This window comes from Tamandua tetradactyla, chromosome 12, assembly GCF_023851605.1.
Source record: "Tamandua tetradactyla isolate mTamTet1 chromosome 12, mTamTet1.pri, whole genome shotgun sequence".
In the NCBI taxonomy this organism is placed as follows: domain Eukaryota; kingdom Metazoa; phylum Chordata; class Mammalia; order Pilosa; family Myrmecophagidae; genus Tamandua; species Tamandua tetradactyla.
In genome coordinates, this window is record NC_135338.1 from 94102670 (window position 1) to 95256102 (window position 1153433).

Sequence of the window (1153433 nt, forward strand, 5' to 3'; positions counted from 1 at the left end):
CTTATCATTACTCCAAATCTCTAGGGGCAGATCTGAAGACCCCTTAGCTGGAATATGTTCAGTTGTGCCTATGTGAATTCATTTATTGTCATTATCTTCTCCCTTTCCCTCTTCCTCTTCCTCTCTTTCACTACAGACCAGTGTTGTCACTTTTTTCTTCCAGTGGGGAGGGTGTCACAGATTCCTTTTTGTGCCATTGAAAGCTAAAGACATTTTCCCCAGATAAATGCACAAAAACTTTTGTGGATAATTTCAAGGTAATAAAGCATATCATGTGGTTTCATTTTCTCAAAGCCTTTACTTGGACTTTCTTTCATGAGATGAAGAAGGTCAGGTTAGTAGAGGTAAGTTCTAGTCAAATAAGGGAAATGCATTCCAATTCTGTCTAATTATGATATGTCCCCCCTGCTTCTGAATTGGACACAATATTCTTAGGTATACAGCCCAATTTTGTCTTGAATCCGATATATAGTTATAAGAAATTATAAATACATTTGATGGGTCAACTGAAATGGTGCTTTTCATAAAAAGCCTTTTCTGATAACACAAGTAAATGATCTGTCCCCATTTTCTGATGTAGCACCCAAGCATATGTACATTTCTTAAAGCTTTTATGCTTTACTTTGTATAAAATAATGGTTGTTTTTCATTTATGCAACAAAAACTTTTGACGGGCCTTAGGAATCAAAATAAATGTGACAGGATCCTTGCCCTCACAGAGCTCACTGGTTGGAAAGGAACCAGATAAGCCTTTGAGAATCTCCTATAAGTTGAGACCCTCTCCATAGATAAGTATACATCAGCACTTAAACAAAATATTTAAATCACAGAAGATTTGCCTACTGTTCAGGTTAAGATTCCAGGCCATACATTTTTTGAGGTCTGTAGTGGTCACTTGGGTTGACATATAATAAATTGTGACATATTATAGAATATTATAGTTGAAAACATGCCCATGTAGTTTTGGATGAAGTAGGATCTAAAACTATCTCTAATTCTTCATGAACCTCTGCTCCTGATAACTGTAGTCCAGATAATTTCCATCAACCCTCACACTGGAGACAGTTTAAAACATGGATAAAATATAAATAGGTTGTGTAAGAATTTTGTGGCCACTATAACAAATTACCACAAACTTGATAGTTAAAAACAACCCAAATTTATTCTCTTACAGTTCTGGAGACCAGAGTCTAAATCAGTGTCATTGGGCAGGTGGTGTTGCTCCCTCCTGAGACTCTTGAGAAGAAACTGTTTCCATTTCTTTTCTAATGTCGAGATATGCATTCCCTACCTTTTTCATTTAGTGGACCTCCGTTTTCCTTGATTTATGACACCTTCTTCCATCTTCAGGGCTCACAGAGTATAATCTTCAAATCTCTCTCTGCTTTGTCTTTGTATTGCCTTCTCTCTGTGTGTAAAATTTCCCTCTGCCGCTCCCTTACATGTAATTGTATTTAGGTCCTACCCAGATAATTTAGAATAATATCCCATCTTAAGATTCTTAACCTGTTCACATGTGCGAAGACCTCCACCATTTTTTTTTTTTTTTTTTTACTATAAAATAGAACTTTCATAGCTTCCAGGGATTAGGATGTGAATTTTTTTTTTGGGGGGGGGGAGCATTTTTCAGGTTACCACACACTTTTTCTGAAAAGCATTAATGTTCCAATGAGATAATTAGCATTAAATGGACTCCAGGAGAGGTGGGGAACCCAAAGAGAAGAGCAAAATATTCTGGCATTTTTGCCTGGGAGACATTTACTGTTTTGGAAGGTGTGGCTGGACTGATTGAGATGAGCATTGGGTGGCCTTGCACATCTAGGAGGACAGGAATTGGAATATAGGGTTTGACAAGAATGGGGACTCTAGTATGCTAATCCCCACTTTTGAATTGGGTTTGAGATTTGAGACTTCACATAGAAATAAAAGTGAGCCAGACCTAAGGTAATCCTCATGTAGACTATAGCCATGATTACACACCTGAGTGGCCCAGGAAAATCTCCAGACTTAAAGAGGTGATTTCTGATTGCTAGAGCTCCTAGGTACCTAATAGAAGCAAATTAAAATTCTTGTTGATGTAGAATAATATTATTCTAGCTCTTATATTATTTCTAAATATCATTTGGAAACCAGGTGCAAAAGGTGATAAGCCAATGTGAGTAAAAACTAGAAGAAATAACAGGAAACAAGATGAGAACCACCAGAACTTCAGAAATTTGAATTATCAGACACAGAATTTAAGAGAGCTTTGGTTACTGGGTTCAGAGGTAAAAGCCAAATATGAAAATTTGTCAGGGAACTGGACAATAAAAAGTGATATTACAAATTTGAAAAGGAACCAAACGAAAATTCTTAAACTTAAAAATAACTAAAATTAAGAATTCATTTGATAGACTTAACTAAAATTTAGATGAAGCTGAAGAAAGAATTGAAAATCAGGTCATTAGGAACTATCCAGAAAGAACAAAGAAGCAAAAGGATGGAGCATGCAGAAGGGCAGATATAGGGTACCGACAATAGAGTGATAAGGTCTAACATATAATTAATCGGAATCCTAGGAGAGGAGAGAATAAGGCAGCATAGAAAGTTAAAGATATAATGAATCCAAACTATAATATACTGGCCATTCCTTGAGAATAGAGAAAATAAGTTACTCAGGTTTGTATTCTTTGAAATACTTAGCAGGACTTTATAAAATGTTTGTTGAATTTGCTGAAGGAGGAAACTTCCCATTACTTTTTATTCCATTTTATATCTTTGGAGTCATGTTAGAAGTTCTTTTAAAACAATATGCTCTAAACAATATTAGATGTCTGATGTGGATAGGCATTCAATAATTGAACCTCTGTATTTGCTGTAGTTGCTTAAAAAGTAGAACTAAAGACTACAGTTGACACTACCCTTGATGTTTGGGTTGTCATTTGTGATCTGATAATTCATTTTTGACCAAAACTTTCCCTCAGACTCATAAGTGTTACTTATTATTATTTTCCATTTTATTTCTTGCTCTGTAAGTTTTATAACAGCCTTTAGCAATGAGTTATACAATTCTAATCTGGTCACAGGTAATTAAAATGTTTATGTTTATTGGCTTTCTCCCTGTTCTTGCTACTAACTTCATAATTTCCTTTGAAATAGATAGGAAACATGATATCTTAGAGATTCCCTGGTGGGAAATCTATTCTGAGACAAAGATTTGCATGCAGGAATTTTTGGGAGAAGTGTTTCAAGGTTCAGATTTGTTGGGGAATGAAGGAAGCAGAAATGGACAGAGGAAGGAGTTGATCTTCAGTGCAGTCTCCACAAAGACCCCAGCTGATTGCATAGTGCTCTGAAACTGGGATGGCCTTCAGCATTGTCTCATCCTGAATCAAGAGAGGTGAGTCATTATGCCCCCCTCCCACTACCATTGACCTACCATATGTTACCAGCTGCCTCCAAAGAGGGGGCATGACTTTGGTTACTCCCTTTACCTGAGAGCTATTTCCACAGAAGGACACAGCCAAAGGCTGTCAATTGCTCACATTCCCACTGGCTAAGGGAAATGAGTGCCTCTGTCCTGAAACGGAGGCCTGGGATACACACCGCAGCATCTACTACACATGATAAATGATTCAACTGGGCATTAAGAGATTGCAGTTCAAATCATGGCTTTTTTATTAATTGACTCTGTGTTCTTGGGAAAGCCATATAACACTCTGGATCATGTAAAATGGGGGGAGCCAGATAAGATCAGTTTTCCCCAAACTTTTGGCTTGTGGTTCAACTGTACTGTTGTTTAATTAACATCAGTTTTTTTTCAATACATTTATTCATTTTAACTTGACTTTATTTTAGGTGAAACTTTATATACAACCATAAATATAATTAGTAGCACTTAGCACAAATAGGAAGTTGTCATAAAAATAAATGTAATTTAAAAAATGCCATGCCATTAAAATTCGGCTAGATACTGTGGCCTATGGGGTTTTTGAGCCTGAAGACTGCTTTTTGTTTTCTAAAAAGGGAGATTAGCAAATGTTGAAGAGGCATTAGAAATATACTAACAACTGAGACTTGAACAGACATTTCACAAAAGAAGAATAAACATTTTTTTCTAAGTGGTTCAGTGATATTTAATGGTATATGTCCAATATATATGGCATTACATATAGGCACCTAAAGTCAGACCATATGCTTTCGGTAAGAAATTTCTGATCTTTTAAAACAATACTGGATTACATAGTCTTTTGAGGAAAAAAAAATTATATTATTCTGATATTCTTCTCCTGTGTGAAAGAAGTTTTTGTGAAAAGATATGGGTTTTAACTTTTTTTTAGACCATACATCTATTAGATTGAATATTAGCCAGAAACCTGAGGAATTCAATTTATTGGATGGCATTCCTAGTTTAAGAACACACCCCATCTGAAAGGTAGCCATGATCATTAGCAAAGAGTATCCAGTGCTTCAATTCTCACAATATCTCTGGAAGAAGGAGTCTTTCATGTAAGGTAGATACTCCTTACTCAGCTAATGTAGTATAGCACTACGCTATGTCTTAGCTTCCCCTCCTCCAGTATGGCTAATCCAGAGTATGTATGATCCTCTCATTGGGAAACCACTGGTTTCTTGTTCAGATGCTTTTTCTAAATGGTTCATGGCTAATTTATCTGGGGACATTTCATCAATAATAGGAGGGGGCCAAGAAGTTTTTCTATCCATGAGTTTTCTGGAAGATATCACACCCTGCCCTGAGTTGCCTAAACCTTCTTGGTTGCTTTCGGAGTTATACCACTTATGCATATCTTGGTTAACAATCAGGAGCAGAACTTTGAGTCTTCTAAACACTGCACCTGTATTCTAAGCCGTACAAGGGTTACCATTAATGATTCTTTATTCATCTAGAATAATGGAAACTTCATCCCAGTCTTGGTGTCTTTTAATTCCCCAGTGTTAGGACTTGACATCTCCTGCTGAAATGACTGTAAAGTAGGCAATCAGAGGATGCCTGCAATCCCACATCAGTACCAGTTTGCTTCCATAAGTCATTGGGAGCACATGCACAAATTACCTTACTTCCACTGGCAATGGCATAGTCATTTCAGTGAGGCCACCACCCCTTTTCAGTTGGATCTGCATTCTGAATATACCTGAGGAATTGAGGCCATGAGGCCATTTTATCTCCATCATAAACCTGATTTATGTCAATTATATCAATAGTATTTATAATGACAATTATCAGCCTAATACCATAGGTAGAAGAAGGTGGGGAGAAAGTGAAGGAGGTAGAAAAAGGGGAGGAGTAGAGAAAGGAGAAGGGAGAGACCTTCACGGTCTCTCAGTTACTAAGTGCTACCCTCCCACCCCCACCCCACTCAGTCCTTTGTAGGGCCTGGGCTGGTAATCTTTGAATACAAAAGTCTTTACCTAATGAATTTCTCCCTTCCTTAGAGGTCAGAGTCAGTTGAACAAGCTAGTGTCTCTTATTCTCTTCTGGGGCAATTCAATCTTAAAAACAGGGTGGTTCAATATTTTATAGATGTGGTGCTGACATTACATATGTTCTTTGTATGATTACAAGTCTTTGTAAGATTTGTTTCATAGAATTGTTTTCAGGAAAACTAAATTCTTTATTATGCAGGACATAAATGCATGTGGATGCAAGTTGGACATGTTTGGAGTGCTTGGGGAAAGAGGGCCAATATAATGCATGGGATCTTAGGAACAACCTTGAGTCCTAAGGAAAAGTCCTAAGGAAACCTCCGTCTGATTTTGGCACAGACTCCTAAATACTGCATCCTAGTGGTTCTCAACCGGGGACAATTTTGCTCCCCACCCAGGGGACATTTGACAATGTCTGGAGACATGTTTGGTTGTCACAATTGGATGATGCTACTGGTTAACTATCCTGCAATGCTTAGCATCCTAATGCTGCCAAATATAATATAATGCACAGGATATCTCCCTATCACTACAGTAAGGAAATATCTAGCCCAAAATGTCAGTGGTGCCAAGGTAAGCTTGCTGTATTCAATCAAATGTTTATCCTTTTATAAGGCTGAAATTTAAACTTATATAATACCAGATAGTATAGTGTAATTTTTCCTAAATAATACTTTCTCTGAGAGATTGTGATACTGTATTCACTAATTCTTGGAGTTGCTCATAGTAGGATGGGATTAATGGATCTCAGGACAAATATTTTCACTTCTGGGCCATCTCCTCCTCACTCTCTGCTGGCAGTGTGCTGTTGGGCACTGAGAACCACTTGGCAGTGATTAATGGGATTGGCTTTGATATAATTCTGAGGCTAGAGAAATTATTGAACTAGTGAGTGGCATGTGCTTAGAGGCCAAGAATATTATAATCCACAGAGAGGAGAGGAGTTTATTAAAAACAGAACATACTATGGGAAGCATTCTTGACCCAAAATCATTCATCAAGCTGATGCATGCAGGCCAAAGATCCAGGCATGGCAAAAATGAAGATGAAGATGGTGCCCTATGGTTTACAAATATCTGTGAAATTATTGAACAAGGTGAAATAGAAGAATTTTATAAGCAACCATGGTCCCCCATGTTTTCTATCTCATTCTTATTTCTTCTACAGCATGGCTAAAGACGGTAGAGCTTAATTCTGGTCTACAGTGGCCAGACTTGGGCTTTAGTCCCAGACAGGGCTGAATTTCAGTCTTAGCTCTACTACATTCAAGCTATATGCTCTTAGGTAAGTTACCTAGCCTCCTTAAACTTCTGTGTCCTCCTCTATAAAATGGGGAACATGATATCTCCTCTTCATGAAGATGAACTGAGATGTGCTTGCAAATGTGTGAATGTGCTAGCACTATCCTGGCACACACTAGATGCCTGATGAAAATTTGCCTACCTCCTGTCACTAACGCAATGCCAAGTCTCTTTGTCAGACCAAAATGTTGAGCTTCTCAGAGGCACTTCTTGGAAGCATTCTGGCAGTTCTTCAGAGCACGAGCCATACTATAATTAGAATTCCTCAGTGGGAACAGGAAAATGAACCATTGCTTCACTACTCACTTTTAAACATCGTTTTCTTATATTGTTGGAAGGAGGGAAGGGGAGAAGGGGGCAAACTCTTGGTTCAAGTCTTCTCCATGGATTGGACACAGGAATTTCTAGGAATGGACCAGCTGTTGTTTTGCCAGCTTAGGGTTTCTAGAGCTTCACACATCCATCCATAGTTCCAATTCTAGTAGCTTGTAGAGTAGCACCTCACTTTTTAGAACTTAATCTTCCAGGAAGATCAACTCTCTTGAAACACAGTTAAGAACCAAGAAAATAATTCATGTACATGTGGAGTCCAAACCAGTGCTGTCCTGTAAAATCCACACAGTGTTAGGAATGCTCCCAGCTCCCATAATTGGAATTGCTGTACTCTTATTTCACATGCAATTGTACAAGCCTTTTGATTTAATTTCCAAGCCAAATATTTCACCTACACCAGTATATCAAAGGATAGGGACGATTCTTAAGATAAATCCTTTGATAAAAGCAAGAAGTGGCAACTCTCTGCCTGAGAAGAGATTTAAGTTTACACAACATAAATCATTACTTTTTATAATAATTATGAAGATATTAATTTTTGTAATAATGCATCCTTACCAAGAAAGATGAAATGATTCTGTTTAAGGGCATGGGAACATTCTCTCCAATGTTTTACATATATATGATATTATATGCATAATATATATAATTACATATATAAGGTTTTCTTTCCTTTTTTAATTCAATTTAATTGATATATTCATATACCATATAATCATCCAAAGTATACAAGCAATGGTTTGAATATCATCATATAGTTGTGCATTCATCATCACAGTTGATTTTTGAACATTTTCATTACTCCAAAATAATAAAAATAAGAATAAAATTAAAAGTAACTAGATGGGTAACTGGAGTTGAAGGGATACAGACTGTGCAACAGGATTGATACAAAGACTCAGAACTGGACAGCACAATACTACTTAACTGTAATACAATTATGTTAAAACACTGACTGAAGCTACATGTGAGAATGATAGAGGGAGGAGAGCTGGGGACATAAATGAAATCAGAAAGAAAGATAGATGTTAAAGATTGAGATGGTATAATCTAGGAATGCCTAGAGTGTATAATAATAGTGAAATGTACAATGTACAATTTTAAAAGTGTTTTTGCATGAGGAAGAACAAAGGAATGTCATTATTGCAGGGTGCTGAAAATAGATGGTAATTAATACTTTAAAATGTCACCTTAATGTGTGAGACTAAAGCAAAAAATGTTTATTTGTTACAAAATTTGTGTTTTCACTAGTGCATTTCCTAATATAACTTATGTAGATAGTTTGACTGAACGCCATAAGTACTTGGAATCTCAGGTAGGACATGAGATTTTGTTGGTTTGTCCAGAGTGATGCCCTGATGAATCCCAGAGTGATTCGATCAGTGAATGGAAAAGTATTTGCAAAGCCCCCTTCAGGGAATGGTGAGAACGGGGAGAAGTTCAACTTCCCCAAGTTGAATTCTTGATATTCTCACAAGCAGTGAGCTATAGGCTGAGCCCCCAGTCTTGGGGTTTGTTCATATGAAATTTAACCACACAAAGGATAGGTCAAGTCTACTTAAAATTTAGGCCTAAGGATCACCCCCAAGAGAGCCTCTTTTGTTGCTCAGATGTGGTCTCTCTCTCCAGCCAAAAAGCAGTCTCACCACCATCCCCCACTCTATGTGGGACATGACTCCAAGGGATGTGGACCTTCCTGGCAACGTGGGACAGAGAACTTGGAATGAGCTGAGACTCAGCATCAAGGGATTGAGAAAAACCCTAGAATGAACTGAGACTTAACATCAAGGGATTGAGAACACCTTCTCGACCAAAGGGGGAAGAGGGAAATGAGACAAAGTGTCAGTGGCTGAGAGATTCCAAACAGAGTTGAGAGGTTATCCTGGAGGTTATTCTTATGCATCAAGTAGATATCATCTTGTTATTCAAGATGTAGTGGAGAGGCTGGAGGGAACTGCCTGAAAATGTAGAGCTGTGTTCCAGTAGCCATGTTTCTTGAGGATGATTGAATAATGATTTGGCTGTCACAATGTTACTGTGTGTTGTGAAGACCTTGTGTCTGATGCTCCTTTTATCTACCTTGTCAACAAAGGAGTAGAACATATGGAATAAAAATAAATAATAGGGGGAAAAATGCTAAAATAAATTTAGTTTGAAATGCTAGTGATCAGTGAAAGCGAGGGGTAAGGGATAATAGTAGGTATAATCTTTTTTCTTTCCTGTGTTTGTTTTATTTCTTTTTCTATTGTCTTTTTATTTATTTTTCTGAAGTAATGCAAATGTTCTAAGAAATGATGAATATGCAACTAAGTGATGATATTGTGAATTACTGATTATGTATGTTGATGTTTTATTTTGTTTCTTAATTTTTTTAATTAATAAATAAAATTTAAAAAAAGGTAAATAGAACATCCCATACCCTTATTATTATTTATTTTTTGTCTTTATTTTCTTACTCATCTGTCCATATGCCGGATAAAGGGTGTGTCAGTCACAAGGTTTTCACAATCACATGGTCACACCACAAAAGCTATATAGTTATACAGTCATGTTCAAGAATCAAGGCTACTGGATTATGGTTCAACAGTTTCAGGCATTTCTCCAATATACCAAAAATTGGAAAGGGATATCTATATAATGCATAAGAATAACCTCCAGAATAAATTCTCCATTCTATTTGAAATCTCTCAGCCACTGAAATGTTATTTTGTTTCTTTTTCTCTTTCCCCCTTGTGGTCAAAAAGGCTTACTCAATCCCATGATGCCAGGGCCAGGCTCATCCCTGGGAATCCTGACCCACATTTCCAGGAAGATTTATACCTCTGCAAGTCATGTCCCATGTAGAGGAGGGAGGGCAGTAAGTTCATCTGCAGAGTTGGCTTAGAGAGAGAGGGGACAACAGAGCAACAAAAGAGGTTCTCTGGGGGTGACTCTTAGGCATATTTCAAAGTACTTTTAGCTTCTCCTTTGGAGGAATAAATTTTATAAGGACAAACCCAAAATCGAGGGCTTGACCTGTTAAATTGGAGTCCCCAGTGCTTCCGAGAATATCAGGTCTTCCCTTGGTGGGGAAGTTTGACATTTCCACATTTTTACCCAGGCCTTCAAGGGGACTTTGCAAATACTTTTTTTTTTTTTTTTATCTTTTTCCCAGATTACTCTGGGGTTTATTAGGGCATTACACTAACCTGTACAAACGAACAAGACCTCACTCCTTATTCAAACTTCCATGTAATTATGGTGTTTGAATAAATTGATCATACACATTAAATTAGATATTGTGCTACAGAAAATGTAAATTTTGCACCAAACAAACGTCCTTTCCTTTGGTTTCACTCAGAAGCTGAAGTTTTAATGTAGAGTCAATATCATCCTTTACCCTTTAGCCTGATTAACCTTAGTCTTGAACAGATGAGCTTCATTGTATCTCTAATTGAAGTCTGGTCTCTTTTTTTCAGCTTTTTAAAACAGTTACTGTATGGGGGTATTGCTGACTTTCATAGCTACAGAACTCTAGCCCTGAGTCTCAGGTGTCACACATATAGCTGAAATTCCAGAGAATGACCAGGTTATATACAAAGAGCTTAGCATCTCAAAATTTAGAAATAACAGTTATAGCGCAGGAATTGATGTGATTGCAGTAAGGACTTCCAGTCTGGGAAGCTTTACAATAAATATTCCCCTGATAACCTGTGCTCTCAAATTTGGTTCTCAGCATTTGCACATTATATTTAATGTATATTAGTGAGGCATTGTAAATCTATCGTTTCATTTCTGGCTTATTTCACTCAACATACTATCCTCAAGTTTCATTCATCTCTTTGTATGCCTCATGTCATCTTTTTCTTGCAGCTGCTCAATATTGCATTGTATTCATGCACCATAGTTCACCCTTCTGTTCATCAGTTGATGTACCCTAAGGCCACCTCCATCCTTAGCAAATCATGAATAGTGCTACCATAGACACCAGTGTGCAATGTCCATTCTTATCCCTGATTTCAGTTCTCCCAAATAAATACCTAATAACAGGGTTGCAGGATCATCTGGCAACCCTAGACTTAACCTCCTGTGGAACCACCACACTGTCCTCCACAGGGGCTGTACCACTTTGCTTCTCTACCAACAGTGAATAGATACATCTCTCCACATTTTCACCAGAACTTGTATCATTCAGTTTATTTAAAAAATAGTTTTATTCACATACCATGTAATCCATCCTAAGTAAACAGTCAATGGTTCCCAGTATAATTGCGTAGTTATGAATTCACTATCACAATCTATATGAGGACGTTTCCATTTCTTCTGCAAAAAAAGAAGGGGAAAAATGAAGAATAAAAAAATAAAAATTAAATTAAACTAAATTAAAAGAAGAAACAACATTACCATGAAGAATCCCATACCCCTTCCTTATATACCCCTTTTATTCATATTTAGCTTTGATATATTGTCTTTGTAACATTTAATGGAAGCATATTACAATGTTACTGTTAACGATAGACCATAGTTTGCATCAATTGTATTTTTTTCATATATCATCCCATTTTCAATACCTTGCTCTGTTAACATTCATTTGTTCTCCCTCATGTAAAAACATTTTTTATATTTGCACATTTAATCCCCATCATTATTCACTTTAGATTTTGCTAAGTTATATCATCCTAGCCTTTATCTTTTATTTTCCTTCTGGTTTCATATGTATCCTTAGCCTTCTTCTTTCAACCATACTCACCCTCAGCTTTGTTTAGTGTACTTACAATATTGTGCTAGCATCAGATAGTATTGCATTATCTATTTCTGGCTTTTTACAATCAATCTTATTGAACACTGTGCACCCCTTCAGCATCAAATGCCCAATCTATGCCCTCTTTCTATCTCCTGATAACCTGTTTTCTCAACTTTAACTCTCAAAGTTTGCTCATTAATGTTATTTCATATTAGTGAGACTATACAATATTTGTCCATTTGTTCCAGGCTAATTTCACTCAACATAGTGTTCTAAGTTTCATTCATGTTGTTGCATGCATTGTGACTTTATTCTGATATATCTCATTTTTTCTTTTTTCACTCTTACTGGTAGTCTTCATTTCTATACTCTTCTCCAGACCTCTCTCTCCCATCTTTTTCTATCTTCCTATAGTGCTCCCTTTAGCATTTCCTGTAGAGCAGGTCTCTGGTTCACGAATTATCTCAGTTTCTGTTTGTCTGAAAATATTTTAAACTCTCCCTCATTTTTGAAGGATAGTTTTGCTGGATATAGAATTCTTGGCTGGCATGTTTTCTTTCACTATCTTAAACATACCATTGCCTTCTCACATTCATGGTTCCTGCTGAGAAATCTGCACAGTCTTATTGAGCTTCCCTTGTTTGTGATGGATCATTTTTCTCTTGTTGCTTTCAGAATTCTCTCTTTTGTCTTTGACAATCTGATTAGTAAATGTCTTGAATTATGCATTCAAAAATGCAAATGCATTGATTGTATTTTTTCTGTATACAATTCCATTTTCAGCACCTAGCAGTGTTGGGTCTATTTGGTTCAGTTCTGTTGGAGTTCACTGTAGGTCTTTTCAGATCTATTCTTTTGAGGTACACTGTGCTTCTTGGGTCTGTAATTTTATGTCTTTCATAAGAGATGGGACATTTCAGTGATTATTTCCTCTATTATTCTTTCTGTACCTTTCCCCTTCTCTTCTTCTTTTGGGACTGCCAGAGCACGTATATTAGTGTGCTTTATGTTGTCATTAAATTCTGTTAGACCTTGCTCATATTTTTCCATTCTTTTCCATATATGTTCTTTTTTGTGTAGGATTTCAGATACTCTGTCCTCTAGTCCACTAATCCTTTCTTTTGCCACTTCAAATTTGCTTTTGTAAGTCTCCATCCCATTTTTCATCTCTTCTATTGTGTCTTTCATTCCCATAATAAAACCATTTGTTTTTTCAAGATTTTGAGTTCTTCTTTTTTACAGTCATCCATTGTCTTCTTTATATCCTTCATCTCTTTTGCCATATCTTCTGTCAACTTGTTGATTTGATTTTTGAACTGATTTAGCATACTTGCTTGAATATCTTTAATTAGTTGTTTCAACTACTGTATCTTGTTTAAAGTGTTAGTTTGTTCTTTTGACTGGGCCATATCTTCATTTTTCCCAGTATGACTTGTAAGTTTTTGCTGGTGTCTAGGCATCTGATTTCCTTGATTAAGTTAATCTGGAGGTTATTTTCACTCTTTTTTCCTTGGGTTTTCTTTTCAGTTGGCTTTGTTTCTATCAGTACAATTTATTCTAGACCTCTAGCATAGCTTCTGTTTAACTGATCAGAATCTTAGTTCAATTGCCCACACCCTCATTTTTTTTCTATGTTGCTTTTCTTCTTCCAGTTACTTTTCCATTAGGGTATTCTGTACCAGGGAATGAAATGGGGTCAATCTAGAAAGGTCTGTTTTTCATTTAGGCAATCTAGCAATCAGACTGGGTTTTGTTTGTGCAACACTTGTCAAGAGTTCTGTGATAGTCTCTCTTTTTTTTCCCCCTGGGGACACTTGAATTTGGTATTCTTCAGCTGCTGGTATTCTGCTCTGTGTCTCTGTGGACTTGGGTCCCACTATGTCTGGATATGGGTGGTATTCTGATTCACTGCTGTGACTGGCTCTATAGTCTGCATCCATAGCAGGGGTATCCTACGATTTGCTGCCTCTGTGCACCTTCTAAGTTGTGAGGGACCAAATGAGGGGGGGGGGATCCAGACTGGCAGGTCCAGGAGGTACATCTTTTCTCTGTTTTTGATGGTTTTCTTTGATTCAGCATTTGTGGAGTCTTTCTCCAATATCTATTGCCCTCCAGATTTCCAAATATGTGGGCTCTGTCCTTTTATTGTTTGATTCTGAGGAGAGATTTTTCCAGGGATGTCGTATATCATCATGTTGGTGATGTCACTCCTATATATGGTTTTATTGCTTAAAGACCTGAAACTTTTGCTTCTTGACTAATGTGAGCATTACCAGGTTAAGGAGATCAAAATGGACCATATAATTAGTATTGCCACGTACAACAATGGTTAAAGAAATTGAAAAAGTGATCAGACTTCAATTAGAGATAAGAATGAAGCTGATCAGGTCAGGATTAAGGTATTTCAGAATACAGGGGTAAGGAAGACATTGTTTGTGTTTTAGAACTTCACCTACTCTATAAGTCCAAAGGAAGAAATGTTTATTTTGTCCAGAACCTAAATTTTCTGAAGCACATAATCTAATTCAACCTGCCTGAATAGATCATTTAAATAACACAAATACAGGGAGCCCAGAATGGTAATGAGGGCTTATAACTCTGCATAGCTTAATGTAATGCCCAGATACATCCCAGAGTATGTTAAACGGATAATCAAAAAGTATTGCCAAAGTCCATTGAGGGATGGGAGGAAAAATATGGAACTATTAAACATTATCATTGGGGAAACCCCTGATACTGTCTCAAACATTAGGGACTCCTAAGTCAATAGACCAAGCCCTTGATTTTGAGACTTGCTCTTGTGAATCTTATTTATGTAGTGGAGAAGCTTAGCCTACCTATAGTTATGCCTAAGGTTACTTCCAGAGGATCTTTTTTGTTGCTCAGATGTGGCCTCACTCTTCCTAAGTCCAACTCTGCAAGTGAAATAATTACACCCCCCACCCCCACTTACGTGGGATATGACATCCAGGGGTGAAAGTCTCCCTGGCAGCATGGGATATGACTCCCAGGGATAAGCCTGGTCCTGGCACCAAGGGATCAACAATACCTTCCTGACCAAAAGGGGGAAAAGAAGCATAATAGATAAAGTATCAGTGGCTGAGAGAGTTCAAATAGAGTTGAGAGGCTAATTTGGAGGCTACTTTTACACAAACTTCAGCTAGACATTGCTACCTGTCATGGTTTGCCAAATCCAACCAAAATCACTCCTGCCAACCCTAAAGAACATCTAGGGCTTTTTCTGATGTCCAAAAAAGGTTTCATGCACTATGATTACTTTTCAGGCACCTACAATTTTTAGAAGTGTTGCTAGGTCAGATAATTCCTGAAACCCAGAAGGGTCAACTTCTTCAGAACATCAACTAGTTCCATCCTCCTATACTGTATTATTGATAGGAGCCCCTTCCAATATGAAAAAGTAAGAATCAGCTAAATAACTCTAAAGATTGAGAGAAAGATCAAAGGAGAAGGTGGAGTTGTACAGAGAAGATAGGGTTTAACAAATGAGTATGATTGCTGAATCATTATATTGATATTTCTTTTAGTCTCCTGTTGCTGTCAGGGTGATGTGAGAATTAAGACAGACACAGATTTCTGAAAATGGAAGCAGGGGACTCGAACTTCTAGAGCCAAGAGCCCTTTGCTAATTTTGCTCCAGCTATTTATTGGTGGTTACTTCAAAAGGCAGGAGGAGGTAACATCAAGTTAATCTTTAATGTTAATTACAATTATGCCAATATGTAAAATACAAGAAAATGCAAAACCTTTTAAGCTAAGTTGTTTATCTGTGAAATCTCTTCAAAGAATAGCACATTCTAGCCCCCAGTCCTTTTACCCTTCAAAGCCTCCTTGTAGGAGACGAGCTGCCTGAGGTATGTTCTGTAAGAGTGTGACCCGGTGTTCCTGGTCACCGTCTCAAGGTTTAGCCTGAAGGTATAAAGGTCTGTTTCTCACAGTCTCCAGGGTCTTGGAGCAGTTAGAAGTAAAGAACTAAAATTGTGAAATTATAACCCATACAAAACTCTGAAATGTGTTCTATAACTAATTGTTACAGTGTGCTTTGAAATTTATTGCTTTTTTGTATATATGTTATTTTTAACAATTAAAAAATGGACCTTATAAATGCGTTCTGTATTCCAGGACATTATGATATGGACTTAACCTAGCAAGTCAGGGACTCAGAAGCTCACTTTTTTAATCTGCTTTATGTGGATGCATCTATGGGTTATAGTTTCTTCCTGTAAAATGGAAATACGTGGAGTTTAAGAGAGGTGTTTGGAAAAATGCTCTGAGATCCTTGGCTAACAAGGGAGGAGCACATTGAACTGAGAATATCACATTTGAAATCCTTCTCTCTTTTGGATTAAAGATCTTCTGGCTATAAAATTGATATTGGTTGTTTGAGAGGATGAAATATAATGAAAAGGGATAGTGTATCTATTACGGCTCTTTACTGTACTTAAGAGGTACTTATTAAATGTTGTAGCTATGAAGTATTGTTATCAGGCTAATCAGGTGTGGATCCAGGTTCTGTAGGGCCTGAAACTTATACAACTTTGGAGTCCTAGTTAAGAAAAAGAATACAAAACTACAAATACAAAGTTAAGTATGAATTGGAACAATTCAACTTCTTCTCTAGCATAGTTGATCAAATTTTGTTTCTCACTCTTGATCATTAAAGTAAGCTTTCAGCTTCACTACTTGTTTAGGGAAGTATCAGGTAAATGTTTAGGGTTATTGCCAAATTTAAGAAAACCTCTATCAAGTCTCTTTCAAAAGAGCTGCAAATTTTGACAGAATATTCCATAGACCAGTTTCTGGCTTTGGACATTGCAAGGCTTGTTTTTACTCCATTATCCACATCCAGTTCTGGGTACTGGTATTGACAATGTTCCAATCAAGACCTTTATATCATGATGCTGGGAGAATCTGTACTGGTAGAAATATTCCTAGACGCCATTGCTACACTAGACTGACTAGCAGTAACTTAAGTGTACACATGAGTTGCTGTAACTCAGTTGTTCTAGTTTGCTAGCTGCCGGAATGCAATATACCAGGAACAGAATGGCTTTTAACAAGGGGAATTTAATAAGTTGCTAGTTTATAGTTCTAAGGCTGAGAAAATGTCCCAATTAAAATAAGTTTATAGAAATGTCCGATTTAAGGCATCTGGGGAAAGATACCTTGGTTCAAGAAGGCTGATGACGTTCAATGTTTCTCTCTCAGCTAGAAGGGCACATGGCAGACATGGCGGCATCTGCTGGCTTTCTCATGGCTCTACCAAAAATGGACTCTCTCCAAAATGTTTCCTCTTTTAGAGGATTCTAGCAAGCAACTGCACCTAAAGTGGATGGAGACACACATCCATGGAAATCATCTAATAAAAAATTACCACCCACAATTGGGTGGGTCACATCTTCATGGAAACAATCAAAATGCTCCCACCCAACAATATTGAATGAGGATCAAAGGGCATGGCTTTTCTGGGGTCCACCACATTCAGACCGGGGCACTCATATAAGTAAATTCCACTAAACTCAGGCTAAACGGATCTTCAACTCAATTCCAGTAACCATCCAACCTGAGGCAAGCATCCAAGTGAGGCAAAGAGCTCAGAGGAAGCTGGGGGGATTGTGATTAAAACATTTTCATTCTGTAAATTATACAAAAGCATACACGCATGTAAATACATGGCTAGAGCCTCTTTTAGGTCTTCAAAGGAGCCTGCAGTAGTTTCCTAGGGCTGCTTTAACAAATTATCACAAAGTTGATGTCTTAAACTACAGAAATTTATTCTTTCATAATTCTGGAGGGCAGAAGTCTGAAATTAAGGTGTTGTCAGGATTGATTAGTTCTGGAGTGCCTAAGAGGGAATCTGTTTCATGCCTCTCTTATAGCTCCTTGTGGTTGCTGACAATCTTTGGTATTCCATGACTTGTAGATGCATCACTCCAATCTCTGCCTCTGCTCTCACATGGCCTTGTCCTCTTCTGTATCTTGGTACCATTCAATCCAAGCTGGCAGTTTTTCTCCTGATATAACATTCTCAAAAATGTTGTCAGTCTCCCATGTATGTCATGGATTCACCATTATTTGACAAAATTGCTCTCCTTAGTTTGTACCTGGATAACCCCATCTCTATTCCTGGCTTCTGCTGAGACGCTTGAGTGGATTCATGAGTCACATACCTCATCTCTTCAGCACAGGTATGCCTAGCCATGCCTTTGGGCTTCTCTCCGGACCATGCATCCCTACATTGAATGTCCTAATTTAACCATCCTTTGCAATATGGATAGGCTGAAAACCTCCTAAATCACCAATCCTAGTTCTTTTTGGCTCAATGGATCCTTTCTTGATTTTCTCTTTTCTCTCACATTTTACTATAAACAGCAAGGATAAACCAGGCTGTACCTTTAGTACTTTGCTTGGAAATCTCCTCAGCTAAATAAGTTCAGTAGTTTATAGGTTATGCTTTCCACCCAATAGCAGGATGCAATTCAGTCAAGTTTTCTACCTTCATAAAAAGGATCACTTTGCCTCCAGTTTCCACTAATATGCTCCTCATTTACTTCTAAGACTTTACAAGAAATTCTTTTATTTTATCAACATTCTTTTCATGACAATAAATGTATTCTCTAAGATGATTAAAGCTTTCACTACCAAAATCTGCAGTAGTCAGGGGCCTACCAGAGAAACAGAACCAATAAGCTATGTGTGTGTGTCTGTGCACACACAAATACATACCATACATATATTATTTATATATTATGTATATATTATTTGTGTGTGCTAAAAGAAATATCATACCGTGGGTTAGCCTAAGAACAGGTGTTTATTGGCTCAAGGTTTCAGAGGTTAGAAGGCTTGCTTCCTCGCTCTTTCTCCGCCGGTGGCGCTCCCGCTGCCATCTAGCCCTCCTCTTCCTCTTTCTCCGCTGGCGCTCCCGCCGCCATCTAGCCCTCCTCTTCCTCTTTCTCCGCTGGCGCTCCCGCCGCCATCTAGCCCTCCTCTTCCTCTTTCTCCGCTGGTGGCGCGCCCGCCGCCATCTTGCCCTTCTCTTTCCCCTTCTGCTCCAGTGGCGCCCCATCCGCCATCTTATCCTTCCCTTTCTCCTCCTGCTCCAGCGGCTCTCCAACCACCACCGTGCCCTCTTCCGCCTTCACCGGCTCCTCCACCACCGTCCTCAACAGCCTTGCCATCCTCACCTTTCCTCCTCCAGAACAGCTACTAGGGGAGTAGAAATGATACAGAACAGCTCCCAGAGCCACGACAGAGATCAAAAAGACAGCGTACCCCATCCTGGAACAGCTGACTGGCTGGGAGAACCCACTCCGGTGAGATCGCCGAGGGGCGCGGGCTTCCCCGGGCGGGGCAGCAAGTGGCTGGAGTCCCTCCCCTCCTCCTTCCCAGGCCAGCTGGCAGATTTGGGCAGGCGGTCCCCTCAAGCCGCGGCGGCTGGCGCTCCCACCACGCGCAGCCCCCCAGACCAACTGAGAGAATTGGATCAGAATTCCCCAGGCCGCGGAGAACGGTGACCGGGGGGGTCCCTTCCAAACACGTGACACCCTGGTCCGGCTGGGAACGGTGCACTTACCCGGGCCGCGGTGGCTGGCGCCCTCCCGCCACACTTGGCGCCCCGAGCCGACTAGGAAATTCGGACGGGTGCTCTCCCGGGCTGCGGCGGCCGGCGACCCTCCCTGCGTTCGGACCGCTGGGCCGGCTGGCACACTTCCAAGCCGCTTCAGCTGGCAAACCTCCCCCACGGCGAGAGTTTTCCAAAGTTAAAGGACCCACAGCACCTTTTACTGGTGGGACCCGCAGACAAACGTGTGCCACGAGTGCCACCTACTGGGCAGGATAAGAAAAACAGAACCCAGAGATTTCACAGAAAAATCTTTCAACCTGTTCGGTCCAACACCCAGGGAAATCTGACTAAATGCCCAGACGCCAGCAGAAGATAACGGATCACGCTCAGAAAATTGAAAATATGGCCCAGTCAAAGGAACAAACCAATAGTTCAAATGAGATACAGGAGCTGAAACAACTAATGCTGAATATACGAACAGAAATGGAAAACCTCTTCAAAAACGAAATCGATAAATTGAGGGAGGACATGAAGAAGACGTGGGCTAAACAAAAAGAAGACATAGAAATTCTGAAAAAACAAATCACAGAGCTTATGGAAGTGAAGGATAAAGTAGAAAAGATGGAAAAAACAATGGATACCTACAATGATAGATTTAAAGAGACAGAAGATAGAATTAGTGATTTGGAAGATGGAACATCTGAATTCCAAAAAGAAACAGAAACTATCGGGAAAAGAATGGAAAAATTTGAACAGGGTATCAGGGAACTCAAGGACAATATGAACCGCACAAATATACATGTTGTGGGTGTCCCAGAAGGAGAAGAGAAGGGAAAAGGAGGAGAAAAACTAATGGAAGAAATTATCACTGAAAATTTCCCAACTCTTATGAAAGACCTAAAATTACAGCTCCAGGAAGTGCAGTGCACCACAAAGAGATTAGACACAAATGGGCGTTCTCCAAGACACTTACTAGTTAGAATGTCAGAGGTCAAAGAGAAAGAGAGGATCTTGAAAGCAGCAAGAGAAAAACAATCCATCACATACAAGGGAAACCCAATAAGACTATGTGTAGATTTCTCAGCAGAAACCATGGAAGCTAGAAGACAGTGGGATGATATATTTAAATTACTAAAAGAGAAAAACTGCCAACCAAGACTCCTATATCCAGTAAAATTGTCCTTCAAAAATGAGGGAGAAATTAAAACATTCTCAGACAAAAAGTCACTGAAAGAATTTGTGACCAAGAGACCAGCTCTGCAAGTAATACTAAAGGGAGCACTAGAGTCAGATACGAAAAGACAGAAGAGAGAGGTATGGAGAAGAGTATAGAAAGAAGGAAAGTCAGATATGATATATATAATACAAAAGGCAAAATGGTAGAGGAAAATATTATCCAAACAGTATTAACACTAAATGTTAATGGACTGAATTCCCCAATCAAAAGACATAGACTGGCAGAATGGATTAAAAAACAGGATCCTTCTATATGCTGTCTACAGGAAACACATTTTAGACCCAAAGATAAACATAGGTTGAAAGTGAAAGGTTGGGAAAACATATTTCATGCAAATAACAACCAGAAAAGAGCAGGAGTAGCTATACTAATATCCAACAAATTAGACTTCAAATGTAAAACAGTTAAAAGAGACAAAGAAGGACACTATCTACTAATAAAAGGAACAATTAAACAAGAAGACATAACAATCATAAATATTTACGCACCGAACCAGAATGCCCCAAAATACGTGAGGAATATACTGCAAACACTGAAAAGGGAAATAGACATATATACCATAATAGTTGGAGACTTCAATTCACCACTCTCATCAATGGACAGAACATCTAGAGAGAGGATCAATAAAGAAATAGAGAATCTGAATATTACTATAAATGAGCTAGACTTGACAGACATTTATAGGACACTAAATCCCACAGCAGCAGGATATACCTTTTTCTCAAGTGCTCATGGATCATTCTCAAAGATAGACCATATGCTGGGTCACAAAGCAAGTCTTAACAAATTTAAAAAGATTGAAATCATACACAACACTTTCTCGGATCATAAAGGAATGAAGTTGGAAATCAATAATAGGCGGAGTACCAGAAAATTCACAAATATGTGGAGGCTCAACAACACACTCTTAAACAACGAGTGGGTCAAAGAAGAAATTGCAAGAGAAATTAGTAAATACCTCGAGGCGAATGAAAATGAAAACACAACATATCAAAACTTATGGGACGCAGCAAAGGCAGTCCTAAGAGGGAAATTTATTGCCCTAAATACCTATATCAGAAAAGAAGAAAAGGCAAAAATGCAGGAATTAGCTGTCCACTTGGAAGAATTGGAGAAAGAACAGCAAGCTAATCCCAAAGCAAGCAAAAGGAAAGAAATAACAAAGATTAGAGCAGAAATAAATGAAATTGAAAATATGAAAACAGTAGAGAAAATCAATAAGACCAGAAGTTGATTCTATGAGAAAATCAATAAGATTGATGGGCCCTTAGCAAGATTGACAAAAAGAAGAAGAGAGAGGATGCAAATAAATAAGATCAGAAATGGAAGAGGAGACATAACTACTGACCTCACAGAAATAAAGGAGGTAATAACAGGATACTATGAACAACTTTACGCTAATAAATACAACAATTTAGAGGAAATGGATGGGTTCCTGGAAAGACATGAACAACCAACTTTGACTCAAGAAGAAATAGATGACCTCAACAAACCAATCACAAGTAAAGAAATTGAATTAGGCATTCAAAAGCTTCCTAAAAAGAAAAGTCTATGACCAGACGGCTTCACATGTGAATTCTATCAAACATTCCAGAAAGAATTAGTACCAACTCTCCTCAAACTCTTCAAAAAAATCGAAGTGGAGGGAAAACTACCTAATTCATTCTATGAAGCCAACATCACCCTCATACCAAAACTAGGCAAAGATATTACAAAAAAAGAAAACTACAGACCAATCTCTCTAATGAATATAGATGCAAAAATCCTCAATAAAATTCTAGCAAATCGTATCCAACAACACATTAAAAGAATTATACATCTTGACCAAGTAGGATTCATCCCAGGTATGCAAGGATGATTCAACATCAGAAAATCAATGAATGTAATACACCATATAAACAAATCAAAGCAGAAAAATCACATGATCATCTCAATTGATGCAGAGAAGGCATTTGACAAGGTTCACCATCCTTTCCTGTTGAAAACACTTCAAAAGATAGGAATACAAGGGAACTTCCTTAAAATGATAGAGGGAATATATGAAAAACCCACAGCTAATATCATCCTCAATGGGGAAAAATTGAAAACTTTCCCCCTAAGATCAGGAACAAGACAAGGATGTCCACTATCACCACTATTATTCAACATTGTGTTGGAGGTTCTAGCCAGAGCAATTAGACAAGAAAAAGAAATACAAGGCATCAAAATTGGAAAGGAAGAAGTAAAACTATCACTGTTTGCAGACGATATGATACTATATGTCGAAAACCCGGAAAAATCCACAACAAAACTACTAGAGCTAATAAATGAGTACAGCAAAGTAGTAGGTTACAAGATCAACATTCAAAAATCTGTAGCATTTCTATACACTAGTAATGAACAAGCTGAGGGGGAAATCAAGAAACGAATCCCATTCACAACTGCAACTAAAAGAATAAAATACCTAGGAATAAATTTAACTAAAGAGACAAAAAACCTATATAAAGAAAACTACAAAAAACTGCTAAAAGAAATCACAGAAGACCTAAACAGACGGAAGGGCATACCGTGTTCATGGATTGGAAGACTAAATATAGTTAAGATGTCAATCCTACCTAAATTGATTTACAGATTCAATGCAATACCAATCAAAATCCCAACAACTTATTTTTCAGAAATAGAAAAACCAATAAGCAAATTTATCTGGAAGGGCAGGGTGCCCCGAATTGCTAAAAACATCTTGAGGAAAAAAACGAAGCTGGAGGTCTCGTGCTGCCTGACTTTAAGGCATATTATGAAGCCACAGTGGTCAAAACAGCATGGTATTGGCATACAGATAGATATATCGACCAATGGAATCGAATAGAGTGCTCAGATATAGACCCTCTCATCTATGGACATTTGATCTTTGATAAGGCAGTCAAGCCAACTCACCTGGGACAGAACAGTCTCTTCAATAAATGGTGCCTAGAGAACTGGATATCCATATGCAAAAGAATGAAAGAAGACCCATATGTCACACCCTACACAAAAGTTAACTCAAAATGGATCAAAGATCTAAACATTAGGTCTAAGACCATAAAACAGTTAGAGGAAAATGTGGGGAGATATCTTATGAAACTTACAATTGAAGGCGGTTTTATGGACCTTAAACCTAAAGCAAGAGCACTGAAGAAGGAAATAAATAAATGGGAGCTCCTCAAAATTAAACACTTTTGTGCACCAAAGAACTTCATCAAGAAAATAGAAAGACAGCCTACACAATGGGAGACAATATTTGGAAATACCATATCAGATAAAGGTGTAGTATCCAGAATTTACAAAGAGATTGTTCAACTCAACAACAAAAAGACAGCCAACCCAATTACAAAATGGGAAAAAGACTTGAATAGACACCTACCAGAAGAGGAAATACAAATGGCCAAAAGGCACATGAAGAGATGCTCAATGTCCCTGGCCATTAGAGAAATGCAAATCAAAACCACAATGAGATATCATCTCACACCTACCAGAATGGCCATTATCAACAAAACAGAAAATGACAAGTGCTGGAGAGGATGCGGAGAAAGAGGCACACTTATCCACTGTTGGTGGGAATGTCAAATGGTGCCACCACTGTGGAAGGCAGTTTGGCGGTTCCTCAAAAAGCTGAATATAGAATTTCCATACGACCCAGCAATACCATTGCTGGGTATCTACTCAAAGGACTTAAGGGCAAAGACACAAACGGACATTTGCACACCAATGTTTATAGCAGCGTTATTTACAATTGCAAAGAGATGGAAACAGCCAAAATGTCCATCAACAGAAGAGTGGGTAAACAAACTGTAGTATATACATACGATGGAATATTATGCAGCTTTAAGACAGGACGAACTTATGAAGCATGTAATAACATGGATGGACCTAGAGAACATTATGCTGAGTGAGTCTAGCCAAAAACTAAAGGACAAATACTGTATGGTCCCACTGATGTGAACGGACATTCGAGAATAAACTTGGAATATGTCCTTGGTAACAGAGTCCAGCAGGAGTTAGAAACAGGGTAAGATAATGGGTAATTGGAGCTGAAGGGATACAGACTGTGCAACAGGACTAGATACAAAAACTCAAAAATGGACAGCCCAGTAATACCTAATTGTAAAGTAATCATGTTAAAATACTGAATGAAGCTGCATCTGAGCTATAGGTTTTTTTTTTTTTTTTTTTTTTTACTGTTATTATTACTTTTATTTTTTTTTCTCTTCATTAACATTCTGTATCTTTTTCTGTTGTGTTGCTAGTTCTTCTAAACCGATGCAAATGTACTAAGAAACGATGATCATGCATCTATGTGATGATGTTAAGAATTACTGATTGCATATGTAGAATGGTATGATTTCTAAATGTTGGGTTAACTTCTTTTTTTCCGTTAATTAATAAAAAAAAAAAAAAAAAAGGCTTGCTTCCTCCTGGGGTTGGTATCTTCTGGCTGGTTGGCAATCTTTGAGATACCTTGGCTTTTCTGTCACATGGCAATGCATATACCGGCATCTTCTCCTTTCTCTTCTGTGTTCCAGCTTCTGGCTGCTCCCTATAGCTTCTCTTCAGTGTCTAATTTTCCTTACTGATCAGGTCTTCAGCCATATTGGATCAAGGCCCACCCTCATTCAGTCTGGACATACCTTAACTCATAGCATCTTCAGGGGTCCTCTTAACAAAGGAATTCTTACCCAAAGCACAAGAGGTTGGGACCTAAACATGATTTTTGTGGGGGACATGATTCTATCCCCATCATATCATATCCATCTCTCTCTCTCTATTTGTCATGTATATCTATGATTTATAAATATGAGATTTATTTCAAAAAATTGGCTTACATAATTGTGGGTCTGGTTAGGCAAATTTTTAGGGCAGGCTAGTAGGCTGGAAACTCTTGGTCAGGAGCTGAATCTGCATTCCACAGGTTGAATTTCTTCTTCCTCAGGGAAACCTCAAGTTGCTCTTAAGGCCTTTCAACTGACTGGATAAGGCTCACCCAGATTAGTGCTAGTGTCTGACTGAGTAACTGAATCTATAACCTAGCCAAGATGACACATAAAATTAGCCATCATAGACCCTATGCAAATGAGTGAGTTTAAGTTGCATAAGCTTCAGGGTATATCTACCTCTGATAATGATAAATAGCACTGAGAAGAGAATTAGTAAACTTGGGCCACACATTTGATGAGAAGCTAGCTGTGTGACCTTGGATCAATGATTTCATTTTTAAGGACCTTGATTTCCTATCTTCATAGTGAGAAGCTTGACCTAGGTGATGTGTGAAGTTCCTGATGGCCACAAGGTTGTGTAATTCTGAGAACTATTTCTGGGTCATGCTGGCAGGGTCAGGTCAGATGGGAAAGAGCAGGAAGAAATAGTTTGTATTCCATTGAGTGTATCCCTCCTTGCCATTCTCCTCTGGCAGAGATTTGCTTAGCAAACAAATCCCAAATTTTCCCAATACAGCAGAGCTATGAAAGCCCTGTACCACCAACTATGCTACAATTACCCTCTGTGACAGGCCTCTCTTTTATTTTCACAGAAACGAGACAGAGGAGTGACCTAAGCTGTCTGAATAACATATCCAAGCACTCCACTTTGGAAAGCCGTCAGGGTACAAGGAGAATTACCTTGAAGGCATCAGGGGTCAGGCCAATTCCCAGTTTTTGAGGATCCCTAGAAGTCATGTCAGCCGTAAGCCTGGAAGGGTTCTAGTCCCTTCTCTCTTCACCTCTTGTCTTTTAATTCACCTCTTGTCCTTTAATGGATGGGCAGGAGTGAGAGAACTGTGGGTGGTGCCTAGTCCTGTTTGAGCCACATGTACTTTGAAAACTGCCCTAAGGAAGTCCTGAATAAACAAGATTCTGGTGGTGGTGGTGATGCGTACATGTGCTTACATGTGTGTTCTGCATGTGCTACCCAGAATACACTCATCTGCTGGGGAGAGTTCCCAGAAAGGGAACTTCTCCTGAAGATCTGTATCTATTTTGAAATTAGGATATCAGGGTAGAGATGAGGAGAGCATGTGCCTTTCCAAGGGGAGACTCAGCAGGTAGGGAGTAACTACTGTTGACTCTGAAGCTTTAATCTTGCAGACATGGCTTCATGCCTCTCCCCAGCCTGCTAGGTTCTACATGGGAGAGACCAAAGTGTTCAGGGAAAAAGTGACATTTGAGTTATGTTTTGAAGTCGCAACAGAAGTTTCCTGGGAGGACAATTTGGGGGAGGCTTGTGTGCAAGAATGAAAGGTATGTATTGAGTTGACAACATGGAACGCTGGCAAATAGAGACTACCCATTGCTAGAAAGGCTAACAGCAATGTGTTTGTTCTGTGCATTTATCCACAAATATATGTGTTGAAACAAATACAGACATGCTATAATTTTTTTTTGTGCATTGAATAATATAATATGAATGTCTTTTCATGTTAATAAAAATGTCCAACAATAGCATTATTATTAATGGATGAAAATTATTCCATAGTATTATGGCGATTTGTTTAATGTTAGACAGAGTGTTTTAAATTTTTCACTGTTAGCCACAGTGATGAAGTGATGAAAATCCTTGCAAATAGATGTTTGTCTCCATCCCTCGGGAATAATTGCAGTAGAATTGCTGGGTCAAAGGGTCTGTACATTTTAAAGGCTTTTGATTAAGTAGTTCTAAATTGCCCATCCAGAAAAGATGTAGCAATTTATGCTCTCATCAGTGGTGTAGGAGAATGCCCGCTTCCTCTCACCCTTACCAGTGCTGGGTTTTATCATTCTTTTAAATCTTTGCCCATTTGAGATATAGATGCTTTCTGCTGTTGAGTGAATAAATGGATAATGCCATTTCCCAATAATGCCATTTTAATTCTAGGAAAATGTGAGTTCCCAAGCTGTAGCCCTTCTTCAGACTTACTGTATTGTTTAAAAAACATAACCAAATTTTGCAGTGCTTCCTATTTTCCAGACTCAAAAGGAAAGCTGGGCAATAGGTGTTATTAAGGTGCAGTGTGCTATGCTTGTTCTTTGAAAATGCCAAGAATTATTTTAGTGCAAAAAAAAAATTATGGTATTCTACTCATAAGTCAATAACTGCATTTAAAATAGAATGTGTGCACTTCCACTGACATTTTAGGGATTATACCTGCTAATAACTGAGTTTTAACAAAGTGAAATTATTTTCAAAGTTGGCTGGGAATGAGAATCCAATAGCATTTTCTAGTCTCACTGAATAATCCAGTTAAGAAATACATGATATATATGCCATTTTTTATTCATTTGAAATATTATTATGGTATATTTGAAATCTGAAACTGGTGATTTGACACTCCTTCTGTGTCTTCAGCCCTGGAGTTGTGGGGGACGCAAGTTGCAACAGTCTTTGGCAGTGGTCCAGAAGAAATAACTCAGAGGAACCATTTCTAATTGAATCTGTGGGAAGCAGCTTCAGTGCCCTACCACAGTCTGCACTGTGGGCTCAACTGCAGGAAAGATACTGTTGTGATCTAGTGGGACTTCTGGAGCCCTCCTTTAGTAAAAAGCAAAGGAACTTAGTTTCTGTTATCCCAAGTGTGACTTGACTCAACATTGTATACCTGCTTACATGGTTGGATTTCCTTGACCCCTAAAGAGGGACCCTCCCAAGAAGGGTCTTTTCTTCACTGATGTCATGGTTAGCTTCATGCATCTGACTCTTGTGTAAACTGCAGATGTTCTTGCTGGCCAGTAAGATAACTGTGTGCCAGCTGAGCTTAATGCAAATGACAGCTCTCACCTTGTTGGTCCACTCCAGAATTGAATAAACATGTGCTAGACTGCATTCTGTCACGAATGCATATCAACGCTGAGGCCCTTGAACTAGTTCCTTTCTCAGGGAATTCACTGTGAACCTAGTTCCAATGGGGACTGCAATGAGACTGCCTGAGATTTCAATGAATTTGGCTTTTCTCTGGGAATGTCTTTGTTGAGCTGAATGATGGTATGCTTTGATATGAAAAGAGGAGGAAAAATAGCCACTTTGGTGGGTTTACCATTGGGTTATGGATAAACACCTGCCTGCGACTTAGAATGAGGAGAATGTGGCAGACTGAGGTAATGACTCAGTTCAAAACAGCTACTGCCATTCTCAAAATGACCCAATGTAACTACTTTTGTTTTCCTGAAAGTATCTTTCTTAAAGGACGCTTAAGCTGTCCTATAGGTGGTGATATGCCATCCCTCTTCCTGATGGATTAGCATTACCCAGATGAGCACCGTGAGGTCAGAACGGTGGACTAAGACTGTGGAGATGGACTTGTAAGAGCACTGTCCACTCCACGCTAGGGTGGTTGCCTATGAAACCACTTTGCCACTAGGTGTGCTGGAGCACAATCACAATACTGATATGCAATATCTGAATCTTCACTCTATTAGCTATTCCTTTCATTCTTTTCTTTTTAAAAAAATAAATTATTCTGCTCTTTGAGATTTGAGGGAACATACAAGAAATATTTTGTGGTTGTTATTCTTTGATCTGAAAGGCTTCTGAGTGAAACTATTGTAATTTTGTAAAGGTCTGAGGTAGTGATATGCTCAGAATTTACTGATATACCTAGATTCCACTTATTCGTTCCATAATGTATGGTGCCCTTGAGTTAGGTCTGCTCCTTCTCAGTTTCTTGCTGGCTCCTCCTTTTCTGCCTTTTTTTTTTTTTTTAACCAATATTGGAAAGCTCAAGGCAAGGGCTTGAGTTCCTTTTTCTCCCCTCTTCCCCTCTTCATACCATTCATATGTCAGTGATGCCCCCAATTATAACTTCTGCCCTGACCTTTCCATAAAATTCTATACTCAGAGATCCAGGATGATGAAACATTGCAGTTTTCTGAGACAATCCTAATATATACCTATTGTCCTTTTATCATTATTAATAGTACCCTGTTTCTGTCTCAAAAATCCCAGTTATGTCACCCTACATATATACCTCTGCCTGTTTGACATCTTCACTTGAATATCTCATAGGCATCCCCATTACTATGTCTGAAACTATGTTCTTAGTTTTCTATCTGATTCCCTATTTCCTTCTCAGAAATAAAGGCATATTATTATGGCAGCGAGATCCACTAAACTGTTTAAGCCATTTGTTTATCTAGGACTTTCTCTTCATCATTTTATTTATTTTATCCAATTGGTCAATAAACCCTATTACACTCTACATTCAAAATACATCCCAGATTGATTAAGGTAGTTCAGAACACAGGGGTAAGGAAGACATTGTCTATATTTTAGAACTTCATCTACTTTTTGAGACCAAAGGAAGAAAGATTTATTTTGTCCAGAACCTAAATTTCCTGTGGCATATAATCTAACTCAACCTGGCTAGATAGGTCATTTAGACAACTGAAACACAGGAAGCCCAGAATAAGAATGAAGACCTTCAATCCTGTATAGCTTAATGTAATGCCTGGATACATCCTGGAATATATTAAGCAGATAATCAAAAAGTACTGACAAAGTTTCTTGACGTATGGGAGAAAAAAAATAAAACTATGAAACTTTACCACTGGGGAAACCCCTGATATGTGTCAAACATTAGGATACCCACATCAATAGGCCAAGCCCTTGATCTTGAGTCTTGCTCTTTTGAAGCTTATATATGTAACGGAAAAACTTAGCCTACCTGTAGGTGTGTCTGAGAGTCACCTCAGAGGACCTCTTGTGTTGCTCAGATGTGGCCTCACTCTCTTTAAACCAAACTCTGCAGGTGAAATCATTGTCCTTCTCCCTACATGAGACATGACATCCAGGGGTGAAAGTCTTCCTGGGTGTATGGGATCAATAATGCCATCCTGACCAAAAGAGGGTATCAGTGGCTAAGAGAGCTCAAATAGAGTCGAGAGACTACACTGGAGGTCACTCTTACACAAACTTCAGTTAGAATTGTTACCTAACATAACTTCCCATCCCCATTCAAAACCATTCTTGCTAAACCTAAAGAGCACCTAAGGCAATATATAAGATTCTACAAAGGTTCCATGCACTAGAGTAACTTTCCAGAAACCTACAACCTCCAAATGGGTCCCTGGACTAGATAAGCCCTGAAACCTAGAGGGGCTAGCCTTTCCAGAACATCAGCTAGTTCTGTCCCCTACCCCTTATTATTGACAGTCTGTCCAACATGAAAAAGTTAGAATGGGCATAGCCAAAATACCCCTAAAGTGTGGGAGAAAGATCAAAGGTGATGGTGGGTTATACAGAGAAGGTAAGGTTTAACAAGTGAGTATGATTACTGAATCAGTATATTGATATTTCTTTTAGTCTCCAGTACATTAGAGCAGCAGCTAGAAGTAAAAACCTAAAATTGTGGAATTGTAACCCACACCAAACTCTGAAATCTGTTCTACAACTAATCATTGTACTGTGCATTGAAGTTTATTGCTTTTTTGTTACATATGTTATTTTTCATGGAAAAGAAAAAAGTGATTAAAGTATATATATTCCTTCTAGCCTCCAGTGTTCTGGAGTAGCTAGAAAGAAAAATCTGAGATGATGGTATGGTAGCCCATGACAAAACTCTGGGATCTGTCCTATAACTACTTGTAGAAGAGTGTTTTAAAACTATTACTTTTTTCTTTCTATGTTTTGTATATATGTTATATTATATAATAAAAAAAAGTTTAAAAAAAAATCCCAGATCTTTCCAATTCTCTGCCACAAGCACCCTAGTCCATGCCATAGTCATCTCCTATTTGGATGGATCTTAAAATCTATTCTCCACATGGTAATATATAATCAGATCAGTTGGTATAAATCAGATCATGTCACTTTCTTGCCTCTTACCATAAGGGGAGTCAATAATTGGAAACAAAATACAATTTACTACACCACTAAAACAAGCAGGGAACCTAGAATTTATAGAGTGCCATTTTGCTAGGTTATTTGCATTTGTTCTCTGTTTTGTTGGTATTATTTATCCCAACTTATTCCAGCTAAAAACAAAACAAAACAAAATAAACACCAAAAATGTGAGACTCAGAAAGATTAAAATAACTCGCTTAAAATCTCACAGCTAGTGAATGTTGGAACTGGATTTGAACTTTGGTTCTCTCCCATGGTAAAGCACAAGGTTTATTTGTTTGTTTTTTTCCTATCACTTTGTTACAACCCATCATCTTTCTTCCCCTGGCCTCAGGAAGACTTTCTTAGAGACTTTTGTGTTACTTGGGCTGTTTGGCTAATGATTTATCGATTATCATAATGATCATGTTGAAGACTTTCCCCAGGTGACTGTATTGATTAGGATTATGTTTGACTTTGGTAAGGGAAAACATAGAATCACTGTTTAATTCTTTTGCACATGAAGAAGTCTGGAGGTGAGTCGTTCTGAGTGGCAGTGGGGCAGAGGGTCCTGGCTGTTGCTTTCTTTCAGTTTCAACAGTGAGATGCATGACTGCCTTCCTGAAGGTCGCCTGTCACCATATGCTGTGGCAAACCCCACTAAGGCTGGTTCTTACTGAGGAGGAAGAGGAGTAACCCGCAATTTCTTTTGTGGTAACTGACTTTGTTTTCCTTTATTTCCAATCAGTCAGAGGATTTTTTTCATTGGAAATCTGAGCATATAAGAATAAAGCATAGGGCAGGACTGATTTAGTGTCAGAAGGATCCGGTTGTATTTTCCCATTTTCTTTGTGATTAACTAAGCTTGATACCTTGGGCTAGTCACATTGCTTCTATAAGATATATACTTTAATCAATCATGTCACTTAATTATTACTAAATACTCAAAAAAAAGCCATTATTATCTTTACAGATGAGGGTGTTTGTTTTAGTTTGTATCAAATAAAATACGCATTGATTTTTACACTATGCATAGTGCACAGAAAGCATTCAAAACTATCATTTATCTTCTTTTAAAATCCTAAAATTTCCTCCTAATTATCATTTGGGACCCTCCATCCCTCGCTTTTCTTTGTTGAAGTCTTAATGTAAAAAAAAAAGTTTAATGTGATCAGAAATAATAGGAAAATGTGTGGGGCTTCAAAAAAAATGTACAGGCCTAAAGTCCAACTCTAGGGGCTTCTGATTTGGTAGGAATTGTAGCTGCTTGGGGAATCTATAGTTTTGAAAGTTGATATTTATCTCCATGGGTGAGCCATTGGCACAAGAAGAATAGCTCATTAGAAATGCTCGGCTGGACTTGATTTGGGATCTTCGCTTGGATAGAGTAGCGCATGCCTATTCCAGTGTTTGGCTGTCATACTCAACAGTCATTTCTGAGTTTCTTGTTGTACTCACATTGTTTCCACTTTCCTGGGGAGTGTCAATATAATCTTTCTTTGCAGGTTCATTCTAGGAATTCTCTATTATGGGAGATGTCTCTCAAATTCTGCTGGATGGACTCAGTTTCATTCTTAAAAAGGGCTACCCAGGGTGGTCCAACGGTGGCTCAGTGGCAGAATTCTCGCCTGTCATGCTGGAAACCCGGGTTCGATTCCTGGTGCCTGTCCATGCCAAAACATAAAAAATTAATTAATTAATTAAAGTGCTGCCCAGGCCCTGTAAGAGCAGCCCTCATTTGAGGTACTGGATAGCCCCGGTTCATCTTGCTGCTCCCCTTTGCTTCTCCCAGGGCTTAAGGTTGTCAGGGGAGAATGAGAAGAAAAGTATAAAAACTCCAAATCTGCAGGTTAGATTTCAAATTGCAAAATAATATTCAAGGTACATTTCCTGTATGTTTATGTTAACAAAACACTGTCTTTGCAAGAACTGTGTGGCACCATGTGCAGTGTTGGCCCTCTGCAAATCAGCACCAATGAAAACATTATAACTATGCTTCAAGAACAAAGGTAGCAAGAAGTTGCATCTTAAATATCCTTTATTTGCCTATGTGAGTTCAGCATGGAAGGGCAGGTTTAGAAGTTAAAAATATAATCTTCAAAATCTAAAACATAGTGTTTAGCTTTCTGTCATATCTGCCATGAGTGTAAGTACATTCCTGGAGGCTCGGCCATTAAGGGAGGTGATAGGGCAGAAAAAGAGGAATACCTCTTTTTTTTTTTTTTTTTTTTTTTTTTAAAGAGAGAGGGAGGAAAGGAAGGAAAGACAGAGAAGGAAGGAAGGGAGGAAGAAAGGGAAACATTTTTAAACATTTTCTTGTTTTTATTATATTTTGTTTGTTTGTTTGTTTTTTACATGGGCTGGGGCCGGGAATCGAACCGGGGTCCTCCGGCACGGCAGGCAAGCACTCTTGCCCGCTGAGCCACCGCGGCCCGCCCAGGAATACCTCTTTTGATTCTGTCCACAGTGCAGTTAAGCAAGGGCAAGAGGGTCTATCTAAAGTGTCTGGGGGACCTAGAATACAAATTTATGCTAAAAACTAGCCATGAGTCTCTGAATTTCTGATGTGCTCAGATAGTTAAGCAACTTCCAGTATAGGCATGATAATCACCAGCTCCCATTTATTTATCATCTATTATTTGCAAGGCAGTGTATAAGGTACTTAATGTCATGATGTCTGGTTCTCAAAACAAGACTGTGGGTTTAGAATTGTGTTATTCTCTGAGTCTCTATGAAGGCACATAAAAGAGCACAGAAAGTGGCAGAACCAAGATTCAAACCCATAACTTGAAAGTCCTTGCCCTTTCCACTAAGTGGCACCTTACCATTATCTCATTTCAGACTCATTTGGTTGCAAATAATTGAAACTCATTTCTGGATGTAGGTAAACCCAACTTAAATCACACTCCAGGTTTAAAAAAAAAATTTAAACACAGCTCCAGTTCATATATAAAGGGGAATTTATTATTGAGATACAGAAGTTTCTCTCCAGACCCTAAAATGGGTCTGCATCTCCAGAATGAATGGAACCAGTGCTTAAACTCCAGGCATGACTCATGCAGTCTCTTGTTTTCGCATTTCCCTACACTTCAGCTTCATCCTTCCTTCTTGCTAAAGACGGGCCTTTCTTGGCTCCTACTGCTAACTCTCTCCATATGGTATTACATACTGCCAGCAGCAACTAAGCTTGCCATGAAACAGTCAAGGCAGAGAGAGACACTAGCTTCCACAGTACTGAAAAAGGGACTGATTGGTCCAGCTTGAGTGATCTGCTCACTCTTGGACCAATCAGTTGGAACCAGTGGAGAGGCAAAAACTATATTATGTCTCCTCCCACAGTAGACAAGTGGTTTGGAAAGGAAAGAGCAGCTCTCAGAAAAGTGGTGTGTATGTGTGTGTGTGTGTTTGTGTATTTGTGTGAATGTTAGTATATGGAAGCTGTGCAGACATAAATGCTTTCAGTACACCTGTGCAGACTGCAGATGCCCCTAGTTATGGGGGCCCTACTGGGTGCATAGGTAGTCATGCTGTCATTTTTAATTCTGTTCCTGTGGGTGGCTTCCCACAATGACCAGGATTGAAGGGACTTGGGTGCTGGCTGAAAGAAGCCAAGGAAGAGAAGACTTTATCCATTATCTTTGTCTCAGAATGTTCAATTCTGAACATTCATTAATCATTAACAAAACTACTAGCTTTTCATTCATTTGTATACTTAATCTTTTCCTTATTCATGCACTCATTTGTTCATTCATTCATCATTTAACATCCTGAGCCTAAGAAACAAAGACAAAAGTGGCTTCCCAGTACTGATAGGATAAAATCTAAGCAAATCTGACTTTCCCAGGTTATCATTTGTTTTCCCTGCCTGTACCTGGGGCTCCAGCACACATTTCAATGATCTTTCACCTTGTACTTGGCTTTAAGGCAAAGTCCCAGTATTCTTCCCCCAACGTCTGTTCCTTCCCGAAAGCAAAACTAAGTGACACTTCCTTTATTTTCCCAAAATATTTAGGCAACCTGTCTTTAGGACAGCCACTAACCTAACACTGCCTGTGTGCCAATGATGAAAAGGTGTTCCCTCCTGGAGACATTTTGTTAAGTGCTAGATTATTCTTCTAGAAATTATGCAAGTCTGTGCTGGGTGTGATGGGGTGGCACCTCTGCAGATGTGGTGCTATTGAACAGAACACAGTTACGTGATGGAACTACAATTCATTGAGCTTCCTGAACTACAGAGCTGCTGAATTTATCTGTTTGTATCTCTGTCTCCATGATTGTATCATGTAGATACTTTGGTAAAAAATGTAGATACTTCTCACTAATTACTATATCACAACTGTGCATGTAACCAAGAAGTTAGGATTTAAGGGATGATTATGATTACTGAATCATTATACAGATACTCCTTTTTATTTTCTCATATACTAGAGTAGACAGAAAGAAATACCTGAAATCTTTGAACTGTAATCCACCTGTCTTGATCTCTGATAATGATTGTATAGTCTTTATCTTGTGCCCTTGTGACTGTAAAAACCTTGGGACTAACCTTCACTTGTACCCATTTTATCCAGTTTTTCAACTTTAGAGTCCTGTGATAACTAAAGGCGGCCCCTAATGTTTATTAATGAACTAATCCACCCCAAATCCAAAGTTATCTTGATAACCGACGCCGAATTTAACCAAGATGGGCTCACCTGACAATGCTCAGTAGCTTAGACATTTTTTTTTTTTTTTTCATGGTCAGGCACTGGGAATTGAACCCCAGTCTCCAGCATGCAGGCAAGAACTCTGCCTGCTGAACTACCATGGCCCACCCCCAGTAGCTTAGAATTTAACCTACAAGTTACCTATACCTCATTGTAATACTAAAAATCATGACCATCATCATATTATGGTCACCATTTTTTTACATACATTCTGTGACTAAACATGTAATCAATCTGTGCATGCTCAATAATTAAATCACCTCTAATGACATTATGGAGGGCATTGTGCTCATTATCCTAAAACCTGCCCATCTTTTAAAGCTATAAAACTATCAGAATTACTGCTTTTCGGGGAGATGGATATTGGGCTGATAGGCTATATGATCTCCTGCTTTGTGCCTACAAAATAGACTCTTTTTGAAACACAGATGTCTCAAGAATCGGTCATTTGAGCTCACGGGCAAGAATCTATTGTGTATGTCCGGTATCATGTAGTATGTAGAGATCCTGGTACATCGTAGGTTCTCAATAAAAGCCTGTTGAGTCAATGCAAAGATTAATGAAATATAAAGCAATGACTGTAAGGAATGACTATTAAGTGCTGTAGAGAAAGCTCTTCAATATAGGTATGGTCTCTGTCCTCAAAGATATTAGAAGTTTGGGGACTTCAGTGTATTTCCCACTTAACCCACTTCCTTCTTCCTCTTTTTTCTCTTATACTTTCATCATTTTTTTTATTATAGAAGAGGTCTGTAGCCATTTTAGAAAAATTAGAAAATTGGCTAGCCAAAAATCACATTTAGAAATAAGAACTGTTAACATGTTTTCCCAGATATTTTTATGCAAAAAAATACATTGGTGTGGGGTATTTTAAAAGTAGAAGTTAATCATTCCCTTTAAATAGGAATTAGGCAAATATGTACATGTGTAAATCATAAATTGCAAACAAGGGTGTAAGCTGCCTTGGGAGGAGTTGAGTTCCCTGTCCCTGGGTATATTAAAAAAAAAAAAAAGATGCAAAAACTCACTGTTTGCCCATTGTAGAGGTGATTTATGTAGTCAACAGCGGTTGGATTAGAGAATATCTGAAGCCTGAAATTCTTTGATACTTTTGGAGATTTCTCATGGGTTCCCAGAAATCCATGTTTCTAAAAGTGTCTGCTTTGTTGACAGACAGGAAGAGCAGCATTCTTTACTTCTGTCTCGACCAGTCTAAAACTCTAAGGCAACCTCTAAGAGGTTAATCTCAGGACACACATTTAGGTTTACTTAGCAGTTTTCGGTTGACATAATTTCGGTTCCACAATGTGTTATAGCCCAGTGTAATGTAGTCATTGTGCAATTAGCGTTAAATTAGTTATAGGATAAAATGAAACAAATTTGGCTTTTTGTAAAAGGGGACTTTCACACAAGGCCAAACTTGAGGGAAAGAAAGCCAGAGAACATTTCAACTCAAAGAGCAATTTGCAAAAGGAAGTCAGAAAATTACAACCATCATACCTAATTACTGCACTCATTTGTGTTTGAATGTGCGTTCTCCCTCTGAGGAAGTGTCTCCAAGTTGCTTCACTTCACCTCTCAGCAGCCAGAATCCACTGCTGATGGCGAAACAGTCATCGGAGCAACATGATATCATCCATTTCCTGACATGGTCGCAGGAGGTACTGACAGATTGAGTGTTGTAGTGAATGCTGTTCCAAGCAAAATAATGGACATGTAATTATAAAAATTAGGATGGAGGAGAATGTAGCTATTCCCATGAAAGTTGAGTGAGCTGTATTTATTTCTTCTCAAAATTCATGGATTTAAGGAATACATGTAGATGCTCTCCCCTCCAATAGGTGGAGCTTAATTCCACCTCTTCTTCCCTCAGAGTGGGCTGGAATTAGTGACTTGCTTCCAGAAAAACAAAGTATGAAAAGGGAAAAATAGTAACTTCACAGTGGGAAAACCTGGCAATACTATCTTAACCAAGTGATGAGCAAAATAATATCATAAGTGACGTCAGTTGGAGATCACGTAAACTAATATTATGTAGCAGGAAGGGCACTTCCCCTTTGTGGTATCTTTCTAAAAATTCATGATAACCTAATCGTGAAGAAGAAACCCAGACAAACCCAGATTGGGGGCCTTCTACTGGATACCTGTTCAATACTACAATACTGTCAAGTTCATGGGGAAAAAGGAAAGTCTGAAGGCCATCACAGACCAGAGGAGACTGGGGAAGACATGCAGTGAGGTGCCTTGATTTGGATCTTGGAACAGGGAAAGGAAATTACTGGAAAACTGGTGAAATCTAAGAAAGTCTAGAGTTTAGTTAATAATAATATTACAAGGTCAGTTTCTTAGTTTTGACGAGTGTACTGTTCGCTGTGGGGGATCCTGTGGTGAGGGGTATTCAGGAACCTCCTATACTATCTTTTCAACTTTACTGTTAATTTAATGTTATTCTAAATTTAAAAGTTTATTTTAAAAAATTCAAGGATTTGTTTTTGTTTTTTCTCTGAGAGAATTTTTCTTTCATTTCCCTAGTGGACTTGGTCCCCTGCCTCTGATATTGACTCATCAGGTGGTTTTAAGGAAAAGCAGTGTCTTATTCACAAGTAATGTCTATACTCTCAATCATATGGATTGAAAATGTATTTCTTAAGGGTAAATGATTAGAGTGGTCATTTGTTATTAACTGCTTGGCAATTAACCAGGAAGACTGAAAACAAAAGAGGGTCATAATGCTTAACCTAATTATATATAAAGTCAACCACAAAAGTCTATAAAATGGCAGGACACAACTATAATTACTCTTGTTAAAGGGTCATAAAACTGGTTGATGTTTAAATGGTATGTTTTATTTTGTAGATGAGTTAAAAAAACTAATTTAGTAAAATCTCTCTCCGAAGTACAATAATGCCTTTGCAGCATCTCTGACAGATTGAAGACTCCTTGCTTTTGTTAATCTAACCAACTCACATCTACCTGAGAGGAGAAAAGAACTTTCATGTTCAATCTTGCGTCTTTACATGGTTGACCAGATTCACCTTCAAAAAGGTGGGAGCCAACATTTAAGACAGAGTGAAAAATAATTCATAAGGTTTTGGAAGAAGTTTCCACCCTGAAACTGGGATAACCATTTCAGTCCAAGGTAACTGTTGCCTCTATTTGGAAAGAAGTACCCACTTCCTCACAGTACATCTCTATTAACTTTATTTTCAGGATGAAGCCTTTCATGATTAGATTTTCCCTAGCCTCTCATACCTCTCCCTGAATTCCCATTAACCATTCTTGTATAATGAATTCAGTTTGGACCTGAGTGTGATAACATATCAATATTATTGCATCTTTTTAGGCTTGTTTTAAAGCTGGATTGAGAGCTCCCTGAAGCTGAGGGCCAACCTTTGAGTACTCCTCATCCAAGGCTCAATGTATTTCTGAGTATGAAATAGTTTTAATAAAAAATCAGATGGATGGTTAGAGGACAGATAAATGAATTTATGTCAAGTAATTGCTTATGAGGGAAGATATGACTGTTCCATGATGGCACTGCTTAGTCACTATCAACCGGCTATTTTCATCTTATCCCTCTCCATCCTGAGCAGGGAGGTGTCATTGAATCTCTGCATATTGGTGTCCCAGCCACCTCTCCTAAGTTCATAGAAAGGGTCGAAGTCAAATACAATGTCCATAACTATGGCCTTTTATTTGATAATTCAACATAAAACTGAATTCTAGAAGGAGAGATGGAACAAATTTGTACTCCATACGTGGTAGCATTGAACTAAGACCTTACTGTGTGTCTCCTTAGTTCTTGGAATTCAGAGCTAGCTATTAGAAGAGAGTTGCCTGATGTCGTCTGAATGGGTTATGTCATCCTACATGACTACAGCACTTTTCTGGAATATTGAAATTGTTACTTAACTGGCCAGTTGTCAAGCATTCAAGGCTTAGTGGCTGAGTCTTTAAATAGACAACTTTCTTCCAACTGTCCCATTATACTCTCTGATCTTTTTTTCATGCCTATGCTATCTTTTCCTTTCTTAGAGAAAAGAGAAAACTTGAGAAGAAGACTTGGACTATAGTGGAACTACCACCTCCATGCCCTCTGAAGCTCTTTTTTTTGCCACCGTCTTTCTCATTTATTTAATCTCTTGACTCATCAATTTTACAACCCAGTCTCCTGACAAATTACTTTTCTGGAATCCTCTGGATTCTTGGGGGTGCACCATGTAAAAGTCAAAATATAATCAGTTAATATATAGCCCTATCTTCATCTATAAACTCTTACCTGTTCCTCCTATTTCATGAAACATAGTTTGGGTGCTTGAAAAACCGTGTGTAAAATCAACAATCAAGACAAATCCATTTCCAGCAGGCACAGTGTCCCTGGCAGAGTTCTAGGGTGACATCTATGGGTATCTGTGGCTCCAGGATGGAAGTTCACATTTCCAAAGAGGTGTCCAAGATACCCATTAATAGATGGCATTAATAGATACCCATTAATGGATGGCACATGTGAATCTATGTGAATCTAACAGTGTTTTAGATCAAAGCCCCTGTTGGTGAGGGACAAGTCTTCTCTGGGAGTGCAGTCTGTAAACATCCTAATCCAAAAATGTTACCTAGTGATGATTAAATGTGGAACACATTCATTCACTGAAAGAGTGGTCAACAGTATCTACACTAGAGATCCAGATGGAAGATATGTTGTTAACTGAGTCTTTCATCTTTGGAGGATCTGGAGATGAAGTTAATAGGGTATTTGGCAACACAAAATAGGATCACTAATTTATTTTTCAAATTGTTTTCTGTTTGTTGTCACACTATGGTTAAAACTAAGAGAACAAATCTTGCAACACTTTCTCATTGCAGCTGGCCACATAGCATTAAGATTCTTGGATATATTTGGTTGAAAACATTTTGCTTTGAAAATAAGAATTTCTGGGATAGAAATCAGAGTTGAGGTTCCTCAGAGGTACTTGGTATGGGCCAACTGGCCCAACTGGCTCATGCTATAGTTGTGAAATAATTCTGAGATGTGCCTTATGTGATGAGAAGGGCATGCTATTCATGCAGGATGAGTAATCTTTTTTTCACAGAAGTTTAAGCTCAGTATTCACAAGTGCTTTCTTGAAGTTCTCTCCAGAATCTTGCCTTCAAGCAAGGGAAGAACTGAAGGAATTCTTAATGTCCTGATCCTCCTCATCTTTGAACTTAGCTATTGATGATTATGTTTAGAAGTAACTCATTCAGAAATACAGGGCTTTGTCTTTTCAACCTGGCCTTATAGGTTCTGTTATATGTGGACTTCCTCTTGTTTCTGCTTGAATTTTTTTCATATATAGATATTATGCTTATTCTTGAGGTTGAGGTTTGGGTTCCTTCTGAAAGGTAATCAATATCAGAGCCAGTTAACATGAATTGGTGAGTCTTCATATGAGAAATAAGAACTTGGAAAAATTGCTTGAGATGGGAGAGTGGGAAATTCAGGATCCCCTGATTTTGTTTACTTTGACCTATAGTTTGAGGAGTCCAGGCATGATGGAGGGTGATCCAGATGGTAAGATAAATATGATAACCACCACAAGGAGGCAGGCCAAAGGCATGGTAGGAAACCATACCTCTTGGAAACGCCAAGAGGAAGATGAAAAAACTACTGTGGCAAAGCCAAGATAGTTATCCATCAAACTTGTATTCTTTCCTTTCTGGGCAACAATTGGGCTAAAAATTCTGTCCTCCCTTGTATTTTTTGGTGCCAATTTTAAATAGTTTTATTTAACACATTGTGCTTTCCACTTACAAGAGAGTACTAATAAAGTGCAATGTCACATCCTTTCCCTGTGTACATATTCCATAGTCAAGTATAAGAAAATGCCCAGGAATTTTGTATAGCAGCTGAACTTTAAAATACCACGGAATGGGGTCTGCAATCCCATCGTTACCAAGTTCCACCGGAGTGCAGGAGACATGCCTGGAGGAATGCCTAGGGTCATCCCTGGTAGTAAGTGCCTCCTTTTGGCACCTCTTCTGGACCCACCATTGATTGGTTGATTAAATCAATCAGCATATGTGCCTTAACATTGCTACACAGTAAAAAAATGTAGGACCCAAATTTGTAGCATGTTTTGTGGCAGTTTAAAATTCAGCTGCTAAACAAAATTCCTGGGCAATCTCAATACTTGACTATGGAATATGTGCACAGGGTATGGACATATGACTGAATTCTGGTCAATGGAATGAAATTGGAAATATGTGCCACTGCTAGGCCTGACCCATACTAACCTCCTTTGTGAGATCCCCTGTATTTTTCTTTTGGTGGCTTGTGGCACATTTACATGGTGACCTCGGAGGGTATATATATATAAAAGAGAAATACCACAAAACAGGAGGGACTTGGGTTTCTGAATCCCTGCTTATAGAAGACAAATCAAGAATATCTGCCTGACAATCAAAAATATCTCTTTTGACCTTAAATGAATGAAAAATAATCCTCCTTTGGTGATTGGGCCATTCACATATTTTTGGGTAATTTGTTATAATAGGCAACGCTATTTTAGCTAATCCAAATCTTCTATAAACTAGATTACTTATTTGCCTATGAAGCTTATGTAAGGTTAAAAGTTTGAATTTTGGAGTCATGTACAAAGTTCATGTCCTGATTCTGTAATTTACTATTTGAGTAGTTTATGAGACAGGTGAATCCCTGGGTTCTGCGTCTATCCCTTTCCATCTGGTAATCCCACTTCCCCCCAGCCCCACTCCCCAATCCAAACTTTACTTATTGAGAGAAGCAGGGAGTTTCTGACATCACGGAACATCACAGGGTCCTGAAACTAGAAAGGCCTGAGAGATTGCTCTTCTTCTTCCCTTAGTTGAAGCATGAGGAAAGCAAGTGGAGTCTAGAGAATGTAAATGATTTATCTCAATTCATAATGGAAAAGCTTGGATTAGAACTAAGTTTACTACTTCTAAGTCTGATGCTTTCTCTCCTCTCCCTATCATGTTGTCTTTCATAAAAATCAGTAATTGAGTAAGAGAGAAACTCAGTAAAATCTTTGTTCTTTATTTGTGAAATTTTACATTTTAAGTGCTTGGTCAAGGAATTTGGAAAAGACTCAACTGGGTAGTTCTTGCATAGTGGTTTTTGCGTGGTTGCAAGTTAGAAGTTAACTGAGGCTGCAGTTATCTGGACATACAAGATTACTCATTCACGTGTTTGACAGCTATTGCTACCCATTGGCTGTGACTTCTATTGGAACTGTCTACTGGAGCACCACTTGGGTCTTTCCATATTGCCTAGGCTTCTTTACAGCATGGCTGCCTTCTAACACAGTAACTCGAGGCTCCAGATGTGGGATCCCAGTGGGCCCAGGCATACGCTGTATAACTTTTTATGACCTAATATTGGGGAAGGTATGCAGTTTCACTTTTGCTACATTCTGTTTGGTAACAAGAGAGTTGCTGAGATTTGCCAAGATTCAAATGTAGGGGATATAAAAATCCCTTTTGATGGTAATAAGGACGAAAGTTTTGTGGACATGTTTTAAGATTATCACAGTTTGGATTCTAGAATCAAGAGGTTTTCATTAAAGACATTAATTTGGTTAACTTTAGAATGTCCTATTTTTTTCCCTAAACTTGCTAAGTTTCAGAACTTAATTCAGAAATTCTGAAGAAAGATGTTTCTTACTTGTGAGTAAATACTTCAACTTCTCTTGGCTTCACTTTTTTGTCAGTAGAATAGGAATAATGATACTCAACTTGCAAGATGATTTTGAGGGTTAAGTGGTAAATGATTTCTGAAACAAAGAGGACACTCAGTGGTAATCAGCATAAGATTATTGGCTACATGGGAGGACATTATCTACTAGTTTACAGAGTATCCAAGTGATGGAGGGGGTCACGAGTTAGCAGGGATCCCAAAAACGGACACATGTGGACACAAGAGTCAAACTTTTCCTGCCTTATAATTCTGTTTTAGAGTAATTCACTAAGAATTAGCTGGGCAGAGAATCTGGAAAAGGGCATCTTCTCAGTATTTTTGGAATGATGTGCCTGTAAATCACCTGTTTCAGTGGTCTTACATAGGCAGGGTGACCTCCCTGTCCCAGATGCCTTAGATCCTTCATGTGTGTTTCTGAGGTAGTGGATTCAGAGAGGACCAAGGCAGTGAATGGCAGCTGCTGGTTGAAGCAAGAAGTTGGCAATTCCCTCCTCAACACTGGTGCTGAACCTTCTGAGGCAGACACCTGGAAGTATTATTTACTTGCTGTGTTTGGAATCCATTCAGAAAAGCTGAAAACTGGCGCTTCTTTTCAGTAATACTTAATTCTAACCTGAAAGTTTGTGTGCTGTAATTTGTCAACTGTGCTTTGGAGAGATTTCACAGCCTTCCTGGAAACAGAAATGAAGCCTGCTTTCCAATGTGCATCACTTAAAAGAAATCAGAGAACCTTTCAGAGATGTCATGCTGTTGATTAATGTGATTTTACTATAACTCGGAGCCTTTTCCATTTACTGAGTGGCAACAAGTGTGCCAGGCATTGACAAAACACAGGATTCCAAATTGTTTCTGCACAGAGGTCTCAGCCTCACCCTTTTCAAATGTTTTGTTTAATTTTCCCCTTCTCCTTAAGAGTGTTCTGCTAAAGTGGAAACATTGTGACCTGGGTGGAAAATCAATCCAGGGCAATGTATCTCAAGGCATCTTCAGATCTATTTTTAGATTACCGCTTGTAGAACATGGTCCTGGGAAATATTTATTTATTCACATTTTATTGGACATGTCTTGTATCCTAGACAGGGAGCTAAGCATTTTACATTCATTATGGTATTTCTAACTCAATTGTATCCAATGAGTTAGGGAGCACTATTAGTCCAATTATGTGGGTGGGGTAATTGAATCTTGCAGAGATTATGGAAATTAGCCCAAGGTCTGTCTGACTGTCTGACTTGAAAATACATCCTTTTAAGCACCCTCCATTCTCCCTCTACTCTAGCCTCACTGGCCTTTATGTCCCTCAACTTTGCCATGCTGGCACCAGCCATAGGAATTTGGCCCTGCCTCTCCTTTTGCTCAGACTATTCTTCCCTCCCATCTTATTCTCATCAATTCTTGCTTGTCCTTCAGTGCTCAACTCAATTTTTACTTCTTCAGGGAAGCCTTTGCTGCCTCATGCCAAATAACCCTGATGAGGCTTACATGGAATGGTAAACCCAAACAAGTATCCCAGTTGTAATTTTACATTCATTTGGGTGGCTCTTCGGCTATCTGCCCCCCAGTTAGGCTGGAAGTTCCATGAGGACAGGGACCATATATATTTATGCTATCCATGGTATTTCCAGCGCCTAGTGCACAGCCTGCAACACAGTAAGTGCCAAAAAAGATCTGTCAAATGAATGAAAAGTGGACTGTGCTTCATCTTTATGCAGACCACGAATACCCTTTTTACCTAAGGAGGGTATCAGTTATAACCTTAAAAACTAATTATATAAAAACCAATATAGGCTTGGGGTATTTGTTGAATTCCAGGGCCAGAGAATTATGAGGAAAGATCGCAGTGGCATTGTTTATTCTGAAGGTTCCATCTAGGATACTCTAGCCAGAAAACAAACTGACTTTTTAAAAATCTTACTTTATTTTTTAAACTTTTTGTTATGAAATTACATTATCTGTCACCCAGCTTCTGCCACTATGAACTCTTGGTAATCTTTTTTATATTCTATATATCACTCTTTCCAGCCCCACTCTTTCCACCCCACTTCATTTCTTCCATTCATATTTCAGTTCATACTTTTTAAAAACACCTCTCCCTCATGAACTTATTTCAACTTTGACAGAAGGATTTTTTTCTACCTAAGCTGAGTTTCTAATGATGTAGCTTCTGTCTGTTTTCTCTAACATGAAGCCTGAGAGTTGCTGGTCACCTTTTTTAGTATTACAGCCATTTTAAAAACTTGAGGTCTGAACTGGGGCTTCCTTCAGTCACTCATTACCAGCTCAAAATTTAATAATGCTTTTTCTTTAGCCAATGGACAAACTCTAGTAAAGTTTTCAAACTGCATAAATGGAAGAACAAATTTATTTTGGGCCATATGGTTTTTTGGGCTATGAACTGTGTGTACTCTTGGCTCATGAGTTTGGGAGAAGTTCTGCCCTAAATTTTAGAAACTGAGAATTATAATTTCACAAACTTGCTCTTTCAATTTGTGGAAACAGAGCAGTAGAGTATAAGCACTCTATTTTTGTGATGCTTGGGGTGGTACCTAAAGTAGAATGGGGACCAACTGTCTTTTCTTCAGTAAAATTTGGTCTGCTAGTCAATCCAGGCATGGAGAAAATGGGGGAGAGGAGCATGAGATGATTTTTTTTATCCCTTCATCTAAGAGTATAATGACATTGATAGTTCCTTTTCATTAACACAACACCTTGCACATAGTAGTCATTCTATATTTGCTTGCCCAATTGCTGGATTGACACAAGAATTGAACTCTGTACCTTGTAAATTTCCGAAACATTGCTTTCACTGAAACATACTTTAAAGGCAAATTCTGGCATCAATTAGAGCAGGACAGCAAGTCTCCAGGAAATTGTATATTAGGTTTCTATTCTATTCCATCCCATTCCATCCCATCCCAGTCCACAGTTCACTGAAATGTCTACTCAGTGCAAGTCTCCATTCTAGAATCTGGAGATACCAAATGGAATGAAACAGATTTTTGTTCTAGAGGAGCTCACTGTCTTAAGAGAGTGGGGTAGATTTAAAAAGGCTGAAGAAAAAATTTATTAACAGTTCTGGGCCAAGATGGCGGCTTAACAATGTGCACATTTTAGTTCGTCCTCCAGCACAACTACTGAATAACCAGACACAGTACAGAACAGCTCCTGGGGCCATGTCAGTGACCAGACACATGGCGTACCCCAATCTGGACTAGCTGGACCGGCTGTGAGCCCCCCCAGAACTGTGAGTTCCCCAAACCGCGGTGGCCGGCGCCCCTCCCCCACAGGCTGCTTCCTAGAGGGGAAAGGAAAGAGACTTTACCAGCAGCAGGGGCTGAGCCCAACCAAACGCCAATTGTGGAATTAATTAACAAATTCTGACTGCTAAAATAGGCCCCCAGCTCAGGTGAACCTGTTCAAAGCGGAGGTTGCTCATTTTTGCCCCATCGCCAAGGGGGCAGGGCTGACGGAAAAAGAAAAAAAAAAAAGAAGGAAGCAGAGGTTTTTGTGGCTGTCTTTCTACAAAGGCTTGACTGCCTTTTGATAAAAAAAAGAAGGAAACAGAGGTTTTTGTGGCTGTCTTTCTACAAAGGCTTGACTGCCTTTTGATACAGTAGCAGGGCTCCTCAGGCTGCAACTACCCCACGCATAGGCAGAAACAAACTCATTTGAGGGATTGTCTGGAACCTGTGCCTTCCCCAGGGGAGGGGTGAAGTCCAACTTAGGTGGAATCCCTCTCTCAAGGAATTCAGACACCAGGGCTTGGTAATTTGAAGCCATTAAGACCAGCCTACAACCTCTCCTCTGGCTCCACCACACCCCAGCCAAAGTTAAAGATACCACATCATTTTATGCTGGTGGGACCTGCAGGCAGATAGGCACCACATACTGGGCATATGGAATAAGAATAAATAATAGGAGGAACAAATGTTAAAATAAATTCAGTTTGAAATGCTAGTGATCAATGAAAGGGAGGGGTAAGAGGTATGGTATGTAAAATTTTGTTTTCTTTTTCTGTTGTCTTTTTATTTCTTTTTCTGAATTGATGCAAATGTTCTAAGAAATGATCATGATGATGAATACACAATTATGTGATGATATTGTGAATAACTGATTATATATGTAGAACGGAATGAGCATATATCATGGATGTTTGCATTTGTTTCTTGTAATTTCTTTTAAATTAATAAAAAATTATTTTAAAAATGGCTGAAAATACTTTTCTATTCCTCCAATTGAGAAATAGAATCTAGCTTTCACTATTTGAATGCAAGCTAGCATAGTATTGATTGACCTATAGAACATGATAGAAGTGATTTCTGAACTTCTGAGGTCACAAGAAGCATTGCAACCTCCACCCAGGTTTCTTGGAATGTTTGGTCTGGGGAAAGCCAACTGCTATGTAAGAAGTTCACCTACCTTAAGACTTCCATGCTGGAGAGGCCACATGGAGGTGTTCCGGTCAACAGTCCAAGCTGAGCCCAGTCTTCTAGCCATTCCTGCCAAGGTACCAGCTTGGTACCGTGTGTGAAACCATCATTGGCCACCCCCACCCCTTGGCAGCCCATCTTCCAGCTGAGTGGTACCCACTGAACTCAGTTGACATAATGGAAAGCAGAAGAATCCCCTAGACAAGTCATGCCCAAATTCCCTACCCACAAAATCAAGAAACATAATAAAATGGCTGTTTATTTTAAGCCATGAAGTCCTGGGTTAGTTTGTAACACAGCAATCAGCAACCAGAACAGAAAACAACTAAGATCTAGTAAGAATTCTAATCAAGGTACATATGAAATGTTGGGGGAAAACAAATGTAAAGCAAATAATTCTGTTCAGGGCTTCCACACTGCACCACTTCAGGGACCATCAGTCACACTGTGGTCTTTGTAAATGGTGCATTCTAATGTTGAGCAGTGCCCAACATTGCAGACATACATGGTTGAAAGGGACTTGAACTGGGAATGGAAATATAAATAGGTTTAATGGACTAGAGCAGAGGGAGGAGAAATGGTAGTGGAAGCAGTGGTATGAGTGGGCGTACTCATGATACATTTGGGGCATCAGAACTGACCCTCCATTGAGTATTGGGTTGGGCAAGTGGCTGGAGATGAGCTTCCAAAGGCAGGGTGAAGTGAAGGGTCTTCTTCACATACCATAATGAGGAGTCAGGAGAAGGCAACAGGGAGACATAGCAGAGTTTAAAGCAAGGCAGTGACAAATTCAAAACCCTGTTTGAGAAAATTACTGTTCTAAACCCCACAGACTGTGAAAGACTGTTTGTTCTTCCAGCTGCTTGCTTTTCCCTGAAAGCATGGCAGATCCATTTTTTATAGGAAATTCTTAAACAGGGGATTACTCAATGATTCATTTAAAAGGATCATTGAAGGAAAATCGAAGTACTTCACATCCTGCTTTCTTTAATTGCTCATTTATTATTACTCTCACAAATAACGGCTTTGTGTTATTCTTCTAAATAGAGTAAAATATTTATTGGTAAATATAGCAGTGCATAAATTAATGCCAGTTGAGGTTGTGTGGGGAATTTTTTTCTCCATTGATAGCCATAATTTTTACTTAAAGAAAAACGATATTGTTCTGATCCCTCTGGCTCAGAGCTGAGTGAGGGCATTATGACACTAACGTCTATATGACAATACTGTCTCTGGAGTTTCTATGAGATGGCAGGAGTCTCTTGGTGGGTTTGCTTGTGAAATCACTTTCTTTGCTTAGAAAAAGGGCATGTGGAGGTATAAAATTATGCTTCTTTTCTTTGCCACATCTGAACTCAAAGAGAAGCTACCTAACTAAAAATGGCTTTTAAAAATGAAGCTATTCACTATTCTGTTTATGTGAAAGTCCGTAGGGAGATGGTTCCAGCGAGTTGGTTCAGTGTCTTCATGTCACTGAGGACCAAGGATCATGTCTTGAGACAACACTGCCTCCAAAACAGGAAAGGAGGAATTTTTGTTTTTTTTTTCAAGGTTCCTTTTTTGTAGTTTTTTTTGTTGTTGTTTTTTTCAATGAATCACAGAGAAAAATATTTTCTAAAATGCTCCAGGAGATGTCATCTCAAGTTTCCTCATCCAGATCTGGACTCATATCCACTTCTAGGCTTTTCCACTATGACTTAGAGGAGATCAACCATGATCTGTTCCCAGGGCTGAGGATAGGGACCCACATTCTCCATCAGCACAACCGGTGCCCTATACTTGCAACAAATGGGGTTTTCTGGGAAGGAACTCTAGAGGAATGGCTGGTGTGCACGCAAACAACAGTGTTAGCCACAGGTCAAACCTATTTAGGGTTTGTGCTGGTTTGAAGGAAAGTATGCCCCCTAGAAAAGCCATGTTTTATCAAAATCCCATTTCATAAAGGTAGAATAATCCCTATTCAATACTGTATGTTTGAAACGGTAATCAGATCATCTCCTTGGATGATGTGATTTAGTCAAGAGTGGTTGTTAAGCTGGATTAGGTGACGACATGTCTCCACCTATTTGGGTGGGCCTTGATTGGTTTACTGGAGTCCTATAAAAGAGGAAACAGTTTGGTGAATGGGAGATTCAGAGAGAGCAGAACGACATAGCCATGAGAAGCAGAGTCTATCAGCCAGTGACCTTTGGAGATGAAGAAGGAAAATGCCTCCCAGGGAGCTTCATGAAACAGGAAGCCAGGAGAAGAAGCTAGCAGATGATGCCATGTTCTCCATGTGCCTTCTCACTTGAGAGAGAAACCCTGAACTTCATCGGCCTTCTTGAACCAAGACGCCTTAGAATGGACATTTCTATAGACTTGCTTTAATTGGTTCATTTTCTTGGCCTTAGAACTGTAAACTAGCAGCTCATTAAATTCCTCTTTTTAAAAGCCATTCCGTTTCTGGTATATTGCATTCCGGCAGCTAGCAAACTAGAACAGGGTTCGTGTCTTATTACACATTGTATTACCAGGCCCTTATCCCCTCTGGCAGCCCTGAATTGTTGTTCTCAGGGAATATAAACAGGCAAATAATATTAAGCAAATAATTCCTTAACTAGGGAAATTAAGTCAATAAAATATACAGATCATTTATTACAATTTAGAAGAGGAATACAGAGATGAATGCGCATAAGAATTTGCAATTCTCTTCAAAATCCAATCATATTGGATGCAATTTCACTCTCTAGCATCATCATGCTCTTTCATACTACCCCTGAGCACCCCAGGTCACTGTTCTAGCATCTGCGCTCATAGCCCTTACCATTCTGGGTTGTTAATTGACCACCAGCTGTTCACCTCACCAAGCCTAGAGCTCAAAGATTGTGTTTTGATCAATTTGCATCCTCACTGCTTAGCCTGGTGGCAAGAACATAGATAATTTCCAATGAGAGACTGTGGGATGAATGCATAAATAATTGAATGAAAGGAAAAATAAATTAGGTATTTTATTTCCCTTTGGTCAATATATGCCTTATTCATTTTTCTCTTTCTTCTTTTTCTCATCTTTTCATTTCTTCTTATTTTCCTTTTCCTTGCTCATTATTCATAAGTAACTACTTTATTAATATATTAGTCAGCATTCTCTGGGAAAATAGAACTGACCAGGAGATAAACATATATGTGTGCATATGTATTATGTAAATATTATGAGATTTCTTAATAGGAATTGGCTTACATGACTGTGGGGATAGGCAAGCCCAAATTCTGCAGGGCAGACCACAAACTGGGAACTCTGATGAAAGTTTTTTTTTTGTTTTTGCATGGGCAGACTCTGGGAATCAAACTCTGGTCTCTGGCATGGTAGGTGAGAATTCTGCCACTGAGCTACCATTGTACGACCCCTGATGAAGTTTTTTGATGAATTTACAAGGAGAAGCTGGCTGAAGTAGAGATAGAAATTCTCCCTTCTGACTAATGAAATCATCACTTCTCCTGTTAAGGTCTTCAGCTGATTGGATGAGATGTCTCTCATTGTTGAAGGCAGTCTCCTCCTTTGATGGTAGATGTAATCAGTCATATAGGCAATCAACTTACTGAACATTTAAATACATGAAGTATCCTAACAGTAACAATCAAACCAGCACTTGTTTGGCCAAACAACTGGACACCATAACTTAGCCAAGTTGACACTAGAACTGAATCATCACAACTAATGAATCTATAATTTTAGAAGCTACACAATATTTTCCCAGTCTTACCTTTATCTTTATCTTCATCCCTCTTCTCACAGATCTTGGGATGGATCCAGAAATGTCAGGGTTGATCAAGCAAACTATTCCAGGGACTTTGTTTTCTACTGTGGATCGTCTTTGTCTCCACAATCTCAAAGGGTTGTAGTCCTGCAACCCCCCTAGAATGAGATGGGTTGCTGTGGTGTTCCTTGGTCCCTAGTTCTAGCATTTGGTAGACTAAGGAGTGGGGGTGGGACACAAACATCATATGCGTGGATGAAAGAAACTTGTTGCAGAATTGTGTGAGATTCAGAGAATAAGACTTTCTATTAACATTCAGTGCAGCTATCATGGGAGACTGGATGCAAAGGACAGACTCAGATTGTCCTCATTAGACTGATACTCCCAGTGGAGAAGATGCCAAAGCCATTCCAAATTTTTTTCCTTGGTCAAGTGCCTGGGAATACCCAGAGGTCCAATCCCACTCCGAATAGGAGTTAAATCTTGATAGTTCGTTCATCGTGGAATTTTTTTGTGTGTTAGTTTGATGTATAAAAATATTGAAAACATTGCACTAAAGTGTTATTTATCTCTCTTTCTGCACTTTTAGTTACCCACTTAAATTTTGTGTTCAAGGAGATTGCCTCACTTTCCTCACCCAATTCCTGGTCCTGGCTTGGGTGTTGACATATGACTTCCCAGAGGGTCTTAGACTTGGGACTGAAGAACACATAAGGACTACTCTGCTTTGGGTTATGGGACTGGACTTTGCGACTGGCCTGGAATTCCTTTTGGTTCAGTTTGGTTCCATACCACGAATACTTACTATACACCTTCTTCGTAACATCCCTCTGTACCTGGTGCTTAGAATACATACATAAAACTTGGCGCCTTCTTTAAAGGTTTTAATATCTAGCAGGGGTGGAATGGGAAGCAAAATTGCACTCTGATGCTAATACCAAGTGATAAGTGTGATACCAGAGCTGAGTTCAGCGTGATGTGGAGACAGAAGGGACCCAAACCCAGTTTGTGGATAGGTAGGGATATCATGGGTGAGTTAGTGTGCTTTAAAGGTTGAGCAGGCATTGACCAGGCTGGGGTGGGGGGTGGGTTAAGGAAGCAGTGCTCTAGGAAGAGGGGAGTAGTATACTCAAACACACAGAGGCAAGAAACTTCATGGTTTGAACAGTGAGTTACAAGTAGCTCTATGTGGCTGAAGAACCTATTTTGGGAAGAGGGTGTTATAATAAACAATGAAGCTGGAAAGATAAGCAGGACAAGGTCACAAATAACTGCAGGAACCATCTTAATGAGGTATGACTTTATCCTAAACCTAACAGAGGGTCATTGACGTCTTTGAAGCAGATATGGAACACGAACCTTACCAATGGGAAGATTTATGATTTGCCTCAAATAATATACCAAAAAGGAATATTACAGTTCAGTAACCTGGAAACCTGGTTGGGGCTGTACTTCTGGCTTTGCCATGGATTGGGTGACTTGTGCAAGTGCTCCCTGTCTCTGAACCTCAATGCTCTCTTCTGTACAACAAAGGATAGAGTGTCAAGCATTGCAAGGTCCCTTACAGCATTGCCGTAATATAATTTAGTGTGACCCTAACCTTTTTTTGAGAAAGTTACATTCCTCACTGTCAATTGGGGAAGTCTTTCCATCAGGACATTTTAGTGGATTGCTGTTCTGTTTTCTGGCCTCCATTAAAAACTGATCCATGCCTGCTGAAATTATTGTGAGAACTGTGCTACCTTTACCCCTTACCATTGCTGTTTCTGTGTGAATTATCAATGCTTACTCTTTTGCCCATCTTACTGATGTCACTATGAGTCTCCACAGAAGGTTCCTGAAGACTAAGCAGGAGGCACATCTCCTGAGACCCTTATCTCAGTTAGCCCCTCACTGTCATCTTTTAAGGAGGGCCTCTCATCCATCCTTTTGCTCATTTCTCAATATGAGGCAGCTGCCATTTCCCTGTGCAGCTCTGACCAGCCTGCCTCCCTCCTCCTGTGCTCTTTCTAAAAGGTGGCTGCCTGTGTTCTCATTGCAGAGCTCCTCTGACAGTGGGTCGATCCTGACCATCCTCCAGGTCCTTGGCGAGCTGCTTTCTGCGGGTGAGTAGGCTCACTACCTGGTCCCCTTGGGGAGTCAATGTGGGGACATGCCAGCTCTGAGCTCTCTTAGGAAACTGCTGGGCTGGGGCTTGCTTTTTATTTTTTGGCATGGGCAGGCTCTGGGAATCAAACCTGGGTCTCTGGTGGGGCTTGCTTTTGCCCAAGTTACCCGTGAGACAGAATCTCCAAACCACCTTCTTTTTTCTTAAAGTTAATGTGACTTGGAATAAACTGGGCTGATTCTACTTTAGTCTCCTTAGTCTTGTCACTCACCCTAATTTAGGAGGAAATTAGACTCTGGGGTGGTCATTCTGTGGTTTCTCATCTTTGAGCCAAAGACCTCCAAGGGCCTGTGCCCTCCTCTGACCTCTCCTCAGAGAGAGTTAACCCTCAGCATTCTGCCCCTCTCCTCCCTCTGCTTCCCTCCGCCTTGGTCTATTTAGAGGGCCAGGTACTGTGGGCAGCCTCTTCACATATGTCAAATGGTGACTGGAATATGAGATAGAGCCGGACTTGGAAGTGTGATATACCATTGAAGCTTCAGAAGTGAGATGACAAGGGTTGACTGCTTCTGAATCAACTGTTGGGACATGCCTCATGTTCCCGCTGAGCATCTTGGAAAATACCTCTTCTTGGACATTCCAACATTCACTCAATTTTCACTTCTAAGTAGGCCAGCCACATTGCATTAGGAAAAAAAACATTAACACCAGTTTTACAGGAGGAAGTGTCCATTCACACTGGGGTTTTTCCATAGGCTGTGCTACCCTCCACTGGCAGGGTGGCTTCCCTGCAGCTTGCTGGAGTTCTCTGAAGGTGAAGCCACTTGCCTTCTGGGCTTGTATTTTCTTCAGTTTATCCAGAGGTGAATGGAATGTTAGAATGAAACCCAGGGGTTCTCCTCATTACGTCTTCTTTGGTAGAGGGTGCTGCTTTTCATGAAGGTGAATAATCAGAGGGTCTTCTCTGTTGATAATGTGCCCCTTCCTTGCTCCCCACCTTTGGTTAAGTCAGCTTGCTCAGTGCATGGAGAGACACCCAGGCCCCCTTCAGATTGACACATTATCAGTTCTTGTGAGTTTGTCCTGAGAGTCCTTGTTTACGCTATTCTTAGGTAGAGAGACCAATATCTCATCCTAATCCCAGACCTTCTTTTGAACTCTCTAGATAGGATTTTTGAATGTTTGTTCCTCAAGGGCTTACTAAAGCAGTTTCCATATTTCATTCCCATCAGTTACAGAAAGCCAACACCAAAAGTCGTTATGCATCAGTAAAATGCCTCCTGTAAGCCATCATCCTAATCCCTATTACAGATGATTCAAACATACAGCAGAGGGATATTGATTTTCCCTTTTCTGTTAATATATGTTCTACATAAGCCACTATATATATTATATGTGTGTATACACATGTACCGACATACACTGACGATTCTGACAGATTCCCAGGGAGGTGCATTCTAGGCTCCATTCTTCATAGTTGCTGCAGGTGAATGTACCTAGGTTCATAAACATTTTTTTATTCTGTTATTTCACAATCTTCCCTTCTCACTCAGTGGCCAAATTTTAACACAGCTTGCTTCAAGAATGACGCTATCTTGGTTTCTGGTATGAAATAAACTAATCTTTGCTCTGTTTCTAGCTGTGAGGTCTGCCTTCTGCTCTAAGGAAAATGAAGATGATTTATTGTGGCTCATCTCTCCTCTGTTTCCCCTTCAGGCACAGACCGGAGGATTCACTACATGATCAGCAAGGGAGGCAGTGAAGCTCTGCTGCAGACATTGGTGGACTTGGCTAGGACAGCATCCCCAGACTATGGCATCCTCCTGCCACTCTTCCGACTGCTGGCCAAAGTTGGCCTAAGAGGTATCTACATTCCTAGATCCCAGCAGATGACTGACGGGCACTCTTGGGACTGTTATGAGAGTGATTTGGTGGCTCTTGTGGGAAAGGATAGAAAGGAAACAGGTCTTGGTCTCTTAGATGGTGACCAATCCTTTAGGAGAGGTAATTTTGTTGACTATGATGTCAGATAATCCAAGGTATATGTCTTAGGACATGGCCCAGATCAGGACCATGATTTATGAATTATGTAGAGCATGAGTCATAAGGGAGGAAAAGGAGATATACTCCAAGGCAGTTTTCAATTTATTTTAAGAAGAAATGGAACATTTCTACAAATGGCATTTTACATGGAAGTTCCCTATATAAGTTATATAGAAGTTTAGCTTCCCTAGTTGAAGGAGAGCAGGGGCATAGAGTCCTGTCAATTTATACTCTGTCCCTACTTCTTTTCCCATAGACCCTAAAACACCTCCCCCAAGCCCTAGATCTTCTTAGAGAATAGTTTAAAAACCTATACGCTCAGGACTCATGTAAACATTGTTTGCCTGTCATAACACTTAAGTTCCAATTATGGACAAACATTATATGTGTCACACCAGAGCAGCTCAGTTCCTCTGAAAGGTGACCTTTGAGTCCTCAGGATTCAAGTGGCTCCAGCACCACTCCTTCTTTAAATGTTTGGATTTCTGCTTTGAGTCCCGTCACCATCTCACTAATAATGACAGAAATAGGAATCAGTCAGCATAATGAGTATGTACCAGATAAAACCAGTGCAAGTCATTCATTGTATATTTAACAGGTATTCATTGTCGGTCTCTTAGGGCCAAACATCTTTCTAGGTACAGGAGACACAATGGTGACCAGGACAGATAAGGGGCCAGTTCTTGCAGAGCTTTTATTTAAGTGGGGATGGGCAGAAAATAAACAAATAATTGACTACAAGATGGAAGACTGCATAAGATAAATGCTGTAAGGGAAAGAAAAGGTAATGCTGCCCTAAGATGGCACGGTCAGGAAAAGGTGACATTTCAGCTAGAGATTGAAGAATCAGAAGTCAACAAAGCAGAGTTGGCCAAGAGAACTGCAGGTGAACATAGGAGATGTGATGTATTTTGGTGGTAAGCCATATATGCTTGGAAGTCAGATCTGGGTTTCAGGCTTGGCACTGATGCTTATTAGCTATGTCATCTTGGGCAAATCACTTAGACGTCTAGAATTGTTATTTCCTTATCTATAAAGGAGGGTTTCAGTACTTAATTCCTAGGGTTTCTGTGAGGATTAAAGAAGATATTGTATGTTATGTACTTTAGCATGTGGGACCAGAGGCCTGACACACAGGAATCATACATGTCACATAGGAGGAAGAGAGATGGGAGATACACTAGGGCAGTGATTTTAAAGCTATTGACTTTGGTGTTACTATTGTAATGATTATGACACCACAGTTTTTCATAGTTGCTGCCATCAAGTGGTTATTGTCTTTGACATTGACATTCAACTTGTTGAGGGCTGACCTGAACAGAAGAGAAGTGAGGTTGGTTGGTTATGAATGGAGTTAAATGGGTACCTTTTCTCTGATGAAGGGAATGGGCCATGCTGGTTTAGTCACAGTCTCTTTGCTGGTACCCCTTGATCCAGAGGCAAATGTTAAAAGTAATAATTACATCCCTGCAACAATAAATGCCAGATTATTTCAAGCCACAATTTAGGCTAATTTGAGGGGAGAATTTTCTTAAAAACTATTTGACTTTTCATTATGAAAATGTTTTATCACATAAAAATGAAGAGAGAATAATGACCTATCACTTAGATCTAACCTTCATTAGCATTTTGCCATATTTGCCTCACCTATATATTTTTATTTAAAATACTTTAAAGAGAGTTAAAGATAGCATTTTGTTCCTAATACTTTAGAGTGCATTTCTTTGAAGAGACATTTCCTGTGTAACCATGATACCTTTCTCACAAATCTCACAAAATTAACAATAAATGCTTAATTTATACTCATTCCAATTTCTCTAAATGGTTCCAACAAATCTTTTACAGATATGTTCAAAGCAGAATCCAATCAAGTCCACATATTGTATTTGAATGTCATGTCACTTAAGTGTCCTTAATTCTAAAACTGTCTTAAGGGAAGAAATTTATATAGAACTGAATGATAGTTCATGTACAAGGATAACCAGAAACCTTAGATACAGGAGCATATGAGTCCCACAACTCCCAGGCCTTCAAATAAATATTATTTGAAGTATGATGACTCATATACATACCCTGAATTAGCTCTTCTGAGACATCTGGTTTTAATGGGGACATCCTTAGCAGCATTTTCTTCAAGACCTTATAAGTCTCTTTGGCTATGGTTATCCCTACCCCCATCTCTTTCCCTTCCCCTACCTCACACATTATGGAACTTTGAGAATTCATGCGAAAAGCAACTTAGAAGTACTACTTTGTGTTCTTAGATAAAAAGTTTGGAAAGAAGGCACTGGAGTTGGAGGCACTTGATGTGACTTTGATTCTGGCCAGGAAAAACCTATCCCATAGCCAGAACCTCCTTCATTGTCTCTGGGCTCTACGTGTGTTTGCTTCCAGTGGTAAGTGACTCTATTTTGGACCTTGTGGGGTGGCTACCTGAGCTGAGGTGGGATACTTGGAAACCATTTGGGGATCTGATTGGAACGAGGGTATGGATGGAGGATAAATGTGGTCCCAATCAGCTAAATATACCATGAGGATCCTCAGGATCCAGAGGCTGTGGAGGTGAGAAGTTATTCCTTCATCTTCTCCTTAGACAGGTAGAACTCTTGAGTCATTTCCTGGAGATAGTGCTCACCATTGTTTATCCCTGGGAGCCACATACTATAGAGTTCTAGGCCTCTTTATTAGTGCTGCAAGGTAGAAAAAAAACCTATAGCTGGAGAAGGGGAAAGGTTAATTTTTTCCTTATATTCAAGACGCAGGGTTATATGCTTTACACCTGTCAAGAATGACCTTCACATCGTGAATCTCCCCACTCTGTCCTTGAATTTACTTTGATACATTAATTGCAACCTCCTTTACCAAATTTGAGTTTCACAATCCTACTCAAGATAGTCTTCCAGATTACTACTAGATTTTTCATAGCCCAGGGGTTGATACTCATTTGCCATCCCCTGATTTAGATTATTTCTAATTATCATGATAATCCTGAATTTAGACCTACCATTTTATAGTTGAGAAAGAAAAATGGAACTTAAAAGAGGGAAGTAATTGCTTCAATTCATACCAATAATAAGTGGTGGGATCTGAGTCTCAAATACAGATATTTCTAATTTCAAAGCCTGTATATTCTACTCTCCTTATGGAAACACTTTTTTATTAATAGGTTAGATGCTAGGCCTCCTGTCTTAGATGTAATGAGCATAGAATTTCATTTCTCTGTTCTGGTCCCTCTTCCTATGGAATTAAAGTGAAACTTATTTAAACATGATGCTTAGTTGAGGAAAGAACATAGGCTTAAAACCAGGAATACCTGATTCCATTTCTAATGAACTGTGTAACATGGGCTCAGTTATGAGTTCCCTACTCTGTATACAATTATAGTGGTAATAAAATTCACTGACTTGGTAGTTGAAATAAATAAGATATTATTCATGGATATGCTTGGCATGTAGTAGTTGCTTAGTAAGTATCAGATTCCCTTCCTGCTCTATTCCTTGAAATAATAGGAAGACTACATATGATACAGAGTATATAGGTGACTTTTTTTTTTAAACTGTCTTAAAAAAATACTAAAAAATGACTTGGTTTTTATTTGTTAGTTCCATTAGAAAACATAAAGGGCCCACATAGCAAAAGTCTTTCCTAGGAATAAAAGATAGATTCCATGTTCACAGACAGAGTCTCAATACCCCTAGCTCAGCTATTGATCAGAAAGTCAGAATGTGTTTATAAGAGGCTGATGGACCTGTACAAACCCATCTCTAATAAAGGAAAAGCTGAGTGAGGAGCTGTGACTTTGTGTTAAGGACAACTCTCATTAATAAGTAGCCAGAAGGTGTTCCAACCCCATTAGGAGCTTGCCAGCAGCACATTTGAAGTATCTCATTTTGGTTTCCTAAGGAATAATTAGGTTAACTAACTTGCCTTACTTATTATATATATAATGGTTATAGAGATCTAGAAAAATTCCTTAAGGCAGAGGCTTGAGAAATGCTGGCATTTGCCAGTGAGTATGAGAAAGTGGGCATTTGGCTCATATTCTAAGACTATACTTTTTGTATCAACTATCTGTTCATAACATATATAAAAAATTACACAGTCACTCTCTATACATTGACTTCACTGATGAGAGGCAGACTGAGTTCAAGAGGACTGTGGATTGCTGTCTCTTTAGTGAATTGTTAGCCACTGTTGCATTCAACAAGCTTTCTATACAGTTTCTATCTGCAGAAACAGTTGGCTAGAATCGTAATGGGTCTGTGACAGCCAATGAGTTCCCTTTGGCAGCTCTCAGATGGTCAATGGGAATGCTAATTGAGCTTCCAACCTTGTATATGAACATACAGAGAGACCCAACCTTGGGCAAGGATCCAGCAAGGACAAACTCGGTGAAGACTTCTTATTGTTACCCTCTCGCAACTCCAAGTCTAGAGTCTTTCGTGTTATAATCAGTGCTTCTAAAACAATTCCTTCCTAACTCTACTAATAACAGAATTTTACTGAATTATTTGCCAAGAATTTGTTCCAGTATATTCTCCCAATTTAGATGGTGTTAATAGCCACAAGAGTGGAAGATTGATGGCCAGGACAAGCAAGCCAAATCCCTGAATCTGATCCAGGCAATTACTGCCTGTGCTAACCTCAAGAGAGACACAAGCACAGAGGATGTTCCAGGAATGTGCAGTCTTCGTAATAGCTAAGACATTGGCCCCAGTCTCTACTTGGTGGGCTGTTCTGGAATGGAATGCGTAAGACCTTCCAGATTTACATTTATCTACCTTTCCTGAGTCTTGGAGCAATCCAATAGAAGCCACCTTCTGTTTCCTGTTCTTTGTTTCTCTGTGGCCCCTTTCTTACAATTCACATTTCAAGAAACAAGATGGGTCCAAATCAGAAGGCAATCCTAAGTTTCTGTCTTACCCTGCCAATGTAGTGGAGGAAAGAGAGAAGAGAGTTACATTTCAGAAAATTTAACTTTAACCTTTCCTTCTCCCACTGAAAGTTTTGCCCCCTGCTAAAGTGGCTCTGTTTTGTGTCCTGTGGATTTCTTTTGACATAACTCAGAACTCTTCTTAAAGTGAGATGAGTAGAGTGGGATATTACAGATATTAGAGAGAAACTAGAGTGTTCTTAGATGTGAGAGTGACATCCAAAGGTTTTTGTGTCTCAAATATTTATCTGAAGCCCCTGGGATGACCAGATACCCTTTGAGTTTCTCTCTGTTCTTCAAATCTATGATTGTGTTTTTATAACCATCCAGTTGGGAAAAAAGGCAAAAATTTCCCAGGTTAATTACCACTGAACAGGAAAAGTTGATTGTTCCTTTGACATTCAAAAGGATGGAGGTACAGTCAAGTCATTGCATCAGTCATGGGAGATCAAAGGAAGGGAGATACTTGGTTGCCTTTTAAAATGTTTTTGTTTGCTAGGCTGGTTAAAGCAGATACCATGAAGTGGGTTGGCTTTTAAAAATGGGAATGTAATATCTTACAGTTTTGAGGTTGAGAAAAATGTCCAAATCAAGGTGTCATTAAGGAGATGCTTTCTTCCTGAAGACTGGCTGCTGGTGATCCTTGACTCTCTGCCACATGACAAAGCACATGGTGGCATCTGCTGGTCTCTTCCTTTACTTCTGGGTTTTGTTGCTTTCAGCCTCTTGTTTCCATGGCTTTCTCTCTTTCTGTCTCTCTGTATTCATTCCATTTATAAAGGACGCTAGTAAGAGGATTAGTGCTCGTCCTGAATGAAGTGGGTCATACCTTAACTGAAATAGCATCATCAAGAGGTCCTACTTACAATGGGTTCACATCCACAGGAGTGGATTAGATTTAGGAGCATGTTTTCTGGGTATATACAGTTTCAAACTACCACATTAAGTTTTAGAGGAGTCAATCCAAATTGTACTGGACCTTTATTCCATCCAGTTTTAACATTTCCTTGTTGTGAAGTTTTCCAAATGGTAGAACATACCTAAAAAAGTCTTTTGTAAGATACTGGTAGTGTGTGTTAATTGGTGTGTGCATGTGTATGCGCAAGTGTGTCTTATGCGAAGTTGGTGGTAGGTAAAACAGGCACAGCTTGAATTAAAATCTTTGCTGGAAACCTAAAGACCTATTTTACAGAAAGTTCTTCTGCTTAGTAATTGTTTTGTCTACTCTGATTAAGAATACAATGTGGACATAAGAAGGGAAAAACTACGTATGACATGTCTTGATCCTTCTTTGAGAAGACAATATAAGAAGACAGAGCCACTTTCTTTCAGGTGATTTTTACTTCCCAGAAAAGGATGAATGGACCATAAAGTTTCCCTGCTTTAAGTTGACTTTGGCATGGAAGGTTGTGAACCTCTCCTCCCCTTAAGCCCCCTCTGTAGTGCTGAAAACAGAGCATGGTTTGGGTGGTTCAATAACCACTGTGATTTTGTCTTTTTTAGTCACCACAGGAGCCATGCTGGGGGTTAATGGAGCAATGGAACTGCTTTTCAAGGTCATCACTCCTTACACCCGGATGCGCACCCAAACGATCAGGTATGGAGCACCTTCAGTAGTACTTTTGCACTCTTCATAATAGATAGCTTTTCATTTTTACTCGTGGGGCTTCCAGTTCAGTTTGGTAGTGGCTTCTACCTTGGAGATATGCTGCAATGACTTTATCCCATCTCAACCTGAATCCCTCCTACCCATGCATCTTTCCCTCTATTCCTCACCACAACTGTGATTCATTATATTATTAGCCTCATTTTCAGATAAAAAAACAGAAATGTGTAGAGTCTTATCCAAGGTTACACTGCTGGGAAATGGCAGAGTAATAATTTGAAACCTGATCTTTCAGACTCAAAAGCTGTTTTTGGCCTAAAGACTTCAAGTATCTTTTTTACTCACAGCCAATCTACCATGTATTAGTATAGCACTCAAAAGACCATCCAGAAGTGACAGGGAAAGGTGGTACATTCAGGGCCTCTAAAGAGTCAGCCAGTTAAATTACTGATATGAGATCAGTGCCTTATGATAGTCCATCATGGTTGTGTGCTGGTCTTGAGATGTCCTTTTATGATTGGAAAATGAAACTCAGTCTATTCTCTCTGCTTCTGCTTGCTGGAGTGGAGTGAATCACAAAGTTAAAAAGAGAGATGGTCAGACACAAAGGCTTTAAAGATATTAGGAACCATTAAGATCCATCATTTATGGGAGTGACTAAGCGAGGACCTTGAAAGAATATTAGAAGAAATTCAGCCAATTTCCAAGATATATGGGGTCATTTGGAAGTAGCATTTCTATGCCTAGCCATGATATTTTCTGCATTCCAGCATCAATCTTAGGCTCATGTTCCACATGATTATTTTTCTCTTGGGTCATCACAGTAATGCCATTATCATCCATCCTCACCTGCATCTCTCTACACCAGCATTTCCCAGAGTTAAATACATTATATCTTAGAAAAAAAAAAAGGTTTCCTCATCAAATAAATTGGGAAGTACTGGGTTAAACAGAGTTAAATATAGGTGTCTTCGTTATAAGACTCAGAGTACTTGTGAAGCCAACACATACTGAAAATATCTGAGCCGAGTATGTAGTATACCCTGTTCTGAAACTGATTTGGGTAGGAAACTATTTGTTTTGGGAGACCATCTTTTTACTGGATCTCCATTCTATATGAGTTATTTGAGAAAAATCTCTTGAGTGCAAATACATCGCAAATTGGAACCTACATAAATTCTACCAAGGAATACTTACCTAGTAGGTACGAAAGTTCAGGGTTACAAACTCAGGGATACAAAAAATGAACTTTCCTTATTTTTCTATAATTTTACTTTATTTCTGTTACAGACTTCCGTTTACATCAGATAATGAAAAATATAAATCAATGTCCAGGGAAATTGAGTCAAATTAGGATTCTTGTGTTCATTCAGGGTTTTCACTCTTCTCCTCTTCTCCCTGGGGTTGCATCTAAGTTCCAAGAGCTTATGGCAGTACCAAAGTGTTGTTGGAAGATCGCAGCTTGTCTTCAACTATCCTGTGTTATTAACCTTATCTGACTTTCATCATTGAGTGTGGGTCTTTGATGTTGATGTTTGCAGTATTATTGTGCCCTTTGATCACCATGAGCTTTATATTTTTGTCCTACCCACAGACCTCTTATATAGGTGCTATCTCCATTCATCCTTTCAGCAGTTCAGAAACATTTGGTAACTTCCTCTATATTATGTGGAAATCCATGAGGATGCTCATGGGGCCCATTCACACAGGAACCTCATTCATCTCTCCTTTACCACTTGGGTGCCAAATTGTTTGAAGGGCTTTTTCTAGGAGACTTTCAGCCTTCCTAGCTGACCTTGGGAAAAGAGAGCTAGACCCTTTCCCTCTGGGGTCCTTTCTTCTCTATTCAGGCTGTACCTGGGATCTTCCCTTATTAGAGATTCATATCAGTAGCCAACTTTACTGCTCCCTTCTCCTCCTTCAAAGGCAGTTTAAATTCAGGCATAGATCTGATCAAAGAACCATGGGAAAATGAGAAAGTAACACTAAGGATGCATGGGGTGGGGGTTTTCCAATGAAAAAATGAAACTTCAGGCATATTTTAGCATTTCTGGTCTGTTCTGTGAAAAGTAGACGAGATATTTTAGCCAAATGCCAAATTAGAGTCATTCCTCCATTGAGGGGAGGATTTATCACCAACAATTACAATAGAGCCATCATTTCCATGACATTTATTATGTGCCCTGCATTGAGCTGAGCTCTTAGCTTATATTGTCTCATTTGATCCTCTCCTTAACTCTATGAGGCAGGTGCTATTACTGTCCCCAATTTTACAGAAAAAAAATTGAAGTTTAAATAAGTAACATACTTGGGATTTAAGTAAAAGAGATGGAATTTCAACTCTGATGCATGAGCTTCACCTCTTAAACCAACACAGTACTATCTTACACAGTTTATTTCCAGCGTTTTAGTTCTAAAACCACCATATGTAAGACAATCATAAGTAGTTTAAAGTTTGTTTAAATTTTTGTTACCGTCTAAATGGCTCATACTCATGGAACACTTGGAATAATTTGTTAAATATAAGATAGTCTTGCACCTCAATTGAATGGCTGCTTCCTCTCAAGGGCTAAATGTCTGTTCCCTCTGCTTTTAAATTCTTTTCCAAAGCTGCCTTGTTTCCTGCCTTACTCCCATCCTTAACAACAAATAAGAACCAAAGTTTTGAAATAGATCTCTTTCTAACAGATTCCTTAGCCAGTCATTTAATCTCTCTTAACTGAAGTTTCAAGTTTTCCAAAGTGTTACTGTCAAGTCCTATCTCCTAGGTTTGTTGTGGGCATTAAGAAATAATGCGTAAAAGCTTGTAAATAGTGAAGTGCTATAATGCTGCTCATTATTACTGATATAAATATTGAAAAACTGTCTGCCTGCTTCAGTTCAGCTAGCAGATCCTAGGGGAGAACATAGAGATGGGAAATTTCTGCCAGTATCCACCTTCTTCCATGAACTCCACCCTCAAAATAGTAACTAAGAAATGCCCAAATTAACTGTACTCAGCTCTATTTGGATGCCAGAACCTCTGAGTTTGAAAGGCTCTTCCAGGAAGGGAATGAGGTGGTGACATGCCAGGGGACATGGATAACTCTATTGAGTATCATCTTCTTAACGCTAACAAGCTATGGGAGAGTTATTCCAGGATGCTTTTGTAGGAGCAGATGGCTATCACTGTGTCACTGTGACTCCTCTCTGATGTGGAGATTAAACCTGCTCTACTTCTCTAGCATGAACCTAAAATTAGTTGTGCAGCTGTCCTGCACTGGAACCCTGACTCTAGATAGTATACAGGGCAAAATTTATAATGGAAGCACCAACCACCTACCTTTTAGAGAGAAATGGCATGTAGTATGATGCCCTAATCCTCTGTGGACTTGTGTAGGCCCCAATCCCCAAGGAAGGCTATTAAAAGTCTCCTACACTTCCCAGATACCTGCCATAATGGCAGGGTTTATGCATCCACTTGTACTGGCTTATATCTCTTCCTTCCTTTGCCCCTTAGGAGTACCATCCTAGTTTGAGTAACAGTTGTCAGACTTTGCTTGCTGTTATAACCCTCTGATTGGTCTTCTCTGCCTTCAAAGCAATCAAGGATGTGCCCTGACCTTCCTTTCCATCCTTATCTCTCTTTTCTCTTTTCACTTCTTCTTCCAACCAATTATCCCTGAATGGGGCAGGCCCTATCCTGCCCTAGGGTGTTGGTTCACATGTTTCCCTTTCTCTGAAATGGTACTGATGACTTTTTGAATGTAGAAGTTCTAACCATTCTCAGGCCCTACCTGATGCTACATACTCCATCTCACATTTCATTGGGTTCAGATGAGAAGAGATCTTCCCTCCTCAATACTTCCCTAGCACTTTATTATACTTTTCTTTAACATGATCATGTTTAACTCTGTACTGGAGCTGACCTGTGTGTCTTCTCTTCCCTCTAAATCTGTACTTTCTAAAAGTAGAAGTCAAATTATATTTATCTTGCTACTCTTTACAGGACCTAGCTCTGTTCTTAGACTATGATGATACTTTTAATTCAGTTAAAAAGAAATACTTTAATTAAATTTTTGTGTGAATAACAATAAATTAAAAAAAACCGCATTTATTGAGAATGCACAATGCCAGGTGCTTAATATTTCTTATACTTTCTTGATCCCGAGCTACTTCTATATGAGGGGTTCCACCGTATCTAAACTTGCCTATAAAATGATGTGGCAGGTCTACCAAGAACTCATTTGTATGAGGGACACAAACCTAAGAGTGAGAGCCAACAAACATCAGCTTGAAGGAGAATAAATTCTCATTTACCAGAGGGAAGGAAAAATTTGACATCTTTTGTTTCTTACTTAGAGTTGTCTGGGGAGCTGACAGAGATTGGCAGAGGGAAAAGATCTGAATTTGAAGAGATTTGGGGGGCAGCATTCACATAAAAACTTTGCCTACTATTTGAGATCGGCTTCCAGTATTTGGTCTGCTAATTGATTCATCTAGGGATTTAGAATTTCTGGGGAAAATTTTTTATAGAAACAGGGAGGAGGAAATGATACTGAGCCAAAGTGTGCTAGCTTTTGCTAGTTTGCTGTACTGTGGACAAGCTTGTTTATCTGCACCAAAGCTATCTTTGAGCTGTCCAAGCTTGCTAAGTAGGAAAATTTATTGAGGCAAAGATGGATTGCTTGTCTGTGACTGACTCATCTTGTGACCTTAGAAAAGCTTGGGTTCACTCCACATCTTAGTATCTTTTGCTAGTAGCTGGCCCCTTGTTTGCTTTTTTCCAGGATGGACAGAGAGTTCTGGTAATAATAGTGGCCATTTCCACTTCACCATTTCCAGAGTATCCCATTGTCTCTGATCCCATTGAATTCTCATTCTGTAATATTTAACCGAACTTCTGAAGCTGGGTTATCAGCTGTCATCATCAGCTTCATCATGGCTTGTCTTACCTCATAAACACTTGAGTCAATTAGAAACTGATTGGGTCTTCCTGGCAGAGACTGGTCTTTGAACCACATTTTACTCCCTGACTTTTGTAACCACACTTAGAGAACCACAGACTCAGATACTTCCTTTATCCTTTGCCAGACAGCACACCTTCATTGTCTCTGGAACTTCCCCAAGAACACGGGAAGGCAGGAAGTGTGCTATTCTCACACTAATGGAGGACAGCATCTCCAATATCCCCATGCACTCTAGGTCATCTTAGGGCCCTCAAGTTCAGATTTATATTCATCAGGCTCAAAGGTTCTGGGGGCATGGGCTGCTATGGAGCTGTGGGGTTCAGAGGCAGTGTGCTGTAGAGAATCTGGACTCAAATACCATAGCAACAGGATGAGATAGATGTGTTGAGGCTTCAGTAAGCCTCATAAACAAATTCTTAGCTTAGTCTTCTATTGTTTGTCCTAATGATAAGCTGTGCTTAAAATAGTGTTAGGTGATCTTTCCCTTCCAAGGTCTACTCTGGCATTTGAGCTTTGCCTGTGTGCAGGATTACAGGGCAGTGCTTCATTGGCAGCTCCTTATGGTGATTTCATTTTCAATTTATAAGTTTGATAAAATGTCCTTTTCCTTCTATCCTTCCCCCCATTTCATTGTCTTTTCCCAAAGCCAAGCCTTCTGGACTTCCTCCAACCATCACACCATTCTACTTTATCTGATCATAGTAGCTGACAGATGAATGGAGACTCAGTCACTAATGGGTTCCCTGAGATCATGAGCAATTTGGTGACTCATAGCTACTCTTGTCACTGAGACAATGGGAACCCAGGTTACACAAAACAGATTTTTCTGTCCCTTAAAATAGGTATTGATTTCCTCCCTAGGCTTTCTTAACCCCTCTCTTCTCCAATGGCTTTGTGAGTCCGATGTTTTCTGTTGAACATGATTAAACTCTGTAGTCCTTGAAACTTGGGCTCACATTGTGCGTGTGTGTGTGTGTGTTTATGTATATGTGCAAGGGAGGTTGAAGTTTAGGGCACTTGGCCCAAATACCTTGGGACAGGAACAAGAAAATTCCACCCCAGTCTCATCAGTGATGATTTTGGGGAGTGCAGCATGGGCTCAAATTACTGACAGTTTAGTGCATCTGCAACCTGATTCCAAGCCTGTAGCTGATGATGGAATGGATAGTTTCCTACATGTATTAAACCTTGGCAACTTAGTCTGTGAATTTAAAGCCCTTTCATCTTCTTAAGAAACTAGTGATCTCTCCCTGATTAAAGCCAGTCATAGATATTCTAGTCACAGGATCTAAAGCTGGAAGTTCTTTATGAACTTGATAGTCCAACTCCTTCATATTAAAGATGAGGTTACTGAAACCCAGAGAAATCTAACTAAGCCTTCTACTCCAATTTCAGGGCACTTTTGATTACTCTAAGATGCTCTACTGCATAATGCAAAGCAAAAATGCATTGAACTGGGACTTTTAACATTTATTTGGCAACATTCTATGTGCCAGGCTCAAAGTTAGGCTCTGACCATATATCGGGCTTATGAAATGGACCAGTTTCCTGTCCTGTGTAAATGTTCTCACAATGCCTGTACCCAGAACTTCCTTAGAGCTGAGAAAATGGGGTCTCAAGAGCTTTTCCTCTTTGGAGAGCCTTCCTTTAAATGTATAAAGCACCCCTCTGGAGACTGGATGGGCTGGAACTAACAGTGCCATCCAGGCACAGCAGCTCCAGCCCAGACTGGGACTTGCGTGGGCTCCAGTTCCTGTTTGTCTGACTCTCTGCCACCTGGGTGGGGTGGATCCAATATCTTGAATATGATGGGCTCAGGAACTCATGCCTATGGGGTTGTCCTGGGGTTCTGTAGCCAGTCCCTAATTCAAGGAGAATGGCCTGGCAAGCAGATCATTCACATTGGCTGATGTGGTGTTTCTTCCTTGGGTTGATATGATTTGGATAGGTAGAAGAAGGTTGAGATGCTGATTTGGGATGTGTCAAATTGTTGAAATACAGATAAAGACTCTGAAAATAATATTTCCTGGGTCCTGCATATACTATGGGTGACCCTAAATGCAGACTTCCACTTGGTATATGTCCTCTCCAAAGACTCCAATTCCATCTTGAGATGCTGAAGCTTGTACTACCCTCACCTCTTCTTGGACTTGTCCCCATTTTCTGTTCAGGAACTGGAAGTGAACTCTTAGGAACTTTCACTTGCCATAGAAGTTAATCTTCTATCCTAAACTGGCTCTGGTGAGGAGCTTTTGCAAAGTTTTACAATAGTGTAATTACCCACAAATATAAAGGAGAGGGGATTTGAGGTATTGAGGAAGGGTATGGAAAGACACTATTAGAAGAGCTATCTGGCTCCTGAGTGCTTTACCCTTTGCTTTCAGGGAGCTTGTATTTCTAATAGGCTATGATCAAACTCCTCAATGATCAGCTCCATTCTTAAGACATCCCATATTGTAAAGCAAATTGGGAAGGAAACACGCTCTCCTCCTGTGGGGGCTGTCTGGAGATGTGTCTGTTTAACAGAGAGAAGCCAACTCAATTAGCTGGGAAGGAATTGGTCAAAAGGAGGACATTACACAGACATATAACCATTTAAAGTTAGCTACTTTTAAGAGTTTAGGCAGAGATTGCAGAATGAGGACAGACTGGAGGTGGTTTTTTTATCTAAGTTCAATTATGGTGCTATTTTAATATTAGATCTCTATGTGATCATTAATTATATTAACAGCTCTTATGAAAAAAAATGGGTAGAGAAAAATAGACCATCATTTAATAGGAGTAAAGTATTCCAAATTAGGCTTTAATTTTTTCAGATGGTTCATAGTAGGTATTCAATAAATGCAAGGTAAATGAATGAGCATTATTATTTTGGTTTTCCTAAGTTGTACCATTTTGATGACCCATTTATTCATTAAAAAATGATATATTAGGCATTTATTTTCAGCAGGGATGTATAGGCTAGGAGATGAAAAGACACCGTCTTTGCCCTCAAAGATCTTACAGATATATGTACACAGTGGCATGTCAACCACTAAGATAAATATTATAGTGGTGGGATGTGCTTGAAGGAGGAAAGTTTTAGTCTACCCAGGAGCCAGCCAGGAGAACTTCATTGGGAAATTAACTTTTGTGTTGAAAATGGAAGGAGTTTCCTAGATGTTAAGGCTGAAAAGGTATATCTTTTAGGCAGAGGCGATGGCAAGTGCAAAGGCAAAAGAGCACAGAAAATGAGTTGGTTTCACGTTGGGCTATATTTTGCAAAGGAGTAAGGGAGGGGAACTCACTCATAATTGATTTGGAATACCTAATATCTTACTAGATATTGAAGGAACAGAAGTAGATAAGTCACAAGGAGTAAATATAAAAACTGATAAGTTCATAAAAATATTCACCTTGCCAATAATCAGAGAAATGCAAATTAGATCATGACACCAATTTCACAAAGCAAGGATATTGAAAAATGATAAAATTTATTGTTGGTGAGGATTCAAGAGGATGGACATTCATATATGTTTCTGGGAATGTAAAGTGATAAAACCCTCTTGAAACAATGGGGTGATGTGTATCAAGGTTTTTTTTTTAAGTTCTCATTCCTTAATTCATTTTTTTTCACTTAAAAAAATCTGTCCTAAAGAATCGTTGAGAAAGGTGGATGAAGATTTGTGCACAAAACTATAAAACATAGTGTTATTTATACTTGGGAAAACTATAACCAGAAAAGTTCAATCATAGGGAATGCTTGGTAAAAGTAATGTATTTACATATCAATATTAAGTAACAGCACACTACACATAGATTAGGGATAACATTTGCCATGTGAAAAATCTTATGATATAATATTGACTAGAAAAACAAATTTCAAAACTCACTATGATCTCCAATATGTAAAAATATGCATTTGACTTCTGCTTCAGGCCAAACTGAGAAAACTGGGACTACATTAATCTTTCCACCTGAAAAAAAGCAAAATACAGATAAAATATAAAAAATGACATTTAAAAAGATACCAGCAGCAGAAAGACAAAACAAAAAAGGCAACAAAAGACAGTAATCTCTGAGAGATAAACCCTTAAATTGTCTCAGTTTACTGTTTTGAGAAAGTTTCCTACTACAGCATGGGGATGGTCAATTAGAGGGTAGAGATTGAAAAAATGCAATTCCGAACTATATGTTATATACAGGAAACACACTTTAAATATAAACACACAGCTAGGTTAAAAGTAAAAGGATGAAAGAGATTTGTCAAGATAGTAATGATCAAACTAAGGTTAGAGTGGCTATATTAATAACAGATAAAGTAGATTTAGAGCAAAGAATAATACAAGGGATAAAGAAGATCACTTAATAATGATGAAGATGTTGATTTAGCAAGAGGATATACAAAAACTGTAAATGTTTATGCGTATAATAACAAGAGTTCAATATAAATGAAGTAAAAACTGACAGAACTTTGAGAAGAAATAGGCAAAGCCATGTTATAGGGGGATATTTTAATAACCCTCTCTCAATAATTGATAGATTAAGTAGAGAGAAAGTAAGAATAAAGGTTTGAACAACACTATCAGACAAAGTGGCCTAATTGATATCTATGGAACATTGTATCTACAAATAGCAGAATATACATTATTTTCAAGTTCACTTGGCACATATTCACCATAAAACCATTCACAATAAATTTATAAGAATGTAAGTCATACTGAGAACATTCTCTGATCATAATAAATTAAATTAGAAATCAATAAGGGAAAGGTCTCTGAAAGAGTACCAAATATTTGGAAATCAAGTAACAGCTTTTAAATAAAGCATGCAACAAATGAGAAATCAAAAGAGAAATTAGAAAATATTTTGAACTGAATAAAAATGAAACACAACATATTAAGATCTCAGTGATGTTGCATATTTTGGGGAAATTTATAGAACTATAGAAATTTATAGAGCATATATTGAAAAGGATAACGTATTAGGCATATCTCTAATCAATGACTTCAGCTTCCCCCTTAAGGAATTAGAAAAAGAAGAATAGAAATCAATAAAATAGAAAACAGAAAAACAATAGAAAAAATAATTTTCATCAAAATCCATTTCTTTGAGAAAAATCAATAAAATTGATAAGCCTCTATCCAAACTGAGTAGGAAAAAAATGAGAGAAGACGCAATTTACCAATATCAGGAATGAGAGGCAAAATTGCCACAGATCCTATAGATATGAGAATAATAATAATAATGGAGTGTTATGAATAACTGTATGTATTAAATTTGACAATTTAGATGATATGGAAAATCCTTAAAAGCTATAAACTATCAAATCTCACTCAAAACAGAATAGATGACACAAGTAGCCCTAAATTTATTACATAAATCAAATGTATAGTTAAAACCATCCCCACAAAAAAAATTCCAGGTTCTGATGGCTTCTCTGATGTATTTTGCCAAGATTTAAAGAATAAATAATTGCAAATCTACAAAAACTCTTCCAGAAAATTAAAGAAGAGGGAATACTTCCCTACTTTGTCTATGAGGCTAGCATTACTATTATCCCCAAAACAAGAAAAGATGTTACAAAGAAAAAACTACAGACCATTATCTCTAATGATCATAGGTGCAATTGTTCTTAATAAAATTTTAACAAATTGTTATCAACTATGTATAAAAGGTTCATAGGTTTTATGCCAGTAATGCAAGATTGGCTCACTAGCAGAAATCATTAAATGTAATTTATCATATAAACAAAGTAAAAAAGAACTACTTATGATTATCTTGATAAGATACTGAAAAAGCACTTGACAGAATTCAATATCCATTCTTGAAAAAACTCAACATAGTAGAAACAGAAGGGAGCCTGTTCAGTAAATGGCATCTATGGAATCTTACAGGTAACATCTAAGATCTGAAGAAGACTTGGAGGTTACTCTCACCACTGCTATTCAACATTGCATTGGAGGTATCACTCAGTGCAATAAAGCAAGAAAAAAGAAATAAAAGACATTCAGATCTGAAAGGAAGAATTCTCTGTGTAGAAATTATGATGGAATCTACAAAAAAAAAAAAAAAAGCCAAGGAACTAGTCAGTGAGTTTATTGAGGCTCCAAGATGCAAGATCAATACACAAAAATAAATTATGTATCTATATACTGACAATTAAATTTAAAAGTACCATTTATAATAGCATTAAAATATAAAATACTAAAGGATAAGTCTGGTAATAGATGTGAAAGACAGGTACACTGAAAACTATAAAACACTCCTGAGATAAAGTAAATCCTAAATAAAAAGACAAATATTGTTTATGGATCAGAAGACCCAATATTGTTAAGATGTCAGTTTTCCCTCAAGGTGATCTATAAACTCAATGCAATCTGAAAATCCTGAAGGTTTTTCAGTAGCATTGATAAACCAGTTATAAAATTCGTATGGAAACATGAAGGATATAGAAAAGCTAAAGCAACCTTGAAAAAGAAAAATGAAGTTGAAGGACTAATAATACCTTATTTCAAGACTTATTATAAAACTGTAGTAATTTAAGTCAGTGTGGTATTGATATCAATATTGACAAATACATCAATGGAACAGAATAGATCATCCAGAAATAAACCTACATATATATGGACAAGTTTTGACTAGGCAAAAATTGCATGGAGAAACAATAGTCTTTTCAATGAATGGTGCTTGAAAAGTTAGACATTCATATGGAAAATAATGAACTTCAGCTCATAGTTCACACCAAAACCAGAAATGAACTCAAAATGGATAATTGGCATAAATGAGTAACCTAGAGCTGTAAAATTTCTGGTAGAAAACATAAGAGAAAACCTTCAGTTAGGAAAAGATTCTTTAGATACAACATCAAAAATATAATCTATAAAGTAGAAAATTGATGAATTGGACTTTACCGATATTAAAAATGTCTCCTCTTCAAAAAAAGATAGTAGTTCAGTGGTAGAATGCTCACCTTTCATGCGGGAGATTTGGGTTTGATTCCCAGACCATGCACCACCCTCCTCACCCCCCCAAAAATATCGTATTATGAGAATGAAGATATAGGCCTCAGACTGTATCTATAACAAATATAGGAGACAAAATTTGTTAATCATATGTTTTATAAAGAAGTTGTATCCTGTATATATAAAGAATATACAAAATTCAATAATAAAAAAATTAAGATGTGCCAGATTTGAAAAGATGTATGTACCCTAGAAAAGCCATGCTTTAATCCTGATCCCATTTTGTAAAGGCAGCCATTTCTTCTAATCCCTATTCAATCCATATGTTTGAAGCTTTAATTAGATCATCTCTCTGGAGATGTGACTCAATCAAGAGTGGTCATTAAACTGGATTAGGTGGAGACGTGTCTCCACCCATTCCAGGTGGGTTGTGATAACTTTACTGGGATCCTATAAAAGAGGAAATTTTGGAGAAAGTAGGAGATACAGAGAGAGCAGAGAAGAATGACATAGCCATGAGAAGCAGAGAGTCCACCAGTCAGCAACCTTTGGAGATGAAGAAGGAAAACACCTCTTGGGGAGCTTCATGAAACAGGAAGCCAGGAGAGAAAGCTAGCAGATGACCACATGTTCGCTATGTGCCTGATGAAGAAGGAAAACACCTCACAGGAAGCTTCATGAAACAGGAAGCCAGGAGAGAAAGCTAGCAGATGACTCTGTGTTCGCCATATGTCTTTCCAGATGAGAGAGAAACCCTGACTGTATTTGCCATGTGCCTTCTCACTTGAGAGAGAAACCCTGAACTTGATTGGCCTTCTTGAACCAGGGTATCTTTCCCTGGATGCCTTAGATTGGACATTTCTATAGACTTGTTTTAATTGGGACATTTTCTCAGCCTTAGAACTATAAACTAGCAACTTATTAAATTCCCCCTTTTAAAAGCCATTTGGTTTCTGGTATATTGCATTCCGGAAGCTAGCAAACTAGAACAAAAGAATTCAATTAAAAGTGGGCAAAGATTTGAAAAGATATGTTAACAAAGAAGACGTATGAATTGCAAATATGTATATAAAATATGTTCAGCATGATAATTCATATGGAAAAGCATATTAAAACTATAATGTGCTACTACTGCACACCTGTTAGAATGGTTAAAATAAAAAAGACTGACCACACAAGGGTTGGTTGGTAGAGATGTGGAGAAACTGGAGCTCTCACAGTTTACTGGTGGAAAAGTCAAAATGGTGCACCTGCTTTGGAAAGCAATTTGCCAGTTTCTTGAAATGCTAGACATACACTTACAATATGATTCAACCATTTCTCTTCTAAGCATTTACCCAATGAAATGATAGCACATGCCCTTAAAAAAGACCTGTACACAAACGTTTGCAGTAGCTTTATTTGTAATTGTCAACAACTGCTAACAATGCTAATGCCAATCAACTGGTGAAAAGATAACCTGTGATATTCCATATAGTGGAATAGTATCTGCAATAAAAATGAATGATTGATATATGCTACAACATGGGTAAATCTCAAAATAATTATTCTCAGTGAAAGAGGCCAGATGAGACCGAGAAGGCAAGATGGCGGCTTAGCAATGTGCGTGTTTTAGTTTGTCCTCCAGAACAACTACTAAATAACCAGAAACAGTACAGAATAGCTCCCAGAGCCACGATAGTGACTGGACACACAGCGTACCCCAGTCTGGACCAGTTGGACTGGCTGTGAGTCTCCGGAACCGTGAGTTCCCCAAGCTGCGGTGGCCGGTGCCCCTCTCCCACAAGCGGCTTTCCGGAGGGAAACAAAAGACACTCTAACAGTAGCAGGGCTGAGTCCAACCAAACACCAATTGTGGCATTAATAAACAAATTCTGACTACTAAAAATAGGCCCCCAGCTCAGGCAAAACGGGTCAAGGCGGAGGGCGCTTATTGGGCTAACCGAAAAAGAGGAAAGGGGATGAAATGGAGGTGAAGCCCAACTCAGGTGGAATCCCTCCATCAAGGAATTCAGACCCCAGGGCTTGGAAATTTGAAGCCATTAAAACCAGCCTACAACCTCTCCTCTGTCTCCACCACGCCCTCAGCAGAGAGAGCCTTCCAAAGTTAAAGGAGCCACAACCTCTATTGCTGGTGGGACCCGCAGGCAGACAAGCACCACATACTGGGCAGGATAAGAAAAACAGAGCCCAGAGACTTCACAGGAAAGTCTTTCAACCTGCTGGGTCTCACCCTCAAGGAAAACTGACACAGGTGACTCCTTCCCCCTGATAGGAGGCCAGTTTAGTCTGGGAAAACCCATTGGAGTCTGTAATACCTATGTAGACCCTCCTAAGGGTGGGGAGGGAAAAGGCACCTTACAAGCAGGACAAGAAACAATAAAACAAGAACTGAAAAATTACCCTCTGAAAAAGGCCAGATGAGAAAAGTACGTGCTATATGGTTCCATTTATATAAATGTCCAGAAAATATAAAGTAAGCCATAGTGACGGGAAGCAGGTAAGTGGCTGCCTGGAGATGGGGGTTGGGAGTCTAGGAGGGACAGAAGGGAGGGGTTACTGAGGAACATGAGGAAACCATTGAGGGTTATGGATATGTTCATGATCTTGTGTGTGGCGATGTTTCATGGTGTATGTACATATGCCAAACCTTATCACACTGTGCACTTAAATATGTATTATTTATTGTACATCAATTATGTCTCAATCTTTTTTAAAAAACATATATGTTCTCTGTATGAAAAAATATGCATACTAAAATATTTAAAGAAGTGTACAAGTAACTCATTATTTCTTTATGGTAGGACTCTCAATTATTGATTTTATTTTTTCTATTAATTATTAGGGATTATATTTAGAACTATGAAAGTTAAAACTAAATGAAAATAATTAGTAATGTCTTGTCTAAAATATATTTTATTTGGTTTTCTGGTGAGTGTATATGCATTTGAAACTAGCACAACCATTTTTGATAATTGTTCATCTATTAATTCATTCAAAAGGTATTGAAGAGGAGTTTTGACTGGTGAGGAAGCCCATCAGTGTTGGGGGTGGTGTCTGGAGGGAGCAGAGCAGAGGAATATTTTTGGGGACAGAGAGAAAAGTATTAGAAAATGTATGGAGGCAAGAAACAGGTTGTTTTGGATGGGGCAAACAATTAGTTGGATATTAATATAAGGTAACATTTGAAATGGGTGGTAATGGGAGAGAATGATAGAAACCAAACTCAGGTTCTTTTCTCTATATCTTCTGTCTTCTTTCTCATCGCTCATCCTCTCCTCCTCTTATCTCCCAGTTCTCTCTTTTCTGATCTTAGCTTTCCACATTCTAGGAAAATTCCTTGTGTTTGTCTTCAACTTGAATAATTCAGTTTTCTGCTATGTCCTCTACTCTTGTTCACTACCTCCAACAAGGTTTCAATCTCATTTTCAAGTATTTCATATATAGTCGATTATTTATATTCTTAGATTTATGTCCTCATGACAATTTTCTCTAGTATCATAGACATAAATGCCCTCTAGAATATTCTTAAGAAGGTAAATTGGGTAATTAGAACTCATTTTCTCTTTCTAAGTTACATTTAGTCTACTTAACAGGGAGGTCCTCCTTGAATATTCAGAAAATTGATTACCTCCTTCTTTTGAACTGAATATTTTCCTTTGCTATTTCAGCTATTTCAGAGGCAGATTTGCTCTCTCCCAAGATTAGTTTGTAATAAGTAGGAGTTGAGCTGGGTTCTATTGGTGTTTGTTATAGGTCTCTGGTCAAATATTTCATAGCAGGATCTCCAGGATCAGACTAAAGGAAGAATAACAGAAATTCTGATAGTTACTGTTCCAGCTGTTTGCAGATTTGGCAACCTGGAGAAGGAACGTGGTGAAAGAGGACCAGAGCAACAGTTGGAGGCATTGTTGTTTCCTTTCAGGATCACTGTATGAACCAGGCTTCCAGGCATGCCTAATTCTCAGGTGTATGTGATCAAGGGCAAACCCAGCAGATTGCTCATATGTGGGTGACCCAACAGGTGCTAGTCTGAAAGATTCCCAGGATACTTGGGATAGGGGGTTTCTCTAAGAGGTTAATAGCAGGGCCTCTTTCCATTTTCTTCTGGTGCAACTATTGGAGATTCTTCTAAATACTCTGCTTTGTTCCCATTATTGTTTCTCAGTACTGTAAAAATCTTCCCAATTTAAATATTTCTTAGGACACTTTTTTTTAAGAATAAAACAACTTAGATTCTGTGACACAGCAATAGGATTTACAATTTCCATTGAATCTTTAAATATGTTAGTCAGAAGGTAGAGAGTATCCATTCCATGGTCCTCACTTGATAGAGACAGAGTCCAAAATTGGGGATTTGCTGTAATATACACAGATAGTGACTAGAAGAGCTAAAATAAGATTCCAGATCTCCTGGCTTTCTTTCTCCACACCATGTTGTAGCACATTGATTTTTTTTTCAATATTTAAAAGCAGAAATGACTGAATGACTAGAATAAATAAATAAAACATGTGCAGTAGACAGTTTTACTAGAGCCCAAGCACTCTACAAAGTAAAGTGGCAACCTCAGGCCTGTGTTTCTTTGATGTTGAAATAATTAGTCTTTGGAAATGGCCCACCCTAATCATAGTAATCATCATTACACATAATAAAATCCCATTTTATTTGGCATGTTTCAGGCCGAATGAATCTCCCCAAAATGCTTTTCAGAGTTACTATACAGAGCCCCCAATTATACAATACTTTTATGGAGTTAAATAACACAGTGGCAGAGTTATAATAATCAAGAGTAAGAGGGAAAGCAGGAAATGATCAGGCAATAGCAATGGAGGGAGAAATGTTCCTGAAACAAGATCAAGAGCCAATGAGGCAGAGAAACAGGAAGGCAGTTCCAGAATGGCAGCGTTCAACTTTCCTCAGCACATGTGTATCCTGCCTCCATCTCTTGGTAGCTGGGGGTATTACAGAGTCCCAAATTGCTTTATCTACAACTGGCTTACATTTTCTAACATTGAGTATGAATGAAGTGTTATCCTGAGATGACTTCATATTTATAGAAACGCTATTTCCAAGAAACCTAAAGAAAATAGCACTTGTAAAAATTCTATTCACTATTTTATTCTTTCTCTTGTTTGGAGAACCTAAATGTTGACTTCCTGAATTTTGCTGATGATGGGGATAAATGTAGTATTCTATTAGTACTCTGTTCTGAACAGAATTGCTGGTGAAGACTAAAATGAGCTTATTGAACAATTAGTCTTTGGATTAATAATTACCCTGTTTTTCAGAGCAGAAATATGAATATTTTGGAAGGCAGTTGGTGAATGGCTTTTGATTTTTTGTAGGATTTTTGACACATTTTATTATTGTATATTTTGTTTCAAAAGGACAAGCAGCTTAGAAAGAGAGTTCTCAAATCATTTCTGGTTACTATGTTTAATCTTAGGGTCAACTTCTGTCTCTGAAAATTACCCTGAAATGAAGGAATTGCTGTAGGTGGGACTTCATGGATGGAAATGGTTTAGGGTGTCCAGGTCTTGGACAAGTGAATAGACTCAAATCTCTGGAAGATGGTCCATTTTGACACCTCTCAAGACTGCTTTGAGAATATGATACATTCCAACACAATTTCTGTTTCAGGCCCTGGAAGACAATCTGTGGAAACTGTAAGGCTCTGACTCATGACCAGTAGAAGGGAAAAATGGAGAAGTTAATAACAGTGTAAATTTCATGCATTCATTCTCTCTCTCTTTTTGCTATGAGCACTCCAGGCCTTCCTATCCACCATTTCGAGGGAAATGCTAAATGTGGGAGCAAACCAGCTGTGGACCTGTCAAAACGTTTGCCATGGGAACGGTATTTTATTCTTAGGTGTCTTTATGACTTGGAACCCTGTGGTCTTCCCAAAGGTCTCTCTCAAATAAATCTCACATAGGGTATCATTACCACAGGCTTTCAAGAATTTGAATCATCAGTATTAATACAAATGGAATATTAACTGGAAACCTGAGATGTGCCAGATGTTTTCATGTACATTATCTAATTTAATCTTTACAACATCACTGTGAAGTTGGCATTTATGCTGCCATTTTACAATGAGGAAACAGAGCCTGAGAGATGTTTAGCAACATGTCCAAAATCATATTAGAATAAAGATTCAAATCAGAGTTTCTGCCTCTAAATTCCAAAATCTTTTCATTTTATAATGTATACTGGTTTTTCAATTCACTGAGCTCTAGGCTATGCTTATTTCCGTCTATAATTTGACTGTCACTAGTCTATTATTGATATCAGTGCTATATGAAATAGAGCTTAAGCACTCAGGTCTGCCGTTACATAACTGTACTGCAAAATCACACACCTCTATGAGAGATAGCATACTCCAAAAACCATGAATCCGTGAACAAGATCATTCAAGTATCAGCAATAAGAAAGGATATAGGAGGAGGGAAAGCATTGTTTTACATTTTAAAAGTCTGATTACTTTACAATTTAATTTTTTAAAACTGGAAGATCCCTTGTCCCCTTTTCAAATGAATTCTTACCTGGAATTCCAAAATACAGCACAGATAAGGGCTACTATGTTGGAAGTGGTAGTTGAAAATTCAATTTTTTCTTCTCTCAGTTCTCCAAACTTCTATACTCCATCACATCTGTGGGACTCCAAGATTTGGCAGAATATATTTTGAAAGCCCCCTGAGCTAATGAAAATAACCTTAGGCCAGAAGTCATGGATTTGACATGAATTTGACTTCAAGAATTAGATCCCCCTCTTTGTGGACCTGAAGCAAGCTTCTTAACTTTCCTGAGTCTCAATTTCCACACTTTAAAAATGGAATATATTAGTGCTCACCCTATGGGGCTGTTGATAAATTGAAATGGGGTAATGTGTATGAGTCCAGAACAATGGCTAGAACATGAGAAGTCTTAATAAAGAATGGTGTTTTTATTCCTCATTCATTAATTTAGCTGTTGAGGAAATTCTCAGACCTTTGAAGTTCCCTCTTTAAAAATGTCAAGATTATATGCAGGACACCTGTGACCAAAAATTTTCTTGTTCAGCTAATACACCCCCCCAAGGTATATCCAGTTGTTACTTTTGATTTGCAAATGCAGCTATCCTCATTCCATTTGGATTCACCATTTCCCTAAGCATTTGCTCAAAGAGCTACTTCATTTTAGATTGCTACATCGCTGTTTTATTTCACTGGAGTTCAGAATGATGCAATCAAGTCCCATTTAGGCATTTTTCCAAATTAGAAGATGGTGAGCTAGAGTCATCACTCCAGCCCGCTCACATCTTTTTCTGATCTTCATCCTGACGTGAGACCATCTCCATTCTGAGTAGCTTTTGCTCAATACTGGGCTTGGGATGCTTGAGGCTTGTATGCAGGCACAGAGTTGGGGGCTAGCTCTACACATCTCTCATTCCAGAGACTGGAAAACCTTGACAATATGGAGAAGTGGTTGGTCATTGAAATAGTGGACTATGTGTCTTAACACAGTGAGGTTCACTGTATAAAGAATGTTTCCTGAGGCACTTCCTTAGTTTTCCCTTGTTAAAAGTCACTCCTTTAGCCAGATTTTGAAGACTGTTAGAAACCTATTAATTTTGAAACATTTTCTGTTTATTCTAATCATATCCCTATCATAAACACAAAAGATGTTTGCATTAAATAGTCCCATTAATTGGAAATGACAGAGCCCTTCTGGCCAGCTCATCAAGTCATGGGAAGAGCATGGGGGTTGGCTTCCAAGGGCTCTGCCTGGGTTGAGGCTGCCAGAGAGTTGGGGGAGATCTTTACAGAGTAACACATTCTCCTGTGAGGAATTTTGTCCTGATTTGGAGTCTTGACTTAACCGATTTTTATTTCTTCCTCTCACTCCTACTCACATCCTGTTGGAACAACTCGTTTTGTTTCTATCCTGCTCTGAGGTTTGCTTCTAGTGCAAACCAGAAGTACATCTGTACTTTCTCAGCCAACTCATTGTTTGGCTAGGTTGCTTCATAATTAGATTTTTCAAAAAACTCTCTCCTCATATATCAATTATTTTACTCCCTTAATCATCTTCCTCAGTCTTCTCCATGATCCTACTCATTTGTCAAACTGTCTGGGTCTATGCTTCAGCATTCACAAAGGAAGAAAGAGTGATACATACTAACAAGATGCAACGACTATTTGGCTGTAGTCTTAGGATCTTTTCCCCATGTTTTTCCTCTGCTTCCCACTTGACCTGCCAGATTATAGTATAGCCTTTATTATCTGATCCAGAAGATCATTCAGTTTAATGTACTTTTGGACTTCTGTGATGATAGTTTTAGAAATAGAGTGTTTTGGAAATCAACATTCTCAGTGTTTGTGTCTTTGTGTACGGGAAGACTAGACTTCCTGAAGCACTAACCAGTTTTACAACTAATTAACCTATGATAGCCTTAGTGATACTCACAGACAAGATGAATTGTGTAATGAATTCTTGATCCCATGTTGGGTGGTGGGTTAGTTTGGAAGCTGCCAGAATACAGTATACCAGAGCTGGAATGGTTTATAAAAGGGGGAATTTAATAAGTTCCAAGTTTACAGTTGTAAGCCTATAGAAATGTCCACATTAAGGCATCCAGGGAAAGATACCTTAATTAGAAAAGGCTGATGCATCTGGAACCCCTCTGTGGCTGGCATCTGCTGGTCCCTTGCTCCTGGGCTCCATTGCTTTCAGTCTCTGTTCCTGTGGGTGTTCCTCAAGTTGCTTCTCTGGGACTGGCTTTGATCTCTTGACTTCCCTTGGCTCTCTCCAGGTTCTGGTTTGCTTAGCATCTCGTGGTGACATCTGCTGGGCTCCAAGCATCTCCAAGCATCTGTGTCTCTGTAAAGCAGCTGTTCTCCAAGCATCTGTCTTGTCTTTCCAAAGTGTTTCCTCTTTTAAAGGACGTCAGTAAACTAATCAAGACCCACCTGGAATGGGTGGAGTCACATCTCCATCTAATCAAAGGATCACACCTACAATTGGGTGTGCCACATCTCTATGGAGATAATCTAATCAAACCTTTCTGTCCTGTGATATTGAATCAGTATTAAAAGAAACAGCTTCCTGCAAGATTGAATCAGGATTAAAACATGACTTTTCTGGGGTACCTAATACTTTCAAACCAGCACAGGTAGTTAGTATGGAAGGGAGGATGTGTCAGTTCTCAGGCACAGAGCAGTTAACTCTCCATTTCAACAGGAGTGCCAGAGCCTGGACATTTATACTGTGGCAATTCAGTCATGGTCTCCAACCCCATCAAACTAGGCATGAAAGGAACAAGTTTGCAAGGTCTTAGGCAAAAGGCATATGTAAGGAAAGATCTGTATTTCTCCTATTTGTCATTTAGGCCTTTCAGCAGAAACAGCCTGATACAAATATACTGTCTCTGATATGTTTTCTTCTACTTACAGACATTATTTTATAATAGACATAAATTTATTTTTTATTATAGTCACTAAGCATGAGTGACTCACTTCTTCAATTGATATACAATGGTTTTAAAATGCTTCATTCATTCATGTATTCATATTTTCACTATGCATTTATCGAAAGCCTTATGTCAGGTACTGTGGATGCTGGGGATGGAATGGTAAGTAGAACTATGTATGGTCTCTGTCTTCATGGATTTTATGGATTAATGGGATAGATAGATGTTAATCATAAAATTCCACAAATACTTGTAAAATCACAGTGGTAATAGTGCTAGATGAAGGCTACCTCTATGAAGGGTATGTGGGCAGGGTATTTTGGAGTTCTGATTGGTTGAACTTGTTTATGGTCATCCTGGACAAAATGAGGCACATATGAACAGGTGCACTCTTTGCCATGACTACTCTAAAGGTGAAGTAATGCTGTGTTGTTTATTTTGTATATGGTTTAGTAATTTTTATTTGCTTTTCATACATATCTAACCTGGTCTGGTTCATCAGATTCAGCAGATGAAAAATCCCCAAACATAATTCTACCAAAATGATGCTTTAAAAAAAAAAAAAAATTATATATCCATATGTATATATTTCCCATGTACAGCTTCTTAAAGATCTGCAAATCTTCTGACTTGCTGGGATTCCGTGTGCTTTCAGATTAAAGTGAAATTTTACTCCAAATTGTATTCCAAATCTAATGGGAAATCCAGCATCCCTTCACCCCCAGCATTCATTACTTGGCAAACTTTTGATAAAGACTTGGGACAAAGGATGGTTGTAGTGGCAATTAAACCATAGAACAGCATGGTAGAAAAAAAGTTTCTATTGAACATCCCAAGTTTTAAAAGTCCCTCAATCATTTCTCACCTAGGGAATTTTTGCTGCTTTTGTCTTCAACTCAGGCTCCTTTATCTTCTTGTATTGCTATCTAGCCTAGATATGCCCTAGAGGTATCTTTCAACAACTATCCTCTTTTGCTGAGAAAAATGGGATTTGTTGAAGAGAAAATAAAAGGATCCCATGATCAAATAAATTTGGGAGCTCTAGCTCAAATATAATAGGATTTATTTTTAACTGTTGGACTTCTCAGACTTTTTAATGCACTAATTTAATTTGCTAATTTAATATGCAAATTTCTGAGAGTGATTTTTTAAAAAAGGTTTTAAAGATCTATTTTAAATATTTCTGTGAAATTACATCATTTATAATGACTCTGGTTGTCCATTAGCACAAACTCTGGCTTAGAATGATTTAAACCACAAGAAATTTTATCATTTTATACATCTTGAACTCCAGAGATAGGATGGGCTTCAGGGTTAGTTGATTCAGTGGCTCAGTGATGGCACCAAGGATCCAGGTATTTACCTTCCTTGCCTCTGCCACCCTGAGTGTTGATCCAGGCCTCAGGCTGGCTGTAGGAGGGCTGCAGCAGTTCCAACATCAACTCCAGAACGTCAGTATTCTTCAGAAGAGGAGTGACCATTTCTTTCTGGGGCTCTTTCTTGGGAGAGAAGAGACATCCCCAAGATCTTCACAATAGATTGTCTCGAACATATCTTTGGTCAGAACTGAATTGTAGCCTTATTCCTAAACAGATCCATAGCAAGAAGAAAGGGTCAACTCCCCTTTAGGCACGTGGCTACACATGGCAGGAGTATGGATTCCTGCACAATGCTAAAGTTCTGTTTAGAAAGAGGAGACTGGAAATAAGTGCTGGGTGGGCGACATTAGTATAAAAAGAAAATAATATGGAAGTTTCTAGATAAAAGATGAAATGCTCCTCCTCTGTGCCAATTCCAGTCCTGGAAATTGCTCTGAAAACAATTTGTGGTATACTTTTCTAGCCTTTTTAATGCTTATTAAATGTGTGCGTATGCTTTTGTGTGTACACATACGTGTGCCATTGTTCAGATATATTTTTTGTTGTTTACATTTTATTTTTAAATATATATATATTTTACTTACTGTTTTGCATGTTATTTTCACTTAACATGTATATAACTCTACCTCATTCCTTGTAAGGGTTGCATAAACATATTGTACAGATATATTATAATTTCTCCAACCAACCTTTTCAGTATGGAAGAATGTTGTGTGAAGTGGTCCCCACATTTTTGTGAACATGGACTTTCTTCTGAGTCACATTCAGCAGAACACACTTTTGGACATGTTGATTTAGAGCTACACGTTCACTCTATTTGTTGTCCTATATGAAGACAACTTCTTAAGGCTCTCATGACATTTGGTCATTTGGCTATGGCAGAATGCAATTGGATGGTGTTATCCAAATGGCCTGATGACAAGGGCACTAATTAATGACCGTGTGCTGTATAGTCATCATCTGACCCTTGTGCATCAGAAATGCTAACTTCCCATTATTAAGGGGACTAAGTCCTCTGTTATTTCATACATGACATTCTACTACTATGGAAATTGTGACATTCTATCTTGGATGAGCGCTCCTTCTGACTATGTGGCTTTAATAGAGTAAATTTGACTGATGAATTTACATGTAGGATTTTAGCAATGTAAAAAAGATCCTGACCTCCATAGAAAAGTTTTTAAAGTTGGCCTGGTATTTACAGGGGAAATTCTTTCTTGTAATTTTTGTTATTTGAATCAGATATTTATCAGCAAACAAAATCCACTCTTGTAAAGCCATTTAATCTTTAAACCCATTTAATCCTATCAACAAGGTTGTTAAAGCAAACATGGGTGATTCTGAGATACATGCAAGTTTACACAACTGTCTTGTTTTGGAGAGCCAAGATATTACTGCATTCATCATAGACAAATGGGAATTGGATTGATTTCCAACAGAAAGATTGTTCTGTAAATGCATTTATCGTACAGATGCTGTTAATATATACATCTCAGTTTGTTGACTCAGTTGTTTCAAGGTCCAGATGCAGTATTTTGAAAGGTTTATCTAACAATTTAATTTTTCATCTCTTCATTTTTTAAAGCCTCTTTTTGGCTTAGAGTTATGTCATGTGACAGCACATATAAGTAAAGGAAAAGAAAAAGACCTAGTGTCATTAAAATGATGGGTCACAGACCTGAGTTTTTTTAATGAACTTTTTCTCCTGATTTCAGAATATTATAAGAAAATTCTTTCCAAGTCCACTTAATCTTCAATACCTTGTTTATTCCATCTATAGTATCTTTCTAGACAAGGTGTCTTACAAATTGTCACAGATTATAGTCACTGGAAACTGAGCTATTCCCCATGCTTTATTATTTGAGGGTGTTCATTTTATAACACTTTTTAGTTCTATTATATTATTTTTATAAATTAATAAGCACCAATATTTTATTAACTCCCTATAATAATAATAATGCCTGAAATAATTCAAAGCACACCCAAAAAACCACATACAGTCTTCTTATTCACCACTTTCATATATTAAAAGTTCATGGCCCATAATATTGCTATAGCAAGTATAATTACATTAATAATAATAAAAATATATTAAGGTATATAATATTACATTATATAACATGTATGAATAGTTATAATTATATATGATAAAAATGCATATCTATCATTGCGAGTATACTCTACTTGGGAAATGTGATTATTTTGATGACACATAGGAATAGTCCAGGCTATAGATATCCTAGAACTACTATAGTTTTGTCCATGGAGTAATCAGGACTCAGCAAAGATAATGGGGAGTTCTATGGAGGATATTATGACATTTTTCAAATCTTCTTTCCACTTCTTCACACTTAATTGCTGAAAGAAATTCCTTGTGCTCCGGAAAAGCTACCTTGGATATGATGATTAAAGAAGTCTTTTGACCTAGATATAACTAACAAGCAGATACTGGTTCCTTCAGCCATGTCTGAGACTATTGGCCACTGAAATAAGAGCTGCCTTAAATGGAAAATGCCTTTTAGAACTCTGATTTCAGCCCATAGAGATGATGCTGTCACATATTTTGTGACTCAGTGGGTTGATAGATCCTTTCATCTGAACATGCAGTCCATGTTGTCCATCTTTGAGAAGTCTTATCCAGGGGAAATGACAGCCAGTGTTCATCCCTACCCAATGGTATACATCAGGTACCATTAAATAAGCCTCTGGCTGGTGGGAGGAGTGTGAAAAGCATTGGAGAAGCACAGTATTAGAGGGTATCAAGAGTCCTGTCTGCAATTAAAAAATGTGTACAACTCTTGGACCACTCTTGGGAATCTTGGGCATCATTTTTCAGTGCCCAAAATTGTTTATTTTTGAAACTTTGAATCTGTTAGAAGCTCCTTCTCTTCTAAGGGTCTTCCTAGGCAATTCCACGTAAGGACAGATCATATGTGGGGGGAGGTGCTGACAGACAAAGAAGGCCAATTTGAGTCCATCCAGTCAACTCAACTAAGAAAATTCAACTAAGACTGAAAGCTGTGTTAGGTACAGGGGAAAGGGGCTTTGTCATGTGGCCCTGTTTCCTCTCCTTTTCCTTTTCTCTATTTTTCTTTCTTAATTGATTTCCTGGAACAAAATCATTGTGCTATAGAAACAGCATTGGAATTAGAATCAGAAGCCCTGGGTTTAATACCTGCTTTGGTAATGTTAATCTCTCTAAGCCTTAGTTGCTTCAAAGTAAAAGGGGACAAAACTGTTTTTTTGTGGGAAAATTTGAAATGAATGACTAAGGGGGCTGGCACAGCTCCTGCTGCAGTGTGAAAACTCAGTAGATGTCTGTGATTCCAATGACTAATGCTATCAAACAGGGCAGAAACTTCCACCTTGCTGGGGGCAACATTTTCTGTTGGGAGCAAAGATTCAACGTTATTTCTTACCATGTTTCTGAGAACCCAAGTAAAGACAGTGGCCCATAATATTGGGAAAGTTGCTCTCTACCTAATACACCTAGAAGTTGTGAAACTTTCAATTCAAATAAAATCTCTAGAGATTTACCACATGGTACTGAGTGCTACAAGAGTTATCAAAGTTCATCCTTGCCCTGGAGGAGTTTGAGATTGTCATAAGGAGGATGAGACAAATGCTCAAATAACTATTTAATAATCATCATAAACAGCACCAAGATTCTGAGGGAAATACAAAAGTAGGAGCTCACACCTGGATGTGAGGATCAGCTTTGTGGTATAGGTCTGTGTTTCTCAATCTAGCGTTGGTATATTTCCTGAAGTCTGAGAGTTTGACCCAATTTAACAGTCTTATACTTGTACTTCAAAGATGGTGACAATAAGCTATTTTACCAAAGATATACACAAAACTTGTCTTTTAAGTGATAGCTTAGAGTTGGGAAAAATATTTTCATAAGCTAAAACTAGTTTCTTAGGTCATTGTTTCTGAAAATAGGGACTTTAATATTATTTTCCTTTATAAGGTATCAGGTTCTTACTCAAGCATAAGAAACTGTGAGAGTTTTAGATGAACTTGAATGTTTGAATAGAATTTTGGCCCACAGCCTTTCTGGGTTTCTGATAGATTGACTCCTACCTGTGCTTCAGTGTCCTTTGCTATCCCACCATAGCTATTTCTGAAGACTGACTTCTTCTACTCTGTTTCATTTGCCAGAGGACTTCTTCTATTTCTTATCTTCTAAAAATTTGTTGACGTCTTTAATATTCTGATGATCTTTCCCTTCCATTGACTCCACTGTCATGCACTCAAACATTTTTGTATTTCCACACTGAAATTAATGGAGTTTTGGAAGGAAGGGAAGTAAATTCATATTATCAATCTGATTTGAAAGAGAACTCATATTTTTCCTGTTTCCTTTCCCTCTCTCCTTCCCTCCCTTTGTCCATCTATCCATCCATTTATTTATTTTCAATTCCTTCTGTCTGCAAAGACTTGCTTAGGATACAATAGCTGTAAATGCTCCTGCAACTCAAAATTGAGAAACGAAACTAAGTAGAAGAAACTTTTCTTCGCCTTGCAATCTAGGCAAGGAGTTCTTTTCATGAACTCTTGGTTGTAGCTTGAGGTGGGGAGAGTTAATGAGAGAATGGGATTTTGGGAATAGCCAAGGTCTCTATGGGAAACTGAAAAGAGAAGGTGAGCTTTAATAGTTGTTTTGACAGCTTCACTTAGAAAAGCCCTAAGCCTGTTGATCCACCTGGAGGACTTCTCATGCTTTGCATCAGTTCTTATCAGGGCCGAATAACCTACCCAACACCATATTCCCTTACCCATGCAGTACCCTCATTATCCCCTTGCCCTTCCTTCTATCATTCTGACACACTCTTGGTTGCTCACCTGCTCTCCTTAAAAAAATGCTCTTCTCTGTGCCACTTATTCTTTGTGATTTCTAGAGGTAGTGTGTGGTTAAGATTTGGATAAATTTCAGTTTAGCAGAAGACTGTTGCAACTTATTCATTTATTAATTTATTCACATATCAAATATTTATTTAAAAATTACCATGTAGAATGTACTATAATAAGTGTTTAAGCTTCAAAGAGTATAATATAGCTTCTGTCCTCAAAGAGCTTCTGGCCTAAAGTAGAGTTAGACATATAAATGGACAATGTCAATATTACTGTGAAAATGCTACAATAAAGGAAAGTAGAAGAGAATTCACCATGGTAAAGGAAAGGAAGCCATTCTACAGAACCAGAGTATTTTGTGTTCAAGCCTATGGAGAACTGCAAGAACATAGTGAATTGGGGACATATTTCAGGTTTCTTTGTGTGTCTAGAATTCTCTGAGAGATTATGGTCAATGTGGGACTTTATCAGTAAAAATCATATCCCATGAAAAATAAGGTTGGCATTTTTTTCTCAAGTCTCCACTATCATTTGAATTTGAATGAAGATCCTGATTTCTAAAAGAGAATAAAAGCTCTCAATATGTTGGGAATCATTGACATAGTGTCCATCCAGGAATGAGTACCAAATCTTCCTGAGGCTTTCAAATGGGCAAAAATAAATAACTGTCCCTGCTGTCTGGAACCTCAGACTGTAGTTGGGAAAGAATCTCTGAACTCTTGAGAACTCCTTTTTAGGTGATAGATTTTAATTTTTGTCAAGGAAGAGGGGAGCTTATGACATATTTGCTTGGAGGACCAGTGTTCATGGCACTGCCGCAAGGCATCATTGAAGATCTGGAGCATTTGTCTTGAAAGAAAAATGGCTGAAGAGTGCTTCTGCAACTTCCCTCAGCCAAACCATCTATTAATCTATTAAGTATAAGTCAGTCATTCACAAGAGTGATTCTTGAACAAACAGCATCACCTGGGAAGTTATTAAAAGTGCAATAATGCAGGCCCTATCCCAGACCTCATGAATCAGAAACTCTGGGGGTAGGGGTGAGTGTGGGATGGGGCCCAGCTCTCTGTGTTTTAACAAGAACTCCAAGTGATTTTGATGCACCTTCAAGTTTGAAAACCACTGATCTGGCAATAGGTGGTGAATTTTTCTGATGCTGTGCTTAAGTTCTGCCTTGTCAGGAATCAGTTTGTAAACCTTTGCTACATTCTTTACTCCTATTCTCTAAAAGGCCTAAACATGTTTTTGAGGAGGAATGATTCAACACCAGATCCTATGACAACCTTTCGAAGTCTGGTTGTGATTGTATTGGAAGTATTCATCTTTGATACTCAAGTATGGGGCACCTTAACCAAACAGTCCAGATAATACTCAGTCTTGTCTTTGTTCTGTCCTCTAGCTGGAGCAACATCATTATTATATTTATTTATTCATTGAGTCTGTAAGTGTCTTTTGGGTGTCAGTTTTGTACTGTGCATTAGCTTTGAGATGGGATACCATGTCTTTCTTTTTGTGCTTCCAGATATTTTGAGAGTGGATTGCATCATACATACATTTAACATAGGAATTCAATTATATGTGTGGTATAGCAACTATTCTAATGCCATACTGTAGCAAACATTCTGTAAAATTGTATTTTGCATGTGCTTAATTCCATAATGTATGCTTAATTAGTCACTGTGCTCATTATACATTTATATGTATGTATTACAGAACAGGAGTACAGTACAGGAGTACATTTGTGTGTGCTGTACTTTATGAATAATGTAGGGAGATTCAAGGGTAATTTTTGCCTTAAGAGATAACCTGAGAATCCTCCCTCCATGTAGAAAGAGACTCCCTTGTTTAACAGAACTTATAGCACTCTCTACCCTTCTCCTTTCTCCCAGACTTTAGCTTTTTCTTTCCTGGTGCTGGGAATTCTCAAAAACCTTTGAGTCCTTGATCCTGATGCTGTTGCCTGCAAACCTGGAAGCACTTTAAAATAATTTTTCCTTTGCAAAATTGCTGCCCATGACAAGCCCAGGCAGCATGGGTTCCCTCCTAACCTTGACTGCAGTGCACTCTTCCTGGTTCCCTTTCTAAGGTAGCAGCCACCCCTCTGTCACATGCCCTGCTGAGTGTTACTGACCAAACCAGTCTGAGGTCTGGGTTTCAATTTTCCTTATAAAAATCCCCCACGATTGATGATGGTTCCCACAAGCTGTCTTTGACAGCATCTGGACAGAGTGGGGGAGTTGCTTATTTTTAATTTTCTTTTATTTTTTTCCAAAGAGAAATGGACAAATTCCATGCTGGGCACAGGATCCCATTTTCAACTTTTGTCCCATATGTTCATGGCTTTTCTTTCTTTCACCATGCAGGAGTCATCTCAATTTCCATTTCTGTTTTCTTTTCTTCTCCCTTAAAAATGGTGATTAGCAAGTGTCACTTGTCATCCATTTCCCCTGGTATCCTGGTCTCCTCGTGTGTGTGTGTGTGTGTGTGTGTGTGTGTGTGTGTACTTTCATCCATCCTGCTCTTCTCTCCCTATTCCCTCTTAAGCCAGGCAGCAGGCGGGGGCTATGCCAGATGGTATTCTAAGCGACTGCTCTGTAAGGGACTCATTCAATCGCTTGTAAAGGTCCTGCTTTATCCACCTGTTATTTGGCTAATTCTTTGTTTTCACTCTCTGTTTTCTGTCATACCCTATACTGCTCCCCCAACTCTAACATGGTCCTAGGATTAAATTCTAGGGCCACCTCCTTTTTTTTCAGCAAAGTCGTGAAGAAGCTTGCTGACTCCAGTGCTCAAGATGGTACTGGACAAGTGTTATGTGCACAGACTGGTGTCAGACAGAGTTGAGGCTAAGTTCTTCTCTGCTGCTTTCTAACCTTGTTACCTCAGGCAGGTTAATTTACTTATCACAGTCTCTTCAGCTATAAAATGAGAAATGCTTTGAGAAGTAACTGAGCTAATTCAACTTCTCATAGCAATCTGTCAAGAAATACTATTAGCACAAATTAAAAATATATCCGGGATGTGACTACTTTTTACCACTTCCATGACTACTACCCTGGTTTGAGATGCCATTGTTCCTCTCCTGGATGGCCACACAGCTTTTTCATCTTTTTTTTATAGCTTTATTAAGATATATTTCACATGCCATAAAATCCATCCATCTAAAGTGCACAGTTCAGAAGTTTTTACTGTATTACAAGGTTGTGCAACCATCCCTACTCTATCTAATTTTAGCACATTTTCAATAGTCTAAAACTAAATCCTCTACACATTAGCAGTCACACCCCATTCCTACCATCCTTACCTCCCTCCCCACCCAGACCAAGGGAACCACTAATTAATTTTCTGTCTGAATGGGTCTCCCTAGACCGGTCATTTCACGTAAATAGAATCATACGATATATGGTCTTTTGTGACTGGCTTTCTTTACTAGCAAGGATCTTCCACGTGGTAGCATGGATTAGTATTTCATTACTTTTTACTGCTGAATAATATTCCATTGCATGGATATACTACCTAGTTTATCCATTCATCATTTGATGGACATTTAAGTTGTTTCCACTTTTTGGTGATTATAGATGTGCTGGTTTGAAATGATGTATGTCACCTAGAAAAGCCATGTTTTAATCAAAATCCCATTTTGTAAAGGCAGAATAATCCCTATTCAATACTGTATGTTTGAAACTGTAATCAGATCATTTTCCTGGAGATGTGATTTAATTAAGAGTGGTTGTTAAACTGGATTAGGTGATGACATATCTCCACCCATTTGGGTGGGTCTTGATAAGTTTCTGGAGTCCTATAAAAGAGGAAACATTTTGGAGAATGAAGGAGATTTGAAGAGAACAGAGAATGCTGCAGCACCACAAAGCAGAGAGTCCATGAGTCAGCAACCTTTGGAGATGAAGAAGGAAAATGCCTTCCAGGGTGCTTCATGAAACCAGAAGCCAGGAGAGAAAGCTAGCAGATGATGCCGTGTTTGCCACGTGCCCTTTCAGCTGAGAGAGAGGCCCTGACTGTGTTTGCCATGTGCCTTCTCACTTGAGAGAGAAACCTTGAACTTCATTGGCCTTCTTGAACCAAGGTATCTCTCTTTGGATGCCTTTGACTGGACATTTCTATAGACTTGTTTTAATTGGGAAATTTTCTTGGCCTTAGAACTGTAAACTAGCAACTTATTAAATTCCCCTTTTTAAAAGCCATTCCATTTCTGGTATATTGCATTCAGGCAGCTAGCAAACTAGAACAGTAGACAATGCTGTTGGGAACATTCATATGTAAATTGTTGTGTGGATGTGTGCTTTCATGTGGACTTGCTATGTTTAGCATTTTTTTACATGTAACTATGTTCAGCATTTTTGAGGAACTCTAAGCTACTGTCTTCCATAGTGACCACATAACTTTACATCCCCCAAATAGATGAGGGCTCCAGTTCTTGACACTTCACAAATGCTTGTTATTATCTGTAGTTCTGATTTTAACCATTCAGATTGGCATGAAGTGGTATTTCATTGTGGCTTTAATTAATTTTCATTTTCCTAGTGACTTATAATGTAGAACTCATTTAATGTGCTTATTGGCTAGTTGTATATCTTCTTTGGAGATAATGTATATTCAATTCCTTTGCCCTTTTTAAATCAGGTTACTTTTTTTTTATTATTGGGTTGTAAGGGTATTTATATGTTCTGAATAGTAGACTTCTATCAGATATGTGATTTGTAAATATTTTCTCTCATTCTGTGGGTTTCTTTTAGCTTTCTTGTTGGCAGACTTTGATATCCAAATATTTTTATTTTAATGAAGTTCAGTGTATCTGTTTTTTCTTCTGTTACTTATGCTTTTGGTGTTATTTCTAAAAAAAAAAGACATTGCTTAATCCAGTGTCTTTGCTCAATCCAATCCAAGGTCATGAAGATTTATTCCTATATTTTCTTCTAGGATTTTTATAATTTTAGCTTTTTATACTTAGGTTTGTAATACATTGTGGATTAATTTTTGTGTTTGGTGTGAGGTAGGGGACCAAATTCCTTCTTTTGCATATGGATCTCCAACTATCTCAGTACCATTTGTTGAAAATACTGTTCTTTACCCACTGAATAGCCCTGGCATCCTTGTTGAAAAAATCATTGATTCTTTCTGTGAGGGCTTATTTCTGGATGCTCAATTATACTCCATTGGTTTAAATGTCTATTCATATGCCAATATAACACTGTTTTCATTTCCTGGTTGCTAAAATAAATACCATACAATGGGTTGGTTTAATGGAAATTTATTGGCTCATGATTTTAAGACCAGGAGAATTCCAAAATCAAGTTGTTAGCAAGACAATGCTTTCTCCTTGAAGACTTTTGGTGTTCTGGGACTGGCTGCCAGTAACTCTTGGTTCCTGCTTTTCTGTCACATGGCAAGTCATATGGTCTTTTCCTTTCTCTTCTGGATTCTAGTGATTTCCAGCCTCTTTCTCTTCCTGTAACATTTTTCTCCTTGTCCAATTTCCTTTGCTTATAAGGGCTTTAACCATATTGGACTAAGGCCCACCCTCATTCAGTTCAGGTACACCTTAACCAATAACACCTTCATAAGATGTTCAAAGGTCCTATTTGCAAATGAGTTCACACACACAGGACCAGGGGTTGGAACCTGAACATTCCTTTTGTGGGGGATATGATTCAATCCCCAACACACACTCTTTCTTTTTTAAAAAAATATTTTTATTGACGAATCTTCACACACATACAGTCCATAGATGGTGTACAATCAGTGGCTCGTAATATCATCACATAGTTGTGTTTTCATAACCATGATCATTTTTAGAACATTTGCATCACTCCAGAAAAAGAAATAAAAAGGAAAAACTCGTACATCCCTTACCCCTTACCCCTCCCTCTCATTGACCACTAGTATTTCAATCTACCCAATTTGTTTTACCCCTTATACCCCCTATTGTTTATTTATTTCTATCCATATTTTTTTACTCATCTGTCCAAACCGTGGACAAAGGGAGCATCAGTCACAAGGTTTTCACCATCACGTAGTCACATTGTAAAAGCTCTATTGTTATACAGTCATCTTCAAGAATCAAGGCTACTGGAACACAGCTCAACAGTTTCAGGTACTTCCCTCTAATCACTCCAATACACCATAACTAAAAAGGGTTATCTGTTTAATGTATCCAGATAACCTCCAGGATAACCTCTCAGCTCTGTTTGAAATCTCTCAGCCACTGAAACTATGTCTCATTTCTCTCTTCCCGCTTTTGGTCTAGAAGCCTTTCTCAATCCCATGATTCTGGGTCCTGGGTCATCCCATGATTTGTATCCCATGTTTCAAGGGAAATTTACACCCCTGGGAGTCATGTCCCATGTAGTGGAGAGCATAGTGTGTTCACCTGCCTAGTTGGCTTAGAGAGAGGCCTCATCTGAAAACAAAAGAGGTTCTCTGGGCGTGACTCTTAGGCATAATTATAAGTAGGCTTAGCCTGTCATTTACAGGAATAAGTTTTCATAGAAGTGAACCCTAAGATTGAGGGCTAAGCCTATTGATTTGTTTGGCCCCATTGTTTTAAAGAATATCAGGAATTCTCCAAATGGGGAAGTTGGATATTTCCTCCTTTCTCTCCAGTCCCCCAACGGAACTTTGCAAACACTTCTTTATTCACTGCCCAAATTACTCTGGGATATATCGGGGCATCACACTATCCTGAACAAACCAAGAAGATATCATGCCCTATTCAAGATTCCATGTACTTGTGATGTTCAACTAAACTGGCCATACGAGTAAAATTAGGTAATGTGCTACCCAAAATATAAATTTTGCACATCTCTCCCTTTGGCCTCACACAGAAGTTGAAGTTTTAGAATATGGATGATATCATCCTTTACCCTGTATTCTAATCTACCTTAGTCCTATCCAGACCAGCTTCATTCATATCTCTAGTCAAAGTCAACACTCACTCTCTTGATTACTGTAGCTTCGTAATAGATTTTGAAATTGTTTGGTATTAATCCTCCAACTTTGTTCTTGTTTTCTTTGGCCATTCTGGGTTCCTTACATTTCCATATGAATTTTAGGATTAGCTTGTCAATTTCCGGCAAAATTCCAGCTGGCTACAAAAAAAGCAGTTGGAATATTGATAGATATTTCATGGAGTCTGTAGATCAAATTGGGGAGTATGGCCATCTTAACAATGTTAGGTCTTCCAGCCCATTTATTTAGATCTTCTTTAATTTTTTTCAATAATTTTTACTAGTTTTCAGTGTAAAATCTTTTGCTTCTTGTTTTTAAATTTATAACCGGGTATTTTAATCTTTTTGCTGTTATTATAAATGGGGTTGCTTTTTAAGTTTTATTTTTAACTGTTTATTGATAATATATAGAAATAAAGTATGTAGCTTTTATATTGGTTTTGTAACCTGCCATATAGCTGACTGATTTATTAGTTCTAATTGTTTTTATTGGATTCATTAGGATTTTCCATATACAGGATCATGCCATCTGCAAATAGAGATAGTTTTACTTGTTCTTTTCCAATTTACATGCCTTTTATTTTATCTTGTAATTTATTTTATTTTAATTTGATGTTGCCTAATTGCCCTGTTAGAACCTCCAGTACAATGTTGAACAGATGAGGCAACAGTGAACATCCTTGCTTTGTTCTTGATCTTAGGGGGAATGCACTTAGTCTTTCTCCACTGAGTATCATATTAGCTTTTGGTTTTTTGTAGACCCCTTTATCGGATAAAGAAAATTTCCTTACAGTCCTAGTTTGTTGAATGTTTTTTTAAATAATGAAAGTGTGATAAATTTCATTAAAGGCTTTTTCTGCGTCTGTTGAGATGATCATGTGTTTGTTATCTTTTATTCTATTAATATAGTGTATTACATTGATGGATTTTCATATGTTAAGCCAACCTTGCATTTCTGGCATAAATTCCACTTAGCCAATGTACATAAACCTTTTTATGTATTGCTGGGTTCAGTTTATTCCACATAGCTTTATAACTGGTCTCTTGGCTTCTGCTCTTACCTCCCTAGATTCCTTTTTTAAATTTTTACTTTCATGATTAAATACTGTAGTCAGAGAAATTTTGAAACATGCTAGATTATTACTCAAAATCCTGTAGTGAATCCTTCACTTGGAGTGAAACAAAAGCCTTTATGGTGCTTTCTAGCCCTCTGTGAACTGTATTCTGTTACTCCTGACCTCTATTCCTACTCCTTTACCCTCATCCTCTTGGCTTCAGCAGCTCTCTACACCTTACTGTTCCTTGAACTTGCTAGGCTTGTTTTCCCCTGAGCGTCTGCTCTGCTGTCCCTCGTCATGGCACATCCTCCCTCCTGACATTTGCATGGCATCTTCTTCCCCTTCTTCATGCCTTTGTTCATATGGTGCCTCTCAATGAAGCCTTGTCTAACCAAGCCTGTAAAACTTATTACTCACCCTGCACAGCTGGTTTCTTTACCTGTACTTTTACCCGTGGAATTTATCACATTTAAAAATATGAATTTAATGTGCTTTTCAAAACTATTTATTGTCAAAGGCATTATGCCCAAACTAAATGTCAATAGGTGGGGCGCACAGCTGAAAGGTTTGGATTCTTTGTGGAAGAAAAGGAAATATCTTCATATAGATTATGGTGGTGAAGACATGTTTATTTACTTAGGTTGGGTTAGATGATGTGTAAATAAAACTGCTTAAAATGAAAAAAAAATTGTTATGTATTAATTATTCCCCTCACCTAAACTCCTTTGAAAGAGTTCCCTGAAGGTAGGAATCTTTGTTTGGTTTATCAGTTTATGCCAGCATATAGTAGGATTGAAGTAAATATTTCTTGAATGAATGAATATATATATATACACACACATACATGGATGCATTTCTTAGACCAGTGCCTGGCTTTTGGTAAATAAATCAACAAATATTCAATGATACTTAGTGTTCAAATTCTATTCCAAGATAGAGTTAGAATAGTAAAAAACAAACATGGTTGTTTACTGGAGCTTGCAGACTGGAGTGTTCCTGACCCACAGAAACTGAGAGATAATGAATGTGTGTGGTTTTAAGCTGCTAAGTAAATTTGGGCCATTTATTATGCAGAAAAGATAACTAATACAGGTAACAATTTCCATATCCTGGCCATCTAGGCTATAGGATATTCCCAAGAAATAGTTTGGTCATTTTGTTTCTGTATGTAACTGAGGGAAAAGAGCCCATGTTTCTCTTGGGACCCCTCCTGACTGATAAATAGCAGTCTTGAAATCTCAGTGTTTGCAAGCACACGGACAGAGCTGAGAATGCTTCACCACTCAGTCCTGAATGCCATGATCCACCATGCCATTTGCATTAATGCTACGTTTCATGAACTTTGGTAGGCTTTTTATTTTATTTTCCTTTGGCATGTAACATCATCCAGTAAGTTTGCATTAATTATGCTTACTGTGAGATTCAGAGAGATCAAGCAGACCCAGAACCCAGGATCACATGTAAAAGTAGCTGCTCCAAGCTTCAAACTCAAGCCCTCTAATTCCAAATTCAGCAACTCAGCTCTGGCATTCAAAGCCCTCTGTGAACGTCTTCCAACCAAGTCCTCCAGCCTGATCTCCAGAACTGCTTCTGAGTGTCTAAATCTACTCATGCTTCAGCCATACTATACAAAACAGAGCGCTGAGTTAGTGCTAGCCTCAGAGGCTGGAGATGTTGATTGTTTTATTGCTTTCTGATATGTTAATCCTGTGACTAGGTACCACTCACCTAATCTCTTGAATTATACAACTCATATTTGAGAGATGAAGAAATTGCACTGAGAGATATTTTAGATTCCTTCTGGAATTATTTAAAAGGTAGGTATAAGACTTTAAAAACACTAGATTTAGGGTGCACAGATAGTTCAGTGGTAGAATGCTTGCTTTCCATGTGGCGACCTGGGTTTGATTCCCGGACCATGCATCAAAAAAAAAAAAAAAAAAAAAAAGACACTAGATTTAGAGTCACACAGAGGTAAACTTGCATCTCAATGCCACCACTTGCTACCTGCGAGAACTTGGGCAAGCTATCATCTCTGAACCTCATTGTTGCAATTTGTGAAGTAGGACTAATAATTCCACCTTGTGAAGATTAAGTATTCTATGTAATAATATATAAAAGACACTTAGCGCAATGCCTGGCACCGAATAGTGGTGATAATTATTAGAGACTATTGTAATGGCTCTTAAAATTTACTTAAGACTGGACTGAAGAAATAAACTGAATTTTGCAAGTCTGTGACTTTTTGTTAAATTCTGGCCTAGAGGAAGTTTACATTTTCTCAATGACTTAAGCTTAGCTTCTTCTGTTTCAGATAGAACAATGAAGATGACATGTGATCTCTAGAATCTTGCCCAAGTGATCCAGCTTTGCAAAAGGGTGGGGACTGTTGCACTTAGATTTTGGCTGTTATTGTTCCCTTAGAGCTGAAATAAGAGTACCACAGATCAATTGACAACATTTGCTTCATAAGATGTACTCTGATATATTCTATTCCATTCCAATTTATTCTACTTTATTAAAAAAATCTAGTCAATACCTATTAAATTGATTTATAATCCACTATTGCATCACAGCTTGTAGTCTGAGAAACATTGTACCTGGAAAATCTAATGACTTTCAGTTTCAAAAGTCTTTCGTCTGTTGAAACTAAACATCCTCTGGGTCTCCTCCTACCTTGACTGCACATTCCCTGACTCCTTTAGGATTTCTATCCCTGTAGTGTAGATGTTTTCTTGGGCCAGCCCTCTATTCTGCTCTTGAATTTCCCCGCATATAACAACCTGCTCCCATAGCTATAGTTATCACTACTATTGTAATGATTCTTAAGTAGATATCCCCAGCTTGAGATGCTTTCCCGAATTCTTGATCTATGATTGTAGCAGCATTCTGAACAATTTATATAGCTTTATCCTCATCACCTTGAGCTCAGCTTGCCATAAGTCTTCCTCAGTTTCCCTTCTTAGTCTTTTCTCTTCTTCCATTTACCCAGGCTGAAAACTTCAGTGGCATCATTGACACTTTGTCCTCAAATCTTGCTAATTCTTGCTTGCAACCTTCCTTTCACATTTCTATTATTGCCACCAACACCTTTTGAAACACAAAACTGAATGGCTTCTCATTACCTACAGAATTGAGTTCTGCACTCCTAGAATATTTAGCTCTGGCCTCGGATCTTGTATCCATCACTGTCCTATATGTGTCCTATGGTAGATGACCTGTTCCTCTCCCAATTATGGTCTGTAGAGAAAGAAATCTTTTCTCGTCTCTCAGAAATCATCCTCACCTCTTTGACTAATGTGACACTTAAGATATGGTGCCTGACATATAATATCACTTTTTGGATTCTATTTATTTTATATTTTGCTATTAGGTACTTTCTAGAGAGTTGAGGTGTGGGAGTTTATTTTGAATCCTTTTCTCAACATCTGAACAGCAAACTGGCCATATTAATGCTGTCATCTAAACAAATGGTTCTCAAACTTTAATGCGCATGTGAATTACCAGATGATCCTGCTAAGATAAAGGTTCTGATTCAGAAGGTCAGGGGTGATGTTTGAGGTTCTGCATTTCTATTTCAGCTCCCAGGAAATGCAGAGGCTGCTGGTCAGAGGACCTCACTTTGAGTAGTATATTGGTCTCTTAGGGCTGCGGGTAACGAAGTATGACAAACTGGGTGGCTTACAACAAAAGTTAATTGGCTCACAGTTATGGAGATTAGTAGTTTGAAATCTGTAGGGGAGAATCCTACTATGCCTCTTCCTTCTGGTGGTTTGCTGATAATTGGGCTTCAATCTCTGCCTTAGTTGTCACTTGGCCTTTTCCTCTGTGTTGGTATTTCTTCACTTCTCATATTGGATTAAGGGCCCACCCTACTCTATTGTGACCTCATTTTAACTTGCCTTATTCCATCTGCAATAACCCTATATCCAAATAAGGTCACATTCTGAAGTACTGGGGATTAGAACTTCAACTTCTTTGTATGGGAGAGTCAATTTAGCCTATTAAAGGTAGCAAGGCTTGAAATTTCCTTTGAACTCATCTCTTGCCCTTCTTTCTCCAAGCTACTATTTTAGTTGAAATTCTTTTCACCTCTCATCCTCCTAAATACTCTGCTTGCTGCCGGTCCCTTCCCGCCACTAGTCCATCCCTCAATAAACTGTTATCTAATGGATCGTCACTTTGTTTGTGCATTTTCAAAAACAAAAGTGCCATGCAAACCAGATATATAAGGTCACCCATATAGATCTGGCCTTTGAGTTAGACCCAAGCTAGGTACTTTGCCTGGAACATCCTCATTCTTCTGTTTTCATCTGCTTTGCCTAATCTCCTTTGATGGGTCTAATTTGGTTGTTTTGTTCTTGCCCCAGCCTAAGCCAGGCCCTATGCACTGTGTATGGCTCCTAGATTTTCCATACTGGCTTGGATTCCCCCCCCCACACACACACACCTTCAGTATATTCCCTTCTTAAAGGCACTGTTGCCAAAATACATGGGATTAAAAAAGAGTGAGACTGTAAAAGCTGAGAGTTGCCTTAAAGGAAAACATGGTTGGTAAATATACATGAAGTAGTCCATCTGATGAAAACTATCCTTACCTTCTTTTATGTCTGCCCTGTGATCATGTTAGCCTCATAGAGCTACAGTGCCATTCTGGCTGAGAATTTATACTGGGGCCTCTGTGTTATAGGCCTTTGCTGTTGTAGGGCTCTCTTGTAGATTATGGAAAACAATGATATCTCAAGCGCTGCATTTTTATTTTATTTTGGTTTATTTTTATTCATTCATTTATGTTTTTATTGCTGGCTCTGTTGCTCAATATCAGATAATATATTGTAAAGAGAACTACCCTCTCATCGACTAGGCAGAGGCCAGGACAGGGCTAGCTAGAGAGAGATTCTGCAGAAATACAGATGGGAAAGAAGCAGAGGTGGGAAGTGAAACTGCTGGGTGTGGAGTCCCAGATCTGCTTACACAAGTCTATGTAATCTAGGATGAATGATCAAGTTTCTTTGGCCTGCTTCCTCAATCCTCAGAGTGGTGGTCTGTTTTTGGAAGATTATTTAACAGGTCTTAAGGAGAAGTTACTAGGGCCATGCAGAATATGTCTGTCCTTAAAAAAAAAAAAACAAACTCTCTCTCCCAGAATCACCTTAGTACCCTCAATGCCTGTGAAATTCACTTCTGCCTGGTGGGTCTTTGTGTAACTTTATGACTCAGGGATCAGATGAAAGGATCACTAAGACATGGGCCCAAAGGCATTTTCATTCTTCTATGTCTCCCTGCACTGCAAATGTTGTTGTGTTAGTTAGATTCAGTTGTCAACTTGGCCAAGTGAGCATACCTAGTCTTGTTGCTGCGGACATAAGCCAATGGTGCGTGAACCTCAGCTGTTGCCAATTACATCTGCAGTCAGCTAGGAGGCATGTCTGCTGCAATGAGTGACTTTGACTTAATTGGCTGGTGCTTAAATGGGAGATTGCAACGTAGCACTGCTAAGCAGCTCAGCATTCCTCATCCCAGTACTAGCAGCTCAGCCCAGGCCTTTGGAGATGCAGAAAGAAGTCACCCCGGGGAAAGTTGTTGGAACCCAGGGGCCTGGAGAGAAGACCAGCAGAGACCATCTTGTGCCTTCCACTTAAGAAAGAACCTCAGTGGAAAGTTAGCTGCCTTTCCTCTGAAGAACCAACAAAATAAATCCCCTTTTATTAAAAGCCAATCCGTCTCTGGTGTGTTGCATTCTGGCAGCTAGCAAACTAGAACAGTTGTGAAATTCCTTCATGGAAGAAAGCAATGAATTTGGAAAGAAAATCTTGACATCACCATTTAACTTTCCAATGCATGAGTGTTTTCCTGGGTATCCTCAAGGGTTTGCATGTTTTGAGAAGTTTGCACTTCACTGCTGTACTCAATCAGCCTCTGAATCCCCTTCACTCTCACCTCTCCAGCCAGTCTTCCAGAGTCCCCTGTGTTTCTAGATACAAATCAAGAGACTGATAAAAGTCTGGCTGGGGTGAGCAACAGAAATATGGCAGCATGTAAGGGAGTTGGTGGAAGGTGGAAGGAATGAGGGTGAGGGAAGAGACTTTCAGCAACAGAGGGGACCTCAGAGACACATTTGCAAGAAGGACTCTTTGCCTTGCGTGGTGATTTCTGCAGTTGTGCTTCTTAGTGGTCAGTGGTGAGATCAATAGAATGCCTGCTAGCTGCTTAATAATGGTGCTGTTAGGTGGCAGCAAAGAGCACACTGGTGATGGGATCCATGGGTTGACAAACAGATCCTTGAACACTACACTGACTTTTTCACTTTTCTTTCTCTTTCCCAGGGCAGCTACTGAAGTTCTGGCAGCATTGCTGAAATCCAGTAAGCACCTCTTTTGAAAAATGGTTCTTTTTTCCCCTCTCTGAGTTCAGTGAGAGAGTCACTTCTCTCTCCATGGCTCGTTTTCGAGCTGCAATGCAATAGAGCTGTGTCTTGGATTTTTGGGGTGAGATGGAGAATATTATGGCTGTTCCAAGGACACACCTGAAAAGAGAGTTAATATCTCTGCAGCTAGGCATGTCCATATGTAATGCCATCATGGCATTTGACACTGAAGAGTATATGCTGTCTACTGTGGACCATAGAGTCTGAGATATTCAACAACTCCTTCTAACAAGACCAGGGACCCTTAAGAACTGTTGGAATAAACCCCAGGTTCTAGAGGGATGGTCTGATGGAAGAAAAAGTTATGATAGTGGGTGGGAAGGCAAGGCAGGATTCTTGAGTTTGCTTTCCAACTTAGCTCATGATTCTGTACTCTTGGGGAACTGGGAGTTACTTGGACAGTACAGATGCTGACAACAAATTTCATATTAAATATTGGCTCTTTTCTCATTTATTCCAAAAGAATAGTTTTGGAGGTCTGAATAATTTGAGGACTTTTTTTTGTCTAATTGCCATGGCCTAACTACATTGGGAGTCAAATTCATGTGTACCATATAATAGAAGGTACCATGTACTTGGGAGTGAAGAAGTCTTAGCTTCATTTTTTAATTTTTTCCCTCCTTCCTCTTCATCTATTTTAATTTGGCACCTTGGAAACCTGTTGCTTCAATTGTGGTATTTGTTTCTCTAAAGGGAGCCCAAGGCCTGTGGATGATAGGTGAACTTTAATAAAACCTATAAATAAATAAATACAAATTAATAAACCCTCTCTCCCCAATCATACATCTCTGTCAACTGTAAGCACAGAGAAGGAGTCTTATTACATGGTACTTCCCTTTATAGACTGAAGGAAAAACTGAAGCTTGAGTTCATTTGGTTTATTGGAACTTTATACAGTACCAAAGTCTATCTAGGGCTTCATGATCTGCAGGTCAAGTGAAAATGGTCAGAACAGACTGGGGAGTGGTGAGCAAAAGGTTGTGAAGCCCTAAGATAGGAAGGGATAGAAAAGTATTACTTGTATGTGCTGGGGAGAAAACCATTCATCCACAAGATGGAATTTGCCTTGGGTTTGGCTTCTCAATTCTCATTATTTCCCTGCTCATTCTGTCACTCTCCATTATAATTCCAGGTGCTTGATGCAGCAAGGTGAGGGAGTTATTGGTTGTGTGGCGTAAAGGTGCTGAGAGGGACCTTGGGAGCCATCCAGGCCAGCCAGTGAATGCCAAGCTTTGGGAAAATGGCTTTATCGTCATCCCCACAGTCTGGCCTCAGTACATCCTTTGGCCATGGAGGACTTGATATTTTATGGAAAGAATTCCCTGCAAGCTGATCAAGGCCTACTTACCTATCTACAAACACACCTTTCTCAGACCTTATTAGAGTTGAGTGTTTTGATACAAGGGTCCTATAATACATAAAACCCTGAAAGAAGTAACATGCCAGTTATGAACTGGATCCATATAAAACATGCTGCATAGGGCTAGGAGAAATCAATAGCCAGTGCAAATATGGATTAATTCAGCTTCATACCATTTATCTAGGTTTTTAAGACAATGTTCATTCTTGGAAACCTGAACATGCCATGCTAAGGAGGCTTAGCTTTTGGAGTTTCGAATTTCTATATTTCCTTCAAAGCTCAGCTCAGATACCACTTTCTCTGAAAAAGGTTTCCCTGACTCCCAAGACTGGATTGGCTGCATATCCTATATGATCCTGTTCTAGTTTGCTAGCTGCCAGAATACAATATACCAGAAGCAGAATGGCTTTTAAAAAGGGGAGTTTAATAAGTTGCTAGTTTACAGTTCTAAGGCCGAGAAAATGCCCTAAATAAAACAAGTCTATAGAAATGTCCAATCAAAGGCATCCATCCAGGGAAAGATACCTTGGTTCAAGAAGGCCGATGAAGTTCAGGGTTTCTCTCTCAAGTGAGACGGCACATGGTGAACACAGTCAGGGCTTCTCTCTCATCTGGAAAGGCACATGGTGAACATGGTCTGGGTTCTTCTCTCAGCTGGAAAGGCACATGGCGAACATGGCGTCATCTGCTAGCTTTCTCTCCTGGCTTCCTGTTTCATGAAGCTCCCCAGGAGGCGTTTTCCTTCTTCATCTCCAAAGATCACTGGCTTGTAGACTCTCTGCTTTGTGGTGCTGCAGCATTCTCTGCTTTCTCCGAATATCCTTCATTCAGAGAGAGCAGAGGATTTCATCGTAATCCTTTCATTACATGAAAATGTTTCCTCTTTTATAGGACTCCAGAAACTTATCAAGACCCTCCCAAATGAGTGGAGACATGTTGTCACCTAATCCAGTTTAACAACCACTCTTGATTCGATCACATCTCCAGGGAGATGATCTGATTACAGTTTCAAACATACAGTATTGAATAGGGATTATTCTACCTTTATGAAATGGGATTTTGATTAAAACATGACTTTTCTAGGGGACTTACATCCTTTCAAACCAGCACAGCTCCCATAGAGTCTCCCATTTCGTTTGCTTGTTGTTCATCTCACCTGCTAGATTGTAAGCTTTTGAAGGAAAGGGTTGTCTTTGCTGGCCATAGTATTACTTGCATCAACAAACACAAAAAAGGCCAAGTCATTATTTGTTGACTAAAATTTTAAATAAATAAATGCTTTATATTTGCATGTAGAAAATAAAAATGTTTGCATGTATGAAATTTTAACTACTGCCCCTTACTCCTTGAATCCAGCAAACCCATGAATAGAATCAACGATCTTAACATTTGCAGCTTTGATCTTTACTTATAGGGAACTGATGGCTACCGTCCCCACATACAGAGCAGGTTCTGTCATCCCATTGGAAGGATGTGGAGGGTTATTTTGCTAATTCTCTAAGCTATCCATATAGACTTTTGTCTGAGTCTTTGGCTCATTATTTATAACATGAAAAAGTTGGATGAGAGGTTCTCTGGCCTTCTTTCTATCACTAAATACTCAGCCTTAAGGTACATCAAGCCTCCTCAGCCTAGGCACTATTGAGATTTTAGGTTAATTCTTTGTTGTGAGGGACATCCTGTACATTGGAGGATGTTTAGCAACATCCCTGGCACCTACCGATGAGATGCTGGTAGCACCCATTGTTTGATTGTGATAATAAAAAATATCTCCTACATTTCCAGATGCCTCCTGGGGAAGAAATTTCCTCAGCTGAGAATCACTGATGTTTGTCTGATCATACACGTGAGCTGAAACCTGTTCAAGATTCAAAATGACCTCCCTCCCCGGGAAATCTCCATTATTGGCATTTCACAAAAAATACCCTTGCAGCTTAATTGATCTTAAGCATCGCATCATTCCTGTGGGTTCAAAAGAAGGGAAAACAGAGATGGCAGGAAGTTATTATTAACATACACAAATTACCTAGGAGGGGAATGGAGTGGTGGTGGTGGGTCCTATAACAAGGAAGACACGTAGGTCCATTATAAGTGCCAATTCCAATGCATAGGTAGAAGGATCTTGATATCATATCTGAACTAAACAAGAAAGAGGGCTATGATTAAATTGTGAGGTCGATCATGGATTTGGGAAGGCACATAGTTTCCATTGTAATGCAAACTTCAATGCATAGGTAGAAGGATCCTGAGATCATATCTGAGCTCAACAGGAAGAGGGCTATATTTAAATAGTGAGGTCAATCATGGATTTGGAGAGGATCTGAAAAATACACGAGCAATTGCCATCTTTCTCTTATTAGCTTAACCAAAGTACTGTATGGGATGGGTGTCTTGATATAGATGGTACTGCCCCAATGGGTTGGGGGTTGCTGTGGGGAAATGAGTGTCATGGCATTTTCCAGTTACTTTATATTGTCCCTATACATAGTTAAGACTTGACATGGGATGTCTGTAGATCTGGATTACAGGATGAATTCATATCCACTAAACCTAAATGCAAAACATCAGTTTCTGTCTCAAATCTAAAACTTTACCATCTGGTACTTATATCTGGGGATGTTTACGTGAACATTTATCTCCTCAAGGCATGCTTCTTTTAGGTAGTGATAATTCTGGTTGCAATGCTTGCTTGTCAATTAGTATGAAAGTTGGTCAATGTAGTAGATCTCTGTCATTACCTCATGAAATAATGGCATATCCCAGTCTAATAAAGCCAGAATGACTTATCTCCTGTCATGGGGATAGTCAGTGTTTCTGTGACAGTAAACATGGGTGGGCTTGATAATCTGTGTAGTCAAGTAGCAGCTGGCTGGAGGCCATCCACACTAGGGTCAGGCAGAGCTGTGAGGCTGAGGGGCCACAGGAGGCACTGGGCAGGAGACTGAGCAGAAATCTGTCCATATAACAACAAAGAAAAGGAAAGAGTGCCCAGGGCCCCTTGGGGATATTCCATTATTTTGCCTCAGCTTTCTCTTCCATCTAGTAGCTATTGCATGAGAAACCAATTTAGGATTTGTAAATGGTAAGAAGAGGAAAAGTAACCCAAATATAGTTTTTACCTCTTTCCCTTCCTAAGCAATGCCAGGTAAAATACGCTTGGAAGTCATGGGCCTTTTTCCATTTGTCTCAGCAATTTTGTACCCTAAACATCAAAGATTGTTGCTGATTCAAGGGTCATAACCATAGGTTATGGTTATGGTCTAGATGGTCTAATCCAAATCCCATGCGTTTCACTGTATTGGTTCTCCTCTTTTCCATTCACATAGGCATGTATCCTGCCCTGAATTTTCCTGTATTGAAAGCTTTGCCTTGGCATGCTTTATCCCACCCAAAAACACGTAGCTTTTTATTATCAAAATTTAATAACACTTTGATTAGAAAAAATAGTGCCTCTGCCATTACAGGCAATTTATTTCTCTAATGAATCAAAATATGTTGTCTTTTGTCTCTATCACTCCTGCCATCTGCCTCCACTCTGCCTCTCTCAAGCTCTGTCTTTCATTTCTGTCTGTCTCTATTGCTATTGCTTTCCTTTTCTCTGCTTTGACTTCTGTCTCTGTCTCTGTCTTTTTCTTTTCTTCTTCCTCTTTTTCTTTTATATTATATATGTATTTATGTATTTTTACATATATTCTTATATATTTTTCTTTTGTATTGCCCCTTCCACTTCTCTTTTGTTCTCTTACAGACTCCCGTTCATGAATGATAGGTATAAATGCATTTTTGAAAATCACACCCCTGGAAGCAGCCCTGGATAAGTGTGTGGCAATGGGATTATGCCTGACTTGTACTAGTTCCAGTGATGAACCCTTAAATAATGCCTTGGTACTAACCTTGCTTCCCAGATTTAAAGGTCATGTCTTTGCACAAGGAAACACTTTCTGGTTCAGATCCTAAACCTTAATAAGGGAATGATAAGTGTACTTCAACCCTCTCTCTAATTTAAGAATTAGCATTTAGAGAAGTCTGAGAGTTTGCAGAAGTTGGAACATGGGGAGTCTGTTGGAAACGGGAAAGCAAGTTAGAAAAAGGAGGGAGACAGAGAAGGAAAGAGGACCGGGAGATGCAATGGACCTAATGGGAAGTCTGGCAGGGGAGGAGACTTCTTAGGGATTTTCCTAGTTAATGCTTTGTCTGTCAGGCTCTAAGGGATGGTCCACAGGAACATGGGAAGGGAGGGCCTTCTAAGTGCTGAAAGCCCTGGTCATGTACAGATAACCTCATGTTCTCCGTGGGCATCTATGGTGGCATCCGTGCTGAGGTAGCCCTCAGCAATGCTATGAACTGGAGGACATGATGGACAGGCAGTTGTTCTGCAAAATGTCAAAGTAGGGGACATTTTTTAAAAACACCTGAACAAGAGCCTTTAGAGCAATTCTGGGGGCCTAGAGGACACCTCTGGAAGGCAATATATGCTTCAGAATGGTTGGCCTGGTAATCCCTTTGCTCTTTGATCATGCGCTAGTACCAGAGGATCAGCGCAGCCTATGCCTCCATTGGACTTATGCACACAGAGGCCCTATGATCTGTGTCCAGAGAGGGGCTGGAACCTGCCTTCCTGGCCTCAGGGCCCTGACCTGCCTTGACAAGCATGGTACTCCCAAGGGTTCTGTCCACAGAATATTTCCCCCTCCAGTTTCCCGGGGGGCCAGAGAGTCAGACTTTTGGGGCCCAAGGCCTTCGAGGTTACGTAGTGCAAAGGTATTCATCTTTTTCTTTGGAATAGGAAGCTCAGAGTCCTGCCTGCCTCACTTCCATTGGCATTCCCTAGTACAATCCCTGAGACACAGCCACTGAAGGATAGGGTTCCCCAGAACCCAGAAAACAATTGATCCAGTCTACCCCTTCTTATTTTCCATATGGAGAAACTGAGGACTCTAGAGAAGGAGTGACCTGCCCAGCTCCCTGAAACACTGGCTGTTTCAGTCATCTGGGATGCCTCGTTAACACTGACTTCTTTATGTCTCAGCACAAATACTGCCCAGTTCCCACTTCTGCTGAGCATTGGGTTCCTTTGTTTAGACCTTCTCATACAACTCTATAAATATTTATATTTATACTTCAAAGAGCTTACCAGAACTGTCACTTATGAGTTTTGCAGTTTGGTATTTAAACATGTATATTTTTCCTACTGGGTTATAGCCCCAGGAGGGCAGGGATCCCTGCTACATCCCCACCCTTCCCTGGGGCTGTACCCAGCGGGAATGCTAATATGTGAATGTTAACTATTGGTCCCAGTTTCCTGACTTAAATCTCATACATTTGCTTCCAAGATGTGTTAGTGAAGAGGCCAGACCAATTTCTGTCCTCAGAGAGAATCAAATTGTGGCGTGATTATAGACCCGATGTCTCTTCTTCCTTCCTAACTTCTGGAGACACATGTAATATATTTCTGTGATGAGCTGAAATTCTGCTCCAAATGCTATTGATAGATTTTTACATTTGTCACACTGGGATGGACTGCTGTGATCGACTGTGTATGAACACAGTATAAAGCAGGCTACATCCATCAAACTGTTGGATTGAAATGACAACAAAAATGTCTCCGATTTATTGAGCCCTTCGTATGTCAAGCACCATATCTGCATTTAGCCCATTAAGGAGGTATTATAATCCCCTTTCTTACAGATGTAGGGACTGAGGTTTGGTAAAGCTTAAATAATTCACACAGCTAGTGGGCTGCATTGCTTGCCGACCAGTCTTCAAATCCCTGGAACTTGAGCCCTGCACTATACCAAGAAGAGATTAACAAGGGTAAGTTTATTTAGCCCAAAGAAGATAAGACCAAATGCTGAAAGGAAGCTAAATAAATACTTTCAAAGTATTAGGAAGATTATTTTGGGAGGGAGTTTCTGTCATTTAGGCTAGAAAAGAACACTGCATAGTTGACTCCATACAAGCACCTGAATGGACTCAGGGAGAGGTACTTGGCACCCTGTTTTGGCCATGTGAGGAGACAGGGCTACTGCCACGAGGCTGTGCATTGCGCGATGCTGATGAAGGATGGGATGAGAGAGGGAAGGGAGCAAGGGACAGGAAGGATTACAGACTCCTATTATGTCTTGCCACAGTCAACTTGGCACACTGCTTTTATTTCTTGGCTCAAAGCTCAGTTCACTCTGCCACAAATTTATGTCTTTTGCAAATGCACATAAAAAAGATTTTTAAAAGTTTAAGCTGAAAGAACACTTCCCCTCCCCCGATACCCACCTATCCTGCTTCTTTGACTTTCAGACCCAGAAAGTTCCATGGGCAGATTGGGACTGGGCCAGACAGCAGGGTATGCAGTTCCTCTGCCTGACATGTGGTGGTGCTGTTCTTTCAGTTATCTTGGCTTCATTTGTCCAATATTTATTTTTGGCGAGTAATTTGTTTATCAGAGGGTTATTTTAATCTAATTTTGGCCATATTTGCCATTCCACACTATCTATGCTTCCCAGAGTTAGCAGCTTGGCATGTCTTGAAGGAAATTAGCTGAAGATGGTCTCGGAGGCATTTGCTCAGCCATTAAGAGAGTTGGGAGGAGGCAGGGTGAGTGGAGCCTAAGGTTAAAAAAGCGGACAGATTTTTTGTTGCATTCCCAGTGTTGTTAGAATGGTGGAACAGGACTTACAGAGAACAGGATCATCCTAAGCAGCTTTTTTTGAGGGCTGCCTCTGGTTAACAGCAGCAAATCTTATTACTTTCCCTATCTCCCTCACCTTTCTGATAAACCTACACGTTCTTCCCTTCGCTGTCAATGCCAGGGAGTCATCACTTAAGGAACATGCCTCCTCCACACATGTTCCTCCTTCCATTTGTTAATATAGCTCATGAAACGTTTACTGCATGCCCTCCAGGACGTGGAAAGAAGATTGGAGAGTGGAAGGGAATTGCTGTTTATTGGGGTATCTTCAATGAATAATGGTCATTGCGATTAATCATGACACCCTGCACATAGTATCCTATTGCCTCACAAAGACCTATGATGTTATGATCCCAATTTTACATATGAGGAAGGGGTGGTTATAGGAAGCTGATTTGCCTGAGATCACAGATACAGTAAGGGCAGAGCTGAAATTTGAACTGAATTATGACTGTCCCCAAAGGAGAAAATATTACTATTTCAAAGATTATTCTTTGCATAGTGGAGTTGGGAAACCTGGACTCAGGTTTCAGTTCAGCCATTGATTAGCTATGTGACCTTAAGTTAGTCTTTGTGATCATATATGACTTCAGTTTGGTTTTTCTAAAATAGGATAGTTACACTAGATGAATAGTTTTAGTAGCAGAATCTTTTTTTAAAGGAATTTTATGAGAAAATTCCATGTATAAAATAGGAGCAGAATTGGAAGACCCCAATTAATGACAGTTCAAGCTTTTTCTTGACATAAACCTTCACCCTCCCCCCACCCCTGCACTCCACACACTTTTGCTAGCTCTTGATAGATGCTGAGCATCTTCCACAGAAGTTCCTTAGGGTGCTAAAGAATAAAGTTTGATAAGTTCTGAAATGAGTATTCTTCTCATGGGACACTTTCGGAGCTCAATCTGTTGTTTGGGATTGCATTTTAAAAATGGGCTGACATTGGGTTAGGTTTGAAAGGTGAGCTAGTTTTTGTTACTAGTGGCAAAAAGGAAGAGCTAGCAAAGTTTGACTCAGAGAAAGAACTAAATTGCCTTATCCTACTTGAGTTCTAGTCAAGCTATTTTTGAGTCTCTAGGAACTAATAGGTCTAATTTAACTAAACTTGATCAAGGAAGATTAACTTCCATTTGGGATTATGCTGGTTGGAAGGCGAGCAGTGTGGTGAGCTACATTCTAAAGATGACCTATGTGTTCAGACATACCCACACAGGGTTTGTCAGAGCTGTGAGTGGTGGTGTGTTTTTCCTGCTTGACACAAAACTCTTGGCTATGTGAAATGCAATGAGATTGCAACCAACTCTCTTGTATCTATGCAGGGTGCTGCCTTTTAACTAGATGATCCTGTAAGATGGCTCTAGTTTAAGACCAACTCCATCTCAAGAGTTTTCCCTGTGGCCTCATGATCCTTCCTGTGGGATTGAGCCCCTGTGTTCATTTTGACAAAAAAGTGAAAGTGTTCAAGGAAGTTCAGGGTCTTGATGATGATGTTGTGTGTTTACTGTGAGCTCAACCTTAGTACTCTTTGAAAGGGTAAGACAGAATGGGATGCAGTGACTGCACAGTGGTCATGAAGGCAGGCTTTTGTGAGACTGTGGGTCAAATCGTGGCCATGTTGGGTACCTTCCTTAATGACGCTGTCCTGCAGTTTCCTCATTGGTAAAGCAGTGCAAACGATACCCACAAAGAATAATTAGAATTTTAACAAGATGATGTACATGTGGCTGGCAGTATAGCACCTGGATCTTAGTGCATCTCTATAAAGATGAACTATAATTTTATGACCACCTCTTGGAAAATCCTGGGAATTTCAAGAATTGATGATACATGGGATGAAAGCTGTTGAAATGCAAATTCATCTCCCAGTATCTCCCCTGACCATAGGTTGTTTTCAGCATCCGTCTTATCTCTAGAAACTTTTTCTATAAAAGACCAGATAGTAAATATTTTAGGCTTTGTGGGCTCTATGGTCTATATCAGAATGACTGAACGCTACCATTATGGATCCAAAGTCGCCATAGCTAATACATAAACAAATGGGCCTGGCAGTGTTACTGTAAAACTTTATTTAAACAATAAACAAGCTATGGGCCATTTGTTAGCCCCTATTCTAGACTGAGGGCCAAGGTCTCTGATCCATTTATCCTTATTTCTGAAGGCATTAATCCTAATGTGTTTACATAGCAGCAGATAGAGCAAGTTATCTGAATCAACAAATCAATGAATATAGAGTCAAACCTGTTCAGTTGATCCATATGCATTTATTTTGTTTTCATTCTGTGTACTCAGGGGTTAACATCCAAGGTTGCTGAGCTCTAAATATTTTAGATTTTAGAACTTGTATAATCCTGGCATAATGAATGACTGGCTAGGATTGATGAAGATAAAGTATCACAGAGATTTAAAGAGATAGGCAAAAAGATAAACATCTCTTATTGCTGAAGATGCACAGTGTCTTCCTCATCACGTTCAGGATTGACTTACAACTATTTATGTCATGTGCAAGTTTGCTGTTTTCCTACAGAATTCTAATAATAGCAGTTTACAAAGCACCTTTTCATATATTTATCTCATTTAATCTTCACCATGGTCTTCTTAGACAGGTAATTATTTAAGTATTCTAAAGTAGTGATTCTCAACCAGGGACAGTTTTATTTCCAGTGAACATTTGTCAATGTCTGGAGACATTTGCAGTTGTCACAACTGGAGGTGGGGGAGTGCCCCGTGCATTTAGTGGGTAGCAGCTAGGGATGCTGCTAGGTATCCTACAATGTGCAGGCAATCCCCCACAACAAAAGCACCCAGCCGAAAATATCAGTAGTATTAAGGTTGAAAACACTGAGGCTCAGAGAGTTTGGGTAACTTGCCCACAATGGTATGATATATACTTGACACATTAGGACTAAAATCCATCCCTTCATTTCATTACTAGAGAGTTTCAAACCATTTTATTTTAAGAAATAAATGTTTATTTTTAATTTTCAAGTGAAATCTTTTGCAGCCCAACTTCATATAAACTGTGATATTGCCCTTGTGGCTTTGGGTACTAGAGACCCCACTCAGCCTTATCTTAGCCCCCCTCCCCAATCCCGGAGGCATGCCATATGGAAACCACTGCCAACATTGCCTGCCAAGACCTTCTGACTTTTCCTAGATCCATTTAGTTGTTGTGAGTAGGGGATGACAGCATCAAAGTTGCATTTTATTAAGATGCATCGGTCAATGGAGGATGCTGGTGCATCCAGGTGAAAGGGGAGAGAACTAGAAATGCCAGGAGTGATAGGAGTAGAGTAAAAAGGAGAAGGCATGAGGAATAAGGTTCTATTATTTCATAGTGATGTGCTATTAGCTGATGTAAGGCCAAAGCAGCAAGCCATGGTTGCAGAAATTTATTGGCTCTTTGCTTTCCTCCTTGCACACTCAAGACTTGGAGGCATGATGCAGAATGAGCCAATTTACACACTTTGTTTGCAACACCATGCAGGCTTCTTTCCTGTAAGGTGCGCAATTGTCACATATCAATTGAAGGAGAAAGATCAGGAAGGTCTCTGTTTTTCTCTGTCCCAGTACAAATGTTGGCTCTTTTCTTAAGTGCCATCCTCTGGTGAATTGTCTGTAGAAACAGTGGAATCGTGGGAATCAACTTATTTTAGAGAATTTTCAAATGAACCGTATTGAAAAATCAATCCCGTGTCCTCAAACCTAAGATGTTGACTGTGAGGTGCACTGTTTTTTTTGTGCCACCATGAATTTTCGAAAAGATACTGCCAAGTATAAGCATAAACACTGTTATTTGTAGGAAGCACCTAAATTTTGAAAATGCTAAAAATATGTGCCGTAGAATCAGTGAAGTACAGTATGATACTTATTGATCATGTAGGATTCTAAGTATGGAATTAGAGAAATTTTGAGACTAGAGTATGCCTCCGGCAATGGCCTCTCCTTTTAATAAGTGTAGTATTGCAGCCTAAAACCATTCACTGAATAATGCACCCTATGAAGCACAGGAGTAAGAAGAGGTGTATGAGGGGAAAGGCAGGGGTGGATCTTGAGGTTCTCCTAAGAATGGTGAAGTTCTTATGGCTTGGGAATGTGTCTGCAGAAAGTTATTAGAAGAAGTGGGTGATAAAGATTAGATGAGTCTAGATTTTTTAAAAACGCTGTGAAGTTTAGTTTCTCAGCTTTCTGTGCCTCTATTTCTGGAGCTTAAGGAAAGCATCTTTAATTTTATAAGGGCAGTCAATGGGAAAACAAAATTAGTTTGAAACCAACATTTACTTTATAGTAAAATGTACTGAAATATATCTATTGTAGAAGGAATAAAAGTACCTATAACCTGATTCAATATCATCATTCTCATTTCAGCTAATGGCCATCAAGTATAGTTTCCTCTATAGATGGCATTAAGATTAGGTATGTTTTAGCCCATATATTATTGTTCTTCCTTTATGTCAGAGCCACTACTGCAGCTGCTAGATAAAGAAGGGTGAGAGCTGAACCTTTTCCTCCTTTCTAGTGGCATTGCACTCAGGTTGTGGGCTTGACTTCTGGCCTGGCTTCCATGGACTCTCTGGCTTGATGTCAGGAAGGCATCCAAAAATCTACTATGACCTGAAGGACTGTACCTCATTTATTTAGGTCCTTAAGCCTTCTCAAGTATCCTGTTAAAAGTTGATTCTTACCACAATTGAGGGGCCTGGGAGGAAGAGAGGAGCTGGAAGAGGGAGCTAGTCTAGAGAGTGAGCTAAATTAAATTTGGCTAAAACCATTCTTACCAAGGCTTCAGATTTTCCTTCCACTGACTTAGTCTCCATTAACCTTTCTGAAACCTTCCTCAACAAGCTGGTTCTATTTTATATTAAAAGGCTCATGGGAAATAGCTTAACAGAAGATGGGGCTCTCTCTTCAGGGGTCAATGTCCTTACTCCAAGCTCCATGACTAAATTGGAGGATCAGTCAGCTGAGGTTCAGCCAGAAAACATGCTGGAGCCTGAGATTGAGCTTAGTCTGAGGGCCCTCTACCGTCAAGGAGGAGGGTACAACATTTCAGAGTCTCATGCCCAGGATATCAGAGCTGGGAGGGACCCAAGGGATCAGGCAGCTCAACCCTCATTGTTCAACAGGGCTGGTTACAGAAAGAGATGGTTCTGGTGGTAATAGATGCAGGTCTTTATCTGGGTATATGACAGAAACTATGCTAACAAGCCTGGAGAGCTTGGGGTAATAATGTAGATGTCAGCTTTACAGTCAGATATGCATTGCCACTTGAATCCTAGATATGCCATTTATAAGCTCTGTGGAGTTAAGTAAGTTGTTTAACTTTTCTCAGCCTTTATGTTTTAAATTGCAAAAGAAGGAAAATAATACTTACCACAAAGTGTTTCCATGAGATAAATGAGGTGATCAATGTGAAATGATTAGCCTGGTGTCAAGCACATTGTCAACATTCAATAAATACTGTTAGTTGTGACTATTCATACCATGGCAAAGTAGGCAGCTCGCTGCTTATGTGATATGATTTTGAAACCTTGCAAAAGGCTACCTTGTCCAGAAATAAATCCTATTTTATTTACTGACTGCTGACCCCTCAAAAAGACCACCAAAATAACCTGTTGATCAATTAAAGACAAGAGCATTGTCTACTGGAATGAGTTTGCCGCTATCTTGATGGAGTCTTAGTAGTGTCTCAGAAGGCAGAGTTCTAGGGTTTATTTATAGGGCTTGGTGGATGCAGTTCAAAGTGGGTTTTTCAGTGTGGAGTCTTCATTAAGACTGGACAAAGCTTATGATGGAATTGTGTAGGATTGGCAGACACAGTGAGGAGAAGTTTTTGGAAGTAAACCTTGGAGAGTAAACAAGAGTTTGATAAAGCCCAGTTGAGTGATGTTCTGTGCTGAGAAGGGGCTACTATCCTGAAGAGGCTAGTTGAATCATCAATAGTTCAGATGAATAGATTTTCAGGAAGTTCCTGAAATAAACAATAAAGTAATTTAATCTTTTTGGGCAAGAGTTTTCTGGGATACTAATGTCATATTAATGTGGACAGTATGCTGTGTGGTTATACACAATTACTTTTCTCAGGAAAGATGGAGTACTGGAATCCTATTTATTCTCATTCTTGACAAAAACATTGGAAATTTATGTATTATTGAAAGCACCTATGGGCTATTAAATGTTTAACCATTATCAAAGAAGAGGATTGTAGAAGATTAACTCTTTCAGAGTCTTCTAAAAGAGCTTTTGGATCTTGAGACCCAATATTGGTAAATTTTGCCAGAGAGGGGAATTATGAAGGTCTACAATAAGAACTTGGCCTGTAAAGACAGACTGGGATAAAGTGGGGTGAGGATGTTCACTGCGTATTTATGGGTGCAGGGGGAGGGCAATATCTCAGAACAGGGAGTGAAACTTTAGAAGATTTGTGGCCATTTTAAGTTGAATACTCAATTACATTACATGAGGATAGAAGAACCCTGAATATACATTTTGCTTAATTTGAAACTTTTCCTCAGGTTGTTCTTGTTGGTGAAAAGTATGTGTAGGGAAGGGAATGATCATTTTATTGAGCATGTATTATGTGACAGGCACTGTTTATGCACTCAGTCTTTATAATGGACTTGTAAAGCAGATACTTTTATTTATTTTTGTATTACTTTAATATTTTACAGATGATAGAAATACAATTCAGAATGGCTAGATAACTTAACTAAGGTTACACAGCTAGTCAGTAGTAGAGCCAAAATTCAAATCAACAACTAAGTGACTCTGAAGTTCCTATTTGGCATAAGGCTGCCTGAAGGAGTATATTCATATCCTGCGCATTCAGCACTTTGTTGTCCATAATAATACAGAACAAGTTGGAATGATGATGATGATGATGATAATGGGCAAAGGTATTGACTGTTTATTTTGTGCCAGGCATTGAGCTAATTCATATATATCACATTTAATTATCTAAAAAATCCCACAAGGAATGGATTGTTATTAGTTTTGTTTTTCAGGAAAAAATAGAATCCTAGCATTATGTAGTAATTTACTCAAATCACACAGCTAGAAAGTGGTGGAGCCCCTGGCCATTCACAAGGACTCCAGGAAGGGCTGACCAGGACCAGCAAGATAGTGAAGGCCATATGAGTATAGGAAAGGTGATTTTACAGGACTGTGCTAATTGGTATGTCTCATTCCTAGAAATGTGACTGTTAACGTGTCCAGCCCACCACTCCGCCACAGGTTCCTACATTTCCTCTGCTTTATGTCATCATTTTACCCCACAAGAGATGATGACATTTCCAGATATGGGAAGAAAAGAGCAGAGTTGATAACTTCCTTTGGTTTTTGCCAAAAGAGGGGCAGAATAGTGAGATGAATGAGTACATGTACAAAATATGGATCACCAAGCATTTCTCTCATCAGCCTGTCATGGAGCTCCAATGCCCTTTGAATATTTCAGTCTTTTGAGTCTCTTGAAGACTTCTAGGCTTTCGTGTTTAGAAGGTAAATATTTTTATAAAGATGATCATGAACTCAGATGCATTCAGGAGCTAGGCAGGTAATTTGTTTTTGAAGGAGCTGGGGTAAAACAAAAGGTGAGTTGATTACTATGGCTTGCCCTGCCCTCAGGCATTTAAAACATGGCATGACAAGAAATCTATGGGAATAGTTTGTAGCACCATTAAAAGGGTAACACATTTTCTTTTCTCCTGATTATTAAAATTCATCAACATTCTCCACATACAAGTACTATTGATATCTTGGCATATTCCCTTCCTTCTTTTTTTTTCAACTGTGCATCAATGTAGTCTACACTAAAGAAAAACATTTGAATCTCAGTTAAGAAATACCTGTAGTACAGATAAGGATATTGCTAGATGATATTAAAGACTGGGAATTAGCTACAAAGTAAGGTCCTGGGAGAATATAAACTGGAGAGAAACAGAATGTAAGCTGGTAGAAACAGCAGAAGAGAGGAGTGCAACTTAGAGGTGAGGACAAGGATATATTCCCTATTGTTCATGGATTTGTCAAAGGAAAACTGGCCAGAAAAGATCTGCAGCATGAGCCTGATAAGGTGGGCTAATGGAAAAAGGGGCCACTGAGGAAGCAAGAAGAATACCTTCAAAGTGGAATAGAGGTGGGGGCAAAGTGTTAAGATTAAAGACCCTTAGAACTCCTTTCTGCCTATCCCACCCTCTTCCTCCAACAGAATTAAGATACACCAGTCTATTCAGGAAATTAAATGAAAATTAAGCAGCAGGAACTTTTCTCCCAAGAAAATCTTGGGTAGAAGTCATTTATGTCAACAGACTAAAGAGGAACTGGTCTGTTGTGAAGAGGGTGGGGAACCTGGAATGCCCTCCCACCCCTGAACCCTGAGCTCACCCAGGACAGTATTTGAAAAACACATTTTCTCCTCTGTATTTGTCCCCACTCTGAGAAGAAGCAGTGTTTTCCTTTCAACTCTTCCAGAACTCCTGTAAGTCACTGATCCCAGTGACACTCATTTCATTCTCGGACTCTTCTCCACATTTGCTCTTCCTCAGTTTGATAAATCTCTTACCAAGTTTTATATGTATATTGACTTTTGCAAAATTCCCTGAGCCACTCTTAGAGAAAGATTGACTGATGTTGGATGGGGGAGAAGGAAGTTTAGCTATTTCAGGTGTTAGTAAACATGACAGCTTCTTGGGGATTAACAGGAAATCATGAATAAAATCATTGGGACTTGATAAGGGATTTTTCTCTCAGACAATTAAAGATTTTTTTCCGTTAACCAATGCCCCCCACCAGAAACAAACAAACAAACCTGTGGGTGAAGGTCATTAGGATGATGCGTTATTACTCTCAAACCCTTTAAAATAGATAAAAGATGAAATTCTTTAACTCATGTTGCCCATGGAAGCCTCTGAACAGTGTTTTCCATTCTAACATCTTTGCAACAAACGTTATGATGCTTTTCTCATTCTTAATCCTCATTTTTCCTCTAAATATATGATATAGGATAGGCTAGAACTTCATTGAAGCAATAAAGAACTTCAGTGCTTTGTAGCTGGAACCAACCAAGGAGCGAAATATTTTCGATACAAAAGAATAATTCATTAAAGAAGGTAATGAAGGAGATTTAAACCTTCCATAAACACATCACTGGGTGAATAAAGCTCATCGCTCTCAGTACAGGGTTATGGTTGAATGAAATGCTGTAAAAAAGAAAAAGAAAAAGAAAACTAACTGCACAAATGGGTCAAAAATCTCAGTGGGATTTAGTCAAGGCTGACAATTTTCAGAATTTGACAAACAAGCAGGGAAAAAAGTTCCATTAATATCATGAGCAAATCCCTCAGGAACAAAGCACTGAGTTTCCATGTGATTTTTGCATTCAGGTACATTTATATGGTCTTAGTGAAAAAAAAAACTGACTTTGAGCTGAAATCTTTCTTATTTGATTGCAGCTCAGGAGATCTCCCTTGCGCACACTCTGCCAGAAGCACATACTGCTTCTTAAACCAGTTTCAACAGCCCCAGCATTGCATGATAGAGAAATGCATGCAAAAGTGAGCAGGCAGAGCTGCAAGATTTGAGCATTTCTAGCTGAGTGTTCTAGTTTGCTAATTGCCAGAATGCAATATACCAGAAACGGAATGACTTTTAAAAAAGGGAAATTTAATAAGTTCCTAGTTTACAGTTCTAAGGCTGAGAAAATGTCCCAATTAAAACAAGTCTATAAAAACCCTAGAATGAGCTGAGAATTAACATCAAGGGATTGAGAGAACCTTCTCGACCAAAAGGGGGAAGAGTGAAATGAGACTAAGTGTCAATGGCTGAGAGATTCCAAACAGAGTTGAGAGGCTATCCTGGAGGTTATTCTTACGCATTAAGCAGATATCACCTTGTTGTTCAAGATGTAGTGGAAAGGCTGGAGGGAACTGCCTGAAAATGTAGAGCTGTGTTCCAGTAGCCCCGTTTCTTGATGATGAGTGAAGAATGATATAGCTTTCACAATGTGACTCTGTGAATGTGAAAACCTTGTGTCTGATGCTCTTTTCATCTACCATAGCAACAAAAGAGTAGAACATATGGAATAAAAATAAATAATAAGGGGAGCAAATGTTAAAATGAATTTAGTTTGAAATGCTAGTGGTAAATGAAAGTGAGGGGTAAGGGGTATGGTATATATATCTTTTTTTTCTCTATTATTGTTTTATTTCTTTTTCTGTTGTCTTTTTCTTTTTCTAAATCGAGGCAAATGTTCTAAGAAGTGATGAATATGCAACTATGTGATGATATTAAGAATTACTGATTATATATGTAGAATGGAATGATATCTTATTGTTTTATTTGTTTGTTGTTAATTTTTTTTAATTAATAAAAAAAATTAAAAACAAGTCTATAGAAATGTCCAATCAAAGGCATGCAGGGAAAGATACCTTGGTTCAAGAAGTCCGATGAAGTTCAGGGTTTTTCTCTCAAGTGAGAAGCACACGGTGAACACATTCATAGTTTCTCTCTTGGCTGGAAGGGCACATGGCGAGCAAGGCATCATCTGCTAGCTTTCTCTCCTGACTTCCTATTTCATGAAGCTCCTTGGAAGGCATTTTCCTTCTTCGTCTCGTTCTTCTCTGCTCTCTCTAAATCTCTCATTTTCCAGAATGTTTCCTCTTTTATAGTACTTCAGAAACTAATCAAGATCCACCCAAATGGGTAGAGACAAGCCTCTACCTAATCCAGTTTAACAATCTCTCTTGATTAAATCACATCTCCAGGGAGATGATCTAATTACAGTTTCAAACATACAATACTGAATAGGGATTAGAATAAATGGCTGCCTTTTCAAAATGGGATTAGGATTAAAACATGGCTTTTCTAGATTACATACATCATTTCAAACCAGCACACTGAGAAATCAGCGTTAGCTGGTTAGAACCCCACAGTTCTCCTACTCCATAAGGGCTGAGATGACCAGACATCCACTGGATAATTCTCAACTGATAAATATTTGTTGACCAATCATGTAGTCCAAGGAGTTTAATCTGAAATTAAGTTTGGGAAAAGTATTTTAGGCTGTTCTTACTCCTGTGTTTCCTCAAAAAGAATTTAAACCATATCCTGAGGTAATTAGGAAATCAGCCACCCATCTTATATGTTAGGGTCTTATGGAAGGTCTCAATCAGCTAGATTTAACTAACACAAGGAAATCTTGGTTTTGAAGAGGTGAAAGAAACCCTAAAATTGCTCTGCCTCGGTTTCCCATCATATGTGAGAAACTCCCATACAACTTACCTGCTGGATGGACTTCCAACTGCCGGACCATTTTCAGTGCTAAGGAGATGTTTTCAGTTTGCTAAAGCAGACAAAATACAATATATCAGAAATGGGTTGGGCTTTTACAATGGGGATTTATTACTTACAAATTCACAGTTCTAAGGCCTTATAACTTCTCTCAAAACCGGTTGCAGGCTCCTTTGTCACATGAAGGTACATGGAAATGTCTGCTGGTCCTTCTCTTCCGAGTTTCTTTGCTTTAGCTATTGGTTCCAGTGGCTTCCTCTCTGAGCTTCTGTGGGTCCTCTCCTAGCTTCTCTGGGGCTTTTCTCTATGAGTTTCACTTAATTTCCTATCTCTTAAAGGACTACAGTAAAAGGATTAAGACCCACCCTGAATGGGGTGGGTCACATCTCAATTGAAATAACCTAACCAGAAGGTCTCACCTACAACAGGTCTGACCCACAGGAATGGATTAAAAGAACATGGCCCTAGGGGGAACTATGTTGTATACATACAATGGACTACTGAGTGGTCGCAAGAAGGAATGAAGTTGTGAGGCATGCAACTAGGTGAATGAACATTAAGAGCTTTATGTTGAATGAAATGTTAGTAACAAAAAGACAAATAGTCTCATGCTGCAATCATGTGAACTAACTATAATAAAAAAATTCAGTGAATTAAAGTCAAGAGCATTGGTTATCAGTTTGGGGCTTATTGTAAAGGGTCCTAGATTGTAAACTCTTACAGCAGTCACATATATTCAGGAGATGTAATTGTTAATTCTAAATTATGAGATATTGGGCTGTTTGTATATAACGTGGTCTTTTTCAGAAACTTCGGGTGTATATGTGACACCTGAGACTCAGAGTTAGAGTTCTGAAGCTATGAAAGTCAGCATTACCCCATACAGGAACTGTTCAAAAAGTTGAAAAAGTGATCAGACATCGAGCTGAGATATGAATGAAGCTGATCTGCATAGAACTAAGGTGTATTAGGAGACTGGGTAAAGGATGATATCATACACATTTTAAACTTCAACTTCTGTGTGAGACTAAACGGAGAGATGTTTATTTGGTGAAAAATTTATATTTTGGGTAGTGCATTTCCACATTTAACTTGTATGGTCAGTTTAGTTGAACACCATAAGTACATGGAATTTTGAATAGGGTGTGAGATTTTGCTGCTTTGTCCAGGTTAGTGTGATGCCCCGATAGATCCCAGAGTGATTTGGGCAGTGAATAAAGAAGTATTTGCAAAGTTCCCTTGGGGGAATGGGGAGAAAGGAGGAAATAGTCAACTTCCCTGTTTGGAGAATTTCTGATATTTTCTCAAGCAGGGGGCCAACCAAACCAATAGGCTGAGCCCTCAGTTGTGTGGTTTGTCCCTGTGAAACTTATTCCTGCAAAGGATAGTCTAAGGCTACTTAAAACTAGGCCTAAGAGTCACCCCAGAGAACCTCTTTTGTTGCTCAGATGTGGCCTCTCTCTCTAAACCATCCCAGCAGGTAAACTCATTGCCCTCCTTCCTACGCGGGACATGACTTCCAGGGCTATAAATTTCCTTGGCAGCATGTCACAGAAAGCCTGGAATAAGCCAGGACCCAGCATCAAGTCATTGAGAAAGCCTTCTTGACCAAAAAGGGAAGGAGAGAAACGAGACAAAGTAAAGTTTCAGTGGCTGAGAGATTTTAAACAGAGTAGAGAGGTTATTCTGGAGATTTTTCTTATGCATTATATAGATATCCCTTTTTAGTTTATAGTGTATTGGAGTGGCTAGAAGGAAATACCTGGAACTATTGAGCTGTGTTCTAGTAGCCTAGATTCTTGAAGATGATTGTATAACTATATACCTTTTACAATGTGACCATGTGATTGTGAAAATCTTGTGTCTGATGCTCCTTATATTCAGGGTATGAACAGCTGAATAAAAAATATGGATCATAAATAAATAAATAAATAATGGTGAAACAAAGGTCAAATAAATTGGGTAGATGGAAACATTAGTGGTCAATGAGAGGGAAGGGTAAGGTGTATGGTATGTATGAGTTTTTTCATTTTTTCTTTTTATCTCTTTTTCTGAAATGATGCAAGTGTTCTAAAAAATGATCGTAGTAATGAATACATGACTATGTGATGATATTTTGAGCCATCAGTTGTACACCATGTATAGAATGTATGTGTGTGAAGATTTCTCAATTAAAAAAAAAATATGTTTTTTCTGGAGGACATACAAGCATCAAACTAGCACAAGGAGCAAACTATCACATTGAGTCTATCCTTTTGTTATATGGCTTTGATTGTGATGAATTCTTTTCTGGACTGAGCCAAACCCTTTATTATCCATAAACCAGCTTCCATCATCTTTAAGAAAAACATCAAATACATCTCTTATATACAACAGCCTTTTGGATATTATACCTCACTCAGAGTCTTCTCTTTCCCAATCTAAACCTTACATAGTTTGTTCAATCAAATGACAGTATCATAGATCCACAGAGATTAAGGAAAGAAAAATGGGAATGTGGTGGGAGGGATGGAGAGAGGAAGACTGAACTTAGAACAGCGGAGAATATGGAAGGTTTGGAACTGCAGGACATTTTTTTTTTTTTTTTTAACCAGGCTGTTCATTTCAGTTTTGGGTTCTTTGGCAATGGAACTCAAGGCTGTAATTCATCGACACTGGGACATTAAACCCTACCTCTATGCTTTGAAAGATTTGGGCACCTCAAAATAGGTATCCTCAGAGCACACAGAAACCCCTGAAACATGGAGGACAACTTGGAGGGTTAGAGTTAAAGTGTATGACTCCCACTTTTGACTTTGTTTTCGCTTTTGTTATGTTTTCAACTTTTTATTTGAAAATAACTTGACAGAGTTGTAAAGAATGATACAAAGAACTGGATGCTCCTCACCTCTCTGTCTCTCTTTCTCTCTTCACTCACACACATATCCACATTCACACACCATTTTTTTTTAACTATTTGAAAATAAATTATAGACATTCACATACTTCAGTGTGAATTTCCCCAAAACAAGACTATTCTCTCAGATAACTACAGCTTAATTATCAAAATCAGAAAATAAACCTTGATACAATACTATTTGTTAATCAACAGAGCTTATTAAAATTTTACCAATTGTCCCAGTAGAGCAAAGAAAAAAAATTTTTTTCTGGTCCAGGATCTAATCCAGAATGATATAAAACTGTCATGTTTTTTAGCCTCCCATAGCCTCAGTTCTTCATCTGATATAAGATAGGCTGGGACCTCATGTAGGCAGTAAAGAACCCTAGTGTTTTGTGGCCACCAGGACCAGCCAAGAAGAGGAATGTTTTTGATACAAAAGAATAATTCATTAAAGAAAGTAGTGAAGGTGATTTAATCCTTCCAAATCACATCAATGTGTGAGTAAACTTGTCAGTATCAGTTCAGGGTCATGGCTGAATGAAATGTTGTAAAAACGAAAAGATAAGGTGAAACTATTTGCACAAATAAGTAAAAAAAAGCCTCTCCCCCTTTTCACTCTCATGACCTCAACATTTTTCAAATTATATTTCAACATATTTTGTGCATGGAGTATCTGATTTTCCTCGTGATTAAATTCAGGCTTATGCATTTTTGGCAAAAATACCATGAAAATGATATTATGTTCTCAGTGTATCCTGTCAGGAGGCACATGATGACTATTTGTACTTTTACTGGTTTGTTAATTTTGACCACTTCGTTAACGCGACATCTGTCAGGTTTTTCCCTTGAAAAGTTATTTTCCCTTTATAATCAATAAGTATTTTGTGGGAGACACTTTGGGACATTCTCAGGCAGCTGTGACCTGGAGAGCCTGTGACTGACATTGCCTTTTCACTTTAATTTCAGAGTCTAATAGCCGCAGGGCAGTCAACAGAGGCTACATCTCTGGCTTGCTCAGGCTGTACCAGGACTGGCACAGTCATGACACAGTCCACGCCTACATACAGATCCGCCGGGCGCTTCTACTCTGTCTCAAGCACATTGCCATGCTCCGCTCTGGCAGGGAGGCCTTCTTGGCTGGTCAGGGTTTGGAGATCCTCTTCAGCACCACCCAGGTAAACAGCGCAGGGTTTACCTCTGTAACCAGATGCAAGTGGATGATTCCTGAAGGCTGCTGAACAGAACTGGGAAATTATCTATATATTCCTGTTGCCTGCTCTGGGAAGATGTTCTGGATTCAAACCCTCATTCATTTATTTATTCAATATACATTTATTGAGTGCATACTAGAACAGGTATGGTATGGTGTAGAGGTTAAGAGTATAGACTCTCATGCTAGAATATCTGAGTTGTAATCTCAGCCCTAGCACCTATAGCAGTGAAACTAGGTGACGTTGCCCAATTTGTCTGTCCTCAATTTTTTTCCCTCTACAAAATGGACACACTAAAATCCAAGTTTCTGTGTGGTCTAAATAAGTTAACGTGGAAATGTATGTGCTTAGACTAGTTGTGACTGTGAATAGTTAATGGGATAATTAACACTAGGGATCTAATGGTGAGTAAAACAGATAAGACCCCTGATCTTGTGGGGTGAAAGTTCTAGCAGGGAGAATAAGACAGTAGGCAAGCAAAGAATGCAGTGAGGAAGACAATTTCATATTGCAATGAAAACAAATAAAGTAGGAACAAATGTCTGCCATGCTGGGGAGAATGGTGGAGGGAGAATGTATTCATTCTGAAAGGTTGAGACCTCTCTGTACAGGTGACATCTGCCCTGAAGCCTGACTGATGGGAGAGGCTGGTCATGAGGAGGTTCAGGGAGGAGGATCCCAGGCAAAGGGAGTAGCACCTGCAAGAGCCGTTGCTTATCTGCACCTCAGTGGAATCTGTAGCCTAGGGTTTCCTAGATTTCAACCTGAATAACAAATTCCTTAATTTCAGTTGATTAGAACTAATTTAAATCCCATCTTACAAGGATATATACACGCTCTCTATTGAAGTGAACATCTTCCAAATATCTGTCACCTGCTACCCCATCTCTTCCTGGGGCCACGGCAGCCGTGTTTTACCTGCATTCTGCTCCTTGTTGGTTTCCTGCAAGCCTGTCTCTGCATTCCCATCATCAGTCTCATTGCTCCTCTCCGGACACCCTCCAATTTTTCTCCACCTGAGTACACCCGAGGTAACGAAGCAGCGAACAAGAGTGTTGTTTTCTTACCACAGCATCTGTAGACTTTTCCCATATAAAAAATAGCCTTTTCCCTCCTAACAATAACATAATACTGTGCTGCAAACCAATATCTAATTTTCTATCTGCTATCACCTCTGGGTTTCTTTCCATCATTACAGCATTCAGAGCTTCTCAGTCATGAAATAGATACATTTTACATTCTGTTTTTCTGGATGAAGCAGTGCTTTGAATTTCTCTGAGCTTTACTTTGTAAGCTTGTGGTTCCCCAAGTCCCTTAAATTTCCCAGTCTTTGTGAAATAGTCCACTGCATTGCTGATATCCTGCTGCCCCCCCCCCCCCATTCTAGCCTGGATGCTGCACCCAGTTGTTCTGCCATTTGAATTATTGACTGTTTATATGTTCCATGTTAAAAAAAAATTAAAAGAGCAAACAAGGAAGAAGATGACAATCTTAAAGATACATGTGTATGTTCAGAAGAGGGTTGAGAAAATACCAAGTGAAGTTTGGGCATAAAAGGGGCTGTAAGCTTGTAAACAGGTTCTTAGAAGCAGTTTCTCAGCAGCTCAATGAAAACCTCAGCTGTCCAAATAAGCAACTTTACAACAAGTTCCCACCTTCAGGTATTGGGAGAAATGGAAACATGATGTGAGTGGAGGTAGAATCTGCATATTGTGGCCAGGTTTCCCCAGCCATGTTATCATTTCTGTAGATATTGTATAGAAAACTAGCCAAAAACAAGTTTGGGTGCAAGGTCTGACATTTAACATTCTTCCATTTGTGGGAAAATGACCTTTGATTTAGAAACCAAATGGTCTGTCACCCTCCCCTGGCAGAAGTATTTGGTGTTGAATAGCCTCCCACCACCTGGGCTGAGTGCTATGAGCATAGAAGTGATTACAGCTGTGTTGGACATTGAGATCTCCATAATCCCCCTTCTTCCAGGGAAGGGATGCATGCACTGGATGGCCAACTTGGGAACCTTGGATATGGTGATGTTATCTCAGTGACTATTTGTTAATTATGATGATGATGATGGTGGTGGTGGTGGTGATGATACAGATAACTGTGCTAGTTTGAAGATGTTATGTATCCCAGAAAAGACCATGTTCTTTTAATCCATTCCTGAGGGTATAGACCTTTATGGGTGGGACCTTTTGATTAGGTTGTTTCAATTGAAATGTGACCCTCTTCATTCAGAGTAGGTCTTAATCCCTTTACTGGAGTCCTTTATGAGAAGATAAAAGACAAACAAAGCCAAGAGAGCTTAGAGAAAAAAGCCCCATAAATGTTAAGAGAAGACCTATAGGACACAAACAGGAAACTACTGGAACCAGAGGCTGAAAGCAATAAAACCCATGAGTGAAGCACCAGCAGACATTGGCCATGTGCCTTCCCATGTGAGAGAGGTGTTCCAGATTCTGGCAGCTTTTCCTCAGAGGAGGTGTCTTCCTATTGATGCTTAATTTGGACAGTTTCATGATCTAAGAACTTTAAATTGTAAGTTAATACGTGCCCTTTGTAAGAGCCAATTCATTTCTGGTATACTGCATTTCAGCAGATTTAGGAAACTGAAACAGATTTTGGTTGTGGGAGAGTGAGGTGCTGTGATTTACAAATACCAAAAATACTGGAATGGATTTATAAATGGATAAAGGGAAGAGACTAGAAGATTTGTGAGATGCTTGATAGAAAAGGCATAGATTGCTTGGAAGAGACTGTTGGTAGAAATAAGAACACCAAAGGCACTTCCAATGAGGCCTTGACAGAAATGACGAATGTGTCATTGCAAAGTGGAGGAAAGGTGATACCTGATGTAAAGTGGCAGAGAATTTGACAAAATTGAGTTCTGGTGTCAGATGGAGGGCAGAATTTGAAAGTGAAAGGCTTGAGTATTTAGCTGAGGAAATTCCCAAACTAAATGTGGAAAGTGCAGTCTGGCTTCTCATTGTAGCTTATAGTAAAATGCAGGAGGAAAAGAATAAGCTGAGAACTGAACCCTTGGGTACAACAAAACCAGAAATTGATGGTTTGGAAAATTCTGAGTTTCTGGAAAATGAGTCTACAGAGAATAGTGCCCCATGTGAGGATTTAAATGAACTTGGAGACAGTCAGCCATTTCAGTGCAAGTCAGGATTGGAGATGCAGTTTATCTAGGAAGGAATTGTACAATGTCCTATTGTCTGATGGTTGGGACCTCTGTGTGCTTCATGCAAAACCGACAAGTTGTTTGCAAGATCTGTATGAATGGAACAACTGCCAGCATGGATTAAAAGGGAAAGAAAAGGAACAGATTGAAGGGGAAATGTCTTTAAAGGCAGAACAATAGAAGCCAGAGTCTGGACCCAAGAAGCCTCATGGCATTAGAGCAGACTCATGCATGCACATGGAAAGTGTGAGTTTATCCTGGAGTTTGCAGAGGGTGGGCCTTCTGTCCCATTGTTCAAGAAGGGTGCTGCTGCCCCAGGCCTCAGAGAGGGTGGAGGACATTCCCTGGGGATTGGGGAGAGCCTGGCCACCACCTCACTGTTTTAAGTGGGTTAAGGCTGTGCTCTGGAGATGGCAGAGAGTCTGGCTTCCACCCTGATGCTTGAAGAGGGTGGAACAGAGAGCATGGCCATCTCCCCAATGCCTGGAGATATTGGAGCCCTCACTGCAGTGCTTGGAGAGCACAGGGCCACTACACAAGCCCTTAGAAAGAGTGGGACTGCTGCTCTTTCAAGCCCCAAGGATAAAATGTCATTCTATGGATGACTTTCAGACTTGGAAATCTAATGATGTATGCCCTAAAAGTTTTCAGAACTATTGGGGTCTAGTGACCCCTGTTTTCCTTCCAATTTCTCTCCCTATGGAAATGGGAACATTTATCCTATGACTGTCCCTTCTTTGTATATTGGAAGCAGATAACATGTTCTAAGTTCACAGGTTCACAGTTGGAGAATTAGGACAGAGCATACCTGTAACTGATTTTGATGAGATTTTGAATGTATTTATTATTACTGAAGTGATTTAAGCTTTTGTGATATTGTGATGGAATGAAGATACATTTCATATGGAAAGAAAATGTCTTTTGGGGGTCCAGAGAGTGGAGTGTGCTAGTTTGAAACTGTTATGTACCTTAAGAAAGGCCATGATCTTGTAACTCATTCCTGTGGGTATAGACTTATTGTGAAAGGGACCGTCTGATTAGGTTGTTTCAATTGAAATGTGACCCACCTCATTCACAGCGGGTCTTAATCCCTTTACTGGAGTCCTTTATGAGAGGATAAGATACAGAAAAAGCTGAGAGAGCTTAGAGAGAAAAGCCTCAGAAATGCTAAAGGAGGACCCACAGGACAGAAAGAGGAAACCACTGGAACCAGTGACTGAAATGAAAACAGGAGTGAAGGACCAGCATACACTGGCCATGTGCCTTCCCATGTGATAGAGGTATTCCAGATGCTAGGACAGAGAACGTATCCTCCTGTTGGTCCCTTAATTTGGACATTTTCATGACCTAAGAACTTTGAATTGTAAGTTAATAAGTCCCCATTGTAAAAGCCAGTCCATTTTTGTTATATTGCATTTCTTCAGCTTTAAAAAACTGAAACAATGACAATGATGGTGATGAAGAAGAGGAGGAGAAGGAGGTGGTGGAGGAGTAGAAAGAAGGAGAAGCAGGAAAAGGAGAGAAGAAGAAAGAAATTAGTTTGCATTGAACAGTTCGCATGGCCCAGGGCTGGTTTAGTAGTTTACAGACTATCCCACATTTTTAAAAGCTTTTGAGGTAGACTCTGTTTTCCTCATTTTACAGAAGAAGAAACTTGAGATACAAAAAATATTAAGTAAATTGCCCAAGTTCACAAATTTCATAAGTGTTGGAGTCAGGAAATAAAACCAGTGGTCTTACTTGAGAGTCTGTGTTTTTATTCACCACATTCTCCAACTTGAGTGTGCAACAGAGTGACCTGGGGGGGTTCATGAGAACAAAGCTTGCTGGGTTCCATTAGCCAAGGTCTTGGTGGAGTCTGAGAATTTTCATTTACTGCAAGTTCCCAAGTGATATTGGTGCTGCTGGGCTGGGGATCATTACACTTTAAGAACCGTTGACCTATTCTATTTTCATTGGTGTTTATGTTTTAATTACAAACCTATTGGGTATGGGAGTGGCTGAAGAAGAACTACTGTTGAGTTCTACCCATAGCCTCTGCCCATTATATTGTTCTTTGTCTTTCTGCTGAGGCCTCTGATTCTGGTGTCTTTCTTTTGATGACCTCACCACTTAGTTTCATGAGTCACACACTTTTGCACTGGTCCTCTAAGTATCCCTTAAACATTCAAGGAATGGGATTGTCCATAATGCAGTGAAGGTGCTATACAGTGTTATGGAAACTTGTGGAGCTTTGCATGAGGAAAGAGGAAGAAGGAAGACAATTTAAATGGAAGACTGAAGAGAGAACTACAGCAAGCACACAATATGAAATCCCAACCTGGAATTGCAGAAAGGACAAATTTGTGTGAAAAATCAGATAAAGGGTCTACACCTTAGATCTAGAAATAGGAAAAGAGACCTTAAAAATTTGCTAAACTAAGTGATTTTCAAATTTAAGCACTTATCACTTATATTTGGAGGGCTTGTTAAAAGAGAGATTACTGGGTAACCCCCTTAAACAGTGTCTAATCCAGTAGTTCTGAGGTATGACACAAGAATTTCTAACAAATTCCTAGGTGATGATGGTACTGGTTTAGGTACCTCACTTTGAGACCACTAGAATAAGCCTTTTAAATGATAGCCTTTTAAAAATCATGGCTGCATTTTTTTTCTCAGAAAGAGTGTCAGGCCATGCCTTGATTCATTGGGATCTTCTTTGTCCACCGGACCAACTACCCTACACAATGAATCTATGGAAGGAAGGACTGAGTCCTAAAGGTATTGTTATCCACTCAGGTTCAGGTGCTCCATACCCTTTAAGTCAGATTGGTCTGAGAGTGTTTACTATTTATTTGGTAAATGTTTTCTGAGTGCCTGCTATGTGAAAGAAATTGGGGCTAGGTTATATAGGAGGTTCAAAGATGACAGTGATAAAGGACCATCCTCCCCGGGAAACTTACCCTCCCATAAGGGAAATCATTGCAAGGAAACCATAGTACGAGCCATGGGTGTGAGAATGGAATTGGAGGAACTGTACAAAGGAAGGAGAAGCCAACTAGGGAAGGCTTCAAGAAGGAAGTCACATTTGAGTCAGGGCAGGATAACATTCAGAAAACTTGAGGAAAATACCTTGGTTTGTGCACTGTCCAGGGAAGTGCAGGGAGGTGGCCATGAGGTGAGAATGAGAGATAAAGAAGTATGGAACTAGCAGGACAAGTAAGACATCTTGGGGAGTTAGGCTGAAAGACCTGGGTGAAAATGAACCAGAAGGGCCCAAACCAAGGTGTTTCCATATAATACATTCCTAAATTGCAATTATACCACACTGGTTCTGTGCCTTAGAATTTGTCTATCTATGTTCAAAAAGTCACTGGGAGAGATAAGGGAGAGGGGCTTCCTCAGGCTGGGGGTTGAAGAACAGCTCTGAGCTGAGACCTGTAGACAGGAAGTCTCTAGGGATAGAAAGAAGAGAAAATACAAATGCCCAAAGGTGGGGGTGGTAGTGTGTGGCAGAAGCATGGTGTTTAGAACACTGTGATGTCTAGAACATGTAGATCTTCCTAAGCCAGGATAACGAACTTGAGTTTTATTTTCATCCAATTTTAAACAGGAATGAAGAGGCAGAAAGACATGGATTGGAGAATTAAGGAGATTGCATAGAGCCTTCTAGGCTATGAAAAGAGGTTGAATTTTATTTATATCAGGTTTGAAGCAGGGGCATGACCTGACAGGATTTATGTTTTTAAAGGACACTTCTGGCTTCCATTTGGAGGGATGATTATCTGAGGGCACTAGTGGAAGGAGGGAGATTTAAGATGAAAGGGAAGGAGTTTAGAGATTGCTTGCAGGAATTCAGGTAGGGGTGCTGATGGCTTAAGGTAGTTAGAAACAGAATTGGGACTTGAAGGCAGGACTTCTAACTCTCAGTCTGGTTCCTTTTCTAGTAAGTGTCATTTCGTTATTGTGAGAAGTATTACTTGGAAACTGCCCTGAGTAGCAGTGACCTCCTAGGGTTTGTTTTCAGATTCTTAGGAGATTTTACAACCTAACACTAGCTAACACTTACAGTATGCTTACTGTGAGTCAGGCACATTGCCTACTTTAATTAGTTAGTTGCTTACTTTAATTAACTCAATTAATGCACAACACAACCTTAAGAGGTAAATTCTGTTATTTTATCCCTTTTACAGATGAGGAAACTGAGACACAGAGAGGTATAGTAACTTGCCCATGGTTATGTAGTTAAGAATCTTTGGTCTAGGATTTGAGTTCAAGTAGTCTGGCTCCAGGAGCTAAGCTGTTTATTATTATTCTATACTGCCTATAAGCTATGGAATCAGGGTATTTATTTTCCAAAATTTAATTCAAAGGTGTTCTAGTTTGCTAGCTGCCAGAATGCAATATACCAGAAACAGAATGGCTTTTAAAAAGGGGAATTTAATAGGTTGCTAGTTTACAGTTCTAAGGCCGAGAAAATGTCCCAATTAAAATAAGTCTATAGAAATGTCCAATCAAAGGCATCTATCCAGGGAAAGATACCTTGGTTCAAGAAGGCTGATGAAGTTCAGGGTTTCTCTCTCAAGTGAGAAGGCACATGGCGAACACAGTCAGAGTTTCTCTCTCATCTGGAAAGACACATGGTGAACACGGTCAGGATTCCTCTCTCATCTGGAAGGGCACATGGCAAATATGGCATCATCTGCTACTTTCTCTCCTGGCTTCCTGTTTCATGAAGGTCCTCGGGAGACATTTTCCTTCTTCATCTCCAAAGTTCGCTGGCTGGTGGATTCTGCTTCTCATGGCTATGTCGTTCTGCTCTGCTCTCTCTGAATCTCTAGTTCTCCAAAATATTTCCTTTTTTATAAGACTTCAGAAACTAATCAATACCCACCCAAATGGGTGGAGACGCGCCTCCACCTAATCCAGTTTAACAACCACTCTTGATTAAATCACACCTCGAGGGAGATGATCTAATTACTGTTTCAAACATAAAATAGTCAATAGGGATTAGAAGAGATGGTTGCCTTTACAAAATGGGACTAGGATTAAAACATGGCTTTTCTAGGGTATATACATCATTTCAAACCATTTCAAAATACCAAAAGGTATTTTGTATTATACCTTTATACAAAAGGTATAAACTGTGACAAAGCCTTTAATGTTTTAAGTACTCCTTCCAGAGTATAGTATATTTCATCATCTCTTCCAAATAGCAAGTGTTGGATGAAGAGTGATGGGAACAGTGAGCTTGAAGATCTCACCTTTGTCCCTAATTCTGAGACATTTGTCTTCAGATGTCCTATTTATTGGGGTCTTGTCATCTTATGATACATAGCACAAGTGCCAGTCCTGCACTTGAAGGAGCCTGAAAGAGAGTACCTCCTTAAATTTTGAATACTGGAAACCTCATTTTCTTCACCTTAGTCCTGCACAGCCCCTACCTATTAGCACTAGGGAAGCAAATGGACAGATGGATTCAGGCATTTCCAGTATCTTGACACCAAGATCGTTTTAAAATCATAAATATTTTCCTCAGAGCATATCACACACCAAGTATAGCATTATCTCTAATGCTTCAACTTCTACAGATCTTAATACCCCACACCACTCCAAATTCAGATCATGGCATGGGCCACCAACCCATCTGGACACTTGGATTTGCCTTCACTTTTTGCCTGCACAATACCCCACAAAGTAAAAAACAGCATCACCTTTATCAGCATCAACAACAATACCAATGACAATCACAAACAGAACTGGGTCTCAAGATGTTGGTATTTTTGATTGAATTTCCTGGCTTGAACTTGACTCTATTTCTCTGAAGGTTGAAGATCAGAGCATTCACTCTGATTGGGCCAGCCATCTACCTCACCTCCCTTCTTCCTCCTCCACTCTCAGTTTTGTTTTTTCCAATACTAACACTTTTCACTAAGCACCTGAAGACATTTGACCAGTCCCAGGGATGAAACAGCCTCAACAAATCCATTTTCTGCTGAGAGTGTTTCCTGCTCTTTGCTCTGAGGCTCTCTGCTCAGGACATTTGATTGGGGCCGTTTAATTGCCCTGAAGAGGAGATAGCATTCTTGAGTGTATTAAGATGTTACTGTTTTGCAGGTTGGCTTACTTTTATTATATTTTGGAGTTATTTGGTTAGCCCCAATTCACAGATAATATTTTATTAAACATTTATTTTTTTCTTCATGTTCCTTTTTGTGGTGCTAAATGTGGGCAGGGAAATATCTATTAGCAAAACATTGGTGCAGCTATCCACGCCCCTGTGGCCGTTACCCAGCATCTGCTACATCTCTTGCTCTGACTCATTGGCCTTGGAGCTGGCTGAACACCCTTTAGGAACGTCAAACTGGAGATTCATACCAGTCAACTTTCTGAACCAAGTCCGTAGGCAAAACATTTCCTAAGAAAAGAAAACAGCTGTGTTTTTGCCAAAGAGATACTGAATTATGCTCAGCTATCTCTCCTTTCTCAATTTGGTAAACTTGTTCTTACATTTTTTCATAGTTTCAGAAAAGAAGAGCCTTGTCATTTGCTATCAGTATCAAAATGTTAACATTTGCAAACCCAATTTTTCTTTGCTTTGGGCAGGTACCAAGAGGGAACAACACTGTGGGCTTGGAGGAAAGGCATATTATTTAATGTAGGTACTTAGGATTCACTTTGTCTCTTCTTCTGATTTCTTATCTTATCTTTCTTATTTTTTCCTTTATGTTTTTCTCTTCAGATAACAGCTGAAGGGGAGAAGCAAGACTTCCATCAATTTAACTACTTGTTCCCTATGTTAGGCAATGATTCACAATGACACATGGATTCTCCCAGCCATTCTGGACAATATCTTCCCTTGCATTCAGCATCCCTTGAAAGACTAAATGTCTATTTTCAAACTAAATTCATTACAGCAAAATATGAGTTGTGAAAGGGAAGTAAAAATGCAAAATCTACATGAGATAAAAGCAGTTTCATTAAGGATGTTTAGCATCTAGAATAGCTGTGTGTAAATCAATGCCCGAAACATGTTACAGTGAGGGGGCTCCACAGAGGAGCCCAGCGTCTGATATGATCTTCTTTTTGCTCAGAACTGTCTGGATAACAAAAACATGGAACCTGTCACCTCCATCGTGCTTCAGATCCTGAGGCAATGCTACCCTAAGTGTCCACTTCCCTTGGCCACAGCCAGCAGTGCTTATGTCTTTCCTGTTCCTGGTGTCATCATCTCTGAGCCTCCATGTGTTCTAACTGAAGGTAAAGGGTACAGGTTACCATGAGCTTTGTTACAAGCTCTGCATTTGGGCAATATTTCAGGAATTTGGGGATGAAAGTAGAATCAGTTGTTATACAGGTTGACCATGATTGTCCAATAAACTAGTTAGAGATAATATGAAAAGGCATTTTTTTTTTTGGTCAGTTACAGGGTGAACAAGCACCAAGTTCACTTATTTTGTCCCTAATTATTAACTGTTGTTACTTTGCCTGGTAGCTATTGAATGCTCATGCATTCATCTCAGCTAATTATAAAAACAATCTATCCACAATCCTATGATCTAGTCTCTCCATTGTCCTGACTGGTTTAGGAATTAATTTGCCATAAGGATGTAATTGAAATAAAACTCTTACTAGTCATGTTACAATTCTTGAAGGTATGATTATTTAATTTCCAAGAAAATCTTGCTGTCAAAATTCTAGTGCTTTACTACCCCATCCTCCTTTCTATTGGGCAATTTTTCCATAAGGTGCCATTTCACCACAGTGGCACTGGGTACTTTTGATGGATTTTTTTGCTTTAAAATTTTTCTTCATCTCAAAATTAGGGAATTAATGTAGGTGATATCTAAGTTCCAACAATTCGTATTTATGTGGTATCTAAACTTTGGCAACTTTAGTTGCACAAATACCCTTAAATGGATATGAGAATCCTAAAAATGAGGCCAGTGCCCAGGTCCACAGAATGGTACTCAGATGTGTTATTTTACTCTGCACTATTTTGCACTCATTCAGTGTGGAATAGCAGTTGAGGCTTCACATGCCACTAGTTACATGTATCAATAATCTTGACATTATAGTGAGACGTGCACTCAATTGCAAACCCCTTATTTGTGAGAGGAAACAGTACTAATGGTTGCATGGTGGGAATCCAAATCTAAGGCAAAAAGAAAGTCTCGCCCATTTCATGTGTATTTTTCCCACCCAGAGGATTTTGAAGATGATGATGAAGGAGAAGTGGACAAGGACTCAGATTCTGAAGATCTGAAAGAGGAAGTAGGTACACCAGTTATTGCTTCTAATGATCCAAATTTTCATGCCTTGCAAAGGAAAATAAATATCACTTTCTATGTTTGCTTAAGCCCAAGTTAAATTTTGAAACCTACCTTAGCATTACCAAGACCAGTACCTGCTAGGTAGAGATACTCAGTAAATGACAGTTACTCTTGATTTTCAAATGATCAGCTTGGTAGGTCCAGACAATGTTACACTGTAAAATCAATTCATGAAAACATGAATATTTTATCAGGATGAGCCTTAGGTAGACATTTCGTACTTAGGGTTGTCATGTTTAACAAGTATGTATGACATTTAGGCAAAGAGACCACGAAAAGATTAGCCAGAAAATTGTTTTAGTAGATCTCACCTATCTTTTTAAGTCACATAATTCATTTACCCGTTTTGCATAGGGTTGCCACATTGTTCAGTTCCTTTTTGTAGCAAAGTCTATGTGAATTGTGCTCCCTTGAGTTCGTGGTGTAGAATCTGTGCAGTGGGGAAATGGTGCCCCTCAGTTCCTATTTCATAATGACCTATGCTGTAGAACAGGGTCAGCAAACTTCTCCTGTAAATGGTCAGTGTCTTGATTTGCTAGGCTTGCTGTAACAAATTACCACAAATTGGATAGCTTAAAAACAACAACAATTTACTGTATCATAGTTTTGGAGGCTAGAAGTCTAAAATCAAGTTGTCAGCAGTGCCATACTTCCTCTGAAGTCTGTAAGGTTCTGGCTTGCCAGAAGTCAGAGGCACAACTCTATCCCTGCCTCTGTCACGTAGCGGTCTTCTATTTGTCTCCTATGAATTGCGCAGATTTCCTCTCCTTTTAAGGCCACCAGTCCAATTGGATTAGAGCCCACCCTAATCCAATTTGGCCTTATCTGTTAAGATAAGTAACATTTTCAAAGATCCTACTTCCAAATGCAATTGCATTTATAAGACTGGAGGTTAGGACTGAAACATAGCTTTTTTGAAGAACATAGTTCAATCCATTACAGCCTGATAGTAATTGTTTTAGGCTCTGTGGGTCATATACTCTCTGTTGCAAATACTCAAATTTGCTGTTGCAGCGTGAAAGTAGCTGTTTTGGTTTGCTAAAGCTGCTGGAATGCATTATACCAGAAAGGGAATGGCCTTTAAAAATAGAATTTATTGCATTACAAGTTATAGTTTTAAGGCCATGAATATGTCCGAATTAGGACACTAACAAGAGGTTATCTTCACTCAAGAAAGACTGATGCCATCTGGAACATCTCTGTCAGCTGGGAAGGCAATGGTGACATCTGTTAGCTTTCTCTCCTGGCTTCTTGTTTCATAAGGCTTCCCTGGGGTGAGTTTTCCTTCTACATCTCCAAAGTTCTCTTGCTGTGTGGGCTCTGAAACTTTTCCCAAAATGGTTCCTTCTTAAAGGACTCCAGTAAGTGATCCCACCTTGAATGGGTGGAGATACAGCTCCATGGAACCCATCTAATCAACAGGTCCCCCACACAATTGGGTGGGTCATATGGAAATAACTTAATAAAAAAGATACCACCCAGCAATATTGAAACAAGATTAAAGAACATAGCTTTTCTGGGATAAAAAAACAGTTTCAAACCAGCACAGTAACCATAAGCAATATGTAAATGAATGGGTGTAGCTGTATTTCAATAAGACTTTACTTACAAAAGCCATTGGTGGCCCTGTTCTAGAATAGGGTTTCTCAACCACAGCACTATTGACATTTTGGGCTGAATAATTTTTTATTGCTGAAGGTGCTCCTGTGCATCATAGGCTATTTATTAGCATCCTTGATAACAGTAGATGCCAGTAGCCCTCTGTGGTAGGTTGAATTATGCACCCCGATTTAGAAATATTCTTATTTTTAATCCACACCCCTGTGGGTGTGAACTCATTATAAATAGCACAGTCTGAAGATGTTAGTTTTAGTTAAGGAGTGACGCGAGTGAATGAGGGTGGGCCTTAGTCCACATTACTGGAGTCCTTTATAAGCAGAAGAAATTCAGACATAGTAGAATAGAAAGCCCCAGGGAGGAGCTGGAAGCCAGAAGTCAGTGGGAACTGGAAGAGAAAGAGAGGACAAGGCAGGGATACTAGGTAAGAAATCCCAAGGACCATTGGCAGCCAGCACCAGAATGTTATAGACTTTGGGGAAAAAACATTGCCTTGCTGATGCCTCAGTTTTGGACTTCTCTTAGCCTCAAAACCATGAATCAATAAATTCTTATTGTTTAAGCAATCTACCATATTTTTCGTAGCAGCTTGGCAAACATCCCTTTCCCCAAATCCTGAAACCAGAAATGTTTCCAGACACTTTCAGATGTCCCTGGGGGGCAAATTTACTCCCAATTGAGAACCACTATTTTAGAATAATGATAATTTGGCTGTAAGTTATGATTCTGTCCCCATTTCTGTCGGTGGACATGAACTTGGACAAGTCTCTCAAGTTACATTTCCCTAATTTGGTTATCTGCAAAATAAGATGGAGAAGTAAATATTATGTTTTAAGATATTCCTGGAGATTAAAGAAGTCTGTTATCTATCAGTCTATTTGTCTGTCTATCTATTTATCATCTATCTATTGAAAGAGACTCTTTGAGATCTCTATAATAAAATCACTTAAGTTGCCAATGGCAGTGGCAGACATTTAGGGACCTTGTAGCCATTTCTCCAGGTTCAGACTGCATTGACACTCTGTTTTTCTCAGAGTTTGTTGATAAATAGAAAAATTTCTGAAGTCATTGGTAGCAAATTGGTTCTTTGCTGTGGCTTGGCAGTGCAGGCTTATGGAGTATGTGCTGAATTATTAGAATACTACTGGGTTACTGCAGTCATTCATCAATGCCACTCTCCCCTCCCCTTTTACTTCCCCTTTGATAACTGAATGTCTGATGCAGAGTGTCAGTCACCTCTTGTATCTGATATGGAGGGGTGAGTTGCATGACAGTGCCTGACTTCACACAGCACAGGGATGGGGTGCTTTCAGATATTTTCCTTAGTCTCTGCTGTGAAGATGATAGTGGCATGGGGTGGAGGGGAACCTAAACAAATGAACAAACCCAGCAGGGAAAGATAACAAGGCAAATTGTGAGGGCCTGAAAACTATTCATCAAAAACCTTCAAGCCAAGTAGAAGATGAGAAGTCAGTGTGTGGCCATGAGTTGCGGAGAGAGAGAGTAGCATCAGAATCAGAGCTCATTCTGGGGTGTGGCAAGAGCAAGAGAACCGGGACTCTAGAAAACTGGCTTTTCTTTGGTGAACCCTGCAGCATTTGCTGCAACAAATGTGAACAAGGAGCCAGGAATATTTTATTTCTGTTCACAGAACTAACCCAGAACTTTAACCTATGACCTTCTAGTTTGAAAAATCTTAACTAATAATTGAGACCAACCTCTTTAGGAAAAATGATTTGAAAGAACTTGCATCTGTAAAGGGCTTTGAGAATGGAAAATTGGGTGTTGTGTTCTGATTGGAAACTATCAAAGTCAATCTAAGAACAAAAAAACTTAAATATAATCTCAATGTTAGCCAGTTTTTTTTTTTTTACTTCATGACCACAAACCTCAGATTTGGAAAATTCCAAAGAAGAGTGGGGTTAACAGTGAATTCAATCTCTCTCTTCCTCCTTCCTTTGCTTTCTTCCTCCCTTCCTTCATCCCTTTCTCTCTCTTTCTCTCTGTTTTTTTCTTTCTTTCAGGTACTTTCTTAGGTTTAATTCATGTGTGAGGAAGTATCCTAAGCTTTGGGGGATGATAATATGATCCAAAAATGACTAAAACGTAGTTTTTATCATCAAGTATTCCCAAATTAGTGGTCTTGGAGATTGCCCCTATCAGAGTTCAAATTGCCCCCTGTAAAAGGGTGCTGAACGCAAATCTCAAGTCAGGTAAACACATAGGGGATCCTATCTAAGGAGCAAAGGCTAGAAGACAGTATCTGTATTAGAGGGTGCCAGTGTCCTAGAAGGTGAAAGATTGTCTGAGTTGCTATAAGACTCTGAAGCAGATCCATCTCTAGAGGAAGGTACTTAAAAGAAATACAGGAGTAGTTGAGACCCTGACTGAGTGGTAGAGATTCAGGAACCAGGCTACATAGCTTTGAGGAAACTGAGTTAGAAACTAAAGTCAGTTTTTGTTGCAACTACTCAATTTTGTTGTTATAGCACAAAAGCAGCCACAGACAGTAAGTAGATAGGTGTGGCTGTGTTTCAATAAAATTTAAAATAGGCATGAACTGTAGTTTATGGACTTCTACTCTAAGGCTAAGTGGGTGGCCTAGCAACATGTTCAATGAATTCAGCTGCAACTCATAGTTTAGAGGACATTTCTCACTCCAGATACACCAGTTCAGTACAACCTTACTCACTGTGTGGGGTGGGGAATAGGGGTGGGCTCTTCCCAGTGTCCTGACTGGTTGTATTTCCATGAGTTCCATCCTTGGACATTGCTTTCTTTGAAGCTGAGGGGGTAGAGGCAAGCAGGAATGGACAAATGAAGCAGGAAATAATGAGATGAGGGATCTTGAATACCAGCCTAAGGAGCTTGGGCCTGTTATGCACTATACATCATTAAATCAGCCTCATGGGATTTATCGTTCTTTTAATTTGACATTTGGAGAAAAATTGCAAAAGATGGATGGAATATTTCATTTTCCTTTTTTCCCCTGGATTAGAAATATAAACATTTACTTTCTACATTTATTTAGATTATAAGAATAATCCACACCTTTGGGACTGCCAGGTTTTTCCTTAAATAACCAAATCTATTCTTGAAACATGTTGGTTTTCTTCCCATTTCTTGCCAAACTTGATCTAGGAGAGACGTGGAAAATGAAGATACTAGACTAGCTAATTTCTGATGTCATTTCACCTGCAACGTTTGTAAAACACAGAACTATTTGGGGAGTTTCCATCATCATTGAGACATGAAATTATGATCTGAAATGAAAAATAAAGGGTCTGGAATTATTTAGTCTAATGTAGAAAAGACTGGAGGTGACTTGATAAAATTCTAAATTTGTGAAAGGATAAAGATAGAGCAAGAGGATAAAGACTCCATATAATCTCTCTACTACCTACTTCTTGAATCTCATTCCTACCACCTTCCTCTTATTTTCTCTGCTTCAGCCACTTCTATTTAATGCTTAAGCTGTTCCTTCTCTAATAATCTCTTTCTTTCAGATAATTTTATAGTAAACTCTTTTTGTTAGTTAGGTTTCAGTAAAATGTGACCTCCTTGTGAGGCCTCCTCAGATGATCCAATCCAAACAGCTCTTCATACCCAATTTTGAAAAGTCACAATTCACATCACCTTCTACAATTATTACCATGGCACTTACCACTATTGGAAAGAATCTTCTTCATTTGTTTATTTTCATATTTATTGTCTGTCTGCACTCACTAGAAAGCACATTCCTAGGAGAATAACTGCTCATAGTCTGTGCTCATTGAACATTTGTAGACCTGACTGGCAAAGATAGGTAGATGAATGTTTACAACAATTCTAATGATGTTGATGATGGTGATGATGAGGTAAAATATTTCTTTTTATCATGCTTTATTATTTCATTTCATTTTATATGTGTTATTTTTAGTTATGATGAGGGCTGATAAATACTGACATCAATGCTGAAAAAAGTTGTTTATTTTCTTTTTATTTTAAAGATAAAATCCAATGAAATTTAAATTCTCCTCTGGATAGCCTAGCACTATAATTTGAAGGTGAGAAAGCCATGTCCTAAGAATCACATATGTAGTTTGTCTTGATGCTTCTCAGGTTGGCTTTTTTAATCGTAATATATTCTTTGACTATTCCACTGTAGGAAAATGACTTAGAAACAGATGTTAATAAGCTGAGTTCCAAGGCTGGCCTTGACCGACCTGAAGAGGAATTGAAGCAATATGAAGTAATGTGTTGTGAGCTGTCTTGTAGCTTTGAGGTAAGACACATGGTATGGTTCTGCTTCTTGCAGATTATGATGGGTGCTTTGCAGAATCCAAGAGGCCAAGCAGAGGTGTCTAGATGGAAAGCATTGTTCATCATGAGCAATCTGCTTCTGGGATCTTTCTGGGAGAAAAGCAGATGGTTAAGCAAATATTTGGAAAAGGTAGCCAGCCTAAAATGTCTGGTAGAGTCCTAAATCTGGCACCCTATAGCCAGGATGAAAGTGGAATGGAGGAATATCACTGCCTGTTGTCTGGTAGCAAGGTGCCCTGTCTCCATGCTTTGAAAAGACATAACAATTACTGATGATTTAATTATTCCCTTGTCCAAGTGGGGAAGTTGTACTAGATGGCTTTCTGAAGGTGGCCAGCCTGATTCCCAGCTCTCTTCTTTGTTAGTAGAAGCGATTTGGGAACTTTAGACCTGATGATGTTGTTTCAGTGGTTATTTGCTGCTCTTGCTGCTCTAGCTATACCTGAGCTGTGGTTGCTGCTGCTGTCAAGATTTTAGACCTTTTTTTTAAGTCTATTATTTTATTAGACCCGTGACAAATCATGAACTTGGCCACATCTAAGGACACAAAGCTAAGTGACATAATAGTCATGTACAGTTAATGTATTGTATTTCACTCTAGGCTGCAATAGGGTATTTCGGGGTAAATGTCTCAGTAAAGGGAATTTTAGTTCGGTGTAAGAAAGACTTTTTATTAAAACAATCAGAATGAACCTCAAATGAAAGGGGTACAGTGAAATATACCATCTTGGGTTGCAGTGACACCTTGTGAATGTAACCGAATGGTGGTGTTGCAGGGCATCCCTGTACTATATAGAATTGTACTGTATGACTTACCAAGAGGCCCTTCCAAACAAGAGTTTCTATGATTAAGCCATTTTTTTTTTTAAACTCTTGATGGTAGTCTTTCTGTGGGCTGACCTTGAAAGAAGCTTCACAATTCACAGAATTTATGTTCAGTTATGTTCTCAGATTGTGAGAATAGAGGTTCAATTGTATTCTCTATTTGGTTGTAAAACCTAACATGTTCTTTTACACTTTAAATCTGAAGGAGCTAGGGTCCAGATATGGAGATGACTTAAACTTTGAAGAGACTCAGTGTGCCAATCATCACCACATTCCAACTGCTGCTGCCTCCCCAAGGCAGCATTGCTTGAATAAGGACCTAAATCCCTGGGGACTAGAAAGAGAAGACACAGTCCAGACTTGCATTCTGAGCATGGTGAAGATGAGGAGGTCAACTGTGCATCTAACCTCCAAAAAAAGACCTGTAATGAAAACGTACCAAAATGTAGACTCCAGTGGTTTTGGGATAGATTCTTCTGGAAATAGAATCTCTGATGTTCAGGCTTCCATCAAAGAAGATACTTGGGACATAGATGCAATTTCCTGCTCAAGGATGAGTGCCTCTTTTTCTAATTCTACTAGGCCTAAGGAAATTACTGCTGAAGTAATAGATAAACTCCTGCAGACACATCCCAAGGATATCCCCTTCCACAATCCCTATCTTTATATGGCCAATGCCAGAAGAACCAGATCTGTGGCACATTTCAAGATGGTGGCGTTTCCAGATCTCTGGGGACACCACCCACCTCCCTCTGCCCAGCCCATGTTGGAACGCAAATGTGGAGTCCAAAGGTGATGGTGTTACTGGTCTGAGAGCCAAAGTTTTTCTCTTCTTTAATATTTTTGTAGGAGGAATGGTTTGTGCTGATAACTCCTGCTATCTGTAGGGAAGTGAGTGAGCATCAGCTAGAAGCATTGTAGTGACCTTTGGGAAGCTTTTGACGAACACACAGGTTTGCCTACCTACTAAGATATTTCAGAATGAAATGTGGGATAGTAGCAGGTATGTGTTTCCCAAAAAAGAATTCCTTGGATGATTGGAATACAGTCCTTCACCCATATCCATTGCAAACCCCTGCTCTCGAGAAAGAGTTACCCCAAATACTGGGATCTCAAAGGAATATTTTCAGAGAAATCAAGTATTCATTATTTTGGATCTCTTTTATTGTTCTCTGGTTTTTATTGATAACCAGTCTCTTGCTAATAGAGAGGAGGTGGAGTACCTTCTACCCACAGTCCCTACCTTATAGACAAGCTTGTCTTGGAGAATAGTTTTACTGTATCACTGAGAATGGAATAGAAAAAACCCATTCTCCAGGGCAGAAACAGTGGGTAATGAAATATTCCCAGAATGCAGGAAAAGGAACTTTGCTTGTGGCTCATTATAATGAAATTAAAATGAAAATCACTAAAGCCAAAGGAAAAATGATTTTCCCTGAAAAAGTGAATTTGCAAATATAGTAAGTCAATGGAACAAAGTGTGCAAACCAGAAAGTTTCATTAACTTAATTTCCATTTCATCAGAAAATTGTCTTCTCAATGTTGGATTCCAAAAACTGCTCCTATTTGGGCTGTTATGTCTGAACTCACATTGTACACACTATCTGCCAATGTTAAGTCCCTGAGACACATACCATGAGGGCTGGTCCAGCACCATCTTCTGGATAGAACATTCTCCCCCTGAGACCTGGTCTCATGTCTACCTCTCCCTCCCCCTTTTCCCATCCCACCCTAATGTGTTGAATGTGAAATTCAAGGATGGAATCTGAGAGAACCCCTTGGCTTCCTTCCTCCCTCTTACTTAAATATCCCAGCTATTGGAATTTACCAAACAGAAAATTCACTTGGTCTTCTGAATCAGAAAGGGCCCAAGGGATGTAAATGGAGCAAGAGCTTAAAGGCTTGCAGGAGCTTCTCAAACCTTGGGGACACTAACAGTCTCTAGTCCAAGAACTCTCTCAAGATTGCCTCAGTGTAAAAGATACTTTTATTCACACAACCAGAAAACTCCTAGCCTAAATGTTCTTGATAAAACTCTTCTTCAAGCCAAGAATCCCCTAACTAAAATCTAAATCATAGCTTCCAACATTCCCACTGCCCAGTGTGGTTTTATTTCTTGATAGAAAAGAGAAGGAAGGGGGAGTAGGATTTTCCTATTTGTACCCTTCCAGCTCAAGTTAGATCTCTTTCTCTTTTCATATTTCTCTAAAGATACTCAAGACTTTTTGCGTATGATCCATAGGATGAATGGGGTAGGGAGTAAGGGCCTACCCTTAAAATGTTTCTAATTTCTCTTTCCAGGATCAAGATATTTGAGGATGTCCAGAGGCTCATCCAGCCAAGTGATGTCATAAATAAAGTTGTCTTCAGTTTAGATGAGCCTTGGTAGGTGCTTTATGTTTCAACAGACTGGAAGATGTGGAGAATCCTGTCAATGGCATGGGAATGGGACTGTTCATGTTAGTAATCCACTCCTAGTCTAAGAATTGCATGATGAAAACTCAGGTTAAAGAGTCATAAGAGAAAGCTTATCTCTAAGAAATGTCCAACTGTGATCTGAAATAGTAATAACACATATATTGACATGTTTCCTATTTCATTACAGGCCTTTGCAAGACACTTCTGCCAGTTGTTTAAGGTTTTTCTCCAAGTTTGAGTCAGGAAATCTTCGCAAAGCTATCCAAGTGCGTGAGTAAGTGCAGTGGGTAGCTCCTCCCAGCTCAGGAGAGCGGACTGTAAGCACTTCTCCACTCCCTGTTCAGTGACCCGACATTGGTAGTCCAAAATCAGTGAGCCTAGCCATGAAAGGAATATTTGTACAATGAAACTGGCAAATGATACAAATAAAACTTCTCTTCCCAGATAGTAACTTGTTGAACCACTTACCAGCATACTACTTGGGGACTCTAGCTGATATCCTAGTTCCCCTAGAGGTGAAATATTTTGGAAACCTTATGTTTCAGACAAGGGGTCTATATTTGGGTGTGAGGGCACTTTGGGATGTTTGTTCTTACATTGATGTGAGGTTGGTTCTGTTGAAATGGAAGCTACATGAGGTCTCCTATATCTCTCTCTGTCTGTTGCTCCCACAGCTGTGTATGTAGGTGGCAAAAGCTATCCCTCATTTCAGGGAATGTGAGGTGCTATGTTCCTCTGCCAGGATCTACCACTGAGATCCTAATAATAGAAAAGGATTTAATAGTCAAGGAGAGTCTTGGGTTGTACAAATTAAAGAGAAGGAAATAATAAAAGAAAAATGGTTTCTAAGTATTTTCTAGTGGCAGAATGGACTACTATTCTCATTGTGCTATAATTGGGTTAACTAATGCGGTGTGGATTCTATTGATCATATACCATAATTCAAGATATATAATTCCTCTTCTATGGGTGAACTTATAAAGATAACAGTCCAGAACTGTCACTTCCATACTTGTCGTGGGCTTTGGAAATAGACTACCAACCTGGTTTCATTTCTTTTCAACTAAGAGACTTTGAATAACTATCCATGTCTTCATTTCCTCACCCTTAAAATGGGAACAATATTAGCACCCATTTCATAGGTGCTGTGCTTTTGAAACTGAACCTACTGATAACAAGAAGAAAGAAAAAAAATTAAAACAAAAACCCGAGTTCCCAAAGCCTGTGCCCAATATTGTAAGATAAAGATGATAACTATAACTTAATGGCCACTGAGATCCTGTGTTTTAGGTATGTCATCCAGAGACTGAGACTCATAGATTCTCAGTGTTGGAATTTACTGTAAAGGCCTTATAGATAGATAATCCTTCAAACTTGTTTCTGACTTTTTAGGTTTGAGTATGATTTGTTGCTCAATGCTGATGTGAGTGGTACCCAGCACCAGCAGTGGTTCTACTTCAAGGTCAGCGGAATGAGGGTTGCTGTCCCTTACCGTTTCAACATTATCAACTGTGAGAAGCCCAACAGCCAGTTTAATTATGGTATGAGCTCTTTGGGAATAGGCTTTCCTGGGTAACAACCGAGAATGATGTCGCTTGCTGAGTGTTTGGAGTGTTTGAAACCCTCCTGGGCATTTCTCATTTCAGTTGCTATGGTTTTCAACTCCATTAGTTCTGCTTAGTTCCTTCATAAGCATTCTCTTTCTTAACTAAGACTCTCATATTGCTCATTCCAGAAGTCCTGCTTGGGTTCCTAGATAGTTTGAGGTTGGACCTACCCATTTGGATTGCCAGAGATGGCAAGCCTATGGCCCATTAATACTATGGTGGTATCATAGTATCACATAATATCCAATGCTTTCTGGGACCCCTACCCTACATTGAGCTTTTGACATCGCCAGATGCTTTCATTAATTCCTCTCTCCATTTCCTATACCCCACAGTAATAAATGTATTGGCCTACTTTCCAAAAGAGTGAATAACGGCAAAATCCAATTGGATAAAGTGTGGTAATTTACACTCTTAGACACCTATGGAGAAAGTTTAAATTCTACTAAATGCCTGTAGGCATTTTGGAGGAGATATTTTCTGGGGAAGGTGGCAGAGTTGAGAGTTCTAGGACTCAACCCTCCTACCTAAACAACTATTAAACAGGCAGACACTGCCTGAAACAATCATTTTGAGACTCCAGAGGCCGGAATAACATTGAAAAGCATCCAGGAAAGAGTGGGAGAAAGCAGAAGATAAATTATTATAAAGCACTGTAAAATTCTCTCTCTGTTGGTGGCTACAGGCACCCATGCCCCACTCTTGTGTCAGGCCACTGTGGGGGCCAGTCCATGGCTAGCTGCTATTGACAGAAAGGGACAAAAAAAATCCTCTTACTCAAGAACAGGGGTGAGCATGGCTGATCACTGATCATGGATTTTGATTAGTAAATTTTGATTGCTGGATCCCTGCTCTGAGGGCAGCTACTATTTCAAATTATTCTGGACAAAGACAATGGTAACCATTTGTGGTAGTTAGATTCAGTTGTCAACTTGGCCAGGTGAAGGTGCCTAATTATGTTGCTGTGGACATGAGCCAATGATATGTGAACCTCATCTGTTGCTCATTACATCTGTGGTCAACTAGGAGGCATGCCTGCTGCAATGAATCATGTTTGATTAAATTGGCTGGTGCTTAAATGAGCGAGCTCAGCATAGCACAGCCCAAGCAGCCCAGCATACCTCATCTCAGCACTTGCAGTTCAGCATAGGCCTTTGGAGATGCAGAAAGAAAATACCCCGGGGAAAGTTGTTGGAACCCAGAGGCCTGGAGAGAAGGCCAGCAGAGATCACCTTGTGCCTTCCCACATAAGAAAGAACCTCAGATGAAAGTTAGCTGCCTTTCCTCTGAAGAACTAATGAAATAAATCCCCTTTTATTAAAAGCCAGTCTGTCTCTGGTGTGTTGCATTCTGGCAGCTAGCAAACTAGAACACCATTGTTTCAACACTCGCTAGGCAGGGACAGAGGTAGAGGAGATTTAAAGACTCAGCACTTCCTCATGGCTACAGAGAACAGTTAGCTGAAGGACTGTGTTTGCTGGGCAGGCCAGGAAAGTTCAGCTTTGGGGAGCCACCAGAGAAACTTTTAGCACCCTTGCTGATCCCCTCACCAGGGCACTTTGGAGTCAGTATACACCCCCTTCCAGGGTCTCTGGCCTAATTTTCACTGGGAAAGACTGACCTGGAACTTCTCTGAGGTGATCCTTCTCCCAGAATTTGTGCTTCAGGACAGAAAAAGCAGAGTGAGAAGACAGTGTGAAAAACTAGAGGGGCAGACAGTCTGAGACAAAGGCCTGCCAGCATTGAGTACCTGAGAGAGGGAAGTCTGTCTCCTGGGAAAAAGAAGGGACAATGAAAATCCATAAACAGCAGAGCTCTAAAACAACTAACAAGCAAAAGCCCAGAAAAAGACAGAGGACCAGAAAGACAGGGTAAACTGTGTAAACTGTATTTACCTTGGGCAGACCTTCCTGGTAGGAGGGCTGAAGCGGAAGAAAATTTCTGTCTTTTCATCAGTGGATTACAAAATCCAGAAACAGACATCCCAGGGAATAAATTCAAGAGTTAAAGTTTTAAAATATTAAAATGTACAGTATGCAACAAAAGAGTATAAGACAAACAAAGGAACAGTAAATATTGGCCCATCCAAAGAAAGAGGATAAGAATACAGAAAACACCAATGAAATAGATGAGAATGTGGACATACCAAACAAAGCCATTTAAAAATAATCTTGAAAATGGTCAAGGATATTGAGGGAAGTACACAGAAGGAACTAAAGGATACCAGGACAACAATGAATGAGCAATATGACAGTCTTAGTCTTAGAAATAGAATGCTTTTAAAGGAACCAAGCAGAATGAATGGAGTTGAAAACCATATTAACTGAAACAAGAAATGCCTAGGAGGGTTTCAAGAGAAGATTGGAGCTGGCAGAAGAAAGAATCAGTGAGTCAGGCTGAGGAGCAGAAAGGAAAAAGAAATATTAAAAGTGAAAATAGCCTGAATCTCTAAGATACCATTAAGTGCACCAATATATAGATTATGAGAGTCCAAGAAAGAAAAGAAAGAGAGACAGGTGAAGAAGAAGTAGTCAAAGAAACAATGGCAGAAAGATTCCCAAACTTAGCAAAAGACATGAATATTGCATTCAAAAAGCTCAAAGAATATCAAACAGGATAAACATGAAGGAAAACATACCCTCTCATATATTGATTACACTGTCAAATGCAAAAGACAAGGTGAAAATTCTGAAAGCTGCAAGAGAAAAGCAACAAGTTATGTACTCTAATTGGAATTCCAATTAGATAGAGTGTTGATTTCTTATCAGAAACCATGGAGACAAGAAGGCAATAGGTTGCAATAAAGTGTTAAAGGAAAATAACTGACAGCTAAGAATATTATATGAAACTCTCAAAAATGAGGGTGAGATTAAGACATTCTTGGATAAACAAAAGCTGAGGAAGTTTGTCACCATTATATCTGCCCTACAAGCAATGTTGAAGGGAGTTCTTCAGAGTTCTTCAGACTGAAAGGAAAGGACACAAGACAAACAAGCATAAAGGAATAAAGACCTGCAGTAAAGGCAACCATTTGGTAGTTATAAATTACATACATACATACATACATACATAGAGTTTGGTATGTAACTCTACTCTTTACTTCCTTCAGGTGCTAAGATGCAAATACATAAAAAGTAATGATATGTATAAAGCTATAAGTGGTAACAAGTACAAAAAAATGATGGGGGAACATAGGCTATAGGAAAATATATATGAAAACTATTGAAGTTAAATTGGTATCAAGTGATATATGGTTGTTATATATTTAGGATGTTAAATTTTAACCCCGCGGTAACCACAACGAAAATAGATGAAAAATATCTATAGGCAATCAAAATGGTATAACACAAAAAAACAAATAGATATAAAAATAGACTTTAACAGAAGTGAGGGATAAAAATGGTGTTAAGACTTACAAAGGCCAAATAGCAAAATGGTAGAAAAAGTCCTATATTGCTAGTAGTGACTTAAAATACAAATGGATTACTCTCTCCAGTCAAAAGGCAGAGATTGGCAGAATGGATAAAAAGCATGACCCAATTCTATGCTTTCTGCAAAAGACACATCTTAAAATCAAACATACAGGGGTGTGAGCATAGTTCAGTGGTAGAATTCTTGCCTGCCATGTGTGAGATCAGGGTTTGATTCCCAGCCCACGCACTTCCCAAAACAAACAAACAAAGGAACCAACAAAAACAAACAAATAAACAAAAAATTCAACAAATGGTGCTGCAATAACAGGTTACTCACATGGAAAAAGAATGAAATGTGACCCTGCCATACAGCATCCAAAAAAAAAAAAAGAAAAGAAAAGAAAAATCAAACTTGCAAGTAGGTTGAGGGTAAAAGTATGGGAAAAAATATACCATGTAAATAGTAAGCAAAGAGGGCTGGGGTGGCTATACTAATAAAATAATAAAAGTCTAATAAAATACACTTTAAGTAAAAACAGTTATGAATAACACAGATGGTCGTTACATACTGATAAAGGGAGCAATTCAACAAGAAGGTGTAACAAATATAAAAATATATATGTACCTAAATAGCAGAGCCTCAAAATATATGAAGCAAATACAGATTTGAAGGAAGAAAGTGATGGTTCTGCATTAATTAAAGTCTCCTGCACACTACTCTCAGTAATGGATAGAACATCTGGCCAGAAGATTAGTAAGTACAGGACTTGAATGATATGCTGAACCAATTAGACCTAACAGAAATATATAGAACACTGCATCTAATGAAAACAGAATAAACATTTTTCTTGAGTGCACATGGATCATTCTCCAGAATAGATCATATTGTTGGGTCACAAAACAAGTTTCAATAAATTAAAAAATATTGAACTCATACAAGGTATATTCTCTGACCACAGTGGAATGAAGCTAGAAATAAATAACAGAGGGAGAAGTGGAACATTCACAAATATATGGAAATTAAACAACCTATTCTTAAACAATGGGTTAAAGAGAAAACCAGAAGTGAAATTAGGAAGTATCTTGTGGTGAATGAAAATGAAAATATTCAAGAAATTAGGCAAGGAAACATACCAAAACTTATGGGATGTAGCAAAGGCAGTGTTGGGAGGGAAACTTATAGCTCTACATGCTTACATTAAAGAAAATAAAGATTCAAATCAGAGGACTAAAGTCAAAACTAGAAGAACTATAAAAAGAAGATCAAAGTAAACCCAAAGTGAGCAGAAGGAAGGAAACAAAAATCAGAGTGGAGATAAACAATAAAAAAAAAAAGCAACAATAGAAACAATCAACAAAACCAAAATTTGGTTCTTCATGGCCTTCATATCTTTAGAAAACATACAGCAACTCTCATTGAGAAAGCAATTTCAATTTAGCTGTTAATTTATTTAAAAAATTTTTTAGCACCAGAGACAACAGTTTTACTAATTTCTCTCTTTTCCTTTCTAAAGCCTATAATGGCATATGAATATCAAACCATAGTTTGAGTTTTGATACTAGTGAGTTGTATAGAAGTGGATCATTTTTAGTTATATGTAGATTAAAAATTAATATTCACTGAACACATTAAATGTTGAGAATTTGCTTGAAAAAAAAATTTGGTTCTTCAAAAAGATCAATAAAATCAACAAACATTTAGCTAGACTGACAAGAAGAGAGAAGACACAGATAACTAAAATCAGAAATGAAAAAGGAGCCATTGTTACCGACCTTGCAGAAATAAAAAGGACTGTAAGAGGATACTATGAACAACTGTATACCAATAAATTAGGTAATCTAGAAAAATGCAAAGATTCTTAGAAACACAAAAACTACGTACCTCGACTCAAGAAGAAATAGATGATCTCAACAAAGCAATTACTAGTAGAAATTGAATCAGTACCACCCCCCCCCCCAAAAGCCTAGGATCAAGCATTCCAAGAAGATTTAATTCCAGTTCTCCTCAAACTCTTCTAAAAAATTGAATAGAAGGGAAGATTTCCTAACTCATTTTCCAAGGCCAACATCACCCTCATACCAAAGCCACAAGAAACCACAGGAAAAGAAAACTACAGACCAATATCTGTTATGAATATAGATGCAAAAATTATCAACAACAATACTAGCGAACTGAATCCAAAAGCATATGAAAAGAATTATACACCATGATCAAGTGGGATTTATCCCTGGTATGCAAGGCTGGCTTGGCATAAGAAAATAAATTAATGTAATATACCACATTAATAAAATGAAGGGAAAAACCCACATACTCAACTCTATTGATACAGGAAAGGCATTTGATAAATACAGCATCCTTTTTTTTTAATAAACACACTTAGGGCATTAGGAATAGAAGCAAACTACTTCAACATGATAAAGGGCATATATGAAAAGCCCACAGCTAATATCCTACTTAAGACTAAGGACTGAAACTTTCCTTCTGAGATCAGGGACAAAACAAGGATGCCCATTGTCATCACTGTTATTCCACATTGTACTGGAAGTTCTTGCTGGAGCAATTAAGCAAGAAGACAAAATAAAAGGCATTGAAGTTGGAAAGGAAGAAATAAAACTTTCCCTATTTGCAGATGATATGATACTATATACATAGAATCCTGAAATACCCACAATGAAGCTCCTAGAGCTAATAAATGGATTCAGCAAAGTGTTGGGGTACTGAAAAATCAGTAGTGTCTCTGTACACAAGGAATGAACAATTGGAAGAAGAAATTAAGGAAAAAATCCATTCACAATAGAAACTAAAAGAATCAAATAAGTAGGAATAAATCTAACCAAGAACGTAAAGGACTTGAACATAGAAAACTACAAAACATTGCTAAAAGAAATGGAAGAAGACCTAAATAAATGGAAGGATATTCCATGTTCATGGATTGGAAGCCTAAATTAAGATGTCATTACTATCCAAAAAATTTATAGATTCAATGCAATCCAAATAAAAATTCCAACAGCCTTCTTTGCAGAAATGGAAAAGCTAATCATCAAATGTATATAGAAGAGTAAGGGACCCTGAATAACTAAAGCCACTTTGTAAAAGAAGAATGAAGTTGGAGGACTTAAACTTCCCAATCGTAAAACTTATTACAAAAGCCACAGTAATCAAAATGGCATGGTACTGGCACAAGGACAGACATATAGTCCAAATAGAATATAATTCTAATAGAATAGAATTCTTATAGAATAGAATTGAAAGCTCAGAAATCAAACCTCACATTTAGGCCAGCTGATTTTTGGCAAGGTGGTAAAGACCATTGTATTGGGGAAAAGTAATCTCTTTAACAAACAGTGCTGGGAAAACTGGATCTCCATTTGCAAAAATAAGAAGGACCTCTACCGCATACTATATACAAAAATCATCTCCAAATTGATCAAAGACCTTAAGATAAACTCTGAACTATCAAAATTAAAATCTTTTCTTTCTCAAAGGAGTAATGACAACCTACACAATGGAAGAAAATATTTTGAAACCACATATCCGATAAAGGTTTAACATCCAGAATATAGCAAAAAATCCTTCAATTTAAAAACAAAAAGACTAACAACCCAATTTAAAAATGACAAAAGACTTGAACTTGAAGGAACATCTCTCCAAAGAAAATATGCAAATGACCAGAAAGCACGGAAAAGATTCTCAGTAACATTAGTCATCAGAGAAATGCAAATCAAAACCACAAAGAGAGGGTGGGCCAAGGTGGCTCAGCAGGCGGAGCTCTCACCTGTCATGGGGAAACCTGGGTTTGATTCCTGGTGCCTGCTCATGCAAAACAACAACAACAACAAAAAAACACCACAATGAGATAGCATTTCATACCCATTAGAAGGGCTGCTATTAAAAAAAAATAGAGAATACACATTTTAGAGAGGATGTGAAGAAATAAGAACAAGCCTATGGTGACAGTGTAAAATGGTGCAGCTGCTGTGGAAGACAGTTTGGCAGTTCCTCAGAAAGCTAAGTATAAAACTATCATATGACTTGGCAATCTCACTACTAGGCATATTCCCAAAAGAAATGAAAGCAGGGACTCAAACAGATATTTTCACACTAATGTTCATAGCAGCATTATTCACAATTGACAAAAGATAGAAGCGACCCAAGTGTCCATCAACTGAAGAACGGATAAACAAAATGTGGTATATCCATACAATAAAATATTATTCAGCCTTAAAAAGGAAGTTCTGATACATGCTACAACATGGATGAAACTTGAATATATCAAGTCAAGTGGTATAAGCCAGATGGAAGGACAAATATTGTATGATCTCACTGTTTTTGAAACAATTAGAATAAGCAAACTCATAGAGTCAGAATCTAGAATATAGGTTACCAGGGAATAGGTTGGAAATAGGGACTGGGGAGTTAAGCTTTAAAATGTATAGGGTTCCTATTTGGAATGAAGGAAATATTTTGGTAATGGATGGTAGTGATGGTTGGTAGCACAACATTGTTAATGCAGTTAACAGCATGAAATATTTCATTTCTGAATAAGATTAAAAAGGTAAATCTTAGATTGTATACATGATAGCAGAATAAAATTTTTTAAAAAGTCCATGAAACTATACTACACAATGAAGCCTCAGTTAAATCATGAACTTTTATTAATCATAGAATTATAAAAATGTGCTAGCATCAATTGTAACAAATATTCCACACCAGTGCAAGGTGTTGGTGGTAGGGTGGTATATGGGAATTCTGTATTTTATGCATGATTGTTCTGTAAACCCGCAACTTCTCTAATAATAATAATAATAATAATAATAATAAGATAAAGACTGACTGGTTGCCTGTATTAATTTTGGACATCTCTGAGTTGAAAATTCTGGGTGCTTTGCTGGCTCATACAATAATTTATTGAGTGGCTTTGATAAGGAGTGAGTACTTCCTGGTCTCTAGGTCTGACTATAGGATACTCCTATTTTGTACTGATTTTATTGATGCTCAATGTTACAGAAAGAGAAAATATGAACCTTGAATCTTGTGTTAGTTTTGTATGGTTGCTATGACAAATTACCACAAACTTGATGGCAAAATTTATTTTCTTACAGTTGTAGAGTTCAGAAGTCCATAATCAATTTCACTGGGCTTAAGTCAAGGTGTTGGCAGGGGTGTGCTCCCTGTGGAAGCTCTAAAAGAGAACCCACTTCCTTGTGTTTTCTAACTCTTAGACCTGCACTCCTTGCATTTCTTGCTTTATAACCCATTCTTCCATTTTCAAAGCTAGTCCTATAGCATCTTGAAATCCCCTCTGTTCCCTTTACATTACCTTCTCCTCTGTAGTCAAATCATCCTCTCAGTCCCTGCTATAATGACACTTGTGATTGCTTTTAGGATAATCTAGGATAATCTCCCCATGTCAAGATCCTTAATCTAATTCCATCTCTAAAGTCTCTTTTGCCATATATACTAACATTTACAGGTGTCGTGGATTAGGACTTCAGTAGCTTTAGGGGCCGTTATTCAACCTTCGATGACTCTCTTCACCCTTTTCTCTTTTCCTCATGGATAATGTTCTGCCTATATTTTATGTAGGGATGCAACCAATCATGTATTCTGTGAAGGAGGCTCTTCTTGGCAGACCCACATGGCTACGGACGGGCTGCGAAATCTGTTATTACAAGTAAGTGAGCACATAGTTAGTTTCCTTTTTCTACCCTTTCATTCTCTCTCAATTATGTGCTTTTCCATGTTGAGAAAATAAACTTCAGCAACCTATGTTTGTCTGGTACACTTTTTTTCACTCCCTCCCAATGGCAAATACCCTGCCCTTCAGAGATACAAGCATCTATTTCAGATGGCACCCACGTAGACCTCAAGGTTTGAATATTTTCTGAATTGTTGAAAAATTGTCTATCTTCATTTAAGTAGTTTAACCCTTTAGACCTTGTTGTTGGATATTTGAGATTGTTCAAAGCTCAACCTGTGATGAAATACAGTAAGCTTAGTTCTTCACCTATTTCCACTGGTCCCACTGAACTTTTGTAAGATTTTGCTATTCTTCTAAAGAATAAAATGAAAATTCTATCAAGGTCTGTATCCTAATACATTAAGGGCGTGTTCTAGCCTAGCTCTCAAAGAGCTCAGGTTGATGCAACCTTAAGACCAAAGAATATACTAAGCAAAGACTTAAACATGCATTTTATTGGAACTTACAAACAGGAGAAGATTCTTCCCAATGGCAGCTGTTTGGGAAATGGAAGTTAATGCTCCGCAAAGGGCTCAGAGTGCAAGGGTTTAGGACAAGGGGGTGAGAACAGAGTTTCAGTAGGGTCTCATGACATAGGGATTTGGAGGTTTGTATCAATAGTGATGAAGGGAGGGGAGTTTTAATGTCTTGTTTTCAGTACCATCTGTACATTCTTCCCACCTCCGCAAGGAGATGTGATAATCTTTAATTTCTGTCCTGGTCATTGCAGAATAAATTACGTGCAGTAACTTATTCTCATTATATAAGGGACTCCTGAGCCCTAGGTCTCCACAATTCAACCCCATGACAATAGGGCAGACATTGCATCCATATTTCACAACAGCAGTATAAGAGACTATACAACACTAGGAGTTCCCCACACAGAGATAACAACCCCACAAAGAGATGCCGCCATGTCCAAGAGTGGAATTAAGCCATTTAAACAAGGGGTTTAAGATTCTTTTCCAGATTATCTGATGCCTTGAATTCTGCCAGGCCATCAGGGTATTCTACATAGTCCAATTTGCAGGGGTCACAGTCCAAGGAAGGCCGGTAATACGTGAAGATGGCAAGTCCATGCAAACCCAACATTGGGTTCAATTGTGGGCATAAGTTACCACTGAAACCCTTTGTAAGAAGGTGTTTGTTAGGGCACTGTGAGCAAAAAGAAAGATGTTAATAGGGAGCAATAGGGGTCTAACAATGTACATGCTAGAGTTCCATTGGCTGACAACAAGGTACCAGGCATAGGAACATTATGGGAAGGTTTTAAATACCAGATATTCTCCCCTTGCAAATTTTGAGAATCCTCGACCATGACATCAGTCATTAGTCTGGGCATAAGAAGGGTTCATATAGTCATGCATAAGGTTCCTATGGGAATAGGAGGCCTTGGATTGGTGGTAAAAATTTTGACAGGCATTTTTTTGTGTGTTGGATTATAGTATATTGGGTGCCCCCTATTCCCTATGGGTTTAAGATTCCCAACCAGCATGGCTGCATAGGCCAGCACTAAGGCCACAGGACCTCATTTTCCTTGTTTTGTATGATCTGAGGCAAAGACAACAAGTTATTATTATTCACCCATATAGGCTGTAAAGTGGCTGGTCCATTCTTAGAGGCTGCATCAGTCCTGCTGTGAGCATTTCAATAGGAGTTGGGGCTGCAGCCCCTAGTGTTGCAATCAAGCGAATTAAGGCATGATAGGATTCTTAGTCCTGTGTTGCAAGGACCTCTTACCATCTTTATCTGTTGCTTTGACAAACCATTCATTCTTTCAATAAGGCCTGCACCTGTGGAATTGTAGGGCAGATGGAATGTCCACATGATATTCTGATCCATGGCCTAGGACTGGACTCTTGTCCAGTGAAAGGGTCCCTTGATCACTGTCTATTTGCATAGGCATTCCATGTAGAGTGCTCACCTTCTCCAAACATTGGATGGTGACCCATCGGTTCACCTTCCCGACTGGGAAAGCTCACAACAGCCCTGTAGCTGTGTCCATGGCGGTAAGAGCATACCCTACCCACTCTGAGTGAGCATGAGTGAGCATGAAGGACATGAGTGAGCATGAAGGACACTCTCTGGTGATGTTGACTGACTGCTGGCACATGATTGGCAGCTGGAACTGCTGGGCCAGATGCCACAGGGGTTTAATACCCTTGGTGTCTGCTTTTCAGATGAAGCCATTTTACTTCTTTCCTGGTTTCAGCTGTGCTGCTTTGAACCCGTGTGAGTGCATCAGTTTCATATTCTTGAGTAACATGTTGGAAGTTGTATTAGTTAGGGTTCTCTAGAGAAACAGAATCAACAGGGAACACTGGCAAGTATGAAATTTATAAAAGTGTCTCACATGACCTCAGGAACACACAGTCCAAAATCCTCAGGGCCGGCTGTGAAGCAGACAATTCCAATGGAGGGTCTGGATGAACTCCACAGGAGAGGCTTGCCAGCTGAAGCAGGAAGGGAAACTGTCTCTTCCGAATCCTCCTTAAAAGGCTTCCAGTGATTAGACTGAGCATCACTCATTGCAGAAGACACTCCCCTTGGCTGATTACAAATGGAATCAGCTGTGGAGGCAGCTGATACGATCATGATCTAATTCTATGAAATGTCCTCATTGCAACAGACAAGCCAGCACTTTTCCGCCAAACAGGTACTACCACTTGGCCAAGTTGACACATGAACCTGACCATGACAGAAGTTAACAGCGTGGGCAAGGGTATAATAAACAGTTACCTTTCATCATTGACAGGCATCCCAGATGTCTTTCCACAATTCTCGTCTCCAGAGGGGGCAACCTATGGCTGTCCATAGGTCTTCCTTCTAGGTTGCCATCCTGGTTGAAAGGCCTTTATAAACATCCCAGCTGTTGATATAGATAGTTAGTGTGTCATATAGTTTATGCACTATTATTTTTCATACTGCTTTTAGCCCATTGATTGCTTTGCTTTGCTTAGCACTAGTTTCCTACCATATAGTATCAGTACTGGATCAGTACTGCCACAGCTGTCCATGTGGGAGGTTGCCCACTAGTGGATTCATCAGTGTACACATGCCTTCTAGAGTGGGCATTTCAACAGCTATTTCAGATGCAGTGACTTTCACTGTTGAATCTTCTATATAGGATACTGAGAATCTTGTTCATTTCTGTATTCAGAGGGCTGGTTTTGAAAATGCTGCACTGTAGCAGGTAGGCTTTCCATTTAGTTAATGTGCTCAGTTGGGCCATTGCCAAAGCATAGCTTAAAAGCTGTGTTGGCAATCCACCCCTGAATAGGGACAACCATTTTAAAGGTGACTGGACATCTTCGCGTCAGTTCCTCTGCTTGCAATAAGGCATTATATGTAGCACACAATTAGGGGTCTGTATCTCAGTTCTGCCCCTTTCCATAATTGTGACCAAAAGCCAACATTCATTTAGAATGTTGCGCTTGTCGCAGACCCCACCCAAAGCTAATATCATTGCAGGTCTGTATCTATGCCCCCCAGAGCTTGTGCCTGTACTATTGTCCCTTCTACTTTTCTCATAAGCAGCCTACTGGAGATCCTCCCATTTCACCAAGCACAATCTTTTCTAATTAGCATATACAAAGGTTTTACCACTCGGCCTAAGTGAGGAACAAAAGGTTTCCAATACCCCAATAACCCCAAGAAAGCCGTTAGTTGTTTTGGCATATGTGGCATAGGAAAACACTGTACTTTATCAATTGCGACAGAAGGAATAATTTTTGTCTTACCTAACCATACAATACCCAAGAATTTGACAGGACAACCAAAGCAATGTCTCTTGTTGCAATTAATTGCCCATCCCCTACTCTTAAGGTAAAATAATAATGAGCTTGAGGCTTTCTTCAATTCTGAAAGAGAGTTACTGGTTAACATGGCATCATCAATATAGTGCAACAGAGTTAAACTTGTGGGACCCTTCCACCTAGTCAATTCCTTTGCCAGGAGACCATAGCAAAAGATCACCCTATGTTAATAGCCTTGTGGGAGCATAATGAAAGTCCTTGTTCTCCTTCCCAGGTGAAGGCACAAACAGGTTGACTGGCCCTATTCATGGGAATACTAAAGAAAGCATTTTTCAGTTTTATCAGTAACTATAAGTTTTATCACTAAAACAAAGTGATAGACATTGAGTGCTAATTCCTTGTAGTAAAGAGGCAACCTTTGAAACTGCTGCATACAAAGGTGGCATTACTTTATTCTCTAAACAGCACACAGTAGCTTTCACTGCTTATTCTGCCTTGAGCCATCTGCAAGGCTCCTTACAGGGGCCATGCTATGACTACCTCTATTTGGCATTTTCTTTTCTTCTTACTCAAATTTAGTTGTCCTGCTATCTGTTGCAAGACAGTTAGCAAGCCCACCAGAGTTTTGAGGGTGTCCCCGTACTCTCACAGCAATCCTCACGCATCTAGGAGGGTAGCCACTTCTTCCCATATGGACAATAGAGGTCAATTTGGGATTTCTCTCTGGATTCTCCTTCCTAATACTCATGCTCCATATGGTCAGCTGCTCTTTGTCTTTTGGCTGGCTCGCCAATCGTTCCAACTCAGTTCTCAAAGAACTCAGGTTGGTGCAGCTTTAAGACCAAAGAACACACTAGGCAGAGTTAGGCATGAATTTTGTTGGGGCTTAATAAACAGGAGAGTATTCTGCCCAATGGCTGCTGGTTGGTAAATGGAAGTTAGTGCTCCGCAAATGGGGCAGGGGAGTACAAATCCTTATAAAGGTTTAGGACATGGGTGTGTGAATGGAGTTACAGCAGGGTCTCGTGACACAGGGGTTTGGAGGTTTGTTATCAACAGTATTGAAGGGAGGGGAGTTTTAATGCTTTCTTTACAATACCATCTGTACCTTCTCTCCTCCCCTCCCTGAGGAGATGTGATTGATGACCTTTAACTTCTGCCCTGGTCTTTGTAGGCAGCTATATGCAGTAACTTATTCTCAGTATGGAAGGGGGGCCTGGGCCCTGGGTCTCCACAGCATGGAAGACTGCCAACTCTTTTATTATAGACTTTTCAGCCTAGCTCTGTGGTTTTTATACTGTTGTTATCTCTACGATGGTTTTTTGCCTTTGTAATTGATGGAGCAACAAGACCCCTGACCTTCCCTATCTATCAATGTTCCTCTCCTCACAGTCTCCAAATCCAGGAAGCTCAGAGGAGAGTGAATATGTGTCAGATATACTTAAGTACCTGTCCCTCCCCAATGTGATGATTTCTTGGAAAGAAAGAAAAGAGGAATAATTTTCAAACTTCATTTTCAATCCTTGATCAGTAGCCAGTTTCATCAATTTATCCTGTGAAGTTGTAATGAAATTTAAATTATCCATATTTCTGATGAAAGAAATGGATTCCAGACCTATGAATTGCTTATGTATAGATTTTCTTTTGACATAAAATAAAATTTAAATTTGTAAGGAACAAAAGGAAGGGAATTATTAGGACAGAGTATATGTGTTTCGTTATTAGCTCATTGGTAGTTTCTTATAAAAATGATAGGCTAGTGTTTAGTTTTATGGGTATGTCTTATCTCTTTCTGAGATTACAAGAAATCCCTAAAAAAATTTATTTACAGATATTCTAAATCTTAGGACTGTTATTAATATCAAAAGAAAGAGGGTATATACTTAAGCATTTTGGCTTTTTTGACTGTGAGGATAGCAGCATTGATGGAAAAGTCAAGGATCTTGTTGTCCCATCAGCTACAAAGGCAAAAATCATCACAGACCTAACAACAATGAACAGGCTACAGAGCTGGGCTATATAACAGTCTATAATAAAAGAGTTGGCAGTCTTCAGTCCTTAATGCATTAGGATATGGACCAGGGTAGTATTTTCATTTTATTACTTAGAAGAATAGCAAAATCTTACGACTTTGTTGGTTTTCCATTAACCTTTATACAAAAAATTACTCAGGACCCTCCTGTCTCGAGACTCTTAGGATCTTTTTATGGTCCAAAGAGGCTGAGAACAAAAATCAGCACAAGGCAAGAATTCACTGACAGAAGTCACATTGCAGGAAAGATTATGAAATCCTAAATTTGCACCTTGGTGTGGCAAGAATGATTTTTAGTTTTCTCTGAAAATTGTTACCTTAAATACATATGAAAGACCCAGCTTGGAGTAGACTTGGGTCTGGTCCTTAAGAAGAGATTCGACAAACATATCATGTTGCATCTTCTCCCAGTGAGCTCTAGCTTTCCCTGGAGGCTGCTCCTCTCTGAAGTGGAGAATAAGAAGGCTTCATGGGGATCAAGCAGTTGCAAAAAGGAGAAGGAGAAAGCCACACATTCAAAAGTACAACCTTAGCCTAAGGAAAGCCAATATTAATAGCTTTTAGAGTCATTAACAAGACAATTGTTATGTGATTAAAGAGCAACAGAGGGGTAAGATAAAAACCTTGAATGTATAATGCAATTCATTTTTCATCTTCCAGCCATGAATACAACAGAGATGAATAGATAAAATTGCTATACAGTAATGTAGTTTGTTTTACAATTATCCATCACATTATGTTAACATATTTCCAATAATGTGATCTAATAACAGGATAGATATGCATATCTGTATTCACCCGCAAATCAGAACACTTTTCCTATTGTAAAATGCCTTTCTCTGATTATACAGTATCATTCTCCCTATTTACTCATCTGGACCTTTGAATTAATTGGTTTTAGAAGATTTCTTTGCTTCATCCCTGCCTTTCTTCTCCCTGGTATATTACTTTGGGAGAACTTTACATTCTTATCTCTTTTTGTCTTCAGCATGCCATCAAACTCAGAAGTTCACTTATGCTGTTAATTGTCCAGATTTAATGCCATATCCTGAAAGTGGTATCATGGTATACTCATTGCAGGGAGAACCATTTTGAGTCAAAGATACTCAGAAAGGAAGGAATTTTCATTTCCTTCAGAACTTGACTGCAACGATGGTCAATTAAGGAATAGAGCAATGACTTTGTAGGGATGATTACCATCAGTTTGAACAGTGGTCTCCAAACTATTTTGATAGCACACTACTATCAAAAAATACAAATTTATTTATATTTTATTTTCCAAAGATTATGTATATATTATCATACTAATATCTTACGAACATTAAGACACATTGAAAAAATTAAGACTTTTAAATGATGAGAGAAAAGAAAACAATAATATTTTTCAATGTATTCAGTGTAATCCCATAATTGCTATAACTTCATAGTTGATACTTCAACTCACATTATACCCTAAAGGGTAGAGTTTACCACTAAAAATATAGTTGTAAATAGTGTTTTTGAAAATTTTTGGTTAACTTCTCAGATCTAATTAGACCATTATTCCTGAATAAATGAAAATTCTTGAGAAAGAGCTAGTCCTAAGGGTAGAAGGTCAACTGTGTCTCTTTTGCCATTTTCTTAGTCACTTGTGCTTGCAATTTAATATTATCATCAATTATGGCTTCTAAGCAGAATTTTAAAAAGTTAATTATCTATATTGTGAGTTTTAGTTTAGATAATATAATCTCTAAATCCACTCAAGTAGATACCTGCAAACTTAAATAGCTTAGAAACTAAAGGTACAAGAATGAGGGAAGGTGTTAGGTTTTCACATTCCTTCCTCAGAAAATCTTATAGTAACTGATACTTAACTATCTAATATAGGAAAACCATAGATGTAAAATGTCATGTATTTTTCATATTGCTTCCCCCACTACACAAGAGATGAATGGGTACGATTGCTGCTTAGGAATCTAGTTTGTTTTATGAGTGTCAATCATTTTAAGTGTACATGGATTGTAGAAGGGCACCAGTGTCCCAGCGTAAATCTTGAACAACTCAGTTTTTCCTTTCCTATTATTCAGGGAATAATAAGCTTAAGGAGACGTTCTAGTATTTTCTCCCAGTGCTCAGTTGATCATTTTGCCCCTCTCCTGGAATCCCTCCTACCCATCCCATCTCCCTGTCCCTCCCAGATTCTTCTCACCCACCTTGGAGACCACCAAGATAGAAAATGAAAAGTGGTTCTCCAGAGGAAAGAACATAAATAGGCAGACCCATCTTTCTAGGCCTCTCATAAAAGTAAGCTAGGATAGTTTTAGTTTCTGTTTTATTTACTTCCCTCGGATCTGCCTCTTGTTCTGATGCACACAGCCTCACACCTTTTTCTCATTCTTTCCCGGCTCTGGGCTAAAGTAATTTTGGAGCTGAAGGGCAGAGGGAGGGAAGCTGTGCGCTTAGAGTAGCCATGTGATACACGATGGCTGATCTCTTCTGACATTTATCTCTGTTCGTGAGAGGAGACAGAACAGCTCACTCATGAAGATGAATGTCATACAAGAGCCCTGCCATCATGCATCCTTCTGAGGGGTCTCAGGAGAGAGATTTGGTGTTATATGGAATATTAGAAATGCTGCAGATACAGGGAAGCCAGGTGACTTGGCTGCTCTGCCTTGTTAGATACCGTTAAGTGAAATGATGCAACCTGGTTAAACAGAGCCATTGTCTTTATAAGATTATCTAATTCATTCTCTATCTTGGCATTTGCTTATTTTATGCACACACAAGAAAAATGACTTCCCAGCATATTTTTAAGTACGAATGGAAATAGATTGAGTTCATAACTATGCATTTGTATACTTTGCTCCTTGCTTCATTGAAGGCTTTATGATTATAAAAGTGCAGATTCTTCTGAAGATAAATGGTTCAGGGAATAGAAAATCAAAGGGAGATATTTAACTGTGGAATTGCTGGATCTATCCAGTACAGGCCATCTTTGACCCAAGATGACCTGTCTGGGCTCCAGCAATTCTGAGTGTATACTTGATTTTCACCAGGCTTGTACACTTAGAAGTGCTGATTGAGGAGAGAAAGTTCTTTTAATCAAATGTCTGCCTCTCATTAACAGAGTGACCTCAGGCAAATGATTCTAATATCTCTGAACTCAGATTCCTCATCTGTAACATGGGGATAATAATGGTATCTATGTCATAGAGCTATTCTAAAGGTTAAATGCAATGAGAAAAAAACATGTGGAAAACTTAGAGTAGTGTCTGGTACATAGTAAGTGTTCAATAAATGTTAACTATCATTATTAATAATTAGTAGAAACATTTTTTTAATAGTGTTGAATACCAGTGACATAAAAAATAGTCATATGGATCAATTTAACTAGTTTCTTAAACCTTTCACCTTGTTTATTGTTTATTTTTCATTCCTTCTCTTCATGTAGACTTTAAGTTCATAGTTCTGTTTTATAAAGACTAAAACTTCAAATTTTTATTTATTAATTGGGCCAAATGACACTTTGCCATTTTATGCATTCCTAAGAGTCAGATGATATATGAAAAAAATTTTGGTGCTAAGCCACACCTGAATATGAAACCTATTTACCATACATGCTGTGTGGACTTGATCTACTCACTTAACCACTGTGAGCCTCAATTTACCCATCTGTACTATGTATTTCATAATACTTACTTTGAAAGGCTGTCATCAGGATTAGAGTTTTTTAAGCATCCTAATTCTTACTCCTGGAATGTTAGGTCAATTCATTCTTTCATTGAACAACTTCTTTGGCTGGACACTGTGCCACTCAGGAAGATACAGAAATGAATAAGCATGAAGTGTTCAGATGCAGTGAGGGAAAGAGGCAGTGCGATAGTAGCTATGAAAAAGGAGAATGGCAGGAAAGGCTTATTAGAAGGGGAAATACTTGAGCTGAGTCTTGAAGGATGAAGAGAAGTTGGCTAAATAAAGAAGAAAGGAAGGGCTCCATGCAAAGGGAAGGAAATGGGAGTACCCCCTTTAAAAATACGAAGTCTGAATGTTATTGACTTGAAAACAGTCAATATGGTCACATCACAATTGGGGACATAAAAGTAGTTTATTGGTGGGCTCTTACTCTACCCTGGACAAATCGAAACATAACAAGCCAAGTATTTCACTTTAGAGATTTATCAACCATTTTACTATGAAGAAGATGATCTCAGGAAAGTTTAAAGGCCAAAAAGAGGAAAGTTTTGGTGGAAGTAGAGTTGTCTTCTGGACAGCTTCTGCTATAATACAGACACCAAGAGACTACAGTGGTGAAACCTGACATCTATTTTAGGTTCAGGTGAAGTTTAGACCCAAGGCTAGGATTGTAATGGAATTTCCTTTAGTGGAAACTCCAGGCTGACACTAACATTCTAGATGAGGTGACATACTTTTTAAAAAATTCCAGCAACCTGTAGCCAGCCTGGAGAAGAGTGGCTTGTTAGGAGGGTGCTTTTAGTCCTTGCCCAGGAGGATCAATGGCACCAAGGAGGGATGGTGAGAAGGCAGCTTTCATACAGGCAAAACTACCATTCAAATTCCTTACACTTAAATCATGATATGGAAATTCAAAGGCTAAGAATTAATTCATATTAATTCTCTTTCCATTTCACTGCAAATGTTCTTCCCCTGAAATCCAGTTTTGGTTCAGTTAGGGAAAAAACTTTAGGATAAATACATGGATTTCACTTTCTCACTCTCTCTCTGTCCCCTGTGGCTGGGTGGGATAAGATTGAATTTGCACAGGTTAAATGTGTCTGTAATGTAGCTTCAGTGTACTTAATAGTGCAGTGGGAAACCTGAAAAAATAGAAGGCTCTAGCCAAATGAGACCCCCTACCCTTGGCTCTCAGTGGCATCTGTTATTCTCAAGCCGAGACTCAGGCTGTCTCTCCATTGGTTGAGGTGAAGAACTCAGGGATGGTGAGGCATAAGATGTGTATTTCCACTTGCCTCTACATTCATGAATGTGTATATGTGCTATATATGTGTGTTCACATATGCATGATTGCAGGTAAAGCTCTGTTCCACACTATGATTGGCTATCCCTGGATCATTTCATTTCAATTGGCTATTCTATTGTAGGGAGATATACTTGACTAGCACCTGCTGTTCCTCTAGGTATAAACTGAATGTGCATTTGCAGTGGACTAGCACATCTTTAAGGGTAAATTCAGGAAGAGAATAAAAGGTAGAGCACACTCTTTCTGAGCTACCATATACTTCTTTACATAGTGTATAATAACCAGTTTATTAGCTTTTGGAGAAATTGTAGAACTTTGGAGAAATCTGGAGAAAGTAGACCCAGTTAGTTATCAAGATTAAGGTGGCACCCTGGGTGAAGATGCTCCTCTTGAAGTTTCTATTTTGGTAATGGCAAAAGTATTTTGCAAAGATACATGGAATAGTCACTCGGGCACTTAAATTGTTGTGGTGTATCTTCCTCTCCCCAGAGTGACCAAGGCTTCAGTTGCCATGGTGGAGGAAGGAGAGGCAAAAGAAGTGTATCAGGCCATGGTCAGTGGGACTATCAACTTCTCTTGCTCTCATTCCTGGTCTCATAGATATTTTAAATCCACAAGAAATTAGACAGTAGATTTTCCACTTCTTCCTTTCTTTCTTGCATGCTCTTTTGCTTTGACTAGGAGAAGCATGAAGGCAGCAAAAAGCAGAGAATGATCCATGCTTTTTTATATTTTACAAGAACACACAAGAATAATTATCTGCTATTTCTCCTCTCCTCCCCAGTAAATCCAAAAAGTACAATGGACAAGTAATCCAGCGTTATAAATGCTCAAAGGTGGAATTACATCTTTTGGTGTCCGGGTGCATTTTGCATTATAAAGCAGCCTTGATGATAACATTTCTCAGGAAAGCCTGCACAGCTGTCTTAGAATCAACAGACAAAGCAAGAGAGTAACTGGCAGTGTGTGTGGAAAATATTGCTTGGAATATACTTCTGGGTGCAATTTACTTTAATATTGTTCTCTGAAGTATCAAAATTGGTTCTTCATCTTTGACAGAGAAAAAGGTGTTCTCTTAAGCTTTAAGAAGGTGAATCATAGGAAGGGGAAGTGTATTCCTTTGGGGAAAAGGAATCCAGTCTCTGCTGACCACTTGCTAACCTTGTGACCTTTGTCAAATTATTTAATTTTTCTCAGCGTTTGTTTCTTCATCCACACAGTGAAGTGCTGCAATGATAATGGAAGTTATATGTTAAGTGTCTAGTTGGAGCTCAATATAGAATTGAGATTACTAATAAATGCAGTTAGAAGACTGAGGAGAAAGAAAGGTCATACCCAATATGATCATGGGAGAGGTAGGGGTGGGAGAAGCCAAATTTGGATAATAAATATATGTCGGCAATAGAATCATAGGAAAAACAGAATAATTAATATGTCCCTGTATTTTCTAGCTCAGTGATTATATAGCCTTGATTTTTAGACACAGCAAGGAGAGGCCAGTATAATATATGTCACAACTGAGGGGCAGATGGCCAGCCTAGAAGTTGTCAATTTGGCTGGAAGCTCTCTGACATTTCTGCATCGTCTTAAGTTTTACCCACAATGTTTCAAATGAAGAGCATTTTGCCAGCAAAAACAGGTGAGGTTTATGGCATCTAGAACCTTAAATGCCATAAACCTTAAATGCCAAAAACCTTAAAATGACTGTTCCCCCCACCTCTTCCTCATTCTCTTCTCTTCTCCTCTCTCTTTAGAAATCATTACCGTCAGACAGCAGCTGCTGCGGGAGGAGCCTCTGGGAAGAGTTACTATACCCTCACCTTCACTGTCACCTTCCCACACAATGAGGATGCCTGCTACCTGGCCTACCACTATCCTTACACCTACACAGCCCTCATGGTAAATTCCTTTTTCCTCTAGTAGGACTTTAGGGTTTTTCTGAAAACAGCCAGGAGACACTGACATCCTGGTGGGGAACCACTGCCTTGCTAAGGAAGTCTGATTTTGTTTTTGCTGTCTTGATGGCACTATATTTGCCCTAGCTTCTTCTCTGGATTAAGCAGGAGGTGAAGTTCTTGCCCAATAGTATTCTGAAATCCCAGGTGGCAGGCAGTGTCCCTCCTCCGCAGGCTGAGTGAAGTCCCAGGTGGTGTGCAGTGATCCTCCTCTGCCTAGCGGCTCTGTCTTTCAAAGGTCCTCAAGTTAAATATGAAGTAGATTGGATGAGATTGTAAACTTGAAATGGGGTAAAACCATACAAGTAAACTGGGATGCAAATTTAAAAGAGATCAACTCATTGAGAGGAGTGAAGCAGAGGCAGGAAGGCAAAGCTTAAGAATATTGCCTGAGTCTATGGGCAAGGAGATTCTTCAGATTATGTAGTGTTTTTTGTGGCCATGGGCAGGGGCTGCTAGAAGGATCCAGAACAGACAAGGAGAGTGAAGAACAGAACACTGAATCCTCAAACAGGGCTGATGATCTTTTTATGAGCAGAGTGGAATGGAGGTCAGTATAGACTCAGAGTTAAGATCCTACGTTCTGTTTAAGTTCTTGTAAAAAGTTCATTAGACAATTTTGAGCAAACTGGCTCTTAAACTATGGAGTTTTCCATCATTTAAAAAAGTTGGCAAACAATCACTTTCCCCTAGCTATTTCATGGCTATACTGTGGGTTGGTGAGCTACAGTATCTTTCATAAAGCACTCTCATTCTCTGTGTTAATGCAAAATGTTATCAGCATATTTATAATAATATGTTGCGTGAGTGAACCTATCACTTAGCCTGAAGGATGACCAGTTTAATTTTATGTCTGTGATAAGAAGTTAGAGGAAATAGCAAAAAACATCTTTTCCTTCAAAAGAAATGTTCAGGTCTAAATGGAAATGTTTCTCTATCAAGGAGACATATCTTAAACCACTTGGCTAACTGCTTCATGAAAGTGCATCTGTCCTTCTCTCCATATGGTGTCTTGCCTAAAGAGAGGCTTTTACTGTTTTCCAGACTGCAAAAAATACACAACTAGCATTATTTGTGTATCACACTTAGAGATCTCAAGAAGTTAATCTAAGAAATGTGCATCACAAGCTAGGCTGTAGCAAGCTATGTCTCTTATAATACATGTTTGTTGCCTTTAGGGACACAGAACAGGCAAGATTCATGATCCCCTTCAATAGCTGTTTTATTGTCTCATCTGTGAAACACAGCATGCAAAATGTCTACTGGGGAAGGGGATTCCTTTTTGAATATATGTTTCTCTTTCCCACTGGGAAACTGGGCCGTGGATCCAGGACACTGTTCTTTTCACTTGTTAAAATATCTTGGACCCTGAGATACTTGGTGGCAGCTAGTGTAAAAATTAAGAATCCAAAGGAATTTGGGATGTTGTCTAATTCAGTCTGATCATTTATAGATGAGAAAACTGAGGCCTAAAAATTTCTCATCTACCTTGTGGTCAAGTAGGGGACAGAACACAGGCTTTTGGCATTTATTCCTATGGTCTTTCTTATTCAGAAGAATTTCTGTTCTGGGGTCAGATTAGTGGTCTTGCTTGCTACTACATACAACAGCTATTTAAAAATGCAGTCTACTTATTTATAAGTATGTGTGGTTGTCAAGTTGGGTGATGGCTCAGTTCAAGTCATCAACACATGATTTTTCTCTGTGATTCTAAGGGAGTGCTATGGATATAGTTCAACTGAAAGACAATGTTTCCAGACATCATGGCCTGAATTTTATCCCATGATTCTCTTCTGGATTCTTGCTAGGCGCCTGACAAGCTAATCCAAAGCCTGAAAACCCTCCAGCCAGTTCTTGACCACACCTGGCTATTTATTCCATGCCTCTGGGGTCCTCTTACTTTCTTAGTATCTTGTCAGACCAGAGCACAAACTCTGGAGTTTACAGTTGACAAATAGCTCACAAGCCAATGGGGTCATTGGGAAGATAATGTAATTTTGAGGAGGGTTAAACCCAAAATGCAGAGGGTCTCTCAGTCACTTGGTCTCTTGGAGAGGGGGGTGAGGCCTCGTTAATTGATGCTTATTGGCTTGTTATTTAACCTATCGACTGTGAAGCTCTTCTTACCACAGAAGTTTGAGGACTCTTAATGAAAAAGAGAGACAGGAAAAGAGGTACCTTTTCATTTCTCCTAAATGAATAGATTAGGCCAAGAAAGACAATTTCACTCGAAAGTGAAAACAACAGTAGGTTTCATTCAATATACTTAATTTTAGATTTTGCATTTCCAATTACTCATGGTCTTTGCCTCTTTACTTTTAAGAGCTTCTATGATTTCTTCCTCCAATCATTAATGAGTAAATTCTGTAGTGCACACTAGTCATTTTTATTTTTGGACATGTCCTACAGAGAAGTAGTTTTTCTTCTAGCACATCACAGAAGTAGTTTTTCTTCTAACAGATCAGTGATAAATTAAATGTGAATGATACCCCAAGGTCAGTGTTAATTGTATGTTGCTTGGGGCTTATGCTGAGGGGTGAGAAATACACTTCCATGTGGAATTCACAATTCTCAAATCTCTTATAATATGGTTCACATTCAATAATTACAGGCATTTTTATAGCAAAGGACATGCATGGTGGATGTTTTTCAATATGAATAAAATTTTGCAATTTTTAACATTTTCTCTTATAATAAAGAGATTAGAATTTTTTTTTTCAAACTGATATCTTCCAGATGCTTGCCAGGAACTTTAGTATAAATGACAATTGTCTGAATTAAAGCTAAAAGAAGAAATACAACATTATTGTATTTCTGAAAAGCAAAGAAAGTTATATATTTTTAATCAGCCATTTCATAATATAAATAATTACAATGAATTGTTAAAGCATTGTTAACAATACTTGTTAAAATGTTGGGATTATGTTTTGTCTCTAGGTAGCCAGTAATATTGTATGAAATGGGTTCCCAAGTGAGTCTTGTGGATATTTTAAGGAAATGGCATCACACTGAGAACTTAAAAGTCTATGAGTTGGCAAGAGACAAGAAAAGTGTTATAAGTAAGATTTGATTTGAAGATTTAAGACTCTTAAAAGGTAGAGCATTGTTTCTTAAGAGACACATGCAGCCATTGTGGTAGATGCTATCACTGTTATGTTCAGTGATGAGAAATGGAATATAGTCTAGGGAGAGAAAGAGAGTGAGAGAGAGTGAAAGACAGAGAGATTTAGAATCCCATAAGCATGATATCTTATAAAGGGCTCAGAATAAATGAAGAGTTTAAAAAGCACCAAATGGTAAATGTTGACTTATGTGTAGTGGATGCAATGAGCAAGTCATAAATCAGCGTTGTCAGGTAATCAATAGATAACAGTCTTTAAATTGTCCAAATGAAGGACAGGCACCAAGAAAGAATCCTAATGTTGAGAAGAAGAGCATGAAAGGCTGTTCTGCAGGAACTGTGGTGGGCATGAAAGGTGAAGTCTTTGACCACCAGGATCCCTGGATTCCAGGGTCTTGAGTACGATGCAAGATCATGAGCTTTGGAGTTGGACAGGCCAAGATTTGAGAGTTGCCTTGCTGTGTAGCCTTAGGAAAGTTACTGAACTTCTCTCAGCCTTAGTTTTCTCATCTGTAAATTGGAAGCATAAAAGCTGTTACTGAATGGGTTTTCATGAAGATTACATGACTTGCTGAATATAAAGTATTAGCGAAGTGCCTACATCTGGTTAGTAATAATTAGGTGGTAACCATTAGAGTGTTTTTTCTTTCATTAGGATAATATGTGATAATTCTCTCTGTTGGATTGTTTAAATTATTCCATAGTTTATACTGAAATTAAATTTATGTAAAAAAAATCCAAATAAAAGACAAAAAAAGACTATATACAAAGGCTACTGATTTTGTTAGGGTGGTTGATTATGATTATTTTTTCTTTACTGTCTTTTTCAAATTATCTGTAATATAACTGTTTATTTTTAATGGAAAAAGATAATAAAATCCTCTTTTCTCTATAATCGGCAAATCTGGAGTAGAAACCTAGAGACTAATTATTTCTCTCATCCTTAAAGTATGACCCTTTGACTTAGGAAGACTGGTGTTGGCAGACTCAGGACAGTTTGAAAAGCTTTTATTTAGCTTAAAGCTGTCATTTTTTTCTTTTTTTATGATGCAAACTCTTTGAATCTCTGATGAGTGTATTTAAGTGACAACTGAGAACTAGGCAGTACACAAATAAAATGGGCCATCTCCTTAGGGGTGGCTTTCTTCTAAATTATGGGGACAGAGAGCACAGCAGTTTAGGGGATAACAATAAGAAATGAATGATTTTTGAGTACATAGTGCTTCTCACTTTATCAGTAGCCATCAGCAGAGTAACCTGCTGAGAGAGGGAAAGTCTTTTATGGAAGTTTTAAGGGAGTAGTTGAGAAAGGAGAGGGAGACAGAAGACTCCCATGGAGAGCCACAGGATGAGGTTGCAGGTGAAGGTTATCAGCCTGATATCTTTCACAGATAGGATTTGCCTTAAAGAAGTCATCCTCTCTGGGGGTTTCCGGAGTTGCCTTGAACTCATTCCCATTTTATAAAGAAATCCACCCCTGTGGCTTCTCCAGAGCTGTAATTATAGTCAGTTGGCACATGCATTTGGAAGCCCTACTTCTCTCACCAATGATCCCAACAATATCCAATTAGACATAGCCTATGTGGAGCTGAGATGAAAGCATTCACCTAAAGATCAATTTCAGCAGAACAATTCAAAGTCATTTTGGGGGAAGCATAAAAGCTTTGAGGGAAGGAAATCCAACAGAAGTTTATAATTGGTTTACTTCTAGAAGCCTTCTGTATGACTGTAACCAGACTGATCCCTTAAGAGTGGAAGAATTACAGGAGGAATTGCACATTTAGTGGCAGGTACGAGAGAGATTTCATTGAGGGTAGCAGGAAGATGGCTGCATGAATAATTGCATTTATAGAAAATGAGCTTGAGCTAAAAGATATTATGAATTTATTGAATGGTAATATTATTAATGATAAAAATGATGATAAAAATTAACAGAGAACTTAGAGAAAAATACTTTTAAACTTTGCTTCCTACCTGTTTACTGCTAGGGAGTATGTTAGGGCAGCAGTATTTTTGAACGACACAGTGATACACTTTTGACCTCTATCTCTCCTATCTAAATGTGCTTAATGACTTCTATGGACAACCCTCCCTCCAAATCTGTTTCACCATATCTAAGTTATAAAGTCTAGATTTTATTATTTGTTGAGGTTTGGCATTGGACACCAAAGAGCTGTGGCCTATTTGTAACATCATAGAATGAAGGCAACTGCTTTTCATGCGAAAGCTTTATTACAGACCTCTCCATGCTGAGTAGAGAAGGTGTTAAAACTGGAAAGGAACTAGGGAGGGGGACTACTTGAGAAGTTAATTTATGAAAATGTTGTCAAAGGGTCTCTCCCTGACTCAGGCTTATTAGGTTTGGTGTGGGACATTTTTGACAACTAAAACAATGATTGCCATTGAATAGAGAAAATCTGCTACAATTTCACAGCCGAACAGCCTCTACTTCTTGCCAGAATTCATGTTCAAGCAGGACCTGGGGATGGAAGGGCAGGAGGTAGGGTAGGGAAGAGAGGTAAGGAGCCTTGTCCCCATAACTGAATGTAAAACAAGTAGTGTAATAGGAGAAAAATGAGTTTGTAGTGAAAATTCAGCAACTGTATTTCCCAAAGCATATTCTATAGCATTCCAGTCTCCTGAGATAAAAAGGGTTTAATGGTCACATAAATTCAGGAAGCACCATGTGCTAGTTGTTCTTCTTAGAGTTCATACTGCATATTGGCATAGTAAAGAATCTGAGAAAACGCAATGAAAATGTTTTCACTTAACTCACTATTTTCCAAGTGTATTTTACTATGAATCCTACCCACCCAGCCCCGACTTCCTTGCCCATACCCCAACACTTGTGAACAGTTTGCAGTACGCACTTTGGAAAATACTTCCATAAGGGTGTTGCTTTCCTAGTTTTGGAGACTGGATTGCAGATTTCTATAATAAATAATATCCAGAGAAGTTTTGTGCTCAGACATTTATGAAAAGGGTAGAGTAATTTGTTCACCACAACAGAGAGTAAAATCTATTTGCCGTATGTGAAATCCAGCACTATCTGCATCCTTTTAACCAAGGTGCTGGAATTTCCCTTCATCAAGATGGTTTGGAAACATAGTTGACATTCTAATGAGAATATTCCATTCTTAATCTGTGCCACTTCTCCTGGGATACCCAGATGTCTTGTATCAGGGCTCTAATTACAATAATTTAATATCAATTTTGTTTTGAACTCAAGTTGAGCTTCTTTGAGGAAAATTTTTTTCTATTCCATAATAGTTTTATTTTTACTGCTTTTGAAACCATTTTTACTTAAGTCTAATTTCATTTAACTATGTTTTGTACAATTTCTTTTTTTCTTGCAAATTAAGTGATTATTTTTATACCTATACATGATTAATTTTTGTTTTAGATGTGTTCCAACCAAGAGCATGGGTCGGCACAGCCCCAAGACCAAAGACCACATTGGACACGGAGTTAGATGTGGGCTTTATTGGCACTTGCCAACAGAAGGACATTCTTCCCTATGGCGGCTGTTGGGAAATGGAAGTTAATGCTCCACAAATGGGGGTTGGGGAGTACAAGGGCTTAAAAGGGTTTAGGACGTGAGCGAGAGAACAGAGTTTCAGCAGGGTTTCCTGACATAGGGGTTTGTTATTAACAGTGATGAAGGGAGGGGTGTTTTACTGATTTGTTTACAATACCATCTGTACATTCTTCTCCCCACCCTCCCAAAGAGATGTGATGACCTTTAACTTCTGTATGGGTCATTGTAGGCGGCTGCCTGCAGTAACTTATTCTCAATATGGAAGGGGGGCCCTGGGCCCTGGGTCTCCACAAGATGCATGGATGTTCGAGGAAAAAAAGAGGATGTTCTTGGTAACGATGAAGTTCAACATTTATTTCCATAAGACAATATTATTCAAATGCTTTATATCATTATTTTTCTCCACATGATTACTCCAAGACTGAGATGCTGTTTCAAAGTCTCCCACTCCTAGTACGATTAGTTTTTCTCCTTCTGCTATTTTTGCATTACATATTTCAATCCCATGTTATTTGATTCTTAAGATTTATGAGTTATCTATGTTCACTGTGAATTTTGCCCTCTGTCAGAATAAAATAAGATTTTAAAATACCATTTAATGCGCTTAGTCTTAATATGACTTTGTCATATATTGTTTGTTGCCATGTCTGCTCTGATTTATGCTTGCTTATCCTTTTAGTTTCAATATTTCTACTTCAAAATATTTTAGCAGTTGCAAACATAAAATGAGATAATTTAGGAATGTTTCTCATCTACATCATGTTTTTTATTCCTTTTAAAAGCATCTTTTGTATATAACATGCAGATTTTAGGAAAAAAGATCTGAAAGTTTTTGTCATTTAATAAGGCTGATTAACTTGTTTATAGATATGACAATTTTTGGTGTTACTTCTATCATCTTGGTTTTATGTTACTTTTGATGCTTCATTGTTGTTATCTTTTTATTTTTTTATTTTCCTTATGCAGCATAGACAATATTTTCTTTGATTTTTTCCTTAGTATTTATAATTCTACTAATGCTTCCCTTTTAGTTCTTAAAAGAAACATACTTGAACCTATATTTCTACATAAAAACTAATAGCTAATGTTAGTTGAATATTTTGTATGCAGCAGGTACTTTTCATGCATACAGTTTGACTTCATTTTAGCAACCACTGAATGAGGTAGGTAATGCTATTTTTATACACATTTTCAAGACAAGAAAACTGAGTGTAAGAGAGGTTAAGTGAAGAAAGTTATATCACTTTTTCAGGATCCACAACCAAAATATGAACCTAGAGAGTTTGATTCAAGCGCCTGCTCTTTTAGCCATCATGTTATACAATCTTTTAATTTTCAAGAATCACTATGTTCTAGTTTGCTAGCTGCTGGAATGCAATATAGCAGAAACGGAATGGCTTTTAAAAGGGAGAAGTTAATGAGTTGCTAGTTTACAGTTCCAAGGCCAAGAAAATGTCCCAATTAAAACAAGTCCATAGACATGTCCAATTTAAGGCATCCGGGGAACGATACCTTGGTTCAAGAAGGACAATGATGTTCAATGTTTCTCTCTCAGCTGGAAGGGCACATGGTGAACATGGTGGTGTCTCCTGGCTTTCATGTGGCTCTACCAAAAGGGACTCTCTCCAAAATGTTTCCTCTTTTAAAGAATTCCAGCAAGCAATTCCACCTTCAGTGGGTGGAGACACACCTCCATGGAAATCATCTAATCAAAGTTACCACCCCCAATTGGGTGGGTCACATCTTCATGGAAACAATCAAAATGCTCCCACCCAGAAATATTGAATGAGGATCAAAGGGCATGGCTTTTCTGGAGTCCACCACAGATTCAGACCAGCATACACTATAACCATGTAAACTGAAAAAGTTAATATTTAGTTTTACTTTATTCTTCCTTCACATGTCTCTTTTGAATTCTATTTTAGAGCCAGCTGATAATATTAAAATTTGATAATATGTATTTTTCTTTAAAAATGATCTTTTTATGTTTGTATTATGTTTAATAACCATATTTTCAATAGTCATTTAAACTTAACCTTGTTTAACTGGATTTTTTAATAGTCCTTTTATATTGTTCTTTATCTTGATTTTGGGTCACCTGAGGTATGCCTTCAAGTCATTATCTTCAATAAATATAGGGTGATATGTTTTCTGATTCTTTTATTTCTGAGGATGTATGCTACATTAGCTTATGAACAAAAACTTGGCCAGGTATAGGTTTATTGGATTATAATCCATTCTACTTTCAAACTGTAAGTAGTACTCCATTCCCTCTGGCATGTAGTGTTACAGAGGGAAATATGAGCCAGGGATGAAATTTGTGTATAAGGTATATGAACCCATATAGATTTGCATCCCCCCCACTCTGCCAACATTTTGAAAAAAAATTCTAATTGTACAGTGTAAACCCTCTTCTGCTCAAAGAGGAGCAGTAATCTCAGATTTTGACTAGCAATCAAACATAGAAAACTAAACTTTACCTAGAACCAAATTTATCCATTATTAAGAAAGGATTCAGGGCAGGCAACAGCACAGCATACACAGGAAGGGCATAATGGAGGTCCTTGGACTCCCAAGCACATCTGCCTTTGTCTCAGTTGTCCTCCATGAGGGATGTATGTGGTCATGAGAGGTGCATCTGAGAGGGCAAGGGACATCTCAGCTCAGGAAAGCCAACAGCCCTGGGGGTTCTTTCAGCTTTCATAGGCAGCTAGTAACCCAGCCCCTCTGTCTTATGTGTGTGTGTATGTGGTTTATTAGTCAACTTGTCTCTTCAAAGCTGTGTCTGTCTCCCAATCTCCTGTGTAGCTGCATATCATCAAAAATTGTTACTTATTACTCCATGAGCAGTTGTGACAATGAGATACAGGGGTTTGGTCTTATACAGGTGTCTCAGCTGAAATCTCATTTATAATCTTGAATTTGGAATAGACTTACTCCTTAAAAATCCTTTACTAAAACAAAGTAGAATTTACTGCTTACCTTGATGTGATAGGCAGAAATATGGCTCCCTGAAGATTCTTGTCTCCAGAACTTGTGATGATGTTAGCTTACCTGACCAATGGACTTTGAAGATATGGTTAGGTTAAGGATCTTGAGATAGGTTAATTATCTTGGGTATTAGGGTGGGCCCAATTTAATCACAAGGGTTTTTATAAGTGAAAGAGAAAGACAGGAGAGCCATGGTCAGAGAAAGAGATATGATAATGGAAGCAGAGGATGGAGTAATGCTATTGCTGGCTTTGCAGAAGAGGAAGTGGCCATGACCCAAAGAATGTAGGTGTCTCTAGAAGCTGGAAAAGGCAAGGAAATGAATTTACTACTAGAGCTTCCAGAAGGAAAGTACTCCTTCCATCATTCTGACTTTTGCCAATTGAGATCTATTTTGGATTTCTCACCTCCAGAATTGTAAGGTAATAAATTTGTGTTGTCTTAAGACACTGAATTTATGTAATTTGATACAGCAGCAACAGAAAACTAATATACTTGGCAAGAAGAACATTACTTCAACAGCCTTCACTGTATCTCAGAGAGAAAAGTGCAAAACTAGGATATTTATTGAGACTTTGAAGTCTGGTTTAAAGATGGGCATTTTAATGTGGGAGCTTGATTAAAATTAGGTAAGGATCATGATTTGGAATTGGTGGACACTTTAGGGCAAAGATTTTGAGGAGAGGAGTTGAAAGAGTTTTGGATCAGAGAGTTGTTTGGTGCTTTCTGTTGAAGAGCTGATCAGTTTTTCATAATGTTCCTGGACTGAACAAAACATTTATTTGAAACTTTTATTTTCCTGGGCAAGTGTTTTCTGGAATAGTAGAGTTATGCTGATGAAGACAGGAGAATAATAAAACTATGTTAATTTACTATAGACAGAAGCTGTATGGGACTATGATTTTGGTTCTCAATCGTGTTATAAGTTGTAAGGAGGATGTGATCAAATTTTCAGGTATCCTGAAGCTAGAGGAGTGGCCATAGGATCATCTGGTAATCTTTTGTTTCCCTAGGATTTTGTCTTTTTCCATGAAACTCAAATATTTCAGTAGACTACAACTAAGTTTTAGTGCATTTCTCCCAAAATGTTGAGACATTTACTTAGTTTAGGACATTCTTTTTCTTGCTTCCTGGTGTATTAGTTTTCTATTGCTGCTGTAACAAATTACCATCAATTGAATGGCTTAAACAATAAAAAAAATTTATCTCATGGTTCTGTAGGTTAGAATTTTGACACAGGGCTCACCGGGCAAAAATTAAGATGTTGATGGGGTGCATTCCTTCTAGAGGCTCTAGGAGAAAATTCATTCATTAAACTTCTATAAGACACCTGAATTCTTTGACTCAGGATCACTTTCCTCCATTTCCAACCAGCGTGACAGATTGATTCCTTCTAATACTGCCATCTCTCTGGTTCTGTGTAGCCAGGAAAGGTCCTATGCTTTTTTTTTCCCCTTTGGATGCATGGTCTGGGAATCGAACCCAGGTCTTCTGCATGGAAGGCAAGCACTCTACCACTGTACCACTGAAGGTTCTATGTGTTTAAGGACTAGTGATTAGAGGATCCTTACTGGATAATGCAAGGTAAGCGCCATATCTCATGGTCTTTAATCTTAAATGTAGCAGCAAAATCCCTTTTGCCATGTAAGGTGACATATTCACAGGTTTTAAAGATCTTTAGGGACCATTATTCTGCCTGCCACACCAGTAGTAAATCTTTTTCGCATGTAAAATCTTCCTCTACCTTTTGAGGGCACTACTTCTTTTTTACATGCTATAATATTTCCATAGGATTGATGTTCATTTTTTTCCTTTCATTTGTTTAGCAGGCTTGCTGTGTATCAGTAAGTAATGCGGGTAGTTTCTCTTTGGCCCTGTTAATATCTACTTGATTCTAGTGAAAACTTTACATCTTTAGCTGGGAGGATAATTTTTGTGTTCTGCTGCTTGTGCTGTAGAAGGCAGCTCCACTCTCTGGTTGCTGTTGTCGCCACATCTCTGCTGTTGGGTATGCAGTCAGGGTGGGAGGAAATCTCTTAACCATTTGATGACCAGTCCCTTTAGTGAAAATATTTTCAGAGACTTAAAGATTGTTGATCTACTATCTTAGTTTCAATAGCTATTCCATTTTTGTAACTTTCTTTGTTTTTAATGAATTATTTAAATGGAAGGTATGGTAGGAAAATTCACTTGATATTAGTTAGTTATTTGCTTAGCTTAGCAGTCCCTCTGGATCAATAGCTTTCTCTTTTCCATCAATATGTTCACAAACACTCCTTATATTGCCTGATTCCAAAGAAGTATGTGCTGCGGATGCTTTCCATTTCTGAGTGCTCTGGGTGGGTCTTACCTTCATGGTAATCACATTCTTTGTATGCCACGGTGATGGGAAAAATGCTATGTACCTGCCCTCTTGCTTTTAGTGTGACTTGAAAACAGATCTTCTATTATGCAGAAATATGCAGGAAAGATGCTTCCTGCTCAGGCTCATTGAACTCCCAGGTAGCAGTAGCCACTGTTTAATCACTTAATGCCCAATGTTGGGCAGATTAGGTAAAAAAAAAAAAAAATACTAAACTGTAAGGAGTTAGACAAATGTATGCTGTTGTTGCTATTTTCTATTATCATTATTACCAAAAACATTAATAATATCCATTTCTGCTTCATTCCTGCCCCAGACTCACCTTGACATCCTGGAAAAAAGCATCAACCCCAAACAGGTCTACTTCCGGCAGGAGGTTCTTTGCCAGACGTTGGGTGGGAACCCATGTCCATTGGTGACGATCACAGCCATGCCTGAGTCTAGCAGCGCTGACCATCTGGAGCAGTTTCGTGAGTAAATAAGGACCTTTCATTTTGAAGACTTCACTAAGGCTATCCTTTACAGTATTGGAAGCACTCTGTCCTTTTTAGATCAGAAACTCCAGAAAAGACTGGGGACTTGCTTATCTTTATAGAAATAAACTCCCTAATTCTTCTTGCTCTGAAACAAAGGGTACATATTTATGTCATTCTGTTGATAAAAGAAGAAAAAATGAATTGCAAGTCTTCAGGGAGATTAAATGACTTGTTGGAATTGAGAATAGTTTCCTAGTGACAGTCATTTCCTCTCCTAAAACAGAGCCATGACTCTGAGTCACATTTTCCAACCTTTCGTTCGGGGTCTTTTCTCACTATGTGAATAATGCCATTATGCTAGTCTCACAGCCAAACAAGTTTTAGAAAAGAGAGAAGTTGAGTTTTGGAGTCCTGGTTGAAAGATTCATTGATAACCTGATTACCATTTAGAGCTGAAGAGCTGAGGGTATGGAGGAGTCTCTACAATAACTGTAAAACTCACACACACGCATGCACAAACTATAAATGCCCTTTTAATGGTAGAGCCCTGAGCACAAGTGTGACTGACCTGTAGTCAACTAGCTTTTAAAAACGGCTTCTGACACCATTTCAGGCCTTGAGATAGGCAAGAGAAAACTAAAAAGAATGAGGGATATTTTGAAACACAGAGAAGCTTGGAAGATGGAGGAGGAGACTGCGGAGTAAAACCCTGGCTAATTTATCCCCAAAAGATACAGCTTTACCTGATGAAGTGCTAACTGTGTTCAGGTGACTCTTTGGCGATGCAAAATGTAATTTCTCACACCTCATCAGTAACTAACAATGGATGCTTAACAATCTGACTAATCAACAACTGATGATCCCATCTGAATTAATGAGGCTCCCAAATGTTTTAATGAATAGTAAGGGATTAAAAAATTCTCTTATGTGTTGTGTGCATTTAAGAGCAATTTCTGTAACAGTCATGGAATCCTTCACTCGGCAGATGAGCAGTGCTTAGGAGTTAAAGACTGTAATCTTTCCAGCCCAATTCTATTAAATAATTATATTCATTTAAGAAAGTGGACCATTGTAAGTGTGTGTTTCACAGGCTCAGTTTCTAAAGGGAAGAGGAACAGAACTACAATGTGTAACTTGACACGGAAGTGCCTCAGTTTTTATATTTTTGTTTAGGCCGACATTGGTGCTTTTTTGATATTATAGTAACTACAGAGGCCATTCTTACTTGAAGGAGAAGGCTTGAAACATGGTGATGGCCCCTGAACACTTTGGTACTCCAGAAAGTAGTTTAATTAAAAAAGAAAATAAGAAAAGATCTCTAAGTCGACCCTTATATAAATCCTTTCCCTTTTGCTCTTTGGCAGAATGGACTTGCAAATTACAATCACTGAGCAGTGTCCCAAGGAAGCTGGGGTTCTGCCCTGGTGGAAGGATTAATGGGGGCAGTTTCATGGGTGAACATGTCCTCTATGCAGCTACCCAGGTCCCACACTCAGAAGGGTCTCACATTTCGTGTAGTGCTCTGCTGGCACCATATTAAAATTCTTAAAATAATTTGAACAAGGGGCCCAGTTTTCATTTTGCCATGAGCTCCCCAAATTATGTGGCTTGTCCTAGGACTACTCTAAGGTCATGTAGCAAATAAAGTCTGTTTTCTTTCCATGCTGTCTTTCCAAGCCATGCAAGAAGACTTCCAACCTACTTCGCCTGCTTATTGAAATCTAGTGGCAGTTTCAGGATTCCCTGTTTTAGAGATGAGGAGAGTAAGGCTCAGGCAAGTTAAATGTCATGGTCAGAGGTGGTACCAGATTTCCATCCTTCTTATTCTGACTCTGGAATCCATGCACACAACCAGCGTGCACACATAGTCACTTTAACCCATATCAGCATTCCGGCTTAACTCTTTGAGCCATAACTTCCCCTCTTCCCTGCTTTGTGTCATCAAATTTTATTAGAGTTTAGCTTAGTTTTTAAAGCAGCTCATGCTAAGTGACCACAAATATACACATTACCTTCTCACTACTCACAGGGAATTTTTTATTTTTCTTTCCTAACCCGGTGGAAGCATTTCTATGGTGTTTCGGGCACTGTAGCAGGAAGGAGGAGGAGTAGATTCTTTTGGCCGGAGGGCCTTTCCTCAGTCCCTCTTATCCCAATTCTGAGCTGTGATTGCATGGCTAGGGCCTCTGTGCTGGGAGTACAGGCTCAGATGTGCTACGTTAAAAAAACAAAAATAAAAACAAAAACAAAAAAGTTTCTTGGCAGGTTGGAATTTATACCTGTTGCCTCTTTTCGAAAAGAAAAAACAAACAAACAAAACAAACACAAAAAACAGCATAATAAAACACCATCTCATCTCTAAAATCCAATTAAGCATGTCTGTAAATCAGAAATAAAACCACTTAACTCCCTTTGAACCACAGAATGTAATCTATTAACTTAGAGAGAAAACAGAAAATTAGCCAGCAACTCCTTTCAGGTAAGCTTAAATTGTTTTTACCTGCTGTGGTAGTTAGGTTCAGTCGTCAACTTGGCCAGGTGAAGGTACCTAGTTCTGCTGCTGTGGACATGAGCCAATGGTACGTGAACCTCATCTGTTGCTCATTACATCTGCAGTCGGCTAGCAGGTATGCCTGCTGCAATGAATATTTGATTTAATTGGCTGGTGCTTAAATGAGAGAGCTCAATGTAGCACAGCCCAAGCAGCTTAACAGCTCAGCCCAGACCTTTAGAGGTGCAGAAAGGAATCACCCCAGGGAAAATTGTTGGAACCCAGAGGCCTGGAGAGAAGGCCGGCAGAGATCACCCTGTGCCTTCCTGTAAGAAAGAACCTCTGTTGAAAGTTAGCTGCCTTTCCTCTGAGGAACTAATGAAATAAATCCCCTTTGATCAAAAGCCAATCTGTTTCTGGTGTGTTGTATTCCAGCAGCTAGCAAACTAGAACAGATTTGGTACCGGAGAGTGGGGTGCTACTGCGGTTTGCAAATACCAGATATGTTGGAACAGTTTTTTGGATGACTAAGGGGAAGATATTGGAGGAACTGTGAAGAGAATGATGGAGAAGTCCTGGAGTGCTTGAAGAGACTGTTGGTGTAAACTAAACTATTGCCAATCTGAGGGGGGGACCCAAAAGGAACAAGTTGGAGTTTGCAGTGTGAGAACCATGAAAGCTCAGGTCTGAAGCTAAGAAACCCCAGCCAGGAGAGTGGCCATATACATGGAGAGGGTGAGTTTGCCCTGAGGGCAGAGGATGAGTCTCCCATATCATTGTAGTGGAAGAGTTGTGCCATCTCAGGCCTTTAAGAAGGTACAGCATGCTCCTTGGGGACTGGGGAGAGCCTGGCTGCCACCACATGGAGGGGTTGAGCATGTGCCCCGGAAATGACAGAAAGCCCAGGTGTGGCCCTGATGCCTGGAGGGAGTGGAGCTGAGAAAAAGGTGATCGCCTCAATGTTCCCTGAGGTTGATTTGGAAAGAGGTAGGCTACTTCATAGGCCCTTGGAAAGGCTGAGACTGCCACTTTTTAAAGATGAAGGATAAATGACTTTCAGACTTTGAAATCCAATGGTGTTTACCCTGCAGGTTTTCCTTCCAATTTCTCCTTATGGATCCTGTGACTGTCCCTCCTTTGCATGTTTTGAGATTCATAGGTCCACAGCCAGAAGAGAATTTGTGCCATTTTAATATCGTTTAAGGTGATGCATATAGTTGCCAAGTTGACAAGGGGTGGACATGTGGTAGTTAGGTTCAGTTGTCAACTTGGCCAGGTGAAGGTACATAGTTCTGTTCCTGTGGACATGAGCCAATGGTACCTGAACCTCATCTGTTGCTTATTACCTCTGCAGTCAGCTAGGAGGTATGCCTGCTGCAATGAATGTTTGATTTAATTGGCTGGTGCTTAAATGAGAGAGCTCAACGTAGTTCTTCCCAAGATCTGGGTTTCAGAGAGTCTTCCAAAAGAATTTATTTGCTTTGATTTATTTTTTAAATTTATTTCCTTTCAAATAAGTTATTTTCAGGAAACATTTCCTGAAAACATTACTTCCTCAGTATGTTTTCAGTTCAGTAGTAGCCAGATTTGTCCAGTGTATACTTTATCACTATTTGAAGTTAAGGACAGTGTATTCTCACAGTGCTCCAAAGAGAGAAGACTCACATCTTGAGATTTGAGGCCTCAGAGCCCAGATGCTCAAAGAGTAAAGTCACTCTGCCTTTGGCAGTGGAATGATGAACAGGGAAGTGCTTTGAGAATTTTTTATTGAAGACTTGATGGAAGAGACAGGCTTAAAGAGAAATTGGTGACAAAAGAGGAGTATTTACAAAATAATAAACAGCTCATCCTAGATCAGAGACTCTTAGGGATAGAGGAAGCATTGGGCAATCAGGAAGTCCAGGCCCTTCCTAACTGGTAGGACTTGGGATGTCAAAGGAGCTCAGGATGTCTGAGATTTGCATAAAAGAGAGATTGAGAGATAGAACCCAACCAACTGGGACAAAGTCTATCAGGTTGGAACAGAAGCTGTCAGATGAGCAGGTTTTGGGAAAAGGTTTGATAAGTTAGATCTACTCAGGATATTTTTTCTGCTATTTTCTGAGAATGTTCTGTTACTTTTTTGGTTAATGGTATACTGGTATAATTACAAATAGGTTCAATTCTTTAGCACATTATATGTTAATAGGTACTTTGATTAGCAGGCCCTTTGAATATGTGACTTTCCAGCAGAGAATTGAGAAGTTACATTTTGTTTAAGCGTGTATGCTCTTCAGGAATGTGGTGTGTGTGTGTGCGCCCGTGTGTGATCTGCTTTCTTGATTTGGAACTGAGAAGATGTTGAACTTCAATACAACTAGAGAGCAATTCTGACTGCAAAGAAGGCCTTGAGGATCATTATTTTCCCTAAGTCCTGTGGAAGTGTGAGTGGTTCTACCCCTTCCAAGGCTCGGTCATTTCCCAAAGCATGTCAGCTTTCTACTCCTTCCTGCACAGAATGTGCTGCATTTGTGTGGAAGTTAGTCTTACTCATGACCTGTGGGCCTTCCTATCCTTGTGTGATGGTTAGCTTATTCTAAAAGTGATTTCCAAGTATGAGTCTTTAAAGATCCTTTTATACTAGATTGGTTGCTAAGCAGGCCAGAGGAAGCCCAGTGAAAACTGGAGACCGTCTCTTGGTCACTGAATTGCTTTGAAACTTCATTGAACTCGAGAAACTTTTCTGCTTTGATAATTTCGGTTTATGCTCATCTGGGTTGTTGTTTGGGGCCAACTCTCACAATGAGTTGGAATATGGAATGGTTAAGAAGTTCTGCTTTCACTTGCCCTCTCCCTCATATAGATTTATCTCATAGACTTGTGAGGATGATTTGTTGTCTTACATTGGACACATTCACTGAAAGAATCATTAAATGAACTAATATGTACAAAAGTGTTTTATAAATTCTGAACTTCAGTGCAAATGCTAATTTTAGCAAATGGTTAAGAATGTTGGCTCTAGTATCAAACTAACAATGTGCCTTGGATAAGTTATTTAAACTTTTTGTGCCTCATGTTTCCTCAGTTATAAGGATAAAGTGTGAGGAGCCAATGAGACAACAAAGGAAAGCACCTAAAGCAGTGCCTGGCCCATAGGTAGTTCTCTGTGAATGTTAGCTGTGGTTATCATTATCATACAATTATTAACTAATGTAAGAGAAGCTTAAAAACCAACAAGCAGGAGGACTGGCATATAAACCAGTAATTCCGACAAGGCTAGATATGGATACTCAAGAAGGCATAATCAAAGCCCTATGGACCCTTTTACGTCTACCCCAGGATAAGGGTTTAGGGGTGGGCAGATTTCATGCACAGAAGAGATGATGTTTTATATTAGCCTGAACCATGCAGTGAGGAAAGAGGAGAGAAAAATGACTTTGAAAGATATTTCTTAGTACCATAAAAAAAAATGTTCTGCACTGCTTGGCATATGTGGTAGATAGTAATCAAAAAGGCTACTATCAGTTCTTTATCTCTCTGTATTTGCATGCCACTTTTTACATTAGAGGTAGAGATTGTTTTCTTCTCACTTGAATCTGAGTTGGCTATGTGATTTTCTTTAACCAACAGAATGTGCTAGAAGTGAAGCTGTGGAAATTCTGGGATTAACCTTTAATAGGACTTGTGTTTGTTCCTCCCTCTTGGATAGTAGCTGTCATATAAGAACAACTGTTTTGAGACTGCCATGCTGTGAGAAAGCAACAAGAGGAAGGAAAGAGAGAGAAATACATGCTTGCTAGTCCTAGCTACTCTAATAATCTCAGCTAAATCCCAGATGTATGACTGAAGAAGCCATTTGGATGTTCCAATCCTTGGTAGATACCACATGGAACAAAAGAACCACCCAACTGAACGTAGCCCACATTGCAAAATCATGATAAACAATAAATTGTTTCAAGCTATATGTACAAAAGTATTTTATAAATTCTGAACTTCAGTACAAATGCGAGTTTTAGCAAATGGTTTATAACTTGTTAAGCAACAACAGAACACTGAGAAGCTTGGGACCTGCTCTGTACAGGTAAATTGGTAGTAATAAAGGATTCAGTTATTTTGTTATGACTCTTTTTTTTTTTGCATGGGCAGGCACTAGGAATTGAACCTGGGTCTCTGGCATGGCAGGTGAGAATTCTACCACTGAGCCACCATGGCCTGCCCTGTTATGACTCTTCTTGATGTACTAGGAAAGGAGTCAAACCTAGAAGTGGTCCACAGTCCTGGGCTCTCCCTTCTGTTGCTCACAGAAAAAGGAGGTGCAAATCTAGCTTTGTCATGAGTGAAATCAAATTTATTAGCTGCAAATAGTCTTTAAATAAGTGTGAGAATAAGGGGATAACATTCCTCTATCAGAGTAATAGGAGATCTGAAGCTATTGGAGGGACTCTATTTTTTAGGCTTTTAGTCCCATCCATACTTTGAAAACCAGAGCTATGTAATTAAGGACCAGTGGCATTCCAGCTAGGAATCCAAGTATATTCAAATTCTACCTTTCCATACAAAAAGTGAAAATCAAAGCCCCACTTTGTTATTAATTATTGAGCTCTGGAAAAGCTTGTTAGAGCACCCTGCTTTGGCCCAAAGGATCAACCAGGACTTCTTTTCCTTAAATGGAAAACCTGAATGGAGAAGGGACTTTAAGAAATGACTGCCACAACTACCTTGGGCAGGGCTTGAGCTGGTTTATTAGCCCTCCACATGGTCAGGAAACAGCAAACAGAGAGAGGGAGCAAATAGTTAGACCCTGGCTCAACCTATCCTCCAAGCTGCATAGGTGAGGAGACGTGGAGGAGAAGAAATGCTCCATGTCCCTGACTATTTTAGGCTCATCATTGCTCCCTCAACACCCCAGGTTATTGTGGCATCATCAGCTTTAGGTGGACAGACTACTTAGATTAGCATTATTCCTCCTTTGGTTGGAGGTGAAGCCTTATTGGAGGAAGATGAATAGAATCAGCCCTGATGGGTGTGGGGAGCACTTCCCACCCACTCTTCTTCCTCCATCATTTCTATCTCTGGTGAAAAAGTTATAGTTGAGAGTTTCTGAAAATAAGGGATGTTGCTGGAACATAGTTTCATTAATGAAGTCATCCCTATGCCCACCCATAGTCTTTCAACAGATATTTTCCTACCTTTTCTCCTTTCTCTTGTATTTTCCCTTCTTCCTTTGGTTTCACTTTTGACAGTTGAGAACTGACTCTCACATGTTATCTTACTTGCTCTTCCTAAGGACCCTAATGATTATGGCAAAGTGCCAACTGTCTCCATTATGCGGATGAGAAATGTAAGGACCCCTGAAGGTCAATAACCAGTGGGGGCCACAAGGTAGAAAGTGGTCACTAAGAAATGAGACCCCAGCTCTCTATCCCACATTTCTGAGATCTCTTTCCTGCTAAGTTCTGCCTGGCACCAGAAACTCCTAGAAATGTACACAAGTGAAAGACTGCTTATTAAATACCACCATCATCTTGTTAACTTTTCCATTTTCTCCTCATTTCCACCATAGCCCTATACTCTAAATTATCATTTTAGCCCATAAAAAAATTTGTTCCCTTTTTTTGTGTGGGGAGCTACATCTTGGTGATGGGTATTTCTTTTTTCAAGAGCTTTTTTGGTAATTTTTCCTCTTTGGACATCTATCTTTTCAGACCACTGCAACAATACTACCCTGTCTTCAAAGTTACGAGAGAGCAGAAACTAATTTGTGGGACTTTTCCAAAGGAAAATGTCATTCTCTTAGAAACTCTCCTTCTCCAAATGAATAGTCACTGACTGACTCACTGACTAGTGAGAAGCCAAGGCAAAAACAAAGGTAGATGGGAGGGGGTGGATCTGCTATTTTTGCGATCTGAGACACCTCCACTCTGCATTTATTATAACTTAAAAGAGCAGAGCATAACCTTTACAAGTCTCTGGAGGTGAGGTAATCTCACTCCATTGCCACGGTCTCCTATTGCTCACACACTGTTCTTTCCAGGGGATCTCGGGTTGGGGGAAGCAGGAGGTTGCATTTGCAGTTGTTAAAGAATACCTCTCTCTCTTTTCTTTTCCTTAAAAATATTCTTACAAAGTAACATTCTATTCAGCCTGCCATTATGCTAAAAGCTTTTCCTTGGAAGACAATAGCTGTTCTCAGAAAAAAGATTTACATGGGTCCCAAGGGTGTAATGAGCTACTCGCTGCACCTGCCGGGGGTTGGGAGTTGTCACTTGGAAGTGGTTTTAAATTAGAATGAAGTGGAAAAATACACAGTTACAGAATTCCCCTTTTGGCTTCTTTGAAAATCATTTTCCATCCTCTGTGGCCTTTGTCTCTTTTTGAGACACCTGATCAGGTATGAGGAACAGAGCTTTTCGATAAGGAGAGCTGGAGGTGTCAATAGTGGCCCAGGTGAAATAGAAGCTCAAATGAAGTGAAAAATCTCTCGCCTGGAAATTTCTGATTCTTTGCCTTCTGTAGGCAGATGAGGCCAAATATTATTATGGGTTGACTGAATTTTAGAGTTCGAAAATCCATAAAGACTATTGAGCCTGGATTTCTCAGTTGCTGGAGAGGAGACATAAACTGACCTGTCGAGTCTGTTTGGCTAGCTAGTAGCAGAGGCTACTCAAGACCTTGGGCCTCTAGTCTCCTGGTTAAGTCATCTTTTTTTTTTCTATAAAGTGCTGTTTCTGACAAATATTACAACAGAAAAATATCTAAAAGGGCATAGAGACATCTCTCTATGGAAATCTTTAATAAAAGGAGTTAAAATTACAGTAACTGAACTATGCCCTTTTCTTGCCTTGGGATTCCATCTCTTCAGGCAACCAAGGCTATGTACCATGGTAGACATTAGAAATACAAAGATAAATGATATTTAGTCCCTGTCTTTGAGGCATTCACAATCTACAGGGAGAGAGAGAAGAGAGAGTGTATGTGTGTGTATGTGTGTGTGTGTGAGAGAGAGAGAGAGAGAGAGAGAGAAAGAAAATAGCTCATGTGAACAGATCATTATGATACAGCAAGTTATACTAGGGCCTAAAGTGCAGTGGAGGTGCAGAGAAGGGAACCTCTATCTGCATAGTGAAGTCAAAGGGAGACTCATCCACGAGAGAACTCTGTATTAAGCCCATGCACATCATGGCCCTTTATTGCCACGGCTTTGCTTTGAAAAAACCTCAGTCAGGATTCCAAAACAATATGAATAATGATTTGAATCTTTCTTAAGAAGACACAAAAGGGGTGTATATTTATAAAACATGTAAACCACCTTAAATTTGTTTTTTCTCACTATTCTCACTGTTATTAATCTGCACTCACATAATAGTGACATACAATAATCCTGCCTTCTTTCAATATAAACTCTCAAAACTCTAAGACATTTTGACCTACTGACTTTCTCCTTTCTCCTTCCCATTTTGGCCTGGTCACTTCAACAAAAGGAAGGCCAAGAATTCCTCTATTCAAGGTGGTTGGAAAGGGTAGGGAAGACTGTACCAAATCTTACAGTTTCACATCTTTCCTTATATCCTATCACAAAAAATATTTTATAACTATATATTTTTTCTTCCTTTTTTTTATAACATGGGCAGGCACCAGGAATTGAACTGGGTCTTTGGCATGTGTCATGGTTAGGTTCATGTGTCAACTTGACCAAGTGGTGGTACCTGTTTGGTTGGGCAAGTAGTGTCCTCATTGCAACAGTCTGTCTGTTGCAATGAGGACATTTCATAGAATTAAATCATGATCATGTCAGCTACATCCGCAGCTGACTACATTTGTAATCAGCCAAAGGAGAGTATCTTCTGCAATGAGTAATGCTTAATCTGATCCTGGAAGCCTTTTAAGAAGCATTCAGAAGAGACAGGCTCTTCCTGTCTCGGCTGGTGAGCCTGTCCTGTGGAGTTCGTCCCGAACCTCCATCGGAATCGTCAGCTTCACAGCCTGCCCTGTGGATTTTGGACTGCATTCCCATGACCACATGAGACACTTTTATAAATATTATATTTGTGTGTGTTCCCTGTTGATTCCGTTTCTCTAGAGAACCCTAACTAATACAGCATGGCAGGCAAGAGCTCTGCCTGCTGAGCCACTGTGGCCTGCCCTAAAAAAAAAAATTTTACTCTTTCAAACATTTTACATAATAACTATTATAGTTTGCTAGCTGCTAGAGTGCAATATACCAGGAATGGAATGGCTTTTTAAAAGGGGAATTTAATAAGTTGTTAGTTTACAGTTCTAAGGCTGAGAAAATGTCCCAATTAAAACAAGTCTATAGAAATGTCCAATCAAAGGAATTGTCCAATCAAAGGCATCCAGGGAAAGATACCTTGGTTCAAGAAGGCCGATGAAGTTCAGGGTTTCTGTCTTATCTGGAAGGGTACATGGCAAACACGGGATCATCTGCTAGCTGCTTCTTCTGGCTTCTTGTTTCATTAAGCTCCCTGGGAGAAAATTTCCTTCCTCATCTCCAAAGGTTGTTGGCTAGTGGACTCTGCTTCTTGTGACTATGTCGTTCTGCTCTGCTCTCTCTTAATCTCTACCTTTCTCCAAAATTTTCCTCTTTTACAGGATTTCAGTAAACTAATCAAGACCCACCCAAATGGGTGGAGACATGCCTCCACCTAATCCAGTTTAACAAACACTCTTGATTGAATCACATCTCCAGGGGGATGATCTAATTACAATTTCAAGCATACAATACTGAACAGGGATTAGAAGAAACAGCTGCCTTTACAAAATGGGATTAGGATTAAAACATGGCTTTTCTAGGGTACATACATCATTTTAAACCAGCACAATAATATTTGGTCTTCACAGTTGCCTTATAAGTTGAAGAAGAAAAAAATTATCCCCCAAGAAACTAAGATTCAGTGTAAATGCCCTTTGATATATGTCTTGAAGTCAGACTTCTGTAGGCAGAGAAATGGGGTGTCAAGAAAAAAGAATATGTGTAGTGGCAGAGGCTGGGAGTCCTGAACATGATGCTGTGCAAGTCTCAGGGGCCAGGACTATAGTATTGTAGACTGAATATGGGAGCAGAAGAGGAGGTAGAAAAAGTGTATTAGGCTAGCTGAAAAAGGATCTTACTTTTCACTTTAAGGAGTTTCTCCTGGAGGCACTGTCAAGCTAGTAGGGCATTTTAAAAATCAATAGAATGACAAGAGTAGATTAATTGGAGGAAGATTTTGTGGCAATAATGTGAGGGAAATTTTGGAGTGAGGAGAGTAGTGGTCACATGGAGCTCAGCATAGGGTAGTTCTTAAGCATTTGGACCCTCGATTCAGACTCCTTTGGGTTCAGACTTGGCTCTGCTGTTTATTACCTTTGGGACCTTGGAAAATATTCTTAAACACTCTGTGTCTTGGGTTCCCCATTTATAAATTGGGAATAATAATGGGACCTTCTTCATGGGGCTAACTGAAGACTATAAAGAGCTTAGGACAGTGACTGGCACTTAATGAATTTTCAAGAAATGTTAACAATTGTTATTCATCTGTATGGGTGATGAGGTTCCAAAGGAAGATGAGTCTAGGGAAATGGGAGAGAAGTGTCTGAATTCAGGAGATGTTTTCAAGTTAGAAGTGAGAAGCCTTGGTTCTGGTTGGGAGGAGGGGTGAAAGAAAAGAAGTGAAATATTTCTACTTTGATAGCTGGGTGGTTTAATGCAAATGAAAGAATATATGAGAAAGACTGTTGGGGATGAATAATGAATTCAGATTTGGATCTGTTTATTTTCAGGTGACTGTAAATTATGTAAAAGCATAATTAGAAAACAAATATGCTATAAAACATAATCTATTTCCAAAGGAAATAGTACAAATTTTGTATTACCTGAGTAATTTTTTTTAATTAGCAAGGATACTAAAAGTTGATTATATATGGTTATTGCAGCAGAAACATGCAATACATTTCATCAGAATCAATCCCAGACCTTTCTCTTGCATAAATTGTTCATAAATATAATAACATATCTTTTGAGGTAATTAACTATTTACAAAGTGTTTATATACAATTAATTGTTCCTCACAACAGCCCTGTGAGGTAAGGAATAAAATGAATTACATTTATCATCCCCATTTTTACATGATGAAATTGAGGCCCAGAGAAATAAGTAAGAGCTAGAGACAGATTATATCCCAAACTGAACTGTAAGTGCATGACTAACTGCGGTATTCTACTGCCTCTGTGGCTGTGCAATAATGAGACAAAATTGTTTACTTTCTAGATGCAATTCCCTTTAAGCACGTAATATGTTCTAGGCTACTTCTATGTTTGAGTACACACGAAGTCATATTAACATTAATAAACCTTGTAATTTTAGTAAAATCTAAATTTTATTGTCTCTATGAGATTCTATATGCCTTTTCCACCTGTATTGTCACTTAACTCTTTAACCACACTAGCTTTCTTTCTATTCTTTGAACACGGCAAACTTACTACTTCCTCTGGGCCTGTGCATTTGCTGCTCTTTCTGAGTGAACGCTTTTCCTCTATAACTTTGTAGGGTGACTTCTTTTCATAAATTATTCTAGCCCAGATTGAGGAAGCCTTCCTGGACCACCATAGCCAATGTTGTCACTCCACCAGTCTCTTTATCACCTGACTTTGCTTAATCTTCTTCCTACCAACCTATTATGAGCTCCATGAGAGTACAGGCTATATGCAATTTCTTTTCATCAATTGTGTCTCTTATAGCTAACAAAGTCCCTGCACAAAACAGCTTGTTCAATAAATATTTTTTGAACACATAAATGAAATCCCTGTACCTTTTCTTGTTCCCATTCACAATGTAGGATCTTTAACCTATCTTGAAAATTCCTCTTTCCTGGATATTTCTTGGGGTCCCCAATGGTAGCATCAAAAGTGCTCAGAAAGCAGGCCATGGGCTGCATTTACCACCCATGGGCCACTCTGTTCTTCCCTAACTGTTGGACTTCTCGGTGGATGCCTACTGTTCTTGCAGTTGCTGGAAAGACTCTTGACACCATCTGTATTAATTAGGGTTCTCTAGAGAAACAGAATCAATGGGGAACACTTGCAAATATAAAATTTATAAAAGTGTCTTACGTGACCATAGGAGTGCAGAGTCCAAAATCTGCAGGGCAGTCTGTGAAGCCGACGACTCTGATGGAGGGTCGGACGAACTCCACAGGAGAGGCTTGCCAGCCAAAGCAGGAATAGAGCCTGTCTCTTCTGAATCCTCCTTAAAAGGCTTCCTGTGATTAGATTAAGCATCATTCATTGCAGAAGACACTCCCTTTTGGCTCATTACAAATGGAATCAGCTGTGGATGCAACTGCCGTGGCCATGATCTAATTCTATGAAATGTCCTCATTGCAACAGACAGCCCAGCACTTGCCCAACCAGACAAACAAGTATCGCAACTTGGCCAAGTTGACACATGAACCTGACCATGACACCATCATTGCTGGGTTTCCAAAGAGTTGCTGCATTCCATGTCAAGATGGGGGAATAACTCTCTCCAAAACTCTGTGCCACACATCAACATCCTGGCTTTTGAGGCTCCCTGAGCTTCCCTTGAAGATAGCTGGGTAGAGACCATATGGCAACCATGCCTCCATCATCAGATGCCTTGTTCTCAGGGTCCCTGTGCCTAAAACCCCAAAATCTAACGAAGACACCTCATATGTTTTCCAGCCCCAAATGTGAAGGCTTGCATACTTATTGACACATGCTCTGAGGAGTAGGTCATCACCACTCTGACAGTATCAAAAACAGTCAATCTCAGAATATTAGACTGTTTAAATCAGATGATACCACACTCTTGACTATATGCCAGTTTGGTTGTGTGAAGTGATGTTACACTATGATTTTAATAAACATTTCCCTTATGACTAATGCCATTAAGCATCTTCTCATATGCTTAGGAACCTATGTATTTTCTTTTCTGAAGTACCTATTTTATCTCAATTCCTTGAAATGTCATTTTTCTACTGGGTAGTTATACTTATTCAGTATAGATTATAGGTGTTGCAGATATCTTCTTCTGTGACTTACCATTTCATGTTGTATAAAATGTCTTTGGATAAACCAAATCATTTAATTTTAATGTGGGGTTGTACTTAATTTTTTTATGGTTTGGACCTTTTGTTTCCTGTTCAAGAAATCATTTCCTCCTGGAGATATTAAATATATTTTCTTATATTGTCTTCTAAAAATTGTATATATCTGTCTATTGCATGTAAGCCTTTAAAACTTCCGTAGGCCAATTTTTTTTTAAATAAATGATCTACGGTAGTAATCCAATTTCATTCTTACTTTCTCTTCATATAAATTATCAGTTGTTTCAGAGCTCTTTATATAAAAGTTCATCCTTTCTCATTGATCTCCACTATTAAAAATCATGTTCCCATAGGTATTTGAGTTCTCTATAATCTGTCAGTGGTCAATTAGTCTATCCATGTGTCAATTCCATAGTGTTTTAGTTGTTATTTTTATAGTTTGATAATGGATAATGAGCCTTAATGTTTGATAGCAAAAGCATCCCCAAATTCTTGTTCAAAATGATCTTCGCTTATTTTGGAGTTATAATCTTCCATATATATTTTAGAATCAGTCTGTTAAATTTGTGAAAAACACTTTGGGGTCTTATTGGAATTGCCTTGACACTATATACCAATTTGGGAACTATTTATATTTTTAAGAAATAAGTCTTTCTATCCAAGAACATGACTTGTCTCTCTGTCTATATAGTTTATAATTTTCTCCATAATGGTTTTGCCCATGTGTTTTAGGTTTATTCTTACTATAAATACCAGGAGGTTAACATTTATATATATGCTTTAATTAAAAACTGTTTTCCAATGGATTATAATTGTTCAGAAATAAAATTGTGTGTATTGGATTTTTTTTTTTGCATAAGCAGGTAGAAAATTTATTGAGAACATGTGAGAGGACATTCTTGCAAAGACAGAGGTGAGGAGGGCAAGAGGCCTGTATATTGGATTTTTATTCAGAAACTTTGTGTGCCTCTTTAATTAATCAAAATATTGCATATCTAAATTCTTGTGGGCTTTTTTATTTATTTAGACAATGTATCATATCCTATTTTCTTCTAGGGCACTCACTAACAACTTCACTATAATATTAGATGCTCTTTAATATAGTTTTTGACTTCTTATTGATTAATCTTGTTTTTGTTTATTTTATCAGTCTTTACATAGAGACATTTTTGGACTTTTTTCATCTTCTGTATTTTGTTTGTCTTTTATTGATTCTGCTTTTATTCTTAATATTTCCTTCTATCTACTTTTTTGGATTTATTTTGCTTGGGTTTTCAATCTCTTTACTTGAATACTTGGTTTGCTAGGCTTCAATCTAAGTTAATGCAAATTTCTCTAAGTCCTTCTTTAGCTGCATTCCGCACATTTTTATAATTTTCAATTTTCGATGATTTGATTCATGAGTTTTAAAAGTGAATTTAAACTTTTCAAGTATATGATAATTTTCACTTATTTTCTTAATTTCAAATTATAAACTAATTGCAGTTTAGTTAGAGAATGTGGATGTCTGCTCTATGACTTAGTGCATAGTCACTTTTTATAAATATTTCGTATGTTTAAAATAAATGTGCATTTTCCAGTTGTTATGTGCAGTGCTCTTTATGTATCCTTTAGATTAAACATGTTATTTTTGCTGTTCAAATCTTCAGTTATTTTTATTTTTTTACTGCCTATTCTATTAATTTCTTAGAGAGTAGTGTTAAATTTGGCACTACAGTAGTTGAATTGTAAATCAATATATTTTTTATTTTATATGTTTTGAGGCCTCATTTTAGGTTCATGCAAATTTAGGATTTTTATATCTTCTTGCTATATTGAAATTTAAGTAATGACCCTCTTTATCTCAGACAATGATGCTGACTCAATGTCTATGTTGTCTGCTGGTAATGAAGTTTTGCCAGGTTTCTTTTAGTTGGTATTTGTCTGATACATCTTTTTCTGTTTTTCGACTTTCAGCCATTCTTATGTTTCATCTGTAGCTGTGTCTTTTTGTGAAAAGCATATAGTGGGGATTAAAAAAAAATTCCCTCTGACAGACTTTGTCACTGTGGAGCATCTAAACTGTTCATGTTTGTGTTATTATTATTATTATATTTAGATTTACACACAATCCTATTGAGGTTTTTCTGTTTGTTCTGATTTTTACTTTTTCTTTTTTCTATTTCTTTTTAACTTCTTTTAGATTGTTCCTCCTCCTGTTTCTCATTCGCCACTGACCCCCCAACTTGTATTTGGAAGTTATGTGGTGTATGTCTGTTCTTTAAGTGGTTACATAATTAATATGACAAAATTTAAATAAAATATATTTGAACTGCCTCTTGAATAATTCATGGGCCTTGGGCTGCTATAACTAAAATTACTCCCTCCAAACTCATGTGTTATTTTTGTCTTGTATTATAACTCTATGCTGTTTCCTTCTCCAATAACATCATTAATGCATTTTTATACAGCCAATGTTTATATAGATTGTGTTAACCAAATCTTGTTTGTCATATCTTCTTGCTTCCTGAATCTTTCTACTGTCCTTTTCTTCTCTTGAAGAAGGAAATAATTAAAAATTTCCTTTAATTTCTGTGTTTTGGTGCTATCTGCTTTATTTTTGTTTTTTCAAAATGTACATTTATTTTGCTTATTCCCTAGAAATAGTTTTACCTTGTGTCATCATGGATAATTTTTTCTCTACATATTTAAATTTTTTATTCCACTCTGTTTTGACTCACAGTGTTGTTGTTCATTAGTTAACTATTAGTCTGATTGCCATTCTTTTGTAGGAGACTCACTTTTCTAGATTTTAAGCTTTTTTTTCTTTGCTGTTTTGCAGACTCTTTACAATGGTCTAGGTAGGGATTTCTTTTTACTTTTCTTGGATTTTGTAGGCTTCCTGGATCTGAAGATGGCTGATTTTCGATCTTTTGGTGAAATTATCTCTGAATATTTCCTCTTCCCCATTTTTCAAAATTTATTTTCCTCCTGGATCACAGATTAGAGATATGTTATACTTCCCTTCATTCATTTTGCCCATCTCTTTGTATTTATGTGCCACATTCTGGGAATAAATTACAAATCGTATTCCTGTTCAGTTATTATCTTTTATAATACATACATATCTAATATGCAGCCCTTATATTGTCTTTTGTTGAAATTATTGAGATTTATACTTACTTCTATTGTCATTTTTTTGTTAGGTTTATTGAGGTATTATTTAGAGTAGTAAAATTGACTCTTTTTGGGTGTACAGTTTGATGAATTTTGAAAAATGAATAACACTAACAAATCAAAATCTAAAATATTTGCTTCACTTCAGAAATGTCCCGTTATCCTTAATAGTCAATCCTTTCCACCCACCCCCAGCCTCTGATAACTACTGATGATTTCTGTCCCTATATTTTTCCCTTTTTGGAAATGTCATTTAAGTGGAATCAGAGTATGAGGTCCTTTTGTTCCTATCTTCTTTCATTTAGAATAATGTTTTTGAGATTGACCCACATTGTTTACATATATCAACAGTTCATTTCTTTTAATTCCTGAGTAATATTTCACTGTATGGGTGTATCACAATTTGTTTATCCATTTACTAGTGGATAAACATGTGGGTTGTTTCCAGTTTGATCATTACAAATAAAGCTGCTATTAACATTCACATAAAGGTCTTTGTTTAGACATATATTTTCATTTCTATCAGGTAAATAAGTAGTTCAATTTTTTGTATTCCTACCAGCCATGTGTGAGTATCCCAGTTGTCCACATCCTTGCTAGCACTTTTTGGTTTTATTTTTAAATTTTTGCTATTCTAGTAGGTATGAAGTAATACCTTATTGTGGTATACTTTGCATTTCCCTAGTGATTAATGATATTGAAGTGTCTGTTCAAGATTTTTGCCCATTTTAGGGTTGTTTGCCATAATACTCACTTGTAAGAGGGTTTCATTTATTCTGGATACAAATGATTAGATATTTGTTTTGAAAAAATTTTCTCCCAATCTGTGACTTGCCTTTCATTTCCTTAGCAATGCCTTCTAAAAAGTGAAAATTAAATTAGACAAAGGATGCCATTCATTTGCTCAATTTGGGTGCTGGGGGGTTAGAATTAGTACTTTATGTTGCACCTCTCTGAGAAATCTTTCTTAATCCAATGATTCTTGTGTGTGTGTGTGTGTATGCTATGTGGTGGATGTAACATGTCATTATTTTCCATGTAAATATCCCATTATTGCAGCACCATTTTGTTTTTTTGAGGGGGTCAGGTCCTGGGCTGGGATCAAATCCAGGTCTCCTGCATGGCAGGTGAGAATTCTACCACTGAACCCAATCCAGTGATTCTTGACTGAGAATGTTTTTGCATTTGGCCATGTCTGGAGGCGCTTTTGATTGTTTAAACTTGGAGGGTTGCTACTGGCTTCTAGTAGGTAGAGGCTAGAGATGCTGCTAAATATCCTAAAATGCCCAGGACAATACCTGTCCCCACCCCCCCCCCCCCCCGCCCACACACACAAACACAACTCACTGCCAGATGTAAATGGTGCCAAGTTTGAGAAACCCTGGCCTAACCCAAGGGTGCAAAATTTTTTCTTCTATTTCTTTTGATGTTTTGTAGTTTCAGGTTTTACATCTAAGTCATATCATATTGATTTTAGTATATATTATGAAGTATGGATTGAGTTGTTTTTCTATTTTTCTTTTGCATATGGATATCTAATTATTCACCACTTTTGTTAAAAAGACTATCCTTTATCATTGAATTACATTGGCACTTTTGTCTAAAATCAATTGACCATATATGTGTAGGTCTATTCTTGGAAGTCTTCTATTCCATTGATCTTTATCTGCCTGTACACCAGGACCCTAACTATCTTACTTGCAATAGCTTCATAGTAAGTCCTGGAATACTCACTTTTGTTTTTTTTTTCAAAATAGTTTTGGCTATTCTAGCCTCTTTTTCTATTTTAGAATTTTAGTATTTCAAAAAGCCTGATGGGATTTTGATATACGAGGAGAATTGAAATCTTAACAATACTGATTAGTGTAAATTTCTTACACATATTCTTAACCCAGTATTTTAATTTTTGATACTATTATAAATTGCATTTAAAAAATTTCTATTTCCAATTTTTCACTGCTGTATTTGAAAATACAATTGATTTTTGCTGATCAACCTTGCTTCCTGTGACCTTGCTATTCTGACTCTTAGTTCCAGTAGTCTTTTGGGTAGTTTTAATTTTTCAGCATAGATACTCATATTATCTGTGAATAAAGATAGTTTTATTTCTTTTTGCCCATTTTGATCCTTTTAATTTGTTTTTCTTGCCTTATTGCACTATTTAGGAACTCCCATAAAATGTTGAATAGAAGTGCTTAGAGTATATATATATATAGATTATTTTATATATAATTATATATATATAATTATAATATATATAATATTTATATATATAATTTTTTTTACCTTGATCTTGATTGTGGAGGAAACAATTTAGTTTTACCATTAAGTAAGATGTTAATTGTAGGTTTTTCATGTGTTCTTTTTTTTAGCTTGAGAAAGTTGTCTTCTGTTTAGTTTACTGAGAGATTTTATTATGAATAAGTGCCAAATTTTGCAATATGTATTTCTCTGTTAAGATACCACGTGATTTTCCTTTTTTAATTTGTTCATGCGGCGAATTGTATTGTTTGATTTAAGTTGCTGAATCAATTGTTGCATTTCTGAGATAAGCCTCATTTGGTCAGAATGAATTTTATACCTATGTTTATGAGGGATATTGATTTGTAGTTTTCTTTTCTTCGTACTTTAGTATCTTTTAATATCAGGGTAATGCTGGCCTCATGAAATGAGTTGAGAATTATTTTTATATTGTGATGGGTTGAATAATGTCCCTTCCCACCCAAATATCCATAACCTTATCCCTGGAAAAAACTTTGCAGAAGTGATTAATTTAAAGTTCCTGAAATGGGGATATTATCCTGGATTATCTGAGTGTACCCTAAATGTAATCACAGTCCTTCCAAGATGGAGGCAGTGGGGAATACAGAAAGAAGAGACGCCCACGTGACAGAAGCAGAGGGCGGCAGAATCACAGAGACAAGATGCTACATTGCTGGCTTGAAATTTCCGGAAGGGGTCTTGTGTCAAGGACAGTAGCTCCAGGTGGTGAAAAAGGCAAGTCAGTGGACTCTTCCCTAGACTCTATCCAAGGGGTATGGACCTGCCAACACTTTGGTTTTGGCCCAATGTAACTATTTGCAGACTTCTGACTTCCAGAACTTTAGGAGGAAAAAATTTGCTTTATTTTAAGCCACCAACTTTATTATAATTTGTTACAGCAGCCATAGGCAACTAATATATATGCTCTTAATTTTACCTTTTTTGGGCCACTTTGTTTTAGTTTTTGAAATCCAGTTTTTTAACTGGTACCATATTTTTTCTGTCTGAAGTACTTTTAAAAGTATTTCTTGTATTGTAGGTCTAGGCAATAAACATTCTCTGCATTTATTTGTCTGAAAAGTCTTTATTTTTCAGTTGATTTTTTTCTGTCTATAGAATTCTAGGTTGACAGTTTTTGTTTCTCCTTTCAGTTATAAAAGCTTTTGCTACATTATTTTCTGGGTTACATAGTTTGTTTATCTCCCTTGGAGGGGCTTGTCACTCTTTGGAATTAAGTATACCTGGCTGCCTTGAGGCTTTAGCCTCTGATGGGTTTAAGAAAAAATTGTGATGTATAGATTTATGCATGGTTAGGATGAGAGCAGTGTTTTTCAGTGGCTTTTTTGCATTTAGTTTCATTTGTGAGTATTGTTCAGAATATTTAATTTATTATTCTGTTAGAAATGGGGATTCTTACCTCTTGAGGTCTCCATATTATATCCCTTTTTCTAATGACTTTTTAATTTCCCTTATTACATTTTTCATTTTTAAAAATTTATTTGGTTCTATTTCATATCTGAGTGTTTCTGTAGCCTGATTCTTTGTTCATATCTCAAATTTGTCTTTTATTTATTTAAATATTAATCATAATAATTTTATATTGTTTCTGATTAATATCTCAAGTGTTTGCCATTCTGATGCTGCTTCCATCATATCTGTAGGTTCTCACTCTTGGGGCTTTGTCTCTCTGTTTTGTGATTTTTGATAGTAAGTCGCTCAAAATACCTTTGATGCCAGAGTTGAAGCTGCTTTATTAAAAAAAAAAAACATTTGTATTTGCTTCTGAGGGTGTTAGCAAATTGGGTTGACTTTATTTCCTACGTTAGATTTTTGGGAGTACATATGTGAATTCAAACATTTGTAAAGGTTTCTTATGGTTAAAAATTCTTAGAGAAAATTGGAGTGAAAGTGTTATTCTTTCTCTCCCCTTCTCTGAATTAAGAATAAAAGCCTTTGAGGCAGGTACTGGCTTTATGCAAGGATCTCCCAGGGGATTCCCTGCCAGGGGGTGGGCCCTATGCTTTATTCCTGGCTCCCTATGTCTCTTGTAGTCTTCAAAGCAGAAACTTGAGCAAGGTCTCCAAGGCTTGGTAAAAACCCTCAGGAGAAAAATATGCTTTGATGCCGCTTACCTTCCAAGGTTTCTTTGGTTTGATTTCACATTGTTTCTGACGCCTACAGATTTCTTCTTTTTGGGCCAGCTCAGCAATGCATTAAAAATGATTTTTGAAAAGATATTTCATTTCGGCAGTTTGGTTGTTTCATTTGGAAGGGTTGTTCAGGGTATTTAGTCTGTTTTTCTGCTGGAAATGGAGGTTCTCACCTCTTGATCTCTCCATTTTCCATGCTGCTTCTTTCCATTAGAAAGGAAAATGAAAGTCTATTTTTTTGTTTACTATAATGGATAATATGAATTTGAAAATATGCTTGTGAGTTTGAAATACTATATCTGCTGCATTATATTTAGAGTTGACATTAATCTTTCTGAAAAAATACTATTTCTTTTCTGATACTTAGAATACTTTTTTCCCCTAGTAAAAAGAAGAAATTTTAGAGAAGAGATACTTGAATTTTCTGGATTAAGATTCCAACCAAGATTTTCTCTAGTAATTCCTGCTTATTTTCTGTGACACATGAATATCAGCAAAAGAGTGTGATGTGAGATTTTTGCCCAGTAAGATGAATGCTTCACCCTGAGGTACCTCCTCTGTCTGATTTCAGTCATCTGCATTCAATATCAATATCAGAAACTTCACAAAGATAAGTTATTTAATCTGTTCCAGTTGTTCTACTCTGGGAGGCTTGCCTGAGGTACCTATAGCTGTGGCTGGAGCTCCTTGCAGGCAGTGGAAATATTCTTGATCCTTGTGGTGGGGTTTCTATATTGTAACTTGCAGAACAGGTGTACTTAGTGCTATTGGGACAATGAGTGATCTCAGCATTGCTGATCAATGTTCCCCATGCTATCAGAAAACCAGGGTAGAGGGATACAGTAGAATAAGGCTATTCTTTGAAAATAAATAATCATTGACCTGCTGGGATCCTTCATTCCATTCTATTATGTGATTATGCAAGTACTCCCCCTAAAAAACAAACAAGAAACACACACAGTCACATTGCAAGCCTTACTCACAGAATGCAGAGACTGGATTATATTACCCCTTCTCTATAATGACAAGTAGCGATTGGATTTAGTGGTGGAAAGCTGATGTGAATGATATGGCATTTTCCTTTTTGTTTGTTATGATTGCCTCCTCTTATTCTCCCTAAGGATGTTTTTAAAAGGAAACTGTTTGGCCTGACAGGGCTTGATAAACAGGAGACCCTTGAGATCATAGCTGGCAATTCACTCCACTGATTCTAGTCACAGGAGAGATTCAGAAACATGAGTTAAGGGATGAGTCATTGGACAATTAACTGCCCAAAATGCAATAATTAAAATATATGTCCATAGCCACCTTGGTAACTATCATGTTCCCTCCTCAATCTGGTCTGCACAGCATTGCCACACTTAAGCAGCAGATGAGTGCATTAAAAACTTGCCTGCTATGGTTCAGAGGGAGCCAGTGGAGTCCCAATGTCCTATGTGAGCCTTCCCTGGAACTGATTTTCTGTGGCTCACTGAACTCTGAGTCCAGGTGGCAGCTGTGGTTTTTACATCTTGAATTTTATAGGGCAAGGACATCCTTAACATATGAGTGATGTGCATCCAGATCGGAAATGGCTATTCATGAAACTGACAGGGTGAAGCCCTAATTAGATGGCCCAGCTGGGCTCCCAGAACCCCAGGATGATTCGACAAAGCTGTCACTGTCTGCCCTCAGGCAGTATCATTGGGCTGGAACACTGAGCAAAAAACATTTTGTCCAATGTTCAACATAAATAACCCCCAACATTAGCAATGTGACAAGTGAAAGGAGGGCCTGTTATGTCAAAGACAAGGGTTTATGTATCATGCTGATGAGTGATTCTGAAACCTTTCAGATGCTGGGGAAGCAGCTTTGAGCTTCTGGATAATGCTATTGAAAATTTATAGAGTAAAATGGGTATGTCCTCTGTTTTTCAGCAGACTGAAGCTTAATTCAAGGTTTTGGGAAAACTTCAGGCTGTGAATGGGGTGGAGAGAACCTGAATTTAAATCATGATTCATGTCAGTATTTTATAGGACTTTAAAATTTATTTGAGACTCAGTTTCTCGATCTTTAAGATGGATGGTTATAACTATAACCTTTGTTTAGATATATAAAGTAGTCTTGTTTACTGAAAGTTCTGAACTTGTTGGAAAAAGCAAAGAATTTCTACATACCAAATTTACACTCTGAGCGCACTTACGCCAACAGCATTTATTCCTTATGATCTAAATGAAATGTAGCCAGATGGTAAGGCAGTTTCTTAAGTTGTTATGAAAAGCAAGAATCCTTATCTTAATTTCTTTTTAATCAATAACAATTCCTAATTCACAAGGAAGAGAAAAGCAAAATTGAAACTGTCATCCTTTGAAGGAAGCTGTGATGTAATGGATTTGGTGGGCAACTTACACAGTTTAATTAAGCCTCTGATTAAATCAATAATATCCGACAGTTCAGCCTGGCAATCAGTTTAATCTCATTAAATGTTGTTCAGGCCCCAATAATTGATTAATAATACATTATCATTTATGAATTATTGACTTCAAGTTATTATAATTGTGTCTGCTTTGTTCATAGCACCTGCTGCCACATGTTAATTATGAAACACTCAAACACTTTCCTTGGAATAATTTTTACAGATAAAGCTGATGGAGTTTTTAATGAAGTATGATTATCTTTAGTTCAGAGCCAGTCAGAATGAACTGGGCTTTTCAGCCCTGTATCATTCAATAAAAGAAAATAGGCATTCTGATTTTTTAGAGCTGAGTCTCCAAGAATTAAAAGACAGTTGAAAGGTACCACTCCCAAGTTAGTGAGTCCAACTGCATGAAATGGGTGATAGCAGAGTCATAACCTCCTGCCCCCCAATCCTCTATTGTTGGAGGAAATGGATTGTTGAGCTATAAGAAGAAATTGTCTTAACCAGTAGGGAGAGGGCTCATATAAAAAACATGGCTGTTCCCACTGTTAGTTATCTGGGGAAAAGGCACGTCTTCAGAGAAGAAATTAGAATTAGAAGTGTGAAAGATGACTAAGACCTTAGAAGAGGAACAGTTCTTGGAATTCCTAACATCTCTAGGAAATTTATTAGTCAGTCATCAATTGACTCTGGGAACAACCTTACCCTTCTGCTGAGATCTTACCAAAAAGTTATTCCAAGGAAAGTCATGAATTTAATCATTTGGTGAATATATAGATATCAACCTGCCCTACTTGTGCTTATAGTGCATCTTTGAGGTTTAGATATGCTTTCAGGTTTGGATTTGAAAGTTTGGGGATGCTAGCAAAGGATTGGGCCTCTGCTAGGATGGGTGGGAGCTATTCATGTATGAGCGTCTCGGGCTGAAGAAGAAAAGTTACCCTACCCAAATCAGATTAGCCTTCTGCACGTTAATCCTTTCACCTACTTCCATTTGGTTATTCCTGCTGATTAGTAAAATCTTGCTTGAGAGCCCCAGCTTGGTCTCAGTTGTGCCAGAGGGGTTAACACATGAGTTGGGCATCCAAATTTGAGGCCAAGTGTGAAAAGTTGGAGTAGTATTTCCAATGCCAATCTGGTTTTATCAGCATAATTCATGTTTGATGTCCAAAGGGAGAGAGATATTTGGGGAGCAGGACTCAATTTTGAGCTTTTCTGTGGTCTTTTCCTATACACTGGTCTCTTTGTAAAGCCATGCTCGAAGGACTTGGACTTCATTTCATTGAAGGCACCCTGGAAGGCTCTGTCATCATCATCTGCAGTGGATAGCCCTGTGGGAGCCCTTCCCTCCAGGTTGAATTGGAGCATTGACTGAGAACAGCAGCTGGCTCTCCTGACAGATTGCTTCCTCAGTGGGAAGGACACTTTTGATCTCCAAGCACCCAGCCCAGAAACCAGTAGAAAAGCAAAGGTGATCTAATGTTTAAGCTTCATCTTTTCTTTTTCTGAATTCCATTAAAGAGCTACCAGTTTTCAAATCCAGGAAAGAAGTAAGGCATTATGACAGAGTGGGAAATCATAGGCTTATTATCAGACTTATGTTGGAATTCTGGGGTTTCCACTTAGGAGCACCTGGATTTTGGAGAGTGGCTTGAATTCTATGAGCCGTAGGTTCTTCATCTATAAAATGGGGATAATAGTACCCCAAGATTATCATGAGGATTAAATGAGGTATGGCATTTTTTCCTAGAACAGTGTCTAAGAGAAGGTGCTTATTAAATGCTCATGTACATATTCTCTCACTCTACTCCCCTTAATCTTTTGTAAGTTAAAGTGTAATCACCCATTATACAGTGCCATTTTAGCACCCACATTAGCCTACAAATATATGAATCAAATGGCAAAGGGTGAATGGCAAGGTAAGCAAATGTAATTCAGGAGCTGTAGCTCTAAGCATGGATTTTTTTTTCGCATGGGCAGGCACCAACAATTGAACCCAGGTCTCCTGCATGGTAGGCAAGAACTCTGCCACTGAGTCACCGTGGCCCACCCCACACATGGAATTTGTAGTCAAAATGATCTATGCTCAAATTTGGGCTCTCCATCACAATGGCTATGCAGACTGGTGTAAAAATGTTAATTGTTGGGCAACCTTTCTGAGCCTCATTTTCTTAATCTGTAAAATGATACCATTAATATTTTTTCTTATAACTGTGGTAAAGTTTAAAAGAATCAATGCATATAAAATATAGTGCCAGAAACACAGTAAATGTTCAATAAATATTAGTACTCCACCACTCTCTTACTCATTTTATATGAGCATACTATAGTTATTATTACCTCCAAAGTGACATTAGTCAGAGAGAAGAATATAACCTTTTCCATTTGTTATCTTGGTTAATACCATTGGGCAGGAAGTGGACATTGCAAAGCATCCTGTTTTAAACAGCCTAAAGATCCCAGACAAAACAACAACAACAACAACAAACATCTAATTTTGATACACTGAGTGAGGGACAACTTTAGACAGAGATTAAATCACTGTCTTAATCTTGTTCAAATGAATTGCAAACATATCTAATCTTAGTTTGAACAGTGGGTTTTCTTCTGTCCCTTACCCATTTCTTTCTCTAGCTTGTCTTCCATGGATGGACCCTTGAGGAGTACCTAAAAGGGTCTTTGATTTAGTTTCCTTGTTGCTAAAACAAATACCATGCAGTTGGCTTTGACAATGGGTATTTATTGGTTCAAGGTTTGAGGGTAGAAGTTCAAAATCCAGGGGCCATTAAAACTATGCTTTCTCCCAGACGATTGTGGTGTTTTGTGCTATCTACCAGTGATCCTTGGTCTTTAGCTTTTCTGTCACATGAGAGGCACATGGGAGTCTCTCCTGGCTTCTCAAGGTTCTGTTGACTTCATGCTTCTTTCTGTGTGTCAGAATTTCATTCTGCTTATTTACAACGGGTTCATACCTACAGGAATGGATTAAGACCGAGAACATGTTTTTCTGGGGTATATAACTCTGAGCCACTATAGTCCCATTACATTAGTGTGAAGGGTTTGGATGAAAGTACAGGGGAGAAGAACACTTAGAAAGTGTGGAAGCAATCCCCTAATAGATTGAACTTCTGTTTCTGAGTTGAAATCTCTTCTCGTTCTGGAGCGACCCCAGATAATTCTCTGGAACTTTGTTTTGAGTCATGCTTGATTCATTTTGTTAGATTCTCACTACACTAAAGAACTATACCAACCTTTGCTGCAGAACAGTGGGGTGCAAAGAGCAGGCTCTGAAGCTGGACACCCTGGTTCTCACCCAGTGCTGCCACTTTGTAATTGGAGTGTCTGTCTCTATCCTCCTCTGTTAATGCAGAGGTGTGTTATAGTGGAGGTGATCCCATGTCAGAGAATGCAAGGGTCAGTAGTTTCCTTGCTTTCTGCAAGCCAGAATACTTTTTTTTGTCCAGACTTATCTGTGAATTTGGGGAGCACATTACTGGGAAGGTGGCAATGGGTTAGAGGCTGCAGAGATTTTTATCTAGTCCTGTCTCTCTTCTTGTCTTTATGTCTGAGAGCCTCAGTCTGAGCTCTATTTTGTCAATCTCAATTTGGCATCCTCCTCCCTGCTCTCATTTGGGTACTGGGTCCTGATCCTTGGCTTCCTTTTCTTTCTTCAGATAGGCAGATTGAGTCTTGCCAGGATGGTACAGCTCTGAGAGATCATCCTTGAGTAGGATGATGGTGAAAGTTGTGGTGGGGCTTGTGGGGCAGTGAGCTGTCTTGTGGATAAACAAAGGGCATCAGTCTTCAGGGCCTCTAGTCTGGCATTCTTCACTGTTGCCATGTTTATTCACAATATTTATAAAGATGCAATTTGATATCCCCGCCTGTCATCTGTTTCCTACTTCTCCCTACTCTCCATTTTTTATTTGCAGGAAGATTTGCAAGAATTCAGGTCACCAGTATTTTGTTTTAAGGGAGAGAATTGTCCACAAAAACACTTTAAATCAACCAATTTTCTAGCTCGTCTGTTTCCATAACAACTGAGCATGATGTCACAAACAGAGGGTGATGACTTGAGGTAAGAATTAAGTGGCAAGAGAGCAGATGGGCTTTTAGAAAAAAAAAAAAGAAAACAATATCTTCTTTACCCAGAGATTCCTTGATAATAAAGAACAAGGGAAAGATAAAGAAGCAATGAGAGAGAATTGTTTCCAAACACTGTCAGGGAAATTAGAGATGGAAATTAGTAACACTTGTGAGCAGCGTTCCCTTTCAGACATTATGACTGATGAATCTGCACAACTCTATTGGGAGGCTGAACTAGATGTAAGAGGAGGAAATTAACACTTCAAGAGGTTAAGGAACATGCCATGGGCTGAGATGCAAGACATAACGCTAGCTTTGAGAGGGGGACTGAGTTGGTATTCATAATGAAACAGAGCAGAGGTCAGCAGACTTTTTCTGTGAAGAGCCAGCTAATAAATATTTCAGGCTTTGTGGGCCAGATGGTCTCTGTTCCAATTACTCGACTCTGCTGCTGTTGTACTAGCAATGGAACTAACCATAGACAATAAAGAAATGAATGGGCATGGTTTTGTTCCAATAAAGCTTTATTTACAAAAAGCAGGAGGAGGGCTGGATTTGGCCCACAGACTGTAACTTCCAAACCCTGAAATAGAGGATTATAAATCTTTGATTATAGTATTGACAGCAGACTTAATCCTGGGCCTTAAATAGTTCCTATATGTGATATCCTGAGTGGAAAGAGTAAGTGGGCACTGAGGTCCTTCCTAGCTTCTTCTTTTGTCCAACAAACATGTATTGTGCATCCGTTTCCTGAATTATTCTGTTCCAGGCCTTGGGGATACAGGAGTACACAGATCTCTCCCATCTAATTAGCATTAGTCCAGTTTTCTCATTTGAAGAGCCTTTAAATTTTGTTTAGTGTGAACTATACTGTATGTACTAAAGAGGCTATGAAATCTTTTACAGTACAAAATATGCCACCTCTTTACCCACCACCCATGTTAAAATAAAATAGGCTAATATCAGGACCTACGAAGTCCTCTGTGTGTCCCCTCCCAGGTGCCAATATCCCTCTCTTTCCCTCAGAATTTGGTGCTATTTTCTTGTGTTTCCTAATGGTTTAAAGACCTATAAATGGCTTGATTTTCTCTCTCTGATACTTTAATTATTGAAACCATAGCTTAGTACTCTCCCTTGACATGTATCTTTTACTCAGTATGCTTCTGGAGTTCCATCTACAGATGCATATAGCAATTGGTAAAGCTCAGGTCCCAAAGACCATTAGGGACACATCTGTAGTCAAAGGTAGGTTTATTAACTTGCTGTAGCAGGAGAGAATGCACACCCTGGGAAATCATTGCACATCTCAAAAGGGGAATTAAGGAAATACATTTATTGGGCTTGAGGGCTAAAGTTGAATATAGATTGTCTTGACAGGGGTTGGTCAGAATTTGTAAACCAAGGAGTTGCTGGAATAACTAGTAGTCTTATCTTTAGAACACTTGAGTCCAAAGAGAGACTTTTTAATGTCAGGTTGCTTGTGGTTTTATCTTGGAAAATATGGATCTTGATAACAGGTGTTAAAATAGTTTGGTGTTGGTTTATGAGGTACTCATGACTTGGCCTGGCACAGTGTGTCTTTCTTGTAAGTCAGGTTGCATTTTCCAAGACATAGCTTCTATTTCAATTCACTGTTCTTCCCTGACAGGCTAGTTGCCTGCTGGGCCTTTTTCTTTGTAATTATCACTATAGTTTGTTTTCATTGCTATATGTTATTATATGAATATGAATTACTTATTCATTCTACTATTGATAATATTTGGATTGTTCTTTGATATTTGCTGGCAAACAACGGTTAGTATAAATATTCTTATATGTGTGCATGTTTTTTTGGGCTGGGTGTATATCATGAAGAGGAAGGAGGATGTGGGGTGTGTGCATGTTTAACTTTGCTGGGAAGTACCAAACTAGTTGCTGAAGGTGTTTATACAAATTTATCTTCCTATCAGTTGCAGATGAGAGCTACTCTGGTACTCTACATCCGGGCTAATACTTGGCTTTGTGAAACTTTCTTATTTTTTGCCAGTCTGATGAATATGTGATGCTATCTCATAGTTTTAATTGGCACTTCTCTGATTTTAAACGAGATTGAACAACTTTTCCAATGTTTCTTTGGCTCTTTGGATTGATTTAGTCTGCTTTTTCTCCCCTTGTCTCCTGACTTCCCATTTCCACTCTTCTGAAGCAATTAATATTAAATTCTTACATATTGTTTTAGAAATTTTCTTGCATATTGACAAATACATTTATCTTTTTTGGTTTTATAAGAATGAGATACTGCACAAATTGTTCCAGACTTTGCTTTTATGTTTAATACTATATCATGAACATTTTTTTCTAGGGTAGTGCATATACCTTTACCTTATTCCTTCTAAGCATTCCATTGTATAAATGTACCATAATTTATACAACCATTCCTCCACTGATGGAAATCGGGATTATTACCCATTTTTTCTATTTTCTTTTCAACATTTTTACAAACCCTGTCGTGTCATTTAAAATATTTTTGCCCATTTTGCTATTGGCTTGTCTCTTCCCAATTTATATATTGAAAAGAAAATTCTATGCCTCACTTTTGCACAGTACCAGTTCTGATATAAATAAACATTTTATTAACACGGGGGTCTGATTTTTATATTTTAGTTCTGATTCATTGTTTTATTTTTCCATCTTTTACCAATTCACACTATCTTAATTTCTATCACTTAAAAAAATATTAATAAATAGTAGGGAAGTCCCATTCTTTTTTTTGCTTCTTCAAGATTATTTTAACTATTTTTGGCCTTTTTTCACTTCCAAATAAATTTTAGTAACTTGTCATATTTTAAAATAAAGACAACACACAAACAAAACCAGAAAACACCTACTGGAATTTTTAATGGAATTTTATTGAAATTTATAGAAATTAACATTTCTATGATATTGAATGCTTCTATCCAAGAAGCTTCCAAGAAAATATTTTCTCTCTCCTTTTAGGTGGATTCTTCAATTGTTTTCACAGAGATAGATTTACTTATTTATTTATTTATTTATTTTATAAAGAGCTTGTTTACACATCACTAATTTAATTTTGGATACCATATGTACTTATAGGCTATTGTAAATGATATATTTTTATAAATTCTTTTAAAAAATTATTGTTATTGGTATATAGAAATGAGATAGACTTTTCCACATTAATTTTATATTTTGAAAATTACTTTAATATTTTTTAAACTTTAATAATTTTTCTGCAAATTCTTAAGGGTTTTGTGTGGGGATAATCATATCATCTGCAATGATGACAGGCTTTTTTTTCCCTTTCCGTTCTAAGCGTTAAATTTGTTTTCTAGTTTTTAATGCATTGACTTGACCTTTCAGAATAATATTAATAGAAATGGTAATAGTAAATATGTTTGTATTGTTCCTGATCTTAAAATAAATGCTTTCAACATTTTACCATTAAGAATGACACGCACTAAAGGTGTAAGTGTTTGTATGTGTGTGTGTGCGTGCTTAGTGTTTTTAACATGAATGGATGTCCAATTTTATTGAATAATTTTTTGCTCATCAATTATGATTATCAGATAGTTTTTCTCCTTTAATCTGTTTTTGAGATAAATCATATTAATTGATTTTCTAATATTAGACTAAACTTGCAGTCCTGGGAAAATCAATTTGTCATAATATATTATTGTTTTTATACATTGCTTGATTAAATTTGCTTTATTTGGTTGTTAAAGGTTTGCAATTTTCCTTTCTTGTGCTGTCTTTGTCTGATTTTGGGGTCAAGGTTGAGACTGTCCCTTACAATGAGATGTGGGCTTATTCTTTTTTTCTTCCCTACTTGCTGAGAGAGTTTGTGTAGTATTAGAATGACCTCTTCCTTATATGTTTGGGAAAATTTGTCTCTAGACTTCCCTAGGCCAGCTGTTTCCTTGTAAGAAATTTCTAACCTGTTGATCAAGTCCTTTATTGACCCAGTGCTTTTTAGAAACAGTTTGGTAAGCTGTCTTTTTAGCCTGTAATATTTCTTTTTCATCTAAGTTTTCAAAATTGTTGGCAATAGCATCGATTATAGTTTCCTTTAATTAATATGTTTAAAATTATCAGCTTTAAAAGTTGTCTCCTTTTTTATTTGTAATATTTTACATTTATACCTTATATAAACAATTAAGGCTGTACATTGTCCTATACCATTTTAGCTCTATACAACTGGCATTTCTGTGTGGTATTTTCATTATCTGTTAGAACTAATTTTTTTTCTAATAAACCATTATAATTCATTTTTTGACCCATGAATTGTTCACTGGTTTCTTTTAAATTTTTCAAATATTTGAAACTTTTCTAGTTTTTTTTTGTTTTATTTAAAATTAATTTTATTATGAACAGAAAATATCATCTGCTTGTCACACATCCTCTGATAATGGTTAAGGCTAGCTTTATGGCCTAGTGATACTTAATTTTTTGTAACTATTTCATGTGTGCATGAAAGGAATGTTATTCTTTATTAGATGCTGTATTAGTTAGGGTTCTCTAAAGAAACAGAATCAACAGGGAATACTTGCAAATATAAAATTTATAAAAGTGTCTCACATGACCATGGGAACGCAGAGTCCAAAATCCGCAGAGCAGGCTGTGAAGCCGACGACGATTCTGATGGAGGGTCTGGACAAACTCCACAGGAGTGGCTTGCCAGTGGAAGCAGGAAGAGAGCCTGTCTCTTCTGAATCCTCCTTAAAAGGCTTCCAGTGATTAAACTGAGCATCACTCATTGCAGAAGACATTCCCCTTGGCTGATTACAAATGGAATCAGTTGTGGATGCAGCTGACGTGATCATGATTTAATTCTATGAAATGTCCTCATTGCAACAGACAGGCCAGCACTTGCTAACCAGAGAAACAGGTACCACCACTTGGCCAAGTTGACACATGAACTTGATCATAACAGATGCATTGTTTTACATATGTGATTTAGCTCAAACATTTGTGCTTTCCATATCTTCTATATTATTAATAACTTCTTTTTTAACTATTTGACCTATGAATTTTTGAGAGCATTGTGTTTAAAATTTCCACTTCAGTAGTATAGTTGTTCATGTTTTCTTGTTTAGTTAACAAGTTTTGCTTTACCTATGTTGAGGTTCTGTTGTTAGGTTCATATAAATTTAGAATTACAATAGTGTATCTTCTATATAGTGTATCTTCCTAATTAAGTGAAATATTTTCATTGTGTGTGTGTGTGTGTGTGTGTGTGTGTGTAAATGTGGTTATCATGTTCATCTAAAGCATCTTAAGGAGAATTTTGACTGATATTAAATATTCTACCCTGAATCTTCTTCGGGTTGGTATTTGCTGGTATGTGTCTTTCTAATAGCATATGTCTTTGCAGTTCTATTTTTTTTTTTTATGTCAGTTGCTTCTGCTGGTCTTAATTTGTAGTATCTTGACCTAGTATATTTTATGAACATTGATTGTAAGTGCCATGGGGGAAGTGCATTTGGGGAAACACTTTGTAATTTTGGGTTTGAGGTTAGGTCAAGGTTATGCTCCTCTTGAGAGAATTTTTATGTCAGTCACCCAGCAAAGTTAATGTGGATTCACTTTAATTTAAATCCTTGACTTGGTGGCTTTTGAACCCCATAGGTAATGTGAATTTAGACCACAAAGCAGTTTTAGGATATATATGGATATACTTGCTCATCCTAGCACCAATATCAAGTAACGTAAGTTTCTTTACCTTCTTCAAGAAGGGCTTTGTTTCTGGTTCACTTTTGCACTATGTGTGTAGCCCTTATGGAGTACCAACTTTTAGCAGTGGTCTCCTTTTAAATTCTCCACTTTGGGCTTCTCCTATACCCTGGACCCTGGGCAGTTGTCAAAGCAGTAACTTGAATTCTCTAGAGCTTGGGTCAAAGCTCTATACCCAGTGTTTTTGGGTCAAAAACTCTCAGGTTCAAAGCCTCAATATTCACGTATTCTCAAGGTTTTCTGGTTTTACTTTGCTTTGGAGCATAGCATAGCTCCTGATTTTTCAGGCCAGCTTGATGATGCTTTGCCTTTTATCTACCATTTCAATTGCTCCTGTGGAGAGATCGAGTGAGGGTATCCCATCTATCATATTGCCAGGAATGGAAGAACTGTTTGATGAATATTTGTCATTTCTTATTATCAGAGTGGCTGTGGGACTCAGGAAGATAGTATATGCCAAACAGCTTTAACAAGGATAAACTGCTTGATTTTCCCATAGTTAAGTAAAGACCTGAACAGCATTAGCAATTGATGTAAGGCATGTCGACTAGGTGCCATGCTTGGAAAAAAAAATCAGATCAACTCAATTTATTCTAAAATGGTTGTGTGAGAATCAGTGTTGCCCATTGTTATGTTAAAGAGACATATGATAGAGCCCCATTCACTGTCAGGAGAATCAGTTGATTGACAATGCTAGGAGTAATCCGGCTATAGGCAAGGGCATTGGAAATAAAATAAGTTCTGCTACTAAACCCTATTGGGACCTTTGTACTAACTGTGTTTGGGTCTTTAAGTATAACAGTTGTACTCCTCATCCAGATATAAAATTAATCACTAATAGGCTTATGCCTCTGACTCCACCTTGCTTGGCAGTTTCTATATTCACCACTGTCACTGTGACCTTTGAAACCAATCCTTCAACTCTATGCATGTTTTGGAGCACTGGTGCAAAGCATTTTGCCCAGTAGTTTGCAAACCAAATGGACTCTCTACTGACCTCTTTTCATAGAGTTTCTCCATTTCCCTGAGCAGTCTAACATATCTTGTTTTTTATAAGGGGCATAATTTACTAGGTGTGTAAACCTATTTGTGTACTATTGTACCTTTTAGCACTGTGGTTAATGGATGGTGGTGTGCATAGAAAGAAGCATAACATTTATGCCACTGCTCAATGAAAAGTCATCATGTGAGGAGTGGAGGTGGAGGGTGGGGGATTGGGTTGCAGGCAGAGGGAACAACATGTGTAATCCCATGTAGCAGATATAAGCGTGTTTCAGGAATTCAAGACAAGCCAGGGTGACTGGAGTAGAGTGAGCAAGGGTGTAAGTAGCAGGAAATGATGATGGAGAAGTAAGCAGGGGACAGATCTTGGAAGGTATTGTAGGTAGACTTTAGAAATATTATTCTACTTGCAATAGGTAGGATAGATAAGAGGGGTAGAAGTTTATAGAGAAAGAGGTAGGGGGACCCCTAAGTGATTTTTGTAATTTGTAACAGTATAAACAGGAAATAATGATTACAAATGGAAATACAAAGGAAGAAGCTTGTATGAAAAATGTTTAGGTAAGGAAATAGGAGGAAGTGCAGATGATATCCATGGATGATGAGTAGAAAATGGAACAATTTTTCACATCCCTAATTTAAAAGAAGGAGCAAGATTTTGGGAGAGGGCAGATGAATTACTATTAGATGGGTATTGTGAGTTGAATTGTATTCCCCCAGAACATGTGCTTAAGTCCTAACCCTCAGTATTTCAGAATGTAACATTATAGGAAATAGTGTCATCTCAGATGAAATTAGTTGAAGTCATACTGGAGTAGGGTGGGCCTCTAATCTAATATGAAGGATGTCTTTATAAAAAGAGGGGAAGAGATGCAGTGAAAAGGCCGATTGACAGAAGAGGTAGAGATTGAAGTGCTGCAGCAGCTGCAAGCCAAGGAATACCAAGATTTGTTGGCAAACCACCAGAAGCTATGAAGTGGCAAGGAAGGATTCTCCTCTACAGGTTTCAGAGAGCATATGGCTCTAAAAACACCTTAATTTTGGACTTCCAGCCTCAAGAACTATGAAACAATAGATTTCTGTTGTTTTTAAGCTACTAATTTGTGATACTTTGCTACAGCAGCCTGGGAAACCATGGCACGGGTTAACGTCTGAGTTCCTGAGAGCATGTAGGAAGATTACAGCTGCAGTTGGTCATGCAGATCTACCTGGAGTTTGTGATATGGGTCTGGGCTTGAATTAGAGATGAGCACAGGCTTGGCAGGGCCTCTCCTTTTTGGTTCCTTACTAATCTACACGATGAGGAATCAGGTTTCACACCTGCAGAGTTATCGCCTCTGCTGCCAGCTGGCATCCTTATGCAACTGAGTCTGCCAGTCCCAAAGCCCAGTCTCTGCCGAAATGGCCCTCTCCCAGCTGTGACAACAGGAGTATCAAGCACTTAATTCCCCTTTTCTTAATATCTCCTAGTTTGTTTTCACCAGGCAAAATGCTGGACTACACCGGAAGTGTGGGTAATTATTTTACCAATGGGTCACGTCAACCTCACAGAATGGTACAGGATAGAGGAACAGATTCTGCTGTTTTATCTGCTTTAGTTGCTCTCTCGTATCCACATAGGAAGCACATATGGATTTATATCTTTGAAAATTTTCCTTTCTTCAAATCTTAACCTCTTAATTCCTTCTGATTTTCTCCTGAATCTCTCTCAAGTCCTTAAATCCAGGACCATACTCTCTCCTTCGGTAAATCCCAGCCCTTCCCATTTGAAGAATTCCTGTCTTCTCCACTCTTCCTGTATCTTCCAAAAGTGATCATGTAAGGCATTAGATGGGTGCTAAAGGGCTCTGTTAGGTCCAAATGAGACAAGTGCTGCTCTGACCCCATGAGTGGGCCAATTCCCACTCATTCTGTGTATAAGTGAATGCTCCAATTCCCATTCATTCTGCCCATCAACTAGTGACATCGTTACTATTACTTAGGAAGCTGGCACATTTTGTCATGTTGAACACCTTTTTCTTTTTATTTGGGACAGCTCAGTTCAGTCTTATGTGAATAATGGATACTATTAATAAATAAGATACTTTCCTGCCCCCTTGTGAAATAAGAAATCCAGAATTGTTGAGTTACACTAGTTATGACTCTTGGTGGAAAACGGTTCCAGTAAATTCTTTGTTATTTATGTATTTCCTCTAAATAGAAGGATAGATGCAGAGAGGTATAGAACATTGTTTTCAATTTACTCTGCAACATAAATGTAGTTGCCAAATATTGCAGTGAGGCCAAGTAAGTTGAGGATTAGTTAACTAATTTCCTTGGTCAGGGAAATTTGGCTGGTGGAAAAGAAGATGATGGGTATTTGAGGAACCCACTGTATAAGAAATGAGACTGTTTGGGCAATAATTAGAGAGGATTCAGGATTGAGGGAGGAGTATGTTGACTTTCTAGTCATTCATTTATTTTAATTAATTAGTTAATGAACTATTTGCTTACTTAAGTAAGCTTCTAAAAGCCTAGGCTGAAGGAGAAGCCAGTTTCAAGAGAAATAGGATGGGAATCGTAGCCAAGACTGGGAACCACTGATGATGAAATGTCCCAGAGAAGCTAGATGAGAGTCAGAATAGACTAATCATGCATAATCATAAAGAAACCTCTGCCACTGAGATTGAAGGAGAAAAGGTGATTCGAGAAGCAAACAAAGACAAGCTTGTGGATATTAGAAGCAGGAAATAGAAGAAAGTCACACCTCATAGCTTTGATTTACTAGATGGAGTAATATGAGGGAGGATAAGGTGGGAAAAGGATTTGAGGAAGATGATCAAAGTAGAGAGCAGTCATTGAAGGTAATAGGAGTAAAAACTGACCAGTGATGAAGAGAAGGGTTACAGAAAGGGACTTAAGGACCAGTGATAAGGTAGACCATGGATTTGTATGGCTTCCATCATGTGTTTGGGTAATTTTTTCCAGCAGTGTTCAGCAGGTTTAATGGGTGTACTGACCCAATGTTGAGGGTTTGTAGGATAGAAAGTGTGAAGACTTGGGAATACAAGGAAAATTAAGTACATATCCTCTTTGTTTTATGATGTTTGAGCCAACTAAGTACTCATCTGATGAATGTATGACATTCCAAGTACTAGATTAACAATTTTGCTCTTAATGTGTTATAGCTAGATATATTGTCCTTTATTTAGGATGCTGAATGTTATAACATCTCTGATTCACTCTCTCATAATAAATTTTCTTCTTTGGATTCAGAAACCTTAATCTGAATGCAGTTGTCGTCAGAAGTTAGTTTACCTTTACCTGTTTATTTCCAGAAGAGATGAAAGCCACATAAGAGAAGATAAATCTTAAGCATTCATACCTAGCAGTAGTGCTTGTATACTTAATGTTTGCTTATGTTTTCCTTAAGGCATCAGCTGCTTTTTTCTATACACAAACCTTTGTGAGCATATGGTGTTTTGAGGTGAGTCATAGAAAGTTCAGTTGAGACTGTTAATTGCCAAAAGAGACAGATATAAAACTCAAAATGTGCCAGAATGTATCTACTAATGAACCTTAAGCAGGTGCGACTTACCTAATTACTTGCGGATGGAGAAAGCACACCATTTCAATATATAGTCTCCAGTCTTAAGATATAATGAAGCTCAGCAACTGTCAAACAGGGTGGGTTGTGATCTATCTCCTTTGAGTAGCTCCAGGCAGCTTCATAGCTATGTAGGTTTCATAACTATGTTTGCTTGAGCAAGTTTTCCTCTTTTTTTTTTTTTTTTAGTTTCTTTATCTTTCTAAAAATGGGGTTCATAATACATAATTTTCTGTTATTCTGAGAACCAAATGAATTATGTATTTAAATCTCTGAGCTTAGCTCCTGGCGCCATGGATATTCTCATTTCCATTCACTAAATAGAATTTCTAGTTCTTAAACATGAAAGATCACATTAATGTTGCCCCTTCTCCCACAATGAGAGCAGAAACTACAGGATCCTAGATTTTAGACAGATTATAGGTAAGGGCTAGATGGAGAGAAAGAGAAAATGATAAATCAAGTATGATAAAATGCTAAGTTTTGGGGGAGTCTAGGTGAAGAGAACATACGTCCTCTGAATTGTTTCTGTGACTTTATTATTTCAAAATAAAACTTAAGAGTAAATAACTATTTAAAAAGTAAACATATCCAAGCATGAAAGAAAGGAAAATACCTGGGTACTGAAAATAGAGAAGAAATGGTAGGCCTGGCTGGTCAGATTATGAGAGTTGTATGGGTATAAAACCAAACCAGGTCAGGTATGGAGACCTGGGGAGTTAGGTGGGGGCCTGATAACTATGTGCAGTCAGGAACCTAGAATGGAAGCTCACACCTAGCCGGAATGCAGAGGCTGGTAGGAGTGCCCCCTGTTGACTGCAAAAGTAAAGGAACCCTGCCCTCCTGCCCAGAGCTAAGAGGAAAATATTCACTGCTCAGGTTGGGAAGAAAAGTCTCCCAAGAGACACTTGAAGCCCCAAATCTCTGCACAAAAACACGCTACCAGTCTGGCATGAGGAAGTAAAAAAATTAATTTAAAAACAGGTTCTGGCAAAACACATTTTCCACCCAGAAGTAGGCACTGTAAAACCATTCTTTAACAATACTTTCATAACCCAGGCACGCTGGACTTCCTTTGTGGGGGGTAGGGAGGTGGGGGCAGGAATAACAACCATTGCTAAAGAGGAGCTGATGACAAAAAATGTACACACCACACAAGAATAAGGCGCACCATGGAGGAAAATTACAACTCAAGATAATCAGGGATGCTATTCCCTATAGAACTTGAGATGATGGAAAGATGCTTTAAAATATGCATACTGAAAATGACCAACAAAATATGAGAAATAGAAATCATGAAGATAGAATAGGAAACTATGGAAATCAACAGGCATATTTAAAATTGGAAAGCAAATACTTCTTTGAGAAATGTAAATATAGCTATTGAAATAAAAACCTCTATATACAAATGATCAGTTTAGACCTAGTTGAATTAAGAAAGTAAGCCTATATTTGAGGTCATTACCTAGAATATTCCACATAGAGTAAGAAACATATTCCATGAAAGGGAGGTTGAGAGACAAAAAGGAGACAGAGCAAGAAAGTCTGAGAAGCTTCAAAAAGAGAACAGAGAGAGGGAAGGGGCACTGTTCGAAATAAAGTCGCTGAGGAATTTCCACACTTATGAAAGGAATGTATCCTTAATTTGAGGATAAGAATAACTTTACACTGGACACACTGAAGTGAAACCGAATAACACAGAAAATCGAGGGAAATTTCCAGAAGAAATCCAAAGAGAAAATATATAAAATTATATAGTGTTGGAAAATTGTTTCTGAAAACTTGGAAGTAAGATAAGGTATTATTATAAGAGTGTTTGAGGAAGCCAGTGAGAAAAAGGATAAATAAAGGGCGTAAGAGGAAATATAAGAAATAAAAGAAGGAAGGAATGATAGGGAGTTAATCATAGAGAGATCACAGGACTTAGGCTCAGAAGATGCTATTTTTGGATCTGAGTTACCTGTGGGAAGTTATATGAGTCACATAACTTCTCCAGTTAAGAATATGCATGGAATATTTTCTGGGTTTGTTTTTGTTTCCATAAGCATCAATCATCAGTTTTGTGGAAATAAAAACAAACATTACCTCATCTTGTGCAATAATTATTTTCTACCATGAGAGCTCAGGGTGCCTGGGTTGTAAAAGTGTTGCCACAGAGAACTGGCAAAGCATAAGGCCAGTTAGATTGTGGCAGGGAGAGAGGGTGGAGAAATCCAAGAGGCAAGGAAGAATCCACAAACCCCAGATATTAAGGCCAGACTGAAGCTTTGAAATCAGGGAAGAAATGATTTGTGCAGAGCAGAGCTGCCCAGTTGATCTATGAAGTGTAAAACTCTTGCTTTATCTGTTCCAGGTTTTTTGCTAAAGGCTGCCTTTTGCCCTGTGGGTTTGGGTTGGTTTTCTGGAAGTCCTTAACATGCTTCCATTTTGAATTGCTAATCATCACCCTCTGTAACTTGCAAGAGGCTCCCTTGAGGTTTCGCTGATTCAAGTAGAAGAGAATATAAAGTTATTATGGAGCATAAAACATTAGAGAATCAAACTGAAATGAAGTTCAGGAAATACATTTAGAGCTAAATGAATAATCTTCCACACTTCCTGGGCAGCTGGAGCAGGGTACTGGTCTGGAATAACAACTGTTGTGTGTGAACAGGTATTAGATTGTATTTTTATTGCCTAGTGGTCTGGCTTCAGCATAAAGACGATGCAGGGCTGCTGAATTGGCCAGACGCTCTCCGGCTCTGACCCATGACTTACAGTGACATGGGGACAGCAGGCAAGACTCTGCCCAGTGTCAGGGCCCTTGTTGATGGACATGAACATAACCTCCAAGTCCCTTGGAGCAGAGACTTAAAAGGGACTTTTCATAGTTTTGAAAGTGAATGTCAGACTGCCTAGCTGCCCTAAAGAGAGAGACACAGATGAAAGGGGACTGAAGCAAGTTCCTATTTTGACACATGATCTTTGCAAACTCATAACCTAAGTAAGAATTATCCTGCCATCCACCTCTCCAAGTATATATAATCTTCATGTCTCTGAGTATGGAAATCACTAGACTCTTTGTTTCTAGGGTATTGGGAGGTGCTCTCAAGGACTCTGGCTGTCAGGGAACCAGAAAGAGAAAATTATCTCTCTCCATCGTAAAGCATTAGGTGGACATCCAACATAATTAATTTAGAAATCCTGCGAGCATTTGTATTCCAAATTTCTCTCTGTTCTCTTCCCTGTTCATTTCCGTAATAATTCACACAGATTTACAGTACTAGTAAATATTTTGTTAACAAAGTTGCTGTCTGCTTTTCATGTTTTATTTTTTCTGTATGCCTGATATATTGCAGAAGATAGACCTACTTCACCCATGCTTTGTAAGAATCCAGAGTGTTTCTTGCATTACCCTCCATTTGTACATTTGTTTAGGGAAGGAAAGAAAAAAGTAGGGAAGAAATCATGAAGGAAAGAAAGAAGTAGAAAACATATGCAGGGTATTATTTTAATTAACTTATCCATTTGGCAAATATTTATCAAGTGCCGGTATGTTTCAGACACTCTTCTAAGCAATGAACACAGAGCAGTGAGGAGGAAGCCAAACAGACAAGGTCCTGCCCTCATTGAACTTGCATTCTAGTGAGAGGGCTCCGGCAATAAACACGTGAACCAATAAATGAAGTGTCAGATATTTCTAAGTGAGAGGGAGGAAAGTAGAGCAGGATGGGGGATCTGAAGTCAGAGGAGGACATGGGATCTGATGAGGGGTGGTCAAAGAAAGCTCTTTGAAGCTCTCTTTGAAGGATAGAGTGTTGCAGACCATTCCTGGCAGAGGAGAGAACAAATGCAAAAGAACGTTTGAAGGAAGCATATTTTAAAGTGCACTTGGGGGTTCTGGTCAGGGAGCCAGTGTGGCTGGATGAAGTGAACAAACAAGGAAGAAATTTGGAAGAGGTCTTAGAGGCAAAGCAGGCCAGATCCTGCAGGCCCTTGTAGGCAGTTGTAAGGGTGCTGGCTTTTCCTTTGAGTGAGTTGACACCATTGGTGGGTTGAATAAAGAGTAATATGTTCTGACATATATTAAAAGGATCACTTTGGCTACTATGAGGCCACTGTGGAGTGATACGGGTGGAGCTGGAGACCACGTAGGAGTCCACTGCTTTGATCCAGGCAGGAGACAGTAGGGATCTGAACAGCCAATGGAGGTGAGGAGATGGTTGTACTTTGGGATCTAATTTGGAGGTAGAGCACCAGTTTTTGCTGATGGATTGGATGAATGATGTGCAAGAAAGAGAATCTTCAAGAATGACTTTTGGGATTAACAGTGTGGAGAGGCCACCAAGGCTGGACACAGGGAGACCAGTGTAGGGGCTGTTCTCAGTCATCAAGGTGTGATTGTGGTGATGGGGATGGAGAGAAAAAGGGGATAAGACAGATTTAGGAAATGGGATGATTACTTTTGGGTGTAGTGGGGATGCCTGGTTTCTATTTAGGCAACTGGGTGAGTCTTATGTTATTATTATTATTATTATATGCCATGTAGTTTATACACGTATAGAATTCTGGTATTGTAAGGGAACATGGGTTTTTTTTTGCTGATTAAACCTGTGGTAATACTTCACTCTTTCCCTAGAAAGTTAATTTTCCACGCTTCCCTTCTTCCTTTTCACACCCATATGGGCCATAAAACAGAGGATTGTCAAACTTTAAAAAGCATGAACAACCAGGAATGTGTAGATTCTATTTGTCAGGAAGGCAGATTCCAGGGCCTGATCCCTGCTTTCCCCACCCAAGTCTGATTTGAGTACTGTCACACCCCCACCCAACCCCATGATTTTGATGCAGGAGCTCTGGGGAGGGTCCTGGAGGGATTGGCCTGCTTACTTTGTTCACTGCTGCCACTTGGGGCTCCTTTTGTTCCAGGTCCACCGTGAGGCAGCAAATAGTTTTGCCTTCTTTCCAGTCCCTTCCATCCTGACCCTCACCCGATTATTTCTAATATATAATCCTTTCTCTTTTACAGGGACTTTGTTGTTGATTTTGTCCCTCACCAGGGACACAGGTATGGTGAGAGGTGAATACTATAACTTAGGGAAGTCAGAAATATGAGAAATCTCAAAGACATCTCAAAATGTTGTCTCCAAACTACTTCAGATACCCCATGTTTTTGAAAATAAACTTTTATTTTGAGATAATTGTAGATTCATAGGCAATTGTAAAAAATAATACAGAATGATTATATGCACCCTTCACCAGTTTCCACCAATGGTTATATCTTGCAAAACCATAGTACAATAGAACAAACAGGATGCTGATGATGGTACAGTTAAGATATAGAACAATTCCATCATCATAAGCAACCTTCATGTTGCTCTATCATGTCCACAAATATTTCCTCCTGCCCCAACCCTCCTTGACCACTGTGAAGCACTAATCTGTTCTCCATCTCTATAATTTTATTATTTCAAGTATGTAATATAAATTGAATCATATAGTACAGAACTTTTTAGGCTTAGCCTTTTTCACTCAGCATAATTCTCTGGAGATTCATGTAGCTTGATACATGTATTAATAGTTGTTCCTTTTTGTTGCTGAGTAGTATTCCACAGTATAGATGTACCACAGTTTATTTTCCCATTGTAGGGCATTTAGATAGTTTCAGTTTGGGGCTATTACAAATAAAGCTGCTCTAAATCTTCATGTATAGGATTTTCTGTGAACATAAATTCCCAGGTGTCCTGGTTTGAATCCATTATGTACCCCAGAAAAGCCTGTATTCTTTTAATCCAATCTTGTGGGAACAGACTTACTGTTGGGTGGGACCTATTGATTAGGTTGTTTCCATGGAGATGTGACCCTGTCCATTCAAGGTCAGTCTTAGAAACTAAGAGAGAAAGAAAACACCCACAAAGATATTTTGGAGAGAAGAACCAGCAGACATCGCCGTATGCCATCCATGTGACAGAGGAACCCCGAATGACAGAAGCCTTTCCTCCAAGAAGGTGGCCCCTTGTTGGTGCCTTAATTTGGACACTTTTCTGGCCTTAGAATTGTAGTTTGTAACTTAATAACTCCCCTTTGTAAATACCAATTGATTCCTAATATATTGCATTTTAGCAGCTTTAGCAAACCAAAACACCAGGAGTGGAATTGCTGAGTCATAAGATAGTTGAAAATTTAGTTTTTAAAGAAACTATCAAACTGTTTTCCAAGATGACTGTACCATTGTACATTCCCACCACAATGTATGAATAGTACACTTTTCCAGTATCCTCACAGCAATTGGTATATATTTGTTTTTTGTTTTAGCCATTCTGAAAGATATTTACTGATCTCTCATTGTAGTTTCTTTCCATTTATATTACCTTAATAGGTGATGATGTTAAACATCTTTAATTTGCTTAGTTGCTATTTGTATATCCTGCTTGGTGAATTGTCATTTGTTTTGCTCATTTTCTAATTGGATTTTTTTTTAAACTTTTGAGCTTTAAGAAGATTAAAAAAAATTCTAGATGCTAATCCTTTGTCAAATATGTAGTTTGCAAATATCTTCTCCCAGTCTTTGGCTTGTCTTTTCATTTCTTGAACAGGGTGTTTCATAGAGCCAAGGTTTTTATTATTGATATGGTCACATTTATCAATTTCATGATGATGCTTTTGTTTTAAAGACTAAGAAGTCTTTGCCCATACCTAGAGCTTGAAGATTTTCTAAAAGTTTTATAATATTTCACTTTATATTTAAATCTGTGATCTGTTTTGAGTTAACTTTATATAATGTGATACTTAAGCTGAGGTTCATGTTTTCATTTTTTGACCTATGGATGTCCAATTGCTCCAGCACCATTTGTTGAAAGGACTATTTTTCTTCCATTCAATTGCTTTTGCACCTTTGTCAAAAATCAGTTGGATAGACCAAGGTGGCAGAGTAAGACACTCCAGGATTTTGACCCCTGCAGAAGTTTTAAACAATAAGCAAAAACTGGAAGAACAGGGTGGCAGTAACTGGACATGTGCTGAATCAAGAGAAAGGCAACATAAAAATAGTAGGAAAACCTGGTGGTGTCTTTCTGGCCTCTCCATCCTCCCATTCCTGGCTTGGTATCAAGCTGGCCCATGCTCCCAGTGTAGGTTCCTGGTCCCAATTCTGGAGGGAGCAGAGTAACCCTTATGTACATAATAGGGCACATTTATGTCAGCACCAATATGTCTGGTTGCAACCAGAAGGACTGAACCAGGACATTCACTACAGGCTCACTGACCCAGAACTTGCCCTGCATATAGAAGCTGCTTTCAGGTCAGACAAAATCCTGTAAGAAAACTATCAAATTACAGCTGCCTGGGGAAAAGGATTATCAGCTTCCAGACATACAATGTAGCACCTAGGACTCAGTAAAAAATCTATTTCCTAGGGGGGAAAAGAACATTTGAATCCATGTAAATGGGGGAATTCCTAAGGCCATATATATGTGCCCAAGACAAGATGCATGTTCAGAAAAGACCCAGGAGGAACTTATGCTTACACCTTGGCTTGTTCTTTAGACTCATTTTCAGGATGGCTAAACTCTAAAGAGAGCACAAGCACAAGTCAGTCTGCAAAGATGGGGTAAAATGTTTCTTTCTTTCTTCTTTTTTCATAAGTCCTGTTTAAGGATATCTCTGTCATACTATGAACTGGATAGAAGCTTATGGAACAGACACCTTAGTGAGTAAACTCCATATTGAAATGTCTGGTGTGCAAAGAAATATTAAAAGGCATACAAAGAAACAGGAAATAATGTCTCATGCAAAGAAGTAGGATAAAGTATTAGAAACCATCAACGAGGAAGACCAGATGTTGGATGTACCAGAAAAAGACTTAAACAGTTGTCTTAAGTATGCTCAAAGGGCTGAAGGAAAACATGGGCAAAGAAAAATTAAAGGATACCTAGGAATTGATATATGAATAAAAAGAAAATTTATAAGGAGATGGAAATCATATAAAGAACTAAACAGAGTTGAAGCCCATAGTAACTGAAATAAAAAAATGCTAAAGGGATTCAAAAGTAATTTGGAGTTGACAGAAAAAGGAATTAGTGTACTTGAACATAACACTGAATTTATTCACTATGAGGGAAAAAAGAATGAAGAAAAGTGGATAGAGCCTAAGAGAACTGTGGGACACCATCAAGCATATTAATATATATGTTTATATATTATGGGAATCCCAGTAGGAGAAGAAAGAGTTGAAGGGTCAGAAAGAATATTTGAAGAAATAATGGCTGAAAACTTCTCAAATTTAATGAAAGACATTAAATGTTTTTCTAAGAAGCTCAATGAACTCCAAACAGAATAAGCTCAAAATGACACCCACCAAGACACATTGTATTCCAATTGTCAAATGTCACAGATAATCCTGAAGGGTAGAGGGGAGAGGCAATGCATCATGTATGTAAAAGGGAACCTGAATAAGATTAAGTGCAAATTATTCATCAGAAAACATGGAGGCAAGAAGGCTGTCAAGTGACATATTTAAAGTGCTGAAAGAAAAGAAAAGCCAGCCAGGAGTTCTGAATCTACAAAATTGTCTTTCAAAAATAAGGGAAAAGCAGGTTCAAGGTTAGTGCAGTGGTAGTGCCATGCAGGAGATTTGGGTTTGATTTCTGGTCCATACACTTCCCAGGAAACAAGCAAAACAAACAAACAAACAAATGGTGCTGTAGTAATGGGATATTCACATGGAAAAATAATGAAATGTGACCCCACCATACAGTATACAAAAAAAAAAAAAAAAAAAAAGTAAGGGAAAGATTAAGTCATTTCAGATAGGCAAAAGCTGAAGGTGGTCATCACCATGAGACCAGAGCTACAAGAAATGGCTAAAGATTTCTTCAAGTTGGAAGGAAAGGACATTAGATGATAGATCAAAGCTATACAAAGAAATAAAGATCTCTGACAAAGGTAAATATAAATGCAAACATTATTGCATTTTTGGTTTATAACTACATTTTTTTTTGGCTTTTTAACATTAGGAATTTATTAGTTTACAAGCTTACAGTTCTGAAGCTGTGTAAATGTCCAAATCACAGCATCATCAAGATGATACTTTCTCCTTGAAGACAGGCTGCCTGTATCCACTGGTCTCTCCCTTTTCTTCCTTCTGGGTTTTGTCTGAATTTTATTCTTTTATAAAGGACTCCAGTAAAAGGATTAAGACCCACCCTGAATGAGGTGGGTCACATCTGAAGACGCTACTCACCAAAATATCCTACTTACAATGGCTCCACATCCACAGGAATGGATTAACTTTGAGAACATGCTTTCCTGAAGTACATACAGCTTCAAACCATCATGAATACTTTGACCCCAATGGGATTGAACCTACCACCTTTTCACTGTTACGCCTTGATATCCTCTTTCCTCCTCTTCCCTGTTCATATTCCATGGTCAGTCATTGTATGCTCTCCCTGGCATACTCTCCTCCTCTCACTTCCTGTTACACCCTTGGCAAAACCACAACCCTGGTGATGATTCCAACTCCCTGCCTATGGGCACCTGCACCTGTCCAGCCAAGTGAGGTTAAAATCACACTGACTTTAAATTCATAACCACAAACCTCAAGTGGACAGTCAGTGCCGTTGGCAACCATACAACACTTACCCAGGTTAATTTCTCTCCCACTTTCCCAGCCAATTATTTCACACACTGTCCTTTCTCTTCAGGCCTCTAACTTCTGCCCCTGCCCCCACCCATTCTCAGTTAATCACTTTCTTTCCTAGTTCGCTAAGAATACTGATGCAATCAGCAGAGAAATCCTATCTCTAAGCCCTACACTCTGGCTTCCTATCTGCTATTATACATGAACCATCCATGCTCCTATCTAAACTCTAGCCCTCTGCCTGAGCCCTTGATCCCATTCCCTCTCAATACTTTAGGATTTCACTCAGTGACTCTCCTCTTTTTTTGCTACATCAAGTTTTTGCTCTCTGCTGGATCATTCCCATCAGAATACAAATAAATAGTTTTTTCTTCCTCAAATAAATTTTTTCTTTCCCCTTAATCCTTTTCTTAACTAATTTTACACAATAGCTTCTACCCCATTTCTTTTCTTCCTTTTGTAGCCAAACACCTATCTTGCTGTCTCCAATTCCTCTTTTCGCATTCTCTTTTAAATCCCTTCCAATCTCAATTTTTACTCCACCTCTCCACCCAAACTTTTCTATCAAGCTTTTCAGTGAATGCCATGTTGCTAAGAATAAGAACCAATTCTGAGGCTGCCACTATCTCAATCTTTCAGCACCATTTGGTACAATTGATCACTGCCTGTTTCTTGACATGCTCTTTTTGCTTGGCTGCCAAGAAACTGTATCCTCACTTGTGACTACTTCAAAATAATGCAGAAAATGTAGATTTCCCAAATATATATATGTATATATATATATACCCTGTTTATATTAGTCAAGGTTCTCTCGGGAAAAAGAATCAACAGAAGATATCTATAAATATGAGATTTTTAAAAAGTATCTCATGCAACTGTGGGGATGTACAAGTTCAAATTCCTATAGGGCAGGCCACAAGCTGGCAACAATGATGAAGGTCTTCAATGAATTCACGGGAGAAGCTGGCTGGCTGAAGTAGAGACAAAAATTCTGTCTTCTGACTGCTGATATAACTACAATTTTTTAGTACTTACATGTTCTAGTTTGCAAGCTGCTGGAATGCAATAAATCAGAAATGGAATGGCTTTTAAAAAAGGGAATTTATTAAGTTGCAAGTTTACAGTTCTAAGACTGTGAAAATGTCCAAATTAAGGCAAGCCTATGAAAATGTCCAAGTTAAGGCATCTAGGGAGATACCTTGGTTCGAGAAGGCCGATGATGTTCAGGATTTTTCTCTGCTGGAAATGCACATGGAGATGTCTGTTAGCTTCTCTCCAGGAATCTTTGATGCCTTCCCGGGGGCTCTGTCCATTCTGTTGGCTCTGTAGGTTCTAGTGGTTTTTGTGGCTCTGGTTATTATTTCTGAAATGTTCACTCTTAAAGGGTGTGCTTGTATGAAAGGATGTATGGACCCTAGAAAAGCCATGTTTTAATCAAAATCCCATTTCATAAAGGTAGAATAATCCCTATTCAATACTGTATGTTTGAAACTGTAATCAGATCATCTCCCTGGAGATGTGATCTAATCAAGTGTGGTTGTTAAGCTGGATTAGGTGATGACATGTCTCCACTCATTTGTGTGGATCTTGATGAGTTTCTGGAGTCCTATGGAAGCGGAAACATTTTGGAGAATGAGAGAGATTTGGAGAGAGCAGAGAATGCTGCAGCACCGTGAAGCAGAGAGTACATGAAGCTGCAAACTTTGGAGATGAAGAAGGAAAATGCCTTCTGGGGAGCTTCATGAAACCAGAAGCCAGGAGAGAAGAAGCTAGCAGATGACGCCGTGTTTGCCACGTGTCCTTCCAGATGAGAGAGGAACCCTGACCGTGTTCACCCTGTGCCCTTCCATTTGAGAGGGAAACCCTGAACTTCATTGGCCTTCTTGAACCAAGGTATCTTTCTCTGGATACCTTAGATTGGACATTTCTATAGACTTGTTTTAATTGGGACATTTTCTCTGCCTTAAAACTGTAAACTAGCAACTTATTAAATTCCCCTTTTGAAAAGCCATTCTGTTTCTGGTATATTGCATTCCAGCAGCTAGCAAACTAGAACAAAGGGCTTCATTAAGCAACTGCACCTTGAATGGATGGGGACACATCTCTATGAAAACCATCTAATCAAAGATTAGCACCCACAATTGGGTGGATCACATCTCCATGGAAACAATCAAAAAGGTCCCACCCAACGGTACTGAATGAGGGTTAAAGAACTTGACTTTTCTGGGGTGCACAACAGATTCAAACTGGCATATTATAGGATATAAAATGCAAATACATTAAAAGTAATGTTAAACACAATATATAAAGATATAATTTTTGACAGAAATTTGTAAGGTGGGAAAATACAGGCATATATGAACATAGTTTGTGTAAGCAATTGAAATTAAGTTGATATCAAATCAAATCAAATGTGATTGCTATACATTTAGGGGGTATCATTTAAGTTCAATGGGAGCCACAAAGAAAATATCTGGAAAATATGCACAAAAGGAAATGAGAAGGGATTTAAAAAGGTTCAAATCAAAAGATCATATAAATACAAAAATAGCAGTAATGGAAGAATTAGACAGAAAAATTAAATCCCTACACAAACAATCCAAATAAAGTCACAACAGTAAGCTCTGCATTAGCAATAGTTACTTTTTATGTGAATGGGTTAATTTCTTTGGTCAAAAGACAGATAATGGCTGAATGGATAAAAAATCATGATCACATTTTATGCTGTTTACACAAGACTTTAAATTCAAAGATAGAAATAGATTGAGAGAAAAAGGATGGAAAAATAGGGCTGGGTGGCCATATTAATATTAGACAATATATACTTTAAGTGAAAAACTGTTGAGAGGGATGACTTTAAGTGAAAAACTGTTGAGAGGGACAAAGAAAGACACTATACATTTAGAAATGGTGAATTTGTCAAGAAAAGGTAGCAATCATAAATATACATGCACCTAACAACCTAACCCCCAAATCTGCCAATGTTAAGAAAATATTAACAGATTTGGATGGAAAAATAGATGATTTTACATTAATATTAAGGTCACTACACTATTTTAAATAGTGGAAAGGATATCAAGAGAGAAGATCAATAAAGAAATAGAGGACCCAAACAGTATTATTGCCATCAGAAGTACCTCTTGTATCCACATTTCTACAAACAGTCTCTTCAAAGCAATCTAGGCCTTTTCTCTATCAAGCACTGTCCAACTCTGCCAGCCTCTGCAAATTATCCAATTTCAAAGCCATTTCCACGTGTTTGGTATTTGCAATAGCAGCATCCCCCTCTCCTGATACTAAAATCTGTTCTAGTTTTGTAGGCTGTTCCAGCAAATACCATGAAATAAGTTGGCTTAAACAATGGGAATTTATTAGCTTACAGTTCTAAGGTCAAGAAAATGTCCAAATCAAGGAATCATCAGGGCGACACTTTCTTCTTGAAGACTACCTGCTGGCAGTCCTTGGCTCTTCTGCCACAGGGCAAGGCACATGGCAGCATCTGCTCACTTCTCCTTTCCCTTCTGGGTTCATTGCTTTCAGCTTCTTACTTCTGTGTCTTACATCTCTCTCTGTATTCATTTCATTTATAAAGGACTCCAGCAGTAATACAAAGACCCGTCCTGAATGAGGTGGTCATCCAAAGTTCCTACTTACAATGGGTTTGCACACACATGAATGGAATAACTGTAAGAACATGTTTTTCTGGGGTACATACACCCTCAATCCACCACAATCACCCACTAGAATGTCTATTATTAAAAGAACAGGAAGAGCGATTCCAGGATGTAAGTGACCTGGGGAGGTCTTCTATACCACATAGTAAAGCCTTGATTGAACAAGCAGAAGAACTGAGGCACAGAGAACTGGAGACCATCCAGTTAGTGCAAACACCTAACATGCCCCTTTCCAAATGGAGTCCCAGAGCCATTAGGAGTGCATGGATAGGCAAACAACAACAAGGAAGTAAGCCAAGCTGCATGTCTTGGAAACCCACTACCCTCACATGTGCCACCCTTGCGATGTGACCCAAGACTCCCCCCCACCCCATGCACCTGAACTGTGTCACCCACCCCCCCAGCACACTCCAAGCACTCCCGCCCAGATCCCCCTCCCTGCCCCATACCCCCACCCCATGCATGCACTCAAGCCTGTCCTAACCCAATCCACCTCTCCCTCACAAGTGCAGTTTTGCCCCACCCCTCCAGAGACCTGTGTACCTGCGCCCAGCCCTTGGACCCTCCCATCCCTTCCCTGCCACCTGCAGGCAGCAGGCACTCACCTACATGTCCAGGCCACACCCACACCCAGCCCATGCAGTCGTGCAACCCTGCCCCTCCCACACTGAGCTCTGTGCATATACATCAGCATCCAGTGCCCCAGATCTGTGCACTTGCATGCACCCGCTCACATCACGCCCCTTTAGCTCTGGGCAAGCGCTGACCTGTGAATCTGGGCTACACCTGCCCTCAACTCACATGGGCGCAATCCTGCCCTGTCACCCCTGAGCTCTGCACATGCACACCAGGGCCCTGTCCTCAGACCCATGCACATGAGGGCTCCCACCTTCCTGGGTGTCCACACATGTATGTAGCCACATTCTATCCCCCCGGGCACCCATGTGTCTGTGCACTGACTTCTTGACCCCTGCACCCCACACCCCTGCCACATATATGTATACACCCATGTATCACCCCTGGCACAAGTACCCTTCTTCCACACCTGGCAGGTGCTCTCGTGTGCATCTGCACTACATAGCCTCTGCCCTGAACACGTGTGCACCCCTGCCCCAATCCCCAACCCCCACACCAGTGCACCAGCACCTGGGCCCCGCCCACTCAACATTACTCACCCCAACACACATCCCACAACCTCCACGACCTGTGCCCTGCCCCTACACACTTGTGCATTTGCATCCCAGCCCCCCTGGATCCCTCCCTCAGTGCAAGGACACACCTGCACCCTGCTGACCCGATGCCCTGGCTTCTGTGCACTATACTCCACACTCTGACACTCAGAATTCACACCCTCCACGTGCCCACCTACATCCTGCTCGTGTACTAGTCCCAGCACATATGTACAGTGCCCCCATCTGTCCCTGCCATGCCCTACATCTGTGTCTCCCATGTTGCACCGTGCTCCTGTACTCCAAGGCCTGGCTGAGCAGCACCTTGTCCCCATGGTCTCTGCACTACACTTCCACAACCTCACAATCTGCACCTAGCACAGCCCTAGCACAGCATTTCTGACCTTTGCATATACCTGTGCTGTAACCTGTCACCACACTGTTGTGCCCTGCCCCATGCCCCACATCCTGCTCCTCACTCATCCTGCAAGTATGAAGCTTTAAACTACTGAAGGAAATCAACTTCCAAAGTAACCCTATCAAGACATTTACATGCTGCAAAGACAACAGAACTAACCATATGAAGATGCAGACAAATATAGCCCAATCTAATGACCAAATTAAAACACTGGAGGAGACACAGATTTTGGAATAGCTAATCAAAGATGTTCATATAACTCTACTAAATAAAGTCAGTGGAATGGCTAATGACATAAAGGAGATCAAGAAGACATTAGAAAAGCATAAAGAGGAATTTGAAAGAATAAATAGAAAAAATAGCAGGTATCACAGAGATTAAAGATGCTGAAGACCAAATAAAAAATATACTACAGACACACAACAACAACAGATTTGAAGAGGCAGAAGAAAGAGCAAGTGGAACTAAGGGATAGGACAAGTGATTTCAGACACATAAAAGAGCAAATGACAAAAAAGATGGAAAAATTTGGATTGGATCTCAGGGAAATGATGGACAAAACAAAGCACACAAATATAGGAATTATCAGTGTCCCACAAGGAAAAAAAGAAGAAGGGCTAGGAAGATTAGTGGAGGATATAATGGAAAACTTCCCAATCTTTATAAAAGACATAAATATGAAAATTAAAGAAGTCCAACAAATAGGCCTTCCCAAGAAACATACTAATCAGTCTGTCAAATGTTGAAGAGAAGCAGAAAATCCTGAAAGTGACAAGAGAAAAACAATCTACTGTGTACAAGGGAAACCACAAAAGACTGAGTTCGGACTACTCAACTGGCACTATGGAGGCAAGAAGCCAGTGATATGTTATATTTAAGATCCTGAAAGAGAAAGACTACCAGCCAAGAATTCTGTACCCAGCCAAACTGCCCTTCAAAATTGAGGGAGAGATTAAAAATTTCACAGACAAACATGCTGAGAGAATATGTCAAAAAGAGACTGGCCCTGAAAGAAATACTGAAAGGAGTTCTGCCAGCTGGAAAAAATTTAAAAAGACAGTAGAGGGAAGTCTGGAAGAGGGCACAGAATTGAAGAGTACCAATAAGGGTAGCTTAAAGGATAAAAAGAAAAAGAGGGAAAAGAATATATAGATCTGACAAATAAAATCCAAAGGATAAGATGGTAGATTCAAGAAATGCCTTTACCATAATAACTTTGAATGTTAATGCACTAAACTTACACTTAAAAGATACAGATTGGCAGAATGGATTAAGAAATATGATCCAGCTATATGCTGCTTAGAAAAGACTCATTTTAGGCATAAGGATACAAATAGATTGAAAATGAAGGGATGACAAAAGATGTTCTAGGCAAGTGTAACCAAAAGAAAGCAGGAGTTGCTATACTAATATCAAAGTAGACTTTAAATGTGGAGACAACATAAGAGACAAAGAAGGACAGTATGTCCAGTAAAAGGGACAATTCACCAAGAAGGAATCATAGTCATAAATGTTTCTGCTCCCAATCAATGAGTTTTAAAGTACATTAGACAATCATTGGCAAAACTGAAGGTAGCGATAGATGTTTCAATAATGAAAGTAGGAGATTTCAGTACACTACTCTTTTCTATAGCTAGAACAACCAGACAGGGGATCAGCAAGGAAACAGAGAACTTAAACAAATTGATAAATGAATTAAATCTAACAGACATATATAGCTTATTCCCCTCCCAAACACCAAGATAGACATTCTTCCCTAGTGCTCATGAACATTCTCAAGGATAGATCATATGCTGGGGCACAAAACAGGTATTTGTAAATTTAAAAACGTTGAAATTATTCAAAGCACTTTCTCTGATCACAAGGGAATGAAGCTGGAAACCAATAACCATCAAAGAACATATGGAGCTATCTAGAGACTAACGAAAATGAGAATACAACATATCAGAACTTATGGGATGCAGCAAAGGCTGTTCTGAGAGGAAAATTTATTGCCCTAAGTGCCTATATTAAAAAAGAAGAAAGTATATTTGAGGACCTAACTACTCACCTGGAGGAACTTGGGAAAGAACAGCAAACTAACCCCAAAGCAATTAGAAAAAAAGAAATAACAAAGATTAAAGTAGAGTTAAAGGAATGGGAGACCAAAAGAACAAAAGAGTCAATAAAATCAAAAGTTGTTTTTTTGAAAAAAATTAATAAAATTGATGGAATAGTAGCAAGGCTGACAAAGAAGAAAACAGAGAGGATGAAAATAAACAAAATCAGAAATGAGAAGGGGGCATTACCACGGACCCTCAAGAAATAAAAAAAATTCGTAAGAGGGTGCTATGAACTACTATACACCAACAAACTAGACAACTTAGATGAAATGGACAAATTCCTGGGAACACACAAACAAGCTACACTGACTCAGGAAGAAATAGAAGATCTCAACAAACCAATCACAAGTAAAGAGATTCAATCAGTCATCAAAAATCTTCCTACAGAGAACAGCCTGGAGCCAGATGGCTTCATAGGTGAATTTTATCATACATTCCAAAAAGAACTAACACCAATCCTGCTCAAACTTTTCCAGAATATTGAAGAAAAAGGAACACTACCTCACTCATTTTATGATGTTAACATCACTTTAATACCCAAACTGAGTAAAGATGATACAAGAAAGGAAAATTATAGACCAATCTCTCTAATAAACATAGATGCAAAAATTCTTAACAAAATATTAGCAAATCAATTGCAACAGCACATTAAAAGAATTATATACCACAACCAAGTGTGAGTTATACCAGGAATGTAAGGATGGTTTAACATAAGAAAATCAGTTAATGTAATACAGTACATTAACAAATTGAAAGAGAAAAGAATCATGTGATCATCTTGATTGATGCTGAAAAAGCATTCAACAAAATTCAACATGCTGGTGGGAATGTGAAATGGTAGAGCTACTGTGGAAGACAGTTTGTCAATTACTCATATAGTTGAGTATATAATTGATCATGTGACCCAGCAATCCCACTTTTAGGGATTGAAAATAATTGAAAGCAGGGATTTGAACAGATATTTGCACACTGATGTTCATAGGACATCATAATTATTCGTAATTGCCAAAATTAGGAAGCAAGTCAACGGTCTATCAGCCAAGGAAAGGATAAACAATATGTAGTATTTATACACAATGGAATATTATTTAGCCCTAAAAAGGAGTGAAACCTTAATACTTGCAGCAATGTGGTGAACCTTGAGGACATCAATTTGAGTGAAATAAGCAAAATGACAAATACTGTATGCTGTTACTGATATGAAGTAATTAGAATAAGCAAATTTAGAGAGTCAGAATGTAGAATATATATAACAAGGAGATGTTTTGGGGGAAAGAATAGGGATTTCAGGCTTAAAATGTACAGATTCTAACCCTGTTAGATCAAAACTTTACTTATAATCCCATAGACCAATCAAGTCCCCCAAACTCAGGAGGGTTATTAATTTTAATTGAATTTTAATCAGAAACTTCCCTTGTTCCTCCTCTTTACTTATATGTAGGCCTCTTGATTCATTGCATTAAGGATGAAGGGGAATTAATAATAATTAATAATTTATTAATAAATTAAGTTAAGAAAAGCCTTCATTTTAAAGTTTCTTAACCATAGAATTTCTCTATAAAGCTAGTCCCACTAATGTAAATAAGTTGTTACTCAGCATTCATGTATGTCTTCATGAAAATAGATGTTAAATTCAGTAATTACGTATTGCAGTACTACTTTGTGAAATGCAGTGCCTTCTCTCTCCATGCTTTCTCATCCTGAGAAAAGTTATTGCCTTAAAGTGTCCCCTTTCTTGATTTTTTTCTCAACTCTGTATACTTCTCACCTTGTTATCTAATATCCTTTCTTTAATGCCATTTCTCTCTGTGTTCTTGAATATTATTTACCTTTTTTATAGGATGAGTGGGCATTTGGGAAATAACTGAATTCTGGTCATTCTCTGCATGCCAGCCATCAACTATTTGATTTTGAATCAGTTATGTCACTTCTATATGTTGGTTTTCTCAGAAATATACTGTGTGAGAGCTATGGCTATGTCTTCTGCTTCTTTTGTAACTTTTGAGGTGATTGCGAAATAAATTGACTGTGAAGTGAATTAATGAGGGAGGTCAAGATAATATAGAATGGTAGTGGAGATTGACAATTATGTTTTATTCCATTAGACTGTATTTATCAATTCATCCATCCAACAAACAGGTGGAGGCCTGCTGTGTATTAGGCACCTTGTTAAGCATGGTGGGGGATTCAAAGATTGATAAGAGACAGAGAGACAAGGTGGTTAAGAATTTGAGCTTCAGAACCAGAAAGACCTAAATTTGAATTTGAATCCATACTAGTCCTGTCACTTTGTGAAGCTTAATTTTGTGGGCTTTGAGTTCCTCATCTAAATGTTTGTTATGATTATTAAAAGAAATAACAAATATGTAGAGTACCTGGTGTAAGTAGGTGCTCAATTTTTGTTGGTTAATATAAATCATGTTTTCCTACCTCAGAGGATTTTATATCATAGTGACAAAGAAATAATGTGCTTAAAACAATTAGAACATTTTTAGAATTTGCCATGAGAACAGTCTTTTGTGAATTCAGAGTAGAAAGCTCACGTCAAACTGGCAATAGGTTGTCTAACTTAAATTCAGTTGCTTTGCTGCATGCCAGACAAACTACTGACAATTGCCTTCACTTAATAAGAGTCAGACTTGGAGATGAAGAATAAAGGTGGGTTTTAAGAATTTTTTGTTATGCAGGACATTTCAAGCAACCTTTCAAACACCCCATATCTTCTCTTCAGTTCTGGAGAGTAATTTTATGAACTGGGAGGCTGATCTTTAGGGTCTACATTAATGGGACCCCTTGCTGAATGTTGTACAGTGGGGTTTGGCTAATGGGTGACAATACATAAGATTGGAGAAAAGGCGGAGAGTGAGATCAAGGTATTTATTCTCCCAGCTTATTCCTTGGCTGAAGGTCACAGATCCTCACAGGCTCCCCTCTCCATACAATCTTTGGGTATCAGGAATCACCTCCTCTCCTTGAACCTTCAAGCCAAGGGATGGTCATGGCTAGTCCCAGAGTCCTATACCATCCTTTGCTGATTCCCCCAGTTTTGTATGCTGTTTCTACCAAATCTCCAACTGATGCCATGGTCTTCCCAGAAGTTATTCTTGCTTCCATATTTCCTCTCAATGTAGATGCCTCCTGGTAGAGTGGACAAGTCCAAATATCACAGTAGCCATGCCTGAACCCAAGCCAGAATTGAAAGGACATTGATAGATTTTCATGGAAGAACAAGAGACTGGAAGATGAGGAGGTTTGGGAACTTTTTCTTCTCAAATGGATTCACTGGGGAAATTTGTACCAACTTTTCCAGTGCATGTGCATAAGTTCCTTCCCTTTTAGAGAAATCCATCTCTTTCTCTAGAAATGTGACCACAAGGCCCTGGAGTTGCTGCTGCTTGCAGTGCTTTTAATCACCTATATGCACATCTGATATAGTGTGAAATATGGCCCCTGAAGGCCTCTGAACTGCCTTTTCCCTCCTGCAAATGGTGAATAACTATTGAACTGCTCCACAGTTTCTGATATGAAGTTCAAATCAAGCCATGAAAAAACCCATATTTCACAGGGTAGCATATTTTTGGTTCCTGGCAGTAAATTTTCCCTACTCTCACTGTGCTGTGGGACACATTTGGAAAGGTCAGTTTGGCACTGTGTAAATTAATCAGAGGGCCATTGGAGTTGAATGAAATCTATTGTAAATGTGTACTGATGGGCATAGCGTAGGGTGGAGGGCATAGCTCCTGTGCCATGGTGATGTGAACAAAAAAAGCAGAATTGCATCTGGGGCTTTAGAGTCACTGATATTGTCATGCTCAGCAATCACTGGACTGGTGGGATGAGACAATGGCAGAAACACTCTTTTCTAAAGCTTCCTTTGGGAGGTTATACTGAACTTCTGCCAAGGAGCAGGCTGCAAGGTTGGTGTCATGAAGTTATATCATCTCATGTTTGAGCAGTGCTGCCGTGTTGAACAAATCCAGGGGACACCATATGCATTTTCATCTGTGGCTGCACAGCCATGCAGGGTGACCCTGAGTTCCTAACCCCACAGATATAGAAGAGGCAGCATAGTCTAATGGTTAAGAATGAAGTTCTGAGGTCAGACAGAAGACTTGGGTCGAATCACAGATCTTCTGTTTGTTAGTTGTTTGAGCAGATCTTTCAAACTTCCTGACCCTCAGAATTTTCATTTTAAAATAGTGATGATAGCAACACCCTATTGTGTGGTTATCAGATAATGATAACATCAGATAATATAAGTAAGGTACTTTGCTCAGTATGATAAGCAATCCATAAATGTTAGCTATCAATGCTATTATTATTTAAAATATAGGCTCTTTGGGGTCTATACCCAATATGACCAGACATGATATTGATTAATTGGAGGACACAAAAGGTTAATCTGCTTGACCTTAGCTGTTCAGGGTCCTTAGTCTGGAATTGACTCTTTCTTTCTTCCATCATATAATGTCACTGGTGAGTACAGAGGAGCATAACTCTTCCATAATTAATTGGCTATTTAGTAAACCTATCTATTAATTTATTCAACTTTTATTAAGCACCTATCCTTTCTCAGGTACTATTTTAGTCTCTGGGGAGCAGTTGATAAAGAAGACAATAAACACATCAGGTGCAAAGTCTTTGGCATAGGCCTTACCTGCCTGCTAGAGTGTTAAAACCTTTTCCTATGTCCCTGTTCTCATTTTACCTGCAGGCAAACACACATTCCGGAGAGAAAGATTGGGGAGCGAGAGAAAAAAGACTTTTTATGGATGGTAAAACTAGAACTATTAGCCAAAAGCCTTGAGACTCCTTGGTTCCCTTTCAGGAGACTGTGTTGCTGATAAGCCATCCCATTGGTGGTGGCCTCCTATAGTTTGTGCACCAACAATCAATCACTCAGCAACAATTAATTGTGTACAATTAATTTTGTACCTACTACGCACCAGTCATGAACAATACTCTGGTGAGCACAAGAGAAATATATAGCTCAGTAATAAATACAGACAAAAAGAAAATTTGAACATAACCATAGCAACTGTGCAAAGAAATAGAGAATGCTATGGTACTTATAACTGGGAGGGGGCCTTTAAGAAACGCTTTTCCAAGGATATGGTATTTAAACTGAGATCTGAAGGATGACCAGGACTAATAGGGAAAGGCTTGCCAAGTAGAGGGAGAGCAGCCACTGAAAACTCTAACTATTTTTAAAAGAAAAAAATGTAGGAGTATTTTTGAAAGTAGACTCTTCCATTCAGGGGTCTGGCAGGGGTCTGATGATTGGTTATTTGAGTAAATATTTGTCAAATGACAGAATGAATGGATCGATAGAACATTGAATGAGTGAATGTATGAATTAATAAAATCCTGCAGTGGAGGAAAACCCTAGAAGAGTCTCTGGACCATGGTAATTGGCATCTCAGTAGTTGGAGGGGAGGACATTATTCATCATTCTGTCTCCTTGGCCCTCTTTTTCTGATTATTTGGCTGCTTTAATTTCTTTCTTCAGCCTTCCCTTCTTTTTTCATTGGATATAAATAGCCCCTTCCTTAAAAAAGCCCTTAATTGATAACAGGATGTGATTTCCTTTTCTACTGCCAATGCACTGCTGACCTGGATGTCTTACGCATTGGGGAAGAAGAAGCAAGAACTTCTGAGAAATGAACTTCTTTAAGTTAGTTGTGGCTCATCAGTGCACTGGAAAGAACTTGTGAAACAACAGTGTCATTGGAAGCCTTTGAGAATCTATGCTAATGATGTGTCGTGTGGGGAGATGCTGCCTTTGGGTCCGAGCACTGGCTGGTTTTTGTTGATCTACCACAGGCCAAGTTGGAAGGCAATGAAAAACTACCCCACTTGGTGCCTCATTTACACAATATGGATCCTGGTGGAGCTTTGAGGACTTTATTAATAATAGCATCTGATAGTTTATTGGACATGTGGTGCCCAATTACTACATTTGATGGTACTAGGTATATATTAATGACTTATGAGGGCTGACCTGGCTGGTAATTGATCAATAATGAGGCAGACTTGCTTGAATCTAGGCAAAATAAGATTTTAAAACTCTTGTAGCCAGCTCTGCATGAATGCTTTAGGAGAAGTGATCTACCAAGTGGGTGATAAATATTTCATGGAGAACATTTTATCGCACCCATTTTACTCTATTTTTTTACAGGATAACTAGATGGTTTCTGGAAAGTCCCAGTTGGTGGTTGCCTTTGGTGTCCAACATTCTTGATGTGCAGAATTGGAACAGAATAATTACAGTCATTACTAGCTTTGTCTTGCTACCCATGATAACAGGGTCATGTCCTCATTTCTGAGAGTGCTTTCCTGGGATGGGTTAGTTGCTGGCAAGCTTTGTATAAGGTTCACAGAGACAAAGCTTATTTTATGCATGTTTCTCAAATGTCAAAAGAAATGAACTATTCCTAGCTACAATTATGATTGTTCACCGATGTGAAGGTGAAACATTTTCCTTCTTTTTGACCCTCAATTAAACGCATACTTTCCTGAAGATGTTGCATGTATTTTTTTTTTTTTTTTGATAAAATGCTCTGGATCTGTTTTACGAATTTCAATTTTCCATTTGACCCCTTTCCTCTTTTCTTTATATTAATGAATTTCACCTAATTGAATCATATGCCACAACTGAACGAGAGCTCATTCTGAATTTGAGTTTCATATCCCCATGAAGGTACTTTCTGAGTAACACTTAGCAAAATGATATCTATCAAATCACTGGTGCAGTTAGAATTTAATTTGCTCTATCAGCTGCCATTGTCATGCCACTTAACCTTAAAAAAAAGTAATTTTCCTTCAAGACTCCATAATTCCTTTTACAATTCTTCTCCTTTTCTCACTGAATGAATTTAATAAACTCTTGAAAGAGAAAGGACTGGGTAAGAGCCATTCTTCATAAGATGGCAGAGAAGTCAGCTTGTTTTGTCCCCTTCTCTCCCAATTCACCCCACCTTTCTTTCAACTGCTGGCTGGAACCTGATATCTTCCACCACAACTTTCCTCCTGATGTCAACTTGTGGAGTCCCCTTAAGAAATGGGAAAGGAAGGCACTGACAAGGAAGGAGGGAGAGAAAGGTCGAGACATAGAAATAAAGAGAGCAGAGATAAGAAGTAAACAAACAAACAAACAAACAAACAAAAAAAACAAAGGCAAAGAAAAAACTGAAAAGGAAAGAAATAGCAATGGAAAGGGAAGAAAGATGAAGAGAAAGGAGTTGCATTGAAAAGCTTTTATTGAATACTAAGCCTGCACTAATCTCTCCCTGCTCTGATTTCTGTGTAACAGTGGTTCTTAACCACGTGTGATTTTGTCTCCTAAGGTTGTTTGGTCATGCCTGGAGAGATGCTGCTAAACCTAGTACCATGCACAGATAGCCCCCACGACAAAGAATTATCTGCCAAAATGTTGACAGTGCTGACATTGAGAAACCTTGTAAGAGCTTACCTCTCTTTTATATATGCTTGTTTGTTTTGGTTTCCATTCCAATTGTTTATTTATTTACTGTATTAGAGCAGTTATGAGCTTATACCTTGTATTGGTGTGGTACATTTGTTACAACTGATGAAATTTCTAAATTGCACGATTAACTATAGTCTATGGTTTAACTTAAGGTTTACAGTTTGTGTTGTGTAGTTCCGTGGATTTTAAAAAATTATTCTGGTACCATTTACAAACTAAAATTTCCCCTTTTAACCACATTCAAATCTATAATTCAATGCTGCTAATTACATTCACAATGGTATTCTACCATACCCACTATCCATTGTTGTTTTGAGGCAGTTTCTATGTTTCCAATCTTTTTACCAGAGTATGCTATTTTTTTCAACTTTTTAAATTGTATAATGTAATATATATAATATATATACAAAGCAAAGAAAGAAAAAAACATTAGTTTTCAAAGCACACTTCAACAAGTAGTTGCAGAACGGATCCCAGATTTTATCATAGACTACCATTCCATCATCTCAGATTTTTCCTTCTAAATGCTCCAAAACATTGGAGGTTAGAAAGAATATTAATATAGTGATTCAGCAGTCATATTCATTTGTTAAATCCTATTTTTTCTGTTTACTCCGTTCTTTTCCTTTAATCCTTCTCCCAATCTGTAGGGATCTTTGGGCAATATCCCTTCTGACTTCTCATGTTGAGAAGGGGTGTCAATATCAGAGGATGGGGAGATATAATTAATTGATAATCTGGGTTTCAACATTTATTTGACCTAGGAACCCTCTTGGAATTATAGGTTCCAGGAGAGCAAACTTAGTATATGAAACCTTTATAGATTCTCAGTTTGAGCTCTAGGTGTTAAGAGTCAACAGCACTATCTAACTGAAGCTTGCATAAGAGTAGCCTCCAGAATAGCCTCTTGACTCCATTTGATCTCTCTTGGCTGCCAATGCCTCATTTTATTACACTTCTTTTTACCCTTTTGGGCCCACAGTGTCAGGGCCAGACTCATCCTCAGGATCAGGGAGATTTCTACCCCTAAATGTCAAGTCCCATGTAGGGGGTAGGGTAATGATATTCCATGCAGAGTTGGGCTTAGAGAGAGAGTGAGAGAGAGAGACCTCATCTGAGCAACAAAGAAGCTGCCTGGAAGCAACTTTTAGGCCTTGGCCTATTTTCTTGAGAGTCCCCAGTGTTTAAGAGGGTACTTGTGGTTTCCCAGATGGAAAAGTTTAATAGTTTCATATATGTATACGTATGTTTTTTCCCCTTTGAAAGAGTATGCTATTTTACTTTTTGTGCCTTTCTGTGTGTTGGTGCCAATGAAGTTGTTAGCTCCTGGAAGGTTGAGGATTTGTTTGCTTCTTTGATTCCTTTATAGTTAACTAATATGCATATAGTAGGAGCTCAATAAATGTTTCTTGAATACTTGGATTAACGAACAAAGACTGTCATTATATGGTCCAGTTACAGTGGCTCCTGTCAATACTCATGTCAGTGGGACATATCCTGAAGTTTGGCAGTTGTGCTTTCTCAAGTTGTTATTGATGTTCCTTAAATTTATAAAGTCCATGTGGAACCTGTCAGTCCAGCAGAGAAAGCCAGATGCAGATGAGATGGAGAGAAAGCATTGTTGATTGGGAAGAGTTCAGGGATGGAAGGCAGGAGAAGGGTTCGGTTTCCAGCTCTTTAATGTATTGTCCTTGAACTTCAATTTTCTCACCTAAAAAATGGGAATAGTGATACCTGGACCTATAGGGCTATTGTGAGGATCCAGCAGTGTACAATGTAAAGTGTCTGACAGATGTAAGAAGTAAGGATTTTCTTTTTTTTATCCATGTGCAGACTGGGACAAGCCTCATTTCCTGTTCCCAGGAAAGTGGCATACACCAACAGATATGAATATATGTACAATGCAGCTGTGGGTTTTATATAGGAAGCAGAAAAGCTTGAAAGGGGAAGTACTGCGGAACATTGAATAGCTCCTGTGTGTCAGGCATTTTTCTTGCTTTGTCATTTAATTTTTAGGACAATCTTATGAGCAGCAATGGCTATTCTCATTGTAGAGATAAGGGATGCTCACAAAGAGCCCCAGTTTCTAGTGACAGACTCAGATATGTCTGATTTTAAAAGCCTCGATATTTCAACTGAACAGTTTACCTTCCCAGTGTAAGTGAAAAGTCCTGGGTGGTTGTTTGATAAATCAAAGGAAAATGATGAGCCCATGTAGCATTGGGACTGAAATATCAGGAGGAAATACTATGAAATGAGCATGTGCTTGAAGGATGCCATCTCTGTTTGAAGAAAACTTTCCTATACTAGTCCTACTGTACCATGTAAGTGGACTGTTTTTCTGCCATTGTACATTAAGTTGGTGATGACCCGTGCTTGGTCTCCAGTGTGCACCAGCAATATGTTAGTGAAGGGTAATTGTTTTGACTACGGTCATGGGGTAGAGAGAGGATGACTGAACTTGGTCTTAGGAGTCCCATATGGCACGTGGCTGAGTTAGTTGATTTCAGAAGTGCTGTTATCAGAGCAATAGTGTGATAAGGTTAAAGGTCTGGGAAAGGATATGGGGATATTAAGTGACAATCCAGAAGAAGATCCCACACTCCCTTGTTAAACTCATTTTAAGAATATATGCCCTGGCTGGTTCTTTGTGAGACATACATGCTCTGGTAGGCTGTGTCATGATGGAAAAATATGTTGACCCCTGACAAAATTTTCAGGAGAGCTTTGTGGAACTTGGAACTAAGTGGTTTCCAAGAGAATAATTTTTGTGTCTGAGTCTAGAATCACTTGTCTAAAGTAAGCATATTCTGCAGTTATGCTGAACTTGCTATCCAGGGGATATATTTTGGCAGCTCATGTAGTTCCATATGAGCTTAAGGTCACTCCTGACATGACCAGTATGGTAAATCTTGCCTTTCCAAGGCTCAGCTTTCAGCATTCAGAGCTGATCATGAGTGGTTATTGGGGATAATCCTTGTAAGCTTTTTAAGAAGTTGATGAGGGATAGGCTCATGATGATTATCCCTGAAGAGTTTTTTTGAGTGGTTGTCTTTTGCCAAAGTGCCTCAAGCACAGATACTTAATCATTGGAGGGGAAAAAATTTAGTTTCCTCTTATTATCAAATTAATAATAACTTGGCCATTGATATCTCCAAAAGTTTCATATTTCTGGAGTTTTGGTAAGTTTTTATCCAAAAAGATCAATTATGAAGTATTGATTTCTATATACTTTCCATTTGGACAAGTGGTGTTGGGGGTCCTTCTTTATCCCTTTCTTATACCTTCTGCCTTCTCTCTAAGCCGAGGCCATTTATTTCCATGTGAATGGTTGCTGTATAATTGTAACAACTGAAAGCAGATTCTGGGAAAGCAGATTCAGCATGACAGTGATTTGAATGCTTAATGCAATTTATTTATTTGGTTTCTTAATTGCAAGCTGCCAACACAACCAATATGTGATAACCAGGTCAAGGGCATACAACACACTTAAGGGTGGAGGATCCTAAGGTCTCTAAAGCCCACTGGCCTGAGGCTGACACAAGGCAGTCAGATGCAGATGCATCCATGGAGGATACAAAGCCACCAGCAAAAGGTCCTAGTCTTGGCTTGGCAGCCAGGAGAGCAGCTCCCCTCACAGTACAGTGACTACATTGGAGTCAGGAGTCAGGGCAACTGGAGGTCAGTCTGCCTCGACCTGATGCTCACCAGAGTGGCATCTGCACTGGGTTTTTATGCCTCAGAGGTGTGGTCACCAATGTCCTTCAGTGTCCTTATCAAGGGAGTGTCCCTCTGGAGGCAGCAAGGCAGTTCGTATCATATCCTCACACAAATGTCAGTTTATGTCCCTTGTTATAAAAACATGTTTCTTTTCTCGATTTCTTTACATTCTAATTGTGGTCAAAATGCTTACAGTATTTTGGGGATTCGAGATCATTATTATCATTTCAATATACAACAATGGTAATATCAGAAATATTTTCATACTTTCTTTCTAGTTCATCTAATTTTGACAAAACACATGTGAAGAGGATCCGTTGAGTCTTTAACTTACATTAGAAGTGAACTCCATTGTACTGGACACATGCCTTAGACACATTCTCAGGTACTCTGTCTGCTTCCTGTGGAGGCACCCCCAACTCTGGATGGCACTGCAGCCACTGGGGGCCAGGCCCTGCCTCTGGCCCATGCCTGAACAGCTCTGCTGACTGGAGCTTCTAGTTCTTCCAGACATTTCTGGACTTTGATGAAACCCCACGCTGAGGGTGTGGACTGTGGCATCTTGAGCTACCAAAGCAACTGGAATAGAGTTTGAAACTCTAGGGTATGAACTCTGGCCAACTGGAAACAGGAGACAGAAGGGAGGTGGTCAGACGTATCATTCTTTTCTTCCCTTCCATTGATTACTTGGAGGTGTTGTTTTTCCTTTTGGCTTGTCTGTGGACAACCCACAGGCTGAGCGACCTGCCCATGTCTTCATGGTCAAATGTGAGGCAAAATGATAATGTAGCATACTCATTGATTTGCATCTTTTCTTGTCTCCTTTCTCTTTTTCTTTATACCTTATGCCCATGGTTTGTATCTCTCAAATCAGGTATTAGCATTTTAATTCTTTTATTTATTTATTTTTGAATTCATTAATTATTTATTTTACTTTAAAGCTTTAACACATAAAAGTAATTAACTTTTAGTTTTAAAAATAGTTGGTCAAACTGATGGGGGTGGGGAGAGAGAGAGAGACAGAGAGAGAAAGGGATAAAGAGAGAGAGAGAGAGGCAGAAAAGGAGAAACAGAGAGAGAGAAAGAGAGGCTGAGAGAGAGAGAGAGAAAGGGATAAAGAGAGAGAGAGGTAACACAGAGAGACTGAGAGAGAGAGGCAGAGAGGGAGAGAGTAATGGAGAGAGAAAGATAGACAGAGACAAAGAGAGAAAGAGAGAAAGAGAGGCAGAAAGGGGGAGAGACAGAGAGAGGTCGAGAGAGGGACAGGGATAAAGAGAGAGAGACACACACAGAAAGAGAGCCTGAGAGAGAGAAAGGGATGAGAGAGAGAGACACAGAGAGAGGCAGAGAGGGAGAGCAATAGGAGAGAGAAAGAGATAGAGAGACAAAGAGAGAAAGAGGCAGAAAGGGGGAGAGACAGAGAGAGGGAGAGAGACAGGGATAAAGAGAGAGAGGGACAGAGAGAGAGAGACAGAGCGATGGAGAGAGAGATAGAGAGAGGTAACACAGAGACTGACAGAGAGAGAGACAGAGACAGAGAGGCAGAGACAGAGAGAGAGAGCAATGGGGAAAGAGATAGAGACAGAGAGAAAGACAGAGTGAGCGATATAGAGAGACAGAGAGAAAGACAGAGAGGGGAGAGGGGAGAGGGGAGAGGAGAGAGAGAGAGAATTATCAAAATCAGCATTTTAATTCTTATCTCAGGCTTTGTTTTCTAGAGACTTTAGGCTAAGACAAATATCATAAGCTGGAAAGAAAGTGATACTGATCAAAAGTGATGGGTTCTCTGCCCAATGCATTCAAATGACCAACTCCAGAGATACCAGCATTTAATAGAGAGAGTTTATTTGCTAAGCATGAAACAGGAGATCAGATGGCTGTCAGCCTAAAATCTGTCTCTCTGAACTACAGTAACTCTGATGGCTTTATAGGACCAAAAGTTGGGCAGGTTTTAGGATCGTGAACCCAATGGTTTGAGATGATGAGGTTAGAGATCATTTGGAATTGGGGTGGATTAGCTCTGGGCTCAAGACCTTCCATTAATAAACATTAGGGGCAGTCTTTAGTGATCATTAAGATTATAAAGTTGAAATACAGGTTGAGGGGATATAAGCAAGGATCAGTCACAAGGTTTTTATAATCATAAGATAAAGGTAGTAGTTATACTGTCATTATCAGAGATCAGGGCAGCTGGATTCAGAGATTTCAGGTGTTTCCTTCTGTCTATTCTAGCATACCAGAAAGTAAAAAGATATATCTACATTATGATTCAGCAACAATAATCATCCCCTAAGTCCTAATTTCTTGGTCACAAAAGTGGCCTAGTAGTCGTAAGAGAATCTTACATTGGACAATGTCCTATAAATATATCAGAAAAAATGCAAAGTTGTTTCTAATTATTAAAAAACAAGATGATAAAAATCTCTTCTCTTGGGGAGTGTGGCATCCTTTTTATGACGCATCTGTCCATTTGGTATATGCTACTCGAAAGAAATTCAGGTGAATGGAGAAACTGTTGACCAAAAAGGTTCAGATGTAATTTCCAATTACTGCTCCTTGATCCAACAATACAAAGTCCATGGCAGCTTTTCCACCATGCTTTGCAAAAGAACTGAGTGGGAGAGGTCAGTTTGTTTGACAGTGGGCTCTTTGAAAATATTCAGGTCATTGCCAGGAAAAGAATAAGACAAAGTTTCACAAAAGTCTATTTGTGAAATTAAATTGGCAAGAATGAGGACAGTCTTGCAGCTTCACTCTAGTTGTCTGCCTATAAACAAAGGCCATCAATTGCTTCATTTACTAATGAAAGGAAAAGAGAGGACTGAGGAGAACATTAGTGAAACCCATTGTGGTTCTAAACTGGAAGGCCCTGCTTTGCCAAGCAGAGGAAATAAATGTCATTCTTATTTCTCCACATTTAGAAAACTTTGCCAATTATTTTGCAGTGTGTGTGATTTTATGATAAAATCATTTGAGGGATAAGGGAAATGATGTAAGTGGCAGAGAAATGCAGGTATAAAAGAGGTTTATCTTGGAAACTATAAGACATCATTTAGATAAAAGTCATTGGAATTTGATTTTAAATGGAAGAAAAACACATGAATATCCATAGAGGAAAGATTTGGTGGAGAGAATATCCAACAACTAGTCCACATTTTTAGGGCAGCAGGAAATAAAATAGAAAACAAGGGAACAGAAGTCCCAACAAATACCTGAGGGATGAGAGTATATGAGAACCAGATCAGGGAGGTCTGTTGTGCAATGAGAAACAATAGTAGGGGTAGTTATTATGATATACTTTTTATACTCTTGGCAAAACAACTGCTTTTTCTTTTCAACATGCTTCAGGTCAGTGTGTGCTGATTATATGTACAGTGATGCTTTAATTCCAAAGAGTTTGACTCTGTGGAGGACGTTATTGGAGCAGATAATCTGCATTTAACTTCCTCATGGTGGGGACATAAGCTGCATGGTTGTCATGACTTTCATGGGCTTGAAAAAGGGGTGTGCCCAGACGTGGCACATGGGACAACAGAACTTGTTCCTTCCTCTAGAAGCTGGTCCTGGAGGAACATCTGAGTAGCCCAATTGTTAAAGTAGAATTGTTCTAAGGTGTGGTTCAGTTAGATATAGTTAGCAAGGAAGTTGCTTTGGTGATTTGTGTACTTACAGGCAGACCCTTGGGAGGACAAATTCAATTAGCTGATTGGCATTATGTTATTTCTCAGGCATCAGTTGGTTAGTAATTGGGAATCCTTGGTGGTAGATAGAGTAAACCAGTGACCATGGCCCACTTCATGTTAGTTAAATGGCAGCATGGGTCTCTGGTCTTGGCCCTTGCCAGAAATTGTCCAGAAATTGAATGAGGCTGAAGAGGAGGACATCAGTGACACCTCTTGGGAATGATAAACAGCAGTTAAATTATGGGATTAAAAATACATGAAAGATGATAATGAGGAGAGACAGTTCAGAGTGATGTGCATAGCTGTGCATAATCAGCTATTATTCTTGATTGACTGCTGTAGTTTAGTATTAAAAGGAATTTAGATTATATGTTCACTGTGAAAATGGCCCCTTCGAATGTTCATAACCTAATCCCTAGAACAGGTTACATTACAAGGCAAAAGAGACTCTGCAGATGTAATTAAGATTATGGACCTTGAAATAAGGAGATTAACCTAGATTATTAAACTGGGCCTGATGTAATCACATGGCTGGAGCAGATGTGGTAGAAAAGGAGAGAGAAGAGATGAGACAGAAGGGGATGTCAGAGAAATTGGAAGCACAAGAAAAACTTGACGTGCCATTGTTGGCTTTGAAGATGGAAGAAGGAAGCTGAGAGAGGCTCTTGGCTGACAGCCAGTAAGGAAATGGGGAGCATAATTCCATATCAACAAGGGACTGAATTCTGCCAACAACTCGAATGAGCTTGGGAGAGGATCTTTCCTCCAGCTTCTCCAAATAAGAGCCCAGGCTGGCTGACATCTTGATTTTAGCTTGGTGACACCAGTGTTGTTCTCTTAACTGACAGAATTGTGAGATAAGTGGGTGTTTATGCCCATAGTTTTGTAGGAATTGGTTAGGGAAACAATAGAAAACTAATACATTCATATATCTACTTTACATAAATGTATCAGTTTTTTAACTGTATATATTATATATGAGATTATTACACTACCTTCTTTTGAGAGCATCCGACTCACAAAATTTGTCAGAAATCCAAATCTCAACTTCAGTCTTCACTCACACCTTTGCCAAATTCAATAAATCTTCCAGCCAACATATATGCATGTGTGTGTATTTACATTTGTATAGTGTATGTACATGCAGATGTGTAACAGTTATTTCCAAAACAAATTTTTTAATGTGTGAGGAATAAAATTGGAAATTGTCCCTGCTGAAACCCTGGGATTTCTGCTTCTTGTGGACAGAGTCACAGTGTGTGAAGAACTGTGTGGACCAAATTTGGTTTTATCAACCCAGGGCCTTTCCTTTCTGACAGTGGTATATGCTGCAAATTTCCCTTATTTGGGCTTCCCCATATTTTGAAAGTTACCCACGATTTACCCATGGAAAACAGTTCCCGCTTCTTTCTTCTCAAACATCCTGATCATAAAAATTAAGGAAGCACTCCTGGAAGCCAACACTTTGCTTGCCAGTCTCCTCTTAAGACCAGCCTGTGATGGACAGTCCCCCTGGCACCTGGGTGGTTTGTGTGCACGCCTTATGTGGGCAACACAGCTGTCTTCTATGTTTTAAATGTAAGTGTGGATACTGAAAAATGCTAATTTAAGATAAACAAGTGCTGGATTGACAGAAAGCCCAGCAGCAGAGAGGCCCTTTGATGAGGCTGGGAACAGGGAATGGGGAGTGAAAGTAAGGAGTACAGAGACTGATTGGGAATAAATCTAAAGAGGTAAACAAAAAAAAGAATTTTTTTTGTTAGCTCAAAATGAAGCTCAGAGAGACTAACTTGTAAAAAGTTATTTGGGTTTATATTTAGGAGGATAAAATAGGTAGACATTTCTTAATATGGGAATCAGGGAAAAGGGTAAAAAATAGCTCAGGAACCAAATTCTTTCTGGAAAACCAATTGTTGTCCAAACCTTGTGTTTATGTCTTGGGAAACAACAAGGGTGATACTTGCTTTTCTGAAGATGAGGGGCAATGAGAAGCAACCTTGCTTACTTTAGGCTGGAATCTAGGTGGAACTTCGAACCAGAACTCATATCTCTCTTAAAGTAGATCAAACAGACCCAGATTCTGCTATATATCAGGAATTCCATAATCTGCAGAGGCATTGTGCCCTGAGAGTTGTATGGAGAGGATGTGAGAACCAGGGCTGCATTTCCCATGATCAAGGTTTTGAGTTGGGGGCAAGAGTTAAGACAAAGTTTACCCAAAAGCAAATGAAGGTGTACTTTGGGGGATATACCTGGGCTTTCTGTTTTGTGGTCTCGTTTGTGGAGCATGGTATAAGGAGCCAATTCAAAGGTCCGTAAGAGAAGTTAAAGTACCTTTGGCTATGGCCTGCCTTTGGAGGCGTAAGGTGATGAAGATTTTCATTTTACATATTAATTAGCTGACATCCAAATGGGTGCCTGGATCATCCAACAGTGCACAACTAGCAACATCCACACCAGTTAATCCAAATACTCTCCATTTTTTCCTCAGGTCCCCCAATTTAATTCTACTCCCATATTCCCTGAGGACAACCCTGTGTCCTGTTTTTCCCAGAACAAACATAGATATTGACAGTGTGGAGCTTATCATGGGTCAGAAAACAAGTGAGGACTCAGGGCCAGAGGGCAAGTACAGGATTGAAGTGTGGTCATAACAGGAGAGCAGATTTCATCCTTAAAGAAGAACTTCCTTCTAATTCGAACAGTCCAAAAAATGCAGTTAGTTGATTTATGTGATCATGAGTTCTCTGTCCTCTGAGGTAATGAAGTCAAGGATGCATGATTGTCAGGAATGCTGTAGAGTGAATTATAGAACTGGAATGAGTGGAGTGGACTTGTGCTCGATAACCCAAATCTTAAAATCATTGTTTCCTTCAGAATTAAAATGATTCCACCTAAAATTCATTACCCTCCCCTACCTTATTTTTCAAATATACTCCTGGCTTTTACTCTCCATCTAAAGCTCTTGTTCCTACATGAACTCAGTCCTATATTCTCTCATTTCTTTTTTGGTGCACTCATCAATTTATCCCCTTCCTTCCTTTATCCTTCTAATATTTTATTTTCTCCAGTGGTACCATTTTCTTTGTTTTAATATACCATGTGCTTCTCTACCCTAAAATGATATCCTTTAACTGTGCCACCCCTCACATCTCCATTCTGAATATTTTTATGAATCATTAATTTGTTTACATTTGAAAATGTAACAGGAAATGTGAAGGAAATGCCTTCACATCCCCAACTCACATTCATTCATTCAACTCAACATATGACTCACCTCCTGGCATTTGTTTCAAACATGGGCATTTGTTTCAATATTCTGGGTTTTTAAATTTTTTTTTTTCAACAACAATAAAAAGATCTGCTGGGACCTTCTCATTGCTAAATACAGCAGCTCCTTCTCATTCTTTGCCATCTTGAATTCCTCAGGACCCTTGGTACAGGTGATACATTCTCTCATTCTCTCGAAGCCCTCTCTTTCTCTGACTTCTGTGGCAGGAACATGCTGATCCCCTTCTATCCTATCTCTCATTTCCTAACTGCGGACTCCCTGGGGCACAGTGTTCACCCATTTTTCTTCTTTCCCTGTATTTCTCCCCTCAGCCATGGTATGAACTCGTTCAGTTTCAGCCATAGACCTATATGCAAATGCTCTCAAATTCATTAACTTAAGCCCCAATTTCTCTTCCAAATTGCTGACTCATATTTCCAAATGCCTGCTAGAGAATTCTCTCTGGTTCCTCTGAGTACCTCAGAGCCAACATAGTGAAAACCAAATTGATGGTCTTTTCCCTGCCCCCTAATTAGCTCCTGCTGTTCACTCTCTAACTGCTCGTCAAGATGCCACCATTACCCAAGTTATTCAGGCTCTCAAATTTGTAGTCAGAGTTGATTTGTCCTCCATCTCACTCCTTATTCAGTGCCCAGTCTGCGTATCCCAGCTGTGAGTACTTTCAGATTAGCATCCTCCTCTTCCCACCGTCTCCACTTGAGCGTATAGGTTCATCACCTCTTGCCTGAATCTTTTCCAAATCCTAACAATTTCCAGCCCTACTGTCTGTTCTCTCCAAACATAGCTTACTTAGTCCAGAAGTATAAATCTGATTATTTTCTTCCTCAAATACCATCATTGGCTTCCTCTCACGGACAAAATTAAATACCATTTGAAATTCAAGGTCCTCCCTAATATTGGAGCCAACCCTCTCTTTATCTTAACCACCACTAATGATAGCTATTAATAATAGTTAACACACATGAGTGCTCACTTGGGCTAGGCATTGTACTAAGTGAGTTTTAATAACTCTAGGAAGTAGATACTATTATAGTTTAAGTAACTTGCCAGTGGTCACAGACTAGTCAGCATGTGAGCTTAGGAGACTACAGACTCAGGGTCTCTAACCATTCTGCTGTACCACCTGCTCATCTCCTACTCATACCATTTGCAGCTTTAATCAGGGATTTTCATGTATCTGCCCCACCTGCCTGTTTGGAACAATTTTCTCCACCTCTTGTATTAGATAGTATCCTCTCTCCTAGGGACTCCTTACTGATCTCTAACCCCCACTTTACAGCCACATAGTATTTACTTTGTCCTTGCTATGCAACTTCAGTTTTAAATAATAATTTGTATCCCTAACTTTTCAGCTCTGATATTTTATCATATTCTTAAAGATAGGGGCTAATTTGTCAATCTGCTTTTTATTCTTTAAGTTGCTTAGTGCAGTGCCTTAAAACATAATATGGTCTTCATTTAATTTGAATAGGCTGGTGGCCCATTAACTAGGTATCAGATCTTGTCTTAATTTGGTCTAGTGATTGCACCTTTCATGCTTTTATTGTTACCTCTTGTACCAATGTTTGGGCAATCTGAAGGAACCCTGTTGATTTCTATGTCATTGATATACATTTCTTTGATTAATTACACTTCAAGAACTGTACTTCTAAGCAAGGAAAAGGAAAATTCCATTTATACAAGGGGCAAGTAATAACGCCTAAAACAAGGGCCTGACAGATGGAATACTTTAAAAAATTGAGTAATTAGAATGAAATCTTAATTTTGATTTCCTACATTAGAAAGAAGAGCTTCATCTAAGCATCCACATCAAGAACTGCCTTTTTCTACGGAGGAGCTCATCTTGAGAAGTTAATTTTGAGTTGTCTGAATCCTTCTGACCCCAAAAACTTACGTGGGAGAAACTGACAGTGTGAATGTGTAGCTCTGTTACCTAAGTTGGGTGGGGTTGTCGCAGCCTTTGTCTGCCAGAATGAATTGAAATTGAAGATTTGGGAGACCAACCCTGTCGTGGACAGTAGGTGATGGGATTTGTGCCTCTTATATGTGAAACTTATTCTTATAGTCTTTCTCTATAACCATTTTTTTCTTTCCAAATGCCTGAGATTATTCATATTTCTGATTTTTTTCTTCATCTCTTTTTCTCACTCAGGTCTTTGATTTTCTCTCAGTCACATCTATTATTTGTCAGCTCTGCTTTCTAAGAGACTTTAAGTTTGTTTGGTGTGTGATGAATAAATTTTTAAAAATGTTTTGTGACAGAACATTTCTGGCGTAAAGGAGTGATAAATATCAAATCAAGTGGAGGCCAGAAATTTAATTTTCCCTATCAGGGCCAATCTGTACTTCGTTTTATCCTGACAAAAGTTGATATTTTATCCCTGTGATAATGGAGACTCTGATTGCAGTGCCTTTTCATAATTTTTAAAAAAATTCTTTTTCTTCCCCCAGAGAAGCTCAAATCAAAGCAGAGAGGATTTGGAGCACATTGTAAAGAAAGTTGCCTTTGTTCCTCCAAGCTTGGCAGCAAGTATTTCCATAAAGTTGTCGCAGGTTCTTGGTTAATGTACTTTCAGGTTTTATCTTCAGTTCTTCTTAAGAACTCTGTCTAGCAAAGGGAGGGGTACAAGGAAAGTGCCCACATTTCTTTATCCAACCCTATTTCATAAATTAGGTTGGGGGTTCTGAGATTATGTCCCAGAACTGGCCTTTTAAATTAACTCACTAGAATTTGGATCAGGCTAGCTTGGAATAGGTCAAAGTAGTACTTATTTAAAACACACATACAACACACACACATAAAGGACTTACTCTGAGTAGGATACCACTCCAAGGGACCTTTAAATATTAAGTGATTTAGTGATCATATGATCATAACAATCCTATGATGTAAGTCCTATTTTTATCCCATTTTACAGATGGTGAGGCACAGAATTTAATTAACATGATTAAAATTACTAGCAAGTGGTGGAGCCAGGATTCAAACCCAGGCAGACTGGCTCCAGGATCTATGTTCTTAGTCACTTTGCTATTACCTCCTCCTTAAATTGTCCATTTTGTTCCGTGTCTACCCTAGTTCCATCTGTTGTCTCCCAGATAACTTTCCAGTGCTTTTTTGTTGAGTCTCTGGATTACTGTTCATGTGAACTTTTCAAACCATATTACTTCATACTCCCCAAATTAGTTATAACTACTCAGAAAATATTAGGCTCCCAGATCCTAAAGTAATCTTTGTCTGAGAGATGCAATCTCTTTTCTGTCAGAAGCTATGTATGTGATCTTGGCCAAAACATCCACTCTACATGTTTTTTTCCCATATGTAAATTAAGGTGAGTCTGAGCTAAGCAATTACTTAAGTTCTAGCAGTAAAGTATCAGGATCCTAAAATTGATCCATAGTCTTTGGGACACCCAGGTTTGTGGACCAGGCTTAGAGTCTATCTCAGATTCAGATTTGTATTCTGGGGAGCTGGAGTCAGAGTAAAAACCTTCTGCACAAACTGTCTCTGAAGAACATAGCCCTAAACTGACTGCCCTAGATCAGTATCATTTTAGGTTATTTCTTATGCTTCTTCTGCAATATCTCATGATATATCATACTTTGTTATACATAATATATTCCATGAGGACAAAGAGATATATGCCTTTTGCAGGTATCAGAGACTAAATACTCAGTCTTTGGGAGAATCCCAATCATAAGTTGATTATTACTATTTTTTGTTTCCTAATTTGGACAAAATAGATGGGATATAGCATGGTCCTGAAACAGAGTACCATAAATGGATACTTGGCATTGTGTTTCCTTTTGTGAGCTCCACTTAGCTCTGGCACTCAATGCATACATCTGATTTATAACCTTGGTGTTATAATCTGAGGAATCACCACCTAGATATAACTGATACTTATAAGTTTTATTGTATGGAAGAGGATCAATGCAGAGAAAATATGTCACTTAACTTCTCACTGCTGGTTACTGCATCTTGTGTCGGCTCCTATATTTAATTCCTGCAAAGTGTCCTAAATCTAAGGAACCTTCTGCCAGAAATTATAGACTGATGGAATGCATGGATGGGCTTCATTCATCTCTAGGCACCTTGAAATTATATACACAAAATGTGTTTATATGTGTGAATATGTTCCTTTTTAAAATTTCATCTGATTCTATAGAACTCTAATTATTAGTTAAGAACACTCTTGGAATCAAATGGCAAACCTCACTTCAAACTGGATTTAGCAAAATTGGAAATGTATGAGCTCATGTAATTCAAAAGTCCAGGAACAGGAACTCTTTAGACATGGTCTTACCCAAGGAATGAACAATATCATCAGGACTCACTCTTTTGCCTTAGTCCCTCAGTTGTGCTCCTCTCTGTGTGGTATTCATTTTAGGCAGACATGAATCTGCCTAAAATGTCCCTTCCTCCCAGAGTTCCAAGTGTACCTTGTACTAATTATTAATTCCAGGGGGAAGATAGCATATCTTACCCGGAAGGTCCAGTGCAAGTCCCAGAGCTACTCTTTTTTTTTTTACATGGGCAGGCACTGGGAATCGAACCTGGGTCCTCTGGCATGGCAAGCAAGCATTCTTGCCTGCTGATCCACCGTGGCCCACCCCCCAGAGCTACTCTTGATGGACTAATTCATGTACCATTTTTTTCAGTCACTTGTGTAGGCAGGGATGATGATAGAATCTGCAACCTTCCCGTATCCATGACCCAAGGGTGAGGTGATATTCACCTGAGTCATGTGGACTGAAAATGGGAAGCAACAGTTCTGCAAGAAAAATCAGGTTTCTATTAACAGAAGAAAGTGGATAGATGGTGTTTCCATTTGCTAAACCTGCCAAAATGCAATATACCAGAAATGGACTGGCTTTTAACAAAGAAGATTTATTAGGTTACAAGTTATAATTCTAAGATCATGAAAAATGTCCAAATTAAGGCATCAACAAGAGGATACCTTCTCCGAAGAAAGGTTACTGACATCTGAGATATCTCTGTCACATAGAAAGGCACATGGCCTGCTGGTCCTATTCTCCCAGATTTCATTGCTTTCAGATTCTGTCTTCAGTGGCTCATTCAGTGTCTATGGGTCCTTGCTTGCTTTCTTGGGGGGATTTTCTCTCTCTCTGGGGATTTTTAGCTGAACTCTCTCTCCAAGCTTCTCTGTCTTTTATCTTTTGATAAAGGTCTCCAGTAAAGGATTAAGATCCACCTTGAGTTGGATGAATCACATCTCGGTTGAAACAGCCTAATCAAAAAGTTCCACCTACAATAGGTCTGCATCTGCAAGAATGTATTAAAAGGACATGGCCTCCTGGGGTACATAACAACTTCAAACCAGCACAGATGGGGAGCAGGCAAAATGAAGAAATGTCATCTAAAGGATGTGGTGTTTAGTCCCTTCCTCCCATATTTAGAAGCACTATCTAACAAAAAGGCTTTTACTTTTGGTTCACATTTCAACTCTCCCCGTCATGTTCCAAATACATAACATTGATAGATAAAATATAAACATAAAAAACAAAATAACACAGGCTCAAAATTAAGTAAGCATGGCCCATAAATGGACCAGAAATTCTAAGCACTGCATGGGTTTAAGTCAGTTGACTGCTAGGATCTGAGTTTGGTGGGAGACAGTGGCAGCATGCATTTTATGCCCAGGTTAATTTCTAATAAAACTGCTCTATATAAGTGGAAGTCCTAGAGCCAGGTTCATTGCTTGGCAGAAGCTGGAGGTGGTCCTCCCACAAAGTAAATAAAATAGCTGCTGGCCTGGTATTTGGGGATTTGATTTTATAGGAATCCATGGGCCAAGGGAGCCAAGAGGATAAGGATGCAACCAGGAACAGCACAAAGCCCTGTTCATCCTAAGATCTCCATGGGAAAAGTGACCCTGGATACTTCTGAACTGGCTCCCTGGGAGTGAGGGGAGGCAACATGACACCCACCAGATAGGTATGGTGAGCACAGTGGGAGGGAGAGAGAGAAAAACATAAGCAAAACCCCACTCTCAAAATGAGCCCACAAATGAAAATTCCAATTTCGATTGGATAAGAAAGATAACCAACAAAATGAATAATAAAGCTACAGTTCACTCAAGGTGATGTAAAATATATGAAACTTTCATGTGACATTTCAAAATTACTCTATTTAGGATGTTCAAAATGATAAATGATACTAATTAAGAAGAACAAGAATACATGAAACAAAATCAGACAGAAATGAAACAAAAATAGATAGGAATAAAAATAACTAATTAGGAATCTTGTGAGTGAAAAAATAGTTAATTTTAAGACTGTATATGAATGTACTAAATTCAGTCTTAGACATAGTTAAAGAGAAAATTAATGAATTGGAAGAAATCCACTCAGAAAGCAGCACAAGGAAAGAGAATAAAAATCTAAAAGAACAGGTAAGAGACATGGAGGGTACATTAAAGGGCCCCAACATAAGTCTATTAGGAATTCCAAAATAGAATGGAGAGAATGGAAGAGAAACAGTATTTGAAGAATACTTCAATAGCTGAGAAGTTTCTAGAATAGAAGGAAGACTTGAGTCTTTCAAAAGTGCATTCTGAATGCCAAACAGGAGAAGTACAGATAAATCCACACCTTGAAGCATCATGTTGAAACAGCAGGCAACCAGAAAAAGAGAAATTTTAAACAGCAGCCTAAGAGAAAGGACAGATTACTTTCAAAGAGACATTATTAGACTTAAAGAAATGAAATGGATTGAGAACAAGGTACAGCATCTTGAAAGTGAACGAACATAAAATATATTCAATTCCATCAATGTAAGCATACGTTGGAAAGTAGAGGGAAGAAAAGAAGCAAGGAAATAAAAGATAAGTACAAAATAAGTTAGTTTAAAAAAGTCTTTCTCTCACTCTCTCTCTCTGTCTCCATATAGCAATAATATAAATTGAATTGGAATAAAGTAATCTATTTTTAGATTTTTTTTTTTTTTTTTTTGCTTAGGCAGGCAACGGGAATCGAACCTGGGTCTCTGGCATGTGGGGTGAGAACTCTGCCTGCAGAGCCTCTGTGGGTGGCCCTAAAGTCATCTATTTTCATACAAATTGTCAGATTGAGAAAAATAAAATCTGATAAAAGAATAATTAAAACAAACCCTCAGAAACAGTTTGAAATTATAAACCAAAAGGAAACTGGTGTGGTAATATCAATACTAGATGAAAGGAAATTTAAGAAAAACTTATTAATGGGAATATGAAGGGCTATTACACAATAAAAAGTATAATTAATATGTACTACTGTGGCCTACCAACAGAGCAAAACCAGACAGAATTACAAGGAGGTCTGGATAATTACAAATAGTGATTTCAACAGATATTTCTCATATATTCCATACTTGATAAATTGTTTTACAAAATATAACCATGCTGTAGATCACAAAAGAACAAGTCTTAGCAAATTTGAAAGAGTCAATAACATATAGACCAGGTTTTATAAGCAGAAAGTAGTTTAATTCACATCGTAAAAATATTTAGAAATGCCAGTTTTCACAACTAATTTTTCAATAAGAAAAGCACGCTGAAAAAGTCTCAAAATGTTTTGAACTGAAGTGCCCATGTCAGGGACTCGTGTAGAGGAGGCAAACAGTAAGGATTCACAGACATGAGGTGAGTAGCAAATTGAGTATGGAGGTTATATCTGTATCACTTCTCTACGTTAAAGGCTGTTGAAAAAAAAATGGGTCTGTAATTCCAAACAGGTCAAGGCTGGAGATGTGACCTTGGGGTCATCAGCTTCAAATGATATTTAAAGCTAGGGGATGGGATACCATCATGTAGGCATTGACTTGTGTGAGCAGAGGGGAAGGCCCAGGTTCAAGACTGGTGGAATGGCAATATGAAGCAGTAAGGATTAGTCAAGAGGACTGAGAAGGAACAGCTAGAGAGGAAGGAGGAAATGCAGGAGCATGGGTCATCTGGAAACTAGAGAACAAAGTATTTTAAGGTCAGTTGTGCTAAATGCAGCTTGTAGAGAAAGAAAAATGAGATGTGAAAGGAGACCATTAGAATAAAAACAACTGAGTCACTGGGACTTAGCAAGGTCAGTTTCAAGGAGGTGGTGGAGCAGGACACTAGACTGGAGTGAGCTGTCCCCATCACTTTGTGCATGGTATGGTGTCACATCAACCTGGAAGACCCTTTCCTCCACCCTCAAGACCTGGTTCACAGCAGCCCTGTCTCTGAATGTACTTTATATATATTTTTACTTTAATACTTTCCAAACCGCATCATAATTATTTATGTATTTTAATTCCATTGCTCACCTTTGACAGTAATGAGAGGCTTTGGGTTTAGGGCATTTAATCTTTTTTTTGCATCTCAGGTTCTAGCACGGTGTAAGGGGTAGGTTGTCTGGCTCTATAGTGTATGATCTTTTCTCTAAACCTTGTGGCCTTTCCAAAGAGTGGAAAAGCTTTTTCAAGGAGGTGTACCATTCGAGGTAGAGGACATTGAAAGGCAGGTGTGGTGAGAGGAGAGCCTGAGGCAATGGAGACAGATCCACACTTCCAGCCACTTGCCTAAAAACTGTGTGGATGTGGGTTCTGTGCAGACTCTGTGTTGTTGATTTTTTTAGGGTTTGAAATGAGAATGTTTCAGTCAATTAAACTAAGATCGTGCACACCGTTGATTTGCCCACTTCTTGGCCTCAAATGAAACAAAAGCTAAGCTCAAATGTAGATTTCTTTTTACTTTCTTCCATCCTTCCTGTTGTCCTTTCCTCATCCCTTCCTACCCCCTTTTCCCCACCCCTTCTTTCTCCTCTGTTTTATGTATCCATTTCTCTCTCTGTCTCTTCTTCCATCCTATTGCGTGCTTCTTTTGTTTTCTCATTCACTTTCTATCCATTCATTCCCATTCAAACATACACGTTTGGATAAATGCAAATATATAATTCATTCAGGCTTGGGAGTGCAGGCTTTTGGCTCTTCCTGTCATGGTTGTAATTCTCCTGGCTACCTCAGCACTCTCAGCTGGGACCAGTATCTGAGAAACTGTCTCCATGGGGGAAGCTGCTCTCTTAGCACCACCCACATTTAATCTGGCTGGCTAGATTCAGATGCTTCTGAGGCTTCACTGGAGAAATTAAAATGCCAAGAACTAATGCCCAAGGGCTTTGAGCAGAAAGCAGCAATGTAGACGTGGTGAGGGAGAGTTCTCCCTGCCCCCACTGCCCATCACAGACCCAGGAATCCAGCTGGTACTGAGTGATGAGGGTGGGATTTGGATCCCAGAAGAGTCAATTTTGGCAATAGCTCCAGGCAGAATTGGTCTAACCCTTTTAACTCCTCCCTTTTTCCTTTTATTCCTTGTTCATAGTCTCTGGCATATAATTAAATGGTCCAAGCAATATGAAGTTTTGAAACTGGTCCCACATCCCTTTCAAATAGCGTTCAGCCTAATGGATCATTACCTTTATAAATATACCTCATCAACTCTCGCCTAATTTACTCATTGTGGCTTAATCCACACAACCTTAGGAAAAGTTTGGTGATATTCCACTTGTAATTCTCTGGACTGAATTTTTATGTGCAATTTGCTTAAGAGTGAACACCCCTTATAATGTGGTAAACTACTTCCCCCAAAGAGGACTTGGCAGCCTTCTAGCATTTTGAAGGTAGACATGGGTAGAGAAAATAGCCTTGATGTATGCTGGGGCCTGAGCAGCCATAGAACAGAAATGGGCCAGAGTGGAGGTGACAGTGGGAATGGTGGTGGGCTTGCCAAAAAGGCCAGGAACAGCAGTTTGGCTATATTGGATGGGGAAGCACTGTGTGTCAGAGATCAAATCAAAGACATTTAGCAGGCTGGGGAGGAGAAGGTGTACCTGGTAAGCAGGTGGCAGGCATCATGAATGAGAATTCAGGCCAGAAGACCAGCAACAATGGTCAGAGGCCTAGGTAGAGATTCTGCGTCTCACAGGTCAGAAGGCCTTGGTCACTGATGCTGGTAACAGAAGAAAGCCCTGGGCAAGGCATGGCATGTTGGAAAGTCCAGAGCCTGGTAGGTCTCATAACCAGCTCTGGATTCAAGCTTTTATTGTGCTACTTAGAAGAAGTCTCTCCTTGAGCAAATTTAACACTTGCCAGCCACTTATTTTACTTAAAATGGAGCCAATAAAATCTTCTTGCTTTGTTATGGTGACAATTAAGTGAAATTATGTGTGTGAAGTATATAATACAGCACTTGCTGCATAGATGAGCGTAATAACTGACTCCTTCCTACCCTAGGCAAGGGGCCTGTACCATGTGCTGTAAGAATGGTGCTTGACTCTCCTGCAGAGGTCTGGGAGTTGGGAATTCCTACTTGTATCTTTCCAAGCCTGACTTGGATTCAAGTTTGGACAGAAACTAAAGTTCAAAGGGCTTCCTTGGCTTGGTAAAGGTCCCAGCGGCTCTTAGAAGTAAAGCCAGAAATATAATTCAGCTTTTCTAAATTCTAATCCCTGCATCTTTCCAAGTAAGCGTGCAAATACTTACTGATTCCAGTTGGAATTTCTGGTGAAATAAGATTTGTATTTTCATGAGGAAACTTCCATGATTTATAACAGATTTTATGTTTCATGGGTACATTTTTACATATGCCCTAGAGGTTTGCATGTTTGACTTTAATGCGTGAATTTATCTAAATATCATAAAAGTAGTAGTAAGAACATATGAAGGAGATGACATGATGCAGACAACATCTTCTTCAGGGCATGTGGCTTGTCTTGTTTATACACTGATGGTGATGGATTGTTCTGATTTGTTCACTTTTCCATCCCAGTCCCTCTGGCAATGGCAACAATGATTGTAGTTAAAAGAACAAACTGACTGTGGAATGGAGTGAGCTGGGCTGTTTGTCTTAAGCCAGTAGGATGAAGATCACCTGTCATACCCTTGCTCTGTGCATCTATTAAGTCAAAAAGAAGAGCCTCAGAGACCTTGACTCTCCTTCAAGTTCCTGGCTTGCTCCTACATCAATTTATTCCCAATCATGGGTGTACCTCCTATAAGACTATTCTTTTAGAATAGACTTTTGTCTGAAACGTAGGAGAGTTTAGTTGAGATTGTGGGTTTAGGAGCCAGACTGCCTGAGTGGGAATGCAGCCTCTGCTACTTGCTTTCTATAACATATTGGGCCCACTGCTTAACTGATCTGGGCCTCGGTGTCCTGATCTGCAAAATGGTGATTACAGTAGCACCTTTGACATAGGCTATTTTGAGGACAATTTGTGATAAAGCAAATAAAGCTCTTGGTCAGTGTGAACACATAGAAAATGCCCCTTATCTAGTTATTATTAATTTATTCTAAAGTTACTAACACTTGGCTTACCTTATTGGAATTTGCCACACCATCCTCCTACTCAGCCATTTGAAATTCAATCCCTGCCGTTGCCTTTTGGACAAATTCCAGCCAGCCTGTCTGACCCCTGGTGAGGTCAGATTTGGCCATGGATAGGCCTTAGTACAAAACTTATGATCTTAATTTTTAGCATCAGGTTGAGCTCCCTGATCTCTGCTGTTTCTTATGTCACTAAGTTATCTCCAGTGCCCCATCCAGTTTCTGATGCAGAAAAAATGCTTAGTATATGCTGACCACATGAATGAGTATTTACGTGTAACACCGCAGCAAAGGAACTGTGTCTCTTGTGAATTGGCTGCTGTGCAATTAGTACCCCTTAGGTTCTTTTTTTTTTTTTTTTTTATTTATTTTTTATTTTTTTATTAACGGAAAGAAAAAAAAAAGAAATTAACACAACATTTAGAAATCATACCGTTCTACATATGCACTCAGTAATTCTTAACATAATCACATAGATGCATGATCATTGTTTCTTAGTACATTTGCATCCGTTTAGAGGAACTAGCAACACAACAGAAAAAGATATAAAATGTTAATATAAAGAAAAGAAATAAAAGTAGTAATAATAATAAAAAACAACAACAACAAACAAACAAACAAGCAAACAAAAACAAAAAAAACCTTATAGCTCAGATGCAGCTTCATTCAGTGTTTTAACATGATTACTTTACAATTAGGTATTATTGTGCTGTCCATTTTTGAGTTTTTGTATCTAGTCCTGTTGCACAGTCTGTATCCCTTCAGCTTCAATTATCCATTGTCTTACCCTGTTTCTAACTCCTGCTGAACTCTGTTACCAATGACATATTTCAAGTTTATTCTTGAATGTCCGTTCACATCAGTGGGACCATACAGTATTTGTCCTTTAGTTTTTGGCTGGATTCACTCAGCATAATATTCTCTAGGTCCATCCATGTTATTACATGGTTCATAAGTTTATCTTGTCTTAAAGCTGCATAATATTCCATCATATGTATATACCACAGTTTGTTTAGCCACTCTTCTGTTGATGGAGATTTTGGCTGTTTCCATCTCTTTGCAATTGTAAATAACGCTGCTATAAACATTGGTGTGCAAATGTCCGTTTGTGTCTTTGCCCTTAAGTCCTCTGAGTAGATACCTAGCAATGGTATTGCTGGGTCGTATGGCAATTCTATATTCAGCTTTTTGAGGAACCGCCAAACTGCCTTCCACAGTGGTTGCACCCTTTGACATTCCCACCAACAGTGGATAAGTGTGCCTCTTTCTCCACATCCTCTCCAGCACTTGTCATTTTCTGTTTTGTTGATAATGGCCATTCTGGTGGGTGTGAGATGATATCTCATTGTGGTTTTGATTTGCATTTCTCTAATGGCCAGGGACATTGAGCATCTCTTCATGTGCCTCTTGGCCATCCGTATTTCTTCTTCTGGTAGGTGTCTGTTCAAGTCTTTTTCCAATTTTGTAATTGGGTTGGCTGTCTTTTTGTTGTTGAGTTGAACAATCTCATTATAAATTCTGGATACTAGACCTTTATCTGATATGTCGTTTCCAAATATTGTCTCCCATTGTGTAGGCTGTCTTTCTACTTTCTTGATGAAGTTCTTTGATGCACAAAAGTGTTTAATTTTGAGGAGCTCCCATTTATTTATTTCTTTCTTCAGTGCTCTTGCTTTAGGTTTAAGGTCCATAAAACCGCCTCCAGTTGTAAGATTCGTAAGATATCTCCCTACATTTTCCTCTAACTGTTTTATGGTCTTAGACCTAATGTTTAGATCTTTGATCCATTTTGAGTTAATTTTTGTATAAGGTGTGAGATACGGGTCTTCTTTCATTCTTTTACTTATGGATATCCAGTTCTCTAGGCACCATTTATTGAAGAGACTGTTCTGTCCCAGGTGAGTTGGCTTGACTGCCTTATCAAAGATCAAATGTCCATAGATGAGAGGGTCTATATCTGAGCACTCTATTCGATTCCATTGGTCGATATATCTATCTTTATGCCAATACCATGCTGTTTTGACCACTGTGGCTTCATAATATGCCTTAAAGTCCGGCATCGCTAGACCTCCAGCTTCGTTTTTTTTCCTCAAGATGTTTTTAGCAATTTGGGGCAACCTGCCCTTCCAGATAAATTTGCTTATTGGTTTTTCTAATTCTGAAAAATAAGTTGTTGGGATTTTGATTGGTATTGCATTGAATCTGTAGATGAGTTTAGGTAGGATTGACATCTTAATTATATTTAGTCTTCCAATCCATGAACACGGTACGCCCTTCCATCTATTTAGGTCTTCTGTGATTTCTTTTAGCAGTTTTTTGCAGTTTTCTTTATATAGGTTTTTTGTCTCTTTGGTTAAATTTATTCCTAGGTATTTTATTCTTTTAGTTGCGATTGTAAATGGGATTCGTTTCTTGATTTCCGCCTCAGCTTGTTCATTACTAGTGTATAGAAAAGCTACAGATTTTTGAATGTTGATCTTGTAACCTGCTACTTTGCTGTACTCATTTATTAGCTCTCGTAATTTTGTTGTGGATTTTTCTGGGTTTTCTACATATAGTTTCATATCGTCTGCAAACAGTGATAGTTTTACTTCTTCCTTTCCAATTTTGATGCCTTGTATTTCTTTTTCTTGCCTAATTGCTCTGGCTAGAATTTCCAACACAATGTTGAATAATAGTGGTGATAGTGGACATCCTTGTCTTGTTCCTGATCTTAGGGGGAATGTTTTCAATTTTTCCCCATTGAGGATGATATTAGCTGTGCGTTTTTCATATATTCCCTCTATCATTTTAAGGAAGTTCCCTTGTATTCCTATCTTTTGAAGTGTTTTCAACAGGAAAGGATGTTGAATCTTGTCAAATGCCTTCTCTGCATCCATTGAGATGATCATGTGATTTTTCTGCTTTGATTTGTTGATATGGTGTATTACATTAATTGATTTTCTTATATTGAATCATCCTTGCATACCTGGGATGAATCCTACTTGGTCATGATGTATAATTCTTTTAATGTGTTGTTGGATACGATTTGCTAGAATTTTATTGAGGATTTTTGCATCTGTATTCATTAGAGAGATTGGTCTGTAGTTTTCTTTTTTTGTAATATCTTTGCCTGGTTTTGGTATGAGGGTGATGTTGGCTTCATAGAATGAATTAGGTAGTTTTCCCTCCACTTCGATTATGTTGAAGAGTTTGAGGAGAGTAGGTACTAATTCTTTCTGGAATGTTTGATAGAATTCACATGTGAAGCCGTCTGGTCCTGGACTTTTCTTTTTAGGGAGCTTTTGAATAACTAATTCAATCTCTTTATTTGTGATTGGTTTGTTGAGGTCGTCTATTTCTTCTTGAGTCAAAGTTGGTTGTTCATGTCTTTCCAGGAACCTGTCCATTTCATCTAAATTGTTGTATTTATTAGCGTAAAGTTGTTCATAGTATCCTGTTATTACCTCCTTTATTTCTGTGAGGTCAGTAGTTATGTCTCCTCTTCCATTTCTAATCTTATTTATTTGCATCCTCTCTCTTCTTCTTTTTGTCAATCTTGCTAAGGGCCCATCAATCTTGTTGATTTTCTCATAGAACCAACTTCTGGTCTTATTGATTTTCTCTATTGTTTTCATGTTTTCAATTTCATTTATTTCTGCTCTAATCTTTGTTATTTCTTTCCTTTTGCTTGCTTTGGGATTAGTTTGCTGTTCTTTCTCCAGTTCTTCCAAGTGGACAGTTAATTCCTGCATTTTTGCCTTTTCTTCTTTTCTGATAAAGGCATTTAGGGCAATAAATTTCCCTCTTAGCACTGCCTTTGCTGCGTCCCATAAGTTTTGATATGTTGTGTCTTCATTTTCATTTGCCTCCAGGTATTTACTAATTTCTCTTGCAATTTCTTCTTTGACCCACTTGTTGTTTAAGAGTGTGTTGTTGAGCCTCCATGTATTTGTGAATTTTCTGGCACTCCGCCTATTATTGATTTCCAACTTCATTCCTTTATGATCCGAGAAAGTGTTGTGTATGATTTCAATCTTTTTAAATTTGTCAAGACTTGCTTTGTGACCCAGCATATGGCCTATCTTTGAGAATGATCCATGAGCACTTGAGAAAAAGGTGTATCCTGCTGTTGTGGAATGTAATGTCCTATAAATGTCTGTTAAGTCAAGCTCATTTATAGTAATATTCAGGTTCTCTATTTCTTTATTGATCCTCTGTCTAGATGTTCTGTCCATTGATGAGAGTGGTAAATTAAAGTCTCCAACTATTATGGTATATGTGTCTATTTCCCTTTTCAGTGTTTGCAGTGTATTCCTCACGTATTTTGGGGCATTCTTGTTCAGTGAGTAAATAGTTATGATTGTTATGTCTTCTTGCTTAATTGTTCCTTTTAATAGTATATAGTGTCCTTCTTTGTCTCTTTTAACTGTTTTACATTTGAAGTCTAATTTGTTGGATATTAGTATAGCCACTCCTGCTCTTTTCTGGTTGTTATTTGCATGAAATATCTTTTCCCAACCTTTCACTTTCAACCTATATTTATCTTTGGGTCTAAGATGTGTTTCCTGTAGACAGCATATAGAAGGATCCTGTTTTTTAATCCATTCTGCCAGTCTATGTCTTTTAATTGGGGAATTCAGTCCATTAACATTTAGAGTTATTACTGTTTGGATAATATTTTCCTCTACCATTTTGGCTTTTGTATTATATATGTCATATCTGACTTTCCTTCTTTCTACACTTTTCTCCATGCCTCTCTGTTCTGTCTTTTTGTATCTGACTCTAGTGCTTCCTTTAGTATTTCTTGCAGAGCTGGTCTCTTGGTCACAAATTCTCTCAGTGACTTTTTGTCTGAGAATGTTTTAATTTCTTCCTCATTTTTGAAGGACAATTTTGCTGGATATAGGAGTCTTGGCTGGCAGTTTTTCTCTTTTAGTAACTTAAATATATCATCCCACTGTCTTCTAGCTTCCATGGTTTCTGCTGAGAAATCTACACATAGTCTTATTGGGCTTCCCTTGTATGTGACAGATTGTTTTTCTCTCACTGCTTTCAAGATCCTCTCTTTCTCTTTGACCTCTGACATTCTAACTAGTAAGTGTCTTGGGGAACTCCTATTTGTGTCTAATCTCTTTGGGGTGCGCTGCACTTCTTGGATCTGTAATTTTAGGTCTTTCATAAGAGTTGGGAAATTTTCAGTGATAATTTCTTCCATTAGTTTTTCTCCTCCTTTTCCTTTCTCTTCTCCTTCTGGGACACCCACAAAACGTATATTTGTACGGTTCACCTTGTCCTTGAGTTCCCTGATACCTTGTTCAAATTTTTCCATTCTTTTCCGGATAGTTTCTGTTTCTTTTTGGAATTCAGATGTTTCATCCTCCAAATCACTAATTCTATCTTCTGTCTCTTTAAATCTGTCATTGTAGGTATCCATTGTTTTTTCCATCTTTTCTACTTTATCTTTCACTTCCATAAGTTCTGTGATTTGTTTTTTCAGTTTTTCTATTTCTTCTTTATGTTCAGCCCATGTCTTCTTCATGTCTTCCCTCAATTTATCGATTTCGTTTTTGAAGAGGTTTTCCATTTCTGTTCGTATATTCAGCATTAGTTGTTTCAGCTCCTGTATCTCATTTGAACTATTTGTTTCTTCCTTTGACTGGGCCATATGTTCAATTTTATGAGCGTGATCCGTTATCTTCTGCTGGCGTCTGGGCATTTAGTCAGATTTTCCTGGGTGTTCGACCCCACAGGTTGAAAGATTTTTCTGTGCAATCTCTGGGTTCTGTTTTTCTTATCCTGCCCAGTAGGTGGCGCTCTTGGCACACGTTTGTCTACGGGTTCCACCAGTGAAAGTTGCTGTGGGTCCTTTAACTCTGGAAAATTCTCGCTGTAGGGGAGGTTCGGCAGCCGAAGCGTCTTGGAAGAATGCCAGCCGGCCTGGGGTTCCGAATGCGGGGAGGGTCGCCGGCCGCCGCAGCACAGGAGAGCGTCCGGCCGAATTAGCTAGTCGGCCCGGGGCGCCAAGCGTGGCGGGAGGGCGCCAGCTGTCACAGCCCGGGAAAGTGCACTGTTCCCAGCTGGACGGTGGAGTCACGTGTTTGGAAGGGATCCCCCGGTCACTGTTCTCCGCAGTCTGGGGATTTCCTACCCAACTATCTCAGTTGGTCCGGGGGGCCTCGCGTGGTGGGGGCACCAGCCGCCGCGGCCTAAGGGGACCGCCTCTCCAATTCTACCAGCTGGTCTGGGAAGGTGGAAGGGAGGGACTCCGGTCGCTTGCCGTCCCACCCAGGAAAGCCCGTGCCCCTTGGTGATCTCACCGGAGCTGGTTCTCCCAGATAGTCAGCCGTTCCAGGATGGGGTACGCTGTCCCTTTGATCTCCCTCGTGGCTCCGGGAGCTGCTCTGTATTATCTCCACTCCCCCAGTAGCTGTTCTGGAGGAGGAAAGGTGAGGGCGGCAAGGCTGTCGAGGCTGGTGGCGGAGGAGCCGGTGAAGGCGGGGAAGAGGGCACCGTGGTGGTTGGAGAGCTGCCGGAGCAGGAGGGGGAAGAGGGGGGAGAAGGAGGGCGGGCAGTTCGGCTGCTGCGGGGCGTGGGCGCCGCGCGGTGGGCCGGCGGAGAAAGGGAGGGGAGAAGGAGGGCGGGCGGTTCGGCTGCTGCGGGGCGTGGGCGCCGCGCGGTGGGCCGGCGGAGAAAGAGAGGGGAGAAGGAGGGCGGGTGGTTCGGCTGCTGCGGTGCCCACGCCCCCCTTAGGTTCTTAATCTCATCTGTGCATCACTCCTCTACTTTATGTTTACTCTGGCAGAAATGTGTAGGAGACCTAAGTGCAGGGGCCAAATGAAAGAAGAAAATGAAAAACATCATAATCAACAAGGAAATGGCCTAGTTTAGGCCCCAGCCAAAGGCAAGGCAGGGTGCCTGATGGGAACAGAAGGGCAGTGTCATTTCTGACCCATTCCCCTTCTCAGAATCTGGACAAGCCAGATGGCAGCATTGCTCCAGGCAGGGTGGTAGATTCTGTATCAGGTTGAATCTGAGCAGGCATTTGTCTAAGGTGGCCTATGGCTGAGCAAGCAGATGGAGAAAAGCATTATACCAGAAAGGTGCCAGGGTTTTAGCTGAGAGTATAATATGTGTTTTAAGCCTAGCTGCTAAGTTAGGAACTCAGGGGGATGAAGGAGAATGAGCACTGATGTGAGAAACAGGGAAGCTTACAGCTGAACCAGAAGTGCTGAGAAGTGGGCCTGTGGTAGGCCAGTGTCAGTACCTGGAGTTAACCAAACTCCAAGGTCTGAGAGAAAAAGTTCCCCAAGGCTTCCCTCACTTCTGAAAACAACTGCAAGTTTCAGGGTTTTCCCAAAACTACCTTCAGATTTACTAATTCCTAGGAAGGACTCAGAACTCACTGAAATCTGTTATGGTTACAGTTTATTACAGGGAAAGGATAGAGATTAGAACCTGTTAAAGGAAGAGATGCACAGGGAAGATTTAGGTCACCTTCTCCCTGTGGAGTCCTCGACAGTGTTACCTCCTCCCAGCCACTGTACAGGACAATACACATGGTGTATTGCCAACCAGGGAAACTCACCTGAGCCTTGGCGTTCACAGTTTTTATTGAGGCTTGATCACATATTGTTTATGTGGCTGATCTTTAGTCTCCAGCCCTTCACCAGGCTAAAACCTTTGGTCTTTAGTTCTCTGGAGGTTGGGACTGATAGAGTATGGCCCAAGCCCCCATTATTGTTGGAATATCCAGTGGCCCCCATTATTGTTGGAATATCCAGTGGCCAAGTCCCCTAGGCATACAAAGAAACTACTCTTAGGCAGGAGATTCCAGAGGCTGCAAGGTCCTCTCCCAGTAGCTGAGAACAAAAGACAGATCTCTCTTTGGGTAAGATTAATTCTTTACTATGTAGTCATTTAGTCTTGAGTTCTTTTCTGAAGTCATCCAATGGGTGTTGACATAAGGGCAGAAGCAATCAGGGGACTATACAGAAGTAGGCTATCTTAATTTGAACTTTCTTTAAGTGGGAAAACCAGACAAGGTGGGCCAGGTCTTTACATGTAAGCACTACAATGGCTGGGCATTGAACCATGATTCCAGCTCAACCCTTTCCTTTTCAATCTCAGAAACTTAATGTCAATTCGATCCAGGGGGACTGAGTCATATTAACCAAAGTCACAAGAGACTGAGTTTTTAATCATAATCAAATTTATCAATTTATGATTATATACACATATGTGGGCATGTTTTAATAAAAAGAAAAACACATCCACATGGTTGTCCCAGTCCTAGTGAGTCGATTCATAAAAGACATCAAATATACCCCAGAAGGCAGCTTTGTCAGCACCGATTCCAAGAAAAGATATGTGTATATTAAATATATGGTAATTCTTGCAGCCTGATGAACCAGCTTTCTTGTCTTTAAGAGTATTTTTGGTCTAAATAACTGTCTGCCTCCTAAATCGAGGATACAATTTCTCCTGGTCAGTGCTGACAAACTAATTTTCCAGCTCTCTTTTTTCATTATTTCTTATAGGTTCCCAAGGACTTCTCTCATTGTATTATTTTATGTTACAATTTACAGGCTTATTTTATATAAGTGACATTGCAGAGTAACTGGTTCCCGGCATGTTACTCTCACTGATGAGTGGGCTGTAAATCACCACATGGAGGGTGTTAGTACTGCCCTCAGCTAGAGGGCTGCATGCTGGGGAGGTCCAGTTCCAGCGAGCCAGACTCGCCTGGCACACCCCGGACTCAGGACACGCTGGTCAGAGACCAACTTTGAGCACTCCACCCTTGTCTTCCTTAGAAGCACTGGCAGGGGAGTTGCTTCGCCTGATGGCCTGGAGAAGAAACTCACCTGCGTGAGGTGTGTCTACTACTGCCAGTGCCCTCCTCCTGGCCACTGTAGGACAGAGAATATGAGAAAACTAACACTGCTCAGAAAAAAATAGATTATGTCTGGGTGAAACTTTTAAGTTCTCATATAATATCTGGGAATTACCTGCTAGGCTTCGCTCTTCCCTTTGTCCATGAGTAAACTTTGCTTTAAATGGGGCTCATACCACAATGTGTACATATTTGTGTATAATGTAAAAGCATTATTATATTATTCTGTATTTATATTGTATTTTCTATTCTATTTATATTGTGTGCAGTATCTTATATATACACACCCATACTAACCCACAAATATATGTATATACACGTACATACTGCAAAGAAAGAATAGGGCAAGTTTCAGAGTTTAAAATACAGTATTGTCATCTTTTTAAAGCTGGGGTCACCTTAATGTGCTGTCTGCCTCACTTAGGCAAACTTTAAAATAATATCATATTTCACAAAATCCTATTAAACTGTCACATAAATTCCCCTTACTTCCTTTTCCCGTCAATGCTGATGACCATGGAAGATATTTCTGTGTCAGTGGGAATTCTTCCCATCAGCCTCCTCCTCCTCTTGCCTGGTTCTTTTGGCGGTAGGTCTCCAGGGGGCAGTTTCCTGCAGGCCCTCTGCCAACCTAGATGGCCCAGTGCTGTGCTTCACATACACTCTGGGAGCTTGAGCTTCCACTTCTGGAGACATGCTGAGTTCACAGAGGCTTACATAGCGTTATCACTTATTGAGCATTTAGTATTGTGTTGGGCCCAGCCTAAGCTCTTTATGTTATCTCCTTTAATTCTGATACAATCTAAGGTAGGTGGGAATTATTATCACGATCCCCACTGCACAGCTGAGGAAATTATGGCTAAGTATAAATAACTTATTCAAAATCAATCAGCAAGTTAAGGGGCAGTTTTAGGGTTTACCTAGACCTGAAAGCTGTCTGGGATGTGGGGCTTTCATTGCTAAAATTAGGACTGGAGTTGTTGGCTACCCTAGTTTAGTTCCCAGTGCATTTAACTGACTGAAAGCCCTTGTCTTAATCATTAAGGATATTGCCTCACCTACATGGTATAGTGTATATTATGGTAACATTATTATATAAAATAATGCAATACTCATTTCTAGTCCCATCTTTCTACAGTTTTGTGTTTTAGAGAAAGGCTTATAAAGTCAATTTGAATGGTTCTCATTCAAACTAGGCATGGCCACTCCAGTGACACATTCATTCAATCATTTGATTTACTGTGGTCTGAATAATAATAATAATAATAATAAAAAAGCCAATACTTATACAACTTAATTATATTACAGAACAATTGTTCTGTGTCACATACTTTGCAAAAAGCTTTACGTGCTTTATCATATTTAATTTAGAAAATGAACCAGTGAGATAGATACTATTATTTTTCCCCAATTTTGTAAGTAAAGCCCTGTAGCTCAGAGAATTTAAGTGACTAGTAATGGAAAATAAGCAGAGCTGGGATTCTAACCCAGCCTGAAGACAGAGACACCCCTGACGCAGGACCCAGGAAGCTCAGCTGATTTGTCCTACTCTACAGAGCTTCAGAGCTGTCTTCAAGTGCTTTACAACAGTTCAGCCTTACCCATGTAGCTGTGTCTCACTTCAAAAATAATTGAAAAAAAATCTAACTTTTCAAAAATGCCCGTAGCAGGGTGCTTTATAATTGAGAGATCTCAAAGTAAATTTAAATGACTTGATTTATAAAACACCCATTTACCATTTACATGCAGTCTGTGAGAGCCACCTCCCACAATCCCTTGGCTTAGCCTCAGAGGCTGGTTTCAAAACAAGGAACTGCTGGGATGTCACTTGACTCACATTCAGTGGCTTCCTGGGCACTTTTTTTTTGCATGGGCAGGCACTGGGAATCGAATGCAGGTCTCCGGCATGGCTGGCGAGAACTCTGTCTGCTAATCCACAGTGGCCTGCCCTTTTTATTTTTTTTCCTGGGCACTATTAAATCTGAATTCTTCTCAGGACAAACTGATGACTGAAGATTCTCACACGAAAGACTCTTTAAACTTTGAACAGTCCCCTTCTCCCTCTGTCCTTCCTATCCATCCATGTCTTTCTCTCTGTTTCTCTGTAAATTTAAAAAAAAAAAAAGGCAATAATGTCAGTAGCACCCTCTTAATCTGCAAGGTCACCCATACCCATTCATGGTTCTGGAATCTGTTTTATTAGGCCCCAGCAGTCAGTGTCCTTTTAAGGCTACTCATTCCCACCCCTGCTCAGCCATGCCTTTTGACTATACAGTTGAACTTCTTAAATTCTTGTTTATAAGGGCCTGAATGCTTTTCAGACAGGATGCTCATTACCTCACTAGTCTTTGTTCTTTTAATCTGTATTATTTATAAATTATGTATATAATTACATACATTTATATATACACTAGCACACATACAAATGTGCATGTGTTTGCATGTTTGTACCAGCCATTATACTACTTCCTGGCTCCTGGGGATACAAATTTGAATTTAATATACTTATTCAGGGCCATTTTAAAGTCTTTTTTCTTTCAGAACTGAGGCCTTTTAAGAGTTGGAGGAGGCAGGCCATGGTGGCTCAGCCGGCAGAGTTCTCACCTGCCATGCCAGGCAGAGACCCAGGTTCAGTTCCCAGTGCCTGTCCATGAAAAAAAAAAAAGAATTGGAGGCCCCATCACATATCATATTAAACATATTAAAATATGCTCATGGTCCACATTAAATGTCTTCTTTTTCGTTGAATTTGAATAGTTTCATGTTTGCTTCTGCAATAATTTATCTTTAATTGACAGTTGGCTGTCATTCCTTAACCATCATTGGCTGTAGTCAGAAATTCTTGCAAAGTATAAAAATCTTACCTACAAATTGCTTTCAAAGGCAATGAAAATTTTATGAATACTAAATTTAACAATTTTTGAAGTTGACATGATACTCTATTTTTTTATACAAATAAACATTTATTTCAATTTAAAGTTTCTTTTCGTAGTTTGGAACCAATGAATTTTTTTTTTTTTTTTTTTATGTTTCAAATAATTTTCTGGGTCTCACAAAGCTTGTTGGCTCCAGGCACTATGATTCAGGGGCCTCCCTAATGTCTTCCTGGCCTTGAGGTTTGTTCCAGTTATATTAGAAATGCAAGAACTGCAGGGCAGGTAATCTAAAATGGTAAGTGCTATGGTAGAAATATTGACCAGCCGGGGGAGGAGCACAGGCTTGGGCAGATGTAATTCCAACTCTGATGATTTAGGAAGGAAGGCTCTCCTGAAATGGGTGAAATTTGAGTTGAACTTAGAAGTTCAACGGAACTGTTTAAGCAGAGTGGAAGGGAGCAAGCTTTCCCAGCAGAAGAAAGAGGCTGTGCAAAGACCCGGAGCAGAAAAGAGAATGTTAGACCAGGAGGCTGCAAAGTATACTATGTGGCTGCTTGTGGGGTGCCAGTGGGGGTGTGGCATGAATTTCCTTGAGCAGGCAGGTCATGAACAGCCTTCATACCCAAATAGGAAGTCCTAATTTCATCGTAAAGGCACCAGGGAGCCTTGACTATTTTGAAGGAATGGGGATGGAGAGGATGAATTGTATTTAAAATAGACATTTAGGAGGCAGAAAAGTAGGACTTGGTTACTGTCTCAGTGTCCTACAGCTGCTGCCAGAAAGTACAAACTGAGTGATTAAAAACAACAGGAATATATATGCTCACAATTCTGGAGGGTAGAAGTCTAAAATCAAGGTGTCTACAGGGCTGTGCCCCCACTGAAGTCTGCTGGGCAGAATGCATTCCATGCTTCCCTCTGGGCTTCTGGAGTGGCCTCCAGTTCTTGGTTTGTCGCATAACTCACTCTCAATCTCTACCTTTGCCGTCCATGGTGCCTTCCTTCTCTGGTTCTGTCTCTTCCCATGGCCTTCTTCTCTCTGTGTGGGTCTCTTCTCCCTTTCTCATAAGGACACAGTCATGTTGGATTAAGGGCCCACCCATTTTAACTTGCCTAATTCCACCTGTAACGACTGTATTTCCAAATGAGGTCCCACTCAAAGGTACGGGAAGCAAGGACTTCAGTTTATCTTTTGGAGGGGAGACAAGCCAACCCATAACAGTAAATCTCTGGATGTGGGATAAGTGTGATGGACATGACCCCACTTCTGGGTCATCTGGCTGAGGGGATGGTCATTCAACACACCCTCACCACGTCAGGCCACAGTGCCATGGCAGGATTGAGCGACATGATGGTGAGGTCAACCTGACCAGCTGAGTTTGAAGGAACACGTCCAGGGGACACATCTCAGGCTACTTGCTGCCCACTCCACAAAGACACTGGGATAAAGGGTTTCAAGGGGACAGAAGGAAATATTGACAAGAGGCAGTCAAAAATTAGGTTTTGATCCTGGTAGGAACCTGGTTGGAAGCAGGGAAAGGTAGTGTGTGCAAATCTCAATTCCCCAATTCCAGGCCTAACTGTGCCACTCAATTCTCATTTGGGCTTCCTGACCAGACTCATTCACCACCCACTCAGTGGATTCCACCCTTGTTAGGAGCTCTTGGCCGGACAGCGGCTCTTCCTTGTTGCCCAGTCATCTGTGGATATACCTAATTCAGAGGGTGAATGTATTTAAATGGTTTAAACACAAAAGGCAGGTTGCCAAGCAACTGAGAATCCACAATACCCTTGTCAGGTTGTGTAGGTGAAGAACTGGCAGGTCACCACTGTCGTGATTTTGATTGGAGCAGTAGCAATAATCCTCCTCTTTCTTTTTATTTTTTGCCTTATTCCTTCCCTCACCCCCTCCTTCCATCGCTTACCCTAAACTGGCAGCTCAGCCTTAATTTTAAAATTTAATAGCTCCATCCAGACCAGCATGTGCCTGAAATAGCTCTTGGTTCTGTTTGTGGGGTAACGAGCCTTTCCTGTTGCCTTCCCAACATCCCTTCACTGCATCCCAGCTTCCCAATGCAAGCTGCGCTAAGCCAGCCCTTGCAAGAGTGAAAACTTCCATGACTCAAAGCAAGTAACATCGCTATTGAAATTCCCTGGCACAGATTCAGTTTAAATTTGCTCTGCGTCAGTGTCCGGTGGTGACATATGTTTTGGACTTAAAACTCTTTTCTCTTCCCACCTTATTGGTCCCCATGACTCAGGGCTGAAATTTATTTATGGTTGTGTTTTCACTTGGTGGTTTTCTGCTCTCTAGGTGGTAGCTGCCTTAAGTGGCTGGAGCTGGAAAGGATTTTGGGGGATGGTTCAGGTTTCTGAAAGACACTGCACTAAAGAGAGCAGGATTTCAGCCTGTGATTTGTAATTAAAAAAAAATCCTCTTATTTGCTGATTTAATGTTTTTATCACTCTTGAAATCACATGTTGTTTTTCACTCTTCTGATCTCTCGCTGCTTTCTTTACTGATGTGTGATGATATCCTGTATCATAGTTGCCTCAGAGCCACCTTACACTACAGGAGCGGAAACTTTGCTTCTGGAAGAAACTCTGTTTTAGCAACTCAGAGCTTGCTTCCTCAAGGACTTTGGACCCTTTTCTCATTCAAATACCATTAGGGAAATAAACCCCTATGTGGTCTGAGAGCAGAATTTTCACTAGAATTTATTTCAGTGTTTTCTGAGCAAAGCCAATAGCTTTTTAATCTCTTTCTTCAAGTTTCTAGTGTTTCAGTGCCTTATAATTTGCTTAAACCTGGTGAAATGTAATATGGTGTAACAAGGTGGGATATGTTCTGTAAGTCTGTATGGAGGACAAAGAGCCCTTCCCATTTCATTTTGGTTATTTATGTTTCTAGAGAAGGTTATGCAGTATAAGGGCTCGTAGAGTCAAATGCTTAGGCCGGCATCTCTGGCAGGAGATTGCTTGGGTTTTGGCCATCTCTTTACTAAGGCATCCATTCATAAACAGCCTGGAGTGATTTGGCCTCATGACCAGTAACCTGTAGGTATGAAGAGCCTTTGTGAGACTTCCTGGAACTTGAGGGAATTAATTCATGCGTTCCTCCAGGCAGCATTACCCCTGCTCAGGGCACTTGGGGCAAAGGAGCCTGTATGGGATGGATGTGAAGTAGCACCTCTGTGGCTTTGGTGAAGACATTCCTAACAGAGATCAGCGGATAGACTGGGGAGGGGTGAGTGCAGCAGCATCTGTCGGCAGTTTTCCTGATGCCTTTACACCCTCCTCTCAAGTGACTTTCATTTCTGTTTGTAGTAAATTTCTCAAACTCAATCCAAATAGTTTATTATTATACTGTATATATTATGTATCATTATGACACAGACATATTATTTTTTATTTGCTGGCATACTCTAATATAACAATGTCTCCAGAAAAGTCTGTACAATCTGACGCAGATGAGAAAATGCAGATGAATTTGCTAATATTTATGCAGACTCTGAAATTGTTATCTCAGCCTAGATTACGCCATTTCCTCTTGGTTATCTGAAATTGCCCAGAAATAGATCTGCTGATTTTCTTTTCATTTATACCCATTATCTGAGCCCACTTTCTTATAGCTCAGGGACAGAAGGGTACAAAATAAGAAGGCAAGATTGCCCTTTGCAAAGAAATACGGGTTTGTAATATTTCAAAATTGGATTGGTCCATGAGAAAGAAGACAATGAAACAGAATGTTTGTTTGGGAAAAATGCCTCTTTCTTATATTCATTTTCTCACTGTTTCAACTACATTCCATTGGGCCATGGTAGTCTTTTTAGGTGCGGTGAAGGGTTTCAGTTAAAGAATTGATGGAGGCTCTGGGGCTGTATTGTCTAATACGGTAGCCATGAATCACAGGTGGTTATTTTGAGCACTTGAAATGTGACTAGTCTGAATTGAGATGTGCTGCAAATGTAAAATACACAGCAGACATCTGATGACTCCATGTAGAAAAAAATGTAAATATATCATTTACATTTTTCTATTGATTGTATATTCAAATGATAGTATTTTTGATCTATTAGGGTGAATAAAATATATTGTTATGATTAATTGCACATATTTTTTGTTTGTTTTTTACTTTAAAAAATGTGACTACTAGAAACAAAAGTACAGGTGTTACTTGCATTATGTTTCTTTACATGGTGAATGCTTTCATCAGACCAGCAATTCAGGGACCACCTGGAAGGTTATTAGAAATGGAGACTTTCAGGACCCACCCCAGATTCACTGAAATAGAATCTGCTCTTTAACAAGTTGATGAGATGACTCATATGCACATTAAAATTTAAGAAATACTGCTCTAGTTGAGGGCAATTCTACAAGGCCAAAATTCTTCCACTCCGCATAAATATCTATTGGTTTCTCACAGGAAATCTGTGAATTCCTTGAGGACAGAAAATCTAATACTCCCTGGTATCCTCAGTATTATGTACAGTCCTGGGCTCATAGAAGAATTAGTAAATGTTAGATAAATGAATGGGCCCATAACCCCCCCCCCCCCCAATCACTTCAAGGATGGAAACTTTCTCAAGTAGGTCACAAAATGTGAAAGATTCTTATGAATCACCATGATTGAAGGCAAATAATTTAAAGTGCTCTGTTTTCTATGGCAATATATTGATTGGCCTCTGAAATACCGAACAACATGCTGCTATTGTAAGTTAGAAACCTACTGGGTCTCCTGCTTGCATGTTTAAAACATTGCTCTGGCAGTGCAATATTATCTAAAATGGAGCAAAAACACAAATTAGTACTGCCCTGCTCAAAATCCCTGTGATTTCCATTACATCCACAATCTTTCTCAGTAAACCTCACATAATCTGGCTCTTGTCTGCTTTTTCTAACTCAACTCCTAGCACCTTCCTCCTCAAACTCTATTCTAGCCCTACTTAACTTTATTCTGCTACTTTAACTGGCTAGGTTTCCTCAAATTAGAGAGGTCTGTGCTTATGTCTGAATTGCCTCAGAGAGCCCTCCCTTGACCATCTTTTGACATGTTGTCCCCAATCCTCCCCTATCATTCTCCATTGCCTCAATCAAATTTATTTTGTTCATGGTATTTAAATTACTTATTGTTTGCCTTCTCCATTGAAATGTAAGTTCTCAGATGACTGAAACTTTGGCTCCTTCAGTTATAGCTTCAATCCCTATGATAGTGCCTAGAATATCATGAGAATCCAATAGATACTTCTTAAGTGAATGAATGAATGAAAAATTAGTGTATATATTGTGATCTGCCTAGGCATGGAGGGATAAATTACAGGAATTAATTATGATTAATTATACCAATCTGCTCAGCAAACATTTTCTGCATACTCCCTATGTGCATAGCTTTAGGGAACAAGAAATAAGGTAGCAAGCAGAGTAATAGAAGAGACCAAACATGGAAGTTGATTATAATGTCATATGGTGAGTTGCTTGCAAATATATAGATAATGTGCCATAGGACCTCGAAGAAGGGGACTGTTTTCTTTCTTGGGTGAGTCAAAAGGCTCCAGGAGAAGGACAGTAAGAGGTTGCTAGACAGAGAAGTCGGGTGAGGGCTAACAAATGAGGGAAGAGCATATGCAATAGCAAAAGCCATGTGAAAAGACTTGTAAATGCTATGTTAAAAGACTAGGAAATGACCTGGTGTGTTTGGGAACAGTGAAAAGTAGAGTGAAGGCTATTTGGTTTAGTTAGGAGTGACAAGAAATGAGGGCAGACGATGCAATCTGGCTGGAGCCAGCTGGTAGGGAATTTTGATGAGGACTCTATCACAGTTTTCATGTTGAAGGTGCTGTAGTCGGAGTTGTTTTTTTGTGTGTTTGTCTTTATTTTATTTATTTTTATTTATTTATTTATCTATTTATTTTTTTTATATGGGCAGGCACCAGGAATTGAACCCGGGTCCTCGGGCATGGCAGGCAAGCATTCTTACCTGCTGAGCCACCGTGGCCCACCTGTGTGTTTGTTTTTAGATCACTTAGGCTGCCTGGGTGGATGGACCAGATGATGAGGAAGGGGCTGTAGGCATGTGGTTAAGAAGAAGAAGAGAGAGACCATCAAGAGAAGAGGAATGAGAGAGGGTGGGGCCTTGGAGGTCCTGGGCATCAGAAGAAGATACTCTTTACTTTAAAACTTCTTGTTCTGCTGTGTTGTGTGCATTACCTAAAATTTGTGGAAAAATGTTTAAAAGATTTAAGGGAAAGGTTCATGGGTTATCAATTGGAACATTATGGTCCTCCAATCAGTCTCTCCAGCCTGTCCACTACGAAAGGCCTTTGGTAAGGCTTTGCCTCCATGGCTCTTTCCCTGCTACCGCTGAGGATCCCCACCAAGGGGCACGGGACCATGAACATCTCCTCTCCTGCCCTCTGTGTTTCTGGACCCCACATCTCTTTGGTTAAAACTAAGAAAACTCTTTGCAGGAACATATCAGAGCTTCCCCAGCTTTGTGTTTGGGCTTTGAGAAATATGCATGCAGAGTTCTGGGAGGGAAAGGGTTGAAGGCCACTTCTTGCCACAGGAGGATGGTAAGAGGGTTTGGATTAAGATGAATGATTTGGGGGTATAACTGAGGATATGTCCTCAGCATTTGGGGCAGTCATGCCCCAAATGCTGGGAAAGAAATGTGCTTCTGTAGATGGGAGGAACAAGAGATCCGGCCCATGCATTATTGTGCTGCAGCTGACTGTTAGCAGTGATCACCCAATTTGTCTGTTTTCTTTGGCTGGCACCTGACTTTTGACCACTTCATTGCTTATTAGCATTCACATCTGAATATTGCAAAAGGAGGAAAAAGAGATGAAGCAGCATGTAATTTTGCTTCTTGTTAGCAGCTCTATTAAAAGAATGCAGAAGAATATAATAGAATTGAAGGGAATTGGAATCATTAGCTTAAAAAGTTTAATTTTTATCTACCATATTTCACATTACCATTGATTGTCACTGAATTTAGTGCTGCAAAGAACTGAAGAAAGCCTTACTTTATGTCAGGACTTGAGATTTTGAAAGATTTCAATTTGCTCAGATCCATTTAATTAGTAAAGAGGTGGAGCCAGCCTCGAACCCAGGTCTCCTTGCTCATAATTTGTCTGGTGCTTGTTTCCCCATCATATACCATGTTTGCTCTCTATAGGCTTTGTTTCAGCCTTTCTCTTAAAAATACATGCAGCATGATGCTTGATAAAATGAAAAGAGCATTGGACTTTGATTCAGAACACCTAAGTTTTTGCTCTTGCTTTCTCTAATTTCTAGTCTTATGAATAAGAAATTACCCACCTTGTCCACCTCTCAGATTTATTCTGAGTGCTAAAGAAATAATGTAGATGAAAGTGCCTTTTCCACTTATAAGGTGATGTAGGAATATCTCAAGTCTGTTTACATATAAACCCACATGTTTTAACATAGCTTGCTGAAATTATTTGCTAATTTGTCAGGTATCTACCAGTTGTGATAACATTGCATGGCTTTAAAGGACTGTTTTTATTTCATATTATTGAGGAAATTCTATCTGAAAAAATTAAGGATGTATTTAGAGGAAGGGAACATTTATTATTTGCTGGTATTATGATTGTCTATCTAAAAATCTAAAGAGAATTAAAAAAAGTAAAAAAAAAAAAAAATAGGAATGTTCAAGAACTTAGAAATTCCAGTGAAAACAGCATCCATTTTCTTGGAAACCATTTGGAAAGTACATGTACAATAGGAAAAAAAACTTCTTTTTCTGAAAAAGAAGATGACCTACCAAGTAGTTGCATGGGCTATTAAATGCAGCAGATCTCTTTTGGGGGCCCAGTGGAAGGAAGAGGGAGAAAAGTGGATGACAGGGAGTTCCCTAGTAGGGGTCATGTAATTCCATATCTAGCCAAAATATTATCAAAACTGAAGATGAGACAAATTCATTTTCCAGACGAATGAAAAAGAAAGTGCTCACAGGTAGTAGACCATACTAGAAGAAATACTATAGGGTGATTATTTGGGCAGAAGGAAAATGAAATCTGGTGAAAACTTGTGGGTGTAGTAAGGAGAGAGCAACTAAAAGGGTAAATAGATGGTCTAAATTAATTTTGAGTTTGTAAAAATAAATATAATGTTTTGTGGATTTTAAGATATATTATGGGAATTAAATATATTGGTTTATATTACATTGTCTTAAATCAAAGATGCATATTGTAATTCTAAACTAACCAATTAAAGAAGAATAACAGAGTATATAACTACTAGACTAAGGGAGGAAAAAGAAACAATGAGAAAAAACACCAGCCAGTCCAAATGAAGATAAGACAGGAAAGAAAGTAGACCATTACATAGTTAAGAAAATAATAAAAAAACAAATAATAAATGGTAGTATTAAACCCACAGATATAATTAATTGCATCATGTCCATATTGACTACATACCCCAGTTAAAAAAAAGAATGTCAGACTGGAAAAAATATAATACCAAACTATCTGGTATTTATAAGACAAATTTATAATAAAAAGTTATAGGAAGGTTGAAAGTAAAGGAATGGAAAAGGATATTCATTGTAAGTAGTAACAAAAAGCCAGCATGGGCACTTCCGGAGAAGATGGCGGCTTAGTAAGACGCGCGGGTCTTAGTTCCTCCTCCAGAAAAGCAACTAAAGAAACAGAAACAATACAAAACAGCTCCCGGAGTCACGACAGAGACCAAAAAAGACAGCGTACCCCATTCTGGAACGGCTGAACGGGTAGGGAGAATCCACTGCTGTGAGATACCCGAGGGGTGCACGTTTTCCCGGCTGGGGTGGCTGGCGTCTGGGGTCCCCTCCACGCACGTGGCTCCCCGGTCTGACTGGGAACATTGGATAGCAGGGCCCTCCCGTCACGCTTGGCGTCTCGGGCCAGCTGGGCAATTTGGACCGGCACTCCCCCAAGCCACGGCCAGCGACCCCCGCCTCCACACGCGGTTTCCCGGGCCGACTGCCCCGCAGACAAACGACCGCCACAAGCGCCACCTACTGGGCAGGAAAAGAAAAACAGAGCCCAGAGATTCCACAGAAAAACCTTTCAACCAGCTGGGTCCCACACCCAGGGAGATCTGATCAAATGCCCAGACACCAGCAGAAAATAATGGATGACACTCGGAAAATTGAAGATATGGCCCAATCAAAGGAACAAACCAATAGTTCAAATGAGATACAGGAGCTGAGACAACTAATGCTGAATATACGAACAGAAATGGAAAAACTCTTCAAAAACCAAATCAATAAATTGAGGGAGGACATGAAGAAGATATGGGCTGAACAAAAAGAAGAAATAGAAAATCTGAAAAAACAAATCACAGAACTTGTGGGAGTGAAGGACAAAGAAGAAAAAATGGAAAAAACAATGGATACCTACAATGGTAGATCTAAAGAGACAGAAGCTACAATTAGTGAACTGGAGGATGGAACAACTGAATTCCAAAAAGAAACAGAAACTATAGGGAAAAGAATAGAAAAACTTGAGCAGGGGATCAGGGAACTGAATGACAATATGAAGCGCACAAATATACGTGTTGTGGGTGTCCCAGAAGGAGAAGAGAAGGGAAAAGGAGGAGAAAAACTAATGGAAGAAATTATCACTGAAAATTTCCCAACTCTTATGAAAGACCTAAATATACAGATCCAAGAAGTGCAGCGCACCCCAAAGAGAATAGACCCAAATAGGTGTTCTCCAAGACATTTACTAGTTAGAATGTCAGAGGTCAAAGAGAAAGAGAGGATCTTGAAAGCAGCAAGAGAAAAACAATCTGTCACATACAAGGGAAACCCAATAAGACTATGTGTAGATTTCTCAGCAGAAACCATGGAAGCTAGAAGACAGTGGGATGATATATTTAAATCACTAAAAGAGAAAAACTGCCAACCAAGACTCCTATATCCAGCAAAATTGTCCTTCAAAAATGAAGGAGAAATTAAAACATTTATAGACAAAAAGTCACTGAGAGAATTTGTGACCAAGAGACCAGCTCTGCAAGAAATACTAAAGGGAGCACTAGAGTCAGATATGAAAAGACAGAAGAGAGAGGTATGGAGTAAAGTGTAGAAAGAAGGAAAATCAGATATGATATATATAATACAAAAGCCAAAATGGTAGAGGAAAATATTATCCAAACAGTAATAACACTAAAAGTTAATGGACTGAATTTCCCAATCAAAAGACATAGAATGGCAGAATGGATTACGACCCAGCAATACCACTGCTAGGTATCTACTCAAAGGACTTAAGGGCAAAGACACAGACGGACATTTGCACACCAGTGTTTATAGCAGCATTATCTACAACTTCAAAGAGATGGAAACAGCCAAAATGCCCATCAACAGACGAGTGGCTAAACAAACTGTGGCATATACCTACGATGGAATATTATGCAGCTTTAAGACAGACTAAACTTATGAAGCATGTAATAACATAGATGGACCTAGAGAACATTATGCTGAGTGAGTCTAGCTAAAAACTAAAGGACAAATACTGTATGGTCCCACTGAAGTGAACCGACATTCGAGAATCAGCTTGGACTATATCATTGGTAACAGAGACCAGCAGGAGTTAGAAATAGGGTAAGATAATGGGTAATTGGAGCTGAAGGGATACAGACTGTGCAACAGGACTAGATACAAAAACTCAAAAATGGACAGCACAATAATACCTAAGTGTAATGTAACTAGGTTGGAACACTGAATGAAGCTGCACCTGAAATATGGTTTTTTGTTTGTTTGTTTGTGTGTTTGTATCTTTTGTTTTTGTTTTTTTCTTTTTCCTTTTTATATATATATATATATTATTAGTATTATTATTTTAATTCTCTTCTCTATATTAACATTCTGTATCTTTTTCTGCTGTTTTGCTAGTTCTTTTCCTAAATCGATGCAAATGTACTAAGAAATGATGATCATACATCTATGTGATGATACTAAGAATTACTGAGTGCATGTGTAGAATGGAATGATTTCTAAATGTTGTGTTAATTTCTTTTCTTTTTTTTGATTAATAAAAAAATTAAAAAAAAAAAAAAAAAAAAAAAAAGCCAGCATGGCTGCAAAGCAGACTTTAAGGCAAAATTATTTAGGAGAAATGAGGGGTACTACATAATGGTAGAAAGTTCAGTTAATCAGGAAACGATAACAATTCTAAATCTGTATGTACTTAACAATATAGCCTTAGGTATATAACAAAGCAAAAATAGCATAAGGGAAAATAGACAAATCCACAATCATCTTTGGAGATTTTAAAAATATACTTCTTTCACTAAGTACGAGGTCAAGCAGGCAGAACATCAGTAAGAATACAGAAAATCTGAACAATGCAATTGATAGTCCTGCCTCCAGCAACATTTGTTTAAGTACATGGGTGATATTGACAGATTTTGTCAAATGTTAGGCCAATGATCTAAGTACCAACTCAATTTCTTGGTAAAAGGCCGAAAACATTGAATCCAAAGGAAATGAAAGGGAGGAAAAATAAAAATTAAGATCACAAATTAATGAAATAGAAAAAAAAATAAAGAAAATCAGCCAAGAGTTGGTTCTTGGAAAACACTAAAAATCATAAATTCCTTTTGAGACTGATCTGGAAACAAAACTTTATTTCAAAAATAAAAATAAGAAGATGCATCACTAGAAATTCTCTGGCATTTAAATATAATAAGAGGCTTTAAAAAGAATCTTTAAAATAAAAAATTTCTGAAAATTTAGATTGAAAGTACAAAATTATTGAAAAGTATAATTACCAAACTGACAAAAGAAGAAACAGAAAATCTAAACAGTTGGATTCATTATATAATTTGAATGTTCTTTTAAAATAATTTGCATTTGTTATTAAATAAATTAAATTGTTTTTGAAATTCTCTGACAAAGAAAACTTCAGTCCATTTTAAGATGCAGTGATTCCAATCTTGTGAAACTCTTTCAGAGAACGGTAAATGAAGTAATACTTCCATCTCATCATAATCTTGGTATATCAGCCTCACAAGTACATTATAAGAAAAAAAATTGCAGACTGATCTGTCTCATGAGACATAGATGCAAAAATCCTAAAGACATAATTAGCTGAATTGGAAGTACATAAATATAGTATGCCATAATTAAATTGGTTTCAATCTGGAAATGTAAAGTTGATACAACTTGAAAAAATCAATGTTAACATAAAATGATGTTTGAGATTTGCATAAAAAAAACTCATGAAAGGAGCAGAATGGGTGAGAGTGTAGATGAAACGAGTGACTGTGAATTGATTATTGTGGCTGGATTAGTAATACATTTGTGTGTTTTTGAAGTTTTTTTCAATAAAAGAAATAAAAACTTAAAAAAAAAGTAATTTATCACATTGAAATAAAGGAGAAAATCATATATTTATTTGAATAGATATTGAAAAGTCAGATGAAATAATTTGACATGGTTTAGGATTAAAATCTCTTATTAAGAAGAGAAGGGCTTTTGCAAAGTCCCCTTGGGGGACTGGAGAGAAAGGAGCAAATATTAAACTTCCCCATCTGGGGAATTCTTGATATTCTTGTAAGCAGTGGGAACTGAGTCCTTGATCTTGGGGTTCGACCCTATGAAACTTCTTCCTGCAAAGGGGGAGCTAAGCTTATTTATAATTATGCCTGAGGGTCACTCTCAGAGAACCTCTTTTGTCGCCCAGATCTGGCCTCTCTTTCTAACCCAACTTAGCAGGTGAATTTATTGACCTCCCTACTACATGGAACATGACTCCTAGGGATGTAAATCTCCCTGGCAATATGGGACAGGAGTCCTGGGATGAGCCAGGACCTGGCATCAAGGGATTGAGAAAACCTTCTTGACCAAAAGAGGGAAGAGAGAAATGAAACAAAATAAAGTTTCAGTGGCTGAAAGATTTCAAATAGAGTCAAGATGTTATCCTGGAGATTATTCTTATACAATATTTAGATATCCCTTTTTAATTTATGGTGCATTGGAGTGGCTAGAGGGAAATATCTGAAACTATTAGACTGTGTCCAGTAACCTTGGTTCTTGAAGAAGATTGTATAACTATATAGCTTTTACAATGAGATTATGTGATTGTGAAAACCTTGTGTCTGATTTTCCTTTTATCCAGGCTATGGATGAATAAAAAAGAAAATGAGGAAAATTAAATAGATAAATAATAGGGAGGATAAGGGGTAAAAAAAAATTGGTAGATTGAAATATTAGTGGTCAATGAGAGGGAGGAATAAGGGTTATGGAATGTATGAGTTTTTTCTTTTTATTTCTTTTTCTGGAGTGATGCAAGTGTTCTAAAGATGATCATGGTGATGAATACACAACTATGCGGTGATATTATAAGCCACTGATTGCATACTGTGGATGGACTGTATGTGTGGGAGGATTTCTCAATAAAAATATTTTTAAAAAAAGAATAGAAGGGAACTTCCTTTAGCTGATAAAGAATAGTTTCAAAATAGCCTTAATTGTGAAATATTGAAAGTTTGCCTTCTGAAACTGGGACAAGACAAGGATTGCCACAATCAGCATTTCTGTTCAACGTTGTACTGGAGAGCTTAACTAGTGAAATAAACTAAGTTTCTGAAACTTGGTTTATTTTGGGTCACATAATTGTTTGTTGTGTTGTTTCGTGCATTGTGGAAAGTTTAGAAGCATCTATGGCCTCTACTGAGCAGTTGCTGGTTGTGATAACCAGAATATCTCTAAACATTGCCAAATGTCTTCTGGGTGACAAATGCCTTACCCCTACCCCTTTGAGAATCATGAAAAACAACAAGCAAATAAAAAGAAAAAAAAAGAAATAAGACAGGAAAAATAAAATTGTTATTTGCAGAAAATTGCTAAATGTGCTTCAAATGAACATAATTCAAAAACCACAAAGACAGTGATATGGTGCTATAGAACTGAAAATAGGTTACTGATTGGGTACACATTATTCAGGCCTCTTTGTTTCTCAACAAGCTTTTTTAAATTTTTTATGATCATTCCATTCTACATATATATATATAATCAGTTGCCTATTCATCATCATGATAATTTCTTAGAACATTTGCATCAATTCAGAAAAAGAAATAAAATGACAACAGAAAAAGAAATAAAATGAAAACAGAAAAAAAAATTATACATATCATACCCCTTCCCCCTTCCTTTCATTGATCACTAACATTTCAAGCTAAATTTATTTTAACATTTGTTCCCCCTATTATTTATTTTTATTCCATCTGTTCTACTCATCTGTTGACAAGGTAGACAAAAGGAGCATCAGACACCAGGTTTTCACAATCACACAGTTACACTGTGATAGCTATATCATCATACAATTATCATCAAGAAACATGGATACTGGAACACAGCTCTACATTTTCAGGCAGTTCCCTACAGCCTCTCCATTACTTCTTGAATAACAAGGTGATATCTACTTAATGCGTAAGAATAACCTCCAGGATAACCTCTTGACTCTGTTTGGAATCTCTCAGCCATTGACAGTTTGTCTCATTTCACTCTTCCCCCTTTTGGTCGAGCAGCTTTTCTCAATCCCTTGATGCTGAGTCTCAGCTCATTCTGGGATTTCTGTCCCATATTGCCAGGAAGGTCCACACCCCTGGGAGTCATGTGCCACATAGACGGGGAGAGGGTGGTGAGTTTGCTTGTTGTATTGACTGTAGAGAGAGGGCACGTCTGAGTAACAAAAGAGGTTCTCTTGGGGGTGACTTTTAGGCCTAATTTTAAGTAGGCTTGACCTATCCTTTGTGGCGTCAAGTTTCATATGAACAAACCCCAAGACTAGGGGCACAGCCTATAGCTTTGGTTGTCCACACTGCTTGTGAGAATATCAAGAATTCAACTTGGGGAGGTTGAATTTTTCCCCATGCTCACCATTCCCTGAAGGGGACTTTGCAAATACTTTTTTATTCACTGATCAAATCACTCTGGGGTTTATCAGGGCATCACTCTGGACAAACCAACAAAATCTCATGTCCTACTCAAGATTCCATGTACTTATGTCAACAAGCTTTTTATTCACTTGCCAATATAACTTGCTTCGGAAGGAGTGAAAAGTGATTATGAGCAAATGATGTAGTTGGAAAGTTGACCTTCAGTTAATTTCACTTGTACTCAGCATTCTAGCCATATACTCCATGCTTACTTAGATGGTTCCCCCTTATGAATCATTAAATTTGCATGCAGAACACCCAACCCAATGCTTGATTTCTTCAGAAACTTCCTGCATTTAGTCATGAAACATTTTTCCAATGGTCTTTCAAAAGATCCATTGCTTTGCTCTTTGGTTTTCTAAAGGAAGTCATCCCATTTTCTCTTTGAAGACTAAAATTGAGGTATAAAGAATGGCCCAAGTATTATGTCAGTTGATAAGTAAAATAATGATATAATAATAATAATCCACTGTATTGGTAAAATCTTTTAGCATTTGGCCTCAGAGAACTTCTCAGGCAACTGAAACTGAGAACATTCCTGGGTGCAATAATAATAATAAACAGCAGCAACAATAGTAGTCAATCTTTATTTGAGCACTTACCCTGTGTCAACAGCTCACCTAAGCATGTTGTTTGTTGAATTAATCTTCACTACAAATCCATGAGTTAGGTGATGTTATTTTCCCCACTGATGTATTGGGAAATGCAGAAGCATGCAGTATAGGTAGAAAATAGCAGGGCTGGAATTTGAACCCTGGAAATATGGCTCTAAAACTTGTTCTCTAATCCATTAAGCCATATTGTCTCTGATCAGACAAATGATCAGAATCATTTTTCTAAAACACAGGCTTTGGTTTGCCTTTCACTTGGTGAAAAACCATCATTGACTCTCTCTTAAAATAACACTCAACTGTTCTTTTCTGGGACACATCTGTAAAATAATATTCTCATTGCAACCCTCTCCTTCATTCTTTCCTCCTCAATCTAAAAATCACACCAAAATGCATGCAATTTGAGATAACATTATTGTAGGGATATCTGTTTTTATTATTTTATTTTATTTATTTTTATTCTTTTTAGGATATCACTTAATCTGATCTTATTTCATGTGTTAGGACTAGAATTTAACAGCATGTAACAGAGACATGATTGCACTGGCGTAGCCAATGTATTTTTCTCAAATATCCATAAATATGGAAGATGACAAAGTGTGGTATAGTTGCTCAAAGAACTTATCAAAACCCAAGCTCTTTCTGCTTTTCCCATCTTCTTTGCATGTGACTTTGATTCTCAAGTTGGCTTTCTTACCTGAAGGTATCACATATATGTTTAAGGGCAGGAAGAATAGTGAGGGCCAAAGACAAGAAGCAAAAATGAAGAAGGTAGTGAAACTGTCCTCTTTAGTCATTTTTCCAGAAAGAAGCAGCTCTTGCTACTACTGATATCTCATCAGCCAAAGCTGTGTCATATGGCCACACCTACCTAAAAGAGGATGCAAGAAACTGGGTGTTTTTATCTGAGTACATTCCTTTCCCCTCAGAACCAGAGGTCTGTTAGTGAGAAAGAAGGGTAGAAAGGAAATCAGCAGTTTGTGCCAGCTATAAATCATATCATAAGCAAACATTCCAACTTTTATTGGGAGCTGGTGATTTCCTGTAGACCCTATCACTGATCACAGCACGTAGTGAGATGCAGACAACATGATTGAGAACATCTGACCTATAAGATAAAGTCTATATCCATAATCAAAATATATATTTGACACCAGTCTTCTTTTCTAAATCCATGTACTACCATTCCAAATCTTTGCTTCAGCCACACATAGCTGCTCTTCATTCTTGAATGTGCCACTGACTTTCATCCCTCTGTGTCCTTGCACATCTTTTTCTTTGCTTATAAAACTCTTTCCTCATCATCTCTATCTGGGTAAATCATACTTATTCTGCAAGACCCAGCCCAAGTATCATCACATCTCTGAGAATGTCCTTACCTCTTTCACTCAGATCTAATTTGGGTGCTTTATATACACCTTCATTAGCTCACTTGTCATCATTTGCTTGCATATCTGGTGTTACTGACAAATGCTGTGGCCTCTTAGACAACAAGGAATGTAATTTATTCAACTTTTAGTACCCAGTGCCTGCTGCCATTCCCAGGATGTACTCAAGACATCTGATTAAAGAAAAACATAACTGAATATTATCTGCAATGCACAGATGACATTTAAGGAGTTAAAGTGACCTTATCTCACCATAGTCAGTAAAAACATACTGAGTAAACTTAGCTCTAAGTGAAGTAATGTCTGTCAGTGGAAGTTTGATAGAGATAGTGTTTTTTGTTTCAATTGATGATAATGTAATTTGGGAACTTAAAGTTTGGCTCTTTACATCTTTCATTACCTGCTCTTTAGCTCTGTTATTGAGTTATTTCAGTTCGGTCTTTGTTTGCACAGAATTAGAGGTACAGATTGTGCCTTCAAAATGCCTGCTGTTTAAGGGATGAAAAGATATTTTAAAATCATAGGTATTTGAATGATATGGAGAGCAATTACTAACATGCAGGCTATTTAGTGGCTGGGGTATTTATAGTTGGCAAATTCTTTGTTATTGTCATTAGAGTGGGTTTAGGAGCAAAAAGGAATTGGTTGAGGTTACAAAAGGGAAAGAGAGTAAAAAAATGGGGCAAGAGGTTAGAGAATACTTAGTGAATTCCTGGTATTGCCACAGATGTATCTATCTCTGGATATATCTCATCAGAATATATCTCAACACTGTGATGCCCCAGATGTCTTCTGTCAGCAAAGGAAGGAAGACATACTTACCATCCCCTCATCAATGACTTCTCTATCAGTCTGTTGAGGTCAATGCATTCTCTGTGACTTGACAGAGAGTATTTTTCTGACTCCTTTAAGAAGCAAGGGAAGTATCCTAACTCTAAGATTGAGATTCTGGGTATTTCATTCTTCTGTCAAATTGAGTGAAGTCGTAACTTATAAAGTTTCCAATAAAACACTTCTGTACTTAACTCTTATTTCTTTTGGGGAATGAGAGGAATCATAATTACCCACAAACTTTATTTTTGGGGCAGAGAAGGAACTAGTATGTACTGAATATACTGAATGACAGGCAATATGCTGAACATTTTACATTTATATCTTTTGTTTTTGTAACAGTCAAATGAGGTCAGTATTATTGTCTTCATTTTACAGATGAGAAAATAGCCTCAGAGAAATGAAATTATTTGCCTAAGATGTCATAGATAGTATGTGATGACAGTAAGATTCAATCTCAGATCTGTGGCATTCAGTATCATGCTATTGGATGGCACTCTAGAGAGTTAATTATTTTCTTGGGTGGTCTTGATAAAATCTGTTTGTTGGCTTCTTTTCTAATCGCTAGGTACTTATTCTTTTGATAACAGCCTTGAGCTCTAATTTTATACTCCCTTGAGTCTTATACCATGAAAATGGAGACAGATGGACAATAGAGTAATGTAGATCAGATATGTATTAGGATGATCAACCTATTAGAACTATGCCAGCCAGGTATAAATCCCTGAAGACTGTCTTGAAGGAAATGAAAAATTCCTTTAGGTTTTATTTTCCTGTGTCCTTTTTTCTGCAGGGCAGCGTCCATACCAGGTCATCACTGCCCGAGTCCATCCAGGAGAGAGCAATGCCAGCTGGGTGATGAAAGGGGCCTTGGAGTTCCTGGTCAGTAGTGACCCTGCAGCGAGACTCCTGAGGGAAAATTTCATTTTCAAGATCATCCCCATGCTCAACCCAGATGGTGTCATCAATGGCAAGTATGTCAGGCACCTGGCCCAACCTAGCCCTAATTTATGCTAGCATAGCAACACACTGCCCTTTCACCCAATGGCGTGATTGGAGAGGCCATGGTACTCTTGGCAGAAATACATAGTTATCTCGTATTAATGACAATGTAGTATCTATGCACTTTGATGCCAGCCTCACAGTTTATTCACATTGGTATAGCTCTATAGGCAATTAATGCCAGAGGAGTACTTTGAAATAATCTAGTCCCACATTTTTCTTCTAAAAAAGAGGAAATTAATGTCCTAAAGAATCAAATGACTTGTGCAGGTCAGATGGTGGGTTAGGGGCAAAGTCAGGGCTCAAACTGTGATCTCACAGTTAGTTAGTAAGACTAATATTTCGATTTACTTATTAATGTTTACTGCACAAAAATCTTTGTGCTTAGTTGTATTTTATCTATTCTGGATATGGCTAGAATGAGGGTGACATCTCTGCTATATGAAACAGTGGCCGGAAGAGAGAAGGTTGGGGAGGACTTACCCTCACACAGCCCTTATGCCTTCAAAATATATAATGGGGAAGATGAATTCCAGATCTTATCTGATAAGATCTTTTGAAGAGGTCAGCAACCTGAGAGTTTGTGAGCTGAGAATCAGGCCACATGAGGTCCTTAAGGTCACATGGCCAGTATGATGTAGGAAGCAATTGATAACCAGCGAGTGTGTGTGGCAGGACTAGTATTCACAGGTGCTGTCTCAGATTTTATGGAAAGAAGCTGGAGTCCCTTCCCATGGTAATAAATGGTTTTTATTACAGGAGTGGACATTCTAGCATATCGAAAATATAGATTTCAAGGTAAACAAAAAGTATTGAAAGAATGGTGATTTGAAAAGCTAAAAATGGAGAAAGACTATGCTAGTTAAAAGAACGATATTAATGAAGCCAAAATATAAGTTCAGAGAACTAAGAAATAGAGTAGAAATGATCAGGTAAAAATGGAAAAGATAAAATAGGATTGAAAGGAAATACTAAAACAGAAAACTAAAGCTTTAAAGAGATAACATTTAAACTACTTTCAGTGAATAAGAAAATGATTTAAGAAAGATAAGAAAAATTAGTGATTAATTTCTGTAAGAGAAAATTAAATAAATATTAAACACCTAAGAATAGACAAGCTTCAAATGATAAGTATAAAAAGATGAAGTTTAGAAGGTTAATAGTATAAAGATAAGATATAAAAATAGAATAACATAAATTCCAAATGATAAAACATGTTAAACTATGCAAAAAATGCAAACAGATCACAGTTAAAGACTGTACAAATAAAATTTCAATGGATTGAAAAAAAAAAAGGAAAGATGAGGAAAGCATCTATGGGTTCCTAATAGGTCCTCCTGGCTTAGCAGTTCCCTGTCTTCAGATTTTTGGTTAAGGTTGTTGGAAGGCAGGGAATGTGGGGCAGAGAGCAAGTTCCCTCCTTTGTGCCTTCAAATGTGAAAACTAGGGGCCAAATCCTTCTTTGAGAATAGGACTCTGCTGTCTCCTGCTAAGTGCACCTTTACCTCTGAAGAAGAGCTCTGGACATCAGTATATGGCTCCTCTCTGTTTGAGGGGCCATAGAGTTTACTGGCAAGACTTCTTAACCTAAATGGTTATAAAGCATCCACCAAAGGCATCTTGATGGACCCAATCCCATTTTGACATTTTTCTAGTCCAAGTTGGTTCTTTTATAGAGTTTTCCCTTCCACTGAAATTGTCTGGGATCTGACTGAGATGATTCCTTGTGTGGGATATAATGGGAGGAGCAATGGATTTCAGTGTCATAACTCCATTGGGAATTTTGGCTCTTCCCCTGATCTGCTCAGTTTTCTTTTCTATAGGAAGGACGAGATAGCATGCTCCCTGTTCATCTTTCTGGGAAAAGGTCTCATAAGCCCAAAGCAATATTTAAGATCAGGCAGAAGTACTGTAGTTTCTTCCATTTCAAATGCTTACATCTCCAAATCAGGGGCTTGATCCACACCTTCGGTTCAAAGGCTAATGTGGTCTCAGCCACTGAGTATCCGCCCGGCCAGCACACACATTATTTCCAGCGCACAGCTGTTTGATTTAGGCTCCCAAATGGCAGGCCAGCTTCTCTCCAGTGACACTGCTATTCATCATCATTACCAATATTTATTATGACTAAAATTACTTTTATTATTTATATAGCATCTTTCATCATGAAGCCTGAGGCACTTTGTAGATTACCCTGACCACCTGAACAATTTTGGCTGAAAGGGGTTTGGGAATAATAATGTTATTCTACCCATAGGAAAATGCACAGGTCAAAGCACATCATCAGCAAAAGTTTCAAGACTCCCATAGATGCATATCACTTCACAATGAAATGGCCTGAATGTGGTTTACCCAGCTTCCACTTGGCCTCCTCCAGTGATTGGACATTCCATTTCAGGGCATCCCCGTTCCTTTTTGTATAATTATGTGGTGTTTTTGTTTTATTTTGTTTTGATTTTCTCCTGTAAGCTCCACCCATTGTAGGCAGTTGTACCGTGGGAAACCCAGTGGATAAAATCTAATCTCTCTTTCGCACCCGAACTTCTCCTGTTGAGTCCTCTCCAAGCTTTGATGCAGTTCACCTAAACATTGATTTTGTGATATGGTTTCTATTGCACTCATCGTCACTGCCTTCCTCTGGATGTGCTCCTATTAATAGGCTTTTTAGGAGCTATCACTGCCCTATGTGTGGTCTGACCAGCAAAGAGGTGATTCTTGCATAAAGATGAGAGAACGTGAACCTGCCATTGATACCTAACCTACTAGACTGTCCTTTTCTTTCAGAAATGATTATGAGACCCTTGCAGGAATGTGTAAAAACAGAGTAGTTTCCTTCTGTGGTGAAGGTGATGGAGTCTGTGAGGATATCTGGGAGGTTTTGATTACAGTGGTCAGGGAGATAAATCCAGAATTTTATAGCACAAATTTAGTGGGTCTTGCCAAGTCAAGGGTCTTTTAGCAGCACATGCCTGTAATAGGAAAGCAAATTCAATGAAGGTTAGTTATGTTGGGTTCCAAAACAAGCAATCTACATCTGGCTGGCGTAGTAGTTTATACCCAACTGGGCTGAGTTCTAAGCAATCCAGGAGGGCAGTGGCTTGGAGTGCCCACCTCACCCTTATAACTCTTCTCAGTGTGAGGTGAAATCAAATATAGTATCAACAAATTGAGTTAGACAGTTATTAACAAAGTGATCATTGTGGCTTGTTTTGAGTGGAAAGCGGGGAGAAAGGGATTCCAGAAAAACTTAAAAGTTAGACAGTATGTGTAAATGAGGACAGTTTGAGGAAGAGGAAGAAGTTCTGCATGACTTCCAATTTTTTGACTTTGGTTGTTGAATGGATGGTAGAGACAAAATAAATTTTATTAAGTCAGCACACAGCTCAACATTTTATTCATAGGGGAATCAGGGCATATTGATTCTTGGTGCAATTTATAACTAAAAAAATTGATTATCTTCTTCTAAGGCCATTGTGGAACAGAGGCAAACAGCAGTAAAGAGCAAAGGACCTACAATAAGTAAACATAAAAAAGTGTTAAGAAGTAATAGCTAGGAGGTGGGGCCAAGATGGCGGCTTAGTAAGGTACGTGCGTCTTAGTTCCTCCTCCAAAGCAACTACTAGGTGAACTGAAACAGTGCAGAACAGCTCCCGGGGCCACGGCAGGGAATGGACACACAGCGTACCCCAGTCTGGACTGGCTAGTCTGACTGCGAGACTCGGCTGCGGTGAGATCCCCGAGCGGCGCGTGATTTCCCGAGCATCGGCAGCTGTGGCGGCCGGAGCTCCTCCCTCCCTCCTTCCCGGGCTGGCTGAGAATCTCGGAGAGGCAAGTTTCCCAAGCTGAGGTGGCCGGCGCCCCTCTTTTGCGGGCGGCTTCCTGGTCCGGCTACGAGTCTCGGATCAGAGGGCTACCCAAGCCACAGTGGCCCTCCCCCGCGGGCAACTTCCTGGTCCGGTGGTGAATTCCCTGGGCCCGCTGCGGCCAGCAACCAGTAACAGGGTCCCCTCAAGCTGCGGCGGCTGACGCCCCCACCACGCGCAGCCCCCCGAACCAACGGAGAGAATTGGATCAGAAATCCCCAGGCTGCAGAGATCCGTGACCGGGGGGATCCCTTCCAAACACGTGAGACAAACGTGTGCCACAAGCGCCACCTACTGGGCAGGATAAGAAAAACAGAACCCAGAGATTTCACAGAAAAATCTTACAACCTTGTTGGGTCCGACACCCAGGGAAATCTGACTAAATGCCCAGATGCCAGCAGCAGAAGATAATGGTCCACGCTCAGAAGATTGAGAATATGGCCCAGTCAAAGGAACAAACCAATAGTTCAAATGAGATACAAGAGCTGAGACAACTAATGCTGAATATACGAACAGAAATGGAAAACCTCTTCAAGAATGAAATCGATAAATTGAGGGAGGACATGAAGAAGACATGGGCTGAACATAAAGAAGAAATAGAAAAACTGAAAAAACAAATCACAGAACTTATGGAAGTGAAGGATAAAGTAGAAAAGATGGAAAAAACAATGGATACCTACAATGATAGATTCAAAGAGACAGAAGATAGAATTAGTGATTTGGAGGATGGCACATCTGAATTCCAAAAACAAACAGAAACTATCGGGAAAAGAATGGAAAAATTTGAACAGGGTATCAGGGAACTCAAGGACAATATGAACCGCACAAATATACGTGTTGTGGGTGTCCCAGAAGGAGAAGAGAAGGGAAAAGGAGGAGAAAAACTAATGGAAGAAATTATCACTGAAAATTTCCCAACTCTTATGAAAGACCTAAAATTACAGATCCAAGAAGTGCAGTGCACCCCAAAGAGATTAGACGCAAATAGGCGTTCTCCAAGACACTTACTAGTTAGAATGTCAGAGGTCAAAGAGAAAGAGAGGATCTTGAAAGCAGCAAGAGAAAAACAATCCATCACATACAAGGGAAACCCAATAAGACTATGTGTAGATTTCTCAGCAGAAACCATGGAAGCTAGAAGACAGTGGGATGATATATTTAAATTACTAAAAGAGAAAAACTGCCAACCAAGACTCCTATATCCAGCAAATTGTCCTTCAAAATGAGGAGAAATTAAAACATTCTCAGACAAAAAGTCACTGAGAGAATTTGTGACCAAGAGACCAGCTCTGCAAGTAATACTAAAGGGAGCACTAGAGTCAGATACGAAAAGACAGAAGAGAGAGGTATGAAGAAGAGTGCAGAAAGAAGGAAAATCAGATATGATGTACATAATACAAAAGGCAAAATGGTAGAGGAAAATATTATCCAAACAGTAATAACACTAAATGTTAATGGACTGAATTCCCCAATCAAAAGACATAGATTGGCAGAATGGATTAAAAAACAGGATCCTTCTATATGCTGTCTACAGGAAACACATCTGAGATCCAAAGATAAACATAGGTTGAAAGTGAAAGGTTGGGAAAAGATATTTCATGCAAATAACAACCAGAAAAGAGCAGGAGTGGCTATACTAATATCCAACAAATTAGACTTCAAATGTAAAACAGTTAAAAGAGACAAAGAAGGACACTATATACTAGAAAAAGGAACAATTAAACAAGAAGACATAACAATCATAAATATTTACTCACCGAACAAGAATGCCCCAAAATACGTGAGGAATACACTGCAAACACTGAAAAGGGAAAGAGACTCATATACCATAATAGTTGGAGACTTCAATTCACCACTCTCATCAATGGACAGAACATCTAGACAGAGGATCAATAAAGAAATAGAGAATCTGAATATTACTATAAATGAGCTAGACTTAACAGACATTTATAGGACATTATATCCCACAACAGCAGGATACACCTTTTTCTCAAGTGCTCATGGATCATTCTCAAAGATAGACCATATGCTGGGCCACAAAGCAAGTCTTAACAAATTTAAAAAGATTGAAATCATACACAACACTTTCTCAGATCATAAAGGAATGAAGTTGGAAATCAAATAGGCGGAGTGCCAGAAAATTCACAAATATGTGGAGGCTCAACAACACACTCTTAAACAACAAGTGGGTCAAAGAAGAAATTGCAGAGAAATTAGTAAATACCTCGAGGCGAATGAAAATGAAAACACAACATATCAAAACTTATGGGACGCAGCAAAGGCAGTGCTGAGAGGGAAATTTATTGCCCTAAATGCCTATATCAGAAAAGAAGAAAAGGCAAAAATGCAGGAATTAACTTTCCGCTTGGAAGAACTGGAGAAAGAACAGCAAACTAATCCCAAAGCAAGCAAAAGGAAAGAAATAACAAAGATTAGAGCAGAAATAAATGAAATTGAAAACATGAAAACAATAGAGAAAATCAATAAGGCCAGAAGTTGGTTCTATGAGAAAATCAATAAGATTGATGGGCCCTTAGCAAGATTGACAAAAAGAAGAAGAGAGAGGATGCAAATAAATAAGATCAGAAATGGAAGAGGAGACATAACTACTGACCTCACAGAAATAAAGGAGGTAATAACAGGATACTATGAACAACTTTACGTTAATAAATACAACAATTTAGAGGAAATGGACGGGTTCCTGGAAGGAATGAACAACCAACTTTGACTCAAGAAGACATAGATGACCTCAACACACCAATCACAAGTAAAGAAATTGAATTAGTCATTCAAAAGCTTCCTAAAAAGAAAAGTCCAGGACCAGACGGCTTCACGTCTGAATTCTATCAAACATTCCAGAAAGAATTAGTACCAACTTTCCTCAAACTCTTCAAAAAAATCGAAGTGTAGGGAAAACTACCTAATTCATTCTATGAAGCCAACATCACCCTCACACCAAAACCAGGCAAAGATATTACAAAAAAAGAAAACTACAGGCCAATCTCTCTAATGAATATAGATGCAAAATTCCTCAATAAAATTCTAGCAAATCGTATCCAACAACACATTAAAAGAATTATACATCTTGACCAAGTAGGATTCATCCCAGGTATGCAAGGATGGTTCAACATAAGAAAATCAATTAATGTAATACACCATATCAACAAATCAAAGCAGAAAAATCACACGATCATCTCAATGGATGCAGAGAAGGCATTTGACAAGATTCAACATCCTTTCCTGTTTAAAACACTTCAAAAGATAGGAATACAAGGGAACTTCCTTAAAATGATAGAGGGAATATATGAAAAACGCACAGCTAATATCATCCTCAATGGGGAAAAATTGAAAACTTTCCCCCTAAGATCAGGAACAAGACAAGGATGTCCATTATCACCACTATTATTCAACATTGTGTTGGAGGTTCTAGCCAGAGCAATTAGACAAGAAAAAGAAATACAAGGCATCAAAATAGGAAAGGAAGAAGTAAAACTATCACTGTTTGCAGACGATATGATACTATATGTCGAAAACCCGGAAAAATCCACAACAAAACTACTAGAGCTAATAAATGAGTACAGCAAAGTAGCAGGTTACAAGATCAACATTCAAAAATCTGTTTCATTTCTATACACTAGTAATGAACAAGCTGAAGGGGAAATCAAGAAACGAATCCCATTCACAATTGCAACTAAAAGAATAAAATACCTAGGAATAAATTTAACTAAAGAGACAAAAAACCTACATAAAGAAAACTACAAAAAACTGTTAAAAGAAATCACAGAAGACCTAAATAGATGGAAGGGCATACCGTGTTCATGGATTGGAAGACTAAATATAGTTAAGATGTCAATCCTACCTAAATTGATTTACAGATTCAATGCAATGCCAATCAAAATCCCAACAACTTATTTTTCAGAAATAGAAAAACCAATTGCAAATTTATCTGGAAGGGCAGGGTGCCCCGAATTGCTAAAAACATCTTGAGGAAAAAAAACGAAGCTGGAGTTCTCATGCTGCCTGACTTTAAGGCATATTATGAAGCCACAGTGGTCAAAACAGCATGGTATTGGCATAAAGATAGATATATCGACCAATGGAATCTAATAGAGTGCTCAGATATAGACCCTCTCATCTATGGACATTTGATCTTTGATAAGGCAGTCAAGCCAACTCACCTGGGACAGAACAGTCTCTTCAATAAATGGTGCCTAGAGAACTGGATATCCATATGCAAAAGAATGAAAGAAGACCCATATCTCACACCCTACACAAAAGTTAACTCAAAATGGATCAAAGATCTAAACATTAGGTCTAAGACCATAAAACAGTTAGAGGAAAATGTAGGGAGATATCTTATGAATCTTACAATTCGAGGCAGTTTTATGCACCTTAAACCTAAAGCAAGAGCACTGAAGAAGGAAATAAATAAATGGGAACTCCTCAAAATTAAACACTTTTGTGCATCAAAGAACTTCATCAAGAAAGTAGAAAGACTGCCTACACAATGGGAAACAATATTTGGAAATGACATATCAGATAAAGGTCTAGTATCCAGAATTTATAATGAGATTGTTCAACTCAACAACAAAAAGACAGCCAACCCAATTACAAAATGGGAAAAAGACTTGAATAGACACTTCTCAGAGGAGGAAATACAAATGGCCAAAAGGCACATGAAGAGATGCTCAATGTCCCTGGCCATTAGAGAAATGCAAATCAAAACCACAATGAGATATCATCTCACACCCACCAGAATGGCCATTATCAACAAAACAGAAAATGACAAGTGCTGGAGAGGATGCGGAGAAAGAGGCACACTTATCCACTGTTGGTGGGAATGTCAAATGGTGCAACCACTGTGGAAGGCAGTTTGGCGGTTCCTCAAAAAGCTGAATATAGAATTGTCATATGACCCAGCAATACCATTGCTGGGAATCTACTCAAAGGAATTAAGGGCAAAAACTCAAACAGACATTTGCACACCAATGTTTATAGCAGCGTTATTTACAATTGCAAAGAGATGGAAACAGCCAAAATGTCCATCAACAGATGAGTGACTAAACAAACTGTGGTATATACATACGATGGAATATTATGCAGCTTTAAGACAGAATAAACTTATGAAGCATGTAATAACATGGATGGACCTAGAGAACATTATGCTGAGTGAGTCTTGCCAAAAACTAAAAGACAAATACTGTATGGTCCTAATGATGTGAATCGACATTCGAGAATAAACTTGGAATATGTCATTGGTAACAGAGTCCAGCAGGAGTTAGAAACAGAGTAAGATAATGTGTAATTGGAGCTGATGGGATACAGACTGTGCAACAGGACTAGATACAAAAACTCAAAAATGGACAGCACAATAATACCTAATTTTAAAGTAATCATGTTAAAACACTGAATGAAGCTGCATCCGAGCTATAGGTTTTTGTTTTGTTTTGTTTTTACTATTATTACTTTTATTTTTTTCTCTATATTAACATTCTATATCTTTTTCGGTTGCGTTGCTAGTTCTTCTAAACCGATGCAAATGTACTAAGAAACGATGACCATGCATCTATATGATGATGTTAAGAATTACTGATTGCATATGTAGAATGGTATGATTTCTAAATGTTGGGTTAATTTCTTTTTTTCCGTTAATTAATAAAAAAAAAAGAAGTAATAGCTAAACACTAAAGGAAACAAATTAATCTATAAAAAATCAGATTAAAAAATCCTGAAAATCCTAAAAACCTGGGACCATTTTAAATCTTTCACTCCATTGTTTACTTCCACTGTTGTGAAAGCTTCATTTTATTACAGTATGAGTACTCACAGACTTCATCTAAAAAAAATTTATTCAGCATTTTTATGGGCTAAAAAATATCCTGATTACTTTTATGTATATTGCCTTATTTAATTTTCACTGTAGCTCAGCAAATGTAGGTCTTTTTCTATCAAATTTCTAGTTAAGGAAAGCTGAGTATGAAAGGGTTAATTAAGTCTTTGCTGCAGTTTAAACACTGGTGTTATAGAACCAGTACTAGAATGTCCGTCTGTCTTAACACTGCTTTGCTGTAGAGACTTAAGGAAATTAGAAGGAAAGAGTTTAAAAATTTTAGAGCTGGAAGGATTTTACATTTTATTTAGTTCCAGTCTTTAAATACTAAAGAAACTGACACTAAAGAGGAAAGCTGAGTTATCCATAATCACATAGTTCAAGGCAGAACTGGTAGGAGAATAGGAGAACTTGTTTAGATAATCAAAGGATACACTCATGTGCACACTCAAGATTATATGGCTAGCTTTTAACAGAGCTGAGATTTGAACCCAGTTTTGTCTAGCTTCAAACTCCATGTTTATTTTAGCCTATCAGCTCTTCCTAACCTTGGATAGAGATGCAAGTAGATCAGCAAATGGATTGTGAAGTTAGCGTTGTTGACCTAGACTTTCACAGCCAGTAGGCCTTGAATGAGCCAAGGCATAGCCTGCCCCCGCTTTTTGCCATTTTGGTGCAGGATGAATGAATTGATTCATTCACAATCGCTCTTCATGGAATTTCAGTTCCTGGTGTGGCTTGGGCCTTGACATGCTACTATGGCCTGCCAGCCTTCTCCATTGAGGAGTACGTACTTTCCTGTTGCTGCCAGCTTCTGATTGTAAACATTGAGTATTTATTGTCACTGGCCTCCTGTTGGCAATGCTCAGTCTGTAATATATCTTCTTCACTCATTTGTTCAGGATCACAAAGGGCTTGAGATCAGCCCTGTTGGGCTCACTTCACCTTTGGGCTGGATCATACCTCTTCTGTGCTGTTTTGATATGTTCAGGGCTTCCCGCTGATGCAACCTCACCCCTAACCTTTTAATGTATTTCAAATATCATCAATATAATAACCTGCAGCAGTGATTCTCAGACTTTTGGATTTCATAGATCAGTTAAATTTAACAACTGGATGGCTGATTCAGGGATATGTTATTATTTTTATTTGAACAAGTAAGAAGAGAAGATGCTCTCTGAGCTCCCAAACAACAGACTGGGGAGAAATTCAACCTTAGTCATTGGACCTCTTCTCCACCTACATGGGATCATACAGGTATGAAAAGAATATGTGGGGCTGAATCTTTAGATCAAATCAGTGACTATGCTTGCTATGATACATGGTTCTAGTATCCTTGAAGACTTCCCTTGGGGTAGGGACCAGTGGAGTCCCTGAATAGATTGGTTATTTCCCTTGTCAATCATCCAGCAAAGGGGCAGATCCTGGAATGTTTAGGAGGAAGAAAGAATTCTTCTGGCTTGAAATAGAGGAGACTCTGGGTTAACCAAAGGGCTCCTAGAGGTCACAGAGGCAAAATGTTCTAGGAGCCAGGAAAAGCAATCCCTTCAGTGGCCACTTAAGAGTGAGACCAGCTATACCAATACTCAGTTTTACATTTTCTGAGAGTAGTTATCTTCTGCTATATCATTTATTCTTTAGTTCAGTATTAAGAAGCCTTTCAGTCTTGTTTCAGCTGTGCCATGGAGATTTAAAGAAAGCATTTATGTCCAAGATTGATGAAGGGGAAAAGTGGCAGTGTTACTTAGTATAGTTCTTAAGGGAAAAGTGAATAATAAATATGATAGCTGACATGTTCTAAGAGTTGTGCTCAATAAAATTATGACATTTAACAATTTCTAAATAGCTTTATTGTTTTCTAATTATAAAGAGCAACTCATGACACAGCCAGAATGCTGAATATTTCAAAAGAGGAGATTTAATACAGGGAATTGGTTCACACAGTGGGGGATGTCTGAAAGTTTAAAAAGGGTATGCTAAGGAAACAAGAAATTAATAACCACGAAAGCAGCTGCCATCTATAAAAATTGGAGGACCAAAGGAAAGAGGTAGAGTTATCAGCTCCTAGGATTTTGAGGTGCTGCATGGGGCTGGTGTTTGGAACTCTGAGAAGGAGGTTTGACTTGGCACGTGCTTCATTGGACCAAAGGGCACAACTTAGAGGGTAGAGGACAGTAGAGCAGTACCTTTGAGAGAGTGCAGCAATGCTGGTGCTACTTGTACCTGAAGAAGCAGAGGGTTAAGACATTGCCTGCTGCTGCTCCTGAGGTGTTAATACAACTGGAAAAGAAGGTGTCCTCTTCTCCCTCTTGTTGAATTTCAATCTCTCTTTAGTGGTTCTCACTGACAGAACCTGACAGGAAGCCAATTGGCAACAGTGTTTGGCAAAGGTGCAGACTTTTAGCCCAGTCTTGACAAAAGAAAGTGAAGAATGTGGGCTGAATGCTCAGAGACAACAGGTAAAAACGAGCATAAAACTTCCATATACTGAGTGTCATGGTTAGGGACAGGTGTCAACTTGACCAAGTTGTGGTACCTGTTCATCTGATTGGGCAAGCGCTGGCCTGTCTGTTGCAATGAGGACATTTCATAGGATTAGGTCATGATCACGTCAGCTACATCCACAGCTGATTCCATTTGTAATCAGCCAAAGGGGAGTGTCTTCTGCAATTAGTGATGCTAAATGCAATCATGGGAAGCCTTTTAAGGAGGACTCAGAGGAGACAGGTTCCATTCCTGCTTTGGCTGGTGAGCCTCCCCTGTGGAGTTCATCCAGGCCATCCATTGGAGTCATCGGCTTCGCAGCCTGCCCTGTGGATTTTGGACTCTGCGTTCTTACGGTCACGTGAGACACTTTCATAAATTTTATATTTGCAAGTGTTCCCTGTTGATTCTGTTTCTCTAGAGAACCCTAACTAATACACTGAGTATCTGGCAGTACTGAGTATTCTGCTTAGCACTGTGCATGTGTGACTTCATTTTTCCAAAAAATAAAATAGTTTTATTTTTCCAGTTGAAGAAATGATGCATGATAGTTATAGAAAATTCAAATGTACAGAAAAAGCTTAATGAAGAAGATAAAAAACACTCAAATTCATGGCTACTACGTTGCATTATGATTACTTATTGTAATTAAATAGTACCTCTGCAATTTTATAATATGGAGTCCTTCCCTGAATCCGACTGCCCAGAGATAACTATTAACAAGGTGGATAAGATATTTTAGCCATTTGTCTATAAGCTGACAGCTACGGGGGTATCAGCTAGATCTTTAAATATATTTCTGTATCCATATTTATTTTGACTTGTGTAAGATATGTATTTTCTAGTATAATTTATAGACAAAATATGGCTTTCTATAGCAAGGAATACAAATGACATCATCACTTTATAATTTGACAATCCTATCTTATTGGTGGATCATAATTTAAGCAATCCTGCGTCATAAACAATAGATACATGAATATTCTTACATTCATTTTAGATTTCTCTGTATTCCTTAAGATAAATTTTCAAAAGTAGTCTGTTGAGAGGTCTTTTATAACATACATTATGAATTTTGACTTTAATTAATTTTCTGCAAATTTCTAATTACAATTACAATTTCACTGACTTTTGCTTTACAAGTGGTAAAAACATGACCAGTTAGTAACCAAAAATATAGTTGGGGATAGTGAAAAAAAAAAGGAATGTAAGTGTTTGTGAATACTCATTTATTATAAGAAAATTAAGTTACTTGGAATTCATTCTTATCTGATTACTAGAGCAGATTTACAGGAATTTTTACGAATCAGCAGTTTGTTTCTCTAGGAATAGTAATAACTTATATCTAAAAGTATAATAACTGCTTGAAAATATTTTGTAATTCACCCTTTCAATGAATAAAATAATTTGTTATACCTCAAAAAAAGTGGTTTGTTGAGTCAAATGTTATGCACATTTTTTGTATTTTTTAAACCTTTTTTTTTGTGAAAAATAACGTACATACATAAAAGCAATAAATTTCCAAGTACATTTTAACAAGTACATATACAACAAACTTTGCAGTTTGGTTTGGGTTACAGTTCTGCAATTTTTAATTTTTTCTTCTAGATGTTCCAAGACACTGGAGACCAAAAGAAATATCAATATATTGATTCAGCAGTCATATTCATATATTATACTCTTCCTTCTTTTTTCTTCTTTTTTGTGAAAAATAACATATATACAAAACAATAAATTTCAAAGTACATTGCCACAAATAGTTGTAAAACAGATTTCAGAGTTTGGTATGGGTTACAATTCCACAATTTTAGGTTTTTATTAGTAGCTGCTCTAAGGTACTGGATACGAAAAGAAATATCAATATACTGATTCAGCAGTCATACATATTTGTTAAAGCCAACCTGTTTGTATAACTCTACAATCACCTTTGGTCTTTCTCTCACTCTTTAGGGGTATTTGGGTTATGGCCATTCTAACTTTTTCATGTTGGAAGGGGCTGTCAATAATATGGGATAGGGGGATGGAACTAGTCGACGTTCTGGAAAGGCTGGTTTTCTGCATTTCAGGACTTATCTGGTCCAGGGACCCATCTGGAGTTTGTAGGTTTCTGGACAGTTACCCTAGTGCATGGAACATTTGTAGAATCATATGTAATGCCCTAGGTATTCTTTATGTTTTGGTTGAATTTGGCAAATTACGAAACTAGCAATTCCTACTTGAAGCTTGGTTAGAATAACCTCCACAGTAGCCTATATACTCAATTTAAACTCCCTCAACCACTAATATCTTATTTGTTACACTTCTTTTCCCCCTTTTGGTTAGGATGCCTTGTTAATCCCCTGGTGCTAGGGCCAGACTCATTCCTGGGGCTCATCTCCCATGCCACCAGGGAGACTTTCATCCCTGAATGTCATGTCAAACATAGGGGGTTGGGCAATGGTTTCACTTTCAGAGCTGGGCTTAGAGAGAAAGAGAGGCCACATCTGAGCAACAAAAGAGGTCCTCTAGAAGTGACTCTTAGGCATACCTATAGGTAGGCTAAGCTTCTCTGTTACACACATAAGATTCACAAGAGCAAACCTCAAGATCAAGGGCGTGACCTATTGATTTGGATGTCCCTAATGTTTGACACAGCATTAGGGGATTCCCTAATGGTAAGGTTTAATAGTTCCGTATTGTTTTTCCCATCCCTCAAAGGACTTGGCCAATACTTTTTGATTATCTGCTTTATTACTCTGGGTTGTATCCAGACATTACATTAAACTATAAAGGATTAAAAGCTCTCATTCTCACTGTGTTTGGATTGTTTGAATGATCTATCCAGGTTGGGTTAGATTGTGTGATACTGAAAATTTATGTTCTGAACAAATAAATCTTCATCCTTTGGTCTCAAAGAGTATGTGAAGTTCTAAAATACAGATAATGTCTTCCTTAACCCTTGTTTTCTGAATTAACTTAATCCTGACCTGATTGACTTTCTTCTTATCTCTAAATACCAGGTTATACATATATAAAATAGCCCCTCAAAATCCAGAAATAACAATTACCACTCCAGACTAAATGTGACTACTATGAGAGCTTACAGCCTAGGCTCCAGTTTTGTTGTAATTATTTTCTAAATGAGATCATACAATATTTGCTTTTTTGTTTCTGGCTTATTTTGCCTCACCAAATGTCCCACATATTCATTCACATCATTGCATGCCTCACAACTTTGTTCCTTTTTGTTGCAGCACAATGTTCAATCATATGTACATGCCACTGTTCACCAATCTACTTGTCTGTCAGTGCGTCTTTTCGCCACCTCCATCTGCTAGGCCTCATGTATGATGTACAAAATCAACAGTCCATCAATTTTGGATAATTTCATTGTTCTCCTCACCAAACAGAAAATCCAAACCTTCCCTTAACTCTTGTCATTAACCCCATTATGTATTCCTGATTTTGCTGTGGTATGATTGATGTTTTCCTGTTAAACATAGCCCATAGCATGCACAAGCATTAAAAAATACCCCAAAATTATACGCTCTGTACATGATTCATACCTTTGCAGTAGTTCATGCAAGAACTTATTTATATTTGTAGTGTTAATCAGTGGGACACATGAGTCTATATATTCCCTTTCAATCATGTTCACCTTCAATATGGTAATATTACTTATAGACCCACTAGTGAATCACCTTCACTCCTATCTATTTGCTCACAATTAAGTTCAACCTCATTAGCTAAATATTCACCCATCTCAAGTTTCTGTGCATTGCTAGGTCCCCTATATTTTATATTATAAGCCTTTGATTTTACCTTTACCCTGGTCATAAAAGTGGAATCATACAGTATCTATCATCTGTGTCTAGCTTATTTCACTCAGCATCATGTCCTCAAGGCTCATCCAACTTGTCATGTGGTTCAGGACATCGTTTTGCCTTACTGCTGCATAATATTCCATCATATATATATATACCACATTTTGTTAATCCACTCCTCTGTTGATGGACACTTGGATTGTTTCCATCTTTTGGTGATTGTGAATAGTGCTACTATGAACATCAATGTGCAAATATCTGTTGGTGTCACTGCTTTCAGCTCTTCTAAATATACTGAGTAGTGGTATTGCCGGGTCATAGGGCAACTCAGTAATTAGCTTCCTAGGAAACTGTCTTCCATAGTGGCTGGACCATTAAGCATTGCCCCCAGAAGAGCATAAGTGTCCCAATTTCTCCACAACCTCTCCAACATTTATAGTTTCCCATTTGTTTAATAGCAGTCATTCTTATATATAGGAGTGAGGTGATGTCTCATTGTAGTCTTGATCTGCATTTCCCTTATGGCTAATGAGAATGGACATCTCTTCATGTGCTTTTTAGCCATCTGTATTTGCTCTTCAGAATCTTTAGCCCATTTTATAATTGGGTTGCTTGTTCTTTTTGTTGTCTTTACATTTAAAATCTACTTTGTCTGATATTAGTATTGCTACTCCTGCTTTCTTTTGTTTACAGCTTTTGTGGGATATTTTTTCCATTCTTTCACTTTCAATCTATTTGTATCCTTGTGTCTGAGATAAGTCTCTTGCAAGCAGCATATAGCTGGATTATATTTTTCATCCATTCTGCCAACTGTATCTTTTAAGTGGTAAGTTTAGTCCTTTAACATTGAAAATTACTACTGTAAAAGCATTTCTTGAATCCACTATCTTATCCTTTGGATTTTATTTGTTTTAGGTGTAAAGTTGGAAAAGTTACCTCCTATTACTAGATCTTGAAGATATTTTCCTATATTTTGTTCTAGAAGTTTTATGGTACTTACTCTTACATTTAGGTATTTAATCCATTTTGAATTAATTTTTGTATAGTGTATAACATAGGGATCCTTTTTCATTCTTTTGGCTATTGATATCCAATTCTCCCATGCCCATTTATCAAAAAGACTACTCTGTCCCAGTTCAGAGGATTTGGGGGCCTTACTGAAGATCAGTTTTCCATAGATTGGTAGCCTATCTCCACATTCTGAATTCAATTCGATTGGCCGATACTTCTATCTTTGTGCCAGTACCATGCTGTTTTGACTACTGTGGCTTTATAGTAAGCTTTAAAGTCAGGAATTGTTAGTTCTCCCACTTCACTATTCCTTTTAAAGATATCTTTAGCTATTCAGGGTCCCTTTCTCTTCCAAATAAATTTGATATCTAGCTTTTCCAACTTTTCAAATTAGGTTGTTGGGGTTTGATTGGTATTACATTGAATCTGCATATCAATGTAGAATTTGGGTAGAATTGGCATCTTAGTGTCATTCGACCTTCCTGTTCCATGGGAAGCATGGAATGTCTTTCCATTTACTTAGATCACTTTTTTGTTTCAGCAATGCTTTGTGTTTTCTGTGAACAAGTCCTTGACATACCTAGTAAGGCTTATTTCTAGATACCTGATTCTTTTGGCTGCTATTTTGAATGGAATTTTTATCTTAATTGTCTCCTAAGATAGGTCATTACTTGTGTATAGAAATGTTGCTGATTTTTGTACATTAATCTTGTATCCTGCCACTTTTATTGAATTTGTTTATTAGCTCAAGTAGTTTTGTCAGCTTTCTCTGGGTTTTCCAAGTATAGCATCATGTTATCTGCAAATAATGAAAGTTTTATATTTTCCTTCTTGTTTGAATGCCTTTTATTTCTTTCTCCTCCCTAATCACTCCATCTAGGAGTTCTAGTACAATGTTGAATAATAGTTGTGACAATGGGCATCCTTTGTTTTGTTCCTGTTCTTAGGGGGAATGCTTTCCATCTCTTGCTATTAAGTGTAATGGTAGCTATGGGTTTTTCTTATTGGCCTTTATAATATTGAGGACATTTCCTTTGATTCCTACCCTTTGAAGTTTTTTTTTAATCAGGAAAGGATGATGAATCTTGTCAAATTTTTTTTTAGCATCAATTAATATGATTTTTCCCTTTGGATTTGTTAATGTGCTCTATAATGCTGGTTGATTTTCTTGTGTTGAACTACTCTTGCATTCCTGATATAATCCACACTTGGCCATGATTTTGGATTTACTATGTTGTTGGATTAGATTTGCTAGTGTTCTGTGGAGAATTTTTGAATCCATGTTCATTAAGGAGATTGGTTTGTAGTTTTCCTTTCTTTTAATGTCATTATCTGGTTTTGGTGTTACAGTGATATTAACTTCATGATAGGAGTTAGGTAGCATTTTTTCTTCAATTTTTTTGAAGACTTTTCGACCAGCATTAATGCTAGTTCTTTTTGGAATGTTTGACAAAATTCCCCTATCAAGCCATCTGACCCTAGGCTTTTCTTTATAAGATTTTTGAAGACTGATTGAATCTTTTAACTTGTAATTGGTTTGTTGAGATCTGCTATTTCTTCTCAAGTCAGTGTAGGTAGTTTGTATGTTTTTAGGAATTTGTCCATTTCATCTAAGTTGTCTAGTTTGTTGATATATAGTTGTTTATAGTATTCTCTTTTGATTTTTAAAAATTTCTTCAGGATCCATGCTAACAACGCACCCACTCATTTCTGATTTTGTTTATTTTCATCCTCTCTCTTTTTTTCTTAGTCATTCTAGCTAGGGTTCTATCAATTTTATTGATTTCCTCACAGAGCCAACTCTTGGTTTTGTTGATTCTTTCTATTGCTTTTTTCTTCAGTTTACTTATTTCTGATTAAATTTTTGTTATTTCTCTTCTTTTATTTGCTTTGGGAGTGGTTTGCTTTTCTTTGTCTAATTTCGCCAGGTGAGTAGTTAAGTCCTTGATTTTTGCTCATTCTTGTCTTTTAATGTAGATGTTTAGAGCAAAAAATTTACCTCTTAGCACTGCCTTTGCCACATCCTGTAAGCTATGATATGTTGTATTTTCATTAACATTCTTCTCCACATATTTACCAATTTCTGTAGCAATTTCTTCTTTGACCCCCTGATTATATAAGAGTGTATTGTTTAATCTCTATATATTTATAAAAGCTCTGGTTCTTTGGTGATTATTAATTTCCAGCTTCATTCCATTGTGGTCATAGAAAGTGCTTTGGATAACTTCAATCTTCTTAAATTTATAAAGACTTATTTTGTGTCTCAGCATATGATCTATCCTGCGGAACATTCCATGTGCACTAGAGAAGAATGTATATACTGGTTATACCAGTATAACAATCTATATAGGCCTATTAGGTCTAATTCATTTTATCACATTGTTTAGATTCTCTATTTCCTTGTTGATCCTCTGTCTGTTTGTTCTATCTATAGTGGAGAGTGGTATATTGAATTCTCCCACTTTTATTGTTGAAATATCCATTGCTCCCTTCAGTTTTGCCAATGTTTTCCTCATGCACTTTGGAACTCCTTGATTGGGAGCATAACCATTTGTGATTGTTATTTCCTCTTGTTGAATGTATTGTTTCCAACAATAATATGTATTGTCCTTCTTTGTCTTGTATGATGTCTTTGCAATTAAAGTCTATTTTATCTGATATTAGTATAGTTACTTCTGCTTCCTTTTATTACAGCTTGAATAGAACATCTGTTTCCATCCTTTCACTTTCAATCTGTTTGTGTCCTTGGTTCTAAGATTTATCTCTTGTAAACAGTATATGCATGGATTCTGTTTTTGTTAATCCATCTTGCCAATGTGTATCTTTTATTTGGTGAGTTTAGTCTGTTGGCTTTCAAAGTTATTTCTGTAAAAGCTGGTAATTCTGTACCAGCAGAATTACTGGTATTCTGCAATTCTGTGCCCTCTTCCAGACCTCCCTCTCCTGCCTTTTTTTTTCCAGTTGAGAGAACTCCCTTTAGTATTTCTTGTAGGGTAGGTCTCTTCTTGACTAGTTCTCTCAGTCTTTGTTTGTCTTTGAAGATTTTAATTTCCCTCAATTTTATTTATTTATTTATTTATTTATTTTTACATGGGCAGGCACCAGGAATTGAACCCGGGTCCTCTGGCATGGTAGGCAAGCATTCTTGCCTGCCGAGCCACCGTGGCCCACCCAATTTCCCTCAATTTTGACAGACAACTTCATTGTAAAAAGAATTCTTGCCTGGAAGCCTTTCTCATCCAGTATCTCAAATATATCATACCACTGCCTTCTTTCATGGTGCCTGATAAGTAGTCCAAATTCAGTCTAATGTGTTTTCCCTTTTATGTAGCAGATTGCTTTTCTTGTGTTGCTTTCAGGATTGTTTCTCTCAACATTTGACAGTTTGATTAGTATGATTTACTTGGATTTATTCTATTTGAGTTTCAATGGGCCTCTGATTTGCATAGTTATGTTTTTTTATAAGGGCGGGGATGTTTCCCCTGATTATATCTTCAACTAACTTTCTCAACTCTTTATTGTTTTCTTCTCCCTCTTGGATACCAGTGACTCTTATATTTGTACACTGCTTATTTTCCCTCAATTCCTTAAGATTCAGTTCCATTTTTTCCACCTTTCTTGACGTTTCTTCTTTTGTGCACTCTAGCTCATTTGTTTTGTCTTCTAGCTCACTTATTCTTCCTTCTGCTTCTTTGAATTTTCTATTGTATGCCTCTGGTATATTTCTAATTTGGTCTACTGTATCTTTCATCTCAGTGAGATCTGCCATGTTTCTATTTAATTTTTTAAATTATTCTTTATGCTCTTCTTATGTCTTCCTGATATCCTTTATTTCTTTATAAATACCTTTGAATTGTTGTTCTGTGTTCTGTGTCTCTGCTGGTGTTTTGATTTGGTTATACGGCTGAGCCACTTCTGCCTGGCTCTTCATGTGCTTTCTGATTTTTTGTAGTGTTGGGTGCATTTTATTACTTTAATAAGGTTATTTTGCAAGTTGGTATCCTTTACTCATCTAAATTTTTGTATTTACTTGGTTTTGCATTGATGGTTCCCTTTGGCATTAGGATTGTCAGTAATTCCCCACCAAACCAAGGCCTGGGTCTCATGTAGGTGGTACGATTCTAGTTGAAGGTCTATAAAAAGGTAGGCAAGTGTGTATGGGTAGTTCACTGGCAGAGTGATCACCTGCTACATGGGAAACCCTGGCTCAATTGCTGGCCATTGCACCCCCTAAAATATAATAATAATGGTAAAATAAAATTAAAAAACCCACACACCTCAGCAATAGTAGGACCCAAAGTTAGAAGGAGACATCCCAAGATATATTGGGAATGAGCTCATGCTGGTGCCCACAGAAGGGAGAGAAAATAAAAAATAACAATAATAATAAATAAAAATCAATAAAATATAAATATACAAATAAAAAATAGTAATAGTAATAAAAAGCATATTTTTAAAAAATACGAAACTAGCAGGTAGGAAGTTTGCCAGGCTGTGCTCACTGCTTCTTCCCAGTAGGTAGCAGGAAGAAGCCTCCTCCCCTCAGGCCCATCTCTCCCTGACTGCACTGACCAGCTTGGAAGATGGCATGTATGGCGTACGGGACAGCATTGCTGATTGCAGTGCCCAATGGTGAAGTTTTTTGTGGTGGGCTGCTTGGCATGCTTCTGGGCCCCCCATGAGTACCACCGGCTGTGGAGCTGCTTGGGGAGGTTTCCCCAGCTTGGGCAGGCTGGAGTGGGAGGATGGTCAGTTTCCTCAGCTCCATGCTTCCACACATACTGTTGCCTGTCCTCAGTGGGGGTAATGGCCAATCAGACCATCCTGTTCTCCCCGTCCCGATTTCCCCGCCTCTCTCCTCCCTATGAAATATTGAAAACCCTCTTTGGTCACTCACCCCCGGGACTGCAGTCCCAGTAATTTTTTTCCTGTTGCCTATTTTGTTCTATGAAGCAGGGGTGAACCCAGCCTGTCTTACTCTGCCATCTTCCTGAAAGCTAGATTAAAAAAAAAAATTATTCTAGTTACACATATACAATCTCTTTTAACCACATTCAAATATACAGTGCATTCTTTTTAATTATGTTGTGCTACCATCACCACCATCAATTAAAAACTTTTCTATCATCCCAAATAGAAACTCTGTACAATTTTAAGCATTAGCTGCCTACTTTTTAAATTTTAAAATTTTAATTCTTTATACTGAAGACTTGTAATAAGTATAGGTATCCTAAGAAAATTAAATATTTTAACCCTTATTTGTAGATAGGAATATAAAATGAGTCAAAAGGAGATTAGGTGCTGTACCCAAGGTTGACCACATATCTAGTAAGTTTCAGAGTGTCAGGAATTAAACTCAGGTTCGCTTGGTGGCAAAGTTCATATCCTTTCCATTAGGTTATCTATAAAGCCCTACTATGTCAAAACTTACAGGCAATCATCTTGGTGACTCTCCTCTTGAACATTTCTAGCACAGGGCTTGGGAAATGTTAAGTGCCATATATACATATCCGTGTTGTCTACCTTTGGGTGTACCTAATCCTTCTAAAATCTCTTAAAATGTTGCCCTCCAGATAGGGTCATTCCAGACCTAGAGGAAGTGCCCTAGAAGGCTTTGAGTATTCTCTGTTGGAAATGAACTGCTGTATATATATCCAGTTAAATATTGGTCTTTAAGCATTGGTACATGCCCTGAAAATGTTTTATTTCAGGTTTAACTGGGAGGGAAAATTTGTACCCTGAGGTATGATTTTTGTTGAGTTTTGTGCATCATAATTACTTATCATTCTCCATTTCCTTCTCCTTTTAGGCATCATTCACTGTCTTGACAGAACTTCTGAGGACATGTCAGGGAACCTGGTTTTATGACTGGGCAGTATGCAATAGAGTAGGGGCCTTCCATGCTGCGAGGATTCATGTCCTCAGCACTCCTGCTGGATCATGCAGGGAGTGATTGGCATTCCCTTGGACTTGTGGCCCATGCTTTTCCTCGGAAGCACACATTCCCTATATGCCTATGGGTATGAGCTCTGCTCTGTTTCCCACAATGCAGGAGCAGAGGATTAGGGCTCCTTTGTAGGGGAAAAGGGAGGAAACAGGGGAGACCAGTAAAGCAGAGGGAGCCTGACCGCATGTGGCCACCCTCTCAGTAAGAGATCTCTTCTCTCTCTCTCTCTGCAGCTCACCTCCTCTCTGAAGGCTTAGATGCTCACAAGCTACACAGCTTAGGAGAAAGTTATCTTTGTTCTGTGGCCTCTGGAAAGATAAGTGATGCTGATGCTGATGATGGCCTAACCTATTCCAGTCATTCATTTCCTTCAGCATCAATCATCTTTTCTGTTCAATGCAGAATCCAGCTGCTCTTTCTGGTAGCTGAAAAAAAGAACTTAAACTTGTAGTCACACACTTTAAAATTTGGATTGTTTTGTTATTTTGTACTGCTGCAACAGAGCATAGTTATCAGTGGACAGAAGTTTTTGCTTCATGTGGTTTTTAGAAAAATATATTATTTTGGGGACATGGAGCAAAGATTGACATTTGGATTTGAGTGTCAGTCTGGGTTCTGTTTCTGTCTTGTGTGTCTCTGTGTTTGGATCCACTGAGGCCAGGTGGGCAAAATGTGTTCAATCTCCTTTTCTTTACTGTTTCCCTTATATTTGAAAACAGGAACAGTTTTTATTCTTATCCAGAAAGGATAATTAGAAAGAGGAACCATACTTTTCTCCATCTACATCTTGCCCTCACTGGAAAAAAGGTAGGAATGGATGTTTCAGTCCATTTTGAATGCTAAGATATTCTCCTAGACACAAAAGAGAAACATTTATAGGAACATTTCAACCTCATAGATTTTGTTTGCAACTTTTACAATGAAAATGTTTATTTTTTAAAAGAGTTGAAAGTAACTGTTTCTGCCTTAAATTCTTTCCTTGTAAATGTCTGTCAATAATTCTTATATCACGGTCTGTGAGGAATTTTCAGGACATCCATGATTTTGAGAGATAGAAGAAGGTAGAGAGACCCCTGAAGAACATGGCATTTGACAGAACAGTCTAAACCTCTGTACATAAACCGTGGGGGTAGAGTGAGCTACGAAAACATTTGAGGGCTGTGGTTCTAGAGGGAAATGCAACACATTCAGTCTTGCTTGTGAACTTGTTCACAGAGATCAAAGTGGAAATTATTTGCTCTGGGAACTCTTAAGGTCCTGCTGCTAAGACATTTGCATACGGTTAAATGAGGAATAGTGCAGGGACTAAGAGTTCTGGTAGAGCATCCCCAAGGGCTTCTTCACTCACGCCCATTCCCACCACTGCCTGCTCAGTGAGAGGGAGTCAGGAGCTTTGAGTACTCCATTTGCCTTCCTCAGACACTGCAGTCCTGAATAAATATTATTATTTATTATTCCTAAATTTAGGGTTATTAATTATATCAGCATAAACCTAATTTACACCATCATAAACAGCGATAATAAATGCTGCCAAATGCTAATATCCAGCTCTTGCCAACTGTGCCTGTAGTTGATGTGTTTCCCCCCTCACTTCCCAGAAACATTAAATTAAAAATGATTCAGTGTTGCAGAATCATTGATCAAGTTGGGGTTGAGGTGCTTGGTGAAATGCGCTTGTTTTGTTAAATGCTTTTCCTCCCTCATTGGCTGGGCAACTTCTGAGGTCTGTTTCCACTCCAGGGTTTTTCCTTTCCTTCCCGTCCTCCTCCACTCCTTCACTCCTCCTGAGAAGAAAGGTGGCAAAGAATGCGAGGGTAGATGAGAGTCTAATCATCATTCTCATTTCCCCTTTGGGCATTTCCTTTCTTAGCCCCCCCCCATTCCTAATACTTTCTTTCGACATATACTTAGAAGTCTTTATACAGCAGCAAATCCTTGGTATGCTATAGATTTGTGATTTTTTTATCTCTATCACCTCTACCGTGTATTTAGTTGTGTAGATTATATGGCTCCCTCAGATATGTCAAAGTCTGTAACTGAAAAATAGGGAAGCACAGTCCTGATGTATCCCTTCTATAGAGAAGCTGCTTCTCCTTTTGTTCCTTACTCTCAGAGGTTCCCTGCTTTAGTGAAGGAAGAGGGAACGCCTGCCCCTTGTTACAGAGCTATAGTGAGATGCCATTGCCTTCTCAAGGGGGACAATTTTTACTTTTCTTTCATTCTCCACAGCTCTTTCTTTTCCCTATTTGTCATGATTGTGACATGACTGTATAACAGGAAGAATTAGGACCTAGTGAACAGAAGACTCAGGCTTAGGTCAAAGCTGGCCTCTTTCCAGCCTTTCGGCTTTGGACAAGTTACTTGACTTCTCTGTTCCTCTGTTTCTTTGATTTCTTAAGGAGCTAGTAAGCCCTAACCACTCTTCCTCGCCTGATTGGTGTGAAGGCCAGTATCATAGTACTTTGAAAAGGCTCAACACTACAAATATTAAGGTTGTTGTTATTGTGTTCTAATGACTGAATTTCCATGGTGGGCATGTAAGGCTCTTCTTCAAACAAACAGGAGTAATGACCTCTTTCCTACTTTTCATTTATCAGTTTCGAAAATAGATCCAGGATAAGCTATGACAATGAAATAGAAATTCTTCAGAGAGAGGGACATAGTAAAAAATAAGAAAGGTTTATATATATATCTATCTTATTAAGGCTTTTGGTTGTCTTTGTGATTTTAAAATTATGGATGGGTATAGGATTGAATAAATTGTACAATAAAAATACAATAGAGAAAGCTTGGAAATGGAGGAATTCAGCTAATGTCTTTTCCCTGCTTCATGCTTACTCTTTGAATTGATTTAGGTGGCCCATTTGAATGGACAGAAACCTGGACTCTTGCCCTTTAGAAGGCAGCCTAATCAGCTTCAGCCTCCATCAGGACATCTCTAAGAACTTTTTAGGGTATGTGTAATGATCAGTGTCTGTGATTGGTAGAGTCTGTCTTTCCTGCCTCCCTAGCGCACCTGAGGATCACAGCCCACCCACCCGTGGAAGCTCAGGTTCCTAAGTGTGCCCCCTCAGGAATCAGTAGGAATTGCACCTCCAAGGCAGGCATTGGAATTAACACAGAGCATTGCGCTCTCTAGTTCTGGCTCCTTCTTCCTGACAGATCGAAAAGTCAAAGGCAGCATAAAAACTCTGGTAATGCAGACTCCCCCTGCCTTGACTTCCAGGTTGCCTTTTCCATGATTATTTATTTCTCTCAGCCACCTTGCCCTTTTGAATTATTAGCCTTATTCCTTCATTGCCCTGCTTTCTTCTTGCAAATATGCTCCCATACATCTTCACTCTGCAGGAAACACTTTCTTTCCTATTTACAGCTTCTCCCTGCTCCCCACCCTTCCCCCTGGCCCAATAATGGCCGAGGAGATAAATAAGAAACATAACTCTTTTCGACTATTATTTTTGTGTTTGTTTCTCTGTACAGTAATATATATAATAACAAGGAAACAAATCTAATTACTAAAATAACCAAGAATGGAGCTTAAGGAAGGGGGCATGTCAGGGGAGTGATTGCAACTGGATTTAAAAAATTTAATTTACTAGCACCCGTCTCTGCTGCTCTGTTGATGCCCCACTTAGGAGATTGTGTCTAATTAGAGAATGGTTGTGATTGCTCTTTGAGCACACCCACCCCTGGCAGACTTACACCTTAGGTCTTTAAAAGAGAAATTTGGTCCAAGGAATCCCTTGAGAAATCTCCTTGTCAGCAACCGTATGTTGGGAACAGCAGCATTTAGCGCATTAAATTGTATCATCATCAAAGCTTGGGCACTGTGAAGAATTGCTTGGCATCCTTCCCTCTGACTGCAGATAAACTTTCCCTTAACCCATTCCTAACAGATAGGCATTCACTTAATAGTTTATGAATCTCTGAGTAGAATTCCCAGCTTGTCCCTTTGTAAAATAAGCTGGTGCTGACCAAGAATAGTGTTAAAATCTCTTTCCTTATAGCTAGTTTAGTGTTATCCAAAAGCAATTTATGCACATTTGTTCCTGTTTGGTCCACAGTGGAAATGAGGTGCAATTATCCATCTTTATTCATTATGACTCTTATTTATGGTCACCATCTCTCAAAACCCTTTTGGTATTTGAGTCAATTCTCTTGTTTCTATAACCTAAATCATTGTATTGTCTGTATTTAGTCCCAACACACAAAATTTTTAAATGGTAACATGATTGTCACTATTTGGTTTCCTTCACCATCTCCAAGTTACTCTTAAGTGTGGACTGGCATGGCCTAATAGCTTTGCCGCTGAGCATTCTTCTTCATCATCATCACCAAAGCATTAGTTAATCAGGACAAATGTACAGGTATTATGCTACCTCCTCCCCCATCCTCCACCATCTCTGTCATCTCTCTTACCACCACCACCGTCAACAAGAAGAAAATGGCAATATTATTGAGTATTTAACATGTGTTTGACAATACTTCACATGCATATATTTTTTGATCCTCATAATGACCCTCTGTGGTAAAGTATTAATATTATCCTGACATACTTATGGTGGAACTAGTATTTTAAGAGCAAAATGAAGTGTTCAGGACAAATGGAATACTGACTGGGTGAATAATTAAGGTATTGAATTCAGTTTTTTTAATCATTCCAGAACGTGCTCATTTACCAGTACCTTATATATGAGATCAGAAGAGATAGAATCCTATACTGTTAATGTTGGAAGGATTTTACATATCAGCAAATTCAGCTCCACTCTTTTTAAGTAGAAAAAAGCCAGTGAGGTTCAGTAGGTTTTTAAATTCTCACAATATGAAAGCCAAACCTATACATCAGGCTTAAAATTGCCCCTACTGAATGGCCATTATATGCAAGAATAACCTATTTGCAACCTGTGTAGAGTAATCTTACAGCGTTTAGGCTTGCAAAATAAAGATAAGCACTTCATTAACACAGAGAGTACAAAAGGTTCTGCACAGAAATGAAAAAAAAAATAAAAAACTGTTTAACTTGTCTAAGATGGCTTCTCAGAAGTGGTCGGATTTCAGGAGGAGTTTCAGAGGGCAGGCAGAACACCCTTGGGGGAGGTGTGAAGGTTTATGCAGGCCAGTATTTCTCAGACTGGTTCTGAGAGATGCTAACACGTTGTCAAGAAATGCTTCGCACAATGTGATCCTATGGTTGGAAAAGTTCAGGAAGTTCTGGATGAATAGATTTCTGTTAACAGATAAAAATAATCCTTAAGATACATGCTTGTTGTTTCTGATGGTACTCAGTTATAGTTAAGCCAATGAAAACAGAAATGACAAAGAAAGCATGTTCTTTATTCCTCGCGAATTAAGGACAATTTAAGAGCCTACATATAATCATATATTCACATTGTTGGGCCTCTTCATAGCTTATTTTTAAGGCTGAGACAAAGAAGTTATTATTGTATCAGCTGCTATGTTCTTTCCATAATGATGTAAATTCTGGGCTGAGAGCAGTCCATTTCATCAGAAGACATTCCTTCAGACAGTCTGCATGTTTGTTAAAAAAAAATCAGTCAAGGTCAAGATGTATATTAATAATAATTACTAGATATTGTCTAGTGTGTTTAAGAGTTGATTATGATTTTTGCACAATTTAAAAGGAACCATATCCATGGAAGAGATGCCCTATCCTAAAATGACATTAGAAGATTTTATGTTACTTATGAGATTTTACACTGTTACCTAGCGTAACTGAGATCAAGATTTTTTTTCTAAGTGCAGTCTTAAGTAAAAAATATCCAATGCTTGGGCTATGATTTCCAATGTCAAGGCAAAGCAGTCTAATTTCTGAATCCTGATTAGGCTGGGCCTCTCTCCAGATGGATATTGCAGCACATTAATGTCTATCATTGGTGGTTATAACTCTGGGAACTAGGATAGAAAGACTCCCTTCAATAGTAATCAAGGCAATTGAAGTCCTTCTGATCTAATGTGAGGAAAAAAAATTTTTTTTATGTAATTCAACATTTAGCAATTAATCTAGGCATCCTGACACTGAGTTCGCTGGTGTTCTAATCAGTGAATTTGGGCAATAGGAAAGACTTAGCATAGAATGCATGCAGTAAATGGATATCCTCTAAAAACCAATTCATCATCCTTGGGTGGTGGTCCACTTAAAGGCATTGAATAGCATAAAATAGATGATATATCTGAAAGAGAATTCAGAATCACTTGATCCAACCCAATTCTTCCTTGTATATATAAAGCAATAAGCTTGGAGATTTGATTCTACTTATTAAAGCTTACCCCATCACTTAGCATAGATGATATGAAGTGAAAAGACAATTGACTTTTCCGTTCTCCTAATATATCCATGAAAACAATTTTCCTGGACAAGCTTTTTATCCCTAATGCACAGAGGAAGAGGATGTGAGCTATAGATAAATACAGTTTTGTGGCTTGATTATACACCCATGGGATACAGCCATGAAACTTAGCACTAGTCCAACTTCCCATCCTATGTGTAAAACTCCTTTATATCCATGCTACCATGCACCCAAAGAGCCTGTGCTCTAACTTGTCTGTTTTGTGCTAACTTATTTCCTATTATGGGAACTTAGGCCATCATTGATAGTCCTACTAGGAAGTCATCTCTTGAACTATGTTAAAATGTCTCTCCTTAAAGCTTTTATCCTTGATGCCATGTAGAATAAGTAAAATCACTCCCCACTTGACCAACTTTATGTATTTTAAGACTGCCCTTATATTGTCCTTGTTAGTCTTATTTTCTCCAGGGCAAACATCTCTAATTCCATCAGAAATTTCTCTTGTGATGTGTTTGTGGATTATTCCACCATCTTGATTACTCTCTGAATTTCTTCACTCCTTCAGTCGATAAATGTGTATTGAGCTATCTCCTAGGTGAGACGCAATAAAAAACCTGTGGATATAATGGTGAGCAAAGCAAGCTGTCACCGTATGGAGGTGGAGTTGGATAGTTAAAAGCAGGAAAATATAATGTAGTGTAAACAATGATTTGATGTCTGTTAGCTGTAGAGATGTTCAGAGGAAGGGCACCTAATTTGGTCCTGCACAACTATGACTTCCTGTAGCAGCTACATTCAGAGCCGAGGGAATTGGCCAGGATAAAGCATTGTGAGGTAGTAGAAGCAGTGAGATGTGAGAGCTTTATACAGAGAAAAATAGCATGCCCAGGAGTCCAGGAATATTGGGCTGTCTATTAAGGTTGGACTCCCAGATGACCACGGATGTTATTCTGAAAACCCAACTGCCATGCATGAAGCTGGAAGCATGAAATTTTCCCTATTTTGATAGCCTAATTATATTGTTAACTCATTTTCAGTTTATTGTCAAGTAAAGCCCTTAAATCCTTTTTTATACTAATTGTCATTAGCCCAAATGTTTCCTGCTGCGTAACTGTATAGTTGATCTGGGTAAACCAAGTATTTGAATTCATACTTACCCAATTTCATTTGATTAGATTCCATTCTTATGAGCCTGTTTTGGATCTTGAATCTTCCATCTTTATCATTAAGCTACCTCCTAACTTAAATAGACCTCTTGGAGATGACAATAATTTCTTTTCTCTTTTTACCATGTCTTGGATACATTTGTTGAATTTGTGTAGATCAAGAAAAACATACTAGAATACATATCACTGAAGACATAGAGCCATTTAGTTATGATCATTCAACCACTTCCTAATTTATTTTAATGCTTCCATTTAACCCATCTTTTTTATATAACTTGAAGGAATATCTTGAGAGACTCTTGCAAATTCCTTGGTGAGGGCCTGTTAAACCCTGTCACCATATCTAATAAACTGTCAAAGTGTGAAATGAAGCTGGGCTGACACAGCTGGAACAATTCACTTAAGTTGTTCTTGGTATTAGGTGCTGGTTTCTGTGATTTCTACGATTTCTGCTTTCCTTATTATATTCTAGCATCCTGACTTCACCTACTAGTTTTCTCCTTTTCAAAAATGGAGGGATATTTGCCAATCGGTAGTCTTGTACCTCAGAATTCTCTGAAGGTCACTGATATTTTCTTAGGCTAAGAGTGTGCCCAGTCATAGTCTTTGTAAAGTGAAGATGAGACCCCAGCTTTTGACTCAGGATAACTCAAACTTCTTATAGGCACCCCTCATAATGGGAAGCTTACAGCTCTCTGTCTTCCATTGTTCCCCAGAATAGAACCATTCACTGTGTCTGTGATGATGATTTAGTCTGTGGGGGTGAAAGCTGCTGTACTTCTCTTGATCTTAGTTCACTGAGCGGATATGTTACATAGGGATCAAAATCACTGTGACTTCAAGTACTGTAATTTAGAAAATTCTTCATGACACTAATCCAAATTATTTCCTTTCTGTTTACTTAATACTCTGTGGTACAAATAGCATTCCCTTTTGGGTATGATTGGATCACAGACTATAAAGAGTGTTTGAGCATGTTTTGGTAGTATGCACATGGCGAAAAATCTGTTCTGATGTCTTAGGTACATTTTAATAGGAAAATATTGTTCACATGTGGTAAATTTGAAGGGGTTAAACAGCAAAATTCTAGACTGCTAATTTAACTTGAGAGTGACTGAAAGTCAATGATTCCTACATAGTTTGAGAGACTTTTTCTTTTTTTGTATGCTGTATGGTGAGGTCACATTTCATTCTTTTTTTCCATGTAAGTATCCCATTATTGCAGCACCGTTTGTTGAATTTTTGTTTGCTTTTTTTTTTTTAATTGTTTGTTTGTTTGTTTTTTGGGGGACGTGCTTGGCCTGGGAGTAGAACCCGGGTCTCCTACATGGTAGGTGAGAATTCTACCACTGAACTACCCTTACACCCCTAGTTTGAGAGAAGTTTTAACAAAAATGTTCCCTCCCCTAATTAAAGTTTTAGTGATTTACCTCAGTGATTTTCACATATAGTTGATCATCAGAATGCCCTAAGGAGCTTCGTAAAAGCACAGAGTCCAGAGCTTGTGCTCTATAGAGTTATTCATTTCTGAATCAGAGGGAGAAATGGGCCTACGAGTCTGTATTTTTAACATGTTAAATAATTCTCAATATGGACCAATTATATGCTACTTATCTATGTCATTTTCTGTAATACTGTCAGCTAATTATGGAAAGAGTGGAAAGAGATTGTGAATGTGGCCATAGGAGTGTGTGTGTGTGTGTGCATGTTTGTGCATGTGTGTGTTTATGTGTGAGGGAGAAAGAGACAAACATAAAAATGATACATAGAGAATACACTGAAAGAAATAGGGAGAAAGAAGCAAAGGCAGCAAACATTTTTTTTCAAAGCACCCATGAGAGATGAATTTTGTCACATCTCTTCTGTATAGTGTAAATATGTAGCAGAACATAAGAAGTAGAAAACAGGCGTCAGCATAGAAATACAGGTAGCTAAGACTTTGTGTTTAGAGCTTGAACATTGAAGATTTGTAAAGAGAAAAACTGTGAATTTCCTGAAGTTAATGTAAAAGCACTTACAGAATTGTAATACTAGTTTTGGTATAGGACAAATTGCATGGGGTAACAAAGAAAGGTCAGTGTATAACCTAGAACCAGCTTCACCAAAAAAGAGGATTTTGACAGATCTAATACAGAGAAAATTCCCATATTCAGACCTATTTCATCTATTTCTTTGTGAAGCAGGATGGAAGTTCATCCCAATGTAAAAGTAGCATATATTTGGTATATGTCACAACCATTGATTTAGGGAAATTGTATGTGGTTCCAGGGTAGGCTTATTCACATACAAACAATACTTTCTGAATTCCCTTTCTCCTAATTAAAAGGGTTCCTTTAGGTAATATCAGCCTGAGCTGGATGGAACCAATCAACAACCACCAATAGACAACCAGAGCCTCAAATATGGTGGCTGGAGTGAGCAATGGCAGTGATCAACACCCTACTTAGTGCAGTTGGTGAGGCCTGCTCTTCTCTAAGAGCTCAATGCAGTATAAATGCACCTTCCATTTAACTTGTTATACACATGTACTAAAGCTGCCCAAGTGGGTGATTCAGCTATTTATTTTGTCTGAATTAATTGATATTTTGGGTCAAATGTTGAATCAGTTAAGGAAAGAAATTTATGTCACGTTTTATTGTCACCAAATGACTTTGTTTTTGACTGAGTTGATAAATCAATTCTGTAGATACATATAAAAATATTTTTTCATGAGAAGAAGGAAAAAGAGGTACAGTTCATGGAATGAAAATTAAAAGCTTAATTTTATAAGGGTGATGACAAATGTACTAGACCTTTTCATAATATTCATAACCAAAAAAAAAAAAAAGAAGAAATTGAACAGGGAAGGATATTAGTGTCTTTCATAAGATATTTTAGTACATACTGGGTGTCATTAATTAGGCAAAATTTCTATGAGTTTGAAAGTAGGACATTTCCAGAGTCCTAAATGATATTTTAGCTTTATGATGCCATTCATGGTCTTTTATGTTGTTTTATTTTTCTTCAGTCTGTTTTGAGCCTTAAAGCAAATATGTATGACAAAATATGCACTGCAATTTTCGCACATGGTTTTAAAATACTTGTTCATTGGCCCTTAGCAAGAAGGACCATATGCACAGTTTTTACCATTCATACCAGTTTGCATAAGACAGTTCCAGTTTCCATCTGGCTTCTCAGTATAATTATTCAATACTATGCCTTTTTTTCCCCCACAAAGATGTGGCTCATGTGTTATGTAGCTGTCCTAAACATGGTTACGATTCAAGACCTACTTGACTTTAACTTCAGCATTTGTGGTTTCTGCTTTTGTTAGGACCTTTTCTTTCCCCGTGTGTCTTACACTAGAATGAAACCTATGATCCCAGACTTCTCTTGGGATCAGCATATGGTGACCATAATAAAAGAAATTGGCAAAGCATAGAAACTCTCTCCCTTTTCCCTTCTTAGGGTTGACTTTGTAGAGATAAGTAACATGCTAAATGGAAAGGATCTTAAATACTCCTTCAGGTATCTTTGCCCCTCCATTTTGTATATGAAAAAACAGATTCAGAGAGGGTATTTTGCCCAAGACCAATGGATGATTTTCTCTTAGACCGCTGCACCTTTCAATTCTATTGGCAAGAACAAAGGTCCTAAATAAACCCACAATGCTCTATTGAAAGGGATGGAACTGAAAATCTGGGGCAACTTGAAGGTAAAATTTTAAATAAATCCAAATGAAACTGGGAAAGTGAAACTCTCATCAAGGGATGCTTCAGGTAGAGCACTTGTAAAACAAAAATGGGACAGAGGGTCCTCCTGCCATTCTTAGGTGCCAACAGCAGTACCTTGTCTTGGAGAAGTATTGCAGTTACAGCAAAAGGCACCCACAAATAGGGGAAATAAATGAAAGGGAAATACTCTAGAGAAAGTCTGATCCAAATCTTCCTTTTGATAATCTCTTATTCTGTACTTTTCTTCTTATTCTTTTTCTAATGTACACTGACTTCTTTAACTGCTCTAGTTAGAAATAATAACACTACTTAGTGTCCCATTTAGGGACTGTACCCAGTGGAAGGTTCACTTTGTGTTTTTGGTATGTGCTTAATTGCTGTTTTATGAGTTGATTTGAGTTCTGTGTTTCCTCTGAGAAAACCAAACAAGATAAAATCTGCAATAGGGAAGATTGCAACTGGAACTAAGATCTTACATAATGACCATGGGAGTTGTCAATCATAAGGATGAATTAACAGCAGAGTTTATGGAATAGTATCTAAAGGCCATTAAAAGTAACTTCAATTCCTACCTGCCTGGAATGAGAAGGAATGGCTTCAGTCTTTCTGAAAGCAAAGAGCTATATGGACCTTTTCTTTTCTTTCTTCTTTTTTATTGCCATGTGATGAAATAACTTTGCCATTCTGTAGGCTCAGTTCTCAGCTATCACAGAAGGAATAAACAATCATCGAAAGGTTCATCTCCCAGGAGTTCACCGTGTGTTCCCGAGGAGGAACTCACCCCAAGGCCAGTGCTATGGATAGGTGGACAATGAGAAACAGAACAGAAATGGAAGGGAGAGTAGTAGCTCCTGGCTCCATAGAGGGTTACAGAAGTACGTAAACAGTGTCCTTTTATTCTACTTTACCTCCTCTCTGTGTCACTAGGTCTTAAGAACTTTAGATCTGGAATAGAAAGCAGAGTGATCTTTCTATTGGGAGATTCCTATCTTACTCTGGACCACTAAAAAGCAGTTATACACTTGTATCTCTAAGTAGTGACTTGAACATGTCAGATGTGGGAGCTTTGCCTCTGCCTTCCTCCAAAGCCAACCTTGTGGCAAAACTAAATGGGGTTAGTCTATTGTACCATGCTGAGATTGAAAAAGAAATTCCTCCAAGACCACCACCTTTGCAAAACATGTGCATGACAGATGGATAAAAGTAGGAAAGCTGTGATTTTTCTTTGAAAATAAAAGTTAAAAAAAATCCATTGAGTATGATAGACAACCACACTATCAAACTTAAAATTATAGCTGGGCCAAGCAGACTCACAATGTAAATTTGACAGATAGGGCAAGAGCCAAGTGTTGCACAAATGCTGACTGGGACCATAACTTTAATTCATCTCCAAGGAATCAACATGAAAGGTCTACTTTCCTACTTACTCATTGCCTTATAATTTCAAGTTCTGGTCTCACCATGTGGGTGAATACAACCTTGAACTATGTGCACATTTTTCATTTTATTTCAGGCAAACGAATTCCTCACAGACATACTGTTTGTGAAATCAGGCATCCTTCTTGTCATTGCTTTTGAGCATTGCTGCTTATAATGCCAAGAGAGCCAGAGACATAAATAAAAAGGAACCTAAGAAAAATCTGTGTTGCAACAAATAGCAACAATATATTGACTTTGATGAATATTCTTTGCCCTTGCCCACCCTGGCCTGTGAATTCAGCCAGCTCTTTAACCTTCAGAGATCAAAGATGGGGCTGTTCTTCTCAGGGATCAGTATATTTTTGCCTATATGGATTCTGGCATTTTTTTTTTTTAATTAGAGGAGTTGTGAGTTTACAAAACAATAATGCAGAAAATACAGGATTCCCATACATTACCCTGTGTGCTGGTTTGAAGCTATGTATCCCAGAAAAGCCATGTTTTAATCCTGATCCAATCTTGTGGGGCTAGACCTGTTGTTTAGTATGGGAAACTTTGGTTGGATTACTTCCATGGAGATGTGAAACACCCAATTATGGGTGTGACATTTTGATTAGATGGTGTTATGACTCCACTTATTTGAGGTGAGTTTTGATTAGTTGGACTAGAGTCCTTTAAAAGGGGAAACATTTTGGAGAAACCTCAGATGCAGATGCTTGGAGAAAAGTTGCTTCAGAGCTGACAGAGACACAGATGTGCTTGGAGATGCTTGGATTGCTGACAGAGAGAACAGATGTCTAGACACAGGCAGAACCCAGCAGACATTGCCACGTGCTTTGCCATGAGATGTTAAGTAAGCCAGAACACAGAGTCATGTCCCAGAGAAACTAAGTGAAGGCCCACAGATGCTTAGAGAGGAAACCACTAGCATTGAAAACTGTAGTAATGAACCGAGAACAAGGACAAGCAGATGCCAGCCACGTGACTTCCCATATCCTTGAGCCAAGGTATCTTTCTCTGGGTGCCTTTAGTTTGGACGTATTTATGGCCTTAGAACTGTAAACTTGTAACTTATTAAATTCCTTTTTTAAAAGCCGTTCTATTTCTGCTATATTGCATTCTGGCAGTATTAGCAAACCAATACACACTGCTATTAACACATTGCATTGCCGTGGTGCATTTGTTACAATTGATGAAAGCACATTTTTATAATTGTACAATTAAGTTCATGGTTTAAGTTAGGGTTCACTGTTTGTGTAATGCAGTTCCATGGCTTTAAAAAACAGTATTCTATTACTGTTTTAGTTTGCTAAAGCTGCTGGAATTTGCAGTATACTAAAAATGGAACGGCTTTTAAAAAGAGAATTTATTAGGTTGCAAGTTTACAGTTCTAAGGCCGTAAAAATGTCCAAATTAAGGTATCAACAAGACGTTACCTTCACTCAAGAAAGGCTGATGTCAGCTGATGTCCAGAAAACCTCTATCAGCTGGGAAGCCATGTGGCTGGCATCTGCTGGGGTCTTTGGCTTCTGGACACCTTTCTCAGCTGCAAAGGCACTGGCAATGTCTGCTACTTTTCTCTACTCATTTCATAAGACTTCCCTGGGGATGTTTTCCTTCTCCATCTCCAGAGGTCTCTGGCTATGTGGGCTCTGAAATTTTTTCAAAAATGGTTCCCTCTTAATGGACTCCAGTGAGCAACCCTACCTTGAATGGGTAGAGACACATCTCCTTTGAAACCACCTAATCAGAAGGTCCCACACACAATTGGGTGGGCCACATCTTCATGGGAACAACTTAATCAAAAAGATCCATCCAGCAATATTGAAACAGGATTAAAGAACATGGCTTTTCTGGAGTACCCAACAGTTTCAAACTGATACAATTACCATATATATACCCTAACATGTCCCCTCATCCACAGTGAGATATATATTTCAGTGTTGTTAATTAATTCCAGCATTTTGTTCTTGGAAATAGATTATCTAGTTTAACTTATCAAATTATTGAATTTCCAAGATTTTGTAAACCATAACACAGTATTAATGTTATCATATGTTGGGGAGAATGCTTACAAAATGCAAATCATCATTTCAATGTATATATTTTAACTGTGATATATAGGATTTTCTCAATACAGAATTTGTTAAAAACCCCAAGGCAGGACCCAGAGATTGAATAAATATGTTTGATTTTCTGTCAGGTACTATACACTCTTCTAGGTCTTAGGGAAGCAGAGACACAATCTTGTTCTCAAAAGCATGCAATCAAACATGAGAGACAGACACAAATGGGCTAACTCCAATATAACGTGATATAGGTTTAATGGATGCCTCAATAAATTGTAGTGAAAGTGAAAAGGAGGCACCCAGAAAATTAATGATTTTTACTTGAGAGAAACAACAGAAGAATCATAGGTTAGGGGTGGCAATTGGAAATTTAAGCTGGGATTGTAAAGAAAAAGTGTTTTATAGGACTTGTGGTTAGTTTGTATTTCAGTTGTGGTATGTATTTTAAAAGGGAGATTGCTAAACTAGGTTGTGGCAAGAACTATGCTTGGTATTTTATATTACAAAATCCTGTTTAATTCCTGTGGCATTCCTTTGGGAGAGGTCTCAGAGAGATGAAGTGGCTTACTCAAGTTCACATAGCTCCCAAATGGGGAGCTGGGATTTGAACCTAGTCTTCCTAATTTCAAAGTTCTAGTGTATAAATCAGCTCTGCAGTGAAGACACAGGTCTTAATACTCAACGTATTTAAACTATTGAGGACAGCCTTAGTGTTATGGGTTGAATTGTGTTCCCCCAAGGAAGACATGTTCAAGTTCTAGTCCCTGGTCCTAAGAATGTGACCCTATTTGGAAATAGGTTTTTTTTAAGATGTGATTAGTTAAGAGGAGACCAAACTGAATTTGGACAGGCCCTAATCCAATATGACTGGTGTCCTTATAAGAGAGAGAGAGGAGGCACAGAAAGACATGATTGGGGGAAAGTCCTGAGAAGATGTTAGAGGCAGAGTGATGGAGCTATAAGCCACAAAACACCCAAGACTGTCAACAACGCCAGAAGCCTAGAAGAGGCAAGGAAGGATTCTCCCTTACAGGTAGGATATATGGAGCCTGGCCCTACCAACAACTTGATTTTGGATTTCTAGCCTCCAGAAGTATAAGATAGTAAACTTTTATTGTTTCAACATACCCCATTTATGGTCCTTTGTTATAGTAATCCTGGAAAACTAAGACAGTACTACAGTAAGACCTATTGCTTATCAATCGTGAACTTATTAATTAGCTAACCATGTGTGAGCTGGAAACACCCCCATTTTCCTGTGCTTGGGTTCCTGAATCTTGGATCTGAGGACTCTATTTGAATGTCAGCTTTACTACTAAAGTGATCTTGGACAAATTCTATAAAATCAAATGGCCCTATTTCTTCCTCTGTAAAATGAGTGCAACAATTCCTCCATTGTGGAATATTTAGTAGGATTAATGGAAATGATACGTGTGGGTGGCTTAGCACAGTGCCTGGCATGTAATGAGGGATCCACAAAGGTTTCAGTTATGGTATAAAGTGTTGCAAATTTCTGAATAATTTGCAATCCAGAAATTTAAAATATCCCCAAACTTTACATTAAGGCTATCCATAGAATTTGCTTTGGACTAACTATTAGAAAGTACAGGAACAACATGTAAAGCATTTCTGTGATTCAGGCCAACTACCATACTAATTAGTCTTAGTTAATGAGGTTTTGTTTAACCTTATTACTAATCCTGGGTGTTTATGCACTGTCTGACAAGCCATAGGATTCCACATGCAATTGAAAATATTAATAGTTACTTAATGGACTGTATCAGCTCTTGGACTGAATTGAGATAAGAACGCTGCTATAGTGTGTCACCTCCCAATTAACTTCCTTTATCCTGCTTTGTGTGATCCCCCTCGGTTTAGAACCCTGGTTGTCCAGATGTGGGCAGGACAGTGTTGAGGTTTTAAATAACCTGGCAGAAATTACTATACCAGGACTCTAAGACTCTACGCTGCCAAAGATGGATCTGAATTTCCCTTCCCACCAGCCAGCCCTGGAATGCAGGGATTTGGCCTAGTTCTCCCATCTTCCTCCAAGTTGGAGTCTTCAAAGATTTTCAGTACCCCGGTTCCCAGAATTGGGCTTCAACTCTGTGACTCAGGATTTTGTTTGCCTAGGACTCAGTGCAGGGGCTTGAATCCAGCTCACCCTGGGATCCTTCAACCAACAAACAGCTACATTGCATGTCAAACTGCAAAGAGTATGCCTGACTTTTACAGATATACCAAATCTGGGTTGAAATCTTGCTCAGGTTCTTACTAATGAGGTGACCCTGGGTAAGTCACTTTACTCTCTCTGAGCATGCAGTTTCCTCCTCTGTGATATAAATGAATACTAATACCTACTTCATAGGGTTGTGAGGATTAAATGAGATAAAGCACATGTAGTGCTTAGCTCACACCTGAAAATGCATGGTAAATGGATAAGCAAGGTCACAGGCAATGCTGTGTTCACTTGCATGTAATCTGATGCATAGTTTACTAGAAGTCATGACATTAAAAACAAAGCTTTGAAAAACTTTTTAAAACCCAAAGTTATTAAAAAATTTCTTCCTTATGGAATATTTTTCATAAATGTTCTTGAGAGTTGTTTATAAAGTTGACTTCCTCTGGAAACTCAAGTTATTGGCTCAGTGGGTTCTCCAAGCTGCAGGTGTCTTCATGGCAGGTACATTGCTCTTTATAAACCATGGTTCTTTGCAGTGCACCTGGAATTTAGCAAATGTTCAACAAATGTTGGTTGAATAAATGAATGATAAATTGAGTAGGACATGGCAAATCCATCCATAGCTGGCATTGAAGAGAGGGTGAGTGAGAGTTTGGGTTCCTTGAAGTTGATCCTTGAATTCAGGTGCTGGAAACTTCTCAAAGAATTTCCAAAGTAGGTGACTCCAAAGAAAGCAAGTAAATATAGAGGCCTTAAACTTTATGACCTACTTGTCTGAATTAGCCTCAAGGTTTTCAGTCTGGGCTCACTGAAACTGAGAGTTGTGTCCTGGGAGACTTAAATGACGTTCTAAGCCTGATATCATTTCCACTGAAGCAGCACAGCTTTGAACTGTGAATATTGGCTTTTCATGGCATTTTTTTCATTGGAATAAATGTTGACAACCAATATTCTAGGATATGAACCTTGCATTGCATGAGATTGAAATTTGTAAAAGCCACTGACCAATCTTCTTTTTTTTGTACTACTTTTGAAAACTTTTTAGAGTTCCTGAAAGCTTGCAAAATAAGTACAGAGAGTTTCCATATACCCCATACCCAGTTTCCCCTATCATTTAAAGCTTGTATCAGTTTGATTATCTGTCACAATGACTAAACCAATATTGATTCATTATTATTAACTAAAATCCATACATTATCCAAATACTCTTAGTTTTTACCTAATGTCTTTGTTTTTGTTTTGTTGGTCCCAGGATCCTATCCAGGTGCCATATTATATGCATTTGTCATGTCTTCTTCAGCTCTACTAGACTGTGGCAGTTTCTCAGACTTTCCTTGTTCTTGATGACTTGACAGTTTTGAAGAGGACTGGTCAGGTATTTTGTAGAATGACCCTCAATTGGGATTTGTCTGATATTTTCCTCATGATAAGACTGGGTGTCTTGGTTGCTATAACTATTATCATAAAACTGACTTTTCTGTGACAAAACATCAGGAATGTATTGGCTCATGGTTTTGAGGCTAGAAGAAGTCCAACATGAAGATATTGGCAAGGTTTGATTTCTCTGGGAGCCTATAACATTCATGTGCTGGCTGTTGGCAATCCTTGAGGCTCCTTGGCTTGTCTCTTCCTCCCCTTACATGGTGATATCCTCTCCTTTATTGTGACTACTCTCCTGGTTTTCACTGGCTTCTGGCTTCTCCCTGTATGGTTTTCTCCAACTTCTGGCTTCTGGTTTCTTCTTCTTATAAAGCCTTCAGTAAGATGGATTAAGACCTATCCTCATTCTTTTGGGCCATACCTCAACTAAAAATAACATTTGCAGGAGGTCCTATTTACAGTGAATTCATACCCACAGGAATGTGGAATAAGATTAAGAACATGTCTAAGTTGGGGTACATAATTCTGCATCCCTCACTGGGGCTGTGGGTTTTAGGGAGAAAGACCACAGAGGTAAAGTGCCATTTTCATCGCATCGTACCAAGACTAATCACTGTTGATGGTCACCTTGATCACCTGGCTGAGGTCGTGTTTTTCAGGTTTATCCTATAAAGAGTAAAGAGTAACTGTCTATACTGACCTCTTTCTGATCTATCTTTTTCACTTAAACAGTATTAAGTAGCCATCAAGGAGGGCAGAGATAAAGAGATGTTCAGATAAAGGAATGAAGAAAGTAGTGAGATCTAATGCCTGAGGCTATTTTGCTTTGAGTTCAATTTCTTTCCTGTGTCCAGTGGCAAGCAAAATTGACAGGATTTTTCTTCACTTTGAGAGCAACCAGGAGTGGGTCCTTGGCAGTTGGCAGTGAACAGTATGTCAGCACAGGGACAGGCCATGCTGATTGGAGTCCCTTCATGCTTCCCTCAGAGCATTGGTGGGGGGCCATGCTGGGGTTCAATCCTCGTGGTCTGTCAAAGTCAGGATGCTAGGAATAAGGTAGGCAGGAATGACTCTACTGTGACTCAAGCCAAAGGAAGTCTGATGGGCAAGCACGGGGCAAGCACAAGAGCTAAACGGGAGGGGCTGAGGAGCAGCGACCTGATGGCCTTGGAGAGATGAGGGTTCTGGGTGATTTCTTTGAAAGAAAATGATGCTCCTTTCACTCTCTTTTTTTGGCCACCATCTACATATTTAATGGACAGGTTAAGGAGCTTTAAACAGAGTTAGGACATCATTCTAAATGAGTTTGTTTAGTTCCTTCTAGAAGGGAAAGTTGGCAGCTCCTGTTCAGGCTTGTTCTATAGAAATTAATGCCATGTTCATAGGGGAAGAGAGTGTTTCTGAGGAAAACAGTAAAGTTAATGCATAGATCTGAAGATTTTTATTGCTCTAAAGCCCATCCCCTGACACACAGATCGGTGAGTTGAATGTGATTCAGGTTTCTTGAAAAGTTTTATTTTGGGGGCCTCCACATTCAACATAGGATAGGGGTATGTCCTGTGAGAACGCTGGCATCTGCTGTGCAGTAATTGACACATCTAGGGAGGAGAACTGACCTTTCTCTATTAGATTTGATGATTCATTAATGTATCCAGTAGTTCAATTCAGAAACCCACAATGAGTGAGTGAGTGAATAGGGGAGTAGGGATATACAGAACATCTTTTTTCTTTCCCCTTGAATCTGCTTCTGTGACCCATTCCTCTCGGAGATAATGATTTGCTGAAATGTAAGCTATTGGAATCCAGTTTGTTAGATTTTCCTGAATGTATGTCTCCCGTCCATGGTGGGGCAAGCACAAGAAACTTTAGTTGATTCAGACAGTAAAGGACTCTATAAGCATCTTAAGACCAGGCTGTATACTCAACCAATTTTGTTATTGTGGCTGAAATATTTGATCAGTCACCTCCTTAGTCATTTCAGTTTAAAAAGAAAAGAGAAAAGGGAGTCTAGATAGTTATTTAACCAAATTAACCTATTGATGACTGTTCTAACCATATGGATTAGTCAATGTGGTAAAACCAGTTATTCCCATGAGCTTAGTTTTACAAATGTCATTTCCTTTGACCTTTATTTTAACTGTTCTTTTACCTGACAATGTGTCTAAAAAATGAAAGAGGTCTACTTGCTTTACACTCAATTCAATATCTGACCTTGCTCCTTAGCTGTAGAGTATATTGTTTAGATCATGAAATTGATGAGGCAAGGAGAAGAGATGCTGAGAGAAAAATAACTGAAATGCAGAAGGAGCAGAGGAAAGGCCTCATCGTGCAGTTTGCTTACATTCAAATTAACTGATGCTAATTTATTTACTTATTATATTTATGGGATGTGCCCATTGCTTAATAGTCCCTGGGTATATTTTAAAAGTATCATAAAAAGAGGCACTCCTTGTCATTATAGCTAATTAACATTCAAATTGACTAACTAACTAACATTCAAGCTAATCGGTCATGGGCCAGTCAACATTTTCATCAAATGTCCTTAAATAGAATCCATTAATTGGTCCCCTCTCCTCTACTTTTCTACCTACTGCCAAAGTATCTGGCGCCAGAGAATGTCACAATTGATCAAGGGAACTGTATAATTAATATGGTGATCCATGAATACCTGATGTGCTACTGGACTCACACAAAGTAGTATGCAAAACTGGATTAAATGTACATGGCCTCCTCCCAGAAGAGGTTTACAGTCCAGCTGCAATGGAGACAGCAGAACTGAATGTATATCGTTCATATCAGTCCTACTGCTCTGGATTTGTTTTGCTCACATAGTCACAACTATTACTGAAGCTTCATATTAGGGTGTGCATTCAATAGTGTTCCTAATTGAATATATCTGATGAAAGATCCTTGTGCTACTGTAAATTCATTTAGGTGTGACATATGCAGGACAGGGAGAAATATTGACAGGACAACTCAAGTGGTTCTTCTCATAATCTCTAAGAGGGGAAGAATGGAAAGGGAAGGCAATTCATTTATTAGTCATTAACCTACCCAGGTAATATCTGCATAAACATGAGCCCCCATTAAAATATGTCCATGTTACATTCCATATTGCATTTTAAATCTTAGTCCCATTTATGTTCTTGATTTTTTTTTTCACTGTTTCATCTCTGATTTTAGGTTATACTGAAGGCAGTTTGGGGAGACTGAGATCAGGCAGGGGAAATAAAGCTCAGAAGGTCTTCTACTAAGTAGTTGGAAAGGGGTGGGGGGCTTATTTTGCTGGGTGAGGACCAGGCTGATATCACCAGATGCTTCGAGTTAAGATTTTCAGTTTAAGCAGACATTAAGCACATGTTTAAAGACCCCTAAGTATCAAACCATGAAGGGTGTTCCACTTGTCAAGAATCATTTCCATATGAATTGGAAGTTCATCTGTGGCCAAATCGTTTTAAGACTCAGTGGGATTCATTGTAGTTTGAAACATTTGAGGTTCATTTTCAGGCTAGTTACAAACCTAGTGTAGACTATAGGTGAAACAAATGGGTTCTGGAGCCAGAATTCCAAAATTCCCAACCTGACTTTTGACCTTGGGAACATTGCCTACCTTTTCTAAGGTTTAGATTCCTTACCAGGAAACTGGGATTGATAATAGAGCCTATCAATTCAATTAGATAATCATGCAAAGTCTTAACACAGTGCATGGAACAAAATAAGTGATCAATAAATCTTAGCTACTGTTATCATAGTTCATAATGGATGTCATAACTACAGTAATCATTAACAACAACAATATTGGTTTCCTACCTTAGCTAAAATTTACTCTCATGGTTGTTTGTTAGAGTTCAAGAAAGCATTTAAATTCATTTCTTCCCCTAGGATGATAATTTGGAGTATTACACCTGAACTGATGGAAATGAAAGCATTTTAAATTTTACTTCAAGCCCTTCTCTTCTTTCTTTTTGTTGGGCCAATTCTTACTGAACTTCTCAGCGTTAAGCCTTGCATGCATATAGGCAATTTTTGTCCCATTATTCTCAATGGCAATAAGGAGAGTGGCTGTATGTGTGTGTGTGTGTGTGTGTGTGTGTGTGTGTGTGTGTGTGTGTGTGTGTGTATAACCTAATGGTATCCTATGGGGCTAGGCTTGATGGAAGCTCCATCTCTTGCCTAGAATTATGAGGATATCCATATATTGCTAGAGTACTAGGGGATGGAGGGAATAGGGGAAGGGCTGCAAAATGATATATCAAAGAACAGATTCAAAATGAGTAATCTCAGTTTGAGGATACTCAGTGTGTGTATTAATGTATGTACCAGAGAGGCTAATCAGAAATACTAATAATGGATATACTGTTAAGAATTGGACTGGATTCTAAGTTTCTTGGTGCTTTGACCTAAACTTTCCAACTCAAGGCCTGCTGTGTTTATAGACATAACATTGACTTTTGTGGGGCACTTGTGCAGTGAGCTAATTCCTTCACCCAGTAGAGAAAGGAGAGAGGGCTATAAATCAGATTGAAGCAGTATTTCTCCTTCCCAAAGGCTTCATTGCGTTTCATTATGAGACATTTACTGAGTGCCATAGTTTCAAAGAATCAGAGTGACTCAGTCCTTCTTCGCAGTCTGGTGTCTTCATGAACTATCTTATCCTGTCCTTTCAATTCCTTTCTCACCCACTGTTCATGTAATTCCCCCAAATCAACCGGGCTCTGCTACCTATTATTCCACAAGCTCAGCTGATCTAAATCCTGGTAAGTAAGTAATGTGACTGCCCATTTTAGGAGAGCATCGGCAATGTGAATTCACTTCAACTCATAGTAATTGAGCAGTTGAGGGGGGAGTTTAGGGGTCAGGTGATAAAAAGTTGAAAGACGAACAAATAATACACTTAAGAGTTCACAATCTTAACATCTGTCTCTTTTACCCTTCCAATATTGGAGGCTGTCTATGGTGGTGATTAGAGCATGAGTTAGAGTTATCTGAAGTCAAATCCTGCCTCATCAGTCACTGACCAGGTGTCATTTGACAAATTACACAATCCAGTCAAGCCTCAGTTTCTTCATTTATGAAATGGTAAATATATAGACGAGTAGTGAGAAAAAAATAAAATAGTCTAGAGAAACTGTTTTGCTTAGAATCTGGCACAAAAATGCTCAGTATAGCCAAATTCTTGCTTTTATTATCTCCCAGTACTCCCATTCATGTGCTTTGTGCCGATTGGATTACTCCCTCCTCTCCAGAACTTGCTTCTTCTCTTTTCCGACTTTTGTCATGCCATTTAGTTTATCAGAAATGATCAGCCCCATCTCCAACCACCAAGGTTGTTAGACGTAGAAAATAAAAATACAGGGACCCAGTTAAATTTGAATTTCAGGTAAGCAACATATAATTTTTGTATAAGTATGCCCTATACAATTTTTAATTGGATATGCAATATTTAATGTTTATACTAAAAAAGTATCCACTGTTTAGCTAAAATTCATACTTAACTGGGCATCCTGTATTTTATCTGGCAACTCTCTTGCTCCCTCTACCCTTTCTGCCTACCAAACCCTACCTTTTATTTAAAGTCCTGCTCAGAGCTGGCAAAATCAAATGTCTATAGTGGCCAGGCTGGGAACGCTATATGGGAAGGGGCCTGGTGAGGGATTGTCACTAGTCAGTGCATATGGGACAGCACCACCTCACCTACAGCTGATTCCATGTCAGAAAGTGGGACTAGTGTTAGATCTCCTTACCTTTTTCTTAAAAAGCTAAGAAAAAATTATGTTATCTTCCAATATTTAAGTGTTGTTACTAGTTAAGTATTTAAAAAAAACATCCATAGGTCACACATGTGAAAACTCTGGTCAAGATAATTACATTTTTCCCTGTGCCAGCTTCTCTGATAGTTCCACTAGAAACAACATCTCCCATTCTTATTGCTCAGTGTTTTTGGCCTCATGGTAGAACTTAATTTATTTCCTAGGAGACTATAGACTCCAAGAGAGTAGGGACAGTGTTCATTTTTGATTCTTTAGAACTTAGTATTTTATGCTAGGTATTGAATAAATGAATTGAATAAATTGCGCTGAGGGACCCTAATTACATGCCCATGGAGACACACTGATAGTATTTGCTATTGTCGATCAGCAGGAAACTCAATCACCAGTGAATACCAATCTGAACAGGATGAACATAAAAGTGTCCACCATACTGATCTTGCACATAGCCTTTAGCCACAACATTACATAAAATTGCAAATGTAACCACATGTTGGGCAGAAAAAAAAAAGGATTGAATAAATGAATGAATGAATGAATTTTGGCAGAATTTGACTTAGATGGTCAACAGAGCCAATTATAAGAGTAAGAAAAGGGCAGTGCTGAGCAAAGTACAGAAATTTATAGCTTTTCAAACTCTGGCTAGGCAGCAACAACTGCTTAAACCCCTCATGGCATTTTCTTGTGCCTCTACATCATATACATTTTCTTCGGGAGTCATGAAACAAGTGAAGTCCTCCTCTCTACAAAAGCTCCCCTTCCTCAGACTTCGTTCATTCACCCAGCCTATGGCAGAGAGGGAGTTTAAACAGAAGCATGCCTGGTTTACTTGGGGAGGTTCCTTATAGCAATGCACAGCCCAGGTGAGAACAGTTAGTATCCCTGGAGGTGTCACTACTACATACCCTAGCCAGCTTTCTCTCTGGAGTTTCAGCAGTAAATCTTGCTCTGGAAGATATTAATTTTAAGATCCTCAATATTAATAACAGCATTAAGGACTGCTGTAATAAAAGTTTATTGACTAATTTTCCACCATAATTTTTCTGTGATTCCTGTGAAGCCATATTATATTTATATGAAATAAAAACACTGTGTTTGCAGGCTGCATAATAATGACAGTTAAAAAGCAAATGATACTTTGAAAATCATTCATTGGGATCCAAGGCATTTGGGGTTGGGAAACTTAATGTTATTTTCATGGAGGATGCAGAGAATAATCTAAGAAAATAATAAGGGAATCTGCTCAACTGCAGAAATGTGAAAAAGCACATAATACACTCATGAATTGGCTCATATATTAGTTGGCTATCCTTAAAAGTAGGTATCTTTGAGTCTTAATTTTCCAGGGCTTCTGTGACAAATACCACACAATGGGTTGGCTGAAGCAAGAATTTATTGGGTCATGGTTTTGGAGGCTAGAAGTCCAAAATCAAGGCATTAAGACATCGGCACAACCATGCTTTCTTCTGAAGTTTGTAGCCATCTGCTGCTGGTTTGCCATGATCTTTGGGCTTCCTTGACTTGCATCTCTGCCTCCCATCACATGGCAATGCCCTTGAGCGCCTCCTGGGTTTTTCTCCTGGTTTTCTCCTGACTTTGGCTTCTGGCTCCTCTTTTTAATGCCTCTGATAAAATGTATTAAGGACCACCCTAATTCAGTTGGGCCAAACCTAAAAAGAATCTTAGAAGAGCCTATTCCCACCTAAGTCCATACCTTAATTAATAATGCAGTTTCAAAGGGCTCTATTTACAAATGAGTTCATGCCCACAGGAATGCAGATTAAGATTATAAGCATGTCTTTGTTGAGGTACCACACTTTGTATAAGCCTTTAATATCACTGAGGAAGAAGCAGCTAATGTGAATCGAGATTATGATGAAGAATCTGTCACCAATGGCTAGATTGACTTGTGTGATAACACTGCCATGGGATGGAGACACATAATAATAACAACAGAAATAATAATTGCAAATGAATGTCAACTACTTACTTTATTTCAGACACTGTGCTAAGGGTTTTATAGACCTGATCTCATTTATTCCTCATAATCATGCTATGAGGCCAGTTTTCTTATTAGATGAAGAAACAGGTCCAGGATTTTGCCATGGAAATGATATGTGTTCAATACCACCTCCTGCTGTAACACCGCACCATGGATGCAACAGGAACGGGAGTCAGGAAGCATAAGTGAGATTGAAACCAAGGAGTACAGTTTGAATAAATTACCTTCTATCTGGACATGAGTTGCCAACAGTCAAGTGGAACAAATATCGGAGTTAGAATCAGATATGATAGACAAGCTCAGGAAGCGTCAGATCAAATACAGTGGCAGGAATGAACACTGAGTCAGAGTCTTATATAAAAGTGAGGGTCAGGAACAGATGGAATAAAATGAGGTTATAGACCTAACCTCTAGAGTTAGAAATACGATTGATGAACAAGGCCATTGACTACAAGGAATCAAGAAAGATGACCTGCTCAAATCTAGTAGACCAAGGCTTGCTAGCACAGAACTGTTTTGTAAAGTGCTATCATTGTGGTCTCTGTGCCACATAGCTGTCTGTATTAAGTAGCCTGAGATGCTGACTATTCCTATAGCAAATTTGAATGTCTGGGTTACTGACCTTATGTATTTGCTTGTCACTGAACATTGGAGAACACTTTAAACTAGTTAAGTCCAAATCTGCCTTTTTAAAAAAAAAAAAAATTGACCTAATGTTTCTCCTTTGGAACTGAAATCTTCAATATATCATGCTGGGGAGGCAGGGCATATCTCCAGCAGCTCTTTCCAATTCCTGTTCAAACAAGGTTTATAGCCTTTTGACTGATTAGAGAAGAGCAAAAACAGTGGACTGCTTCTGCTAGCTAATTCTATTTAATAAGTGACTATGAGAATGCAGAAGATATGTGAGTAGGCAGGACAGTAATAACGCTATGCTTTCAGGTGACTCTAGAATGAGTGGGCAGGCCAACAATAAAGCTATGCTCCTAGGACTGTGCCGGCAGGCCCGTGCCAGAGCCCTGACCCTCAACCCTAAAGGGACTAAATGATAGTGCTCACACTTGTACACTTGTATCAGAGGTCATGTAGTGATGGTAGAATTGGCAGTGGGAGTAAAGGTAGACTCTACTGCTGCTGCTGACCACAGTACCCTAGCGAAGAGACAAGCCCAGCAGGGACATCAGCCCAGCAGCACAGTGTTGGCTAGTATTCTCAAAAACTGGGAAAAGATCAGTCCTTGGAGAGGTCAGGAGCAGACGAACTTGAGGATAAGTTCAGGCCATGCTTTGAAGAGCTCTAAGCAGCAAAAGAAAATCCATTTACAGCAGCAAATGGTAAGCCATCAGATGCAGCTAAGAACATTAGGAGCCCAATAGCCTCAAGAACTGAGAAGGGAACAAAGAGAAGAGCAAAGGTAGAGGTAGGACGTGTTTCAAGGCAAATGTTAGCATGGAGCCAGGAGATGTGCCTTATTTTTACTAGGACCAGCCGTGTGGCATGTAACATTAAGCTAAGTTTAGAGGCACTAAGTCAGGTCCTAAAAATTCATTTACAATTTTTATTGTAAAAAATTTGGTAACAGGCTTCTGTAGATTTGATGTGTCTCCCATCCCTAAAGATGTTCAGGACCATGTTGTAAAATAAAGAGCTATAGGGGTATGTTATAGTGGGAAGGTCATTAGCTTCAGAAACAAGACAGAGTTGGAAATAAGTCCTGGTTTCACCACTTGCTACCTGTGTCGCTTTGGGCAACTATTTATCCTGCCTAAACCCTGCTTTCTCATTTGTTTTAACTTCACAATGTTTTTGACTTTCTTATGAACTGGGAATACAAAGCATGGAGTCTGTCCCAAAGTGGACTTTGAGTATTGCATTTTTCCTAATAATACTATGGGATGCTGTTTTTAGATCTTTCCCATTGGTAAGCCACTTTCTCTTCCTGCATTCAATCCACCATTATGACTCTAAGAGTCAGGGCAGAACAAATGAGACTTTGGGAAAGAGGGAGACAGATCAGTGGGGCAATGAATATTGGATTAGAAGAGAAGTAAAAGCCCACTTCTAGCCCTGGTGGATTGTGGTAAGCTGTGACAGCAAGAAAGAGTGACAGCAAGAAAAGCAAGTGATTAGTTAATGTGTCCTGGCCTTCACTCTCAGGACTAAAGTTTTTTTTTTTCAGAAAATGTGTTAGAGAGGAGTGAAGAGGAAGCAGAGGGGATCGGTGTTTCACTCCATATTTAGAATTCTGAAAGGAAAAGCAGAGAGGTAAGATTGCTATGCACAAGGGTCCCCTACAAGGAGAAGTGGCTACAGAAAAGTAAAAGTGATGGGGCTGGGCTGTGGGTGCCATTGCCACCCTATCAGGATCCCTTTACCAGTGACACACCTCTCCGCAAGATGCTGTGTTGACTGATAACAAGCAACAGTTGTCCCTTTTGCTTGAGCGTGGTCTCAGTCAAAGAGGAGTCACCTCACCAGGGAGGCTGAGCTCCCTCTCCTTACACAGCCTCTGTAGCCTTTGGTCAGTAATTGCCTGTCACAGTGTATACAAGGCTCCCAGATGGAACTCATGACTCTGTATGGTACAGTTTGTGCTTCAGAGCTTCTGTGTGATCAGACGGGTGTGAGGGTCCTACTGAGACTACATTCTTGCTAGCTTTCTCCTTTGCTTTGTCCCAGCTTCTTCACTTCCCTTTCTTTAAAGCATTTCTCTTTCCACCAATCAAACCGTTGAGTAAGAATCGTTGTCTTAGCCTATGCTTTTGGAAAGCTGGAGCTGAGAAAAGCAATATGGTTAGGGAGAGAGACAGCCAGAAAGTAGGGTTAGCCCTCTTTGGGGGTCTTTGCCCCCCTCTTCCATATGGGCACAGGGAGGGATCCAGAAGCTTCCACAGGACTCTAAAGACATGGATAGTTCCTGGGAGTCTAGCTGGAAAGCTTGCCAGAAGGGTTCTCAACACTGGGGATAAAGTGAGTTGGGGTAAGAGGTTATGTGGGGGCAGCCATCTGGTTGAAGGCCTGAGTGGGAGCCATAGGCACGAGAACTAAGGTGGAGATTAGAATCCTTGGGGGCATTGGTCATGCAGCAGAATATAGTGCAAGAGAGCCAGCTGTGGTCTCCAGCAGCAGAAAAGAGAAGGGTCAGCACCAGATCCACCACACCTCAGCAGGTACGAACCAGCACACACCTCGCCCAGCCATTTGCAGCCCAAGGACCAGTATGTCGGCCCTCTTATCACCATGCCTTTATGGGCCCCCTGCATCCAGATGCCATTTTGGGAAAAAAGGAGGGAGGCATGGAAAGAGTTCTAATAGAGAGTTAAATTTGGAATTGACTGATTTTTTTTTCCCCATTAGTGACATTTTAAATCCTCAAAAGACAGTTTAAACCTGAAAGAATTGAGATACTTTCAATTGAAAATGTAAGATTTTACTTGTCCAGTGGGGTGGGGGCTCATTTATGAGAAATGAAAGATGCTGCATTGTCTTTGGATGTCTGAGCTGGAGCATGGGTAAATTGTGACTGCATTGGGGACATTATCAGCATCAGCTTTATCGAATCTGCTCTGCGTGGGATCAGATTCACCTACTGCATGATGGTTTAATACACTCAATGATTAAATAATTTAAAAAAAACATAAAGAGGAAGGAAGATGAAAGAGATAGCCTGGCAGGTTGCTGGAGGGACTCACTTTGACCCATCTTCCAGAATCATTTTTGCTCTCCATCTTCTTCCAGCCATGTATATTCTTGCTTCCTCTCAATTTTCCCACCTCTCAGACCCTCCCCATAAGTCTTTCAAAGGCCTGGGAGGTCAAGAACAACCACATTGGTGCTTAGCCTGCCTTGCAGCCTTGAAGCCTATCACCCTGGAGAGACACCACTCCCTGGCAAGACTACCATGGGGATCTGCTGAAAAAGAAATCCAAAAAGCGTGTGAGATTGTGATAGCCTTTGGTGCTTACAAAGATGTGAATTGTTGCTATGGTGACACGTCTGAGATGAACAGGTTGTACAGGAACTACCTCAAAATCCTTTTGCTTCAGCCAAGCAAGAGCCATAGTGAAGACTTGGTTAGGGGAACTTCCCTTCTGGCTTATGCAGTAAGTGTTCTTCCCCTGGGAACACAGAAGGTCACTCGTGTCAGTTTGGATTTATAGAACATTACCACCAAAAGCTTCTTGCTGTCAAGCAGGCAGACATGGTACGCCATAGAAAATAAGTAAGTGCTTGCCAGAGAGTGTTGTCAAATAGTGCAGCCTGCATTTTTTTGCCTCCTACTCTGGACCTATATTCCCTTTTCCTTCCAGCCTAAAGCAAATTTCTGTGGTCCATTTTCTCCTCTACTTGGCCTCAGTTGAGTTCATCCATCCATTTATCAGGAATGGGAGCCAATTGATAAAAATAAGTAAAGTAGAAAAGAAAGGGAACTCAGTATCCAAAAACCTTTCATAGAGCTGTGACTAAGGAATTAGAGCACATTGTACTAAACCATTTCTTTTTGATGCATTGGGGCCGGGTAAAAGACGACAGTGACATATGGGGAAGGCCCTGTTAGCAGGATTGGGGCTGTTATGTGATAAATGATACAATATGTCAAAGAACATCTGTTATCCATCATGCTGGCTTCCTTGGAACACTTGGAATTAAAGAGGGAGAGAGAAAGACTGATGGGGAGGGTCTGAGAGGTGGGAAAATTGAGAGGAAGCAAGAATATACATGGCTGGAAGAAGATGGAGAGCAAAAGTGATTCTGGAAAATGAGTCAAAGTGAGTCCCTCCAGCAACCTGCCACACTGTCTCTTTCATCTTCCTTCCTCTTTATGTTTTTTTTTTTTTAATTATTTAATCATTGAGTGTATTAAACCATCATGCAGTGGGTGAGGGATTGGAGCTGGGTGTACAGTTGTTTGACTCCTTTCATTCTTCAGACTCTCCATGCTGTGTCGAATTATCTAGGACCAGACAAACTTAATTAAGCATTCTGCAACTTCATTGGCATGACAAGCTATATTAGAAGTACCCAGGTGAATGCTCTGAAGCCTGTTTGAGAACAGGTTTTGTGCCAGGAGGGAACCTTCATTTTGGATTTCTTAGCATTTCATCCATCTAAAGTTCCTTTCATGGTTATACAAATTCCTGTTTTCCTTACCTTAGTAAAAGTTTCTGATTACTGTGGGTCATTGGAAGAAACTTCCATTTATATTGACTTTCCCTTGTGACATTAGGTATGCAACTCTTTCAGGATGGGGCCAGGGGCACCCAGGAGAATAATTTGATTTTTTTTTCCTTAAAAGGTGTCAACTACTCATCATGCTATCTAAGAGAATAAATCTGCTATAGTGAGTTCAATAACTCAAAACCAGACATTCTGGAGTTCTTATGCTTTTATTTTAGATGAGGCTGGAAGCAGAAATAATTATTGAAAATAATTACACTTTCATATTTACAGAACCATTTTTCTTGGTGCTCATATTTTTTCTAAGCATTATTTTGAGTCTTTTAAATATGTATCAGGATTACTGTCCTGTATTACAGAGGTAGATAATGGGACAGACAGAAGATTGTTTGATTCCCAAACCTGGGATCACCTAGAAATGGTATATGTAATGCAGATCCCAGACTCCAGGACAAGGTTCTGATTTATGAGTTTTTTTCCACAATGATTTTATTTATTCCTTGAAACTGCCCATGTTGCAGGTTTTTCCTGGATGAACTGTGGAATTGAGCAGATTTGTTTTTTCTACAAAATTATGGTGTAAACTTGCTCAATTTTCTACCTTATTGTTAATAAACCTTAAAGGCATACAGTATGTAAAATAAGCCCCTTAAAGACTGAATGCATTGTGCATGCTGCAAGGTACAAGAAATAAGCTAAAAATGTGCATATACACGTGGATTTGGACCAACACAATGCTGGCAAACATGTATCACGACACAGGGAAAAGCTAATAAAAGGAGATACAGTTCAGTCCTGAAAGGATTAAACAGAAACTGGAATATATTATTGTTTCTAACCATCTAGCCCACATTACAGTGCTTGACAACAAAGGAAAAAGTCTGGCACAAAAAATTATCCACAGTTGTTCAGTACTCATCAGAAGCACAGCTGGTTTTAAATAAAAAGTACGTAACTTGGTTAATACTGCAAAATAGCATTTTTTTGTTTCAAAAAGAAACCTACTGGTGGATTATCTGATTAACAGGAATAGTTAGTTTAGTTTTTCCCAAAAACTGCATTGGAAATTCCCTGTTGAGGGTACAGATGGTGTCAGTTTCGTTTTAAACAACTAACAAGTTATCATCACAGATAAGTCTGTGCAGTTTCAAATATTTCACTAATAATAATATATATAATAATATATACATATATATGGATGCTTTAGGTTAAATATTACACTAGAGTTCAACTCTGAAATCATTTAAAATATAAAAGGCATTCTACATTTGCCTTTAGCTTGTCTTCCCGATGGATGTGATAAATTCAATGGAACTAATAAAAACTTAATGGGTCACAGGTTCAATTTCTGTGCATATTTTTTTAGAAGTTGCATAGAATCATGAGAGTATAAGATGCACTTCTCACACAGTATTTTTTTTAAAACAAAGAAACCAAAAGCTATAACATGCTACCTTTTAACTGGAACATTCATCATTCTAAGAATAGTGTTTATGACATTACATGACCAGCATCTCTAATAATGCCATCATTGGGGGAAGGGACATGATCTATTGCAACTGGAAGACAAAGCATAAATGATATGCTGAAATGGTTTGCAAATCCAAGGTTCATAAGTTTTTGGATAAGTCCCATAAATTGGAATTCTTATAATTTTATCTAGTTGATACTGGACGATCAGTATAGTGTATGCCTTGGTTGAAGCCTAAGCATGCATTTCCCCCTTCTCCTGCCAACAGTTTGCAGGTATATTAGTCAGGGTTCTCCAGAGACCATGTGAATTGGTGTTTTAGTTTCCTAGGCTGCTCAAGAAGCTACCGTGAAATGGGCTGGCTTAAGCAATGAGAATGTGTTAGCTTATGGTATTGAGGCTGAAAGAAAGTGCAGATCAAGGCATCACCAAGATGATACATTCTCCGTGTGAACTAAGGTCTTCTGGGCTGGCTACTGGTGATTCTTGGCTCCTCTGTCACATGGCAAGACACATTTCCTGGTCTCACCCTTCTCTTCCAGGTTTGTTGATTTACAGCCTATTGTTCCTATGACTTTCTCTCTGAGTTTCACTCTGCTTCAATAGGGCTTCAGTAATAGAAATAAGATCCATCCTGATTGAGGTGGGCCACACCTTATTAACTGAAGCAACGACATCAAAAGTCTTGTTTATGATAGGCTCATGCCCAAAGGGGTGGATTTAATTTAAGAACATGTTTTTCTGGGGTTACCTATAGCTTTGAACTGCCAGTTGCCAAGTGTGTATTTCATAGGGCAGGCTGCAAGTTGGGAACTTCAGTGAAGGTTTCCGTGAATTCCCCCAGAAAAGCAGACTGGCTGAAGTAGATAGAAATTTTTTCTGACTGCTGAAATCATCAGCTTTCCCTATAAGGCATTCAACTGACTGGATAAGATTTCTCTCATTGCTGAAGGTAAACTCCTTTCTTAATTATAGGTGTAAGCAGCCAGAGATGCAATCAATTAATTCATGGTTTAAATTCACAAAATACCCTCATAGTAACAATCAGGCCAGGGCTTGCTTGACCAAACAACTGGACACTGTAACCTAGTCAAGTTGAAACATGAACTTTAACATCGCATACCATCCCTTGTCAATTGGCACTCATACACATATTCTTAAACCATATTTAATCTCTAAATTAAAACAACAGTCATACACTTCCCTAACATAATTCAACTGGAAACGTACTAACCCTTTCCCCAGAAGAGAATGCAAGACCTTGGGTAATATTCACTCTTACTCTTGATATCCTATAACTTAATACTGTGCCATAAAGTTAATCAAATTTTGTTATATGGTAAGGGGATAAGATAGGGAAAAATACAATGATACTTGCTTTATTTACTTGTGCTGGTTTGAAGATATTATGTATAACAGAAAAGCAATTTTATTTTTGCTAATCCAATCTTGTGGGGGGAGAACTATCATTTAGGGTGGAAACCTTTGATTAGATTGTTTTCATGGAGACTGACCAATACAATTATGTATGTAGCCTTTTGATTAGATGGAGATGTGACTCTGCCCATTCAAGTCGGTCTTGATTACTTTACTGGAGTCCTTTAAAAGGGGAAACACTTTGGAGAAAGCTCAGAAGAGACATAGACATAGACATTTGGAAATGCAGAAGCCCTGGGAGATGCCAGGAGCTGAAAGAGCTGACAGAAGTTAGATAGGAACCAGAAGAGACATAGACACAGGCATTTGGAGATGCTTGGTATGCTGAAGGAGATGCTTAGAATGCCAACAGAGAGAGCACACACCTAGGCACGGACATTTGGTGATGCAGAGCCCAGCAGATATCATCATGTGCCTTCCCATGAGATGCTAAGCAAGCCAGAAGCCAATGGGATCCTTTGGGGTTGAGAGATCCATTTGAAACCAGAAATTGGGAGAGGATGCAGATGACAGTCATGGGCCTTCCAGTCATGTGACAGTTACCAGACTTCTTTATCTGGATGCCTTAGTTTGGACATTTTTATGGCCTTAGAACTGTAAACATGTAACTTCATAGATCTCCTTTATAAAAGTCAACCCATGGGCAGGCCACGGTGGCTCAGCAGCCAGAGTTCTCTCCTACCATGCTGGAGACCTGGTGCCTGCCCATGTGTGCTGGTTTGGAATGATGTATGGACCCTAGAAAAGCCATGTTTTATTCAAAATCCCATTTTGTAAAAGCAGCCGTTTTTTCTAATCCCTATTCAGTATTGTAAATTTAGAACTGTAATTAGATCTTCCTGGAGATGTGATTTAATCAAGAGTGGTTGTTAAGCTGGATTACATGACAACATGTCTCTACCCATTTGGGTGGGTCTTGATTAGTTTCTGGAGTTTTATAAAAGAGGAAACATTTTGGAGAATGAAGGAGATTCAGAGAGAGAGCAGAGAATGCTGCAGCACCATGAAGCAGAGAGTCCACGAGTCAGCGAGCTTTAGAGATGAAGTAGGAAAATGCCTCCTGGGAAGCTTCATGAAACTGGAAGCCAGGAGAGAAAGCTAGCAGATGACACTGTGTTTGCCATCTGCCCTTCCAGCTGAGAGAGAAGCCCTGACTGTGTTTGCCATGTGCCTTCTCACTTGAGAGAGAGACCCTGAACTTCATCGGACTTCTTTAATCAAGGTGTCTTTCCCTGGATGCCTGTGATTGAACATTTCTATAGACTTGTTTAATTGGGACATTTTCTCGGCCTTAGAACTGTAAACTAGCAACTTATTAAATTCCCCTTTTTAAATTAATTCCCATTCTGTTTCTGGTATATTGCATTCCGGCAGCTAGAAAACTAGAATACTATGCAAAAAAAAAAGATCCAACCCATTTCAAATGAGAACTACTTATAACCATTGTAGTCCTCATTTCTGCAGCTGGTCACATGGATATAACATGAATTTATAATGACCTTCTTTAACTACTGAGTTCATATTCTCTTCACCCTCAGCAAGTACCTCAGTTGGTTTTAGGTATTTGCTTGGTAGGGAGACCCAAACCTGCATTCATGAAGGAAATGCAGTCCTACCTGGGTTGGGTTGAAGTTTTCCATTGACTTTAATCACATGACATGGTAGTACTAAGAGACACTCTAAGGGATATCCTGTATTCTAGGAAAACTCTTCTGTACCTCCATTTTTAGTATCATACTATTTTCCCTTGATAATTAGTATCAATTATTCCAGCTAGTAGAGTAATTCCCTTTTTTGCCTGTTGATTCAGAGGCATGATGAGCCCAAAGTGGCCAGGTAACAGTCTTAACTTCCAGTTCAGTGGAATCATTTTTGCAGCTCCTAGTGGTAACACTACTCTCTTTGGAACTAAGACTTATAGCCCAGCAGAACATATTAAGGTTGTGGGGATAGGAAGCAAAAGTTTTTTAGTAGCTATTAGGGATAATAATGAGTGATGCAACTGCAATGTCCACCCTTTGATTACCAGACTCATGCATTCTAGGTATGGGAGAAATAGCACCATGGAGTGGATACTGATTTAGAACATACACAGCTTTCTGGAGAACATTGCCCCAGCTGTGAAAGGTATCGCTACCAAGCTGGAGCCATAGTTGAGTCTTCAAAAGGTCATTACACACCCCCCAGAAAACCTCTTTTGTTGCTCAGATGTGGCCTCTCTTTCTAAACCAACCTGGCAAGTGAATTCACTGCCGTCCCCTACTATGTGGAACATGACTCCCAGGGGTGTAAATCTCCCTGGGAATGTGGGACAGAAATCCTGGGATGAACTGGGATCTCACATCAAGGGATTGAGAAAACCTTCTTGACCAAAAGAGGGAAGAGAGGAATGAGAAAAATATAAAGTGTCAAAGAAATGGCTGAGAGATTTCAAACAGAGTCAAGAGGTTATCCTGGAGGTTATTCTACATTATATAGAAACCCTTTTTCAGTTTAGGGTATATTTGAGTGACTAAAGGGAAGTACCTGAAATTGTAAAGCTTTGTTCCAGTAGCCTTGTGTCTTAAAGATGATGGTACAAAGATATAATGTTTAAAATGTGACTGTGTGATTGTGAAAACCTGTGTCTGATGCTCCCTTTATCTAGGGTATGGACAGATGAGTAAAAAATATAAATAAAAATATATAAACAAATAATAGGAGAAACAAAGTTTGGAATATATTGGGTGGATGGAGGTGCTAGTGGTCAATGAGAGTCAGGGGTGGGGATATGGGTGTGTATGAGTTTTTATTTTTATTTATTTTTCTGAAGTGATACAAGTGTCCTGAGAAATGATCATGGTGATGAATATGCAACTATGTGATGATATTGTGGGCCATTGATTGTACACCATGATTGGAATGTTTGTATGTTAAGAATGTTTGCATTTGTATGTTATCAATTTAAAAAAACAGTCTTTGTTAAAAAAAAAAAAGGTCATTCCACCATTTTATCAATCTAGCTGCTTAAATGTGATGGGGAACATGGTAAGACCAGTAAATTCCATAAACATATGCCCATTCTTGCACTTCATTTGCTGTAAAGTGGGTTCCTTTATCAGAAGCAGTGCTGTGTGGAATAATATGATGGTAGATATGGCATTCTGTAATCCCACAGGTGGTAGATTTGGCGAAAGCACTGCATGCAGGGATGACAAATTCATATCTGGGGTATATGTCTATTCTAGTAAGAACAAAATACTACCCCTTCCATGATGGAAGTGTTCCAATGCAATCCACATGCCATTAGGTAGAAAACTTTTTACCTTGGAGAATGGTACCATTTGGAAACTAAATGTTTGTTTCTGTTGCTGGCAGATTAGGCATTCATGAGTGGCTGGAGCTATGCTGGGTTTGGTGAGTAGAAATCCATGTTACTGAGACCATGAATAAGTTCCATCCCTATCACCATGTCCACTTTATTTATGAGCCCGTTGGGTAATGACAGGAGTGGTGGGGGAAAGAGGCTGAATGGTATCTGTGATGTATGTACCCCAGAAGATCATGTTCTTAAAGCTAATCTATTTATGTGGGTGAAGACCTATTGTGGGTGAGATCTCTTGATTTGGTTATTTCAGTTGAGACCTGCCCAGGTGGGTTTTAATCCTTTTATTGGAGTCCCTCATAAGAGATTGAAATTCAGAAACAGAGGCAGAAAGAAGACACAGAAACAGAGAGGAAGCCAATGAAGCCAGAAGCTGGAAGTAATAAAACCTGGAAGAAAAGGGAGAGACCAGCAGACACCACCATGTACCTTGCCATGTGACAGAGGAGTCCTGGATGGCCAGCAGCCTCTCTTGAGGAAGAAGGTATCATCTTGATGATACCTGGTTTTGAACATTTTCTTGGCCTCAGAACTTTAGGCTTATAAGTTATTAAATCCCTACTGTAAAAGCAACCCATTTTATGGTATCTGCATTTCAGCAGCTTTAGCAAACCAAAACCGTATCCACAGAATGGGTCCTCTTCTCTACTTGATCATTAAAATCCTCCTCTGCTAAAATCATCCTCTAATAAGCATTCACAAATATCAAAATATTTGTTGACCATTAAGAAAGGTCTATACAGGCGGGACACAGTGGCTCAGTGGCAGAGTTCTCACCTACCATGCTGGAGACCCGGGTTCGATTCCCAGTGCCTGCCCAAGTGAGAAAAAAAAAAAAAGAAAAAAATTAAGAAAGGTCTATCCACATACCTCTCCCCTAAACCTCTTTGTCACTAATTTTCCACTCATGTTTCTTTCAGGTAAATGACAATCCAGCCAAGCTGTTGGCCAAAACCCTTGAATCATTATACAAATACCTCTGGCCTTTTCTCCTTCCCAAGAAAAAGGAACAATTATGTTTACTGCTCCAAGTTCTGCACACTGGGAGGATTTTCCTTCACACTGTCCTTCAGGGATGTCCCAGAAACGGGCTATAGTGCTACAACTATTCACTTTTGGGTGACACCTATATGTCATGCAGAATCATCTCTAAACCATGCTGAGTTTTCTATTCCTCAGTCTACTGATTGTAGGGAATTCCCCCCAACAGGCTATAGCTGGGGATGGGAAAGAGAAGGTAATGAGGCAGGAGTGGGGGCCATGGGACCACTGCAAAAGACTCTCTTGTTTTGAAGACCATAAATGAAGATATGAGTTCTGGAATTGTAGCGGACATTTTGTTTGCTCAAGGAGAGCCTTGAGCTGTTGGGGGCTATTCTATGTAGATTGAGAATGAAGCTGCCACTCTGGAAGCAGAATAGAGAGATGGAGAGAAATCATATTCTTGAATTGATTGAGCTTCTTGAGTAGGCCTATTTGACTTGTAACCTATGTCTAGTAATTTTGGTAAAATCAGCCAAATTGGTTAAGCCATTTATGAATTGGGTTTTATATCACTTGAAATGAAAAGAGTTCCATTTCATACAAATAGTCAAATGTAGGAAACTCTGTACTAAAGCTCCTTCCAAATAGACAGAGAATCCCAAATTAGCATTAACCATAGAAATTATTCAGAAAATACGTACTGAGTACCTGCTATGGACCAATATGAAATTTCAAGAATTGGAAATTCTTATCAAGGATAAGATCAGTTCTTATCCTCAAGTAGCTTACTAAAGGGAAGACAGGGCACCATGCCTTAAGAAAGAGCTATTAATATAAGACAATATAAACATATCAAAACAGTACAGTCAGTAAACATGAGAGGAGATCAGAGACGGAAAAACTCACTTTAAGCCAGAAAAACCAAAGCTATATAGAGGAAGTAGCATCTAACTTGTTTTTCTTGTCTCCCAAGTGCCATTCAGACATTATCATTTATTTATTTATTTTTATTGTAAAAACAACATACAAACATATTTTTGATGTAAAAACATTACATACGTGGTGTTCAATCAATGGCTCACAATATTATCACGTAGTTGTGTATTCATCACCATGATGATTTTTTGAACATTTGTATCACTCCAGCAAAAAATATAAAATGAAAAAAGAAAAAAACTCATACATACCATAGCCCTCACCCCTCCTTCTCATTGACCACTCGTGCTTCCATCTACCCAATTTATTTTACCCTTTGTCCCCCTTATTATTTATTTATTTATGTCCATATTTTTTATTCACCTCTCTGTACCCTGGATATAAGGAGCATCAGACACAAGGTTCTCACAATCACACAGTCACATTGTAAACATTATATCTTTCTACAATTGTCTTCAAGAATCTAGGCTACTGCAACACACCTCAACAGTTTCAGGTACTTCCCTCTAGCCACTTCAATATACCATAAACTAAGAAGGGATATCTACATATGAATAACCTCCAGGATAACCTCTCGACTCTGTTTGAAATGTCTCAGCCACTAAAACTTTATTTTGTCTCATTTCTCTCTTCCCCCTTTTGGTCAAGAAGGTTTTCTCAATCTCTTGATGCCAGGTCCTGGCTTATCTCAGGTTTTCTGTCCCATGTTGCCAGGTGGATTTACATCCCTGGAAGCCATGTCCCATGTAGAGGGAAGGCAGTGAGTTCACATGCTGAGTTGGCTTAGAGAGAGAGGCCACATCTGAGCAACAAAAGGGTTTCTATAAGGGGTGACTCTTAGGCCTAATTTTTAGTAGGTTTAGCCTGTCCTTTGCAGGCATAAGTTTCATAGGGATAAACCCCAAGATTGAGGGCTTGCCCTATTGATTTGGTTATCCCCACTGCTTGTGAGAATATCAGGAATTCCCCAAATGGGGAAGTTGAATTTTTCCCTTTTCTCCCCATTTCCCCAAGGGAACCTTGGGGTAGTATTGTGCTGTCCATTTCTGAGTTTTTATATCCAGTCCCATTGTATAGTCTGTATCCCTTCAGCTCCAATTATCCCTTCTCTTTTTTTTTTTTTTAATTAACGGAAAAAAAGAAATTAACCCAACATTTAGAGATCATACCATTCTACATATGCAATCATTAATTCTTAACATCATCACATAGATGCATGATCATCATTTCTTAGTACATATGCATTGGTTTAGAAGAACTAGCAACATAACTGAAAAAGATATAGATTGTTAATATAGAGAAAAAAATAAAAGTAATAATAGTAAAATCAAAACAAAACAAAACAAAACAAAACCAAAACCTATAGCTCAGATGCAGCTTCATTCAGTGTTTTAACATGATTACTTTACGATTAGGTATTATTGTGCTGTCCATTTTTGAGTTTTTGTATCTAGTCCTGTTACACCGTCTGTATCCCTTCAACTCCAATTGGCCATTATCTTACCCTGTTTCTAACTCCTGCTGGACTCTGTTATCAAGGACATATTCCAAATTTATTCTCGAATGTCTGTTCACATCAGTGGGACCATACAGTATTTGTCCTTTAGTTTTTGGCTAGACTCACTCAGCATAATGTTCTCTAGGTCCATCCATGTTATTACATGCTTCATAAGTTTATCCTGTCTTAAAGCTGCATAGTATTCCATCGTATGTATATACCACAGTTTGTTTAGCCACTCTTCTGTTGATGGACATTTTGGCTGTTTCCATCTCTTTGCAATTGTAAATAACGCTGCTATAAACATTGGTGTGCAAATGTCCATTTGTGTCTTTGCCCTTAAGTCCTTTGAGTAGATACCCAGCAATGGTATTGCTGGGTCGTATGGCAATTCTATATTCAACTTTTTGAGGAACCACCAAACTGCCTTCCACAGTGGTTGCACCATTTGACATTCCCACCAACAGTGGATAAGTGTGCCTCTTTCTCCGCATCCTCTCCAGCACTTGTCATTTTCTGTTTTGTTGATAATGGCCATTCTGGTGGGTGTGAGATGATATCTCATTGTGGTTTTGATTTGCATTTCTCTAATGGCCAGGGACATTGAGCATCTCTTCATGTGCCTTTTGGCCATTTGTATTTCCTCTTCTGATAGGTGTCTGTTCAAGTCTTTTTCCCATTTTGTAATTGGGTTGGCTGTCTTTTGTTGTTGAGATGAACAATCTCTTTATAAATTCTGGATACTAGACCTTTATCTGATATATCATTTCCAAATATTGTCTCCCATTGTGAAGGCTGTCTTTCTACTTTCTTGATGAAGTTCTTTGATGCACAAAAGTGTTTAATTTTGAGGAGTTCCCATTTATTTATTTCCTTCTTCAGTGCTCTTGCTTTAGGTTTAAGGTCCATAAAACTGCCTCCAGTTGTAAGAGCCATAAGATATCTCCCAACATTTTCCTCTAACTGTTTTATGGTCTTAGACCTAATGTTTAGATCTTTGATCCATTTTGAGTTAACTTTTGTATAGGGTGTGAGAGATGGGTCTTCTTTCATTCTTTTGCATATGGATATCCAGTTCTCTAGGCACCATTTATTGAAGAGACTGTTCTGTCCCAGGTGAGTTGGCTTGACTGCCTTATCAAAGATCAAATGTCCATAGATGAGAGGGTCTATATCTGAGCACTCTATTCGATTCCATTGGTCGATATATCTATCTTTATGCCAATACCATGCTGTTTTGACCACTGTGGCTTCATAATATGCCTTAAAGTCAGGCAGCGCGAGACCTCCAGCTTCGTTTTTTTTCCTCAAGATGTTTTTAGCAATTCGGGGCACCCTGCCCTTCCAGATAAATTTGCTTATTGGTTTTTCTATTTCTGAAAAATAAGTTGTTGGGATTTTGATTGGTATTGCATTGAATCTGTAAATCAATTTAGGTAGGATTGACATCTTAATTATATTTAGTCTTCCAATCCATGAACACGGTATGCCCTTCCATCTACTTAGGTCTTGTGTGATTTCTTTTAGCAGTTTTTTGTAGTTTTCTTTATATAGGTTTTTTGTCTCTTTAGTTAAATTTATTCCTAGGTATTTTATTCTTTTAGTTGCAATTGTAAATGTGATTCGTTTCTTGATTTCCCCCTCAGCTTGTTCATTACTAGTGTATAGAAATGCTACAGATTTTTGAATGTTGATCTTGTAACCTGCTACTTTGCTGTACTCCTTTATTAGCTCTAGTAGTTTTGTTGTGGATTTTTCCGGGTTTTCGACGTATAGTATCATATCATCTGCAAACAGTGATAGTTTTACTTCTTCCTTTCCAATTTTGATGCCTTATATTTCTTTTTCTTGTCTAATTGCTCTGGCTAGAACCTCCAACACAATGTTGAATAATAGTGGTGATAGTGGACATCCTTGTCTTGTTCCTGATCTTAGGGGGAAAGTTTTCAATTTTTCCCCATTGAGGATGATATTAGCTGTGGGTTTTTCATATATTCCCTCTATCATTTTAAGGAAGTTCCCTTGTATTCCTCTCTTTTGAAGTGTTTTCAACAGGAAAGGATGTTGAATCTTGTCAAATGCCTTCTCTGCATCAATTGAGATGATCATGTGATTTTTCTGCTTTGATTTGTTGATATGGTGTATTACATTAATTGATTTTCTTATGTTGAACCATCCTTGCATACCTGGGATGAATCCTACTTGGTCATGATGTATAATTCTTTTAATGTGTTGTTGGATACGGTTTGCTAGAATTTTATTGAGGATTTTTGCATCTGTATTCATTAGAGAGATTGGTCTGTAGTTTTCTTTTTTTGTAATATCTTTGCCTGGTTTTGGTGTGAGGGTGATGTTGGCTTCATAGAATGAATTAGGTAGTTTTCCCTCCACTTCGATTTTTTTGAAGAGTTTGAGGAGAATTGGTACTAATTCTTTCTGGAACGTTTGGTAGAATTCATATGTGAAGCCATCTGGTCCTGGACTTTTCTTTTTAGGAAGCTTTTGAATGACTGATTCAATTTCTTTACTTGTGATTGGTTTGTTGAGGTCATCTATGTCTTCTTGAGTCAAAGTTGGTTGTTCATGTCTTTCCAGGAACCCATCCATTTCATCTAAATTGTTGTATTTATTAGCGTAAAGTTGTTCATAGTATCCTGTTATTACCTCCTTTATTTCTGTGAGGTCAGTAGTTATGTCTCCTCTTCCATTTCTGATCTTATTTATTTGCATCCTCTCTCTTCTTCTTTTTGTCAATCTTGATAGGGGCCCATCAATCTTATTGATTTTCTCATAGAACCAACTTCTGGTCTTATTGATTTTCTCTACTGTTTTCATATTTTCAATTTCATTTATTTCTGCTCTGATCTTTGTTATTTCTTTCCTTTTGCTTGCTTTGGGATTAGTTTGCTGTTCTTTCTCCAGTTCTTCCAATTGAACAGTTAATTCCTGCATTTTTGCCTTTTCTTCTTTTCTGATATAGGCATTTAGGGCAATAAATTTCCCTCTTAGCACTGCCTTTGCTGCATCCCATAAGTTTTGATATGTTGTGTTTTCATTTTCATTTGCCTCGAGGTATTTACTAATTTCTCTTGAAATTTCTTCTTTGACCCACTCGTTGTTTAAGAGTGTGTTGTTGAGCCTCCAGGTATTTGTGAATTTTCTGGCATTCTGCCTATTATTGATTTCCAACTTCATTCCTTTATGATCCGAGAAAGTGTTGTGTATGATTTCAATCTTCTTAAATTTGTTAAGACTTGCTTTGTGACCCAGCATATGGTCTATCTTTTAGAATGATCCATGAGCACTTGAGAAAAAGGTGTATCCTGCTGTTGTGGGATGTAATGTCCTATAAATGTCTGTTAAGTCTAGCTCCTTTATAGTAATATTCAGATTCTCTATTTCTTTATTGATCCTCTGTCTAGATGTTCTGTCCATTGATGAGAGTGGGGAATTGAAGTCTCCAACTATTATGGTATTTGTGTCCTTTTCCCTTTTCAGTGTTTGCAGTGTATTCCTCACGTATTTTGGGGCATTCTGGTTTGGTGCATAAATATTTATGATTGTTATGTCTTCTTGTTTAATTGTTCCTTTTATTAGTAGATAGTGTCCTTCTTTGTCTCTTTTAACTGTTTTACATTTGAAGTCTAACTTGTTGGATATTAGTATAGCCACTCCTGCTCTTTTCTGGTTGTTATTTGCATGAAATATCTTTTCCCAACCTTTCACTTTCAACCTATGTTTATCTTTGGGTCTAAGATGTGTTTCCTGTAGACAGCATATAGAAGGACCCTGTTTTTTAATCCATTCTGCCAATCTATGTCTTTTGATTGGGGAATTCAGTCCATTAACATTTAGTGTTATTACTGTTTGGATAATATTTTCCTCTGCCATTTTGCCTTTTGTATTATATATATCATATCTGACATTCCTTCTTTCTACACTCTTCTCCATACCTCTCTCTTCTGTCTTTTCGGTTCTGACTCTAGTGCTCCCTTTAGTATTTCTTGCAGAGCTGGTCTCTTGGTCACAAATTCTCTCAGTGACTTTTTGTCTGAGAATGTTTTAATTTCTCCCTCATTTTTGAAGGACAATTTTGCTGGATATAGGAGTCTTGGTTGGCAGTTTTTCTCTTTTAGTAATTTAAGTATATCATCCCACTGTCTTCTAGCCTCCATGGTTTCTGCTGAGAAATCTACACATACTCTTATTGGGTTTCCCTTGTATGTGATAGATTGTTTTTCTCTTGCTGCTTTCAAGATCCTCTCTTTCTCTTTGACCTCTGACATTCTAACTAGTAAGTGTCTTGGAGAACGCCTATTTGGGTCTAATCTCTTTGGGGTGCACTGCACTTCTTGGATCTGTAATTTTAGGTCTTTCATAAGAGTTGGGAAATTTTCAGTGATAATTTCTTCCATTAGTTTTTCTCCTCCTTTTCCCTTCTCTTCTCCTTCTGGGACACCCACAACACGTATATTTGTGTGCTTCATATTGTCCTTGAGTTCCCTGATACCCTGTTCAAATTTTTCCATTCTTTTCCCGATAGTTTCTGTTTGTTTTTGGAATTCAGATGTTCCATCCTCCAAATCACTAATTCTATCTTCTGTCTCTTTGAATCTATCATTGTAGGTATCCATTGTTTTTTCTATCTTTTCTACTTTGTCCTTCACTTCCATAAGTTCTGTGATTTGTTTTTTCAGTTTTTCTATTTCTTCTTTATGTTCAGCCCATGTCTTCTTCATGTCCTCCCTCAATTTATCGATTTCGTTTTTGAAGAGGTTTTCCATTTCTGTTCGTATATTTAGCATTAGTTGTCTCAGCTCCTGTATCTCATTTGAACTATTGGTTTGTTCCTTTGACTGGGCCATATTTTCAATTATTTGAACGTGATCCATTATCTTCTGTTGGCGTCTGCGCATTTAGAAAGATTTCCCTGGGTATTGGATCCAAAAGTTTGGAAGATTTTTCTGTGAAATCTCTGGGTTCTGTTTTTCTTATCCTGCCCAGTAGGTGGCGCTCGTGGCACACGTTTGTCTGCGGGTCCCACCAGTAAAAGGTGCTGTGGGACCTTAAACTTTGGAAAACTCTCGCCGTCCTGGGGGTTCGCTAGCTGAAGCGGCTTGAGCCGGCCCGGGGTCCGAACGCAGGGAGGGTTGCTGGTCTCCGCAGCCCGGGAAAGAGCCCGTCCGAATTTCCTAGTCGGCCCTGTGCGACAAGCGTGGCGGGAGGGTGCCAGCGGCAGCGGCCCGCCTGAGAGAGTGCACGTTCCCCGGGAGTCACGGGTTTGGAAGGGGCCTCCCCCACCCGTCACCGTTCTCCGCGGCCTGGGGGTTTCCGATCCAATTCTCTCAGTTGGTCCGGGGGGCTGCGCGTGGTGTGGGCGCCAGCCGCCTTGGTTTCAGGGGACCGCCTCTCCAATTCTCCCAGCCGGCCCGGGAAGGGGGAAGGGAGTAACTCCGGCCGCTTCCCACCCCACCCGGTGAGGCCCGCGCGCCTCGGCGATCTCACCCGAGCTGCTTCTCTCAGCCAGCCAGCCGAAATACCTCTTTATTCACTGTTCAAATCACTCAGGGTTTTTCTAATGCATAGTCATTGATAAAATCCAGAAGTTAAGGAGGTGGGTCTTTGAAAGGTTGAACTGGATTTGCTATTTGTTCTGGAATGAAGCACTTGGGGCCACAGAAATGTTTCCTGTCTTCTAAACTAGATACAGACTGGAGATGTCTCCTTACTTATCCAAAACCTAACCAGTTTTGTTATTATTATTTGAGAATAGAGTGAAAATCATAGATTTCAGGCTAGAGACACCTGAGTTCAAAAACTATATATTCACTGTAACATTGGAGACATTATTTCACCTCTTTGAGCCCCATCTATAAAATGGAGAGGACATGCATACGTACCACATGCTTGTGGTAAGGGTTAAAAGAAATACTATGTGTGAATTCTCTAGCTCAGTATTTAGTGCATGGAATATACTTTTCAAATAATAGTTATTAATAATTTAATTATCTCTATTATTTACTGATTAATCAATAGATATTCTTATTGTGTTATCCTTCCAATCAAACAGGTATTCATAGATTCAAATTGGTATTTTTTTCTGAAGCCTATGAGAAAATAGGATCTTCTAGAACATGCTTTAATCATTTATTTGAAAATGTTCATTTATGGACCTGTACATATATGCACAGACATACTTATATGTAAAATTAGTTCTTAATCACTACATGTAGTATTCATTACTGAGTACTTTTTATATGCCTTGAGATTTTATTTCTGTTATAACTCAACTGGTCAGATGCTTTCTCTCCTATCTACCAAAGTTTTAGAATGTGTGACTTTCTCAGTACTTGTTGGTGTGCCTTTTCTTGTTTTGCTTTATCTATCATTGCTAAATGATGCAAGATTAGAAGAGAAAAAGCATCAACGAGGGCCAGTGGAGAGGAAGACCTCAGTCACCTCAAGAATATATGATCTTTAAGGATGGAGATTCTGTTATACCTGTGGGTCCATAATAGTTGTTCAAAATAAAGACTTGGTGGATTAAAATGTGCTAGGATTCCCCTTTATCAAAATGTCTTAGTAAACTGCCATATTAGGTTCCTGAATGTGTAATTAGTTAACCCCTGGTCATAGATATGGTTGTATATCTAAGCTTTGACTGAGGAAAACTTGGGATCTTAAAAGAGTTGTACTCAGAGTGCACAGTATGGGGTAGAGGTAATTCTTTCAAAGGAAACTCTAGATCCTGCTCCAAAAGCAAAAATGGATGGTGACAAGGCAAAAATAATTCATGTCTCCTCTTCATCTTGTGTTACCTACTGGGGATTACCTTCTCATTGTCTTTCAGATGTCTTTCATTTTCTCCTGGCTTTAGCTGCTGTTCTAAAATAGGCAATAGTTTCCTAACTGCTACTTACATGTCTATAAAATTAAACTCCCTCAAAAGCAAATTTACCAAATTTTTAAAACATCAGTGATTTCTAATCCTCACTGGATAAAGTTTCAACTCCTCTGCCTGGCATTCAAGACCTTACAAAATCTGACTCTTACCAACATTAGTGATATTATTAGTTCAAGTAGGAACACTTCAGACTGGTGGAGGAGTCCTATCCTCTTCAGGGAAACTTTGCCTAAACACACCACTTGGACTCATTAGAAATATTAGGAATTATCTGAGCATAATCCCTGGACTCATCCCCTACTGTTCCTGGCATCCTCTCCTACTCTCCATCCCCATGCTGTATACACATTGTGCTGAAAAACTCACATGCATGTCTCTGCCATGGCCATGTGGGCATGCCCTTGGCCTCCTAAAGTTGTCCCCTCCTGGAGTGTCCTTCTAACTTCTCTCTCCCTGATTGACCACTATCATCTGCATACTTCCATCAGAGAAACTTTCTGATCCCTGTTGGTGGGTGTGAGGAGCCTCTTGTTTGTAATCCCATAGTGCACTGTACTTCCCCTTTTGACACTATCAAGTAAGTGTCCATTTACTCTTCCTATCTCCCCAGCTAGTCTGGTCCTCCTCTGTGGCATGACAGTACCTTCCAGGTTTTTACCTCCTCAACCTGGCACATGCTTAGTGTAGGAGGTCAAGAACAGCAGGTACCTTGCCTGCCTTGCTTACCATCTCATCATATCCTAGTGCCTAGAATAAGGTCTGAAACAAGGAGGCACCGGATAAACAAAGCCATCTATAGTTGCACCTCGGTCCCAGAAAATGCCAAAGTTCTTAGTGAAAAACACACAATATTATAAAAGTTATGACTCCAGCTGCCGTTCTGACCTCATCTTTTTATTCTCTCCCTGACCCACCCTCTCTGCTTCTACCACACTGCCTTCCTTGCTCTTTCTGTACATCCCAAGCGTGTTATATTTCCTTTGTACTGGCTGCTTGCTCTGCCTGGTATGCTCTTGCACTTGATGTCAACATGAATTGCTTTGCTCATATGTCTTTGCTCAAATGCCATCTTAAGAGAGGCTTTCCCTGACTGTCTGATATCCTAAAGTGCTGCCCCACACAGCACTCTCTCTCTGCCTTTCCCTTCTTAATTATTTTGACAGCATGTAGCATCATCTGACATAGTATTTATGTATGTTCAATGGTATGTTTATTATGTGTCCCCTTTCCATGGGAGATCCATGGCAGTAGGCACTCTGTCTTGTTCACTGCTGTATCTTAAGCTTCTACAACACTGCCAGGCACATAGTAGGTACATGATAGTTGTTAAATCAGTGAACATGTACTAAAGAAATAGAAGGATTTGAAGGAGTAAAAAGCATGTAAAATGACTGGTGGGATTTATTCCCACCAACCATCAATTTCTTTTTCTCCACATACACAGGCAGACACCCAAAGTAAATACAGATGCATGTTCCCGAATCTTCAAATCCAATACAGGGCACAACGGTATTAATAACACAAAATACATCATGTCTGGCTTTGCTTTGTGAGGAAGATTGGACAAAGAGAGGAGTCTGAACACATCTCCCTACAGCAATCACATACCGCTCTTAATAATCTTTTGGTAGCTTGGTAGAAGCATTTTATCCCAGAAAGCATCCTGACACTTACCCGAACTGCCTGAATTTGCTGCTACAGTTACCAGCAAAAAGACATCAGGTTTTAGAATTTTCTCATCCAAAGGAAGCTGGTCAATTAATTTTATTAGCATCTTTTCCAGTGCTTGACCCTAAAATAACTGATTTCAGTGTTTACATTCTTAGTGGCAAGCTAATGAAGAGGCTTCAGCAGCTGCACTCAAGTCCAGGAAAATCTGATAAAAAAAAAGCAACAAAAAGCTCTCAGTGTAACCCATTGGGAAAATATTTTTGTTTATTATTTAAACAAAAACAAACATTCATTTTATGAATAGTCAACTAAACTAATTCTGCAATATTTGTGGAGCTTCTCTTTCCATTGTCTGCTCCACCCTGACAGTTGACAGACGTAACTTGCTCTTTTTTTTTCTTAAGGATAATCTGCTATTTTACACTCTTCTTTGTTTTTCTCAGTTTCCCCCATCCGTCTTTGTGTATTTTTCTCACTTTCCTCATTAAGCCCTGAAGTCTTTTTGTGATTTCTGAGTCTGTGGGAAAACCTTCAAAAAGTCCTCATATCACGGGTCAAGGACAATGATGGCTTCTGAGGCCCCTATGTCTGTCCACGTGGATGTCCCCTTAACCTTGTCACTGACAATTTTGCCCATTGAAAATTAACTTAAAGGTTCCTAGGCCCGATAAGTCCTAAAACCCAGAGAGGCCAGCCTCTCCATTTCATCAATCAGTTGCATCCCCTGTTACGTATTATTAACGGCCCTTTCCAATATGAAAAATTTAAAATACACATAACAAGAATACCTCTAAAGATTGGAAAAAGGATCAAAGGAGAAGGTGGAGTTATAACAGAGAAGGTAGGATTTAACAAATGAGTATGATTGCTAAATCATTATATTGACATTTCTTTTAGTCTCCAGTGTCTTGAAGCATCTAAGAGTAAAAACCCATACCAAACTTTGAATTCTGTTGTACAACTAATTGTTGTAGTGTGCTTTGAAATGCACTGCTTTTTTGTATATATGTTATTTTTCACAATATATATTTTTTAAATGAACACAAGGATATGAATGTAGCAGCAGGATGGAAAGAATTGGAACTTTCATACACTCTTAGTGGGAGTCTAATTGAGTACAGCCACTTCAGATAGCATTTTTGAAGTAGCTTCTTTAAGTTAAAAAATATACCTATATGACTCAGCAATCCCAATTCTAGGTATTTTCCTGAGAGAAAGAAAAAGGTAAGTCCACATGACTATTCACGGCAGTGTTATTCATAATTATAAAAAACTGGAAATAGCCCAAACATTCATCAACAAATGAACAAATGAATTGTGGTATATCCACTCAATGAGATACTGTTCAGCAATAAAAAATATAAAAATTCTGTTATTTGGTACAACATGGATGAACCTCAAACACATTTTGATTAGAAAAAGAAGCCAGACTACGAAAGCGTACTTCCTGTATAATTCTACCTTATGAAGTTCTTGAATAAGTCAAACCAATTTAAAGTGAAGGGAAGTAGATTGTTGTTTGCTTGGAACAGGAGTGAGGTTATTGACTACAGCAGGGTGTGGGGGGATTTTTTGAGGTGATGAGAAATTTCTGCATCTTGATTGTGATGCTGAGCGTGTGGATGTACACATTTGTCAAAACGCAGCAAACTGTATCTTTCAAATGAGTGTACTTTGTTGTATATAAATTTAATCTTAAGTTTGATTTAAAAATAGAACAAAACAAAATTTAAAAAGGGGAACTCATCTTTGAAGTCCTTATTCCCATCCTAATCCTTCGTCTGCCAAGCCCTCTGTCTACAAAGAACTTTCCTTCCCTAAACTCTACTGACCATTTACTCATCAAGAGAGCTTTAAAAAACTTCCTTAAGTTACTGTAACTTGTAAAAAGTGAACTCTGAATTCCAGCTCTGTTCTTCTCCCCGCAGATCTCAGGAATAGTAAGTAATAATAAGGATAATGAAAATGAGGAATATTCATTGATAGCTTGATATGCTTGTCATTTGTTATGCTTTATCCCATTTCATCAAGCTTTTAGCACAGTGCCTGGTTCATAGGAGACCCATCATAGATATTTATTGAATAAAAAAATAAACCTTATGACAACTGCATCATAAAAGCATCATCATTTTATAAATAAGGAAATGGAGGTTAAAGTTAAATGACTTTTCTAAAATCTTAGAGCTAGTAATTTTCAAAGCTATATTTCAAGCCCACATCTCCAGCATTTGTTTTTTCTACTAAATTAAAATTTAATTTAACTTAATACAAGTTATTATGCATCCCAGTTAGTTGCTCTTATGTTAGTGTAGTGATAATATCTAAATCACATACCTATTTGAAGATCAAATAAGTTAAAATATGTGAACAGTATTCATAAATTCTGAAACTTTGTAGAAGTACAAGAAATAAGGTCCATGTTTTAGTGTAGAATTTGGCTTTCTTTTTATCTGTCATAGTAAGAGCTGATGTTTGTTGAGTGCTTACAGTGTGTCACACATTCTTTTAAGTGCCATGTATAAGATATAATCACTTAATTCCCATGAAAGTGCTGTGAGGTGGGTCTCATCATCATGCTCATCACCATCACCATTATTCTCTGCATTTTATAAGTGAGGAAACGGAAGCTCATAGAGGTTATGTAGTTTGCCCAGAGTCAGTACAAAATTTTTCATTTTAACCACTTTCAAATGTACAATTCAGTGGCATTAATCACATTCTCAATCTTGTGTTACTATCATCGCCATCCATTACCAAAACTGTGTCATCACCCCAGCAGAGGCTCTGTATCCATTAAGTGATAACTCCCCACCTCTTATCCCCCGCCCCTTCACTGCCGTGGCCCCTGCTAACCTGTAATTTACTTTCTGTCTCCGTGAATTTGCATATTTTAGGTATTTCATGTGAGTGGAATCATACAATATTTGTCCTTTTGTGTCTGACTTATTCCACTTGACATGACATCTTTAAGGTTCATCCATGTTGCAGTGTGTATCAGAAATTCATTCCTTTTTATAGCTGAATGATATTCCATTGTATGTATTTGGTACATTTTGTTTATCTGGTCATCTAATGATGGACACTTGGGTTGCTACCACCTTTTGGCTATTCTGAATAATGCTGCTATGAATATTGGTGTACAAATATGTTTGAGTCCCTGCTTTTAAGTTTTTGGGCATATATCTAGAAGTGGAATTGCTGGGTGAGTCATATGGTAATGCTATGTCTAACTTTCTGAGGAACTACCAAACAATTTTACAGTCTTACCAACATACTTGAGAGTTCCAATTTCTCCACATCTTCTCAAACACTTGTTATTTTCCCTTTCTTTATAAATTATAGCCATCCTGTTGTGAAGTCTCATTGTGGTTTGATTTGCATTTCTCTGGTGACTAATGTTACTAAGCATTTTTATCTTTTGCTTATTGGCCATTTATATACCTCCTTTGGAGAAATGCTAATTCAAGTCCTTGGTCTCATTTCATTTTCACCAAGTAGCATGCACTCACTAAGGGAAGAAAAGAAGCCACCATCAGTAGCCAATGTTCAGTTATCTTTGAGATCTAGATTGAAACTATTGTTACTTCCCACAATTTCAGCTTGCTGCAAATCATGTGGCCATGAAATTTGTACTCTGTGTGGTTATTTCAAACAGAAAAAGAGTTCTCCAATTATTATGTCCATACCTAGTTGGGATGAGAAGAATGATTTAGGGATATGAATTTGAAATCCTATAAAATTTCATCTAATTTAAAGCTTTGATTCTATTCTATAATTATTTGCTTCCCTAGCAAACAATTCTTGCATTGGAATCAGCTTACTTAGTTACAGTGCCAAATGACTTGCTACATGATGAAAACCCAAAAGAATTTCAAAGTGAGGGGAGAATTTAGGATTAGGGATTGAACATAAATTGATGTCAAAATCTTTCTGCTTCTGCAGAAGGTAGAGGAGACAGTTCAAAGCTCAGACCATTTTGTATCAGGCCAAACCAGATAGCACTCAGACATAGGTGACAGTTTTTCTGCTGGGGTTGGTTGTCAGATATAGCTGCTTAGACATCTAGGGACAAATCTTGTCATTAAAATTAATTGAGTGGGGTCTGCCACAGTGGCTCAGCAGGCAAAGTTCTTGCCTGCCATGCTGGAGACCTGAGTTCGATTCCCAAAGCCTGCCCATGCCAAAAAAAAAAAAAAAAAAAATTAAATGAGTGCCTGTTAAACACAAAGCTTCCTGGGTGGCCTCCCCTGAGAGAGGGTCAGATTGGGTCTGATCATGGATAGCAGTTGTGAATTAGCATGTTTAACAAATATCCCAGGAAATCCTTACCATCAGAGAGGCTGGAGATCCTCTGTCTGATACAAGGAAGGTGTTGCCTGGCAGAATCGAATGAACTTTCCTGCAGCTTTTCCTTGAATGATGTCTCTGATTTCCAGGGTCCTTGACTTCAGTATTATCTTCAGAGGGCTCCCGGCATCCGCTAGTGTTCTTTCCTGCCCACCGTCCTGCCTCTTAGAGCATAGCCAACTAGCTAATTTCTACTATTTTGCATTTGGTCTCTGTCACATTTGACCCACATGATTGAATCATCAATTTATTGCCCAAACAAAACCATTTCCAGCCCAAGAGGATCATAATTATGATCCTGTTTTCGTGTTTGTTTTTGAATAAGCATGCTATGCAAATATATTCTATCTAAGTCTAGACAGAATGATATATTCTATATATATAGAGAGAGAAAGATATAGAATCTCAACCTTGACTGAGAGCCCCTGGGGAGTTTTATAAATCATTCAGGGAGCCTCTGAGATAATTCTAGAGTATGGCTAGGACATCATGATATTTAATGGTGCCAGATGCCTCTAATGTGCCACCAGATTTAAGAACTACAGCTCTAAGCAGTCCAGCAAGTTGGGTCACCAGAGTGCAACTGTGCTTTTTGCTCCCAATAACAAATTTTTTCTTTAACAATAGAAATCTTTGAGCAATATTTTTCTTTCTTTATTAGAGAAGTTGTGGGTTTTCAGCACAATCTGCATGAAATACAGGTTTCCCGTATACCACCTGTTTTGTTTATTAATACTGCCTGAAATGCAATATACCAGAAATGGGTAGGCTTTTATAAAGGGAATTTATTAAGTTACAAATTTACAGTTCTAAGGCCAAAATAATAATATATATATATATATATATATCCAAACTGATGCATCCAGGGGAATATACTTTGCCTCAAGAGAGGCTGATTTGGGAAGGCAGGTGGTTGGCATCTGCTGATCCTTTGGCTTCAGGTTTTACGCAGCTTCCCTGGGGATGTTTTCTTTCAGAGACAAATGTCTTTTTGTTGGCTCTGAAGCTTTTGCCGAAATGGTTCCCTCTTAAAAGATTCCAGCAAGCAGATTAAGACCCACCTTGAATCTCCATGAAAATCTCCTAATCAAAACATCCCACGCACAATTGGGTGGGTCACATCTTCATGGAAACAACTTGGCCAAAAAAATCCCACCCAACAATATTAAATGAGGATTAAAGATCATGGCTTTTCTGAGATACACAACAGTTTCAGACTGGCCCACCACCCACCACCAACACTTTGCATTGGTGTGGGATGTTTGTTTCAATTTTGTAATTGTACTATTAATTAAAGTTCATGGTTTAGATTAGTGTTCCCTGTTTGTGTAGTGTAGTTCGATGGATTTTTAAAAAAAATTTGTTGTTAGTATATATATATACAATCTAACATTTTCCCTTTTAATTACATTTAGATATATATTTTAATGCTGTTAATTGTGTTCACAGTGTTGTGCTACCATCACCACCATCCATTACAAAGACATTCCAAATAGAGACCCTATGCATTTTAAGCCTTAACTTCCGATTTCCTATTCCCACCCCATCCCTGGTAATCTAGTCTAGATTCTGACTCTGTGAGTTTGCTTATTCTAATTGTTACAAATCATTGAGCTCATACAATATTTGTCGTTTTGTGTCTGGCTTATTTCACTCAACATGATGTCTTCAAGGTTCATCCATGTTATCGCATGCATTAGAATTTCATTCCTTAATACTTCTGAATAATATTCCATTATATGGACATTTTGTTTGTCCATTTACCTGCTAATGGAAACTTGGATTGCTTCTATCTTTGTCTATTGTGAATAATGCCACTCTGAATATTGTTGTGCAAATATCTGTTGGAGTTCCTGCTTTCAATTCTTTGGGGCATGTGCCAAGTAGTGAGATTGTCAGGTCACAAGATATTTCTATACCTAACTTTCTGAGAAACCTCCAAACACTCTTCCACAGCTGCTGCACCATTTTACGTTGCTACCAGCAATTAATGAGTTTTCCTATTTCTCTGCATCCTCCCTTTGAGCAATCTTTGAAGGAATCAACCAATGTAGCATATTGCTCACCCAAACTCTCTTTTCTAGGGGAGACAGATTTGCAATAAACCGCTTTAATGCCTAGCCACCACACTTTTCCAAACCCCATCTGAGAAGAAAATGTTACGATATCTGTTATTTATATAGTGCTTGTCTCCTTGGAGCACACATACCATGCAGATTTGTTTTAAGATTACATCAGTCATCACAGATTTTTAATTTAAGGTTTCACAGGAGTGTAACATCAATACATAGATATTAAAAACTAAAAGATATCTATGTGAAAGTGACATACAATTTTCCAACTCAGTATTTACATTGCATAACAATTTATGTTTATAGGTATAAAACACACAAAATATATGTATATTTATGACATATATAAAACACAACCCCCTGAATGTATTTGCATTTATCAACATTAGGTTTCAATACCTTCTTTTCCTCTTTAGTACCTCATTTTTCCTTTCTCTTTCCCTTTGCAAGAATTTTCATCTCTCTTTATTGCTGAAATTCCCTTGGCTATACTTCGGGTTAGTTCACTTACTGCGTTTGCTTATTTCTCACAAGCTCATGGTTGCAGTCGACTGTAAGGGATGAACTTGCTATAACGTCTGTTGTTTGAGATCTTACAATACCATCCCTCCTACCTTACTTAGCCCATACAGAGTCTTTGTTCCCCGCCATTCCTTTTCTTTTACCAATTATTTACAAACTCAATTGTCGCTTTATCAGTTGAGCAATAAAAATTGGTAACTCTACCTGCTAGCATTTATTTAATGTAAAATTTGAGAATATCCACTTAAAAGTGGATATTTGGGTTCGAATCCGACCATTTTCTAAGTAATGACCTTACCGAGTCACTTTTGTTGGGTTGTTTTGAAAATTGAGATAATCATGCATTGCATGGAGCTCTGTGTCTGGGCATGAGAAGTGTTCATTAAATGGTGGGGTTCTTATCATCAGCCTTAGCCACCCATGCTGACCAGCCTTCAAGTCTCAGCCAAGTTTTAACTCTTTTTAAAGTTCTTTTCTAACTCCTTCTATTCTATTTCCCTATTGTGTCCTTGTCCCTTGTTTATACACCGTTTACAAATATCCCTTTCTTTGTTTTTTTCTTCTTTTGTTTTTTTCTTTTCTAATTATAGATTTTATATTTTAGTATGGTTTTAGGTTTACTGAAGAATTGAGCAGAAAGTACACAGAGTTCCCATATACTTTTCCCCTCACCCAACCCCCAGTTTCTCAATTAACATTTTGTATTAATGAGGTGCATTTGTGATTACAGTTGATGAACCAATAATTGATACATTATTGTTAACTAAAGTCTGGAGTTAATGTTAGGGCTCACTCATTATGTGGTACATTTCTGTGGGTTTTGATGAATGCAGAGTGTTATCTATCCACCATTACAGTATCAAACAGGATAGTTTTACTGCCTTTCTATCTTTTTTTCCAGTATTGCTCTAATGCCATAGTCTGTAGAGCTCTAGAGGGTAGACATGTGGTCTTAAATCATTTTGTCTCTACTGCCAGACACACAAGTATAACATCAGAGTATGGGGACAGCAGGGAACTCTCTACCTGCAAATACTTGAATATTTCATGCTGAGGCCTTGGACAAAAGCTTTGTGTGTGGATTTCTTCATCTGCCCATCAGAAGACTTTACATAAGACATTTGGGGAATAGACTGTCTTTTTCTTCATGGTCCTAAATTGGATCTTTGTTCAAACCTTGGAAGATCTAACTTTCAGAAATCTAGAAACACTGATTTGGAAATGGAAATCTAAAGACCCTGCCCACCACACAAAGTTTTGGTGGCATAAGCTCAAGTTATTGAATTCCCCTAGAATTATGTCAAAGGTTTAAGTTTCCCAGATTCCACTACTGAAATGTGCCCTCCAGGCCACTTCACTTCCTCTCTGGCTTTCAAGTAAATTCTAGGGGCAAGTCACACTCCCCAAAGAGGGGCTTGAAAGTGTCATCATGGACAGCACACAACAGGTTTGATTTTCGTGTCTCTTCTGAGGAGAGAAGCATTTCAAGTGTTTGATAATGAGTCTTGAGTGATCTCATTATCAGCTTTTGCTGGCGGAGCTTCTACTCTGATCAGATCTAAATTGGCTGAAACGCTCATTAATATGACTCCTGTGCTTATTTCTTCCAAACAGCAGTGTTCATTTTTATGTCATCCCCCTTCATCACCGAGGAATAATGAGCATGGTTTGTAAATTCCTTAGCTAATAATTCAGCAATTATGTTATTAAAAGAGTGTTGTGCGAAATGGATATGGGGGTGGGGGGGCGGTCATGGAGGAATTAGGAGAGATGAATTACCAAGTTTGAGAATGAATGGGACAGACTTTTGTCTCCCCTGCTTGAATCTAATTTGGGTAAATGAAGCGGGGAAGGCCTGGTTGATGGTTGACTGCTATTGATATTTAAAAGTTATGTTTATAATACTCAGTGAAGACAGAGGTATCCAATAGTAGTAGTTTCTCTTTGTAAACTCTGTTCCAGCCATGGGCCCTTCAAGCATTTCAAAGTAAGTTATTGGTTGGAAGAACATGGAGGAAACTGAAGGCCAATTCACAGGTGATTAGAGGATTTATTTCAGGGAGGCAGAGCAGCAGAGGCCATGGGTTTGGTAACTGAAAGGTATAGGCTCTCTCACTATTTTGGCTTATATGGCCTTGGGCAAAGATACCCTCTTTGATATCTGATTGGTTTGGCAATTGATGGGTTCATATACTCATTTTCTCGTGTGCTTAATAATTTATTCAGTAAATATATATTGACTTCCTTCTGTGCTCCAGGTACCGAGGTAGGCATTGTGATAAATGGTCTGATTTCCTAATATTAAAACAAATCTAAATGTAATAAAAAGTAACCAGCCATTTCAAGTATGTGCTTGTTGAATTTTCTTTTATGTGATTATAAATATTACTGCTAATTGGAGAAAATTTTGAAAATATAGTAAGGGTCAAAATAATAAAATAAAGACAACCCATTATCTCAAGTCCAAGGAATGACTACAATTAACATTTTAATACATTTCCTTCCACTCACTTTATAGTTATACTGTTAACAGAATTTGAATAGCGTGTCAGACTTTAACATTATGAGTGTTTCTCCATGAAATATTACTTTAAAATGTCATTGTAATGGCTTTACAAAGCCCCTTATACAGAATGTTGTTTTCTTATTGTGTAGCACTTAGATGACACCTAAACCTCTTTTAAGCTCAAATGTACAATGGTCACTGGGAGTTTGTTCTAGGGGTCCAGATCAGGGGTTCCTGACCCAGCCTGGGGGACATCAGAGAAGAAGAATGAGACCTTCTTCATAGGGAGGTTCTAAGTGTCAGTGCCTGGGAGAATTTTTATCTCTATTCATCTAACATCTATCTATATCTATCTATGTCTATCCATCTATCAATCATCCATCTATTTAACCATCTAAGAACTATTAAATTTATATTCAATAAACATTAGAGTAAAAAAGAAAAGCGCAAAGAAGAAAACCAAATTGCCTATAGTTTCACTTCTGAGAGATAACCACCATTAATAATTTTGTATATAAATGTTCATTATTTTCTTCATATAAATAATATGGATGTTTTTGCTTCACGGCTTCTTTTTTCTTAATGATCATATAGTACACACTCTGTGGTAATCTGTTTCTTTCTGTCATATCAAAAATATTCTTCCGATGTATTTTCAATGACTATGTATCAAGAATTTTGTCAAAATGATAACGAATAATTTATTTGACCATATGCTATTATTGGAATTATTGTGGCTCCCAGATTTTCACTCTTAAGAATAACAGCACCATGAACACCTTTGTTGCCAATCTTTGCCCATGTCATTGATTGTAATTCCATTCCTGTAATGGAATTGCTGGGTTAAGCATCTTAACATTTTTCCCGCTTTTGATAAACTGTGTCAAATTATTCTTTGGAGAAGTATCCTAATCTGCACTTTCACCTGAAGTGTGGTAGAATGCCTGTATCCTGGGTGACTGTCCTAAATTTCATAAGAAAGAAGGTGTTGCAAACATTCAAGGTGGTTTTACCTTTTGAGTTTTTATGTCAAAGTTCAGGTGTGTGGTCAATTTCACCATGCTAATGAATAATTCATGATTAAAAATCATATAAAGAGATCTTGTGCCAAAATGATTAAGTTAATTTCTATTGTACAAACATGCACCAACCATATATATGCGCACGAGATTCTATTGTGTCAAAGATGAATGTGATGTGGCTTTCTAAAGAGCACCTAGTATTGCAGAGGTATAAAACCTATACATATTCAACTATATCTTTATCATCTATATCTATATCTGTATCTATTTCTATATATTTTTATAACTCTTTCTATCTCTCCATCCATCCATCCATTCCAAAAAGAGGGAAAATGAGTCATGCAGACTCAAGCAGAAGGGGAGAGAAGGCAATGTTTTCTTCGAAGATTTAGCATTGAGATGCATCTCTAGGATAGGTAGGATTTTTAAAGGTGGAAATTAGGAGGCCATAGGGACAGTATGAGCAGAGGACATAAGGTAGGAAAGGTTAAGAATATTTAGGCAATGGTGAACACTTTAGTCTGGCTGAAGTATGGGCAGGATGTGAAGGGCTTTGACCATCATGCTAAGAACTTTGGAGCTTATTCTAGTGGCAAAAGTTCTACCTGGGTATTCCTGGCTTTCTGTCTTGCCATTAGAGGCAGGTGAATGTTTTGTGAGAGTTATCCAGAGGGAAGTAGTATTATGAAAATGAAAGGGGAAGAAAAAGAAGTAAAATATTTTCAGTATAAGTGGATCTTGAATAAAACAGTTAAAGGATGAAGAGAAGAAAAAATATGATCATTCTTGGTCCTTTGATATACTTAGAAGACTTCTTGATGGTTTGTGACAAAAATATAATCAATTATGATTATGTTTTTGTCACAAACCATCAAGAAGTCTTCTAAGTATATCAAAGGACCAAGAATAGGTACTAGATGCTTTCCTATCCTTTTACTGGGTGCTCATAACAAATCCTATCAGATAGGTATTTTTAAATCGCATTTTATGGATAGAAAGGGCAAAATTTAGTAAGGTCATGTGCCTTGCCCAAGATCACACAGTTTATAAGTTATAGGTCTTGGAAGAAAACATTGTTTGCTTGCAGAGCTCACTTTCTCCTTACTGCCTACACTGAATATGTGCATTGCAGGGAACAGGACTTTCTTGGTTCTCTTATTAATGCCTGTCTCTGTGCCCAGGTCATGTTTAGCTTGGCTTGACATATATAATGAATATCCAGTAAAGGGACATGCTTTGTACATTATTTTTTGCAGGTTCTCTTAAACCATCATCTTAGAACTAGACAGAACTTCAGTGTTCATCTGGTTCTTTGCCCACTTTACTGAATTTGCCATTGGGCATCTATAATTGATATATTCTGCTTCAAAATTTCATTGAAGTAGAATGAGGCTGCATTGCATTTGAATGGCTCATTTAATATAGTTGAGGTGTGGAAGGAAGGATGGCAGGTTATGCTTATTTCTCAAGATGTTACAATTCGAACTGAAAAGGTGATGTATGGATGCTGCTAATGATAACTCTGATAATCAGCTGTGCTGTTTTCAGCCTTACCCCTCTTTCAAAGCTTAGAAACTCCCACTCTAAGATAGAAAAGAGGTGTATTCCTGACCCATAACTGTGATGAGTTACTCTATTTTGGTAATATATTTATAATCCTTATGAATTCCTCAGAGAAAAGATGCAAAAGGAATGTAAAATAACATGGCTAATCTTCAAGCACTTCTTGGATGCCCAGGTGCGGTATGGCTTAATAAATTTGTGTTAGTAAAGTATTCTGAGACCCCAGTTGAGGGGACTAGGGAGTGCAAATGATTAATGATAATTATTATTATCGACTACTGCCCAGAGTCATGGAGATCGATGGCCTCTGCCATGTTTTATTCCCAGGAGTGCTGCTGCAGGTGTCAGTCCAGTGTGCAATAAATGCCTAATCCCTTAGAAGTATTAACTCTACATTGGATAAAAAAATAATCATTTCCCTTAAATATTCTGATTGAGCTATTTTTACCCCTCCTATTTCATCTTGTACCTCTTGGTATCTGTAATGAAAATGCACCTCACTAAAACCCTGACTGGACCCTTCCAGTTTTATATTGGGAAGCAATGCAAAGGAATTGCACTTGAATTTGACTTACCTCTTGTTTCGGTGTGCTAATGTGCCAGGATGCAATATGTCAGAAATGGATTGGCTTTTACAATGGGGATTTATCAACTTAAAACTTACAGTTCTAAGGCCATGATAATGTCCCAGTTAAGGCAAAAATGGGATGATACCTTCTCTGAAGACAGGCTCTTGGCATCTGGAGTTCCTCTGTCAGCTAGCAAGGCACAAGGTACTTCATTCCCGGGTCTCATTGCTTTCAGCTCCTGGTTCCAGTGGCCTCCTCTCTGAGCTTCTGTGGGTCCTTTCTTAGCAGCTCTGGGGCTTTTCTCTCTCTCTAAGCTTTCTCTAAACTTCTCTGTGTGTTTCTCTCTGAGCTCTCCCAGCTTTTTCTGTCCTTTATCCTCTCATTAAGAACTCTAGTAAAAAATTATTAAAGACCCACCCTGAATGGGCTGGGTCACATCTCAGTTGAAATAAGCTAACCAAAAGGCACCACAAACAATAGGTCTGCACCCACAGGAATGGAATAAAAGGACATGGCCTTTTCTGGGATATGACAGCTTCAAACCAGCATACCTAATGCAGTTAGCAGAAAGGGGGATATGTAGTTTTATCAATGATATATTTTTGCAACTTTGTGTCCATCTTTTGTGCCAGCTCTTGTCACCTGGAACATGTACATCAACATTGATCAGAATTTTCATCAATTATCCTATTTTAAATGGTCTTAACCACACCAACAGAAGCTTCAGCAGCCAAGCCAAAATATATTTTCTTGGTTTCTCGCTTCCCCTGAGGAAGCATGGGGAAATGTTGGTGGCTGCTTAACTCTGCTCCAATCATGGCCCATTGTCTGAGAAACACAACACAAAGATTTGGGCAGATGGAATGGTTGAAATGCATCCCAAAAATGTTTAGAGAAAAGTTTCATCAGTTTTTGAGATACAAACATTTAGCTCTTAACATAAACAAACTTCTGCATTCTTACAGTTCTAGTCTGCCAGTGCAGATGCAGCTTAAATGAATCCCTGCTCATCTTGAATACTGTTTTGATCTCTCCAAATGAAAATTCTTGCTATTTTAACCAAGGAGGGAGCAGTGGGTATTCAGCAAAATGATCTGGTGACAATGTCCTCCTTATTTTCCCCCTGGAAGTTTGCAGGAGGACATTTCCAGTCAGGTTAATGAGGACCTGCTGATTCAATGCTGAAAAGAGCTTGTTTACATCTCTCCACTTGACTCTCCATGGAAGAGCCAGTCTCTCATCTGCCAGCCAATCACAACCTGCCAGTGCAACATCTGGCTCGAGCAGCTGCCAGGAGAGGAAGCATACTTTCTGTCCCCTCAAGCAAGTAGCAAGTGTGTGTAATTGAGAACCTGTAATTGCAAGAATGCACAGATTTTGGCAGGAGCTATGAGGGAATCTGAGAGAGGAGATGGAACAGGAGCAGGCTTTCTGTGGAGAGCAGTGTGAAGCTCTTCTAAGGGAGCATGAGGTGGAAAGAATCATGCAAGAGAGAACAACAATTCATTTTCATCTTTGCATCTGCAGAGAAGTTATTGTCGCATGTGACCAACAATGTACTTTGCAGTTTTTCAATTAAATGAAAGGAAGGGAGAAATGAAGAAACCTTAATATTCTCCCAGACTGAAAATGCAAATGATGGTTTATGAATCTGGGGGCATTGTGTTTTGACTCTGTGACTATGTTTCTCCTGAGCCCAAACTGATTCTTAAGGAGGCATGTGGCAAGTTAAGGTAGAAACTGTTTTGCTACTTCTACCCTTCCATGAAATCACTTCACCTGAGTGGGAGTAGGAATACTGTCATACCCTTGGCACTGGTAGAGTTGGATTACAGGAGAAACTTCTATCAACTTATTCCATATTTATATTCCTCAAAAGCCTTTTTCCCTTCTCTTTCTTCTAAAACCTACTACTGCTGCCCTAATCAACAAGATGGATTCTTTCTAGTCATTCTGTGATTTTTTTTCAGATCTTTGTGTGAGGATAGATAGTAATCACTGGAATTGATTGAAACACTGTGAAAAGTTTTCCAACATTGCTACAATTCACTTTACCATCTCCACAGCCCCCACCATAGCTGGAACAACTTTTGTTGTAAGTTCCCGCATGATAATGGCTTGTAAAGCCCATCCGAGAACTAACTCTGAACTTTAGATATCTTTGAGAACTTCTGGCCAAGAGAAGAGCAAGAGCACAGGTGAGGTCAAGTGCAAAGTGATAGGCAAAGTGGACTGCCACCAAGTGTCACTGTCAAGGACATCCTCAGCAAGGAGTTTGGTGTTATATTGACAGTAGCTTCAGAGTCTTAGATGCGCCTGATGACTGCAAGCTCAGGGGAAACACATGAAAATATTTTTCTAGAAAATTCATATTAAGATTAGCGTTCTGTGATACATTATTTTTAATATGGTGATTAGAGGATGTGTTAGATCCAGTCATCCAACAAATGTTTACTGATTGCCAGCACTTTGCTAGGCTTTGAGGATATAGTGGTGAACAAGACAGACAATAAGGTAATGTTATGAAGCAAGGGATTCTGATGATGAATAACTCCTCTTCCAGGAGTAGACATATGAGCTAACATGGAGGATGAGAAGGAGGCAGCCATGGGAAAGAGTTAATCCAGTCAGATGGAATAACATGTTCAAAGACCCTGATGTAGGAAAACAGTTTGACATGTTTGAAGAATTGAGGATGAGAGTGGCCCCCAAGTACGCTTAGGACAGTTTCCCTGAGAAACAGATTCTGAGACGGAGATCTGTGGGTAGGAAGTTTATGGGTGGGGAGATACAGGAAGCAGGAGTGGGCAGAGGGAGGAGTTGAGCTGGGAGGCAGTAGCACAGAGCCTTCAGCTGAGTACTCGGAGAGCACTGCAGCTGAAATGTCCCTTGAGAACCCTTGAGGCTCAGAGGCTGGGCCATTACACCCCTGCATAGACTAGTCCTGTAAGCTGCCTCCCAGTAAGGAGCATGACCTTGGGCAGGGCATTTCTTTTCTGCTGAGGGCAACTCCCAGAGAGGGACTCACCTAAGAGCTGTTAACCACACTCTTTCAGCAGCTGGGGGCCATGAGCTGCTGGGGATGAGCGCACATCCACAGTAGCAGAGGAAAGAAAAAGTAGCAGGTTTCAAGGTTGGAATGGAAAGCAGGGACTCTCATGCAGGAACTTACAGATCATGGAAAGGAGTTTTGGTTTATTTTAAGGGCAATGAAATGATATCAGTAGGGGCTTAAGCAGGGTTTTAAGGATTCAGTATGGGTATTCAGTGTATTTCCCTTTGATAAATATATATGTATGACATACATACATGTGTGTGTGTATATATATATACACACATGACAGAGATAAGAGTTGGGGATAGCATATATCTCCATTTATAGACTAGGATATCAGACTTTATAAAGGTTATATTTATCAAGGTTACATAGTTAATAAGTGGTGGAAGAAGGACTGAGATCTAGGTTTGTTTGGGTCTAAATTTTAAAATCTTTCCATCACATCGTGCTGAATGTTTGCTCAATAAATCCTGTTATAACTAAACTATGGAGCACCCATGAGTTTTCTTACTCTGTATGTGTGTGTCTATTTAATGATGAGCACACTCTGGGAAATCACACTTATAATCTCCAAGCACTAGAGAAGACTAACGTCTTCAGTGATAAATTAGCAAGCACACAGGAGTACAAAGCTCCAGGGAAGAAAGCGTGGTGTCTTGCTCACACTTTGAAGGCTTTCTCTTTCCTCATCCAAATTTTAAGAACTGTCTGTACTGTCCAATTTCTTTGGATAGTTTTGAAGTTTGGATTGATCTTTGGTTGGTGTTGGTAAAGGGGTTTATTAGGATAAACAAAACAACAGCAAAGAAGCTAGGCAGATGCCAGATTCTCCCTTTTTCTCCATCTAAAAAAAAGAGTAGGTAAAGTGCAGGTTCATTTGGAAAGATGTATGTATCTGCCCATTTTGGGTAAAGGAATCTTTCTGCAATTCTTAGTTTATGTCTTCTGTGTTCTATAAAACTACCTGCAGTGATAACTGAATTCTCTACTTTACAAAGGAAGAATAATTAATTTGAAGGAATCAATATGCATCATAGAATGAAAATTACATATGGTTTAATATGTATCAGGGGTTGACAAAGTATGGCCAATTGGCCAAATCTGACCTCTTGATTGTACAGCTTACAAGTTGAGAATAGGTTTTACACCTTTACATGGCTTAAAAAAAATCAAAAGAAGAATGAAATTTTGTGGTATGTGAAAAATATATGAGATCAAATTTCAGTGTCCATGATACTGAATAGAGTTTTGTTAGAACAAAGCACACATTTGTTTAGATCTGGCCCATGGTTGCTTTTGTGCTAGATCTGAAGAGTTGAATAGTTGAAATGAGAATTGTATGGCTCTTAAAACCTGAAAAACATACTGTCTGGCCTTTGTCAGGAAGTATTTGTTGATCCCTGATAAATATGGCAAATTGCATAATTAGATGTATTAAAGAATAAAAAATCATAAGTAAAAGTGTTCTAATATTGACTATTAATGTGGTTTCCTTACTAAGATGTGGCTTAGAGCTGTGCGCCTCAAATTTTGTACAAACTGGGCATTTTGGTCAAGTTCAGATCTGGATTCAGGAGGTATAGTGTGGGGTCTGAGAATCTGCATTTATAACAAACTATAGGTGATGCCAATGCTGGGGTCCTACAGAACATGCTTTGAGTACTGGGTACTACACCACGACCAATGACATGAAAAATCACCGTTGTACTTCAACTATAAGAACCAATGACCCCTCTCTATTTCCTATTTCCTTTTGTTCTGTTATCATTCCACTTTGTTCAGTGATTGATGCTGCTTTGCTCTCTGCTGTTTTTTTTTTTTTTTTTTTTTTTTTTTTGCGTGGGCAGGCACAGGGAATTGAACCCCGGTCTCCAGCATGGCAGGCAAGAACTCTGTCTACTGAGCCACGAAGGCCCACCCTGCTTTCTGCTGTTTTTGACCCTCACCTTTTAGTACAGTGATGGAATGAAGAGCAAATGCAGGCTCTAGACTTATAATGTTGGATATAAACCCTAGCTCTACCACCTTTCCAGCTGGGTAATGTTAGACATGCTCCTTATACCCTTTCTGCCATGGTTTTCTCTTAGGAACTACTGACAAAACAAAGTTCTCATCTCACCGCTTAGTTGTGAGGATTAAAAGAGAAATTCATTTAAATTCTTAACAATAGTGGTTGGTGCATAGGAAGTGCTCAGCTTTTATCACTGTGATTGAACAGTTTATGTTTTAAAAATAGTTCTCACTCCCTTGGTCTGCAATTGCTCAAGAAATCTGTTTTATAAATTCAAATTCTAATTTCTTAAACATTTTTATTATGGTAGTATATATACAACACAAAATTTCCCATTTTAACCACTGTCATGTGTACAATTCAGTGGCATTAGTTATATGAACAATATTGTACTACCGATACCACCATTCATTATCAAAATTTTTTCATGACCCTGACCAGAAATTCAGCACCCATCAAGCAATGATTTTCCATTCTCTTTCAACCCCAGCCTCTGGTAACCTGGAATCCTTCTCTAACTCTACCTGTTTGCTTATTCTAGGCATTTCATGTAAAAAAAAAATCATGCAATATTTGTCATTTTGTGTCTGGCTTATTTCATTCAATGTGATATCTTCAAGGTTCTTCTATGTTGTTGCATGTATCAGGGCTTCATTCCTTTTTATGGCTGAGTCATATTCTACTTTACATATATACACCACATTGTGTGTATCCATTAATCCATTGAGGGACACTTGGGTTGTTTCTACCTTCTGGCTGCTGTGAGTAATGCAGCTATGAACACTGGTATCAAGTATCTGTCTGACCCCCTGTTTTCAGGTTTTGGGAGTATTTATCTTGTAGTGGAATGCATTTTTAACTTTCTGAGATACCACCAAACTGTTTTCCACAGCAGCTATACCATTTTACATTCCTATCAGCAATGCATGAGGGTTCCTATTTCTCTGCATCCTCACCAACACTTCTATTTCATTTTAAAAAAATAATAGCCATCCTCGTGGGTGTGAAGTGTATCTCGTGGTTTTGATTTGCATTACTGTAATGGCTAATGATGTTAAGCATCTTTCCATGTTCTTACTGGCCATTCGTATGTCCTCTTTGGAGAAATGTCTATTCAAATCCTTTGCCCATTTGTCTTAAATTTATATCCAAGGAAAAATTTTTCTGTACTTCAATATGCTCTGTAAAATTTCCATCAATTGTCTCTTTATAGTTTATATCATTTTATGTAGCTCTGTTTTATTTGCCTTTCTTCTACTGCTTTGTTGAAGAGGATTATCAATTTCTCATTTTTTTGTATGAAAATGCAACTTCCCAATTAGACAAACCCGTAGGAGGATGGCTGTCTTTGGACACCAATAAAGATGCTATGGTGTTCCTTCAGTAACTCTACTGAAGTAAGAGATTTTGCTCTTTAATATCTGACACTCATTATCATGCAGGACTGTACATACAAGTAGGTGTGCCATTTCTTATAGTCTATTATGAAGTATAGAAAAACATATACTGTATTGAGTTTAAATCCCTATTCTTTACATGGCCATGTTTAAGATCTACGGTCCTTAGTTTATTTTGGATCATGGATCTCTTTGGGAATCTGGTGAAATCAATGTCCTCACCTTAGAAACATGAACATTCACAAACATTTTTGTTCACAAAACTTTTGCAGGGCATTAATCAACATGGAGAGTCCATGGACCTCAAGTTGTGGACTCTTAACTTCTCACTTTTCATTACCAACAATTGGATCTTATTCATCTTTACATCTCTGCAGAGAATGGCACATGGATATCCAGTTGAGGCTGATCTATTTGAAGTTCAATTTATGAAAATGACTCCCAAAAGTCTATCTTCAGCCATGAGCTTTTTTATAAGTACAAATGCATAGAGCCAACTCTCTTTTCCACTTTGCCCAACTATCTATTGTGTATCTCTAACTCAAAGTACCCAAAATCTGTTTCCTTTCTAAAATACTATGGCCTTTGGAGACAGAAATCACTTCATCTAGTTCCATTTTAAACAGCTGACATTAAGTGTTACAGACTTATCTCTGTTTCTTTTTCTTTACCCTTAAAGCAGTTGTAATAATGCTTTCCCCAAGAAGATATCAGGAACTGGAATCCCTGCCAAGGGCCTATCAGTCTAATACTGCTGATCCTAAACTTGGTGGCTATGAGAGCTGATTTCCCCACCTTTATGAGGTTCAAAATAGTATGACAGATCTTGTCCCCATGAAACACTCTCCTAAACCTCCTTGGCCAGCTCTATCCCTTTTTCTGTGCTTCCCTAGGTCTCACCTGCTTATCGGTTTGCCTGTCCTCTCCCTGAATCAGATGGCAGACTACTCAAAGAATAGCCTCATGTGCTATTCATTCACCTTTGTACCTTCTGGGCTTTGCCTAATTCCTGGCTCATAATAAATATTTGTTGAACACAAGGTAGCATTTGCAAAATGCCTTATGCCAGCTGGAGCAAGATAACTACTGAATAATTCCTATCTCCTGATGGCATCATCCTACATCCTTAAATCCTGACTGGAAACCTTAGAGTATTTTCACCTCCTCTCCAGTGCTCCCTAGATCTAATTAATTTTCAGGTGTTAGTGATTTTGCCTCTGTGGTAGACTGAATTATATACCCCAATTTAAACATGTTCCTAATCTTAATTGCATTCCCTGTAGTTGTGAACGCATTGTAAATAGGATCTTTTGAAGATGTTATTTTGGTTAAGGTGTGCTCTATTGAATGAGAGTGGGTCTTAACCCTGATTGCCAGAGTCCTTTATAAACAGAAGAAATTCAAAAATAGTCAGAGAAAGCCATGGGGAAGAGCCCAGAAGTTGGGAGTCAGCAGGAATGTGGAGGAAAAAGAGCGCATTACCATGTGATAGGAAAGACTCCCAAGGACTGCTGGCCTGCAAGATCACTACCTCCTCTGGGAGGAGTCAAGTCTTCCATCGAAGGCCTTGCTTTGGACTTCTGGCCTCTGAAAAAGTAAGCCAATAAATTCTTATAGTTTAGGCCAACCCACTGTGTAGTATTTGTGACAGCAACTTGGGAAACTAAGACAGCCTTTTTAATGCTCTTTCCTTCTTCCCACTGTTGCATTATTTAAGGTTTCACTGTCTCTTGCTTAAATTATATTACTAGATTACTTTTTTTACCCCTAGTTTTCCATGGTGTCTTTCCACCAAAAAGTTATTTTATTTATATTCTAAAACACAGATATGGATGCATTATGCCCATGAGTAATCATCATCAATCCATAGGTTTAATGTGAATATCACTGAGCCTAACCTAGACATATTGTATTGAAATCTGAGTCCCAGAACTTTTATATAACAAGATTCCCAGGAGGTTTTGTGTATCCTCAAATTGGGGAAGTGCTGATCTAAATGAGTGTTTCTCGAACTTTCCCTCAGATGACTCAAACTTGTTTGTTTGAATGAAAATCCCCAAGCTTCCTCCCATAGGTTCGTACTCAGACAAGCTGAGGGAAACCTGTGAATATGTATACTAACAACCTCCGTCTCCCCATTCCAGGTGATTCTAATACAGGTAGTTTGTAAAACCACACTTGAGAAAACTATGCCTAAAGATCTAAAGCTCTTCACAAACCTGGACTACATTTCCTCCTATTTTTTTTCACTACACACTACACACATTAGACCCTGGAGGAGGCAGAGTTGCATATCCGCTAAGAGACGAAGCATTAGCATCATACATACCTGGGTTCAAATTTAGGTGCTTCCATTTACTAGCTATGCAAACCTCCATCAAGATGATTAACCTTTATATGCTTCAATTTTAATCTGGTGATAATTCTATAGTAGCTGCCTATCAGTTTTGTGGTATAATGAATGAGATTAAAATATGCAGAGTTCTTAGAATAATGCCTGGCATATCATAGAGCCTCCATGAAAGGCACCTGTTATTCAGCATTCCTGATCTACACTGTGGATTTTTTACCTCTCTTCCTTTGCTTGTGCTCTTCCTTTTATCTGGATTGCCTTTTCCCCTTCTTTTATATCTATAATGGTTAGGCTCTGGTGACAACTTGGCCAGGTGATGTGCCCAGTTGTCTGGTTAGGCAAGCACTGCCCTAACTGCTGTTGCAAGGATATTTTGTAGTTGGGTGATAAACCAGAAGGCTGATTTATTAAATCATTGGTCAGTTGATTATAGCGGTGGCTGATTACATCTGCAGTCAACTAAGGGCATATCTTCCACAAGCAAGATAATCCAATCAGTTGAAGACGTTTAAGGAAGAAGAGAGACTTACACTGTTTCTTCAGCAGCGAGCTTCTCTTGTGGACTTTGTCAAGACTCTTCATCAGAGCTACCAGCTTCACAGCCTGCCCCATAGATTTTCTACTCTTCCATTTCCATATTGAATGAGACACCTTTATAAATCCCATGTTTACAGATATCTCCTGTTGGTTTTGTTTCTCTGGAGAACTCTGACTAATACAATATCCTTCCAGGCCCTGAACACATGTAACTCTTCTTATATCTTTCCTAAGTCATCCCACTTCTCCAGTTCCCAATTTAGGCAAAAAGTCATTATTCCCTGTTTGTGCTTGGTTGATCATATCATCATAATTGGTTTCACATCTTTTAGTGTGATCCTGTCTCTGTTTGCTCCACTGGCAAGACGGTGAGATCCTTGAAGACAAAGACTCTTTCTTATTCACCTTTGTAACCAAGCACCTGGCATAGCACATTTTCAGAGCCAGAAAACCACAACTTTCTGGGCATGAACGAGATAACTAGAGTCATTGCTATGGGGAAAGAGCTTAAGAATAGTGATAAGCAGATCTACTTTATATTTCATAGGGTTTTAATTATAATTTTATTTTCTCAATTTCATTCCTATAAGTGAGATGTTATTGGTGAGTACAATGAAAACTTGATGTGTCTTTCAGGGTGCAAATGTTCTCCCTCCCTTTTTATTCCTCCCTTCTGGTGGACACTGGGGTATCAGCCATGCCTATGTTTACCTACTCCTGTCTCTGCACTTTCCTTTGACCTGGACCTCTGCCCATGGGTTCCTGGCTATCTTTGCAAATACCTTTACCTAGTACCCTAGTCTTCAGCTTGAGTCTTGAATGCCAACCTTGCCTACTAGCTTCCCATATTTTTCCTTTTATGTAACCTGACAGATGCTAACCTTTATTTCATTTAGATGCTTACCTTTATTTCATTTCAGTATGTAGGGCTCAAAAGTTACTGCACATCCCTTTCTATGGAATTGGCTAGGATCTGTAGTTGGTTCTAGTCACTATGCTAGGCCTTGAGCCTGCCGGTTCTTTCCTGTTCTGACCTTTTAGAACTGATGCCAACAGAATTTCTATAATAAGAAAAGAAAGGAAGGAAAGGCCATGTCACAGGGGATGACCACAAGGTATAATCTTTATCCAGAAACCAGCTCAGGACAACGGAAATCAGCTCTTTTCCTGCTGTAGCCCTTTGCTTGAAAAGGGAGCATCTTTCATCCAAGGGCATCTACCCCAGCCCCATGAAAGCTGAAGCAGTCCATGTCCTGTGATGCTGACAGTGTAGTTGATTCTCTTGCAATGGTGTAGAACAAATGTTAAAAATATTAATAAGTAATGTGACATCATGGATTCATTAGCAACATATTTGTTCTGGGCTGGATCAATTCAGAATTTGGGTACCATAAAGATCCTTCCTAAAAACCCAGAGGCCCTTGGTTATGAAATAAGCTAAAAATTTGGGGGGAAAAGGCATCCTGATTTTGTTAAAAGAATGTGGCTTTAATCTAAAGGGGGATGAAGGCTTAGTTGACAAGAAGGCCCAGATACATGCCAGATAGCAGGGCTAATGCACTTAAGTAACCCCTCAATCGCATCTGTAGAGGACCAAATTGGATGATTAATATTATGTTTCTTACAATGTCAAAGGACTCATCCGATGACCCTTCACTGAATGTCAAATTTGAGTTCATCCTTTATCTAAGTAGCCAAATTTATTTATGTGGAATTAATCTTGAACTGGTGACTCCTCGAATGCAGGAGAACCAGAAGCCTTCCTTAATGAAATGCCATGTGTTGGACTAGAATAATCATTGAGAGAAGACTGATTTGAAGGGCATATTTGTTTCATATAAAAGATACTCAAAGTGTCTGGATAGGTTTCAGGTTCCCCTGTTCTGCTTTCTTCTAAATGAGTGGGTTTCACTTAGTCAAAGCAAACAATGAAAGCACTAAACGTTGTTCACTAATCCTGAACTTTTTTGCTCAGTCAGCCCACAATTTGGTTTCCGGTCATATTGGCCCATGATTTTAGTTGTGGTGTTTCAGCTAAACAACAGCTGGGAATTGATAGCAACCCAGCTGCGGCCTGCTAGAGCAAACACTTGAGCTCCTAAATGTATAAAAATGATGAAATGACTAGACATATACATTTCTAATTGCACCCAGGATTCTGCAGCTGGGAAGTCACCAGAAGATATATATTCTGTGCTATAATCTGGCAATCATGTACTCCACCCCAACTGAAAAGCACTTCCCTTTCCCCTCAACCCCAAGATTGCTGCCAAAATGCAAAGTCCAGTTCCAGCTCCCAAACTATTTTCACTTCTCATTAGGAGCTGACCTTTTTTCAGTCCAGGGATATACATCAATTGAAGTTGGAGGGGGACATGATGATAAAATAACATGGGGAAATAAGACTCAGATGCAGGCTTCTGATGAGATTTATGAGGGTCACAAAGTTATCCCCTAGCCTAGCCCAGCCTAGAGGTCCTGATTTAGAACATAGGCTCCTGATTCCTCTCTTAGGCTTTCCAACACTCCCCTCCCTCACTTCCTCTCTTCCATTCCTTTCCCCCTTCCCTTTCTTCTTAACACCCCCTCTTTTCTTCAAGCAACTGCTACAACTCTTCATCCTTCTCATTATTCTCAGGGGAGGCAGCAGGTATGGGGTTGGGTGAGGACTAGGGAATTGACCTCCTTTCTCACCTTTTCTTCCAAGCACTGAAAGGGCTTCCCTCTTTCTCTGTAGCAGAAATTTCCTTATATCATATCATATATTTATCTTTCCCTCTCTACAGTTAATCTTCCACACATTTGTTCTTGATATGGGGACAAATAACCAAACTTTCCTAGTTTCAAGAAAATCTCTTTTTTGGCTTGAAATCTTGCTTTCAAGGCAATCACCATGAGATCATAGGGATTTTAAAAGCAGAGCAATGATTTCTTTATTTTATTCTTCCCTGAGGTATTTTCAGCCACTTAGACTAATGAGTTTTAATAGCAAAAGGGCTGCAGAGGCTGAGGGAAGAAGTCGTGTGAAAGAAAAAAAAGATGTAAAGAAAGTAAAACACATCTGGGATTGTGTACAATATTCTGTCCATATTACTGGTACTATATGGCACTAGCTTGTTTGTTTAACTTGCCTCTTATACTATACCAAAACTCCTTAAGCAAAGGGACCATCTTTGTCCCTCTTTTGTCTTTACATCTCAGGGGTCGCATATGGTGTCTAGCATCTGACAGACTCTTAAAAACATGCTGTGCAATGAATAAATGCAGTACAGTCAAATCTGATTGGATCTACTTGTGCTAATAATGATGACTTACATTTATATGGTTTCTCAAAGTGTGTCCACATATATTATCATAGCTTGATGTGACTACTAGTGATTTGTCAATTTGTCTGCATATTTATGAATGAACCAGAAAGCATAAAAATAAACATTTAATTTGAAGCTGACAAGTAAATGAGAAGGAACAATGGCATAGTTGATTGGATCTATCATCTTCCATCTGGCCTAGATTAGGGATTGTCAAGCCACAGCCTATGAGTCAAATCTGGCCTGTTTGTGTAAATAAAGTTTTATTGTCACACAGCCACACATTTGTGCATGCATTGTGAATGCCTGCTTGTGCACTACACCGATAGAGCTGAGTAGTTGTGAGAGACCTGCAAAGCTTAAATTTTTACTATTGCGTCCTTGACAGAAAAGGCTGCTGACCTCAGTCTAGATTATTAATAAACATTCAGTAGGGTACATGCATCACCTTTAAGGATGTTAAGTAAACTGGGAAAGCTCTGCCTTTGGAAACTTTCTTGATTTTCAGGTGAAATTTTCTGGTTAGTGATCAACATATTGTACTTACAAAAAAAGGATTGGGGAGTAAGAGTGGGAAAGTAAATAAAGAACCCATGGAATCATCCTTTTCAGGCAATACATGGGTAAAAGGCATGGTTATTCATGCAAGTTGGGTTGTGATAGCTCAAAAAGCTGAGTATAAGGTACTTTTGAGGGCCATTGTTCCACTTAGCAACTGTGGTTTGCCAGGGAGCCATCCCAGCCCTCCTTATCTCACACTTTCTGCTGTCTTTATACTTGGGAGGTCACTCCAGGTACTGCTCTTTTGAAAGTAAGGAACTAAGTATGGCTTACTCCTCTCTCTCTTTTCTTGTCCATGGAGTGGGTACAGGCTGCCTTTGCTTGAAAAAAAAAAAGCCCTGATAGATCCCTGAGTAGACTGAACATATGGGACCTCTCATATCTATAGGAATTTTAACAGTTTCCTCTGATGAATCTCTTTGTAACCTTCTGCTCATTTATACTAAAAACTTCCTCCTCCTCCTCTTCTTCTGTTTTTTTTTTTTCTTTTTGTAGCCTCAGGAAGATTCACAAGGTGAGCAAGTCATGAAATATCTGGTTAACTGTGGAGAAATTTTTGCATTTGGGTGATATTTACTTTGATGGGTCTAGATAGGTTTTTCTAGAGGCTGACACTTTTTATTTATCTGCAAGGTAACTAGCTTCATGATTCTAGAACAAGTTCAACAAGAGGATTTGCAATTTATCTCTCTATCTTGGCAGCTATTTAGGCTCCCTGTTTTTATCTTATGTTATAGATAAGGAAACTGATTGCAAACTAGATAACTGATTTGATCAAGATTATAGTGAAATCATGCAAATAAGAGGAAGTTGAAATATCCTCCTTCTGAGAGGCACCTGCTATATTAAAACAGCATAGACTTTGAAATAATAAGACCTCTATTCCAAATGCACTTCTCCCATTTAAAAGTGTCAAGACTGGGGTTGATTTACTCCATAAGTCTCTGAGTCTCAGTTTCCTCTTCAAGAGAGATCTGAATAGTTACAGTATGACCAGCTTCACTGAATCCAGCTCCATTCCATTCATTTTGATGGAATACTATTGAGAATTTACTCTGTGCCATGTTCTTTGCCTAGCACTGTGGTAATGCAAAAACACAACCCTTTTTCCTCGTGCGTTTAAACTGTACTGGGGCATCAGAAATATAAAGGGTAGTTTTTATTTAATTTGCTATGCAACAAGTGGGGTAAAAATTGGGTTCTATAAGGACACCAAAGAGAAACATTTTGTTCAGCCTAAGGGTCCAGGAAAACTTACTCTAAGGCAGGGTACCAGAGCTGTGCTTTGGATTAGTGTGAATAAGCTAAGGAAGAAGAGAAGGGTTGTTGAGATGGTGGGCCTGGCATGAGAGAGAGCAACTAGGTGTATGTGGAAAACTGCATGAGGTTTAGCAGTATGGATCACAGAAAGGGCTTTCCCTGTGTGGCCAGAGATGCAGGTGGAGACCAGGTCGTGAAGGGCCATGTCAGCTTCCCAAGGGAGACCCAGCTTTTCCAGGGAGCTCAGGAGATCCAGTGGTGCTTTTAGATAGTGTCGTGACCTAACAGTCACCAGGCATTTTTGAATAAGCACTCTGGCTATTGTGGGGGTCACTACTGCAAGAGGGTGAAATTTAAAGCAAAGAGATGGCCTTTCAGCTTCCAGGAAAGGAATAAGCTAGGGGTATGACAGAAGAGAGAGAGAGAGAGAGAGAGAGAGAGAGAGAGAGAGGAAGTGGTTTCTAGAAACAGTAAATATAATCATTAGAGGATAGAAACTGATTGACTGTATTGGGTTTCGAAGAGAGAAATGTTTATATTGAAGATTAAATGAGCTAATATGTATAAAGTATTGTGCAGTCTATAGCACATAAGACACAAAATAATATGTATATATATTTTTTGCATGTGCAGGCACCGGAAATTGAACCCAGGTCTCCGGCATGGCAGGCAAGAACTCTGCTTGCTGAGCCACCATGGCCCGCCCAACAAAATAATATTTTTAGTCATCACTCAAAAAATATTTAATGCATATACACTCAATCCAGGCCCTATGCTAGCATGTGGGAGTTGGAAGTACAGAGAACAGAAGGGAAATATTTGGAAATAATGCTTATATTCCAGGCACTGCCCAAATTCTACACATTTGTGATGGCTCCTGAAACTTACAATAGTCCTTTGAGGTAGATTTTCACTTCTAGTTATTGATGAAAAACAGATGTAGAGAAGACACAGGCATTCTCTGTCCTCAAAGTGCTTATAAACTTGTGGGAAAATTGTGTAAATGGAATCATAACTCACCATGAAAGAGGCTGGTGATGGTCTACATGGAGTGATGCAGTTATATAGAAAAGAAGTGTTGGACTCTATTTGGAGACACTTAATAGAGAAAGTAGTGCCTGAGAGATGAGTAGAAATTGTCCATGAAGTAGGAGGGAGCAATCAAAGGAACCAAATGTCAAAAATGTGTAGGAATATATACTGGCAACTGCAAACGGTTCGGTATGGCTAGTGAAGGATGGAGGGGTGTGGAGGATGAAACTGTGTAATATGCTAACACTCGGCCTTATGATAAAAACTATGAGAAACCATTGGTGAGTTTTAAGATAGCATATGCATTTTCAAAAGGTCATTTTGTTATCAAGGTAGAGAAATGAAGAAGGCTAGGAGAAGCCAATTTCCAGGTAAGATATAGTAGAAGCTTGAACTAGTGTGGTGGAAGTGGAGATGAATCAGGGATGATTAATATAAATATGATTAATATTTATATTAATATAATATTTATAATAATTATATAATATTAAGGAATATAATATAATTCCTTATAGAGGAATATAAGTAGTTGTTCAAGTTTCCTGTTTGGGGATTGGATAGATTGTGGTAAAAAAGATGGAGAGTATAAGATGTAGATTTGGGGAGGAAAAGAGCTTGGTGGGAATTTCTGAGAGACATTTAGAAGATAGACACAAGGAAGAAGATAAACTGATAGAATGCAGATGGTGAGGGCTAGAGAGAAATCTAGGATGACTTCAGTATGCAAAAGAATGATTGTATCATTTGCAAAGCAGTGTAACCTTGTGATAGATAAGACCTTCTAGCCCCCTTAAATGCCAGAAAAAAAATATGTGTTGAGCCCACATGCCTCACTTCTCACTTGTGGAAGTCTAAAGTCCTCTCCAATATTTCAAAGATGTCATGAGGCATCAGTTCACTCTGTCTCCTCAGTGGCACTCCTACACTGGTGTGGGTTTTCACACAATATATATATATGAAAGTGTTCCCGTCACTTGTTCCTGCAAAATACATATAGAAAAATTCTGGAGCATGGTAGACTCGACTGAAGAGCTTGTGGTCACAGGTATTGGTCACCTTGGAGACCATGAAAGAAGGCTCCACAAATGACTTCCTTTACAATCCTGTGCTCAGTGTTCCCCTTGCTCTTTTCCCCTGCTGCTTTTGGTCTCACATCATCCCTTGGCTTCTCTTTTTGTACCTTCCTTTCATTCTCCATTGTGTTCTCAACCTCTTCAATCCTTTTCTAGAGTTACAAACTACTTCCCCAACCCGATTCCACTCACGGACAGAGTAGTTGTTCCTTTTTCTCTGAATTCTTGGTCTCACTGACACCCAGACCTTGTGACCTTGGAGAATCATCACCTTCTTTTCCAAGTGTTTCCAAGGGCATTTCCTTACAGCCTACCCACTTCATTATATGGCAAATATAGTGAAGTGTTGGGTAGAGTTCATTCTGGTAGCAAAATTATGACCAGTTTTATTTTGTACATGTTGCATTTGACATATCTCTCTGACATCAAGGTTATTGTTATGGTTACAGCTAATCTCAATCCTCCTAAGAGAGGCTTCCTATAAGGAGTACAGCTTTGTAGCTGGTACTGTCCTTTACCTTTTGCTTTTATCTAAATAAAGTAACTGTTGAGTATGGCCATTCTCCCTTCCTCACCAGCAGTTCCCATGCTGATTTTGTGTGTTCTACAGGATAATGGAATGCTTAAAGGGCTTGTTTGACAGGTTTGGCCTGAGGAACTCAGTTTGACTTAGTGGGCTGTTAGTGAGGAGGAGACTGCCGGTACAAGCTAGGTAGCTCACATGGTTAAAAATCCCAGTTTCATTGCCACAGGCTGCACTCTAATCCTGCCAGCTGTCTCAAAGGTCTGTGCTATTGATCACAAAGTTAAACAGATGTGACCCTGAAAGACCTGTGACCACCATCAGAATATTAGCCAGCTTCTACATCAAAAAAGCACATTCATTTGCCATGAAAATTCTTCCCCAGGCAGTTCTAGAGACTTTTGCCTTAAAAAAAAAAAAAGACCCTTTTTCTTGTGGCAAAATCCCACAGAAACTAGTTCAAGCCAAAAATGGAATTAATGGTCATGCATCAGAAAAATACCAGGGAACGCTGAACTTTCCCCTCCCTAGCCCCCTCTTTCATGCCCTTCTCTCTTTCTTAGTTATGCTTCCTGCATGGTTGAAAAGATGATAACTAGAAGCTCCAACTATATGTAGAGATTTGCTCTTATGGGTTCAGGATAGAGTCCGCCTGTCTAGACAATTCCCCTGGTTCGGGGGTGTGGGGAAGCTTTGATCGTCACAAGTTGAGTTAGGTGCAGGTCCATGAGCCAAACATTGTGTGTTAAAGAATGCAGCACTCTGATTGGCCAGATCTGGGTCATTTGCTTAGTCCTGGAAATGATGTAGGGGAGCCCTTCCTGGCGTTGACCATGTGGGGAGGTAATGGTTCACCCAACATATACTGGGCTTAAGTTTGGTATCCTGATAAGCAGGCAGTCCTGATGGGGTGAAGGTCCAGCACTCCCACCCTGCTCATTTTCTGTAAACTCTTTCCTTGGGGACTGAACACTGATCCCACTCTCCCAAGTTGCTGAATGGGATCCAGTAATGTGACCGTCTAATGGCACTGCATTGCTACAGCTACGTGAGGATGGGCATCAGCTGCATGGCTCCTGCGGAAATATCCCACGCTCTTCCTGCCCCATGTTCCCCACAGTTTCTAGATTTGTAATTTGATTGAGGGATCTCATTTGACTGCTCTATGGAATCCTGAGGTTGCAGCCTGTCTTTGCTCACCTAAACTGATCTTGACCCAGTCTCTCCGCTAGTCATACTTAGGAACACCAGCAAATAATTTTCTTTTGTCTAGTTGTGAATGCGGACTCAGCATTTTTCAGTTAATGCATTCATTTAGAGCTATCATTGATTGCTTTTAATATATATTATATTTATTGTTATTTAATATATATTTTCTCTATAACACTGATCTTTAAAAATTCTCATTTTCATCTCATGTGGAAATGTTAGTCATTATTACTCATGTAGTTTTTTATTTGTCTATAAAATAGTTCAAACATACAGAAATGTATAGAGAGAAATGCAAAGAACACATTTAGACCTATTAGTATTTAACAAATTTTAACACTTTTACATATTTGTTTCAGAGTTTTATTTTTGAACAAATAAAATATTGTAGATATGGTTCAAGCTTCCCTGGCATCCATTTACATTTCCTATCTTTTCTTCTCCAAAATTACAGCTATTCTAAAGCTATTGTTAGTCATTCTCTTTCCCTCCTGCCCCTCCTCCTTCCCTTCTCTTTTTACCATCCCTTCCTCCCTCCCTTCATCCACTTTTCTCTCTTCTCTCTCACTCTTGGCTTCTGGGGATTCTTTTTGGCCCATTTTTCTACACTTGCACATGGCTTATTTATAATGTTTAAACCAAAAGTATTGATATCTGATAGGGAAACTTCCCCTTTAATTAAAAAAAAAATACACACACATACACACAAACACCTGAACTGAGAAAAGTCTAAAATTAAAAAAAGCACTCTAATGCCATTTCTATTTAGCTTGATCAATTAGCTTTTAAGTAGGTTAGTTAGAACCATTCCCCTTTATGATTGTGATTTTTTTCATTTCTCCTGGCAATTATTTTTCCTCTGTATTTCAAAGTGATGTTGTGAGAAGTATACACTTTCATAATTTTGAGAGTTCCCTCTAAGATAGGTATTGGCTCCTTTACCCTGATTTTTCTCGTTAATATTTTTCCTAGTAGTTGTTAGAAGTTTGACAATTAGTTTTTTTCTCAATATAATTTTAGATTTACTAATCATTTTTATTTTTAAAATTTTATTAATTTATTTACTTTTTTTTTTTTAGTATTTTATTCATTCTTTTTCCTTTGGGTTTGCACAAGTGTTGTTGTTTTCTCCCCATCTTTGAATTGAACACAACCTACTTTGTTTTAACTCTACTTTATTGTTTTATTTTATTGTAACTTTACAATAGAACTTTGATAAGCAACATTTTCTATTTATACATATTTCATAATTTCCATCATTATTTTTTTAATCCAAGAACTAACTAGATTATGTTTTTAGGTGCTAGAAGGTGGTGGTAGAGTGGTTAATATTGCTGGAATAATTGTTTTTATAAACTTTTAGGTGATGATTAATTCTATTTCAATTCCATCATATTCAGAGAGCCTGGCCACTATGAGAGTAATTCTTTAATTTTTGTCAGGACTTCTTTGTGATACCGTACAAAATATGATTTTTATAAATGTTCATTACATTCAAGGTATGATTTTCTCTGTTGGGTACAGAATTCTTTAAGACCATTCTTTTTGATGGTGATTTCATTTTCACTATAAGGTGTCCTCCTGTTTTGAGTGTTGGACCTCACCCTCCTCCAGTTGTGCCTGATGTCCCTATGTGTGGAGCCTGTATGGTCCAATTCTTTGAGAATATAGCTCCAATATTCTGATGTTGGAGGGCTAGGGCGCATTGCTTAGCCAAGTAACTTGGGAGATGGGGTTTTAGGATCCAAGTGCTCTTCATACAGACTTTCAACAAATCCTCATTTTTTTTTTTAAACTTTCCATATATCACATTCTGAGGTACCTCGTGCATCCAATTCTTGGCCTTTTTCTAGTTTAAATGTACTTGCTTCTTTTTGGCATGTTAATTTCAGGTATCTCTGAACTACTAAATTACATACAGCTAGATCATCTGCCATCACTTTCTCAATATTTAGGTATTTCTTGTCTGTTGTTATTTCCCTTAGTTTTCTTTGTGTTTTGAGATTTATAAGTATTTTTATAATCCTTCACAGTAATTTGAGGGGGTTTGGGGGAGGGAGTTCCAGATGGTATAATGGATGAGTACATATTCTCAGTCTTCTGCGTTTAACTGAAAATCCTTTCCATTAAGATTTTACAGACATTGGAAATTCTATTAACAGAAGACAGAAGCCTTCTATTCATAATTAGAAATTTCCCAGGGAGATATAGCACATTAACTCATAATTATAAATGGCTGTTATGCTTTCCTCTTTATAATTGACCTCAAATTCAGCATTAATTGCTTCTGTATCCCTGTTATATATCCTTCAAGTATGTATGGTTTCTTGTTGGCAGGCCTCACTAACTGGATTGTGAACTTCTAGTGGGTAGGAATCATGACTTAGGAATCTTTTCATCTTAATATCTTTAGTACCTATTATAATTCCTAGTATAAAGCAATTGCTTCACAAATAGTTCTTCAGTAAAATTTAATAATTCATAATCAAAATTAACACAAAAAGTTCAACTGTGAGAAGAGTGCTTCTTCCCTGTTGGTAAGAAAATTGAACCAGCTGTTGACTGTTTCCCAGACTTTTCTCAGATGTGTCACATGACTTGATTGCTTACCAGATTTAGAAACTGTCATCGGGAGAAGATCAAAACTTCAAGTAATGTTAAAATAACAGTGCTACTTGACCTTTGTATACTTATTTTATTGTTGAAGGTGTTTCAGTACCCATATTTTGTTTTAATTCTCAAACAACCCAGAAATACTGGAGAATTGAGAAGTGTATTTTGTTTTGTTCTTGTTCTTTGGTAGAATACATGATTCTGGTGGAGATAATCATTAATTTGGGAAAATAAAATATTCCCTTATTTGAAGTTGTTTTCTTAAAACTATGAGGCACAAAGGCAAGAACCTGGGAAGAACTTCTAAAATGGATAATAAAGCATGGATCAAATCCCAGTGGCACAAATATAAAGCTGAACTTTTCCTTTCCATGTTCCTCTGCCCCTAAGGAACACAAGCATGAGGCAATTAGCATGTCCCTGCGTTTTGTAGGGAAATAGGAAAGGACTTGGACCAACATGTCTCCATGCCAGGGAATACCTGTGTACTATACCCCTTGCCACACAGAGACCCAGACACAACTCTTCACTCAAGCCCATCACTTTGACCAGAAAATGACTCCAGCTCTGACCTGATTTTCTCTAATATTTCAAATGTAGAGGTAAAAGTGATCTCTCTTTATTATCTTTATATGTAGAAAACAAAGGTTTTATTTAGTAAAAATGGTTAGATGCAAATATAAATATACAAGAAATTCCATGGCTACACAGATAATTGATAACCAACAGTTGTTAGCAAAGGAAGTAACAATAATCTTTGCCTAGAGTAGAAAGATTTGGCATTGTTAATTCTGAGAATTGTCTAATCTCTCTTCAAAGAAGCAGGAGGCCTGGGGACTTGAACCAGGCTAGAATATCAGGAGCCAGGAATGATATAGGTTTGAGAAGAGTTGGGGACCTGCGATTACAAAATTTGGAACAAAGAGAAATGAAAGCAAGAAGGTTGAGATTAGACAAGGGAATGTCTAAATGTTAAGGAAAAGGTCCCGGGGCAAAAATGGGATCTATGGATTCCCAACAGGTGACTACCTGGCTGGAGCAAATAAGCCTAGAAACGTCTTTTCAGGTATTAAAGATGAAGAGACCCTTTCATGAAGTACTTGTATTAGAATTTATGAGCAAGGAAGGAGCTTTAAAAAATGCCGATTCAGGCAAAAAGGATTGTACAATGGATGGAGGACCATTAAATGTGGGATTTCAAACATAGAATGTAACCTACATTAATTGGTATTTTAGTTCAGTTCTGGATAAATCCCATGGAATGAGGCTTTAAGTCTACACTTAGCCAGTAGGAAGTGTGCATTTTAAATGCATTAAAGGAAGCTAACAGTGTAAATAAATCATGATGCCTTCTTAAACTGCCAGCTAGGTGTTCAAGGAAAATAGTGACCTGATTAGCAGCCAGGAGACAGGAGTTTCAAGTTACAAGCAAAAACATTCCATTGTTATGTAAATAGAAGAGGATAAGGGAATGTTCCTCTCTCTTCAGAGAGATTAAATTAATTAACATCATATCATAGTATCAGGATGTCATCTGCTAATACCTGGAAGTATTTCCAGGTGTCATCTCTTTGTTATCTAAAGAGCTTGTCAGTCCCCACTGTGAGCTATTTTGAGCTTTATCTGTTAAAGAGCTGGATAATTTATGGATTGTGGCCATACTGAGTTGCCAGACAAAATGGACAGCTGAAGAAAAAGGTGCTATTTCTTTCTCTTAAAGAACAGTCAGATAAACATCTGTCATACAGGTGGGATTTAAGAGCTTTATTGGATTGGCTGATAGAGTGAAATCTGGAAGTTCCTTTCATGATGCATGGGTTTGTGGAGGGAGTCTTTGTTTTTGTCCCATGGCTTTCTAATGACCACTTTGTTTTGACTTAAGAGAAGTTACCAACAAATTGTGGTTGATTTTTGAAAATGCCAGTTGAAGATTCACACAATCTGAGGACAGATTATACCAAGTTCCTGTTTCTAAATAGGTACACATTCCCTGATAAAGTAAAACCTCATTAATTAAGGGAGCTAAATAATAGGGCATCTGAATTTAGAAACTTTTTTCTTTTTACCTTTTATGACTACATTTTAAAAATTGAGATATAATCCATATATGATAAAGTTCACCCTTTTATTGTATAAAATTCTGATTTTTAGTATATTCACAAAGTGATAAAGCCATCACCAATATCTAATTCCAATATATGTCCATCACCCCATAAAGAAGCCTAGTACCCATTAGTAGTCATTCCTCCTTTACCTCTCTCCCTAGTTTCTTTATCTTTGGGTTTGCTTATTCTGGATATTTCATACAAATGGCATCATGTAATATGTGGGCATTTATGACTGGCTTCTTTCACTTAGCATGAAATTTTCAAGGTTTATCCATGTTGTACCATGAATCAGCACTTCATTGCTTTTAATAACTGAATAATATTCCATTGTATAGTCATACCACATTTGATTTGTCCTTCATCATTTGATGGAAATTTTAGTTGTTTCCATTTTTAGCTATTATGAATAATACTATGAACATCTATGTATGTTTTAGATCAACAAATGTTTTTAATATTCTTGCTTACATACTCTTGCATGGAATTACTGGGTCCGAAGGTGACCCTCTGTTTGGTGTTTTGAGGGAATGCCAACTGAATTCCAACGTGGCTCTAATATTTTAAAATCCACAGACAACATACAAGCGTTCCAATTTCCACATCCTCTTGAACACCACCTATTTTCTATCTTTTCAATGTTAGCTGTCCTATCAGGAATGGAGTAGTATCTTATTTTGATTTGCATTTCTCTAATGACTAATGATACTGGGCATCTTTTCATGTACTTGTTAACCATTTGTAGATCTTCAATGAATACATGTCTATTTAAAATTCTTACCAATTTTTAATAAATTATTTGTCTTTTTAGTATTGATTTGTAAGAATTCTTTATATATATTCTAGATATAAGATACTCATCAGATATATGATTTGCCAATGTTTTCTCCCACTCTGTGAATTATATTCTCACATTCTTTATAATTTGATATAAAAAAGGTTTTAATTTTGGTGAGATTTATCTTTTTTTTCTTTTGTTGATTATGCTTTTGGTGTTATATCTAAGAAACCATTGCCTAATTCAAGGCCATGATGTTTTATGCCTGTTTTCTTCTAAGAGTTCATAGTTTTATTTATTATATTTAAGCCTTTGACCCATTTGAAAGTAACTTTTGTATATGCTGTGAGGTATGGATCCACATCCATTTTTGTTCATGAAGATATCCATTTATTCCAGCACTATTGTTTAAAAGATTGTTTTTACCCCCATTAAAATATCTTGATGTCAATACTACTAAATTGATCTGCAGATTAAATACAATTCCTATCAAAATCCTTTTGTTAGAAAATCACTTTACTAAAAACGTAGGGGTTTGTGTCAGTTCTATTCCATTGATCTGTATGTACATCTTTTTGCTATACCACATTGTCTTGATTACTGTAATTTTGTAGTAGATTTTAAAATTGGGATGTGAATCCTCCAAACTTGCTCTTCTCTTTTAAGACTTTTATCTGTTCTGAGTTTCTTGCATTTCCTTCTGAACTTCAGGTTTAGCATGTAAATTTCTGAAGAAAAGTTGACTGGGATTTTGATAGGGATTGTATTTAATCTGTAGATCAATTTAGGTAGTATTGACATCTTAACAATATTAAGCTTCCACTCCATGAACACAGATGTCTTTCTCTTTATTTTGGCCTTCAATTTCTTTCAGCATTGTTTTGTAGCTTTTCATGTACAAGTTTGTCAGCCCCTCAGTTAACTTTATTCCTAGACCTATTATTCTTTTAGATGCTGTTGTAAATTGAATTTTCTTAATTTACGTTTTGAATTATTCATTTCCAGTGTGTAGAAACACAACTGATTTTTGAGTGTTGATCTTGTACCCTGAAACTTTACTGAATTCATTTATAAACTCCATTAGCTTTCTTGTGAATGCTTTGAGATTTTTTTTTTTGGGTGGGGGGGTGGCTTGTGTGTGTTATATATATACAGATATATATATATATATCTGTATATATATAGGCACACATCACATCTGAAAAGGGAAAGTTTTCCTTCTTCCTTTGCATTTTGGGTATCTTTTGTTTCTTTTACTCACATAATTGCTTTGGCAAGTAATTCCAGAACAATGTTGAACAGCAGTGAAGGAAGTGGGCATCCTTGTTTTGTTCCTGATATTGGAGGGAGAGCTTTCTGTCCTTTCACCACTGAAATGATGTTAGCTTTGGGTTTTTCATAAATGCCTTTTTTTTCATGTCGAGGAATTTCTCATCTATTCCTAGTTTTCTAAGTTTTTTTTTTATCCTGAACAAATACTGGATTTTATAAGATGCTTTTTCAGTGTCAGTTGAAATAATCACGTGTTTCTTTTCCTTTGTTCCATTAAATGTGACATATTAATTGGCTTTCTTATATTGAGCCACCCTTGCTTTGCTAGAATAAATATACTTGACTTATGTTGTATACTCCTTTTAATATGGTGTTGGATTCTGTTTACTATTTTGTTGAGGATATTTGTATCTGTATTGTTAATTTTTCTTTTCTTTTAATGACTTTACATGGCTTTGATATTAGGGTAACATGAAACTCATAGACTGAGTTAGGAAGTTTTCTCTTTTCTTCAATTTTTTGGTAGAGTTTGAAAAGGATTTGGTGATAATTCCTTGAATGTTTGGCTCAAACGTTAAATTCACTAGTGAACTGTCTGACCCTGGATTTTTTTTGTTGGGAGGTTTTTTATTTCTGATTCAATCTCTTTATTTGTTATAAGTCTATTGAGATTTTTCTATTTTTTCTTGAGTCAGTTTGGATAATTTGTACATTTCTAGGAATTTGTCCATTTCCTCTAGATTATCTTATTTATTAACAAGCGTTTTTTCATAGTATTCTCTTATAATCCTTTTTATTTCTTCAAGGTTGATAGAGAATGTCACCACTTTCATTTTCTTCTTTTAATGATTTGCATCTTCTCTTTTTTATTCCTTGCCAAGTCTAGCTAAAGGTTTGTCAATTTTGTGGTTCTCTTCAAAGAACCTACTTTTGGTTTGATTTAAAAATTTTTTTTTCTGTTATTTATGTCATAAATTTTTAATTAAATATTATTTACTTCTAATTCTGTCAAATGTAATTTCCTTTTCTCTGTAGTTTCTTATGGTGGAAAGCCAGGTTATTGATTTGAGATCTTTCTTATTTTTTTAACATAGCTATTTGCAATTATAAATTTTCCTCTAAGCACTGCTTGTCCTGCATCTTGTAAGTTTCGTATGTTTTGTTTTCATCTCCATTCAACTCAAAGTATTTCTAACTTCCTTTGAGATTTCTCTTTTAATACATTGATGTTTTAGGAGTACATTTAAAAAATTCAATATATTTGTGAATTCACCAAATTTCCTCCCATTTCTGATTTCTAATTTCATTCCAATGTGATCAGAGAACATTACTTTGTTTGATTTCAATCTTTAAAATGTATTGAGACTTGTTTTATGGCCTAACATATGGCCTATCCTTAATGATGTTCCATGTACACATGAGAAGAATGTGTATTCTTCAGTTTTGGGTCAAGTGTTCTGTAGATGCCTGTTTTTCTAATTGGTTAATTATATTGGTCATAATTCTGTTTCCTCTTTGGTCTTTTGTTTTGTTGTTCTATTTTTGAAAGTGGAATAATGAAGTCAATCTCAAATTCTATTCTGTTATTGTAGGACTGTCTATTTCTCCCTTCATTTCTGTCAGTAACTTGGGGCTCTGTTGTTGGGTGCAGATATGTTTATAATTGTTATATCTTCTCAATTAACTGACCCTTTTATCACCGTAAAATGCCTTGTTTGTGTCTAGTAGTAGGCTTTGTCTTAAAATATCTATTGTCTAAACTACTACAGCTCTCTGTTAGTTACTGCTTGCATGGAATATATTTTTTCGAGCCTTCTGCTCTCAGCCTATTTGGGTTTTGAATTTAAAGCATGTCTCTTGTAGACAGTAAATAGGTGGATAATGTTTTTATCCATTCTGCTGATTTCTGTTTTTGGATTGGATGCTTTATTCCACCTCCATTACTGCCCATTTTGTGTTACATAGATATTTTCTAGTGTACCATTTTAATTCCCTCATCATTTCCTTTTACTGGATTTTTCTGACTTATCTTCTAAGTGTTCATTCTGGGTATTGTGATTACTATCTTAACTTATAACAATGTATTTTGAATTACTTCAAACTTAATTATAGGAGTGTGCAAAAATTTGCTTCTGTATAGCTTTTGTCCTGTTATTACCATACAAATTCTATTTTTGTATGTTATGTCCATCAACATAGATTTTTAATTATTGCTTTATGCACTTGTCTTTTAAATCAAATAGAAGAAAACAAAGTTACAATAAATACATTTATAGTATCTTATATATTTACCTCTGTAGTTGCTCTTACCAGTGTTCTTTATTTGTTCATGTAGACTCTAATTACTAACTAGTGTCCTTTCATTTCAGCCTGAAACCCTCCTTTTAGTATTTATTGTAATGAAGTTCTGCTAGCAATGAATTCTCTAATTTTTTGTTCTTCTGGGATTGCCTTAATTTTCCCTTCATTTTTTTGAAGAAAAGTTTGTTGGATATAAAATTCAGTTGCTAGTCTTTTTCTCTCATCACCTTGTGTAAATAATCTCACTGCCTTCTGGCTTATTATTCCATAATAAGCTTTGAAATAAGTTAAGATTCTTGTTGATTCCTTGTCTATAATATGTCACTTCTCTCAGGTTGCTTTCAAGATTCTCTTTTGGACTTTGGCTTTTAGCATTTTGTTTATAATAACTCCATGTGTGGGTCACTTTGATATATCCTACTTGGAGTTTACTGAGCCTCTTGAATATGTAAATTAATAGTTTTCATCAAATTTGAGATGTATTCAACCATTCTTTCTTTTCTAGCACAGGCAGGCTCCATTATTTCTTGAATATTATTTTTTTCCCTTTCTCTCCTCTCCCTCTGGAACCTCCACTATGCAGTTGTTAATGTATTTGACAGTGTCCCACAGGCCTCACAAGTCTCCACTCATTTTCTTCATTATTTTTCTTTTTGTTCCTCAGAATAGACCATCTCAATTGACTTGTTTTCAAGTTTGGTGTTCTTTTTCTTCTGCCTGCTCAAATATTATGTTGGTCTCCTCTAATAAGGTTTTCATTTCAGTTATTGTACTTTTCAACTCCAGAATTTCTATTTTGTACTTTAAAAATAATTTTTATCTCCTTATTGATGTTCTTTATTTGTTGTGACGTCATCCTAATGCTTTCTTTTAGGTCTTCAGGTATGGTTTTCTTTATTCCTTGAATATATTTATAGCAGGTGATGTAAGGTTTTGTCAGTAAGTCTGATGTTTACACTTCCTCAGATACAGTTTCTATTACTACTACCTTCCTCCCCTCCCCCCCATGTATGGGCTATATTTCTTGTTTCCCTTAATGTCTTATAATTCTTTCTTATAGGCTAGGCATTTTAAAGAATATAATGTTAAAATCCTGGAAATCAGGTTCTCTCTTTCCCCAGGCTTTGTTGTCCCTTGCCTTGTTATAGTAGTTGTTTGTATATTGACTTTTCTGAAATAATTTTTTAAAGTCTGTATTTCTGTCATGTGCAGTCATTGATGCTTCTGATTAGTTTAGTGGTCAGCTAATGACTAGGTAGTGATATCCCTAGGTGCTTAAAATACATACAACTCATAGTTTTTACTGAGGGGTTCTGGGTGCATGTTGGGTCATGTAATCAACCCTCTGCCAGGAAGTTTACAACTCTGCCTTAGCCTTCACTTCTTGCTCATGCAGGGACTCAAGTTTAGTAAGGGGTGAGATTTTACATCATCCTCATGTCTTTCCTGAGTATAAGCATGGCCGTGGGCAGGCACACAGTCCTACATATGCATATTCCCAGGAGTATGTTGGATCTTTTCAAATACTCCTGTGGATATCTCATTCCCCAGTTTTTATTTTTAAGTATTTTAATTAGCTGATTGTTTGCCCAATTACTACCCCCTGCCTCTGGTGGCCATAACGTTCAGTAATTGCCTCTGTTTTTGACAAAAGTCTCTGATCAAAAAGATGTTTCTACTTGGGCATCTCCAAGTCAGATCAACCAGTGCAACTGATTCCTATTGCATATGGTCAGAGAGCAGGACACTCACAAATTACTTTTGAACAAAGCAATCTAATGGAAGAGTTTTGACAGTAATTGGATTTCACTTACCATAGTACACTGTCCCTCTCAGAGCCCAGCAAGATGTAAATTCAGTGTAGAAGACAGAGTGAAAGGAGATTACACTTTTCTGATAATTGCAGTTACCCAATCTGGAGTCTGCTGTGGGTGGGAGATGGTGTTGTATGGTTATCTAGAAGACTGCTTTTTGTCTTGGGCTAAAATGATTGACATGAAGTAAATAAATCTGAATAATTCATTTCCTGTTTTATTTGAGATTTTCTCACCTTAGGGGAAGAGTAAGGAAGAAGGAAAGAAAGTAGAATATTTCATCTGGAATATTATTGTGGCAGTTATTCTCTTTGATAAAAAGGTACAAAAGTCATATAGACTGTGTTTGACCTGAAAGTGCATTATTTAAGCTTAAAATATACAGTGGATCAAATGTGTTTTTTTCTTAGGCCATGGGACCTAGCTCAGATATGTTTTGATTCCCTATATTCCTAAACTGAGTTCTCTGAACTCAGAATCCCTGAATTGAGCTACTAATGATTAAGCCCTCTGATTTTCTACTTGTGTCTGATTTTAACTAAGCTAACGTAAAAAAATTTCAAACTTTTATGTAATTGCTTTGAGGAAGAGATCACTGGAAAGGTCCAAACTACCCTCTCTATTAGTAAGAAAAATAGGTATCTGACATTCCAGGGAGGAGCCCTAATACTATATCACATTCACTCATATCTATTCTTTTTTTTTTGGGGGGGGGGGGTGCATGGTCTAGGAATTGAACCTGGGTCTCCTGCATGAAAGTTGAACATTCTACCACCCATGCACTCCACTCATATCTATTCTGAAAGGAAAATAAATTCAGACTATGAGAATATGCTTCTAAGAAACTAGAGATTGGAGAGTTTATTTATTTATTTACCCATTCATTACTTATTGAGTGCTTGATATATGCCAGGGATTGTTCTAGGTACTGAAACATCTGGAGAAGGACAAAACATTTAACATTCATGTTATCATTGAATGAATGATACAAGGCTACATTCTGGTGGGGAAGTTAAAACATAAACTAAATTGAATGTAGATAGGTAATAGAATGACTGATAGTATTGAATGTAATGAAGATAATAATATAAAATAATAAAATGTGACAGAGTGAGAAGGGAGAGAATGTCCTCTCTGATAAAATGGCATTTGAACAGAAACCTGAGAGCATAAGCTATGGATATCTATGCAAAGAGCCTACCAGGTAGATGAGGCAACAAAGACAAATGTCCTGAGGGTGGACTGTGCTTGGAACACAAAGAAACTAGTGAATGAATTGAGCCAGGGGAAGGGAAAGAATAGTAGAAGATGATCTCAGTGAGGTGGCCAGGAGCCAGTTCATGTCAAACCTTCTAGGATGGATATCATTCTGAATGAGATTGGAATGCACTGGAGGGTTTTGATCATAGAAATGACAATGCCTCAAGTTGTTAATTGTCAAATAGACTACAAGGTAATTGAGGTTTTGCAAGAATAAAAGTATTTTGGATATTCTTGCACTAATTCAGGTGAGAAGGGATGGTAGCTTGAGCAGATTGGTAATGGTGAGGATGGTGAGTTCTAGTTGGTTTATCTATATATTCTGAAGGCAGAATCTTTAAGAGCTGCTGATGAGTTGGATTAGGAGTACAAGAGAAGTTAGGTGTCAAAGATGACTTGAAAGTCTCTGGCCTGAGCAATCAGGTGAATGGGACAAAAGGGAATGTAGTTGGTGCTCCTTCCTTTTTTGTTTAGAAGGCCTGATAAAAGGGTCCTTTGCTATTTCAAGTACTTGGAATGATATGTGTGTAATTCAGCTGAACAAACCAAATGGGCTACTCAAGCCAACACAAAAGCTTTCCTGCAACAAAATGTTTATAGAGTATGTTACAGAATGGGGACAAAAACTGAGGAAAAGGAAGTATTAGAGGAGGATTTTGTTTTAGGTTAAGTAGCTTCCATACTTCCTCCAGACCACCCATTTTCAGTTTGGTAAAAGACTTGATTTCAAATTCCTGCTTGAAATATGTGACTTTGGATAGTTAGGCAAATATTCTGAACTATAGTTTATTTAAGTATAAAATGGAGATTGTTTTGATGATTAAATGATGAATATAACTTTTCTTTCTCTTATTTTTAAACATTTTCTCATGTTTTACTGAAAGTCTTAAAACATTACCATGTGGATAGTCTAGTTAGTTTCTAAGCTTTATTATAACAGATATTGAGATCAATTAAATGTAGGACAAGATGCTAACTATTGAAGCAGATTCACTAAATGTACAAAATACAGTTCTATCATCAAGTGATTTATAATTTATAATTCAATTAAGTGAAAGCACTGGACAGTATTTGATTATGACACATTTGATGGTGATGCAAAAGAAGCTAAAAGGAAATGCTTTAAGAAATCCAAACATGTACTGATTATTTCTGTAGTAACCATATTGGTGTCTTCAGTGTGTTATATCACTTAATTCTAAAAAAACCAACCAAACAAAAAAATCTTTGAGTTAGTTACAAATATTACCCTTATATTACTTAACCCTTAGGTGGAGATCAAAAGCCTTAATTATTGTTCACTTGATATTGAGGACTCTTTTTTTAAAAAATATTTTTATTGACAAATCTTTACACATATACAGTCCATACATGGTGTACAATCAGTGGCTCACACTATCTTCACATATTTATGTATTCGTCACCATGATCATTTTTAGAACATTTGCATTACTCCAGAGAAAGAAATAAAAATAAAAAAATTCATACATCCTATACCCCTTACCCCTCCCTCTCATTGACTACTAGTATTTCAATCTATCCAGTTTATTTTACCCCTTATCCCCTATTATTTATTTATTTTTATCCATTTTTTTTATTCATCTGTCCATACCCTGGATTAAAGGAGCATCAAACACAAGGTTTTCACAGTCATACAGTCACATTATAAAAGCTATATTGTTATACAATATCTTTAAGAATTAAGGCTATTGGAACACCGCTCAACAGTTTCAGGTACTTCCTTCCAGCCACTCCAATGCACCATAAACTGAAAAGGGATGTCTATATAATGCATAAGAATAACCACCAGGATAATCTCTTGACTCTGCTTAAATCTCTCAGCCACTGAAACCTTATTTTGTCTTATTTCTCTCTTCCCCTTTGGTCAAGAGGGCTTTCTCAGTCCCATGATGCCAGATCCCAGTGAATCCTGGGAGTTCTGTCCTATGTTACTAGGGAGATTTACACCCCTAGGAATCATGTCCCATGTATCCGGGGCGGGGGGGGGGGGGGGGGGAAAGGGCAGTGAGTTCACCTGCTGAGTTGGCTTAGAGAGAAAGGCCATATCTGAGCAACAAAAGAGAGTCTCTCAGAGTGACTCTCAGGCATGATTATATGTAGGGTTAGCCTATCCTTTGCCAAAAAAAGTTTCATGGGCCAAACCCCAAGATCAAGTGCTCAGCCTATTGATTTGGTTGTCCCTACTGCTAATGAGTATATCAAGAATTCTCCACATAGGCAAGTTGAGTTTTTCCTCCTTTTTCCTCAGTCCCCCAAGGGGAAATAGCAAATACTGCCCAAATTACTCTGGGATATATCGGGGCATCACACTAACCTGGACAAACCAATAAGATCTCATGCCCTAGTCAAGATTCCATGTACTTTTGGTGTTCAACTAAATGAACCAAACAAATTAAATTAAGTAATGTGCTACCCAAAATATAAATTTTGCACCAACTAAACCTCTTTCCCTTTGGTCTCACACAGAAGTTGAAGTTTTAAAATATGGACGATATCATCCTTTACCCTGTATTCTGATCTACCCTAGTTCTATCCAGATCAGCTTCATTCATATCTCTAGTTGAAGTCTGGTCCCTCTTTCAACATTCTAAACAGTTCCTGTATGGGGTAGTGCTGATTTTCATGGCTTTGGATCTCTAACTCTGAGTCTCAGGTGTCAAATAAATACCCCAAATTTCTGGGAAAACAAGATTATATACAAACAATGTAGTATTTCAAAATTTAGAAATAAAAGTTAAATTCCTGAATATATGTGACTGCTGTAAAAGCTTGCAATCTAGAACCTTTTGTAATAATCCCCAACTTGATAGCTCATTCTTTCAACTTCAGTTCACTAAGTTTTTATATTATAGTTATTCCATATGAGTGAAGCATGATAATATTTATCTTTTTGTTTCTGACATTTCATTCAACACACAGTCCTTAAAGTTCATTCACCTGGTTGCAAGCTTCACAACTTCATTCCTTCTTGCAGCAGCTCAATAGTCTGTGTATGTATACACCACAGTTTCCCCTTCCATTCTTCAGTTGTTATACCCTTAGGCTACCTCCATCCACTGGGAATTATGAACACTGCCGCTATAAACAGCAGTGTGCAAATGCCCATTTGTGTCCCCACACTCAGTTCCTCCAGGTATATAGTGAGCAACAGGGTTGCAGGATCATATGGCAGCCCACCCCTAGCCTCCTGTGGAATTACCACACTGACCTCCAAGGGGCTGCACCTCAGTTTGCCTATGGACAGTGAATAGGTATATCTCTTTCTCAGCATTTTCTCTAGCACTTGTTCCTCTCTGTTCATTTTTGAACAGTTATATTTGTATATTATATAATCCAACCAATAAATAGACATGCCTTTGCCACCATAATCTATATGAAGACATTTCCTTTTCTTCTACAAAGAATCCATACATCTCCCCCATGTCCCCTGCCTGCTGATATTTAGTTTTGGCACAATGACTTTGTTACATTCAGTGGAAACATTTTACAATGTTACTGTTGACTATAGACCTTAGCTTGCATTGATTTTACTTTTTTCCTATAACCATCCATTTTCAACCTCTTGCAATGTTGACATTCATTTGTCTTCCCTCACGCAAAAATCATTTTTTTATTTGTACATTTAATCACCATCATTGTCCACTCTAAATTATACTGTCTCAGTCTTTTTTTTTTTTTCGCATGGGCAGGCACCAGGAATTGAACCCAGGTCTCTGGCATGGCAGGCGAGAACTCTACCTGCTGAACCACCATGGCCTGCCCTATGCTATCTCAGTCTTTAACCTCTTATCTTTCCTTCTGATTTCATACATGCCCCCAGCCCTTTTCCCTCAATCATACTCACATTCAACTTCATCCAATGTATTTAACAATCAGGTAGATCTGTGCTATCCATTTCTGAATTTTTATAATCAGTCCTCTTGCACAATCTGTATTCCTTCAGCACCAAATGCCCAACCTCTACCCTATTTCTATCTCCTGATAACCTGTGTTCTTAACTTCAACTCTCAAAGTTCACTCCTTAATACTAGTTAATATTAATGAGACCATACAGTATTGGTCCTTTTGTTTCTGGCTTAATTTCACTCAGCATAATGTTCTGAATTTTCATCCATGTTGTTACATGCTTCATGACTTTATTCTGTCTTACAGCTGCATAATATTGCATCATATGTCTATGTCACAGGTTGTTTAGCCACTTGTCCATTGATGGACATTTAGGCTGTTTCCATCTCTTGGCCAATCAGAAATAATGCTGCTATAAACATGGGTGTGCAAATGTCCGTTTGTGTCCTGGCCCTCAGGTCCTCTGAATATATATCTAGTAAGGGGGTTGATGAATCATCCAGCAATTGTATACGTAGCTTCCTGAGGAACCTCCAATCTGCCTTCCAGAGTGGTTGTACCATTTTACATAACCACCAACAGTGGATAAATGTGCTTCTTCCTCTACATCCTCTATAGTACTTATCGTTTTCTGCTTTTTTTTTATAATGGCCATTCTAGGGGGTGTGGGATGATATCTCATTGTGGTTTTGATTTGCATTTCCCTAATAGCCAGTGAAGTTGAGCATCTTTTCCTGTGTCTTTTTGTTTTTACATGGCAGGCACCATGAATTGAACCCAGGTCTTTGGCATGGCAGGCGAGAGGTTTCATGAAGGGCACAAGGTTTGAAAAGGGTTCTGAAGAAAGGATAAAATAAGCGGGAGAGAGAAGAAAGGATCAGATTTCAGAAATGGTTTCATTGGCAGCTGAGGGGGCTTGATAGTTGGGACAGACATATTGTCAAGGAAATCTGCTTAATTTGTAGCAGTGGACTTGTGTGGGACAGTAAAAAGACATGGAGTTGGATTGGTGAACTAAGACCAGCTTGTTGAATCCCTTGAAGACATTTGAGTTTCAAATTAGAATTATGCCAAATTGGGGCAAAAAAGTTGTGAGAGATAGGAGATGAGAAAATCAGTGAAGGGATTGCTGCAATTCAGATATGAGGTGATAAATTTTGGACAACTTTTCTCCTTTAGTATCTTTCTTCTAAAGAATAAAACCTTGTAGTCTGCTTTGTCTTACCCGCCCTATTTCTGTCTCTTCCTCTCTCTCTCTCTCCATCCTTCTCTCTCTCTCTACCTCCCCCACTCTCTCCCTTCCTCCCTCCTTCCCTTACTCCCTCCCCCCACCTCTCTCTCTTTTCCCTTGGATGTCTTTACCTAGAATTATAATTTTTAAAGGGAAAATTCACCTTAGATCAATCTCATAATCCTAATATTTTTGTTTATTGTTGTTTTGTTTCTTACAAATAAAAACTCTGAGTCAAGAAAATTAAGGAACTTACCTAATATTATGTGGCAGCAAGTGTCAAAGCCAAGACTCAGACTCAGTTTGCTTTCTGACATCCCCCTCAGCACTTTCAGTGCCGTTACTCATTCTTTCCATATCTCTCCTGTTAGGACTTCAAGGAAAAAGAATGCTAGAATTTCAAAAGTCTTTTCATTCCTTTACCTAGGATGGTATTGGCAATCAGCATTGCTTTCAGGGGACAAGGTAAATGCTTCCTAGCTATTGAAATCAGTAGAACTTATTTTTCTACATCTGTAGTCCTTGCCTTAAAAGGCTCATCTGGATTTTATCATACACCAGAAAATACATCGGCATCCTCTGGAGAAAGCAAAAAAAAAAAAAAAAAAAAAATAATCAACTTCCTTGCTACCTCTTATACTTGGCAGGGAAGGAAAGAATTGTTAATCTCTAGACCTTTGGCTTTATGAATTCACTAGAGAGAGATATAAATGACCAATCTGCTTTCTGGTCCATAAGGAAAATACCTTAATATGAAAGAAGTCTCTAAGGCATAGGAAAAGGAACAAGTAAAGAGGTATGAGGTCTTTCTACCCAACAGGAGAAAGATGGGGCATTATTTTGTCTTATGTTGGAGTAAAGAACTCTAATTTCTGAGCTTCTTTGGGAGATGTCAGCTATAGAATTCCCTGTCAAATCTTGAATTAGGAATAGAAAAATGAAATTCCCATTGCGACTTTGTAAAATACAATATTTTATTTTACTCACTGTTAATGGTTTTGAGCTTTACATGAAATTTTCCTATCAAAGATTTCTCTCTACAAAGGAAAGTACAGTGATTTTTAACCTAAAGCAAAGTGCAGCAGCACAGAGGTCCCTGCAGAGAAGGGGGTGATGAGGAATGATCAATATTCACTAATTAAATCTGTTGAATTTATGGTTAAAAAAAAAAGGCACAGCTTTAACTTAGATACTGACTCTCCAGGGCTGAAATATTCTTACAGCACTAGAAGAGGGTGGTGGTGTTTGATTTTTGTTTATTCATTAGACAAATGTGAATTAGCTGCCTATCATATACTGGTTTGGTGCTGGGGGATTAATAGAGAATGGGGCAGACAATAACTGCCTTGAGCTGCCACTTGAAAATCCTGAAATTGTAAGCTCCTAATAAACTTTGTTCACTCTTGTAATCCTCACCAGAAAAATAGTATCTGGAACATTGCAGGTGCTCAGTAAATATTGGAAAATATATACATGCACACACACTTTTACACGGCCATTTATCTTTTGAAAATACTTTTGTACTTTGCATCAACTCATTAAATAAGGAAATATGAATGTGGGTTATTAATTATACAGGTGAGAAAACTGGAGATGTCGAACGATTTGTAAGGTGATCAAGCCATAGCATTGGACTCCTAAGCCAGAGATTTTCAAACTATTAAACAATGAAATTCTCTCTGTAAATGAAATTAGACTCTGAAGTTCAAAGTGCAAATCACATAGAAGCAGAGATGCACTGTTGTGTGTAGGTGTGGGAGGCAGAGACCCTTCATTTTTATAGGTTTCTTCCCCATCTTTCTTCCCCTGAGGACATGAGATTGATCATACTGATAAGGCAATTAAGACATTTGATAAGTAACCCTGGATCTGTATTATATAATTTACTCAGGATTCTGAAGCTAATCTAGCTGTGTGACCTTAAAACAGGTTACTTAACCTCTCTGGACCTTTATTTCTTCAAATGCTTAATGAGATTATAATAACAAACACCATAGAGGGCTATCGTAAAGAATAAGGGGAGATAATGGATATAAATTAAAGGTATAGTACAAAGTAAGTGCTGAATAAATGTTAACTATGACGGTGATGATAATAAAGAGGTTGATGGTGGTGGTGGTGAGAAGGAAGAAGAGAAGTTTTTGATGATCACATGGCCTGAAAATAAAAGATAAAGTGGATCTCCTTAGTCTTTCACATGGTAATAGGATCTTCCAATAGTAAATGGAATATAATAATTATCCATTTTAGTCACATCAAAGATATGACCACTTAGATAAAAATAAACTGGGAGACCATTATGTTTTTGCTGTTTTGACTCCAGAAAGCATTTGAGGGGCTTAAAAATGCTTTTGCTTTTTAATTCCTTTTGATTTAACAATCATTTAGTGGGCACATTTCATTTAGAACATTTAAAAATATATAATTAAATCCCATTTTATTCATATTTCTGTGGACTCGTACATATTCTGGGAATTCAGATGCAGGCAAGACACGATCTTTTTTTTTTTTTTTTTTTTAAACATTTTTTTTTTATTTTATTATTTTTTGTTTGTTTGTTTGTTTTTTTTTTTTCATGGGCTGGGGCCGGGAATCGAACCGGGGTCCTCCGGCATGGCAGGCAAGCACTCTTGCCCGCTGAGCCACCGCGGACCGCCCAAAGACACGATCTTGTTTTCAAAGATCTGATGTACTTTCTGTTGAAGGAAACAATTATTACAATGTAAAATCAGTTCTGTGGCAGAAGTATACTCAGGTTACTTTTACAAAAATTGAAAATTCATGTCTCTCTGATCATTTTGTTTGTCTGAGTCTTATTATCTATTTCTGAGATGGATTCATGGAAATAATGTTCCCTACATTCTTGAATATTGATAGTACTTTGTTCTTTATATTTGAAGATGAGCTTTTCTAGATATAAAATCTTTAATTCAGAATTTCTTTCTTCAAATAGCTAATTTAATTTCTTTTTTTTATTAATTATGGAAAAAAGAAATTAACACAACATTTAGGAATCATTCCATTCTACATATGCAATCAGTAATTCTTAACATCATCACATAGATGCATGATCATCATTTCTTAGTACATTTGCATCGATTTAGAAAAAGAACTAGCAAAACAACAGAAAAAGATATAGAATGTTAATATAGATAAAAAAATAAAAATAATAATAGTAGTAAAAAAAAAGAAAAAAGAAAAGTAAAAAGCAAAAAAAGACAAACAAACAAACAGACAAAAAAAAAAAAAAAAAAAACCTGTAGCTCAGATGCAGCTTCATTCAGTGTTTTAACATGATTACTTTACAATTAGGTATTATTGTGCTGTCCATTTTTGAGTTTTTTTATCTAGTCCTGTTGCACAGTCTGTATTCCTTCAGCTCCAATTACCCATTATCTTACCCTGTTTCTAACTCCTGCTGGACTCTGTTACCAATGACATATTCCAAGTTTATTCTCGAATGTCGGTTCAGATCAGTGGGACCATACAGTATTTGTCCTTTAGTTTTTGACTAGACTCACTCAGCATAATGTTCTCTAGGTCCATCCATGTTATTACATGCTTCATAAGTTTATTCTGTCTTAAAGCTGCATAATATTCCATCGTGTGTATATACCACAGTTTGTTTAGCCACTCGTCTGTTGATGGACATTTTGGCTGTTTCCATCTCTTTGCAATTGTAAATAACGCTGCTATAAACATTGGTGTGCAAATGTCCGTTTGTGTCTTTGCCCTTAAGTCCTTTGAGTAGATACCTAGCAATGGTATTGCTGGGTGGTATGGCAATTCTATATTCAGCTTTTTAAGGAACCACCAAACTGCCTTCCACAGTGGTTGCACCATTTGACATTTCCACCAACAGTGGATAAGTGTGCCTCTTTCTCCACATCCTCTCCAGCACTTGTAATTTTCTGTTTTGTTGATAATGGCCATTCTGGTGGGTGTGAGATGATATCTCATTGTGGTTTTGATTTGCATTTCTCTAATGGCCAGGGACATTGAGCATCTCTTCATGTGCCTCTTGGCCATCCGTATTTCCTCTTCTGTTAGGTGTCTGTTCAAGTCTTTTTCCCATTTTGTAATTGGGTTGGCTGTCTTTTTGTTGTTGCGTTGAACAATCTCTTTATAAATTCTGGATACTAGACCTTTATCTGATATGTCATTTCCAAATATTATCTCCCATTGTGTAGGCTGTCTTTCTACTTTCTTGATGAAGTTCTTTGATGCACAAAAGTGTTTAATTTTGAGGAGCTCCCATTTATTTATTTCCTTCTTCAGTGCTCTTGCTTTAGGATTAAGGTCCATAAAACCGCCTCCAATTGTAAGTTTCATAAGATATCTCCCTACATTTTCCTCTAACTGTTTTATGGTCTTAGACCTAATGTTTAGATCTTTGATCCATTTTGAGTTAACTTTAGTATAAGGTGTGAGATATGGGTCTTCTTTCATTCTTTTGCATATGGATATCCAGTTCTCTAGGCACCATTTATTGAAGAGACTGTTCTGTGCCAGGTGAGTTGGCTTGACTGCCTTATCAAAGATCAAATGTCCATAGATGAGAGGGTCTATATCTGAGCACTCTATTCGATTCCATTGGTTGATATATCTATCTTTATGCCAATACCATGCTGTTTTGACCACTGTGGCTTCATAATATGCCTTAAAGTCAGGCAGTGTGAGACCTCCAGCTTCGTTTTTGTTCCTCAAAATATTTTTAGCAATTCGGGGCACCCTGCCCTTCCAAATAAATTTGCTTATTGTTTTTTCTATTTCTGAAAAATAAGTTGTTGGGATTTTGATTGGTATTGCATTGAATCTGTAAATCAATTTAGGTAGGATTGACATCTTAACTATGTTTAGTCTTCCAATCCATGAACATGGTATGCCCTTCCATCTATTTAGGTCTTCTGTGATTTCTTTTAACAGTTTTTTGTAGTTTTCTTTCTATAGTTTTTTTGTCTCTTTAGTTAACTTTATTCCTAGGTATTTTATTCTTTTAGTTGCAATTGTAAATGGGATTCGTTTCTTGATTTCCCCCTCAGCTTGTTCATTACTAGTGTATAGAAAAGCTACAAATTTTTGAATGTTGATCTTGCAACCTGCTACTTTGCTGTACTCATTTATTAGCTCTAGTAGTTTTGTTGTGGATTTTTCCGGGTTTTCGACGTATAGTATCATATCGTCTGCAAACAGTGATAGTTTTACTTCTTCCTTTCCAATTTTGATGCCTTGTATTTCTTTTTCTTGTCTAATTGCTCTGGCTAGAACCTCCAACACAATGTTGAATAATAGTGGTGATAGTGGACATCCTTGTCTTGTTCCTGATCTTAGGGGGAAAGTTTTCAATTTTTCCCCATTGAGGATGATATTAGCTGTGGGTTTTTCATATATTCCCTCTATCATTTTAAGGAAGTTCCCTTGTATTCCTATCTTTTGAAGTGTTTTCAACAGGAAAGGATGTTGAATCTTGTCAAATGCCTTCTCTGCATCAATTGAGATGATCATGTGTTTTTTCTGTTTTGATTTGTTGATATGGTGTATTACATTAATTGATTTTCTGATGTTGAACCATCCTTGCATACCTGGGATGAATCCTACTTGGTCATGATGTATAATTCTTTTAATGTGTTGTTGGATACGATTTGCTAGAATTTTATTGAGGATTTTTGCATCTATATTCATTAGAGAGATTGGTCTGTAGTTGTCTTTTTTTTGTAATATCTTTGCCTGGTTTTGGTATGAGGGTGATGTTGGCTTCATAGAATGAATTGGGTAGTTTTCCCTCCACTTCGATTTTTTTGAAGAGTTTGAGGAGAGTTGGTACTAATTCTTTCTGGAATGTTTGATAGAATTCAGATGTGAAGCCGTCTGGTCCTGGACTTTTCTTTTTAGGAAGCTTTTGAATGACTAATTCAATTTCTTTACTTGTGATTGGTTTGCTGAGGTCATCTATTTCTTCTTGAGTCAAAGTTGGTTGTTCATGTCTTTCCAAGAACCCGTCCATTTCATCTAAATTGTTGTATTTATTAGCGTAAGGTTGTTCATAGTATCCTGTTATTACCTCCTTTATTTCTGTGAGGTCAGTAGTTATGTCTCCTCTTCCATTTCTGATCTTATTTATTTGCATCCTCTCTCTTCTTCTTTTTGTCAATCTTGCTAAGGGCCCATCAATCTTATTGATTTTCTCATAGAACCAACTTCTGGTCTTATTGATTTTCTCTATTTTTTCAATTTCATTTATTTCTGCTCTAATCTTTGTTATTTCTTTCCTTTTGCTTGCTTTGGGGTTAGTTTGCTGTTCTTTCTCCAGTTCTTCCAAGTGGACAGTTAATTCCTGCATTTTTGCCTTTTCTTCTTTTCTGATATAGGCATTTAGGCCAATAAATTTCCCTCTTAGCACTGCCTTTCCTGCGTCCCTTAAGTTTTGAGATGTTGTGTTTTCATTTTCATTCGCCTCGAGGTATTTACTAATTTCTCTTGCAATTTCTTCTTTGACCCATTTGTTGTTTAAGAGTGTGTTGTTGAGCCTCCACGTATTTGTGAATTTTCTGGCACTTCGCCTATTATTGATTTCCAACTTCATTCCTTTATGATCCGAGAAAGTGTTGTGTATGATTTCAATCTTTTTAAATTTGTTGAGACTTGCTTTGTGACCCAGCGTATGGTCTATCTTTGAGAATGATCCATGAGCACTTGAGAAAAAGGTGTATCCTGCTGTTGTGGGATGTAATGTCCTATAAATGTCTGTTAAGCCTAGCTCATTTATAGTAATATTCAAATTCTCTATTTCTTTATTGATCCTCTGTCTAGATGTTCTGTCCATTGATGAGAGTGGTGAATTGAAGTCTCCAACTATTATGGTATATGTGTCTATTTCCCTTTTCAGTGTTTGTAGTGTATTCCTCACGTATTTAGGGGCATTCTGGTTTGGTGTGTAAATATTTATGATTATTATGTCTTCTTGTTTAATTGTTCCTTTTATTAGTAGATAGTGTCCTTCTTTGTCTCTTTTAACTGTTTTGCATTTGAAGTCTAATTTGTTGGATATTAGTATAGCTACTCCTGCTATTTTCCGGTTGTTATTTGCATGAAATATCTTTTCCCAACCTTTCACTTTCAACCTATGTTTATCTTTTGGTCTAAGATGTGTTTCCTGTAGACAGCATATAGAAGGATCCTTTTTTTTATTCCATTCTGCCAGTCTATGTCTTTTGATTGGGGAATTCAGTCCATTAACATTTAGTGTTATTACTGTTTGGATAATATTTTCCTCTACCATTTTGCCTTTTGTATTATGTACATCATATCTGATTTTCCTTCTTTCTGCACTCTTCTCCATACCTCTCTCTTCTGTCTTTTTGTATCTGACTCTAGTGCTCCCTTTGGTATTTGTTGCAGAGCTGGTCTCTTGGTCACAAATTCTCTCAGTGACTTTTTGTCTGAGAATGTTTTAATTTCTCCCTCATTTTTGAAGGACAATTTTGCTGGATATAGAAGTCTTGGTTGGCAGTTTTTCTCTTTTAGTAATTTAAATATATCATCCCACTGTCTTCTAGCTTCCATGGTTTCTGCTGAGTAATCTACACATAGTCTTATTGGGTTTCCCTTGTATATGATGGATTGTTTTTCTCTTGCTGCTTTCAAGATCCTCTCTTTCTCTTTGACCTCTGACATTCTAACTAGTAAGTGTCTTGGAGAATGCCTATTTGGGCCTATTCTCTTTGGGGTGCGCTGCACTTCTTGGATCTGTATTTTTAGGTCTTTCATAAGAGTTGGGAAATTTTCAGTGATAATTTCTTACATTAGTTTTTCTCCTCCTTTTCCCTTCTCTTCTCCTTCTGGGACACCCACAACATGTATATTTGTCCGGCTCATATTGTCCTTGAGTTCCCTGATACCCTGTTCAAATTTTCCCCTTCTTTTCCCTATAGTTTCTGTTTCTTTTTGGAATTCAGATGTTCCATCCTCCAAATCACTAATTCTATCTTTTGTCTCTTTAAATCTATCATTGTTGGTATCCATTGTTTTTTCCATCTTTTCTACTTTGTCCTTCACTTCCATAAGTTCTGTGATTTGTTTTTTCAGTTTTTCTATTTCTTCTTTTTGTTCAGCCCATGTCTTCTTCATGTCCTCCCTCAATTTATCGATTTCATTTTTGAAGAGGTTTTCCATTTCCGTTCGTATATTCAGCATTAGTTATCTCACCTCCTGTATCTCATTTGAACTATTGGTTTGTTCCTTTGACTGGGCCATATTTTCAATTTTCTGAGCGTGATCCGTTATCTTCTGCTGGCTTCTGGGCATTCAATCAGATTTCCCTGGGTGTTGGACCCAACAGGTTGAAAGATTTTTCTGTAAAATCTCTGGGTTCTGTTTTTCTTATCCTACCCAGTAGGTTGCTCTCGTGGCTCTCGTCTGTCTGCGCATCCCACCAGTAAAAGGTGCTGTGGGTCCTTTAACTTTGGTAAACTCTCGCTGTGGGGGAGGTTCGCCAGCCGAAGCGGCTTGGAGGAGTGCCAATCTGAGTCTCCCAGCCGGCCCGGGGATCCGAACGCGGGGAAGGTCGCTGGCCGCTGCAGCCCGGGAGAGCGCCCGTCCAAATCTCCTTGCCGGCCCGGGGCGCCAAGCGTGGTGGGAGGGCGCCAGCCACCGCGGCCCAAGGGAGTGCATCGTTCCCAGCCAGACCGGGAAGCCACGTTTTTGGAAGGAACCCCGGTCACCGTTCTCCGTGGCCTGGGGATCTCCGATCCAATTCTCCCAGCTGGTCCGGGGGGCCACGCGTGGGGGGGCACCAGCCGCCGCGGCTTGAGGGGACCACCTGTCCAATTCTCCCAGCCGGCCCGGGAAGGAGGGAGGGAGGGACTCCGGCCGCCTGCCGCTCCGGCCCGGGAAAGCCCATGCCCCTCGGCGATCTCACCGGAGCGGGTTCTCCCAGTCAGTCAGCTGTTCCAGAATGGGGTACGCTGTCTTCTTGATCTCTGTTGTGGCTCCGGGAGCTGTTCTGTATCGTTTCTACTCCCCTAGTAGCTGTTCTGGAGGAGGAACTAAGACCTGCACGTCTTACTAAGCCGCCATTTTCTCCAGGAGTCCCCTAATTTAATTTCTTGACTATCGCTATTTGGCTTTATTTTGAAGTGTTACTGTCAAAAAGAGATAGTCTAATTTTCTTTTATAAATCAATAATCTAGGCAATAAATGCCTAGATTCCCAGTGAATTTTCTGCTGTTTAAAATCTAGTAATGTTACTACATTATGTCTTGGTGTTGGTTACTATGGCTTATTATTCTAAGATACATGGTATGCTATTTCAATATGTAGTTTAAATCTTTTTGGCTTATTTCATGAAAGTTTTGTTAATATATGTTTTAGTATTTGCTCTGAACCTTGGCTTTCTTTTTCTGTTTTAGGAAGTATTATTGTCTATGTGTTGTATATTCCTTGCCTATCTTCAATATTTGTCACTTTCTCGACTCCTTTTTACCTGTTTCTCCATTTCTTCAAGATTTAGAAATATGTTTTACTTCCCCTTATCTTTCTCTTAAAGTACTATTAGTTTCATTTATTCACTCATATTTTTTATACTAGTTAATTCATAAAATATTTTCCTTTTTTAATCATTTATTGAGTTGTTATCTCATTTCTGAGTTTGTCTAACTCTTAAATTGTCCTTTCATGAATTATATAATTTCTTCCAATTTCTCAAATTACAATTTTTAAAACCTTTTAAACATTTATTTTGAAATAATTTATACCTATTGAAAAAGTTGCAAAAATAGAACAAAAAAATCCAGGTTCCATAAGTATTAACAACTTACATAACTAGAGTATAATTTCAAAACCCAAAGTTTAACATTAATAGGCTAGCATTAATTACTCTACAGACATTGTTAACATTCACTAATTATCCCCACAGTGTCCTTTTCACAGGATCACAGCATTGCATTTAGTAATCAATTCTTATCTTCCCCTATCTGGAATAGTTTCTCATTCCTTTTTTGTTTTTTTTAATCTTGACATGTTTGATGAGTACTTGCCAGTCAGTTATAGAATATACCTCAGTTGGGGTTTGTCTTATGTTTCCTTATGATGAAGTTCAGGTATTGCATGTCTAGCATGCACATTACAGAGTTAAAGTTGTGTCCTTCTCAGTACATCACATCAGAGGAGCATGATGCTGATATTTCTTACTAATGGTGATATTGATTTGTATCACCTGGTTAGGGTGGTGTCTTCCAGGCCTCTCCACCATAGTTTTTCTATTGGAATTCCATTCTGTTGGAATATTATTTCTCTTTGGAATTAATAGGTATCTTGTGGGGATACACATATCACTTCAATCTTTGCTACCATCATCACTTGGTGTTCTTTCTGTGTGCTCTGTTCCAAAGTCCCATCTTCTTATAAGGATGCCAGCCACCCTATTAGGGCCCACCCTACTCCAGTATGACCTCATCTTAACTTGACTACATCTGCAAAGACCCTATTTCCAAATAATGTTACATAGACAGGTGTAAGTGTTAGTATAATTCAACCCACAGTAGTATCCATTCATGATTCTTGCCTGCAGCCATTAGTAGTAAGGTGTTTGTCACCTTAAAGAAATTTCTACCTTTTCTTCTATATTTACTAATTTGAATTCTACTGAAAGGAAGAGCTATTCCTTTTTTCTTATTTATGTATGTACTTATTTATATTAATATGGATGTATGAATATTTGTTTTATGGGTTATAACATATCATTTTATTGTCCAAATCTTTCCATAGTTGGCCACCGGGATCTCCTTAAAACGTACAACTGTGCCATTTAATTACATCCCCACTATTTTCGAGCCCTTCCTTAATTTCTAGCACTTTAACATATTCTACACTAATATTCTTCTTTTCCTACCCCATCTAGGTAACAAAGCATTTCTCCAAGAAATTCTAATTTCTTTTATTGGACAATGGTAGGTAGAAACTGAGATCTGGCACTAAATGTGTTCATTGCTACTTGGGACTTATTATTTCTAGGCCCTTCCAGTGGGCAGAGCTAGGAAATGTATGTATAAATATACACATTCACACATGCACATACATTCACATGTGTTTTCTTTACCAATTTCAACCTATATAAAACAATAATTTCATGTTGATACATCGGATTCCAATAGAACGCCAACTGAACAGTACTCCATTTTGCATATGTACCATATTTTCTGACCACTCTCTTATATAGGCATTTAGTTTATTTTCAATATTTTTTACACTTACAAGCCATGCTGTAATAAGTAAACATATATATATATACACACACATATATATATATGCTCTAATGAATAAATGGATGTATACCTATATCATGTTGTTGGAGATATATCCTAGGAGTCTATTCCTGGATAAAAAGGAAAATGCCTTCACAGTTTTTATAGATATTGCCAAGTTTCTCTCCAGATGTTGTTCTAATTTTCATTCCCACGAACAATGTATGAAAGTGTCTGTTTCTTCACAGCCTTGCCAACAAAATGTGTTGTTATTTTTATTTTTGTATTTTTTGCTGATTTAATGTTAGAGAAATGGCATCTTAGTGTTGTTTTAATTTGTATTCCTCAATTATGTATAACATTGGGCATCTTTTCACAGATTAAAAGGGGGTTCTTTTTTTTTTTAATCTGGCATATTTTTTATTATGGTTAAGAGCTCATGAATATTTTTATGGTTTTTGAATGTACTTTAAACAACATGAGTGTTTTACAAATATAAAATATAATCATACCAAAAAATGAAAAATAAAAGTTATTCATATTTTCATAACCCAAATAACCAAAAGGGGGTTCTTAATATCTTGTCCTGTCAATTGCCTATTCATATTTTTCTATCAGGTTTTTGGTCTCTGTTCAACTTCTAAAAGTTTTTGATATGTTTATTATATTAGCCCTTTATCCATCATATATGTTGCAAATATTTTCCCCTAGTTTTCCAGTTGAAGTTTGACTTTGTGGACTTTTTTTACCATGCAAATTTTTAAACATTTTTTTTTCTTTGTTTGTTTCTTGTTTTTCCATGGGCAGGCACCAGGAACGGAACCTGGGTCTCCGGCGTGGCAAGTGGCAACTCTGCCTGCTGAGCAGAGTTGGTTCTGGATAATGACTCATACTTAGAAAGTTTTCCTGACACCACATAAAAGAGGAATTAGCCTATATTTTCTACCACCTCATGTGGTTTCTTCCTCTTTTCTTCTTTCCTTCCTAATCTTCCTTTCTCGTTCCCTCCCTCCCTTCCTTTTCATACCTGGTGTATTTGGAATTTATTCTTGTAAATGGATCTAAATTTATCTTTTTCCAAACAGCTATCCAGCTGACCCGTATTTTTATTTAAACATCTATCTATAGCAAAATAATTTGAGGGGACAATTTATCTTATACCAAATTTCCTCATATACTATATGGTCTAATTCTGGGCTTTGTTAGCCTTTTTTTAGATCTTCTATTTTTTATTAGAGAAGTTGTAGGTTTACAGGAAAACCATGCATAAAATACAGAATTCCCATATACCACCCTATTATTAACACCTTGCATTAGAGTTGTACGTTTGGTACAATTTATGAGAGAACATTTTTAAAATTATACTATTTTCGGTATTTGTGTTGTACAGACCTACAATTTTAACTTTTTTCTAGTAACGTATAAGCCAATCTAAAATTTTCACTTTTGGTTTTTTTTTTTTTTAACATGGGCAGGTTGGGAATCAAACCCAGGTCTCCAGCATGACAAGCTAGAACTCTGCTTGCTGAGCCACGATGGCCCACCCTAAAATTTCCACTTTTAACAGCATTAAAATATATAATTCAATGCTCCTAATTACATTCACAGTGTTGTGCTACAATCACCACCATCCATTACCAGTACTTTTCATCAACCCAAATAGAAGTTTGTACAATTTAAGCATTAATCCCCCTGGCCTACCCTTACCACAACCTCTGGTAAACTAAATTCTAGTTTTTGACTCTATGAATTTGCTTATTCTTGTTATTTCAGTCAGATCATATAATATGTCATTTTGCATCTGGCTTATTTCTCTCAGCTAAAGTTTTCAAGGTTCATGCATGTTTTTGCATATATCAGAACTTTCTCTCTTTTGCAGCTGAATAATATTCCATCATACGTATATGCCACATTTTATTTATCCATTCATCAGTTGATGGCATTTGAGTTGCTTCCATCTTTTAGAAATTGTGAATGATGCCACTATGAATTTCGATGTGCAAATATTTGAGTCCCTGATTTCAATTCTTTTGGGTATGTACTTGGAAGGGGAATTGCAAGGTCATATGGTAATTATACACTTAACCTTATGCAGAACCACCAAACTGCTTTCCATAATGGCTGCATTATTTTCCTTCCCACCTGCAATGAAAGAATATTCCGGTTTCTCCACATCTTCTTCTGTTTTATTTTAAATAGCAGTCATTCTAGTGTGTGTGAGATGTATTTCATTGTGGTTTTGATTTGCATTTGCCTAATAGCTAGTGATATTGAGCATCTTTTCATGTGCTATTTGTTCATTTGTATATATTCTTGGGAGAAGTGTCTATTCAAGTCTTTTGCCCATTTTTAATTGTTTTTTTTTTTTTAACTACTGAGTTGGAGGATTTTTATATATTCTGGACATTAAACCTTTATTAGATATGTTGTTCCAAATATTTATTCCCATTGGTAGATTGCCTTTTTGCTTTCATGATAAAATCCTTTGATGTGAAAAAGTTTTTAATTCTGATGACATTCCATTTATCCATTTTTTGTTGTTGTTGCTTATACTTTGGCTATAAAGTCTAAAATACCATTGCCTAACACAAGGTCCTGAAGATGCTTCCCTGAATTTCCTTCTAGGAATTGAATAGTTATTATTATTATATTTAGGTCATTGATCCATTTTGAGTTATTTTTTTGTATATGATATGAGGAGCAGTCCACCTGTATTCTTTTGCATATGGATATCCAATTATCTGAGCATTACTTATTGAAGAGACTTTTTTTTGTAATTGAGTGGACATTGCACCCTTGTCAGAACTCATTTGCCTATAAATATGAGGGTTGATTTCTGAACTCTCAGTCCAGTTCCTTTGCCTGCCCTTGTACCACTTCCATGCTGTTTTGATTAATGTGGCTTTGAAACTGGTTTTACAATACAGAAGTGTGAGTTCTCCAACTTCATTGTTTGTTTTCAAGGTGTTTTGGCTATTCAGTTTCCCCTACCATTTCATATCAATTTGAGGATTGTTTTTTCCATTTCTGCAAAAAAGCGTTGTTGGAATTTTGATTGGGATTGCTTGAATCTGTTAATCAGTTTGGATAGAATTGATATCTTAAACTTTAGTCTTCCAATCTTGAACATGAAATGACCTATTTATTAAAATTTTCTTTGATTTATTTTAACAGTGTTTTGTAGTTTTCTGTGTATAAGTCCTTTACTTCCTTAGATGTATCCCCAGATATTTGATTCTTTTAGTTGCTATTGTAAAGTAGAACTTTATTCCTGATTTCTTCTTCAGATTTTCATTGCTAATGTATAGAAACACTACTGATTTTTTTGGTGTCAATCCTGTACTCTGCCACTTTGTTTAGTTTAATTACTAGTTCCAGTAGCTTTGTTGTGGATTTGTTAGAATGTTCTGTATATAAGATCATGCTATTTGAAAATAGGGAAAGTTTTACTCTTCCTTTCCAATTAGGATACCTTTTATTTTTCTTTTGCCTAATTGCTCAAGGTAAAATTTCAAAGTCCTATGTTGAATAGCATTGGTGACAGTGGGCATCTTTGTCTTGTTCGTGATCTTGGAAAGCTCACACTCTTTCATCATTGAATAGGATGTTAGCGGTGGGATTTTCATTTATGCCTTTCATCACACTGAGGAAATTTCCTTCTTCTCCTATTTTTCTAAGTGTTTTTATCAAGAAAATATGCTGGATTTTGTCAAATGTCTTCTTAATCATGTTCAGGAAGTTCCCTTCTATTTCTAGTTTTCTAAGAGTACTTATCAAGAAGGAGTACTGGATTTTGTCAAATCCCTTTTCTGCATCAATTGAGATGATCCTGTATTTTTCCTTTTGTTATTTTATTGTAGTGTATTACATTACATTTATTGATTGCCTTATGTTGATCCACTCTAACATACTGGGATAAATCCCACCTGCTCATAATGTATAGTTTTTTTAGGTGCTGTTGGATTCTGTTTGCTAGTATTCTGTTAGGGATTTTTGCATCTATAATTATAAGGGATATTGGTCTGTAGTTTTCTTTTTTTGTGGTGACTTTATCTTGTTTTGCTTTGAGGGTGACATTGGGTGAATACAATGGGTTAGGGAGTATTCCCACCTCTTGAATTTTTGGGAAGAATTTTAGCAGGAAAAGCATTCATTCTCCTTGGTATGTTTGGTAAAATTCCCCTATGATGCCAACCAATCCTGGACTTATCTTTGTTGGGAGGTTTTGATTGCTGATTCAATCTCTACTAGTTATTAGTTGTTGAGAGCTTCTATTCTTTTTCTAGAGTCATTGTACTTTGTTTCTAGGAATTTGTCCTTTTCATCTAAATTATGTAGCTTGTTGGCATACAAACTACCGTAGTATTCTCATAGTTCATCTCTTATAGTCCTTTTTATTTCTGTGGACTTGGTAGCAATGTCATTTAATTTTACTGGGATTCCATGTCCTAACTCATTGCTTTTCTCTTGTAACTTTTAGAACTCTCTCCTCATCCTTGGCATTGGACAATTAGATTATTATGTGTCTGGTCATGGTTCTCTGTGAGTTTATTCTGTTTGGTTTTCATTGGGCTTCTTGAATGTGCACATTCAGAAAATTATCACATTTGGAAAATTTTCTGCCTTTATTTCTTTGAACATTGCTTCTGCCCCTTTCTCCCTTTCTTTTCCTTCTGGGTCTCCCATAATGCTGATATTGGTATGCTAGATGGTATCCCATTGGTCTCTTAGATTCTGTTCTTTTTATTCTTTTAACATTTTGCTCCTCAGCCTGAATCACTTCAGTTGTCATGTTTTTGAGATCACTGATTATTTCTTCTGCCACCTCCAATCGGTTGTTTAAACCATCCAGAGAATTTTCTATTTCAGTTATTGTGTTTTTAAGCTCCAGCATTTCTCTGGAGAGATTCATATATTGCTCATTCATTGTTTTCCTCATATCCTTTCGTTATCTCTCCATGTTTCCCTTTATCTCCTTGAGCATTCTGAGTATAAGTTTTAAGTGTTTGTTAAGTCCAAAGTCTGGTCCTTTTCATTATTGGTTTCTGGATTTGCTCTCATTCATTTGGGTCAGACTTCATTTCCTGTTTCTTTTTTTTTCTTCTTGGAATCTATCTTTCACACAGTACATATTAATATTTTTTTTGAACTCTGGGATTTATTCCATAAATTATCTGTTCTTTAAGTTTGCATCCAGTTAGTGATATGAGAGATTTTTTAAATGCCAGGAGCTAGTAAAAAAAATAAATAAATAACTAAACAGCACCTTTCATTCTGTTTGCAAATTGTCCCTGATTTGGCTGGTGGTGTCCTTCAGAGCTTAGCCCTCCTTTCAAACAGATCAGTACAAGGCAAATGGGAATTACAGGGGCCTTTTTCTTATCTGGAGCCAGAGCTGTGGAGCCTACTTCCTTTCCTGGGTTTATGTTTGCTAGAGTCCTTAGCAATTCCCCATTTACAGTTCACAGGAATAAAAGTGAACTTTGAATAGACCTCTTCCCCTCCTGGGTGTATTCTTGAGTGACTTAATGCAGGTAGTCTTTTGCCCCAGGCTGCTTTAACTTTATTGTTTCTCACATTGCTCCAGCTATTTACAAGCAGCTTCTCTGCTCTCAGGATGACTCTGAAAGGCTGAGCCTGAGACACTAGCCTGTTCAGTCTCTCTGACTTGGCACTGACATACGAGCACTCAATTATGTGCCCTGGGGCCTCTCTGTTCTTTCTGAAACAGAACTAGAGACCCACAGTGGGAGTGTAAGCTGGTTCCACTCTGTGTTGTAGAGGGGTGAGTCAGGGGCCAGCAAAGGTTCCACAAGCTTTCTTCTGCAGCTTTTGAAGCTTTATTTTCTTAACATTTTTATTGTATAGAATAACGTATATACAAAGCAAAGAAATAAAAAAAACCCAATAGTTTTCAAAGCACTCTTCAACAAGTAGTTACAAGACAGATCCCAGAGTTGGTCATGAGCTACCTCTCAGATTTTTCCTTCTAGCTGCTCCAGAATATAGGGGGCTAGAAGGCTTAAATATTTTTTTACCATCACAATTGACTTTTTTCCCTTCTTTTTTTGTGAAAAATAACAGACATACAAAAAAACAATGAATTTCAAAGCACAGCACCACATTTGGTTGTAGACATATTTCAGAGTTTGACATGGGTTAATATTCCACAATCTTAGGTTTACTTCTGGCTGCTCTAAGATATTGGAGACTAAAAGAGATATCAATTTATTGATTCAGCATTCATATTCATTTGTAAATCCTATCTTCTCTGTAGAATTCCACCATCACTTATGATCTTTCCATCCCTCTCTTTGGGAGTGTTTGGCCTATGGCAATGCTTAATTTATCATATTGGAAGGGTCTGTCACTAATATGGGATAGGGAGAAGGAACTATCTGATATTCTGGAGAGGCTGGGCCCTCTAGATTTCAGCACTTCTCTGGATCAGAGACCTATCCGGAGGTTTTACGTTTCTGGAAAGTTACTCTAGTGTGTGGAACCCTTGTGGAATCTTACATATGCCCTCGGTGTTCTTCAGGATTGGCTGCAATGGTCCTGGTTGGGGTTTGGCAGGTTATGATAGGTAGCAAGGTCTAATGAAGATGTATTTTCTTGATTCAACACTTCCCTGGGTAATGCAGCCCTTTAACTGTTTTCTGTAGTTTTGAGGAAGGTTACTGTTTACCATTCCTCTGCTGACTTTGCTTGATGGGGTTTGAAACAGTGGCTGCCCCCACAGCCATCCTTGTGATCTGAAGTAGCTGCTCATAGGTAGAGATCTACAATATGACCACACGCTCTGCACCCAGAGTTTGGAGCAGTGGGTCTTTATGTCTATTCTTGCATCAGCAAGGTGTACCAGAAGCCTGAACTGTAGTCCCCTTTGCTGCTTGCCACCAGGCTGGTGGTGGGGGATGGTCATCACTGCAAGGAGGGTGAAACTCCACCCATTTTTATTGTGATTTACTAACCTCTTCCTCCTGCTCCTCCCTTGATGCTGCACTGTGTTCTTCTAGACTCCAGAGTTTCAAACTAGTTGATTCAGATGGTTTCTGCCGTTTCCATAGTTATGGTGGAGAGACTCATTCCTGGAGCTTCCTACTTCACCGTCTTCCTACAATCCCCCTCTCTCTAGCTATTCTTTTATTTTGTTTTTACTGAGAAAATTTGGTATCAGTTTGTATAGCTCCATTAAAAAGTGTGTTGGTGTTTTTATTGGGATTGCATCAAAGTTTTAAATCAGCTTAAGAATTGACATCTCTGTAATGTTATATCATCATATCCAAATAATGTAGAAATCTTTCCATTCATTTAAGTTTACTTTTGTGCCTTTCAGGAATGTTTTATAATTATCCTCATATAGGTTCTTCACATTTCATGTTTAGTTTATTCCTAAGTATTTATTTATTCTATTGCAAATGCTGTTCTCTACCATTATGTCCTATTTTTTATTCTTTTTAATGTATATAAAAACTATTGATTTCTCTTTATTTTTATTATGTCTTATTATTTCAGGGGATTATTTATTGTTGAGTTAGTTTTATCATTCATTCTCTAGGGTTTTCCTGTTATGTTGTCATATCATATGCAAACATACATGAATTCTCATCTTCTTTACCAATTCTTAATTATTATGCTTTTAATTGATTTTTCTTGTGTAATGGAAATGGCTAATACTTCTACTTATATATTGAATGGTTATAGAAATAGTGGCTTTCATTATCTTGTTTTTGACCTTTATGGAAATTCCTCTAGTGTTTCTCTATTAAATAAGTTTCTGTCTTTACAAACTTTTAGTATTCTTGGATTTAGGAATATAGATAGGTTGATGGATAAACAGATATAAATATAGATATCGATACATATATATGCAGATATAGAAACAGATATAAAGAAAGCATCCATCAATTCTTATTTTCTTGATTGTCTTTATCTGGAATGGGTGTTGATTTTTTTCTCTTCAAAGGCATTTTTAGCATATCTAGGGAAAATCATTAGTTCTTTTTTTAATTTTTAAAACTTTTTCTTGAAGTATATTATATAGTCACATACTAAGTGATCATCTAAAGTATACAAGCAATGATTCACAATATCATCACGTAGCTGTGCATTTATCATCACAATTGACTTTTTTTTCTTTTTTGTGAAAAATAACATATACAAAAAAGCAATACATTTCAAAGCACATCATAATAAGTAGTTGTGAACAAATTTTAGAGTTTGGTATGGGTTACAGTTCTACAAGTTTAGGTTTTTACTTCTAGTAAGACACTGGAGACTAAAAGAAATATCAAATATAATGATTCAGCAATTATACTCTTTTTTTGTTAAACCCAACATTCTCTGTATAATTCCATTATCACCTTTGATCTTTCTCCTATTCTTTAGGGGTATTTGGGCTATTCCCATTCTAACTTTTCCATGTTGGAAGGGGTTGTCAATCATATGAGATAAGGGAATGGAACACAATGTTCTGGAGAGGCTGGCCTCTCTGCATTCAGGAATTGTCTGGTCCAGGGACACATCAGGAGGTTGTAAGTTTCTGGAAGGTTACTCTAGCTCATGGAACATTTGTAGACTCTTACATAACACCCTAGGTGTTCTTTAGGATTGGCAAGAATGGTTTTGGTTGGGGTTTGGCAAGCTATGATAGGTAGCAATGTTTAACTGAAGCTTGCATAAGTGTGACCTCCAGAGTAACCTCTCTACTCTATTTGAACTTTCTCAGCCACTGATACCTTATTTGTTTTACTTCTTTTTCCCTTTTTGTTCAGGATGACATTGTTGATACCATGGTGCCAGGGCCAAGCTCATTCCTGGGAGTCATCTCCCACGCCACCAGGGAGACTTTCACCTCTGGATGTCATGTCCCATGTAGGGGGTAGGGATCATTAATTATTCATTCAGAATGATTTTTTCTTATAATTTTCCATTTTGATAAATTTTGGGAAGGAATAGTAAAGGATTTAAAATTACAGAAATTAATCACTCATTCATATCTAATAAAAATATTAGTTGGTTCAAAATATCAGCCAGTTGTAATAGCTGACTTCATGTGGTCTAGCTGGTCTCAGAACTGGCAGCACAGCCTAAACTTTCATTGTTCACTGTCTTTGATAAATTATTCACAGATAAGTTATTAGCTTCAAGACACATGTTTAGATACTTCTACTTTAGAGTGTTGACTGCTCCAATTAGAAAAATATCTCTTTTTATTGAATCAGTTGTACATATGTATAAATGTGTAGAAATGTTAATTAATGGTTACATATTCATGATTTCACCAAGTGATATTATAAATCTACCTCTATATTGGCAGCCATGCTGATCCAGCCTTAATCTGGTCTGGGCTGATTTCAGTAGAAAGTATCTTTAACTTGTTATCTTTTGGATATTCTCCTCAGATATTTGAATGATATCATGAAATCATACTTGTCCAAATAACTTAGAGAAGACATATTTTAATCCTAACTCTCTATTGGTTTTCAAGGTAAAACATGCAAGAGACTAACACAATTTTGGGCAAAATGGAGTGGGCAGGTAGGAGGGTAAAAGCTGCTGGAATGCAATATACCAAAATTGAATTGACTTTTATAAAGGGAATTTATTAAGTTATGAGTTACAATTCTAAGGCTGTGAAAATGTCCAATTAAGGCACCAAAAAGTGGGTATCTTTTCTCAAGAAAGGCTGATTGGGTCTGGGGTTTCTCTGTCACATGGAAAGGCATATGGTGATGTCTGCTGTCCTTCTCTCCTGGGTTCTGGGTTCAAACCTCATCTTCAGACACCCATGTCTTGGTTTCCTCCCTCTGTATGGGTTGAGCTCTCTCTTTCCTCATGAACTCTTTTAAAGACTCCATGAAACTAATTAAGACCCACCTTGAATTTGCAGGGTCACATCTCCATGGAAATAATATAATCAAAAGGTTCCACTAACAATTGGGTGGGTGACATCTCTATAGAAACAACCTAATCAAAATATCCTACCCATGATAAATCTACACCCCAAGATTGAATTAAAAGAGCATGATTTTTCTGGAGTACATGATAGTTTCAAACCACCACAGTGGAGTCTTTCCAAACTTTTGAAGCTGGCTCTATTCCTGGTGAGAAATGAGAGATTCTAAATAGCATGTGTTCTAGGTTCCTGGAAGTGTGATGGGAATAAAGCCCTTTATACAACACATAGTTCCTTTGTAAATACTAATTTTCTTTCTTTCTATGTGGTATAGTATAACCACTACTTCTCATACTTCCATGTGTATATGAATTCCCTTGTTAAAATGCAGATTATGATTATGATCAATAGTTCTGGGGTAGAATCCAAGATTCTGCATATCTAACAAGCTCCCAAGTAAGGCTGATGCCTCTGATCAATGGTTATAGTTTGAGGAACAGGGTAAAAATAACAACTAGTTTAATATTTAAACTGCCTCGGGTTCCTGTGTCAACTTTCAGTAATTTGTTTAAACAAGTTGACATTTGAATACAGGGCCAGTAATTCTAGTCCATCTCTTAAAGGCTTTTGCTTTTGCACTCTTGGGCTCTTATGATTAGGCCTCTGGTAATACATTCCTGGGTTCCTGGAGGTGTTGAGGGACACCTGGATTTGGTCCGTCTCTTCCCCTGCTCTCTGGCTTATTAACTCTCTGAGCATTTTGTGGGACAAAAATATCTTCAACATAATAATATATCCCTGACAGCCCTCATTGTTTTGAGCTGCACAGCCTGAAGATGAAGCTGCCTTTTGCTTTTCCCTTTCTCTATCCAAGCAATATTTATTTAGAAAGACCTGGGCACAGTCTCTGGCTGATAGTGCCTCATGCTGTTCATTGCCTCCCTGAAGCTTTCCTGCATCTCTTTCCCTTTATAGATATTCTCCTCCTGTACTGCACTTCCTATTACTAGGATGTGCAGTGAATGGTGAAGCCACTTACTAATCCTCAAATTGGCTTCTCTCTTTAGACTCCAGAGCTTGCTGTGCAGGGAACACTGCTATCATCAAGATTTATTCAGTGTGATGGGTCCTGTCTCTCCATTTATCACTCATGGACAGAATGGGGGATTTTGATCCATCTTATTTTCTGACTGCAGCTTTATAGATTCTCTTGTAGAAGGTGACTCAGTTTACCTCTTTTTTTCTCTTTTCTCTTGTGCACCTGTTTTTGCTTCAGGGGTCTGGTAGTCCAGGGTCTTATTGTCAAATTCCTTGATTATTTTACTTTGTTTCCCAGTCTCTGGCCTTGATATGCTCTTAGCAGACAAATGAGATCCAAAATTAATTTTCAAAGAATGATTAATAGTGATATTTCCCTTTAGGATGTCTGACTTTTGAAGTTATCCTTTACTCAGAATACCACGTGGTTTTTGGCTTGTACTCATTAACCCCTTAGGGCTGGCATGATAAATTCACTGTTTGACAATTTCAGCTGAGATGCTCTGGTTGGTTGGTCATCTAATGACCATATTTTTGGGAAATCAGAGGCCATGTTTTTATTTTTGGTTATCATTTAAGGGAAGGAATATGACATACCCCAAAGTGGAGGTTTAAAGGGTGAAGAGTTTCTACACATGGGCTGCAAATACACATAAAGAGCAAGCAGATGATGAAGCAATCAGAGGTAAAACAAGGGAGTGGTGCTACCTGTGGCTGGGTGTTGAGTGCATGCCCCGCCTAAAAAGCAATCAAAGTTAATGCAAAGCAATTAGGCCCATTTCTGCTCAAGGATCTCAAATTTGCAGCCTCTTCTATAATATGGGACCATGAGTAAGGTGACCAATCATTCTGATTTACCTGGGACTGAAGAGTTTCCCCAGATGCAAGAATTGAAAGGCTAAAGCTGGAACCTTGGTGGACAAACTAGTTGGTTGGTAACCTTAGATCTAACATGCTCTGTGTATCTAAGCAGATTGTGTATCAACTGAAACTTTAAAAATAAGAGGAGGACATATTGGAAAAAGTGATATCATCTGTGAACACTAAGAAGAAATGGTTCTTTTTTTTTTTTCATTAGTTTGCAATTTTCAGTGGAGAAAAATAAATCGCAATGATCACTATTTTATTCTCCTTATGAGCAAAGCAGGACTTCAAACTCTATTTGAGGCATGACCCCTTTTCAGAAATGAAAGACATGGAATTTATTGCCAACCAGTCATAGCTGTCCATCTGCTAATTCTCTCCACATGGAGGAAGCAGCTGTCATTTTAGAAATGCTACTGTAGATAATAAGATGGGGTGCATTTCATCTTCAAATGCTTAGAACAAATCCCTAGGAAGGGCAGCAACAGTTCCTCTGACTGAACGACTTTCTGATATTATTAACACAAAATGCCAAATGGATTTGGAGATTTGAAGCAAATGGATTTGCTTTAAAAGAAAGATCTCTCAAGTTAGGTGTAGTACATATTGTAATAACCAACAATTGCATAGATAGAGGAACTGCAGAAGCCATAGGCAAACAAAGAGATACTCTCAAAATCACAACCCTACATAGAGCCCAGAATTCAAATACAAGCATATGGGATCTTCAAATCCATACAATCTATAAATACCAAAGGAATGCCTCTTTACTTCAATCCCTGCAAAACAAACAGAAATTACCCCCAAAGTATCAGGTTCTCTATCTTCTCTGTTTCACATTGGCCCAATTCTCTTCAATTCTAGGCACTTAGATAATCTTTGAGTCCACCCTCTCCTTTGCATTATTTAACAGCCCTGAATACAATCTCCAGTGTCTGTTGATTGTTCTTTTGTACTTTTTCCACTTAGATGGCTTCTTTCCTTCTCACTCTCATTGTCTCCAACCTTAGGTGTGTTCATGTCAACTTGTACTTAAGAATTACCACAACCTCTTGTCTGAGGTTCCTAACCAAGATTCTTCTTTCTTCTATTCAACCTGCATATAGGTACCCGATTATTCTTTATAGGGAAAAAATTAAGATGAGGTAACAAACTAGTGAATATAGTCAAAGTTGTGCTATGCATTCCTGAGCATTGTAGATGTTGATATAATAAAGATAAGTATATAGATGTGGACATAGACATGGACATACAGCAAAAAAATATACATAAGTATATGGCTAGATCTCCACAGAGATATCTAAAATAAACATTATTTCACTTGGTCCTCAAAATAATCCTGGAAGGTATATATACATATAATGCATATGAGAATAATTGACTCTCGAAGAGGTGCTTAATCCCATAGCTAGTGACATAGCTGAGGTTATAGAGTTGTTGGAACTAGGTCTTCTTACTCAAAGATATTTCTTGTATATAGATATTGCCCCTGAACTTGGCTTCCATGGAGCACATGGAAAGAAGAGGTAGAGAGAGTTGACACAGAATTATGGCTACTATACACTTATAGTGCTCGCATTTTCCTTTATACAAACAGAATTGCTTTTATGGGATCTCAGCTGATTTTATCACTTTCACTCTTACAAAGAAAAAATGATCTCAAGTATTGATGAGAATCCAGGTCAAAGCAAGGAGAATCACAGAGTAAAGAGTATACTGATCTTCTGGGATTATGTCTGCAAGTATGTTGATTTGAGAAAAGAAATTCATTTAAACACAGAAGATATGTTCAGGAGCAAGTCTGTGACTCCTGCTTCTTTCCATTTCTATCAGCATTAAATATCTGCTTCATATTTTACCTTTATCCTGTTCTCCAGGCAGAATAGATAAACCCCATTTCTACATGCCATCACTATTAAAATGAGGAAAGGAGGAAAAAGACAAGAAAAGAACAAAAAAGTCAGAAAAGAAAATGTGGAAAACCTACTATTTCTCAAGTAAAAATATTTTAATGGTGAAATCAGTATAAGTGATTAAACTAAGGACTTTCAGTTTTTAGCAAGCCTTAAGAGGCAACTGACAAGCATGGGGAAACTTTTAAAGACAACTTCAGAAATATGAAGATGAGAAAGTGCTGAAAGGAGGAGGCTGAAGCTTTTTCCTTCCATGTTTAAGATTTATTGAAAATAGTGCCATTTATTATTAGTATTGTTATTATAACTATTATTATTAGGCTGTTAACTTGTAGCCCACTGTTTACAACAGAGTTCACTGTTTGTATTAATCAGTTCTATGGGATTGTTTGGGAGGTAACATATACAACCTAAAATTTCCCTTTTTATTCCTTTTCAATTATACAATTCAGTAGTGATAAGAATGGGCATAAGTTGTGATAAGTAGTGATAAGAATGGGCGTAAGAATGCAGTGAATGTAGATTATCAAAATGTTGTGAAATAAATCCTCCTGATTTGGACAATTTATTAATACCTTACATAACTATGTAATAAAGGGTCTGATGCCGTATTTTGGTTGTTTGACTCCTGACACCATGTAAGGTTCATCATTGATGTTGTTCCCACTATACCGACAAATGGTTATGGTGATAAAAACCCCTGGTACTCACTTGTTTGACATTATCCAGATATTGTAACCAGGCAGGACAAATTCCTATCAAGAGGTCTCATCCTATCAAGAGGTCTCTGAACTCTATCTCACCAAGTAACTGCAATAGAAACATCAATCTTGCCACTTATCTTGCTCCCTCAAGCCAGTTGCAGACCAGCTTTGGAGCTCTCATCTGCTCTTCTCAAACAGCCACCTTATGTGACTAATAAGCTTTCCGGACATTCTGTGTGTGTGTGTGTGTGTGTGTGTGTGTGTGTGTGTAGTCAGTGTTGACATCTTTACCACATGTTGTGTGGTGGCTGGTCCTGTAGCTTCCAAATCATCAGAAAGCTTGATTTTATACTTAGACACTTGTATTTAGCAGATGATTTTATATGCAGTTAAACCTACATTAAAGTTTTGTTGGAAGAATTTAAGTAAAAAGTATATAGAGAGAATACTCAGTTGCAGTGTTTCTGTCATCTATATGAATAAGGAGAGAATCAGCATGATAGGGAAAAAAGTTTAAGAGTCAGAGTCAAATGAAACTGGGTGCCAACCCTAGTTTAGTTTTGACTTTGAGCCATACTCAATCATTTTTATGCCTCAGTCTCTTCGTTGGGGTACAATAGTATCCACCTTGCAGAGTTACTGAGTTTACTGGAAATATAACATGTAACATACCCAGCATAAGAGATTGAGTTCAACTTAATTATTTGTATAATTGAAGGGCCCAGAGCTTAGATAATTTTACCAAATTTGTTCTCCATGGTTGATGTAGCAGGGAACTCCATTTCCCAAACTTCATCCTAAAACTCTGATAACCCAGAAGCAAGTTAGATATGTCCTGTAGTTCTTTGGGGAGCTATGAATGATCACAACTCTTTGGGGGCTTAAAAAACAGAGCTGCAGCTTCAGCTTTCTGGACATCTGCAATTGACACCAGCTGGACAGAGCCAGAGGGAGTTGGATTCATTAGTTTAATTGTTTATCTTGAGGAGCTTTATTTTCTCAAGTTATTTTTTCTAAATATATTTGTTTCCTTTTTCTTGCTTCTCCAGTCACAGATGCTCACTGAGAGGGGAGGATTTGAACAGACAATGGCTCTTTCCCCGTGCTCACCTCCAGCCAACAATTTACCATGCCAAAGGGCTCCTCTACTATCTGAGCAGTCTGGGCCGGAGTCCCACGGTGAGTCGCTTCCTTCTGCCTCCACAGTCTTGGGTGATTGCTTCTGCCCTCTAGGAGGCAGACAAGTATGTCCCACATAGACCTACCACCTGTCTGACAAGCTGTGTGGGAGAACCACTGATTCAATGCTCATGGGTAAAAAGTGGGAAAGAAATTGCAGTTCCTCTGATTTTATGAGTCTTTATTTTTCTGGTTCTTCAGTTATTGGACAAGAAAGAAAATGAATATCCTAAACTGTTAAAAAAACTTCTAGGTGTTCATTTTCATGTTCAGCTAATACTGAGTTTCAAAGAAGTTTCAGGCACTGTTGCAGGAATTTTCATATATGGGCTTTTTCTTCAGACTGTGTGATTGATGAGGAACAGACTTTTGAAACCAAAGGTTTACTTATGCTCAAGATAAGAAAGAAGGAAATGGTAGCTAAGTAATCATATGAAAATCATTGATTTATTAACTCAAAATTGTTAACACAGCTATCTGCAAAAGGGCATATGTCCAAACATAGAGTCGTTACCCAACCTAAGGAATCTAAAACGGAGTGGAGGAGCTCACAGGTTAGCTAACTCAAATACTTAGCTCTACCATTAACCACTTTTTGAACATTTACTCTGGGACCAAAACAGTGATACTAATGAGTATCTAATGAATTTAGTGGAAGAAAAAAAACCCAGAACTATCTAATATTGACTCTTATTTTAAATCTTGAAAGAAATAAAGAGGTAAAGTGATTTTCCTTAGGTCCCTGGGAAGTACATGGGAGAGCTAGGATTCAGTGCAGATTTGTTTTACCATCCTGCAATCCTGCATTGCTTTATCACTTACTTTCTGAGAGATCGAAGCACATTGTTTGCTCTTAAGAATCCTGATTCTACACTGGTTAAAAGTACAATGTTGTCACCAGATAGGTTCTGACCTGCCCTATTCAAGAAGGCACTGAAATCTCTGTTGCTTACCCTCTGGAAGCAAGCTCCTGGTCTGCATAGCAAGCACAGATATTGTGACCAAGTAGTAGGAAAAAACTTTCTTAGTAGGAAGCCTTAGGCCCTAGGAGGACTAATGGGGAAATAGCTCCCTACCTGATACATATTTAAACACACACATTCAGTCCACAACAAAACAGAATTCCTTCTGCTCCAACACCCTCTAATTGAAGAGCAGAGCATTTATTTTAAAGTGTGGCAGATGAAAGTCTTGTTTAAAAATATAAATGAACATTAATTAGCTATAAACATGACAGCCACAGACTTGTTTCCTGCTGGGACCATCTGAGAGGTGGGTGAGAAGCAGTTGAGTACTAAATGCTATTCACAGCCATTATGAAGCTCTCTAATGGGTTCAGCATCACGTTTTTTTACCTACAAGGATATATTTAACCAACCTCCTGCTGGCTGCAGAAACACTGCACTCATTCAGCACACAGGGCTATCCTGTACTGGGAGGATTTCCACTGTGCCGAGATGGGCTTTTGGGCTACATGGGTTAGAGAGTAATTATTAATCTTTGCCTGCCCCTCTGGCTCTTATGATAATATTTTATGAGACATTGGGAAGCTACTTTCTGGTGGCTAGCAGATTCCACCTCTTTTCAGTGGTACTCAGGCATTTGTCCACTAGTGGGTGAAATACCCTGAATTTTTGGGACATGTGAGAATATGGGGCAGTGAGAGAAAGTTGTGTCCTGGTACTTCTGGGAGTTTTTAAAGATTAGAGAAGTCATTCCATTTTATCAGAAATATTCACATATTGTTTTATCCATCCATCCAACAATACACCCAACTGGGCAGCATCCATTTATCCACTTATTGAAACCACATGTCTGTCATCACTGTACTAGGTGCCAGGGACAGAGTCTAAAAATTAAACAATTAAGAAAAGATTGTCCTTTTCTTTGACGAACTCATAGTTTACTTTGGTAGAAAGTGGAATTAAGTCTGCAAAGAAACCATTGTAGTACAAAGCGGTAAGTGCTATTAAAAAAGCCTCATGGGTTTTTATAGGAATGCAGATGAGGGATTGAGTCATTTACCTTTGGGATTACAGGACAGCTAAAGACAACAGGTGCCATTTGAGCTAGACTGGAAAGATGGGTAAGAGTTTCCACTGGTTTTTATTCTACTAAGGTTGAGAATTATCCCTTCCATAGAGGTTTAAGCAGGTCTGACTGTGATCTCTTAGGTCTTCCTACCATTGTGAAATTGGAGATTTGGCAAGTTTTCTATGCTTGGAGGTACCACATAGTACAAAGGAAAGGAAATTTCTCATTTCATTGGTGGCAGAGACTCATCAGTTATCATACTGACTTGTGTTGTGGCCTCTTCCCATTTCCTTAATCTCAATTTTCTGTTCCTCTTATTTAGAGGGTTAAGAGTTAAGAGTTGTTAGAGGGTTAAGGAAAGTGCTGTAGATAAGATGCTGAAGCCAAAAGCCCAGACACATAATAAATTTTGAATTTTTCATATATAGGGGTACTATTCAGCAATGCATTTTTTAAAAGCATGAACTGATATACTCACAACATGGATGAGTCTCAGACCAATGTCATGTAATCAAGAGAAGCAAGGCACTGCAGAGTAAATATTCTATGATTCTGTTTATATGAAGTTCAAGATCAGTTAAAAAATTCTATAGTGTTAGAAATCAGAAGAATTGTGGCCTCTAGGATAAACGATTGGATAGAAGGGGCCTGGAGGCAACTTTCTAGGGTGGTGGAAATGTTCTATATCTTGTTTGAAGACTTAGTTATCGAAGCTCATTGAACTATACATTTAGGATCTGTGCATTTCAATATAGGTACACATTAACCTAAATATGGAAAATTTAAAGCAAAAAATCAAAGCACAGTCAGTCATAGGGCTTAAAAATGCAACCAGGAGCCTGAAATAAGACTGACCAGTTTAGGGGCATGCAAGTAAAGCCTAGGGAGACATCTTGCCAGAACAGGACAGGCTATCGAAGGGAATCTATTCGGAACTTGGATTTAGCCAGACAGAACGCTTCCAAGTAGAGAAGCCCAAAGATACAGGCAGTTTCTACAATTAACCAGCAGGAGACATTCAATTGGTTTCTTTATGGAGCGCCCAATAGGGCAAGAAGACCCATGGCTTAAGGGGCATTCAGAGCCCAGCTTGGGAAATAGATGAAAACTCTCTGGCTCTAGCAAGCTCTTGGGAAGTTGCCCACAGCTTCTTCAGAGCTGCCCAAGTTGCAGCTGGCCTGGCCCTTGTGCTGCTGCAGAGAATCGGAGCTTGAGAATGAGGAGCAGTATGGATCTCCATCCTCTTCGCACTTGCTGTGGGGTGCCTGTTAGTAAAGGGATTTCAGTGCTCTTTGAAAAGCTCATTGATTTCTGTTTACAACTCACACAAACTGGGCTGCCTTCTGCCAGGGAACAGAGCTGACGTATTTCAGTTTTGTCTTTCTCTGGGGCCCAATGGAATAGAATTTTTACTTACTTAAATGATTTACCTGATTTTAGTCTTTCCCTATGGCATGTGTTTTTAGTTAGTCTGTTTCTTTTAAAAGAAACACAGAAGGCAAGCGCAAAAAGGGGTGGCTGTCCCTTCCTAAACCCGTGTCTCCCAGGACCTCTGTGTGCTCTAGACCCACAGTTACTTTCATGTCCATTTTATTCTCAGAAGTGGTTGAAGAACAGGTATATTATTTTTCCTTATTTTCATTTACTCACACTAAGGAACTAAAGGTAGAATTTCCCCCTTTGTGTATTTGAGGATGCAAATAAAAAATAACATAAAAAACTCTACTTCCATAGCTGGGGGATGGGGACAAAATATACATAGAGGCCCCTGGTGAAAAAATTCTCAAGTTGATTCCTTATTCTTTTGTTTAAAATTATAACCATGCTATTACAATAAAAAGTAAAATGCTTCTCTAGCATACCAGAATCCATATTTTATGTATATCTTTACAGATATGAGTAATCCACATTTAAGTGAATTGTTAAAATTTCTTGGACAAACATGTTGATGCAAAGAGTGTTATTCCTCTTTCTCCCTTGCTGGTATCTTCAGTGTATGTTACTTGTATCACAGGGGCTGGGAATCTGAGGTCCTCCATATATGCCACCAGGAGGGCCAGTCAGATTTTTTGGAGAAGTCTTTTGGCAGGGTTGAGTGGGACGAGGAGGTGTACGGTGGGGAAAATAAAAGGTTAATTGGATCAGTGTTTCCCTTCAGCCCTTATGAACTACTGGGAATGAGGAGGAAGGTAAGAAATGTACAGACACAGGATCAGACAGACTAATTTGGCAATAGGCTATTCCCTGAAAGGGAGGACATATGTCAAAACAAAGTCTTTGAAGTCATAGAGGGACCTGCACGTCATCTGCCTCATATGTTTATCCAAGAAGGTTTGCTCCAGTGGGTGGAGCAAGCAGCAGCAATGCCTGTGGTGTAAAATCGTGACCAATAGGGAAATAGGGCTCAAAGGTCTGGACCCACAGAGTGGGAATTGCCAAGAGCAAAGCACAGCCCCAACTTAATGGGCTAAAGCAGCTGACAATCCTGGAAGATTGGACTGGAAATCAAAAAGCCAGGCAGGCCTCCTTAAATGGACTGGGTAGACATGGTGAGTGAATCAGTAAGCAAGCACTTAGGATTTACCTAGAAAAACTAGAAACCTATCATAGGTCACAGAGACTAGTCTAGACCCTACCTTCTGGTGAAGACAGGGGTCCCAACAGCCTACCTGCCCTGAACAGGTAGATTAATGGTTTACTTTGAGAGCTTCACTCCCTGCAACTGAATGAGACAGAAGGCAGGGACCTCATGCAGGCAGATAGGATTCAGAGACTTGTCCAAAGGTAGGCCATTGCTTCTCTCCCTTCAATGTCTAAAACTGGGAAAGGGGAACTGTCTTATTCCTGAGGAAACTGCCAGGAGCTTATGCTCACAGAGGGACAGCCAACCAGAGAAAGAGAGAGTAGAAAATAACTAAAGTAAAGTGTTGGAGTAAGCCCGATAGTTCGCTTTTAATTTTGCTAATTGGCAGTACTGTTATTTTGTTTTTCATTATTAGTGGAGCCAATGTCATTAAATATTTTGTTTTGGGAAATATCTTTGGAGCCAGACTGGTCAGATTTGAGATTAAACATATTACTTATCACTGGGATACCACAAACAAGTTGCTCAGTCCTCTTTAACTTTGGTAGAAATTGAGCTTCATCTGTAGAATTTGGATGGTAACCTCCTTTGAGGACTCTTGTAATGATTAAAGATGTATGTAATCTTAGCACAGTACCTGGCACATATCAGGCAATCAAATAAATAGCAGACATTAAAATTATTGTCATTTTTACTAGCCAGAAGGGTGCTAGATGCAAAACAGTGTCATATATTAGGCTGTATATTTTTGCATTAATATACTTGGGATCTTTCAAAGTAATTGAAAAGTTTTAGAAAGAAGGCCGTTATAATACATAACACTGGTATGATAGAAAACCTCTTCCAGCATTTTGTAATATATAGTAAATTATCTTGCTGTGGGCATTTTCATAACCAATGAATTATTGGTACATTTTGCTGAGTTTAATGTGAAAAATTTCATCTCAAATTAGCCATCGGAGGGGACCAAGACTAATATGTAAGCAAAGGCTGCTTTTCTACCACCAGGTTGGAACTCTGGCCGACTCAGGGCCCAATTTAAGTGAAAGTTCTCACATTGGGAAAGGGAACGGAACATAAAATCCACCTTTCAGGTAGTTACAGGAATGAATTCTACACACGCTGCCCATGGCTGACCTCAGCTGTGATGGGATATTGCTGATAACTCAGATGAAACACTTACTAAGAGCAGAGTGTGTCTGTCAACATAAGGATTGGGAAATGTTCTCCTGCAAACAGGGCTGTTGGTGGGGAATTGAACATGCCACTGATATAATTTACTTCATGGAGATGTTTACTCTACTTGGAACTAGGGCTGCGTGCTGTCTGCACAATATTGTGCACAAGCTTGGTTCTCCAGAGCTTTAGTAACTCTTGGTGGGTTTAATTGAAAGTGAAACTGTTTTGGGTTTCCATCACTTTCCGCAGAATGTGCCTCCTCCCGGTCCAGCCTCACCTTCATTTCCTTGTGGCAATGGTATAAATAATGCAGAGGTCTTGCTGCTAGAAAGCTGGGATGAGCACCAGATGTCAGCAATGGGAAACACAGCAGCTTAAAGCTGGCAAAGCAGAGTGGTAAAAAAAGCCAGGGATAGATGAGCTGGGCGGGAGTCAGAGAATGACTGGGAAGAGGTGTTTGGGTTGGGGGAAATAGCCTTTTGAACAAGGCCCAATGAGCTTGCAGAAGAACTGGAATGGGGCCCAAGAAGGGAGGGGAAGGAAGGGGAAGACACGTGAGGAGCATAGTAATGCAGCTGTGATCAGCCTTTTCACTGAGCAAGAAATGATGGAACTCAAGTTTTCATGAATTAAATTAACTGTGCAGTTTAGCTCAGACAAAAATTTGTTGGAAAAGATCCTAAGGAGATACATAAGATTCAAAATCATAAACCAGTCCACATAGCTTACTGATGAGGAAACAGACACAGAGGGGAATGACTTTAGCCTTGGGCCTACAAGTCAAACCAATCACTCCAGCTCAAACTAAACTAAAGTGAAACCCCACATCTGCACATCTTCCTTTATTCCTTGCCTTGGGGAAAAGCACATCCATACTTCCTATTCACTTAATCTAGAAGTCCAGGTATTATACATGACTTCTTTCTCTCTGAGCCCCTAAATACATTTAGTCTTCAAGTCTATAGATTTTACTTCTTTACTCTCTCAGAAAACTTCCTTTTCTCCTAACTCACCTTTGCTGCATTAGATTAGGTCCTTATTTCTCTCCGAGTCTCTGTTCCTCCAATCCTTTCTGAACACTCCTGATTTAGCAGTTGGATCATTTTGCTTCTTTTTGCTCAGATGTTTTTTTAAAAAAAAACAATTCTACATGACTTTTATTTTAATGACACCACAATATTTACAATTAAAAAGTCCTAGTTTGATAAACTTTACTAAATAAAATTAAAAGTTAACTGTTCAAGCAATTAGAACATGATATGTAGCATGTGTTATCAGGAGTTTTCTATCAGCAAACTAAGATAGTCAAAAACTGAGCAGTTAAAAATTTCTCCTTAAAGTGAACATTGTTTCTGAATGAGATTCCAGTGGCTGATGGAAGACCCAGCTCTCCACCATAAAGTGCATGTTGCAGAAAGGTCCCAAATCTGAATTTTTAAGGTCTGAAAAATCAATGGCATGTGAAATAGAAAATGTAGGCTTCCAAAGGGGTGCCGCAGTTCATCTTTCTTTCCAATTTACCTAAACCATGGTGACAAGAAGAGAAGCCTGACTGTGCAGATGTCTGTGGAAAGGGGTGATGCATCCTGGGTGGGGACCTCTAACTCTTAACCCCAAAGAGGACATGTCACACTGGCAGGACCCCATACAGTCCCTGAACATACCATGAAAACCTTTTTTCTGAACTAAAGCCTTGGTAAGTATTCCAGATTGACATGGAATCCTGTTTCAAAATTCAGTGCCTAAATGGTTTTATTGGAGAGATTCATGTCAAACTGCTTCACTACAGATGTTAAGAGCTGGGCTTTGAATATATGTGAAATCCCACAAATGCATTCTGAACAAACTGCACAAAGCCCCTTGCTGCATCACTTTCTATCATGGCTTAAGGAACGTCTTTATGTACAGCTATGAAAATATACACATCTTTAAGGAACAGAAAGCCTACATCATGGAAGAAAAATCAGTAGATCCTTGAGAAATGCAGTGCGCACTAGCTGTGCTGTCCCCACCGTGCTGGTCTGGCTTGGGTCACAGTCGCCCACTCAAGATCAGTGGGGGACAAGCTGGAGGACTGCCAAGACCTCCAATGAAGCAGAAGCGCTCCTCCAAGAGGCCAGGTGAGCCAGCATTTAAAGGCCAAGGCAGGAAGCAGCATCCCTTATGCTCTAGCCTCCTTGGAGAATTGAGGACGGGAAAGAAAGGCTGCTTCAGGGAAAACCACACATGGTTCAAAGAATTGTGGGCGGAGCAGGGATTGTGGCATGCGGGAGACCCTTGGCTCTCTGACTTTATTGCATCTGGAAGTATCATTCAGGGCATGGCAGATGCAAAAAACCTAGAAGAAGAATGCCATAGTACGGTTCCCCTACTTCCAGCCCCTTCTCCTTGTTGCCTGCTACACTCTCAGAGCATCAGAAATTGGACCCAGCACTGGCCTGTCCCTGGGGGGCGGCTGCTGGGTTGTGGCTGCGAAGGGTTGTGGGCACTAGTTCCCCTGAGCACCCTGGATGATGGGCATTGCCCTCCGCCTGCATCCCCTAGCACCTGCAGAGGCCAGCATGCCAAATGAGCTGCTCCTGGGGAGTTGTTTGCACAGATATCTCCTGTGCTGGTGACTGTCCCAGGCAAAACCTGGTCATTTCTTTGATTATGGATAATCAAAGTTCTTCATACAAAGTTTTCACAATCAGTCAGGGAAAAGCCACAGCAAAAGTTTTCCTGATGAACTTGGAGAAAAATCAGCAAAAACAGGGCAAGGCTGATGGTACAGATGCTGAGAATTGTGACAAGAATGGGAGTATTAGATTTGTGTTGCTTTATTCCTCAGTACTTAAGCTGGTTTTGAAACAATATTTTAAAGCCAAATTCATGAGGCAGGAATCACTGGCACTTAGGACTGCTTCGGATGTTCAGGTAGAAAGGCAAAGAGAGACGTTTTGCAGCATGAGGGGAGCAGCCCCCAACACTGGACCTCTCCCCAGGGCTACATCCCCAGTACTCTAGCCTCCACAGAGAGGCCTGAACATTTTCTTTACTGTTGCTCAATAAATGCATGGTAGCATTTTCTAGGCGAGCAGGGTTCCTGCAGGAATCTGCTGTGTAGTTCCAGCCAGTGTGTGATGATTCCACCAAAGCACTATGGCAACGTGTCAACCCCATGTCAGGGCGCTTCCCAGGGAGCCCATGAGCACCTTCAGTCACTTTCCTAGGAAAGCTCATTTTCCTTGAGTGCTATCTTTGGTAGATGGGTTTTTAAAACACAATCTCAGCTCCAGAAAGATCAATCATTTTCTTATCGAAAATCTGTGACGATGAGCCAATAACATCTCTGAGGTCCCCCAAATAACATTTCTCATGCATCTTGGCTAAGAAAGACTGTAAAGTACTTCCCAGTAGTTGACATAAAAGCATTACAATTCAATTAACCTTCACTGAAAAAGGGAGGGAAAATTAACCGTTGCCCTTATCTAACACTATGCAGAGAGTGCAGTGGTTGGTCCCTGGCAATCCTAGCTCATCTTCCACTGGGCTCCTTAAGGCTGAGCCTGGGATTAATTCTTTGAAAGTTTGTTTTTGTTTGTTTTGTTTAAGGCCATCTCCAGTGGCAGGACTCAAACATGAAGGTAGCCCCTGTTCTTCTCAGCTGGCGGCATGTCAGTCTGAAACAACAGGGCACCATTTGGATGGCTGCTTTCACGCTGAGCAAATGTTGTACCTGCAGCCTGAGTGTCTGAGGGATAGGCTTCACTTCTCCAGCTCCCAACTGTCTTTTGCAATGCACTCAGTATCTGAGCCCACTTTTTATTCTGACTTTGCATTTGGATTGTTGCAATGGAAGCAAGGAATTCTTCCGAAGGCAATTTGGTTAGGAATTGGGTGATGTTGATGAAATCCATCTTGGTCAAGATGTCCTCAGACAATCTCAGTAGCCTCAGGGACTTGAGGAACAGAAACTCCTCCCATCGCAACAGAACTCATCCTATATCTGACAGGCCAGATCAAGTGGCAAAGATTTACTGTATAAGGTGAAGAGCCAGTCAACTAGGTAGATGCTGGAGTTAAGTAATTTTTCTTGAAATGAGCAAAGAATTTTGGCAAGTTTTCTTCAAAGAACACCTCAGATGCATCAAAGTAAGTCAACATAAAGCCATGGTCTACTCAGAAAAATGCCATTTGACATGGTTTATTTAAAAGAGTAGAAAAAGCAATATAGGCCTCTGCGAGATCTAAGTTCAAAATCAACACTGGTGCTATAACTGTGAACATAATGTTAATATATCCCACATCCTGTTGGTAACAAGTAAAAGCACTCAAAATACTTTTAACAGTTCCCTCACTTCTTTCAGGGAAATGTCCAAACACCCTGCCATAACATATAAGTGCTGTAATGACCTAACCCACTTCGACAGATACGTAAAATCCATTCTCTCTTCACTTTATGCTCTCATTCTGAATTATTGCAATTCCTCAAATCCATAACCCTTTTTCCTTCCACCCATCTGCTTGGCTAGCTCTTACTCAGTAAAGCTCAACTTAGGTATCACCTCCCTTGGGGATCCCAGGACCACCAGGGGGCCATCCTTTGGAGTACAAGGTGAACACTACCCTCTAGTATATACAACATAACTTTATTTGGATTCTCAGAGAAGCACATAATGTCTACCATAGCTCTCCTTTAAACTGTAATAATTTCCTATTTACTTGTAGGATCATCCCACAAAACAACTCCTGGGAGAGGCAATAGAGAAATGAATTATTGTTTCAAACCATGGACTCTGGATTAAAACAAACTTGGGTTCAAATATTTACTCATAGTTTAATATCAGTGCAAACTTAGGCAAGTTTGGGCAAGTTACTTATTTTATCTGAAATTCCATTTCCTCAGCTGTAAAATGGGCATAATAATAACATGTACTTTATCATGACATATTCTGTATTGAGTTTTTAGTACAGTACCTCGGCATCATATCCTCAATACAGTAAATATTATTATTACTACTCCTGTTATTATTACTGAGGAAAATATTGTTATAGCAAAATTGTATTTTCTCCTGCCACATATCGGGAACTCAGTAAATATTTGTTGATTAAAGTGATGGAATCATTGGTTAACCTGTGGCTATCAGAGTGCCATAATTGGCAATAGGGCATACTTCCTACTTACTTGGTACAGAATTTTACTGAAAGGAAGGATAAGTGTTAAATCTTCCTGTAGGAAAGAAAAAGCTTCCTCAATTGAAATAAGTTGATAATTTGTCCTCCAGTTGCCCCCTGAAATTCAGTGGAATGCTTGTTCTTTATAATTATAGGCATTTATTTTTAGGGACAAGCAGAACAATGTCTTCATCCTCTTCATTCTGAATCTTCCAAAGCTGCCAGAATTCCAAGAACTTAGCAGCCCTCATTTCCACAGGTGAATAGATCTATAATTTGTCAGCTCTCAGAATCTGCAAGAATCAGAAAACAAAACCCTTTTCTCAAGTTGAATTCAGCATTTAAGGAGTGCTTGTCACCAGGGAGGCATAAATTCTGCCTTTTTATGAGGAATCTGTTGCTAAGATGCAGGCTTCATTTGTTTGCACACTTTTCATAAGAATAGTGGGTGTTTATTCACAGAGAGAAACTGAGGTGTAAGCGATAAAGGTTGGTGGGAAATTCCATGTTAGTAGAGGATTAAACCTCAGACAATTTTTTTGTTGGTCCCTCTAAACTAGACTTTCAAAGAATGGTCCTGGACCAGTGACATCAACATCACCTGGGAACTCAAAAATGAAAATTCTGTCTGATGCTCCTTTAATCTACCTTGTCAACATACTAGTAGAACATATGGAATACAAATAAATAAAAGGGGGAACAAATGTTAAAATAAAAAAAAAAGAAAATTCTTGGGCCAGACCCAGACTTATTGACTCAAATCTCTGGGATGTGGCTCAGAAATCTGTGCTTTAGCAAGTCCTCCATGTTATTCTGATGCTGGCTAAATTTTTGGCTGTTGTGTGGTCTAGACAGGAGAGACAGTTCTCAACCCTGGTTGCACATTAGAATCACCTGGAGAACTTTGAAAAGCTCCCATATAGCACTGGTCGCATAGAGAACATTTAAATCAAGGTCTCTGGAGGTGGGTTCTAAGCACTTTAATAGCTTTAAAATCTCCTTAGGAGATGCTAATGATTAAGCCAGTGCTTCTCCATTCTGGCTTTATTGGAAGTAGTAGAAACCTGCTCAAAGTGTCCCAAATCATTAAGATAGAGAGTTTTAATGGAAAAAAAGTCCAGGAGGATCGCAAAGCAACTGGAAAGCACCAGGACCCCAGACAGCTCTTCAGCCCATCTTTCATTTTTCTTTGTGTGGTCCCTTTGTCTATTTTCCATGCATTTGCTTATTTGCCTCAATCATTACAAAACAATTTCTGCTCATTCACTGTTTCTGCTCTTCCATTATTTGTCTCGTGTGTGTACTGTGATTTATCATTGGGCCAACTACATCCTTCCCATCCCCGCATAATTTTTCGGCTCCAACATTCAACAGTCAGTGATACCCAGAAGCTGGGAGACTTACTTTCCCTTGAGACTTTAACCTGAAACTGTTAATTGTGGTTCCCAACAAAAAAAAACATTTTGAGGGAGAGAAAATAATATTTTTAAATTATTATTATTATTATTATTTGCATGGGCAGGCACCGGGAAACGAACCTGTCTCTGGCATGACAGGCAAGAAGTATGTCTGCTGAGCCACATGGCCCACCTTAAACTACTTTTTACTAACAGGGAATTTGCAAAATAATAAAAAAATATTCTAAAACATTATTGTAGCCCTATATTATTGACAATTGAAAAAGAAGGGAGGAAAATGTAAACAAAGAGAAAACCATCTGCTTCAGGTCTTTTTGTCTATAAAACCCTCATAACATAGGCACTTGGTCTGTCCAAAAACCTACCTTGTATCCATTGACCAAGCCAGTATTCCTTGTCTGACAGCATTTTTGATCCCAGAAATAAGTCCTGGCATCCCTGAGTCCTTCGTATTGCATAGTCCACCAGAAAAACAACATGTTTTGTCAGTTCTAACCCTCCAACATAGAGTTAGTTTTCATCTTCCTGTATTATGACTCAGCAAAGCCACCTACCTACTTTTCCTTTTCTTTTCTTTTACATAGTCAGTATATTCACTGTTGCATGTACCCTGCATATCTTGAGCTCTGTTTCTGCTGTCAGGAATGTTAGAATCACTTGGAGAACTTAGCTCCCTATTCAACCAACTAACTACAGAAATGTGTCATACACTAGAAGTGGTTTCCACCATCTCTAGCTTAACATCTTCAACAACATCATTGATAGCAATTTATCTGGCTTCTGCTGAAGTAATTCCAGGGAAAGGAAGTTTTGTAATGTGGAATGCAGCATTTTAAGACAGCTATAATCATAGTATGTCATTATTTGCCAGTATTACATATTTAACTGTTGAATTGAGTATTTGTATTATCCTTCCTTTCGTCTTTCTCTGCTCTTTGAAATAACAGAGAATACATTTATTCATGTTCTAAATAGGGGAATTCCAAAATATGGAAGACTGCTATGAAGACATTTTTGGGTTACTTTTTTCCAGGATAACTACCTCCAGTTCCTTTGACTGTTGTTTACAAACATCCTCATTTCCACTGGCTTTCTGTTCCTCTTTACTGAGTTTTCTAGCTTGTGCTCATATACCACACTAAGAATTGAAAACAGTATATTAAATGTGAATTGACCAGGGGAGGGTTCAATGGAATAATGCTTCTCACATATGGCCACTATACTTCTTTGGAAGCGACTTTTGATTAGATTCATAGTTGACATCTATGTCCATTACATCATTCTAAGCAAACTGTCATGTAAAACCTCCAGCTTTCTTACTCGTAAGCTACTTCTTAGCTTAGTGTCTCTAACCTCCTCTTATACCACTGCTTGAATCTAACTGCAAGATTTTGCATTTATTCCAATTAAAACACCTCAACTTCTGCTAATTTTATTTTTTTGTCACATCCATTTTGTTCTTACTTTTTCTACAATTAGTTATCCCTAATTCTGCATCATTAGTAAATTTATAAAACACCTTTAGTTACCCCCAATTATTTTAACCTAATTTGGAAAAGCTATTTTTCTAGAGAGTAAGGAAGAAATGTGAGAAAATACCTCATAAAATACCAGAACTTCTGTCTCTTTGAAATACGCACATGTAGGTATCATATGTTAATTATAAGTACGCAAATCACAAATGTTCAGCATGGTGAATTCTCACAAAATGAACACACCATGCAAGCACCAGCCAAATCAAGAAGCAGAACCCCACCAGCAACCCAGAAACACGGACAGTACCCCATCCCGACAGGTAAACACTACCCTTGTTTCTATCGCAATCAATTAATTTTACCTGTTTTTGAATGTTACATAGGAAAGGAATTGTATAGTCTGTTCTCTTCTGTGTCTAGCATGTTCTTCCATTCTCAGTGCTGGATAGTATTCTGTTGAATGATTATGCCACAGTGAATAAATCCAGTCTACTGATTCCAGCTTTGAGTTAGTACAAACAGTGCTGCTGTTAATATTCTTGATATCTTTAGGTGTCCCATGTATGGATTCCTATTTGGAGGGTACTGGAATATATGTATATACAGTTTTAGAAGGCACTACAAAATACTTTTCCAACATAGTTGTATCAATTTATGCCTCTACGAGCAGTGTCAAAGAGTTCTACCTACTGTATCCAACATTTGACATTGTCTGGCTTCATGTTACCAGTGCTCCCAGTGGGTTTGTCTTGGCATTTCATTGCAGTTTTGAAAGTATATTTCATTGAGGGCCACAGTGGCTCAGTGGCAGGGTTCTCACCTGCCATTCCAGAGACCTGGGTTTGATTCCTGGTGCCTGCCCATGTAAAAAAAAAAAAATGTATATTTCATTGATATATGAGATTGAGTGCATTTTCATGTCTCTAAGAGCCATTTGGACATTCTCTTTTGTGAAATACCAATTACTTTTTTTTTTTTTTTTTTTTTTTGCATGGACAGGCACCAGGAATTGAACCCAGTTCTCTGGCATGGCAGGCAAGAACTCTGCCTGCTGAGCCACCATGGCCCACCCCAATTACACGTTTTTGCCCATTAAAAAATTGGGTTGCCTTTTTTCTTGTTGATGTGTAGAAGTTCTTTATGTATTCTCTAAATGAGCCATTTGTTGGATATATGTATTGTAAATATCTCATTCCATTTTTTGGGTTGCCTTTTCATGTTCTTGATGGTGTCTATACAATAAAGTTCTTAATTGTATATATCTTTTTAAAAATATTTTCCTGTATTGTCATTTCTTGTTTATGTCTGCTTTAGAATAGGACTCTTTTCTCACCTCATGGTCATACATTATAGCCTATATTATGCTCTAGTAGCTTTATTATTTTGCCTATAATCTTTAGTCTAGAATCCATGTATAATGATTTTTTAAAACCAAGATTTATCTCTGTTTTTCATGTGAATACCGAGATCTCCCAAGACCATCTTTTCCCTCTACATTAGAGTATCAACTTTGCCATAAATCAAGTGACTGTATGTGTGATTCCCCTTCTGGAATATCCATTTCCCTCCATTGGTTAACTTATCTGTGCTTTCCCCTACAATCCTTTTTCTGAAATACTGTAACTTGAAAATAAGTGTTGATATCTGCATGTAATTTTCCATTTTTCTTATTCTTTGACAAGATTGTCTCAGCCAGTTTTGGCTCTTTTCATTTCCATATTGGTTTAAGATGAGGTTGCAAATTTCCAATTTAAAATAAAAGGTAAAATGAAAAAATCCTTTGTGGATTTTGACTGAGATTGCATTGAGCCTATGTAGACAAGTTTGAGGAAAATCCAAAATTTTATTTTTTCTCAATAGTTAAGAGACTTCCATGTTTTTAAATAAAGTTATCCCTAAGTGTTTCATGTTTTTGTGTAATTTTAAAAGCTATTTTTAAAATTGAGATTTCTATTTGTATGTTGGTAGTATGTATAAATGTACTTCATGTTTATATGTTGACATTTTTACCTGAAATAATAATTTGCATGCATATATTTTGGATAGTCTACAGTTTATCCTCCTTTCAAGCCTTATACTTTTTCTTTTATCTCACCTTGTAGCACTGGAAAGAACCTAAAATAAAGGTCAAATATGCTTGGTGATATGCATACCATGTTTTATTTTCCTGATTTCCGGGAGGGGGGGAACTTACCATATTTAATCAATAATTATAAAGATTTGTTGCAGGCAATTTTGTAGATAGTTTTATTAGATTTAGAAAATTGTTTTTCTATTCCTAGATTCTGAGACTTTGGTCATTTTTTAAAAAATCATTTATGGCTATTGAATTTTATTAAATGTTTTATATGTCTATCATGATTATCATTTGAGTTTCTTCTTTATTCTATAAATGTGGGGATTATACTGAATTTATTTTTAATGTTTAAACAATACAACCTTGCAGTTCAACTGTTAGATAAATATGTTATAATACATTACCCTTTTTGTCCATTTTTAATTTTGGACTTACAGAAAAGTTTTAAATATAATGCAGAGACTACCTATATACCCTTAATCTCTGTGCTAACATCTTGCACAATCATGGTTCAACAATCAAAACTAAAAATTAATATTGGAATAAGAATATTATCTAAAAGCTTTATAGAGATTTCACTAGTTTTTGCACTAATGTTCTTTATCTATGTCAGTAGCCAATCCAGGATCCACAATGTATTTAAATTTCATGCCTCCTTAGCTTTTTCTAATCTGTAGGAGTCCCTCAGTCTTTCCTTGCCTTCCATTGGCTAATATAGTTTTTTAAAACTACCAGCCAAATCTCTCTAATGAATAGATGCAAAAATTCTAGGCAAGCAAGGATGGTTCAATACAAGAAAATCAATCAACATTGATTGTAATGATACAATTCATTAACAAATTGGAAAGGAAAAATTGCATGATCATCTTGATTGATGTACAAAAGGCATTTGACAAAATTCAGCTCCTTTCTTGATAAAAATATTCCAAAAGGTAGGAATCAAAGGAAACTTCCTCAATATGATAAAGTGCATTTATGAAAAACCCACAAGCCAGCATTGTACTCAATGGTGAGAGACTAAGAGCCTTCTCCCTAAGATCAGGAATGAGACAAGGATGCCCTCTGTCACCACTGTTATTCAACTTGTACTAGAAGTTCTAGCTAGAGCAGTCAGGTAGGAAAAAGAAATAAGAGGCATCCAAATTGGAAAGGAAGAAGTAAAACTCTCATTATTTGCAGATGACATGATATTACATTTGGAAAATACTGAGAAATCTCTGACAAAGCTATGTGAGCTAATAATCTGATTCAGCAAAGTGGTGGATACAAGATTAACACACAAAATCAGTAGTATTTCTATATAATAGTAATGACCTGAGGAGGCAGAAAAAAAATTCCATACACAATTGCAACTAAAGAATCAAATATCTAGGAATAAACTTAACCAAATATGTAATGGATGTGTACACAGAAAGCTACAAAACATTGCTAAAATAAATCAAAGAAGACCTAAGTAGGTGAAAAGACTTTCTGTGTTCTTGTATTCAAAAGCTAAATTTTGTTAAGATATCAATTCTATCCAAATTGACCTACAAGATTCAATGCAATACCAATCAAAATTCCAGCAATCTATTTTGCAGAATTGGAAAAGTTCATTATTAAATTTATTTGGAAGGGAAAGGGGCCTTGAATAGCCAAAAACATCCTAAAAAAGAAGAATGAAGTAGGAGGATTTATACTTCCTGACTTAAACTTTATTGTAAAGCTACAGTTTTAAAAACCCAGCATGGTATTGTCACAAAGATAGCTATATTGATCAATGGAATCAAACTGAGAGTTCAGAAATAGGCCTCCAGCTCTATGGTCAATTGATTTTTGACAAGGCCACCAAATTCACTGACTGGGCAGAATGGTCTCCAATAAATAGTGCTGGAAGTACTGTATAGCCTTATCCAAAGTAATGAAAGAGGATTTGTACCTCACACCCTATAGAAAAGGTAACTCAAAGTGAATCAAAGACCTAAATATAAGAACCAATACCATAAAGCTTCTAGAAGAAAATATGGGGAAACATCTTCAAGCTGTGGATGTAGCTAACGTGATCATAACCTAATCCTATGAAATGTCCTCATTGCAACAGACAGGCCAGTGCTTACCCAATCAGACGAACAGGTACCACAACATGGCCAAGTTGACACCTGTCCCTAACCATGACAGTCCACCCCTTGTCAACTTGGCACCTATACCTTAGATTTCCAAATGAAAACAAAATAAGCACACATTTTTTCTTTTACCTGACAATACTCAACTGTCCTGCATATAACTGGAAACACATTAAATCTCTCCAGAATAGGGTGCAAATCCTTGGACAACATTCATTCTTAAACTTGATATCTTACAACTTAAATAGTATAACACAAACAAAACAGCATTACAGTCCTCGTTTCTGTAACTGATCACGTGGTCGAAGTTCATATTATCACTACCTTCTTCCACTACCCATTCCATGTTCCCTTTCCCCTCAGCAAGCACTTCAGCTGGCCGTGGTTCTTTGCCTGGTGGGGTGACCCAAACCTTCATTCCTGAAGTCTCAGAGCCATTAGTGGTCCTGCCTGGATTGTGTTGTTGCAGTTTTCCATTGATTTTAATCACAGGGCATGGTAGTACTAATAGACGCCCCAGGGGATCTCCTATATTCCAAGAAAACTCTTCTTTACCTCCATTATGTAGTTGCAGTCCTACTTCCTTCTGATAGTCAGGGTCAATTACCCCAGACAATAATGTAATTCCCTTCTTGGTGTGTTGATCCAGAGGCATAAATAGCCCAAAGTGGCCAGGTGGCAATCTTAACTTCCAGTTCAGTGGTATCACTGTTGTTTCTCCTGGAGAAAGCACACCCGTTTTGGAACTAAAACCTGTAGACCGCAGAACTCAGGGTAGCAGGGACAGGAAGCAAAAATTTTCCAGTGGATCACTAGGAGTAATAGTGAGTGGCACCACACCCATTTCCACCCCTTGGTTCCTGGACCCATGGATCCTGGCTATGGGAGAAACAGCACCATACAGTGGACGCTGATTCAGAGCATACACAGCTTCCTGGAGAACATTACCCCAGCCTTTCAAGTTTTTGCCACCTAGTTGGCACCGTAATTGAGTTTTCAAAAGGCCATTCCACCGTTCTATCAATCCAGCTGCTTTGGATGATGGGGAACATGGTAAGACCAGAGAATTCCATGAGCATGTGCCCATTCCGCACTTCATTTGCTGTGAAGTGTGTTCCTTGATCCGAAGCAATGCTATGTGGAATACCATGGCGATGGATAAGGCATTCTGTAAGCCCACGGATAGTAGTTTTGGCAGAAGCATTGCGTGCAGGGAAAGCAAACCCATATCCAGAGTATGTGTCTATTCCAGTTAGAACAAATCGCTGCCCCTTCCATGAAGGGAGTGGTCCAATGTAATCAACCTGCCACCATGTAGCTGGCTGGTCACCTCGGGGAATGGTGCCATATCGGGGGCTGAGTGTGGGTCTCTGCTGCTGGCAGATTGGGCACTCAGCAGTGGCTGTAGCCAGGTCAGCCTTGGTGAGTGGAAGTCCATGCTGCTGAGCCCATGCATAACCTCCATCCCTACCACCATGACCACTTTGTTCATGAGCCCATTGGGCAATAACAGGAGTTGCTGGGGAAACAGGCTGACTGGTATCCATAGAACGGGTCATCTTATCCACTTGATTATTAAAATCTTCCTCTGCTGAAGTCACCCTCTGGTGTGCATTCACATGGGACACAAATATCTTCATGTTTTTAGCCCACTCAGAAAGGTCTATCCACATACTTCTTCCCCAGACCTCTTTGTCACCAATTTTCCAATTATGGTCTTTCCAAGTCCCTGACCATCCAGCCAAACCATTAGCAACAGCCCATGAGTCAGTATACAAACGCACCTCTGGCCAGTTTTCCTTCCAAGCAAAATGAACAACCAGGTACACTGCTCGAAGTTCTGCCCACTGGGAGGATTTCCCCTCACCACTGTCCTTCAAGACACCCCAGAAAGGGGTTGTAATGCTGCAGCTGTCCACTTTCGGGTGGTACCTGCATATCGTGCTGAACCATCTGTAAACCAGGCCCGAGTTTTCTCTTCCTCAGTCAATTCACTGTAAGGAACTCCCCAAGAGGCCATAGCTCTGGTCTGGGAAAGAGAAGGTAATGTGGCAGCAGGAGTGGAAACCATGGGCATCTGTGCCACTTCTTCATGTAACTTACTTGTGCCTTCAGGACCTGCTCTGGCTCTATCTCGTATATACCATTTCCACTTTACAATAGAGGCTGCTGTGCACGCCCAACTTTATGGCTTGGTGGGTCAGACAACACCCAACTCATGATAGGCAACTCAGGTCTCATGGTAACTTGGTGGCCCATGGTTAAGCGTTCAGTCTCTACTAAGGCCCAGTAGCAGGCCAAAAGCTGTTTCTCAAAAGGAGAGTAGTTATCTGCAGCAGATGGTAAGGCTTTGCTCCAAAATCCTAAGGGTCTGCATTGTGATTCTCCTACTGGGGCCTGCCAAAGGCTCCAGACAGCATCTCTATTTGCCACTGACACTTCCAGCACCATTGGATCTGCTGGATCATATGGCCCAAGTGGCAGAGCAGCTTGCACAGCAGCCTGGACCTGTCGCAGAGCCTCCTCTTGTTCAGGTCCCCACTCAAAATTGGCAGCTTTTCTGGTCACTCGATAAATGGGCCGGAGTAGCACACCCAAATGAGGAATATGTTGTCGCCAAAATCCAAAAAGACCAACTAGGCGTTGTGCCTCTTTTTTGGTTGTGGGAGGGGCCAGATGCAGCAATTTATCCTTCACCTTAGAAGGGATATCTCGACAGCCCCACACCACTGGACACCTAGAAATTTTACTGAGGTGGAAGGCCCCTGTATTTTTGTTGGATTTATCTCCCATCCTCTGACACGCAAATGCCTTACCAGTAAATCTAGAGTAGTTGCTACTTCTTGTTCACTAGGTCCAATCAACATGATATCATCAATATAATGGACCAGTGTGATGTCTTGTGGGAGGCAGAAACGATCAAGGTCTCTGCGAACAAGATTATGACATAGGGCTGGAGAGTTGATATACCCCTGAGGTAGGACAGTGAAAGTATATTGCTGACCTTGCCAGCTGAAAGCAAACTGTTTCTGGTGGTCCTTACTAATAGCTATTGAGAAAAAAGCATTTGCCAGATCAATAGCTGCATACCAGGTACCAGGGGATGTATTGATTTGCTCAAGCAATGATACTACATCTGGAACAGCAGCTGCAATTGGAGTTACCACCTGGTTGAGTTTACGATAATCCACTGTCATTCTCCAAGACCCATCTGTTTTCTGCACAGGCCAAATAGGAGAGTTGAATGGGGATGTGGTGGGAATCACCACCCCTGCATCTTTCAAGTCCTTAAGAGTGGCAGTAATCTCTGCAATCCCTCCAGGAATACGGTATTGCTTTTGATTTACTATTTTGCTTGGTAGGGGCAGTTCTAGTGGCTTCCACTTGGCCTTTCCCACCATAATAGCCCTCACTGCACGAGTTAGAGAACCAACGTGGGGATTCTGCCAGTTGCTCAGTATGTCTATGCCAATTATACATTCCGGAACTGGGGAAATAACTACAGGATGGGTCCGGGGGCCCACTGGACCCACTGTGAGACGGACCTGAGCTAAAACTCCATTGATCACCTGGCCTCCATAAGCCCCCACTCTGACTGGTGGTCCAGAGTGACGTTTTGGGTCCCCTGGAATTAATGTCACTTCTGAACCAGTGTCTAATAATCCCCGAAATATCTGATCATTTCCTTTTCCCCAATGCACAGTTACCCTGGTAAAAGGCCGTCGGTCTCCGGGGAAGACTTAGAGGAAGGTCAACAGTATAAATTTGTGGCAGTGTAACAGGTTTCTTCCCCATAGGGACCTGGCCTCCCCTTCATTCAAGGGGCTCAGGGTCTGTAAACTGTTTCAAGTCTGGAAATTGATTAAGGGGCCGTGATTCTGTGTTTTTGTAATTCAGGTTAGACTTCTGTTCCCTTGACCTAGAACTCTTTTGTTTATACAGCTCCAACAAGAATTTAGTAGACTGCCCTTCTATTGTATTTCTAGGCACCCCATGATTTACTAGCCAATGCCACAAATCTCTGCGTGTCATATAATTTTGATGCCTCCTTTGAGTTTGTTGTCTATTATAATACCCACGTCTACCCTGTCTTTGGTGATTAAGTGCTGCCACCTGGCTTCTGCCAACTCGGGATCCTGTCATCCCCATTGTGTTTAAGGATTCCAGCTCAGTGACAGCAGTTCCTACAGTAATATCTGACCTACAGAGAGTGCAACCACAGAGCTCTTGAGGGATGATGGTGCTAGTCTCACAAACTTATTTCTCACTGTTCTGGTAAAAGGTGCATCCTCTGGACATTCCTGGGGTGTAAGAGCAGGCTTTGCATGATAAATCCACTCTAACATCCCAATCTCTCTAAGCCTCTGGATCCCCTCATCTACATTATACCAGGGCAGTTCTGGCATTTCAACCTCAGGTAATGTTGGCCACCTTTTGATCCATGTTTCAACCAACCACCCAAACAAGCTGTTAACACCTTTTCTAACTGCTCTAGCTATAACATTGAATGCAGAATCTCTGCTTAGTGGGCCCATATCAATAAATTCAGCCTGATCCAGCCTTATATTCCTCCCACCATTATCCCACACTCTTAAAATCCATTGCCACACATATTCCCCTGATTTCTGTCTATATAAATTGGAAAACTCACACAGTTCTTTTGGAGTATAACGTACCTCCTCATGTGTGATACTTTGTACCTCACCTTTAGGGGCCTGTTGGGACTTTAGTCTAGTTATAGGTCTAGAAGAAATGAGGGGTGGTGGGGGTGGGTCATGAAAAGAATTAGAAATATCTTCCAAGCCATTTGCTTCAGGGCTTTCATTTGCAGTTTCATCTGGTGAAACAGGATTAATAACTCTAGGGCTAATCCCTTCAGGAGGAGGTTGGGTGGCCAATTCCTCAAGGCAGGCTGAAGGTGGGGCGGCTGTGTCCTCAGGGCAGACTATTACAGGGTTATCTAAAGAAGGCTCAGCATGGTCTAGGGTTTCAACCTCACCCCCAACATCATTATCAATCCATATGTCACCATCCCATTTTTCAGGGTCCCACTCCTTTCCAATCAATGCCCTCACTTTAACGGCAGACACCATGCAAGACTGAGATTTCAGTTTACGTTGTAAAGTTGCTACTCTAACAATAAGATTCTGAGTCTGATTTTCAGAGATCTCAAGTCTACGGCTACAGGAAATAAAATTTTCCTTGAGGATACTCATAGAAACCTCTACATCTTTCAGACGGCACTTAAGCTTCTTGTTTGAAGCCTTAAGCCCATCCCTTTCACCCTTTAATGCAGACAGTGTATCTAACAACAACCAATCAACATCTCTATAACTCTTATTTCTACAAAACTCTGTAAAGGTGAAAAAACATTATCCCCCAGAGTCTGGCTTCGTACAAGCGAAGCATTAGGAGAATCGAATGATGATATTTTGACTATCTCCTTTGCCAACTCAGTCCATGGATTGGGAGTGTCATTCTGATTATGGGAATCAGAGTCCTTAGAGTCTCTGAGCCCAGTCAGAGTAGAAAACCATTCATAAAAACCCATTTTTAAGATTCTGTTCCTTAAGAACCACTCCTGGTACCAAGATGTATTAGTTAGGGTTCTCTAGAGAAACAGAATCAACAGGGAACACTTGCAAATATAAAATTTATAAAAGTGTCTCACGTGACCGTAGGAACGCAGAGTCCAAAATCCACAGGGCAGGCTGCGAAGCTGATGACTCCAATGGATGGCCTGGATGAACTCCACAGGAGAGGCTCGCCAGCCAAAGCAGGAATGCAACTTATCTCCTCTGAGTCCTCCTTAAAAGGCTTCCCATGATTGCATTTAGCATCACTAATTGCAGAAGACACTCCCCTTTGGCTGATCACAAATGGAATCAGCTGTGGATGTAGCTAACGTGATCATAACGACCTAGTGATAGGAGGTATCTTCTCAGATCTTACACCCAAGGCACAAGTAACAAAAGAAAAAAAAATAGATAAATGGGAACTTCCAAGATTAAAAGGAGTCAAAGGATTTTGTCAAAAAAATGAAGAGGCAGTCAATTCATGGGACAGAATATTTGGTAACCATATATCTGATAAGGGTTTGATATCCAGTATGTACAAAGAAATCCTATAACTCAACAATAAAAGGAAAAACAACCCAATCATAAAATGGGAAAAAGATATGAATAGATATAAAAAAAGGAAATACAATTGGCTAAAAAGCACATGAAAAGATGTTCATCTTCATTAGCTAGTAGGGAAATGCAGATTAAAACCACAATGAAATATCATTTCATACCTATAAGTATGGCCGTTATTAACTACAAATGTTGGAGAGGATGCGGTGAAGTTGGAACACTTATTTACTGCTGGTGGAAATGTATAATAGTACAGCCACTGTGGAAGACAGCTTGGCAGATCCTCAAAAAACTAAATATTGAATTGCCCTACAACCCAGCAATTCTGATGCTTGGCATATACCTAAGGTCTGAAAGTAGGGAAACAAGCAGACATTTGTACACTGACATTCATGGCAGCATCATTCATAATTGCTAAAAGATGGAAACAATCCAACAGATAAGTGAATAAGCAAAATGTGGTATATACATATGTGTTAGTTTGCAAGCTGCTGGAATGCAGTAGACCAGAACTTAACAGCTTTTATAAAGGAAAATTTAATAATTTACAACTTTACTGTTCTAAGGAAGTGAAGGTGTCCAAATTAAGGCACCAACAAGAGGTTACCTTCACTCAAGAAAGGCCAATGGGTCAGGAACACCTCTGTCAGCTGGATAATCACGTGGCTGGCAACCACTGGTCCCTTGTTCCTGGGTTCCGTTACTTTCTGCCTCTGTTCCTGGGGGGGTTCCTCACTTTGCTTCTCCAGGGCTGGCTTTTATCTCTTGTCTTCCCTTGGCTCTCTCCAGGTCTTGGCTTGCTTAACATCTCATCGTGATATCTGCTGGGCTCAAAGCATCTCTAAACATCTGTGTCTATCTTCTCCAAGTGTCTACATCTGCTCTCTCTGTTGGCTCTGAGGTTTCTGTCATTTCTATAGGCTTTGTCATTTCTGGGTCTCCAAAATATTTCCTCTTTTAAAGGATTCCAGTAAACTTATCAAGACCCACCTGGAATGAGTAGAGTCACATCTCCATCTAATCAAAAGTTCACCATCACAATTGGGTGTATCACATCTCCATGGAGATGATCTAATAAAAAGTTTCCAACCTACATTATTAAATCAGAATTAGAAGAGATGGCTGCTCCCACAAGATTAGATCAGGATTAAAACATGACTTTTCTGAGATACATAATACTTTCCAACCAGCACAACATACAATGGATTATTATGCAGCTGTGAGAAGGAATAAGATCCTAAAGCATGTGACAATATGGATGAAACTTGAGGACATAATGCTGAGTAAAATAAGCCAGACACAAAAGGACAGATACTGTTCACCAGTATGAACTAACGAGAACATATAAAATCAGCGTCTTAAAATGTTGAATATAGGGTACCTAAAGATAGACAAAAGCTAGAGAAGGGGAAACAGTTACCTAAAATGTACAGAATTATTAACAAGATTGAATTTAAATGTTTGGGAATGGATAGAGGTGATTGTAGCTCATTATTGGACTATAAGTAATAGTGACATCTTGTAGGTAAATTTGATTGAATGTGATTGTTTAAATTCATGTTTGTGAGTAAGTTCTTGCATGAACTACTACAAATATAAAAAATAATAGAGGGATATATGGGAAAAACACAGCTATTGCAAACTATGAACCATAGTTAATAGCAATATTTTAATATTCTGCCATCAGAAGTAACAAATTTACTACATCAATATGAGGGGTCAACAATGGGCAAAAATGAGGGATGTGGGAGGATTTTGGTTTTATTTCTTATTCTTGTTTCTGTTCTGAAGTAATGAAAATGTTCTAAAATTGATCATGGAGATGTATGCCCAACGATGGGTTGATACTGTGAGCCTGTATGCTTTCGATGGTTTGTGCGGTATGTGAATGTATCTCAACAAAAATTGAAAACAAAATAAAAAACTACTGGTCAGGGGTACACTATTGTCAATCTGTTTTATTACTGGTGATAATCTTGATCACTTGATGAAGTTTGTGTCTGCCAAGTTTTTCCATTGTAAAGCTCCATTTTTCCCTTTGTAATCAATCAGCATTTTGGTGGACATATTCTGACAGTATACAAATATCCTATCTCCTCAAACTTTTCCTACTAATTTTAGCATCCATCAGTAGATCTTGCCTGCGACAGAGTTGTTTTAAGGGTTATTTCCTACTTCCTTCATTCTTCCATGTTTATTAATTGGAATTCTTCTGTGAGGAGAAGCTGTGCCTTCCCCCATCCCCTCCTTCCTCCCACATTCTGTTCCTGTCTCTTTCTTTGTAAATGTATTTATTTGATAATTTATTTATATCAGTATGGACTCATGGATACTTCTTTTATTCTATAGTTTATAATCCTATACTATCATAATCTAAATTGTTGATCTGGATTTTTCCAGATTTAGCCTTTTGGAACTCTTTCCAGTTGGCTATTGTGCCCTTTTGACATGATTCCTTCCTTTTTTAAAACACTTTTAAACCTTCTGGTACCACAAGATATGCCATGATCATCTTGTATTTTCCCTGCCTTACCTTTGGAATAAACATCTCCCAAAAGTCTTTATTCCTTTTATTGAAGAATGCCATTAAAAACCAAGATCTAGGCAATAGGTATGCTTCTGTTACTGCAGTATATTTGCTTCTAGGCCCTTCTAGGTGGACAGAGCTTGAAAATGTGTATATATACGAACTAATGCATACACATAACCATATTTATTTCTGTGTTTATCTCTCTGAAGATATATTTAAAAACCAAGGGTTCAAAGTGATAGCTCTGATTTCAGTGTAATACCAGAGAGTTCAATCTAGCCTTCCCAGTTTCATTATCTATAACTTCTTTCTCCAACAATGAAAGGCTTGATTCTGATTATGTGTAATATATTTACTTATTTGTTCATTCCTAGTATGTGCATTAGGTAGTTTCATAATTACTAATCCATACTCCTATAATAAACAACTTGTAGTTTTTAAGTACAGTTCTTTATTTCTTTAATCTTACATTATTATTTTGAACATATTATTTTCCAACATGATGTAGGCTGGTTCTTTTCTTTCCCTCTCCCTTAAATGTGGTTATGACTTTCAGTTATAATACAGCTACATTTATTTATTAAAGTTTCTATTATATTTGATTTCTCCACATCCTGGTTGAATTTTTAAATTTAAATATGGTAAAATTCACTTTCTGTGGTATGCAGTTTTATGAATTTTGAGAATTGCATGGAGTCATGTATCCACTATCATACCCATGGTAAAAGCACGGTTCCCTCACCCCCAAAATTCTCTTGTGCTGCAACCAATGTAATCAGCCCCTCTCCCTGCTTCCTACTCTGGGCAACCACTAACCTGTTTCCATCCTTATAATTTTGCCTTTTCAATAATGTCATATAAATGGAAATTATATAATATGTAACCTTTGGTTCTGGCTTCTTTCCCTTGGCAAAGTGATTTTAAGATTCATCCAGGTTATTTTAGGTAAATGCATATTGAAATCTATATTTTACTCCTTTTTATAGCTGAATAGTATTCCATTATAAAGATATGTCATTGTTGGTTTATCTGTTCCCTGATTGAAGAAATGTATGGGTAATGCTATTATGGATTGTATGGGTTATTATTTATTATGCTAAATATACAGTATCCACTTACGAAAGTTTACATTTTGAACATTTAGAGAAACCAATAAACCCTGTCTGGATTTACTTTCTCCTTTGTTTGGCCCTCATATGTGTTCTGTGATTTTCATGACCACTCTCAAAAGAAGAATGTGTTCTGTGTTAGTTAGATTCAGTTGTCAACTTGGCCAGGTGAACATACCTAGTTCTGTTGCTGCAGACACAAGCCAATGGTACATGAACCTCATCTGTTGCTAATTACATCTGCAGTCGGCTAGGAGGCATGTCTGCTGCAATGAGTGACATTTGACTTAATTGGCTGGTGCTTAAATGAGAGATCGCAATGTAGCACAGCTAAGCAGCTCGGCATTCCACATCTCAGCACTTGCAGCTCAGCCCAGGCCTTTGGAGATGCAGAAAGAAGTCACCCCAGGGAAAGTTGTTGGAACCCAGGGGCCTGGAGAGAAGACCAGCAGAGACCATCCTGTGCCTTCCACGTAAGAAAGAACCTCAGTGGAAAGTTAGCTGCCTTTCCTCTGAAGAACCAACAAAATAAATCCCCTTTTATTAAAAGCCAATCCGTCTCTGGTGTGTTGCATTCCGGCATCTAGCAAACTAGGACATGTTCCTTTATGGTTGTAGCATCAAAGAGACACTGTGGCAAGCAGATTGCACTGCCAGTGCATCTACTCTCTCTGGTACATCTACTGTTTTGGTGGCCATGAATAAAGTTGCTATAATCATTCACATAAAGGTTTTGTGTGGCCGTAAATTTTCATTTCTCTTGTGTAAATTCTAAAAAGTGGGATTCCCTGGCCATAATGTAAGTGCCCATTAGGATTTCAGAATTGTTATGGAGAAGATGCTCTTGTGTTCAATCTTTTCATCTACTCTATGAACAAAAGTGCTTATTAGGGATATTGTTTCCTCATTCAACAATTGTATGTAGGCGGGTAGAAAGCAGTTGAGTTCCCTTTTTGTTTTCATGGTCCTCTGGATCAGAAGGAAACACATATGGAATATACGAACTATTGGAGAGTCTTGGACTGATAATCTGATACTGTGTTAGAGGGGGATGTTTCAGGTGTCTTCCAGGGGTGGAGGGAGTAAGTGTATTTTGCGTGTAAAAGGACTGTAAGAAATTATTATAACACTTAGCTTTTGTTATGTAGTAAACTTCCTTAAAACTTAGTTATTTAAAACAAAATCTGTGTATAAGCCTGAGAATCACCCAAGAAACTGGATGATTCTTCTTTTTTGGGCCTGTTTTCTGTTGCTGGATTGTTGAAGATGGCCTCACTCACATGTCTTTTGGTTGGCTTGATGACTGCTAGGTCAATTAGGATGCCTTTGCAACATATCTCTCATTATCCAGAAGGCCAGCCTATGTTCATGTATATGGCAGTTGTTGCCAGCTCCCAGAAGGAGTAAGAGAACAAACTCCAATGTGCAAGTCCTTTCTAAACTTCTCAGCTTGCCTCATGTTTGCTAATTCCTATTGACCAAAAGAAGTTACACGACCAAGTCCGGATTCAAGGAGTGGAGAAATAAATTCCATCTCTTGATGGAATTAGAACATAAGCCATGCAAAGGATTGTGTTTAACATGGGAAGAATTTGAGGACATTTTAAAAGATTTTCTTGCTTTTCTCATTTCTTCCTGTAAAAGGATTTTATATCCCTGCCCTTTGCCATATGACTTGTAGAGACACTGGGAGGAATACATTTCCCTACCCCATTGATATTAAGATTGACCATGTGATGTGCTTTGACCAATGGAATGTGAGAACACATGATGTGTGCCATGCTTCAGCAGGAATTTTAAGAGCCATTGCATGATTCCTTGCCTTTGCCTTTGCTCATTTTCCTTCTGCCACAACAGTAGCATGTACTAAATTGGGGCTTCTCCTTTGGTCTGGATCTTAGAATGAAGAAAATATGCAGAACAGAGTCACAACTGTCTTTTAGAATGAATGAAAAACAAACCTTTGTTGTGGTAAGGCATTGAGTTTTGGTGGACATTCTTTGCCACAGTAGAACTGAGAGAAAGATTGTACTATTTTAGTAACTTCTCTTTTGTATAATTTGTCTATTCTTCTTAAATGTATCTTTCCTATTGATTTTAAAATTCTTAAAATTTTTCTTTTTTTTATTTCCTTCTAAGTTTGACCTTATCTCCTCCACTGTCACAAGAAAATTTCTCAAAAAAATATATACAGGACTTGCATTTCCTCACATACAATTTCACCCTAAACTACCTCTCTCATAACTTTAACAAAATAATTCTTACCAGATTCACAAATGATCCCCACATAGCTGGTTCTGCTAAATATACAGTATCCACTTAAGAAAGTTTACATTTTGAACATTTAGAGAAACCAATAAACCCTGTCCGGATTTACTTTCTCCTTTGTTTGACCCTCATAGGTGTTCTGTGATTTTCATGGCCACTCTCAAAAGAAGAATGTGTTCCTTTATGGTTGTAGTATCAAAGAGACACTGTGGCAAGCAGATTGCACTGCCAGTGCATCTACTCTTTCTGGTGCATCTACTATCTTGGAAGATGTCAGCTACAGGGTAAGCCTTTGGGTAAGATGACACCAACCATTTCATGTCCATGTTCTTGAGCATGCCCCACACATTGTTTTATCTAAATAAGTATTTTGATGATTTTTAACTCTGGGGTTCCCACGGTTTTATTGAGTAATGGCTTACAGCCTAGCTGCTCTGCCTCTTTTTCCTGTATGATATGCTATATTGCAAAGGATGAAAGACTTGCAGACAGAAAATCTCATTTTAATGCCTGGCTTTATAAGTGTTAATTGTGTGACTATGAGTCAGTAGCATTACCCCTCTGAACTGCCCTCTGCCATCTATAAAATGAAGACATTAAAAAATGCCTCTGTTACATTGTTCTATTGGAAGAACAATATGGTACTGATTATGAAAGGATCTTAAATGAAGGAATGGTCAAACTTAAGGCATTAGGCAACCTACATCCCTTATAGAATGTAAGCATTCTATAAAAAGCTGAGCAGTAGCCAACAGAACCTTATCCTATTTTTCCTTGTTTCCTGAGGCTAGAGCTCAACTGTTTCTCCACTGAATCAAAAGGAAATTAAAGATGATGAATAAGGGCAAGGGAGGATTCCTTCCTGTCCCAATAAAGAAAACAAGCTATTGCTTACTGGGATTCAGGAAGAGGTAGAACATACAATGTTATACAAACACAAAATTGAAGCTGGACTTTGTTTCAAATTAATATAGGAAGAGGAAAAAAAATGATAATGTCTACCTCTTCTTAATCCTTTACTCTTCTGGGTAGGTATAGTTACAGTGTATAAGATGGCTTAATTCAGGGTTAAAGCATAGAATTTAAAGACATAAATATTCACCAAACTGTTATTTCACCTGGAAATACCTTCTCTGTTCCTTAAGCTTTTCTACACCCTTCTTTTATTCAGTCCATCAGAAAGAGGACTGCTGCTGATTAGTACAGATACCCCAAGGTTATTATAGCAGAATCATCAGCCTATACTCAATGATCTATTTGCTCTAAGGCTCAATCAGAGTAAAGGTAATAAACTACACACAGCTTAACTGCTTAATCTTCCTTAGGAAACTAGTTTAGCAACTTAAAACATTCATTTGGGCATGATCATGCTGGACTGTATAAAATGATCTCTTACACATGTTACATTTTGCACTAAAACACTTATTTACATTATTCAATTTTAAATATCAGCATGACTTTTGCCACTCCTCTTACAAGAGAATGTAACAATGTTCATGGATAACTCTGTATATATAGGCAGGGATAATAAGAAATGGAACTTTCAGAAATCTCTAGTATAAAGCTGACATGATATGGGGCAGATGTCAGGAATCACAAGGATTATAGTGTGAATTATCATTCTTTGTGCCTCAGTTTAGAATGTAATTTATGTTCTTTAACGAATAAGTTTAACAAATATTTTGAGGCCAAGTTAGTGTCAGGTAAGGTTATAGGCACTAGTGTCACAGAAGTGGATATAATCACAGTCTCAACCCTGAGAGCAAACACAGTAATATCTGATAACCATGCTGTTGAAAAGATTAATCCATCTAGACACTGATATTCATGTATATGGTCCCTAATTTAGGGTAAGTCACTTACTTGAGCTTCAGTTCTCCCTTGTGAAATGAGGATGTTTAATTCTATCTATTTATTAATAACACTATCTAGTTATTAAATTGTGTTCTTTCAATAAAGGTGATTCATGTGCTACTATGAGATAGGTTGAGGTAGAAAAGTAGATAAGATTTTTGCTCTATCCTTCTTTTCAATCCAATCAGCCTTTCTTTTTTGTTTGCTTTTTGAGGATTCTACATGTAGCTCCTTCTGACATTCTGAATCTATGGTGGAAGAGTGACCTTGACAAATAATGATCTTGACATTGGTGTTCTGCCCAGAAGATTTTTTTATGTATGTAAATGTATCTTGTTAGAACTGGAAGGACTCACTTATTTTACAGATAAGGAAACTGAGTCCCAGAGGAATGGGTCCATTTAAGATAGTTTAATGTTATAATCATGGCTCTTGACAGGAGCCGGCACTCTAATGGACTAATTCTTACATCCTCATTTAAATTGTAACAATTCTGAATCTATTCAGCTTATTAGATACTTACCTTTCCTGTAGTACTTGCATTAAGGGGACAATTATATACCTATTATGTATCAAATTCACTCTATAAGCGTTTACTTGATTTTATTAAATCATCATTTAATGACACTACTTCCATTTATGGTGGTATAGAGGTCAGTGGATCCTAAATCTGCAAAACACCAAGTATAAAACAGGACAAAATTGTAAAAAGCAACCATTTCAGGGCTCTGGAAATTGACAAAATATGAACAAAAAATTGAGGGGCATTTATTTTTGAAAGTGGCTAGGATTTCAGGTAAGAACAGCAGCAGAGGTCTATGGTCTTCTTACTTGGGTCTTCTCTGACCTCCTACCCCTATTTAATCATCAAGAAATATAGTTTTGCCAAAACAAGGTTGGCCACAAAAGTAGCCAGAATTTTAAAGCATAGATTCAAGAAATGAGAGCACTATAGAAGGGCTGAGATAAACTCTCCACACATTCATGGCTATGGAAAAATAAGCACCTGTGTAGGGGAGACACAAGAGAACTCAGAAAAAATAAAAGCCATGGAAACTTGAGAGCTGGCTACTATTTTGAATGTGCTCCACAACCATATATAGATCAGCCAACAGAGAGTAGCTCAAAGTGTTTGAATATAATCTCTGCCCAAATAATTGGCTAGTCACAATGCTAATTAGAGACAGGTTTAAACCCTATAAAGCCAAGCAAAAAAATTAAGAATTTTTTTTTAAACTTTAAAAAGATATCAGTAGCTACACACTGAAAAAGAGAAAAGGGAGAAAGATGCTAGGTTAAGTTCAGAAATGTGGTTAATAACAAAAACCCTGATAAAAAGAAAACAGAATCCAGAGTTGCTATAAAATATGATCTATGATGTCTTCATAATTTTCAACCCAAAATTATAAGACATGCAAAGAATTAGGAATGTATGATCCATGCCCTGAATGGGCCAAGATGTTGGATTTATCAGATAATGATTTTACAAAAACTATTAAAATATGTTCAAAGAATTAAATTATGTTCAAAAGTTAATGGAAATATGATGAACATAGCCCAACATAAAGGGAATTTCAATAGAAAATTAGAAACTCAATAAAAGGAGGAAATTCTAGAGTTGAAAATACAGTAACAAAAATGAAAAATCTACTAGATGGGATCATCAGCAGGTTTGGGTTGGCAGTAGAAAAAAACAGTGAACTTGAAGATCAATCCCAGATTATTAATTCAAAGAACAGTTAGAAAAAAAAAGGAAAATAAGCACCTCAGACATTGTTAGAAAACAATCAAGCATACAGGTAATGGGAGACCCAGAAAAAAAGTAAAATATATAGGAAGAAAAATATTTGAAGAAATAATGGAAGGAATAGAAGATAATGTAAGAAGAAAAGTCAAACAACAATAACAACAAAATGAGACACATAGAAAACAAACAGCAAAATGGCAGAAATAAATACAACAATATCAATAATGACACTAACTATAAATGGACAAAATATCTCATTCAAAAGGCAGAGGTTGTCAGATTGGATAAAATAGCAAGATCCAATTATATGTTGGTGTTGGAGACACACTAATTTAATAATACAAACAGGTTCATGGGTAAAGGAGAGAAAAAGAAAAGCTTCCATGTGAACAGTGATTATAAGAGGCATAGAATGTCTATATTGCTATAAGACAAAATGACTTTAAAATAAGAAATATTGCCAGAGATAAGAGGAACAATTAAAGATGCTAAAAGTGATGATTCATCATGAAGATATAGCAATTATGAATGCATGTGAATATACATGCCCCAAAGCACATGAGGTAAAAATTCACAGAATTGAAAGGAAAAATTTAAAAATTTCATAATAGATGCATGTTTTAATACACTCCTATCAATACTTGATAGAACAATCAGAGAGAAAATCAGTAAGTATAGAAAATACCTTTCCTGATAATATAGAATACTTCTCCCAACAACATCAGAATATATATTCTTTTTGAGTATACTTTGATTTTGAACTTCTAGCCTCAGAAATTGTGAAGTGATAAATTCCTATTGTTTAAATCATTTATTGATTCAGAATCAGCCTTTCCCCATCAATTAAGAATGCACTCGAGGTTGCTGATCTTGGATAAATGGAATTCGGTGTCTATAAGAGTCATTCTCAGGGCTGGTTCTGGATGGTATCTAAATCCTGGCAGGTCTGTGTTGGGACCATGCTAAGTGCAAACTGCTATGCCATGTCCTACCTACACATTGTGTCATTTATTTCTTGTAATGACCCTAGTAGGGAGATGTTATTTCTCCCCAAGACTGAAGGAGGCAGAGGAGGTCATCTGAAATTACATGGTATGTAAATGGAGAACTGGACTCTAAGCCCCTCTAACCTGGTGCCTTGTGTTTAGTGCTCAGGCAGTGTTCTGAGTTCAAGAAACATCTCTCCATTCCTGAAAAGGATCTAATATGTATTCTGAAGCTCCCTTTTAGAAAACAAGAACGGGTGATAAAGGAAGTGAGTTTTTATTTGGACATGTTATGATAATTACAAATAATATCACAATGTAATAGATGCCTATTGTACACTGGACATATTACATCTCATTTAAACCTCTTTAGGCCCTGATGCTTAGTAATGTCCCATTTAACAAGCAGGTTTTTTTCCAGGGTTAGACGTGTATGATCTGAATCTAGAATACCTGACATTCTGGCTTTGTCCTTATTAGCTTTGTGACCTTTGAAAAAGTACTTAGCTGTTTGGCCTCTGATTATCTATAAAATAGAATAATAAGAAACCTGTCTCAAAGAGTTATGATGAGATAATGCATGTCAAATGCATAATAAGCATTTAGTGAAAAGATATCCATTACAATTTTCAAGTTATAGGAGCTGAAGTTAAACATCAGGGCACAGACCAAGTAGCAGAGAAAGAGCTGAATGTCTCAGGCCATCTTTCCCCACCCAGGCTGACTCCCCAGGAGAAGACTCCTGTGGATCAATTCATGTGTAGAATTCATCTATTTCATATTTGTTAACAAATCAGAAAAAACGAACCCACACCTCCAGTTTAGGATAGCTGTAATTGTCATTCCTCACCCTGATATAGATCAATTTGCCTGTAATGAAAAGGGAAATCACATGATGGAAGGAGGACTTTACTATAAATACTGTAGTTTTGGAGCCTATTATTTATGGGGTGGATAAACTGTCACTGTGGTGATATGAAAGGGGTACTCCAGTTTCACTTTGTAAATCCCACATCCTCCAGGCTCCAGGATGCATGCAATTAATCGGAATGTGTGGTCATTTGAGCAGGAGGAGCTGTACTACTTACCTAAAGCAGATTCACTTAAGTAAGAAAGATTATTTAAATGATATGCATAGAATTTTTGCAACAAGGTAAAACATTGACCAGATACTCTCAACCACTTTAGTTGCAAATATTTATGCCTATTTATCTAGGCATCCCCTGAGGGTCTAGACTAGGAGATTCTATTTATTTCAGCAAGCAATTATGGAGTATACTCAATGAGCAAAACAGTGTACCATGTACAGAGATTTTCCTGTGAGTAAGACACAGACTCCGCCCTCATAAAACTTCTTGGCTGCAAAGAAGATAGAAAATAAACAACTAATTACATAAATAACTGTTTAGTTATTGATCACTTTGAAGGAGGAAACTGGGGTGAGGGATCACAGAGAGAAGGATGAGTGGATACAATGAAATCAATTAGAAGCAATTGCAGAAACTCAAGTAAGATCAATATTGGCATGTTTCATTTTCCTTGTTTAAATGATGCTAAGGATCTGGAGGCTACTTGGGAACTAAGAAAATATTTCAAATGGCCTTAATTTTTATGTTAATATATACTTATATAGTATATAATTTATAATAGTCCTTAAATATATTGGTGCTTTTATTAATACAATTAGAAGTTATATTAAACATGGGAAGAGTAAGAGCCAGAGAGATTAAGAAATTTGCTCAATGCTCTGGAAATTAACGAAACTGAACTCATTTAAAAATAATTTCTTATTTCATATTCTCGTCAACTTCTGCTTCGATACTTTCTCTCCATGGTTTAACCAAATGTCTGAGGTTTCAGTATTAGTTGCTTATTGTATGTAATTGTATATTATGTGTTAGTTTGTGAATATTTCATCAGCCCTGAGATGAGAGAACCCTTAGTGTTATTGTTACAAAAGTTCTGGAATTGTCTAAGTGCAGTCCTTCTGCCAACCCAAGGACTTCATATGCTGTCAACTCCAAGTCATTGCCCTTTGGGTAGAGGACTCATGGCTGGAGACCTCCTCTCTGACAGCGTGAGCATAGTGAGGGTCTACAAATGTCTTCTAAGTGGAATTAAGCAGTCACACTAAAGCCTTTTCTATCGCAGGAAGAGATGAGCTATACCAACCCAGAAAAGATGGATTTACAGGGGTTTTATAATTGATGAACCTCAGATTTATGGGTCAGGAGACCAGACAAAATTGTTCATTTGACAATTACGTACATACTCTTAGGAAACAAATGAACTTAACATAAATTCCTGCTCAAGTGTCATCAAAGGCCCCCGTGGCCTTCTGAGATAAGTGAAGGCCTAATCCTTAAGGCTGCGAAATGGTAAAGTGGGTGGAGTCACTCTATAAATTTCATGTTCCTGTGAAATCTGCAGCAACACGGGAATGCATGAGGATGATTGTATGTGTGCAGCAGACATGCACAGTAATGCAGAAAAGTAGTGTGGAATGATTATAGCCTTCGGAATTGGAAAGGTTAGAGTTTGAATCCTATTTCAGTCACTCTGTAGTTGTGTGACTTTAGGCTATATCTCTAACTTCTCTAAGGCTCAGTTTTCTCATCTACAAAATGATTTTAAGAAAGGCATCCATTTTTAAGGTTGATGTAAGAGTGATAGTATATATTTAATATTAGAGCAAGAGAGAGAGACAGAAAGAGATAAAATAAATGTTTATTTAAGTGCAAGCTATTTTTTATGATGCATTTCTCAAATTACCCACAACTCATCATACTTTGAATTTTGATTATAGAGTCTTCCCAAAATCCTGGATAAGCTGGCCCCAGCATTCACAATGGGTAGCTGCAGCTTCCTTGTGGAGAAATCCCGAGCCTCCACAGCCCGGGTGGTGGTATGGAGAGAGATGGGGGTGTCCAGAAGCTACACCATGGAGAGCAGCTACTGTGGCTGCAACCAGGGTCCCTACCAGGTATGTGAGCCTGCTGGTTGGTCACTGGCAGTAAAACATCATAATGGGGGACTATCACAGACACTTCATTCCTGCTTTTCCACTGAAATGAGACGAAGGCTTCAAGTGGAATCTGGCCTATCTCTCTTGTCTTGTAGAACTGATTCATGATTGCCTTCACCTGCAACAAAAACTGCTGGAAGCAATGTGTGCATGCTTTCTGATTTAGTTTCCTAGTCAGCTACCCTCCCCCAGCAAGCAGCAGTGAGCCTCCTTCTGACATGCACCCTCAGCTTTTATAGAACCTCTGCCTAGCTCTATTATATGCATGACAATCTGTTGATGCTTTTTGCAATGAGCCGAGGAGTCCCCTATGCATCATAAAGGGTGGAGGTTGGTCTATAACTATTGTCAATACGTATTGTGTTTCTCTGTCTTCTGTGTTGATGCAAATCAGCAGTTCACCCTGTGATCCTGCCCTCACCAGAGGACACCAAAGTGTGTGTATGATGTGGGTCTCCCCAGGATGAGTGGGTCTGGGACTTGTGCTGTTGTGTTAGGGAAAGGGCTCTTGTACAATTCACATTCTTTCCACAGCTATATTAACTGCTTGAGCAGTGGGACAGCAGCTGCAGCAGGCTGTTCTTCCCCTTCCTTCACTAGAGGAGCATGAATCAGGTGCGTTGTGACAGTGCCAGGGTAATAGACTCTTTTAAATTTGTTAAGCAAACTGACAGGCTACTCCTTGGTGACTCCACTCAACCCCAAGAATACCTGAACTTCACCAGCATTCAAGCTCATTGTGTTGGCCTTAACAGTCTCCTGGAACAGCCAGGAAGTACTTGGCATCTGTACAAAATCTGGAGCTTGTAAGAATCTGTTAGCTATCAAAAGCTGTACAGGAGTGACAGGCGATGAACATTATCAAACTTCCCACCTGACCAAAGAGTTTTTCGACTTATGGCTACTGAATCATCCATTTTGAACCACTAATTCTGTCAAATAGCCAGTTAGTCTAAACAACTGCTTGGAAGAATTTTTATTACTGAATTAACCAGTCACTAGACTGGATCAATCCTGATTTATCCATGTTCATGTAGATGCAGAAGAGTGAGCTCACTGAATGTGCACAAAAAGCTTCATTTTCTTCTCAAGCTGTGCTGCAAGTTACTTACCTCTATGAAACTTTGTATTTCATATATCAAATGCAGATCATAATCAGAATTCCTCTCCTTTCTACCACTCAAGATTTATGTAAAGGCCAGAAGAGACAGTGTATATGAATGTCCTTGGAGATTATATCATCAGGGATCTGTTCACTCTCTTGGCATTCAAAACTGTAAGATAAGAAAACATGCCTGGAATATTATGATTCTAAGGCGTTATGGATATAGCCTTGTGCCTTTCTAGCTGTATGCCTCTTGGTGGGAAGGGGCCAGTCACTTATTTAAAAGATTACTATATGCAACCCTACACAGACTTATTGGATTTGTGACTTTCATAGACTTTGTTTCCCAAGCACCAATTCAGGCTAACAGCCTCTAGTAACATAAATATCAATGCCATTCATTACTTATCAACTGGAAACTCAAAGTCCTTTGGAGCTGCTATTTGAAAACTAAATCATTGTAGGCCCTTACCAACTCTTGATCTTCACGCCATGAATGCAACAGCTGTTGGAAATGAGAGAGTGAAAGAGGGGTGACCCAATGTAGTAGTTTTCTGTTATCAGCCCAGCGTTTGCCCTGTGAAATTTTCCACATGGCCTGGAGTCTTTGGAGGTGAGGAAGAATGGAGAAATAACTGGCTAGAGAAAACCCTAACCATGCCAAACTTGGTTTTCCTGAAACAATGCTATCCTCTATATGAAACACCTCTCCAAATGAGTTGTTTTTACCCTTCATTTGTTTTTCTGTCCTTCCAAACATTGTTGAGTAACTGAGCAAAATTGCAGACAGTGAGCAAGGACAAGGTGAGTAATTTTACATGCGGGAGGGCCCACCCCAGAGGAAGGAAACCAGTCCAGTGCTGCGTGTTTCGGTGATTTTGTTTGAGGTATATAATGGAGTCTATGAGCTATAAAGCAGTATAGAAATTTCCATCTTCAACATATTGCAAATGATTTTTGTACATTGGGAAGCCAAGTCCCAGTTGGGTCTTGAGGTTATTATTCTAAGGTCATCTTTCCATTTTTTGTTTAGCATTACCATTTATCCAAAAGATGGAGACTAGTTAAATATACCCTCGGGGGGCATTCCTTCCTTCCTTCATAAGAATATAAATATTTTTGCAGTTTCTCTAGTTAACATAGCTTTAAAGTAGTTCCAATCATTTCTCCCCCAGCACACTAAGTACCTGATTTGTTAGTATTGAAATGAAATGTCATTTCTTATAGTGACATTTATGTTGGAACTGCTTTAAAGAACATAAGCTATTACCTTCAAATAATTATTATTAATATGGTATTTTCTCTCCTATTTTCCAGCCTATAGTTAGCAATTTAAAAATTCCTCCTGCTTTTGTTTCTTTGGTATAGATCTCTACTGCGAGGTCATACACTTAGATTCATAGTTTGCATTTAATGTGGAAGTCCCCCACTGAAAGATTTACTTTACCTATAACTGACTGGCCCAAAGCTATTGACGCTTTTGAGTGCAAAATCCAAAACTGAATGATTCATCTTTTGGGGACTTGTTTTTAAGAGGAATCCACTCTATGTGGGCAGCTATATGTTTTACACTGAGTATTTGTGACCTGGAGGGTCACATACATTATGTGTTTGCACATATGAAAGCATGCAACTAGATCCCATGGGCTGCTGTGGTTTTGAAAGATAATATAAGCTCCCACACAGGCAGGTCATTTATATTTTGCTTGGCAACATTGCTGACTTGTGGGGTAGCCAAGGGGATCTTAGTCAGAGGAAGGACAAAAGATGGGTGAGTAAGCTGAAATTTGAAGGATTGGTTTAAATCGTATTTTAATTTCCTACCTGAAAACAGCCTATCTTATATTGTAGACCCTGTCTGCAATGTATCTTCTTCAAGCCAACAGAAGGATACGTCTAAAACTCTAATCTATTCAAGTCACAACACTGCCCGTAATCCTTTAATGTCTCTTCATGTCTAGATAAAATCCATGATAAAATCTTACTGTGACACATAAGGCCTTTCCAATCTTCTCATGCATCTTTTTTTAAATACTCAATATATACCATAGTATAATGTAGGTACTAAAAATGTTTGATGACTGAGTGAACAAATAAATGAATTGTGATTTCCAGGCAAGGTCAGATGAATATCCTCTCTATCCATGAACAGCTTGATAAAGGGAAGAAACTACCATGACCTAAATATGATTAGGAGCCATTAAAAAATGGAGATGGTAAGAAGATAAGAGTGGTCGCTATAGGTGGAAACAAAGTGTGTGGGAAATGTATAAGAATGCAATGCTGCGATCTCTCAGACTTGTCACTGTTTACATGATTTGAGAGCAGCTAATGGATTCTTTCCCAGAGTAAGGCAATACTAGTCCAGGTGTGGAATCTCACATGGCCACATTCTAATAACAGGTGATGATTAGACAGAAGGACTTCCTTCAGCACAGGTGGCAGATACTTCAATTCACTCTTCAGATCCCTCTTCAGGACCCAGGCATGGAATCCCAGGCTGATCACAGCTGTATCCAGCACCAGGACATGCCTTCAGCTGAAGGAAGTTGCCTTGCCCAAAGTTATGCCCCCTTCCCTGGGGGCAGCCTGCATCCATGGCTGGTCCAAGAGGAAATGCAAAGGCTTCCCTCAGTTTGGATAACTCTGAATGGTCATCCCAGCTCCAAAGCTCCCTATAGAATCAGCTGGGGCCTCTGTTGCAATTGCTTTATAGTTCAACTTTCCCCTCTGCCCAGATCTGCTTTCCTCACCATTCCCAGGTGTTCTGGAAAACACTTGCCAAAAATCCTTCTGCATGCAAATCTCAGAGTCTCAGAGGATGTTTCCTAGGGGAAATTGACTTACAACAATATTTTAGAAAAGGCTTAGATTTGAAAATATGAATGTTGGAACTAAGCACTTAAACTGTTGAAGATGAGTTAATAGGGATGAATTTCATGTAAGAAACTAAATAATATGAACTCAGCTTGCAGGGTTCCCAGTGTCCCTTGTCCAGATAGGTCTAGAGACTTTGCAGCTCAATGCTGGTGTGCCTGTTTAGTGTTGCTGTGGTTCAGAAGGGAGGTTGGGTCAGACAAGAAAATACAGAATAGGACCAAGGACTAAGAAGAAGTTTGTATTCTTGTCTTCATATTGTCATCCTGTAACAACCCTTCTCCACCCCCACCCCCCAAATTATAATAGCTCCTACTTTCTCTCAACCTCATAACCAGACAAATGAGAAGTTTTAGATTTTCTTGGAATATCTTGAAAGACGAGTGTCAGTAATGCTACATATTATGAATGCTAATCAATGCTGCTTGAATATTATAAAACACAATGGCCTTAAGGTAGCAATGTTAGGAATCTCTAGGGAAACAGAACCGGCAAGAGATATGTGTGTGTGTGTCTGTATATGCACACACACACATATATAAAATGTAAATATTATGAGATTTATTATAGGAACTGCTCACACAACTGTGAGGATGGGTGAGTCCAAATTCCACAGGGCAGGCCACAAGCTGGGAACACTAATGAAAGTTTTTAATGAGTTCCCCAGGAGAAACTGGTTGGCTGAAATAGAAGTGGGAATTCTTCCTTCTGACTGATGAAATCATCTGTTCTCCCTTGAAGGCCTTCAATTGATTGGATGACTACTTCTCTCATTGCTGAAGGCAATCTCTTTAGTTGATTGTAGAAGTAATCAGCCATAAATTCAGTTGATTTATTGATGATTTAAATCCATGCAATATCCTCACAGTAACTATCAGGCCAGTGCTTTCTTGACCAAAAAACTAAACACTATAATCTAGCCAAGTAGACACATGAATTTAGCCATCACAGTCCAATCCTTGTCAATTTGGCATTTATGCACATTTCCTTAAACTACACTTAATCCCTAAATAAAAATAAATGTCATATTTTTGCCTAACTATATTCAAATGTTCTACATATAACCAGAAACACACTCTTTCCCAAAAGAGGTTTCACGTCTTTGAGTGATATTCACTCTTAAACTTGATTTCCTAGCTGCCAAAACAAACACCATGCACTGGGATGGATTAAATAATGAGCATTTATTGACTCATGGGGTCAAATCTAGGAGAAGTCCAAAATCATGGCATTAGCAAGGCAATCCTTTCTCCCGGAAAACTGTGGCATTCTGGGCTGGTTGCTGGCAATCCTTGGTCTTTGACTTTTCTGTCACATGGAATGCGCATGGTGGCCTCTCCTACCTTCTTCCTTTTCTTCCAATTTCCATTAACATTCAGCTTTGGGCTGCTCTCTCTGGCTTTTTATCTGACTGACTTTTACTATGCTTGTAAAGGGACCCCAGTAATCTGAATTAAAGCTTAACCTGATTCATTTGGGCCACACCTTAACTGACATAACATCTTAAAGATATCTTTTTTTTACAATGGGTCCACACCCATAGGAATAGATTAAGGTTAAAAACATGTTTTCCTAGGGTGCATAACTCCAAGCTCCCACAGATAACATACACATTGTGGTACTGTTTGTTAAGCCTTTAAATTAATAATAGGTTAAATTATTGCATCTTTGCTACCATATCACAAAATAGGTTTTATTATTATCATTAAATCCAGTTCGCAAAGGAAGACACTTATACAGAGAGGTTAAGAGCTTCTCAGGGTCACACCCTAGTAAGTTTTAGAGCCAGAATTTGAACACAAGCAGGTCTGGCACTAGAATCTTTGCTTTTACATCCCTGCTTTCCACCTAATAAAATGAGTTTGGTGAAATGAGCCCTGGGCTTTGGGAACAAGAGACCCAGTTTCGGCTCTTGGCTGACACCAGCTAGATTTGCAGCAACAGGTAAATTGTTTAACTTTTTTTGGATTTCAGTTTTCTTATTTGTAGAAGGATGAGATGATTATAGCTAAGAGATGGACATGGTTTCTGCTAAATTGTGCTTGATTAAGGCTTCCTGTGCTGGATTCCCAAGGGGCTAATTGATACCTAGACCAGGGTGAGCAGCAGGATGGTGAAACCTCTCGAATTCTGGGGATACATAGTTTTCCAGGGAGGAGGTCTTCTGCTCTTAGCACCCATGAGTTGTCAGGTGATTTGGGCTGCTTTATCTGTCCCGCTTTTCCAATTCTACCTTGGCCTATCTTCTAGTTTCACCTTTCCAGGATAAACAAATGGACAGGAGAAGGATTTAAATTCTTCCAAAGATTGATGGACTTAAAATCCTGTTCTGATAAAGTGAGCACAACACTAATCAGATCTTCAGGACACTCCTCACAGGTAGTTGTTTTGTGTGGGGCCCCATGGACATTACCTGGGACTTACAGAAATGCAGAATCTCAGGCCCTGTATATTGAAACTGAACCAGCATTTTAACAAGATATACAGGTGAGCTATCTTCATGGTCAAGTTTAAGCAGCACTGCTTTAGGGAACCTTTGGGCACTAGGGGACTGAGGGAGGTGAGCAGAGATTAAAGATCAAGAAAGGGAAGTCAATGGGGGACTGTTATTTTTCCCTTAGGGCAAGGACATTTTCAGAATTTCTTTGAGCTACAATGAGATGCTGTATGTGAATGTGATTTCATTGTTAAAAGTGATCCCTTTTAGTTGATCTGTGCCAGCATTTCAAGGTTAAATCAGCTCTTTTTCATTCCCGTATTTTCTAACTGCTTTCCCCTCCCTCATGCATAGAAAACAAAAGGACAATCTTCCAAAAGTCCATTTTTCAGTTGGAATGCCACATTGTTCATTGTAGATGTAAATAGGAAGTCCACATGCTAATATATTATTTTTGTATGAACTACTATTTGAACCATTTATGCCAACACTCTCTCCTTTTTTATTAACTGTGATTCAACAAGAGTTGCTTGGTTGTTCTGTTTTTTCTTTTTTCATTTTAAATTTCTTTGTACATGAACTCCACGTACATTATACAGTTTATTAACTCACTGCTGCCTTAATGATATACTAAAATATTGTCCTCATTCTGTAGCCCTCAATTCTGTAATGTCTGTCAGCATTGTGATAGTATATTAAAAAGAATTAAATAAAAATCAAGAGGCAGAGATGCTAATAAGGTTGCCAGCAGGAGCTTTCCCTGGGATTACTAAAGCCCTGGGAGCTTTGAATTTTAAATGCCTATTGTAGAAAATGGTTCATTGTATCAAAAATAAAGAGATAATCTGACCCTTTGGATAATCAAATGAACCTCAAATGACCTCTGATCCTTTCAAAATAATTTGGCTTCAAACAACCAAGAAGTAGAAAAGATGGTTTATTTCCACATACCTTACTCTTCCCGTGGGATCAATGTAAATGCAATAGACTGAATATCCATAAGAAGATACCCTCAAGTAACAGACATATAAAATTTAAGAGAGTATTGATTTTGCCCAGGGTTTTATTAAGCTTGGAGCAAAGGGGAAAAGAACTGACCCTACCCGGGATGCTTCTCTTGGGTCCTTGGTGCATGATTGTGTTCCTTGAAATAGCTTCTCCATCTAGATGGGCTGAAAAAGGCAGACTCCAGGTTATGAAGGATTATCCATGGGGCGTTCTCTCACAAACCATCAAGCTAGGAATTTATCTTTGAAATGGAATGGATCTGAACTATAACACTCTCCTTGATTATGAGGGACAGATGTGTGTTCAAATCCTCCAGCCAATTCTTCAACATTCTTCACCACTTCTCCACTCCAATAAAGCAACCTCAAAGATTTCTATTTCAAAATATATGCTGTGTTCTCTGAAAGTAAATGACTGGAGAGCAGTTTAGAGGACATTGAACTCTGTTGTTAGAAGGTGGGGCAATGGAAGTTTCTATAGGCATTTATAATTGTTCCTTCAATTAGTCAACATGTATTTGTTAGGTATCTATTTTAATCTGAAGTTTGTGGCTGGGCTTTATAAAACTAAAAGCACTTAGCCAGTGCCACATGACATGGTTAGTTCATCTTCATTCTTCATTCATTCTTTCATTCATCATCCAATAAACCTTTCTTAAAATCCAGATAATATGTTAGGTGCCAAGAACATGATGTAGAGTAGAATTGACAAGCTTCCTGCTCTCCTGGAGTTTATTGTCCAGCCACAGAGGCAGATAAGTAAGCAGTAACAGCAAAGAATAATTTGAAAAGAACTGGGCACTACAAGAGAATATAGAAGAAGAGAATGATGATTCAGGAGTTTGATAATTGCTGATTGAGTTGAATATGAATTATCCACAAGTTTGTTGTCAAATTGAAAACAAATTTGTGACTTTTCTCGGTAAAGTAGAGAATAATGGTTTGAAAGTAAGGCAGGGTAGGAAATTCTTGTTTTTTTCTTTCATCCCAGTCTTCTTTCATTTTACTTCTGTCTTATTGTTTTGTTTTTTTTTATTTCATGGAGTATCACATTGCAGGTTTTCATCTGAATATCCTGGCATATACAAGTATATAATCCTATTCCTTATTCCAGCATTCTTTTTAGGGCCACACCAAAATGCTTTGTAGGTTTTCTACAGAGCTTAGATACCTCTGTCTCCCTTAAGACAACCATGGAATCACAAAGCTCAAAAATGATTCAAAACCCATAGACTCACAAAAAGTAGTGAAATTTAAATAAGGGCACTCTTAGTTATTTTGTTCCAAATGGAATTCTGGCTAATATCCTGATGTATTTCTGAAAACAACAAAAGTCAAATTGTAATGGATTACAGTTTTATGACAATTTCATTGATATTATCTCATATGAACTGCAAAACCACCATAGACCAAGAATGAGAGAACATGAAATGAGGGAAAAGGAAAGTGAGCCAGGGGCAGGATGGAAAGTAAGGCAAAGTGCTGTATTGTTTCATTGGCCAAGCTGCCAGGTAGGTCCACTAAGTTATGTTGGAGGTTTCTGGGTAGGCTTTTGCAGGAACCATTGGCCAGAAGAGAGGTTGAAAGGGAAAGAGAAATCATTTATTTGCCTGCTGAGGCTCATTTCCCATTAGTCAAAATTTGTCCCTAGAAGATAAAAATCCTCACATGGGCACAATCTTGGCCCTACTACATCCCCTCACCCTAGTCTATAAATGGTGAGAGAAGCCAGAAATTCAAGATGTGAGGCTGGTTGGCCTTGCTGTATAGTAATAGTGAATAAGGAAATCCTCCCAGGAATGCAGCTGGTTAGCCCCAGGCCCTGCCATTGTGAGAACCCAAGAAGACAGGTGGCCCCTGAAGCAAAACAAATATTTCACTGGAGGTCCAGGAGCTGATGCCATCAAGGAAATCTGAGGATGCACAGGAGATAGGTTCCATACAGTTCCCAAGAACCTCTTTTTATTTTTATTTTTTTGTAGACTTCATTCAGCCGGTTAGTTCAGAACACCCTCAAGAGCATGCAGATAAACAGAACTGAAGAGGTGAAATCCATTGGAAATGACTCACAGGATCAATACTCAGTGATCTGGAGAGCAGGGACCTGTCTTCCCCTCCATAGCCGCTGGCCCAATCCACTAAGTGAGGCGCTCACAGGTGCTCAGTTAGTGTGGAGGGAAGGCTAAATGTTGCCATCCCCTAACAACTTGATTGCAGGTTAACAATCGCTACATGTTGTTGTACTAAATTTGATTTATCTTACATGTCAATCTTCTATACTTATTATAAAATTTTAGATTTGAGTTTACTCTTGATAAAGAGTGAGTCCCCAATAGCAGAAACTAGTAACCTCACCTCCATATATCTTCCCTAAGGAGTTTAGAAGACAGGGTTTACATGTGTGCTCTGATGCTTGTTTTATCCATTGAGAAAATGTTTTTTACTAATCGAGCATTGCAGTACATGAGTCAGGAATGAGATAATCTAACTGTGGCCTCTTGTAGGTGAGCTGCACAGCACGAGTTTAGCTTCAGCTAGGCAGATGCAATATTAACCTATGCGTAGCTGTGTCCTTCATTTTAAGTAAGTTCACTTAACAGAACTTGCAATTTTATGAAACTGTTTAGAAAAGTACTGTCCTTTCACTTGTACTGAAACAGTTCTCAGACTGAAATGAATCTCTGGTCATATACTAGTTTCTAGAAATGTTTTGAAGTATCATTGTCTACTTCTAGAAGTTATAAAACAAATTAGCAATATCTAATACTTGTGACTTTTGACCCTGAGCTCCACTTATAGAAATTTAATTGTAGAAGTGCATGAAGATACGTGTGCAAGTGTACCATTTTTTGTTAATGTTGAAAGAGTATAAACAACTTTATGGTCCATCAGCAGAGAATTAGTGAAATAATGGTTTGAACAATGAATGACTTAGAAGGAAGAAGATAACATTTAAACTGATTTTAGTACTTTTGTACACTAACTCCATCATTTATTAGCTCTGTAATTTGGGGTATGCTATTTATTCTTTTTAGCCTTTAATGTTGTCAAAACCAGAAACATGGAGATAATGATTGCATCTACCTCAGAGTATGAAACACTTAACATATATGTCCACAAAATACTAGTTAATCCTCATTCTACATCATCACTATCCTCTTGCTTATATTGTTATACTCAGTTTACTGACATAAAAATCGAGGTGAAGAAAATTTAGGGTGCATCCAAATGCTTGACATCTACTTGGTGTTGGGATTGGAATTTGTTCTAATTCTAATTAGAACACACTAAATCCTTTGTCAGTTATACCATGTTGCCTTGTGTTGATGAAATTTTCAGATAGCACAAAGCTGGGACAAGCAACTACTGTATTATATGGAAGAATTAGTGTCTAGAAAGATCCTAGCAAACTGGAATCCTGGGCAAAATCTCAAAAGAGAAATTTAGTATAGATAACTGAGAAGTCCTAAATTTGGTGAAAACAGAAAGCACTCAAATACAAAAAAGACTTATTAAAAATATATTTAGGGATTTTACTTACTGGCAATGTAATATGAGTCAAATATGAATTATGGATGTTAAAAATATGAATGTGAGAGTTCATTCCATTGAAATTGCCATAATGCCTGGAATGAAAAAGATGATATTTCTACCAACTCTAATTCACTCTAATCATACTGGAAAATGTGTTCCATTCAATATGAATCAATTTTAGGGTACTCAAGGGAGAATTGTAGTAGAAGTGAGCACTGGTCAGGTTAAAAGAATCTCATGAGCTATGCTATAGAGAATGGAGTTTATTTAGAAAATAATAAGTATCCATCAATGTGGTTAAAGGAAAGAAATAGCAGGGTTGTATCTGTCTTTTAATAACTGTGGGTAGATAGATTTGAGAACAGAGAGACCAGTCAGAAGTCCCTTCATATTTGGTAGGGACTGCAGAGACTCTGGGACCAAATGAGAAAGATTTAAGAGATGTTCAAGATTTGGAAATGACCAGGCCTAGTAATGGGCTGGATGAGGCAGGTGAGGGATGAAGAAGTAGGAGAAGTCTAGAATTACCCCCAGGGTTCTAGACTGGATTAGCGATAGAGTGTCTAAGAAGGCAAATTTGTTCTGAGCATGTGTGTGAGAGAAAAGACCCATCATAAGCATCAGGAAGTAAAGCTTAGACAGGGTAAGTATCCACTTCTTTTGATGTTAGAGAAGCAACTAATGGAGCACAGTCTGGCTTGATAGATAAACTTCATGATGATTTCTGTCTGAAATTTTTGATTCTATGATTGGCCATTAATGGAAGAGAAACTGAAATTTCTGAGTTAACCGCTTGAGAAACTTTTTCTAACATACACTCATTACTGCTTCAACACAACTGACCTTATCTTTGTCTCAGCCTAATTTTAATTCTAATGCTTACTGTTCTGTGCACTTCAAAATTCTTATTATAGGTTTCCTTGTAGCTACTAACTTCCTAAAGCAATCTATATTTTTGGTATTATTTTGAATAAAGAAAGACTCTGGGTCAAATTTGGCTATACATATATATTTTTTCTAAATATATTATAGAAAAAAGAAAGGCAGCATGGTCCATACATGTATGAACCTATTTTAATCACTATTCTTGTTGGTTTGGTTGATGTGTATCTTTCTAGATTTAGATCAGATACACATCTTTTACAGACTTGTGATCAGTCTGAATATATATTTGTACGTTTTTAATTAACACTGTATCATAATAATTTCCAATATTGGTCTATAGACTTTGTGCTTCTAGTGATTACATTTTATTCTAACGATATATTGATTGCACAAAATTTATTTAAAATTGTTAGATAGATTGCTTCTAAACTTGCAGTTTTATTGCAACCCTAAGAAGATTTTCATGCATGAACTTCTCCCCACTCACCATCAATATTTTCAGTTAATAGGTTAGATTTCTAAAAGGGGAATTACTAGGTCAAAGTGTTTGAAAAACAAACAAACAAAAAAACAACACAGATCCTAATATTACAAAATGTCATTTGCCAAATTAAAATCTGACTTGTCCTTGACTTCTTGTTCCCAGTTGGTGTGAGAAGCTGTATTTCCAATTTGGTATCTTAGTTTAACCATATATAGCACATTTAAGCTGAATGAATGAACAATTCAGAATAGAAAGGAAGGCAATAGAGAAATACAATATACTTATTCTAGTTTGCTAGCTGCTGGAATGCAACACACCAGAGATGGATTGGCTTTCAATAAAAGGGGATTTATTTAGTTAATAATATAGTTCTTCAGAGGAAAGGCAGCTAACTTTCAGCCGAGATTCTTTCTTATGTGGGAAGGCACGGGGTGATCTCTGCTGGCCTTCTCTCCAGGCCTCTCGGTTCAGACAATTTTCCCTGGGGTGATACCTTTCTGTATCTCCAAAGGCCTCAGATGAGCTGTGAGTGCTGAGATGAGGTATGCTGAGCTGCTTTGGCTGTGCTATGTTGAGCTCTCTCATTTAAGCACCAGCCGGTTAAATCAAACATCATTCATTGCAGCAGGCATGCCTCCTAGCCAACTGCAGGTGTAATCAGCAACAGATGAGGTTCACATGCCATTGATTGGCTCATGTCCACAGCAACAGAACTAGGCATCTTCACCTGGCCAGGTTGACACCTGAATCTAACTACCACAATACTCAATGTTGTTTTCGATATTTTTCTCAAATTCTTGAATCTCCTCACTGCAGCATTTTCCTTCATACTTTTTTCCTCCAGATCAGCTAATGGCCAGAGCTAGTGGAAATGTTTCTTATAAGTTTTCTCAATTAGATATATTGTCAGAGAAAGGAATTCTTGGACTTGTTTGTGAATTAAATTTTTAACTCTTGTGAAATGGTATCCTAAAAGAGGCCATTGAAATATCCATCAGGTTGACTTCCAAATTGGATTGTCATTTTGTCATTCAGTTGAAATCTAATTTTCTACCCATATCCATTGCCAGTTACCATAAAAATCAATTTGTGTGTTCTGACCCTCCTCAGGCTCCTCAGTGATCCATGAATGGGTGGAGTACAGCTGTTATGAACATCACTAAAATATAATCTAGAATCAAAATCCTCCACTCCCCACCAAATTTCCCTGACATATATACTTCCTCATTGACCCGTGAGGCCATATATAGCCTCTTTCATGAAACATTAAAAAGATTACCAAGGAAGGTGGTGAAATAAAAACCAAAAGACTCCTTTCTTTATCAAAGACAGGGAAAATTAATTTAATTTGGATTATGAAGTACTTATGAATGGTTATGGATATATTTTGGCATGAGACTAAAAGGATTATTGAAGCAAGTGTGGTGTTTTGAGTTGCTCACTCTTAGCATTAGTGACATTTTGGGCTCAATAATTTTTTTATTGAGGAGTCGCACCTGTACATTGTAGGATGCTAGCTGTATCTCTGGCCTCTACCCACTGGATGTCAGTTATAACACCACCCCCACCCCAACAGTGACAAGCAAAAATCTTGTCCAGATATTGCTAAATGTCCCCTTGTGGGGTGAAGTCACCCCTCGTTGAGGACCATTGCTTAGCTATAGATATTTAATTTCCCAGGTCCTCTCTTTGAGTATCTGCTTCCTTATCTGAAAAATGAGAAGACTTAACTGTATAATATCCAAGTTACCCTCCAACTCTAAAGGTATATGAACAAGAGATGAGCTTACTGCTCTGTATGATCGCTCATGCCCTAGGCTTCTATGGTTCCTGAAGTTTAAAGACTACAGTAATGCTTTGAAAATATTTTAAAATAAACACCATGGGGTTGTCCATTGGGGAATGTTAAACATGATGGTCAGTTGTTTTCTCTAAAAGAAAAATATTTTAGAGACCAGAAGTGTAAGTTTTATTTATTCTAATGCTGCAAAGTTTGGGAATTAGAAGCAAGTTAGAGTATGATGGTATCAGATGATGGGAGAAAAGATGGCCAAAGATAAGAGTAAAATAGGAGTGAAGTCAAAACCAGTAGATTCCAAGTCTGCAAATACACAGATCTCTTATCTCTTATTTAAACATAAAATAAACAAAACAAATGATAAGAATAAAAAATGTTCAAGGAGTGGAGGAAGGATTTTCTAAGAGCACATTTCCATTGGAAGGCTGTTTCTTTCATCACTCAGGGAAGTTTAAGAAAGACTGCAAACTAGGTGTGAAATCCTAGAATTGCTTTCAGAGTAGAGTGGAGGGAATGATTAGTAAATTCAGAGTACTGGTGGGAAATAGAAGCTCAGAAGTTCCAGTGACTCTGAGGATGAAGTGCTAAGAAGGTGATAAAGAACAGCAAGTCAAGCTCTGTACTCCACGTCATGCTTTTGCAATGCTCAGTGCCTGTTTTGACACACAGGCATGCTGCATACCAGCACCCTCCAGACACCGAGTAGAAACAATAGATTAGGGTCCAGCTTCACAGACAGAACATTCTCATCCAAGAGAGGTAATTTGTGATAAAATTGAGTCAGAAAAGAGAAGAGGAAGGAATATTAAATCTCTCTCACTCACTCTCCCACTCTGTCTTCCTCTCCTAACTCCTCAGTTGTCCCAGGTAAGGCAATGTCTAAGAGTCATGCAGTAAGCATTTGCGTTAATTTGCCAGGGCTGCTATGGCAAACAACACATAATGGTTGGCTTAACCACAGAAACTTATTGTCTCATGGAGTCCAAAATCAAGGTGTTGGCAAGGCTGTCCTTTCTCCCCAAAGTCTGTAATGTTCCTCTGGAACTGACTTGCCACAGTCCTTGCATTTCCTTGACGATCTCTGCTTCCTATCACATGGTGAGCTCTCTTTCCTTGTGTCTGCTCTTCCAGTTTTCTTCTGGCTTCTTCCTGGGGGCTTCCTTTTACCTCAGCTTCTCTTTATAAGGCCTCTAGTAACATGGATTAAGGCCTACCCTAATTCGGTTTCACCACACCTAAGTAGGATCTTAGATCTTATTCACAAATTAGTTATACCTTAATTGATAGTAATCTTATTATCCATTTACAAATGGGTTCATATCCACAGGAACACAGATTAAGAGTAAGGACATGGGCAGCCACAGTGGCTCAGCAGGCAAGAATGCTCGCCTGCCATGCCAGAGGACCCGGGTTCGATTTCTGGTGCCTGCCCATGTAAAAAAAAAAAGAAAAAAGAGTAAGGACATGTCTTTGTTGGGGTATATGATTCAATCTACCATAACATTCATGAAAGTAAATGATAGCAAGTAATGTTATTTAAGTACTTGACATGAACTTAAAGCCTGACTTGTCCTTGATCCCATAATAAATACTATTTATTAGAGTTTGTGTTAGATTGGTTGGCTCAGCATACACCTCTAAGGTAGGTGATATTTTTATCACTGGGAAAGAGAGTAGGAAGGTAACATGTCCAAGGTTGCACAGTAAGTAAGTTGAAAGAGATGTGAGATGAACCCAATCAAACTCACACCTTGAGTTTTTGCTTTTTAGCTGTATTACTAATTTCACTAAGCATTTAGAGACATGGTTTTCAACACCACCTTATGAGTAGGTACTATTTGTAAGTTCCTTTTAAAGGTGAGGAAACAGCTACAGAGAGATTGAATAATGTGTCCAAAGTACACAAGCGTGAAGTAAGATATTAGGGATTCAAACTCAGTTGGATTGCTGCAGATCTTTGCTCTTACCTCTGTGTTCTTTTGCTTCCTCTGGAGAGCTACAAGGTCTTGGTGTGCTAAGCAACTGTAAAGTGAAGCAGATATGCTCAGAGTCCCACATATGGTGGCACAGTGTTGTTCAGAGAAGGAAGATGTTACATCTAGTTGTGTGGGGGTGTCAAAGAAGCCTTCATGGAGGGGCTGGTATTAGCTAGGGCTTGGGGATGGGTCTAATTTTATACTCAGGAATGGGAGGGAGGGCATTCCTAGAAGCAGGAATAGCTTATGCAATGGCATGGATGTCAGAAGGTACAGGGTGTGTGCCTGGAAATGCTGGTTTTCAGTTGGTCACTGAGAACTTTAGGGCCATGTGAGGGACATAGCCTTTCCCACAACAGATATTCTATTCCTTTCCTGAAGATATTCCTAAAAATACAGCAATTCTGGGAAACTCCAAACTCAGCAAAATAGTCTGGTATGGTACACTGACTAAACTCAGTACACATGATCAACCTCAGAGAGTGGCCAAGAACAGGAAGAGGCCATGCTGGGGGCTTGTATGGGAATCACCCAGCAGTGGCTGGGCTGGACATACTTCCAGAAGTGTGTAAAAATCACCAAAGTCCAGTAGGAAGCATCCAGCTTCCAGAATTCTCCTATAGACCCTATCCTTCCTGTTTTCTGCCTATTTCTGAAACAATATAGGCTGTGAGATTTGAGGAATATCTGATTTGTAAGTATATTTACATGGAAAGTGTTACTCATAATGAACATAAATATTCTGAGCATTATTCTCAGTGATTCTAATATTGACTCATATAAAAGCATGCATCCTTTTAAATTTAATCATACAATTAGCAAATTACAAATAAGGGTAAGAATAAAGTGCATGAAGAGAAATAAAATTCATGAAGAAGATTTTAAAAATCTGTATTATACCATCTTAATACAATATATATTTGAAATCAGAGTGAACGTGGGTTTGCTACTTTACTGACAGGGACTATAATCACTTCAATGAAGGCAAGCAAAGAATACAAGCTTTGGGGACATTATCAAAGTCCCTCTGACACAGCTGGTCTCTGGTATCCCAGGCAGAGATGATTCATCCAATAAGAATCCTGCCAACTCAAACAACGGGACCTGCCCTGCTTAAGAAAATTGGCAGCGGTAGCCACCCACCGAGGACAGGCCTACCTGCTGTGCTCTTCACAGGAGAAGTTACTGCAGGGAGTGCTGGGATCTGTCAGGATTGGCTTTTTAACATTTTTAATAAGGCTGCAGCTCGCATAGACACAGAGCTCCTCTGCCCAGGGTCAGACGCCACAGCAGCTACAACCGCATCAAATCCAGCCCCTGGAGCTCAGCAGTTCACCTCCCAAGCAGAGCTTGACTCCCAAAACCTTCTGTTTGCAGGTGACTAAGCTTTGCTTTTAGTTTCTCTTAGACAAGATTCACACCTGGCCAGATGAAAAGGCAGCAATAAGTGAACAAAAACCCATATTTGCTTATATGACTTTTCCCCAGAGGAAACCGATATGTGTCTTTTTTTCTTGCTTATTTGTTAAACTTTTATTATTCCTTTGATTGCAAATAATATATGTTGTCTGTGCTCACTGAGAAGACTCATATAAATTTTCTTTTATATCAAGAAAAGATATAAAATATATTAAATTCCCCCCTTCCAGATACCCACTTGTATTAATCAGAGTTCTCTAGAGAAACTGAACCAATAAAAGATGTCTATAAATATGTGATTTATAAAAGTGTATCATGCAACCATGGGGATGCAAGAGTCCAAAGTCCATAGGGTAGGCTGCGAGGCTGGCCAATCCAATAAAAGTTCTTGACACACTCCACAGGAGAGGCTCGTTGACTGAAGAATCAGTGAAAATTCTCTCTTCTCCCTTAAAAGCCTTCAACTGATTGGATCAAATCCAACTGATTGGATTCTTACTTGTGGAAGACACACCCTTTGTTGCTCATAGATGTAATCAATCATAGATGCAATCACCTGACTGATGATTTAATTAGTCAGCCTTCTGGATTATCAACCAGCCAAGAGATATCCTTGCAATAATGGTTAGGCCAGCGCTTGCCTGACCAGACAACTGGGTATCATCACCTGGCCAAGTTGACACCTGAACCCAACCATCAGAGTCCACCCCTTGTCAACTTGGCAGCTATCCACATCACCTTAAATGATGCTTAATCTCTAAATAAAACACTATAGCAGACATATGTTTTGCCTAACAATACTCAACTGTCCTGTTTACAACTGGAAATGCATGAAATCTCTCCAGAATATCCTTAGCCAACATTCACTCTTTTTTTCTCTTTCAGATTTATAAGATGAATTACTCAGAATTTTTTTAATTTAATATTTTTATTGATATATCTTCACGCATCATGCAGTCCAGACATCCAAAGATTACAATCAGTGGTTCACAATATCACCGCAGAGTTGTGTATTCACTACCCTGATCATTTCTAGAATATTTGCATCTCTCCAGAAAAAGAAATTAAAAAAAAAGAAAAATTCCATACATCTCATACTACTTACCCCTCCCTCTCATTGGGGTAATACTAGTATTGTAGTACTACTTACATTTTTTTACCCCTATTCCCCTATCTCCACCACTACTATTTATTTATTTTTTGTCCTTATTTTTTTATTCATCTGTCCACACCCTGGATAAAGAGAGTGTCAGCTACAAGGTTTTCACAATCACACAGTCAAATTGTAAAAGCTACATCATTATACAATTATCTTCAAGAATCAAGGCTATTGGAACACAGCTTAACAGTTTCAGGTGCTTCCCTCCAGCCACTCTAATGTACTACAAACTAAAAAGGAATATCCATATAATGCATGAAAATAACCTCCAGGATATCCTCTCTACTCTGAAATCTCTCAGCACTGAAACTTTATTTTGTCTCATTTCTCTGTTCCCCTTTTGGTCAAGAAGGCTTCCTCAATCCCATGGTGCCAGGTCCTGGCTCATCCTGGAATTTCTTCCCACATTGCCAGGGAGATTTACATCCTTGGGAGTCATGTCCTACATAGGGGGGAGGGCAGTGAGTTCACCTTCTGAGTTGGCTAAGAGAGAAAGAGCATATGTGAGCAACAAAGGAGGTTTTCTGGGGGTGACTCTTAGACATATTTATAAGTAGGCTTAGCCTATCATTTGCAGAAATAAGTTTCATAGGGGCTGTGTTAGTTTGCACGGTGCCGGAATGTGATATATCAGAACTGGAACGGCTTTTCAAAAGGGGAATTTAATAAGTTACAAATTTACCATCCTAAAGAAGTGAAACTGTTCAAATTAAGGCACCAACAAGAGGTTACCTTCATTCAAGGAAGTGCGAGAGGTCAGAAACAGCTCTGTCAGTTGGGTAGTCACATGGCTGGCATCTGCTGGTCCCTTGCTCTGGGACTCCATTACTTTCAGCCTCTGTTCCTGTGGAGGTTCCTCACTTTACTTCTCCATGACTGTCTTTTATTTCTTGGCTTCCGTTGGCTCTCTTCATGTTTTGGCTTGCTTAACATCTCATGGCGATGTCTGCTGGACTCCCAGCATACGCTTCTCTGTTCTCCAAGTGTTGGCATCTGTGTCAGCCCTGCTCTGAAGGGTCTGTTGGCTCTGTCATTTCTGACTTTCTCCAAAGTGTTTCTTCTTTTAAAGGATGCCAGTAAGCTAATCAAGACCCACTTGGAATGGGTAGAGACACGTCTCCATCTAATCAAAGCTCACACCTACAATTGGGCATGTGGCATCTCTGCAGAAATAATCTAAAAAGATCCCAGCCTATAGCATTGAATCAGGATTAAAAGAAACAGTTGCGTCTTTAAGACTGGGTCAGGATTAAAACATGACTTTTCCTGGGTACATAATATTTTCAAACCGGCACAGAGGCAAGCCCCAAGATAGATGGCTTAGCCTTTTGATTTGGTTGTCCTCACTGCTCATGAAAATATCAGAAATTCTCCACATGGACAATTTGAATATTTCCTCCTTTCTCCCCACTCCCTCAAGGGGACTTTGCAAATACTTCTTTACTCATTGCCCAGATTACTCTGGGATATATTCACGCATCACACTAACCTGGACAAACCAACAAAATCTCATGCTTTATTCAAGATTCCTTATACTTATGATGTTCAATTAAACTGACCATACAAGTTAAATTAGGTAATGTACTACACAAAAAATAAAATTTGAACCAAATAAACATCGCTCCCTTTGATCTTACACAGAAGTTGACATTTTAAAATATGGATGATATCATCCTTTACCCTGTGTTCTGATCTGCCTTAGTCCTATCCAGATCAACTTCATTCATATCTCTAGTTGAAATCTGATCAATTTTTCAACATATTAAACAGTTGCCATTATGGGGTATTGCTGAATTCTATAGCTGCAGAACTCTAACTCTGAGTCTTAGTTGTCACACAAATATCTGAAGTTCCAGGGAATGGCCAGGTTACGCACAAAGAGCTCAGCATCTCAGAATTTAGAAATGACAGTTAAAATTCCAGAATAGATGTGATTGCTGTAAGAGCTTACAATCTAGGAACATTCACAATAGGCCCCAACCTCATAACTCTTGCTCTCGTCTTCTGTTCCCCGAGTTTGTATATTATAGTTAGTCCATATGAGTGAGGCATGATAATGTTCATCATTTCTTTCTGACATTTCATTCAATATACTGCCCTCAAGTTTCATTTGTCTAATTGCATGCCTTACAACTCGTTCCTTATTGCAGCTGCTCAGTAGTCCATTGGATGTATACATCACTGTTCCTCCTTCCATTCCTCAGTCAGTGTACCCTTACGGTGAGTGAACACTGCCATTATAAACACCAGTACGCAAAAGTCCATTTATGTCCCCACTCTCATTTCCTCCAAGTTCATACCTAGCAACAGGGTTGCAGGATCATATGACAACCTCACCCTTAGCCTTCTGTGGAACCACTACACTGCCCTCCAAGGGGCTGCACCACTCTCCTTCGCTACCAATAGCGAATAGGTACATCTCTTTATCCACATTTTCTCCAGCACTTGTATCTCTCAGTTCATTTTTAAAAAGTTTTATTTGCACACCATTCAATCCAGTATAATCACATAGCCATGACTTCACCATCACAATCTACATGAGGACATTTCTTTTTCTTCCACAACAAATCTCATACACCTCCTCCAACCCCCATATTCCCTGCTTATTGACATTTAGTTTTGGCATATTGCCTTTGTTACATTCCGTGGAAGCATATTGCAATGTTACTGTTAACTATAGTCTCTAGCTTGCATTGATTGTCTGCTTTCTTGTATACCATCCCATTTTCAACACCTTGCAATGTTGACATTCATTTGTTCTTCCTCATGGAAAAACATTCTTATATTTTTACATTTAATCACCTTCATTCTCCTCCCTAGGCATTCCAAAGTTATGCTGTCTCAGTCTTTATCCTTTAACATGCCCCAGCCCTTCTCCCTCAACCATACTCACATTCATTTTCATTCAGCATACCCATATTATTATGCTACCATCAAGTAGTATTGTGCTATCCATTTCTGAATCTTTACAATCAGGCCTGTTGCACATTGTGTATTTCTTCAGCACCAAATGCCCAATCTCTCCCTTCTTTCTTTGTCCTGATAAACTGTGTCTTAAACTCTCAAAGCGCACTCATTAATATTAATTCATATTAGTGAGACCATGCAGTGTTTGTCTTTTTGTTCCTGGCCAATTTCATGCAGCATAATGTCCTCAAGGTTCATCCACATTCTTCCATGTTTTGTGGCTTTATTCTGTCTTACAGCTGCATAATATTCCAACAGATGAATATACTACAGCTTGTTTAGCCACTTATCCATTGATGAACATTTGGGCTCTTTACATCTCTTGGCTATAAATATCAGTGTGGAAATGTCCTTTTGTGTCCTTCCTCCAAATATATACCTAGTATGTTAGGGTTTTCTAGAGAAACAGAACCAACTGGAGAGATCTGTAAATATGTGATTTATAAAGTTGTCTCACAGTCATGGAAATCAAAGAGTCCAAATCCGTAGGGCAGGCTGTGAGCTGGCAGCTCCAATGAAGAGTCTGGGTGAACTCCACAGGAGAGGCTTGCTGGCTGAAGAAGCAGTGAAGGAGTCTCTCTTCTTCCTTAAAAGCCTTCAACTGATTGGATTATCACATAGTGGGAGACATCTTAATTGATTTCAGATATAATTAGCCATAGATGCAATCAACTGGCTGATGATTAAATACACCAGCCATATGATTTATCAACCAGTCATGAAATATCCTTGCAGCAATGGGCAAGCTAGTGCTTGCTTACCAGACAACTGGGCCTCATCACTTGGCTAAGTTGACACCAGAACCTAACCGTCAGAGTCCACCCATTGTCAACTTGGCAGCTATACACATTACTTTGAAACATGCTTAATTTCTAAATAGAACAAAATAACAGACATTTATTTTGCCTAACAATACTCATCTGTCCTGTGTACAACTGAAACATACTGCATCTCTCCAGAATAGGGTACAGGTCCTTAGGTAACATTCACTCTTAAACTTCATATCCTATGACTTAAATATTATAATATGAATAATACGACTTATGTCATATGAGGAAAGCAAGATATTTGCTTATGTACAAATGCAAACATATTCATAACAAAAGAGAGAGGACATATTCATGCAATCACAATCTTCATTTCAGTAACTGGTCACATGTTTCTTCTTCTACTACCCATTCCATATTTAAGGAATCACTACCCTCTTCTACTACCACTTCTATGTTCCCTTTATCCTCAGCAAGCACTTCAGCTGGCCATAGTTCTTTCCTAGGTGGGGTACCCAGACCTTAATTCCTGAAGTTTCTGGGCCATTGGTAGTCCTGCTTGGATTGGGTTGTTGCAGTTTTCTGTTGACTTCAATCACCAGGCATGGTAGTACTAAGAGATGCCCTTAGGCAATCTCCTGTATTGCAGGGAAACTCTTCTTTACCTTCATTGTGTAGTTGCAGTCCCATTTCCCATTGATAGTCAGAATCAATCACCCCAGCCAATATAGTAATCCCCTTCCTTGCCTGTTGATTCAGAGGCATAAGAAGCCCAAAGCGGCTAGGTGGCAGTCTTAATTTCTCCTGATGGTGGCACTCCTCCTTTTAGAACTAAGACCTATAGACCACAAAGCTTAAGGTTGCAGGGACAGGAAGCACAAATTTTAAAGTTGCAGGGACAAAAAGCAAAAAATTTTCTAGTGGATCACTAGGGGTAATAGTGAATGGTGGCACTCCCATTTCCACCTCTTGATTCTTGGACCCATGAATCCCGGTTACCAGAGAAACAGCACCATACAGTAGACACTGATTCAGAGCATACACAGTCTCCTGGAGAGCATTGCCCCAGTCCTACAAGGTATTGCTGCCTTGGGGCACCATAATTGGAACTTCAAAAGGCCATTCCACCATTCTATCAACCAAGCTGCCTCTGGATGGTGGAGAACATGGTAAGGCCAAAAAATTCCATGAGCGTGTGCCCATACTAACACTTCATTTGCCATGAAGTGGATTTCTTGATCAGAAGCAATGCTGTCTGGAATACCATGATGGTGGATAAGGCATTCTGTAAGTACACAGATGGTAGTTTTGGCAGAAGCATTACATGCAGGGAAGGCAAACCCATATCTGGAGTATGTGTCTATTCCAGTTACACAGGTAGCAGGATGATCACCTTAGGGAATGGCACCATATCAAGGACTGAGTGTACAACTCTGCTGATGGCAGATTGGGCACTCAGCAATGGCCATAGCTATATTGGCCTTGATCAGTGGAAGTCCATGTTGCTGAGCCCAAGTTTTACCTCCATTCCATCCCTATCACCATGCCCACTTTGTTCATCAGCCCATTGGGCAGTGACAAAAGTGGCTAGGAAGAGAGGATGACTGGTATCCACAGACAGGCCATCTTCTCTATTAGATTATTACAACCTTCTTCTGCTGAAGTCACCATTTGGTGATTTCACATGGGACACAAATATCATCGTGTTTTCTGCCCATTCAGAATGTTCTATTCACCTACCTCCTCCCCAGACTTCTTTGTCACCAATTTTCCAATCATGCCCCTTCAAAGCCCCTGACCATCCAGCCGAACTTTAGCAACAGCCCATGAATCAATTTACAAATTCACCTCTGGCCACTTCTCCATCCAAGCAAAATGAACAACCAGGTGCATTTGTTAAGGTTCTGCTCACTGGAAGGATTTCTCCTCACCACTGTCCTTCAAGGACATCCCAGAAATGGGCTGTAGTGTAGAACTATCTGTAAATCAGGCCCAAGTTTTCTCTTCCTCAGTCAACTGACCTGAGTAACTCCCCAAGAGTTCACAGCTCTGGGCTAGACAAGAGAAATAGTGTAGCAGGGTGGGGACCATGGACATTTGGGACACCTCCATATGTAACTTACTTGTGTCTTCAAGATCTGCTTGAGCCTTATCGCTTATATACCATTTCCATTTCATGATGGAGTGCTGCTGTGCACACCCAACTTTATGGCTTGATGGGTCAGATAATACCCAACTCATGATAGACAACTCAGGTCTCATGGTAACTTGGTGGCCCATGGTTAAACATTCAGTCTCTACTAAGGCCCAGTAGCAGGCTAAAAGCTGTTTCTCAAAAGCAGAGTAGTTACCTGCAGTGGATGGTAAGGATTTGCTCCAAAATCCTAAGGGTTTACATTGTGATTCTCCTATATGGGTCTGCAAAAGGCTCCAGAAAGCATCTCTATTTGCCACAGACACTTCCAGCACCATTGGATCTGCTGGATCCTATGGTCCAAGTGGCAGAGCAGCTTGCACAGCAGCCTGAACCTGTTGCAAACCTCCTCTTGTTCTGGTCTCCACTCAAAACTAGCAGCTTTTTGGGTCACTTGGTAAATGGGCCAGAGAAGCACATTAAAATTGGGAATATGCTGTCTCCAAAATCCAAAGAGGCAAACTAGATATTGTGCCTTTTTTGTCATTGGAGGAACCAGATGCAACAGCTTATCCTTCACCTTAGAAGGTATATTTTGACATGTCCTACACCACTGGACACCTAGACATTTCACTAAGGTGGAAGGCTCCTGTCTTTTTGTTGGATTTATCACCCATCTCCTGACACACAAATACCTTACCAATAAGTCTAGAGTAGTTGTTACTTCTTTCTCACTAGGTCCAATCAACATGATATCATGGACCAGTGTGATAACTTGTGGGAAGTGGAAATGATCAAGTTCCCTGCAGACAAGTTTATGACATAGGGCTGGAGAATAATATACCCCTGAAGTAGGACACTAAAGGTATGCTGCTGGCCTTGCCAGCTGAACACAAATTGTTTCTGGTTGCCTTACTAATAGCTATTGAGAAAAAAACATTTGCTAGAACGATAACTGCATACCAGGTACCATGGGATGTGTTGATTTGCTCAAGCAATGATAGCACATCTGGAATAGCAGTTGTAATTGGAGTCACCACCTGGTAAGTTTTTGATAATCCACTGTCATCCTTCAAGACCCATCTTTTTCCTGCACAGGCCAAATAGGAGAGTTAAGTGGGAATCACCACCTCTGCATCCTTCACGTCCTTATGGCTAATTATTAATTTTTGTAATCCTTCCAGGAATCTGGTATTGTTCCTTAGTTACTATTTTGCTGGGTGGGTAGGGGCAGTTCTCATGGCTTCTGATCAGCCTTTCTTACCATAATAGCCCACACTCCACAGGTCAGGAACCAGCAGGGGACCTGCCAGTTGCAGGCTATGTCAATTCCATTTATGCATTCTAGAACTGGGGAAATAACCATAGAATGGGTCCAATGCACTGTGAGATGGACCCGAGCTAAAACTCCATCAATCACCTGACTTTCATAAGCCTCTATACTGACTGGTGGACCGGAGTGACATTTTGAGTGTTCTGGAATTAGTGTTACTCCTGAGCCACTGTCTTGTAGTCCACAAAATATCTGAACACTTCCTTTTCCTCAGTGCCCAGTTTCCCTGGTAAAAGGCTGTAGTCTCCTTGGGGAAGGCTCGGAGGAAGATTAACAGTATAAATTTTAGTCAGTGTGAAAGGGTCCTTTCCCAAGGGTACTCAGTCCTCCCCTCATACAAGGGCTCTGAGTTTGTACACTGTCTCAAGTCTGGTAATTGATTAAGAGGCCGTGACTCTCTGTTTTTGTAATTCAAGTTAGACATCTGTTCACTTGACCTAAAACTCTTCTGTGCATACAGCTCAAACAAGAATTTAGTAGACTGCCTATCTATTTTACTTCTAGTCACCCCATGATCTAGTAGCCAATGGCACAAGTCTCTGCAAGTCAGATTATTTTGAATGCTGCTTTGACTCTGCTGTCTACTGTGGTGGCCATGCCCACTTTGTCTATGGCAATTAACTATTGCCACATGGCTTCTGACAACTTGGGATCTGATCATCCCCATTGTGTTTAAGGATTCCAGCTCAGTGACTGCATTTCCCACAGTAATATCTGACCTACAGTGAAGGGCAACTATAGAGGCGTTCAGGGATGATGGAGCTAGTTTCACAAGTTTATTCCTCAAAGTCTGGGTAAAAGGTATGCTCTCTGGACATTCCTGAGGTTTTTTAAGTAGGTCTCCCATGATAAATCCACTCTAACATTCCAGTCTCTCTAAGCCTTTGGATCTCCTCATCTACATTATACCAGGGCAGTTTTGGCATTTTGACTTCAGGTAATGTCGGCCACCTTTTGATCCATGTTTCAACCACCAACCCAAATAAACTGTTAATACCCTTTCTAACTCCTCGAGCTACAACACTACAACATTGAATGTAGAATCTCTGATTAGTGGATCCATATCAATAGATTCAGCTTAATAAATCTTATATTTCTTTCATCATTATTCCACACCCTTAATATCCATTCCCACACATATTCCCCTGATTTCTACCTATATAAATTGCAATACTCATGCAGTTCTTTTGGAGGATAGTACCTTTGTACTTTACCTTTCAGGGCCTGTTGGGATTTTAGTCTAGTTATAGGTCTGGAAGAAAAGAAGGGCAGTAGAGGTGGGTCATGAAAATAATTAGAAGTATCTTTCAAGTCAATTACCTCAGGGAATTCCATTGCAATTTCTTCTGGTGAAACAGGATAAATCACTCCAGACAGAGGAGTGTGGACTGTTTCCCCAGGAGAGGTGGTTACAAGTTTATTAGCACTGAAGAGTAATCTCTTTATGTTGAAGTTGGATGAGAAACTGGGGACCTGGAGGCTCTTTCCTCACAGCAGACTGGTGGTGAGGCAGCTTTTCCCTCAGGACAGACCATTACAGGACTCTCTAGCAAAGATTCGGCAGAATCCAGGGTTTCCATATCACCACTGCTATCATTATCAACCCATATGTCCCCATCCCAAGTTCCAGGATCCCAGTCTTTTCCGGTTGAAGCCCTTCTGGTCAAAGCCCTTCGACCCTTTTCCAGTCGAAGTTTAATAGCAGGCACCCTGCAAGGTTGAGATTATAGTTTCTGTTGTAAATCTGTTACTTGTACAGTGAGACTCTGGATCTGGTTTCAGAGAGCTCCTGTCTGCGACAACAGGAAATAAGATTTTCTTTCAGGGCACACAGATACTTTTATATCTTTTTATGGCAGTTAAATTGAAAATTTGGTGCTTTCAGCTCATCCCTTTCCCTCATAACTGCATCTAGTGTATCTAAGAACAACCAGCTAACATCATTATACCTCTTAACTTCACAAAACTCTGTTAAAGTGTCAAAAACACTCTGACCCAGAGCCTTGTCTCATATAAGTGCACAATTAGCAAAATCAAATGGTGACATTTGGCATATCTCTATTGTCATCTCACACCATAGGCTGTCCGTGCCATCTTGATATTGGAAATAGAGTCTTTAGTGCCTTTGAGTCTCATTACAGCAGAAAGCCAATTGCAAAAATCCATTTTTAAAATTCTGTTTCTCAAGAACCACTCCCAGTACCAAGCTGTTTTAGTCAGGGTTCTCTAGAGAAACAGAAACATCAGATATCTGTAAATATGTGATTTATAAAGGTGTCTCTGCAACTGTGGGTATGGAAGAGTCCAGAATCTGTAGGGCAGGCTGCAAGGCTGGCAACTCCTATGAAGGGTCTCAACGACCTCCACAGGAGAGGCTCATTGGCTGAAGAATCTGTGAAAAGTCTCTCTTCTCCCTTAAGAGTCTTCAATTGATTGGACCAGATCCAACTGACTGGATTCTCTTGTTTGTGGAAGATATACCTTTAGTTGATAGTAGAGGTAATCAGTCACAGATGCAATCAATTGACTGATAATTTAATAAACCAGCCTTCTGGGTTATCAACCAGCTACAAAATATTCTTGCAGTCACAAGCCAGTGCTTGCCTGACCAGACAACTGGTGACTATCACCTGGCCAAGAACCCAATTATCACACCACTTTTACTATTTTCATACATATCTTTCCAGAATTTCTTTATACAGATACATAAGCTGTGTGTATAGGCACATATAGAAATACATTTTGAAAAAATGTGAACAGTTTATGATTGTTTTGAAACCTATTTTGGGTATGTTTTATTTTGAAATTATTTTAAGCTTATAGACATGTAATGAGAACAGTATGTTGTTCATACAGATTCCTCACATTTTGCCACATATACTTTGTAATTCTTTCTTTCTCTTTCTTTTTTCTCTATCTTCCTTTCTCTTAGTCTATGTCTTCTATCTATCCATCCATATATTTTTATGAATCGTCAGAGAGTTAGACATCATACCCTTTTAGTGTGTATTTCATGTGTATTTTGTAAAAGTAAGGACATTCTTTTATACAGCCATAGTAAAATATTCTCTTACATACTATGAGAAAATTACCAAACAGGAAATAAGCATTGATACAATAGTTCCATCTAATACAGAGTCCATATTCAAATTTCACTAATTGTCTCAATAATGTACATTACAGTCATTTTATTCCTTACCTAGGGTCCAGTCCGGGATCACACAGTGCATTTAGTTGCCATGTCTTTTGGTGTCTGGAACAGTTTCTCAACCTTTGCCTCTATTAACCTGTATATTTTTTAAAGAAAACAACTCTCAATTTGGAGCTCTCTGATTGTTTCCCCATTGTTTGTTTTGCTAATGCTGCCAGAATGCAATATATCAGAAATGGATTGGATTTTATAAAGGGCATTGTTTAAGTTCCATGTTAGAATTCTAAGGCCATGGTAATGTCCAAAATAAGGCATCATCAAGAGAATACCTTCACTCAAGAAAGGACAATTCACATAAGGGGTTTCTCTGTCACATGGGAAGGCCCACGACAATGTCTGCTGGCCCTTTGCTGCTGGATTTTGTTGTCTTTAGCTCCTGGTTCCAATGGCCCCCTCTCTGAGCTTCTGTTTCTGAGCATCTCCGTAAGTGTTTGCCTGGGCCTTTGCTCTCTGTGTCAGCTCTTTTAAGCATTCCAGTAAACTAATTAAGACCCACCTTGAATGGGCAGGGTGACATCTCCATGTAATCAAAAGGTGCCACTCACAATTGGGAGGGTTGCAGCTCCATGGAAACAACCTAATCAAAAGGTCACACCCTACAGTAGGTCTGCACCCACAAAATTGGATTATGATTAAAAGAATATGGCTTTTCTGGAGAACATAACAGTTTCAAACCAGCATACCCATTGTTAGATTTCATTTAAGCATTTTTGGCAGGTATGGTGTGCTGATTTGAAAGGATTATGTGCCCTAGAAAAGCCATGTTTTAATCCTAATCTATTTTGTGGAGGCAGCCATTTATTTTAATCCCTGTTCAGTACTCTAGGTTGAAAATTTAATTAGATTATCTCCAGGAATATGTGACTCATTCGACTGTGAATATTAACTTTGATTAGAGGGAGATGTGACTACACCCATTCCAGGTGGGTCTTGAATAATTATCTGGGGTCCTTTAAAAGAGGGAACATTTTGGGGAGATTCATCAGAGCCATTGGAGAGCCACGAGAACCATGAGGGCTCACACAGCTAGATATCTTTGGAGGTGAAGAAGTAAAATGCCCCTGAAGGAGCTTCATGAAACAAGAAGCCTGGAAAGAAAGCTAGCAGATGTCACCATGTTCTTTGCCTTTCTAGTTGAGAGAGAAACCGAGAACTTCATATGCCTTTGTTAAGTGAAGGTATCCTCTTTTCGGTGCCTTAATTTGGACATTTTTTATAGACTTGCTTTAATAGGGACATTTTCACAGTCTTAGAACTATAATGTGCAACTTAATAAATTCTCCCATTTATCTCCCTGTTTCTGTTATATTGCATTGTTATATTGCATTCCAGCAGCTAGCAAACTAGAACATATGGTATACCACAAAAATAATGTGCTCTTCTCAATGCATCATATTAGGTGGCTCATAATGTTGGTTTATCCCAATATTAGCGAACTGAATTTGATCACTGGGTTAAGGTGTTAGCTTCCTGGTTTTTCCACTCTAATGCTACTATTTCCCCCCATTGTAATTGGTTATTTTCTATAGAAGATACTTTGAGGCCATATAAATATCCTGTGACTCATCAATTTATAATTTTCTGACTCCATCACTACTACGAGTTTGTTAGTTAGCATTTTGTTGATAGGAGAAAACTTTCTCTTCCCGTTTATTTATTAATTATTTATTAGTATGATTAATGGATTGTTTTTTAGTGTCATTATTTTAATGCTCAAATTGTCCTAGATATGGTTAGATGGAGCCTCTTCATGCTACCTCCTTTCTCTTTGTGACATGTCCTCATCATTTTCTGAGTACTTCTTTAGTTTCTGGCTCCCCATGTCTTTCTAGGCTCATCTTATACTTCCTTTGTCTTAGCCATGGGATCAACTTTTCCTCCAAAGAACCATGGCTCTTTTTATTGGAGAAAAGTATTTAGAACACTGATCTGTACACTGGGTGTACTCATTGCTATTTGTGTGTGTCATCAGACAGTCCTAGGAAATATATACAACGTTCATAGAACCATGAGACCAACAGATACCTCCAGTTCATCACCACAGGGTACATTCTAATCTTCTTCTTTTCATGTTCTAACTCCCTTTCTCAACAGTGAGATTAGTGAGTAACCTGGTGAGATAATATATTTTCCACGTTACTCAGTTAGCAGGCAAAAACATTGACTTGTTGTTTTTTTTTTTCCTGCATGGGCAGGCACCGGGAATCAAACCCAGGTTTCTGACACTGCAGGTGAGAACTCTGCCTGCTGAGCCATCGTGGCCTAACCTGACTTGTTTTTACATTAACTTTATTGACATTTAATTTACAGCCAGTGATATGTATCCATCTCACCTTACAGTTTGATGGATTTTATCATATATAAGTATAGATTTAAAATTCATCATATATGTAAATATAAATCAGTATAGCCACCAACCTCAGTCAAGATATAGAATATTTCTGACACCCCTCAAAAGTTCCTTGTTTTGTTGATAATCCTCCAGCTGCTCTAGGAAACCACTCATCTCCTTTCTGCCATTGCAGATTATGCACCCATTTTTGATAAAATTCACCGTGAAACCATCTGGGCCTGTGATCTGTGATTTTATTTGGGAAAATCCTTTTTTATGATATAAGGCTTTTGGTCACTTTGGTCAATGCCTTCAAATAGTTTTTTTTTTTTTTTTTAATTTAGTCTAATATTGAAATTTGTAATCCTGTTGGGAGCATATTAATATAATACATACTGTTCCTTGATTATCAAAAGCAGAGCAAAATAAAACCTAATTTTTTTAATTCAACAGTATTTTGGAACATATTTCTAAATCAATGAATACATAGCATGTTCCTTTTTATTCATGCATGGCAATTTATTGATCTAATTTCTCCACTTGTGTATCCATTCTTACCTACTCAAGGGTGTCAGTTTGGAAATTTTCCCTTTTCTCTGTCCTTTATCAATTTTTTCTCTGGATATATCAAGACCATCAGCATACAGGGACACTCCCTCTCCACCTTAAAAAATAAAAAGAAAAAATTATCTTGACCACATTTCATACTCTTTCAAAATTGCCTTGCTTTCCTTTGGAGAAAAATTTGAAGAAGTTGTATATTCTTGCTATTACCAATTCCTCTCCTCTCATTTTCTTTAAACTTTCTACTGAGGCCTTTATGCATATGACTCCAAAGGCATTGCTGTTGTCAGACTCCTTCGTTAATTACCTCCATGTTTCTAAATGCAACTAAAAGTTCTCAGCCCTTATTTCACTTCAACTATCTTTGAAGTTGGTTGATCACTAACCAAGCCTTTGACTTGGTTGATCACTTTCTCCTCCCGATACACTTTCTTTACTTGGCTTCCAGGATACTACTCTCTCTTGTTTTCTTCTTTCTCTCCAGTTACTACTTTTTGTTACTTTTGTCAAAGAAAACCAAAACAAAACTGCAATGTTAAACAGACAATGCTGACTTTATTCAGGGACTTATATAGCAGATCACAGGGTAGAACTCAGCTCTGTCAAAACAAAAGACAGCAGGCTTTTTAAGGTCTGGGAATGGTTGGAGGAAAAGCGCTGGAAGATAGCAAGGAACTTGATCAGTGGAATGGGTGAGGCATTTACTAAGGTTGCGGTCCTAACCTTAGTTAGTTGGTTTAGAATGTTTTCCTTTGTGGTAATTAGGCTACCTTATAGTCTAATTACCTATAATCTGTAAGGGCTGGGAGAGAGAAGGAAGCAGACAAGGAACTACACATTTAGGAGCCTCTCAGGTGCCTGGGTAATTGGAATGAGGGAGAGCGGAGAGGGATATCAAGGCAAGTTTAGTATTTAGAATTGTTAGGGTCTGAAGTTGTCTTTTTTCTACTCATTCTCCCTGAAGTCTGAGTTTTTCTCTGCAGTCTTGCAGCTGCAAGATTAGTATCCAGGATGTCAGGACAGGGAGAGAATGGGTAGAGGTATACAAGGAGCAAGTCTGGTAGCTTGATCAAGACAAAGAAAACCTCTTGGTTAGTTCCACTCCAGGGTCAGTTCCTGCATCTTCTATTATCTCTATACCCTCACCTTGATAATCTCAACCAATTTGATGACTTTACATGCCATCATTATGCTGATGACTCAAATTTTATACCTCCAGCTCAAATCTTTCTCTTAACCTAGGGCTCAGAATTCTGACAGATATTTCAAACTCATCATGTCCCACACTGAAATCCTTCAAATCTGCCTTTCGCATTTCACCTGATGTCAACTTCATTTTTCTGATTATTCAGCCCCAAATCATCATGGTATTCATCTGATGAGAGAGAGCAGCTGTGCAGAGGCATTTAAGGCTCTGGATAGAATGCAACAGACCAGCATCATGATCACTATGACAAAAACAAGAACAATAATAGTCTCTGTATGATGTTTTGGAACCAAGAATCCCAATTGCCCAACCCTAGCGAAGAGAATAAATCCCAGAGGCTATGGAGATCAGCCTTAGAGATCCAAGTACCTTTTTCCTTAATGCAATATATAACTGATTCTACCTTGCCTTTTTGATACAAGCATAAAAGAAATATTAAGAATGACACATATACTAACATGACTGGCCAACAAGAACTGTAGAGCACCATGATTTTCCATTACTATTTGTGTCAATAAACGAGACTGATCTATATTCCATCTGGATTGGAGGTAGTATCCTTAATAACTTCTGCCTGAGTTAATGATAAATTGCTTACAATTGATTTCTACTTGTTTGCTTTTCTCCTATTGGAAATAGTGCTCTATTATTCTTATAAACAATGAGTTGATTTTAAAACATGGCAGTATCTGAAATAAGGATATTATATTGAGAAGACTTATTATAAACATTTTAGTAGTATTTAATATAGAATTGCAACTTAGATTTTTGTTGCTCTTTAGGGCTGTATTGTTGAATGATGATGTAAGGATAGATTTTATATTAACAAGAACTCCGGAAATGGAGGAGACTGCCGTAAGAAAGTAGTGGGCTTCAAGCTACTGAATGCTCTCAAGCAGAGTTTAGCCATTGTTAGAATGCTTTTGATTTGGTGTATGATATTCTAACTTTGAGTGTGGGGTGGATGTGGGGTTGAAATAGATTAATGTCTCTTTCTAATCTAAGAGTCTATGATTCAGAATGATTCTTGAGAGATATTAATGACTAATCCCATAGAAAGTAGAGAAAGATATTTTAAGGTAATCATTTAGGGGAAATACAGATTGGTTTCATATTGAACTGACTTTCTTTCACCTAAGATGCATTTACTTAGTGTTTGAGCCAGAGTTATAAAGGAACAATAACTACCCTGATACTGTTTCATCTCCTATAGGAAATATCCTAAAGTCATACGTTCTCCCTCTAATAATTTGGTGTATTTCTTTTCATATATGATGTGAATTTTGTAGCTGATATTTCCATTTTTTTGTTTTAGTTTCCATGAAACCCATGGGAAAATTTGCAGTTCAACATTTTCGCTGTGTATGTTCTGATTGCCTTATGATTATGCTTTTCCTCCTTAGTCTATTCTAAATATCATTATCTCTGGCTTTATTTATTTTATTTTTATTTTTGCTCTTTTCTGGCTTTATTTTTATGTTTGAAATTTAATTATTTATATATTCTTCTAAGTTACCTCAAATCCTTTGTGAAATGAGATTGGACGTGGATGAATAGATAGGTAAATGGATGTGTGTATTAAGACTTGGCAAGTTGATGTTTCTCTTGTTAAGTGCTAGTAGTGAGTTCATCATATCCATGATGACATAGTAAGTATTGTGTTCTTTCTTTGTCAACAATTTCCTGCCTTACCCAACATTCAAGTACCTTCTTTCCCAGATAGGTTTGTATTATGACAACTATCTATCCTAATCCAATACTCATTCTGGCTAATGGTAATAAACAATGGAGCCCAACTTGTTAATACTAAATTAGGTAGCAATGGCCTATGTTTTGTTTTGTGTAGCTTTATGGTTCAGGTTAATCTCATAAACTCTCAAGTTGACAATAAAACTTATAAAATTTCATAAATGCTGTTTAAAATGACTGTATTTTAGGTATCCAAATAATGGCATCCTTGATCTACCATCTCTGTTAAATTTAATTTTGAGTTACTTGTGCAATAGTAAAACGTGATCAGTTCTCTCCAATGAGCATGTCTAGATGCTGTGTCTAGTTCTGGGCAATACCTTGGAGAAGGGCATGAACAAACTGGAATGAGTTTAGAGGAAGTTAAAAAAATTGTTGAATAATTTTGAAAGCAAGTCGTATGTCACTGCTGGACCTATGAATGCTTATTCTGGAAAGTGATTACTTGAAATTCACATGGTTACCTCTTTCAAATGTCAGGCTTGACTTCTGTCCCCTGTCTGCTACACATTGTACACCAATGGAGCCTTCCAAAAATACAAATACTCCCAGACAGGTGGCATGTGTTCATTGTTCCAAAAGACTCTTCATGAAGTGCCCAAAGGAGGTTAAAAGATCTTGTGAAAGGTCTACATGAGATGTGATTTTCTGCCAATTGCCATGTGAGAACCCATCTGTCAAGACACCTTTGTACACAACTCCATGACTGTGTTCTGGGGAAAAACATCCCCTGGCATGCCTGGGGTGGATTTCATCTGTCATTCAAACCGTCTGCTTTTTGTTTCCCTGCTAAAGTCACCTTAGGTAGATAGATTGAGAAAGACACATGCAGCCTGGGATCTCATTCTTAGAAAAGGGAGCTAAATCAGGAAGAGCCTGGGTGGGGAGCATTGCTTTACCTATCCTGCCCTCACCCCCAAAGCAACTCCTGAATCTACTGTTATCATTTGCATATCATCATTAGAGAATATAAAAGAAAGACAAATTGGACTGACTTCTTGTTTCAGTCGCACAGTCCCAAGGAATTATATATACTTTAATATTCTGGACAATCCTGTAGTAGATCAGGGAGAGCTGATCCTAATTTAATCAAGGCAGAGGAAGAAACTGCTTAACAGTATTTCCCCCAAGCTCTGACATTCTCCAAGGGCCCAGAGCCTGCTTAACTTCGTTTGTAATTTCAGCAGACTTCTCCTTCTGTGACGTTCTACTGGGTATTAAAATGCCTCAGGATTTGGTGGTAACTGAAGCCACTTCATCCCATCTGGTTAATTGCATTAACCTACAGCCAGACCCCACGGAGTGAACAGCCTGGCAGGGAGGCCCTTTGTCAAAGGAGATGGCGAGGATAGTTTGGGGAAGAGATCTGCTCACTGAAAGTCATTTGGTTGAAAGTGGGTCCTCAGATTTGATTTAACATGATTCTTCTATAGACAGTTCATATCCAGCTGAGAACAATCAAATACTGAAGGCAGTCCATTATTTGATTTCTTTCAAATTATGCATTGTTAAAGCTAGTAACAGAATTGCATCTCTTGAGAAAACTTTAGTTTAGACTTAAGGGCTTGAAAACATGCAGTATATTGTACAAAAATCTGGCTATAAAGTTCAATTCCACAAACATTGTATATCTACCATGCTTTATTTGGGCCCAATTGGATTACTTAATTCAATGAATGAATAAATAAATGAACAAATAAATGATTTTTTTTCAATAAAAGTGAAGAAGATACTCTGGAAGGGGAGACAGATTTCTACCCTGCTATTTAATATAGGTAGGAAGAAGGCAAAAATGATACATTATGAGAACAAAAGGAAAAGAAAGAGGGTAATTTTAACTGAAGTTTTAGGTGGAATCATCAGTAATAACAGTTTAATAGCAGTTTCAATTTCCCCAAATCCTTCTATAGTCGTCATATAATTTTATTTTAAGGTGGTTTAGAAAAATTATTATTATCCCATTTGATAGATAAAGAAATGGAGACAGGTACAGTAAATAACATGCTTAAGGTCACAGAGCTGGTGAATGAAATGGATGGAGCCAGGGCTTAGGCCCCTTGTGTTATCCATGTACTCCTGCTGAACCACTCTGCCACTCAGGATTTAGGGAAAGTCTCCATGAAGTCTAAGCAGCAGTGCTACCTCCATCTTGAATTTTTCTTTCTTTCCTTCCTTCCTTCCATCCTTCCTTGCTTCTTGTTTTCTCCCTTTTTTTCCTTTTTCCCTCTCCTTCCCCTCCTTCATTGCTTTCTGTGAAATACCATGACTATGGTAAACTTAGTAATCTCTTTACCTGTGGAACTCTTAGGACTTATAAAACCTTTCCAGCCCTCCTTTCTCATACTCTATAGCAGCATAGCACTAGCTTTGGCTTTTAGAACTAAAATGAATAAATAAGCTTATTTATTGTTTGCTCATATTTGCATATATGGCATATAGATGGCTTTGAATCCCAAATCTACACTTTTCAACAATATCTCTGAGCATTTGATTCTTCATTCATCACATGAGGTATGGTGGGAGCGGGGTTGGTATAAAAAATACCTCCTTCATAGAATTATTCTGAGGATTAAATTTGATCATATGAAGTGCTCAGCACAACCAATAGCATATTTTGAACTGTAAGTCCTCAATAAATGATAGCTACTGCTGTTGTGTTATGCACATCAAGTGGCAGTGAAGTTGGAATTTAAAAAGAGACAAAAGGTTATCCTCATTTCAAAGAGAGGGAAATGGAGTCACAGAATATACAGCAATTATTTGAAATAAACCCCAGGTATTCCATAAGTGGATTTAGGCCCGTTTTGGGCCACATCCCAGCCAATTTTAGTATCCTGCATGCATAAGAAAAGATTTGTGATGGATTTAAAAAATGCATAGGTAATGGGGAATATGTGAATGATCTACTTACAAATATGTCTATGAAATCATAATCAGGATTTATTGGAATCAGTGGCCTCTATTTTATTAACAATGTGGGAAAATATTTAAAGATCGGGTCTTGATTCACAAAATGTATTCAAAATTTGAAGTGAGAATTCTGAAGTTAAATGCATTAGTAGAAAAAAAAAGAAAGAAAGAAGGCTCTGAGAGTAGGAAAACTTACAGTCATGGCTTGGGTCTCTTGGAGTCAACGTCAAAAGCATTTCATCTAAGTGAGATTCTAGGGTCTCTTCTCCTCCAGCAGTGGGCCCACAGGAGGCCCCATTCATAGCAGAGATGCATCTTAAATCAAGTCTCTCACCCTGGCTGCTGATACATTGTTGGGTGTAGACCGACCTTGTAAAATTGGAAATGAAGCCATGTGCCAAATGCTTAAATTATAGTTCAGGAAAAAGCAGTGACAAGATGAAATCATGATAGGTCAACATCCATTGGGAATGTGTGGCAATTTCTGGCATCAATCAACCAGAGGAATTAGTTTCAGTTTATTCTCAGAATTGAAATATCTCTTAGCCCTTGACATTCAACCATTCCTGTCATCCATTTCTCCACATTACTTGTGGACTCTCTTGGCTATTTCCTTCCAAATACAGGTTTCCTAAGTTACGGCATAAACCTTCCTTTTCAAAGAACCCAATATATGATGTTGCTCTGACATTCAACTTTTATGTGTTAATTATGTTGTTTAGGAAATAATTGGAAACTGATTTAGAAATAGGGATAAAAATATCCATTTGAAATTTTTCATAATGTTGTCATGCTTTTCTCCTGTCTCCAGCATGTGGGCACTTAGCTAAAGGTTTAGTATAGTATTGCATCAATGCATGCTTCCTCTCTCCCTTAGTCCCTACTTTTTCTAATACTCATCCATTTTGTTTCCAAATGGGCATTCTGCCTAAGATTGGAGCAAAACTGGTACATCACCCACTAGGAGAGGAATAGTTGTTTTCAGAGCAAAGGATTGAATCAAATCTCTCAGAAGGGGGTGCCTTACCCTTTCTCTCTCTTCCCATTCCTTCCATCCGGAATAAAAGAAAAACAGAGATATTTGAAAGTTGTCAAAGTTTAATTATGTCTACTGAAAGTGCCAAAAAACTGAGAAAGCTTATCCTTTGGATGGAGGGGCCCTGAGGGTCCTATGGACATTTGCAGCAGTCTGTCATTGTTTTCCCTTTTCTCCCTTACCTCCTGAGTAGCAAATTTCCACTTTTACTTTACAAGAAGAATGGTGTTTTAGGTTCTGCCCCTGGAGACATAACTGTTGAGTCATCCCCAAATACTTCTGCATTAAGATCCATACCACCTCAGACTTCAGGTGTGCATTTATTAACATCTTTATATCATCATGTCAGCTATCCACCCGCACAAATTATATTAAAATTATATTAATCTTTAACCCATCGGAGTTTACCTCAGTAGATAATAAAATGGGTTATTTATTTTGGGGGTGAGGAAGAGAGGTAACAAAAATTCAAACAAGCAAAGAAGCAGCAATTGGGTAATTATAATATGAAATTGTAGACACAGATGAAAATTAAGATTTTCGTTAAGGAACAGTTATCAGATATCTACCATGTGTCAGGTCCACATCCTTTCATGTGTCTCATTGTAATTATTTCTCATGACAACACTGGGATAAAAGGTAACATTCTCATTCAATAGAAGCAGAGAAAGCTAAATTTTCAATGGGGTTGAGGGACTTGGCAAAAGTTACTCAGCTAATAAAGAGCTGAGCTGAAACTTCAATCCATGTCTTATGATCCTAAGGCCAGGGAATCTCACTTATTACTCAGTTAATTCTCAGTTAAGCAGAGTCTGGTCAAACTTGTAGGTGGCCTGTGCTTTATTTATCTGTCTTTTCTCTTTCTATGGCATCTTTCTTCTTTACCATTTAGCCATAACTGTACACTTGAGATTACATCTACCAAACAAAAGGAAGAATAAGCAGAATTCACTTTGCTACTTGTTAGTAGGTGACTGAATCTAATAATTATAATTATATATAAATCATAGTGACTTGTAATGATTGCTTGTTTTGTACCTTCCTTTAATATCAAGCAGTTAAAACTAGTGGCATATAGAGGATGATTTCATTTCAAAGAATACATTTGAAACAAATTTAATGTAGAAAATAGTAAGCAACATCACTCGAAAGAAGGAAATCTAATGTTCTTTTAGATTCTAGCAACAAGTCTACTCTTAAAAATTAAAGTCCTATTTAGTACAAATGGAAAACTGTAGGATTTATGTCTTGTTGGCAACCCTTTAAATAGCCAAAGAAAATCTCAGGTCTTTGAAAATTTCTGTGAAATGAGCATGCTTTGCTTTTTGATTTCTATCACTTTCTTATACATCTAATTCTTTGTGAATTTATTGCACAAATATATACAACAGTGAAAAGTCATCCTTTGATATGATGCGGGCACTAAGCATCAGCTTCTATGGGGGAGGAGGGAATTGATATGGAGGATGATATGCAGCTGGGCATGGGAAGCCAATTGGGTTTTCTGTTATAAATCTTTTTTTTCCCCCAAATCTTTGATGTGCCTGTCCTAACATCATATGGAATACAGGAACTGCCTCTAGAGGTTAGGGCATTGCTTCTGCTAGTCCAATATTAGTCTCCAGTTGAAACTAAGTTTTGATTTTGTAGAATGTGGCAAAAAGTCCACAATGTACTGAACTGAACTCAGAGGTTGTACTGGACTCGGAGGTTGTTTGTATTTATTTATTTGTGTGTGTGTGTGCACGTATGTGTGTGGGTATGTATGGTGTGGGGTGGGGATGGGTAGCTGGTAACCAGCAGAGGAAAGAAATCTAGGTGACAAACTCTCCTAATTACTGAACTAACCTGTACATTCTGAAGATTAAGTTCTGAGATTTGACTAGTGTGACCCTGCTAAAGCAAAATGCATATTTTGGGGAGCGGCAACATTCTTTCTAGCCCCTCCTTAGAAACAGAGCTATGCAGTAAATTTGACAATGAAAACTTGACAGTACTGTTTTCTGTGTGAATTAGCTTGGAGAAAGTATTCATTAAAGACAGAGAGATGACCACAATTACCTGTCTAAATTAGGCTTGAAGGAAGGGGGATGAAGAAACTGTTTATTAGTGTCTGACACACATTAGGCACCTGATAATTGTTGAATGACTCACTGTTGAATAGCATTTATCTGTTTTTGTTCCTAAGTCTTGCTGAGAATAAAGTGAGAGTAAAACAGTGTTTGGAGACAAGACTCAGAATGAGACTTGATGACTCCTCTCCAGTTGCCCTCAAAATTAGCATGCTTTGCTTTTCGATTTTTGATGTCTTGATGGGGATATCCTATAGAGAAATAGCTGATATTATGCAAATTTAGTTTTTCTCAAACTGGGGTAAGCAGAATCCAGGTAGTATGTGGGATATATTCTCAGAGGAAACAGTCAACCCACTGGCTCTTTGGTCCATATTATACACACAATAGTTTAAGTCAAGCAGAATTGAATGATTTAAGAGAAATTAAAATGTTTAACGTATAGTAGATGGGTCTGAAATGTCTACCTTGGGTCATTAGTGGTGAAGAGAAACTTTATTGAATAGGAATGAAGCTTGATTTGTCTAATACCTAAAAAACGCTGACCCTGTGCCTGAGCGCTGTTCTGCCCAAAGGAGGAATAAATAGACCATTAAGTTTCTTTATGCAGTCATTCTAAACATCTGTTTTCAGAGTGTATCCTTCGACTTTTCCCCACTGCTGTCAGTGTTCAAAATGGGATACCCCTGAATCTGATTCTTACACAATTTCCAGCAAATCTGTGAGGGAGGGCGGTTGGTAAAGGAACATCTCTGATTTAGATTTTGAATGTAAAGCCCCAATTCACACTCTTTTGAAACACTCTAACATAGCCCAAAATTCAAAATTAGAAACTCCTACACTGTTTCCCTAAACACATTTCTATTTCTTACCTCTTTCTCATCCATTCTCGTGCTTTCTTTTAACTAATATTTTTATAAATCATGCTATAGACTAGACACTGACCTATGCTCTAGATTACTGGTTTGGATCCAATGTGTGGGCCGGGAACCAGTGGCATTGGTTTCATCTAGGAGCTTGTTAAAATGCAGATTCTCAGGACTTTCCTGACATTTATTGAATCAAAAACCCTGGGTGGGAGCCAGTACTCTGTGTTTCAGCAAGCCCTCCCAGGGATGCAGTCACACACTCCAGCTGAGAACTGGGGCTAGGTCAGACTACAGAATTGACTGGAACTGGTGTCTGTTCTTAGCACCTTACTATTTCTTGATGGAGACAGCATGGCAATTATTGATATATGATAAATTATATGGTGTAAGTATGCACCATGCATATAGGAGGAACAACAAAACAAAAATCAATGTTTCAGAAGAAATTCATTCTCCTTTTATTGCCCAAAGGTTGCCATCTATACACTTGCATATTTCCAACATGTGGCCCCTCATTTAGCAGACACTCCAGGAATTGGCTATCTGTAACGTGAGACCAGAAGGATATGCCAACCCTTTTGTAGGATTTTTCAGCATAGATAGAGGGGACAAAACATACCTTTAATAATTTTATTCCTGTAAATATAGGGAGTAGAATCTGAACCCCAGTTGATCAAAGTTAAGAAAGAAGGATAGAGAAAATAACAATTGCGAATATAGGAAACAAAGAGTTAATCCCAGATGCTTCAAGATACAGGTGCAGTTTACACTAGTATGTGGAAATATTTGATGGTTTGTTGCAGCCTTTTCTGCCAAGGCTGTCTTTTTTTTTTTTGTTCCCTCAGTAATCTAATCAGAAAGCCAATTTACATTTCTGTGGGGATTTTATTACCATTATATTCTTTTTAAAGCATGATATTCAGCAGGCTACAGAGGCCAGAGAAGTGGTTCTTATTAGGAGAGCAAGCTCATTTGTAAAATACTGTGAAAGCAGCAGCTACATGAGAAAGGCTCAGAGGCGGGAGTTTACTGTAAACTCTTGGTGAGTCAACAGATGGGCAGGACTGCCAAGAGAGTTAATTTGATCTTGTGCTGTATTCATAAGTGGCTGGTATTTAAAATTAGGGGCTGGCTGGCAGTGCGCCCCTCTGCCATGTCAGAACACACCTGGAATATTGTGTTCTATTTGAAGCCCTGTTCTTTAAAGGAACTTGACAAATAAATCCACAATTTAAAACCCAAGTCAAACTCTAGCTTTTCTGTCTATAAGAGAGAGGGTGAGAATAGTCACCCTCCTGATAATAAACTCTCCATAGTGTTCTTTATCTTGCCTAAAAATGTCCGGGTGAGGGGAGGTGGAGATCTTGGAAAGGGTTAGACCCTGACTAGGCTGTGCGTTTGACGAATAGCAGAAAGCACCACCTGCATGCTTCTTTCACTATGCAAATAAAAGCCCCCTAGGATTAAAAAAGGAAAGAAGGAGCTGAAATACTCTTTGGTCCAGTCTCCACCCAAACCTTCCTCCTCAAGAGCACCCCCTCACTCTGCCCCTTTACTAGGCCTTATTTTTCTTAACACAACCAAATTTGACAACATGCTGTGTATCTACTTGTTCCCTGTTTGTCTCCTCAACTGGGCAGGAGCTTGTTTATTTTGTTCTTTGGAGTATTTCATCCCTGAGCAGGAATTGGCACATAGTAACTTCTCAGGAAGTATTTATTAAAAAAAATGAAGAAAGAAGAAAATAGAAAGCATATATATTTTTCCTCCTCCTGAAACAAGAAGTGCAAAAAGAGAAAGAGGACAGCTAGCGTTGAGGTAGAGAGCACAGAGAACTGTGTGAGTCTTTCTCTGGAAATCAAAGAAATGTGATACACACCACAGGTAGGCTGTTGTCGGGATGGTCATCAAGGAAGAATGTCAATATGAAGAGCTGGGTATAAGGACGAAGGGAAAACAGGAATCACCAGAAGTGATGAAAGAATTGTAGGAAGGTGAAGGCAATAAACATTCTACGGGCTTTCAGGCGAGGCCATCTGGATTTACAGGGATTGGGATGCTGGTTGACATCTGGACAGCTGGGGCTGGTGCAAAAACAGTGCCTTGCCTAGCTAGGGTGTACAGAAGACTCAAAACCATGTTGTTGAATGAGAAGCAGAAGAAGTAGACTTTTAGCCCATGCAGAGAAGACTTGCTGTTAAGTACTTAAGGGCTGTCCTGTGTAGGAGAGATTAGAATTGTTCTGTGTTTACAAGGGCTGTAACTAGGAATGATAGGGGAGGAAATTACTGGAAGCCAGACTTCAGATCACAGGAATTAGTACTTCATGAGAGAACAGAGCTACTTAAAGAAGGCATGACATTTCTCAGAAGTGAGTTTCCTGCCAAGGGATGTGAAGGAACTGTGGTTAGAGCCCTGCTACTCAAGGTGTGGTGCTCAGACCCACAGCATCTATATCTCCTGGGAGTTTGTTAGAAATGCAGATTCTTCCTCCTCCCTCCAGATCTACTAAATTAGAATATGCATCTTAACAAGGTCCCCAGATGATTTATATGCATAGTAAAGTTTTTGAAGCCCTGAGGGAAATGACCAAATGCTGGGGATGTTCTTAGGGGTAATTTACATAATTAGCAGGTGGGAGGATTCCCTTCTATGGGGGGGGGGGGGAGAATCTGCTGCTATAAATTCTGTGGGATAAGGGAAGGAGCTGGTTCCACTGAAATGTTGTTTTAATTAAAATTAAAGCTTAAGGACAGCAGAATGTGCACCCCAGAACTAGTCAGTCTCCAAACAGCAGATTCTATTTATTTTAACCTTAATTTAAGCATCTATTCTGAACTGTCAGGCACGAGGGATGGAAAAAAAATGCATAAGATATGCATTGAGCTGTGTATTTTTGTTACCCACTGCCCCTAATAGTAGAAATCATCTACTGACCTTGGGGACCTCCCTTTTGTTTCTGGATAAGTATAGCTCCTGCCTCACTGTCACCATCCTCCAGCCCTGCTCCTTAACTCTTGGTAATATTGCTATACATGTAGATGATGCTTCCAACATCCTGGATTCCCTCTACCTTGCCCTACTTTTTTTTTCATAGCACTTAACATTTTTGAGCATTTTATAAATCATTGTCTTATTTAGCGTGTGTGTTGTCTATGTTTCACTAGAATATAGAGGGATTTTTATCTGTGTGTACTTTCATGAAATGCTGTTCTGATAATGTGGTTCTCTCAGGGGACAAAGCCTGGATGGGTATTGTTTGTGGATTTCTATGGCATACATAATTCTAATGTGGCCAGTTTCAGGCTACCATTATGATGTCATTGTGGCACTGGGAAAAAAATTGTACCATGGGCGCCTGTGAGCTGGTCCAGGCAAGCTCCAGCACACCACTGCTGCCTAGCACTTAGTATAGAGGCCATACCTAGCAAGTGCTCAGTAAATATATTTGTTTGAACTAGTGAAGAAATTGAGTGGGGGAAATAGTTGTGATATTGTCTACTAAGGGAGAGAAGAAAATTCTCTGTGGGCAAAGAGCAGGGACAGTTAATTATGTCTTCAAAGGCCTGTTGGGCATTTCTTTCTGGAGGTACCAGCCCAAATTCTGGAGTTGCCCAGGAAGTAAAGGTGGCTTATAAGAACAGAAAATTTGTTGGAGGAGATAACAGTAGAGCAAAGAATACATGCCATGACCAATTTTGATAAAATAATGTGGATATCAAGAGTAGAGGCTGCAGGGGAGGGTAGGATTACAATCTCAGATGTTTCCAACAATATATTAAATAGCATGCCGAAAGTAAAGGTGGGTCATTGATATCAAAGCATGAGAATAAATTAGCCAGTTTGCCTTCTAGAAAGATCCTTCTGTCAGGAATGTGTGAGATTGATTTTAGAATTGAAGGGTAGGCTGGAGGTCCAGGGAGACTAAAAACAGGATTATACAGAACCCCTGGCTCTATCCATAAGGATTCTCATTCAGTAGGTCTGGTTTGGAGCCCAGAAATCTATATTTTTAATAAAAGTTTTTGTAGAACTAATTGCAGAGTGTTGAATGTTGAATGGGAGTTGAGAAAGGAGTGAGTAAGTAGAAGATACTGTCTCAAAAAGTGCATGACTCATGAGTAACTATAGAGCTGGATTTCTCTCATCTCATTGTGTTATTGATTTGACTTGCTGTTGACCTTGGCATTGTTATATCCTATGTCAATAGAATATCAAATCATTTAATATTACTGTGAGCTGGAACTTTGGTATACCTGGTCTACCTCTTCTGTTCTCTCTGTTCTCAGGAAAGTATGTTCATTGGTAGGAGAGAACTTATACTTTCCTTCTAATAAACATTCTAATTATCTTTCCAATTTAAGCTCTGCCTCCTTCAGTCTTCACTCTCTGCTCAAATATGTGAATCTGTCTCTTGGTCCTGTCAGAGCCTTTGCAGGCTACCTCTGGTCTGCCATGACCTTTGATCTGTGATTACTAATTGCATTCCAGGAGAGGTCCTGCTTTTACACAACTTAATTGACCCTTTGACAGGAATTTGGTGGAGCTGATGTTTACTGTAATTTGACAGCTGTTTGGATTTCAGGGTCGATAGCCAACAATAATATTCATGTGACCTTTTAGAGCCACTATTTTCTTTTGCTTTTAGGACTAGACACTCAAAGTTTGAAAGAGCTTCCCAAACTGGCCTTGATAGTGGCAGAGATAATATCTTAGACTAAAGTAAGAAGGTTTCATATTAAAAATTTAAAGCTCTCTGGTAGAGCTGAGGGTAAGAAATTGCATGATGTTCTCCCCATCTAATAATTAATTGTATATATGTTGATACCCTGTAATTTATGATAAGCTCTGGCAATTGGAGCTATAGTTAGAATTAAGTTTTCGTTTAGTTGATTAGAATATGGTATTACAAAAATCATGATCATAGATTTGTTTAATATATTAGGTAGAACCTTGTGAAATTGCTGCCTTCATAGATTGAAAATGGTCAGAAATGCCAGTTCCATATGGTGCAACTTTATTTGCACATACAAAGATAGAGAGACAGAGTGAGTCAGCTAACTCACAAATGCAAGTACTTGGGAAGAGGAGAACTTTGATAGGAAAGTATTAATTTGCTGTTATAAACAAAACATATTATTGCTATTTGATTGATGTTCATACAACATTATTAGAACTGACATTTTTGAGGACTTCCTATGGGTCAGGTGTTTAAAATATTCTATTTAATTATAATATTTCTGCCAGGTAGGCCTTATTATCCACATTCTGCAGCGTCAGCTCAAAGAGAGTGAAGTAGTATTGTAAATATAAATACTGATTGAGCAGTGATTTGAACTTTTTCAGGGGGAGCTAAAGTTGTTGGCTCCCCACTTCATTATGCCTCCACCCACAATTTACCATTTCTCAAGCATAACTTGGAAACCTGAAGTCTTGGTGGGATATTCAACAGAAGCAAATTATAAACAAGAAACAATAATTATTTAATTCTAAATTGTACAGTATGCTAAGTTTAATAGCAAAGAAGATAATTTAAATAAACAGGAGACAAGAAACTTGGTTGCCTAATCTTAAAGGCATGTGCCATGGGTTCCTCGTTTGCAAACTGTTAGGTAGACTAAGGTGGTTTAAAAGACCCCTCCCCACGGTATATATGGCTCATTAAATGTATGATGACACAGGAAGGTCTGTTAAGTTAGTAAAGCAAATGGACCTAAAACATTTTTCTCCAGGTAAGGTCCCAGAATTACCCTTATCAGACTCACTTGGGGCTTTTATTAAAAATATAGATTTAGAGTTTCCAGCCCCAGGTCTGGAGAGTGAGATCTTTAGGTATAGAGCCAGGGGACTGTACTTTAACTAGCATTTCCAAAAGCCTACCTGGCATTTAGTAAGTGCTGTACAAATGAATATTAAAACTGTAATATGGATACCATTACAAATTCCTAGGCACCTCACATTTGAGAACCACTGAGCCAGAGAAAAAATGTGGTATAAAGAGGATATGCTGTCAACTAAAATCAATTTTCAATATTGATGGGTGGAAGTACTCAGATGCCCATGTGGAGACTCCCTCACCATATCAGAAAATTGAGAAGTGGCTCATATCCTGATCACTTTCAGAGTTTAGGCCCTTGTTTGGCAAGTGCCAAAAGGGCTCCGAGGGGTGTGGGTACACAAGCCAACCTGAGGCTTCCAGGGTGGCAAGAGAGCTAAAAGTAGGAAATTGATCAGCTGTTTTGTCAATAGTCTTATACCAAACATGTTAAAGCAAATCAGTGTCCAGGTACCAAGGGTGGTAGGAACTAGGCAAGATTGTCTGTGCCTCACCTTCAGGGTTTGGGGGCCCTCATTTATATGGCTCCTTTGAGAGTGTTTAAGAAGTGGACAGAGACAGAGTGGACAGAGATGGAGTGTATTTGTAGGAAAGTAAATTTCTCCCTTAATTCAAAACTCATCTACGTTGCTTGTGCTGATTTGAAAGGATTTACGTACCCTAGAAAAGCCATGTGGAAATCCTAATCAGTCTTGTGAGAGCAATGGTTTCTTCTAATCTCTATTCAGCACTATGGGTTGGAAGCTTGATCAGGTTTTCTCTGTGGAGATGTGACTCAGTCAATTGTGGGTATTAAATTTGATTAGAGGAGACGTGTCTCCACCCATTATACATGGGTCTTGATTAGTTTACTGGAGTCCTATAAAAGAGGAGACATTTTGGAGAGAGTGCCTTCTGAGAATGAGGAGAGAGCTGCAAAACCATGACACAGAGTCCACCAGCCAGTGACCTTTGGAGATGAAGAAGGAAAACACCTCCTGGGAAGCTTCATGAAGGAAGAAGCCTAGAGAGAAAGCTAGCAGACGCTGCCATGTTTGCCATGTGCCCTTCCAGCTGTGAGAGAAACGTTGAATATCATTGGTCTTCTTAAGCCAAGGTATCTTTCCCTGGATGCCTTAGATTGGACATTTCTGTAGACTTGTTTTTTTTTTTTAATAGACTTGTTTTAATTTGGACAAATTTACAGCCTTAAAACCTGTAAACTAGCAACTTACTAAATTCTCCTTTTTTAGAAGTCATTCTGTTTCTGGCATTTTGCATTCTGGCAGCTAGGAAACTAGAACAGTGCTCTTATTTTCATTTTAAACACTCTTTAATTTTAATCCCAATGCTTCTGCACATGGGCAACTGATATGGGATAAGTCACTCTTTCATGGAGTTGTGTTGGTTACTTCAAGATTGGGAAATCTGAAATTGTGGAGCAGTGTTCTTGAGGTTGCAAGGCTCATTGCAGCTGGATTCTTTGGCATCTATTTGATTTTTACTCCTACAGGTCATCTCTCTCCCTCTTCATATGGTTCTGGGAATATACTGGTGAGCTAGAGGATCATGGTCCTTGCCCACAGGGAGCTTACAGGCTACTAGGTACACATGCAAATAAATAAGCATCAAACCATGAAGGATCAAATTAAAGTCAAGTGCAATGAAGGAAAACATGAAAGTACTGTGAAATAAACTAAAAAAGGAGTTCCTGGGATGTACTAATGAAGCTGAGACCTGAGCAGTGAGCCAAAGTTACCCAAGTTAGAGAATGAAAGGAAAGGGAATGGTAGATATAGACTCAGTATGTACCCACTGGAAGCTGAAAAGCCTGACTTCATGGAAACTGGACAAAAGATGACCCTGGCTGTAGTCAAGGCCTACTTTTGCAGGCTCTTTACAAGGGCTCTGATTAGGAGCCTGGAGTTTATTCTGTGGGCACTTATTTTGTTCCTCATATCAGATTGCCCTGGGATCCTGAGACCTGCTTGAACTCTCCTGCCTCAGGCGCTTTCCTGCTTCTGCTAGGCATCTGACTCCAGCCTTTCCCCTTGGGCTCTCCTCTGAGTCCTGCCCTGTTTTACCATTACTCCTCCCCTAGACCCAGAGCAAATGTAAACAGTGTATCATTGGGAATTGTTTAGGTCTTAAGCAAAAATTATGACTTTAGTGGCAGAAAATTTTGTGCACCTTTCTGTAATTCATTCCCCCAGGGACCTGGGGCAAGGAGAAGCAATAATCTGATTCAACTCTCTTCATTCATTCATGTACTCGTTCATAAGCTAATGCCTGCTATGAGCAAGGCACTGCACTAGATCCAAGAGATACTGATTATCAAGTGTAGTGTCAAGGATATTATGGATATAATGGGCATTTGGTGCTTCTTTTTAAAATTGATATGACACTCACTGTCACCAAGCCTACAGCATCTTCAGTTTAAAATGGCAACTGGCCCTGTGTGTCTGGGACTATCAAAGATCACCAACTAACTGAACAGCCCCTCAAGATCTCCTGACTCCGGACTCCCAGTTCTTGCCTCTCTCCGTGTTTCCCCCTGTTTCTTTTAACATCCTAATACAGAATGAAAAGTTCAATGGAAAATGATAAAGTTCAGATTTCATTAGCTTTTACTATCACTGTTCCTTGAGGAGAAAAATTGCATTTTTGGGTGACCTTTTTAGTTAATTGAAAGCCAGGAGAAAATCACCCTTTGTGCCTTTTCTATTTTAAGTAATTAGATCCTGCTGGTCAGCATGGTCCTATGGGGTCGGCTGCACCATGGGGTGAACAGAGGCAGAGCACGGCCCTCGTCCTTTTCACCTCTGACTCCCAGGCCCTGGGCTGTGGAGGCCAATAGCGGACATGGGAACAATGAGCAGCAACTCACCCTATGAGAAGCTCTAAAATAAAGATGCACTGCTCAGAGGAGAGAGGGCTCGCTGCTGACTTCTAATCAGGGAAGGCTTCTCAGAGGAGGAAACATTTGGATTGAGCCTTGAATAGCATGTGACCAGGTGTTTGATGAATGGAGAAGAAGCCATTCTGGATGACAGACGCAATATATGCAAAGGGACTGAGCAGTCTATGCTCCTTCAGAGAAAATGGGCCAACTCTTGATTCCTCCAGTGGTCTAGCTCCTGGATTTTCCTGTATAGAGTTAAATCATTTTTCTTCTTTCAGAACCTGGTCTTTCTTGATCACTGGATTTCTAGACTCACCACTATTAGCTACATTAACTATTTTTCCAGACAAGCTGGGTCACAACTGACCTCAGAGTGCTTTTCTTTATTAAAACAATGTGGTCTCCAATAATGTCACTTATTTGTAAGGGTCCCAGATGGAAAAGGTACACCAAATCGGTGGTTTCATGTGCAATTCCCATAAATAGAAGATGAAAAGCGAGATCTATGAGGTCACATCCAGTCAGCCCCTTGAGGCTTGAGGCAAGAGGATTCCTGGATGTATTTATTTTCTACACTCTGCCCAGCTCGGACTTACATGTTTACAGTTATATAGCAACTTTCCTCTAAGGAAATGACTTCACTTGTGTAACGGCGAAAGGTCACTTGAAATGTGAGTTACACACAGACGCAATAAACTTCACCCTGTCAGCAAGTTTGCTTTGAGACTCAGTGAATGCTCCTTTGTGGGTTTCATCCCATCACACTCCCACTAACCCAGCTGCCTGCGTGTGCTTTTCTAAGCTGTTCTACATTTGCCTCCACATTGGCCTCCCCCATCTCTCAGGCAGACCCCCTGCCTTTCCCCTGTGACCTGAATTATCACCTCATCAAGTGTACATATTTAGGGCTTTTAATCTGTCCCCAGAAATCAATCCGTCCTCCACCAGCATTAGTTTCCTTTAACCCTTTCATCAGTTTCCTACCTTGCTCTGGTGCTTCCATTTTCTGGTTTGAAGTGACGAAGTAATCCATCCTCTCATTAGAGCCTCGTAAAAAGGGCTTTGCAGCTTGCCAGCTGTGTGATTTTTCCACCTCTGAAAATGAACTTTGACGTGATATTAGCCCCCCACCCCACTTTTTTTGCTACTACATTGCATTACCAGTCTAGAGCTCACTTGCTGCCTGTACATCGCTTATTCAGGACTCCTTTTCAAATTTTCTCTGTGCTTTGAGTATTTCCCTTCAAAGAGAACAGGCTGCTCTTTCCCTCAAGGTGAATCTCTATTATTTCCTATTCTCCTTCCTACTGTCCCTGAGGAGCTCTGCATCATTCTTCTTTCTTTCCCGGCTTTGCAACCCTTTCAGTGGAATCACCTGAGAATCTCTTAGTGTGAGGTCCTCTTTGCATGTAGGGTCATGAATACAGATGGTAGCATGACTAAAGGTAGCAACCCTGCTTGCAGATTTTGTTTGGTTATGGGGCTGTGCTTTCACATCTTTTTATATTGTTGTAAAGTGTGGATCGATCATGGCTTCACTGCTGTAGAAACAGGGAGGTCAACTGGCGTAGCAGAAGGAATGCAGACTGTCGATTCAATAGAGCCAGGCTCAATTCTGTCTCTGCCATTTACCAGCTCAGAACCTTGGTTATTTACTCTCTGAGCTTCAGTTTCCTCATCTGTAAAATAGGTGTAATGTTGCCGAACAGAATAGCTGTTGAGGGAAATAAAAGATAAAAATTGCAAAGCCTCTAGCATCATGGCAAGCCAACAATAGGTGATCAATAAATATCAATTCCCCTCATCCAATTCTCTATTATTCCTTTTGGCATGGCACTTTAGAAAACAGATGTGATGTTCTTTTACACATTGGAAAATCAATTTTCACAGATTTAGTGCTATATTACTATATGAAATTTAGAAATGTTACTCTGTAATCATTCATCCACAAGACAAGTTTGAAAGATTTGGAGAGGCAGGGGTTCAAACAAAACTAGGCAAGCTTAATTCCTTTGATCAATAAATACTGATTGAGTACCTACTAAGGACTAAGCACTGATAAAAGGAGACAAGAACCTTTTCTATATCATGGAAATGGAAAACTAGATGATAATAACAACAAATATTGAATGAATTTCAGGTAGCTGTGAATGTAGAGGAAAACAGGAAAAAAGACTAGAGCATGGTGGAGGGTGGGGGACGGCAAATGCAAAGGCCTATGGCAAAAGCAAGAAGACCATGATGGCCAAGTCCTACAAAGCATGGCAATGTTGGGGAGAGTTAGGGGAAGGTGGCAGAGGTCATATCATGTAGACCCTTGTAGGCTGGGCCAGGAATGGACCTGGCACAGGTTCTGGGTGAGATCCAGTGTGGGTGGCAGAGTACAATGTCCAAGGGCAATAGCTGTGATTCAGAAAAGCAGCCAGCAGGGTGCACCTGGTTTGTCGACACAGGGGAAATAGATATGCAGCACTGTGCCCTCTTTTCCACCTTTAGATTCTCTCCACTGTTTTGTCTTTACCCACGTCTAAACTTTTCTCCAATTACAAGAATATTACCAGCTCTGGATATTTGTCCTTACTCTTTTTAATTTTATTTTTATGATCTTTTTGAAGTATATAATGATACTTCAAGACATTTCTAGAAACTAGTATATGACTGGAGATTCATTTCGGTCTGAGAATTGTTTCAGTACAAGTGAAAGGATAATACTTTTCTAAACAATTTCATAAAATTGCAAGTTCTGTTAAATGAGCTTACTTACACTGAAGGACACAGCTATGCGTAGGTTAATATTGTATCTGCCCAGCTGAAGCTAAACTCCAGTGTTGTGCAACTCAACTACAAGAGGCCACAGTTAGATTATCTCATTCCTGACTCATGTACTGCAATGCTCGATTAGTAAAAAACATTTTCTCAATGGATAAAACAAGCATCAGAGCACACATGTAAACCCTGTCTTCTAAACTCCTTAGGGAAGATATATGGAGGTGAGGTTACTAGTTCCTGCTGTTGGGGAACTATCAAGAGCAAACTCAAATCTAAAATTTTATAATAAATATATAAGATTGACATGTAAGATAGATCAAAGTTAGTACAACAGCATGTAGCAATTTTTAACCTTCAATCAAGTTGTTAGGGACGGGCAACATTCAACATTCCCTCAACACTTCAGAGCACCTATAGTGCACCTCGCTTAGTGGGTTGGGCCAGGCCCTATGGAGGGGAAGACAGGTCCCTGCTCTCCAGATCACTGAGTATTGATCCTGTGAGTCATTTCCAATGGCTTTCACCTCTTCAGTTCTGTTTATCTGCATGCTGTTGAGGGTGTTCTGAACTAATCAGCTGAATTAAGTCTACAGATAAAATCTAGGTGTGTGTGTGGGGAGGTGGGGCAGGATAGTGGAGGAGTGATGATTATGAATTGAAGCAGAAAAGGCTGAAGAAGCCACAGAGCTAGGAAAGCATCCTGTCTACCTAGAAAGTTTTGCAGAGCCTGTGCTTAACTATTCCAACTCTACCGCCTTGTAGGAAGGGCACTTTCTTAATCCCCCTGGCCCTTCTCCCCTTGCACCTGTCCCATGCACTCTTTATTTACGAAGGGATAGTCTACTGTCTTGAACCAACCTGGCCACAGGGTGTCACAACTGCCCGGGATTCTCCTGGAGGCACAGCAGAGAGAAAGCCTGGAAGGTCAGACCCAACAGCGTGTCGCTGTCCCTCCTGCCCACTTTGCCAAGTGAGTCAGCCCTGAGTCAGCCCATCTGCTGCAGAAACCATCCAAAATGTCACCATTGCCAGGGCCTCAGCAATTGCTCACCAGTCCTATGTGGCTCCCTGCATAACAGGAGGGAATCTAAATGCTGGCTGTTTCCCCTACTCTCCCCTCAGCCCCTTGTAACCCTCCATCTGCTTTTAGTGGGGTGAGGGGATGGAGGCAGCCCTGGATCTGGACTGGCTCCCCCACAAACCTCCAGTACAATGGACAAAGTTTGCCATCAGAGGGATTTGCATAATTTATTTGGAGAAAGACTAGGCAGGGAGTCAAGAAACAAGGATTTTTGTATTGCCTCTGCCACCTTTGGGCTGGTGGCCTTCAGGTGGCCAGTCTGTAGATCTGTGCCTCATTTTTTTCATCTGTAAAATGAAAGTGGCTCCTTTAAACTCCAAAAAAATTAAGAAAGGATCTGCCATGTCTGTAATTAGTTTGACATTTCACTTTGATTTTATTTGGCCCAAGATCATTTTTTTTGTGGTAGAAGAAATTAGCCCCCTTATACAGACTCAGAAACTGAGGATCTGAGAGGCTTTCAAAAAGTAATACAGATAGAGACATTTTAATCCATGTATGCCTGGATCAATTCCACTATAATTAGAATCTTAATTTGCAAACCACTTAGAAGCCTCTTGTGATTCCCAAGAGCTGAGTTGAAGACATGATGATAAAAGGCACCGAGAATGTATTTGAATAAAACTCTGTGAAAGGTAAATTCTGGATCCTTTGGATGGATGCTAAGGGGAATATTTGTGAATCAAATATTAAGAGCAAAATAGGATCAAGAATGGTGTGCAAAGGAGAGATAGAAGAAGGAGAACAAATTTCATTTGTATACAGCTGATATTTATTGAGTTTCTCCCTTGAGAAAGTTATTGGTCCAGGGCAGCAAAAGACATCCAACCCTCAAGAGCAGGTGGTGATCCAGCTGTGCCAGTATGAGGCTCAATGTAAAGGATGTTGACGAAGGGCCAGGACAGAAAAATCAAAGTATTATGGGGAGTCAATGGAGTAGGACGCCACGTCCCATTGATTGGACTAGGAAAGACACAATGGGAAATATTTCATTTGGGCACTAATGAGAATAGTAGCATATTGATAATACAGTAATACAAAGGTGATAATGCAAAGGCTAAAGTGACTGAAAAAAAGAATTACAAGAACAGAAGCCAGCAAAGAAAGGGTTGCTTTTAGAAAATGGTAAGTTCTATTTTATTGAAGTTTATGGGGCATGGAAGGAAAGTAAGACTGGAAAAGTTCATTTTGATTCATATTGTATGTAGTCTTCCCAAAAGACACTTCTGAGTTTGATGGGCAATGAGGAACCAATAAAAGTTTGGAAACAAGCTACTGATATAATTGAAGTTGCGCTTTATAAAGATTTTTTTTTGTCTATAATATTAGGATGGATTTGGAGATAGGAGATGGGGAGGCCAGGTAAGCAGTTGGAGATATGATCCTTGTTAGAGGTAAAATGAAGGTTTAAATTAATCTGATGACAGTGGAAATGAAAAATGAGAGAATATTAGATACATAGAGGTATAAATTTGAGGATTTGGCCTTTACTTAAATATGTGTTTAGGGATACTGGACATAGAGGTAGCTGAGGTTTGGAGTCTCAGTGAAAAAAAATGGCAATGCCATTAAGGAAAGCAGAAAAAATCAGAAGGAATAGCAAGATTTGAGAAAATTAACAGGAGGAAATGTATAAAGAGAAAAGAAGATATATACCAATGAAATACTGGGGAGAACCTATATAATGGGGTGAACATGGGAGTCAAGCTAATGAAAAGGACAACAAGCTGAGACATAAAGTTGTAAAAGAACAGATTGTTTTAAAGGAAGCTGAGTGAGCAGTGTGAGATGCCTCAGGGAGTAAGAAGTGCTGAGGCAAAAATCTTTGGACCTGCTCATGAGAAAATTGCTGAGGGCCTTTATGGGTGTTGTTTTGGTATTACTGTCATTTTCTCTGAATACAGAGAGATTCTCTCTGTTCACTGTGCCTTTATATACCATCCAACACAGTGTCCTGTGCATGATTTTGTTGGGTGAATATTTGTTGCATGGGAAAAAGAAAATGAAACATGGCACGTTTTGGCCAGCTGGAGGCATGAATACCAAGTTGTTAAGGAGGGCATGGTTTCTAGTAAGAGTAGCCAGTGGGCATCTTCTGTCTTTCAAATAGTTCCAAAGGGAGAGTCAGAAGGTAGCTTTGGACTAATGCAGATTCTTAAACTTCAGTGTGTGTGAGAATCACCTGCAGGCTTGTTAAGAACAGATTGCTGGGTCTTACTGAGTCAATAAGTCTAGGTGAGACCCCAGTATTTCATTTTTAACAAGTTCTCATGTGATGTAGATGTTACCAGTCTTAGGACCACATTTTATGAGCCACTGAGCTAGAGGAAAGATCCCTGAATTTTCAGCTAAAAGACCTAAATTGTATCCCATCTCTTTCTCTTTTTTGCTGTTTGACTTGAGGCACTGCTCTGTGCCTGTTTGCAGGATGAGGATCTTACCTACAACACAGGGCTGAGAGTTTCATTCAATGCGACCTATCGCTTCTCAGAGTATATACATAAAACATGCTTGTTGAACTCAAATAAAAAAAAATAAGACAGAGATTGTTTGGAGCTTGATAAGGTAGCAGAATGAGAAGATATTTTTGGTTTGGTTATTTAAGAACAGGAGAGCCTGTGTGTGTTTGTGGGCAAAAGACTTGGTCTGAGTCTGTGGAATAAGATTTGATTCCCAGGGCTAGCATGAATCTTGTGATTATGTGTGCATCCAGTTGTCTGTTTGAACAGGACAAATAACTCTAAAGGTGAGGTTTATCATCTCACTAGTATAAGGCTAGCCACAGCACCCAGACCACATTCATTCAAAGGGGAAGATTAAAATGAAGCACCCTTTGAATCAAGCATTGATGTGTAGTTTGTGTCCAATAAAAATGGAGATGAGGCTGGAACTAGATAACCATCAGCTTGGTCCAAGGTACAAAGTTTAATTTTTTATGCTTACATTTAATCACATTTATGGTACTGCTTTTCCAGCTATTTGGGAATAAATCTTGGCAGCAATGAAACAATATGCCCAAGAAACAAACAAACAAAAAACCTTTCAGAATTTCCCATCCATGTTTATAGTGAGTTGACAGATATTGCATTTCCTTCATTTCAAGTCTTAATCAATTCATTGTTAAAAGGAAGAAAAAAAAAGAGAGAAAGAGGAAAACAGATGAAGAGGAACAGTTTGTATGGGGTTTCTGGTCATTACCCTTCTGTTATAACTCTCATTAGTAGAACTATTTAGCATTACATTAATAAATACAGGAATAGAGGATGCAGCAGCTAAAGCAGATGCTTATTGCAATTGCAAATACATTTGCTTTCTAAATCCAGCATTTTTAATTCTGCAATTTTGTGCTTTGAACATACAGAAGTGTTCTCCTTTGAATATTCTTTGTATGTGGACTGTATGCAAGTCAGGATGGGAGGAAGTGGAGATGTGTCAGGAGAGCTGCCTTTGTGTTTTAGAAATTGGACCATGCCTTGCTTGTGTGCCTTGGGCACTAGGAATCCAGCATCCTAATCTTGTTCCCTTCTTGGCTATTGGTAAGACTGTGGCCCCAAACAGTGACAAATAGAATCAAGCTGTGCCATGATAATCTTTGTGGAGCTCAAATCTCACGTCTCACTGAGCTATAGAAACTCTTGAAGGGCTCTGGCATTGCCTATAGAGAGAAATGGAGATGCTTAAAGTGCAAAACAAATCCTTCTGGGACTCTCTCCGAGACTTAGAGGGGGGAAGTTAGGGGCAATAGTGCAGAGAAGGAGAATAAATGTCCTGCTTCTCAAGCATTAATGTACTTACAGACAACCCAGGGATTTTGTTAAAAAGTAGATTCTGATTCCACAAGCTCCTGCTGGTGCTGTTGGTCCATGAACCACACTTTGAACAGCCTATAAGACTCCTGTCTCTTGCCCTGGCCAGTGATGAGTTCCAGCTATTTCAATTTAGCCTTCTGTCTTCTGCACAAAGAACAACTGTGCTCTGCTCAGATAATTCCAGAAGGCCACATAGCTTTTCTTTCAAAGTAAAAGAAAATGAATCAGTAGGGTTGGAATCATATAGGGAAAGTACTCTGATTTTTTTTTTTTTCAAATTGTGGAGGAAAGTAAGAGAATGAACTAGTAAGAACTGATTAATGATACCAGTATAATGATACTTATTATTCATTCTAATCCTAGTGATTACTTTTAAGAATGGCTTCCTTATGTTATAGGTTTCAAAGATGAAGTAGGGAGAGACCTACTTCATCCCTGGGTTTGGGGAGAAGAAAGTGAGTCACGTTTATTAAATGTTCTTTGTGCTAAGCCTAATAAACATTCCAAGTTTTAATCTTAGTAACAGCTTTAAGGAGTCAGTAATATCCAATTTCAAAGATAAAAGGACTCACATGGCCTTAGAGAAGTTCTGAGAGACTGAGTGAGTAGCTAAGGGCCATGTTTACTTGGAAGATCTAGTATCCATATTCTTTTTTTAGCTTCTTATTTTGAAATATGTACAAACGCAGGATAGTTAACCCAAATAATTCGTACCCCATACAGAGAACTCCAACATACCCCTACTCCCCCTGATACCCAGATCTACTCATATCAACTTTTTGTCGTATTTTGCATATCATTCCTTTTATCTTTTGATCCACTTTCCTTTATTATTATTTTTTTCATGGGCAGGCACTGGGAATTGAACCTGGGTCTCTGGCACTGCAGGTGAGAACTCTGCTTGCTGAGCTACCGTGGCCCACCCTTGGTCCACTTATGACACACTTAAAATTAAATTCAAGGTCCTTGAATCATCATGCTCCTTGAATAATTAATGCTGCCACATACATTAACTAAGAACATGGATATTCACTTACGTAATTGCCATAAGTGCAGTATCAAGTTCAAGAAATTTAACATTGATATAAAGCTTACAGTCTATATTCCAATTTTTCATTTATCCCAGTAATGTCCTTTTCCTGCCTTGTTAAATCCTATCCATGATCATATATTGTGTTTTCTTGTCATTGTCTTTTTAGTTGTTCTTTGTCTTTTTCAATTGTGGGAACACACAACATTAACTTTCCCATCTCAACCATTCCCAAGCATACCTTCCAATAAGATTAATCATATTCTTAATATTGTGGTATCTGTTAGGTCGGGGGAACGGGGAAGGGCACTGCAACTGGAGCTGCAGGGGCTCTGTCACCCCTCCCAACCTGACTTCCGGAACTAATGACCCTCCCCTTCTGGACATCACCTGACCTCCATTCCTAAAAGCTGCCCGCACCGAAGCCCACACGCTGATTCACCTCCCTCCATCTTGGGTTTGGTGAGCTCTGCCCTGGAGCGCAGAAATAAACCCGCCCAATTTAAATTTCCCCGTCTACTCTCCTTCTTTCTCACCCTTTTGCCTCCTAAACCTTTCAGTATCCTCACCATCTTCCATTACTAAAACTATCCCATCACTCCAAACTGAAACCCTGCATCTATTATGCATTAATTCCCCATTCTCTCTGCCCCCTTTCCCTGGCAACCTGTACTCTGTGTATATCTTTTTGAACTTCCATAATCTCTAACATTTTTTATAGTTACCATGGGGCTTAAGTGTTAAATGTTAAATGTTAAATTTAACATCTTAAGTCTATAGCAATCTAATTTGCTTTGAGACCAACTTAACTTTAATAGTACACACAAACACAAACCATATCCTCCACCCCTCCATCTCCCCACTTTTATATAGTTCTTTTTACAATTTACACGTTTACACATTATGAAAACAACTTCCCCAGTCTTTGCAGATTGACCTGTGAGCGTGCTTTCCTTAAGGGCTTATCCAAAGCATAGAGGCAGCTCAATTCTTTCTGTGCACGTTTCTTGTCTTAAGCACACATGTGTTGTCCTGGAAATTCTCTTATTTACATAGTTATGAACGTCCCCTCTTTCCTAGGAAACAGTTTCCTCATGGCTCTGTTCACTATATTGTATGTTCTATAGATAGTAGTTCCTTGCTCCAGGCGATATTACTTGACTGGTCCCTCACAGCATGCTATAGGGGTGCTCAGTAAGCTGCCTGCACATGTAGAGCAAATTCTGAGGTGGTAAGTTTCTTAGGCTACCACCAGACAGATCGGGTCAGACACACATATTCCCAGTATGTGCTCAAGGGTTACTCTTCTCCCTCTGGGACTGGAAATGGAATCCACACTGGGAATATGAACTGACTGCATTGAACAGGTGAGGGGTTTGGGAGGGGCTATCCAGGGCACTATGAGATCTTACCCCTCTTCTTTATTCGGAGTTCTTCCTGTGTCTATAGTCATTTAAGTGTTTTCTGGAGTGTTGAGGAAGGTTTTTCTGCTATTACTTGCTGGTTGTTCAGAGCTTCTGTGGGTGGATGGAACCCTGAAGCATTTTTCTCCACCAACTTGATGGGGGCAGGGCCCTTATGTCCCATCTTGACTAGATCACCAGCTTCCAGGACCATAGGGCATCTTTTACCACTGGAGGTCATAATTGCCAAGTTGTAATCCCGTATTTCTTTATTGATAAAAGTGCTGTTTCTGACTTACTAATTGTTTAAGACCTGTAGTTCGATCTTTTATCTCCAGTATAATTTTCCATGAAATATATTCAGCAGACGAGTGCCAAAATCTCCAGGAAGGATGAGGCATGACAGGTTTCCTAATGCCTCTTGGGATTTCCTGGCCTTAGAAAGAGTTCCCAAGGGATGAAGTGGTAACTCCTGGAGCTGTTCCTATCTGAACCGATGTCCTTCATGGCACTGCTTACCTCCCTTTTCCTCCTCTGCTCTACCCATAATCTCTTGTTCCCTTTTTTGCTGAATATTAGCAAATATTAGCAAAGGGATCCTCCCTTTGTTCTCCTTAGGTTCCCTACTCTTCTTCCGATCTAAAAAGTTAATCAGGTCCATTTGAATTAGTTCTTTACCACTCATGATAGAAGGAGGAGGTTATGTAGCCCACACAAACCATTCAACCTGCTCATATATCTTGCTTTTTGATGACTCATCAGGATTTCCCCACTCCCACCCTCACAATAATTAAATCTCATCATATTTGTTTGCTTTGGGACTTCCTTTTTTGTGGGCTCAACCAGCCTGTGATATTCTTTAGGTGGAGGGAGAGGAATCTGAACAAGTAAATTAATTGCATTGACTTTTGGTATGCATGGACAGTATTAGAGGTATCCTTCACCAGCAGTATTTTGTTTTTACAGTAACTTGTGGACAGTTCCGCTAACTCTATTGCTTTGTTCCTTATCTGTCTTATGATTATGGAAATTTTTTGCTTCAAACTAACCATCGTTGACTCATTTGGACATTCAGTTATTAACTAAAACGCCAACACAAAACACAAAAGCATTATTTGCAAAGAAATGGCTGACAGTTTTCTAGATTTGATGAAAGTTGTGAAACTTAATATTGCATAGACATGATCCCAAATAAACCAACACTTAGATACGTTATAGTAAAATTTCAGAACAATAAAGAAAGTTAAATATATTGAAAGCAACCAGAGAGAAAATGTAGAGTATCTAAACACCATTTAATACTTTAAAGGAAGAATTGCATCTCTAAAAAGCAAAGAATGTATGGAAATGACTGATGGGATTAGGCTAGTCAGTCTCTTTGATGGCTTCTTAAGTCACACATTAATTATAGTCTATATCATCAAGATATATCAGATTAGCTTTGATGTGTTTGTACCACAAATTGTTTATGTGACATGGTCACATGCTCCCAACTTAGAAAGAACAATATTATATCATAAGGATCTTGGTTGTGAATAATAAAGATTGTGACATCAAACATCAGGATTCTCTATTAGGTACTCTGTATGGTCTAACGGGCTTAGCATGGTGCTTCCTACAGTGAACTCTGAATAAATAAATACTGCTGAAAAATGTTAGAAACATTAGTCTTGAACAGAATTCTTATTTTAAATGTTCATGGTCCTTTAAATGGATGAGTACCAATTTAGATGAATTCATCCCAGGGGAGTGAAAAAGACTCAAAAATCTTTGACATTTCTAAAGAAAATTTTAGAACATCTTTCCTGCATTTAAAACATCTATTCTTAGTGGATACTTTTTACTATATACACTATATATGTGTTATTATATGTGAATATAACTAAACCATATACATATAATGAAGGTGAATACTCAAATGCTGACAGGTATACAAAATCAAGAGTGTTTGGAATGCAAATCAAACCACAGTGAGATACAACTTTACTTCCACTAGGGTGTCTAACATAAACAAGAAAGAGAATAACAAGTATTGGAGAAGATATGGAGAAATCAGAGCCCTCATATACAGTTGGTAGGATGAAAAGTGATGGAACCCCCTTGGAAAACAGTCAGGAAGTTCCTTAAAATGGTAAAAATAGAGTTATTATATGATGCAGCAATTCCACTCCTAGGTATATATTCAGGAGAAATGAGATTATATATCTACATAAAAACTTGTACATAAGTGTTCATAGCAGCAATATTCATAGTAACCAAAAAGTGGCAAAAACTCAAATGTCCACCAAATGACAAATGCATAGGTAAAAATGTATATCCATACAATGGAATAATATGAAAAGGAAGGAATTACTGACACATGCTACAACTTGACTGAATCTTGAAACTATTTTGCTAAGTAAAAGAAGCCAGTCATTAAATACCATATAACATATGATTAGATTTATATGAAATGTGTAGAATTAGGCAAATCCATAGAGACAGCAAGCAAATTAATAGTTACCAGGGGCTGAGTAGAGAGGAAAATGGGGACTAACTGCTAATGAATATAGGATTTCTATGTGTAGTGATTAAAATGTAATTGAATAATAGAGTGGTAATGATTACCCAACTTTGTAAATATATCAAAAACTATGACATTTTACACTTCAAATGATTACTTTGATGTCTGAATTTTATCTAAAAAAAAAAAAAAACCGTTGTAAAAAAGAGAAAAAAGGGAAAAAAGTGTTTGGAAACCACTACTTTAAATACACTCAAACATACTAGTTGAAGCCAGTATAACTGAGAGGATTGCAACAGTTAAAACTTTCAGTTCCATTTGCAGTAAGTTGCCATATTGTTTTTTCTCCTTTAAAAAGTACAATCTTTAAAAGACGTTTTCCTTTAAATTATTCCTATCGTTCTAGTTTGTAGCTGCCAGAATATGATATACCAGAAACAGAATGGCTTTTACAAAGGAGAATTTATTAAGTTGCAAGTTTATTGTTCTAAGGCCATGAAAATGTCCAAATTAAGGTTAGTCTATAAAAAATGTCCAAATTAAGGCATCCAAGGAAGATGGATGTTTTAGGTTTATCTCTCAACTGGAAAAGTACTTGGCAACATCTGCTAGCTTTCTCTCCAGGAATCTTCAGTGGCTTCCCCTGGGGTGTTTTCTATCTGCATCTCCAGTGGTCTCTGGCTTTGTGGACTCTGTTTGTTCTGGTGACTCTAAAGCTTTTTCCACAATGGTTCCCTCTTAAAGGGCTCCAGTAACAACCCTACCTTGAATGGGTGGAGACGCATCTCTATGGAAACTATCTAATCAAAAGTTACCACCTACAATTGGGTGGGTCACATCTCCATGGAAACAACAAAAAAGATCCTACCCAACAATTTTGAATGAGGATTAAAGGACATGGATTTTCTGAAATATACAACAGATTCAAACTGGCACATATGTAACCATTATTTGATGAGTGATAGGGCATTCAATTTTGTTTCTCCTATCCCCATGGTGATCTAATAGGGACCCCACAGCATATCTGCTGAGAAATTAGGACATCTGCATAAACTCAACTAAAAAAATTATTCCATGGATTAGAGGAATAGCAATTTTATCAGATTCATAATGTTGTCGTTTTAAGGGGCTGTGAAGAACAGGGAAGAATGGGTTCTTCATATTTTCTTTTATTCAAGCCTAAAGAACCCAGAGCCTTCCCATAATCACATTTCATGTCTTGGTTTTGCATGGCAGGGTATATGGCTTTTTCCCCTCCCTCTCTTTGTTTATCTCCAAGTAGTTGTCAAGGGCAGAGTATGATTGACTTGAATTATTAATCAGGTTGCTTTGATGGTAACATAGAGGTTCAGCAGGCAGATGGTCCTGTTTGACCCACTGGCTGACACTAACATAACAGATCCAACCCCATATGTGGTGTTCCTACTGGTGTGGTCAATTAAGAATCCTGATACATTGGAGAGTTTCCCTGAGTTCTTACTCTGGGAAAAGTACTGGGCTCTGCAGGTGTGCTAGAGCTAGGAGAGGGCTCAGGTTTTGTGAGGCCTGAACCTGAGACAATTTAGGGGATCCTCTATGAGAAAAAGATTACAAATCATAAATATAAAAATAGTTACAAAAGTGAGTGTTCATTTAGAATGAGAAATAATAACAAATCACATAGGTAAAAATGCTGCCAAGTCCCACAAACATCATGTGATCCCCAAAAAACAATTTATTTCAGACAGTTATTTGCTAGCTGCCAGAATGTGATATACCAGAACTGGATTGGCTTTTACAAAAGGAGAATTTAATGTTAAAAGTTTACAGTTCTGGGGGTGCAAGTTCAGTGGTAGAATTCTCACCTGCTATGCAGGAGACCCAGGTTCGATTCCCAATCCATGCACTCCCCAAAAAACAAGCAAGACAAACAAAGAAAAACAAACAAAAATTCAACACATGGCGCTGCAATAATGGGATAATCACATGGAAAAATAATGAAATGTGACCCCATCATACAGCATACAAAAAAAGAAAAGTTTACAGTTCTAAGGCAATGAAAATGCCCAACTTAAGGCACCAACAAGGGGTTACCTTAATTCAAGGAAGGCCCATGGGTTAGGAACCTTTATCAGCTGAGTAGTCGTGGCTGGCATCTGCCTCTCCAGGTTCGGGCTTACTTAACATTTCATGGCAACATCTGGGCTCCGAGCATTTCCAAACATCAATGTCCATGTGTCAACATCTGTGTCAGCTCTGAGGTGAAATTTCTGTCAGTTCTGAGGCTTCTGTCATTTCTATAGGCTCTGTCATTTCTAACTCTTTCCAAATGTTTCCTCTTTTAAAAGATTCCAGTACACTTATCAAGACCTACCTGGAATGGGTAGAGTTACACTTCAATCTAATATAACAGTCACACCCACAATCTGGTGTATCACATCTCCATGGAGATAATCTAATCAAAAGATTCCAGTCTACAGCATTGAATCAGCATTAAAAGAAACAGCCACCACCACAAGATTGAATCAGGTTTAAAACATGGCTTTCCTAGAGTATATAATACTTTCAAACCAGCGCAGTGTGTCTCTTCTGTTTCTCCCTTTTTTTTGGTGTCAAGTGCTGTAGGATATATATGTAATACAATAGAATCCCTGGCCCTGACTTTTGTGTCACATCATTGGAAGAGTTAGCACAGATGGCATTAGGAAAGTTATTCGAAGCTCTTCCTAACACTAGGGTGGTGGCAGATTATCCACGTGGAAGTGGTTATGAACCTACAAATGGCTATTTCTAAACGTAAGCTAATGATTTCCCAACTTGACTGTTTTTAGTCTGATGGTCAAAAGGCCCACAGAGGCTAAATTACTGCCCCATCTTAGGGGAAATGCAATGGTGAAGAGTATGAAAGAAATTCAGAGAAAAGAGGGTGGTGTGAACCTAATGCCATTAAAATATCCTACTTCTGCAAATTTTATAATAGGTCTATAGAAGGGGTCTGTTGGGAAGGGGCCCCTTAGTTTGAGCTTTGGTGGCTTCATGGTAAGCATATCTCCACTGGCTGCTGTCTTTCATAGATATTTTAATGTATTCTCATTCGAATAAATCAGTTTTTCCCATTTCAACCAAGCAATTTTATAGAATAATAAATCTGCAGGACATTTCAAAACATTACAGTGGAAAAGAGAGAGAGAACACAGAAGAGACAGGATGTGTAAGAATTTGAGAATTTTGCCACGCAAAGGAGGACTCCAAGAGACTTCTCTCATGCAACACGCAAGGGGTTTATTTTCCACACATGTGTGGGGCTCGCTGAACACGCAGGAACAGAGAGCCCCGAACCTAAGTCTGCAAAAGCTTTTTGAAGGGTAAGATGAGGGGGGTGGGGGTTGAGCATGGGTCACAGGTGCTGTTTTGCAAAAAGCAGATAAGAGCAGCTTTACAACAAGCACTTTTAACAGTTTCACAGCGAGCATTTCTTGAGCATGAGTCATGGGAGTGGCTATTGCAGATAGCCACAGTTTTACAAGTGATTTAGGCGCAAGGAGTCAGGGGGGGGGGAAGGGCGAGAAACAGATAACCGCCCTGGGAAAGTCTCGGATTGTTTATTTTCAACCTGATGGGGCCCATAATTCTTTTCTTTATAATTCTTAACTCACACCAAATGCATAGCCATGAATACAAAATGACACAAATGCTTTTGCTGGATATTTCAGAAGCTAAGATATATGTAAATAGCGAAATTAAGCAGGAAAAATTAGCTACTGTTAAGCTTTATAAAATTCCCTTTTACAGATGAGGAAAGTATTCTTTAACTTATCAAGATTTATTTTCCAAAAATATCTCCTACCTCCACCTTTTTAAAAATTCCTAATACCAGGATAGAAATGAAACTGCATTTTTTTCCTAAGATACATTTTATTTTTTTAAAAAAAGAAAAATCCATTATAATGTCCTCACTGTGGGAGTATTATTAAATTATTGAATCATTGCAAGTCAGAAGCTTTTAATCTTAACATATTGGCTTACGGCATCCCATGGAATCATCACTAGTATATATATTTAGAAAAGCAGGAAAAGCTCACAATCTTTAATATGGTTAAGTGAAACACTGTGAAACCATGTCTAATAACTCATAAGGTACAATTCGGTGGTTTCATTCATTCAGTATACACATACATATTTGTTTTAAATACATGTAGGGCCAGTCACATACTGGGCCCTAAAGTGGATTTAGAGATTTGTAACACCCAGTCCCTGCCTTCAAGTTGCTTATAACTTGAACCAGACATGTATACTAGAAGCTATAATAAAAGTGCTGAGTAACAAGTAGATATAAAGAACTGTGAAAAATCAGAAAAAGGGAGTACCAACCAATCATTTATTTGAAGATAAAGGCATGAAAAATGTATACCTGGCCTCTGTGTTCATAGAGCTCATAATGTGGTGAGTATATCATGCATTAAACCAATGAACACACACGTGAATATTTGATTATAAATAGTGATGTCTCAATAAAAACACATACTTGAGTGGCAATAAAAGAGGGCCCTAACCAAGAGGGGAGTGTCATGGAATGTCTGTGAGGTGGCACATTGGGAGGACCGAGTACTGTGTAGAAAGGTTTTAGGTAATTGGGGACAGGGTAGAACATTTCAGGCAGACGGAAGTACAAATTTGACAGGTTCTGAGGCCGAAGAGAGCTTGGGGTGCTTAAGGAACAGAAAGAAGGTAGGTATGGCTGGAGTAAAGCAAATTGGTGAGTTTGGCACGAGGTGGCTCCGAAAGGAGCAGTGCAGAAACAAACTCCCAAAGGGCGTTGTAGGCATGCTGACAGTTATGTGCAATGGCAATCCTTTGGCACTCCAAAAATCAAATTTATAAAGTAATTGTGAAAAAATATTCTTAAAAATTTCTCATAAAAATTACAACATAGAGTATGGATTGGATGTAGGAAAAGGTATAGTGAGGAGTTAGTAGAGTCATCCAGAGGCGAGATGATGGTGGCTTGGACTAGAGTAGAAGGAAAGGAAGCAGTGAGAAACACCAAAATTTGCAGGAAGAATGAACAAGGCTTGGATGGGGACAATGAAGGAAAAGGAACACATTAGGCTATTTGCTTCATATCATAATCTTGACTCTATGCTAGATTGTAAGCTCTTTAGGACAGTGAGCATATTTTCTGCTGGGCCTGTGATCCCTGAAGCTCCAAGTATATAGAATTTTTAGTTCCCCTCCCCTTTTGCTCCTCAGGGCTGTCTTGTTCTCTTTCTATTCCTGTGGATTTGCCTCCTGGTCAGGGCCTTGGAGGAAGACCAGGAGAGAAATACTTCCCACTGCACCACTGAGGTCTGTTTACTCTCCTCTTTCAACTTAGTCCATGCTACAGACACAAAACTGTTTCTGCCCATTTGGGAAGGAAGACACCCCAAAAGGGCTATCCAGAATGGTACTAGTTGGAAACCCAGCTAAAATAAATGCCATGATGCATTCTGCTCCCCTGACTTTGGGGCAAGCAGGTGTGGGGAATGAATTCTGAGGGCAAAGTGGTTGCTCTGGGGGGTGCGTTAGACTTGGTGAATAGCACCGCAGTGACAACGTCCTCCTCATTTCAGAGACCCATTTCAGCCCCACACTTTGTTTTTCAAATGCGGTTTCGGTGCCTGAGCAATCCAAATGGAAAACTAGTATTAGGAGGAGGGCCACGTTTAGTTAGAGAAGAAGGAGAAATTTCTGAGAGAAGAAACAAAATGGAAGAAAAGGTAAATGTATGACTCTTGTTTATCTTTTCTTGTGTAACAAATTACCACAAAATTTATGGCCTAAAACAACACTTGTCTAACATCTCCCTAATCCCATGGGTCAGAGTCCAGAGGATGGTTTTGGTCAGGTCCTTCCCCTCACGGTCTCCTACAGGCTGCAGTCAATGGGTCAGATGCTTTGTAGGCATCTCAAGTCTCAACATGGTGAGGATCTGCTTTCAAGCTCACATGACTGTTGGCAGGATTCAGGTTCTCACTGGTTATTGGCCTGGGGCTGCTGTTAGTTCCTTGCCATGTTGCTTCATTGATTGGCAACTTACTTCATCAATGTGTGTAAGCCAGGAAGGCAATAGAGTGTGCTAGCAAGATGGCAGTCACTGCCTTTTATAACCTAATAACAGAATTGACATCTCATCAATCTTCAGTAAATTCTACTGATTAGAAGCAAGTCAAAGATCCAGCCCATACTTAAGAGAAGGGGATTGCACGAGGGTGTGAATAGAGGAGATGGCGATTATCGAGGGCCATCTTAGAATTCTGCCTGCCACAAAAGCCTTGAACATGACCTACTTATAAATACTAAAACTGTCATGGCACAGGGAAGGAAGAACAGAAGTTGCTTTGGTAAATGCCTTTCTTTCAGCGAAAAGATTCAAATGTACTACTCTAGTACTGAATTGTGATATAAGCTCAGATTAATGTTGTGGTCAAAGAAACCTAGTCTGGGAGCCAAAATATGATTTCTCATTGACTTAAGTTATATATTCCCGCCTTGCAAACATCATAGAAGACACACATCTTCTACAACATCCCTTCCAAAAATTCCATCATTTTTCCTATCCATTTAACTCGTACATTAAACCATGTTGGCTCTAAATTCACTCTTCTATCTCCCTCAAATAATTTTACTGGTCTCCTGACCTGCCAGCCCTTCTCTTCCTCCCAGTTTTAGTTTAAAAACTCCAGAGAAGAGCTCTGTCTACAGCATAGAAATAGTTTGGCAACTGCTGAACTCTCTTTGGAGTGTCACAGAGGGAACAAACTGATTAGGCAAGGCAAATTCTCTTTAGCAGCCAGGGAAGGAGCAAAGCTGGAAAACCCACATGTATTCACATTTTTAGTCCCATCACAGAAAATTGATTTGGTGCAGGTATTATCTTTCTAACCAGACTGGAAACTCCTTGAAAGCATGTTCTTATCTTCTGCTTCCTTTTCTCCCCCACAGCATATGTTGGGCCAAGGTTGGATGTACAGATGGTGTGTGCTGGGCTGTAACATTTTTGTTCCAATGGATTGGAGTGATTAAAAGAGAGAATGTGTGTGAAAGTGCCATACAAATCCTAACACTGTATATACATACCGGTTATTATTGTTACATCATCACTGTCATCGTCATCCTCTAGCACATTTTTTATGTCCCATCTGCAAAAATAGGACTTTTCCTAAATACATGCCCCATCCAGACCATTAGAATTTGAGCTCCTCAAATTAAACAAATCCCTCCCAAAGACACATTACTGTCTCAATCTGTTGTCTTTCAAATCCAGAATAATAAATATTGTAGAGTAGGATTTTCACATATTGTATCATGTGTGTTTCAGAATATTACATTTTATCTGATGTTAAAAGCAAGCAGGTATATTATGTAAAAGAAAATAAATAGGAACATGAAATAGAAGAAACCACTTTAACATTTTACCATATTTCTTTCCAGCTTTATATATATACATATGCACACATTGTATGGTTATATGCATAAAAAGTCTGTCTTGCTGCATTTATAGACTATCATGAGATCTCCTATGTTATTAAATACACTTGAAAACATTTGGCAAGATAATATTCCATTTGAATGGAATATTGTTTCTACCTTTTCCAAATATGAATAATGTTTCAACTAATATTCAGTATACATCATTGACTACATTTCTAATAGTTTCCTTAAGAGTATTAAATATTGAATTACTAAATCAATGGTATAAAAAACATATATATATGTTTTTTATAAATTTGGCAAAATGATTGCCTGGAAACAATTCACTAGTTTACATTTTTCCAGAACTTGAAATTCCCTCCTTCCTTCTATCCTCAACTTCATTCAATAATTTCATTTTTGAATTCTTTGCTGATTTGATAGAAAACATTTTGAATTTTGTTTTAATCACATTTTTCCATTACTGATGTTGACTTTTTCGCATGTGTTTCTTCACTTATGTGTCTACTTTTGTGAGTAGTTTGTTAATGATTTTTGCCCACTTCCCTTTTGATAGGTCTTAATGCATTTCTTCTTACTATTTAAAGGATCTTCAATAGCTTAATTATTTTAACCTTTTCCTTATCATATATTGCAACTATGTTCTAGCTGTTTTTTGGCTTTAAGATTTTGTAGCTGATATTTTGTTTTGTTTTGTTTTGGCATGGGCAAACTCTGGAATCGAACCTGGGTCTCTGGCATGGCAAGCAAGAATTCTGCCACTGAACCATTGTTGCCCACCCTGTAACTGATGTTTTTGACATTTACATATATTAAATTTTTATGAAGTATCTATTATGACTACTGTGCCATATTTAACTTTTTAAAAAAATTAACCATTATCACCTATTCATTTAATTTTTAATTATTAATTTTGAAATAATTTCAAACATACAATTTAGTTACAAAAATAATACAAATCCCATACAGAAAACCCCAACATACCTCCGCCCCCCCCATACACAGAATACCAATTTAAAAATTTTACCGGATCTGTCGTTCCTTCCCCCTCCCTTCTTCCCTCCCTCCCTCCCTTCCTCCCTCCCTTCTTTCTCCCTTCTTCTTTTCTTTCCTCTCTCCCTCCCTTCCTTCCTTCTTTCATGCCTTCCTTTCTTTCTCTATATTTTCTGAACATTTGAGGGCAGGTTGTACATATCATACTCCTTGAACACATGATACATCCATGTACCTTTCCTATGAACAAGGATATGTAGTTGTGTAATCACCTTAAGTGCAGTTAACAATTTCCAGAAGTTTAGCATTCATATAAAACTTACATTCTACATTCCAATTTTTCTTAAGTCCCAGTAATTTCCTTTTGAGCTTCTCTTACATTAGATCCAATCCAGTATCATGTATTGCATTTAATTGTCATTAATCACTTTAGTTTATCGTTCTTATTTTTTTAATTGTGGAAATAAATATGCAATAAATATCTTCCCATTCCAAACCCCCGAAACAGGCCAGTCAGCGGCGTTAATCTCATTCATAATGAGGCAGGACCCTCCCTACTGTCCATTACTGGAGATTTCCCTACATCCCAAATAGATACCCTACAGCCATTTCGTATTAACTCCATATTGCTACTTTCTCCATCCCCTGGTAACCTGTACTCTGCTTTCTGTCTTTATGAGCTTGCATAGTTTCTGATGTTTTCATTGTGGTTACCACAGGGCTTAAATTTAGTATCCTAAATCTATAGCATTTTTTTGCCTTTGCTAACAGCTTCAATAACTTACATAAACTATGTCTCTATACCCTCCCATCCCCCACCTTTATTTACTTCTTGTCACAAATCACATATTTATATACTGAGTCCCAAACTCCTGATTTATCATTATATTTTATGCATTCAACTTTTAGATCCTGTAGGAATTAAATTACAAATCAAAATTACAATAGTACTGGTATATATATTCAATGAGAAATTATGTCATCATCTTTACCCGAGATCTTTGGTTCTTTGTGTGGCTTCAGTGAGTTGTCCAGTGTCCGTTCCTTTTCACCTGCAGAACTCCCCTCAGCATTTCTTGTACAGCCAGTCTAGCAGTGATGAAGTGCCTCAGCTTTTGTTTATCTGGGAATGTCTTAATCCCACCCTCATTTTTGAAAGACAGTTTTGTCAGATATAGAATTCTTGACTGACACTTTTTGCTTTCAGTATTTTAAATATATCATCCTGCTGCCTTCTTGCCTCCATGCTGTTCTGTGAGAATTGGCACTTAATCTTACTGAGGCTCCCTTGTTTGTGACATGTTGCTTCTTTCTGGAGGCTTTCAGAATTCTTCTTTATCTTTGACATTCAGCGGTTTGATTATAACATAGTATGAGCCTATGTGTGTTCGTCCTGTTTGGAGTTTGTTGAATATTATGGATATGTGTATTCAGGTTTTTCGTTACATTTGGGAAGTTTCCAGGGAGTATTTATTTGAATATTCTCTCTGTTCCTTTCTCTCTTTCTTCTCCTTCTGGTACTCCTACATTTCCTTTATTGAACCTATCGATAGGTTCTGCAGGCTCTGGTCACTTTTCTTCATTCCTTCCTTTTTCTACTCCTCAGACTGAATTATTTCAATTATTTAAGTTTACTGATTTTTTTGCCAGCTCCAATCTACTCCAAGCTACTGTCACTGTGATCTTTAGCTCTGTTTGGTTCCTTTTCCTCATTTTATCTCTCTTTTGATATTCTTTTTGTATTCATTTATCATTTTCCTAATTTCCTGTAGTTTTCTGTCCATATTTTACTTTAGTTCTTTGAGCATATTTAGAGCCATTTTTTTTTTTTAGTCTTTGTCTAGAATGTCCCGGGCATGATCCTTCTCACTGATGCTTTAATCTTCTCTTTCATCTGGGCCGTTGCCTCCTGTTTCTTTGTATATTTTGTGACCTTTTGCTGAATCCTGGATATTTTTATATTTTAGTGTATTATTGCTGAAATTTAGACTCTGAATTATCTGTTCCTTAAGCTTGCATCCAGCTAGTATTATGACAAAGCTTTACTTGAATGCCAGGAGCTTAAAAACAATAAGGAAGAAACGAGGGCGGGCCGCGGTGGCTCAGCGGGCAAAGTGCTTGCCTGCTATGCCGGAGGACCTCGGTTCGATTCCCGGCCCTAGCCCATGTAACAAAAACAAAGAAACAAAATACAATAAAACAAGAAAATGTTTAAAAATGTTTCCCTTTCTTCCTTCTATCCTTCCTTCCTTCTCTCTGTCTTTTAAAAAAAAAAAAAAAAAACAATAAGGAAGAAACGAAAACACCTTTCCCGGTGTCTGTAGATTGGCCTGTGAATGTGCTATCCTGAAGGGTTTATCCATTCAATTAGTTCTAATAACACCAGGCCTAAGCACAGGGGCTCCCTGATCCTTTCTTTGTATGTGCCCTGTCTTGAGATGCATGTATGGCCTTAGGAAGTCCCCATTTACATCGGTACAAGTGTTTCCTCTTCTTTGAGAAACAGTTTCCTTACAGACCTGGGCACTGTGTTCTGTGCACTACAGCCAGCAAGCCCTTGCCCCTAACAGCCACTGGAGCTTTCTCCCACAGCATTCACAGGAGAACTTTGACCTGCTGTCTGGATGCAGGGTGAATTCTGGGACAGTGAGTCCCTCAGACCACCACAAGGCAGATTGGGCTAGACATATATGCTCCTAGTACCTGCAAGAACAGGAATGGAACAGGACCACGGATCTGTACTGGGAGCATAGGCTGGGGGCCTGCTGAGCCAGTGGGATGTGGGGTGCCGTGAGGGCACCAAGGAATACTATTGTCTTTGAGTAGCTTTTTTCCTGATGTGGCACTTTCCCTCTTACTGCAGTCCTTTAAATTTTTCTGGAGCTTTGAGAAAAATGTTTCTGCCAGTTCTTGCTGATTTAACAGAGCTTCTGTGGGTGGGAGGAGCCCTGAAGGCTTTCATTTGCCATCTTGATCAGGGCAGGGACTGTCCAATTGTTTTTTTATTCTAAGTATTTCATATGCACAACAGAATGTTTAAAATGTATGCATCCTGTTTAAATAATAATGACAAATTGAACACCCTTGTTTCTACCATCTAATATAAGTGAACCAATACCCTACTTGGCAGCATCCTCTGTGCCCTCCCATGTCACACAAATCTCCTCCATTCCTCAATGTAACTACTATGATGATATCTCATTGTGGTTTTGATTTACATTTCCTTAATACTAATGATGTTGAATATTTTTTTTCGTGTGCTTTTGGGCCATTTTTGCATCTTCTTGGAGAAATGTCTACTGAAGTTTTTTTTTTTTTCCATTATTGGCTCGATTGTTGAATTGTAGTACTTGTTTATATATTCTGGATATTAAACCCTTTTCAGATATGTGGTTTCCAAGTATTTTCTCCCATTGAGTAGGTTGTCTTTTCACTTTCATGATGTATGAAAGTTTTTAATTTTGATAAGGTCCCATTTATCTATTTTTTCTTCTGTAGCTTGTACTTTGGGTATAAAGTCTAGGAAACCACTGCTTAACATAAGACCCTGAAGATGCTCCCCTACATTTTGTTCTAGGAGTTTTATAATCCTAGTTCTTATATTTAGATCTTTGATCTATTTTGAGTTATTTTTGAATGAGGTATGAGAGTTCTCCCTTCATTTTTTTTGCATATGAATATCCAGTTTTCCCAACGCCATATGTTGAAGAAACTATTTTTTCCCCATTGAGTGGACTTAGCCACCTTTACAAAAATCAGTTTCTGAGTTGGTGGAATGGGAGCCCATGACAAACTCTGGGATCTGGTCTGTAACTATTCGTTGAAGTATGCTTCGAAAATTACTGTTTTTTTTTTCTTTGCTTTGTATATATGTTATATTTTACAATTAAAAAAAAACTTAAAAAAATCAATTGGCCATAGATGTGAGGATCTATTTTTGAACACTTAATTCAATTCCATTGGTCTATATATCTGTCTTTTTGGTAGTATCATGATGTTTTTGACCACTTCTTTTTCAAGATAGTTTTGGCTATTTAGGGCCACTTATCCTTACATATAATTTGTAATTGGATTTTCCATTTCTGCAAAACAGGCTGTTGGAATTTTGATTGGAATCACATTGTATCTGTAAATTTTTTTTTTTTTTGGTAAAATTGACATCTTAACAATATTTAGTCTTCCAATACATGAGCATGGAATTTTCTTCCATTTATTTAGATCTTCTTTTCCTTCTTTTAGCCAAGTTTTGTAGTTTTCCATGTATAAGTTCTTTATATCCTTTGTTAAATGTATTTTTGTTTTTTTCTGGGCAGGCGCTGGGAACTGAGCACAGGTCTCCAGCATGGCAGGTGAGAATTCTGCCACTGAGCCACTGTCACACCACCCTAAATGTATTTTTACATATTTGATTCTTTTAGTTGCTTTTGTAAATGTATTTTTTTCTGATTTCATCCTAACATTGCTCATTACTAATGTATAGAAATGCTACTTATTTTTGCATGTTGATCTTCTACCTTGCCACTTTCCTGAATTCATTTATTTATTGAATAATGAATTATTCAATAGCTTTTTTGTAGTCTTTTAGGAACTTCCTAAGTATAAGATCGTGTCACCTGCAATTATTGAAAGGTTTACCTTTTCCTTTCCAATGTAAATGCTTTTGATTTATTTTTCTTCCCTAACTGCTCTGGCTAGAACTTCCAGTGAAATATTGAACAACAGTGGTGACAGTGGGCATCTTGTCTTGTTCCAGATGTAAACGGAAAGCTTTCAGTCTGTCACCATTGAGTATGATGTTAGTAGTGAGATTTTCCTATACATACTTTATCATGTTGAGGCAGTTTCTACTCTTACGCACCTGAGATAAATTATACTTGGTAATAGTATATAATTCTTTAATGTACTGTTGGATTTAATTTGTATTTTGTTGAGAATTTCTGTATCATATTCATACGAAAAAATGGTCTATAGTTTCTTTTCCTGTAGTATCTTTATTTGGGTTTGGTATTAGGGTGATATTGGTCTCATAGACTGAGTTAAGTAGTGTTCTCTCCTCTTTAATATTTTGGAAGAGTTGGAGCATGATTGGTATTAATTCCTTTTGGAATGTTTGGTAGATTTCCCTTGTGAAGCCATCTGCTAGTGAGGTTTTCTTTGTTGGGAGGTGTGTATCATTGCTTCTTTGTAATTGGTCTGTTGAGATCTTCTGTTTCCTCTAGAGTCAGTTTAGGTTGTTTATAGGTTTCTAGGTACTTGTCCATTTCATCTCCATTGTTTAACTTAGCTTATAGCTGTTGATGGTATCCTCTTAGAATTTTGTTTATTTCTTTGGGGTTGATGGTAATGCACCCCCATTCCTGCTTTTATTTATTTGTATCATCTCTCTTTTTTTCTCTCTGTCAAGCTATATGTTTGCCAATAATTTCTTTGATCTTTTCAAAGAACCAAGTTTTGGTTTTATTAATGCTCTCTATTGTTTTTATTCTCTATTTCATCTATTTCTGCTCTAATCTTTGTTATTTCTTTCTTTCTTTTTGTTTTGGATTTAACTTGGATTCGCTTCTTTTTCTAGCTCCTCCAGGTGTGGTTAAATCTCTGATTTTTAGGTCGTTCTTCTTTTTTAAATGTACACATTTAGGGCTATAAAATTCCCTCTGAGCACTGCCTTTGTTCCATCCAGAAAGTTTCGATATGTTGTGTTCTCGTTTTCACTTGTCTGAAGATATTTACTGATTTCCATTGTGATTGCTTCTTTGATCCATTGATTGTTTAAGAGTGTGATATTTAACTTCCATATATTTGTTGATTTTCCAATTCTCTGCCTGTTGTTTATTTCCAGCTTTATTCTATTGTGGTCAGAAAAGATACTTTGCATAATTTCAATCATTTAAAATTTGTTGTGACTTGTTTTGTGACCCAACATGTGTTCTCTTGGAGAGAAGGATGCATGTGCAATTGAGAAGAATGTATATTCTGATGTTTTTGGGTGCAATATTCAGTATATGTCTGTTAGGTCTAGTTTATCATATTATTCAAGTTCTCTATTTCCTTATTGATCCTTCTTATTAATGTTTTGTCTTTTAATGAAAATAGCGTATTGAAGATTCTAACTAATATCTATTTCTCCTTTCAGTTTTGCCAGTGTTTACTTACTTCATGTATTTTTGGGAACTGTGGTTTGATACATAAATATTTGTGATTCGTATTTCTTCTTAGTGGATTGACCATTTTATTAATATATAGTATCCTTCTTTGTCTCTTGTAACAGCTTTTGACTTAAAGTTTATTTTACCTGATATTAGTATAGCTACCCCAGCTCTCAATTCTGCAAACCTGTGTCTTTTGATTGGGGGAATTTAATCAATTAATATTCAGTGTTATTACTGTAAATACAGTACTTGCTCTAGATATTCTGTCTTTTGGTTTTATATGTCATATCTTTTTTGTCTCTCTCTTTTTTTTTACAGCCTCCTTCATCTCCTTGAATTGATGTAGGAGATTTGTTTGAAATTCTTTTATTTGTTGTTCCAAAGCTTGCGTCCCCTTTGAAATTTTAATTTATTCTGGTGACTGAGCCATATTTTCCTGTTACCTAGTATAATTTGTAATTTTTGCTGATGTCAGTGCATCTGACTGTTTGATGTTCTAAGTCTGAATGTTGGTTTCTCCCTCTTGCCTAGGGTTTTATTTTTTACTGCAAATGTGTTAAGGCTCCTCCTTGTCATTTGTTCCAGAGTATACTAGATCTTTAGAGTAGCCCATGTTTAACTGTTCAGATCTTCTCAAATCTTCTGAACCTGATTCTTGCCCTTGATATGCAGTACAAATATTTTTTTTTCAGAGTGAGAAAATACATTTATTTATTTTTTCATTATTTTCTTTTAACTTTTTAATTGTATAGTATAACATATAAACAAAGTAAAGAAATGAAAAAACAATACTTCTCAAAACACTCTTCAAAAAGTGGTTACAGGAGGGTACATGGCTGGTTCAGTGGTTAGAATGCCTGCCTTTCATGCTGGAAACCTGTGTTCAATTCCTGAAACAGGCACCCACCCCAACCCCTAAAAAAAGTGGTTACAGGACAAATCCTCGAGTTTGTCATGGGCTACCATACATTCCTCTCATTCTTTTCCTTCTAGCTGCTCCAGGATACAGAAGGCTAGTGGGCTTAAATACTTTTTTATCATCACAATTGATTTTTTTTCCTTCTTTTTTTGTGAACAATAACATATATATATATATATATATATATAAGTTATAAATTTCCAAGTACAGCACCACAATTAGTTGTAGAACATATTTCAGGCTTTGACATGGGTTACGATTTCAGAATTTCAGGTTTTTACTTCTAGCTGCTCTGAAATATTGGAAATTAAAAGAAATATCAATTTAATGATTCAGCATTCATACTCATTTGTTAAGCCCTATCTTCTATGTATAGTTCTACCATCACCTTTGATCTTTCCATACCTCTCATTGGGGTTGTTTGGACTATGGCAATTCTGAATTTTTGATATTGGAAGGGTCTGTCACTAATATGGGGTAGGGAGATGAAACTATGTGATGTGCTGGAGAGGCTGGGCTAGGTTTCAGGACCAGGGACCTATCTGGAGGTTGTAGGTTTCTAGCAAGTTACTCAAGTGCCTGGAACCCTTGTGGAATCTTATATATTGCCCTAGGTGTTCTTTAGGATTGGCTGGAATGGTCCTGGCTGGGGGTTGGCAGGTTATGATAGGTAGCAAGGTATACCTGAAGTTTGTGTAAGAGCAACCTCCAGAGTAGCCTCTTGACTCTGTTTGAACTCTCTCTGCCACTGATACTTTATTAATGATACTTCTTTTCCCCCATTTGGTCAGGATGGAATTGTTGATCCAATGGTAGCAGGTCTGGATTCATCCCTGGGAGTCGGGAGACTTTCACCCCTGATGTCATGATCCACGTAGTGGGGAGGGCAATGATTTCACTTGCAGAGTTGGGCTTACAGAGACTGAGGCCACATCTGAGCAACAATAGTGGTCCTCCAGAAGTAACTCTTAAGCATGCCTACCTATATAAGCTTCACAAGAGTAAGCCTCATGATCGAGGGCATGGCCTATTGATTTGGGTATCCCTAAAGTTTGAAACAGTATCAGGGGATTCCCTGATGGTAAGGATTAATAGTTCCATAGTCTTTCTCCCCTACCTCAGGGGACTTTGTCAATACTGTTTGATTGTCTGATTAATAAACTCTAGGATGTTTCCAGGCATTACAGTAATCTATACAGGATTAAAGGACCTCTTTCTCATTCTGTGCTCCCTGTGTTTCAGTTGTTCAAATGAACTATACAGATAGATTGAATTAGATTATGCACTACAGAAAATTTCAGTTCCAGATCAAATAAACCTTTCTTCCATTGGTCTCAAAGAGTATGTGTGGTTCTAAAATATAGACCCTGCCCTCCTTACCCCTATGTTCTGAATCACTTTAACCCCAACCTGCTCAGCTTCGTTGTTATCTCTAAATATCAGGTTATATATATAAAACAGCCTCTCAAAATCTAGAAATAATAATCACCACTCCAGACTTAATGTGTCTGCTCTAAAAGCTTACATTCTACGGCCCTGTTTTCTTATAAGCATTTTCTAAAGGTGACCATACCATTCTTGTTTTTTTTGTCTCACCAAATATCCCACATGTTCATTCACATCATTGCAAGCCTCATGATGATGTTCTTTTTTGTAGCAACACAGTTTTCATTCATAAGTATATGCCATTATTTGCCATTCTACTTCTCAGTCAGTGCATCCTTCAGCCACCTGCATTCATCGGGTGCAGCACAACTTTTAAGATTGCCTTTTTATGTGCATTTGTTCACCTCCAGGAGAAGGCTTCCTTTCCTCTGTTCCTTCTCTGGAAATTCTGGTCTGTTTGTTTGTTTTTGTGTAGACTTTTCTCCTCAGCGCCTGTGATTTGTTTAACTTCTTTCCCTCACTCAGTGCCCCCTTTCGGTTACATTTTTCAGTTCAGGTGGCCATCTTGCCTTAAAATCACCCTCCACCCCAGCCTGCCCATGTTTCCATGAAGCTTTTCTACTTCTAGTAACTTGCCTGAAAGGATACCCTGCTCTGGAAAGCCAGATAGGGTCAATCCAGAAAGGTCCATTTTTAAATTTAGGTGATCCAGCAATCAGAGCTGGGCTAGGTATGTGCACCTTTTATTTCTTTGAGGCCCTTTTATATGCACATGCTACTCAGTCTCTTGTGTTCTACGCTGGCTTTCTGTGGACTTGCGTACCTGTGTCTGAATATGCTTGGGGTTTCAACTCGCTGTTGTGAGGGGCTCTGTGGTCTGCATCCACAGCAGGAGGTCTTTGGGTCATGCTGCCTCTGTGTAGCTCTTAAGCTGTGCAGGACAGAGTGATGGGACTGGGTTGGGACTGGCAGATCAGGGTCATAGATTGCCTACATTTCATGGTGTTTTTTTTTTCTTTCTTTGATTTAGCATTTGTGGAGTCCTTCCCCAGTCTCTAATGTCCTCCTTGGTTCCAAGCAAGTGGGATTTTTCCTTTTATTCATTGTTTCTGAGGGGAGACATTTCCAGGGACTGTCTTAATATCGAAATGTTGATTACGTGACCATTAACTCCTATTTTTATCTTCTCTCTTATTCCATTGTGTAGAAAACCTAAAGCAATTCTATAAAGAATGTATTTCACTCAATGTCTACATAGACCGTTATGTCTCTCACTCCTTCCCCTTTTCTTTTAAGGTTAATGTTGGGACTTGAGAGTTAATCATTCATAACTTTACAATTAATAATGTCAAAGAATTAAAGACATATGGGAATAAGTGGTTACATTGAGCACTGTTTTCTTCTTCCAGTCTTTTAACATTAAGAATGTTTTTGTTTCAGTCATGTTTAAAAGTCCTCATTTCTAGTTTACAAAAACATTTGATAGCATCAGTTTCAAAATCATTGTGGTGATTACTTTTATTTTACTTATTGTCATGAAATGGTAATATCAGCTTTGTAATCATAAAGTGCAAGATTTAAGTCCTAGTGAATTACTCTTTATATCCAATTGAATTATCTTTGCTAATATTTTATTTAGGAAATTGAATCTAAAATAATATTTCCATTTTGTTTTCTTCATTCAGCTTTATGATTAGGATTATATTATCTTAACCAGAAGTGCTGGAGGCTTTGATCTTTTTCTGTGTTCTAGAAGAGTGATTTCATTGGAGATTTTTATATCATACATAATAGAGAAAAATGATCACATACTCTTATAAATGTGTTTATATTAGCACAGAAGTTTTCATGGAAGATGCTTATATTTTTAATCTCCTGTGTGACTCTGTATCTATTACCATGTTCCTTATTTTCTTTTAAAATAATAGTAACAATATTGAGAGCTTCATTTGGGTTAATACTGTCTTAGATTCCTGGCTGCTAAAATAAATACCATATGGTGGTTGACTCAAAGAACAGGAATGCATTGCTTCACAGTTTTCAGGCCAGAAGGAGGCTAATCTCCAGTCACCTGCAAGGTGACACTTTCTCCTGAAGTCTGGTGTTTTAGGGTTGGCTGCTGGTGATCTTAGGGCCCTTGGCTTTTCTGGGACGTGGTGGCGTCGTCTCTTTTCTCTTATGAGACTTCTAGCTTTTACTCTTCCATGTGGCTTTGTCTGCGTATCACCTGCAAAAATAACGTTAATACCTGTTTTCATAAAACCCTATTCACAATGGGTTCGCACTCACAGGAATGGATTAGGATTAAGAACTTTTTTTTTCCCGAGGTACATAACTCAGTCTAGCACAGATCCTGTAAAAGGATCTTTACATACATTATCTCATGTTTAATTTCTCTCTCTTTTTCTTAATTAGTTTTATAAGACTTGCAACAATTTTGGGTTTTTATCTGTATTTTCAAAGAATTAGCTCTTAAATTTACTTCTCAAATCTGCTGGTTCTCACTTTTTTCAATAATCAATTTTTACTTCATTTTACCATATCTTTCTTCCTCTTTGCCTTGAGATCACTTTTATATATTTTTTCTAAATATTTAGTTAAGTTTTTAAATTATGATTTAATAACAAAGTATTTAAGGATCTGAATTTACCTATGTCTTACTTACGTTGATATTTAATTTTCTCACTTAAGATAGTTTCTATATAGTCAATTGCTTTATTACGCATTTACTCTTTTTTTTTTTTTTTTACTTTTTATTGTGGTGACATATATACAATTCAAAATTTCCCATTTTACCCACCTCTAAGTCAAATTGTGTTCACAATGTTGTCCTACCATTATCACCATCCATTATAAAACATTATCTCCCAAAACAGAAACTGTACCCATTAAGCTTTAACTCTCAATTCAACTACCCTCACCCCTCAACTCTGATGATCTGTAATCTATTTTTTGTCTCTATGAATTTGCTTTTTCTAGATATTTCACGTAAGTGAAAACAAATAATACTTGTCCTATATGACTTATTTTACTCCACATGATATCTTTAAGATTCATCCATGGTATAGTACGTATCAGAATTTCATCCTATTTTATAGCTGAGTAATATTCCATTGTATGTATATACCACATTTTATTTATCCAGTCATACGTTAACAGGCACTTGGATTTCTTTCACCTTTTAGCATTGTGAATAATGCTGCTATGCACATTGATGTACAATTATTTCCCCAGGTTCCCTGCTTTCAAATCTTTGGGGTCAATATCAAGAAGTAGGATTTGTTGAGTCCAGTGGTAAGTCTATGTGTAACTTTCTGAGGAACTGCCAAACCTTTTTTCACAATGAATGCACCATTTTATATTCTCACCAACAATGAACAAACATTCCCATCTCTTCACATCTTAGCTAATTCATGTTATCTTCTGTTGTTTTAATCATAGCTAAACTAGTGGATTTGAAGAGGTATCTCATGGTTTTACTTGATTATCTGGGATCCTATTTCTACAGTGTTACTGCTGTGCTTGATGGCTGATTGGCTGACCCAACCTCTGTTGACGTCCCCAACTATTCTTTACCATGTTGCTTTCCATTATTGAGCTGCAAAAATGAATTATATGCTTCCAACTTCCCTTGTAACTAGGTCTGATCCAGAATCCCAGGTGGAAGGGTGATCTGAGGTTTCATGGAATGTTATTTCATTCTTGGTTGTCGGTAAAAATGACAGGTAGGACAGAGACTACTCCTTTCTCATTTTTCTCTGCTTTAAATGGTAACATAATTCCTGGACCTGGGATATACACTGTAATCATGAAGAAAAAGCTGAGGAAACAGCTATGAGCTGATCAGAAATTTTGCTATCACTGAGCCACAAGATACTGGTTACCATATACTGTGGACTTCTTCTGTGAAAAACTTAACTCTTCTTGTTTTAAGCTCTAGTGAGTCAGATTTCTATTACATTCAACAGAATGCATAATTTAAAGCAGAAATTATTTTCCCCTTATTATCAAAAGTTCTTCAAAATTAAGTACATATTTTGGTGGCTTCTATGTCTATACATTTTTTATTCCACATCTTCCTTTTAACATTTGGTTTCCTTTTAACATTCATTACTCTGAATAGTATAATACAACCCTGAGTCTATTCTACATCTATTTTCTCATACTATGTTCAGAGAATCATGGTTTCTGAATGGATATTGAAAGGGTTGAGCTGGGGAGAGGTCAGAAATGGAGATCTTTGGCTTTGATTGCCTCAGGAAGTATTTCCCAACCTAAATAGGGAAGGCAGTTTGTCTTCATGGCCCTGGATCTCACAGATATGAGCAAATGGTGGAGAAAGGGAGGAAGAGATTGTGCTGATAAATCAAGTTTCTTTCAGGGTGCTTTTCTTGTTCTGCTTATATGACTCCAAGAATGTGCTTCTTAGCAAATATCATCAATGAAAGGAAGTATAAATTTGATCTAGTACTTGGCATTTTTTTTACTTCTCTGAATTTTACTGTGCTTTTAGCAGTTTTGTTCATATTCTATTGAATTCATGGAGCATTTTAATGGAAGGATAAGATTAGTCAAAATTGTTTAATTCATTGGCTCATTAACCCAGAATTTTCAAATAGGACCTTCTAAAGGGCTTAGTGAAAAGCAACTTTGAAAAATGACTTGGAGAGATCATCTCAAAGCATCTTAAGATATGTGCTGTATGTAAAAATGAACGAAAATATAGGTCATGTAGGGATTAAAAGAAAACATTGCTAGAAAACAGAGACGCCTTTTTGGTTGACTTCCTTCTGGTTTTTCTTATAATTCTAGACATGCCATAGAATAGTTTCCTCCTCTATGCTCTACCTACTAGAGTATAAGAGAATATATTACTTGACTCTAAATAGTAAAAATAAACTTAATACTCCTCATTGACATTCCAAAATAATATAGCATCTTCAGATCTTCATGGGTCTACCTTATATTCTTTAAAGAAATGTTCTAAATCATGAACATCTATAAAAGCTGCTATTGTCCACAAGTAGTGAAATATTGAGTGTCCTCTGTCCCCCTGACTTCATACAGGCCATAGGAAATTCATGTCTTTGTTCTCTGTCCTTATTTTATCTTTCACCATGTCTCAGTTCTACCTCATTTCCATCCTTTCTTATTTCTTTTACCCTTTCACCAGTAACAATGTGTATTAAGAAAAAGTTATTAAAAATTGCCCAACAACCATTTCTCAACCATGGTATATCACCTGAGTAGATCTGGCTTTCATGTGTCCTATGCAGCTTGCTGATTGCAAATATGCAGAACTATTTAGAGGCATGGAGTTCAGAGTGTAAGAGGGAGATTAGGAGTCTTGTCTAACATTTTCTCATCAGCATATACTATGAATTTGTTTGTTAGATTATCTATGGACACTTTAGCATCACAGAGACAAACATGGTTGGTGTAGACATGGATATGATAAGTAGGAAGGATGAGACAGCATTGTGTCTATTTTTGTGTATTCTAAAGTACTTAGAGGAGAAGGCAAGTCAGAGAAGGCAGACTAGACACCGAGAGGAACTTGGGATAAATGCCCAGGAAGGAAAGGAGATAAGTGTGTCATGAAATTTTCCTTGGTTTATTGTTCTTACTGGGACAAACTAAATAAGTGAATCACAGTCATATAGAAGTGGTGAATCAGCATTCAAAATACTTAGCCATCTTCCTTCTACTTCCACATACCTATATTTTCCTCCACCAGGACCAATTATTTGTAGTTCCTCCAGAATTCTGTTTTATTGCATCTACTTACTGCTCTTCAACTCCAAGCTCACCAGCACTATCAACACTAAACACACCATACACACTCACATATACTTATTCTTCTAATGGGTTTCTATTGTAATCCAAACTGCCTATTCCCATCTTTACTATTATATTTAGTATACAGTATATAGTATACAATATTTGTTGCCTTTCTTATCTGTCTCTTTCAAAAGTGTGTTGAGGGCAGCAACCATGTCTACTAAAACTTTCTGTTCAATATGCAATCTTCTTGAAGGTATTACCTCTGCAAAGAAAATATGTAGGATGGACTTTAAGAATCTAATCTCACATTAGAATTAATAATAGAAATAATTTTATGGTCATTTATTCAACATTTAATATATGTCAGCATTGCACTGGGTTTTACAGATGTAGAAACACAGACATTCACACATTTCTGCTATTGAGTAAAACAGGTTTATAAATGATTATAAAAATATGTTAGAAGTGCAGAGTTTATGAAGCAAGATTTTATTTTCTTCAGAAGATGAAGACATTTTGATCAGAATAGCATTATGGAAGACGAGTTCCTTGTTATGGATTTTTAAAACTTTTTTTATTAAGAAATATAGCAAATATAGAAAACAGCAATAAACCTCAAAGTATATTTTAACAAATAATTACAGAACAGATCTCAAAGTTTGGTAAGGGTATATTTCCACAATTTCAGGTTTTTCCTTCTAGCTGTTCCAAGACACTGGAGACTAAAAGAAATATCAATATAGTGATTCAGCAGTCACACTTGTTAAATCATATGTTCTCTGCTATAACTCCTCCTTCTCCTTTGATCATTCTCCCAATATTTAGGGGCATTTGGGCTATGCCCATTCTGACTTTTTTCATGTTGAAAAGAGGTATCAACAATATGGAATTAGTTGACGTTCTTGGAGAGGCTGTCCCCTCTGGATTTCAGAACTTAACTGGCCTTGGAAACCATCTGAAGGTTGTAGATTTCTGGGAAGTAAATTTAGTGTGTGAAACTTAGAGAGGGAAAGGCCATATTTGAACAATGAAAGAAGTTTTCTGGAAGTAACTCTGAAGCATAATTATAGGTAGGCTTAGCTTTTCAGCTACAGAAATAAATTATATAAGAACAAGACTCAAAATCAAGGACTTGGCCTTTTAACTTGGAAGTCCCTAATGTTTGAGACAGTAGCAGGGGTTTCCCAGGTGGGAAAGTTTAATAGTTCCATGTTTTTTCTCCAGTTCCTCAAGGGACATTGCCAATGCTTTTTAATGATCTACCCAATATACTCTGGGACATTAAGCTATACAGAATTACAAGCCCTCTTTCCCATTCTGTGTTCCATGTGTTGGGTTGTTTAAATGAGATATCCAGGCAGGTTGAGGTAGATTGTGTGCTACAGAAAATTTAGGTTTTGGACAAAATAAATCTCTCTTCCTTTGGTCTCCTATATAGTAGTTGAAGCTCTAAAATACAGACAATATCATCTTTTGCCTTTTATTCTGTTTTACCTTAGTCCCAACCAGATGTTATGGATCTTGAGATCCATTTTATTATATAAAATAAGAGGACTTTAAATAGAAATTTAATAGTATTTAAGAACGCTAAATGTCTATTCAAAGCCGACATTTTTACATCCATACATTGAGTACTATGAGATTGTAACCAAGAATGAGAAAGACCTCTATGAATCAATTTGGAAGATGTATATGAATTTATATTACTAACTGAGAAAGTAAGGTGCAAAAAAGAGAACAGACAGTATGCTGTCTTTTAAGAAAGAAGGAATGAGAAGATACAACTTGCTTATTTTTGTGAACAAGATCAATAGAAAAGATGCATCAGACACTGATAGCCAGGATTAGCATAGGAATGGTGGGCATAAGCATGGGCGTGAGGCTTTTCTAAATACGTTTTTAAAATTAAATTAATCAGTTAGAAGTAGAAAGAAAAACCTAAAATTGAATGAAAAGAGCAACAAATAAATATTATTGTGTGTTAAATAACTAATAATACATATACAAGGAGAATTGCTTCACTTGAACTTTGCACATAAAAATTTGATTGTACATGCTTAGTGAAACATATTCTAAAGGTAAAAAGAGCTGCAAAATTACTTTGAACTTGACATAGCAGTTCTTTTGTTTATAAGAGCATTGGTGTAGAACTTCTAAAACAATTTTTCAAATCTGTAGTTTACAGCAGGAGTATAAATATATATATGCCATTGGTATAAGTTGGGAAAGGAGTGTAAGATGTTCTATTTAATTTGAAAGTGCCAGCATGACTTCTTGATTGTATAAAATATGGTGTGCCGGTTCCATTCCCATTAATAGGAACCAAGATACCTTGTGGAAATATCTGGCACCAGTTCAGGTATATGGAAATTAAAAAGTGAGCCAGGAATATCTTGTTATGCCAAAAAGCAAGGAAGTTCTCCAAAATTAATGGAGATATAACAAAAAGACACAGGGACTGGGCTGAAGGCCAAATTTTGGATGATGAGCATCCACAAAAATAATGATGATAGAATATACACATCGAGAAAGAAACAAAGAATCCATAGTGATAAAATAATATTGGAGCAGGAGTGTGCGCTAAAAATGAATTTTTTTTCATTTTGAGGAACCACCAGCTACTAAATACAAAAGTGAATGATAGAATTTAGAAATGTCATTATTTTGCAAATACTGATTTGTTATTGACATAGGCAAAGATCATCACTGGAAGCTAAAACCTCTAGAAGAAAATAAAACAAAAAACAATAAGTCAGAAAACAAACAAACAAACAAGATAAGAAAAACAACAACAAAAACAAAAAAACCTAAAACTAGGAGAGATGTTGTTGGGGAACAGGATGTTCCCTCTGCCTCAAAATATTGGCCCACAGATTATTTATTAATTGATCACATGTCAAAAAATCTTACATTTACAACAGGGAGATCTGGCAGATATGCTCATAACCAAGTGAGTAAATTTCACATCACCATAAATGGGTGGGGAACATGTGTTTTGTGTCTGTGATGCATTGGAAAGTATAGAACATAAATTATGTCTAGCTTAATTATGTAATCATATTTTTCAGTGCTTTCCAGTTTAAACCTGTTTTTCCAGACCAATTATCAATAGTGCTTTCAAAATTTTGTTTTCCTCTAAAATATCATTACATGGGTGGTAAAATACATCATCAACCTACCTGTGTACTATTTATACCCTAACTGTTTAATCTGAATTTCAACATGAAAAAAATCTGATAATTATAAATTGCAGTACATTCTATAAAACAGTTGGCATGGATTCTTAAAAAAATATCATTATCATGAAAGATCCCCTCACTGCCCCAATCCCCCAAAAGAAACACTAACCGACCAATCAGACAAACAGAAAACACTGACAGACTCTTTTAGATTAAAGGAGACTAAGAAAATCTAATAACATTATTCACTATAAAATCTTGTATGAATAGCTAAATACATCCCTAAAGCATATTTTTAGGACAATTAAAGAAATTTGAATATGAACTATATGTTAGTTATAATTATTTTATCAATGGTAAATTTTGTGGGAAATAGTGATGTGATTATGTAGCAGAATATTCTTAGGATATGGCATGGAGATATATTTGAGTGTAAAATGTTACAGAATCTGCAACTTATTTTCAAACATTTCAGTAAAAAAAATATGCATACATACGTGTGAGTGTGTATGTCAGTGGAGAGAAATGAATTAGCAAATGTGGCAAAACATTAAAAGTGATGAAGGTGGCCATTGTATTATTCTTTCAGCTTTTTTTGAAATTTTTCAAAATAAAAGAAAATTAGAGAAAAATAAGAATACACTATTATTTAATCCTGATTTTAAAAACCTGAGAAGCAAAGCATTAGTCAGGGTTCTCTAGGGAAACAGAACTGTCAGGAAATATCTGTAAATATTAGGAGATCTTTATATCAATTATCTTATGTGACTATGAGATAAGCAAGTCCAAATTCCAGCGGGGTAGGCTGGAGCTGGTAACTTCGATAAAGGCTTTCAGTGAATTCCCCAGGAGAAGCTGGCTGGCTGAAGTAAGAGATGGGAAGTATCTTTTTAAAGTAAGTTCTCTTTTTAACTCCTGTAACTGATTGGCTGAGACATCTCTCTTTGTTGAAAGCAGTCTCCTTTGTTGATTGTAGATGCAATCAACCTTAGATGTGATTGACTTACTGATGATTTAAGTCCACGAAATATCCTCACAGTAACAATCAGGCCAGTGCTTGCTTGACCAAACAGCTGGACACCATAGCTTGACCAAGTTACATATGAATTTAACCATCAGAAGTAGATTTTCTATTATGCTTTCATTTAGCATATAAGAAAACTGAGACTCAAGGGAATTTGGCAAATTGTGTAGGGTGTGGCAGTGATGGCACTAGAATCCATGCCCTCTGAGCCTCTCCTCTTACCCTTCTAGACACATCACAAGGGTACTGTTAACTAACAATTGAAAGAAAAGTAAAAGCTAGAAGCCATTCTGGAATTTTATCGTAGATGGTGACCATAATAATCAGCTAAACAGATACTCTGGTGTTAGAAAGGATGCCCAGAATGGCAAAGTGTTTGGTCCAAGTTCACACAGGAAGAAAGGAAATGTCAGATCCTGCATTTTTATCTTTGTCGTCAGAATTTCTAGGCCAATTTTGTTTCACTGTACTGTCAAAGATATAGAAGTATGAGCCGGAGGAATTCTGAACCATGGCCCATTAGAACAACCAAAAAAAACCCTGAATTTCTCAGCTTGCTTTCAAGTTTATGTTTAATTTCTGACCACATGTCAATCAGGCAGTGTTTCCAGCTTGAGACAGGAACATTTTGTGTATCTTCTCTGAACGTGTAATATCGTTTCTTTTTCCCCCTCTGGCCTGATTGGGAGAGTTTCTTGACTTGTAGCAGAATTTCTGAATGTTTGTTTCCTTGTCTTATAGCAACAGTTTGCTGAATCATTTACATTTTCCTTTTGACAGGGTTTCAGCAATGTCAGTAGAGTATACGTTATGGCAGGAGGGAATTATCATGTCAAGTATTATGGGTAATTTCATGTAAATAGTTCTGTTGAGAGCTGTGCTAACTTGCATGGTGGCAGTTAAAAACTTGAAACAGAAGGCTTCCTTATGTCTAGTTGTGTTAATTTCAATTTAGTGGCTATTAGCAAGCTTCTTGGAAATAGGTATGTTGGGCCCTAGACAATTCTCTTGAACTTGAGAGTACTATCTGGTCTTGTTTATCCTCTTTACATAGATAAGATATTGTTTTCAATTTCTTTGTTTCCATTATCCACATCTTTCTGTTTACTTTTTCTTGGCCCCAGCCTACCTGGAAAGAAATTGTTGTTTCTGGTGTTGTCTGCCCATGCTCAGACTCAGAATTTGGGATTGTCAGTTTTTTAATTTCTTTTTTCTTTTTAGTTTATGCAGGACCTTCATACTTAGTCTCACTTTAGGTAGACTGTCCCCATAGAATCCCCTGTGACATTTTGTGATTGGGAGTCAGGAGACCACAATTTGCATTTTTGCCATTAATCAGAACTAAGAACTTGAGCATATCATTTTTCCGTGTTGAGTGAGGAGTGACGGTGTGTGAAGATTCTACCTCAAACTGTATGTTTGACAGGTGGGGACTAATTAACGTTTACTTGCTCAATATTAAATTAAAATATTAAAATGCATTCTAAATGATATATTTTTAATGTATCATTTATATTTTGTATATATGTTATGAAAATAACATATATACAAAAAAGCAATACATTTCAATGCATAGTGCAACAATTAGTTGTAGAACAGATTTTAGAATTTGGTATGGGTTACAGTTCCACAATTTTTAGGTTTTTCCTTCTGGCTGCTCCAAGACACTGGTAAATAAAAGAAGTATCAATATAATGATTCAGCAGTTATACTCATTTCTTAAATCCTATCTTCTCTATTATAACTCCATCTTCTCCTTTGAACCTTCTCCCAATCTTTAGGGGTATTTGGGCTATGCCCATTATAATTTTTTCATGCTGAAAAGGGCTGTCAATAATATGGGATAGAGGGATGAGATTAACTGATGTTCTTGAAGAGGCTGGCTCCTCTGCATTTCAGGACTTACCTGGCCTAGGAACCCATTTGGAGGTTGTAGGTTTCTGAAAAGTAATCACAGTTCATGAGCGTACTTTGTTGAATCTCAGAAAAAGCCCTAGGTGTTCTTTAGAGTTAACAGGAATGATGTTGGTTGGGGTTTGGGAAACCATGATAAATAGCAATATCTAGCTGAAACTTGCATAAAAGTAGCCTCCAGAGTAGCCTCTCAACTATATTTGAATTCTCTCAGCCATTGATACCTTATTTATTATAATTATTTTCTCTCTTTTGGTCAGGAAGCATTGTTGATCCTATGGTGCCAGGGCCAGACTCATCCCTGAGAGTCATAGCCCACAGTGCCAGAGACTTTTACCCATGGATGTCATGTCTCATGTAGGTGGAAAGGTAATGATTTTACTGGCAGAGTTGGGCTTAGATAGAGAGAGAGAGGCCACACCTGAGCAACAAAAGAGGTTTTCTGGAAGTAAGTCTTAGGTGTAACTATAGTAGGCTTAGCTTCTCTGTTTCATAAATAAGCTCCACAAGAGCAAACTTTGAGATTAAAGGCTTGACCTATTAATTAGGAGTCTCTAATGTTTAAGATAGTATCAAGGGTTTCCCTGGTGGTAAAGTTTAATAGTTCCATATTTTATCTCTAGTTCCTCAAGGGACTCTGCCAGTACTTTGCAATTATCTGCTCAACATACTCTTGGATTCTGATTTACCTTAGTAAATCAGCTTTTACTACCTGATCAGCTTTGTTCTTATCTCTAATTGAAGCCTGATCTCTTTTTCAATTTCCTTAACAGTTGTTGTATGTGGCAATGCTGACCTTCCCGAACTGCAGAACCCTTACTCTAAGCCTTAGGGGACACACAGGTACCCAAAGTTCGAGGGAAATACCAGGTTAGACATATATAGCACAGTCTCTCAAAATCTAGGGATAACAATTACAGCTCCAGACTAAATGTGACTGTTAAAGAAACTAGAGTCTAGGTCCCAATTTTCTTATAAGTATTTTCTAAATGAGACCATACAATATTTGCTCTTTTGTGTCTGGCTTATTTTGCACCACATAATGTCTCACAGGTTCATTCACAACATTGCATGCCTCAGGACTTCAGCCCTTTCTGTAGCTGCACAATGTTCTATCATATGTATACATCATGGTTCACCATTTTACTTCACAGTCAGTGTATCCTTCAGCCCCCTTCATCCATTTGGGCATCATATATAATGTCCAAAGTCATCTGTCCATATCTCACATTTTCCACACGTAGTGGTATAATCATCAACACTCTCAATTTTAGACAATTTTCATTGCCCCCAAGGGAAAAATAACCAATAAACACGCTCTCACCGAATAGAAAATCCAAACCTCCCCTTAACTCTTGTCCTCCCCCTTCCCATTATTTACCCCTGATATTGCTGTGGTACTGTTGATGTCTTCCTGTTAAACATAGCCCATGGCATACCATAGTAGTTTCCCCATATACCCCGATATTATAAACTCTGTTCAAGATTCATACCTTTGAAGTGGTTCATACAAAAATTTACTTGAATTTATAGTGTTAATCAGTGGGATACATGGCTCTATCCAACTCCTTTCAATCATGTTCACCTTTAATATGGCAGTAGTATTTATAGACCCACTAATGATCTGTCTTCACTTCTATCCATTTTCTTACATTTAACTTCAACTTCATTAGCTAACTGTTCACCCATCTCTATTATATGCCTCTGAGTTTACCTTTACCAGGGTCATAAAAGCAAAATCATACAGTATCTATCCTTTTGTGTCTGGCTTATTTCATTCAGCATTTTGTTCTCAAGGCTCATCCACCTTGTCATATGCTTCAGGACATGATTTCATCTTACTGCTGCATAGTATTCCATCACATGCATGCACCACATTTTGTTTATCCATTCGACTTTTGATGGGCACTTGGATTGTTTCCATCTTTTGGCATTTGCAAATAATGCTGTTATGAACATGGGCTTGCAAATGTCTGTTTGTTTCACTGTTTTCAGCTCTTCTGGGTATATAATGAGTGGTGGTATTGCTGGGTCACAATTTTATATTTAGTTTTCTAAGGAACTGCCAAACTGTCTTCCATAGCAGCTGGACCATTATACATTCCCACCAACAGTGCATAAGTGTCTCTCAATTTCTCCACATCCTCTCCAACATTTGTAGTTTCCTATTTGTTTAATAGCAGTCCTTCTTATAGGTGTGAGGTAGTGTCTCATTGTAGTCTTGATCTGCATTTCCCTTATAACTAATGAAAATGAAATCTCTTCATGTGGCTTTTTAGCCATAAAAGATACATTTTTAACATCATCCTTTAGTTATCCATAGGTAGTCGGTTTTTTGGTCATTCCATTAAAATAAAAGCATTATAATAATTTCTTATGCTGGTATTATATTATTGATTACATTAATTTGTTTTCTTCTCTTATATGATCTGCTTGAGCTCAGACAATCAAGACTAACATCTTTATATGCATTTTTAAAGATGAAAACTAAGGCTCTTAGTTTTGAGCTAGAAGTGGAACTAATGTTTCAACAAATCTTAATTTTAAATGCCACCTTTTTATGAAATAAATAAAAGTGATGCATTAAAAACAATTTTAGGGTGATGCAATGGTGGCTCAGTGGCAGAATTCTAGCCTGCCATGCTGGAGACCCAGGTTTGATTCACAGAGCCTGCCCATACCAAAACAAACAAACGAAAAAATAAACCAAACAATTTTAATTTTAAAATATAAAAACAATTACAAAAATATCACCATGTCTCATCATATATTAATGATGATAATGATGTAGTAGATGATCCAAATATATGCTGATCATCTATTATCTGCTAGCCTTTGTTTTAAGGTCCATGGATACAACAATGATAAAATCTTTGTTCTCATGCAGCTTATAATATATGCTTTTCCATATACACTGTGAAGATAATATAAGACATGAATCATACAGATTATACCAAGGCGATCAGCACCATAAAAATTATAGGACAAGGAGATTGGGGATTGCTTGGTGTGGGATGGGATTATCATTGAGAAGTTGACATTTGGGTGAACATGTGAAGATGTGAGAAATGCAGGTATCTGGTGAAAGAGGATTCCAGCCAGAGGAATAGCCAGTGCAAATATATGAACATGTTTACATTTCAAAGGAATAGCAAGGAGGAACATATTCGAACATGGGTAGAGAAGTAGGGAATAGAGAGAAGTTCAGGGACCAGATCATGTAGGGTTTTTAGTATAAAGTAAAGTGTCTCTGAGAGAAATTGAAGTCCAGTGACATTATGTGGCTTCCATTTTGCAGGGCTCACTCTTACTTTTCTGTGAGAGTAGACTGGGTATAAGGTAGAGAGCAGGAGAGAAAGGGTAAAGATGAAAGTAGAAATATTAGGTAGGAGGCTATTGGAATACTCCAAATGAGACCTAATGTCCACTGTGCTAAGACTGAGAGTGTTTAGAAAGACTCATATTCTAGATGTAATTTGAAGGTAGAGCCAACAGGATGGATTGTTTATGGTGGGCGAAAGAATGAAGAAGAATCATGGAGGACTCCTATATTTTTGGCCTGAGGCATTGAATGAGGAAAACCATAGGTTTAACAGATGTGGAGCAGTTGGAGGCAATTCAATTTTGTAAAGGCTCAGTTTGAGATTTCCATTAGGTATTTAAGTAAGGATGTCAAATAGGCAGTTAGATCATGAGTCAGGAGTTAGAAGGAGAGGTCTGGGCTGGAGATATAAATTTGAAGCCAAGTGCCAAGAGCTAGTATTGAAAACTATGAGAATGGATAAAATCATGTAGTCAGTGATTATAAATAAGGCTCACACAAGGTCCCTGGGCAAGCTGATGTTAAGAATTTCAAAGGAGGAATCAATCCAGGAGGTTGAAAAGTGAGATAGGAGGAAAAGCAGGAGAATATGATGATGTCCTGGAAGCCAAGGGAGGAGTGTGTTTCAGTGAAGAGGCAGTGATTCTCTGTGTCAAGTAGGGTAAATTAGATGAGGGTTAAGAATTGACCAATGGATTTCATAAACTGAAGGCCACTGATGACACTTACATGAAAAGTATTAGTAGACTGATGGGTTTGAGAGAATAAAAGAGGAATTGAAGTTATGTTGCAAAGACGAACAAAGAAATGGGCCATAGCTGGAGGGAAGAATGGTATTAAAGGGGCATTTTTTTGAAAGATGGAGAAATAGTAAAATTGTATGCTGAAGGAAAAGATTTAGTAGAGAGGAAAAAGTAATGATGTGTGAGAGAGAGACAATTGCTAGATGATGTCCTCTAGTGGGGGGGGGGGGCAAAAAGATGAACTCTAATGCATCCATGGAGTGGTTGGCTTTAGAAATATTCATGGCTGGTTTATCCATAATAACATGAGGGAAGGTGGAATATGTAGAAATAAATTCCAGAAGTGAGGTAGGAGGGATTTCTGGGTTTTTAGAAAATCTCCTTTGATTGCTTCAATTTTGTTAGTGAAATTGGAGGCAAGGTCAAAAACTGAGAGTGAGGATGATGGAAGGATTATTGGAGGTCTCAGGTGAAAGGGAAAGGGGAGGAATGGTACAATATGAAATTGAGAGTATAAATGGGCAAGAGAAACATACTATGATTTTTGATCAGCATTAAGGGTCTTACTTTAAATTTGTGGTCAGGAAATTAATGTGTGTCAAATCATCAGGGTGATATATATTTCTCTACCTAGATTCTGATACTCAGAAACAAGTGTGGTATAGGTTATAGGGAAACAAGAAAGCTAAGAATAGGCAAATGAGCAATTATAGAGGCTGACCAGAGTTTAGGATGGGTAAGGAAAAATCGGTTTATCTACAACTAACCTTCTGTTGCCTTTTGTTCTGTATTCTTTTATGGACAGGATAATTATTTTTTGTTTTTTTTTAACTAATTACAATTATTCTGGATTATGTCCTTTGTTCAACATTGTTTCACGGACAGTAACATACTCTAATTTCCCAATAGGCTAGACTATGTGTACCTATTTCCCTGTTTTTGGACATTTAATTTTGAGAAAGAGACTGCTAGCTTTTCTCACATATTATCTCCTCCTATTCTTTCATAGTAATAGAGTCCTATCTTCCCACCACTCCATTCCCCTTTTTTACCTTGGTATGTGGCCACCTGATATAAAGACATTTGCCAGCTTCCTTGTAGCTAAGTGTGGCCAGGTGACCACTTTTAACAGTCAGATGGAAGATGGAAGTGGCACGGTGGTCATCTGGGACCATGACCTTGACAAGGGAAGCTATGCAAAGCCATGTGATAGAAGGAACCTGGATCCCTGACACCAAGGACTACTACCTTTGGGCTAAATCACTTTAAAGAGAAATGACTTATTTTACAAGCCAAGGTTATGGTAGATTTTTGGGGAACTCACAGGTGAATTGCATCCATTCCATAGTACAAAGCCTCGACATATCCATTTTTTCCCCTAGGAAACACTATTTCTTTTTTCTCTTTACTGCACATAAGAATACTTGGAAATAAAAGCAAAACTAAATTTTAATAAGGGCAAAGGAAAAAATACCTGAATTTTAAAACTATATGACAAGGTGTCCTTAAAATACAGTTTTGTGATCCTCAGAAAACTAAGATCGGATCACAGATCGTCAGGCATAAAGCATCAATATACGCTTTAGATTCTTCTTTCTCAGGCTCGTTCATTTCTTTCAGACCGCTGGATTCTGAATATGGGTGCTGTATAATTTTCTGCAGCCTAAAGTTAGTCTTAGCTGTGCTGCTCTCTGCCAAGGACAAATCCCAAATAAGTCTGATTTGGGGATTTCATTGACTTCACAGTTCATTGGTAGAGCAGTGATTCTTGAAAAACCATATAGTTAGTGAATCCCCTAGCACTTCTTGGTTCAAATTCTTAAATTACCTTCTTAGAAGGTAATTCTGATATTACTCACTCAAGTGTCTTTGAGACTCCCTTTCCTATATTTCCCATATCCATCCAATATGCAACTCAGTTAAGTAGTTCTCAAACTTCAGTGAGCATAAAATCAACTTGTTAAAATTTCATCTAATCAAACCACAGCATTGCAGTTTCTGATTCAGTGACTCTTGGGTGAGACCCAAGATACTGCATTTTTAACCATCCCGTGGCACTGATAGGGTGTTGCCTGGGTCACATTTTGTGAAACTGCAATAGAAGCTTTCATGGGTCTGGACAGACATTCTAACTAGCATTATTTCTTATTTCCTTGAAGGCTCAGGTTGAAAGAAAAGTGCTGTTCTTTCTCAAAGAGATAATTCAAAGATTATTGGATTCTGTTTTGACTTGTCTATAGAAGCACAGAAGGGAATGTTCGGCTTATCTTGATGTGTGTATAATTCTGCTCCTTCTTGAGTGATTGATTTGGACAAAGTACTAAATTAGCCCCTGTGCTGGTTTGAAATGATGTATGTACCCTAGAAAAGCCATGTTTTAATCTTAATCCCATTTTGTAAAGGCAGCCATTTCTTCTAATCCCTATTCAGTATTGTATGTTTGAAATTGTAATTAGATCACCTCCCTGGAGATGTGATTTAATCAAGAGTGGTTGTTAAACTGGATTAGGTGACGACATGTCTCCACCCATTTGGATGGGTCTTGTTTAGTTTACTGGAATCCTATAAAAGAGGAAACATTTTGGAGAATGAGGGAGATTTGGAGAGAGCAGAATGACACAGCCACAAGAAGCAGAGTCCACCAGCCAGTGGCCTTTGGAGATGAAGAAGGAAAATGCATCCTGGGGAGCTTCATGAAACAGGAAGCCAGAAGAGAAAACTAGCAGATGACACCGTGTTTGCCACATGCCTTTCCAGATGAAAGAGTAACCCTGACCGTGTTCACCATGTGCCTTCTCATTTGAGAGAGAAACCCTTTATCAACCTTCTTGAACCAAGGTATTTTTCCCTGGATGCCTCTAATTGGACATTTCTTTAGACTTGTTTTAATTGGGACATTTTCTCAGCCTTAGAACTATAAACTAGCAACTTATTAAATTCCCCTTTAAAAAAGCCATTCCATTTCTGATATATTGCATTCTGGCATCTAACAAACTAGAGCAGCCCCCTTCTCAATGCTATTGTCAGGATCGAAACACCCAGCCTGACACCTGGCACATTCACAGTAATCAGTAAATGATGGTGTTCTTGTTTTCCCATGCCATTTTCTTCTCCTTTTCCTTAAATCTCTTTAGCCCCACAACAGATGGTTTATAAATTTCATCTACTGAACTCAACAAGAATTTTGATATCTCAAAACCTGACACTGTGTATGTCAATTTGTAACTCTGATTTCAGTTGACTCCATTACAGACATTGTTTTCCTTGGACCATTGTTTGGTGTCCATTCCAGTTACCCCATCTGAGGTGCCTTCTCTTGAGTTGTAGTCACAGAAGCGGTGGCCCTCATTGCACTCACAGAAAGTGTATCCTAAGGTCAGAATTCTTCAAAAGCCATCAGATTGTTCTCTAGGCATTTAGAACAGTTTCATAGTCTGAGATAGTTGATAAGTAGCAGTCTTTATTCTCCTCCCAAACATCCGCCAGTATGATAAAGAGAACCCACTGCAAGATAGGAACTTCCACATCTGTGCTTAAATCTAAGTATATTTTCAATTTAAATATTATTTAAGGATCAAAGGGTGACTGAAACTAATTAGGAGCAACCCTGTCCCCCTAATGTTTCTTATTCAATTCAAGCAATATCGGGAAACTTAACAGTTCTGACATGACTCCCACTTAGCGAAGGAAGGAAAATAATGTGTCCGTTCTTGTGGTTTCTGACACAGAAGCACAGGAGTCTGTATCTCTTAAATATTTTTATGTTGAAGATACATAGATATGAGGCAGGCTTTAATAATGGAGGCCAGAATAGAAAAGGCTGTTTCCAGACTACTGGAGATTTTCATCCTTCCTGACTTAAAGCTTCTAGAACGATGTTGTCTGAGGGATCAATATTAACATACTAAGATGAAATTTAAGTGCCTCATATTTTAAAGCTATATATACATTCTCCTGGGGTTGTGTATGGAAGTATTTGTTGAGGTAAGACCTACTCTAAACTAGTATTCTGCTAACTACCTATTTGTTTTCCTTTTTTTTACAAATTCCTCAATTTTAACTTCTAGGACCCCATTCTGAGACTCATTTTGATGGAATTACATTAGATTATTGTGTTTGGAATTCCCTCCTTGAATTTTATGAATAATTGCATTTAATCTCCTCAATACACACACACACACACACACAGATACTTCAGTTTGTTTAGAAGAGGGGCTCTAAAGGGAGTGGGATTTTGCTCCGCCCTTTCCCCCAGAACATTTGGCAATGTCTGGAGATATTTTTTGCTGTCACAATTTAGAAGCAAGGGATGCTGCTAAACATTCTGCAATGCCTAGAACAGTAGCCTTTTGCATTTTCCTCCCATAACCACCCCTCAAAGGAGCTAAATCGGTACACACATCCCAGGGGGATCCCGGTTTCCAAATAAGAAATAGTTTGCTTTGGCTTGGCAGTCTCTTTCCACATTTTTGTAGTAACCTCTTCTTAAATTATAACTCATACACTGTATTATTTAGTGCAGCTCATTTCCCTTTCCCTGCCACCCAGAGTACTGTGCACAGACTTCTTTCCAAATCCTGTAATGCCACAAAGCCTGTTCTTTTCTTATTATTTTCAAGGCCCAGCAGGGCATTTTGTGTTCAGGCAAATAAACATGCTACCAATAATCCAGTAAAACCTTTATAGGTATCGGATATAAACCATAGCAAAGAGAAGTACACAATCTATATTGCTTGGCTCTTTTTTTTTTATAAACCCCACACTTGAACTCTGAAAGCAACACAAATCAAAGCTAATAAAAGCACCACCAAGGTTTTACCCTTATTGTTCCTAATAGGTTGATTCAACCTACCTGTGCTACGTACTCCTCCCCTGGTGACCACAGGCTGTCTCTACTCCCAGAAGGAGGAGATGCAAGTCATCATATACAGCATGAGGAAGGAGGAATTAATTTCAAACATGTCTTTAATCATACTGACTTTCCTCTTTGGCGCTCAATAGCTGCAAAAAAAATGTGCCATCACCTTGGACCTTTACTAGCCAGTGTCTCATGCTCCCAGAGACAGAATGGCAAAATCCTGAGCTCATTTTATTTTATTTTTTAGTTGTATTTCCCACAACTAAAGCTCCCTCTTTAATTTATGAGGGAACTGCAATTAGTTCATGTTTTAAATGAAAACAGATTAAAACAGATGAATGCAAGTCATTTGATAAAAGGCTTGCCTCAAAGCAGAAGAGGAGTGCACAGTTATAATGTTAGTGTCTTCAAGAAAACCTTTATCTTTGGTGAACTAACTCCAGGATTTTGCTGATAATCAAAACGCTGACATTTTAATCTAAGCCACAAACTCAGGTGTCTCTAGAGGCCGGGCAAAGGGCATAAATGAGTGAGAAGGTAGGTCTTTGGTCCTCTAGATAAATATGCATTGCTTATAGGCTCCTCTCTCCTACCCCCACCTGCAAAGTGCTACCAAACTGTTGGCAATTAGGATCTTCCTAATCTGTGTTTTCAGATCTTCCTTTTTTGGGGGGTTGTGGGTGTGGGTACATGGTCTGGGAATCGAACCCAGGTCTCCCACATGGAAGGTAAACATTCTACCACTGAACTACCCATGCACCCCCATTTTTTAGGATATATGATAAATAATTTTTTTTTGAATGTAGAAGCTTCCAGTTTTTAAATATGGGTATATAATTTCATTTAGAAAAAGAATCACATGGACCACAACACAAAAACACAAAATATATCTATGGTCTGGATGCCACTGTAGAATGTCAGGCTGAGCCCCGCTCTTTGCTCATGGCCTTGCATTCAATATATCTTCCTTGGAAATAAATGGTTCAAAATGACCGTTAGTCCCAAGGCTCTTATCAAGGCTTTATAAAGTACTTCTTAGTGTTTGTTTTTTTAACTTTCATGTTTAGAATCTGCATACATTCATGGACGGAACGGATAACTGAGTGGCAGGCAATTTACATTGTGTCCCTTTCATTTCAAGCTGTCCTCCAGGTGTCACTGAAACTGTCCTTTGAGGAGGGCCATGGCCATTCACCTCCTGGTCCCCTTCATGGTTAAGGCTTTCCTGATGACCTGGTGCTGCCAAGCTAGCCAACCATAGAGAAACAAAGATTACCCACAGCCTTCCCTTGACTACAGATATTGGTAATGGTCAAAATCAAATGGGAGCTTCATCGAGTCACAGGACCAAGAGATTGCAGCTCTGGAATCTCTTTCCATTTGGTTTTGCTGTTTTAAAATTTTCTCAACAACTCTCATTTTTCAGAGCAGCACTATAGAAAAGCAACTGGGGAGAGACTTAAGTTACCCAGGAGCTCACACTTACAGCTTCCTGGAAGAGGTGATGCGTTCAATCATAAAGAAGATGCAGGAAGGGAAGGTGATGTGGAGGGCTTATGAGATCAGTTGACAGAGTCCTTCTGGATGCATCCAGAAGGTCAATTCTGGGGCTGATCCTTGTTTCTGGAAATACATTCTAACCAGTGAGATTATTATTAAGGAGGCACAGGTATGCATGGACTGCAAAGAAACTTTCCTCTCACTTCTCTTTGAATTAACTTCTATTAGCAACTTGCCCTTCCACTGTTCCCCAACAGTCAGAGCAGAACTGAGTAGATAGACTTGATATAGAATCTGGACTAGCCAATTGACACTGGTTCTGTTTAGCTAACAACATATGCAACAATGCTCTCAGTGCTAAGTAGTAGGAGGTGAACATTCAAATAGTTTTTAACATTTTCCAGGCAAACATTCAGAAGTAGGTAACCAATATTTCTCCTTTCTCTTTTCTTCCATTTCCTCTCCTCTTCTCCCCCAACTATTTGTTAAGTACTTTTTATTATGCATAATTCTGCAGATCTAACATCTAAAAAGGGCTACCTTACCATCGAGATTTTACAATTCACATGTGATGATGAAAGGAACACATGCAATTCAGAACGTTAGAAATGGTACTTGTGTGTTTATTACATGGCTGATAAGTGTTGTTGCTGCTGTTTGCCGTTCATTGGATGAGGGGAATTCATTGTCAACTTGTGATCAAAGAATGCTTCAAGAAGGCAAACGTTAGGAGTCGACGTAACTGGGCAGAGAGTTGGGGGTGTTGGGGTAAACATTATAAGAAAAGTCTGGTTGTGTGTTTTGGGGTGGTCTGGCTGGAGCAGCAGGTTCTTACAGGGAGGAAGTAATGATATAAAAGAAAGAGACTGGTGAACTATTTGAATGTTAGGTAAACATCAATTTATTTGTAAAATAGGGACAATGATGCTTCCCTCCACTGAGCTGTTACAAATAAGTAAGCTTATTGTACAAAGCTGAAATATTGTACAAAGCAAGACGTATGGTGCCTGGCTCTTTTTTGCACTCTAAGTGTAATAGATCAAACCATGGAGGTTTTTGATTGACAAGGATGTACACTTCTCTACTGACCTTTAGTGATGAAAGTTGTGATTTATAGAAAGTCTCCATTCTATATTAAATATCTGTAAACTACTTTCAACCATTTTCCAATTGGGAGGGGGTGAAGACACTGTGTAAAATGTTAAATTTTCCTTTAATAATTTGGGATTTTTATTAATTTGAGTATGGCTAGGATATCTGAAAAAATGAGTTTGCTGACAAAATTAATGACATTTAAAAAACACACAGTGGGGCTTTAGGGTGATTGTTTAAATTATTTAGGGGAACAACTTGACCACTATTGCAATATTAAGCTATCCTAAAGGAAAAATTTACTTGCCACTCATTGAGGTTCTAATTACAAATCACTCTCATCTAGTCACTGAAGGGAGTGTCTAGCAGACCTCTACACAGACAGACTTGGATAGCAGAAATCCTTTAAGTATCCCGAAGTAATAAAATAGCTCTTAAAATATGACATAGTTTGAATTTGACCAACCAGTGATCAATGATCTCTGTTGCCTGGTTTTCTTGTTATTCTGTTAGTATATCTACAAAATTTTAAACTCTGTACAAGTAAGTACATATGGGGTATGGGGGGCTTCTATCCTTGAGGACAGATCTCTGATTTAGTCATGTAGTATTTTCATGAATGTCACAATTCTTGGCCACTTGTGGACTCTCTCTGTCCTGTCTTTTTCTCCTACTTATTGGAGATTTTTTCTTTCCTTCCCTCCTTCCCTCCCTTTCTCTCTTTCTCCCTCCCTCCCTCCCTCCTTCCTTCCTTCCTTTTCTCTGTCTTTCTCCTTCTTTCTTTCCTTCTTTCTTTCTCTCCCTTCCTCTCTCCCTCCCTCTCTTTCATTCGGCATGTCATTTATTCCTACAGCATGCTTGTGAAGTAGGGAGGGGCAGTGTAGTTGTGGCACACAGAGATCAGGTGACCTGCCTAAGGTCACAGACAGCAGCCAAGCTGGTAAAGGCTTCCTAGCGCAAACACTGGACAAGAGGATGTTTCCGAGGCTGTAGAATCATATACATAGTACACAGTAGTGCATCCTCTACTGAGCCCCCTGCCTAGCTTGGCCCCTGCCCAGACTGCTGCCCTTGCTGTGCTCTACGCCACCCTGCCCTGCAGCCCTGGGTCATTGCAGCTCAGGGCTCATGATGCCCTGGGAGTGGGGTTGGAAAGAGAGGAAGAATATTGGTGTACAAAAAAAAAGTACAAAAAACTCAGAGATTGGGCAAAAGGGCCCATTAGGGGGAGGGGCAGTAGAGGGTGAGCTAGCCCCCAAAAAAGGACTGCTTACACACAAGGTATGTATTTTAACACACACTTGTACACACATCTAAAATACATGTAGAAATATATACCATTTACACACCTGCTGGTAGGCAAGGATGGACAGATGGGAGTTTGTTAAACATACACTCTAAGGGATCTGTGGGCATATGTACACATCGGTACAGATGCAGCTGACATGCCCCTTGGGATATGTACACAGGCTTGTTTGCAGACCAATCATCCCTTGCAACATTGAGTGCATCCTGGAACCACTCTGAGTTATAAATTTTCTTTTCCAGAAGGGAGACAGGGCCAGAGAGAAGAGAAATGTGGGGGTCTGGAGTGTGATAATGTAGATTTTATTGTTTCCCCCCAAAAAGCTTCTTAAACCCTTCTTGTTGTTCAGGGAGGTGACCTAGGGCTGGAGCATAGAGGCAGGAGGGCGGCTTGCACCGTGAGAAGGAAACTACCTGTGTGTGTGCATGTATGTGTTTGTATGCATGTGTATGTGTGCATGTGTGAGTGTGCGTACTTGGTGGAGAGGGGGTACATGTCCAATTCCCTGTCTTCTGGGACTTCAACCACAGGAAGGGCTGAGAACCAGAAAGCAGCTGACCTGGATGGGGGGCTCCGAAGGGAAAAGAGAAAACGTAAGAATGAAAACTCTAAGGTCCAAATTGGGGGGAGTAAGAAAAAAAGAAGGACATGGCAGGTGCCCAAGACTGCCCCTGGACTTCACCTTCTTGTAAACAAACTAGTTTAAGTTCTCATGTTTTAGATAGAACAAGTGAAAAGACTTCAGTCTGGAGGCTGGGCTGGGGAGATGCCAAAGTCCATCCATCTAGTCCACCAGAGACAGCAAGGGGGGCATAAAAAAGGATTTACAGTTTTGTGATTTTGTTGTGTGTAAAGTCTTCAAAACCTCAAGTTGGGAGAGACCCCTAAAATTCAAATTGTGAGCCCTTGTATGTATCACTATGAAAGTTGGCTCAGTATCCCCAGAATAACCATACTAAGAAGATTTTGTTCAATTCACATTTAGTATTCTTGTATGCTCTTGAATGATGTAGAGGTTGTTTCTTACTGCTTTCATGGTCTCAGAGCTGGGTCTGGGTGGGCCTTGGGGTCCAACTCTACCAACTTTGAGGTGGTAGCATCCATCTAACTTCTGGCAGATGTCCTCAATAGATAGCTGAAATAGGTCCCAGAGCCCTGCTAGGTTCTGGGCTGTTGGACATGGGTTGGTGTAGGGGTTCAGGTATTGCTGGCAGAGGCTGGAACTGCTGGGATTTCTGGACCAGCAGAAATGGGCACTGCCCATTGTTCACAAAATTCTACAGAGAGGCTATTCTCTTTGGTCTCCTTGTCCATCTGGCAGCCTGAAGTAGAGCTTGTGTTGTTGACATCCTGAGTATCCAAGTCAGCGATCACAGAAGGACATGCTGTGGGTGGGGGCACAGATTTGCCGTTGGCCTTTGTGCTGGTATGAAATTGTTATGTACCCCAGAAAAGCCACACTCTTTTAATCCAATCTTGTGGGGTCTTAATTAATTTACCACAGTTCTTAAAAGAGCTGACATAGAGCAGAGAGATGAAACCAGACACAGATGTTTGTAGAAGACAAGGCTAAGAGATGAAACAGAGTCTAAGTGAGGACCCACAGACACTTATAGTGAAAGCCACTGGAAACAGGAGCTGAGAGAGCGGTCTGAAACCAGAAGCCAGGAGAGAAGGACAGTAGATGTGGCCATATGTCTTCTCAGCTGACAGACGTATTTTGGATGCCAGCTGCCTTTCATCTTGTTAGTGGCCTTCATTTGGACATTTTCCTGCCCTTAGAACTATAAATTTGTAACCTAATAAATCCCCTTTTGTAAAAGACAATTCATTTCTGGTACATTGCATTCTGACAGTTTTAGAAATCAAAACAATCCTCAACCTGACCTCAATGGACTGGATTTGGTAGTGGGACAGGCTCCTCTTTTGACATTGGTGGAATTAATTCAATTTGTATTCCTATTAATGACAGTTACCTTTTGGTGATGGCTCCAGGGTAGGACTTGAAGCTGGTCAGTGTACTTTGGTCAGTCTTCAGAGCTGCATGTTTTGGAGACAGCTTAGAGGTCCAGGGGGTAGGGTGATTCCACCCTCTGTCATGCTGGGTGGTAGGGTACTGCTTTCTAGGCTCTCAGAAGAGTTGCTCAGGCCTGACTGGCTCCTTACCTTGCTTTTGTGGTCCTGGCTGTCCAGGTAGGTGTCTCAGGTGATTTGGTACTGCTTTGGATTGTGATCAAGATGAATAGCTTTGACAGGGTGCATTGAGAGACAGTTGTGGGGTCTTCTTATATGCCACTAGGCATGATGAACTGGAAGACTGGGGCTGTTGCTGAGGCTGTAGGTACTGGGTTGCTGGAGAGGGACTGACTGCAGGTAGACTCTGCCCTGTGTCTGCGAGCAGCCTGCCTGGATAGCATGCAGGTAGCTGTGGCTGTAAGAGCCGAAGTAGCTGGGCAGAAGCAGGTCAAGAGCCTATGCCACTGCCTGTTCCCTTGGCTGCAGGCTGTTCACAGGCCACTTAGATCTGTAACTGCTGCTCATAGCCAAACAACTGGGGATCAGGGAAGCCTGTCCAAAAATTTGGCCGCTGCGGCTGAAGTCTTTGAGGCTGTCACTGGCAGTCTTGCAGTCCTCAACGCTTGGGTCTGCAGGGGAATGCACCACTACTATGCCCCTAGCTCTCAGCCTTTGAGGGCTACCTCGGCAAAAGTCGCCCACACACGAGATGTCCCTCTGCCGCCCATGGACCTTCCACGGCGTCAGCCCCATGTGCTCCTCTTGCTGCCTCCTGGCTTCTGCGGTGCTTGGTCAGATGGACCCTGGCGATAGGATTTGACCATAGCAGGCTCTTGTCCAGGTATTCTGGCAGACCTTATGGGTGTGGCTGGCGGTTAGCTTGGACCAGGAACCTTGCTAGACCTAGTTTGTGTCAGTGCCACCCCGAGGCCTGGGGCAGGCAGCCCCGGGAGCCAGCAGGGGTGGCAGGGTGCGCAGCTCAGCTGCGTGGCTCTTGTGGAGGGTGAGAAGGGGCCTCCTGCTGGTGTTGTAGTAGCACGTGGGGCTGCACTCTGTTGAGTGGCCAGGGCTATTGGCCAGGAGGCCGGGCCACTGCTGTGTCCAAGACATCGGAGCTCCACCACTTCCACTTAGCCCTCCGCCCTTCGTGTCCTCCATGCCGCCTTTCTTACCACCGTGCCGAGGAAGAGCCTCTGCCCTGAGTGGACCAGTGACCGATGCAGCCGTGGATTTTGCCACGGGCCTGGGCCACCACAGTGGAAGGGCTGCCTCGTGTCAAACTGGCCAGGAGATGGGTGAGCAGCCTGTTGATCTTGGTCACCTGGGCATGGCTGGGGGTGGGCCCACATCTTCCTAGCACCTAGCAGTGGGAGCTGTAGTGGATGTGGGGAGGTGGGGCTGGGCAGTGGCACTGGTTGTTCAGTGGAGGAGGCCGTGTCCTGGTGGAGCGCCCTGTCGGGGGAAGCTGGGGTCCTGCTGAAGAAGGTTTGTGGTCAGGTCCTGTGGACAGGCAATTAGAATTTGTTGTGGGTCTATGGTATCAGAGAGGTAGCAAGCAACTGTCCCCGAGGCCTTTCATGATCCCGGCCATGGGGCAGGGACCATCACCCTAGTGTATACAACCACGGAGCCACGTGCAGTGGGAAACTGGAACCAGTGGAGCACCAGCAGTGGATGGTGGATTGGCACATACAACCCACAAGGCACCCAGGTGCTGGAAGAAGTAGCATCCTGGGGTTGGGCAGCCAGGTCTTGGTCACGCCTGGGGCTTTACCCTGAGGGGGGAGGCACTGCCCACGAGGTTGCTGCTGCCAGCACCCACAAGTCAGATTTGAGCCATCAGGGTCAAATCGGGAAGCTGCGGGAGGGGCCTAGAGCTTTCTCCTCCTAAACCCTCAAATCCCATATTCTCTGTTGCCTAGCCTCCAGTATAGAATGCTGGAAAGGGAGAATGAGGGAGAGGAGGGCGGGAGCTTAAGTGAGCTGTTGTAGTGTAAAGCAGTTTTCATATCTTATGTACAGTTTTAATAGTACAATGTTCTTGCCACTTTTGCCTCTTTAACCTTGGAGGAGTCCTTTCATTCCCTACTTTCAGGACAGAGGAGAGTACCGAGATTTGGGAAGATTCTACTTGGCAGCACAAAGTTCCATAAACACAAGTAAACAGAGTAGTGTGGCGGACTGGTATCTCTCCCTTCCTTTATGAAATCCTCTTTTTCTTTGCCCTTGCTTTTGCTTAGACTTTCCCAACCCCCCATCTTGCCTCAGACTTGGTTCACTGGACTTTATCTCTTCTGAAGATCACCTGATTTCATTCATGTCAACCTTTGCTGCTTTTGAGACTCTGCCTTCCTCCTTTTTTTAATTTGATTTCATTTGTTAATATGCTCAACTTTGCATTCTCCTCGTTCCATTAAACCCTAAACTTTTGTCTGGACTGGGAGAAATATTTCAGGAAGGGAAAGCTGAATTAGGACAAAGCCAAGTGTGTAAGTCTCCAAGATCACCTGAGCCTCTTCTTACCAATCAGCTTTCCAGACCCAGTAAGAGCTGGATTCCTTCAGCTCCCTACATAAGCTTTCCTCACTTCAGGAGAGTTTCTGATTAGTATTCCTCAAGAGCCTTCTCTGATGGCATTACTGGTAAACCAGACTGTCAATTTATTTGTACTCTGCCTTAGGACAGAACCACTGTGCATCTATAAAGCTATCAGGATGCAGAAAATACTCTCTGTGTGTATGTGTGTGTGTGTGTATACAGATCAACTGAGGTGATGTTTAGAGTGGAAATCCATTGCCCCGCGGGTTGGAAAAGTGACTAACAGTAGAATATAAAAATACCAGACAAAGTCGTGGTGGTATTGCTAAATGCAGGCCGCTTTTTCCAAACTCATGGCTAAGTTTCTCCCAGAAATGCTGTGCCCTGTGTGGGCAATCACAGCATCATCTGTGTGGACTTGCTCTGCCTGAACTTAAGGGCATGACCTGACTTCACATCCTGGTAAGGACACGTCTTTGTCAGGTGTACACCTGCTTCAGGACAAACAGAACAGGTCACTGTTCTGAGACATATGGCAAAGGGAAACAGGTGACATGGGTCTCCTGTGGGATAGTAGCTGTGCTACCTTGGATGAGGAGAACCTGGACTTGGGGTCAGGGGATCTAGTTTTAAATTCTAGGTCTCCTGCTTATGGAAGATTCATAGACAAGATGTGCAGCTTCTCTCAACCTCATGTTTAAGGCTATACAGATTAAACAATACATTCATTATATTCTTTAATATGTTATGTGTGTGTGTATATATAATGATCAGAATAACTTTGCAGGCTGGGTTAGTTTCCCTTTAATTTATTATCGTAAGAGCTTGTATTTTTTTTGTTCACAACACTTTCAAAACTATAATAAAACAATTATTAATATAACTGCTCTAGAATAAGTTCTAGAAGAATAGGGGTTCTGTCTGTCTGTTACCTCTGTGTCCTCAGCCAAAGAACAATGCCTGGCACTGGGCAGGAACTTAATATATACTTTGGAAGAAATGAATGAAAGAATGGTAAATCTTACTTAATGTTAAATATGAACAGGAAGAGCTCTTTTAGGGGGTTTCTCTGTCTAATAGACACTGAACCCTTTATTGGTGTCCTGATTTATTTTCTCTCTGAGCTAAAATAAGATGAGTCAATAATCTCTTACTGACTGTGGCTTCTAATATTATTATTATCTGAATTAATTTCTTGCAACTATCTCACAAAATGAGATAGTGAGTCCCATTTTATGGACTTTAATCATTGAGGCCACCTGGACCTTGCTTCCAGCCACTGTTCCTCAGAAGTAGGCTGTGACCCTGCCTTTGAAATGAAGGGCTCACATCCATTCAGAATTATCCAACTCAAATCTTAAATTGGAGTGTGGATGCAGGCATTCCACAGGCCAGAATTCCTGGGCTAGTGAATGTTTCTGATGTTTGCTCCATAGCCACAATTAATGATTAAATACTTGCTAGACTCTGTGCTTTTGGAGTTTGATTAAAACAAAATGTGGTCACAGAAAGTCTAAGGAAGGCAGGAACTCTCTCTGGCAGATAGGAGTGAATCATTGCCTGTTAGACCTGAAGGAGCTTTAGATATAGCAGTTGGGTCTTAACTTCCAACCTCTGTATTTTACAACTGTAGTAACTGAAGTCTAGATTGATAATAGGCTTGTTCAAAATCACCAGGCTATAGAGGAAGGAAGACTGGGGAGTATTCATTAATTGCTTCATGGGAAGTCTAAGCTGAAGGTGAAATTGCTTCCTACTTCCTCTATCCTCCAGAAGTCAAGGGTGTGGGGAGCTCCAAGGTAGTCAATAGTAGAGACTAAAGATATCCACAAGAAAGCAAAACTGTGATTTCATTTTTAAGCTGATTAGATGGCAGCTGAGATGTAGAACCTGTAGTCTCAACCTACAGGAAGAAGGGCTAGGCAGAGGAGGCCTAGGCAGTTGGTGGGTAATGGGCTTGGAAAGAAATTATACTAACTTCTTCCTCCTCCCTAAAACCTCTCTACAGAAAGGACAAAGTTCTCTTGCCTCTGTCATTATGTATAATTCTTACTCTTAAATTTGATGTGTGAAGCAGGAATTTCATATTTAGGCTCGGAATTACATGTCCTGCAGATAAAGCTCTTTCATATGAAGACTTTTACTGTTCCACTGCTATTTTGTGGAATTTGTACCTATTCTTTTGCAGTCTCTAGCTGGGAGGAGATGCTTTAGAGTTGTAGGTTTGCCAGTGAAGAGATCCCAGGCTGTGATTAAGTTGGCAACAAGTTTATCTCTCTCTATTGTGTGGGATTATGCCCTAAATAGCCTTACATAGTGCTCACTAGCACAATGTTGAATAAATGGATAATGAATAAATCAATGAATGCGTTCTTGACAGGAATGCATCCTACAGCAGTTCCACCAGCGAAGAAGTAGATATTTAAATTGATCATGAAAAATCACAGAGTGAATGCTTCAGGCTCCCTCCCCCAGAGAAACTTTGAACAACCAGCAAGAACTGATAGAAACAACTTTCTCCAATATATAGAAAACATTTAAAGGACTGCAGTAATGGGATGACAGCTGAATCAAGAAAAGGCTACTTAAAAGTATAGGGTTGTTCCGGAGAAGATGGCGGCTTAGTAAGACGCGCGGGTCTTAGTTCCTCCTCCAGAAAAGCAACTAAAGAAACAGAAACAATACAAAACAGCTCCCGGAGTCACGACAGAGACCAAAAAAGACAGCGTACCCCATTCTGGAACGGCTGAACGGGTAGGGAGAATCCACTGCTGTGAGATACCCGAGGGGTGCACGTTTTCCCGGCTGGGGTGGCTGGCGTCTGGGGTCCCCTCCACGCACGTGGCTCCCCGGTCTGACTGGGAACATTGGATAGCGGGGCCCTCCCGTCACGCTTGGCGTCTCGGGCCAGCTGGGCAATTTGGACCGGCACTCCCCCAAGCCACGGCCAGCGACCCCCACCTCCACGCGCGGTTTCCCGGGCCGACTGCCCCGCAGACAAACGACCGCCACGAGCGCCACCTACTGGGCAGGAAAAGAAAAACAGAGCCCAGAGATTCCACAGAAAAACCTTTCAACCAGCTGGGTCCCACACCCTGGGAGATCTGATCAAATGCCCAGACACCAGCAGAAAATAATGGATGACGCTCGGAAAATTGAAGATATGGCCCAATCAAAGGAACAAACCAATAGTTCAAATGAGATACAGGAGCTGAGACAACTAATGCTGAATATACGAACAGAAATGGAAAAACTCTTCAAAAACCAAATCAATAAATTGAGGGAGGACATGAAGAAGATATGGGCTGAACAAAAAGAAGAAATAGAAAATCTGAAAAAACAAATCACAGAACTTGTGGGAGTGAAGGACAAAGAAGAAAAAATGGAAAAAACAGTGGATACCTACAATGGTAGATCTAAAGAGACAGAAGCTACAATTAGTGAACTGGAGGATGGAACAACTGAATTCCAAAAAGAAACAGAAACTATAGGGAAAAGAATGGAAAAACTTGAGCAGGGAATCAGGGAACTGAATGACAATATGAAGCGCACAAATATACGTGTTGTGGGTGTCCCAGAAGGAGAAGAGAAGGGAAAAGGAGGAGAAAAACTAATGGAAGAAATTATCACTGAAAATTTCCCAACTCTTATGAAAGACCTAAATATACAGATCCAAGAAGTGCAGCGCACCCCAAAGAGAATAGACCCAAATAGGCGTTCTCCAAGACATTTACTAGTTAGAATGTCAGAGGTCAAAGAGAAAGAGAGGATCTTGAAAGCAGCAAGAGAAAAACAATCTGTCACATACAAGGGAAACCCAATAAGACTATGTGTAGATTTCTCAGCAGAAACCATGGAAGCTAGAAGACAGTGGGATGATATATTTAAATTACTAAAAGAGAAAAACTGCCAACCAAGACTCCTATATCCAGCAAAATTGTCCTTCAAAAATGAAGGAGAAATTAAAACATTTATAGACAAAAAGTCACTGAGAGAATTTGTGACCAAGAGACCAGCTCTGCAAGAAATACTAAAGGGAGCACTAGAGTCAGATACGAAAAGACAGAAGAGAGAGGTATGGAGTAAAGTGTAGAAAGAAGGAAAATCAGATATGATATATATAATACAAAAGCCAAAATGGTAGAGGAAAATATTATCCAAACAGTAATAACACCAAAAGTTAATGGACTGAATTTCCCAATCAAAAGACATAGAATGGCAGAATGGATTCAGCTTTAAGACAAGATAAACTTATGAACCATGTAATAACATGGATGGACCTAGAGAATATTATGCTGAGTGAATCCAGCCAAAAACTAAAGGACAAATACTGTATGGTCCCACTGATGTGAACGGACATTCGAGAATAAACTTGAAATATGTCATTGGTAACAGAGTTCAGCAGGAGTTAGAAACAGGGTAAGACAATGGGTAATTGAAGCTGAAGGGATACAGACTGTGCAACAGGACTAGATACAAAAACTCAAAAATGGACAGCACAATAATACCTAATTGTAAAGTAATCATGTTAAAACACTGAATGAAGCTGCATCTGAGCTATAGGTTTTTGTTTTGTTTTGTTTTGTTTTGTTTTGATTTTACTATTATTACTTTTATTTTTTTCTCTATATTAACATTCTATATCTTTTTCGGTTATGTTGCTAGTTCTTCTAAACCAATGCAAATGTACTAAGAAATGATTATCATGCATCTATGTGATGATGTTAAGAATTAATGATTGCATGTGTAGAATGGTATGATCTCTAAATGTTGGGTTAATTTCTTTTTTTCCGTTAATTAAAAAAAAAAAAAAAAGAGAAGGGATAATTGGAGATGAAGGGATACAGACTGTACAACGGGACTGGATATAAAAACTCAGAAATGGACAGCACAATACTACCCAATTGTAATGCAATTATATTAAAACACTGAATGAAGCTGCATGTGAGGTATAGGTTTTTTGTTTTTGTTTTTTTTGTTTTTTTTTTCTTTCTATTATTGTTTTAATTCTTATTCTGTTGTCTTTTTATTTCTTTTTCTAAATTGATGCAAATGTACTAAGAAATGATGAATATGCAACTATGTGATGTTATTAAGAATTACTGATTGTACATGTAGATTAGAATGATTTCTAATTGTTTTGTTAATTCTTTTTTTAATTAATAAAAAAAAAAAAAAAAGTATAGGATTGTGTGGTGCCTGAACTGATCCCCTTTCCCACCACTCACTGATTAGCATGGAACAAACTCATACTCCTATTGAAGATCCCTGGGTTCAGTTTCAGAGGAAGAGTAACCCTCGTGCACATTCTGGGAGCATGTATGTCTGGCCCACTCTGTCTGGTGCTGACCTGAAGAACTCATCATCCCAGAACTTGTCATGCATGTAAAAGGCAGGTTATGGAATTCTCCTACAGAACTGTCTGAGGGTTATAGAGGGCAACGCTCAGGACCATGAAGAAACTGTTTGCTAGGGAAGAGGGAACATTTATACCTGTGTAAAAGGTGGAATTCCTAGTGCCATATCTGCATGCCCAACATGAGACACATGCATAGAAAGGATCAGGGAGGAGCTACACTTTGGTCTGGTACTATACTCTAAACTCGTTGTATGGATAATCCCTGAAGGAGAGCATTCACACTGATCAATCTGCAAAGACTGGGGAAAGTGGTTTCTGACTTTTCTCCTCCTTCTTCTGCTTTTGTCGTTGTTGTTAGCTTCTGGCAATAAAAGAAAGCTCAGTTATAATACTTGCTGGATGCAAACTTGTGATGAGAATTGGAGATACTTCCTGTGAAGCTATTAGCTGTGCTGGTTTGAAATGATTTGTATACCCTAGAAAAGCCATATTTTAATCCTAATCCCATTTTGCAAAGGCAGCCATTTCTTCTAATCCATATTCAATGCTGTATGTTTGAAACTGTAATTAGATCCTCTCCCTTTTGGAGATGTGATTTAATCAAGCGTGGTTGTTAAACTGGATTAGGTGACGAACATGTCTCCACCCATTCGGGTGGGACTTGATTAGTTTCTGAAGTCCTATGAAAGAGGAAACATTTTGGAGCATGTGAGCAATTCAGAGAGAGCAGAGCAGAATGACAGCTGTGAGAAGCAGAGTCCACCAGCCCGCGACCTTTGGAGATGAAGAAGGAAAATGCCTCCTGGGGAGCTTCATGAAACAGGAAGCCAGGAGAAGAATCTAGCAGATGACACTGTGTTCACCATGAGCCTTTCCAGATGAGAGAGGGACTCTGACCATGTTCACCATGTGACTTTCCAGATGCGAGAGAAACTCTGAATGTGTTTGCCATGTGCCTTCTTCTCACTTGAGAGAGAAACCCTGAATTTTATCGGCCTTCTTGAATCAAGGTATCTTTCCCTGGATGCCTTAGATTGGACATTTCTATGGACTTGCTTTAACTGGGACATTTTCTCAGCCTTAGAACTGTGAAGTAGCAACCTATTAAATTCCCCTTTTTAAAAGCCGTTCCATTTCTGGTATATTGCATTCTGGCAGATAGCAAACTAGAACATTAGCCAATGCTTGAGAGATGTTCAGTTGAAGCCTTTTTATTTATTCAGCAAATACTGATCAATGCCTAATCTGTACTAAAACTGAGTAAGGAACCAGGGATGAAATTATTCATAGAGTGAACCACTTTCCTTAAGAAGGTCACAGTTTATCTGAGTAGAGAAGGTGGAAAACAAAACAAACGAAAAGCAACAACAATTCTTCCTAAGAAATTTAGTTTGGAAACTAAGGAAATGATTTATAAGACTTCTGGTTCCAAATGATCAAAATGTCCTGACTTTATATTGGGAGCATACTTTAATGTACATGTGTATTTGTCCATGCAAATGTCATCTTTTCAAAAATGGAATTCAGTCTTTTTTTATATGACTTCAAGTGCCTAAGAAAATTAAAGGGGACTGCATCTACAAGCTCCTTTGTGACCTGTGGCTCACCAGCATAATAGTTTATTCCATGGTCATAATAACAGAAATTACCAACTGCTAGTCCAGTTGTCCTGAAAATTCATTAAAATCTTGTTTCCATCTGCTCACCAAGGACAGCTACTGGATTTTTCATAGAAAAGTTTGTAGAAGAAACTGGGAAAATATGTGCCAACCGTTTAGCTCTTATACAGAAAATCCAAAGTGTTAAAGTGGATTCGTGATGTAAACAGGAGTTAAAATTACAAGTGAAGTCTTCAGATATAAAAGCTGATGAATACTAAGATTATTTGCCAGAAAAAATCAGAATTTTCTAAGGCAATATTTACAAGCCAAAACCATGAGTTTTGAATCCACTAGCCAAATCAAGTATATGAAAAGAGACCAGTGTGAAGAGAGAATCTGTAAGAAGAATATCTCTGGAGAAAATGATGTTTCACTTCTCCAGAGGAAAAGCTCCACTGCTTTTTCTTACCTTTACCTTAAGCCTGGAAGTAAAGGCTTTAGTAGGGTTTGTGGAATAGTCTGAAATTTAATAGTCATAGTGGACTGGGGTTGGGTTCCCACCCAGAAAATCTAGAAGAGAAGCAACCTCCTGAATAACTGCAGTGGTGGTGGGTTAGAGGGGTTGTTAGGTTGGGATCATTTCTCTGGGCACTGGATTCATTTATGTTCCCTGAGGATAAGGGCTGGGAGACTTGTGCAAGAGAGACATAGCAATGGGTCATCTCAGGCCCCATCCAGTGTAGCCACTGAGAGTGATAAAGAAACACCAACAGCAAGATGTGAGAGGTGGATGCTTGGTCCCTGGGGAGTGCATGACAGAGTCTCAAGAAAACTGAAATAGAGATCATCTCACTATGTCAAGGAAACTGGGGGTGAGAAGACCCCTGTGATGGCAGCAATTGTACATTTTCCTTCAGAGGGTCCTGCAACAGAGGGTGACTGCACCCACTATGTGACACTGGATCTTTCCCCTTATTACCTCTTCCTCTAGTCAAACCCTGGAGGGATCCAAAATAGCTGTAAATGAGTGAGGGAGGAGGTAAATGCCCCAAACTCCCACCCTCTCCCCCAGTCCATTTGAGTTGCCAATCTTGACTAGAAGCCTTGCCTTTGAATAAAGATTGAAATGTCTTTTTATATATTTAACAGGTGTCATGGTTAGGGACAGGTGTCAACTTGGCCAAGTTGTGGTACCTGTTCATCTGATTGGGCAAGCACTAGCCTGTCTGTTGCAATGAGGACATTTCATAGGATTAGGTCATGATTACGTCAGCTACATCCACAGCTGATTCCATTTGTAATCAGCCAAAGGGGAGTGTCTTCTGCAATTAGTGATGCTAAATGCAATCATGGGAAGCCTTTTAAGGAGGACTCAGAAGAGACAGGTTCCATTCCTGCTTTGGCTGGTGAGCCTCTCCTGTGGAGTTCATCCAGGCCATCCATTGGAGTCATCGGCTTCGTAGCCTGCCCTGTGGATTTTGGACTCTGCGTTCCTACGGTCACGTGAGACACTTTCATAAATTTTGTATTTGCAAGTGTTCCCTGTTGATTCTATTTCTCTAGAGAACCCTAACTAATACAACAGGGTATTTCTGTTTGGAAATTCTATCAATAAGAGTTCATTCAGGAGCAAAAGGGAGACTGCTTCTGCCGAATAATATGGAAGAAAGATGTTTGGGATGAACCCCAAGCCTCATGCGAGTCCAATCAATGGATTATGCTAAAGTTCCCTTTGTATAAGGAGGACATGTGTTGTTTGGCTATCCTACTCAGAAAGCAAAGGGAAATGCTTCCTAAGGCCGAAGGAAGCCAGGATTTTGTAATTAAGAAAGTTCTCTGCCTCATTTATTCCCAGCCTTCTTACTTACCCCTGACCTCCAGAGGGCTAAAGAAGGTCTAAAGATTCCCAGATTCCTGATCCTTGTTCTAGAATTTATCTGTTCTGTGTCCCAGTCTTTCCAGCCCAAAATTTCACTGATTGGCCATGTAGTTCTAGTGCATTAATAAGCCAAAGTAGGACATTGCATTAGTTTGCTTGTCTGTGGGTATTATGAAGCATTATTAATGAAAGGAATATCGAGAATTGTCACATAGATAAAGGAGATGATTTGAGACAGGGAGACATTTTAGTTTCCTTAAAATGAGGTCCTGCTGAAGTCGAGGACTCTGAAAGTCACGGTGCTGAAACCTCGACTGGCAGGGGGATCTGGTGTCCCCTCATCAACATGCACAATATTAAGGTTTTCTCTCTGTTCAAGTCAGCCACCTTCTTTGCAGAATTTCAGCAGCCTGCTCTTATCTTTTGCTACCTGCATCTTCAATTTCTAAGTCTTTTTTATTGACAGTACATCCCAGTTCTTTTGCCAACTACAGGCTCTGTCTAACCTGAACACTCCCCCTTATGTAAGAACAAGACAGTAAAACAAGGTTGAAAGGCAGGAAAGAGGAAGACAGGACTGATTGGAAGGGGTTCTATTAAAAAATGGAAGATTTCTGCCTGTTTGAAATGAACAAAGTTTGTGAAGAAGTTTTCTGCTTGCTGGGGTTTCCAGCCATTTCTCCTGAGCACTTGGTATCAAAGCCACATGGTCCTGTGTTAGGACTGTTTACTTGGTTGCCAGAGCAATTACAGCCTGACAGGTTCAACTTGGTTACTGTTTCTACTATTATTATTTCTCTGCTCATGGGTTCTGAAGGTGTGTCTACACAGAAGCCAACCGTTGGGAATCACAAAACCATAGGCAGAGCATTTGCAGTTACCGTTTGGCAACTCTTGGATTGATAAAAATTTAGCAGCTTCCTTTATCTGGCAAGCAGAACCAAAGGTGTGTAGAATTACTCTTGCCCACAGGAAAGAAAAATCTTGCAGAATATGTCAGTACTCCACTCTTAGATAGAGAACAGAAAATTTTCATCTGAAAAGTTCTATATGTGCCACTGGACCAGAGGCTTCCTGCCCACATCTGGGTTCAGAGGCATGTTTAAGGCAAAAATGTTTGGGACCTATTATAGATTTCATCATTTCCCCCCAAAATACATGGTCCAAGGCCTAGCCCAGCTCCTGTGAATGTGAACAGATTTGTAAATAGGATCTTTGAAGCTGTTATTGGTTAAGAGGAGGCCAAACTGGATTAGGTTGAGCTGTAATCCATCCCAGTATGATAGGTGTCCTTATAAGGAGAGGATGTCTGTACACACACATACACATATACACATACACACACACACACACAGAGCACACCATGTGATGAAGAAAGACACTGAGTTGTGCCACCTCAAGTAACCAAGGAATGCCATGGATTTTTGGCTACTCACCAGAAGCTAGGGGAGAGGCGTGGAGCCCATTCTTCTCTTGAGCACATGGCCATAACAACACCTTGACTCCTTGATTCAGACTCCTAGCCCCCAGACCTGTGAGGCAGTATATTTCTGTTGTTTAAGCCAATGGTGCTGCTTTGGTGCAGCAGCCTTGGAAAACTAAGACAAGGCCTAAACTTGAAGCTTTGGAAAACATAGTCCTTCATTGCTTTGCACACAGGAAAACTGATTTACATTCCTTTCAGAATGATCAAAATGCTTTACATTTCCATTGTGTTCATGCTTTAAAATATATTGACACGTATCATCTTTTCAAACCTATTTGCAGCTTGGTAGGTATCACTCACCAAAAACCAAAACACAGTTTTGGAAGGATTAAGAAATGATCTTTTGTTTTTCTTAAGGTTAATGGTATTAATAATCTGATATTGCTAATAAAGTCTTCTTAGAGATTTTTCGGTTTGAACATTCTTAAATTAACCATTATTTCTTAATTTCCTTATTGACTCAATATGAGAGTTTTAAACAGCAATGCCGTTGCTTCTAAGCCCTGAATTACGATTTTTCTCTGCATCGGGTCAGGCCTCATTTACTAGACTAAATGTAAAGCTGCTATATTGCTCTGGTCAGATATTGTCTTTTGAATCATGACATCAAACCATAGCCACACATAAATCTGCAAACCTTAATGCATATTAGCCCTTCTTACTGTTTCTATTTGTTTTCTCCCTACTCTGTCCCTCTCAAAAGTATTCAGGCAAGCAAAGCTTGAAGGAAAATAATGAAAATTTTAGAGAAAGAGAGTTATACTGACTAGAAATACTCAGAACTTGAATACATACAGGGACCAGGCAGAACATATAAATTTAAGGGGTTGGGGAAGTGTAAAACAATATATATTTAACCACTTATATTGATATACATGCCCAGTTATATCACCTTTAAAGCTGTGTAGGGACAAGGAGACTGCTAAGCATAATGTCTGTTGGTATATATGTTCTAAGTCTAGCCTAAGCAACAGCAGTATTGGAATCTCTGACATCCAGTGTGCTTCCCATTTTCAGCATATGTCCATCTTTTCTACTGGTCTGTAAGAGCCTTGAAGACTGACATTTTTTTCTTTCACTTTCTGTGATCCTCTAAAGGCCCACGTTTGGATTCTAAAGGCTGCATTCTGCCAGAAACTGTGCTAGAGGTATAGCAATGATGGCAGTGTTTTGGGGGTGGCAGGCATATAAGCAACTGTTAGAATAGGGTAGCATATCAACATTTTGCCTCGCTATGCTTTTCCTATATCAAATGAAGCAGGTAATATCATAAGTTGCCAAACCAAAACCAAAACCATTCCAGCCAATCCAAAAGAGCACCCAGGGTAATATATAAGATTCTACAAAGGTTCCATGCACTAGAGTAACTTTCTAGAAACCTACAACCTCCATGTGGGTCCCTGAACCAGATAAGTTCTAAAACCTAGAGGGTCCAACCTCTCAGAACATCCCCTAGTTCCATCTCCCTACCCTATATAACTGACAGCTCCTTCCAACATGAAAAAAGTTAGAATGGCCATATCCCAAATACCCCTAAAAAGAGAGATGGAAAGATCAAAGGTGATGGCGGAGTTATACAGAGGAGATAGGGTTTAACAAATGGATATGATTGCTGAATCATTAAATTGATATTTCTTTTAGTCTCCGGTATCTTAGAGCAGCTAGAAGTAAAAACTAAAATGGTGGATGCCAAACTCTGAGATCTGTTCTGCAGCTATTATGGTGCTATGCTTTGAAATTTATTGCTTTTTCTGTATGTATATTATTTTCACATAACAGGAAAAAAGTCAATTGTGATGATAAAAAATGTATTTACTCTTTCTAGCCTCCAATGTTCTGGAGCAGCTAGAAGGAAAAATGTGAGATGATGGTATGGAAGCCCATGACAGACTCTGGGATCTGCCCTGTAACTACTTGTTGAAGCATGCTTTGAAAACTATTCCTCTTTTCTTTCTTTGCTTTGTATATATGTTATATTATACAATAAAAAAGTTTAAAAAAAAGCAGATAAAATCAGAGGAAAACAAAGACTTTCAGTTGGAAGGAAGAGAATCTGAACTAAGCAAGTATTTATATATGCATTATGATTCTTATGTATGCATAATTTGCATATATGGTATATGCATATATATGGTGTTTATATATGCATACTTTTGCATAAATATACACTTACATGTGATATTGCATATGAAAAAAGGGCCTGAAATTCTCCTTTATGGAGCACTTATTCTGTGCCTCTATGCCTCTGTGCTGGGCATGTGCAAAGAATATATCATTTAATCTTCATGGTAGTACTTAAGAGGTTGGTAAGCTTGAGTTTTGAGAGGTGACATATTGTGAACATGGCCATTTGAATGGGAAGTGGCAGAGTTGGGAATTAGACCCGTGTCTTTCTGACTTCCAAAAGTTTATCTTTGTACTACTCAAAGCAGAGAGTCCTTGTTGGGGAGTATATTCGGGAGCAATCCTACTTAAAGTGTCTAGTCCATGAACTGTTGACCCATTTATTGCTGTGATGATATAAGGAGCTTGCACCAGAGTATAAATGAACACAGTGTTTCCTTCATTGATAGTCAGCTGAACTCAAAACTTGCTTAGTTATATAAGTAACTTGCATTCTGGTTCAGGTCTCTTATTTCATCACAGATGAAAGTTCACAAGCAGATCATTCACTTTGAGAAACACTAGACTTGAGTGTTATCAAGCTGCTCAGCCCCAGCAACAGCTACTGATGTTCAGCACGACCCGGGAGGCAGGTTTGGTAATCATGCTCCTGGTAGACACTGCATCTATAGGAACATGGGGAGCTGCGGTTCGCTTCAATGTTATTTTGACTTTTTTGAAGATAGTTTCAATTTGTATTTCCTTTTCCTCCTCTGGCAAGGAGTCTGGGGCACTTGGCTATGCTGGTGGCCTGGGTCAGGGTTAGAGCTGATGTTTCACTGGTGTGAGCCAGTGTGGCTATACTATTGTTGTAGTAAAATACTTTCATACCTATAGGTTAGCAGTCACTGTCTCATGCCCAGCAAGTAAAGCCCCTTCCCATTTCTTCACTATCTTTCTCCCCATACCACTTCCATGATCCTCCCAGCTCCTCACTGAGATCCAGAAACTAAAGGGTTAAAGCCTAGCAAAGTATGGCTATGCTCCATTGCTAAGGCCAACATCTGTTCTAATTGGTCATTGTCCTTGTTAGATCAGTTTCTGAAAATGTTGCCTATAACTCACAGTACCTCTCCACAACCCTGATCTGTGGAACTAAAAGGGAAGTTCAAAATTAGGTCTGAGAGAGCTCACAGAGTCAGGGCTGGAGAGGTTTACCCTGCTAGTCATCAAATAAGGATAACTTAAGATAAGTTTCAGAAGCCTAGGGGCAGAGCAGAGGAATCAAAGGGCCACAGAAACAAGCGCAGGGGACAGGGCATAGAAATAGAAAAGATGGGTCACAGCCTGTTCTGACCAAGGCTGGGCTTGTGCATGTCCCTGGTACCATACTGAGTTCCTAGTGGGGCATGAGAAAGGGTATGGAATCTGGAAAGATAGGCTTCTGGGGATCCTAACTAGAAAAAAGCATGACCTTGATAATATCTCCAAAGATTTTTTTAAACACGTATGTGAAATTTGAAGCCTTGAGCATTGAAGCAGGCCATTTGATTACTGTCAGTAGAATATTATTTGTAACCCTGGTTCTACTGGTACTTAACTACAGAGCCTTGTAGAAAGCATTGCAGTTTATGCATCTATAAAATGGAGAGTTAAGCTTGATAAGGTCCTTCTTTGTGCTAAAACTCTAACCTATCTCATCACTCGGTCTCTGATTCACAATTATTCCATGCCTGTGGCCCAGAAAGACAGGGAAAGGCAATCACAGAGGGCCTAGCTGTTTGCAGTGGTTATTCATGGCTTAGATACAAATGCAGCAATAAAGACCCACAGAAGGTCCAGCAGAAATGAAAGACCAATTTGAAGTCCAGCCCACACCTTCAGCCCTGCTGTTCCATTGAATATAAGGGCCTTTTTGCAGTTACTAAGGAAACAACTGTCAGTAATGGATTAGGAAGCTTGGGCACAGAGGGGGCTTTGTATAGAATGAGCCCATCAGATGGAGACTGGCAGGGACATCGACATGCTTAGTGATTGATTCAGTCCTCAGCATGAAAGCATTAGAGTCCATTTGATGAAGTCGATAAGCAGGAGTCAAGCCCAACCACCAGCCCCCTTGCTTTCTTCTCTGCCACCTATTGGGGTTCACAAATCTGCATGGCTGGATTGGCTCAGTTTTAACTTCTCTGCCAAGTCTGTGTCAAGGTCTGGGCTGCACAAACTTAATTCAGATTTAGAGCCTCTCCAAACCTGTTTAAAACTCGAAAGTCACCATCTCTCCACTCAAGCTGGTCACCTTGTAAAGATTCTGAGAATGTGTCTAGGGTCATTACAAGAGGAATAGATTTCTCCTTGCTATATATTTAAAAGTAGGCTTTAAACTACAGGATGTTTGTTCCAGAAAGAAAAAAGACCCAGGCCTAGTGACCCAAAAGAAGTTAAGGAAAATTTAGGGAGTGTCAGGTTGTGAGTGTGCAGGAAGTAGTGAGCATGAAGGAAGAAGCAGATGCCAAGAAACTAAATATGCCTCACCTACTTTTTCCCTTGCCATTTGTCATTGTCAAATATTTGAATCAAATTATTTAATTCAATTTTTATTTAACTTACAATGTACAAAAATTAATTTTAAATTTAATTTTATGTACAAAATTTAAACTACCTATTTCATAAAATAATGTTTATTTAGATATATTACTTTTTCCAAGCTTATGTGAATTGCTTAAGAAAATGTAAGTGGAAAAAATATTACTTATTTCTTGAGATTAAAATTGAGGGGAATGCATAAAAAATTTACATTCTGTAACTTCACCATGCGTTGCTGACCAGTGTTAACATTTTAGGGACCGTGTATCAATGGAAAAATTTTAAAATAACATTGGGATCCTAATGGATATACTATGATATTCAATTAATTACACCTTAACACTGTATTATGAATATATTCCTATGGCTTTGTCTATTCAAAAGTATCATGCTATTTAATATTCCATGAGGAGAATACACTGAGGTTTATTTAACTAGTAATACAGTGGTGCACATTTAAGATTTTCTCTGTTGTTCATCCTGTCATTATTTTTTTAAAATGAATATCTGAAATTTGAAGTGAAATGTTAACTCCAGGAGCTTAAACATTTTTAAGGCTTTTGAAACATATTTCTGAATTGTCCTTTGACACACTGTGTTGATACGTAATTCCACCAGTAACAGAACTATGATCATACATATTTCTAGCTTCTTTGCCAACAAAGCATTATGATTTAAGGGTTGGGAATAATCCTGAATAAGAAAGCAAGTCATTTTATTTATTCATTTGCACTTTACAATAAAATGAAGTTTATTTTTCACCCATTGCAATTGTATTTATTTTGTTGGTTACATTTCAGTTTAGTTGGTTGTATTTAAGGCTATTCAGATACCTTTAAATTTTATTTAGTTGATCATTACCATTTTCCTCTATGGTTTCTTCTGCACTTTGAGGATTACATCAAAAGATCTTTCGCTGGTTTGGAAATAATTAAAAATATGAATTTATTCTCTTTTCTTACGGCTGATTTCTTTGAGCATTTAGTCCTTTAATTGTGTGGACTTTTCTATTTGTAGTAACATTTTCCCCTCAACTATTAACTAATTGCTTTTGCTTTATCTTCATCAAAATCCATTTCTTGCTGATTTGAAAGGCCCCTTTATTATATCCAAATTCTTACTTACTCCAGGGTTTTATCTTGTGCCTTCTATACTCTTCCCTTGATTTGCTTGTCTTGCTTTGCATCAATACCATGAAGTTTTACATACTCTAACTCTGAAAGAGTATTTCCATACCTATAGGAGTAAACCACAGTCCTTATTCTTTATTCCACATTTTGCTTGGATATACTTGCCATGCATTCTTTTAAAGTGGAATTAGTTTGCTAAGTTGAAAAATCCTCATAGGTGTTTTGATTTCCTCTGCTTTTATAGATAAATATGGGGAGAATTGATATTGCCCAGTATTGGCACTGCTTTCAGCATATTTATTTCATCATCTATTTAAATTTTCATTGTTATCTTTTGGTAAATTCCTGGGATTTTTATAATATAACCCTGAGCTATTTATTATTAATTCCATTCATGGATAATTTATAGCTGTTTTGCCCTTGTGAATGGAATTTTTATCACACTTACTTATTTATTTTGTTGGCACATAGAAAGAAAATTGATTTTTGTATATTTAATTTGTAACCTGTCCACTTACCCAATTCTTGCCTTACATCTAATGGATTTTCTGTTTCAATTGATTCCGTCAGTTTGTTTTGCTACATAATCAGTCTTCAAATAATAATAATGCGGTTCCTTCCTTTCTAATATGCAGCCATTTTTTATTACTGAATTGTGTGGAACTTGTCAAATAATGGTAAATATACATGGTGAAGGCAAGCATCCTTGTTTTGGCCATGGTTTTAATAATGCCTCTGTGTTACCATCAAGTATGAATTTGACTGTTGGTTTTATATAAGCATTTGCTATTATGATTGATAATAATAAATATTTTTATAATTACAGACTTATTTGTTATATACTAATATAATACATCATATGCACAAAACCTATATAATTTTCAATGGGCCAAGTACTGATCTAAATGTTTTACATGTGTTAACTCACTAATTTTTCTTAGCAGCCCCATGAAAGTAGGCATTGTTATTATTATCCCATTTTACAGATGAAAAAATTGAGACACTAGAGCACAAATGACTTCCTCCACATCATATATTTAATAGGTGGCAGGCCTGGGATCAAAGTCCCAGCGATATGTGCCCCAGAGCCTGTGCTTATATCCTGTATGCCATGAGGGCTTTCAGGTTCAAAGAGGGTCCTGGCAGGTCTCATATATTAAGAGGCAAGTCAGAAATGGATGCTAAATTTCATGAAGGTGTCTTCAGCATCCACCCAGAAGATTATGTATTAGCATTTGTATTAGTAGATAATCCCAATGACAATATCTCCACGTCATTCTTAGGAAAACTGCTCCTTAGATTACGTTGTATAATTCTTTTTATATATTCCTATTTCTGAACTTAAACAACTTTGTCTTAAATTGAAATTTTGTATATATACTCATGCATACATACGTATGAGATTGGCTTGCTGCTTTCTTTTATATGCTGAAATAATCAGTTTGTGGTAGTAGGGCTATGCTAACATTTTTAAATAAAGCATAAAATTTTTCATTATCTGTGTGTGGTTTGCATTTAAGGCTTTCCCTTCTCTAGGTTTGTCTTCCTGAAGCCCTCACAAACAAACACACTTTTGAGACACAATATTTTCTACTCAAAATTCTATAGTTACTGCTTTACTGTTTTTGGTATTTAGTAATGTGGGCAAATCTTGGAGTACTTATTTTTGATTTACAATGATCCCAATACATTTTTTGTTTTGTTTTAACTTATGATCCTGACACGCTTTTACATTAATGATATCTTACATATTTGGTGACACATTTGATCTGTGGACTCAGATATTTTCTTAAACACAAGGAAATTTTTCTTCCTGTTCCCACCCCCTTTTTTCTCCCTTTCCTTCTTCTTCTTGGCTTGTATTATGACGACCTTATTATCTGAGTCTGAAATAGCAAATAGGAGTATGTCATTTTTCCTTAATCTGTTCTACATTTATTATTCATATATTTAGCTCATTATTTTAATCTATTTTTCGCTTGAGATATTAGAGAACTCCTTGAAGATGTCTTCTATGTAATGGATTTCATTTTCTGTATTGAACAGTCTGTTAACTCTCTATTTGGCTTTTAATTTAGAAATTGTATTTTCCATCTCAATGGTGCAGTCTCTTCTGATCTCTTATTACTCTCTTTTCATGCCTGTTGGTATACCATGACCAATGCAATATGCTCCTTATTCTTGCAGAAAATATAAACAAGAAGTTTCCTATATTTTCCCATTTCTGGAAGTAAATCTGTTTCATGAAATGGCATTTGTTTGGTGTTGTCAGGGTATGCTCCCTCCCTTTTTTTGGAACTTCAGTATTTCTTCACTGGTTTAATATCTTCTCTGAGTATTTTTACATATGGTATTCAACAATGCCCAGTTGAATAAAAAGATGTGGTCTGTTCCAGAGATTGTTGTAGGTCTTTTGAGAAAGATACTAACCCAGAGGTTGTTGTAGGTCTTTTGAAAAAGATACAACAGGAGGACCATGCAGGATTGAGGGCTGATTGGAGACTACCACTCAAAGCCAGGTAACAGCAGTGAATGAACTCGAACTTGTGAAATCACAGTCTGTGAAGGGGGAGGGTGAGGACACTTGGCTGTGTTGGCTGTGGCACTGGGTGGAGCAGCAAATATTGGAAAAACCTTCGTCGATAATTCTAAACACGAACCCTCCTTCTAGCAGGTTTGGAGTAATAATTCAAATGCATGGGGTAGCCCAAAAGCCTCAAGCCAAAATTGTAGTCTATAATGGCCCCTGATTGATAATGCCTCCAAATACCTAGCAAAGGAATAAAAAATGCTCTTTGGCGAAATGCATATTAAAACCAATCCACAAAGACTTTCTTCAAAGTTAAAAAAAATATGGTTATACAATTCAAAAAATAATCAAGTTAACAAGCCTGTTATTGACAGTCAACAGGAAAATCAAACTGTGGAATGACACCCACAAAGAGTGCAAATGCAGGAATAATCAGGTATGGAATTAAAATACATAATAGAATTAACATATATAATAGGATATCATCTATGTTTATAGTGTTTTAGCGACAATTTTTTAAAAACATATATGAGTCAAAGAGCAGATTCAATAGAACTGGAGAGAGAGTTATTTAAAAAATTGATATGAAAAATTATTCTGAATTTATTAACGTGAAATAAACAAATAGAAAATATGAGAATAAGGTTAAGAGATATGGAGGACAGAGTGAAAATAATAATATAAATTTAGAAGGAATTTTAGGCTAGTGTTTGATTTCCTTGAAGAATACAAGAAAGGCAATATTCAAACAGATAATGGGTGGCATCTTCTAGAATTGATGAAAGCCACCCATAGTTAGTCATGAAGCCCAACAAATTTCAAGTAAAATAAATCTGCATTAACTTCAGAGTATCAAAGATGAAAGGAATTATTTACGAACTGCTAAAGGGAATTCTAGCACTCATTTATTAGCATACTATTGCTTTATTTATTTTTTCCTCAAGATAGCAGTAACTCCTTAAAGATTTTGTCATGTACATGTCTCCGTTGATAAGATTACAAAGTCCCCTCTGCTTACAATTGTTGTATATTCTATAGTTGAGTCATAGCAATAAAATTTGAAAGGGGAATTAGCCAATGCTGCCTTCAATGCCAAATCTTCACCAGAAATCACATTGTATTCTTTGCGTCTTTGCTTTTTTTGTCACCTATCATTAGATCCATATTGCTAAATGGTCTTTATAATTATGATTTGCACAGTTTCATGATATCCTATCACATTTATTCCATTGTAATGTCATCAATCATTCTTCCCTTATTATGTTGACATTTAGGGTTTTGTACCCCACAAATTTTAATTTTACATATAGTACTGAAATAATATGCATTTTATTCCTATAGCTCCACTCCTATTTTGAATTAGTTTTTAGGAAAAACTCTAAGAAGTGGTATTATCATGCCAAATGTCATTGAACTATTACCTGAGAGGTATTTATCTGTTTACACTTCCACCAGCATTTTGATATGTCAGCTTTAGCAAAAGGGTTACATTATGTATTGTAAATCTGAATATGTATCTGTCAATTTTCTGGGTGTAAAAAGCATTCACTTAAATAATGAAAGGAATATTTCCCCATGCTTGTTTATTGTTTTTTTCTTTTTTGCTTACCCATGATCAGAACTATAATTTTAAAAATTTATATTTTATGAACCCTATGTTTAGCTCCCCAATAAAGTGTTTTGTAATAATATACATCTTCTTCACATATTGATTATATTTAAAAATTATGTGATGATGAGGCTAGCAGCCAATTTCAGAGTCAAAAATATGTGGATTTTGCTTCTTTGGGGGTAGTTTATCAGTGAAAGTTAAAACTAACAAGCAACCATGTAAAGATTTGTACTAATATATACTTTCTAATGGTATTGGTGTCTGAATGCCCATGTGTGGCAGATCAACCAAAACTCATTTCTAATCTTCTTCTCTCTTACCTGTCTCTTTGAAGAGGTTGAACAAGCTAAAACAATCAGTTTTCAGACCCTCCTTGAGCTGGAAGTGGGTCTATTACATAGTCTGGCCAATACAACTTAAGCAGGAATCTGTTGGTACCTTCTTTCTCCATTTTATCTTTTTCATTTCTGGAATGAATATGTGCTGGCTAGAACACAGCAGCATTCTTGGAATCATGAGGAGAAAACCAAGAGAATGGCAGAGAACTCTGATTTTGTTAAGCTACTGCAATAATGTCTTGAACCCTGTACATCCAAAAAATTTATTACATTAAAAAAATAAAACCTTATTGGTTTAAGCCCTACATTCAGGCTTTCTGTTAGCGCCTATGGAAAAAAAATCCTAATTATTACATCTTAGTTGTAAGGTGGGGGAGAAGAGTTGGTTTTCTATTTTATTAAGATTCAATTTAAACTAACCCAAATTCAATGATGTATAACCTTCCTACTATGAACCCATTATTACTAATCAAAGTAGAGGATAGAATTTATAAATTTTTACCTACCTGATTCCTAACCATATCCAGAGATACAAATGATTCTTCTTAAGTAAAAAAAAATATTCATGACTTTTGACAATTGGGGAATATAATTTAAAGGAGCTCATTCACTCACTACTCATAGGCAGCAAGTTGCACTTGACAAATACGATGTTTAGTTAAGAAACAATCCATCCATACCTATCTATATCCACCTATTTACAGCCATCTGTTTATCCATTTATCATATATTGATGATATGCTGATGACAGGCTATGTGGTCCATGACATGTTTATACAGTTAAATAAAAAACAGATATTTCTTAATGCCTTGAGGATTTCACTTCCTTCCCAACAGAAGGTGGTTAGGAGGAGGACATTCATATAAACAAATATCTGTACTATATAAGATAAAAAGAATAGAGTAGTAGGGCAGTGTGGCAGTGGCTCCGTGGCAGAATTCTCACATTAGCCATGCTGGAGACCTGGGTTCAATTCCTGGTACCTGCCTGTGCAAAAAAAAAATAGAGTAGTAAAGAATAGTGGAGGGCAAAATGGCATAAGAAACTTCCTTATGACCCCACAGCCAATAACCTTAGCCAATAGCCTAATTTAAGGAACTAACAAATTCCTTTAATTAGTCTTAGTGGACTAGCCATTTATGATATCAACCATTGTCTGAAATAAGAGACCAATATCTGGGACATGGAACTAATTTTGCATTAAGAAATTGTTATCATTTCAGCCATTGCTGTGTAGAAGTTGGCTGGTATGAAGGAATAGCCCTGAGCTAACAATATGGTGCACACTATGAGAGTGATTTCTCTCAAGGACTCACCCTTCTTTTGATCTGATAGCACACCAGTTGTGTGCTCTGCTAGATGTTGGGGTTACAAATGTGTATAAGATGTGCTGCCTGCCCTTGAGAGACCAGGGCCTTGTTCTGATTCTCTCTGTTGACTCTCCCTTGCCACTAGCAAGGTGGCTGATCTGGGAGGAGAGTGTGCTCTTCATTTTATTTCCCACCGATCTAGCCATTCTAGAATGAAAAAAAAGCAGCTAGAAAAGCAGGGTGGGCAAAAAATTAGACCTTTCTGCTTCAGCACTTAGAAAGACATTTGGAGCTTTTTCTATCTCCTTAAAAAGTGATCTTTTCTATTGACTTAAAAAAAATAACTTGTTAAGCATCTGTCTTTCCCTTCTCACTGTTATTGCTTATGGAGGAACAGACTTCCCTCAACTCTGAACTAGCTCCTTTAGGAAAGCAGGTGTCAAAGCGTGCAACAAATAAAATTTTCAAACAGCTGAAATAAATGTGAGGTCTTTCCACTTCTTTTATCCTTTTATCTAGAAATGCTTTTGTGAAGCTTAAACCTTCCACTTTGGAAATTTGATTTTCCTCCAGGACTCCTAACCAATCTTTTAAAATTCTTACTGCCCCATCTCTGTCCTCTGTAGTATATTATTATTACTTGGATATGAAAATGTGTTTTTCCTTAAATAATATTCAGCCATTGATTCTTTTTTTTTTTTTTAAAGTGAAGTGTACATTATAAATATGAGGACTTCAGGATCACATTGAATTCTGTCATGCTAAGCATTTTTACTAGGAAAAGGGAAAGAGAAATTGAGCTAATGCTGATCAATATTGGGGTGATTTTAAGACATTCTTATCACCAGATACTTAAGTATCTGAAAAGAAGATTTGTGATCCCATTTAGAAGGCGAAAAAATCCAAGCTAAGAGAACTTACCAAGTCCAATATCATGCAGTCAGAAAATAGAGAAACTGGGATGTAAACCTGATTCAAATCTAATTTAAAAAACCATGCACTTTCTGTCTCACTGTGTACTACAGAATCCATCCTAGTATATGGAAGCACTTTATACAGAGTGCTCAAGTCAGAATTCACTCACCAGCCTCTACTTCTTCTAACTGTGAGGCCTGGGCTAAGTTACCGGTTTTATGTGCCTGAACTTCCTTATCTGTGAAATGGAGAACAAAATATCTATCTCACAAGGCTTTGGTAAGGATTCATTGAGTTAATGCAAATAAAGGTCTCCAAACAGTACCTGACACATAGTAAGGGCTCAATGAGGCTTTTAGAATTGCTATTGTTATCTGTTCTTTCATAAATCACACTGTATACCGCATGTCATGACTTTGCTTCCATGTAGTATTTTAGTGTAACCGAATAGGTGGTTCTAAAGAAATGTGCTTTTTTTTGTGAGTGTTGCTTTTTTTAAGTGTCAACATTTATATTTGAAGCATTCCCCCACTCCTCTCCGTTGGTTGATCAATTTAGGGGAAAAATGGGTTTCTCTTACTAAGATTGCTTACACACCTCTGCTTTAGCAATGAAATCCTTTTTCTGCATTTTTTTTGACAACAACAAAATAAAACAAACACACAAAAAAGAAAACAGAAGCATTGTTTGACTGAAGTGACTCATGCCTAATTTCCACCCCCTCCTGCTCTTCCCTACCCCCTGTCAGCTCATGTTGTCTTGGTGGGGGACACTTCTGGGGAACCCTGGATGTGGATGTAACACAGACCAAGAACCCCTATTCTAATGTGTGGGTTACAAAGCACACAATAAACACATTGGTTGGTGATTGGTATATCCTATTAATTTCTTGATTTATGTGGTGGTATATGTCCAGAAGTCCTTCCCAATCTCAAATTGTCACCACTCAATTTATGTTATGTAGTCACTGCTGACTTTTTTGTTTAACTGGCAGGGTCTACAGTTTGGTACCAGTGAGCTGGAGGAGATGGGAGCCATGTTCTGCTTGGGTCTCCTTATGTTGGAACTCAGGTCCGTAAGCTGCAGTCATCAGCTCCTGGCCAGTGCAGCAGTTCTGCTGAACACTGAGGAGGAGGCTCTGGACCACCATCTCCAGTGGTAAGATGTTCACAGTGGGATGGGGGACAAGTGGGACCTTCCTGCTCCCTCTGGGGAATATTTTGGGAATGAAAAGTCAAGTGAACCTAGGGATCTTTGACAAATGAAGGTAAGTGCAGTAGTTCTCTATTAGTGAGCCAGATTGAGACATTCTTATTTGTTGCTCAAGACAAGAAAAATGCTATCATTTTGCACAATATATGCAACTATAAAGCTACATATGTTTATAAATATGTTTCAATAAATTTTGCTTATGGCAAAGAAGACACAGATTGCTAACACGTGTGCATATACATACATTTGTATTGGCCAGTTAGGTGTTGATGTGTATACAGATGTCATTTTAGAGCCATTATTCAGGAAAAAAGTAGTATCACTGCCAACATCTAGGCACTTGGTGATTAGGAATATGTTAATGTTGCTTCTGGAAAGATGGGGGAATCTCCTGACACTTTGCCTCTCCCCTAAAGATGAGTGCCCCAGTTGTTCACAGCCATGATAGGGTGAACTGTGAAGGACACAGTTTTCTCCGAACTGTGAGGGTGGTTCATGAGTTGAGAGAGGGAGGGCCATAATTCAAATGAGCCCTTGGGATGCCCCTTAGTATAGACAAGTATTTTAGACTTGTCCAAAATGAATTCAGGAGGTAAAAAGGGAAGAAAGAATGTCCATGTGAGAGGAGAGAGGATCAAGAAAAGTCAAAGACAGTGAAGTCATTGCCCACCTTTGAGCAACAGAATAGATAGCAAAATGGAGTTGTTGAGGGAAGTGTTTGCTGGCAAATGAGGGAACATCTCTTCGTGCATTTCATGTCCAAAGGCAGAGAGAAAGCTATTAGTACTGGGGCCATCTTATTTCTAGCTCATTTTCATTAATTTTCCTCCTGCCTCTGTAAAGCTTCTGCTGTTCAGTACTACTTCTCACCAAATGGCCAGTCAAGCCTAGAAAGATCTAGCAATGTAAATTAAGACTGTTTTGGAAAGCGCTGGTTTCTCTGAGACTTAATTACTTAAATGCAGTAATTAACTTGCTCATCACATTGTGGTATAGATCATACACTATGGGGACTTAAATAAATCCAGACCTCTTTCTTCCCTAGAGAGGTTGTTGCTTATTTCTTTTGTTTTGACATCATAGCCACTTTTGTCTGCCCCTGCTCCCTTTAGCCTGCTGCAGTGTCTGAGTACTTGGCATATTTACCATCATTGTGGTGTTTCAGCCTCTCCTCCTGACGGCAGGCACTTCCACCTGCCAGGATATATATTTCAACTTGTCTTTTCATCTTTCCCTTTTCTAAGCTGTCTTGGGTATGGACACACCTGAGTTTTCTCTCTCTGCTTTCTTTTTTTCCTTCCCTTCCCTCTCCTCTGCTGCTCATTGAGGGAAGACTGAACAGACCTGGCATTGCCTGCTTTCCCTGAATTGGTTGTGCTCATCTGTTTGATCCAATGCAGTGAGGATTAGTTGCCTATAAACTGGAACAAGAAGTAATCTATCAAAGAAGTGCCTCTTCTAATTCAAGTCTAAAGAATTCGGTTCCAGGCTTCAAAGTGGGTGGTTGCTGTGTGGGTTACCTAAGTGGATAGTGTTACCTCGCCGCCCCCTGCTCCCCACATCCCAATTCAAACAACCAGTTATTAATCTTTCAGTTGTAACCAGCCCAAGAATACTGAAGCTACGGCTCTAATCCTCCTATGACCTCTGACCCTTATTGGGCTGGCATAGCTTCTTCAGGGCAGGAACCTGTACATAGAATGTGATTAATATGTGTGTTTTTTAGTAGATTGGAATTAAATTTGGGAGATATGAAATCCAGTGAAGGTCAGCAGGAAAGATATTTCTTATTTCACATAAACATTTGTATCAATTTATTTTCCTATTTATTATGAAGCAGCTGACCAAAACAAATTGCAGTTCCTGCCCAAAGTATGGGGAGACCCCATGATTGAGTTGAAAAGCAGCCTGAAAATTTCTTTACCCTAAAATATTCCAGCCAGTGAACTCACTTTCATTAAAGGATGGCAGAAGGGAAATTAATAACATAGAATCTATTGGTTTGAAACCAGCAATGGGCTCTTTGATTACCCTTTGATGAGTTTCTGATGACAAGGTTATATCATGAGATATAATCATCAGCAGAGGGAAGCTTAGAGGTCCTTATTACAATATGGAGAAGGTGACTAATTTTTGTCAAGATACCTCTCCATAGGTTTTAAAGGGGAGACCTCTGCCACCCTCCTCCCCACTGCCTCTTCTTCCAATGTGTTGCCATTAATCAGTATAACATGGTTCCCACTGGCCTTCAAGTGGGTTATTTTCCATTGCACAAAAGGAAATACTAGGAAATAAGTGTTCTTACCTACAAGCCTGCCTTAAAGAGATGCTAGGACCAGTTACATACCTGGAGTCTCCTAGACCCCACAAACAGCTTTAACCCCTGCGGATGATCTGTTGGGAACACATAATACATTGTGTTTTTTGATAATAGGTTTCATGACTCATTTACCATAAAAAGAACTAGAGTGTAATCCACAGCTATAGAGAAACTTACCATTTTTCATGAGCAGAAGAGAGCAGAAATGGCAAACATTTGCCCAGTGGCTGAAGCTTAAAATAAAGTCCATATATTCTTTGTATTGGTTTTCCTTTTGCTGTCTTCTTCTTCGTTGTGGCTCCTCATTTAAGAAATGTCTGCCGACTCACTAAGGTGCCTTTTTTTTTTATCTTCTCTCTCCCTCTTTCCTTCTCCTTCCTCTGTCTTATCCCTGGAAATAATTGTGTTTACTGCAGGAATGCTAAGCTGCTTCTGTAGGAAGTGCTGTTTCTCCATTGTGACAGGTCTTTTGCAAAGTCACTTAACAGTTTTGCTGAGTCAGCCATTGATCATCTAGATTTGTATCCCTCTGTTGCCTGTTGCTCTTCTCAGCTGAGCATTTGTCCCTCCATTGATAACAAAGGAATGCTTGGTGTTTTCAGAGCTGTACCTCAGCCGTAGCTTGATATGTCACTTATCCCCCCAAATTATAGCCCTATTGCTTCAACCTGGGCACCTCTTAGACTTATAGAACATAAGTTAGTTTGAAGTCTTCAAGTTTGATTGGGCAACCTTAATTTTTTTTTTTCGCATGCTGTATGGCCGGGTCACATTTCATTATTTTTCCATGAGTGTATCCTGTTATTGCAGCTCTATTTGTTGAATTTTTGCTTGTTTATTTTTTGTTTGTTTGTTGTGCTTGTTTCTTTGTTTTTTGGGAAGTGAGTGGACCGAGAATCAAATCCAGATCTCCCACATGGCAGTCGAGAATTCTACCACTGAACTACCCTTGTGCCCCCAATAGGGCAACCCTAAATTTTAAAAAAATTCTAAATAAGCTTTGTAAAAAGTAATATTTGAAATAATTAAAGAAATGCTTTATTTTACTTTTTAAAAGGTGCCATTTTATTTTTCTGAATGAGAAAATATAATTAAGATAATACAATAAAGCCCTGCCTCCACCCCGATCTTTAATCACCCATAATCTGACTACCTATGGAAAACTGCTATCAACATTTTGGCAGATATCCTAATTTTATCCCCTATGAATTCCCCTGTAATACTCTCAACAACGATGGTATGAGAATTCCCCTTTTCCTGCACCTTAACTGGTTATAAACTGGTTGATTTTGTGTTAAAAAATTTGCCATTTTAGGTGAAAATGGAGTGTTGTTTTAATTTGTAATTTTACGATTGCTGATATAGATAAACATACTTCTTTATCATTAGTATTTCTTCTTTTATGAATTTCTGGGTCAGATCTTTTATCAATTATTCTAGTAAATCATTGTTTTGTTTTTCTTCTTTAAACTTATATTTAAATTTTATTTCAATTTCTAGATTAAAAATATTCAATTTTTGTTTGTCATGTATATTGCAGATATTTTTCCAATATTGCCATTTGCCTTTCACATTCTTCATGTACTTTATTGACATTGAACATTTTTATTTTGAAGCTGGAATATTGATCAATCTTTTCCTTTATTTTACTTTTGATAAACCTACTAATTCAATTTCATAACTATATGAATGTGTGTGAATTTGTTATTAAACTGAGGTTGGTAGGTATATAATGAATGTACTCATCTAATTTCTTTTCCATTTTTGACTTTTAGTTACTTTTGTTTTTTTTTTAACATGGGCAGTCACCAGGAACCAAACCCGGGTCTCTGGCGTGGCAGGCGAGAACTCTGCCACTGAGCCAATGTTGCCTGCCCTATTAGTTACTTTTATATCTCCAAATTGCTAACCATTTATCTTAGCAATTACCAACTAATCCATCCTTTATCACTGACTAATAATGTTAGTTTATTATACAGTACACATAAGTGCATATGTCTGGGTATGTTTTTGCTTTTATATTCTGTTCTTTTAATTATCTGCCAGGAACATATAGTTTTCAGTATGGTAGATTTATTTTTGAAATATATGACATTGCATGTACCACCTAATTAGTATTCCCTAAAAAATAAATGTGCTTTACAATTTTCCCTTATTTATTTTCCCAGATGAATTCTATAATAATTGCTAAGTGCCAGATATTAACCTGCTGGGATTTTAGCTTGAGTTGCCCAAAAATAATAGGTTTTTGGTCTTTTGACTGTTACCTGTATTACTTTTCCAAATCTTATATCTTACTCCACTTATTGAAATATCCTTTGATATTCATCAATGAAGTGTTAGTGGGATTTTTCTTTTTACCCTTTTTATATAGATCCTGCATATATCATCATAAAGTTTTCTTTCTCAATATTTAAAATTTTCTTGTTACTTTAAATGGGGATGTTTTCATCATATCTTCTAACTGGTTGTGTTTGTTCTATAGGAAGATTCTTGAGTTTTTTATATTTATTTGGTGACTTCACTGAACTTTCTTGTTATACCCAAAGGTGTTTCTATGGATATTTTTTCTAGATTTCCTGGATAGATGATAGTATCTTATTGTCTATCCACCTATACAATTTGAAAATTAGTTTGCCTTACTCCTTTTTCTAATCTTCTGGCGCTGACTAGAACTTTCAGAACAATGTTCATGATGATGATTGTATGAACATTGTCATCATGAAGCTAAGTTCAACATGAGAATGACATTAAGTACTTAAGCATTAGGTAAAATGGCTATTGGTTTGACATTAATGTTGTATATCTTCTTTATTAATTATTCATTTTTATTACTTTATTAATTTTTAAAAATTAGGATTGGATGATTAATTTTATCAGACTTTTTTGGCAGCTAGAAAAGTGATTATTTCTTTGAATTAATAAAGTCTTAAATTATGTTAATAGGTTTTCTAATAGTCAACCATCCTTGAATTTCTCAAAATGTATTTGACAATGATCTAAAATACCATTTTAACATGGAACTTATATTAAATTTAAGTTTATTTTTAGACATATATCTATAAGTGAGTCTGGTCTGTGCTCTATCTATATTGTTCTATGATTTGGATCACATTAAATTTTAATTTGCCTTTAGTCTTAGTTTGCCAGATCTGCTATCACAAATACCATAAACCGATTTTGGCTGTACAGTAGGAATTTATTGGCTTATGGTTTCATTCTACAGGAAGTCCAAAATCCAGAGACAAGTAAGGATTGCTTTCTCCCAGAGTCTGTAGCATTCTGGTCCTGGCCGCAGGCACTCCTTGGGGGTTCCTTAGCTTTTATCTCTGCCTCAGGTCACATGGCGATGTCCTCTCATTTCTGGTTTCTGTGACTCCTCTTTATAAGGCCTCCACTAATCCAGATTAAGGACCATCCTGTTTCAGTTGGCCACACCCTTCCTAAAAATAACAGCTTGGAAAAGTCCCATTTATAATGGGTTCCTGTCCGCTGGGACACAGACTATGATTAGGAACACGTGTTTGTTGGGGTACATAGTTCAACTTACCTTACTAAGATTTACCTGCCTTTGAACACATATACATTGCACATAGAATCACCTGTGTCCCATTTATTTGGAACAAATATATTATTTTTCCATTTTTTATTTTCTTTATTTTAGATTCTGTGACACTTTGATTGTCTTATAACCATATTCAGATTTTTTTTTTTGTATGGGCAGGCACTGGAAATTGAACCCGGGTCTCCGGCATGGTGGTGAGAACTCTGCCTGCTGAGCCACCACAGCCTGTCCATATTCAGATAATTTTAAAATTCAATGTTATGTTTAATTATTTGCATTACTCATCTCTAGCCATTCCTTACAGTTGTGTCCTCACTCTTGTTTCTCAGTGTTGATTCATCTCATATTTGGCTGGAGGTAATCTAAATAAAAGTTTTGCTTTTTCTGTCCTCACTCTTGTTTCTCAGTGTTGATTTATCTCATATTTGGCTGGAGGTAATCCAAATAGAAGTTTTACTTTTTCTGCTAAAGTTATGGTATATCTTTGGTATATGTGCATATCTAAGAATATCTTTCTCTTCCCTTTTCATAGAAATAGATTTCATGAGTAATAAGGCTTCTCATTAAAACAGTGTAGGCATGACTCAATTTACTTTGATAATTAATCTTATGGTAAGCCTAATTTTTCATTCTTTGTATGTTCCCTGATTTTTCTGCCTTAATAGTTGTACTACGTTTTCTTCATTAACTCAAAAATTAAATCTATTAAGTAAAAAAAAAAAATCTTTTTTTTTCTCTAAGCTTTGGCTTCTTTAATTGATTTTGAATTCAAATACTCCATCATCTTTGATGTGTCTTTCAATCACAAGGTTACAGTTTTTCTACTGTAAGACTCCATTTTTCTTCCTCTGGAGTGTGTAGGACCTGCTTTCTGACTTCTGTATCTGTTATCTTTTCTCCATTCTTCATTTTTACTTCTTTGCCCCAGTTCACCATATTCTGGAAGCATGCCTGAAGTTTTTCCTCACAGATTTAGTTTCCTGCAATATGAACTTTCCTGTTTGATGATAAGGTGTTTTAATTTCAGTCATCTTATATATGTAAGTTATGTTGAATCTGTTTGCTTCTATCTCATCAGGTTCCCTTTTGTTTATGTCTGCAATATAGACAGGTCTCTTTCTAACTGGGTCTGCTGTCTTTTCATTTGACGTTCCATGGATTCTTGTTTTCTTGAAGTTTCCTAATATCTTTTCAGGGCTACGTAATGCTTGGTTCTGTTTCTGCTGGTTAGGTAATTCCCAAGTGCACTTTTGTTCTGTCTGTTAAGTATGGCATTTACCTTCTTCACATTCCAATCTTCTTTATCATTACTTTTTTGTTTTTTCATTCCTGGATTATGAGAGCTCTATTAAGAGTTATAATTGCTAAAAATATAAAGGTATGGATTTTTAAAAAAAGCCTTTTTGTGGTCTAGCTAGATGTTGATATTCCTTCTTGTTTAATACAAATTGACCTGACTTAGAGGTGCTTTCACTTCAAGGTATCATAATATTTTGGCTTTTACCTGAGAGTATAGTCTGGGATAATTGTCCTGGGAAATTTAAAGAGGTGGAATATGCAAAATTTTCGCTGCATCTCAAGAGACTTTCTGACCTTCTTAACATTTGCTGAATGAATATGTGAATTAATTGAGATTTAATATGAATAATGAGCTAGTATTCAAAATAAGTTAATGTTTTAGAATCCTGTAGGAAGAAACTGATGATGATAAAGATGATGATGATAACAAATATTTGTATCAGGGACAGATACTTTCCTAAGTAATTTGCTTGCATAGTATCATTTAAACCTCATGATAATCCTATGAAGTAGGTACTCATTTTATAGATTAATAAATTTTTTATTAATAAATTGTGACACAGAAAACTATGTGGATTCCTAAGATAACATATTAGTAAGTGGTAGAGGTAGACTTTGAACCACAGCTGTCTTGCTACAGAATCAGTACGCTTAATCACTAAGGAACACTACCCCTCAATAGGTAATAATACTAACACAAAGTAAGCATTTCTTTTTTCTTATGTACAGTGTTATGTGTTTTGCATGCATAATTAATTTAATCTTTTAATTCAGGGGTTAGTGAATGTTTTCTGAAAAAGGTCAGATAGTAAATATTTTAGACTTTGAAGACCATATGGTCTTTGTCACAATTATTAAACTCTGCTGCTGCAGCACAAAAGTAACCATAGATAATAGGTAAATGAATGGGCATGGCTGTGTTTCTAAACAATTTGATTTACAAAAACAGGCAACGTGGTCTCCTGAGTGATAGTTTGCCAGACCCTACCTTAACAATTCTTTGAGAAATGTACTGTTGTTATCTCCCTTTTACAGATGAGGAACCTGAAGTTCAGAGAAGCCCTATAACTCGTCTATCACTTAGCTAACAAGAAACGGATAGGCATAAATCCAGGCAGTATGGTTCTGTTTCCTTTACATTTAGCCACTACATATGCTAAAGAGCATGGGGTTTTAGACAGCTGATGAATAACCCCCCTTTCTCATCCTTATGAGTTCTGAACCAAATTAGATGTAGAACACAGAAGCTGGGCAGGTTGAGATAAACGTACCTGCTTTATTATGATATCAGAGAATTAGAGAACATGGCCTCACCAGTATTGAACTTCCTCACCTCGAATTGTAGAGGCAGGGGCAAGAGCTGCTCATGCTCACTCAGCATCTTCTCCCAACTCATCAACTTTATATGATGCATCCTCCCTTAGGGAGAAGTGAGGAAGAGAGCAAGTAGGGTAGCGGCATTCTGTAACAGTACCTGGTCCATCCAACAAAGGACGGAGGCTCAGTGATAGCTGTGTGTTTCAAATTACATATTATTTCCACCAATTCCAAATTATTGCCACATGGCAATTCTGAAGATATCTCTTTTTCCTTGCCTTCTATCACCCTGATGTTATTCAAATTAAAACAAAATAGCCCATGGAATTTAATATCTGAGGATATTCTTAGCCTCATTTTATAGTTAGAGGCATACAAGTGCCCAACAACTATAAGGAGGGAAATGTCAGAACTGAACTCTGCCTGTGGATCTTTAGAAACTGTGAATATCACATGTTGCTTTAAAATGCTAAATGATTCCCTAATCGGTCAAGGAAAATGAATTGATTAGCCAGGAAGAAATGCTGATAATACATCATCACTTCGGGAAGCAATATCATTTCGTTAGCAGTGAAAGAAATGCACATTCTCATGTTTTTGGTACTATTTTATGCCGGCTCACATACAATAAATAATTAAAAATAATGAAGACCCAGTGTTTCCTCATAGTAGGACTATGAGAAAAGAGGTTTAGTAATATAATATAACTATCTGTAAATGTGTTTATTTTCCTCTGAAGAGCAATTCGACAATTTTGTAAGAAGACCCATAGAAACCTTCCATTTCATCCTATGTTTCCAGTTTGTAGATGATCCTTCAAGAAAATAAACTTAATGGAAACTAGTATCTAATATGTAGCCAGTTATAACAATGCCACTTGTATTCCCAAATACTTATAAACAACCTACATTCCTAGCAGTAGAGAAAAAAGACCATCATCAGTTAATTTTCCATAACACTGAAAATGAGTATGCCTAAATATATTATATATATCATATATATATGATAATAATACTAGCAAACATTCAATAGGACTTTACCATGAACCAAATGCTATGCTAAGTATTTTATAGGGAATATCTCACTTAATCCTATAATAATCCAGTGTAATAGATGTTACTATTAGTGTCTCCTTTAATAATGAGGAAATTTGAGTTTTGCAGAGGTTAAAACATTTACCTGATGCCATGAATCTGGTAAGAGAATGTACTGATTTTTGAATCTGATTTTGTCTGATTCAACTTCTTATCCATCCTGATTTTCAGGCTTTCACACCATAAATGAAACCAAAGCAAGATAATTAATGGTACAGCCAGGCTGAGGGTGACTTCAGAAACTGCAGAAACATTGACAGAGATGGGGGTGGGAGTGGGTTAAACATATAATCTAAAACTTAATCTCATTAGTTTTTCTCCTTAGAATTCCAAAAAGTATGGTTGTGTATGCATGTATATCCGCGTGTGTATTTGCATGGAGGTTTTAAAATTTGAATAGCTTGGGCTCATTTTGACCCATAAAAATCTCTTGATTGTTTTAATACTGTTCAGGGAAGTTGAACGCAGGTCATCATAGGTTGAATGCATCCCAACTCGTGGGGATAAAAATTCAGAAACAGGGCAATGAAAAGATTGCAGGCAGAGAGGAGTGAAAGTGCATTTTCTTCATATTGCATTTACTCTTTGTGAAATGTCATCACCTAGTAACTAACATGAAAGTTACTAGAGTGACTCCATTGGAGCACAGGGAGGTGATTAGGTTGGTGCAGCTAAGTGTTTTACCCATTGCCAGTCAGCACTGAGGACCTCATTTACCTCTGCCAGAGGCTCAGCCATCTGAAAGCCTGATTTCTTGCCCAAGAACTATAAATACCTGAAAACAGAACAGACTCCCAGCTGCTAAAAAAGGATGTCAATCAAGAAACTCACTCCTCCCACTCCTGTATCAACTACAGCCTCTTTGAAGCTCTGGTCTTTTGTTGTTGTGTTTGTTGTTTAATTCTTAAAATGGAAGACAAAGGAAACCTTTGAAGTTTTCACAAGCAGGCTAGGCTGTTTTTATTTAACAAGGTTTCAAATAGCCTGCCTTGGTGGTGTAATTTAATTCAGTAGCTTTTCATTAATTTTTAGAGCATTTCCTTTTCTGTTCTTATCTACTTCTGTTGGCTTTCTCTTTATTAAGTAACTGTGGTCCCTCTGCCCTTTTCAGAGAGGCAGCCCTTTAGAATTGGGGTTCAAAGTCATCACCTATGAGAGTTACATTATCAGATGTGGTAGAGGAAAAGAAAATTATGGATAAACAATGGCAAAAGAGGGAGGGAGGAAAGAGGGAGGGAAGGAGTGGGGAGTGGTGGAGGGGAGGAGGGAAGGAAGACCTAAGGGAGGGGAGGGAAATGGAGCAGGGAGGGAGGAAGAAAGGAGGGGAGGGAGGGAGGGAAGGAGGAAGGGACAGAGGGAGGAAGGAGAGAGGAGAGGGAAAGAGGAGGAAAGGGAGGGAGGCAGGGAGGGAGGAAAGAAGGGAAGGGAAGGGAGAAAAGAAGGGAGAAAGGGAGAAAATCTGTACACAGAATAAGTGAAGTCATGGTATTCAAGCTAGGATGGCCTTGTGGATAAAAGGAGTTGTGGAAAGTTTACATTTTTGGTTTATAAGATCATGAATCTGATGATGTTGATATAGAACAAAGTGGACAATTCTAAGTTTCCAGATTTTGCCTGATCTCTTTATCCTGTCAGTTGCTCAGGTTGTTTCTTGTAGGAGTGAAACAAGTAAAGAAACCTAGACACATTCTACTGTACCCAAATGAGATAATTTATCAAAATTAGTGGGACAGTTTTCACTGTCGCACAGATTTTCATAAAGCCCACACTTTAGTACCCAGTACAGTTTATATCAAGGGCCTATGGTTCAGATTCAAAGAATCTCAATTCTGGCTAAAAAATGTCTGCTGATAAGTTGCTCTGCAACTCTGGGGAGATGGCATAACGTGTTTACTCTCAGAATCCTTAGCTTTAGTATTAAAGATCCTGAAATCCCTTTCAGCTCTAATGTTATACCTTTATTCTTAAGGCTACAACTAGTGACATCCTCATGTGGCAATGTGGGCAGGAAGGTTGGAATCCTGAATTCAAGACAAAAAAGGCAGGGCAGGTATATGATGCTAATAGCATAAAGCTCTATTTGATTAGATGAGAATTAAATTTTATCTTACCTACTGAGTCAAAAGAAGAGGATGAAACTTAACAGTACATAGGAAACAGAAAGGAGTTATAAACAAAGAGAGAGGAAAATAGGTGTTTTTGGAAGCGAATGTCACAGATTTGGAGGAAATAGCAAGGTGGGGGAAGGGTATTTACCTCGCAACACCAGGAGTAGAAGCTGGTTCAGGATGAGCCTTTAAAAGGGACTTAAGTTTTCTGAACATAACTATCAGAATGTTTTCTGCTTCTAGAAGTGATTAGTTCAGGGCAAAGGAATTATGAAGAATCTCTGCCTAGTCAGTTGAAGCTTTTCAGAAAGGTTTGTCCAAATTAGACCTCAAGTATTTCCTGGTAGAACAAAAAATATCTCCAGGCATGTGTAGTTCATCACAGACTTGCTGAGTCTGTTTGTGGTGAGAGATGAACCTATTGGATAAAGGAGATAATAATCAGTATAAGCCAGTATTATTTTAGCGCAGTGAGAATGGAAACTAAATTAATGCCCAGATGTTTGTCATTTTGTTATGTGGCTTTTAATCAGGGAAGTTGACTGGTTCCTTGTGTTTTGCTAGTGTCAAATAAATACAATGGAGAGACAGAATGATAATAGAATACCAGATGCCTGGAAATGTGAAAGTGTGCTAAAGATTGATATGCATTTATCTTAAATAGGGCAAGCCCTATGAAATCTTTATTATTGTTGTTATTATTTATGGATGTATAAACACAAACATAGGATGCTGAAGTTTTAATAAAAGCCAAGCCACTACTCTGTGGCTGTTCAGTGATTCACACCCAGCTTACTGTGCTTGAGTAATAAAAGCTCCTCCTCTTGTTTGGAAACATTGCAAATTACCCTAAAAAGTATATCCATGAGGAAGTCTCCAGTATAAAGGGGAGAAGTTATTTCATAAGATGTGATTTTAAATCAAAGTCCTTGAGCAAAGAGCAGACTCTAATTTCAGTGCAAAGGTCACAGCATCTTCCCTGGTAGAGAATCATAGCACTGATGCATACAAGTCCCAATATTCCCATCCTTTCATGATCAAGGCCATGAAGTGAAACCAGCCAACTTGTCCTTGTCATTGTCCATGTTGTTCAGACATTTAATTGCTTGGATATAACCAAGAAAAAGCCGAAGGCAACTTCCCTCCCACTCTAAGAAAGGGATACGTAATTAATGTTAGGTCTATCAGCAACTGAAGATTTACACAGGAAAGGATTGATCTATCTTTTGGAAAGAGGACCTGGTAAAGATGAATTAACTCTAGCTCCTAATGAATGAAACTCAGAATACAGTCTTCAGCCTTAGGTGTAGTTTGATGACTCAAGAATCAATGTTATAGGAAAATAGACCCTATGGAGTTAGGTTTACCCATTAGAAAAGCAGAAATTAAAGGGACCACTGATATTAATAAAGCAATGTTTACTGAATACTTAGAAGTTGCTAGACCCTATTCTAAGCTTTTATTCTTAGAATTCTTGTATATTGAAATTATATTAATGATCTTAGTTCCTCAAAACCATTGTAAATAAATTGAGAAAAAAAGACAACAAACCAAATATTGTAAACATTATGACCAGAGATGGAATATAATCAAATTGAGAAGAAACATGTTTTTGTAACAAGTGGAAACCAGATATTTGTGCAAGAATGTGATATGACCTAACTTGATGCCATCCAGAAGAGCACAACCTATAAATTGCGATGCAGATACCATGTTGGCAAGCCCCAGATTGAGGGCAGATGGACATCTGGTCAATGCCTGTGCTGTGCTGCGAAGAAGCTTGCCGCCACTCTCACTGCAGCACTGGGACCAGTGCCTCCTGCCATTGGCTTTGGAGTCTCCACTGATTGCTTGACACCCCTCATTAAAGGTGCCACCTTATTTTTTCTCTTTTGACTCTCAGACTGATGGACTTTAGAGACTCTGGTAAATATTCTACCTCTTGTTTTTAATGATTTTGTACCTTTACTAGTCAGAGGCTGGAAAACAAGCCACTGTATGAATTCCAAGTATGAATGGTGTATAAAGGAAATGAGAGGCTTATTAAACTGTTGGAAAAGCTGTGAAGACAAAGGCAAAGACTCTGTGGCCAATTAACCTTCAGTGCCAAAGTTGTTGATTTCAAGAGCTTACAGGAAGCTGCTGTGAATCTCAAGAACTTGCAGCACTTTCCTGCCAACCCTCTCAGTCTGCAGCGTCTACTGGAGTGCTTCTCAAGTAACTGCTTGGGCAGCCTAAAGCAGCAAAGGATGCAGCTGGCCAAAGCTTGCCTGAAAGCTGATCAGACCCTTAAGTCTGCCGTCTGCCTATCTATCTGCCACAAATGTCCCCCAGGAATGATGACCTCTTCTCTTCTGCTTTCATAAATGATAAAAAAAAATTGGTAAAAGCTAACCCAGGACCTTGAAGAACAAGAAGGAAATTATAGAATTTTATATGACCGACTGCTTTGTCGTATTTTAAATTTAGTCATGAGTAAGTTTGAAACATCATGGCCTACAAATAAATTAGAAAAATCTATGACTTTAAAGCAGAGGTCTGAGTTCCATCAGAATAAAGCATAGGCTTAAGCTAGTTTCACAATTTTCGTGGGTAGAATTATGATAATTCTTAAATCTACACATTTTCTTAAATTTCTAATGCTTGCATATAGCAATAAAATGATTTTTATTTGTATAATTCTTCACTATTTTGAGATGCCTCTATTTATATCTGTATTGATGCCTTTAGATGGAAACCAGAATGGTAAGAGATGGTGACAGGTATACACCGAGGTGGCCAGGTATGCAAGATGAGCTCAGGGTTTATAATAGATGCCCTGGGCAGAGTTCCCTTATATCTAGTAGGATAGCTGTTACTAACTCCTTTGGCACTGCAGGATTTGTGTCTTCCCCAAGAGCCTGATTTTTATTGGTAGAAGAGATGAGAAATAGGTCAGGAATACTAAAGCTCCTAAAGAAACTGGAGTTTGTAAAAACAAATACCAGAAGAAACAAAATGAATATTTACTTGTATTTCATGCATGAATGTAACTAAAGAAGGGAAGGCATTCCCTTTGTAGTTGCAAGTGATGGATGCTTGAAAAGGGAGGGAGATCTTCTCTGATCCCTGACATGGTTTTTTTATGGCATAAAGAATGGTCTTCACACTGAAAAGAAGAAAAAGGAAAAGGAGGAGGAGAAAAAGAAGGAAGAGGATGTGCAAGAAGGAGAATAGAACAGAACTTGCCAAGAAGGAACAGATGTCAAAGGTGGGAGAAGGAATTTTAAAAGCATGTGTGTTACTGTAAATGAATTCAGACTGCAGGACTGGATGAATTAAAATGCCATTCTGAGATAATATGCAAATTAGATTCTCCAACTCTTGTCCAAGATCATTGAGGAGGCATGGAGTAAAACTAAAATTGGGCAGACATTCTTTTCACTATTCAAAACTGAGAAGTAGCTATAGTCTCCTAAATAAAGGCAAGTGAGTATGACACAGATATCAGTAGAGTATAGGATCTATTGTCAGGGAAGGACCGTCAGGCACTTAGAAAAGGAGCTGGAGGGCACTAAGAAAGTATTGACTATTCCCTGTGAAAGAAAATGCCCCACTAACCTGATTTTCTTACAGCTTTATTGAGGTATAATTGATGTACAATAAATGCCACATATTTAATATGCAACAATTATGACATATATATATATATATATATATATATATATATATATATATATATATATATATATATATATATATATATATATATATATATATATATATATATATATATATATATACACATGCTTATATGTGTTTGCCAGGCTGCTGTGACTAATACTACACAATGAGTTGACTTAATACTAGGATTTATTGGTTCATGCTTTCAGAAGCTGGAAGTCCAAAATCAAAGCATCAGCAAGATTATCCTTCCTCCCAAAAGTCTGTAGGGCTCTGGCACTGGCCTGTTGCAATCCTTGTGATTCCTTGGCTTGCATCTTTGCCTCCTGTCACACGGTGATCCCACTCTTCTTTTGTCTACACTTATGGTTTCCCACTGACTTAAGCTTCTGGCTTTTCCTTTTGGCTTTTTCTGACTTCTGGCTTCTAGTTTCACCCATTTATAAGGCCTCTGGTAATATTAATTATTCAGTTGACCACACCTTAACTAATAATATCTTCAAAAGGATCTATTTATAATTGGTATACACCTATAGGGATACAGATTAAAATTAAGAGCATATCTTCAGTTGAAAGAAAAAAATATATATATATATACATACACACATTTATTTATAAACACATACAGATATACATACGTGTATATATATATCCCATGAAAACATCACCATGATCAAAATTTCAATTCTTCTTATCATCACCCCAAATATTCTTGAGTCCCATTGCAATCTGTCCCTTCCTGTACTCCAGTATCCTCATACAATCACTGATTTGTTCTCTGTCCCTTTAAATTTTTCTGCATTTGATAGAATTTTATAGAACTGGAATCATACAGAATGTACTTTTTTCCTTTGGATTTTTTTTCATTCAGCATAATGATTTTGATATTTACTCATGTTCTAACTGAATTTTCTTTTACTTATTACATGGTTACTAGCCATTGTATGAAGAAAATTAAGAAATTACTTATCTGAACTTCGACTAGATACACTGCTTCTCTAATAGCGTGAGAAGGATCAGTTCTAACTCAAAGTGTTTTTGCTATTTATTCCCTCTGGTATGCATTTCCTACAGATTACAGCATGGCTAGCTCCTCCCAGATATTCAAGATTCAGTTTCTATGTTATGATCTCAGCTTAAAGTTACCAAGTCACCAAGACTTTTCATGACCACGTAGCCAGGGTAGTATTCCCAGGGTCTACTACTATAACATCTTTAATTGATTATCATGTCTTCTCCTCAGGTTAGAATGTACAAACCATGAAGGAAGAAACTTTGTCTTGTTTAGAACTGTATTCTTGCTACATAGAACAATGTCTGATGCATAGGAGATAATAAATACAGGAACAATTAAATCTTTGCCAGGTGTTATATTTTTGTATATTTTTATACAAATATAAAATTGTGTATTGTATATTTTTAGGAAAATATAAAGACTTGTGGGATGAATAGTGGTATAATTTGATGCAATTTTTAGTAGTTGATGGAATATGTTTTAATGATATTGATTAATGGATTTTTATCAACCTGGAATGGGATGTATGCTTAAGCCAGCCGTGGGCTTGAAAAATGACTAGCATCTTTAGGTGGACAAAGAAGGATGGTTGGTTGAAGCCAGAGAAGTGTACTTCGTGGTAGGGTGTAGGGAAATAGTTCTGAAGACTCTGCTTTATGGAGATATTTGTCACAATAGAAAAATCATTCCTTGTTTGTCACAGTCCATTTAGTTGGATGTTTTGTGTAGCTGCATGCTGAGAGGGTGCTGTCCAGCGGCATGGGTGCTGAATTGTAGGACTCTTGAAGGGACCTGTGCTCAGCAATCTCTTTAGTAAACTGAAACTGGGGACAATAAGATGTTAGCCCAATTTATTTATTTAGGCATTTCTATTTTTAAAATGTATTATTCCCAAGGGGGAAAGTATGAACTATTGCTGTATCATTCTTATAGACATTTATTTCAAATTGTAAGAAGTACAGAAGGTAGTAATTCATATTAAGCAGTAGGCTGTATTTTTTTTTCTGGACGATTTTCTCTGTTAAGAAGTGGAGACAAAGGAAGAACAAAGGCTTATTTGTTGTGTGATATGGAAGCAAAACTGTTCCAAAATAATACTGTTGTGGGGTGTATTCCTGGAGGTCCTGACAGCTTCTTATACGGTAAATGAACATTTCAGCTAAAGTTAGTAAGCAAAATACAAGGCTAATTACAAAATATGCTTTTGTCTCAGCAGACTGCAGGGGGCAAGAGTGAGCTTGTGTAAGCATTAAGAGCCTAGATTTCCCTGGGTGCTATCTTCTCGCATGTGTTTTTAAATCTTCCAACTTGTGATTATTATTTTTCAGCACTGAATTAGTGAATCATTTTACATAGCACCATTATGTAAAATAAAATGATACTTTGTTTCTCTGCATTGGCCAATTACTGGGTGGAGAAAATTGGACTACTGAAAGGGACATGTGTGCATAGTTTTGCAGATTACAGGCAAGTCTTGTAAAATGCTCCCAGATGTTTGATGCAAGAGAAGGAAAACGCCAGAAACAAGGAGAAAATTGAAGTGGGTTTTAGAATTTATAAAATCTATTGATGTAAATGCTATGAAAACAAATACCATCATAGATATGAAATCCCTCTGGAAGGTCAGTAATGATAGAGTTTTACTATATTAAATCAATTTGCTCCTTTCCTTCCTCCTTCCTCTTGAGACAATTGTGGAAAATAGTAAGGAACATTTTTTCTAGTCCTTAATAAATAGTACATTAAATAGGATCCACCTCATCTGTTAGACCCAGTGCCACAGGATTGCATACAAATCAGGACTTTTCTCAGGGACCTGACGTGACAGCCAATCACTGTTTGGATTTTAGGTTGGTAAGGTGGTTCTTGATAAGACTTTTGCTATTCAAAACTTGAGGCATCCATTCCAGAAATGGTAACTTTTTAAAAAAAGTCTGCATATCAAGGAAAATGTTGTGATTCAAAAGAATCTCTCTGTTCCTAAGTAAGTTTGTATAGTGATGAGATAAACTATTGAACTGTTGATAAGAAAAAAAAAAACTTGAGGCATCATAATGATAATCTCCTTCTAACTTCAAAGGAATAATTGAAGGAACTGCCTCTCCCTTGGTATGAGAATTTGACCACAGTATAGCCAAATGGAGATAAGGATTGTAAGACTGGCCTTCTTTGAGTGCCAGGATTTTTCTTGAATCAGTTACTGTCCTAGCAGCAAATAGATGGTGCACATCAAAGGGAGAATTCAGTGAAGGGACAATTTAAAACTGGGAACCAATAAAAGATGGTGAAGGACCCTGAGAATAACAAAGTTAATATCACCCTTCTTAGTGAGCAGAGGGATAGAACATGGAGAGTTACCTTCACCTGTGAGAGCTGTATCTGCAGAAGAGGGGCTGTATGTTTCAGGTAGGAAGAGGACTACAGTCATTGACAAACAATGGTTTGTTTCAAAGGGAGGAAGATAGGGGAATAAATACTATACTCTTCTCTCTCACTAACTTTTGATCTCCTTCTTATGCAATGATTTGGTTGAACCCAACCAGATGTGCAAAGCAAGGGAGATTGGTTGAAGCAGTGCTTGAGTCAGTCTCCTGGGACACAGAGCAGAATGGAAAAAGGTGGACAGAAGACATGGAGGAGAAAAATGGAGAATATGTAGCACATTTCTTATTATACATTAGGTATTCTTTGCAATACTTTTCAAAATTGTTAGTTTCCCCATGTTTTCAGATAAAGACACTGAGCTTCAGCATGGTGAAATAAGTTGTCCAAATTTAAATAAGAATCTTCCTGACTTCAAACTCCATGTTCTTTCCCCAGTACCATGCTGCAACATTCTCTAGTGTTTCCAATGATGGCCTTTAGGAAATATCATCCACAGAAGGAGACAACCATATTGTTTTATCTCCCATCCTGCTTATTGGAGTTTTCTTTGGTATATGACACTGGTCATTATTTTCCAAAGGAAGACTAATAGGATCATGAGAACTGCTCAAGTAAGGAAGCTCAGTCTAACTATAACCTAACCTGTCCTTTACATATTGTTGTAATTTCTTTGGGATTCTTGACCAGGAACCAAGAATTTAAGGCAGGGGTTCTGGGAAAGCCTTGAAATATTGTTCTGGAAACCTGTACCATTAGTAAAATGGATTTTGAGGACATATTATCAATGTAGTAGAAAGACCACTGCCCACAAATTAGAGATTCATTTAATATGTTGATTTCACTGTATGGGTAATTCAGACATTTGTGGGCCATTGCTAAGATGAAATACAATCTTGGCTTTTAAGACCTCACCAGAAAATTCTAGAATTTTATTTAAAATTAATAAAGTTGTGATATCAGAGATTTGAGGAGAAACTGTTGTCAACATCAGGTGACATCTCTCTCATTAAAAAATATATATATAAAATGTCATTAGTTGAGAGAGTTCAAATAGAGTCAAGAAGCTACTCTGGAGGTCACTCTTATGCAAGCTTCAGTTAGACATTGCTACCTATCATTACTTGCTAAACCCCAACTAAAACCAATCCTAAAAAACAATTCCAGCCAATCCTGAAGAACACCTAGGGCAATGTATATGATTCTAAAAAGTTTCCATACACAAGGGTAACTTTCCAAAAACATGCAACTTCCAGATGTGTCCCTGAACCAGATAAGTCCTGAAACCTAGAGTGTCCAGCCTCTCTGGAACATAAGCTAGTTCCATCTCCCTACCCCATATTATTGACAGCCCCTTCCAACATGAAGAAGTTAGACTGGCCATAGCCCAAATATTCTTAAAGAATGGGATACAAAAATCAAAGATAATGGTGGAGTTATACATAGAAGGTAGGGGTTAACAAACAAAAATGATTGCTAAATCATTAAATTGATATCTGTTTTAGTCTCCAGTACCTTAGAACAGTAAGAAGTGAAAATCTAAATTTATGAAATTGTAACCCATATCAAACTCTGAAATCTGTTCTACAGTTCATTGTTGTGCTGTGCTTTGAAATTTACTGCCTTTTTGTATATATGAAAGAAAGAAAAAAGCTGCTTGTGATGATAAAAAAATATTTATTCCTTTTAGCTGCCTATATTCTGGAGCGGTTAGAAAGAAAAATCTGAGAGGGTCGTATGGTAGCCTACAACAAATTCTGGGATCTGTCCTGTAATTACTTGTTGAATAGTGCTTCGAAAACTATTGCTTTTTTCTTTCTTTGCTTTGTATGTATCTTATATTATACAATAAAAAAGTTTAAAAAATTATACTTTAACTTTTAACTTTTTATTTTTAATAATTTCAGCCTTACCAAAAAGTCAAGACTACAAAAATACCCACATAGCTTCATTGAGATTTCATAAATGTTCATATTTTGTCATATTTACTATCTCTCTCATTTTCTTTTTCACATACACATATTATATTTTTTCCTCAACCATTTGAGAGTAAGACTTTGGAAGAGAAATGCAGCTGCTGCCTGAAAGAGTCATCATTATGGTAGATGCCAAATGGTGATTTCCAATTCCATCATTTCCTGTACATTTGGTAGTTGGCATTCTGTTGTGAGGAAGAACTATTCCATTCCCCCCAACTTAAGTATGTATTGATTCATTGGTTATATCTCTGTGAATTCATGAATTACTGTTTTTTTCAATGGCTATAATCCATTAATATCATTATTTATTTTGATGCTCAAATTGTCCTAAATTTGGGCAGTGGAAAGACTATCAAGCTAGCTCCTGTATCCTTTTGAAGTGTTCCCATCATTCTTTGATTGTGTCTTTATTTTCTGGCACAGCAATGTATTCTCAGTTCACCTTGTACTTTCCCTGATCCAGTTCTGGGACCCTCATTTTCTCAAGGAGCCCTGGTGGAGGTGATATTTTGAAATATGCGTTAGGTAGGCACATTAATTATTCATCATATTGAGCTAATAATATACATTATATGTATATTTTTCTTGAAATGGTTTTTCTGTAGACAAGAAATAATTTAAGTGTCAATATAGTGCATTTCTTTAAATAAGGCATAAGCATTTGACATTAACTCTCGGAGTAATAGTCAGGATGCAGTTTTCAGCTGTAAGAAATTAGGACCAAGGGGAAAGAAATGACACACCAAGGATATAAGTAAGAATTTTATTCTGCCTTGATATTCCATTCGTTTGGCTCAATTATTCCTAATATTTCTTATCTTATACTTGGTTGTTTTTAGACTAATTTCTTCTTGATGTTTGGTTCACCACCAGGTAACTTGATGTTACTAGCTTCAGATTCAGGTTTAGGTTTGGTCAGTTTATCCAAGAGTAACTGTAAGCATTAGAAGTGGTATTTATTGGCCTTTGAGCACAGTCCCAAGAGAGACAATCAGTGTGTGCAGGCTTGAGGATCACATGTACGCTGTGAATGTGAGTGCCCCCTCACCCTCACCTGCCCAGGAAATGAGGCAGTGAAAGGGTTCCTCTATCAATGGGTTCCATGCTCATTCCCCATATGAATTCCAGGTGCATATTAACAGTTTACCTTTGTTGAGAAGGTATCACCCTTTCATCATTTGCATTCTATTACCCATAATGCTTTTTAATTTTGTACCTGCTTTGAAAAGCGAATGATGACATTCTGCTGGGAAAATTTCAACCTGTGTGCTCTTTATAAAGTAAAGAAATGGAGTAATTATCACTTAGAAGAGGAAGAGAGGATATGTTTTTCACACTTAGTACTTTGAGAGAGAGTATATGTGTTTATGTGTTTATGTATATGCGCATGTGTGTTTTTGTGTGTATGTTGGGAGGTTGTATTGTGGAGAATAAGTTGTGGGTAAAGAAAGAAATGGTGATGCTGGTTCTGTGTGCTCATCATACTGAACAAAGAGATATTAATCATTTTGAAAATGCATATGGAAATACTAGGAAGAATTGGAACTGGTCTTAAAAGTTTCAAGAAGAATCACAGTGAGTGTGTGCTAAGATAAATGTTATCAGAATCCTAGTTTAACAAAGATTATATTTCAAACATTAAGAATTGAGACTATTCTATGTACCGCTTGGTGTGAATGGTCCAAAGAAGAGGTGGAACAGGAAGAGTAGGTGAATGGAGACCCATAGAGCAGTAAAATGACAGTCTCTCTCATCCTCCCCTCCTCTCTTCCTCTCCCCCTTCACTCCCTTTCTGTCCCCTTCTCTGTTTCCTTTTTATTTTTATCTATCCCATCAAATTATCACAAAGTTGTACTATTCCTTCCTCCAATTTATAGTTCATATTAAATCCAAATATCCATGTGTATTGGGAAGATTTATAGAAATAAATAGTTGTTTGTTGTTTTGAAAAAAATTCTGGTAAAGAAGCTATGCCATATAAATTTAGCACAGTAAAAGAAAAAACTCACAAGCAATGCAATAAATATACATATAATCATCTTTTGCAGATAATAAAAATATGTACTTTTATTAAGTTCAGTAGAATGGAACTCCAGGAGGACAGAACCTGTCTTTCTGTTGTGTTCAGTATTGTGTACCCAGTTCTTTGAATAGTTCTGGATATATATTATTGAGTGGATAAAAGAATCAAAGTCTCCACATGCTTTTTATCACATATAATTTCCCTCTCCTTCATTTTTCAAAATTATAGTTGACTACTTCCTTTTCTATCCACGCCTTAATTCACTGTACCATCACTCTATGGAAAGTATTGTCAACAGATATACCACATTCTAGCAAATCCGTTTTCTTCCTTTAGGTTCGTATAGTACTTTCCTCTTTGTGTCAAGTGGTATAGTTCATTACTTCCTTCACCTTTGACTGCCTTCCCTTTTACTTTTCTCCCACATTTTAATTTCCTATGTCTTCTCTTATTTTCCTCCCAGCAATCTAAGTCTCAGTAGTATTATTCACTTGATTTTCTTTATCTGTTTGTGTTTTTCTATGCATTCCTTATGAGTTCCTTCTTTTCTTTTTTTATTCTTCCCATTTCCTGGGGTGGTCACCTTAAACTCTGAGGCTTTGGCTATGATGTATGTGCTTTAAAAATCCCTTTCAATTTTATAGCTCTATCCTCCATTTTTAAGATTCAGTATCATTATGACTACTTATTAGGTATTACCAACTTGGTCGCTCTTAGGAACATGATATATAAGAAGTTCAAAATTGAACTCATATTCTTCTCTAGCCACACATAAGTAATAAATTCTTTCTTCATTGTGCTTCCTTAGTTAGTGCCAATGTCATCTACCTGACAAGAAGAATTTCTCAGTAGAACACATGCACTGAGAGACTAATATTAATTTACTCTTAATTTTGAATCATTTTGTCAGCACAATTTAAGTAATCCTCTCAAGCTACAGAATACAATAACTAGACCTAAAACTGTGGTTCAATGGGCAACATGGTAACCTTAGATAAGGTTAAATTGTGTGAAGGAAAACTCTTCTATACCTGATTAGACCAAATTGAACATTTTGATAAAACATTCTTAATGTGTCTTCCCTGTTCTAGATAGTCATTTCTCAATAGCAAGTAGACATATTTTAACCATTCTCAGATTCAGCAGTAACTAAAGTGATTAAGGGACCTTAATACAGTAAGATTATTAGTTAATTTGGGGAATATTTACAGAATACATACTACATGAGGGTGACTATGCATAGAGATGTGGAGCAAATAGATGGACAGATGATCTGGGGCTCAGGGAAAGGGCCAGTTTGGAGAACAAACTTGGAAGTCATCCATGAAGAGATGGCATTTAAACACACATGACTAGATGAGAACACTAAGGGTTGGAGTGTAATGGAGAAGAAATACAAACCAAGGACTGAACCCTGAAGCATTCCAACTTTTAAAAGATTAGAAGATGAGGAAGAACTACCAAAGAAGGATTAGGTTTTGTGATCAGACATGTTGGAGGAAAATCAGGTGAGTGTGGTGTTTTGGAAACCAAGGGAAGAGTGTTTCAGGAAAGAATGATGAAAGGCTCTTGTCAACTGGATAGAGTGATGACACTGGATCAGGATTTACCAACCACTGATGATGGGCCTTGGTAAATTCGCACCATGACTAGTGTAATAGTGTTTTGCTTCCTATGTTATTTTTTTTATTTTTTAATGCAATTTTATTGACATATTATATTTTCACATACCATATAATTATCCAAAGTGTACAGTCAATGGTTCACAGTATCATCATATAGCTGTGCATTCATCATCACAAGTGAGTTTTGAAAAATTTTATTACTTAAAACAAAGGGAGTGAAAATAGAAATAAAAATTTAAAAAAGCATCCAAAATATCCCATCCCCCATATCCTCTATTATTTCTTTATTTTTTGTCTTTACGTTTTTATTCATCTGTTCATACACTGGATAAGGTTCATGTCAGTCACACCGTAAAAACTATGTAGTTATACAATCATCTTTATGAATTAAGGCTACCGGATTACAATTTAACAGTTTCAGGTTCATCGCTCTACTACTCCAATACACCAAAAACTGGGGAGGAATAGCTATATACTGCATAAGAATAACCTCTAGAATGACCTCTCAATTCTATTTGAAATCTCTCAGCCACTGAAACTTTATTTTGTTTCATTTCCCTTCCTCCTTTTGGTCAAGAAGTCTTTTTCAATTTCACAATACCAGGGACAAGCTCATCACAGGGAGCCATATCCCACATTTCCAGGGAGATTTACACCCCTGGGAATCATGTCCCACATAAGAGGGAGGGCAGTGAGTTCACCTGCCAAGTTGTCTTAGAGAGAGGCCATATCTGAGTAACAAAAGAGGTTCTCTGGGGGTGACTCTTAGGCATAAGCATGAGTAGGTTTACCTACTTTTTTGCAGTAATAAGTTTCATAAGGGCAAGCCCCAAGATCAAGGCCCTGGCCCATCAACTTGGCAATCCCCAATGCTTGCGAGACTCTCAGGTCTTCTGCAGGTGGGGAAGTTTAGTATTTCCACATTTTTCCCCAGTCCATAAAGGGGGTCTTGCAAATGGTTTTTTATCTTCTGTCTAGATTACTCTGGGATGTTTTGGGTCATCATATTAACCTGTACAAGCCAACAAGATCTCATTCCCTATTCAGTTCCCATGTAAATATGATGTTTGAATAAGCTGACCATACAAGGTTAGATAGTGTGCTACAGAAAATATAAATTTTACACCAAATGAACATCTGTTCCTTTGGTCTCAAACAAAAGTTGAAGTTTTAAAAAAACAGCAAATGTAATCCTTTACCCTGTATTTTGATTTATCTTAGTTCTAACCAGATCAGCTTCATTTATATCTCTAATTGAAATCTGACCTTTTCTCCAGCTTTTTAAACACTTCCTCTGTGGGGTAATGCTGACTTTCATAGCTGCAGAATGCTAACTCTGAGTCTCAGGTGTCACACAGATACCCAAAGTTCCAGGGAATGACCAGGTTTTGTTTGTTTATTTGTTTTCGGGTAAATGGTCTGGGAATCAAACTTAGGGCTCCCACATGAAAACTGAGGATTCTATCACTGAACCATGGGAATGGCCAGATTTTATACAAAGAGCTTAGCATCTCCTAATTTAGAAATAACAGTTACAACTTCAGAATAGATGTGACTGCTCTAAGAGCATATAATCTAGGAGCCTTTATGATAGGCCTTCCCCTGATAATATTTGTTCTCGAATTAAATTCTCAGAGTTTGCACATTATAGATAGTCCATATTAATGAGGCATTATAATATTTGCCTTTTTGTTTCTGGCTTATTTCACTAAACATACTGTCCTCAAAGTATAAACCACAGTTCCCCCTTCCATTCCTTGGTCGATGTACTGTCAGGCCACCTCCATCCATTGCAAATTGTGAACCCTGCCACTATAATCACAGTGTGCAAGTGTCCATTCATGTCCCCACCCTCAGTTCCTCCAAGTGTACACCTAACAACGGGGTTTTGGGATCATATGGCAACCCCACCCCGAGCCCCTTGTGGAACCATCCACTGCACTCCATTGGGGCTGCACCACTCTTCTTCCCTGCCAATGGTGAATAGGTACATTTCTCTCTCCACATTTTCTCAAGCGCCTGTTTTCCTCTGTTCATTTTTAAACAGTTTTAGTCACATACCATACAATCCAGCCTAAGTAAACAATTAATAGTTCCTGTTATAATCACATTGCCATGCATCACAATCACAATCTATTAGAGGGCATTTCCATTTCTTCCACAAAGAAAAAGAACAGGAAAAAAACATCAATAAAAAAACAAAAAAAAAAAAACAGATAAAAACGAGAAACAACAATAACACCAAGAATCTCATACTCCTCCATATCCCCCTCTTACTGACATTGAGCTTTGGCATGATGTCTTTGTTACATTCAATTAAAGCATATTACAATGTTACTGTTAACTATGGACCCTAGTCTGCATTGATATACCATCCCGTTTTCAGCACCTTAACATATTGACATTCAATGGTTTTCCCTCAAGCAAAAACATTCTTGCATTTATACAATTAATCATCATCAATGGCCGTGCTAGGTTTCGCTAAGTTATACCATCCCAGTCTTTATTCTCAGCCTTTCCTTCTGGTTTCATACATTCCCCCAACCCTTCTCTCTCAACCTTACTTACACTCAGCTTCCTCCAGTGTACTTACAGTATTGTGCTACCGTCAGATAGTATTGTGCTATCCATTTCTGGATCTCTACAATCAGTTCTGTTGAACATTCTATACTCCTTCAGCATCAACTGTCCAACCTCTACCATCTTCCTATCTCCTAATAACCTGTGTTCTCAACTTTAACTTTCAAAGTTTGCTCATTAATGTTAATTCATATTAGTGAGCCCACACAGTATTTGTCTTTTTGTTTCTGGCTAATTTCATTCAGCATAATATCCTCAGGGTTCATCCACAGTGTTATGTGTGTCATGACTTTATTCTGTCTTATGTCTGTGTAATATTGCATCTTATATATATACCACAGTTTATTTAGCCATTTGTCTGTTGATGGATAATTGGGCTGTTTCCTTCTCTTGGAAATCATGAACTATGCTGCTATAAACATGGGTGTGCAAATGTCCATTTGTGTTCTTGCCTTCAGTTCCTCTGAATATATGCCTACTAATGGGATTGCAGGCTCATATGGCAACTCTATACTTAGCTTTTGAAGAAACACCAGACTAAGTTCAAGAGTAGTTGCTTCATTCTACATTCCCACGAACAGTGAATAAGTGTGCCTCTTTCTATACATCCTCTCCAGCACTTGTTGTTTTGATGATGGCCATTCTAGTATATGAGATGATATCTCATTGTGGTTTTGATATGCATTTCCCTAATAGCCAGTGAGATTGAGCATCTTTTCATGTTTTTAAGCCATTTGTATTTCATCTTTGGAAAAGTGTCAGTTTAAATTCCTTTTGAATTGATGTGTAAAAACTGTGTTTCTGTTTTACAAAAGTCACTTTTGGTGAAAAGGTAATAACTTTAATCTGGAGTTTGTGTAGCTGTCACTGAAGTGTCATGATGTTGTATAACTGAAACTCTGATGACAGCATTGTAAAATATAATTTTTCTTGAGTCAGATGTGGTCCAGATATTGGGCCTTTAAAGGCACTAATGTATTATTTACTTAAACCTAAAATAAAAAGTTTCTGTTCATGTCTTTTGCCCATTTTTTTATTGGGCTTTTTGTCTTTTTGTTGTTGAGATATAGGGTCTCTTTATCTATCTTGCTTACTAACCCCATATCTGATATGTGATTCCAAATACTGTCTTCCATCACATAGGCTGCTTTTTCACTTTCCTGAAAAAAATCACTTGATACACAAAAGTGTTCAGTTTTGAGGAGATCCAACTTACCTATTTCTTCTTTCATTGCTCCTGCTTTGGATGTAAGGTCTAGGAAACCACCTCCTATCACAAGATCTATAAGATATTTCCCTACATTTTCTTCTAAAAGTTTTATGGTCTTAGTTCTACTGTTTAGGTCTTTGATCCATTTTGAGTTAATTTTTGTAGAAGGTGTGAGATAGGGGTCCCCTTTCGTTATTTTGGATATGGATATCCAGTTCTCCAAGCATCATTTATTGTAGAGGCTGCTTTGTCCCAGTTGAGTTGACTTGACCTCCTTATCAAAGATCAATGTTCGTAGATGAGAGGGTCTATTTGTGAATACTGATTTTCATTTCATGAGTCAGTATGACAATCTTTATGCCACCACCATGCTGTTTTGACCACTGAAGCTTTGTAATATGCTTTAAAGTCAGGTACTGTGAGACCTCCCACTTGATTCCTCCTTCTCAAGATATTTTTAGGTATTCAGGGCAACCTTGCCATTCCAAATAAATTTGGTTATTGGTTTTTCTGTTTCTTCAAAGTAAGTTGTTGGGACTTTGATTGGCATTGTATTGAATCTAAAAAATAATTTGGGTAGAATTGACGTCTTAACTATATGTAGGCTTTCAATCCATGAACACAGTATGTCCTTACATTTATTTAGGTCTTCCTTGATTTCTTTTAGAAATTTCTTGTAGTTTGCTGTGTATAGGTCTTTTGTGACCTTGGTTAAATTTATTCTTAAATATTTTATTCTTTTGATTGCTATTGCAAATTGAATTTTTAAATTTCCTTCTCTAATTGCTCATTACTGGTGTATAGAAACACTACTGATTTTGGGGTGTTGATCTTGTACCCTGCCACTTTGCTGTACTCATTTATTAGCTCAAGTAGCTTTGCTGTAGACTTCATGATTTTCAACTTATGATATCACATCATCTGCAAGCAGTGAAAGCTTCATTTTTTCCTTTCCAATTTGCTTTTTGTTTCTTTATCTTGCCTAATTGCTCTAGCTAGAATGTCTAGTAAAATGATGAATAACAATGGTGATAGTGGGCATCCTTGTCTTGTTCCTGAACTTAGAGAGAAAGCTTTCAGTCTTTCTTCATTGAGTATGATGTTAGCTGTGGGGTTTTCGTATGTTCCCTTTATCATGTTGGGAGCTCTTTTTTATTTCTATCCTTTGAAGTGTTTTCATCAAGAAAGGATGTTGCACTGACAGAGATGATCATGTGCTTTTTCTGTGTTGAATTACTGGTGTGGCATATTACATTAATTGATTTTCTTGTGTTGAACCAACCTTGCATTTCTGTAATAAATCCCACTTGGCCATAGTGTATAATTCTTTTAATTTGCCACTGGATTCAACTTACAAGTATTTTGCTGAGGATTTTTGTATCTATATTCATTAAAGAGATTGGTCTGCAATTTTCTTTTCTTGTAGCATCTTTGTCAGGCTTTGGTATTAGGGTCATATTGTCTTTATAGATTAGGTTGTATAGTTTCCCCTCCTCTTGAATTTTTTGAAGAGTTTGAGCATGATTGGTACTAATTCTTTCTTGAATGTTTGGTGGAATTCCTGGACTTTCCTCTTTTGGGAGGTTCTTGATGACTGATTCAGTCTCTTTACTTGTGATTTGTTTGTTGAGGTGGTCTGTTTCTTCTTGAATCAATGTTGGTTTTTCCAATTTCATTCCTAGCTTTTCTAGGAAGTTGTCCATTTAATCTACGTTATCTAGCTTAATGATGTATAGTGGCTCCTAATATCCTCTCATTATATCCATTATTTCTCTAGGGTTAGTAGTTAAATCTTCTCTCCCATTTCTCATTTTATTTGCATCCTTGTTCTCTTTTTTTGTCTGTCTAGTTAAGGGTCCATTGATTTTATTGTTTTTCTCAAAGAACGAATCTCTAGTTTTGTTGCTTCTCTCTATTGTTTTCATGTTCTCAACTTCATTTATTTCAGCTCTAATCTTTGTTATTTCCTTCCACCTTTTTGCTTTGGGGTTAGTTTGCTGTTCTTTCTATAGTTCCTCTAGGTAAGCAGTTAATTCATTGATTTTTGCGCTTTCTTTTTTTATTTTATTTTTTTAATATAGGCATTTAGGACAATAAGTTTCCCTCTTAGCACCACTTTTGCTGCATCCCATAAGTTTTGATATGCTGTGTTTTCATTTCCAGTTGTCTCTAGACATTACTGATTTCTCTTGTAATTTCTTGCTTTGTCAACACACTTAAGTGTGTGTTCTTTATGCCTTCTGGGCCAAAGTGGGAAAAAGAGGTGTAATAAAATAAGGCATCAGTGGCCAGAGGAGATCAAATGGAGTTGAAAGGCTACTCTTGTGCAAGCTTCAGTTAGATAGTGCTGATTGCCATGTTTGGTAAACTCTAATCAACATCACTCCTATTGACTCTTGAGGACACCTAGGTATGGAACTGAGACTCTATAAAGAATTCATGCATAAGGTTTACTTTCCTGGAACCTGTAATTCCTGCAGGGTTCCCAGGTCAGATAAATCCTGACACCCAGAGGGACCATCCTCTTCAAGATTATCAGTTACTTACGTCCCCCTATCCTTTAGTGTCAATGCCCCTTCTCCATATGAAAAAGTCAGAACAGGCATTTCCCAAAGATCCCTATAGATTAGGAAAGGGATCAAAGGAGAAGAAAGAGGTATAATAGAGAAAATAAGATTTGGAAAATGAGTATGGCTGCTGAATCACTATATTAATATTGCTTCTAGCTTCCGGTGTTTAGGAACAGCAAAAAGGAAAAATTTGAGATGGTAGAATAATAGCCAATGACAAACTCTGGGATCTGTTCTGTAACTACTTGTTGAAGTGTGCCTTGAAAATTATTTCTTTTTTCTTTCTTTGCTTTGTATATATGTTATATTTTACAATAAAAATGTTTTTAAAAAGTGGGTTGTTTAGTGTGCCTGTTATTGATTTTCAATTTCATTCCATTATGATCTAAGAAAGTGTTTTGTGTAATTTCAATCTTTTTAATTTATTGAGACTTGTTTTGTGACCCATCATGTAGTCTATCTTGGAGAATGGTCCTTGAGCACTCTAGAAAAATGTGTGTCCTGCTATTGTAGGACATAATGTTCTGTAAATATTTGTTAAGTCTAGTTCTTTTATTGTAGTATTCAAAATGTTTCCTTATTGATTCTCTATCTAGATGATCTATCCATTGATAAGACCAGTGTACTGAAGTCTCCAACTATTATTGTAGAGGTGTTTACTTCTCCCTTCAGTGTAGTTGTGTGCCTCAACTATTTTGGGACACTCTGGATCAGTGCATATATATTTATGATTGTTGTTTCTTCTTGATGAATTATCCCTTCAATTAATTCATTTTGTCCTTCTTTGCCTCTTTTAATTGTTTTACATTTAAAATCTAATTTGTCTGATATTAGTATAAGCTATACCCACTCTTTTCTGGTTGTTTTTTTGTGTGATTTACCTTTTTCCAAACTTTCACTTTCAAATTATTTTTGTCCTTGGGTCTAAAATGAGTCTCATGTAGACAGCATATAGATGGGTCCTGTTTTTTAATCTACCTACCAGTCTGTGTCTTTTGATTGAAGAGTTTAATCCATTAGTATTTAATGTTATTACTGTAAAGGCAGTACTTTCTTTTAACATTTTGTCTTTTGGATTTTATATGTCATATATAATTTTTTTCTCTTTTTATCTTTACTGATAATTTACATTTCTACACTATGCTCCAGACCAAGAGGAGAAGACTCCTCCTGTCTTTTCTTATGTAGTGCTTTAGTATTTCTTATAGAGCCAGGCTCTTAGTCACAAATTCTCTCAGTGACTGTTTGTCTGAAAATATTTTAATCTCCCCTCATTTTTTTTTTTTCACATGGGCAGGCATCAGGAATCAAACCCACGTCTCTGGCATGGCAGGTGAGAACTCTGCTGCTGAGCCACTGTTGCCCTCCCTCATTTATGAAGGACAGTTTTGCTGAGTATAGAATTCTTGGTTGGCAGTTTTTCTCTCAGAATCTTAAATATATCATACCACTGCCTTCTTACCTGCATGGTTTCTGCTGAGAAATCCACACATACTCTTATCGAGCTTTCCTTGTATGTGATGGATCACTTTTCCTTTGTTGCTTTCAGAATTCTCTTTTTGTCTTTGATCTTTGACAATCTGATTTAGTAAATATCTTGGAGTAGGTCTAGTCAGATCAATTTTGTTTGGGGTATGCTACACTTCTTGGATCTGTAATTTTATGTCTTTCATAAGATTTCATAAGGGAAATTTTCAGTGATTGTTTCCTCCATTATTCTTTCTGATCCTTTCCCTTATCTTCTTCTGGGACAGCCATAACACATATATTTGTGCACTTCATATTGTCATTCAATTTCCTGAAACCTGCTCATATTTTTCCATTCTTTTCCTTATCTGTTCTTTTGTGTGTAGGATTTCTGATGTCCTGTCTCCTAGTTCACTAATACTTTCTTCTGCCTCTTCAAATCTGCTGTTCTAAGTTTCCATTGTGTTTTTCATCTCTTCTGTCATGACATATTCTCATAAGTTCTGCCATTTATTTTTTCAGACTTTCGAAAAGGTCACCCAATGTCTTCTTTATATCCTTCAAATCCTTTGCCATATCGTCCATCAAGTTGTTGATTTGGTTTAGCATGTCTGTTTGGGTGTTCTTAATTAGTTGTTTCAACTCCTGTGTCTTGTTTGAAGTGTTAGTTTGTTGCTTTGACTGGGAAATTTTTTGTTGCTGTCTAAGCATCTGATCTCCTTGATTAGTTTATTCTGGAGGTTGTTTTCACTCTTTTACCTCAAATTTTCTTATTGATTGGCTTCTTTGCTAGTCAGTTCAACTTATTCAAGATATCTAGCATAACTTCTGTTTCATTGATTGGAATTTTTCAGTTCTTTCCCTGTCTAAATGGAGCCTTTTTAAAATGATATAATAGATTCCAGTCAGTTTTCAGATTTTCCAGACCAGACAGGCCCAGGTCTCAGGAGGAGGGAAAACCAGGTTTCCCTTAGGATGAGATCCAGGTTATCAGAATTTCCTGTGAAGGCTCTAGACTGTGCTTTTACTATTCTTCCCAAAAGGTGGTGCTTAGCAGCCCACTGGCATTGGTATGATGCCTTTAATTCTCAACAGACCTGTCCCTGCCAGAGGCATGGTTGAAACAGAGCTGAGGCAGAATGTAAGCTTAGGCTGTTATTTTTTCTAACCCCTTGGGTCTGAATTCTCTGAATGAAGGCCACTGCCTGAGCTGGGCCCCGCACCCCCTTCTCTTGGGGAAGATATGCCCTTTAGGGAATTATTTCCTTCATTTGTCTCATTGTCTCTGAGACCTATCTTAACTCTACCCTTGCCTGGGTTTGTTCTGACAATTGAAAATGACCAAGGCTTATATCTAATGAGCTACTTAGAATAGTTTTAAAAAAGAAGGAAAAAAAGAAGAAATATCCCTTTCCAGAACCAGTCCCTAGCCCCCAAAGTTTGTGAGTCAACAGCCAGAGTTGTTACCCAGCTTTATGTGCCCTTTTCTTGGGGCACAGCCTTCCAGTATTCTGAGCTCAGCCAACTCCAAAAGTGACCACTTTTGTTTTTTTTTTTTTTGGTCAGCCCTGCCTATTTTCTATTTCCTATTTGCTCTGAATTTATCCATGTTTGGAGCTTGTATTCAGCAGTCGAAATTTGTTCATTAAAACTGCAGTTGGATTCTGGTTGAGCCACCTTCACTTGTTCACAGCAGATACTGCTTTTTCCCATGGAGAAGTGTCTCCAGCTGAGCCTGCCATGCCAATGGGGGAGGGGTGCTAGCTTCTGGAGTTTGGGGGCTAGACTTACAGTTCTGTGCTATGATCTCAGCCTTTCCACTGATACCAGACTGACATATGATGCGTGTTTGGTCACAGACATCCCTGAAACAGTTTTCCAGGTAGTTCCTGGCTATTTATTAGTTGCTCTAGAGGACTACCTAAATTTCACATCTCTCTACACCACTGTCTTGCCCCCCTATCCTTTGTTATTTTTGAATCCATAGATAAATGTTAATGTGCTGGTTTGAAACTGTTCTTCTAATCCAGTCTTTTGGGGGCAGACCTATTGTTGGGTAGGACTTTTGATTAGATTGTTTCTGTGAAGATGTGACCTAGCCAGTTGTGGGGGAGGGGGGTGTCATTTTATTAGGTCATTTCTATGGAGATGTAACCCTGTCGTTCAAGGTGTGTCTTAATCTGTTTTCTGGAGTCAGTTAAGAGAGACAAGAAGGCAGACTGAGCAGAGAGATGAAACCAGGACACAAACATTTGGAGATGCAGAAGGGAAACTTCCCAGGAGATGCCAGTAGGACCTACAGGAGTGAGAGAGCTCCTGCAGAAGCTATGAGACAAAGTCAGAAGACATCACTATGTGCCCTCCCTGTGACTTAGGAACCTAGATGCCAGCTGCTTGTCTTCTAAGAAAGTACCTTTGGTTGGTGCCTTAATTTGAACATTATCATGGCCTTAAGAGTTGTAACTTGCAATTTAAAAAATCCCTTTATAAAAGCCAATCCATGGGTGGTGTGATGGTGGCTCAGAGGCAGAATTCTCACCTGCCATACCAGAGACCCAGGTTTGTTCCCTGGTACCTGCCCATGTTAAAAAAAAAAAAAAAAAAAAAAGCCAATCCCTTTCTGGTGTATTGCATTCTGGCAGCTTTACCAAACCGAAACAGGCTGTTAGATAAAAAGATATATATATATATATATATATAGGTAGATAGATAGATAGATAGATAGATAGATAGATAGATAGATAGATAGAGATGTAGAGATTAGACTAGATTAGGTTGATAGATGGCTACATAGCTAGATAGTTATCAAGTATCAAATACACAGGATTAGATAAACTGGGTGTGAATACTGGTCCTGTCTCTTGGAAACATTGTATAAGAGCTTTGACTCTGGAGACAGATGACCTAATTTTGACTTCTGACTGTCTATGAGTGATGGTTTGACTTTAGATGACATTATGTATTGAATTATGTTCTCCCAAGTGACATTTTCATGTGAATTTATTTGTAAATAATGTCTTTGAAGATGTTAACAGTTAAGATGGGCCCCAATCCAATATGACCAGTTCATTTAATATTTAAGCCAATATGACTGATTAATATTAATTTCTAATAAGCAGAGGAAATGTGGACATAGTCAGTAGGTGATGAACAGTGAGACTGAGACAGCATGTGAAAATGACAGAGATTGAGTTATGCCACAAGCCAAAGAATATCATGGATCCAGCCTCTTTGACACCCAAAGACCTCAAAAGAAATGTGACCCTTATGACCCTCTGGTTAAGACTTCTAGCCTCAAGAACTGTGAGATAATAAAGTTCTGCCGTTTAAGCCAAATAGTCTGTGATAATTTGTTACAGCTGCTCTTGCAAATTGAGACAACTATGCACACTTATCATGCCTCAATTTCCTTATCCATACAAAGGGAGTAATAACAGTACCTCTTTTGTTAGGTTGCTGTGAGGATTAAAAGATAAAATACATTTAAAGATCTTAGAAGAGTGTCTGTCACACAGTAAGCACTCAGTGGCTATTATTCTTTGATCTTATGGTTTCTCACTTGCTGAATGAGGATAATACGTGTTCTAACCTCATAGGGGAATATTGTGAAAATCAAACTAGATTATCCTTGTAAAGTGCTCTGTACATGGCAAGTTCTCCATATATGTTGACTTTCTATTAAGTATGTGCGTCATTTGGAATGAATTAAATGACCCAGCAATTCAGTCTATTCCTCTGTTGAGCGCTGCTATACAGCTTTAAATTCCTTTATTCAAAGTTATATATTATTTAATTTAAACTCATAATATGCTGTTGGTTGAAGACAGGAAACACAAGGAGAATTGATGTGCATGCATTTTCTCTGGGTCTTTAAAATGCATTAAGGTGATCAAAATCCTCAGAGAACACATCAAGGTGTCTCTGGTAATTTGCAAACTAATGATAAAAAGAAAAAATTCAGTGATGATAATATTCAATTTGATTTTCATTTTGGGGGAATAAACACTATCCTTACAAACAACATATAATATGTGACCATGTGCTTGCAAATGGAATACTGAAACCACCTCTATTATCTCATCATTTGGAAACAAATTAAAAAAATAAACATACAAATAAATTGTGTTTTAAGTACCAAATGCAATAATTCTACACATTACATCTAAAAGCAATGTTTACTTTCATGGTTTAATTTTAATATAAAATAAAATATAATATAACGTGTCAACTACTAAATGGAAAAAGTAAAACCTTTCTGTAGTATTATGAATATTCTTAAGGGTATGACAAAATAAATTTATATTACAACATATCATTGCCTTATTACAAATAAAATGTTTGAACTTTAAACATTTTAAAGTAAAAATGTTTGAACATTTTATTATGACAGTTTTTATTGTCATAAAAGCACAAAGTATTTTCAAAAACCTAGATTTGTTTATGACTATAAAATGGGTTCATGTGGAAAAAGGAACGGGAAAATCTCTATTTAATCAATAGTAATAGAGACAGAACTTAGATTCTTAGATCTAGACTGTTAATGGGGGGGTGGGGAAAAGAGGGAAGGCGTTTGATTATAGCACTTAATATAAGTAATTGCTGCTAAACATGCTTATCACCTAGGGAACATCCTTTTCAAGAAAGCCTTAAGTTTTCCTGTAAAGTTTGCTATAACATTCTATTAATCACAATTCCAAAAGGCTTATTTTAGTTTAAAATAAAGGGTCTTAAAACTTAAAATGTGTTCACATAAGCAATTAACATGCTTTCCATCTCTCCACCCTACATCCTGATACCATGCTGCCCTTGAGAGACAAGGCCATCTGATTGTTCATTCCAAAATTTCTGACATATTTTGTCATAATCTGTCTTTGAGGATTTAACAAAATAGGCATATTTGGTGGAATATGCATTTCAAGCAAGCTCAATTCAAGTCTAGGCACTTGCACCAATTTGTTGTAGGATATTAGAAAAAAAACTACCTGGCTTACTTTTCTCAGTCTCACTTCATCTGTAAAATGACGTATTTTTTCTATGGAGGGAAAAATGGTGGGTGTGGGAAAAGTAGTTAAGAGGAATAAATGAATAGCTACAATTAGAGAGGACTATCTGTACACCAATGATGGAAATGTGTCATGGACCAAAGAGTATGATTAAACTCAGCGCTCTGCACATCTGCTCTTATTCTATCTACCTACATTTCTAATTTACTAATTATCTACTAGAAACTAGAAGAGCACTTCTCACAGTAGATTCCTAACACATTGAGATTTCTTGCCTCCGATCCCCAGCTCCACCTTGCTCCTCACAATCCCATGTCACCTTTACCTCTGTGTGCAACACAGTAAATGGGGAACAAAGATCCACTTCCACCAATGAGTTGAAAAATGTGAATACCAATAAATTCAATTGCCAGAAAATTATTATTAATCAATGGTGTCATGGGAATAACTCCTACTTTATCATTTGGAGGTGTTTCTGGAAGTACCCCTTCATGTCCCTTTCCACTTTACAGAGGAAATACTGTGTTTCCTTGAAACATTTCTCTGCTTTCTGTTGCCTTATTTCACTAACCATGGGTAGAGAAATCATGAAGCAATGCATATACTGACAGCCTCATAAGCTCTAAATGTCCTTAATTGTAAAGTCATGTAATGTGCCTTCCTCTAATACCTTGGAAAACAGGCCAAGCCAAATTGATAGCATTTATAGGAATCTCACCAAGGAAAATAAAAGCCCCAACAGTTCAATAACATCTCTTTTCTGGACTTCCTGTATCAAAATATTGGGGCAACATTGAGTAAGCATAATGAATTTCTACCATAACAAAAACTTCCCTGGTAGACTATTGCTATCGTGAGATCCTCTGAAATTTTTCTGAAGATTGAAACAAAAAAATTTATTGTTTATTTGTTGGAGATAAGGAGGTAGGTATGTGTTGGCTAATGTAATAAATACCATGCTTGATTAGCATATGGATGACTGTCTTTGTTAAAATTGAAGCTAGTAGAGAGTTAATAGGTGGAGTTGGGAGACATTCGTGCAATGTATCACAAATCCTTTGGCCACCCAAACTCAAAACTTCGCCATTCCATTTGATTCACCCCCTTCTTCATTTTCCCTCTCCAGTTAGTAGCTATGTCTTGTCAATTTCCATTCTTAATATTTTTCATGTTAATCCCTTTTCTGCTTTTTTCAATAGGGCACTAACACATGCAGACTGATTACGATATTCTGGAATCTGTTCTAGATACTTTATATATTGTGCCAGATTTCAAAAAGTCCTTGGGAAAAAAAAGCTTCATGAATGATTTGATACATCAAATGCTGTATCAACTTATTGAAAGCCTCATGAATGAGACTTTATTACAGATAAAGAATTTGTTGTTATAAGAAATTACATTATTCCCCGAAGCACTTAGAGCTAAAGATGGGAGAACTACAGTTTGAGCCCTATTCTATATTAATGTGTTTCCTCCACACTACAATCAACATTATCACTCCAGGTCAGGCCTTCCATGTTTAGTTACCTTAATTATTCACTGCATCTTCCTACAGCACTCTAGTTAGTTTTGTAGACTTACCAAGTCCTAAAACATTCAGTTCGTAACTTTACCTCCGCTGCTCAAGCTCACTGAATACACTTCTATGGTGTTGTGTTCAAAATCTGGACCCACTTAATTAAAATGTACTACCACATTCCAGCTCAAATGCCCAGTCTCCAAATCACCTCACCATGCCAAGAATATACTACACTTATTCTTGTCTTTATGATCTGATCTATGGGTTTCCCTCTACTGGAAAACACTCTCCTTTCCTATCTCCCCACACAAATTCTACTCATCATCTGAGCCTAAACTCAATCCAACCACTTATATAAAGCTTTTCTTATGCCAATCTTTGTTGATGCTCAGCTTAGAACTGTTCCAGTTTTATGCAGTTTATTTCTTTTTGCTATTGGTTGTGTATTATTTCTTATTTGTTTAATGTTTGCAAGATTTGTTTTCTCCCAAAGGAAACAAACTCCTTAAATGTATGGTTCACATCTGTAATTCACTGACCAACAAAGCTAGTAATTACCATGTAGTTAGTGACAACTTACTATGCTCTAGGCATTGCAAAACTGAAATGGCTTTGGAGAAAAATGTACTCTATTCTTCGACTGTAGTGTATTTAACAGCTAAGCCTAGTGCTGCAAAGAATTCAATAAATAGTGTATAAACTTATTGAATACATTATGTGTTCCTGCTATGAGCTAAAAAAGAAGACAGTCCAACACTATCTTGTCTGTGCTCACCATTAACACCAATAAGGGGTCATGAATGGCGTAGGCTTATGTAATGGAAATACATGCATGATGGAAGCCCTGTGGATTTTGGAGTTAGAGAGAATTGAATATCTCCATCCACTTCTTCATTGTGTTGCCTTGAGAAATCACTAAGTTTTCTAACCCCCAGATTCCCTATGTAAAGTTCCCATCACAGAGCCTGGCTCATATTAAATGCTAAAGAAACACGCTCAATCTCTTAATTGTTATTTGTGGTCACTAGAAATCATTGAATGGAGAACCTTGTTTTTCTTTATCCATACTCTAAATTTATTGCACCCCAAATTCCTCTCCTTTAAAGATGAACCATAAGCGTAGCTGGTTCTAAAACAGCCAGATTCCTGGTCTGATTTCAAATAGGGCAAAGAGAAAAAAAAAATGGAGGAAATGTACTGGAAAAAAATTATTAGTTATAAAAATGTTGTGTGTACTCACTTTTCATCAAATTCATCTTCCCTTCCAAGAAGTAATATATTTGTTGAAATTAAAGAGCAAAAATAGATATCCTACCTTACGAATGCATTACATTGTTTTGGAAAGTTTACAATTAGACAAGCATTAGATATAGATGGACTACATATTGGGATATCACCAATGATTAGAAAATCTGTTGTTTCACTTAGTAACATGTCTTAAACTTATTTTTAGTAAGCTTTCAGCATGGAAATATAATGAATATTTGTAAAACTGAAAATAACATCCCATGATTGTTAAATAAAGAATGAATGATTGCAAACCAAGGTAGTTCTTTCCAGTGGAAATATAATTTGAGCTGATGCTGAAGACTCAACTCAGCACTTACGTTTGGAAAAGTGCAATTTAATTGGTGTGAGGCAGCATAAATTTGTGAAAATAAATCATGTCAAACACATTTGATTGCTTTTTAAAATTGAATTGTCTTTTCATTGGACCATATAGCAGAGGAAACAAGTAAATTTAATACAAATGGGAATTTTTAAAGCTGCTTGGCAACATTCCTTATCAATTTTAAGCATAGGGATGAGTTTCAGGTAGGTTTAGCAGTATATAATGGGTGTCAGGATTTAAGACCTAAAAAGAAACATAACAAGTCTTCAAAACAGCTGGAAAAGCACCAGATGCCAGGAGTAGAGGGCTTTAGAGGCAGACATTTGAGGTTACATATTGGTGCTACCAACTGCTGACCTTGTGACAGGTCCCAACCTCTGTGAAGCTCTATTTTCTCAGCTATAATATAAGGGTCATAATAGTTGCCTTCCATGGCTGTTGATCAGAACAAATTAGATGAAGTTTTTAAAGAGTGCAGGTCAGGGCCTTATGTATAGCAGATATCCGTGAGGTTTTCTCTCCTAGTTATAGACCCCTTAATACAGAATGATTTCCCCTAATCACATAAGATTCTAAAAAGTTAAAGAAGGTGGATGCTCAATATCTTGTTAAGACTTTAGGTCGAGGTGCTAAGGTCCAAACTCTGCTGTGGCCTTGGACCCTTCGTAACTTACATGTGATTCAACTACTTCCCTCTCTGTAAACACCTGTTCAGGAGATCAGCACTGCAAAGCCCAGCTTAGTACCCTGGAAATAAGAAACTTGAGAACTTCAAAATCTTTGCAAAAATCCTGAGACAAAAGCTTCAGCAGATTAATGAAAACCTATTAGGAAATGGCTTCCAAAGTACTCCATCCTCTATGGTGAGATAAAGCAAGAAGCCTCTTATATGCACCTGTCACCCTCTTCTAATGTTACAAGTCTCAACAAACCCTTAGCACTATGGGATGATTTTCTTGTTCACTTCTTTTATGTGTTTGTGAATTCCCTGCCTCATCTCACAAGAATGTAGGTAGGTCTCTACAAAGAGAACAAATATCCTTTCCTATTTTGTTTCTCATTGTATTCCATGAGCTTTAGCTCTTATAGAGTTGCCATCCCAGGTAAAGTTAACTCATTATCAGCATCCAAATAAATACTTATTGAATTAATTAAAAGTTTACTGGTTTAGAACCAGAGTTAGGAAACTATGGCTCATGACACAAGCCATGTTTTGAATGGCCCACAAGGACAGCTATGCTCATTCATTAATATATTGCCAATGACTGCTTTTGTGCTACCATGGCAAAGTATGTGACTTCTTGATTTGCACAGCTTAAGTATTTACTATCAGCCACTTTACAGAAACAGTTGTCCACACCTGGTTTATAAGATGGGAATCAGTAATGTGAAAATCATCATCATCATCATCATCATCATCATCCTAGTTAGGTATCAAAATAGAATGCTTTTGGAGGACCAGGCACTTAAGATGCTTTCTTAACAGCCTTTGCAAATGGATCTTATTTCTTTCATCATGTAAGTGAGGAAGCTGATCCTGAGGGAAGCCACTTCTACAGAGATATGGAGCTCAGCAGTGTCTGAGCTGAGATTCTTCACCCCTAACCCAACTTGTCTGATACTGAAACCTTTGTTCTTTATACTATGCCAAGCTACTAACACTTGTACCATTGGCATTTTAAGTGACCACAAGGAAGTCAAACTCTCTCTGTCTTCATGTACTTGTCATTCGTGGATTTAGGGTAGAACTGGTTACAAACAAACAAAGAAAACAAAACAAAGGTGTCCCGGCGTGATTTTTTTAAGTTTGGTTGCTGTGAATTGTCATCTCTAACTTTATTGTATTTTTCTTTGTTTGTTTCAAATGGGAAGATTATAGATAGTGATGATGTGCACATCTGTTTTTGTTTGTTTGTTTTTACCACTGACCTTAAAATAGAGGAGATGTTGAAGAATCGGCAATAGAAGCATTTAACGGGATGAACTCTGGGAGATTAGGCAAACAGGCTTCAAAGTAGAATATGACATTTAATATGGCTAAGTAACACACTTGGGTAGAAATAATGCCCAGGATAAGTACAATTCTAATGGTGTTTAATTAGTTAATATGGCAGAGAAAAAAGGTGTGTGTGTACTCAGAGAAAAAACATTTGCGTTTTGTGTTTAGTGTGCAGTGGGAATGGAGAGAGTTGTCAGATTGTGTTTAAAGGACCATTCTATTAGTCCTGGGACACTGAGCCTTTTGCAAGGCACTGATTAGAACACACCAAGGCATCTTGTACAATTCTGGAGTCAATAGGTAACACAAAAAAAGATGAGAAGTCTATTTCAAAGGAGCTAAAAATGACTGTCAAGAATTTGAAAACTGTTTGGTGGTGAAGATAGTAGCAAGGATCTGAGCTAAAGCTGAGCTCCTGAACAAAAGTCCCAATCTTCTCTGGAAGAGTTCTCTGGAACTGGGGCTTCCTACCCTCTCCATCTCCATTTCAGAGTAATACCCTCCTCTTCTGTGCAAGTGCTCTGCATTCGTCACTTAAGCTTAGTAACATCAGAATAAGTAGGTTCTATCAGATGCCACTCTCCTGTTTAGGAGTGATGTGTACTATAGCACATTATACTGAAAGTACAATCATGTGCTTGTGTGTTTATTTCCCCCACCAGAAAGTAAGCTTGTTGGTCTTTATCTTATTTGTATCTATACAACTCCCCTCTCTGTTACAGAGAACATTGTTTTTGCCCTTTTAGTTTCCCCTCTTCTCCCTCTTAAAGAGGGGGTAGGACAGAGCTAAGAATGGCTACATAATTAATGATTGAAAAGATTGGGAAAGAGAAAATGTGGGCAACATATTTATAGTTTTTACTGGGAGGAAGGGACATTTAGGGATGGAGTATGAGAAAAAATTGAAATTGGAGGAAAGTGTGTTATGAAGCACTGCAGTGGATTAGGAATGGGGCTTTCTTAATGTCTAAAATACAGTAAGAATACGTTTAATCAGCATTTAATTAATTACAGGCATTGAAATTTATTTCTTTAAATGTAACTGCACTCTTGGTTTGGACCGTGAGAGTTGTTAGAATTATAAGCATTACATTGGTATCCTGGGGTATCCTGGTGCCCAATTGTTGCAGGCATTAATAAAAGTTCTGCATAAATAAATGAATGGGAGGGAGAAGAACAAGATGATGCTAATTCGGAAAGATCTGAGAGAAGGCAGAAATGTGCCCCAACTCTCCTCAAAGCCTTCAGGTCAGCATAATGAATTGGTTGTGGAAGATCAAAGCACTGATTCTTCAGGGCACATAACTCACCATGACATGGTGCTCGTTCATCCCTACAAGACACAAATGCTAAGGTAAACAGGATAGAGAGTGTGATTTTCTTTTTACTTTTTCACTGTGAATTTTCTAAAAGAAATCCACTAGAATTAACCAGGAAGGAGCTATGAAATAGGAACACGCATTAGTAGAGAATTTACTCTATCAGCATTTTCCTATGTCAGTCACAGTGTGCGTGTAAGCATGTGTTTCCTTGAGCACAAGCACAAATCTGGGGACACGGCCAATAGGAGAGAAGAATGACCTATGCTAATACAAAGTGAAAATGAACACTGACAATGAGGCACAGGAGTTATAAATACAGTTGCTGTGACAACTTCCTCTGAGGAACATACAGTGTTGGGGGAGGGGATATATGCAATTAATTATAAGACTGTAAGGTGGCCCAAAAAATACAGCCCATATACCACTGAGTTTCAAAGGAGGGTTAAACTCATGTTTTATTGGTGAGGGGGATAAAAGGAGTTCAAAGCATAGGTGGTATCTGAAGCCAAATTGAATATCGGTGAGCTGAGGGGAGCAGGACACTGGGGAGAAGTGGGATGAGCAGAAGATAAGCAAAGGATGCACAGATAATACAAATTTGAATATAGATTTGATTAACTTATCTGTGGGCAAACAGACCGGAAGAGAGAAATTGAGGCAGTTTAATCCCTAGGAACTTTGGGGGCAATGGCTGCCTTATCAATGCCAATTAATAGTGGGTAAAGACAATCAGGGGTCTGAGAGGTGAAGACACGCATGATAGGTGTAGATTGGTGTGAAACAATAAGGAGTAATGGGGTCTGTGAGCAACTGAAGTTACTAAGATGTAAGTGTTTAAAAGACACAGCTCACAAACCCTAAATACCTACTTTAACCATTCAGAGCAGGCATAGTTCAGCTTTCACCTGGAACATGGTTTTGACCTTGCTGCCAACAACCCTCTGAAACTCCATATAGCTTACAAAAAAAGAAAAAAAAAAACACAACTCTTTCTGACATTTCTGGGCTTTATTGCCTGCCCACTCTACCAATACATGAAAGATTGTCTCAGGAGAAATAACCAGGAACCTTAGAGTGAGGGACCCCTGCTCAGCATCCTTCCTATTTGGGAGCTTCCTTGTCTGATGTCTCGCAGCAGGCATGCAATCAGTCTCTGCACTCCAAGTGTTTTAAGATGTGTACTCACTACTTTAAACTTTTGGATTATTGAAATTTAGGGTCGCTCCAATAAAGCTAAGTACTTTAATGATCTTCCCTATCGCCTTGCCTCCCCATCCCACCAGGCAGCTATACTCCCTCCCCCATGCCCCCCAAGTATGTCTGCTGGTCCAGTTGTGAACTTAATAGGCTTTTAGGAAAGGAGAGATGGGAAATTGACCTGACCCAGCTACTTGGCTGATTTAAGCCTGCAAAGCTGAATCTGCAGGATAGAGTTGTCCCACCAGTTCTGAAGTCAGAGAATAGTGGGAAATAATCTAAATCCTGCACAGTGAATTAGAGGTAGAGACCCCTGAACCCATTATCGTTGTTGCTCACTATTCCTGTGATGGCAATTACCCTTACTGCACACATAACTGAGGGCTCCAGGAAAACAGCTCTGATGAGCTACTCTTTTATATTGTATCTTATGACCCTCTTGCAACTACCATCTGTGTTCTCCTTATAGAAGGAGAGTCTAAACCTGAGTATTTAATACTGAGAGATTGGAATCTGTAGTCCTTTAAATCAGTACTGATCTCATTTTCTTGATCTTAATTTTTCACTTTACATTTCTTCAGATCCCTAGCAACCATAATAATTACTGAGCTCATAGTTAGGAATTAAAATGTATTAATTTTTTACCATGTAGACTTATGGGATAAATGATAGCTACGTGGATCTGTTGTCTTACTTACAAGGTACCATTAATAAGTTCCAAATGGCCATAAGAACTTAAGAGAACAGAAAAGAAGAGGAAAGAAAAGTATAGGAAAAAGTATATTTGAAAAGTTTTAAATGATCAGTTTGTAGTTCTTTAAATAGAAAAGAAATCAACTGTTTTCTCTATTGCTTTTTAGGCTTTGTTCTGGCTTGCTAAATGCTGCTGGAATGCAGTATACCAGAAATGGAATGAATTTTAAAAAGGGAATTTAATAAGGAATAAGATTACAGTTCTAAGGCCATAAAAATGTCCAAACTGAGGCATCCAGAAAAAGGTACTTTGACTCAAGGAAGGTACATAGCTGGCGTCTGCTGGTCCTTGTTCCTAGTTCATGGCTTCCAGCTTCTGATGCCAGTGGTTTCTTCTCTAAGCATCTGTGGGCCTTCACTTAAATCTCTGAAACATGACTGGGTTCCCATGTCATGTGGCTTCATGGGAAGGCACATGACAACATCTGCTGGGCTCTGCTTCTCCAAATGTCCATATCTAGGTTTCTGCTATCTCCATCAACATTCTCAGCATCTCCAAATGTCTATCTCTCTATTGGTTCTGAAGCAATTATGCTTTTCTAAAATGTCTCCCTAATTAAAGGACTCCATTAAACTGATCAAGACCCACCATGCATGTGGAGTCACATCTCCATCTAATCAGAAGGTCACACCCACAATTGAGTGAATTCTATATCCACAGAGAATCTAATCCCTTAATTAGATTATCTGACCCAACAATAGTGGATTAGGATTAGAAGAACAAGGCTTTCTGGGGCACATACCAATTTCAAACCAGTACAGTTTCTTAGCCTGTTGGTAATAATAATAATCTATAATTTGAAGCATCTTCTACTTAACATATAGTTTAAGAATAATTTTTATTTTTCTACTGGTCTCCTGAAATACATTCTTTTAAAGAATTTTCCCAATGGTGGAGTCCATAAGCATATTGTTCATAAAATCTACCCTACATTTTGCTATGGGGTCAGTGGGACAAACAGTTGTGTTTCCTCTCTACAAGCCTGCCAGTGACTACCTGCTTCATTTCTAGAACCTCCTTACTGCTCCCAGTCCAGGTCCTTCTGTTTTGCTATAAGGATCATCAAATCAACTAAATCAAATTCACCTTGCTGCATAGGGAAACCTGAAGGGCTGCTCAAGTGCGACAACATTCCATTGAGAGCTTCAGTTTATGGTGTGTAGAGTACAGTGTCTCCCAGGACTGCTTAGAGTTCATGTCATCTCCATTTCATGTGACATCCTGCCCCCAGATATATCATTGAAAATCACTGTTTATTAGTTGTATAGCTTGGAAGACAATAGCGAGAGATTAAAAACAATTATCCAAGACTTAGAAAAGGACAAGAAGATGGGAACAGGAGCAGGGATATAAACCCATTACATGAAACATGGTAACCAAATGTACAGCTTTCAGAAATAAGTATAGGAAGGACTCCCACACTTTATTTGATTTAGGGTCTCATAACTTAGATCCTGACCATTCTAGAGTCATTTTTGTTAGGATTCAGAATAGATGCATAAACCAAATTTATTATAGTCTACAATTTTTTAAACTTTTGGTAATAAATTATGACCTCATGGATTTAATGAGAATCTAATTGAATTTGGTAGATGAAGAGCTCAGAATCTGGGGTCAGAAGACCTGGAGTAAGAATCTTCTCCCTGCCATTAGCTAGCTTTATGATTTGGGACAAGTTGCTTTATCACTCTGTGCTTCAGGGTTTTTTGTTTTGTTCTGTTTTTATCTATAGCATAGAAATAATTATGTAGACCAATTCAAAGGGTAATATATGAAATAATCCATGTGAAGTTTCCTGGCATATGGTGTTTAAATATTGATTATTAGTATTAAAGCAAGATGGAAAGTTGTCTAAGATGACAAATGGTTTGAAGGGGAACATGGAAAAAACCACAAAGGAAAGGAAGGACAAGGAGAATTTGAGTTGCAATGCAAGATTAGCCAGAAACAAAGGGAATGAGGCTATATAGAACTTCATAGTGTCAAATATTAATTTCTATGTCATAACCTCCATTTATTCACATAAAATAGTAATAAATCACGGCCAACAATAATGGATTAGTATGGACAATTGGAACTTAACAAATTCTTCTGTTTAACCTACTAAACCTGGGGAAAATGCCTGCAAACATACTGTGCTACTATCAAAGGGATTTGAAGGTTAAGCAAAAGAGCACACCATTATGATCCAACAAGGAAGGAACCTCAACAAGACCAGAAATTATGGTTCTTATGGACCATTGTAAACATAATGAGCAATTTAGTTCCTCAGTCACAATCCTCATAGAACTCATTGTTCTGAAGTTCTCAATATGTTGTGTAGACATTTCCTAGAATCTTCTCATGTCATTGGTTGACCATTTGCCGCAGGAGGCAGAAGTGGCCTAAGCAAAGTTGGCAGAGAAAAGCTTGCCTGCTTGGGAAGCAAGCCAAAATTTCATCTGATCAATGTATGCTTCAGGGATCTTTCTCCTCTTCCCAAATGATAGCCCCTAGAGAAATGGGATTATAGCATGCAGGAATCTTTAAGACATCTAATTTGGGAGAATTAAATACTTATAACAGAAACATAATAAGAGATATTGAATTGTTTGCACGTGAATAAAACAGCCAAGGAACCTATAATTAAAGTGAGGCTGAACACAGTTCAGCTTGAAAATCACCCTGTGATAATGTAGAAGCAACAAAGAGCAGTTTATGGAAGGGCAGACGGAGGAAGAACAAACTGTACCCGAAACCGAGGGGAGATGAGGGAATAAGATGAGAAAGTACTTGGCTAGATAGAGTTCTGAAGAGGAAACAGTGCTTGAAAAATGTGAGAGGATCTAAGAAGGGGTGTGGAGCCGTGTAACTGCAGGAGGCCAGGAAATGAGGGATTTTAGTATTTATTTCAAATCATATTTTGAAAATTGGTCTTACAAGCAGGAAAATGAATGTAGTAATATATTTGGGAAAAAAACAAGGGAACAATGATGATCCCTCCAAAATAACCATTAACCCCCTAACCCCTTAAATCTAAGTGTTTCTGAATAAATAGGACTGAATTCTTGCATTTGGTCCTGTTAAAAGACATGACTTCTAGAATAACTGCCCAATAAAACAAACGATCTATTCCCCAACGCCTTCTTCCCCCATCAATAGTTCCTCTTCTCTCTCCAAAGAGGAAAAAATAAGTTCATGGGAATGACTCTCTGGGAAACCTAACATCAGTATTTGGTAAGTGATAAAACAAATATAGTGAGAAAAAAAACTGTAAGCATTTGAGAGTAGAGGAATAATAATCAGCAAGCCAAACTGCAAGTCTGTAAGGGAGAAACCATGTCCTACTTAATAACTTTGCTTCTCCCAATCAAATTACAAAAACAGTGGTATGGGAAAGTTAGATAAGAAACAACAGTATTTATTTATAAACTTATATAGTCCCAGTTCTCTTCTACCTTCCAGTCACTTTACATGTATTGATGAAGTTAGCTAATACCAGATGGGGAGGGGTATCCACCAATCTTAAAAACAAAAATCAAACAAACAAAAACTGCAAAGCATTCTTATACTGAGATTGCTTTGTTTTAATGTTTTCTTTGCTTATGGAGACTGGAAAATTTACCAGACTTAGCCTAGACTTTTTCTGAAAGACCACTAGAATTCATTCAATCTTCCTTCCTTCCTTCCCTCTCTCCCTTCTCCTTCCTTCTTTCCTTCCTTCCTTCCCTCCCTCCTTCCTTCCTTCCTTCCTTCCTTCCTTCCTTCCTTCCTTCCTTCCTTCCTTCCTTCCTTCCTTCCTTCCTTCCTTCCTTTTCTCTATATCCTCAATGAAAGATATTAAGGTAAGATGGAAGGTATAGGAATTTTGAAGTTAGAAGACTCCAGTTTAATTATCACCACTAAAATGTAATATTTGTTTGAACCTGGATGAGCTGATTAATCTTTCTAGTTCTTGATTTATTCCCTGGTAGAGGAATATTAATGCCTACTCAGCAAGGTGTATGGATTAATATAATGTGTCAAATGTCTGGCATATGCTAGTGCCTTCTTGGTTTCTGTGACCCCACTTTTTGGCCTCTCTGGTCACTGACTCTCAAGCTCCTTGCTGATTTTTCTCTAGCTTTCTCATCCAACTTCTAAGTATCACACTGCCTCAGTGCTCATCCTAAACTCTCAACTTTTGTTTATCTGTATTCTTTCCATAAGTGATAACAGTATGTCCATTGCTTTAAATAGCAAATTGATGCAGGTTACTGTCAGATTAATATTTCTAGCCTTGACTTGTCCCCAGAACATGATACTTTCATGGCCAATGATCTCTGTGATTACTTCCCTTGGATAACTCAGACTTAACTTGACCAAGGGCAATAAAAAACTTGTTGTCCACTTCCCAACAATACCTATTCTTATTTAGTTTCTTCCACCTGGATAAATAAGACTATCTACTCAGTTTCTCTGGAGTTCTCTTTGATTTCTCCCCTTCTTTCTTCTTCTCATCTAATATGTCACCAAAACTTCAAAATATAACCAGGGCATGTCAGTTTATTTTTTATTTTTATTGATCCTACTGTAGACTTGATTACTGTTCTCAATCCTTCACTCTCCCCTTTTCTATAATGGGATTAACTATGTCCATCCCTTGCCATAGGATGTGAAGCCTCCTATGGAAGAAGTTTACTTCCTTAACCCAGGGTCCACTTGAAGTCAGTGTATATGAATGCAAAATATGACCAGTTTCTCAGTTATATTCTGTTGCTCTGATCAGGTCTGTAATGGCAGTAGTTAGTTGTAACCACTGTTTATGCCAGACAATTTTAATAGAGGGAAAGACAGCAAAAGAGTTGAAGGTCTATATCAGGGGTAACTATAATGATAGAACATGGAATATAAGCTCCGTAAGTAGGGAAGTGAAGAGATGAAAACATGTGAGGCAGTGAAAAGGTAATAGGACAAATGGAGTGGAGATCCTGTCAGAGTTGGGAAATTTTGAAATCAGAGCATGCAAGGAAGATAGAAGATGCTTGAAAAGGATGTGCATCAAAGGACAGAAGCAAGAAAGTGAAAAGACGATCTACAGAATGGGGAAAAATATTTGGAAACCATGTATCTGATTTAATATCTGCAATATATAAAGAACTCCTACAGCTCAACAACAAAAAGACAAATAACCCAATTAAAAATGGACCAAGGATTGAAATAAAAATTTCTCTAAAGATGATTTTCAAATGCTGGTCAACATTATTAGCCATTAAGGAAATGCAAATTAAAGCTATGATGATATGCCATTTCACTCCCACTAGGATGGCTATTCTTAAAACCAAACAAACAAACTTAAAGTAACAAAGGTTGGTGAGGATGCAGAGAAATAGGAACCCTCATACATTGTTGGTAGAAATTTAAAATGGTGCAACGCAGTTTCTTACTTACTCAAAAAATTAAACGTAGAATTACCACATGAACAGGCAATTCCACTCTTAAGTATAGACCCAAAATAGTTCAAAGCTAGGACTCAGGTATTTGAACACCAATTTTAATTGCGGCGTTATTCACAATATACAAAATACAGAAGCAACCCTAGTGTTTATCGCGTTATGAATGCCTAAACAAAATGTGGTACAATGGAATATTGTTCACCCATAAAAAGAAGTGAACTGCTGGTATATGCTACAACATAGATAAACCTTGAAGACTGTTATTGCTTGAAATAAGCCAAAAATGACAAATATTATATTAATACTCTTATGTGAAATACTTAGAATAAGCAGATTCATAGAGACATAAAACAGGAATAGTGATTACCAGAGGTGGCAGGCAGGAAGAAGGAAGAGTTATTGTTACATGAGTTTGAGTTTTGGTTTAGGATGTTGAATGTAATCTGGAAATACTGGTAAAAGTTATATGGTATTGTCAATGCACTTAATGTCAAAGAATTGTCCACTTAAAATGGTTAAAATGTTTTTTTTAAATTTTATATATATTTTACCAAAATTTAAAATAAGTAAATTTTAAAAAATGAGATTATGGAGAGATAAGATGATAAAAATTATTTTCAAAGTTTTAGATATGACCGTAGGAGTAAATGGATGAATTTTTTTTTAGTGGAGTATAACGTTATTGGGGGTAGAGAAGTGAAAGAACTAAGAGGCCAGGGCACTGAAGGGATCTTGGACGCGCATATCGAAGTCCCCAAGAATTGAAAGTGTTGGATTGTCAGTCAACCAGTGCGAACATACTCTTCGAGGAAGAAGAAGTGACCAGAAGGAGAGCAAAGATGTAGTATTTTGCAATAGATTTCAAAGGAACTAGGGATTGGTATGGAAAGAAAGAAGGGACAGTGGTCTGGAGGTGACAATAAGGAGCAAGGAAGATATTTCTCCCAACTTTAGGATTATTGGTACTTGGGGTGTGAGAGAAAAAACAGCCACAATTAAAGAGTATTGTAGTGAAAATATTGTCCTTGAAGGACAGTCAGTAGAGCTATAAGTTAAAGGTATCTACATCTGGTACTCTTAAAGGCTTGGCTTCTGGACTAACTGCCTAATCAAACAAACCATCTATCCCATAACGAACTCTTCCACCCATCAATCATTTCCTTCTTTCTCCAAAGAGAGAAAATATATGTTCACATGTACAGGGGTTGATAAATAAATGAACAGTAGATGTTTCATTTCTTTAAAATTATTCTATGCCAGGATAAAGGAGAAAAAAGTAAATTATTATATTTGGGGAGTTCAGAGAAACTCATTATCTCATATACAGGGTCTCCAGACAAACACAATACCAACTGAGAAACCCCCAGAGATATGTTTTGGGTATTATGGGAATACAGAAAAGGATCAAATAACTCTTCTGGGGTGGTATTTAGGGGTAGGTCAGGGAAGATTCCCTAGAGGAAAGGGTGGTTTAAAGATAAGTAAGCAATTTCTGGGAGGTCAGCTTAGAGAGGAGACACCACGGGAATGTCTCCTTTGACATTTTGAGAGGCATGAGGACTAGGTCTGGACTAGGATGTGTGGCTTCTTTCTAAACTAATACCATACTGGAGAATAGAGTCATGGAGCGAATCCCAGGAGAGCCACTGGTTTGTATGTGCATGTTTGAGAATCCCTGCATATGTATGTATGTGTACGTGTCTGTGTGAACTTGCATGGTGATTTTTTCCCTTCCAATATAGTATTACAGAAAATTTTTGTAAAATAAGATTTTTTTTCCTGGCTGGGTACAGGGTGGTGTGCAGTACCACTAAGTCAGAGACCAAGGCTGCAGGTTAAATTATGTTCTTAGGCCCCCAGTAAGTATGTACTGCACGCATGTGTGTATTACCATTCTAGGTGAATCAGCCCTAAGAGCAGCAGCAAACACACAAACATATCAGTGAATCTTGAAGGTTTCACCAAAGCCCTTCTAAGCATAGCTGTGATTGGAAGAAGAATCAGCTATAGCATGAAATCTTGAATGACTGATCTATATCCTATTCATCATTGTGTACCTAGCACCTCATTCAGAATTTGGCATAGAGTATGGGCTAAAAAAAATCATATCATGGTATATTATTTGGCATTCATCAATGATCCTAAGGAGCAGAGAGATATGAGAAATCATCAATATGATAGTAGAAAATAATAATAATAGCTTAGAGTACATTATGCTTTGCAGATTTCAAAGCTTTTGAACACATGTTGGCTTTTTAGATTCCATAAACAGTATGCTGAGATATATGAGGTTTTTGAGGATTGAATCATGTACCCACAAAAAAAAATGTTTGTCTTAATTGGATTCCTATGGGTGTGAGCCCATCTGTAAATAGTACCTTTGAAGATGTTATAAGTTAAGGTATTGAATCGTTAGTGAATAGGATCTTAGATCCTGTTTAGATGAGTTTAAATAGAATTGAATGGGCCTTAATCCATGTGACTGGTGGTCTTATAAAGAGAAGGAATTTGATGTATTCAGTAGAAGCCAGAAATAGAAGAAACCATAAGCCAGAAGAACCCAGAGAGGAGACAGGGATCCACTAATGTGATGGAGGACTGCCATCATCAGAAGTCTCCCAACCCTGGGAGAAAGCATGGACTTGCTGACAGCTTGATCTGGAACCTACTGCCTTCAAAACCACAAAACAATAAATGCTTATTGTCTAAGACAACCTGTTATGCAGTATTTGCCATAACAGCTATGGCAAGTGAAAATAGAGCTGCTTATCGATTTCTGCTTTACTGATCCCAAACCAAAACAAAACAGTCTCTCAGTTACTTAGTGAGAGAGTTGAAGCCCCAAGAAGACACATGGCAGAGCTGGGACCAGATCTCCAGATTTCTGGTCTATAGTTTCAGATGCAAGATCTGGAAAACATATTATACCCAGGCTAATTTTGGGATGCATCAATGATGTGGGTTCCCAATATGGGATAGTTGGAGGAGAGTGAGCCTTGGAGTCAGATACAGCTGGCTCCAAGTCTCAGCTCTGGTTACTTCACTTGTGTGAACTTGAGCAAGTTAGCACACTTCTGTGAGGATCAGTTTCTCCCCTTGTATCAAGAAGTCAATTATACTGCATGAGATTTTAATTTAGTGTTATGCAAGAGAGTAATATAGTGCTTAGCACAATAGTAGGCACTCAAAAATCGGTAGGCACTAAAATATGTACCTAACTTTAGACCCATGCCATCTTTTGCTGGCAGCTAGTTTGTGGCAAGGCTAAAACAGCAAATGGTAGGAACATATTTCTTCTCATGGGTAACATAATCATGGAACATTGAGCACTCCCTTTACCTTGGTGAACTTAAGTATGCACACAGAGAAAAAGGATATAAAAATGTAGAATGCATTTTCTTTGCCTTCTGGATTGTGTTGAATCAAAGATGGAAGAGAAAGGGTCAGGCACAACTCAGGCTGTTGGGAATGCTATCATCTCAGAAAAGTCAGAAGGTGCAAAATTGATGAAATGATGGCCTGAGAGAGTGTTTATTGAGTGAAAAAGCTGGAAAGCTGTGAGACATCCTGCCATACCTAGGGACCTTCCATGCCAGAAAGGTGACAGTAAAATTAAGACTTAGAGAGGCTCTCTTAGCCTGAGACTGGCTAAATGTGTGAATACAGAAATGGAGTGTCAGTTGAGGTATTAAGCAGTAACACATGGACTGGCAAACACTAGTTTGCTTCAAAGGAGGTGCCTTGGAAAGATAAAGTTTTTCTACATTTTAAACATTCTAGTTTACTCCCCATGTCTTAGGACCCTGAGAATAGACTTTCAATTAAGCAGAATAATCCTTACTGCATAAAAAGGCATGGGAGTGGTGTTTCCCTTAGATCTTGTTTTAATTTCCACCTATCTAAGATGTAAAGATGTTATCAGAGCCAAGTGCAACTGAGACTGAAGTAAAATACAATTTGTCTAAGAATAATGGAATATTTTCCATGAGGCTAGGGGCCTGATCTAATTCCCAACCTAGGGACCCTAAGGAGCAAATGACATACAGACTTAGCAAATCATTGACTATTGATTCATTGAATACTGATGTATTGATTATTAGGAAACCATTGAATATTTAGATGCAAAGATCTTATAGATCAAGTCCCTTCTCTTTACTTTAACAATGAAAGAACTAAAGTCCAGAGAGCTAAGTGACTTATTCAACATTATCCTGTGAGTTTACTGAATAATATCAGAACAGGTGTACTTAGAATATGAAACCTGAAGATATATATTTTGCTCCTACACTAGACTTATGATGAACTCATAAGAAAATTTCTTACAGTTGACAAGCACCTCAATTCCCCTCTGTTGCAAATGAAATGCAGGGAAATTTTGTCTAGATGTGCTTGCTATAAAAAATCTGCCCCCAAACTGTATTTCTATAGAGGCAAGTAGAAATCTTATCCCTTGTCCCCCAGGAAACCTCAATTAGGTAAGATTTTCAGGGTATCACAGAGTCACTGAAATGGAAAGAATGCTCCTATCTTACCGAGGTAGCAAGAGAATCGAAGTAACTGCACCGCAGCTGCACGGGGGTAAATGGTGCAGGGGGACCTGGGGCCTTGGCATTCTGTTGCAGAGCTCTTTCCATTCTATTGTGTGATATATCACATAGCAAAAAGAAAATTGTAGCCAATGAAATTAGTTCTTCTCAATTTGTATGAGGAACTCAATTTCTAAAGCAATTCCATTTGCAGAAGTCAATATTGTTCTTGTTGGCAGCTTGTCTACGGTTGACAAGGACTAGGGCAAGAAGGTCATTCACCAGCCTCAACCAGACAGGTGGCCCCACAGGTACTAGTAGAACTTGCTTTCTTTCTGTCTAGCTTCTTCGCGTAGTCACTTAGAGCCATGCGGAACCATGGTAGAGCCTCAGGAAAAATCTGAAATCTTGACCTTGCTTTTATTTACAATTTTGGTATTTATTCATCATGAATTCTTTGCATTCATTTAGATTTTTTAAAAGTTTGCATCAAAATATTATTTGTCTTGATTACTGCGTTTTTTGCCTAATTGTTGATGCTTTTGGTTCTGGACTGAAGAGAATTCCCTGCTTTCCTTGACTGGCTATAACTTTTGGTGTCACCGTGTCAAAATTCAAATGTAAAAAGGTACATTCCACCCATTGTCCAGATGAAAGTAACATACACATCAGATTCAGAAATGTACTTATACAGTTACAGAATATAAGCTGTATGCAGAAAGGAAATTTTTGTGTGTCTTTTGTCCTCTGATTGTATTCACAGAGTTTAGTACAGTACTTAGCAGATTGTAGGAGCCCAACTAATATTTATTGACCAAATGAATAAATGTAGAAAAACTCTACAGTTCTTTTTTGGTTTTTTGGTTTGTTTATATTTTTAATATTTTTATTGACACATCTTCACGCACCATACAGTCCACCCAAAGTATACAGTGGCTCACAATACCATCACATAGTTGGCGTATTCATCATCATGATTATTTTTAGAACATTTGTATCACTCCAGAAAAAGAAATAAAAAGACAAAAGAAAAAACCCGTACTTCCCATACCCTTTCCCCCATCCTCTCATTGACCACTAGTATTTCAATCGACCCCAATTTCTTTACCCCTCCACCCTTTTATTTATTTATTTACTTCCTTATATTTTTACTCAATATGTCCATACCCTGGATAAAGGAAGCATCAGCCGCAATTTTCACAATCACGTGGTCACATTTCAAATCTAATATAGTTATACAATCGTCTTTAAGAATCAAGGCTATTGCAATACAGTTCAAGAGTTTCAGGTACTTCCCTGCAGCCACTCCAAAGCACCATAAACTAAAAAGGGATATCTTTATAATTCATAAGAATAACCTCCAGGATAACTGCTCGACTGTGTTTGAAATCTCTCAACCACTGAAACTTTATTTTGTCTAATTTCTGTCTTCCCCCTTTTGGTCAAGAAGGCTTTTTCAATCCTGTGATGCTGGGTCCTGGCTCATCCCCAGGAGTTCTGTCCCACATTGCCAGGAAAATTTACACCCCTTTGAGTCATGTCCCATGTAGCAGTGGGGAGGGCAGTGAAGTCATCTTCCAAGTTGGCTTAGAGAGAGAGCCCACATCTGAGCAACAAAAGAAGTCCTCTGGGGACTCTACAGTTCTTAATGTTGCTTGCCTACTAACATTTTATCTAACTTTCCTCCAACAGAGTCTCATAATCAAAGCCCATAGCCACATTTTGACAGTTCTTTGAAATTTGGCTATCTGATTTGGTCAGACACAAGAGTATTCAAAGTAGATAATTATAGCAAAAGTAATTTTCAAAAAAAAAAAAGTAATTTTCAAACACCACACTACGACATTAGGGTTTAACTGAAGAGTAGCTCAGATGTTTTTGTAACTATTTTCTGAAATGTTAACTTTTGAATAATCCTTAAAATTTACAAACTTTTATCTTTGGTTCACAACTCTGTCCCTTCATTCCAACCTCAATTCAGATACAATTCAGGGTCTGTTGCTGTTAGTCTTCCCACGGGAAGGTCCTTGTGCTGCCACTCGGTCACTTGGTAGCTTGGGCTGTATTTCCTAATGTTTCTAAACATGAAATTCTCCATTTAGCAACCGGCAGTAGTGACAGTTATCACAAACAGTTCAGTGAAAATGAATAATAATGCATGTGATTGCACTTCACAAGTGATAAGAAAGAATGCAAATGTCAAAGTGCATAATTACCAATTCCATGCAAAAGCAAAATAAATTTTCTTCAGATTTGGACTTGGCTAATAAACAAAACAGGGGCCACAAAGAAAAAATACTTGATAATATATCCCAAATTGATGAATTATGTTCATGGTCTGTATAGTATGTGATTTATCAATAATATTCATGGTCTTTATGGACTGATTTTGGGCTCTATTAGTCTTTTCCATCATATATCGACTGACCTAGAAACAATATCCATGTGCCAAAAAGCCCTCTCTCAGGAATGACTTCATGGGGGGCCACTGTCTGATTCTTTCACTCTGACATCCACCTCCAACATCCAGATCTTAATTCCAGAGATTTCCTCCCCATCAATGAGAGCAGAAAATACCACCAGGGATCCGCAGATCATACTGTGGTCATTCTACTACTTACTTTATCACTAGCAATAGATATTCCACAATGGAATTTTAACTGTTGGATCAGGTGATTTGCCAAGTGGCTGTCTCCAGCATTGTCCTTCTGGGGTCCCATCAGATGCTACAGGACTAACGGGAAGGAAATCTTGTTGATTTTCTTCCCACCCTCTGTAATGCTGGCAGATAAGACTTGGAAGTGAGCTACAAGCAAAGATGAAGAGGAGGCAGTTATCATTTTCACAAAGGAAACTTTCTTCTTGTCAGACTGACGTGAGTGGCGGGGTAAGTCATTGGCCTGAGCAACCAAATTAGCCAGTTTTCTTCTGGCTGCTTCTGAGCTGAATGTTGTTCCTGGATAAGGCAAGAGTTTTGGAAGCCAGGGCTTTAGAAAGTAGTCGAGGGTAGTAGTTCTTAGAAATGTGCCTCAGCTTGACCACTGGGCCTGAATAAGGAAAAAATCCCAGCCCTTTAGTGACCTTTTCAATTCCAGCCTGTTTTTCCTTTCCACATGGACTCAAATGATGCATTCCTCAAGGTCACTGGTCTGCCAGACGCTTTGCTTTGCCTGGCCATCATGCAAATACTGGGAAGGACGTTTGCTCAACAGCCTTATGAGGCAGGTATTATTATCCTCATCTTGAAGGTGCAGCTACCAAGGCACAGCAAGGTTAATTGCCTTGCTCAAGACCACGCAGTTGGTAAATAGTAGAGCTGAGATTTTAGCGCAGACAATGAAACTCCAGGGTCCATGCATTTAATCTAGTTTCTTCAAAGAGGTGTGGGGGAGTATGGGGAGGTTATTTAACTCAGGTTATAGTTGTTCTCAGTAAGAGGCTGGTCTGATATAATCTACTCCATTATAGCTGAAACTGGAAATTTCCTGTGATGTGATTTTACAAAAGTCTTTAAGTGGGTAGCTGCCTTTTTAAATAGCTCTTTTCTGACCCAGGTTTTCCAGCATTCCTCTTGCTTTCGTGAGCTGCCTGATGTCCATTCCATACATTCCTAAATCAGATAAATTTTCCTTCAGTTCCTTGAACTTAAAAGCCATGATTGATGTGGAATATTATATAGATTAAGAAAGGTAGCACTCTTTTGGAAAATAATTCTTGAAGATGGCACATTGTGACAAGGGGTCATTTATCTGAGAACAGTGCAGCACTTAAAATAGTATGAACTACCAGGCTAGCCTAGTTGGATTTGATTCCAGAATCTGCCACGTGTTAGGTGTGTGGCTTAGGCAAGTCTCTTGATGCCTCTGTGTCTCAATTTCCTCATTTTAAAATAAGGATACTGATAGTATCTATTGTGTATGCTTTCTGGGAAGATTAAACTAGAATATTCCATCAGCACTTTGAATACTGCCCGGCACTTAGTAACTACACCATAACTATTAGCTGCCATTAATTAAAAACCTGATAGTTTTTCTTTTTTGAAATATAACTAACATTTATTGACTTCTTCTTATGGAGAAGGCAGTATGCTAATCATTTTACATGTGTCCCCAAAAATCTTCTAGTAAGCTGTCCTTACCAATTTTATAGATGAAGAAACTGATGCCCAGAAAGGACAAATATGTTTCCAAGAATCTCATAACAGGTAACTGCCAGGTTTAGTATTTTTATCTGGTTTATCTGTATCTAATTTTGAAGGTCTTTATCCTACACGTCTGTGAGATCTCATCTTGGAGGGGGATGGTACATGGCACACATTTCCAGGACACCCCCTATGCGTACACTTACAGGCAATGAAACTAGATTATCCTTCTCACCCTGCCATAGCTAAACTTCCTTTCCCTGACTAAGTCTCTGACTTTTCCAGTGACGAATTAGTGTGTATTTGATAGCATCTGATAACTTGGTGAGAAAGGAGGCAACATTTGAAGTTGTACTTTATGCTAGATACTGCTCTAAGCATTTTGCACATGTCATCCTCTCCAGTGCTCAGGTATAAGCAACCCTGGAACATAAGGAGTGCTGTCTTCATTTTTAACCCTAGAACTTTAGGCTCTGAGAGGTCATGGTACTTGCTTAAGATCACACAGCTATCCAGGCATCAAGATTTGAAACCAAGCTCACGTGACCTGAAGTATATGTTTCTGAGACAATATGGCTCTGGGTAGGGAACTCATAACAAAAATTGCAAAGGTTGTAATGCAATTGTAATTCAGGTTGTAGGAAGAGGTATGGCATGATGGGTTCCATGCAGTTTATGGCTGTGGGTAACAAGATCTGCATCTGGAAGAGATGCAGGAATGAGGACCTTCAAGGAGGTGAAGAGACCTATGGGTCATGTGTCAGTCCTGTGGGTGGTGGAAGCTGGGATGGAAGGAAAATTGTATGCAAATGAATGCCAGGATTCTTGGGAGCTACACCCTGACACAGGTTCTCCCACCTGCTCGCAGCCACAGTGAGCCATTGCCTGTGCTGTGGAATAAGTGTCATCTGCAGTCCTTCTGCCTCCATATCCCAGCAAAGCAATCAACCAAATCACACAGAAACATGGGGTGGGGACAACATTGGCTCTCTCAGTGATGGGACCAAACAATTCCTTCTTCACTGGCTGCTTCTTTAGCTTGGAACTGTTCTTAGATTACCCCCCTGTAGTAAGTCTCTTTTGAGTGTCTTGGTTTGTCAAATGAAGATAATATTTTAAAATGCATAAAAGTACATGGCCTGCGCCCTAGTACATGGTGCATGCTCTATAAGCACAAACAGGGGTGCCCTACCTCACAGGTATGGCTGCTAGAATCTCAGTAATACAGGTAGAATAGATGACTAGATGCCATTCATGCTTCCTTTTGCTCTTGGTTCTCATTGCTTATTCATTTAATCAAGCAACGGATATTTCTCCCATCTAGTTACTAGTATATGCTTGGTGCAGTAATTGGCAATGAGGATACAAAAATTACTGTATAAGGGTCCATGACCTCAAAGAGCTCAAAATCTAGTGGGCGTACAATATTAATTATTAATAATTGATATTAATACTATTCAATTAATAATTAATAATTAAAATTTATTGAATACCTTTATTATTATAGATGTTCTGGCTAGTGAATTTATACATATAATCCTCTATTTAATCCCCATAAGAACTGCAGGAGTGGGCTCCATTACCAGTTTTTACAGATAAGGAAATTGAAACAGAGAGAGGTGGAATAGCTTACCCAACATCACTTCAATCATAAGAGATGTCACTGGAATTCAAAGCCATGTCCTTGTAACATCAGAGCTATTGCCCTTCCTCACATTGCTAGCCACCTGGCTTTTCCAATGACCAGATACTTAAACAATTCATCTGTAAAATTAGGTAGTACCTCCACGGGGATAAGTAGAAAACAGCTGCTGCATGTTGGTAAGTGTGAGCAGGTCTATAACATCTTTATCCACATAATAACATGGCTATGGGTATCCCTTGAACATTTCTATCTACCTCCAGCCTTTGTTGTTTTCCATGTCTAACAACTCCTGACTCAAGATCGAGTCACATATTTGGCACCACTGAATACTGTGTTTGACTGTTGATCATTTCTGGTATGTACATTTTCTCCTCAGTTAGAATGCAAATTCTCTAGAGGCAAGAAACGTGATTTGTGACACTTTCCTCTCATGTCTCTTTCCTCGTATTTATTGGTCATTTGTATGCCCTGTACTCTGGCAGGCACTATGTATACACAACACTGTGACATAATACATGATATCCTCAGAGAGCTGATAGTTTCCTGGAGAAGACAGACACAAACAGAATAAGATGGAAGTTAAGTGGTAAGAGGTATGAGGATAGGAAACAATAGATTATGTTGGGGTGAGGGAAATTGGGATGGAAAAGGTTTCTAGGAGAGTAGGAGAGCCTTGCTGGCTTTCGTGGAGGAGGTGATGTTTGAGCTGGGCCTGGTCAGGTAAATGGGACTTGCTGAGTAGTGGAAGAGTAGATATTATTTCTAGGCAATGGGAACACCACTTTGCTAGACTTATTATTTGAGAGTGATAACAGTGATGAGTTAGTCCAGATGCCCCAAATGTATTATTGCTAATCATCATGACACCCCTGAAAAGTAAGATTTATTGTCACCATTTCACAGCTGAGAAAACCAAGGCTCCACCAGCCTAATGAAGTGCCCATGATATCGCAGCTTGTGAGGGTACAAGCCAGTCTCCAGACCCAGTTCTTCTCACGACCTCGCATAATACAGGAGGAAATGAGCATCAAATCCCTTTTTCATAGAGCCACAAGGGCCATGCTACAGAATGAATCAGAGAGCATGAAATCTGGGAAAATGTTAGGGAAATCACCAACTGCTGCTTAGCACTTTTATGATACTCCATAAGTGAAAACATGAGCCTATTTTTAACTTCATAGGGTTTTTTTTGGCTCTCCCAACAAAGGCTGTATTTGTATGCATCGTTATCCAAGAATGTCCAAGAATGTTCCTTAAAATAGGATGCTGTATCCTATGATATCAAATGGGGTCCTGAAGTCAAATGAATTTAAGAAACCTGAATTAAACATGAAATACAGGTATCTCTACCTGCAGGCCTTCTCAGAGCCGTTAATGTGCTAGAGTTCATTACGAAGTTCCAAAAGGTAGAAGATATAGGCTGATTCATTTGACCATGTAGCCTTCTCCATTACCCTTAGAAAAATTCCCACAGATTCAATCAGTGTTCTTTGGGAACAAGAAATTAGAAATATCAAAGTACTAGTTAAAATCATAGGTTTGGAGTCACCAGGGGATTTGGGTTCAAATCCCAGCTTTGCTATTCACTTCTTATACCCTCCACCCATAACGTATCCCCCCTTAGGATGACAGACTTACCCCTCTGGCTCTCAGAAAATGTTGGGAAATAGCAGGTAATATCATTACTTTCATATTCCTAATACTCTAGGGATGAGAGAGCACAGAGAGATAATTTTCACACCTTAAACTATTGATCTATGCAGCAGGATGTCAGCGAGAGTTGGACATCTCTAGGGTTGTGGACACTAAATTTGCAAAAACCCTTCCAGCCCCTCACAGTGCTGCCAGACTAATGAATAGCTGTGCCCTGCTATAAAGGGAAAAGGTTATGGTTTTCTGATATTGTATGTGTTTTCAGCTGGCAAGTTCTGATAACACTCTTAAAAAAAAAAAACCTTTCACCTTTAAAGCCTGATATGTTTGCCTCCTGTTTACTGTTCTAGGAGTTCTATAGCTATAAAAATAACCTAGCTTTAAAGAGGTAATACCCTTTTTTTAAACAGAATAAAGGCTTGAGCCTTGGAGTTATAAAGAAAAAAAAAGTCATCAGTGTGTTTCAGTATTGCCTAGGTGATCTTCTGTCAGCAAAAAGCTGGGCAGCCTTGTCTATTTCATTATAAAATATAAAGAATAAAAATCTTTTACCAGATCCTCCATTTGGATCACCCCGGGCCTTCCACATATGAGAGATCAGGATAATCTTATTAGCTGGTGACCAAGAAATGCATGTAACTGCTTCTGGCTTCCATATATGTAAATTGAAGAGCTTAGAGGACTTTTTGCTATAGACCTGCCTACCTATAAGTCTCTATGCTTCTTGGCATAAAAGTGTTGCTAAGTATATGTAGACAATGTGATTGGCTTCAATGGAAACCAAGAAATGGAATTTCTCAGGATCTAGAGCTAACAGCTCTACAGTGCACAGAGGACACAAGAGCACCTATTTATACATCCTTAAGAATGGCAAACTTTGCTTATTCTTTATCTTGCCTGGGGCCCGCCCAAAGGGCGGCTTCCATCTCTGATTGCTTTAGCGCCTCTCTGTGTGCACAGAACACTACACCTCTTTGCCAGTAGTCAGCCTTTTGATCGCTTGTTCTGAGATAGGTCCCACTGGGCTCTCGTCAGCTGTGCCCAGCAGCAGGGCCACGCAGTAGAGAGAGCTTTTCGAGGAAGAAAATGGCCCCTTCCTCCTAAAGTCCCTGGGACAGCCCTGCTTCCACTAGCAGAACAAGGTTTCCCAACAAGGAAGACAAAAGATACCACTACTGCAAAGTGTCATGCCAGGTTAAGGAAAAGGAGAAGCAGAAACATGGAGGTCGTGAAGAGAATTGCCTAGCTAGTGAGGCCAGTCACCTAAGACAAAAAGGTTAAATTTTGAAACATACCCTGATAGAAAAGACCCCAGCCTCAGGGTTCAAATTTTGACTTGAATATTTGCTAGCAGGCTTCTAGCATCCCCTTCCTTTAGTTATTCAATCTGCCAGACAAAGGAGCAATCTCAAGTCCAAGAGTTGTTTTAAGGGTTAATGCAACATGCCAAGCAGTGTCTGGTTTCTGGTAGATATTTTATAAATGTTAATTCCATTAGTCCCTAATCTTCTTTGTCTCTAGGTCTGTATTAATTCTCATTATCTCTTGGGAATTTGGAAATTTTTAACTATGGGTGATTTATAACCTGTGCCAGTTTAACCATGATGAAAGGGCAGGCTAAGACTGCTCTAGTGGAGAGCAGAGCTGGGAGCTTGGCAGTGACTTAGAATCAGTAGCAAGGTAGTGAGCCCCAATTTCGGTGATGACATGGGTCTTCTCTTTCATGGACAAGAGTCAAGAGAAGTAACCCAGACTATAAAGTACTAGTAGTTTCAGAGCTCCTTTCCTCAACGATTCCCATTTTGCATGCTTTCCGAGTCCCTACAAATGGCATCTGAGTGTGTGGCTTTTCCAAATACCTGGAAGAGGAAGGTTGATTTAAAATAGTGTGTGATGAAACCATGCCTTCTGCTTTTGTAGGGTCTCTTTGTGAAGAAATAAATGACAGGAGTTACTGGACTCAGATTAATCTGTTCTTACCTACCACTGATGTTTGGATGTTTTCTTTAACCTCATGTTCCCAATACCTTGGGATATATATCATGAGAGCTGATTATGGGATGTAGGAAAGGAAGGGGCAGCACCTACCCACATCTTCTGCTTGTTCCTGGGTCCTGCCAATGGCCCCTTCCTCCTAAAGTCCTATTCCTGTAGTTCATTCCCAAAGCTATGGTTTTCCCAGGTGTTTTTCTGGTTTGCACAAAGAAGGAACTGAACCTGGCATTCATGCCACCAGCAGTGTCTTAGAGAAGAAGCCCTTTCTTTCAGTGTTTTCTTCCTTCCTATTATATAGATAGGCTCAGGGTAAATCTGCAGATTAAATGGTCCCTACTGCTCTTACTGCTTTGGACTGTTACTTACCAAATTAAATTCTGCATTGGAAAAAGTTAGTGCCCTACAGGCAGCTTTGTTCATCAAATAATGAGGAAACCAAACTGAAAATCCATATACTTAGGTGCTCGTTATATGGATCAATTCTGTGGAAACTGTGGGGGTAATCACAACATATACATTTATGCAGAGATTTTAAATTTTATTGTGCAGCACCTAGTCTTAAGTTGTGCATAGAGGAGGATTGAGTAATCATTTAGCTGAAAGAATGGATTCATTTTGAAGAATCCCAAAGAACTTTGCCAGAGATGTTAAAGGTGTGAATCTTTTACCTCCTAAAGACGTACTCTAGTTACATTTATTCTTTTGCAAAATTGTTCCTAAATTTTTTATTCATTTATTTAAATAGTTTTGTTGAGGTATAATTTACATATCATACTATTCACCCATTTCACTTGCACAGTTCATGGATGTCACATTTATTCTCAAGCACACCTGTTACATTGAAAGGAAGGAAATGCCCCTCTCTTTGACGCTGTAGAGGACGGAGCCTAAAGGTAACCTTAAAGGGTAAACATTAGCATCAGAGTCGGAACTCCCCCAGTATCTCTTGGGAATAATGCTTTCTTGAAAATCCATTCCATGATCTCTTCTTGAAGGTTCTCAGAACTCCGTGGGCCCTGTTTTCCCTTTAGAAGACTGGGCTTCTGGCAGGAGAGCACCCTCTACTGGCAGGTTGTGAGATGGAAAAAAGCGGAGGCCCGGAGTCCCCTCACCCTATTTACAGGATGGGAGTTCCTATCTGCTTAGCTCAATGAAACTCAGTCAGGGGAGTGGGTTAAAGTGCAAATTCATGGATTCCACCTCCAAAATGCCTGATGAGGAGGGCTAGGGTAGGTACAAGGAATCTGCATTTTAATAAGCCCCCACAGGTATTCTAACATACGTGATCCCTGAATATATTCCGAGAGACTCTGAACAACATCAGAATAGTGATTAAGTTGGAAATGTTGACTTCCCCACTCTTAGCAATTCCAGCCTTTTCTGCCTAATATGACCCTTCGAGCACAGCTAGTTAATTGTGTACATTTGTGTGCATCACACACACACACACGTACACCCCCCCCCTTGTTTTTGACCAAAAGAAAAGGCAAGCTAATATGGATTAGTAAGGAAAGTAATTAAGAAGCTAAATAAGTAATTTGCTGTCAAAACAATTTTTTAGCACCGTACCATGGCTTGTTTAAATATACATAGATAATACTCTTGGAGACTTTAGCTGAACCTCGGTCCCTGCTGAAAAATGAATGGAACAGGAAATCCAAGCCTTGTCTAAAATACTAAATATTTTCAGTGACTAATGGTTTCCAGCCACCTTAGTTAAGGCAAAACTTCCTACTGACAGGAATAATTAGTTGTGGAAATAGAAATTGAACTGGAAACCAAGGATCCTAGCTGATGTGCCTGCTTTGCATATTTATATATTCTGCCAGGTCCTTGCATTATGCTTTCTGCTCAGGAATAAATTTGTCTTTTTTGTTTGTCCTGGCCTCCCCCATTCTCATGGAGCTCCTCATCATGCCAAGAGAGATATGGAAAAAGGCCAAGTGATCTGCTACTGAAGCTGAAAGAAACACCTCCCTCCCGGTGACCTTCCTAGACAATGAGCAGATACGGTTTTCTAATACAGAAGGAATAAATCACGGGACTTTTCAGGGAACCAGTACAATAACAGTGGAGTCCAAGACCATCAATTCTGAAAGCAGAGGGCACAGGCACCTTTCCCAATAGATCGACATTAGACCACGACAAGTTGGGGGGCATCCACCCCCAGAGCTGGAAGGGGTTAAAATAGATCTGCCCCTGTCTTGCACAGACTTCTGAAACTAATCCAGGAAAACATTGTGCTTTGCGGACTATTTCACTGGCTGTTGTTTTCTGACAATTTAGTTAATACATAGTTTTGAGAGATGAATCATTTGTCTTTGTCTTTAGTTCATTTTAAATTTTTGGCGTGAGTTCGGTGCTAGACAGAGGTGCCAGATCAGTCATTCCACAAGCTTCTGTTGATCTGCAGAGAGGCTCTTCTCTGCTCCTGAAACCACCAGTCTCTCTGCAGCAGGTGAGGACCGTTGGGGTTGTGGGGCTAGGAGTGGGGCCACCAAGTGTCAACAGTCAGTTGAATTCTAATGCTGCTCCTGAGGTTAAAAGTAAGAACGACATTGTGTGGAGTAGTTGATGAATACAAGTTCATGGAGCATCTTTGCCCCAGACCTGTTGCTGCTTACCTGACCCATTATTATTTTTGGAACATCATAATGTGCCAAGGAGGTCAAAGAGGGGAAGAGCAGATTCAATTCATGGGACTCTGAGTTATTACAAGTGATGATATAGATAATATCAGCAACAATAACTGCTGTTTATAAAAAGCTTGGTATGTGTTGGGTACAATACTAGGTCTCTTTAAATGCATCCATAATTAAAAGGGGCTATTATTATCCCCATTTTACATGGGGATATAAAGGCTCTGTAAGTTTAAGTGGGGAAAGTGTAGAAAGTATTAAGTAAAACATATTTTACTTAGAATTCTGACCCTAATGTTCATGGAGAAGTCTAAACCTTTTACAGTCCTCTTAATGTAGTTTATGAAGGACCCTGCAAGATATGGTCCTTCCTTATTATTTAAACCCCATCTGTATGAAAATGGTTTTGTTCCCTCAAACCTGCCATAGAGTCTCTTGCCCCTGAAGCTGGAACTTGCCATTTCCATTGCCTAAACCTTCCTTCTTAGTTTGGCTAAGTCCTACTCATTCTTGAGGCCCCAGTGTAAGTATTTCTTTTCTCAAGAAGTTTACCCTAGATCTCTTGAAGGAGAAAGTGCCTTTTCCATGTGCTCACAACATACCTTGCAAGTTCCCCTCCCTAGTACTTTTGCTTTCTATTGCAATTTCCTGAGTGTGAACATCGGTCTCCACCTTTGGGCCAAAAGCCCCATGAGGCTGTGAACCAATGATATCTAATTCCCCATGTATCCTTAACTGTTAGCACAAGACCAGGCACATGATAGATACCAAACAAATGCTGGTTAAATGAACAAGTGCTTATGGATGCTTTGTGAAAAAATCTTCCCAGTTGTTAGAGTATAGGCATATATCATTTTATTGTGCTTCACTTTATTTTGCTTCACAGGTATTGCATCCTTTACGAATTGAAGGGTTGAGGTAACCCTACATCAAAGAATTCCATTGGCATCATTTTTCCAATAGCATGTGAATACTTCGTGTCTCTGCATTACATTTTGGTAATTTTTACAATATTTCAAACTTTTTCATTATTATTATATCTGTTATGGTGATCTGCAATCTTTGATGTTACTATTGTAATTGTTTCCGGGTGCCACAAACTATGCCCATGTAAGATGGTGAACTTAATTGATAAATGTTGTGTGTGTACCAACTGCTCCACCCACCCAGCCATTCTCTTGTCTCTGTCCTTCTCCTTGGTCCTCTCCTTTCCCTGAGACACAAAGATATTGAAATTAGGCCAATTAATAACCCAATAATGGCCTCATAGTGTTCAAGTGAATGTAAGAGTTGCACATCTTTCACTTTAAATCAAAAGCTAGAAATGATTAAGCTTTAGAGAAAAAGGCATGTCAAAAGTTAAGATAGGCCAAAGCAAGGCTTCTTGTGCAAAATAGTTAGCCAAGTTGTGACTGCAAAGGAAAAGTTCTTGAAGGAATTTAAAAGTGCTATTCCAGTGAACACGCAAATGATAAGAAAGTGAAACAGCTTTATTGCTGATATGGAAAAAGTTTGAATGGTCTGGATAGAAAATCAAACCAGCTACAACCTCCTCATAAGCCAAAGCCTAACCCAGGGGAAGGCCCTAACTCTCTTGAATTCTGTGATGGCTGGGAGATATGAGGAAGCTGCAGGAGAATGTTTAAAGGAAAGAAGCCACCTCCATACCATGAAAGTTCAAGGTGAAGCAACAAGCACTGATGGAGAAGCTGCAGCAAGTTATTAAGAGGATCTAGCTAAGATAATTGATGAAGATGGCTAAACAACAGATTTTCTATGCAAACAATGTATTTTGGAAGAATATGCCATCTAGAACTTTCATAGCTTGAGAGAAGACATTGATAGCTGGCTTTAAAGCTTCAAAGACTGATTGACACCCTTGTTAGAGGCTAAAGTAGTGGCTGACTTTAAGTTGAAGCCAATGCTCATTTACCATTCCAAAAATCCTAGTTGCTTAAGAAATGAGCTAAATCTACTCTACCTATGCTCTATAAATGGAACAACACAGCCTGGCTGAAGCACATCTGTTTACAACAAACAATGGTTTACTGAATATATGAACTCCACTGCTTAGACCAACTGCTCAGAAGAAAAGATTACTTTCCAAATATTACTGCTCATCAACAATATATCTGGTTACCCAAGAGCTTCTGATGGAGATGAACAATGAGATGAATGTTGTTTTCATGCCTGCTAATACAACATCCATTCTGTAGCCCATGGATCAAGGAGTAACTTTGACTTTCAAATCTTATTTTTTATAAGGCCATAGCTACTATGGATGGTGATTTCCCTCATAGAGCTGGGTAAAGTCAATTGAAAACCTTCTGGAAAGGAGTCACCAATTGTAGTACTTAGGGTCAGGTATCAACTTGGCCAGGTGGTAATGCCCAGTTCTGTTGCAGGTGACTTAAATCATTAACATGTGCATTTCATATATGACTGATTACATCTGTGGTTGGTTAAGGAGAGTGCCTTCCACAATGAATAAGGCTTAAAAAGAGAAGTCAAAAGAGAAAGAAACAGTCCAGCTGAGTTCAGTACAACTCAGCACAGTCCAGCAAAATTCAGCTACAGCTGAGAGCCAGCTCAGAACCTGATGTCTGGAGATGAATAAAGGACATGCCCCAGGAAAAGCTGTTTGGACCCAGAAGCTAGGAGAGAGGACCAGCAGACATTGCTGTGTGCCTTCCCATGTGACAGAGAAACCCAAATGAAAGGTAGCTGCCTTTCCTCCAAGGAACTTTAAACTGTAAATGAATCCCCTTTATAAAAATAAAAAAGCCAGACCATCTTTGGTGTGTTGCATTTCCAGCAGCCTTAGCAAACTAAAACAGATGCTGGTACAAGAGGAGTGGGGTGCTCCTGCATTTGCAAATGTCAAACATGTTGGAATAGTTTTTTTTAATGGATAAGGGGAGGAGTCTGGATGAATTATGAGGAGCTTGACAGATAAAGCCTAGATTGCTGTGAAGAGACTGTGGGTGGAAATATGGACTCTAAAAATACTTCCATTGAAGACTTAGAGGAATGTGTTGTTGCAGATTGGACAGAAGGTGAACACTGTCTGAAGGTGGAAGACAATTTGGCAAAATTATGTCCTGGTGCTGGATGGAAAGGAGAATTTGAATTTGACGATAGAATTCTTGGCTGAGGAGATTTCTAAAGTGAATGTGGAAAATGCAGCCTGGTTTTACCTTGCAGCTTATAGTAAAATGTGATGGGGAAGGCATAGCTGAAAACTGAATTTTTAGGTGCAGAGAAACTAGAAATTGATGGTCTGGAAAATTCTGGGCTTCCAAAAAGTGAGACAAGCTAGGTGTTCTAGTTTGCTAGCTGCCAGAATGCAACATACCAGAGACAGATTGGCCTTTAATAAAAGGGGGATTATGTCATTATTTTTTCAGAGGAAAGGCAGCTAACTTTCAACTGAGGTTCTCGCTTACATGGGAAGGCACAGAGTGATCTCTGCTGGCCTTCTCTCCAGGCCTCTGGGTTCCAGCAACTTTCCCCCGGGTGATTTCTTTCTGCATCTCCAAAGGCCTAGGCTGAGCTGTGAGTGCTGAGATGAGGTATGCTGAGCTGTTTGGGCTATGCTATGTTGAGCTCTCTCATTTAAGCACCAGCCAATTAAGTCAAACATCATTCATTACAGCAGGCACTCCTCTTAGCTGGCTGCAGATGTAATGAGCAACAGATGAGGTTCACATACCATTGGCTCATGTCCACAGCAACAGAACTAGGTAACTTCACCTGGCCAAGTTGACAACTGAATCTAACTACCACACTAGGATTGGAGATGGAGTTAGCCAGAAAGGATTTGTGAAAAGTCCTATTTTCTAATGGCTTTGATTCTTGTATTCTGCATGCCAAGCCTACAAATTTTTTGTGAGACCTGTATAAACAGAACCATTGCTAGTCTGGACTGGAAGGAACAGAAAATGAATAGATAGAAGGAAGAATAACTTCAGAGGCAGAACCATGGAAGCTAAGGTTTGAAGCCAAGAAATGTCAGGCTAGGAGAGTGGATCCACCCGCGTGTGTGTGTGTAGGGGCTAAGTTTGCCCTTGGAGGCAGAGGGTAGGCTTTCTGCCTGAATGTTCAGGAAGAGTTCTGTGTCCCATGCCTCAGAGAGGGTAGATCACATTCTTCAGGGATTGGGAGGAACCTGGCTGCTACCCCTTTGTTCTGAAGGGGTTGAGCATATTCCCTGGAGATGGCAGAGAATCTGGATGCCACCCAGATGCTTGAGAAGGATGGGGCTGAAAAACGGTGGTCCCCCCAATGTTCCCCACTGTTGCAATCCTCATCACAGTGTTTGGAGAAAGCAGGGCTCCTATGTAGGCCTTTGGGAAGGGTGAGACTGCCTCTTTCTTAATCTCCGAGGAGGTATGACTCTCAGATTTTGAAATCTAACAGTTTTCCCTTCAGGTTTTCAGAATTGTTTAGGTCTGCAGACACCTGTTTTCCTTCCAATTTCTCCTATGGCAGTGGGATTCTTTCTTGATATACTGGAAGCAGATAACTTACTCTAAGTTCACAACTCCACAGCCAGAGGAGAATTTTGCTTTAGGACAGACCTTACCTGTAACTGTCTTTGATAAGATCTTGTACTGTTTTTTTTAAGTTGGTATTGTATTTGTATTGTTACTGAAATGGTTTAAGGCTTATCAGATATTTTGATGAAATGTATTTGGTATATGGAAAGATTTAGTACATTATATGCAGGACAAATGAGCATTGTTAGGGAAAAATATGTCTGTTATTGTTTTCTATTTAGAAATTAAGTATGTTTTAAGGTGATGTGTATAGTTGCCAAGTTGACAAGGGGTAGCCACTGTAGTAGTTAGTTTCAGGTGTCAACTTGGCCAGGTAATGATGCCCAGTTGTTCTGTTACTGTGCACTTAAATCATCAGCATGTGAAGTTCATCTGTGATTGATTACATCTGAGGCTAGCTAAGGGGAATGCCTTCAGCAGTGTATGATGTTTAGTTTAGTTAGCTGGAGGCTCAAAAAATAGAGGTCAGAAGAGAGCTCAGCACAGCTAAGCAGCCCAGCACGACTCATCTCAGAGTTCAGAGACAGCCTAGACTCAGATGTTTGGGGATGCAGAAAAGCTCAGATGATGGTTAGCATTTTTAAATAATAAAGTATCTTTCATTAAGGTATGTACATTGTTTTTTTTTTTTGGATATACTATTGCACACTTAATAAGTTACAGTATAATATAAACAAAATATTTTTATGCATTGAGGAACCAAAAATCCATGTAACTTGCTTTGTTGCATTGATCTAGAACTGAACCCACAATACCTCTAAGATATGCCTCTATTTTACATTAGCTGCTGGGTCCAGAGTTAGTGATCCATGAAGGGTGAAATTGATATGATGCCTGACCTCACGGAGCCTACATTTTATTGGAAAAAACTCATAAAATATAACTGCAAATTGTTTTAAGCCCTGTGAAAACCTCATAAGAGATCCTATTTCTTAGTGAACTAAGCTTTTAAAATTATAGGCCTCTTTCTGGCACTGGTTAGTCATCATAGAGATGAGGTCATGTGAAACTTTTCAGTAATTCAATGATTAATTGGCATATGCATTAACACAGTGGACCTTAGAAATGGACAGCTCTGCACTGGACCTTAAAAATGGACAGTTCTGCACTGCAATGTCTCGGCTTACATGTCCTCCCAATCGTGCTGCTCAGAACTCTACGGAGAGCACTTCCATCCTTAGGAGGCTGTGGGTTCAACCAGCAGGCCACAATTTCATGCTGCTCTCACTTAAAATCTGTGATCATGGAAGAGGATCATGAAAGTATATTTCTTACTGAAGTATTATTTATTAGATACTTTATAAGAAGTTTTTAACAGAAAACATGAGTGACGTCTCCATTTCTAAAGAGCTACTGATGACATTTTGTAGATTAAAGCAGTACACACAGAAAATTTCAATGGCAGATAAAAATAAAGTATACAAAATTGTGAAATGTATAAAATCAGAAAATGTATGAAAAGTGTAAAAGTAAAGAAACATGAAACAAATCTTCTTGCTCAAGGTTTTTCTTAATATTTTCTTAAGATTTTTGCAGAAGGTTTTCTAACCACATAACTGAGTGTACAATTATCATTAATACAAAAAGGAGTTCTGCCATACATTCTCTTTTGTACTTGCTTTTTCACTGAATGGTGCATCCTGGTGATTTCTTCATAACAACACACACAGACTACCTTGTTCTTTTTAATAGCTACGTAGTATTCCATTTATGGATATATGATCATTTATTGAAGTAGCTGCCATGCTGCACCTTGAGGTTTTTTTTTTTTCTTCCAAGTTTGTGTTTGTGGCTGCAGTTGTATTGTCGTTTGTTTTTGCTCTAAAAAAGTAGTGCTGACAGGGACATTCATTTGCCTTCCCTTTCCAGTGTAACTGTTAAGTAAATATCAAATATTGGAATTGTTGTTACAAGGTATGAGCATTTTAAATTGTGTTAGATTCTGCTAATTACGTCTCAGTCATCAACATGGGGGCAAATCCATTTATTTCCCTGCATTCTTCCCATCAGGGTTAACAATGTTGCCAATCTAAATAGGTGAAAGAAAATCCTCATGTTTTTATTTAAATATCTTTTTTGTCAGTGGAATTGAAGATCTTTTCTTGTTTATTGGCCATGTATATTTCTTGGAATGCTGCCTTACAATTAGCTAGGAAAAAATCAGCTTTTTTTAGCAAATAATAATTATAGACAGGATTGCAGAGACAATGGTAAATCCTTTTTAGGCGAAAAACATGTTTTAATCACGAATATCAGAGTTTTAGAACTGTTCGTTCCACATTAAAGGACTGATATTCTATTTACACACCATCCTCTCATATTTATATAAGTTGTTCTGTAATGATCTCTCCTAGGCAGCACTTTATTACCTTGGTGCAATTTGTTATTTATATGGAATGAATTAACTTTCACCTTATGGTAGTCTGTAAATTGCACTCCTGTTCCAATAGCCCATCTTAGTGAGGAGTTAATGTGCCATAGGAGGACATCCTGGAATCTCTACTAATCTCTCTGTGTGCAGCATTGCCATGATGGAGACCAAAAGGTTAAATGAAGCCCTCAGATTGTGCAACACTTATTTCATTAGCTCGAGGCTCTGCCCGCACTAGAGCTTATCTATTCCAATTTTCCTGGTTTTCTACTTATCCATCATTCCGGTCTCATTGGAACCAGCATTTGTAGCCTGTGGGTTTGTGGCATGCTGGGTGCTGAAGCAAAACAGATGTGTTTCTGAAATGTGTCTTAATTCATCGGGGTTTTTAGGACAAGGTCATTTGTTTTATCTGGTGGAAAAGGGATTTCCAGGTGATGAGTTCGATGCAAATAGCATGGTGACAGGAGAGTTAGGCAGATTATTCCCTTACTGTCAACACATGGCAGAACCCAGGCTCCAGAGAGAAGACAAGAGTTCAGTAGCTCAGCCCCATCCCCGGCCCTTACTCACCCCATTTCCAGAGGCTAGAGGCCAGGCAGAAAGACTCTCTATACCCTCTTTAATGTTATGTATATTTTAAAGACTGACATTTAAGGGAGCAACCTTACCCTGCCCTCCAAGGAATATTGAGAACCATATTTGGAGAAGAAAGAAGTAGAGAGTGGAAACCAAACTCTGTGGCCCAACCATTTTGTACTGTATGAAGAGTGGTTATATCTGTACTCTCTGTATCAGTGCCTACATGTTCTAAACCGAAATCAAGGATGCGTGGTTAGATAAGGGACAATGACCAGCATAATGCAATATTAACATATAGGATTTCCACATACTGAATGTCCACAATTTAACTTCCCCTGTCTCTCCCTTCTCTTCCCCTCCCTCCCGCTCTTCTTTCCTTCCTTCCAAAAAGCCACTGGTTATAAGAGACTATTCCCTCCCCTTTTAAAATCACATTATTCCAGAGCATGTTGCCGTCCTACATAAGTCAGTTAAGAGCAGAGACCAAATGCATTTAGAGAATGTGAATTTATCTTAAGTAGATAATATATTATAAACATTATTATGTAATATGACTTTGGATGGTCCCAGACCCAGGTTTTTCTTACTCAGGCTCCATGTGCTCGCCAAGGACTCAGGCCATACATGAGGCACCAGATAATTTCTCAGGCCTTTTCCAGTGAGTGTTATTTTCTGAAAACTTGCTTTGGGGCACAAAAGAGTAATCTGGGGCTGGAATGAAGGCTGCCTTTGTAATTGTAGATCATATCTTGCAAGAATATACGAAAGAGAGAGGTAAAAGGAATCCCTTTGTCTCCCTTGACAGCTTGTCCATGTTAAACTCTGTTATCTCAGAGCACCCAACATTGAATGTCTGGAGGACAATTCTGCCCTCAGTTAGATGCAGGTGTCCCCTGTGTCCACTGGCTTCTTGGGGCCCACTTGCTCTCTGCAGCCAGGCATTAGCTCCAGGAAATCAAGGACTTCTGTCCTCACAGGTCTCCTCTGCACTAAGTAGCAAGCTTGTTGAAAATCTTACTAATCAAACCACATTATGACAACTGTTGCTCAGTTCAACACAAGGGAGACCTGAATCATGAAAACCACAAGGATGTAGTTTTCAGCAAAAAACAGTGTATGCCACATTAAATTAAAATGGTTAATTCAAATTTTATTAGTTTGTAACATAAGCACTCTAAATATGTTTCATGTTTGTGCTAATTTAAATATGGTTATCTTAAAAATTAAGTTGATACTAGAGGTTTTTTTTTGTCATTTCATTAGAGGAGGTGTGCATTTGCAGAAAAACCATCCAGAAAATGCAGATTTGCTGTATTAACCCCCCCCATTCTTAATGCTTTGTGTTAGTGTGGCATTTGTCCACAATTCATGAAAATATGTTATTATAATTGCACTATGATTCATGGTTTACATTAGGGCTTACTGCCTGTGTTCTTTTTTTTTTTAATTTTATTCTAGTAAAATTTTCTCTGTAACCACATTCAAATATATTATTCAGTGCTATTGATTGTGTTTGCAATGTTGTGCTACCATCACCACCATCAATTACCAAAACTTTTCTATCACCCCAAACAAACTCTGAATGATTTAAGCATTAACTACCTATTCCCTTTCCCACCCCAACCCCTGATAAACCATATTCTAGATTCTGACTCTATAAATTTGTTTATTCTAATTATTTCAAATCAGTGAGTTATAGAAACAAAATATGGTATAAACATGTACTGGAATATTATTCAGCCATGAAAAAGAATGAAGTTCTGATCATCATGATGTGTGAAATAAGCCAGAAACAATAGGACAAATATTTTATGACGCTAGAGATTTAAAGGAATATTTTTATTTAAAAAGGGTATAGTAGTTTGCAAGCTACCAGAATGTGATATACCAATCCGGGAACAGCTTTTAAAAAGGGAAATTTAATAAGGTACCAGTTAACAGTTCTAAGACTATAAAAATGTCCAAACTAAGGCGTCCATGAAAAGATACCTCAATTCAAGTAGGCCCGTGGGTCAGGAATACCTCTGTCAGCAGGAAAGTCACATGGCTGGCATCAGTTTGTCCCTTGCTTCTGGGCTCCATTGCTTTCAGCCTCTGTTCCTGTAGGGGTTCCTCACTTTGCTTCTCCAGGGCTGACATTCATCTCTTGGCCTCCCTTGGCTCTCTCTAGGTTCTGGCTTGCTTAACATCTCATGGCAATGTCTGCTGGGCTCCAAAAATCTCCAGACATCCATGCCTCTCTACTCCACATGTCAGCATCTTTGTCAGCTCTGCTGTGAAGTTTCTCTCAGCTCTGAAGCACCTATTATTTCTATCACTTCTGAGGTTCCTTCAAAATGTTTCCCTCTTTAAAGGATGTGGGTAAACTAATCAAGACCCACCCTAAATGAGCAGAGTTATATCTCCATCTAGTCACATCCCTATGGAGATAATCTAATCTTAAATTTCCAATTTACAGTATTGAATCAGAATGAAAAGAAATGGCTGCCTCCACTAGATTGAATCAGGATTAAAGCCTGGCTTTTCTGGGGTACATAATACTTTCATACCAACACAAGGCATTTGTGCTTATACTAAGTTTAAGAAACAGAGCTTCAGTTAATATCACCATCCATTGTTTCTGAGTATATGCCTTGTTTGCCCAGCTAGATTACAAGATTCTTATGGACAGGTCTCATGTCTCACATGATTTTTGATAACCCAGAGTGCCAAAGAACTTAAGCAATGCTCAAACAATATTGATTGGCTTACAGTATTGTCAATAGGTGTGTTCAAATGTCTGGAATTTTACTTTACTCTGCAGTTTTTCCAAGAGTAAGGGAGTTGTGTAGGGAAGGGATTATTGGCAGAAAAAGAGCACACATTTAGCCCTCTTGTGTTGGGTATTGGATTCAAAGCGCTTCTACAAGGATTGATCCCTGGTGGAGTCACCGTTGGGGCTTTGATGTTCGCCTCTCATGGTGGGCAAAGTGGTCCGTGTGTACTGAAAGCATCACTGGGTCTCACCAGTGACCTCTTCCATTCTGATGTTCATTTGTGATTGTGCAAGTTTTATTGCCATTGATAACACTAATATCTCTGCATTAGGTGGTTTCTTTTTTCCCAAACTTTTATCCTTTTGCATTCTCTTTTCAGCAGTGCTGACCTTTTAGACTGCATCAGTTGCCAAGCTCAAGAGAAAATCCAATCTGTTGTTCCCTTTACCTGGCAATTAGCTTTCTGCCATTCCTCTATTTCTATCCTTCCTTTCTTCTTCTAGCTTTCTTATTTCATTTATTCCCTCTAGCATTTTTGGAGCCTTACCAGTAAAGAGAATGAGGGGATGTATGCTGCACAATTTAAGATTTCTCAGCAAACTTTTGTTGCAAAATGATGGCATGGGAAATTGCATCATCCATATATTTGTCTGAGGAAGAGACATCAAATGGAGAAAATATTTCCACCAAATGATGGACTTTTATACTGATGTCTGCTCTATGGAAAAGGCAAAAAGTAAAAACCAAAGGAGAGAGAAGGGTGAAGGGAGGCAAGTAAAAGTGGGGATAGATGAGCTAATGCTTTTGGCTGTCTCTCTACAAAACACAGAAGAAGCCTGTTCATCCTGTCTCTGAAATGAAAATGAAAATATTCAATATGCTATATAGTGGATAGCAGGGGGAATTCTATCCAGGTTAAAATTAAAGCCAAGTAGTAGAGAAAGCTAGCATCACCTAAAGTTTATGATTTAATCCCCAAGGAAAGCACACTCATTTTGTTTAGAGTACACAAACTGTTGAAAAAATTGGCCAGAAAAATTCAAAATCCCAGGGCAAATCAGGTTGCCTGTCTTCTCCAAGGGGCAGTGGGTACCGATGCCATGATGCAAAGGCCTTTTATGTCATTTAGAGTTAGAGAATTATTCCTTTGAGTTTGACTTCAGAATACACCTCTTCCAGGTATTCCTCCTCCACATCTATGCTTGGTTGCCCTCTAATCTTACTTTTGTGCCATATCAAGTTCTTCTCTTGTGCTTGTAGTTTGTTTTCCCAAGGTGATGCACATGCGGAAGAAGGTCCTGCCAGGGCCATCGACTAGATCTGACACATCTAAATTCATTTCTTAAGAAATGACCTCTAAAAGGACATATTCATTAAAGTGACAATGAAGGAAGGCAACCAGTGGCTTGGGTTTTTTTTTTTTAGCCCACACCATTTGGCTGAGATCCAAGATGTCTTGGTTGATCTGCCACTGTTTCCTCATTGGAGGCAGCATCTGGAAACAGAGTGATGTTAGTGGGGGCAATATGTGGTTGTTGTGATGACTGGAGGATGGAATGGGTTAATATTAGACTTTAATGCCAGAGGCCAAGGGTGAAATGTGCAGAATCCTCCATACAATGAGATGTGTCCTCCACAGCATTCCAGCAGTGCTCGCATTTAAAAACCAGTAGAAAATGAAAACAAATCTGCATAGCTGTTTTCTCACAAGATTCCCAGACCCCAAGTGATGTTTGCTTTGAGATCTTCAGATCACCTTTTAGAGTCCATTTATTCATGCGCGAGCTTTCTAGAGAACCTGTTATGTGCTAGGCACTGGGACACAGCAATTAATAAGATGGATATGGCCCCGTCTTTATAGGCTCCTGGCCAGGTGGGAGATACTGGCTGGACAGAGTTGCTGCAGTTCCATGGCATATATGTTTTAAGAAGGGAAGTGTGGTATTCTATGGGATTGTGTGGAAATGCTTGAACCTAGGTTAAGGGAGCCAGGGAAGTGACTCCTAGTTGAAGGTGTGAGGATGAATTTTGAGGATGAAGGTGTGAGGATGAATTTTGAGGGCAAAAGGGGGAGAGCATGGGGTGGGATATCCATGTACAGGAAGCTGATGGAGCAGCTGGTGTGACAGCCTGGAGTTGGCAAATATAATGCTGGACTTGGAGGTTGGGCAGAAGAAGATAAGAAGTTGATAAGACTGGAGAACGGTAAGGAATTGCAACTTCAAAGAGGGTAATTGGAAGCCACTTAAGTGGTTTAAGCAAGAATATTGGCAATTTAGAAAGTTCCCTCTGGCTGCTGTTAAGTCCAAGGTGTGTTGACCAATTTTGAATCTAGTTAGCATGTCTTATTTCTCCCTTCTTCTGCTCATTCCACTTCTGGCGAATTATGCAAGTCACTTCCCAGAGAGTGCCATAAATTAGGTTTTGAAAATTGTTCACTAGTCAGAGCCACTAGTCAGATGTATTAATAGTAAAAGATTTTCTCTGTGTTTGTAAATTCATCTCCTCTCTGGATATTTAGGTAAGTTTATTCATTGTTAACCTTTAGATGCTGGCTTCTGAAGCTGCACAGACAGAGTATAGTCCTGCTTGGGGGTTTTTCTATGTAAGCCTGATGCTGCCCTTCTTACTGAATTTCAGCCGTAAGAGGTTGCTGAACGCTCCTCCACATGCTGTTTCCTTTTAACCCCACAACACTACTACAGGTAGGGTGAGGCTCATTTCCTTAGCTGTCAAGCTCAGTGTCCTGCTATGAACTAGAGAAAGAGTGATTCAGTTTTTACTGAGCAACTCCTAAGTATAAAGGACTATCTATTGCCATACCATCTGACCATCTCAATAACACTTTGGGGAAGGATTCGTTAACTCTGCTTTTACAGAGGAAAAACCAAGGTACAACAGGGTTAAATGACTTGTCCAAGTTTCACATAGCTCTTGAGTACCCTAAGCAAATGTATAAAAAATGGGTATTTTTTTAGGCTTAAGAGTCACCCCCAAGAGAACCTCTTTGGTTGTGGCCTCTCTCTCTCCAGCCAACACAACAAGCAAACTCACTACCCTCCCCCTGTCTACGTGGACTTTCCTGACAACGTGGGACAGAAATCCTAGAATAAGCTGAGACCCAGCATCAACGGATTGAGAAAACCTTATCGACCAAAAGGAAGAAGAGTGAAATAAGACAAAGTGTCAATGGCTGAGAGATTCCAAACAGAGTCAAGAGGTTATCCTGGAGGTTATTCTTACACATTAAGTAGATATCACCTTGTTATCTATCCAAGATGTAATGGAGAGGCTGGAGGGAACTGCCTGAAAATGTAGAGCTGTGTTCCAGTAGCCATGTTTCTTGATGATGATTGTATAATGATATAGCTTTCACAATGTGACTATGTGATTGTGAAAACCTTGTGTCTGACTGTCCTTTTATCTACCTTGTCAACAGACGAGTAGAACATATGGAATAAAAATAAATAATAGGGGGAACAAATATTAAAATAAATTTAGTTTGAAATGCTAGTGATCAATGAAAGGGAGGGGTAAGGGGTATGATATGTATAATTTTTTTTTCTGTTTTTTTATTTCTTTTTCTGAATTGATGCAAATGCTCTAAGAAATCATGATGATGAATATGCAACTATGTGATGATATTGTGAATTACTGATTATATATGTAGAATGGAATGAGCATGTGTTGGGAATGTTTGTGTTTCTTTCTTGTAATATTTTTTTAATTTAAAAATTAATTTAAAAAAATCGGTATTTTTGGTTTAAATGACAAATGGCCTTGTCTCCACACTTTTATCCCCCCTCCTTTTCCCCACACCGGAAAGTTGCCTTGATAGTGTCTCCCTCGTCCATCAGGCTTTCCATTTTTTTTCCCTCTCTCCAGTCTTCTTACCTGGCCCATTCTGGCTATTTAAGCTGATAGTCTCTAGTCCTGCCATCAATGGTCCATTGTTGTTTGACTATCATGTAGCAGGAGATAAATCTGCTATGTGTAACTACATGGATGAACCTTGAAGACATCATGCTGAGTGAAATAAGCCAAACACAAAAGGACAAACATTGTATGATCTCACTGATATTAAGTAATTAGAATAAGCAAAATTAGAGTCAGAATCTAGAATATAAGTTACCAGGGAAGGGTTAGGGGCAGAGAATGGGGAGTTAATGCTGAAGTTATAGAGTTTCTGTTTGGGTTGATGGGACTGTTTTGGTAATGGATGGTGGTGACAGTAGCAGAATATTGTGAACAGAATCAACAGCACTGAATTATATATGTGAATGTGGTTAAAAGGGAGAAACTTAATTTGTATAAATGTTAATAGACTAAAAATCAAGAGCAAAAACCATAAGACCATACAATACAATCAGTGAACTCTAACATAAAGGATGAATTATAGTTAATAGTACAATTATAAAAAATGTTCTTTCCATGAATTGTAACAAATGTACCACACTAATGCAAAATAGTGATAATAGGGTAATATATAGGAATTCTGTTTTTAGGCATGATTTTCTGTAAACCTATAATTTCTCTAATAAAAAAAGTAAGCAAATCTGAAAGAGAAAGCAAGAGAATCAGTCATCACGGCTTCTGAAGTATCAGTGACCCCTGTGGCTTCCCGATGCTCCTGTGATAAAAACTACGAACTTCGCTGAGGCCTTCACAGGCCGTCATGACCCAGACCCCTGTATCCCCTGAACCCCCTGCCTCATCTGGCCCTAAAACCCCTTTGTTTTTCCATCACCATCAGCCTTCCTTTAGTTTCTTAAATACTCCAAGTTCCATCATACTACCAGGTCTGTGCACGTTCTCTTTGCCTGGAAATCTCTTACCACCCCTCTAGTTACACCTATTCATTCTTATCTTAATCAGTGGCAACCTCTTCAAGGAAATATTTCCTTGCTCCTAGTATAATTTGGACACTATTATATGCTCCCATAGTACCATGTATTGTTCCTTTATAACACTAGCCATAGTTGTTTTCATTGAATATTATGATTAATTGATTAATGCCTGCCTGCCACACTGGATTCTATGCATCATAATGATGGGACCAAGTCTGCTTTTGTTTCCCAGTGAAGTCTTCGGTGCTCAATGAACATTGTTGAAGGTTTGAATGAATACTCTGGATTGTGTTATGGGGGGCTCAAGAGCCATTTGAATTATCCTCATCTAAGTGTCAAGGATCCACTTTTATTAGAATTTAAGCTAATAGCACATGAGAGTAGGTGGTATGATCATATTTAATATAGATGTCTGTGAATGGTAGAATGTTTGAATTGCTTATTAATATGGAACCCTGTTCCTAGTCCACTCAGTTCAGTACTCTTTGTTTAATCCAAAATATTATGGATTTCATATCCATTTCAGAACTCCAAAATAGCACAGGGTTAATTATACTTACTAAACATTGTTAGCCAGGAGAGTAAATGTTAAAGGAGAAAGCATGCAGAGAATGAGTATACTATAGTGAACATGAGCCCAGGTTCTGCTATCAGATACTGCTTGGTAGATCTGTGATTCTTGCACAAATTATTTAGTTTTTCTCTAAGTCCCTTTCCTCACCTGTAAAATAAAATAATAATAGCAACTTTCATATAAAATTTATTAGGATTAAACAAGATAATGTATGCAAAGTGCTGACCATAAAGTAAGTATCCAATAAAGACTAGCTCTTATATGATTAAGGATTTAATACATATTATGAAATTATTAATTACTTGATTGACATTAGTTGACTTTCTTGGGTTTCCTCCCAAAATCACAGACCTCATTTCCTTTTGTAGCACTCAGTGAAATAGCCATTGTTATACAGTCATGATTTTAGATGACATTTAAACTTCAATTGAAAATCTGGATATAGACTCTTGAAGGACATTAAAATCTCCAATTGCCATGACAGAAGAGAAGCAAGTAGAATTTTTCAGAAAGAGAAAAATCATGATTATGCTACATTCTTTTCATTGATTTCACAATGAAAGCATTAATTATTATCATTTTTCCTATCACAAATATTCCCACATTATTGCTTGGTGCTTACGTTAACCTTGCAGCCTTCCTCAGAATAGAGTAAAGGCATATCCTTTGCATTTGGAAAAATGGGGTGTGTGGCTAATTTTAGACAGACTGAAATAGCAGTAGTTGGTTTCCATTTATAGGAACTGGAGGAGCCTTCTCCTATGTCTGGGACAAGTAATGACTTCTATGAAGTAATGACTTTGCCATCATAAATTCTCTCTCACTCATGATTACCTACCTCTTTAGTAGTCTTTGTAGTATGCCATTTTGTCTTTTTAGTATTAACAGAATGAAGTCCTTGTTGTTCTTTACATTTTATCATTTCTTGCTTCTTGGGCTGAAAGAAAATGAGAAGCAGGGGCAGACTACTTCTCTTGGCCAAATTGTTCCTGGCTGATAAAACTGCAGGAACTGTACGTTAGGGTGTCTTCCATAAATCAGCCTTGAGGAGAATTAGGTGCTGAGAGATGGAGGAACGATGTTTAATCATCACCTGTAGGAAATCATTAGCTGCACACCCTCATTCCTCTACTTGCCCATTTGTCATTCCCCAATAGCTAGTTTTCCACTAGGCCATTAACATTTCTCAATGACTTTCTAAATGCAGAGAAAAACCACAGAAGGGGTGAAGGATGGGGGGGGGGGGGCGTGATAATGGAAACACACAGCAGAGAGATGTCTCTGCTGCTTGCCTGCTGCTCTTGTGAATGTAAATGGACCAATGTAAGAACAAAATGATCAATAACTTGGCTAGCCTGCTGCCATCGCTGGGGCCAAAGAAGGTTTTGACTCTGAAATCTGTTCTCCTTCTCCCTCTGCACAAATAAATAAATTGGCCTCCTAAATATTTTTCCTTTGGCAATGTGCAAGAGAGCACTGTCTTTTCTTTGTTATAATAACCTCATCATGGACAAGGAAAGTGAAAAAAAGTGAACTAGCAGGTTAGAAAAATGATTGAGTGAATGTATTAGTGAACACTTTTAGAAAGTTTGATCCAATAGTGATACATAGACAACAGCTCTTTTGGACAATTTACAGGAAAAAGGAGTATCCTAGCCTTGACTTGAACTCATAGAAACTACTTTTTAATGCCAATGCATGCACACAAAGTGCTTGTAGCAGCCTTTTTCTTGGACAAGTACCTCAGGCCTACGCCTCTCATTATTTCTCTAATTAATTTTGGTCGTGAAACTTAGGAACTCTCAGCTCCCACTTGCTGTCTCCCAGCCAGTACTGGAAGGTCAGTGATAAGGATAGCATGTTCACTGAGTACTTACACCATGTCATGCAGTAAAATAAGAAGGCTGACAAAGATGAAGAGTCAATTTATACAACCACAGAACTATTATGCTCATTTTACTAGTGGAAAACCTAATGTTAGAGCAATAATGATTTTCCCAAGTGCAAACAGCTTAGACAGGGAAGATCTGGGTTCTGAGGGGCCTGAAGCCAATACTATCTGAGGGTCCTTTTTCAAGAAAAAAAAACAAAAAAGGAAATTTAGGCACAGGGCTGCAGAAGGGGCTTGTGCAAACGACGAACACTGTTAACTTAAGCTTCATCAGCTCCTTGGCAAATCTCCCTCCGCTCAGCAGCTAGTAGAGGAGACAGATCTGACCCAGTTCTTCCTGAGACTCCACTGTAGTGACTTTCTGCATGTAGAGAAGATGACTGTCTAAATATTTCCAATCTGAAGAAATAGTATAGAGATAGTAATTTTAGTATGCCAAGAGCCTTTGAGAAGGAGATTTTGGAAAATTTAGAAGAGAGTGAAAAATTGATCATGAATCTGTCTTTCTGTCTCCAGAATTATTGCTGGTTTCTATAGGACTCTGAGGAAGGAAGCTATGACTGGGTTACCTTGGACAAAGCAGCAAGAAACCCAAGTCAATTCATGGGAATCAGACCAGGGCTTTATCTGGTACTATCACTAATGGCTCATGTGACTTTAAGGAAGTTAACTCTAGCTCCTTCAGCTTTGAAATCAGGGAGATTTTACTCTGGCTTTGGGATTCCGTGGTTCTAACACAAATAATTTATTGAAAGCTAACTTTGGTGTTCCTTCTTGCTGAATATTTATGGGAGAAGTTGAGCATATTTTAAAGAAAATGAGTACAAGGAAAGTGTGGAAGTGAAGAGAAAAGGGTAAAGATTATTTTGGTTAAGGTGGATGGAGGCAGAAAGAAAACACACAGAGCTAAAAATACTATCCAATATGTAATCACATAAAATGCAGGGTTGCATAATTGTGTGTAAATGAAATGCAAGGTTGAGTGGCAGAAGATGGGAGCAATCACTGATCCCAGTATTGAGGGTCAGTTTTTGCCCTGAGTCACACTCCCTTGCCTGGTCTCCAGACAACAGAAACAGCAACTGTAACAAAAACCGCTCTACAATTATTTATTGGCTGTGTGATTTGTGTTTCAAGTGCATGGACATTTGGGAGGTGGCTCCACTCAGGCAACCTCCCAAACATTTCCCATAAGAAAAAATGTTTGGATTATGTGTAGGTCTCATGGCACATGCAAAACAAACCCTCAAAGTGGCTTAAAACTTCTTACAATATATGAATAATAATAGAATATGGTGCTAATGTTAATATTTTGTGCTCAACAAATTAGAAAAACAAGTAACACAAAAATTATGCTCGTTTTGTTGGAAAAACATTTAAATAGGGTGGGGAAATAGATGAAGTGGTTGGAAATGTATGAGAGATTTCAAGTACTTTACAGATTTTAGTCCTTGGCTCTTATTTGTTTTTTTTGCTTCTGAACTTATGACTTTTCATATTTGAAGATGGAGGTAATGCCTATCATACTTTCTTTTTTCTTGGTCATAATTATCATTACATTTTGGGAATGGGGGATCCAAAAAGAAATAAGGTGAAGGAGAGGTATTTTTCCGAGATTATTGGGCATGTGTAGGAAAAGAGAGAAGAGGAGGGTGAGTGGGATATATGAGTGCATATGGAAGGACAGAAGGAAAAAGTGAAGTTGTGATGCCTTTACAATCTCTCTGAGGAGTAAGAAAGGAAATTGGATTAGGAAGTTAGTCCTACAGTCACTTCTTGGGACAACTGAGCCTTCAGGAAACAAATCAGGACCGGAGGGAAGGGAAGATGAAGGGGGAATAGAAGCAGGATAATATGAGAAGCTATGCCAGCAAGTTTATAATGATAAAATGTGAACTATTTATGAATACTTACATATATAGTAAAATTTCAAACACATTGTCAGGATAAGAAATATACAATTGTCAAATAGGGTCACCAAGTGACACAGGATAGGAATAGGATGGGACATTGGTGGGAAATATTATTAAATTTAACCTATCTGATGTTTTGTGTGTATGTGTATGTATGTGTATTTATGAAGGATCTGAGATGAACACTTAAAGAGGTAATATGGATTAAATTTATAAGATCAGCACATGAGTGTCTGTTACAAAATCCTCTTTATTTCTTTGTGCATTGGATTTATTTTTTAAGGCAAAAATTAAAAGATATAACTAAATGCATTTTTTTATTAGAGCAGTTTTAGGTTTATAGAAAAATTGTGCACAAAGTAAAAAATTCCCAAATGTCTGCCTCTGGCATGCAGTTTTCCCTATTAACATTTTGCAATAGTGGAATGCCTTTGATACAATTGATATAAAAATATTATTATAATCCTATTACTAATTATAAGCCATAGTTTATGTTAGATCTCACACTGTGTTTTATATCTGTGTCCCCCCAACAGCTGGCAAATGGGTGGAGCCACGAGTCAAACCCAAGTGGGCCTGGCACCAGAGTCCCTGCTCTTAGCCCCATTTTATACTGTCTCCTTGCAAAAACCATTTTATGTTTCCATTTATAAAATGCATTCCCTCCTTCTTGCATGATTGTTTACAAGTTATTTGGAATTTTTTTCTTTTAGACTGGACACTGGTCCACTTATAAATCTATTTATGGTGTAATCTGAAGAATTTCTAGGTCTAAGCCCTGTATCGTAGACAAGTTAATAATTAATGTTATGATTAAACTCACTGTGAATAAAATTATTCATTCAATATTTTAATTTCATCCTAGGCCTATCAGTTCTTAAACATATATATATTTGTTATACATTTCCTAATATAGGAAAATAGGTCATAGTGATTTATAGATGTAGGATGCTGCTCACGTACTGAGTAAGGCTATAAAGTCAGAAGACCTGGTCCTGTCCCTCAAGGAGCTCTCAGCCCATTGGATCTTCTCAGATACCTGTTTCTGCTGCTGCCCCTAATGGGAGAGACAGGGAGACGAGAACCAGTGAACTTATTTAGTTAAACAAGACTATTGAACCAGATAGTTAAGAGATGATACAATTCTTTTATTCTTTTTTAAAGAAAGACCTTGGTGAAAGAATCTCACAATGTGCACATCATAAATTGCTGTGCTCTGAAAATCTACCAGGGCTGCAGGGCTCAGGTTTGGGGACCTCTGATTAAAACCTGGCTGAGTGTAGTAGAGGAAAGAACTACAGCTCTGACGTAAGGATTTAGAGTAAGTAAGTAAGTAAAAAGTTTTATATTAAAATTTAAGTAGGGTTGTATTAAATAATAATCATGTTTAAGAATTCATGGCAAAGTACCCTTATATCTACTGCTTACTTCTTTTGAACTGTTGTTTAAAGAAATATTTACCTTTTTATAACATAATAGCAATATGAACAAACTACAAATTTTTTTTTTGGGGGGGGGGGTACATGGTCCCGGAATCAAACCTGGGTCTTCCACACAGAAGGCAGGCATTCTAACCACTGAACTCCCCATGCACCCTGTTCAAATTTTTTAAATCTATTTTTTTCAAGAATGAAATACTGCATAGAGATAAATCCTGAAAATAGATGGAAATTGTTCCTCCCAAATTGATCTCTAGTCATTAACTCTGGTGGCAGCAGGCATTCAGATGATGCATCCACCAAAGTAGGGACAGAGCCTAATTGGCCTTTGCCATGTGCCAATGTAAACTATTCTAAGATAAGTACAGCTAACCTAGGGAAATAGCCTTTTCTCCCCTCCTTGCCTGTTTCAGTTCCTTGAGCTATAAGAACCAGATTTATCCTGCTTTTAAAAATTAGATTATCTAATAATTGCAAAGGAAACCTGTTTACCCAAAGCACGGATTTTGTTTCAAGAGATATCAGATGTTTCATAAGCAAACAGCCAGAGAATTCCCTGTCTTGAGCTGAAGGTAATTATATAGCATTTATTGAGCTTTAAACAGTTTTCATCTTTGTTATCTCATTTGATTTGCTGGCATCAACAACGTGTCATGGATTTATTAATTTTCCCATTTTATAGTTGAGAAAATTGAGCCTTGCTTCTGAAGTTTTTCCCAAGGTCATAGTTTATTAGAGTAAGAATAGAGATTTCAAAGTTAAATTTTCTGGCACTATGACCATTGTTATTTCCTTCCCCTGATGGAGTTAAAGAGTAGGAAATAGTAATGATTGTATAGGTAGTATTCTTAAAAGTATGCCGCGTTCTCTCTGATAACCATAAGACGCCAAAGTTGAGAAGTCAAACAAGACTGTGTTCTGTTTAAATGTGAGATTTTGTGTAAGTCAACCTTTTTGTACTTTGTTTTCCTTAGACTATGAAGAGCATGAGTTGAACAGAATCTGATCTAGGTATTCACAGATGAGAAGAGAGTCCCCTTAGGCTGCTTTTACATATAGAAGAGTCCTTCATTGCCAGGTGCTGGCGCTGCAGTCGGGCCAGCCACGCTAACCCCACCACTGCTCTACTGTCAATCAAGTCAAGGCAAGAGCAGCCCATGCATGTGACTGAGTCTTAGTTCTAAACCCTCCTGTTTTGCTCCCAACTTGTTTCCAGTCTGGTCAACTTCATATCATTGACTTTTACCTACGGCTTAATTTTATTCCAACTCTTTGGACATAAACACATCCATGCCATTCCCATTGCATCTGAAAGAAAATAAAAACTCCTCACTAGGGCACCTGAACTGACATGATCCACACCAGCCCTTCCCTACCTTTCTGACCTCATCTTCAACCACTCTCTCCCATGTTCACTCGGATCGGGTTTATATTGCAGGAAATTAGCAATCAATAAGCATATTAAAAAGCTAATGTCTATACAGTGATAACTTCTGTGAAGAGACTCTAACAGTCTAATGTGGTAGTGACTTTTTAGGGTCAGGGGTCAGTTTAGACCAAGTCATTAGATAACCTTTTTTACTTATGTGAATTAAATAAGGCTTTTTGATATTGGTGAGATACGAGCAGGCCTGTAGGGAGTGGGGAGGCCACTGCAAGCAGAAAGAAGAGCAAGCACAGTGGTCATTCATTGGAGAGAATTTGAAATAGCGAAAAAACTAAATTAAGTTCTATTTAATTTACTGCTGTGTCTCATGGCTTAGAAAAACCTCTGATGCATAATAGGTTGCATTAAAAATAACAACAACAACAAAACTATTGAATGAGTGAATGATTGAAAAGATTAAGAATTTAGAACATGATGTTGTTCCAGAAACTGTTAAAGTTCTGAAATTTTAGCCTACTTGCTACATATACACACAGAAAATGTGAGACATCTGGGTCTGAGACAAAGACAGTTTATTACTCATAGGAAGAGAAGCAGCCATGGCAATAGCTTGCTTGCATCAGTTCCTAATGCCCAAATCCCCCAGGTGCAGTGAAGGCTTGATTGCATCTGCACATGCAAGTAGGTTATATTACAGGAGAGGAACCCCAAAATTAGAACTGGTGGTGACCTGTCCCTCCTCCCCTCTGCAGGAAGAAAGAAAGTGAGAAGCACTATTTTTGCTCCAGAATATAGGCAAATCTCCTCTGGAGAGGGGAAGGAAAGGTCTTCCTCTTAACTACCCTGTGCCAGCTCAAGAAATGGAGATGGCCCTAAGCTGTACCATCCTGGAATTTCTTCTTATACACACATTCTTAATTTGGCTGTAAATGTCTTTCTCAGAGGACCCAGATTGAGTATAAATGTGAGATATTCATGGAGAATTATCTCCCAACACATGGTTTCTATGTCGTTATCTGAAGATTCTAAATTGCATTTACTTTTTTTTGGCATGGGCAGGTACTGGAAATTGAACCCGTGAATTGCATTTACTTTTACATGCTATAGGCAACCCTCTCCAAGTTCTTGCCTCTGAAAATCTTCACATTGTTCAGTTTGACTGGTTCCTTGGCCAGGCTACCCACAAAGGAGCTTGAAAAGCAATATATCTGAGTCTAAGTAATCTTGCTTATCAACCATCCCCATCACCAACAGTAGTTATTGCCAACCTTCTTTGGACTTCACCTGCTTTGGACTTTGAACTAGCAAGACCTCAGTTACAAACTGGATAGTGGTAGTCTAGGAGTACAAGTTTGATATGCAAAGCTCACTTAGAGAAATGTTTGGGATGGGTGTATTTCCTTCCTTCTCATCTTCTCGACACCTCCAGTTATAATTACTGCTGCAAATCTGGTGGAGAGCTGCCAAAGAAAGCAGATCCAAAGGCAAAAAGATGACTGAGTTATGCTATATCCCAGGACAAGGGGCCAGTTGTATAGAAAGTAGTAAGAAGATTCTGTTGGGCTCCTCAACCCAGGTTAAAGCCTCTTACTTTAATCCTTTAATACTGAAATAGGATTAAAATATTTACCAATCTACTGAGCTTCCTCCTTTCTTTTTATCCTCACTGTTTCTCCTGTTCTTCTTCATTCTTATTTACTTTATTAATGAAAAAATAAAACATTTACAGAATACCTCTCGTGTCTTTTGCACCGTGGAGAGTTTATGGAGGTGAATAAAACAAGGTGCCCGTTCTCAGAAAGCTCACTATCTAGTAGAAAAATAGATCAAAATAAAAAAGTATAATAGACTCCCTGAGGGTGCCAGGGACATGCCGTAAGAAGGTCCTAAGAATGAAGCCTCACAGAACAAAGTAGTACTGGAAGATATATATTTTGTTGGAAATGTCTTTCTCAAATCATATATATATAATATGGTTTAGCCCCTAGATGTAGTAATAAATACTTTAAGGTTTCAGTTTCAGAAGTCAGTGCATCCCGTTATTTTGTATGGGTTAGTCTGAAATGACATTTTCTCATTTGCAATAAAGGAATCCTGAATGCAGCTGTAGTAGTAGGACTCATGCGGTGCATGCTCTCCTAGGCCAGAGTAAGGGTATTATTCTCTTCCATAGCAGCAATGAAAAGTTCTGAAAGACTTAAGCAAGAGGGTAATATATTCAAATGTGTGTTTCAGAGACCACACCAATAATATTATAGAGAACATCATGTGGAGGGCCAGATATAATGTAAATAGACTGTTTAGGAGGTGATTATAATAATCTAGAGAAGAGATGTGAGTAGCACGGACTTGTATGGTGTCAATCAGAATGGAGAACACAACACAGGTTAGAGAAATATATAGACTATAACATTTAATTTATTTAAGAATTAAGTATGAAAAAAATAAGAAAGGGGAAGTTGATAAGAATCACGCCTAAGTTTCTGGCTTGAGGAGGTAGTTGAATTGGAGAGTTGTTCAAGGAAAAATAGAAAAACCAATAAGAATTATACATCTGGAGGGATGTAAATGTCAGGATTCCCCTTTTTAACATATTATGTTTGAGGTGACTCTGTCACGTTCACATGGACATTTCAGTGAGGCAGCCAAAAAGTTTGGTCTGAGTTTTAGAGAAGATGTTTTAGAGGCCTGGCCTGGAGATATAAATTTGCAATTCATCTGTGCTTTGGTGGTAATTTAATTCATGGGCATGCATGAGACTGCAGAGGAATATATTGAGAATAAGCAGAGAAGAAAGTTCAAAGGCTGGGCTTTGGGGAACTCCAATATTTAATGGCTAGCAAAAAAAGAACAAATCTGCAAATGAAGGTAGAGAAGGGACAACAAGAATAGTAGGAAGAAATCAAGGAGGCCATTGTGTTAAGTAAGCCAGGAGAAAGTGTTTGAGGAAATCATGGTCAGCAATGTTGATTGCTGCTGACAAGTCCCAAAACCTGAGAATTGAGAAATATTAATCTAATTTAGCAACATGCATGCCATCTGTGACCTTTGGAGCTGTTTCAGTAGTGTGATCAGAACAAAAACCAGATGAAGTGGGTTGAGGAGTGAGTGGAGAGTGAGGAAATAGAGACAATTATCCTAAGGAACCCTTTCAAGCCATTGAGCCCTTCACATACAAAAATAAACTGCCAGAAACTAGATACATGCTCGACAAATTGATGTTTGAGGTTAGATTTGCCTAGATTTCTCCAGAATCAAGAGTACATTTATGCTTGACTTTTCATCCATGGTTCAGTTACGTTTAACCAATATTTATTGAGTATATAACCTATGGTAGGCCCTGGGTTACAGAGTTGAATAGGACATGGTTCATGGCTTTAAGGAACTGATCATTTAGATGGAGAGAGAGACTTAAAAAGAGAGTATTCCAATTCAACATGGCAAAGCAGTTATTTGAGTGCAGGGGAGGAGATTCTGAGGGGAAAAGCAAACGCCTCGTGGAGGATGAGATAATAGCTGAACCAAGTCTTATAGGTTATGTAAGATTTAAGCTTTCTATGTGGGAATCCAACTATTCCATACAGAAGTCAACCCATAAAAAAATGGATGTTGAAAGCTCTTCTTATCCTACCCAATGAAATCAATTGTGCAGAATATTAGAAGTCAGTTTAGTTATACTCCTGGTGTGGTCTAACCACTGTTAGTTGGCTCAGCATCTGCTAAAAAAGGCAAAGGCAAAACAGGTGTGTATCAGAAAGAATTATTCTCAGACTCTATCTCCATGGAGTTTCAGAATGAAATATATCAGCTCCACAGGGAAGCCTCTAACAGATGGGAACCTATTTAACAAGCCAGAGAAAATGAATAGGTTGGCTCTGAGAAGGATAGCACAGCCACAGAAATCTATTCTCAGAGATGTGGGTGTCGATGAGACCCAATGACCCACATTCAGAAATATTTGTCTATTAATTAGGGCAGGTGGTTCCATCCCAGAAGGCTTTGCCTAGCAACTGTAACCAAGAGCATCTGTAACTTCAGTCCTGTGAAAGAACTTCAAGTTTGAGAATCAAAGTGGTATGTACAGTGGCAAGAGAAGACTCAAGATGAACCTAATTCTATACCTGTGCCCCTGTTTTTTCCTCATATAGATAAGGTAGTTTCTGTCATCCCAAACTACTAACTTAAACTCTGTGTGTCCTCATTTATCTGGCATGTGAATAGCCAATCAGGAAGTAATGTTTGAGGGCCAAAGAGAGTGTTTGGGGCATTGTAAGGGGATAATGAAGTCTTTCATTCACCCTTGGTTTGCCTTTTTGTTTCATTCATTCATTTAACAAATATGTATTTAGCATTTTCCATATAGTGTGAGCACAATATTGAACAAAATGGAATATTTGCCCTCAGAAGCTTAAAATCTGTGAAAAGAAATCAAAGTAATTTCCCTTTAATTTCAGAGGTACTTAATACAATAGATAGGGTTAGGAAGTCTTGGAACAAAACAGGCAGACCAGTTAGAGGTGTCACAGAAGGCTGAAAGTATATAAGTTAAGAACCAATGAAAATTAAGACACATCTTTAGAATAAAGAAAAAGATGGTGTCCTGTGAAGTGTTAATAATGTATACCAAGACCAGGAGGCAGGTGCACAGTATATTTGTTGAATGACTAGTTCTCTGTGGCTTGGAACTTAGAGAGCTAAAATGGAATTATAAGAAATGAGATGGAGAGGTTAGCAGGTAGTGTATCACAAAGAGTCTCAAATGTCATGCTTAGGAGTTTAAATCATGTTCTTTGTGGAATTTTTGACTGGGAATGAGGTATGGTCACATGTATATTTTGGAAAATATTCATTAATTCATTCATGGTCAGAAAATCCTGATTAAGCCCCTGTTACATGTCAGATACTGTTCTGAGTACGGGGAATACGATGGAGAATAAAACAGGCATGATCCTTACTCTCTTAGAGCTTATAATCAAGGCAAACATATAACTTAAAGAATCAGTGGGATATCAGTGTGGACAATGGAGAAATTAGGTTGGAGGCAGGGAAGACAACTTAAGAGTCCTTTGGCAGTAAACCAGACAGAAGATGGTTGTGGTTTGAACCAAGAAAGAGACTAGAATTAGGAGTAATGGATTGATTCCAGAGACGGTACAGAAGTAGAGGCCATAAGAAATTGTGATGAATATGAGATTGGGGAAGAAGGATTCAAGAGGCAACTTGATCTGATGACCTAGGGTTCAGTCTGATCCAAGGAGTAGAAGGAACCCACATAAACTTTGCAAATCTGTTGGTGCATATTGGAATTAAATCCTGGGATGGTGAGAGATGATGATGTGGAAATCCAAGGCTACACCACCATTTGGAGGGAGCTACCAATATCTCATATCCCTGGCAAGATAACATGTAACATGCCTAGTTTCTGGCAGCTAGTGTGAGAAAGGCTTAGTACAGGTTAAGATTCAAAAATCTACTTAAAATTTCTTGTTTGGACTTCTTCATGGGCCACCACTCCTGCAGTAGTTGATTCTTCTTATATTTTTCTTACTTGCTTCAGAACATTTTTCCTCCCAAGATGCTACTATGCTTCCATTAAAATAGTTTAAAATTTAATTAAGAACATTTCAAATACACAAAAAGTATAAGACACCTATATACCATTACTAATATTAAAGTTGACTTTTTGTCGTATTTGTATCAGGTCTCTTTTAAACATTTAAGATGTAATTAAATCTCCAATGGTAGGTTGTCCCTATTCTTAATAACTCACAGGAAACCACAATTTTAAAGTTGGTGATCATCATATCATATACTTGTTTTTCTACATTTACTATCCATATATGTATTCATAAACAATATATAGTCCCTTTAAAAATATCACGAAGGTCTTATCATGTTTTTCATCTTTTAATTTGTCATCTTTACTTAACGCTCTTGGAATTTCTCCATGTTCATAAAAGTGGGTTCAGTTCATTAATTCCAATAGTTGTGTATGTTCGAGTTCAACAAGAGTTATTATAAATTTGCCTCTATTCTTTCCCTGTGGTAGCTACTGGAAACCAAATTTCTGGGCTGCATCCTCATCAAAACTCAGTGATATCCATGTAGTTACTTTTTGCCAGTCCAGAAGTAAAATGGTACCTCATTACTATTTTAATCTCCATGGTCTGATTATTTGTGAGGTCCAGTTCTCTACCCCTCCCAATATTTTATTAACCACTTGAATTTCTTGTACTATGGTATTTAATAGCTTTTAACCATTTTTCTATTTGTTGTTCTTTTTATTTTTTCCTTATTAATTGTTACAATATAGTTCTATATCCTAACTGCAATCCTTTCTTTGTTATAGGGATTACAATTATCTTCACCTTGTCTGTGATTTTTCTTTCCGTTTTATGTTATTTTATTCTTCTATCATGGAGGAGTAAAATGTGTTGAAAATTTTAGTTTTCTCTTTTAGGATTTCTGCTTCTTGAGTATTGTTTAAGAAATGCCTGCCTAGCCACACATAATAGTTTCTTTTTTGTGTCTTTCCTTCTAGAAGTTGTACATGGTTCCTTTTTACAGGTCAGTCTTTCACCCATCAGATTTATTTTTGTTTCTAGGCAGAAATTGGGCTCTAATGTTGTGTTTCCATATGGAAACCAATTGATGGTTCTAGCATTATCAACAAAGTTTTACAATGTACTAAGTTCTCATACATGTAAGAGTCTATTTCTGTGTTATATGTTCTGTTCACTTGGTCTGTCTTCTATTCCTGAACTTGTACTACCCAAATTAAACTTTTAACATTTTAACTAGTATTACTATTAATAATAATACTTACATGCATATATTAAAACAACGTTACTAACATCAACCCCCATAAGCCTTTTCTTGTGCTTCTTCTTTCTTCCTCCTCCTTGTTGCAGCCACTTCTTCCTCCCTCTCTCCATTTTACCTCCTTTGTCTATTTCTTTTTTTGTTTTTTAAGATTGCTTAAACCACTTTTTAGTTTTCTATTTCCATAGAATTTTACAATCTAAGGTTCATGAAAAATGCTGTAGGATTTTGACTGGAATTAAATTCAATTTGCAAATTAATTTGGGGAGAATTAGGGCCTTTATGATATTAATTATTGCCATCCATGCAGATATGTTTGTTTAATTTCTAGGATTTCTTTTAAATCTTTCAATAAAATTTTACAATTTCTCCATGAAGGTTCTGCCCATTAAAAATTTATATGGAGAATGTTTTATCTTAAAAACAAATGCCTGTTTGCATTGGACAACAACCATGCTATCTCCTTTCTGTTTTCTTTGAATTTTTCTTGATATATAACATCCATAAAACTAAGTGCACAAATCAGAACTATAAAGCTTGATTACAAAGTTATCATGACTAAAAACTGGCATGGGTATCAAGAAACTGAACCTTATCCATATTCAGAAAGGCCTCTCTTGTCCCTTTCCAATAATTACCCGTCCCAAAGATTTTTCGTTATCATTATCCAGCATCATAGAGTAGGTGGCCTACTTTGAAATGTTGTATAAATAGTGCTTGCTTCGGCAGCATATACACTAAAATTGGAATGATATAGAGAAGATTAGCATGGCCCTTGCACAAGGATGACGTGCAAATTCGTGAAGCGTTCCATATTTTTTAAAAAAACAAAGAACAGAAAAGGTTATATAAATAGGATCTTTTTTTTCTTTGTTAGAGAAGTTGTGAGTTGTTTAAAGAACAATAATAAAACCCAGGATTCCCATACGCTATCCCACCATATTTTGTTGGAACATTTGTTACGATTGATGATAGCACATTTTTATAATTGTACTATTAATTAAAGCCCATGGTTTAACTTAGGACTCACTGTTTGTGTGATCTAGTTCCAATGATTTTTAAACATCTTTATTCTGTTATCATATATACAATCTAACATTTTCCTCCTTCGTCATATTTATGTATATAGTTTGATGCTGTTAATTTGTTCAGTGTTATGCTAACATCACCATCCATTACCAAAACACTTCCATCAATCCAAATAGGAACCCTGCACATTTTCAGCCTTACATTCCCATTTGCCATCCAACCCCAATCCTTGGTAACCTATGTTCTAGATTGTGACTCTGTGAGTTTGTTTATTCTAATTATTTCCTAACAGGGAGATCATATACTATTTATCCTTTTGTGTGTGCTTTCTTCCACTCAACATAATATCTACAAGGTTATTCCATGCTGTCACGTGTATCAGGACTTCATTCTTTTTTACAGCTGAATATTATTCCATTGTATTTATATGCCACATTTTGTTTATGCATTCATCGGTTGGTGAACACTTGAGTTGCTTCCATCTTTTGATAGTTGTAAGAAAGCTGCTATGATTATTGATGTGAAATGATCTATTTGAGTCCCTTTTTTCAACTCTTTTGGGTATATACGAAGTAATGGGATTGCTGGGTCATATGGTAGTTCTGTACTTAGATGTCTGAGGATCAGACACACTTTTCCACAGTGGCTGCACAATTTTACATTGCCACTGGCAATCAAAATTGAGCATCTTTTCATGTACTTTTTGGCCATTCATATATCTTCTTTAGAGGGATGTCTACTCAAGCATTTTGCCAAATTTTGAGTTGATTATCTTTTTGTTGTTCAGTTGGAGAATTTCTTTCTTTATTCTTTATTTCTTATTTCTTTATTTATTGGATAGTAAACCTTTATCCGATGTGTGGTTTCCAAATATTTTCTCCCATTGAATAGGTTGCCCTTTACTTTCATGATAAAGGTCTTTGAGGCACATTTTTAAAAAATTTTAATGAGGCCACGTTTTTGTATTTCTTTTATTATGCGTATCCCTGTTTTTCTAAACCTATACATACACATATGCACCCAGGGGAAGATATGTGATATATATGTATCACAGGACATTTTATTCAGAATTTTTTTTTTTTTTTTTTTTTTTAGTGCATTGGCTGGGAATTGAACCTGGGTCTTCCACATGGCAGGCAAGAATTTTACCATTGAACTACTTGTGTACCTTTATGTATTTCTTTTGTTGCTTGTGTATTGAGTGCAAAGTCTAAGAAACCATTGCCTAGCACAAAGACATGAAAATGCTTCCAGATTTTCTTCTAGGGGTTTGATAGTTCTACTTCTTTGTTTTAAGTTTTTGATACATTTTGAGTTGATTTGTGTATATATGGTGTAAGGTAGGGAGGTAGGTGTCCTCCTTTTTTTGTTTTTGCAAGTTAAGATCCAGCTTTCCCAGCACCCTTTATTGATGAGACAATTCTTTCCCAATTGAGTGATCTTTGCCACCTTATCAACAATCAGTTGGCCATAAATGTAAGGGCTGATTTCTGAGCTCTCAGAGTCCATTAGTCTATATGTCTGTCCTTGTGCCAGTACCATGCTGTTTTGTTTACTGTGGCTTTGTAGTAAATTTTCAGACCAGAAAGTGTGAGTCCTCCAACTTCATTCTATTTTTTCAAGATGGCTTTAGCTATTTAGGGCTATCTGAGGCTTTAGCATTTGAGGATCGACCTTTTCATTTCTGCAAAGAAAGTTGTAGGAATTTTGATTGAGATTGCATTGAATCTATAAATTCTTTTGGGTCATATTGACATCATTTCTGTGTACAAGCCATTTACACCCTTGGTTAGATTTATTCCTAGATATTTGATTCTTTTAGTTGCTGTTATGAATGGAATTCTTTTCTTGATGTCTTCTTCTGATTGTTCATTGCTTGTTGTATATAAAAACACTACTGATATTTTGAGTGTTGATCTTGTACCTTGCCACTTTGCTGAATTCATTTATAAGCTCTAGGAGCTTTGTTGTGGATTTTTCAGTGTTTTCTGTATATAGGACCACATCATCTGCAAATAAAGAAAATTTTACTTCATCTCTTCCTCCCTCCCTCCTTCCCTCCCTACCCCCTTTCTTTCTATTTCGTTTTTTTTCCTTCCCCCACCCCCCTTCTTTCTTTCACATAGTTGCTAAAACTAGACCTTCCAGTACAGTGACAAATAACCTTGGTGACAGTGGGCATCCTTGTCTTGTTCCTGATCTTAGAGGGAGCACTTTCAGTGTTTCGCCATCAATAAGATGTTAGCTGTGGGCTTTTCATATATGTTCTTTATCATGCTGAGAGAATTTCCTTCTATTCTTAGTGTTCTAAGTGTTTTTAACATGATGGGATGCTGGATTTTGTCAAATCCCATTTTTGCATCAATTGAGATGATTGTGTGTTATTCTTTTTTCCTTCACTCCATTAATGGGGCATAATTAACTGATTTTCTTAGATTGAACCAACCTTGCATACCAGGGATAAATTCCACTTGATCATGGTGTCTAATTTTTTTTTAATATGCAGTTGGATTTGATTGGCTAGTCTTTGCTGAGGATTTTTCGTCTATATTTATAAGAAATATTGCTCTCTACTTTTCTTTTCTTGCATTATCTTTAGGCTTAGGTATAAGGATGATTTTGGCTTCATAGAATGAATTAGAGAATGTTCCCTCCTCTTCAATTTTCTGCAAAAGTTTGAGCAGAATTGTAGTTAAGTCATCTTGGAAGGTAGAATTCCCTTGTGAAGCCATCTGATCCTGGGCTTTAATTTGTTGAGATATTTTTTATTATTGATTCAATCTCTTTACTAGTAATTGGTTTTTATTTCTTCTTGAGTCAATATAGGTAATTTGTATGTTTCTAAGAATTTTTCTGCTTTGTCTAGGTTACCTAATTTATTGGCATACAGTTGTTCATAACATCCTCTCATAGTCCTTTTTATTTCAGTGGGATCAGTAATAATGTCCACCTTTATAATTCTGATTTTAAGCATTTTTTAATCCTCTCTGTTCTTTTGTTTGCTATTCTTGCTACAGTTTTGTCAATTTTATTGATCTTTTCAAATAATACAATTTTGGTTTTGTTGATTCTATAGTTTGTTGTTGTTTGTTTTCTATTTTATTTATCTCTACTCTAACCTTTTTTCCTTCCTTCTAGGTTTAGTTTGCTCTTCTTTTTCTAGTTCTTCCAGTTTTGAGGTTAGATCTCTGATTTGAAGTCTTTCTTCTTTTTTGATGAAAGCATTTAAAGCTATACATTTCCCTCTCAGCACTGCCTTCTCTGAAACATCTAAGTTTTGGTATGTTGTATTTTCATTTTCATTCTCCTCAAATTATTCCCTAAGATACTTCCTTGTTTTGCTTCTGATTTCCTTTTTAATCCATCGGTAGTTTAAGAATATGTTGTTGTATTAGTTAGGGTTCTCTAGAGAAACAGAATCAACAGGGAATGCTTGCAAATACAAAATTTATAAAAGTGTCTCACAGGACCACGGAAACGCAGAGTCCAAAATCCATACAGCAGACTGTGAAGCCGACAATTCTGATAGAGAGTCTCAATGAACTCCACAGGAGAGACTCACCAGCTGAGACAAGAAGAGCCTGTCTCTTCTGAATTCTCTTTAAAAGGCTTCCAGTGATCAGATTAAGCATTACTCATTGAAGAAGACATTCCCCTTTGGCTAATTACAGATAATCAGCTGTGAATGTAGCTGACATGATCATGATTTAATCGTATGAAATGTCCTCATCGCAACAGACAGGCCAGCACTTACCCAACCAGACAAACAGGTATCACCATTTGGTCAAGTTGACACATGAACCTAACCATGACAGTTGTTTAAGTTCCAAATATTTGTAGATTTTCCATTTTCTCCCTTTGCTATGATTTCTAGCTTCATTATGTTGTGGTCACAATATATATTGTACAATTTCAGTATTTTTTAATTTATTAAGCCTTGTTTTGTGACCAAAATATGGTCTATCCTGGAGAATGATCCATGTACACTTGAGAAGGATGTGTACTATATCTATTTTTATGTGTATTCATATTTTATTTTTACATATGTCTTTTAGATCTAGTTAACTTGGGGTGTCATTCAAGTCTTGTACTTTCTTATTGATCTTATTACTAGATTTTGTATTTATTATTGAGAGTGGTATCTTAAAGTCTTCTACTATTAAAGTAGAACCATCAACTTCCCCCTTCATCTGTCAGTATTTGCTTCATGTATTTTGGGACTGTACTGTTAGGTACACATATACATATTTATAATTGTTACTCTTTCTCTTGAGTTGTCCCCTTTATCAGTATATAATGATGATCTTTGTCCCTTATACTGTTTATGACTATGTTTATGACTATTTTATCTGACACTAATATTGCCATCCTAACTTTCTTTCAATTACTGCTTGCATGGTTTATATTTTTTCATCCTTTTACCCTCAACCTATTTTTATCTTTGTATTTAAGGTGATTCTCTCACAGACAACATACAGTTGCATCATGCTTTTTTTTAATCCAGTCTACTAATCTCTGTTTTTTTTTTTTTTTTTTTTTAGCATGGGCAGGCACTGGGAATCAAGCCCAGGTCTCCAGCATGGCAGGTGAGAACTCTGCCTGCTGAGCTACCATGGTCATCCATAATCTCTCTTTTGATTGAATTGTTTAATCTATTCATAATCAAAGTAACTACTGATAATACAGGATATTCTTCTACCATTTTCTTATTTAGCCTGTATAAGTTTATATCTTTTTGTTCCTCACTTCTTTTAATGCCTTATTTATTTTCATTTTTGTGTTATACCATATTGGGTATCTTCTCATATCCCTCTGAATATATTTTTCATGTATTTTCTTTGTGGTTACCATGGGGTTAAATTTTAATATTCTAAATATATAGCAGTCATATTTGGTTTGATTCCAACCTAACTTCAATTGCAAGCACATATACTTTTCCTATATCCCTTTGCCCCTCCACCATATTTTTACTTATCACCACTTATATCTTTTAACATTGTACATAAAAAAATATAGATTTATGCATTTGCATTTTAACTCCTATATGAACTTAGAAGCGCAGATATACCAAACAATGCAATATAATAATTCTGGCATTTATAATTACCCAAATAAATTTACCAAATAAATTACCACAGTTCTTTATTTCTTTGTGCTGCTTTAAACTACTATCTAGTGTCCTTTCCTTTCATCTGAAGAACTCCATTTAGCATTGTCTGTAGGGAAAGTCTTGTGGTGATGAACTCTCTCAGCTTTTGTTTACCTGAGAATGTTTAATCTTTTCCTCATTTTTGTAAGAAAGTCCTGCCAGATATAAAATTCTTGGCTGGCATTTGTTTTCTTTCAGCACTTTAAGTATTTCAACCTATTGTCTTCATGGTTTCTGATGAGAAGTCAGAACTCAGTCTAATTGGGAATCCCTTTGACCTAACACATTTCTTTTCTTTTGTGGTTTTCAGAACTTTCTGCTTGTCCTTTGTATTTGATAGTGTGATCAACATATGATGTGGTGGGATTTTTTTCATGTTTGCTCTGTTTGTGTTCTCTGGGCTTCTTGAATTGGCATATTCACATCTTTTACTAAGTTTGGGAAGTTCTCTGTCATTATTTCTTTGAATATTCTCTCTGCCCCCTTTCTCTATTACTTCTCTTTTTGAACTCCCTTGATGTGTATATTGGTGTACTTGATGGTGCCCAAGAGGTGTCTTGAGCTATTTTCACTTTTAGTAATTCCTTATTTTTTTATAAGTTCAGCCTGACTCATTTCAATTGTCTTGTCTTCAAGTCCACTGCTTCTCTCTTCTGTCAACTCCAGTATGCTTTTGAAGTCCTCCTTGGCATTTTTCATTTTACTTGAAATGGTCTTCAGCTCCATTTCTGGTTAGTTCACTTCTAAAATTTGTTTTTTCTAGATATCCTTTAGTTCTTTCTCAGTATTTTCCTTCATCTCCTTGAGCATTTTTAAGACCATTTTCCAAAGGCTTTGTTTGGTATGTCTGCATTCTCATCTTCTTTGTTGGTGTTTTCTGGATTTTTATCCTTTTCTTTTGGATGGGCCACTATTTTCTGTTTGTTTGTCTTGTAATCTTTTGTTATACACTTCATTTAAATATTTTAACATGCTAACAATGGGGTTTCTGCCCTGAGATGTCTGCTTCTTGTTTTTGCAATCAGCTGGCAATAAAACAGAGATTTTTCTTGATTATCATCCCCCCTGTCCAGGTGACCTGCCCGAGGCAAATGCAGTGTACAGAGATTTCCCTGTCTTTCTGGGCCTTTGTCTTATCTTTGGCTTTTGCTTTTCAGTTGATTTGGAGTTCCCTGCTTCAGGAATTTTTTGTCCCTCTATTTTCTAGGAAATAGACCTCCTTCTCCCTGATCTTTTGAAGCTCACAAGCCTTTGTCCCATCTCTGTAGTTTTTTATGCTCCTCTCATTGTCTCAAGCTGTTTCTGCTTGGAGGGCAAATTTTGGAAGGAGGGCATATTGGAGTAACTTTCCCAAGTCAGTCTTTCCCAGCCAAAACTGGCCCAGGGACCACGGTGGGGATGCAGACCAGCTCCAGAGTGTCCTGTGGAGGGGATCTGGAGGGCACCAAGAGCTTCTGGATGGCTCCCCAAAGCTGATCTTTCCTACCCTGCCCAGCAAATGCAGCCTATCAGCTGTCTTCCATAACTCTGAAGGACAGCATCTCTATATCTCCAAAGCCACAAACCCAGTCCAGAACAGGTTGAAACAATGGCTGCTGTCAGAACCTGACCAGTGATACAAGTTTACTAATAAAAAGCTGTGATCAATGATCAGCTGTGCCCACCCCTGTTCTTGGAGAAGAGGATTTTTATGCCCTTTTCTGTCACCAGTAAGCCTGCCAGGGGCAGGATTCCAAGATAACCTGCCTTGAGAATGGGGGATGTACACCAGTAGCTGCTGCACAAAGAAAGCAATTATTATTCTTAAAAAAAATTTATTATGAAATATCATTTATGTACAAAAAGTCAAAAGTAATTTAAAATGGAGCAATAATTTTCCAAGTACATTTTATCAAGTAGTTACAGAACAGATTTCAAAGTTTGGTATGGGTTACCATTCCACAACTTCAGATTTTATCTAGTTGCTTCAGGATACCAGAGGCCGATAGAAGCATCACTATATTGATTCAGCACTAATACTCGTCTATTAAATCCTGTCTTCTCTATTTTAACTCCTCCTTCTCCTTTGATCCTACTTTCAGTTGACAGGTGTCTTTAAGGTATGCCCATTCTAACTTTTTTTCATGTTGAAAAGGAGTATTGAATGGGGGATGGAATTTGTTGATAATTATATCCCCCATCTTAATTCTATCCACCTGTCCAATTTCCCCTAGCCTATGGAGAAGCTGGCCTCTCTGGGTTTTAAGACTTATCTGTCCTAGGAACTCTCTCAAGGTTATACGTTTCAGAAAGTAAACTTAGTGAATGAAACTTTTCTAGAGCCTCAGAGCTCTAGGTGTTCTTCAGGGTTAACAGGAATGATGTTGGTTGGGGTTTGGCAAATCATGATATTAGCATTATCTAACTGAAGCTTGTGAAAGAGTAAACTCCAGAATAGCCTCTAAGCTGCATTTGAACTCTCTTAGCCATTGATAACTTATTTTGTTACATTTCATTTCTTTTCCCCTTTTGGTCTAGAAGGCTTTGTAAATCACACAGTGCCAGGGCCAGGCTCGTTCCTGGGAATCATGTCCCAAGTTGCCAGGGAGACTTTTATCCCCTGACTGTCCTGTCCCATATACCGGGGAGGGTAATAGTTTTCCTTGCAGAGTTGGGCTTAGAGAGAGGGGCCACATCTAAGCAACAAAAGAAGTTTTCTGGAAGCAACTCTTAGGCATAATTATAAGTAGTCATAGCTTCTCTGCTACAGAAATGAGTTTCATATTGGTAGTCCTCAAAATCAAGGGGTTGGCCTATATTCTTGGGAATCTCTCATGTTTGAGAGAGTACTAGCATTTTCCCAGATGGGGAAATTTAATAGTTTCATAATTTTTCTCCAGTTCCACAAGGGACTCTACCAATACTTTTTTTTTTTTGCATGGGCAGGCACTAGGAATCAAACCCGAGTCTCTGGCATGGCAGACAAGAATTCTGCCTGCTGAGCCACCATGGCCCACCCTCAAATTTTTAACTTTTATTTTTTTTCTTGCGTGAGCAGGCACCAGGACTCAAACTTGGGTTTCCGGCATGGCAGGCAAGAATGCCACTGAGCCACTGTCACACCGCCTCTACCAATACTTTTTAATTATCAGCCCACCATAGTCTGGGATGTATCGGGGTATTACATTAAGCCACACCAAATTATAAGACCTTGTTGCTGTTCTGGGTTCCATACGTTTAGGTTATTAAAATGAGCTCTCTTGTCAGGTTGATGTAGATGGTGTGTTACATTGAATTAGGCTCTAGAAACACTAAATCTCTCTGTCTTTGGTCTCAAAAATTAGGTGAAGCTCTAGAATACATACACTATCATCCTTTGCCCTATGTTCTGATTTACCTTAACCCCTACCGTATCAACTTCATTTTTATCTCTAATTGAAGCCCGATCTCTTTTTTAGTTACTAACAATTGCTGCATGTAGCAATGCTGACTTTCAGGGCTGTTGAATTCCAGCTCTGAGTATTAGGTGTCACAGAGGTATCCAAAGTTCCAGGAAAATACCAGCTTATCCAAATATAGCACATCTCAGAATCTAGAAATACACTCACAACCCCGGACTAATTGTGTCTGCTATAAGAGTTTACAATTTGGGTTCCAGTTTTCTTTTAAGTATTTTCTAAAAGATACCATACTGTATTTGTTCTTTTGTTTCTGGCTTGTTTTGTACAGCACAATGTCACCAAGGTTCATCCACTTCATTGTATGCCTCACAACTTCATTCCTTTTTGTAGTCACACAATATTCCATCATGTATATACGTCACAGTTCGCCATTCTGCTTCTCAGTCATTGTGCCCTTCGGCCCCCTTTATCTGTTGGCCATCATGGATAATGTCCAAAGCAAACAATCCATGACTCACAATGTCCTTACTCAATTGTACAGTCATCAGCACTCTCAATTCTAGACAGTTTTTATTGGTTCAAAGAGACAAAGAACAGATAAACACAGCCTCACAAAATATCAATTCTAAATCTCCCCTATCTCTTGTTCCTCTCCCCCAAGTATTAGCCCCTGATATTGCTGTGTTACTGTTGATGTCTTCCTGTTAACTACAGTCCATAGCATGTAATATTAAGTGTTCCTGATATACCCTCTATTATTGACTCTTCGTATAAGATCAAACCTTTGAAGTAGTTCATGTAACAATGTATTTGTAATTGTAGAGTTAATTAGTAGGGTACATGACCATACAATCTCTTTCAATCATATTCATATTCAATATGGCAGTATTACTTATTACCCCACTAATGAACTACCATCACTTATATCTGATCATTTACATTTAAGTTCAACTTCATTGGGTAACCATTTACCTGTCTAGCTTCTGTGTATCTCTAAGTACCCTATAATCTACTTTATTAGTCTCTGAGTTTACCTTTACCATGGTCATAACAGTGAGATCAATACAGTATCTATCCCTCTGTGTTTGGCTTATTTCACTCAGCATCATGTCCTCAAGGTTCATCCATGTTGTCAAATGCTTCGTAATCTCATTTCATCTTACTGCTGCATAAAATTCCATCTTATGTCTATACCACATTTTGTTTATCCACTTGTCTGTTGATGGGCATTTGGATTGTTTCCATCTTTTGGTGATTGTGAATAATGTTGCTGGGAACATAGGTGTGCAAATGTCTGTTCGTGTCACTGCTTTCAGCTCTTCTTGATATATTCCAAGTATTAGAATTGCTGGATTATAGGGCAAATGATATTTAGTTTTCTGAGGAAGCACCAAACTGTCTTCCACAGCATGTGCCATTATACATTCCCACTAGGAATGAATGAGTGATCTAATTTCTCCATATTCTCTCCAATATTTGTAGCCTTCTGTTTAAGAACAGCCATTCCTATAGACGTGAGGTGATATGTCATTGTTTTTGATTTGCATTTCCTTATAGCTAAAGAAGATGAACATCCCTTCATGTGCACTTTGGCCATTTACATTTGCTGTTTGGAGAAATGTCTATTCTTATCATTTGCCCATTTTATAGTTGAATTGTTTGTTCTTTTGTCATTAAGTTGTGTAATTTCTTAATGTATATAGGATATCAAACTTTTATCCTGTATGTGGTTTCCAAACATTTTCTCCCATTGAGTAGCCTGCCTCTTCGCCTTCTGACAAAGTCCTTTGAGGCACAGAAGCTTTTGATTTTGAGGAGTTCCCACTTATTTATTTGTTCTTTTGTAGCTTTTGCTTTGGGTGCGAAGTTTGAGAAACTACTTCCTCTTTTTAGGTCTTGAAAATGTTTCCCTATATTTTCTTCTAGGAGTTTTATGGTACTGGCTCTTATATTTAAGTCTTTGATCAATTTTGAATTTATTTTTGTGTTGAGTTTAAGGTAGGGGTCCTCTTTCACTCTTTTGGCTAATGATACCCAGTTCCCCCATGCCCATTTATTGAAAAGTCTGTTCTCTCTCAGTTCAGTGGATTTGGGGACCTCGTTGAAGATCAGTTGACTATAGATTTGATGGTCTATCTCTGCACTCTTTGTGCCGTTACCATGCTGTTTTGTCCACTGTGGTATTATGATAGATTTTAAAGTCAGGAAATGTTAGTTTTTCCGCTTCACTGTTCTTTTTAAAGATATCTTTAGCTATTCAAGTTCTCTTTCCCTTGCAAATAAATTCGTTCTCTTTCCCTTGCAAGTAAATTCGATAACAAGATTTTCTGAGTCTTCAAAGTTAGGTTGCTGGAATTTTTATTGGTATTGGCATTGAATCTGTAGATCAGTTTCAGTAGAATTGACATCTTCATTTCCACTGCTTTTTCACCTCCATGGTGCCTGCTGAGTAGTCCGAACTCAGTCTTATGTGGTTTATCTTTTTATGTAGTGGATCACTATTCTTTTGCTATTTTCAGGACTTTCTGCTTCTCTTCAACATTTGACAGTCTGATTAGTATGTGTCTTGGAATAAATTTATTTGAATTTATTCTATTTGGGGTTCATTGAGATTCTCTGATTTGCTTATTTATGTCTTTAATAAGAGTTTGGGAGCTTTCTCCCATTAACTCTTCAGCTAACTTTCCTACCTCTTTTCTCTTCTCCTTCTTGGACACTGATGATTCTTACATTTGTACTCTTTGTGTTGTCCATCATTTTCCTGAAATTTTCCATCTTTCTTGCCATTTTCCTTGCCAGACCTCATGGAGGGGATGAAATTCTCCATGAGGCTTCCCAACAGATGGTGCTGTTGTGCCACCCCTCCCCAACTGCAGCTGCAGGCTGAGCAAAATGGAGCAGGGTGGGGCAGCTAATTTTGGTTCCCAGTATGGCTGCTATTCTCTACACCCAGTGTTGTGGCTGTTCTCTCCGCCTTGGAATGGTTATTCCCAGTGCCCAGCGGGGTAGCTATTCTTATGCCCATGGTGGCTGTTCTCTGCACCCATCAGGGAGGCTATTCTTCTGCCTGGTGTGGAGGCTATTCTCTGCACCCATCAAGGTGACTATTCTCGATGCCCAGGGGAGTGGCTATTCCCAATGCCCAGGGGGGTGGCTATTCAGTGTCCAAGGGGATGGCTATTCTCAATGCCCAGGTTGGTGGCTATTCTCTGTGCCCATCAGTGTGACTACTCTCTGTGCCTGGTAGGGTGGTCATTCTCAATGCCCATCCAGACGGCTGTTCTCTGCACCCATTGGGGCAGCTATTCATGGTGCCCGGCAAAGTGACTGATCCCATTGGGCAGAGAAGGGCCTCTTATTCCCTTGGGAAACTAGCTGCTGTGCCTGTGGGGGAGAGGTACCAGCCTGTGGGGCTTGGGAAACTTCCATTTCTATGTGGGATCTCAGTTGATCCACCATTCCAGACTGGTGTAGGATGTGTGTCCAGTCACTGAGGTCCCCCAAACAATTGTTCTGTACAGTTCCTAGTTATGTACTAGCTGCCCTTGAAGATGAACCAAATTCCGCTCCTCACTATGCCACCATCTTGTCTCTGTGGTTTGTAGTTACTATTCACTGGCTTCTTCCTGCTGTTCTTCTCGAGATGCTATACGGTGGTTTTCTGGCCTCTGAAGTTTCAAAGTGCTTGTTTCAGACAGAAGCTACCTGTTTAATAGTTGTTTGGTTGGAAGGACTGAGTCCTGCAGCTTCTTACTCCACCATCTTCCCACAGTCCTCTCCATATAAATAGAATCTTACAGTATGTATTTGTTTGGTCTGGCTCTATTTTGCTCAGCTTGGTATTGCATAAAGTTGTAGCCCATTCATTCTCATTATTGTCCATTTTGTGAATATACCCCAATTCTTTCATCCATTGAATACTCAATAGGCATTGGGATAGTTTCTAATTTGGGGCCATTATTAATAGTGCTGCTATAAACATCATTGAACATGTCTTTTGATGATCATATGTGTGTAATTATTTATGATAAATTATTATCTCAGTAATAAATGTATGATATTCCTGAGTCATGGGGCACACCTATTGTCAGCTTTTCTAAGATATTGCCAGACAGTTTTTCAGCCCTTTATGGTGCTGATGTTTTACTTTACTGACCATAGGCATTATCTTCCTTTTTCAAACGGGAAGTAGTGATAACTAATTGTGGCTTAATTTGAATTTTAAGATGATTAATGAAATAGAGCACACTTTTTATATTTTATTACCTACTTGTGAATCTATTTTTGTGAAGTCTTCACAAAATTTTTGCTCATTATTCAAATTTTTTTCATTTTCATTTGGGTTGGTTGTGTTTATCTGATTAAACTCATACAATACACTTTAGCTTCCTTAACAATATATTTTGATGAATCTTGTTCTTCAAGTAATATAACACCTTTTTTTTTTTTCCTTTATGACTAGTACTAATTGTGTCCTATTTAAGAAACCTTGGTCTACTCCAAGGCCATGAAAATATTCTCCTATGTGTTATTCTACAAGCTTTATTGTCTCACTTTTCACATTTAGGTCTATGATCTAAATTTAGCTAATTTTTGCTTATAATATGAAGTAGGGGTCAAGGTATATTTTCACCCCATTTGGACATCTGATTGGTATCAAGTTGACATGATACCATTGACTGAAAAGACTATCTTTTCCCCAAATGAACTTCAGTGTCATCTTTGTCATAAATCTGGTGATCATATGTGGTAACAACTATTTTTGGACTCTCTTTTCTATTCCACTATTCGTTAGTTGTTAAGTTAATATTACTGTATCCTTATAGTAGGCCTTGTTATCGTGTTAGGTATATCCTTCAACTTTGTTTTTCTTCTTGAAGATTACCTTGCCTATTCTTGGCCATTTGTATTTTCATATAAATTTTTGAATCATCTTATAATGTTTCACAGAAAGTACATGCTTGCATCATAACTGGAATTGTATTGACTCAATAGATTAACTTAAGGGAGAAATAGCAATCTTACAACAAGAAATCTTCTATTCTATGAATATAGCATATTCTTTCAATTAATTGAATCTTCTTTAATTGCTCCCTATAATGTTTGTATTTTTAATTTAGAAGTCTTATACAGAATTAATTTGTTTCACTTATTCCCAGGTATCTGACATTTTATGATGCTATTGTAAGTGGAATCATGTCTTTAAAATATCACTATATATTTGTTTGTTAATATGGTATTATGTTTCATTCCTCTTTTAAATAGCATAAAGCTGATTTTTTCCCAATCTGGCCATCTCTGTATTTTATTCAACACATTTAGTCCATTTACATTATTGATATATGCTAAATTAATTTATCTGACATTATTTTTAGTTTTCTACTTAAATGCTTTGTCTTTACTTTTGCCTCCATATTTCCTACTTCCATAAGACTGGCCAATTTTATTTATTCCCACTTTCTTCTTTATTGCTTTGGAAGGTGTACGTTCTATTCAGATTCTTTTACTGGTTTCCCTTAGTATTTCAATTAATACCTCTGTTAGCGGTGTTGATATGAGAATTGAGTAGCAATAATAAAACAATGTATTTTGAGTACATGGTCCATGATAAGGTCTCAAAAAAACAATAATTATCATTAGGAGAATTTCTCTGACTTTTAAGTATAATACCAAGCAAGATACAAAATCATCTTCCCTTACCCCCTGTCTTTGTATGTTTTTATGTCTCAACCTCTCTAAATCTTTGTGAGTTTACCCTGGAGCAATATATGATTGGACAGTAGCACCAACTGTATTATACCAAAAGGCTTTAATATCTGAATTATTTTGACAGCAGGGTAAAATGAATGACTATAAACACCAGGGGTGGATAGAATAGGATGAGTACCAAAGACAGCACAAGCCAAAGGTAGCAACGTTTTCACTTGAGGCTTAAGAGACTAGAAGTGAAAACATTCTTTTCCAACATGGACTAAATATAATTTTTAATTAACTTAAATGTTAATATGGTAGCCTGTGATCATCTACTGGAAAGATCATGAAAAAAGGTTTCTGCCCTAATTTTAAAATAATTTTGAATTCACTTTATTTTATTAACAGTTGTACAGATATTCATTCCCATTTAAGAGCTTCTTCTGGCTCTTCATCTTCCCTCCTCCATAACAATTCACAGGTCTTCTAGGTTAAAGACACAGTTATGGATCTTGGACTTTAAGTTCTGCAAGAATTTTGACTCCATATAACTATCTAACAATCCCATTCATTCAAAGACAAGCCCTGAAATAATCTGATAATATACATATCAAAGGGCCTTGATTCATTTAAAGTTATCATTATTATTTTACGTGAGAATTATTTGATAATAATCCTTACATTAAGGTCTGAGTTATTGTTTGACTCAGTGACAACTGGTAGAGATGGCCTCTAGCTCTAAAATATTTATTTTTCCCCTAACGAGGCAGACAGGACAACTCAACAGGAAAGATAGTATAATTCTGTGTGTGTGTGCTGTATGGCAGGTTCACATTTCATTAATTTTCCATGTGAATACCCTGTTATTGCAGCGTCATTTGTTGAGTTTTTCTTTGTTTGTTTGTTGTTTCAGTTTTTTTTGTGGGGGGGTTGGGAAGTGCATGGGCTGGGAATTGAGCCCCGGTCTCCTTCATGGCAGGTGAGAATTCCACCACTGAACTGCCTTTGCACCCCCTAAGATAGTATAATTTTTATGCTTTTCTTTTTTTTTTTAATCTCTTTTAATGAGTTTAAAATACAGCCTAACCCTTTCTGATCTTGTTAGGGAAATTGGAAATAAGATCTAGAAACAAGCTTCTAACTTTGGTGTAGGAGTTTAACAGATGTGATAAGCCTAGATGTTAGGAAATGATTTGTGAGTTGAGAGAATCCTGGATCATACTTCAAGAATTGCATTGATCTCTGATTCCAATTGACATTCGAATGGAGTATATGAAGCAAATTCAGCGAAGACCAAGGAGGGACTTACGGCAGTGAGGAAGGAAGAAAAAATATCTGATATCCCTAGAAAGCATTTACATAAATGTTGTGATCCATTGGAACTTTGCCTCACAATGATAAGGCAAACATTTCATTCTCATGAGGATCAGCAATGATATGTTTTTAAAGTTAAAGACAGAGGGGACATCTTCACTAAGTTTGACAAGCCCTAGAACTAACTACTTTCCCTGTTTTTGATTACAGTGAAATCAGTTTTAATTTGCAATAACCAAAGTCTTTGGTCATTTGTTGTTGGTGTTGTTTGCGTATTTTAAGTGGTGTTACATCTCCTCAATGGAATGCATAATTAGTTAAAAGGCCAAGAAAAAAAGAACCAGCTCCTACGGGAATCCCTGAAATTGCTTCACTTTTTTCAAATTGCTTATGCTCTTCCACTGAATGAAATGGTTGTTTTAATTGATATCCTTCCCATATTTCCACTTCTACCTTCCATTTTTTCTTAATCTTTTTAGATGCATGAATCACATTCTCCTACTGTGAATTCTAACACAAAGTTCTTGTACTGTATACTTTGATTTCTTTCTCATCTTCCCCTAAAACCATGTGTGCCTGCTCGTATGTATACCTACCTTGGAATTTCCTCAAGTCTAGAGTGCCATAAAAAGGAAGTCCATTGTTTGAAGCAGACTTTTCCATTTATTTTTAGTTTTTATTTACCTCTTGAGGTAGATACAGTCTTCTTTTCCTTCACAGCCTGAGAATATGGTGAATTTGTGCATGAAAGTGACTTTCATCCATGCCAGCCTGCTCCTGTCCTAAGGTGCATTACTCTCTGCTATAGCTTTCCTAGCATCTCTGGTTTTAAATAACAATTAAAGAAACATACTTTGATGTTTTGTGAGGCTCTCTCCTGTTTTATCAAAGAATTAAATTCCTGGCTCAGGGGAGGGATAATACTAGAGTAGAGGTAAGAGGTAAAGGCATATTTTTTGCTTTTTTCTTTTAACAAATTATTTATTCTTTATTAGAGAAGTAGTGGGTCTACATAAAAACCATTCATAGAATACAGGATTCCACACACCACCCCACACTTGCATTGGTGTGGAACACTTGTTAAAGTGATGATAGCACATTTTTGTGGTTGACTAAAGTCCATGGTTTAACTTAGGTTTCACTGTGTAGTATAGTTCCATGGATTTTTAAAATTCTCTTACCATATATGCAATCTAACATGGATTTTGAGGTCAGAGAGACATAAGTTTAATTCCTGCTTAGGAATTTGCTTGCAGTGCAATTTTGCATAGTCTCTTAACTTCAGCTCCCCATCTGTAATATGTGAATAATAATAATACTTGCCAAAAAGGGGTGCTGTTAATTTTAAATGAGATAATTTATATAGAGGGTTTTGGACAGAGCTTGCACATTGTAAGATCTTAATGCATGTTAAATATTAATAATGATATTAATGTTTGAGCATTGAGAGTGCTGCTCTCCACAGAGGCAACCTACTGATGGAATTCAGGAAAAATATAGCCAGAAAGTTAATTTGTTTTGTGAACTGGTCAAGTGAAAACAGGAGATGTGGTTATGCAAATTCCAGAAATAATACCTAGCATTTATTTCAGTTTGCCAGAGCATCTTCACTGCCCCAATGGTATTCAGACCTCACTCTGAATAAAATCCCTGGGTAGTATCTTAAATGCAGAGGACAAAGCTCCATCCTTAGAGGTTTTAGTTTTATTGCACTGGAGTTCAGGATTCTGTTTAGGAGGGAGTATGCTAAATGTTTCTATCAACTATACATTAAAGACTACAGTATGGGACTTAAAATTAGGCTGATTCCAGGGCTTAATAAAATTTCCTTTCCTTTCCTATTTTCCTGAGCCTAGGTTCAAAGACAACTGGGGTTTCTGATGCTTAATAGCATTACCCTTGGGACCAGGTTAGTGAGCTTGCCTTATCCTACAGGTTACTCTGGAATACTAGTCTTCAGGTATACCTGGCCTGAGTTCCTTCAAGTCATTAGGAGCTTTCCATTTTATAGCTCATTGGTCAAATAAAGTCTGACATCATTGGGAAATAATGGCATTTAAAGCATTTTTAAATTCAGATTACTGCAGGAACATTTTGTATTCTCTCTGTAACTTTTCTGTAAATCTAAAGCTATTCCAAAATAAAAAGTGTATTAAAAATCATTCGGTCTGTCAATTCTTCTTCTTTTCCCAAGTGCCTTTCCAGCCCCCAATCTTCCAAATAATAATAATATTTATGATCATGCATTAAGAAGAATGCTGTATTTTTTCAGGCACAGTCCCACAATCAAATGAACTGGTGTCATTAGGGATGGATCCTCATTTCGAAATCAGATCATACCTCTGAAGGCTAAGTAGGAGGAAGAGAAAGAGAACTAAGGCCCAGCTTCAGGGAAACATACTCAGACCCCTTGACTAATGGTAGTAAGGGGATTAAGTGGCTGGGTGGGAGGTAGAGGGAGAGAATTAGTAAGATTCATGGTCCAGCTCCAGTGTTTTGCAAACCTAGCTGACCATCAGAATCTTTTAAGGATTTTATTGATTTGCTAGGTCTAGGATGAGGCATAAGAATCTGCACATTTTAACAGGATTAGTTGTGATTATAACTAACCAAGTTTTGGAATCACTGATATCAGTAAAGAATCCAAAGCTAGAAGAAAATCATGAGATATGTATTCAAGCACCCGGGTCCCAGAGGAACTAAATTACAGGGCAACTGAGGGCTCAGAGAGATGCAACCAGTAGGGCACAGCAGGTAGGAGCTGATTTCTCATTGCAGAAACTCAGAGAGGAGAGTCAGGGCTACACCCAAGGCAGAATGCTGATGAGGTTGGTGATGCGAAATGATTGTAGTGTTGTATTATAGTGCTGGTGCAACAAGATCTAAGCTATAGCAGTGTATCAGGTGGTTTTCACATAAACACAACCAGGTGTTTAGTTGTGAAGGGACTTAGCTACTCTTCATAGACTTCGGACTTTTTGGTATTTTCTTGAAGAGTTTTTATTGGTCCTTCTGTGGTTCATCTTGGTCACAGAACCTTGATTCTGGAAGCTTATGACTGCCAGGGGCACTGAGTTATAACGGGAAAGAGTATGGTTGAATGGACCCATTTTAAACTTTCTTATGCCAATCAATTCCACAGACTTGTCCCCATTTGGGCATGTTTCCTGGTATGAAGTAGTACGTCCACATTAGCATGGGGAGAAGGATGCATAGAGGCAAAAACCAGAGTCTCTTAGTATCCTGGCCAAAAATCCCTGTACCAGTGGACTTCAGATACAAGAGACCAAAATTTGTAATAAAATATTTAGGACACACAAAAATGTATAGAAAAATATGAGGCATGCATGCACTTACTAAATAGCTTAAACAATAAAACATCACAAGTACAATGTATTATAATACATCTTCTTCTTTACAGCCAAAGATAACAACTATCAGGAATTTAGCTTTTACCATCCTAATATTTGTTTCATACCTTTAGTACTTAAGCATGCATCTATAGACTATATATATATATATATATATGATTTTTTAGCAGATTTTAGTTTTTATGTAGTTTTTGTCATGCTTTATGACTACTTCTGCTACCTTCTTGTTTTTTAGATTCTGTGTATTTGTCTGGGTTCTCTAGAGAAACAGAACTAATAGGGCACAGATACACACATTGTATCACATACACATATATGTAAATATTAAGAGATTTATTATAGGAATTGGCTCATACAACCATGGGGAATAGTAGATCGAAATTCTGTAGAGCTAACTGCAAGTTGGAAAAACAACTTGGTGATACTGACTCTCCCAGGAGAACCTGACTAAAGTAGAGATAGAAAATTTTCTTCCTCACCACTGATATGCTCAAATCTCTCTTTAAGGCCTCCAGATGATGGGGTGACACTCCTCTCATTGTTGAAAGCAATCTCCTTTGTTGATTGTAGATATAATCAATCATAGATACAATCAACTGACCAATGATTTAAATCCATTGTATACCATCACAGTAACTGTCGGCCAGTACTTGCTTGATCAAACAACAGGATAATATAACCTAGCCAAGCTGACATGTGAAATTAACCACCACATTCAGTGTATGCTTTTGAGACTTTCACATATAGATACATGTACATCTTGCCTTTTAATTTAATTTTCTTACAGTTTGAACATATCAAAATTTATTTATTAATAAATACTGTGTTTCATAGAACAAGCTTAAACATAGCTTCAGGTGTGATTGATTTTCCAGGCGTGGAGCTTGTTGGACCTGGTAACTGCTCATCTTCTAGATATTGCCAAATTGGCTTCCAAGTGGTTATACCAATTTACATTACCACCAAGAGTACAGGAGAATGCGCAGTGTTCCATCTCTTTGTCAACACTTGGCATTGGTAGCCTTTTCCATTTCTGTCAGTTGAAGGTTAGATTGGTATTACCTGATTGTGGCTTCAATTTGCATTTTTAAATTACCACTGGGGTTGTTTTCCTCTTCTAAGAATTTCCTATTAATAACTTCTATCTATTTGTCCTTTAAATTGTTTTCCCCTTTTTATATTGATTTCTATGACTTTTGTATGTATTCTGGACACTAATTCTTGCTGTTTAATTACATTGACGTTATACTCTCTCAGATGGTATGATAATTTTAGGGAACCATGTATTTTGAAAGTAAAAGGTCATGTAAGGAAACAAAGAAACATGCATCAAATTTTTGGAAAATAGGAGTTAAGAAAATGGGAGATACTGATCAGTTGCAAAGGCCAGGGGGAAGAGGTCAGGATTCAGAAGATTGTGGAATCTAAAGCAGTTGTGTGGCTCAATGCACCACGATGCTTTGCATTTAGGAGGGCCTGGATACCGTCTTTTGGTCCCTTGCAAATGGGCAGTCCTGTAGTAACAGAACCAAATATAAATAGAGTGAAAAATAATTAACACTGTTATTTTATTCAGCAAACACTTATTTGAGCACATACTATGTTCTAGGTTGTGTACCAGGTAGCCAGTGTTTTGTTATATATATGAAGATGACCCAAATCTTGACCTTTGGGAGCTCTCAGTATTGTCAGAGGGACCTACCTCTAAAGAAGGCATTATGGGATAATGTGATAAAAGCTTTAAGAGAGCCAAGTATGGGATAAAATTGGAACTATTCATTTCTTCATCTGTGAAATATGTTTTGAGCATCTGCTATGGGTACTAGGCATATGGCAGTGAACAAGAGCAGCAAGACTTCATGGAACACATATTTTAAAGGTGGGATGATCAATAAGCAATCATTAAATGAGTAAACAAAATCACTGCCATCAATAAGTAATCATTAAATAAATAGATATGATCACAAGCAAGATAATTCAGACAATGACCAATGTTGTGCTAACCATATGTAAAGGGTAATGTGATGGAGAGTATTGAAGAATGCATCTCTCTTAGCTGGCATGGTCTGAAGGCCTCTCTGAGGAGCAAACATTCAAGCTGAGGAATGTGTGATGAGAAGAAATCAACCATATGAAATCCGGGAGGAGAATATTCCAGACAAAGGAAAGAGGATGCACAAGACTCCAAGTCAAGAATGAGCTTGGGGTCCAAGAATAAGCAGAAATCACAGAAAAGGGAAGGAAGGAATCTGCCAGTGGGAAGGGGTGCTAGCGTTAAAGGTAGGCTTCATAGAGGAGGTGAAATTGGAAAAAATCTGGAAAGATGGAGAATAAGGTAAAGAATATTCTATCTAGGGAAAATAACATGAGCAAGGATAAGAATAAATGCCATGTGATGCAAGGTCAAAGCTTCAGCATCAAAATCTGTTAATGTAGGTAATTAAATAATCAGAAACAAGGAGATCCAACAAGCTGCTGAATGCAGCTCTTCTCATTGTGTGGCCTCAGACCAGTTGCTGTACATTTGTGTCCCCAAATCTAGAGCCCTAGGTTATAAGGCAGAACTCTGGAAAGAACTTCCATAGGCCTCCATTTTAAGTGAAGAGTTATGAGGTGATTTAGCAAGAGGACATTTTTCTCCTATGGAAGTGAATGTAGCAGAATACAGACTTTGGTTTTCAGCTGTGGGAAATATAGTGAGATAGGAGTAATTTAAGGCAGTTTCAGCCAAATTCCGATCACTGTCACTTCTACTCTGGCTTTGGTAGTTGTTGCCATATTGTTTCAATTTTCTTTGCCTGGTATTTCATGTGGATTTTTAGATGATCCCAATTGCAGGAGGCAGAAAGCTAAATACAAATAGATCCAACATCACCCTCTCAGCAAGCTAAGGTGGGAAGAAAGCAATGAACGTTTACATTGAACCCCCTGGCCAATAATCCAGGTTTTTGCAAACCTGCAGTCTGGCCCTGGAACCCGGAATAAGCACAGTGCCCATCTCGGTGACTCTCGACAATAACACACTCCAGAAGGTGGTTTAAAATGCATGCAAGCTTTAGCAAGCTTCATGGGACCTAGAAATCCCCCTCTGTTTTTGAAAGAATAAAAATATTCACTTGACCAGATAAAAGCTGCATGATGATAGGAAACATAAGATATCTCACCTTCCCCTAGGGGCACCTCTGGGAAGTCTTCTTGAATCTATGTGTACAGCAGCTCTTAGTTCTGCTTAAATGACGCCAATCATTTGAATAGTCTGGTGATGAAAATAGCCACTGGGAGACTCAGAGACACCACACCTCTTAATCAGGAATCCACTGTCATCCTTGATTTTCACTATCTCTTCTTTCGCTCTTATTTGGTTTCTTAAAGTCAGATATTACTTCAAAAGAAGATTTGTTGTTGTTATTTTCAGTCCATGCTGATGCATTCTCATTATTTAGTTCTCTTCCTGGGATATATAAAACCTTCTGAAGAAAGCCTGGAGCGGATTTTGTTCTTGGTGCCATTTTCTAATTAGGGAAAAAGCACCCCATTTCTTAAAATGATTGAACTATAAATGTTATCCCATCAAGGCATTAGGGGACACTGTCAACCTCAGGAAAGGAGCTTGAGTGGTTTGTAAAATTTCACCAAGTAAAATGAAAGGAGACCATCTACACACACACATGTATTTTGTAGAGGCCTTTTGAAATCTCTGTTTATCTTTAGGCGTTGCCCTCTGAGTCTTTTTCAGGGGCCTGGTGGACAGCTGCAGGGCCTGAATGCTAGTGCCCTGGACAAATTTGTCACTTGAGCCTCTTCTCTAGAATATCAAGTTATAAAAGATAAAGATCTGTGCTCTTTTACTTTTAGGAATCCTTTTATTTATTTATTTATTTTGTGTATGGCCATGGGAAATGGTTTTCATTGGAATACCAATGGGTTGTGTGTGTCAGCATGAAATATTTAACAGTTTATAATTAGAAATTTAATAGTTCACTCTAATGCCTGGTCCCTCTTAATCTTCTATGACCCAAAGTCCCTCATGGCATAGCGATGCACTGTGCATTCAATCCAATCCAACAAGTATAGGAAATGTATAACAATTGCCATGTGGAAGCTGCTCCTGTCACATAATGTGTGGCTTCTGTAACCAACATGAAACAATTTCATGAATGAAGAAGCTGTAATTGGTCCCAAACACAAAAAATTTTCAGAAATAAGTTGCAAAAGCCATAGATAAAATAACCAAATTGTCCATGCTGCCAGATGACAGGATGATCACCACCAGAACTTTCAGAATAGTCACCAAGAAGGAGGTACGTTGGAAGGGAAGGGGTATTTGGAAAGATATACAAAGCCCAAGCCCTTGGAGTGAGATAGTATCCCTATGGAAAACACATAAACCCTAAATGATTTGCTTCTGAGAATGAACACCTCCAACCAACGGCCATTTCACTGATGACCCCATCGTCATGTTGGTGAGCTAGTGAAGTTTGAAGATGGGGTCCTTACAAAGCTCATATTAAACTTTTTAAGAAGAGTAACACCAAATGGGTTTCTGCATGAATCTATGTTGTTCCATTTTTAAATGACTTTTGGCAAGTTTTTTAATTCCCTGTTTCCATATTTGTCAATTAAGGATGCTCTTAATTCATATGAATGCCTTTTAGAATTAAAATAAATAATTCATGCAAAACACTTCACTGCAAGTATGTACTGCAAATAGTCAGTATATACTACCTGTGTCCTTAGGCAACAGACTATGACCCTGGGTTTTTTCAAGTCTAGTATGCCTGAGAAGAGTAAGGTCAACTGAAACTCTGAGGTAGACATATTCTCCACTATGTCTTTCATATTTCTTTCCCACAGAGCTATTGTCACTGAAAATCTCTTACACACCTTCATCTCTCATCTAAATCTTTAATCCAAACATCAATCATTGAATCTCATCCTCTATCTAGTCTTTGCCATTATATCAATTTAAAATGTATCAGACTTAAATGTAAGAGCTAAAACTATTAAACTGTTAGAAGGAAACATAGGTGTAAATCTCCATGGTCATGGATTAGGCAATGATTCCTTAAATATGAAACCAAAAGCACAGGCAGCAACAACAAAAATATTAAAAAGTTTGACTTTAGCAAAATTAAATTTTTTCTGCTGTGAAGGACACTATCAAGAAAGTGGAAAGACAAGACAACCCACAGAATGGGAGAAAATATTTGCAAATCATATATCTAGTAAGATATAATTTCCAGAATACATTAGCACTTCTTGCAACTCAACAACAAAATAACAAAACAATTAAAATTTAGGTAAAGGATATAAAATAGACCCTTTTCCAAAGGAGATATACAGATGGTCAATAAGCATATGGAAACATCTTTAGTCATTATAAGGAATTCCAAACCGAAACTATAATGAGATACCACTTCCCACACACTAGTATGGGTAAAAATCACATACAAAAAAATGGAAAATAACAAGTGTTGGTGAGGATGTAGAGAAATTGGAATGCTTGTATCTTATTAGTAGGAACATAAAATGGCACAATCACTGTGAAAGAAGTTCAGTGGTTCTTCAGTTAAATACAAGATTACTATATGAACCACCAGTTGCAGTCCTAGAAATATAGCCATAAAAATTATAAACATATTTAGATAAGAACTTATACATGAATGTTCATAGCAGCATTATTCATAATAGCCAAAAAGTGGAGACAACTCAAATGCCCATCAACTGATGAATGAATAAACAAAATATGGTATAGCCATACGGTGTAATATGTCATAAAAAGAAATGAAGTACTGATACATGCTGTATCATGGATGAACCTTAAAAACATGATGCTAAGTGAAAGAATACAGGCACAAAAGATCAGATATTGCATGATTCCATTTATATGAAATATCCAGAGTAGGTGTATACATAGAGACAGAAAATGGATTCGTGGCTGCCAGGGATAAGGGCCAGTAGAGGAGAGAAGAATGGGAAGTGTCTGCTTAATGGGTAAGGCGTTTCTTTGGGGGGTTATATTCTGGAGCTGGTAGTGGTGATAGCTGTGCAACATTGTTAATGTACCCAAAGCCCCTGAATTGTACATTTTAAGATGGGTAAAATGGTGAATTTTATGTTATGAATTTTACCTAAAAAAAAAAAGAGCATGCGGGGACCTCATGTTTACTACTTCTGCTACTTCCCTCAGCCCCATGTTCAATTATTTTCTGAAACTTGACAGCCCTTAGATATGTCCTGATGACTTTCCATATAATGGAAATATTTTTCCAATATCCTGGGCAGCATTGAGGAGCCCGAGTCTTGTAAGCATGAACACAGGGCAGTACATAGGAAATTGAACAGCTACATTTGTAGTTTTACTCATTTTACAGAGAGAGTCTCAGAATGAATGCAGAGAGCTATGCCATCACATCACAGAAAGTTCCTAATTAGACGGCCACCTGTGGACAGTACCTGCCAAAAAACAAGAAAATTACCAACGTAAAAAATGGTAGACCCTCACCCTGGGGAACAATCAAATAATCAGCTTCAGGTACTGGTGCTGGGGGCCATCTGCTAAAGTTCAGCAGAAGAGGATGGCTATCAAAATTTGACATTTCCTCCCTGTAGCTCTGATGGTTCCAAGGTCCAGCTCTGGCACTTCCACTGCAATCAGAATCCTCAGCTTTAATTGCCAGATCCTCAATTCCCATCGACTGTCTGATCTTTCCTGGATCCCTGGGTGGTGAAAAGGAGAAATAGGAATAGACAAAAAATTGCCTTGATGAAAGTTGATTGGTGGAGCCCTGTTGTGATGTCTTGACAGCCAATCTTTTATAATGCTTTTTGGACTTCAGTAGAGGGTCTGGAATTTTGTGGAGGATTCAACCTTGAAATAAAGACATTTTAGACACTCCCTGAGGTCCCCATTGCCTGGGAACTGGAGAGAATGACTGTGCAATTGCCTGTTTGAGAGTTTGCTTCAGTGTGCTGTTCTGGAGCTCAGATTTTCCAGCTTAAGGACACTGCCTCCCTTAGACCCCAGAACAGGTATCTGGCTAGTAAGCAGTGTGCTTTCTGCTTGGTCTTGAGGCTGAATAAGTAAGCCCAGTGGCACATAGGAAGAAAGCCCAAGATTACCTTCCCCAAAATATAACACCTCAGTTTCACTGAGGTGAGAAAACATCATGTGTCAATGATGTGCCCTGGACAGTGCAACTGTCATCTTATATGTGTCGACTGACTAAATTTTCACAAGAACCCCATTAGGTACTCACTGGTATTATTATCTCCAAATTAAGATGCTTAAACTGAGCTTAGAGAAATGAAATAATTTTCCCAAGATCATATGAAGCAGCAACTCTGGAAATAGCATTCTCTTCTTTTTTCTTTATGATCCAAAGGGCCCCATTTCTTCCACTTCACACTGGGAAGTGTGAAGAGAAAAGTTGGTTTACTGGATATTTGGTCTGTCAGAAAAGTAAATGTCATAGGACTTTGAACATTATACAGTCTGTCCCTTCATTTCTGTCATAAAGGATCATTCCCAAGCCTCAAAAGCACACAGATGAACACGCTGAAACCTGAAAGAGTTGTTCTCAAGCTCTCCTTTGGCCTCAAGCAAGTGCAAGGGTCAAAGGTGGAAACTATCATTTGCCTTGTGTGCACCAACCAAAATGCTTCGGTTCATAAGCAACTCATACCCAGGACATGACCAGAATCTTTAAGAATGGCCAAAGACTTAGCTACATCTTCAGAGGGCTAATATCTTTCTGGTCCATAGTTAGCAGCTCATGCAACGCTGAAAAACCTTTGGTTTTAGAACAAGGGGCTGCAAACTGCGGCTTACTGACCAAGTCCAGCCCACTGTCTGTTTCTGTAAATAAAGTATTGGAAGAAAGCCATGCCCATTCCTCTCCAGGTTGTCTGTGGCTGCTTTCATGTTGAGTAGTTGTGACAGTCTGTGTGACCCACAGAACCTAAATTATTTACTATCTGGACCTCCATAGAAGAAAGGCGGGAATAAAGGCTTTCAAGGTCTTTCTCACCACAAGGTATAACTTATAGTATCAATGAGAGTGAGCTGTGCAGTGCTGAGCCAGCTGTGATGCCTCTGAGAGGCAATGCAGTGCTACAGAGCAAGGAATCAGGAAATTAGTCAACCCTGAGTTCAAATTTTAATAACTTTCTTGCTTTTCACTGTTAGATGAATTACCCAGCTACTCTGAGTTTCTTCATCTGTGAAATGCACATCATAATTCCTTCCTTGAAGGATTGTTTGAAGATTAAATTAGATGAGGTGTTTGTAGCACCTAACCCAGTGCTGGCCACAGAGCAGGTCTCATTAAGTGGCATTTCCTATAGGACTCTCAAAGAACAGCATCCTCATATCATTTTGGGGGTATACATGCCAGTTCTCACTGTCCCTGAACTGCTCCAGGGTGGCAGGTTGCTTTTCATAGCCCACGGGAGGCTGAGTGCCTTGAAGCTCTAAGAATGGAGTAGAAAAAGAGAGCAATTTCAGAAAAAGACCAGAACTGTCTCTTTCCCTGTCTTAGTTTGTTTTTCTCATGCCAGTGACCTGTTATCCTACAGGCATCTCAACTTGACCACTCTGATAAATAAAAAATGCACCAGGCAATTGCTAATTGCTGATAGTTCCCTTCCTATTGATCTCTCAATTTGATCCAAATATTTCAGATCACTGAATGATCCCTCCAAGCAAATCACAATTGAGAAAGGTCAGGACAAAATGGCCCTGCTTAAGTGTTTCTGATAGCAGAATGGCAAAATGTCTGCAGAAAAAAATCTATGCTGATGCATTCTTAGAAGCAAAGACTGTCAAGTCAAGGGTTTCACATCATATTTAAGCAGAGAAAATGGTGAGATCCATCAGTAAAATGGATAGAGATATCACCCAGACCAACCTGTGATGGGAAAGACAAGCCAGTGGAGGTTAAGGGCTCAGGATAAGATCAGAAGCCTCATGTGAAGCAGAGTTTTCCCTTTTCCCCTCCCTCCCTCCCTCCCTCCGTTCCTTCACTTTTTTCTTGATATAACCATGTTTTCAAATGATATTCTGCCTAATGTATCAATTAGGGTTCTAGTTTAAGCAGAAAGATATTTATAACCAGCCATTAGTTAGCTACCAGAATTTCACAAACATTCATATATCTAAGCTTGGATGCTACCCAGCCATAAACAATGCATCCAGGAGAAATGTCCACCTATAACATAAGCTGATTCCAATGGAAATCCTGAGGATGACACTGCAGGGTATCACGTCCCTTGATACCCTAGACTGTAGACCATAAAACAGAACTTTCATGACAATTTCTTCCAAGGTCTCCACCACAGACTTGCCAGAAGAGCTGTGTAAACACTGGTCCCTGTCCCCAAAGTTTGTCTCTGCCTTCGAAGTCCTGAGTGAGAGTATCTGCCTGGTGGAAGCCAGATTACCCATGGAAGCCTCACTGCAAGTGAGTCTGGGAAATTTTGGCTTTAGCTTGCCAGCCTTAATTGAGCTGGAATGTTGCAATAGGTTTGAGTGAACTAGTCTGTAAACTATTAATTCCATTTTAGGGATTGTAGAAACAAATTACACAGGATTATGAAGACAGTTTTTCTTATCCCAGGAGAATCTTCAATCTTGTACATTCTTAGAAATTTGAATCAAGTAGACCTTGCTTATTATGACTGGTTACCACCTGTTGAATCAGCTCTATTCTTTAATAGCAATAAGCTGAACACTTTACAACATACATTACCAAGTCCTTTAACGACCATGTGCGATAAATATTATTTGTTCCAATTTACCCCTAGAGAATTTAAGTAATGTTTCCTCTTCATGCCAGAAATCTGCCAAGTAATAACATATAGATATCTAGGACTTGCAAATAGATATGCTTGGTTGTGAAGCCCAATGAACCCCATGCTCACTGGAGAGCCCAAAGAAACAGCAGTTGGGAGACCTGTTGTTGTTCTTATTTGTTCTTTTTGTTATTGCTTTTGTTTTAAGTAAACATCCAAAATGGGGAGTCTTTGGTTATGAAAAGTTGGGGAAGAAGCTGGTTTGCTTGGCAATCTGCATTTGGAGCCCTGCGGGAATTCAAAACCAAAATTAAATTTACTTAATTGAGAGGAGCCTTCCTCTTGAGAGCACCTTTCTTCTATCCCAGTGTGTTTTGCTAGCCCTAGGGTCTCAGTAGGACCCAGACTCTGGAATCATAGTTCTATCTAGTTTGAGTGCCCACTCTGATTCATTTTATTTGCATATAAATACAATTATAATTTTCAAGGGCCTTTTGTTAAGGGCAGCTATGCTTAGTCATTTCCCCCCCAGTATTAAGTAAATCTATCTTTGATTGCTTGAAACACATATGGCCATGTTTGGGTTGTCTTCCTGAGAGACCAATCCTGACTAGGCAATTACACAAAAGGTAACTTTCTCTTCTCTTGACATCAGAGTCATTCATGTACTCAATCATCCCACAAACATTTATTCCTTGATACTCCTTTTAGAGTAGCTCATCAGATTTTAAAAAAAGGCATTTGATGTTGTGATTGAGTTAGCTAAGTTGTAGACTCCAGGCAATTGGAGAAATGGAATAAGTAATTTAACCTTCACTTCTATCTTTTCTTGACTTTGGACAAAAAAATGAAGCCCCAGCATCTTCATCTTCAATCTGTAAGCCATTTTGCAATTCTTAGCTGAAAAGTGCTAGGGAGTTGCATATAAAACTAATCATTACCTTGTAATGAAATGGTTCTGCAAATTACTGTTTAATAATACTTGAAGTCATCAAAAAGTTCAAAGATTAATTGCCATGTAACTGGCAGTGTTTAGATTAGAAAATTAAGGTTCCAGTGTAGAACAGAAAAATATCCATATAATTACCCAGGTATAAAATGCAGCTTAATACATTCTGGGATCTGGGCTTCTCAAAATAAGCAGCTTCCTTTTGAGAGCATCAGATATTTTTCATTAATCTCATTTCTTGTCATCTAGTAGCCAATATCATGCTTGTTTACTAATCTGTTTCTGATGGTCACTTTCTCTTTAGCAAACACCTGTCCACCATGAAATAATTGGAATGATATAATTTGACAGGGCATTATTGTTTTGTCATGGTTCCTAGTGATTAGCAGGCATATATTATTTGGGAACCCTTTTATGGGTCTTAGGCTGTGTGTTAGTTTGAAAGCTGCTGAAATGCAATATACCAAAAATGGAATGGTTTTTAAAAGAAGTAATTTATTAAGTTGTAAGTTTGCAGTTCTAAGGCTGTGAAAGTGTCCAAATCAAGGCACCAACAAAGATTACCTTAGCTCAAGAAATGCCAATGATGTTTGTGGTTTCTCCCTTACTGGGAGGGCACATGGTAATGTCTTCTAGCTTTCTCTTCCAGCTTCTTATTTCATGAAACTTCCCTGGGGGCGTTTTCCTTCTTCATCTCCAAAGGTCTTTGGTTGTGTGGACTCTGTTGCTTCTTGTGGCTCTCATGGCTCTAAAGCTTTTTCCAAAGTGGTTCCCTCTTAAAGGGCTCCAGTAAGCAATCCCATCTTGAATGGTGGAGACACATCTCCATGGAAACCATAAAAAAGATCCTACCCAGCAATATTGAATGAGGACTAAAGGATATGGTTGTTCTGGGTTACATAATAGCTTCAAAATGGCACAGGTGGCAAAATGTTATGCTATGAAATTATAAAATGTTTAAAACCATGGTTTTGAGCTTTTTAGTTTATTGAAGTACCATTCAAATCAGGATATTTGAACTTATTTTTAGTTTCTCTGTCCTTTCCATATCCATGCAAACAATATACCTTAGAAGATAAGCGATTAGACAGGCCCAGAATTTCCTTTCCCATAGCTTCTGGGGCAGAGGGAAATCTGAAACCTGAAACCTACGGACACCCCTTGCATAAGAGTGGTTGTTATTCAACACTTCACTCATGCATTCCCAACTATACCTCTCTCACTCAACATATCAGGTTTTCTAGTTTGGCTTAGAAAACTGCCTTCTTATGTTTTTAGGGGACCTTTAAAAGTGAGACATATTTTTAAAATTGGACTTGGTAAACTGTGCCAGATTCAAGCAGGAGCCACATGCTAGTAGCCACCACCTGGCAAGTTCCTTTCAGAACATTTTTGTCATGCGCTCTACCCCATTTGAAAGCATTTTCTGTATAGTTACCTGGATGATTGGCAAACAGAAGATCACTTACAAAGGGAAAAGGGAAAATAAAGGAATGAAGGGAAGGAGGCCAGCCAGAAAGAAGACCTGACCTATCTGCCTGAAGACAATAATTTCCTATCCGATGCAGCAGTTGCTGAGTTAGGCTATGGTAGGATGCATTTTAAAGGATGCAATAGTGAAATACCAACTAAAGATTAGTTTGGAAAACTTTATTTTAGGCAAATTTCTCCAACAAAAGAGCACTAAGTATGAAATAGATGTCTCTTCTTGGTAATGCTTGTCTTCAGGTAAAAAAAAAAAAAAGATCTTTCATGTCTAATGCTTCTCAAGGGTACATCCTCAAAATGACCCTCACGTTCACTATCTCATGGCTTCAAGGATTGCTTCTTCCAACTACCATGGTTTTCTGTGTTTTAAGTTCCTTTTCTAAATTCTATCTGGAAGCAAAACTGTTCTTTGGGAAAACGTTGGGGATGAAGTAGAAAAGAGAAAAAATAAGTGATTTTTTTCCTTAGCTTAAAATCATTGATAATTTCCCCTTAGCAACATAGAAAATTTATACAGAGCCCTATAAAAATCCTCACATATTCATATATGTGCTGCTCTTCTGAACCTACCACAATCACTCCATGATGAGCCATTTCTAGTTTATTTTTGCCCTTACAGGTGGCAATTATGATATATGTCCCCCTCTGCACTATAAAATTATGATATAACTGGTTGGGTGGCTCTGGGAAAAAAGCAAGAGCCAGTAAATAGAAAAGATCATTGTTGTTATTACACAGAGGAACCTGGAGATCCTGGAGACTTAAGGGAGTGAGATTCGAAAGCTGATCACTTTACGCTAAAGTTGAGAAACATCCAAGCCCTGCCAACAACTTCTGGATGCTATTAACTTGGGAAGAATTAAACTTTATCTTCTCTGGAGATTACAGAGCTCTCTAGACAGTGGGTATAAATCCTGAAAGCATTTTTGATGACAGTGAGGGATTTAAGTTTGCTGAGTTCTATTTTGTGGCCATTGATGGAAACTAAGTTTATGAGTCTCCTTGAATGGCTCCATAAACAGAACCAGTGGGTAGCATTTATTTTTTGTTCCAGTTTCCAGGCTTAATTCACTAACTTTCAACCTTGAATCATATATGTTCTTTTTCAGACTCAGAACTATTATTCAAATTCTCAAGTAAGTCACGTGCTTTACTGGTAAAGTTTTCAAATCTTTCCATTCTGAATAACAGGCATTTAGTATTCATGATAGCAGGGCTAGGTCTACTTAAGTCACCATGGCATCTGCAGGCCCTAGCACAGAGCCAGGCACTTGGCAAGGGCTCAATAAATGTTTCTTGCCAGATGTACTTTCAGTGGTAATAAGATCAATCACACATCTGTCATTTCTGTTCCTTAAATCAAAGAATGTAACCATGGTTCAAGGTTGGAGAACTTCAATATGGTGGTATAATTCCATCACTTTTATTTTAAGGCCCACATATACTTAGCAAGGAATATGTTAACTTACTACATGAAAACAAATCAAAAGATTGAAGTTTGTTAAAGGAGAATATATATCATTGTTGCTGACCTCAGGGTGTTCACAGTTTAATGTAAATGTAAATAAACAGATAATTTGACTATTGGCTATAAATGCCTCTCATGGAACTGCTGGATATAAAGAAGGGATGAGGATTAAATATAAACATCTGTGGTCAGGCTGACCTTAAATTGTGACTCATTAGTTTACTAATAATGATACATTAGGATTATCACCTAACCTTTCTATGCTCCAATTTCCTCATCTATAAAAAGAAAATAAGAAAGCACATTACACTGGGCTATTATAAGGTTTCATGATGTAGTGTATGATATAGAAAGGGGCTTCACATCATTATTAAATTTCCCCAGAGGAGTGAGTTTTCTTTTGTGTTTGCTTTGTTTGCACATACAAATAAGGGGGCATTAATATGGTGAGAAATATAGACCTGTCTAAAGAAATAAGCATCATGTGTAACACTAATATGTTCGTCTTTAGTATTTATCTTGCCTTATTTCACAAAGGAGAAAAGACAACTGTGGCATCTCATGAGTGCTGTATGTCAGATCATTGCCAGACACTTCTCCTTTGGAGACACTTTGCCTTGATCTGAAAGCTAGTTGGAATCTACTAAGTAATATTCTGCTTAGTGGGAAGGAACACAGTTTTTCCAGAAGCCTTGAGAGATAGAGGATGGGAAGGGATAGAGCAGTGGTTCTCAGTCAGGGGTGATTCTGCATCCCAAGGGACATATGGCACTGCTTGGACATGTTTTTGGTTGTTACAATTCAGAAAGGGGGATGGGCACCACTGGAATCTACCAGGTGGAGTCCAGAGATGGTACTAACATCCTACAGTGCACAGGGAAGCCCTACCCCCTCTCCTGACAAAGAATTCTCTGGCCCCAAATGTCAGTAGTGCAGAGGGGGACAAACCCTGGCAAATGGAAGGAGAGTATGGCTAGTGTCGATCACAAACTGTCATCCATAGTTTGATGAGTAGATCTTGGGGAGAGATGCTTGAAAAAAGAAGATTCAAGTAAATAATGCCATCTGTGGGCTGGAGGCCAAAGGGGTTGTGAGAAGGGATAGAAACTTCAGTACTGTGGTGTTTAAAATTAAATAGATATGTTAAAAAAGTTAAAAGAAGGAAAATAATATTCATTAGCGGTCATGTATAAATTAGTGTTTCTGAGAAAGGGGCAGCATATTATGTGTGTGTTCTCTGACAAGCTTTAAATAGATCATCTCATATTAATTATCATAAAAATACTTTTACATAAAAAGTAATAGCATTATTTACATTTTACAGTTGTGAAATTATGTTGACAAGCACATAACTGGTTAAATTTAAAATCAGAACTTAACACAGAGCTTTCTGATCCATTTCTACCTCACCATGTTTCCACCTTGGCTGGTTTCCTGTTTTAAGTCAATGGCAGAGACAGGAACACAACCACAACAAAAACAACAAAAAATAATAACTACAACAGCAACCATAAATCCTGCCTCAGAGAAGAAGCAAAATTGAAGGAAGTCAAGCCAAATGTGAATGCTATGCATGTGTCCTGATTGTCATTTTATGTGAACCTAAGCTGGAAGACAAGCAATGCCAGTTCTCTAGGCTCTGGCCCAAGATACACTTCAAACAACCTGGCCATGCTGTTTTCTCTTGCATGGAAATAGTTAGATCACTGCTCCTTGCGGAAAGCACAGCAGGGGACAGGACAGGAAACAAGGCATGGGGCAGGGTGGAGGGCAAGGTCCAGAGTTTTCATATCCACATACAAGGGAGGCCCTATAGGATCTGAGTATCGAAGGACAACAGCCACTGCAGAAGAATTATTTTCCAGGCTCAGTATCCAAAAAGAAAAGGAGTACTAGCAGCCAGAAATGATGGAACATGAGCCAAGAGCTGAACGCTAAGGCAAGAAAAGTTTAGATTAGCCAGCAAGGAAACTATGTTTAGACATAGCAGAGTCCCACATGAAGAGACAGAGGAACTCCCAGGGCCAAACTTCTAGAGCACATTAGATAAAATGATTGCAAAGGACACCAGAGGTCTTTTCTGCCCCAGGAGATGATTGGTGAGCTGAGCAGACCTGCCTCACCCAAGGGCCAATGGCAAATTATAACGATCCTTTATTTTTTACAGAAAATAAAATAAAAGAAAGCAAAAGAGGGTATTGTTCCCTCTTTTGCTTAAAATGAAGCTTATGTCTGTAAGGAGCATCAGACAAATAGACTCCAGTGACCAAAGTTTTCTTTTAATTCAAAGGATAGTGATTTAACTGAGTAAGAGCAGTGTGAGAGAGCGTCCTCAGTGAATTCTCCCTGCATGCCCCCAACTTCACCTCCAGAGCCCACCTCCTCTGTCCTGCCATCTCTACCCCCCATTGCCACCTGGCCTGAGAAAAGAGTTCTGTTGCTCAGGACTTTTCAGCTGAGTCGCAAACAAGGGAGCTAGTTAAAGCGTGCTGCACTCTGTGATGTGGACATGTGTTCATTAGGAAAAGCCTGGGAATATGTCTCATTGAAGACAAGGTTAGAATACTTGGAATGGTTTATAGCAGTTATGAAGATTTGTGCACCTAATACAGCCACTTGGGGTTGCTGATCTCCTTAATGTTCTCTGAAATGCCCATCCACAGGATCTTTCATTTGTGAGACGTTCTTCTAGATGAAATGATAATTTCTTTCTAAATGATATGATAGTTTTTCTCTAAATGCATGGGAAAGGCATTTGAAAGGTTTTCCACAACCAACTATAACATGCCGAATCATATATAACTCAGTTCCAATCCCCCAAAGTCCTTTCCTATGACCTCAGTCCTGAATAGTTCTCCACAGGCACAAGGCAGCAGGAAAACTCCAAACAGTCCAGGACACTGGGATTCTGGCTCTGCAGCAGCCCCTACTGGAAAATACCACTCGTGTCTGTGCTGCCCTTAGCATCTCCTTCCCCAGAGGATTCTTCTGCAAGATCTCATCAGAGTGCAATGTCGGGCATGCTCATACCTTGGCCTCACTGATAGGGGGCCTGTGGGGAGTTTGGGAGGAAGGAGAGGTGGGAGACCTCCAGAAACGAAAATGACATATTCCAGAGGATTGGACCAACTTTGTTTTCCAGGGACAGTACATGGTTGTGGCCTTTGGCATTGCATCACTTAGATGATGAGAACATAATCATATACTAGGTCAGTGGGGTCCAACTGGAAACTAGAGCTATTTTAAGCATCTCATCTCTCCCAGATCAGCCTTAGACCAGGATAGCACAAAACTCTAAACAAGAAGAGGAAAGATGGCCTGGGATAAGAAAATAAGGTAGGAATTTAATTTGAGAAGTAGCAGAGCAGAATTGACACTCCCAAAAGAAGAGTCAAGCTGTTAATGCCATCTGAAGTATATGTTCTGAGCCTGGGAGTGCAAATGATGTGCCTTGATCAGCTTACCATGCTGGGGTGGTGTGGCAGTTGGTGCTGCTGTGTCCAAATCCTGGCCCTAAGACTTACTAGTTACATGAGAGCTTAAGCAAAAGTATTTCACTTCCTTGTGCCTCTGCTTCCTTATTTGTAAAATGGAATAATAATAGCTCCTGTCTTGGGTGGTGGTTGTGAGGATGAATTGAGTTAATTTACACATAAAAGAGCTTATAACAGGGCCTGGTGCATTGAAAGTTATATATAAATGCTCTTTTTGTTACAATAATAATGATGAAAATAATAATTATATATTATACTACATATTGCATATAATTGCATCTTATGTACTATATATTATATGTCATATGTTACATATTATGCATATTTTTAGTCACTATCTAATTTAAGCTCTGAGGCTAGATTTATTTTTTTATATATATTTACAATTTACTTTTCAGAATTCGTTATTACTTTCTAAATTGTCTGAGAAAATTTTCATATAACCTGTGTGGCCTTGGCGATCTTCCCTGAGTTCCAGTTTCTGTATCTTAAAAATCTGGCTGTGGTGAAGGATAGATAAGCTGGAGCAGAGCTCCCCAGCCAGTGAGCCGCTGCGGTGCCCAACAGCAAGCCCGTCATCCTCACAACTAGGTCTGGGGAACTTGGAGCTCTTGACTGGTTGTCTCTGGCCACAAATAGTCTTTAACTCCAGCGTACCCTACAAATATTATCATTTTTCCTGAGTTCAATAATAGGAAAGCTGCTGGGGAGAACTGACAAGGACATTGCATTATTAGATTGCTGAGCACCAGGTCTGGTACACAGTAGGGGCACCAAAAAGGTGAACACTGATTGTGGTTGTGATGATAATGATGGTGACCATAGGAGGGGATGAAAAGGAGAAGAGCCATTTTTGCTCTAGCTACCTTGTCCATTAGAATTGGAGTCTCATGATTCACTGCTCTGAGCCAAGAAGCCACATGGCTGGCATATGAAGTCTGTGTATCTTGGAAGTCCCAGGGTCTGGTGAGATGTATGTTGACTTTTGGAGCTGGAGACTTAAGGTGATCAACTCTCGCTGCCTGGAGTGAGAGAGTTTCCAGGACATGAAACTTTCAGTGATAAAATTGGGAAAGTCTTGTTGAATCCTCACTTTGATATGTACCCTGACCTTTCAAAATCACATTTTCTTATTTTTAAATGGGGAAAATAAAGCCTGGTTTGTAGGATTGTTTTTATCGAATAAATAGCTGTGATTAAAGTTGGGCGGGCTACGGTGGCTCAGCAGCTAAGAATGCTTTCCTGCCAAGCCCGAGGACCCGGGTTCGATTCCTGGTGCCCGCCCATGTTAAAAAAAAAAAAAAAAAAAAAAAAGAAGCTCTCTTGGGGGTGACTCTTAGGTCTAAATTTTGGGCAGGCCACGGTGGCTCAGCGGGCAAGAATGCTCGCTTGCCATGCCAGAGGACCCGGGTTTGATTCCCGGTGCCTGCCCATGTAAAAAATAAAAAAATAAAGAAAAAATAAAATTGTTTAAAGTGCATGGGATAAGAAGTGTCAGAACTGTTCCACTCTGTCCCTTCAGTTGGAAGCATCAGAGTATAAACATAAGCTCCAGGACTTAGTAGCTGTATAACCTTGAGCATCCATGAAAATTTTCAGAGCATCAGTTTCATTTATAAAATGAAATTAATAATACTGAGTTTGAAGGGTTAGCGGTGGATTAAATGGAAAAAATTATCCCATGGGGACCAATTATTAGATATTATTTCCTTCCTTTTCTTCCTATCTTCTTTTCTTTACTCCAGTGAATTTCTTTGTTTAGAGAAGTTGTATATTTAAAAAATAATCATGCATAAAATATAGGATTTTGATATACTACACTATTATTAACACCTTGTGTTAATGTGGTACATCTGCTACAATTGATCAAAGCACATTTTTATAATTGTACTATTAACTGTGGTCCATGGTTTAATTTTTGACTTAATTAAAAATTAATTAAGTTGACTATTCATGCTGTATAGTTCCATGGATTTTTTTTTAAATAATCTAGTATCATATAGACAAACTAAAATTTCCCCTTTTAATCACATTCAAATATATAATTCAGCACTGTTAATTATATTCACAATATTGTGCTAACATCACCACCATCCGTTACCAAAACTTTTCCATTGTCCCACATAGAAATTCTGTATTTTAAGCCTTAACTTCCTATTCCCTATCTCCAACTCTTTCCCTGGTAATCTATATTCTAGATTCTGACTCTATGAATTTGCTTATTCTGATTATTTCCTAACAGGGGGATCATACAATATTTGTCTTTTTGTTTGTGGCTTATTTCACTCAACATATGTCTTCAAAGTTCATCCATGTTATCACATGTATCAGAACATCATTCCTTTTCATGACTGAATGTGAAGAACTGGTCAAGTTCTTAATAGCATCTCATTGACTTGATGTAATAGACAGTCCTTGTTTCTATATTCCCATTTATCTTCCCTTATCCTTAATGCCCCCATAGGAACTGAATGAGGAATACAAAGATAGTTACACACCTATTCATATTTGCTAAGATGAAAAACTGCTAGTTGATACCCAATTATATGATTATTTTGTATTTTTTTTTCCCTTGCTTTCTTTTTCCTTCTTCCCTACCACCCACCCTCACTCCCTCCCTCCCTCCCTTCATTCCTTCCTTCCACTTTTCCATTGTTCTTTTGTTGCTTCCATTCCTATCTGGATCATGGTGTCTTTATCCCTGTTAATTCTTCTTGATTTTCAGCTTTATTTGTCTCTGTCCTTTCTTTGTCATCAGTAATAATGGATGGAGCTTCTTTTTTCTTTTGATAAACCATTCAATTTATTTAACAAATATTTACTGATTACCTAAAATTGGGCCTGACACTGTGCCAGATGTTGATGATGGGAACAATAGTATCATCTTATGGTTTATTTCACAAAGCACTGTTCTTTATCAAACAGTTATATATGAACGCATAGAGATGGAGAGGCTTGCTGCATACTTTGTGTCACTTCATTCTGACCCATATAAGATTAGAGAAAATAATTAACTTGCCTAAGGTCATTAGCTGGAAAGTGACAGATTCATGAATAAATCCAAGATCTGTTTAAGTAAAATACAGTGATTCGTTTTAATTTGGGTATGCAGCGAAATACTTTTCTGTAAATATTACTGTTTTCCTTCTTTTAGAAGTGGTTACTTGAAATTTTTTACTACCAAGGTCTTCCATTGACAAAATAAGATTGGGAGAGTTTTAATTTGATGATTCCCTCTACCCAAAATAGTCCATGTCCCTATTATGTCAAAGGTTGACACTCTAAAAGTCACCCATATTCACACACTCTTAGTCATTCCATAACCACAGTTCATTTTTCCCTGACAATTCTGTCTGGTCTTTGCCCCATTTCCATTACTCCTTTTTCTCTGAGTCTAGCTAATATGACACGCTAACCCTGTGTGCTAACTTGTGAGGACTGTTGGTGTCAATGCTACTTCGCTTGGCTGGCACATTCTGGAGACATTGCCTCACCCAAAAGAGTTGGAGCTGAGAGAGACGGGTAGTGCCTGGCGGTTATGGGAAGAATGTGTGAACTTGAGGAACATCCAGTCATATTTTAGTCGTTTTCTAGAGACATTTTAGGTCTATTTGACTAAATGAACTGTACCCAACAGATGAAATAATTTAAAGCAGTTTAGGAGACCATAATATTTCTATTGAGACTTAGGCCACGCAGGAAAGACTGGTGAAATTTATATAGGTCAAATAGTTATGACTCTGGCTTCGTGGGTTTTTTTTTTTTTTTTTTTGGTATGAACTTTTTATATTATTGACTTGTCAGAGCTCTGTTGGGTCATTAGATTTTTAACAAAATAAATAAATTATTACCTCTAACACAAAATACTTGGAATGAAACATTGGATTCCAGATTTTTTAAGCCCATGAAAACACCACATTAATTTCAGCCCTGGGTTTGGTCCATAGCTTGAAGCAAGAAACTTGGCAGTCATGCTCAGTATGTCTCAAATGAATTAAAAAATGGGAAGGTTTTGCTTAAAACACCAGTCCTCCCTTCCTCAAAACTAAGTAGATTTTCAGTTCCACCACAGTAAGTGAGAAATAGATGGAGAGGCAAGCGCACACTACCTGTAACACAATCTTCTAGGGCATTTGACTCATAAGATGTTCCTTTCCAGCAAATACAGGTCTTCCATCATTCATTTATCTGTGACACAACCAAAGGTTTTCTTACCTGTCTGCAACCCACACAGCCTATAAGGAATGACCATTTCACCGTCTATGCTCAAAGATATAAAATTGCCATCTCTCTCTCCCTGGGTTCCTTGTCATCTTGCTTTCCTCTTGCAGTCTTTCTTTAAGCACTATTAATCAGCACCTCTGAAAGGCCACATTACTGAGACTATTTAAAGTGTGACAGGGTAATATACTATGAAATCTACTGCGGGGAATATCATAGCCCTGGTAGGACTAAATGACCTAAAGTCATCTCCATCTCCAGTGTTTCCTTGATTAATTATACCCCATTTCTCAGAATCCTTAAGAATCCAGGTTTTTCTCTTTTCTGAAGCATGTGAGTGGCCAGTTCAGCGGAGTGGTTTTTCCTCACTAGTGGTTTTTCTTTCTTTTAGGAGTGTCCTTAAGCACTAGCTGTGGTCTCTAAAATGCTCATTTGCTCAACAAATAAGATTACACTTCTGGTAGGGGCTACTCATGGTGCATGGTGGTGGGGTGCAAGTTGAGTAAGACCTGGCCGTCACCTCAGATGGCTCTCAGGCTCAAAGGAGAGACTGCTCTCGACAAGGCGTTTTGGACCCGGAAGAGGACATGTTTATCTCTGCTTGGAGATACCAGAAAAGACAACATATGAATCAAATTCCAAAGAATTGGTTATCATTTTCTAAGCAGATGGGCCAAGGAGGTTTATTTTAGGCAAGAGGAAGATGTTGTGAACCTTTATGGAGAAATATTGGTGCATCATGTTGCTGAAGTAACTCAGTGTGCTAAAATATGAGGCTTAGGAATAGAGGTGGGAAAGGGTGAACAGTGAGATCAGCTAAAAAAGGAAATTTGTTATATATGACATGATAAGGAGCCTTGTCTTTATACTATAGATAGTGGGGAACCATTGAAAATGTTTTAGCAGCGCTAGTTTAAAAATGATCACCCTGGCAAAATAAATGGATGGAACAGAGGAGGTGCTAAAGATAGGGAGAATAGTCTGGAAGCTACTGGAAAAGTTCAGATATGAGGTAACTGAGATAGTAGGGAACTACAGATGTGACTGTGATTCTTTCTTTCCTGGAAATATAGCATTTTCTTTCATTTAGAAATAAAAACAAATGAATAAATATATTCCCTGTGTTCCAAAAGTCCTTCTGCGTCCTTTAGCCCTGAACCAAGAATGTTCCTAATCCCCTTGCTGTTTTACTTAAATGATGTTGAATATTTAAATCCATGGGATTGTCATTAGTCAGTGATCATGGATTATTCTCTGTTCCTTAGGATTTTACAGGGGTTGACCTCAAATTCCAAGGTGTTGGAGATACCACTGGATACACAGTAGCCAAAATAAAGCTACAGATGATATGACAACTATTTTTAGTGAATCATTTTGAATTAACACAGTAAACACCTATCATTGGATCTTTGAAAGAATTAGAGAAAACACACAGTTCAAATTTCTGATTTAAAGACAGTTCCATCACCACCATGTATACTAATTAATATTAATTGTCTATCCCCATGTTCAAGTCACTCTCCAGTCCAAGCCTCCATTTCTTCAATTCTAAAAAGCAAAAGAAAATAACTACCTTGCTCAGATTAATCAACATATGGGAAAACACTTGGTGAACTTCAAAGCAATTTCAGAATAAATACTTTCTTTTTTCATAGCAAACTGACTAACACACTGTCTCCCTAGATCTTACCCTTCTATTTGTATTTAGAAAGATTCAGTTAAGTGGTGGACTGACGTTTACCTTGGAAGAATATACATAGATAAAAGGGGTTTGTTAAACTGCTTCTTTAAAATTATCAAGACTTCTCAACTTTGCTTTGGCATTGAAATCACCTATGGAGTTCTTTAAAAAATAGCTTTGATGCCCAAGGCCGGAATCCCTGTCCAAAGTTCCCATATTCCAGGGGTGTTCATGGCATGTAAGAAGTACACCTAGCAACAATGTGATAATTGCAGTGCGACACATATACAAAAGTTCGGAAGTATTATATAGCAAGGGGTACTTTATCTGTTGTATGGGAGGCAGGAATGGATGAACTTTACAGAGAAGGCAACTCATGGGCAGGATTTGAAACGTAAATAAAAATTGTGTAAGCAGAAAAAGCTGAGTCAAGCCAGTGAAAACAGGAGGCAGGAAGCTGGTAGGAGAGGAGGAAAGGAAGGGAGATATTCTGGCAAGAAGAGGGAGTGTGTACAAGTCATAGAAAAACCTATAGGTAGGTGACAGTAATGATGAGAAAAGTCTGAGGAGATGGAGGAGAACAGTGGATGAGGATGGTGAAGTAGGCAGAGGCCCATCAAAGAGGGCCCTATGTACCATGCTATGGAGATCTATTGTGTCATGCCCAAAACATGATGTGGCCCTCCATTCTCATTTTTCCAATGATATTTGTAATATATATAATAAACTCAAATAGATATTGTAAGAATATTTATGAACTAGAAGAGTCACTCTTTTTAAAGTGGTTCTATTTCACTGACTCCTATTTTCTTTTTATGAAAAGGAGAACGAAGGTCTTATAGAATGTTTGTGCTTTCCTCTACTCTCTACCAAAGCAGATGCTACTGAAGGCCCATAGTTTCGTGTCTCCCCAACCTTTCATGCTGCCCATGTCCATATATAGATCCTCTGGATCCCTCATGCAACTCTCATTTCTTGGTGGGTGGCAGCACCTTTGTTCCTCTGAGGCCTATTGAGATTCAAGCAAGCTCTCAGTCAGTTCTTGGACAAGGAGCACCTTTCCAGAAATACAAGGGGCTTGTAATAAGTAGGCAGAGGTTTCAGGGTAAATCAAGCCATCTGGGGTTTGGGATTGAGCCCCGTTTATGGAGAAAAAGAATAATCTAAGCAGATATATGAGTACTACCAACTAAATTCTATGAACCATAATGTACCTGTTGTAAGAATTAGAGGGAAGTATCATCTCCTTCTCATCTGTGAGTGTGCCTGGGCCCTGTCCAGGGATGAATGGATACCAGACTTAGGACCATGAGCCTAAGCCTAGAACCTGCCTCACCAGCTAACTGCTCTAGCTGACCTCAACTCCAGGCTTGGTCCACTTGAGGATATAAACAGAGGGAAAGAGCTGGGTGGCCAGGCAGGAGCTGGGTCTACATAGGATGCTCATGATGAGTACTGGCTATTAATGTGCCGCAAAGATATAAAGTACTTACTCATAAAAGCATCCAGGTCACAAAATCATACTGTCTGGAGCCTACAAGGACAATTCCCCATGTCACAGGAGATGGAGACGGGGTAGAAGAGGAGGAATTGTTACTTATGTGTCTAGTTTGCAAGCTGCCAGAAGGCAATGGACCAGAACGGGAATGGCTTTTAAAAACGGGAATTTAGTAAGTTACAGGTTTGCAGTTCCCAAGCCTATAAAATTGTTCAAACTAAGGCATTCAGAGAAATATACTTTAATTTAAGGAAGGCCGAAGGGTTTCCCACTATGCTTCTCTGGGCTGGCCTCCATCTCTGGGCTTCCCTTGGCTCTCTCCAGATTCTGGTTTACTGAATACCTCATGGAGAAGTCTACTGGGCACCAAACCTCCTCAAAACAACCATGTCTCTGTTCTCCAAGTGTTGGTATCTATATCAGCTGGAGTTTCTGTCAGCTCTGTCATTTCCATCTGTCAGCTCTGAGGTTTCTGTCATTTCTGGCTCTCTCCAAAATGCTTCCTCTTTAAAGGATTCCAGTAAACTAATAAAGACCCACCTGGAATGGGTAGAGTCACTTCTTCATCTAATCAAAGATCACAACTACAATTGGGTGTGTCATCTCTGTGAAGATAATCTAATCAAAAGATTACAGCCTACAGTATTGAATCAAGTCTAAAAGAAACAGCTGCCTCGACAAGATTGAATACGGATTAAAACACGGCTTCTGTGGTACTTAATACTTTCAAACCAGCACATTATGGAAGGAGTTAGGGCTCCAGAGTTTAGATCTGATTCAAATCTGATTCTATTATTGCTGCTAAGATGTAAATCTTACTAGGGCAAGGACTGGGTGTCTAGCTTCACCTCTATATCCCAGCACCCACGATAAAATACACTCAATCAATTTTTGTTGACTGATTAAACAGATTATTTAATTCTTGGGGATTTTTGTTTTATTTTTATTATAAACAAGAAAAATACATACAGACATTCTTGACATGGTTATAATCAATGGCTCATAATATCATCACATAGTTATATATTCATCACCATGATCATCTTTTTGAGCTTTTGAATCTCTCCAGCAAAAGAAAGAAAAAAGAAAAAACTCATACATGCCATACCCCTTACCTAATTCTTGGAGATTTTTAATGACTTTGAATGTTATTTCCTCCTCTGTAAAATAAAGGTAGAAAATACTTATAATATTCTTTTGAGGATTACCCAATTGAGTGCACTAAAGACCCTAGCAGAGTGCCTAGCCTCTTAGAAGTAATTTGTAAATAAGCATTGCTGGACTTCCCTCCTTTACCTTCTTGTGCCCCTGTGTTATTTACATAGAAGAGTCAGATAATTGGGTTGTTTGTTAAATGGCAAATGACCATAGTGTATCTCTAAGAAAGAATATGGAACAATACAATATGACATTTTCGGTACTGGTAAATAAGTGACATTTATTTGGGAAGTAATTGAGAAGCTGCCTTATACTTTAGTCTCCCCACCATGATGATCCAAGTACCTTGCACTCAGAAGAGACTTGAGAAATCTTTATTGATTGAATGACTGAAGAGATATTTGCAACTTTCACTTGTAAAAATTTTAGAAGTGGGCATATTCAAGTAAGTTTGCAAGTATTAAGTGAGTTGTGCTGGATCAGTGACCAGGAACTAATAGAGCCTTGACTCAGTATCCAACATGGTATTAGTAGCCTTTCCTTCAAAATATCCTAAGACATTCCTTCTGATTGCAAGGAGTTGTATATTAAAATTGCATGTGAGAGAGAAATGAAGAAGTCCAATCATTTCTGACAAAATCTTCCTGTTTACAAAGTCCTGAAAACTCAAGAGTCAGCTAGAGGTTCAGCACATGAGGAAAACTGAAAGTAATTAGGAGTCATTGAAATTTCTTAAGCAAGGGAGCTATCTAATTACTCTTCTATGAAGACTATTTGCAGCAAAGAGGAAAGAAAGACAGGCACCCAGGAAATAAGTGCTGTAGCTTGAATTTTGGTGGATAAAGTTTGTGGACTGGTGAAGAGATGAGAAATTTCATAGCTGTGAAGAACTTAGAGAAAGAAGCAAAAAGCATAGAAAAGGCAAAGATAATTCCAGGTTTTAGGAGTAAATTGAACATTCATAGCAAGGAGGAATCTGGTAAAGGATGCTTTGGTGAAGGCAGAGGTAAGGGAACACAAAGAAGATTGTCATTTATGTTTTAGACCTGTTGAAGGGTCTAAGATGGTATTAGGAGTGACATGTATATTTCATGTGGTAGAGGGTAGTTTCCATTTTTAGTGAGAAATGTGGGGTAGGAACACAGTGAAAAGATAGGGCAGGAAGATGAATGTTGAGTGTCAGTTAAAGTCATAGAAAGATTTATTCCAGAAGAATCAAAGAAAGGACATATTATGAAAGCATGAGAACTGGGGAACAACCATCTATAGTATAAACAGAAAGAATCCCTAGTAGCAAATAGAATTGAGAGGCCACACTCACAAAGGTCAAAGAATGAGAAGAGCCGCTGTCAATTATATTACAGAATTCAAGAGAAAGAGAAAGTCAAGAAAGAGGATCAGCCAGTTGTGATATGCAGCAGAATAGCTGAGGGGTATGGAAACTAAGAAGAATCTTATTTGCATCCTGTTAGTTGCTTTTAGTGTCAAGATTCTTTAATCCACTGTGAGTTCCAAAATGGCAGTTTCAGTTGACAGGTGACAGTTTTCAAAGAAAGATCAGGAAGAAAGTTTAAAAGGAAATGGGACATAGTTGTAACATTCAACTGGAAATTCAGCTGTGTGAAGAGAAGGCGACAAGCAAAAATGGTGAGCAGGGACAATTAAAAATCATTTCTGGATTAGATGAAAAGAACATCATACTTTAAGGTAGATTTATCTGAGGGGAAGAATTTGGAGACACTAAAATTGAGAAGTGTAGTAAGGAAACAAAAGTTCCTCAGAAGTTGGAGAGCAGACTTGGAACAATTGAGAAATGGTCCTCCTCTCTGATGTCAATGACCAGAAGAGAAGGAAGTGGGCATAAATGGCAGTTGTATTTACTTTTCAAAATACCTCATAGCTTACAGAGACTATAAATGCAGGCTTTTATTTAAATATTTTTTTCCTTAAGTCATTCATCCCTCACTGTGACTCTGCAATAAAAGCATTGTTATTGTCATTTTATATCATATAAACTAAGTTTTAGAGCAGCTAAGTAAATTACTCAAGGTCCCATATTAGGACATAGTGGAGTAGGCACAAGATCTCAGCTCTCCTAACCCTGAGATAAGCAGCCTGAGAAGAGCCTTATCCAGTCTCATGTATCTCTACATTTTTATTGGAACATAAAGATGAGGGTGATACTGTTGGATGACCTAAGGGGTGTGTGTGTATGTGTTGGTAGGTATCATCCAGTTAAGTTAGATGGAATAAGTTTGAAAGCTGGAGTTAAAAAGAGATGATATGAACAACCCATGTGGAGAGTAAATACAAGAGAACAGAAAGAAGTAAAGATAGTTCTGTAGTGTTTATAATGGCCCAGAAATGGTAGTATAGATTGTGGCTAAGCACAATAATTTAGAGACACAAATGGGTTCAAATTATTATGTCTCTATTTGGTTGGAAAACAACAGGAATGTTATTTAAGATTCCTAAGGCATTGTCTACGTATTTGCTAAATGAGAACAATAATTCCTACATCATGGGATTATTAAGAAGATTAAATGGCATGGGACATATAAAGTATTCACCACAGTGCCTTTTAGTGCTCAATAAACCTAGGTGAGTTGGTTGTGGTTATAATAGTTAGAGTTGTTGTTTATGTGTCACCATTAAATGCTTTTTTCCAGAAGCAGTTTTGTCTGAAGCTATAGGGATTAGAAGTAAAAAATGATGAGACCAAATCCAACAATGAAGGGTATTTGTTTGTGACAATGGAAGTAGTAGTAGTTGTTGTAGTAGCAGCAGCAGTGGTGATGATGATGATGGTGATAAAAGGAGGAAGAGAAAGAAGAAGAGGAAGGGGAGCAGCTGGTTTTATTGAGTGGTTAGTATGATCTAGGCACTTTCTATGTTTTTTAAAATTTTTCTATGTGTTTTGCATATACTAGTAAGAGCATTCATTAAATGTATCTGAGAGGATAACATTGACATGTGGCATCCAACATTGAGAATTAGTTTAGTTTATATCAAGTATAATGTTTTGGTCTCAGGTAGAAAAACTGAAGGTAAATCCAGGTAACAGAAAATAGATGGAGTAGAAGTCCACATATAAAATGGTAAGAGACAAAAAGATAATTATTGTTTATAAGGCATTCCAAATGAAACATTTGTGTGTCAGAGTAGTGTATTATGTTGATGAATTTTCCCCATTTTATGTGATGGCTAGGGATGCCTGGGGATATTGTGAAAGTGTCAAATACATCATGAGTATTAATGGCAATAATAATAGCTCCGATTTATTGATCATTTGCAATTTTCCCATTGCAGTATTAAAAGAAGTATGAGCATTACTTTATATAATCATTTAATCAATACTTTTAGGTAGTATTTCACGCCTCTAAGGTACAACCTCAGATCTGCTTAGCCTCATTGAAATCTAAAGCCTTTGGCTACTTGTTCTATCACAATTGTCTCTGAAGCAACTGGCTGTGCATGGGTTCCAACCAAAATCACATGGGTACAACCCAGCAACCTTTTATCTCATGCTTATGTGTCTCACCTCTCACCTCCCACCCCAGAACTTCCCAATAATCCCTAAAATGTGTGGTACGTCACAACCTGGTCATTGTTACCATGTGCACAGTCCACCCATGCAAGGGGTTTTGTGCCATGTGGGATAAACCTATGACCAAAGCAAGATGAGAGTCGCGGGAGTGTATCTGTCCTATCCCTCAAGTGACTTTTCTGTGATGTGACAGCTTCATAAGACCTCTTAGAGGAGAGCCTCCCAAGACAGAACAATCAGCTTCTCATACTGACACACCCACATGTTCACATTCTGTCCCTTTTTGTCCTATTACCCTTTTCCATCACTCATGCCTCTCTGATATTCCTCTTCCCAATAAATTAGTAGCACATAAGCAATCACCTTTCTGGAACACCAGGTTAAGTTAATGATGCTGGATTGGGATGATTGTCACTGTCATTCACTGATATCACTATTTCTGTGTTCTTCCCCTGTGTATAATTGGAATGAGACCTGGGTGGAAGGTGAAGATGGATATGGGGTGGCTGTGGTGATTGAACTGAACAGACACAATGACAATGATAAGGATTGCAGAGAAGATTGGCTTCTGTTAAAAGCACTAGTAGGCTTGAAAAAATAGAATAATAGATTGGGGCAGCCAAATGTTAGCTTAAGTCATGCTGTGAATCCCAGAGTCCTTTATAAAAGCCTTTGCTGAGATTCTTACCTCCTTTTACCACAGGACTGACAGCACTGAAAATCAGGCATAGAGTCTAAGTGTAAGAGTAGCAGAAATGTTCTTTTTCAATAGTATACCTATTAAAATCAGGGCCTTGATAGAAACAGAGTGGGATACTGAGGCCTGGGTTGGGTGTAAATATCTGAGAATTTTAAATGTCCAAGACCCATAAATTCTGCAGTTGAGCAGAACTAATCCCTTCCCACTTGCTGCAAGAGAATAGCCTTCCCTTGCTTAAGTTTGAAATGTTTTTACCTGAAGAAGAAAGCCTTGCAAGATAAAGCTTGTTTTCTTCAAGATGCCCTATCTTATCCTCCACTGCCAATAATCAGGGTCAGGTCTCAGCATAGCTCAACTAGAGAAGTACAGCCCTCCTGCAGGAGAATAGCCAACATATAAGAGGGCATGCAGGACCTTGCTAAGATATTTGAGTGGAAAGTGGGAGAATCTGTACAGGAGTACATCTTGAATGTATGAGATTATGATAGGGCCAGGTGAGTGTAGGCTGCATAACAGAATTTATTTTCATGTGAGCACTCACTGAAATCCTGGGTTTAATGATCTGTCAAAGACACCTGGAGTTGATTCTAAATGTTTGCTGGACCCACCATATCAACAGTCTAAAGAAGAAAATGATATCATACCAATGGATGCAGGAAAAACATTTGGCAAAATCCAACACCTATTATGATAAAAATTTTTAGAAAGTTAGAAATAGAGGGGAATTACCTCCACTTCAAAAAGAGTACCCACAAAACCTACTTATTGCTAATATCAAACTCAATAGTGGAAAACTGAATGCTTTACCCCTAAGATCAGGAACAAGGAAAATATGTCCACTCTCACTGTCACTGTTCAACACAGTGCTGGAAGTTCTAGCCATCACAATGAGGAAAAACAAAATAAAAGGCATCTTGACTGAAAAGGAATAAATAAAACTGCTCTTATTTGCAGATGGCATCATTGTGTCTGTAAACAATCCCAAAGAATCTAACTGTCCCCCAAATCCCTCCAAGAACTAATAAGTGAAATCAGCAAGATTATAGGATACAAGATTACCACACCAAAGTTAGTCACATTTCTATATACCAAAAATGAATATGAGAAAACTAAAATAAGAAATATAGTACCATTGATAAGTGTTCAAAATAATTAAATACCTAGATCCATACGTACAAAACATATATAGGATCTGTATGCTGAAAATTACAAAATGCTAATGGAATATATCAAAGACCTAAATAAATAGACAGACATATAGGTCCCTGGATTGGAAGGCTCTACATATTAAAGATGACAATTCTTCCCAAATTGATCTCTGAGTTTAATGAAATTACTATCAAAATTTCAGTGAGATTTTTGTACTTATAGATGAGCTTGTTCTAAAATTTGTATTGAAAGGCATGGGTCCTAGAATAGCTAAAATATTATTGAAAAAAAGAATAAGATGAAGGAATTCCTCTATCTGATATTAAAGCCAACTTTATAGCTATAATAAACAACACAGTGTGGGCTTGGCAGAAGGACAGATGCTTAGATCAATGGAACAGAATAGAGAACCTAGAAATAGACCCACACAAATATGCCCAAGTGATTTTTGACAAAGGTGCCAAAGCAATTCAATAGAAGAAGGATTTTTATAAATGGTGGTAGAGCAGTTGGGTATGCATCAACAAAAATTTGAACTTTGACCTACAACTCATACATTATAGAGCAGTAACTGAGTTCATACACTTGATACTGAAAGCATGCTCCATAAAAGGAAAAATTGGTAAGCTGGATTTCATCAAAATTAAAAACTCTTGATCTATGAAAGGTGATTTGATAAAGATGAAAGGATGAGATACACTAGAAAAATATTTGCAAACCATGTATTTTGTAACTAGAATATATAAAGAACTCTCGCAATTTAATAATAAAAATAAAATCAAACTATCCAGTTAGAAAGTGGCCAAAAGCATGAAGAGCCATTTCACTAAAAAAGGCAAATAGGAATACGGAAATTTGTTCAATATCACTAGCCATTAGGGAAATGCAAAAAACAAAAAACAAAAACACCACAATGGGATATCTCTGCACACCTATCAGAATGGCTAAAATTAGGAAAAAAAAGCATAGTGACAACACCAAATGCTAATGAGGACACAGTGAGACTGGGTCACTCATACATCATTAGGGAATGTAAAATGGTATACTTGTTGTGGAAAACAGTTTGCAGCACCTCTGAAGGCTAGAAAATGGACTTAACATGCAATCCAGAAATTCCACGCTTGGACATTTATCCCAAGAGAAATAGAAATGTTAGATTTCCATAAAAATCTGTACCCACATGTTCATAGCAGTTTTATTTGCAGTATACAAAGACTGGGAGCAGCCCAGGTGTCACTCAACAGCTGTGTGGTTTAACAAGCTGTGGTATATCTATATCATGGAATACTACTCAGCCATAACAAGAAATGAACTATCAATACACACGGAGACTATCCAGAGAATTAGGCTGAGTGAAAAAAGCCAATTTGAAGAGTATACATGCTATATGATTCTGTTATGATATTTTTTAACTGACCACATTTTAAAATTGGAGAACAATTTAGTGGTTTCCAGTGGTTACAGACCAGGGATGAGGATGAGGTGTGGGATATAGGAATGTGGGTGTGGCCATAAAACAGCAACATGAGAGCACTCTCAGGTGACGGTGTTGAGGCTTCTGTATCTTGATTGTAGTGATGGAGACACAAACCTATGCATGAGATAAAATAGTATAGCCCTAAATACACACACACATGCACACATGTGAGCACAAGTAAAAGTAGAGAAATCTGCTAAGATTGGTGTATTCTCTTAGTGTGAATATTCTGATTTAGATATTATACTATCATATTACAAAAAGTTACCACTAGGGGAACTGGGAAATGGTATGTGGGATCTCTACTATTTCTTACAACTGCATTATAAATCTATAATTATTCCATAAAATTTCATATATGTATGAAAAATATATATATATATATGAAAAGTAAAATTCTGTTGGGTAGCTCCTTAAAGCTTCTACCCATCAATGGCCTGCACTAATGAGATAGATTTATCTTCTAAGAATATTGGGGATGGGATCAAAAGACTCTGTGCAATGGGAATGTTAAAATGAACTCACTATCACCAGGTTATATTTTCCTAGAGTTCCCAGGGGATACTCCTTTCATTAAGTTAATCGTTCTCAAACTTAAGACTGCATCAGAATCTCTGGAAGGGCTTACTGTTTCTGGGCCTCACCTCCAGGATTCTGTGTTAGTAGATTTGAGCTTCAAATTTGGGTTCAAAATTTAAATTTCTAAACAGCTACCAGGGGACATTAACTATTGTTTTGGGCTCCACCCTTTGAGAGAACTCTGCATGAAGTCCATAAGGGTGGGGTGGGGGCAGCAACAGCGTCCTTGAGAAGTTCAGAGGTGGTTTTCTGCTAGCTGGGGTTGACAGTGAGAGATGTTAACACAGAAGTGTCCCTATGATGAGATTCCAGAATGGCTGAGGCTAGGTGGCAGCATTTGACCATCAGAGGCGAGAAGGATGTACCTGATGTAATTACTATAATGAGTAGCAAGACTCGAGTGGCAGTCAGGGTGCCTTGACCTGCATGGGTTTATAGTAATGGTTAAGAGATCACAGTGCCTTTTGACTGAAGACGAAATCCTGCTCCAGTGCTCTGCAATGCCATTGCAAGTATATATGGCAATTTTTCCTCTGATCCCTCCCAAAGGGACCTGTGCCAGGATTACTATGAATAGGGGGATGAGAGAGTATCCCAAGTTTTTGACAATCTAATCTGACATTGGAGACATTAAATGCCTCCATAATCTTCCAGTTAGATTTATGGTGTAGGAAAGCCAGGTATTAAATAGAATTTGACCCAAGTTCATTTTGTAGTGGGTCCAGTGGGTATGTGGACTAGCCTACTGCTATTTTCCTGGATCCTGAGTGTGTAATTGGCTATCTTATCTCTAGAGCAAAGGCTGTTGTGGGAGCAAGGGCTAAGTGGAAACCCCTGAAACTGCCTCCCCGTCCCAACCAAGGCAGTAGATCAGAAGCGATACTACTCATGAGGAACATGAAAGACCCCTACCTCTATCAAAGACTTTAATTATGCAGGAGTGGTGGTGCTTTTCCCTTCCTCTGTGAATATGTCTGGCCTCAGCAAAAGTCAGAAAGATTGTGTTGGATTAAGGTGACTACCATAAGCATAACAGGCGGGTAGCCGTATTTGCAGTTATCCTGCTGGGTGTGTTATTTTTATTGATAATCCGCACAGCTTCTAGCACTTGGTGTGAGGTTATTTATATGGCAAATGATTTCTTGATCCCTCCCAGTAGGCTGGATAATTGCCCCCAAATATGTTCACATCCAAATTTCCAAAACCTGTGAATGTTAACTTATACGGCAAAAGGGAATTTGCAGATATGATTAAATTTAACAGTCTTGAGGTGGAGAGATTATCCTGGATTATCTGGATTGCTCCAATATAGTCACAGTTTATAAAAGGGACACAAGAGGAGTCAGACAGAGAGGAAGACCATGCCAAGTGTGAAGCAGAGATTGGAGTGCTGCACTTTGAATGCAGAGGAAGAGACCCTGAGCTGGGGAAGGCAGGTGGCCTCCATAAACTAAAGCTTCCAGAAGGAACAAGCACTGCTGACATCTTGACTTTAGCCCAGTAAAATTCATTTCAGACTTCTGGATTCCAGAACTGTAATAGAAAAAACTTATATTAGGCCATCAAATTTGTGGTAATTTTTTTTACGGCAGCCATAGGAAACTAATACAGTCCCTATCAGTAGAAAAGATTAAAGTGACAAGGACAGTAGTACAAATTGACTGTCTTATACTAGAGCTGTGATATGTCTGTTCTTGGTCAAAATATACAGCTCACAATATATATATATATATACAGTAAGGTTTAAGTGTGGCCCTGATCAAGAGAAGCTCTGCAATAAGTCCCAAATGTTCCAAATATATATATATATATATATATATATATACACACATATATATATAAATTAAGTATATATACACACACATATAATTAAGTATAATATTATACTCAATTGTCCTTACGTTGCAAGAAACAGTATATTACCTTGGTCTACTATAATGATGACATATAGATTGAACCTTGTGGGTAGGAAATGACAAATATTCTTAATGCTCTAGGGATTTAAATGTCCACAGAGATTTAGGGGATGCTGCATTGGTGAAGTTTGGGGGAAGGCAGTCCTCTAAGGCACCTTAAGATATAAGCATAGTACCTAGTGAACGTGTTTAAATTTTGGTAGCAGCATGTGCTGCACATGACAATACTGCTTTGCCTTGAAATACTGGAAGGTTTAAGTGTGGCCCTGATCAAGAGAGGGCTCTGCAATAAGTTCAAAATGTAGTTCAAGCTGCTGTTCCACTTATGTTGTCTGATTGAGCAAATCTGGTGGTGTTGGATGTTTCTGTGGGAGAGAGTGATGCTATGTTGTTTCCCTGGCAGACCCCAATAAGAGAGTGTAGAAATAAGGGTGTAGAAAGGGCAGGCCTTTTGTGGCAGAGAACTACTTGCTCCTTGAATCCTGGCATGTGCCTGACATCTCATATAGACTGAACACACCTAATCTTAAGATACCAAGTACAATGTGACTGGGGCTGTCAGTCATCAACTTTGAATTCCTAGATGTATCAGATTGTAAGGGGGAGAAGGTACAGCAGTAATCCATTGCATTAAAGAAATGGCATAGTCAGGATTGGGGAATGGCTAGTCCAGAGAGCATGGATAGGTTACATAAACACTTGAATTAAAATCCCAACTCACCTACTTTTGTTGACCAACACACTCCTTACTCTTACCCATGGTTCTTGTGGGTCCCCTACTCCCAACTAACGAGACAGAAAATAACATAGGCCTTATTCAAAGATGGATCAACACAAGATATTGGTGCTGGCTGAAGATGGACTGCTGCCCCAGGACACCCTCACTCAGAGGTGGCCTTAAAGACAGTGGTGAAGGGGAATCTTTTCAGTGGGAAAATCAGTAAACACTACAATTATTTGGTCTCTTCATATAGAGAGAAACATGGTCTAAGATAAGGATACACAGATTCCTGGGATTTGGAAAGCAGCTTAGGTGGTTGCAAAAGGTCATGGAAGGAATAAAACCTGAAGATCGTGGACAAGCAGGTCTCAGGCAAAGATGTGTTCATAGACCTGTAGGAATGCCTCCAAAACCTATTTATCTTTATGTCTTATTTTTATCCTTCTGGTAAGCATCAAACACAGAAGAGGCTTCAATAACCAGGTAGTTAATATCACTCATCCTGTGCCTGTAAGCTACTCTCTGCCCACAGCAATCCCATTTATGGTGCCATCAGCCCATGAACCAAGTGACCCTAATGGCAAAGATGGATGCTAAACATAAGCCCAATAGTATGGACTCCATCTGATCTAGCTACTGTCGCTGCCCAAAGCCCATCCTAATAGCAGCACATAATGAACTTACCATAGGTCTCCATTTGTCGAAAAGACAAGTGAGTTACAACCAACAGATCAGTAATATTGGAACCCTTCCATCTTATAGTGGGCATTAATTCTTCCAACTGGACTTGTAGCTGTTCCATGTCATAGTTCATCTTTCCTGTCATCAGAGACTCCACCACCACCACCACCATCAGAGTGTTTATGGAATGACTGATATTTTAAAACATTCTTTATTATGAAATATAACATACACAAAAAAACAATAAATTTCAAAGAACATTATAACAAGTAGTTATGGAATAGATTTCAGAGTTTTGTATGGGTTACAGTTCCACAACTTTAGGTTTTTCCTTTCCTAGCTACTCTAAGACACTGGAGACTAAAAGAAATATCAAAGTAATGATTCAGTAGTCATACTCATTTGTTAAAACTTATCTTCTCTGTTATAACTCTTCCTTCTCTTTTGATCATCCTCCCAATATTTAGGGGTATTTGGGCTATGCCCATTCTAACTTTTTCATATTGGAAAGGAGTGTCTATAATATGGGATGGGGGATGGAATTAGTTGATATTCTGGAGAGGCTGGTCCCTCTGGGTTTTAGGACTTACCAGGCCTAGAAACCCATCTGGAGGTTGTAGGTTTCTGGAAAGTAATCTTGTGCATATAATTTTTGTCGCATCTCAAATAGAGCCCTAGATGCTCTTTAGGGTTAACAGGAATGATTTTGGTTGGGGTTTAGCAAACCATGGTAATTAGCAATCTCTAGCTGAAGCTTGCATAAGAGTAGCCTCCAGAACGGTCTCTCTACTCTATTTGAACTCTCTTAGTCACTAAAGCTTATTTTGTCACATTTCTTTTCCCTATTTTGGTCAAGAAGGCCTTGTCGATCCCATGGTGCCATAGCCAAGCTCGTAGCTGGGAGGCATGTACCACCTTGCCAGGGAATATTTTATCCCTGGATGTCATGTCCCACGTGGGAGGGAGGGTAATGATTTTACTTGTAAGATTGGGCTTAGAGAGAGAGGCCACATTTTAGCAACAAAAGAGGTTTTCTGGAAGTAATTCTTAGGCATAACTATAGGTCGACTTAGCTTCCCTGATACAGAGAAAGCTTCACAAGGGTAAGTTTCAAGACCAAGGCCTTGGCCTATTGACTTGGGAATCCTTAATGTTGTAGACAGTATCAGGGGTTTCCCTGGTGGTAAAGTTTAATAAGTCCATACTTTTTCTCCTGTTTCTCAGGGGACTTTGCAAATACTTTTTAATTAACTGCCCAACATACTCTGGGATGTATCTGGGTATTAACATTGTTATACAGAATTATAAGCATTCATTCCCATTCTGGGCTCCATGCGCTTGGGTTGTTTAAATGATCTACTGGATAGGTTGTTGGATTATGTGCTACAGAAAAGTTATGTTTTAGGCAAGTAAACCTCTCTTCCTTTGATGTCACATAGTAGGTGATGTTCTAAAGTACAGACAATGTCATCCTTATCCCTGTATTCTGATTTACCTTAGTCCCAACCCAATCAGCTGTGTTCTTATCTCTAATTGAAGCCTGTTCTCTTTTTCTGTTTCTTAAACACTTGTTGTATATAGCAATGCTGACTTTCAGAGCTGCAGAATGCCAGCTCTCAGTCTCAGGTGTCGCACACGTAGCCAGAGTTCTAGGGAGATACGAGATTATACATATATGGCACAGCATCTCAAAATCTAGAAGTAACACTTACAGCTCTGGACTAATTGTGACTGCTATAGGAACTTACAATTTAGGCCCCAATTTTCTAACATGTATTTTCAAAAATAGACCATACAATATTTGCTCTTTTCTTTCTGACTTATTTTGCACCACATAATGTCCCCAAGTTTCACTCACTTTGTTGCATGGCTCATAACTTTGTTCCTTTCTGTAGCTGCACAATATTCCACCATATGTATATACCACAATTCACCATTTGTTTCTCAGTATAGCCTTCAGCTACCTCCATTCATTGGGTACCATGTATAATGTCCAAAGTCAGCAATTCCTGTCCCACATTATCCTCACTCAGTTGTACAACCATGAACATTCTCAATTTTAGACAGTTTTCAATGCTCCAAAGAGAAAAATAACCAATAAACACTCTCTCACCAAATAGAAAATCCAAACCTCCCCTTAATTCTTGTCCTTTCCCCCCAATTATTTACCCCTGCTATTGTTGAGTTACTGTTAAATATATCCTATAGTATACAATAGGAGTTTTCCCCCATCCCCTGATTTTATTTACTCTTTGTACAAGATTCATACCTTTGAAGTGGTTCATGCAAGACCTTATTTTATATTTATAGCATTAATTGGTGGGATACATGTTTCTATGAAGACCCCTTTTATTAATCATGTTCACCTTCAATATGACAATATCACTTATAAACCCACTAATAAACTGCCTTCACTTCTATCCATTCCATTATTTAAGTTCAACCCCATTAGCTAACCTATCTCTAGCTTCTGTGTTTCTCTAGGTTCCTTGTGTTCTGTATTATAAGCCTCTGAGTTTAGCTTTACCAAGGTCATAATAGCAAAACCATACAATATCTGTCCTTTTGTGTCTGGGAATGCCTGATATATTGATGGCATAGAATCTCATACCACATTGCCTTAGGCTAATCATCAATTTTTTTGCAAGATAAATATGACCACAGGAACATGGTCATGAGATCCCTTGATTTTATAATATTCTCCATCACTCAGTTATTCCAAATCTAAAATAAGACTTGATTAGCCTTTAAAGGGCTCAACCAGGGCTCCATCTCAGAACAACATCCTGAGCAATTGAGATACAATTTTCTATAAAACTGCACATGTCCAGGATCAACACCCAATAAATTGTTCTATGTCCCCAATAGTTAGGATACACAAATTCAGGAATCAATGTATGAAATAGAACTTGCACCTCTCACCTCAACTCTTAGTGATCCAATTCTGGAATTGATGTTTTCAATTCCTGAAAAACTCAGCCTCTTCTTAATTAAAGATTAAAATGGAAGATCCGGAAGGATGATGCCAGCAGACACAGAACTGAAAGCTACAACTCTTATAAGCTCACTTCATACTCTTCACATCTGACAACCAGCAAATAAAGAAGGGAGTTACTGCTCTGGAGGTGGCAATTGACTATGATCACCATAAAGAGCTGTAGTTGCTTCTACACACTGGAGGTTGGGACAGGAAGGACTATATCTGGATCCCAGGGGATGCACTGTGGCATTCTTTGGTGCTTCTGTATCCAAAGACAAAGGCAAACAAGCACCTTCAGCAAGCACAACAATCCAACAATGGCAAGACAACCAGAAGTTCAAATCCCTCAGGGATTAACTTTTCTGGGTCCAGATAAAGAACCCAACCAACTCAAGTAGTGGTCAAGTGTGTAAGAAATCAAGAAAGGGAGGTGGAGAAAAGCGATCATGATGATGATTATGGTCTTAGACTCATCTGTACCATAAATGTTGGCTTGTTCACTAACACTCTTGCATTAATCCTTCTCAGAGGTAACAGCTGTCAGTACCTGAAGAGAGCTCTATGAATGATTGGACTTTTACCTGCCATGTCAGGGAAGAAATTATTATGGTCTCAAAAAAATGGAAGTGCCTCTTGTATTGTGAGAGACCAATATAATTAGAGGACGTGTGTGGATTTGAGAGTTCAAGGGGAGTATTATCAGACCCTCTTCTTGGTGCCATCTTGTCCGCGACTTCTCGCTCAGCGTCAAGCCCCCGGCCGGCGGGTGAGACAATGAGGAGAGACAGAGAGACGCAGACAAATCCGTGCTGGTGAGAAACACAGATCCAAGACACGTAGCAGTTGTAAGCACAGACCTTTACTGGAGTTAAGCTTGCATTCTCTGTTACAGGTTCCGCGCGGGCGAAATATCCCGCGGGGGAGCGACCTCTATGCGGCCGTCAGGCACGGCTCCCTGTGGGTCGTCTCCACCCACCCCATCCGGGTAACCTCTTATATACTGTGCCCAAACCCAATAGGTTAGTGCCACATATACAGAGGTGATTGGAAGATAGGGTTGGTGGGCGTGTGCGTCATTTGCGGAAGCAGGATGTGAGCGCCATCTTGGCTCACTCGATGGGCGGGGGGAACTCTAGAGCAGGCTGCAGCGTGTCCACTAGGCCAAACCCGGAAAGCGGCTCTCTACATCTCCCCCTTTTTGTTTTTATAAGAGGCATGGTCCGTAGACCGTATTCTTGTACCCAGTGTCTCTATTGATGATGGTGCTCCCGTGGGCCTGAGTGGCTCACAACATAGTTTGGTGCTTTGGGGAGTCTGGACTAGGCTCGCGTCATCACACGACGGAGCCTCTGGCACCGACCAGAATGCTCACCTCATATAGAGACCGGAGAGTCCGTGAACTGGATACCACGTGACTCCTCCCTGCAGTGCTTCGCCTCGCAACTGGGTCAAGCGGGGATTATGAGAGCGACAGCCAGGGCATAGGAAACGCTGCGGAGGCCTCGGTGCAATGGCTAGAGCCAAGCCCAGTCTGGCCAGGACTGCGGCCGCAGCTCCACCGTCGAGGCGGCTAGGCGCGCAAAATTAACAGCCTCTGGTGCCTAGCTAAACACGGGTAGTGGCCAGGGAGCCTGCAACAAACCTTGCTGACAAGAGCTTTGCCCCAGGTGATTCAGACGGGCTATCTATCGAGGAGGGACGCACACCCACATTTGACTGGGAAGACATAGCTAACATGGTAGAAACACGTAGTTGCTGCTGTGTCTGGAACAAGCGTTCTAACAAACATTTAACAGTGACTAAGCCCACTAATAGTCCCACTGCCACGAGAATCCAAGTAGTCAAATTGGGCCAAGAGAACCATGAGGTGACTCGGTTCCACAGACTTTGTACAGTCTCGCCCAGTTTGGAAAGGTCGAAGGCAACGGGGCTTATTAAAACTGGTCCCCCTTCTAAACAATCGAAGGGTGACCGGCGCTTTCGTTGCTATCTCGTCAGTCGCCGCCGTCATCAGCAGAGTTGGAGGCCTGATCTGATGGTTCAGGTTGAAGGCTTGTTGGTTTTTTAGGCAACAGCTCCGTGGCCTCCTCGGGCGATGTCACGGTTCTCACCAGTCTTTCCGGAACCCACACTGGTTGACGTCCTGGCTCCTGGGGAAAAACACAAACAGAGCCTCTGGCCCAGCTGAGCACTGGGTCAGGGCCTTGCCATTGTCCCGACAGGACATCCTTCCAACGAACTAGACCTCTATGTGGAGGACTCGGAGTAGTGTGCTGAAGAGCAGGTGTCATTCCTTGTGAGTTTTCATTTAGAAAATTATATGTAAATAAGGCTACAGACAGTTGAGCCTTCGGGGACAGGCCGTGGCCTATTCCCCCTTTCTGTTTTTTGAGCAAGTCTTTAAGAGACCTGTGTGCTCTTTCAATGATTCCTTGCCCTTGAGGGTTGTAAGGGATACCATGTTTTAATTGCACTTCCATATTTGCACAAAATCTTTGGAAGGCTTTGCTGGTGTAAGCAGGTCCGTTATCTGTTTTTAATATTTTCGGCTTACCCCAAGCTGCCCAAGCGGCAAGGCAGTGTGCAATTACTTGGTGGACTCTTTCTCCTGATTCGGCAGAGGCAAATAAAACTTGAGAACAAGTATCCACTGACACATGCAGGTATTTAACTTTACCATACTCTGAGTGATGGGTGACATCCATTTGCCAAATGTCTCCCGGGATGAGACCTTTAGGGTTAACTCCAACTGAAGGGACTACCCTCTGTTCTGCACAATTATTGCAGGCTCTGACTATATCTCTGGCAGCTGCACGCGGTATGTGAAACTGTCTGACTAAGGTGCTTGCATTGACATGAAATTTAGTATGAAACTCTTGGGCCTGTTGATACGGTGTCAGCGCAGGGAAGATATGTGGCTGTCGAGTGGCCACATCCACTACGTGATTTCCCTGTGCCATGGGGCCTGGCAGGCCTGTGTGCGCTCTAATGTGAGTTATGTAGAAAGGATGTTGTCTGGCACATATTGTCTCTTGAAGCTCGAGAAAGAATGTGCTCACTGTGGAGGAACATTTTATAATGCCCACAGTTTCTAAAATTTGTAGAGAATTTACGACATAAATGGAATCAGAGATAATATTCAGGGGGCCAGGAAACTCTTTCAGGACTGTAATAATGACTTGTAATTCTACCCATTGAGGTCTCTGTGGTTGGAAGAACACAGTTTTAGGAGAACCTCCTTCTACGCAATATGCTCCTGAACCGGAGCTGGAACCGTCCGTGTACACGGTGAGGGCGTTCACTAGTGGCTTAGATGAAGTTACCTTAGGAAAGATTACTGGGTGACGGGTGACGAATTGTAAGAGGGGATCTTTTGGGTATTGGTTATCAATTTCTCCCAAAAAGGTACATCGGAGGATGGCCCACTGATCTATACATCCAGTAAGTATCTCAAGTTGCTGAGAAGAGTAAGGTACTCTGAGGTACTTAGGCTGTTGGCCAAAATGCTGTATGGCCTTCTTGATGGCCTCCAATGCCAACTCTGCAATTGCTGTAGGAAAATGCTCTAAACTTTTCTTAGGGGAAATTCCAGGGTGGACCCAGAGTAATGGTCCCTGTTGCCATAGCACTGCCGTGGGCTGTAGTTTTGTTGGCAGTAAGCAGGCTTCGAATGGCTTTTGGGGGTCTATTCTTTTTAAAGCAGCACTACTGAGCGCCTGTTCTACCTGACGTAGTGCTTGCCTCGCCTCTGGGGTGAGACACCGGGGCGAGTGTAGGTCTGAATCTCCTTTTAGCAAATCAAACAAAGGTGTTAATTTGGCATTGGTGATCTTTAAGTACGGACGAACCCAATTGATATCTCCCATAAGTTTTTGCAGATCATTAAGGGTATGTATGTCATCTACTCTGAGAGACACTTTTTGGGGGGAAACATGCTGAGGCATGATTTTTGCCCCCAGGAAGGTGGTAATCTCTGTCATCTGGATTTTTTCAGGGGCCACTTCCAGGTTGGCTTCTCTAAGACTAAGGACTAAATGTGATAAAGCTGTTTTAAGAAGATCTGTGTCTTTATGGGCTAAGAGAATGTCATCCATATAATGGATGATTTTCACTTGGGGGAACTGCTGCCGAGTGCTAGCTAGCTTTGTAGCAACATACAGCTGGCACATGGTAGGACTATTAGTCATGCCCTGGGGCAGGACCGTCCACTCGAAGCGTTGACAGGGCTCCTCTTGGTTAAGAGAGGGCACAGTAAAAGCAAATTTTGGAGTATCTTCAGGGTGAAGTGGGATGGAAAAGAAGCAATCCTTAAGATCTAGGATGATAATGGGCCAGTGTTCTGGCAAAGCTGAGAGGAGGGGTAACCCCATTTGAACAGGTCCTAAAGGCTCCATACAGTTATTGATGGTTCTTAAATCATGTAACAATCTCCATCTGCCTGATTTCTTTTTTATGACGAATACGGGTGTATTCCAAGGCGATGTGGAGGGAATGATATGGCTCTCTTTTAGCTGTATAGACACTAGAGTATGCAATGCTGACAGCTTTTCTTTTGGTAAGGGCCACTGAGGCACCCACACCGGGGTACTGGTCTTCCACTTTAGTTTTATAGGTGTGGGTGGGAGTCTCCCCTCAGTGGCCCCTAGGAAAAACCCAGGCCTCGTCTGTCAGAATTGGAGACAGCTTGTATAGGCCTTGCGCACCCCTGCAATGAGGCTCCTAAGCCTTTGCCGGGGACATATCCCATTCCTTTTAACAAGCACTTAGAAGTTGGAGAGCAGCCACTGTAATTACCTGATTCGGCCACCAGAGGGAGCCCGTGGTGAGGGTTTTTGGCGAGATCACCAAAACCATTCACCGGAAGCCGCCGCGCCCCTGCAGCAGGCGCTGGCGGGGCGGAAGGCTGCGTGGGTGAGACAGGGGGCCTCCCCCAATCGATCAGCGGAGGCGCGTCTGCACCCTCGGTCTCATCAGCATCTGACTCTGAGTCAGAGGTGTCTGAACTAGCGCCAGACTCTGGCGGCTTGCCTTTACGGGAGCCGTCCGCAGACGAAACTGACTGAGTTTCTTGGAGCGCGTGCCGTGCCTGCAGCAGGGCGGAAGACGGACTTAGGCCTGCAGCATTCTCCGCCTCAGGGCAAGCACGGACGGTTTCCCAGATAGGGACCAGGATCGGGTTCATACAAAGGCCCGTCCGGCGCGCCCGTTCTATGTCATTACCAAGTTTCAGCCAAGAAGGCAGGCTGAGGCTACCGGAATGGGCGAACCAAAGGGCAAAGGTAACAACATCGTCAAGGAACCGCAGGAGGGAACTCTTCTTAACCGAGATGCCCCGCTGCTTCAAAAGGGTTTTTAAAGGAGCTAACAAAGGTGAACTTCCTGACTGCCCCATGCTTGCAGTCGGCACTGTACTTTAATCACTCGGGGAGCTCTCCCGAGTCACCGGGGCTACCTGAAAGCCCGCGGCCCTTAACTCTCACGTAATAGGAAGTACTCACCTTCTCGCGGTGATCAAGCGCGGGAAGTCCGCTGCGAACTCAAGAAGCACGTCCTCACCAGCTCGGGGAAAGGCAGCAGAAGGGTTCCCCGTACGGGCCACCACTTGTCCGCGACTTCTCGCTCAGCGTCAAGCCCCCGGCCGGCGGGTGAGACAATGAGGAGAGACAGAGAGACGCAGACAAATCCGTGCTGGTGAGAAACACAGATCCAAGACACGTAGCAGTTGTAAGCACAGACCTTTACTGGAGTTAAGCTTGCATTCTCTGTTACAGGTTCCGCGCGGGCGAAATATCCCGCGGGGGAGCGACCTCTATGCGGCCGTCAGGCACGGCTCCCTGTGGGTCGTCTCCACCCACCCCGTCCGGGTAACCTCTTATATACTGTGCCCAAACCCAATAGGTTAGTGCCACGTATACAGAGGTGATTGGAAGATAGGGTTGGTGGGCGTGTGCGTCATTTGCGGAAGCAGGATGTGAGCGCCATCTTGGCTCACTCGATGGGCGGGGGGAACTCTAGAGCAGGCTGCAGCGTGTCCACTAGGCCAAACCCGGAAAGCGGCTCTCTACACCATCTCAGATCTTTTTGGCCTCATATATCTTTAGGCCACTTGTTTTTCCCAGTTATTACTACACAACCAACTCTGCTTTGGCTGTGACCCAGTTCACATGGACACAACCCAATAGCCTTTGCCTCAGGCTCAGACCAGATTCCTCTTGCCTCCCACACTGGTTGGGGCTTCCCTATTAGTCGCTAAGGCATGAGATGCCTTGAGGCCTGCATTTTCAGGAAAACTTTTGGGATATGGAAATCCAGAGGATAAATTCTTCTTTCTTCTGCTTTATACTGTACTGAGAAGCAATGGTTCTTTTGATCAGCTCAATAAAGTATCCTCATATTGGTTCTCTCTTCTTGTCTGACACCTGCTTCCCGGGGATTGTGCCTCCTGGTCAATTAGTCGTCTTAAGCTCTGTTTTCTAGAAAATCTGGGCTAAAACAGTTATTTACTATTTTTATCCTCTTATAGATGAGAAACTGCTAAGCAACTTGCCGAAGTTCCTTCAAACTTCGGTCGTTCTGGTTTGCAATCCACCCTTAATTTCTTTAACATAAGATAGACACGATTTAGCTGCTGAAAACGCCTGAGATGGTAAAAATCAATCCTGTAGACTAAACAGTAATGGTTTGAATGGGGTGGTATATAATAAAAGTCCTGGAATATAAATGATCAGAAGAGGTGAAATGATGGTTAGTCAGTGAGATTAAATAAAAGTCTGGTATCTTCCAGTGTGGGTTGAACCAGGAAAGTAAAAGTATTCTGGAATCTGAAAATAGTATAGAAAAAGCATCCTGCAATAGAAGAAGTGGACAGTGTCTTTTGCTAAAGAAGTTTAATAAAAGTGGGGAGTGAGGAAATAAGGAGAAAGGAGAAAAAGAAAAAAAAAGGGAATGTTTACAGGGTAAGGTAATTTCCATTATGTGGTGGTGACTGAAATATGTATGAGTTGTGAGTAGATAGGGCATAAACTGAAAGTTTATAAGAATTGGGATAGAAATGACTATGGTGAGAGACCTGAGCAGAAAGTAAATGGTGTAGGCTATTAGCTTGCAAGGAGGTAGGTGCAGAGCAGATATCTAAAACACAGACATATGTATGATTATATTATTTATACGAAAAGTCCAGCTTCTCTAAACAAAGGCATAAGGACCAGGTACTGCCCTGTGAAGTGAACAAAAACAACTTTTTTTTATCTGTGATCAAATCTGCTATTGAGCAGGCAGCTTCTGGCTTATTCCTTATATTCTGTAGTCTTACAAAGGAAAACCCTTCATACCCTTAAAAATATGAGAGGCAGATATTCTAAAATATAATGCTAAATAGAAATTGCCTGTTTTAAACAATCGGGAAAGTGGTACTGTATTAAAAAGCTATTCACCGACTTTAAAATATTGAAAGCTATGTTCTGAAATCCAATAGCCAATTTGTCACATTGGCCACATGGGTGCCCCTTAAAATAGAAACTAATGAAAGCAAGGGGGATAGTAGATAAGGTCAGTGACTTAAGTGTTAAGATAAAGAACCACTTCTCAGGAGAACTGGACCTTGATTCTTTCAGTAGGACTAACTCTTTCCAAGGTTATAAGGGCTAAAATACCAATTACCATTAAAATCTCAACCTTTAATGAATGAACACAGTGGGAGTGGTAGAAGAAACACTCTAGACCAAGCCACCATCACACGAAAGCATCCTAACTGGTCTCCCTGCTCCCATTCTCACCAAAGCCCTCCAAGATTCTGGGACCACACCTCAGTAAGAGTTATCCTTTAAGGAATCTAGTTAATGTCAGGCTCCTCCCTCAAACAATGGAATGCCATCCCTAAAATGCAGACTCTTAGGCTGTTCCCAGAGACCTATTTGATCTGGCTCCAGCCTGCCTCTCTCACTTGATATGTGCACACTCCCCTTATCTCCAAACTTATGTGTTCCAACCATGCTAACAGCATTTCTTCTTTCTTTCCTTAAATCCTTTGTGCAGATTTCTTACCATTAGGTCTCAGCTGAAAGGATCCATCTCAGAAGACCCTTCTCTGACTCCTCAATCTGTAATAACAGTCATTCCATTTACCTCCAGTTCCTATAATATCACTGTTTTATTTCCTTTATAGTAATTTTCATTTTCTGTAACTATCTGTTTATGTATTTCTCTGTTGATGGTCTGCCTCTTTACATTAGAATATGATCCTCTTAAAAGCAAGGACCATTCTTGTCTTATTCAGTCAGATAGTTAGCACCTATGAAAGTGCTTAGCCAACAAGTCCCAACCCTTGACCAGATAAATATTGCTGAGTGAGTGAATGAATGAGGCAGTCTTTTTGATGCATTTCAGTCTGTCAGTTCCCAGGCTTCCTGCATTGATGAATGCTTATATTGCCATGTACACAAACTCCATGGCTAACAGAGGAACCCACCAGTTAATTCAAAATGACCACTATGTCTTCCAAGGACTTAAGGGAGTTTTAGTACCAATTTAGCACTTACTATATGCGATCATTTTATTTATATATGAAAATTTTATTGTATTTTATTTGCTTTATGTTCTTGCTTGATTACTATTGATTATATAAAACAAAGGACAGCAGACTAAAGCCTCCTGGCTCAATTTGGCCCACATCTGTTTTTGTAAATAAAGTTTTACTGGAACACAGACACGCCTATACTTTTACATACTTTCTACAGCTGTTTTTGTGACACAACAGCAGAGCTGAGAATTTGTGCCAGAGACCATATGCTCCCAAGAGCCTGAAATATTTACTATCTGGTCCCTTACAGAAAAAGCGTATTGACTCTTGATACAAAGCAATATCTGCTCAAATATAAAAAATATGTGAGCGAAAGACCTGCAAGATGGCAGGGGTAAAATTGAAAGAATTGATTAATGTTTGCTTTGGGTAAAATTCAGAAAAGTTGATGCTTTTCAGATTATAAATGAATCCTTGAAACGGTCTTGAAGTAAGGTGAGAAAGAAACCTACATTTCAATGGTTCAGTCAGAAATCAGACGGTTACTGACTGAAAACCAAGCTGCCCCTTTAGGCTGGTTCTGAATTCTCTTTAGAAAGAGAATTTCTGCTCTTCTGCCTCATGCCAGGCCTCCTGTCCCTGCCCTTGTTACACTCCTCTTTGTGCAATCTGGAGTGTAGGGAACGCTGCCATCTCCACGATGAATGTTTTCCTCCGTCGAATTGCAATTACAGGTTTTAATCAGTTCATTATTCCACCTAGTTTTGGGGTCCTGACAGTTATGCTGTAGAAACTAATTGAATTGGCTTTACCTCAAGGCATTCCTTCAAGAAGATCTTACCTGGACATTTGGGAGATTTTTGGCTGATTGATCAACTTAGCCCTAATTTTCTTGTTCTAAGCTGAAAAAAAAGAACAAAAACAAAAACAAAAAACTTATTTTCATATTTTCCTGCTTTGAATAAGGTGATTTGTGCATAAAAACACAAATCACTGATCTATAATATAGCATGGTATATACTGAACTTTTTATACTATAGCAGACAGGCCCCCGCTGGCAGCAAGCAGGCCCCTTACCCCTCCTTGTTTACTCAAGCTACTCTCTCTTTGGAAAGTCTCTGAACCCCAAGGAGAGTTGAAAGTACATTTAAGCAAAGATAAGAGGCTTCCGTAGGAGCCCTGGCCCCCGTAACCACTCATCCACTTCTGTAAACTCACCTTTGCAATCCTTCTGGGCCTGATTGCTGGCACACAGCCAATCATCTCCCTTGAGCATCACCAGTTACCATACCGGGAAAAACCCTGTCCCAAATGAGCCATTTTGTTTATAAAATCTTGTGTCAGCCCCTGCTCAGGGCTCAGACTTTCAGAGGCTACTTGGCTGAGCCCTATGGCCATAGACTAATAAATCCCACTTCCTGAAACTTCGGAGCCTCGATCCCGGTCCGTTCTATTTCCACATAACACTCCCGGAGGCTTGCAGCCTCGTTCCTGGTTTCGCGTTCCAGTCCTATTTCTACATAACATTCCCGGAGGCTTGCAGCCTCGTTCCTGGTTTCGCGTTCCAGTCCTGTTTCTACATAACGTTCCTGGAGGCTTTTGCAGAGTTTCATTCCTGGTTTCAGGCAACACTTCTGGGGGCTTGTCCAGGATTGAGAGGCTGGTAATAGTCTTACCTGCCTCACCAGCAGTGGTGGCATCGCCCAGACCCGAGACCTGATGGGGTCCAGTGCCAGCACCGGGGCTTTCCCCATCTTTTGGACCCCTAACCTCTCTGGGTAGGGCGGTTGTCACTACCAGAGTGGCAATGGATCCAGGACAGTTTCTGGAACCAGATTCCTGGGAGACCACCCATCTGACTGGTAAGCACCTGGGTGCATCAGTTTCAGCCTGCTTGTAAAAGGCTAGGGAAGCCTGAGTGGAAGGGGAGCCTGATCACCTCCCAGAGACTCTCCAAGTACTGGTCTCCAGTTGCAGGACCAGGGGAAATGGAAGCCTTTAGCTTCAGTTCCGGAAAGGATGGTGGGGTGTGTGGATGCGTGCATGTGTTTGTGTGAGTGAAAGGAAGTCCTGGACCACAGGAGCCAAGCACCAGGCCACGACTGAGTTCATACCTTTTGATTCCTACAACTGGTGAGCCATCCAGGCCAGACTGAACAAAGAAATTGCTTGTCTGAAACCCTCTGTTGTTTGTCTGTAAGCCCTCCCCCTAATTCGTGGTGCTGCCAATATGGGAAGGGAAGTCAGTAAGACACCGTTGTGGTGCATGATATCCAACTTTAAGAAAGTGTTTACTGATGACTGGGGAGTCAAGCTGATCCCTAGCTGACTTAGGAAACTGTGTGTATTAGAGTGGACCACTTTTGGGGAGGATAAAAAGAAATTTTCTTGTATTATGGCTTATCATTACTCTGTCACATTTCAGAATAAGAGGAGAGCATCTGTGTAAGGGTTTAAAAATTTATCTCATTAAGTTAGTAACCCCAACAGCTGTCAGAGTCGCAGAGATCATTACATGGATTTACCACTCTCGGGTCAAGAGGGCCACTGCAGATGACCCTGGGAGTACACCCCTCATCCTGAGCACCTGACACGCCTCATCTTCCAGAGACAGTTATGCCCATCTCCATCACAACTGAGAGCAACTGACTAGTCTGAGATGAAGGTCCGAGTGACCATAGCCCTGCTTCAGTCACCCCAGAAGCTGACCGATCTATGCACAGCTGCAGCCTAAGGAAACTACCAGCCAGCCTAAGTAACCCCTTCCTGGTTTCTATGGGTGTTCTAATGTTGTGGGTATCCCTCTCAGTCCCTTGCTTGTGCTAATCATGTACTTAATCCTCTTAGTTTTCTCAGCTGCTGCCTAGAGTACATGTCCCCAGTGATGGCACTTCCCATAGCCAGCACTATGCTCCTTATTCTAATGCTCCTAATCAGCATCCTTACAGGCTCCTTCAGTGGGGATGGCTCTTGTGAGGCATTCCTTAAAACCACCTATATCAGAGACAGAGTAGAAACCACAGTGGTCTTTTCCAACCAGTGTTTGTGCTCTGGCTTAGCCCAGGTAAAGACATCCAATACTCTGTGCACCCCCAAGGGAGAGTCCCCTGTATGCTATAATCCCACCTCGCTAGGTTCAGTAGTGCTGTTTTCACTGCTCTGGGAAGGCAAGGCTATCCCCATAACCTCTAGAAAGGGAAACCATTCCCAAGTCCACCTGACCTTCAATATATGTTTCCCCCACCAAATCTGACACCTTTCCCGGTATGGTCCTACTGGTACTGCAATGTGTATGAGATCGGGGGGACCTCTTGGCTGTGCTGAGGTGGAGGCCTCCTGGGAGCTGGTGCCATGCAGTTTGTCTCTTGCCCAAAGCTATAAGCTGGGCCCTCACTGGAGAAGAAACCTGGGTTCCCCAAAACATATGACCAGAGTCAGGGCCTCACGAGCAGGTGAGGGAATCCCAAGGCAGGTGCTGGGCATGGAGGCCAGAGGGCATAGGCTGTTGAGGAGGCAGATCAGACCCTCTCAGAGGGCATTGCCTCTCCCTCACTTGCACGCCTCATATCACCCTGCATGGTCCCAGAGTATGCTAGTTAGCTGAAGATAGGTAAGATTCCTCAGGGAAGGAATGACCTAAGACAGGCAGTCACAAAGGGACCATCAGGAGAAAGCATAGGGCCAACAGAAGTGGGGCATAGACCCTCACCTCCCCAACTTCGCAGGGGTCTAGACCCTTACCCCTTCTGAGGAGGGTCTTTTGCCCCCATGGGTACCTTGTTTCCCATTCCCAGCTCAAATTGGGACCCAGGTGGCAGACAAAAACCTGGCCAAATAGCAACTTCCCACTCACCACAGCCAAGATTTGCTTCTCATTTTTACCTTAACCACAGGAAAAAGGGCAGCTAAAGAAAAAAGCTGTGTTAAGGTGCCGTTCCACCAGTCATGGTTGACAGTTTACGGTGCTCTATTAAAGCCCTGGTAGAAAAAATATATAATGACTCAGGTCCAGGCCATCTGGAAATACCAACACCTGCAACAAGAAGAGGATGAAATATAGTTGATGCTATCAAAGGGGAAAATGTAGCAGGCAGGCCCCCCCCCGGAGGCAAGCAGGCCTCTCACCCCTCCTTGTTTACTCAAGGTACTCCCTCTTTGGAAAGTCTCCCAGTCCCAAGGACAGTTGGAAGCACACTCAAGCAAAGATAAGAGGTGTAGAAGCCCCCTCCCCCATAACCACTCATCCGCTTCTGTAAACTCAGCTTTGCAATCCTTCTGGGTCTGATCGCTGGCAGGCAGCCAATCATCTCTCTTGGGCATCGTCAGTTACCATATTGGGTAAAACCCTGTCCCAAACGAGCCATTTTGTCTATAAAATCTTGTTTCAGCCTCAGCTTGAAGCTCAGACTTTCAGAGGCTACTTGGCTGAGCCCGATGGCCATAGACTAATAAAACCTACTTCATGAAACTTCGGAGCCTCAATCCGGGTTTGTTCTGTTTCTGTGTGATGTTCCTGGAGGCCTGCAGCCTTGTTCCTGGTTACGTCCTGTTTCCCCGTAACATTCCTGGAGGCTCTTGCAGAGCCTCATTCCTGGTTTCATGCTACATTTCAACAGGCCATAGAGTGGTTACACTAAAATCCTTATTCTTGATAGCCTCCCTTTAGATCAATTAGAAAAAACTGGGTGAAATAGCCACACATTAAATGACTGCTTTGCAACCTTTTGCTATTCCTAGTATGATAATTTTTAGGCTATGAGAGAGTTTGCTGAGGGATAATGCAAGGCTGGCTATCCACAGCGGCACTGTCCTAGGGAATTCACTGTGGTCTATAGTTGTGTTCTCAGGCTTCTAGGTTTTTCCCACAGGACTGGCTCACACCATATTCAAAAGGTTTCATCTGATGAAGAAATCAAAATGTCACTTCACCAAATCACTATGAGCTCTGTAACAACCAAGGAGATCAGAGTAATATTTTCTCTTTGGTCTGCAATTCTCTTCCCATTGGAAGGTTGTCTGGTGAGCACAACATTCAATCAGATGGAGGAAAGATGCTGGTTAGAAGATGTCATAGTTGGCAATGGATATCCAGTGCATCCACCTCCCATTTAGGATTTGCACTGTCAAGGGACTAGAAAGCCACATTGTGGGTGAGAGAAATTCATCCTCTGAAAAGTCCTGGATGGATATCTCCACTGTTGGCCTCTCTGAAGCTGATTTTCTACAATACATCCTACTGAAATATTTGTTTTTTTTTAGTTGTTAACCATATAATCAATTACCCCATTAAATCTTACTCCTTTTCCTCTGAAAGTGAGGTCTTCATATTTCTTATCTGATCTATTTATGCTTAATTTATCTATTTCACCCACATAGCTCTGCATAATCCCACTGCTATATAAGAGCTATCAATATAGAGCAGGGTTCCTCAATCTCAGCACTACCGACATTTTGAGCAGATAATATTTTGCTGTGAGAGACTGTCTCCTGCATTATAAGATGCTTAGCAGCAACCCTGGCCTCTACTAACTAGATGCCAGATTATGGGCATTAGTCACCTAGTTCCCACGGTTGAGAAAACCAAAAATGTTTCCAGACATTGCCAAAGTTATCCTGGGAGCCAACATAGCATCCAGTTGAAAACTACTGATGTATAGTAGAGATAGGTAAAAAGAAGAGACGACTCCTTCTATCCTTGTCCCTCCTGATTCTTGTCAAAAGACTGGGACAAACAGCATTTTACCCGGTCAGGCCAGATTCCAGATTCATAGTATTTGACCAATCTTACTTTATTTATTCATCCATAGTCAACAGGTTTATAAAAAGGAAATATTACTTCAACCTTCTTTCCATGAAATTACTGTTTAATTTCCAAGGCAAGTCACACTTTCCTCCTATCTGGTTGGGCAAGAAGTTTATAGCATCATATATTTCTTGGGAGAGAAAAATAATTTGAACTTTTAGTTATATCTATTACTTTCAAAACCCCCAAACTGGCTTCAACTCTGAAACTTAACCAATGTGTACTCTATGTCCTCAGTTTCATCAAATTTTTGAGTTTGTTGATATAGGCCCTAGGATTGAAATACCAATATAAAATATTTTATAATTTGAGAGGCAAAAGCCTCCATGCCATAGAGCTCTTATAGTGGAGACATAGGTTTTCAGACAAAAAGTTTAGCACATATGAATTTTAGTTGACCAACTCCACTATTTTATTTTGTAATATTAGAAATACCTTATTTTGTGTTTTCTTTAAATCACTCTAAAACTACCTTCACACTCCCATCCAACACTACTCAAAGTCCTTGGGTTTTAGGTATTTGGAAGCCCCCTCTGTAATCATGAATCGTCTTTCCAACATTTTCTCAGCCTGCATCATTCCTTATATCTCCTTGATCAGATTGGGAACTCAGGGAATGTTCAACCTCCCCGGGGAAAGCATGCTACTATCTCACCTGAGACTCAGTTACCTCTCTGAGCGTTGCCTCACCCTGGTGTGAAGGTCTGAACTATTTTTTAATTGGCTAACCTCTTTCTTGTTGCTTGTTAACCCCAATGCCACTCCCTGGAAAAATCTCATCAATACATGAAGGGGTTAGAAACTGGGAAGAAGCCTTTGACTTCAAGCTGCTTCTATTTTCTGCCCTGCTAGAATCCCTAAGACAAGAGAATGCAAAGAGCTTGGCTACTTACTTCAAACAGGTAGAAAATGAATGTACACAGGGCAACATTCAAATATGATCTCTCACAACATTGTCCCACTGCATATTTACAATCCACCTTGGCATCCTTTGTTTTCTTTTATTATGTTGTATAAGAAGCATATTTCACCTTAAGGATTAGGGATTTGAGGTAGACATTCAAAATTAGAAGTGATTTTGAAATTAAAGATGGAACTTGCATTGAGTGGATGCTTGTCTACAATGCAGTCTCCTTATAATCTCACCCATTTTTTATAGACTTTTTCGAGCTAAAGAGTTGTTTTGATCACCCCTATGTGTCAAAAATACCTCATACATTTCTGTGACATTACGTGGGTATTGGTTTTTACATGTTGTCACCTCCTCCCACCCTTCTCCTGTACACTTTATTTACCCAAGGGTAGAGAACAGACCTTTCTCATCTTGGAATCATCAGCACATAGCACAGTTCCTGGCACAAAGTAGACACTCAGTTAATTTTAATCTCTTTATTTATATTCACCCTAACTTTTCCTTGCTTAATTAAATTGTCATATTATTTTCAGAGATGTAATTAATGGCTGCGAGAAAGCTAGATAAACTCATATAAAAGTTATTATTCTTTCACTAGAAAGAAGAGTCATCAGATGTCACCAAATTAGAGCTAGAAGGTATTTAGAGATTTTCTAGTCCAACAACTTTATTTTCAAAAACGGAAAATTAATCTCAGAGGAGTGAATTGATATGCTTCAACATGGTACTGAAAGAGAGGGTGAATTCAGGTTTTTTGGCATACAGCAATGTGGTTTTATACTTTATAATCCCACATCTCTCTGTGTAGGTAACATCTTAGATTTTTCTTCTTCAAACAAATTGAACATAATTTTATATATGTTAAGTATACGTTCCACATTTCTCCCATACTATTATACTCATGCCAGGCTATGTTTTAATAATATGTATCAATATATTTTCCTTGCCCATGACCAGCCCTGTGACTGTAGATACATAGTCTTTTATGAAAAGAGTAAATCTGAGATGGGGCAGGATTTAAAGGTTGCTGGTGCAGCTGTCAGGTGGTGTCAACGCAAAGCATCAAGAATCCCTCATGTCAACTTACTGGAATTCTACCCCCACCACTGAAGAGCTATTTATTTGGTTTATGCCTTTCCTTCTTGTCAAAATGAGGACTAGTTCTCCATACTCCCCTTGGCCCTCCTAGGGGAGTTTCTAAGTTCCTAGAAAATATGACAACCCAAGACGCTCTAGCTAAATGCATCCTATTTCTAGACAGAGACACTTTCTTTTTTCTGCCCTCCTCCCCTCCTTCTTGTTTAAATTAATTATATCCCTACTTTCTTACCCTCTAGGCCATCCCAGACTCTGCTAGTTCTCTAGAATTTCTTTTTTGAAAGAAAAACTTTCCTGATACATGTATACATTCTTTACACTCCAGTTCACAAACAGCAGCCAAAAGCACTTCACAAAAAAAACCCATCCACTGAAAATGAGATTGTAAGATCATTCTTTCCCTGAAATTATTTTTTAAAGATCTTTTCTACAAATAAAAAGTTCCTAGGACAAGCCCAGTGATACTTATACTTGGGAAGAAAGGGACAGCAAGTATGGGAGATGTATTTTTCTTGGCACCTAGAAGTGGCTCGGCATTTCTATGGAAGTTCCCTTTTAACAGGAATGATAAGGGCATTTGGCCAAACAGATAAAACATAAGTATTGCTGAGAGAGCCCAAGCATGTGTCCTTCATTTTGAGTTGACTGGATCCTTTCCAGAGGGATTTTTGTTAGCAAAGAAGAGAGAGAGAACAAAGAGGGACCCTGAAAGAGTTGAGGGAAGAGAAGGAAAATGATGCAGTAGGTAGAGAATTCTCTTTGGAAAAACACAATTCCCTTAGGCACATTCTGAATGCAGGTGAGCATTTCAAACACTTTACTGGGATGTTAGTCTTGAAGAGCCTATGAAAAATTTTTTTAATTTATTATTTTAAAATTTATATTTAGTCAGCCTGTCTCTGAAACTTGGCCTTTGCAACATGCATCCAGAAATTGGGCTTTAGAGTAGACATATTTGGTCCAAATATCAGCTCCACCATATATTAGATATAGGATGTGAACAAACACTTTAATTATCGAAGACTCCATTTCTATAAAGTGAAGCAAGCAGATTAATAGAGCCTGGCTCACAGTAAGTACTCAATAAAAGTAAGGTGAATGAATGGATGGATTTATGGTGGAGGGATAAATCTATTAGAAGAAAAAATATCTGGATTCTTACACGGAGAAAGAAGCTTTGTTTAGTTAGCTCAACAGTGCAAAAGAATTGTATTCATTCTTCAGGAAGGGCATAAGAATTCAGCTATCAATACTGAAAAAAGTGCCCCTTCACCTGCCTCAAGTGTTTTTGCTCTTAAGGAGTAGAAGGCTTTTATTGAAGTGGTGACACAGAAATTGCCTAGGAACTTTGTTCTACACTCTGAGCTCCTGAGATCGATTTCTCTCTAATGAATCAAACCTTTGAAACATACTCAGTGTTATTGCAGACACCTCAGCCTGAATGCTCTTAGCCATGGGACTGGTCTCCCTATCTATTTCAATGGAATTAGGAGGCTTGCTTTCTCTGAATCAGAATGTGGTTGGCAAAAAAGATGGTAAAGGACTGTCCCACAGGCAACCTAACCAGGGATGAAGGGGCCACAGGGGCTCATTCTGTAGAGGAATGCCCCTCTCAGTGGCAGAAAGGTGAGGAGTTCCACATGTGCTGTTGAGCTGATTGCTTGACTCATTCCAATTAGGACTGAATTCAAATGGAATAATGTATTTTTCTTAATTCTCCTAATTATCCAAGAATTCTTTGAAAGAAGATGTACTTTCTTCTCAACTGGAAGCAGAGAAGTCCTCTCTGTTATGAGATCTGGTGATTAGTGCTGCCAGATTAGCACTGCCTGTGAATCCGTTGGAGGTGTACCCTTCTTTGACAGATACAATTGCCCTTCAGGATTGCTGATTAAAAAGAGACTTCATGCCCTCCACTTAATGACCTCCTTAACGATCTCATTAGACAGTGAATCAGATCTGGGAAATAGAATGCTTGCATGTCTCACAGTTGTAAACCCATGATGAGGTTTAAGGTTCCCACAAGCAGATATGATGTCAATCCTTGAAGCAAAGAGGGTGGCTCCATGATTGGAAGGGAAATAAGGGTAGTAGATTAGGAGATAGTTTTCCAAGAAAAGAGCAGCAAGTATTGACTATGTAAATGAACAATAACGATGTTCATAATGGGGGGAGGGGAGCTAGTTGCCTAAACAGCACACTTCTGTATCCACCAGAGCCAAATATCTCTGATAAGAATTTCTGAAGGCAGAGCACATTTGACCAGCAAAACTTCACTCATTCCTGACAGCTTGATGACCCTGCTGTGGAGTGGGGCAGAAGCTGCAGGAGCAGAAGCAGGATGACTGAAATATAGGCAACACTGGCATTGGGCCTCTTCGCTTTTGTTTTGTTTGTTTGTTTTGGACAATTATTTGCAAGTGGGGAAGGCGCTACCATGGTGAAGATATTTGATGAACATTTAACAGTAGAAAATGAACCAAACAAAAAACAAATGAGTCAGCCAGCCAGGGGTGTTTTTTTGTTGTTGTTGGTTTGTTTGTTTGTCTGTTCTCTTTTTATGAAGTTATTCAGAAAGGAGCTTAACTAGAAAAAAGGTGCCCTAAACATTGTCCCCTAGGTACAGAAATAGGAGGCAGCCTAGAATGATTCAATATTTACCTTTCTCCTTTCAACCCTAAAAACTTGACTATTTAAATTGGTCTCTAACTGAACTCTATTGCTGAACCCCAACCTCAAGAATCTTACGGTAAGGATTTTTTTCATTTTACATCATTGAGGTGTAATTTAAATGCCATAAATTTCATCCATTGAGAGTGTACAATTCAAAAACTTTTAATACATTGTAGAATTATGCAATTATCACCAAATCCAGTTTTAGAATATTGCCACCATCCCCTGTGCTGAGTCTTCCCACCCTCCTCCTCCTCCCAGCCCCAGGTGTTCACACATGTCTTTGCTTTCTCTATAGATCTGTTTTTGTCTGGACATTTCATATAGATCATATAATATAATATATAGTCTTATCATATACTATGTAGTCTTCTACATCTTTCTTTCTTCAATTAACTTAACGTTTTTGAGGTTCATCCATTTTAGAATGTGTCAATTCTTTATTTCTTTATTATGGATAAATAGTATTCTGTTGTATGGATATATCACATTTTGTTTCTCTGTCCATCAATTGATGGGAATATTTTTGCTTTCAGGTTTGTGTTATGTTTTATGCTGCTATGAACATTCATGCACAGGCCTTCATGTGGACAGGTGTTTTAATTCCACTAGCATTAGAATTGTTGTTGGGTTGTGTTTTAAGGGTATGTTTAACTTACTCTTAAAAGTAACTGCCAAACTGTACAATGGATGTACCATTTTGTATCCCATCAGCAAACTGTGAAGGTCCCAGTTTTATCACCAAAAATTATCATTTTTCTTCTCTAACAAGACTATTCCCATGAGTTATAACTCATTGAGGTTTTGATTTATATTTCCCTAGGGACTAATTATGTTGAGCGTGTTTTCATGAGCTTGAGTAGCTATTTGTGTATCTTTTTTGGTGAAATGTATATTCAAATATTTGGCCTATTTCTTAATTTTTTTTTATTTTTGCATACTTACTAATGAGATGTAAGTGTTCTTTATATGTTCTGGAAACAAATTATTTTTCAGATAGATATTATCATTGTCTCCCAGTCTGTGATTATATTTTTATATTCATCCTAGTGTCCTTTGAAGTACAAAAAATTTTAATTTTGATAGAATAAAAAAATCAATTAAAAAATTAATAGACTGTTGTTTGGGTATTATAGCTAAGAAATATTTGCCTATCCAAGGTCATAAATATGTCCTCCTGTGTTTTTGTCTTAAGAGTTTACTAGTTTTAGCTCTTACATTTAGATCTATGATCCATTTTAAGTTCATTTGTGTGTGTGGTATAAGGTAAGTGTTTAGATTTAGTTAAATTATGTCTTAGCACCAGCACCAGTTGTTGAAAAGACTATCTTTTCTCCCAGTGAATTGTGATCACACCTTTGTCAAAAATCAATGGGCCATAAATGTAAGGGTTTATTTCTGGATTCTCAATTCTGTTTGATTGATCTAAATGACCATCCTTATGCCAGTACCACGGTCTGAGTTACCATATATTTATAATAAGTTTTAAAATGAAATTCCTCGAAATCTGTTCTACTTTAAAATAGTTTTGGCTATTCTAAGCCATTTGCATTTCCACATAAATTTTAAAATTGATTTGACAGTTTCCACTCATGAAATAAGTCTGTTGAGGTTTTGATAAAGATTGCTGTGATTGTGAAGAACAATTTGGGGAGAATTGCCATTATCCTTAAATATTGACTCTTCCAATATTTGAACATGGAATGTTTCTCCACTTACTCACACTTTAATTTCTCTCAGTAATGTTTTATGGTTTTCAGTTTATAAATCCACACACTTCTTTTGTTGAGTTTATTTCTTATTGGTTAAAAAAAAACACAAGGGTTTATGCTTTCTCACTCACATTGTGTGTCCATCACAGGTTGGCAGAAGGTAATGACATCATCATGGTCATTCACTCTGAGACAGGCTGACTGCAACACAGCCCCCACCTCGAATATTACCAATTACCATGGCAGAGAGGAGAGCATGAACCTTGTAGGGTATCCAGCAGCAATTAAATATTCGGCCTGAAGATGAAACATGACACCTCTGTTGACAGTCCATTGGCCAAACCTATTCACATGACCTCTGTCTACTCCCAAGGGGGCAGGAATTATAGTCTTCCTTTCTTCCTTTCTTCGTTCGTTCATTCCTTCCTTCCTTCGTTCCTTCCTCCCTCCCTTCCACTCCAGCCCCCTATCTTGCTATTTTGCTTTCTTGCCTTCTCTCCCTCTCTCCCACCTCCTTTTCTTTTACTAGAGAAATTTTAGGTTTACATAAAAATCATGCATAAAATAGAGTGTTCATATGCCAGCCTACTATAAACACTTTACATTAGTATTGTGAATTTGTTACAATTCATGGAAGAATATTTTTATAATTATACTATTAACTAAAATCCATTGTTTAAAATGGAGTTCACTGTTTGTGGTACAAAGTCTTATGTTTTAAAAAAGTTTACCCCACTAACATATATGCAACCTCAAATTTCCCATTTTAACCACATTCACATAATTCAGTGCTGTTAATTACATTGACAATATTGTGCTACCATCACCACTATCATCCATTACCAAAGCTGTTCCATCAACCCAAAAAGAAACTCTGTACAATTTAAGCATTAACTCTCCATTCCCTCCCTCTCCCCAGTCCCTGGTACCTATATTCTAGAATCTGACTCTATGAATTTGATTTTTCTCATTATTTCATACCAGTGATATCATGCAATGTTTGTTCTTTTGTTTCTAGCTTATTTCACTCCACATGATGTTTTCAGGATTTATCCATGGCACACATATAAGAACTTCCTTCCTTTTTATGGCTGAATAATATTTCATTGTATGTACATACCATATTTTATTTATCTATTGATCAGTTGATGGACACTTGGGTTGTTTCCATCTTTTAACAATTGTGAATAATGCTGCTGTGACAGCAGTGTGAAAATTCCTGTTCAAGTTCCTGCCTCCAGTTGTTTTGGAGATATACCTAGAAGAGGGATTGATGGTTAATATGGTAAATCTGTACTTAACTTTCTGAGGAACTGCCAAACTGTCTTCCACAATGGCTGTATGATTTTACATTCCCACCAAGAAGGAACAAGTTTTGCTATTTCTCCGTGTCCTCTCCAGCACTTTTATTATTATTTTTAAATAGTAGCCATTCTAGTAGGTATGAAATGGAATCTCATTATGGTTTTGATCTGCACTCCCCTAACAGCTAATGATACTGTGCTTTTTGGCCATTTGTATGTCTTCTTTGGAGAAATGTCTATTGAAATCTTTAGCCCATTTTTACATTGGGTTGCTTGTCTTTTTACTGTTGAGTTGTAGGATTTCTTTATATATTCTGCATATTAAACCCTCATTGGATATGTGGTTTTCAAGTATTTTCTCACATTGAATAGGTTTATTTTTTATTTTCATGATCTTATTAATTTTTTAAGAATTGTGTTTTATTATTTCATTTTTAGATTTCTCATTGTTAGTACTTAGAAATAATTTTAATAAAGTGTCCATGACCTTGCTAAAATCATTTACTGGTCCTAGCAGTTTTGTATATGTGTGTGTATATTCCTCAATAGTTTCTACATTCAGAATCATGTAATATATGATTATAGATGAGTTTTCTTCTTCCTCTTTAATATGGATGCCTTTTTAAAATTCCTTATTTCACTAGCTAGTAACTCCAGCACAATATTGATCAGAAGTGTGTGGTGCAAGCATCCTTGCCTTGTTCCTGATTTGTAAGGGAAAGCATTGACTACTAAATATGATATTTTATTTTCATAAATGACCTATCAGAAGGAGGGAGTTGCCTTCCATTCCTAGTTTAAGATAGTCTTTTATTATTCATGGGTATTGGGATGACATTGGTAATATTTAATTATTTTATTTCCCCATTGAACTGACCTTTTATCATTATTAAATATTGCCTTATTGTTTCTAGTGTTATATCTTTAAAAGAACACACTGGTGCTTCAAATTGATGTAACCATTCCAGCTCTATTATGGTTACGCTTGCTTGGTAAATCTTTTTCTATCCTTTTATTTTCTCTACCTACCGTACCCTTGAATCTAAAATATATCTTCTGGGCAGAATTTAGTTGGATTTTAATTTCTATACAGTATGACCATCTCTGCTTTTTGATAGAAATTTGTAGTTCATTCACATTTAGTGCAATTATTGTTGTAGTTGGATTTACATCAAACATTTTGCTAGTTTTATTATATGTGGCTCATGTCTTTTTTGCTCCATTATTTCTCCATTGCCACCTTTCTTTGTGTATGTTAAATATACTCTAAAATTCATCATTTTAATTCCTTTGTCGGTTTTATTACTATTTTTAAGTAATTTTCTTCGTGGTTGCTCTAAGGATTATAATATTTAACTTACCACTATTTTAGATTGTTACTAAATGATCATAAAATTATGAACCTCCTTCAAATATATCTCCATGTCTCCCCCTCCTTTCTGCAGTTATCAAATATACTACACCTGTGTTTGATATAAATCCTAGAATATAGTGCTATAATTATTATTATATGCAATCTTATACTTTTAAAGTAAAGAAAGAGAAAAAGAAATTTGTTTTTACCTTTGTTTTTATTCTATTGTATTTACACATATACTTACTTTGTATTGTCTTTTATTTCGTCATGTGAAGATGAGTTATCTGGTATTGTTTCCTTTCAACCTGAAAATTTCCTTTCCTATTTCTTGTAAAAAAAATAGCGGATAGAAACACAGTCTCTCAAGCTTTGTTTGCCTGACGGTGAGGCTTTATTTTCTCTTCATTTTTTAAGGACTGTGTTGCTACAAATAGAATTCTTGATTAGCATGTATTTTGTTTTGTTTTGTTTTGTTTTGCTTTTAATGATTTGAGTATGTCATTATACTTCCAGGTTCCATTGATTCGGATGAGAAGTCAGCCATTAATTTTATATTTAAAATTTTTCTGTACATGATGAGTCATTTCTTCTTGTCTTTAGCTATGAACAATTTGAATTTGATGTGTAAACATGTGGATTTCTTAGTGCTTATCCTAACTGGAATTTGTTAAGCTCCTTTGATTTGTAGATTAATTTTCTTCATTAAATTTTGGGAAGTTTGTGTCCATTATTTAAAAAATATTTTTCTGGACTTTCTCTCTTCCCTTTCCTTCTGGGACTGATCATGTATGTATTGTCATTTTCTACCTCTGTTGTTCAAATTGAATAAATAATTTTTGTCTGACTTCAAGTCATGACACCTCAAATCTATATTGAGTCCTCTAATGAAAAAGTCCTTGCAGTTACTGTAATTTTCACTCAAGGACTTACATATAGCATTTTTATCCCTACCCCAGGGTCTTTTTTTAAATTGTGAAATATGTATACAAAAAAGCAATAAACTTCCAAGTACATTTTAACAAGTAGTTATAAAACAGTTTGATATGGGTTACAGTTCCATGATATTTAATTTTTTGTTTTAGTTGCTCCAAGACACAGGAGACCAACAGAAATATCAACATAATGATTCAGCAGTCATACTCATTTGTTAAATCTTATCTCCTCTGTCATACTCTCCCTTCTCTTTAAATAAAATATATATACATAAAAGCAATAAATTTCAAAGTACATAGCAACAATTAGTTGTTGAACAGCTTTCAGAGTTTGGTATGGGTTACAGTTCCACAATTTTAGGTTTTTAATTCTAGTTGCTCTAAGATATTGGAGGTTAAAAGAAATATCAGCATAATGATTCAGTACTCAGACTCATTTGTTAAACTTGATTTCTCTGTATAACTCCATCACCTTTGATCTTTCTCCCATTCTTTAAGGGTATTTGGGCTATGCCCATTCTAACTTTTTCATGTTGGAAGGGGCTGTCAATAATATGGATTAGGGAGATAGAACTTGATGATATTCTGGAAAGGCTGGCCCTTCTACATTTCAGGACTTATCCGGTCCAGGGACACATCTGGAGATTGTAGGTTTCGGAAAGTTACCCTAGTGCATGGAACCTTTGTAGAATCTTACATAATGCCCTGGTATTCTTTAGGATTGGCGGGAATTGTTTTGGTTGGGATTTGGCAAGTTATCCATCCAGGGTCTTTTTAATACAATTTTATTGAGATATATTCTCATACCATATAATCATTGAAAGCATACAATCAGTGTGTCCCAGTATCCTCACTTAGTTGTGGAAGCATCACTACACTCAATTATAGACATGTTTCATTGTTGCAAATAGAAAAATAACAGACATAGACATGCAAGAAAACCCAAAACACCTCAAAGCCCTTATTCCCTCAATTATTTACCCTAATATTCCTGTTTCCTTCTATTACTATTTCTCTAAGTGTTTTAATCAAGGAACAGATGCCAAATTTTGTCCAGTGCCTTTCGGGTATCAATTGAGGTAATCATATAATTTTTCCCTTTTGATTTGTTTATTTTTTTATCACGTTGATTGATTTTCTTGTATTGAACCACCCTTGCATGCCTGGAACAAATATCACTTGGTCATGGTGTATGATTCTTTTAATATGCCATTGGGTTCAATTTGCAAGTATCTTGTTAAGAATTTTTACATCTATATTTGTTAGGGAAGTTGGACTGTATTTTTCTATTCTTGTAGTATCTTTATCTGGTGTTGGTATTAGAGTGATGTTGGCATCATAGAATGAGTTAGGTGGTATTCCCTTCTCTTCAATTTTTTGGAAGAGTTTGAGCAGGAATGATCTAAGTTCTTTTTGGAATGTTTGATAAAATTCCCCTGTGATTTCGTCTGGTCCTGCCTTTTCTTTGTAGGAAGGTTTTTGATGATTGATTGGGTCTCTTTACTTATAATTGACTTGTTGATATCTTCTGTTTCTTTTCAAATCAGTATAGGTTGTTCATGTGTTTCTAGGAAATTGCCCATGTCATCTACATTGTCTTGTTTGTTGGCATACGATTTTACATAGTACCCATTTATGATTTTTTAAATTTCTTCTAAGTCCATGGTAGTGATCCTCTCTCATTTCTGTCTTTGTTTATTTGTATCTTTTCTCTTTTTGACTTTGTCAGTCTAGCTAAGGGTTTGTCAATCTTGCTAATCTTCTCAAAGAACTGTTTTTTGTTTTATTGATACTCTATTGTTTTTTGTTCTTCAATTCATTTATTTCTGTTTTAATCCTTGTTATTTCTTTGCTTCTACTTACTTTAGGGTAAGTTTGCTGCTCATTCTCTAGTTTCTTCAGTTGTTCAGTTATGTCTTTATTTTCAGCTTCATTCCATTATGATCAGATAAAGTGCTTTGAATAATTTCAATCTTTTAAAAATTATTTTAAAAGAATATTCCATGAGCACTTGAAAAGAAGGTATGTCCTGGTATTTTGGAATGCAACAATCTATATTTGTCTGTTAGGTCTAATTCGTCTATCATATTCTTCAGAGTCTCTGTTTCCTTTTCGATCCTTGGTCTGCTTGTTCTATCTATCTGTAAGTGGATACCATGTAAATTTGTATGCCAACAAACAAGACACCTTAGATGAAATGGGTAATTTCCTAGAAACACATGAACTACCTATACTGCTCTATCATTGTAGAATGTGTAGATGTTGTAGAAACATCTGGAGCTCCCTTCTTTTTTACCAATGTTTGCCTCATGTGTTTTGGAGGTCAAAACACATTGGGTGCATAAACATTTATGATTGTTATTTCTTCTCTGTGAATTGTCCCTTTTTTTAATATATAGTGTCTTTTCTTGTCTCTATTGTCATCTTTTTACATTTAATGTGTATTTTGTCTGATATTAGTATGACTCCCTCTGCTTTCATTTAATTACAACTAGTATGGAATATCTTTTTCCATCCTTTCACTTTCAACCTATTTGTATGCTTGGGTTTAAGAGTGTCTTGTAAATAGCATATAGATGGATCATATTTTTAAATCCATTCTGCCAATCTGTATCTTTAAATTGGGGAATCATCTGTTCACATTCAAAGCGATGACTGTACAGGCAGTTTTTAAATCTACCATCTTTTACTTTGGTTTTTATTTGTCAGATCTATTTTTCTCTCTCTCTGTTTTTATCCTTTCAGCTACCCTTACTAATAATGATCTTCAATCCTGTGCCTTCCTCCAGACCTCTCTCCCTCTCCTGTCTTTTTTTTTTCAGTCAACAAAACTCCTTTTAATATTTCTTGCAGACCAAGTCTCTTGCTAACAGATATTTTCAGCATTTGTTTATCTGTGAAAATTTTAAGTTTTCTCTCATGTTTGAAGGACAGCATTTCTGGATGTTCTAGTTTGCTAGCTGCCGGAATGCACTGTACCAGAAACAGAATGGCTTTTAAAAAGGGGAATTTAATGAGTTGCTAGTTTACAGTTCTAAGGTCGAAAAAATGTCCCAATTAGAACAAATTAGAAAATGTCCCAATAGGAAGTTGATTTTCCTCAATAGAAATGTTCAATCCAAGGCATCCAGGAAAAGATACTTTGGTTCAAGAAGGCCGATGAAGTTTAGGGTTGCTCTCTCAGTGAGAAGGCACATGGCGAACATAGTCAGGGTTTCTCTCTCATCTTGAAAGGCACGTGGCAAACACATCATCTGCTAGCTTTCTCTCCTGGCTTCCTGTTTCATGAAGCTCCCTGGGAGGCATTTTCCTTCTTCATCTCCAAAGCGCTGGCTGATGGATTCTCTGCTTCATGGTGCTGCAGCATTCTCTGCTCTCTCTGAATCTCCATTCTCCAAAATGTTTCCTCTTTTATAGGACTCCAGAAACTTATCAAGACCCACCCGAATGGGTGGAGATATGTTGTCACTTAATCCAGTTTAACAACCAGTCTTGATTAAATCACATCTCCAGGGAGATGATCTAATTACAGTTTAAAACATATAGTATTGAATAGGGATTTTTCTGCTTTTATGAAATGGGGTTTAGATTAAAACATGGTTTTTCTAGGGGACATACATCCTTCCAAACCAGCACACTGGATAAAGGATTCTTGGTTGGATAAAGGATTCTTGGCTGGCAAGTTTTCTCTTTCAGAATCTTAATTTTATTGTACCATTGCCTTCTTGCCTCCATGGGACCAGATGGATACTCAGTGCTTCGTCTTATGTGTGTTTCCCTTGAATGTGGTGATTTGCCTTTCTCCTTCTGCTTTCAGGCCTCTCGCCTTCTCTTCAGCACTTGACAGTCTGATTAGTATGTGCCTTGGAATGAGTCTATTTGGATTTATTCTATTTGGTATTTGTCGGACTTCTTTCATTTGCATATTTATGTCCTTTATAAGGGTTGGGAAGTTTTCAACAATTATCTCCTCAAATAATCTTCGTAGAACTTTACTGTTCTTCTCCTTTTGAAACACCAATGATTCTTATATTTGTGTGCTTTCATTGTTAATCATTTCACTGAGATCCAATTAGATGTTTTCCATTTTTTTCCACCATTTATTCTTTTGTGTGTACTAATTCAGCTACTCTGTCCTCTGGTTCACTAATTCTTTCTTCTGTCTCTTCAAATCTGCTGTTGTGTGTCTCTAGTATATCTTAAATTTGATCTGCAGTATCTCTCATTTCTGTGAGATTTGCTTTTTTATGTATTTATTCTTTCAAATTCTTCGTCATGCTCTTCTAGTGTCTTCTTGATACCCTTTATGCCTTTAGCCGACCAATTGAATTTATTTAGATTTGTCTGAACATCTGTGTTTCCTCTAGCTTTTTAATTTGACCATTTGGTTTGGCCATATCTTCTTGCATCTTCCTGTGTATTGTGATTTTTTGTTGGTTTCTCTGCATTTGATTTTCTGGAGGTTCTTTTGAAAGTTGATTTTCCTCACTTGTTTAAGATTTTGTAGTTCCTTGACTTTGTGTTGAAGACCTCCTTTGACACTTAGTTTGTTAACAATTTCAGCCAAACCAGGGTTGCTGCCTTCCACAGGAGTTGCAGCCCTTCTTGGAAATTTTTTAGGGTCTGGGCAGAAAAGCAGTTTGACAGAATGCACTTTCCCTGTCTTCCCAGAGATGATGCTGTTGAGCCACTGCTTCCCCATAAGCCCACCCGACTGTACAAGCCCACTGGGCCAGGACCAACAGGCAACAGTGCAGTCAAGGCTGTTCTCCATGTGCACTGGAAGCTGCTGATTCCAGGGGTAGTGGGTGGGTACTGTGCACCTTTACTGGGATCTCACCTGTGGCACAATGTGTCTGGTGATCCCCAGGCTCCTGTGTGGAAAGGCCTTAGGCTGTGGGACTGAAAGGGTCAACTTCCTCAGCCAGCTGCCAGACCTGGAGTGCTCTGCCAGCAAGACCTGGGTTTTTTTCTTTGACAGGTGGGTCATCCATATTTTTCAGCCAAAACAGGGCCAGATCCCCATGTAGGGGATGTAAACCTGCTCTGATGGGCCTGGGATCAGGTCTGGAGAGGCTGTGAAAAACCCTGAGCTCCTGTCCACTTTCCATCCTGCCCAGCAGACACTGGTGTTCAGTGACTTAATCGTCCTCAAAAGCTATCTGCCTCCGGGAGCCCAGTGTCTGACTGGTTGGCACTGACACCGTGGGGCTCCTGTCCACTCATTTCACCAGCCAAGATCTGGCTCAATGTGGGGCTGTGTCCTCCACTTTACTTCAGGCAGAGGACTCCTCCAGCCACACACACCCCCACCCCCTAGCTGCTATTTTCCTCAAGGGTGGGGGATGGGCACCAGGACCCAGGGCTGAAAATAGTCTCTCTCCATGTTTTTTTCAGACTATCTGTCTCTCGCTGACCTGGGCCTTGAAATGTCCTCCTCTATCCCCTCCATATCCCCACACAAGTGATTAGGGTAGTATTTGCCTGACTACTTGCTGCTTTTAGGGAAGATTTTGTGGTTCCCTCCCTAGTTCTCCATTTTGGAAATTCATCCTTACTGCCCTTTTGTCTTCTGCCCTCCCCAGTGCCTGCTGCTGGTCTCTGTGTCTGGATGTAGGTGGGGATCTGTCTCACTACTCTGAGAGATTTTATGGTCTGTGTCCCTGGTGGGAGGTGGGAGGGTCCCAGTTGCTGCCTCTGGGACCCAGGAGTGAGGGGGAGGGCAGAGGACCTGCTGGTCTGGGATGGAAATTTCCTACCTGACATTTTCCTCTCCCTTTGATTCAGCATTTGTGAGTTCCTTCCCAGTCTACCTTTCTCCAGAATTGTAAATGAACGAGGATTGTCTTGTTTTTTCACTGAGTCCCTGGGGAAAGGTTTTCAATAGCTGTTTACCTCACTGTGTTGATGATATCACTACTCACCCTCTTAAAATTAGATTGTTTGTGTTTTTATTGTTGAGTTGCAGGATTTTAAAAAATATTCTGGGTATTACACCCATATTGGATATATGGTTTCCAAATATTTTCTCCCATTGAGTAGGTTGTCTTTTCACTTTTGTGGCAAAAAGTTTTTAGTTTTGAGGCATACCCATTTATCTATTTTTATTTTTATCTTTGTTGCTAGTGTTTTGGGTGTAAAGTCCAAGAAACCATTGCCTAACACTGATCCTGAAGATGCTTCCTTCCTTTTTCTTCTAGAAGTTTTATATTCCTGGTTATAATATTTAGGTCTTTGATCCATTTTGAGTTAATGTTTGCATATAGTGTGAGCTAGGGGTCCCCTTTCATTCGTTTGAATGTGGATATCCAATTCTCTCAGCACCATGTTTTGAAAAGATTATTCTGTCCCAGTTGAGTGGACTTAGCGTCTATGTCAAAAATCAATTGGGCATAGATGTGAGGGTCTATTTCTAAACTCTTAGTTTACTTTCATTCATCAATATATCTGTCCTTATGCTGGTGCCATGCTGTTTTGACCAGTGTAGCTCTAATGTTTTCACGTCTGGATGTGTGAGTCCTCCAGCTTCATTCTTCTTTTTTAAGATGTTTTAAGCTGTTCGGAGTTCCTTAACCTTCCACATAAATTTGATAGTTTGCTTTTACATTTCCGTAAAGTAGACTGTTGGAATTTTTTATTGGGATTGTGTTGAATCTGTAAATCATTTTTGGCAGAATTGACATCTCATTGATATTTAGTTTCCCAATGCATGAACACAGAATTCTCTTCCATTTATTTAGGCCTTAGCTATATTTTATAGTTTTCTGTGGAAAAGTTCTTTACACCCTCGGTGAAATTTATTTCTAGGTATTTGATTCTTTTAGTAAAGAATGCTATTGTAAAATGAATTTTTTCTTGATTTCCCTTCACATTGCTGCTTACTAGTATATAGAAACGCTGTTGGGTTTTGTTTAGGTTTTTCTTTGTTTTCATTTTGGTCTTATGAACTGCCACTTTATTGAATTTGTTTATTAGCTGTAATAACTTTGTTGTATACTTTTCAAGACTTTTTATATATAGGATCATAAACTTGTGAAAGTTTACTTCTTTCTTTCCAATTTGGATGTCTTTCATTTCTTTTTCTTGCCTAGTTGTGCTGGCTAGAATATCCAGTACAACACTGAATAACAATAGTCACATTGAGCATCCTTGTTTTGTTTCTGATCTTAGAGGGAGCATTTTCATCTTTCACCATTGAGTATGTTAGCTGTGGGTTTTTCATATATGCCCTTTATTATGTTGAGGCAGTTTCATTCTATTCCTATTTTCTAAGGGTTTTTATCAAGAAAAAATCATGAATTTTGTCAAATGCTTTTTCTATTTCAATTGAGGTGATCTTGTGTTTTTCCCCTTCATTTTAAAAATATGTTGTATTACATTAATTGATTTTATGTTGAAGCACATAAAACAAACTTGATCATAGCGCATAATTCTTTCATTGTGCCGCTGGATTTGATTTGCAAGTATTTTGTTGAGGATTTTTGTGACTATGTTCATAAAAAAAAATCGGTGTGTAATTTTCTCTTCTTTCTAGTATCTTTATCTGGTGTTGGTATTGGAGTGGTGCTGGCATCATCAAATGAGTTAAGTAATACTCCCTCATCTTCAGTTTTTGGGAGAGTTAGAACACAGTTGATATTAATTCTTCTCAGAATGATTGGCTGAAGTCACCTCTAAAGCCATCTTTTCTTGGGATTTTCTTTTTTGAGGAGGGTTTTGATGACTGATTCAGTCTCTTCACTTGTGACTGATTTGTTGAGATTTTCTATTTCTTCTAGTGTCAGTGTAGGTTGTTCATGTATTTCTAGGAATTTCTCCACTTCAACTGGGTTGTATAATTTGTTTATATACAATTGTTTATGGTATCCTCTTATGGCCATTTTTATTTGTATGGGGTGAATACAAATTTCCCCATTTTTGAATTTATTTCTTTGCATCCTTCTGCTTTTATTCTTTGTCATTTTAGACAAGGGTTTCTCAATTTTACTGATCTTTTAAAAGAAACAACTTTTAGTTTTCTTAATTCACTCACTTTTTTATTTTCAATTTCATTTATTTCTGATCTAATCTTTGTTATTGCTTTACTTCTGCTTTCTTTGGGGGTTAGTGTGCTGTTCTTTTTCTAGTTCCTCCAGGTTTGCTGTTAGGTCAGTCTTTAATTCATTTCTTTCTTCTTTTTAAATGTAATCATTTAGGGTTTTACATTTCCCTCTCAGCACTGCCTTCACTGCATCCCATAGGTTTGATATGTTGTGTTCCCATTTTCATTCATCTCATGGTATTTACTGATTTTCTTCGCAATATCTTCCTTGACCAACTGATTTTTAAGAGAATGTTATTTAACGTGTACATATTTGTGGATTTTTCAGTTGTCTACCTGTTACTGATTTTCACCTTCATTCCATTATGGTCAGAGAAGATGCTTTGTGTAATTTCAGTCTTTGTAAATTTATCTAGACTTGTGTGACCCAGAATAGCCTGAATTTAACTGATCAGATTTTTTCTGCTTTTCTTTATTTGATTCTTGCCCTTGATATGAGATACAATTTTTGAGATTGAACATTTTGTGCAGTTATTTCATTTCCGGGAGAAAGCTTCCTTTCCTCTTTTCCTTCTCTGAGAATCTTGATCTGTTTTGTATGTTTTTCTCTCCAGCTCTTATGATTTATCTGGGTTCTCTCCCTCACTCGGTACCCCATTTTCTTTGCAGTTTTCATTTATGGGAACCTTTAGTCTTACAGTTGTTCAGTTTATCCCACTCCATTTTTCTATCTCTAAAGCATTTCTGTTACTAATGTCTTCCTCATTAGGGTGTCCTGCCCCAGAGGAGCCAGATGGGGTCAATCAAGAAAGGTGGTTCATTGCCAGAAAAGTCTGTTTTGCATTTAGGTGGCCTAGCTGTCAACTGTATTGGATGCCATTATATTGCAGTCTCTCTCCTTTCTTTTTATTCCCCCCCAACCATGGCCCTTTTGTATGCAGCACTCCTCAGTAGCTTTTGTCCTTCCCAGGGTCTCTGTGGACTTTGCTCCCTGTGCCTGGATATGCGTGGGGTTCTCACTCATTGCTGTAAATGGTTGAAAGTGTGTGTCCTTGGTGGGGGAGGGGCCTAAGCCATTGCCTTTGAGCAATGCCCAAGCAGCATGGGACCAAGTGAAGGGGAGGGGAGAAGATCGATGGTTTGGGATGGAAGTTTCCAATTCCATGATATTTTTTTTCTTTCTTCAATTCAGCTTTTGTAGAATCCTTCTCCAGTCTCTTTTCTCCAGAGTTCTAAGAAAGTGGGACTTTTTTTTTGTTCACGGAATCTCTGGAGAGGTTTTTTGGGGGGATTTCTTACATCACCATGTTGATACCACTCCTTCAAACAATGATATTCAAAAGGCTGTGCTCAAACATTTCAGCCATTAAGTATGTCCTTGCCAATGTATTGGTGTATATGGTGAGGATCACCTTCAAATTCTGGCAGGGTTTAAGCCAGATCCTGATTTTACTACCTGCCAAATCCTATTGAATGTTCTTTGTACTTCTGTAGGCTTAATGGCAGGCAGTAATGTGTGGATGGCTTAGATATTTTCTATCTATCTTGCATTTCCACATATCCTTCCAGTCAGCAGGGAATATGTGATCAAGACCCTGTATAACTATCTCATTTTCCAGATCTTCCTGTTACATTCTGGCTGGTCTGCTAGTTTATTACTTGACCCAATTAGATCCACACCTCAGCCTAGTTGAGCAAGTGGTTTTCCCATTCATTTTTGAGAGAGAGAGCTTTTGTTACTCAGGATGTTGCTGAGCATGGATTGTTTTTTTTCCTTTCTCTCCCAATTAAGTCACTCCATTAGTTGTATTGTTGGTTATCATGGATTGGCCCACTCTGGGTGAACTATTACACCAATAAAATGTGGGTTATGGGATAGAACAACCTGAGATAAAAATGCCACAGACTTCCAATTTTCTTACACAAAATTCAGTATTTTTTCATTTACAATTGTTCACAATTTGGTGTACGCATTTAGTTGATGTCCAAATCCATAAAATGATTGTTTTTGACTATTTTTTTCAGTTTTATAGCAGATTTTTGTAGAGAGAATTTGCCAGGTTACAAGCTCTACTATATTATAAGTTCCACCTCAATAAATGATTTGTGAAAAAAAAGAGTAAATTAATCAATCAATGTAAACATAGCTATTATAGTTTCCCCATTAAAATTTTCAAACAAAATGCCCTGTGCTCATCCTTTTTAATCATTTGTTATCAAGTTCCCTTATCATTTTGTTCTATATCTTTGATTATCAAAACCTCTTTTAAAATGAAGTTCCCAGAACTGAACAAAACACTGCAGGTATAGTCTCGCTGGTTTAATTAGCTGTATCTTACCCTGGTAGAATGGATTCCCTGAAAATCTATTATCTTATATTAAATAGGCCATATGAATGTTGAGCTTTTGAATAGATTTTGTCTTGGCTCAGGCTGAGGGTCCATGGTGGAGAAAAATGAAAAATCATTTGATTAAAAACATCCATTGGAGAAATTTGGGATTGCTATCATAACTAGTTTTGTTCTTAAATCTTTGATTGTAGTAACAGAAACATGCCCAATGGAAAAAAGGACCATGATAATATTAATAAAAGCCAACATTTCTTATGCACTTTCTATGTTCCAGGCACTATTTTAGGTGCTTTACAAGTTATCATTCCTTTAATATTTGCAACCACACTAATAAAGAAATAGACATCAGTTAGAGTTAGCAACCTGCCCAAAGTCACAGAATGAGTAAATGATGAGTAGAGTTTGAGTGTGGATACTCTGAATCTGGAGCCATTGCTTATTAAATATAAAATGCTGCTCATTATGCAGTGTGGGGACCTTCTCATTAGAAGCACGTCTTCAAATGCCTTGCTTAACCACAGATAGTTCTGAAGGGAAACAGAAAAGATTAGTGGTGTAGCATTTTCAATGAGTCCAATTAATAGCACATTTTAGTGTGGTTTGGTTCCAGTTTACTCGGATTTCTTTGCTTCACCTAAGCAAATTTCAGGTCCCTAGACAGAGTCTATAAGAAACAAGCCCTTGGCTTCTGAAGCAGCTAGTCTGTGTATATTGGGAATACATTCAGCATAAGAAGTATCCACTAGAAGAGTTGCACACAAATCAACATAGTGGTGGGGAGTCCAAATCAGAATCCTTAGAAACCACTGACTATGAGGACGTTTTGTTAACAGAACAAGGAGTGGTGAAAATAAGGTAGTAACTTCCAACAATTTATTTGCCCAATCTTAGGCAAACTGCAAAGAAAGGATTAGAATAGCAAGTCACATGGGAATAAAGTTGCTGAAATGATTATAGACTTTATTATAGATGAAAATGGAATCATTTCTGGAATGAAAAAAGTAAACACTGCAATGGTATTTCATCCCAATTACTGGACATGACAGAAATGGGAAAGGTTATGCCAATCTATAGCCTCTGTGACCTGCTTGGACCATTCATTTCCCGTTAGCTGCTTAAGTCTTATTCTAGACAGTGTGTGCTGCATACCACACAGGACAACAGGCTTCTCCTGTCCCAGCAGCACTGTGCTTGCCTTAGAAATGGAGTGAGTAAGGCCTCAGCATACAACATTCTTTAATTTTAATGGGTGGTCATAGAAGGAGCTTCTATCTTTATCTTTTTATAGGTTTTAAAGGAAAAAGGATTCATTACGCTTCCCACTGCTTCATTAGACAAGCATTTTGGCCTGGGAGAGCTTAATATTATTGCTCTGTAGTTTCTGTAGTCTGCTGGTATGATGCTCAATGTCTCTAAACACAATTGTTTTCAATGAGAAGGATAAGAGAGCTTCCTGTAGCTATTTCCCAAGTGTGGAACACCTGATTAGTACAGTCTGAAATGTTCTGATAACTGGATTCAAAAGGGGCAGTCCTTCTTAGGTCCGGGGAAGTAGCAGATGTTACCATTCTTGCTGCCTGAGGCTAAGGACATTACTTATTCATTTCTTCATCTATTATTTTATTAAAGAATGTCTGGACGTGGCATGGATTAAATGTCAGAGGAATTACCAATCTTCAGAGATGCATTCATTGCCTCATTTGGCTTCCTGATCTTATGTCTGTCCTTTCCACTCTCTCTCTCACTCCTATTTTTCATTGCTGTCCTGTGACACCAATCACATGGCTTTCTATGAATAGAACTTAAGTGAACTTTACCAGAGAACCAAGTGCCCAATTACACTCACATCACAGGTGCCCGCCTACCTAGTTGCCTTTCCCTGTTTTGTTCACTTGTCTTTCAGATCATTCTTTCTTTATCCAAACCCAATTTTTTTTCCTCATTTCCTCTTGGCCTGACAAACATTTCTATTAACACAAAAACAATTTTTGGTATGATTGCTTTAAATACCTATGGCCATTTCCTTTGTCTTTAACATGGAATGCTAAGAGTACCTATCTGATATATTGTTGTGAAGATTAAGTGAGATAATATAAGTAAAACACTTAAAAACAATACATGCCACATAGTAAACACTCAATAATGTTATCAATTGCTACTAGTATCACCCAAAGTCTTAGTTTGCCTGGCTGCTATGACAAATACTATACAACATTGGCTTAAACAACAGGCATTTATTGTCTCACAGCTTCAGAAGCTAGAAGACTTTCTTCCTCCTAGCAAACATTCAGGTGCTGACTCTCTATACTCTTCAGATTCCTTCACTTGCATCTCTGCCTCATATCACATGGACGTGTCCTCTCCTTTTTTCTTCTGATTACTCTGACTTCTGACTCTTTATAAGGCCTCCAGCAATCCAGATAAAGACCATTCCTCATTCAATTGGGCCACACTTTAACTACAAACAACATCTTCAGAGGGACTTATTTACAGTCAGGTCACAGCCACAGGAATGAAGAATAAGATTAAGAATATATCCAAATTGAGATGTATAATTCAGTCCACCGAATCTAAGCATTCCAAAAACTAACTAGATAGATAGATAGATAGATAGATAGATAGATAGATAGATAGATAGATGATAGATAGATAGCTTCCTTGTGGTCAATATCAATAAGAAGAATAATAGATAACATTTATATTAATTAGATATTACATGAGGCACTTTATCTCGTTAATTATTGTTGCCTCTTTTTATTGATGAGGACACTGGGGTATAAAAATAAATAATAGTTCCCTACCATCACATCTAAAATATGTTTGGAGGAACATTTTGGTGAGTTGTTGATTGAACTAGATTTATAAGTCACATTAGACCATCTGATTAAGGGTTAGTCAGGTCACAAATCACAGCAGTGGAAGAATCACCCACTCTTTGCCCTGCTAAGTGCTTTCCTGATAGCATCGTTCTCATCTACTATTTTGGGAGAGAGGGAAAGAAGTGAAAGAAAGGAGTTCAGGACAAAAAGTCCTGGGAGAAAACTGAAAGTTGGACCTTTGGGTTTTCTGGTTCCAAGTCGACAAATCACCAAGATCTGGGGCAGGTGTTGATCCTATATCTACATTAAATCTGTAAGAATTGGCTCACCCCATCTACCTAATCTGACAGGGGGAGCAAGAAATGACTCTGATGGGAGCAAAAAACGCAGACGGAAGGGCCCATGACCTGGCCAAGGACACAGCATCACTGTTCTGTGCTTGGCATTGAGAACTTGAGATGTGATAGGAGTGATCAGATACATACTACATCTGTTCAGACAGTGAGGCTTTCTGTCTTCTCTGTGTTTCCTACCAATTCCTTTAGAAGAGCAGGTTCTTTTCATCACATCTGCCAGGTTTAGTTCCACCTGATTAATGGACTAGCCCCACTCCCAGATCTCCCATCCTCAGGGTCTAGAGAACAGTAACTGGCTTGAAAAGAGAATTTGGGGCTGGTGAGGGGAAGTAACAGGAAGGAGGTAGGGCATCAGCTTGGATTGGGAGGGCAGGCATATGGATAGTGAGCAGTGGGGTCTGCAACAAGTATTCACTCATGGAGAACACAGGAGTTATTCTGGAAGAGCTGCTGGTGTGGCCAACAGAAGTCTGAATTCAGTATAGAGGCTGGAAGGTGAATGACAGCTTAGAAACATTTTGGTGAGTGGTCTTCCTGGAGCTGAAGTAGGTTCTTATTTTTTATTATTAACCTCTGAGAAGGATGTCATGTTTATCTTGCTCACCATTATAATCACAGCACCTACCACGGTGGAGCTCCTCCATAAACACAAACATGTGCTGCATGAATGGATGAATGGCCTCCTGAGAGTCTCCTAAAGCACCTCAGGACTTCTGACACTACCTGGAAGCTCCATTCTGATTCACCCACCAACCCAGGCATCATGTAGACCATGGGACTTGAACGCTCAGCTACTCTGCATACACTCTTGTTTGGATGGTAGCTTATCCTCCTTAATGATATCCATCCTACATTCCTGGAGGGCCCAATACATCAGGGCCTGCTTCACTCCAGGAGCCCCATGACCAAGGTGAACATCTTATGGAATGATAGACAGTATCCATCACACCATCCTGTGAACTCCTTTCCTGAAAGCAGGGGAGAAGTATGAGCTATATACCAAAATACAAAGTAGGTTTCCTCCCCAAAGGGCATCAGGCTGATGGAGAAACTTTGAAGCAGTGCTTCTGAATTCTAGCTGCACATCAGAGTCAGGTGGGGAACTTTTTAAATGCAAAACCACCCACTCTCAATCCTGGACCAATTAAATTGGAATTTCTGGGGGTGAAGCACACGCTTTTTTGTTTGTTTTTTAAATAAATCCACCGGTGGATTATGTGGTAGTGGGAATTGAAAGCCAGTGAATTGTGTTTCTCCAATGTTGCTCAATTAGAATCCCAGGGGAAACTTCAAAAATCCCAAAGTTGAGGCCACACCCCAGACCAATTAAACCAGAATCTCTGGAGTGGGGCCCAGGCATTGGTATTTTTATATTCACCAGATGATTACAATGAGCATCCAAATTTAAGGGTCAGTAGGTAGGAGAAAGTGAAGATGTATGTGCTTTTGTTATGCCCCAGACACTGTTATTAGCTAGTTGAATGCCAGTTAAAAGCACTGATTTGGGACTTTTGCCAAAATAATATCACATGCCTGATGCTCATGCAAAACCCAGTCTTGATATAAACAAACATTGTTAAGCAAAGTAGGGATTTACTTTATTTCTTATATCATGATTCCTAGGCATCAGGAATGGTAGGGAAAAACTCAGCTATTACTGCTCTAGTGCCAGGTCCTTACAGCAATCTTGAGAGGTAGATATTATTCCTCCATTATACAGGTGAGGATATTGTTTCATGAAGTTAGTAAGTTTCCTGAGTTTGCACAGAGCATGAGAGCTAGAGTCATGACTTGGATCATGATATATGGATACTAAAGTCCAGGCCCTTCTAACTATACTTGAATGCCTTATTATGTTTTAATACAGTTTTAAGTATAATTTATATATTGTAAAACATACCTGTGTTAACTGTACAATGATTATTAGAAAATCTACAGAGCTCAGCAACCATTACTATATTCAGTTTGAAAGCATTTCCATCACCCCTAGAAGATCTCTCTTGTCCATCCACTTGACTGCTTTTTAAACATTGGACTAGAAACCTAAACACCTGGGGTTTTGTCTCAACCCTGTCATTTATGTAGTCCTCTGACCTTGAATTCCTTAACCATGCTGTCTCTCAGTTTTTGTTTTTGTTTTTTTAATTAGTCCCCTAGAGATGATCATTTCTGTCATGAGATTACGATAAGAAAGAGTAATGCATGGGGAAGTGCTCAGTGACCAAGAAGAGCTGTGAGAGTGCAAACTACTGCTTATTATTTTTTCCTTGAATATGCTGAAAATTATTTGCACCTTCCAAGTGCTTTGGATCTATAACTGAACTCAGAGAGTTTCAATGACATGAGGCTAACTTTTTGTTTCTCCCTCCACCCCATTTTTATCCTCCACCAACACTTTCACCCCACTAAGTCTCTGGGAGTGCAAAACCTGCAGCAGCCATCTTCATTGATGATGGTGCCCATCCATGGTGGACCCAGAGATGGCAGCTTTATACAGGCCAGTGTAGTTCAGAGCTCTGCTTGCATTCTTAAGGACACTTAGCTGTCCCTGGCAGAAGCCTGGGTTACCCATATGCTCCTGTAATGACTAGCTGTCAGTGAGATGCATGGTGTCCTTTCAGCAGGAGAACACAACCAGATGGGGGGGGGTGGATAGTGGTATTTCTCTGGCCCCTTAATTACCATTCTGATTGATGAGAGGCCCAACTGAGATGTGCTCCATCATGGCTGTTGGGAAATGAGGCCAAAGGATGATGATATTTATCTAGATCCCAAATAAGCAGTTAACTTTTTTTTCTTTTTTTTCTTTTTTTTCTTTTTTTAAAGAGAGAGGGAGGAAGGGAAGGAAAGACAGAGAAGGAAGGAAGGATGGAAGGAAGGAAGAAAGGGAAACATCTTTAAACATTTTCTTGTTTTATTATATTTTGTTTGTTTGTTTGTTTTTTACATGGGCTGGGGCCGGGAATCGAACCGGGGTCCTCCGGCATGGCAGGCAAGCACTCTTGCCCGCTGAGCCACCGCGGCCCGCCCCCAAATAAGCAGTTAACTTTGAGCCCAGTATTATGTGCACCAAACCTACTTTTATTTCCATTGTTTTAATCCTTTTTCTGAGCTGGTTTTCCACTTTCATGTAGTTCAGACTATGAGAATCTTGCCATGTCTTCTTTGGCCTTCTAGCTATTAGCATTGCTAAAGCTTATCAAAATATAAATATAGCTTGAATCTTCATCCCATTAATAACCTGACCCCCTTTCTTCATCTCACAATGTTTGGGTCTTATCTTCCATATGGCTGAAGCATCTAGATATTCTTATAGACGATTCCTCTTGTATTTCCCTTTAGACTCATCACAGCTTTTTGATGGCTCTCAGGCAATCTTAAGTAGTTGTGTTTTTACCTCTGCTCTGGTCTAATGGTCCATCCAGCATACAGAGAAGGTAAGAAACTTGTCTTGTATCCAAAGGTCATGTATACATGGAGGCAGGCTTAAATGGGGAAGAAGGGCATGGTGTCTTGATGCTCATGTTACAGCATCGTGTCCATCCTTTTGTCCAATAACAGGTCAATGTCTAAATCTTGCTTCAGAAGTAAATATCAGCCTTTTATATTGTGGCAGCTCCAGTCAGATTTTAAAAGGAGGATTTATATAAAGTCAGTGGAAGATTTCTCCTTTATGTTTAAAGTTTGTTCCCACAAGTATTCATTGGGTACTTATTATGTGTGAGACACAGTGCCAGGCACTAAGGGATTAATACATGATAAGCCTGTGATGAATAAAAAGCTCAAGGGAATTAGTATCAAGCTAAGGAGTGCCAGAAGATCATATGCTCATGGAGAGAGTGGCATTTCTTTGTGTCCCTTGAGTTTCAGGGCTCGGATTATGGATGCAGTTTTTCTCTCTTGACCTTCCCCAAAGAGTCAGGGGACTAAATAACCCCTGTGCACCCAGATCTCCCACTTTACCACTGGAACCAGGAACACTTCACATGAGAGAACTGGAGCTCCCCCCTGCCCCCCGCCCTCTCCTGAGCATCAGGCAGACTTCACTGTCCCCAGCCACAATGGGAAGCAGGAATAGACAGCTGTGCTGGGAAAGGCAATGGTGATATAAATACATGTTTAATTGCACATCAATTACAATTACTTACCAGGCTGCATTTATTTAAATGCAGTGTAATTAGAGCAAAAACCTTGATTTAATCATAACCTTATCAAATGCAGATCCCGTCAGCTTCCTGTGCCTGCGCAGTCTGTGTCTCCCTCTGTGCCGATTCCAAGGGGAGGGGAGGTGGCTGCATCCATTTGGGGCAGGAGGCCCTTGTCAAGTGTTCTCTTCTCACTCAGAAATTCCTGCTCAGAAGTAGTGAGCTGTTCATCCTGTCCTCTTCTTTAGCCATTCCTAATGAGAAGGCCTCATTAGCCAGATGACTGATTGAAAATATAACTCATCCCTGATGGCAAGCTTCATAATCCAGGAACCCCAGATTAGTAAGGACATTACTTAGAATGTTCCCTCTCACAGTCCTATATCTCATTTCTCATGGGTGTTGATGGGCCCTGACTTGACATTGCTCCAAAGGGGTGAACAGCAGGCAGGCAGGCTGTCTTTTAAAGTTAGCTCTGGGCTACATCTTGGTCCATACACCACTCTCTTTCATTCAATCTCCTGACTTCCCTGTCCCTGATGCCTTAGAAGCTAGAGATGCTCCCTCTCTGAGGTTTTTGAAGCTCCATGCCCCCTCTCACTGAGTGTTAGAAGCAATCTTTCTCGTACCCTTAACAGCAAATATCCACAGGTTTGTGCTTTCTGCAATGGCCTCCTCCATGGTTTTGAAGGGGCAAGGTGGAAACCAACTTTACCCCCATTTTATGGAATGGAAAGTGGAGGTTTAGATCTAGATCTAGCAAATGGAGACATAACAAGAACAGACAAGTTTCTCAATTTTGCTCATGGATCATTTATGTCTTCTCATAGTTTTCTCCTCCTTCTTTGAGCCAAAAAGAAAAACTGTTACATTTCAGGTGCTTTAGTGATAATAAGCAGTGCCTGTTGAGCACCCACTATGTGGTACGCTCTGTTTATGCAGTGTCCTTCACAGCACAGGGCAGGGTAGTTAGCATTATTCTTTCCATTCTGCAGAAGAAAATTCTGAAATTCAAAAAGGGTGAATTGTTTGGCTTGTGATCATGAAGTGGTAATGCAGGTACAGCATTGCCCACTTTATATATTTTGTTCCATCTTGTTCATACAACATCTCTATAGGTTAGGTGTTATTCTTACTTGCAAATGAGGAACATGAGCTTTGAGAGGAGAGGCTAAGGGCAAAAAATTTGTGCTCCTTTCCATACTGACTCAGTCCCACCCGGTGGCTCTGTATCTGGTGGGCAGCACCCCTCGCTCTCCAGTTGCACAATCCAGAAACCTAGGCACCATGCTGGAAGCCTCTCCTACCTGCTGCAACATACCTATCACAAATTCCTGTTCATATTATATCCTAATTCCCCTATAATATACTCATATTCCTCCTTCCCCATTACCTCTTATTTGAATTCCCACAGTTACTGTCTAACTGGAAATCCTATTTTGACTATTTATTCCACCCAAGCCATTCCTTACATGTTAACCTGAGTGAACTTAAAAAATGAAATTGTGTTCATACCATTCCTTGGCTTAAACCCCTCTCTCAGTTTCTTATTCTTCTCTTCAATATGGGATCCCTTCCTATCTCTAGCCTCTTCTCAAACCAGTCTCCTACCTCCTTGCTCCAGCCATTTGGTCTCCTTTCACATTCTCTCCTGAAACAGAGGCTTAACACATAATATCCTTCTACCTGGGATATTCTTCAACCCTCCCTTTTTCTAGTCAATTGTTCCCCATCTTTAACTCAAAAATGACCTTTTCAAGGAGCTCTTCTCTGACACTTCTCTGAATTTCCTATCATACTTTCATAGTTCTCATCAAGTATCAATGATATACTCACGTGACAATTTCATTCATACCTGACTCCTCACTTTACTGTAAGACATAAGAGGGCAGGAGTTAAACCTCCCTCATTTGCTACATAGCATGGTGGCTGATGCTTAGAAGGTACTCAGTAATTATTGATTGAAATAACAAGTGAATATGCTCAATTCATTCTGTCATTCATTTCTTCACTTATTTCTATCTGGCTTTCTCTCTTTTCCACAACTTCTTTACCATATCCCATACTTCACATGCTGAATCTCTTCTTTCACCAATTTTTTTTTGACCACCGTAGTCTCAGATTTTTGCCTTTGTTATGAGCCCTTCCCAGAATTTTTATTTCCTTTCAGAATAGCTGTTCCAATTCTCCATCTTTACTCTGCCCAAATAGCTCCTTATGTCTACTGTAGACAGGCTGGGGTCTCCAGACACCACTTTGACAAATATTATATAAGCTCATGCTGGTGATAAAATATCTGTTACACAAAGTTTAACATGAACCACCCAGAGGGAGATATGCAGTTTAGAGCTATAAGAAGGTATGACAAAGGAAAAAGGCAAAAGCTAAGGATGAAGACAGAAATAATTGCTCACAAAGAGATACTACAGCAAAGAAAAGTATTCAAGAATTGAATTTAACAGAGCCTCTTAAAGCTCAATGAGATGCATCCCTGGGGAATATCCTTGGGAGAAAATTTGCCAGCCCAAGCTATCCTTCCTGTGAGACTGGGTCACATGCTAGGATAAATCCTGAGACTGGAGAAATTAGGAAACAGATCTTACCCTCAAATAGCCATTGGTTCACAACCTGCCGATGTGTGCTTGTATGTGTGTGCATGAAATAAGGTGGTCAGATTAGGCCTGAAAATCTACTTTGTACCAGATACTGGGAATATATATCTCTCTTATCAGGCCAGCTCTTCAGTTGTATTATCTTTAATCCTTTAAACAATTCTGAAAACTAAATATTATCCCTATTTTATAGAGAGGAGTCAGAACTTTGGAGAGGTTGCTTGCCTTTCCCAAGGTCACATAGCTTACAAGTCATAGGGCAAAGACTCAAAACTAGACTCAACTGCTGCCAAAGCTCATAGCTTTCTTTTCTTGGTATGCTGCTGTATTATTCATGAAACAAGTTCTAAAGTATATGGAAAATGGAAGAGTTCACCCTCATTTTTGGATAAAGAATATTTCTCAGAAGAGTCCAGCTTTTACAGATCCACTGATGGATGTTTCTAGCACTGCCAGTTACTCTGGATGGATGGAGCAGTTCTGCTCACACCCCAGGGAGAATACTGCCCACAGGCAGTGGTGGCCCAGACGTTCTACCCATACAAAGAATCTTCAGGGGTACTAACTGAATGTCCATGTACCAGGTGCTAGGTTACAAAATGGAACAGGACAGAGACCCTCAAAGAAGAATAAATCTCTTCTTTTATAAAAGGGACTTGTCCTCCCACAGAGGTAGTATGGAAGTGAGAGCAGCCTTCATACACTTCTCCTAAAATTCATCTCCCATCACCATCACTGTGTCAGAAATCCATAGTGTTTGGGTTGCCATCCTTTGGGATGCTTTGGATGTCACCCAAAACTTTTGTTTGGTTTTTGCTTTTGGTAAAACATTCTACTGTCTAGACAGATACTATCATGGGAAAATACTGAGTGAAAGCCTTGACATGAGGGGCTCTGCCAGCAGTGCCAGGTCAGGGGTGAACATCACCCTAGAAACCATGAAGGACTGGGGCACCTGGCAGATAGTTAACAAGAAGAATATGTGTGTCTTGGGGAGAATTCAGGAGCATGAATAAAGGAAAAGAGAATGAATAAAGGAAGGAGAATACTAACCTATACCTTCATCATCTTGGTGTTCCATGGAGGATAAAAAGCTTTGGAGTGAGATGCTAACGAGTTGTATGACCTTGGACAATTTATAGACACTCACCAAATTCAGTTTTGCTCTCTGTAAAATGTGATGAGACGTCTGTCCACAATTGTCAAGAGTATTAAATCTGAAGTGGAAACTAATGTCATATGTCTACTTCCAAGTTTTGCCTAGGTCTGGACTGATCCAAAAAACCATCTTTTTCCTATACTACAGTGATTGACTTGGGGGTGCATTTTCCAAAACCCTACAAACTTAACTTTATTCATTCACCAACTGTGGAAGCTTGGGCAAGTTACTAGGCCTCTCTGAGCCTCAGTACATATCTATAAAAGAGGACAGTGATGCCCACCACTCTGTTATGTATTGAAGACTACAGGAGATGATACATACACAGCTCCTAGCCCCGTTCCCAGGATGTAGGAGTTCTCAATGCACTGTAGCCCATGATTTTTACTAATATTATAACCACAAGAAGAGGACCCTACACACCATTCATTCCCTTTCTGCAAGTGAAATTGTTAGGACTATGGTTTTCTTCTTTCTCCCCATTCATCTTTTTTTCTTTTATTCCTACCAGCTGAGAAGATGGGAAAGAGTTAATCACAGTCATAAAGCACAGAGGCTGTTCATTAGACCTGATTTATAAATGTTTTACACTGCCATCCAGGCATGTTTGCACTACATGATAATAAATTAAGCATTGTTAGTGGTTCCGCCACAGGGGTTGCTATTTTACAACCAAGCCTGGGGAGCGTGATTTTTGGTAGTATCCACCATCACCAGTTCTTTTCTTCTGTGAGCATGAACACATATGTGGACAGATACAAATGTGTCTGATGAACATACTCTTATTTGCTTTGAAAATGTTGACAGTCCCATCACTTGCCACAGGTAAATCTATGCTCTGATTGTCCGCCTTGAAGACTGGAGGCAGTGAGTAGGTGGGAGATGTTGATAAAACGGCTTCTTGTATACCTTCCCAGATTTTGGCTGCCTCTGTTCTTCCAGTCAGTCCACTGAGGGATGAGTGGGGAAGGTAGAAAGCTGTGTTAGTCTTGCTCTTATGCTTAGGAGAGAGTGATGGAGTTTCTTAAGAGTAGAGGTTGTAGAGCTCATTGATTTTATTGCATGGATGAAAGGGGACTTCTAAAATAATCTCACCTTTCCCTAAGCCCTCAAACAACCCTGAAGACCACTACCCCTCTATTCCTGGAAGATTATGACCTCCTTTGAAATTGAACTCTGTTCAAAGGTATCTATTTAATACCAAATATAGGCAACAACACACAGGGTGTTGTCTGGTGGGAAATGAAAGTGGACCACACATGGTGTCTGCCGTCATGGAGCTTACAATCTAGCAACTACTATTAATGATGCTAACCCTGTATTGAGCTCATCCTTCTATGTGCCCCAGACTGTCTCAATGGCACAGTTTCTCATTTAATTCTCATAACAGCTCTTTGAGTTATATAAAAATCTGAAATGAAGCTTAAAGGGATTTAGTAATTAAACCAACTACAGGAAGGTTTTGGAGCTTTGGAGTTAGAATACCACCATTCAAAGCCTGGCTTGCACGCTTACTGTGTATATGACCTTGGAAAATTTACTTAAACTTCTCTGTCATTCAGTTTGCCCATTCATATGATTGGGGTGATAATGATATCTATCTCATACAGTTGTTGTATCAAACATGATAATATCTATTAAGTATTTATAGGCATACCTTGTTTTATTGTGCTTCACCTTATTGTGCTTCATGGATATTGTACTTTTTACAGATTGAAGATTTGCTACAACTCTGTGTCAACCAAATCTCTTGGCACCAATTTTTCATGCATGTGCTCACTTTGTGTCTTTGTGTTACATTTTAGTAATTCTCATAATATTTCAAACTTTTCATTGTCATTCTATCTGTTATGATATTATTATTGTATTTGTGATCAGTGATCTTTGATGTTACTGTTGTAATTGTTTTTGGGTGCCACAAATTGTGCCCCTGTAAGGTGGCTAACTTAGTAAATATATGTGCTCTGACTGCTCCCCCATCTTTCTCCTTCCCCTCAGGCCTCCCTATTCCCTGACACACAAAGTACTGAAATTAGACATTAATTCTACAATGGCCCCTAAGTATTCAAGTAAAAACAAGAGTTGCACATCTCTTAAACTCAAAGGCTAGTAATGATTAAGCTTACCCTTAAATAGTCATTGGTTCACAGCCTGCTGATGTGTGTTTGTGACGTATTTGAAATGGAGAACTCTAAAGCATTCATTTGCATATGAGGTAAACTGGTAGATTAATCCACATAAACAAACCAACTACATTGTCATTAAAAGTCACAAAACAAAAATGTATGGTAACTCTAAAAATAGAAATAGAGCATATATCTCTGATCAAATCCGCTTAGTGAGGAAGGCTATCAAAAGTTGAGATAGACCAAAAACTAAACCTCTTAAACAAAATAGCTAGCCAAGTTGTGAATACAAAGAAAAAGTTCTGGAAAGAAATGGAAAGTGTTACTCCAGTGAACCCGTAAATGATGAGAAAGTGAAACAGACTTATTGCTGGTATGAAGAAAGTTTGAATGGTCTGGATGAAAGATCAAACATGCTATAACACTCTTTAAGCTAAAGCCTAACCCAGAGCAAGGCGTTCAATTCAGGGGAGTCTGGGTGAAGTCAGGAAGCTGCAGGAGAAAAGTTTGATGCTAGCAGAGTTTGGTTCATGAGATTTAAGGGAAGAAATTCTCTGTAAGATGAAAGTACAAGGTGAAGTAGCAAGTGTTGATGGAGAATCTGTAGCTGTTATCCACAAGATCTAGCTAAGATAATTGATAAAGATGGCTACAAATATAAACAACAGATTTTCAATGTAGACAATGTACATTGGAAGAAGATGCCATCTAAGACTTTCATAACTAGAAGGGAGAAGTCAATGCCTGGCTTCAGCGCTTCAGTGGATAGGCTGACTTGCTTGTTAGGAGCTAATGAGTTGCTGACCTTAAGTTGAATTCAATGCTCATTTACCATCCTGAAAATCTTAGGCCACTTAAGAATTAAGCTAAATCTACTCTGCCTGTGCTGTAAAAATGGAACAACAAAGTCTGGATGGCAGTACATCTGTTTGTAACATGGCTTACCAGATATTTTAAGCCCACTTTTGAGATATGCTGCTCAGAAAAAAGAATATTTTCCAAATATTGCTGCTCATTGACAATGCACTTGGTCACCCTAGAGCTCTATTGGAGATGTACAGCAAGATGAATATGGTTTTCATGCCTGCTAACTCGACATCCATTCTGCAGCCCATGGATCGAGGAGTCATTTTGACTTTCAATTCTTATTATTTTAGAAATACATTTCATAAGGCTACAACTGCCATAAATAGTGATTCCTCTGATAGATCTGGGCAAAGTCAATTGAAAACCTCCTGGAAAGATTCACCCTTCAAAATGCCATGAAGAATGATTCATGGGAGGAAGTAAAAATGTCAACATTAATAGACTTTTGGAAGAAATTGATTCCAACACTCAAAGATGACTTTAAGGAGTTCAGAACTTCAGTGGAGGAAGTTATTGAAGATGTGGTGGAAATAGGAAGAGACCAATTAGAAGTGGAACCTGACTGAGTTACTGCAATCTCATGTTAAGCTTGAAAGAATGAGGAGTTGCTTCTTATGGATGAGCAAAGAAAGTGGTTTCTTATGATGGAAACTGCACCTGGTGAAGATGCTGTGAACATTGTTGAAATGACAACAATGGATTTAGAAGATACATATACTTAGTTGATAAGGCAGTGGCAGGGCTTGAGAGGAGTGATTCCAGTTTTGAAAGTTCTACTGTTGGTAAAATGCTATCAAACAGTATTGCATACTACAGAGAAATCTTTCATGAAATTAACAGTCAATTGATGTGGCAGACTTCATTGTTATTTTATTTTAAGAAATTGCTATAGCCACCCCCACTATAGCAATCAGCCCTCTGATCAGTTAGCAGCCATTAACATTGAGGCAAGAACCTCCACCAGCAAAAGATTATGACTCACTTTAGCACTAAAATATTTTTAATTAAGGTATGTACATTTTTTTCACACATAATGCTATTACACTTCTAATAGACAACAGTGCAATACAGCATAATTTTTATATGCACTTGGAAACCAAAAAATTCATTGCTTGCTTTATTGTGGTATTTGCTTTATTGGGGTGTTCTTGAACTGAACCCGCAGTATCTCAGAGGTTTGCCTGTAGTATTGTGTTGCCACAATTTAGCAAGCACCCCCAAAATGTTAAACACTTTTTATTACAGCATTATTAATTTCCTCAGTTTACCAACAGTGTTCCTAAGAAAAATCTGATGTATTTAAAGTGGCCAACTCTAAAGCATTCATTTGCATACGAGGTTAACTGGTCGATTAATCCACATAAACAAACCGACTACATTGTCATTAAAAGTCACAAAACAGAAATGTATGGTAACTCTAAAAATAGAAGTAGAGCATATATCTCAGATCAAATCCGCAGTGCTGGGAACTGTCTTAGGTGCTGATACAGGCATTAAGAGTCTATATGGCAGTTTGGATTTATAGAAACAAGGGTTGTGAGTTCTTGTTCATGTTATCAACCTCCATGATACTCAGTTTACTCATGTTATGAAATTAGAATAATAATATTACCTGCCTTTGAGAATTATTAGGATATTGAGTGAGATAAAATATACAAACCATAGTTCCTGCACAGAATAATATCTTAACATATGTTATTTATGTAAATAAGTCCTTGGGAAAGTGTATCGCACAGAGAACCAGCATTTATAGGCAGAGCACATCAATTATAACTAATCCTCAAAAGAACACTCTAAGGTTAGCATTATTCATGAAGTCCTAGAGATGAGGATACACAAATAGTTTATAGAATTAGCCCAAAGTGGCCCAGTTAGACATTGTAGATAGAGAATAATATAGTTGCTGATCAATGTCAGGAGAAACTATGGATGGACAGACAAATGATTTTCTGTGTGTAAAATTGGAAGTCAGGGAAAAGCATGTACTGCCAATAGGCAGAAGGTGAATTACTATATCCACAAGTCAGGGATTTAAAAACAATTAGAGAGATAGATACCTTGCATATAAATAGAAGTAGCATGTAGATGTATGGCTGCTGTGCAGAGATAGATAATGCCACAGATAAATACTGGATCTGGAAGACAGACTCTGGATAAATGATTCCTATAAATAAGTATTACTCATAGATATTTCGGATGCTTTTCTATTTATGAACATTTGACATTCACCCCTAAGGAATTGCATATTTCCTCATCAAGAGGAAAAGCAAACGTGATGCTGATGACTGGATGTCTGATTAGAGCTTTAAACATTTACCCCATGTTAGCGGTGGCACCCACAACTCAAAGCTCTAACTCCAAGCTCTCAGAGCTTAATAGATGCCTCTAATTTATGATATGACTAAGAAGCCATAGTTATCACTGCTGGAGCAAGTTCACAACCAATGCCTGTTTCCCAGCCTGGTTTTTTTCAAAAAGAAAAGTCTCCGTTTTCATTTACTATAATAAGTAAGTCGAGTCACCATTCCCTACTCACCTGGAAATCGAGGCGGAGGGATTGGTTTTTGTGAGTGGGAGGTGTTGATGTTTATTAGCCATGAGGACCCTTTTGAGTGACAAACATTTTGTGTTTTAAATTCTGTATTGTATTTTAAATTGTATGGATCATGGGCACGGCACAATAATAATAATAGTAAGAAGGTGATCCTATCTATGTAGTGCTCTCTCTTGGAACATACACAGATTTTGATGTCAAATGGACCTGAAATTTAATACCAGGATTGTACTCTGTGATTCTAAACAAGTTATATAGCTGCTTTTCCTCATCCTTAAAATGGAGATTGTAATAACTCTCTTATAGGTTTAATGTGAGAATTAAATGTCATACAAAAATTAGTGTAGAGCCTGACATACGACAGTGTTTCAATAAAAGGTGATTGTTTTGATAATTGACAGTGACCAGAACAGTTAAGGCTTGCCTGTTTGTCCCCAGGGCAGGCATCTTGGTGTGCAGCGTATGTGTCAGTACTTAGTTGACACAGCTTTGCAAGAAGAGAGAAGCCCAAGTGCCCATGAAACAGACAGCTGCCTGAGGCGCTCTCATAGCCAGTTGTACATCAGGACAGTGGTCTACTTGCTCCCTGGATCAGCCTGATTCACTTGAGAAAATAATCTATGAAGTCCAGAGGGACACCAAAGGCAATGGCTGTGAGATATAATAGAAAGAAATATTACACGGCACCCTAATTTCAAAATACCTGTGGTCTTCAGTTTCCCCATTGTCAAAAAAAAGTGAAATAGCCAACATACATTGAACGCTTACTATAACCAGGTACTATTCTAAGTGAATTTTGTGTTAGTTCACATCACCCTATCAATAATAATCCTTTGAATTAAGATACTTTTACCATCCTTGTTTTACAGACAGGAAAAGCTTACAGGCAGAGTTTGGGCAACTTACCCTGGTAATTCATATTATTAGAGCCTGGAGTGGGCTCCAGACCATTTTACTCCGCAGCCTTATACTACTACATAAGCTGCCTCCACTAGAATCAAGGGGTTGGACCCATTGAAACCTTAAGTTCCCCACATCATTCACTGATATCCCATGAGTAGAGCACTCAATTAACATTTATCCATAGTGCCTACTAAATGCCAGACATCAAGAGCCACATTGGACATGTTGGCCATTGACACAAGAGTAGGTTACACAAATCACAGCACTTTGGCCTGGAATTGACTCTACTGTGGCATGGATGCCCATGGAAACAGTTTGTGTGACTAACTATTCTGCAATAGATCAATGCAGGCAGTTGGAATATGATATAACATAAACAACCAAAATTCTCTCCATATTTTTCTTTTCTACAGCACTTCTAAGAACCTGAAATTACTGCATTCATTGACATGCTTATGCCTTCCTATCTTTAACACCCCATTGGAGCACTTGCTCCCTGCTCACTGCAGCATCTCCAGCATCTCTACCAATGCTGGCACATTGTGGAGATTACATAAACATTTGTTGGGTGAACAGTAAATGAACCCAACCAAGATAAACCCTATTATAACACTTTACATCATCTCTGCAGTTTACAAAATGTTTGCAGATATAATATTCCATTTAATATTCATTAAAAGACCCATGAGAGAACTAATATTATCTTCCTCATTTTACTGAAGTGGAATCAGAGAAGTTATTTGAATTATTCAAAGTCCCACAACATCTAAGACTCCAATTCTTTTAACTCAAAGTCCCACAGTTTTTTACTATGCTGCATTGCAAATAAAGGTATGATAGCATTTTCAAAGTACCTCTTAACTAAGCTGAGCATTTCACAAACATAAGAACTTTATATAATTGGACTGGGAAAGTAATTATAGACAGATAGAACCAAGTTCTACTCTCTCAGTTCCATGATGGCCCTAAAAAAATGTAGAATGCAAATGGTAGAGCTGTATGACCAAGCTTAGGTAGGTTCAATTTAGTCTTCTTTATTCAATGTGATTTAGAGAAAAGAATATCATATACTACTCAGAGCTGATCCTTGCATTTCATTCCCAAAACACAACCTAAGCTCTGTCCGTTAAGCCGTCATGTCAGATCATGTCAAAACACTAGAAAGTGCTGTATTATGTTTCCATCCACACCTCTCCCTTCCCTTATACCCCATCTCAAGAAAAGTGGGTTTTCTTGCTAGACAGCCTGGGTTCAAATCCTACCTTTGTCTATTTCTGTGTGGTTTGTGGGCAACTTAACTGACCTGTGCCTCAATTTTTACTTTGCTAAAGCCTCAATTTTTACTCTGCTAAAGCCCTTCATGGGGTTATGAGAAGATTGAAAGAGTTACTATATATAAAGTACTTATGTATAGGCCTGCCATATAACCTGGTAACTCTTAGCTATTATCATCATTTTCATTGTTATTGTTGTTCTAGTATCTGACGACGTTGTCTCAGCCACCTCTCTTCTCCTTGGGTTGTATTGCAGGAAACATCCTTTCCTACACTGCCATTCTCTTTACATTCCTTCTAAATTCTCATATCACACTTTCCTTTCATTATAACTCTAAATATCACATTAAGACAATTTTCTTTATCATTGCTGGAATATGACTTTAAATATTCATTCTATTGAGAGAATTAGAGGAGTCATCTTGGCAAATGAAAGACAACAGATTTTTCATACTGACCATTATCATTGCTTGTCTCTCACTTCATCATATGCATTGTTCCTGAATTGTTCGTTAGCCCTCAGACTGATGGCCCAAGCAATATTTACTTCCTGTCAATATGTATCATTGATCACACACTCAGAAGAGGTGAAAAGGCATGTAAGCTAGGCTCTTGTTTATACAGAAAAAATCAGTTTGGGGGAATGGGTTAATCCAATGGTCATTCACTTATTCTCACATCTGTCTTTCAGCAAGCGGTTATTGAACCCTTACTATTTGCCAAAGAAAACACTATGCTGCACACTGGTGAATCAACAATAAGTAGTATGCATTCTCCAATCTCAAAAAACTTATTGTAGAATAATTGCTTATTGTAGAGAAAAGACACACAGCCATTCCAACACAAGGCAAAACAGTGTGTAATTGAATTATGCTTGGTCTAATACGTGCCTAACTTCCGTAGACTGTAAAAGTCAAGAAAGCTTCCCAGGAGAGAGAGTATCAGAAGAGAATTTGCAAGGATGGATAAAGGTTAGGCAGGGGAGAATAGAGCTCCAGGTTAGTGAAATAATATCTGAAAATGCATTTGGTGAGAGGGCAAGGCTCTCTTGGGGCACATCTACTATTTCAGTGTGGGTGTGGCATGGAATTTGAAAGTGAGTGGAATGATCAGAGCAGGGCAGGGTAGAAGGGGTCATGCCATAGAAACATTTGTATCTTTTACTATAAGGATTTGCACCTTATTGACTCTTTTGTGGTAGGGAAATTCTATTTCATAATTATGACTAGTGGTTGCAATGATAAAATTCTTACCCCACTCATGCCGGCCACAGTCCAAATGATCTAGGCGTAACACTTCCTACAAGACCATGCTGAACGTGCTGGCACTTCAATTTCCCTCTCACCAAGAACTGACATTATGCTAACTATACATTTTACAAATCACCTCACCTACTAGGTAGGTGAAAATAACTTTCTGCTTCTTACAGTATGTATTTCAACTTGCTGGTTGCCCAAGGAATGGGGGATTCTATATATGACAGGAATAAACACAATAATTAAAATATAAATTTGAGTGTTAAATGCATTTGACTCTTTTAATTTTATTTTCAGTAATGGGTTTGATATTTTGGTTTTATGCAAGGTGAGATCTTCTCATGTGAGGAACCTATAAAGGAAAAGCAGGCTTGAAAACCTGGAGAGCAATAAAATGACAAAATGTAAGTGGGCTAGGTTAGGCTTTTGTGCTAGATATTTTAGGCTGACTTTTATTTTTTTATACCATTGTGCAAAAATAAATAGGTGTTATGCAGAAACAGGGTCTACATTTGTATAAAAGTAGAGGAAAATAAATTAGCAGATATGATTTAAAGCAGAGAAAATGGATAGGATTGAGTTTAAATATATAGAAGCACTAATCTATCTCCTTTAATGCAAACCTCTAAATTTTTCTGTACCTGCCATATATTTAGCTCCTAATGACTGCAAAGTCTTTTATTATAGAGAAGAAGGAGAATTTCAACCACTATAGGTAACTGCATGTTTATCTTACTGTTTCTTGAATGTGTGAGTCCAGATTATGCTGTTGGGGGCACTAGCCAAGAGAAAAATATGTTGTATGTTTTCCAATTAGTCAGAATAAACAATTATCCATATAGGTAAGGCAGCATATGGTCAAAGAGAGAAGTCAGAATGTAGCATTAAGTAGGTTGTATAGGCATCAGGTGATGTTGAAGAAACAAATACACACGCACAAAAAAGAAGAAGAAGAAAAGAAAAAAAGGCAAGGAGCAAAGGAACAGGTACAGAAATGGAGTATAGAGGGTTTTGCATAATGGGTCAGAAGAGATATTTCCAAAATTGTTAGGCTATGTATTTTAGAACTTTACCTACTATATGAGACCAAAGGACAATAGGTTTATTTTGTCCAAAATCTAAATTTTCTGTAGCACATAATTGAACTTAACCTGTCTGGATAGATCATTTGAACAACTCAAATACATGGAGCTCAGAATGGGAATGAGGGTTTATAATTCTGAATAACTTAAGGTAATACCTGGATATATCCCAGAGTATGTTGGACTGTTAATTAAAATGTGTTTGCAAAGTCCCTTGAGGGATAGGAGGAAAAAATATGGAACTATTAAGCTTTACCATCAAAGAAACTTCTGATACTGTCTCAAATATTAGGCACTCACAAGTCAGTAGGCCATGTCCTTGATATTGAAGCTTACTTTTGTGAAGCTCATTCCTGTAGCAGAGCACCTAAAGCCTACCTATAGTTATACTTAGAGTTACTTCCAGGAAACCTCTTTTGTTGCTCAGATGTGGCCTCTCTCTCTCTCTAAGTGCAACTCTGCAAGTGAAATCATTATACTCTCCCCTATATGGGACATCGCATCCAGAGGTGAAAGTCTCCCTGGAAAAATGGGACATGACTCCCAGGGGTGAGCCTGATCCTGGCACCGTGGGGTCAACACCACCTTTCTGACCAAAAGGGGGAAAACAAATATATATGTATATAAATAAGGTACCAGTGGCTAAGAGAGTTTAAATAGAGCCGAGAGGCTATTCTGTATGTGAGCTTCAGCTAGATACTGCTAATTACTATAGTTTGCCAACCCCCAACCAAAACTATTCCTGTTAACTCTAAAGAATACCTAGGGCAACATCTAAGATTCTACAGAAGTTCATGTACTAATATATTTTCCAGAAACCTACAAACTCCAGATGGGTTCCTAGGCCAGATAAACCCTGAAACCCACAGGGGCCAGCCTCTCCAAGAACATCAACTAGTTCAATCACCCTATTCCATATTATAGACACCCCTCTCCAACGTGTATACATTAGAAAGGGCAGACCCCACATACCACTAAAGATTGGGAGAAAGATCAAAGGAGAAGGAGGATTTATAATAGAGAAGATAGGATTTAACAAATGAGTATGACTGCTGAATCATTATATTGATATTTCTTTTAATCTCCAGGATCTTGGAGCACCTAGAAGGAAAAAACTAAAATTATAGAACAGTAATCCATAGCAAACTCTGAAATCTGTTCTATGACTACTTGTTACAATGCACTTTGAAATTCATTGTTTTTTTTGTATATATGTGATATTTCATAATTTAAAATGTTTAAAAAATTGCAAAGCCACCAAAGAGCCCTTTACATGTATCCCCAACTGCATGGGACAAATTCATGTGTCACTCACTGTATGACACAAGGCTTCAGTCTCCCAGGTCTCTCTGGTTGAAGAGTCTTGTTTGTAAAAACAATTACCAAACACTTTATGACTTTGTTTCATAGTAGCCCTCAGCCAAAGGAATTCTTTCAGATTAATGGCTCAGAAACTGTGAAGAAGAATCTACTTCCCCAAAAGGGAATCATGTAGGGTACACTGAAACTCTTAAGGAAACCTAAGTACCTTAAAATCTAGTAGGCATTAAAACTTAAAAAATGCAAATGTGTATAGAAGTACAAAGAAGATGTTGCAAGAAAATATGACTATCTAGATCTATAGTAAATCAACTCTCACTCATCATGGAATTCATTAAAGAAAGACTTCATTCCATAAATTCACAGTGCTTGTCTTCTATCTGTGCTTGGATACCACACAACTGATAAAAGGTGGTTGGGAACCATAGTAAATATGGATGGTATAACACAAAATGATGCAATAGTAGCAGGAAACAAATGTAGAGAAAAGGAAATGCAATCTCAAAATAAGAATAGGAAATAAACTTTTAAATTGAACTGTCTGCAATTTTGGTAGAATATAATGTAAGAAAGTGGCATATTCACTTTAGACCTCTGCCTATGACATTCCAACCACAATGCCTTTAGATCATAAGGTACAAAGGACGAAGGAAAGGCATCATTTTGAGAGAATTTTCAGAGCATTTGTTTCCTAGTTGTCAACTGCATTGGTGGGCAGTGACAAGTGCTTCTGACTTGGGGTATAGAAGACTAAAGTATATGAAACTGTACTTGAAAACCACTCAACTCCCTAAGAGTCAATGCTCCAAACTTTCCCCTGGAGAAGTCAGATAGTTGTGCTAAGGAAACAACTGGTGGGGGATCAGGACACAACTACCCGACAGCCTCTCACCATGCACTCCAAGTGGTTGACTCCTCATCGTTGGAGGGAGCTGTACCCCTGCTTATCTTAGATATTTCCAGCTTCCTACCTTCCTTCCTCCCTACCCCAGAGCCCCCGGAATGTCCTGAGATTCATAATCATGGCCACTTTCCACACCTCAGTTTCCTGGTTTAGAAATGAATTTGTACCTGCTTTAGTCTAAGATGTGACCAAGCACAATGAGACATGTAGTTGTTAATGTTCTTGGAAAAGGATTCATGGCATCGTCCAAAAATCATGAGCAGCTCTAACTATACAGAATATTTATTTAGACCTCCTGTATTGGTACATGGGTAGGGTGTGGAGACAGGATAGTAGGTGACACCAAACTGCCATGATTTGATTCCAGACAGGTACTCTCTAAAAAATAGCAATGACATAAAAATGCTTACTTCCATAATTAATACAGATTTTAACAAGGAATTACCAGGTATCAGTCCCTGGGCCAAGCACTTTGCAAACATTATCTCATTTGGCTAAAGTCTAAGTTCAACCATCTCTTGAGATCCTTCCCAGCTCTCAAGTCATATTAAATTGATTCTCCACTTTCCCTGGGAGTTCATGAAGGACAGACAAGCATCATTTTGTGACTTGAAAGTGCCTGGCTGCTTATCTGGGCTTATATCCAACAGAACAGGAAAATAATCTATCCCACTGCCCACAAGTTCCTCCTTTGAAATAACTGCAGTAAAGTAACATCTCTCCCACTTCTTCACTTCCATTTCCCCACTCTTATTCAAACTACAGTGCCTTTGAGCTGCCTCCATTCTAAACCAGAGATAACCTTGCTTATTAGTCAGAGATTAATTTGTATAATTGAACAGCTTGAACTTCATGATTACATTGTCTTAAGATAGTCTAAGCAGAAAAAGAAGGGAAAAATAACCAATTTATACACACTCATATCCAGAGATTTTCATGGTCTAAGTGCAATATTTTCGTTTTCATTTTCAGTTTATAAGGAAAAAAACTGAAGCTTACAGAATTTAAGTTACATGTTGAAGGTCAAACAGCAAGTGGGTAGAAAGCCAGAATTTAAGCCTTTCTGTTACCTCTCTTTGCCTCAGAAAGGACATTTAAAAAAGAACTAATAGCCTGTATCTAACTGTGGTAAGAAGAAAGTAAAATACATCTGCCAAAAAAAAAAAAAAACACAATAAAAGCTCTCTTTACTTTTGGCGTTTAAACAATGATTGTGTGAAAACATGGGGATAGAAGATGCATACTTGCATGCCTACGTGAGCAGAAATATATCTGGGAGCCTTGGGGTTTATTTCAGGCACATTTCAAATGGATATATGGAAAGAAAGAAAGAGAAGATGATGCAAAAAAAAACATCTGATGAATAGGTGCATGAGAGAAACCATGAGGGAAAAAAAAATGCAGTGTAATCATAGGCCTCATTCCTTTTTGGATGAACTAGCAAGCTGATGCATCATGTACTGTGGGGAATACATGAGGTGTGCTGAGATTACTATTTCATCAAGAATGATATTGGATCTGATCTTTCAATTTGACCAGTTGGCTGCAAAAACAACATTGGAAGTTTCCAAACAAAGTTTTTAGCTCAAATGAATATCTAAAATATGGATTCCTCAAGTTGCCTTGACAGAGAATCTGGATAGGCCTTTGGAATCCAGCAGCTGAGTAGATGAGTATAGTGATTTATATCTTGTGCCCTGCCACCTCTCTCAACCTATGTGAAATCTCAGAATAATTCCATTAAATAGGACTAAGTTCCTGTGCTGACTAGCTGGGAGGACCATTCAAAAAACCAAGTCAGGAAACGTCATTTCCATTTTGCTTTTTCCTTTCACAAACCATGGTTAGGGAATGGGGACAGAGAAGAGTATCTGTACTATCCATGGTCCTTGGAGAAATGCATTTTTAATGTATGCGTCCCAGTAATTCATAGGAAATCTTCTGCAACACTGAAAAGGATCAGGCTTGACCTCAAGCCATCAACGTGATATCTGTTTTTATAGGAAGGCCAGATTCTGGAATGTTGTACCTTCATAAATGTTTGTTCATAAAACAAACCTAAATGAACTCCTTAGCTTGCTTTAACTGTGGTATTATTATACCTCTGTGGATGGAACAGGCTGACTCTCCGTTGGCTCTCATAGGCTCCTTGGAAATAAGTTGCTCTATCTGTGTTCTAACTCCTCAGGCACCCTCATCCTTCTACCTACTCTTCTCCACCTTCACCCTGTTTAACATACATTGATGTGTCTAGCTGTCTCAACCTCACGCATGGGCCCGCTTGCCTCTTTCTTCCATCTTCAGGTTTTCATTCTGATAGTACACCTAGACTGTTAGCTAGCCCTTGACTTCATGCTCTTCAAAATAACAAAGCCTAACTTTGGCTCCCAGACCTCATTCCCCAGTTGGAGCTCCAGAGCCCCCCCCCCCCCCACCTTGGGCCAAATGAGAATATGGGCACCTATACTTTGTCTTTCAATATCATTCCTCAAATGGAAAATAATTGATCAGACCATTTGAATGATTGCCACCTGATACATTTAGCTTTAAAACATACCTTAAGTTTATGAAGTATTTTGACATACTGTCACATTCAATACTACTGACAACTCTGTGGGGGAGGAGAATCAGATATTCATATTGTCTACCTATATCATCCCTCATTCAGGTGAGAAAATGGTATAAGTGCTGTTGAAATGAATTTTTAAAATTCATATTGATTAATGGAGGCATATCTGGAATGCAAATGCAAAGCCTATTTCAAATAACTTCTCTAGCCCAATGTTCTATTGAGACAACTGCAAAGTATGCAATGGCCAGGCAAGTTGCCTGTTTGAATTACAAACAGTGCCTTGTGATCTCCACAGAGTTTCTTTGCATTTTTCTCCTTAATGGGCTTTTGAAATCAGAGTGGGCAATGATTCCGTTTTTACAGAAGGGAAAAACTGAGACACAAACTGATGAACTGATTTGACTAAAACTGTTCCACTGGAAGCTTCAAGTCCTGAGTCCTAGATCAATGTTATCACTAAAGCAAGTTTTCCTCATCCATGCATTAATGTGCTGGATTCTGCTGCTAATGGTATTGTGAGTCTATTTACTATTATTGCAGACAGAATGCCAATCCATGACCATATGATCAGCAGCACAGTTTATTTAATTTCCAGTATTCCCTTTGCAGTTCAACAGGCCGCCTTCATTACATATACATAGGTGATATAAAGAGTTTCATTCTCAAACATGCAAATGGTGTAAGCCCCATTGCCTCCCCCCCCTCTGCTCAGCTTTCAGCCACCGTGCCTACTAGACAGGCCACTTCCTAATTAGAGACCCGTTTGGCATTTGTCTTTGTGAATACACTTTTTAAGCTCCAATTTGCTGCCAAGCCATAGGTCTCCACAGGTGGGAACAGAAGAAAAAGCATTTTGTACTGGTTTCTTTTCAAACATAAAGTTTTCATCTCTGCAGGAGCAATTAATTTCCCCTCTTTCAAATGACAGAGAAAACCCTTATCTTTTGCTTTTCATTCTAAGAGTCTGGCAAATTCAGTATGGAAGCAAAGACATTTTAGTCTTTCCTATTTCCCTGCTGAGCCCCAAGAGTTGATTTCTGAATAAAATTCTCACTGTTATGAAGGAGTTAGTAATCTGGTTAGTTAGCATTGCGTGCCATGAGATATTAATAATCAAAATAATTGCATGAATCCACATTTGTTCAGAGCTTATAAAAGGTGTATGAAAACTTTCAGTTTGATTATTAAGACTCTGACCTTAATAATGTCCAGTTTTCCTCCCTCTTTGTGGTATTAATTTATTTTGCCTGTGGCTTAATAAAAACTATAGCCTGCAACTCAGGCCCCAAGAGTTTTTATGGCCTAATAACAGTAGTAGAAAGAGTAGTGGACTTGGAAACAAGAACTGGGTTCAAGACTCGGCCTTTGCCCTCTCTGTTCTTGGTTTTCTCATCTCTGCAATAGGAATAATACTTTCCCCCTCACCAAACACATATGTGGTGAGGGTCAAGTTAAACAAGATGATGAAGGTTGTGGTTAATTGTTAAACCCTATATACCTGCATGCATTATTTCCTATAAAATAATTTATAGTGTCTTTATGAAAAGCCTCAATTTGGCTACTATTCCTCAATGAATTCCAGAGGTTATGCTAAACATACCAGGAGCTACTTAAAAAAAAAGTTAAAAAGAAAGGAAGAAGCCTAATTTAGGCAGTAAAGCCTTTTGGAAAAATTGTGACATTGTGTCTTTCAACTCAATTTCCTCATGTGCAAAATACAGTAAAAATATCTGCCCACTAGGATCTGTGAAAAAAATACATATATATATTAAAGCCCTAGACCAGTAATCAACACATAATAAGTATTAAATCAGTGTAAGTTCCTCCTCACTCAGTCTGGGCTTGCGCCTGGTTTAAGAAAGTCCCTTGGTCCTTATTTGGTGAACATCAGGATGGGTGCACGGGGCTTCTGGAACAGGAGCTGAGAAATATCAGCTGGCAATGCGTGTCAGATGACCCAGTGTCAGGAAATTCTCTCTTCATGGAAGAAAGCACAGGGACAATAAGAAATGGGGAAATCCTTTCCTCCCGTTACTGACTTAAGGTAACCTACAGAATGAAATTGTCCAAACATTTTTAATGAAACCTACATGAATTGCATGGTACATTTGAAGCATTGGCCCATTATACATAAATATATCCATATATGATCAAAGCAAAGATTTCATAAAGCAATCCCTACTTCTACTATTGGCAATGCATGCTACTTTCTAATCTAGTCTATTTTTCTTTCAAAATATGGTTTCATGACATTCTGATGGGTAGCAACCCAAGAGGTAAAACATGCTGCTTTAGAGGGTTCCCAGACATGACCTCCAACCCCACATCATTTGTCACCCATTAAAGTGCCACTATCTGATAAGTAACAAGGCCATATGTTACTGATTTTAGCTCAGAAAACAGAAGCATATCTAGGTCTTTGAGTTTAGGAGAGATGCACAGAAAATACCTTGTTGCATTTCCTGGACTTCTCCTTAATGAACCTCATAGAAAAAGTCCCACAATTTCTCTTCAGCCTGGACGCTAAGAATCTTCTATAACCATGGAAGTGTGAACTCAGTCTTACACATCCTTATCCCCTTCTCAGGGTGTCCACTTCATGGGACTCTGCCATGGTTACCAGAAATATTATCCAGGTCTTAATGTCTGCTACAGGGGACAAGCCCACAGCCAAATCATATCTCTGTGTCTAACCCATGGATGACTATGTCAGTTTCCCTTAGACCCACAGCATGTTCCTTGCCACGATGTCATTGGAGTTAGGAAACCTAAACACAAAAGGAGACAAACAAAAAAGAAGGGAATGAGTTGGTTGAGATCAGCATTTAGCCTCATAGCTTTCTCTTTAGTGTCTGATTTGCATCTGTTCAAGTCATTTTGTTTTATTAATGCTTACTCGCCTCAAGCTACTGCCATGAAGTTAAAGATGCAGTGTTAGCACAGCACTGACATATAGATTTGTTTCTATGGGAAAGAAATTAACGATTGCATAGGATATTGAACTCTTGGCTTTTCTCCAGCTTTCTTGCCTCCATGTTCAAAGGCAGGATGAAAGGTAGCGCTTAGGATAGGGGTCCCAGGAGGGGTACAGTTCAGAATGGGGTAGAAATCAGGCAGAAAGGCCAAGGCTGAGATACTGGCTTGCTTTACATGAGACCTGACTTCCTTTTCACTGCTTAATCTTCCCATAGGGCAATACAAAAGGACCATCAGGCAATTGGAAAAGAATGAATCGAAGTGGTTCCTTGACTCTTGAAACTTCCTAACAGATTTCTCAGAGTGCAAGGTTGTATTTGCCATAATTGCCAGAAGCCTTTCATCACCAGGTATAACAGAGTGTAGCTAATTCCACTTTGATCCACTCCAGCATTTATACCCAAGGCTTTAAAGGGTAAAGCATTTAGAATCGGTTTCTTGGAATCTTGGCGTCCAGATGACTATCAAATCACAACCCAGGAGAGCCCATCAAAACAGATGAGAGCAGTGAGAGGCAAGGGTCAACCACAAGGGAAGGCACCTATGGGGACAGGTAGGGAGGTCACATCCCAGTTCCCTGGTTCAGGATGCAGGACAGGGGTCCAGGCCTAAGTTGGAATCAGAGTGGGCCTGAAAAAAAACACCATCAGTCTGGGGGGAAAGAAAGCTGCCCAACAGGCCCCTCAGAACGGGCAGCCAGGAACCTGGACCTTGATTCGTCTGTGAGCCAACATAGCTAGAACCGTGTTCAAACGAGCTGCCTCATATGTGAGAAAGCTGACACCACCCAGCACCTCTTTTCCTGTGAGATGAAGTCCCTCTTTGGAATGGTTGCCATCGGTTCTGTATCAGGGAGAGAGTAAACCAGTGGGTGAGTAGCCTGCATCTGCTGTGGAAGATCATCTGAGCATCAGGGCCCCTAAGCCCAGTTAACTCTAAAATGGAATAATAATGCATGCTTCTAGGCTTGTTAAGAAATTTTAATCAGTGGGTACATGCTAATCAGGTGGTACAATGCCTGGCCCATAGGATGTGCTCAATATATGTTCAACATAACAGTAGCAATACAATTTTTATTGTCATTAGTACTAGTTTCCCACTCTTGGGCTAGGGAGGAACATTAAGGGTTGAATTGTATCCAGTCCTCTTGCTTAAGAGAGTTTCCTGGGTCCAGAAGTGATAGGGTACTTGGGCCAGATGCCAAACCCCAAATTCTTTTCTGTTCAAGTGTCCAGAAGCTCTGTAAACGATCCCTACCCCCTCCTCCCAGTGCTCAGAGAGGGCTCAGCTAGCCTGCTGGGCTTCCTAGCTAGGAAAACCTAAATCACAAACCGTGACCAGGAGGGAAAGAGGGTAGAATGATGCCCACTACCATTTTCTAAGAAGGTAGCACAGAAGTGCACGGGTGTTTATACTTTGCTGAAGGGATTGCTAAAAACTTTGTCACCAAGCCTGGCTGGCATCTCTTCCATGAAGAAGAGATTGGCAGATAACCATCTATTTGTAGGAAATCAGGTAGGGTTTTCCCTGGAGAGGGGGTGCCTGCTGAAGTCAGAACTGCTTTCCAATAGATGCCTGGAATCTCTCCTTCCTGTTATCATTGGGAAAGGGATATCATTGGTTAAAAAATCATGGGACCTGGGCTTCAGCCTGAGCTGCAAAACTTTAAGAGTCTGGGATCCTCCAAGTCCAAGCCCAGTTGCCATCCTCACCTAACAGCCTTATGCTCTGAATGCAGAAGATGGTAGCATTTATCTACATGTTAAACCGCTCAGCTATAAGAAATATACCCAGGCAAAAAGACCCGAGGCTCTCTTAATGCTCCACCTGTTAGCAACTTCTCTCTGGCCACATCTTTGGATTATTTCAACAATATTTATTCCAGCATACCACTCCCTCCATCCCATGTATTGTCTTTTCCAACCTACTTCTCTTTTCTCACATTCTTTTTTTTAATCCCCCCAATGTCAAAGTTAACACAGTGACGCTTCTAATAACAAATATCTATCTTCAGATGGAGTCCCCCCTCCCACCCCACACTGATGTGGAGGAAATGTAAACTGGAAAGAGTAAACCATTCCTCTTCCTGAGCAGAGGAGAGCCCTCAAGGAGGACTGATCTCTACATGGAGCTTGAACTCTTGTCGGTAGCTAAGTGATCCTGTCACAAAAGCGGATCCACTGTCACAACAGAAAATAAGCACCTGCTCCTGTGCACAGAGTATGATTTTATGATTACAGCTTTGTCCTAGAGCAGGGCTCAGCAAACTTTTTCTACAAAGAACCAGTAAATACTTCTGGTTTTGCAGATCATATGGTCTCTGTTGCAACAATTCACTTTGGCTGTTGTAGCTCCAAAGCAGTCATAGACAGTAGTAAACCAATGAGTGTGGTACTCCGTGCCAATAGAACTTCATTTGCAAAAACTGGGAATAGGCCAGATGTGTCCTCTGGACCAGAGTTTACTAACACTGGTACTAGAGAAACATGCTTTTCTCCACAAGGCAAGCCTTCTTTCTGGTGGGCGTCTTGTTCATGGGCCAGTGCTGGTTGTCCTTTACCACTTCTCATCTTTTCCTCTTTTCTCTTTTGATCTCCTTTCTCTTCTAATTCCGTAGTCTCCTTTCTCTGTACATCTTGTAAAGTGTTTGCTCTCCATATTGTAATACAATCATCTGTGCCACTATTAGGCTGTGACTTCCTTGAACATCTGTTTTTGAAAGCCTAAATTTTTCCTACAGTGCTTTATACATAGTTGGTGCTCAATGAATGTCATTTAAGAAACCCATTATATTGGGATGTCTGGCTCATTTTTTTCCTGAATCTGTAAACCAGGTTTTCTACCCCCAACCTGTATAGCAGCTGTCTTTCCACTCCTATCCCCCGACTCCACAGCTACTTGTCACCTCTGCATTTGGACCTGTCAACATGGGGAATAGCCTCTAGGAGGGGTGCTCTAAGTCCAAGAACCTCAGCACCCAGCCATGGCCTTAAGACAAGTGTGCTGCTTCATTTCTCAGCAGCATACCAGTTGGGTAGGGGTACAAAGGCATCCTGGCTGGGCCAAGGATGAGAAAGATAGGGAGCAAGAGCCTTTCCACCAGAGTCCCAGGGGCAGGAGGCCATCCACAGAGTCCAGAACCAGAGCTTGTATGACAGGAGGCAGCTCCCCTTCCACACTTTCACCTCTGGCTCTCATTCCTTCCAGGAGAGGGCTTCTTCTTCCCATTTGGCAAAATTATTGATTTTCAATTATGCTGCTCTTCTCAGCACGACCAGTATCAAAGCAAGCTCAGAGAAGTGTGTGACTTTACATGCCCCAGGAGGAACTGATCTTTTCATTGAAGATGGGGCCTCGGGAGGCATTTGGCCACCCCACATGGCCTTTTCTTTGGAGAAAGAACTGACCTACTAAGTGCGCAGGCTTTGATGCCCACTGGAATTCTGGCTCCAGAGAGAGCATCATGTGGGGCTTGGCCTCAGTCCACCTTGCTCCTTGTCTCCCTGGGTTGGACGTTTCCTCCTCTCACTCCTCCTCAGCCTCTTGCTAATTTCACTGATGAACCAGACATCCATTTTTAATCTGGCCAAATCAATTACAAATGTTTCCAGCTGTAATTACTCAAGGAACTACTGAAAACTCATTATACGCAATCCTCACAATAAATTACATCTTTCCTTTGGCATTATATTCCAGAAAGCTGGTTTCTGAGGAGGCAGGGGAAGAATGTCACACAGGCCTGGCAGGGACCACCATGAAGCTCTTTACTTGCCTCTGGCATGTGTGCCCGTGTGCTTGTCAGAGGTAGCAAGAGGCATGACGCCAAGCTCCGGGCGGCAGACACGTTGCCTTTCTCTACTTCAGGGAAAGACACCAAATACCCATGGGGCCCTGTCCTGCCACCCACCCCAGAGGGGCTCTCCAGTGAACTTGGGGGAAATCGGTGGGACAGGCCATGGAGAGCAGACAGCAGATGCCAGAGGGTTGTTTAGTTTCCTTGACCTGCTTTAATGAAGTTCCACAAACTAGGTGGCTTAAAACAGCAGAAATTTGTTATCACATAGTTCTGGAGGCTGAAAGTCTGAAAACAAATCAGCAGAACCATGCCCCTTCTAAAAGCCATGGTGGAGGATTCTTACTTCCTTTTTCTAGCCTCTGGTGGTTGCAGGCCCTTGGCTTGTAGCCACATCACTTCATTCTCTGTCTCCATCATCATAGGTTTCACATACCCCGTGTCTGTCTCTTCTCCCTTCTTATAAGGACACCAGTTCTTGGTGTGCCCTAATCTGGTGTGATCCCATCTTAATGCGACTTCATCTACAAAGGCCTTATTTCCAAATAAGGTCATGTTCATGAGACTAGAGGTTAGGCCTTGAGTGTATCTTTTTGTGTTCCCACCTTCAGTGAGAGGGCCTGTCAGAGAAGAAACTCAAAAGCAAGCAGTAATGTTTATCTTTTATTTTCTTTTGTTCATAAACAACAGACAAAAGGGATCTCAAAACTTGCTGAATCTCAGCTTTAGGTACTCAGAAAGGCTTTCCTTGACCTAGATGAATTTGGAATGCAGATTTTAAAATTATGTCAAAAATAAAATAAGAAATTAGCTCATTTATAGAGCTCATATCCTCACATTTGAAGACCATTCAACCTGGAACTGCCATTCATCTGAAGTGTTATTCCAAGCTGTTAATAATTACCAGGACAAAAAAAAAAAAGAAACAGAAAAGAAAACTTGTAAATATTCCAAGTGCGGAGTCAGAGGATGGGGAAATCTAGAAAATGTTTTTGTATGTTAGATGGGCCAAGAATGGCAGACAAAAGGAAAAAAAGTTCTTTGAATCTCGGAGTAGTGAAAAGTTTCCCATTTGTTTTAGCCTGAGCATACTGTTTGCCATGTATGTATCTGTGCACATGTGTGTATGGCATGTGTGTACATTTGTACATGGGGAGTATAAATATGAGTTGTGTGCACATGTACATGCTCATGTGTTTACATGGATATAGGCTTGAGTATATGTATATGCATTGTGTGTGTATTTGTATGTATGTAGATGTGTGTGTGCATGTGTGTAGGTGCCTATGTGGGTGTGGGTGTAAGTGTGTGCATGTGCATTTATATGTGTATAGGTGTGTCTATGCATGCATGAAGGGCATGCATGTGTTTGTATGTATGTGGGGGGGCATCGACACACTTAGATAAGACACCCCATAATGTTCTCCTCTAGCCGGTCTCCTTCCTTGCCACTGGTTGCATTGTTCTTACTGCAATTGCCTGCTAAGTTGGCCGCCTCCTCTATAAGGCAGGAAAGAGAAGGAGAAAAATTCCATGATTATTCTCAGGGCACCTGGCCCTGGCCTTGGGTCCTGGTGAGCAGGTGCTAATGAAACATCGGCCAGTGGTGGAATTTCACTGTGTCTTGTAGAGCATGGGATTGGCTGGTGTGCATGACAGGTGGTGCTAGTAGAAATTCTATAGAAACATGAAGGTGATTTTTTTTCAACGCTTAAGTTGGGAGAAACCTTGCTTCATATAATGCTCTCAGTTTCTTTCACTGGAAGTCTGAGTCCTCCTGATTACTCTCAACTTAACCTCATATCTACTTGGTTACCTGTTGTCTTAGTTTGGAAAAGATTTACAAACCTACTCAATCAATGTATCCTTATAATCACTCTTCCTTAAAACAGTCCTGTTCCTTCTGCCTATAGCATCATAAGAATATCCTAACTTGTTTGTCTTTCCCACTTTCCCACTCCATTCTCCACACTGTGTCAGAGCTAACTTTTGGTGGACAGACCTAATTCTATTAAGGAAGGACATATAAAATTTCCAATATTTGACCCTTTTGACTTGCAAAAATGGTAGTTCAATATGATCTAGCTTTCAAACCTCTGTGGGCATCCCATGAAAACTGTTTTTTTTCCAGAGGAATTTGCTTTACTCCATTCCTGATCACTTCCTCAGAATTAAATATACAAGAATGCTATTTCATTTCATGCTAGCCTCATTTCAAATGAATGCCTTCTTGCTAGATAACAGCAAAGAGGAGACGTATACCAATGAAATGTAGTGAGCAAATAAAATAGGAAAATAGGTCTGTGTACACATTTATATCTCTCTGTACTATCAATTAAATTGCATGCTTTCTGAAGTCCATATGCAGTTTTTCCAAGAATAGAATTGTCAGCAAAACCTTGGTACTGGTCCTGATCTTACTAATTATTTGTTAAATGCCTTAGGATAAACCAGTTAAATTTTCTGAGCTTCTGTTTTCTCATATAAAAATTAGTCATATTGGGTGGTATAATGGTGGCTCAGTGGCAGAGTTCTCATCTGCCAAGCTGGAGACCTGGGTTCGATTCCTGGAGCCTGCCTATGCAAAAAAAAAAAAAAAAAAAAAAAAAAAAAAATTAGGCCTATTATAGTACTCAGCTCACTGGGCTTTTCTGAAAATTAAATTGGTAGCATATATCAAGTGTTAAATATGTGACTAGCACTTAGAAAATTCTCCATGAATTTGAACTACTTTTATTCTTCTGAATTAGCCAAGGCTACCCCTTGTAGGTGTCTCTTAATGGTTTGTGATACTCTACAGCTAAATAGCAACTTTCTGGAGGCATTTTCTCCATATCCTCCTAAATCTGAGAGGAGGGAGGCGGTTTTTCTTTTTTAACTTATAGGTGCTAAAGGGAAACCACTTTTTAAAAACTTATTCCTTATAAAAAATATTACTAGCTTTCTCTGACAATTATGTGAGTTTTTTATGGAGAAATTTTAAATAGTTTTTCTAAATTTGAGTGATTACTGCCAAGGATGGGGATTGCAAAAAAAAATTTAGTCTAGTTGCTGAATTGCTTTTACTTAATGTTTTTTGCTTCATTTTATGAAGAAATACTGTCAATGCAGGATGTTTAAATAGTTCATATGATTATGTCCTCCATAATAGATATCAAATATTATTTTTAATAAATTGCTAAAGTTATGTTTTTAAAATTCAACATCTTATGTCTATAATATGTTAAATTTAAGAACGCTTAATGCTAATGGAATACAAACTAAAATGTCCTGTCATCTGGGCTTCAACAACCAGCAAGAATTTGTAGAAATATCTTTCTCAAAGCTCCAGGAAAGAGATAAAGGAATGCAGTAAGAGGGTTAGCGCCAAATCAAGTAAAAGACTACTTAAAAGTAGCAGGATCTCCTGGTGCCCCAGGGACTCAGAGTGGAGCCAGTCCACCTTCACAGTGCAGCTCCTTGGTTCTGGGAGGAGCAAAGTGACCTGTGTGCACATACTGGGAGCATGGTGTCCTAGTCTGTCTGGTGGTGGCTTCACAGAAAGTACCAGGACACTTGTCATCTTCTTGCTATCCCAGTCTTACCCTGCACATAGAAGGTAGCTCATGGAGCTCTCCTACAGAATATTGTGAGAAAGCAGTCAAGCACCTGCCTGGGACAAGGATTTCTGGCTGTGGGATATGCAGTGCAGGGCCCAGGACCCTAAGGAAATTGTTTCCTAGGGAAAAGAGGGCATTCATATCCATCTAAATGGGGTAGGGTGGTTTGAAGTTGTTCTCAAGGTTAATCCATTCCTGTGGACATAAACCCATTGTAAGCAGGACCTTTTGATGAGGCTACTTCAGTTAAGGTCTGACCCACTTCATTCAGCATCGTTTTAATCCTACTATGGAGTGCTTTATAAACAGAGTGAAATTCAGACAAAGGGAGAGAAAGCCTTAGAAGCAAGAAGTCAAAATCAACAAAACCTGGAAGAGAAGGAAGAAACCATCAGACTTGCCATGGGGCAGAGGAACCAAGAATCACCAGCAGCTGGTCTTTGGGAGGAAATTATCACTTTGATGATGCTTTGGTTTGGACATTTTCACAACCTCAAACTAAACTAATACATCCCCATTGTTTAAGCCAATGCATTTCATGGTATCTGCTTTAAACAGTCCAGGAAACTAAAACAGATTGTGATATGGGAAAATGGGGTGCTGCTATTGTAAATACCAAAAATGTAGAAATGTCTTTGGAACTGGTTAATGGATAGAGGCTGGAAGAATTGTGAGCTATTTGATAGAAAAGATTTAGTTTTAAAGAGACTGTGGGTAGAAATTTGGACACTAAAGTTACTTGTCATGAAGCCTTAGTCAGAAATGATGAATGTGTTATTGGAAACTGGAGGAAAGATGACCTTTGTTTTAAAGTGGCAGAGGAGTTGGTGAAACTGAGCTCTAATTTCAGATGGAAGGCAGAATTTGAAAGCAATGAGTTCTGCAGGCTAAAAGGAAAGGACTCTAGACAATGAATTGGAGCTGCATGAAGAAATAAAGATCTCTAGTAGGGTAATGACAGGGGTAAATATAAATACCAGTAGTATTATATTCTTGGTTTGTAATTCTGCTTTTATTACTTTCTATGAGAATCTAAAATGCAAAGGCCTAAAATGTAATGATAAATAAGTGATTTTGAACTCAGCAACTTATAAACATTCAATTTATGACAAGAATTACATAAAAGTGGAGGTACAGGAACATAATTTGCATATATCATTGAAATTAAGTTAATATCTAAGCAAAGGAGAGTATTATTGATTTATAATGTTAAATATACGCCTCATGAAATTACAAAGAAATACAGGAGAGTATGCAACCTCATAGAGACAGAAATTAGAGTACAGGTTGCCAGGAGAGCAGATAAGGGGGATGGGAAGTTAACACATACTGGGTATAGAGTATCTGTGTAGGGAGATGGGAAAGTTTAATAATGAAATGTGGGGAGGGTACTGCAACATTGTAAATATGAGCAATCCCACTGAAAGTCATGCTTGGGGGTGGTTGAGATGGGAAAGTTTATGTTGTATATATGTTCCCTGTGCTGGTTTGAAAGGATGTATGTCCCCTAGAAAAGCTGTGTTTTAATTAAAATGCCACTTCATAAAGGTAGAATAATCCCTATTCAATACTGCATGTTTGAAACTATAATCAGATCATCTCCCTGGAGATGTGATTTAATCAAGAGTGGTTGTTAAGCTGGATTAGATGACGACATGTCTCCACCCATTTGGGTGCGTCTTGAGAAGTTTCTGGAGTCCTATAAAAGAGGAAACATTTTGGAGAATGAAGGAGATTCAGAGAGAGCAGAGAATGCTGCAACATTCTGCGTTCTTCCTACGTTCCCTTCCAGCAGTCATCCCCAGTACATGGTAGATGCACAAGAGGTTTTTTTTCTTTCTTTCTTCCTCCCTCTCTTCCTTTTTTTCTAAGTAAATGAATAGATGAATGAACAAAAGATGATCGATAAATATTTGTTGAATGAATACAAGGGTAAATCAATGAAGTCTAGTGATTTTAGACACATAGAATACCAAATAAGAAAGAGAATATTTAAATTTTAAAATCAGGGGTTAAAAGAAAAGTGTAAAACAATGCCATTGAGTTAAATGACATAATCTACTTAACATATCTAGTAAAATGCTCTCACTCAAACTCACAAATACAGTAGATCGTTTATTGTGGTTTTTGTTGTGGTTGCTAGGTTACCTAGCAATTAGTGAATGAAAAAGAAGAACCTAATAGAACTTAAGCTACCAAATAATGCTAAAATATCTATTTAATAAATTATATTATAAATTATACTTATATATTAATAAAGTAAATTATATATTTATGTGTAGTATGTGAAGTCATTTTACTTATAATATGTAATATGTCCTTTTTCATAATTCTTATGAGTATCACAATTTTGCTGTTAATATTAATTTACTCACTCCCTAAACCAAATTGCCATGACATGTATATATTATATTAAACTTTATTATATTATATAATACATTTTATTATTATGCTTGTAATAATTTATCACAGCCTTTCCTGCAGTGATATTTATTTTTGACCCCCTGTGACGAGGTTTTCTCTCACCTGCTTTTGACAGGCTACTCACTTTTTCATGCCCTGCCATGTTTATGAATCTCAGGCCTGTCTTCTATGGAGTTAATATTGTGACATTAAAAAAAATTCCATAATTGTCACTTAAAATTCTAACAGTTTTTCCATTAGCCTAGTTCAAATTGTTCCTTCTTAACTGCGCAAATGATAACACTCCCTTTAAGGTCAGCAGTTGTGTGTCTAGTAAAATTGATTCTATTGGTCAATACTCCATTAATTAAATTACTATGGGCTAAATTATGATTGGCTTATTTGGATTAGAGTAACCTCCTCATGAAGGCACCGTCAACTTTCTATCTCAAATCTTGTGAAAAGAAGAGCTTTCTCTTCCATCCGCTTGTACATCATGGAAGTCCATACTGAGTAATTCCCATCTCTTGAAATGCCGTAAGTTGATTGTTGACCTATTTACAGACAAAAAAGAATGCCACTCTCTATGCCATATAATAATCTTATCACTTCACTCCACCCTCTCATTGCACTTATCTACTGAATTCTCCGAGTGAGTTACATGTTACACACATCCGTAGCACTCCATTTGACCATCATTGTCAGGAAAAACTTGTGTGATGAGAATGGTAACCTATAGATTATAGTAAATGTGTTACTTTTAACCAAAATAGAATAATACATCTAGAAGATCGGGGTTTTCCCTTAGACTCAATGGCAGTTGCTGGCATAGCTGGCTTTCTCCTCTGGGACCAATGCCACCTCGTTCCTACAACTGAGATCAAAATTCATCGCTCTGTAAACTCCTTGAAATCCCTGGGTGTTTCAGAAGGCAAGGAGATTTTATTTCGCTCTTAAGACAGAAAGGCCTGTGTGAAGAATTCTTTTAGTCTGTAACAATAGCAACACTAAACCCTTTTATCTGAAACTTGAGAGCCTGATGGAAACATAGATTTCTGGAGAAAGTTTCCAAGATAGCAAAACCGAGTCTTTAAATAGCATTGCTGATTTTGTTTTTTTTTTTTTTTTCCGGCTCTCAAACCTCTACTCTATTCTGCAAATTTTGGACTTCTACCCACCCTTGTCTTCTTTATATACTGTAAATCTCTTATTCTCAGATACTTCTTCCATTGCCAGAACAGAAAACACAAATATCAACCTACATCAAATATACTAGATTCTCATGTGAAAACACAAATTAACTTGAAGTTTCAGCAAATGACCATGTAAAGAAATGGCCTGTTCTCTCACTATGACTTCTGCAGTTTCAAATTTAAGGTACAAATTCTCTTAAATATTTCCTGTTCGATTTCTGTGTCTAGGCAGTAAAAGCAGAGATAGAGGGTCATCCCTAATCTAGGTGCAAAGTGTGTTTTTCTTGGGTTACAAAAGGGAGTACTTTTTCCATTCTTTAGAATTTGTTTTGAAAATTTTTTGTGTGCAATTGTAAGGAATAAACACTATAAGAGTTTAAAATTCATCTGAATTATATATCTCATCTCTAAGGGAAAACACAAGGAAAAAATGCCCTAAAATTAAATGTGCATTTATTTCCAGTCAGCATGATGACAGAAGTCTTTATGGAAGAGCTAACATTTGGGCTTGATTTTAAGACATGTAGGAGATTTCAATTAGCAGTGGCAAGGTTAGCATTTCAGAGAAACAGCAAAGCCCCAAGCAAGTTTGAGAAGAGGTGACTTTAGCAGAAGGACTATGTACTAGAATATAGTTGAAAATCTGGATGAAGAAATAAGTAAGGATCAGATTATGGAAGTTCTTTCTTCTCCCTAGGCCTGTAATAACAAATACCAAAATAGATGGTGATAAAAACCTCTTACTAAATTAAGGGGTGAGAAGGCGACTGCATTAGTTTGCTAGGGCTTCTGCAGCAAAATGCCACCAAGTGCATGCTTTTAAAAAGAGAAATGTATTATCTCAAAGTTCTGGGAGCTGGAAGTCCCAGATCAAGGTATGAGCAGGGCCATGCTCCATCTGAAAGTTGTAGGGGAGAATTCTTCTTGCCTCTTCTGTCTTCTAGAGTTTGCTGGAAATCTTTGGTGTTCCTTGGCTTAAATATACATCTCTGCCTCTGTCTCCCACGGCTTGCTTTCTTGTCTCCATCATCACATGGCACTCTCTGGGTCTTCTCTTCCCTTCTCATAAGGAAGTCACTGGTCAGATTGGATTAAGGGCCCATCCATCTCCAAGATGATCTCATTTTAACATGCCTAAGTCCATCTGTGGTAACCCTTTGAGGTGCTAAGAATTAGAACCTCAGTGTATCTTTTTTGGGAACACAATTCAACCCATAACAGCCAGCAAAGTTTGCTGAATGCTTAATGAGGACAGGGCTTTGCTTACTATAGGAGGTTGAGATATTGACACTAAGTATATTTCAGTTCAGTTTTTTATGCAAAGATCTTCTACATGAAAATATTTATTAAAACAAGAAAATGGTAAGATAGATATATATGTGTATATAAAGATATATATAGCAAGATATATATGAAGGTATATATCTCTCTGTTATCTAACTATATATCTTTGTATTACATGAGTAGGTATTCTGTATCTACTTTTAAACATTTTAAATAATTTGAACTGTAAAGCTCAGCATTAAAGAGCAATTACTTCCTTGTTTAACAGTCACCTACTCAACTATTTAAAGGCACCTGGAGGACCTGAAACTTTACACTCACCAGCTTTTACTCAGTACAAACCTGCTCCACGTACAGTGCTTAGACATCTCCCTCAAGCTAAAGCCTTTGTCCTCATATTAGGTCTTCAATTCCTAATGTGTATAGGTATTCTGAACTTAGTGAGGTGGAGGTGTGTGAAGAAATGGGAATACCCTCTGAATCAAAGATATGCAAGTCCTTAGAACATAGTTCCTATGATGATAAGTTCCTGATACTGTACTTTGGTCATCACCGTTTCCTTTACATATACTTTAATACCTTGACATTGTTCATACATCTCACCACTAATTCTTCTAGCAATTAATCTTCCAATTTTGATTATGTTCCCCACAGGAGACAGTAAGTTTTATGAAGCCCTTATGTCATCAAAAAAACAACTCGAATCTATAACTGAGTTAGAATGAACTGAGCAAAGCGTCCCTCCCTTCTGCATAAGGGCACCTCGACACAGAGACATGGATTCATGATGATGTATACAAACCCGAGCATGTTTTGATGTGCCTTCCATTTATTCTGGTCTATCTAGAAGCACAGGAAATGCAACAATGCAGAGTAGTTTAAGATTATAATATCTTACCACTTTTGCCTCCTCTGGACACCAAAGGTGGGGAAGATGGATGCACTGTTCTGAGATCCTCAGGTCTTGGAAAGCGGGGTCCTTTTCCTTTGGGAGGTATAGAACATCCATCCCTTGGGCAAGCAGGGGGAGAGGACAATATAGACCATACCCCAGTCCGTTGCCTGGGACTTTCCCCAAGTGAGATCCTCAGTGCTGCCCATTCTAACATGCCAGCTGGATGTGTCTAATTGTACTAGACTTACCTGGCCAGCAGCCAGTTGCTTCAGGACTACCTGATGAAAAGAGGCTGGGCTGCCCAAAGGCAACAACATTCAGGGAATCAGGGCTCTCCATGGGAAAAAAAAATGAACTCACCAATATATTTAAAATATGGAGCTAAAAATTAATCACATGTTACATCAATGCTGAAATTCAGCCTGTTGATTTTTAGCAATTTTCATCAACTAATATTATATCTAAGACTTACATGCATTGGCCATTTGAAGATTGAGATAACCAAAGAAGATCTTCGTATAAAATGGAATTTGCTGGGGGTGGGAGTGAATGGGTTTGTCCTAAGTCCCACTAAAAGGGGATTTCCTCAAGGACCTCCATGGGGACATCAACTGACTTCTGAAATTTACTAACTGCTTTCTTAATCTCTATTTCCTTAAAAATGCTCATGTCCTCACACCACATTAAAACTAGCATTCACTTTCTTTGCACTTCTAGCACATTATTTGCATGCTCTTTGTGAGCCATACACTAAAACATAAAATGTCAAAAAGACAAACCATAGAGAAATGTATTAGTCAGGGTCCTCTAGGGAAACAGAACCAACAGGAGATACCTGTGAATATTATGAGATTCTGTGAAAGTGTCTCATGCAACTGGGGATGCATGAGTCCGGATTCCACAGGGCAGGCTGCAAGCTGGCAACTCCGATGAAAGTTTTCAGTGAATTCCCCAGGAGAACCTGGCTAGCTGAAGTAGAGCTGGAAGTACTGTCTTTTGACTGCTGAAGTCATCACTTCGCCCTTTAAAGCCTTCAGCTGATTGTATTAAATGCCTCAATGCTGAAGATACTCTCCTTACTTGATTGTAGATGTGGTCAGCTATAGATGCTATTAGCTTATTGATGATTTAAGGCCACGAGATATCCTCATAGTAATGGTTAGGCCAGTGCTTGTTGACCGGACAGCTGAGCACCATCACCTGCCCAAGTTGACACAATAACCTGACCATCCCAGGAAATTTAAAAATAATGATTTTTGAGCACTTTTCAAAATAAAAGGAAAATGTAGGGTGGCATGCTATGTTCATTGAAAACAATGGATGGTGTTTTTGGTGCAAGATTAATAATATATAAGCATTTATAACTTTAATAGTTCCATAACAAGTAAGTGAAAAGCAGCACTTCAGAAAATTTCTATAAAACTGTCAGAAAATAAATACCTGGATTATCATTTAAATTTTCAAAGCCTCTCAACCAATGTTCATATCTTTGAATTGCTTACTTTCTTTTCTCTTTTTCTGAGAAATCACTCCTGACCTTTCCCACTGTATATTTCTTGCTTACATTGTTGAGTTTACGTTCAGTAGCCAAGTTTATTTCTTTGTGGTTTTGAAGTGCAAAGGAAAGTCCTTCAAATGCAAAAGTGGAGTGGTAATATCACTTAGCATAGAATGTTGAACAAAAATTTAAACAAAAATTTAAGTGGTTTCAGCAAATGTTTACTATTTTCAGATGCTCTTGATTTCTTTCAGACACTGAGAACTTGTTCTTTTGCACATTTTGGAAGGATGATAATAATTTTTACAGCACTGTAGTTGAGTGAGAGGCAACCAGTCTGATTGTGCCATGCCCCTGTAGAATTTTTTTCTTGAGCCATTGAAACTTGACTTGTTCCATGTGTTCCACTCAAGGGGATCTATTGAATGGCAAAATATCTTAACCATAGCTGATTATGCTGTAGCTTTGTAGCCATGTCTCACAGATTTCCAGTAGATTGTATCTGGAACAATTCAACAAGAAAAACTGTTGAGAATGGTGGCAATCAGACATGGAAGTAAGTTGTCCTTTAGACACTGTATCAGTAGTAGGCTGAGCATTAGCATTGCCAGTCATTTCTAAAGTGACAAATTAACCTGTCCACAAACACCTTTTCAAGTTGATTCGGATCGAGGCAGCATGGCTGTGATTTGGATGCCTGTATGGTTAGTTAACTTCTCTGGGACCCTTAGCTACAGAGTCTAGCTAACCATGTCTCCCAGACCCCAGCCATATTTACTTCCATATAATAAATGTGGTTTAGCTCAGTGGAATTTCATCAACTGCCATAGTACATGTCTTAAACTGTGATGGAGCACTCAAATATCTCTTCTGCAATTGCCAAATTTTTAGCTTTTTTCTACCTTCCGCAATGAGCCAGCATCTTATACATCTTTTTGTTCAGGGCATGTTCTAGTTTGCTAGCTGCCGGAATGCAACACACCAGAGACGGACTGGTTTTTAATAAAAGGGGATTTATTTTGTTGGTTCTTCAGAGGAAAGGCAGCTAACTTTCCACTGAGGTTCTTTCTTATGTGGAAGGCACAAGATGGTCTCTGCTGGTCTTCTCTCCAGGCCCCTGGGTTCTGACAACTTTCCCTGGGGTTACTTCTTTTTGCATCTCCAAGGGCCCAGGCTGAGCTGCAAGTACTGAGATGAGGAATGCCAAGCTGCTAGCAGTGCTACCTTGCAATCTCTCATTTAAGCACCAGCCAATTAAGTCAAACATCACTCATTGCAGCAGACACGCCTCCTAGCCGACTGCAGATGTAATTAGCAATAGATGAGATTCACGTACCATTGGTTTGTGTCTGCAGCAACAGAAATAGGTATGCTCACCTGGCCAAGTTGACAACTGAATCTAACCAACACATGTCCACACCTTGTCAACTTGGCAACTTCAAGCATCACCTTAAACAGATGAAAAAAATTCTCTTGCTGTGGACCTGTGAATCTCAAAACAAGTCCGGTGCCAATAAGCAAAGGAGGATATTCACAGGATACAGATTTTCATTTCCATAGGGAGAAATCGGAAGAAACACAGATGTAAAACCTGCAGGGCAAGCGCCATGGGATTTCTTTCTCACTAACCCACTCTCTCTCACTTTCTACCTCTTTTATTTTATCTTTCCATTGTCATGAAGAATTTGGACCACATCTTCCCATACTATCACTCATTCACTTGTTCAATAAAAAAATAGGACTTTTATTTCCAAGATTTGTGTGTGACAGTGGCAGAAGACATTTTATTAGAGTCCTAGACCACATAACAGTGTCTATAACTTCAATTTTGACTGAAGTAAAATCTCATCCCAGTTCTTCCTCGAGTAAGGTGGACACTGCTCCTAAGTATGTAACACCTTGTCTTATCTGACTGTCATAGATCTTTTACACTAAGTGTAGCTTTCAGATATTGAGAAAATTAGCTAAATAACTGAGACCTCTCTTTTTCTTTCTGCACAGCAGGATCAATCATTTCTATCCCGTGTATTTGTTTGTTTCCATTTAAAATGAACAAATGCAAAGCACCAGGCATAACAATGGTGATTAGCAACATTGTTGTTTTCCTCCTTTCCCCATTGTGCCTAGTGCTTTTCTCTGTGTGCAGAAGATGCCTCCATATTGGAGTTAACTGATAAAACAAAAGACAACTAAATTGTGCCCTTCCTCTTAAAGGTGTTGAATCAATGACAGACTTTGGAATAGTGTGAAGAACTTAATAGGGAAACCTAGGGAGCTGTGCTAATTGTTTGGGGCGATGATGGAGAGAGAGTACAGCGAGCATAATCAGGATGTCTTTAGGTGTTGGTGAGTTGTTTGATAGGTTGCTGCTGCTTTTACGTGGGGCACAGCATTCACACAGCTCTGCCCCTGACACAGGTAAAATAGAGGGTCATTCGAAAGGGCGTGGTGTGGACAGCATGCCCTAGTACTCCCCAGGATTAAACTGCCCGTGGATTTCAGAATTGTCCTTTCTCACCCACAAAAGTTGAAATATAGATAAAGCTGAATTTCATTAGGAAAAGGCATTGAGAGGGGCTTAGCATTTTCAGGAGGGAGGTGGGTGAGTGGTAGGCTGGGGAGAGCACGCTGGATGAGCGCGAGTGTCTGGAATTTTAAAAGTGTTCTTTTGCTCCTCAGTAGTGGCTGCCTCTTGAGGTCTGGCATCCACCCAAGACTGAACATTACCTCAGCATTTAAGGAGAAAGGAAGTGAAAATAGAATCCACAAAGCTGTGTTCTAAACAGCCTCAACATCAAGGACCATCATAGGCTGGGTTTTCCTCACCCTGTTAGCATGCAGAATTATTTTTGCACTATAGAAAGCTGTCTTTTGCCAACCAAGAAAACAAACAAAACAAAAAAAGCAGAACTAATTAAGCTCGTCATATCTCAATAAATATGCAAATGAAAAATCAAAACAAAGAAATTCTATTTATCACATCATAAAGTTGCAAATTGCTATACAGGCTGCTTGGAAGAACTGCAAGAGACAGAGACTTCTTAATGGCTTTGCTTAGATTCTGTTTATGGAAGCTACATTTATGGGTTTATGTTTGAGGATGAAGAGAATGAATTTTCTGGGATAAGAATATTTTCCTGCTTTGTCTCCAAACACCGTGGAGAGGAAAGGGAGGGGGGTGGAATCAGATGAGTAATTCTGTGTCAGAGTTTTGGCTATGAAATTTAATACTCTTTATATCATTTCCAGAAGAAAGAAAGATTCCCATTTTACAGATGAGAGCAATGAGGCTTAGAAAGGGCAAATGCACATGTTTCTCATTTGGTGCGTGGAGCCAGGAACCAAGCCCCTAGTTACTTGTCTGGCTCCAAGTTCATGTCACAGGACTCGCCAATACTACCTAAACTGACTTTCTAACCTCTATCTCCAGGATATCAAAACATTCAGGGGGAAAGGAAGAGATGAAATCAATTTGTAAATGGTTTCTCCATATATTTTCCACACAGGAGCATCAAGGAGTCACCCTCTCAATGGGACAACAGTTTGGTTTCTGTATAATCGAATTACCTTGTATTTATATTTAATTCCAATTGCATATGGTGATTCCTTCTTGTTGACTGCATCGTCCTTTGAAAAGCAAGAGAGAGAGAAAGATTGAGGGAGCCGAGAGCTGCCTCTTCAGTATCACTGAAGTTAGTTACCCTGCCTTGCATATGTATTTCATCCTGAGGGAGCCAAATCTGAGAGCTGCAGAGACAGCAGTTCCTAATGATGTTGGCAACTCTGCTTTAGAAACTCGAGCCTGCTCTCTGCCAAGTAGACTGCTGTCCTTAAAAGAAGACTTTCCCCAGACACCAGGGATGCATTGCTGGTCTGGTCTGCTGGGGAAGCATCAGGGCGAGGCTTTTCATGAGGACGGGCTATTACCTGGAATAAGCAAACATCTAATGAGCTGGTACTTGTTATGTATCCTGCACTGCCCTGGGAGCAGGGAATGCTAGAAGTCCTGCACTTAGCAGAAGGTCAACGAATGTAGAATTGTTTATTACCATTGACAGGAAGGCCAGTAACGATATTAGGCAAAATGTAAGTAATGTGCCAAAGACAGTGGTTAAACTAAGTAAGTGCCTTGCCGGGGTTCTCAGGGAGAATTTCAAAGAGGAGGCGGGATTCAAGCTTTGCCTTCAAGAGGGAAAGGATTGGCAGGAGTGTCAATTTTTCTAGACTTAAGCAATTTTCTTCAAAGGAAATAAGATAATGGACTGAGTGCTGGCAGAGTATCTGTGTCAACCCTGGCACCTGCCTACAGCACAGTTTTGTTTTTTTTTTAACCCTATTCTTCTCCTCTTCCCGCCTTCCTTTCCTTCCTCCCACCCTCTTTGTCCTTTCTTTTTTCCTTCCATCCTTCCTTCTTCCCTCCCTCCCTCCTGCCCTCTCCCCTTCCCTCCCTCTCATTCTCTCCTTCTCTCTTTTTATTTCTTCACTATCCTTTTTCCCTTCTTTGGTCCTCCTAGACCATAAATCTTTTCTTAGATAAAAAATATTTCAGCAATTTTTGTCTTTGCAGAAAATTTTTAAATGACAATAAAAAAATTAGTTTTAGAGCACCCTATTCCTCCTGTCTAAATATAGCCAGTATCAGATCTGAGGAGTATTTTTCAGTCATTTATTCAACATACTCAGCAAATTTTTTGAACAAAATTGTATCTTGTATTCTCATTTTTTCCTTCTGTGCTCAATCTCCTTCTTACTGAAGTATATACTTTAATGGTTCTTTTAATGGTGGTCAATATGTGGGAAAATGTATTTCTTTCACCTCATTCTTGAAGTTAATTTTTTTGGTGATATATAATTCTAGCTTGGGGTTTGTTTTCTGTCAGCATCTTTAAGACATTAATTCAATATTTCTGGATTTAATGTAATGTAGAATATACACATTTTTTAAATTTTAAATTAATCTTTTCATTTTGGAGTAATTTAAAAGTTACAGAAAAAAAGGCAGAGATACTACAGAGAATTCTTTTAACCTAATTTCCCTATTTGATTTTTGCTGGGAAGTTTACTGTCAATGTAAATGTCATTCTTTGAATGGTAATCTTTCCATCTTTTCTTTCTCAGTTTTTTAAAGATTTCCCTTTATTTACTGATGTCATTATGATATGTCTATGGACTTGATATTTATTGATATTTCCTGTTTCCTAAAATGTTTCTGTAATTTGAGGACTAGCACCTTTCAATTATTATCTTTTTGAATATTTCTTCTTACCAATTTGTTCTAAACACTACTCAAAATGTTTCTTCTAGTTTATTAATTCTCTGTATTATTGTGCCTTTCTGCTACTTGGCTGTTCTATTGAGCTTTTTATAGAAATGTGTTTTTTAGAGAAGTCGGTTTTCTTTTCCAATACTCCTTTAACTTTTCCAAACGTACCCTAGTCCTTCATCATGTTTCTACTCATTCTAATTCGTTAATCATCTTAAACAGTCTTATTGCACAGCCTTCTTTAGACTGCCGTAGTACTTCAACAGTGTGGGTGTCTGTTCTTGCTGCTTTTTGTACCTGCTGACGCTTGCTCAAAGTGGATTATTTCCTCATGTGAGTCATAATTTGTTATCATGGGCAAATTTTCAGCAGGCTGCACTCCTCCTTACCTCCCAGGGGGAGTTACATGTACCTGGGTTGGAAAGAAAACCTACTGAGTAGCTTTATGTGTGTTTCTGACAGGCCTCAGTAGTTTACTAGCATCACTCTAAGATTCCTAGTACAATTTTGAATCCCAAGTCTTCTACACAGTCTGTATTTTCATGACTTTGTTTCTCTTTTTGCCTTCTGCCAATTAATTCTTCTAATGATTACATTATTAACATTAACTTCATATATTTTAGCTTCTATTTCTTGGTGTTTTTTCAACTTAATGTATTGACTATATTGTCTACTCTGAGCTACAGCTCCTCTCCCACTTCTCTATCCTTCTTTCTGTAGGTTGCAGCATCATTTTCACATAGACAAGATTTATAACATTTACAATCTGTGCTATAGACATCATGCCCAAATTAGCCTTACTTGTATGTTAAACATAATTCTGTACCAGTTCATATTTTTTTTCTGATCATGCCTTCCCCAGCTCTGTGATCTGTAATTTGATTCATGTTTTGGTTGGCTGGATTTTCCCAAGTAATATCCTTCCCTTCCCCAAAGGAAAGCAAATTGCTTTTTATAAAACTCTTGGGTCACACTTTAATTTTCTTTTTCTCCTTCCTGGTATCGTACCCGCATCTTGACCCCCCAGAGAACCCTTAAACCAGTCTGGTATGTTCTTCATTTTAGAAAACTTGATTTTTCTGCTTGGAGGCTATGTAATATTTTCCTTCATCACTGAAGTTCAAACTACCACAGTCTTGCACATTTACCAGCTCAGGGCATACTGACTGGCACAGAGAAGACACTCAATGTTGAATGATTGAATGCATGGTTGAATAAGTCAAGGTTGTATCTTACTAATGATTATTCAGTATTTTCTTTAATTCCTGGTATGTGCTGTGTCATTTGCATCTACAAGTTCAAACGTTTCTATATTTTTATTTTCCTTATTTTATCTTTGAATTATATAGTGTCCCACTACATTGGCCCATCTTTGTTTTTCTTTTATATCTATTATCTTCTTTGATCTCTTGGATTTGTCTAATGTGTTTTATATGAATTCTGTAACTTTAACTTCTGACTTCTTTCAGTAGTTTCTATCCTAATTCTTGTTGCTTCAAATGTGGTTTTGATTTCCATAATTTTAATCACCGTCACTTTCTTGAGCTATAAACATTTACATATTACCTTTTATCTTTGATCTCCTAGTAAGTGCTGAATAAATGTTTGATGAATAAATAGTTTATAAATGAATGAATGAGGATGAATAAAATACCAGAAAAAAGCCTATCTGTAGTTTCATTAAAGCTCCAGAATAGATCAAATGTCTTTTCATTAGAGCGTCAGTGTTTATAATTTCTTCTCTGCATTGCTGACTAAATACTTGCAAGTCTTAATTTGATTCTATGCTCTCCTCCCTCACCTCATGTGAAGGCAGTTTCTCTGAATTAGCTTTGTGGGTCAGGAAAATATTGTCCGACCAGTGTTCCCTCTGTCTTACCCTCTGAAAGTATGTTTCTCATTTCTCCCATTTTCCCTCTATGGACCTAAAATTCCTCAATAAAAAGATTTGTGCTTGAGCCCCTGTATTAGTCAGGGTTCCCTAGAGAAGCAGAACGAACAGGAGATATCTGTACATACAAGATTTATAAAAGTGTCTCATGCAGCCATGGGAATACAAGAGTCCCAGATCTGTAGGGCGGGCTTCGAGGCTGGCAACTACGATAAAGGATCTTGACAAACTCCACAGGAGAGGATTTGCACGCTGGAGAAGCAGTGAAAATTCTCTCTTCTCCCTTAAAAGTCTTCAGCTGGATTGGATCAAGCCCAACTGATTGAATTATCTCATTTGCAGAAGGCATGCCCTTAGTTGATGATGTAATCAGCCACAGCTGCAATCAGCTGACTCATGATTTAATAAACCAGCCTCCTGGTTTACCAGTCAGCCATGAAATAGCCTTGCAGTAACAGTTAGGCTAGTGCTTGCCTGACCAAACAACTGGCACCATCACCTGGCCAGGTTGATACCAGAACCTAATCATCACAGTCCCTCAGAACTTTAACATACTTTCAGAAAAATTTTAAGCCTTATTGACAACTAGGGAATATTTTATCCTTTCTTAATATTCTCTAGATTTGCCAAACTGTAGTGTAATTTGCTAATATTTTTAATAGTCCATGGTTTGATGTTGAGGTCAATTGCTAGTTTCAGCCTCGTTGAAAAAATCCATTGTACTTTCATTTTGTTGTTTTAGGAATTCAGGAAAGAGAGCAAATACACAATTCCTGCACAATTTTTTTTATCAGAATTCTTTTCTTACATGCTTCCCCTTCCATAAACAATGGTGGAAAGAACTTGCTGGTACAAAAGTTTCTCAATGCAACCTATGTCATTTATAAGGTGAAAGATTATGCATTTTTAAAGTTTTGTATATGTGTTGCCAAATTACTCTCAAAAAGACTGTGCCATCCTTCAGCAGCATGCAAAGATGTCCTTTTACCTGTACTCTCTCTAACGTAGCATTTAATAATCTCACCTATTTTGCCCGTTTTGAACATGAAAAATGGCTTCTGATAATTTTAATGTATCTTTATTTTATTTAGCATAAGGTGGAGTTTTAAAATACTTTCCTATTTTTCTTACATTTTTGCCCACAAAATTTTAATTTATGAATTGTCTCTTCATAGTCCTGATCTTTTCTCTTTAGGGGTGTTTTAGTTTGTAAGTTGCCAAAATGCAATATAGCAGAAATGGAATGGCTTATAAAAAGGGAATTTATTAAGTTGCAATTTTACTGTCCTAAGGCCATAAAAATGTCCAAGCTAAGGCATCCAGAGAAAGATACCTTAACTCCAGAGAAAGGGCCAATGAAGTTCAGGGTTTCTCTCTTAGCTGGGATGGCACATGGCAACTTCTGCTAGCTTTTTCTCCTCATTTCATAAGACTTCCCTGGAGGAGTTTTCCTTATGTGTCTCCAAAGATCTCTGGCTATGTGAGCCCTGTCTGCACTTTGGGCTCTAAAACTTTTTCCAAAAATGATTCCCTCTTAAAGGTCTCCAATAAGCGACCCCACCTTGAATGGGTGGGGACACATCTCCATGGATACAATAAAAAAGATCCCACCCAGCAATATTGAATGAGGATTAAAGGACATGGCTTTTCTGGGGTACTTAATATCTTTAAACTGGCACAGTGAGGATTTTCTTTTCCTAGATTATAATAATTCTTAAAATAATATACATAAAACAATTTATTATAATATAAAGTGCAAAAAATTTCTTGATTACCATGTGCCTTTCAACTGTGTTAACCAGATTTTATATTTGTCTTACTTTTTAAAGTTTTTTGCTTTTTTCCTATGTCAAACACTGATTATTTTACCTGTGGTGTCAGGTTTCTTTTAATAGTTCTATAATGTGTTTATTAACATTTGCAAGATATTTAAAATTAATTTTATTTATCATGATGTGAAGTAGGGCTATAACTTTATTTCATGCCAAAGTCGATGCAGCTTTTCTATTTACAAAAGAATCATGCCTCTCTTATAATGTAATACTTATAGTCCCAATGGGGTCTAATCTCTAGCTTTCTGTCCTACTGTCCTTATGTATATTTCTTCTGTGGTACCACACTGTTTTGATTATAGTAGCTTATAAGGTGTCTTAACATGAGTGGAGCAAATAATTCCTTATTTGCTTTTCTTTGAAAAAAATTGTCTAATTCATTATTATTGTTGTGTGTTGGTCTTCCTGATGCATTGAGAAAAAAATTCACAAGTACTTATGGTTATGTAAAATATCTGAATTCATTTGAATTAATTTGTATATTATTTATATATTTTTTGTCTCACAGTAAACCCAACACTGTTTTCACATGAGCCTACACATTTATGGGCGATTTTATGGCTAAATGTTTTATTTATCTTGGCTTGCTCTGCATGGAGTCTCTCTTTTTTTATTTTTTTTTGTATGCTTTATGGCGGGGTCACATTTCACTCCTTTTCCATTTGAGTATGTCATTATTGCAGCACTATTTGTTGAATTTTTGCTTGTTTGGATTTTTGTTTGTATGTTTGCTTGTTTGTTGTTTGTTTTGGGGGAAATGCATGGGCTGGGAATCAAACTTGGGTCTCCTGCATGGCAGGTGAGAATTATACCATTAAACTATCCTTACACCCCCATAGAGTCCCTTTTCAACAGTAAAATTTTAACTGGTTAAGTCTCAAAAAGCAAAGCTACTCATATATTTATATATTTTTGTAACTGGTTACTGAAATGAATTTATTTTCTTTCAATTTTTAATTGCTTATCTTTTTCTTGATATTAAATTGAACTTCCAGAAAAATAATAATCAACAGTAGTAAAACCTGCCTATAAACTTAATTCCTGTGATGTTTGATGAGTATTATATTATACATGATGGTGCCATTGATATTTTTATTGAGTGTATTAAATGTCTAGTTCAACTGTAGAAAATTGATGACAAGATTGGACTTTCATCTTTTGATTGATGCATTCCATCTTCTTTGTGAAAATACTAGATTTTTTCCTTCAATGTAATAATCTTCTTTAACCAAGAATTTCCTTTCCAGTTTTCAGTTATTTCACATAACGTCTTCCCCACAGCTCACTTTTATTGAGTTCAAATTCTTACTTGTGTCCCCTTGTAAAGTCCCTCTTAAGTGTTAGACACTGAAAGCAGTGTTTCTTGAGTGGGGGCTATTGTGCCTCCCGTGGGAAATTTGGCATTGTCTGGAGACATTTCTAGTCATCACAATTAGAAACTGGGTGCTATTGGCATCCACCAAAAGCAACAATGCTGTAAGCATCCTACAATGCATAGCTCAGCCCCATGCAATAAGGAATCGTCAGGTCCAAAATGTCAGTAGTGCTGAAGTTAAGAAATCTTGGAATAGAATATTGATGTTAAGAGTCCTAATTTTGTAGTCATACAGGGAAGATTTAATCTTCCTTTGATTAGCTATGAAAATAATCTTTCTGGGTATAACTGAAAAATTGCTGTGGTTAATGTTGAGTCTTCCAAGTTACTTAAGAAACACACATACTCAGTGCAGCTCCATGTGTTTTGCATCAGAGTGCTATGTCTTCCTGATGTATTGACTCTTTTTTTGTCATGTAATTTACCTCCCTGTTCCCAGTTATTTTCATCACTTTGAAGTTTACTTTATCTTACATTAATATGGCCATTCCTGCTTTCTTTGAATAGCGTTCACATGGTGTACCTTTTCATCCTTTTACTTTCAATATACCTATTTTGTTATATTGGAATTAAGTTTATTGTAAACATCATACAGTGGGTGATATTTTTAAATACGCTCTTCCAATATCTGCTTTTTTATTGGTATATTTTCACAATTTTTACATAATGTAATACTGATATGTTAAGACTTAGGTCTTCACCTTTTTTTTCCTGGTTTTCCTTTCTTTTATATTTTTCTGTTTTACTTATCCTGCCTTCCTATGAGTAGATATTTTTAAAATGCCATTTTTATTTATCTACAGGGCTTTAAGTATATCTCTTTATATAATGTTTTTAGTAATTGCTCTAATTACATCATAGTGTAATTGATATTACACTATGCAAATACATAACTTATCACAGCCTACTGGTATCACTATTTCTTTTTTTTATCAGCTTGACTAAAGTGTAGAAAACTCACCTGCCTGTACATCTCTTTACTCTCACTTTGTAATATAGTTATATTAAATATTTCCTCTACATAAAATCAGAACTTCATCATCCAGTATTATAGTCTTTGTTTTATCTGTCAAACAAAAAATTAATAACTCAAGAAGAAAGAGAAAATATGTTGTATTTAACCGTAGCTTTAATCTTTCTTTTATTTCTCTTTTTCATATGCAAAGATTATTTTTTTATCATTTCATTTCTATTCAGAGGACTTCCTCTAGCCATTTTTAGGGTAGGTCTGCTAGCAAGAAATTTCCTATGATTTGTTTCATATGACAGAGAGGATTTCTTTATTTTCCCTTCAATTCAGAAGAGTATATAGAATTCTAGGTTGCCAGAACTTTTTATTCAGCACTCTAAAAGTAGAGTGCCACTTTATTTTGGCCTCTGTGATTTCTGATGATAAATCCACTGCTATTTACATATATTTTCTCCTTTAAGCAAAGTGTCATTTCTCTCTTGCTGCTTTCAAGGTTTTTAACTCTGTTTTCAGTTTTCAGAAATTTGACTATGATGTGTCTTATTGCAAATTTATTTGGGTTTATCTATTTGGGTTTGCTCAGCTTGTTGAAACTGTAGGTTCATGTCTTTTGCAAAATTTACAAAGTTTTCAGCCATTATTTCTTTGGATATTAATCAACCTCTCATATTTTTCTGGGACTCAGATAAAACCAACATTGTATTTTTTGGTTGTTTTCACTCTTGTTCAGATTGGGTAACAATCTGATTCATTTCTGTGTTCCCTTTATCTGCTGTTAAGCCTATAAAAGTTCTTTTTTTCTTTTTAGTTGATGTCATTGTATCTTTCATTTCTACAGTTTCTATTTGTTTCTTCTTTATTCTGCCTATACATTCTTGCTTAAATTTTCTATTTATTTGCTGAAATTTTCTATTTTATCATTTGCTTCAAGCATGTTCATAATTACTAATTTGAGCACTTTTATGATATCTGCTTTAAAATCCTTGTCAGATAATTCTAACATCTATTTCAACTTGATGTTGGCATCTATTATTTTTTCTGGATCTTGGTAGGATGAGTGGTTTTTTCATTGAAATGTGGACATTTTGATTATTATGTAATGAGACTCTGGATCTTATTTAAATCTCCTGTTTGAGCAGGTCTCCTCTGAAATCACTTAGAAGAAGAGGGGGGCCTTATTAGTGCCAGGTGGGGTGGCAAGTTCTCCTCATTACTGCTGAGAATAGACCTTCACCTCCCTGCTGGGCCTTCACTGGCTAGATGGGGCAGGAGCCCCTAGTTACAGCTCCCCATTGACACCATTGTGGGGTGTCTCATTACTGTTAAGTGGCAGTAAAATCCAGACTCTCCAGTAAGCCTCTTCTGACACCACCCCACAAAGTGGGGGAAGAATATTGTGTTTCTATCAGGTAGGGGTTGAAGTCCAGGATCCCCAAGTGGCCTTCACTGTGGGAGAGGGTGACCTTGTTATTGCTCAATGAGGATGAAAGTCCTGGCTCCGTCCTGAGTCTTCTTTGACATGACTTCAGCAGGGCAGGTGGGAGGTTGTTTGGCACCCATTACAGTCTGGTGAGGGTGGAGGTCTGCAGTCCCCCTCACTAGGCTTCCTGCTTACCTTTGTTGGCAGGGATGGAACTGGGACCTCTGGTCTACCTATGTGCTTGACTGGAGTAGAGCTTTAGAGTCTAAAATGTTTGTCTTGCTAGACTATACCTTTCCTCATCATTTTGATATAGGGAAAAGGTTTTTGGCAGGACTTTTAAATTTAAATTTGTTGGTATTTCTAAGTTGCTGGCTTTTTTAGCACCAAAGCTTCAATATATGAGGTGAAAAGAAAACCAGGCAACTCATTGCCTCCTCAGTCTTCAGGTTCTGAGGTCCTTAACTGATGTGAGCCTATTGGTGTTTCCAGATCAGCAGCTTCTCCAGCATCAAGTCTGGGATATATGGGGCATAAATAAATTCCAGGGTACCCACTGCTGCATCCTTCTGTGGGGTCTAAGGACTCTTTCTGCTCTACCTTCTTCTCTTCACTTTTCAGAGCCTTCTTATGTTTGTAGTATAGATAATAATATGGTTTTAATTGTACTCAGTGAGGGAAATAGGGATTGGTACTTCTAGTGAATCCTTTAAGAGTGGAAGACTTAATCATGGATATTGATTCTCCAACTTATTAGAATACGTATACTGGTTTTAGGTAAATAAGTGAGAAACATAATCAGACTTTTGAAAGGCTTTTAAAATTATTTTCTCATATATATGCTGTTCTGGATATAAGTATATATCTATACATGCATGCATATATTTATGAATGACAAAGGAAATTATATTTGTTTTAGATCAAGTGCACTAAATTGCACAAAGATGATAATTGTGGCAAAGCTCACATACAAACATTTAGAAAAATAAATCAAGATAAAAATAGTTCCCCTAAAGATTTTCTAAAGTAGAGGTTTTTATATACCTCTGTTATATGCTCAGTTTGGATTATATGCTCAATTATTGCATGTCTGCTATGTGCTCAGTTGCATTCTAGGAGGGCGATAGAATAAAATAAATAGGAATCTGACAACTATGGGCCTTATTCACATTAAGAGTATAACCATCTTAAGGATAAAACCAAATTGAGTGAATATGTAAAGATCAATATTCAGAGAAGGAAAACATAAGAAGGGGTGTTGGAGTTATCAACGTAGCCATTAAGTAGAAAGTAAGACGAGCTTACTTGTTGAGGGGTTGCTTGCATAAGTAAAGGCTTAGAGAAACGTTAAATCTGGTATGTTTGATCCAAGCAAAACCAGCCTGGCAATTTGACTTTAGTGTGAAAAGTCCAACTTCCTGAGTGATTGGAGCAGACTCTACAGTAGGAGGAAAGATGGGGCCTGATTAAGAGAAGCATGACCTTGTTTACTCATGGTTTCCTGCCAAATGGACCTTTTTATGAAAGTCCTATCCATCAATAGTTATTGCATTAAATAGGCAAGGGAGAGTCATTGAAAGTTCCTGAATTTGGTAGACATAATACAAATTATGTTTTGGAGAAATTATTGATAGTGCCAATTTGGATGGTTTTGAAATAGTTATTGCAGTTTCCCAGGTGTTAAGCAACAAATCTAAGTGCATGCTCTTCTTCAGCACCATGTTTTACCATCTTCTTTAGTACCCACAAAAGTGCACCAGAATTAAATGTGTTGATTGTCCTGATTTTGCAAGGCATTCTATAGACAACATGCATGTGCCTTCTCATGTAGTATTCACCACAATTTTGGAGGTATTATTATAGTTAGTCTGCAAGACTAAAGTTGTTGTTGTGTGTATTCATGTTTTTCCAAATCTCTAAAGCCTGTATTTATCTTCAGTCTTTTAACATTGCACAGCATTGTAACCTCAGAGCCTGGCATGGTGGCAATTAAGTACCAGGTACTCAGCACTCTTGCTGACTGAGCTTACATTACAGTTGGGCAATTCTTACCTTCTTTTACTCAATGACTTTATTGCCCACAATTTAGCCTCTAAAATATGATAATTTCTATTTCTTCCCTTTCCTCTCCATTCAAGCAAGTCCCAAGAGACCTTCAGTTTAGGGTAACCAAGGGCCTGCAGAGCATGGAAGCAGCTCACATCAGTCAAGAGACAATTAAGAAACTGGCCCCTGATTCATTTCCAGAGCTAACATGTAACCATACTGCTGATTACCCATTTTCATTGTTTATGGCAAAGCCAGGTGGATGAACAGCTCTGCCTGATTTATGAAGTGCTTGCCTTCTATAAATCACAGAGTGGAAACCCAGCATGCTGCTAATCCTAATTGGTTAAGTCTTAAGAAGAGAGTGATTAGAAAGTCTTCAGGAAAGAAGAGACCTCATGCAAATGAGGGAGATTTTCAACTCCTTGGGAGAAATTTTCCCCGGCTCACAATATTTAGTAAAGGTTTGCTGTTCATTTCTACTGCCCCTTTCTGTCTCTTGATCACTAACCCCTGCTGATCATCCATTTTTCAAAAAATGGAAGGGAGGAATGGAAAACAATGGGTAGAGGGCACTAACATAATAGAAAAAGAATGCCGTTTGCTTACTTACACTCTCATTTATTAATTCCAATCTGAATTCACTTTCTAAAACCAGTAAACCATTTATCATGATGGAGAGCTATTCAGTATGAATCTGTTAGAATGGAAACCTTTGGAGCTTTTGAGGCCCAATGGATTTGAATACCGTTCTTTCCTGGGTATAGATGACATGGCATTCTCAGACACTCAGTGATGCCTTTTCAGATTATCCACTTTGAGCCAAAACTACCCTAAAAATCCTAAATATGTAAGGCTGCCCAGATCTTCTGAGATTGGAAATAGGGCTTAGAAATGCAGACTCTGTTGGAAAAGGAGGAAGGAATCCCACCAAATTCCACATCATGTCCTTCACCAGTTTTAAGGTAAGGTTAAGGACTTAGAGGAGTGTTATGCAACATGCTTAAAGAATCAGCAGCTTTTTAAGATTAAAATCAGAGAACTCCCACTCTCCCTTTCAACCAATTGTGTGTGTTCCCTCTTTTGGCTAACTTACCTTTTCATTTCCCCACCTTTCTTTCCTTTTCTCTCTTTCTATGTCTTTCCATTCCTTTCTCTATTCCCACCCTGCTCCCCCTCCCTCCCTTCTTTTCCTTCTGTCCTCTATGCCTTCTGGGAACCCATGACAGGTGCAGCAGCAGCAATAGCACCCCGACTGAGCTGGAGGATGAGCCCCCGTGCATGGAGGAGATCGATTACAATACAGAGAGTGGCCCAGACCCAGACGAGGGCTGCTTCGAGCTGGACCAGCAGATCCAGGAGTGTGCTTTCAACAAGGACAATGGGGAGGAAGAAGAGGAGAACCCAGGGTGGGAATGAAAAGCTCTCCCATTTTCCTGAGGTTCACGGCAAGTTTTGTGTCTCCAACCGTTGGACCAGCAGCCAGAATGCTGCTTTTTCACCATCAGAGACACACAATGTATGTGCCCATGCAAAAATCAGGCACTTGTGAGCATAGCAGTCCTAGTTTCAGATTTATTTCCAGTTCCACTATGCATAGAGGCTGGCTACATCATAATCATAATGTTTTACATACATTGATAGGTGGTCCAGGGACCCTATGAAAGCTGTCATTGTTCCCACTTGAGATTGCTGTGGATTCTCTCAGGACCGTTCTGAACTCTTCTCCAACCCTGTGGGTGACACACAACAGGCAGGAAGTAGAAGTTGGGCTACCTTCTTGGCCTCTCGGCCAGAATTCTAAATGGTTGTTTAAGTTGTTGTATACACTACCTTAAATGTAAATGCATGAGTGTTAGCTCCTATAGTTACCTCCTTCCCACAGGCTCTGAGCTCTCCAGGACAAACCATGAGCCACACTGAAACTCTGAGGGTGCCAGCAGGGTCTCCACTTGCTGAATGATTGGCCATGAAAGGTTGTACAACCAAGTAATTGTGAATAGCATCATTGGTCTTTTTAAATACTGTACATTTTACAGATCCAACTGACAAACTTAGTATGGGAAGAAGTTATACTAGATTGTAAGGAACTGGACACAGGGCTGAATAAAATAGTTGTCACTGATCTTTACATACTTTTAAAATCCTACCCATACCACTAACCATAATGCTGGTAGGCAACAAAAATGTGGTGGGAAATCCCTTCATTTCCCAGGAAGACAGATGAGCTTCGTATCCTGGATCTGGCAGATAGCTGTTGTGAGAACTTAGTCAATGATTAAAGTTCCCCAAACCTCAGTTTTCTTATACTTTCAGGGAAAAAAATCTATGTCTTAAAGTTATTGTGAAGATGATATGAGATAGTACATAAAAGTATGGAGCTTGACACATAGTTCACACACAAAAATGTGGGCTTGTTTTTCTCCATTACACGACAGAGCATTGTATGTAAGCATGCTCACACAGGTAGTGGAGATTACCTCTTTAACTGGAGGGAGTCTGGGAAGGGGGTTCCTTAGGAGCAGAGCCCAGAAGTTTAAAATCACTTAATCAAAGTGAAAATGGAGCAAAATCTTTCAGTATGCAGAAGGAAATGACAGAGAGATTTGAACAATTATGTGCACAGAATCTGTGTTGAAAATGAGAATGGGCATGGAAGGCAGACAAAGATTAGGAAAGATATGTTAGGTCAAGTTTAGGTATGTCCAGTTGCCATATTACTTAATTAAGATTACTTTGGGTACAGGGAGATGGAGAATCCAAAATAGCAGTGGGCCTTATAAGATCAAAGTCTATTTCAGTTTCATCTGGACTTCCAGATGAAGGCAAGCCATAACTGACATCAAGGCTGTGTGGAGTCAGGACCGTGCTTCTGCAATTTTGTTGCACCCCTGGGTGTCACTGCTGTTGGTCTAGGGTGGCTTCTGAAGCGTCATTACATATGCATCTCAGACTGCATTAAGGAGGATACAAAGAATGCTCCCTTTCTTTCAAAAAGCTATGTAGAATGTTTCTTATATCCCACCAACCAGCAAGTGGTCCTAGGACCAGAGGTAGCTTCAAGGAAGGTTGGGAAGTATAGATTTTATTTTATTTAGAATAAAAGTATAAAATTTTAATACCAGTGGAAAAGGGAATAGTTCACACTGGGAAATAACATACCTGCCATAGAGACTGATGGCTGATGCACCTACCACCACCAAGAGAGTTTTGGAAACATTAGAATAATTTCAGTGAAAACTCAGTCTGCTCTTCTAAACTACCAGAAAGCCTCAGAACGCAACTTTGCTATAGTCTAGCCCTAATGTACAGGAAAAATGCATGTATGTGTGTTGTCGTTTTGGGAGTTGATATTATCAACAGACCCTAATTTTCCCAAATATTTTCCAAATTTCCTTGTTATGGTTCAGATATTTCCTATTTATCCTTTGAATGTAGGCATTAAGGTTTCTGTAAAATATACATGAGACTTTATGAAAATAACACAGACACTGAACTCAAATCCCAAGCAGACAGGTTCCCATAACTTCTCCCATATTTAATCTGTCCAGAGTATAGTAATTCTGTTTTTTCATTGCTTTGAGGAATCAAAAATATTGATGAAATATGAGGGTTGTGGGGGAGTAATACTAGCTCATTGTCAGCACCAATTAACACCTCAACTCATATTAGTTGATCAGGTTAACCTCTAGTAATCTAGCATGTTTCTGAGGGAAAGAGGCCAGGACAGGTAAATTTCTACAAGGCCTGTTCATAAAAATTCATAAACATGGGATATTTATTCATCTGATTATCTGTCTATTCTGTGTCATGAACTTTGGAAAGCTCTAACGATGCAAAGAAAATACCCTCAAAATGCTCACTGTTGAGTGGGAGAGATGAACAACAAACATTTGATTTTACTGCAGCACTGCATGCCATTATAGAGTTATACAGAGAATAATATAGAAACACCTAAATGAAAGGGGGTTGGTGGAGATGAAGAAGGTCTACCAAAAAAAGATCATATTGTAGATACTTCTTGAAGGTTATGCAGGGGTTTGCAAGTAAAGGGGGAAGAGAAAATATGCTGGGAAGTAAAAAGAGCTTGTGCAAAGGCACTAATGTAGAGCTTGAGCTTAGAATAAAATCCTAATCATGACTGGTATGTAAGATGCATGCATATGTGGGGAAAGGAGAAGAGTGACAAAAGATGAAACTGAAAGTTAGACACAATCCAATCAGGAACAATGCATTTGGCATGCCTTAATGAAAAGGTTAACTTTATTCTGAATGTGATGAGTGAGACCTAAAGGATTTAGGCAGGCATTACCAAGACTGATGCCCAGGTTTTATGGCTGTTTGGTTGGTTCCCTTGCCATTTTGGTTGTCCAGTATTTGGAAGTGTACCCCTGAGCACAGGATTATCATATTTGAATATCAGCAGGCTGGTGGTGAGGTCAGATATCATGAATTCAGTTTGAGGCCATATTGCATGTTGGAGTCCTTTGAGATGCCCAGGTAGAGAGGACTCCTAGAAGCCAAAGATACATCAGAAAGAGAAGTAGATGAAAGAGAGATGTAATAGTGGTGCTGGGGATCCATGTGACCATCCTAAGCAGTGGAAACCAAGTGCTCATTAGTAGAGACGTTTGCTTGGAAGGAGCCATGCAGTGGGAGAGATAACAGACTTCCTTTCCTTCCCACTAGGACCAAAGGCCATTTTATGTCACACCTCACCAATCTTCAGACAGGAGGCAGTAGGAAGGACTTATTTGTAAATCAACTCCAGATAGTCAGAGGAGCTACCCTTCCAGCCCAGCCAGACATGTCTCTCCCTGCCAAACCACTATGGTGAATTGTTCTGAAAGATGTCTTCCACTGACCTCATAACCAAATGAGATTATTCAAGAATGCCAGAGAGTTGTAGGCTGTAACGGGAAGCAGATGTGGTTCAAAGCATGTAGAGGAGATGAGAGTCTCGAGTGGTGACGCAGGGACCGGGTCTTGTACAAGGTTGCCCTGCACCAGCTGTGGTCTTGTACTCTGCATGGCAGGGTTAGGACCAAAGTCAGGCAGGATTATGGGGAGCTGGTAGTTTCCTGGGTCTGCCTTTTGTGCCTTCTTTTTGCCTTTAGGACAGTCTCAGTGAGGGTAGGGCACAAGGCCTGGTGCACCATGAATGTCCAGACCTCTCAGCAGCAGCCTTCACATACTGGCCCCAATTTCCCTTATGGACTCAGTTTATGCCTTTCTCCAATGCTGTCATCGGCACATGGGGCATATCCTCCTCTTCTGTCATCACAGTTATGTGTATTTCTCTTGAGCCACATAGTAACTTAAATTCCCTCTTTGTTGTTCAAAACTTTTCACTTTTTCCCTGTTCCTCTATTGAGCACCTCCTATGACCTCATTTCCGGATATCCTACTTGTACATCAAGACCCAATGCAAATATCCCCTTTTTTCTGTAAAACTCCTAATCACCCTGAACAAGTTAGACATTCTCTCTGCTGTGCCCTTATTACACTATTTATACATGTGTAAGCAAACGCTTGTTATTTACAATTTTAATTATTGTATGTGCTTTTTTGCATCCTGACCTCCATTCTGCAGTAAATAGCAAGTGATAAGTGAAAAGGTTCTGCTATTATCTTTCTATTATCTCTGTATCTCTCCCAGCATCCAGGCAGGACATGTGTTGTCCCATAAAAAGTGCTTAAAACTGTATTTTCCCCCTAGGCTCAGACACTGGTCATCAACATTTCATATATTTTCCATAACTGCCTACATTTTCCATCTCAAATCAGAGTTTGTGTTACAGAAAAGGAAATCGTTTTCACTAAAAGGGCATCTGGCACAATGCAGTGCAGCCTCACAAACTGAGGGTTGCCATGGAAGACAGATTCCTTAACAAGGAGCAGGGTGGCCTTGTTCTTGCCTGTGACAAGGAGAGAGGAGCAGGCTCTGTGTGTTTCCAGTGGCTGCAGTTCCCATCCAGGTACTCAGAACTGTATGCCCTTTTAGGCGAGAACTGGCTGCATGGACCCCTGTGTATTATGCCAACTCGGCTGCCCCGGGGCGTCTTACAATCTTGTCAGTGAGAATTGGCATCCAAGAACTCCATCTATTGGCTCCAGTTTCTCCTTGGCTTCCAGAAAAGGATTCCAAGCCACAAAAAACATTTCAAAACAATCCAATCGGCAAAATTTCAAGCTTGCATTGAGGGCTGCTGATCCAGTAAGGTCACATGACACCCCTAAGTGGAGGAGTGTTTCCTCACAGGACTCCCATGTCTCAGCCTGGGAAACTGACCCATACAGTGGGGAGCTTTCAAGTACCAAGGGGAGACTCTGCCAAGAGAAAGAGCCTCTATGAAAGTCTGGGGATGAGTCATCCTTGTTTGGTCTCAGGACAGTGAGCAGAACCTTTGGATTCACGATAGAGAGGTGGGTTTGATGTGCCCTGCTGGTACCAATCACCCCAGCTTCCCAAAGTCTACCGTCTTAGAAAAACCCAGTAGGCTGGGTCCTTATCAGGAGAGCTTTTTAAGGGAAAATAATTCATCAGGTCTGGAGCCTGCTGCTGTCTTCCCAACAGATGTCCTCTTTTTGTTTGTATTGCGGTGTGGTTTGATGTGTGTACGGCCAGTTCTTAATAAAATTAAGCATTGTTTAGAAAGAAGGAAGTGGTAAAAGGAAATTTTGAGACAAAAATGGATTGTATTACAGCCTTTTGGTGCCTAGTAATAAAAAAGGATACAATTGTCCATAACTTAAAACCATCATTTACTACACACATTCCAACATAATGTTACTGAAATTGAGCTTGAGTTTCCTAAAATATACACAGACACACGGAATGTAGGTCCAAGGCTTAAAGCAAGAGGATAAATGGGGTGAAGCAATGTTCATCATTAGACACATACTTAGGAGGCAAGGGGTAGGTAGCCAGGTGATGGTACTAAGCTTTAATGCCATTTAGGACACATGATGGAGGCCTTGTGGGTAGAGGGTGAAACTCAGTGCTCAACAGCCTGTGCCATAAACTGCCCTTCAAGCTTTTTATGTTTTGGGCCTGTTCAGGTCTTCTTTGGAAGAAACACATACTTGTGAGAGAATTAACCACATTTGAGCCTTATAGCAAGTAACCAAACAGAACAGAGCACTGGGTAGTTAAAATGGTTGAAGCAATGTGGTATTCTACATGAGAGTATTGCAATGATCTTTTATTCTTGATATGCAGTATGGCAGGGTCACATTTCATTTTTTTACCTGTGAGTATCCCATTATTGCAGCACCATTTGTTGAATTTTTGTTTGTTTGTTTGTTTTTGTTGGTTTCTTTGTTAGCTTGTTTGGGAAGTGCATGGACCGGAAATCAAACCCGGCTTCCCCTCATGATGGGCAACAGTTCTACCACCGAACTACCCTCACATCCCCTCAATAATCTTTTATAGTCTCTAGGGTCTTATGGGATTACAAAGATTTCTTTGTAGCAGACAAGAATTATAACCACCCTCTGCTACAGTAATACTAATTAAGCACAATTCTCTGGAGCAATTCAGTTAAGGTATGTGAGTGTGCTCTTGGTATTTGAGGAACAAGTTATAATATGGCCTGAAATCTGTTCTGTTCTGGCTGAAGATCAGAATGAGGAAGTGAAGAGGCTGCAGACCTGCCATCCAAATGTCCAGGGTACAGAGATGTTCTTGGAGAGAAAAATATTGATCAGAACCCTACTCATACTTTAGTCTAAAATGGAGGTTATGTAAGAAGATAGTTGAGAAGGGAATACCTACTCTGCTCTGATTCTCTGCATATTTGCTCATTTAATTCTCACAGCCTCTCTGAGGGATAGACAGACACTACTATTGTGATTTTAGAAAGGAAGCTCATTTGTACTCAAAGGGACACTTATAGCAAATGATGGATCTGATATCTGTTTGCAGAGCAGTGTGGCTCTGAAAACCATGTTCTTTCCAGTTCCTGGAGGGGGTAAACATCAACCAACTTCCAGGTAACAGCCAATATGTCCCAAATGCTGACTAGATGTGATAGTCTTCTAAGAACACTGCTTGTGTTACTGGGTTTAAGACCCGAGGCGTAGAGAAGTAAGAACTTGCCTAAGAGTATATAGCTAATAGGTAGTAGGACCGTGATTTAACACCTGGCAGTTTGACTTCTGAGTCTGCACCCCAAAGAAAGTGACCATTGAGAGGCCATAAAACAACTTCCCGCCTCTAGGAAGTTGCTGTTGCTGCTGTTTCAATCCCTGAATGACTCACACTGGACATCTCTGCATAATATCCTACTATTCCTCAAACAACAGGTCCAATGCCAGACTCCTTACATCTCCTAACACCCAAATCTTCTCCACCTCCAAATTCCTAAACAAGAACTCATGGAAGAATTTTTAACCTCTCCCTTTAGATATTCTTGAAGAAAGTCCATGTCATCTTGTTGCTCTTTGTGCCTGGTGCCTAGCCCAGAGCTGGGCCAAGTCAGGCTCCCAAATGTTCACTAAACAGATGAATCCACCAGTCTTATCAAGTTGGCCTCTATTTCTGGTCTGAATCTGTCCACTTTCCTAGTTCTTCTCAGGCCATTTCTCACCTGAATGTCTGCAATGGTTTTCTCACCTTCAGTTTTGCCTCCTCTCCAACTCTTTCTTCCCTATGCAGCCAGAATGACATTCAGAATGGAAATGTGTTTCTATCTCTGCTGCTTACAGCCTTTCAGTGGTCACCCATGCGTCTAAGGATAAAATACAAATGGAACATGGCACTTGAGCCTTTTATGACATGACCACCAACCTTCTGGTCTCCTCTGCTGCCCCTGCTGAAGTCATAAAGAATCACTTTCCATTTCCAGAAAGCACCTTACTCTATTGCTCCCTCTGCTTCACCTCTGCACCTAATTCTAGGCTTCCTAAGCTTAAATGTGCCTTCAGGAAATCTTCTGTAATCCAGTGCTGAGTTCCAACAGCATCATGTGGAAAGCTTACCATAGCTTTTGTTGCATGGTATTGCCTGTGGACTTTTCTGTCCCCCACCAGACTCTCAACTCCTAAAGAATAAAGATTTGTTCACTGCTATATCCTGAGGGCCTAGTATGGCTTGCCTAGGAGGGGCTTTTATTAAATATTTTTAAATGATTGAGATCTTAATTTCCATTCCAAAGGTCTCTGGAGAATGATCTCCTACCCGTTGCCTCAGTAACCTATTAAACATGGATGGCAGAGCTGCAGGAAAGTAGGACATGCACATGTCCGGCAGACTCAAAGCAGCAAGGAAACATCCAGGGAAAACCTCCCTCAGCCTCCTTGTCTAAGCGGTGCCTCCTGGTCTGCAATTTTCCAGAAGCAGCTGGCTTTCTTCCTCCAAATGGCCTGTAGAGGTCAGAAAAGGGCCTTGGTTTCCAATCACAGACTGTCCTCTGCCTCCATTAGTATTCGCCCAGAGTGTCTATAATTAAGCAAGCCTAGGCTTTGCACATAAGAACGGAAATGCATTGACTTTAATAAAACAGAGTGTAAAACAACTTTAGATTGACTCCAGCCTTGTTTATTCTTGCACACTTGTAATTCTGGTTCGGTATATTCCCAGTCAAAGAGACCATTGTCCTGGGAACTGAAGCATGTCCCTTCTTCTTTGCTATGCAGCCAGTCCAACGAGGCAACCCGCACCAGCCGCTCCTGGCTCAAAGCAATTTTTTATTTTTTTAATTTCTTAAAGGAAAAAAATCACAAATAGAAGATCGTGAGGGTACAATGAGAGGAGCTCATACTGAGGCTCTTCTTCATTCTTCTTATTTTTTTTTAATGAGTGTAAGTACATTTGGAATCCAGGAAAAGATATGAACACTAAAAATGAAGCAGACACTTGAGTAGCCACCCATCCTGAAATTTTGGAAATGATTTTATTTCTTAAGTCACTCCCTTAAGTGTACAGGAAAGCACATTGGACTAGAAATGAAGTCTGTGGTTTGGGGTCCAGCTCTTTCACTTTAGCAGTGACTTTGGGGATGACACAACTTCTGTACTCTCAGTTTCTCCATCTGAGTGTAAAGGGCTGGTCCACAGGAAATCTAAGGTTGTTGGATTTCTAATATTCGTTGATGCCTTGCTGAAGGGGACCCACAGAGAATGCTACCAGGCAGGCGGGTGAAGAGGCAGCGTGAGGCAGCTCACACTGGTCCTGTGTCACTGGAGGGATGTGGGGGCCAGGCCTGCACAATGATCTTTTCAGAGCTGAAAGCGATGCCGTTGATGCCCTGCCAGTGCCTAGCAGAGTAAACGCTTCTGAAATCGGGGCTAAAAATAAATAATTAAACAAAGTCACAACATAAACAGGAAGATTTGAAAGTGGAGGAAAAAATTGAGTCAGCAAAATTGGGGGCTGGGAAGGTAGGGGATAATCTAATTAGATTTCACCTGTCGTTACTGTCCTGAGAGGTGACTCAACTCTAGGGCTGAAAATGCTCTTGGAAATGGGAGTTGAATGCAGCCCTGGGAGAGGCTACGGAGGATGGAACGGAGGTGCGACTGCTTTCTCAGGCTCATTTCCTCCAGAACTCTTTGTGGGTTGTTCAGAGAGAGGACTCTTTCACAGTCCCCCCCTGTCACTAGATCTCTGCTTGGGCAGAGGCCAGCCACCCCATGGACCTTGTCTCGCAGCATTTGGAGCTCAGCTTCCTCTGTTTCTTTGCCCACATTCAGAATTTCAATCAAATTGACTCTCAGGTCTGGTAATTTGGGGCAAGATGTGGTTGAAAGGGTTTGGAAGGGAAAGGGAACTAATATTTACCAAACAAGCTCTATGTTCCAGTCCCCGTCCTAGGCACCAGTGCTGTTTGAAACTAGACAGAGACCATCACTTACCAAGCACAACGCAAGGAAACACGTAAGGGTCACCTTTACCATTCCTGTTTGGCCTCTTCTGGTTCTCCTAATGGCTAAGGGTAGAGATGCAAAGTGAGTGGACCGTTGTTGAGCAGGATATTTAATGAGTTTGGAGAAAGCATTGATGGGGAAAGAGAGCTGATCTGCTTTGTATTAGATAGTGACAGAGATTTAGAGGTTGTGCCCTGACAGCAAAGGAGAGAGAAGACCATGGAGGGAGAGGATTTGGCAAAACTGATGAAGGAAAGAGTCCAAGGAGAAGATGGGCATTTGAAAATCCTTGACTGTAAAATGTGAAAAAAAAAAAGTGATGTCTAGTGGAAAGATTTTAAGTTGTTTCTCTTCCTGGCCTGTGGGGTATAATACTTTCCCAACCCTTAAGTCTGTGCCTGCAAATCTTCAGTAAAAGTCTACTACCCCAAATAGCCAGTGCTAGTGATAGTTTGAGTAAATGGAAGATGAGCTTGTTTACTTTAGATTTTAAAACTTTGACATTAAGTACTCTAGGGCATTCCTACACTATATATATAAGCCATTTTATTTGGGTTCTTTTTTTAAATTTTTATTAATCAAACCAATTAACATACAACACGAACATTCTTAATGTATGAACATTCCATTCTTGGTGTGCTTTATTTGGGTTCTTGATGAATATGATGATAATGATAAAAATAATAACAATCATATCCAACGTTAATGGGAACTTACCATGTACAGGTCCTTATGCTGAGTGTTTATCATTAATGAAATTCCCATGAGATGATTTAATATTATTATCCCCATTTCATTGATGAGGAAACAAAGACTTAGGGAGATTCAGAAGGCTATAAAAAATAAATGGCTAGCAGAGAAGCCACCCCAGTATCTGGCCTGTGTGTGCTCTTCACATTTTCTCCACTGTGTAACATCTCCTAGAAAGACATGATCTTAAGTGCAAGTGGAGGTCTCCTTCTATGTTTTTTCTTAAGGCAAAAATACCTTCCTGCTTTCTTCCTCAAATTTGATTAGAAATGGATCTATAACTTTTGCCATCCTATTTTCAAAGTAAATCAAGAACCATTCTTCCCCCGTGCACCTGTTCATCTTAATTTTGCCCAGCCTACCTTCCGTATTCTAGATGGAAATGCTTTCTGACCTTTTGGAGGAGTCTCTCAATGCGTGGATCAGTGGTGGTAGATGGTGATGTGTATGTGAAACACAGGTTTTTTAAAGCAAATGTTTAGTTCAGCTTTTAAAATATAAATACAATGGTTTTCAAACAAAGGTTAATCAGCATCATGGAGGAATATGGCCCCAACACAATCAGGTTTGGGTTGGGCAAGGAAGAATTTTCAAGATCCCTGCTGTGGGTCAGGAAATTATTTATTCTTAGGTCTCTTTTTAAAGCACCCTTGAGTCTTGTGAACAGTAAAAGGTGTTCCCAGGGGCTATATTTTTGTCAGAGCACTATTTTGCTGCCACCCTGGAATAAGAATGCTTGGGATTTATTGGGGCCTTACATGTGGAAATCAGTGATTACCATACCAGCATAACCTCGTTTCAAGTGATACCCAATTTACTTTATAAAGCCAAGATCCCTGATCTACAAATCCTAAACCATGACTGCCTCTCAACTTTGCGCAACTTCTACTTAAAAATGGGGAGCCAGCCACTTCAACAAGATGACTCAGCAAAGAGTAACAGGAGACACAGACCTTGCTCTCTGACCTTGTCCCCAACTCTTTTGGGAATGGATTTTCCATGTGATGTGGCATAAATCAGTAATATCCAAAAAAGACAGCTTACCTAAGCCAGTTTTACTTTCTTTTGAATGTTTTTGTTTGCCCTTCATTGGAGATGGTTAAAAAATGGCAGGAAAAAAACATGAATTAAAAACGGTGAATTAAAAAGGACCCAGAAAGGGCAAAGGCAGAAAATGTTCAAATCTCAGGGAACCCTCAATGATCAGCTATCCACCTTCGGTTTCCACACATACACACTCTACCCTGCCCCCCAAGGTAAAACTTACATATGGATAGCGCCTTCAAGAACAAGAATTTGGTGCCCATTGCAGAGAGTAAATTTTGGGGGGGAAAGAATAAGATTGTAAATAGAGGTGAACAAAGTAAACTTTATAATATGTGTCATAATACCTTATGCCAGATTATATGGCGTAAGGTGTTGCAGAGATGCCTCTGTCTTAGGAAGCCCCCTTGCTTTCCAGAATCCCCGTGGGATCAGAGTGGGACAAGAGAGAAGCATGCTAGGAATAGCCTCACCATCCTTGATATGGGCCACAAGAAAAAGCAGAACCTCTTGACTTAGAAACTCACAGTTCTATAGCTCAGAAATCCAGGGGAACTCCACTGTGTTCTTTGCTCAATGTCTCTCAAGACTGAAATGAAGACAGGGCTCTTACTTGGAAGCTCAGAGAATCTGCAATGATACTCCTTGGAGCTGTTGGCCAAATTCACTTCTTTGTGTTTGTAGAACTTAGATCTCCATTTCCTTACTGGCTGTCAGCTGAGCCCTTATATCCATGCCTAGAGTGTCCCCACATTGCTTGGCATGTGGTATCTTCAAAGCAAGGAATGGTGTATTGAAACGCCCTCAGGCACTGTATCTCTGACTTTTTCTTCTGCTACCAGTTGGAGAAAATGTTCCAATTTTAAAAGGCTCCTGTAACTAGATTGGTCCCTCCTGGATATTCTCCCCTTTTTATAATATTATATAACCACAGAAATGAAATCTCATGATATTCACAGGTTGCACCCATGATCAAAGGGTTGGAGGGAATTTTACAATGGTGAGGTTCATTGGGGGTCATTTTCATTATTCTTTCTGTCATAAACCGTAATAGTAGCGATAATTAGATATCACTTTCTGTGTACCAGGCACAGTCTAAGCACTTCATATATATTTACTCATTTAATCCTCACAACAAACTATTAGGTGAGTACTATAATTATTCCCAATTACATTTGAGGAACTTGAGGCACAGAATGTTGATATAACATCTCCAAATAGGTTGCAGCTGAGCTGAAATTTGAACTCAGGATGTCTGCCTGTAGATTTGTGCCAGATTTCTTAACCATGACTCTGTGGATCTGTCTACAGCTGTGCTCTCCTAGGCATGTTGCTTCCTTCCTTCTGTCCAAGCTGGGGGTGAACAAGGTACCTGAAGTTGTCTAGTGGGACAGGAGAGAGGCAGTGGAAGGTGACAAAGAAGACATATGCATGGTGACACCTCAAAGCTTGCATGTGGCATGTCTACCTCTGCTGGCCTCTCCATATTGCAGGCAAAGCCTTAGCTAGTTATAAGGAGCACTTCCCTAGAGTGCCCCTTTCCATGTAGCCTTGAGGAAAAGTGAGCATAGCAGTGATTGCTGAAGGTGTTAGAGGGACAGAGTGCCATTTTTATGAAAAACTGTGATGGGTTGAATCCTGTCCTTCACAAGGACATGATCAAGTCCTAAAGCCTATTCCTGTAGGTGAGGACTCATTTTTGAATAGGATCTTTGAAGATCCTATACAGATGAGGCCAAATTGAATCTAGGTGGGTCTTAATCCATATAACCGGAGGTCTTATAAGCAGAAGAAATTTGGGTGCAGTCAGTCAGGAGAAGCCAGAGAAGGGCAGAGATGTTGCAAGAGGCAAAGATGCATCTGCAGCCATGGGACCCCAAGGATTTCTTGGAAATACCAGCAACAGAGTGAGACTCCAGGAGAAAGGATGGTCTGGTGTTACCTTGATGTTGGATTTTCAGCCTTCAAAGCAGTAGAACAATATGTTCCTGTGGGTTTTCAGCTTATTGTGTGGTGTTTGTCATAGCAGCTCTGGCAAATTAAGACACAGAGCTACCAACCCCGTGTCCCCAGGACTCCTTTTCCCACCAGAGTTGAAGGCTGTGCTGTGTGGGTGCTCAGCTCAAAACCAGAAGGTTACTTAATAAACTAGTACTTATTCTATATGTAAAGAACTCTGGACTCAGTCACAAGAGGGAAACTGAGGTAATTTCATAATTTGTCAATCTTACATGGCATAGGTTACATTATTTTGGCATAGGTAAGAGATGAAGATAAATCTTTAGAGGTATAAACAAGTCAGGAATTAATGCAAAAAATGGCTAATAAATATGACATAAGATTCATTTTAATAGATTTTAGGATGCCTTAAGGTAATAAGTAGTAGCATTAAAATAGGAAATTCACCCATATTCACTGTGAAACAATGTAGTTCATACAACAAAAAGGAGAAATAAAATAACAAAACGCATGGATTAAAAAAAAACTAAATGGAACGACACAATTTAATAATTGTAGTTAAAGATGTAAATGGTATGAATTATCCCACTAAGTGACACAAAGTGTCAGGTACGATTAAAAAAAGGAGTCCAAAACTATTTTCATTTATTATGCCAAACTAATTTGAAAGCTAAATAATGAAACAATCTACAGTTGAAAAAAGGTAACAAAGATGTCTTGGGAGCAATTACCAATGAGAAGAATTATAAATGCAAAAACTGAAGTTGAGAATAAACCGTTGCAATAGGGGGACTGGTTTAGGAAATTGTGAGAAATGTTAATCAGTTTATTATCAGCGCTCTGGCTGAAGGCCTCAAAAAGGAGTGTTTCAAACTGATGGTGGAAATATGATTAAGCCATGTGAAAAATAACAAGACAAAAAATGAAAAAGTATTTCCATCTGAAGCACTGCAGGAGGAAGGAGTCACAGATTTAAGGTCTGTGATTGAAGGTCTAATGGTTGAGGTGATGCAATCACCAGATGTAAGCATCAGCAGTGTGGTGAAATGGCATCTCTTATCTCTCACCTCTTGTCTCCCTCTTGTATGGGCTAACTTTGAGAACGTGACCAATAGGTAGAAGGGATAACTAGATCTGTTGAATTATGTGGCCTTAGAGCAGATTAAAGAGAATTGGAAAGACAGTCTTCTTCAGTTGTCCATCTGATGTATGAGTCTGACATTCAAAAGCCTCTACAATTTAACCAGCCCCTGCCTGCCTTTCTAGGCTTATCTCCAGACACACACACTCCCAGAGCCAGCCCTCCAGCATAGGTAGCTTCACTGCAGTCTCCTCACCTTTTCTTGCTCTTCTCCTTCCCCTTCAAGACCCAGTTCAAATCTCCCGTCATCTGAGTAGCATCTCCCATAGTTCCTTTGCTCTTTGTTCCTCCATCTTAAATATTGTATTATGCAATTAACCATATCCTCGCCTGCTCTACTAATTGACCATTTATCTCTTTTACTGATGTTTCACATGGGTCTGTCAAGTACCTGTAGTTCTGCTATTTGCCCCCGGAGAAGAAAGCCATGTCTTTTTATAGTAATATCATTCACTATTCAGGACCTTCTAAATTCCCTTTGTTTACCAATATTGTCTCACCAAATACTGACTATAAAATTTTACATTAGATACTGTTTTCCTCATGACACACAATAGATAATTGAGGCTTAGAGAAGTTAAAAACCTAATAAAAAACCCACTGTAGGTTATACAACTAATAAGTGGCAGAGTCAAAATTTGAAACATGTGAGCTGGACAAAACTCCTCTACTTTCCCTAGTACACCATGATATCATTATGTCTTCCTGAAACATCCCTCCAGATTATGCATTCCAAAATGAAATACTCAAATCAGAGTGTTCTATACAAAATAATTCTTCATAAGTATATTTCAGTTATTTTACTTCATTTCTTACAATTTGTAGTGCTTGTAGCAGAATCTCTGAAATAAACTAGGCAGAAACTCTCTTCACCCACAAACACAGAGACAGACACATCTGGGCACGTGCATGCACACACACACACACACATGTTTGCACCATGTAAAGTTATCTGGTATGTGCTGCACACATGCTGCTTGGAAGGACCTTGCTATCCCAGTGGCACAAGGAATGGCCTCCAACCTTATTTTAAGGCAAGGACATGGAGAATTTATAATCCCTTTTACGGTAGATAGGTATGTAATCTTAGGATGTTTTAAGTCTCAATTTTATTGCAAGAATGCCTAGGGGGTATTGATTAGGTTTATGTCTGCATATTACTTTGAAGTGGGACCCCGTTGGTTGTGATATGAGCTTTGAAGGGGTTCCTCAATTGAAAAGCTTTGTGTCAGTTCTCTATTAATCATGATCCTGAAAAGTATAATGAACAGGAAGGTGCTTGGCAGGCATGTTGTTTGTTCAGTCTCAGCTTCTTCTCTATGCAGGTGAGAGAGGCATAACAGCTCGGAAGGCTATTAACTTTCAGAACAGGGAAGAAGTCTGAAAAGTAGAGAGGGTGCTGTAGAGGAGAGAAGCCAGACCCAGGGAGTCCAGAAGATCCCTTGAAAACTTGACATCACTTCTTGGCACCAGATATTCTCCATGGGTGTAATGAAAACTGTAACATTTCCTTAATACAACGATTCCCAAACTTTAGCTGCTGAAAAATCACCTGGAGGTCTTGTTTCAGCACAAAGTGCCAGACCCTGCTCTGAGGTTCTGGTTTGGTAGATCTGGGATAGAACCTGATATTTGCATTCTAACAAGTTCCCAGGTGACACAGATACTGCTGGTCCAGGGACCACTCTTTGAGAACCACTATCCTAATGGGAATGACCTCTGATTGTAAGACATAAGAACTTCAGATATCTTCAAGGAAGGAAAGAAAAATTTTTTTTTTTAATAAAAACATCAGTCCTATATAATTTCTTCTACTTCAATTTACACTTCTCCCTTGTTACTCATAGAATGTAGAGAACTTGTCTGTACTATGCTTTCTATCCATACATATGCTCATACTATCTTATGTTCTAGTCTTATTCGGACTATGTAGCTGTCCGCAAGCTATAGGTGCTGACAAGCTTCCTGCCATGGTGGGGCCTTTTCTTCCTTTCTTGAGAAGGAAGACAGCTGTCACTGAACCAGGGGGAATAGGAGATTTCTGACCTTTCCCTCTTCTCCTTTCCTTCCATTTCTTTTTTTCTCTTTGTTCGCTCCTTCCTCTACTTTCCTCCCAAGTTCCTCTCCTGTTCTTTGTCTTTTTCACTCTCTTCTCAACCTTATCCTCCCCTTCACCTCCAGATGAAAAGAAGCAAATGTGGATGAGTTCCTCATAGTCTGCAATACCAACTCCCACCTCTATGACTTGATGTCTTCTCAGTTTATTTTCAGTACATCGATCATTATAGAAACTTGCTAGACTTTGAGCTGTTTGGGCTAAGCAAGATGCTTGCCAGTTACAATGATCTCTTTTGAATATCCTTGGTACAGTGCCATGTATACAGCCTCTTTTTGAGAGATGCAATGTCTACAGGTCACAAAATTTTTGCCTGGTGATGTCCTGACTCTGAGTACAATGGATTCAACTCCTGACCCCAAAGGGGCCAATTTGTAGGAATACCTTAGACGTTTGAAGTGACCAGGTGTGAAAGCTCTATCCAGCAGGAGTACCCTTTCCTGGATGCTGGACTGACCAAACCAATCTGATTTTTCCCTTGAAGGAGTGTGAATTGGAGCCACATGTAGAATAATTATACAGAAGCAGTAGTAACAGAAGTATTGGTAAAAATTTTCAAGTCACCAAAGCCATATTATGAAGGATTATGAAGGCAGCCATGGGGGCTAAAACCAACATTTCTATGCATCATCAGAGCAGCAATTAGGCTTTTAGAATATCTCCCATGACTCAAATAAAGGTCTCAGCTCTAGGAAGCCCACTGGCGTATATTATGATAGACAACTTCAGCTATGCAGAGAATCTCAGTGGGTTATTCTTTGAAGGAGCTTACTTTACAAATAAGTTATTTTACATTAAGACTCTACATAGGAGATTATAATAAATAGATAAAGGACCAATAATGTAATCTAATATCATAATCATGATTGGTAACAGCCACTAAAAAAGTTTCCATATGTCAGTGTACTAGTCTTTATGTTCTTGTGACTACCACAGACTTCCAAGGGCAGTCACTCCTCTCAAAGCCACTGGAGAAACCTAGGTTACGATATTGTATAATACGTGATCTCACCCTCCTATTTTCATCTTTAGACCAAAGTTGAACAACTGCTTCAGGTACAGAAATTCATAGTCTGATATATATAAAGATGAGCCATGCACTTAAAATGTAGGCACTTTATGAAAGCAATGCTTCAGGAATTAAAAATAAATCTATGAAATAAAAAAAAAAACATGGATAAGCTAGGCCAGTCAGATCCCAGTATGAGGCATTTAAACTAAGAATATCATGATAATAAGCTAATTAGGGCAGGGAACTGAGGATTTTAAAAGCCATTAGGTAAAATTGAAGGCATGAAGGGCAATAGACTAACCGAAGTTGGAAAGGAACTAAGAGCCTGGTTGGCAGAATCTCTGAGACAGACAAAAGAGAAGCCTAGCGAAGAGATGGCACAAGCAATGAGGAACAGAGCCCGAGAGAGAAGCAAAGAGAGGGAGCATTTGGCCCATGACAGAAGATCTCATCCTGAGAGAAGCATTGGTTCTGAACGCTTTTACAGCCTGGTTTCAGTCCACACCAATCCTGACAATAGACTCAATTTTCCTTGAGGCTCAGAGGCTCAGAGCTGTAAAGGCATTTGCCAGAGATTATTCAGCTAATATACAGAGTTGAGTGGTTATTTGAATCCAGGACTGTCTTGCTCCATACCATTTAGTCTTCTCACTGCACCACAGTGCATTAACAAGCCTTTGTAAATGCAGAAGAAGAGATGCATTTTCGCAACAAGTGCGTTCTATTGCACTTATCTATATTTTACTCCAAGTAAAGTGCATGCTTTCTGCGTGTGTCTGAATTATAACCCTCTTTTTACAATTTAAAATATACCCTTTGCTTCTTCTAGTCCAACTTCTGATCACATGGTTTCTTGCAAAAAGTATTTCATGGGAATGAGTCACTGTAATTAATAAAGGTTTGACTTTTAGTTTACCTACTTCTTTTTATATAAGAAGTTGTTAGATGATAATGTTAGCTGTGCTGATTTCTGAGTAACTTGCTATTTGTTTTATTTTCTGCCTCCCCATTCGCTCCTACCACTCATTTATATTCTTTCTTGTTTCATTGTTTTGTTTTTTTAGAGTGAAGAATAACATATATACAAAAAAAAAAGCAATACATTTCAAAGCACACCACAACATTTTTTTGTTTCATTTTCATGAACCACTATTCAGTTTCTTCAAATCAGGTCTTAAAACACTTTTTTTAAAAAATAAGAAAAAGTCTTATGCAAACAGCAGCAATGAGACTTGGTCTCAAATCTCTTGAGTCAGAAAGACCATAGATAGGTTGATACATTTTTTCAAAGCCTGCCCTTTGTGTCTCAGGACAAAAGGAATGTTGACAATGTTATCAGGGAAGCAGTTTTACACTCCATTTTCTTAGGCTTCTAGACAGTGCACAAAACAGCCTGACAATCCTGGAAACTGATCGTCTTCTTCAAAAACCAACTAAAAGGAGCTTCTCTATGTCTAACTTCACCCATGAACTTCTACTGCCTTCGCCCACATGATCTCAATCTTAGGAAAAAGCATCTGGGTAATATCAATGCTGAGCAGTGAAGAGATTCCTGATCTAAAAAGGTCACAAAATTCTATAAGATCAGAGCCTCATTGTTTTGTTTTCAGATAAACAGCCCAACACCCAGCAGTTTCTGAAATGCTTAGAACTGCTCAGCATTGCAAATCCGGCTAGTTGGTCTTCAGAGGCATCCCGACTTTCCAGGCAATCTGCATCTTTCAGCTTTGAATAAAACTGACAAACTCCCTAAATAGCTTGCTTTCTGGCCATTGGCATTGTCCCTGGTGTCCAACTGAAGTCCGATACATCATATTCCTTGATAAGCAGGGCGTGGCCACTGGGCTGTGTAAATTAGGAGATGCCTTTCCCTGGAAATCACTCACCTGTCTTCTGCCTGCCCCCCCCCCCCCCATTTTATAAAAACCCTTCAAATGGACAATACTTTAGAAAGCAGATAAACAAAGGCATTTGTAACTTGACAATCCTGAATCTGAACAAGCTGTATTTTATCCTTGTGCTGCCTTTTCTCTTCTGTATCTATCTTGCTCGTCCAAGGAATCGCTCTGTAAGTCTTGCTATTTGTCTTACTCCAAGTGCTAATAAAAGGGTATCGATAACTAACAAAGAATGATATAGTTAATGGTGGCTCAGACCTCACCCCATAGAGAACAAACACTGCTGGAGTGGGAATTAGGAGACTTAGGTTTTAGTTCCAACTCAACTGCTGTCTGTGTTTTTCAGGCAAGTCACTAAATCTCTGAAAATCTCTCAAGAGTGAAGATTAAAAAAAAATCTTGTCCCCCCTTCCCTTTAGAGCAACCATGGATCAAGTCAATTGATGCATGTGGCAATATGTTTAACACTGTTATATAAATATAAGAAGTCAGACTGAGAAGGGACAGGAAGGGGAGAGGGATAGAATTTGCAAGAGAGAAGATGAGGTCCACTCTACCACTTTGTGGGGTGCACTGTTTTGAAAGATCTATTTTATTTTACAATTACTAGAAAAAAAAACAAAACAAGACAAGGGGAGGCCTCAGACACGCCTAGCTGAAGTTAGTCATTTCAATTTGATCCCTGTGTTTACTAACACTCTCCAAAAAGTTAACAATTTTAGGGTATAATTTTTACCATATGAGTGAAAGGAAATGTGTTTATCTGCTATGACATCAAAATGATGTTAGCGCTTCATTTCAGGATTTCAGGTTGTAAGAGATAAAACAATAAATAAAATACCCAGGATGATTCAAGAAATATTTTCATAAACAGCCATGTTAAAAAGTATTAAAGTTGTTTACTTGAAAAAAACATCAGTGGAATGAGTAGCGTTTTTATTTTGTTCTTGTTGATATTGATCACCACCATGTTAACATGCCTTTTTCATTTTTACACATTTTGAAACTTTAAAGTATGTGTGTCTGGAGGTGAAGACTTTGGGTGGAAATACTTTGAATTCTATTGGGACACATTTTCCTGGAGTTATTTGCTTCTTAAAACAAGCCAATACCATCATTTATAACCATAACCCTGAAGGCATCATAGTTACCAAAACATAAACAAAATGCAATGCGCAATTTGCAAGATCTTTAGTTGAGTACTTAAAAAACCTGGAATGGTTTGGGGGAAGACATGCAAGCAATAAAAAAAAAAAAAAAAAATCATGTGTGATGCTATCCACTAATGTTTATTAAATACCTGTTCATGTTTCTGTTTGGTTTTCTAAAAGACAAGACAAATGTAATTGTAGAATCAAGAACTTTAAAGCTTTTAGAGGAACTTAAAGTGTAACTTATTGCACTTGTATACTTTACAGATGGAGGAACTGAAGTAAAATAAGGATGAGGTCACTCAGATAGCAGAACAAGATTCAAACCCAGGTTTTGCAAGGTCTAGACTATAAACCTTTCTATTATGCATCTCTTAATGAGAATTTTTATGTCAGGTATTGCTAATGTATCATGTAAAATTACCTAAAATTCATATAAATGACTATGTCATATTCTTAGCATGGTTACAATCAGAATATCCCTAATGATGAACTCTAGGGCTCTATCAACACATTTAGAATGGGAGACAGGATGTTCAGTCATAACCTGGGTCATTTGATGAATGCTGACAGTTAGTTCCCATCTTTCAGGTTTCAGAATGGATTGCTGTGTGGAATCAAGAAACTGATCTGATAGTCTATAGGATCTAGGTGGAAAATGTGCAGGACATTATTCTCTTCCTTTCTTTTTGTAAACTTGCATGGGAGTGGAGAACAGAGTTATTAGGGAAGAGGATTGCTGAGAATAAATCAAATCAACAGTCTTAAGAGGAAAACAATCAATTAGGTCGCCCCTGTGATGCAAGGGCAGGATTGGTCCTTAAGGTACCGTCCTGAGTGTCAAACATTTTTCCACAATTGCTTTCCAATGACACCAACAATGGCGCAATCCCAAGTCTCCCCATCCACTGTTTACCATATAATGGCCCATTATGAAGGTTTTGCTGAAGACAGACATTAACCTTTTGGAGAAATTTCCTTCCATTAGGTTTAGTTACATGAACCAGACATGATTTTCTGTCCAATAGGAAGACTTCTAGGCAGCACTCAAGTGCTCAGAAAAATGTCCCGGGCTGAGAGGCTCTGAGAGCCTTCCTGGCAGAAACAGAATTGTTAGGCAACTATGGTCTCCATGGTGATTTTTTAAAGGCCAAGTTTGAATCTGTCTTCTAAATACTGAAGCATAATTTGTGAATGTGCAACTGAATAATTATAGAATCATTAACAATACATCATTACCTTTAATTCTGGCACTGGAGATTTCCTCAGCCTTGTCCCTAAGTGACCTTCAAGTTGGTCTCACAACATGATGTTTGCTGTCTTCCCAATGCAATTTATAATGTTCTCTCCGCCAGCCTATGTTTTTCTTCACTCTTCCCTCTTTCTGTTTATTGTTGCTTGGAAGAACAGCTCTGTTCCACCTAGTGCTTTCCTTAATATCGTCTCCTTGTAATCCCTAGTATCATGCACAATTCATATAACATCAGCTCTCTTGCACTAGGAATTGCTACGTAGGAAAGAACCCTAATGGGGATACCAAGAGACCTTGGTTGGAGGTTAAACTATGCTAAAAACAAGCTCTGTGGCCTTATTTCAGTTTCTCCATCACTCGGCTTTCCCATCGAAAAATTGAGCCAGTTGGACAAGATCATCTCCACTGTCCTGTGACTGATGCTCTCAGTTATAAAAACAAGAGCAAAATAATGCAGTCATCATACAGCAGGAGTTTCATGCTCTGCGTTTTTAATAGAGTGTTTCTCATTCACGATTTTTTTCAAAATTGGACTATAAAGGTCAGAATTAAGGTAAGCAGCTAAAAGCAGCTGTAGGCTTGGGGAGAGGAAGAAGTGAATTCATCTCACCAAGAGGATCCATGTTCTGATAAACTTTCAGAATATGTCAGCAGATCAAGAGTGCTCTTAACCAGATGTTTCCAGGGGCAAAGTGGAGGCAACAAATATTGTATTCCTTATTGGCTCTCTTAAGTGTCCAGAATGCTGTTAAAACAATCAAGTCTAACAGCTCTTTGTTGACCAAGAATAAGCAAGTCTTAAGGGTTGTCCATTCAGAACAATAACCCAGAGTGTGTTGCTCAACCATTTTCCCACATCTGGTCTGAGGAGAGGGAGAATGAGGCTGCTAGTTTTTCATGGGTTTCCAGTGGCTTATACCCCTTTAATTTCCATTTTAAGCCACACATAGGTAAAAAAGGAAGTAGTGGACAAATCACCCCCAATTGTTGTGAGAATTTACTCCTTCAAGTCATGCTTTCCTAAAATAAACATTTATTGAGTGCCAATTGTGTTATATTCATAAGTTGAGGGTCAATATAGTGCACTGGTTAAGAGTACAGCTTCTGACACCAGTTAACACAGTGCTGAAAAACAGCACACAGTTAACACACAATAAATGTTGCTGTTCATTAGTGTTGCAGTTGTTTGTTTTTGTTGATATGTGTTGATATGCAGAGATACAAGGCAAGGAAAGCAACAGTTCCTGCCTTCATGGACAGCAAAAAATGAATCCCTGTGAACTTAAAAACTTTGTAAACACTGTTTTTGAGAAATCTGTAGCTGGAAGAATAAAACATTCTCCAGTATTCCTAACTGTCCTTCTCTTGGGCTTTACCCACCAGAGTTTTCAAGCCTGTGTTATAATAAATAGGAAAACAGAGTTTAAGTTAAAATATAAAAGCAGAGAACAAATTTACACTTCAGTTTGGGTCACATTGCTCTTGCCCAGTTTATAATCCTCTTGACTGAAGAGGTTTTCTCCCTTTATGGTTGTGAAGATGAACTCAGCTGCATTTTTCGGACTCCTCTCCCTTTTCTCTTTCCATATCCCTCCATCCATTTGTCCATTGAACCCCACGCTCATGTCTTTGTCCCTAAGCCATTCTCATAACATCTCTCAACAAGGGTGAGGCCAGAAATCAATGAGAGGGAAGTTTGGTGTTTGCAGATTTCTCCACTACGATGAGAATGTGGATGCTGTGAATTACCTCAGAGGGGGATGTGGTTGTACCTGTGATGGTAAAATTAATTGCATGTCCGAATCCATTGGTTGTGCTATACAGCAGTAGATTTGGGAAGGGATAACAGAAGCCAGAGAGGGAAGTTTGAATTCGAGACCTGGAGGCTTACCGACTGAAGGGAGAAATAGGAAGGGCAGCACTGAGGCAGGTAAAATTGGGAAGGCAGCAGGCTAACTGCAAGAATGGCGGCCTCCTGCAGCTGCAGACAATCCTCACCTGAATTATCAGAAACCAACAAGGTAGAAAGGCCTTCAGCAGGCCCACCTGAATCATCTGCCTGCAGGAATTATCAGAAACCAGCTACAGGCTGAGCAACTCGTAAAGGAGGAGGGAGAGGAGAGGAATGGAAAAGTGTTGAGACTAGCAATAGTCCATACAAAGGGCAGCCACAGCACAGTATAGCATGTCTCTCCTCTTGCAAGAGCACCTGCATGCCCCTCTTATGTGTATACTCAATAAAACTTTCTGCCCACTTGCTCTAGCTGTGCTGTGCCCTTGAATTCTTTCTCGTGATGAGGCCAAGAACCTGGGAAGTCAACACCAGCAATGCCACCATAACCATGAGAGCAGAGGGGCACCAAGGCCTTCCAGCAGCTAGTTGGGGTGAATCACCTCATTCCCTTATGCTCTTTCTCTCTCTAAAAACACTGGGAGCCATGTCACCCCAGGCAGGTCAGTACACTGGTCCCTAACTGGAACATAGTTCTCAATTTTCCATGCGCTACTGGCAGCTCTGTGAGGAGAGAGTTTATGGAAACATGAGTGCCTGTCAGTGTTTAGCCAGTGTCAAATCTGACCAAAAATGAAATCTTGCATCTGTTATGCTGTAGGATTGCAAGGAAAGCCAAACAGAGGCTTTCTAGGGTGATGATTTTATGTGGGCTTGAAAGGATAGTCATGACTAGAAATGTGGCTGTAAAAATGGCTCTTCAATGTTCCTGATTATTCCCCCTTTGTGGCTTCCATGTCAAATTCAATTGTTTTACAAATATAAACAAAAGATTTCCAACTGCAGCTGTGGGAAGTTCGGCAAGAGACTTGAACAAAGCAACATCAAATCCTGTCCCCTGAGCTTTTGAAAGCACTGGCCACCAGCATGGAGGCAGCAGAGGCCAGCAGAGTGAGCGGAGGTGGTTTTGGATACAGCTGATGGGTGGGATGCCCTGGCTTTTGCTTTCTGTGGAACTGTTTCATCCAGACCATCACAGCCTCGCTCGCTGGAGCTCTGTCCCCAGTGCTTTTGAAAGGACACCAAATTACCAAACTGAAAACAGAATGCTTGTTAAAGAAAAAGAAAAAAGTGTCATGTTTCCACTGTTGCTGGGCCTTAGGAATTCTAGACAACAATATTCTTGTGGCAAGCTGGTCATTCTCAGGTGCAGTTGGCAGTTCATCTGATCTTCCTCATGCCTGAGGAATCCAAACTCAGCAGCATATTGTGTGCTATGCTTTGAGCTAGAGCCTTCATATCAATACAGTAGTAATTTAGGAGGTCGATTAATTTTTTTCTTTTAGCTTGTAAAGTGTCATATACACAGCTCCAGAGTGGTCCATTCTTTCTACACCTGGCCCCTGGGCAAAGTACACAAGGACCTCGAGGTCAAATTGCAAATGCAAGACCATAGAGTTTGGGGAAGCAATGTGAGGCCTTATAAATTAAATTTTTCAGCAGTGTGGCCAATGTGGTCAGATGCCCAACCATCTCCCATTGTTCCTTGCTCTGAAAAACCTAACTTATTTGGGTGTACAGCAATATGCCCAATCCGAAGCATGATTATTTTAAGACAGTTGTGATAAACCTGATTTCTACTTCCCCAGCCTCCCTTGCATCTGTGGGAAAACTTGTAATCCAGACCAAACCAGTAAGCAGAAATCTTCTAGGAGGGGGACAAGCATGAGTCATGAAAGCTTTTGATTTTCTGATAAAAAAAATAGACTTGGATGCCAAGACGTCTTCCCCCTTCCACAGTGTTTCTGTTTTGTACACACATCTGATGGATGGAACTCCAGCAGCCTTTCTGTGACAAGGAAAGGAAGGATACAAAAATGGCAGTGACGTTGGACCTAATATGGTTGAGCCATTATAGTGAGAGGAGTAATTGCCTACTCATGGACTTCTTTTTGTGGAAAAAAAAAAAGAGCCTTGTTCTTTAAAGTCTCTGTAGTCAGCTTGTTTATTACAGGAATGAACATACCCATAACTGATATGGTGGACGGGGTTGGGGGTGCTTCATCTCTCTGGAGGGAGGTTTGGCCATTCCAAACACATTGTCCAAGGTGACATTACAAAATCAGACTAATCCAAGCCTGTATCGCTATCTGCAGTGGTAGAGGAAAGCAAGATGTGTGGCTTTGAAACAATAGCCAGAGTTTTCAGAAATGGTGGAGACCAAAGTTGAAATACCAAGAAAGTCTTTTGGGGACACACTGACCATCTAGTTGGGGACCTATAGGAGCAAAGTCTGGTCCTGGTAGAGGTTAACAGACCCAAGGAAGAGGGCTGAGCTTCTACACCAAGTGGGCTTCATTTTTACTGGAGAACTGCAGTCAACAAAGCTATAATCTCTCGGGATCTTGTGGCATGAAACAGTTCCCCATAAAAGAGGAACTCTCACATGTCTTGCTATAAAAAGCCCTGAGTGTGAACCCCATACCCCATCACATCCCTCGTCTCTTCCCATCCACCTCTTGCTTCTTGCCTTGCTGATATGGTTACATATTTTTAGTTTGATTCCTGCATAGCTGATCTATGACCGTAATGCTCCCCTCAGACCTAATATGGGTACTCCCTCCAGAGATGCTGTCTCAAGCACTTTGCATAAGCATTGATCCTCTCCATCAGTGCCACTTGCCCTGAGCTTTTGCTGACCACCTGACTGAGAAACAAACAAGGCCTAAAATGAGCTTGTCACTCAGGCTGAAACCTGATGACCATGCAAAAAGAGCAGAGCACAACATGTCCAATGGAAGCTTTGGGTTTGAAGTGGCTTGCTTTGAAACCCATTTTTACCATTTCTTATTTGTCTTCCAGAGAAAATTATTTAACTTCCCAACAACTCAATTCATTGATCTATAAGGTGGGGCTAATAATATAAACACATCATAGAATTTTTATCAGGTTTTCTTTCACCGGCAGATTTTTTATTGCCTGAGATGATTCATCGAAGCATTCAGAACATTGCCTGATACCTAGAAAGTGCTCAAGAAACCTAATCTAACTGAGTGATAAAGTCATTCATTTTATCAAGAGAGGTAATTATTAAGTGTGCATTATATGCCAGACACCTGGAATACAATGCTGACCAAAAGCCCTGGTGCCTGCCCTCAGGGAGCTTATAATCTAACATGAGAGAAATTGTATATAAACCATGCTATGGTAGGTAACACGTAACCTCACCTTCAAGGAAATCTTGGAAATATACAGGAGCACAGGATGTATTTGGATAGCACAAACTCTCTTTGCCATAGTGAGTCCCTGTGGCCCCTAAATGTCCCTGTGTTCCCTTTTTGCACATGTAGAATATATTACTGTTCCCCACACAGACAAGCAAATGTTCAACTCAGCTAGTGCATCACTTCTATAGGTCTGACCCAATCAAGAGAAAGAAACCAAGAAGGGATTTGAACAGGAAAACTATAATATAAAGAGCTGTTAACTATAACAGGGGATTGAAATAACAATGAATTGAGTGGTTAGAAGTTGTTTTGGTTTGTTAAAGCTGCTAGAATGCAATATACCAGCAATGGAATGACTTTTAAAAAGGGAATTTAGGGCGGGCCACAGTGGCTTAGTGGCAGAGTTCTCACCTGCCATGCCGAAGAGCTGTGTTCAATTCCTGGGGCCTGCCCACATGAATAAAAATAAGGGGGGGGGGTGAATTTATTAGGGTGCAAGTTTCCAGTACTAGGGCTATAAAAATGTTCAAACTAAGGCATCCGTGAAATGATACCTTGATTCATGAAAGACTGATGGGTCTAGAATGCCCCTGTCATCTGGGAAGGCAATTAACTGACTTCCTGGGGGGTATTTTCTTTCTTCATCTCCAAAGGTCTCTGGCTGTATGTGCTCTGAAGCTTTTTCCAAAATGGTTGCCTCTTAAATGATTTCAGTAAGCAGCCTCACCTTGAATGGATGGAAACACATCTCCACGGAAACCACCTAATTAAAATGTTCCACCCACAATTTGAAACAACTTAATAAAAAAGATCCCACCCCAAAGGATTAAAGAACCTGGCTTTTCTGGGGTACACAACAATTTCAAACTGGGCACAGAAAAAGAACTCTAAAGACTACAGGAATAACAGATATAAGGAGCAGCCACCAGTCTAGGGCTAAGATAGCACACCCAAAGATGAGCCTTCTGTGCCTCCCCATCCCCAGTGCAGGGCTGAGAGGTACCCTGTGTCTCATGTAGGCAGAGAAGTTGTTGGGGTGCCATGGTGGTAGAACATGCTGGAAATTTGCCCTTTGGAATTTATTAGAAACTGCCCTCTAGAATGCAGAGGAAAACTATTCATGAGAAAGCTTCTCTGTAGAGGTGCTCTGCTACAAATTGCTCAAAGAAGGAATGCCAGGAAGCTGGGCGCTGTTTGTCATTATGCATTGGTCATTATGCATTGCAAGAGCTTGGTGCTAGGGAAGTTTTGCTTGCTGCAGGAATCTGATGCTGGAGATGCCACGCTCACTGCAGGAGCATATATCTACAGGGCACACTAGAAACAGGAAGAAAAACCTTTACCTCCTGAAGTATCTCTCCAGTGCTCTGTACTACAAGCATCAGGGCTAGTTGGCTAAGGAAAAACAGTTAGAGTACAGATCTGTTTTCACAGATTTGCCAAAGAGGGTGGATTTGGAGCTGAGAACCAATAAATTAATAAAGAGCACAAACATCCAGTTCAAACTGGGCAATGTGTAGTACTGTCTTTATTAGGAGAAAAGTCGGACCTCTTACTACAGGGCTGGGAACGAAATGTTAATTTCCTCTTTAACCCCCATCCACCCCCCCACACACACACTCAGTACACAATGGTGTAATAGGAATGTGAAGGAGTCAGAGCAGTCACTGGGCATAGAGCTTCTGCAAGGAAGATATTGTGAAGACGTACTACTTTGGGCTGGGGGACAGTTCTAGATTAGGTGATGATTCTGCTCTCAGGAAGATGTTGATTTGTCTTTTCCTCTGTAGTCCCTGACCGCTGTTTGTAGGCTCTCCTTTATCCTCCTTCGCCATCCACGGTAGCTTGTATTGGTCATGGTTCTCCAGCCAAACAGAATTGACTGACCCTGCTCTGCAGCTGGCAAGCCTGAACTTCTTACGGCAGGCTGCAGGCTGAAAACTCTGATATGCATGATGCCTTAGTCCAAATTTTTCCATGAGAAACTAGTTTATTGGAAATTCTGTCAGTAACTGATGTTGAAGTTGAGTCCAAATTCCTCTTCAGGTCTCTGAAATCCTCAGTTCTGGTTTTAAGACCTTCGACTAATTGAATGAGGGGCTCCTGAATTGCTGAGGGCAATCTCCTTTTTGATCTCAGAGGCAATCAATTCATTGTAAATGGGAATTCCACCTCAAAACATTCTGATATTAACAAGCAGGTCAGTGCTTGACCAATCCAGCCAAGTTGACACATGAAATTAAGACTCGCAGGAACTTATCCTCATTTGAAGTTGCTTTGCTTTTCAACCATTGTTCTTCTCGAAGAAGTTTGAATGCCTAAGAATTGTCTGAAGTTTCAGAAAGCCAAAGACATTTTTAGTCTGGACTTGTGACTTCTTAGGTTATTCATACCGTCAAAAACCTTAGATTGATTCTGATTTGTTTACTTTCATTCAGTTGCATGTGCCAGTGACCACACCCAGATAACTTATAGAGATATCATTTTTAGATCCATTACTTAAGATTTTCACCCTCATACCTCTCTCAACTCAATGAAAACTGTCAAAAAGACTCTCAGATTCAGTCTTTTCTTTACTTTGAATCACTTCAGCCTACTGAGAGATTTTTCTGTGCATTTGCGATTCAAAGCTTTTGCAATCCCTTCTCTTACTGTCTAGACTTCAGAAATAGTTGGCTTTTCCAACCTCCCAAGGCCCCAAATGTCTGAACTCTCTCTATTTTATTTCATTTCTGCATTGTTAACAGGCTAGTTCCTTATTGAACTCATCTTTCTTCTGTGAAACCATCCAAATTCTACGAGTAGCCAATACTCACCCATAACATCTGTTTTCTTCTAATTCTTTTCTCCTAGCACTATAGTGACATCACATCTGTTTTCACTGTGAAATATGGATCACCATCCTTTCATCTTCCAGGACCAGGTTTGTCATAACTTACTGCCCCACCCCTTATCCAATGCCACATATATCAGGTTTTTGCAATGTCAATACCCTACTTTTGGAACCAATATTTGTATTAGTCAGTATAATTAATCCTTGATGCTATAGCAAACAAAGCCAAAAGTCACACTGATTCAACATGATAAAAGATTATTTCTCATTTAGCCCAAGTATGCTGTAGGCTTACAGCCTCCTCTGTCTTGCAGCTACACATTGGAACACATGTCCAAGATCCACATGGCAGGTATGAAAAGAAATAGCGGTTCTGCTGGGAAGTGTTTGGGAAGGCTTTCTAACCTGGGGTGGGGTGGAAAGAGCATACTGCCTCCAACATGGAAAAAATTTATAATATAGCAAGATGTGAAAAAATTATATTTACAAAACAGTATATACAATTTCTACTTATTCTGGAAGCCCAGAGATGATACAGGTCACTTGTTCTCTCATCTTATGGCCAGAAGTAATCACATGGCCCCAGCCCAACTGCAAGTGAGACTGGAAGATATGGGCAGCATAGAGAGTGCCTGTGGAGCATTAACTTTCTCTGCCACAGTGGAACACATGATATGTCAAAAAAATGGCTTCCCAAAATGAAGTGAAATCTCAGCTAAGAACTGAAGAGTTAATAGGGAAAGAATGGGGAAAAGTATGTCCTAGTATGGAGGACAAGCACATGCAGAGAAAGCACAGCAGTTCTTTGGGAATATACTGGGCTTAAAGGCAGTTGGCTAAAATCCATCCTGATGTTGGAAGCTATATCCCAAGATTGGACTGGAACTCTCATTTGTTTGGGGCTTTAGCAGTGTTGAAACCAAGTGGGATTATTGGCAGTACCCAAAAAGGAAGGGGCAAAGAAATAGTATTTCAGATATTCCAAGAATACACAGTACCTAATAAGTAATCAGAATTTTAATGGCTTTATTTCCAAATGGAAATGTATGTTTCATATTACTTAGAAAGCTGGCATAATTAATCACTATCTTTCACTTGACTATTCCACTTTCGGGAGTTTTACTAAAGGCATTAATTACAGATCACTGAGATAGGGTGACAGTATAATTTATTTACTAAACTAGAATACTTTGCCTGCAAAAGAGTATGCCATAAATAATTATAGCAGGGTGACATGGGTGAACTGATACTACTCCTGGCAAACAAGAATATATATGGTGATCATATATATAAATAGCGTGAAACTTGCTACATTACTGTTTACAATGTGAAAGTAAATAATCAAACAGTAATAAACAAATAGACAGAGAGTATCATTGCCCACATAAAATGATGGCATAGTAAGCAACTGATAAAATGATGTTATAGGTATTATAGATATAATGTTTATACTGTGAAAAGAGTTCACAGTATATCAAGATGAAAAAAAAAGTTTACAGATTTAATTTCATTTACTGTGGGGGAAAGTATAGTGAGGAATTGCTCCAGCATATTAAAATTATTTAACTTGAATGGTAGAATTATGTATATAGTTTTTCTTCTTTTTATTTAGCATATTTTCTAGCCTGATTAATTCTTATTAGTCAGCAGTCTGGGAAAAGTTACTTTTGCACCTCTTCAAGGTTTTTACAAATGGATTCAGCTGAAGGGCAGCTCGGAGTCAAAGAATAATAATTCTTCCCAGTTGTATAGCATTTTCACATTAAAGGGCTTTCATGTGCATTATCAGATTTGATCTACTCAACAGCAGAACAGTATTATAATTCTCATTTTACCATCTGGAATCAGAGTTTCTAAAAGATTAACTTAATTGCCCAAAGTCAAACAGATATTGTGAGGTAAAGTTGGAATTATAACTAACCGCTTAAATTCAAGGATATGAATAGTCAGCAGGAGCCAGCCAGCTTACCATTTCTGTCATTGGATCTTTCAAACATGATGATAATTGATTTGGGGGGAAACATATAATTGTCTGCTTCGTTTTAATTTTTTTTAAAAAATAAAAACAGCCTTAGGATTTTCTCCCATATACACGATCATATTTTTGTCATTCATCTCAAAAGATGAAATAGAGACTTTCAATTCTGCAGCAAGGTAGAATATATAGTGTGAAATTACCCAGGGTCCAGGAAGAGGGAGAGAAGTAAAAGCCATAGGAGTGAGCCTGTGTGATGGCACTGCAGATTCTATGGCAGGATGAAGGGGTGACTTAGATGGAAAAACACCCATGCAATATGTTGTGAATTATTAAAGAGATTAAATACATAAATGAAGATTCTAAAAACACCAAGGAGAATACAGAACAAGATTTTTAAATGGCATATTTGAATTAAAACATACAAAATTTTTAGAAATCAAAGATATGTGCTAAAATTTAAAATTAAATGGAAACAAAATAAATTTATAGGCGTATATGAAGCAATACTTGATAAATAAGGATGTACATCTAAGGAATTAAAATCAGGGGAATAAAGAAATGAAAGTTATGAGAGATTAAAACTCACATGAGTAGTCATTAATGCAACTCATTAAATGTATCTGTTCTTTGACTGTCATCTTGGCACATTTAGGGTTGTACTTCCTGGTCCCTGTATGCAGGGGTGGAATCCTGTGATTGACGCTAGCCAAGAAGTAATGAGTGGATGTGATTAATATCTCTCGTAAAGCAAACATTTAATTGTTAAAGTATTCTTTTCCCTTTGAATGGCAAGAGGCAACATACGAGATGTGACTACTCACCATATGATGAATCTGAAATAAATATGTATCACAAACAAGAAATAAATCTTTGATTTTATGGACCATTGAGATTTTAGGAATGTTTGTTATTCTAGTATCACCTAGCCCAGGGATCAGCAAATGAAGACTTATGGGCCCTGGCAACCTCTTTTTTGTAAATAAAATTTCATTGAAACACAGCCACACCCGTATATTACATAATATCTATGACTGTTCTTGTGCTAAAATAGCTGAGTTGAACAGTTGTGGCAGATACCACATGGTCTGCATAGTTTAAAATAGTTGTTATCCATCCCTTTAAGGAAAGATTTGATGACCTCTGACCTAGCCTAAGCCCTCTGAAAAGGAAATGGAGAGAACAAAAGTTGCTAAATATTCTTGTAGGTGTTCCAAGATGCTAAATTAGAAAAATAAGAGGAGAATAAATATTGAAAGAGATTAACAACAGGGAATTTTCTTAAATTAAAAAAAAACAAGTATGATAACTCAAGAAATTATGTTTCCATTTATGATAAAGTAGATTACAGCTAATTGGTGTTCCTATTGAGAAAAAAAGCAGAAAATCAGGATGTAATCTTTAGAAAAAGCTGTTTTGAAGGCATACGAAAACTGTCAAAACAACAACAACAAAAAAAGACTCAACAGGCTACTTTCCCAAAAGCAGGGAATTGTGGAAAGGTATGGCCGAATTCTGTAGCTGCTTCATCCTTCAGGTAATTTGCAAATTTGGGCTACTAATTTGGCTATAGGGTCACTATAAAGGCATTAAGAAACTATCACAGAAAAAAAAAGAAACAGGAAGACAAAATAAATAAGAGAAAATAAAAAAGAAATTGTCAGAAAGTTTCACACGCTTGGGAGTAAAGAGGTAGAAGTAGATTTTTCAAATTATCCAGAACTTGGGTGACCTGCTGAGCAAATAAGCACAAGTTAGTGATCTCAACATTCTGCTGGAATTTACCTGATGTATTTGAAGGGTAGGAAGAGAAGCAGTTAGGGCAAATACTATAGAAGGTAAGAAGAGTGGCTTATGAACAACTCAAGACCTGAAGTTCTAACCATCAAGGATGGGAGAGACCAATGACAGACAGAAATTTATGAAAAATACAGGCCACATTCAGATCTGCTCCATCTTTGAAATTATTTCATCTGCATTGCTCATTCTGTAGAAATAGAGGAAAACATCTATACTAGAGGAAGATCTATCAGCCAGGACCTCTATAATTTATTATAAATGATATCTGAAATTCAACAAAAATGGCAATAAGTTAGAGAAAAAAGAATATAAAACAGGATCAATAAAAGCAAAAAGAAGTAATAAATTACCCATACCCCAAAATACAATCAATAACTATATTGCATGTAAGTGGTCTAAATACCCAAATTAAAAGACAAAGATCCTGGGTGCCCAGGTGGTTTCATGGTAGAATGCTCATTTTCCATGGGGTAGGCTCTGGCTCGATTCCCAGACCATACCTGCCTCCTCCCAAAAAAATAAAAAGATCACAAAACTCAATTTAAAAAAACGATAATCATATACTCCTTTAGGGAATACTCTTTATATATGAGAATATAGAAAATTGTAACTGAGTAACTGAATGGATGAAAACTGTTATGTTAGAAGGCAGCTTGCTTAAATACATTAATTACAGACTTTTATTGCTAGACTATTTCAAACTCTAACAACTGAGTATTAGTAGAGGAAATATTGCTAGATAAAAAGAATTATATAATAAAAAGAGTCAATCCATCATGAATATATAAAACATCTGAATTTTTTGCATATAGTTCTTTGAAGTACATAACGTAAAAACATAATGAGTTTTTTCATTCAAAGAAATGAAGTCAAAGGAATGAAATTCCTTTTCATTCAAAGAAATGAGTTTATTCAGAGTTTTTCGTTACTCACAGTGGATACTAAGATACACTTGTAAATAAGCCAGTGGCCAAAGCAATCACCCTGGGAACTAGAGAGTATTTTAAAATAAATGGTAATAAAACTATGAGTGAAGAAAATAAATTTCTGTTTATAAATCGCTTTTATAAAATAAATCATCCTTATAAAAGCCTCAAAACCGTATCTATCTCAAGAAGCTGGGGAAAAAATAGCACATTAAATGCAAATGAAGCTATAAAAAGGAAATATTAAAAATAATAGTAGATGAAAGGAATAGAAAACAAATGTGCAATAGAGAAAATGAATGAGATTAAATTTGGTTTTGTGAAAAGACTACACTTACAGATTTTTCTAAGTTGCTCAAGAAAGATTATAATATCAGGAACAGTAAATGGACTATCATCATAGATTTCACAAATCCAAGGAGAAAGAGTAGGAGAAGAAGTTTTATGACTATCTTCCTGACAATAAATTTGAACATTTAAGTGAAAATTTTAAATTTCCAGAAAAACAAATTTAGCAAAATTAACACCAAAAGAAAATTTTTAAGTTACATAATCTTATAATTGTTAATGAAATTGAATATGAATACTAAAAAAAATTCCCACAGCAAAATTTCTAGGGCAGGTGGCTTCCCTGGTGAATTTATACAAATTTCAAGCAATAAGTACACTCTCCCACAGAATGTGTGGAAAGAATTACTTCCCAAATACTTTAATGAAGCAAGAATAATTTTGTACAAGATTATAGGGATGTTATAAGAAAGGAAAATTACATGCTTATATTTCTTAAGCATCAAAAGCTAAAATAATTTCACAGAAAATATGAGCAATTCAAGCCCATATGTTTATTGGCACGTATATGTCATATGTGTGCGTATGTGTGTCTGTATGTGCAGATATATATACATACATGTATATATGTGTGATTATGCACCATTACAAATAATTGGGGTTAATTGCAATGCTGTAAATTTTGCTTAATCTTTGGAAATCAATTTGACAGGATTTTTAAAATCACATAAAAATTTTAACAGAAACAGAAAGTATTTTATAAAATTTAGCACCTATTAATGATGAGAAAAATAATCTTAGTAACATATAACTAGAATAGAACCTCCATAATCTGAGAAATATTATCTACAAAAGAGCCTATAGTAAACATACTTAATTGTAAATGATTGAATACTTCCTCCAGATATTGGGACTCAGATAAGGAGCCTACTGTTACCAACACTGAAGCTTCTTCCCAGTGCACTATGGCAGGAAAAAGGAATACAAAGCACAAAGGATAGTAGGAAAAAAAACCAAAACTTTTATTTACATTTGACCCAATTTTTGTTTAATTTTAAAATCTACAAGTTATAAGAATAAATATATTTAGCAAGTTTGCTTAATACTAGACATAATGAAATCAATTGTATTTATATACCAATAACAAATACAAAGATAGCACAAAAATCAAATACAAAGTCATAATTCTAGTGAGAGATCTGCAAGACCTCTACTTTGAAAACTTGAAAAAAAGAAGGAGAGAAAAATTAAAGAACTAAATAAACGGGGCAATATGGCAAGTTCATGGATTGTATAGGTAGCAGTTTTCTCCAGATTGAGCTATATATCCAATGCATTTCCAATCAGAATTACAAGAGGTATTCTGAGGTATGTATGCGACATGCTGATTCTAAACTCCATATGGAAATGATAAGGCCCACAAATATCCAAACACCCTTTAAGTACAGAGTTAAAGACATTACAAAACCAGAGAAGAAGGCATAGAAGGCTTCAATAATTAAGACAGAGATTTTAAAGATATACCAGGCAAACAATATAGAGATGCCTAATCACAGAAGGCAAAGTGACATTGTAGTAGAATGGGGAGAGGATGGTCTTTTAATAAGTGGTGCTGGCTTAATATCTATACATAAAAACAGAGCATTGACCTTTATTTCACATTATGCACAAAATTCAACTCCAGATGGATTAAAGATCTAAACCAAAAAGCTTTTAGAAGAAAGCAGCAGCATAAGTTAATGGCCTAGATGTAGGTAAATATATCATAATTAGTGCAGAAAAGCACAAACCAAAATGAAAAAAAGTGCTAATTTCTATTAAAATTAAGAAATTTTATTTATTTTTTTTAAACTTTTGTTTTGCTGTATAATATGACATAAATACAAAGCAAAGAAAGGAAAAAGCAATAGTTTTCAAAGCACTCTTCAAGTAGTTAGTTACAGGACAGATTCCAGAGTTTGTCATGTGCTACCATACCATCAGCTCTGATTTTTCTTTGAAGCTGCTCTAAAACTTTGAGAAATTTTACTCGTTAGAAGACATCATTAGAGAGTTTAAAGGCAGACCAGAGTAGGAGAAGACATTAGCAGTACAAAAATCCAACACAGGGTCCAGAGAGAATATATAAAAAGAACTCCAAATAATTAATAGGAGGAAACATAAATAATCCATTAAAAATTGAGCAATAGAGTTGTGCAGGCAATTTGTAAAAGAGGACATCCAAATGTCCAATAAATATGAAACTGTACTCAACATCATTAGTCAACAGAGACATGCTTAAAGAATCCACAAAGCAATCACACTACACACCCATAAAGAAGAGAAAAAGCAGGCTTGGGAGTAGGGTTTGGCAAGAGATGCGTCTACAGTGCAAAGATTAAAGAAGAGACAATTCCAAGATTGGTCAGGTACAGAATTGGCACATGCACACCCCTGAAAACAAGTGCCTCCTTAAACTGTGTGCCCTAGGTATCTCGTTTTTACATAAATTTGTTCAAATTCATATGTGATGATAGAACAATACTTACGAAGTGTGAGTATCTTCTGAAAAATTTCCATCCAACTCACTTCACTTGCCTCATCCTACTCCCAGGCCTGCTGTTAAGTGTTGGTGAGGGTAAGGAGCTTGTGGAGGTAGCAACTGGTACAACCACCCTGATAAAGTGTTTGACATATTTTACCAAACATATATATTCACATATCCTGTGATATAGCTGTTCTCCTCTTTGCTCAAGACAAATATACTCAAGACAAAGGAATACATATGTTCACCAAAAGTTAAGAATGAAAATACTTATGCCAGCACAATTATTAATAGCCTCTAATAGCCCCTAAAGGAAAACAGCTCAAATGCCTATCAAGAGAAGAATATGCAAATGTATTTTGGTGTATTAATTAAGTATATTAATTGATTAATAATTAATTAATAATATTCTTATATCAATGGAAATGAAGGAAGTGCAGCTACATACATCGTGGTTCATCTTACAAGTGTAATGTTGACTGAAAGAAAGCAGTCATGAATAATAATATTGATTTATAATAATTTTTAAAGTAAGCAAAACTAACCAATGACAGAAGTCAGAAAAGTGGTTACTTTGGGGAAAGGAGTTACTGAGAAGAGACACAAAGGACAGTTTCTGGAATGCCAGTAATATCCTACTTCTTGACCTAAAAAATCTGAAAATTGTGAATATCATTAAGCTATTTGAGTAATTTTTTCTATTTATTTACTCATAATTCTATCAATTTTTTGCTTATTTTATTCTGAAGCCCTGTTATTGGGTGCATACATGCTTAGGTTTAGAATGTCCTCTTGATGACCCCATTATGATTATGAAATGAGCCTCTCTATCTTTGGTATGGGTTATAATTCCATGAATTTTTGTTTGTAATTCTAGCTGCTCCAAGACACTGGAGACCTATCTTTGGTAATGATTTTTGCTATGAAATCTGCTTTTTATAATCAGTAATTCTTATAGCTGCTTAGTTTTCTTTTGATTAGTGTTGTCATGACACATCTTTTCTCAACCTATTACTTTTCATTTTTTCTTTTTATCCTTTACTTTTTTTGTTTCTTTATTTAAATTTTTTTCATCCTATTGCTTTTAATCTATGTGTATCTTCATATATAAAATTTGTTTCTTGGATAAGGGCTTGATATCTTAGCCACTATAAGAATGTCTTCTTTCTAATTGAGTGTTTAGATGATTCATATTTAATTTGATTATTGATATTATTTTTTAAAGCTAAAATCTTGCTAATTTTGTTTCTATTTGCCTCATCTTTATTCAGCTTTTCTTATTTTTCAGACTTTTTGGATTAATTACATTTTTTTCATGATTCTATTAAATCTCCTTTCTTGACTATAAGTTATAACTTTTTGGTTATTATTTTGGTGGTTGCTTAGATTTTATTTATCTTTATACATGCTTAACTTATCAGAGTTTGATATCAAATGATTCTATAGCACTTCATAAATATTATGAGAATATTACAAAAATACACTTCCATTTAATCCCTCCTGGACTTATGGTATTGTTGTCATGCATTTTCTGATACATGTTTTATAAATCCCAGAATATGCTAATATTTTTGCTTTAAGATTTGTGCAATTTTTGTATGGATGTTTAGTCCTTAAAAATTTTACTAACAAGTGAGAGAAATCTTTAATAGCATATATGCATTAATTTATTAAATAAACTTTGTGGCTAAATATTTTTTAAATGTAAGCACAACTAGCAAATAGAGTTGACTCACTGAATCAAAATGAAAACTCTACACATCAAAATTAGTGGGTAGATAACAAAACAATTTTTAAAGGGACATCTACTGCTTTAACTACCCTTATCAAATAATGAATAAGCTCATAAAGAAAGGAGCTAAGAATTCAATTCAAGGAATAGGAAATACAAGTAAGTAAAACCAATGGAAGAGGCAGAAACAAAAATTATAAACTTGGGGAAAAATGAAAGAAACAAGTGAAAGAATAATAGATCTGAAAACTAAACTAAAAATTGGCTTGAAAAAGGACAAGATAAGCTGCTAACAAGAATGATTAAGAAAAAGACAGATTAAAATAAATGCTGAATGTAAAATAGATATGACAAAATTAGCAGACATTTAAAGTGTTGAAAGTTTACAATGAAATACATGTGATTAAATCATGAAATTATATGAATATAATATAGATTAACCTCCGAAATAAAATATAGATTAACCTCTGAAAATCTATTAATAACAAATGTTAAGAAAAAAAATGAGTATTTTTTTTGATTAATTGAAATAGAATTCCAAACCTTTCTTCTCCCTACAAAAAAAGGCCTCACAAAATATAACTTTATATAAACGATGTAAAGATATTGAAATTCAGTGGCACCTCTACTCTGGGAGCTGAGAGCAAAGAATTAAAAAGGTACAGGTGAGACTTCCAGGAAAATAGCAGAATGGGTCAGGTAGAGCGCATTTCTCCACCATAGAACAACTAGAGAAAAGGCCAAAAACGTCCAGCACAGCAGTTCTCGGGCACGGGTGACCAGAGTGGCACTGCTACATTATAGAGGTAGGGGAACCTGGATGGAAATGTGGAGAAATTACGACTGAGTGGTCAGGATGAGTTTATTCATTTGTGTCCACACCTGGGGCCAGCTCCTTCCTGGCCAGATTGGGCACCAGCAGGGCAGCACCTCTGCTGCCAGCTGGGGAAAGTATCCTACAGCTGGGAGTTCCAACGTGGGAACCCAGGAGCCAGAAGACTCGTTTTATTCACACACAGAGACTTCGCTGCAGTGTCCAGTGCCTACCCTCCATCCCTAAGGCAGGCTGCTATGGTGCCTAGTTTTGGGGGAGCCTGGAGGGTCTTTCCTTCAGGAGAAGGAAGGGAGGCAGAGCAGAGGCAATCGGACAACTGGCCAAGGAGAGAGACACTCTGGGTCCAGCTGCCTCTATCCTTTCTCCATAGAGCCCTAGAGTGCTCATGGCATGCACGGGCAGAGAGGCAGGGACAAGGGAGGGAGCTGCACAGCACCACCAGGACCCCTATCCTACCCCAAAAGGCCTGGGGGTACATTTACTCCCAGGCTGGCTGTGGGCTGGGGAAGTTGAATCTCTTAGTCCCACAGCCCGAAGTCATTCCATGGGGGCGCCTGAGAATTATCAGAATTATCACTGCAGTGCATGGTGCCCATCCGCAACCCTGGAGCCGGTGGCTTCTACATGTATGGTGACCTGTAGCATTGACTGGATTGTTGCTGAGTGGGCCTCTGCCCAGTGGACTGCTGCAGTCAGGAGAGGCAAGGTTGCCGGCAAGAGGTGGTCCAAGGTGCCGTCTGCTGGGAAGACAGAGATAGTACATTCTGGCAAACTGCTTTTATGTCCAGTCTATAATAGACATCAAAATGGCATTGCAGCTCCTATGTGAAGACTAGCCCTGGTTTGGCTGGAAAATACTGACAAAGTGCCAAAGGAGATCTTCAGTGCAAATCCAAGCAGATACAAAATCTTAGGCAAGTGAGGAAAATCAACTTTAATGATAACCTTATCAAGATAATAAAATGCCTAGAAACCAGTAAAAAAAATCACAAAGCACATGAAGATGTAATAAGATATGGCCAAGCTAATTAGCCAAATTAAAAAGCCAGAGAAGACACAGAATTCAGAACTAATCAAAGAGGTCCATAGAAATCTTCTAAATAACTTCAATGATTTGGGTAAAGACATAAAGGATATCAAGGAAAAACTAGGCAAGCATAAAGAATAATCTGAAAGAACAAAGAAAAATAGCAGATCTTATGAAAATAAAAGATACTGTAGATCAAATGAAAAATATTCTAGAGACACTACAGCAGACTTGAAGCGGTATAAGAAAGAATACACAAACTGAGGACAGAACAAGTGAATTCAAATGTAGTAAAGAACAAATGCTGAAAAAGATGGAAAAATTTGAATTGAGTCTCAGGGAAATGATGGACAACATGAAGTACATAAATATAGGAATCATTAGTGTCTCAGAGGAAGAAAAGAAGACTAAAGGCCTAGGAAGATTACTTGAGGAGATAACTGTGGAAATCTACCCAACCCTTACAAAATACATAAACATGCAAATAAAAGAAACCCAATGAACTCCAAATAGAATAAATTTGAATAGACCCACTCCAAGATACATACTAATCAGGTTGCCAAATGGTGAAGAGAAGAAGAGAGTCCTGAAAGCAGAAAAAGAAAAGTAATTCGCCATATACAAGGAAAACAACATAAGACTAAGTGCTGATTACTCATTGGGTACCATGGAGGTGAGAAGGCTGTGGTATGATATATTTAAGATTCTGAAAGAGAAAAATTGTCCATCAAGAATTCTTTATCCAGCAAAGTTGTCCCTCTAAAATGAGGGAGAGAATAAAATTTTCATAGACAAACAAATGGTGAAAAAAATTGTTAACAAGAAACCTGCCCTGCAAGAAATAGTAAAGGGGATTCTGTTGACTGAAAAATAAGGGTAGTAGAGGGATATCTGGAAGAGGGCAAAGAACTGAAAAGAACTTAAAGGATAAAAAGAATGAAGAAAAAAAGACTTGACAAATAAAAATCAAAGGATAAATGGTTGAATCAAGAACTGCCTTTACAGTAATAACTGAATACTAACAGATCAAACTCCCCAATTAAAAGATACAGATTGGCAGAATGGATTTAAAAATATGATCCATCTATATGCTGTTTACAAGAGACTCAACTTAAATCCAAAGATACAAATAGGCTAAGGTTAAAGGATGGAAAAAGATATTCTATGGAAGTATAGCCAAAAGAAAGCTGCGGTAGCTGCATTAATAGACAAAATATATTTTAAATGCAAAGATGTCATAACACAAGGAAGGACACTATATTTAATAAGAGGGAAATTCACCAAAAAGAAATAACAAACATAAATGTTTATTCACCCAATCAAGGAGCTCCAAAGTACATGAGGCAAACATTGGCAAAATTAAAGGGAGCAGTAGATATTTCTACAATAATATTGGGAGATATCAATACACCACTCTTTTCTATAGCTAGAACAACCAGATAGAAGATCAATAAAGAAATAGAGAACCTAACCAATGTGATAAATGAATTAGACCTAACAGACATAGATAGATCATTGCACTCCAAAACACCAGAATATACATTCTTCTCAAAAACTCATGGAACATTCTCCAGGATAGATTATATGCTGGGGCACAAAATAAGTCTTAATAATTTTTCAAAGATTGAATTATACAAAGCATTTACTCTGATCATAATGGAATAAAGCTGGAAATGAATAACCACTAAAGAACTGGAACTTTTACAAATATATGGCGGTTAAATAACACATTCTTAAACAATCAATGAGCCAAAGAAGAAATTGCAAAAGAAATCAGTAATGAAGACAAATGAAAAAGAGAATACAGCATACCAAAACCAATGGGATGCAGCAAAGGTGTTGCTGAGAGGGTGTTTTATAGCTCTCAATGCCTACATTAAGGAGGACAAAAGTACTAAAACCAAAGACCTAACTGAACAACTGAAAGAAACTAGAGAAGAAGCAGCAAATTAGCCCTAAAGCTAGTGGAAGCAAAGAAAGAACAAAAATTAAAGTGGAAATAAATGATTTGGCGAGCAAAACAATAATCAATAAATCCAGAAGGTGGTTCTGTGAGAAGATCAACAAGATTAACAACCCCCTGGCTAGACTGACAAAGTCAAGAAGAGAGAGGATGCAAATAAATAAAGTTAGAAATGAGAGGGAGGGGTCATTGCCATTGTCCCCGAAGAAATAAAAATTCATAAGAGGATACGATGAACGACAGTATGCCAATAAACTAGAAAACAGATGAAATAGACAATTTCCTAGAAACACACGAACAATCAATACTGAAGAAGAAATAGAAGACCTCAACAAATCAATCACAAGTAAAGGGATTCAATCAGTCATCAAAAACCTTCCTACAAAAAAGAAAAAGAAGAAGGAAAAAAGGGCAGGTCACAGTGGCTCAGTGGCAGAGTTCTCGCCTGTTATGCTGGAGACCCGGTTTGATTCCCAGGGCCTGCCCATGCAAAAAAAAAAAAAACAAAAAAAACCGCAACACAAACCTTCCTACAGAGGAAAGCACAGGACCAGACGGCTTCACAGGATAATTTTATGAAACATTCCCAAAAGAACTAACATCACTCCTGCCAAAAACTCTTCCAAAAAAATGAAGAAAAAGGAATGCTACCTAATTCATTCTATGAAGCTAACATTACATAACATTTTCGTATTAACCAAAACCTAATAAAGATACTACAAGAAAGGAAAACTACAGGCAAATCTCCCTAATGAATATAGATGTGAAAATTCTCAACAAAATAGTTGCAAATAGAATGCAATGACACATAATAGAATCATACAACACAACCAAGTGGGGTTTATTCCTGCCATGCAAGGGTGGTCCAGCACAAGAAAATCAATTTAATAAACCACATTAACAGATTTAAAAGGGAAAATTGCATGATTATATCTCGATTGACACTGAAAGGGCATTTGTCAAAATTTAGCATCCATTCCTGATAATGATAGTGAAAAAGGTAGCAATTGAAGAAAACTTCCTTAATATGATTAAGGTCGTGTATGAAAAACCCACAGCCTGCATCAGCCTCAGTGGTAGAGACTGCAACCTTCACCCTAAGATTGGGAATGAGACACAGATGTCCATTGTCACCACCGTTATTAAACATTGTGCTAGAAGTTCTAGCTAGAGCAATTAGCCAAGAAAAAGGAAGAAAAGCCATTCAAATCAGAAGAAGGAATAAAACTCTTGTTATTTGCAGATGACATGATCTTATATTTGGAAAATCCCATGAAATCTATGACAAAGTCATTTGAGCTAATAAACGCATTCGACAAAATGGTGGATACAAGATTAAGGCACAAAAACAGCAGTATTTCTACACATAGAAAGACCTAACTGAGGAGGCAATTAAGAAAAAATTCCATTTACAATGGCAACTGAAAGGATCAAGTATCTAGGAATAAACTTAACCAAGGATATAAAGGACTTGTATACAGAATACTACAAAACATCTGTAGAAATCAAAGAAGACCTAAATAGCTGGAAAGACATCTGTGTTCATGGATAGGAAGGCTAATGTCATTAAGATGTCAGTTGTATCCGAATTAATCTATAGATTCAGTGCCATACCAATAAAAATTCCAACAATCTACTTTGCAGACTTGAAAAAGCTAGTTATCAAATTTATTTGGAAGGGAAAAAGAGCCTCGAATAGCCAAAAAAATCCTAAAAATAATCAAGTGGGAGGATTTCCACTTCCTGAATTTAAAGCTTACTATAAAGCCACAGTGTTCAAAATAGCATGGTATTGGCACAAAGATGGACATATTGATCAATGGAATTGATGAGATTTTGGATATAGAGCCCCGAATCTATTGTCAGTGGGTTTATGACAAGGCTCCGCAATCCACAGAACTGGGACAGAATAGTCTTTTCAATAAATTGGGCTGGGAGAACTAGATGTCTATGTCCAGAAGAATGAAAGGGGACCTTTCCCTCACACCCCATACGAATATTAACTCAAAGTGAATCAAAGACCCAAATATAAGAACCAGTACCATAAAACTCCTAAAAGAAAATATAGGGACACACTTTAAGACTTAGTAATAGGAGGTAGCTTCTTAGACCTTCCACCCAAAGCACAAATGACAAAAGAATAAAACAGATAAATGGAAACTCCTGAGGACTGAACACTTCTGTGCTTCATAGGACTTCGTTAAAAGAATGAAGAGGCAGCCAGTTCAACAGCAGAGAATATTTGGAAACCATACATCTGATAAGGGTTTGATGTACGTATTCATATATAGAAATCATACAACTCAACAAAATAAAGGACAAACAGCCTAAATATAAAATAAGCAAAAGATATGGATAGACATTTTTCCAAAGAGGAAATGCAAATAGCTAAAACCATATGAAAAGAAGTTCATCTTTATTAGCTGTTAGGAAAATTCAATCAAAACCAGAATGTGATATCATCGCACACCAATGAGAATGACTGCCATTAAACAAATAGGAGACTACACATGTTGGAGAGGATGTGGAGAAATTGGAGCACTTATTCACTGCTGGTGGGACTGTAAAATGGTAAAGCTCCTGTGGAAAACTTTGGCTGTTTTTCAGATAACTAAATACTGAGTTGCCGTACAATCTGGCAATTCTGCCACTCAGTATATACCCAGAAAATCTGAAAGCAGGGGCACAAATAGACATTTGCACAGCTATGAATAATTCATAGCTGCATTATTCATTCTTGCCAAAATGTGGAAACAATCCAAGTGTGCCCATCAGCAGATGAGTTGGTACAGAAAATGTGGTATATCTATAATAAGGAATACTATGCAGCAGTAAGAAGGAATGAGGTCCTGAAGCATGTGACAACATGGATGAACCTAGAGTACATAATGCTGAGTGAAATAAGCCAGACACAAAAGGACAGAGATTGTATGATGTCACTAATGTGAACTCCACTCCTGTGGAGTTTGTCCAGACCCTACATCGGAATTGTCAGCTTCACAGCCTGCCCTGTGGATTTTGGACTCTGTGTTCCCACAGTTACTTGAGACACTTTCATAAATTTTATATTTGCAAGGGTTTCTTGTTGATTCTGTTTCTCTAGAGAACCTTAACTAATATGACTTGGTACCAGGAGTGGTTCTTAAGAGACAAAATTTTAAAATGGGTTTTTATGAATAGTTTTCTACTTTGACTGGACTCAGGCATTAAGGAGTCTGATTCCATAATCAGAATGACACTCCCAATCCATGGAGTGAGTTAGCAAAAGAGATAGTCAAAACATCACCATTAGATTCTCCTAATGCTTCGCTTGTACGAAGCCAGGCTCTGGGGGATAATGTTTTTGGCACCTTTATGGAGTTTTGTGGAAATAAGAGGTGTAGAGATGTTGGCCGGTCGTTGTTAGATACACTGGATACATCAAGGTGTGAAAGGGATGGGTTTAAGGCTTCAAATGAGAAGCTTAAGTGCCATCTGACAGATGTAGAAGTTTCTATAAGTATCCTGAAGGAAAATCTTATTTCCTGTAGCCGTAGACCTGAGATCTCTGAAAATCAGACTCAGAATCTTATTGTTAGAGTAGCAACTGAAATCTCAGTGTTGCATGGTGTCTGCTGTTAAAGTGAGGACATTGATTGGAAAGGAGTGGGGCCCTGAAAAATGAAATGGGATGGTGAATATGGATTGACAATGATGTCAGGGTTGAGGTTGAAACCTAGGTCGTGCAGAGTCTTCTCTAGACAACCCTGTAATAGTCTGCTCTGAGGACATAGCCACCCACCTCCAGCCTGCCTTGAGGAGTTGGTCACCCAACCTCCTCCTGAAAGGATTAACCCTACAGTGATTAATCCTGTTTCACCAGATGAAACTGCAAATGAATGCCCTGAAGCAATGGCTTGGAAGATATTTCTAATTCTTTTCATGACCCATCCCACCACCCCTCATTTCTTCCAGACCTATAACTAAAGTCCCAACAGGCCCCTAAAGGTGAGATACAAAGTATCACACATGAGGAGGTACATTATACTCCAAAAGAACTGTGTGAGTTTTCCAATTTATATAGACAGAAATCAGGGGAATATGTGTGGCAATGGATTTTAAGGGTGTAGGATAATGGTGGGAGGAATATAAGGCTGTATCAGGCTGAATTTATTGATATGGGCCCACTAAGCAGAGATTCTGCATTCAATGTTATAGCTCAAGGGGTTAGAAAAGGTATTAACAGTTTGCTTGGATTTTTGGTTGAAACATGGAATGGGTAGTGGAAGAAGGTAATGATAAATATGAACTACGACCACGTGATCAGTTATAGAAATGAGGACTGTAATGCTGTTTTGCTCATGTTATACTATTAAGTTTTAAGATATCAAGTTTAAGAATGAATATTACCCAAGGACTTGCACCCTTTTTAATTTAATGTGTTTCCAGTTATATGCAGGACAGATTTGCAGTACAGGAGAGATTTAATGTGCTTCCAGTTATATGCAGGACAGTTGAGTATTGTTAGGTGAAAAAAATGTGTGTTTTATTGTTTTTATTTAGAAATTAGTATGGTTTAAAGTGATATGTATAACTGCCAAGTTCACAAGGGGTGGACTGTTATGGTCAGGTTCATGTATCAGTTTAGCCAAGTGATGGTACCTGTTTGTCTGATTGGGCAAGTGCTGGCCTGTCTGTTGCAATGAGGACATTTTGTAGAATTAAATCGTGATCACATCAGCTGCATCCACAGATGATTCCATTTGTAATCAGCCAAGGAGAGTGTCTTCTACAATGAGTGATACTTAATCTAATCATTGGAAGCCTTTTAAGGAGGATTCAGAAGACACAGGCTCTCTTCCTGCTTAGGCTTGTGAGCCTCTCCTGTGGAGTTTGTCCAGACCCTCCATCAGAATCATCAGCTTCACATCCTGTCCTGTGGATTTTGGACTCTGCATTCACATGGTTATGTGAGACCCTTTTATAAATTTTATACTTGTGTTTCCTGTTGATTCTGTTTCTCTGGAGAACCCTAACTAATATATGGGGTGTTTTGGGGTTTCTTTTGTGTGTTTGTGTGTGTGTCTGTTATTTTGTTTTTTGAACAATGAAAACTATCTAAAATTGAGAGTAATGATTGTACAACTGAGGATACTTGTGAGATATTGATTGCGTATTCTGCCTGGAATGTCTGGTATGTGAATATATCTCAATAAAATCTGAAGATTCAAAAAATATTGAAATTCAATACTATATATGCTATCGAGGCTGGTGGAGGAACAGGTATCTTCATATACTGTCAGTGGGAATGAGACCTGGAGCCATGGTTTTACAAGATAGAGGAGAATTTAGCATTAGGGAATTGTTCTAGTTTGCTAGTTGCTGGAATGCAATATACCAGAAATGGAATGGCTTTTAACAAGGGCGAATTTAATGAATTGCTAGTTTACAGTTCCAAGGCTGAGAAAATGTCCCAAATAAAACAGGTCCATAGACATGTCCAGTTTAAGGCATCTGGGGAATGGAGAAGGCCAGCAACGTTCAACATTTCTCTCTCAACTGGAAGGGCACGTGGCGAACATGGCAATATCTGCTGGCTTTCACGTGGCTCTACCAAAAGGGACTCTCGCCAAAATATTTCCTCTTTTAAAGGATTCCAGCAAGTAACTCCACCTTCAGTGGGCGGGGACACACCTCCACGGAAATCATCTAATTGGAAGTTACCACCCACAATTGGGTGTCCGGCGCCGTCTCGCTCAGCTTCTGGTCCCCGGCCGGCGGAGGGAACAGGAGGGAGAGAGAGACAGACGCAGACAAATCCGCGCTGGTGAGAAACACAGATCCGAGGCACGCAACGGTTGTGAGCACAGACCTTTACTGGAGTTAAGCTTGCATTCTCTGTTACAGGTTCCGCGCGGGCCTAAGCATCCCGCGGGGAGACAACCTCTATGCGGCCGTCAGGTACGGCTCCCTGTGGGTCGTCTCCACCCACCCCGTCCGGGTAACCTCTTATATACTGTGCCCAAACCCAATAGGTTAATGCCACGTATACAGAGGTGATTGGAAGATAGGGTTGGTGGGCGTGTGCGTCATTTGCGGAAACAGGATGTGAGCGCCATCTTGGCTCACTCGATGGGCGGGGGGAACTCTAGAGCAGGCTGCAGCGTGTCCACTAGGCCAAACCCGGAAAGCGGCTCTCTACATCTCCCCCTTTTTGTTTTTATAAGAGGCATGGTCCGTAGACCGTATTCTTGTACCCAGTGTCTCTATTGATGATGGTGCTCCCGTGGGCCTGAGTGGCTCACAACATAGTTTGGTGCTTTGGGGAGTCTGGACTAGGCTCGCGTCATCACACGACGGAGCCTCTGGCACCGACCAGAATGCTCACCTCATATAGAGACCGGAGAGTCCGTGAACTGGATACCACGTGACTCCTCCCTGCAGTGCTTCGCCTCGCAACTGGGTCAAGCGGGGATTATGAGAGCGACAGCCAGGGCATAGGAAACGCTGCGGAGGCCTCGGTGCAATGGCTAGAGCCAAGCCCAGTCTGGCCAGGACTGCGGCCGCAGCTCCACCGTCGAGGCGGCTAGGCGCGCAAAATTAACAGCCTCTGGTGCCTAGCTAAACACGGGTAGTGGCCAGGGAGCCTGCAACAAACCTTGCTGACAAGAGCTTTGCCCCAGGTGATTCAGACGGGCTATCTATCGAGGAGGGACGCACACCCACATTTGACTGGGAAGACATAGCTAACATGGTAGAAACACGTAGTTGCTGCTGTGTCTGGAACAAGCGTTCTAACAAACATTTAACAGTGACTAAGCCCACTAATAGTCCCACTGCCACGAGAATCCAAGTAGTCAAATTGGGCCAAGAGAACCAAGAGGTGACTCGGTTCCACAGACTTTGTACAGTCTCGCCCAGTTTGGAAAGGTCGAAGGCAACGGGGGTTATTAAAACTGGTCCCCCTTCTAAACAATCGAAGGGTGACCGGCGCTTTCGTTGCTATCTCGTCAGTCGCCGCCGTCATCAGCAGAGTTGGAGGCCTGATCTGATGGTTCAGGTTGAAGGCTTGTTGGTTTTTTAGGCAACAGCTCCGTGGCCTCCTCGGGCGATGTCACGGTTCTCACCAGTCTTTCCGGAACCCACACTGGTTGACGTCCTGGTTCCTAGGGAAAAACACAAACAGAGCCTCTGGCCCAGCTGAGCACTGGGTCAGGGCCTTGCCATTGTCCTGACAGGACATCCTTCCAACGGACTAGACCTCTATGTGGAGGACTCGGAGTAGTGTGCTGAAGAGCAGGTGTCATTCCTAGTGAATTTTCATTTAAAAAATTATATGTAAATAAGGCTACAGACAGTTGAGCCTTCGGGGACAGGCCGTGGCCTATTCCCCCTTTCTGTTTCTTTAGTAAGTCTTTGATGTCTAAGATGAAAATAGACCAATGCTCTGGCAGAGCTGAGAGAAGGGGCAACCCCATCTGAACAGGTCCTAAGGACTCCATGCAATTATTAACGGCTCTTAAATCATGTAACAATCTCCATCTGCCTGATTTCTTTTTTATGACGAATACGGGTGTGTTCCAAGGCGATGTGGAGGGAATGATGTGGCCCTTTTTTAGCTGATCTGATACTAGAGCGTGGAGTGCTGAAAGTTTTTCCTTTGGTAAGGGCCACTGAGGCACCCACACCGGGGTACTGGTCTTCCATTTTAGTTTTATAGGTGTGGGTGGGAGTCTCCCCTCAGTGGCCCCTAGGAAAAACCCAGGCCTCGTCTGTCAGAATTGGAGACAGCTTGTATAGGCCTTGCGCGCCCCTGCAATGAGGCTCCTAAGCCTTTGCCGGGGACATATCCCATTCCTTTTAACAAGCGCTTAGAAGTTGGAGAGCAGCCACTGTAATTACCTGATTCGGCCACCAGAGGGAGCCCGTGGTGAGGGTTTTTGGCGAGATCACCAAAACCATTCACCGGAAGCCGCCGCGTCCCTGCAGCAGGCGCTGGCGGGGCGGAAGGCTGCGTGGGTGAAACAGGGGGCCTCCCCCAATCGATCAGCGGAGGCGCATCCGCACCTTCGGTCTCACCACTATCTGACTCAGAATCAGAGGTGTCTGAACTATCGCTTGACTCTGGCGGCTTGCCTTTACGGGAGCCGTCCGCAGACGAAACTGACTGAGTTTCTTGGAGCGCGTGCCGTGCCTGCAGCAGGGCGGAAGACGGACTTAGGCCTGCAGCATTCTCCGCCTCAGGGCAAGCACGGACGGTTTCCCAGATAGGGACCAGGATCGGGTCCATACAAAGGCCCGTCCGGCGCGCCCGTTCTATGTCATTACCAAGTTTCAGCCAAGAAGGCAGGCTGAGGCTACCGGAATGGGCGAACCAAAGGGCAAAGGTAACAACATCGTCAAGGAACCGCAGGAGGGAACTCTTCTTAACTGAGATGCCCCGCTGCTTCAAAAGGGTTTTTAAAGGGGGTAATAAAGGTGAACTTCCTGACTGCCCCATGCTTGCAGTCGGCACTGTACCTTAACCACTCGGGGAGCTCTCCCGAGTCACTGGGGCTACCTGAACACCCACAGCCCTTAACTCTCACGTAATAGGAAGCACTTACCTCCTCGCGGTGATCAGGCGCGAGAAGTCCGCTGCGAACTCAAGAAGCACGTCCTCACCAGCTCGGGGAAAGGCAGCAGAAGGGGTCCCCGTACGGGCCACCACTTGTCCGGCGCCGTCTCGCTCAGCTTCTGGTCCCCGGCCGGCGGAGGGAACAGGAGGGAGAGAGAGACAGACGCAGACAAATCCGCGCTGGTGAGAAACACAGATCCGAGGCACGCAACGGTTGTGAGCACAGACCTTTACTGGAGTTAAGCTTGCATTCTCTGTTACAGGTTCCGCGCGGGCCTAAGCATCCCGCGGGGAGACAACCTCTATGCGGCCGTCAGGTACGGCTCCCTGTGGGTCGTCTCCACCCACCCCGTCCGGGTAACCTCTTATATACTGTGCCCAAACCCAATAGGTTAATGCCACGTATACAGAGGTGATTGGAAGATAGGGTTGGTGGGCGTGTGCGTCATTTGCGGAAACAGGATGTGAGCGCCATCTTGGCTCACTCGATGGGCGGGGGGAACTCTAGAGCAGGCTGCAGCGTGTCCACTAGGCCAAACCCGGAAAGCGGCTCTCTACAATTGGGTGGGTCACATCTTCATGGAATCAAAATGCTCCCACCCAGCAATACTGAATGAGGATTAAAGGGCATGGCTTTTCTGGGGTCCACCACAGATTCAGACCAGTACAGGAATTAAATTTAAGAGCACCTGTATATTATGTACCATGTCAGGGTAAATGGAGGAATGCAGTTTATAAGAAATCAAGATAAGAGTACCCCAAGGAACATTGTGGTAGGAAGAGTTTAGAGGCATTCAATAGGTCACTTACTGGGAAAATAGTTAAGGAAAATGTCAGATATGCCGAAGATGAATTACTATTTACCAGTGAGAAATAATGAACTACATTTACATGGATCAATGTAGTGATATCTAAAAAATATTATTAGTGAAATAAATAATAAACGGAATGTAATAGCAAATAAATATATGTAAGAAACACTCAACATTCTCACACATATACATATTTATGTAAAAATTGACTGAAATAGTGTCGATTGTTCATAATGAAGTGAGTGTGTAGGGTAGGATAGGGAAGCAATGGAACGTGAAAAGAAAACAAAAATAACATGAAATTTAAGAGGTGCCTTATATGGGTTGATGATAGTGACTTTCCCTTAATTATGAACTAAAGAGTATGTTTAACTCAGTTCTGTGGATGTGGGAGCTAAAAACACTCTATTATCTTATTTCACTACACTATCAGATTAAAGTATTTAAAAAATTCATATTGAATGCTATATGAAACTTGTAAGTGAAAAGACATTCACTGAGCCTGGTAAGTAGATCTACTAAAATCCTACAGCAAACCCTACCCCTTTAGGTTGGGACTAGCCACTTTTCAGCTATATTCCCTTTTTTCCAACATTGAAGTAAAGGTCATAGCCAATACAATGGGGTTGAAAATTCTATACAATATATAATAATTAGGAAAAAAATAAAATAAAACTCCTTGTTATTCTCAGATGATAGATGAATGTCCACAAAGAAATATCAAGGGAATCAACAGAAAATGTTGAGATTTAATGAAAGAGTTCAGCAAGTTTCCTGAATATATTATATGTAATAACAATATGAACAATTAATCACTTTCATATATGGTGGGAAACAATAAGATATATAGTAAATGATTGCATATGAAACAGCAAAACTATACTGTAACATGTAACAAAAATAACAAAAATAACCTCTCAGTGTAAAAACTTTAAATTTAATTAAAGGCCTTTAAAAAGACTGAAACGAATGCAGTGCTAAACTAAAATAGACAGGAACAATCAATGTAATAAAAAAGCCAATTCTCTCCATATTAATCCATAAATTAAATATAAATTTAGTAACCATGTGAAAAGGGTTTTTTCTTGGAATTTAAGAACCTAATCTTAAAATCCATATAGAAGCATAAAGAACAAGCTACATTCAACATAATTCTGGGGGGAAAGATTCAAGTAATTTAAGGGTGGTGGAGCTGGAGCTACTTGCAGATATCAGATATGCGTAATGCCAGAACTTTCAATCTTGCAGGGATTCTCAATCCTGGCACCTCTGACAATTTGGCATAGACAGTAGTTCCTTGTTTTAGGGGCTACCCTGTGTGTTGTAGGATGTTCAGCAGCACCCCTGGCCTCTATCCTGGCACTTATCTCAACTAAAGATTTTTCTAGACAATACCCAACATCCTTTAAGCAGTAAAATCTTCCCAATGTCAGAACCATTGGGTTAAAGTAATTGAAACTATTTGGTACTGGAATAGGCACAGGCAAGATTAATTATAAAGAGGAAAGAATCTGACCTAAATGCAATTCAGAAGTGCTATTTCAATTTAATAGGGAAAAGTTCAATAGAAGTTCCTTGATGGTTATTTATAGAAAATGTAGATATCTACCTCATATTATACACCAAAATAAATCTGTGATTGATCAAATAACTATGTGTCAAGACCTGAATACAAAGTTAAAGTGATATATACCGTTTTACCAGCTTTTCATTTCTGTGAATTGATCCTAGAAAAACTTCACACATGTATTCAAGGAGATATTTATTGCAATAGCAAAACCATGCAAACAATTTTACTTCCATCTTTAAGATAAATAACCTTTATTTTTGATTCAAGAAAATACTATGCACCTGCTAAAATGAGTGAACTATGTCTAAAAATACCAATGCAAATAAACTTTAAACAACGTATGTTAAGTGTTAAAACTCACAATCCAATTATAAATATTTTTATAGTTGCCTAAAAATGTGTTAAATATATAGAACATTGCCAGGGAAGATTTTTACCTTTCTGGGAAAGGACAGAGTGCAAAGGGATGGTGTGGGATTGTAGCTAAACCTGTAATTTAAAATGAAATAGTTCTGAAGCAACTATGGCAACATTTTAATATTTGCAATTATTTCCTCAGGAAACGCACCGAAGTTTATGATGTTCTATGTATTCTACATATAGGAATGCGTGCATATAAAAATGTACGGTAATGTCAGATATGTCTGCCCTATGGAATGCTTAGGGGTAGAATTAAAACCACCAATATATGCATAAAATATAAAATACGCAATTACCACGAGTGGACCAAAGGCCAGTCGTGTGACAGAATTCAAAGGTAGGCTTCCATCTCCATCCATCCCTCTCCCACAGTGGTGATCTTGTCCAGGAGACCAGGTGTTCTTTGGCTTTACGAGCAAAGGTTTTGCATTCCCCAGTATGAAATTTCCCCATATGGAAATATGGTCTTCCCTTCTGTCCACCTGGATTTCCTCTTTCTTTTGCTTTGAACAGTTTTTGCTCATGTCATAGTCACAACAACACACATGCACCCATTCACAGACACACACAAAGCCTTTTTCGTTTTGCTCTATAAATTTTCAGCACAGACAAATTAAAATTTAAATCTCGTATTACAGATAACTAAGTAAATCCTCTTTATTTTTCTTCCTTGTTTATTTTTATATTCACTTTTTAATGCTGAATTCTTAAAAATGAGCAAGTTTCATTTTAATGACTATTTATAAATGAAGCTATAAAAAAAGCAAAAATCAGCAGATATGCACTTAATTAAATTACTGCAATAAAGGAATAGTTGACAAAAAAGGCTTGGGATATTTATATAATTATTGTTCTGCCTGTGTACATTTTATTTCTAAAATTCAGAAAGAGGTTACTTCAATGTTTAAAACTTGAGTTTTCTCTGTTCACTGAGAAATAATCCCCAAGGTTAATGTGAATGTGATGAAAGATTGATTTTTTTCATTTCTAACTTTTTTTTACTGTATAGTATAATGTATAAACAAAGCAAAGAAATAAAATAGCAATAGTTTTCAAAGCACTCTTCAATAAGTAGTTACAGGACAGATCCCAGAGTTTGTCATGGGCTACCATATGACCTGTTCATATTTTTCCTTCTAGCTGCTCCAGAATATAGGAGGTTAAGGGCTTAAATATTTTTTTTACCATAACAATAGACATTTTTCCCTCTTTTTTTGTGAAAAATAATATATATACAGAAAAGTTATAAATTTTAAAGCACAGCACTACAATTAGTTGTAGAACATATTTCAGAGTTTGACATGGGTTACAATTTCACAATTTAGGTTTTTACGTCTAGCTCCTGAAAGGGGTATCAATTCAATGATTCAGCATTCATATTCATTTGTTAAATCTTATCTTCTCTGTATAACTCCACCATCACCTTTGATCTTTCCATCCCTCTCCTTAGGGGTGTTTGGGCTATAGCAATTCTAAACTTTTCATATTGGAAGGGGCTGTCACAAATATGGGTTAGGGAGATGGAACTATCTCATGTTCTGAAGAGGCTTGTCTGGACCAGGGACCCATCTGGAGGTTGGAGGCTTCTGGAAAGTTACTCTAGGGCTTGGAAATTTTGTGGAATCTTATATATTGCCCTAGGTGTTCTTTAGGATTGGCTGGAATGGTCCTGGTTTGGTTGGGGGTTGGCAGGCTATGATAGGTAGCAAGATCTACCCGAAGCTTGTGTAAGAGCAACCTCCAGAGTAGCCTCTTGACTCTATTTGAACTCTCTCTGCCACTGACACTTTATTAGTTACACTTCTTTTCCCCCTTTTGGTGAGGATGGAATTGGTAATCCGATGGTGCCTGTCTGGATTCATCCCTGGGAGTCATCTCCCATGTCGCCAGGGAGACTGTCACCCCTGGATGTCATGTCCCACGTAGAGGGGAGGGCAACAATTTCACTTGCAGAGTTGAGCTTAGAGAGACTGAGGCCACATCTGAGCAACAACAGAGGTCCTCCAAAAGTAACTCTGAGGCATGCCTATAGTGGTCTAAGCTTCTCCACCACCTACATAAAAGATTAATTTTTAAATGAAGATTTTTAAATCAGTTTTTAAAAATATTAATGATCTTTTAGTCTCCATTATCTTAGAGCACCTAGAAGTAAAAACCTAAAATTATGGACTTGTAACCCATACTAAACTCTGAAATGTGTTCTACAACTAATTGTTGCCGTATGCTTTGAAATTTAATGCTTTTTTGTATTTATGTTATTTTTCACAAAAAAAGAAAAAAAATTCTTCTTGCCTCCAGTGTTTTGGAGCAGCTGGAAGGAAAAATCTGGAATAGTGGAGTGGTAACCGATAACAAACTCTGAAATCTGTTCTGTAACTACTTGTTGAAGTGTACTTTGAAAATCATGGCTTTTTTTGTTCTTTCCTTTGCCTATATGTTATGTTTAACAATAAAAAATGTTTAAAAATAGAAGCTGTCTTCCCTTCTAAAACATTTGTGTTTTCTTCTGTGATTTTAACAAATTGGGTATACTTGTATCACAGAATTGTTAAGTAGAAAAACAACGTACTAGTTCTCTTATAAAAATTCAAAAGTTTATAAAAATATATATTTGTATTATGTATGTTATACACCCATAAAAGTAACATATATATTTATTATATAAATTATAGAAATGCCTAACTTTATCATAGGACAAAGCTAAACAAAAGTGACTTTAAACAAGCCAGGCAAAAATGCCATATATTCCTGAATGTTAGGGAACTGCAAACCAAAAGCATTCAGCTAACTGTATTTTGAACAAGAAAGTTTGTAGGTTACTGAGAGTGCAGCTAGAATAAGAGAGGATCTTTCCTATTCCACTGTCTGACCTAAGTATAAATTTAAGGAGAAAAAAAGACCTTATATTTGATTAGTTCTATTATCTATTATACCTTCCTACAAAGCAGGCATGGCACTGACTAGTGTCTCATTTAAAGTCTAAGAATCATATCCAAGTAGAATATGCTAAGTAGTCACATTTTGAGAGACTAAACTTTCATTTGGGTTAAAGCTGAATGCCTGTACTAACACAGGGCTACTGAACCACTACTTTTTCATTTAGATAGAGAAAATGAATGTAAAAATCGGTTTTATTATTATTTTCATTAAAAATTCCTCTGACCAAATAATCTCGCATAGGAAAGACAATCTAGCCTTGAATCTACAATACAAAGGTAAAAAGAAAATGATTGATTTTCTGCTCAATTATCACGTTTAGGACTGTGGGCCAGTTTGAGACTGTTGTGTACTGCAGAAAAGCCATGTTCTTTGGTTCTTTAACCCTCATTCAACATTGTAGGGTGGAATCTTTTTTATTAAGTTGTTTCCATGGAGATGTGACCCATCCAATTGTAGGTGGGTCTTTTTGGTTAGGTGGTTTCCATGGAGATGAATCTCCATCCAAGAAGGTGGGTCTTAATTTGCCTTCTGGAGTCCTTTTAGAGGGAACCATTTTGGAAAAAAACTTCAGAGCTGACACAATCAGAGACATATGGAGATGCAGAGAGAAAACGTCCCTGGAGAAGCCATTTGAAACGAGAAGCCAGGAGAGAAAAATAGCAGATATTCCCATGTGTCTTCCCTGCTGACAGAGAAATCCCAAATGTCATCGGCCCTTTCTTAAGATAAGTTATCTTTCTCTGGATGCCTTAATTTGGACATTCTTATGGTCTTAGATCTGTAAACTTGTAACTTAATAAATTCCTTTTATAAAAGCCAACCCATTTCTGGTATATTGTATTACCAGTTGCATTAACAAACTGAAACGAACTGTTATAAGTAATATATTGGTTTCCAGAGAGCACCATTATGTTGTCTGTGTCAAAAATTTCACATACTGTCCTGGAGTATCAAAATGGTCAGCTGGCCAGGTGGATGCTGTCCATGCTGGATCTTCAATAAACAGCCTCCATGCCTTTACATAGGTCTTTTCATTCACAGCAAAGTGGTATTAAATTCCTGCAGGGAGTTGTTATCGTGTCTCCGTTCTCCAGAAAACTCCAAATCCACTTGCCCTTACATCAAAATATCTACTTCCATCCAAGATGTATAGAATTTCCTCATCCAAGTGTAAATGTTATTCATAAAACATTTTAATCTTCTCTTCATCACTTGGTGGTTTTTCTTTGCCCATGGTTATTATGTCCATCCAGAAATAGTTAATCACTTTTCCAGCCTTTTCTAATTCTGGTTCATTTTTTCATATTTGTCGGCACCGTGTTTCCCGTAGAAGATCCGAGTTGATACAGTTGCTCCAGGTTGACCTGGTAGCAGGGCTCTGTTGGACGGGCTGCCTCTGCGGTCCAGGGACTCGTCTGTATACCACGTCTCCACCATCTTCCAGACTCCTTGCAGGAGGCCACAAGTCCTGGGGCAATGCAGGGCATGGCCAGACTTCAGGCTGGAGCAGAACTTCTCTGTTTTTTTTTAATGAGCTTCTCACTGTTCTCTTACTCCTCAGTCTTTCCTTCTTTTTCTCCCCTGAATACTATTCATCTCTGTTCTCATTTGCTATAGTGTCCTTTCATCAACCTTATGCTTTTCTGGTAAAGCCACAATAATGGTGCACATTTTCTTATCTGGTGTCTCTCATTTCTCTGTTTCCAGAATAGATTTAACCCAAACAGTGGATCCTGGATTGGATGTTTACACAGCCACACCAGATCTTTATTGCTCTGTTCATTTGTTATGAAAATAGCTTATGTTCATTTGTCTTGTTCAGAGAAAGTGAAAATAGCTCTATTTTAATTGTGTCATCTCTAAAAATGCATAAGAACTCTATTATTTTAAAGTTTAGGTGGATATATAGTAGATTCTATTTCAAATTAGTTTTATTTTAGTAACTTAACTGAAGGCCTGCCTACTACTTTAACCTTTCTAGGTGGAGCTCAAAGCATAACAAAAGTTCAAGATTCTATTTATCTTATTTTCTGCATAGTCAGATTCAATAACTTCTTAATCATTAAGCAAATGCAGGCACAGGACTCAAGTGATGTCTTTGGTTTGAGTTTTTTTCGGATTCAGGCAGCATTTCTAGATCTTCCATGCACCCAAGTTCTTGGCACACTAAGGTTCAGAGTCTCTTTTTCCTTATATTAATTTCCCACTCAGATCTATAAACCAAAGGCAATCACATGGTATTTAGAAGTATGAATTATCCAACTGAAATGAACCAACCTTGCCCCTCTCCCTGAGGAAATGATAGGTACTTTATTTCCACATAGTACAGATCAGGTTGGAGCCAGAGTTGACACAGGAGGTAGTCACTGGAATGACCTCTGATATGAAACTTTTAAATCTACCAGGCCTCGAGCACCCTCTCTCAGTCTAGGGAACAAAAAGAAGCCAATGAATATGGAAATGAGAATCAAGACTGCAGCTCTACTATAGGATTCTTGAAACATTGGTCAGTGTAAAAGGGACCTTATCACTCTGGCTGAGGCAGCTCAGTGTTCCCAGAGAGGGCAGAGGATGCAGTGTACCAGCCATGACCATTTAGAAGAATTTGATGCCAGCTTTATGGTAGAATGTCTGAAAAGCCTAGATACATTATCATGTGATTCATTTCTCTAGAAAAAGGCTGAGCAAACCTCTTGTGATATGTTGGTTAGTCCTTATTTGCAGTCATATAATGTTACCACTTTCTATTACAAATTGCAAATTAAATTCTCATTCAATTACCCTAAGACAGCCAACAAATAAGCTTAGCAGTGTTTGAAAAGAGAGACTATTTGCTCCCAGGCTTAGACACACACATGTAGATACAAAAGGGAAAATGGCAAAGGGAAAATGGACAGCTTTCAGTTCCAGGTTGGGGTCGGAGCTGGGAAATGGATTTTTGGTGGTAAGACCCAAGATTGTGTGTTCTTTAGAACAGTATGCTAAAATGATTACTCCATGAGGGACATGTTTTTATGGCCAATACTGCATGATCTTATGAATCACACATGGATTCATACAACATTTTAACACATTTAAGATTCCAAAAACCCTTAAAGAGACCTCTTTTTACTGTGTTTACCTGGGATTCATTATATTTGTTTGACTACAAGACCCTTTTCTTATGGATTCTTATAAACAGTTCTTTGACCCTTTTGTTCCAAAAAGCTCAATTTTGGAAACACTGATGCAGAATAAATAGCTTTCCAATTAGGGAGGATGCACCATTGCAGATAAAACTCACATCTCAACATATTTTCTTTCCTTGAAAGGAACCAAACATTCAAAAATATATTTCGTGGCAAGCATACTTCAGGAGTTTGCTTTTCAAAGTGTGGTTCTTGGAACAGAACATTGACATCACCTTGGGGCTTTTTAGAAATGCAGGAACCCTGACCCCCAGAGCTATTGAATCAGAATCTGCATTTTAACAAGCTCCCCAGGTGACTCATGGCTATAATAAGTTTAGGGACGACTATTTTAGGAAACTCACACTTTCTAAAGAATGTGGATCTCATGTACTTCTGCATGTAGATTGGAAAAACACTAACTAGCATTATAAAAGTAAGGTTGATGACATTTTAAATTTTAAAAATGAATATTGAGCAATTGCATAGACTGAAAAATAGATTAAAATAACATGTAAGCCTTGACTGGGTGACCGGTTTGAATTTGCACATAGTATCCGATTTGGATCAAAATAACCAGGTGACCATATATAATGAAATCAAGATAATAGCAGCAGACTTTGACAAATGAGAACAACGCCACAACTCTCAACTGATTAGGACTCACAACTATTTCCTACTGAGAAGGGAATAACACTAGATAACACATGTGAATTACAGTTATATTGATACATTATATGCAGAAAATTCATTTCATTCACACTCTTCTAAGAGGGCCAAATGTCAAGTTTAGAAATATTGTAATTGTTTTGAAATGTCTATCTTAGCATTTATTCATTTACTGACTCACTGGCTCATCAATTCATTTTACAGGTGCTTTTTAGGGTCTAGTACAGTCCTCAGATCAATAAGACATAAATTTTCCCATAGAAGGGCACATAGTCCAGTATATTAGATGGATTATAAACAATCAACTATGTTAAAAGCATACATATTGCAAATATATAGCAAGGGGGTCCATAACTAAAGCAAATGCATGACAAATATTTGTTCCAGAATATGATTAAAGATCTGGAAAAATCCTCGTCTCATTTATCTGTGTATCTTCATATCAGAGTTAGTGGAGAGTTAGTGAAATGTGTAAGGTAGAGTGTGAAGTAAAAGCTTTTATAGTCTCCCAAATCTCAGTAGTTATTCCTTTTTGAGTTGCTGCCTATTTCATTGCAACTCTGTTCAACATTTTCCAAACAATTGTTCTCTGACTACAGCTTCCTAGGGATGTGTTTCAGATACGTCCTAGTACTACCTAGTACAAGGCTGGACTCAGAGTTTATACCTGTAGATCATGGGATGAGAGATTTGAGAGGAAATATTATGACTCATTCAAGGATAAAGCTTTGGAATAATTCGAAAAAGGAAGGCCAGCTTCGAAAGCAATTAAGCAAATGGAAGATCAAAAACAGGAGACTTATTCTGTGTGTGTGTGTGTGTGTGTGTGTGTGTTTCTTCAAACAACTTAGAAGACTCATATTATTATACAAATCTGACAGTTGAGAAAAGTTATAGCCAGAGATGTGGTGTTCACAGCTAGTCAGTATAGAATTAGAAATCAAACCTGGACCTGTCTAACTAGGAAAGGAAGTCTCTTAATCATTAATATTAATCAGCCCTATTCAAGGGCTTCTAACCTCAGCACTCACGACATCTTGTAGAAAATAAGTCTTTGTTGTGGTGGGCATACTATGCATTGTAGGATATTTAAAGGCATCCCTGGTCTCTACCCACCAGATGCCAGCATCACTCACCTGCTGCCACCAGTTGTGGCACTGAAAAATGTCTCTGGTTGAAAACATAGCCCTAGTTTTGAACTACTGCTGTATCCATGTTGGATCCTTCAGATCCTTAATATGGGCATGTTACGCTACTGAGCATGAGCTGACCATTCAGTCTTATTGATGCAGGTGGCTTACATAAGTTGGCCTGTCCATCCACTTCTACTTCTAATAATAAGTACAACCCTTTCTTTTAGGACATTGCTTTGCCCTCCTTTTCAACTACTTGATCCTGGTGAAGATAAGCAATGATATTTTCTGCCTGCTGCCATCTCCAAATCTCGGGGGCAGACATATGACCTATATCAGGAGAACAAGAGTCTCTCCTTAGGATTTTTTTGGTTGAAAACTAAAGGAGGTGTCCCTTCACTCAGGAGAAGATGATTAGGGTGTGAACTAAAAAGCAGTCTTGTGGTAATAATTGACTCATAGAATGATGTCAATGGGGAGAAACAAAAGTTGATAACTTTTCTATCTCAGGTCCCCAGAACTGTCCCAACATCATGAAGTTTGTAATTAAACCTTACCTTGATTATGTAGGTTACTAAGTATTTTTCCAATAGAAAGTTATTTTCTACTCAAGTTAGTTCAAGTTTGATTTCATCACTTGCAACCAACAGGATCCTGACTAACAGAACAAGGGGTAAGGGCTCTAAAATCTATGACCTTAAAAAAGACATCCTTTCCTATTTTCCATTCTCCCTTGCCCCTATGCCAAGGATATAAAATAGCTGGCTAGATATAAATTTAAGAACCCTGGGAAGAGATGTCATCATGGGACAGAGTGAATAACTCCTCCTGGAGAAGAGAACATTTATAAATATAAGACAGGTATAGCTGTATATAGGGGAATTTCCTTAAGGCTTTTGGGATTAGAAAATAGACTGTCATATTCATTTTAAGGGCTTGGCATGACTCAATGTTGGAAAAACCTTTCATTCTAGAAAATTAAGAGAGCTCGCTAACAAATCCCCCCAAAAAGGAGACAGAAAGCCAATTGCTTCATCTTCTTGAATTAGGGTGGGATTCATAGCAGAGACTACAAGGTCCTCAATTTTCCTCCTAGGTGTTACAGCCTTACTTGCATGGTTGCCAAGCAGTTGGTAATAAAGATTACACCTTTGGTATAAGAAATATCAGTATTATACCTCCCTAGAACCAAAGCATGATTTCTGGGATACAGAAGGAGAAAGGGGCCATCTGGACCATCTGGGTCTTACTTCATAAGTATTATAAGAAAATGCAAGATTGCATGAGAAAACACTCTTTCAGACAGAATAGTAATAAAAGCCTTAGATATCTGTATCATTTTATTTTTAAAAAACTTCAAGAGAGCTGCAAGTGAAATCTGAATTTAAGTGGAAGATTGAAGCATTTCCAACCAAAGATTGGATTTTTTCTCTCTTTCTATTTATTTTGCAAATCTGGGCCTGGTGATATGGCCCAAATTTAAGATGTGGAGTATTCTTTCCTGAACATATGGGAAAAGGGCCAGTTTGGTAAGGAAAAGAAACTGGGTTTGGAGTCAGACAAAAGACCTAGATTCTCACCTCATCAAATGATTACTGTCTCTTTAACCACTAATGCCTAAGCTTCAGATTTGAGGTTCAAATGTGTATGATGCAATAATAAACCCTATCTCATAAGGATGATATAAAGAGGAGATGGAATGTTTCAGTGGACTAAAAATTCCAAAACATGAATATGTTCCAAAGCATTAATTTGATTACTCCAAAGCATAAATTTGATTACATCTATATCATTTTGCAAAAGATAGAAATGCCCAAAAGTGATTATCCTATAAGAAAACACAATGCTTTTAAAACATTTTCTATTGAATTTAGAGTCCAGGGCGCAAAGGAACAAGTGACCTAATACCTGTGCCTGTGTCATGAAATTCAGTCAAATCTCCATGTAGGTCTAGGCATAGAAATGAGGAAAAGCAAATACAATCAATTTTTCAGCGGCCACATTTACCCCACTTTATAATAATGGCTTAAATATTTTTCTGGCCCAACATAACCGAATAGTAAGGCAAGAGTTTTCTCCAGATTGAATTGTTACAAGAAATACTACCTCTTCTGTCTTTGAAGGTTGTAATCATAGGATAAAAGGAAATTAAGTGGAGGAGGCCACAAATCCTTAGCTCTCTGCCATGTAAGGATTTATGCACGCATATCTGCAAGTTTATTTATAAATATATACACATACAAGCATGTTCACAGGGCTGTGTGTGGATGCATAGAGCTGTGTGTGAGCAGGTGCATAATGTAGCTGTTGGTATGGGGGTGTGTTTGTGGGCACAGATTTATTTTACTTTGCTTATGCATGCATTGCTATATGTCACTGTGTATAAGAGTGTAGACATGCATGTGTGCACGTGTGCTTGTGGGTGTTTGTTGTTTGACTGAGTAGGCGTATGTTTATGTTTATGTTACAAAGAGTGGGAGTATGAGGGAGGAGAGAGTAGAGATGGAATAAATGTCTTTCTCACTGAACTCGCAGCTGGAATTTAAAGAAACAGCATGCTGTTACCCTTATCAGAATCTGGCTTCATATCCCCTCAGTGAGGAGTGTGGGAAAACTGCAGTGGAATTTAGCCTTAAAAACCAAATGGTTATTCAAACTCTTTCAGGATCTTACATCATTGCATTGGACTTTCTCATGGTAAGTGGTGGGTGCAGCTGTTTTATGGGAAAGAGCTATATTCACAAGCAAGAAAAGAAGATGCAAAGATGAAGCCATACAGAACACAAATGTCTACCCGTTAAGTTTGGTAGTATGTTTGTACATTCTGTATTTTAAATTTGGAATGAATACAGCAAGGCCAAACAGCACTGCAAATATTGGGCACACCTCTTCTTCCCAGCAGTCAGAGCTATTTGAAGCCAAGAAAAAGGAAGAAAATCCAGCCCCAATTCATTTATATTAATAATAGGAATAAACCCTTGTATGATGCTTACTATGGGGGACCACAATTTGAAGAGCTTTAGAGTTTATTTATTGACATTATGTGTGGGTTTCCAATTGCATTTCATGCATTTTACTATGTGTGTTAAACAGATGAGCCAATTTAAATTAACCATTGTAACAACTGAGTGAGGTCTACAGTAATAGGTCCATTTTACCAAGACAGAAATTGAAGTTTAAAGATATTAAGCTAGAAGTCCAAAGTCACGGTGATGGAACCATGGTGTGAGCTCAGGTCTAATATATTAAAAATTGGCTTTATTTTTTAAGGATTTATTTCTAAACTATTATATTACTACTTAGGTTTGATTTGGTAATACAGAACACATTTTCTAAAAGCTTAGTCACATCTCTTGGCTCTGACTCTATCTTCATGAAGTGGGAAAAATTATACTCTTCTACTTGGATATAGATGGAACCTCGAGAGGCCAGGCATCTTCCAGCCTAGGGGAAGTATGTTTCTTAAGCCCTGACCTGAATGTTTTCATTTCCATGGCATTTAGTGAGGCCATTGCTAACAACTACTGTAGGTTATCAGTTGACATTAAATGCTAAATCCTGCTTTATCCTCTTTCTACTATTTCTGGCTATAGGTGGATGGATGGAGCTGTGCTTTTTAACTGAATAACAAAAAAAAAATAGGAGACACTGACAAACCCCATGAGAGAGGTGAAATTAAAAATAGGAATTGTTGGCATCCCAACATCTAGTGTGCTGCAAAGAGAGTAAAATATGTGATCTCTCCTCTTATATGCTTAATTAAATTATGTAAATTCTCTAAGTTTTTAGGCTTCCATCTTAGTTCAGAAGTGACAAATACCTGCAGATATGCTACCCTTACTCTTTCAACTCTCACTCTTTAACAAGTTGCATTAACTTGCCATAATACTTTTCCACTCAGACTAGACAGTACCTCAGAATCATCTTCAACCGAGTACATTAGACAGTCACAACCAATTAATTGAAGGTGTTATTCTGTGAACCCTATTTGCCAAGTCTCTCATAGACTATCCATATGGAGAGTGAGCAAAAAGAAAAAAAATCAAAGTTTCAATAGTTGGCATCCTTGAAATAGACTGAGTTGGCGTGATGCACGCCTAAGAGGTGACGTTCTGGCAAGTCCTACAAGGTGGTGGTATCTTTGGTATAGTTCCAGATCAGGACTAGACTTGATCCAGTCTTGGATGATGCAGGTTTTTTGGAGAAAAAGATACTTATTTCAATTAAGCATTATTATTTACCAAAGTTATTAAATGTATACATTTATATACTTATATTGATTTGTTTATACTGATTTGAATTATAGTCTTGTCCATATGAGTGGTATTGTCAATGCTGTCCTCATTTTATAAACAGATACATGAGAGCTTTTGGCCAGATGCAGTTAAATATTTGAATTATAAAACTCACTTGTATTTCTCTGATAGCATGATCACACCATTTGTAAATTAGTTTCCTCCCCTTTTCCTACAGAGAATACATTGATCATGCTAATGTGAGTATTCTGTTTCAGAAAGTTAGGTTTCTCTCCCATATTTTACCTTCATACATTAATATAGAGCCATTCTAATTATTTTCATTCCCTTCAAATTCATTTCTGCACAGTTCCAGCAAGTGATTTCCATGATTCCTTTTTTTTCAGAACAGTGGTAAACTCAGTGTCTCAAAAATTTCCTTCCATAACCAACTCTCTAGAGAAGCCATTTGTTCTTTTCATTATATTCTAGGCATAGCTAAGTGGTTTCAAGCAAAGAATTTGGATTAGATGAATCTGACTATACCACCTTCTGGTCATGTGACCTTCGGTGAAATTTCATAATCTCTGTAGGGCTCAGTTCTGGCACTTGTGAAACAGTAATGAATTTATGCATTAACCATGCTATAAGACTATTGTAAAGATTAAATGAAATGATGAAGAGATACGCCATGCAGTCCTATTAGCTAACACTCAGAATATATTAGTTATTATCATCCTTCCTTCCTTGTAACTCAAATGGCATCAAAACACCACATGGAGAACATATTGATTTGTGAACATGCTGTTGTCCCTAATGATTTTATGTCCATGAGCCTTAAATTTACCTTTGTGATTTAATCAACTATTGTTAGTTGCTTTACCATCAACATTTGAAGCTTCTTGATGGTGTGAAAGCTATTTTACATTTAATTACTCAAAAGGACATTTGAACAATGGTAGCAATTTCAACTCACTCTATTTCTAAGTCACTCAGTGTCAGACGCCTACTTGTTCTTTCAGGGAACCAGTTCTTCCCAAGCCTTCTTATGTCAGGTTGGCCAAGCACAGTCAGACAAATATCGAAGGTGGGTCATCAATCATCCAAAGGCACTTATTAAATACTTAAATGGCATAACACTGTGCAAACTACTGTGCAAAGTGAATTATACAGATATAATTATAGACCCAGCCATCTAGTACTTTCCACTAGAAGTAATTCTCCAGGGAAAAGAATGGATCTTTGTGCATAATGAGGAGGGGTGAGTTGTGGTGGAGAGATCATTCATTCATTCACTCAAGGGTCAAGAGACCTTTTCCCAGGTTTGTCTCTCAGCAATTCCCTTTACTTCTCTGAATCTTTTTTCTTATTAAAAACTGGAATTACAAAATCTGCCTACCTCCCATAGTTCTGAAGGCTTTGCAAAATTCTGTAATGCGCGAGAACATAGAGGGGGGCATGAGCCATTGTAGATAATTATAGACCATTTTTTAAAATTTCCACTCTGAGCAGATCACAATCATAAACTCAATCAAGTTAGGGATATGGGTGGAAATTACTCCCTGTTGGTTAGAGGTAATAACTCTTGCCAATTGAGAACAGAGAAATCATACTTCTGGGTAATTATTTTGTACTACCTGGGCAGAGATCTGAAACAGAGTAAATTTTATGGGAAAATTGGGGCCTTTCCATGATGTCAGGGGGTTTTGGCAAGGGAATGAGAGGTCTCTATAAGAAGTGGTGCTTAGAGGATTCTTGGTATTCATTTCATGATGTCTCTGAGGCTCAGCTGACAGAACCAAGTTTATATACTCCTCAGGAGCTTTTAATACGAGCAGTAAGATGAAAACCCTCCAATGGCTCCCCATGGCTCATAGACTACAGAGGTAGTTCTCCATCTTATTTTACAGTGTGTGGCCCCTCTCCAGCATCCTTTCATATTGCACCCCGATCGGTGTCTGTGTTCCAGTCACATGGGCAACATATTTTCACCAGGCTCCATCCTACCACTAAATGCCTTTGCAGGCAATGGTCCTTTTGCCTGAGACTCTCTTTCCTTACCTCTATGCTTGCCTAACCCCACACTCAGCCTGTAGCTTTGTTTAAATGTCATTCCCTCAGTGATAAAGTTATCTGGATCTCCAAATTAAATCAGACTCTGGCTGTAAGTATTCAAGCGCACCCAGTCAGGTTTTTGTTTTGTTTTGTTTTCCCCCCTGCACAGCCGAAGTGTTTGAACTGATGGGATTTCTGCATGATTATTTGGCCTGGCCACCTGTGGCAAGCTGAATTATGTATGCCCCTTTAAAGCTAGACTTAACGCACAATCCTGTGGGTATGAACCCACTGTAAACAGGACTTCTTAAAGGTTTTATTTTTAGTTAAGGTTTGGTCCAACTGAATGTGGTTTGGCCTTAATCTGGATTAATGGAGTTCTTTATAAACAGAAGAAATTCAGAGAGTAAAGGAACAGCCACAGGGAGGAGCTGGGAGTCGGTAAGTAAAGTCAGCAGGAACCCCGAAGTAGGCAAGAACCGGAAGTCAGCAGGAATCCAGAAGGCAACAGGAACAGGAAGTAGGCAGGAACCGGAAGTTACCAGGAACCAGGAAGACAGTGGAAAGGGATTTCCATGGGAGGCGGGGCGGGGATGCAGCTTAGGACTCCGAGGACAGCGACAGCCAGCTCCGAAATGCTACGGACTTTTGGGAGGTATTGACAGCTTTAATTTGGACTTCTGACCTCAGAACTTTGAGGCAGTCAATTCCCATCGTTCATGCCAGCTCACTATGTGTGTTTGCCATAGCAGCTGGGAAGTTAAAACACCATCCTATTAGCCTGCAAGTCTCATGAGGGTAGATGCAGCTTTTCTCAGCGCCTAATGGAATGTCTGCAGCTGCTCGATTATAATTGCTAACTGCGATGATGAATATCTAAGTCAGGAAAGGATCCTCATATTTTAAAATTTTAACGGATTTTCTTACTTGTAGAAAACTTCAGAAATAAAGGTTAAAAAATAAAAAGTGATATTAATTTCTGTCAAATAGAAATAATTCATAATTTCATTTACTCACATTTATTTTATCATTTATTAATGTTTAATGTGAGGTATTATGTTAGCTATTATAATCCCTCCCAAATGTATGTGGAAATATATATATGTATGTGTGTGTATGTTAATTTTGGATTATTGGGTAGATACTTTATATAAACTCGTTTTCTTAACTTAAAAATATAATGAAAACTCTTCAAGCCATTGAATAGTCTTCATCCAAATGTTTTTAATGCCAAAATAGCATTGTGCTGATTTATTTTGTATTTTATTTGTATTTTATTTACTTAAATAAAAGACAAAATTTGTATTTTATTTACTTAAATATTCCTGTTTCAAATAGGTCATGTAAGATGCTTGTCTGTTTTCTTAGTGATTATAAATGTCGTATATATTAAAGATGCTTATTCTAAATTTACAATATAATACATTTTGTCAATTTTATCATCTGTCTTTTTATCATCTGTCTTTTAAATTTGATTTGTTTGCTGATACAATGATAAATTATAAGATAGTGTAAATTATCTTTCCTTTCATTGTTTTATTCAGCTATCTCATGGTAAATGCATGTGAATATGTATACATACTTTTTATGTCTTAAAGGTGTCATAGTTCTCATGCTGTAAATTATAAGACAGGGATGTAACATTTTTCTAAATAAATTTCCAGTTTGTCCATCAAAAATCACTTTGACAACAATGTATTTTTTCTTGACATACCACTTTTAACACTTAACAACTCATATATATATATTTTTTATAGGTAGTTAGCTAAATAGAGATAGGATTTTGGCATTGATATTCTGTGCTGTTTCAAAGATCTGGTATTCTCATGCCAAAAAGCTGTTTTTATTAATATAATTTTATAATGTGTTGGGATATATTTTAAGTTCCCCTTTAATATTCTCCTTCTTTTGAAGACGACTTTATTTTCCTTCATATTATCAGACGTTCTTTTTTTTTTGCTTGGGCAGGCTCTGGGACTCAAACCTGAGTCTCCGGCATGGCAGGCGAGAACTCTGCCAGCTGAGCCACCGAGGGCCACCAACATACTTTTTTGCAGAGGAAAAAGAGAATTATTTTGTCAAAAGTTCACTAGAATTATTATTACAGGTTAAAATTAGAGATTATTGTTGTGCCGTTGTTCACACCTTCTTTTCTCTCAGTAAAGCTTCTCATTTTTATTCTTAACCCCTACTCATTGTTTTTCAGGTTTATTCCTAAGCATTTAATCTTTGTTGTTCTGATTATGAATAAGGTTCTTTGTTGTCATTGCATTTATCTAACTGGCTGTTACAAAGATAGGACAATGATTGGGTTTTATGTAATTAGTTGTAACCAATTATGTAGTTCAACTGGTTCTACTAGATTTCATTTTACTGTAAATAGATTATTAATTTGTATCCTCTTTTTCTATGGTTATTTTTGATGTTATTTTCTTAGTGCATGTGTACAAGCCCTCAGAGCAATGTTGATGAATAATGAGCAAACAATCTTAACCCTAAAATTTAAGGGGAATACATCTCTATTAAATTTGATTTGGTTTCCCATAAATACGTCCTTTATCATTCGTTTTATGATTCTTCATTCTTCGTTCTTCATTCATTATTATTTAGAAGAACCGTTCTATTCCTGATTTACTTAGAAAACTAAAAAGAAATAGATATTACATCTTATCAATTTTTTTCTTAAACTATCATGTTTCATCATTTAAAATGTAGTCTTTTATAAAATAACTTTTCTTAAAAAAGTAGTTATTTTAAAATTCATGTTAAATGTTATCATTCAATAAATAATGTCTATAAGAAACCTCAGTAGCCAAATTCATAGACTATTTGCCATACCTCTGTTGGCAGTCTGCCCAATGCACAGGCAAACAAGAGGAAGTATTCACATTTGAAATGCCGTAAGCAGACTTTCAGCAAGACTAATCAAATGGGCAGAGGTGTGGAGAATGCAGGTGGCCTCTCCCTATGGTGGAGCAGATAGTGTCCAATGAACTGACCCGAAACAGAGAACAAAAGGATTGTAATTTTCTGTTATGACAGGCACATTAATAGCTTTCATACAATAGGAAATATCTGCAAAACCTAAAGGTAAAAAGAGGCCAAACAAGAAGGAGAATTCAGACAGACAGACAACTTCAGAGCCCAGTTTACCAGGTTGAGTCCCTAGGTTGAGGTAATTCAAGAAGTTCTTAAAGGGAACTTCTGGTACATCAGAAGTTACTGAGCTTGGACCGAAGTATGGACCCAGTCAGAAACCAAGCTCCAAGAACGGATCCCAGGTGAAGGACTGGATGTGTGGTCCTTGAAACTCTCATGATCAGAACAGCACCTTGGGAGTTAAGTTGTTAACTCAGGCAGGTAAGAAGGGCTGAGCAATTAACAGTGGGCCCTTGTTTTCCTGTTCACCTGAAAGGACAAATAATATTAACGAAGGATCTTAGATGGGCAAGGTCTGAACCTGTCAGTACTTAGCCAGCTTTCTTGAAAACAAATCTGAACGTGTATAGACCAATAGACTCAGTATGGGGGAAAGCCAGGAGAAGTTGAGGGCAAGAGAATTGAGGCAGAAAGCTGACAGAAATTATCTAACGGATTTTTGCTTTTTAAATTCACACTCAAATTGGGGAAAAATATTAATGTCTGCATTGAAGATTCCGGAATTGGTGCAGCTTCAGAAAACCTTTATCCTATTCACTGGTGTGACACAATTTGAATAATAAAATCCTACTTGTAATGCTCAGTGTTACTTTTATCTAACTTGTCATTAATCCAAACAATTTCTATAAATTTTGGCCACTTGGCCTTGAATTATTAAAATGCTAAAGACATGTCTGGCTGAGCAATTAAAATATAAACCATGAAAAGTAAGCCTCTCTTAAAGAAAAATCCATTATGACAGCTAAGAAAATGTAGGGTAGTGTTCAAAATACAAACATAAATGCAGATATGCCTTACTTTTAATATTGTCGTAATTATTTACAATTTTAAAGCACAGGCATTTCCCCAAGTTTCCTCAAATGCCAAAGCCATCCTCCTGTATTTAATATGATGCAGTTTTAGAGTACTGTTTTATTTTCCAATTATTCAAAAACACACACATTAGTGGGCCAGTAATTAAAAGCAACATAGTGGCACTTCCTTGAAGCACTTGAAGCAGTATTTGAGTGAAAGAAGATTCCATCCTCTTGCAAACAGTCCTCTTGCCTCTTCTCTCACCCCACACCACTAGAAAAATACCTTCTGCTAACGGATTTTGTTGGGATCTATTAAAAGATTTTTTTTTTTGACAGCTGAGAGCAATTTTTCCCTTTCCTTTTCCTCTCCCCTAATGCCCATACTCTCAAGTAGGGCATGGAAGCCCAGGAAGAGGCTTCTTTCTTCTCTTATTATCTTACCTGCTTTTACCCTACATCCTGAATTCTTTACCCTTCTAAAGCAGCTCACATCTGTAATGGGATTCTGGTCTTCATCCATACATGAGAATGTAGCCGGAAGCCTTTGGAGAGTTGGTTAGTAGAAAAATTTAACCACCTGTCTCTAAGCGTGGGCAGATGTTTGGCTGTATACTGGTTACTTTTTCTATGTTGTTGTGATTTTAGACTATATTTAATGGACCATTGGAACAGGAGATTTTGCCATGGGGGAGCATTTCAGAAAACAGCCATGACTTCTATACCTATACATGCCAAGGTATTACAGTGCAAAGGGGCTGGTTGCAAAGATTCGGAAGGGAAAATAACCAGGAAAATCCAGTGAAGGCTCTTTCCCCCTGGACTCTAATCCTCTTAACAATTATTTTTAAAAATCAGCTTCCATTTCTCTTCTAAGGTCATAAACTTCTGTGGGGTGATACAGAGTGATTTGTTTAGAAAATATGCTTTTTTATTCTCATGTGCGCACAGAGATATCCCACCAGTAGCATGTAATACAGCATTGGCTTCATGGTAAATTCAGGAGCTTGCACCATGCTTTTTACATTAAATGTTGTGAGTTCTTTCTCATTCCCCTTGCTATTAATAGTGAATAAAAAATTACACAACGATCATATAATATACTCTTTTAAAAATATGATGAACATATAAATATTTATCTGATGAAAATTTCATTTTTATGTTTTAAATATTATAAATAATGCTTTTAAAAAGTTGTTATATGTAAACCTTTGTCTACATCTTCTTAGTACCACCTTAAGACATGTCTCCTAATGTTAATTACTTGACCAGAACACAGGAGCATTTCAGGAGTATAGGTGTATTTTAACCATATCCTTCTAAAAAGAGTATGTTAATTTTCACTTTCATTAGTAGCCTTGGTGGGTGTCGTTCTCGTGCAGCCTTTGCAATGCCATGTTTCTACTTTTTAATCTTTGCCTATTTGGACAAAAAAAGCCATACTGTGGTTTAATTTGCATTTCATTAATTACTTGTGAGATTAATACTGTAATATGTTTCTCAGCAGATTGTTTTTATTGTATATTAATATTTTATATTAATATTTTTTCCTGACCTTTGTCAATGTATCTCCTTGGTATCAATATTTCTCTCCAAGATATGTATGTTTCTTTATAAATGGTTATGGTACAAAACTTTGTCAGATTTTTTTATTCTCTGTTCTTAGACACATAAATGTAGGAGACTGTTGAAAAATACAGCATGGTTATACTTTCTTATGAATTTGAATTTTTTTTTCTCAATTTGCTCTACTTTGAATGTTTTTCTGTGAATTTCTGTGCACCACACATTTTTCCTATTAAGACAGGCTACTATGCCCAGGAAAAGTGAAATTCTCTCGGGACAAAAAACCATCCATTACCCTTTCAAATAGGAAAGCTACCTGAGCTGAGTTATGTCAGAAGAGGCACAGCGTTTCAGCAGATCTTTATCCACCAGAAAGCTGCTTCCAGGGAGCAGACAATCCCTCACCCTCCATTTCCTTCATTTGCTTTGATTCCCATAATTATTTTTCTTACTAATGGTGAAATATTTAAGATGGAACAAATAAATGAATAGGAACATAGTGAGCACTCATGTAATGACCTGTCAGCCTGAGAAATATTTGTCACCAGGAGTCACCTGCAGTCCCTACCCTCATCTCATTGCCCTTAATGCTGTACCCACTAGATAAAGATATTTCCTAAAGAGAAGGGGATTCTTATCACTAAGACTTTCTTTATATTCGTGTATACAATTATGTAATCATAACAATCTGGATGAAGGCTTTTTATCATTATGGATTTGCATGTTTTGGATTTCATAATTCATATAAACGGTATCCTAAATATAGAACATATCTTTTCACCCAGCATTGTGTTTGAAATTCACCCATGTTGATGTTTGTTTTACACTTTGATAGTATTCCATTGTGCAAATGTAGTATAGTGTATTGATCTGCTCTTGTTGCTCTTGTGATTTGGCTTGTTTTGTTAAATATCCATTGCTGATAAGGACATTTTGTACATATGCTTGACAGCCTGGTGGAGAGTTTCTCTAAATCGTAATATGCCCTTTTTTTTTTTTTTCTTTTTTTACATGGGCAGGCACAGGGAATCGAATGCGGGTCCTCTGGCATGGCAGGCAAGCATTCTTGCCTGCTGAGCCACCGTGTCTAGCCCAATATGCCCATTTTTTTTTTTTTTTACATGGGCAGGCACCGGGAATCGAACCTGGGTCCTCGGGCATGGCAGGCAAGCACTCTTACCTGCTGAGCCACCGTGGCCCGCCCAGTATGCCCATTTTTAACTTGTCTTGCAATTTGTTCTTTCAAGGTGGTTGTATCAATTTATATTCCTATTTCTCATCAGAATTTGCTACCATCACACCTTTTGTTAGTGATTTTTCTACCTGGTGTTGATAATTGGTATTTTGTTATGGTTTTAATTTGCATTCCATGATTATCATTAAGGTTGGGTATCTGTTTACATGTATATTGACCATTCATATTCTGTCTTTTGTGAATTGTCTATTCATCTATCTTGTCCAATTTTTATTGTGTTGCTTATCTTATTGATTTGTAGAATTTTAAAATATAGTCAATATCTTTGTCAATTATATGCATGCCAATTGTTTCAGTTTGCTAATCCTGCAGCAATGCAATGTACCAGAAATGGATTGGCTTTTCCAAAGAGGATTTATTAAATTAAAAATACACAGAACTAAGCAATGGAAGTGTCCAAATTAAAGCATCCAGTGAAAGATACCTTGACTCTGAAGAAAGGCCAATGGTGATGGTGTCCAGGAATTCTCCATCACATGGGAAGGCACATGGCCACATCTGCTGTCCTTCTCTCTCAGCTTCTGGTTTCAAACATCTCTCTCAGCTCCTGTTGCGAGTGGTTTTCACTGTAAGCATCTGTGGGTCCTCACTTACCTTCTCTGGGCACACTCTGCATTTCATCTCTTAGCTTAGCATTTCCAAATGTCTGTGTCTTAGTTTTATCTCTCTGTGTTGGCTCTGAGCTCTCTCATTGTCCATAAGCTCCTTTAAGGATTCTAGTGAACTAGTTAAGACCCACCTTCAATAGGTGGGTTCACATCTCCATGGAAATTATGCAATCAAAAGATCCCACCTACATAGGCCTGTACCCACATGATTGGATTAAAAGAGCATGGCTTTTCTAGGGTACATAACAGTTTCAAACCAGCATAGCAACCATCTTCTTCAAATTATTTCATGCACATAAATAATAGATATGATGTATACCTAAGTTTAAAAGATAGTAAAACAAAAGCCTTTGTACCTACCATGCACCTTAAGAACTAAAATATAACGAATACCTTTGAAGACCCCTGGATGCCCTTTCCCCATTCCTGACAACTCATTGAAATTTTTACCACAACTTTATTGAGATATAGTTATATAAAATAAAATGCATTTATTTTTAATGTACAGTTTGACAGATTTTGGCAAATATCTATACCCACAATTAAGGCATAGATGTGTCCATCATCACAAATGCTCCTCTGTGCCCCTTTCCTATCAATAGCTGCCCTCAAAATTCCCAGCCCCAGACAAGCAACATCAGAATCTGTCACTATAGGTTAGTCTTGAGCATTCTGGAAATTCATATACATATAATTTTATAAATAAAATATATAGTGCTTTGTATCTCTGACCTTCTTTGCTCAAATGTTATTCTGAGTTTTATCCACGGTGTTATGGGCATAAGTAGGTAGTAGTTCCTTATGAGTTCTGAGTAGTTTTCCATTGTGTGAATATAATATAATGTTATACACACTCTTGTATTGATAGGCATTTGGGATGTTTCTCTTTTTTCAACTATTACATTAATGTAACCACTATAAATATTTATGTGCAAGCATGACATATATTTTTCGTGAGTATATGTTTTTATTTCTCTCAGGTAAATGCCTGGGGGAACAATTGTTGGGTTATATGGCAAGTGTATCTTTTACTTCATAACATTTCCAAAGTGTTTAGATCATATAACATTCCCACCAGAAAAAAAATGAATGTTTCAGTTAATCCATATTTACTCTGGGTAGATTAAAAAAATTCTGTTATTCTTGCTTGCATACCTTGATGACTAGATGTTGAACGTCTTTTCGTGTGCTTATTGTCACTCATGTATCTTATCTACAAAGTGTCTATTTATATCTTCTGTCCATTTTTAAAATTAGCTGTTCTTGTCTTTTCATCATTGAGTTACAAGTGTCCTTCTTATATTCTGGATAAAACAACTTTGTATTTTGGACATATGTAAGTAGCATGTATGTGTGTATGTATCTGTGTGTATGTATCTGTATGTATGTATATGTGTGTGAAATATTTTCCCAATCAATTTTCTTAATCGTGTTATGTTTTTCTAAATTTACAGTGATGTTCTAGTTTGCTAGCTGCTCGAATGCAATTTACCAGAAACAGAATGACTTTTAAAAAGGGGAATTTAATAAGTTGCAAGTTTACAGTTTTAAGGCCGTGAAAATGTCCCAATTAAAGCAAGTCTATAAAAATGTCCAAATTAAGGCACCAAGAGGTGCTGATGAAGTTCAAGAAAGGCTGATGAAGTTCAGGGTTTCTCTCTCAACTGAAAAGGCACACGGTGAACATGGCAACACCTGCTAGCTTTCTCTCCAGGCCTCTTATTTCATGAAATTCCCCCAGGGCCATTTTCCCTCTTCATCTCCAGAGGTCTCTGGCTGTGTGGGTTCTTGTGGCTCTACAGCTTTTTCCAAAATGCTTCCTCTTTTAAAGAATTCCAGTAAACTAATCAAGACCCACCTGGAATGGGTGGAGTCACATCTCCCTGTAATCAAAGGCTAATACCCACATTTGGGTGAGTCACACCTCTGTGGAGATAATCTAATTAAAAGATTCCAACCTGCAGTACTCACTAGGGATTAGAAGAAATGGCTGCCTCCAGGAGATGGATCAGGATTAAAACATGGCTTTTCTAGGGCACATAGTCCCTTCAAACTGGCACAAGTGATATAATTTATATATAATAAACATTATCCATTTAAATATACAATTTGGTGAGTTTTGAAAGATGTATACACCTGTGAAACTACCACCACAATAAATATACAGAATATTTCCATCATGCCAAAAAGTTTTCTGATTGCTCTTTAACAGTGCGTCCTTGCCTGCAGTCCTGGCTGGCCTAAAGCAACTGCCAATCTGCCCTCTATCAAAATAGATCAGTTTACATTTTCTAGATTTTATATGAATGAAAATGTACTATATGCACTCTTTTATATCTGACTTCTTTCAGTCAGCATAGTGATTTTATTTAATTTTGTATTAGAGAAGTTGTAGGTTTACAAAAAATTATGCAGAAAATACCAAATTCCCATAGACACCCCTCATACAAACTGCCCCTCATACACAGTTTTCTGTTATTAACACTTTGTTTTAGTTTGGCACCTTTGTTACACTTGAACAATATTATTATTACTTATACCATTAGCTATAGTCCATAGTTTATATTAGGATACAATGTTTGTGATATAGAATTCAATTTTTTTTTGTAATTTTTACTCTAGTAACATTATATACAAAGCAAAATTTCTCTCTCCAAACACATTCAAATATACAATTCATTGGCATCACAATGTGCTACCAACACCACCATCCATTACCAAAACCTTTCCATCACCCCAAGAGAAACTCTGGACCAATTAAGCATAAGCTCCTCATTCCCTACTACCACCCTGGCCCCTGGCAAAATGTATCCTAGTTTCTTACTCCGTGCATTTTCTTATTCTAATTGTTTCATATCAGTGAGATAATACAATATTTATACTTTTGTGTCTTGCTTAAAAAATTCAAAATGATGTCCTCAAGGTTCAACCGTATAGTCACATCTATTAGAAATTCATTCCTTTTTAAAGCTGAGTAATATTCCATTAAGGGTATATACCACATTTTGTTTATATGCTCATCTGTTGATGGACACTTGGGTTACTTCCATCTTTTGGCAGTTTATACTGCTGTGAATGTCAGTATTTAAGTATGTTTTTGAATACTTGATTTCAGCTCTTTTGAGTATATGTCTAGGTTTGGATTTGCAAAACCAGTGTTTTCCTATTTGTGAATAAAGCTACTATAGACGTTTATGTACAAGTCTTTGTGTAAACATTGATTTTCACTCCACTTTGGTAAATATCGGTGAATGAAATGGCTGTTTTGTGTGATAGATTATGTTTAGCTTTCTAAGAAACTCCCTGATTGTTTTCTTAAGTAGTTGTATCATTTTATACTTCTACCAAAAACTTACGAGGATATTAGTTATTCTGTATCTCACCATCGTTTGATATTATCTTTTTAATTTGGCATGCCAATGCATATATGCACATCATATCATATTTTTAATTTGCCTTCTCTGATGGTTATTGCTGCTAAGTCTATACAATTTAATTTTGTATATCAATTTTATATAGTATTTGTAATATCTCCTTATCTTATCCTGAAATAAAGGCTATTTGCTGCACAAATAGTTTCAAAATATTAATATGATTTGCTGTCATATAAAGAAGGAGAATAATACACTGGTATGAATTAGAATATTTGTAAGATCAGGTACAGTCCAATTAATACAAACTGTACTAAATAACTAAGTCCCTATTTTTTTTTCTCCACTGAATCCCAATTTGTTTCAAAGATTTTTTTTTGCATTTCAATTCTTGCTTTCCTTTATACCTTTATTCCCAACCTTTATTGAGCAGCAAGTATGTATCAGGCACTGTGCTGGGCAATAAAATAAGTATTGAAATCCCTGCATGACAGATGAGGAAAACTAGATCTCGTTGTTGGTAGGCAACTGAACAAAATTTCCCAAGCAAACCTGCCCTTATTGCTACTGCAGCAAACAGGAGAGTGATTCCCTTGGAGGGGAATAGTCAATGGAAAGGAGAATAATGGAGGGGCATGGCATTATAGAAAGTGGCTAGGTTCATTTTTTAAATCTGCATGATGCAATGAGCTTTATACTTATGATATGTGCTATATGTACTTTGTTATTTTCCAATGAAAACTTGAAAAAAGAAACAATGCACATCAACTTGAAAGCAAAATGGTTTCCTTTGCCTGAAGTAAGGCTCTCAGTGAATCTCCATTCCAAATATCAATTATCTTCTCAATATGCTCTTTGTTAGTTCTTGTCTGCCTTTTAAGATAGCACCTGTGCTAGTTTGAAAGGATGTATGTCCCCTAAAAAAGCCATGTTTTAATCAAAATCTCATTTCATAAAGGCAGAATAATCCCTATTCAATACTGCATGTTTGGATCTGTAATTAGGTCTTCTTGCAGATGTAACCCAATCAAGAGTGGTTGTTAAGCTGGATTAGGTGATGACACGTCTCTGCCCATTTGGGTAGGTCTTGATAAGTTTCTGGAGTCCTATAAAAGAGGGAACATTTTGGAGAATGAAGGAGATTCAGAGAGAGCAGAGCAGAATGGCATAGCCATGAGAAGCAGAGTCCACCAGCCAGTGACCTTTGGAGATGAAGAAGGCACATGCCTCCCACAGAGCTGCATGACACAGGAAGCCAGGAGAAGAAGCTAGCAGATGACACTGTGTTCACCATGTGCCTTTCCAGATGAGAAAGGAACCCTGACCATGTTCATCATGTGCCTTTCCAGATGGGAGAGAAGCCCTGACTGTATTCACCATGTGCACTCTCACTTGAGAAAGAAACCCTGAACTTCATCGGCCTTCTTGAACCAAGGTATCTTTCCCTGGGTGCCTTAGATTGGACATTTCTATAGACTTGTTTTAACTGGGACATTTTCTTGGCCTTATATCTGTAAACTACCAACTTATTTAATTCCCCTTTTTAAATGACATTCTTTTCTGGTATCTTGCATTCTGGCAGCTAGCAAACTAGAACAGCACCTTAAACCCTTCATCTTTGAGTGAACTTAAGGTAAACAAGGGCACATCTGAGGAGGTGGAGGTAGAGTTACTGATTGTTGCAAACATGAGCTGTCCATATGAAGCACTTTCCCAATCACACCTGAACCTGTGATTAACATGTATGTTTTTATAATATAAATTCTGAAGAACTCAGGTTCAGACTGATGGAGACCACCAAAGGAGGGGGCTCAACACATCTAAGAGAGTAGTAAGAAGTGAGCTTTGGGTAGGAAACTTGCCCATTAAATGCAGAACGATGGATCAAGTTACATATAGGTGGTCCAGGCTGAGAATGAAGTTGACACTTAAGAATTAGGAAACTGAATTTCACTTGAACGACTTTGAAAGACCAAATGCATATGTATTTCACTGGAACCAATTATAAATAATTATAATAGAAAGAAAAGAAAGAAAAGTAACAAAAATTCTCTCTGCCATACCACACTCTCTCTCAGGCCATAGCAAAAGTCACCGAAATGGCCAGTGGTCTTGGAGAAGAGGCTGATTGATAACTTTAATGATTTCCCAGCCAATGTCAAAATGAACTGTTTACGTCTAAGTTAGTGGTCAATGGCATTCTTCATCATAGAAGGACTTGAAGAATTAAATGAGGATCAAAGAGGAAAATATTAAATTTGCATACAAAGTTGTTTTCAAAATCATGGTGAACCTTTCTGTACTTTATAAGCCATTAAAAGGATGTGATGGTTTGAAGCTGTATGTACTCCAGATAAGAGTCATTCCTTTAATCCATTCCTGCAGGTGTAGAACTATTGTAGGTGGGACCTTTTGATTAGGTTACTTCAATTGAGATGTGACCCACCTCATTTGAGGTGGGCCTTAATCCTCTTACTGGGATCCTTTATGAGAGAATAAAAGACAGACAAAACTCCAGAGAAGAGAAGAGAGAAAGCTGCTGAAGCCAGAAACTGAACGCAATGAAACCTAGGAGAGAACTACCAGCTGACATAACCATTTGCCTTGTTATCTGACACAGGAGCCCATGCTCGCTGATAGCCAGTCTGCAGGGACAAAGCACTCCTGTGGAAGCCTTGATTGGATACTTTCATACTGTAAGAACTGTAAGCTTGTAAGTTAATAAATCCCCCTTGTAAAAGTCAACACATTCTAGCATATGCATTTCGTCACCTCAGTAAACCCAAACACAGGGAAACATTTAACTATTCCAACTGGTTATCTCGCAAGACTTTAGAAATAACGTACATGTACAGTTTAACTCCATTTTATTTCTCAACCCTTAAATGGTTAAAAGCAACTGATATTTTCAGAAAAAGAATAATCTGTGACCTTTACAGAAATGAGTGGAGACTGTAATAAACTACTTTTTAAAACAAAATCTGGTGTTCACCCAGCACACAGCTAAGTTCATAGGTCATGGGGAGGTTTTGTGTTTATTTGGCCAGGCACGATGCTAAAGATTATAATGAATTATTGCCTTTAATTTATACTAAAATCCCATTAGGTGGACTTGTATTTTGCATTAAAAATAAGGATATGAGGCACATGAAAATTAAGTGACTTGCTACAGGTATGGAGCCCACAATATTCAATCAAATCAAACATGCAATCCTGTACCAGTGAAACTCTTGCACGGGGAGCATTATAGGAAGCATAGAGATGTGTTCAAAAATTCAGAAATGTGAATGTGATTTCCAGGAGAGAACAGAGAGAAGTGGAGAAAGTATTTGAAGACATAGTAGAAGAAAACTCCACTGATCCAAAAGAAGGCATTGCTACTGATGGCTCTAAGTACCTTGATTAGCCTGTGAAACATTGTTTTCCTTTTAAATTTTAAGTCTTATTCCTTCTATGATTGAATTATGCATATTTAGTTTAGTGTTTTCTCTCACAGGAATGGATTTCCTTTCCTGTTTAGGAATTCTTAGTCACCTTTTTGTATTTGTAAATATAAATTCATAAATTTACATATCAACTCTGCATTTATCAGTCTTGGTAGCAGGAGTGCATTTTTTCCAGCTGCCAGGTTCTGATTTAATACACCGTTGTCTATCATCTTGAGATTATTCTCAACTTTAATGGAAAAAATACCCTTTGTAGAGATTCTGTTCTTCACCTGGATGAGTTTGCAATTTTCTCAGCTTTGTTGGATTTTATCATCATTCTGTTTCTATCAGCTTTATATTATAAATTCTACAAGATGAAGTCAGCTCATGGCATCCCTCCCAGCTTTCTAGACCGTGCTATGGATATTTAATTTATTTATTCATTTGTTTATGCACCCAGTATTAACTGAAGCATATACGTCTAGGAAAGTGAAGTGGACGTGTTATAAGGATATAACGACTAATTTTTGTAAAAAGTACACTTGTTTAACCAACCCAAGATCATTATTAGCATCCCATGTTGTATAAGTGGGATCATACATATATAATCCTGTATCTGGCTTCTTTCATTCAAACATATGTTTGGAGATTCGCTCATGTTGTTGCACGTGGCTGTACATTATTCATTCTCTTTGCCATTGCAATATCACATCATATGGGCATTACCCAATTTATCTATATTTTCTTATTGTTGCTGGGCATTTGAGTAGTGTCCAGTTTTGGATTATTTTGAATAGTACTGCTATCACCATTCTATTACATGTACAATCCAATACCGATGACATTGTTCAAAATTTTTTAGTTTTTTTCAAACAAGAATAAATAAATTTTCAGTTCATCTCTATTAAAAAGTGTGTAAACACTGAAAATTTCTATTTATTCTCTTTTTATACTCCAATGTATTTTTAGCTTTAAAATTTAAGGAAGCCATGTGCAGAAAATATCATTATTAAACTGTATTTACCTAGAATGCTGATCTTTACCACCTTTACAGAGCTACAATTGAAAACAAAAGTAAAAAGAAACCAAAAAATAGGAGTCCATAGCCAGTTTTTAAAATTTCTTGATGTTTTGATTCTTATTTGTTCAATTATGCATCTCTGAATGAGTCTAGTCCCTCATCCACTAACCTTCTTCTGAACTTAAATGATTTGTATGTCATCTAAGCATATATCCTAGTCCCAATAGCACTCCAGAATCTAACTCTGCACGCCTTTCTCGCATTTCCATACATTATATCTAAGAGATAAGCAAATGCATCACCAACTTCTCTAATTAGAGTCACTGGGCCTCAAGGGTCTCCTGCAAGTGCCCTTTCTTCCCTGCATCCTTTCAGTTATTTTTCACTTTTTTTCCCTCCTCTCTACCTGCAGTACCCTCTCCTTCAATTCCACCTGCCCCCAAGGAGCCTGCTTCAACATTTATTTATATGTTAAAGTAATTGAAGACTAAATTAATTTTCAGCTTCAATTTATCAAGCTCCTTTTCAATTGTTGTTCCTTTTTTCCCCTTTAGTCTTCAGACTTTAGAAACAAGTAAAAGCTTTGAAAATAGAAAACGCACAATAGATATTGACTGATAAGTTGACAGACTGTCCCTTCTGAAAGGTTTTGGAGGCGAAAGGGTGAGAAAGAAGGAAGGTAGACCGGGAAATTTAAAGCGGGCAGGTTTATTTCTGCGCTCCCGGGCACACCTCACCAAACCCAAGACGGAGGGAATTGAGTCAGCACTGGGGTGATGGTGTGGGCAGTTTTTAAGCAAGGGGGTCAGGTGATGTCCGGAAGGGGAGATTCTCCAGAAGTCAGTGTCTGAAAGGGGCGGTTCATCAGTTCCGGAAGTCAGGGGTCCGGAAGGGGTGGTTCTCCAGAAGTCAGATGTTCGGAAAGGGTGGTTCCAGAAGCCATTTGGGAGGGGCGACACAGCCTCGGGAGCTCCAGTTGCAGTGCTCTTTCCTGTTCCCCCGACCTAACACCCTTCATGCCTAGAGTCTGATTTTGCAGTTGATTGATTCACTGGATGTTTTGTTTTTCTGTTTTTTTTTTTTCCTTTCAATGGGTTCTCAATTGCTGATTAGTAAATTACATAGATAGAGTCATTAAGCATGTTTGTAAAGACCATGTTTCTTAATATTGCTGCCCCTTTTACGAAAGAGCCTTAATGGAAAAGCTTATACAAACCTCTGAACTGTTTGGTCTTTAATGACAGAGAACCATATGTCATATCAATTTATATTACTAAATACCCAATATATTGGTCAGGACATATATGTATCTTTTATTAAATTTTAATGAAAAAATATGATGGGAACATGTGGCAGGCAACTTCTTCGATGGCCCGTGACCCCCAGTGAACCGCAACTCCTGCTACTTAGGCTTTTATGGACTCCCTTTTCCTTGAGTATGGACTAGCCTAGTGACTTGCCTCTAACTAAGGTGTCCAGTCATTAGGTTAAAAGAGGTTGTAACCTCCATCTTGCTTGCAGGTTCCCTTGATTTATTTTCTCTCTTCCTGGGGTTGATAAAACAAGTTGCTATCTTGGGAAGGCCCATGGGACAAAGAATTGAGGGCTGCCTCTGGCCAATAGCCAATGAGGTACTGAGGCCCTCAGTCCAGTGGCCCCAAATAACTGAATTCTGCCAACAATCACAGGAGCTTTGAAGTGGGTCCCTTCCCATTTGTGTCTTCAGGTGAGTCCCCAACTCCAGTCTGCACCTTGATGGAAGCCTTTTAGAGACTCTGAAAAAGATGACCTAGCTACACCATGTGGTAGAAAACTGTGAGTTAATAAACGTGTGCTGTTTAAGCCACTATGTTTATTGTAAATCCTTATGTAGCAATAGATAATACAGCAAGATAACTTTTGTGGACTGCTTTCTCTGCACTCAGCAGTAGAGAGTAGACACCTGAAATGCAAAAGCTCGTTTGATTTTAACAATCACTAGGACACATGTGGCTTTAGTTGGCATGTAAGCAATATTCCCTCATTCTCAATGATACATAACAGAATGTGCAGAGAAGTTTGTCCACTTATCCAAGATGACAGAAAGCCAAGACTACACACCTGGACTACGGCCTGTGAAAAACGAGAGAAAAGGAAAATATCACTCTGAGTCTTGGTTCCATGAGTTAGGAATGAGGGTGGGAATTGAGCTTTAGGTGAGACAAATTTTGGTGATTCCCCAAAAGAGGAGGAAATATAAAAAGGAGGAAGAGCTGAACCATGGTATATTTAAATAATATTGTGCAGAAGGTACAAAATTATTTCAAATTCTCCTCTATTGGGTAAGAATCAGTTGACAAATGAAGTTACGAAAGGGTCCAAAATAGAGCCACAGAAATGGTGCCCAATTTAAATAAGCTGTAACAAAAAGTGACTTGGGTTCTCATTTGAAATGTAGACCACATTTTTCCAGGAAAAGAATGTTTGACATTACTTCCAGATTCCTAGGGTAGCTAGAAGTCTATCTGACAGTAATGTGGCTGAAATAGTACACATTTGTAATGAAAATAATAAAATACTGGAGTCTTAGAATGATACATATTAAACCACAATAACAAAATGAACCCCAGTAAAATAGAAAAATAAATTGCTTAACTGAATTATTTCCTCTGAGGGATCATTTTTAATGGGAAATTTTGGGGATTCTGGGTTTTTATAAGAGCTTTAAAATTTAATGTCATTAGTGCTATTTGTTATTTCGAATAATTTCCAAACAATATAGTTTTTCTGGATACAGCTATATTGTTAGCATTGGACTTCTTCATAATAGACACGAATAGGGCAAAGAAAAGGTGAGCTCTATTTATTTAGAGATAACTAGGTGTTTTTTCTTGTTAAAACTGCCAGAATGCAATATACCAGACATGGAAAGGCTCTTATATAGGGAATTTATTATGTTACAAGTTTACAGTAATGAGGCCAGAAAAATATCCAAACCAAGGCATCCAAGAAAAGATACCTTGATTCAAGAAAGGCCGATGTCTGTCACATGGTGTTCTAGTTTGCTAGCTGCCCGAATGCAACACACCAGAGAAGGATTGGTTTTTTTTTTTTTTTGATAGAACAGAGAGAGTGAGTCAGGAGCAGGTGATGCAGTTCATGGTGACAAGGAGAAGGTCTCTCGCAGGTTGGAGGAAGTATCGAACAAAGGGCCTGTGTGCAGCACAAGTAAAGTACTCACACAAGACTTACTTCCTAGAATCTGTTTACCACTTGGGCGAAACTTGGGTTGGCTATCACCATGAATAAAGGACGTGTCGGTAGAAAAGAAAGAAAGAGATGAAGAAGAAACGACCGTACAAGCAGCTCAGGGGGAAAAACACAAAGAGAGCTGTAGACATTCCAGTCTGGTAAAGAAAAGAAGCAAAGGAGAAGAACAAGGAAAAAGCAAGTCTGTCAATTCACACCGCAATTGAGGATGGGGTGCACCGTTCCTGGAAGTACTGCAATACCAGGTCGATGCGTGGAGTGGATGGAGCAAGCTCCTATTCCATCTCCCTGTTCCAAAAATCCATTTAATATATTGTCCTCGGATAGAGGACGTATCAGATATTAAACTGATAAGAACAGATACTACACTTGATCTTAGCCAAAAGGCTGAGAAGTGATGATGGATTGGCTTTTAATAAAAGGGGATTTATTTTGTTAATTCTTCAGAGGAAGGCAGCTTCCACTGAGGTTCTTTCTTACGTGGAAGGCACAGGATGGTCTCTGCTGGTCTTCTCTCCAGGCCCCTGGGTTCCAACAACTTTCCCCGGGGCAACTTCTTTCTGCATCTCCAAAGGCCTGGGCTGAGCTGCAAGTGCTGAGATGAGGAATGCCGAGCTGCTTAGGCTGTACTACATTGCGTTCTCTCATTTAAGCACCAGCCAATTAAGTCAAACGTCACTCATTGCAGCAGACACACCTCCTAGCTGACTGCAGATGTAATTAGCAACAGATGAGGTTCACGTACCATTGGCTTATGTCCGCAGCAACAAAACTAGGTATGCTCACCTGGCCAAGTTGACAACTGAATCTAACTAACACATGGGAAGTTATCTGCTGGTCCCTTGCTCCTGGACTCTGTTGCCTTCAGCCTCTGTTCCTGTGGGGGTTCCCTGACTTCCCTTTGCTCTTTCCAGGTTCTGGCTTGATTAACATCTCATGGGAAGGCACATGGTGATGTCTACTGGGCTCCAAGGATCCTCAAATGTCTGAGTTTCATGTTGGCTATGTCACTACTGAATTTTTTTCTAAAATGGTTCCCTCTTAAAGGATTCCAGTAGGTGGATTAAGACCCACCTTAAATGGGTGGATCACATCTCCATGGAAAAAATTTAATAAAAAAGATCCACCCAGCATTACTGAATGAAAAAGATCATGGCTTTTCTGGAGTCCACAACAGTTTCAAACCAGCACATTAGATACAAAGTTCAAAGAAAGCATGCAGAGAAGAAAGGAATTAAGCAAATAACTAATTACATAAAAGACGTAAAATGCTGCTGCTGAAATAAACAGCTAAGCCAACTGTATTAGTGAATCCTTCACAGGAGAAATAAGAATGCACATTCTACTATGTACTTCTTGTATATGCTTAGAAAATTCCTAGATCTCATATTCTTCATTTTTAAATTGAGATTATAAATGCTTGTTTCTATAGTAAATGGCCTAAAATATATGTTAATTCCTTGTATCATGCCTAGTATGAGAGTAGACTCTCAATTTTTTATTGATTCTGAATCTGCACCTGTATCATCTTCATAAGGGAAAAGAAAGGAGGATATAAAGAAGAAAATTTGCATCATCTCCTTCTCAAGGTAGATTTCCCTGGGGAGGGAAGGGGCAGTGAACTGGGTGAAAAGAAAGGGCAAACAGAGGTAAAGCCGAACAATTTAGCAGAACCTGACCAGGTGGTCACTAAACTCATTTCTTCTTCCTGTGAATTCAGATAAACTACATCTCCAAACCTTCTTGAATATAGATAGACGAGACCATGTGAGCAGTTCTTGTCAGTGCACTGGGGAAGTGATGTGCCACTTCCATTAAGTGACAGAGGTTAAACATAGGCGGCCTTGCACCGTGCGTGCTCTCTCTGCTTCCCCTCCACCAGCCTCATGATGCAAAAGCAACCCTGAACTGCATATTGAATAAGAACCACCATATGGAAGGAGCCTGGGTCCTCGCTGAGTGGGGAGAGGCCCACGCCCACACTGCCTGCGTTCGACCAGGGCATGAATAAAAAGAAAATGAATTGATTCAATGAGAATATGAAATTTTAATAGCAGCTAGCATTACTTACACATAAAGCATAAATGGGAAAAAAGAGGGGGAATTATTTAGCCAATTGCTGTTAACATATGTTTAGGAAGTGAAAGCCCAGATTTAAAGAACACGTACATTACTTGGCAATTGTTTATGTCACAGAACTGTTCCCCTCTGAGTCCTGTCAGTTGTCACTTCTGTCCACTTAAAATTATTGCATTTATAGCATAATTTTGAGTGTATAGCCATTATACATAAAGGGGGCACCAACTTGCTGCCCAGACTGACTGCACTGTAGTGGACACCCAAAGGAAGTGCAACACTTCTCCATTGGAGAGGAGTTTATTTTGTAGTCAACAAAGTGCACGCACGTATTTTCTGAAATATTTACCTAGCAGCTCAGAATTTAAGCTTGCAGCATTGGCTTTGCTACTCGTTTAAGGTAATAAAAGTTGGAGATAAAACATTCAGAATACCCATTGTGTATATTTTTCCAATTAATTGGACTTTAATTACTTTGCAGAAAATCTATAAAAAGAGTTATCAAAGTTTTCGAGACGAGAACAAGCTGGTACATATTCCATTTTACTTTCTATAGAGCTATCTCACCATGAAACTTTTTTTAAAAAAACAATAGCCAATTTAATTTTCTTTCTGTTGAGGTTTATAAAAGACCAAATAGAGGCTACTATCTCTATTTTTTAATAGAGATAACTCTATTTAGCAATGTAAATGCTGAGAAGGAGAGCAGTCTCAGGAATGCTGTCTTAAATCAAGGTGAACATTTATATTAGTTTCTCATAGTATTTTTGTCTGTGTGTGTGTGTGTGTGTGTGTGTGTGTGTGTGTCTACACACATGCGGCTCACTTGTACACACAATTGCAAGGTTGCATCAGTATTCAGTCAAAGCAAGGTAAAAATCCCATAAAAAAGGCAGTAACATAAAACTGACTGCTCGATTTTTCTCATTTCTATATCAGCCATTGTGTCTGCAGCACTTTCCTGCCATTGGAGGGGAGAACAAAATGGTTATTCATGTGGAAAATGATTAAGAAAATATATTTAACCTCAATTACTGAGTATATGGTTCAGTGGGATGGAAGATGGGGATACAACATTGAATAAGACTCATTGGTTGAATATGAAGGAAAGTGTTTTCAGTTGGCTGGTGAGAAAGACTTTGGTACCAATGAGAGGGGAATGTGAGTTGGACCTGTACCGTGCCATTTCTCCTGTCATGAATACTGGTATTAAAATGGAGAGGAGCCTCTTTTCAATCTTATCCACACTGGTGTGGTCAATAAAAAAATTATTTTTGGCATTGGGAACAGGAGAGCAGACCAATTGGGGAGTTAGGAGCTAAATAAAAAGTGAAACCTGAAATTAAAAACATGTCACAATTAATCAGCTCAGTACGGCTGAAATATATTCTTACCAAGAGGTAGCCAATTACCCTTGAGAGCTTCTTAAATCTCTTTCCAGCCTTATTCTTTGATGCTATAAGATTCTGAGCTGGGAGATAATTGGCTGAATATTTTGCGTTTGATTTGGAATTTCTAATCTCCAACCCCAGTCCTATATATGGTTGCTACAATGCTTATTTTCTGACCAGGGCCATTTATACCTTCTTCATGATACTATTGGGTATTTTTCTGTAGCTTGAATTAGTTTAATGTTTCTGACAATTAATTTCCAGGTAATTGCAATGGTTTCACTATATGATATGTCTCTCAGGGCACTCTTGGAAATTAAGTGTTACCGCAACAGTTCTTTTCTTACTTCATCCCCATTTTCTTAAGTAATCATTAAAAAAATCTTTCAAAATTTAAATATTCATGCTCTGTTATCCAAAGGTCTGGGAAGATGGAGAGGCTAGAAGGGTCTAAGCAAACCCGATGGTCTCTTTGCTGTTTCTCAATGGAGTCTCCATTGTCATCAAGAGTCGCGCAAGTCTTGGGCACTATAAAACTTACAGCTCAGGGTCTATTGGGGCCCGGTTTATTTGCAATAACTGTAGAAAAAAATTGCTGCTGTTTAGAGGTGGCTTGAACCTTTAAGCAATGTTGGAAATACTTCACCCTAGTTAGAGCAAAAGAGTAAGCTGATTTTTCTTTTCTCTTGGAGTTTTCCACAGGATTTCTGAGAGTTTATTCTGATTTTAGAAACAGATAGGCAATGTCCCAAAACATGTGCAGGTGATGTTGTGACAATTATTAGGTCCTTTTCCTGGGCACAGATGGTAACAAAGTCTTGTCCCTCATTGTAGGAGTGCTTCCGTTTTAGAGGAGTTGCATAAGGCTATAGATCAATGAAGATTAGAGGGTGAGTATTATTTTCATTTGAAAAAGTTATGTCAGTGAGAATGTTGGGGATCGAATTATGTCCCCCACAAAAAACATGTGCAAGTCTTATATCATATTCCTGTGAGTATGAACCAATTTGTAAATAAGGCCTTTAAAGATGTTATTATTAGTTAAGGTGTGGACTCATTAGTGAACAGGATCTTCAAAGATACTACTCTAGAGACCAGATTGAATCAGGGTAGGCCTGAATCCAGATGGCTAATTGGAAGAGGAAATCTAGGTAGAGACACATATGATGAAGCGGAGGAAAGAGAACTCAGGAGAGACCTTGTGACGTAGGCAAGATGCAAGCCAAGGAATCCCCAAGAATTGTGCAAGCCACCTCCAGATTGCTGTGGACTCTTGGAGACAGCATGACCTGAAGAGACCTAGATTTTTGGACTTTTAGCTCTAAAACCATGAGACAGCACAGTCCCATTATGTGATATTTGTCATAGCAGCCCAGCAGACTAAGACAAAGTCATTAAATGACCTGTTCAAGGTCGGCAAAATAGAATTACAGTGAATTTCCAGCTCCTATGTTCCAGAAATTCTCTGTAATTCTATTTTGGATTCATACTTGATTTGAATTCTGCAAACCCTCCTAGTTTTATGTATTAATAAAAGCCTCTTTGCTTCAGGTCTCTAAAGAACCAAATAAAGTCTACCTTGAAGGTAGTTGTCATTCTTAGAAAAAAATATCTTTAATCTAAACAAAATATAATAGATGTTAGTAAATAGTAAATATCATTAATCATTAACATCATAGCTCTCATTATTTCCAACTGGCTGCTTGTTTTAATGCTGCTGTTTGTGATAGGAGTCATGATAGAGCTCAGGAATTTTGTTTAGAAAATTTTGTTTTATTCCCTTTACTTGAAATGTGTTTGACCACTCAATACGTAGTCTCTTTTTTTTTTTTTTTTTAAATGGGCAGGCACCTGGAACCGAACCTGAGTCTCTGGCATGGCCGGCAAGAATTCTGCCACTGAACCACCGTCGCACCACCCAATACATAGTCTCTTGTTCATCAAAAGCACAATATACAGGTCTGATATTTTCACAAAAGAATGATGAATATGTTAGTAAATGGAAGAGAGAATTTACATTCTCATCCCAATTTTACCTCTCTAATTCTATTGTATAATTTTAGTCAAGTGACTACATTTTCCCATCTCTTTGGGAAAAAAAGGTCAGAGGGCTTTGTCTGCAATATCAAGATTATTTCTATGTAATTATTTCCAAGAGATGAGTGAAAGTGACTGCAAGATTGTCCCTCAAGTACTCTGTGTTCCTAGGAAGAAAACATGATGTAATTGGACTTTAATAACTTGGATGAACTGTGTCTTAGGGCCATAGAATGTTTCTCTATAACATTATATCTAGGTGAGTTATTATGATCACCTCTTAAGAAGTGTTGGATTAACGGATATATGATTATAAAGTCCACTGCAAAAGAAGAATAATAAAAAGGAAGAAGTACAGAAGAGTGCCCTGATATGTCAGTGCTTCTTATTTCTGAACATTTTAGGCAGGGATGTTCTTTTATTACATATAATGCCAGACTCTGGGGGAATAGCTGAACAAGGAGGCCCGCCCTGAATACTGTTCCCAACTTTTTATTTCACATATGCTATGTATTAGAAGTCTGTGTAAAGGAAATCACTTCCACAGATATTTATAAGAAATAATAATAACATAGTAGTCAAGACACTTGAGTCTACCAGTTCCTTACCAAGGTAGGTGATTCATTCTGAAAACATTAAATACCTTATGTGCTAGGTATTATAGATACAGTCATGAATACAACATGAGTCTTCACCTCAGTTAAAAATGATCTAGAAGAGATCACATGTTGTAAAGATATATATCTACTTACAGATTTGTATGCATTTTGTGACTTATTCCCCTCAGCTGATTATTTTTAGCTAATTAAGATAATATAAACCCCCTTCCACCACTCCCCTGCTACTCACTGTTTAAGGGACAGAGATTCAGGTCTAATCCAGTTTGTGGTATTCAGACACAAAGAGTGATTTTCTAGACGCTTCTGTGAAAGGTTCCTTAGTCTTCAGAGACCATCTAATGCTTATAAGGGAAATCAGCCTTAAGATGATGTTAAAGCTACTGATAGAGCAGAGAGAAAGAAAAAAACATCTATCATGGATGACTTAATTAAGCAGCTGGTTGAATCAACCTGAAGCCTTCTTGGTTTGCATCTGGGCTTGAAGTTATGTGAGCTTATAAATTACTTGATTGCTTAGGCCAGTATGAATCAACTTTTAAATGACTTGCACCTGAAATCATTCTGACTGGACATCAGTTTAATTTAATGTTTTCTGTGCCTCACAGTTATGGAAATACCCTCAGATTCTTGTTTAGAACACATATCCTCGGATAAACACTACAGAGATTTTGACCCACATATCCTCAGATAAACACTACAGAAACTGGATTCAGTGGATCAGGTGTTTAAAAGAATTAATATGTCAATGGCTCAGGGTTTTTAAATAAATAAATGTTGCATCCAGGCGAATTTCAGATCAGTGTTCCAATTGCTATAAGAGAGATGATAATTAAGTACAGTTAGAGCACAAAGGGTTAAGCAAGCTTCTCAGTTTGGAGGAGTTAGGGGTGGTTGCTCAAGGAAGGGGGCATTTGAACCATGCCTTGAAGAATGAGTAAGGTATTACCAGGCTGAAAGAGGCAGAAAAATGTTCACAACACATGCAGTTCCCACAAGATACTTACCCCTGAGGACATTGTATAAGTGGATACCCTTCTCCTCTGTTTTGATTTGCTAATACTGCAGTAATGTAACATACTAGAAATGGATTGGCTTTTACAAAGGGGATTTATTAGGTTACATTTTATATTCCTAAGGCCATGGAAATGTCCAAATTAAGGCATCAACAAGAGGATACCTTCACTCAAGAAATGTCTTTTGTGTCCAGCATCTCTTTGTCACAGAAGATACGTGGCGATTCCTGCTGGCTGTTCTGTCCTTGCTGGGTAAAAAATGGCTCTCTCAGCTCCTGTGGGTCTTTCTGGCCTCTCTGGGGCATTTTCTTTCTCTAAGTGTCTATGGGTCCTCTCTTAGCTTCTCCAGGGCATCTCCGGATTTCATCTTAGTTTAATATATCCCAGGCCATTTTCTGTCTCTAAGCATCTGTCTGTCCTTTTCTCCAAAATGTTTCCCTCTTAAAGGACACTTGTAAGCAGATTCAGACCCATCTTTTATGGGTGGGGTTACATCTCCATGGAAACAACCTAACTAAAAGGCCCTACCCAACAGCAGGTCTGCCCCCAAGATTGGATTAAAAGAACAGGATTTTTTCTGAGGTACACAGCAGTTTCAAACCGGTATATCCTCTGATACTGTCTATTTCAATAACTTTGGAAAGTATGCAATCACTTCTTGTCCCACCTCAAAATGCTCAATAAAGTGTGGAGTCGCTTTCAGAAGAACTTATCTCTGTTGGAAAGTGGAAATACTTTATAAGCTTTATCATATTATAAGTGCCGTGTGGGCAGAGACAGTATCCTTCTGCCTTTTGTGCCCACATCGCCTTCTAGGTGCCTGGCCCATATGCACTTAATCATGGTTGTTGCAGAACTGAATTGAATTGATTTTATTTAAGTATTAAATTTCATTTAAAGCTGTTTAAGATAAATTTCATGTGTAAAGTAAATGATACTTTCAATACGTTGATGGTTATGTCAATAATATAATTTGATATTTACCAAACAATTTTATATTTTTTAATTATCCATTAATTCAAAAATTTTTAATTGAGCATTTTCTAGTTAAAATGTACCTTTTGGAATATCTGGGATAAACAGTGAACAAAACAAACTCCAGGCCCTCGTGGGCTTACATTCCAATGGAAGGGTTGGGATGTCTTTCCCTTCTCTAATCTAGAATCAGGTATGGTTATCCATAATTCATAGTTCTGGAAAATGAGTTTCATATCATTATACAGTTATGCAGTTTGCCAGACTTGTGAACAGAAACGAGAAGACACACAGCTTCAAGCATAGTGATTAATGCACCTCTTTTTTCCATCCCAAAATGTGACATAAATGAGATTCCCTGCAAAGGAGCAAGTATTTACGTTCTTAAGTGCCCATCTCTTTCCAGGTCTGTATGAGTATATTTAAAACCTTCCAGGCATGAAAACCTGTAAGCCCATGGCTAAGGGCAATGTTGTTCTCTCACCCTTGCCTTCCCTTATCTACAGCACATCATGCATAGGAAAATGAACACACAAATAAGCTTCATAAAAAAAGACTCCATTTATCTTGTTCATAGTTCCCAGCACCTAGAATAAAGTGGAACAGAACTAAAATTCAATAAATATTTGTTAACTAAATAAAAGAATTGCAATGGCACCTCGGGCAGCCCATTTTCTACTCATGCATCAAAAATTTCTCTTTCTAAGGTTGTATCATGATTTAGACAGTGCAGTGCCTCACTTCTTGGTTCAAAGAGCCACGAAAGTTTTCTACAAAATCAGGGACCCAGTGTCCTTTACATATCACAGGAACAACTCACTTACCCAGAGATCACTTTTTAGTAGTCTTCATTAATTGAAGTACAGACCAGCAACAACAACCAAAAATAAGTGCTTCTGAAATGCCAAATGGAGCTCACGGCTCAGGCAAGTTCTGACATGTTAAAACATCACTCTTTGCTATCACTCTTTGCATTGCTCTTTGAGTTTAACTCTATTTGTAATAATAATTGCAACTGCAACAAGAATAATAATACAGACACTTATACACAGTAGCTTATTTTGTTGTCCTCCTGCAAAGCCTATGCAGTGAGTATTATCACTAAGCCCACTTAACAATGAGGAAACTGAGGTTTAGTGACCTGAATCTGTATTTCAGTGTCGAGTAGCCTATTAGTGGGATTAGGTGTTTTGTTCTCAAGAATACAGTTTTGGGCCTCAATTATCTGGCCCAGAGTAGCTAATAAATGGAGGGAAGCAGACTTCCATGTGAAGAAGGAAATAACGCGCACACATAGACACATACGCATGCATGAATGCACACAAGAAAACTCATGAATCGAAAAAGCACAGCAACTCTGGACATGTTAGTGTAGAGGTGAACGACCTTCCAGTTCACAGAAGCTCCTAGGATAAAGTTTTAATGAAGATGTATATTGATAATTCTGATCTTCATTGAATTTTTCTGCATTTCCAAAAACTTCCAAGCAAAATTGTCAAAATTGAAAGTTTGGGTACTTAAGAGGATTTAAAACTTAAGGTATCTTGAAGCTTTGCTTTTACTGACTAGTGTCTCTGTGTCAGTAATTGATACTAATATTTCTGATGATACCTTTATGTATCTACTGTATATTCATGACAATTTTAGCATGATACACAAAGATGCAGGAATCACATGGTGGACATATGTATCCAAGTTGATCGAGAGGATTAAAGACATCAAAGAACAGCTGAGTCCATCTCTAAGTCCAAAGCAAACCCAGTGGCTTTAAGAACCAAACTCAAGATATTATTTTTATTTCTACTGAGGCAACTTGAACAGATAAACACATTAGTGAAAAAGATTGGTGCTCTTCCATTTACAACTCTTTGTGGACACTAACAAATTAGTAATGTCCAACATCTTAACAATAATCTAAGTCAGTTTTGCCATCATGGCACATCACTGAGAGAGAGCAGAGGAAACAATGCTGTTGTTAGAAAGACCAGTAAAATTATTCCTGATAATTTAAAGATAGGCACTTGCTCCTATGTGCATCTTAATTTCTCCTTTTCTGAATGGCTTTTTTTGAAATTATTGTTCTAATTATAATGGGTAAATTTGTCAATTTACTACTTGTCTATGAATAAAATCTTTTTTGTCATGGAAAAACCTCCCAATTTCTTTATTGAGGGTACTTTCCCCAACCATCAACGTATTTGCTATCCCTCTACTTGCCCACTTATAGCCTTTTAACCCCCAGTCACAGCCCCTTACACTCATACCCACTCCCCTACTATGGCCAGAGGATTCCCGTGACATGATGTTTTATTACCAGGAAGTGACGTTGCAGGGACTCCTTTTCTGATACATCCAGCGCCGCTTCAGAGAACTGTGCCATCGATCTGTTCTCAATTGAAGGCAAATATTTGTGGTTATAAAAAAGGGATTTTTCATTTTTCAGGCAAACAAATTCGCCTGCTTCTTCTCTTCTGTAACACCTTGGGCTTTCTATAAGTCAGAACAAATTCAACCTTCTCATATTGTTTTAAGTGTCAGCTTAGAATACGGAGAAAGTAACCTTCCAACCATTTCTTAATGCTGCTGATCGTTTTTCTCATTTGCCTCTCAGTTATTTTGCCAACATCTGTGATGCCCTGATGTAACTGTAACTATCAAGGGGAGCATTTGTCAGTGAGAAGATTGTAGAAAGGAGATATATTAATGAGATAAAGTGATATATTTCATAGAAAATAAACATTTATGCTAAACAGGAATACCCAGCCCCCCTTCTGTACTAAGATAATAGGACAGCCTTAAGTGCAAATGAAAGATTCTGTTTTCATTTCAAATGACATCATTTTTAAAACACAGGTAAAGGAGTCAACTTTTGTTATGATATAGTTTTGCTTTTCAGGTTCTTACTAAAGTTCTATTCTTTTGCAGTATTTCCCATTTTAATTGTTTCCTACTTTAGCATGGTTTACATTGTTTTGGCATCAATTTTGGTTGTTTTTTGTTTTGTTTTTGCCAGAATTGAATATGGAATTGTTCCATATTTAATCTGCCAAGTTGTCCTAGGACACTTAGCTAATTAGTCAAAGATGTCCCATTCATACTATGTATGCCCTACATACACATGACATCTGAAGAACAACCTAAGCACATTTTCTTCCAAGCCAGAGAGTGATTTTTTCCAACAACTTGATTTTCTTTGGAAGAAAGATATTACTTTTCTCAGTAGCTAAAGAAAAGACTTTCATATTAGACATTACCTTCCAGGGCTGTATCTCATGACTACTTGCCTCTTATTTGATAACAGAGATGTAGCATGACTACAGTTGCAGATTTCTGTAGACTCCACGTCTCTAACAAAATACCCCCTGCTGCATGAGCAACCAAGTGGCTTATCAGGAATCATGTATTTATTACATCTCAACTATTATTTATTTATTATCATTATTTTCTTACTCATCTGTCCATACACTGGATAAAAGGAGTGTCAGTCACAAGGTTTTCACAATTACATGGTCACATTGTAAAAGCTATATAGTTATACGATCTTGATTCTTCAAGGCCGCTGTATTACAGTTCAGTGGTTTCAGGCATTTCCCTCTAGCCACTCCAACATACCAAAAAATGAAAGGGATATCTATATAACACATAAGAATTACATCCAGAATGACCTCTCAATTTTATTTGAAATCTCTCAACCACTGAAACTTTGTTTTGTTTCATTTCCCTTCCCCTGTTGGTCAAGAAGACATTCTCAATCTCACAGTAACAGGGACAGGCTCATCACAGGGAATCAGATCCCACGGAGTGGAGTGAGCAGTGAGTTCACCTGCAGAGTTGACTTAGAGAGGCCACATCTGAGCATAAAAAGAGGTTCTCTTTTTATGTCACCACTTATATATACCTATATACCTATAATTATATACCTATAATTATGCCTAAGAGTCACCACTCTGGGGGTGACTCTTAGGCATAATTATAGGTACTCTTAGCTTCTCCTTTGTAGGAATAAGTTTCTTAAAGGTAAGCCTCAATGTTGAGGGCTTGGCTTATTAAATTGTTAATCCCCAATGCTTGTGAGAATATCAGGGGTTTCCCCAGGTGGTGAAGTTTAATTTTGGTATTTTTTGCCAGTCCCTTAAGGGGACTTGGTAAGTACTTTTTTTATCTTCCACCCAGATTATTCTGGGATGTATCAGGGTATCACATTGACCTGTACAAACTTACAAAGTCTCACTCCCTATTCAAGGTTCCATGTAATTATGGTGGTTGAATCAGCTGATCATACAAGTTAAATTAGATAGCATACTACAGAAAATATAAATCTTGCAACAAATAAACAACTCTTCCTTGGGTCTTATCCAGAAGTTGAAGTTTTAAAACATAGTCAATATCATCCTTTACACTTTAGTCTGATGTACCTTAGTCCTAACTAGATTAGCTTCATTCATATCTCTAATTGAAGTCTGATTTCTTTTTTCAGCTTTTTAAACACTTGCTATATGGGATAATGCTGATTTTCATAGCTTAGAGCTTGAATTCTTGAGTCTCAGATGTCACATAAAAACCCAATGTTTCTGGGAACAAATAGCTCCATAACTCAGAATTTAGAAATAGCAGTTACAACTCCTGAATATATCTGTCTGCTGCAAGAGCTTACATTCTAGGACCCTTTACAATAAGCCCCTGCCTGATATAACCCATGCTCTAGACTTCAGTTCACTGAGTTCTTATAGTATAGTTAGTCTATATGAGTGAGGCATTGGAATATTTGTCTTTTTGTTCCTGATATTTCATTCAACATACTGTCCTTAAGGTTCATTCACCTGACTGCATGTCTCCCAACTTCATTCTTTCCTGCAGCCACTCAGTAGGCTATTGTATGCACATACCGTAGTTATCCCTACCATTCCTCTCGTCATCGTACCCTTAGGCCACCTCTATCCATTGTGCATCACGAATACCGCAGCCATAAACACTAGTTTGCAAATGTCCATTCTTGTCTCCACACTCAGTTCCTCCAGGTATATACTGAGCAACGGGGTTTCAGGATCATATGGCAACCCCACCCCTAGCCTCCTGTGGAACCACCACACTGCCCTCCAAGGGGCTGCACATCTCAGCTTCCCTACCAAAAGTGAATAGGTATATCTCTTTCTCTGCCTTTTCTCAAGCACTTGTTTCTCTCCGTTCAGTTTTTAAATAGTTTTATTTACATATCATATAATCCAACCTAAATAAATAGGCATGCCTTTACTACCATAATCTATACGAAGACATTTTCTTTTCTTCCACAAAGAATCCACGCCCTCTCTTATGGCCCCCACCTGTTGACATTTGGTTTTGGTATAATACCTGGGTTACATTCAGTGGAAGCATATTACAATGTTACTGTTGACTATAGTCCTTAGCTTGCTTTGCTTGTAGTTTTTCCTGTATAGCATCCATTTTCAATGACTTGCAATGTTGACCTTCATATGTTCTCCCTCATGAAAATTTTTTTTATTTGTACTTTTAATCACCATCATTGTCCACTCTAGGCATTCCTAAGTTATACCATCTCAGTCTTTTTTCTCTATCTTTCTTTCTGGTTTTGTATGTGCCCAGCCCTTTTCCCTCAATCATACTCACATTCAATTTCATTCAGTGCACTTAAATTATTGTGCTACCATCATGTAGTATTGTGCTATCCATTTCTGAATATTTACAATCAAACCTGGTGCACAATTTCCATTCCTTCAGCACCAATTTCTGTTCTTTTTCCTATTCTATTTCCTATTTCTATTTACTGATAAACTGTGTTCTTAACTTCAACTTTCAAAGTTCACTTATTAATTTTAGCTTATCTTACAGTATTTGTTCTTTTGTTTCTGGCTAATTTCAGTCAATATAATGTTCTCAAGGTTGATCCTTGATCTTACATGCTTCATGACTTTTATTCTGTCTTATGGCTAAATAATATTTCATTGTTTGTGTATATATACCAAAGCTTGTTTAGCCATGTGTCCATTGATGAACATTTGTGTTGTTTCCATCTCTTAGTAGTCATATAAACATCAGTGTCAAAATGTCCATCGTGTCCTTGACTTTGATTCCTCTGAATATAAACCTATTAAGTTATTGTTGAATTATATGGTACTTATACTTAGTTTCCTGAAGAACTGCCAAACTACCTTCCACTAGGAGTTGTTGCCCCCAGCAGAGAAGGGGTGGGAATGACAGAAAGAAAAAAAAAACTCAGAGGCTTTTTTGTGTTGGACAACACAAAATACTGGGAAAGGGCTGGACTCCAAGACAAGGGGGCCACATACAGATATATAGAGCCATATACCAACTCAAGCTCTTGATCAAGGAGGAGGGTCTTGCTCTGAAAAGCCTTTTTTTTTTTTTTGCTTATTTTTATTTATTTATTTATTCTCCTTAAACAGCTCATTAGATAGAACTGGAAGAGCTCAGGCTCCAGCTCAAGCAAGGACAGAATTAAGCTTGTATGAGAGACAAAGTAACTAGTCAGGTGAAAGGAGTTAATTCCTTAAAGTGCATATATTCCTCTAAAAATAGGGACCAAGAACCAGCTCAAGTGGAATCCTTCCTTTAAGGAATTCAGGCCTCAGAGACTGGAAAACAGAAGGAATTAAAGCCATCTTACTACCTCATCTCTGTCCCAACAATGCCCTTTGTAGGGAGAGTCTGTTGAAATTAAAGGCACCTCACTTTAAGCTGGTGGGAAGCCATGGACAGACAAATACCGTATACTGTGCAGGATAGGAAAAATACATGTCTAGAGGCTTCATAGGAAATTTTGACAACTTGCTGGGTCTCACCCTTAGGAAAGGCTGATTCTGGCAACTCTTTCCTCCTGAGACATGGGCCTGCCTGGTCTCGGAATATCTAACTGGGGTCTATAATATCTGAGGAGACCCTCCTCAAAAAGGAAAAAAGGCTTCATATAGGCAAGGCAAGAAACAGGAAAACAACTGAAAAATTCTGATCAGTTACATAGATTTTATGCTGGCTGTCTGGAATAAGTTGAACTGTGTGTCAAAGAGCAGATAGGGAACAAAACCATCCAGCAAGAAAATCCGATGTAAAGGACTGAAAACAATCTCCAGAATAAATTAATTAAGGAAATCAAATGCCTAGATGTCAGTGAAAAATGAGTCATCCTAGGAAAATCAAAGGCCCAGTGAAAGGAACAAACTGACACTTCAACTGAGATACATGAGTTGAAACAACTAGTTCAGGATATTCACACAGACTTGGAAAATGTCATCAAAAATCAAATTAATGAGTTGAGGGAGGATTTAAGAAGACATTGGGTGAACAAAAAGAACTCAGAAGTTTGAAAAAACAAATCACAGAACTTAATGGGAATGAAAAACACAATAGAAGAGGTGGAAAAAGCAATGGAAATCCAAAACAATAGATTTGAAGAAGCAGACGACAGGATTAGTGAACTAGAGAACTTGACATATGAAATCTGACAAACAAAAGAAAATATAAGAAAAAAATGGAAAAATATGAACAGGGTCTCAGAGAATTGAATGACAACATGAAGTGCATGAATATACATGTTGTGGGGTCCCAGCAGGAGAAGAGTAGGAAGAAAGAGGAGAAAGACTAATGGAGGAAATAATAGCTGAAAATTTCCCATCTTTTATGAAAGATGTAAAATTACACACCCAAGAAGTGCAGTATACCCAAACAGAGTAGATCCAAATAGACATACCCCAAGACACTTAGTGATCAGATTGTCAAATGTCAAAGGCAAAGAATTTAGAAAGCAACAAGAGAAAAGCAATCTATCATATACACAGGAATCTCAATAAGACTATGTGAAGATTTATCAGCAGAAACCTTGGAGGTGAGAAAGCAGTATTATGATACTTATAAAAGAAAAAGACTTTTATAAAGTTTTTATAAAGAATTCTATATCCTGCAAAATTGTCCTTCAAAAATGAGGACATTAAAATATTTTCAGACAAACAATCACTGAGAGAATTTGTGACTAAGAGACCAGCTCTGCAAGAAATACTAAAGGGAGCACTACAGGCATATAGGAAAAGACAGGAGAGAGAGGTCTGGAGAAGGATGCAAAAATGAAGACTATGAATAAAGATAAGAGCAGGAAAAACAAATTAGACATGACATGTAAAATCCAAAAGACAAAATATTAGAAGAAAATACTGCCTTTAAAATAATAACATTAAATGTTAATTGATTAAACTACCCAATCAAAAGACAGACTGTCAAAGTGGATTAAAAACAGGACCTATATATATATGCTGTCTATAGGAGACTCATTTTAGACCCAAGAATAAAAATAGGTTGAAAGTGAAAGGTTTGGAAAAGACATTTCATGCAAACAATGATCAAGAAAGAGCAGGAGTAGCTATGCTAATATCCAACAAATTAGACTTCAAATGTAGAACAATTTAAAGAAACAAAGAACACTATGTATTAATAAAAGGCACAATTCAACAAGAAGACAAAACAGTCATAAATATTTATGCACTGAGCTAGTTGCTCCAAAATAAATGAGGCAAACACTGACAGCACTGAAAGGAGAAGTAGATACCTCTAACATAATAGATGGAGACTTCAATTCCTTTCTCTATCAATGGATAGAACATCTAGAGAGAGAATCAATAAGGAAAGAGAGATTTTGAGTAATACAATAAATGATGTAAACTTAACAAACATTTACAGAACATAACACCCTGCAAGAGCAGTATATGCATTTTTCTCAAGTGGTCATGGATCATTTTCAAGGATAGGGTATATGTTGGGTCACAAAGCAAGTCTCAATAAATTTAAAATGATTGAAATCATACAAAACACTTCTTCAGATTATAATGGAATGAAGTTGGAAATCAATAACAATTAACCAATATATGGAAAAAATTCACCAATTTATGGTGGCTAAACAACATACTCCTAAACAACAAGTGGGTTGAGGAAGAAATTACAAAAGAAATCGGTAGGCTGATATCTTGAGTCAAATGAAAATGAAAACACCACATTTCAAAATTTATGGGATGCAGCAGAGAAATGCTGAGAGGGAAATTTATTGCCTTACATGCTTATATTAAAAAAGAAGAAAGAGCAAAAATAGAGGAATTAACAGTTCACTTGGAAGAACTAGAGAAAGAACATACTAACCTGGCAGCAAACAAAAGGTATAAAATAATGAAGACTTAGAACAGAAATAAATGAAATTGAGAGCATGCAAACCTTTGAGAAAATCAACAAAACCAGAACTTGGTTCTTTGAGAAAATCAACAGAATTGATGGATTTTTAGATAGCTTGACCAAAAAAATAGAAGATGCAAATAAAGAAAATCAGAAATGGAGGTAGAAACATAACCACTGACCTTGCAGAAATAAAGGAGGTAATGAAAGGATACTATAAGCAAATATATGCTAATAAACGAGACAATGTAAAGGAAATGGACAACTTCCTAGAAAGGTATGAATAGCCAACATTGACTTGAGAAGAAATAGATGACCTCAAAAAACCAATCACAAGTAAAAAGATTGAGTCAGTCATCAAGAAGCTCCAAAAAAAGAAACTCCCTTTTCTTGGGCAAAGAACTGCCCTTTAGGGAATTATCTCCTTCACTTGACTTGTTACTTAGTCTCACATACCTGTTTTAACTCTGCCCTTGCTTTTGTCAGTACTGACCATTGAAAATACCTGAGGCTTTCTCTAATGAGCTACTTAGAATACTTTTTTTTTTAAAAAGGAAATACTAAAAAAGAAAATCCCTTTTCAGAACCACTCTTCCCCAGCCCCCAAAGTTTGCCTGTCAAGAGCCAGAATTGGTACCTGGCTCTAAGTGCCCCTTTTCTTGGGGCACAGCTGTTTTGCAGTATTCTGAACTTGGCTGACTCCAAAAGTTGCCTTCTTTTTCATCACCCCATCTCTTCTCTATTGGGGGAGGTCTCAGAGTTACTTTCCTGCTTTCTCTGAACTCATCTATGCTTGGAGCTCATATTTAGCACTCCAGATTTGTCTACTAAAACCTCAGTTGGAGCTTGAATCAGCTACCTTTCTTTGCTCCTAGTAGAAACAGTTTCGCCAACAGAGAAGTATTCCCAACAGAGCCTGCAGTGCCAGTGGGGGAGGAACGTCAGCCTCTGCAATTTGGGGTCTTAACTTACAGTTCTGTGCTATGATCATGGCCCTTCCACCCATTCTAGACTGATGTACAATGTGTGTCAAGTCGTGGATGTCCCCAAAGCAGTTGTTCCACACAGTTCCTGGCTGTTTCCTCTCTGCTTTAGAGAAGAAACTAAAGTCCACACCTACTTATGCCACCATCTTGCTGGAATATTCTTTGAGTATTGTTCATATCTGTGTCACATAGACAGTGCTTTATAATTTTAATGCAAATTTTATTGAGAACTATTCACACACCATATAATCAATACAAAGTATACAATGACTCAGAGTATATCACATAATCATGCAATCATCACCACAATCAATTTTAGAGCATTTTCATTACTCCAAAAACAAAACAAAACAAAAAAACAGAGATAAAAAGAAAACCCAAAATACCCCATACCATTTATCCCCTCACCTCCACCCATTGTTGACCCCTAGTACTGGTTTGGTACATTTGGTACTGCTGATGAAAGAATGTTTAGATAGTACTATAAACTATTGTCCATAGTTTGCAATAGGTACATTTTTTTCCCCATATACCATTCTATTATTAACTCCTTGGAAAATTGTTGGGCATTTGTTCTGGTTCATGAAAGAACTTATATATATTTGTAATGTTAATCAGAAGCATCATCCACCACAAAGTTTACTGTGTTATACATTTCCATATTTAAACCACCATATTTTCTTCTGGTGACATACATGATTCTAAACAAGCCCTTTCAACCACATTCACAGACATTTAAGCAATATTACTTATAATCCCAAAATGCAATACTGTCACCTCTATCCATTTCTAAATTTTAAGTACAACCTAGTTAAAAATTTTGCACATATTAGGCAACCACTGCTCATTCTTTAGTCTCATTCTATCAGTAACGTATTTTTCTAAATTTTATGACTATTAGTTTACATATTATAGTTAGTTCAAACTACTGAAATAATACAGTATTTGTCCTATAGTGTTTGACTCATTTTACTCAGCATAATGACCTCAAGGTTCATCCATGTTGTCACATACCTCAGGACTTCATTCCTTCTTACTGCTGAATAATGTCCCATTGTATATACATACCACATTTTGTTTATCCATTCACTCACCTGATGGCCACTTGAATTGTTTCCATAATTTAGCAATCATGAATATAATTACAAACATTATAAACATTGGTGTGCAGCTGTCTGTTCACATCCCTGCTTTCAGATTTTCTGGGTAAACACCAAGGAGTAGAACGCTGGGGTGATAGGGAAATTCTACATTTAGTTTCCCGAGGAACAACCACTTTAAATTTCTACCAGCAGTGAATAAGTGTTCTTGTTTCCGCTGCACATTGTCTCCAACACTTGTAGATTCTTTTTTCTTTACTAGCAGTCATTCTAATGGGTGTGCTTTTCAGCCATTTGTATTTCCTCTTTGAAGAAATGTCTATTCATGTATTTTGCCTACTTTATAATTGGGTCTGTTGTCTTTTTATTGTTGCATTGTAGGATTTCTTTATATATTGTGGATATCAAACAGATCAGATATATAGTTTCCAAATGTTTTTTTTCCATTGAGTTGGCTGCCTTTGCAGCATTATGACAAATTCCTTTGAAACATAGAAGTATTCAATTTTGAAGAGGTCCTATTTATCTATTTTTCTTTTATTGCTTGTACTTTGGGTGTCAAGTCTAAGGAGCTACCTCCTATCAGTAGGTCTTGAAAAATGTGTCCCTATATTTTTTTCTGGAGTTTTATGGTCCTGGCTCATGTATTTAGGTCTTTAATCCATTTTGGCTTAGTTTTTTATAGGGTATGAGGTATGGGTCTTTCATTCTTTTGGATATGGATATCAAGTTCTCCCAGCATGATTTATTGAAGAGACTATTCTATCCCAGTTGAGTGGCTGTGGGAGACTTCTCAAAAATCAATTGACCATAGATCTGTGTGTCTATTTTTGAACTCTAAATTTGATCCCATTGATCAATATGTCTATCTTTATGCTAGTACGATGCTGTGTCCTTATTATAATTTTTAAAGCCAGGAAGCATGAGTCCTTCCACTTTATTCCTCTTTTCCAAGATGTTTTTGGCTGTTCTAGGCCCCTTTTCTTTTCAAATAAATTTGATAACTAGCTTTTCCAATTCTACAAAGTAGGTTGTTGGAACTTTATTGGTATTGAATTGAATTTTTAGATCAATTCGTTTAAAATTCACATCTTAATGACACCTAGCCCTTATTTCCATGAACACAGAGTGTGTTTCCACTTATTTAGGTCTTTGATTTCTTTTAGCAATGTTTTTTATTTTTCAGTGTACAGATTCTTTACATCTTTGGTTAAGTTTTATTTATAGTACTTGTTTCTTTTATTTGCTTTTCTATTGTGAATGAATTTTTTTTAATTACTGCCTTGGATAACTCGTTACTAGTGTATAGAAACACTACTGATTTGGGGGTGTTATTCTCATAATCTGCCACTTTTTTGATATTCTAAATATAGGGTCATATACTATGCAAATAATGAGAGTTTTACTTCTTCCTTTCCAATATGTATACCTTTTATTTGTTTTATCTTGCTTAATTGCTCTAGCTAAATCTTTTAGCACAATGTTGAGTAACAGTGGTGACAGTGGGCTTCCTTGTTTTGTTCCCAGCCTTAAAGGGAAATCTGTCAGTCTCTTACTGTTGAGTGTGGTGCAAGCTGTGGATTTCTTTACATATGCCCTTTCTCATGTTGAGGAAGTTTCCTTTGAATCCTACTTTTGAAGAGTTTTTATCAAGAAAAGATGCCGAACTTTCTCAAATGCCTTTTCTACATTAAATCGAGATGATCGTGTGGTTTTGCACATTCAATTTGTTAATGTTGTGAATTACATTAATTCATTTACTTGGGTTGAATCAACCTTGCATACCTGGGATAAAACTCCCTTGGTCATAGGTTTAATGTTCAATTGGATTCTATTTGCACATTTATATATTCAGAATTTTTGCATCTATATTCATTGGGACTATTGGTCTGTAGTTTTCTTTTTTTGTATTTTTATAAGGCTTTGGTTTTAGGGTGATGCTGGTTTTATAGAATGAGTTAGGTAGTGTTCCCTCTTTTTTTTTCTTTTTCCCAAGAGTTCTTCAATCTTTTTTGGAAGAGTCTGAGCATGAATGGAGTTAATTCTCCTTGGAAAGTTTGGTAAAATTCCCCTGTGAAGCCAGGTGTTTCTGGGCTTTTTTAGGAAGATTTTTGATGGCTGATTTAATCTCTCTACTTATGATTAGTTTGTCCAAGTCTTCTGTTTCTTCTCAAGCAATGAACTCCTCTCTGATTTCTGATTTTATTTATTCATGTCTTCTCTTTTTTTTTGTCCTTGTCGCTAGAGCTAAAAGTTTGTCTATTTTATTGATCTTCTCAAAGAATCAACTTTTAGTTTTATTGATTATCTCTATTGTAATTTTGTTCTCTGTTCCATTTATTTCCACTATAATCTTTGTTATTTCTTTCCTTGGAATTAGTTTGCTGTAATTTCTCTAGTTGCTCTAGTTATTCAACTAGGGTTTGGTTTTAGCTCTTTCTTCCTTTTTAATGTATGCATTTAGGGCTATAAATTTCCCTCTCAGCACTGCCTTCTTTGCATCCCATAAGTTTTGATATGCTTTGTTCTCATTTTCATTTGTCTCAAGATATTTACTGATTTCTCATGAAGTTTCTTTTTTGACTCACTGATTGTTTAGCACATGTTGCTCAACCTACATTTATTTGTGAAATTTCCATCTATCCTTTTGTTATTGATTTCCAGCTTCATTTCATTATGATCAGTGAAAATGCTTTGTATAATTTTAATCTTTTAAATTTATTAAGACCTCTTTTGTACCTCAACATGTATATAGTCTATTCTGGAGAATGTTTCATGAGGACTTGAGAAGAATGTATATCCTGCTGTTTTGTGGTATAACAAGCTATATATGTTAAGTCTAATTCATTTATCATCTTTTTAGGTTCTCTATTTTCTTATTGATCCTCTGTCTAGATGTTCTATGTATTGAATAGAGTTGTGTGCTGAATTTCATACTGTTCTTGCAGTAATGTCTATTACTCCCTTTAGTTTTGTCACGGTTTGCTTCATGTACTTTGGAGCATGTCAATCAGGTGCTTAAATATTTATACTTTTAATTTCTTCTTGGTAAATTGTCCCTTTTATTAAAATATAGTGTTCTTCGTCTCATAACATTTTTGCATTTAAAGTCTATTTTTGTCTGATCCTAGTGTAGCTACTGCAGCTTTTTTTTTTTGGTTATTACTTCATAATATCTTTTTCCAATTGTTTACCTTCAGCCTATGTACATCTTTGGGTCTGAAATGAGTCTATTATAAACACCATATAGATGGATTATAATCTTTATCCATTTTGCCAAGCTGTGTCCTTTGATCAGGGAATTTAATCCATTAACATTCAGTGTTATTACTGTTAGAGCCATCCTTACTTCAACCATTTTACCCTTTGGCTATTGTTTGTCAGATCTAATGTTTATTTTTCTCTTTATCCTTTAAGTTACCCTTATTGATAATCATTATGTCTATACTCTCATCTAAACTGCTCCCTCCTGTCTTTATTTTTAAACCAACAGAACTCCTTTCAGTATTTTTTGCAGCACAGGCTTCTTGTAAACAGATCTCTCACCCTTTATCTGTGAATATTTTAAACTCTCCATCACTTTTGAAGGACACCTTTGATGGAAGACTAATTCTTGGCTGGCAATTTTTCTCCTTCAGTTTCTTAAATACATCTTACCATACCTTCTCAGCTGATGAGTATTCAGCGCTTGGCCTTATATATCTTCTCTTGCATGTGGTGAATCACTTTTTTTGTTGTTGCTTTCAAGATTCTCTCCTTCTTTTTGGCATTTGACAGTTTAATTAGTATGTGTCCTGGGGTGGCTATATTTGGATTTATTCTAATTGGAATACACAAAACTCTTTACTTTGCATATTTATATCTCTTATAAGGGTTGGGGAATTTTCTGCAATTATTTCCTCAAATATTCTTCCTGGCTCTTTACCCTTCTTTTCTCTTTCCGGGATACCTATGATTTGTATATTTTCATGCTTTGTGTTAATCATTCATCACATCAGTCAATGTCAGTTATTTCCCTGATATCCAGTTCAAATTTCTCCATTTTTTCCTTCCATTTGTTGTTTTATGTGTTTGAATTTGGTTGCTTTGTCCTCTACTTCACTGATCTTTCTGTCTCTTCAAATGTGCTGTTGTTGTGTGACTCTAATATATTTTTAATTTCATCTACAGTATCTTTCATTTCCATAAGATCTGCTTTTCCTGTATATTCTTTCAGATTCTTATTTATGTTTTTCTAGTATCTTCTTGATATCCTTTGTCTTTAACCATCTCATTGAAATTATTTAGAATATTTGTTTCAACATCTTTGATTAGTTCCTCCAAATTCTGTGTCACCTCCAGCTTTTTAATTTGATCATTTGGCTTGGCTATATCTTCATGTTTCTTGAATTGCCTTGTAATTTTTTGCTGATTTCTAGGAATCTGATAATCCTGGTAAGATTACTTTGAAAGTTAGTTTCCCTCCCTTCTTTAAGATTTTTTTGTTACTTGAGTTTACATTGGAATGTTTCCTTTGGTACTTGTTTCATCAGCATCCTGGTCAAACCAGGGCCAGGGTCTCTGGCCTTTTGGAAATGTCTAAGGGGTTGGCAGGAAAGCAGTTTCCCAAATGGCATTTTCCCAGCCTTCCCAATAGATGGTGTTCTTGGGCAGCCTATTCCCCACAACCCCACCTCTCCCAGATTGCAGCAGCCCACTGAGGAGGGTCCAGGTCAGTTCAAGTTCTGGTTAAATGTTGTACCACCCAAAGGGTTGCCCTTACTGGCCAACTACTAAATCAGGATTTTCTGTATCTACCTCTTTTCCCAAAGGCTGGGCTTCCCTGTCTCTCCCAAGTCTGTGCATGCCAGAAGCTGCCAGCTTTGGGAGTGGGGGGTGGATAAGTGCTGGGGACTGTGGAGTCACTGCTTATGGACACAATGGAGCTGCTGCTTCCCAGATTACAGTATGTAAAGACTCTAGGTTGCAGGACTGAGATGGTTAACTTCACGATCTAGCAGCTGAATCAGGACTGCACCACTGTTTTGGTTTGATAAAGCTTATGAATGCAATGTACCAGAAATGGAACAGCTTTTAAAAGGGGGATTTATTAATTTACAAGTTTACAGTTCTAAGGTTTTGAAGATGTCCAAAGTAAGGCACCAACAAGAGGTTACCTTCACTCAAGATAGGCTGATGCCATCTGGAACACCTCTGTCAGCTGGGAAGGCACATAGTGATATCTGCTAGCTTTGTCTCCCAGCTTCTCATTTCATAAGGTTTTCCCAGGGGTGTTTTCCTTCTGCATCTTTGAAGGTCTCTGGCTGTGTGGGCTCTGAAGCTTTTTCTAAAATGGTTCCCTCTTAAAGGACTCTAGTAAGCCACCTCACCTTGAATGGGTGGAGAAACATCTCTATGGAAACTACCTAATCAAAAGTTACCACCTCCAATTGGGTCACAGCTCCATGGAAACAACTTAATCAAAAGATCCCACCCAGAAATACTGAATCAGAACATGATTTTCTGGGTACAAACAGCTTCGAACTGGCATAACCACATTTTGCCAACTGGCAAGAACTAAGCCAGTGCACATCTGCTGCCCTCAGGGATGGAGTATGGATACATTTGAGTTCACTTATCCCTTTTTCTTGGTCATAGTTTTTCCATTTTTTCATCCAGCTCTTCCTTGTATGTAGCAATAGTCCTTCCCTGGTCTCCTGAGGCCCTGAACAATGTTTTGGACAGCTTCTCTCCTGCTCTCTAGGTGTTTTTGGTGGAGGAGTGAGGTCTGCCTTTCCTTATTTCAACATCTTCCTGGAAGCGCCCCAATAACAAAATTTTAGTGAGATATTTTGCATTCATTTCTGCATGTGTTCTTAACTACCCAATATGTATTTTGCACTTATTGCACATCTCAATTTGGGTTAGTCTCATTTCAAGTGCTCAGTGGCTACCAGTGGATAGCAGCTATTCTCAAATAGCACAGTTTGAGTTGGTTTCTTGAGCTGATATTTTTGGTTTGAACTAAGTGGTACAATCAGAAAAAATAAGTTGTTGAACTTAAAGTAAGTTATCTGTGTTAAATGGAGTAGGAAACCTATACAATTTGTGAACCATCTTACATTATCTGAAAATACCTACCCTTTTTAACAAAGGGGTATTCCTTCTTGGTAGACCTGCCCTACAAAAGATGCCAAAGGGAATCGTTAAGACTGAAAATAAAGAATGCTAAATAATAACTTGAAGCCATATAATGAAAAAAGAATTATGGTTACATAGGTAAATGTGAACTCCAGTATTATTTAATTTTTGGCATCTAACTCCTCTTTATGTTTCCTATTTGCTTAAAAGACAAATGCATAAAACAATAATCATAAGACTATATTAATGGGCATACAATGCATAATGTAAATGTAACTTGGAAAACATAAATGGGAGGATGGAGCCATACAGAAGCAGGGATTTTGTATGCTATTGAAGTTAAGTTCTTGACATGCCAAACCAGATTATCAATTTAAGATTTTATTGTAATCCTCATGATATACTACTAAGAACATACCAACAAATATAAACAAAAGGAAATGAGAAGTAACTCAAAATGGTACCCGTCAAAAACTAAATAAAAATAAAGGGGCAGGTTTGTTGTTTTACTCATGAACGAGGACATTGTATATGATTTGCCCATCATTAAATACATTTAGAAAACAGGACAAAATATGAAAAACAGCTCTTTTCAGTCATTAAACAACAAGGAGTACAGAACCGTGATCCCTGAGTGATCAGAAATAATGGAGCTGGTCTCTATCATCTTTACAGTTTTCTGCTTGGAGTCAATTTCTGGAACACAGCACAGAGTCTAAAAGTTGTAATGATATGAGGATACAGTGAAAAGGATCCTTTGAAGACTGGTGCAGTTGGAATTTGTGAGGGTATAAAACTTTAGAGAAGGAACTACTCAGAGGAAGAGACACAGGAATCTTTCCCGTTTGTCTTTGGATAGATGCTAATCTGTGAACCAAAGAGTACAATTACCAGAGAACGCTAAGCTGAACAATTCGCAGAGCTCTCACAGGAACAGGAGACATGGAAGTTTCTAATGGAATGGAGAGACATAGTTGAAGTCTGAGAGCATTCAACAGAGATCCCAGTAGATTAATGACTCCAGTAGGGCTGAACTAGCCTTAGAGCAAAGGTAATCTAAATTCATCCTAACAAAGTGTATTAGTTTGCAATATACTAGAATGCAATATACTAGAAATGGAAAAGCTTTTATAAGGGAATTTGTTATGTACAAGTTTACAGTTCCAGTGCTAAGAAAATGCCCAAACTAAGGCACCAATAACATGTTACTTTCACTCAAGAATGGCTGATGCCATCCAGAGCACCTCTGTCAGCTGGGAAGGCATATGGGTGGCATCTGCTGGTCCCTTGCTCCTGGGCTCCATTGCTTTCAGCCTCGGTTTTCTGTGGGGGCTCCTCACTTGTCATCTGTGGGCCTTCATTTAACTCCTCTGTGACACAACTCTGGGTTCTGAACTTGCTTAGCATCTCATGGGAAGGCATATGATGTGATGTCTGCTGATCCTTGCATCTCCAAACATCTTGGTCTCATGTTGGCTTAGTCAGCTCTGAAGCAACAGTTCTCCAAGCATCTGCATCAGCTCTGCACTTTCTCCAAAATGTTTCTTAGGATTCCAGCAAACTAATCAAGACCCACCCTGAATGGGCAGAGTCACATCTCCATCCAATCAAAAGGTCACACGCAAAACTGGGCATGCCACATGGGACACAAGCTAATCAAAAGTTCCTAGCATACAATATTGAATTAGAAGGAAAAGAAATGGTTGCCCCCAAGAAATTGGGTCAGAATTAAAATGTGGTTTTCTGGGGTTCAAATAGTTTCATACTGGCACATAAAGCTTAATACAACACTTGAAAGGAATAAGCTGACTCACCTGTAATTTAACAGCCAAAAAAAACTAGAACTCTCTTTCAAGTTAGACAACAATGTACCATTCATACTTTATTATCCTTAAAAAATGACTAAACATGTGAAAAAGCAGCAAAATATGACCCACTGTTAGAAGAAAACTCCGTCAATAGAATCAGACTCACATATAGCAGAATTGATTGAATTAGAGGATAAGGAAAGCTATTACAAATATGCTCAGAAAATAAAATGAGAAGAAATGAGCCATATATTTTTAAAAAATATTGAGCTTCAAACTATGATAAATTAAAATTCACTTGATAGGAATAACAGCAGATTATACAATGAAGATAAAAAGGTGAGTAAACCTGAATACAGAGAAAGACAAACAATATAAACTGATGCACAGAGAGGAAGGTAACACAGACAACTTGGACAGAATAGCAGTGACCTGCTATCAAGCCCTAACCTGTTTAATTGTCCAAGAAAGAAATTTAGAAATAAAAATATTGGAAAGAATTGCAGTAGTCCAAATTTGCTTAAAGCTATGTACTGTATAATGAAAAAAAAACCAAAACAAAAACTGAACAGTTCCATGGAGGAGAAAATGAAAGAAAATTACCCCAAAGCATATCAAGAATATGACAAGGACATTGAACAACTATAACTCTCAAATATTGCTAATGGGAATGTAAAATGGTACAATCCCTTTGAAAAGCTGTTTAGCAGTTTCTATATATTTAAATAATACTTGATATACAGCTAAGCAAAATTCCACTTCTAGGTATTTATCCAATAGAAAAAAGTCACATGAGTATAAATTGACTTCCATTTGGACAGTCACAACAACTTTATTTGCAATAGCCAATAAAAAATGGAAACTCAAGTGAAAATGAACAGATGCATGGATAAACAAGTTGTAGTACATTCGTACAATTGAAAACTACTTAGCAATAAATTAACTAGCAGTAATGGAACAACATGGGTGGATATCAAATGATTATGCTGTTAAAGGTGTTAGACATCAAAGAGTACATTTTATATCATTTCATCCATATGAAAATCAATAACAGGCAAAACTAAGCTCTAAGGGGTATAAGAGAGACCACTAGTTAACTGGGGCTTAGGATTTTGTATGGGGATTGACTACAGTGGGCATGGGGAAAGTATTTTTGAAAAAAATTTAGAAGTGTTCTTTGATTTAATTGTTTTACTGGTTAATTAAGTGTATACATTTGTCAAACCTCATCAAATTATATGCAAAAACTATTTGTAGGTAAGTTATATTTCAATAAATTGATTTAAAATATAAGGATAAGTATCGTGATGTCAGGAAGATGGCAGAGCAAAAAGTTTCAAAGTTCCCTCTTCCCTACAGAAACATTGAAAAACAAGCAGAAAGGGGCAGAACAAACTTTCTTAAAATTCTGGAAAACAGTCAACAGTTTAAAGCAATGAAGCAAGCATTCAGAAATGAAGATGGCAACTTAAAAGCAGTAGGAAAGCTTCACAATGCTTTTACTAGCACTTCCCTTGCCCACTCTCCAGTTCTTCACGGCAACAGATGGTGCTCCCAGTGAGGTTTGCTGATCCTGGGTAGAGAGAAAAATTTATTCACAGGTTAAGATATAAATATCTGTTCTAACCTGTCTGGTGGCAGCCTTAAAGACTGACCCAAGATGGGTATCTCTCCCTCACCTGTCCCTGAACTCACTGTAGATAGAGAAGTAGCACACATGGCTGTATAGATACTATAAGAAAATAAGCAAACTACAGACAGAAGCTTGAAGCAAAAGTTTATGTGGTGGATACATATACCAGGCACCTGGAGCCTGAGAGGAAAGGCTAAAGAGAATTTCCTAGGGGAAAAGGGACATTCATAATATTCACATGTACAGGAGAATTTATAAAGCCATATGCATGCCAGGGCAAGATGCATGCTCAGAAAACCTGAGAGGACCTCATTTTTACCACTACTATTCATTATTGTACAGGAATTTCTGCCATTGTAGTTCAGCAAGAAAAAGAAATAAAAGCCATACAAATTGTGAAAGAAGAAGAAAAACTGTCTCTATTTACAGATGACATGATCCTGTATGTAGAAAATCCTAAAATATCCACAAGAAAGTTACTACAGATAATAAAAGAATTTAGCAAAGTTGCAGGGAATATGATCAGCACTCAAAATCAGTGTTTTATAAACCAGCAACAAACCATCTGAAAACAAAATCAAGATATCATTTCCACTTACAGTAGTATCTAAAAGAATACAATCTCTAGGAATAGATTTAATCGAGGGTGTAAAAGACTTGTACACTGCAGGGCCTAAGTAGTTGGAAACACGTCTGTGTTCATGGATTATAAAATATAATAGATTTCAACACTACCCAATGGGATTTACAGAGTCAATATAATCTTGATCAAAATATTTTTCCAGAAATGGGAAAGTCATTCCTTAAGTTTATATGGACTTGCAAGGGGCCCCAAATAGCCAAAACAATCTTGAAAAAGAGAAATACAATTGGAAAGTAACTTTGAAACTTTCCAATTTCAAAAGTTACTTCAAAGAAATAGTAATCAAAGCATTCTAGGTATTGTTATAAGAATAGATATATAGACCATTTAATAGAATGGACAGTCCAGAAATAAACTCAATATATGTGACCAATTCATTTATAACAAGGGTGTCTACTACCCTCAATGGGAAAATAATAGTCTTTTCAATGAATGGTACTGTAAAATTGAAGTTCTACATGCCAAACAATGAAATCCAACCCCTACCTCACACCATATACAAAATTTATTAAAAATGGATCAGCGACCTAAGTATAAATGGTAAATGCACAAAACTCTTACAATAAAACATATGGGAAACCTTCAGGCACTTTATTTGGCAATGGGTTCTTTAGTATAACACCAAAAACCAAATAACAACAATAAAATAATAGGTTAATTGTACTTCATCAAAATTAAAAATGTTTGTGCTTCAAAGAGCATTATAATGAAAGCAAAAAGACAATCTACAGAATTGGAGAAACCACTTGTCTAACAAAGGTTTAATATCCAGAAGATATTTCTAAAAACTACAACTCAATAAAAAAGACAACCCAGTTAAAAGATGGGCAAAACACTGGCATTTATGGTGGCAGTATTTATGATTGTCAGTAGATGGAGGTGGGCCTAAGCATACATTGACTGGTGAGCAGAAGGGTGAACTGTGGTATATACATACAATGAAATATTGTGTGGCTGAAGAAAGGAATGAAGTCATGAGGCATGTATCAGGGTAAATGAACCTTGAGGACATTACGATGAGTGAAATAAACCAGAAATGAAAGGGCAAATATTGCTTGGTCTCACTAATATAAACTAACTATAATGAGCAAATTCTGAGAATTACTTTTGAGAGCACAGATGATGAGGAGATAGAGAGTGGGCAGAGATTGTACAACTGCTGATTAAGGAGGACAGAATATTCAATAAGGCCCATTGTAAAGCTTCCTGGATTGTTAGGTCTTACAGCAGTCACATCTACTCTTGAGTTTCAACTGTTATCTCTAAATTCTGGGATGCTGTGCTCTTTATGGGTAACCTGGTATTTCCCTGGAACTTTGGTTGTCTATGTGACACCTGAGACTCTAAGCAATAGAGTTCTGCAGCTCAGAGAGTCAGCATTACTCCACACAGGAATTGTTAAAGAAGCTGAAAAATAGATCAGACTGCAACTAGCGATATGTATGAAGCTGATCTGGTTAGGACTAAGGTAAATCAGAACACAGGATAAAGGATGCTATTGTCTGTATTTTAAAATTTTAACTTCCAATGGAAGAGAGATTTATTTTGTCCGAAATTTAAATTTTCTATAGCACACTATCTTATCTAACCTGTCTGGTCAATTTATTTAAACAACCTAATTACATGGAACTTAGACTAGGGGATGACATCTTATTATTATACAGAGTGTTGGAATACTCTGATATATTTCAGAGTATTTTGGGCAGAAAATAAAAAATATAAATGTATAATTTGCAAGGTGCCTTGAGGGACAGGAGAAAAAATGTGAAACCATTAAAGTTCCCCACCTGAGGAATTCCTTATATTCTCTCAAGCATTAGGGACTTCACATTTATTAAGCCAAGCCCTCGATCTTGAAGCTGGCCTTAATGAAATTTATTTCTCTGATGGCAAAGTTAAGCCTAGTTATAATCATGCCTAAGAGTTACTCCCAGCGAACCTCTTGTGTTGCTCAAATGTGGCCTCTCTCTCTCTAAGCCAAACTCTTCAAAAAACTTACTACCCTACCTCTTACATGGGACGTGACTTCCAGGGATAAGCCTGGATCTGACATCATGGAATCGACAATGTCTTTTTGACCAAAAGGGGGAAGAGAAATTGAACAAAATAACTTGTAGTGGCCAAGAGATTTCAAATAGAGTTGAGAGGCCATTATGAAGGTTTCACTTATACAGGCTTCAGTCAGATATCACAAAAATTGCCACAGTATGCTAAACCCCAATAACAGTTTTCCTGAAAACACTGAAGAATACCCTGTGCTCCATGCAAGACTCTATAAAAGTTTTACCTGTTGAATCTTTTTTTTTATCAGAAACTTAAAGCCTCCAGATGACTCCTATGCCAGAGAAGACCTGAAACCAGGTACCTGTCTCTCCAAGAACATCAACCAGTGTTGTTCTTCTATCCCGTAATGTCAGCATCCTTTTTCAGCACAGAGAAGTTAAAATGGTCATTGTCCAGATGTCTCTGAAGATTGAGAGAATGATCAAATGAGAAAGAGGAATTGTAACGTAGAAGTTAAGAATTAACAAATGATTATGACTACTGACTCATTATATAGATTTTCATTTTAGTTTCTAGTGTATTAGAATAGCCAGAATTACTGAAATTCTTTAACTGTAATCCAGTGGTCTTGGTCTTCAATAGTGAATATATAACTATATAGCCTTCATTTTGTGACTGTGTGATTGTAAAAACCTTGTGACTGACACCCCATTTATCCAGTGAATTGTTAGATAAGCAATAAAATAAAGATATGCATGAAAAAATAAAAAGATGGGCAAAGGGCTTAAATTAACCATTTTTCTAAACAAGAGATACAAATGTCCAATAGAAGCACATGGAAAGATGCTCAATATCAGAGAAATGGAAGTCAGAACCATGATGAGATAACCACTTCAGACCCAAAAGGATGGTTAGTATAGTTTTTAAAATGGAAAATAAGTGTTATTTTGATGTGGAAGTGTTGATGATATGGAAAAATTGGGACTCTTGTACATTGCTGTTGGGATTGTAAAATGGTATAGGCTCTGTGGAAAACAGTTCTTCAAAATGTCAAACATAGAATTACCAGGTGACCCTGCAATTCCCCTCCTAGTTATATACCCAAAAGATTAGAATCAGGAACTTGAGCAGATATTTGTACATTGGTGCCCATAGCAGCATTATTCACTATAGTTAGAAGATGGTTGCAACTCAAGTGTCTGTCCACGGATGAACAGATAAATAAAATGTGGTAAAAACATAAAATGGAATATTATTCAGCCATGAAAAGGAATGGCATTTTGATGCCTAATTCAACATGGATGAACTCTGAGAGACATTGTACTAAGTGAAAGAAGCCAAAACAAAAGGAAACATTTGTATGCTTCCACTCATATGAAATTTATAGCATAAGCAAATTCTTAGAGAAAGGAGATTGCAGGTTACCGGGGTCTGGGGTGGGAAAGGTGGGCAGGGAGAGTGGAATTGGGAAGTTATTGCTTAATTGGATACAGAGTTTTTCTTTTGGGTGACGAAAAAGCTTTGATAATGATGGTGTTGATGTTAGTACAACGTTATAACTGTAATTAATGACAATGAATTTTATACTTAAGAATAGTTAAAATAGCAAATTTTATGCTGCATATATATATATCCACAATAAGAAGAGAATATATGTTTATATTTATAAATTATGCATTTAGGAACTTTAAAAAAAAACTAGCTTTCCCATGCTGGAATCAACTGAGCTCAGGTCTCATGGATGTATCAGATCCAGGAGCTTACTAACTGAGCTATCAGTAAGGAAGGTGGAGAGCTGACTCAGTGACATCTCTATAGTAGTACCTTTCAAATGCAACGTGGAATATTTTGTATCCCACGTGACAGAGAATTACCCAAGGCAAGGGAAAGACTTATTTCCTAATAAAGGCAGTAGCTAGTAAACCCTGAAGCTTGTTGCCAGCCAAAGTGGACCCAGCAGTCTAATCAGAGAGAAAATAGCTTCCCCCAAACAGATGAGGGAGGATTCTGGAAGGAAACTGTGTTAATCTGTATGGAATCTTTTACATCAGTGGCTCTTGTGTTATCCCCTCCATTTAAAACTGGACTGGCTCTGTGGCTGACTTGCTTTTAAACTAATAGAGTGCAGCAGAGTAATTCTGGGTAACTTCCAAATTGGAATTTAAGAGACATGCAGCCTTTACCTTCATTTCTGGAATGTTCCTTCTTGGAAGAGAGTCATTATGTAGAAACCATGAAAAATCTGAAACAACCATGCTGTGAGGAAGCACAACTAACCACACAGAGTGAGAGAAGCTACCTGGAGGCTGACAGGGCTCAGCATACAAACAAAGCCTTGCCTTTTCTGTAAGAACAGCCCTCATGCCAGCCTGAATGTTCTCAAGCAAAGGGCCCAGACCAGGGGCATGTGGCACAGTAGGACTGCCAAGTGAACTCTGGACAAATTTCTGACCCACAGAGTTACGAGAAAATGAAATGGTATTGTTTGATATCACTATGTTTTGGGGTTCTTGGTTATGCAGTAACAGAAATCTGAAGCTAGAATTGGCACACGAAATGGGGGCTACTATACAAATATCTCATATATGTGATACTAACACTAGGACTGAGTGGAGAAGAGACCTGAGAGTCTGTTATGAACAGCCTAGAAAAGCAGTTGGCAGAACTATCACATTTGGTAACTTGGAAGTTAGAAAATTTACTCAAAGAATTTGTACTTCTAACTAAGGAGATATCTGGGCTGAATGTTGAAAGTGCCAACTGCTGCCTTCTAGCTCCACTTAACTTAAAAACAGAGCGAGATGAACTAAAGAATAAACTTTTCAGTTTCCAAATAGAATCTAGAGAAAAAATTCTAATCCTGGACTTGCTAGTTTGGGAAATAATGTTGTTTTTCATTCTCTGTTTCCCCAGTTGGCAAGAGATTTGCAAAATAAGAAAAAGCCTGCGGGCAAAAATCAAATCCGGGACTCTGTCATTAAAAAGTGGCCTCTGGGTCAGGATCAAGTCCAGAATGCAGCTGTAAATCTTCTGTTAAGACCTTAGAAGATTTAAAGTAACCGCCATGTAGAGTCACCTAGACAAAAGGACATATAAGAAGCATAAGGGCGTAGTCTTACAGTGGCCCAAAGTCGAATGCGGCTTCACTTGGAGAAATTTGAGGACATGGCTTTGTCTAGTGATTCATGGGAAGCCCATGAAAATGTTTAATGTAATTAAATTGTTGGAAACACTGCCAGCTTGTACTAAAAGGGACAGACAGTTCAAAATGACAGGTGCCACTTAGCTACTAACAAGTCATTTCATACTTAAAAGGAGGGGGGATGCAGTGGGCAGAAGCAGCAGCTCAGAGGGAAGAGACGTTACAAACATGTGCATGCACACTCACGCACACACACTCTCACACTCACACATACTCTTTCTAAGCAGCAGAACTGAACCCTGATCTAGAAACATTTCCTCCCTCTGGGATGGGATAGTGGCAATACATAATCTCATAGATTCCAGAATTTCGCTAAACCAATGGCTGATGTGCGGCTCATTTTACTTCTTTTTTGTATGGGCGTGCAGTCATTCTTCATCTGTTTCACTGCAGCCTTTGGGTGTGTGGACACTGTTTACATGACTACAGACTGAGAGGACGTATACTCTGTGAGCTGAAAAGCACACAGACCCCTCTTCTTAACCTGGGTTTGATTCACAAGACAACATCCGAGACCTCAAGACTAAACATCATGCTAAAATGGGGTCATAGTTTTGGGGCTCTGGCGGGCTAGGGTGGGGATGGGGTGGTGAGTATACTTTGCCTGTGGGAAGAGGGTGGATTTTGGTACCTTGTTGCTCATTTTGTCTCGAACAGAGTCCAGAAAAGACTGAGGCAAGGGAGGGGTCCAGGCACAAAATTTAAGGAGATTCTCACTCTTAGAGTTGCACCCAATGTACCTTACTTTCCTGACTCTAGCCTGGCTCTGTAATATGGTGTTGGCCTGTGAGTTGCTCTAACAAACAGAATGTGTTAGAAACAACATGCCTGCTTTCGGTCTAAGACTTATGAACATCTTGGAGCTACTGCTTTTGTGCTTTTGGGAGCTTTGAGCCTGCATGGATGAAGTCCAGCCATTCTACTGTAAAGAAAGTAGGGGACCAAATGGAGAGGTCACATGGTACCAGAAAAGCTCTTGGGTGACAGGGATGGAGAAAGAAGCCCAGTCGTGCCAGCAGCCCAGCTGAGCCCAGTTCCCAGTTGACTTGCTAGCTGAATGCAGTTACACGGGTGATCATTGGCAAGACCAGCTGAGCCCAGCCCACAGAGTAGAATCATGGGCAAATAAAATGGTTGTTGTTTTAAGCCAAGAAGCTTTAGTGTGTTTGTTAGGCAGCAATATGAACCAGACCAGAAACCATCTTTGTCTGCTTTGGATGCTCTGATGGCTTAAGCAGCTGATATAAAATGTCACAGAAAACTGACAGATAAAGAAATTACACAGGAGACAAGCAGCTGGCAGACAAGAAACAGCCAGCAGATTTCCTTGTAGATTTCTACAAATACGGTTGCTGAAAACCAGGGTACGAAATAGGTGGGGGTCACACAAAGAGTAGAAATATTTTGTAAATCAATCACTTTTGCTCAACAAAGAGGCAACTACTTGATAGTCCTATATACATGTAAGAGATTTAAAAAAAAAAACAGGTCTGATAGGAACAGGTCTGACAGGTTTCATCTAGCACTATGATGCATGGACTGTGCAACTATGCAAACAGGTTTGCGAGGCATGGACCCTTCAGGGATTTTGGTACAACAAGCAGGGAAGTCAGTTCCTCCCTATCAAATGTCTCAGCACATATATGTGGGTATACATAAACAGTGCGATCCCTGAGCCAGCATAAACACATAGGTATCTGCAATATCTAGCCTTTTGGGCCCCCCTTTTCCCTTACTGTGATCACCTGCCCCAGCTGTAGCCATTTTGTGCAAATTGTAGGACCAAAGGAGTCCAAACAGTAAGTGAGTATAAATGAGTGGGGCCTCCCAGGACATAAAAGCACTGGCTCATTATTTCATTTCTCAACCCAGAAAGGAACACACTTTGAAATGGCAGTTTCTGGAAAGAATAAAATAATAGCAGTAATGATACCTTGCCCAAGTCAGTTTTCTACAAGTGGCAAAATCTGATGGGAGCTCGCAAAGTAAGAGCAGGGCAGTGTCTCTTAAGCACAGTGACCTCCAGGAAGCTATTCAGGAATCCCTCAACACCCGCCTTTTACCAATATCATTAATTCAGTCAGTTTAGCTGATGAGGTGGTGGGGGCACAGCTGTACATGCTTCACAAAATGTATTGTTAAAGGATGGGTAATATATGAGGTGTTATAAAAATGTTCCATTTTAAACATTTCCAAAATTGGCCAATTTCCTTCATCTTTGAAAATATTTGCCAAGCACTGCAAATGAAAACATTTTGCTGTCTTTAAAATGCAGGACCAGGTTCACCTTAGAGATGGCTGTGCTATTAGAATATTTTATAGATGCCATTTCTGCAGGCTGTTGGTACTTGGAGAACTTAACAACTGGTTCTAGGAACATTTGCTGGGTTTGTTCCGGCTACTTTAGGTAGTTCTTTTTTGCTTTAGGAAGTTCCAATTGATCACGTCATAGGAGAGACCCTGCTGAGCTGAGGCCCCTTATATATTTCCACTTCTTCTTTAAATATTTGTTTACTGGTCACCTTTCTTAATTAGGCCTACCCAAACCACAATATTGATACTGAAACCTGTTACCTTATACCTGACACTTATTGATCCCCCTTACCCTGCTCTTCAAAACAAAACAGTGTATTTCCTTTTACCATGATGAGCAGACTGCGTTTTGATCTTTCACATTTAGTGATGTATCCAAGTGACTAGCAAAGTGCCTACCCCTCAACAAACATGTGGATGAATAAAAAAATGAATGATCTTGGGGTAGGCACTTTTGTTCTCTGATATTGAAATCTCATTTTCTGAAAGAGAAATTCTAGTTTCTCAAAAGTATAACTCATACAATCAAAAATAGTTTAGTACAAATTCAGTTCATGTTGGGTAAGACCCAAGGGAGATTTTATTTACTTTTTGTTTGTTTTTAATATAATCCCAATGAACAGCACCGGTGATAGCCTATTGATTTTAAACATAAAAATTTACTCCAAGGATATCCCAATTATTAGTTTAAGTAACATGTAACTGTAGAAGGACTGAACCAGTATGACTAATACACACATTTGTTGAAAATGTACTTATATAAGACCTGTGTTGAACCTGTGGATACAGGGATGAATCAGATGTCATTGTGTATCCTCAAGGATCTCACAGTCTGGTTAAGAACAAGGACAGGAAGCAACATGTACTTCAGAGGAGGCAGGAACAGATACTCAAAGAGCCCAAAGAGGAGACCCATTCACTCTGCCGGCCATAGACGAGATGACCAGTGAACTAACTGGTCCTTAGAGGATGAACTGGAGTTTGTCACGTAGACTGGGTGAGGAGGGAAGGGCAGAGAAAAAGCACTCTGGACAGAACAAAGCTTAATAAAAAGTGAATGAGATAGTTAACAAACATTGGAAGTTCGGAGTGGGACATAACATTTTGTAAAATACTGAATAGTTTGATTAAGATCATGTCTTGGGAAATGCTTCCCTGAATCCTTTGGTCAAAAATGTTATACAGATTCTCAGCCTTCAAAAGAACACACCCAATCTCCTACCTCAGTAAGTTAGAGGTGACAGTGACATAGCCCATATGCACATTACTTTTTGCCCAGGTCATGTTCTCAGGTAGATGCTACAATCACGTGTGTAATGAGGTGTCTAGCACTGTCACAATAACTGATATCATCGTGAATAAGCTCATTGACCAGCTCCCTGTTAATAGATTTATGGTATAAACAGAAACACACCCACCTCCACCTCCCACTCACATAAAGAAAGTAAGGTTGGTTAGTTTTTTGTCCATGGGGAAAGTTGACAGGGGTTGTCATGTTATTGAAGGTGATGCAAAAGATGATTTAGCCACAAGTATCCCAGGGCTGTCTGATTTGACCTGGCAGGGTAACAGATGAAACCTTCCTTTCTCATTTTTCCAAATGCAACTTTGGACTGTGGCTTGGACATGCCCAGGTATTTGCAGTGGCTCTTCCTTCCATCTGGAACATTCTTCCCCCGGGTGTCCACATGAACCACTCCCTCACCAGTTTTAAATCCTTGCTCAAATGTCACCTTCTCCATGAGATAGAGCTTGACCACCCTATATTGCAATTCGTCCTTCAAATCTGCTTACACCTTTGGGAGTTGGCATTCACAAACTCCTTTTCTGTTCTTTAATATTTTCCGTATATTTCCAAAATGTAATATTATACATTTTGGATTGCTCTGAGGCCTGCTATAGGAGAGGAGGTGGGGAAGTTGAAGAGATTGGGTCTATTTCTTCAACATTTATTTTGATTTAGGTCTTGTTTTATTGGTTTTATCTTCTGGGACTCAATGGAATATATCATTGAAAAGGTTCTGGAGCTTTAAAACATTAGAAAAATGGCTGTTGGAGAAAAATGGCTGTTGGGGAGGAAAATGCACAGGCCTGAGTTCAGGAAACTGAAATTCTAGCCCTACATCTTCCATAGCCCAGTGTGAACTTATGGATACTTCTACTTTGTACTTGTAAAATGGTGGTCAAAATAATGATCTCTTTGCTCCACTCACATAGAGTTTTTCTATGATTCTAAATAGCAAAATATATTCTTGCTGCTGCAGAACAAAGAAGTGGCTGTTCATAAAAATGGTTATTATCACAAGACAAACATATTAGTTAATGTCAGTGAGGAGATGTATTGATAAGTAAAAACAGCAGTGTTCACATAGGGACAGCAATCCATATAAAATCAGTGGGAGATGAGACAAAAAGAGCCTAGATATCAAAGATGAGAAGAAAGGTCTTTATGGCTATTTAGGAGCAAATATAAGACATTATAGCGATGCTGTGAATCCAAAGGAAGAGTTTGCAATCTGGTTTCCCATTGATTAGTCTGGTGAGGGCTAAATGTTCTGTGTCAAAGTCGTAGTGTGAGACTTATATTCCACAAATGTGCCCTCCCACACCGGTGAGGCTGTAGGAAATTTGGACCATTTTGTACTTAAGTTGTTCATATTAGGAACAATAAATAGCAGTTTCTCCTTAGAATGTACAGTTTCAAAGGAAATAGGATATCTTCTCTCATACCCACAGGATTCCTGAGAGCAGCTGCCACCTACATCCTATTCCAAGTCATTTGCGCGTTATGATGGATGTGAGCCTATTCTCACTGAAAGGTCAAAAGGGAAATCAATAGAAAGAGTAACCTGACACAGTATAGACTTTCACTACGTTTGTGGGTGTTGAAAAATTTCCTCTCTGTCAACCTCTGCTAAGCTTCATCTTCCCCTTTGATTATTTACTTCTTTCTAAGTACTAAAGAACAGAACTCTTGTCAGGACTAATTTATCCTTATAATAGCACATTATTAATTCTGGCCCAAATGATTTGATTTTAGATAAATTGGTTGAATTATTCTTTACATTTGCACCAAGGGAAGGAAAAAAATTTTTTAAACAAACTGTTACCTTTATATAGGCTCTTTTTCGGGGTTTAACCTGCCAGTTCAGAAGATGATGGAACTTTTTTCTCCTGGGATTCTTGATTTAGGAACTAATATGGGCAATTGAATATCTGACTTTCAAGATTAGGTCATATTAGCAACCATTGTTTAGGACTGGGGGTGAGATTCTGAATATTAAACATCATTATGGCATCTGACAGTATAGTAGTGAAGAAGTTGGAGACACTACAAAACTGAGACTCAGGTACCTCAATGACAAAAAATAATGTCATAGTAAGGTGTTTACAAAATATGAATCCACACTGACAATGGAAAGAAAGAAGAAAATAGCCCATTAAATCAATATAGGATAAAATATATAATAGTTGTTACAGTATTAGATATTAGTGGTAATTGAATATATATGTATTATAAATATATGTAAAAGAGATGGAAAAATCCGTTTATAAAATAATATTCAAGGTCTCAAACACTTTAATTATTGAAATAGAAAAATGAAAATAATACGCTTTTCTAATAGTAACTCTGTCCTCAAACATAATATTGAGGGGTATATGATAAGCTACTTTATGATGATAAAATCTGAAAGTAATATATTGGAAAGCTGAAAAAAATTTAAGTAATCATTAAATCCAAGAAACAGCTTTTTGGAAAAAAAATTGAAAGCAGTAAACTTTTGTGTAAAGATCCTCAAGAAAAATACAGAAATCCATACATTAAGAAGGGGGCCATAAATATAAGGAGACATTAAGGACGTAAAAGAACACTACTGTATAATTTTCTGAATAACAACTAAATATCTGCATGAAATGGCCTATGCATTGTTTCAATAGATTTATTAAAAGAGAAGTCACAATAGATTTATTAAAAGAGAAGAAAATGAGCATGCTATTAAAATCCTCCCCCAGCACTCTGTATCTGGATATTTTTAAGTTCTATAAAACCAATAAGGATCAGAAATGCTCAAGTTTGCTAATTCTTTTTGTTTTGTAAAGTGCAATGAGTTTCTTCTCAGTTAATTTTATAAATCAAGCATAATTCTCACATGAAATCACAAAAATAGCACAAGAAAATCCATAGGCTAATTTCTTAGAATATAAATTCAAAATGTATAAACATATTAATAATCTAAGCCAGTACATTAAAATACTAACTTACAACTAAATAAAATGTTTTATACAGAGATGTGTAACTATACATTGGCTATATTAATATTTTAATGGATATATTAATTAATAGGATATATTAATACAGCATTTTAATGAGTAAAGAAGTGAAAATCACAATTGATATTAAAAATTATTTGAAGAAATTCTGTATTCTATTAAATTCAAAAACAGAACAAAGAAGCTTTGATCAAACGAGAAAGAGGAAATACTAACCTTACATAATGAAGATTTCAAAACCACTAGCTAAGATGAATACGATTAAATTCTAGAAAAAGTTATTTTGTGCCTGCTATAATATGTAGTAATATATAAATTATATAAATGTGCTTCTTTAAATTCATCATACCATATTTAAATTTTCTCAGGAAATTACAGTCAATATAGTTAGAAAACAGTGAGAAATAAGAATGTTAATTAGAAAGGAGGTTATTTTTTATTTATATAAAAATGTTATTTTCTCAAGAATCAGGAAATAAACATTTTTTATAAACATAAATAGTACATTGACCATAAATGCCTAATTTTAAAATATTAAGCCAGCTTTACCTGTTTAGAATAAACCCTGCTCATGATTTATCATCCATTTCTTTTTTTTTAATTTTTTTTATTAATTAAAAAAAATTAACAGAACATTTAGAAATCATTCCATTCTACATGTACAATCAGTTATTCTTAATATCATCACATAGTTGCATATTCATCATTTCTTAGTACATTTGCATCAATTTAGAAAAAGAAATAAAAAGACAACAGAATAAGAATTAAAACGATAATAGAGAGAAAAAAAAAACCTATACCTCACATGCAGCTTCATTCAATGTTTTAACATAATTGCATTACAATTAGGTAGTACTGTGCTGTCCATTTCTGATTTTTTATATCCAGTCCTGTTGCACAGTCTGTATCCCTTCAGCTCCAATTACCCCTTCTCTTTTTTATTTTTTTTAATTAACGGAAAAAAAGAAATTAACCCAACATTTAGAAATCATACCATTCTACATATGCAATCAGTAATTCTTAACATCATCACATAGATGCATGATCATCGTTTCTTAGTACATTTGCATCGGTTTAGAAGAACTAGCAACACAACCGAAAAAGATATAGAATGCTATTATAGAGAAAAAAATAAAAGTAATAATAGTAAAAACAAAACAAAAACCTATAGCTCAGATGCAGCTTCATTCAGTGTTTTAACATGATTACTTTACAATTAGGTATTATTGTGCTGTCCATTTTTGAGTTTTTGTATCTAGTCCTGTTGCACAGTCTGTATCCCTTCAGCTCCAATTGCCCATTATCTTACCCTGTTTCTACCTCCTGCTGGACTCTGTTACCAATGACATATTTCAAATTTATTCTCGAATGTCCGTTCATATCAGTGGGACCATACAGTATTTGTCCTTTAGTTTTTGGCTAGACTCACTCAGCATAATGTTCTCTAGGTCCATCCATGTTATCACATGCTTCATAAGTTTATCCTGTCTTAAAGCTGCATAATATTCCATCGTATGTATATACCATAGTTTGTTTAGCCACTCTTCTCTTGTTGGAGATTTTGGCTGTTTCCATCTCTTTGCAATTGTAAATAACGCTGCTATAAACATTGGTGTGCAAATGTCCGTTTGTGTCTTTGCCCTTAAGTCCTTTGAGTAGATTCCCAGCAATGGTATTGCTGGGTCATATGGCAATTCTATATTCAGCTTTTTGAGGAACCGCCAAACTGCCTTCCACAGTGGTTGCACCCTTTGACATTCCCACCAACAGTGGATAAGTGTGCCTCTTTCTCCGCATCCTCTCCAGCACTTGTCATTTTCTGTTTTGTTGATAATGGCCATTCTGGTGGGTGTGAGATGATATCTCATTGTGGTTTTGATTTGCATTTCTCTAATGGCCAGGGACATTGAGCATCTCTTCATGTGCCTTTTGGCCATTTGTATTTCCTCTTCTGAGAGGTGTCTGTTCAAGTCTTTTTCCCATTTTGTAATTGGGTTGGCTGTCTTTTTGTTGTTGAGTTGAACAATCTCTTTATAAATTCTGGATACTAGACCTTTATCTGATATGACATTTCCAAATATTGTCTCCCATTGTGTAGGCTGTCTTTCTACTTTCTTGATGAAGTTCTTTGATGCACAAAAGTGTTTAATTTTGAGGAGCTCCCATTTATTTATTTCCTTCTTCAGTGTTCTTGCTTTAGGTTTAAGGTCCATAAAACCGCCTTCAGTTCTAAGATTCATAAGATATCTCCCTACATTTTCCTCTAACTGTTTTATGGTCTTAGACCTAATGTTTAGATCTTCGATCCATTTTGAGTTAACTTTTGTATAGGGTGTGAGACATGGGTCTTCTTTCATTCTTTGGCATATGGATATCCAGTTCTCTAGGCACCATTTATTGAAGAGACTGTTCTGTCCCAGGTGAGTTGGCTTGACTGCCTTATCAAAGATCAAATGTCCATAGATGAGAGGGTCTATATCTGAGCACTCTATTCGATTCCATTGGTCGATATATCTATCTTTATGCCAATACCATGCTGTTTTGAACACTGTGGCTTCATAATATGCCTTAAAGTCAGGCAGCGTGAGACCTCCAGCTTCGTTTTTTTTCCTCAAGATGTTTTTAACAATTCGGGGCACCCTGCCCTTCCAGATAAATTTGCTTATTGGTTTTTCTATTTCTGAAAAATAAGTTGTTGGGATTTTGATTGGTATTGCATTGAATCTGTAAATCAATTTAGGTAGGATTGACATCTTAAGTATATTTAGTCTTCCTATCCATGAACACAGTATGCCCTTCCATCTATTTAGGTCTTCTGTGATTTCTTTTAGCAGTTTTTTGTAGTTTTCTTTATATAGGTTTTTTGTCTCTTTAGTTAAATTTATTCCTAGGTATTTTATTCTTTTAGTTGCAATTGTAAATGGGATTCGTTTCTTGATTTCCCCCTCAGCTTGTTCATTACTAGTGTATAGAAATGCTACAGATTTTTGAATGTTGATCTTGTAACCTGCTACTTTGCTGTACTCATTTATTAGCTCTAGTAGTTTTGTTGTGGATTTTTCCAGGTTTTCGACGTATAGTATCATATCGTCTGCAAACAGTGATAGTTTTACTTCTTCCTTTCCAATTTTGATGCCTTGTATTTCTTTTTCTTGTCCAATTGCTCTGGCTAGAACCTCCAACACAATGTTGAATAATAGTGGTGATAGTGGACATCCTTGTCTTGTTCCTGATCTTAGGGGGAAAGTTTTCAATTTTTCCCCATTGAGGCTGATATTAGCTGTGGGTTTTTCATATATTCCCTCTATCATTTTAAGGAAGTTCCCTTGTATTCCTATCTTTTGAAGTGTTTTCAAAAGGAAAGGATGTTGAATCTTATCAAATGCCTTCTCTGCATCAATTGAGATGATCATGTGATTTTTCTGCTTTGATTTGTTGATATGGTGTATTACATTAATTGATTTTCTTATGTTGAGCCATCCCTGCATACCTGGGATGAATCCTACTTGGTCATGATGTATAATTGTTTTAATGTGTTGTTGGATACGATTTGCTAGAATTTTATTGAGGATTTTTGCATCTATATTCATTAGAGAGATTGGTCTGTAGTTTTCTTTTTTTGTAATATCTTTGCCTGGTTTTGGTATGAGGGTGATGTTGGCTTCATAGAATGAATTAGGTAGTTTTCCCTCCACTTCGATTTTTTTGAAGAGTTTGAGGAGAGTTGGTACTAATTCTTTCTGGAATGTTTGATAGAATTCACATGTGAAGACATCTGGTCCTGGACTTTTCTTTTTAGGAAGCTTTTGAATGACTGATTCAATTTCTTTACTTGTGATTGGTTTGTTGAGGTCATCTATTTCTTCTTGAGTCAAAGTTGGTTGTTCATGTCTTTCCAGGAACCCATCCATTTCATCTAAATTGTTGTATTTATTAGCGTAAAGTTGTTCATAGTATCCTGTTATTACCTCCTTTATTTCTGTGAGGTCAGTAGTTATGTCTCCTCTTCCATTTCTGAGCTTATTTATTTGCATCCTCTCTCTTCTTCTTTTTGTCAATCTTGATAAGGGCCCATCAATCTTATTGATTTTCTCATAGAACCAACTTCTGGTCTTATTGATTTTCTCTATTGTTTTCATGTTTTCAATTTCATTTATTTCTGCTCTGATCTTTGTTATTTCTTTCCTTTTGCTTGCTTTGGGATTAGTTTGCTGTTCTTTCTCCAGTTCTTCCAAGTGGACAGTTAATTCCTGCATTTTTGCCTTTTCTTCTTTTCTGATATAGGCACTTAGGGCAATACATTTCCCTCTTAGCACTGCCTTTGCTGCATCCCATAAGTTTTGATATGTTGTGTTTTCATTTTCATTCACCTCGAGGTATTTACTAATTTCTCTTGCAATTTCTTCTTTGACCCACTCGTTGTTTAAGAGTGTGTTGTTGAGCCTCCACGTATTTGTGAATTTTCTGGTACTCCGCCTATTATTGATTTCTAACTTCATTCCTTTATGATCCGAGAAAGTGCTGTGTATGATTTCAATCTTTTTAAATTTGTTAAGACTTGCTCTGTGACCCAGTATATGGTCTATCTTTGAGAATGATCCATGAGCACTTGAGAAAAAGGTGTATCCTGCTGTTGTGGGATGTAATGTCCTATAAATGTCTATTAAGTCTAGCTCATTTATAGTAATATTCAGATTCTCTATTTCTTTATTGATTCTCTGTCTAGATGTTCTGTCCATTGATGAGAGTAGTGAATTGAAGTCTCCAACTATTATGGTATTTGTGTCTATTTCCCTCTTCAGTCTTTGCAGTGTATTCCTCACGTATTTTGGGGCATTCTGGTTCGGTGCATAAATATTTATGATTGTTATGTCTTCTTGTTGAATTGTTCCTTTTATTAGTAGATAGTGTCCTTCTTTGTCTCTTTTAACTGTTTTACATTTGAAGTCTAACTTGTTGGATATTAGTATAGCCACTCCTACTCTTTTCTGGTTGTTATTTGCATGAAATAACTTTTCCCAACCTTCCACTTTCAACCTATGTTTATCTTTGGGTCTAAGATGTGTTTCCTGTAGACAGCATGTAGAAGGATCCTGTTTTTTAATCCATTCTGCCAGTCTATGTCTTTTGATTGGGGAATTCAGTCCATTAACATTTAGTGTTATTACTGTTTGGATAATATTTTCCTCTACCATTTTGCCTTTTGTATTATATATATCATATCTGACTTTCCTTCTTTCTACACTCTTCTCCATACGTCTCTCTTCTATCTTTTTGTTTCTGACTCTAGTGCTCCCTTTAGTATTTCTTGCAGAGCTGGTCTCTTGGTCACAAATTCTCTCAGTGACTTTTTGTCTGAGAATGTTTTAATTTCTCCCTCATTTTTGAAGGACAATTTTTCTGGATATAGGAGTCTTGGTTGGCAGTTTTTCTCTTTTAGTAATTTAAATATATCATCCCACTGTCTTCTAGCCTCCATGGTTTCTGCTGAGAAATCTACACATAGTCTTATTGGGTTTCCCTTGTATGTGATGGATTATTTTTCTCTTGTTGCTTTCAAGATCCTCTCTTTCTCTTTGACCTCTGACATTCTAACTAGTAAGCATCTTGGAGAACGCCTATTTGGGTCTAATCTCTTTGGGGTGCGCTGCACTTCTTGGATCTGTAATTTTAGGTCTTTCATAAGAGTTGGGAAATTTTCAGTGATAATTTCTTCCATTAGTTTTTCTCCTCCTTTTCCCTTCTCTTCTCCTTCTGGGACACCCACAACATGTATATTTGTGCGCTTCATATTGTCCTTGAGTTCCCTGGTACCCTGTTCAAATTTTTCCATTCTTTTCCCGATAGTTTCTGTTTGTTTTTGGAATTCAGATGTTCCATCCTCCAAATCACTAATTCTATCTTCTGTCTCTTTGAATCTATCATTGTAGGTATCCATTGTTTTTTCCATCTTTTCTACTTTGTCCTTCACTTCCATAAGTTCTGTGATTTGTTTTTTCAGTTTTTCTATTTCTTCTTTATGTTCAGCCCATGTCTTCTTCATGTTCTCCCTCAATTTATCGATTTCGTTTTTGAAGAGGTTTTCCATTTCTGTTCGTATATTCAGCATTAGTTGTCTCACCTCCTGTATCTCATTTGAACTATTGGTTTGTTCCTTTGACTGGGCCATATTTTCCATTATTTGAGCGTGATCCGTTATCTTCTGTTGGCGTCTGCACATTTGGACAGATTTCCCTGGATGTTGGATCCAAAATTTGGAGGATTTTTCTGTGAAATCTCTGGGTCCTGTTTTTCTTATCCTGCCCAGTAGGTGGCGCTCATGGCACACGTTTGTCTGCGGGTCCCACCAGTAAAAGGTGCTGTGGGACCTTTAATTTTGGAAAACTCTCACCGTCCGGGAGGTTCGCTAGCTGAAGCAGCTTGGAAGAGTGCCAGCCGGCCCGGGGTCCGAACACGGGGAGGGTCGCTGGCCGCCGCAGCCCGGGAAAGTGCCCGTCCGAATTTCCTAGTCGGCCCAGGGCGCCAAACGTGGCGGGAGGGCGCCAGCCGCAGCGGCCCGCCCGGGAGAGTGCACCGTTCCCGGGGAGTCCCGGGTTTGGAAGCGCCCCCCCCGTCACCGTTCTCCGCGGCCTGGGGATTTCCGATCCAATTCTCTCAGTTGGTCCGGGGGGCCGCGCGTGGTGTGGGCGCCAGCCGCCGCGGTTTGAGGGGACCGCCTGTCCAATTCTCCCAGCCGGCCCGGGAAGGGAGTGACTCCGGCCACTTGCCACCCCGCCCGGTGAAGCCCGCGCCCCTCGGCGATCTCACCAGAGCGGGTTCTCTCAGCCAGCCAGCTGTTCCAGGATGGGGTACGCTGTCTTTTTTTATCTCTGTTGTGGCTTTGGGAGCTGTTCTGTATCGTTTCTACTCCCTTAGTAGCTGTTCTGGAGGAGAAACTAAGATCCGTGCGTCTTATTAAGCCGCCATCTTCTCCAGAAGTCTCATCCATTTCTTATACTTTGATTTTATGTGCTAACATTTTGTTGAGAATTTCAATATCTACATTCATAAGAGATACTGCTCTGCAATTTCCTTTTCTTGTGATCACTTTGGTTTTGGTATCAAGTTAATGCTAAGATAATAAAATGAATTAGGAAATATTTGTCCCTCCTATTTTCTAGAAGATTTCTTGTGACATTGGTTTTCATTGTTGGAAGGTTTTAATTTAAAATTCTATTTATTTAACAGATTATTCAGGTTATCATTTCTTTAGCCATTTGAAGGATGGTCCTTTTCATCTTTCATTGTCAAATATATGGACATATGTAATGGTTATCCATATTGCTCCCTTATTAACCATACCTGTCGGGTCTGTAGTGATGTTACTTTCACTTCTGGTCTGTGTAATTTGTTTCTTCTTTCATTTTGTCTTAGTCAGACCTGCTTGAAGTGTATCAAATTTATTGATTCTTTGAAAGAATAAACTTCTAGTTTCATTTGTTTTCCCTTATTTTTCTGATTCCTATTTCATTGTTTTCTGTTCTTTTTCTTCATCCTGCTTTCTTTGGTTTTAATTTATTCTTATTACAGTTTCTTAAGGTGGAAATTTAAATCAGTGCATTGAGATTTTTGTTCTTTAATATATGATTTTAATGCTATCAGCTTTCCTCTCAGCACTACATTAGCTGTCTCCCACACATTTCAATACACTTTTTCTCATTTTCATTCAATTTAAAATATTTTCTAAATTCCCTTGTCATTTTCATTTTGACCCATGGACTATTCACTTGTAAATTGTTAAATTTACAAATATTGGGGGGATTTTCTAGATAGGTTTTTATTATTGATTTATACATTAATTCTTTAATGTCCCAACAATATACCTTGCATTATGTCAATTCATTTACATTTTATGATGTTTTATGACACAGGATGTGGTTTATCTTAGTGAAAGTTTCACTCATATTTGAAACGAATGTGTGTTCTGCTATTATTGGAAAAAGTGCTCTTGGTAAAGGATTGTTTGTCTGTTCCTCTTCTTGTGATGTAACGGGTTTTCAATAGAATCCAAAGGACGATGTTTTAAGATGTAAGTTTTAGTTCCATAAAGGATATATGATGGGAAGATCCAGGTTTACTTGTTCCTTTCCTTTTCTTTCTCTGATAGATTCAAGGCGAGGTGGGGATTTTCAGAGTATCCAGGCATTGTTGGGTATCATAGTTGTTGTTGCAAAAGTGAGGATACTATTATTTCCAGCTTCCTATATCTTAAGCTGATGCTGGAAAGATCATATTTTACCAGTGATTTTAAGAATATAACTTTTCATGGAGACTAGTGCCATGGAAAAAGAAATATTCTTAATGAATTAAGAAATGTAGGAAAAAGAAATACATTTGTAATTGATAGTCAGGCTGTAGTTGAATAGAATTTTATACACACACACAAACACACTCACACACATGGTATGTGAACTAGAAAATATAATGAAGTCAATACTGAATTAGAAAATAATTTAGCAGTGACACATACTTCCTCAGGGCTGTCACCAATTAGATTTTTAAAATATTTGAGCCTTTTAAACACTATTTGGGAAATGAACTAACATACCTAACAATAGTATTGAATACTTTTTTTTCGTAAATAAGAGATTCCTTTAAATTTTGAATGCATTTTTTGCAAAATCAGCTGGGAATCTTTCATTATTCAACAAGTGTAATATCCCAAAATACAACTCTTAAATAAATATGGCTATTAGAAACAAAGTTTTAATAAAAAAAAGACATGGAAATGATGGCTACAAAAATAATGGAGTAAGTGAAAACAAGCAAGCAATGAAAATTCTGCTCTAAAAAGGTCACTTCACAATCCAAAACATGCAATAGAATTGGATAACTTATTTGAGAAGTGAAAATATTTAGGCTGAAATATTCACATTTATTTGTGAAGAAAATAGAAATTAGAATATCATCCCTTTAGAATATTTTTTTCTGAGCTCAACAGATAAATCTGTTCTTATAAAGAAAATATTGTCTCAATTAAAAATACACATTTTCTATTCACGGGCAATATTTTAAACTTATGTTTATCAGTATATTGTTAACAGAGGAAGATATGTGACATATTTGGAGAAGGCATCTGTTTTAGTTTGCTAATGCTACTGGAATGGAATAGACCAGAAATGGGCTGGCTTTTATAAAAGGGGATTTATTAAGTTACAAGTTTACAGTTCTAAGGCTATAAAAATATCCAAACCAAGGCATCCAGAGAGATATGCCTTGACTCAAGAAAGGCCTCTGGCATCCAGAACACCTCTGTCAGCTGGGACGGCACATGGCTGGTGTCTGCTTCTGGTTTCAAGGAGCTTCCTGGGGGCATTTTCTTTCTGCATCTTCAGACCTTTGTCTGAGTCAGCTCAGAGCATCTTCCAAAAATAGTTCCCTCTTAAAGGACTCCAGTACACAGATTAAGACTCACCTTCAATGAGCAGAGGCATCTCCATGGAAACCACCTAATCAAAAGGCTCCACTCACAATTGGGAGGGTCACATCTCTATGGAAACAGGCTAATCAAAATGATCCCACCCACAATTGGGTGGGTCAGATCTCCATGAAAACAACCTAATCAAAAGGTCTGTATTAGTTAGGGTTCTCCAGAGAAACAGAATCAACAGGGAACACCTGCAAATACAAAACCTATAAAAGTGTCTCACGTGACCATGGGAATGCAGAGTCCAAAATCCACAGGGCAGGTGGCAAAGCCGACGACTCCGATGGAGGTCTGGATGAACTCCACAGGAGAGGCTCCTCAGCCAAAGCAGGAAATGGAACCTGTCTCCTCTGAATCCTCCTTAAAAGGCTTCCGGTGATTAGATTTAGCATCACTCACTGCAGAAGACACTCCCCTTTGGCTGATTACAAATGGAATCAGCTGTGGATGCAGCTGACGTGATCATGATCTAATTCTATGAAATGTTCTCATTGCAACAGACAGGGCAGCACTTGCCCAACCAGATAAACGGGTACCACAACTTGGCCAAGTTGACACACCTCCCTGACCATGATAAGGTTCCACCCTAAACAACAGGCCTGCCTCCACAAGGTTGGATTAGGAAAAAGAGCATGGCTTTTTGGGCGTACATAACAGTTTCAAAGCAGCACAGCATCTGACAAAGATATGTATTCAATACAACTAAAGAATTCCTACAAATTAATAAGAGACAGACAATCAATATAATATTTGGCAACAAAACAAAACACAAACACATGTATTTTGCACAACTATTTTGGAAAATTGCTTATCAGTAGCTATTAAAACTCTATTAAATAGAATATACCTTATTAAATAGAAATCTCACTCCTACCTGTATACCCAGCAGAAATACTTTCCTAAGTTCACCAAAAGACATGCAGTAGAATGTTTGTAGCACCACTATTCATAATAGCTTAAAATGAAAATGGCTAAAATGTAGAAAAGGTAAATAAAAGATCCACAGTACAATGGAGTAATATACAGCAATGAAAATTAATGTACAACTATTCTTCGAAACATTGTTGAATTTGAATTATAAGTGTAATACTGAACAGAAGAAGCCACATATTAAAAAATAAATTTTATATAATACCTTTTATATGAAGTGCACTAAACTAATTCATGGTGTAGAAATTAGGTGACCACTGCTAGAGAACAGTGGCACAGTGACTGGGAGGAGGTGTGAGGGGACAGGTGGTAGAATCCAGACTGAGCAGATTTCTGTTTCTTCATCTGGCACTAGTTACCAGAGCAAATTGTTCAATCGTGATTTTTACTTCTCTGTATGTGTGCTTTACATAAATAAAAATACTTTCTCCTACAAAAGTAAAAAGCAAACAAATGAAAGCTTAAATATCTTAAACAAAAGAAGTTCAAATAGTGTAACAATTTAAATGTTTAAATTTTAGAGCTGTATTCTGAAGTAGCTGGGGAAAATCTTTTGATACAGCTTCTATTTTCAATTAGATACATTTATTCTTCACCAGAATGAAATAACATTGAGAATGTATGATTGTGTAGTTTGTAAACTCAGCAAAAAATTTCAAAATAATCATAGAGAAACTTATTGAGTGACTTTGTGTCATAACAACAAAGAAAGAGAAAAGTATAAACAGAGAAAAGAGAAGATTTAAGGTGTGAACAACTTCAAGTTTATTAATCACAAAATACATGTTAAGAAATGTAGTAGGCAAATTTATGAAAAAATTAATATAGTGATATATCAAAAATTACTCCAGAAAAATGCCAGTTATTCTGCATTAGAGAGAGAGCTAAGAAATAGATTAAATATACAAATGTCGACTAATTATTTTGTTTATGCTATATTTTCATTATCAAATAATATCATTTTTATTTTGTCTTAAAACAAAGTTATATGCTATTTTATTTATCTAGGAAGAATTTAATTTTTTTTTTGGGGGGGGGGGCATGATCTGGGAATCAAACCCAGATCTCCTGCATGAAAGGCAAGCATTCCATCACTGAATTTAATTTTTTTTTTTTTTTTTTTTATTAACGGAAAGAAAAAAAAGAAATTAACACAACATTTAGAAATCATACCATTCTACATATGCACTCAGTAATTCTTAACATCATCACATAGATGCATGATCATTGTTTCTTAGTACATTTGCATCAGTTTAGAGGAACTAGCAACACAACAGAAAAAGATATAAAATGTCAATATAAAGAAAAGAAATAAAAGTAGTAGTAATAGTAAAAAACAACAACAACAAACAAACCAACAAGCAAACAAAAACAAAAAAAAACCCTATAGCTCAGATGCAGCTTCATTCAGTATTTTAACATGATTACTTTACAATTAGGTATTATTGTGCTGTCCATTTTTGAGTTTTTGTATCTAGTCCTGTTGCACAATCTGTATCCCTTCAGCTTCAATTACCCATTGTCTTACCCTGTTTCTAACTCCTGCTGAACTCTGTTACCAATGACATATTTCAAGTTTATTCTCGAATGTCCGTTCACAACAGTGGGACCATACAGTATTTGTCCTTTAGTTTTTGGCTGGATTCACTCAGCATAATATTCTCTAGGTCCATCCATGTTATTACATGGTTCACAAGTTTATCTTGTCTTAAAGCTGCATAATATTCCATCGTATGTATATACCACAGTTTGTTTAGCCACTCTTCTGTTGATGGAGATTTTGGCTGTTTCCATCTCTTTGCAATTGTAAATAACGCTGCTATAAACATTGGTGTGCAAATGTCCGTTTGTGTCTTTGCCCTTAAGTCCTTTGAGTAGATACCTAGCAATGGTATTGCTGGGTCGTATGGCAATTCTATATTCAACTTTTTGAGGAACCGCCAAACTGCCTTCCACAGTGGTTGCACCCTTTGACATTCCCACCAACAGTGAATAAGTGTGCCTCTTTCTCCGCATCCTCTCCAGCACTTGTCATTTTCTGTTTTGTTGATAATGGCCATTCTGGTGGGTGTGAGATGATATCTCATTGTGGTTTTGATTTGCATTTCTCTAATGGCCAGGGACATTGAGCATCTCTTCATGTGCCTCTTGGCCATCCGTATTTCTTCTTCTGGTAGGTGTCTGTTTAAGTCTTTTTCCCATTTTGTAATTGGGTTGGCTATCTTTTTGTTGTTGAGTTGAATAATCTCTTTATAAATTCTGGATACTAGACCCTTATCTGATATGTCATTTCCAAATATTGTCTCCCATTGTGTAGGCTGTCTTTCTACTTTCTTGATGAAGTTCTCTGATGCACAAAAGTGTTTAATTTTGAGAAGCTCCCATTTATTTATTTCCTTCTTCAGTGTTCTTGCTTTAGGTTTAAGGTCCATAAAACCACCTCCAGTTGTAAGATCCATAAGATATCTCCCAACATTTTCCTCTAACTGTTTTATGGTCTTAGACCTAATGTTTAGATCTTTGATCCATTTTGAGTTAACTTTTGTATAGGGTGTGAGAGATGGGTCTTCTTTCATTCTTTTGCATATGGATATCCAGTTCTCTAGGCACCATTTATTGAAGAGACTGTTCTGTCCCAGGTGAGTTGGCTTGACTGCCTTATCAAAGATCAAATGTCCATAGATGAGAGGGTCTATATCTGAGCACTCTATTTGATTCCATTGGTCGATATATCTATCTTTATGCCAATACCATGCTGTTTTGACCACTGTGGCTTCATAATATGCCTTAAAGTCAGGCAGCGCGAGACCTCCAGCTTCGTTTTTTTTCCTCAAGATGTTTTTAGCAATTCGGGGTACCCTGCCCTTCCAGATAAATTTGCTTATTGGTTTTTCTATTTCTGAAAAATATGTTGTTGGGATTTTGATTGGTATTGCATTGAATCTGTAAATCAATTTAGGTAGGATTGACATCTTAACTATATTTAGTCTTCCAATCCATGAACACGGTACGCCCTTCCATCTATTTAGGTCTTCTGTGATTTCTTTTAACAGTTTTTTGTAGTTTTCTTTATATAGGTTTTTTGTCTCTTTGGTTAAATTTATTCCTAGGTATTTTATTCTTTTAGTTGCGATTGTAAATGGGATTCGTTTCTTGATTTCTACCTCAGCTTGTTCATTACTAGTGTATAGAAAAGCTACAGATTTTTGAATGTTGATCTTGTAGCCTGCTACTTTGCTGTACTCATTTATTAGCTCTAGTAATTTTGTTGTGGATTTTTCTGGGTTTTCTACATATAGTATCATATCGTCTGCAAACAGTGATAGTTTTACTTCTTCCTTTCCAATTTTGATGCCTTGTATTTCTTTTTCTTGCCTAATTGCTCTGGCTAGAACTTCCAACACAATGTTGAATAATAGTGGTGATAGTGGACATCCTTGTCTTGTTCCTGATCTTAGGGGGAAAGTTTTCAATTTTTCCCCATTGAGGATGATATTAGCTGTGGGTTTTTCATATATTCCCTCTATCATTTTAAGGAAGTTCCCTTGTATTCCTATCTTTTGAAGTGTTTTCAGCAGGAAAGGATGTTGAATCTTGTCAAATGCCTTCTCTGCATCAATTGAGATGATCATGTGATTTTTCTGCTTTGATTTGTTGATATGGTGTATTACATTAATTGATTTTCTTATGTTGAACCATCCTTGCATACCTGGGATGAATCCTACTTGGTCATGATGTATAATTCTTTTAATGTGTTGCTGGATACGATTTGCTAGAATTTTATTGAGGATTTTTGCATCTGTATTCATTAGAGAGATTGGTCTGTAGTTTTCTTTTTTTGTAATATCTTTGCCTGGTTTTGGTATGAGGGTGATGTTGGCTTCATAGAATGAATTAGGTAGTTTTCCCTCCACTTCGATTATGTTGAAGAGTTTGAGGAGAGTAGGTACTAATTCTTTCTGGAATGTTTGATAGAATTCACATGTGAAGCCGTCTGGTCCTGGACTTTTCTTTTTAGGGAGGTTTTGAATAACTAATTCAATCTCTTTACTTGTGATTGGTTTGTTGAGGTCGTCTATTTCTTCTTGAGTCAAAGTTGGTTGTTCATGTCTTTCCAGGAACCTGTCCATTTCTTCTAAATTGTTGTATTTATTAGCGTAAAGTTGTTCATAGTATCCTGTAATTACCTCCTTTATTTCTGTGAGGTCTGTAGTTATGTCTCCTCTTTCATTTCTAATCTTATTTATTTGCATCCTCTCTCTTCTTCTTTTTGTCAATCTTGCTAAGGGCCCATCAATCTTGTTGATTTTCTCATAGAACCAACTTCTGGTCTTATTGATTTTCTCTATTGTTTTCATGTTTTCAATTTCATTTATTTCTGCTCTAATCTTTGTTATTTCTTTCCTTTTGCTTGCTTTGGGATTAGTTTGCTGTTCTTTCTCCAGTTCTTCCAAGTGGACAGTTAATTCCTGCATTTTTGCCTTTTCTTCTTTTCTGATAAAGGCATTTAGGGCAATAAATTTCCCTCTTAGCACTGCCTTTGCTGCGTCCCATAAGTTTTGATATGTTGTGTCTTCATTTTCATTTGCCTCTAGGTATTTACTAATTTCTCTTGCAATTTCTTCTTTGACCCACTTGTTGTTTAAGAGTGTGTTGTTGAGCCTCCATGTATTTATGAATTTTCTGGCACTCCGCCTATTATTGATTTCCAACTTCATTCCTTTATGATCCGAGAAAGTGTTGTGTATGATTTCAATCTTTTTAAATTTGTTAAGACTTGCTTTGTGACCCAGAATATGGTCTATCTTTGAGAATGATCCATGAGCACTTGAAAAAAAGGTGTATCCTGCTGTTGTGGGATGTAATGTCCTATAAATGTCTGTTAAGTCAAGTTCATTTATAGTAATATTCAGGTTCTCTATTTCTTTATTGATCCTCTGTGTAGATGTTCTGTCCATTGATGAGAGTGGTGAATTGAAGTCTCCAACTATTATGGTATATGTGTCTATTTCCCTTTTCAGTGTTTGTAGTGTATTCCTCACGTATTTTGGGGCATTCTGGTTCGGTGCGTAAATATTTATGATTGTTATGTCTTCTTGTTTAATTGTTCCTTTTATTAGTATATAGTGTCCTTCTTTGTCTCTTTTAACTGTTTTACATTTGAAGTCTAATTTGTTGGATATTAGTATAGCCACTCCTGCTCTTTTCTGGTTGTTGTTTGCATGATATATCTTTTCCCAACCTTTCACTTTCAACCTATATTTATCTTTGGGTCTAAGATGTGTTTCCTGTAGACAGCATATAGAAGGATCCTGTTTTTTAATCCATTCTGCCAGTCTATGTCTTTTAATTGGGGAATTCAGTCCATTGACATTTAGAGTTATTACTGTTTGGATAATATTTTCCTCTACCATTTTGCCTTTTGTATTATATATATCATATCTGTCTTTCCTTCTTTCTACACTTTTCTCCATGTCTCTCTCTTCTGTCTTTTTGTATCTGACTCTAGTGCTTCCTTTAGTATTTCTTGCAAAGCTGGTCTCTTGGTCACAAATTCTCTTAGTGACTTTTTGTCTGAGAATGTTTTAAATTCTCCCTCATTTTTGAAGGACAATTTTGCTGGATATAGGAGTCTTGGCTGGCAGTTTTTCTCTTTTAGTAACTTAAATATATCATCCCACTGTCTTCTAGCTTCCATGGTTTCTGCTGAGAAATCTACACATAGTCTTATTGGGTTTCCCTTGTATGTGACGGATTGTTTTTCTCTCGCTGCCTTCAAGATCCTCTCTTTCTCTTTGACCTCTGACATTCTAACTAGTAAGTGTCTTGGGGAACGCCTATTTGTGTCTAATCTCTTTGGGGTGCGCTGCACTTCTTGGATCTGTAATTTTAGGTCTTTCATAAGAGTTGGGAAATTTTCAGTGATAATTTCTTCCATTAGTTTTTCTCCTCCTTTTCCCTTCTCTTCTCCTTCTGGGATACCCACTACACGTATATTTGTACGGTTCACATTGTCCTTGAGTTCCCTGAAACCTTGTTCAAATTTTTCCATTCTTTTCCGGATAGTTTCTGTTTCTTTTTGGAGTTCAGATGTTTCATCCTCCAAATCACTAATTCTATCTTCTGTTTCTTTAAATCTGTCATTGTAGGTATCCATTGTTTTTTCCATCTTTTCTACTTTATCTTTCACTTCCATAAGTTCTGTGATTTGTTTTTTCAGTTTTTCTATTTCTTCTTTATGTTCAGCCCATGTCTTCTTCATGTCCTCCCTCAATTTATCGATTTCGTTTTTGAAGAGGTTTTCCATTTCTGTTCGTATATTCAGCATTAGTTGTTTCAGCTCCTGTATCTCATTTGAACTATTGGTTTCTTCGTTTGACTGGGCCATATGTTCAATTTTCTGAGCGTGATCCGTTATCTTCTGCTGGCGTCTGGGCATTTAGTCAGATTTCCCCGGGTGTTCGACCCCACAGGTTGAAAGATTTTTCTGCGCAGTCTCTGGGTTCTGTTCTTCCTATCCTGCCCAGTAGGTGGCACACGTGGCACACGCCTGTCTGTGGGTTCCACCAGCGAAAGTTGCTGTGGGTCCCTCAACTCTGGAAAACTCTCGCCGTAGGGGAGGTTCGGCAACCGAAGCGTCTTGGAAGAATGCCAGCCGGCCCGGGGTTCCAAACGCGGGGAGGGTCGCCGGCTGTCGCAGCACAGGAGAGCGTCCGGCCAAATTAGCTAGTCGGCCCGGGGCACCAAGCGTGGCGGGAGGGCGCCAGCTGTCGCAGTCCGGGAGAGTGCACTGCTCCCAGCCGACGGGGGAGTCACGTGTTTGGAAGGGATCCCCCGGTCACTGTTCTCCGCAGTCTGGGGATTTCCGACCCAACTATCTCAGTTGTTCCGGGGGGCCTCGTGTGGTGGGGGCACCAGCCGCCGCGGCCTAAGGGGACCGCCTGTCCAATTCTACCAGCTGGCCTGGGAAGGTGGAAGGGAGGGACTCCGGTCGCTTGCTGTCCCACCCAGGAAAGCCCGTGCCCCTTGGTGATCTCACCGGAGCTGGTTCTCCCAGATAGTCAGCCGTTCCAGGATGGGGTACGCTGTCCCTTTGATTTCCCTCGTGGCTCCGGGAGCTGCTCTGTATTATCTCCACTCACCCAGTAGTTGTTCTGGAGGAGGAAAGGTGAGGGCGGCAAGGCTGTCGAGGCAGCTGGCGGAGGAGCACGGTGAAGGCGGGGGAAGAGGGCACCGTGTTGGTTGGAGAGCAGCCGGAGCAGGAGGGGGAGGAGGGGGGTAGAGAGGGGGTAGGGAGTTCGGGCGGCTCGGCTGCTGCGGGGCGCATGCGCCGCGCGGCGGTCCGGCGGAGAGAGAGAGGGGGTAGGGAGGTCGGGCGGCTCGGCTGCTGCGGGGCGCGTGCGCCGCGCGGCGGTCCGGCGGAGAGAGAGAGGGGGTAGGGAGGTCGGGCGGCTCGGCTGCTGCGGGGCGCGTGCGCCGCGCGGCGGTCCGGCGGAGAGAGAGAGGGGGTAGGGAGGTCGGGCGGCTCGGCTGCTGCGGGTGCGTGCGCCGCGCGGCCTGAATTTAATTTTTGAAACTAGTTTTTGAACAGATATTTTATTGGTTTCACCAATATAATAGTAAAAATTTGTTGATAAATACATAAATATTTTAAATATATGGATATATAATATATATGGTCAATTTATAGATTTAGAAACTCAATGTGATAAAATATTTATATATAAATTTACATATAAATTTGGAGAAATTCAACTCCAAATCTCAAAAACTTTCATCCTGAAACCAGGAAAGCTTATTCTAAAATATACCTCAAAGATTAAATGTCATGAAATGGCCAAGGTAATTTTTAGAGGTAAGTGGAGCCTTGCCCTAATACATATCAAGAATTATTACCACCTATCACAGTTAAAAAAAGTCATGATGCAAGGATAGAAAATTGGAAGAAATAACAGAATAACATCACAGAAACAAAACTGTCTATAGAATGTTGACATGCAACTGAAGTATTATCCCATATTATGAAAGAAACCACACACTATGCAGCTAGCAGTGCTATGGCAAATGATTTTTGTAGAAAATAATAACATAGTATCTCTACTCCATAAACAAAACTATTTTCAGATGGAATATTGATCTCAACGTGAACAGCAATCTTTAAAATTTAAATGAAAATATAAGAAAATAGATTTTTACCCCAAATACCCATAGACTGTAAAGGAAAACTTGGACACATAATATTGTATCGAAATTAAAACTTTAATGAAAATAGTGAAAAGATTTTATATGCAGCCTGAAACTATGCCACATTTGTCTTTCACATAACCAACAAAAAAAATTATTATGCAAATTGAATAAAGAACACCCTACAAATCAATTAGAAAAACAAACAGGCCAATCAAAATATGGGCCAAAATGCAATGCTTTAGAAGAGCAAACCTGAATGGCCAATAAATATATGGAAAAATATTCAACCTCTGTAGTCATCAGAGAATTGCAAATTAAAACCACAATCAGATTCCATTTCAGATCCACAAAATTGGCAAAAATTATAAAGCCTGATAATACTAAGTAGTGGCAAGCATGTGGAACAATATGAACTCTTGTACGTTGTTGTTGAGAATTTTAATTGGTACAATTGCTTTGGAGAGAAATTTGGCAAAGTCTAGTAAAGCTGAAGCTGTGTTTCTCCTCTAAGCAGTAATTCCACTCTTAAGACTAGAGTTCAGAGAAACTTCCATATATCTACTTGAGGAAACATGAATTAGAATGTCTATTTCAGCACTATGTGTGAAAATTTGAAAAATATTACAAATGTGAAAAATTAAAAACATAAATGTTTATTAAAAGAATGGACAAACATATTATGGGGTGCTGTAGTGTGAAATATTATATGGAGTTAAAAATGTGAATGTTTTTATGGGTCTATCCCAAAACTATAATGTAAAGAAAAAAAAAAGAAGCAAGTTTCAGGACTATGTTTTCCTACTAACTTTACAAATACATTAAATTATACAAGCTGTCATTTAGGGATATGTGCATATTAGGAAGTATAGACAGATGGAAAGAAATGACACATAAAAATCAGTAGAATGGTTCTCTTTGGTGAAGACTTGAGGTGAGAGAAGGGGAAGGTGGACAAATACCACGGGAGAAAGTATATGGGGCGTTAGATAAATATTTTAAATTTTCCTTTAAACTTTGTAATATTTGTAAAGGTGTTTATTTCTTCATCCTATGAACCATTTTATAGGTCTATAATACTTCAAAATAAAAGGAAACTTTTTTTAATAAAAGAAAAATTACTCAAGGTAGACTCATTGCATTTTAAAATCAGTATATGTGGTATAAAGTAATTTCTTTTTCTTTTCTTTTCAGATGCTCGATACTTCATCGCTGGTTCCTGGCTGTTCCTCTAGATAGCATCAAGTCATCTAAAACAACCTCACAAACACAGGGAATTGCACATCTCAGTCACAGAGGTGATGAACAGACCACAGAGGAAAAGTGTACGGTGACCCAGTGCCCAGCACCCAGCAGCCGAGTCAGTGCAATTTATAAAATAATTTCTTTTACATGTGCATAAAGACCCATGCATGAGTATATATAACCCTAGTAGAATGCATGGAGGGGTGCAGCAGGGGATATTACTATGGACAAATCCTAGGGAAAATATATGATTTTTTCATCTTTTTCTCACTCTAGTAGTTACTTATTCTTCTGTGATGAAGGCACATGACCATTATAATTAAGAGGAAAAGGATCAGAGTCTTCAAGAAATAGTGATTAAGTAAAAATATTATTAGATGTGTCTCAGATGGCTAAATTGTACTTTAAATTTGGGTCTGGGTGGAAGTTAGGCATAACGCAACTGAAACCCAAGACCATAGTATGTAAGAATAGATTATTACAGGTCCCTGGGAGAAAGAGGTAGCACGAGAGATCCATGAAAGTGTGACGGGTTTGATGAGCTCAATCAGTGGGTGCAGAGCACAGAGAAGAGAGAGGGACCCAGAGACTTGTGCCGTTTTTGTGGCCCAGGAGGAGAGTTTACTAGATTTCCTGCAGCAGTGAAGGATTGATTACTTTAAAGCAAACAAGTGAAAGGGGAAAAGGATTGGTATCCGAGGGACAAATGGATGTGTTTTTTTTGTTTGCTAGGCTGCTGAAAGCAGATACCATGGAATGGGTTGATTTCATAATGGAAATTTATTAGCTTACAGTTTTTTTTCTTCTATTTTAAATTTTAATGAGATTATTCACACAACATACAAACCAAAGTATACAATCACAGGCTCATAGCATCATCACATAATTGTGCATATATCCCCATGATCAATTTCAGAATATTTTCATTACTCCAGAATAGAAATAAGAATAGAAAATAAAACCCAAATCCTCCCATGCTTCTTATCCCTCCCCACTGTTGACTCGTATTATTGGCGCAGTAAATTTCTTAGTGTTGATGAAAAAACATTAAAATCGTATTCTTAACTGTAGTTCATAGTTTGCAAAGACTATGTTTTTTTCCCATATACCCCTCTATTATTATAAAAATAATAAAAATAATTTTATTATTAAAAAATAATAGAGGGTCTCAAATGTTAGCTTCCATGGTCTTCTCTTCATGGCGTCAGAATGCTTCACCCTCCCAGGACACAGATGTACTTTACCACGGAAGCTCATCTGAGCTTCAAGTGTCCCAAATTTGTATGGGCTCTCACTATGTAGGCATGATTGAGGGAACTCAAAATTCAGTCCCCAGTCCAGGGGGCAGGAGGAAACTGCTATTGCATGCTATGGGCTATGTTTAACAGGAAAACATCAACAGTACCACAGCAACAGCAAGGGTAAATGATGGGGAGGGACAAGAGTTAAGGGGAGGTTTAGCTTTCCTACTTGGTGAGGATGTGTTTATTGGTTGTCCTTCTCTTGGGTACAATGAAGTAATCTAAAATTGAGCATGTTGATGGACGGTGGACATTGGACATTATACACGATGCCTAATGAATGCCCGTGGCTGAGGGATGCACTGACTGAGAAGTAGATTGGCGAATGATGGTGTATACATATGAGCGAATATTGTGCTGCTATAAAAAGGAATGAAGTCATGAGGCATGCAACGATGTGAATGAACCTGTGGGACATTTGGTGAGGCCAAATAAGCCAGAAATGAATGAACAATTATTGTATTGTCTCCTTTAGAAAATGCTTATAAGAAAAAGGGCCTAGACTGTAAGCGCTTATAGCAGGCACAGTTAGTCTGGAGTGGTAATTACTATTTCTGGATTTTCAGAGGCTGTTTTACACATTTATAACATGGTGTTTAGAGATAAGAATGAAGCTGATTAAGGTAATTCAGAACGCAGCCGTAAGGAAGACATTGTCTATACTTTAGAACTGTACCTACAACTGAGCCCAAAGGAAGAAAAGTTTATTTTATCTGGAACCTAAATTTTCTGTGGTACATAATCTAACTCAAACTGTCTGGATGGCTCATTTGAACAACTGAAACACAGGGAGCCCAGAATAAGAATGAGGGCCTTTAATCCTGTATAGCTCAATGTAATGCCTGGATACATCCTAGAATGTATCAAGCAGATAATCGAAAAGTATTGGCAAAGTCCCTTAAGGATGGGAGAAGAATTATGGAGCTATTAAACTTTACCATCAGGGAATCCCTTGATACTGTGTCAAACATTAGGGATACCCAAATCAATAAGCCAAGCCCTTGATCTTGAGGCTTAGTCTTGTGAAGATTATGTAGGTAGTAAAGAAGCTTAGCCAACTTATAGATATGCCTAAGAGTTACTTCTAGAAGACCTCTTGTTGCTCAAATGTGGCCTCAGTCTCTCTAAGCCCAACTCTGCAAGTGAAATCATTGCCCTCCTCCCTATGTGGGACATGACATCCAGGGGTGAAACTCTCCCTGACAGTGTGGGAGATGACTCCCAGGGTTGAGTCTGGCTCTGGCACTATGGGATTAACAATTCCATCCTGACCAAAAGGGGGAAAAGAAGTGTAACTAATAAAGTATCAGTGGCTGAGAGAGTTCACATAGAGTCAAGAGGCTACTCTGGAGGTTGCTCTTATACAGGCTTCAGTTAGACATTGCTACCTACCATAACTTGCCAAACCCCAACCAAAACATTTCCAGCCAATCCTAAAGAACATTTAGGGCGATATATAAGATTCTACAAAGGTTCCATGCACTAGGGTAATTTTCCAGAAACCTACAACCTCCAGATGGATCCCTGCATCAGATAAGTCCTGAAGCCTAGAGGGCCCAGACCTTCCAGAACATCAGATAATTCCATCTCCCTACCATATATTATTGACAGTCCCTTACAATGTGAAAAATTTAGAAAGGCCATCGCCCAAACACCCCTAAAGAGTGGGATAGAAAAATCAAAGGTGATGGAGGAGCTATACAGAGAAGGGATGGTTTAACAAATGAATATGATTGCTGAATTCTTAAATTGATATTTCCTTTACTCTCCAGTATCTTAGAACAGCTAGAAGTAAAAACTTAAAATTGTGGAATTGTAACCCATACCAAACTCTGAAATCTGTTCTCCAACTTTTTGTTGCACTGGGCTTTGAAATTTATTGCTTTTTTGTATATATATGTTATTCTTCACAAAAAAAGTAGATTGTGATGCTAAAAGAATATTTATTCTTTCACATGCCTCTTATTTAGACTTGGGAAATCTGCTCTTTCACAAGAGGACTCTAGGGTGAACCTTTTGTTCCAGTCATGCCCAACTATACCATATCTAGTGATGTGAAATCTCAGATATGGGGCAACAGGCATTTATAGTGCTCAATGCTATTGCACATTATTCTTACTTGCACATTTTGTCATTTCATCCTTGTGTCATTTTCAAGTGAAACTAGCAGGCGTGTTGAGTGAGTTAGTAGTTATCTTGTTTGAAAATCCTGTCCTGAATTCTGCTTATAGCTCTGATGGACTAGCCCATAGCAGACTGATCCTTCCCATGAGGACAATCAGAAAAACTGGAAACATATATTTACAAAAAATCTATTCAAGGGCTCCAAATATACCAAAGCAGGAAGGATTTGAGATGTCAAAATCCCAAAGGAGCTCTCTCTCCGCCGGACCGCCGCGCGGCGCACGCGCCCCGCAGCAGCCGAGCCGCCCGACCTCCCTACCCCCTCTCTCTCTCCGTCGGACCGCCGCGCGGCGCACGCGCCCCGCAGCAGCCGAGCCGCCCGACCTCCCTACCCCCTCTCTCTCTCCGCCGGACCGCCGCGCGGCGCACGCGCCCCGCAGCAGCCGAGCCGCCCGACCTCCCTACCCCCTCTCTCTCTCCGCCGGACCGCCGCGCGGCGCACGCGCCCCGCAGCAGCCGAGCCGCCCGACCTCCCTACCCCCTCTCTCTCTCCGCCGGACCGCCGCGCGGCGCACGCGCCCCGCAGCAGCCGAGCCGCCCGACCTTCCTACCCCCTCTCTCTCTCCGCCGGACCGCCGCGCGGCGCACGCGCCCCGCAGCAGCCGAGCCGCCCGACCTCCCTACCCCCTCTCTCTCTCCGCCGGACCGCCGCGCGGCGCACGCGCCCCGCAGCAGCCGAGCCGCCCGACCTCCCTACCCCCTCTCTCTCTCCGCCGGACCGCCGCGCGGCGCACGCGCCCCGCAGCAGCCGAGCCGCCCGACCTCCCAACCCCCTCTCTCTCTCCGCCGGACCGCCGCGCGGCGCACGCGCCCCGCAGCAGCCGAGCCGCCCGACCTCCCTACCCCCTCTCTCTCTCCGCCGGACCGCCGCGCGGCGCACGCGCCCCGCAGCAGCCGAGCCGCCCGACCTCCCTACCCCCTCTCTCTCTCCGCCGGACCGCCGCGCGGCGCACGCGCCCCGCAGCAGCCGAGCCGCCCGACCTCCCTACCCCCTCTCTCTCTCCGCCGGACCGCCGCGCGGCGCACGCGCCCCGCAGCAGCCGAGCCGCCCGACCTCCCTACCCCCTCTCTCTCTCCGCCGGACCGCCGCGCGGCGCACGCGCCCCGCAGCAGCCGAGCCGCCCGACCTCCCTACCCCCTCTCTCTCTCCGCCGGACCGCCGCGCGGCGCACGCGCCCCGCAGCAGCCGAGCCGCCCGACCTCCCTACCCCCTCTCTACCCCCCTCCTCCCCCTCCTGCTCCGGCTGCTCTCCAACCAACACGGTGCCCTCTTCCCCTGCCTTCACCGTGCTCCTCCGCCACCAGCCTCGACAGCCTTGCCGCCCTCACCTTTCCTCCTCCAGAACAACTACTGGGTGAGTGGAGATAATACAGAGCAGCTCCCGGAGCCACGAGGGAAATCAAAGGGACAGCGTACCCCATCCTGGAACGGCTGACTATCTGGGAGAACCAGCTCCGGTGAGATCACCAAGGGGCACGGGCTTTCCTGGGTGGGACAGCAAGCGACCGGAGTCCCTCCCTTCCACCTTCCCAGGCCAGCTGGTAGAATTGGACAGGCGGTCCCCTTAGGCCGCGGCGGCTGGTGCCCCCACCACACGAGGCCCCCCGGAACAACTGAGATAGTTGGGTCGGAAATCCCCAGACTGCGGAGAACAGTGACCGGGGGATCCCTTCCAAACACGTGACTCCCCCGTGGGCTGGGAGCAGTGCACTCTCCCGGGCTACAACAGCTGGCGCCCTCCCGCCACGCTTGGTGCCCCGGGCCGACTAGCTAATTTGGCCGGACGCTCTCCTGTGCTGCGACAGCCGGCGACCCTCCCCGCGTTTGGAACCCCGGGCCGGCTGGCATTCTTCCAAGACGCTTCGGTTGCCGAACCTCCCCTATGGCGAGAGTTTTCCAGAGTTGAGGGACCCACAGCAACTTTCGCTGGTGGAACCCACAGACAGGCGTGTGCCACGTGTGCCACCTACTGGGCAGGATAGGAAGAACAGAACCCAGAGACTGCGCAGAAAAATCTTTCAACCTGTGGGGTCGAACACCCGGGGAAATCTGACTAAATGCCCAGACGCCAGCAGAAGATAACGGACCACGCTCAGAAAATTGAACATATGGCCCAGTCAAACGAAGAAACCAATAGTTCAAATGAGATACAGGAGCTGAAACAACTAATGCTGAATATACGAACAGAAATGGAAAACCTCTTCAAAAACGAAATCGATAAATTGAGGGAGGACATGAAGAAGACATGGGCTGAACATAAAGAAGAAATAGAAAAACTGAAAAAACAAATCACAGAACTTATGGAAGTGAAAGATAAAGTAGAAAAGATGGAAAAAACAATGGATACCTACAATGACAGATTTAAAGAAACAGAAGATAGAATTAGTGATTTGGAGGATGAAACATCTGAACTCCAAAAAGAAACAGAAACTATCCGGAAAAGAATGGAAAAATTTGAACAAGGTATCAGGGAACTCAAGGACAATGTGAACCGTACAAATATACGTGTAGTGGGTATCCCAGAAGGAGAAGAGAAGGGAAAAGGAGGAGAAAAACTAATGGAAGAAATTATCACTGATAATTTCCCAACTCTTATGAAAGACCTAAAATTACAGATCCAAGAAGTGCAGCGCACCCCAAAGAGATTAGACACAAATAGGCGTTCCCCAAGACACTTACTAGTTAGAATGTCAGAGGTCAAAGAGAAAGAGAGGATCTTGAAGGCAGCGAGAGAAAAACAATCCGTCACATACAAGGGAAACCCAATAAGACTATGTGTAGATTTCTCAGCAGAAACCATGGAAGCTAGAAGACAGTGGGATGATATATTTAAGTTACTAAAAGAGAAAAACTGCCAGCCAAGACTCCTATATCCAGCAAAATTGTCCTTCAAAAATGAGGGAGAATTTAAAACATTCTCAGACAAAAAGTCACTAAGAGAATTTGTGACCAAGAGACCAGCTTTGCAAGAAATACTAAAGGAAGCACTAGAGTCAGATACAAAAAGACAGAAGAGAGAGACATGGAGAAAAGTGTAGAAAGAAGGAAAGACAGATATGATATATATAATACAAAAGGCAAAATGGTAGAGGAAAATATTATCCAAACAGTAATAACTCTAAATGTCAATGGACTGAATTCCCCAATTAAAAGACATAGACTGGCAGAATGGATTAAAAAACAGGATCCTTCGATATGCTGTCTACAGGAAACACATCTTAGACCCAAAGATAAATATAGGTTGAAAGTGAAAGGTTGGGAAAAGATATTTCATGCAAACAACAACCAGAAAAGAGCAGGAGTGGCTATACTAATATCCAACAAATTAGACTTCAAATGTAAAACAGTTAAAAGAGACAAAGAAGGACACTATATACTAATAAAAGGAACAATTAAACAAGAAGACATAACAATCATAAATATTTACGCACCGAACCAGAATGCCCCAAAATACGTGAGGAATACACTACAAACACTGAAAAGGGAAATAGACACATATACCATAATAGTTGGAGACTTCAATTCACCACTCTCATCAATGGACAGAACATCTACACAGAGGATCAATAAAGAAATAGAGAACCTGAATATTACTATAAATGAACTTGACTTAACAGACATTTATAGGACATTACATCCCACAACAGCAGGATACACCTTTTTTTCAAGTGCTCATGGATCATTCTCAAAGATAGACCATATGCTGGGTCACAAAGCAAGTCTTAACAAATTTAAAAAGATTGAAATCATACACAACACTTTCTCGGATCATAAAGGAATGAAGTTGGAAATCAATAATAGGCGGAGTGCCAGAAAATTCATAAATACATGGAGGCTCAACAACACACTCTTAAACAACAAGTGGGTCAAAGAAGAAATTGCAAGAGAAATTAGTAAATACCTAGAGGCAAATGAAAATGAAGACACAACATATCAAAACTTATGGGACGCAGCAAAGGCAGTGCTAAGAGGGAAATTTATTGCCCTAAATGCCTTTATCAGAAAAGAAGAAAAGGCAAAAATGGAGGAATTAACTGTCCACTTGGAAGAACTGGAGAAAGAACAGCAAACTAATCCCAAAGCAAGCAAAAGGAAAGAAATAACAAAGATTAGAGCAGAAATAAATGAAATTGAAAACATGAAAACAATAGAGAAAATCAATAAGACCAGAAGTTGGTTCTATGAGAAAATCAACAAGATTGATGGGCCCTTAGCAAGATTGACAAAAAGAAGAAGAGAGAGGATGCAAATAAATAAGATTAGAAATGAAAGAGGAGACATAACTACTGACCTCACAGAAATAAAGGAGGTAATAACAGGATACTATGAACAACTTTACGCTAATAAATACAACAATTTAGAAGAAATGGACAGGTTCCTGGAAAGACATGAACAACCAACTTTGACTCAAGAAGAAATAGACGACCTCAACAAACCAATCACAAGTAAAGAGATTGAATTAGTTATTCAAAACCTCCCTAAAAAGAAAAGTCCAGGACCAGACGGCTTCACATGTGAATTCTATCAAACATTCCAGAAAGAATTAGTACCTACTCTCCTCAAACTGTTCAACATAATCGAAGTGGAGGGAAAACTACCTAATTCATTCTATGAAGCCAACATCACCCTCATACCAAAACCAGGCAAAGATATTACAAAAAAAGAAAACTACAGACCAATCTCTCTAATGAATACAGATGCAAAAATCCTCAATAAAATTCTAGCAAATCGTATCCAGCAACACATTAAAAGAATTATACATCATGACCAAGTAGGATTCATCCCAGGTATGCAAGGATGGTTCAACATAAGAAAATCAATTAATGTAATACACCATATCAACAAATCAAAGCAGAAAAATCACATGATCATCTCAATTGATGCAGAGAAGGCATTTGACAAGATTCAACATCCTTTCCTGCTGAAAACACTTCAAAAGATAGGAATACAAGGGAACTTCCTTAAAATGATAGAGGGAATATATGAAAAACCCACAGCTAATATCATCCTCAATGGGGAAAAATTGAAAACTTTCCCCCTAAGATCAGGAACAAGACAAGGATGTCCACTTTCACCACTATTATTCAACATTGTGTTGGAAGTTCTAGCCAGAGCAATTAGGCAAGAAAAAGAAATACAAGGCATCAAAATTGGAAAGGAAGAAGTAAAACTATCACTGTTTGCAGACGATATGATACTATATGTAGAAAACCCAGAAAAATCCACAACAAAATTACTAGAGCTAATAAATGAGTACAGCAAAGTAGCAGGCTACAAGATCAACATTCAAAAATCTGTAGCTTTTCTATACACTAGTAATGAACAAGCTGAGGTAGAAATCAAGAAACGAATCCCATTTACAATCGCAACTAAAAGAATAAAATACCTAGGAATAAATTTAACCAAAGAGACAAAAAACCTATATAAAGAAAACTACAAAAAACTGTTAAAAGAAATCACAGAAGACCTAAATAGATGGAAGGGCGTACCGTGTTCATGGATTGGAAGACTAAATATAGTTAAGATGTCAATCCTACCTAAATTGATTTACAGATTCAATGCAATACCAATCAAAATCCCAACAACATATTTTTCAGAAATAGAAAAACCAATAAGCAAATTTATCTGGAAGGGCAGGGTACCCCGAATTGCTAAAAACATCTTGAGGAAAAAAAACGAAGCTGGAGGTCTCGCGCTGCCTGACTTTAAGGCATATTATGAAGCCACAGTGGTCAAAACAGCATGGTATTGGCATAAAGATAGATATATCGACCAATGGAATCGAATAGAGTGCTCAGATATAGACCCTCTCATCTATGGACATTTGATCTTTGATAAGGCAGTCAAACCAACTCACCTGGGACAGAACAGTCTCTTCAATAAATGGTGCCTAGAGAACTGGATAACCATATGCAAAAGAATGAAAGAAGACCCATCTCTCACACCCTATACAAAAGTTAACTCAAAATGGATCAAAGATCTAAACATTAGGTCTAAGACCATAAAACAGTTAGAGGAAAATGTTGGGAGATATCTTATGGATCTTACAACTGGAGGTGGTTTTATGGACCTTAAACCTAAAGCAAGAACACTGAAGAAGGAAATAAATAAATGGGAGCTTCTCAAAATTAAACACTTTTGTGCATCAGAGAACTTCATCAAGAAAGTAGAAAGACAGCCTACACAATGGGAGACAATATTTGGAAATGACATATCAGATAAGGGTCTAGTATCCAGAATTTATAAAGAGATTATTCAACTCAACAACAAAAAGACAGCCAACCCAATTACAAAATGGGAAAAAGACTTAAACAGACACCTACCAGAAGAAGAAATACGGATGGCCAAGAGGCACATGAAGAGATGCTCAATGTCCCTGGCCATTAGAGAAATGCAAATCAAAACCACAATGAGATATCATCTCACACCCACCAGAATGGCCATTATCAACAAAACAGAAAATGACAAGTGCTGGAGAGGATGCGGAGAAAGAGGCACACTTATTCACTGTTGGTGGGAATGTCAAAGGGTGCAACCACTGTGGAAGGCAGTTTGGCGGTTCCTCAAAAAGCTGAATATAGAATTGCCATACGACCCAGCAATACCATTGCTAGGTATCTACTCAAAGGACTTAAGGGCAAAGACACAAACGGACATTTGCACACCAATGTTTATAGCAGCGTTATTTACAATTGCAAAGAGATGGAAACAGCCAAAATCTCCATCAACAGAAGAGTGGCTAAACAAACTGTGGTATATACATACGATGGAATATTATGCAGCCTTAAGACAAGATAAACTTGTGAACCATGTAATAACATGGATGGACCTAGAGAATATTATGCTGAGTGAATCCAGCCAAAAACTAAAGGACAAATACTGTATGGTCCCACTGTTGTGAACGGACATTCGAGAATAAACTTGAAATATGTCATTGGTAACAGAGTTCAGCAGGAGTTAGAAACAGGGTAAGACAATGGGTAATTGAAGCTGAAGGGATACAGATTGTGCAACAGGACTAGATACAAAAACTAAAAAATGGACAGCACAATAATACCTAATTGTAAAGTAATCATGTTAAAATACTGAATGAAGCTGCATCTGAGCTATAGGGTTTTTTTTTGTTTTTGTTTGCTTGTTGGTTTGTTTGTTGTTGTTGTTTTTTACTATTATTACTACTTTTATTTCTTTTCTTTATATTGACATTTTATATCTTTTTCTGTTGTGTTGCTAGTTCCTCTAAACTGATGCAAATGTACTAAGAAACAATGATCATGCATCTATGTGATGATGTTAAGAATTACTGAGTGCATATGTAGAATGGTATGATTTCTAAATGTTGTGTTAATTTCTTTTTTTTTCTTTCCGTTAATAAAAAAAAAAAAAAAAAAAAAAAAAAAAAAAAAAAAAAAAAAATAAATCCCAAAGGAAAAGTGTTGAGGTGAGTCTGAAATTCTGTTCTACTTTTTCACTCCAGCAACTTATTGATTCATTAACAAGATGTGTGGAGAGTCTGAGAACCAAGCAAAAACAAGTGTACCAGGCAGCGAAGTCAAACAGAGCTTTCGGCATTCTTGCAGGGGTGAGGAGAAGTAAATTGGAATTCATAAATCCTATTTCTTGAGTGTTCAAGATCCCAAATAGAAGGGAAAAGTAGAGAAGTGGATCAACTTTTTCCCTTCATGCATTCTCTAATGTGCAATTTGTTCTTGTGGAAAGATGAAGATGCCAAGTAAAAAGTAGATGCTAATAAGCCAAGGATTTGAGCACAAACATCAGTAGTCTTATGGTGTGAGAGATGGAAACACCATAGTTCAGAGCACTTCAGGTTGGAGGGGTCCTGGTAAATACCCCATGATTTCAAATACAGTCCCATGAAAGACGAGGACAGTCAAATGGAAATAGTCTATGTTGGTTTTTATTTTATTTTATTTTTTTATGCATGGGCAGGCACCAGGAATTGGACTCCGATCTCTGGCACAGCAGGTGAGAATTCTGCCACTGAGCCATCATCGTACCACTGAGTCTAAATTTTATAAAGTCTGAAATTCAGCCTCAAATTGCTCAATTCCAGATTGGTAGTCTGCTACTTGTCTAACTACAAACAACATCCTGAAAGAAATCCTCTCTGAATTAAAAGGATACTATACATGGTCTCTATATACAGCGTACATCTTTGCATACATACCGTCTGCTATTCTGTTAAAAATTATCAGGAATTCCAGGAGAAAGGACAAGGATAAGAACCAGATAATATGAACACATCCGCAGATAATGCAGGTGGTGAAATTGTCAGTCATGGACTTTAAAATAAATTTTATTTGTATGATTTAAAATAGATGATGAGACAGAAAATTTCAGTAGGAAAGATCAAATGGATAAACTAGAACTGGGAACTTCATTACCAATACCATAAATATGTATAAATATATCTTTCTCCTTTTCCTTTTATTCTCTTTAAAAATAAAAAGTAGCCATCCCTTGCCTATTCTTCATTTCTCTGGTTTTCTTTCTCTTTCCTGGGGGCGACCAGGATAGTGAACCCTAATGTGGAGTTTCTCAAGGCCAGGTGAGGACTGGACTGGCAAGGCTGTGGCGCTAGATCTGAAAAGGCAGATGAGGATGAAGAGGCAGCCGGGGTTGGGAAGGCCCAAGAGAATGGGGTGAGGAGGTGAAAGGGGCAGCCAAGTGCTGCAGAGGCAGCCCCCCATATCTTTCCATGCCTCAAATGTAGTAAACCAGCATAATTAGACATGGCAAATCGGCAAGTCAGGCCCAGGGTCATCTTTGGAGAGGGAGACATGGGGCAGGGCCTAAAGGGGGATTCGTGAGTGCAGCCATGTCTATACCCTCATCAAGAGGGCACATCACCTGATTTAGGGCTTTTGTGTGTTTGTGTGTGAAGAGTCAACAAGCTCTACATTTAGGATTTGTAGTTTTTTGCATGTAAGTAATATTTCAATAAAAATTCACTTGGAATATAAATTCTGACCTGACTTAAAATTAGAAAATAAGGCAGCAATATTTAAGTATGCTTTGACATGAATACTGGTCCAGGAGCCTAAAATGTCATGGTAAATGTGTGCACCATAAGCAGAGCCACAAAGAAGGTGGAACCTTTGATGTAGGAATTGATGAGAGATGAAGCTAGGGCAGGATGTGATGACAGGTGATGCTAGAAAAGCGTAACACAGACAAAAAATTGGAAAGAACACGTGAAGAATTCTGATGCTTGGGATCCCACGCTCAGTGCTGGCTCTAAGGAGCCATAGTCCTAAATATCCACTTTCATGATTAACCCAGTTCAGACTCCAGTCTCTTTGAATAGAAACTTCTCTCTGAAGTTTTCTCCAAGTCTCTTTTCCTATGCCTTTGAAACAAAAGTCAAATTCATTGGAATGTTCTTAAAGTTTGCGGGCTTTATCACTGCAAGGGTCAGAGATGCCTTACTTCTTTCCTCCTCCACCAAAACTTTCCTTCTTTCAGTTTCCCACATGCCTGTAAATGTCATCATGATGTCCTTGCAGCTAATTTTCAGCTGAAGTTCTTTCTTACACGGGAGGGCTCAGGGTGCTCTCTGCTGGCCTTCTCTCCAGGCCTCTGGGTTCCAACAGCTTTGCCCGGGGTGATTTCTTTCTCTATCTCCAAAGGCCTGGGCTGAGCTGTGAGTGCTGAAATGAAGCATGCTGAGCTGCTTGGACTGTGCTACGTTGAGCTTTCTCATTTAAGCACCAGCCAATTAAATCAAACATCATTCATTACAGCAGGCACGCCTCTTAGCCAATGGCAGATATAATGAACAACAGATGAGGTTCACATACCATTGGCTCATGTCCACGGCAAAAGAACTAGGTACCTTCACCTGGCCAAGTTGACAACTGAATCTAACTACCACAAAGCCCTTTCTTTCCTAATTCCACAATATTTCTCATGTTCTTTTATCTGAATTACCATACCACTCTTTTACTCTAAATCAACATTTCTCATATTAATTCCTTCAATATTCTGCTAATGGAGCTTTCCTTGGTCCAATCTCCAGACTCAATATGAAGTCAGTAGACAACAAGACGTCCCCATCTCATTTAAAGTAAAAAAAAAATCTCCTTAAGAATATTGATCTAAATATCATAAGTAAGTTACTAAATGGGTTCTTATAAAGCATCAGTAGAATAATGGATGCTACTAGTAAGACAGGGATATTGAAACACAGAAGATTGAAACATAGAGTTCTATTATTTAATTTATTAATAATATCTTCAGTATATACCAAAAATGCTATTGAAACAATGAAGCATTTATTACTGATCTAATTATTGTTTTTATTGTCAATGCCTTGTGAAAAGAAATATCTTAATATAGTTAATATATAAGATATATAAATCATATTTTACTTATGTATTTTATTCATATATCTACCATATATATCTAACTATGTATATACTTTATTATTTAAGTATTTTTAATGTATCTGCTATATATTTATAAATACATACATATAAATATATTATTTGTATCAATGCATAGACATGATCCTAACTTTAAAAGAAAATTTTTGCTTGGAGGGGCTTGATTTTCTCTTCTTTCCTTCCCTCCATGTTTATCCTCCCCATCTAGTAACCCAGAGGGTTCCTCTGTCACCAACTTAGCATATTTACTTTCATGAATTTGCTCATGGCTATATATACACAAATATATGTATTACACAGACATGCTATTTTGGTTTGCTAAACCTGTCAGAATGCAACATACCAGTAATGGATTGGCTTTTATAATGGGGATTTATTAAGTTACAAGTTACAATTCTAAGGCCATGAAAATGTTCAAATTAAGGTACCAAAATGGGATAGATACCTTCTTGGAGGAAAGGCAACTGGCACCTGGGTTCCTTTGCAACATGGGAAGTCACGTCTTCCTTCTGCATCTCCAAACATCTGTGTCCTCTTCAAAATGACCCTCTCTTAAAGGACTCCATTTAGTAGATTAAGACTCACCTTGAACGGGCGAGGTCACATCTCCATGGGAACACCCTAAACAAAAGGTCCCACCCACAATTGGGTGGGTTGCATCTCCATGGAAACAACCTAATCAAAAAAATCCCACCCATAACAAGTCTGCACAGATTGGATTAAAAAAGCATGGCTTTTCTGGGGTGCATAATAGTTAAAAACAGCACACGTGCAAACACGTAGACTCATATATACTCACAGTCCTATATACACAACTGGCTGGTTTTGAGATTTTGACATTATTTAATAAAACATTTTATAGTATACAAAATTTTCTATGTATTGTTTTTCTCTCTCCTTAAACAAAATACCTACTGAGAATCCTTCCACATCAACTATAGCTCTAAAGCATTTTTATTTTGGTATAGAGCTCTATGATGGAGATAAGCCATAATATATTTAACATATAGTTGAAATGCATATTTTTCCTCATTTTGTCACTATAAGCAGTGCACCGTAAAATATCTATATGTATTTGTAGTAGGTTGCATTTCCTGTGAAACAATTTCTGAGTTAGAATTTGAGTCTCCCAAGTCTGTGGACCATTTAGGTAAGTTCTATGAACTGCTTGTTTGTAGCTCTTGCCTATCATTTTAATATTGGATTATATATGTATTTTTTCTGGTGAATTTGTAAATATTCCTCGGACATTATAGACATTAATTCTTTATCTGTTATTTGCATTGAAAAATTTTAGTAAAAAATCTAATTTTATCTCTATTGATGATTGTTATTGTCATATTTTACCATAAACATCGTAGTTTTCACAATGGAGTGATATTCCTGTGAGAATTCCTTTTGGAAATAGTATAAAATAAACCTACACCTATACTTTCTTCTGATGGATAACAGATTCTGCTAGAACTATTTACAAAATAAATCTTTATTTTCTACTGATTTGACAAATTGATTCTCTGTACTAATTTCAAAGATATACACACTCTCTGGATTCTGTAATGTCAGTAAATACAGCTTCAATAAATTGGAATATATTTTTGAATCTTTAATCTGATAAATATACATAAAGTCATCATTAATAGGTAAAATGCAAGAAGTTTTACCATTAATGTCAGGAACAAACCAACTTTTATTTAAATTGTTTTGAACATACAAATCAATGTAATAAGTAAAGAAGTAGAAATTATTAGAGTATCATGTATTAAAATATAGAGTCAAATTTTTAAATTATTTCCACATGATATGATTGTATACTGAAAAACTATTTTAACAGCAAGAAAATTTTATAAATTAGCTGGTCAAAAATTAATATACAAAATTCAATAGCTTCCTAGATACAAATGGTGAAGCTTTAAAATCAAGTGCAGGAAAGATCCCACTTAAATAGCAACAAAAATGATAAACTAGGTATAAACTGGAGAAATGCTCAGTGCCTGTAGGAAAAAAATGATAAAATTCTACTGAGAGGCATAAAAGATGAATAGAAAAAAAAAACACAGACATATTTCTTATTTTTAGAAAGATTCTATATTGTGAATATCTCAATTCCTTCTAAGTACATCTGTAAATTCATTGCAGTGTCTGGATTCCCAAGGATGGTAGATATCCTGTCCTGGAACAAGAATCACGGGAAAACTGAGCAGATAGAACAGTGATTTATTGCTGCTGTTTACCTGTTCAGATGTAGTGACAAATAGCAAAATTATGTTCTTGTATATTTTATAATTCATACTTTCTGATAAGCTAGGTAGACTAATTGCACAGTATGACTGAACAGGTTTGTATATTGGAAGCAGAGAACTTTTTCTAGTTTCACAGGTCCACAGCTAGAAGGGAATTGAACCCCAGAACAGAGCACACCTGTAACTCATTTCTATGAGAATTTATACTTAGCATTTTTACTAAAATGACTTAAGGCTTTTGGGATACTGTGATGGAATGACTGCACTTTGTGTATGAAAACAGCATGTCTTTTGGGGGCCCAAAGGACTGTATATGATGGCTTGAAGCTGTTATGTACCCCCAGAAAATCATGTTCTTAAAGATAACCCATTCCTATGCGTGTAAACCTAATGTGGGTGGGAACTTTAAGTTACTTCAGCTGAGGTGGCTCTGCATATGTCTTAATCCTCTTACTGGAGTCCTTTATAAGCAGGATGAATATGGAGACAGAAACAGAGAGAAAGCCACAGAAGCACAGATCGCTATGGAAGCAAGAAGCTGAAAGCAATAAAACCCAGAAGAGAAGGGAGAGACCAGCAGAGGCTGCCACGTTCCTTACTTAACATGAGACAGAGGCGTCCAGGATGGCCAGCAGCCGGTCTTCACGGAGAAAGATCCACCTGATGATGCCTTGATTTGGATAGTTTTCTCAGCCTTAAAACCGTGAACTTGTAAGTTAATAAGTCTCCATTGTAAGCCAGCCCATTCATGGTCTCTGCATTTCGGCAGCTTAGCAGACTAAAACAATAAAGGTGCTTAAAAATACGGCTAGTGGGAAAAAAAGATATATATATATATATGTTTGATGTAGAGCAGTGATTCTTAAACTTGGGTGTGCATCAGAATCACCTGGATGGCTTCTTCAAATATGGACCACTGGCTCCTCACTCACAGTTTGCATTTCAGTGGGTCTGGAGTGAAACCTAAGGCTCTACATTTCTAACAGGTTATCAAGTGATGCTGCTCCTGCTGCATCTATCCTTTGAGAACCACTGGTAGAGAGGGAGGTAGTCAATATTCCTTTCCCAAATCCTAGAGACTGGGGGAAGTGTGAAGTCCTACTTATTCCAGAGACAGCATAAGTATGTTGTTAGGCACAGGGCTGATTAGTTGTTTTATTTTATAGATAAGTAGCCTTGAGTTCGGTGGAGGTTGAGTGAGGGCTGTGATGCATGGCTGCTTTGAATTTCAACACAGATCTTTAATTCTCATTGCTCAGTAACTTTTAGCCTCTGAGGGTTCCTCGAGGTCCCAGGTCCAAAAACAACTTTTCTAATCAGTTGTGGGGGAAAAAAAACCAAAAGTCCAAAGTGCACACTAGGGGGATTGCTGCTCCATTAGGCTTTACCCTGTTGGGCAGCTGAGTCCAAGGTGACGTTGAGAATTAACCACACAGAGCCTAGGAAGCTTTCAGTGCATTTGTCCTCATGCCCCAAGCTTCCATTTCCAGGGTGGCCAGAAAAGCAAAGAGATGGATATTAATAATAACAAAAGCTCCCACCCACAGTAGGTTAAAAATGGCAGAAACCTATGCTAAATCGTACTGGTCCCTGCTGGAGTCTGATGTTATTAGGAAGGCTAAGGGGGCTTTGAATGAAGGTCAGCCAGAAAGCAAGGCTGGATCCTATTGAGAGGAGTGCTAACTAAAGAAACCTGTCTCTCCGGCCCCGGCCACCCTCCATAGGCGACAAATTAAAGGACATTTTACCCAAGTCACCAAGTAGCCACAGCTTCCTCTGAGGTCACTAAGGTGACATCTTTTTATATATTTCACTGGAATGTGGCCTCTAACTGACCCTTGATTTAATTAAGCAAAGATGCTTCTCTCCCTTTAAAAATAGAATGAAAGAAATAAGCCAGACCTAGGAGTGAAAATACTTGGGCAAACAAATGGGGATTTTTCTCTCTGCCTCTGCCCAATAAGAAGGATTCTGGATGGGTAACTAATCATGGGAAGCTTTCATCACTGGGTGGAAAAGTGTGGTAAAATTCCCTCTTCAATCCAGAGCAGAGATTCTTCTCCCTTCCTCTTACAGGTAGAGAATAAAATGGTGAGGTGTGAAGTCCGGGAATCAAGCCTGCAAAAGGCTGCCTCCCAGGGCTGGCAGCCAGGCAGCTGCTTTTGTCGCAGGAGCTGGGAATTGTGAATTATAGACTCCCTGCCTCCCAGCCAGAGCTGTCCCCCATGGACCTTTCTCTTGTTGTTTCCTGATTATTTCAGATTCCTGTTAAACAACCCTGAGATCAGAAGCCCTTGTTGTGAAGGGAAAGAAAACAAGGAGCCGACTAAACTGCTGTACACAAAGTATCAGCAAGGAAGCAATGCCTCCACCAAACGCTTCCACCCTGGGGCGTTTCTAAGGTACACTCCTGTTTGACTCTCTGGGTGCACTGAGAACACTACCCAGATAGCGTTTATAAGACACACAGGCAAAACCCTTTGCACATCCGATTTGATCTAAGGAGCAACACTGTGAGTTGAAAATTATAATGCCCCCCAATTGTCTACTGACTTTCTAACAGTGCACGTGGGGGCTGTGATGACATCAGGCTCTACGGACATGAGAAATTGATGTTCAAGGTATGGTTTGAGAAAGGAGAGGTGGCTGTGTGCAACGCACACATGCGTACCTATGTATGTAGGTATTCATATATAGCTAGAGTAAACTTGACAAAATGGGTGTTTGTTTCACAGATGGTCAGTGATGTGACAGAGGCTTTCATGTAGGAAAGTGAAATGCAGTCTCTGCCACAAACTCTGTGATGTTGGGAAAATCCTGCCCTTTGCTGGAACTTAGTTCTAAAATGAGCACTAAACATACAGTATATATGAACATACCTTATGCGGCCAGAACAGTGAGAATTTACTATATTCCAAGCACACTGCTGTAAGCATTTTAAAAACATCATCTCATATATTTTTGTGGAAAAGCTGCATGCCTGGGAATATCTCCATTTTACAGGTGAAGAAACCTAGGCTGAGAGAGATTAAATTACTTGCCAAAAGTCACATTGCTGGTAAGTGAAGAACTAGGACATAAATATAAATATGACTCCAGCTATTCATGCATGAATTAATTAATTTAACAAATTATTATGATATGTCTACTTTTTCCTGGACATTGCTCTAGGCATAAGATATAAAAACTGGTTTAGCTCTGCCCTAGTGGAGCTAATAGTCTCAGGTGGGAGAGAATTGTTAATCAAATAAGTAAAGCTGTAGTTGTAAAATGACAATACTGGTAAGCTCTCTGAAGGAAAGGTTTCTGGTGATATGAGAAAATATAATAGGAAAAATTGACCTAATCTGGGAGTCATGGAAAGGAACTGACATTTGAGGAAAATCTGATGAATGACTAAGGGTTCTAGGCAAAAGGAACAAAGATCCTGGACTTAAAGGAACCACAGAATTAAAATTTGAGGACCATTCTATGAGCAATCAGAGGATTTAAAATGTTGAATTAAGGGTGGGCCATGGTGGCTCAGCGGGCAAGAATGCTTGTCTGCCATGCCAGAGGACCTGGATTCGATTCCCAGTGCCAGCCCGTGTAAAAAAAAAAAGATGTTGAATTAAGACATATTGGTTTGAGCCATTGATACACCATGTATGGAATGTTTGTATGTTAAGAACATTTGAGTTTGTATGTTGTTTTGTTAATAAAAATATTTTTTAAAAAGATATATTGGTGTCATGAACCAATTTTTATTTTGAATTATATATTTAGCTATGAAGCAATATAGACTGGAGGAACAGAAAAGCAGAGTTTATTTCAATATCCAAAAAAATATAATAGTCATTAGGACTAGTTAAAGTGGCTATACATTTTGATCTAAATATCTGGAGGAAAAAAGCCATTTTGATGTGAACATCAAGTCATGGTAATTGACTAAAAGTGGGGGCAAAGAGGGAGTGTTATCTTGCTGGTTTGTATAGGTTATTGTGATGCCCTGATATATCCTAGAGTAATCTGGGCAGATGATAGAGTATTGGCAAAGTCTCTTTGAGGCACTGGGGAAAAATATGGAAATAGTAAACTTTCCCACCTAGGGAAGATCTGATATTCTCACAAGCACTGGGGACTACCAATTTAGTAGGTCAAGGCCTCAATCTTGGGGCTTGCCCTTAAGAAACTTACTTCTGCAAAGGAAAAGCTAAGACTACTTATAATTATGCCTAAGAGTTAACCCCAGAGAACCTCTTTTGTTGCTCAGATGTAACCTCTTTCTCTTAAGCCAACTCTGTAGGTGAACTCATTGCCCTCCTCCTACATGGGACATGACTCCCAGGGGTGTGAATCTCCCTGGCTTTATGGGACAGGACTCCCGAGGATGAACCTGGTCCTGGCATTGTGGGATTGAGAAAACTTTCTTGACCAAAAGGGGGAAGAGAAATGAAACCAAATAAAGCTTCAGTGGCTGTGAGATTTCGAATAGAGTCCAGAGGTCATTCTGGAGGCTATTCTTATGCATTGTATAGATATCCTTTTCAGTTTTGTGTGTACTGGAGTTGCTAGAGGGATATGCCTGAAACCATTGAGCTATATAATCCAGTAACCTTGATTCTTGAAGATGACTGTATAACTATATAGCTTTCATGGTGTGACCATGTGATTGTGAAAACCTTGTGACTGACACACCCCTCATCCAGTATATCGATAGATGAATAAGAAAATAAAGACAAAAATAAGTAGAAAAATAAGGAGTTATGGGGGTTTAGGAAGTTTTGGGTGTTACTTATTACATTTATTTTAATTTTTCTTATTTTTATTTTTTTTGCAGTAATGGGAATGTTAAAGAATTGTGATGAGGAATGCACAACTATATGATGATACTGTGATCCATTAATTGTACATTTTTGGATGATTGCATGGTATGTGAATATATCTCAATAAACTTGCATTTAAAAGTGTGGGCAAAGGGAGAATATTTGAAAAGTTATAACTGGGTTTCTAGCACAATTGGTGGATAATAGTGCTAATTACTAATAAGGAAGGCTAATGAAAAATATTTGAAAAGTTATGACTAGGTTTCTGGCACAATTGGTGGATAATGGTTCTATTTACTGATAAGGAAGTCTAATGTTCTAGTTTGTTAGCTGCCAGAATGCAATACACCAGAAACAGAATGACTTTTAAAAAGGGGAATTTAATAAGTTGTTAGTATACAGTTCTAAGGCCAAGAAAATGTCCCAATCAAAACAAGTCTATAGAAATGTTCAATCACAGGCATCCAAGGAAAGATACCTTGATTCAAGAAGGCCAGTGAAGTTCAGGGTTTCTCTCTCAAGTGGAAAGGCACATGGTGAACACAGTCAGGGTTTCCCTCTCATCTGGAAGGGCACATGGTGAACACAGTGTCATCTGCTAGCTTCTTCTCCTGGCTTCCTGTTTCATGAACCTCCCCGGGAGGCGTTTGCCCTCTTCATCTCCAAAGGTCACTGGCTCATGGGCTCTCTGATTCTTGTGGCTATGTCGGTCTTCTCTGCTCTCTCTGAATCACTTATTCTCCAAATGTTTCTTCTATCATAGGACTTCAGAAACTAATCAAGACCCACCTGAATGGGTGGAGACATGTCATCACCTAATCCAGTTTATCAACCACTCTCGATTATATCACATCCCCAGGGAGATGATCTGATTACAGTTTCAAACATACAATGCTGAATAGGGATTAGAAGAAGCAGCTGCCTTTACAAAATGGATTAGGATTAAGACATGGCTTTTCTAGGGGACGTACATCCTTTCAAACCAGCACAGCTAAGGAAAGAATAAGTAGTTTATGTGCAAGTTTTTATTTGTCTTTTAAATGGGTGTGGTTTGGGGGAGTTTTGCAAAATCCGGTCACAAAGATCTCCCCACCCTGGTATGCATACCCCTTCACAATGTCACTTCCTGCATCAAGAAATAACATTTATTTCCCTATTCCTTGGATCAGGATTGGTCTTATAACTTACTTTTACCATTAGAATGTGATAAGATTGGCAGTATGGTAACTTCATTTTTTTTTTTCAGGTGCACTGTCGGGGAATCAGCTCCGGGTCTCCCACATGGAAGGCAAACATTCTACAACTGAACTATCCATGCACCTAGAGGTGATGCTTTTTAAGAGGCCTTACAGGTTCTGATTTCTTGAAATGCTTAGAAGCTGGTCTATCCTACTGGAGAATTAAAGAAAACCTGAGCAATCCAACCACTGACCATCACTAAATATAAAAAATCTGCGATCATTTTGGCTTTTCACACTGCTGATCCTCCAGCTGAGGTTGTTTCTTTATCCCCGAATCCTGAATTTATTTCAGTGACCCCATGTAGAACCAGAAGAACTTCTCAACCCACACAGTTAAAAGAAATGTTAAATTGTTGTTGTTGTAGCCACTCACTTTGCAGTGGTCTGTTATGCCCTAATAGATAAGTGTAGCAGGAGATTGCAGGAGGAGGGGTTGAGACAAGCTCTGGTCATGTTGAGTTTGAGCTGCCCTCTGATGTCCAAGCTGGTAAAAGACAGAACACTTGAAAGATCCCAACTAGGTTTTTTGCACAGTTGTTTGTGGGTGCATTCATTGATAGGGAAGACTGAGAAAATAATAGGTGGTTGGTTTGTTGTTTGCCAAAGAAGCCGTTGCATTTTTGGGTTCAGAGTAAAAGTAAGATATGGAGATAAAACATTGGGAATTATCAACCTATAGATATTATGTGAAGCCAGGTATGTAAATACAGTTGTCTGGAGGAAATATATTATAGTGGTTCCACCAAACTCTACATGCAGACAGCTTGGATTTGAGTCCTAGCATTGCGATTTGATAACGTGTGAGTCTGGGCATGATTCAGCTGTGTCTGTACTCTCATAGAGTTATTGTGGGCATTAAATGAATTAAATATTTAGGTGTTCTGAATAATAGACAAGCCACATGTTTTGCTATTTTTTAAAAGGAGGGATTAAGAAGAGAAGAGAACCTAAGATAACATCTGGAGGGACCTCAACAAAGAATTCCTTAGAGTAAGCTAAACATGCAGATGGGGGGTGGGGAAGGGAGCAGCCAGAGAAGTTTTGGGCTGTCAGAGAATCTAAAGTGAGAGTTTTAAGAGAAGGAAGAGGGGTAAACCATGAAAAGTGCTGCTGAAAGATCAGGAAAAAATGAGAGCTTTAAAATACCCATTGGACTCAGCAATGTAGTGATCCCTGTAATATGAGAAATGCATTGACAATGGAAAGTTAGGGGTGAAAGAAGGCAGATTGGAGTGTGTTGAGAAATGAGCAAGAGGTAAGGAAATGGGGAAAGTGAACACTGATGATTCTTTTGAGAATGTTTCCTTTTAAGAAAAGATATTGATAGATTGAAGATTTTTTTAACAAAAAGATGTGTAATATTTATAGTTTTCTGGTTTATATATAACAAACTGCTATGTAAACCATAAATGTAACCACTGAAAACAATGTGTATGTTCACACGGTTCTGTAGTCAGAAGTTCTGTAGTCAGAAATCTGGGTAGGCTTGCCTGGGTTTTCTGCTCAGAGTCCTGTAAAGTCGAAATCAATGAGTCAGTTAGGCTGGGTTCTTATCTGGAGTTTCCAGGGAAAAACCTGCTACCACTTTATTTCAGATTGTTGACAGAATTTCATTCCTTATGGTTGTAGAACTGAGGTTCTGGTTCCTTTCAGGCTGTGGGCTCCTCGGAGTTGCTCTCTGCTCTGAGGGATTTCTTGCATTACATCTTGTATGTCCTACTCCATCTTCAAGCCAGCAAAGATGCATTGAGTCTTTCTCCAATTTTGGGTCCCTCTGACTTCTGCTTCCCTCTTCTGTATTTCTCTTCTGCCACCAGCCACAAAGCATTTTGCTTTTCTTTTAAATTTCTGTTCTAGTAATGTGTATATGACCTAAAATTCCCCTCTAACCATATATAATGCAGTGTTGTTAATTACATTCATGATGTTGCGTTAGAAATTCTGTACAATTTAAGCATTAACTTCATATTCCCTACCCTCAATCCAGCCCCTGGTTAACTATATTCTGGGTTCTGACTCTATGGATTTGCTTATTCAGATTATTTCATATCAGTGAGCTCATACAATATTTGTCTTTTTGTGTCTGGCTCATTTCACTCAACATGATGTCATCAAGATTCATTCATGCTGTAGCATGCATCAGGGCTTCATTCTCTTTTACAACTGAATAATATTCCATTGCATGTATATACCACATTTTGTTATCTATTCATCTGCTGGTGGACACTTGGGTCATTTACATCCTTTGCAGTTGGGAAAAATGCTGCTGTAACATCAGTGTGCAGATATCTATTTGAGCCCCTGTTTTCAATTCTTTTAGGTAAATACCTAGAAGACAAGTTGCTGGGTCAATGATAATTCTCTACTTAACTTTCTGAGGGACTGACAAACTCTTCCACCACAGCTGCACCATTTTACATTCCTGCTAGCGATGAGTGAGTGTCCCTATTTCTCTGCGTCATCTCCACACCTGTAATTTTCTGTTTTGTTTTCTTTATAGTAGCTATTCTAGAGGATATAAAATAATATTTTAGTGTGGTTTGCATTTGCATTTCCCTAATGGCTAATGATGTTAAGTATCTTTTCATGTAGTTTTGGCCATTTGTATATCCTCTCTGGGGAAACGTCTACTCAAGTTTATTGCCCATTTTTAATTTAGTTGTTTGTCTCTCTTTTATTGTTGAGTTTTAGGATTTCTATATATATTCTGGATATTAAACCCATATTGGATGTGGTTTCTAAATGTCGTCTTCCATTGAGTAGGCTGTTGTTCTAGTTTGCTAGCTGCAGAAATGCACTATTCCAGAAACGGAATGGATTTTTAAAAGAGGGATTTAATAAGTTGCTAGTTTACAGTTCTAAGGCTGAGGAAATGTCCCAATTACAACAAGTCTATAGAAATGTCCAATCAAAGGCATCCAGGGAAAGATACCTTGGTTCAGGAAGGCCGATGAAGATCAGGGTTTCTCTCAAGTGAGAAGGCACATGGCAAACACAGTCAGGGCTTCTCTCTCAGCTTGAAGTGCACATGGCAAACACGGCATCATCTGCTAGCTTTCTCTCCTGGCTTCCGGTTTCATGAAGCTCCCTGGGAGACATTTTCCTTCTTCGTCTCCAAAGGTCACTGGTTGGTGGACTCTACCACTCGTGGCTATGTATTTCTGCTCTGGTTTCTCTGAATTGCTCTCTGAATCTCCTATTCTCCAAAACGTTTCCTCTTTTATAGGACTTCAGAAACTAATCAAGACCTACCTGATTGGGTGGAGATGTGTCATCACCTAATCCAGTTTAACAATCATTCTCAATTACATCACACCTCCAGGGAGATGATCTAATTACAGTTTCAAATATACAATGCTGAATAAGAATTAGAAGAAATGGCTGCCTTTACAAAATGGGATTAGGATTAAAACATGGCTTTTCTAGGGGACATACATCCTTTCAAACCAGCACAGCTGTCTTTTCACTTTTGTGATAAAAACTTTGAGGCACATAAATTTTTAAATTTGATGAGGTCTCATTTATCTATGAGGTCTCATTTATCTATTTTTATTTTGTTGCTTGTGCTTTGGGTGTAAAGTCTATGAAACCATTGCCTACCACAAGATCCCAAAGATGCTTCCCTATATTTTCTCCTAGGAGTTTTACAGTCTTAGTTCTTATATTTAGTTCTTTCATCCATTTTGAGTTAACTTTTGTATATGGTGTGAGATAGGGTTCTTCTTTCATTCTTTTTTAGTTTTTTTTTTTAATAGAGTAGTTGTTGGTTTACAGAACAATCATACAAAAAATACAGAATCCCCATATGCTACCCCACCACCAATATCTTGCATTGGTGTGAAACACTTGTTATAAATGATATTAGCACTTTTTGTAATTGTGGTTTTTTAACATAGTAGTTACCTTTGTTACAATTAATGTAAGATTATTAAAATAGTACTATTAACTATTGCCCATAATTTACATTAGGTATATTTTAATACCACCTTATAATTAACACCTAGTATTATCTCATGCATTTGTTAGAATTCATGAGAAAGCATTCTTATACCTGTACCATTAATAATATTCCATCTAAATATTACACAGCTGTAAGACAGAATAAAGTCATGAAGCATGTAACAACATGGATGGATCTTGAGGACATTATGCTGAGTGAGTTTAGCCAGAAACAAAAGGACAAACACTGTATGGTCTCGCTGATATGCGCTAACATTAATGAATGAACTTGGAGAACTTCGATTAAGAACAGAGAGCATCAGCATCAGGAGATAGAAATAGAGTAGATTTGGAGTAACTGTCACTGAAGGGATACAGATTGTGCAACAGGACTGATTGTAAAAATTCAGAAATAGATAGCACAATACTACCTAATTATAGTACAATAATGTTACTACACTGAATGAAGCTGAATGTGAGAATGATAGAGGGAGAAGGGCTGGGGGCACATATGAAACCAGAAGTAAAGATAGACAATAAAGACTGAGATGGTATGATCTAGGAATGTCTAGAGTGTACAATGATAGGGACTAAATGTACAAATTGAAAAATATTTTTGCATGAGGAAGAACAAAGGAATCTCAGTATTTCAGGATGTTGAAAATAGATGGTAATTCATATTTTAAAACTTTAATTTACATATGAGACTAAAGGAAAAATGTGTATTTGGTACAAAATTCATATTTTGACTGGTGCATTTCCTAATATAACTTATATGGACGGTTTAATTGAACACTATAAATTCATGGAACCTTGAATAGGGCATAAGATTTCGTAGGTTTGTCCAGAGTGATTTGAACAGTGAATAAATCCCAGAGTGATTTGAACAGATAATAAAAGAGTATTCACAAAGTCCCCTTGGGGGAGTGATGAGAAAGGGGGGAAATTCAACTTCCCCATTTGGAGTATTCCTGATATTCTCACAAGCAGTGGGGTCAACCAAATCAATAGTCTGAGCCCTCAATCTTGGGGTTTGTTCATATGAAACTTATCCCTAAAAGGATAGACTAAGCCTACTTAAAATTAGGCCTGAGAGTCACCCCCAGAGAACCTCTTTTGTTGCTCAGATGTGGCCTATCTCTTTCTCAGCCAACATGGCAGGCAAACTCACCACCCTCCCCTCTCTACGTGGTACATGACACTAAGGGGTGTAAACCTCCATAGCAATGTGGGACAGAAACCCTGAAATAAGCTGGGACACAGCATCCAGGGATTGAGAAAATCTTCTCGACAGAAAGGGAGAAGAGAGAAATGAGACAAAATAAAGTATCAGTGGCTGAGAGATATCAGAGTCGAGAGGTTATCCTGGAGGTTATTCTTGCACATTTTATGTATATCCCCTTTTTAGTTTAAGTGTATTAGAGAGACGAGAGGGAAGTGCCTGAAACTGTAGAGCTGTGTTCCAGTAGCCATGTTTCTTGAAGATTAGTGTATAATGATATAGCTTTTGCAATGTGACTATGTGATTGTAAAAACCTTGTGTCTGATGCTCCTTTTATCTATGATATTGACAGATGAGTAAAAAATATAGATTAAAAATAAATAATGGGGCAATAAATGTTAAAATAAATTAAGTAGATTTAAACACTAGTGAACAATGAAAGGAAGTGGTAAGGGGTATAGAAACAAATAGGGGGGAAAAGGCTTAAAATCTATTGAGTAGATGCAAATACTAGTGATCAATGTGAGGGAAGGGTAAGGGCTTGGTATGTGTGTGTTTTTTCTTTTTTCTTTATATGTCTTTTCTGGAGTGATGCAAATGTTCTGAAAAATGATAATGGTGATGAATATACTACTGTGTGATGATATCGTGAGCCATTGATTGTACACCATACATGGACTGCTTGTATATTAAGAATGCTCATATTTATATGCTGTTTCGGTTTGATAATACAAAATAAATTAAATTTAGAAAAAAATAAATAACAATCCATCCTCTACATTATGACTCACTTTGATATGCAGTCATATGTTTTATTGCTTAACTTTTATTCTCATAACATATACAACATAAAGTTTCCCCTTTCAACCAAATTCACCTGTGTAATTCTGCACTAAGTACACTCAAAATAATGTACTGCCAACACCTCATCCATTTCCAAACTTTTGCAATCAACCTGAATAGAAATTGTTTATAAATTAAACATCAACTTCCCTTTCTCTAAGTCCAGTCTATCCCCTGCTAACCTATATTCCAGATTCTAACTCTATGGGATTTCTCATAATAATTAATTCGTATCGGTGAGCTCATACCATATTTGTCTTTTTGTATCTGGCTTATTTCACTCAGCATTAGATCCTCAAGTTTCATCCATGTTGTTGCATGCATCAGGATTTCATTCCATCTTATAGCTAAATAATATTCCAATACATGATTCCTCAGTTGATGGACACTTGGGTTGCTGTCATCTTTTGGCAATTGTGAATAATGCTGCTGTGAATATCAGTTTGCAGATATCTGCTTTCAGTTCTGCTGGGTATATACCTAGTAATGGGATTGCTGGATCATATGGTACTACTATACTTAGCTTCTGAGGAACTGCCAAACTGTCTTCCACAGCAGTTGCACCATTTTACATTCCTACCAGCAATGAATGAGTATTCCTTTTTCTCCACATCCTTTCCAACACTTGTAGTTTTCTGTTTTCTAAAAGTAGCCATTCTCACGAGTGTCTGTTTTCTAAAAGTAGCCATTCTCATGAGTGTGAAATGATATCTCATTGTGGTTTTTATTTTCATTTTTTCCCCTCATAGCTAATGATGCTGAAGAACCTGTCATGTACTTTTTAGCCATTTGTATATCCTCTTATAGAAATGTCTATTCAAATATTTTGTGCATTTGAAATTGGGTCGTTTGTCTTTTTATGGTTGAGTTGTAAGCTGTCTTTATATATTCTGGGTATTAAACTTTTATGAGATATGTGGTTTCCAAGTATTTTTCTCCCATTGAGCAGGTTGTCTTTTCACTTTTGAGACAGTCTTTTTTTTTATTATTATTAATTAAAAAAATTAACAAAACATTTAGAAATCATTCCATTCTACATGTACAATCAGTAATTCTTAATATCATCACATAGTTGCATATTCATCATTTCTTAGTACATTTGCATCGATTTAGAAAAAGAAATAAAAAGACAACAGAATAAGAATTAAAACGATAATAGAGAGAAAAAAAACCTATACCTCACATGCAGCTTCATTCGATGTTTTAACATAATTGCATTACAATTAGGTAGTATTGTGCTGTCCATTTCTGAGTTTTTATATCCAGTCCTGTTGCACAGTCTGTATCCCTTCAGCTCCAATTACCCCTTCTCTTCTTTTTTTTTTTAATTAACGGAAAAAAAGTAATTAACCCAACATTTAGAAATCATACCATTCTACATATGCAATCTGTAATTCTTAACATCATCACATAGATGCATGATCATCGTTTCTTAGTACATTTGCATTGGTTTAGAAGAACTAGCAACACAACCGAAAAAGATATAGAATGTTAATATAGAGAAAAAAATAAAAGTAATAATAGTAAAAACAAAACAAAACAAAACAAAACAAAAACCTATAGCTCAGATGCAGCTTCATTCAGTGTTTTAACATGATTACTTTACAATTAGGTATTATTGTGCTGTCCATTTTTGAGTTTTTGTATCTAGTCCTGTTACACAGTCTGTATCCCTTCAGCTCCAATTGCCCATTGTCTTACCCTGTTTCTACCTCCTGCTGGACTCTGTTACCAATGACATATTCCAAATTTATTCTCGAATGTCCGTTCATATCAGTGGGACCATACAGCATTTGTCCTTTAGTTTTTGGCTAGACTCACTCAGCATAATGTTCTCTAGGTCCATCCATGTTATTACATGGTTCATAAGTTTATCCTGTCTTAAAGTTGCATAATATTCCATCGTATGTATATACCACAGTTTGTTTAGCCACTCTTCTGTTGTTGGAGATTTTGGCTGTTTCCATCTCTTTGCAATTGTAAATAACGCTGCTATAAACATTGGTGTGCAAATGCCCGTTTGTGTGTTTGCCCGTAAGTCCTTTGAGTAGATTCCCAGCACTGGTATTGCTGGGTCGTATGGCAATTCTATATTCAGCTTTTTGAGGAACCGCCAAACTGCCTTCCACAGTGGTTGCACCCTTTGACATTCCCACCAACAGTGGATAAGTGTGCCTCTTTCTCCGCATCCTCTCCAGCACTTGTCATTTTCTGTTTTGTTGATAATGGCCATTCTGGTGGGTGTGAGATGATATCTCATTGTGGTTTTGATTTGCATTTCTCTAACGGCCAGGGACGTTGAGCATCTCTTCATGTGCCTTTTGGCCATTTGTATTTCCTCTTCTGATAGGTGTCTGTTCAAGTCGTTTTCCCATTTTGTAATTGGGTTGGCTGTCTTTTTGTTGTTGAGTTGAACAATCTCTTTATAAATTCTGGATACTAGACCTTTATCTGATATGTCATTTCCAAATATTGTCTCCCATTGTGTAGGCTGTCTTTCTACTTTCTTGATGAAGTTCTTTGATGCACAAAAGTGTTTAATTTTGAGGAGCTCCCATTTATTTATTTCCTTCTTCAGTGTTCTTGCTTTAGGTTTAAGGTCCATAAAACCGCTTGAGACAGTCTTTTGATGCACAAAAGTTTTTAATTGTGAGGATCCCTTTTCTCTATTTTTTCTTTTCTCTCTTATGCTTTGGGTATGAAGTCTAGGAAACCATTGCCTAACACAAGATCCTGAAAATGCATTCCTAAAGTTTCTTCTAAGGGAGTTTTATAGTCCTGGTTCTTATATTTAGGTATTTCATCTACTTCAGCTTAGTCTTTGTATGACAGTCTTCTGCATATGGATATCCAATTCTCCCTGAACCATATGTTGAAAAGACTATTGTTTCCCAATCGAGTAGACTTGGCCTCCTTGTCAAAAATCAATTGGAAAAAAAAAATTATTGGCTTCAGGTGTGAGTGACTATATCTGAACTCTCAATTCAGTTCCATTGGTCAGTATATCTATCTTTGTGCCGTACCATGCTATTTTGACCACTGTAGTTTTGTAATAAAGTCAGTAAGTACAAATCTTATAAGTTCTTCTTTTTCATGATGTTTTTGGCTATTCAGGGCCCCTTACCTTTCCAAATAAATCTGATCATTGATTTTTCCGTTTCTTCCAAGCAGGCTGTTAGAATTTTGACTGGGATTGCACTGAATCTGTTAATCAATTTGAATATAATTGACATCTTAATGATGTTTAATCTTCCAGTCCATGAAAAAGAAACAAGCTTCCATTTATTTAGTTCTTCTTTGATTTCTTTTAGTAATGGTTTGTAGTTTTCTGCGTACAAGTCCTTTATATCCTTTGTTAAATTTATTCCTCAAAATTTTATTCTTTTAGCTGCTATTGTAAATGAAATATTTTTCTTGATTTCATCTTCAGACTGTTCATTAGTAGTGTATAGAAACACTACAGATTTTTGTGTGTGTTTATCTCGTACCCCACCACTTTGCTGGATTTGTTAATTAGCTCTAGTAGCTTTGTTGTAGTTTTTTTGTGACTTTCTATATGTAGGATCATGTCTTCTCTGAATGGTGAAATTTGTACTTCTTTTCCAATTATTAGATGTCTTTTTTATTCTTTGTCTTTCATATTGATCTGGCTAGAACTTTCAGTACAATGTTGAATAACAGTTGTGACAGTGGACATGCTTCTGTAGTTCCAGATCTTAAAAGGGAAAATTTTCAGTCTTTCACCATTGAGTATGATGTTAGCAGTGTTTTTTTTTTTTTTTTTCATATATGTCCTTCTTTATGTTGAGGCAGTTTCCTTCTATTCCTATTTTACTAAGTGTTTTTATCAAGAAAGGATGTCAGATTTTGTCACATGCCTTTTTAGCACCAATTGAGATGTTCATGTGTTTCTTATTGATTCATTTTGTTGATGGTGTTATATTACATTATGCTAAATCGCCCTTGCATAACTGGAATACATCTCACTTGATCATGGTGTTTAATAATTTTAATAAGCTGTCTTATTCAATTTGTAAGTATTTTGTTGAGGATTTCTGCATCTATATTTACAAGATAAATTAGTCTTTAGTTTTCTTTTCTTGTAATATTTTTATCTGGCTTTGGTATTGGGGCAATGTTAGTCTGATAAGTTAGGTAGTGTTCCCTCTTCTTCAGTTTTTGGGAAGGGTTTGAGAAAGATTGCAAGTAATTTTTCTTGGAATTCACCTGTGAAGTTATTGTTGGGAGGTTTTTAGTGACCTGATTTAATCTCTTTACTTGTAATTGGTCTGTTGAGATCTTTTATTTCTTCTAGAGTCATTGTAGGTCATTCATGTGTTTCTAGGAATTTGTCCATATCACCAAGGCTGTCACACATGATAGCCTCTTATGATCTTTTTTATTTCTATGGAGTCAGTAGTAACATCCCATCTCATTTATGATTTTATTTATTTGCATTTTCTTTCTCAGTTATTGTTCTCGTTTGCTAGCTGCTAGAATGCAATATACCAGAAACAGAATGGCTTTTAAAAAGTGAAACTTATTAAGTTGCATGTTTATAGTTCTAAAGCTGTGAAAATGTCCAAATTAAAGCAAGGATATAGAAATGCCCAATCTAAGGCATCCAGGGAAAGATAACTTGGTTTGAGAAGGCCAATGCTGTTCAAGGTTTCTCTCTCAACTGGAAGGGCACATGATGAACACGGTGACGTATGTTAGCTTTCACTCCAGGCTTCTTGTTTCATGAAGCTCCCCCTGGGGCATATTCCTTCTTATCTCCAAAGGTCTCTGGCTGTGTGGGCTCTTGTGGTTCTCGTGGCTCTGTGGCTCTCTCCAAAATGCTTCCTCTGTTAAAGGATTCCAGTAAACTAATCAAGACACACCTGGAATCAGTGGGTTCACATCTCCCTTTAATCAAAGGTTAATATCCACAATTGGGCATGTCACATCTCTGTGGAGATCATCTAATCAAGTTTCCAGTCTGCAGTGCTGAATAGGGATTAAAAGAGACAGCTGCCTCCATAGAATGGAGCAGGATTAAAACCTGGCTTTTCTAGGGCATATAATCCTTTCAAGGTGGCACATTTGATTTTATTTATTTGCATCCTCTCTCTTTTTCTTCGTCATTTACAATTTTATTTATTTGCATCTTCTCTCTTTTTCTTTGTCAGTGTAGCTGAGTGTTTGACAACTTTATTGATCTTTTCAGAAACAAACTTTTTGTCCTGTTAATTTTCTCTCTCCTTTTTTTTTTAATTCTCCATGTCATCTATTTCTGTTCTAATCTCTGTTCTTTGTTTCCTCCTACTTGCTTTGTGTCTAATTTGCTTTTCTTTTTGTATTTCTTCCAGGTATGCTGTTAGGTCTTTGATTTTGGCTCTTCTTTCTTTTGTATTGAAAACACTTAAGGCTATACATTTCCCTCTCAGCACTGCTTCTTTTATGTCACATAATTTTGTGTTCTTGTTTGCATTAATCTAAAGATATTTACTCATCTCCCTTGTAATTTATTACTTGACCCATTGATTAAGAGTGTGTTATTTAACTTCATATATTTGTGGATATTACAGTTTTCTTCTTGTTGTTGATTTTCAGTTTCATATCACCATGTTCAGAGAAGTTGCTTTGTATAATTTCAATCTTTGTAAATTTACTAACACTTGTTTGGTGACGCAACATGAGGTCTGTTTTAGTTGCAAGCTGCCGGAATACAATATACCAGAAACAGAATGGCTTTAAAAAGGGGAATTTATTAGGTTGCAGTTTACAGTTCTAAGGATACGAAAATGTCCAAATTAAAGCAAGGCTATAAAAATGTCCAATCTAAGGCATCCAGAACAGATACCTTGGTTTAAGAAGGCCGATGATGTTCAAGGTTTCTCTCAGCTAGAAAGGCACATAGTGACAACTGCTAGCTTTCTCTTCAATGGCTTCCCCAGGACTCTGTCTATTCTGTTGGCTCTGTTGGTTCTGGCAACTCTAAAGATTTTTCCGAAATGGTTCCCTCTGATTTGTATGTGTGTCACAATAAGCCTATTAGTGTTTATTCTATTTGGAGTCTGTTGTGCTTCTTGGACATGTATATTTATGTCTTTCATAAGAGTTGCAAATTTGAGGGCTATTATTTCCTCAAATATTATTTCTAAATGTCACTTTTCCCCTCTTTTCTCCTTCTGTAACATTCAGAATGCATATTTTGTATGCTTCCAGCTGAAACACAGGTCCCTGGGACACTGCTAAATTTATTTCTATTCTTTTCTCTACCTCTTCTTCTGACTGTTTGATTTCAATTGTCCTATTTTCTAGTTTACTGATTCTTTCTTCTGCCTATTTAAATGTTATTATATACCTCTAGTGTATTTTTAACCTCCAATAATTACTGGTATGCTTCTTTTTAAACTTTCTAATTCTTCTATATGCTCACATATTGCCTTCTTAATATTCTTTAGCTCTATAGTCACCATTAATTTATTTTCCTTCATCTCCTTGAATTGATTTAGGAGGTATATTTGAACTTCTTTGTTTAGTTGTTCCAGATTCTGGGTCTCTTCTGAAGTTTTAATTTGTTTCTCTGATTGAGCTATATGTTCCTGTTTTTTAGAATGGCTTAGAACTTTTTGCTGATGTTTGGACAGCTTATTTTTTTGATGTTTTAACTCTGAATTTCAGTTTTCCCTTCCGTCTTGTGTTTTATTATTGATTGGCTTCATCAGAGCTCTTCTTTCATACTTTGTCCAACTTATTCTGGACCTTTGAATAACCCATACTTAATATTCAGATGTTCTCAGCTCTTCTGCACATCATTTTTTCCACTGGATTTGTTGTACAATTTTTAAGACTGGCTTTTTGTCTATAATTATTTCACTTCCAGGAGAAAGCTTCCTTTCTTCTGTTTCTTCTCTGAGAAATTTGAAGATTTCTGCTTGCTTTTTGAAAAATTTCCACCCCAGATTTGTTTAAATTCTCTCCCTCAATCATTTTCCCCTTTTAATTTCACTTTTCAATTCTGGAACCCATCCTGTTGTGTAACAGTTCAGTACCCACCCCCCACTTCTTTTTCCATGAGGATCTTTTCCTCCAGGCTTTTTCCCCATTAGGGCATTATGCCCTGGTTAGCCAGGTGGGGTCAATCCAAAAAGGTCTGTTTTGCATTTTGGTGATCTAACAACAGACTATTGAATTTTGAATTTTGTGTACCTCTTGTAAACAGGTCTGCCATGGTCTCTGTGTTAGCCAGGGTTCTTTAGAGAAACAGAAACAACAGGAGAGATCTGTAAATATGAGATTAATAAAGGTGTCTCACCAACCGTGGGAACTGAAGAGTCCAAAATCCATATGGCAGGCTGTGAAGCTGGCAGTTCCAATTAAGGGTTTGGATGAACTTCACAGGAGAGGCTCACTGGCTGAAGAAGCAGTAAAAAGGGTCTCTCTTTTTCCTTAAAAAAAAAAAAGCCTTCAATTGATTGGACTATCTCACTGTGGGAGGTGCACCTTCGTTGATCGCAGATGTGATCAGCCACAGATGCAATCAGCTGATGGATGATTTAGAACACCAGCTTTCCGGTTTATCACCCAGCCATGAAGTATCCTTGCAGCAGCGGTCAGGTCAGGGCTTGCCTGACAGACAACTGAGCATCAGCACTTGGCCAGGTTGACCCCAGAACCCAACCATCAGTCTCTTCCTTTCTCTGGGAGCTCTTTTGTATGTCCTCAGCTGATTGTGTTCCCCTTGGTCTCTGTGGACTTGGGTTCTTGTGTCTGGGTACGTGTGGGATTCTATTTGCTGATGAGTGTGTCTCTGTGGTCTTCATTCATGGCAGGAGAGACCTGGCCATGCTGTCCCTGTGAGACTCCCAAGTTGCACTTCACTGAGTGAGGGGGAGGTATCTGGGTTGGCAGCCAGATCCAAGCAATTTTGATATTCATTTTCTTCTACATAGTTACATTAAAAAAAAGTAGTTTCATAGGAATATTATTTTCATACCATACAATTCACCCATTTAAAGTACTAAATTCAGTTGTTTTCAGCACATTCAGAGTTGTACAAACATCATATGATCAATTTTAGAACATTTTTATCACCACCAAAAAGAAACCATTTGCCCATTAGCAGTTACTACCCATTTCATCCATCCCACCCAAGTTCTAGGCAATTCCTAATCAACTTTCTCTATATATGGATTTGCCTATTCTGGACATTGCATATAAATTAAATTATACAATATGTGGACTTTTGTCTCTGGCTTCTTTGATGTAGTATAATGTTTTCAAGGTTCATCAATTTTTATTTTATTTGTATCTGTATATATTAATAGCACTTCATTCATTTTTATAATGGAATAATATTTCATTAGATGGATATGCCACTGATGTCCACGCATCATTTGATGGACATTTGGGTTGTTTCAACATTGTAGGACTTATGACTAATGCATCTGGAGGTTGTAGGTTTCTGGAAAATAATCATATTACATGGAACTTCTGTATAAAAATCTCAGCTAGAGTCCTAAGTTTTCTTTCAGTCTGGCAGGGATGATTTTGGTTGGGGTTTGGCAAGCCATGGTAAATAGCAATATCTAGCTGAAGCTTGTGAAAGAGTAGCCTCCCAACTCTATTTGAACTCTCTCAGCCATTGATACCTTATTTTATTACAATTCTTTTCCCCCATTTGGTCAGGCAGGCATTGTTGATTTCACAGTACCAGGGCCAGCTCATCCCTTGGATTCATAGGGAGACTTTCACCCCTGGATGTCAAGTCCCATGTTGGCGGGGGGGGGGGGGGGGGGGGCGGGGAGGGTAAAGACTTTAACTGCCAAATTCTGCTTAGAGAGAGTGAGGCCACATTTAAGCAACAAAAGAGGTCCTCTAGATGTAACTCTTTGGCATAAAAGTAGGCCTAGCTTCTCTGCTACGTAAGTAAGCTGTACAAGAGCCAGCCTCAAGGTCAAGGCTTGGCCTATTGACTTGGTTAGTCCTTAACATTTGAGACAGTATCAAGGGGTCCATTGTGGTAAAGTTTAATAGTTCCATATTTTTTCTCCCATCCCTAAAGGGACTTTTCCAACATTTTTAAATTATCTATTTAACATACTCTGGGATGTATCCAGCCATTACATTTACTTGTACAGGATTATAAGCCTTCATTCCCATTTTGGGCTCCATGTGTTTGGGTTGTTTAAATGATCTATCCAGACAGGTTGAATTAGATTATGTGCTACAGAAAATTTAGGTTTTGGACAAAATAAAGACTGTTGTATTTTTAGAGCCAAGATTTTTTTAAAATGACATTTATCCTCTCCATCTCCTTGTTTCTTTTTGTAGTTGTGGTTTGTTATTTTTGTCTAGGTAATGGATGTCTCAGAAGAGAAATAAACAACATTTAAAAAAAAAAAGCCTGCACTCTGCTTTTATCTGTGATCTTTAGTAGTCTTGGGGTAGAGTCTCTGTTACAAGGATAATTTTTAATCAGCCTAATTGGGATTTCTGAAATCCAAAACAACAGAGTAATCCTATTTGCTGTTCCTAGGAAATCACAGCATAATGCAGAATTAGGAGACTTTTAGCTCTAAACTCACATTGGGGAGAGTATCTACATTTTGATCTTTTTATTTTTATTTGTGTAAAATGTTCTTGGATCAGAACTTCTAAGAATGTGATATATGCCACAAAAATCCCAAACTGAATTCCCTAGGGGACCCGTTTCAATTCCCTGGGAAGCCGAGTTACCCACAGCTTCAAAGATGAGAACTAGAAATGCAGCCTAGTCAGATCATATATTACTAAAGCAGAGGATGGACCATGGCTAAAAATAAAATTAAGAGGATTTTTAAATCTCCTATTAATTAGAGGAAAAAACATTTGAACAATTAAAGCTTAATCAAGGCCTTGGCTAAGAGTTGCTATTAAAAAAGTAGTTAAAGAAAAATTAATTAATAATTGTTAACTGTAAAAAGCAGTATGTCTGAATAATATTTATGGAATTTTCTTACTGAGTTATAAAATCATTTACACTTATAGTTAAGCAGAATGAAGGTTGAGAAGGGTCTTCAAGGGAGAAGAAACAATGTTATGAATTTGCTTAAATGTTTCTGAGTAATTCTCACAAATACATACCCTATTTCCCTTAAGGAATAAATATTCAAAGTAAGGCAGAAAGAACCATAAAAAAGGCATTTAAGTATTGTGGGATTTTTGAGGTATGATCCCAAGAGTGTAATACTTTAAGGAACGTGAGAAATTGAAATCCTGTACCCAAGCTGGTATGGAACAAGAGAAATATAATGGATCTAATTTTGAGAGTCAAAGTCGCTCATGTTTTTAGTTTTCTCTACTTCACTCACCTGGATCTGAAGACAGCTCCAAAATGGTCGCTTGGCAATGAGGCAATACACAGTCTCTGCCATGAAGCATTCAATGACTCATTATCGAACTGTACAAGCAGGAGGTGTATGGCTGGCAAGGCTGGGTTTGGGGAGAGACGTGAGCCACGGTGAGGCAGTGGGGATGACAGGAGGGTTCCTTAGAAGCCTGCCTGGGTTAGAACCCTGGCCCTTCTCATTCACACGCAGCTTTAGGGAATTCTCTGTCTGTCTACCCTCTATTTCCTCCCTATGGAATGTATTTCAAAGTAATATCTAGATTATAAGATTAAGTTATGCACAATGCATGAGACAGGTTGATCTGATCTCTGGATATTAGCAATTGTTATTATGATTTTCTCAGTGGTGCTAATTAATGAATCAATGTGCAATGTTGTCCAAAGGGAGATGCTATGTGGCTCATTCTGAACCGCACAAAGTTTTGTTTTGCTTTCCTTATTAGTTTCTAGGGAGTGGTGATGTTCAAATGTGATGGTATTTGGGTTCTAGACACTGTTTCTTATGTGAGTAAAGTACAAGACAGCAGCTGGTAAGAGCCCAGATCCCAGAGAGAAGAGGCTGGATTAGAAAAGATTTTCAATACTGTAGTCAAATGATTTGGGGTTCCACAGGGCTCACATCCCAGCGGGAGAAGTGGCTATCAAATCAGAAAGTTAAGACCTACAGGCTGGGTTAATATGGGGGCAGGAAGAGTAATAGCAGTGAAAATGGCTGCAGCTTGTTAGATATTAGGTAGACTTTGACTGATCTTCAGCTGGTCTAGATAATAGGATGTGCTGCTCAGGGCATTTGAGGAGTCTGTTTACTATTTCTGTAGAGTTCCTCCCAAATAGGTCATGTCTCCCAAACTTGCCACAGCAGATGGGATCAGAGATGGGCCTCTGGAGGTGTACATCAATAATCTGGCCTAGGTAATTCCAGAAAAGTTTCCCAGGAACAATTATACTGTCAGCTCAAAGATGGGATGGCTGACCTATTAACAGCAAGTCATGGGTGCAGACCTAATTCACTCAACAAGAACAATTAAAAATTGTATCAGTCAGGGGTCTCTTGGTATATGGGAAAACTGATGTGTAATACCTGCATTTCAGTGAAATACAACTAATGTTTATGGTGATGACTGATCATTAAACATCTGCATTATTTTCAGTATATTCTGCCACAAAGCAGGGAAAAGTATGATAGATTTTTAAATGATTTACATCTAAATTAGAGGGATTTAAACAGAACCTTTGAGAACTATAAAAATGTGCACTGAGCTCTTTGTTAAACTTGACAATTCAGGATTACCTTTTCTTTGGGGGTGTCTGGATGGCTAAAGTGTAGCTGTCACTGAACGTAGTGATGGATTTACTAAATGGATGATTTTTTTAAGTGCCTCCTTCTTATGAGAATGTTTCAAACAAATGAATTTAGAAATCAGAATGCTGAATTTAGAAATCATATAAATTTAACAATTTGTTACAAATAGATTGCAAGAATTCGGAGAGTAGGGGAAGTGACAATTATTAAGAATCTGCTCTTATTAAATAATATGCTAAGGCAACTTACCTACTTATACTTAAATCTTCTCAACATTCACTTGAGATCATCATTGATATCACTTTGTAACTCAAAGTGATAAAAATTGGGTAGCTATTGCTCATATATTCTACCCATCTGTTACTACTAAAACTATACAAAACTTAGTGGCTTAAAACAGCACTTTACTGTTATCTCCTATGGCTCTGTGGGTTGGCTGGGCTGAGCTGGATGGTCTTGTTTGAGCTCTTTTATGCATAGCTGGGTTTGAAGTCACCTGAAAGCTCTACTAAGCTGGACATCCGAAATGGGATCTTTAGTCACATGCCTAATTCCAGAGCTGAAACGGCTTGATCTGCAAGCCCCTGGATGGACATCTCTCTCTCTCTTCCTGTGGTGAGTCTGCACTCCCTCACAGCATGGTGATGTAGGGTTTTCAGATTCTGTGGTGGCTGGCATCCTCCAGAGTAGCTTTTCAGATTCTGTGGTGGCTGGTATCCTCCAGAGTAAGCATCCAAGACACCCAGGCTGCAAAGCCCTTATGCCTCAGAAGCCTCTGAATGCTACTTCTCTTGGTAAGGCAGGTTACTGAGGCCCCCAAGTTAAATGGGAGGGCCTTAGAGACCACCTTTGTCTTAGAGACACATCAAAGGATCTATGGCCATCTTTAAAAAGGCATACCAAGGTAACCCAGTTAATATGAGAATTGAATCTCAGCCTGCCATATACCAATGCCCACTATGTCACAATCTGTGTCAAGGTACCCTAGAGAGCACCTTATTTTGTGCTAAAGTAGCTGAGACACAGATTAGTCAGGTCATGTCATCAAAGTCACACTATAATCCAGAAACTTTCCCACATAAAACTCTGCCCAGTATTGATTGGTTCAAAAATAAGAAATTGCATCCTGGAAGGAGATGTAAATTCAACTAATTTGAAACAACTCAACACAGACCACTAACAAAAGCCCTACAGGGAGCTCTAAGGCCCTAAAATCTAATGGCCATGCTGGGACTAAAAGCCATATTCTGCTCTTTCTGCATAACCACCAGGTGTCCAGGGCTTAGAACAGATGGGCAAGTTCCACAGAGTGGCTCATGTCACACATCTGGGATGTTAACAAGTTGGGATAGAAAGTCCTTGTGCTTATAAATAGCAGAAAGCTCTGTGTAAGCCTCAGTTGCTTTTCTCCTACATTTAGAGCCGTAAGAAAAAAAAATCTACTAATCTGCAAATGTTAAAGAGAAAGCCAATGTGATGGCCATAATGTAACCCAAAAGGGAAGACAGAGGAGGTTAGCATCCCCTGGATTTTAAATTATTAGTATGTGTAACAGGCCATGCATGGTCAAGTTTGGAAGGCTCCAAGTGATATGTGAGAGAGATCCCCAGAGAATGGGGAGAAAAATGTTATCAGTTTTTTTTCAGTGGTGATAATGGCAAATTAGACCAGAAATCATTGTAAAAAGACATCCCTAAAAACTGTTTTATATCAAAATTAATGAGAACAGAACTAATTTGGTTAGCTAATTATCACATGCATTTCACATCAGCCCAAAAGCAACCAGAAACCATTAGCAGTACACCCCACTGTTCTCATCAAGCTGGGGATTAATGGGGACAGCCACGAATTGGCTCCTGCAGAAACAAATCCACCATCTTCCAAGGTAATAATGTGCATGGGCCATCCCTTGTGGTCTGTACAGTGTGGTGGGCTTCCTTCTAAAGTCTCATCATGGTCAGGAAGTCTTTGTTTTCACCTCCTCCCTGTTGCCCTTCCAAACTTCCAGAGTAAGTTTCCCTTTTCACCATGCAAGGTGAATCACTTTGCACAGAGAGTTCTAGCACTTAATCCTTCTCATTAATGACAGAGGAAAAAATCTCTTGGTCTTTGGCTGCTCTTCCACCATGGGCCGGAGAACCTATGCAGAGCCTTGCTCTGTTCTTGTCAGCGGATGAGGGTGGGATCTTTTTTGCCCTATGCATATACCTGTGTATGACTCATGTGGTCAGTGCCTTTGCCAACCTGTGAAAGCTTATGTTTCTTTCATTGAATCACTCATTCATTCAAGTGGTCACTTGTATCTGACTTATACCACACACTGTCTTAAGTAATGGCAAAGAGGAGAAAGGAATCTCTTTCATTAGTGAGCTCAGAATATGGTGTAAAACAGAGAAGACTAAAAATAAAGTATAGTGTGATGTGATGTGTTAGAATATGACAATGTATCAAACCATTTTAGGCAGGAGATGGTTGAAGCAAGGAATCAGGGGAAACTGACCTGAGCATAGAAAAATGTAAAGATATAGACAAGCAGCTAATCTGAATAGTTCTAAGCAGAGAACAAACAGCATGGGCAAAATATAGAGATACAAATTCACAGATATTCAGTATGCTTTGAGTACAAAGTGTATATGGAGAAGTTGTAGGAGGTAAAATCAAGCTGGCATCATTTACTCAGAGTTTGGCCCTGGGGCCAGCACTATTAGCAGCCTGTCTGAAATTGAACCATGTACCCTGAGATGATGTGTTCAAGACCTAACCCTCTTGTGGGTTTGAACTTATAGAATCTTTGAAGATGTTATTATTGATTAAGGTATGGACTCATTCGTGAATAGGATCTTCAAATCCTGTTTAGATGAGTTCAAATTGAATCAAGGTGGGTCTTAATCCATATGACTCAAGTCCTTATAAGTAGAGGAAATTTAGACAACAGTAGAAGTGAGAAGTCATTGAAAAACAGAGTTGCAAACACAAAGAGAGATTGCCATGTAACTGAGAATTGACAGAACATGCAAACTCTGGAGAATGCAAACTCTGCCAGTTTCTTGATGTTGAATTTCTAGCCTCCAAAGCCATGAGCCAATAACCGTGTGGTATTTGTCATAGCAGTCCTGGAAAAATAAGGCACAGCCCTGGGAGCTTCCTAAAAATACAGACTCTTCGGCATCCCTGCTAAATCCTAATCTGCAGTTTGACAAGATCCCCAGGTGGTCTGGATGCATGTTAGAGTTTGAGAAGTATGGGACTAGAGCTCACAATAGCTGGCAGTAGATTAGTTAGGTTCTAAGAGTGATAAAAATAAAAAAATAAATAAATCTCCCAGTTCCTGACAAACACGAACTTGCCAAGAAGCAAGATTGTACGCAACAGAATCTGAAGAGCATCAGAATTCTCCTTATATCCTGTTTTCTGCAACAGAGAGCATGCCTAACAGTTAGATGAGTTTGAGCAGGATGTTATTTTGATAGTGTGAAATCATCCCTTGTAATGTAGTGTGTGTGTGTGTGTGTGTGTGTGTTTTACCTTGTGGCTCTTCTCTATTCAAAATAGACTGTGAATATCTACTGCCTCAGGTTAGAGCTTTTACATCAGAGCCTAGAATATAAAGACCTCAGTTTTAGGTTTTTGAGTTTAAGATAGATCTTGCAAGGATATGCTTGGGAAAGTGGTGAACATAAACTTTAACTTCAAAAGCTTAAGACAAATGTTTTGGGGCTTAAACCTTAGGCTACAATTTATGGTTATGAAGAAGAGATAAAGAGCCAAGCAAACTCACTCCCAGATTAGGTCCATGGGCTGGGTAGGGAAGAGAGACAAGAGATCAAAAATGAGGGCTAACTGTTTGTGATTCCTAGAGACGGAACCCTGAATCCAGGATTTTTCACTGATTTAATGCCCCAAAGGTATAATATGATCTTGGGTTTTCTCAGATCTCCAGGAGCCCCAGTGGGAAGGGATAAGTTCCTAGTGTTGCCCAATGTGTGGGGACAGTAGGATGTCCCCTGGGATTCCCCAAAGTGAAGCCAGTGTGGGTGAGGAAGGCAGAAACCTGATGAGGCTTTGCTCTAGGTGTTCAGAATGAGGGACAACCGTCTGCATAGACTGATAGGTGGAGACTGCATGGACCTTTGCCACCTCCACCCCACCAAAGCTTAGCTTCGGGTGAATACCCCGCCCCTCCTCCCCTGCCCAATAATTGAGACACAACCCAGCTAAGGTGTCCCTAAAGCTATTGAGATTACATGATTGTGCCTGTCTAAATGGGGACCTGGAACAGATATTAAATTCCATATTAGAGGGTGGAAAAGGTTCTCTTTTTGCCATCTGAGTACATGGCATGAAAATTCATACCTGCTACAATGCTTGTGACTCGTGATCAGAGACAGCCCCTGTCCTAGCAGGCAGGTCTGCTGATCAGTCTACTGGCCGAGATGTCTCATACGGTGATGATTTGTGTGATTGGTGTGGACAGCACATCCCTCTGGTTTTCTCAGTACTTCTGGGCAAACTCACTGTACCTTAATCCATTTTTTTCCTACTTTAGGAAGAAGATGGAAGAGCAAAGAAGAGTGATGCTATTATAAGGATCTCACTAAATCTGTTTCACTTTATAAAATTCTCTTAGTCATATAAGTCGGTATTTTAACTGTTATTAGTATTAAATGCTGCAGAACACACCCCAAAATTGATTTTAATGCCTAGATATTCTGACATGAAATGGAGCCCACTGGGCTAGAACGGGCAATGATTTGATATTCAGACTGTCATAAATTTGGGGTCAGGCAAAGTCTCACCTAGCATATTTAGAGAGATAATTTCCTTGACTCAATATCTTGCTTCTCCTCCCAAAATATAGAGGCAAATGGAGTGTTAACATCCCGTTGTGTCACAAAATGAAGGACTGTGATGACATGTGAGCACTGGATCCAAACCGATACAGGTTTGATTGCTGATTTCATTCCTCTTATTTGTAAAGTGACCTGGAACCACAAACCCAAATTTTCTAAGCTGTAGTTTTCGAATCTATAAAATGGAGTTGTTGCATGATGCAACATGTTAAATTGACTGGCGCCAAACAGAGTTTCAGTAAATGTAAGATCTTTCCTCCATGATTACATAATTTGAATTGAAAATTGTATGCTTCTCTAAACCAATAAACAGAAAAATAGCCAGCATCCTTCTTTCTCTGTCTCTGATCCTCCCTTCTTGTGGAACTTAAATTGGCTAGAGAAAAGGATGCTTAGAGGTTACATGCAGCTGCCTTGTAGATATCTCCTCCCTTCCTCCTTCTTCTCCTTCTTTCTCAATTTTGTTTTTCTTTCTTTCAACAGATATGTCTTGAGTGCCTATTAGGTTCTTAGAATTTGATATGCACTTATGAAAAATTCCAGAAGATAACATTATTTTGTGGATATTGTGTTTTACTGGGGGCTGACAGGTAGTCTAAAAAAAAAACTCTAATAAGGAAAGGGTAATGGTGGCTCAGTGGCAGAGTTTTCTCCTGCCATGCCAGAGACCCAGGTTCAAATCCCAGGACCTGCCCATGCAAAAAAAAATAATAATAACCTTAATAAATAAATAAGAGAATTCATTAGAATGTGATAATTGCTATAGAAAAACAGAAAAAGTATAGGTGATCAGAGGCATAGAATTGGAGGGTATAGGGGTTTGACAATTAAAATAGGAGAATCAGGGTAGATCACAGGGGGAAGTTTGCAGGAGGGTTGGAAATTTGCCATGTAGCCATCTGAGGGAAGAACATCACAGGGAGATGGAACAGCCACTGCAAAAGCCCTATGGCACAACAAGCATGCCTGGCATGGCTGAGGAATGGCGAGGAGGCCAGTGAGGTGAAGGCGAATGAGCTTGGGGAGAGGGTAGGAATAAAAGACTGATTTGATCCCAGAATCAAGGATCATCTTGGCCTGAGTTTGCTTCTTCCCTGGGGAAATTGGAGTTTTTTCATAAGAACCATTCCTTAGATGCTACCTGTCCTGGGAACCTATAAATGAAAGTTCTGCGCTGGCATGGGATGGAATCTTTTTATTCTTGTCCTACAGTGATATCTGGCAGGCTCACACCTCAGGAAGGAAGTGTTTGGGATAAATTTTGCTGGACCTCTTCAAGGAAATGAGGGAAAGTCCAAGTTGAGAAGGAGGAAAGAAATAAGTCATTGCTTCATGATGTCCCCAAAAGACCATGAGACTCAAAAGATTGACTGTGGACTTGCTTTCCATTATCCTTGGAAATACACTTAATCTACCTGAGCCTACATTTGGTAAAATGTGGATTTGTGTAGGTTACCTCCAAGATTTTTCTCAACCCTCAGAACCTCTTGCCCATATGCACACTGTTCCGTACTACTCGTCCCTGGCTTCCCACGTGACCCCCATCGTGTTCTGACCTAAAGCAACTGCTACAAGCTTAAAATCTATACCAGTGGAGTCAGCCATGGCTGTGGAGCACATTAGCAGTGAGGAAGAGAGAATCCCTCTTCTCTGAAGCAGCTCAACTATCACCTGTCTCAGCTCTCCTAAAATACATGAATATATACATCTACAGGTTCAACTCCTGGACTATTGAGCCAAATGAATCTCTCCATCCCTCATGAACCAGCACGTCTATAAATGTGCCCATACTTCTGAAGCCCTCCAGGCATGGCATTCTCATGGACCAACACTTTCCTTCCATCCTGTATTTGGACATCAGCCTGGCTTAGCTCTTTCTCCCACATCCTGCTTAGAATGTCCATTTGGCAGGACATCCTTCTTTTCTCTTTTTTCTGCCCCTGGCTCCTGATCTCATTCTGTTTAGGGCCAGGTGATTAACTAGGCTGGCCCCGTATTATAAATTAGATTCTTCTTTAATTGTTAGAGATGTTCAAAGGGGTTTTATATCTGTATACATAGTAATACCTATGAGTTGTCTCTTTCTTCTAAATAATAGAAAGAGTAAGCAATATTTAAAGTAGTCATGGATCATGCAGCAATTCTGTAACAATAATAACAGCGCTAAATAAAAAGAAAAAAAATCACGGAATCTCAGCTCCATTGCAACTTAATTATTCATTTCCCATGTCTTCTCTACATAAATATTTTAAACTTGTAATAGAATAGATACAATCTTATACTCTGCATTTTCTCACTTATATCACATTGAGTTACTTTTCCTTCTTGCTAAGTAATCTTAATTGTTACTTTTAATGGCTTCATTGTATTGCATCTAAATTGATGTACTTTGTCTTAAATAGCTTGCTGGACATTCAGGCTGTTTTTAAATTTCCACTGTTTTGAATAATGCTGAAATGAACATCTTTATACAAATAGTGTTTTCCATCCTTGAGGCAATTTCCTGAATAAATTTCCCTGGAAGGAAATGACCAAGTCAAAAAATAAGTGTTTTTATAATTTAAAAAACACATCAGATTTTCAAAAGATCGTGCCAATTTACATTGCACGTATACTAGCATCATTTCAACCTCATCAGAAATTGGTGTTATTATTTCCTTCTTTCATTTTTTTTTGCAAAAGTGAAATATGATAGATTTTGATAATAATTCCTTGGTTTAAGTGTCCTATTTTTAACTTACTTTAATTTATGAATTTGTTTTCATACTGATAGATAAAGTCATGTCAGGGGAGAGATAAATATTTAATACCTACTGTGTATGCAACCATCTACTAGGATGGTGTACTTCTACATTTTAATCCTTACAATAACCCAGGATGACTTCACGAATGAGTAACCTGAGGCTTTCTCTGTTTAAGGAATGTGTTGAGTCAAAAGTCTAGAAGATAAAATAGCTAAATTAAAACTCAGAACTGTCTCCAGTTCTGAATTGACTGATACTACTAGATCTGTTAGAAAATGGATTTATAGACATCAAAGCATTGATACTTCAAACTAGTCCAGAAGTGAACTCTGGGGGCACTTGTGGAGCATTCTGGTCCTAGAAACCAGAGATTCAGATGCGGTGAGTCTAGGCTGAGGCCTGGAGCTCTGTCCAGGTGATGCTTGTTATTAGTCAAGATTTGCACTTGGCATTTGGCGATAGTTTCCACTCTCAGCTCTCAGGATCACCTACAGAGTTTTGTAAAATCTAAAGATGTTAGAGCCATAGCACAGACTCACAGATTAGAATCTCCAAAAATAGGGCCAAACCTCTCTCTTTCTAAGCCTAGCTCTGCAAGAAAATTCACCCCCCCCCCCCCGGACATGATATCCAGGGATGAAAGTTTCTCTGGCAACATGGGACATGAATCCCAGGGATGAGCCTGGCCCTGGCACTGTGGGATCAACAATGCCTTCCTGACCAAAAGAGGAAAAAGAAGTGTAACAAATAAGGTACTAGTGGCTGATAGAGGCAAGAGGCTATTCTGGAGGCTACTCTTATGCAAGCTTCAGCTAGATATTGTTATTTATCATGGTTTGCCAAACTCCAACCAAAACCTTGTCAACCCTAAAGAAAACACAGGGCTCTATCTGAGATTCTGCACAAGTTCCACGGACTATGATTACTTTCCAGAAACCTGCAATCTCTAGATGGGGTCCTAAGGAAGGTAAGTCCTGAAACCCAAAGGGACCAGCCTCTCTATGATCAACTAGTCCCATCCCCCTACCCCATATTATCGACAGCCCTTTCCAACATGAAAAAGTTAGAATGGGCATAGCCCAAATGCCACTAAATATTGGGAGAAGAATCAAAGGAGAAAGAGGAGCTATAAAAGAGAAGATAGGATTTAACAAATAAGTATGACTGCTGAATCATTACATTGATATTTCTTTGAGTCTCCAGTGTCTTGGAGCAGCTAGAAGGAAAAACCTAAAAGTGTGGAATAGTAGCCCTGAAATCTGTTCAATAACTGCTTGTTACAGTATACTTTGAAATTTCTTGCTTTTTTATATATATGTTATCTTTCACAACAACAAAAATTTTTTTTAAATAGGGGCCAAGAATCTATGTCTTAACAGCTCCCACCAGGATACTGGCAGCAGGCAAAGAGGGTCTTTCAGTGGCATTTGGAAAAGCCAGCACTTGACTATCTATACATTACTTTTTGGATCTATGTCCTGGAACCCTGTAGCAAGTGAAGATACCTTTTATAGGGGTCTTTAGTTATTTAATAGAAGCCTCTGGAATGGATGCCAGAAGGATTTATGGCACCCATAAGTACATCTGCTTGTTATTTTAGAACTTGCCTAAAAATCACTGTGAGAAATACGAAGATTTTTTAAAACTATAATTTATCATGTCTTTGATACATTCATGTATCTTAGTTATTATATAGGTTAAAATTGTATTTCTTTCTCAGTGTCAAGAAAACACAATGTCTGCTCTCATGACAAGACATGTTTCCTGAAATTATCATCCTTTTTAGACCCCCTAGTGATTCTTACATTCACACTTTGGATGAAGTGCCTACGATAAAGGTTTAATTTGGATTAATAGGATAATTACTATGTGACAAACGAATGCCAAATAACGTGAAGAACTGCTTTGTGAGGGAGTTCTTAGTTTGAAAAAGGTTTGCGTTTCAGTATACGGCCTGAATTCCAAACATCAGAAATAATTCTCAGACTTCTGGTGAAATTTATATTGAAACATACCATACAACCTTGTCATTTTCTTTGATATTCTTAAGAGTCAGTTTTAAACTCTCCAGTGGCATCTTTCTATCATCGCGGAAGCAGCAAAGTTGTCATCTTGGCTTGCTTGATACCTCCAAGTGTGGCATCCTGGAAATGAGGAGGTGGAATCTCTCATCTGCAGACAGCAGGGGGTTGCCACTGCAGTTCATCCATGGTCATTGCTTGTTTATGCAGTTCTCATCACTACGAAGCAATGACCTCCATCGACTGTCGGGGTTGTGTACTAACACTTCGTCTAATAATAATGCAATGCAACTTCAACAGCTAACACTTTTTGAGCTACCACAATGCCAGAGGTGCTGTGCTAACATTTATTAGGCACAATTCAGAGAAAAGGAAAATACAGTTTAGGATGGAAAAGAAAAATTGTCCAAGATTCAATGGATAAGAAAGGACAGAGTGAGGATTTAAACCTGGAACTGACTACTTCATTCCAAGATCTGACGTATTGTGCTGTGCTGGTTTGAAACTATCATGTATCCCTGAAAATGCCATATTCTTTGAACCCATTCTTGTGGGTGCTGACTTATTATTGGGTGGGACCTTTTGATTAGGTGGTTTCCATGAAAATCACCCAATTCAAGATGGATCTTAACCCTTTACTGGAGTCCTTTAAGAGACCTCATGGAGAGAGAAGGCAGAAAGAAACACCCTAGGAGAAGCTAAGAGAGAAATAAAATGGCCCAGGAGGAGCAAGAAGGACCCACAGAAACTGAGAGAGATATTTTGAAACCAGAACCCAGGAAAGACAAACCAGAAAACGTCACCATGTGCCTTTCCATGTGACAGAGGAACCCCGTGTGCCAGCAGCCTCTCCGCAAGAAGGTGTCTCTCTCTATGCCTTAATTTACACATTTGCATGGACTTAGAACTGTAAATTTGTAACCTAATAACCCCCCTTGAAAAAGCAACACATTTCTGATATATTGCATTCTGATAGCTCTAGCAAACTGAAACATATGCCTTGTTATTTTTATCAACAGTACCTTGCTCTTATGTGGTAAATTGAATTTTGTATCTTAGTTTACACAAGTTCTTAATCTTAATATGCATTCTTATAGGTATGAATCCATTGTAAATAGATTCTCTTGCAGGTATTATTTTCTTGTTGTTGTTGTTTTTGGATGGACAAGCACTGGGAACTGAACCAGTTCTCCAGCATGGCAGGCAAGAATTCTGCCTGCTGAGCCACTGCTGCAGTGCCCGCAGATGTCATTTTTAGCTAATGTGTAGCCACCAGATTAAAAAAAAATCCTTTATCTGGATTTCTGAAAGCTTTATAAAGAAAAGAAACTGGAAGGCAGAGTCAGAAAAGGGCACAGGGAGAAGCTGGAAGCCAGTGTGAATGCACAAGGGAAGGGACAGGGAATCACCATGTCATGGGAAAGCCAAGGAATCCTAAAGATCGTCAGCAAGCCACCACCAAAATGTTGCAACCCTGGGAGGAAGCAAGCCTTCTAGCCTTGAAGATCATTAGACAATAAATTTCCATTCTTTAAGCCAACCCATTTGGTGATATTTGTCACCACAGCCTGGCAAACTAAGACACCCTGTTAAGTCCCTAGTACATAGTAATACTGAACATACTGAGCGATAATCAGTGAGGGTCTCCCCTCTGCTGGAGTTAAGAGGCGTTGTGTTGAGCTCTTCACCAACATTGTCTGTAGCTCTAGAGTTCTCAGCAACCTACCGCACTTCTGCATAGGGATTGCTTGTGAAGAAGGCTGCCCCTCCCGGAGATGAGCCTGGGTAGGCTGACTGTGGTCCCTGTGGGGCTAGTGTTAGCATTTCATTCAAGCTCAAGGGTTTTCCTGCCAGGATCACTCCGTTGTCTGTCTCTTCTCTCCTGACGCCCCGCTCCTCCCACATTGCATTTTATGATGGGACTACTTTCCATCTACCTTACCATTTTCCCCTCCCACGAGCTACCTAAAAGCATGCTGAGTACCTGTGACAGGCCTGCCCCAACCGCTGTTCTTCTGGACAGCCTCATTGCCTGCAGCTGCCACACATACCTCTTAGTTCTCTCCCTGTGTCTGTAAGAGGTGGTGGTGGTGGTAGGTTGCACACCCTGTGCTGCCTGAATTCACCTCATTTTTACCTCTCACTATTTTATGACCTTGGGTAAGTTGCTTAATCCATTTGTGCTTCATTTTTCTCATATTTACAAATGGGATAAGAATATGAGTACTATTCTACAAGGTTGGCAGGGATGGGGTGTTTAAATAAGTTAAAAAATATAATGAGCTTAGAAGAACTCCAGCAGTTAACCTTCCCAGTGGCTTATGTTCTTCCCTTTACTTATTTGAATTCTGGATACCTGCTAGGCTGTGTTCTTTGTAGCCAGGCATTCCTCTCTGCTCCCCTTTTATGCTGGTTTGAAAGTATTATGAACCCCAGAAAAGCCATGTTTTAATCCTGATTCAATGTCATAGGGTGGAAATTTTTATTAGGTTATCTCCACAGAGATGCAGCATGCCCAATTGTGGGTATAACCTTTTTATTAGATAGAGATGCGACTCCACCCATTCAAGGTGGGACTTGATTAGTTTATTGGAGTCCTTTGGAGAGAGTTTAGAGCTGACAGAGTAGAACCAAACAAACAGAGCTGACACAGATACCAAAACATGGAGAATAGAGAAACAGATGTTTGGAGATGCTTAGAGCTCAGCAGATGTCACCAAGAGATGAAAGCCAATCCTGGAGAAGCAAAGTGGGGAACCCCCAGGGGAACAGAGGCTGAAAGCAATGGAGCCCAGGAGCAAGGGACCAGAAGATGCCATCCATGTGACTACCCAGCTGACAGAGGTGTGCAGAACCCATTGGCCTTCCTTGAATTAAGGTATCTTTACATGGATGCCTTAGTTTGGACATTTTTATAGGCTTAGAACTGTAAACTTGTAACTTATTTAATTCCCTTTTTAAAAGCTATTTTTCATTTCTGGTGTATTGCAATCCAGCCACATAACAAACCAAAACGCCTTTGTTATTCATCCCTCAGGGTTATCTTCCTCTTACATTTTACTTTCTTTCCTCCCTCTCTTTCATGTTTTTTGTTAGCTTTTGTTACACATGGGACCACACAAGAATGTGTGTATAGTTATGGTTGCCAGTTTGAAGCTATTATATACTCCAGAAAAACCATGTCCTTTAGTCTTCTTCAATATTGCAGGGTAGGATCTTTTTGATTGTTTCCATAGAGATATGAACCACCCAATTGTGGGTGGTAACTTTTGATTAGATGGTTTCTATGGAGATGTGTCTCTACCCATTCAAGGTGGGGCTGCTTACTGGAGCCCTTTAAAATGGAGCCATTTTGGAAAAAAATATGAAGCCACCAGAACCAACAGAACCCACACAACCAGAGATCTTTGGAGATGCTGAAAGAAAATGCCCCCAGAGAAGCCTTATGAAAGGAGGAGAAAAAGCTAGCAAACATTGCCATGTGCCCTCCTAGCTGAGAGAGAAGCCTGGAACTTCATCAGCCCTTTCTTTGGAATCAAGGTATCTTTCATGGGATGCCTTAGTTTGGACATTTTTATAGCCCTGCCTTAATTTTCACAGCCTTAGCACTGTGAACTTGCAACTTAATAATTCCCTTTTTAAAAGCTGTTCTGTTTCTGGTATATTGCATTTGGTAGCTTTTACAAACTAAAGCAATATGTATGCTTCTATATTTACATCAGACCAGTTGAAAAGTGAAACATTCAGTCAATTTCATGGCTTGTTTTTAACAAAATGGATTTATTTGGAGACTAAATTAATAGAATCAGTCACATGTGGGCACTGACACATAGGAAGTTATAGTTTTGCCCAGGTTAATTTGTTTGTAGGGGTGTGTGTGTGTGTGTGTGTGTGTGTGTGTGTGTGTAAGGGGAAAGGCTGATGTCTGCCCATGCCGCAAATGAAGACCAGGTCTCTGCTCTTCAGTGAATCTTGGGGAAGATACGCAAGCACGCTTCATCTCAGTTGTCATATCTGAACCACAGGGATAGGTGGGTGTCAATGCAAAAACCACTCCAGACAGTGTTAAATGGGTATGTAAGATTTTATTCAGGGACTGCATAGCAGGGGAGAGAGTAGAACTCAACTCCATTGAAACAAAGGATAGAATGCTTTCTAATGGCAGGGAATGGGTTGGAAGAAAAACACTGGAAGCTAGTAAGGGGGTTGATCTTGGGGTGGGTGAGTTTCCAGGAATGTAGGTGAGGTTTTGAGTAGGATCCTTGGTTCAGAATATTTCCCTTTGTGGCAGTTAGGTCTCCTAGAACCTATAAGGAGAAGGAAGAGGAGGAGGAAGATAAGGAACTGCTTAGTGCCAAACATTTCAGGCACCTGGGTAGCTCAGGTGAGAGGGAGAGAGAAAAGAAATGTTGGGGGCAGGGTGAGTTTTATTCCTTTTTTTTTCCTGGAGTCTGAGTTGTTTTTTGTATGTAGTCCCACAGCTGCAAGTCTCAAGGCAGTCAGGGTTGGGAATAGGGTGGTAGGGACTGACAAACAATAGGACTGGTAAAGAAAAAGAAAAACAGTCTTGCTCAGTATATAGAGACTGCAAAACCTTTTGTAACTTCCAACAGCTTCTGATATCAGTTGCACATACTGCAGTGACTCAATTCAATGCAATTCCGATTCTAATTCCCCAGAGGCCAGACTTGGGTTCAAGGGCAGCCCTCCACAGGACTGTCCTCATCCAGGCACCTGCAGCAATTTGAGGGTCCCTTAGGGCCATCCTCATTTCTGGCAAACTAGCTAAAAATGGGAGGTTCCTACCACTCCTTGAGTTCGATAATTCACTAGAATGATTCACAGAACTCACTGAAAGCACTATACTTAAGATTATAGTTTGATTGTAGTAAACGGATGCAAGAAGCCGAAAGAAGGGATGCATAAGGCAAGGTCTGGGAGGGTCTCAAATGTTAGCTTCCATTGTCTTCTCTTCATGGAGTCGGAATGCTTCACCTTCCCAGGACACAGATGTACATTACCATGGACGCTGATCTGAGCTTCGAGTGTCCCGAGTTTGTATGGGCTCTCATTATGTAGGCATGATTGAGGGAACTCAAAATTCAATCCCCAGTCCAGGGGGCAGGAGGAAACTGCTATTGCATGCTATGGGCTATGATTAACAGGAAAACATCAGCAGTACCACAACGGCAGCAGGGGTAAATGCTGGGGGAGGGGCAAGAGTAAAGGGGAGGTTTAGATTTCCTCCTTGGTGAGGATGTGTTTGTTGGTTATCTTTCTCTTAGGAATAATGACGTTATATAAAATTGAGAATATTGATGGACTGTGGACATTGGACATTATACATGATGCCGAATGAATGCCGGTGGTTGAAGGATGCACTGACTGAGTAGTAGATTGGTGAATGATGGTGTATACATATGAGCAAACATTGTGCTGCTTCAAAAAAGGAATGAAGTCGTGAGGCATGCAATGAAGTGAATGAACCTGTGGGACATTTGGTGAGGTAAAATAAGCCAGAAACTAAAGAACAATTATTGTATGGTCTCCTTTAGAAAATGCTTATAAGAAAAAGGGCCTAAACTGTAAACGCTTACAGCAGGCACAGTTAGTCTGGAGTGGTAATTATTATTTCTGGATTTTCAGAGGCTGTTTTACACATTTATAACATGGTTTTTAGAGACAAGAATGAAGCTGATTAAGGTAATTCAGAACACAGCCATAAGGAAGACATTGTCTATACTTTAGAACTGTACCTACAACTGAGCCCAAAGGAAGAAAAGTTTATTTTATCTGGAACCTAAATTTTCTGTGGTACATAATCTAACTCAAACTGTCTGGATGGCTCATTTGAACAACTGAAACACAGGGAGCCCAGAATAAGAATGAGGGCCTTTAATCCTGTATAGCTCAATGTAATGCCTGGATACATCCTAGAATGTATCAAGCAGATAATCGAAAAGTATTGGCAAAGTCCCTTAAGGATGGGAGAAGAATTATGGAGCTATTAAACTTTACCATCAGGGAATCCCTTGATACTGTGTCAAACATTAGGGATACCCAAATCAATAGCCACCCCTTGACCTCAAGGCTTAGTCTTGCAAAGCTTATGTAGATAGTGAAGAAGCTTAGCCAACCTATAGATATGCCTCAGAGTTACTTCTGGAGGACCTCTTGTTGCTCAGATGTGGCCTCAGTCTTTCTAAACCCAACTGTGCAAGTGAAATCATTGCCCTCCTCCCCACACGGGACATGACATCCTGGGGTGAAAGTCTCCTTGGCAGTGTGGGAGATGACTCCCAGAGATGAGTCTGTCATTGGCACTGTGGGATCAACAATTCCATCCTGAACAAATGGGGGGAAAAGGTGTAACTAATAAAGTATTAGTGGCTGAGAGAGTTCAAATAGAATCAAGAGGCTACTCTGGAGGTCATTCTTGCACAAGTTAGACTTTGCTACCTACCATAACTTGCCACACCCCAACCAAAACCATTCCAGCCAATCCCAAAGAACATCTAAGGCAATATATAAGATTCTACAAAGGTTCCATGCACTAGGATAACTTTCCAGAAACCTACCACCACCAGTTGTTCCCTGGGCCAGATAAGTCCTGAAGCCTAGAGGGCCCAGCCCTTCTAGAACATCAGATAGTTCTATCTCCCTACTCTATATTATTGACAGTCCCTTCCAACGTGAAAAGTTTAGAATAGCCATAGCCCAAATACCCTAAAGAGTGGGATAGAAAGATCAAAGGTGATGGTGGAGTTATACAGAGAAAGTAGGGTTTAACAAATGAATATGATTGCTGAATCATTAAATTGATATTTCTTTTAGTCCCCAGTATCTTAGAACAGCTAGAAGTAAAAACCTAAAATTGTGGAATTGTAACCTATTTAAAACTCTGAAATCTCTTCTCCAACTTATTGTGCTGTCCTTTGAAATTCATTTCTTTTTTGTATACATGCTATTTTTCACACACAAAAAGAAAAAAAGTAGATTGTGATGATAAAAAAATATTCATCCCTTCTAGCCTCCTATATTTGGAACAGCTAAAAGGAAAAATCTGAGTATGGTAACCCAAAGCCTGGGATCTGTCTTGTATCTACTTGTTGAAGAGTGCTTTGAAAACTATTGATTTTTTCTTTCTTTGTATATATGTTATACAATAAAAAAAGTAAAAATAAAAAAATTCAGTTCCTTCCCTTCCCCGAGTTTGGGCTGATATGCTGTGACTCAAAGCCCCAATCCCTAATCACATGGTTGGTGTTTCTGTTGTGACCAGTCCCCATCCTAGGACCATAGGTGTGGTTAGCAAACGCTTCATCAGCATATGGACCCACATGAATAACCAAAGCCACTCATATTGTGGGAAATCCCAAAAATTTAGAGATGACTCCCAAGAGCCCTGTTAAAAAGTCAGACCTTTTTTGGAGGCAAAATTTTACTATGCAAATGATTCTACTTCATAATGGTATTTGACAGGGATGGTTTCTTGATAGTAAAGGTGTAATGGAAATGTAGTGAAGTGCTAAATAGACTGTTTAAAAAATTGTTGTGTTCCCCTCTCCCCCCTTTCTCTTGGCTCCACCCGGGAATCTGCTGAAATTCCAGTCTGTGGTAATGTCTATGTGTGCACATGCCCATGCCTCTCCTACATTCCTTAAGTACAGGATTTTATGCTTCTCTCTCCTGGAAACATCTATTCCATTTGAAACGCTGAACAGATAACCAAAGAACTGGGAGGAAATTCAGTGTGGTAAAATAGCCAACATTAGCACCAAGGAGTCTGCAGTAGTTAGAGACTTAAGCCCAAGGTGGAGATGTCTCAGATCATAATATGTCAAACAAAATGAAACATCACAAAAAAGAAACCAGCAGAGGTCTCATTTTCAGATTCCTTTATTAATTATGGTATGGCTGGATCATGTAGACAATAGGAAAGAGTCAAATTAGGAAAGACTGGAGAGGATGCTATAATATTGGATGAAAGTTTATTTATATATATTTGTGAAATATTTCTTTCCTAAAGCAGGAGGGAGGGAATGGCTTGGTGTGCTGAGGTTAAATATGCTCTTAAAGTCCTGCCGTGTAGACTAGTCTATGCTTCTCTGCATTTTCTCAGGGGCTGCTTTGGTTTTCCAGCTTCTAAACAAACATCATACCATGGGTTTGCCTGAACAATGCTTTGACGCTAGGAGAAGTCCAAAGCTGAGGCCTCAGCATGGTGATGCTTTCTCCCCAAAGACTGGCTTTCTGGGGTTGCTACCAGCCATACTTGGTCCTTGGCTTTTCCGTCGTATGGCAAGGCACATGGTGGCCCCTCTTGGCCTCTCTCTGTCTGACTTTGATTCCCCTAATAAAGGACTGTAGTCATCTGAATTAAAGCCCAACCTGATTCAATGGGGCTATACTTAAACTGAAGTAATGCTTTGCAGAGATGACCAATACAGAGCATCCATCCTGCTTATATGAAATTCTGACCCAATCAGATCACAGGAGGTATAATTAATTTTTTTCTGAGATTTCTGCAAAAGAGTTGCTCACTCTTTCCATATGACTTGAATCTGGAAGGATTTTATGGTAAGAGCTGCTGGAGTTAACTTTTGAAGACTCAGGGAGAACCTGCTTGAGAGTTGAGAACCAACCCGGAGGAAGTGAGCCTAAGAGGAGGGAAGAGAAAAACCAGGTCCAGGATTTTTTTCATACCCCTAAGCCAAAGCAGCCTCCTTTAGTTTCTACCAGTTTGGAATTCTATATTGTGATAGTTGAAATAGAAACTGTCCTAACTGATGGTATTGGTCAGCTTTTGCTGTGGTACAAACTGCCTCAGAGTCTTAGTGGCTTACAGCAACTGTTTAGTTCTTGCTTGAGTTACATGAAAATTGTGGATTGCTGTGGCTCTCTCTAGGCTCACTGAGGGTCTGCTCCACATGGCTTCTAATTCTTAAAGTAGACTGAAGTAGCAATCACTCTGTTCTCTGGAACCTGTCCTTCTAGTAGCAGAGAGAAGGGCAAGTGCACAAATCATGCTTAAGTCTTCTGTTTGATTTGGTGAATGTCCACTGATATTCCAATGGCTGCAGCAAGTTAGATGGCTAAGACGAAGCAAATGGGGCAGGGTGTATCAGTCTCTTATGAGTAGGGAGGAGGGACTAACTGGAAAAAATTATACAGTCTGCCATACTTACATTATTCTCAAGGATAATCACCTGCCTTAACCACACAGCCCAGGAGAAGCAATAACATATTTGCGGGGATTTCTGAAAAGGGTCCTCTAATTCTTTCCTACTGACTTAAATCTGTATCTTCGAAGCTGTAGAATCCATTTTTTAGAATCTAGGGACAAGATCTTATATATGGCAAGTGCCTGATTAACATAACATCTCTCACCTTTCCTCTGATCTCCTGCTACCTGTACAGTTTGTTTTAAAGCTATTGTACAAATCTTAGAAATACAAACGCAAGCTGCAGTGCCAGAATTTACATGTTCATATCTCATCAATGCCACTAGGTAGTTGTATATCATGGCTGAGTAATTTAACTACTTTGTATCTCATCAGTAAAATACAAATAATAAGTGTGCCTTCTTTCATGGTTTGCTGTGAAGATTAACTGCAATAACTTTTTGCTTATCAGTGACAGTACATGATTAATAGTCGAATATTAGATGGTGTTATATTTCAGGGTGTAAGAGGCAGAAATTTCTAAAAGCTGCCTCTGCAAAAGCAAACTTAAGTCCAGGGTGCAACTATGTGTGAAATCAGCGAAGGTGGAAGAAAAGAGCAGGGGGTGGGGAATCCTGTGAAGCTTTGGTCTCCTTATTTAATAAGAAATGAGATGATAATCATCATGGATCAAGTCGAGACTTTCTTAAAGGCATTCCCAGTTTGGAGTCAGTGAACAAGGATTGGCAATACAGTCTCAGGGAATGGGAGACCTGGTGGGCTTTTTATGCAGTCATTCCGGTGAGGCTTGCATTTTTGTTTTTCTTACCTGGAGTGATCCATGAGATAGGAGCACTTCAACTGTAAAACCAGTGAGGTCTGGAGGGAGGCAGTTAGCAGAGGAAGTTGTCCCTATATATCACGTTTTTCCCAAATATCTGCTCTGAATCAGCAATTCCCGGTAATAAGATGGAATATTAGGAGGGAACAGAGAGGCAGAGAGTGTAGAAGGGCAAAAATAAGATTAAAAGAGAAATAAAGCAGGAGAACACTACGATTTATTTAGTGCTTAATGTGTGCGAGACACTTTACATGATTAACATTATTCATTCTCACAGTAAGTAGGTACTATTATTCCCATTTTTAGAGAAGAGCTTCACATAAATTAACAGGCTTGCCAAAACTGGTGGGTTCATGCTCTCCAGCACCGCCTCTCTCAGTACTTTCAGCAGCAGTGCATGCAGGTGACCTCAGGAAGGGTAGATGGCCTTCCCAAATCACACGGCCAGGAAGAGTAGAGATGTGGCTTGATCACTAAACATGTACAAAACTCAGTAAATACACTGAGCGACGTATTTACTATAGATTCCTGCTGCAATTAGGTAGTTTCTTTTCCAGCAATAGTGACATTTTCATTACAAGAGGAAGCCCATGTAATTGTGATTGTTTTGAGATCCTCAGCCAAACCGACCATGCGGCTCAAACACAGGTTGCTCCCAGTAAGAACGTGGGCAGATCTTGGGAGACAGGAAGAGTCCATCGCCTGATTCCAGGTTATTTGGCTTATTTATATGACTTAAAATATCGATCCAGTGCCAAAGCTTTTCCCATTTATGTCTATGCTTGGGCATCCTCTCAAAGAAGGCAGCTGGTGTCCTGAAAGCACTTGTTCTTTAGTGGCATCAAGACTGAGAGGAACCTGCCAACGTATTGTTCAAGTCACTTGCCCTTGCTTAAGTTTCTATTGACACACAGAACTTAAGTTTCTAAAAGATACTAGTTGCTTATGAACAAAAATAATGCCTTGGTGACATTCACACAGATAACATTGTGTATAGCCATCCATTAGGCTTTAGGGCATGGATTCAACTCCGTTTACCGCTTGTACTGCCTCCCACCTGGTACCATTGCCAGAGAAGGAGGGTTGGACAAGAGCCGTTGTTTTCCCTGCCAATGTCTAACCCATCTAAGCCCATCCTTCAAACACTCACACAGTCACCACCAAATAGATACTGCGTGACTATAGTGTCAACAATTCTGTTTTGAAGAAAGTTTCACTTGAATCAAGAAGGAAGAAGTCATACAAATTAGAAATGATGTTCTATGTTGGGAAAAATATTTATTGATATTCATAAAGTATGCATTCTTATTCAGATATTCATTTATTCAGATTTTGCAAATATTGAGTGGTACAGATACTCACTCTGATGTTTCTAAAAAGTATTAGAATGCAGAGGGACCAACTCAACATTTGAAATACTGAAGAGAGAATCTATAGCTTCTGTTTAGAATATTTATTTTAAATCTCCTTTCCCTCTTGTATACAATTACAAAAATTGGAAACCATAAAGTACAAAGGTAGGAAAAAATATTGATTTCAACATTGTAAAATAAAGACTTTTACATTTTGGTCTATTTCTTTTCATCTTTCTTTTGCAAAAACTTATAGATACAGATAAAGATATGTAGGTAGGTAAATAGATAGATCTGGATACAGAAAACTAAACATACTTTGTACCCATAAAAGCATACTATGCACAGTGTTTTAAAGCCTTATGTTCAGTTAGCATATATATATATATGAGCATTTTCCATATTGATGAATATTCCATAAAATTATTTTCAGTAACTGCATATTCACTACATGGATATTCTATGTTTCATTTAGCCAATTCCCTACTGTTGAACATTTGTTTCTGAATTTTGGACTTTTCTAGGTCGAACTGTTATATCAGTCAGGTATTGATAAAATACTGCTGCATATCACTATAAAATTCAGTGGCTTAAAATAATCATTTATGTTAATGGATCTACTGATAGCCACAGCAGGTCTGGCCCCCATTGCAGGTTTCCTGTCAGCGTCTTCCCACTGTGATTCTAGTATTCCTTGAACCATGGCACTGTCCTGGGCATGCTACTACTATGGCAACGGCAGGGGCAAATCTCACTTTGCAAGCACATTCTACATCCCTATTGACATCACAGTTTCCTATAAGCAATTGTCCAAAATAAATCACATAACCAGTCGAAGTACATTTCATCTTTGGTAAGAGAAGCTGCAAGACAACAAAACAAAGAGCGTGGATATTTAGAAGGGTAAATAATTGGGGTCAATAGAACAATCTATCACAATTATAATGCACATTCTTATATAAGCAAATTTGCATATCTCCTTTGAGGTGTTTCTTCAAGATTATTTCCCGAAGGCGTGTTTGGATGCTGTTTCACTGGCCTATGTACATAGCCCTATCTGCTGAGGCCACCTGTTTAAAGTGAGGAAATTTGCATTATTTGAGAGGTGTTTTTGGCATTTGCCTTTCTTGACATTGCCAGCAGGAGAAATAACCGGCCTTGAAAATTTCCAGCCCAATCTGAGCTGGGAGAAGAAGATCTATCTTAGACCAACGGTTTCCTTCGTGAGAAGTTTTTCTCTCTTCCTCATCAGATGTGTCTTCACAGATTCTTTGTTTGCTCAGATATTACAATTAATCTTGAATGTCTCCATCTGCAGCTGAGTGGACTCCCTAAAAGCCTTTAAATGTGTAAACTTGTTAAAATCTTACAGTCTCTAGGGAAGTAATGCGCGGGACACCCACATCTTCTTTCCTACATATGTCTTCAGAGTTCTAGATCAACGCTTTTCAGAGTTGAGCATGATAATTTGCTGGGGATTCCTTGAAAATATAGGCACCCAAGGCTCTCAATTCAGCCCTCCATCCTCACTCCCAAAAATATTGTATAGTAATCTAAGAAGAAATACAGAAATTGTTATTTTTGGCAATCATCTGTTGAAGCATGTAAATTACCGATCATATTTCAAGAAATCGCTCTAGGCCAGAAGTTTTTAACTCCAGCTTCACATTTAAAAATGTGTGAGAAAGTTTTAAGAATACAGTGCCGGAGCCCCACTCCAGAGATTTGTATTTAATTGGTCTAGGTTGGGACTCAAACAAGAGTATCCTATAGAAATACCTCAGGGAATTTCAGTATGTAGGCAATTAACTAACACTGCTCCAGACCCTCAAAAGTTTACTCAGAGATGATGGATGTTGTAACTTGATCATTAAACATCATTAAAGTGGTAATAGACACACACACACACACACACACACACATCCTATGGGCATTCCTGTATTTTTGCTTTTCATTCTCATTTTTTTGCATGGAGTTTTAAAGACTTTCAGCCTATTTGGCAGACCACAAACAACACTAGTGATTTGTAAGAACTTTTTTAAAGGAGCATTTATAATATTAAAATTGCTCCTTGGGGCTTCTGGCTTCAGCTTTGATATACAGAGCTTGGAAGTCATCACTTCTATCCTTTACAACAAGGAAAAGGTGGACAATTCTGAGAATTGATAACTTTCCTTGGATCCATCAGAGAACTAAGGTTGTAGGACAAACCCCCACCCCAAAGTCTGAAGATACAAGCACCTCCAGATAGACACTTCAGCTGAGAACTGCTTTCCTGAAGCAGAAGCCACCTGAACTGGCAGGAAGGTAAGACCACCATGCAGTAGAGTTCACAGAGCATGTCTGTCTGCTTTCCTTAAAGGGCCTGCTTGCAAGTTGGATGCCTGGCAGGCATTTGAGACCTTGGACTTTGACAGGGTTCCCACCATTCCCAGAACTAATAAAAGCAGCTGCCTGTGTCAAAACTGGACAGACAATGTAGCTTATGCCAGACCCCTGTTTTCCTTCTGAGAGTCTGAGACTTTGGTACATGTGGAGCAAAGCATGCCTACGTGACAGTCCCCAATAAAACGTTGGGCAATGAATCTCTAATGAGTTTCCCTGGGTAGACAACATTTCACATGTGTTGTCACAACCTATTTCTGGAAGGAATTAAAAGAATCTGGTGTGATTCCTCTGGGAAAGGACTCTTGGAAGCTTGCATTGGTTTCTTCCAGATTTCACACCATGTCTCCTTCCTTTTGCTTATTTTTCTTTGTATATGTTTGGTGTTTAAAAAAAAAAGACAAACAGCAAGCAAAACAGAACCTCAAGTCTGACTATATACTTGATCCTGCCTGAGTTGTCCTGATATAAAATGGCTGTTTTTCAGCAGTAGTATTACAAGGCATGCCAAAAGGCAAGGAAAAATAGTCCAAAAAGACAAAGGAGTCATCAGAACCAGACCCATATAAGATACAACATTAAAATTACCACTCAGAGAATTTCAAATGGCCATGAGTAATACGTTAAGGGCTCTACTGGAGGAAAACAACAGTCATCATTTATGAATAAATGCATAATGTAAAGATAAATGAGAATTCTAAGAAAGAACCAAAAAGAAACATGATAAACACTACTAGAAATGGGGAATTCTTTCTGTGATGATCAGCAAACTGAAAACAGAAAGGGAAATAGGATAGAAAATAATAAGGTATAATATATGTATATAACATAATATGTATTATTAATATTATATATATTTTTTGCATGGGCAGGCACCGGGAAGGAACCTGGGTCTTTGGCATGGCAAGTGAGAATTCTGCCACTGAACCACCATCGCACCGCCCAGGATGTTATTTTTAACTAAAGTATGGCCCAACTGAATGAGGTTGGGTTTTAATCCATTTTACTGGAGGCCTTATAAAGAGAAGTCTGAGAAAGCCATATAGGTAGGAGCCAGAAGTGAAAACCACGCTATTACTAATAAAAAGGAATACGGCACAGCTATATTAATTCCAGACAAAGCAAACTTCAGAATAAAGAAGATTATCTGGAATAAAGAGAAATAGCCATGTGACAGGGAGTAGTGATGGAAACCAAAGAACCCCAAGGACTGTGGCAAGTCAGTGCCAGCATACCACAGACTTCAGGGAGAAAGTACAACCTTGCTGATGCCTTGACCTTGTACTTCTAGCTTTGCGAACTGTGAGCCAAGAAATTCCTTTTTTAAGCCAATCCATTGTGTGGTATTTGCATAGCAGACTGGCAAACTAAGACACCAACCAAGAACAGCAAATATACTTTCTTCTCAAGTTCACATGTACACCAAGGTATACTTCATTCTCCACCATAAAACACAACTTAACAAATTAAGAGTTAGAAATCATTCAAAGTATGTTCTCATATCATAATATAATTAAAATATAAATCAATAAAGAAATCTAGAAGACTCCCAAATATATGGAAAACAAACAGCACATTTTAAAGAACACATGGGCCAAATAAGAACTCTCAAGAGAAATTAAGATATATTTTGAAGTGAAAATACAATATATCAAAAATTGTGGGATGGAGCAAAAACAGTGCTTGGGGGAAATTATGGTATTAAATGTATATATGAGAAAAGAAGAAAGATCTAACATCAATATCCTTAAATTCCATCTTAGAAAATTAGAAAAAGAAGACCAGTTTAAGCTAAAAATAAGCCTAAAAAAGAAATAATAATTATTAGGACAGAAATCAAAATTGAAAGCAGAGAAAACAATAGGGAAAAATCAATGAAACTGAAAGTTGGTTCTTTTGAAATAGCAACAAAATTTATAAACTTAGACAGGCTAATAAGAAAAAAAATAGAAAAATTTAAGATTACTAATATAAATGAAAAAAAAATTATCAATACTAATTCCATGGACATTAAAAGAACACAAAGAAATAATACTATGAACAATACTATACCCACAAATTTGATAGCTATATTTAATAACAAATTTCAAAGCTATACAATTTCTTGAAGAAAACAATAAGAGGATTTCAAAATAACATTGGGTTTGGTGATATGTTTTTAAATACAACCCCAATTGCAAGATACATTGAAAGAAAAAGTGATAAGTTGAACTTTATTAAAATTATAAACCTGCTCCATAAAAGAAATATTAAGAAAATGAGTTGACAAGCCCCACATTAGAAGAAAATATTTGCAAAGCACATATTTGATGAAGGATCTGTATCTAAAATATACAAAGAACACTTAAAACTCAACAATAAGAAAGCAAACATCTCGATTAGAAAATAGGCAAAAGATCTGAAATGATCTTCTTAGTGAAAAGAATTTCACTAAGGAAGATATACAAATGGAAAAACTAGTGTATGAAAAGATACACATTATTTGCCATTAGGGAAATGCAAATTAAAACAACAATGATATAATACTACCTGCCCAAAATCCATAAAACTGACAATTCCAACTGCTGGTGAGAATGAAGAGCAAAAAGAATTCTCACTCATTGCTGATAGGAATGCAAAGTAGTACAGCCTCTTTGGAAATTAGTTTGCCCAGTTTCTTAAAAGAGAAATTTTGTCTTCCCATTCAATCCAGCAACATCATTCCTAGTTATTTACTCAACTCATTTGAAAATTTATGTCCACACCAAATCCTGCACTTGGATGTTTATAGCAGTTTTATTTATAATCATCAAAAACTGCAAACAACCAAGATGTCTTCCAATAAGTGAATGTATAATCAAACCATGGTACAGATATACCATGGAATACTTTTCAACAATAGAAAGAAATGAGCTAACATGGCACACAAATGCATATTGCTAAGTAGAAGAAGTCAGTCTGAAAAGGCTTTATACTATATGATCCAATTATATAATATTCTGAAAAAGACAATACTATAGAGATGGTAAATAGATCGGTAGTTGACTAGACTAAATAGAGGATTGACTAGATGAAGAATGGGATTTTTTTTTTTTTTTGAGTGGTGGAACTATTCCCTGTGAACTACAATAGTGGTGAATTCACGATGCTATGCATTTGTAAAAATCCATAGTATTTTACAGCACAAAGAGTTACTCTTAATGCATGCAAAGGAAAAAAATAAAACAAAATAAAAGAACAAAACCCCCATATTTAGGAGGTCAGGACATCCCAGTATGGAATGCAGGCTGTGACAAAATAATCTAACAGTATTACAAATGTATGAAGGGAGTGGAGGTAAATTGCTGATTTAAGTAGCTTAGGAAATCAGTGGCGTCTGTAAGGCTAAAGCAACGTTCCTGTACATAGCACTGCAGTCTAGGTGATTTGGCTGTTTTCCATGGAGGTTTGGATACACAATTCTAAAGCTACTACACATATATGCTGGAACTGAGCAATTAAGTAAATAGATAGCTCATGGTGAGAGGCAGATTTCTCACTATTAGAGTGGCAGGTTACAGGCAAGCAAGGGAAGGAGGTTAGAATGATCCAAGTGGGGATAGATCAGAGTTGTCCCATCAGTATGAACTCATATATAGTTTAATATGACTATTAATAGTTATATATAAAATCGTCATAAATAGAAATAAACACACATATACATGGGTTTGTATACACACATATATTTCCTTGCTCTGCCAGCTGAAACAAAAGCATTCCAGTAGTAACAATAACACCTAGTGCCCAGAAAATGTTTTCTAACACTGTTCTCTAATAATAGGGAATAGGGTTCCTTAAAAAACGACCAATTCTAGAACTAGAGCAGGAAATATACAAGATGACTTTGGACCATCTTGCAGTGCCAAAAAGTAAGGTAATGCTAAAAACGTAATCTAAAAATCCACAAACATAATGATGGAAATATCACCAAAGGAGATGCATACCAGTAGCCAATTCAAAGAGTCCCCAATGGCCAAACTTGGAACAAATTTAGCAACAAAATCAATACAGTAGCAGTGGACTGTATTCCAACATGTAAAGTAAATATGTGTGATTCCCTACTGATATAATAAATGACCATGTAAATAAGTAAATAGGGAAGAACATGCAAATCTCCCATGCAGAAGCATTTCAGTTTATGTAGTTACTCCACCCTTAAGGGGGTAGAGCACAACTCCTCACTCATGAACTGAGAGCAGAGTGATTTTCTTCCAAAGAGTGCAGTATGGAAAGGGGAGGGAGGGGATAGAGTAACAGCACAGTGGAGAGCTCTGACAGACGACCTCATCCAGGTGATCAAGGCTAATGTTAACTATGATGTGACGTGTCGCTGGTACGCACTCGTGATACAATGTCAGGACGATGGTGCTCTGTAGTCTCCTTCCAAGAAAACCTGTAGCTTCAGTCTAATCATGACAAAAGCCATAAGACAAAGCCCAGATTAGGGAAAGTCCAAAAACACCTGGGCCCCCAGTATGCCTCAAAATTGTCAAGGTCCTCAAAAACAAGGACATCTGAGAAATTGTCACAGCCAAGAGCAACCCAGGGAAGCCTGAAAAGTAAATGTAATGTGGTATCCTGGATGGAATTCTGGAACATGAAAAGGAAATTAAACAAAAACCAATCTTAAGAAAATATGGACTTTAATTTTTTTTTTAAATAATTGCTACTGGGATCCAAAGCCAGTGAACTCACTTCTGAGCTTAGGCTGTACCATGAATAAAAAGGATGACACTAGTACCCCCCATCCTTACAGTAAAGTGGTTGAGGTGATAGAGTTTTTCATTGCTTTGGAGTCATTTTAAAAAAAACAAACTAGGTTCTGTTGATTGCCTTGAATATTTTAATATTAATTTTCATTACCTTATTTGCTTTGATAAAAAAGGCATGAGAATAAGAAGTAGGTAAATCGAATAAACACTGGGAAACAGTGTTCACCCGTTCTTTAATTTACTCATTCTTCATTCAATATTCCATCCTTCTTCTTTACCTTCTTTCTTCCTCCTGACATTGTTAGTACACCTGCAAAGCACAGTTATGGTTCAGGGTCACGTCAGCAGACTACAAAGAAGGCTGCTCTGGTCACATGGAGTACAGATTCAAGGCCCTGGGGAGTTACATCCAGCTACAAGGCTGGAGAAGACGTCTCCAAATGACATCTGTCCGGGAACTCTTCACTTGAACCCCCTGAGGGATTGTTCCCAATCAGATCCCAGATAACTTGGGATTTGGGGCATCCAGAGAGTTATACAGGAATCTAAATGGCACGATTCCAGGTGTCTTTTCACACATCAAGTTCTTCTCAGACTGGCAAAGAACAGTCCCCTGTCAACTCTCTCTTCAATGTTTCAGCCTCTTTACTGACCAGAGGCTAACATCGTCAACATATTCTGCCTACAATGTCACCGGACGCTTGTCCAGCCACTATCAGTCTTAGAAAATATAAGGTGAATCAAATAATACCTAATTAAATTGTAATTTCTAACAACAGCATGTTTTAGATCGGGACTTTTTTTTGAAAGTTGACCTGGATCTATAGGCCAATTCTAACATGAATAGATTAACTGAGCTCTATAAAACTTGCAGCCCAATATTCAATCCTTACATCTTCCAGGCATTTTTATTTAATTCTATTGTCAGCCGTGAATCAACTTCAAGTCACATATTCCCTGCTGTCTTTGAGTACTGTAAATAAGACAGTCTGTACTTCATTTTAAGTGCTCTTCTCTAACTCTAGTGGTCAGGCAGGAGAACCACGTTCTCCTCAGCTGCCAGTTGAATTCTACAGTGCAACTAGATTTGATGCTCCATGGAAATCAGAGCTCACTCTAACCTGGGGATAGAGGCCAGGATTGGCTTCTGCAGCTGTCACTGTGAAAATGACATTGTGCCTGAAACATATCTAAGATTTGAACTGGGCTTGAACCTGGCTGTAAGCTGGCATGCCCATTCCAGATAGCAGCATTTCTTTTTTCAGAATTTTAAATTGATGAGCTTCTTGCTTTTCATCATGGGTTTGAAGTCTTGCCTTTCTGCTATCCAGGTTAATTTAATCCAGAACAATTACTGTCTTTGCCAGGCATTTTAAAAGCAAACAGTTCATTCTGTTAAGTGGTAGCATGTTGTCTGGAAGATTAAATCATCTTAGAAGTTTGTGTCATATTGTCTTCCTTAGGAAATTAAAATACATTCATTCAACACAAATTTATTGAGTGTATACTATATTTAAAGCACTCAATTAAGCATTGGGGGTTTCAAGGCTAGACTATCTGCCTTTCTAGTTGTATTAGTTAGGGTTCTCTAGAGAAACAGAATCAACAGGGAACACTTGCAAATATAAAATTTATGAAAGCGTCTCACGTGACCGTAGGAACGCAGAGTCCAAAATCCACAGGGCAGGCTGCGAAGCCGATGACTCCAATGGATGGCCTGGATGAACTCCACAGGAGAGGCTCACCAGCCAAAGCAGGAATGCAACCTGTCTCCTCTGAGTCCTCCTTAAAAGGCTTCCCATGATTGGATTTAGCATCACTAATTGCAGAAGACACTCCCCTTTGGCTGATTACAAATGGAATCAGCTGTGGATGTAGCTGACGTGATCATGACCTAATCCTATGAATTGTCCTCATTGCAACAGACAGGCCAGCGCTTGCCCAATCAGATGAACAGGTACCACAAGTTGGCCAAGTTGACACCTGTCCCTAACCATGACACTAGTGTTTTCAGAATAGTTTGCAAGATAAAAGAACTGTCTCAATGCAATCTATGTCAATTACCTTGACAGCATTATAATTTCCATAAGAAGACTTGGAGTTGGGGTTATCAGGAAAGACACCTTTGAGGTAGTAGAACTAGTGTTTAAGGGCCTCTAGGATCTCAGAGTAGAATCAGTAGAAGAGGACACTCTGGGAAGAATGAATGGAATAGGCAGAGGACAGACACAGGATCACTCTACTCTGGGTAGAACTGGGAAAGGTGTAAGTAGAGAAGGCCACTTCCCAGAGGGTTGTGAATACTAAGCAAAAGAGTTTAAACTTTATTGAGGAGTTTAAATTTAATTAGGAGACACTAAAAGTGTTTGATCATAAAAGTATTCTGATCAGAGTGGGAATTAAGAAAAATTATTCTGACATCAATGTAGGGATGAAAGGAAAGACAACTTGGAGGTAACAAACCTATAGTCTAAGGTAAGAGTCTGAATTAAAGCAGGGACTATAGATTGTGGTATTAGAAAGAAGAAAACTGATATGGGAGACAAGAGGTTTAAAAGCAAAGTTTCAAGTCTGGGTACCTGAGATGATTGTGTTCTCATTGCCAGAAATAAGGAGGTGAAGAAAATTTGGGTTGCAGAAGAAAAGAGACTAGGGGCACAGTTCTTGTAGGTTAGGTCTAAAACCTGACATCTGAGTGATTACCCTTCCTGGCTAAACTCTCCCAAATAATTTTCAACAAAAGGGCACTGAGTTTCAGAATAGAAATATATGCATTTTTTAAAAATATATATACACATATTTTTTCAGATTCCATTTCCACATTTGCAATCAGTAATCATGGCCAACTGCAACTTATCTCATTGAATATGTCATTCATTGCTGCCCAAAGGACTCATCTCTCAGAACCCAATAGATAGGACTGGTTCCTCAGACCACTAGTTGGTAGACTGTAGAGAGGATATTCCTCTTACTTCACTTTGGCTATTAACTCTCCATCACAAATCCCCAAGCCCTGAGGAGTGTCAGTGCCTTGAAAATAGGAACATCGGTGGTTTCTGTATTACAGATACTTAAGGGAAATCAGGAGAGAAAAAGTGAGAAGTGGTTTACATTTCTGATTGATGATAAACTAGACCAGCCACTGTTTTCATAGGAGGATGCTCCTCATACATCTCCCCTGACCCCCCAGTGGAACTCATGGCAGAGGAGAATGAGCATATATCCCCAGGGATCTGACAGTGTGATAAAGATACCTGCTGGAAGCCTGGCCATTTCCTTAAAGTTCTGTGTTTTATTTCTAAATTATGTGAATGCCTGGACTTTTGTTAAACCTCTGTGTTTACTTTATATTGAAGTGATGTGTTTTTTCTCATTGTTGCAGTAAAATTTCAGTATAGGAAGATGCACCAAACTAATCCAGCGGCTCTGAATGCTTCCTGCCTAATACCATGCATCCCTGAGGGGTACTAATGCCCTTGTATGATAAGCATGGATAGGATAAAAAATGTCAGTAGCAAGTGCTAGAGAGAAAGCAGCCCTCACATCTAGCAAGCTTATCCTACGGACAAGTGAGAATTCAAAAGCCAGCTGGAATTCAAATGCTGACCCTCTAAAAAGAACTGAGGCTTGCAAACCCTCCAACACAGTCAGTACTACTTCCCCTTCTGGCACAGATTTCTCTGCCAAGGCTTTTGGAGACTGAACGGTCAGTCTTCAAATAATCAAAGCCTAGCTGTTTGGAATAAGGAAGCCAAACTTTCCCTAACTCCATTAACATTTCCCTCCATCCAAATATGAAAAATGGGCTTATTTATTATTTATCATCTTTCCATTTGATATTTCACCTGTTGCCAACACAGCTAAGCCTAGCCGAGTTTCCCCAGTGGCCAGCCAAGTATTACACCCAGGGAAGCAGATGGGTGACCTTTTTCTCGCCTGCTGTCCAGACTGGAGAACAGAGCAAATTTTCTGGTGGCCCGCGGTCTTTAATTCTATGAATTAAGCAAAAACTTATATACACTAGAAATATGAATGAGAAGAATTACTTCAAAGATATGATTCTTGTATAAAGAGTGTTTAAGTCCAGGGTACAGGGGGAAAACTGCTATTGCATGCTATGAGCTCTATTCACAAGGAAACCATCAGCACTACCACAGCAACAGCAGAGGTAAAGAATGGGGTGAGGGACAAGAGTTAAGAGGAGGTTTAGATTTCCTATTTGATGAAGGTGTGTTTATTGATTTTCTGACTCTTGGGGACAATGAAATTATCTAAAATTGAGAACATTGATGGACTGTGGACTTTGGGCCCTCTGCATGATGCCCAGTGAATGCAGGTGGCTGAAAGATGCACTGACGGAGAAGTAGATTGGTGAATGATGGTGTATACTTCTGAACAAAGGTTCTGCTGCTACTAAAAGGAACAATGCCGTGAGGCATGCAACGATGTGAATGAACATGTGGGATATTTGGTGAGACAAACCAGAAACAAAAGAACAACAATGGCATGGTCACCTTTAAAAAATGCTTATAAGAAAACAGGGGCCTAGATTGCATGCTTTTAGGACAGACACATTAAATCCAAAGTGGTGAGTATTATTTCTGGATTTTGAGAGGCTGTTTTATATATATACCTGATATTTAGAGATAAGAATGAAGCCGAACAGGTTGGGGTTAAATTAATTCAGAACATAGGGGTAAAGAAGACATTCTATATTTTAGAACCACACATACTCTTTGAGACCATTGGAAGAAAGGTTTATTTGATCTGGAACTGGAATTTTCTGTAGTGCATAATCTAATTCAACCTATCTGTATAGCTCATTTGAGCAACTGAAGCACAGGAAGCCCAGAATAAGAAAGAGGTCCTTTAATCCTGTATAGATTTGTAATGCCTGGAAACATCCTAGAGCATATTAAGCAGATAATTAAAAAGTATTGGCAAAGTTCCCTGAAGGAGGGGACAAAGACTACAGAACTATTAAACCTTACCATCAGGGAATCCCCTGATAGTGTGTCAAACCTTAGGGATATGCAAGTCAGTAGGCCATGCCCTCCATCATGAAGCTTACTCTTGTGAAGCTTATGTAGGTAGCAGAGAAGCTTTGACTACCTATGGGCATGACTAAGAGTTACTTCTGGAGGATCTCTTTTGTTGCTCAGATGTGGCCTCAGTCTTTCTAAGCCCAACTCTGCAAGTGAAATCATTGCCCTCCCCCCTACATGAGACATGACATCCAGGGGTGAAAGTCTCCCTGGCGATGCAGGAGAGAACTCCCAGGAATGAATCTAGACCCAGCACTGTGGGATAAACAGTTCCATCCTGACCAAAAGGGGGAATAGAAGTTTAATTATTAAAGTGTCCATGGCAGAGAGAATTCAAATAGAGTTGAGAAGCTACTCTGGAGGTTGCTCTTATGCAAGCTTCAGGTGGACCTTATTACCTGTTATAACCTGCCAACACTCAACCAGGACCATTCCAGTCAATCCTAAAGAACACCTAGGGCAATATATAAGATTCCACAAGGGTTCCAGGCACTAGAGCAACTTTCCAGAAACTACAACCTCCAAATGGATTCCTGGTCCAGAAAAGTCCTGAAACCTAGTCCAGCCTCTCCAGAACATCAGATAGTTCCAGCTCCCTACCCCATAGTAGTGGCAGACCCTTCCAATAGCAAAAATTTAGAATTGCCATAGCTCAAACAACCCCAAAGAGAGGTATGGAAAGATCAAAGGTGATGGTGGAATTATACAATAGGACTTAACAAATGAATATGAGTGCTGAATCATTAAATTGATATCTCTTTTAGTCTCCAGCATGTTAGAGCAGCCAGAAGTAAAAACCTAAAATTGTGAAACTGAACCCGTGTCAAAGTCTGAAATATGTTCTACAACTAATTGCGGTGCTGTGCTTTGAAATTTATAGGGTTTTTTTTTTGTATATATGTTATTGTTCACAAAAAAGAAGGAAAAAAGTCGATTGTGATGATAAAAAAGTATTTAAGCTCTCTAGCTTCCTATATTCTGAAGCAGCCAGAAGGAAAAATAGGAGAGAATTGTATGGTAGCCCATGACAAACTCTGGGATCTATCTTGTAACAACTTTTTGAAGAGTGCTTTGAAAACTATTGCTTTTTTATTTCTTTGCTTGTATATATGTTATACTATATAATTAAAAAAGTTAAAAAATTATATATATATAATTATGGATATATATATAAATATATATATATGTATGTATATCCATCCTGATTGATTGCTTCTCAAAAACATTGATCACACAAATTAGTCAAGCCTCACCTTTCATGCATTATGGCTGAACAGACAGTTTTTATGTTATCTATCTGAAATCACTGACATGGTGTCCTCCCTCTTATCCCACCTCTCCTCAAAATAACATGATGAGAACTTTTTCCATTGCCTTTTCCCCTCCTATCCAACCATATGTTTGAAATATGTGCAAGATATTATCATATTTGAAATATCATGAGGACAGGCCAATTCTATGAGCTTTTAAGTGCCCTTATTACAAAACATATGGCCAGAGGGGTGGGGATAGGGAGGTGGGGAAAGAAATATGGCAAATGGAACACTTTCCCAAGTGGGGAAATATGACCTGCAAGATGCAAGCATCTATGTGTACCACTACCGAAATACCATCTGTTTCCATTCAAATTATCATCTTGAAATTATGATTTTATTTCCTATGCCATAATATATAGGATTCAAAGGCCAACACATATCATAATGTTTGCAACCAACTGATCCAGTTTCTGTCAAAGCTGTGGCAATTAAAAGAGAAGAAAAAAAATAGAAAAACAAAGAGCATGTTATATTTTCTGTGTTCTTATTTTTATTTCTTTTTAAAATAGAGGTATTGCTTTTACAGAAACAGTGAAAATGATAATCTTGAAAACATCATTTGCTCCTTTGTTTATTCATTTATTCTTTCATTTCCATTCAGCAGTTAGTTAATGTATTTTGTGGACCATATATATCAAGTGGAGCTGGGAATACAGAGAAGAAATTGCCTCTGTCCCTAAGTTAATCAGAGACTGAAAGGATTGATAAGATTGTTAAAATATGAATGATAAGATTGATTGTAGATGTACCCAAATTTGGTGGTGTTGGGAGGTGGGTGGAGTGACATTTGTCAGTGATGGGGAAATCTTCTTAAAGGAAGCTCCTTCTAAGCTGATTTAAAGAGTAAGTAGGATTTCTCCATGCAGAATGGATATTGACATTCTCAAGCTTTGTAACCCAGAATATGCAGGTAGGAAATGCCTGTGAACCCGGGTTACACATTCATTGTGGCTCGAACACAAACAGGGCAAAGACACTGAGCCGGAGCTAGAAGGGATGGCTGGGGCAACTCCTGGTGAGTCCGACTCTCTTGGCCTGACAAGTACTTTAACAGCTAACACCTAAACTGCCACCAGGATGACAAGCTGTCTTTGGTTAGAATAATATCTTGGTTAACACTTAGTATAGGAACAGGCTGTATGTCAGATGTGACAAGAATCACAGCGAAGCAGACAAAGCTACTTTAGGTAAGATGCAGAGAACACATGTTTATTATTCTGATGAGGCATGGGGAGAGTAGGGAATAGAAAGGAAGAAGAGGGAGGGAGGGATCAGTGGATTGTAGCAATAGGGGACGTCAAGGAAAAATGGCCAAGAGAGGAACTCCAAGTGTCAGTGGAGGAACTAATGGCAGGAACTCCAAGTGAAGAGAAAGGACTTTTAGAGAGAAAGACCATCTAACATGAAATTATTTCACTTGTCTTGCCAAGCCTGGGCAGTTATCCTCTCTCCATGTCCACTATTCCCCCCAAAGTCTTCTTTCAGCTTCTTCATAAAGTCTTCTGCAATTTTTATGGGGGGTTAGGTGTTCTTTGGGGGAACTTAGTAAAGGCATAGGGTTTATTTCCTGAGACAATGATGAACTTAAATGCTCACAGGTAAGAGAGCAAGCAGGATTCAATATAAGACTCCCAGGAATAAAAAGAAATATATCATGGGCTACATGGGCTTTGAATTAGTGCAGTGTATATAAGGGGGATTTCAAACCAATCTCACAGGACTTTTAGGTATAAGGAGGTTGTGTCTCACTTGACATTTAGGTTGTGTCAGCCAAGATTTAACTGTGATGATCACAGCTAGGAACAAACATTTGAGGAAGATTTGATCCTTTACTACAGAACTTATAGTCAACTTTGGGAGACAATCCCATATGTAAAAGAATAGTGAGAAACCTTGGAACGAGTCAGCAGCCCTCATCCTTAGCAGAGCTACCTCACCATTTCATCTCTGACTGCCTGAGAACCATCTGGAAAGCACAGAACTAGGTACCGACCCTCAGACATCAGGCAACAATCACTGCAAGCTGAAAAATAATCACCAACACATGAAGCTTTTCCATAATTCTGGACTCATTTTTGACCACTCTTCCTATCTGCCCACATACATTTTCTCTCTTACAAGAATACTTCAAAACATAGATGAATTCTGTGGATATGCGTTCCTTGGAATCCTTAGTGTTATGCTTTGTGCCCCCAGGAGTTGGCCAAAATATCAGTTCTCTTATATTTGCTGAGTTATTTTAAAATATTTGTTGAATAAATGAATACACGTATGAATTTCTATGGTTTGATGAATAGCAGATTTTCAATGAATGGCCTCTAGATACATTTCTCAGCGGTACATATATTTTTAGCAGATTCAGAAACCCGAGTAATCTCTAATACTTGTGCTCTGCTCATGTAGAACACCAATAATCAAAACAAATGAGAGTGCACCACAATAAAACTGAGAGTTGATGAATTCATCAGAAGTTTTACTTGCCATGAATTGCTTGTAGGCAATTCACTATTTTATCTGCTGCTCACTTCAGCACTGGGAGGTGGACAATATTATTAGTCTTTTCTAATGAGGTCTATTGATGATAATCTCTGGGACTCAAGGCCGTGGATTCCTTCCCAGCACTCATGCTGCTGCTCTGGATTGAGTAAGAGGAGGTATGGGTTCTCTGACTACTCTTCATTCATTTACTCTGTGATGTGACCTTAGGCAAAGTTATACCCCTCCTCTATGCAGCCCCTACCTCCTACCGTGCCTCTATATCTCTCCTCACATATCTCCAGCATTTCTTTTTTTCTTTTATTTTTATGCATATTTTTTACTCATCTGTCCATACCCTGGATATAAAGAGCATTAGAATAAGGGTCTCAGAATCACATAGTCACATTGTAAATGTTATATCTTTATACAATATTTCTTCAAGAATCTGGGCTACTGGAACACAGGTCAACAGTTTCAGGTACTTCCCTCTAACCACTCCGATACACTATAAACTAAAAAGGGGATATCTACATAATGCATAAGAATAACTTCCAGGATAACCTCTTGACTCTGTTTGAAATCTCTCAGCCACTGAAACTTCATTTTGTCTCATCTTCCCCCTTTTGGTCAAAAAGGCTTTCTCAATCCTATGATGCTGGGTCGTGACTTATCTCAGGCTTTCTGTCCCATGTTGCCAGGCAGATTTACACTCCTGGGAGTCATGTTTCATGTAGGGGGAAATGCACTAAGTTCACATGCTGAGTTGGGTTAGAGAGAGAAACCACATACGAACAACAAAAGGGGTGACTTTTAGGCAAAATTTTAAGGAGGGTTAGCCTATCCTTTGCAGGAATAAGTTTCATAGGGATGAACCCCAAGATCGAGAGCTTGGCCTATTGATTTGGTTGTCCCCACTGATTGTGAGAATATCAGAAATTCTCCAAATAGGGAAGATGAACACCTCCCCACTTCTCCCCATTCCCCCAAGAGGAATAGATAAATGCTTCTTTATTCACTACCCAGATCACTCTGGGATTTATTAGGGCATCATACTAACCTGGACAAACCAACAAAATCTCACACCCTATTCAAGATTGCATGTACTTATGGTGTTCACTTAAACTGGCCATACACATTAAATTAGGAAATGTACTACCCAAAATATAAATTTTGCACCAAATAAACATCTCACCCTTTAGTTTCACCCAGAAGTTGAGGTTTTAAAATATGGATGATATCATCCTTTACCCAGTCTTCTAGTATACCTTAGTTCTATCCACATCAGCTTCATTCATATCTCTAGTTGAGTCTGATCCTTTTTTTTTTTTTTTTAACTTTTTAACAGTTCCTCTATGCGGTACTACTTACTTTCATTGCTTCAGAGCGCTAAGCCTGAGCCTCAGGTGTCACATAAACACCCAAAATTTCTGGGAAAGACCATGTTATATACAAACAGCTCAGTAACTCAGAATTTAGAATTACAGTTACATCTCATGACTATATGTGGCTGCTGTAAAAGCTTACAAACTAGGATGCTATACAATAAGCCCCAACCTGATAACCCATGCTTTCATCTTTAGTTCACTGAATTTTTATATAATAGCTAGGCCATATGATTGAGGCATGATAATATTTGTCTTTTTTTCCTGACATTTCATTCAATATGGATCTCTTATGTTTCATTCACATAGTTGCATGTCTCACAATTTCATTTCTCCTTGTGGCAGCTCAGTATGTATACATCATTGTTCCCCTTTCCATTCCTCAGTCGTACCCTTAGGCCACCTCCATTCATTGTGGATCATGAACACACTGCCACCAGAAAAACCAGTGTGCAAATGTCCATTCATGTCTCCACACTCAGCAACTCCAGGTATATACTGAGCAATGGGGTGGCAGGATCATATGGCAGCCCCACCCCAGCCTCCTGTGGAGCCACCACGCTGTCCTTCAACACCCAACAATTCTTGATCTCCTTCTTCAGATACATTTCATCTGGTTTCTAGGACCAAATCTTTACTGCCTGCAGATGGAGTCAAAGCAATTAAATTTTACACCCTGAGCGCCTTCTTTAACTTATTCATCTACTCGCTTATTCAAACATGTTTTTGAGCGCTTGCTACTTGTCAGGCATTATGTGAGGGTTTGGGGACAGAGATGTAATTACACCTACAGTCCTCTGCCTGAGACCCATTACAACGCCTGGTAATGAATCAGCATCTAAGCTCCCCAGGTGAGAGATGGAATGTGGCATAAAGGGGACAGCATGGGCTGGAGATGTGACTCTTGCATTTGACTTCTCCTACCACTTATTGGGTGGAAGCAAAGCTGAGTCACTTTATGTCTCTGAGTTTCTGTAAAATGGAGAACCCAAACTCCCATGGATGTAGTAGGAGTGCCTCGCCCAATGTCTTCATAAAGTAGACGTATATGTTACTCCTTTCTACTCCACTTATTTCCTTCTGACTGCCAGCCTTTTTATGACTGTGGCCTGGCTCAGTTTAGATAGTTTGAAGACATAAACTCAATTGTGCAGCCCTTTTGACTGCACAATTATTTCCCATCATTTTAGAATGTAATTTAAACTCCCAACCATAGCCTACAAAACCCCCTGTGATTTGCTCCCTGCCTGCCCCTCTGATCTCATGCTCATCTTCCATACTTCACTTCCAGACCACCTTGTCTTGTTTCTGTCACTCAAAGATGTCAAGTTCATTTCTCCTTTTGACCTGTCTCTTTTATTACTTCCTCTTCTTCCAGGAATACTATTCCCCCAAGATCTTTGTCTAACTAGGTCTTAGCAAAAATACCACCTCCTCATGGAAGAGTGAACCACCCATTTTTAGTTACTATCTCCCTGTTTTGTTTTCTTCAACACAGTTTTTGCTACCTAAAATTATTTATTTTCTTCCTGCCCTCCAATAATGTAAACTTTACAAGAATGCAAATAACCGAGACACTGCTCATTCACTGCTCTACCTCCTGCCTCTAGAGCTGTACCTGGTACATAGTAGGTCCTCAATAAATACTGGTTGAATAACTGTGTAGAGAATGTGTCTCATTTCGAATACTTTGCTGCAGCTGCTGGAAAAGAATTTATCCTGGCTTGTCTCAATGTAGCACAAGCTTAGCTTTAACTCTCAAAATAAATGCCATCAAGCTAGTGAAAAAGAATAGGCATATACATGCAATGGAATATTATGCAGCTGTGTAAAGGAACGAAGCTCTGATCCATGTGATAATATGAATGAACCTTGAAGACATCATGCTGAGTGAAATAATCCAGATGTATTATATCACCAATGTGAAATAATTAAAACAGGAAAATTCACAGAGCCAGAATTAGAAAATAGGTTATCAGGGGCCAGGGCTTGAATTGTCAAGGGTTTCTGTTTGGGGTGACTGAAAGTGTTGATAATGGATGGTGGTGATGGTAGCACAACATTGTGAACGTAACAGCCTGAATTTTACATTGGAATGTGGCCCAGAAGAAATTTTCAGTTCTATATGTGTTACTAGAATAAAAAAATTTTAAAAAGCCACAGGGCTGTACAACACAGAGAACTGTAATGTAAACCATGGACTATAGTTAACGGTAGACTGGTGATAACATTCTTCTATCAGTTGTAACAAATGTGCCACACCAATGCAAGGTGTTAATAACAGGGAGGATGTATAGGAACTCTGTATGTTATACATGACCTTTCTGTAAACATAATTTCTCAAAAAAAAGGGGGGTGGTGGTGGCAGTCGTAACCTTCTCCAGGAACACCCGGGCCGCACATGCACTCTTCCTATTAAAAGGTGGAGCTTTGGACTTTGGCAGTGGGTAGGTGTGCGGGTGGGTGGCCTGCTTATAGAGACCGATAAGCAAGCTTTTAAGAAGCCACCGAAGGTGCTCAGCCATGATCCCAGCCTGCCGTCCTCTCCCTCCACCTCCTCCGCACCTCCTCGCTGGGACACAGGTTGTGTGAGCCTCAGGAGGCCTTTGTCCGCGCAAGGCTGACCTGCCCTCCGCATAATCACCATCCTTCTAATAAGTCAAATGACTGGGTACAGCTAAGCGGGCAGCTCCATTTGGCTCCTAGCACTGGCATGCAGCAAACGGAAACGTAGCTAATAGCGCCGCTGCCACCCCCGCACTCCTAGGGAAACCTGTGCATCGGTTTCCCTCCAGCGGGCCGCTGCTCACAGCGATGGCACAAGAAACCTGCAGGAGGATAGCAGGGCTTTCTCATCTCTACTCCATCTCCATCCCCAAGCTGAGGTCCTGGGGCCCTACCGGAACACACCAGAAAGGAGACAGTCAGATCCTTGGAAAGGCCTAGACCTGCCCAATCCAGCCTCCCCGCAGCCCCCTAGCCGGCTCCTTTCACAAGTATTTCCCAGGGAATGAGGCTCCACCCACACATGGGTACTGCTGGGCAGTGCTGACCCCCAGGTGGGTCTGTGAGCCATCACCTCCTGCCTGGCAAATTCTAATTCCAGGCAGGATGAAGGATTCTGGCACAGGAAGTTAGCAGCATGTTTTGGTTCTTTTCCTCATCCGGGCTGAGGAACCAACAACAAGATCTGTCTCCCGGCCTGCAAAGGAACAGGAAGTCTTCATTAATTTATGCAATTTTGTAACACATTAGCATGAAAATTTTAGCAACAGCATAATGAGTGTCAAGTGCTTAAAGTGCAATCCTGGGGCTACTGGTGTTGTGTTTCTTAATTTCATTTGAAACCCACTAGAGAGTGGGTGATGGAAAAGGAAGGGGTGGGGTAGGAATGGGGCGGGCGCGCTTCACCCCTGCCGAACCTACACGCCAGATGAAGTGCTTATGGCAGGAAAACGCCACCGTCCTATGCACCGGGTCCATTTTAATATCCCAGAGTGTGATTTGTCTCTTTCTTCTTTTGTTAATCCCTGCACACAATCACGCTCCCATACCGCTACTGAGGGGGCATGACAGGAGCAAGGCGAACCTTATTCCACCGCACAAATTATTCCCCAGTGCGTTTTTAAATATTCATTGGCTCCAGGGTATCAGTTCTCAGCAGGGCAGGGGAGCCAGGCCACCCCGACTCCCTCTTCTAAGGTCCAGGATGCTAAAAGAGCAGATGAATGATTACTGGAGAGCAGCCTAAGAAACCTTCACCTCCCCACTGCCTCCCCCCCTGCCCGGTACCGCCTGGAGCTGTTAACCTTCTCCCTGCCTCTAGTGTGGAAAATAAAAGGAGAGAACATGGGCTGCTTTAAACACAGTCAAGCCTCCTTGAATGGAAATCAAAGGGTGAAGGCTAGTCTGGGTAAGGGAGACATCCAAATTCAGAAATCTACAGATACCTTTTTCAAGTGTATATAGTAATATACGACTATAGCTAATAAATATTTGCCATAAGGGAGTCCTATGGGGGGCCCTGGGACATGTCATTTTTTAGAATCCCATTGTTTATACATAAATAGGGGTGAGAATTTGCCTAGGAAAGGCATTTGAAAACATTTTCCTTAAACAATTTAAAATCTATTCTTCTAGTTATTCAGATTTAAAATTAGAGGGATCGTTGCCATTTTTTTCTTTCACAGGAGCTAGTTAAGTGTCTATAATATGTGGCTATGAGTGCATATTTTGGATATTTACTAAATTCTTCAAAGTAAATAATTTTAGGCCCACTTTACAGATAGGAAAACTAAAGTTCAGGGAGATTAAATGGTTTGATTTAGGTTATCAAGTTCATAAAAAAGTAGGTAAGCTAAAACCCATCTCATGGCACCCTTGCTTTCTCCCCTTAATAGAATCGCTAGGTTGGTAGATGAGGGCTGTGCTACTCTAAGTAGAATATATCTGGATTTTACTAAGCATTTAGTAAGTTTTCCTTTGAAAACTTGTAGAAAATATGATTTCAAATGCTACTAGAGGGCAGAGGATCTGTTCCTGACCAAGCTGTGTTTATGGTGGCCGGCCCAGCTCTTCACTTCTTGATCTACCATGGGGTCCCAACTACAGGCACAAACATTCCTTCATTCCTAAGAAGGACAGGAGACAGACTTGGCAGAGCATCTGGCAGTAGTTAGCATTGTGCTGCCTCTAGACTCAGGAGCCACCGCACCAGAGATTAATCCCGAGCATTGTATGGACTTTCCAAAACTCCCCACGTAGGCCCCATTGAGAGCCCCTGACTATATACTATTTCTGCTTGCTTGAATTTGTCTTCATTCTTGATTGATTATTGGTGTTCTTCACCCATGCTAATTTTCTGAACACATCCTTATAATTCTTGCCTATTTTCATTCTCCAAAAAGCTAAAACCTGGCCCCTGTGGTAACCTACCACTGGAGGATCCTCTCTCAAATAAACAGATATATCAGCTCCCTGACGTATGTCTGCTTGATTCCAGAATTACTGACAACTCCAAGGGATTTCTCTTTTCTCATCACAGTTTTCCAATCTCAGGATCCTTCATTTCCAAGTCGATTTCTACTATAATAAACCCAAAGACTGATAACTAATGGAAAGGTTTTATCTTAATTGAATACCACTATTGAATCAGGACTTTGGCCTAGTCCTAATCAACATTTTTTTACTTAGATGAGGACACATGTGCCACATCAACCTGTGCGTGACAGAGAGCTGGGAAGGAAAGCTAAAAAAGGGTCCAGCAAATGTTCCCAACGCTGCAACCATGGGCCAGATAGAGCATAATGAAATTTAACAGGCAAAAATGTAAATTTAAAAATAAAAACCAGCAACAGTTGCACACATGAATAATTGGGGAGAATTTATCAATAACACATGTGCAAAAGATGCAAGCGTTTTAATTGACTTTAGGCTCAGTATGAGTCAACTGTAGGATGTAGTTGCCAAAATACTAATGCATTCTTAGGCGGCAAGAACAGAAATAAAATTGGCTTTTTAGAACAAAAGGCAATCATCCTTCTCCCTCTCAGACGATGAGACCACACCTTGTGTTCTCAGCAGCACTCAGTACTGGAGAACATGGGATTGTCGTATGAGTGGTCACTGAAGGGATTTGACCTGGGTGTGGAAGAAAGTCATAATGAGCCGTGATGAGTGTCTTACATCCAAAGGGCTGCTGCATAGAATCAGAATTTTCCTATGGGACCCAATACATGGGAATTGGGGGGGGGCAGCTAGGATCAAAATAAAGGGGGTATTTTTATTTCCTATTTTTAAATGGAATGGAGGGCATTGGAAATAATGAGTCAGCAGACAATGTTAATTAAGAGATGTGTATAAGAGAACCTATAGGATATTGTACAGGAGATTTGCGGGCAAGATGAATTATAATTCTGGGCACGAGTGTCTGAATGTCATAGCTCATACAACTTACACATTGTGGAACAATCCCAAATCATTTGTTATATTTTTCTGTGATTTAATCTTGTTTTTCCAATTAAAGGAGAAGCTCCCTGAAACCAGAACATGTCCTTATTATATGCTTTTCCTAAATTCTTCCTCTTTCTTTCTACTATGGCACAGAGATTAATTCACAATAAATATGTCCTGATTGGTACCTGGCATTATTAATTTATGTAGCTATTCACCCCACTGAACTGTAAAAGTATATGCCAGTCCATCCTATGTCATTGTTATCACATCCCTGTCTTGTGGTGTTGTCGTCAATATTTTACGATTTTTGTAAACTATTTGTTCAGCTCATTTCAAAGCACCAAGTTTCTATCCCCCAAAATTCCCAGTTCTAGGTATAGGGTCTTACTGGGAGCCCCTCTATATCTTAGTGATCCCTTTGTTAAAAAGGGAATGGGATTTCCAAGGTCCTTTTCAATGTTTCATTCTCTGAATCTAGTCATGTGGCATGCCTTAGGAGTTTTGATTATTTTGTTTTTATTCATATATTTCCTTCATCTCTCTCCTTCTCTGTTTCTTCGTTGACTTTGATATTATCAGCCCTGAACTGGGTATGCTAGCATCAGATTCTGAACATAGCTTCTCAAGAACTCTTAAAGATTAAATATGTAGAGAATTATAAATATTTGAAATACCCTAGGGCTGGTGCATGTACTGTCTTTAAGCAGATCTTTTTGATCTAGTATCTTTCATTTGCTTGCTTGTGTGCTTGCTTTCCCCCCTCTGTTAGAGCATCATCTTTGAGGCTTTCAGAATGGCCAAAGGCCCTGCAATGTCACGGCACACTAACTCTCTGCTCTACCATCCATCCCTACTCGTGGTTGAGGAAAAGAACGAAATTCTCACAAAATTGGATCCACAACAGAGAACGGTACTAAGATTTGCTGTTGCTGACCCTGAACTGTCTTATCAGCTAGCTATTGAAAAGCCAAGCTCTGGTTTAGCTTTGCTATTCAGCTCACTTAGGGAAGACTTGTAGCCTTCTTGGGAATTCACTTTCCAAGAAGAGGATCCATACATTCCATAAATATTTATTTTATGCCCTTCCTGAACATCTATTTCCTAATTCTTGATCTACCAAAATCAACAATTTGTCATCGCCACACTCCCACAAAGACAACTTAAATATACACAGACCATTTATTTATTAAAATATTTCATTTTTTTTTCCTTCTTTGCTGGTTTGCTTCCTTATTTCCACCCTCCCTAGTTTTCTTTCTGCCTTTGTCACTATATTACCTCCAAAAAAGCTGTATGATGGCTTACAAAAAGGTGCAGGAGGAAAATGAAATTTTAAATATAGGAAGACATTAAGGCAAAAAGAAAAATGGGATGAGTCCAGAATAAAGGTAAATATAAAAAATGCATAGCAAATATCTGCCACTATAGAGTGTTGCTACTAAGTTCTATAATAGCAAGGGAAGAGGAAAGAAAAGGAATTACAAATTTGAATATGTTTACAAGAGAAAAACAAACGCATTGATTAAGAGAAGCACAATGCCCCCTGCTTCTGAGACCAGAGAAATAAAGATAATGCCATGGAATGTTATAGATCGTGTTCTCAAAAGAATATTTACAGAAAGTACAACTTTTCTAGAGATGCTTCTTTTAATATTCCACAAAGTAGGCATCAATCACGTTGACCAATGTTCCCTAGTAAAGGCATTCATTACTTAAAGGATGAATACTAGGCATGGATAGGGTAGGAAGAGGGAGAGATACGATATGGTCCAGTCCCTGAGCTCTCTGATTTTCCAGCTTAATCCAAGGACATATTGTAAAGAACTAAAGTAATAGTGCCACTGCACATCATTTAGACAATGCTCCATAAAATCGGAAACCCAGAAGTCCCTCATCAGCCCAGCAGAACTCTTGATAATTGCTGACCACCCATGAGTTTGAGGTTATAATACCAAATGCATATTTTTTCCTGTGTGTAAATCTATACACCCATATATAAACTTACATATTTGAGAGAATCTGAATATCATAGAAATAATTATGTGTATACTTAATTTTCCATTTAATTTATGCTAAAAGTATATTACAAGTCTATTGATATTTTTGAAAGCTTGTTGCAATAGATGCTCAGTATTTCACACAGATTATGCTATAATTTATTTATTCCAATATTAGTGCATTAAATAAGCATCAAGTATTTTATCAGTTTTGCACTTGTGTAAAATAGTGCTGCATTGATCATTATTGGTCATCGTATATCTAAAATTTTTGTACATTAAATCACCATTTCATCTACAAGAACCAAGGGATAGAATAAGGTCTTGAGTTAATTGGGTCAACATAAAAATGGAAGAATTTTCAATATAAAAGTGATAGTAGGTGCAAGGGTACCTGTGGCAGGAAGGAGAGTTGTGAATAAATAAAACCAAAACTGAGAGAGGCTTCCAGGGAAGATGGCAGAGTAGGGAGGTATGGGACTCACTCCTGTTCTGGGGCACAAGAGAAAAGGGGATCACTCTACAGCATCCAGGCAAGAGTGGGACAAAGAGACTGAGAAACTGAGGTAAAAAATTGTGAGTACTTGCTCCATGGTGGTGACCAGCACCCATTCCACACCCACAAATTGTATTGCTTTGGGTCTGGCCCCTGGCTGGTGGCCACAGATGGAACCAGATATGGATACCTTCCTCCCCAAGGGCAAGGAGTGGCAAAGCCAAGTACTGATCACCACTTTTGATTTGCGAATTTAGATCAGTGGGTCCCAGCTCTGAACTGCTGTTCTAGCCCACTCTGGACAGGAACCATCCCAGCATTGTTTCAACCCCATTCCCAACAAGGGAGAAGGAGGTGGAAGTTCTAAGATGCAGGGTTCCCTAAGAATGAAGGGGACAAGATTGCTGAAGAGTGCCGTCTGCTGGGAAGACCAGGAAAGTGCAGCCTTGGGGACCTGGCAAAAAGGCTTATCGTGTGTTTCCTAACCCTTTCTCCAGGGACCTTTAAAACTGGTCTGTGCTCTCTTAGTGGGTGGGTCCCTGGCCCTGTTTTGACTGAGAAATACCAACTTGGAAAAGTTCTCTCTGGGGAGATCATCCTCCCAGAATTTGCCCTCCATGCAAAAGCAGATAGAGGCAACAAAAGAAAAATAAAAAATAAAAAACTGCAGGGGCAAAGCAAAAACAGAATAAAGATTCCTGGAGAAGGAACAGGGAGAAAGAATGTTTTCCCCTGGGGTGGGGGTATGTGAAACAATTACACAAACAGAGCAATCGTACAAATTTTACCACATACTCAGGGCAAGAATCAGGTATAGAAATTTGAATAAATAATATCAGTTAAACATGGGTGATTCTAAAGGTCTAGAATAAGTTGAACCAAGTGTGAAAGAAGAGCCTTAACATAAAGCCAATCAACAACAAAACCTTAGAAAAGAGAGAAACTGACCTTCAGAGTAAATGCATCAAGACAATCAGATATCTAGACATCCGCAGAAAATTTCAAGAAGAAACAAGAAGATATGGCCCAGTCAATGGAACAAATTAAAAAGCTAAAGAAAACTCAGAATTTGGAATAGCTAATCAAAGATGTCCAAACAAATCTCATAAATCAATTCAAAGAGGTGAAGGAAAATATGGCTAATGAGGTAAATGATATTAAGAAGACACTGGGAAGAAGAAGCTCCATGATTCCACACACATTTGCATGAGGCAAGTGCCAAGGAAGACTCAGCTTCGACCACAAACTCAGCCTCGACTCCAGAGAGCCCTACCATACCCAAGCAGTAGACACTGGTAAACAAGTACAGATTAGAAAGTTGGTGAGAGTTCTATTGGAAAATTCCAAGTCCAGAGAAAGAAAAATTTTTCTTAATGGTGGCATTATGGAAATTTTCAAACAAAAAACTTTTTTTTTTGTTTGTCAGATTGTCTTTGCCTTACCACATTTGGTCAGATTTAGCAGAAGTCTGTTTATTCACCAAAGATGAGCCCAATTTAACTCCTAAAAAGATGGAACATTTCTTTTGGAGTATTTTGAACAAGCATAAAATTAAGACAATTTCTCAGATTATCCCCCTCCAAACTTTAAAAAAGGAATATAAACCTTATGAAGCCAAGCTCCACCTCTTGGGTAGTTTTGATTTTTTCCTTACTGATGCAAGAATTAGGTGGCATCCTAATTACCCTCCATCATAGGGAACCATTTCTATCACAGAAAGAAAGTTCTAGTATCTATAAACATTGTGACCAAGAATTTATCAAATGAGATCTATGAATCTATAGGTGGAACTGTCTTAACCAGTGTTTAAAACTGGTTCCTGAAGTACTAAATACATCAGTCACATTGGAATGAAGTTACAGCAGATCCTTCAAAATTGATGTCGCAAGACTATCAGAAAAATTCAAGAGAAGTAGGGGAGTATGAAACTCTTATACCTGAAAACTGAGAAATCAGTTGCCCTTCCAATCTTTCCTTCAATTAAGAGCAGTTGGAATGATGCTAAAGCAATATACCTTCCTGGTCAGAAGGAAAAGAGGCAAAGAAAAATGAAGAAAAATGAAAAAAGAAAAGAAAGAGAAAAGCTGGAATGAAAGAGGGAGAAGAGAAGTAAAAGGGAAATGTGAGAGGCTAGAAAAAGAAATAAAAAGCCAAGTCCTTAGAAAGGTGAGGTGCCTCCTGAAGTCAGTTGTCCTCCAGTGAAGGCCCCTGGCTCCCCAAAGGGGGACACCCCAGGACCTGAGAAACAGGAGCCAAGCAGAATGAAAACCCCATTGAAAGTGGGAGATAGATCTGAGAAGGAGATTTTACTGCTGGTACCAATGGACAAAATGCCTGCTAAAGAAATCACAGAGATGCAAACATGTGCCACAGTAAAGAAATCTCAAAAAAAGAGTGTCCTGGTCCCAAAACACCTCTAAGGAAGAAGAGAAAGGCCCCTTCATCTTTGAAAACCCTCAAAGCTGCAAAGCCAGAGACTCCAGGTAAAGACCCAGGAAAGAAGCCAAGAATCAAAGAAGCGACAGAGAAAAATATCAGCTCTTCAGTGGGGACAAAAGATCTAAGACAGATTTCAAAAAAGTCATATGCCAAGTTCTTTGCTACTCCTAGTAAATCTGCCAGAAGAGCACCCTTGTCCCCCAAGAAATGGCCCCTAAAACCCAAAGCATCCCGGTCAACCTAAAATCAGCATCTTGACCAGAGAAAAACATCAGGGCTACCTGCAGAGCTTTTTAAAAATACCCAAGTCCTGGTCCCTGTTGCACTCTCCTCCAGAGGGGACGCCTGGACTTAAAATCCTAAAAACCTCCCCAGGTAATTCTCACGTATGTTCCTGAGTGTAGGAATCAGTGGTGTGAAGAAAAACCTGTTTTGTGATTGCTCTTCTGTATGCTAATTTAATGGGAAAATACAATACTTCTCCATGTAAAAAAAAAACCACTGGCTGTGCATAGAGAAGAATCTGAAAGTATGAAAAGAAGCATAACAGAGTGATGTGAATGAGAGGTACAACAGGAGAGATTAAAAACATGCTAGAGGCATACAAAAGCAGATTTGAGCTGAAAGAAGAAAGAATTGACAAACTATAAAACAGAACATTTAAAATATTACAAAAAAGAGAGGGATGGGAAAAAGTGAGTAGGGAGTTGGATGACAACACATAGCGCAACACAAACATCTCATGGGTGTTTCAGCAGAAGGAAAAAAGGGAAAAGTGGATGAAAGAATATTTGAGGAAGTGATGGCCTCAAGTTTCCCAACTCTTATGAAAAACACAATATGCATGTCAAAGATGCACAACATACTTCAAAAGAGAATAAATCCTAATAGAGTAACCCTGAGACACATGCTAATCAGAACATCAAATGCCAAAGATAAAGAGAGAATCCTGAAAGCAGCAAGAGAAAAAATATTCAGCACCTACAAGGAAGAGAATTAAGATTAAGTTCCAAATTGTCATCACAAACAATGAAAGTGAGAAGGCAGTATGATATATTTAAGGTGTTGTGCTAGTTTGAAACTGTTATGTACCTCAGAAAAGCCATGTTCTTTAATCCTCATTCAGTATTGCTGGGTGGGGTCTTTTTTTATTATTTCCATGGAGATATGACCCTCCCAATTGTGGGTGGTACCTTTTGATTAAGTGCTTTCCAAGGAGATGTGTCTCCACCCATTCAAGGTGGGATCACTTACTGGAGCCCTTTAAGAGGAAACGATTTTGGAAGAAGCTTCAATGCTGACAGAGTCCACACAGGCGGATGCAGAAGAAAAACACCCTCAGGGAAATCTAATGAAACAAGACGCCAGGAGAGAAAGCCAGCAAATATCACCATGTGCGTTTTCAGCGGACAGAGGTACCCAGAAGCCAGACATCCCAGCAGATGCCAACCACGTTTCCCAGCTGACAGAGGTATTCCAAATCCATTGGCTTTTCTTAAACCAAGGTATTTGTCTTCGGATGCCATAGTTTGGATGTTTTTATAACTTTAGAACTGTATACTTGCAACTTAATAAATTCCCTTTTTAAAAGCCATTCTGGGGATGTGAGGATAGTTCAGTGTTAGAATTCTCACCTGCCATGCAGGAGACCTGGGTTCAATTCCCAGCCCATGTACTTGCCCAAAAAAAAAACAAACAAACAAAAAACCAAACAAGCAAAAAAAATCAACAAATGATGCTGCAATAACAGATACTCACATGGAAAAAGAATGAAATGTAACCCTGTCATACAGCATACCAGAAAAAAAAAAGCCATTTTGTTTCTGTGTATTGCATTTAGTTTTAAAAACTAAAACAGGTAATGGAAGAGGAAAAACTGTCAGCCATGTAATCTTTATCCAGCAAAACAGTCTTCCAAAAATTGGGGGGAGTTTAAAATATTCACAGATAAACAGAAACTGAGAGAGTGTAGAAATGAAGATTATTAGTAAGTGTAACTAAAAGGGTGAAAAGAGAGACAAAAATAAGATATGACATATAAAGACCAAAAGATAAATTTGTTGAAGTAAGTACTGCCTTTACAGTAATAAAATTTAATGTTAATGGATTAAATTTCTCAGTCAGAAGGTATAGGTTGGCAGAATACATTAAAAAAGAATGATCAATCCATATGCTATCTACAAGAAACTCGCCGTAGACCTAAGGATACAAATAGATTGAAAATGAAAGTTTGGAAAAAGACATTCCATGGAAACAGTAACCAAAGATGTCTGGGATAACTAAACTAATATAAGATTGTGGTAGTTAGATTCAGTTGTCAACTTGGCCAGGTGACGGTGCCTAGTTCTACTGCTGTGGACATGAGCCAATGGTATGTGAACCTCACCTGTTGCTGATTACATCTGCACTTGGCTAGGAGGCGTACCTGATGAAATGAATGATGTTTGACTTAATTGGCTGGTGCTTAAATGAGAGACCACAATGTAGCACAGCCCAAGCAACTCAGCATACCTCATCTCAGCACTCACAGCTCAGCCCAGGCCATTGGAGATGCAGAAAGAAATCACCCTGGGGAAAGTTGTTGGAACCCAGAGACCTGGAGAGAAGGCCAGCAGAGACCATCTTGTGCCTTCCCACATAAAAAAGAACCTCAAGGGAAAGTTAGTTGCCTTTTCTCTGAAGAACCAACAAAATAAATCCCCTTTTATTAAAAGCCAATCTGTCTCTGGTGTGTTGCATTCTGGCAGCTAGCAAACTAAAACAAAGATAAAATAGACATTGAATGCAAAACTCTTATATGAGACAACTAAAGACAAAGGGCCAATCCACCAAGAGGAAGTAATAATCATAGATATGTATACACTACTAAGGTGTCCCAAAGTACATAAGGCAAACTCAGGCAAAACTGAAGGGTGAAATAGATGTCTTTACAATAATAGTTGGGGATTTCAATATACTACCATCATCAATAGAGAGAATATGTAGACAGCCTATCAATCAGGGAAAGAGAAACTGAGTAAAATCTTAAATGAACTAGATCTAACATATGTATATAAAACATTGCACCCCCAACGAGCATGATAAACATTCTTCTCGATTGCTCATGGATCATTCTCCAGAATGGACCACATGTCAAGTCACAAAACCAGTCTCAACAAATCTAAAAAGATTGAAATTATACACAGAACTTCCTTTGACCATCATAGAATGAAGCTGGAAATCAATAACATGCAGAGATCTGGAAATTCACAAAGATATGGAAGTTAAACAACATACCCTTAAACAAACAGTGGGCCAAGGAAGAAGTTGAGAGAGATGAATATCTTGAGATGAGTGAAAACCAGAACAAAACATATCAATACTTATGAGATGCAGCAAAGGCTGTGCTTAAAGGGAAGCTTATAGCCCTAAACACCTACATTAAAAAAGAATAAAGAGCTAAAATCAAAGTCCTAGCTGCACACCTAGAGGAGTTGGAGAAAGAAACCTAAAACAAGCAGAAGGAAATAAATAATAAAGATTAGAGCAGAAATAAATGAAATTGAGAATAAAAGATATAGAGAGAGAATCCACAATACTAAAAGCTTTTTCTTTAAGGAAATCGATACAATTGATAAATACTTAATTACACTGAAAAAGAAAAACGAGACAATGTAAACAAATGAAATCGGAAATGAGAGGGGGACATTACTACCAATCCCACAGAAGTAAAGGCTCATAAGAGGATAGTTTGAACAACTGTGTGCCAACTAATTAGATAATTTAGATGAAATCAGCAGATTCATAGAAACACATAAACAACCTACTCTGACTCTAGAAGAAATAGAAGATCTCAGCAGATCATTTGCATGTAAAGAGATTGAATCAGTCATCAAAAATCTCCCAACAAAGAAAAGACAAAGACCAGATGGCTTCCAAGTTGAATTCTACCAATCATTCCAAGAAGAATTATTACCAATCCCGCACAAACTCTTTCAAAACATTGAAGAGGAGGAGTATCTAACTCATTCTATTAAGCCAATATCACCCTAATACAAAAGCCAGATAAAGGTATTACAAGAAAAAGAAAGTTTTGGACCAATTCTTCTAATGAATATAGAGGTAGAAATCCTCAACAAAATATTGTAAATCAAATCCAGCACGTTAATGAATTATGCACCATAATCATGTGGTTTTTTCCCCAGGTATGCAAAGATATTTTAACACAAGAAAACCAGTTAAAGTACTGCATCATATTAACAAATCGAAGGGGAAAAAACCACACGATCATCTCAATTGACAGAGAAAAGGCATTTAACAAAATTCAGCATCATTATTTGATAAAAACACTTCAAAAGCTAGGATAAAAGGAAACTCTTTCAACATGGTAAAGGGCATCTATGAAAAACCCACAGCTAACATCATACTTGATGATGAAAGACTAAAAGCTTTCCCTCCAAGATCAGGAACAAGACAAGGATGCCCCCTGTCACCATTGCTATTCAATATTTTATTAGAAGTTCTAGCTAGAGCATGTAAGCAAGAAAAAGAAATAAAAGGCATCTGAATTGGAAAGGAAGAAGTAAAGCTTTTACTTTTGCAGATGACATGATACTATAAGTTGAAAATTCTGAAATATCTATATCAAAGCTACTAGAGCTAATAAATGAATACAGCAAAGTGACAGGGTACAAGATCAACCCCAAAATCAGTAGTGTTTCTATACATTAGTAATGAGCACTCTGAGGAGGACATTTTTTAAAAATTCCATTTAAATAGCAACTAAAAGGATCAAATATTTAGGAATAAATTTAAACAGTACACAGAAAACTACAAAACATTACTAAAAGAAATCAAAGATAACTTAAATAAATGGAAGGACATTCTATGTTCTTGTATTGTTAGACTAAATGTTGCTAAGATGTCAATTCTGCACAAATTGATTTAAAGAGTCAATTCAATCCCAATAAAAATTCCAACAACCTACTTTGCAGAAACGGAAAAGCCAATGATCATATTTCTTCAGAAGGGTAAGGGGTGCTGAACGACCAAAAACATATTGAAAAAGAACAAAGTTGGAGGACTTGCACTGCCAGACTTTAAAGCATATTACAAAGCTACAGTGGTTGAAACAGCATGGAACTGGCAGAGTGATAGACATATTGACCAATGGAATTGAATTGAGAGTTAAAAAATAGACCTTTTCATTTATCATCCATTGATTTTTTTTTACATGGGCAGGCACTGGGAATCGAACCTGGGTCTCTGGCATGGCAGGGAAGAACTCTGCCTGCTTACCCACCATGGCCTGCCAGTCAACTGATTTTTGACAAGGTTGTCAAGTCTACTCAATTGGGACAGAATAGTCTCTCTAGCAAACAGTACTTGGAGAACTGGATATTCATAACCAAAAGGATCAAAGAGGGCCCTTATCTCACACTCCAGGCAAAAATTAACTCAAAATGGATCAAAACCTAAACATAAGATCTAGGACCATAAAATTCCTAGTTGAAAATGTAGGGAAGCATCTTCAAGATCTTGTGGTGGTCAATGGTTTTTTAGACTTTATACACAAAGCACAAGCAATGAAAGAAAAAATTAGATAAATAGGACCTCCTCAAATTTAAAAACTTAGGTGTTTTAAAGGACTTATGTTAAGAAATTGAAAAGGCAGCCTACTCAATTGGAGAAAGTAACACATACCTGATAAGAGTTTAATATCTAGTATATAAAAAGAAATCCTACAATTCAAGAATTAAAAGGCAAATGACCCAATTTGAAAATGAGCAAAAGACTTAAATAGGCATTTCTCCAAAGAGGAAATACACATCTTTTCATGATGTGTGAAAAGATGCTCAACATCACTAGCTTTTAGGGAAATGCAAATAAAAATCACAATGAAATATCATTTCACACCCACTGGAATGACCACTACTAAAACAAACAAACAAACAGAAAATCACAAGTTCTGGGGAGGATGTAGAGAAATAGGAACACTCATTCACTGCTTGGAGCAATGTAAAATGTTGCAGCTGCTGTGGGGAGACAGTTTGATTGTTCCTCAGGAAGCTAAGTATATGACCCAGCAATCCAACTACTAAGTGTATACCCAGAAGAACTCAAAGCAGAGATGTAAACAGGCAGTTGCACACCACTGTTCAAGAGGTATTATTCACAAATGCCAAAAGATGGAGGTAGCCCAAGTGCCCATCAACTGACGAATGAAGAAACAAAATGTGTTGTAAATAAATAGCAGAATATCATTTAGCTGTAGGAAAGCATGAAGTCCTGATGCATGCAGTAACATGTAATTGTTGAGGATGTTATATTGAGTGAAATAAACCAGACACAAATGGACAAATTTTGTGTTATTTCACTAATAAGTTCTGATTAAACTAATAGAGTTAAAATCTAGAATATAGGTGTGCTGGTTTGAAGCCTAGAAAAGACCATGTTCTTTTAATCCATCCCTGTGGGTATAGACCTATTGGGAGTGGGTCTTATCCTTTTACAGAAACCTTTATAAGAGGATGAAAGAGAAACGCCATGAGAGAGCTGAGAGAGAAAAGTCCCAGAGGAGCTACCAGAAGACCCACAGACTCTCAGAGAGAAAGCCACTGGAATCGGAAGCTGATAGCAATGGATCCCAGGAGCAAAGGGCCAGCAAATGCCAGTCTTGTGCCTTCCTATGTGACAGAGGTATCCCAGATGCTGGTAGCCTTTCTTCAGGGTTCAGGTATAATCATGATGATGCCTTAATTGGGACGGTAATTTGTAAACTAATAATTCCACATTGTAAAAGCCAACCCATTTCTGGTATTTTGATTCCTTGCAGTTTTAGCAAACTGAAACAATAGGTTATCAGAAGATAGTGTGATGATCTGGTACTTAATTTGTGCAGAATTTTAAATTAGGATTTGTGCAGAATTTTTAATTAACAGCCTGGATATGAATAGAGGTGAAGATAGCACATTATTGTGAGTGTAATTAATGGTGCTGGAGTATGCATGTGATTGTGATAGAAAAAGGAAATTTAGTATCACGTATGTCAATAGAAGGAAAGCTTTAGGGGTATATAACGTAGTGAACCCTGTTGCGGATAATGGACTGTGGTTAATAGCACGAATATAAGAATGTTCTTTCATTACCTAGAATAAATGTCCATCACTATTATAAGGTGTTAACAATAGGGTGGTATATGAAAAATACAGCTAATGAAAACTATGGACTATGGTAAGCAGTAATATTTTAATATTCTTTCATTTGTTGTAACAAAGTTACCACAGCAATCTAAAAATTTCAATAATCAGAGGGTACAAGGAGTATTGGGTTTTTATTTTTGGAGTATTGAAAATGTTCTAAAATTGATTGTGGTGATGAATATGCAATTCTGTGAATAAACTTTGAGCTATTGATTTTATACTTTGGATGAATCTATGGTATAGGAATACCATATACCATACATACAGTATACATACTCAGTGAAACTGCCTTTAAAAAATAAAAGTAAAACCTAAAAAACAAGCAAATAAATTAAAGAACAAGCATAGTGGTATGACTACAAATAGGGAGGGGGGAAAAAGGAAGTAGAGAAAGAGGTAGGGGCCAGAACATGCTTTGGGATTTATCTTAAAAGAAAAAAGGAAGACTCTGAAGTTTTCTTTTTAAATTAGAGTCAATGTATGGGGCATAAAATGGTCTGTGTTTGAACTGTTTGTTCCCTTTGTCGTAGTGCAGCAAATGAACTGATGTAAAGAGGAGAATGCTCGTGTATTGGACATTGTATAGGTAGGAGATAGCCATGGTTTTGTATAGGGTGCTAGAAAAAGAGATGGTGACAAATGGATGGATTAAACAGATATTTTATTTTTTTTTTTTTATTTTTTTTATTTTTTTTATTTTTTTATTTTTTTAAAGGAAAGACAGAGAGAAGGAAGGAAGGATAGAAGGAAGGAAGGGAGGAAGAAAGGGAAACATCTTTTAAACATTTTCTTGTATTTTGTTTCTCCGTTTTTGTTACATGGGCTGGGGCCAGGAATCGAACCGAGGTCCTCCGGCATAGCAGGCAAGCACTTTGCCCGCTGAGCCACCGCGGCCCGCCCTAAACAGATATTTTAATGACAAAACCGAAAGGACTTTATGGTAGATGGAACATGGATGGGGAGAAAGGGAAAATATAATTTCGAGGATGACTCTTAGACTTCTGACTTGCAAAAGGTGTCGCCATTCACCATGATAAGGAATACTGGAGGTGAATTGTGTGGGTGGTTGGAAATGTTGTGCTCAGATTTGAGACCCTCTTAGCATCCATATCCATGTACTTACAGGTCAGGAACTTTAAGAAGTAGTCCAGGATGGAGGGGTATATTTGACTGTCATTGACATATAAAGGGTCTTGAAACCTTGGACCTGGATAAATGCCTAAGGAAATGGTCTTGAATTAAAAAAGTAGAGAGCCTGGAACAAGTATGAAAGTGCTCCAATATTTAGTGGCCAGGTGTGTTGGTTTGAAACTCTTTTGTACCTCAGAAAAGTTACATATAGAAAAGCCATGTTCTTTTAATCCTAATCCAACCCTGTGGGGACAGACCTATCTCAGGGTAGGATTTTAAGATTAGGTTGTTTCCATGGATATGTGTCACACCTAATAGTGGTGTGACATGTGGATTAGATTATATTCATGGAGTTGTGGCTCTGCCCAGTCAGAATGGATCTTGATTAGGTTACCAGAGTCCTTAAAACTGGAGATGTTTTGGTGAAAGCCCAGATGCTTGGAGATCTGATAAACAGAGCAGAGAAATGAAACCAAGACAGATGTTTGGAGATGTAGAAGATGTCAGAAGCCCTTGGAGATGCCAGAAACAGAGAGGGCAATTTGAAATCAGAAGCTGAGAGGGAATGACAGCAAACACTGCCGTGTACCTTCCCATCTCATATATGTATCTTAATATACCTCCTTTAGAAAAGCCAATCCATTCTGCTATATTGCATTCTGGCAGCTTTAGGAAACTGAAACACTAGGTAAAAGAGGCAAACTTGAGATGTAGCCAGAAAATTAGCAGGAACACTGAAATAGTGTGGTAGTAGGAGTGGATGGATGAATGAATGCACCACCTAGTTCTACCTGACTCTTTAGTGTGTGCTCTTGTGACTTTAATGTGTGAAATACTAGTCCGCCACTTATGTTGACTATAATAGAACTCAGGTACAGACTATTGTCATGTAGGTAATTGAAGAGAGTTTTATTGCTAACTTTAGCTTGTCAGAGTAATTTCACTAGTGGCACAAAACATCTGCTGCAGAGACGGGAGATGCCGGTGGGGATTCAAGGTACACGGTCATTCAACCAGGAGGTCTCCGAAATGCAGAATGCAAGCTCAAGCCAAGCTACATGAAAGATGGTTCCCTCCTTCTACTTCATCCTAGTTGTACTTTTTGATCCCTGTGCTGGAAAGGGAGACTTGATAACTGGAGTTACTCTTCCTAGAGAAGGGAGGAAGGTGTCAAGGAGAAGAGTGGCTTGGAGGAAGCCTTAATTAAAGGGAGATTGGAAAACATTGGCATATTGAGATTCCATCTGAGAAAAAGAATATAAAAGAATTCAGAAACTAAGGCTGGAGAAACTGAATAACATTTTAATCATCATACATTTGTTATTTCCTTATTTTGTTACTCTGATTCCTTGAAATGCTTAACGTTCATTTCTTGAAAGCAACTGAAGTAGGTACAAGCTAAAGAGGAAAAAACTGTGCGCCTAAATAATTCCAATCTTGAGAATAACAAAGGCCAAGGTATTCAGTGCAGCGGGCACTTATACAATGCACCAAAATTCATGGATCCGTGCAGAATGATTAGTACTAGAAAAGAGAGGGGATAAGGGTGAATCCATAGAATGTTTATGGAGCTCCTAGTGTGTACCAAGCCTCTGTGATGCTCAACAAGAGGTTAACCTAATTATAAAGAGGCATAGCTCTACTTCCAGGTTTTGTTTTTCATTAATTCATTCATGTGACACATTTTTATTGAACACCTATTATGTCTCAGGCATTGAAAATATAACATTGTTCTTAACTTCATGATATAACTTTGTGACATTTTCTCACTTCTTTTGAATTTGTAAGAAGTTCCTTTTCATACAGCTGTGGGATCTACCTCAAAGTTGCGACTTGAAACTTTTTTTGATGTAGTCCAAAATCATATCACTGAATACTACCCAAATGCCCCTAAACTAGATCATCATTTTCCAAGAAAAGCTGGTCTGGCCTTCCATCCCCAGTCTCTCCTTGTGCCCTCTAAACCCTGTCATATCCCAAAGACTCTGGTTCTTGGCATAATTTCCTCAGCCTGAAGTCATAAATGTATCTGTACTGCACAGTCCTTACTTCTACAATTCCTGGCCTAATTATCTTCTTGTTGAGTAAATTGGCATTGAAAAAATAGGATATCTAAAATCCAATTACATTGTAGTTTCTCTGGTCACCATCAAACTGGATTATTCTCACTGCACACATTAATTAGTAGCTGAAGATAAACTTTATTTTCTTTATTTTATTTTGTGTTTGTTTTAACCTGTTTTTCAGCTTTGCTCAAATCCCCAAGAAGAGGGTTTTTCTTTGCAGACCCACACTTCTACCTCCAGCTGAAAGAGAAGCAACCCTCTTTTTATTGCTCCTTCATGCTCATATTTTGAGTTTCAAACCACTCCATTTCCATTCCTTTTCTAATTAAACTTTAATCCTTATCCTTTGGGATATAGATTATCTTTGGTTTAATGGTCTGCTGTTCCTACATTCAGACCCCTAAAATATACAATGCTACATCTGAAATACACAGAATGGCTACAGTTTCATACTCAGAAGTTGTCTTGAAGGACAAATTATGCACAAACATGGATGAGTGGGAATATTCATTATAATGATTTTTAAAGTTCCTGGCAAATACCCAGGAAAATCATATGACCCAGTATTCACACTTCTAGGAATGGAATCTACCCATAAAAAACATTGGAAGAATATGAAATAAAGGACACACAAGGCTATTGAAGCACTTTGCTATATCAAATGATTAAAAACTATCCAAATATTCAATTATAGATGCTGATACAATAAACTATGATATTTTCACAAAGTGGGGTGGTAACTTAGGAAAAAAGAAATGAGAATTTATCCAGTTATTGCTCTGGTGTCATCTCTAGTTCATATTGTTAGGTTCATCTACCAAATTTTAAATGAGTGTATATAAAAATATGCTACATTTTGTCTAAGAAAATTTTTATACATATATGTACATATGCATTCCTATATAAATAAGTATAAATATAAATGTACTATGAAAATATTTTTGTTGAAACTGAGAAGTATATAAAATATCGACTTAAGAAGCTCAGTTGAATAGATTTTGTGTGCACATGTGTGCCATTACATATATATATATTACATATAACATGGTGCCATAGTGTGCATGCAAAAGTTAGCACAGGCCTAGGAGTGCTGTACTTAGAAAGACCTGCTTGCAAGATTGGCTTGCATGATCGACCCTTGGCTGGCATCTGGGAACTGAATTGGTAAAGATTACTATGCTAGTGTAAACCTGTTTGTAACTGATAAGGATGGTTTACTGTACTTAGACTGTTGGTGCAAAAAATATGGTTTATGCTAAACATCTCCTTTCCTTCTAAGAGTCTGGAATTTTGATATGTGGTAGGCAGAGGGTGTCTAAATGACCAGCCTCTAATGAAAACCTTGGGTGCTGAGTTTCTACTGGGCATCTCTGGGCAGAAAAATCGTACACATATTGTTACATTTTCTTTGTTGGGACAAGCTCTTTGTGACCTCCTCACGGACCAAATCACATCATCCTTGAATTCATCATGACACAAAATCAAACCTCACCAAAGGAAGAAAGGTTTATTTGATCTGGACCTCGATTTTCTGTAGCACATAATCTAACTCAACCTATCTGTATAGCTGAACCTTGAAACACAGGTTGCCCAGAATAAGAAAGAGGTCCTGTATAGCCTAATGTAATGCCTGGGTATATCCTAGAGTATATTATATATATATATATAAAAGAAAATCAAAAAGTATTGGCAAAGTCCCTTGAGTGATGGGAGAAAAAATATGGAACTATTAAACTTTATCATCAGGAAATCCCCTGATACTGTGTCAAACTTTAGGGACACCCAAATCAACAGGCCAAGCCCTTGATCTTGAGGCTCACTCTTGTGAAGCTTATGTAGATAGTAGAGAAGCTTAGACTACCTATAGGCATGCCTAAGAGTTACCTCTGCAGGACCTCTTTTGTTGCTCAGATGTGGCCTCCTTCTCTCTAAACCCAACTCTGTAAGTGAAATCATTGCCCCCCCCCCCCAATGTGGAACATGATATCCAGGGGTGAAAGTCTCCCTGGTGACACGGCAGATGACTCCCAGGGATGAATCTGGCCCTGACCCCATGGTATCAACAATTCCATCCTGATCATAAAGGGGAAAAGAAGTGAAACAAGGTATCAGTGGCAGAGAGTTCAAATGCAGTTTGAGAAGCTATTCTGCAGGTTGCTTTTACATAAGCTTCAGTTAAACATTACTGCCTGTCATAACCTGCCAACCCCCAACCAGGAGCATCCCAGCCAATCCTTAAGAATACCTAGGGCAATGTCTAAGATTCCACAAGGGTTCCATGCACTAGTGTATCTTTCATGAAACCTGCAACCTCCAGATGGGTCCCTGGACCAGACGGGTCCTGAAACCTAGAGGCCCTGGCCTCTCCAGAACGTGAGATAGTTCCATCTCTCTACTCCATATTAGTGACAGACCCTTCCAACATGAAAAACTTAGAATGGCCATAACCCAAGTACCTCTAAAGAGTGGGGTAGAAAGATCAAAGGTGATGGTGGAATTACACAAAGAAGATAGTATTTAACAAATGAATATGATTGCTGAATCATTAAATTGATATCTCTTTTAATCTCCAGTATCTTAGAGCAGCTAGAAGTAAAAACCTTAAACTGTGGAATTGCAACCCATGTCAAACTCTGAAGTATGTTCTACAATTAATTGGGGTGCTTTGCTTTGAAATTCATTGCTTTTTTGTATATATATTATTTTTCACACAAAAAAGAAAGAAAGTCGATAGTAGTGATAAAAACGTATTTCAGCCTTCTAGCCTTCTATATTCTGGAGTAGCTAGAAGGAAATATCTGAGAGGATCATAACGGTAGCCCATGACAAACTCTGGAATCTGTAACTACTTATTGAAGAGTGTTTTGAAAACTACTGATTTTTTAAAAAATTTCTTTGCTATATATATTTTTTATATCATACAGTAAAATGTTAGAAAAAAAAAAAAAGGCAGGTCACGGTGGCCCAGCAGGCAGAGTTCTCACCTGTCATGCCAGAGACCCAGGTTTGATTCCCGGTGCCTGCCCATGCAAAAGAAAAAAATAAAAGTTAAAAAAAGAAATTTCACTATCAGCTTAGGATGCTGTGAAGGCACAAATCTATTATTCTGAAAACTGGTAACACAAGAAGGGGAAGAGAAAAAGCAAAGATTTATCCTGCCTTTCCCATAAAATTACACTTCAGGGCAATTTAATAGTATTAAAAAGAAGTGGGGATGATGGAGTATCATCATTTTGTCACTCCTTAATGTCAGACTAAATCTAGACAGTGATCCCAATGATTAGTAAAACTTATAGTTGAATTCAAGGCTAACGGAAAACTTAAAAATGGATGGATTGAATTGACAACCCAAAAACCCGTTGGATCAATTTTAACGTAAAAAAGAGAGATAAGATATTATGGTGCCTCTTGAAGTGATAAAATTAGGTAAGAATTTTCCAAAAAATCAAACTCGAATCTGACCAAGTCTTGGTCAAGGACCCGTGTTTACAGAAGAATGAACATGATAAATGGCACAGCATGGTGCAGTCACCAAACCCCGAACATCAGACATACAGTGGGAAAAAGGACTTGGGCTCTTCCACAAATAAGTGGGGCAAGAGACGGGGGAGAAGAGGAGGGAAAAATATATTGAGAGAAGGAATTCTGTAGGTTAAAAGAGACTTGAGGGCGGTGCCACGGTGGTTCAGGGGCAGAGTTCTCCCCTGCCATGCCACAGACCCACGTTCGATTCCTGGTGCCCACCCATGCAGGAGAAAAAAAAAAAGACTTGAGAGTCACATCAATAAAATATAATATGTGAACCTTGTATAGATATTGATTTTAAACAAACCAAGTAAAGTCATTGATGGCTCAGTTGATGGACTTAAATTCTACATATTTGATGATATAAATGATTTGTTCTTTCATTTACATTTTCTAATGGTACTGTCGTTACTTTTTTATGTTTCTTCATCTCTCATCCTTGAACACAGTTTTATAGGTTCTTCAACATATCATCTCCTTGGGTCCCACAATCACTAATGGGTTATGCAGGACAGGTATTACTAGCCCTTATTTTTCTAGGGCAAAATGGATACAAAAAATTTAAATGTCATATACTAACATTTTCTAAAAAGAGGAGAACCTGGTCCTCTAATGATTGGCTCTGTGTTCTGTTAGTTTATCAGGTTGCCCATGTTTACATATTAGCAAAAAGCAGAAGGAATTAGTCACAGCTTAGGATTCTCCAGGCTTTTTTTTTTTAAATCATATGTGCTTAAGTTCTTTTGACACATTCAGATAAAAGCACACACTTAAATGCTTTTTAAGTGTGTGCTTAAATGCCTGCTCACACACACACTCAAGAGACTTACTAAAATCTGTGTTCTCTCCTTGACTTTGCCTACGCCAAGCATCAGAAGTTATTCTCCTTTAAACATTTCCTAAAAACACTATAGGACAAAAGAAACTCCTAAATAACTCAAGATTTCAGTTACCTTGGTTTTGACATTTGACAAAGCAACATCTAGTAAGTCACTGAAATGAAGGTACTTAAGGTTTTACATTATAAACAGAACTGTGACCCTATGATTTAATGAAAAAAATCAAATTTTACTATCCCATTCTTGTTTTCTACATGTAATTTTCTATTTTGCATGGTTCAAAAATTTTATGCAAACATAATCATAAGAGCTGCATAATATTCCAACAAAATCTCTAAATATTTCCTCAGTTGGGGGATATTTGGATTACTTTTTATATTGTCATATCATGGCAAGCTTTGAACAACATTCATGCACATAAAGCTTTTATGTGAATTGTGAGCTAATTCCTCAGGATTGCTTTCCAGAAGTAGAATTAATGGATCAAAGGAGCTTTAAGGCTCTTGATCCACAATGCCAAAATGCTTCCCAAAATTGCACTGAGTTGCATGCCTGCCAGCAATGCACCACCGCAGCGTTTTTCAGGCCTTTAAACCTAAGTGGAGTTGACTTGCATCTCTTCTGGGCTTTTTTCCTGAAAAGAATCTGATCTCCTATTGCGTGTTGGGCAAGCAGGAGGGTTTCTTTCCCTCGAGTGCCTTTCACAGTCCGTTTTCATGGGCCGTCACTTTGCCCAGAAATGGCTTCATTCAACACTGCCCCTGTTTCGATATGACTTCATTTGCCTTTTAATCCCCCTAATTCTTTTGATTTGCTGGATGGTTGAAAACAGAAGGAATAAATAGCTGGCATACAGGAAGCCAGGAGTGTTTCGAATGAAGTTTCTTTTTTGTAAAGCTGAGCGATGATTAAGTCTGGGTCACTCCAGCTCTATTCCAAACGGGCTCTGTGCATGGCAGGAGAGGTGCCTCTTTCAAGAGCATCTTGTCCCACATGCTGGTCAGAATCAGGATTAGTTCTAAGCTACTATTTCAGGCCATAATTGGAATTTGCTCATCAGAGAATTGAACCAATATGCAAATCAAAAGCCCGGTTCCTTTAGGAGGCCAAGGGTTGGCTTGTATTTCTTCCTATCTCCTTTTTATTTCAAACTACCTTGAGAGCTTTGGAAAAGGAGCACAGGGCTTAAAAACACAATTACGACTAGAAAGAAGTAAGATAGACTGTGATTTAAATCCCCATGTGATTTTAAATTCCCATCTTCTTAAGTCAGTTTCTTCTTTTATCTTTTATTAAGAATCACCAAAGGACTTACTAAAAATTTAAAGCAGGGTTACAAGATGTAGTACTTCCACGGAAGATAAATTTATAGCAGTGATCAAACTTGTGGCTTGGATTGCCACCTTCATTCATTCACCCACATATCCAGGCCGACATTCATTAGTCACATAACAGCTATTTATTTTTCTTTATATAACAGTGCCATGCTAAGCATAAATGATTCAAAATTATAAACCAAATTCAAGAAACTAACAGACCCATACATAATTAATTCTAACGTAGAACCTTCCAGAAGAACAAACAGCTTTGATCCCACCACTTGTGAAAACAAAATGAAAACTAAACAAGCAGCACAAAAATGTCAAACCTATTATAAGCCATCAAGGGTATCTTAGCTACATTTTTACAGTGACAATTTTTTGTGTTTTATAAAAAATAGCCTTCAATCAGCAGTGCATAAAAATATTATTAAAAGAAAGAATGCAATTTTTCCTTTTCCTTTCTTCTGATTTTTTACCCACTTCTCAGGAAAAGTGTCACAAAAGCCTCCAATAAAGTTTCATTTAGTATGAAGTGTTTTGAAGTTATAAAACTAAACAATCAGGAGATGGGTCCCAGGATTTGTACAAGTGAAAAAGTACCAAATCTCTTTGACTCCCTCAGTTTGAGTTCGGTCATGTAGATAATGTGACCTCATTTGCCTCTGTTAGAAAACTGTTGTCAATAATTGGTTTTGGAAGCTTACAGTAGCAGTTTTTCCAATCATGGAGATTTTTCTATCTGTGAGATAGGGCAGAGTTTTTCAGAGTTCTCACCCACTTAATGTTCTAATGATAATGACATCTGGATAATCTTCTCTGGTTGTCTTCTTAGGTCTTTGGTATTAGGATGCTGTGATTAGACCCATGGATAATGTAAGAATATCCACAAGACAAAGAATTTTCTGTCTTTCAAAAATTATCCATGATGTGTGTGTTAGTTAGATTCAGTTGTCAACTTGGCCAGGTGAGCATACCTAGTTCTGTTGCTGTGGACACAAGCCAATGGTACGTGAACCTCATCTGTTGCTAATTACATCTGCAGTCGGCTAAGAGGCGTGTCTGCTGCAATGAGTGACATCTGACTTAATTGGCTGGTGCTTAAATGAGAGAATGCAATGTAGCACAGCCAAGCAGCTCAGCATTCCTCATCTCAGCACTCGCAGCTCAGCCCAGGCCTTTGGAAATGCAGAAAGAAGTCACCCCGGGGAAAGTTGTTGGAACCCAGGGGCCTGGAGAGAAGACCAGCAGAGACCATCTTGTGCCTTCCACGTAAGAAAGAACCTCAGTGGAAAGTTAGCTGCCTTTCCTCTGAAGAACCAACAAAATAAATCCCCTTTTATTAAAAGCCAATCTGTCTCTGGTGTGTTGCATTCCAGCAGCTCGCAAACCAGAACAATGTGGTTTAGACAGAATTGACTGGAATGTGTTCCAAGATGGTCCTGATCATTTTTATTCACAACAATATCTTTAAGGATTAATCAGTATTTTTGGAATGAGTAATAAGAGGATACATTAATACATTTCCCAGATTAATGCAGAATTTTAAATTGTACCTGCCATCCCTTTGCCTAGTTCATCATTTTGATGGCACTTTCAATGTTGACACATGAAGCTCACCAGGGAAGGCAGCTGGCCTCAGAGTATAGAGGCTGCTTTGAATATCTCACTATCGTTGATCAAAACCCTAACATGTTCAGAATAATTCTTTGTTTAGAGAGGCTTTTTGTTTCAGATATTCTTTTTTTTTAATAACTTGCCTGGCAAAAATAAACTCTTCCTTTTTTAAAAATTGTGAATAAAAACCAGAACATCGTAGAATCAACACCTCCAGCCACATTGGCCTTTTGTCCATTCCTTGATAAACTCAAGTTCTTTCTTGATTTGGGGTTTTTACCCTGGAAATGCCCTGGATTTTTCAGGTTCTTCCCCTATTCTTCATTCAGCTCACACTCAGCTGTAATCTCTTCTGAGAAAGTTATTACCTGCTTGAGATTATTCTCCCCTTCATGTCCCAATCACTAATTCCTAACGCTATTTTGTTTTCTTCATGGAAATTATCCATATTTATAACGATCTCATTTACCTATTTAATAATTTACCATCAGTCTCTCTCACTAGGTTGTGAGTAAGTTTCATGAACTCATGGACTACCCAAGTTTCATTAACCATGGTTATCTTTAGCACCTACAGAAGTATTGATATGTACTAAATCAATATGAATAAATGATTGATTGGCTTTTCTCTAAGATAATAGTCTCACCTTAGAATACAGCCTTTCCCTACTTGACTGATAGACTGAATGAATTCTCCCCTCCTCCCCTTCAGTTGAAACACTAACAAAAATGTTGCAAAATTGTATCCTTCAATATCTCAAGAAACAAAGCCACATTTATCACATCAAAATAATCATACAATGCACAAGGGAAAAACTCTTCTTGGGATAAGAGTGATGTCATTTCTTTACTTTCTGCTTCCTGAAGTACTTGCACTTCCAGCCAGTCTTGCACTCTCCTACAGCGTTATGTAAATGAACAGCAAACCCTGTCACTAATCCCTCATCCCTCATCTGCACTGCTCTTAAGTCTCTCCACTCTTACATTTTAATTAAACTCAACCATCCAACTGACGGAGCCCAGTGGAAAGTGAACTTCCAGAATGAAAGCCCCAGGCTTCTTACAGCACATGGAGTACAGGACAAGGTCCTTCCCTGAATTACAGGTCCTGAGGTGGTCTGACCCTTGCCAGCCTCCATGCCCTCATCTCACACAGTCTTCTCAGTTCCTGCAGGTGCCATATTTACCTTCTGACTTCAAATAGGCCAAGCTTCTTTCTTCCATGGGGGTTTTCAAATTAGCTTCTTCTACCTGTAACTGGTGCAACATGAGAGCCACTAGCTACATATGGCTATTTAAAATGAAATACATTGTAAAAATTCAGTTTCCCAGTCAAACTAGCCACATCTCAAGGACTCAGCAACCACATGTGTATAGTGGCTGCTATACTGCACAGTGAAGAGATGGAACATTTCCCTCATCACAGAAAGTTCTGTGGACAGTGCTGACCTAGAATATTCTTTCCCCTGATTTTATCTAAGGTGATTCTGTTATGCATCTCAGTTAAATATTTCCTCAGAGAAGACTTCCTTATCTAAATAATGCGTAGTAGCTACCCCGTTTCTTTCTATGGATACTTTAACTTTATTTTAATAATCTGTAAAGCAGTCACCACTATATATCTTCTATATTTAGGTAAGCATTTGTTTGCTTTTCCTTTTAGCAAGTGCATTAAATGAAGGAAGGCATCTGGCTCTCTTATTTATTGTTGAATCCCCATTGTCTAGCATAGTGCCTGATGCGTTGCAAAAATTCAATAATTATTTGGCAAATCAATTAAGGACTAGATTTTAAAAATACATCAGGAGACTATAAATATGCTTTTACTCTTAAATTTCTTAACAACTTGATGTACCAGATACTATTAAACTCTTTTGCTCACGAGAGGGCTTCTGAGCACATCAGCTGGACATCGGAGCTTACCAGCTTCGTGCAGGCCTGCAGGTAGTGATCTGGGGTAAGCGAAAGGAGCGTGCTCACTTATAGGCTGAGAACTTGAGAAGGCACAGGAACTGCTGCCATTTTACCAAATCTGAGAAAGATGATTGGTGAAAAATTACCCTCATTCAGAAGGCTGCATTGATCAGCAAGATTTACTGACTGCTTTTAAGAGTCTGAAGTGGAAATTCCTACAAACAATAACAGGTTGATAATGAAATATTGATTTGGGGTACACAGTGCAGGGCAATTTTGTCCATTTCCTTGTGGAACCTGGAACATTTTCAGGCAGTTGGGAGGGTCTGGATTGCATCTGCAGCCCCAGTGCTTCCTTCTTCAGAGGCTCACTGTGATGCTTCTTTGGTGCTGTCAGGAAAGTGTCACTATTTCTAATTTTCTCTGGCCATTTAAGACCTTTCTTGTTCCATTTCTTTCTTTCCTCCTTTTACCTTAAACCTGTCTTTGAAAATGAGATGGCATGGCTTGGGATGCAAAGTAACCCTTGAAATCAACATGGTTAGCACACCAGCATGCCGTGTAAGGATGGCTCTGCCAGACAGCTCATCCTTTACCCACATCACGGACCACTTCCTCTGTTTTCCCTCCCACACAAGCCCACCGGAGCCCTGAACAGATGGATCGTGGTCGCATGATATTAGATGGTTGGGTAGTTTGCTAGAGTGCTGATCAGAGAGTCTGAGTGCTACAATTTCTTTTCTTCTGCAGGATAGATAATGCATAGGCATCAGAAATACAGGCTGTTAATAACCATCTCTTTTACTTCTTTACTCTCCTGCTGTTTTTGACACTTGGAAAATTTACCATCTGAGTTTAGAGGGAGATGCATTCCTTCTCAGAAGCCATTGTCTTAGGGAGTGAGGCACACTGGACTTAGAGTCACAAGATGTCATTGAAACCCAGTTCTACCTCTTCTTAATGTCAAAACCTCTCGTTACATAATAGGAAGAGCAAGGATTGGGTCACACAGTCCTGATTTTAAACCTTTGTTCTGGTACTTATTAGAGGAAAAAAGTTTCTTGTCTCTGAAACACAATACCCTTGATTTAAAAATAAAATTAAAATCCCTACTTTGCAAAGCTTCAGTAAAAATTAATGGGATCCCAAAAGGTGTATATTAATTGAGGTTCCTCACTGGGTCTCCATTTTCTGATCTGTAAAAGGGGGAACATTGGCTCACTGTGACCTACAACCTGCCTGACAATAAAGGTCACTTTCCTATCTTACAAGATCATTTGAGGGACATGTCAGAATACAAACATGCTTTATAAACTAGGAAGTTGAACCTATACAAAAGGCAGTATAAAACATAGTGACTATTATCCCAGGTAACTTCTAAAGCTGAGAACCTGGCCATGATATTTTAAGCCATTACTGACCTAAAGAGTATCATATTGGAGAAACAGACCGACCGTAGGCACCAAAGTGAAAACAGGCTACAAATTAAACTGGATTTCCATCTGAATTGAGAAACCAAATATATGACTCAGGGGGTTGCACCTACATAAAGTTCAAAGAAATAAAGGGGCTTGTAGGCATATTATTAGGTTACAGGAAAAGTGAGACTGAAAGATATGGATTCTAAAGGGTTACATGGGGAATCAGTGAGCTTGTTAGTAAGGCTTAGCAGTACCCATCCTTAAGTGGAACTTGTTAGGGTCTGAATAAGCTGATCTAAAGGTCCCACTCTTTCTGTTTGAAGAATGCATTTGTTTAATTGCTTGAATTCCACGGAATCACATTACGGGAATACCCTAGCTGTTATAAAGTTTATTTATGTTCTTCTTAAGATTTGCCCCCAAATCTCTGACATTTATGACTGTCTACAAGTGTTATTTTTTTACTTCCACTTTCAGGTAGAAGGTAGTAGGTCACAGTAGACCAGTGCTCCTACTGCAATGAGTTGGAGGGAAAAAGATTAATTGCAAGAATATTTAAAGATTCATTGGAAAACTATGGGGAAAAAAGAAACAAGATTAGATAAACTAAAATTCAAGAGAGGGAAGAGCTCTATCTAGGTGAGCTGAAGATCATCAGTTGTTTGTTTCTCTGGGGTCATTTGCTGATGATGAGTTTAGGTCAGTTTGTGATAAAAGGACTTTACTAGGAGGAAAAAAAAATTGGATGTTGTGGGTTGAACTGTGTCTACCAGAAAGTCATGTTGATTTCCTAAGCACTAATACCTTACTGGAAAGAGGGTCTTTGCAGATGTAATCAGTTAAGATGAAGTCATATTGGAGTATGATGGGCCCTGACCCAATAACTGATGTCCTTATAAAAGGAGAAGTAGAGATACAGATAGATGCACAGAGAGCATACCATGTAATAATGGAGGCAGAGATTGGAGTAATGCACATGAAAATCACTGAACATCAAGGATTGCAAGCAAACATGAGCAACTAGGAATGCTTACCGAAATATCCTCCCACAGAGCCTTCAGAAGGAGCATGCACTTGGGGCCTTCTAGATTCCAGAACTTGGGAAAAAATAGATTTATGTTATTCTGAGTCACCAAGTCTGTGGAACTTTGGGAACTAATAATTGTGAATCTTGTTGGTTGCATGGAGCTGGTATGATGGGTTGAAAATTAGAGGAGTCCTAGAAGAATGATCAATTTTCTTCATGGATAATTCACTGAATTTTGGAATAATGAGAGGCTGTGAGATTCAGTTGGAAGTTTCTAAAATACAGAATGAAATTATCCATGAACTCACAGTACTTACAAGATTATGCCTCTATAGATGGAGAGAAACTAGCACAAACACATGTCTCCTCATGATGCTTGGTAGGTATCAACCTTGTGGAGTGGGAGGCTAAATGGTTAAGCTCAAAATTTGTGAAGGTCAGAATTTCAGCCTTGTCATCTTTTAGCTTTAAGGAGAAAAAAAATGTGTCAGGCTCACAATCAGAAGTTCAGAGGGCCAAGCCTGAGGAACAGGGACAAATTAGAGGTAGGTTTGGCCTTATTAAATCTACCATTCTTATTAGATTCAAATTAATCTCTGTTCCAACTGAAATGATCAGTTCTTCATATGTTCTGCCTAACAGAATAAAGAGGAAACCCTCTTTGGTAGAAGACAACATTATTTGGAGTCTCTAAAGTTTTTATTTATGTAATGCCCAACATACAATAAAAAAAAATTACTAGATATGGAAAGAGGCAAAACTAGACAATAAAAAAAGGGAGTAAAAAATTTTTAAAAGGACTTAATATCAACATGGTGATGTAAGACATCCCCCTAAAAAAAAAACTCTTTGAAGATCCTACAAATAAAAGGACAAATTCACTGGCTAAAACTTTTGCATATGATAGAGACTGAAGAAGGACTCCAAAAATGCTGATGCAAAGTAAAAAATAATATCAGGTAGGAAATTGCTGTCCTGGAATGCCAGTCCCACTCCCTCCTCTTACTCAGTCCTGCATAGCTTGGGAGTCTCTCCAAGGCAGAGAGGCTGGGATCCCTTCCTCCTTCCTACCAAAATCACAGACTTTAGAGCCACTTGCAGGAGCCCACTAGAACCCCACGTATATCCAGGCACCAGATTCCAAGTCTGCAGAGACCCAGGCCAAACCCAAGTTGCTTGTGAGTACTGCATATATAAGGGCCCCAAGGGTTAAAAAAAAGCCACTGCTGAAAAATAGTGCATTTACTTAATTCAGTTTCTGTTGGCTGGAACACTTAAACACAAAATGGACTATTCTGGAGTGATCCACCTTTCTGGATTGACCCGCTGCCTCCCTGGGGTGGGATACCCTAACGGGGAAGAAACCAGAGACAATAAAGCCTTAGGGACAGAAAAGAGGGAGGGAGGTAAATTGAACTGCTTTAAGATAGAAGGTTCCCAGAAAGGAAAAGTGCAAGGAAAACGGACACTAAATGAGAGAGAATGTAAATAAATCATAGGAGTGGGGAGAAAGTACTGCACAGAAACAAACAACAGATCAAGATATCTGGTGAAATAACAGGGGAAAGGAAGCTTTCTCTGGGAGATGATACAACTGCACAAAAATTGCTCTCTCAAAATTGTACCGCATATCCAGGACAAGAATAAAATGAAGAGCTGAAAAAAATCCAATCAGTTAAACATGGGCTATTCTAAAGTTCTAGAAAAAGGCACACTCACATCAAAGAAGAAACTTAACACAAAGTCAATCAACAATAAAATCCTAAACACATAAAAGAAGCTGACCTTCATAGTAAATCATTGAGATAATCAGATGCCTAAACATCAGCAAAAATTTACAGGCCATATTATGACATAGGAAGATGTGGCCCAGTCAAGAGAACAAATTAAACTGTAGAGGAGACACAGAATCTGGAACAACATAAAAAAAGATCAAATAAATTTCCTAAATCAATTCAAGGAGGTGAAGGAAATTATGGCTAAAGAGATAAAGGATATTGGGAAGATATTGTATGTGCATAAAGAATAATTTGAAAGTATAAATAGAAAAATAAAAGAAATTATCGGGCTGAAAGGAAAAATAGAAAGATTAAAAAATACACTGGAAGCATACACTGACCTATTTGCACAAGCATAATGAAGAATCAGCAAGCTAGAAGATGGGGACAATCAAAATCTCAGAGATAGAAGAACAGATAGAGAAAAGAATAGAAAAGTTGAGTAGTTTCTCAGGGATTTGAGTGACAGTGAGAAGCACACAAATATATGTGTCATGGGTTTCTCAGGAGATGGGAAGGAAAAAAAGGTATAAAGAATATTTGAAGAAATAAAATATGACAACTCTTCTGAAAGAGAAAAACACACATGTCCAAGAAGCACAACATACTCCATACAGAATACACTCTAACAGACCTACTGTGAGACACCTACTAATCAGAATATCAAGTACCAAAGAAAAAGAGAGAAAAAGAGAGAATTCTGAGAGCAGCAAGAAGAAAGTGACTCATCACATACAAGGAAGCTACAATAAGACTAAGTGCCAATTTCTCATTAGATACCACAGAGGTGAAAAAAAAAAAGAGAAACCATGGAGGTAATGAAAGAGAAAATCTGCTAGCTAGAATATTTTTATCCAACGTATCCCTCCTGCAAAAATGAGGGAAAATTTAACATATTCACAGAACAACAGAAACTGAGAGAGCTCCTCAACACCAGACCTACCTTACAAGAAATACCATAAGGAGTTCTGCAAATTGAAAGGAAAATACAGGAAAGAATGGCTTGGAGTAGTATGAAGAAATGAAGATTATCAGTAGGATAGCAAAAAGAGTAAAAAAGAGACAAGAAAAGATATGACATACCAAAGGATAAAATGGTTGAAATAAGTAATGCCTTATAATAGTAACACTAAATGTTAATGAATTAAAGTCCATAATCAAAAGACATAGGTTGTAAATATAGATAAAAATGCAATGATCCAACTACACGTTGTTTACAAGGGATTCAATTTAGACTGAAAGACACAAATGGGTTGAAGGTGAAAGGTTGGAAAAAGATATTCCATAAAAATATATCAAAAAAGAGCTATTTTATCTAACTAAACTAATATCAGATAAAATACGCATTAAATGCAAAATTGTTTTAAGAGACAAATAAGATTTGTATATATCAATAAAAGGGGCAATCTGCCAAGAAGAAATAACAGTTGTAAATATGTATACACCTAACAAGTGTCCCCAAAATGCATGAGGCCCAACAATGGCAAAATTGACAGGAAAAATAGACATCTCTACAATAATAGTTGGAGACTTATACAAAACATTGCACCTCAACCAGCAGGACTTACAATCTTTTCAAGTGTGCCTGGATCATTCTTTAGAATAGACTACATGTTGGTAACAAAACAAGTCTCAGTAAATTTTAAAAAACTGAACTTATGCAAAGAATTTTCTCTGACCAGAATGGAATGAAGGTGGAAATCAGTAAAAGACAGAGAACTGAAAAAAACCACAAATACATGGAAGTTAACACAATTTAAAAAAATGGTGGGTCAAAGAAGAAAATGCAAAGGAAATAAATATCTTGAGACACATGAAAATGAGAACAGAACATATGAAAACACATGGAATGTAGCAAAGGCAGTACTCTGAGGGACGTTTATAGCCCTAAGCATCTACATAAAAAACAATATTAAATCAAAGATCTAATTGCACACCTAGAGGAAATAGAAAAAGTAGACTGGATGGATCCCAAAGCAAGCAGAAGAAATGAAATAACAAGAATTATTGAAATTGAAGGAAATTAAAGAAATGTAAGAGGAGGGAACACTACCTAACTCATTCTATAGAGCCTACATCACCCTAATACCAGGCCAGATAAAGATACAAGAAAAGGAAATTTCATACCAATTTCTCTTATGAATCAAGAAGAAAAAAATCCTCAACAAAATGCTTCAAATTGACTGCAACAGCACATTAAAATAATTATACACCATGAACAATGGGTTTTACCCTAGGTCTTCAAGAATGGTTGAACATAAGAAAATAAATTATTGAAATATACCACATTAATGAAGTGTAGGGGAAAAACCATATGATCATCTTGATTGACACAGATTTGGATTTGATGAAATCCAGCATCTTTTCTATAAGCCATTGGCTATAACAATATTTTGAAAGGTTTCTTCATATTTTCTTTAAGAAGTTTTATAGTCCTATTTCTTATATTTAGGTCTTTAATACAGTACCATGCTTATTTACATTCTCCAAAGTTTTTGAAGAAATAAGAATAAAAGGAAAATTCCTTTACACGATAAAGGGTATATATGAAAACTCCACAGCTAACATCATACTCAATAGTGAAACACTGAAACTTTTCCCACTAAAATCTAGAACAAGACAAGGATGCCCACTATCACCATTGTTACTTAACATTGTACTGGAAGTTCTAACTAGTGCAGTTAGGCAAGAAAAATAAATAAATTATCCAAATCGGAAAGGAAGAAAGAAAGCTTTCACTATTTGTAGATGACATGATCCTATATATAGAAAGTCACAAAAAAATCTAGATAGAACTAACAAACAAGTTCAGCAATGTGGTGGGATAAAAGAGGTACAAGGAAAAATCAGTAGTGTTTCTATATACTAGTAAAGAGTAATCTGAGGAGAAAATCAAGACAAATATCTAGGAATAAATTTAACCAAGGGTATAAAGAACTTCTATACAAAGAACTACAAAATATTGCTAAAAGAAATTAAAGAAGACCTAACTAAACAGAAGATTGTTCCCTTCTCATGGATTGGAATAGTAACTATCCTTAAGATGGCAATTCTACTAAAATTGATTTACAGATTCAATACAATCCCAATCAAAAATAGCAATTGGCTTTTTCTTTAAAAAGAACGAAGCTGGAGGACTATTTCCAGACTTTAAAGCAAAGTACAAATCTAAAATAATTAAATAAGCATGGTACTGACATAAGGATAGAATCCGATTGAGAGTTCAGAAATCGATCTTCCCACCCATGGCCATTTGAATTTTGATAAGGCCACCAGCTCAACTCAACTCTGAAAGAATAGCCTTTTCAACAAATGGTGTTGGGAGAACTGGATCCATGTACAAAAGATTGAAAGAGAACTCTTATCTCACACCATATACAAAATTTAACTCAAAATGTATCAAAGACCTAAATATAAGAAACAGGACTATAAAACTTCTTTAAGAAAACATAAAGAAGCCTGTCATGATATTGTCATGGCCAACGGCTTCTTAGTGATTATACCCACAGCACAAGCAACAAAAGAAAAGATAGATAAATGGTATCTCCTCAAAATTAAAACTTTCACCCATCAAGAGATTTTGTCATGGAAATGCAAAATATCCTACTCAATGGGAGAAAATATTTGGTAACCACATACTTGATAATTATGGGTTTAACATCCAGAATACATAAAGAAATCCTACATGCAACAATAAAAATACAATGAAATTATAAAATGTGCAAAAAACTTGAATGGACATTTCTCCAAAGAGGAAAAACACATGGGTAAAAAGTACATGAAAAGATGCTCAACATCACCAACTAATAGGGAAATGCAAATCAAAGCCACAATGAGATATTTCATACTGAACAGAATGACTACTACTGAAAAACAGAGTTGTGGAGAAATTGGAACATTCATTCATTGCTAGTGGGAATGTAAACTGGTGCAGTTTCTATGAAGGACAGTCTGTTAATTCCTCAGGAAGCTAAATATATAATTATCTTATAATCTAGCAATTGCATTTCTAAGTATATACAAAGAAGAACTGAAAGCATGGACTTGGAAAAACATTTGCACACCGATGTTCATTGCAGCATTATTCACAATTGCCAAAATGGAAGGATCCAAGCATCTATAAATTAATGAATGGATAAACAAAATGTGCAATGGACTCAGCCATAAAAAGGAATGAAGCCCTGAAATATGCAACAATATGGATGAATCTTGAGGATATTATATTCAGGGAAATAAGCCAGACACAAATGGAAATTTACTGTTTGATCCCACTGATATGAACTGATTATAATAAGCACTCTCATAGGGTTAGAATCTAAAATATAGGTCATGAGAAGATAGATTGGAGTTAGAGAATGAGGAGCTGATGCTGAACCATTTAGGTTGATAAAGGTGTGGAAATAGATGGTGATGGTTGCACATTATTGTGAGTGTAATCAACAAAACTGTAGTGGTTAAAAGGGAAAACTTTTGGATGTACATATTACTAGAATAAAAATTAAAATATAAAACATAGGATGTACAATACAGTGAACCCACATTTTATGCAAGTGCTTATATCTAACGAAATTCCTGACATTGAGATAAAATAGGCTTAGCATTTCTTTTATTTCTCCACTAAGCACCCTAATCAAGAAGGGAAAGGACAAAGAAAGGAGAAAGGAATGAGAGAATAATTAAATGTAAGAGTAAAATATTAATAAAAACCCATAGGCTTTATAAATAAATGGGTCTTGATTAAATTTATAGCATAACCACTTACTAGCTGTAGTCCTTCACTTAGTCTTACTGATACTCAGATTCCACCTCCCCCCAAATTGAAGAATTACAGAGCACATCCCTGTGTGGGTGAAAGGCTGAACTCTATGATGTATAAAGGCATTTTCAGCTGGAGTTGCCTCTGCATCTAAACCAGAAAAGATCTGGGGAAGCTTTTCCTTGGTTCCTGCCATTGAACCAAGAGAGGACTCAAACTTCAGAGATGATCTACCAGAGAAAAGTTTAGAGTGAGGCAGAGCTCAATTCACTACTGAGATTTATTTATATCATTTCTTATGTTATTACTTTTATAAATAGATAAGGAAAAAAAAAAAAAGAACGACAGTGGGGAGGGAGTCTCATTTATGAAACCGGGATTCCAACACTCTGTTCAGCAAAGACTCTAATTATTAATTAATAAGACAATTTCCCTAAGACATATTATTTACCAGATTGGTTGTGTTAATGAGGATGTTTTGCATCTAATTTAGTGCAGTGCAATGAGCATTTTTATCACAAAAAGGACAAACCTTTTTTACATAATCGAAGCTCTTGTTAGCAGCAAAACTTCTGGTGAATAATTCCTCATTCCTAAATGGAAGCCACAAAATCTCTCTCAGGGGAAGGTGAGACTTTCAAGCATGCATTTAACATGAGACATTCGCTGAAGAAATGCTCGGAGGATCTCTGGTGTGTCCATCTTTCAAAGATTTTCAAGGTCCACACAGCAGAGCTCGCCACCACCTAGAGCCAACAATTTGAACTGATGGCAGCCGGTAAATATTTTGTTTGCATAGTAATTTGTTACTCAGGTGCTTCCAAAGCACCTTCAAGTAGGTGCTTTCCAATGTGACCTGCCACACCAATTCCACACCAATTCCTCCTACTTAGCATTAAAATCAATAATAGTGCTATGATTCTCATCCAAGAGTTTCAGCACATTAGAACCTACCCTGAGGCATTAATTGCCTTCCCACTCCAACCCAAGTAGTTGATATCTGATGACAGTATCTTGTATCTGGTGACAATATCTCAGGCAGTATCAGAGACATCTCCATACACAGGGTTTCCAGAACCCAGTCCCTCGGTTTGTTCCATATAATGCCATCAATAAAGATATCCCCAAGAATATGCCATGCAAAACTAGTAACTTGGAAGCCTAATTATAGAGTTCCTCTTCTTCTCCTTGCAATTCATCATTTGACACACTTAGGCGATGCCACCCCTAAAACATGCCGTCTTGGGCACTGCTGGCACTGTCCTTTACTTTTTCTCTCAACCCAGATATTTAAAATTTTTATTTTAACTGAGAAATTTTCCATCCTTCTCTTGTTCTCAACCAAAGCCTTTTCCCACAATCTCCTTTCTGTTCTCTCCTATTCAAAGTGGGAAAAAAATGGAAATTAGCCACAGCATTATAAGAATCATACTTCCTTTTGCTTATCTTGGACACCCAGAAGACTGCTTTACCCAGTAGAGAAGAGGGACAGTATAACACAAAGAGCATGGGCCAAGGAGTCATAGAGGCCCAGGTTCAAATCCCAGCTCTGCAGCTTCCTCCTGTGAGACCTTGGGTGATATACTGAAGCATCAAAGTCCTCACCTACACAGGGTGAGACAGGCCTGCCAGGGGGCATGGGTGAGGACCAGTACGTGAGTCAGCACATAAGACATTGAGCACAATGTCTGATACATACCAATTATCTGATAGTTACAAGTTATTATTCTGATGACTACTAATATTATTTTTAATTCTGTTAACAGCAGTACAGCAGTGTAGAGAGTTTGGCATCTATTTCAAGTATTGCAAACTGAGGTTAATATGACCCCGAAGACTGTGACAGCACCTACATTCTTCCTTTCATCATTGTGTCACTAGTATAGCTGATTTTTCAGTGCCTCCCCTGGATTGCAGCCTTCTAACCAGGATTCCACCTTCGGTTGCTTCTAATCTGTTATCCAGCCCATTCTTTTCAACACTGCTATGATTATCTTCCTTAAGGACGTCTTTATTTAACTGTTCCATCCGTGATGGCTTCTAAATGCCTGCCGAGTATCATTAGACTTGGAATAATGTGTCAAGTATATCAAGTATCTTGGAATAGGTACTTGGCATCCTCCAAGTTCTAGCCCCAAACTACTTTTATATCCACAATTTCCATTAGGAGGCTAAAGAACCAAAATAAAGATGTAGCATAGTGCTGGTGGCATCCATAATGAGCCATGGAGACACAGAAAGATATTTCCCTTGAGGCTGATGGGGACAGTCGGCTTGCTCTCCCTCTTTTTCCTCTATAGGTGTGTGAACTACTACTAATAAAAAAGACAGTACTTCTTCAGTAAAAAAAAATGTACTTCACTTTCTTAAAACTAGTAATGCAAAAGAGAGCCCTACCGCTTTTACCCATTAATGTTTTACCTTCTTGCACAAGCAGTGTAATCCATTTATATATCCTAAATGTTTCACTTGACAAATACTGCAACATTTATACGTACACACACACACACATGTGGCATGATTTTCAAACATTTCAGAAATTTCTCAACATGACAAAGTTTATCTTCTCCTTCAATGCTGAGTTTCTCAGATAGTTTATCCCTTCCTACCACAATGTCAAAAGGCTCTTCCTTTCTTGATGACCACAGACAATCATTACAAGGTACTGTAGGATACAGTTATATTTTAAAAAACAAAATCTGTAATAATAATGTGGCAAAGACTGTATTCCCCACTGTCAGGGAGGAACCAGGGTTTGGCTGGTGAACACTCTCCTCCTTCCTTCCTACAATGCAGTTCTAAAAAACAAGGCTTTAAATGCACACACACACACATACACACACACACACACACACACACATATGGCTTGATGGACTCTGGGACTTCAGAACATTAAGGACTGTTGAGCTAAGTGCAGAGGAAGAGTTCCTTCCCAGACGGCTCTTACCGTTTGGCTTGTAGGTTTGGTGGCTCTTGTGAGCGTCAGTCCTCCAGTGTCCACTTGATTGTCCTCTCTCAGTTTGGGATTGGTGGACCTCTTACTCAGCCTTTAGCTTCGAAGTGCAATAAAGGGCCATGTTGGAATCGAAATGGAGGGGGCAGGGCAGCCAGATCTGGAAGATTCCCCCACCTTTCCTGCCTTCCTCCATAGGCCTCGAACCGGGAGCTCTGAACGATCTGGTTTTTATCTCTCTAATACCTTTGCTCAAGTGTTTCCTTTGCCCATGTGTCCTTCCCCGTCAGCTCCTTCCATTGGGTTTAGCTTCAGCCTTCAGCCTTCAGGAAGAGGTTTCGCAAACTCTTCTACGCCATCTCCTCTTTGCCTGTTCTCCATGCCAGGACAGTTACTTCCACCATCATCTGTAAACTCCCTCAGGGCAGAGACTGTGTCTTATTCTAGTTCCCCACTTTCTGCCTTAGTCCCATTTTAACAATTCCTGAACACCCACATTATTGCAGTTTGTTCAGCTCTTTCCCTGAAACCAATAAGAGGACAAAGCATAAGTAAACATACCAAAACAGAACAAAACCAAAAAACCCTTCCCCAAGCCTCAGAGGTGTTGGGCCTTAATACTGTAAGATCACAAGTTGTAAGAGGCTCTCATTTGATATTTTGTAGCAGGTAGCTTCTTCACTGGATGTAATCAAGCTGTTATCTGCTCTTCTCTTTGAGGGGTTTCTGAGTCGCTATATGTCCCCTCAGAGCATTACTCTGTGTGAGAGAATCTTACTATTTGATATGCTAACTCTCTGCGGATGTGTCCATCAGTTCTCAATTTCTAGGGGTTTGGTCCTCTTCCACATTTGCCTTACATTTGTCTGCAGCTGAGATAGAGATAACTGTGCATGGACTTGGGTGCCCAATCTGCTATGCCTTTTGGAAAATGGCTTAGGTTTTCTGGCTCCTCTTGCCAAAACTCTCCATTTCTTTTAGCTTTTTCTCACTCCTAACAATCCCTCCAATGGAAACAAGCCTGGAATCACACACCACCTTGCCCATAGCAGATGATCAAACAAGTTTGTTGAACTGAATTGTGAATTGGCTTGAAAGTTGTATTATGAGTTTTGAAAAAACTCAAGGAAGTCATCAAACTTATTACTTAAATGAACGAATCTCCATGGCTCTTTTGGAAATTATTAAGTAACTAACACTTGATTTTCTTGACATGGAAATGAAGCTAAAATCACCTGTTCTTCTGCAGCAATGGTCACCATCCTGCCATTCGCACACTTCCCCACCCACATGATGCTCCTATAAGAAATGGGGTCAGTTCTCATGATATGGTCCTTACCCTAGAGCATACCATTCCTAGATTCCGGACCATAGATAAATTCTGAAGCCTTTACATGAAGTGTCTTCTACTACTGTCCTGGAGCCGACACAGGACTCTGATGGTGACAGCCTGTCAGGTCATGACTTCAGTGTACCCATTTTGGACAGCCTGTCTTGGGCTGGTCTGATAAGCTGGGCAGGGAAATCCATAGAAGGTGTGTAACACTCTCACAGAGTTGGAAGAAACCCAAGATGCCACCTAATTGAAGGGTTTTCAAACGTCTTTTTTTTAAAAAAAGTAGTGATCTTTGCCTAAATGAAATATTTGGCAGAATATAATATAGAGAATGGAGTATAAGAAGCTGCTCTCTTTAAATACCCACCTGCTTTCTTCCACCATGACCCCTTTGAGAGACCAAAGCATCTGCAATACCATGGTTATCTCCAGATCAATGTATGAAAAGTATTCATGTGATCTAACTCTCACTATAGGTTGTAGGTGTCATTAATGAGTATCCATTCAAATACTTACAAACATAAGAATTAATGTATTATTCTTGGCCCTGAATTCCCAGACTGTCTGGAAAGGAAGGCTCATGTTTTTGTTTTTGTCTTGTTTGGTTTTGTTTCTTACTCAATTTAAACTCATTCACTCCAGTGAGGTCAAGGTTTAACTCAGCTAGAAATATCTTAGTCAAAATCTGCTTGGTCTGCTAAAGCTGCTGGAATGCAATACACCATAAATGGCTTTTTTAAAGGAAATTTATTATATTACAAGTTTATAGTTCCCAAGGCCATGAAAATGGCAAATTAAGGCACCAACAAAAAGCTACCTTTACTCAAGAAAGACTGATGCCATCTGGAACACTTCTGTCAGCTACAATGGCATGTGGCTGGCATCCACTAGTCCCTTGCTCCACGGCTCCATTTCCTTCAGCCTCTGTTTCATGTGGGGACTCCTCACCTGGCTTCTCTGGGGCTGGGTTTGATTTCTTGGCTTCCCTTGGCTCTCTCCAGGTTTTGGCTTGCTCAGCTTCTCATGGGAAGGGACATGGCTTGCATTTGTGCCTTGCCTGAATTTGCTGGGTTTTGCATTTCCAAACATCTGGATCTCATGTTTGCTCTGTCTGTTCTGTTCTCCAAGCATCTGCATCTGAGGTTTCTCAAAAATGTTTCCCCTTTTAAAGGACTCTAGTAAACTAATCAAGACCCACCTTGAATGGGTGGATTACATCTTCATTTAATCAAAAGACCATACCCACAATTGAGTATGTCACATCTCACTGGAAATAATCCCACCAAAAGGTCATACTCACAACTGGGTGTGTTACATCTCCATGGAAACAATCCAATCAAAGTTTTCCACCCTAAACAATAGGTCTAGTCCCACAAAATTGGTTTAGGATTAAAATATGGCTTTTCTTGGGTGCATAATAGTTTCAAACTGGCATACTATCCATTTGTATGTCAGCTTTGGTCTACATTTGAACCTGCTATCCTCACCCCATCCATGCATCTCCCTTCATTCTCACTAGACAATTAGCCCCGACTGTAGGAAGCAGGTAAAGTCTCCTTAGGTGAGAGAAGATTGTGGAAGGGAAACAGGAAGCTGTGTGGTTGGATTGTAGCCACTTCTTTAATGACTCCCATTTTTCTGTCATAACCCAGTTCTGCACCCTAGCAACAGACATGCTGACGGGGAAGGGGGTTTATCTGCTGTCAGTCTTGTTCTGCCTAAATGTCTGATGGTGTTGAACTATCTGTTATGATGGTCTTAGTGCATATGTGTGTGTGCATGAATATGCACACATACAAACATGCACATATATGATATATGCACAACATCACTAAAATAATATACATGAGATAGTATGTTACTTTTCAGCATCAAACAACTTGTCACCCACCCCCATTAAATTATTTCAATTATATCCTGAGGGCCAATTCCTTCTTGTCTTCTCCCAATAGACAGTGGATAGTGACTCACTGTGGAAACGTTTACAAACATTCTGTAAACTGCTTTAGATGAAAAGATTCGGACCTCCATATTCAGAGATTCACACATGGCAGAGGTCAGAGAGTCGGAAGCACAGGGACAGAGGGACTATGGACAAGAGTGTCAGGATAAGATAAGCCTTGATGTTTGCAGGAACGCATCACAAGGACCAGGAAGATGGATCCCTCTCAGAATTCAGCACAAAATGTCCACTTTGAAATGACATTTATCTGTGCCCTAGAGAGTCTATCTGAGGCAAAAATGAGAACTGTCTGTGTGAAGAGTCATGAGGAGACGGAAAACAGGACATAACTAGTCTGGCTATACGTCTTCTCATTTCGTGTGTGCTCACTCATTCTCAGAAGTCTCTAAGTCCCTTCATTGTCTTTCATCTGCCCATTCCCTTAAGCTGCAAAGAGGCAGTTTTGTTCTACTGGACATGTGAGTACATTAAGGAACCCAAAGAAGCAATCAATGATCTGCTTTAATCTAGTGCCCAAACAAATCAGTGGTAGTGTTCCACTCTGGATAATTTCCTGGAAGTGACTTCACGACGTTGGGTTAAATGGTTGACCTGTGGGTCAGCTACAAATGTCTAATGGAAATTAGAATGGGAAAAGCCCACAGGAAAATAATTCTGCCAGCTCCCTAAACTCAAGGAAATGAAGTTTTACTATGTCCCTATGAATTTCAGAAAGTTTAAGTGTCTTTGCCAAGGTCACACCGTATGTGGTAAGAGGGAGAATACAGACTATTTACTCTGCCCTACTTCTTCATTAAGCTCTCTGTCATCTATTTCAGACAAAAATTTGCAGAAAGAAGGAAGCATGTGTACCTTCCTCTGGGCTGAGTTAGAACAGGTTGAAGTTTTGGCTTAAAGAATGCAGAGACTGAAGAATCAAGAGCAGGCTGAATGGATGTTCAAGGTGAACAACTCCCTTCTCTAGAATATCAGTGAAATAAGAAGTGGTCAACAGCATCAGAGGAGGAATTTATTGAATGAACAGAATCAGATGAGCTCATATCAGGAATGCCCCAAGAAAACAGTTCAAAAAGCAGGGATTTTTTTTTTTTCTTTCAGCTTTGAGACAAATATTCTAGCAGCCATATTACAATGAGAGAAGTGAGTTAGAGAACCGCTGTTGGTTGCTTTGAGCATACAGTGTGAAACCACCATAAAGACTGACACGAAATCCAGACCAAAGGGCACAGCTCTGCCCTACTCAGAGCAGCCTAGATGAGGTTGAGGTGCTGGTGATCCCCACCCTCAACAGACAAGTCCAGTCTTATTCTCAATTGCCACCCAAGCTATATTTAAAAGCAAATTATTGCTGGTGGAATAGTAACAATAATTCTTTACATTCATATAGTCTTTCTAAATTTCTAGATACTCCCATTCGAATTGTAAAACAAACATATGAGTTGGTTGGGTCAACAGAAAATATCCAATTTTACCAGAAAATGTATCCCAGGTCATATACTTAATTCATTTCACAGCTATGTATTGAATACCTAGTATGTTCCAGGCACTGTTATAGGTCGTGGGTGAGAGCAGTGAACACCACCATCCAAGTCTCTGCCTTTCCATTAGTTTCCAGTCTAGGAAGCAAATAACCAGTCAATAAATGAAAACATGACATGGTAGCAAGTGCTAAGGTGGTTGAAGAAAAAAAAAAAGAGAAGGGGATAAAAAGTCATGGTAGGGGTGCTATTTTGGATGGTGCAATAGCAAAAGTTTCCCCTCTCCGGAAAAGTGATATTCTAGCAAAGGTGAGTATCAAGAGGGGGAGCGAACCTGGGAGCTCTTGTGGGGGGAGTGGTCTTGGCAGGGGTACTGGCAGGTGCAGGTACCCCATGCAGGATTATGCTGGTCTGTACAGTGAAAGAACGGGAAGATTAAGGGATGCATCAGAAGGTGTGGGGCCAGAAAGGTCCTGTGGGGATGGGGAGGCCATGGAAGATGCCTGGATTTTCTTCTGAATGATGTGAGTGCCCTCGGAGACTTCTGAACAGAGGAGTGACTCTGGCTTCTGTGTGACTGAAATTGTATAACTGTGTAACTGAAAGGCGGACAAGACCAGAGTTAGGAGCCAGGCCCTGGACACCTTGACCTCTAATTCTGACTAGCAGGGGATGCGGGAATGTCAGCTTTCAGCATCAGATGATTCTCTAGGTCACTAGATGCTATGGATTGAATCAAATCCCTATGAAGACATGTAGAATTCTTAAACCCAGGCCCTGTGGATGTGAACTCATTTGTAAACAGGGCCTTTGAAGATACTGTTAGTTAAGATGAAGCCAAACTGAATTAGAGCAGGCCTTAATCCAATATGACTGGTGTCTTTATAAACAAACTAAATCTAGACAATCAATAGGTGACAGACAGAGATAGGAAGGGACATGTGACCGGCCATGTTCTCAACAGAATCCTATATTCTTCAGAGAAAGCACAGCCCTGCCAACACCTTAATTTAGGATGACCAGCCTCCAAAACTATGAGACAATAAATTTCTGTTGTTTAAGCCAACCAGCCTGCAGTATTTGTTATAGCAGCCCTGGAACACTAAGACAGCAGAGCTGGATTGTCCCAATCCATTCTTCCCTCTTTACTCAAGCAGGTGAGATCAGAGCTAAAGATGAACTCTGAGTCCTGAGACCCTTGGATGACTTAGGCGATACCCTGCCACTCTGTTGTGTCCATCAAGGACTTATGCATATCTGGTGAAGTAGAATGCTCACTAAAGACAGAAGGCTTCCATGTACGTTACTGAAGTTACCTGAATTTACTACAGCAGATGAGTTTTCTTTGTCTTTTGAAAAGACACAGCACATGGCAATGGACCTATGTGACCTGGTACAGTCCTTTCACCCCCTGAGACTCAGGATAGTTTTCCACTTCATCAAGCTACTGACATCACTAAATGAGAAAACCAAGCAAAATGCCTTGTGCTCTGCAAGTGTTCATTTTAAACAATCTTGGTGAGACAAACAAGAATAACTCTAATGCATTCATTTATTCAATCACCATTTTTCCGTGAGTATTTATTAAGTACCCACTGTGCCCTAAGCAGTCTTCTAAGCACTGGGGATGCAATAATAAAAGAGACTGGAACCCTATTCTAATAGGGGAAGGAAGAAATGATGAACAAGTAAAAGAAAAATAAGTTCATTTCAAATATTGTTATGAGAGAAACAATAGCATGTCAAAGCCTTGTAATATTGTCAGGGTATGAGGTTGAGACAACATTAAGAAGCATCGTCCAGGACAGTCTCGTGGAGAAGATGGTGTTTAGACTGAGATCTGAATGACCAGAGAAAATTGAACTTCCAAAGATCTGCAGTCATTGCAGGCACTGGGGTTGGCCTGAGTGACCACACTCACAGTTCCAGTGGTTAATAATCCCAGACGTGGACCAATGTTTTATGGCTAATGGAACAACAGAAATACTCAGCAATCCTGCTATGTGCAAGGCAAGGAAGCAAGCATGATTTGTGGGTGGGCAAGCTTAAGATACAATCTCTGGATTGCCCTGGCAGCCTCCAGCCTCATGAGGCCCTGAGCTGTCATATAGTGACCTCTTGTCTGCCTATTCCCACTGCCCCCATGCCCCAAGCCTCCTGGCTCTCTGCTCTTCCAGAACCATCCATCACAATCATCCTCTGCTACGGAGAAAACACCACAGGCAATTGGCAATCTCTTTTCAAGCATAAGGCACCAGAATTTGGCTGTTTGATGGCCTGTGGCCCCAGCTCTGACAGGAGGGGAAAGAGCCCATGCTCTCCTGGACTCCATAGCTTCCTATCCTTAAGTGAGGTGGCCTTTGAGAGTATTGGAGAGAAAGAACTTTGCTGCCTCATTGATCTGTTGTTGTAACTGGAAGACCTTTCCTACATGGGAGGCATTTCTAGGTAGCAAAAGTTTACATGTTTGCCTTCCAAATGAAAAGACAGCAATAGCAACTAAAGGCATGCTAACTGTATTTTATTCACTTATGCTCTATAAAGCTTTAATAAATATAGTTGTGGTACAATAGTCACAGCCATGTGGGATTGAAATATTTTTATTATGGATGGCATATCTACCTCCTTGCATTTCCTAAAACTTAATGAACTTAAACTAAACTGCAGGTAATGGCTCAGGACCATCTTTAAGGCCCCAGACCTGCCAAGGTTTACAAAATAAAGTCAGGCTGCCATGTGTTTGGAAAGCAAATATTTTCTTTTTGTTTCCTTTTTTCCAGATGCCCCTAATTTTTAAATTTCTTCTTGCTGTAAGCTACCTGCTGTTTCTTGTTGTTACCACAAAGTCAGTATTTTACCATTGTACTTTCAGTAGTCTAATCACCATTTCCCACCTCCACTCAGTCCCATCCTCCACTCAACCCCTTCTAACCTTAGGCTAAGAGATTGATTAGAATTATATGCAAAATTAAGGTCGTTCAACTAGGAGTGAGGGTTTGAGAGAAATGTCTATGAATAAAAATAATGGATGAGTTTGAATATGAGCTCTGTGGCATGTATTTTGGCAGGATTTTACTTCTGACCTAGATGCTGATAGCGCCCCAAATAAGTGGATTGAAAGAGAAGAAAGATATGCTTAAATAACACACACGTTGAGTATGACGATGATGGCAATGATGGTGGTGGTGCTTGTGGTGATGGTGAAGATGATGAAGATAATTTCCATGACCTGTTGTGAAGACCTGCATTGAAATCTTTCTTGGCAGACAGATAGCTGCAACACACGAATCTGAGCAGGTGCTACCCACTGAACCTCATGGAAAGAACATTAGATGACAAGTCAGAAAACCAGTCCTAGTCCTTGCTTTGTTACAAGGTAGCCATATGGCTCTGTGACTATTACATAACTTCCTTGTGTCCAGTTGGTTCAACCGTAAGATGGGTCATCTCATAACAGTCTATCTGCTTCACAAAGGTGCTCAGAGAAGGGACTGAGTGAATGAGTGTGGAAAATGCCTGGAAAAATAAAAAGTACTGTATGCATGAATGTGCATGTGCTGCTATTTTTTCAGACTCTGTCCTAATTTCTCCTATGGTAATGACTAACAGAACCCTGATATTACGGAAGAAGGCAGTCAACTCAAAAACAGAAATCCAGAATAGTCAAATCAACAAAAAGCTAGGAATCATCAGGAAAAAAAAAACCTTGTAAACAAAATGATTATTTGATTGTAAATGACTAGCATAAAACTCAGCATAATTATGCCATCTTTTTCCCTCTGGAAAATTTTAGATAATTTCAACTCTATTTAAAATGTCCACTGATTAGCACACTGGACTGGAAGTTGGTATATCTGGGTCTTTACAGTGACTTTCAAATATCCTTTATATTGACTTTCTCCATCCTTTGGCAGATTATTTCCTTTCTGTGGGTCTGATGTTTCTATTGAATGAAGGCATTGCAACACTATCCCTTAACTTTCCTAGCCTTAACTATCAAATATAAAATGAGAGGGGAAGCAAGTCCATCTTTTCTTGGGACCATCTGTTTCAGGAAGATTTGGGGAATTCTGTAGATCAGAGTAGATCGTGATTTCCCCACCCTTTTGCATGTGGAACGAGACACAAGACATATCATCCACAGGCCATGAGCGGTTAGAGGACAGGCCCTGGGTTATGTGTTGTTCAAGGCTGTGTACTTTGATTCCCCATGAGTATTTACCATTAACTATTAAAACAACACCTTGCACAGCTCTTTCTTCCTGAATTGATCAGGAAGTCTCTGATCAATTCAGACCCTGGCAGGTAAAGTGTGGGAGGAGTATAGCTTGGTGTGCCCACAGTTGGGCACCCAGAAGGGCCAGTACAAGTGCACCCAGGCTATGAGAGGGTCACCCCTAATGCCCTGTTTAATACTTTTGGGGTAATTATGCCAGGCAGGGAAGCACCCATAACGGCCTCATTTTAGGTCATCTGTTTTCTGATTTAATGTTGAGAGACCTCAATAATGCTCTTTGGATCCAAATACTTTCCCAAGGAGTCTATAACATGTCGGAAGTTCCACTATTAGAATTCTACCTCTTTGGCCCAGTGAGCACCATATTTAAACTTATATGAATGTTCCTGGGAAGGATACGGAGCAATTTTCAGTCACTTGTGTCATTGTAAAAACGAGGATACTTAGAATTCCTTCCTGGAAGTTGGATGAGATAAGTGTTTTGAAGCATTGGAGCTTCTGTGAGAAAAAAAAGATGACTTAGAAAGAAAAAGGGGGTCATTGAAGAGCAAGAATATTGCCTAGGGAAGCCACCTTTAAATCTGGCAATAATGTATGAATTAGTACAAAAAGGTACAAATATTATTGACATTTTACATGTGAGAAAACAGAATGGAACTCACAGAAGTCAAATGTCTCATCTTAGGTAATAGGGCTTCTAAGTGATGAAGGATTGAAGGATTTATTTAAGTCCAGGGAGCTGTTGTTGTTTATTTCAAATGCAGGCCTCTTTATCATAGAAGGCATTTTTCTTTTTCATTTAGTCTGTCTTTAAAGTACAGAGACAGTCCTCTTTTTCCATCTTTCATCTAGAAGTCGGGGCCATAATGTTTCATGAAATAAAGTCTGAGGCAACATCACTCAGTATGATAAAGGCAGAAATAAGGCCAAGGAGTAGCCGGGGTTGGTCTGTGCCCCTTGTCGCTGCTCAGAGGAAGGATGGGAGGGCTTAGAAGTACATAGAGAAAGTGGATGGTTATTGCTTGATGTCTGATCATTCCATACATGCATTAACTTTTTTTTCAAGCAGCAAATATCCCTTGTCTTCCTACTATGCCAGCACCATCCTGTGTACAGATGGGGCGTATACAAATCTGTTCTCACGGTGTTAACAGTATGAAGGGAGAAAAAGAATAAATAATAAACAAAAACACAAATTGCATCTGTGGAAAAGGCTATGAAAAAGAGGAAGACGGTCTTGAGAAATCAGTCCAATCTGGCTTATCTATGAAGCCAGCTAATGCAAGAGTGGGGAAGAGGCAGGTGTATGATCAATAAAATATTTCTCTGGTCAAGAAAAATAAGATGTGGCGAATTTCTTCTCACTGGCTCAGCACCGAGTTCATTACCCTGCACCCCCAAAACCCTGTGGATGCAAGAAAGAGGAGCAGCTAAAATCAAACAGGACTTAGTGATAAAATAGGAATATTATAGCAGGAATTTTAATGTTAGCCCCTTTTTGTCTATCACCAGATCACAAGACAGAGCAAGACAAACTAAATGACAAAAAATTACCAAGGATTTTCCTAGCAGAGGATGTAGGAAATTTGGCATAACTGAGGACAGCAATAGAGTCCACACACATGAACAGCCTACACAAGAAAACTGGGTAAGATTTTGTGCCAAAGAAAGCCAAGACTGATGAGTTACAAGGGACCAGAAAACAAGGTAATGATAATCAGGTGCATGTGCTGTGTAACCTTGTCATCTTCCCTGTGAAACTATATGACATGTTTCTAATTCAACAACAAATATAATGAATGTGGGCCTGCAATGGGTCAGGCAAATTATTGTATTTAATTATTATGTCACAATTATTGTGACAATAATGAAAAAACAGCACTGCTTTTGTCAGAAATCATATATTTCATATATTTCTAGAGCAAAAGTCTTTGGAAAACTTATCGGATTGCCTTCGTTTTTCAACTTCAAGAAGAAATGAACAGTTGGAAGGTTTCCATCTGGACACCAATGAAGACATTTCTCCAGGACCTCCCCATGGTGGCTTTACCTGGAGTTTTGGATTTTCATTCTAAGTAGGCCATGGAGAGTTGCTTGAATAAATTGACCACATGACTGAAGATCTGAAAGTGAAAACAAGATTTGAAGGAAATGTCCAGGTATTGGATAGAGCATGATTTCCAGAGTCAGACATTCCATGGTTCATATCCAAGCTTAATAAATTCTTGTGAGAACTTTGGCCTGTTATAACTTACCAATTTTAGTCCTTTGGCCAAGGACTAAAGCCGGATTTAATTGGGATTCAGAAACCACCTGAATACTTAAGGGGAGGGAATTTAATGCAAGATTTACACAGCATATAAGAGAGCTGAGAAGCCTTATAAGGACACTCATCTAACCCAGACACTGGTAAGAGAAGAAAGTCACTGACCCCTTATACCATAGGGGCAGTAGGAGGTATGGTATTAGAGCTTGGGGACCAGGATCCTTGTAGAAGGTTTCCTGGGCAGGTCTTTTTGGCAGGAGCTGAAACCAAAGAAGAGCTGTGGTCACTTCAGGAGACTCTTCTTGGTGCAGAAAGAAAAGGGTAGAAAAATCTTGACCACCTTCTCACCAGCCACTGCCAAATCTCTTACCAATAAATGGTGCAAATGGCCAAATCTAGCTAGAAGCCCACTCATATGGAAGCCTGAAAAATATAGCCTGAAGGGTTAGTTCCTGTGCAATACAGAGCTCAGACCATTGTGAGCAGTCAATCATAAAAGACTTTTACTATTAAAAGCAGTCACTGTCAAAACTATGTTAAGTATAACCAAGAGTGTGCTGGTCAATGCTTAACAATCGACTCTCTCAGGGTAAAGCCGTCATTTGTAGACAGTTTCCATGGTATGAGTATTCCTGTCAAGCCTAATTCCAAACTACCAACCTAAAATCATTGTACATCTAATTGGGAAGAGAAGCATGCAGTTGGCTCATACAAGCTGGTATACACTGACTCCAGCACAAGGCTAACAGTAGGCATACGAAGGAAATAGCAATCATACTTGCACAATTCCAAGAGAACAGCACTAGAATCGGTAGTTGAAAATTGCAAAGGAACAGGGGGTGTTTTGTTCCTTTCAATTAAAACTTCTCAAAGTTGGACTATCCTTCCACTTAAATCCATAAATTCATCATCACTTGGGAAGACCTTCACCAGATGGGTGGTCAGTCTTCACAGATAGTCTCAAGGAGAAGTGAATTACCTAAGTGGTGAAATATGATGACTCATATGTTTCCCTCTCCAGAGAAATGAATCCCAAACTTCCTAGCTTTGGAGGTTGGCTGACATCCCTGGCCCGGATGAACCCCTCTTGATATCAGTGAGATGATACCGGTCCTTATTACCTTAACTCTAACTATAATATGATTTGCATCTCATGTATTTGTGCAAAATGAGAACATGATGCTTTTTCTTTTTCTTCCTTCCGTTTCTGTCAGATTGTCTCTGCCCATATCTCTTGCTCTATTTGTCACAGTATCAAGGAAAAAAGTAGGGCAAATTGGCAGAATGCTTCACTGCCACTGGTATATGACATACCTGGGTTTCTGACTTGTTAACTTCTGTGAGTATGTGAAAGTAGTACAGCCATCACTAGAACAAGCCATTCCTTTAAGGAGTTCTCTACAGAGTTCTTGCATTACTACTGCCTTGAACAATTTAGGAGGCCATCCCTTGGGCACACATCAATCCTTGTCCCTCAGCGTAGCATTGGCAGGTCTGATGATATTCCAGAGAATAAATCATAGCGGCTGGAAATGCAAAAATTCCAATATCTGGCCAAATTTGCATGAGTAAAATATTCTTAGCAAGACGTGCCTCTTATTTTCTCCAGCTGTGTTTAACTGTTCTGTTGAATTCAATAAAGAGGTCACACATTCAGTCATTTGCACTTTCAAAAATATTGAATAATAGGTGCAAAGTTTAGTGCAAGGGCCAGGGGAATATAATGTTGGAGAAAAATGTAATTCTTATTACTAAGACACCGTCAAGATATTTCTAGTCTAGTAGAATAGAAGACAATGAGAACTGACAATTACATCCAATGTTGGTGTTAAGGAGGATTAAGCCTAGGGTGTTATAGAATCACCAAAGAAAGGCAGGCTGGAAGATTACCCAAGAGAAGAAATTACTAAATAAAGATCTAAAATGCATGCATAAGTTTGGAAAGACAGATGAATGAATATTTCAGGTAAAGCAAATAGATTGTGCAAAGGTCAGAAACAAAAAAAATAATCAGAGGAGAATTCTGCTTCTGGCTAAGATGGATAGAACAGGTTCTGGGCTTATTTTCCTATATGAAACAACCAAAAAACACAGAAAAAAATATGAAGCTATGATTATCCACAAACCATAAATGATAGCAACCCCTGAGAGATGCGAAACAAACGGTATGAGACTTGAAAGAGTTTCCAGGTCCCAGAACAGAGTGGGGGAAACCAGAATGAGACAAACGGATCTGCAATTAAGGAGAAATAGTTATAAGTCCAGAAATACCAAGATGGCTAGAATTCACAGACAAAGCATGGAGAGAAGAGAGCTGTTGAGAGAGGGAAATCTAAAGAACTGTGGACAGCCCCACTTAAGTATTCAAAAGAGTACATTGTGTGATAAAACTAACCAAGGTCAGGAAAGAAAAATACCCAAACATTAGAGGCAACAGTACCAAGTACTTACACTGGACAAGAATACCCAAACATTAGAGGCAACAGTACCAAGTACTTACACTGGACAAGAAATAATGTCCCAAAAGCCAGACTGGAAAACCTCATGATTCATGGTCATTGGTAGAGTGTTCAGAATGTTCTCACATTGGTAGTGGGGAATACTTAGCCATAGACTAAATGTTGCTCCACTCACTCCTAACAAATCATGAAAACAAGATCTGAACTGATCAAACTGTTTCAAAGTAACTTAACTGCTTACCAGAAAAAATTTGAATAATATTTACAGGAACACAAAAATATCTACCACGTAATAAGGTAAAATTCACAATGTCTGATATTCAAATAAATATTATCAAATATAATGCAAGAAAATATGACTCCTCATTGGATAAAGAATCAATCAATCAAAACTAAGACAGATGTTAGAATTACAGATGTAATTACAGATGTTAGAATGCATAACACAGACAGATGTTAGAATTAACAAAGAAACAGTTATTATAACTGTTCTAAAACATAAGATGAAACATGGATGTTTTTTTAAGACCCAAATTGAACTTCAGGACATGAAAAATGCAATGCATGAAATAAGAAATACAAGATTAACAGCAGATAAGAGATAAAACATTGCAGAAGAAAATGTCTTGGGAAAACTTTAAGTAGCCTAATACATGTGTAAATTAGAGTCCCCAAAGTGGAGGAGATGGAAAATATGTGAAACTTTCCAAACTTGAAGAAAACTATAAATCAAGAGACCTAAGAAACTCACCAAACTCCAATCCCAAGAAAAATAAAACTACACATGCATCATAGTAAGTCACTCAAAACCAATATTAAAGAAAAAAAGCTTAAAAGCAGTCAGCAGAAGAAAAGACATTACAAAAGATTTTAAAAACAAGGATTCCAACTGATTTCTCATCAGAAACACTGAAGGAAAGAAGAAAGTGGAGCAACATTTTCAAAGTAATGAAAGTTATTTTTAAAGTCGACCTAGACTCTTATACCCAGTAAAAATATCTTTCAAAAATGGCAGTGAAATAAAGACTTTTTCAGACATACAACAACTGAAATAATTCAACACCAACAGACTACACATATAAGAAATATTAAAGGGATGTTCAGGAAGAATAAAAATGATAGCAGATGGA

General features: G+C 38.4%; 1 protein-coding gene, 2 long non-coding RNA genes, 2 other non-coding genes and 2 pseudogenes across 9 annotated transcripts; 4 read left to right on the plus strand and 3 right to left on the minus strand.

Moving 5' to 3' along the window:
• The first annotated feature begins 1662 nt into the window (after nt 1-1662).
• On the plus strand, nt 1663-873871 carry AGBL1 (AGBL carboxypeptidase 1). Of its 4 annotated transcripts, XM_077124136.1 has the most exons (23): nt 1663-3379; nt 54029-54092; nt 55811-55957; nt 58402-58533; nt 62574-62667; nt 104604-104641; nt 127880-128088; nt 138385-138550; nt 139497-139564; nt 145388-145504; nt 146573-147159; nt 148669-148752; nt 148973-149059; nt 150178-150326; nt 159393-159480; nt 172069-172213; nt 184598-184751; nt 300500-300680; nt 447970-448099; nt 478301-478450; nt 485560-485736; nt 618939-619102; nt 869685-873871. In XM_077124136.1, exons 3-23 carry the CDS (start codon nt 55834-55836, stop codon nt 869872-869874), a joined length of 3234 nt encoding a protein of 1077 aa, XP_076980251.1. In that variant the 5' UTR covers nt 1663-3379; nt 54029-54092; nt 55811-55833; the 3' UTR covers nt 869875-873871. The 4 variants fall into 4 exon arrangements, with proteins under 4 accessions (XP_076980251.1, XP_076980253.1, XP_076980252.1 ...); XM_077124138.1 differs by lacking the exons at nt 1663-3379; nt 54029-54092; nt 55811-55957 and adding exons at nt 60687-60888; nt 62306-62402 and having other exon boundaries at nt 58420-58533; XM_077124137.1 differs by lacking the exons at nt 1663-3379; nt 54029-54092; nt 55811-55957 and adding an exon at nt 60687-60888 and having other exon boundaries at nt 58420-58533.
• LOC143652711 (TBC1 domain family member 14 pseudogene) lies at nt 457593-458863 on the minus strand (annotated as a pseudogene).
• LOC143652496 (uncharacterized) lies at nt 459214-519211 on the minus strand. Of its 2 annotated transcripts, XR_013160725.1 has the most exons (5): nt 519088-519211; nt 517762-517867; nt 514860-514947; nt 486891-487052; nt 459214-459346 (listed from the first exon to the last, which is right to left on the minus strand). It is a non-coding gene; the product is annotated as an uncharacterized LOC143652496 (long non-coding RNA). The 2 variants fall into 2 exon arrangements; XR_013160724.1 differs by lacking the exon at nt 459214-459346 and having other exon boundaries at nt 486747-487052.
• Nucleotides 684952-705141, plus strand: LOC143651675 (uncharacterized). Its single transcript, XR_013160126.1, has 4 exons — nt 684952-685059; nt 686485-686611; nt 687679-687790; nt 704889-705141. It is a non-coding gene; the product is annotated as an uncharacterized LOC143651675 (long non-coding RNA).
• LOC143652925 (U6 spliceosomal RNA) lies at nt 716647-716753 on the plus strand. Its single transcript, XR_013160971.1, has one exon. It is a non-coding gene; the product is annotated as a U6 spliceosomal RNA (small nuclear RNA).
• An 83113-nt stretch (nt 873872-956984) lies between the features above and the next one.
• LOC143652934 (U2 spliceosomal RNA) lies at nt 956985-957175 on the minus strand. The gene has a single exon (XR_013160981.1). It is a non-coding gene; the product is annotated as a U2 spliceosomal RNA (small nuclear RNA).
• A 73044-nt stretch (nt 957176-1030219) lies between these two features.
• On the plus strand, nt 1030220-1107282 carry LOC143651474 (ribosomal L1 domain-containing protein 1-like; annotated as a pseudogene).
• Nucleotides 1107283-1153433: the final 46151 nt, after the last annotated feature.

Coding starts and splice junctions, on each gene's coding strand:
- AGBL1 (XM_077124136.1), top strand. CDS start 55,834: ATGATCAGCAAGGGAGGCAGTGAAGCTCTGCTGCAGACATTGGTGGAC. Junction 478,451..485,559: donor TGGAAGATGTCAGCTACAGG/GTAAGCCTTTGG, acceptor TTTTGATTATAG/AGTCTTCCCAAAATCCTGGA. Junction 485,737..618,938: donor GCAACCAGGGTCCCTACCAG/GTATGTGAGCCT, acceptor TTTAACTGGCAG/GGTCTACAGTTTGGTACCAG.